At 40.6% G+C, this 1,153,433-nt stretch overlaps 1 protein-coding gene, 1 long non-coding RNA gene, 3 other non-coding genes and 2 pseudogenes across 5 annotated transcripts; 4 read left to right on the top strand and 3 right to left on the bottom strand.

Annotated features, from left to right (window-relative positions):
- The first annotated feature begins 178,623 nt into the window (after window positions 1-178,623).
- TRNAG-CCC (transfer RNA glycine (anticodon CCC)) lies at window positions 178,624-178,696 on the top strand. The gene has a single exon. It is a non-coding gene; the product is annotated as a tRNA-Gly (tRNA).
- Window positions 178,697-210,611: 31,915 nt separating this feature from the next.
- On the bottom strand, window positions 210,612-848,483 carry UNC5D (unc-5 netrin receptor D). Its single transcript, NM_001192518.3, has 17 exons — window positions 848,381-848,483; window positions 493,675-493,893; window positions 474,081-474,224; window positions 443,288-443,391; window positions 334,878-335,058; window positions 333,841-334,008; window positions 331,694-331,858; window positions 311,313-311,345; window positions 290,256-290,441; window positions 285,465-285,842; window positions 279,034-279,118; window positions 255,590-255,758; window positions 253,444-253,671; window positions 244,076-244,225; window positions 236,246-236,410; window positions 226,011-226,189; window positions 210,612-210,816 (listed from the first exon to the last, which is right to left on the bottom strand). The coding sequence occupies exons 1-17, from the start codon at window positions 848,481-848,483 to the stop codon at window positions 210,612-210,614; spliced, it is 2,862 nt and encodes a 953-aa protein (NP_001179447.1).
- LOC112444667 (uncharacterized) lies at window positions 431,112-431,209 on the top strand (annotated as a pseudogene).
- On the top strand, window positions 546,710-546,782 carry TRNAE-UUC (transfer RNA glutamic acid (anticodon UUC)). The gene has a single exon. It is a non-coding gene; the product is annotated as a tRNA-Glu (tRNA).
- Window positions 657,157-658,031, bottom strand: LOC132344093 (uncharacterized). Its single transcript, XR_009493209.1, has 2 exons — window positions 657,942-658,031; window positions 657,157-657,413 (listed from the first exon to the last, which is right to left on the bottom strand). It is a non-coding gene; the product is annotated as an uncharacterized lncRNA (long non-coding RNA).
- On the top strand, window positions 760,182-761,534 carry LOC783570 (NEFA-interacting nuclear protein NIP30 pseudogene; annotated as a pseudogene).
- Window positions 848,484-911,387: 62,904 nt separating the features above from the next.
- Window positions 911,388-911,524, bottom strand: LOC112444674 (small nucleolar RNA SNORA51). Its single transcript, XR_003033041.1, has one exon. It is a non-coding gene; the product is annotated as a small nucleolar RNA SNORA51 (small nucleolar RNA).
- Window positions 911,525-1,153,433: the final 241,909 nt, after the last annotated feature.

Below are 1,153,433 nucleotides of genomic sequence, written 5' to 3'. Positions count from 1 at the left end.
TAATCACTCAGTCATGTCCAACTCTTTGTGACCCCAATGACTGTACCCTCCAGGCTCCTCTGTCCATGGGATTTCCCAGGCAAGAATACTGGAGTGGGTTGTTATTTCCTTCTCCAGGATATCTTCCTGACTCAGGGATGGAACCTGGGTCTCCTGCATTGCAGGCAGTCTCCTACATTGCAGGCAGATTCTTTACCTCCTAAGTCATCTGGGACGATTCCTGCTAGTAGTACACTTCGTCATATCCATGAGCTGAGCATTTCCGTTTCTAAATTTTCTTTAACCACCTTTAGTGACCGTTTTTCTAAAAGGGCTACACGCTATTAAAATAACAATATGGAGTTGGTATTCAAGTCCTGAGTTTTGTGGTAAATTTTTTTTCCAAATCAAATATTTACGTTTTAATAATAAGGATAACAATAGCTGTTAGTGTATTATTTGGCCAGGACTCCATAACAAAATATCACAGAACATGTGGATAAACCACAGAAATCTATTTTCTTTCAGTTCTGGAGGCTAGAAGCCCAAGATCAGGGTGTCAGCAGGTTTGGTCTCTTCCGAGGCCCCTCTCCGCAGACTGCAGACAGTTACCATCTCACTGTGTCCTCACGTGATCTTTGTGAGCAGGTGTTCCTACTCCCTCTCTGTGCCCTAATCATGTCATGTTGGATTAAGGCTCAATTTAAAGACCTTATTTTAACTTAATCACCATTTAAAACACCTTCTCTTCCCTGGTGGCTCAGACGGTAAAGCGTCTGTCTACAGTGCGGGAGACCAGGGTTCGATCCCTGGGTTGGGAAGATCACCTGGAGAAGGAAATGACAACCCACTCCAGTACTATTGCCTGGAAAATCCCATGGACAGAGGAGCCTGGTAGGCTACAGTCCATGGGGTCGCAAAGAGTCAGACACAACTGAGAGATTTCACTTTCTCTCCAAATACAGTAAGTCCCCTACATACAAAATTTCAAGTTGCAAGCTTTCAAATATGGATCCATGCATTTGCACATCCAATCACATGAGTTAGTTCACATGTGGCGTGTGTGCATGCTCCACCAGAGGCTGTGCTTTTGTGCACTTCCCTGTACAGTACTGTGTAGAGTCCTGTAGTGCAGTATCTTTGTTTCAAGCTGAGGATGTCCAGAAGCAAACATAGAAACAGCGGTGTATAGCCAATTGTGTTAGCCAGCTGGGTACCTTGGCTAACTTTGTTGGACTTATGAACAAATTGGACTTACATTCTCGGAACAGAACTCATTCGGATATAGGGGAGTTACTGTACAAGTGTATCTGAGTACAGGGGGCTAGGGCTCCAATATGTAAATCTTGGGGGACACAATTCAGGCTATTTACAGTTCCCAGCCTTTATTTCTGTCAGATATGACTCTACTTGCTTTACAAAAATTAAGTCCACGGTTTCTCCACCTCAGCAATAGTGACTTTTTGGTCCTGATAATTCTTTGTGGGGGTTGGGTGGGAGGCTTCCCTGAGCACTGTAAGATGTTTAGAATCATCCCCTGCTGATGCCAGTATCAACCATTAGATGCCAGTAGCATCTGCCTACCTTGTCCTTTGTAGTGATCACCAAAAACATATCCAAACATCGTCAAATCCTCCCTGGGGGAGAAAATGGTCACAACTGAAGACCGTGTGTTAAATCTAACCTATATATAACAATCCAATTAATGTTTAATACCCCCACTTCAAACGGAGAAGGCGATGGCACCCCACTCCAGTACTCTTGCCTGGAAAATCCCATGGACGGAGAAGCCTGGTGGGCTGCGGTCCATGGGGTCACTAAGAGTTGAACACGACTGAGTGACTTCACTTTCACTTTTCACTTTCATGCATTGGAAAAGGAAATGGCAACCCATTCCAGTGTTCTTGCCTGGAGAATCCCAGGGACGGGGGATCCTGGTGGGCTGCCATCTATGGGGTCACACAGAGTTGGACACGACTGAGCGACTGAACTGACTGACTGGCCCCCACTTCATAAAGAAAGATGCTAAGATCAAAGTAAGAATCACTGGTGAAGTTCACACGGAGACTAAGTGACAAAGCCTGGGTTTGAACCCTGGTTATTTTTTCCATAACATCAATCTACTCATTAGTGTCTACCCTCCTCCTCTCTAGCCTTCAACTTTCAACCATTTCTAATCCAGTTCATACCTTGAGGTATGAAACACAGGGCCCAAAATTACCAGCAATTAACCATGTGAGGAGACCTTTTTATGTCTTTATGAAAATCCAAACCATACATTCTTGTGCCTTGCCCAAATACTGGGCTATCAGTGTTCCAGATTGTCAGCTTGACAGAATACCAACACTGTCATCCAAAATGGTCACGGGGACTTCCCTGGTCTTCCAGTGGTTAAGACTTCAGGCTTCCAATGTAGGGGGCAAGGGTCAAACCCTGGTCAGGGAACTAAGATCCCACATACCAGGTGGACCTTCCAAAAACACTTTTTTAAAATTAAAGTATCACTTGATCAAAGCTATTTTTAAAAAATAAAAAGATAAAATGGTCATGGATCACTGAGAACTGGATTAGAGGATATATCTCGAGAATAATAGATGACAAGCATTAGTCTAATCCAACCATCCATCTACCTCTGAAATGTAGGACAGCCTAATTTTAAAGAAGAATTTTAAAGGAGCCAGAGAATTTAGGATATTGGCCATTGACTATGCAAAGATAGAGGTATAGAATTAAGGTTTAAGTTCTGCCTGTGAGAAATTAAGGATGAAAAATGCTTGGGCAGTGCACCCCAGAGAATGTGTCAGCTTCAGAGTAATGCTTGGCTTTTCTTTAAAGCCCATAGGTTCATCAAATATTTCTGAACTTCGAATAGCTTCCAGCAAGGAGAGAAAGCTAAATGATTGTGCGAGTGTGTATGCTGAAGGGTTCTGGGAGAGCTTCATTCCAAACTCTCAAGAGGTAATCTTTACTTCTCCACCTTGAAGCACAAGACTTGATTAACTTTATCTTAGCATACCAATAAATGTTGTATTGGCCATAAAAACAGTCAGCTATAGTATAAATCCAACTCCAGTATTTAATTCCTTGACCTTCCATGTCAGCGATTCTTACAAGCAAGCTACGACGTGCCCTCTGAAGTGTCTCCTTTTTATTGGCTCTAAATTTACTATCTGATCACTTTGTAGCACCTACACTCATCACACCATGAGACAACATAAAATGGCCTGTTCCAGAGACCTTCAAATTTTGGAACATCTTTATCTATCCAACTCTGACTACTCCCTCTGCTCCAACTCTTCCATATGGTAATGAATCTCCTGGGGAAGGCATCATTTTTTAAAATACAGATTTGAAGCAAATAAGAGAAAAACCTTCATGCCAATTGAGACTGATACCAAGCCGAATCCTCTGGTATAAACGTTCTGCTTTATCTGTTAGTTTATTAGGAAATAATGTTTACCTTAAAATATTTCTAATCCCCAACTGTTTATACTATAATTTCTTAAGGGTGTTTTCCAAAACTGAATTTTGGAGACAAATCTCTAAATAAATAAATCTTTATAGGGATTGCCAATAGAGGCATTGTTTATTTATAAGGGTACATTTTATTTTATTGAATCATAGTTGATTTACAATGTTGTGTTAGTTTTGGGTATACAGCAAAGTGATTCTTATTAGAAAACAAGTGTTTTCAATTTTTTCCCTGAGTTATATCTGAATTATATGTGTATACCTAATATACATATATGTATATATACCACCCTTATGGCAGAAAGTGAAGAGGATCTAAAAAGCCTCTTGATGAAAGTGAAAGAGGAGAGTGAAAAGGTTGGCTTAAAGCTCAACATTCAGAAAACTAAGATCATGGCATCTGGTCCCATCACTTCATGGGAAATAGATCAGCAAACAGTGGAAACAGTGTCAGACTTTATTTTTGGGGGCTCCAAAATCACTGCAGATGGTGACTGCAGCCATGAAATTAAAAGACGCTTACTCCTTGGAAGGAAAGTTATGACCAACCTAGATAGCATATTGAAAAGCAGAGATATTACTTTGCCAACAAAGGTCTGTCTAGTCAAAGCTATAGTTTTTCCAGTGGTCGTGTATGGATGTGAGAGTTGGACTGTGAAGAAGGCTGAGTGCTGAAGAATTGATGCTTTTGAACTGTGGTGTTGGAGAAGACTCTTGAGAGTCCCTTGGACTGCAAGGAGATCAAACCAGTCCATTCTGAAGGAGATCAGCCCTGGGATTTCTTTGGAGGGAATGATGCTGAAGCTGAAACTCCAGTACTTTGGCCACCTCATGCAAAGAGTTGACTCATTGGAAAAGACTCTGATGCTGGGAGGGATTGGGGGCAGGAGGAGAAGGGGAGGACAGAGGATGAGATGACTGGATGGCATCACTGACTCGATGGACGTGAGTCTGAGTGAACTCCAGGAGTTGGTGATGGACAGGGAGGCCTGGTGTGCTGCGATTCATGGGGTCACAAAGAGTCGGACACGACTGAGTGACTGATCTGATCTGATCTGATATATATCTGATATATCAGATATGTATATGTATATATCTGAGTTATATGTACATATATACTCCAAAATCACTGCAGATGGTGACTGCAGCCATGAAATTAAAAGATGCTTACTCCTTGGAAGGAGAGTTATGACCAACCTAGATAGCATATTAAAAAGCAGAGACATTACTTTGCCAACAAAGTTCCGTCTAGTCAAGGCTATGGTTTTTCCTGTGGTCATGTATGGATGACAGGGAGGCCTGGCGTGCTGCCATTCATGGGATTGCAAAGAGTCAGACACGACTGAGCGACTGAACTGAACTGAACTGAAGTCTTTTTCAGATTCTTTTCCTTTATAGGTTATTGCACAATACGAAGTATAGTTCCCTGTGCTATATCGTAAGCCTATACGAGTGCATTTTACTGATTTATTTATTCAGTTTTGGCTGCACTCGGTCTTTGTTGCTGCACAGGAGGCTATGCTCTAGTTGGGGTGGACAGGTTTCTCATTGTGATAGCTTATCTTGCTGCAGAGTACAGGCTCTGGGGAGCACAGGCCTCAGTAGCTGCAGTTCAGGTGCTCCAGAGCACAGGCTCAATAACTGGCCACCAGCTTAGTTGCCCTGAGGCATGTGGGATCTTCCCGGACCAGGGATCGAACCCACGTCCCCTCCATTGGCAGGCAGATTCTTAACCACTGGACCCCCAGAGAAAGCCCTATAAGGGTGTGTTTTAAATACTCCATGAAAACTACCTAGCCCAATTCCTTTACCTCTTGAAAATATTTCTCCTTTTTTATTGTTTTGACACTTTAATTTCTATTTTATTACAGTTTTTTTTTTTTTAATTATCAGTTTACTAAGCAAAGATGATAGACTGTTCTCCCTGGCCTGGGAGCATCTGTGCCCATGAGTCTTAACCAGAGTCTCTCAAAATCACTGTTGAAAAATTTTCTAAACCTTAGCCCTTGATTTGTCTCCCTGCAGAGAGGCAGGTCCTCTGATACGCTATGAGTCTCAGAGTTACTTTTACCAATGACAGCCATCATATCTCTCAGGTAGGTCAGGGCTATGAAGTAATATTAAAAACCACCAATCTAGTGAAGAACATGTACTCCGGGTTGAGTAGGAGTTGTTAGAAAACAGAGTCTTAGACTTTTCCCCTGAGTATCTCATTTTCTTTGTGTATACACGCTACTCCCTCATCCAGGAAGTCCTTTCTACTTTTCTAATTCACCTTTAAGTGCCTGGCTCAGTCATCTTCACTCTGGGATGCCAGCTCCAGGCTACCAAGCATTTGTACCAGCTTCTGTGTTCTCCTCAAATCTTGAAGTTAATTTTTGATGCCTTGCACAAAATCCTTGCAAAGTTTTCCCTTCCTTTTCCTAGACTTCCAAGTCTTGAAAGTTAGGGGTGATAGAGATCATATCTTTATATCTCGAGTACAAAAAAGCCACCTGGCTTACAGTGAGGGATCGATATAGGCCACTGAATGGATGAAAACTGATGCTTCAGGGAGAGGACAGGCTGAGTTTGAAGGAATTGAGAAATGGATTGTAGGGAGAAGTGTGAACAACACAAAGACCACCTAGGGGCCCCTTAACACGCTGAGGACGAAGACTGAAAAACCAAAGATGAATCTTCTCTACTTCACAAATCTGTCCCTAGCCAGTTAGAAATGAACAGCAAGCAGGAAAAGCATCACTTTAAGTGTGAAGGTGTCAAGGTTGCTTCTTTAGCTCCCAGTGTCCAGCAGTCCATTCTTCCTAATTTGGGGTGAGAGGGCAGATGCTAAGATTGCACCCCACCTGTAAGTACTGATAATTTTCTTGCTCCAGGCTCAACACGGCAAGCCAGAGGAGATGGCGCTGGTGATGGGTTAAAAATGCTCTGAAAGTATGATGAAAGCTTCAGGGTAAATGTTATTTTAACATCAGAGGCTGCGGCAATAAGACTAAATCCTAGACCTTATGAAAAAATAATGAGAAAGATTTGAGCGTGTTGTTGTTTCTAATAATAATAAAAAAGGAAGAATGTTATTATTTAAGTCCATCAAAACTGAAGCAGCCTGACAGACCCCATAAAAAGCAGAGTTTCAGGAGCAGATGGAGACTTCCTTTGCTTTGCACACGGTGATTGGGGGAAATGTCTCTCCTCCTTTACCTTTATATCAGAAATTTAGTGTGAGAACAGGGCCTGTGCCTCTGCAGCAAAAAGAGAGAGAGAGAAAAAGAGAGAAAAGGCCGGATTCTTTAAATCTTACCTGACTTTGCAGATAATCACTTGCCCAGATGCCCAAGGTGAATGGAAATTGAAATAGTCCTCACCAATGGTAAAAGCAAGATGGTTCCTTCTGAAAAATGCCTAAAATATTCATGTGAACTCTCTCCGGTGGCTCGCTACCCTGTTCCTCATCTGAATATCCTACTTTCATTCTTTGAGTCCCAGCGTTCTTCAAAAGCCAGTGAAAAGGAAACACAAAGTTGGCCAAGTCACAGATTAGGAGCAGATTCTGTTTGGAGAAAACCTTGGGTAAAATTACACACACCTGCTTAAGACCTGAAATTGGAAAGCAGGTGAGCGACCATAAGGAGAAAACACTCCAGTTTGGGGGAAAAGCAGGGAACACAGAAACCCAGGGAAAGTGAGAATCACAGTGACTCAGATGCTCCAGGGCTCCCTCTGTGGGTTCTCTGAACTTTCCTGGCAGCAAGTTAGTATTGGGATTAAAACAGCAAAAGGTGGGGGGTGGAAGGGCTTTTTCCCCTTCACCCGCTACAGCTTCTATCTACAAAAATCACAGAACTGGGCACAACACCTTACTAGAGTTTGTGTTAAATTATTATCACAAAACCTAATAGAGGAATGACAAGCTATGGCATCGAGATGTCCCCATCAGAACTCAAATTCCCAGATATGGTCAAAGCTCATTTTTTGCTTCTCTGTTATCTGGCTGTTTCTGAACTCCCCTAGAGAGAAGCTGTGACTTTTTGAGTGACTTGGTGGATGGGTGAAATAAATGGAATTTATGAACATGCCCTCTTTTCGCGGGATGTTCCCTATGCTGAGGAATTGAACAAACTAAATCTAAAATTGGGGCAAGGAGTGATTACTGTCAAGAGTGAATAGTCCAATGTAAAGAGCACCTGAACGGTGGCATGCCCCATGATTCGTTACTGGTTGTGGCAGAAACTGCCATGTGCTTGCTGAAACTGGCCTCATTTTCCTCTTGGGCACAAAATAGACTACATTTACCATATTCCTTTGCTGTTTAAAGTGGCCATATTACTAAGCACTGGCCCACAGACTCATGGAATGTGAGTCGAAGTGATATTTGTCATTTCCATGCCTGGCCCATAAAAATGAACTTTCTGTTTCCCTATCTACTGGCTAAATGAAGGAGACACAGTGCAGATCGCCTGGAGAAGGGTGCAACCACATGACGGACGGAAGGATGCTGGGTCCCTGCAGGGCCACATGGAATACCTCTCCCTGATGGCAGACATGTCCAGTGAACTCTGCGTGAGTGTGAACGTTTTATTTGTTAAGCTACTTGGATGTAGGCAGTCTATTAGCACAGATTGCTTCATTTACCCTAATCAGAGTAAGTGCTTATAGGATGAACTTCTTGGCTTTAGTTTCTTCATCGTTAAAAAATGGCTATTATCCTTCCCTTTGGGCTTCCCAGGTGGCTCACTAGGAAAGAATCTTCCTGCCAATGCAGGAGACACAAGAGACCCTGGTTTGATCCCTGGTTGAGGAAGATCACATGCAGGACGGCATGGCAACTCCCTCCAGTATTCTTGTCTGGAGAATTCCATGCAAGGAGCCTGGTGGGCTACAACCCATGGGGTCAAAAAGAGTCAGAGGTAACTTATCAACTAAACAACAAAAAATTTGTTACATTTGACATTCATTTCTGTCACTTAGTTACATCCTAAGGCTTCATCTCAAGCCCAGGAGAAATCTATACATATACTCCTGTGAAGAGCTCCATACACTGTTACTGATAAGCACTGTCAGGACCAAGAAGATAAAAACAAGTACAACTGTATTTCTTCTCAAGCATTTTGTTTCTGTGTAGATCTAAACAGTGAGAGTAAACACAATAACAAAGCTAGTGAGAAAGCAACTTTTTCCAAGTCACTATTTATGTGTGTGCATTTGTGTGTTTATTCAGAGATACAAGTTAATAGATTTTTGGGGGTATGCTGCTGCTGCTGCTAAGTCACTTCAGTCGTGTCCGACTCTGTGCGACCCCATAGACGGCAGCCCACCAGGCTTCCCTGTCCTTGGGATTCTCCAGGCAAGAACACTGGAGTGGGTTGCCATTTCCTTCTCCAATGCATGAAAGTGAAAAGTGAAAGTGAAGTCGCTCAGTCATGTCCGACTCTAGCGACCCCATGGACTGCAGCCTACCAGGCCCCTCCGTCCATGGGATTTTCTAGGCAAAAGTACTGGAGTGGGGTGCCATCGCCTTCTCCGTTTTGGGTATAATCAGATGCAAAATGTTAGGCACCTTGTTTGGGAAAAGAAAAGAATGTGTGGACTCTACCTTACCTTGGCTTGTTCATGCAAATGGTCACATTTGGACACATAAGCAGCCAGAGGGTTTCGTATACATAGAACATGTACTTAACTAAATACTATCTGGATTGGTCAGTTGGTCAATTCTGGGTGAATAAAAGCAATAGAAAGCAAAATAGACTTTGTTTTAGAAAAAGGCAATCAATCACCCTTTAATTTTCCCCTCAAGAGCACTGAAAAAATGATATAACTTGGATTTACTTCTTGTTTACCTAAAGAAACATTTGCATCATCATCCGGAGGCATTCCTATGAAATATACAGGAGCCATGTATTTTAAAACACCTGTAAAATGACCCAATGCAGCTCCATCAGGCCCATGGTATATGAAATGCAAAATAAAAATAAAAACAATTTCCAGCTTCTTCTTTTCCCTAACAAGCAGGAAAACCTATTTTAATACCTGAATATTCGGCTGTAATGTGTGTAATTTTGTAGTCCCACCATAAAGAATATTTTTCCTCCTTGTACAAAGACATAACAGATGCAATTAGAGGATATTATATTGTCATATGCATCAGAGGAATAGAGTTGGTATTAAGCCTTCCACATGGCACTCAGGCACAAAGGTATCAGGAAAGGAAATGGCATCACTCAGAACCCCTTTCACCTTTCAACCCCGGGGGGCTTCATTATATCTGGGGGAAGGTATTTGTAAAAGTCAAATGCAGAATGGGCTGTAGATTGGTGGGGAAAGGAAGAAGGCTCACGTGTCAGAAGCAGCACCCTCTCAAGGACTGATGAAGTGCTGATTTTACATGCTTTGTTGATCTCAGATACTGCGGGGATAGGATGGGGAGAGGTTTGATAGATGAGACAGCCCATTTAAGATCTCAGACAAGGGTAGGTGATGGTGTTGAATAACAATGACCAGAGAACAGTTCATGCACCATCACTCGCAAATCCTGATTACAGACAAGACACCTACAAATGACTCTGAGATTTGAAGGTACCACTGTCCATGTTTGATCAGCGACTTGGAGCAGCCTCTGCAGGGTCATCAACTGCCAATCTTCATTGTATTAATATTCTAGGTTTCATATTCATTCAGATGAAAAAGTAATGAGACTTCAAAACAATGTAATCATATTATGGTATGTCTAAACCTACCTTCTGAGACACCCCCTGTGCTTTGGCTAATGCTTTGTGTCATTCAGCAAGACATTTTTTCTTGCTGCATTAGATTTTGTAAAAAGCCAGAGAAATAGCAATATCTATGCAACTTTTCTGAAGGATGCTTCTCAACTCCTGAAATATATTTTTCTTGCATAGAACGTTCTTCTCTATACATGGGAAGAGAAGCTGATTTGAAGGGCAATTGAATTTCTTTCATTTCGAACTAGCCCATATCCAAACAATGTATTTTTAAATTCTTGAGCACCTACTAAATGCCAGATATTTTTACACATGCTATTTATTCATTTAATAAATATCTGGGGACTTCAGCCATGGTCCAGGGGTTAAGACGTCACCTTCCAATGCAGCGGGTAGAGGTTCAGTCCCCTGTCAGGGAGTTAAAATCCTACTTGCCTTGAAGCCAAAAAACCAAAACATAAACCAGAAGCAATATTGTAACAATTTCAATAAAGACTTTAAAAATGATCCACATCAAAAAATCTTTTAAAAAAAATGATATAGTTATAAACAAGTCAGGTAATCTTGCTATCTTCATGGACCTTTCCTTCTATTTGTGGGAGGCAAAAAGTGAACAAGAAGCAGATAAAGACAAACAGAGACTGTAAGATATACTACACTAGAAATAAACGGAGTATGCCAAAGATTTATTGAATATCTATCATGTGCAAAGCAATGAACGATGAACAGCACTGTGTGCGTTCAGAACACAGTAATGAATAACAAAATCATCATCCTCTCCCCAAGAGGCATACAAAAGTGTAGGGAAATGCAAATCACCGATCACTTTGTTGTGTCAAAGTGTTTTACATATTGTCATTTATGTGGTTTGTGAGAACTGGACCTTAAAGAAGGCTGAGTACCAAAGAATTGATGCTTTTCAACTGTGGTACTTGAAGAAAACTCTTGAGAGTCCCTTGGACTGCAAGAAGATCAAATCAGTCAACCCTAAAGGAAATCAACACTAAATACTCATTGGAAAGACTGTTGCTAAAGGTGAAGCTCCAGTACTTTGGTGTGAAGAGCTGACTGATCGGAAAAGACCCTGATGCTGGGAAAGATTGAAGGCAAAAGCAGAAGGGCGCGGCAGAGGATGAGATGGTTAAATAGCATCACCAACTCAATGGACATGAATCTGAGCAAACTCCAGGAGATAGTGAAGGACAGAGGAGCCTGGTGTGCTGTAGTCCATGGGGTCATAAACAGCTGGACATGACTTAGCGACTGAACAATAACAACAAACTCCAAGTTCAGTTCCTTGTATTCTCCTCCACAAAAAGTTCATATATGAGAATGTGGTAATAAACAATAGCTAAATTTTAAAAGAGGTGCATGCAAATCTGAATTTAAATCCAAGAGAGGAATTAATGGAATTTAAATCTAAGAATCCAGTCAATGACCTGAATTTAAATCCAGGAGAGGTGCTTCCAAGAAAGTTTCATAAAAAATAATTTTGTAATGTCATTGTGTATTGGGGGACAGCAACATAAATTTCTCATGTGTTCCAAAATTTAATATGTTGCCCATCTAACAATCAAAAGTGGTGACTTGCTTGATTTTGTAAGAAAGGACAGAAGTTAAGCAGGTTATGGAGACATACACACATACAGACCTTGTCACACACACACCTGGCCCGGAGTCTAAGCAGCTGTAGGAGGGTCCAGGGGAAGATAGACCAATCACAGGCCCAGCCGCTGCTTCCTGCCAAGAAGGCAGGCCAGTGGATCAGCAATGTGTGTAAGCTACGAAGTGGGTGCTGCTCCTCTTCTGCCTTCCAAACCTCCCAAGAATCTCCCTCCCTTGTGGCCCATCCTAACAAGAAATACACAAGAAAGCAAATTCTGGAGAAGATGGTTCAGTCTAGCCAAGTTGACACAGCCCAAAACCATCACAGGCATTGTGCTATTTGTGGGCATACTGTGAAGATTCAGACCATCCTTCCTATCTTGACATCCCTGACAATTTTCATATCACATGGTAAGTTTTACAGTCAAGGCATACACTTGGGCTTCAAGGCCTATAGAAGCTTTTCTTCCAGGGTGGGAGGCCATCGAAAACTTTCTAAACTAAATCTTAAATAATATGTATGAAATAAGGACACAAAGAATGATAAGAGCAGAGTCTCAGAAAAAGAAAGCATCACAGTTAAGACACACAGGAAGTATGTATGTCAGGTTTCCTTAGAGGATGCTATGACGAACAAACAGCAAAATCTCAACACAGGTTTTGTTTTACTCACATGAATGTTCAGTGCACTTGGCTACATCTTTCCTAGTTTTCTTCATTCCAAGCCCCAGGCTGGAAAAGCAACCGTCACATAAGACATACCTGTCGTAAGGGAGAAGTAAAGGAACAACTAGGCACATGACATAATGGCTCTTAAAGCTACTTGTGAAAATTACAGAATTCGTGTTCTCTCGTATGTCCTTGGCCATATTTCAAATAAGTAAAACATCGGTGTCTTGGTCACAAATATTTACTTTTTTCCCTTTGTATGCTAATTTCACTCACTCTCCCTCTTTTCCAGGGAGACAACCCTTCGCTTGAGTGTTGGAACCTAAAATTTCTTCTAACCAAAAACAGTAAACACACACAAAGGTGCTGCGATATCACTCTGCTGATTCCGTTGAGTCATATGGCACTGATGAGGGATTTTACAGATGTAACTAACACCCCTAATTAGTTGACTTCAAGTTAATTAAGAAGAAGATTATTCTGGGCGAGCCTGACTTTTCGAGTGAGCCATTAAACAAGGCTCTAAAGATCAGGTGCGGGAGAAGCCAGGGGAATGGTCTCTTGCTGGCCATTGAGAAGCCAGAAGCCTCGTGATGACTTTCCGATCAGCCAATGAGTGAGGCAGGGGGTGTGGCCATAGCCTAATTTAGCAGGTAAGGACCACCTTCATACAAACAGGAGGACATGAAGTCTATGAATCACCGTAGCGCTAAGAAGAGGCCTCAAGCCGCCTGTAGGATGCGGGCCTTGACTGAGCCCTTGATTGTAGCCCTGTGGCATCCTGAGCAGAGGATGGGAGACCCAGACTCCATACCTGTGGAAACAGAGAAACATAAGTTGTTTCACAGCAATAGAAAATATTGGTAATGTACCACATTTAGTATATTATGTTAAGAGGCTAAAGTGGTTTTCTAAACCTAATTTAAGATTCTATTTTTATTTGTTTTGAAAAATATTTATGTGGCATGCAGGATCTTTAGTTGTGGCACGATAACTCTTGTTTGCAGCATGCAAAATCTGTTAGTAGTTCTGGAGCCTGAGATCTAACTTGGCCCCCTGCATTGGGAGTGTGGAGTCTTAGTCACCGGACCACCAGGAAAGTCCTCTAAGGTTCTTTTTTTTTTTAAGTTTTCAAATGTTTCTTTTGCCTTAAGCTTGTATTCACAAACACTAAATGCTTTCTAAGTTAAGACTCTAGGGTGCCAGAAGCAAGCTGTTTTGTAGATGGCTATAGAGCAATGGAACTCATCTCGGTCATAATTCTCATCATTTCTCCTCTTGAGCCAGCGCGTCTGCTGTGGAGAAACAAAGGGAGCAGGTGTGTCCAGTCAGAGGGACTGGATTTGCTGACAACCAGCCCTTCAGGACCCACTCCAGTACTCTTGCCTGGAAAATCCCATGGATGGAGGAGCCTGGTAGGCTGCAGTCCATGGGGTCGCTAAGAGTCGGACAGGACTGAGCGACTTCACTTTCACTTTTCACTTTCATGCATTGGAGAAGGAAATGGCAACCCACTCCAGTGTTCTTGGCTGGAGAATCCCACGGACGGGGGAGCCTGATGGGCTGCCATCTATGGGGTCACACAGAGTCGGACACGACTGAAGTGACTTAGCAGCAGCAGCAGCAGCAGCCCTTCAGGAAAGGAAGCTGGGCAAGGAGGGGGTGGGGTAAAAGACTAAGTGAAGTTTGTTGAGGATGCTGAAAATGAGAAGAAAGGGAAACAAAAGAAGGAGAGGAGAGAGTAAGCTTCATGGTTGCTTGATGGCTTCATGATGGGTTCATGATGGCTTCTGCCATTTACCCTCTTCGAACCAGCATGGGAGAGCCTGCCTAGGAGCAGGCTGTGACCCTGCAATGTCCTTCATAGTGAGTCTTGCCCCAGAAAAATGATTCACAGTAACATTCAGCCATTTTGGGACATCCAATAGGCCTGTCTAAAACCTTCTATTTTCTGTCGTGTCTATGGGCTCCATTACAAGTGAGCAGGAAAAGGCTTAAAATCTGTTGGCTACAACAAAAATTAATGGCCATGCAGGAGGAAAGCATTAATGGTGAAATGGAAAGAAGTGTAAAAACGTTTAGTAATGTATGAATTCCCATCACTTCTACTTACATAAAACACATTTAACATTTCAGTTCTGTTCTAAAGGCTCACATTAGAGCCAGAATACAAAACTTTATGAAATTGCTAAGTGTTTCAGACTAAATGATGAGTAATACTTTGGGACATGGTGAAAGATTTGTTAAACACACCACGGAGCAGTTTAAAGTGTGCGATGATTCAATAAGGTACAGGAGATACGGTGGGAGCCTTAGATTTATTATTTATGGAATCACTCGAGCTGTGGCTATGCAGTGATTTTTCGATGGTAGGTATATATTCTTGACTGCTATGGCTCATGGTTATGGATAGAGGGAAGGTGGAGCTGATTATCAATTTAAGATGGAGAAAAATATCTGTACTGAACTCAAAATGATCTACCTGAAAAAAGACAGATATCAGGACAATGGCCAGTATGAACTTTTCACCAGTATATAATTTGAGAGTAATTTGTATATTTAAGATACTACCTTTAAAACACAATCCATTCATTAATTCAAAAAAATGTTTTATAAGTACATATACATCCTTTATTCACAGTAATCTAGACACATCTTTCATTCAGCCAAAGAGATACATTAATCTCTTTCTTTCTCCATGTATAAAGCTATTTGACTAATTACAGTATATAATGGTTTTGTCAAAAGACCTTTACCTATGTGAGAATTCAATTAGGTAGGATACGCAGAATTAATCACTAATACTTTAACAGTCTGCAGCCGTCTCCTTAGCAAGAATAGTCAGAAAGGGAATGTAGTTGGCCAGTAAGTTAAAGATACTTCTGTTATTTGTTTGCAGTATATAAAATGAGGGAGCTCGTTGTGTATAAATATATGTTTTGGACTGAACAAAAATAGATTTCAGACTCCATACTTTATAAAGCTCCATCAAATATTTTAAACCTAACTAGATAAGTAGTTGAAAAATTAGTAAAATTGATATTCCCTTATGCCAGAATAGAGAAAAATTATAATCAGTAACAGTCTGATGTTAGTCACTCAGTAATGTCCAGGGCTTTGTGATCCCATGGACAGTAGCCCATCAGCCTCCTCTGTCCATGGGATTTCCCAGGCAAGAATACTGGAGTGAGTTGCCATTTCCTTCTTCAGGGAATCTTCCCAACCAAGGGATCGAACCAGGGTCTCCTGCGATGCAGGCAGATTCTTTCCCATCTGAGCCACCAGGGAGGCCCTAAGAGTCTGGTAAGAACCATGAACAAATATCTGAGGAAATTATACCAAGACTGAAAGAGGCCAAAAGTTAATTGTGGAGGTGACCCAGGGAGTGCCAGTCCTGCCTCTGAGACCACCGATTCTCAAACACTCAGGGGGGAAAGGGCATCTTTATCACCCTCAGCAATAAGGCATTTGAAAACTTTCAAGCCAGAGAATACATTTTCCTTACACTCTATCTAAATTCATATATATTGTGTACTATCTCATGTACAACTTCTCAATCTACCTTTACAATATTTTGTCATAAAAAATAAGATGATTTTTAAAAAACTTTTCAGCTCCCAACTCCCTCAGAATAAAAAAAAGAAGAAGAAGAAGAAAAAAATCCCAATCTTTTTAGACTTCAGGCTTTTCTAGGAACTATTATTTTCCCTACCATCTAATCAGTGCTCTTGTTTTCGCCTCTGGACTCCATCCAATTTCCAGACATTAAATTGGTGCAGTGTTCTGCTAAGGTCTTGGCCAACTTTGAATAGGATCTCAGTTTCCGTGTCTTATTAAAACTTCAGAGTCATTGACAATGAGTCCTTCTCATGCTCAAGGTCAGTATAGCCTGGCTTAGCCCTCTTCAAACCTGAATACTGCAAGTGAGAACTTTGTCTATGATCACTGACTAAGGAAGTTGCTATGTATTCTTAGAGAAACTCAAGCTCTCTAGGTATCACTGACATTGTTAGCTCATCGGCAAAGGACTTTAAGTAGTGTTTATTTATAGACTCTTCTTCAATGAAGTGACATGAGGCTCCCAAATGCTGTTCAAATCACTGCATGATGAACTGCAGGTTAGATGATCTTTTGGCACTTATGATATTAACTCCCAAGAATCACTTTAGACATGTGTATCTTCTTTCTCAAAACTGTGGATAAATCAAATAATGGTTGTTTGACTTCACAGGATTTAGAGCTGATCCACAATAGGATTCTGTGCCTTGTCGATATAGTCATCAGCTGAAATTTTCTCTGGTAAAATAGTTAAACTGCCCCGAAATAACCTTCACGGGAATATACATTCACAGCCACAGGGGGGAAAAGAGATCTCAATTATAGGGTCTTCTGCATTTGTTTTTACTTTTCCCTAATGGTCATCTGCATGCATTGCATATTGCTGGAATTTTTTTTTTTTTAATCACAAGATGTTTACATTTCTTTTAAGATGTTCTGACAATAGATCTGGAAAGAATCCTTGATTCAAATGTTGTACAAGTATTAAATGTTTTAAAGGGGTGTTTACAGATGGGATTTGCATCTGAGCTGTTATCCCCAAACAAGTTCTCAGCTGCAAGAGGCCACTTAAGTGCAGCTAATTCATTAGAACAAGAGCTTGAGTTAAATACATTAGCGATGAACTGTTCATCTGTAATAAGGCTGACTCATGCTGGTAATTTCTTGCATGGTGATTATTCAACATGTGCTCTAGAATCCTGGCTGAAGGAGAGGGAAACAGTGAGAAATACAGCTTGTCTTTTAGTATCTGGGTTTGAGAATGTTCCCTCCATGGCGCTAACCTAATTTGAGCATGGCTGTGCTACACATTATAGGCAGGCCATGGTTAGAACAGGCTAAGCTCACTTCCCATAACATCAGGCCACTCAGGGAAGGCCGGAGATGCAGAAGTTTAAAGAACAATATGAAAGGATGGGTGAAGTCATTTTTAAAGCCTCAGGCCATCAATGCTGGGCTTTAGAATTATCTCTTGACCACAAAGGGAGCCCTTCTTAGGGCTGGTGACTCACCAGCAGCCCCTTGTTCCTTGAGCAAATGAATTAATTTGGCAGTTGCTCTTCCTGTCCCCAGACCAGACATTGCTCTAATTGCCTATTTCTTCCTTCCCAGCTTGGAATGAAATACCTCCCCATCACTTCCCGTATGAAATCAAAGCATGTGTCAGCATCTTGAGGCCTGGAACAAATGTTCCCACTTGTCCTGCCTGCCCGCCTCCCACAAGCCTTCCACCCTGGTCGAAGGATTCAGGCCTTTATCCCCCTATCTCATGTCTTCTCTAGAGACAGAATTTCCAGGGTCAGGCTTCCAAGTTTCATTATTTTTTGTTTAGGTACTGCATCTGTAAGAGGCAAACTTCTTGGGTAGAGTGTGAAAAATTGAGATTGGGATTGACACATATATACTATGGATACTATGCATAAAACAGACAGTTATGGGAACACACTGCAAGCACAGGCAACTCTACATAATGCATGGTGGTGTCCTCAGTGGAAGGGAAATCCAAAAGGCAGGAGATCTGTGTATATGTATGACTGATTCATTTTGCTACACGGTAAAAGCCAACACAACGCTTTAAAGCAACTGTACTGTAATATACATTAATAAAAATAAAGTCGGAAAAAACCCTCAAGCTTCTAAAGTAATCATCAAAAACCTCAACATTTTGTTTTAAAAATAATTTTTTAAAAAGCCCTGTGATTATACCTGTAAAATCAGTGCTTTCTTTTCTAGTGGATTCATACTGCTCTCTAAATCTCTCTCCAGTCCTAATCAGACTTTTAGAAATATATGTATTATAGGATCCCTATAATCAGTTGGCAAATATTGCACTACCCAAAGTTAATCTCTAGTTTAAAGAAAATCCTATCAGTTCTCCTAAAATTTGCCTTTAAGAAAACACTATATAAGATATATTAAGAATACTTCTTAATATTCCTGAATATTAAGGACTTGAACAGAATAACCAAAATAAATTAAAACATGGTTAGAAGGAATCAGTGTTCTCTTGTGGAATGTAGTCAAGACTAAGTATCGAAATGTGATCTGGGATCCATGTTAAAAATATATACACTGAAGCTCTACCTCCTAACCTACAAAAGCGTAATTTTGGGGGCTAACATCTGGGAATCTTTGTTTTTTTAAGCCCTTCAGTTAAGGAGGAAAAGGAAATGGCAACCCACTTCAGTACTCATGGAAAATCCCATGAATGGAGGAGCCTGGTAGGCTATAGTTCATGGGGTCGCAAAGAGTCAGACACGACTGAGCGACTTCACTTTCACTTTCAGTTAACCATTTTATTTGTTCCCTTCTCTTAGGATATAGATTGTTTTTGTCTCTTTTGTTCACTGCTAAATCTGAAGTGTCCTGACCCACAGTAACTGACATACATTGGTTGTTCAGTATTTATTAGCCAGGTTTGGAAACTACTGGATTGGTGGATGAAACTCTGAAGCCAGAGAGTGCTTGATTTGAATCCCAGTTCTGACAACGATTACCTGTGTGATCGTGGGCTAGTCTTCAACATTTTGAGGTTCAAGGTCCTCATTTTAAAATGGGAATCATAAATCCTAAGATAAATATTTGTTGACTCAGGGAGTGAAACTCCCAGGTCAGTATAAAGACTGGGAACAGTATGTATTACAGACAATGCCAGTCTCCTCTCACCATGGGATTTCCCAGGCAAGAATACTGGAGTGGGCTATCATTTCTTCTCTAGGGGAACGTTCCAACCCAGGGACTGGCTTCGCATCTCTTGCTTGGTGAGTGGATTCTTAACCACTGAGCCACCTGGGAAGCTCAAAGAGGTTAACAGCTGGCCCTAAAAACTCAGACTGCTGTGTCTGGTAATGGTCCTCTAAAGCAGCAATCCCCATCTCCTTTGGCACTTAGGATCAGTTTCATGGGAGACATTTTTTTTCCTGAACCAAGGGTTGAGGAGATGATTTCAGGGTGATTCAAGTGCATTACACTTATTGGGTAATTTATTTCAATTATTGTCCCATCAGCTCTACCTCAGATCATCAGGCATTCGATCCCAGAGGCTGGGAGACCCCTAATGTAAAGAATCAAATAATCAGGTTCTCTCTAGTGGAAGGAATGTAGTGTAAAGTCAAACCAGAAGTAAAAAAAAGGAGGGTAACCAGTCTCACTGGTGGTGCAATAGGGTCTCATAGAGACTCAGAATTTTCAGACATCCCTGGGGCCCCAGGATCCCCACAGAGTCTAACAATCCATTTTTGCCCAACTCCATGCTCTGCTCTGCTTTCACTCTGGGGTGTCCAAGTGCTTGTCTAAAGAATCCAGCATTCCTCTTTCCACTCTTTCCGAATCTGTGCCTTTCTTTTAGCATATTACCATCTTCCCACATGTCTCGGATGTAACTGATAAAATTTGATCTTCTCTTAGAAAATACTATCATTGTCTAGATAGACCAGCCCTACTGAGTAGACCGTTCAGATGATCTCTTGTGGCAGAATTTCAACCCAGCACATAACCCTTGGTGGTCAGCGTGGCAGAGTCAAGTGGCTCAAAGTTAAACAACATCTGTGGGAGCAGTTCCCTTCGGTCATTTTGCCAAGGAGATCTGAGGTTGTCGTTTTGCTCTCACGGCTCAGAGATTGTATTAAACAGCTGTCTATGCAACTCTGAGTGCCTGTCAGCCTACTGGTCCCTTCAGGACAGTTTCTAGTGAGGAAATACATTTTATATCCTTATAAATAACCATTTATGGCAATCCTAAACTTTATGAACCTTACAAAGTAGTCATCTGGTAAGATATTTTAGATCATATCACACTATCCATTTATTAAGTTCTTAAACATAAAAAAAACCTCTTTCCCATCATAGTCATATTGTTGTACATGTATTAAGCTTGTGGATAACACACACTTAACTGGAATATTCAGAGGGAGATGATATACAGCCACCTGACTTGGTCAGTGCTCTGTAAGCAGAGGGTACAGAGGATATGAATTCTTTAGGGTATGTTGTCTCTCAGACTGTTCCAGCCTCACCCTTCAGGAACAAACTTTTAGCAGCTTCCTAGGAAAGAAGGTACTTTGGCCACCTCATGCAAAGAGTTGACTCATTGGAAAAGACTCTGATGCTGGGAGGGATTGGGGGCAGGAGGAGAAGGGGACGACAGAGGATGAGATGGCTGGATGGCATCACTGACTCGATGGACATGAGTCTGGGTGAACTCCGGGAATTGGTGATGGACAGGGAGGCCTGGCGTGCTGCGATTCATGGGGTCGCAAAGAGTCAGCACCACTGAGCGACTGAACTGAACTGAACTGAGGAAAGAAGGGGCTGAAACCAAAAGCAGGGCAAGTAAAAGTAACATCCTTAGAGCCCAGGCTAGAAATTAAGTACACTAAAAAATTCTCTTTCATGGCTTTAGTGACAGACTATAACACAAGTGGGAAGGGAGAAACTTTCTCCTTCTCAGTGTGATGAGTACTGGAGCAAAATAGAATAATGACTATGACAGCAGCATATGGGGAATGGGAGAGAATGAGGCCTCCTGCAACCATGAGAGGAAAGCCAGATGAAAAAATAAGAAATGGTTTCATTCATGAGCCGCGTAATCCTGCCCTGTCCCCTCCCACACACTCACATCCCCCTAAAGCAGAATTCAGAGGTCAGGTTTCCAGGGATCCTTCTAGAGCATAATGAGTCTCATCTTGGTTATCTGTTGCTGTGTATTTGCCCTAAAACTTTGTGACATAAAACAGCAAACATTTATTATTCCACAGTTTCTGCGGATCCTGAATTTGAGTGGTTCTGGCTCAAGGTCTCTCATGAGGTGGAAATGGAAATGTCCCTTGGGGCTCCAGCCATCTGAAATCTTGACTAGAGCTGGGTGACCTGCTTCCAAGCTCACTCACTGATATTTGCCCGGAGGCCTCAGTTCTCACTTCATAAAGCTGCTTGAGCGTCCTTATGTATGGCAATTGCCTTTCCCCAGGCAAGCAATCCAAGAGAGAGAAAAAGGAGAAAGCCACAATGCCTTTTATATCCTCATCATTGAAGTCATGCTCTGTCACTCACACCTAACTCAATTCATTAGAAATGAGTCACTAAGTCCAGCCACACTCAAGGGGGAAGAATATTGAGCTCTACATCTTAAAGAGAGGCATATTAAGAATCTATAGATGTGTTTTAAAACCACCACTCTTTGTACTGTGGCCATGACTTGTATATTATTTGTCCCACATGCAGAATACATTTACCAATCCCCTCCCAAGAACCCCAATGGAGTGTTATCTTAAAATCCAAGATGATGTCATAGAAATGAGATTGAGGCACAAAGGCAGGTTCACAGATGCCATGCTGTAAGTACAGATCTTTGCGTACAGTTCCTTTTGACTAGAGACCTGCAAACTAAACAAACAAGTTGTTACTCTCTCCCCTTGGGCTCAGCCATTCAGCTGTGTCTGATGCTCTGTGATCCCCATGAACTGTAGGTTCCTCTGTTCATGGGATTTTCCAGGCAAGAATACTGGAGCGGGTTGCCATTTCCTACTCCAGGGGATCTTCCCAACCCAGGGATCAAACCCACATCTCTTGTCATTTCCTGAATGGGCAGGTGGACTCTTTACGACTGCACCACCCTTTGCCCTATACTCAATTGTGGGATAGACACAGGATAACCCCTAGAGATACGGAAGATACCCAGGAGTCACTGGCCCATACCGTTCTGAAATCCAGTCTAACAGAGGTTAGCAATTTCTTGATTTGGACTCAAAGCCTGGGAATAATTCTCCATGGTTCTTGGCCCCAGGAGTCATAGGGAAGTATTGTTTTTGCCGTCTAAGTCGTCTTTCCTTTTTAATAAAAGACAACATGTGTTTGTAGCTGAGTAGCTTTCTAAGTCTGATTCCTGTCAGTTGAATTAGGAGGTGGGAGGTGTTCCAAGATCTCTCTTTATTTAGCACTATCTCTGTCACAGTCTAAGCTGACAGTGCTTCTGCTGATGCAATTCTTTAAAATTTGTGGGTCTCCTGTGAATGTTTAGGGCTCCAATTCGTTAGACAAATCTACACCTACAAATTGATATAAACTCTTCTCTATCTAGGGCTTCTGCTGAGGGACAAAGCCCTTAAGGTTCTTAGAAGTCATATTATTTGATTGAGGGGAGTTATGAGATATACGGGTCTGCAGGGGCCCCTTTTTTCTGACTAAATGGTATTCTGAGGCAGTGCCATTGATCCTCCTGAAATCTTAATAAGAGATTTTATAGCCACATCCTCAGCTTCAACATCAGACCTGGCAGAGTTCTTGGTTTCATATTCGTGCAGAAGCTATTTCTTCATTTTAGAATCTTTCACCATCTGGAGAGGCTAGGAAGTTTTTAAGCCAAAACCCTAGCTTCTTTGGTTTGGCAGACCTTGCGTAAAATTTATGTCTCTCCTCTCACATTTTACTCTAAGTAGAAAGAAAGCAAATAACACCTTCAATATTCCCTCTAGAAATTACTTTTGCTTGTTCACTCAATTCATTAAGTCATTTTCTACTTTCCGTGTTAGTGTTGGTAACAGTGTCGCTAACCTCTCTGACACTACTTAACAAGGATCCCTTCCTTTCTGTTTCCAAAAAGATAGTTCTTGCTTTCCTTTGAGCCTCTTTGACAGTCTCAACTTCTACAACTGTCTGTTTAAGGTACATAAGCTTTCATGAACATTCTCTTCAAAGTTTTTTCTAGCTTCTGGACTTAGTTGCAAAGTGACTTCACATTTTGGGGCATTTATGATTGCAGCTCACTTCCAGGTACTAAAATCTGTGTTTGTTATCTATTTCAACATAACATGTTATCCCAAATCTTAATAAACACTCATTATTTCACAGTTTCTGTGAATGGTAAATTCAGGAATGGAATTAGCTACATGATTCTCACTCACGGTATCTCACGAGATTACAGTCAAGTCCAGGAGGAAGCCACAATATTTAACATCCTAACTGATATCACAGGCTTTCACTTCTGTCACATAGCCAAGAAACAAGTCATTAAGTGCAGCCCCCCACTCAAGAGGAAGGGTATTAAGCCACATATTTTGAAGGAGAATATATCAAAGAATTGCTCATCATATCTTTAAACCACCAGAAGCTGGAAACTGTTTTATAATTGATATTGAAACTATATTGTACCCCTAGGGAGACATGGCATAGGAAAATGATGACTATATTAACATAATCAGAATTTGCCAAGGCGTTCAGCTACCAGGAAGCTCTACATAACTGAATCTAATGAACAAATCTCAGTCTTTATCTTACTTAACCTTTCAGTGACCTTGGGCAGAGTGGATTGCTCTCCTTACTCCTTCAGTTTCTTCTTTGGGCTTGCAGGACATAATACCCTCCTGCTTTTCTTCCTTCCTATATCTAGCTCCTTGCTTTCAACCTCATGTACCCCTTCCTCTTCATCTGTCCAACTTCATAACATTGGAGCCCTAGAGTTCTTGCTTTGTAGCTCTTTTTTTTTTTTTTTTTTCTATTTTTCAATCCACTCCGCGCTTTGGAAACATGCAACTCCAAGTCTTGAAATACAACATGCAAACCCCTCAAGCAATTCCTCCTCAACTCTAGACTCATACACAACCCATCTGCATTCAATATCTGACAAGAATCATCTACTCAACTTGCGCTAAACAGAACATTGGATCTTCTACCTCAAACGTACTCTTTTCCCAATCTTCCCCATTTCATGGCAACTCTATCCTTCTGGTTGCTCAGAACTCGTTCTCATTCATATTCTCTTTCCCTCTCCTTCCCTCATTTCCTTTCTCCTTCTTCCTACATTCTTAATCTGTTGGCAAAATGTGGGTGTGCTGCAAGCCTGGCATGCTACAGTTCTTGGGGTCGCAAAGAGTCAGACACGACTTCGTGACTGAACAACAATAACAGCCTACAAACTATATTCAGAATTTGACCACTTTTTACAAACTTCACAGCTACTGCCGTGGTCCCAGCCACCCCTTGCTGTCTCCTAGGTCCTCGAAGCAGCTAACCACACAGCTGTGCTTTCCCTCCACTCCTGCCCTCTGAAGTCTGTTCTCAGCACATCATCCAGAGAAATATTGTCAAACAGAAGCAAGTTCATGCCATTCTTGTATTTTAACCCTCCAATAACTCCTTATCTCATCTCACACAGAGTAAAAGCCAAACGCCTTAAAATGACCCCGGGAGCCTGCACCAGTCTGTCTCATCTGCTAGAGTTCTCCCTTTTGTCATTTTGCTTCGGCCACATCCCCTGCCAAATCTTGCTTCCACATGCCAGGCAGAGTTTTACACCAGAGCCTGACTCCCCTGCCTCAAAACTCTATGCTTAGATTTGCCATAGGATTTGCTCTCTCGCCGCCTTCAGATCTTATATCAATCTAAGTGAGACCTACCCTAACTGTGACTTCACAGTAGTCCCAAGTCATCTCTTCTGCTTCATTTTCTCCATAGCACTTATCTAACAAACCATTCATTTTACTTATTTTTGTGGAGTGTGAACTACAAGGGAAGTGATTTTTTTTATTGCTTTATTCACTGTATTATTAGCATTTGCCACATAGGCATCATTCCGTGTTTGTTTTTGTTTTTTTTTTTTTTTTTTACAAATAAATGAACTGTGCATTATTTTCTTCATCCTCATCTTCATGGAATTCTCCTATCTTATTGTCTCAGAGCATCTAAATCCTGAGTTAACTGCACTTCCCTGATCAAGACTCGTCTCCTCCGGGAGCCTCCTCACTGATTGAAACTTCCATTGACCTTGCTCACTTTTACTTTCCTTGGCGCTCCTGGTCATAGCCCACATTACATCACTGTGTAGTTGTTTGTGAGTTCTATTTTCCTCCATCTTGCTCATATATTTGTGTCATTTCTGTGTAAATAGATCCTTGAGAACCCATATTATTTACTCTTTTTGAATCATTCTTTTGCCCCTTTGTAATTATGCAACATGTACTTTATAAATCTCTGCTTCAGAAACAACTCTGAACCCAGATCACCTCCCTAACCCCGCACAGCTGATGGAAGATGCTACATCAGGACAACACAATGTTTTTGTAAAATGCACACAATCATTTTCAATTTATTCAGTAATAACTTCCAGGTAAAACCAGCTGAGCTTACACAAGCAACTCTGTTCTGATGCTCACATACTTATTACATTCTCTTTAGGAAATAGAATCCACTTTTCTACATGGACTGAAAATCCTTAGATGTTAAAAAAAAATTTTTTTTAAAGCTCCACTGAGATTTAGCTTCTTGCCATGATGCTCTAAATTATTTCAGTGTTGTGTAAGGTGTTATAAAACGCTGTGATTTATATGCTCCTGAGCAAGTGCCTCTTAAAATGTTCGCCAATTAGTTCATTTCAGAACCTGCTTCTGATATCCCTGAAGGTAACTGAGAAAAAATCCCTTCCTATGTACCCTGAGTATAAAACAATATCAAAATTAGTTGTGTCAGCTGAATTTTGTCTTCAGAGCAGCTCTGAATGTTCTGGTATTTTGGAATGTTGGGTTCATCAAATGATTCTATGAAGAACTATGCACATAGATTTTCCTTCTGTGAATTTTACATAATCCTCTTTTTTAAAATGAATCTGCTTCTAATAGCATGACTCAGATTCTGCTTAGGATTGGAATAGATTGAAACAATCTTAATCAGCTCATCTTCATCTCTCTCACCTTACCTCTGATGCCATTATGGCTGCTCTAGTTGCAATCAATCTTCTTAGATTAATATACTCCTGCACACAAAACGTCTAAATACTGAGTTGTGAATGTTAGAGCTTGTGACTAACTCTTCTTGGAGTAAAAAAGTTAGTATATAAAATGAGAGCAAAAGATTTCTTGACTGCAATCATATGTTGAATTAGGAGTGTCATTTAATCATCTGATTCTAATTCAGAGTTCATTAAACACTTTTATTGAGTTTATTCATAAATAAACGCAACTAGATATTTCTTTTTCCCATAAAGAAATTAAAGAAACACATTAATATGTTACTTTATGTTGAAACATTTATTAATTTAGTGTTTTAAATAATTTGGGTTAATATATGAAGCAATATGAAAAATACTGAACCTATATATCACCTTAATTTTACTGAAAGTTCCTGGGGTTGACCATACATAGAGTTGGAATCTGTTACTACTGTTTTTATCAAAGTCATTACTAAAGCATCATCTTAAAAGCTTACTGTTTTTTGGACGGGGGTTGTTTGTTTTGGGGGTGTTTTTTAATTGAAGTATAGTTGATTTACAATGTTGTGTTAATGCCTGCTATACAGCAAAATGATTCACTTATACATATATATATATATATATATATATATATATATATATATATATATCAGATCAGATCAGTCGCTCAGTTGTGTCCGACTCTTTGCGACCCCATGAATCGCAGCACGCCAGGCCTCCCTGTCCATCACCAACCCCCGGAGTTCACTCAGACTCACGTCCATCAAGTCAGTGATGCCATCTAGCCATCTCATCCTCTGTCGTCCCCTTCTCCTCCTGCCCCAAATTCCTCCCAGCATCAGAGTCTTTTCCAAAGAGTCAACTCTTTGTGTGAGGTGGCCAAAGTACTGGAGTTTCAGCTTCAGCATCATTCCTTCCAAAGAAATCCCAGGGCTGATCTCCTTCAGAATGGACTGGTTGGATCTCCTTGCAGTCCAAGGGACTCTCAAGAGTCTTCTCCAACACCACAGTTCAAAAGCATCAATTCTTTGGCGCTCAGCCTTCTTCACAGTCCAACTCCCACATCCATACATGACCACAGGAAAAACCATAGCCTTGACTAGACGAACCTTTGTTGGCAAAATAACGTCTCTGCTTTTCAATATGCTATCTAGGTTGGTCATAACTTTCCTTCCAAGGAGTAAGCGTCTTTTAATTTCATGGCTGCAGTCACCATCTGTAGTGATTTTGGAACCCAGAAAAATAAAGTCTGACACTGTTTCCACTGTTTCCCCATCTATTTCCCATGAAGTGGTGGGACCGGATGCCATGATCTTCGTTTTCTGAATGTTGAGCTTTAAGCCAACTTTTTCACTCTCCACTTTCACTTTCATCAAGAGGCTTTTGAGTTCCTCTTCACTTTCTGCCATAAGGGTGGTGTCATCTGCATATCTGAGGTTATTGATATTTCTCCCAGCAATCTTGATTCCAGCTTGTGTATCTTCCAGTCCGGCGTTTCTCATGATGTACTCTGCATATAAGTTAAATAAACAGGGTGACAATATACAGCCTTGACGAACTCCGTTTCCTGTTTGGAACCAGTCTGTTGTTCCATGTCCAGTTCTAACTGTTGCTTCCTGACCTGCATACAAATTTCTCAAGAGGCAGATCAGGTGTTCTGGTATTCCCATGTCTTTCAGAATTTTCCACAGTTTATTGTGATCCACACAGTCAAAGGCTTTGGCATAGTCAATAAAGCAGAAATAGATGTTTTTCTGGAACCCTCTTGCTTTTTCCATGATCCAGCGGATGTTGGCAATTTGATCTCTGGTTCCTGTGCCTTTTCTAAAACCAGCTTGAACATCAGGAAGTTCACGGTTCACATATTGCTGAAGTCTGGCTTGGAGAATTTTGAGCATTACTTTACTAGCGTGTGAGATGAGTGCAGTTGTGTGGTAGTTCGAGCATTCTTTGGCATTGCCTTTCTTTGGGATTGGAATGAAAACTGACCTTTTCCAGTCCTGTGGCCACTGCTGAGTTTTCCAAATTTGCTGGCATATTGACTGCAGCACTTTCATAGCATCATCTTTCAGGATTTGAAAGAGCTCAACTGGAATTCCATCACCTCCACTAGCTTTGTTCATAGTGATGCTTTTTAAGGCACACTTGACTTCACATTCCAGGATGTCTGGCTCTAGGTCAGTGATCATACCATCGTGATTATCTGGGTCGTGAAGATCTTTTTTGTACAGTTCTTCTGGGTATTCTTGCCATCTCTTCTTAATATCTTCTGCTTCTGTTAGGTCCATACCATATCTGTCCTTATATATATTCATTTAAAAATATTCTTTTCCATTAGAGTTTATCTCAGGACATTGAATATAGTTCCCTGTGCAGTACAGGAACCCTTGTCTCCTGTGTCTCCTGCATTGCAGGTGGATTCTTTACCTGCCTGGCCATCAGGGAAGCCACTGTACATGACAGCTTACATGTACTAACCCCAAGCCCCACCCATCCCTCCCCCAACCTTCTTCCCTGTGGCAGCCACAAATCTGTGTCTGTGTGTCCATGAGTCTGTTTCTGTTTCTAGATAGGGTTATTTGTATCATATTTTAGATTCCACATGTAAGTAGTATTGGGGCTTCCCTGATGACTCAGATGGTGAAGAATCTGCCTGCAACGCGGGAGGCCCAGGTTCAGTTCCAGGCTCGGGAAGATCCCCTGGAGAATGGAATGGCTACCAACTCCAATATTCTTGCCTGGAGAAATCCTTGGATGGAGGAGCCTGGCAGGCTGCAGTCCATGGGGTCACCAAGAGTTGGACATGACTGAGTGATGATACATGCACTCATAAGTGGCATCATATAGTATGTGTCTTCCTCTTTCTGACCTACTTCACTTAGTATGATACTTTCTAGTTGCATCCATGTTGTTGCAGAGGACACTATTTCATGCTTTTTGTGGCTGAGCAGTATTCCGTTGTTTGTATATACCACGTCTCCTTTATCCACCCATCTGTTGGTGGACATTTAGGTTCTTTCCATATCTTGGCTATTGGGAATAATGCTGTTATGAACATAGGGGTATATGTATCTTTCTGAAATATATTTTTGTCTGGGTATATGCTCAGGAGTGGGATTGCTGGATAGTATGGTAACTTTATTTTTAGTCTTCTGAGTAACCCCCCATACTGTTTTATATAGTGACTGCACCAGTTTACATTCCCACAAACAGTGCAGGAGGGCTCCCTTTTCTCCACACCCTCTCCAGCATCTGTTTTTTGTAGACTTTTTAATGATGGGCGTTCTGACTGGTGTAAAGTGGTACTTCATTGTAATTTGGATTGGCATTTCTCTAATAGTGAGCAATGTTGAGTATCTTTTCATGTGCCGATTGGTCATCTGTATTTCTTCTTTGGAGCAATGTTTGCTAGGTCTTCTGCCCATTTTTAATTTGGGTTGTTTGGTTTTTTTTTCTTGTTGAGTTGTATAAGCTACTTGAATATTTTGGAAATTTAGCCCTTGTCAGTCACATCATTTGCAAATATTTTCTCCTATTCTGTAGGCTTTTCATTTTGCTTATGATTTCCTTTGTTGTGTAAAAGCCTCTAAGTTTTATTAGGTCCTATTTGTTTTTATTTTTATTTCTATAGCCTTGAAAGACTCACCTAACAAAACATTGGTACAAGTTATGTCAGAGAATGTTTTGCCTATGATTTCTTCTAGTTTTATGGTCTCATGTCTTATGTTTAAATCTTTAAGCCATGTTGAGTTTATTTTTGTGTATGATGTGAAAGTGTTAGTGGCTCTTATGTACAAATTTTTGCGACCCCTTGGACTGTAGCCTGCAAAGCTTCTCTGTCCCTGGAATTCTTCAGGCAAGATTACTGGAGAGGGTTGCCATTTCCTTCTCCAGCGGAGCTTCCTGACCCAGGGATTGAACCTGGGTCTCCTGTATTGCCAGCAGATTCTTTACCAGAGTGTGTTCTAACTTCATTGATTTACGTTGACTGTCCAACTTTCCCAACACCACTTGGTGAAGAGACTGTCCTTTTCCCATTGTATATTCTTTAAAGTCTAACTGTTAAGACAGGGATTTACCACATGTAGCTACACATGTCTCATACACATGTATACAATCTTAGAACTAAACAGACCTTAGAGATTGTCTAGTCCATGGGTTTATGGTGTTTATGCCACTCACCGTACCTGAGAAGCACACTGACCATCAACAGAAACTCACCATGGTAGTGTATTAGTTGCCTATTGCCACTATGACAAATTACCACAAGTTCAGTGTCTTAAAATAGCACACACCTATTATATTACAGTTCATACATCAGAGCCTGAAAGGAGTCTCTCAGAACTAAAAATCAAGATGTTGACAGTACTGCATTCCTCCTGGAGACTCCAGGGGGAGAATGTGTTCCTTCTTCCAGCTTCTAGAGGCTACCCAGCCTGCATTCCTGGGCTTCTAGTAATGACATCCATTGGGCCTCCCCTTTTTCTGCTCTGACACCCTTGCTTCCCTCTTGTAAAGACCCTAAGTTAAAAAAAAAAAAAAGACCCTAAGTTTACATCGGCTCACCTAGATAACCCAGGATAATCTGCCCATTTAAAAGTCCTAACCTTAATCGTATCTGTGAAGTCCCTTTTTCAACATTAGCTAACATTTCCAATCGTTTCAGGAATTAGGAATTAGATACTTTTTTAGGAAGGAAGAGATTATTCTGCCCGCTAACGATAATGTTCTCAAGTAAGAGAGGGGAGAGCCTGGTAGCACATGCTATTTGAAAAACCAGCAGTATTGCACTGTGGTTATGAACTCTGGTGCCAGATGACCTGACTTCAGGTCTCTGTCTTGCCACTCAGTAGATATCATATCTTAAGCAAATGAATGAAACTCTCTATTTTTTACTCTATAAAACCAAATTGACAATAGTAAACATTTTATATTGTTTTTTTTTTAAACTAGATGAATTTACATATGTAAATGAACTTAGAAAAATTCCTGACACACAGTTAATATCCAATAAACATTTACTTTTATCATGTGCTCTCATGCTCTGAAAGGATTCATCCAATCCAAGCTTCTTTTACAAATAAAGAAATTAAGTCCCAAAGAACTTAACTGGTTTATGCAATGTAGCGGCATTAGATTTTAAGACTTGTCACATTAAGATCATTTTGTATTGTTGAAGCAGCATCTGATACATCTGTTTTCAGTGGTATCAGAATGTTAAAAGTACCTACTTTCTTATTACTAATAATTCTTAATTAACCTGATGATAGTATCAATAACACACTTCACTTTGCTTTAGTAATGGAGTCCTATGAACATACCTCTCTCAATTTTTTGTAGCTTGCTACCGCTACTGCTGCTAAGTCACTTCAGTCATGTCCAACTCTGTGCGACCCCAGAGACGGCAGCCCACCAGGCTCCCCCATCCCTGGGATTCTCCAGGCAAGAATGCTGGAGTGGGTTGCCATTTCCTTCTCCAGTGCATGAAAACGAAAAGTGAAAGTCAAGTCGCTCAGTCGTGTCAGACTCTTCATGACCCCATGGACTGCAGCCTACCAGGCTCCTCTGTCCATGGGATTTTCCAGGCAAGTGTACTGGAGTGGGGTGCTATTGCCTTCTCCGTTTTGTAGCTTAATAGGGTTATATTGCCTTCTGTAAAGGATAAGATATTTTGACAAACTCAAGAATTGAGAGATCCCAAGGCCTCGCATTTCACACGATAAGCTTGTCTTTGACTTTTCATATCTAGATACTAGTACGTGTGTGTGTGTGTGTGTGTATGTGTGCTTAGTCGTTCAGTCATGTCCGACTCTTTGTGACCCCATAGACTATAGCTCGCCAGGCTTCTCTGTCCATGGGGAGTTTCCAGGCAAGAATACTGGAGTGGGTTGCCATGCCCTCCTCCAGGGGATCTTCCCAAGTGAAGTGAAAGTCACTCAGTTGTGTCCGACTCTGTGACCCCATGGACTATACAGTCCATGGAATTCTTCAGGCCAGAATACTGGAGTGGGTAGCCTTTCTCTTCTCCAGGGAATCTTCCCAACCCAGGGATTGAACCCAGGTCTCCTGCATTTCTAGCAGACTCCTTACCATCTGAGCCACCAGAGAAGCCCCTAGATACTAGTACATATTGTTATTAAAATATTTACATGATTTTAAACCTCTACTCAAAATGTCTCTGAAATGTACTTATAGTTTTGACATTATCAGTCTCTTAATTCTGCAACACAATTAGCCATTCACACATTAAACTTACTACTAGAATATCCAAATTAAATAATCATTCAAGATGATGAATTTTGATTATTTTCATTATGTAGAAATTTTCATTGGTTCTTAATTTTAAAATATGTTTGAGAATCCTTGCAATCTGGGATTAGAATTCTGAGAGTAAATGTGTTATCTTTCTTAGTTATGATCCTTCCACCTCTATCGGGCTTGAAATGAATTTTTTTTTAAATCTCTTTTACTGATATGTTAAGGATAAAGCACAATGAGGAAGCTATTTTATGTGAAGAATTACTAAGTCAAGGGCATGTTATTTTATCTTTTGGATGAAATAGAATTTTTCTACTAAATTTACAGTCTATCTTTTCCCCCCTTACCTAACAAATTGAATAGAGTCATGAAATTTAAGAGCTGGAAAGAAACAGAGATTATTTGGTCAAAAGCTTTCATTTTGTAGATGACGAAGAGTACAGGGGGTGGAAAGAAAATTGAGCAAGTTAATTTTAGGCATCTGAAAAAATTCAACACAATAATTTTTTTTTTTGGGCTTTAAGCCCAAGACATTTCATTTGCTTGTGAATAAAACATTTTCATTCACTCTAAGCTCTCTCACTGCTCTATTCTCCTGAAGGAGTCAAATAAGTGTTAAATATCAGAAAGGCCTTGATGGTACTGTACCCTTTTCTAAATGACTTGCACTGTTGCTTTGCTGCCAGCCAAAGCTGGCCTTGCACTTGCAACATATTTTCAGTGACTGTTCTACAAGAAATGTTTATATATTCCTAAATTACTGTGCTTATTCAGTTGTCAAGCATTAAGTCTGCAGTTTCATCCTTTTAATATTATTCTTTTTAGAAGAAAATCTGCTCTGAAAGAAAAAGTGTAAGCCTTTCCTAGAGTCTATAACCAACTCTGTTGTTTTTTTCTCCCCCTTGAGTGAACTTGATCAGTTACTAAAATGTTATGTTTGACTTTCCTTCTCCTTAAAATGAGGTCAGTAACACAAACAAAATGGGGTAATTGTAGATCTAAGGTAGGCTGCATATGTAACTGTTAGTTGTCATCCCTAGCAGTTCTAATGGCTGAGTAGAAAGGACCCTGTTGCTGGGAAAGATTGAGGGCAGGAGGAGAAGGGGGCAACAGAGGATGAGATGGTTGGATGCCATCATCTACTGAATGGACATTAATTTGAGCAAACTCCAGGAGATAGTGAAGCACAAGGAAGCCTGACATGCTGCAGTCCATGGGGTCTCAAAGAGTCAGATATAACTGAGCGACTGAACAACAACAAGATATATTTACTGTGGAATGAACCTTCTCCATAAACCCGCTGCCCAACCTAGACAGCATATTAACAATCAGAGACATTACTTTGCCAACAAAGGTCCGTCTAGTCAAAGCTATGGTTTTTCCAGTAGTCATGTATGGATGTGAGAGTTGGACTATAAAGAAAGCTGAGCACCAAAGAATTGATGTTTTTGAACTGTGGTGTTGGAGAAGACTCTTGAGAGTCCCTTGGACTGCAAGGAGATCCAACCAGTCCATCCTAAAGGAAATCAGTCCTGAAAATTCATTGGAAGGACAGATGCTGAAGCTGAAACTCCAGTACTTTGGCCACCTGATGCAAAGAGCTGACTCATTTGAAAAGACCCTGATGCTGAGAAAGATTGAAGGGGGGAGGAGAAGGGGACGACAGAGGATGAGATGGTTGGATGGCATCACCAATGCAATGGACATGAGTTTGAGTAAACTCCAGGAGTTGGTGATGGACAGGGAAGCCTGACGTGCTGCAGTCCATGGCGTCACAAAGAGTTGGATACGATTGAGCCACTCAACTGAACTGAACAGTCCCCCATCCAGTGTTCCTGCCTTACTGAGTACCTGTGCTCTCCTGACACTCCAGGAAGTGAATGGCTGTGAAATCACAGAATTTAATAGTCCTTTCACTCTTTTTGTCCCTTTCTAATTTTATTGTAACTTTTATTGAAGTATAGTTGGTTATTTCTGTCCTTCTTTGTCAGGTCTTCGCACACTTGTCAGTTTCAGTGAGGCTTTACTTGACATCTGTTATAACTGTTGTATTAATTCCCACCCCCTGAACATGCGTCCACCTGCGTCCTTTCTTTTGCTCCACAGTGTCTCACTATCTAGCGCACTACGTGTGCGGACTTGTTTTGCTCCTTGTTTCCTCCCGTGAGAACACACAAGCGCCAATGGGGATGTTTGTTGTCTGTTTGTTCACTCTTGTATTCCAGAAATTAACATAGTGCTTGGTATATAACTGCTATTCCATTATACTGTGATTATGGGCACATTTTAAAAAACACTGTGATCCACCGGAGACTATAAAGTTTACATATGCTGTCCTGCTTCTTCCTGAACCATGATTTTCTTCATTCAGCATTCCTTCAACATATGCTTCTGAGTGCCTTCTATGTTCTATGCATGCTCTTTGACAGATAACCCCACACCGATTGCAGAATAATTATAAACTGAGCCAAGTGTTTTGTAGGAAAGAAGTTAGAGAACACTTAACAAAGAAACCAGACATAACTTGAGGTAGAGAAAACTTAATTAAAGAAATGTCATTTGAACTGAGATCAGGATGAGTATGGAGAAGGATTTTCAGATGCAGGAAACAGTACATGCAAACGTCCCGCAATGGGAAGAACACAGAATTAAAAGGAGCCCTTGGTAGTTCAAGTGTAACAGAGATGGTGAAATGAAGAATGTGTAAGAAGAGCCCAGAGAGGTTTGCAGGTGCCATTCAGACCATTTGAAGGGTTTGGGTATTTTTTAGCTTAAGAGCAATGGAGAAGCCACCAAAGACATTTCAGCATGAGGATGCCATCACCAGGTTTGTGTTTTTAGAAAATCTGAATATGATAAAGGATGAAATGTGAGCTAGAAAGGATACAGAGAGACTATTGTAAGAGTTAGGGTCTCCATATGGGAATTTCTCTGGACATTTGTTATTTCTGAATCCCAAGAATAATCAGTCAAGAGTTCAGAAAAACAAGAAAAAGTAACATAATCCTACTGATAGAATTAAAGCTCCATGATCCACCTAGGGACTGCTCAGTTGAAGAAATGCACTGACATCAAGTGATAAAGCCAGCGCAGGAAATGTTGACACGGACAGGCAAGAGTAGAGCTGAGACAGGAAGACAGGAGAAAAGTGGTCAAGACCTAATCCACCGTTCTTGGCTTGTAGCTCTTGTCACATTGCAAACATGTATCTGTGGCCCTGTATGCTGAGAAGAGGGAGTTGTTCTGACAAATAAGAACAGTTAATACATTTATTCATATAGTATACTTCATGCAAATCCTATGTTTGATGTTCTGAAAAAATAATACGTTTTTGATGCAAAATCCTTAACTTGGCAATTTTGACACATGATTCCAAGTAGTAGTATTAAGCTTACTAGGAGGTCTAAAGTCATGTTATTTTAACACTTTGCAATAAATTATTCACTAGTGTTTTCTAGTGTTTGAAGTTTACTGTGGGTTACAGTTCAGTGTAAGCACTTTAACAGAGCCTATGTAAAGAGAAAAGGATATTGTTGTAGGTACTTCAGGACAAAATTAGAAACTAATCTAAAATCTGAACTAGCAAAAACAATATGGATTTCATGACAAAACCAAAACTGTAGCAAGCAACAGAATGTTGATTAAAGAGAATTAGGTCATATGATGGAGAAGGCAATGGCACCCCACTCCAGTACACTTGCCTGGAAAATCCCATGGATGGAGGAGCCTGGTAGGCTGCAGCCCATGGGATCGCTAAGAGCCAGACACGACTTCACTTTCACTTTCACTTTTCACTTTTCACTTTCATGCACTGGAGAAGGAAATGGCAACCCACTTCTAGTGTTCTTGCCTGGAGAATCCCAGGGACGGGGGAGCCTGGTGGGCTGCCGTCTATGGGGTTGCACAGAGTCGGACACGACTGAAGCGACTTAGCAGCAGCAGCAGTACCTCAATACCCACCTTAAAATTCTTCTGAGCAAACTCTTAAAAGTTTGACTACCAGTGAACAATGTAAGAAAATTGTCTACATCTGCAAGATTTGTCACGAGACAAATATCTAGGCTAGTAGGGCAGTTAATGCTTTTGTTACTTTTAAATTTCACTTTAAGAATAACTTAATTATTTCATATTTCAACTTCTAACTGATTTTTATTTGGCATTTAATTTGTAACAATAGTCCCTTTATTTAATGTTTTCTGTTACTAAATGTCTTTTATCAAACAGAGATCAATTTTATATATTATTGAAATATAGGATCTTGTCACAATATATTGTGACATTTATAAAAATGATAAAGCCGGCATTTATTATTACTTTTTGTAGGAAACCTCTGAAACTTTTAGAACAATCTGATCAAAGAACAATGATGCATGCTTTATTATAACCATTCATTACTTTTAAGTAGATGCAAATGTTATTAAAATATATCATTACAACCTCCTTACCAAAAAAACACATAAATTGGTATGAAAAATAAAGAATAATTTTTGACTTCAAGATTTCCAAAGAATTCCCAAGAATTCTGATTTCTCATTCCAAATCCTGAAGTTTAATATCAGTCACAAATTTTAAAACACTAGCAAAAGTACAAGAAAGTGAAGGCAGTATCTTGAACTGTAGTCATAGCAATGGAGAGGGAGAAGAAATAGACAAATTCAAGAAATATCCAGAAAATAAAGTTCATAGGAGCTATACTTTAGCTGGACTGGGGAATGAGGTTAAGTAGTATCATGAGTAACTTCTCTGTTTCTGATTTTTGTGGCAATGGGTGCCATTTATAAAGATAACACTAGAAGAAGACCGATGAATCTATCAGCTGAGTTATGCTTCAAAAACAAGCATTTTCCATTTATTAATGATGTAGATGACAGAGGTTCTCAGATAGAAAATAGGTTATTGGTCACCTGGAGTTGGAAGTAGGGATTCAGGTAAGTGGAAACAGGAAATAACTGCTAATGTATATGGAGTTTGTTTGGCAGGTATTGAAAATGTTCTGACAGTGAATTGTGGTGATAGTTGCTCAATCCTGAATCTACTAAAAACCACTGAATTAATTTTATGGTATGTGAAGTGCATCTCAAAAAAAATTAAAAGACTGATTCTGTTCTCATTTACACCACATGTCCATTCTCGGCGAGATAGCAGCTCTGTTCCATGGCATATTCATATAGGAAACTAAGTTGATGACTCCTCCACCATCTGAAACAGGGATTTCTTTGGTAAGATGGAAAGGAATGCAATAAATTTTACAATAGCTCTTAAAGCCTTACAGTTGGAAGTGGCACATGTCATTTCTTCTCATACCCCATTGACCAAAGCAATGTCATGTGACCACACCAAACTTCAAGGGTACAAAAAGGTATAATCTTCCTGGACCATAGATCAGAGAACTCCAGCCCATGGGCTAAACCTGGCCCACCTCCTATTTTTGTAAATGTAGTTTCATTGAACACAGATACAGTCATTTGTTTACATACTGTCTTTGGCTGCTACAAGAGCAGAATTATTTAGTTGCGACAGAAACCATATAGCTTAACAAAGCCAAAATTCTTTTCTATTTGGCCCTTTGAAGAAAAACTTTGCCAAAAACCAGTCTAGGCCACTGCAGTAGCCCCTGCAAAAAATGAGCGGAACTAAAGTGATGACCAGCCTAGATAGCTTATTCAAAAGCAGAGACATTGCTTTGCCAACAAAGGTTCGTCTAGTCAAGGCTATGGTTTTTCCTGTGGTCGTGTATGGATGTGAGAGTTGGACTGTGAAGAAGGCTGAACGCCAAAGAATTGATGCTTTTGAACTGTGGTGTTGGAGAAGACTCTTGAGAGTCCCTTGGACTGCAAGGAGATCCAAACAGTCCATTCTGAAGGAGATCAGCCCTGGGATTTCTTTGGAAGGAATGATGCTAAGGCTGAAACTCCAGTACTTTGGCCACCTCATGCGAAGAGTTGACTCATTGGAAAAGACTCTGATGCTAGGAGGGATTGGGGGCAGGAGGAGAAGGGGATGACAGAGGATGAGGTTGCTGGATGGCATCACTGACTCGATGGACATGAGTCTGAGTGAACTCCGGGAGTTGGTGATGGACAGGGAGGCCTGGTGTGCTGCGATTCATGGGGTGGCAAAGAGTCGGACACGACTGAGCGACTGATCTGATCTGATCTGATCAGATTTGACCTTAATAGTTCATTCTGGGTTGCCTGGAGGGCTTCTCTGGTGGCTCAGACAGTAAGGTATTTGCCTACAATGCAGGAAACTCAGGTTCGATCCCTGGGTTGGGAAGATCTCCTGGAGAAGGGAATGACAACCCACTCCAGTATTCTTGCCTGGAGAATTCCATGGACAAAGGAGCCTGGCAGCTGTAGTCCATGGGGTCACAAAAGAGTTGGACATGTCTGAGGGTTGCATGGGGAATGAGCTAGCTGGGGCTGAGGACTCCCCCTTCTCTTAGAAGGTAGGGGGCTGCACCCAAACAAGGTTCTCATGAGACTGGTGTCTCTGTAACATTCCTTGGGCAGCTGGCCATCCTAGACAACTCCTGTGAACCACTGCACCCCAAATCCAAATGGCCTATTGCTCCACAGCTTGTGTAGCCCCCCACTGACAAGACAGTTCCTTCATGACTACCCTATAAAGAGAGGAATTGTCAGGGGTATGTTCTCTTTACTGAGACCCACTACACTCTAGCATTTAGCTCACCTCTTCATGACATGGTCAGAGAGTGGGGGCTCTGTGCCTTTTTTCTGACTATCTTGGCCCTGTAAATTTTAATTTTCTTCAGCACAGCCCATTCCTTAATGACCATCCTCCCCAGCCAAAAAAAATTGCAATATACCAGAAAGAAGATACTCAGCAAAAAGGCAACCCAATCCAGTATTCTTGCCTGGAAAATCCCATGGACAAAGGAGCCTGGCGGGCTATAGTCCATGGGGTCGCAAAGAATCAACATGGCTTAACTACCACCACCGCCAGAACTAAACAGAAGATCAAGAGTATAATTGTAGACATGTTGAGTTTGTGTGTGCATGCTCAGTCATGTTCAACTCTTTGCTACCCCATGGACTGTATGTAGCCCTTAAGGCTCCTCTGTCCGTGGAATTTTCTAGTCAAGAATACTGGAGTGGGTATTAAAATATCTAATTGTTAAATTGGCATTTGGTTTGTGAGACTAAAAACTCAGAGGAAAGTTCTGGCCTAAAGATAGGTCAGGTAGTCAATGATAAATATGTGCTTATTTAAATTAATGGACATGGAAGAGATTGAAAAAGTAGACATCATCTATCAATATCCTATAATGTCACATTTCTCCATGTCACACACACAGACACACATATCACAGTGTGTCATGACTTCTCACCTGGGCTATCTGGAATTCTAATTATTAAGAGAAATTGATAGACTGTCAAACTCTCCTGGGTGTCTTACAAATACTGAATGTAACTAGAAAGCTGTTGGTATTTCATGTCTGTCAAACTTTATTTGAAAGGCCACCTGGTCAATGAAACCACTGATATTACCTATGTTCACTTTTCAGATTCCATAGCACTTTATTTAGATCTTTTTAATAATAAATTTCATACTCCATCACTAAACGTGTTTATATGCTTGCTTTATCTTTCCTACTGTACCATAAGTCTCTTGAGTTAAGGTTTGTGTTTTAATCTTAATTATAGTCATCAACACATTCTACATGGTAGTGTAAAACAGAACAAAAAAGTACATACTTGAACTTCTTTTCCCCAAATTAACTATTAGCTCTGTAAGGACGGGCAATATGCCATTTATTTTTGTGTTTTCCTTTCTGCCTACCATAATGAATTCTATTGAATACATAGTTGGCATTGGTAAATGTATTGATGGATGAATTAATTTGGAGACAAATTAAGACTTTCCTTTTTCAGAGATTATTTGTGTTGCTTCCAGGTGAAAATACGTGTATAGAAACACCTGATACATTCCTTTCACTTTTCAACAATTCAATCATACATTCCTTTCACTTTTCAATAATTCAAACCTAGAGTCAAAGCTATTAACTACTATCAGCACAGATTCAAAAATGAACTAGCCTTCTCTATCTCTGAAGTATCAGGCAAATGTTACAGTTTTGCCATATACTTTACTTTTTGTTAAGTATTCTTTGTCAATGAAATCCCATATTCAAAGTTTTATAACAATGCTCATTCATTAGTTCTCACAGATTAAATTGTTAAAGTCGAATATACTTATGTATTACATACACTTGTGCACATATATCACATATGATATCATTATTTAAGGTATCACAAGTGACTTAATTTGTTAATACTTTAAATTATGACAAAATGCTAGAGTCACATAGATTCAACATAATTATAATGCAATGTATTTATATAACATATATAATAGTTATAATCAGTTCAAGAACATAAGACTATGAGAAGATAATGCTCAAGTAACATAACTCACCTTGTAAGAATTGTTAAAGTATCAATTTAACTATGATACCAAAATGTTATAAAAAATGGCATAAAATATAAGAATAAAAAATCTGTAGAAAACTAATAGATATGTACAAAATCTAAGCCAAATCGTTACGGCTAGGACACTTTATTTTATTTGTATATTTTACAGAATTTTGAGATAAAGCCAAAGTCTAGAGACCCATCTTTATGGTCTTAAAGATTTAAAACAAATTCAGGCCTTCCCTCGTGACTCGGTGGATAAGAATCCACCTGCCAATGCGTGAGACATGGATTCCATCCCTGATCTGAGAAGATCCCACATGCCGCGGACAAAACCCATGTGCCACAGCTATTGAGCCTGTGCCCTAGAGCCTGAGAGCCACAACTACGAAGCCCGTGTGCTACAAGCACTGAAGGCTGTGCACGCTCGAGCCTGTGCTCTGCAGCAAGAGTGCAAGGGAAGGGGCTCGGTCGTGCCCTGCTCTTTGTGACCCCATGTACTATACAGTCTCCAGGCCAGAATACTGGAGTGGGTTGCCATTCCCTTCTCCAGGGGATCTTCCCAACCTCGGGATCGAACCCAGGTCTCCCGCATTGCAGGAGGATGCTTTACCATCTGAGCCACCACAGTTAGAAGCCTGTGCACTGCAACCAGAGAGTAGCCCCTGCTTCCTACAACCAGAGAAAAGCCTGTGCAGCAAGGAAAACCCAGTACAGCCAAAAACTAAATCAATAAAATTAAAACTAATTCAGCTAACATGTAACTGTTGCATAGTCTGCCAGGCTTCTTGAGAAACTAGAAATTATTTCCACCATAATATCCTCCTAAGACAGACTTCCTTTTTGATTGGCACTGCTTCACTCATGCTTTATATTAATAATGAAATATTTATGAATTAATATATAAATTTACATTTATATAAATAAAATGCTTAAAATATACAAATAAAATATATTACAAATAAATGTGTATAAGTAGACAGAGCCACCCAGAACAAGCTTTCCATTGTAAATCAACACTGTGGGTAATGAATCCCAGGGAGGTGGGATTGAATCAGAAAATATTGAAACAAATCAATGGAACAAAATTCTTACAACTCTAAATTGTGATTTGGCTTTCTTTTAGAAATCATGATTCAGTGAAATACTGTAAATATTTTTTGAGTACTTACTATATGCCAGTTACTCTTCTGTGGCACAAAACTAAGAAAAAAAGAATGCAATTCTTGCCCTCAAGGAATTTGGACCCTAATTCCATAGTAAAAGCCAAATTTTTTATTACTGCTGCTGCTGCTAAGTCACTTCAGTCGTGTCCGACTCTGCGACCTCGTAGATGGCAGCCCATCAGGCTCCCCAGTCCCTGGGATTCTCCAGGCAAGAACACTGGAGTGGGTTGCCATTTCCTTCTCCAATGCATGAAAGTGAAAAGTGAAAGTGAAGTCACTCAGTCGTGTCTGACTCCTAGCGACCCCATGGACTGCAGCCTACCAGGCTCCTCTGTCCATGGAATTTGCCAGGCAAGAGTACTGGAGTGGGTTGCCATTGCCTTCTCCTTTTATTGCTACTAGATTTTTAAAATATTTTGTAGTTGGTTCTCATTCGTTGTCTGTTTTATACACAGCAGTGTGTGTGTGTCGGTCCCACTCTGCCAATCCATCTCACCTCCCCGTGGCCCCCTTGGCATCCATATGTTTGCTCTCTGTGTCTGTGTCTCTATTTCTGTGTTGCAAATAAATTCATCTGTACCATTTTACACCAATTATTTTGAGAGTTGATTTCTTTTCACTGAAGGCCTTAACATTCTAGTTCTCATTCCTTACTAAATACCAGCCCCTTCACCTCCCCCTTGGACGGCGGGTTGATGGTAGATCTGTGCACTGCATTTTACCAAGCAAGACAGGTAAATGCTGACGCTTCCATTTGGGAAGTAGACAGTCTGAGGTGAGGCTGTCATCCTTAAATATGCAGAAATAACCAACTGTCATACTGATCCCAACAACAGATTAGCTCCGTCAACTTTAATCACCTCAACTTTCGCCCAGTGGGGAAAAAAAATTGCCTCACTCCTCTCTTTTTACATATAAGCCACTCAGGCTGATATATCCTGAATGCGTTAGCAGGGCCCTCTGGGTCCCCTGAGACATCCGGTCACATATAATGAACTGTAATGGAGCTCGCTGCTAAACTAAGGCTGATAATCCCAGCCCTTGAGGTTTATCCTGCGGTGAAGCATGGACTCATTCCCAATCAGATCCCAGCTCAGCATCTGATGCTGAAGCAGAATCATTTTCAATTACCAACCATGTCTAAAGAGAACCACGAACACTCACCTAGTCATGCCTATTTGCATTCATGAAACAGATGGAGCACACACATGCACACACATTATTCCTGAGTCAAAGCAGAGACTCACAGACTTTGAACAAGTCAATAAATGCTATGAACTTGATCTTGGCAATGGATGCTCTTGCTATCAGAAAGGCAGGGTTTAGGCTGGCAGTGTAAGACATTAGTGCCTTTATGTGTTTTTAGATACCTTTTAAGAAATGGTTCCTCTCTGTTCCACCTCCATCACCTGATCATCAGCTCCCCCACCCCAGGCCTTCTACCAGCACCTACAGGTATCACAAAGTTAAATCTCTTAACAGTAACCAAATTTTATTAGCAGGAAGCAACAAGAGGAGTTTACAGTCAAGGCCAGAAGTCCTGAGTAGGATCCTAAGCTGCTTCCTTTACTCCCGGGTGAACTTGAAGAAGAGAAATAACATTGCTGAGCTTCAGTTTTTTCATCCATGAAATGGCTAATAACAATACCTAATTGGAGAAGTCCAAAAATGGGAATATAGTCAAAGTTTTCATAGAAAATAGGCAGCTGCAGCCAGGTCCCCATGAACTTGCATTGTCACGATCAGTGTTACAAAGCCTCGTTCTCCATCTCCATCTTGCAGGCTCAGTGACAAAGAGAAGGATAGAAGGACAGCCTTCCCAGTGAAGCTGCATATTAGCCATGCACACAGAGATGAGGGCGTAACTTCTGAAGGCCTGTGTTTCAGTGAAGTTGAATCTCTAACTACCACGGGGCACTGGGATTCTCTGATCTGTCCACTATCTCCTTAAAGTCAGAGTCTTTCAGAAGCTGGATTATTATTCAAAGGATGCTTTCTGAAGATACAAAATATTTAATTATCTAAAGTCTAGGTATTTAAGCGCATACACTTAGATCCATGAACCTATCCCAAGGATACAGTTGCCCCCAAAATTGGATTGGTCAAGTTCTTGGGCTGGATACTGTTTAGTGGTCGTGGACAAAGGAGGCCTGAAAACTGCTCCTTTACCTAGGTTTCTATTGTTGGTGGCAAATCCCTTCACAATTGGTATATTCTTTCCTTAGGAAATTCAATCAGGTTGACATTTCATGTGCAATCAGATGTTTCTACTAGAAACATTCTTGACCCTAAGTGGAGATTTTGCAGACCTTTGCTTTGATTGTATGCTGGTTTTAAAGATACACCTTAGAGGAATATCTTATTTCCAAGTTTTGTATACATTTGTGGGATTTAGGATAGGGGAAGGAGTTGGAAACTAGATGTACAGAATCTCATTGATCTATTTTGAAGATTTTACGAAACATATGAAACAGTTGTGAGCTTCTATGTGCTTTCTCTAATGATAGCTATAGAAATATAACTGTAGAAATAAAGCCTGATAATGCTGATGTAGCGCGTAGGCATTTGTTCTTTGGTTAAAGGAGCATGTGTAGTGTAGTGGGTTGTTTCTAATTTTGTTTTGTTTGTTTGTTTAATTGGAGATGAACTGCAAATATTTAAAGTATACAATTTGGTCAATTTTGACCTTTGTATAAATCCCTGAAATAATTATCACATCAAGACAATGAACATAAACCCACCACCACACAAAGTTTCCTTTCCCTTTACCGCTTCCTGTCTTGCTTTCCCCCAAGCAAACATGGGAGGATGGCAATCACTATAGATTAGTTTGAACTTTCTAGAATTTTATATAAATAGAATAATATTGTATGTATCCTTTGGCTTCTTTCAGCATAATTACTTTTGAGACTCATCCATGTTTTGTGGTTATCAGTAGGTCTTTTTTATCATTTACCATTTCATTATATGTAGATATCAAGTTACATGTTGATGAACATCAGAATTATGTCCAGGTTTTTTGTCTATTACAAATAAAGTTGCTATGAACATATACTTTCATTTGTCTTAGGGAAATAATTAGGAGTGGAATGGCTGAATTAATGATAAGTATATGTCTACCTTTCTGAAGAAAATACCTAACTTTTCCAAAGTGGCTATCCTGTTTCACATTACCATAGTGAATGTGAAACAGGAATAGTGAATGCATAGTAAGTCTAACCCTTCCACGTTATTGCCAGCATTTTCTATAGCCAGTCTATGCTTTTAGCCATTCTAGGAGTGAAATATCATTGTGGTTCTAATTTGCATTTCCCCAAACACTAAAGTTTTCATAAGATTACTTGCCAGCTCTATGTGGTTTTTGAAACATTTGTTCATATCTTTCCCCTATTCTATAATCAGGTTTATGTTATTAAGATTTAAGAGTTCTTTATGCATTATATTTTGATTATAGGTCCTTCATCAAATGTGGTTTGCAAATATTTCTCCCAGTTTGTGGCTTGTCTTTGCATTCTCTAAACAATGACTTTCACAGTGCAGAAGCTTTAAATTTTGATGTACTTCAGCATAAAAAGTATAGTATAGAGTGTTAGTTGCTTGGTTGTGGCTGACTCTTTGCAACCCATGGACTATAGCCCACCAGGCTCCTCTGTCCATGGAATTCTCCAGGCAAGAATACTGGAGTGGGTAGCCATTTCCATTTCCAGGGGATCTTCCCGACCCAGGGATTGAACCAGGTCTCCTGCATTGAAGGCAGATACTTTACTGCCACCAGGGAAGCCCCAGATATAAACAGTCAAGTTTATAAATTGTATATAAGCAATCCATTATATAAACTTATTATTTTATGAATCAGGCTTTGGTATCATATCTGAAAAATATTTGCCTAGCCCTAGGTCATAAAATTTTTCCTCTGTTTTCTTCTAAAAATTCTGTCATTTAGGTATTATATCTAGATTTATGATTCATTTTTAGTTACTTTTTTGTACACAGTGTGAAGTATGATTCAGTGTTCTCCATTATCTTTCTTTCTTCCTTTTCTCCTTTCTTTCATATAGATATCAGTAGTGTCAGCATTATGTGTTGAAAATGGTTTCTCTACTGGATTATTTGTGTGCCTTCTCTGGTGGTTCAGATGGTAAAGAATCTGCCTGGAATGCAGGAGACACAGGTTCGAATCCAGAGTTGGGAAGATTCTGTGGACAAGGAAATGGCAACCCATTCCAATATTTTGTCTGGAGAATCCCATGGACAGAGGAGTCTGGTGGGCTACAGTCCATGGGGTCACAAGAAGTTGGACATGTCTGAGTGACTAATGTAGGGTAAGGGAGTTAGAAAAGGCTAGGTTCAGAAAAAGAAGGAGGCCAGCACTTTACAGGAAGAGATCACCTTTAATGAGGCGAGAAGGGGCAGCAGTCAGATTAGTGAGCTGCTGCACTAACCCAAGAAAAGAGTAAGTATATATATAGGCATGTTTGTAGAAAGCTATTGTCTTAAGGGGACCTGTTCTTCTCCAAGGTTGTTCGGAGTAGTTTTCTCTTAAAAGGCTGGGGCAGGGAATTTTGGAAATTGGCCAGAGGCTGGACCAGCTGGGAGCTGGGGGAAATCAACTTTAATGTCCATTTTTTCCTTCTGGTGAGAGAGTTCTTTGTTTTGCATAGAATGGTGGGGAGGACCTGGAGGGGAATTTTAACTCCAGGCTATTTTGAGCCATGTAACTTTCCTTCAACTAACACTTAAACTTGTTGAAAATTAGTTATGCATATATGTATGGGTCTATTTTTCAAATGTCTGTTCTGTTCTATTGTTATGTGTCTATCTTTATACCAATATCACTTTTTTATGATTACCATAGGTTTATAATAAGTCTTAAAATCATGCAGTATTAGTTTTCTACCTTTATTTTCTCTCAAAGTTATTCTGGCAACTCTAAATCTTTTGCAATTCCATATGAATTTTAGAATCCAGAAATTTTCTACTGTGATTTGTGATTTAACACTGTTTTGATAAAAGTGCATAATTTGTTTGACTTGAATTATTTTAAATTTGTTTAGATTTGTTTTATTGACCAGCTTATGGTTTACTTTGATAAATGTTTTCTGGACACTGGAAAAATATATGCTGATGTGATAAAGTTGTGGATGGAGTTGTTCAAATCTACATCTCTATGGATTTTTTTTTTTTTTGGTCTACTTGGTTGATAATTTATCAGAAGAGGTATTAAAATCTCCTGCTGTAATTGTGAATTTTTCTTTCTCCTTAAGGTTGTGTCAGGTTTTGCTTTACATATTTTGGAGCTAAGTTATTCAATGAATAAACATTTAACACTATACCTTCTTGAGAATTGACATCTTTATTATTATGAAATAAACTTTGTCCTTGGAAGTATTATATGCTCTGAAATCTTCTTGCTTTGTATAAGTGTGGCCACTCCAGTTTTTTTTTTTTATTACTATTTAAATGGTAAATATTTTTTCTATCCTTTATTGTTATTTGTGTCTTTATATTTGAAGTTCATTTCTTCTAGACAGTATGGAGTTGGATCTTGCATTTTTAAATTCTATGTGATAATCTCTGCCCTTTAATTTGACCACTTATATTTAAAGTGATTTTATGCATGAGTTTAAAACTAGTAGCTTGCTATTTGTTTTCTGCTTATCCCCTCTGTTTTTTGTTTCCCTTTTTCCTTTTGTTCCTGTCTCCTTTTAGATTTTTTTTTTCATTTTATCTCCATTGTTGGCTTATTATAAATCATTTTTATTGATTTTATAGGGTTTATAGTATATGTTATTCATTTCAGCTTTATTGAGGTTTAACTGACATAAAATTATAAGATATTTAAAGTGTACATCATGGTGACTTGACATACATATATACTGGGAAAGGGTTCCTTCCATCTGATTAATTAGCACATCGAGCACCTCACATTTTTTTGTTTGTTTTTTGGTGAGAACATTTAAGTTCTACTCTCTTAGCAAGTTTCATTTATTCAATACAATATTATCATTTCTAGTCACCATTCTTTGCAGTAGATCTTCAGACCTTGTTTATATCGTAGCCGAACTTTTGTATCCTGTTACCAACCTCTCCTAACCCCTCCCACCCCAACCACCTGCAATTACTCTTTGACTCTGCTTCTATGAGTTTGACTTTTTAAACATATATAAGTGATACCATGCGGTATTTGTCATCCTCTATCTGGATCATTTCACTTAGCATAATGCCCTCAAGATCATCCACATGGCTGCAAATGGTAGGATGTCCTTATTTCTCATGGCTGAATAGTATTTCACTGTGTATATATACCACATCTCCTTTATCCCTTCATCCATTGACAGGTGCTTTCATATCTTGGCTATTGTGAATAATGCTTCAATGAACATGGGAGTGCAGATACCTCTTCAATATACTGATTTCATTTCATTTTGATATATACCCAAGAGTGAGACTGCTAGATCATGTGGTAATTATATTTTTAATCTTTTGAGGAACTTCCATACTGTTTTTCACTATTGCTGCACCAATTTACATTCTCATCACCGGTGTATAACAGTTCACTTTTTTCCACATCCTCACCAATACTTTTTAGTTCCTGACTTTTTGAAAGTAGCCACTCTAATAGGTGTGAGGTAATATCTCATTGTAGTTTCATTTGCATTGCAACCCACTCCAGTGTTCTTGCCTGGAGAATCCCAGGGACTGCAGAGCCTGGTGGGCTGCTGTCTATGGGGTCGCACAGTCGGGCACAACTGAAGTGACTTAGCAGCAGCAGCCCAGCATAATTAGATGTTGAGCACCTTCTCATGCCTGTTGACCATTGTTATATCTTCTTTGGGAAAATGGTTATTCAGGTACTTGCCCATTTTTTAAAAATCAGTTTGGGGATTTTTGTTATTGAGTTGTATGAATTCTTTATATATTGTGGATTTTAATCCCTTACCATACATATGATTTATCGATTCACTGTTGTCTCACACTGTTTGCAAGTGAATATCTTTATTACTTTATATGTAACATCTGATTTGTTTTGTAGTTTTATCTTTCTCACTGGTTTTTGCTATTAATAGTCTGGGTATAGTTTTTTCTTGTTTCTTATCTAGGCATTAGTTAAGCTTCTTGGATGTGTAAGTCTATAGCTTTTATAAAATTTTGAAAATTTTATTCATTATTCAATGATTTCTTCTTTGCTTATCCACCAACCCACCTGTCTCTCTTTAGGGAACTTTCATTACCTGCCTATTAGGCTGCTAGAAGTTGTCTCACAGCTAACTGATGCTCTGTTTATTTTTTATTTTATTATTCTCTTTTCCGTGTTTCAATGTTAATATATTCTATCACTGTGTATTTACTAATATTTCCTTCTGTAATGTCTAATTGGCCATTAATCCTATCTTACATATTTTTTATCTTATGCATTAAAGTTTTCAGTCTTTAGAAATCCATTATGGGACTTAAATGTATTTTCCATGACTCTACTGAACTGTTTGAACATATGGAATAAAATTATAATGATTCTTTTAATGTTCTGTTTTGTTAATTCTAACATTTGTGTTTGCATGGGGTTGATTTTGATTTTTATCTCTTTATGTTTTCCTGCTTCTTTGCATGCCTTGAATTTTTATCAGAAGCCAAACATCATATATTTTATATGCTGAATGTTTTTGTATTTCTACAAATATTTTAAAGCTGTGTTCTAAAATGCATTTAATATCTTTGGAATTAGTGTGATACTTTCAGTCTTGATTTTAAGATTTATAAGGCTAAGAGCAGTGCTTAGTATAGGGCAATTTATGCTCCATGACTGAGGCTAGACTCTTGTGTATTTTCCTCACTGCCTCAGGGATTATGAAGATGTTTTCCAAACTGGCATCTAAAAGTAAGCATTATTTTTGGTTCTGTTTGAGATTCTATTATTTCTAACCATTTCAGGTGGGTCTTTCCCCAAACTTAAGTAGTTTTGTCAAACAAAATTTTATTAGTATTCCACTGAATACTTGAGATGAACCCTTTGCAGCTCTTTGAAATTATTTCCTGTGCAGTTTTTACCTCTCTGGAACTCTGTCCTGTGGACCCCAGTTGCTTTGGTCTTTTCAGACTAGCAGGTCTCTTTCCTCAACTCAGGGATTTCCCCAGGCTCCATCTGGATTCTTCCTACAGCACCTTGGCCTGGAAACATTTTCCAAGCAATGATCTCAGGCAATTGTAATGTTCATATCATCATAGATTTTTGTTCATTTCCTGACTGATTCAGGCAGAAGGGTAAACCTGGTTCCTGTGGCTCCATCTTGGCAGAAGCAGAAATCTTTGACATGTGGACTTTTCAGTAATATATATTTATTTTATTTTTCATAGTAAAAAAAAAAATAGTTCAGAAAAGGAAGATGAGGTTTTCTTCTACTGCATATGCAACTTTAAGTTTTGTCCATGGCTTGAACTTTCCTAGAGTCCTCTCTTCACCAGCATAGATGGCTCTAGGGTCACTGTCTGTGTGGCTCAGATGGTAAAGAATCTGCTTGCCAATGCAGGAGACACTGTTTCGATTCTTGGATCAGGAAGATCCTCTGGAGAAGGAAATGGCAACCCACTCCAGTGTTCTTGCCTAGAAATTCATGGACAGAGGAGCCTGGCGGGTTGCAGTTCACAGGATCACAAAGAGTTGGACACGACTGAACAGTTAACACTTCACTTTCTCATATTCCAAGGCAACAATTAGGAAATTCAGATATTCTCTCTTGGTGCATTTTCAGATTACTTAAGTAATTCCATCATAAGTAGTGGTGGGATATATTAGTGAATATATTGTTTGAGTTAGGTGTCACTGTGGAAATGTCAGTAATTCTTAAGGTGTTTTCTTCTCTACTTTCTTAAAAATAAAATGCATTTTCAGTCAACATAGTTTCATGGAAAGAGGACTAAACTTCAGAAAGCATTAGCCAATGCTTTCCCTGCCTTCTCTCAGTCACAGAAGTTTGTTATGGCAGCAAGCCTTAGTATGAAATAAGATGAGCATCGGCAAAAGATAAGTAAGGTTGCAATTAGACAGCTCATTCTTTCAACTTTTGAGTGGACAAGAAGAAACCACTGTTTTGCTCAGCAAATTAATTCTTGGGCCTGCTGAATGTAAGACATTCATGGAAACTGCACAGATCTTATCAGAGCCTGATGTTAGCTGTTTTCCTGCAAGTTGTTTATAATCAATATGAATCTCTCAACTCTCTTTGGGGAAACATGTGACTTCTACATGCACATTCTTTTTACATATATTCTTTTAATTTTAAATATAACCCTGACAGCATTATTCTCATCTAGAAGATGAGGTAAGTGATCTTGGAAAAGTTAGGGAATTATTCCAAAGTCACATAGCTGGAAAGTGACAGTATTCAGATTGGATTCCTGAAGCCCAGTTTGGCTTCAAATTTCTTAGTCTTTCTAATGAATCATGCTGCCTCCAAGATAAACATAAATTCGGTTCAAATCAGATTTTCACTGTTTCATTTGTATTATATAATTTGGAAGAGGCATGAAACTTTCAGCCAACATATGTGCTTTGTACTAAATAATTACAACTTTTCTTATTATGATTGATTAAAGTTCAAATATCATCTGATAGTGATTTTTAAAAATTTGTTTCTCTGTTTATTCTGTCTGTGAACCTTATGAAAAACAAAAGTTGTCATGACTTAATGACCCCAAGGCATGCCATTCAAAAAACCACTGCCATTTAATTTTGATAGAATCCCTAGCAATCAAAGAAACAGAGTCTTGTCCATGTGAGTGATTGTATGATATAATTTTTCATGCTGGGGATAAGGATATTTTCAATAATTTCAAAAGTTAATCAAATGTCAAATCTGGGAAAGTAGGAAAAGATAGATATTCAATACAGCATTGTAAGAGGATTCCATAAACTAACAGAGCATTATATATGTCCTTTTAATGTCTGTTCTCTTTTCTAAAGCCACCAAATCATGTGGATGGAAAGAAAGTATAAAAACCCAGATTCAACTCTAACAGTGCTTTTAAGGAGGTATATGACCTTGGAAAGTCACTCACCTAGTTGAATTCCTTCATTTTAATCAGGAAAATTAGGATAAGAGAGATTTCAACATGATTATTCTGGTCTTTTAAGGTAAAATAAAAAATCTCTCAGTGCATGAATCCAGGAAATCAAGCTTGATGACATCACTTTCTTCAATAGATGCAAAGCAAGCCCTTTATATATAAAACTTATTTGGTTCCTACATGAGGGTAATTTTCAACTGATTGTCAGAAATACTAATATGTAAAGTTTTCTTACTCCTTATTTCGTGGTCAGTTTATCCAAGAGCATCTAAGCATAATAATCAGATGCTTGAGTCAGTAAAAACAAAATAGAGAAAGCAATGAGGGTATCAAGTATGTATAACTCAATTACTAAAAAAATTTCACTCTGGATTTGCCCAATTCTAAGTCACTGTAGCATTCTGATACATTCCTGTAGCATTTCTTACTTTCCTGTATGCCTTCAAATACCCTGATATTCACAATTTCCATGGCCAAGAAGGTTTCACAGCAAGTACATAATTTTGGTCCTTACATCAAAAATCCACTACATAAACACCAAACATGCATATGACAAATGCATGGTGAAATTTTCTATCTTCAAAATACCTCTGCCAAATACTCGGGGGTTTCTGCTCTCTCCCCATTATTTTAGCAAGAGCCTGGGGACACAAGCTAACAAACATGCCAAAAACAAAACAAAAACCTCTAATAGAAGGCCGTCTAAAAAACCAGCAAGGAAATACATTCCAAAAGGAGCGTATTGTCACTGAAAACAAAATAAAACCAGTACAGCATTCAGCAACCTCTTCCAAGAACCGGCAAATCACTTCCAATATTTGTTGGTAAACATCATTCTTTCTTTCTATTTAAGCCTCTATTGAATAGCTACTATGTGAAAGATACTGTACTCTTTGTAACAGAAAGCAAACTAGGGTCTGAGATCCTAAGTAATTTACCATCTAAGAAGACAGGCAGATAGTTACATGCATTATAAATCAAAACAAAATGTGATGGAGAAAAAAAAATTACAAAAAGTATACTTAGTATATGATAAATATACAGGCATAATAAAAGAATTTGAGTCTGAGTCACAGAATAATGATTCAATATGTCAGTGGTTTGGAACAATAAGAATACATTGTAATTACCTGAGGAGCTTTTTGAAATTATCAGTACCTAGGCCTAACACTTAAACTATCTGATTCTGTTAGAGTAAGGTGAGGCACTGGTATATTATAAAGTCTTCGCAGGCTCTGCTAATAGGCAGGCAAGAGCGGAGGACCAGTTCATTAAACATCCTGTGGATTCCTACTGAGAACCAGATGCTCTGCGTCCCCAATACCTGGAAAAGATGAATAAGTCCTCGTCCCTGTTTTAAAGGGAATCACAGTCTAAAAGGGATTCTTGAGCAGCTATGGACATTTGTAAACAATCAGATGGCTGAGCCTTTATGGACTTTAGGGAAATTCACATGGAATCGCACAACCCTCTGTCTTCTACAATGAGTTGATTAAACAACAACAACAACATTCAACACATCTGTGGATCATCTGAGACTGGCTAGGAGTTCGTAAATTTGGAATAATTTAAATAAAAATTCAAGAATACTATAACCCAATAGAAAATAAGAAATCTCCAAAAGACCCAAAAGGCCTAAAATCAACAGGACTAAGATCACCTACTTGGGTCCCTAAAGTAAGCTGCATAATTAATCACAGATGAGACATAGATTAGCAAACGCTAGAGAATCACTGGTGAACTCATTTGGAGTCAACAAAAGGCCGAGGTTTCTGAAGAAATTGTGAAATCATACTCTAATAGAACTATGTGAGCATGCTCAGTCACTCAGTTCATTAAACATCCTGTGGATTCCTACTGAGAACCAGATGCTCTGCGTCCCCAATACCTGGAAAAGATGAATAAGTCCTCGTCCCTGTTTTAAAGGGAATCACAGTCTAAAAGGGATTCTTGAGCAGCTATGGACATTTGTAAACAATCAGATGGCTGAGCCTTTATGGACTTTAGGGAAATTCACATGGAATCGCACAACCCTCTGTCTTCTACAATGAGTTGATTAAACAACAACAACAACATTCAACACATCTGTGGATCATCTGAGACTGGCTAGGAGTTCGTAAATTTGGAATAATTTAAATAAAAATTCAAGAATACTATAACCCAATAGAAAATAAGAAATCTCCAAAAGACCCAAAAGGCCTAAAATCAACAGGACTAAGATCACCTACTTGGGTCCCTAAAGTAAGCTGCATAATTAATCACAGATGAGACATAGATTAGCAAACGCTAGAGAATCACTGGTGAACTCATTTGGAGTCAACAAAAGGCCGAGGTTTCTGAAGAAATTGTGAAATCATACTCTAATAGAACTATGTGAGCATGCTCAGTCACTCAGTCTTGACCGACTCTCTGCAGTCCCAGAGACTGCTGCCCACTGGGTTCCTCTGTCCATGGAATTCTCCAGGCAAGAATACTGGAGTGGGTTGCCATTTCCTCCTCCAGGGGGTCTTCCCAACGCAGGGATCAAACCTGAGACTCCTATGTCTCCTGCATCGGCAGGTGGATTCTTTACCACCAGTGCCACTGGAAAGCCATAATAAAACCATAAAATCTAAAATTACTGATAACATAATCTCACTTTCTGTCTTGTCAGCTAAACCTGGACCAAGGCCTCTGCCCATTCCCTCACTCGTGAAAAGAGATATAGATACATGCAAGAGAAACAGTGTACACTAACCAAGGCTATGGAAATTTTGCACCCAATTCAAATAGAGAGTATTGAAGGAACTGGAGTAGAAATGTCAGAGTTAGGGTTCTTCTGCCTGAAAGTAAAAGAATAAGAACTGTCACAGACTGAATATTTGTATCCCCCAAATTCATATGTTGGGGTCCTAACCACCCCCACCCCCCACCTTTCCTGAGTGTGATGGTCCTTGGGGTTGGGCCTTTGGGAAGTAATCAGATTTGGATGAGGTCATAAGGATGGCGGCTTCATGATGGAATTGGTGTCCTTGTAAGAAAAGAAAGAGACCAGAGCTCACTTGCTCTCTCTTCACCACGTTACAGACACAGTGAGAGGTGTCATCTGCAAACTAGGAAGAGGAACCTCACCGGAGCCAAACCTTGCTGGCCCCCAGTTTCATACCTCCAGCCTCCAGAACTATGTGATGATGAGTTTTTACAGTTGAACCACCCTGTCTGTGGTACTTTTATTTACAGCAGACCAGGCTGACTAAAACAATGATGTTTTATTATCTCCTAAACCAAGAAGTCCAGAAGTTGGTGCTTCAAGTATCAGTTCAGTTCTTAAATGATCAAAAGCCTAAATTCGTTCTATCATTCTGCTCCATTATCCTCAACTTTCTCCCTTTTATTCTGTGGTTTGGCCCCTCAAGGTTGCAAGATGGCTGCTATCTCTTTCCAACCTGATGTCCAAATCAAAAAGGTGACTTTCTCTTCTTTTGCTTTTTTTTTTTTTTAACTGAGAAAAATAGCAGAATACCCTGTATTGTGCCATTGTTAGAACGGGCCTAGATAACTACCTACGAAAAATCTGTGGTACAAGGGAGTAAAGCAACCCAAGACAAGCTTGGAACAATCATGATTTGTTTCCAGAAACTGAGAAATTCTTGAATATGATGAAATCCAATATCTAAATAACACTGGGGGAAATGATTCTTGACCAGTAAATCGAAGTGTTTTTGTGACGTTACAGAGAAGAAGGGCCCAATAGTTACCTTCCAACATTTTAGTGAAATACACTGGAAGAGAGGTATTGGCCTTATTTAGTGTAGACTCAAAAGGTAAAAGTAAGATCAATGGGAGAAACCCATAGAGAGAAAAGTATTTTTCATACATCTGAACAAACTCACCCAAATATTTGGATTTGCTATCCTGAGCTGTATATAAGGATGAAGAAATTCAATTCAAGCACTGAAAAAAAAAAAAAAAAAGCACTCAGTTGTGTCCAACTCTTTGGAACCCCATGGACTGTAGCCTGCCAGGTTCCTCTGTCCATGGGATTTTTTCCAGGCAAGAATACTGGAGTGGGTTGCTACAAGCACTGAAAGTTTTGTTAATTCAAAAGGCCTTTGCGATAACTTTAAACCTAAACTTCCAGAAATGAATTTAACAGAAATACTTTTAATATGTGCATATGCCACTGAGTGCATGAGAACTAAAAAGGTAAACTTCCTAACTGTATGTAAGTTTATCTTTCTTCCTTTTTAAAAATAATCTTATTTGTTTCTGGCATGTTGGGTCTTCACTGCTACACGGGCTTTTCTGTAAGTTGGGGGACCACTCTCTGGCTGTGGCGCACGGGCTTCTCCCTGCGGTGGCTTCTCTTGTTGCGAGGCACAGGCTCTAGGGCTCGCAGTCTTCAGCCGTTGTGGTTCCCCGACTCTAGAGCACAGGCTCGGCAGTGGTGGTGCATGGGCTTAACTGCTGCACAGCATGTGCATCCTCTTGGACCAGGGACCCAACCTGTGGCTCCTGCATTGGCAGGCAGATTCTTTACCACTGAGCCAGCAGGGAAACCCAGAAATCCTTCCTTTTAAAAAAGGCTTTGCATTAATTCTCTCTTGCCGCTATAACACGTTGTCACAAGTCGAGTGGTTTAAAACAATACAGACTTATTTTCTTACAGTTTTGGAGGCCAGAAACCTAAAATGGGTCAGCAGGAATGTGTTCTTTCTGGCGATTCTAGAGGAGAATCTATATCCTTGCCGTTTCCAGATCCTAGAATCTCATGGGTCCACATCACTCTGACCACTGTTTTCATCACCACATCTCCTTTTCTCTCTCTGCTTCCATCCAAAAGGTGTCTCTGATTCTGACCCTCCTGCCTCCCTCTTATTAAGACCCTTGTGATTACCTTGGACTCATCCAGATAATCCAGCTAATTGCCTCATCTCAAGATACTTAGTCACATCTGCACAATTTCTCTTGCTATGTAAGGTGGCATAGTCACAGGTTCAGAAAATTAGGACATTTAGAAACCCAGTATTCAATGTCTCATACGCTTCAAATAATTTTCATTTGCTCTGTTTAGAATAGCCTAAAAATTCCTAATTTCACCCAAGAAAGCAATCATATTAAAGCCACCCTTCTTGTTTTACACTGATATTTTACATTGATGTTCAGGAATAGAATTAACATTTTATGAGATTTTCTGTAATATGGATGCACTAGTAACATCACTGGTTACAAAATAAACATTGACTCTAGAGAAACTCTATATCTGAAATAATTATCTATTACTGTACCTTGTGTGGATCACAATTAACTGTGGAAAATTCTGAAGAGATGGGAATACCAGACCATCCGACCTGCCTCTTGAGAAACCTATATGCAGGTCAGGAAGCAACAGTTAGAACTGGACATGGAACAACAGGCTGGTTCCGAATAGGAAAAGGAGTACGTCAAGGCTGTATATTGTCACCCTGCTTATTTAACTTATATGCAGTGTACATCATGAGAAACGCTGGGCTGGAAGAAGCATAAGCTGGAATCAAGATTGCTCAGAGAAATATCAATAACCTCAGATATGCAGATGACACCACCCTTATGGCAGAAAGTGAAGAGGAACTAAAAAGCTCTTGAGGAAAGTGAAAGAGGAGAGTGAAAAAGTTGGCTTAAAGCTCAACATTCAGAAAACTAAGATCATGGCATCTGGTCCCATCATTTCATGGGAAATAGATGGGGAAACAGTGGAAACAGTAGCTGACTTTACTTTTTTCGGCTCCAAAATCACTACAGATGGTGATTGCACCAATGAAATTAAAAGACGGTTACTCCTTGGAAGGAAAGTTATGACCAACCTAGATAGCATATTGAAAAGCAGAGACATTACTTTGCCAACAAAGGTCCATCTAGTCAAGGCTATGGTTTTTCCAGTGGTTATGTATGGATGTGAGAGTTGGACTGTGAAGAAAGCTGAGCGCCGAAGAATTGATGCTTTTCAACTGTGGTGTTGGAGAAGACTCTGGAGAGTCCCTTGGACTGCAAGGAGATCCAACCAGTCCATCCTAAAGGAGATCAGTCCTGGGTGTTCATTAGAAGGACTGATGCTGAAGCTGAAATTCCAATACTTTGGCCACCTCATGTGAATATTTGACTCATTGGAAAAGACTCTGATGCTGGGAGGGATTGGGGGCAGGAGGAGAAGGGGACTACAAAGGACGAGATGGCTGGATGGCATCACCGACTCGGTGGACATGAGTTTGGGTAAACTCCCGGCATTGGTGATGGACAGGGGGGCCTGGCGTGCTGCGATTCATGGGGTCGCAAAGAGTTGGACATGACTGAGCGACTGAACTGAACTAAACTATTCCTTGTAAGCATGTTTTCCTTCTTTGGGCCACACTAACTAAAATACTAAATTTCAAAAAAAATGTATTCCATGAGTGGTTTTGGGAAGAAGCTATTTCAAGTGTCTATGCTATTATCTTGAACCATAGGAAATTGCTATTTTCCTGGGGCAAACACAATTGAAGACAACAAATTCCATACAGTTCAACTTTAATATTATAATTTCCTCCTAAGTTTCTTCTACAGTATTTTACTATGAAGTACTTCAAACATATAGAAAGGAAGATTATAATATACATGAAATAATATACACGTATTCCAAGATATACATGGAAATCCATGTACCCACCACTAATATTATCAAGTATTGTATCAATAATGTGATGTATTTCCTTTGACGTTTTTCAATAACTAGAATGATGCAGTTTCACCCTTTTCCCAATTCTGGCCTCTCTGGAGGAGCTACAGGAAATATTCATTAGGATTTTATAGCTTCCTAACTGTATGTAAGTTTATCTTTCTTCCATGAGGGCAAGATGGGTCTATAGTTTCTTTTTGTCCATTGTACATCAGTTTTTTTCATGAAAAATATCTTTCGTATGCTGGTTTAGCCAGATTCCATTCAAATTACTGAATAGCCTTAGAACATTCTATCATCTGTGATGGAGGGAAAGTCCTGAAGGCTGCCCAAAAGTGATCTGATTGAATATTCATACTGATCCAAACCACTCACCCATCTTTTGTCAAGGAGTCTCAAAAACTCTGAAAGAAAGATTAAGATTAAAATGAAAAAAAAAATAAAAAACAGGCATGAGAACAGCGTTTTCAGAAAAGTAGGTGCTAAAATAGATGTCAAATCATTAATTTGTTCTAGTTTCTCACTCTTGACTTTGTGTTTATATAATTTCTTTCTCTTTTTATCCCTCTTGTCTACTCAGTGTTCTACACACGTTTGTGAGATTATTTGCCCTTCCTGTTCATGCCTTTTGGGGCCTTGGCTTTAGGATACACAATAATTTCTCAACACGAATGGAAAAATCAATCACGAATATTAAGGGAAAGCATTCATGGTGCTCTGAAAAAAGTCAAGCAGTGGGAGTGTACCTCAGGGGTCCCCCCTGACCTCCGGGATCTAATGCCTAATGATCTGAGGTGGTGCTGATATAATAATAGCAATAAAGTATCCAATAAATGTAATGCTCTTGAATCATCCCCCCATCCATGGAAAACCTGTCTTCCACAAAAATGGTCCCTGGTGCCAAAACGGTTGGGGACCACTGGTTACCCGATTTTATCCAGAATAGAGTTGTTCATATACAAATATATGCCTGCATGTATAAGTACAGCTATAGAATCAGAGGTAGAATTTTTTAAATAAAAGTTTATTGGGTTGTAGGAAATATCTACCCCTCAGGAAGGAATAGTTCAAGTATCCTTTTCAATCTCTAATTTTGATTAAGTTCACATCATTGCCTCATGTCTGTACGCAGGTAGCCATTTCATCCTGAATTTTTCCGGCAGCCTTCAAAATTTAGTGGAGGATGGTGAGTTTCTTCTGGAAATGGATGAAAAATTGAAGTTCCCAATGAAGCATATTCTAATTGGAGTTTAAAAGTCTGCAGACTTTTCTTTGGCATGTGAAGTCTACAAACTTCCATTTCTTGTGCAAAGCTTTCCTTGCCGTGAATCTAGAGATTATCATACTAAGTAAAGTAAGCTAGACAGAGAAAGACAAAATACATGATACTGTTTACATGTAGAATCTAAAAATTAAAAAAATATTACAAATGAGCTTGATATTAAAAAAAAGAAAAAAACAGAAACAGACCCACAGACATAGAAATCAAACTTATGGTTACCAAAGGAGAAAGGGAGAGGATAAATTAGGAATTTGGGATTAACTATACACACTACTATATATAAAAAATATAACCAACAAGGACCTACTATATAGCACAAGGAACTATATTCAATGTTTTGTGATAACCTATAAAAGAATCTCAAGAAGTATGTGTGTGTGTGTATGTATACATACTATACACATATATATTTCTGAAAAAATCTGAAAAAGTATACATTTATATGTGTGCATCTGAATCACTTTGCTGTATACCTGAAATTAATACAACATTGCAAATCAGCTAAACTTCAATTAAAAAAAAAAACAAAAACCTTTCCTTGGTTTCCAAGGAACCTCTACATTTCAATTGTGATAAAGAGTTTCAGAGACCAGGAAGTAAGAGAATTGGCTTTTGTAGTACAGACAAATAAGAATATTTGGTTATTTGTGTTTTAATATCCACTTTTGAACTAGATTTGGGGAAAAACCGTGATAGTTGCTTCTGATACAAAAACACCATTTATTTCCACTGAGATAATTTGAAAACTGCCAAACTAGTTACCACCAAACTTTTCAACGTAATTTGCCACCAGCACTGGAGCAAAGATGATTATAGCCTTCCACACTCTTAAGATTGTATATGTGGGCATGTTTAAATGCATACAATTCTAATAGAACTGTACGCCAGTATATATAGGTAAGCTTTCATTTGGCAAGTAGTTTGATATATGACCAGACTTTCTGATTGAGTGATTCAATCTTTAGAATAAATGGTCATGTAAGGTTCTGAGCATGAAGCTTTTCAAAACCTCAATTACAATCATCCCACACTCCAATGCCATCTCTTGTTATTGTAGTGTGTTACCTCTGGATTGCTGACTCCAACAATCCACAGACATCATTGGGATCGATGATCCTCTGATATACCTCATCACCTGTCTGAATTCCATGGTCTCTCTGAGCTACCTCACTCTCTCCAGCATCACCTTTTTCCGCTCTAGTGCCGTGTCCAGATCTCTGCTTCAGAGCACAAGCATCTAGTCACCTCGCTGCTAACATGGCTGGCTGTTCTTGGCTCACAGTTGAGTTGCTCCTCACAGGAATTACCCTCCACCAGAGAGAGCTGACTTGACCAAGATTATACCTTTTCCCCAGGGTTTTACATCCAAAGACTGATTGGTGTAGGGGTACAAAGATCCAGGAATTTTTTTTTTTTTTTTTTTTGCCTCAGTCAGCGACATCTCTGAATGGCCATCCCAACTCTGTTGCCCCAGTGAGATCAGCTAAGGACTCTGCTCTGTTATAAACGCTTGGCATTTCAACTTCTCCCTTTGCCCTACTCCCCTTACTCCATTGCTATCACAGAAAACACCTGCACACATCTTTATCTCAGAGTCTGCTTAGCAGAGAAGGAAATGTAACAGATAGTATGATAAGTGACGCTAGAGGGCAGATTCTACAGTCAGCTTTTGGAACTGCAGCATCAGTCTCCAAGTTGGCATGAAGGACAGCACCACAGGTGGGAAATGGAGTTATGACGGGTCCTGAGCATGTTGGCATGCTGCGATTGTTATACTCCCTTTGACGGGGTATACCCATGGAAAAGAATACCTGGAAAGACACAGTGTCTCAAGCATTCAGAGCTATAGGAAATACTAATTATAAGAATATAGAATTGAAGAGCTGTTACTGGAGGTTGTTAAGTATGGTAGAAAGATAATGAAAGGCCAAAGATAATAAATCATCAATTTAAGGCAAACAGTGAAAGCTTCTTTGGCAGCATGCAAAGCTCATCTGCTGCAGCAAGAGAAAAAAAGAAAGCTAAAGATCAGGTCCAGGACTTAATTGGTAGTGGAGTATCATATAAGATTTAATTCTGAAACCTGGCAAGTCTATTATGCCAAGGTTAAGGCCTTGATTGGTAAGTAATGTGACTCTGAGATGAAATCGGAACATATGGGCATTTTAAAACTTTGAATGTCCAGATTTCTCTGAACATTCTGGGACTGCAGACATGACCCATGCCTTCCTGTTAAAGGTTAGCTTCACCCCTGGCTTGACTAGAGACGAATCAGAAGAATTCCAGGCTACAGTGAGGTTGTTGGCAGGATTTAGCTCCTTGAAACTATAGAAGTGAGAGCTTCAGCTTTGTTGTTATCAGCCAGAGTTCGCCCTCAACTACTAGAGATCAGGAATAGTTCCCTCCCACAGGTGGTTCACAGTATAGTCTTTTAGATTGTCAGGACTAGCAGAAGAGCAAGAATCTCTATTGGCAATAGTCTCACAGATTGTAGTCTGGAGCTCATTTCAACAACTCCCATGTTACTAAACCCAATAGACAATTCTCATTGTTTGTCTTGTAATATAAGAAACAATTGACACAGTTAAGCACTCTCTTTCTTGAAACACTGTATTCTCTTGGTTTCTAAGAGGTCATACTATCCAGTTTTCCTTTTCCTTCACTGAACTCTTTTTCTCAGTCTCTACTACCAATTCCTCCCCATCTTCATAATATCTTATTGTTGGAGTACCCCAAAATTCCTTGTTTAGACTTTTCTATTGAGAATTCCTCTGATAAATTCACTTGTATGGTCCCCAAAACAATATAAAAGTGAATGACAGCCATATCTATACTTTCTACCTGGAAATTTCCTCTGGATTCCAGACATATATCCAATTACCTTTGCAAACTTTGCACATGAATGTCTAATAGACATCTCAAGCTTACTTGGCCCAAACTTGAAATCCAGTTCTTCATTCCCAAATCTTCCCCTTCTACAGTCTCTTCTGTCTCCATTAACCACTACTCTCTCTTCCTGTTTTCTTAGTCTAAAACCCCTGGGGTTATTATGGAATGCACTCATTTATACACTGTCTTAGTTCAGTCTGGCTTCTGTAAGAAACAACCATAGATTGAATGGCTTATAAACAACAGAAATTTATTTCTTACAGTTCTAATCGCTAAGAATTTTGAGATCGTGGTAGATTTGGTGTCTGGTGAGAGCATGCTTCCTGATTCACAGATGTCCATCTTCTGCCTGTGTCCTCATATGGTAGAAGAGGTCAGGGAGCTCTCAGGGGTATCTTCTATAAGGGCACTAATCCCCATCATGAAGCCTCCACCGTCCATACTTAATCACCTACCAACACCATTACTTTGGGGTTAGGATTTCAAAATATGAGTTTCAGGGAGACACAATTGATCAGCCTGGACAACACACAGTATCCAATCTATCAGTAAATCTATCAGTTGTTTTTTTCAGGGTGTATTCAGAAGCTGACCTCTTCTTTCTCTGCTACCTCCCTGCTCCAAGCTACCAAAACCTCTCCATTTAATTATTGCAACAGTATCCTAATTGGTTTCCCTGATTGCACACTCACTCCTTTAGCACCTGTTCTCAGTACAAGTTCCAGAATAATCTTAAAACAAGCTTCATATATCATTCTTCTGCTCAGTAATTTCCAAAGGCTCCCTGACTTACTCCAATGGAGGCCAGTTGCTCTACTGGTTTATCTGCCCTGTGCATTCTGACATGGCCTCCTCTCCCTGAACTCATCTCCCAGGATGCTCCTGCTCTCTCATTTTATTCCAGCCACACTGTCCTCAAACATCCATGAATTCCCTGCCTTCAGGCCTTTGCAACTGCAATTTCCTCAGCCTAGACTGCTTCCCTCAAATGTCTACTTTGTTTTTTTTCTTTTTCCTCTTCTAATCTTTAACCAAATACCACCTTCTCAGTGAAACCTTCCCTAACCACAGTATCTAAAATCACACCCTGTCTCTTCCCACACACACGCTTCCTACTCTTTTCCCTCCATAAATCTTCATAACACTTTCCACTTTCTAACATGTTCTAATTCAGTTGCTTCTTTTAGATGGTGTCTGTCTCCCCTGAATAGACCTAAGCTCCATAAGGGTGGAGATTACCTGCTGGGTTTTTTTTTTTTGCACAGTGTTTATTTCCCTAAGGCACAGAATAGCATAATGCACAGAGCCCAGAGTAGATACTCCGTATGTGGTGGATAAATAAATCAATAAAGGATTAGATGAATGAGTAAATGAATGAATGAATTAATATAACTAAGGTCCACTTTGTTAGTATCAGTCAGGGCACCAGCAGGAAGCATGTGGAGAATTCAAATGGGGAAATTTAGGGAAGTTTGAAGAAGGAGGTATTTACCAAAATGGAAGGGAACAATAAGGATGGTGAAATACCCAAGAGCCAAAGACAGTGGGGTGTTGTTGTGGGTGGTGGTGTTATCTCTACACCTCACAGAGCAAGGGTGCAGGAATAAGAAGAGGGAACTTGTAAGACGAATTTGGGGGTGGGAAGGGGCTTCCCTGGTGGTCTGGTAGTTAAGAATCTACCTGCTAATGCAGAGGACATGGGTTCTTTCAATCCTTGGCCTAGGAAGATCCTGCATGCTGTGGGGCACCTAAGCCCATGCACCACGACTACTGAGCCCATGCAGCACAGCTACTGAAGTCTGGGTGGCCTCGAGCCTATGTTTCACAATAAGAGAAGCCACCACAATAAGAAGCCCACACACCAAAAGTAGAGAGGAGCCCCCACTCTCCGCAACTAGAGAAAGCCCTTGTGCTAGCAACGAAGACCTAGCACAGTCAATAAATATATAAACAAACATTTTTTGAAAAGACAAATCTGCCCAGCAGTCGTGGACTTCATTTGGGATGCAGCCAATCAGAGGAGACCCAGTAGGAAAGGAGCCTGGAAGATAAATACCCAGAACTCTGCCTCCTATAGCCTCATGTACCCTGCTGATGCCTTTCATTGGCCAAACCCAACTGCAGGTCATGGACCAGGAAGGCTCTTCATACAGCCCCGAACAGCCAGAGCTCGAGCACAGAGCAGGTGGGAAATGTTGGAAAGTGAATCTGGAAAGGAAAATGGAAAATGTCCCGCATGCCCGCTGTCACCCTCTGTCACTTACGATATTTTATGGGATGGGATACAACAAAACTATTCTTTGGAGTTAGCACACCTTTGCTATGGAAGGTAAATTTCATCTCCCTCAGAAACTGTATTTCAGACTTTTGCCTGTAGATCACTTGCTTGTTCCCTTTTAAAATAAAAATATTCAATCCTTGGATGATTTGGATTATTTTACTTTAATTCACTACAGTTGAGATTGTTTTCAGCAAATCAAGTACTAACCTTTAAGAGGATGTCTGAAGGCTACATTCTTTGGCCTGCTCTATTTAGGTGACTAGGAAGAAAAAGCATTGAAATTTACTGAAAGCTTCTTTAGAAATTTTTTTGAAATGAGCCTTTTAAAAAAAAAATATGGAAGCAAAGTAAAATAAAAGGAGCTGAAGCAACAGTCCTACTTGGAAAGATAAAACTCACAGCCTTGGCTAAAAATAGCATCCATAACTGCTGATGAGAAGAGAAACATCTGGTGGAGAGAATGCGTTTATCAGGTGACACTTTTGAGAAAGTGCTCAATTCATTTAGGACATCATAACCATACCAATATACAATACCCCTAAGAAGATGGACAGGAAACAGACAAACTTTGGTATCACTCCTGACGTTGAGGGTGTATTGTAAATGGTCTTAACCTTTTCTCCTATTGTATTGGGGCTTTCAACCTATGAAATGCTTCTCCTTTCTTCACTGTCCATTTACTTTGTTGTTTAGTCATGAAGTCATGTCCGATTCTTTGCAACCCCATGCCAGGCTCCTCTGTCCATGAAAATTTCCAGGCGAGAATACCAGAGTGGCTTGTCATTTCCTTCTCCAGGGGATCTTCCTGACCCAGGGATCAAACATGCGTCTCCTGCTTGGCAGGCAGATTCTTTGCCACTGAGCTGCCTGGGAAGCCACGTTTACTTTAGGGAACTTAAAGAGACATACAGACACATACTCACACAGAAAGGGGAACCGGTGACTCCACCTGGAGGTTGGGTAATAGTATAGTCATTGGAAGGACACGGGCTCACTTCTGGAGGGCGGCTGAAATAGGAGTTCTTTAGACATAGAGGATGCTGGCACAACACAGAATTGAGTATAAGACTAGAGATCTCTAGGGATTTTGTTTGGGGCTGTTGAACGTGGTGGTACTTTCTGGTAATCTGGAGACGCCTAGTTTGCCATGGAAATAGTTAGAAGGCTGTTTTGTTTTGCTCCTGAATTCCATTACTCTGCAGGGCAGCTCACTCTTCTTTCTGCCCGGAGCTCTCGGGTTGTGTGGTCTCTTTCTGTTTTTCCTCATGACTGGAGCGTGCCACTTTTGCCCCTTCTTCATGGATGTATGATTTTTTTTCCTCTATGCTGTTTTTTTTAATCAGCAAAGAAATTATGTTCAGTGTCATGACTGCCACACGTTAATAAATGTTTACTGATTTTCAGTAAACTCACTGCCAATCTACTCAGTCTCTTTTTACCCTTTTAATGAATCCCTGGCCTCTCTGAATTGGTGACCCTACCGTATCGTCCTTCCCCATCCCAGTAAATCTTCAACTATAAATGATTAAGAAACTGTTCTTTCTCACTTCTCTTTATCATGTCTCACTTCTTTTGAGCCTCCAAACTGCTTTTCTCCCTGCAGCCCTGACCCCTAACTTCAAACCATCTAGGCCTGTCATAGGTTTGTATCTAACTGACTTCAAAAACCTGTTCTATCTGTTTGCTGTCTTTGGATCTTACCTAGATTATTTTCTCCATTGTTATCTACAAAACTGAATAACAATAGAACACCATTGGGAGGTATCGAATTGGATGCCCCTGCTGTGTGTGTTCCTGTGGAAACAACAGGTACCCTGTGTCTAGGCTCTGCTCCATTAGTGATCACATCTGACCCTTCTACTAGAAGTGAAGTGTTCTCCCCACATCAGAGATTTAAAAACCCCAAGATTCAAATTGAGACCATCGTGGTGCTAAGTGGAAGAAACATGTAATGAAACTACTTTTTAGTACTTCTCAACCCTTGTTGTTCATGGGAGTCATCCGTATCAGTCTCTTTCAACATTTACTGCACACGCAGATCACCTGGATCTTAGTGAAACGCAGATTATGGTTCAGTAGATCTAGAGACGGAGAAGGCAATGGCACCCCACTCCAGTACTCTTGCCTGGAAAATGGACGGAGGAAATGAAAATGCTCCTCCTGCCATGGACGGATGAGCCTGGTAGGCTGCAGTCTATGGGGTCGCTAAGAGTCGGACACGACTGAGTGACTTCACTTTCTCTTTTCACTTTCATGCATTGGAGGAGGAAATGGCAACCCACTCCAATGTTCTTGCCTGGAGAATCCCAGGGACGGGAGAGCCTGGTGGGCTGCCATCTATGGGGTCGCACAGAGTCGGACACAATTGAATTGACTTAGCAGCAGCAGCAGCAGATCTAGAGAAGGTCCAAAGAGTCTGCATTTCTAACAAGGTCTCAGGTGGTGCCAGTGCTACTGGTGGCCATGGGATACCTTTACTTTGAGTAGCAAGGACTTAGAGTGCTTTTAAGAATATTTTTGCCAGACTCCAACAAACTGATGAAGTCTTTGAAGATAGGGTGCCAAGCGATTCAATTGGAAGTGCATCAAAAATAAGATAGCTTGATGGATGGCTGCCTAAATATGTGAACGTGTGATAAGGCAAGAATATAGCAAAATACAACTTTTCATTTTTTATTTTATATTGGAGTAACTGATTAATAACGTTGTGGTAGTTTCAGGTGGACAGCACAGGGACTCAGCCATATATATACATGTATCTATTCTTCCCGAAACTCCCCTCCCATCCAGGCTGCCACATAACATTGAGCAGAGTTCCTTGTGCTATACAGTAGATTCTTGTTGGTTATCCATTTTAAATATAGTGGTGTATACATGTTGATTTCAGTTTTAAGAGCTAGGTGGATATGTGGCTATTTACTCCAAGTTCTGCATATTTAAACTTTTTACAATGAAATATTGGGAAAATAGGTTGGGAATAAAACATTTGGGGGACTGTGAAACATTTTCTCCCCCATGGTGTATACCAATTATTCATTCTTCCCTTCAAAAGTAACCCCATTTGTTATACTTTAAATTTTTATTTCATTTTTGCAATAAAGTTATTCATTCTTGTTTCACTGATGCAGACAGTTCCAATCTTTGAGGTGATTTACTATATTGCAAAGCATGAAATGTGAGGTCAGCTAAACATAGCAAAATTTAAAATTTAAATCTACTCTGCCCTTTACTTACTAGTGTACAATTTTAGCCAAATTACCTACCTGATCTTAGTTTTATAATCTGAAATGTTATAATACTAATAATAAAAATAATACTATTTTCCTCAGAAAAACGACATGGCAAATTGACATATTTTAAGATATCTCTTCTTCCTATATACTTTTTAAGACACAGAACCCAATCACAGTCTTTGCTGTCCCAAATAGCTATGTTCTGTAGCACATGGCTTCTTACTGAACTACAACCACCCTCCCCAGCACACTCACACAGACACACAACTGATGGACAAACTTTAGACTGGTGAGCAATAATACTGACCAGCCAGCAACTTCTTACTTTTAACCTGGTTCAAAAAGATTCACTAAAATCATAAATCTCTCTCTCAATAACAGACCAAGAGACTCAGAGAGAGGTGGCAGTTGGTAGTGGGTCCCAAGCTGGAAGATCATATAGAAACAAAGGCCTGGGATCATCTTCATTTGGGTCAAATTTATAACTGCTACATATATAAAATTTATGGAGGGAGGAAGAAAAAATAGTAGGTAAGCTTTGGGAAGTAGAAATGTGAGGCTGCTTCTAAGATATGAACCAATTAGCTCCAGTTTCTGGCATTTTAGTGTCTTGTTCCAATGAAACCTAAGTGTTCTTGGTTCTAATCTACCATGTGCCTGAAATTCCCCTGTTGACTCTTTTCACTAAACCCCCCTTCATTGGAAGTCAGCTGAATGGATCTCCAGCAGTCAGGGTAGACTACAGTACTTGTGTTATTGTCAGTGGTTTAAAATAACAAACATTTATATTTCTCACCCTGTTCAAGTTAGCTGGGGTTTGTTCCACAGTATCTGAGGTTTCAGTTAAAAGAAACTTCTTTCTGAAACATATCAGTGATGAATGACATGGCAAGCCACCGTGCATTGCTTTGAAGCTACTGCACCAAGGTCATACTTGCCATTTCTGTTCCCATGTCGCGTGACCCTGAGTGAGTTCACTAGGGCAATATCCTCAAAAGGGACCATTGGGAATCTTGGCCAAGAAAACAATCTATCACAAGATATTAGCTGTTTTCTTACTTTTTCTCCATAAAAAGAGATTAACTGAGAGATTATGTACAGAAAATGGTGGTATGTATTAGACACTAAATCAGACTGATATTTGTCCTTGTCAAGGTCTTCGCCCATTGAAGGCCTTTCTCAGAGAGTCAGAATGATTTTTTATTCATTCATTCTTCAGATATGTGGAGTGTCTGCTATATGCCAGGCAGGGTGCTAAATGCCTGAAATAAAACGAGGAGCAAGACAGACACAGATCCTACACACAGCATACATAGAGAATAGTGGGTAAAAAAGACCCACAAATAGTCAATTCCAATGCCCATCATGATGCCTTTGATAAAGTAAATGTTGGGTGCTTGAAAACCTAGGAGGTGAATCTCACTGATATCTGGGACATAGAAAATGTTTCTTAGAGGAAGTGCAACCACGGCAAGCCAGAAGAATGAAAGGGATTAGGCAGGCAAAGGTCAGAAGAGGAGGAGAGTTCTCAAGATTTAGGGCCAGATGTGAAGAGGGCATGAAGAATCTAGGAACTGCAAGAAGGGAGAAGATGGGCTCAGGCAGATGTAGACCATGCTGCGGAAGTTAGACTCTATTCGAGGCACAGAGGATCCATTCAAGGGCTTTAATGGCTAAAAGGCATTTAAGGAATGGAACTTCAAATGTGTGTTTTTGAATACTGTGAATATAGTACATTTCTAGGGCCTAAGGCCCACTGTGAAAGCTATACATTCTTAGCCAGTTCTTACCTCCTGTACACACACCTGTGCTTATTAAAGGAAAAAAAATGGACTCATGCATGGTTACAATCTGGCCATCATATAGTTAACTTCTTCCACCTGGTGAGGGGTTTCAGTATCTACAAGACAGCTCACAGGACATGGCTCAGAATATGTTCTATAGCCCTTGAGAAAGGGCTCAAGGCCCTTGACTTTGCTCACTGACTAAACTGGTACTGTTTTGTCCTGTTTGACAGTTTTCCTTTGCTTTCGTATTTGTTTCACTTCTCTGATGAAATGTATTCTTTGGCTAAAGCTTTTCCACAGACAAAAGGAGGGTGGAGGACACAGCAGGGAAGGACTAAGGGTCCTGATGTGTTTCATTAGGACACCTATTTTTTCCAGGGCACACATGGGTAGCTGTGTTCTTGACTACAGCAGTATAAATTGTTTTTGATTATATATCCCTTAATTTTATACATATTAGTTGATTCAAATTTGGTACAAAAAAAGATCATTGATGGACTTGTATTAACTAGATTTTTAAAATATTTAGAAAAAAAGAATAGGTTCCTATTTCAACAGAACTATATGTTTTCTCTGTTTCTCATCATAACTATTTTGTCAGTGGCACACAGTGGAAGTGGGAGCAAAATCAGTGAAACGAAAATCAGACAGGTTCCAGCCCCAATTACTTCCTCAAAATTTGCTTTGGGGCAAGCCAGTTAACTACTTTGGAAAATGGTGAAGAAAGGCTAACTTAAGAGCTTTGGAAAATATAAATCTATTCAATATGGGTACCATTATTGGGAGGTTTTGAATACCATTAAGTTTTTTTAAAAATCTGTGTAATAATCTAGTTGTGAAACAAACTGCATTACTGTGGCATAATATTGACTTGTATCACCTGGATACATGTTATTACTAATCTCCATGAAATAAGATACTCAGGTAGTACTCTTCGGGTATTATTCAGATGTATTATTTGAAATTTTTCTTTGATTACACCAGCAATAGAGTTAAACAGGAGCCTTTGGGAAACTTGATTCACCTACCCCAGGAGCTATTTCAGAATCCTAAACTTAGTCCATTTACTCGCATTGTCCTTTCTTAGTTTAGGTTGGATTTTCCAATTTGCATGTGAAATTCAAAATGTCAGGCCTAATATCCCTGCTTCATCTCTGAGGGCATGACATGGCCTTTATAACTAAATGTTAAAACGTAGCTCGATGCCTGATAGTCGCAGTTCCATTTTCCAGTCCTTGGTGCCATCGGTGGCACTGTGTGATATGCTGACAAGCCAGCCTGTTCAAACGGCACAGAACAGCCTCCTCTCTGGACACTGCTCCTGAAATAAGGAGCATCTCGTAGGGACTCCACTGTCTCCCAGCATACCAGCAGTGTCTAGGATTCATTTTTATCTCTCTTCCTTTAAAATAATTCACCAGAGAAACTCTTCTGGAAGATCCAGAGAATCAAGCTCTGCAGAAGTAGCTAAAACTCATTTTTAAAAAAATTTCCCTAGTGAGCAAATAATTTATTTTTCAGGTGAAGCAGCTGTACCATAGAAAACTGTCCTGCAAGTAGGTAGATTCAAGTGTTTGTCAAGAAATAAGTCTTCAATGATTTACTTATATGAGAGCAGAAATATAATTGACATGCTCCAGCACAAAGGTAGCTTAAACCGTCAAGAGAAAAATAATCATTAAATCACTTGAGATGTTCATGTAAAAGCTAGAACCAAAACTATTTTTCAGTTCAGGGACCTAGCTCACAATGGAGATGATCAAAATGTTACCTTTGTAGATGCTGAATAAAGACAAAAATGTTTTTGCCAATAGATTAATGAATAATGAATCTTGATGAAACCAAAAAACATACTAGGCTGTGGCTTCTCTTGAAAGTGAAAACATTAGGAAAAAAAAAAAGATGCATATGATCCTGACCTGTCAGTGAAGCTTAAATAAATGTGGCAAGTTAGGAAAATAATATGATAAAACATTCTCCCTTCTGGTGGTGGAGGCATTTGTTGCAAACCAACTACATGTCTAATAAAAACTAGAAAAGCTAGGAAAAAATTTTAAAGTTGTGTTTGAAGGTATTATGGCATTACCATGGCAGCCAGGACCTGAAGGCATGGGTTTCCAAGGAAAAGTATTTTTCCTTCAGGCATTTATTAAGGATCTGGGACAAAAAGACAAAGAAGCTAAGGAAATACCAACAAATAGCAACAGTTATGATGTTAGGAAACTTAAAAGAACTTTTGGCAATCTCATGGAAATAGAATAACAAAAACATACTTCAGAGCCCACCAAGTTGTATGAGCACATGTGTGCTCAGTCATATCTGACTCTTTGTGACCCCATGGGCTTGTAGCCTGCCAGGTCCCTCCATCCAGAGAATTTTCCAGGCAAGAATACAGGAGTGGGTTGCCATTTCCTACTCCAGAGGATCTTCTTGACCCAGGGATTGAACCCAGGTCTCTTGCAGCTCCTGCACTGGCAGGCGGATTCTTTATCACTGAGCCACCTGGGAAGCCCAAGTTGTATGAGTCTTGGTAAACATCACAGGTTGTATACCAAGTTGTATGTTGTCCAGTTGCATTCAACTCTTTGCAACCCCATGAACTGCAGCACGCCAGGTTTCCCTGTCCTTCACCATCTCCCAGAGCTTGCTCAAACTCATGTCCATTGAGACGGTGATGCCATCCAACCATCTCACCCTCTGTCATCCCCTTCTTCTCCAGCCTTCAATCTTTCCCAGCATCAGGGGTCTTTTCCAATGAGTCAGCTCTTCACGTCAGTTGTATGAGTCCTGGTAAACCTCACAGACTGCTAGTTAAGACCCAGAAAGTCTACATCCTAGGAGCAAGAGCAACCAAACAGACCCAATGTCACGGATTCTAAAACCTTAACTCAAAAAAAGCACAGTCCCAAATTCAAACTACCTGTCCCAAAACAAAAGTAACTCTTCTCAGGAGAAGGACGGCCAAAGCCAGAGTCTCAAGACATCTACACAGTTTTTCATAATGATGTCTGGCATTCAGCCAAAAATTATTAGATATGCCCAACGTAAATGCCAAATGACTGAAAGCAAGGTCAAAAAATATTCAATACAAGCAGATTCTTAAGTGATCCAGGTATTGTAGTTATCAGGTATGAGATAGAAAATAGTTGTTATTAATAGTTTCAGGATAATAGAAGAATTTCACCAGAAAACTGGAATCTATAAAAGGAGTCATAGAAATTCTAGATCTGAAAAAAATTAAAATGTAGAACTTATGTGTTTAAAATAGATTAAACACAGCAGAAGAGTGAACTTGAGAGAACAGGCGCATCGCCTAGGAAAAAGAAGAAAAGAAAGTAAGACACTTTGGACAAAATGAAAAATTATGATATATGTATAGTCATGGAGGAAAGCAAGGAGAAAGCAATTTATCAAAGTTTTTCAAAACTGATTTAAAAAAATCAGACCACGGAAGCAAAAAGTGCTTTACTCTCCCCAAGTGTGTTAGTTTTAAAAAGCCATACCCAACCACAGTATAATTAAACTCCTCCTGAGGACAAAAGAAAACAAGGGAAATTTTTCTAAGCAGCGAAGTAAAAAAGATATAGCCTTTAAAGAAGTAAGGCAATGGAAAGGAGTATTTTTAAAATGATGGAGGAAATTACAACTATCAACATAGAAGCCTATATCCAGGAAAAGTATACTTCAAGAATGAATACCCAAAAAAAAAAAAAAAATTTTTTTTTGAAAAACGAGAACCAAGTGTTTTTTACTGGTAACTATTAAATTGAGCACTTCAGGTCAGAGGAAAACAGTCCTAGATGAAAACAGAAAAATTGCTGGAAACATGAAGAGCAACTGGAAGACTGTTAATAGATATGTAAATAAATATGCATAAACACTAATTATCTGAAGTGAGTCTTCTGGGGTGGAATGTAAGTGAAATATAAATATGACATAATGGCACAAAAGGCAAGAAGAGCAAAGAGAAGTAAGGATTCTTAGGTCCCTGCTTCATCCAAGAATTGCTAAATATTCCAATTTATACCAGATTTAATAAACCATGAATTTGTTTTGTCATCTCTAAAACAACAGAAGATGAAAAATTTAAAAATATATAACTTGCAAACTAATAAAGTAGAAAATTAAACAATAACTATCCCCCAATAAAAAATTAAATAATAAGAAGAAAAATAATTGATCCAAGAAAGATGGGAGAGAGAGAAGAAAGGAATGGGTGAGATAAAAGAAAACATAAAATAGTAGGTTTAAAGCCAAATACATGAGTAATTACAATAAATTTAAATAGAACAAACTTTCCAATTTAAAGCCTACTATTAGCAGGCTAGATTTTTTAAATACATTTAATCACATGCTACTGATCAGGGATATACCTTAAATTTAATATATATATACACACAGAGAGAGATATTATAACAGTAACTAAAAAATAACTAGAGCAGATCAATAGTATAAGAAAGTGGACTTTAAAGCAAAGGCTGTTACTATAGATCATGAAACTAATGATAAAAGTGGAAATTTACCCAAAGGCTGGATTTTTTTAAGAAGATAGAAAATAGATTGAACTTGGAGCTCCTGGCAAGCCTTTTAAAGAGTTCACAAAGTTGTAATTTATTAAACATTTGATTCTATCATTATCAGCTCATGATTTGTCTTACTAAGGGTAGAAATTCTATTCATTATTATATACTGATAGATCTGAGCACAGAGTAGGAACTCAATAAGTAATTTTTAACTGAATAAGTATATAGATGGGATGGATGGGTGGACGGTCAGGCTGGGTATCAGGAAAGTATTACCTATTGTCTACATGGTAAATAAGATTATACTGTTTTTGGACAATAATTACATAATTGTAGACTTTTAAACTCTATAGATTCAATAATGCACCACTTCAGTGAAAAAATACAGGAGGCATCTGAGTTATAAAAATAAAACAATAGGTTTAAGTAATTGTAGAAACTTGACTTAATGAGTACAGCATGTTAGAGACTTCCTCAAACCTGGTTAAACTTGCCTCCTCACCTTCTATTTATTTCATTTGCCTCTAGCTCTTTGTATATACATCTTTTTGGTATCTTCATAGGAAAACAGGTTGTTAATAGGAAAAATGTGGGCAATCCTTTGTCCTCTAGCCAAATGCCATCAATTTCCCACAATTTCCTCTAACAGTCACTTAGCTAAATTTATTGATTTTATGGGATTTTTAAAATTATGTTCTCACTGCCAGCTGCTTCCCTCTCAGTTCTCATAACAAGGTAGCCAAACACAAACCATATATAGAATTAAGACTCTCTTTCAGTGGGAACCACAGCCTCCTAACTCAATCATTTGTTTTTTTTAGTCACTAAGTCATGGCTGACTCTTTTGCAATCCCACAGACATGGAGTCCGCCAGCCTCCTCTGTTCATGGGATTTTTCAAAGGACCGTGTTCCTAAATACTGCTTCTTAATCTATCACACTTATAGTTAGTCCATGTATCAAACCAAGTTGTTATAAAGAAAGGAAATCAAGATGTTGTTTAAGGAAACCCATCCAGATAACACTGTGTTCTCTAGAACATTTAAATCCTTAAGCATCTGCTCAGTTTTAGCAGAGGAAGTACCTGCCTCATAGTCACAAATGCACAGCACCTTCCTGCAGACCTATCATTGAGTTAGTTTGGTTTCCCTGGCAACTACCACGATTAATTAGAATCCTTGAGCATGGTAACTTTATAGATGCAGAAAATATTTCATGTATAAATAGTGCAATCTGTTTATGCTCAAAGGAATTTTCCCCTTCAGTTGAGAAATGGGGTTATTTTTTTTTTTCTTTTTTGTGTGGTTAATCACATTTTCTTCCTCATAAACTCTGTAAGTAATATTCAAAGATTAATGTTGACAGAACCCCTTCAGCCAGCCCTGGCACTTGCTGGGTGTTTTGGGGCCTGACTCTGGGCCCCTGCAGAGTGAGACAGACGGTGTCCCTGGTACTTTCAGTGACAAAGCTGATGAAAATGTCCTCTAGGTCCCGTTGACATCCCTGTTCTTTTCATAAATTAGTTTGTGGTACAAACAGTTGTATGTAAGAAACTATGTGTTAAAATTGGTTTCTCCTTATGATAAACCTCACACAAGACCAAAAGCAACTCATCAATCTGTTAAAAAAATCCTCCAGGCAATTAATATTTTTCACGTTAGAAAATAAGATATGGAAGATTTCATTTATTAAATATTTCCTCAGTTGAGTCAGTCATTTATCCCAGGGTGCCACATTTGTTCAGTTGCTAAATTGTATTCGACTCTTTGAGACCCCATGGACTGCAGCACGCCGAGCTTCCCTGTCCTTCACTATCTCCCAGAGTTTGTTCAAACTCATGCCCATTTAGTTGGTGATGCTATTAAACCATCTCATCCTCTGCCTCCCCCTTTTCCTCCTGCCTTCCGTCGTTCCCAGCATCAAGGTCTTTTCCAATGAGTTGGTTCTTTGCATCAGATGGTCAAAATATTGGAGCTTCAGCTTCAGCGCACTAGTCCTTTCAATGAATATTCAGGACTGATTTCATTTAGGATTGACTGGTTGGATCTCTTTGAAGTCCAAGGGACTCTCAAGAGTCTTCTCCAACACCACAGTTCAAAAGCATCAACTCTTCAGTGCTCAGCCTTCTTTATGGTCCAACTCTCATCCATACATGACTACTGGAAAAATCACAGCTTTGACTGTATGGACCTTAGTTGACAAAGTAGTGTCTCTGCATTTTAATGCACTAAGTAGGTTTGTCATTAGCCTTCCTTCACATACACTGTTTCATTTCATCTTTGCAATATTCCTAAGAGACTGAGACTATGAACTTCATTCAGAGACATGCAAGCAGAGACCCTAGTCAGTTAAGCAAATCACTCCAGGTCATTCCCGCATTAGCACTTAGTTTGGAGTTGTGAACCTGTGGCTGCCGCTGCTGCTGCTAAGTTGCTTCAGTCGTGTCCGACTCTGTGCGACCCCATAGACGGCAGCCCACCAGGCTCCCCCATCCCTGGGATTCTCCAGGCAAGAACACTGGAGTGGGTTGCCATTTCCTTCTCCAATGCATCAAAGTGAAAAATGAAAGTTAAGTCGCTCAGTTGTGAACCTGTGGAGGTCCCTCTAAATCAAAAGCCTAGGCGTCCATATCCCAGTGCTGGCTGTCAGCACTTTACTTCTGGTGTGGCCAGGAGGGGTGGAAGGAATAAGAGAGAGTCTGATTTTACATCAAAATAGGACCCCACCCCCACCCCGATTCTCAGGTTGTGTAGAATTCATCTCCACCCTTCTTCTGAAACAAAATAGAGTACATGTAAAATAAGTCAACATTTCCTCCTCCTGAGACATACCTGACCACAAACTGACTTTTCCAAACCAGCTATACCCGAACTTTAAACTGGTTCTCAAGAAATAATTTTCAGCATCTGTGAGTAAATCTTGCATGTCCACATGGCAGCAGGTGGAATGCAAAAGGCACCTGACTGGCAGTAAGTAGTTCTTTCCCCAACCAGCTATTTATTTTAGGAAAGTGCACTTCCTCAGTGTTAAAAAAAAAAAAAAAAAAAAAAGATAACATCAGCTATTTCCACTCAGAATTTTAGAGCAGGTAGTGGTTCTAGGAATTACTCTTAGAGGTAACAGTATGAACGCCCTTTCATTCAGTCTATCTAGAAAATAGACTCTGCTGCTGCTGCTAAGTCGCTTCAGTTGTGTCTGACTCTGTGCGACCCCATAGACAGCAGCCCACCAGGCTCCCTGTCCCTGGGGTTCTCCAGGCAAGAACACTGGAGTGGGTTGCCATTTCCTTCTCCAATGAATGAAAGTGAAAAGTGAAGTCGCTCAGTCGTGTCCAACTCTTAGCGACCCCGTGGACTGCAGCCTTCCAGGCTCCTCTGTCCATGAGATTTTCCAGGCAAGAGTACTGGAGTGGGGTGCCATAGCCTTCTCTGAGAAAATAGACTCTAGGTCTCTCCAATCTCCTTCCAAGCTATAGGTAGAGTGCTACCTGCCGAAATTCTCCTTTTTCCTCTCCTGTCTAAGTTTAGTACAGCCCTATGAAACAAAGCGAATTCTGAGCTATTGTTTCAATAATTTATGTACCGGAACTAGCACAGAGATCCTCGGAATGGTTAATCAACAGTCCTATCTCTGATCATTTCCCCATTCACCATTTCTCTTGTGTTAATGATAATTTTACTATTTATCAGATCATACCTAATTTTAAAGGTCTAGTTCATTTTACTAAATTCCAACATATATTATTCTGAGACCACCTGAATCTTAGATGAAATTCAGGATAGCTAGTTTTTACCAAATACTTCGCAGAACTCCCTTTTATGCAAGTTAGTCTCAATTGTAAATATACATTTCCTGCTCCCATATTTTAAACCAGGAAATGCATTCATAACTTTTTATTTTATTGTATCGACACTAGTCATTTATTTTTTCAATGAAAGCATAATTGAATTACATTGGTTTCAGGTGTCCAAAATAATAATCTGATATTTGTGTGCCTTGTGACATGATCACCACAGTAAGTCTAGTTAACGGTTGTCACCAAACATAGTTACAAAATATTTTTTTTCTTATGATGAGATATTAAAATCTACTCTCAGTAACTTTTAAATATTCAATAATGCAGCCACCATGCTGCCATGTTGCAGTTAATGGGGCCTCAAAGAGCTGGATACAACTTAGTGACCGAACAGCAACCGTGCTGTACTTACATTGTCCCCTTATTAATTTTATAACTGGAAATTTGTGCCTCTTCTCCCCCTTCACCCATTTGCCCGCCTGAAGCCCCCTGCCCCTGGTGATCACCAATCTGTTGTCTCTATCTATGAGCTTGGTTTGGGATTTTTCATTTTCAAAGATTCCATATGTTGTCTATCTATGAGCTTGGTTTGGGATTTTTCGTTTTCAAAGATTCCATGTGTTACTAAGACCTTACACTGTTTGTCACAACATTTTAGATGCTAATTTAACTGTTCCAATATTTTTAGTATATCTTGTTCTTGACGTTAGATTACTTTTCTAATTTAGACAGATATTAAATTTTACAATTATCATCTACAGTGACTTTTGCCAAAAAGTTCTGAAGGTTGTTCTTATTAAACATTGCCAGCACCCAAACTCTGTGCAGTGTACAGAATATCTAGCTTATCTGCCTCCTCCTTGCTCCCTCCCTTCCTGCCTTCCTTCCTTCCTTCCCTTGCAGAGAACTGTTCTTATCCTGTCTGCTTCCTGAATCCCAAACCCTCCTACCCACCTAACTCCAGACAAGAATGCAGTTCAACCAACATGCTTTTAACAGCAACTATGGCAACTCAGGTCTTTTGACTGGGAAAGAATTCCTAAGGTGGTGGTACATGCATTTCATGAAGTGAAGACTAGGAGCTAGAGATGAGGAATTTAATAAAATTGCCTCGAGAGCCTGTGACATCGACTCTGTACTTCCAGATCTCTTTAGAGAAAATCAGAAAGCTCATTAAGTGGCAGCATAAGAAAAACCAGTTCTGAGCATTTTCTCTAGATTTAAGATTCCACATGTCTAAAGGGGTCCTGACTTATTTAGCTCTAAGTCTCTAGCATCTTTGTAGATGTATCAGATGTGTCAGATGTGACTGAGCGACTAAGCAGAACATACAGCACATGTTTATTTCTAGGAAATTTAAGAGCGTATTTGAGGAACTAACCAGATGAATTAATGTAACCAATGTGTGTTTGCTCAACAAGATGGGGCTTTAGTATATTTTGACAGTTCAGTTCAGTCGCTGTCATGTTCCACTCTTTGCGACCCCATAAACCGCAGCACGCCAAGCCTCCCTGTCCATCACCAACTCCTGGAGTCCACCCAAACCCCTTCTCCTCCTGCTCTCAATATTTCCCAGCATCAGAGTCTTTTCCAATGAGTCAACTCTTCGCATCAGGTGGCCAAAGTATTGGAGTTTCAGCTTCAGCATCAGTCCTTCCAATGAACACCCACGACTGATCTCCTTTAGGATGGACTGGTTGGCTCTCCTTGCAGTCCAAGGGACTCTCAAGAGTCTTCTCCAACACCACAGTTCAAAAGCATCAATTCTTCGGCGCTCAGCTTTATTCACAGTCCAACTCTCACATCCATATGTGACCACTAGAAAAACCATAGCCTTGACTAGATGGACCTTTGTTGGCAAAGTAATGTCTCTGCTTTTCAATATGCTATTAGCCATACTCTATATGTTTGGTAGAATTCATCTGTGAAGTTGTATCAGCCTGGACTTTCATTTGCTGGGAGTTAGTTTTTCTTATACATTTATTTTCTGTACTACTGATCAGTTTATTCAGACTGTCTATTTCTTTATGATTCCATCTTGGAAAATTTTCTGTTCCTAGAAATGTGTACATTTCTCCCAGTTGTCCAATTTTTTGACGTATATCTTACACGTAGTATTTTCATCTGCCCTTTTAAGTTGTTGTAATGGAATGTGAGGGGTGCTTCTGACCATCTCAACACTAACAGATCATTCCTTTGCTTTCCTTTTTAAAATCACATATTTGACAATAGAAAATAAACTCTTTGGTGGCAGCCTTTTGTGTTTCAGGCTTTGTGCTTTTGATCCTCTATCCTGGGTAGGACAAGAAGTAGGCACGCTACTGAGCATTTGCTGAGTACCTGCTTGTCCAGCTGCAGAGCTGCAGAAAGTTTGTGCAGTAGATCACATTTAACAGACGTATGTGTGGGGGAGCTGTCTGCTTCCTGTTTGTTAACTTTCCGAGTTCATCTGTTTACATTATTTACATTAGCCAAGTACCCCCGCATCAGGTCCCATTTCCAGCTACTGTTGCTCTGTGTTTTGTGCCATAGTTGTTATCAAAGTATAGAGCATAAACAAATTGTTTAGTAAATGCTTTCTGGAACTAACACACACACACACACACACACACACACATTGTTCATCTGTGTGGAATCAGATGCTCATTTACCCTCTGAGAGTTTCTGAGCACAGGTTCAGTGCCACATGATAGAGCGATGAGGAGAGAAGTAGCTATTTGGCAGAGGGCTGGGAAGGGGAGTTACAAGCCTCCTTGTCCCAAGTATCCACCGACAGGGAATCAGGTCATTCCCACCACCGGGCCACAGGGCAGGTGATGGCTGAGTTCATCTTCTCCCTGCAGATGCTGGAATGATGAGGGAATGACTGAGTGCCCGCACCCATGACACAGCCAGAAGTGACTCAGCAGCGCAGCAGAGCAAGGAAGCAGCTTGAGGGTCCCCAGGACCCTGGTTGACACGCGTTTCCTCCAGGTGTCTCTGGTCACCTGCACAGGGACAGACACAGCCCCAGTGCCAAGTGTCCCTGTGCGTGATCACACACCCAAATATCCGCTTGACAGAGACGAGGCAACTTGTGACTAAGGCAGCCCTCAAACAACAGATTCAGGAGATGGATTTTGTGCCCGAAATGGGACCAATCCTCCTCCAGCTTACACCTTAATAAAGATGCCTTTTAAAGACTTTACAGACCATGCAGTGATCGCTGCTGCAGAGCGGGTGGCAGAGACACATTGTGTCCAATGTCCCCTGTCACCAGCAACACTGGACAGGCATTAGGCCTCCAAGCATCTGTCAGGAGGGAAAAAATGGAAACAGCAACCATCAAGACTCTCTCTCTAGCCCAAACCAGTAAAAAAAAAAAAATCCTCTTACTGTAGCCACTTACTAAGGGAAAATCTTACATTACCATTCCTTCATAATGCTTAATGCTATTGCATGTGAGTTTTCTACACTTTGCTTTCACTATTTAACACCACCTCAGTATAAAATTGAGCCAAATTCTTGACATTCGTTAGCGCACAGAAATCCATTTATCTCTGTCCCCTTTTTGCTTCAGGAACCAACCTTGCATTGCAAAAAAATGTACACAGAGCCCATAAAGACCCACTGATAGAGAGATAGATCTTTTTTAAACACTGGGGCATTACAGGATTTTATGAAGCAGTAAAACTTTCTCCAGGCAGGAGAAGTACAGGCTGACAGAGACCGTTTTATCTATTAGGCATTAAAGTATAAGTGCCACATCGGACAAGCATAATAGAAGAGAAAAAAATAATAATTTCTGGAAAGGCGGCCAAGTCCTCGAGCAAAAGGGATCAGGCCAGGAGGTACCTAATGATCTTCAAGAAACCCAGGAAAGGGCTAAGGCTGCACAGAGCCTGAGTTTTCAATCAGAGGAGCTTTTGCTGCCACTCTGCCCTCCAACTCATTACAAAAAGCAGAAAATTGAAGCAATACCAGAAAGGCTTTTCTGAAGTAAATAGTTCAGGTGCTAAGAGACAGAGGATCCTATTTTCTTATCTCACCCTGCCTCATTCACCCCATCACTTTAGCAACTATATACGTAACTCGATTTTCCACAAATATTTATCGAGCACCTACTGTATATAAAACAAGGCATTGTGTGCTGAGGGGGTAGTAGCCAGGTCTCTGCCCTCATGGATGATACATTCTTGTTTTAAAACTTCATTTGGTTTTGAAGCATAGCCAATTAACAATGCTGTGATAGTTTCAGGTGGACAGCAAAGGGACTTAGCCATGTATATACATGTATCCTTCCCCAAATTTCCCTCCCATCCAGGCTGCCACATAACATTGAGCCGAGTTTCCTGTGCTGTAACAAAGAGTAGGTCCTTGTTGGTTAACGATTTTAAATACAGCAGTGTGTACATGGCTATCCCAAACTACCTAACTCTCCCTTACCCCCTTCCTTACCCCTAGCAACCATATGTTTGATCTCTAATACATTCTTATGGGGGAAGAAGTTCTCTACTAACTAAACCAAATAAACCAGATGATTTCAGATTAGCATTTAAGAACTATGAAAGGAACAAAGGCGATTTTATAGAATATTGAGGAATGGTGGGAGAGAAAAGTTTAAACTGTGTGATCAGAGAAGAAATGTAAGAAGTAACTATATTATGGATTTTTCTGGAGCCCTTGGTTCCTTTGTGTCATAAGAGTCTCATTTCTGGAAGGAATCTCCAGACATCTTTAATCATTCTAATCAATTTTAAAATACTTTATTTATTTTTATTTTTGTGTATTTTTATTTTTATTTATTTGACTGTGCTGGGTCTAAGTTGCAGCATGTGGTATCTAGTTCCCTGACCAGGGATCAAACCCCTGTATTGAGAGGGCAGAGTTTTAGCCCCTGGACTACCAGGGAAGTCCCCTTCAATTCATTCTAATTCTCTTTCTTTAAATAGTTTGGCTCATAAATCTTTCTTGTGGAAGGATGTCTGTTCTATTTTAAAGGAAGCAGATTCCAAATATCATTTTATACTATTCTAGGGCTCTAAGTGTCTTTAGTCGTGACGTTTTTACTTTGATCCAATTTCCTCATTGCTTAATTTAAACATCTATCTGGGTTTACCAGTTTTAGTAGGGGACCTAAAACCCGCTATTATCTCAGTAACAAGACTTCTTCAAATATTTATTTAAACTTTAGATATTGTTACTATTTTCCAAGCTTTGGTTTTGCTCAAGTGACCTCTTTTGAGACATCTCAAGTACCCCATTTTACGTGTGAGTGCTCCATTTGGGGAACGTAGTAGAATTCTTGATCCAAACTCAAAGCTCAGCAACTTGGAGATGGACTCAAATCACTGCCTAATCCAAGGATGCAGATTATATTCAGGGCCACCTGTAACAGAACTATTCTCTAGGCTTAATTTAATCTGTGTGCCTCCCTCGATACAACACTAAGAATTTTTTTCATTACTTTTTATTGGAGTATAGTTGCTTTTCCATGTTATGTTAGTTTCTGCTCTACAGCAAAGTGAGTCAGCTATACACAGAGACATACCCCCTCTTTTAGAGCACAGGGAACTCTATTCAATGCTCTGTGATGACCTAAATGAAAAGGGAATCCAAAAGAGGGGGATATATGATACTAACAGGCTTCCCTGGTGGCTCAGTGGTAAAGAATCCTCCTGCCAGTGCGGGAAATGTGATTTCAATCCCTGGTAGGGAAGAGCCCCTGGAGAAGGAAATGGCAACCCACTCCAGTATTCTTGCCTGGGAAATCCCATGGACAGAGGAGACTGGTGGGCTACAGTCCATGGGATTGCAAAAGAGTCAGACATGACTTAGTGACTAAACAACAATGATACTAACAGATTGAAGTTTGAGATGGGGAAGTGATTCCTTAAGACCTGCTTCATCATTTCATGTTACTGTTCAAAAGTCCAGTGGCCTCTTCTTGGTTATGATACTATCTTCCCCTGATCTCCAAATGGCCATGAGGCTAGTCTTAATCATAGAGCTTGCTTCACATACAAAGCTGTGTCTCCACTTAGACCAAAGCTCATTTCTCAGAGCATTTTTAATCCTGTATCTCTCCATCTATACTCTACCATGAAGTCACTGCTGTTTGTTTCAGACTATATTTTCCTCCGTCTTTCTGAGATCCTATTGGATTATTATCCAAATCCACTTTCAGAACATTTCATGTATAACAATGTAAATTCTTTTACATAACAGAATTTATGAAGATCCAGATGATATACAAACACCATACATATAACTATATATGAAATACACCAAAATCCAAGTTTAGATAATAATACATGGAATTTTCCTGATAGTCCAGTGGTTAAGAATCTTCCTTCCAATGCAGGAGATGCAGGTTAAACCCCTGGTCAGGGAACTAAGATCCCACATGCCGCAGGGTGACTAAGCCCACCTCACCACGCACACACCAGGAAGTTGAAGCTAAGACCCAACACATCCAAAAATAAAAATAAATAATAATAATAATAATACTTTGCTGCTGCTGCTAAGTCTCTTCAGTCGTGTCTGACTCTGTGCGACCCCATGGACGGCAGCCCATCAGGCTCCCCCATCCCTGGGATTCTCCAGGCAAGATCACTGGAGTGGGTTGCCATTTCCTTCTCCAATGCATGAAAGTGAAAAGTGAAAGTATAGTCGCTCAGTCGTGTCTGACTCCCAGTGACCCCATGGACTGCAGCCCACCAGGCTCCCTCGCCCATGGCCCATGGGATTTTCCAGGCAAGAGTACTGGAGTGGGGTGCCATTGCCTTCTCCGAATACTTAACTATATTACTATATATTATATTGTGCATTATGTATGAGATGTTGCACATTATGTATAACTAATAGTCTCCTTGGTACATTTTGTGGCCTATGATATGTAGTCACCGAATACTTATTGAATAATACAGATTTTCAATTTATAAAACAAAAATGACTTATAGATACAGAGAACAAACAGGTGGTTGCCAGAGGGGAGGAAGTAGGGGAGGGGGCGATAACAGGTGAAGGAGATTGAAGTGCAGAGTTCCAGTTGCAAAACAAATCAGCCATGAGGATATAATGCAGCATTAATCAGGTATTTCCCTGGCGGTCCAGTGGCTGAGACTCTGACTCCCAGTGCAGGGATCCCAGGTTCAATCCCTGGTCAGGGAACTAGATCCCACGTGCTGCAACTAAGAGTTTGCATGCCACAACTAAGACCCAGTGCAACCAAATAAATAATTATTTTTTAATGTATGATTACTAGTATTGTAAGAACTTAATACAGGGACAGCTGGTTACTAGAAATGGTGATCATTTCATAAAGCATGCCAGTGTCAAATCATTATGTCGTACACCTGAAACTCAATAATAATGTTCATGCATGCTCAGCCTCTCAGTCATGTTTGACTCTTTGTGACTCCATGGACTGTAACCCACCTGGCTCCTCTGTCCATGAGATTCTCTATGCAAGAATACTGGAGTAGGTTGCCATTTCCTCCTGCAGGGGATCTTTCCAACCCAGGGATCAAACCTGCATCTCCTGCAATGCAGGCAGATTCTTTACCACTGAGCCACTGGGGAATAATATTGTAGTCAATTATATTTCAGAAAAAATATTTACACTGTTATACCTTATTCCGATACCCTCAGTTCAGTTCGGTTCGGTTGCTTGGTTGTGTCTGACTCTTTGTGACCCTGTGGACTGCAGTACACCAGGCCTCCCTGTCCATACCCAGAGCCTAATCAAACTTACGTCCATCACATCGGTGATGTCACCCAACCATCTCATCCTCTGTCATCCCCTTCTCCTCCAACCTTCAATCTTTCCCACCATCAGGATCTTTTCCAATGAGTCAGTTCTTTGTATCAGGTAGCCAAAATATTGGAGTTTCAGCTTCAGCATCAGTCCTTCCAATGAATATTAAGGACTGATTTCCTTTAGGATGGACTGGTTGGCTCTCCTTGCAGTCCAAGGGACTCTCAAGAGTCTTCTCCAACACCACAGTTCAAAAGCATCAACTCTTTGGTGCTCAGCTTTCTTTATAGTCCAACTCTCACATGATACCCTAGTTTGGGTTTAAATAAATGGGTACAAATTTCACAGAAGATGTTTTTCTGCTTGGAAGTTGTTTTCACATAAATTCATTTGTAAAGATTATATAAGAAAAATATGTTTTCATTCATGTTTATTGGAAAAAAGATATTACTTAGTATTTGTATCTTATATCTTCTGAAAAAGAATACAGGTAGTACCAGAAATATAGTCTAGTCTTAGGATAAAAAAGTTTTTGATAAATGTCAATGGTATGAAACCAGAGGTCACCAAATTATATAAATAACTACATGACTCTCACCTGTCCCGGACTCTGGCTGGACATATAAAAGCACAGAGACCAGGGTGTTAGTCACAATGTTGGAGGCAGTGTGAGTGGGCCATCTGCCTCCAAGTGAAACCATCTCCCTCCCAGAAGGATGCTTTGGTTACATCAGGGCCAGTTGGTGGGCAACAACGTAACCATCCTCTAGCATAAACTTTTGTTTTCCTAACACTCTTGCTGATCCTCATCTCATTTAGCTGCTGTATTCATCATCGTGTAGTCAAACACACCAGGGAATTCTAAATGGTGTGTAAAGAGAGCATCTGTCCACTGCCGGATGGGCACATCTGCACCCATTAATTTTTCATCATTTCCTCAAATCAGAGGTCAGATGTTCACAATGTGCTAATGTCCTGGCATCTCTTCATGCCTCTAAGGCACATCTTGCAATTATAAGAAAATGACGTAGCTCCGGCAGAGAACGTGGAGAGCTGCAGAGAGCCTACTTCCCACTTTCAATGGGAAAAAAACCTCTAATTTAAAAAACTGTATTTTCAAAGAGGATGGAGACAAGGAGTCAGTTTGCTGCTTATTAAACATAGGGTAATCATCTTTGTTATTTCCTGTATGCTTGTTTAGAACAAAAAGAAAGAAAGTGAAGTCACTCAGTCATATCCAACTCTTTGCGACCCCATGGACAGTAGCAAGAGTATTGGAATGGGTTGCCATTTCCTTCTCCAGGGAATCTTCCTGACCCAGGGATTGAACCCGGGTCTCCCGCACTGTAGACAGACACTTTACCGTCTCAGCCACCAGGGAAGTCCTTAAGTACAATTTTCTTGATTGAGTGTTCCTTCTTTTGTATTGTTCAGAAACACAATGGCCCATAACATTCTGACTTTTCTTTTACCTGCTAATAGAAATGCCTTGAAAGTGCAGTGGCTCAGTCTTGTCTGACTCTTTGCGACCCTATGGACTGTAGCCTACCAGGCTTCTCCGTCCATGGGATTTTCCAGGCAAGAGTACCAGAGTGGGTTGCCTTTTCCTTCTCCAGGGGATCTGCCTGGCCCAGGGATTGAACCCAGGTCTCCTACATTGCGGGCAGACGCTTTACCCTCTGAGCCACCAGGGAAGCCCAGAAATGCCTTACCAACTATTATCTTTTTCCCTCTTTGTATTTCTTATTTTTTATGTTTACATCATTTTTCTTTTTATTCTGAAAAAAGAAGACGATGATCTGGTACTTTCAGACACCTTCTCTTAGTCACTCTATTTGCTGAAGATTTCTGATCCCTTCCCTTTCATTCTGCCTTTTGGGGTTGGGTAAAAGGAAGAAAAACAATTTGCAGCAAGACAGATAATCATGACCTTTGTACGTGGGGGGCAGGAATTAAAGTCTTCAATGAGCTAACAAACATTTGCTGTAGGGGAGAAAAACCCTTATGCAAATATTACCTTCATATATAGAAGCAAACTGTTCTCAGGAACATCGCCTTGGTTAATTACCAATCTCATGGTGTGTTAAATATCTAAAAATAACTATTGATTGTCCTTCTCTGCAAAGAGTTGAAATCACAGCAGGAGGACCACAGAGAGAAAAGATGTTTTTAAAACTTGGATGACTTCCCAGGATTTTTTTTTTTTTTTTTGGCTTCTCACTTTCCAAAAATACAAGGTAACTTCAGAGATTTCCCAAGCTGTCAGAAGGTTTGGAGAGTGCGTGTCGGCATGCTCATCACCCTCTTAGGAAACAGGCTCTCTGGTTTTCTTCCCAGCCTTGCAGTCCATGTAAGCATTTTGCTAACAGCAGGTCAGCTGTTCCAACTTCACAGTGGCTATCAACATAGACCTTGTTATCAAGGGTAAGAAAATGCTTTTATTCAAGCCTGGTTTTCTTGAAGTCTCCCTTTTGTTAGCAACCATAGCTGTCACTGCTTTTGTGAATATATTGTATCCAACAACCTTCCTTCCTTATATAAAATTGCCTGGCTCCATTCCAGAATGTTCTCAATGACTAAACCACTGCCAACAGCCGGCACTGGCACCCTCAAGGTAATTATCTGGTGGACATAGTCAGCACAGCACTTTGCTTTGTTATTAAAAACAAAAAAAAGAGTAGTTTGGCATCCTGGCATCCATGGAAGTATTTTGAGTACTTGCCCTCTTAACTCTTTATTGATCAACTACTACGGACTTTCTTGTTATTTTCCAGGGAGTTAACCTTGACCCAGGTATTATAGGATGCCAAAGGAACCCTAAGGATGGCATTTTAGATAGGCACAGCACTCTAAAGTTTATAAGACATTTGTATAGATGTTGTGTTTTCCTTCCAGCCACAGATTAGAGAGTATTAGGACAGCAACAATCTATTTTGGGTAATGGGACATATACCCGTTCACTTTGTTTTAAACAGGGAAGGAAGCTAATATTTAACATTGCACTTGGACTAAGCATTGTGGTAAATTTATATACATAATATATATAAATACATACATATATGTTTATTATATATGTACAATATGAATATGTTTATTATATACATGCAATGTATATTATATGTATATATGCACATATATTTGGGCTTTCCAGGTGGCGCTAGTGGTAAAGAACCCTCCTGCCAATGCAGGAGATGTAAGAGACATGGGTTCGATCCCTAGGTTGGGAAGATCCCCTGGAGGAGGGCATGGAAATCCACTCCAGTATTCTTGCCTGGAGAATCTCATGGACAGAGGTGCCTGGTGGGCTACAGTCCATAGGCTTGCAAAGAGTCAGACATGACTGAAGCAACTTAGCATGCATGCATGCACATATATTTATTATATGTATGAATTTATACATAAACTTATTTACTGTAAATTCATATATATATATGTATTTTTTAAATTTCTACTCCCAACAAACTTTCAAGACAAATTTTACTTAAAATCAAATCAAATGACGTAACTTATCCCATATCCAAGCCAGCTCAAACACCTGTGCTCCCTCCACTAAATCATGCAGACTAATATTTGTAACAAATATTTTCTGCAGGAACAAAAAAAAAATGGTTGCTGCCACAGGATATTGGTATTTCAGTGTCCCTCCCATGTAGCAAGGACTTCCCTGGTGACTCAAATAGTAATGCATCTACCTACAATGAGGGAGACCCAGGTTCGTTCTATCCCTGGGTCTGGAAGATCCCCTGGAGAAGGAAATGGCAACCCACTCCAGTATTCTTGCCTGGAGAATCCTATGGACAGAGGAGCCTGGTGGGCTACAGTCCATGGAGTCGCCAAGAGTCAGACATGACTTAGCGACTTCACTTTCCCTTTTCCCATGTATCAATGTTTCTGAGATCAGCAGTAGGGAGTCAGGTGGGGACTGACTGCTGGGTCCTTAGCCCAGACTCTGATTCTCTGTTTCATTATATGATGGAGTGTAAATGAGATTCCTGTCCTGATCTCTGTAAGGCAAGTACAGAGAAAAAGAGAGCGAGCCAGGCAGTCAGACAAAAAAAAGGAAATGTATTAGAGGGAAAAGAGAGGGTGACTGGCCCTTAAGGAGCACCAGGGTCCTCCCTTTCTGACAGGGTCTTTCTTATACCCCACCAAAGGAAATTCTCTGAAGGGAGAGTTAATTTTTAGCCTGTAGTTGAGTCCTGCGGTCACGTAGCTGGAGATCTGGAATCTGGTGGTCTCGTAGCTTTGAGAAGGTAGGCACCAGTGAGAAAGCAGAATGTTGTTTGGGAAGTTTGGTCAGTCTCAAGGATCACTGTGATTTTATTCTTTGTTTGTGAGATCAACATAATGAGCCATCTTAACAATGAGACCCCACGTGGGCCCTCTCAATCTCCGTGGCCAACTTCCTGTGCTCTGTGGATTACTTCAAATTCCTGACCTCCACATGAGACCAGGCAGCTTGTGTCAGATAATGGTTTAGAGAACTCGAAGAAGATTCTGTTGCATAGGATCTGACCAATGATGAATAACCAGTAGTTCTGCATATGAATCCTTTCTCTTCTCTTCAGTCCCATAAGTTCTAATTTCTAGAAGCAGACACTTGTCTAATTTGGGAATGAATTAGTTGTGCTCTATCTACTGATTTACACAGAAAAGAATTGTATAGGCTACTAAGGAAGTTTATACTGGTATAGATCAGATCAGATCAGATCAGTCGCTCAGTCGTGTCTGACTCTTTGTGACCCCGTGGACGGTAGCCTACCAGGCTCCGCAATCCATGGGATTTTCCAGGCAAGAATACTGGAGTGGGCTGCCATCTCCTTCTCCAGGGGATCTTCCCAACCCAGGGATCAAACCCGGGTCTCTGTGTTGCAGACAGATGCTTTACCATCTGAGCCACTAGGGAAGCCCTTATACTGGTATAAAGGATGCACAAATGAAAAGTAGCTTCCCAACTGTCAGAAAACAAGCACACATTTAGACCCTAGTGGGACTGTAGATAGTAAGATCATTGGAAGGGCATCTACGCAGTGTGTGCCCAACTCCCTAAAAAGTTCTTATCATTTTCCCCAGGAAAATAGCCTCTAAGAACATGTTAAAGGAAGTAGGTTTGTAAAAGTCAATTTATGAATTCTGTTGGTCATCGCATGTCAATATTCTGTGTTCATACCAAATTATGGAAGTTTTTTTTTTTTTGGAAGTATAATTGCTTTACAATGTGTCAGTTTCTGCTGTACAACAACCTGAATCAGCTATATATATACATACACCCCCACCTTCTTGAACCTCCCTCCCAGCCCCCCATCCCACCCCCTAGGTCATCACAGAGCACTGAACTGAGCTCCCTGTGCTATGCAGCAGGTTCCTACTAGCTAGCTATTTCATACATGGTAGTGAATATATGCCAGTCCTAATCTCTCAACTCATCCCATCCTCCACTCTCTGCCCTGTGTCCATATGTCCATTTGCTATGTCCCAAACTGTAGAGTTTTTAAATTACTTTATTGCAGTATCACATTAATGTACACTGAACAGTACATATTTAAAGTGTGCAGCTAAATGAATTTTAATGTTTTCATGTGTGAATCAATCAAATAAATCAGGACACTGAATATTTCCATCACCTCCAAAAGTTCTCTCATGCCCCTTGGAAATCCATCCCTCCCTTTGTTCTTGTCCTTAAGCAACTGCCGTCACTCTAGGATATTTTATAGAATTGTATGTAAAAGGACTCACATGGCATATATTATTTTGTGTGTGGATTCTTTCAGTCCACACAATGATTTTGAGATTCATTCATGTTCTTGTATGTTCCAGTAGTTCTTTCCTTTTTATTGCTAAGTAGTATCTCAGTGTATGTATTTACCGCAGTTTGTGTATTCATTCACCTGTTGATGGACATTTGGGTTATTTTCAGTTTGGAGTATTACTAAAGCTGCTATGAATATTTGATACACATAAGTCTTTGTACGGAGAGATGTTTCATTTATCTTGGGTAAATATCTAAGGAGTAGGATGGCTGTATCACGTGGTGTGTGTGTGTGCATGCTAAATCACTTCAGTCGTGTCCAACTCTTTGTGACCCCATGGACTGTAACCCACCAGGCTCCTCTGTCCATGGGTTCTCCAGGCAAGAATAATGGAGTGGGTAGCCCTTCCTTTCTCCAGGGGATCTTCCAGACCCGAGGATCAAGCCTGCATCTCTTACATCTCCTGCATCGGCAGGTGGGTGCTTTACCACTAGCACCGCCTGGGAAGTCCATGGTGTATGTTTAACTCATTAAGAGGAAATTCTCACGCTATCTAAGCAAAAAACAATAGGTAAGCAGATTAATGATGCTGTCTCCAAATGGACCACTGTGTGAAATTTATAATCAAAAATGCTGATTCTGAGGAATATTATAAACATGAGAAAATATCACAATATATTGTTAACTGAAAAAAAAAAAACTTTTAGACTCTCAAATAGGAAGTATGATCTTTGGAAAAATGATTTGTGATATGTATAATAATGTCAACAATGATCATCTACAAGGTAATTTTCATATTTTCCAGCTTTCTTTTCTAAATATTCTAAAACAGAAGTGTCTTATCAGAGGGAAAGTGAATATATATACATATATATATATATTTACATATATATATATATTCTTTTTTTCAGTCTTCCCAGAGGTACATCTGTCCTCTGAAGGAAGGAGTTTTCCAGCAAGGAACTCTGGAGAAATATAATAGAGCAGAATAAATGTTTTAAAAATAGTATCTCAGTTAATTTGCTTCTATCCAAAAGGCAGATGACCCAGTATGAATAGAAACATAAATAATAGGTCTTATCTTCTTTCTGGACCAAGACTTTGAATGAATAAATAAATATATTCATAAATGTGTCTACCATTATACTGTTTACCAAGTGTTTTTCACATATATTAACTCTGGTTAATCCTTACAACCACCCTTGAGTGGTCCCAGAGGAGTTTATTGCTGGAGTAAAACTATACATTGTGTGTTTAAATTTTTCCAGCAGAGAAAGCTCCCTCTTCAAGTGCTTTATTCAAAAGTATAAACCTTTTATTAAAGAATCACTGTATCCCAGGCTGACTGTGCACAATCCATGTGCACAGATGCTTGAGAGGAAGCATCACGGTGTGCTAGTGACAGGACTGTTCTGAGATACCTTTGTGTTGCTATGCGTAATGGCAGAGGTGGAAGCAGGGCTGTAGGCTTTGGTCTCTCCACGTCTATGAATAAGAACATAAGGAGATCCCTACATAGAAGAGGAAGGCTGCTTTTCTTTGTATGCCTCCTTTTCCCCTTCAGTCCACCATCTCCTGCTTTCCATCTCCTGAAGTGTTTAGCTCAATGAATGATGAGTGGTCCCAACTAAATTAGGTAAATCCAGGCCAGTGCCATGAAGGTTTGGTGGTATGTAGATCCCATAATGAATGCTCTCTCAAGGTCCCCACTCTGACCTTCCTTCAGATAGAGGCTTCACCAGGAACTTTTCACTGGACATGAAACATGCAGACTAACCACAGATGTAGAACTCAACACAGATGGAGCCTTGGAAAAACCATGCACACACACAACTTCCCTCCTCCAAAATTTCTAATCCCTTATTACATGCACCTCTTTATTTTTATAGCATTTATACAATTTATTTAACTTACTTTATCTGCACTCACAATATGATCTGATACAAAACATTCCCTACCCAAATTATAAGCCACCTCGTATGCCTCCTCTCAGTCATCTCTGCATTGTTTGTAGAGCTCAGTGTAGTGGTTTTGTACCTGGTAAGTGTTTAATACATTCAATATATTGAATTGAGTTTGTTTCATTGATTCACAGTCCATTTTACAAAATGCTAACAGATGAATGCACCTTAACAAACTGCTTTCTTCAAACCTTTTCTGGCCTCATGATCTTCATAAAGCTTCCCCAAATGTCACCTAATGCCAGTCTCTTTGGTGCCAGCCCAACATGCACAGTGGACTTCCTGTTTGCTCTATCGGTTTGCTCTACATTGCCCCCTCCAAATTCTTGTTCCTCCCACCCCAGCAAGAGAAATACCTGCTGAGATCTCAGCACCTTTAACTTCAACAGTCTTAGGTGTGCTATTTCTAGTTCTGGCATGTAGCTCCTCCAAACAGTATCAAGAACTATGAAATATTACTTGCAAGCTAACAAGCTGGCCTGCCATGTTTTCATGGATTTGCTGATAGAAAACCTAAGACTCTTGTGTCAAAGACAAAGGACATTTACTCCTCACAACAACAGCAAGTGTCAGAATATTAGCATTTTAGCATCGATGCTGGTTCTCTCACACAGGGACAAGTAGAGTGCCAAATGAACCATTCACATTCAGTAGGTCCCATTCCAAAAGAGGAACTTTGAGCTTAGGGCACTGGAGTCTTTGATAATGATCAGGAAGCAGGCATACACACCCTTTGCTCCAGAGAGAGACACTACCACTGTCTTCTAAGACTGTAAGTCAGTCTGTCCTTTGCTGGAGAGGGAAATACAACCTCTTTGCCTTCCAAGAATGTTTGCTGTGCAAGTCTAGATTTAAGGGCTTGCTTCCGAAATTATGCAGAAATATAAGCGACCCAGGGAGAATTGTTTCCCAACAATGTCCATCCTCATTTCTATGCCATCCCTGCTCTGGTGGAATTGGCCATGAGTATCCCCTGCCAGTGCTACTCTGATAATCTGACCAACAGAGGCTGGAACAAAGTCCATTCAGTTTGTAACATATAGCATTTAATAAAATCTGCCATGAAGAGATCTCCAAGCAGGATAATGTCAACCTGTGGTAGTAATCTCAACTCTTCCTCCCAGGATCCCAGATCCAGGCAGCTAAACCCACCACATAAGCCATCAGGGTCTACTTTAGGTCACTTGAGACATCCAGTCACAGCAGGAGGTATTAGCATTTGCTCAGGCTCTGTGCCTTGGCCCATAAGAAGGAAGCCTAGTGGCCAGTGAACTGGAGCTAACTGATTGCTTTCTAGAGTAAAGTTTGCATCATTGATGACATCAGCCTATGTGAGAGACAAATTTCTTACCAATTTGTCTAACTGCATGGCACATGTCATATGGATGACTGTATGTTATATGGATAAATGTCTACAGAGTGAGCATAAATAATGACTGTTATGCATTCAAGATGTCTCCCCCACCAATATCTAAGAGTAGTTTTATTTCAGAGACATATTGTAATCGTGTGAGGGCTATGTGATTTATTGTTGGTATTTCCTTAAATACTTGAGGATCTCTTATGAACATCTATAAAGTACAAGTCACCATATTTTTAGAGAGAGACAAGTTAGTGAATGTCAGACTTCCTCACAATACAGCCACAAAGGCACACATGGTACCGCTTGAAAGAATTTATAATTGTTAGGGCCAGCCGAGTAGAACCCACATCAGTCTCATGGCAGAGGTTGGCAGAGCCTTTAGTATGGCCTCCTAGTCTGAGAGAAGATCTCAGGTTTCCCAGCTCAGTTTGAATAATAGTCTTGGGCTTCCAAAGCACGGTTCATCCAATCTGTCATGTTATCACACCATACACCGGGTTGTATTTGCCTGCCTCACAGAATGACCAAGAATGGGGTGGGGAAGAGATCAGAAGGTGACAACAGGTAGACACTGGGACCATCCCCTGTTATTTGTCAGCAGGTTAACAGGAAAGAAAAAGAGAGTGTCAGTTGCTCAGTCGTGTGTGACTCTTTGTGACCCCATGGACTGTAGCCCACCAGGCTCCTCGGTCCATGGGATTTCCTAGGCAATAATAGTAGAGTGGGCTGCCATTTCCTCCTCTGGGTCAAGAGGGGACATGATCAAATCATGGTTAGGACTGGTCAGGAACGGTAGACCCAACACTGGGTTAAATTTGAGGTACATGCAATCGCTTGGGAGAGATGCAACAGGGCATTTTTTGGAGAAAATCTCCAAAGGTAACTCTGGAAGACAGATCATTAATATCTGAGAGCTACCATATCTCCCAGGATCTAATGTGTTCCCTCCCCCTGAGATTGTTGTTCTCATTCCACGTCCCCATTTGCACTCAGAACTTATGTCTGGGAGAGTCGAGTGCAAGAGGGAAGAGTGAATTTTTATAAATCTCATAGAGACTCGTTATGCCGCAAATCTTGGCCCAAATGGGCCTCCATCAGGGATTCTGTGAGCAGTACAGCCAATCAGGAGATAATTCATTATCAGTAAAGATCTTAAACTCTGTCAGTCAAACAAGAGACTCCAAAAGCTGAGCCAGAATTAAGTTTCAGCCCCCTCGGGCCCCTTTAGGCTGGCCTGTCATTCAGCCTATGTGCCAACAGGGCTGATCTGGGGCTCTCATTAGTAAAAAGGGAAAATGTCATGCCCAAGAATAATCACAGAGGGGACTTCCCTGGCAGCTCAGTGGTTAAGAATCTGCCTGCTGATGCCGGGGACATGAGTCTGATCCTTGGTCCAGGGAGATTCCACATGCCCCAGAGCAGCTAAGCCCGTTCGCCACAACTACTGAGCCCACGTGCCCTAGAGCCCAGGCTCCACAACAAGAGAAACCGCCACAGTGAAAAGCCCGCACACTGCAACGAAGAGTAACCTCCACTCACGGCAGCTAGAGAAAACCTGTGCAAAGCAACAAAGACCCGGCACGGCCAAAAATTAAAAAGAACAGGGAGGAATTCCAGATTTACGGAGCAGGTCTGCATTGTTTTCTACTCCTTTCATCTTAAGGATAGGAAGCAGTTAAGAGAAGATGATCTCTCTCTGAGGAGACCTCATTCAAGGACCAAACTGCCTCACTAAAGTGTAGAGTAGATTAAGGAGACAGAGTCAGAACTCTTTTTCAGGCAAGTTTTGAGGAGCCATACCATGCTGGATCATAGCAGGTCGTGTGTATAACAAGGAATATGGGAAGCCCATCGAATATCCTTTCTGTACCACTGTTGAGTGGCTGCTGCAGTTCAGTGTGGAACACTGCACCACATTTTCAGTCTGAGAATGATCTGGAAAGCTGAAAACATGGCACAGTTGGTTGATGCAAAAGTAATAGTGGTTTCAGACCCTGAAATTTAAATCTTTATAACTAGGCTCAAAAACATCTTTATTAATCAAAATAGGAATCGTTACAATCAACATATTTTTGCCAATGAGAAATAAGTTGGTTTATTCCTGTAGCAAAAAAAAAAAAAAAAAAAATCCATGCTTTGGGATTCAATGAACTCTTGGAAAGCATTTTTTGCTTCCTGCTGGTTGAAAGTGTTTTCCCTGCAAAAAGCTGTCAAGACGCTTGAAGAGGCGGTAGTTGGTGGTCAGGTGAATGTGGCAGATGAGGCAAAGCTTCGTAGCCTAATTCATTCAACTTTTGAAGTGTTGATTGTGCAACACACAGTCGTGTGTAGTCGTGTAGCAGAGAAGAACTGGGCCCTTTCTGACCAGTGCCAGCTGCAGCTGCTGTGGTTTTTGGAGCATCTCATCGATTTGCTGAGCATACTTCTCAGATGGAATGTTTTCACTGGGATTCAGAAAGCTGTAGTGGATCAGACCAGCAGCAGACTATCAAACAATGACCGTGACAGTTATTTTTCTGGTGCAAGTTTGGCTTTGGGAAGTGCTATGGAGCTTCTTCTCAGTCCAGTCACTAAGTTTGGTTGTCACTTGTTGTCATTTAAAATCCACTTTTTGTCTCATGTCACAATCCAATTGAGAAATGGTTCCTTGTTGCATAGAATAAGGGAAGACAACACTTCAGAAAATGTTTTTTCATTTGTGGTCAACGTATGAGTCACTCACTTATTGAGCTTTCTCATGTTTCCAATTTGTTTCAAGTGCCAAACAACCATATACTGATCAATACTGAGTTCTTGGGAAACTTCTTGTATAGTTTTAAGAGGATCAGTTTCAATGATGTTCTCAGTGGGTCATTGTCAACTTCCAGTGGCTGGCCGATACACTTCTCATCTTCAAGGTTTTCGTCTCCTTTGCATAACTTTTTGAACCACTACTGCACTGTACACTCACTAGCAGTTCCTAGACCAAATGTGTTGTTGATGTTTCACATTGTCTCTGCTGCTTTGTGATCCATTTTGAACTCGAATAAAAAAAAATCACTCGGATTTACTTTTTGTCTAACATCATAGCCATAGTCTAAAATGCATATAAAATAAACAACAAGTAATAATTCATTAGTAGAAAGCACAAACCAAGAAATTGCACATTATAAAGATGTATAACATAACCACATTTATTTATGTATTCCAATACTAAATGGCAAATTTCAACAATGCAAAAAAGCAATTACTTTTGCACCAGTCTAATAGTTTTTAAAGTCCACCTAGTATGGCCAGAGTTGGCTTATTGGACTGACATACAACATGGCCACCAGCATCAGAGCATAAAGTCCTTGGTGCCCAGTCTCTGGAGGCTGGTGTGTGACTGCCTATGGTATGATGATGGACCCAGGCAGATGTGTGGATCTGTGGAGTTCAGGCTCCATGAGTAGCTAGACTACTGTTGGTCTTATCAGAAAACAGACCTTACTGTGGACATCTTTGTGAGTGACACAGATGGTTCAATCAGCAACTCCCAAAGTGCCTTTAATCTGCTTCAAAATGTACCTTTAATTTGCCCCAAACTGTGTCTTTAATCTGCCTGCCTTTGGTTTTCTGACAGACCAAACAGCCAGACTATTGGCAGCAGCTCAAGAATCAGTAAAAACTAAAACGAAGTTTAGGAAGGCTGGTTTTGGCTAGAGCTATGAGAACAATCCGTCTGCTGATTGGCACAGCCACGTCCATTTTCACAGCTACGTAGCTGACTCAGCAGCATAGTGCATGTCATCAAACAGCGGTCTGGCCAAACCGTCTGATAACCAGGTCCCAGCATCCAGGAGAACCTCCGGAAATCAAGAGTTCCATTGAGCAGTGACTCTGCCACAGGCTGGAGTTTAGGATGAAGTTCCCCCCAGGTGGACTCAGTTCAGTCGCTCAGTCATGTCGGACTCTTTGCGACCCCATGGACTGCAGCATGCCAGGCCTCCCTGTCCATCACTAACTCCTGGAGTTTACCCAAACTCATGTTCATTGAGTTAGTGATGGCACCCAACCGTCTCATCCTCTGTCATCCCCTTCTCCTCCTGCCTTCAATCTTTCCCAGCATCAGGGTCTTTTCAGATGAGTCAGCTCTTCGCATCAGGTGACCAAAATTCTGGAGTTTCAGCTTCAATATCAGTCCTTCCAATGGACACTCAGGACTGATTTCCTTTTGGATGGACTGGTTGGATCTCCTTGCAGTCCAAGGGACTCTCAAGAGTCTTCTCCTACACCACAGTTCAAAAGCATCAAATTTTCAGTGCTCAGCTTTCTTTATAGTCCAACTCTCACATCTATACATGACTACTGGAAAAACAGCCTTGACTAGATGGACCTTTGTTGGCAAAGTTATGTCTCTGCTTTTTAATATGCTATCTAGGTTGGTCATAACTTTGCTTCCAAGGAGTAAGCATCTTTTAATTTCATGGTTGCAGTCACCATCTGCAGTGATCCCTTTGTCAGAAAACTGAGATACTGCTGGAGCCAGGCCCTCTTCATTGTTGAATATGCCATTTCCAATTGCAAAGCATCTTATTGGGTCCCTCCCATCTTGTCAGTCAAAAAGTAGAAATTAATCCACTGCAAAATAGAAATACCAGGCAATAGCCTCTATCAAACCCCCCATGAGTTCAGGGCTCAGTGTTGAGAAAAGCCCAAGAGCAAGCTAATAGCTGCTTTTCAAATGGAAGATAGGAAATCTAAAATCCCAATGAACACTTCCAGGTAGAGGCTAACTCCCTTTGTCAGAGGTTATAATTGGTAAAATCCTAAATCATAGGGAATTGTAGTTGAAAGTGGTGTTTAGAATTAAGGACCCCAAAGGCATGGTTACTTCTTGACATGCAACAATTTCTGATCAGAATAATCATGTATTGTATTTATAGGCCAGAGAATTGAAAGCATAAATGCATTGACTCTTCCTTTACATCAGGTGTAGAAACAACCTCAGTACATGGGATCTGCCCAAGGCCCTGTCCACAAGGTCATGTTGCCTTTCCTTTCCCACTAAGACCCACGGGTGGAATTCAGGTGCCCCTCCCCTCACAAGATTGTGTAGGATGGAGACTTGGATGCCTGTATCCAACAGAACCATAAATGTTTAAGTCCCTTTCCTCCCAGAAGTTTCCCAGCATGTTTATTCTGGTATATATGACCTTTGGTAATCTTTGGGGACAGGGAGACATCTGTCCTATCTTTGACCATCTTCTTAAAGCAATGGAAGTTGGAGTAGCAGAGGAGAGAGGAATCAGGTGGCACCAATCACAAGATACGTTTACTTTCAGTTTTGAGCAATATGGTGCCTTCTGTGTCTCAACCAAATTAAATTCCAGTGTATTTTCATCTATCCGAAGGCTGTCTATTTCAGTTTTGGGAATTCTCTGACTCAGCAAACATAGGCACATTATTGTTTGCCTGGGACCACAGGATTTACAGTTGTTTGTGGACTTGCCCTTGACTCGCACAATATTATAGCACCTTTTTAAAAAATATAGGCTATAAAGATTTATTAAATGGTTTCATTATTTATGGGTACTGCATAACTTTCTGCTTCTTAAGTAGGTAAAATTGTTGTCCTTTTTATAGCACTTTTATTGAGATATAATTCACATGCCATAAAATTTATCTTTTTAAAGTATACAATTCAGTGGTTTTTCTTATTGTCATAGAGTTATGAAGCCGTCAACACAATCAATTTTAAAACTTTTTTTCACCCCTAAAAGCACCGTCATACTCATTAGCAGTCACTACTCATTTACCACCATCCACACCAGCACTGCCAACCACCCTCCTACTTTTTGTTTTTATGGATTTGACAGTTTTGGACATTTCATATAAACAGAATTGTACAATATGTGGCCTTTTGTGTCTGGCATCTTTCACTTAGCATAATGATTTCAAGGTTCAGCCATGTATTTTTTTGCACACAATTTTTTTTTATTATCAAGATATAATTCACACATCATAAAATTCACCATTTTAAACTGTATGATTCAGTGGTTTTTAGTGTAATTGCAGTGTTGTGCATCCATCACTACTATCTAACTCCAGAACATTTCCATCACCCCAAAGGGAAACTGTACACTTGTTAGCAAGACTCCCAATTCCTTATTCCATTCCTTCCTTGACAAAGTTCTTCATCTATGTTATACCTTGTCTTGTCTCTGCACCCCATTCCTCTTTATCACTGAATGTTCCATTCTGTTAATGCCATAGTTTGTCCTTTCATTAGCTAATGGACATTTCAGGTCTTTCTACTGTTTAGTATAAATAAGGCTACTACTAACATCTGTGTAATAGTTTTTGTGCAGACATATGTTTTCAATTTTCTTGGGTTAAATATTGGGTAACTAGGTGTGGAATTGTTGGCTCATATGGTAACTTAATGTTTAACTCTTGAAGGGGCAACCAATCCATTTTCCGAGCCAGGTAAAAATACAACCCCATCAACAATCTGAAAGTGAAAAAAGTGCAAGTGTTGGTCACTCAGTCCTGTCTGATTCTTTGTGATCCCATGCACCAGAGCCTGCCAGGCTCCTTTGTCCATGGACTTCTCCAGGCAAGAATGCTGGAGTGGGTAGCCATTCTGTTTTCTAGGGGATCTTCCCAACTCAAGTATCAAACCTGGGTCTTTTGCGTTGCAGGCAGATTCTTTACCATCTGAGCCACCAGGGAAGCTCATGAGGGTCCTAATTTCTCTATTTTTACCAAATTCTTGTTATCTGACTTTTTGGTTATAGCTGTCCTAGTGAGCATGAAATCATACCTCATTGTGGTTCTAATTTGCATTTTCCAAATGACTGATGATATTGATCATTATTTCATGGGCTTATTTATGTGATTCTAAATCTTCTTTGGAGAAATGTCCATTTATATCCTTTGTAACTGAAGTGTTTATCCTGTTATTATTGAGGTTCAGACATCACTTGTATATTCTAGATGCAAATCCCTTGTCAAGCATTTGATTTACAAATATTTTACTTCATCCTATGAGTTGTTCTTTCATTTTCTTGATGTCCTTTGATATTCAAAAGATTTTAATTTCGATGGAATCCAATTTATCTTCTTTTCTTGTTCTCACATTAAAGAAGTCTTTGCGACTTCCCTGGTAGTCCAGGGGCTAAGACCCTGAGCTCCCAATGCAGGGGGCCCAGGTTCGATTTCTGATCAAGGAACTAGATCCCATGTGCTGCAACTAAAGATTCTGAGTGCTTCAGCTAAGACCCAGTGCAACCAAATAAATATAGGATTTTTTTTTAAAGAAGTCTTTGCCTACTGTGATTCCTTCTAAAAGTTTCAAAATTCTAAATAGTGACCTACTTTGAGTTAAGTTTTGTTTGTATATAAGGGAAGGATCTGATTCCATTCTCTTACACATGGATATCAGTTCTGGCACTTTGTAAAAAGCCTATGCTTTCTTTCTTTGAACTGTCTCAGTATTCCTCTTGAAAAGCAATTGACCATAAATGGAAAGGTTTATGTCTGGCTTTTTGATTCTTTTCTATTATCTGCTCAATACCCCAGTAGCACATTTTGTTAAGGAGTCCACCTTAATCCAGAGCATTTGCTGCCCCATTGACATAATGACACCTTGTAAATTCTTGTCTTATTCCAGCACAAGGATTAAAGGCGCTTTCTAGGGCAATGGGGATAATTACAATAATGTGTCTGAACTTTGTGGGCGGTGGGGCAGTTTCTCATTCTCTGTTGGGAGAATGCTCACTTTCTTCTGCATTAAAACTCATTCTGGGGCAGCAAGACCCCAAGTATCCTTCACTGCCTTATCCATGGTGTTCCATAGGGTTTTGTCTCACCCTGTTGCTCAGGAGAATCTCCCTGAGGAGGCTGAATGCCCTTAAACCTGCTAAGTCCTCCTGTTAAAAAAAATAAGACCTTTAACATATCTTGAAGCAGATCTAAGGTTTGTGCAATAGGCTGCAAGAAGGGCTGAGCCAGAAGATTGTCCTGCTGTTGCCTTTCATCCATCTCAAGTATTACATGCCCACCCCTCCTTCTCCCAAGTGAATCAGCTCATATGCTAGCAAAATGCTTGGGTTCTGACTGTAGTGGCTCTAAATGTCACAATTTTATACATGCACCTCTCTATAAGTATGAACGGTCTGAAATTTTACTTTACTTGCAAGTTTAAAAACAAGCTAGATTGCTGCCTTCATGGTTGTTAGCAGAAGACAAGAAATCACTAATCAGAGACAAAGGATGGCTTGTTATTCAAAGTAATAGCACTAGTCAGAGTAATAGCATGTGTTCTAGTTCAGTTCAGTTCAGTACAGTTGCTCAGTCGTGTCTGACTCTTTGCGACCCAATGAATCGCAGCACGCCAGACCTCCCTGTCTATCACCAACTCCCAGAGTTCACCAGAACATATGTGCATCAAGTCGGTGATGCCATCCAGCCATCTCATCCCCTGTTGTCCCCTTCTCCTCCTGCCCCCAATCCCTCCCAGCATCAGGGTCTTTTCCAATGAGTCAACTCTTCGCATGAGGTGGCCAAAGTATTGGAGTTTCAGCTTCAGCATCAGTCCTTCCAATGAACACCCACGACTGATCTCCTTTAGGATGGACTGGTTGGATCTCCTTGCAGTCCAAGGGACTCTCAAGAGTCTTCTCCAACACCACAGTTCAAAAGCATCAATTCTTCAGCGCTCAGCTTTCTTCACAGTCCAACTCTCACATCCATACGTGACCACTGGGAAAACCATAGCCTTGACTAGATGGACCTTTGTTGGCAAAGTAATGTCTCTGCTTTTTAATATGCTATCTAGGTTGGTCATAACTTTCCTTCTAAGGAGGAAGCATCTTTTAATTTCATGGCTGCAGTCACCATCTGCAGTGATTTTGGAGCCGAGAAAAGTAAAGTCAGCCACTGTTTCCACTGTTTCCCCATCTATTTCCCATGAAATGATGGGACCAGATGCCATGATCTTAGTTTTCTGAATGTTGAGCTTTAAGCCAACTTTTTCACTCTTCTCTTTCACTTTCCTGAAGAGGCTTTTTAGTTCCTCTTCACTTTCTACCATAAGGGTGGTGTCATCTGCATATCTGAGGTTATTGATATTTCTCCCGGCAATCTTGATCCCAGCTTGTGCTTCCTGCAGCCCAGTGTTTCTCATGATGTACACTGCATATAAGCTAAATAAGCAGGGTGACAATATACAGCCTTGACGTACTCGTTTTCCTATTTGGAACCAGTCTGTTGTTCCATGTCCAGTTCTAACTGTTGCTTCCTGACCTGCATATAGGTTTCTCAAGAGGCAGGTCAGTTGGTCTGGTATTCCCATCTCTTTCAGAATTTTCTACAGTTTATTGTGATCCACACAGTCAAAGGCTTTGGCATAGTCAATAAAGCAGAAATAGATATTTTTCTGGAACTCTCTTGTTTTTTTGATGATCCAGCGGATGTTGGCAATTTGATCTCTGGTCCCCAGTATTCTTGCCTGGAAAATCCCATGGAGGGAGGAGCCTGGTCCATGGGGTTGCAAAGAGTTGGACACAACTGAGCAACTTCACTTTCACTTTCACTTTCTAAGGATGACTAGGTGGAGACTATATGGAAACTGTTTTTGCTACTTTTCTTTGTCTAAAATTATTTCAAAATGAAAATAATAAATGACTATAGCAATCCTCCCAGTGGATTCTAAAGCAGGCTAAAATTTGAAAAAACAGTGTACTAGAGTTACAGTCCTGGTTTCTTGGCTCTGGCTATATTTCCCTATGGAGGTGATGGTCACTTGTTCCTATTTCTCAGGTGGGATGGTAAGAACCAGGTGACTCTCCCCTTTGTTTTTCTTTCCACTCTGGATCTGTGAAACATCTTGCTTTATTGAACCAATATTTCATGCAGGTTGGCTTCCCCAAGATCTAGATTTTGGACAAAGATGAGAGAATGTTACAAAACTATTTGACCAACGTTCTCAAGTCATGTTTTCCAATCTCCTTATCAATACTAAAGCTAGCATCTGCCTTTTCCTGATTCCATCTTTCCAAGGATTCTGAACTTGTGGAGTGGATACCTCCCTGTAACCCCAACACCTCAGTGAATTATATATGATCAAGAGATATGAAGTCACATGGTCAGTACAGGACATCTGGTTCAGGCAAGGCAGTTTCCTAAGTTAATTCCTGTGTGCAGGTAGGAAGATACATTTACCAAAGGATAATGACTTGTCATTTAAAATAGATTGGGGAATATACCTAAAGCAATAGAGAAATGTCCTGGAAAATTCCATGTATCTAAATGTATGATAGAAGAATTATACACAAGTAAGGGAGGAAAGGAATAGTTTTTTTAATGTGTGCTGGGTCAACTGGATATTCATATACAAAAGAATGAAGAATGAAGTTGGGCCCTTTTCTTACATCATAAGCAAATGCTAACTCAAAATGGATCATAGACCAAAATGTGAGAGCTAAAACTTTTAAACTTTAAAGAGGAAATATAGGAGTCAGTTTTCATGATCTTAGATTAGGCAAAACCTTCTTAGATGTGACTCTAAAAGCTCAAGTGAAAAAAGAAGAAAATTATCTGAACTTCATCAAAAGAAAAAAATCATTTGTGCTTCAAAGGAAGTGGAGACAACTTTCAAGATAGTAAAAAGCCCATGCAATGGGAATGAATACTTGCAAAACATTTATCTGATAAAGGAATTATATCCAGAATATATAAAGAACTTCTACAATTTATTCACAAAATGATGCAGAAACAAATTTTAAAAGAGGCAAGGGATCTGGATGGACATTTCTGCAAGAAGCTACACAAATCATCAACTAGCATATGAACTGATACTTAACATCTTTAGTTATTAAGGAAATAGAAAGCAAAACCACCATATGATACCACTTCACAGCCACTAGGATGTGCCCAGTTAAAACGACTGATTACTAGTGTTGGCAAGGACGGGGAGAAATTAAAACCCTCATACATTGCTCGTAATGATGTAAAATGGTGCAGCTTTGAAAATTGTTTGACAGCTTCTGAGAAAGTTAAAAAACAGAGTAATTGTGTACTACAGGAATTTCATTCCTCGCTTGCTCTGTCTCTTACACACACACACACACACACACACCCCCCCAAGAGAATAGAAAACACATCCACACAGAAACTTGTACACAAATGTCAAAAGCATTATTCACGGTATTCAAGAAGTGAAAACAACCCAAATAGTCCACTGATGGATAGATAAACACAGTATATCCATACAATGTAATATTATTCATCAGTAACTAGTATTGAAGTACCGATATGTGCTACAACATAGATGAACCTTGAAAAAACATAGGTTAAGTGACAGAAGCCAGTCACAAGAACATGTATCATATCCAGTTAACCAGAATAGGCAAGTCCATGGAGACAGAAAGTACATTAGTAGTTTCCATGGCTGGAGGATTGGGTGGAGGGGAGAGGGGGCGGGAGTGACTGCTTCTTTTAGGGTGATGAAAATGTTCCCAAATTAATTGTGGTGATACTTCCCCAGCTTTGTGACTACATGAAAAGCCATTGAATTGTACATTTTACATGGGTGAATTATATGGTATGTGAATTTTATATTCATCTGAATACATGAATCAATATATCTGCTTTAAAAAAAAAGACTCGAGTAAAGAAAAAATCTTATGCAACTCTGTTAAAAACTTAACCTCAAAATCTTTAAAACATTGACCATGATTACTTCCATGAGAGAAAACTAAAAGTTGTTATTTTCTTCATTACACAATTACTATATTTTCTACATGCACAAATGATATTTTTAAAATAAGAAAATGCTGATATTTTAAATTATTAAAATGTGAGAAAAACTGGCACTGTAACAAGCTTCTCAGCATGCTCAAGAGAGCTATGCATAGTGAAAAACATCAATATGAAAGATCTGTCCATCACATCCTGGGATGATGGTGTCCCTGGACTGAAATACATTTGACCCAAGTTCTGGTTAGCTGTAAATGATTGACAGGCCAACGAGGGCCAATCTCGAAAAAGATCTGCTTTCTAAACACCACTTTGGTTTGTACTGTGTAGCCTGGAATTGAAGTCACAATGCCTGGATCTGGTTGTTGCATGGAGGCTGCTGTTTCCTCATCTATAAACTGTGAGAGAAAATAAACACATACCTTAGAATGCTGCTGCACTGGGGTTAGATCAGCGTGCAGTCAGTGTTCCCTGTGAACTGGATAGAGATGTAAACTCCTGGCTTCACCGCAGGCCGCCTGAGTCAGAAGCTCTGGGAACAGGAGAAGGAGGTCAGCAATCTGTGTTTAAGCAAACCCTCCACTTGATTCTAACGCCTGCTGGGATTGAGAACTGCAGATCACACAGATCTTCCTCAGTTTACGATGAAGTATGATGCCTCCCTGGTGGCTCAGATGGCAAAGAATTCACCTGCAATGAGAGAGACCTGGGTTCGATCCCTGGGTTGGGAAGATTTCCTGGAGAAAGCAATGGCAACCCACTCCAGTATTCTTGCCTGGAGAATTCCATGGACAGAGTGGGCTACAGTCCATGGGGTCACAAAGTGTCAGACATGACTGAGTGACTGTCACTTTACAACCCAATAAACCCATTGCAAGCTGAAAATACCATTAAGTCAAAAATACATTTGATATGACTAAGTTATTGAACATCATAGCTTGACCTAGCCTACCTTAAATGTGCACAGAACACTTCCGCTAGCCCAGAGTTGGGCAAAAGCATTGAACACAAACCTTGTTTTATAGTGAGGTCTTGGGCATTTCATTTAGTGGATTGAATACTGTACTGAAAGTGAAAAAACAGAGGGGCTCTGTGGGTGCGGAATGGTTGTGAGTGTGTCAGCTGCTCACCCTCGTGATCAACTCCCAGTGGCCTGCCTGGGAGCTGAGGCTGCCCATCCCAGAAACACCAGAGAGGATTGTACTGTGTAAGGCTCACCCAAAAAAGGATCAAAATTCCAAGTATAGTTTCTACTGAATGCCTATCGCTTTCAGGTCATCATAATGGTGAAAATTTTAAGTCAAAAATTCAAGGACCATCTGCATTGCTAAAGGGTTGGGAAGGAAAATCATCCGTTGGTACCCAGGGAATATTTTCACATCATGCATCTCCAGACCACAGGCATCCTGCAATGTCCATTTTCGACCTTCTATTCTCTCACCCTCTCTTTGTCTCTTTTTAGATTGTTCTCTCTCTCTTTCTCTCTCTATCTTTCTAAACTTCGCTCACGTACATAAACATGCAAACACACACACACTTGAATTGCTGTCATGACAACTCACCATTACTTACGAGCTTGTCCCTGACTCAGATGTCCATGCATACAGTCAAAACAGTTCAGAGCTTTCACACAGATTTCCTCCAATTTCTTTCTGGCAAAGGCCAGTAGGCAGCTTTTCAGTTGGGAAGGCACTGGTGTTCAGTCAGCCAGTTGTGTCTGACTCTTGGCGACCTCATGGCTGCAGCATACCAGGTTTCTCTGTCCCTCACCATCTCCCTGAGTTTGCCCAAGTTCATGTCCATTGCCTCGGTGATGCCATCCAGCCATCTCATCCTTTGTCATTCCCTTCTCCTTCTGCCCTCACTCTTCTCTAGCATCAGGGACTTTCCCAATGAGTTGACTGTTTGCATCAAAATACAGGAAGGCACTTGAGTGCCCCTAAATTCCCACCCCCTTCTTCTTGGATATGTCCCTGTTGGAAATACCTACTCCTACCTTTTATTGTGGCTGTTTCTTTTCCCACAAGATTTTTCATTTCTTACTCTAGAATTTTTTTTCAAAAACTTCCTGCTGATAGATTAAAATGTTCCTACCTCCTGCCTTCTTTCTAACCCAGCTCTCCTTCCCTTCATATCTATCTTCAAATTTGGGAGCCAGAAGCTAGCTGTGATTTTGAGGGAAGCAGTATGATATTTAAAATTGACTGGAGGTCTTAGCAGCGGGTCAGGGAGGAGTTAATTTTTTAATGCTAACATTTCACGCACACACAGCCTGTCTCTCTCTCTCACTCACACACACACACACACCCCATTTGTGCGCACATACACACTGAAAGCAAAGGGTGATATAAAGAAGGAAACTCCAAAACAAATTGCTTTGCCCATTTAAAGGAATCTCTGTATGTTGTATGCTAGTGTGTTTGTTTTTCTCCAGTGCTCTCTTCCAAGACAACTGATTTCTTTGCCCAGCACGTTTTGTGATGCTCGAGACCTTCTATGAGTACCCTGATCTAAGAACTACAGAAAGGGCTGGCAGGTGGAGCAAAATCCTGAGGATGGATCTCAAGTTAAATCTCTTCTCCCACCTCTAGAAAACAGCAAAAATAAGCAGATGCAATTTGTCACACTCACCATGTTGACAAGATTACCGTGAGTGCTACAGGCAAAGACAGCAGCAAAGAGCCGCCTTCATCTGCCAACTGTTCTGTGTCTTAAGGGAATGTGTTGACTCTGAATGACTGAACTAAGCCATTTTGCAGAGTATATGAATCTTGCCTCTGACCCCAACGCTTAATGGCTGTGTTGCGGGACCGCACTCTCCATGTCAGACACGATCTGTACACGATAGCAGCACATCTCCTTCCCTCTCCTTACTTTTCTAAGGCAACAGAGGGAGATGGCCACGTACCACAGATATTTAGATCTTTCACCGAGTTTCTCAAGTCAGCCTAGAAAAGGTTGATAGACCTCACCGTTTTGTAGGTTCCGGTAATTATTTCTCATACTCAGAGAATTTTTATCATGGTAATAAGATGGTGTGTGTTCATTTGTTCACTCCCTTCAGACCAGAGATCTGAAAAGACATGTCCATGACACATAGCAAATCAACTGGGAAAGTTAAAATGTTCAAACACATTTATTTTGTTCTCTACACAATTGAACAAGGAGCACAATATGAAGTTGGTTTGTATCTGAAATCCCTTTGCTTCCACTTCGTTAGATCGTTCTGGTCTGTCTACTGTCCCCCATGGAAATGCTCAGAGGCCTCGGCTGTATGTGAGTTCCTTGCATTCTTCTGAGCACATTTAACATACACCAGGGATGTATTTTTACGTTTCTTTCTGGCTCCTAGCCTTCCAGAGCTAAAGGACTAAAACAGCCATGTGGGGGGAGTGGAACCATATTGGGAGGGTTTGATGTCCCACCTGGTACCTACAATTCAGCCCAGCTGTGATCTGCTATCCCAGAAGATTGGCCTAACCAACCACCTGGTTATTTAAGCATCTCTTTGTCTGCCTTAGAGAGTCCTGGACAGAAGTCTTGAATCTTTAGTAGTTTCATAGGTTGCCAAGGAATGTCTGTCCTCTGGATATGTTTGTCTTCCCCGTGTTGGCTGTGGAGCACACCCTCATTTCTTCACTCTCAACACAATCATTAGAGCAATGAAGCTACAGAGATGGTTCTCCCCTCAGTGTCTTGGACGGTCAGCTAGCTCTCTCCCTGCAGTGGAATGGAATGATATCAGGGCTTCACCTGTTAGCTCTGCCACATGGAAGCTTTCTAAGCCTTGGTTTCCCCTCATCTGTAAGAGCCTGGGGGTGATGCCAATGTGAAGGTACTTCTATCAGAATTCATTTGTTATTTTTAAAGTTCCAGGCAGCATATTTAATAAATACTATCTCCCCTTTCCCCCCTAAAAATATATAATTAATAAATATATTTAACACTTAGGGTCTTAAACATTGTGACAGAATTCCTGAGCTCAAGGAAACTAACAATGACATAACATGAAATTTCTTCTAGGGGTAGAAAAGTTTTTAACAATATATTAATAGCTCTTAGGAAGATAATTCATTTCTCCTTTTTTGCCTCTCTAAGCTTCCTAGAATTAAACAACTAGCTGCTCGAGACATGATCTGTATTCACAACAAATCCTTGTTACTTGGTTCAAGCTTTTCAATATTGCTAAACTTGAAGTTCCTTCTCTCTAAGAAATTACTGACTCCTAGATATCTTTATAAACCTTATTTTGCATTTTTAACCATTGGTATCGAAATTAAATACTTGTGCTATCAGTTCAATTGAGTCGCTCAGTCGTGTCCAACTCTTTGCGACCCCATGAATCGCAGCACACCAGGCCTCCCTGTCCATCACCAACTCCCGGAGTTCACCCAGACTCACGTCCATCGAGTCAGTGATGCCATCCAGCCATCTCATCTTCTGTCGTGCCCTTCTCCTCCTGCTCCCAATCCCTCCCAGCATCAGAGTCTTTTCCAATGAGTCAATTCTTCGCATGAGGTGGCCAAAGTACTGGAGTTTCAGCTTTAGCATCATTCCTTTCAAAGACATCCCAGGGCTGATCTCCTTCAGAATGGACTGGCTGGATCTCCTTGCAGTCCAAGGGACTCTCAAGAGTCTTCTCTAACACCACAGTTCAAAAGCATTCATTCTTCGGCCCTCAGCCTTCTTCACAGTCCAACTCTCACATGACCACTAGAAAAACCATAGCCTTGACTAGACGAACCTTTGTTGGCAAAGTAATGTCTCTGCTTTTGAATATGCTATCTAGCTTGGTCATAACTTTCCTTCCAATGAGTAAGCGTCTTTTAATTTCATGGCTGCAGTCACCATCTTCAGTGATTTTGGAGCCCAGAAAAATAAAGTCTGACACTGTTTCCACTGTTTCCCCATCTATTTCCCATGAAGTGATGGGACCAGATACCATGATCTTCATTTTCTGAATGTTGAGCTTTAAGCCAACTTTTTCACTCTCCACTTTCACTTTCATCAAGAGGCTTTTTAGTTCCTCTTCACTTTCTGCCATAAGAGTGGTGTCATCTGCATATTTGAGGTTATTGATATTTCTCCCGGCATTCTTGATTCCAGCTTGTGCTTCTTCCAGCCCAGCATTTCTCATGATGTAGTCTGCATATAAGTTAAATGAGCAGGGTAACAATATACAGCCTTGACGTACTCCTTTTCCTATTTGGAACCAGTCTGTTGTTCCATGTCCAGTTCTAACTGTTGCTTCCTGACCTGCATACAGATTTCTCAAGAGGCAGGTCAGGTGGTCTGGTATTCCCATCTCTTGAAGAATTTTCCACAGTTTATTGTGATCCACACAGTCAAAGGCTTTGGCATAGTCAATAAAGCAGAAATAGATGTTTTTCTGGAACTCTCTTGCTTTTTCCATGATCCAGCGGATGTTGGCAATTTGATCTCTGGTTCCTCTGCCTTTTCTAAAACCAGCTTGAACATTAGGAAGTTCACGGGTCACGTATTGCTGAAGCCTGGCTTGGAGAATTCTGAGCATTACTTTACTAGCATGTGAGATGAGTGCAATTGTGTGGTAGTTCGAGCATTCTTTGGCATTGCCTTTCTTTGGGATTGGAATGAAAACTGACCTTTTCCAGTCCTGTGGCCACTGCTGAGTGTTCCAGATTTGCTGGCATATTGAGTGTAGCACTTTCACAGCATCATCTTTCAGGATTTGAAATAGCTCAACTGGAATTCCATCACCTCCACTAGCTTTGTTCATAGTGATGCTTTCTAAGGCCCACTTGACTTCACATTCCAGGATGTCTGGCTCTAGGTCAGTGATCACACCATCATGATTATCTTGGTCGTGAAGATCTTTTTTGTACAGTTCTTCTGGGTATTCTTGCCATCTCTTCTTAATATCTTCTGCTTCTGTCAGGTCCATACAATTTCTGTCCTTTATCAAGCCCATCTTTGCATGAAAACTTCCCTTGGTATCTTTAATTTTCTTGAAGAGATCTCTAGTCTTTCCCATTCTGTTGTTTTCCTCTATTTCTTTGCATTTATCGCTGAAGAAGGGTTTCTTATCTCTTCTTGCTATTCTTTGGAACTCTGCATTCAGATGCTTACATCTTTCCTTTTCTCCTTTGCTTTTCACTTCTCTTCTTTTCACAGCTATTTGCAAGGCCTCCCCAGACAGCCATTTTGCTTTTTTGCACTTGTTTTCCATGGGGATGGTCTTGATCCCTGTCTCCTGTACAATGTCATGAACCTCATTCCATAGTTCATCAGGTACTCTATCTATCAGATCTAGGCCCTTAAATTTATTTCTCACTTCCACTGTCTAATCATTTGATTTAGGTCATACCTGAATGGTCTATTGGTTTTCCCTACTTTCTTCAGGGGCAGCAATGAGAGGAGTTACCCCGCGTCCGAGGTCAGGGGCGGCGGCCGGGAGGACCAACCCCACGTCCAAGGAACTGTGGCTGCGAGGGCGCAGGAGGGCCTAGAGGAGCTATCCTACACTGAAGGTCAGGAAGGGCGGCGGTGAGGAGATACCCCTCGTCCAAGGTAAGGAGCAGTGGCTGCGCTTTGCTGGAGCAGCCCTGAAGAGATACCCCACGCCCAAGGTAAGAGAAACCCAAGTAAGACAGTAGGTGTTGCAAGAGGGCATCAGAGGGCAGATACACTGAAACCATAATCACAGAAAACTAGTCATCTAATCACACTAGGACCACAGCCTTGTCTAACTCAATGAAACCAAGCCATGCCCGTGGGGCAACCCAAGATGGGCGGGTCATGGTGGAGAGATCTGACAGAATGTGGTCCACTGGAGAAGGGAATGGCAAACCACTTCAGTATTCTTGCCTTGAGAACCCCATGAACAGTATGAAAAAGCAAAATGATAGGATACTGAAAGAGGAACTCCCCAGGTCAGTAGGTGCCCAATATGCTACTGGAGATCAGTGGAGAAATAACTCCAGAAAGAATGAAGGGATGGAGCCAAAGCAAAAAGAATACCCAGCTGTGGATGTGACTGGTAATAGAAGCAAGGTCCGATGCTGTAAAGAGCAATATTGCATAGGAACCTGGACTGTCAGGTCCATGAATCAAGGCAAATTGGAAGTGGTCAAACAGGAGATGGCAAGAGTGAATGTCAACATTCTAGGAATCAGCGAACTGAAATGGACTGGAATGGGTGAATTTAACTCAGATGACCATTATATCTACTACTGCGGGCAGGAATCCCTCAGAAGAAATGGAGTAGCCATCATGGTCAACAAAAGAGTCTGAAATGCAGTACTTGGATGCAATCTCAAAAATGACAGAATGATCTCTGTTCGTTTCCAAGGCAAACCATTCAATATCACAGTAATCCAAGTCTATGCCCCAACCAGTAACACTGAAGAAGCTGAAGTTGAACGGTTCTATGAAGACCTACAAGACCTTTTAGAACTAACACCCAAAAACGATGTCCTTTCCATTATAGGGGACTGGAATGCAAAAGTAGGAAGTCAAGAAACACCTGGAGTAACAGGCAAATTTGGCCTTGGAATACGGAATGAAGCAGGGCAAAGACTGATAGAGTTTTGCCAAGAAAATGCACTGGTCATAACAAACACCCTCTTCTATCAACACAAGAGAAGACTCTATACATGGACATCACCAGATGGTCAACACCGAAATCAGATTGATTATATTCTTTGCAGCCAAAGATGGAGAAGCTCTATACAGTCAGCAAAAACAAGACCAGGAGCTGACTGTGGCTCAGACCATGAACTCCTTATTGCCAAATTCAGACTTGTGCTACAGACGAATGCTATTAAAACTACAGGTAATTTTTTAAACCTCATAATGCAAAGATTGAACTCTCCATCAGCATATTTATCCTCTGATTTTTGACCAATTTAAGGGCTGAAATGTGCTTCATTCTTGAATCTCAAGGCCAGAACTTTTCTCCGAGCTCATCAGGGTAAATGCAATCATCAGGACATGGTTTGTGGTTGCCTGAGCTAAAGTTCCTCAACATTACAACTAACACACCTTTGACAATTATATAGTTGAGTAAGTATAACACTGAAGAGCAAGAATCTACTTCTCCAAGTTCAAGAACAGCAACCATGTACTAAAATTTGTTAAAAAGAAAAAGAAACAGAAGCTCTCAGAGGCTATAAAATCTACTGACTTAGTTTTATATAAATTAGCCTCATATTCTACTGTTTTGCCCTATACTTAAATTAGACCATTCATATGAAACTTAAAACTGTGGCACATTTTGCGAAAGCACCTGATTGGAGAAACTTCCACTTCTGAATCACAAGCCTCTGTAAAATTGCAGAGAATAGTGTGGAAAGGAGCCTGGGGTTATCCTGTATAGCTTGTACTAATTGGACTTCTCTGCAACCAAAGCCGCAACAGACAGAACTTGCTGATTTTCAGGGATCCTGAAATGCAATAAAAACCACAAAGCAATAAACACTGTTTATCCAGTTCAACTCTCATTAGTCAAACTTGGAGAATAGCACCTTCCTTCCTAAGCGTCAAGGTTTATTTTTGTTTTCCAGTCAAATCTTTGGACCCAACAGATTGATTTTTCTCAGTGGATTTTTTTTTTTTTTTTGGAATGAAGTTTTTTCTTAAAGGTAACACTGAAACATTACCAAGTTAGGTACAATACTTACATGTACGACTGAACTCAGAAGAAAAGAGTAGTCAGTTTTTCTAAGTAGTCATTTCTGATTATCACACAAATCCTCTGTCCGCCATCTTCCTTCAGAAAGAAGTTGTATGTATGAGGAAGCAGGAAAAATCATTCAACTGAAAGGAACGCTTGTGTGTCATGAAAAGGTGCAACTTGTCATCAGAAGGAAGGAAGGAAAAGAAAGGAGGAACCCATGGTTCTTGCCCTCCATGTCCTCTGCTTACCTTTTGTCAGTGGAAAACTTTAACCAATGAGTAAGTTCAATCAGAGAACTGGGAACATGCGGAAACAAAGGAAAACAGTCAAAGGAGACCAAATAATAATAATGCAGTCGTTAAGCAAAGTCAAGGACCTTTAGTTCTTTCTCAGGGACTATAGGGAATATTCTGAGCATATCCTGTGAGCTGTCTTGTAGATTCTGAAATCCCCCACCAGGTGGAGAATTTAACTACGGTGGTGATCAGACTATAGCCTAAGCAGTCACAATTCTGAAAACTGACCTCAAGGAAATGGGAACAAACTGACTCTGAAGATTAACTGTACTTAAAACAATCACGATGATGCTGGTCAGATCACTGGTGACCAATTTCAATCAGGATGACTGTCAGAGCTGACTGCTGTTTCTGCATGTAACCTTCTTCCACCTGTAAAAGCTCTTGCCCCCCGATTGTCAGTGCGGGGAGCTGGCCTTTGGACAGGCATCCGTGCTCCTCTCCCCTCTTCCCTCCCTGATGACAGCCTCCAAAATAAAGCAAGCTTTCCTTTCCACCAACCTGGCCTCAGAAGGAAGGGAGGGAGGGAGCAAAGATGAGAGAAGGAAGGAGGGGGAAGGGGAGTAAGGGAAGGGAAAAAAGGCAAGAGAGAGAGAGACAGAAAAGAAAGGGAGAACCATTCCTTCTGTTTGTATTTCATTAGGTTGTCAAGTGTCAGAACTGACAAGCCCTGTGCAATGTTTAATCCAACCCTCTTGTTAAACCGTTGGGTTTATATTAATGAAATTAATGCTCTGCCATCAATCCTTTGAATATAGATGGATAGATTTCCAGTGCTGAGTTCAGCAGAACTATTATGAAGACTGTTAGGATGTTATAAGGTACACCTATCACCTTTGCCTTATTGGGTGACTGAAAGATGACAAATTTTCTTCTCTTCCCGGAACTGTACAGGTTTATTCAAATTCTAAAGGCAGAAATATAACTTTAACTTGAACTAAATGCTAATGTTTTGTCTATGAGGTAATTCCAAAGTGGTAATGTTAATGGGCATTGTATTTCCTAATCTGATCAAGAAATGGCTCTTTGAATTTCTCCAGAGACCCTGTAACATTTTATACCTGCTTCATCATTCTTCATCAATATTCATAGACACATCTGTAATTTTCAAGACACTGAAAAGTGCCCTGTTGGTGATGCACGAAGAATCGTCCCTGTAAAGGCAGTATTATGCAGGAAGTAAAGCCTGCCCTTGGGGGCCCCCTCCCCTTGCCCCACCCTGTTAGTGCCTCCCCCTCCCAGGTGTAGGGCAACACCCCCACCCACCCACCCACTACTCCTCGGAGTTTGCTGTGAGCTTGCCAAATGCCTCTGCTTCTCTTCCTGTCCCCCAAGTAGCTTGCTGCAGTGCTCATGTGATTGTAATAATCTCATTTCTCACACGTGTTAACGGCTTACAAGAGTTTCCTATGTTCCCCTCCCAGGCAACAGGCTTCCATACTTAGATGTTTTCTTGAGCTTTGGGGGCTTTAATGTCAAGGAGAAACCTAACATCCTCAAGATGGTATTTGCCGATTTTAATAGAGTTCAGGGCTAACTCACAGACCATTTCATATCCAGCCACTTGCAGGAAGAGCAACTTCATTCCACCTCCTTTTTTTTCCTGAAATAAAAAAAAATCAATACCCAGCTCTTCAAAATTGTTCTGCAATGGCGAGTCCACCTGGAGCAGTGGAAGCACAGCGTTCAGGTGGCAGCCTCTGGGCCAACACAGCATCCCTGGGCAGCACAACTGGCAAGGTCTGGATGGATCTGTCACTCTGACAGCCCTGCCAAGAGAGTGCCTCTCAGCCACTCCATCTGATGGAGGGTGGAGATGCCCCAACCTCAGTGAGGAAAAGCACCTTCAGTAGTTATTAATTCCAGGGGGAGCGGATTCAGAAGAGCAAGCATTTTCTGAGTGCCCTAAAACAAAAATTTCAAAATTTCCAGGGCTAAGAACATATATCCTAAGGGTTCATTTGCCATTTTCTGACCCTTCCTCACGTTGCAAACTTCCTTGCACCATCCCTTTACCCCTCATCCTTCATCTTAATAGCAGCATGAGAATAGGACCCGTTTTAAAGATATCCAAGAGATCTATCCTTTGTTATGCAGAGCTTTGGGGTCAAAGAATAAGACATTCACAAGGCTGATTATTTTTCAAAGACAGGAAGAATCTGCAGCTACTTGGAAAGCTTGTCTTTTTTTCAAGTCCCCCAGCTACAGATGTCCATCATATAAAACTATTTGGGGGCATCAGTTTGTACCAAAGACTCTGTTTTGTCGATATCCGTCCATCCCCAAGTAACTGTGGGACCATCTGGCACACAATAGACAAGCTTATGCATTAACTGACTGTGCTCAGGAAACCTAGCAGTTAGCAATTAATTTTATCCCTGAATAATGCAGTGAAAACGATAATCGATGGGACAAAAAATGGACAGCATTGGAGAAGAGCTTGGAAAACACTGTGTCTCCCCAGATGTAGGGGTTCCTATGCATTCATTCAGATCAGAAATCAAGTCCTTGTCAGATTGTCTTGTAGTTTATGGATCCTCGTTGGTTGCATAGATGACATCCCACTGATCATAAATTCCACACCATCTTCCCTTAATGACCTTAATGGGTTGCCATTCGTTTACTGTGCTATCATTCAAAAAGAGCCCATCTGGTATTCATAAATACAAACAGAGGAGGGTGGACGCTGACATTTATAAATGCAATTGAAAACATCTCCAGTTCAGGTGGAATCAGGAGATTCTCTGAAAAAATAATTCTTTTTCCTCAAAGAGTTTCCATGATTCCTTCAATAGATGCTTGAACTCAGATGCCCAGCATTATGAACTAGTTAAGTAAGTTGTGATTCTTTTATGTCATGGACTATTATTTTAATATATATATTTATGCTTAAATTCAAGTGTTAAATAAATAGGAAAGCATGATAGAAACTGGATTTGTACCATAATCGTTTGATCCCTAGGTTGGGAAGATCCCCTGCAGAAGGGAAAGGCTACCCATTCCAGTATTCTGGCCTAGAGAATTCCATGAACTATACAGTCCATGGAGTCACAAAGGGTCGGACATGACTGAGTGATTTTCACTTTCACTTCCAAACAAACTTCATAGACCTGTATGCAAGTGACTTTTAGTTTCTTGGTCTCAGTTTCTTTTTTAAGTTTTAATATTTTTTATTGAAGTACAGTTGATTTGCAATGTGTTACTTTCTGCTGTACTTCAAAGGAATTCAGTTATACCTACATACATACATTTTTAATATTCTTTTGCATATGGTTTATCATAGGATGTTAAATACACGTCTCTGTGCTCTATGGTTAGACCTTGTTGTTTATCCATTCTATGTGTAGCAGTTTGCATCTGCTAATTCCAACCTCCTGCTCCATCCTTTTCCCAAACCGGTCCTCCTTAGCAATGACCAGTCTGTTCCCTCTGTCCGTGATTGCGTTTGTTTCATAGATAAGTTCATTGTGTCATGTTTAGATTCCACATATAGGTGGTCCCATGGACATTTGGTGTCTGTCTTTCTCTTTTTGACTTCAGTTAGTATGATCATCTTGGGTCCATCCATGTTGCTGTAGATGGCATTCGTTCATTCCTTTTTATGGATGAGTAGTATTCCATTGTTTATATGGACCACGTCGTCTTCATCCATTCACATGTCAATGGACATGTAGGTTTCTTCCATGTCTTGGCTACTGTAAATAGTGCTGCCGTGGAAACAGGAGTGCAGGTATCTTTTGCAATTAGTGTTTTTTTTCCCCAGATATGTGCCCAGGCGTGGGATTGCTGGGTCCTGTGGCAATTCTTGTTTTAGATTTTTGATGACCTTCCATACTGTTTTCCATAGTGTCTGCTCCAACTTACATTTCCACCAACAGTCTGAGAGGGTTCCCTTTTCTCCACACGCTCTCCAGAATTTGCTATTTGTAGACTTTTCAATGATGGCCATTCTGACCTGTCTGAGGTGTTACCTCATTGTAGCTGTGATTTGCATTTCTCTAATAATTAGCAATGTTGACCATCTTTTCATGTGCTTATTGTCCATTTGTATTTCTTCTTTGGAGAAATGTCTATTAAAGTCTTCAGTCCATTTTTTGATTGAGTCATTTTTTGTTGTTATTGTTGTTGTTGTTATTTAGTTGTATGACCAGTTTCCTATTTTCTATAGTAATAGGTGTCCAGGTTTGAGTTCCTCCAGAGCACACCCTCATCAAGGGTTTGAATACAAGTAGTTTATTAGTGCTATGGCTCCAAGAACCAGTGAACAGTGAAAAAGTGAGGCTCAGTAAATAAAAAGCATGCTAACCAATAAGTTGCGAGTTAACTCTGTAGAAAACTAGCAATGAAATCTGCTGGAGAAGGACTTCCCTGGTGGTCCAGTGGTTAAGACTCCATGTTTCCACTGCAAAGGGCAGGTTGGTTGGGAAACTAAGATCGCGCATGCTGCATGGTGTGGTCATAAAATAGGAGGGGAAAGAATAAAAAATGGCATTAAAAAAGAATTTAAAAGGTCTGTGTCCTGCTAGAGACCTTCTGAGATGGTCACTTTTCAGAATTTTTCACCAAGGTGTTTATTCATCAACACTCATCCCTTGTTGCTTGCCACTTGCTCCTGGGACATTTAGTTTTGCCCCACATGGACCAATCCTGCTTCCATCAGAGAGCAGCAGGAAATCATCTGAGCATAAGAAAACTGCCTCAAGAGTGGGCCAAGGAGATGCAGGCAGGGTACCAACAGCATCTGCTCAAAGGAAATGGAATTAGATGACCCCTATCAGGCCTTCAATCCTGACAGGTTACTTAGAAGACAAGAATATTACTGAATGATCTTGTACTGCATCTTTAGAATTTTCTACAGTAAGTTTTAGAAGCCTGGTAGCTCAGCTGGTAAAGAATCCACCTGCAATGCAGGAGACCCTGGTTCAATTCCTGGGTCAGGAATATCCCCTGGAGAAGGGATAGGCTACCCATTCCAGTATTCATGGGCTTCCCTGGTCACTCAGATGGTAAAGAATCTGCCTGCAATGCAGGGGACCTGGGTTCTATCTCTGGGTTAGGAAAAATCCCCTGGAGGAAGGCATGGCAACCCACTCCAGTATTCTTGCCTGGAGGATCCCCATGGACAGAGGAACCTGGCAGGCTATAGTTCATGGGGTCACAAAGAGTTGGACACAACTGAGTGACTAAGCACAGCACAGGAAGTTGGTAAAATTGTTGTCTTTGTTTGGGTTCCCCAGAGCTAAGCTGTAGTGAGAGATTCAAGTAGAAGTTGTTTAAGCTGGGAGGTTATACCAGGAAAAATCATAAAGTTACAAGGAGGAGAGAGAGGAGAAGGACAAATCCTATTAGGAGGGTGCTATTAATTAGTAATTAGTTACCACCGTTATAAACTAACCCTCGGAAGTCAGCCAGTCTGCATGGAAATGGCGAGAACAGGGGATGTGTGGGGATATAGAGAGCATTTGCTGTAGAGGAAGTCATCTCTCTTATGGTAGTATTCCCGGGCCCTGTCATGTGTTAGGTACCCAACTTGCAGTTCGTTGTATTAATCTAGGAGACGCCGGTTGGGGGGCACCTATTGTTTCCATCAGGGTCTCCTAACTACCACAGCCAAGCATCTTTATCTTCTTCAAACTCTCCAATGACAGTGTTGTCTCTACTTTCCATTCAGAATTTATGCCACCCTTTTTGCTTCTGTAAGGCAACGAATGACTGGTCTTCTGAGTTATACTCTAAGTTTCTGCAAAACACGGCCTTTGTTTCACTAGACTACTTTATTCTCAAGGCATAGCACATAGAAATAATGTCCCTCAAATACTTGTTGCCTTGAATATATTATAAAAAACTTAAGTATTAAAAAACACTGAAAAGGAAATAGGCTCTTTAAAATGGAACCTATGGCTGGTGGAATTGTTTTCCGTATTTGCTTTTGCTTTCTTGTATTTTTAACTTTTGTTTTCATAAAAGCAGTATGTGATTTTTTAGAGAATTTGGGAAGTCTGAAAAAAGTCATTTTTAAAATGTACTTTTCTTATGATGATGAAAGCAAGAAAACCGTCTTCTTTTTTGAAAAAATTTTACTGGCGTATAGTTGATTTACAATATTGTGTTAGATTCTGCTATACAGGAAAGTGATTCAGCCTATATATATATAATATATATCCACTCTTTTTAAAATTCTTTTCTCTTATAGGTCATCACAGAGTATTGAGTAGAGTTCCCTGTCAGTTCAGTTCAGTTCAGTCACTCAGTCGTGTCTGACTCTTTGCGACCCCATGAATGGCAGCACGCCAGGCCTCCCTGTCCATCACCAACTCCCGGAGTTCACTCAGACTCACGTCCATCGAGTCAGTGATGCCATCCAGCCATCTCATCCTCTGTCGTCCCCTTCTCCTCCTGCCCCCAATCCCTCCCAGCATCAGAGTCTTTCCCTGTAGGTCCTTATTATCTATTTTAAGACTCCTTAAAATCTAATTTAGTCCTATATCCATGACCCAATATGTCTAATACCAGAATGCTTCAATTCTCAGGCCATGTAGTCTTCGGTTAAGTAATAATTATTTTTATATGTCTACCTAAAATAATAATGCCATATTTCAACAAAGAAATGGTTAGATTGAACATATAAATAACCCATCCATGTTCATTTTCAGCCTCTAAAGTATTCTTTATCTTGTTGCTTCTGGATCCCTCTAGATAATATAGAAGACTTCCAATTGCAAAGCTTGCCTGATTTAATTAGAAATCAGGATACACTTTACTATATTGCTAAGTTTGAGACCGAGCTTTGAACAATAATGATTCTCCTTAATTTCAATACATCATTATAACTACCTATTTAATTTCTCATGTTTTAAAGAAACCTAGGTTTTAGTCAGCCCATTATTAACAATTAATGGTCAAATTTAGAATGGGTTATTGTAATTATAATAAAAGGCTTCACAGGAAAGGTCAGTGAACTCTACAAAATCAATCATTTATGAGCCATCTTTGGTTTTCACTGAAATATTTATGAATGATAAAATTATTTTGACAAGGCAAAGTTCAATGGGGAGGCCACTGCTGACAACATGACTTGGTTTCATAGAAATTCCCGGGTACAATTAAAATAAGGCAAAAGCTAAGCCAAAGAAATGGATAATTCCATTTTTAACTCTCCAAGAAACAACAGGCATCAAATGTGAACATTCACATGCTCATATGTGTAATAGGTTGTCAGGATCAGACCAAAAAACAAAGCCTAAAATAAATATATGAGTAAATAAAGCCATTCTCCAAAGTCTTAGAAAGCAGATGTTGGATATTTCTACTGTATAAGAATGACATTTCATCAAAAAGCTAGTTATGCATATGAAGAATCAAGTGAATTGATTATTTTAATATAGAATGGCCCACCCCTCCTGCAACCAAATTGTTATAATAGAAGCCAGTTGCATCAAGTATTCAATACAACTAGCAGAGATCAGAGACAGTTCAATTAAGAGTGTGTATATATTGGGTAAAGTGATTTAGGGCCACAACCTTGGGAATCACTGGAAGAAAGAGTGGCTTTCAAGCTCCTTTCTTTAACGTATGTATAGAATTAGCCCCTGAACCCTGCCAGCATCACCAAACAAAAAGGTGGTTGATGTTCCTTTCAACTTAATTTCACGTGCATACAAACAGAAATTCAGGAGGAAGTCATTCATAAATGAGTGAAGTCGTGGTGATTGGCTGCTGAGCCACTCTGGTCTATGATTATGACCCCGTCTCATCACAAGGCCTTAGAATTGAACAGGAATGCCCTTTTATTTGGGGAGCAGAATTAGCTATGCTTAAATTAATTCAACAACCTTGAAAATCAACAGCTTGCTTTACTTTCTTTCCATATCATCCCATAATATAAAACATATCTAAACAAATTAGAGTTAGTGTAAACTTTTTGGAACTAGTCTAAACTTGTTTAAACTTGCCTAACTTTGTATAAACATAGGACTCCTTGAGTATGGAATGCTAGGAAAAATAAAAATATTTTATGGATTTAATCTATAGATTTTCAATGTCAGTCAGTTCAGTCACTCAGTCGTGTCCGACTCTTTGCGACCCCATGAACCGCAGCATGCCAGGCCTCCCTGTCCATCACCAACTCCTGGAGTCTACCCAAACCCATGTCCATCGAGTCAGTGATGCCATCCAACTATCTCATCCTCTGTAGTCCCCTTCTCCTCCTGCCCCCAATCTTTCCCAGCATCAGGGTGTTTTCAAATGAGTCAGTTCTTCGCATCAGGTGGCCAAAGTATTGGAGTTTCAGCTTCAACATCAGTCCTTCCAATGAACACCCAGGACTGATCTCCTTTAGGATGGACTGGTTGGATCTTCTTGCAGTCCAGGGGACTCTCAAGAATCTTCTCCAACACCACAGTTCAAAAGCATCAATTCTTCGGTGCTCAGCTTTCTTCACAGTCCAACTCTCACATCCATACATGACCACAGGAAAAACCATAGCCTTGATTAGACAGACCTTTGTTGGCAAAGTAATGTCTCTGCTTTTCAATATGCTGTCTAGGTTGGTCATAACTTTCCTTCCAAGGAGTAAGCATCTTTTAATTTCATGGCTGCAGTCACCATCTGCAGTGATTTTTGAGCCCAGAAAAATAAAGTCTGACACTGTTTCCAACGTTTCCGCATCTATTTGCCATGAAGTGATGGGACCAGATGCCATGATCTTAGTTTTCTGAATGTTGAGCTTTAAGCCAACTTTTTCACTCTCCTCTTTCACTTTCATCAAGAGGCTCTTTAGTTCTTCTTCACTTTCTGCCATAAGGTGTCATCTACATATCTGAGGTTATTGATATTTCTCCTGGCAATCTTGATTCCAGCTTGTGCTTCCTCCAGCCCAATGCTTCTCATGATGTACTCTGCATATAAGTTAAATAAGCAGGGTGAATATATACAGCCTTGACATTAGTAAACTCTAAACATTCTTAACATTAATTTAGAATAATTAGGCAGAAGTGAAATATCCAGAATACAGAAATGTTCACATTTTTCAAGCACATATACATAATGTGTTATATAATTAACACATTATTTTCTGGATCATAAAGAAGGCTGAATGCCAAGGAATTGATGCTTTCCAGTTATGGTGCTGGAGAAGACTCTTGAGAATCCCTTGGACTGCAAGATCAAACCAGTCCTAAAGGAAATCAACCCTGAGTATTCATTGAAAGGACTGTTGCTGAAGCTGACACTCAAGTACTTTGCCCATCTGATGCGAAGAGCTGATTCATTGAAAAAGACCCTGATGCTGGAAAAGATTGAAGGCAAAGGAGAAGGGGTGGCAGATGGTGAGATGATTAGATGGCATCACCAACTCAATGGACATGAATCTGAGCCAACTCCAGGAGATAGTGAAGGACAGGGGAGCCTGGCAGGCTGCAATCCATGGGGTCACAGAGTCGTATACGACTCAGTAACTGAAGAGCAACAATAACATATAATTAAACTATTTCCAATGGGAAGCTGTGAAACACTGTAGTTGTAATATTAATGAAGCTTCTGTATTTTTTAAATTAATAATATGCTAGTGACTGGTGTTCTAGTGGCTTCAGAATTTGTGAAAACAATTAATTTCTTTGAGATATTTTTGTAGACAATGCTGGCCTGTCTTTATTAGTAATTTGCCTAAGGGGTAATTATTTTCTACAGATGGTACAGAAATTTCTAACTAGCAGACCCTCTTCAAGTGATCACAGACTTCAAATTAGTAAAAAAATAGACTTTAGTAAAGTAGTTATTCCATCGCCAGGATGATTTGTTTCTGGAGGAAAAGAGTTCAGATTCCATCATGGCAATTACTCGTGTAATTACTCTCCAAACTTATGAAAAATGAGTTTGAGAAATGAAGATGCCTATAAAACCAACCTTCTTTCTGCCACTGTTGAGGGAATTCACCCTACAGTTCCCAGGGCCAAGCCCTTCCATGTCTCAAGCAGGTTCTTCTCCAGCACTTTTGAGATTTCTCATTTACCGTCAAAACCATCCTTTTCTCTTCATCCAATATCCCACTAATTCAATCCCCCGTCCTTCCTGGGGACCACCCCACCTCCTCTGTTATATACCCACTGTGGATATTTCCCTAAATACAATTCTGATCTTATTTCTCTACTCTGAAATCAACAGTGGTTACCATTGCCTAGGCATAAACTTCAAATTTATGAGCAGTAAATGAATGTAGGTTGAGTAAGATAGTTACCCAGTTGTGTTAGTGAAATGGATGAAAATTGCCCTTGTTTAAATGATTTTGCTAGATGTTAGTATTCCCATCTCTTAAAATGGGATACCAGCATCACCTGCATTTCAAAATAATTGGGGACATTAATTAAAAATATGGAGGTGAAAGTACTCTGAAAAGTGTAAACTCTAAGTACATTGGGGTAGTCATTGTATGTATTTCCATAAGCCTGTTGGCTTCTTTCCTCACTGACAGTAACAGGTATCTTGGGTCCTCAAATACAATATCAGGAGACAGGCTTCCTTCCTGGTCCTTAATTTCTGTTCTGCTACAGAGGTAAATAAGCTAAAGTCAGACACACTTAGCCCCTTGCTGTGAAAACCATTACTACTCTTTTGCATAATTATTGCGCTTACAGATTTTGTAATTCTTCCTTTGCATTTGACATTTTACTTGGTACTCTGTATCCAATTGTTGTGTAAATCAATTCAATTTAATCTCTCCATCAGCCTCTTAAAACAATGGTTTCCAAACACCTGGCTTTAAAGTCTCTCTCACTTCCTCCTCTCTCTGACTCTTCACTTGGTATTTCCAACATTCATATGGTCTCTTTGGAGATCACCATGTAAAAGGAAGGATGCAAAAAGGCCATCAGAAACATTCCAAGATGCTTATAAACCTAATTTTCTGGGTCCTTACTAAGAGTCACATTTATAAAATGTGCACTAACAAAATTTCAGTTACCTATTATAGTGCATTAAACTTAATCCTCTGCAGACTTTTCTATTAGACCAAACTCCAATTTGATTAGGCAAAAGAGATCCTGAGACATTAAAGCTGTTTAAAATGGATGGACACTCACATATACACACACAAAACTGAGCTGTTTGAAAGCCTTGCAAAGCATTGTCAAGGTCTGAACTTGGTAGTTTTGACCTTCTGCATTTATGTGGTTCTCATCTGGCAGAAAATTTGGCTGTATTTTATTTTTCCTCACCCAAGAAGAAAAGATGGGAGGGAGAGAGGAAGGAAGACAAAGTGAGAGAAGAAATAAGGAAGGAATGAAAATGACCAATGAGTAAATAACAGAATTTTTTAAAAATTCAAGAGTGAAAGGACTTCCCTGGTGTTCCAATGGTTAAGGCTCCACACTTCTGATGCAGGGGACACAGGTTTGATCCCTAATTGGTGAACTAAGATCACACATGCCTACTGAGCTATGTGGAAAAAAAAAATTTAGAGTGAGATGAGAGCAAAGGAAATATCTCTTTCAAGGGTTAAATTTCATGCATCACCTTAGAAAGGAAAAGATAAGCTGTCTTTCATTTCCTGAGTTCACTCCAATTCTGATTTTCAGTGCTATTAATGAGAAAGAGCTTCCCTCTCTCTGCAGCCGAGAAATATAATAAAATAATACTGCTAACATACATATTTGTGAATTAGCATGAGCCAACTCTTCTTTTGCATTAAAGCTTGGAGTAGTTCACTAAGTTTAAAATTTATTGAAAGGCAAACACTTAACCTATGCTCCCTTCCGTTCCCCATGTAGAGTTATTTAGTAATTAGGCTAGAAGCATCAACATAATATATGTCTCTGTTCCCTAATGTTCACTTTCTCTGGTTGCTGCCGGCAGTTTCCATTGCATTACAAAGTGACGACAAAATATGAGTTGTGTTCAAAGTCTTGACAGAGGACACGAAGTTTAAAAGGAAGGAAAGCCTTAGGACCATCTTTACTACTTCAAAAGGACCTACGAAGGTGCATTTAAAAATACCTATTAATTTGTTTGATCTTTGCATTTGAATGATACATTAAAAGAAAGATGCAGTGGTAAACAATTATCATTAAGATAAATTATACTCCTTCCCTAAAAAAAGAGTATTGAAAGTTTTTCTAGATTATTACTCACCTGAAGGATACCATGAACTGAAATCAACAAACAAACGGAGAAAAGTGAAAACCTAATGAATTGCATTATAAAATAGAATCTACATCGCAACAGGAATGCATTCATTTAGGAGAAAATTAGCAAGGTTCTGTTAACACAATAATGAAGAGTTTCAAAGGTTTGCCGTATCAAAAGAGAGCCCTAATTGTGTTCATTAATTCCCAGCCCAACATTACTATGGGAAAACTAAATGTGAACAAAGCAATAAGAAGCCTCATATTCTCAGAAACCTGCACAAATGCTTGCCATCCATTAAATTTACTTCAGAATATCCCATCTTAATTACTGTGGCAGTATAACAAAGGCAACAATCTCTAAAGATGAGGATAGACATTGATTTGAAATATGATTTTCAAGAGTTGTATGGGGAAAGGTGTGGGGAATATATGGGATCTTAAATGTTAAGGTAGAATCACTGAAGGAAGACAAAAACAAGTAGTGTAAATGAGGAAGTATACCAAATAATATGTATAGATTTTAATACTCAATTGAAATACCTAAGAATACTATTGTATTTTTGCTCCCTAAATAGGAGCTAGACTCTAGGCTCTCAGAGAATAGCTGAGTTTATACAATTCAGTAGGAAAATAATATCAGTCAAATTGGTCAAGACGTGTGGATGAAATGTCCAGATGAGTGGAGTTTTCCCTTCTCAAACTGGTTGTCTGGGTAATAGTAGACGCAATATTGATGTCTGTGTTCTGGGAGAAATCTGTTTCTCTGTTGCAATTTTTCATTTTTAATAATATTAGTCTGAGTTTTTTCAGTGCCTTTTATTCCATTAGCTCAAAGCACTTTTCAAACCACTAATGAATTACACTTCCTGACATTCCAGCAAGGCAGAAAGCATCCCATCCATTTTCAAAGCAAAATGCTTCACTTCTAGCAGCATCAGCCATTAGAGAGTAGACACAATTTAAAAAATATATATATTTTTTTTATCATTTTCTCACTTCCCATTTTCTCTTCTGATTCATCTGAGGCATTAAGAAATATGAGATCACCCAAAAAGGGCGAGGTCAGGCCCTTGATTCTCACGAAATGTTGTCTGTCCCTAAAAAGAGTATTGAAAGTTTACAGTATCTTAGAGTATTCACAGAAAATGGACCCACTCACATTTCCAGAACCGTCCACAGGAGGACAAAGAACAGAAGAGGAAGCCCTCGAACCTAGTGCCTTCTAATTAGGCATCTCCAAGATCCTTTCACTATTCATCATCGAGAACCATAAAGCACTGCAAAGAATAGTTTAGGTGACAAAAGTTATTTCCCAAAACCGAAGGACTCATTGACAACATCATCCCTTATACCACACAAGAGAAGGAAATGGACAAAGGGAACAACGTTAATTTCAGGTCCATTTAAATTGAGTTACTTCTGTATGGAAATCTATCTAGAGTGAGTCCTTTTGGGTTTCTAAGCAAACAATTGAGACGGTGAGAGCAACCGAATGAGTCCATTCGCCCCCGCTTTAAACAACAGAATATGGTAAGTTCTACCATTACCATTTCTGAAATGTTTATTTTTAAAACTTTTCACCAAGGTTGAAGGGTGACTTTCTTTTCTCTGTTGTATGTCTACCATATTGACCATATTAAAATATGAAAAATAACTATGATATTGGCACCTGCGACTTATCTCCCACAAGTTTGTTTCATCACTGGAAAAAGCAGACACTTTGTTCCTTTTAAATCACCAAGGCCTTACTTTTTTGCAAAAGGAGTTGGAAGAGGTCAAGACATTTCTGAGTTCCACAAGGTGGGACAGAAGGGAAGAACACAAGGGCGTGGGGAGGGGAGAAAGGGAACAACTTACTAGAGTCTTCTGAGTCAGAACTTCTAATAAAATCTCTAATCATCAGATATATCCATAGTGAAACGGTCGTTCAAGCATTCTGAATGCAATTTAAATCCTATAAAAATGTTACCATAATATAATGGGGAAAAAAACACCAAAAGGGTACTTTCGCTGCCTCCAGTTCACAGAGATAAGCAAAGACAGGCTGAACAGAATTGTCTGGATATGTAGAGCCTTTTGCAAAACACACACCAAGAAGTTCAATGAGGCGGGAAGCACATTTCCTGAACTTCCACGGAAGCCCGTAGTTACTCTCCATTGACACCAGGTGGCCTTCCACAGCCAAGCGTTCACTTAGTTTATCCCCCATTTAAAAAAAAAAAAAAAAAGGACAGGATGCTGCAATAAATACTAAATATAAGTGTGTTGTAAGCATTTCTAGATAAGCATATCATCCACATTTAAATCTATAGAAAAGCAAAGATTGCATGTAAAGTATTGTTTTTTTCATAAAGAATTCAGTGTATTAGTTTATTGATATAATTCTATTACATCATTGATAGTTATAACAATTTCCTTTGGAAATAAAAAAAAACTGGATATTACTCTTTCTATCTGGCTAATGTAGACCAATGAGACATGTAGAGATCAAGTTCAGGGCTAGAAGTAGTGAGGAAAAGAGAAAAAAAAGAATTTGAGGGTATAAAAATCACTTGAACCTTGGAAATCTTAACTTTAAATATGGGTTAAAATAAAATAATAAAGTCACCAGTATTTTCCATCTTCTTTTTGAAATCACCATTCAAAGAAAGTTCAGTGTCAGGCCTCAAGCCTGAAGATCCTGGAACAAAACAGGCTCTATACTTTTCATTTTTATATGCCTATGCTCTCCTCTGCCTTTTGCTCTATATGTTAAGAACTCTGGGCTACATGCGCTTGTGACACTTTGCTTAAGATGGGTGAGCGCAAGGAACTGAGATATTTCTCCTGCTGAGTAGGAGAAAAATTGGAGCTTATTAAGACAGGGGGGCTAGATGGATTATCCCAAAAAGTTTCCATTCATGCTACTGAGGGAGTAAAACAGGTCTTCAGATAACCCACGTGGTACACACTTCTTGATAAAGGGCATGCACTAGATTTCACTGGTATGTACATTTTCCTTGGTTGTATCAAGTACTTAAAATTACGTTGCAAGAAAACAAAACAAAAATACAAATAAATGGGAACTTTCTGGCCATCCAGTGTTCTTGCCTGGAGAATCCCAGGGACGGGGGAGCCTGGTGGGCTGCCGTCTATGGGATTGCACTGAGTTGGACACGACTGAAGTGACTTAGCAGTAGCAGTAGTGGTTAAGACTCTGTGCTTCCAATGCAGGGGACACGTGTTTTATTCCCTGCTCAGGGAATTAAGATCCTGCATGCTGTGCAGTGGGCTTCCCTGGTGACACAGACGGTAAAGAATCTGCCTGAAATGCAGGAGACCCAGGTTCAATCCCAGGGTCAGGAAGATCTCCTGGAGAAGGAAGTGGCAACCCTCTCCAGTGTTCTTGCCTGGAGAAACTCATGGACCGAGGAGCTGGGTGGGCTACAGCCCATGGGGTCACAAAGAGTCAGACAGGACTGAGTGACTAACACTTTGACTTTCACTTCACGCTGTGTGTTAATGGCAGCCAAAAAAAAAGCTGTTGCTACCAACTTTCTGACGTTGAGGACCATTACTGCTTTTAGTTTGAGTGACATGTGTTACTTTAAAGACAGATGAATGGCCAGAAGGAAAAGAAAAAAACTTGGAGGCAATTAAAGTGGTGATCAGCGCGTAAATTTTTCATCTTTCCCAAATTTGACCTTTGGCGTGCAAAGGTCTTCCTTCCTGTGTTCATCTGCTTAACCTAGTGTCAAAAATGCCTTAGTCACCTCCCCTTCTGAGTGCTTAAAAGAAGGCAGAGAACGTTGTCTTTCTTGTATCTCTATCTTGCTAAGACCTAGCGCAGGGTTTTGTACGAGTTCTGGATGATAGAATATGGGTATAAGAGCAAATTTGGTGCATCCAATGAATTGTTGATTTTTTTACATTAAAGCAAGAAAAAATTTTTTTTTCTTCTGGATGTTTGACACAGGTGAGGATAGGATTTCATCAACTGACAGAGACAGAAGTCATCCCCCACCAGGGGCTATGGGTTCCAGCCTGGCACCAGAGAACTGTGGCCAAATATAGGGTTTGTTGTGGTTATATGGTGTGTAAAGTACATGTTGCCAACATCCGCTGGATCATAGAAAAAGCAAGAGAGTTCCACAAAAACATCTATTTCTGCTTTATTGACTATGCCAAAGCCTTTGACTATGTGGATCACAATAAACTGTGGACAATTCTGAAAGAGATGGGAATACCAGGCCACCTGACCTGCCTCTTGAGAAATTTGTATGCAGGTCAGGAAGCAACAGTTAGAACTGGTCTTGGAATAACAGGCTGGTTCCAAATAGGAAAAGGAGTACGTCAAGGCTGTATATTGTCACCCTGTTTATTTAACTTATATGCAGAGTGCATCATGAGAAACGCTAGACTGGAAGAAACACAAGCTGGAATCAAGATTGCTGGGAGAAATCTCAATAACCTCAGATACGCAGATGACACCACCCTTATGGCAGAAAGTGAAGAGGAACTCAAAAGCCTCTTGATGAAAGTGAAAGTGGAGAGTGAAAAAGTTGGCTTAAAGCTCAACATTCAGAAAACGAAGATCATGGCATCCGGTCCCACCACTTCATGGGGAAATAGATGGGGAAACAGTTGAAACAGTGTCAGACTTTATTTTTCTGGGCTCCAAAATCACTACAGGTGGTGACTGCAGCCATGAAATTAAAAGACGGTTACTCCTTGGAAGGAAAGTTATGACCAAGCTAGATAGCATATTCAAAAGCAGAGACATTACTTTGCCAACAAAGGTCCATCTAGTCAAGGCTATGGTTTTCCCAGTGGTCACGTATGGATGTGAGAGTTGGACTGTGAAGAAAGCTGAGCACCAAAGAATTGATGCTTTTGAACTGTGGTGTTGGAGAAGACTCTTGAGAGTCCCTTGGACTGCAAGGAGATCCAACCAGTCCATTCTGAAGGAGATCAGCCCTGGGATTTCTTTGGAAGGAATGATGCTAAAGCTGAAACTCCAGTACTTTGGCCACTTCATGCGAAGAGTTGACTCATTGGAGAAGACTCTGATGCTGGGAGGGATTGGGGGCAGGAGGCGAAGGGGACGACAGAGGATGAGATGGCTGGATGGCATCACTGACTCGATGGACGTGAGTCTGAGTGAACTCTGGGAGTTGGTGATGGACAGGGAGGCCTGGCGTGCTGTGATTTATGGGGCTGCAAGGAGTCGGACATGACTGAGTGACTGATCTGATCTGAAAGTACATGTAGGACCAAGAAGAAACTAGTAAAATTGGAAAAGCCAACCCAGAAGTCACGGGTATAAGTGAAGAAGATTCTGGGGCTCTAACAGATACATAGATATAGATACATATATACAAACATATTTATGATAAGGGTATATCTATCTAGGATGTATGTCTTTATATACATTCAGGAGATATATGTTTATACATATTTTGGAGGTATAGATATACACGCATGTGTGCTCATGTAGTGTCCAACTCCTTGTGACCTCACGGACTGTAGCCCACCAGGCTCCTCTGTCCATGGAATTCTCTAGGCAAGAATACTGGAGTGGGTTGCCATGCCCTCCTCCTAGGGATCTTCCTGATCCTAGGGTTGAGCCAGTGTGTTTCACATCTTGTGCATTGGCAGGTGGGTTCTTTACCACTAGCGCCACCTGGGAAGCCTTTACCTTTGAGTAAGTAACCTCAGTGCCTGAAGGTAAGGATCTCACCTTGATAATGATGCTTTCCTCCTGTGTTTCTGCCCCACCTGGAGAACCACCCGAGAAGGTAGTAGAATGAAAGGAAAACCCATAGAAAAGGGAGACAGGGCAAAACAAGGTGCTCATTCATTTTCCTTATTCTCCATGGCAGAAGAGTGCATTTCCCCCAAAATCACTAAACAGAAGAGAGGGCAGGGGTGGTAGAGCCTAAGAGATATTACTTTAGTGAGAAACAAACAAGAAAAGACATTTTTCTGATTTTTTGGGGGTGGGGGGCGGGAGGCCACAGTGCTGGATTTTAAAGGGTTTCAGCTCAGTTTCTCTTTAACATATGACCTTGGCCTCTAGCTCAAAGGCGGAAAGTCTATGTACACACTTGTATGTTTTATTTAGGAACCATGAACCTGAATTTGAATTCCAGCTCTACCTCCTACAAATTTTATAATCTGGACAACTTGCCTTTCATAACTGTATGTTTTTGTAAAATAAGGATAACAGTTTACAGAGTTTAGGTTTAGAGTTAAATTTGGAGTTGTGTTGAGAATTTATATAATATAATACGATGATTAAATCAGATTTTTACATGTAGAGGGTTTTGTACCATGCAGAGACCCTAGGTGTTAAATAAACAATGGCATTTCTTTTCCTATAATCCAAGATGGATGAGGGTTCCATCTATTCTTTCCCAGATTTGGGGCAACATTAGCTTATAAGGTCACAGCATCTGTGGAATCTAAACAATGATGTGTGAGTGTGTGTGTGTGTGCTCAGCGTCACAGTCGAGTCTCATTCTTTTGTGACCCCGTGGACTGTAGCCCGCTGGCTCCTCTGTGCATGGAATTTCCCAGGCAAGAATACTGGAGTGGGTTGTCATTTCCAACTCCAGGGGATCTTCCTGACCCTGGGATTGAACCCATGTCTCTTTCATTTCCTGCACTGGCAAGTGGATTCATTACCACTGTGCCATTTAGGAAGCCCCCTGAAAAATGATCTTATTCACAAAACAGACTCACAGACATTAAAAAACAAAAACCCTTATGGTTACCAAAGGGGAAGGGGTGGCGGAGAGATAAACTGGGAATTTGGGATTAAGAGATACACATTAGTATATATAAAATAGATACACAACAAGGACCTACAGCATAGCACAGGGAACTATATTCAGTATCTTATAATAACCTATAATGGAAAAGAATCTGAAAAAATATACATATATGAATCATTTTTTCTGAACACCTGAAACACTGTAAATCAACTATGGTTCAATTAAAAAAAAAAAAAAAAGACCACAGCATCTAATTTAAGAAATGGTTTCTTTAGTCCAGGTAGTAGCTCATAAAAATGAAAGAAAATCATCTGGTTTGCAGATCATCAAAATCAAAACAATTTTCCATTTCTTCAAGGAGAGTTCATTTTGCAAAGAGCCTCACAAACAAGGTCCCTTCCTACACATCCCGTCCTGCCCTCTTCTGTCCATCCTTCCTTCCTTTCTTCTCTCTGTCTTTCCTGTCGTCTTTCCTCCACTCTCTCCTTCTTTCTATCTCTTTGTGCACAAGTCCCTTTATTCCCTCCCTAATTCTGTACCCTACATTTGCTCCAGACTCTCTCACATCCAAATGAAACAAAACACAGCTCTCTTCCAGATTTTGTAACTGAAGCAACATATGAGCAAATCTATGTGCATGACTTTCTCACTTTGGGGTGGAAATCCTGAGTCACAGGCTACACGTATCTTCAGCTTTCCTAGGTGATGCCAAGTTGTTTTTCAATGTTGTTCTAACAGTTGTACTCCTACCAGCAGCACGAGTTCCTGTTTCTCTTGGTTTGGGCCAAACAAGATGATATTGTTCAATTTGTTAGTTTGTGCCAATCTGGTGGGCACATAATGACATCTAATAGTTTAATTTGCAATGCCTTGATGGCTTGGGGATATGAACTCCTTCTCAAATATTACTGACCACTGGATTTTTCTCTTTCCCAAAATGCTTACTCAAACTTTTTGGCCATTTTTCTACAATATGGCAGAATTTCTGTTTTTATTCTTGATACAAGCCCTTTGGTAGTTATGGGTGTAGCCAAAATTCTTTTTTTTTTTTTTTTAGTTTAAGTATAATTGCTTTACAGAATTTTGTTGTTTTCTGTCAAACCTCAACAGGAAGCAGCCATAGGTATACATATATCCCCTTCCTTTTGAACTTCCCTCCCATCTCCCTCTCCATCCCAACCCTCTAGGTTGATACAGAGCCCCCGTTTGAGTTTCCTGAGCCATACAGCAGATTCCCATTGGCTATCTATTTTACATAAAGCAGTGTAAGTTTCCCTGTTACTCTCTCCATACATCTCACCCTCTCCTCCCCTCTCGCCATGTCCATAAGTCTATTCTCTATGTTTGTTTCTCCATTGCTGCCCTGTAAGTAATTCTTCAGTACCATTTTTCTAGATTCTGAATGTATGTGTTAGAATATGATGTTTATCTTTCTGAATTACTTAACTCTGTGTAATAGGTTCTGGGTTCATCCACCTCATGATAGAACTGACTCAAAACTGTTCCTTTTTATAGCTGAATAATATTCCATTGTGTATATGTACCACAACTTCTTCTTCCATTCATCTGTTGATGGACATCTAGGTTGCTTCCATGATCCAGCTATTGTAAATAGTGCTGCAACGAACAATGGGATGCATGTGTCTTTTTAAATTTTGGTTTCCTCAAGGTGTATGCCTACAAGTGAGATTGCTATGTCATATGGTGATTTTATTCCTACTTTTTTAAGGACTCTTCATACTGTCTTCTATAGTGGCTGTATCAATTTACATTCCCACCAACAGTGCAAGAGCATTCCCTTTTCTCCACACCCTCTCCAGCATTTATTGTTTGTAGACTTTTTGATGATGGTCGTTCTGACTGGTGTAAGGTGATATCTTATTGTAGTCTTGATCTGCATTTCTCTAATAATGAGTGACGTTGAGCATCTTTTCATGTGTTTGTTAGCCATCTGTCTGTCTTCTTTGGAGAAATGTCTGTTTAGATCTTTTTCCCACTTTTTGATTGGGTTGGTTGTTTTTCTGGTATTGGGTTGTATGAGCTGCTTGTATATTTTGGAAATTAATCCTTGGTCAGTTGTTTCATTTGCTATTATTTTCTCCCATTCTGAGGGCTGTCTTTTCACCTTGCTTATAGTTTCCTTTGCTATGCAAAAGGTTTTAGGTTTAATCACATCCCACTTGTTTACTTTTGTTTTTATTTCCATTACTTAAGGAGGTGGGTCATAGAGGATCTTACTTTATGTCATCGAGTGTTCTGCCTATGTTTTCCTCTAAGAGTTTTACAGTTTCTGGTCTTACATTTAGGTCTTTAATCCATTTTGAATTTATCTTTGTGTATGGTGTTAGGCAGTGTTCTAATTTCATTCTTTTACATGTAGCTGTCCAGTTTTCCCAGCACCATTTACTGAAGAGGCTCTCTTTGCTCCATTGTATATTCTTGCCTCCTTTGTCAAAAATAAGTTACCCATAGATGCATGGGTTTATTTCTGGACTTTCTATCTTGTTCTGTTGGTCTATATTGCTGTTTTAGGGCAAGTACCATACTGTCTTGATGACTGTAGCTTTGTAGTATAATCTGAAGTCAGGAAGGTTGATTCCTCCAGCTTTCTTCTCAAGACTTCTTTCACAAGACTGCTTTGACTATCCGGGGTCTTTTGTGTTTCCATATGAATTGTGAAATTTTTTGTTCTAGTTCTGTGAAAAATGTCGTTGGTAATTTGATAAGGATTGCATTGAATCTGTAGATTGCATTTGGTAGTATAGTCATTTTCACAATATTGATTCTTCCTAACCAGGAACATGGAGTATCTCTCCATCTCTTTATATTGTCTTTGATTTCTTTCATTAGTGTCTTATAATTTTCTGTGTACAGTTCTTTTGTCTCCTTAGGTAAGTTTATTCCTAGATATTTAATTCTTTTGTTGCAGTGGTGAATGGGATTGATTCCTTAATTTCTCTTTCTGATTTTTCGTTGTTAGTATATAGAAATGCAAGTGATTTCTGTGTTTTGATTTTGTATCCTGTAACTTTGCTAAATTCACTTATTAGCTCTAGTAATTTTCTGATACTATCTTTAGGGTTTCCTATGTACAGTGTCATGTCATTTGCAAACAATGAGAGCTTTACTTCTTCATTTTTGATCTGGATTCCTTTTCTTTCTTTTTCTTTTCTATTTGCTGTAGCTAGGACTTCGAGAACTATGTTGAATAATAGTGGTGAAAGTGGACATCCTTGTATTGTTCCTGATCTTAGGGGGAGTGCTTTCATTTTTTTCACCATTGAGAATAATGTTTGCCATCAGTTCAGTTCAGTTCAGTTCACTCACTCAGTCGTGTCCGACTCTTTGCGACCCCATGAATTGCAGCGTGCCAAGCCTCCCTGTCCATCACCAACTCCTGAAGTTTACTCAAACTCATGTCCATCGAGTCAGTGATACCATCCAGCCATCTCATCCTCTATCGTCCCCTTCTCTGCCTGCCCCCAATACCTCCCAGCATCAGGGTCTTTTCCAATGAGTCAACTCTTCTCATGAGGTGGCCAAGTACTGGAGTTTCAGCTTTAGCATCATTCCTTCCAAAGAACACTCAGGACTGATCTCCTTCAGAATGGACTGGTTGGATCTCCTTGCAGTCCAAAGGACTCTCAAGAGTCTTCTGCAACACCACAGTTCAAAAGCAACAATTCTAAAAAAAAAAAAAAAAAGCAACAATTCTTCGGCACTCAGCTTTCTTCACAGTCCACTCTCACATCCATACATGACCACTGGAAAAACCATAGCCTTGACTAGACAGACCTTTGTTGGCAAAGTATTATCTCTGCTTTTGAATATGCTATCTAGGTTGGTCATAACTTTCCTTCCAAGGAGTAAGCATCTTTTAATTTCATGGCTGCAATCACCATCTGCAGTGATTTTGGAGCCCCAAAAAAAGGCATTAAGTGAGATTAAAACAAATACTCGAAAACAAGCAACCAAAGTTGAACCCCAGACAAATGGCAGTTACAAAATCAGGCAAAATATAATTTGAAAAATGGAATATACACATATACATATATGTATATATTATATACATTAAAGATTAACTGCAAGGGGAAAAGAACAGTAGGAAAAGCAAACAAAGGGATAAATATAGAAAAAATAATAATAGATTTAAAAAAATAAAAATTAAAAAAAGAGAAAAGAAAGGTAAATTCCATAGAACTGCAAAGCCCAACATAGAGGCAGATATTTATAACAACAATAAAAAGTATTATTGAATATACACATATACATATACACCCATAAGCAAAAGCAAAACAGTCCAACAAAAATAAAGTACAATAGATTGACCTGCCAAACAAAGGAAACCAAAAATTGTATCTACTAGTTAAGAACAAAACTAACTAAAGCACAAACTGGAAAACAGAACTAAAGAAAGGTGCCAGTTGGGGATAAAGCAATGAAAACAAAAGTAACAAATATATTGACAGGAAAGGAAAGAAGGAAAGAATAGATATGCCAAGTTAAATAGAGATATATAAAGAAGATTTATATACATTAAAGATTAACTACAAGGGGAAAAGAATAGAAGGAAAAGCAAACAAAGGAATAAATGTAGAAAACATAATAATCGGTTTAAAAAAAATCAAAAAAGAGAGAGGAAAAATAAAAAGGAAAACTCTGCAGAACTGCAAAAGCCCAATGTAGAGGCAGAGGTTTATAACAACAATAAAAAGTGTGACCGAGGGGGGGAAAAAAAGCTTCAAAAGCTTAATTAGATTTCATAGTGCCAATAAAATTGACAACTACAACAAAGGGGATAAAGAAAAAGAAAAAAGAAATCCAAAAGAATCTATAGAACAAGTGAAAACGTAAGAAGAATAAATGTTTTTCTTGAGTCACTGGTGTCAGCGTCCTTTCCCTCGCTGGGAGTCAGTCCACCTCATCTCCCTAGGATGCCCTCCAACACTGTGCTGGTCTCAGGACCTGCTGTGGGGGCAGCTCAGATTCTAATCTGCTCCTACTCCTGTGTGTTCTTGCCCCCAATGTCCACAGCTATCAAAACTAGTGTGTTTTCTTTTGTGGGAGCTCTCAATGTCCTTTTATATATTCCATAGATACAGAGTCTGCCTAGTTGATTGTGTGGATTTAATCTACAGCTTGTACAGCCGGTGGGAAGGTTTTGGGTCTTCCTTAGCCACACTGCTCCTGGGTTTCAATTGCGGTTTTATTTCCACCTCTCTATGTGGGTAGTCCACTGGGGTTTGCTCCTGAGGCTGCCCTGGAGGACTTGGGTCTGCCCCAGTGAGGGCCAGGTGTGGACGTGATGCAGCTGCTTGGGTTGCAGGGATTCTGGCAGCACCAGGTACTCAGGGGAGTTGGCAGCCAGGGCAGCATGAAATATAGTGCTCTAGAAGGGTATGTTAGCCAGTATTGGCCAGTACACTCCAGTATTCTTGCCTGGAGAACCCCCTGGCAGAGAAGCCTGGCAGGCCATAGTCTACAATGTTGGAAAGAGTTGGACACAGTCGAAGCAACCTTGCATGCACAGATGCAAGATATTGTTTTGCCTGTGGCAGCTCTGCCCCAGTGACAGTTGAGTGTGAGTGTGGTGCAGCTGCTTGGCTTGCAGCGGCGCAAAGTGTGCAGGGACATGGACTGCCTCTGCCCCAGGAGTTATGGCCCTATCTGAGTCTTTTTTCAAGCCTCTTGTAGCTGAGGATCAGCAGGCCTCTTTGGCTTTCTCTGTAGCTCTGCCTTTCAGGCACTTAGAGGGCTCCCTTGCCTGGGGTCTACTCTGTAGATCAGTGAGTCAGGCACTTAAAGGGGCACTCTGAGTGGGGTACTCTGCAGTTCAGTGAGTCAGGCCTTTGATGCATCAGCCTCTCTATTGTTCAGCTGCAGATGCTGGCGTTTGGGGAGAGAGAGGCTATGGTGATGGCTCCACCCACTACGCATAACTCAGCAGTATTGCCTTGCTTCCATGGCTGCCTGGCTTTCCTCCACAGGCATTTCTCACCACAGTCTCCTTCCTCACATCCCCTTGATCCATCTCTTCACAGTCAACAGCAGCCCTCGCCCTAGGATTACTCCACAATCCCTAATTTCCAGCTCCCAGCTGCTGCGCCTTTCAAGGGACCTGCATCCCTGTCCAGCATATGCATGGCTGTGGCAAGGACTGTCTGATGCTCATTCTTTCAGGCTGACACAGATCAGCTGTCTTACTCCCAGCCTTAAATGTTTCTCCTCTGACTCAGACAATTGCCCTCATGTGGGGACTGGAGCCCTGGTTCAGTTCCCCCGCCCGCCGAGGGCAGGTCCAGTCCTACTAAGACTCCTGTTTTTCCCTCTAGTTCCTTGTCCTATCGAGTTTTGCGCGGGTCACAACAGACTGGTTCCAAATAGGAAAAGGAGTACGTCAAGGCTGTACATTGTCACCCTGCTTATTTAACTTATATGCAGAGTACATCATGAGAAACGCTGGACTGGAAGAAACACAAGCTGGAATCAAGATTGGCGGGAGAAATATCAATAACCTCAGATATGCAGATGACACCACCCTTATGGCAGAAAGTGAAGAGGAACTAAAAAGCCTCTTGATGAAAGTGAAAGTGGAGAGTGAAAGAGTTGGCTTAAAGCTCAACATTCAGAAAACGAAGATCATGGCATCTGGTCCCATCACTTTATGGGAAATAGATGGGGAAACAGTGGAAACAGTGTCAGACTATTTTTTTGGGCTCCAAAATCACTGCAGATGGTGACTGCAGCCATGAAATTAAAAGACGCTTACTCCTTGGAAGGAAAGTTATGACCAACGTAGATAGCATATTCAAAAGCAGAGACATTACTTTGCCAACAAAGGTCCATCTAGTCAAGGCTATGGTTTTTCCTGTAGTCATGTATGGATGTGAGAGTTGGGCTGTGAAGAAGGCTGAACACTGAAGAATTGATGGTTTTGACCTGTGGTGTTGGAAAAGACTCTTGAGAGTCCCTTGGACTGCAAGGAGATCCAACCAGTCCATTCTGAAGGAGATCAGCCCTGGGATTTCTTTGGAAGGAATGATGCTAAAGCTGAAACTCCGGTACTTTGGCCACTTCATGCGAAGAGTTGACTCATTGGAGAAGACTCTGATGCTGGGAGGGATTGGGGGCAGGAGGAGAAGGGGACGACAGAGGATGAGATGGCTGGATGGCATCACTGACTTGATGGACATGAGTCTGGATGAACTCTGGGAGTTGGTGATGGACAGGGAGGCCTGGCGTGCTGCGATTCATGGGGTCGCAAAGAGTCGGACACGACTGAACGACTGAACTGAACTGATATATTCTTTTCCACTGGTCAGATACTCCTGTCTGCTCTCCTGCCCTGGTGTTCTGCATGCACTTCTGTGTCTGAAGGTGTATTACTTATGTATCCACGGAGAGAGATGTACTCCATGTCCACTTACTCCTCCACCATCTTGTTCCCCTCACCAGTATTCTATTTTGCCGAGTCTTGTCTTTTGCTCTATTGATGGTATCCTTTTATGAATAGGAGTTCATAATGTTAATGTAGTCATTTTATTAACTCTTTTCGTTATGGCTAGTGCTTTTTACCTCTTTTCAAAGAAATTCTACCTCATCCTGATTTTTTTCAGTTCAATTCTGCTTTCCCTCGCAAGAGACTGAGTCTACCAGGGGCTTGAAAGCTGCTGATTCAGCCTGAATTCAACAGCGCTAAACCACACTTATAACAATACTTCCCATTAAATGGGAACTGCTTCAGTGGCAGAAATAATATTTCCTCCTTTTATTGGTATGATGGTATTGTCAAATGTTCTCATTGCTTATAGATCTGCAGATTTGCTGGCTTAAGGCAAAGCCCTTCATACAAAACTCATCAGTAAAAGATACATTCCTACAGATAGCTTAATCTCAGAGAAAATTCTACAGAATCATTGGCTCTTTGCTAGACAAAGTGGTAAAAGACAGAAGAAATGACAGGATCCTTAAAGTATCAATCAGTGTGCATGAGTCTTATTCAGGAAGTGAGATTTTCATTTATGCTAATGAATTAAAAAAGAAATTGGTACCATCCCAGCTCTAAAGAGGTTAAAAACTTTTTTTTAAGATAAGGTAGCAAAATCTCTAGGATATGTTTAAAATCTCATACTCTGATTCAGCATTTGTCTACCTGTTCATTATCACCAAAGAAGTACAGTGGATTCAACCAAACCTGGGATCAAAAATACTTGGTGGGGGGAGGGGGAGGCAGAGGAGGATGAATCCAGAAAGTTCCAAAAAGCAAAACTTGAATTTGCCACATGCTGATAACTATTTACATAGCATTTACATTGTATGAGGCATTATAAGTGATCTACAGATGATTTAAAATATGAGAGGATGTGCATAGGCTATGTGCAAATACTATGCCATTTTGTATAAGAGACTTGAGCATCCCATGGATTTTGGTATCCACAGGGGCCCTGGAACCAATCCCCTGAGGATATCCAGAGACAGTTACATAGTATTCTTTATTCTATTAAAGCTTTCTATTTTAATAAAAGCAGTCAAGACCTTCCTTTTAAAATACAAGCCTCCACTCACTAAAGTGAATGTTTCACGCTCCACTTGAAAATATACCATCCTTGTACGATGATTAATGTTTACCCCTGGGCTCAAAATGCTCATTCAGACTGCCAAGGCTTATAGGCACAAATCAGGAAAATACAGCCACAAATCATTCTCCCTAAATAAAAAGGTCAACTGGTATTAAATTAGTTCATTTACAGAACTCATTGAAATTAGCAGCATGTTCTTAAATTGCTTCTTGATTGAGGACATTTGCCTCATTAATTCTAAACAACCTGAGAAGACTATTAAAGTCTCATAGAAAAAAATTGACCAAAGGACAAGATTCTCAATACACTTTACCTTGGGGGCAAATGGTAAGTCTCAGGAAATATATACACAGAGGGAGAAACGCAAGGTGAGGGAGTGTAACTTTCACATTCTACCTGGAAGTCCTCTTTTATTTTCATTTATTTGTGCTTTCATTTTTCTAGCCAGAGGGAACTTCCTTTTTTTTAAAAATGGTCTAATTGACTTTTTTTATTTTCACATGTATCTATGCTTTTCAAATTCTTTTCCCATTTAGATTGTTCCAGAATATTGAGCAGTGTACCCTGTGCTATACAGTAGGCCCTTCTTTGTTATATATTTTAAATACATTAGTGTGTATACATCAGTCCCAAACGTCCAATGTACCCCTGCCCCCACCTTTCCGCTTTGGTAACTGTAAGTTTGTTTTTTATGTGTGGGAGTCTATTTCTATTTGGGGCAACATGCATGGACCTCGAGATTATCGTACTAAGTGAAAAAGTCAGACACAGACAAACATTACATGATATTGCTGATATGAGCATCCTAAAAAATATGGTACAATTGAACTTATCTACAAAACAGAACTCTGTAAAATACAAATCCAGTCGTGCAATTCTCCAATTCAGTGGTTTCCCTCCGCCTTTATTTATTTATTTTTTTTAATATTTACTTATTTGGCTGTGCCAGGCTTTAGTTGCGACACACAGGATCTTTAGTTGCAGGATGTGGGATCTAGTTCTCTGACCAGGATTTGAGCCTGGGCCCCTGGAGTGTTACACACTGGACTACCGGGGGAAGTTCCCCACTTTGCCTTTAATCTAGCTCTGGTCTCCCCTCCACCTGCCAGTTACTCTCCACCACACGAGTCTGCTATTCTCTGGATCACCTTTGAGCATTTTTACAAGCTTTTCCTCTGCTTTCTTGAGTGAGTGAGTGAGTGAAGTCGCTCAGTCGTGTCCGACTCTTTGCGACCCCATGGATGTAACCTACCAGGCTCCTCCGTCCATGGGATCCTCCAGGCAAGAATACTGGAGTGGGTTGCCATTCCCTTCTCCAGGGGATCTTCCTGACCCAGGGATTGAACCCAGGTCTCCCATCTTGCAGGCAGACGCTTTAACCTCTGAGCCACCATCTGCTTTCTGAGCCTAGGTTAATTCCTACTCATTTTTGTTGTTATTCAGTTGCCTGGTCATGTCCTACTCATCACAGCCCCATGGACTGCAGGACGCCAGGTTTCCCTACCCCTCACCACCTCCCAGAGTTTGCCCAAGTTCATGTTCACTGCATTGGTGATGCCATCCATCTCATCCTCTGTTGTCCTCATCTTCTGTCTTCAGTCTTTCCCAGCATCAGGGTCTTTTCCAGTGAGTCAGCTGTTCACATCAGGTAGCCAAAGTATTGGAGCTTCAGCTTCTCTTCTTTCTTCAGCTATTTGTAAAGCCTCAGACAACCCCTTTGCCTTGTTGCTATGGGATGGTTTTGTTTGCTACCTCCTGTTCAGTGCCACAGACCTCTGTCCATAGTTCTTCAGGCACTCTGTTTTCTAGATCTAATGCCTTGAATCTATTTGTCACCTCCACTGTATATTCTTAGGAGATTTGATTTAAACTGTACCTGGCTAGCCTAGTGGTTTCCCCAACTTTCTCTAGTTTAAGCCTGAATTTTGCTATGAGACGCTGATGATCTGAGCCACAGTCATCTTTAGGATTCTGCTTAAGTACCCACTTTGTCTAAGAAGCCCTTCCTGAATTCAGTGAGCCTGCTATAGGTGCCCCTTTGCTGCACGTTACCAGAATACCTACCACCCTAACATGATTGCTGGTTAATTCTTCTGTGTCGTTTACTGTAGGTTTTGTAAAGACAGAGACTGTGTCTTGTACACCATTTTATTCCTACAAGAGCTGCCTGGGCCTTAGTGGAGATTCAATAAATAGTTAAGTGAATGAACAAATGGGTGATTGGATTAGCTTGGCACTTTTTGAGCCCTTTCCCTGTAGAAAGCTGTGTTGTTGTGGAGGACTCCTGTAGTATTCTCCCTGAACAATCCTCAATAAACACTCAGCATTTTCCTGGAGAAGAGACATGCACTCGAGTTACTAGTGTGTAAGACACCAAAAGTTTCTAATGATGAGAGCTCTGAGGAGGGAGCAATTATTTTCACTTGGAGACACTGAGGAGTCTTCTGGTGTGGGAGAAGGTGGGTGATATGATACAGTTCATTTGAATATCAGCTGATGATATTATCCAACTGATTCGGATAAGAAAAGGAGGAGGCTGGAAAGGGCTTTCTGATTATAGAGAAGGAATGATAGAAACAAAGAGCCAAAGGAAGAATATTATTCAAATATTCATTCATTCATTCATTCATTCATAATATGCAAATATTATTCTTAATAATCAGTCATCAAAAAATTATTGAAGGTTCTTGTTTTCTTTTTTTTAAATCCCATCTGCCACTCTTGTGTCTTTTGATTGGAGCATTTAGTCCACTAACATTTAAGGTAATTATTGATAGCTATGTGGGGTTTTTTTGTTGCCACTTAATTTTTTTTTAATTGAAAGATATTTGCTTTACAGAATTCTGTGGTTTTCTGTCATACATCAACAAGAATCAGCCATAGATACACCCATGTCCCCTCCCTCCCAAAACTCCCCTCCATCTCCCTCCACACCCCAACCTTCTAGATTGTCACAGAGGCCCTGTTTAAGTTCCCTGCATCACACAGCAGATTCCCATTGCCAATTTATTTTACGTATGGTATTCTAAATTTCCATGTTACTCTCACCATACATCTGACCTCTCCATCCTCCCCTCCCCCCATGTCCTTAGGTCTGGTTTCTGCATCTGTTTCTCCACTGCTGCCCTGAAAATACATTCTTCAGTGCCATCTTTCAAACACCCAGGGCTGATGTCCCTTAGAATGGACTGGTTGGATCTCCTTGCAGTCCAAGGGACTCTCAAGAGTCTTCTCCAACACCACAGTTCAAAACCATCAATTCTTTGGTACTTGGCCTTCTTCACAGTCCAAATCTCACATCCATACATGACTACAGGAAACACCATAGCCTTGACTAGACGAACCTTTGTGGGCAAAGTAATGTCTCTTCTTTTTGATATGCTATCTAGGTTGGTCATAACTTTCCTTCCAGGGAGTAAGCGTCTTTTAATTTCATGGCTGCAGTCACCATCTGCAGTGATTTTGGAGCCCATAAAAATAAAGTCTACACTGTTTCCACTGTTTCCCCATATATTTCCCATGTAGTGATGGGACCAGATGCCATGATCTTAGTTTTCTGAATGTTGAGGTTTAAGCCAACTTTTTCACTCTCCTCTTTCACTTTCCTCAAGAGGCTTTTTAGTTCCTCTTCACTTTCTGCCATAAGGGTGGTGTCATCTGCATATCTAAGGTTATTGATATTTATCCCAACAATCCTGATTCCAGCTTGTGCTTCTTCCAGCCCAGTGTTTTTCATGATGTACTCTGCATATAAGTTAAATAAGCAGGGTGACAATATACAACCTTGATGTACTCCTTTTCCTATTTGGAACCAGTCTGTTGTTCCATGTCCAGTTCTAATTCTTGCTTCCTGACCTGCATGTAGGGTTCTCAAGAGGCAGGTCAGGTATTTCCATCTCTTTCAGAATTTTCCAGAGTTTATTGTGATCCACACAGTCAAAGTCTTTGGCATAGTCAATAAAGCAGAAATAGATGTTTTTCTGGAACTCTCTTGCTTTTTTGATGATCCAGCGGGTGTTGGCAATTTGATCTCTGGTTCCTCTGCCTTTTCTTTTTTTTTTTTTTAATTTTTAATATAAAAGTAGTTAATGTCCTCTGCCTTTTCTAAAACCAGCTTGAACATCTGGAAGTTCACGGTTCACGTATTGCTGAAGCCTGGCTTGGAGAATTTTGAGCATTACTTTACTAGCATGTGAGATGAGTGCAATTGTGCGGTAGTTTGAGCATTCTTTGGCATTGCCTTTCTTTGGGATTGAAATGATAACTGACCTTTTCCAGTCCTGTGGCCACTGCTGAGTTTTCCAAATTTTCTGGCATATTGAGTACAGCATTTTCACAGCATCATCTTTCAGGATTTGAAAGAGATCAACTGGAATTCCATCACCTCCACTAGCTTTGTTCATAGTGATGCTTTCTAAGGCCCACTTGACTTCACATTCCAGGATGTCTGGCTCTAGGTGAGTGATCATACCATTGTGATTATCTTGGTCATGAAGCTCTTTTTTGTACAGTTCTTCTGTGTATTCTTGCCACCTCTTCTTAATATCTTCTGCTTCTGTTAGGTCCATACCATTTCTGTCCTTTATTGAGCCCATCTTTGCATGAAATGTTCCCTTGGTATCTCTAATTTTCATGAAGAGATCTTGAGGGTTTCCCATTCTGTTGTTTTCCTCTATTTTTTTTTTTTTTGCATTGATCACTGAGGAAGGCTTTCTTATCTCTTCTTGCTATTCTTTGGAACTCTGCATTCAGATGCTTATATCTTTCCTTTTCTCCTTTGCTTTTCACTTCTCTTCTTTTCATAGCTATTTGTAAGGCCTCTCCAGACAGCCATTTTACTTTTTTGCATTTTTTTTTCCATGGGGGTGGTCTTGATCCCTGTCTCCTGTACAATGTCACAAACTTCCATCCATAGTTCATCAGGCACTCTATCAGATCTAGTCCCTTAAATCTATTTCTCACTTCCACTGTATAATCATAAGGGATTTGATTTAGGTCATACCTGAATGGTCTAGTGGTTTTCCCTACTTTCTTCAATTTAAGTCTGAATTTGGCAATAAGGAGTTCATGATCTGAGCCACAGTCAGCTACCAGTCTTGTTTTTGCTGACTGTATAGAGCTTGTCCATTTTTGGCTGCAAAGAATATAATCAATCTGATTTCAGTGTTGAGCATCTGGGGATGTCCATGTGTAGAGTCTTCTCTTGTGTTGTTGGAAGAGGGTGTTTGCTATGACCAGTGCGTTCTCTTGGCAAAATTCTATTAGCCTTTGCCCTGCATCATTCCATATTCACCTCATTAGAACTGACTCAAATGTGTTTCTTTTTATGTCTGAGTAGTATTCTATTGTATATATGTACCACAGAGGCTTTATCCCTTCATCTGTTGATGGACATCTAGGTTGCTTCCATGTTATATCTATTATAAATAGTGCTGCAATGAACACTGGGTTACATGTGTCTTATTCAGTTTTGATTTCCTCAGGGTATATGCCTAGGAGTGGGATTGCTGGGTCATATGGTGGTTATATTCTTAGTTTTTTAAGGAATCTACATACCATCTTCCATAGTGGCTGTATCAACTTACATTTCCACCAGCAATGCAAGAGGGTTTCCTTTTCTCTACATCCTATCCAGGATTCATTGTTTGTAGATTTTTGATGACAGTCATTCTGACTAGCGTGAGGTGGTATCTCATCATACTTTTGATTTGTATTTCTCTAGTATGAGTCATAGAAGCAAGGTCCAGTGCTGTAAAGAGCAATATTGCATAGGAAACTGGAATGTCAGGTCCATGAATCAAGGCAAATTGGAAGTGGTCAAACAGGAGATGGCAAGAGTGAACATCGACATTCTAGGAATTAGTGGACTAAAATGGACTGGAATGGGTGAATTTAACGTCAGATGACCATTATATCTACTACTGTGGGCAGGAATCCCTTAGAAGAAATGGAGTAGCCATCATGGTCAACAAAAGAGTCTGAAATGCAGTACTTGCATGCAATCTCAAAAACGACAGAATGATCTCTGTTCGTTTCCAAGGCAAATCATTCAATATCATGGTAATCCAAGCCTATGCCCCAACCAGTAACACTGAAGAAGCTGAAGTTGAACGGTTCTATGAAGACCTACAAGACCTTTTAGAACTAACACCCAAAAAAGATGTCCTTTTCATTATAGGAGACTGCAACGCAAAGTAGGAAGTCAAGAAACACCTGGAGTAACAGGCAAATTTTGCCTTGGGGTACGGAATTAAGTAGGGCAAAGGCTAATAGAATTTTGCCAAGAGAACACACTGGTCATAGCAAACACCCTCTTCCAACAACACAAGAGAAGACTCTACACATGGACATCCCCAGATGCTCAACACCGAAATCAGATTGATTATATTCTTTGCAGCCAAAGATGGAGAAGCTCTATACAGTCAGCAAAAACAAGACCAGGAGCTGACTGGATCAGATCATGAACTCCTTATTGCCAAATTCAGACTTAAATTGAAGAAAGTAGGGAAAACCACTAGACCATTCAGGTATGACCTAAATCAAATCCCTTATGATTATACAGTGGAAGTGAGAAATAGATTTAAGGGACTAGATCTGATAGATAGAGTGCCTGATGAACTATGGATGGAAGTTTGTGACATTGTACAGGAGACAGGGATCAAGACCACCCCCATGGAAAAGAAATGCAAAAAAGCAAAATGGCTGTCTGGGGAGGCCTTACAAATAGCTGTGAAAAGAAGAGAAGCGAAAAACAAAGGAGAAAAGGAAAGATATAAGCATCTGAATGCAGAGTTCCAAAGAATAGCAAGGAGAGATAAGAAAGCCTTCCTCAGTGATCAATGCAAAGAAATAGAGGAATACAACAGAATGGGAAAGCCTAGAGATCTCTTCAAAAAATTAGAGATACCAAGGGAACATTTCATGCAAAGATGGGCTTGATAAAGGACAGAAATGATATGAATCTAACAGAAGCAGTAGATATTAAGAAGAGGTGGCAAGAATACACAGAAGAACTGTACAAAAAAGATCTTCACAACACAGATAATCATGATGGTGTGATCACTCACCTAGAGCCAGACATCCTGGAATGTGAAGTCAAGTGGGCCTTAGAAAGCATCACTACGAACAAAGCCAGTGGAAGTGATGGAGTTTCAGTTGATCTCTTTCAAATCCTGAAAGATGATGCTGTGAAAATGCTGTACTCAATATGCCAGAAAATTTGGAAAACTCAGCAGTGGCCACAGGACTGGAATAGGTCAATTATCATTTCAATCCCAAAGAAAGGCAATGCCAAAGAATGCTCAAACTACCGCACAATTGCACTCATCTCACATGCTAGTAAAGTAATGCTCAAAATTCTCCAAGCCAGGCTTCAGCAATACATGAACCATGAACTTCCAGATGTTCAAGCTGGTTTTAGAAAAGGCAGAGGAACCAGAGATCAAATTGCCAATATCCGCTGGATCATCAAAAAAGCAAGAGAGTTCCAGAAAAACATCTATTTCTGCTTTGTTGACTATGCCAAAGCCTTTGATGGTGTGGATCACAATAAACTGTGGAAAATTCTGAAAGAGATGGGAATACCAGACCACCTGACCTGCCTCTTGAGAAACCTATATGCAAGTCAGGAGCAACAGTTGGAACTGGACATGGAACAACAGACTGGTTCCAAATAGGAAAAGGAGTACGTCAAGGCTGTATATTGTCACCCTGCTTATTTAACTTATATGCAGAGTACATCATGAGAAACGATGGGCTGGAAGAAGCACAAGCTGGAATCAGGATTGCTGGGAGAAATATCAATAACCTCAGATATGCAGATGATACCACCATTATGGCAGAAAGTGAAGAGGAACTAAAAAGCCTCTTGATGAAGGTGAAAGTGGAGAGTGAAAAATTTGGCTTAAAGCTCAACAATCAGAAAACAAAGATCATGGCATCTGATCCCATCACTTTATGGGAAATAGATGGGGAAACAGTGGAAATAGTGTCAGACTTTATTTTTAGGGGTTACAAAATCACTGCAGATGGTGATTGCAGCCATGAAATTAAAAGATGCTTACTCCCTGGAAGGAAAGTTATGATCAACCTAGATAGCATATTGAAAAGCAGAGATATTACTTTGCCAACAAAGGTCTGTCTAATCAAGGCTATGGTTTTTCCAGTAGTCATGTATGGATGTGAGATTTTGACTGTGAAGAAAGCTGAGCACCGAAAAATGGATGCTTTTGAACTGTGGTGATGCTTTTGAACTATGGTGTTGGAGAAGACTCTTGAAAGTCCCTTGGACTGCAAGGCAATCCAACCAGTCCATCCTAAAGGAGATCAGTCCTGGGTGTTCGTAGGAAGGACTGATGCTGAAGCTGAAACTCCAGTACTTTGGCCACCTCATGTGAAGAGCTGACTCATTGGAAAAGACCCTGATGCTAGGTGGGATTGGGGGCAGGAGGAGAGAAGGATGACAGAGGATGAGATGGCTGGATGGCATCACCGACTCAATGCACATGCGTTTGGGTGAACTCTGGGAGTTGGTGATGGACAGGGAGGCCTGGCGTGCTGTGATTCATGCAGTTGCAAAGAGTCTGACACAATTGAGTGACTGAACTGAATTGAATATGAGTGATGCTGTGCCTCTTTTCATGTGTTTGCTGTATAGCTATGTATTTATTTCCATTTTTAAACCTTTCCATTTTTTTAAGTTTTCTGGTTGATATATACAATAGAATACTACTCAGTCCTAAAAAGGAATGAAATAATGCTATTTACAGCAACAGGGGTGGACCTAGAAATTATCATGTAAGTGAACTCAGTGAGAAAGACAAATACCAGATGATATCACTTATATGCGGAATCTAACATATGATGCAAATGCACTTATCAGAAAAATAGTCTCACAGACATAGAGAATAAATTTGTAGTTGCCAAGAAGGAAGTGGGTACAGGGAGGGAAGAACTGGGATTTGAGGGTTAGCACATGCAAACTATTATATATAAGATGGATACACAAGATCCTACTGTGTAGCATAGAGAGCTTTATTCAATATCCTGTGATGAACGTTAATGGAAAAGAAAATGAAAAATAATGTGTGTATATATATATATATATATGTATGTATGTATGTATAGCTGAGCCACTTTGCTCTACAGCAGAAATTAATACATTAGAAATGAACTTCAATAAAAAAATATTGAATACCTCTCTACATGAGTGCTCCCTACAACCTAGTGCTAGGCACTAGATATTCAGCAATGAGTTAAACTCAGTTCTTGCTCTGTAAGACTTTTACTAAAAGAAAAGAAAAACATTGTATGATGAATTTTATAATTATTGCATACTAACTTGCTTCAGTCATGTCTGATTCTTTGTGACCCTAAGGACTATAGCCCGCCAGGCTCCTCCATTCATGGGATTCTCCAAGCAAGAATGCTTACTGGAGTGGGTTACCATTTCCTTCTCCAGGGGATCCTCCCAGGTATCAAATCCCCATCTCCTGTGTCTCTGGCATTGGCTGGGGGTTTCTTTACCACTAGCGCCACCTGGGAAGCCTATTACCTACCTATAATTGTAAAGATACTCAATATTGTACATAAGAGAAATGTTCTGCTTACCAGGACAGTAGGATAGAGAGAGGAAATATTTTATAATGGATGAAATGTAAGTGGTTCTAATCCTGATAGCAAGAATCTAGAGGATCAAGTTAAGATACAAACAAAAGAGCAAGCAACTACAGGATAATGTCCCATAAAACAGAAGGGTTTGCTGTCTGAGGAATGTGAATGACCTTAGATTAAAAAACCAAAAAACAAACAGAAACAGAAAAGCTAAAGAAGGTGAGCCTGGGCATAAGGTTTTGAGGTTTCACCAGCAGTAAGTTGAGGTGTGGCGCCTGTGGTTTTTCTCCCTGGGAACTTGGAGACCAGATCATTTCCTGATGGTGAAGTGAAGTGAAGTCGCTCAGTCATTTCCGACTCTTTGCGACCCCATAGACTGTAGCCTACCAGGCTTCTCAGTCCATGGGATTTTCCAGGCAAGAGTACTGGAGTGGGGTGCCATTGCCTTCTCCAGGGGATCTTCACTACCCAGGGATTGAACCCGGGTCTCCTGCTTTGTAGGCAGACACTTTACCCTCTGAGCCACCAGGGAAACCACCATTTCCTGATGGTAAAACTGAACATTAGAGAAAGGGAAAGCTGTCAGGGGATTGGAGAGCATGACAGTGGGCATTTGTGGAAAGAAAAATGCAGTTCAGTTTGGCTCAGGGTTTGAGTTGTGGAAAATCGAATTGGAGGAGAAATCAGGGCCAAATTTTAGGGGCAGTGGTTACAAGTCTCAGCAAGACTGCCTGCAGCCTCTGATTATCTTATTGGAGAAGAAGCAGGAAAGGATCTTCTCACAAAAAGCTACATTTTTAAAAAATTTTTAAATAAAGGAGATTCTTTTTTTCCCCCTTAACTCCTTTATTCATCTTGGTTGTGCTAAGGGAGAGCAAAAGTTCTTGTCTTTCACTCTATGCTACTTCCAGACTAGAGAGAAGTTCTCGGAAGGAAGGAAATCACAAGTACTTCTGTTGAAAGAGTATACCTCACAATCTCTACATCATCAGCAGGCCATTATCCATGGTCCATCATCACAGATGATCAGATGGTACCATCAACAACAGCTGGGACAGAACTCAGAGACCGTTTCATTCATTGACTTCATATTCCAACTCACAAGGCTCTGCTGGGAAGTGAAAATGCACTGCAACCTGTATCACTGAACCAGGGTTTTGGAGTACCTTCTGTAGGGTGTGAAAAAAGATCGCTTAAATCCTGTCTTCATTTCTACAAACGAATCCTTTGATTTGTCCAATTTTGAGTACTTTAAATTGCAAATGTTGCTAAATCACCACTTTTATCCCTAGTGCCACCTCCAGTCAGTCATGTTTTAGCCATGACTTTCTAAAATACACAGTTCAAAGAATATTCGCTGGCTATGATAGAGCAAATTTTAATTCTTCTAATCAATTCAGAGTCCTTCTCTGTGTCATCCTATTAAGAGGTTATATCTAGTTTGAGACATAATCAAGCACATCATCCAATCCTGGAAAGGCAAGCATCAGTCAGTCAGTTCAGCCACTCAGTCCCGTCCTACTCTTTGCGATCCATGGACTGCAGCACGCCAGGCTTTCCTGTCCATCAAAGCAAGCATGGCATGGGAGAAATGTAGGATTCTGTTTTCTCTCTTCAGGCTAACCTATCTCCTCGTCTTTTGGTCTACACAACAGTTACAGACTAGTGTTTACAAGGGGAAAATCTGTTATGTCTCCCAGGTATCATTTTCACTGTTGTTCTTTGACATTTTTCCCCCTGGGAGCATTCCTTTAACACACTTACACTGAAAAATACAGATAAAGAGTCATCCATATCTCTAACTTGACTTTGGGAGGTTATCTCAATGTTCCTGGTCCCAAAATGCAGAGAAATACAGTAAAAGGAAAACACAGTCACAAATCCAATTAGCATCTTGCTCTGCTCCTGAGCTTTCTTAGACCCCAGCTGACACTGACTTTCCAGGGAGATATGAGGACATAACTATGGAACAAATACCTGTTTGCATGTGCAAATATGTGTAAGATCAATTATTAATCTTTAAGACAACACACAGGCACACACATTCTATGGACTGAAATATGCAAATACATTCTAGGACAAGTTTGAATAGTGGGCGTCTCACCAACCTCTTACTTTTTGCCCCCTACCAAGAGGTGCTACTTGCAGTGGAATAGTCTCAAACATTTTAAAGGATCTGGAGATCCTTTAATGCCAAACTACATAGTTTCGACCCTAGAGGAGACAGACTTACTATAAAATGGCATGGGCTCAGCTTGAGTTATTAATTTAACCCCAGATTTCAATTTCAGATGGCCTGAGGCTAGCCTCCCTAGTTTCCAATACTCTCATCATCCCAAAGCCCTTTGCACCCCCTATAACCTTTGGCTACCTCATTACCCTCTTTTGCATAAATATGAGCATCAAGGAAATGAGTTTGAGAGAAAACGCAGCAAAGCAATGTATGAGACAGCCTGGAAGGGGTTCTCTACTCTGCCACCCCCAACTTGGTGACAAACCGGTCAGCATAACGTGAGTGCCAAGATAATTAGTGGGAATGCTCTTTATGGCTGCATAATTTCCAGCACATCTTAAAAAAAAAAAATCTCCACCTGACACTGTGTTCCAAGGTTACTTTTTTAATGAGCTGGTATGTGAGAAATATTAATCTCGACACATAAAAATGGAAGCACCGATGACAGGGAAGCCCAGTGTGGTTTTTCAAATCATATTTTTATTATTTTTAACTCTTAGTTTTTATAAGCATATCAAGTGATCTGGAGACGTAAAGGATGCCAGAATCCAAAAATGCAAATTAGAAATGTTCAGACCAATAGAGTGAGTTACATTTCATGGCTTAATCACAGCAGGATTTTATGCATGCACTGATTGAGAGTCTAAAAATCCCTTCCTTTTAGAGAACAACATACTTTTGCTGCCCCATAATTTTCACATTTATTCTTGCAAATAAGAAAGAAATAGAAATACACAAAGATATGAGACCCATCTATAGCTATTTTTTCTTCTTTGTATGACCCAAGCATGATATTTAGTCAAACTATTAATCACAAAAGACATTGAAAGAAAACACTGAAAAAAAGAAAGTCTAAAATAGTCTTTGAGCTTTCCAAGTGGTTCAGCGGTAAAAAAAAAAAAAAAAATCTGCCTGTAATGCAGGAGACATGTTTGATACCTGGGTCGCGAAGATCCCCTGGAGAGGACATGGCAACCCACTTGAGTATTCTTGGCTGGGAAATCCCATGGACGGAGGAGCCTGGCAGGCTACAGTCTATGGGTTGCAAATGAGTCAGACATGACTTAGCAACAACAACAGCAAGAAAAATCGTCTTTGGATTCATTGATCTAATTCCAACTTATGGAGATATGTCACTTGGGAATGCTTCTGTCCATAGATCTAAGAGTGGAATAAGCAATTTATATACTATACGATCTCCTTTAAGTTGATGAGTGGTAGACACTCCTAGGTTGATCAGTAGTTCTCTAGGGACAATGGAATTGTCTTTGCCATTCTGGATACTCAGACTCTTGTATGTCATCTCTTGACTGCATGACAGCTACCAAACACTTTCCACAGTGAAGTCAAGGCAGGACATAGGAACTAGGAAAGGCATACTCCTGGGAAGGGTCTGTTTTTTATCCTGGAAGTTGAGTTCCCCTCCCCCATCCATTCTTCCACACCACACTCTAAGTCTCCTTGACCAGAATTGGACTTTGAGCCCATACCTCGGATGATCACTGACACCAGGGAATGGGATTGCCATGCTTGACTTAGACCGAGCATGGTTCATTCCCAGGACTAGGGAAGAGGGCTGCTTCCACTGGGTTAGGAGGCTTCTTCTACCTTAAAATAAGGAGTCTGTTAGGAGAAAATAAGAGAAGGGGGCTCTTGGATAAATCATTGTGTCAGCCACATAGGGTCGACATTTCATCTTCAACCACTTGGATTGTTCGGAAGGTCTTTCCTCCATGGACAACTGGTTTACCTGTGTATGCCTTCACCCATTAACTTGAGCTCACAGTTTGCTCCTGTCAGACACTGGAGCTTCAGAAAACAGGACCCTCATCCTCCATTCTATCTAGCACACTTCCGTTCCTTAAACTATAACATCATACACCTTCTCAGAACATGTAGGAATCCTCTCCCAAACAGGACTGATAGAGAGAGCCTCCAGAGAATGAATGATTGCGGTCCCTATCAACTTCTTGTCTATAAAGTTTTTCATAAGCATCATTTCATTTTACAGTTAGAAGCAAGAAATTGCAATTTAGGTAAGACCTAAACTCAGGGGAGGAAATTGGCTTGCTGGTCCAAGGTTACAGAGCTGTTTTGTTACAGAGGAATAGCTGAACACAAACCCAGGACTGTTTTCTCCACTACCCTGACACTACTCCACCTGTAACTGGTACAACTGCAGCTGACCTACTGCGGTAGCTCTGCAGCCTCCAGATGCCACTCCCACTCACCGTGCTAGCAGCCACTCAAAGTTTATGTAATCCTTTCAATCATCTTTTAAGAGAGTTCTAATTAGCTTCTTTGTTTTAGAAGACAGTGAGGAACAGGAAGAGTTAAATTAACTGGACCAAGGTTAGAGTAAGAGTCAGCAAGGGAATTAAAACCCAAACCTGTATCATTCCAAATCGTATACTCTTTTGAACACACACACTTCTCCATCACTTTTTGCTCCAAATGTGGGGAAAAAGTAACAGAAAGAAAAGGGCACTTGAAATGCCTATTGTTTTGAGGTTGAGGGATTGAACATATAGTCATTGGAGAGTTCACATCAAATAGGATGACCTTATAATTCATTGTCCTGATTAGAATATATTAAAATGAATTTTATTCAACTATAGTTGACTTGCAATGCTGTGTTAATTTTAGCTGGATTTTTTATTTTATTGAAGTATAGTTGATTTTTGATGTGTGAGTTTCTGATGTACAGCAAAGTGATTCATTATATACACACACACACCTATATACATATATATATGTATGTATATATATGTATATATATATGTATGTATATATATATATATACATACATCAGAGATGGCAATGGCACCCCACTCCAGTACTCTTGCCTGGAAAATCCCAAGGACAGAGGAGCCTGGTAGGCTGTAGCCCATGGGGTCGCTAAGAGTCGGACACGACTGAAGCGACTTAGCAGCAGCAGCAGCATATACATACATTCTTTTCTGTGTTCTTTTTTGTTTTTATTTTTAATGGAAATAATAACCTATTTTTAATTTCTCTTATCTTTTTTTCTGAAGTGGATATAAAAGAAAATTCAGTAAATCTTAAAATTCTGCAAGTCAGTAACATATCATTTGTCAGCAAGGCAGTAGCTTATATATATCTAATTATTATATATATATATCTCAGCAAAAATCACTCATCATTATAAACAGAGTCTTCATTTCATCTTGATTCTTTTTTTATCTTTTTATTTCATTTTGGAATATAGTCAATTAACAATGTGATAGTCTCAGGTGAAGAGCAAAGGCACTTAGCCAAAGCCATACATATACATGTATCCATTCTCCCCCAAGCTCCTCTCCCAACCAGGCTGCCACATAACATTGAACAGAGTTCCCTGTGTACAGCAGGTCCTTGCATCCTGTGCTGTACAATAGGACCTTGGTGTCTATCCACTCTATAGATAACAGTTTGCATCTGCTAACTGCAAACTCCCTATCCATCCCTCCCCCATTTCCCCTCCCCCTTGGCAATTACAAGTCTGTGCTCTATGTTGTGAGTCTTTTTCTGTTTCATAGATAAGTTCATTTGTGTCGTATTTTAGATTCTACCTATAAGTGGTATCATATGGTATTTGTCTTTCTCACTTACTTCGCTTAGTATGATTTGATTAGAATAGATTTGAAAGTAGAAGAAAGCATTTTGCTAAATTATATCAGGATAACAGGTGTGAACAAGCATTGTCCTAGGAAAATAAGGACATATGGCTGCCAGAACTACAAACTATAAAAACAAAAGCTTACAGAAGACAAAACCTATGGGGGACAAAATCAACAAATATCCTATTGAAGGTTCACATTCTCCAACTCTATCTCTAAGAAACTATTTCCACTATCGCTCCAAGTACAAAGTGCGCTTGAATTGCTTTTACAAAGTGTAACTCCCCTTATAAGATTTAAGCCATTTTTTGTTTCTGCAAATCCTGTTTATCTGCCTCTCTTGTCTCCTCAGCCTGATTCTCTAGGCTTTTAGGGAGTGGAGATTCCAGGAAAACCACAGGATAAAAAGAACTTTATCCACGGAAGCTGCAGGAAGCAGGCACCACGGATCTGAAAGAGATTTTCTAAGAGTTGTGTTTGTGCTGGTTTTCCTTCTGTGCCCTCTGGGGAAAACTCTCTGAAGAAAATTAGTACTTGAGCCTGACAGGACAGTGGGAAGATCTTTGTTCAACTTTATAGATTGTGTTGAACTATTTGGGGGCTTTAAGGAAATCTAGCTGGAAGGGAGCCCCTATCAGGTGTGATTCAAGAAAAGATGATAAATGACTTCCCTGGTGGCCCAGTGATTAGAACTCTGTGCTTCCAGTGTGGGGACATGGGTTCAATCCCTGGTGGGAGAACCAAGATCACATTATGCCATGTGGTTCAGCCAAAAAAAAAACAAAGATAATAAAACATGGGGATAGGGGGATTATTTTTATTTCTTTTTTATTTCTCACTGATTGCATAAGTGAAGTGACAGTTTTTGGTCTTCTGGTTGATGGTAAAATGAGGAGGGGTTGAAAGTGATGCTATCTCAGCCTGATTTCCCAGAAATGCTGGAGAAAATCAAAGGCAGTGGTACCCAAAGGCAGCTCTCCACCAGACTGTCCAGGGTGGAAACTGCTAGTGGAGAAGAGGCAGGTGGTCCAAAGACGGAGGGTGACTGAGCTCTCCGATCACGTTCACTCCTCTCATGACTGTGGTGGCATCTTGCATTCACACCAGCCCTGATTGCTGTGTTGGTCAGAACGGTCCAAGCCCTCCATGGTCCTTGCAGGGCTGGACAAATACATTCAGGGCTCTGACCGAGCCTGCCGGCTGCTTCACGTGCTGCTTGCCTGCTCCTCAGGTCCTGATTGATGAGAGGAGGTGGTTGGAGGCGGGGGACAGGGAAGTGGCGAGCAGGGCATCAGGTGCTCCAAATTGGGCATAATTCAGCATATTAGCCTAATGAAGTCAAAAAGTTAATTTGTAGCTGCCAGCTGTTGAAAAGAAGGTTTATAAATCTCCACAGCCCCGCACAGCCCAGTGGGGGGAACGCTGAGGGAGAGCGAGACACGCAGAGGACTTTGAATAAACACAATCATCGACATTCAGCCGAGAAGAGCTTGGCAGTGGCCAGGTGGCGCCATGGAAGAAGAGATAATGGAAATGAGGACTGTAGGTGGCCAGAGCTCCAGTGGGGAGAAAAAGGAATACTTCTTTGCCCTGGCACTGGATCTAATCCCTGGCTTACAGCAGGCTGCTGGCAGTTGGTGCCAAGCTTACAAGGCCCTGTTACTACATGGATAACATAGTCAGTGTCAGTTCTTGGTCTCCAGCTTCCTTTAGCAATTTATATTCAGCTCTCTCACCCTCCTTCTATTTTTTTTTTCTTTAATCCACCAACTCAGTGCTTTTTTAAAGCTGGCTCATTCCCTGCACTGACTCAGGAAATATATGTTCTAAGACAGAAGTGAACTTGCAGGTGACTTGTAGGAAAGAGAGCGGGTGCTCTCCGAGCTCCTTGTTACATCCTGGCCGCTATCGCTCTTTGACTTACCATCCCCTGGCCCCCATGGAAATGTTACTGGACGTCTAGAAGGACTTGAACATAAAGCAATTATCCACCTTATTTGTGACCCTAGAAAAAATACAAGTGCTCCAGGAAGGCAGTAAATGCAGTATATTTCCCAAAGTATACAGGGGAAAAAATTAAAATGAAAGAAAGCTTGCATCATCTATCAAGATGCATTTTAAGCTACTTCCCTGGTGGCCCCATGGTTAAGAATCCACCTGCCAGTGAAGGGGACACAGGTTGATCCCTGCTTCTGAAGATTCGACATGCCACAGAGCGACTAAGCCCATGTACCACAAGTACTGAAGCTCACACGGCCTAGAGCCTGTGCTCTGCAACAAGAAAAGCCACTGCAATGAAAAGTTGGGGCTCCGCCACTGGAGAGGGGCCCCCCCACTCACCGCAACTAGAGAAAGCCCTCGTGCATTAATGAAGACCCAGTGCTGCCAAAAATAAATAAATAAAAAAATTTAAATGTATTTTAAGTCTCAATCCCTCTACAGCATTTAGTAAATATCCATGAACTAGTACATCTCGTATTGTATTGCACTGATGTATCTATGCATGTTTCTTCCTCCCAAGTTACCATCTCCTCCAGGGAGTTCCAGCCACTTGGGATTTTTTAAAAATATGGGTCTGAATAAATATTTACTGAATGCTTTAAAAGAATCTTTTTATGACAGTGTCTAGGTCCATCCACATTCCTGTAAATGGCACAATTTCATTCTTTTTTATGTCTGATACTCCATTGTGTATATTGATATGTATCATGTAGAATGAAGTAAGTCAGAAAGAGAAAAATAAGTATCGTATATTCATGCATATATGTGGAATCTAGAAAAATGGTACGGATGAACCTATTTGCAAAGCGAAATAGAGACACAGATGTAGAGAACAAACAAACGGACACCAAGGAGGGGTAGTGGGGGTGGGATGAATTGAGAGGTTGGGGATGGCATATGTATGAAACATATAACTGACGACAGCCTGTTGTAGAGCACAGAGAGTTCTACTCAGTGCTCTGCTGCTGCTGCTAAGTCGCTTCAGTCGTGTCTGACTCTTGACCCCATGGACAGCAGTCCACCAGGCTCCCCCGTCCCTGGGGTTCTCCAGGCAAGAACACTGGAGTGGGTTGCCATTTCCTTCTCCAATGCATGAAAGTGAAAAGTGAAAGTGAAGTCGCTCAGTCGTGTCCAACTCTTAGCGACCACATGGACTGCAGCCTACCAGGCTCCTCCGTCCATGGGATTTTCCAGGCAAGAGTACTGGAGTGGGTTGCCATTGCCTTCTCCAACTCAATGTTCTATGGTGACCTAAATGGGAAGGAAATCCAGAAAAGAGGGGATACATATATACACATAACTGATTCACTTTGCTGTACAGCAGAAACTAACACAACACTGTAAAGCAACTATACTCCAATAAATTTTTTTTAATTGAAAAATCTCTTTAGATGTCTGCATGTGTGTGTATATATAAGCCATCCCAATCAATCCTAGTCCTTATTTTTACTACCTTTGGATATGGAAAGCTGCTCACAGCATGTGTGTGAACACTTAATCATCCACAAAAGTTTTTTAATTGCCTTGCATCCCCCTTTGCCCTGAATACTGCTCCTTAAGAGAGTTGAAGCTCATTTGAATGTGTATTTAACTGGCCTGCTGTCTCTGGACTGAGTGTGGCTCTTAACCTTAGAGAAGAGAAATGCTTTTATTAGATCAGGGACTGGTCCTATGCAAAAAGATTATCCCCTTGCTTGTTGGAAAGTTATATAATGTTGTGGTTGTAAAATTGGGTCTTAATATCTGGCTGGTGCTTAAGTCTATAATTGCCCACTCAGTGCAGTGATTTAGGAACCTGGTAAACCCAACTGTTGAGGCTTTGTCCCTGGGGCGAGAGGCTGCACCATGCGCTGCTTGTAAAAGCAACTGAGAGTTTCATAGCACTCAGATCTGGCCAGGGACTTGGTCTGTTTCAATTCATTAAGTTCTCACCACAAACTCCACAGTGCACATTTTCTCCTGTGAACAATGAGAATGATCATCATTTTACAAATAAGAAAAAAAAAAAGAGGTTCAGAAAGATTGAGTAAATTACCCATGTTTGCAGAGCCTGTGAAACTATTGTTTGAGCCAGAATTATGTAAGCTCTAAAAAGTGTTAATCACTTAGTCGTGTCCGACTCTTTGCAACCCCATGAACTGTAGCCCACTAGTCTTCTCTGTCCATGGAATTCTCCATGCAAGAATACTGGAGTGGGTAGCCATTCCCTTCTTCAGGGGATCTTCCTGTCCCAGGGATCAAACCTGTGTCTCCTGTATTGCAGGCAGATTCTTTACTGTCTGAGCCACCAGGGAAATCCATGAAGACTCTAAAACCTCCTTATATATGTGTTTTCTAATCTAAGATGCAGAACCTTATTCCCTCAGGTCAGTGAGATCTTTAATAAAATTCATTAAGTTGGGGTTTAGTTAGCAGATACTTTACCACTGAGCCACCAGGGAAGACCCTAGTTATAGTGATCATCTGTGTGATGAAACATACCACTTTCTATCATCGTGTTGACCATCTTCTAACCAAACGTTGCCATGTAACTGCAAAGCTGAGTTTGTGAGCCTATTCCTGCCAAGTGATAATAAATAGTGTCAGGGAACACCTTACAGATCAGTATTTTACTTTGATTCAAATAGGAAAACGAGTAACAAATGCAGCCATTTCAAGCCTTACAAAATCACACACCCAAAGCTGTACCAAAGCTGTCCAGACCACAGGCAAATGGTCAGCAAACATCGTGCAAACATGCCCATCTGTGTATACCAGTACAGTAACAGTAAGGTAGTAGTAAAAATGAAATGGTGATCATTTCTGTGTCTAATCCTTGCAAAAATTGATTCTTTGAAAGTAGATTTCAATAATGCAGCAATGCTAAGATTACCAGGATCTGTAATCGAATAAGACAACTCTACAGAATGAAATTCCATTAAAATTTGCAATCATGAATTGATTGGTGGCAGTTTTGATTAAGTATGTGGTCTGATTAACTTGAGCTAGCCAACAATGCCTTAAAGGTATTAATACTCATTTGTAAAACACAATTACAAATGAACATTTTTTGTATTATTGAAGTAAAAACACTGAGAGAAATTAAATTTAGGCTCCAACTTGAGGCTATATCATTCAATCATTAAACCAAATGTTAGCAATTTAGTTTCATCAAAACAGCACCATGAATCATATTAAATTAATGTTATTAATTTGAATATTATTGATTTTACAGTATTGTTTCTATATTTAATTTATCAACTTTTTTTGGTTTTACATGAAAATCATAAACATAAGAAACCTATTAAGTTATACATTAGTATATATTAAGTCACATTTCAACAAAATCACTAAAGTCAGTACTCAGGATTTACAATAATTTTATTTTTACTTTAAAATAGGTTGATAATACTCAAGTTTGAGAGAGATTGTAATTCTTTGTTTTGGAAAAAAAAGCACTGGAATCTCAACTTGAAAATGAAGCAAACTGAAGAATGTTATGTGTAAACTCTTATATTATACACCAGCATACATATGGGGGCTTTCAGATGGCACTATTGGTAAAGAACCTGCCTGCCAATGCAGAATACATAAGAGACATGGGTTTGGACCCTGGGTTGGGCAGATCCCCTGGAGGAGGGCATGGCAACCCACTCCAGTATTCTTGCCTGGAGAATCCCTGGACAGAAGAGACTGGCAGGCTACAGTCCATAAGGTCACAAACAGTCGGGCATGACTGAAGCGACTTAGCATGCACATGTTTAATATGTATATTAATACCCTGGTATTATATGTGTTATATATAATATATATTAATACCCTGATATTACATATTGTATATATATGATTATAATATATATATTAATCCCCTGCTTAGAGAAGTCACACTTTTATTTATATTTTTAAAATAGATTCAGTAATAATGATAACATTTATCATGCCATCCTCTTTCTGTAAAAAATGATATAATATGTGTTATACACACACACACGGGCTTCCCTGATGGCTTAATCGATAAAGAATCTGCCTGCAATGTGGGCGACCCACTCCAGTGGGCTTCCTGGGTAGCTCAGCTGGTAAGGAATTCGCCTGCAATGCAGGAAATCCCAGTTCAATCCTTGGGTCAGGAAGTTTCCCCTGGAGAAGGGATAGGCTTCCCACTCCAGTATGCTTGGGCTTCCCTGGTGGCTCAGATGGTAAAGAATTTGCCCACAATGTGGGAGACCTGGGTTTGATCCCTGGGTCAGGAAGATCCCCTGGAGGAGGGCATGGCAACCCACTCTAGTATTCTTTCTTGGAGAATCCCAAGGACAGAGGACTAGAGGGCTCCAGTCCATAGGATTGCAAAGAGTGAGACACGACTGAGCCACATTAGCACAGACACATACACACACATACATACATATACAAATGTATAATGATATTCACAGAAGAGTGACCATCAAAATGCTAATGGTGGTACCTCAGCTGGTGAGGTTTTAATATCTCTTATTTTTTTTCACATTATATGTGCTGTTCATTTATTTTTCAAGAAGCATCGTAGTTACGGGAGAGAGGGGAGCCAGTTTCATTTTGGAAAAATTAAGCCAAACGGTGAAACAAAAAAATAATACCTGTGTTATGTTCATGATTTTAAGGTTGTATTTGCATATCAATAACAGTTGGAAAGGAACCTTGGATATTGAGATCAATATGGCAAGTTTGAGGAAGTGAGAATTGTATTTGATTTTGTTACATGCAGATTTCTCTTAATTTTTCTGTGCAATTATGAAAACAGACACTTTTTTCAAGGGCTATGAGAGAAAGAATGGAAGAAGTAAGAGGGAGTGGGGGGGTGGTGAGGAGAGGGAGAAAGGAAAGATGGAAAAATGAAGCAAAAATTGGATTCCAGACCAGGTTTGCCAACTGTTAAGTCCAAAATGCTTTTCACAAATAACCAGTATTCATTCAATAAGCATGCGCTGAACGTCTATGTTGTTGTAGGTATCCAGAGACCAAAACCCCTGCCCTCCTGGGGCTTAAGTATAATGGGGAGAGAGATAATAAGTGATAGTAAGTTATATAGTTAAGTCAGAACCTGGTGTTCTGTAAGATAAAATAGCTGGGAAAGCAGGCTTGGGAGTAAAGGAAGAAGGGAGATATAAAGTCTTAAGTGGGAGTCTCACTTGTTTTTGAGCAAAGGTGAAGGAGTAAGCCAAGGGGTGAGGGAGGGAACCCTCTGGATATTTGGGAGAATATCTGACAGGAGGCACAGCCAGTGCAAGGGGCCTGTGGCAGGAGTAAGCCTGAGGGGTTGCAGTGTCCATGAAGAAGTCAGGAGCCTGGGACAGAGTGAGGGAAGGATGGAAGGAAGTGAGGGGAGAGAGAACGGGTAGCAGAGGGCAGGTCTCACAGAACCCGCAGACCACTGCAGGGCCGCTGGTGTTGACTCTGAGGCTGTGGGAGCCCCTGGAGGTTGAATGACAGGGGCAGATGCCACCTGACTTAGCGTGATCACTGTAGCTGCTCTGCTAAAAGCGGACTGAGAGAGGGAGGCAGGGGGCACACAGGGCTACTGCTCTAATGTACGTGTAGAGCCAGGGTCCCAGAGGACACCATGGCACACTGAAGTGGGTTATTTGAACAGTTTAGTAAAGGGACTATTATAGAACAATGGGCTGGATGTGGGGAGACCACAAGGGACAGAGCATTTTTTGTTGCCACCCTCGGCTTGAAGGGATGAGGGAGAAAGTTGTCAGAAGGATCCAGAGACAGAGAGTGGTGTCTGGAGAGAGATGCTTGATGTCAGCTGAGCCTTAGATGGAGGGATGTAGCCAGGATAATATGACCCTGCAGGTGTCTGCAGATGCTAACCTTCTCTTCATTCCCTCTCATTTCTTGCCAATGTTTCCCCACTGACCAAACCCAGTGGAATCCATTGTTGTAGTCCAAGGGGAATCCCTGTTATGTCCAAGCATTGTCCCAATCTGGCCTAGCACTGGTTTTCATAAAGGAAGTTTTATTGAAACACAGCCATGCACATTCTTCTTATTAACATCTACAATTGCTTTCACAGCATGACTGCAGCCTGCAAAGCCTTAAACATCTACCACCCAGCCCTTTATAGACAAGGTTTGTTGACCACTGATCACCCCCACCAATTTGCCTTCAGGGTAATACGATGGAAGGTGTGGTAGATAGTGGGTCAGAATGGGTGAAGGGAAGCTGGCTAGTGCCTTAGGCATGAGTTATTGATGGTTGAGATGTGCTTTATGTCCCAATATATGGTCTACTTTGGTAAATGCTTCAGGAGCAATGGAAAAGCATCTTCTATTGTTTGGGGAAGTATTCTATAAATGTCAACCATAACAAGTTGATTGTTAGCAGAGGAGATACTAAGAAGTAATGGGGTTCTGGAATTATTTTGAAGTTAGACTCCACATGATTATAGATGAGTTGGATCTGTTTGAAGGAAAGTGAGGAGTCCAAGATGCCTCCAAGGATGTTGGCCTGAGGAATGGGATGGCAGACTTGTCCCAAGTGAGGTTGACCACAAGAGAAAAGAGGTTGATGAAGGATAAAGATAAAAAACTCAACTTGCGATACATTAAATTGTACATGCTTATTGAACATCCAAGAAATGTCTAGTAGTTCAGTATACAGATCTGAAGTTCAGGGTGAGTCCTGTATTAGAGAGATAAACTGGGAGTCATTGGCATATGGATGATATTTGAAGTCTTGAGCCTATCCAAGACCACGAAGGGACTTACGGTAGATAGAGGAGAGAACAGATCTAAACACTGCATCCTGGCCACTTTTATATTTTATTTTTATTGGAGGATAATTGGTTTACAATGTTTTATTGATTTCTGCCATACATTAACATGAAGCAGCCACAGGTATACATATGTCCCCTCCCTCTTGAACCTCTCTCCCATTCCCCACTCCATCCCACCCCTTAGTTAGCTAGTTAGTTAGTTCAGTTGCTCAGTCATGTCCGACTCTTTGCGACCCCATGGACTGCAGCACGCCAGGCCTCCCTGTCCATCACCAACTCCCAGAGTTCACTCAAACCCATGTGCATCGAGTCGGTGATGCCATCCAGCCATCTCATCCTCTGTCGTCCCCTTCTCCTCTTGCCCCCAATCCGTCCCAGCATCAGGGTCTTTTCCAATGAGTCAACTCTTCACATGAGGTGGCCAAAGTATTGGAGTTTCAGCTTCAGCATCAGTCCTTCCAATGAACACCCAGGACTGATCTCCTTTAGGATGAACTGGTTGGACCTCCTTGCAGTCCAAGGGACTCTCAAGAGTCTTCTCCAAGCCGAAGAATTGATCCCACCCCTTAGATTGTCACAAAGTACTGGGTCTAGCCACTTTCAGAGCTTCACCCACAATTCATCTTCATAATAATCCCCTAATATCACTAAATTTCTAACCTTACTTTATAGATAAGTCAACTATTGTTCAGAGGTCAAGCTAGCAAGAATCAAACTATTATGAGTATTCCAATTAGAATCTGAACTTGAACTTGATTCTGAATTTCAGAGCCCATCAGTTGCCCTGTCAGTTTCTTCATTTCACAACCCCAGGACCCTCAGGGTCTGCCACTCCCCAGCCCTCATTTCTTAGGTTCTTCTCGAGTCTCTTTTGGTATTCTTTCTACTCCAATACATACATTCTGTGGGTTCTTGAGGCCGTTGACTGAAGAACTGAGAGTGAAAGGAAGCAGAATTAAAGAAAAGAAATGAGAGGAGGAGAAAAATAGAAAACAAATATTTGTTTGCAATAGAATACTCTCCAACTTACAGTAATAATGCTCATTTTAATAGTATGACTATTAAGACATTCATAAAGAGTAGTTCCAAAATGTGTTGACATGGTCATTGGATGAGTGGGTAGTTTCTCAATTAAGCTACATGAAAGGTGAAATCAATTTGTGTGTAAATGCATATATATGTACGTTTATGTATTTATGGGCTTCTCTGATAGTTCATTTGGTAAAGAATCCACCTGCAGTGCAGGAGACCCGGTTCAATTCCTGGGTCAGCAAGATCCACTGGAGCAAGGATAGGCGTGTATATATATATATATATATATATATACACACATACACATACATACATACACCCCTATATACAAATATATATTCATGCCTTAATAATCCCTCAGTATACATCAATACATAAAATCTCTATGGTTGAACTGATAAGTTTTTAAAGTTATGATATCAGAATCAATTTCAGCAGTGAATATTTGGTTTTTTTTTTAACTATTTAAGCTGAAAATATGAGCTCCCTCAGGCTTCCCAGGTGGCTCAGTGGTAAAGAATCCACTTGCCGAAGCAGGACACGCAGGAGATGTGGGTTTGATTCCTGGGTCGGGAAGATCCCCTGGAGGAAGAAATGGCAACCCATTCCAGTCTTCTTGCCTGGAGAATCTCATGGACAGAGGAGCCTGGCAGGTTGCAGTCCATGGTGTCACAGAGTTGGACACGACTGAGCACGCAAGCATGTGCACACACACATGAGAACATGACTGAGCACACAAGCATGTGCGCACACATGAAGTGTGTACACATGAAGTGTGTACACATGAAGTGTGTACACATGAAGTGTGTACACATGAAGTGTGTAGTGGTTCAGGACTTCCCTGCTGGTCCAGGAGTTAACAATCTACCTTCCAATGCAGGGATGGGGGTTTGATCCCTGGTCAGCGAACTAAAATCCCACATGCTGTGGGGCAAATATGTCTGAGTGTTTCAACAAGAGATGTCTGCATGCTACGACTGGAGAAAGCAAGGAAGACCCAGGGCATTCAAAATGCAAAACAAAACAGCGCTAAAATCAAACAAAAAAGCAAAGACAAAAAAATTGTATACTAGTTCAAATGACTCGGTGTCTTATTAAATATAAAGTTCCATGATTGCTTATGATGGTGTCCTATCTCATCAATTTATACACAAGGTTTGAATTCATACAATATAAATTGTATATATTATGTTTTTATATTATTAAAATGATGTTTGGTTTGATGACAGTTCTGGAAAAGTTTTTCCTCGGCACGTTAATCAGAATAACTTCATTAAAGGCTAGTCTCACAGTGGATTGGAGTTTCTACAGGGAAACCACATGCATGGAGAGAGTACTGTGTGTTGGGGGGTCCTCTCATTGCACCAGGGCTCGTTCAATCACCATTGGCCCTTTGCCATAAAAGAAAGTCAGCCAGCCAAAGGCCGCTACCTCCACTGCAAAGATATATGAAGACTTCCTCCTCCTGATCATCAATTTACACTCACCAAGCCTGTAAGTCGCCATCAGCGCTCTCATGCCCGGAGTGTGGGTGGGAAGAAATGATGGCTATGCGTTCACCTGTGCATCACCAGTGGGCTCGCCTGCGGAGAAGTCAACGGAACCTCTCCAGGTCCAGCTGCTTGGACTGGTGTTGAAAAATGTTGAATGATCAAATTGCCCATTTCTGCTCAATTGCTCTAGTTTATTATCCCAGGCATTCTGAATGCTAATGAAATCTACCTATCCTGCCTGTCCCTGTCACTCTGCTTTATGATCTTATTAAAACCTCAACATTCCTCAGCCCAGTGACATTGGAGAGAGAGGGGACAGCTGTCCTCCTGCCTCTGGTGTGGCTCAGACACTCGCCCTGTCACTGCTAAGGGCTGAGTGATTTAGCCCCAATGAGCAGCCTCCGAGTGATATTTTTATACCCGTGACAGGATTATATAACTTAGAGAAAGGCCATTAGTGAATACAAAGGCATAAGCAGGAGGGGGAACTCAGGTGAAAAATGGGCGAGTAAATCTTTGGATGTGACTCTTCAGAATAAAATGCCTTTCACATTTAGATTTAATGAGCTGGTTATCTCACCAAAAGGGAAGGGGATAGCTGTCACCGGGGTTTCCAGCTTTCCTCAAGATGCACCCAATTATTAACACAAAGAGGAGATGCAGAAGACAAGGATGCCTGGCTCTTCTGGTTCTGGGTGGCGTTGTCGCCTGAACACAGCCCTGGGGGAACAATTAGCAGGCCTCAGATCTCAAGACTGCGACTGGGAGGGGACCCCAGAGTTCAAGCATGTGACCCAAATGTGATAGGAAGCTAATGAACTGGAGGCTTTCACACTGTTTGCCTGCTCTTTGTATTCACTTCATTGAAATGGAAATAATACCATTTCCCTAGCAGCATATGGCAGGAACTCTTTGTCAAAGAGGCCTAAAGCCATTCTGGCCTCAGGGGAGTCGCAAGGAGTGGGGGCCTTGACAAGATTCTCCATTTCAGTATTAACTCTGAAAATCGTGATATGGGACTTCCCTGGCAGTCCAGTGGCTAAGACTCTGCGTTTCCAATGCAGAGGGCCTTGGGTACTATCCCTGGTCAGGGAACTAGATCCTGCATGCCACAGCTAAGACGCAGTGCAGTCAAAATAAATAAATACAAATAAATAAATCATTTAAAAAAATCATACGATATGAAAGCTATTAGAGAACAAGTATCACTGCCATTTTCTATTGTACATGCATTTGGTTTCCTCTTGAACATAATTCATTTGTCTAAGAAAAGTAATATATTTGACATTTGTGTGTGCATATTAAGTACCATTTCTCAAATTTCTATGGTTTTCTTTTAGTTGTGGAGCAAACCTTCACCTTTGTTTTAGATGAGGCTCATATATAAAGTTGTGTAGCTTTTATTGTAAATGATATTTATGTAATGAATTTGTGTGTAGGTATAAGTAATAAATAAAACTTTTTAATGCCCCCTAAGCTCACCAGCTTATTAGTCCTAAATCAGATTCCCGTAGTCATCAGACCCTATATTCATAATATTGATAATCTCCTTCTGCTGAGTAGCTGTTTGTTGTATTCCTCCGGGTGTTCAAAGACAAAGTTGTAAATAGGATATGGAATTTGTTTCACAGTTATTTGGGCCCTAGACTATACCTTGGTTCTTCTCATCAGTCGACTATGCTTTAGCTCTCGGCCCAGTTGACACCACCTTCTTGTTGAGTCAGTAAGTCGTGTCCCACTCTTGGCAATGCCATGGACTGTAGCCCGCCAGGCTCCTCTGCCCATTGGATTTCCCAGGCAAGAATATGGAAGTGGGTTGTCATTTCCTTCTCCAGAGGATCTTCCCGAGCCAGGGATCGAACCTGCGTCTCCTGCATTGGCAGGTCGATTCTTTGTCATTGAGCCACGGGGAAGCCTGATACCACCTATACCAGCTCAAAATGGGTGATGCCAACCTTCTGGCTTTCCACCCTCCCATTCCTCTTTACACATCCTTTTCACAGACCTCTGGCTTTCTATGGTGATCTGTTCACTGGTTGGAATTTTTACCTCTTTTTGCTATACATCTGATGTTCACCCCCTTCTGGCTTATACAAGCAACTTCCTTCTTTTCTAGCATCATCATTTTTTACTCAAGATGTAGGGAGATGGTTATGGCAGTAGGGGATCTTCCAGCACAGGTGCTTGCCAGCATCCACAAAGGATGCAATCAGAAGTTCAACACACAGACCTCTCCTTCCAAGGGCGCTGGGTCACCCTCAAGGGCCTGAGTTGAGATGCTTTCTAATGTAGTGTACTCAGAAATACTCTTCGCTCTGAGTTGTGTTCCCTGTTACTGGGCCAGGCTCATTCCTTCTTTATGTTGATGTCTTTTCCTCCGAGCCCTGTAGTTCCTCCCTGCAATCTGATTTCTATCAGGTTCGATTGAATTTCTCATAACTGTCTATACTATACTGAATCTCAGTTGTAGGGTTTATATTCTTTTTTTTTTTTTTTTTTCAATTTACTTCGATGTGCTGGGTCTTAACTGTGGCATGTGGAATCTAGTTCCCTGACCAGAGATCGAACCTAGACCCTCGGTATCAGGAGCACGGAATCTTAGCCACTGGACTGCCATGGAAGTCCCAGGGTTTACATTCTTACCCATTTGTTCTTTGATTCCAGCAAATCATGTATTGGGTTATTCTTAGGGGTGTGTGTGTATGTTAGTTGCTCAGTCGTGTCCGACTCTTTGCAACCCCATAGACTGTAGCCAGCCAGGCCCCAGGCTCCTCTGTCCATGGAATTCTCCAGGCAAGAATACTGGAGTGGGTTGCCATTTCCTTCTCCAGGGGGATCTTCCAGACCCAGGGATCAAACACAAGTCTCCCGTATTGCAGGACACCAGGGAGCCCATTCTCGGGTAGGGGTTAATGTTTTCTTAAGTCCACATTCTTGCATATCTTAGACTGAGTTGTGTCCAGCTGGTACCATTACTAGATGAGGAGAATGCCTAGAGGCAAAGCAAACAGAGCGAGTGTGGCTAGAAGTAGCTATCCCTGAAATTAAATGTTTTATCTGGACAGTCACTAAATGATATATTAAGATTCAAGCTGAATAAGGGAAAATGTGGTCAAGTCAGCTATGCAATATTAAACCTAAACCTAATGATCATGTCAATACCAACCATGAAATGTTGTAGTCTCAAATGTGTCAAATTTAACAACAACAACAAAATGTGACCAAAGAAAATACAAGTCGTTTCTTTTCACCTGCAGTTCCAACCCTGTTTTATGTGTCTAAAGGTACCAACCTATGTGGATGCCAGGAAAGCAAAACCATTTTCATGTTAGACTTTCAGATTTTTCATTCTATTCCGCCACTACTGTAAAGAACACTGCCATAGGAGGAGAAAGACAGGATACAGAATGAGTTCTTACTTGACAACCGAAATCAAGAGCCTTTGCTTATTTAAACTCTCTTCTGTGTGCCTCTCTGCGTGTGGAGGCATGTTTGTGTGTGCGTGTGTGACTGTATTTGCTGTGTGTTTGTGTATCTGTGTGCATGAGTCATCAACATTCAACCATGAAGATAAATCTTCAGAGAGATGAGACTAATAACTGTGGCCTGTAAAGTCAAAATCCATTTTATTGTGCCTTTCAGGGAATGAGGTGCCATGAATGTCATTGTCTCAAACCTGACTAATGCTCTCTCCTTTGGTTGGTGCTTCAAAAAGCAAAGAATTCTATGGTAGGGGATTTCCCTGCTGGTCCAGTGGTTAAGAATTCACTGCAGGCTCAATCCCTGGTCAGGCAACTAACATCTCACATGCTGTGGAGCAACTGCTGTGTGGTCCTTGTGAAAGCCACTTTTCAGAGACTCAGTGTAACCAGTGGGTGCTAACTCGAAGATATGCTTGATGGTTCAGTTCAGTTCAGTTCAGTTGCTCAGTCGTGTCCGACTCTTTGCGACCCCATGAACCCCAGCACGCTAGGCCTCCCTGTCTATCACCAACTCTTGGAGTCCACCCAAACCCATGTCCATTGAGTCGGTGATACCATCCAACCATCTCATCCTCTGCTGTCCCCTTCTTCTCCTGCCCTCAATCTTTCCCAGCATCAGGGTCTTTTCCAATGAGTCAGCTCTTCACATCAGGTGGCCAAAGTACTGGAGTTTCAGCTTCAACATCAGTCCTTCCAATGAACACCCAGGACTGATCTCCTTCAGAATGGACTGGTTGGATCTCCTTGCAGTCCAAGGGACTCTCAAGAGTCTTCTCCAACACCACAGTTCAAAAGCATCAATTCTTCAGCACTCAGCTTTCTTCACAGTCCAACTCTCACATCCATACATGACCACTGGAAAAACCATAGCCTTGACTAGATGGACCTTTGTTGGCAAAGTAATGTCTCTGCTTTTTAATATGCTACCTAGGTGGGCCATAACTTTGCTTCCAAGGAGTAAGTGTCTTTTAATTTCATGGCTGCAATCACCGATCTGCAGTGATTTTGGAGCCCAGAAAAATAAAGTCAGCCACCGTTTCCACTGTTTGCCCATCTATTTCCCTTGAAGTGATGGGACCGGATGCTATGATCTTAGTTTTCTGAAAGTTGAGCTTTAAGCCAATTTTTTAATTCTCCTCTTTCACTTTCATCAAGAGGCTCTTTAGTTCCTCTTCACTTTCTGCCAAAAGGCTGGTGTCATCTGCATATCTGAGGTTATTGATATTTCTCCCAACAATCTTGATTCCAGCTTGTGCTTCCTCCAGCCCAGCATTTCTCATGATGTACTCTGCACGTAAATTAAATAAACAGGGTGACGATATACAGCCTTGATGTACTCCTTGTCCTATTTGGAACCAGTGTGTTGTTCTATGTCCAGTTCTAACTGTTGCTTCCTGACCTGCATATAGGTTTCTCAAGAGGCAGGTCAGGTGCTCTGGTATTCCCATCTTTTTCAGAATTTTCCACAGTTTATTGTGATCCACACAGTCAAAGGCTTTGGCATAGTCAATAAAGCAGAAAGAGATGTTTTTCTGGAACTCTCTTACGTTTTTGATGATCCAGCTGATGTTGGCAATTTGATCTCTGGTTCCTCTGCCTTTTCTAAACCAGCTTGAACATCTGGAAGTTCACAGTTCACATATTGCTGAAGCCTGGCTTCGAGAATTTTAAGCATTACTTTACTAGTGTGTGAGATGAATGCAATTGTGCAATAGTTTGAGCACCAGATGCAAAACAGAATTTTGATAACAGGCTAAAGAGTGAGTAATAATGCATATTTATTGTAAACATTTTGGAAAATATTGGAGAGTATCAGGGAGTGTATACAGATCACTAGGATCCCAGCACCCAGAGAAGATACTATTAATGGAATCAGCATGTTGAGGAATTTCCTTCCTGTTCTTTTAATTGTGTGTGCACTGCAGCCCTGGAATGGGGATTTGTAACCTGCTTCTGTTTTTTCCAGAACTACTTGGATAGTTTTCAAGTTGTTAAAATCTCTGACAACACAGGTTGAAATAAAATAGGCAGATGGAGACAGACAGCCTGATAGACCGAAACTGTCGAAATATAAAATAAAACTTAACATTGAAGATCCCCAAGAAATTCACCTCGTTATAATTCAACTCATTAATATCAGTATTAATCATAAAAACAATGGTGTAATGCCTCTCTTATCAGAACATCAGATTTCAGGCATCATCGACCATCTGGAACAGAAGAATGACATTTTCCTGAAGACAGAGAAATCCAAACACAATATACTGTGTAAATGATTCTGTTTTATGCGGTCTGTAGAGTTTCTTTTTAAAATTATCATGTGTTATATATATATTACATTTCTTCTAGTAAACAGAAATTAACTTCTGTGTGTATTATATGGTTGTCGCAGATCCTCTAATGATGTCCCTAAATGTTTTTCATAGTATCTGATATACAGCAGACTTTCCATAAGTGTATTATTTTTGTCTATATCATCCTAGTATCAATGCTTGCAGCTGTGCTCAGTAGCTCAGGTGTTTTCAGATCTTTTCAAAAATATATTATTAATACTCAGTCCTTGTTGTCATTGCTCAGTTGCCCAGTCGCGTCTGAGTCTTTGCAACCCTATAGACTGTAGCACGCCAGGCCCCCCTGTCCCTCACCATCACCTGAAGTTTGCCCAAGTTCATGTCCATTTCATCGGTGATGCCAGCCAGCCATTTCATCCTCTGATGCCCTGTTCTCCTTCGGCCCTCAATCTTTCCTAGCATCAGGGACTTTTCCAATGAGTTGGCTCTTCACATCAGGTGACCTAAATATTGGAGCTTCAGCTTCAGCATCATTCCTTCCAGCTGGGAACACAGCCTGCCCATCAACAGAAAATTGGAGTTCAATCACTGTTGGCGAATGACGTCATCAATCATGACCATGTAATAAAGCATCCATTAAAAACCCCCAAACAGGAGCCTCCATCTTGAGGCCAACTTGGAGACTGGGGGAGAAGGGTCAACTCGGAGAGTACGGGAGTCCTTCACACTTACCCCACACCTCGCTGTGCGTATCGCTTCCATTGGACCGTTCCTCTTTATAACAAAGATAAGGTAAGCAGAATATTTCTCTAAGTTCTGTGAGTGGTTCTAGCAACTTAATAAACCTCAAGGAGGGGGTCCTGGGAACCACTCATCTACAGCCAGTTGGTCAGAACCCCAGGAGACAGTTGGGGTTTATGGTTGGCATCTGAAGTATCTGTGGGGTTGCAGGGAGTGGGAGTTGGGGTGGGGGTCTTGTAGGACTGAGCCCTTAAGCTGTGGGTTCAGACTTGAGGTAAATAGTTGGACTCTCAGCTGGTTATCAGAGAATTGCTTGGTGGAGTGGGGAAACACCCACACACTGGAATTGCTGTCACAGTTGAATATCCCTCCTTATTGGGTGTTGTAGCACTTTGTGTATGGTGTATTTTGTGCAGTATTTTGTGAATTATCTTCGTTCACTTAATATTGGCTTTCTTCTGTGTCGGTCACTCTTGCTTAGATTGCTCGTGCTGCTGGATTTTTGCCTACCGTGCGGCAGTCAGTTTTAAATTCTTTGGAAAACCACTTTGTTCGCCTACTACCCTGGGTTTCTTTTAGCATTACTGAATTTAGTCATTAAAACGGTCATCTTCATCATAAGAATTTCCAGATTCACATTAAAAGGAACTCCATGTATACAACTTCCCCTTGTAGGTATGAGTTTTTGCCTGAAACGTTAGAAAAGGATTTGCTGAAGTGCAGTTGATTTACAATGTTGTGGAGGTTTCTCTGTACAGAAAATTGACTGTTATATATATTGTCTCTCCTATTTTGTTTCTGTATGGTTTATCTTAGAATATTGAATATAGTTCCCTGCGCTCTACAATAGGACCTTGTTGTTTGTCCATTCTATGTATAATAGTTTGCACCTGCTAATCCTAGGGCTTCCCTGATGGCTCAGCTGCTAAAGAATCTGCCTGCAATGCAGGAGACCTGGGTTCTATCCCTGGGTTGGGAAGATCCCCCGGAGAAGGGAAAAGCTGCCCACTCCAGTATTCTGGCCTGGAGGATTCCATGGACTGTATAAAAATCTGTGGGGTCGCAAATAGTCAGATACAACTGAGCGACTTTCACTTTCACTCCCAACCTCCGTTCCTTTTCTCCCCTCCCCCTCTCCTCCTCCTTGCCTGAAACTTATTAACACTTAGTGCCTCTACCTTAAGCAGAACTGAAAATCTAAATAGGTGCCTAAGGCTCATACCTAAATTAGATCATCAACCTTACCTGAGCAAAGACAGGAACGAAGCCACCTGAGATACCCTGAGAGGCATTTTGAGAAACTGGGTAGTTGAGAGAAATCGAAACAAATGTTACAACCACGAACTCCAGGCAAAAGTTGCACAGGGTCACGGTCCTCTCAACCAGTTAATAAAGAAGGGGCAGGGTGGGGTGCCTCTGTAGAGCCCCTTCCTTTCCAGCCATCAGGAGAGTTCCACGAAGCCGTTTTACCTCTTGAGTAATGTTTGCAAGTATCTTGTAAAAGCTTTCTTTCCAAATATCCTAAAATTGGATGTGACAGAGGGCAAAACTCTGAATCTATATTATTTATAGACTAGGGCTTCCCTGATGGCTCAGCTGGTAAAGAATCTACCTGCAATGCGGGAGACCTGGGTTCAATCCCTGGGTCAGGAAGATCCCCTGGTTAAGGGAAAGGCTACCCACTCCAGTATTCTGGCCTGGAGAATTCCATGGACTGTATGGTCCACGGGGTCACGAAGAGTCAGATACTACTGAGCAATTCTCACTTTCACAAGCAGATTAGTATAAATGTATGTTTATTTTCCCCCTATTTCCACCCACTTTTAACTAAGTGTATAGATGTTTTAAGCAACAGCACAGGACTTCACTGGTGGTCCAGTGGTTAGGACTCTGAGCTCCCAATGCAGGGGGCCCAGGTTCGATCCCTGGTCAGAGAACTAGATCCCATGTGCTGCAGTGAAGATCTTGGGCTGCAACTAAGACACTGCTCAGCCAAAGAAATAAATATTAAAGGAAAAACGCACACAGAATCAAAGAATAAGTGGATTGAAATGGTTCAGAGAAAGATCCATTTTTCTTTACTCAGCTTTTCAGATTAATCTGAGATTAGCACTGTCCATGATTTACTTCTATCAGGAGTGAGATTTCTTCCAGTTTTCTGCAAAGGTGAGCAGCGATTGGAATCTAGGAGATGTCATGATGGCTCACTGATGCCTGGAAAGGTCTCAAAGATCTAGCTTCTATAGAATAATCCTCCAAGATCCCCAGAGGAAATAGTGCACATGTTGCTAATGGAAATAGCTTGATTTTTGGAGAATTGACATTCCCAAACTGTCGTTAGTTTTCATCTTAATGCATGCTATCACTTCAGTCATGTCTGAATCTTTGCGATCCTATGGATTATAGCCCACCAGGCTCCTCTGTCCATGGGATTCTCCAGGCAAGAATACTGGAGTGAGTTACCATTTCCCTCTCCAGGGAATCTTCCTGACCCAGGGATTGAACCTGTCTTTCTTATGTCTGCTTCATTGGCAGGCAATTTCTTTATCACTAGCGCCACTTGGGAAGCCCATTTTCCATCTATTTTGTTTAAAATTAATGGCTGATCACTTTCTGACCCACAGCTTCTCCTAGATGAATCATTCAATGATGCACTCAAGCCTATACAGTTTTGTTCCTTGAACAACACAGATTTGAACTGTGTGGGTCCACTCACACTTGGATTCTTTTTTTCAGTAAATATGTAATTGGTCCTCCACATATTGTGGGCTTTGAATCCATGAATCCCACCAACCACGAATGGAAAATTTCACCCATGGTTGGTTGAATTCACAGGTGAGGAGTCCAACTATGAAATTGAATGTTTGTGGATTTTCATATACCGAGGAGGTCCTGGATCCAACTCTGTGTGGATACAGAGAAATGAGAGTATCTGCAATGAGAACTGATTTTACTAGGGAGATGACTTTAAAATAAAAACATCACTGTTGTACTAAAGAAAAGTTACAACTAAAACATTGACAGATGCTTTCACCTGCAGCAGCTGGTGGGTATTAGACCATTAACATGATCATCATCTCCCAAACTAAAAGTTAAAGAAAAGGAAGGGAAATACACTCCAAATCCAGAGTAAATTGGCAAAAAGGAAACCATGATACACTCAGCTCTGACCTTGTTCCTGTTTTCCCCAAGCTCTCCCTTTCCCACTCCTGTCCCAACCCAAAGTGTTGCTTCAATTTCTAAACTACAAATTCCAGTTTCTAAACTACAAAGGATTCAAACCCCTTCCAGTCATTGGCCCCAATTCCTACTCCTCCTCAAAGCCTCAAACAAAGCCACTTTTTCTATGAATCCTTTCTCCTTATTCCCTTTCTCTGAGCCCTGTGTCACATTTGTCCTCTGTCTTTGAGTTCAGTCACATATTATTCATTTGTAAGAATTTCCAGGTCCTTTCTTTGCATTTCACATGTGCTACTTGTGTCTCTCCAGCTGGACTGCATTCTGCCTGAGGGCAAGAACCATATCTTAATCTCTTCTCTGTATTTCAGAGGAGCTAGCACAAGTGGGAAGAATATAGGTATTTTTTGTTGTATGATCTTAATTTCTTGCATAGTTCATTTTCTCTTGATTTGACTACCTGAGCATTCACCTTTTGGGTCTTGAAATACATTTTTAAAATAATTAGGAACACAGGGATGTTTGTGTGATGGGATACTTGATTGTTTCTGGTTTATAGCTCCATGTGAGTTTAGGCAATGTATTTTTCTACTGCTGCTTCAACCCTGACCTATCTCAGTTCCCACAGCTGGAAGTAATATTGTATTATTGATTTGATTTGGATAGAATCTTCTGTGTGTCCAAAAAAGGTACAAATGAGCATATTTGCCATGAGAAATGATTTTTCTGGGCAGATGACTTTAAAATAAAAATATCACTCTTGCACTAGAGGAAAGTTAAAACTAAAATAATATTGACAGATCCTTTGACCTTGAGGCAAATGGTGGGTATTCGGTCATTAATATGGGCATTGCCTCCCAAATTAAAAGGTAAAGAAAAAGAAGGAAAATACACTCTAAATCTAGAGTACATTGATGAAAGGTAAAACATGATAGAATGTTTTTGAATGCATGTAACAAATCCTAAGAACATCATGTAGGTTGGGGATAATCCTCATTTTAATTGCATCTCTAAAAGTGTGCCTGGCATAGTGTGGTGGGAGAAACTTATAAAACTTCAGAGCAAAGATGATCACACAGTTACTCTGGTTGCATGCTGGTTTCTGCTCTGCTCAATCAAGATACAATTATGTAAAGTTTAAAAATAAAATAAAATTACTTAAAAAAAAATAAACTCATGATAAAAAAAAAAAGGATTGTTAAGTGTATTGACATGATTGGAAAGCTCTCCCCTCTGCCCCTTTCTTTGGTTTAAAGAGAACAAATACACATTGCAGGCATTCTACTTCAATTAGGCACTCATTCTTTCCTGCTACCAAGAATGGTCTTTGCCATGTAAATCTTTTGTCTTTCGATGAAAATGTCTCATTGTCTAGTTGAGTATTAGTTCTTCATTTTTCTCCTCTTTATTTACACAATAAAATATAAATATACATTTTAAAATGTTAAATGGTACTTCTAAACATTTACTGAAAAATAAGTTTTCTTTTCCATCCTTATTCACGCCTAATTCTTGCTCCCCTGAGGAAACCTCTTTCAATTTTTTAAGCTGTTCTTTTATATTTTGCTTCTGTATTTGCAAATACTATTTTTATACTATTCTTTCTTGAATTTTTTTAAAGTTTTATGTTTTCCATTGGATACCTAGTGGGAAGGATGAGAAACCAGTTCTCTTAACTACTTAACACACCCACTCACACACATACAATGATATGCACATAGCATGCAATCACACTCACTCATAAACACTTCTGTCTATAACTACTCTCTTCTTAGAGTTACTTACATCACATTTTTTGTTAGATCTGTATTATACGTTTATATTATTAAGACTATGAAACATTCATAACAGAGCAGTGTAGTACCTCAGTCACATTGACTTTCTTGTAGAGTAAGTCTTTCTTGAGATTCCCCTCAAGGATTATCACAATTTAATTTTCCTTAGTTATCTCTGTATCAGTCACCAGTTTATCCCTCAGTCTCTAACAGATTTGATGATATCCCCTAAATACACTCATATATATTTGGTGTTTTCATCTGTTTTGTCTTCTGACTGCAGTTATTGCTTCTGGAACTCATAGATCTCCTGATCCATTTTTTTTTTTATTTTTTTTTAATTGAGATATAGTTGACTCACAATGTGATATTAGTTTCAAGTGTACAACATACTGATTCAAAATGTTTATACATGGTACTGCATTTAAAGTTATGTATAAAATACTATCCTCCCTGCCTTGTACAGTTTATCCTTGTAACCTATTTTATACATAGTGGTTTCTCTCTCTTTATCTCCTACCCCTATCGTGCCCCTTCCCCCTTCCTTTTCCCACTGCTAACCACTAGTTTGTTTGTTCTCTGTATCTGTTTTTGTTTTGCTATAATCATTCATTTGTTTTATTTATTAGATTCCACATATAAGTAATAACATACAGCATTTAGCTTTCTGACTTACTTTGCTTAACATAATATTCTACAGGTCCATTCATGTTGTTGCAAATGGCAAAATTGCATTAATTTTTATGGCTGAGTAACATTCCATTGCGTATGAATGCATGTGTGTATAAATATATACATGATGTCTTTATCCATTCATCTGTAGATGGGCACTTAGGTTGCTTCCACAATTAGCTATTAAAATGTTGTGAATATTACATGCATGTATCTGTTTTTAATTAGTGCTTTTGTTTTATTTGGATATATATCCAGTGGTGGAATTGCTCAATGATATAGTGGTTTTGTTAGTTTTTTGGGGAATTTCTATACTGTTTTCCATAGTGGTCTGATCAATGTACATTCTCACCACAGTGTAAAGAGTTCCTTTTTTCTCCACATTCTTACCAACCTTAGTTATTTGTTCTTATTTTTTTTAAATTTTATTTTATTTTTAAACTTTACATAATTGTATTAGTTTTGCCAATTATCAAAATTGTTCTTTTTGATGATAACCATTCTGACAGGTATGAGGTGATGTTGTGGTTTTGATTTGCATTTCTCAGACTAGCAGTGTTGAGCATCTTTTCATGTGTCTTCTATGAAAAAAAAGTCCATTCAGCTCTCCTGCCCATGTTTTAATCGGGTTGTTTTGAGATATTGAATTGCAGGAGTTGTTTATATATTTTGATATTAACCCCGTATCAGTCATATCACTTAAATATTTTCTCATTCAGTGGATTATCTTTTTGTCTTGTTGATTTCTTTGCTGTGCAAAAGCTTTTAAGTAAATTAGATCCCATGTGTGTGTTTTTGCTTTTGTTTCCTTGGTGTTAAAGACAGACCCTAAAAAATATCGCTATAGTTTATGTCAGAGAGTGTTCTGCCTATTTTTCCTTCTAGGAATCTTATGGATTCCTTGTCTTACTTTAAGGTCTTTAATCTATTTTGATTTTTGTATGTTGTATTAGAGAAAGTTATTCTTTTCCATGTAGCCGTCCAGTTTTCCCAGTACCACTTGAAGAAACTCTTCTTCATTGTATATTCTTGCCTTTGTTGTAGATTCAGTTCAGTCGCCCAGTTGTGTCTGATCCTTTACAACCCCAAGGACTGCAGTATGCCAGGCTTCCCTGTCCATCACGAACTCTCGGAGCTTGCTCAAACTCATGTCCGTTGAGTCGGTGATGCCATCCAACCATCTCATCCTCTGTCATCCCCTTCTCCCACCTTCAATCTTTCCCAGCATCAGGATCTTTTCGAATGAGTCAGTTCTTCACATCAGGTGGCCCAAGTATTGGAGTTTCAGCTTCAACATCAGTCCTTCCAAAGAATATTTGGGGTTGATTTCCTTTTGATCTCCTTTGACTGGTTTGATCTCCTTGTAGTCCAAGGGACTCTCAAGAATCTTCTCCAACACCACAGTTCAAAAGCATCAGTTCTTCGGCGCTCAGCTTTCTTTACTACTGGAAAAACCATAGCTTTGACTAGATATTTGTTCGCAAAATAATGTCTCTGCTTTTTAATATGCTATCTAGGTTGTCATAGCTTTTCTTCCAAGAAGCAAGTGTCTTTTAATTTCATGGTTGCAGTCATCATCTGCAGTGATTTTGGAGCCCAAGAAAATAAAGTCTGTCACTGTTTTCCACTGTTTCCCCATCTACTTGCAATGAGGTGATGGGACCAGATGCCATGATCTTAGTTTTCTGAATGTTGAGTTTTAAGCCAACTTTTTCATTCTCCTCTTTCATTTTCATCAAGAGGCTCTTTAGTTCCTCTTCATTTTCTGCCATAAGGGTGGTATCATCTGCATATCTGAAGTTATTGATATTTCTCCCTGCAATCTTGATTCTTTCATCAAGTTCAGCATTTCACATGACACATTCTGCATAGAAGTTAAATAAGCAGGGTGACAATATACAGCCTTGAACTATTCCTTTTCCTATTTGGAACCAGTCCATTGTTCCATGTCCAGTTCTAACTGTTGCTTCCTGACCTGCATACAGATGTCTCAGGAGGCAGGTCAGGTGGTCTGGTATTTCCATCTCTCTCAGAATTTTCCAGTTTGTTGTGATCCACACGTCAAAGATTTTAGCATAGTCCATGAAGCAGAAGTAGATGTTTTTCTGGAATTCTCTAGCTTTTTCAGTGATCCAATGGATGTTGGCAATTTGTTCTCTGCTTCCTCTGCCTTTTATAATTCCAGCATGAACATCTGGAAGTTTATGGTTCATGTACTGTTGAAATCTAGCTTGGAAAATTTTGAGTATTATTTTGCTAGCATGTGAAATGAGTTTAATTGTATGGTAGTTTGAACATTCTTTGGCATTGCCCTTCTCTGGATTTGGAATGAAAACTGACCTTTTCCAGCCCTGTGGCCACTGCTGAATTTTGCAAATTTGCTGGCATATTGAGTGCAGCACTTTCACAGCATCATCTTTTAGGATTTGGAATAGCTCAACTGGAATTCCATCACCTCCACTAGCTTTGTTCGTAGTGGTGCTTTCTAAGGCCCACTTGACTTCACATTCCAGGATGTCTGGCTCTAGGTCAGTGATCACACAATTATGATTATCTGGATCATGAAGATCTTTTTTGTACAGTTCTGTGTATTCTTGCCACCTCTTCTTAATATCTTCTGCTTCTGTTAAGTCCATACAGTTTCTGTCGTTAATTGTGCCCATCTTTTCATGATATATTTGTTCCCTCGGTATCTCTAATTCTCTTGAAGAGATCCCTAGTCTTTCCCATTCTATTGTGTTTTGTTTTTTTTTTTCTATTTCTTTGCACTGATCACTGAGGAAGGCTTTCTTATCTCTCCTTGCTATTCTTTCGAACTCCGCATTCAGATGGGTTTATCTTTTCTTTTCGCCCTTGCCTTTTGCTTCTCTCCTTTTCTCAGCTATTTGTAAGGCCTCCTCAGACAGCCATTTTGCCTTTCTGAATTTCTTTTTCTTAGGGATGATTTTGATCAGTGCCTCCTGTACAATGTCATGAACCCCTGTCCATAGTTCTGTAGGCACTCTGTCTGTCACATCTAATCCCTTGAATCTATTTGTCACATTCACTGTAGGATCATAAGGGATTTGATTTAGGTCACATCTGAATTGTCTAGTGGTTTTCCCTACTTTCTTCCGTGTCAGTCTGAATTTGGCAATAAGGAGTTAATGATCTGAGCCACAGTCAGCTCCCAGCCTAGTTTTTGCTGACTGTGTAGAGATTCTCTGTCTTCAGCATCAAAGACTATGATCAACCTGATTTTGGTATTGACCATCTGGTGATGTCCATGAGTGAGTCATCTCTTGTGTTGTTGGAAAAGGGTGTTTCCTATGACCAGTGCATTTTCTTGGCAAATCTGTTAGCCTTTGCCCTGCTTAATTTTGTACTCCAAGGTCAAGCTTGCCTGTTACTCCAGGTGTCTCCTGACTTCCTACTTTTGCATACCATTCCCTTTTAATGAAAAGGATATCTTTTTTTTTTTTTTGCATTAGTTCTAAAAGGTCTTGTAGGTCCTCATGGAACTATTCAGCTTCTTTGGCATTTGTGGTTGGGGCATAGACTTGGAGTACTGTAATATTGAATGGTTTGTCTTGGAAATGAACAGAGATCATTCTGTCGTTTCTGAGATTGCACACAAGTACTGCATTTCAGACTCTCTTGTTGACTATGAAGGCTACTCCATTTCTTCTAAGGGTTTCTTGCCCACAGTAGTAATAGTAGATTAATTGATCATAAGTACATGGGTTTATTTCTAGGCTCTCATCTGTTCCATTGATGTGTGTCTTTTTTTATGCCACTACCATATTGTTTTGATTGAAAGTGAAAGTGTTAGTCACTCAGTTGTGTCCGACTCTTTGCAACCCCAGGGACTGTAGCCTGCCAGGCTCCTCTGTCCATGGGATTCTCCAGGCAAGAATACTGGAATGGGTTGCCATTCCCTTCTCCAGGGGATCTTCCCAACGCAGGGATTGAATCTGGGTCTCTTGCATTGCAGGCAGATCTTTACTGTCTGAGCCACCAGGCACTTTTTTGGTTACTGTAGCTTTTTAGTGGTGGCTCTAGTGGCAAAGAACCCACCTGCCAGTGCTGGAGATGCCAGAGACATGGGTTCAATCCCTGAGTCGGGAAGATCCCCTAGAGGAGGGCATGGCAACCCAGTTCCCTATTCTTGCCTGGAGAATGCCATGGACAGAGTAGCCCTGTGGGCTACAGTCTATTGTGGTCTCAAAAGAGTCACATGTTACTGAAGCAACTTAAGATGCACTCACACGAAGTCAGGGAGCATGATGCCTTCAGCTTTGTTATTCTTTATCAAGATTGCTTTGGCAATTCAGGGTCTTTTGTGTTTCCATTTCCAATTTTAGAATTATTTGATCTAGTTCTGTGAATGATGCCATTAGTATTTTCATAGGGATTGCAATGAATATGTAGTTTAACTTGAGTACGGTCACTGTAACGATATAGGTTTTTCCAGTCCAAGAACATAGTGTGTCTTTCTATCTGTTCGTGTCATCTTCAGTTTCTTTCATCGGTGTTTTACAGTTTTCAGAATTCAGGTCTTTGCCTCCTTAGGTAGGTTTATTCCTAGGTATTTTATTCTTTTTGATGTGACTGAAGCACAGCAGTCATCCTGTAACTTTCATCAACCTGGGGCTTTTGCCTCTCTTTAGATCTTTGTTTCTAGATTTTAGACTTCACTTTTTCTAGTTTTCTTATTTTTAATGTGCATATTTCCCTGGATTTCCCTAAGAATGGAAAGTTTTGAGACCTTTTCTGTCTGAAATGTCTATGTCTTCTAATTTATTCACTTTTTAAAAAATTGAGTATCCTCTAATTTGATAGCTTGTCTAAGTATAAAATTCCAGGTTGTAAGGTTAAATCATTTCCTCCACAGTGGACCTGTCCAGTGAATTCCTTTCCGATGTTCTTTCTTTTTTACTTTGGGGAAAATCTAAGAACTTCTATGAGGTGTTGTCAAATTTCAGAGTGATTCATAGGTCTTCTCAATTTATTTCCTGGTCTGCCATTTGTTTTTTTTCCTTCATACCTTTATGGTTCTTTTTTAGTGTTTGATCTGCTTTCTCTGGCATTGCTTTTCTTTGGATACTAATCTCCAATTTTAATTCCTTATGTATCTGTATTTTCTCATCTTATTTATTTTATTTGAGATTTGATAGTTTCTCAACCATTAGGTTGAAACTACAAATATTTCTAGAGTTCAGTTTCTCAGACTACAATTACCAGACTACCTCTCTACCTAAACTTTTTCTGCTCTTTGATCTTTTGTTCTTCCTGTCTTTGTGGGTTGACGGCCTATAAATTCCTTTGCTATCATTTTTTTAGGCATTGAGGATAGGAGAGATGCAGAGTAATAGGTATCTAACCTGCCACGTAGATACATAGATTTTTTGCTTCAATTTTTTCATAATTATATATATACATATTTAAAAATTTTCAAGCATTGATAAAGTATAGAAAATAACACATGTCCACACTTTTGAAAAGCCTTATCATAATCATCTTTCCTTTGGATTTCTCTTTCTCTCCCTATCTTAATTATGAAGAACCAAAATATCACAGAGATATAAAGTCTCTCAACATTCTTCAATTTCAGTCTCTTTCCTCCCTCTTCAGAGGTAGTTCACTTGGTATAACTTATTCTCATCCATGTTTATATCTTAATGTCCATGTGTATCTCCCTAAGGAATTTGCAGTTTTGTTTTGCTAGTTTGAAAGTGTGTGTTACCAGTGTCATATACTGTATGTGCTGTTCCATACAATTTTCTTTCACTCAACACATTTTTGTGATGTATAGATTTTGATGTACTCATTCCAACAGCTGTAAGGCAGCTATGCATATATTCTGTATCCTTTACTTTTGTCAGGCTTAAATTAAAAGCTATCTTGTAGTACACATCAAGTCCTTAAAGCTCACTGCATTCCTCCACTGCAGAGAAGCAGCATAGTTTTAAGAGCCTGGGTCTTGGTGTCCAGTAAATCTGGGTTCAAATCTGCAGTTTATTTACTAGCTGTGTAATTTAGGGCAAGCTACTTAGCCTCTTAGATTTTGGTATCATCATTTGTAAAGTTTAAATACTAAATAGTATAGAAATTATCATTGTGAGTATTAAAGTATGTATATTCAGTACAGTAGTTTACAATATGGAGAAGGCAGTGGCACCCCACTCCAGTATTCTTGCCTGGAGAATCCCAGGGACAGGGGAGCCTGGTGGGCTGCCGTCTCTGGGGTCGCACAGAGTCGGACATGACTGAAGCGACGCAGCAGCAGCAGCAATTTACAATATTAAGTAGTCAAATAATGCAGCTGCTATTATATGAAGGCCAATTCACTGCCTAAATCTCGGACCCAGTAGTTCAAACTGAGTTCTTTTTACAAAACCTCTTCCAAGTAGTAGTCTAGCTTCTATATGAACACCTTCAGTGACTTGAGAGTCTGAATTCATCATAGATTTAAACATCTCTGTAAAAAATTATGCTTCCTGTAAGGAATAAAAACATAAACTCTCCCTGAAGTTTCTGCAGAATTGGTCCTATTTCTACCACTTGGGACCAAGCAGAACAAATCTAATCCCTCTTCCATTTGACAGACTTTCACATATTTGAAGACAAATATCAAGTCCCCTTGAGCCTAATTATATTGAATGTGAAAAAAAGATAGAATAGAAAGAAAAAGAAGGAAATTGGTATGTGTCAGTGATAGATAAGGCCTCACACACTGAAATCGGTAAATGTGGAGATAACTACCTTAGAATTCTCTACCAGTTGCTCCGAAATGAAAAGCTGTCACCTGAACCTCCCTTTGAGGAAATCTTGTAAGCATTATTGAAATTCTTTGTTCCTCCCTTTTGGAGACTTTGATGGTATTAAGTGTTACCAAATGGGCTGGGAAATAATCTTTAAACATATAAAGAGTCTTTATTGTCATCTATTATACTTTAAGCCTGAAATGGGTAATAACAGGAGATGCTCTGGTTTTACAAGACAATAATGTCGTGTCTGAGCAGTCAAAGTTTATTATGAGCGAGGCTACAGTGCAGTTTAGCCCAAAAGCTCGCTCTCTGACAAATGTAGACCTGTTACCCCTGTAGGGGTGTGATCAATCTCAAAAGTTTTGTTAACAGATTTAGTTCTGCTTCTTAGTTCTCTACTAGAGTTTCTGAATTTTATTCTAGGTTTTGTGTTCAAAGCATGCACATCTATCATGTCTTCAGATGAAACCTCTTTAAAACTACCCACTTAGATAGAAACATGGACATATAAAGACTTCTGATTTAGCACAAGGACCACTCCTATCCCCCAGCTCTTGGCAGATTCTTAACATGTAGGTTCTCCTTTCAGATCTTAATGCATCCAGTTGTGTCCTTTGGACATGTTGTCCCTCCTAAGGGTCTATAATGAGAAGCTAAGGCAGCAGGTGTAAACTGTAGCCCTTGGGTCAAATCCAGCTGGCTGCCTGTTTATGTCTAATTTGTGAACTAAGAATAGTTTTTATTTTCATTTTCTAAGATTTAAACATTTATTTTATTGAAGTACAATAAACATTTTTTATTGAAGTACTATCTGTATAACTAAATAATTACAATTTCTGCTGTACAGTAATGTGATTCAGTTATATATATGTACACACACACATATATATATACACACATATTTTTCCGTGTTATTTTCCATTATGGTTTATCACAGGTGCTGAATATAGTTCCCAGTATAGTAGGACCTTATTCATCCATTCTATATATAACAGTTTGTATCTGCTAACTCCAAATCCATCCCTCCCCTGCCCCCTTGCTCCTTGTCAACCAGAAGTCTGTTCCCATGTCTGTCTCTATTTTGCAGATAACTTCATTTGTGTCATATTTTAGATCCCACATATAACTGATACCCCTATAAGTGGTATTTGTCTTTCTCTGTCTGACTTAGGATGATAATCTAGGTCCATCCATGTGTGGCAAATGGCTTTATTACATTTGCTATGACTGAGTAGTAGTCCACTGTGTATATGCGCCACGTGTTCTTCATCCATTCATCTCTCGACGAACATTAAGTTTCCTTCCATGTCTTGGCTGTTGTGAACAGTGCTGCTATGAATGTGTATGAATGCTATAAAATTAGTGTTTTTTTCCCTCATATATGTCCAGATGTGGGATTGCTGGGTCATGTGGTGGCTCTACTTTTAGATTTTTGAGGACTCTCCATCCTGATTTCCATAGTGGCTGCGCCAGTTTACATTCCCACCAACAACACAGGCTCCCTTTTCTCCATACCCCTATCGGCATTTGTTATTTGTAGACTTTTTAATTATGGACGTTTTGACCCATGTGAGGCGGTACCTCATTGTAGTTTTGATTTGCATTTCTCTAATAACTAGTGCTATTGAGCACAAGAATAGTAAGAATAGTTTTTAAATATTTAAATGGTTGTGACACATAAAAATTATATGAAAATCAAGTTTCAGTGTCCATAAATAAAGTTTTATTGCAACACCACCACACTCACTTGTTTAAACATGGTCTTTGTCTGCTTTCTTGCTACGGTGGCAGAGTTGGTTACTTTCAGCAAAGACCTTGTGGCTGATGAAACCTAGTGTTTACACTCAGATTTACCAGGATGGTTTGCTCATCCTTAAATTAGGGAAAGAAGACCTGATTAATGGGAGGAGTCAAAAATCTGATTTAAAGAAACACAGGAAAAAAATCTGAGTGGTGTCATGGGAGGTAAGGACTTACCCAAAGCAAAAAAAAAAAAAAACTGTCAACAAAGAGAGCATGACACTATTTGAATGTTTCAATGAAAGATGAAGATGCTTTAAAATCTCATCCCAAGGGACTTCCCTGGTGGTCTGATGCAGGGGGTACCAGTTTGATCCCTGATCAGGGAGATAGGATTCCACATGCCTCGTGGTCAAGAAGCCAAGGCCTAGAGCAGAAGCAGTATTGCAACAAATTCAATAAAGACTTAAAAAAAAAAAAATCTTAAAGTCATCCCAAATTTAAACAGCTCTGTGAAAATCATGCTCACTATAAGGAATACCTCTTCCCCCAAAAGAAAGTGACCCTGTATTTTCTGCAGAAATTGTCCTGTTTCTACCATTTGGGACCAGATAGAGCAAGTCTAATCCCTCTTCCATATGACAGACTTTCAAATATTTGAAGACAAATCTCAAGTCCTCCTGAGTCTAATTATATTGAAAATGGAAGGAAAAATGGGAGAGAAAGAAAAGAAATGGAATTGTGCATGTCAGTGATGAACGAAGCCTCACACATTGAAACAGACTTTTTTTTTTTACCCCCTCCCCACCACAGGCTTACCACTTTATAATAATGAAAATCAATCCTCAAACAAATTCAGGATTGGCAACTGCTTAGATTTAGACAAGGATGGAGATAGGAGAAGCCACACAACTTCTATTTTTCCCTAGTGGCTTCATATCTTGAGTTACTGATGCTGGTGACAAAGGAGGGATACAGGCCTGTCAATCATTTTCTGTCCTTCAGTGCAAAAATAACTGGTCCTTTCTTTGTAGTGGAATGTAGAGTAAGTCTTTCTAGGAGCCCACGGACTATTTGTTTTAATGTAGTGAATTTTAGATTTTATTGCTCCTAAAGATCTCAGGATAAGGTTATAGAAATGCAAGATTAGTATGATTGTTAATCTCCAGTACTCATTCTAGTCTGATTATGAAAATCTGAGGTGTAAGACTCAGAAAAGTATGTTTTTAATAAGCACTCTATTTCTACTTCAGAGGCCTCATGCTTTAAAAAATACTGCTAAATTGCCTAGATCAAGAAAACAAATTTAAGTTGCACCCTGGTTTCAAACTTACTGCCTATAAACTTTTATATTAAAATGTCCCTATGCACATTTTAGGGCTTCCCTAGTGGCTCAGTGGTAAAGAATCTACCTCCAATGCAGGAGATACAGTTTCAATCCCTGGGATGGGAAGATCCCTTGGAGATGGAAATGGCAACCCACTTGTAATCTTGCCTGGGAAGTCTCATGGAAAGAGGAGCCTGGTGGGGTCACAAAGAGTTGGACACAACTTAGTGACTAAGCAACAACAAAAATGTACGTTTTAACATGGTTGCTCAGAACAAAACCTTGGGGTCATCATTTCTTTCTTCCTTTTCCAACAACCATCCACTATATAAGCAAATCTGCCGGCTGTACCTTCAGAATCTATCCATAATCCAAACACTTATCAGCCATACTGCAACCACTTTGAACCAACCCACAGTCATCTCCACCCACCACTGCTAAGTGCTTATTGCCTAGCAGCTATTCTCAGTATGGCTTGCATATTTTTAAGCCACCAATGTGATCCATGCCAATACTTCTTGAATCCCTCAAGTATCTTCTCAAGTCACATGACTACAAGTCCAGACCTTCTAAGATAATATTTGATCCATCCTCACCGCGCTTTCTTCTCTGAGCTCATCTCCTCCTCTCTTTGTGCTCCAGTCCCAGGGACCTCCTTGCTGTTCCCTGAATAGACCAGTGTACTTCCACCTCAAGACTTTGGAATGGAGGTTGCCCTTGTGTTTAGTCCTCTTCTTTCAGGGATGATCTCAAATCACTTGTCCTCTCCTTCAGCTCTTCAGTCAAAAGTCACCTTCTCAGTGAGACCTTGCCTGACAACCTTATTTAAAGTACAACTCAATCACACCACCAGAAATCCCATGCCTGTCTCCTGTGTGTAACTTATTCTATGCTTAATTTTTATTCTTTGCCTCCATATCCCCTGCCAGAAGAATGAAATCTCTGGAAGACGGGGGTACTTCTGCTTGAAATTATTGTTGTATTCCACTGCCTAATATAGTGTGCTGACTTAACTCTCAAGTTGTGCTTTTTTTTTTTTTTTTTGTGAGTTAAGATTTATTTGGGGCAAAATGGGAACTCCAGTCCAGGAGACAGCTTTTCAGGTAGCGCTGATGGTGTGGTGGTGGTGTAGGGTGTGATGTAGGGGTGGTGATGCTGTAGTTGCTAAGTCATGTCCGACTCTTCTGACACCATCCTGCCAGGCTCCTCTTGGGATTCTCCAGGCAAGAATACTGGGGTGGGTTGCCATTTCCTTCTCCCAGGGATCTTCCCAACCCAGGAATCAAACCTGGGTCTCCTCCACTGCAGGTAGATTCTTTATTGACTGAGTTAAGAGGGAAGCCCCAGGCTTCTCTGTTCATGGAATTCTCCAGGCCAGAATACTGGTGTGGGTAGCCATCCCCTTCTGCAGGAGATCTTCCCAACCTAGGGATCAAACCCAAGTCTCCCGCACTGAAGGCAGATTCTTTACAGTCTGAGCCACCTGGGAAGCCCAAGAGGTAGGAGATGCTTGGTATATGAGTGATTTTGGTGAAGAGGGAACACGATCAGCACTTTTTTTCTTTTTTTTTCAGAAGGTTCCTGATAGTCAAGAGGTGCAGATGTCAAAATGAAGGATTTTGGTGCTTTTCAAGATATAAGGAGAAACAAGAATTGGCTCATAAAATCAGCTCCAAAAATGTCTAACTATCTGAAGACCTGTTCTGCCAATTTTTCCCAGAGCACTGAAAGCCTTCTTTCTGCTCTCCACCCTGAACTCCTTTCAGGGGATGTTGAAAATCAGCAGCAGCACATGATTTAATCCTTGTAGAGGTAGAAGGCAAATGCCAATTTGTAGTTGACAAGTGTTTCCCTGATAGTAGGCAATAAATATTTTAAATACTTTTAAATAAACCCAACATTTGGGTATAGCTGTAAGCCAGTAGAACACACAATTAAATGGTAAGTGGTATTCCTTTTTTTGCCAAGATTGTAAAGGATGATAAAAAGAAACTATAGTATGGGCCCATAAAAGAAAAAGTATTAACCTCTTTCAGTGATAATAAATGTATAGTTGATATTAGTATTTTATATGATTTTTCATTTATGATGTACTCAAAAATATACTCATTGATAATCTCTCCCAAAGCGTTTGGGTTTTGAGCTACCATGCTAGAAGAAGAGACCATCTCTTTTTCTGGGCATTTTAACCAAATTATTTAACCCTAGGTCTCAGTGAAGATGAAGGAAGAAGTATGGGTCACTTATACTTTTTTTTTGCCCAAAGTCTAACAATAAGTTCTAAGTTCAGTCGCTCAGTCATGTCTGACTCTTTGCAACCCCGTGAATCACAGCAAGCCAGGCCTCCCTGTCCATCACCAACTCCTGGAGTCTACCCAAACCAATGTCCATCAAGTCGGTGATGCCAACCAGCCATCTCATCCTCTGGCATCCCCTTCTCCTCCTGCCCCCAATCATTCCCAGCATCAGGGTCTTTTCCAATGAGTCAACTCTTCGCATGAGGTAGCCAAAGAATTGGAGTTTCAGCTTTAGCATCAGTCCTTCCAATGAACACCCAGGACTGATCTCCTTTAGGATGGACTGGCTGGATCTCCTTGCAGTCCAGGGGACTCTCAAGAGTCTTCTCCAACACCACAGTTCAAAAGCATCAATTCTTCGGTGCTCAGCTTTCTTCACAGTCCAACTCTCACATCCATACATGACTACTGGAAAAACTATAGCCTTGACTAGGCAGACAATTGTTGGCAAAGTAATGTCTCTGCTTTTAAATATGCTATCTAGGTTAGTCATAACTTTTCTTCCAAGGAGTAAGCATTTTTTAATTTCATGGTTGCAATCACCATCTGCAGTGATTTTGGAGCCCCGAAAAATAAAGTCTGACACTGTTTCCACTGTTTCCCCATCTATTTCCCATGAAGTGATGGGACCAGATGCCATGATCTTCATTTTCTGAGTGTTGAGCTTTAAGCCAACTTTTTCACTCTCCTTCTTCACTTTCATCAAGAGGCTTTTTGGTTCCTCTTCACTTTCTGCCATAAGGGTGATGTCATCTGTATATCTGAGGTTATTGATATTTCTCCCGGCAATCTTGATTCCAGCTTGTGCTTCTTCCAGCCCAGTGTTTCTCACGATGTACTCTGCATATAAGTTAAATAAACAGGGTGACAATATACAACCTTGACATATTCCTTTTCCTATTTGGAACCAGTCTGTTGTTCCATGTCCAGTTCTAACTCTTGCTTCCTGATCTGCATACAGGTTTCTCAAGATACAGGTCAGATGGTCTGGTATTCCCATCTCTTTCAGAATTTTCCACAGTTTATTGTGATCCACACAGTCAAAGGCTTTGGCATAGTCAATAAAGCAGAAGTAGATGTTTTTCTGGAACTCTCTTGCTTTTTTGATGATCCAGCAGATGTTGGCAATTTAATCTCTGGTTCCTCTGCTTTTTCTAAAACCAGCTTGAACATCTGGAAGTTCATGGTTCACATATTGCTGAAGCCTGGCTTGGGGAATTTTGAGCATTACTTTACTAGCATGTAAGATGAGTGCAATTGTGTGGTAGTTCGAGCATTCTTTGGCATTGCCTTTCTTTGGGATTGGAATGAAAACTGACCTTTTCCAGTCCTATGGCCACTGCTGAGTTTTCCAAATTTGCTGGCATATTGAGTGCAGCACTTTGACAGCATCATCTTTCAGGATTTGAAAGAGCTCAACTGGAATTCCATCACCTCCACTAGCTTTGTTCGTAGTGATGCTTTCTAAGGCCCACTTGACTTCACATCCCAATATATCTGGCTCTAGGTGAATGATCATACCATCGTGATCATCTGGGTCATGAAGATCTTTTTTGTACAGTTCTTCTGTGTATTCTTGCCACCTGTTCTTAATATCTTCTGCTTCTGTTAGGTCCATACCATTTCTGTCCTTTATCAAGCCCATCTTTGCATGAAATGTTCCCTTGGTATCTCTAATTTTCTTGAAGAGATCTCTAGTCTTTCCCATTCTGTTGTCTTCCTCTATTTCTTTGCATTGATAGCTGAGGAAGGCTTTATTATCTCTCCCTGCTATTCTTTGGAACTCTGCATTCAGATGGGAATATCTTTCCTTTTCTCCTTTGCTTTTTTGCTTCTCTTTTCTCAGGTATTTGTAAGGCCTCCCCAGACAGCCATTTTGCGTTTTTGCATTTCTTTTCCATGGGGGATGGTTTTAACCCGTCTCCTGTACAATGTCACGAACCTCAGTCCATAGTTCATCAGGCACTCTATCAGATCTAGTCCCTTAAATCTGTCTAACAATAATTTGTTCTAAAAAATTAATTTCAGATTCTTTATCATTGACAGTGTACAGTTCTCATTTGGTTAAAATACTTACAGAGGATTTAGTAGAATATAACGTTATTTTTTACGTGTAATGTTCTTTGGATCCCTATTGTAGACAAATATAGAGAGTGGGACAGGATATTCATCATACTGACTTTACAGAGATGAAAATTGAGACCCAAAAAGTAAAATGAATTGTCTGATACCCTACTGATAGGCCTGAGAGCTATCATTAGAACTTTCCTTGGAGTTTTTTTTTTTTAATTGAAATATAGTTGATTCAGGCTTCCAGGGTGGCTCAGTGGTAAAGAATCCACCTGCGTTGCAGGAGATGTTGTGGGTTCGATCCCTGGTTTGGCAAGATCCCCTGGAGGAGGGCATTATTGCCTTGGAGAATCCCAGGAACAGAGGAGCCCTACGGGCTACAGTCCATAGGGTCACACAGAGTCGGACATGACTGAAGTGACTGAGCACAGGTAGTTGATTTACAATGTTGTGTACTTTCTTCTTCATCTACTCTGGGTTCTTTTCATCTAACCTCACAGCATCTCATCTACAACTGAATACCCAACACTTATCTTTTCAAAATTATTATTATTTTTTTTGGCTAAGTTGGGTCTGTGCTGAGTGGGCTTTCCCTAGTTGCAGTGAGTGGTGTGAGGGTTTCTCTTTGTGGTGGCTTCTCTCGTTGCACAGTACGGGGCTCTAGGGTAAGTGGGCTCAGCAGGGGGTCGGTTGCCCTGTGGCATGTGGGACCTTCCTGGACCAGGGATTGAACCCATGTTCCCTGCATTGGCAGGCTGATGCTTAACCACTGTACCACCAGGAAAGTCCCAACACTTACCTTTTTGAAAGGAAGGATAGACTGAATTTTTCTCTGAGCTTAAAGACAGCAAGGTTATTTGATACTGATCACTTAATTATAAGGTGCCTCCAGCTTTTAAAAGTGGTCTTTGTAAGACTGAACAAATAACTCATCCCCATCAGTTTTAAGAGTGTATTTTTAGTTAGTTATAGTGGAATGTGATTAAATCAAACATTCACAGGCAAGAATGAAAATATTAAAAAGTTGTCATGGGTTTGGAGAGAAGAGATTTTGCAAAGTGCTAAGAAATGGGTTGGTAGATGAGAAATAAGATTTTTAATCTGGACTAAATTAAGATGAGGACCCAATAAGATTTTTAATCTGGACTAAATTAAGATGAGGACCCAATTTTTTCTTAAATTTCTTTAGAAAAGTGAATCCCAAAATGTGAACTGCAAGATGTTACTACATGCTCATTAGATGGGAATTAGTAGTAATAGATACTTAGAAAATGGTGCAGACAATAACTTTGGTTGAGTGATTAAAAATGCATATTAGCATACCTTCATTATTTTTTTAATATATGTATTTTAATTGGAGTCTAATTACTTTACAATACTGTATTGGTTTTGCCATACATCAACATGAATCCGCCATGGGTATACACGTGTTCCCCATCCTGAACTCCCCTCCCACCTCCCTCCACATACCATCTCTCTGGGTCATCCCAGTGCACCAGCCCCGAGCATCCTGTATCATGCATCGAACCTGGACTGGCGATTTGTTTCACATATGATATATGTTTCAATGCCATTCTCCCAAATCATCTGACCCTTGCCCTCTCCTACAGAGTCCAAAAGACTGTTCTATACATCTGTGTCTCTTGTGCTGTCTTGCATATTTGTGTTACCATCTTTCTAAATTTCATATGTATGCATTAGTATACTGTATCGGTGTTTTTCTTTCTGGCTTACTTCACTCTGTATAATAGGCTCCAGTTTCATCCACCTCATTAGAACTGACTCAAATGTATTCTTTTTAACGGCTGAGTAATACTCCATTGTGTATATGTACCACAGCTTTCTTATCCATTCGTCTGCTGATGGACATGTAGGTTGCTTCCATGTCCTGGCTATTATAAACAGTGCTGCAGTGAACATTGGGGTACACGTGTCTCTTTCAATTCTGGTTTCCTCAGTGTGTATGCCCAGCAGTGGGACTGCTGGGTTGTCTATTTCCAGTTTTCTAAGGAATCTCCACACTGAATGTCCCTGCTTACAAAAAATGTGAATAAAACTTCATCGGTTGCTAGGAGAGTAAATGTTTGATTCCATGTAAAGTGCCTAGTACATTAAACTATTTAGAAAGTGTTTATTACTATTATTATGCAAAAACTTCTGAGCGGACTCATGGTAAGGAACCTTCTAAATGTGATTAACTCAGTTTTTCCCAAACATGGCTAATGATAGGGTCAGTACCTAAAAACATCATAGAAGTTTGGAAAATCCTATTGTAGAAAATCCAGTGGGTCATAGAGGCATGAAAAACAGTATGGTCACCTCTCCTGAACAACATACATATTAATATATTTATCAGTGCTAACCTTCCACTTTGAATGTTCTCCTTCCTTTATATTTTTAAATTTTTTATTGAAGTATAGTCAATTTAAAATATTGTGTTAGTTTCAGGTGTATAGCACAATGATTCAGATATATATATATATATTTCAGATTACTTTTCCTTATAGGTTATTAGAAAATATTGAGTATAGTTCCCTGTGCTATACAGTAGGTCCTTATTGATTATTTTATATATAGCAGTGTGTGTATATTAATTCCCACCCTCTGATTTAACCTCCCCCCCACACACACCTTTCCCATGTGGTAACCATTAGTTTGTTTTCTATGTGGGTCTCTTGATGTTTGTTTTATAAATAAGTTCATTTGGATTTTTTTATTCCACTTATCCCAGTGATATCATGTGTGTCTGGCTTACTTAGTATGAGAATCTCTAGGTCTATCCATGTTGCTGCTGCGGAGTCGCTTCAGTCGTGTCCCACCAGGCTCCCCCGTCCCTGGGATTCTCCAGGCAAGAACACTGGAGGGGGTTGCCATTTCCTTCTCCAATGCATGAAAGTGAAAAGTGAAAGTGACGTCGCTCAGTCGTGTCCGACCCTCAGCGATCCCATGAACTGCAGCCTTCCAGGCTCCTCCTTCCGTGGGATTTTCCAGGCAAGAGTACTGGAGTGGGGTGCCATTGCCTTCTCCATCCATGTTGCTACAAATGCTTTATTTCATTCTTTTTTTAATGGCTGAGTAATAATCCATTGTGTGTGTACCACATCTTTATCTATTCCACTATTGATGCACTAGTTTGCTTCCATGTCTTGGGTATTGTATCCCTCCTTTATTTTTTGTCTGACAAATTCTTACCTCTGATGGAGAGACTGAAACTTCCACTGAAATTCTCTATCCCTTTCTGTATCCACATTCTTTGCATTGTGATTTTGTAGTGATTCTCCTCAAGAGGTGGATTCTATTTCCTTATCTCTGGAATGGGCTGGTCTTGTGAGTTACATTGGCCATTAGAATATTTAAAAAATGGTGGTGTTGCAAGACTGGGTCTCAAAAGACTTGACATGCTTTTTCTTCTGCCTTTATCATAACATAACCAGCCTAACCTACTAGATCATGAAGCACGTGGAGCAGAGTTTGTGAAGAGCCTTGTCTGTAAGAAATGGCCCAGCTAACCTCCCCAGTACCTGCACATACATGGATGAGTCTAGCTAAGATCAGCCAATCCAGAATCAGATCAGTGGAACCCCCCAGCTGACCCATAAATTTCTAAGAATAAGAAATGGTTACTTTAAGCCACAGAGTATAGGGTTTTTACAAAAGGTTAATAATAAACTATCTTTAAATCTTAGCCCAGTGGCAACTTGGCTGTGTAATGTTCCCTCACACAACACACCTGGTCTACTCCCCCATCTCCCCTCAGCAGTCTGCCTTCATAGCTCTTGTTTGATGGTATGAAACTCTTCTGGTTTATCAGCTTTGTTTGGTTTGTTTATTTGCTCAGTCAGTCTTGCCTGACTGTTTGTGACCCTTTGGACCCGCCAGCCTCCTCTGTCTTTGGGAGTTTTCAGGCAAGAATATTGAGTGAGTTGCCATTTCCTTCTCCAGGGGATCTTCCTGACCCAGGGATAGAACCCATGTCTCCTGTGACTCCTGGGATTCTGGATTATCAGGGTGTGAGCTTCCTGAAGGATGAGTCAGTCTTATTAATTAATGCCTGACTTGTAGCAGAGACGGTCTGGCACAGACAGGTGATGGTGCCCAGGCGGCTCTGTGATGTTTAAATTGTGAACATTGTCATGTTTTAAAGCCATTGTCTGAAAATCAGAAAATGAGTCACCTCACTGGAGTACCTGTTCTATGCCAGATCATTGTCATTTTAAACAAAGTATTCTTTGTCTTCCTGATAGTTACCTTTTTAATAAGAACTTGCCTCATCATTTGCCTCATTCACTCCTCAAACCATTCTATGTGGGTAGAAAATGGGAACTTAGTATTTTTAAAGCCTGTATTAAGCATTAACCATTTATATTTGAAAGCAAATTTCTTTTTCCTTATTTCGTGGATAGTAAGACATGTTGTTGTTGTTTTAATAGTTTTCAGGTATCAGGAAGACACTGAGGTTGAGTACATCTTTGGCCCTGGAACTTTACTGTTCCTGCAGTTGGTCCTCCGTACTGTGGGTTCCCTATCTGTGAATTCAGTCCGTCAAAGATTGAAAATATTGTAAAATTCCATGAAGTTCCAAAAAACAATTTGAATTTGCTGCACACCAGCAACTATTTACATAACACATTTATTCTGTGCAGCTGACCCTTGCATAATGAAGGGCTTAGGGACTCAGGTTAAAAATCCATGTATAACTTATAGCCAGTCTTCTGCATACATGGTACCTCTGCATTTGAGGATTCAATCATGGATCTTCTAGCACTGTAGTATTTACTACTGAAAAAAAAAATCCATGTATAAGGGGGGCCTGCAGAGTACAAACCCATATTGTTCAAGGATCAACTCTTAGCAATAAGTAAGCTAAAGATGACTTCGAGTATACAGGAGAAGGGACTTCCCCTGTGGTCCAGTGGTTAAGACTTCGCCTTTCTGCGCATGGGGTGCAGGTTTCATCCCTGGTCGGGGAGCTGAGATCCCACATGCTCTGAGGCCAAAAAACCAAATCATAAAACAGAAGCAATATTGTCACAAATTCAATAAAGACTTTACACTGTTTAAAAAAGTAAAGTATCCAGCAGAGTGGGCATAGGTTACATGCACGTATTGTGCCGTCTTCTATATGCCTCTTGAGCATCTGTAGGGTTTGACTGATATCTCTAGGGGTTCTGGAATCCCTCCCATAGTGAGGGATAACTGTAAAATGAGGGACCACTCTAAAACAGTGGTCCCCAACCTTTTTGGCACCAGGGACCAGTTCCGTGGAAGACAGTTTTTCCACAGATGGAGAGTGGAGGGGGAGAGATGGTTCAGGTTGCAACGCCAGAGATGGGGAGCGGCAGAGGGAGCTTTGGTTGCTTGCCTGCTGCTCACCTTCTGCTGTATGGCCTGTTTCCTAACAGTCCATGGCCCAGGGGTTGGGGACCACTGTTCTAGAACATCTCTGTTCAGAACCAGACCCAGCCAGAGACAGCTGGAGATGTGTTCAGGCATTACACTATTTCTAGAACATTTACTTTGTGTCCAGAGAGTTTGATATGATTATCTCCTTTTAAAGATAGTTTCTTGGCCAAGGTCATATATCCAGAGAATGGTAGATTCCAATTACTCCCCAGCCTTTGCTGATTTGATACACATTTTGTTGGCTGCTCTGCATACGGCCTCTCTAAAGTAAGACAAAAGCTAACACTCACTGTTGCTTACTAAGTAGTATGTATTGTGCTAAGGGCTTTACCTGTATTTTTTTTTTTTTTCCATTTAATCTTCAGACACTGGAAAGACTCTAAATTTCTATGATCACCCCTATATTAGAAATAAAGTAGAAATATGAAGTGTCCTGTGTGCATGTGTGCTAACTCGCTTCAGTTGTGTTTCTTTGCCACCCTATGGACTATAGGCCACCAAGCTCCTCTCTCCATGGGATTCTTCAGGCAAGAAGACTGGGGTGAATTGCTGTGCCCTCCTCCAAGGGATCTTTCTGAGCCAGGGATCGAAACTGTGGCTCCTGCATTGCAGGCAGATTCCTTAACTTTAAGCCACTAGGGAAGCCCATTAAGTGTCTTGCATGAGTGAGTGAGTGATAGTCGCTTAGTCCTGTCTGACTCTTTGCATTCCCATGGACTGTGGCCTGCCAGGCTTCTCTGTCCATTAAATTCTCCAGGCTAAATCAATGCTAAATTGTCAGTGCTAAATGGTAAAGGGAAAATTTGAACCCAGACTCTGTTATTATTTAGTAAATGCTAAATAAGTCTTAAATGAATGAGCAATCCCTATCAGAATAAGTTTGAAATTCTAACAAATGATGGCTACACAGAACATACCTAGATTAGCCCAAGGTAGCTTAATCCACTCAGAATTGGTTTTATTTTATTTTATTTTTAAACTTTACAATATTGTATTAGTTTTGCAAATAGCGAAATGAATCCGCCACAGGTATACCTGTGTTCCCCATCCTGAACCCTCCTCCCTCCTCCCTCCCCATACCCTCCCTCTGGGTCATCCCAGTGTACCAGCCCCAAGCATCCAGAATTGGTTCTTAACTAGATAATACATTAAAAAAATTATTTTGAAGAGTTTAAAATTTTATAAAACTATTCAAAATAATTTTTTTAACAATTCTTTATAACAGTTCAAATTGATCTATTAAGTTCCCGTCAGAACGAGCTAGTTATATATGGTATGGACCTTTGTGTCAGTCCACACAGCCTTTATCTAGTTAAAATTTGTTCTGACAAAGTCAAGCTGGATTTATTTGCTGTAATGATTTCAAATAATTCTGAAATTGTTGGTGGTTCTACCTAATCATGGGCTTCCCTGGTGGCCCAGCAGTAAACAAATTCTGCCTGCAATGCAGATGAAGGAGGTATGGGTTTGATTCCTGGGTCAGGGATCCTGTGGAGGAGGGCATAGCAACACACTCCAGTATTCCTGCTGGGAAAATCCATGGACAGAGGAGCCTGGTGGTCTATCATTCTTGGGGTCACAAAGAGTCGGACACAACCGCAACAACTGAGCAATTAGGAACAGCTGAAACAATTAGTACCTAATCATACTAATTTACCTAGATTAAGTTAATTAGAATCAACTATTATTCCACCAGTAACTTAAAAACATTTTAATTAGCCTTAAAGTGCTGTCTACCTTAAAGTGGTCAAAAAGGATAGCTGAAACAACTCACAGCCACTTGGTGAGTATCCACACCCATTCCTATTAGACCCATAAGAACCCCAAAAGCTGAGGAAATGTTACCTATACTCCTCTCAGAGCTCCGTCATAGACACTAGATCCACTGTACACATCAAGATTTTCAGAAATCTAGAGAACATTTTATTCTATAAATTTCCAACTTAATTTTGGGACAAAACCTGTTATCTGTGAAATGGTTTAAAAAACCAAGTTTTAGAAAGCACTGGTTTAAGCCAATTTTTGGCCTTTTCATTGACAACCAACTCATTGAAGTAGATTGGAAACCATCTTCTAGTAAATCATACTGTTGAAAATGGCTCCAACGAGTTGTTAAGTAGTTATTAAATTCTTGGGCACTTTCAGCATTTTAACAGCTCATTGACCAGAGGCACAATCATACATCTTTTGTTACCTGAACGTTATTGACTGGAGATATTTCAATATTCACATACATAACAAATCGCCAGCACAGGCCTTAGTTTCTGCAAAAATCCCCTGGTCAATAATGTGTTAAAAGCCATTCAAAACAGATTCAGTCAGTCAAGATGTATTTGAAGTGTACAACATTACTTATGTTCTTAACATTTTCCCATGGAGCAGCAGAACATTTTCTAGAGTGTCTGTAAAAATAATGCAAGCATTTTGAGGAATAATGGAAATGGTATCCCAGTTAGGATGTGGCAGGTATCTTAAGACTGTATAAAACTATAATCCCAAGGGTGGTGATGTGTATGTGTGTTGAAGTGGTCTAGAAATATTTAGGAGATCATCTCAAAAAAAATGATCATCTCATCTTTGCTTCCATGTGCCTCATTTTATCTTCTTCTTGAGGACAGGAGACATTAGGTTCAACATTAATTAGGTTCAATATACTGGAAATTGTCCTTGATATGGAAGGCATTCCAGCCCCAGCATGGATGTGTCAGGAAGTGTGTAGAAGGGATTCTCATTGAGAGTTCAAAGTTCCACTCGTGGAGTATCCTAAAATGTCAATAAAAGACTCTTTATTCATAAATAACTGATATGCAGGAATTTATGTCTGTACATTTATCTTGAAAAGTCTGTAACCATCCAGTTTTTTTTTTTTGCAAACTCTACATAAAACATCCAAACCATCCATTTTTGTTCGATACAATATAACACAGCTGTTTGGCATTACCAAATATATATGTATATATATTTATAGATATGTACATGTGCTGAAAAAGAAGCCAGTGCAGCCTTTTCTAAGAAGTCCATCCAAGGATTTACTGTACAACATTCAGAATTTACACTGATAATACAAGGCACAAGAAGGGCGGTATGAAGCCAAGGCCATGCTTTATTCAAACTCTCTCCTCTGGCTTGTTCACTCCTTCAGCTTCATGTCAGATTGAGTATTCAGTTCTGCTGTTTTTTTTTCCGGCTTTGAACACATCAAATGAATGTTGAGAGTGGAATGGGTTTGAGATATGAGTCATTTCAAAGAACCACCCTCCCCACCCCGACACACACACATATGCGCACACACACTTTCCCAAAATAAACAGAACAAAAGGAAATCTCTTTAAAAAATTCTTCCATAAAGAAGTGGAGGTAAAGCATTACTTATATATATCTTTTTTCCTTTTTGTTTTTTTTTAGTTTGAGTCAGGAAGAATTATCCAGTTTCCTCTTAACTGCTTATGTTTGCAATATTTCTAGGCTGAGACTTACCGGATTGCATGCACCAATCAGATACAGTTCTGAAGAATGGGAAATGTTAAGTTGGCCTTTATTCCAGTTTAGAAAAGGAGGAAACTGTTTTCCTGACCGGAAAATTTCCACAGATGGAGTGTGTCCACCTTCTTACAGAGAAGTTTTGAATGAGAGCGGTCAATATAATTTAGGACAGGCCTCGGAAGGTGTTTCCGATTGAGATATTTTAGTCACCCTCTGATGAAGCTTAAACGGAAGTCTCCTGGTAAGAGGTGACTTCCCCTTAAGTATCATCAGAGCTGCTAATGGAGAAATACTAGAATTATTAGATCTATTTCTGGTTATAGTATCTGTTTCAGTAATGGGGTCAGAAGGCATGATATTCTGTCCACAAATTCTCAAATATCACCTTTCCTTTTCATGACTCAATAGAACCGCAGTCATGTTTCTACCTACTCTCTCTATCCAATTTTAATGGGATTATATAATTTGTCCAATTTAGGAATTTGGATGTAAATAATGCTTCAGATAGGGAAATACTTTTGGCAGCTAAGCACAATTTGAAGCCAAAGGACATTTTCATTATTATCATGCCTTTTGTAAAATGATTTAACACACATTTCCATTCATGCAAAGAACTACATTACCAAATTTAGTGATATAGTTTCTCATTTAACTTTTTGGAAAAAAAATACCCCTTGCCAAACTCAGTATTAGGGATTGAGGGGGAGGAACTTTTGCATCTCTGGCCTAAACATGAAGCTTACTGCCTTTTTAATCTTTGGGTTCAGATGGAGGGTGGGTTCCAAGACATGGAGTTTGGTGTCACTGTCTTAGGCCCACCTCGTGAGGACATTCCAAATCCATGATCTTCACAGCAAAAGGAAAAATCAAAGTAGCTGCTTCAAAAACCACAATTATTCTATGTGAGTTAAATTTCCTACTTCAGATCACAGTACTACACACTAGTGACTAACAGCCAGGTCTGATTTCCATCCCCTTTTCTTTCTTGAAAAAAATTACAGCACGCGAATTGCCATCTCGGTTTTGTCGACAAGCCTGGAGTTGGGGATGTGATGAGTCCATGGTAGACACTGGCTCTCCTAGAACTGCTTTTGCAAAAACACCACATGCTGTCAACACAGCCAAACAGCTTGATAACTGCAGCTTTTGAAAGAAGTTAGGAAAGTAAAAACACAAAATATGCAACACACCTAAGATTCGTAACATTTTCACTTTGTGACATTTGACAAAATACATTTTTGCTTGTAGTTCAGGAAAGTTCTATGCAGACAAAACAGTGGAAACGGCGGAAACAGTGGCCATTCAGCGTTTGGCTAAAGCATCAATTTTTGTAATTACAGCACTATGGCAACTAACACCAAAGGGATCATAGAATGCGTCACTCTCTGTAGGACAATATGGTGTTCTCCCATTTGCTGTGGGTGTCATCTCTGGTCCAGTCAATGGGAGTTACCAAGGATTCAGAACTCTGCAATGTTTCATGAGGAAAATTAATGGAAATGGGCCACACCGAGGGCCAGAAAAGCCGTTTCTCAGCTCCTCCACAGTTCCTGTGACCTTCACGGATCTGGAACAAAGACCCTCTGAGAGAACTTCACCTTTAACACACCTGACTCAACACCTTTACAGGGGGATTAAGAAATTGAAGGGAAGATGGCAAAAAAAGAAAACCCAAAGCATATCAAAAGATTCCGTAACAGTTTGAAATTCACAGGTAGATTGGTCAGATGTTTGCAAAGTGGACAATACCATCTTCAACCAGTTCTATTCTTTTTAACATTCTCTTATCAATCCCGATGTTGAGAATTTCTATCAAGGGAGACTGTTACAATACATCCAGAACTTTTAATCCAAAGAGAACCCTGTTTAGTGATTTGACTTCATAACTTCTCTCAAAGCCAACTGAAAATAAACAGGGACTGTGGCAAAGGAGAACACCTGCAGTTGGAAATAAAAATAACAGAAAAGAGAAGTTCCCGCTCTTTAAAGAGAACTGTCAATTCCTATTCATCTCTTACAAAAAGGCCAATAAAATTTTTGTGGGAGTACATCTGAGTTTTATGAGACTTCCTGCACCGGTAAATGAAGTTTGCATTTAAATCCATAGAGTGAGCTTCCTTTTGGCTTAAAGGATTTTTAATGTAAGCCTGGAAAGCTGCACAAGCAATGCTCTAAAAACTGTAAATTACCTTTATGGGGCTGCAGTCTGGTGAAGCTGGGAAGTGCAGCGTTTTGGTGGCTCCTTTTAAGTCATGTTTGAGGCTGGACTATTAGACTTAGATGCATTTGAGTACTGAAAGATTTGGCATTAAGTGGGCTATCCTGTAAAAATTTTAAGTTGCCTACCAAGTATGAAGGATCATCTTTAATTTATTGTTTCATTTTGCTCTAGGACAATAAGACTTTGAGTGTAAGTGGTTAGACTGAGTGAATCCCTTTCAAGAACGGCAAGATGATAGGAAAGTATTAAAATCAAACCAGGGTTTAGGTTGCAGTGAATAACCACAAGTTCAAGTACCAGCTAAGTCTATCTGATGTGCAGTTTCATACTCTTCTGCCACACACAAACACATCTTGGTCTGGAAATCTCAACAACATGGGTTCTCTTTGGAATTCTGTTATAAAATACTGTACAATCCTGACCTGACACATAATCTCCTACTGTAGAAAACCTGTAGAAATCGTACATGGGATCCTGGAAGAAATGAGAAATGTAAAGAGGAAACAAAATGGATTGAAAGGTGGATTTGAACTTTGGGCTGAAATTTGAGGTGAATTATGTTTTTTTGCTTCCTTTATCACATTTATTTATAAAATTCAGGCCAAAAAAAAAGAAAAGGGAGGAAATTCTAGACAGTCAGGGATTGATAATAAATTCTTAAAACAATCTAGATAGATTCTAGGGAAAACATTGACATTTTCCATCTGTTTTAAAATATAAAAAATGTATCAAAAATCGAAAAAAGATCTGTGTGGATTCACAGACTAGATGAAACAATTAAAAGGCCAATTAGAAGAGAAGAGGGAAAATGGGTAGGATATTTAAAACAAAAATCATCCAAGACGGATAATAACATAAGCTCTACACTGTGTTTCTTTAAGTTCGTATTCAGCGGTTCAGTGCAGATTCTTTGCATATACCACCCATGCCAATCAACTGTGGGAGACTGACCATCAATTTCCACTTCTATCTCAAATCATATCGGGGTAGCGAATGATTTACACTTTTGCACTTTCTCTGTTTTGCTCCCTAGAAGGAATAAACAACTGGAGCACACTAGCAAAAAGGTGTTTTCCTGCTGGAGGTGGTATTTTGAAAATATGCTCAAAAGCTCTAAGAGGACTTGTTCTATATAATATACCTTTGGTTCCTGAGAAAAGCAAGATGCTTTTGAATTTCATGTAGCAAAGCCTTCTATCAAATACAGGGGACCTTTGTACCACACATTCATTAGAGAAAATGGCCAACACATTAAAGAGTTCTTCAAAGCCTTACCCAGGATATTGTAAATTCAACTTACTTTTTTTTAAGGTTGTTTGTCACTTAGGTGGAGATTCATTTTTTTAAACACGGGATCTATGTTGTTTAAAAAATGGACTGTATCTCTACTGCCAAGTATTTCCCATCTCCCCCATTCCCTGACTATTTTTATTCTAATTGAGTCAACCTCTAAGTAGCTGTTCAACCTGGGGTTAATCTAGGTCCTTGACTTTGGTTGTCCTGATTCTGGACAGCTAATTAAAACATCAACCAAAAGATGAGCAGGAGCAAATCTATTCATCTTTAGTCTACCAGGACATTTTGTCAAAAATAAACAGGATAAAAGATGGAGTGAAGTGTTAAGATGGGGGTCATGTGTTATCTGTAGATTTCAATTCTCCACAATATTGTTGCCTTTCATTTAAAACATAGTGTACTATGTTAATGGTCCTTAAAGAAAACATACTGAAGGAGGTTGAATTATTGGAGCGTGAAGGCTCGCTGAACAACATGTGTAGTTTCTGAGACATTGTGGTAGAATTATTCCTCGTGTCTATGTAGTCAGATAACATTTAGAGCAAAGATCTTTTGCTGATTTCTTAACAGGCAAGACGATGATGACCTATAGCCTCTATGGAGAGATTTTGTTGGAACACAATATCAAAAGGCTAGAAAATTCAAGAACTGGATTGTAAAGGACCATGAAACCCCTCATCCCTTCATAACCACCATGCTGGGGAACTGAATCAGCACCTGCACCCTGGAATGCCAGCTTGAGGCCTGGGGCATCTGCAATTCATGTTTCCTTGGATCTGATTTGACCCCTCTTGTCTCTAAATCTGTGTGTAAGCTGTGTTCTAATAGCTTTTGCAACTTGAGTGGCTTAGCTGAGAATTAGAGATGGTTCTGTTAAGCTAGAAAAAATAAATTCCCATACTGAAAAGTCTATGTTCCTTGAAACTTCTCCCCTAGTGTAAGGGGAAGAAAGAATGTGGATAGATTTGTCCTTGGAGAAAATGAAGGTGGGGTAGGTATGCTACAAGACGAGCGTGTGGTCTCTCTTACCTCTCGACCTATTAAGTGGCTGGGATAGATAGGGAATTGGTGCTGGTGTGGTGTACTCAGATTTGAAATTCTAAATGCCCTTCTCGACACCGTTGAAGTCTACAAATGAGTTGGCAACCCTGTCTCACTTCTAAAACCAGTTTACACTGATTGCCAACATCTCCCATGCCAGTTGGTTAGAAAACTCTCGACAGTCTGGTACCAGCATCAGACGGTCCTTTGGGGCACATCATTAAAAATCTCTTTCAAAACACGCACTGATTTAATCTCTGTCTTCCCAGCTTTGCTACAGCTCATCTTTCCCCACAGTTACTTCTACTAGATAAGCCCTCACTTTAACCTTATCACTCCAAATCTGAGCAGTCCCTCAAGTGTGAACCCACGTATGGATTCAGAGGAGACTGTAGAACCGTCTTATGTTTAAGAGAGCTAGTACTTTCCCTACCAATATATTTTACCTATATCAAATTCAGTGTCTTCAATCAGGGATGTTGACTGATTATAAATGAAGGCTGAACTCCCCAATGCCACTGGGCAGAAAGCTGCCTCTTTCTTTCCCATTGAAAGCAAATGTCCCAAAGCTGGCCGTCACTCTCTCAGGAGAGGGAGCGGACTAGAGTCCGTTTTGCCTGCTGTAGGTGAAGTCGGCTTCATCGAGCTGGGAATCCGTAATGTTCGAGAGTTTTGTGTGTGTCCTCCCAATCTCTTCAAGGGCACAGGCCAGGGAGTCAAGGTCACCATCGTGCTGATGACGAGCTTCCCACAGGTTCAAAATGACAGCAGATGGGCTACTTTGTGTAGCAAAATAAGATAAATTCCTAGACAGAGTTGAAGAAACAAAATGACAAGACAAACAGAAATAAAGGAACACATACGATAGTTATAAGGGAATTAGAAATGAACTGTAATAGCTATTATTTTGATAGGACTACAGAGCCCCATTAAAGTAGACCTGGGGATGGTCTAGTTTGTATCAGATCATTCAACTGAAACTGTGCTTTTGGAGGGTTTCCAATGAACTTCTTATCCTATAAGTGTCGTCTTAGTCCTCACCTTCCTTGAGTTGTGTGTGTGTGTTTCTCTTTTGAACACCCTCTTAAAAAGCTCTATTCCACTAGCTTATGTGATGATATAACTCCTATTTTTTTTTTTTTCAAAATATCTGACAGTTCTTTATGCCTCCCACGGTGAACATAAGGGCTGTCAAGATTTTATCTGTGATTCCTTGGGCTCATATACCAAATGGACTAGTTATCAACTCCAAGTGGACAGTGTCTAAATCGGCAGGCACCTCCTGTCTTCTAAGTTAATGTGAACCAGTGACAGACTTTTTAAATGACCGAGGGACTGCTCCAATTAGATATCCATCTTCCTCCTCAGACTCAGTGCGTCAGGAATCAGTATAATCTCCACGCCTCCCACTGGCCCCCATTCTAATAACAAATATTTTACCAATTAAAAAAGGAATCAAAAAAGCAAAAAAAAACCCCAGTAACTACTGCTATTCTTCTAATCTCTCACACTAGGACATTTATTTTTGAGTCTTCTCTTTCCTTCTGACAAACTCAGCAGCTTCATTATTTATGCTCTGTTGTTTTTACAGTTGAATCAAGCAAGTGCCTTCCAGTTTGTTATAGCCCCAAACTCTCTAATATCTCCTGTATTTTGTTTCTTCAGTCATCAGGTATCTACCTGCTTTCACTGCCTGCCTTGGTCTGGCCTCATCCTAGCTATGGCTATGTGTATTTTCCCTCCATATTCTCTTTTCCTTTGAGCCATTAATGCTGACAGAGGTAATGCTTTTCTCCTTGCCTTCATCCAGTAAATTCTGTTGTTAGGAAATGCCCACTTTCCCTCTTTCCCCTCTGTTTTGAAGATCCTACACTCTTACAAGGCCCGGATTGTGCTGGGTTGGCCAGAAGGTTCATTCAGGTTTTTTAGTAACATCTTATAGACAATTCTCATCTCCTTGCTCAAAGTGATTTATTATTTTTTCTCTTTATGCTTCTGCTTACATTTTCATGTGAGTAAAATTCATATATATATATGTATATATATACATATGTATGGAGAATCCCCTGGTGGCTCAGAGGTTAAAGCGTCTGCCTCCAATGCCGGGGGCCTGGGTTCGATCCCTGGGTCGGGAAGATCCCCTGGAGAAGGAAATGGTAACCCACTCCAGTATTCTTGCCTGGAGAATCCCGTGGACAGAGAAGCCTGGTAGGCTATAGTCCATAGGGTCTCAAAGAGTCGGACACGACCGAGCGACTTCATTTTCACTTTCTATGCATATGTATATATTCCGTGCTTGTGAGCTCTGCCTTCTCAGTGTGATTGCAGACACTTGGAAGGGCCATAGCTAATCATTTTCTGATTCTGCAACAACACTTACTGTAATACTGTGACAGGTATTTATTCAGTATCTATCGACTGAGTAATTGATTGCTTGGAGCTTGTTTCAGATGATATGAGATTTTCAGTGAAAACAAATGATAACCTTTTGGACGATAACTTTGCTCTGATGAAGACTGAGACCACACAGAGCATTGAAGGTCACAGGTTTTCAGAGGTACTTTTACAGCAGGGATAGAAATGTCACGGTAAAATTCTGATGAATTGAAAAGATTTCCCAAAGTCAACCAAGATTTGCCTATCTTGAAGATGGTATGACTTTCCATCATTAGACTCAGTGTGTAATCACAAAGTAGACTCCTATAGCCAAGAGCAGTTGGAAGAGAAGACAAGTTTTTAAGGGCACATTATCATTTATAAGCAATGCATGCACAGTAATTCTGAGTGAATAAAGTTCTATTTTGTGCAAAAGTCTTAAGAGACTACTTAAAGCTAGTTGATGGCCAAATAGCACAAATATCAGGGTATAACATATTTTCCAGTACATCTTAATCTTAGTTTGAGAGAGGGAGAAGCCCAGATTAAAAAATAATTCTACTTTCTTTTCCTTTTATCTTTTCTTTCCTTCCTTCTTCCTACCACTGCCACCCCCCCATAGTTGGCCCTGGAATCCAGTATAGTTATTTCTACACTAATAGAAATAGCAAAGCAAATATTGTTTCTGTAGTTGAAGTGATCCTGGTTCCTTTTACTCAAAATGTTGCTTTGAATTCTGCTACTTCCTCCTACCTGGAGGGAGCTGTTTGTGGGGAAAGGTGCTATATCTCCAGGTCTATACATAAACGGGCACATCCCACCCAGTGTTTAAGCAGAATACAATCTGGAGAAATAGCTGAAAAAGAGGCAAAAACGGAGAGACTAGGTGTGACTGGATTCTAGGTGGGCTGTGTAATAATTTTTATTTATGTAATTTATGAGAATGACCATCGACACACATTTTGACATGGGGGAAATAATTCTGTATGCTCTCCAATGTCATTTCAAAGGAAAACAAATGCTGGCAAGCACCACAAAAAGAAGTACACATTTCTCATATTATTGAGGGTTTATAGTTTGTATTTGCTACTGATGAATAATGGACTCAGGTCTGGGGGAGTCACTGGAATCCTCGTGATCCTATTAACCCCACAGCTACCGGTATATTCTATACCAGTTATTCTAGACAAACTATTTCTTTAAAGGCCCAGAGAGGAAATATTTTTAACTGTAGGGACCACATCTGGTCTCTACAACAGCTACTCAACTTTGCCATGGCAGTGGGAAAGCAGCTATTGACAATGTGTAAGTGTAAGTGAAGGGCGTGACTGTGTTCCAATTAAAACTTTACTTATAGAGACACTGAAATTTGAATGTCATAGTTTTCACATGTCACACCGTATCACTCTTGCATATTCTCCTGAAACCATTCTAGCTCTGGGGCTAGAAAAGCAGGTGTTGGGCCAGGTTTGGCCTGCAGGTCATGGTGCCGATCACGTCCCATGTTGTCTTTTAACCCAAACTAGACTTGCAGATATAGCAGCCATTTGAGAGAAGATGAAACTGAATATTCATCTGGTGCTGAAAATAAGCCCTAGAGGGTTGAAGTTGCTGGGGTCCCCGAGCTACATGTCCTGTTCCAACCACTCTGAGATCTTTATCCTTGGTAACTGCTGGGGAAGCTTTGACGTTTGACATGAGAAGATGATCTGGGCATGAAATGTAAAAACAAAACTTTAGGAGAGGCATAAAAATATGTTTTGGAGGTTGGGATTAATCCTTGTCCCCAAAAAACGTTCAGAATATTCATAGATGCTGCTGTGGTGCGAAGGTGTTATAAGCACACCTGCCTGGAGGAAGAACAGCAAAGCTGCAGGATGAGTCTTGTCAGGCACTGGGTTCTCAGAAGTCCTGCACATGCCCCGATGTGCAGACTAGGCACCCAGAGCTACAGGAAGCTAAATGATCAAAGAGGCAGAAATAGAACTCTCCCTTGGCATGGATCTCTGAGCATATTGTAGCAAGTAAAATGTGCTCCCCAAAGCATGTTTCAGATTGACGCTCTCAATTTATACAAGTACACTCGGCAATACACACAAATCTCAAATTCCACTTAATTTTAGTAGATACATGTAGCAGCATATCAGCCTTATTAAAAATGATTCAGTCAGCTTTGGGATAAACAGACATCCTATTAAACTCTACTTACCTGTCTACCTCAGGATAATTAATAGACAAAAGACCCTAGAGTGCTACTGCTATAGGCCAGGAGGCCCTAACCTCTGAGATTTGCTGCCCAATGATCTGAGATGGAACTGATGCAATAATAGAAATAAAGTGCACAATAAATGTAATGCCCTTGAATCTCCCTGAAACCATCCCCTGCCCCCTGTCCCCAATCCACGGAAAAATGGTCTTCCATGAAACTGGTCTCTGGTGCCAAAAAAGATTGGGGACATACAGACTATTTCTCAAAGATAGCTGGATTATTTCACTGCTTAAGTGTTTGTTGCTCAGTTGTGTCCAACTCTTCGTGACCCCGTGAACCATAGTCCACCAGGCTCCTCTGTCTATGGGATTTCCCAGGCAAAAATACTGGAGTGGGTTGCCATTTCCTTCTCCAGGGGATACTCCCGACCCAGGGATGGAACTCAGTTCTCCTGCATTGCAGGCAAATTCTTTACCATCTGAGCCACTAGGGAAACCCCATTTTACCACTTACATGTGTATAAATGTATTATGATTTTTTTTTTGAAAATGGGTATACCATATATCCATTTGGTTATCTTCCTACTTCCCTTTTGAAATTATTTTGATTCCAATCTGTGTGACCCATTTCTCTTTATAATAATGCTGGTACATTTGAACACCAGCAGATAAATGCACACATGATTCAGGAAATGCTGCTAATACTAGAAAATAGAATTCATGGCAATAGTTGATTTCCTGAGTGTCTTTGTTTTCCTTTTTTTGGAAATGAAAAAGGAACATTTGGAAAAAACAGACATCTTGAAATTCAGGTGGATGACTCCAAACAAAACAATTTTTTCCTTTCTCTTTGAAAAATGTTTAAAGAAGTCAATGTTTATTATGCTGGTCTTAGGTGCTTCAAATTGTTACTTTTTTATGCACTGAACCTCTTGTCATAGGCTTTTCAAATTCTGATTGACTAAGGTAATTCTGAAAAATAATATTTATTTTTTTGTGGTGTCATAAAGATGCTGCATATTGTGTGAAAGTGAAAGTTGTTCAGTCGTGTCTGACTCTTTGCGACCCCATGGACTTATATAGTCCATGGAATTCTCCAGACCACAATACTGGAGTGGGCAGCCTTTCCCTTCTCCTGGGGATCTTTCCAACCCAGGTCCCCTGCATTGCAGGCAGATTCTTTACCAGCTGAGCCACAAGGGAAGCCCAAGAATACTAGATTGGGTTGTCATTTCCTTCTCCAGTGCATGAAAGTGAAAAGTGAAAGTGAAGTCGCTGAGTCGTGTCCGACTCTTAGCGACCCCATGGACTGCAGCCTACCAGGCTCCTCCATCCATGGGATTTTCCAGGCAAGAGTACTGGAGTGGGGTGCCATTGCCTTCTCCAACTAGATTGGGTAGCCTATCCCTTCTGAGTGGATCTTCCTGATCCAGGAATCCAGGGTCTCCTGCATTGCAAGGGGATTCTTTACCAAGTGAGCTATCAGGAAAGCCCTGCATACTGTATAGATAAGATTATCAACTCTAAATCTTAGGAATTTACTTTAGAATTACCCTGTGTCTTCAATTAATTTGTCCTAAATCCTGTAGACTCAATGGCCTCATCTTTTCCTTTGGAACTCTCACTGAAAGAAGCCAGATAAACTGTAAAAAGTACATGCTAAGACACCTAGATAGATTTATCCATGTACATTCATTAAATAGTAATAGTTTATTTAATTTTGTTTTGTTGCCCCTGCTGCTGCTGCTAAGTCGCTTCAGTCGTGTCCAACTCTGTGCGACCCCATAGACGGCAGCCCACCAGGCTCCCCCGTCCCTGGGATTCTCCAGGCAAGAACACTGGAGTGGGCTGCCATTTCCTTCTCCAATGCGTGAAAGTGAAAAGTGAAAGTGAAGTCGCTCAGTCGTGTCCGACCCTCATCGACCCCATGGACTGCAGCCCCCCAGGCTCCTCCGTCCATGGGATTTTCCAGGTAAAAGTACTGGAGTCGGGTGCCATTTGTTGCCCCTACAAGCCTTCTATTCGCCTGAGCTTCTGAGGAGATGTTTTATTACTATGATTAATTTCATCTTCCTGAGTCTTCCTTACCCTGTTGTCCCTCATCTCCGATTGAAATTCCATTCTTTATGTGGAAGCCAGAGCAGAATTGAGAACATAAATCTTTAGCAATTTCACCACTTAGACACAGGCCAACTTATAATGGTGTATATGGGTCAACCACCAAATTTTAATATACAATCTCAGTTTTCAAAATACAGCCTCAAACTAATGACCATATTAGTTGGAAATTAGGTTAGATTTGAGAATTTTTGGAAATAGTTACTGTGCCTTCTCTTCCCATTTTTGGGTACAGAGAGGAGGAGAGAATTGAGGACTTAATGATAAAATTCTGCCATTTACTGTTGCAACCCAGGGCTCATTTTATGAAAAGGAAAAGTGTCTAGGTGTCTGGTGTGAATCGAAAGATACCACCCTTTCTTTAGTACTTGAAAGAAGTATTCAAATACAAACATCTTAGGGAATAGTAACATCTAAATCCTCAGTCAGTTAGCAGAAAGATCAGATAACAGTAATGGAGGAGGCGCAGGTCTGAGGCTGTGTGTGAGCCCTGGGGACATACAGGCAGAAAGAGCTACCCAGGGCACGTGTGCTTAAAGCTGGAGTCCGCCTGTCTTAGCATCTTAGTTCTATCTGACTATGTGTGACCTATGAGGGACTGCCTTTCATTCTGAATTTCAGATAACAAAGCCTCTATTTTAGCGACTCAGAGCCTTGCTACCAGGGGGCTGATATGCCTATTTGAAAGCTGTAAGCTCTTCTTTGTAACTAATTGTGAGAATGAATGAATCTAGCAGGGGACCACATGTGAGCTGCAGCTTCACATCTTTTCGCACAGAAGATGCCTCATCGCAGGCACATGTAATACTTTGATGCAGAATTTAGGGTGTCATTCAACACTTCCAAGTAGCAGGGAACCACTCGCACCTGTAACACTGAGGCAACAAATTTGTTTATATTCTATAAACCATTGCCATTTATACCTTTGTCAACGTTTTCTAAAAAATATCATCTGAGCAGTTTGGCAACATACAAAGTGAAAACTAAGTTAAGCTGCCTATAATAAATTGGGAGACATCATTACAAGAATGGTGCATAATCCTACGGTATAGTACCAAACAGGGAATTGAAACATAGTCATAACGAAAAAAAATATTAATATCCCTGCTATCATCCTAATTGTCTCATTTAATGAAAACCTCTTATGTGACCAAAACCAGCCCTCCATATGGTTCTTTAAATGCAAATAGAAGAGAAAAACCATTTATACTGAATAACAGTAATTGGACACAGCATAAGCATTTGGTCAGTTCATCAAGCTTTCATCCCCAAACTTCATCCTCACTGGCCACTCAAACAGCAGAGCTGCTTTTAGGATAAATCAAGTCTGATTCACTTCCTATAGAATAAGCAAAAGATGCTCATCATTATGTCACCTCTGCCTCTCCCTGCTTCCCACTGTCCCCCTCCACCCTGTGCCTTCACAAGAAAGGAAGCTGGTATGGGGAACCCAAGAGGAAAACATAAAGGCAACTGAAAACATGCTGAGTTCCACTCTGTTGTGCCCTAAGGGTGGTGCATTAATTATTTTGGGCCAATTAATTTGGCAATAACATTAATATTAATAGTTCTTCCTTTTGCTTATTCCATTATCTGGCTCCTGAAAGGGACTAGCAAGGATTCTTCCTTCTTTAGAAAATGGATTTAAGCCTTGGAGCCTTCAGGACCCCCAGTGAGCTGCCAAAAGGAATAAAGCCAGTTGTAGACTCTGTTTTCGGCTCTCCAGTTTCATTCATTATAAGCCTCTGACAATTTCTCATATTTGGCAATGAATGGCAGTGAAAACTGCAAAAGCAAATCTCAAATTTCTTTGAATGGGGATATAGCGTGGAAAAATATGTCTCATTTAAAGTTTCTCTTCCATAACATTGAGATATTTTCAAGAATCCTGAGGGTAGAGGAGAAAGACCACTATTTGTTCCAAGATAAAAGACCATGGTACTAATCCTGAAGGGGGAAAGGGAGAAATATTGATACTTTTCCGTTTGAAAAATACTCAATGTGTTTAAATCTTCACACATACTGAAAAGAAATAGTTACGTACTTTATTAAAGGATTCTTTAATGAATTAGGAAAATCCTCCCCATAATTTCATTTTCTCCAATTATGAAGACAGTCAAATCCAGGGATTCTGACTTTGTCAGCATTTGTACTACTGCTTGAGATGAACCCACAAAGAGATTTATTTCCACTATAAAGGGGCTTGGGCATGTCCATCTTTTTTGAAAATTACATTAACTTAAGGGAAGGGCTTCCCTGGTGGCTCAGTGGTACAGAACCCACCTGCCAATGCAGGAGACGTGGGTTCAATCCCTGGGTCAGGAAGATCCACTGGAGAAGGGAATGGGAACCCACTCCAGTATTATTGCCTGGAAGGTCCCATGAACAGGGGAGCCTGGTGGGCCATAGTCCCTGGGGTTACAAGAGAGTCAGACATGACTTAGCGACTAAAGAAAGAAGGGAAACTTAGTCCTTCAAAGACCAGTGCAAACTCACCCCTTGCATGAAAGGAATACAATGCCCCTGTCACCACTCCTGCAGCTTAGAGTGGGAGCACAACTTTGGTTCTCTGCTGCTCCTGCTAAATCGCTTTAGTCGTGTCCGACTCTGTGCGACCCCATAGAAGGCAGCCCACCAGGCTCCCCCGTCCCTGGGATCCTCCAGGCAAGAACACTGGAGTGGGTTGCCATTTCCTTCTCCAATGAATGAAAGTGAAAAGTGAAAGCCACTCAGTCGCGTCCGACTCTTAGCGACCCCATGGACTGCAGCCTATCAGGCTCCTCCGTCCATGGGATTTTCCACGCTGAAAAATCTGGAGTGGGTGCCATTGCCTTCTCTGTTGGTTCTCTGGGAGGGGCAGAAACAGCTTCTCTCGCATATTGCCTTTAGCAGAAAAACCTGCCGCTTACAAACTGTATGGGCTTCCCTAGTGGCTCAGACGCTAAAGCGTCTGCCTGCAATGCGGGAGACCAGGGTTCGATTCCTGGGTTGGGAAGATCCCCTGGAGAAGGAAATGGGAATCCACTCCAGCGCTCTTGCCTGGAAAATCCCATGGACCGAGGAGCCTGACAGGCTACAGTCCATGGGGTCCCAAAGAGTCGGACACGACTGAGCAACTTCACTTTCTTTCTTTCTACAAACTGTATGTATGGTTTGTTCATGGCTAAACTGGCCCCAGGCTGTTTTCAGATTCCTATTAGTAGGGAGTTTCATGAATCATTGCCTTAACTGGAACGAAGCCTGAACACCCACCACTTGGCTGTGTTGGGTCTCTCTGGCTTCTCACTGAAGGCTCTTCAAAGTCAGACTCGGCAAAAGTCTACTGGGCCAGAACCAGAAAATGTGATTTGAGGTTTATCATATTTTGCCTCCGAGGACCTGTGTCATGAATGCTATCTCCCCATGTATTAATTCTCCTTAGAGTTATGAGGATTGCTTTTTTTTTTTTTGAAATGGCAGCCTCACACTGTCTTGATCATTTAAGGGTTAAGGATGTGTTTTCTAACCGCTAGCCTGCAAAACCCAGACAGTTCCATTTGGTGGAATCCTAGCAAATCCCCCAACACAAGAGTGAAAATAAAGTCTCACGGGTCCTTGAGTGACCATACTTGGTAGTCTGCTGTGAAGCAGGCATTCTGTATATATTTTGTAATCTCTTTTTCTTTTCTCCTCCTCCTTCCTTTACTAACCCCAAAGAAAGCTGGCACTGGGCCTGTTCCACTTTTAGTGAATTCTCAAGTTATTCAGAGATAGATTAATAAGCTGTCTTGTGACATTCCTCTGTCCTTCCCGACTGCCCTCTGGCCATTTCATTGCTCCTGTGCATCCAATTAACAGGGTGGGCAGAGGGAATAGAAGGATGTGACCTCAACGTGAGAAGATTCTGCTTCTCATTAGAGGTCCTGTTAAAAGATCTGGTGGAAAAACAAGTTATCATAGCACTTCTGATCAGCCACGAGGCTTGAGAAATGTCATTTGCTTGCAGTTTCTACACCATCATCTAAAAACATTAACATCCAAAGTACAATTGAACACACAGCTGACTGATGAGCAATATGTTTCTCCAGCAGTACTTCAAAGAAGGATACTATTATGAGAAAGTATTAATAAAGTAATTTATCTACTCCATTTCATCTTGGAATCCTTTCTTCCATTCTGGCCACTTCCCTTCTCCTCACCCTTTTGTATCTCACGCACTTTATCCAGCATCTGTTCCCATAGCAACTTGGTCAAGCTGCTGTGTTTTCACAAGGATTTCTGGAATATGATCATCATGAAGTCTTAAAGAAGAATGACCTAATAGTAGAATTTCAGGTACTGAGGGGAAAGACAGGAATCTTCCATAATAATAGCCAAATTCTCTTTTGAGACCAACTTTCAAAATCCTTTGATGCTTATTCATATCAATTCTATTAGGCAAGATTTTACGGTCAAGTATACTATCCTAAGGTTTCCCTGGTAGCTCAGCTGGTAAAGAACCTGCCTACAATGCAGGAGACCCTGGTTCAATTCCTGGGTTGGGAAAATCCCCTGGAGAAAGGCATGGCAACCCACTCCAGTATTCTTGCCTGGAAAATCCTCACGGACAGAGGAGCCTGGTGGGTTACAGTCCATGGGGTTGCAAAGAGTCGGACATGACGAAACGACTAAGCACAGCACAGCATACTATCCAAAGAAAAAGTTCGTGTCATTCATTCAGGGCAAATTTCTTGATTTTCCCAGAAGTAGATAGTACTATCTAGGTATATCTAACTGTAATTTTAAAAAGTATCATAAAAATACAAAATGCTATGGAAATTTAAATACGGGTGAGTACTTCTAGCTGAAGCAGTTAGTTTCTGATATTACTTAGTTTAGTTCTCAGCAAAGGTCCCTCCCCTCTACTCCTATGTGATCAATTCTTTATTAGTCCCACCCACCTACCAATCAGCTGTGGCCAAGAGCATTTAAGTGAAGAATTCTTGCAGCTGGATTTGTAGAATAAAAGTGCAATCTCAGCTCTGAAAATGCAATAAGTATGGACTCTGAGTAATAGTTTGCTCACAGAATCTGTAATTGCAGCTGTTAACTATGACATTCTTTGCTGGGCTGTGTGGCTTATTTATCGTGATCCATATGCCAGGCAAGTTGCAAGGCCACCTGTGTTGCTGTCTTACAGCACGCCCCCTGCAACCCCCCAACATGTTTCACAGTCTAAGCCTTTAACTTACTAGTTCATGTATCTTCTTTCCTATTCAGATCTAAGTAGACACTTGTTTGACAAAAAGGCAAATTATCATCAGTGACATTTGCATTTACCAAAAGGAGGAGAATGTTTTCACTGGCAACATGATAACAGCCACTGTTTCTCTCCACTCCGTTTGAAATGTTTCCTTTACGGTTTGAGGGCTGTTCCTGTACTAGCTTTTCACTTTTGGAAATTGAAAGGAAGGGGAGAGTCAGGTAAAGATGCTGTCACAAGGCAGAGGTAGGTGAATTCCCTAATCGAAGAGTGACTCTGTGATGACCTTTCGTGACACCAGGGTTGATGAAATCTCAAGCTACAGAACAGCTTTCTTACCCAATGATATTGGCCTGTTGACAATGTCAGATTTCTGTGTTTTAACACACATTAATGATCACACTAGCAACTGATGATTATGTAATGTAATAAGGACTCTATTATTTGTAACCCTAAGAGAGTGTAGGTCAGGAAGCAACAGTTAGAACTGGACATGGAACAACAGATTGGTTCCAAATAGGAAAAGGAGTACGTCAAGGTTGTATATTATCACCCTGCTTATTTAACTTATATGCAGAGTACATCATGAGAAACGCTGGACTGGAAGAAACACAAGCTGGAATCAAGATTGCCGGGAGAAATATCAATAACCTCAGATATGCAGATGACACCACCCTTATGGCAGAAAGTGAAGAGGAACTAAAAAGCCTCTTGAGGAAAGTGAAAGTGGAGAGTGAAAAAGTTGGCTTAAAGCTCAACATTCAGAAAACGAAGATCATGGCATCTGGTCCCATCACTTCATGGGAAATAGATGGCGAAACAGTGTCAGAGTTTATTTTTTGGGGTCCCAAAATCACTGCAGATGGTGACTGCAGCCATGAAATTAAAAGACACTTACTCCTTGGAAGGAAGGTTATGACCAACCTAGATAGCATATTCAAAAGCAGAGACATTACTTTGCCAACAAAGGTCTGTCTAGTCAAGGCTATGGTTTTTCCTGTGGTCATGTATGGATGTGAGAGTTGGACTGTGAATAAGGCTGAGCGCCAAAGAATTGATGCTTTTGACCTGTGGTGTTGGAAAAGACTCTTGAGAGTCCCTTGGACTGCAAGGAGATCCAACCAGTCTATTCTGAAGGAGATCAGCCCTGGGATTTCTTTGGAGAGAATGAGCTGAAGCTGAAACTCCAGTACTTTGGCCACCTCATGCGAAGAGTTGACTCATTGGAAAAGACTCTGATGCTGGGAGGGATTGGGGGCAGGAGGAGAAGGGGACGACAGAGGATGAGATGGCTGGATGGCATCACTGACTCAATGGACATGAGTCTGGGTGAACTCCGGGAGTTGGTGATGGACAGGGAGGCCTGGCGTGCTGCGATTCATGGGGTTGCAAAGAGTCAGACACGACTTAGTGACTGAACTGAACTGAACTGAAGAGAGTGAGATCAGTGATTTCAGATTATGCAACAAGAAGTTTTAACCAATGACACCTGAAAATATCCTTCACCTCTGTCACGTTACTTCCCATGTTGGAGAAGATATATATGTGTGTTTGTGTGTGTATACATGCGTATACACATGTGTGCATATATGTGTGTATAAATACACATATATACATACACACACACACACACATATAGATAAATAGATATACACACACACACACTTACATATATATATATTCAGACTTCCCTGGAGGCTCAGATGGTGGTAAAGAATCCACCCGCAATACAGGAGACCTGATTTTGATCCCTGGGTAGGGAAGATCCCCTGGAGAAGGAAATGGCAACCCACTTCAGTATTCCTGCCTACAGAATTCCATCGAGACAGGAGCCTGGTGTGTTATATGGTCTGTGGGGTTGCAAAGAGTTGGACATGACTGAGTGACTAACACTTACTAAAACTGACTGAAAATGGAGATTTTCTTGAAACTCTGTTAGAAACTTTCCAGAGTAGATTGTTTGAATTTTGGATGTTAAGGACATTTAGGCTTTCCTAGAGAAAGGGTTTTCAAGGAGAGACAGAAGCAAACAAAAACAAACAGGCACATCAACTGTTCTTGTGTTTTGACCCTGACACTGGAGGGGACAGCGTGCCCCTGTGTAGCTGTTACTGCTCATTATAGCCCAGACACAAAAGGATGTCCACGTTAGTCTCCCAGTTTGAGATGCATTTTCGCTGCTGTAAAAGGTCTGAAATTGATGACTTTGGAGGCAGTCCTTGTAGTTCTCATGTGTTTACTCTTAAGTGGAGAAAAAAATGAACAAGGCAGGGACATGCACATGCTCATTTAGCAAATTAATGACAGCATCCATGGGCATGTAGATATTTTGTGGCAATTATTTTCTTGTAAATGGTAAATTAAAAATCATAAACTCTTACTGCCAGAATGGATTAGAGAGTTAATGTAGTTTGAATTCTATGAATTGCATCTGTAGAGAAAGTATTATAGGGGTGGTCAGTGATGTGTGGGGGGCAGACATATTAGCTGTAGAACCAGGACTGCTGTACAGAGCTTTTGAGTCCCTGCCCAAAGTTCATTTCTTTTTTTTTTAGACCACGTTCTATTGTCTGGGTAAGTTTTTCATTCTTGTCTCCGCGTTGATCAGAAAGTGAAACTGTCATAGTCATAGTGTTCATGAGTTATACATGACACATCTCATCCTTTATCAAAGTTGCTGGGAAAAATTCAACCTAATTTTTTTTTCTCCTGCACATGCATACATTTTTGTATTTTCTCATTTTCAATATCTGCCTTTTCAAGAATGTGTTCTTTTCGGGCCTGTCTCTGTCAGTTCTGTTTTCTCTTGATTTTCCTCTCTGACTGCTCTCTAGTTGGCCCCTTCATTCTTGGATTCTGGATCCCTTTGAAACAGGGAATGGCCCTCTATCCTTTCTTGGCAGACATCTACCTGCCTTTCAGAGAAGAGAGAGGGAGGTAAGATGTCTGTAAAAACAAAGAACAAAAAATGGAAATGAGAGAGTAAGCCAAACAGTAAGAAAAACAAGGCTTTGTCTCCAAAGTGGAGTGGGGGAGGGACACAAAGGGAAGAGAAAGCAAATGGCGCTGAAAAAACTTGTTCTCTTTTCATTCCAGGGCGTGCGACGTGGCTAAGGCGACAGGATATGCAATTCGTCCATGCCTTTTCCCTACCATTCCTCACGCTGAGCCCAAAGCTGCCTCCTCATCAGAGTTGCTCTAATAGACTCACCGCTGCTTTTTCTCCTCAAAGTAAGACAGTCCATTAATGAATCTCTCTAGTCTACTTTCAACTCAAGCACAACATTAGCACAGTAACGAATAATGGCTGGTTTAAGCAGCAGACTCACAGGTGGGGCCTACGTAATCTTTTGCTTATTTTAAAACCCTCTGCCTTCAGACCTGGGAAGTATCATCTCAAACTTCCTTTTTTATATTCAGGCACCCAGCTCTTCAGGCTGAGCATATCCTTTGTTATTGCTTAGTTGCTAAGTCATGCCTGACTCTCTTGCAACCCATGGACGCAGCCTGCTAGGCTCCTCTGTCCATGGGATTTCCCAGACAAGAATACTGGAGTGGATTGCTATTTCCTTCTCCAGGGGATCTTCCTGACCCCAGGGATTGAACTCAGGTCTCCTGCATTGGCAGGCAGATTCTTTACCAATGAGCCTCCAGTGAAGCCTGAGCATATTCTTATTAGGGATTAAATAATGCTTAAGGTTACCCTAGCAGGGAGAGGAGGTGTGAGAAACTTGCTTCTCGGTTTCTTTTCAAGACTCTGAGATCCCTCACCAGTACCAAGATGACACAGTCTAAACCCCCATTATGGCGGCCCAGTTAGCAAAGTTGTAGTTGGGATCAGGACCAAAGTAGGACTTTCTCATGACATCCCCAAAGGTGGAGTGTGGTGGCGGGAAGGTCACACACACTCATCATATTTTTGCTCTTCTCCCACTACCTTGGCCAGACATCACATGAAATATGGCCAGAGGAATCCATACAGATATCAGGGCCTGGAAACTACGTGGATAGACCCAACCCATTCTATTTTTCAAGTTCATTTAGTAAAATCCTCTTTCAGCAGTTGCCCCCAGTTACCTGTTGATGCTGTTTTTCTGTGCTAACATCTGCCAGTCCTTGCCTTTGGCATTGGGGGTGTCAAACGTAGCACAAATCCGCTGTCTGATGGAGTAGGGGATTTTGAAGGCTTTGGGGCCAGTCTGTGCAGGAAAAGTGCTATCCTCTTGTGCAAAGAAAGTGATGGTCTCTCTTTCACTCTATAAACAAAACAAAGAAAACGATCAGAGCTAAGTAGCAGCATTACTGATCAACACTCTTTTTTTGAGAAAAGTTGTATTAACACACATGCAAAAAATGCTTGCTCATTGTGATGGAGTCTATAAAATACATGGACAAGCTCTCTCTCTCCTAACATAGTAAATAACGTCTCTAGTAGCTTAATAAATCGTAGACTGGAGATTTACAGCAGCCTCTTCCACTCAGGGGAGTCACAACCTTCAGCTTCCTATATCCAAGGAGGTCTCAGCTGAGAGCAGAATTAGATTTTTAAAAATATTCTCAATGTAAAAAAAAAAAAAAAAATCTAGAATCAGTTGGAAGAAGGTACCCAGTGACAGATTTCAGTTCATTGTAAGCAGACCTTCTGAGAGTCAGAACTGATCAGAGAGTGGGCTGATCAAAGGAGTTGGCTGGGAAGCCACATGTCAGGAAAGCTACAAAGGGGAACTGATTGTATGTTGATCATTTTCAAGTTTGTGTTTCTCCCAATCCTAACATGTGATTCTATAGTAAATATTTTGGTCTTGTTTCAGAATGAAATTGCTTTGGTAAAATAGGAGGCAGCCATGAGTCAGTGATGAGATGTGCATTAGCTCGTGGAGTGGTCCAGGCTGGAGAGCTCCCGGCTTGCTGGAATGCCCACTCTTCTGACTTAGAGCTGTCCAGTGAGGATTGGTTATTTCAGTGCATCATGGCAGTTAGTTCATCATATCCAATGTGAAATTACACATCTATCCATCACGTTGAATGGTTGCTGAAAGTTTTATATGGACTAACAGAATTTGAAGGCCTGAAGAGTATTTTGAATCACTCCCATGATTATGATGGATTACAAGGCAACAGGAATTCTTCAGATATGACTAATGTCCCTAATCAATTGATTATGAATTGACTAAGAGATTTTGCTGAGTGGACCTGACCTAATCAAGTAGCCCTTAAGAGAGAAAAGATACAGCTCTTATCTGCAAGTATCTCTCCTGGTGGCTTGGAAGAAAGCAAACAGCCATGCTGTGAACTGCCTATGGTTGGGAGCTGGGCCTGGGGATATGTGGCTAGGAACTAAGAGTGTTCCCTAGGAGCTGTGAGTGAACCTTGTCTAGCAGCCAGCAAGAAAAGGGGGACTTCAGTCCTATAGCCCAAAGGACCTGAATTTGTCAACAACCCTAATAAACTTAGAAAAAACCCTCTGAGTTCTAGATGAGAATATGCTCCCACCACCACCTTGACCTCAGCCTTGTGAGATCCTGATCAGAGAAACCAGTTAGGCCACGCCTAGACTTCTGCCTTACAAAAAATGTTGGGCAATAAATGGGTGTTGTTTTTTTCTGATAAATGTGTGGTAATTTGTTATGCAACAGAAGAAAACTAATACAAAGGGAAATTAAAACACAAATCTGAGGTTGGGTAAAGGGACTAGTTAGCACTGTTTAACCCCCAAGAAACTCTCCTTTGCATTAGGAACTTGTCAACTTGTGCTGACCTTTCATGCCCTTCCTGAACTGCCCTGTGACCTTCCCCTGATGCTTTTTCTGACCCTTACACACCTTCCTACTGTGGACACCACAGCCACAGTAGCACTTCTCAGCTAGTGTCCAGGATCACACAGCTAGATGACTTCAGACTTGGTGAGTTTTATATCTTCAAAAATCTGTTAACTGAGGAAACTTGTTCATGCAAAGGTCTTTTTAAAGAGTGATATATATATATATCTTTTGTTTTTTCTGTAACCATTTAGGACAGTGACCTTTGGGGGTCTGTGTTTTGGAATCCAGTGCCTTAACCCAGCATTCCCACAGGGCATCTCAGAAGATATTCCGAGAAAGAGCAGTCCCATGGTCAAATACATCTGAGAAATGCAACATACTATATCTTGTTCTTGGAAATTAAAAATACATGTTACCAGATTCAACAAATTCTACTTACTGGTTTTAGTTTTAATCCCTGGAGCATTATAGAACAATGCTCATCCAAATTCTTCCAGTTTTTGAGTTAGCATAAACAGAAAAAGTGTGGTTTTCAGAGTCAAAAAGGTCTTGCTTTGGAGTACAAGTTTCCATTTTCTAGCTCAGTGACCTTGGGTGCTACAGGACTTCCCTCAGGCTCAATTTCCTAATCAGTCTTCTGGCATTTTTAAAATAGACTCCACAGAGGTTATAAACTTTGGTAGAAGTCACCCAGATAGATGTTACCAGAGCTGAAACTAGAATTCTGATACCCTAACACCTTTACCAGGACTTACTTCACTACACCACCCTGCATCAAAACAGCTAACAAGAACCCACAGGGCAGAGTGGTTCGGAAAAATGCTGAGTGATATTAGCATTATACTTCAAGAATTAAAAGTAGGACTTCAGGAACTTATTTACAGAACAGAAAAGAGACTCAGAACGAATTTATGGTAGCTAGGGGGAAGAATCGGAGAAGGCAATGGCGACCCACTCCAGTACTCTTGCCTGGAAAATCCCATGGACAGAGGAGCCTGGTAGGCTGCAGTCCATGGGGTTGCTAAGAGTCAGACACGACTGAGTGACTTCACTTTCACTTTTCAGTTTCATGCATTGGAGAAGGAAATGGCAACCCACTCCAGTGTTCTTGCCTGGAGAATCCCAGGGACTGGGGAGCCTGGTGGGCTGCCGTCTATTAGGTTGCACAGAGTCAGACACAACTGAAGCGACTTAACAGCAGCAGCAGGGGGAAGAATAGGGGGAAGAGATAGTTAGGGAGTTTGGGATGGACATGTACACACTGCTGTATTTAAAATGGATAACCAACAAGGACCTACTATATAGCACAGGGAACTCTGCTCAATGTGATGTGGCAGCCTGGATGGGAGGGGAGTTTAGGGGAGAATGGATACATGGCTGTGTATGGCTGAGACACTTTGCTGTTCACCTGAAATTATCACAACATTGTTAATTGGCTATACTCCAATATAAAATAGGATGTTTAAGTTAAAAAAAAAAGGACTTAAAAAATAAAGATTAAAAAAAAAGAGTAAGAGGGCTTCATGGAGGAGGCATTTGAGTTGATCTTGAAGGATGGGTAGCTGTTGAATGAACAGAAATTGACTGGATAAGTGCTTATTTCTGGCAGAGTAGCCAGTTCCTTTCCAATATATATGATGTTTATAAAATAAACTACCTCAGACTTCTTACTGCATAAAATAGGTTGTATCATTTTTTATCATAGTATGTAAAATTTCTTTTAGCTTTTAATAATGCAAATCAAGTGGGAATAGTTTCTTTAAATATTTCCTGACTTAAGGCAGGAAAATGTCCTTAAAATGAATAGTAAAAACCAGAGGGAGAATAAAAGGAATTCTATATGAGATAATATGGTAGTTGTTATTGTAAAAATGGCACTAAAGAGTGATAACATGTGAAAAGGTGGCTTGCCAATGGAACAGGTTATCCACGCCAAAAAATGACAAGAGACAGATGCTCTCATGGCATCTTTGACTGGACCAACTCAACTAAGCTCTGTCTTTCCTGCTGGCAGAAGAAAGACCACCTCAATACATAAAGTCTTCAGAAAAAAAATGGACAGAGTGGTATGATTTGAGGGTGAATAAAATATTACATGAGACTTCTAAAAATAAGTATTTTTTTTCCTGCTTAGTACACTTTAATAAATGGGCTCCCATGTCCTTCAAAGTTTCGAAATGTAAATACTTCCCAATTGTAAGGATGACACTTTACATAACATTTATGATGCATTCTAAAAGACATGTGGGCCAACTAAGAAGAATCCAGTGGCTGCATCTTCTGATGGTTTAAATTAAATATGCAGAGGAACAGTAGATTTTCATGCTCTGCACACAAGAGATAAGCTGCTGCTACCTGGTTAATGCAGGAGCTGTAAATCAGGGAGGAATTCCAAATATTCTGTCGACTTTGTAACAGACAAATCATCCCCCACCACTTTTGCAAGAAAGATAAGAGCATTGCTTGAAGGGAAAATTTTAACATGCAAGATTCCCATTTTAAGTTGTTTCTACCAAAAGATAGATTCTTTAATATTGTTACATTAATAAGGAATGAGGAAATAAATGACTTGGGGATTCTTCCCTTCTGTTCAATATTAGCAAAATTATTTCACTTCAGTCCACGGGGCTTCCCTGGTGGCTCAGATGGTAAAGAATCCACCCGCAATGTGGGAAACCTGGGTTCGATCCCTGGGTCAGGAAGATCCCCTGGAGGAGGGCATGGCAACCCACTCCAGTGTTCTTGCCTGGAGAATCCTCATGGACAGAGGAGCCTGACGGGCTACAGTCCATGGGGTCGCAAAGAGTCAGACACGACTGAGTGACTAAACACACACAACACACACCAGTTTTAAGATTGGCAATACTGTTGCTTTGTAGGGTATCAATTAGTGATCATCATTAGGTAATTTAGTTGGGTTAATTTAAGGAGAACCAACCTGCTTCTAAAGACTGAATAATAATGGCCACTCTGAAGAACAGAAAAGATATATTAATCACTGAAATACTTTTAAAATTTGAGTGATATGAATGATTATGTTTGGAAAGCCATTTAGATAAGAGGCATGAAGGGACATGATGGATGTGGGGCTGAGAAGAAAGAACCAAATACCTTCAAATGAAGATGCTCACTGCATTAATTAATTTAAAATCAATGTTTATATATACATACACACACACACACATATGTATCTTTTATCTCTCATGGTTCTATTGTAAATTAGGGTAGGAAGGAGGAGCTCTGAGCCTAGATATGTGAGAATTTTTTTGGGGGGGATGGATATTTAAGTACATATTTCAAAGACATCTGTTGGAAGCTTCAAAGTTTTAGTTCTATTATTATTAATCAATGAAGGCCTATTACTAACTTATTAAAGCCACCTAACACAGAATCTTTCTGCATTAGTGTAGTGACCATGAAATATGATGCATTTTAACAATTTATCTATTATTGTTGACTCATGGGGAAACAGTGGAAACAGTGTCAGACTTTATTTTTCTGGGCTCCAAAATCACTACAGATGGTGACTGCAGCCATGAAATTAAAAGACGCTTACTCCATTGTATATTCTTGCCTCCTTATGTGCGTGGGTTTATCTCTGGGCTTTCTATTTTGTTTCATTGACCTATATTTCTGTCTTTGTGCCAGTACCATACTGTCTTGATGACTGTGGCTTTGTAGTAGAGCCTGAAGTCAGGCAGGTTGATTCCTCCAGTTCCATTCTTTCTCGAGATCGCTTTGGCTATTCGAGGTTTTTGTATTTCCATAGTGGTGCTGGGAAAACTGGTCAACCACTTGTAAAATAATGAAACTAGAACACTTTCTAACACCATACACAAAAATAAACTCAAAATGGATTAAAGATCTCAACGTAAGACCAGAAACTATAAAACTCCTAGAGGAGAACATAGGCAAAACACTCTCCGACATACATCACAGCAGGATCCTCTATGACCCACCTCCCAGAATACTGGAAATAAAAGCAAAAATAAACAAATGGGACCTAATTAACCTTAAAAGCTTCTGCACATCAAAGGAAACTATTAGCAAGGTGAAAAGACAGCCTTCAGAATGGGAGAAAATAATAGCAAATGAAGCAACTGACAAACAACTAATCACAAAAATATACAAGCAACTCCTACAGCTCAACTCCAGAAAAATAAATGACCCAATCAAAAAATGGGCCAAAGAACTAAATAGACATTTCTCCAAAGAAGACATACAGATGGCTAACAAACACATGAAAAGATGCTCAACATCACTCATTATCAGAGAAATGCAAATCAAAACCACTATGAGGTATCAATTCACGCCAGTCAGAATGGCTGCGATCCAAAAGTCTACAAGCAATAAATGCTGGAGAGGATGTGAAGAAAAGGGAACCCTCTTACACTGTTGGTGGGAATGCAAACTAGTACAGCCACTATGGAGAACAGTGTGGAGATTCCTCAAAAAACTGGAAATAGAACTGCCTTATGATCCAGCAATCCCACTGCTGGGCATACACACTGAGGAAACCAGAAGGGAAAGAGACGCATGTACCCCAATATTCATCGCAGCACTGTTTATAATAGCCAGGACATGGAAGCAACCTAGATGTCCATCAACAGATGAATGGATAAGAAAGCGGTGGTACATATACACAATGGAGTATTACTCAGCCATTAAAAAGAATTCATTTGAATCAGTTCTAATGAGATGGATGAAACTGGAGCCTATTATACAGAATGAAGTAAGCCAGAAAGAAAAACACCAATACAGTATACTAACACATATATATGGAATTTAGAAAGGTGGTAACAATAACCCTGTATATGAGACAGCAAAAAAGACACTGATGTATAGAACAGTCTTATGGACTCTGTGGGAGAGGGACAGGGTGGGAAGATTTGGGAGAATGGCATTGAAACGTATACTATCATGTATGAAATGAGTCACCAGTCCACGTTCGATGTAGGATACTGGATGCTTGGGGCTGGTGCACTGGGACGACCCAGAGGGATGGTATGGGGAGGGAGGAGGGAGGAGGGTTCAGGATGGGGAGCACATGTATACCTGTGGCGGATTCATTTTGATATTTGGCAAAACCAATACAATATTGTAAAGTTTAAAAATAAAATAAAAGACGCTTACTCCTTGGAAGGACAGTTATGACCAACCTAGATAGCATATTCAAACGCAGAGACATTACTTTGCCAACAAAGGTTTGTCTAGTCAAGGCTATGGTTTTTACTGTGGTCATGTATGGATGTGAGAGTTGGACTGTGAATAAGGCTGAGCACCGAAGAAATGATGCTTTTGAACTGTGGTGTTGGAGAAGACTCTTGAGAGTCCCTTGGACTGCAAGGAGATCCAACCAGTCCATTCTGAAGGAGATCAGCCCTGGGATTTCTTTGGAAGGAATGATACTAAAGCTGAAACTCCAGTACTTTGGCCACCTCATGCGAAGAGTTGACTCACTGGAAAAGACTCTGATGCTGGGAGGGATTGGGGACAGGAGGAGAAGGGGATGACAGAGGATGAGATGGCTGGATGGCATCACTGACTCGATGGACGTGAGTCTGAGTGAACTCCGGGAGTTGGTGACGGACAGGGAGGCCTGGCGTGCTGCGATTCATGGGGTCGCAAAGAGTTGGACACGACTGAGCAACTGATCTGATCTGATCTTAAAAATATCCTGCCTTTCTCCAAGTATTCCCAACTTTCTCAGAACTTTATCTTCATTTTCTTTGAACCATCTACCATAAAAACCAAGTCATTTTTAGGGAGGAGATGTTTTTTAATCCCAGATATACCACCAGATGTGTGTTTTCCCAGCAATGAGACAGTCCCAGGGTTGGAAGGACCTTGAGTGATCATTCAGTCAAGACATCCTTTTGCAAACAGACCTCTATGAAGGGAATCAATTCTGTTCCTAAAGATCAGCAGAATGAATACTTAATTCCAGCCCAACAAACAAACAGGTGCATCTCATTCTTCTTCAGTCTTGAGGGAAGAATTTTCTAATTTTCATCTACCTCGACTTAGGAAAAAAGCTGATGTTGCGATGTTTGTCGCTACTGCAGCAGCCCTTAAAAGAGGGGCTTGTATTATGGACAAGGCCCATGGTTAGGACTAGGAAATTAAACCCCCTTGATTGGGATCTGGATATAGCACTGAATAGAAAGCCGGACTTTGATCTTAAAGTCAAGTTTCTCAGTGGCTACTCATCTGGTTTGCTCTATGATCTTGGATAAGAAGGCTGACTTCCTTGAGATTGTTTAAAATTGTGATGGTATAATACTAACCTACAGGATTCTGACCATTATACATGAAAGCATATGAAATAGGACCTGAAATACAGTGGCTTTTAAAAATTAATTTTCTTCTGACATTGAAAATGATGGTTAGTGAGATCTGTCTAAGAAATAGTTTGGTAGAAAGACATGTGGATGAACTGGGCCAAAATTCAGCAGGGACACTTAAAGTTATTAATGAAATGATTCTTATAGGATCAAACAAGTTAATAAAGCTTCTCAAGTGCAGCAGCCTACAAATCAGATAGCTGTAGTCCAACACTGAATATCTAAATCTTATTCTTATACTTTTGCCTCCTTTTATCAAGAAATATGGTGATGTCATGTTCTTTAAGGCTTTCCAAAGTGACTGTAAACTTTGCGAAGCATCAGAATGGGAGAGTCAAGAAGATTAAGTTTATTAGCTCATTTTCTCTCCATGAACTTTTACAGTTTATTTAAGCAAGATGCAAAGGTACCAGGATGTAGTATCAACCTTATTACATTCCTTTTACACAAACATCTTGTAATAGCTGAAACTGATTTTCTGAATCTGGATGCCTTAGAAAGTAAAAAACCTTTTAAACCTGGAATTCTTTTGTTGACCTGTTAATAGATATTTACGGAAATTTTCATCAGTGGCACCTTTATGTCCTGCCTTTCACTCTTCATTCTGAAATGCAGCTATTCTAAGAGTTGCCTTTTATTTTAGAACTAACTCCCATACGATTTGTATTTTAGTTTGAAATGTATTGTGTTAAAAATGCCATGACTGTTCAAAAAAGAGACTCTAAATGTATCTTGCCTGAGGTTTCTGCATCTACCTTCCCCATCAGGACTACCTTAGCGCATAATGCTAATTGGCAATAACGAATGCAAATATGGTAGAAACATGTCAGTTAAGACAGCTATCAGTTTTGAGGCACACTCCTTTGGAAAGCCATCGCACTTCAGAGGAAACTATTTGGGGGAATCAGCAATGCTCATTTTGCATAAATAATGAAATGCGGTGAGAATGGAGGAAAGTGGTGATGCAGACTACATGTTTTGAGAAAAATCATAACCTGAAATTGAATAGTACGGATACAAAAGGTGTTAAATCTTCTGCTAAGTGTGAACGAATGAATATGTCTTATTTATATATGCAAACACAAAAGTGCATGTGTATATGTTATGTTTAGTCACTAAGTCCTGTCTGACTCTGCAATCCCCTGGACTGTAGCCCGCCAGGCTCCTCTGTCCATGGGGTTTCTCAGGCAAGAATCCTGGAGCGGGTTGCCATTTCCTTTCTCCAGGGGATCCTTCTGACCCAGAGATCAAGCCTGCATCTCGTGCATTGGCAGGTGGACTCTTTAACACAGCCACCAGGGAAGCCCATATGTATATACACAGGTGCATGTTCTAAGATGGACATAACAGTGTGTGTGTTTTTCTAAACTAGCCAGGGATTACCTTGAAATTGCTAAATAAGGTGTCATCAGCTCCCCTGATTCCTCCCCTCAGCTACTCTCCCCTGCTGAAATACTCATTCAGGAGGAAAGGCCATAGTCTACTCGATAAGCTGAAGCTCAGAGCCATGGAGTCATTCAGTGGCTTAGGGCCAATCAAAGCCATGGCAGCACACAAGTTCCCAAGTGACTTCTCCTCTGACTCCCATTCTAACTCTGCCCTTGAGTAGTCATGTGACCTTGGACAAGGTCTTATCCCTTTTTGCACTATGCCCTTTCTTTGGAGAGTGAGATTATTATCCATCCTGTCTCTTATTGTACTGATGAATTCTAGGCTTCATAGAAATGGGGATGTGTAGAACCCTGATCCTGGAGGGTATCAAAAAATTATAAGACAGTAAGGAAACAAAGCCTTGAAAATGTAATAACAGATGGGGAAACTGACTTCTAGAAACTCATCAGAACTGGCAGAAAAGCAGCCCAGTGTAACCTTGTGTTTTCTTATGGTATGTGTCTCAATTCAATAATGAATCTCAGCTGATTCCAGGTCTACCATGAACTGTTCGATTGGTTGTGGTTTTGTGTATAAAAAGCCCCGGACCAGTTCCTTCCCCAAAGGCCCCTCCGCAGAGCCTATGCTCTAATGGGTTATGTTTCCAGGCCCAGTTCAAATCTTCAGCCTGTGAAAAAGTTGATTTTCCCTTATCAGTAATGAGGATTAAAAGAGTGAGTGCATTTTGAATCTCTTTCATGCAATACATATAGCACAACTAAGTATATAATGGGCTTTAGAAACAGGTCAAGTGACCTGGAGACCAAGGACTCACCTCGAGGATTGACGTCTGCACTTGAAGGATCTGTTCATGGCCTTTGAGCTGCCGGATGCAGATTTTGCAGGACAGCTGGGTGGTGGTGGGCGTGTAGCGCTCCAGGGAGAAGGCACAGTGCAGGGGCTGCCGGTTACTGCACCACACGCGGGAGAACGGGACTTCCTGCGGGGGACAGAGGGGAGAGGAGAGGGCTGGGGCGTGCAGAGCCCGGCTGAGAGGAGCAGAGCGCAGGACAGACCTAATCACAATAATTAGGATGATCATGATGACGGTGATGGCAGCAGAGATAATTGCCTGAGCGACTCTGGTGGAATTGTTGTAGAAATAATGTCCTAGCATATGCCAGGCAGCACAAAAGTAATTAATGTCAATTCCAATTGATAACATTCGAATTCCAAAACCACGCTGCAAGAGCTCAGATTTCACTTGGTGACACACACAATGAGAAAGAAGACCATCAAAAGTTAATCACCATGTTTTTCCACGACAAAAAGATTCTTTAGACGACTCCTATTCGAGGATTCCTAGTAGACGCCTACTCTTTGCTTCCTAAGCCCAGGGTAGGATGTTATCATCTCATGTACATGAAAATTATGAAGAAGTGACTAGCCAGAACTTATGCCCATACCACAGCCTCATGCTGAACTGTATAAGCATAATGTTGCTATATATCCAGCATAAAAATTACACCTACTGCAGGATCACTCACACACACACACACACCCACCCCAGAGAGAGACACCTACTGCAGGATCACACACACACACCCCGCCCCCCCCCCGCCCCAGAGAGAGACATCTACTGCAGGATCACACACACACACACACACACACACACCCCAGAGAGAGACACCTACTGCAGGATCACTCACACACACACACACACCCCAGAGAGAGACACCTACTGCAGGATCACTCACACACACACACACACCCCAGAGAGAGACACCTACTGCAGGATCACACACACACACACACACACGCACACCAGAGAGAGAGACAAACACAACAGGTTAGCCCAGAACAATCTATTTTGTCAATTCCTCATTCATTCAATTCATCCACTCTACAGTTATATGTACAATGCCTTCTAATAACCAGACACTGTATTAAATAAACAATAAAGGAATAGTAAGAATTTAGGTCTGGTCTCCACTTCATAGGGACTTACAATCGAGTGGCAAAAGCCATTTCACTAAATGAGGGTTGGGGGGAAGTTATAAAATCTGTATTCCTCCTTTCCCCATGACCAGCCAGTGCTGGCCACCAATTGTCTCGGGCATGTGGGTTTATATTAATGTGAAGTGGAGGTCAGCGAGTCACTGATATTCTTCCATCTACCAGAAAGGCTTTCCCTCCTACTGGAATCAGGCCATGGTCCTTGGCAATGACCTCATATTCCCAGCCTATAGTAAACTGCATCTCACTTCTTTCTCTTTCCCTTGACTCATTAATCTGGTCTTTTACCTGTTACTACAAACACAATTTTCTCCAATATTGATGCTGAAAGGTGGCAAAAGATGGATCAAGTCTGGAACTTTGATTCTCTGAAATGTGACTGGTGATGGTGTCAGCAGGTGTTACAAGACCATGAGCCATGTTTAGAATTCAATGTACCCACTTTAAGGAACCAAGAGTTCCCTGGTTATCCCTGAGCTTCAAGCTATACACTTGCAGGTTTCCTCATTTTTCTCTGCAGGAAGTCTCAAAGATCCTGATTTCTTGGTACTTGCTAGGGGAGATCAGCAGGGAGAGATGGAATTTAGATTGTTGAAGACTTGAGTACAGGAGAGCCAGTTTTGGGAAATATGAGAAAAAGAAATCAGGCATTAACCCCTACCACACATCCCACCAAGGGATGTAGGGGTGTTGTTTCATTTGTTTGCTCTTAAACTTGAACCAAGGGGAAGGCAATGGACTAAGGGCTCAGAGAAGGTCTATACGTTGACCCTGCAGCTGCCTTTATCCCTGTGCAGAATGTGGGCTATTAGGAAGAAGGCAACTCTCTCCCATCCTCAGTTCTCCCCTTCACAGAAAGAACTAGAAGTCTGAAAACTACATTTCACAGCCCTTGCCAGCAGGGAGTTCACATTTCCGTTCTGCCAATGAGAGGTACTTGTTTTAAATTTGGAAGGAAGGGAAGAAATGGTTTCTGTTCCTCTGGTACCAGCAAGCAAACCTCAAGGGTTCAGCTGACAGCATATGTGAGGTTTGCAGGGGCTTCTGAGAACCGTCTGCTTCAGGGTTGCGGTGGTTTCCTGAAATCGTGGAACTTGCTGATTTCCTCATATCTCTGGGGGCTTTCTCTGACCTTGGCTCTCCCAGGTTTTCCAGAGGTTTTATAAGCACATTAATCCCTTGATTAAAATATTTTTTTCTCGACCCAAACCATTCTCTAATGAAACGCCAGTAGGTTGGAAGTAGTCTTTTGAGAAACTAAGATGAGCTGGGTGTGCCGGAAGGTTCCCTAGTGTTTTCCCACAGAGAGGCTGTTGTCCAGGGCAAATGCTGGGAGAAGCATGAAGCTAATGGTCACCAAGGAAACCCATGGCTGGGGCACAGCTGGCTCATATACCAGCAAGACTGCAGCACAGAACCAGTGAATGGCACCTCTTTCCCACTTTCTCCCTAAACAGAGACTAACTTATGAGCTCTTCTCTTTCCCTCCCAGCAACAGAGGGCACTGCTGAATGGTGGTGAAAGTGAAGTCGCTCAGTCGTGTCTGACTCTGCGACCCCATGGACTGGAGCCTGCCAGGTTTCTCTGTCCATGGGATTTTCCAGGCAAGAGTACTGGAGTGGGGTGCCATTTGCTTCTCCAGGGGATATTCCTGACCCAGGGATTGAACCCAGGTCTCCTGCATTGCAGGCAGACCCTTTACCCTCTGAGCCACCAGGGAAGCCTGATTGGTGGGCCTCCCAGCAAACTTGAGAGGAAGTCCTTCCCTAAAACACTCAAAAATGACTGTCCACTTGCACCAAATTCTATACCAGATGCTTCTATACTATACACGGTCCGCCATTTCTCCTTGCTGTCTAATCTTATTCCTGCTGTGTCCTGGTTCAGTAAACCAGGGTAACTTTTACTTCCTATCTCAGCCTTCAGCTCTTCTCTCTCCATCGACTGAGCTCTTCAAATCCTCATCTGCTCACAAACGCCCAGTTGCCATTTCTCTGGAGGACTCTAGCAGCTACATCTCGGGTTTTTATTTCATTAACAGCCATCACTGACATTATACCCCAATCAGCACAAATAATTTCAGTTGGCCTTTCCTTTCTTAAACATTCTACCATTTTTTTTGGGGGGGGGGGGACACCATGCAGCATGTTGAATATTCCCTGACCAGGAATCGAACCCATGCCACCTGCCTTGGGAGTGTGGAGTCTTGGCCACTGGACCACCAGGGCAGGCCCAAGTCTACCTTTTATGAACGGATTATCACCATCTCTCTCACTGTCATTCTACAGTCTTTCTGTTTCCATGTGTGAGCCTCTTCTCTGGTCTCATCATAGCTAACTGGAGTAGCCCGCTCACCAAGCCTCCCGTCTCCGCCTCTACTACACAGAATTAATGAGAGGACTGGGGAGGAAGCAGAAAGCAGTTGACTGGTATTTTTCAGGGAAAAGCCTGTAATCATGAGTGGAATCACTGATGTCACCACATCACCTGGAAACTCTGCTTTCATTACATGATCCCTTTGCCTGGGGGACAAGAATGGCCCCAGGATGCCTGCCGTCGTCAACACAGCCCCCTGCCAGGCCTTCAAGGGCTTCTGTCCTCTCACCCCGTCCTCTCTCTGTCCAGCCTCAATCTCCTAGCCCTGAAATGCACTCTTCTCCAGACCAGCGCATTTTTAAAATTCACTGGAGTACAGTCGCAGCTTCCCACTGGCTATCTATTTAATGCACGGTGGTGAATAGATGTTACATTTTTATACTCACTATCATCCCCTTCAGTGAAAATAAGCATAACAGAGGGCCCCATGGTTCATTGATGCTTTCGCCTAAATAAGGTGTTTTTGCCTAACTACGCTAACCAAAGAGGTCTCTGTTTTCTAAAACTGAAATTTTGAGTCATTACCGTGTAATATAAATGTTTGGACTTCAGAACGAGATAGAGCTGAATTCAAGGTCCAGCTCTTCAACAAACCTACATTTCCTGCAGTGGCTTTGAGTCTTTGGTGATACTATCTTCGTTAAAAAAAGAAAAAATGGACGGCACTGATGATGTGTTGAAAAGTATCTTCTGTCGTGTCGCTTACTAAATTTTGTGTATTTTCTCCTGAGAACACTGGAAGAACCCAGTGCAGGCATAATCTTTTCTTGTAGCAAGACATGAGAATTGGCAAACAAACAAACAAAAATGCCTCTTGCTTTTCTTTCCATTCTACTGCACACCATCAAAACATTAAAAAAATCTGATTTTAAGACTGTGTCAAAAGAATATTTTTGTTGTTGTTGACTTGAGTAGCAGCTGCCAATGGTGCTCAACAAAACATTTAAAAATAATAAAAGCACTGTGGTTAGTGTGCTTCCCGGGCAATCATCTTTGCTTTCATTTATTCTTCTCTGCCCCGCCGCCCCCCCAAAAATACAAAACAAAACACCAAGATGCTCACTGAGCTGAGAGGAATTCTGGGGAAAGTAATACTAGAGGACAAAGTGTAGCAAAGTTATGTGTGTTTAAAGAATTCCGGAAATGTTTTCTTTTTGAGTCCCATTATAATTAGTTTCCTAGCAGATGGAGAGAATGTAAATTGTATCCTAGCAGGAGACAGACACTGGGTTCTCCAAGATACACAGCATGCTGCAAGACAGCTACTTTAGTCCTACGGAGGTGACAGCCTGGCTTGGTGTTCTGTAGGACTTAAAAAATAAATTAATATTTTATTAGATTCAGCTTTATAATATTTTACAGATTCTCTACCCCCCACTGTGAGCAAGGAAGAGGGGATACGATTCAGTAGCTCTCAGGTCCCAGGAACCTACTGGGAGCAGAGTTATTTCCATGCAGAGAAGGGTTGTTGAGTCTTCTAAGGGGACAACAGCATATCCCTTGTTGTGGTAGAGTCTTATGAATAATTGTTTATTTTGGAAGGACTAGCATTGTGGGTCTCTTTCTTTCTTTGAATCAAGGTTAGTGGATGCTATGGTAACCAGGTCTCCTAAGAACTCCTGTAACCTCACATGCCCCTCCCTTTCATCCATCCTACCTTGTTTCATAAGCAATAAGGTTTGTACCCTAGCATTTCATAAACTGTCATCCTCTAGAATTGAAACCAGCAAGATTTAAAATCTAGTTGGTCCTCCTATACATAGGCTCTCATCACATAGTTCTAAACCCAATCTGGACCTCACATCATTCTAAGAATTTTTCTTGGTTGGTGTCTCATAGGGCAGCTATTAATATTTTATGCACTGGATACCACCATGCCTGGGAAATTCCACCTTGCCCAGATGAAAGAAAAAAAAAAAAGGTTTCTTAGAGAGTCAGCTTTGGGTACCAATTGGAAAATGTCGATTCCTAGATTGCTGTTTTGAAGTTAAAGAAAGGGAGAGAGGAATAAGATGACGGTAATACCAGGAATACCAATAACTCTAACTTGTCTATCCACTGACTTGGAAGATGATGGGGACATTTACCAGGTGAAGGAGAGACCTATAAGTGATGTCAGCAATAGTGGGGTTTTCTGTCTCTGCAGTAGAGCTCTGTGAGTTCCTGTCCACTAAGCCAAATCATAAGCCATTCTCTATTATCCTCGCCCAGTATGTCAGCACACATGATGCTCTCCATGAGGTTCAATCAGGCTGAATGCAAAGCTTCCCCAAAGTGTATGCATCTGATGCCTGGAGCAGACACAGCGTGGCCATTATGCCAAGCACAATATGTAGTCACATATACTGGGGGAGTTCAGTGATCACAGGAGTAAATAAATTGGTGGTAGGGTGGTGAAAAGAAAGGAAGAATAGAGCAGAAAGCCATTTGTGGGAAAGAAAAATGAAGTGGAAATGAAACCTCAGTGGCAAGCTGCCTGATGCAGAGAAAATTAAATTGTTGCTCAGCTTTCCACGACTCTTTCAAATTATGCTCAATTACAGAAGTCAAATATTTATACATGTTCACAACCTCTATGCAATCCAACCCATCCTGATAGTAAAGCTGGTTGGGCTTCTTTGCCAGCCAGCGCCCTTTGACTTTGGCTGGCCCTGTTGCATCCTCCGGGGTGAGCAGGCATTACCCTTCTCCAAGTCTTTTCTACCTGAGGCTCTCACTGAATCCCTGGTGTTGGAAGTGTTGTTTAAGTGCTCCTGAGAGGTTATAATTCTTTATCTGCTTTCTTTTTTTATCTGCAAACATTAAACTTCATATTTACTTTGGAGTCACTTGCATTAGATCCAGGGAAGCAATGCCCTTAAATAAAGATTAAAACAGAGGAATTTGCACGACTATCAGGAGTTCTTTTAACAATACCCTGAAGTTCAATTTGGCCTGCAAACTTTGAATACTGTTTTCTGGGAAACAGAGACGTCTAGGTCTAGAACATCATAAATAATACATTTATTCATAGAAAACCTCTCTCCATAAGAAAATATGTTAAATATCCAAAAAAATTGTTCAGGACCCTGAGAGAGATACTTGTTGTTTTGAATGCTCTAAAACTATACATAGAGGGGGCAGCTCCTGAGGTAATGAAAAGTAAACAGAAAAATATGACCTTATTTGATTAGAAAATTCTGAATGTTAGAAAGCAGTGATGGTGCAAATTTCTTCTAACTCTCATGGAATGGTCAAGGTTTTTCTCTTTGAGATTTGACTGATTTCCATCCTACAAGCTGGTATATCTTGTGCATGTTTTTTTTTAAAAATGAATGCTGTAAAGATAGGTGAAAAAACCCACAGGGCTCTGCAGGTTATGCTGATGGGCAGAACAGAGAAGCGTGAAAGCCTCCTGTGAGTCCAGATCAGTATCAGTCTCCCAGAAGCTCCAGAGTTAAGGAAATGTCCTGTCTCTTGAAGCCCAGATGACTCTGGCTTAAGAAACAATGGTAGAGCAGTTGGCTGCTTCTGATAACAATGCTTATCACTGAACATTTTCATAGAATTCAGTGACAAGGTCACAAGTTGATATCTTTTCACGCTAAGCAACTATTCAAAAATTCCTTAACATGATCCAAAGAGACTCTTAAGTCCTCCTGAAATTTTTTTAAGTCTCTAATAATGAGGTATATGAATCATGACACAAATATTTTTACATAAAAATATTCTAAGAGGCATTAATATTTCTTTGTTTTTCAATTTGTGATTTCTTCTTCCCATCTTGCTCAATTCATTTGGCAGCAAGCATTTCATCTATTTAGGACAAAATCTCTTGATCCCACCTGGCTGGCCAGAGCTCTCTACAACTCAAAATGATCACCCTTAAAAGGTTTCTCCCTAATATCCAGTTCATTCTATAGGTGAACAGGACTTAAAACACTGTCTCATAATGAACTGATATGAATTAAAACAAATCCACAAAGAAATCTTGCTCTAAGTTCTTAGATGGCCTTCTTCAACCTTTCCTGAGTGGTGATATAAACAGGAGAGAGGATACATGTTATATTACCTGACACGCAAGCACCTTTGCCCCCACCTGTTAGGAACCCATGGATTTATGACAATAGGTTTCCCTGGGTGTAGTCCAAACAGTTACACATCTGTGACAGTTTTGAAATGAAATCCATAGTTTTAAAGGAGGAGGAAAGTCAGGAGTACCCTTACTAGGGTTTGTGATATGCCTGCTGGTTAAAGCAAAGCTATTTCTATTGGAAACCCATTTGGCCAGTACCTGGCATGCAGTGAATGGTTTAATTCTCCAGAGGAATGGGGGGATATCAAGGACAGAGATCTGAAGACTGAAAGTATTCCCTTTGAAATGCAGCAACTTTGGTTCTTCCAGGAGTTGTCCACCTTGATGCCTTTCATCCGAAACCACTTCCTATAGGACAAGAAAAAGAAAAGAGGCGCAACAATAAAGCACACCATTCCCTCCACATTTTCCTTCCATAGATAGGTATGCTCCCTCCCAGGTGTCTCCCAGAAATAGGCAAGAGCATGACGGACACACTACTTTTATACCCTTCTATCCTTGCAAGGTCAGGGCTAAGGGCTACAGGCTGCTGAGAAATAAGGATCTGGTCACAAAGAAACAATTGTTCTTCATTATTGTATTGTTGAGGCTTTTATATATACTGTCTTTAAAACTGGAAGACCTCCTTTGCCCCATGCAAACTGTAATACTGTTGAGTTTCCACCATTGTGTGAATTTCATGCTGCTATCACCATGATCAAGGGATGTATTTGTACTTAACCTGACCCAGAATGCTATTTCACGAGAAAGGGAGACACAGCTCCTCTCCACTATGGTTCCCTTGTTTGTATCCAACACAGGCATCAACCAGTATGTATCCTTTAGCTCAAAATAAATGCAGAGTGCATGTATCATGTTTATTTGTAGTAACGTTCATGTAAGTTATGCCAAAAGGCCAAGAAGAAATAAGTAGTCAAGTCAGCTTCATCTCAGAAAAAAAAAAAAAATCAAATTCCTGAGACAAATATTCCTTTATCTTTTACTGAGAAATCTTTATAATTATATCTCATATAAACACAATTCACATACATTCTAAGGAAACCATTTAATTGGTTCCAAATTTGTGGTGTTTAGAATCCTATCGATAAGACAAGTGAAATAACAGAACAGATAAGAACTGTACAAAATGTTAAACTACTGTGGGGCGGGGGAGGTGAGGTTCTCAGCGTTCCTGGAGATAAGAGATTTTCCTAAATCCTCATTTTAAAAATCACCATTAATTGACTTAAAATTTCCTTACAATGCTAGGCTAAATAGGAAAACTGAAATCCTTTAATTATGGCCTATAATCTTCCCAGAGTCTAAAAAAGATTGTTAGAAGCAAGGCAGCTAGGCTTATAAATACAATAAAACTTAAATTTCAATTATCAGCGAATGAAAACATCTTCAGAAGTTATCTTTCCCATCTCTTGTCTCTGTATAGATTTAACATTAATAAAAATGTTTCTAAGAAGCAGCTTTCCAGCTTTTATCCTTCATGTACACATAAGTTAGATTAATAGGTTGCCAGTGTCTTTTCTCAGGACTAAATCGGCCCATTCAAGTGTTGTCATCTCCAGCTCTTCTAGGGTGGGAAGGGTGTGTCTTGGGGCCTTAAGTCAGCACTGAACTTTCTGCAGTGATGGAAAAGGTTCACATCTTTGTGTTTTAATATGGTATCCACTAGCCAGAGTGGTTAGAGTGACTAAGGAACTAAATGTTTGATTTTAATTTAAATGTAGATATGCACATGTGGTTGACAATTACTAGCCTGGACCGGGCAGTACTAGGTAATTCATTATGTTGTGCGTCTAAGCGTTGGACATAGTAACAGGGTCGCCAGTGTCTAATGAGGGCTACAAACAGTGGAAGGAAAGAGGCAGGGTGGGAGGAAACAGAATTAATGCCAGATGCTGACTTTAGGTCTTTACAGATGCTGGTCTCTGTCCCCTCTTTGGAGATTTAATGAATGTCCAGCAGAGTGATGCCTGAGCTGGGCACTGGGTGGACAGAAATGAAACACCAAGGAGCTCATAGTCTAGAGAGAGGGTTAGAACAGTGAGCATATGAGTATAATATTGTATCTGAGTATTACAAATATGTATATTCCCAAAGGTTAAGGCTACTGGCAAAAGCCATGGGTCAGATGGTAAATCGTCTGTCTACAATGCGGGAGATCCGGGTTCAATCCCTGGGTTGGGAAGATCCCCTGGAGAAGGAAATGGCAATCCACTCCAGTACTATTGCCTGGAAAATCCTGTGGACAGAGGAGCCTGGTAGGCTACAGTCCGTGGGGTCGGAAAGAGTTGGACACGACTGAGCCACTTCACTAAAGGTTAAGGCAAGAGAGAAGGTGCCTAACTCAGATGGGCAGATAGGCCAGGGAATGAATCAGGAAATTAAGAGAGGAAGTGACATTTGAACTGAACCTAGAAGTAAATATAGGGGCTCCTCATGGAAAGGGAGGGAGAGTGTATTCCAGACACTGAATGGACTCTCCACAAAGGTACGCTGGGATAGGAGGCTAGGGTGGAAAGTGTATGGCTGGAGATGATGGAAAATATAAGGTAGGAGCCAAGTCATGAATTCTCCCTTACCATGCTAAGGACTTGTATTTTTGTTTAATGTCATTGGGTTTAGGGGAGCATGGGAATCTTCTGGGGGGTACATAGACTCAAGAGAGCATTCATCTTGCAAACCAAAAATGGAAGGCACAGGTGTCTAACCACATTTCTGTGTAGTCTTCGGCAAGTCACTTAATCCTTTAGCTTCAGTTTTTTCCCTGGGCTTATTTACAGCCAAACAAAATCATGAGCATGGTAACAGACTAACTTCTTTTTTGCCATTCTGGTGCAAGATTAGAATCAGGGGCAAATATGAAGTTTGCTTATTCAAATCATTATTAAAGTCGTGAAGTAACAACAGTGTTGACTTGTCAAAGTACTGATATATTTGACTAGGTGCTCTGAGGTGCACCCTGTTCTTTAATGCCTGAAAAGTACAGAGAAATAAACCAAGGTCAGGAGAGGAAGTGGCTTGTTTAAGGTCATGCATTACTTGGTGTAGAGCTAGGTTATATTAATATTTACAAACCACATAGCATTATCCCACTTGAAGGGAATTTAAGGTGCTTAGTGATTTAAAACTTGATTATTTACGGAGGAAAACATGGAGATGCACCCTCAAGAAAATGATCTGCCAACAGTCACATGGGTTAGTGACAGAACCACTGTATACAATACTTGTTCATGGTCGAGTATTTAAAATTTTTATTTTATTTTTGAATATAGCCAATTAACAATGTTGTGATAGTAGATAGCAAAGGGACTCAGCCATACACATACACATATCCACTCTCCCCCAAACTCCTCTCCCATCCAGGCTACCACTCGACATTGAGCAGAGTTCTCTGTTATATAGTAGGTCCTTGTTGGTTATATGGTCTAGTATTTTTTCTGTGAGATTTCCCTGCATTTTCCTATACTATACTTGATTTTTTAAGAGTCATGTGAAGGTCAGACAGCCATTAACACTGTCCCATAAGTAATTTTTCATTGGTGTGAGACACATGTAAAGATGACTTAAGTCAATTTGTTTTTGCCCTAGGGTTATTTATACTATCTAAGCCATTCCTGAGATGCAGAATGGAGGATATTAAGCACTTTTAAAATGGATGGGCTTAGTTGCTCAGTCATGCCTGACTGTTTCTGGCCCCATGGACTGTAGCCCACCTGGCTTCTCTGTGCATGGAATTCTCTAGGCAAGAATACTTGAGTGGGTTTCCATTTCCTTCTCCAGGGGATCTTCCCAACCCCCAGGGATCGAACTCTCATCTCTTGCATCTCCTTCATTGGCAGGTGGATTCTCTATGCCTAGAGCCACCTAGGAACCCATTTAAAATGGATATCCATTTGTAATTATCACTGAGGAAAATGATACCCCTTAAAGATTTCTGCTTTGCTGCTACTCCTAAGTCGCTTCAGTCATATCCGACTCTGTGCGACCTCATAGATGGCAGCCCACCAGGCTCCACCGTCCCTGGGATTCTCCAGGCAAGAACATTAGAGTAGGTTGCCATTTCCTTCTCCAATGCATGAAAGTGAAAAGTGAAAGTGAAGTCGCTCAGTCATGTCTGACTCTTAGCGACCCCATGGACTGCAGCCTAGCAGGCTCCTCTGTCCATGAGATTTTCCAGGCAAGAGTATTGGAGTGGGGTGCCATTGCCTTCTCCATTCTGCTTTAGGGCCCCTATTTAAATACAACCATGATTTATGTTTGCTTTTGTTTTTTAGCTTGCTTACTTTAATCTCCACATATTGAACCCCCAATATGAACCAACTACATACAATTAAACATCTTGTAATCTTATGTAAAATATTAAGCAATTATAAACTATTGTGTAACAAAACAATTATAAAACAAAGAAACCCAATAATGACTTAATCACCGTGTTGACGTATCTGTAGAGGCACAACTGGCTTCAGAATAGAAGCTCTGAAACTCTTTCCAAATAGGAGAGATTGTATTTAACCCATAACTCCCCGTTGTATCCCTTTAACCTATTATGTTTTGCTTGGGGGCTGGGCCTAGAGATCTGTATTTTTAAATACTTCTCAGATGACGCTCATATCCAGCCAGGTTTGAGACGAATCAGTGGTACTAACAGCTGTACTGAGCTACTTCTGAGTCATTCACACGGAAGAATCACCCCAAGAGTGGAGTCTGATATCCATCCGATTCTTTCCTTTCTGCCTCCTATATGACAAGGATTTTTTGTTAAATCTCTGGGGATCTACTGTTGAATTGACACCTGTGTTAATTAGAAAGAAGCGTCTGGCTGGTTGCTTGTATATAAAATGTACCTGAAGCCTGTGGCCGGTGGTTTTTCTACCTCCTCTATTCCATCATTTCACATTGGGGGTTGCTAGTCATCCAGGGCTGGGAGCTGTGGCCAGGAGAAACTTGTGCTGTGTGTCTCACTGAGCCGTTTATGTTGATTTAATGAGACAGGCAGCAATATTCAGGTGTGCTTCCGGGATACGAAAACAGGCAGGCTGAATTTACATATTTATGAGACAAAACTGTTTGAACTTAAGCACACGCATACACATACGGAAATTATGTCGTCGTGTGTTTTCCTTTAAATGCTGTACGTGAGCAATATTTCCCAAGGTTGCATTATTGATAAACACAAGAACTATATCTGGAGGAAATCCTTTGAAATTAGATTCTAAATCCACATTAATGCCAAGTAAGTAATGAGGACCAAGGGGCTACTGCAGAGGAGTGCTGGAAGCAACGGAGAAAAACGTTAGTTGCTTTTTCTTTTCATTTTTTTTCCCCCTAAGATATGGCAAGTGCTTAATTCCTTGCTTTCCCCGTGTCAAGGTTTGTTTGAACTTGTGTGTATGGGGAGAGAGAGAGAGTGTAATACAAACACCATGACAGAAACTTAGGTCTTAGCATATTACAGTTTTGAAAATAAATCACCATTCTGCAACCTTTGGTTTGAATTCATCAAAAGCAGCAATGTCAAACACACAAACATAAAATCGCAGCTCTAATTGTTACAGAAATACAGGAGCAGGAAGTCACTGGTCCCTTTCTTACCTTCGGGCAGATGGCATTTATTATTATATTTTTTTTAATAAAGCCTATCTGACCTGATTTAATTTTCTATAGAGATGGTTTTAGATTTATTTAACATATCTTCAAATATCTGAAACTAAATTAATTATGTCTTATCTAGGTACATGAGGTATTTTGTTTTTGTCTTTCAAAGAAATTGCTACAAGGATTCAGATGAAATATCTTCAGAGCGAATGGGAAGCAAGCATAGCAGCCTTGCAGGGGGCAGAGGAGAAGGTGGTTGTTGTTGCTTGGTTGCTAAGTCATGTCTGACTCCTTGCGACCCCATGGATTGTCGCTAGGCTCCTTGGTCCATGGCATTTCCCAGGCAGGAATACTGGAGTGGTTGCCATTTCCTTCTCCAGGGGATCTTCCCAACCCAGATTGAACCCCTGTCTCCTGCACTGGCAGGCAGATTCTTTTCCATGTGAGCTACTGGGGAAGCCCCAAAGAGAAGGAGGGCCCGGCTGAAAATGAAGAGTGTGTGTTTGATTAAAATCCTCTAAAGGAATATATATATATATATATATTTTGGTGGGGCCACTATCTGGCCAAGTACTCACCTAGTTCTACAAAGACAGGAGAGTTGGGTCTAGAAGCTGCCCTTCTTCCAAGGATTTCCAGTAAGAGGGTGAGCGTTTACATAATTGGGGGACATAATTGATGGCATCACTGACTCAATGGACATGAGTCTGAGCAAACTCCAGGAGATAGTGAAGGACAGGGAAGCCTGGCGTGCTGCAGTCCATGAGGCTGCAGAGTTGGACAAGACTTAGTAACTGAACAACAAGAATTTCCCAGGGAGATGGAAGGGACGTGAAAATGCAACCATGCCCTTTAGCTAGGTTTCCTTCTTGGTTACAAGCCCAGTTCTGGCTGGGCTCAGATTTTTTTCACTTCTTTGAGTTATGAAAGATGCACTACAGTAAAGACAGCAAGTGTCACAGCCACGCTGGCCTCTTTCCAAATCATGACAGACATGTTCATTACAGTGGTAACTGAGGCAAAATTCCAGGGTAGGCAATTTCTGCAGAAATGCTTTATGAAAAAACTACCTGTGAATTTTCACTAAGAAGTTAGGGTTCTATTAGAGTTATAGCAGGTGACTCATCATTGCATAGAAGATGCTCAGCTCACACCACTAAAGTTGGGGGGAGCTAATAATAATGTGTGAAGTCTTTTAGACTGTTGCTATGGCTTTCTTCAAGTGGAATTATTTTAATGGCTTTGTAATTATATATTTCCCTCTAACTAAATACCACACATGAAGCCATGAAAAATAGGACATAGATGATTTGGGATATGAAGGTAGTTTAAATGAACTCAAGGAGAAGGTTGTGAACATGTTCACTGAGCAAGATAAACACCCAGAAAGCAAGATTCCTTTCCTGCACAAAACTCAGAGACTAAGACCAGGCAGTGAATGGTTGTGTTCAGAAAAGCTACGAGTTATGTTTTACTCTTTCCAGATTCAGGCCAGAAAAGTTATTCAGCCAAGCCTGGTGATCTCTCAGAACCCCAGGGGAGAAGCATGGCCTTTGCTGCTCATGACAGCTGTCACATACATCCTGTCAATAACAAGTACAACCCAACTCAACTCTAAAATCAGGTTTATTTGACATAATAGGAGAGAGAAGGAATCACTGGAGGTAAATAGATTCCGGCAAACAGGCCAGAGGTATCTCCACTGGAAAACATTTCTCTACAGCAAAATTAAAGAATTTTGGGAAGTCTCTCTCGATGAAATAAAGACATTTATATTCAATTAGCAGGAGCATGCCAGTTTTTCAAGCACTGATTAAAAAGGATCTGCTACCCACAGGAATGGATAGTGGTTTGAAAAGCTGTGGTTTGAGCTTCATTTTCATGATTCCCACGGCAATTCATCTGTGAACAGCTGAGCTATTCTAGAATCTGGTAGCAATCAGTAGGAATGAAAATACATTATCTGCAAGTCACTTAGAAATTCCTTGGGCAAATGTCTAACTTGCTGGTATATACATTAGCAGTGCTGGTATATACATTATTCAAAGCAAAATTCAAACCCGTTATGAGGTCTTAATTCCAACGTGGTTGTGATGAACAGATCCTCAGGGTAATCCTAGTTAGCAGGGGGTAACCCATATGACACAGGAGATCGGAAATCCACCCCAGCCCTCCACGTTTACTGAGATTTCAAAATCTGCCTGAGTTACTAAACAACCAACTAGTGTACGGCACATTTTACAACTATTCAGTGGTTGCAGTAACCTCAGTTAATTTTCTGTTTGAAGTGTAGTTGATTTAAAACGTTGGGTTCATTTCTGCTTACTGCATAGTTCTTCAGATACATGCATAGATACATTCTTTTTTATAGTCTTCCCTATTGTGGTTTTAGGCTACCTACTCCAGTATTCTTGGGCTTCCCTGGTGGCTCAGTTGATAAAGAATCCGCCTGCAATGGGTTCGATCCCAGAGTTGGGATGATCCCCTGGAGAAGGGAAAGGCTACCCACTCCAGTATTCTGGCTTGGAGAATTCCATGGACTATACAGTCCATGGGGTCACAAAGAGTCAGACACGACTGACTGACATTCACTTTCTACTGTGGTTTATCACAGGATATGGAATACAGCTGCCTGTGCCATTCAGGCAGACCTTGTTGTTTATCCATCCTATATACAATAGTGTGCGTCTGCTAAGCCCAAACTCCCGATCTCTCCCCTGCCGCCCCCCAGCAGCTTCAAGTCTGTTCCCTTGTCTGTTTCTGTTTCGTTGATGAGGTCATTTGCGTCATGTTTTTAGATTACACATAGTAGTGATATCACATGTCAGTCGATTTTTGATTATTCAATGTCCGTTAGGTATTTTTATCTTGGAGAAATCCTCTTACTACAGGGTCTCAAAAGGAGAGGAAGAGTTTAAGATGTCATTCATAGGTTGAGGTTTAACTGCTTACACTGATGTTCTGGACTAAATGGCACCCCTCATGATAAAGCTCTGTTGTGAACAGTCAGATACCGAAGCGTGCCCTTTATAATGGCCTGTGCTACTTAAGAGATGGGGAAAATGTGGGCACATAAGCTGGCACTGTGTCACCTCTACTGGCTTATGTTCAGGATTCAAGTCATCTTATCTCTTCCACTGGTAAACGTGAGATTTCCAGCTCAGTGTCTTAAAAGCTAGTTACTGAGGGAAAGCATAATGGGCTTAATGATTCAGAACTGGAATAGCTGGGACCCGGGATGAGGTGCATCAGGAGAGTTATGCTATTTATATATGGGCAGAGCTTACACAGGCACTTCTGCATTATTTTTGCTGCTATTAATAAACCTGTACTCTTTGAGAGGTGCTAATTCAAAAAGGATCATATGTGATTAAAAGGAGCAAAAATGGAAAGGAACCATCTCTGCCCTAATAAACCTAAAAATGAACAGACTGTGTGTTCAGGATGTCATGGGACTACCTACTGAGAGGAATGATTTATAATTGTCCCCGAACTATGACCTTCAGGTGATCCAACCACTTGTCTCATTGCTCAGCTGCACATCAAATAACTCTGGTTCCTGTGGTTCACGCCAGTCTCCTCTCTGGACATGGCATCCCTTCCTCTTTAGGTCTCAGATCTCATTTCTCCAAGAAGGTTCCCCAAGGATCCTCAAAGACGTCTCTCTCGTGACTGGGCCTCTGCTTCCTGAATTATGACTATCCTTCAAGTCAGTTTTCTCATTTAGCACACAGTGTGGTGTATTGGTTTATCCCTCCTCTCTTCTTGAGTGCCAAGTACCCCATCGTACCTTCAGCACATCAATGGGCACACGGTAACACAGCTCTTGTTTCGAGATGGGTATCCCCACTGAGCCAGTGATGTGGGCTCATCGTCCAGACCCGCCCTCCGCAATCAGATTCGCTATTGACACCAATCTTTAGGAAACCCCATGTTCCCATGATACCACAAGAGGAACTAGAGAAAAGGCTGACCTGAAATGCCCAAGGGGTGTTGTCCACACAGTAGACCCTCAAGTTGTAGTCCAGAGAGTTACAGGACATGCAGCCAAAAACTGCCACCTTGAGCTGCTTCACGGCACAGTCTGTGATGGGTTCCCCGGTGAGGGCATAAGTCCCAAAGCTGTCTAGGAGCACGTGACATGCAAAAGGGTCCAACAGGCAGTAGCAGGATGTGGATTCATCCTCCACCGACATCACTTCCTGTTGGGAAAAGGCGTCTTGAATTCTCTCAGCTTGGGAAACACAATGTGATTTAACCGTCACTTTGCAAGGACATAACATCTTTTTTTCAGAATATTTTTATTGAACTCATTTTCTTGGTGTTAAATGTTTTTCTTTTATCAAAATAACTGCTGACATCAGGAGCTGAAGGAACAGCTATATTCAGTGTAGAGTAGGAATTTGATTTAGTAGGTTATAACAAACATCACTTTCAAAGCTCTACAATTGTTGGTTAATTTGTCCAAGGCCAAATTAAAAAACAAACAAAAACGGCCTTGAACCTTAACATCAATGAGCAAACTTTTATGTTTTTTTTATAAAGGTCTATTTCTGAAAACCTCTTCCAATATCCTTAAGGTAATGTTTATTTTCTTTCAAATATTTTATCTTCTTTTCACTCCATCAAAACCACGCATGAGGGACCATCCAATAAATGGTTTGAATAAGATGTATCAGAGTATCTCACCCTCCCTGCTAAGGTATGTGTGACCGATTTGATAGTGGGTAAATCTAACACCGTCTGGATGTAAATGACTGTGAGGAAGTGCTGGGAAGAAAAACTAATGTGGTAAAAATCAAGGCAAAGCAAGATGTAATGAAAAAGAGCCCCAAATCCGGCCCCTTTATAAAACCTATGGAACCTCACACCCCTGGAAATTCCCCTATGGTTGTATCACAACTGAATAAATAGCAGAATGCATTTTCAACAAAGAAGAGTTTCAAGACAGAGCTGGGCAGGGTAACTAATCCACTGAAGCAGCTGGGAATTTTCTTCTCCTCAAGAAACCTGATTTTCCCTTTACTTCCTTCTCCTGAAGCATCTCCTGGGAGGTAAGATCCCAGGGCTAGCTGGAACAGGTCATTGTGTTCCAACAAGATAATTCATCTGCCTTCAGGCAAACTGACCCCAGACAGACCTCAAAGGAATCCCCATCAGACAGATAAACCAGGTTTCACTTAAAATAGCCAGCCCCCTGCAATCTTTCTTCGCTGTGACCGGCTCTCTTGTCCTGACTTTTCTCTTGTGGATTCTCAGTTTGTCTCTTTTCTTCTCTCCTTGTGCTGTTTCTTACATGCTTTCACATACACAGGGAAAGACAGAATGATTTTCAATGCGTTCATTCATTCAGCCACATCTACCTAGCAGCTACTCTGTTCCTGAATACTTCCATATAAATTTGTTACAACCCCTATTTTGGCAAAAACAGATGGTGACTCCTTTTATGAATACAGCTGGCTTACCCTGGGCCTCTTCCCTAATTCCCACAGAGGCCACAAGGAGAGTCAGCTGGGACAGAGAAATGGCCTGGGAACCAAGGCAGGAGCCATAGTCTCACTTACGAAAGGCAGGTGCACAGGGTACATGCCTGTAGGGGTGATTACAACTGTATTCCAAAATCAAAGGAAAAAGCTTCATATCCTCTCTGGCTTCTTTTCCCCATTATCACACACATGACACACACACGACTAGCCAACACCTTGAGGATGTCGTAATACTGGCCGCCAACCCCCTGGAAAACAAGCAAACGCTCACCAATTTCACAGCTGACTTGTGTGAACAGAAGGTAAAGTTAATTCCATTCCACAGGTGGAACCTAAACCCTGTGTTTTTTTTTTTGAAGCTTTTTATTTTATAGTGGAGTACAGCCGATTAACACTATTGTGATAGTTTTAGGTGGACAGTGAAGGGAGTCAGCCATACATATCCATGTATCCTTGCTCCCCCAGACTCCCCTCCCATCCAGGCTGACATATAACACTGAGCAGAGTTCCCTGTGCTATACAGTAGGTCCTTGTTGGGTATCCATTTTAAATATAGCAGTGTGTACATGTCCATTCCAAACTCCCTACAGCCGTTTTTGTTTGTTTGTTTTTAAGGAAGGCTCTTGGGTCTCACCTCCCACTTGCCCTGCTGGGTCCTCTTCTTTAAATGGATGTTCCAGTGCTCAGAGCTGACGTCCGCACAGTGTGGGATGGTCAGGGCAAAGGGAGTGGTGACAATCATGTCAGGGGGACCGCAGGTGACTTCCGGACTCAGGAGCACCTCGGATCCATCTGACTGGAGGCTGTACGGTTGGGAAAGAATAAAAGAGAGAAACATGTAAAGGAGTGGGGGGCATACCTGGATGAGAATTCAGTTACAGGGCTTAGTAGCAAAACCCTTTCTGGGACACCCTCCTGGGGAACACCACCTTCTGGAGGGTACTTGGTCAGGACTACAGACATCTATCTTGAACCACTCAAGCATACAGACTAAGGGTAAGCCTAGATTTCATATCTAGGTTTTGAAAAACAAAATGACAAATGCTTCTTCAGAAAGACAGGGCAGAACAGTAGAAAGAAAAGACCTGGCTGGCATGTCACACACCAGCTGTTGAATCCTCATTCTCGTTGGTGATATTATCAATGACCAAAGCCAAAGCTGTCATAGAAATGACCAATCTGGTAATCCCAACAACTCCTCCTACAAATACGTTTAATGCTAGTCAGCAGCAAAACAAATTACTTTTGTAAACAAAGCAACACTTCAAATGAATACAGATTGAATGTCTCTTCTGGTTTCAAAAACATTTATTTTCTGCCAATGTGCAAATACACAAGTTTTATAGTGATGGCACAGTAGACAGTTATAAACTGCATAATCAAATACATAAATATATATCTTTCATATTTTCCTATTTTAGCTATAAATTTAAAATCATTCTGCCTAAACCTGGTGTTCAGATTTTCCTGCATTGTGAATAATTTACAACAAAAAGGCAGAGCCATGAAACAGATCAAAGAAATTTGACTAAAAGGGAATAATACCACCTGACTGAATGCCTCCCTGTTCTGTTTTTGTGGCTTTTGTTTTTAATCTCTGTCCCTAAACAGTAAGATGGGGTGGGTTATAGCACAGCAATCAATGAGAACCCAGAAGTCTACCCATTTTCCCTAACTGCTATGTGTTTTAGAAAAAGGTAGTTGATTTTTTTTTTTTTGGTATTTTCACTTGTAAGAAATATACTGATTCAGAATATAGTCTGTAAAGCAATTCAGGATTCTCAGATGAATAGTGTGACATGAGAGCTAGGATTGGTATTATTGCCTAAGCTTTCTCTCATCTCACCGAGGAAGGGCATTGAAGAATGTCATCTCTGATCAAAAGAGCAGGATGAAGTTAGTACTAAAAGATACTACCTTTTCTGTGGTCTTGTATTAACAAGCAGGTTTTCCACGAGCACATCTAACATGTTAATTTCTGAATTGCTTGTGTTGACACTGCTTGTTTCCCTCTCTGGTCAGTCACAGTCACCCTTTAGCTCATTATCTATAATTTGCTGCTGCAACAAAAGTCAAGGCAGATAAGCAAGGAGGAGCATCTCATATCTCCTGTACCTAAAGCAGACTTGAGTATGATCACAGGGTCTTCCTCCCTCTCCAAGAAGCTGCATTTCCCAAAGTCAGCCTTCCTCGTAAGCAACCAAATTTATCAGCTCTTCCTTTCCAGACAAAGCATAGGCAAAACGGAAAATATGCCTTTTATGCATTTACATCTCTAAGTAGGGCAGGCCAAGTTGGGGTCGGGGGGAGGTGGTGGGTGGGTCTGGAAACTCAGGTATTAGTAATCAGTAATGTTCTGTGAACAGCCTAGAATGCTCTACTCGAGGTTTGACTCAAATGTGAATTTCCAGTGAGGGCTCTAGCCAGCACGAGGCGGCAGTCTGCGCATGGATGCCTGCCAGCGGCCATTAGAACGTTTTCCGGGTAATTGCTGCCTGCATCCTACAGACAGGGATAGCTGGCGTGCATATGAGTGACCGAGGACAAGCTCCTAAAAGAACTTTAATAGCTTTCAGACAAGCATTCCCCCTTGTTGAACATATTGTTCAAACATATGGGAATTGGGGGAATTATTTAATGCCAAATGAACTGAAAGCAGCTCATTAGATGAACTCTCACACTCGTGAATAGAAGGCGCCTTTCGGTAATAACTTAAAACAGCATTAGGAGTTGGAGAGGGTGCACGTAGAAACCTAGGTGGGACCTGGAATGGGACTTCGCATTAAGCAGACATTGGACATTTCCAGAAGCGCAAAGAAAATAAGACTTCTGTCTAATCCTCCTACTGTGAAAACAGTGTCCGTGTGTGTAGGTCTGTCTCTGGTGAAGGAACAAAACTTAATCTCTCCATTTTTTTTTCCCGCTGTGATTAATAATGATTTGCCCTTTTCTGCCACCTTCTATCTGGGGCAATCAGGGAGATTTACAAATATTAATTAAAGCGCTCCACACACCTGTGTGCACAGGTATTAACAACATAAGGTCACAGAGCAGTCAGCCAAAGAGATGGAGGCAAAGTCAGCCCAGATTTCTGATTTCTGGAGCTCCTGAGCCCTGTGGCCAGATGCACTGTGTTTCTCTGTTGGTGCTAGGAGATGGCTGGTCCTCTGTCCCAAAGAAGATGCAGGAAAAAATGTCATCCAAGTAGAGTCATGGATACAGACCTAGGACATCTGGGGGTAACAGGACTGAGGGAAGAAGCTCATAACTGGGCAAAACTGAAGATTTGTAAGGCATGTGTAGATGGCATTTAAGTTTGCCTACATCATATTGAGTTCAGCAAAGTCCGTTTGGGTATGTTATGGGAAACCCCATGAACTTTTCAGCCAATCCAGTATTACATACACCAGGGAAGTATTCATGCTCTTGCTAGGGGTTAAAAAAAGGGCAACACATTCTTCTAAAATTGCTGTGAGCTACCAGTAACTGGGAACTAATAACAGCAGTGATTTTCTGGACCATAATATGAACAGCTTCTCTGTGCATCACTCGTGTATGAAAAGTCTGGTTGTATGAGATGTTTGCTATTTAATTTTTTCATTTTGTTACCAGCCCCTGCCTTTTCTCCATATATATGCTGTACATGTTTATGAATGCTGATATAAAAAGATCCATAATTTAAGAGCCAGGTCTGTGTAAGCAGGTGGCTTTATTGATCAACTGTATAGAAACATGGTTGTGAATTCAAATTTCTGCTCTGGCAGTGCAGCTGAGAGTTCTGGGGAAAATTTTGCCATCTGTTTAGCTTTGATGTCCCCAGCCCCCAAATAAATATACATGGCAGGAGAGGGTGTTAGTAAAGGGTACGGGGCCTCTTGTCTGGGAGTCTGGCAAGACAGAAAGCCCCACATGTCTAACCCGGGTGAGTTAACAGGGAGAGAAGCAAGAGTAGCAGAGGAGCCGTAGAGAACACAGAAGTAGGGGAAAGGAACTTTATCGTGTCCTTTCTGTGTGCTTCATGGCACTGTCTCTGACACCATGTCCCTCCACCGACCTTTTCTGTGTCAAGAAAACCATACAGAGTTTGGTAGAAGGGAAAGCCCTGTGGAGCCTCACTTGCCTCCCATAACATGTACCATCTACTCGAGGACTTCCCTGGGAGTTCAGTGGTTAAGACTGCGCTTCCAATGCGAAGGTTGTGGGTTTGATCCCTGGTCAGAGAACTTAAGATCCTGCATGATGTGCAGTGTGGTCAAATAAAAAGGGAATATACTCTAAGATTGTTCTGGAGTGAAAAGAAGTAAAACCTAAAAAGCACCTAGTATGTGCTCCATGCGTGAGGGTTCTGCTTCTCAATCCTCAACTCCCATCTCTCCTGCCTTTTTATGAGTCTTATTTCTACAGCAACTGTGCTTTTGGGTGGCTACTTTATTCAATGTGTGCACGCTCAGTTGTGTCTGACTCTTTGCAACCCCATGGACTGTAGACCACCAGGCTCCTATGTCCATTGGACTTTCCTGGCAAGAATACTGATGTGGGTTGCTGTTTCCTACTCCAAAATTTATTCAATAGATTGCCCTTATCACAACACACATGCTTTAAGGGGATTTCCACTGCCTTAGGATGAGTACTATGGGAATTGAAGGCACCTTGGCAGTGCTTTCGTGTTTCCATCACGGTCACTTCTCAACTCAGCAGTCAGAGGAATCCCACTGAAAATGCCAACATCTCGCCCTCTTCCCCCAACTTATGGAAGTGTTGCTATTTCTCCTGCTCTGGAATCTTCCTTCAGATGTCCCCACAACTAGCTCTCTCATGCCCCACAGACCTTTGCTCCCTTTCCTTCAATAACAAGGCATTTCCCCAGTCATGCCTGAACAATGTCACTGCAACATTCTTACCCTGAATGCTAGCTGATCTTTGTTTTTCTTTTATTTTACACTCATTGCCTTCCAATGTACTGCACTATTAAATTATTTTTATTTTATTGTGGTACCCCTGCCCAGTTCCCAATATAGGCCACAAGTGCTCAAAATACTTATGAAGAAAGCATAGGAACCAGTGGTTTCCAGTGACCAAGCATGGGACATTTTGAGCATCACAGTGAATAATGGTAGTAAAGGATGATAACCCATTGAATAAAATAAGGAATCAGGAAAGATACAGATATAAATGAATGAATGAACGGGAAGGGAAAAACTCTTCCATACGGAAGCAAACAACCACATTGTGTTTGCCCGCCAGTCATAGCCCGCCAGGCTCCTCTGTCTGTGGAACTCTCCAGGCAAGAACACCGGAGTGGGAAAGCCATTCCCTTCTCCAGGGGATACTTCCCAACACAGGGATTGAACCCAGACCTGCACTGCAGGCAGATTCTTTACCACCTGAGCCACCAGGGAAGTCCATACAATAAGAAGCCAACTAATAAGTGGAGAAAGTCATCATTTGACAACTAACCATATTAATAACTGACTCAGTTAAGGATTATGAATAGGATGCTCTATACTCTGGTGAAAGTCTGAAGAATAATAGACGATTTGCATGGCTTCAAAGTATCTTTCCACATGGTACTTATTAATTACAAAGGAGCGACATGACTTTATACTTGAGAACCTTGGTAGACACTATCTAGCCCAAGTTCTCAGTTAATCTTGCCAGTAAAGGGATTAATTTTCAGAACATACTTCTTGATATGAAAAAGCAAAAGGAACTCAAGCATCACTTCTATAACATTCCTGACAATAATACTTATACTGACACTAAGCATAAGAATTTATTAAACAAATATCAGCCCAACTTGAGGGATATTCACAAACTAGCTGATCTGCACTCTTGAAAACGGTCAACATAATGAACTAGCAACAGACTTAGAAACTGCACTAGATTAAAAGAGACCAAAAAAGTGCATGATAACAGAATGTAGTGAATGGACCTGAACTTTCATTGCCATAAAGGACATTATTTGGATAACAGGTGATATATTAATAAAGTCTGTGAGGTAAATAATAGTATTGTATCTATGTTAATTTCCTGATTTTGATAATTTGCTTTGGTCATGTAACAATTTGTGTTTAGGATACACACAATGAAGTATCTGGAGGCAAAGGAATATCTTATTCACAATGGTTAAACACTGTGTGTGTGTGCGTGTATTTTATTGGGTTGGCCAAAAGTTTGCCTCTAACATGGAAAAATTGGAACAAACTTTTTGGCTAACCCAGTATTTACACACATGGAGAGAGAAACAGCAGAACACAGAACACATACTAAAATGTTAACGTTTGTGAATCCGGGCGTGGGAAGGTTGGGAACTCTATACAGAGGACCCTTGACCACACGGGAGTGTATGGGCACCAACATGCTCTGCTAAGTCAAAAACCCATGCATAACTTATGGCTGTCCTTCAACTTCCGCGATTCTCCGTAGCTGTGGCTCCACACCTGTGGATCCAACCACACACAGCTTGTAATTACTGACTACTGAAAAGTGAACCCATCAAGTTCAAAGCCATGTTGTTCAGGAGTCACCTGTACTATCCTTGCAGCTTTTCCTTAAATGTGAAATTCTGACAAAACAAACAAAAAGATCCTAATGAAGAGGGGCTCAGGTTCAGAATTCCTACAATGAAATCACTAGGGTCGCTGACAGCTGCACAGAATGTGATGGTTCTGAACTTGGTGGTGGCAAGGTTGTGGTCCGGACCTTGCCACGTGGGGACTCACATTCTGCAGTATCATCTGCTCACCAAGGTCAACAGAAGGTCACGGTGAAGGTCAGTTGCAAGGCGGCATGCCCATGGCAGGTCTGGAGCTGCATCCGGGCACATTTGGCTTTTGCTTTCAACATCTCTTGACCTGATTCTAGGCTTGCAGCGTGTCACTCTTTTCAAACAAAACACTCAGCTCCATTTTTAAAGACATGGTTTTGACTGTTATTGTCATCTGCCATGCTGTGCTTGGTAATCATCACTCTCTCCTTTCCTCCTTATGGTCTACATTACAGATGAATGTAGGTTTTTGATCACCTTTACCCGAGCATCACTCAGGAATGCAGGTAGGAAGGTAATGATAGTTTTACTATGCCAGACCCTGGGTCGATCCATAATTAAATCATATTTTAATGGAACAGACATAAAAAGCTGATAGATGAAAGCTATACTTAGCTGGCTCCAGCCTCCTACACTTTTCTACCTGAGATGATACAGAGTTTTAACTGTTATTATTCTTTTTCTCTTTTCCCTGAAATCCTCATACTGATCAACAGTGCTAACATTGCCATGGATAAAAATCACGGTTTGAGGTTTATGATTTCTCTTGTCTTACTAGAGTCTGATGCGTGCATCACTACATAGCTCTGACCAAATCTTTGAGATCAGTAGGAAACACCATCTCAGGATCTCCCAGAGATACAGGCCCTTTAGAAAGCCAGCATGGCACATCAGTCAACTCCAATAGTGTGACTAGGTCTCCTGGGGGGACTCAACTCCAGTGGGTTTTCCTGATGGCTCAGACGGTAAGAATCTGCCTGCAATGCGGCAGACCGAGGTTCAATTCCAGGGTGGGGAAGATCCCCTGGAGAAGGGCATGGCAACCCACTCCAGTATTCTTGCCTGGAGAATTCCATGGACAGAGGAGCCTGGTGGGCTACAGTCCATAGGGTCGCTGAGTCAAACATGACTGAGCAACTAACCAACAACTGCTCTGTAAATAGGATTTATTTTTTAAAGATTTATTTATTTATGGCTGTTCTGGGTCTTGGGGCTTCTGCCTGCAATGCAGAAGACTTGGGTTCGAGCCTGGTTTGGGAACATCCTCCGGAGAAGGAAATGGCAACCCACTCCAGTACTCTTGCCTGGAGAATTCCATGGACAGAGGAGCCTGGCAGGCCACAGTCCATAGGGTCACTGAGTCGAACATGACTGAGCAGCTAACCAATAACTGCTCTGTAAATAGGATTTATTTTTTAAAGATTTATTTATTTATGGCTGTGCTGGGTCTTGGGGCTTCCCTGGTGGCTCAGTGGTAAAGAATCTGCCTGCAAAGCAGGAGACTTGGGTTCAAGCCCTGGTTCGGGAACATCCTCCAGAGAAGGAAATGGCAACTCACTCCAGTACTCTTGCCTGGAGAATTCCATGGACAGAGGAGCCTGGCGGGCTAAAGTCCATGGGGTCGCAAAGAGTCAAACACGACTGAAGTGACTGAGCACGCACGTGCTGGGTCTTCAGTACTGCACGTGGCTTTCTCTGTTTGGAGCGAGTGGGAGCTACTCTCTGTTGTGGCGCACAAGCTTCTCATTGCGGTGGCTTCTCTTGTTGCAGAGCACGGGTTCTAGTCTTGGAGCTCAGTAGTTGAGGCTCTTGGGTGCTAGAGTGTGAATTCAGGAGTTGTAGTGCATGGGCTTAGCTGCTTCATGGCTCGTGGAATCTTCCCAGACCAGGGATCAAACCCATGTCCCCTGCATTGGCAGCTGGATTCTTAACCACTGGACCACCAGGGAAGTCCTGTAAATATGATTTAACAAAACAGACTTCTAGAAAGGGAGGATAGGTAAGTAAGGGCAGAATAGAAGAAAAAATAAGTTGAACAAAATCTCTTTATCACAGTAGACTCCTCTTTCAGTCTTTAAGTAGCTGTAAAACTGTAATGTGGTTCAAATTCCTTGGCTAGCTTGTTTAAAATTATATTCCTGGACACCACCCATGATTCTGATTCAGTATTTCTGAGATAGGGACCAAGAACTTGTATTTTTCATTTGGACCTTCTGCATGCACATTAGCTAGGTACTACTGTTTGAGAAAAGTGTGGTTCTTGAAAACTTGAGTGATTCCTGAGAAAGCATCTGAAGCCATGCCTTACACAGTGGGGGTGGAGTGGTCTGTTAGATACAGATCAAGTAGGCTTCTGAAATGGAACTTAGATGCTGGTCAAGTTGAAATGCTCACTATGAAGGCTTTGGAGGAGGAAATGGCAACCCACTCGTGTATTCTTGCCTGGAGAATCCCATGGACAGAGGAGCCTGGCAGGCTACAGTCCATGGGGTCACAAGAGTCGGACACGACTTAGTGACTAAACCACCACCAACCACCACTACGGCTGAAAAATGCAAATGCACAGGGTCAGTTCCTACATCGCCTTTCTCTAAATAGTACATGTGTTAGTACAGAAGGCTGCCCGGTTGGGGTGTTGATGAGCAGTCACTGGAACGAATGTTACAGCTCTTCACACCATTCTATGCCATTAGGTGGGGCAGGAGAGGAGCAGTTAGAACAGTGGATTACAACAAGCAACGGGCACAGAGGATGGAAGCATATGGCTTTACTATTAAAAGGCTTAAAGATCGGTGTCACCCACTTGGTATTATCTGAAATAGGATCATGGGTGGGGAGTTGGCACATGGGATTTGGGGTTGGGGGAGCAGTTACACACAGGCTGGAATGAGGATTTGACTTTGCTGAAATGTGAGCAACACCCCACTGAGAGATTCAACTGTCTGCATATGTTCAGCGGCTTTAGTTTATGTACACATTCATTGGGTGTTTACCAATTAATATACTAAAGGAATCACAAATCATGTGTAAACCACCAGTTCCTAGACACAATTTAAACCTCATCTTTCATGCAGTGTCGGTGTTTAGCTTTGTTTACTAGGAGAAGCGGAATAATGATGGCTTAGGGAGAGTGCTTTAAAGTGAACCAGAGAGGGGAGAAGAGTGGATCTAGGTGGTATGCTGCTATGACAGGTTTTATTATCTGCTAAGTTGTTTACTCATTGCTGTTCTGGATGGGGAAAACAGCCTTCTCTGGAGGAACCTGAATCCGGTGTCAGAGAAGCACTTCATTTGGGTGGGGGCAGGGACAGGACACAGGAGTAATCAGGTCAACACCATCAAGGAGACAGGAGGGTGTGGCACGGGGTGGAGGGACAAGGCCGAAGTCACACCCCCTTGTGATAGAGCTGGGATCAGAATCTCCTGTTAGTGGTGGGGGTCCTGTGGTGTTGGGTGGGGGTACCAGCAGTAGAAGAGACAGATGTTCTCTGGGATGTGGTCTCCAAAACCTGAACCTCGAAGGTGTAATGTTGGCATGTGAATTGCCAAGATGGTATTCACAGACACTGGAGAAAGGAAAACAGAACTTTGGAGAGTGTAGTGTGGCCACAACAGATGCTTGTGTTGGTTTCCTATTATTGCTGTTCCATAGGCTTTCTGGATCTTACCTTCCCTGGAGGCTCAGATGGTAAAGAATTTGCTTGCAATGCGAGAGACCGGGGTTCTATCCCTGGGTCAGAAAGATTCCCTGGAGAAGAGAATAGGTACCTACTCCAGCATCCTTGCCTGGAGAATTCCATGGATAGAGGAGCCTGGTGGGCTGCTACAGTCCCTGAGGTCACAGAGCAGGACATGACTGAGCCACTAAACTTTCATAGACTTACTGGATCAAAACAACACAAATTTATGTTACAGTTATGTAGACAAAAGTCCCAGGGAGCTAAAATGAAGGTGTCAGCGGGGCAGTATTCCTGCTCGAGGTTCTGGAGAAGAATCTGTTTCCTGGACTCTCCCAGCTTCTAAAGGTCGCTGGCATTCTTTGGGTGCAAACCCCTGCTTCCATCAGTGAGACCTGTGACATCCTCAAATCTCATTATCTGATAGACACTCCTGTCTCCTCTTAGAAGGATCCTTCTGTGGGCTGACTGCATAATCCAGATGATCTCTCTTTCTCCATGTCCTTAACCTTTCATCCCATCTGCCAGGTCCCTTTTGCCATGTAAGGTGCCAGGGATGAGGGTGTGGATGTCTTTGGGGTGCCATTCTTCTGTCTACCACTGGCTTTTCATGGCTTGTCCACTTCAAATTTAGGACCTCAAGACCCCTCTGCTGCTGCCTCCTGTCCACTGCCGTCTCCCAGACACCACACAATCTTTGAGGGGGTGGGCTGACCTTTGGTTATCTTCATGCTTCAGCTGCAGAAGTTCACGCGCAGAGTGAAGCTCCCTATCTGCCTCTAACTTTATGGGGTCCTAGGAAGTTGTTATGGTTTGCCTTAAAGACTGTAACCAAGGGAGGGAGGCGGTTGATCATGCCGGTTTTCAAAGGGCTTGCTTTAGTAAGCACGAGGGCAGCCCCAGTGTGGGTTGGCATCTTCTCCTGGCATATTTATTAAGCTATAACCAAGTGAAATGGAAAGGATGATATATATTAAATATCTTAATAGGATAGGTTATTTCTACTTCCAGCATGAGCAATAAAAGAGACGGCACATACAAATAAAAATAATTACAGTATGTGCTGTTCCTTTACAATGCACAATCAAACTCACAAACCAGTGACTTTCCTCTTACTGAATTAAGGTGCCCCTTCCATTCAGACCTATTAACCACATTCACAGACCATTGTTATCTTGTCAATGGCATCTTTAATTAAGAGAGTCCTCTGGACCATTCTAATCACTTCACATTGTGAGCTCCTGTGGGCTTCGAATGCACTTTGATTAAAATGATGGCAATTTTCACGCATGCAGTTTGTGTGTGGACCAAGGGGATGTGAGGTGGAGGGGATGAGTAAGGAGCGCGGTACGGGGAAGTTCTCTTTTCCAAAAAGAGCAATCATAAGATGACAACGTGAGAACCCCCCTTTTCTTTCCCACTTTCTTTCATATTTTTCTCTTCTCCACCTCATTTTGGGGTTAATGGCATTATATTCTAACCTAAATGACTCTGTGAAGAAACCATTGTGATTTCATGGCAGAAAAGACTTTGGCTCAAGGTGCATTAACCCTTCTAAGCCATTAAGGTACCATTTGATAAATTGCCCCTTTTATGACACCACATGGCCCTGGCAGCCTGGAGGAATTGATGTGCTTCCCAAGTGGTAGCAATTTACTCCCCTCTCTGGAGCACAGGAGGCAATTCTGTTTGCTGTTTCGGAGCACCTCCCCTCCTCAATGGGTCCCTATGGCTGTTACAGAGTTCATTAACGCCACATCTCCTCAAAGGGATAGCTAGATGCCATCAGTGTGATTATTCCAATAGAAATGTTGAAAACTCAAAGCAGCAAACCAAATTCAAATCCGTGACTGACCAGTAAACAGTGTCGTTCATTTATATCCATCACTCTCCAGCAAGGAAAGGCTGGCAGAGTGGACAGGGACAAAGCCTACTCAAGTTGGCATAAGCACCTGCCCCAGCGTGACTGGACACTGATCTCATCTAAACGCCAGCCCACCCAGAACCCCTTGTTTGGACCCACAGAGTATACCTCTAAAGTATCAAGCAAGAGGCCAGAGTGTTATCAGAAACAGAAGCAGATGAAAGAATTGATGCAGGGTGTCTTTTATCACAAGGCTCTTTGTTTCAATTTTTATTTAAACATTTTTTATGTTTTGAGATTCTCTTCCATTAGCTTATACCAGAAGATTGAATATAGCTCCCTGTGCTATACAGTAAGCCCTTGTTATTTATCCCTCCTCTGCATCATAGTTTGCATCTACCATTCCCAAACTCCCAGTCCTTCCCCTCTCTACACCCCTCTGCCTTGGCAACCACAGGTCTGTTTTCTACGAGTCTGTTTGTTTTGCAGATAGGTGCATACGTGTCATATTTTTGATGCTACATGTAAGTGATACCATATGGTATTTGTCTTTCTGTCTGACTTCCCTTAGTATAATTGCTAGTTGCATCCATGTTGCTGCCAACGGCATTATTTTGTTGCCTTTTATGACTGACTAACATTCCTCGCGTGTCCGTGTGGACCACGTTTTGTTTATCCATGCCTCTGTTGTTGGACATTTAGGATGCTGCCACGTCTTGGCCATTGAATGTAGTGCTGCCATGAACATAGGGGTGAATGTATCATTTTGAATTACAGTTTCATCTGGGTATATGCCTAGGAGTGTGACTGTGGATCATATGGCAACTCTAGTCTTAAGACAAGGCTCTTGATTTTAGAGTGAACACTTCCTATGTTTGATGTCACTTGAACTGAACTTTCCTCTGAGTCTCAGAATGCACTAGCAGTTAAAAGGGAAGGACTCAATATCACTGAGACAGAGCTCAAGCAAATTCCATGTGCCTTTCCATCTTTTTAATTAAGAAAAAATGGATAGACAAAATGTAGCATGTAATTTGCACAGGACTTGTCATATTTAAAGTCACTCTACTGTCCTCATCCAAATCCTGGAATTCAGTTAATAATACACAAAATTTACAGATTGAGGTTTGGAGAAAGAAAATGACTCGCTCAAAGCTGCACACGCTGGATGTGGCAAAGGGGCCTGGAACTCGGCTTCTGGGTCCTTTGTGGTTCTCACGCAGCTATGTTATCTCATTTTTAATAATTCTTCAATTTTCATGTAATGTTAATGCCCACGTCTGTACTACTTTCCTGACATGTTATGTATGGCATTCGTTTACTTCAGGGTTGGAAGATTCTTACCTAGCTAGGAAGGAAAGAGAATGAAAGCAGAAGATTCCGCTGTGCGTGAGGCACGCAGACCCAGTCTGCATCCAGTATCATAATACTTTGCTGGGAGTAGCATTGTTGTCCCATGCTCCAACCAAATGAGTGACATGCAGGCATGCACGCTAAGTCGCTTCAGTAATGTTCGACTCTGCAACCCCGTAGACTGCAGCCTGTCAGATTCCTTTGACCATGGCATTCTCCCGGCAAGAATACTGGAGTGGGTTGCCATTCCCTTCTCCACAGGATCTTCCCGACCCGGGAATCGAACCCACCTCTCCTGTGTTTTCTGCATTGAAAGCAGATTCTTTACTGCTGAGCCACCAGGGAAGCCCAAACAAGTGACATAGGATTTCAATTCAGCAGTTATCTTTTTTTGTGTGAGTATACATATAATTTTTATTTATTTATTCTGTAATCAATTTTCTTCCTACCTCTTTTCTTATAAGGGAAAGAGCTGTATTTGTTCCAGAAAAAAATCCAGAGTCGCTCCCAAAGCAACTGTTATCACAAACTCTCAGGTGACTTCAGCTGGCAAACCTCTCTCTTCTAATTAATCGTCAGTTCCCAAGCCAGAATTCTGTGAATTATCTTAAAGTCCTTCATCCCCTTCATTCCACATTAACCCCCACATACACATTCACACACGCTGGATCTTGCTGAGTTCCTCTTCCCCAAGTCTCTCTCTCTCTCAAAACTGCCCATTGGGAGCAATGTGGGGATTAGAGAAAGGATTTTAAACGTTCACAACTAGAGACGAGGACACTCAAAAGTAGAGTGACTATCATTTATTGTCCAAATTGAGAGATTCTGAGTGTGAAAAGGAGGACTATTAATATCTGCACTAGGCAAAATGAGACATCTTTTTACTGTACTCAGAAGGATACCGGAATAATAAATACTTGAATGTGGGAAGTGGCAGTGGAGATGAAGCAGGAGATAAAACACACCACGTGTAAGTAAGCCTCATCCATCCCTACCCACCAGGTATGTTTCAGTTTCCTAGTCAACAAACAATAGTGTACATGGTCAAATCTTTTATTTTTTCAGCCTCATTCCTTATCACTCTACTTTTCTTATTTTGTTCTGATTTGCTTAGTTCCAAAATAAGTGATGCTGAATATACCTCTGTGCCGTTGCACATTCTATTCCCTGGAATGCTTTTTACTCAGCTTTGAAGTCAGTTGTCACTTCCTCTCTGGCACCTACCCTGAGCCTTTCCACACGATTCATCCCTTCACTCCTGGTTAAATTTGTGTGTCTCTGTCACCACATGTAGCAAAATATCATTCATTTGAGTTACTGGGTTTCATCTATTGTGGTATTAAGTGGTTCTGGTTGTCCTAGCAGTCATTCTAACAGTTGTGCTTAATGGAACTGTCCATGGTCGCTTGAAGATATTTAATTCTATACCTTTTCAGGAAATTGAATTTTTAAAATTGTTTTGGGGGCTGATTTTTGTTCATTTAAAAACTATAATCTTAGATCGGATTCAAAATTCCACACTCCCCCCCACCCCAGCACCCATGCACACACTTGTGTACACACTCATGGATATTTGCAGAAACACAAGTTCCTAGTGTTCAATGGCTTCCTTGGTGGCTCAGATGGTAAAGAAGCCGCCTGCAATGTGGGAGATCTGGGTTTGATCCCTGGATTGGGAAGATCCCCTGGAGACAGGCATTTCAACCCACTCCAGTATTTTGCCTGGAGAATCCCCATGGACAGAGGAGCCTGGTGGGCTACAGTCCATGGGGTCGCAGAGAGTCAGACACGACGGAGTGACTGACACTTTATCTCTGCAGTAATGTCCTAACCAGTCACCTGGTGTTAGGGTAGAGCCAAAGACAGGTGCTCTTACCTTGCACTCAAGAGGTAAGGTTTTGACTGGGACCACTACGCTAATTGCAGTAGTCTGATGATAGGGGTTTCTTAGCTTCTGTGAAATCAGATGCCCCAGGAAAAGCGTATGCAGTTTCATATTTTACTTGCATGAGTGGTTTTAAAATGGCCTCAAATGTCTGCTTTGACATAAAGAATAGTTTACTAGAAACAGATCCATTTCATTAGCACCATTTTTACAAGTTAAATGGCCATACATATCTGTGTTTTCTGTTTAGTCTTCTAGAAATGACGTCCTTCCAAACAGCCTAAGGACATTTCTGAGTGCTTGTATCCTCTATTAGGCTTGCAATGTGATCAAGTCATTGTTTATAATTTTGTTTTTGTGTGTGTTGTTCTGGCAACTCTGAAGAAAAAGCTACATGAAGCCATTGTGCAGAAGCAGCTACACTGCAGTGCTGAATTGTGAGGTATTACTAAAAAGGAATTGTCTGCTTTATCCCATCCAGACCTACTTTCTTCCCCGTCTTACATTTGGTCTTATTTCATGTTTTGCTATCAAAGCTATTGCACCATTATCAAGGCATTCCCTGCAAAGTTATTATTTCCTAATACCACCATTTCTCCCTTCCCAATCCTCACTCCAAGAGGTACCAGTGGGAAGACCATACCGTCTGAGAGAAAATATTCCACCTGGGGTGAGCCCTAACTCCAAATATGTATCCTTTTGTAAATCCTTCAGGAAGATTATTTACATTTCTAACTCTAGTCTAAGCATTTGGTCAGCATCCACATGACGGTGTAATTGGAAAAATGAAATGAATGTTTGCCTTTGATTTTATTTTATTGCTTCTCAGAAGAAAGCTCCATATAGTAAGGCTCTGGTCTATTTCTCTACTTACCAACCATGGGGTGGGGAAAAAAGTGAAAGTGAAAGTCACTCAGTTGTGTCCAACTCTTTGCCATCCCATAGACTATACAGTCCCCGGAATTCTCCAGGCCAGAATACTGGAGTGGGCAGCCTTTCCCTTCTCCAGGGGATCTTCCCAACCCAGGGATTGAACCCAGGTCTCCCACACTGCAGGTGGATTCTTTACCAGCTGAGCCACAGGGAAGCCCATGGGATGGGGAGGGGTGCAAAATGCGAGCTGGGACAGGGTAGTGAGATGACTGTGCTACATCATTTTCTGTATATATGTGGGGAAAGCTCTGAAATAACTGATTTTTAAAAATACCTTTATTTAAAAACCTTTATGTTTTAAAAAAGAATTGACTGGAGCATAGTTGATTTACAATGTTGTATTAGTTTCAGGTGTACAGCAGAGTGACTCATCTACACACAAACTACATCCATTCTCTAGATTCTTTTCCCTACAGGTCATTACAAAGGACTGAGCAGAGTTCCCTGTTTGTTCCAGTAAGTCCTTATTAGCTGTCTATGTATATACAGTACAGTGTACATGTCAATCCCCATCTCCCACTGTAGCCTCCCCTCCTTCCCCCAGTAACCATAAGGTTGTTTTCTACATCTTTGACTCTATTTCTGTTTTATGAATAAATTCATTTGTACCTTTTTGGTGATGCCACATGTAAGTGGGTTTATATATTTGTCTGACTTCACTAACTACGATCATCTCGGGTCCATCCCTGTTGCAGCAAATGGCATTATTTCATTTTTCAATAGCTGAGTATACGTTCCATTTCATTGTATATATGCACCACGTATTCTTTATCAACTCCTCTGCTGGTGGGCATCTAGGCTGCTTCCATTTCTTGGCTATTGTAAGTAGTGCTGTAGTGAACATTAAGGTGCGTGTATCTTTTCGAATTATGGTTTTCTCTGGATATATGCCTAGGAGTGAGATTGCTGGGTCATAGGGTTGTTCTATTAAACACCCTTATTTCATAAAAGTTATCAAAACTTTCTTAGAGAAGATGAAAAATCCACCCCCCCACACACAAAAAAAAAGCTCCTGAAAAAATGTTAGAAAGAAAAGACTCTAATTCTTGTGAATTAAAGTTTGGGAAAACAGACAAGCTTGTCAAAAGTGATCATTGCTGGTTTCCTGCCCTCCAAAGCAGCCTACTTGATAAAGGAGGCTGTGTTCGGCATTGGCTTAGCTGCTTAAATATCCTTGTGTCAGGAGAATCCCAAGGGCCTCTCACCTGCAAATACTTCTGGCAGATCCAAGTTCATGCCATTGCCTTTCTGTGAGGCTACTCTAGCTCCTGTGACATCAGGAAGCATTCTCTATTTTGTGAGTGAAGCAGTGCATAAAACCTAATCCTGTCTATGCCTAGACCTGGGGTAGAATTGGAAGGAAGCTGCTTAAGGCAATATTTTGGCATCAAAGTGACTTTAAAGTGGGGGGTGGGGGGGTGGCGCAAGATTTGATACCTGCTCCCCAGTGTTCCTAGCAGCACTATGTACAGCAGCCAAGACACAGAAGCAACTTAAGTGTCCTCCGACAGACAGATGGATAGAGAGTATGTGGCACATATATACAATGGAATATTACTCAGCCGCAAAAAGGAATGAAATCTTACCATGTGTCACATGGATGGACCTAGAGATGATCATACGAAGGGAAGATGTTGGAGTAGGATGTGCACTCATCTCCTGTGAGAAGACCAAAATCGCAACTAGCTGCTGAACAACCATGGAAAGGAGAATGTTGGATCCCACCAAAAAAAGATATCCCAAGGGGAAAGGAGAAGCCCCAACAAGATGGTAGGATGGGTGCAACTGTATTTAAAATCAAATCTCATACCCACCAGAAATGCTTGAAGCGTGCAAACAAAACCTTGTGCACGCCAGGACCCAGGGAAAGGAGCAGTGACCCCACAAGAGACGGAGCCAGACCTGCCTGCGAGTGTTTCAGAGTCTGCTGCGGAGGCACGGGTCAGCAGCGGCCTGCGGTGGGGACAGGGGCTCTGGCTGCAGCAGTCCTGGGAGGTGCATGTGGTGTAAGTCCTCTTGGAGGAGGTTGCCATTAGCCCCACCATAGAGTCACAGAGCAGATGACCCACAAAACTGGAGGAGGGTTAGACCAAAGAAGTTCTCACACTGTTGCAAAAATTCTAGGGCCCACAACAGATTTCCCAACCTGAGGATCCAGCAAAGGGACTGAGAACCCCAGGGAATTTGACTTTGAAGGCCAGTGGGATTTGATTACAGAACTTCCACAGGAAAGTCTGGGAAAACAGACTCCGGGAGGGCACAAACAAAGCCTTGTGGGCATCAGGAGAAAGGAGCAGTAACCCCACACGAGACTGAGCCAGGGAAGTCAGTCAGATAAAAATAAATATCACTTATATGTGCAACCTAAAATAATGCAAAATAATCTATGAAACAGACTCACAGACATAGAAAACAAATTTATGGTTACCAAAAGGGAAAGTTAGGGGGAGAGATAAATTAGGAACTTGGGATTAATAGATAAATGACAATGATTTATTATATAGCACATGGAATTATATTCTAACCCTTGTAACCTATAATGGAATAAGAATCTGAAAAAAAAAAAACAAAAAACTGAATTACTTGGCTATACACCTGAACAGTATGGAGCTTCCTTAAAAAACAATAGAACTACCATATGACCCAGCAATTCCACTACTGGACATACACCTTGTGGTGGTGGTTTAGTCACTAAGTCATGTCAACTCTTGTGACCCCATTGACTATAGCCTTCCAGACTCCTCTGTCCAGGGGACTCTCCAGGCAAGAATACTGGAGTGGGTTGCCATTTCCTTCTCCAGCATATATCCTGAGAAAACCATAATTCACAAAGACATGCACCCCAGTGTTCATTTCAGCACTATTTACCATGGCTAGGACTTGGAAGCAACCTAGATATCCACTGAAAGAGAAATGGATAAAGAAGATGAGGTATATATATACAATAGAATATTACTCAGCCATGAAAAGCAACCCAACTGGGCATCTGTAGAGATGCGGATGGACCTAGAGACTGTTACACAGAGTGAAGTAAGTCAGACATAGAAATATCATATATTTACACATATATGTGGAATTTAGAAAGAATGGTGAACTATTTGCAGGGCAGGAATAGAGACGTAGATGTAGAGAAAGGATGTGTGGACGCTGGTAGGAGGGGAAGAGGTGTGAAATGACCTGGGAGATTAGGCCTGACAGATCTACATGACTCTGTATAAAATAGCTGGGGGGAAGCCGCTGGGTAGCACAGGGAGCTCAGCTTGGTGCTCCTGGATGACCTAGAGGGGTGAGATGGGGGATGGAGGGAGGTCCCAGAAGTTGTATACATATGGCTGATTCATTTCGTCATACAGCAGAAAGCAACACTGTAAAGCAACTATACCTGAATAATAATAATAAAGCCTGGATTTATTTACTCTTAACCACCCCCTTCCTACCTTCTACTGTATAGAAATACTGGAAAATTTATCTTGGAGCTAGAAATCACTGGGTTTTATAACCCTTACACTGTTCTTTGTCTGGCTGAGTGCTACTGATCTTTTATCCACTTTCCCTTCTACCCCCTCTGTAAATCCATCCTTAGAATAGACTTAAGGTCTCCTCCATTTTCCCACTGCTCTCTGTGAAATTCTCTATTGCACCATAATTCCACATTGAATTATCACGTTACCATTGTCTTTCCCAAATCTGGACCCCTCTCTGTATGTTTCATGGTATTTCCATTGTTAGGCATAAGCTCTGTGTCTCAATCAAACACGTCTTACCAGACTCAAGAATAATATGCCTTAAAGTGGGACACAGTCTAAAAATACATTATTAGTCAAAAACTTTTGTTTTGGAGCCCAGTCCTGCTGCCATCTGAGGCAAATGTACTAAGTTTCTTGGTCTTAATTTTCAAATCTACAAAATTAGAAGAATAATTATTGTTTACCATACAGATGGATGAGAAGATTAAAGGACATATACTTATCTAAAGTATTAATAGGTAAAATACTTTATCAAATACAATGTATTAATTAGGATTTCTTATTTTATCATCTTTAAGATTGTAGTATCATTGTATATATCATACAATCCTATAAATATCTCTAATAGATTAAGTACCAACTCTATACCCACAAAGAGTTTCATTAACTTACCTGCGGTCTCATGAATAAAAGCAGTGAGTCTGAACCCAAGGTTCGGGTGCCTGAGCTCACACTCTTAGCCATTGAGCTCAAAAGTCTCTGAACATCATGTCCGCTAAGTTTCAGCACTGATGTGACACCTGTTTCCAGCCTTTCTTCCCTCAGCTATAATGTAACAACAGCAATTTACCACCGTAGATGTCTAAGGAATGTTCAACTTGATCCTGTCTGCTTCTCTTACAGAGCAATTCCAGGGGCTAAGCCTTGTAACGCAAGGTCAGAAAGCTGTTAAAGTCTCTGATGTCAAGGAGAGGTGGCATCCTTTAGTCCATGAGCCATGGAATTGGAGTCAGATATCCTGAAGTCAAATCCCAGCTCAGCTGGTGAGTAATACATCCTTGCAAAGCAGCTTCCTTTCTTGGAAACTTCATTTTTTATATCTTTTTGCTCATCACAAAATCTGTACAAAACTCTCTCTTTTTTTGTTACTGGGGAGATTAAATGACTTAAATGCATGTGAGAGCACCTTGCAAGTTATACTGAGAAGAGGTAAGTACTTTTCCGAGGATGCAAGGTCTCCTAGCAAACTAATGTGTACCTATATGAGCACAAAGTCAGCAGAGTTTATTTCCGCAGCATTATGACCAACCAAAGGTCCAGACTGATAAAAGAGGTTAGAAAAGCTTCATTAAGATGGTGGTTCAAGTCTGAGAGTACAGACAAAGCAGGAACATTAAGGAAGGAAAGTGACATCATTCTACCTAACAGGAAGTATTGGGTTGGTCAGAAACTTTGTTTGGATTTTCTGTCACATCTGAGTGAAATTTTTGGCTAATTCAATACAATCTCCTCTTGGAAATTTCCCAGGTATGCAAGTAGGATGTTCTAAGAAAGAGAGGGCACATTCAATTCAGACAAAGAACAACCTCACTTCAGACAAAGAACAACCTCACTTGAAACTTACCAAAATGTTAAGTATATCTGAGACTATCTGAGTATAGGGGTTTGTTCTGAGTCCGTGGTTCACTCCACACAGCTATATCCCTGGGCATCTGCTAAAGTATTTGCATCTGTGCTATCCCTTATAGTTCCACTAAGTCATCACCCTGCTACACCAGGGATGTAACTCAGGAAAGAGTAACAGAAATGTATCATCAATAGGAGAAGGGAGCAGCCTTCAAACACAGAATCAAGATGGTGTTGGGGAGATCCCACTGTAATTTGCTGTGTATGGAGTGATGGGCAGTCAGAAAAATCCAACGCTCACACCTCTGAACTAAAAGTCAGAGCAGCGGTGTTCCAGCTTTACGAACTTTGCGGAAATGGGTCTTAATCTGAGCTCAAGTTCAGAATGACAGATGGCATAAGATGAAAATGGGTTTTCAAGTGACCTCACAAAGAAAAGAGAAGACACTAAATAGGTACATCAGTGGTCTCCTGATTAATCACAGGATTAAAAGCAGAACTCAGATCTGAGCAGCCCTCTAGCAAGCATGGAAAAAATTTACATGAGCTTTAAAAAAAGAGTAACTAAAAGGCATTTACTATTTTTAGTGTTATTTTTCAGTATGTAGTTTGGAGCTCCTTAAAAAGGAGCGAGAACAGCCAAGGAAGGTAAGTGGGCTGCAGTTTAGTGACCAGCCATTTCCGTGAGAGGCAGGAACAGCTGGGAAGGTTTTGGCAAATGGAAATGTGTGCTTCCTATAATTTTACTCCATCCTCTGTTACATGCTCACCTCATAGATGGAAAGTTTTGGACGTTGTTCCTATTTCTGTCCAACTTCCTGAAAGGCAGCAATGAACTTACACCTTAGCTACAGATGGATAAAGCAAACGGATAAACCTGAAACTTGCAAAGCTTAGCAGGGTGTGATCCCAGGAGGCCAAATTTGTCTTTCAAAGCCTTTGGGCTCTGGCAAATTTTTATGTATTTTTTCCACTTCAGGATATCCCAAGAGCTAGTTCTCCCATTTTTGAGCCTTTTTATTTAAGTCCTTGCATGTTTGATGTCTTTGGACACAATCTAGCTCTTCCCTCCTAAGAAGAAGGGTCTAAGAGGTGAGGACTGGGGTGAGTTGTGCATTAGGTGCCTTTGAATTTGTGAAAGACTCCTGGGCTGGTTCTCGCATAATGTGGTAGAAGAAAGTAGGGATGGGTTTGCGAAGAAAGAGCTGAACACAGGCTCTGTGGACTCATTACCACAAAGGGAACAGGATGCAGAGTGGAGGAGGGTTTGCAAGAGACCATGATTTTCAGGCAAGGTTGCCTGGATTCTGCCTCAAACCTGATTTTTGAAGGATGATGCATTTAGACACTTATGTGTAATTGACCATGACCTCAATTTTGAACAGGTAGAGTTGCTTCAATAAATCCATCCAAAGAGACAAAAACAAGGTGACTATTCCAGAGAAGTCTGTTCTTAGGTCTGCTTAGTTGAGATTTTTGAATAAAACTTCTGCTTCTTGGTTTCCCTTTTGCCAAGTGCAGATACTTCAATACTGGAATGTTTTCAGGTGCCCAACTAAAGGACATCAGTCTACAGAACTGAGCAGATAACACAAGAGCCCAACATAGCTTACAAGCAATTCCTCCCCAACAGCCAACTAGCAGAGCCTTTTCTTCCATTTTTCTCAAATCCCATAGAGCAGAAAGTGAAAACCACTGGGTACAAACAAATGCTATTATGGAGATAGCTATCAAAGTCTGTTCAAACCATCTGTTTCTCTGTTTTTCTTTCATGTGTGTGTGTATTTTTTTTTTTTTTTTTGCTAACAACAAAATCTATTCTAAACTAACCAAGATGTTATGACTGAAAATGCCAGAGGTATATAGATCTAGCTGATAAGAGAAATTGCTTTCTAAAGAGGAGTTTGGTTTATCTTAGGTGGAGGAAGGCAACATTTCTGGAAATACCATAGTTGAACTAGCAAAATAACCAGCTACTTTCATTAAAAAAGTATGAGGCAAGATTTGTATTTGTTCACGTAATTGAATTTAATGCTGCTGAAATTTGTCAGATCTGAAAGCTACTGAAGTGTAGACTATTTTTTTCTTTGAGAAAAATTGCTTAAGAAATTGTCTCTCGGCTATAGGGCAGGTGTGCTGTTGATACTAAAAGGTCACAAGGCAGTTATTCTCTGAATTTTTCATAATGTGTAAAACCAAAGAGTACCCCCAGGAGGATATGTTTTTCTTTTGAGAGGAGGCTTCTGTGAGACAGTGACTCTTTGTCGAGAAACCCTACTGATGGTGGTGCTATTGGTAAAGAACCTGCCTGCCAGTGCAGGAGACCTTAGAGACACAGGTTAGATCCATGGGTCGGGAAGATCCTCTGGGAGGAGGGAATAGCAACCCACTCCAGTATTCTTGCCTGGAGAACCCATGGACAGAGGAGCCTGATGGGCTACAGTCCATGGGGTCACGAAAGAGTCGGACACGACTGAAGTGACTTAGCACAGTTACTGATATACTGGTTTTGGTGTCTGCTATCTAGATGTTGGTGACTTGGGGTAGAACTACAAACGGAAAGCCAACAAGTTTGCAATTGCTTTTTTCCTCTTTACAGTCCAAGTAGCTTACACTCTCACTCACATACCTCTATGTCACATTATCTTCATAACTTCAGATTTTCTGCAGAAGTTCCACTTCATACTCAAGATCTCATTAATATGCCATCCTTCTCTGTCTCTTACCTGGGTTCACCTTGGTTGATGGACATGTAAATTTCCCAGGAATTCTCCTCTGGGATGGCTCCATGTGGTATCAGTAAACTCACCCCTGAAACAGAAAAAGCCAAGAAGTTATTTGTAGATTCTCCAGTTATCCAGAAGCACCTCAGGTGAAGAACTTACAGATGCTCTCAAAGATGGACCACCTCACAGCAATTTATAGGAGTTTCACAAAATGCAAAATAATAACAAGATATTGTTTCCTTCAGTAACATATAGAAGGGCATATCATTCAAGTGTATACTCAGATTTTTACTTAAAGTCTTTCTAATGTAAATCGGTACAGCTATTATGGACAATAGTATGGAGGTGCCTCAGAAAATTAAAAAGAGAGTTATCATAAAATCTAGCAATCTCACTCCCGGGCATATGTCCAGAGACAACTGTAATTCAAAAAGATACCTGCACTCCTATGTTCTCAGCAGCACTATTTACAACAGCCAAGACATGGAAACAACCCAAGTGCCCATCAATAGATGAATGGATAAAGAAGATGTGTGTGTGTATACACACACTAGAATATTAGCCATAAAAAATGAAATAGTGGCATTTGCAGCAATATGTATGGATCTAGAGATTACCAAGAAAAGTGAGAGAAAGAGAAACATATGATATCACTTATACGTGGGAGCTAATACATGGCACAAAACAGACAGACTTACAGACATAGAGGACAGACTTGCGGTTGCTAAGGGGGAATGGGGCAGGGAAGGACGATTTGGGATTAACAAATGCAAACTATTGTATATAGAATGGATAAGTAACAAGGTCCTACTGTATAGAACAGGGAACTACCTTCAATATGCTGGGCTAAGCCATAATGAAAAAGAATGCGTGTGTGTGTGTGTATATATATACACACACACAAAGGAATCACTTTGCTGTTCAGCAGAACTTAACACGAACACTGTAAGTCAACTATACGTCAATAAATAGAAATTTGAAAAAATTAAAGCCTTCCTGGCATTGTAAAAAGTCTATTATAAGATTAGGTATCCTGACACCCAGCACTATCATATGTATCTCAGACTAAGAATTTCAGTGTATCAGTTCAGTTCAGTCGCTCAGTTGTGTCCGACTCTTTGCGACCCCATGAACCACAGCACGCCAGGCCTCCCTGCCCATCACCAACTCCCGGAGTTCACTCAGACTCACATCCATCGAGTCAGTGATGCCATCCAGCCATCTCATCCTCTGTCGTCCCCTTCTCCTCCTGCCCCCAATCCCTCCCAGCATCAGAGTCTTTTCCAATGAGTCAACTCTTTGCATGATGTGGCCAAAGTACTGGAATTTCAGCTTCAACATCAGTCCTTCCAAAGAACACGCAGGACTGGTCTCCTTTAGGATGGACTGGTGGGATCTCCTTGCAGCCCAAGGGACTCTCAAGAGTCTTCTCCAACACCACAGGTTCAACAGCATCAATTCTTCCTGTATCAGTTAGTCAGCTCTAAAATTTAAAAGGTATTTCTCTGGTTTCTTTCTATCCACTCATTTCCTGAAAAGGTATCTAGGATGATGAGTGAGACATTTAACATTTTTGCTGGAGCCTGGTGTGTAACTGTCTTCTAAAGGGTGCATCTTAAAGTCAGTTTAGGGAGGCGACTGATGGAGGAGTGTGTTTTGTCAAGAGAACTGAAGGAGGGAAAACCTGTGAATAAGCTTAGGAACTGAAGATTCTGTATAGCTACTATTTGGCTCCGTATTTCCAAACAGACGCTAGAAAAGATTAAGGCTAAAGAGAACTTAGCTGTATTCATATCAATGTCAAATTGAAAGAAAACTCAGGTGGGGTGGGCACAGGAAGGCACCTCATACCACTCTGGGAAATTCCTCTCTTTTCTCCTGAATGCTATGAAGTTACTATTTCAGTTTGGCCAAAAGGGAAGAGTCTAGAGAGGGCAGAGAGTCTCTTTAATGTAGCTTCTTGCTTATAAAAAGAAATGAAACAGAGACACAGTTAAGATCTTGACAAAGTAAAATCTCAGGGTATCCTTTGAATAATGCAGCACTCACCTTTTCTCCTTTCATTAGAGCTAATGTAATTACACAGGAAGCTTTCAGGCTGCTGCTGATAAATTTACATCTAGAGATGGCAGACTTTACTGACATCCTTCCGTGTTCCTGTGCACTGCTATAGGATCGAGGAATGGAAGACTCATGGCAAAACAAGTTGTGTGGTTCACATTTACGAACATGATTCAGTAACACGCTAGTTATCATCAGTGTCTTTCACTAAAAATGAGGCCCATTTAAATCTTGCTCACAGCTTTTCAGCTAGGGTATCTATCTATATTCCGGACCCTAATGTCAACAGTAGGAGAACAGTAATTGCCATACTCAGTGGCCTCTGATCAGTTTTCTCCTTTAATTGCCCATCCTTCCTTAAATGTAGCTGCCAAATGAAGTGGGCTCCATTACATCCTTCCCTGCTGGGGAGCAGAAATTATACGTGTGATATTCAGTGTGTGCAAATGTCAACCCTAGACATTCTGTATCGTTAGTTTGCCATCACACTTCTCTCTGTTGCCTCTGTTTTAGACTATGATGATAAGAGACATTTAGACCTTATTTAGAGATAGAGCACAGAGTGTCACCATAAGAAATAATGCCATCTGAGCAATTAACCCAAAAGAGCTCTGTTGTGCTCCCATTTCACATTTTTCTCTATTCCCTGATTGAGGTATAATTCACACGCCTAAGTTATACAAATTAACGAGTTTTGGGGCAAGTGCATACGCTCATGTTACCATCAAGATAGAATATTCCACTGCCGCAGAAAGCCCCCTCGCACCCTTCAGTAGTCAGTTCGATCACCAACCCAGACGATCATTTATTTGCTTTCTGACATGTTGATTAGTTTGTCTTTTCTAAATTTTCAAATAAAATCATACAGTGTGTTTTTTTTTTAAAAAAAGCAGTCCAAAATCACTGTGGATGGTGACTGCAGCCATGAAATTAAAAGACGTTTACTCCTTGGAAGGAAAGTTATGACCAACCTAGATAGCATATTCAAAAGCAGAGACATTACTTTGCCAACAAAGGTCCATCTAGTCAAGGCTATGATTTTTCCAGTGGTCATGTATGGATGTGAGAGTTGGATTGTGAAGAAGGCTGAGTGCTGAAGAATTGATGCTTTTGAACTGTGGTGTTGGAGAAGACTCTTGAGAGTCCCTTGGACTGCAAGGAGATCCAAAGTCCATCTGAGGATCAGCCTGGGATTTCTTTGGAAGGAATGATGCTAAAGCTGAAACTCCAGTACTTTGGCCACCTCATGCGAAGAGTTGACTCATTGGAAAAGACTCTGATGCTGGGAGGGATTGGGGGCAGGAGGAGAAGGGGACGACAGAGGATGAGATGGTTGGATGGCATCACTGACTCGATGGATGTGAGTCTGAGTGAACTCCGGGAGTTGGTGATGGACAGGGAGGCCTGGCGTGCTGCGATTCATGGCGTCACAAAGAGTCGGACACGACTGCGTGACTGAACTGAACTGAAGCGAAGGGTTTATTACATCTGTAACATGTGGCCCAATGCCTGGCAGAGAGTAAGCTCTCAGAAAATAAATCATGAATATATGAATGAATGAACAGAATTGAAAACTTTCAGTAAAAATAAAATAAAAAATAAAAATAAAAAACAGCCAGGCTTTGAGACGTGCAGTCTTCTGCAGATCATCAGGGCCTGACAGTCAGAATAAATATGCATATGGACTTTTGAGGAAGGGCTGTTTGCAGAGCAGATCATATCACATTCCTTTCAAGTCAGCTTAATTCCTTGTGTGTAGATTGAAACATTATTCATAATACACCGAAATTCAATCTGAATGTGTAGGATCACTGGAGCTTTAAACGATCCCGTCTTTCCTTCAATCAGAAGTTGTATGATGATCCTTTAAACATACTTCCCTCCCCCACTTATTATCTAAATTGTACGTGGAAACTGAAGATAGTCGAACACCAGAGGTCGTGGGAGCTGATGGTGCTGGTGGCAAATTATATTTTATGAAGAATGAAGGCTCTGTAGGAACTCTTCACACTTGTGGTCCCCTAAAGATGTATCCAACAAGTCATTCAACACATTATTTCTGATTAAAGGATATACTCTCCCCCAAACTCCACCTATCCTGACAGCCTTTTATTTGATAGGACAACAGAACCACCTGAGTTTTTTGGTTCCTATTTTGCATAATAAATGATTTTTAGAGTGTGGGGACTGCTGCCAACCTTTCTCACAAACCACTGCCAGGCACCCCACAGTAATTTGGGATGGATAGCATGGGAACAATTTAATTTCCAAGCCTCTCTTCTTTATACTTTAGCTCCCCAGGGCATATTTTACATTTATGTTCTGCAAATAACAGAGCATATGTTTCAATTCCCTGCACTTATTTTTTCCTCAAATTCATTCCCAATGAACAGCTTCAGTCTGGTCTAGGGCTTCTCATGCAGAGCTCTGAAAACGCCCCTTCACAGAGTTGTTTGGGAATCATAGATAACGCTACTGGAACTTTGGGTTGTCAACCTAAATGCTTCTCAAGTCAGAAGGGAAGCAAGAAAAAAGTCTGTCGTCATGATTTCATTTCCCGTTCTATGATGAACATTGAACAAATATAGGTGATAAATGGATGGATCCCGGCACTCCCTTCCTACACACACAGACGAGGACGGGACCAGTCTATTCAACCAGCAACTACTGAGAGCCACCTAAGTGCCAGCCACTAGGTAGGAAAGTGGAAATAATACAAAGGTACAAAAACTCAATACGCAAACTCATAATTCTGATGTATATACATACTCTTCTCTTCAAAAGGGCAGGTTCTGCATCTTTTCCTTTTCTAGATCCTACGTTTCCAATCACAGATTCTTTTTCTAAGGGGTCACGGAAGAGTCGGACATGACTCAGCAACTAAACAAGAAGTGAAGCCGCTCAGTCGTGTGTGACTCTTCGCGAGCCCATGGACTGTCGCCTGCCAGTCTCCTCCATCCATGGGATTTTTCCAGGCACTAATACTGGAGTGGGTAACCATTTCCTCCTCCAGGGGATCTTCCCAATCCAGGGATCGAACCCGGGTCTCCCACACTGCAGGCAAACTCCTTGATGTCTGAGCCACCAGGGAAGTAAACAACAAGAAGGGTACCTGGTAAATACGGCCACCTGCTCCCTACACATGGACCTCCTATCCGTCCTATCTCACCAGGAGGAGGGCATCCTACATGTGTGAAAAAAGATTCTTACCACGTCCTACTCATGGAGGAAGATTTAGAGAATTGGAAATTTAGAATACAACATCATTATTGGGTCTGCATTGGAGGGCTGTTTCCTTGAAATTAAGTTTTTAATGAACCAAAGGATATAGGGAAACCAATCATCAACTTGGAACAAATGCAGGCACAAGTCACTAATCTACTTAGAAGGTCAGGCAGTAGAACAGTAGCGTCTGACTAGTCCAACTACAGAATTCACTGTACAAGATAAAATGCTTGATATTTCAGGTGGGTTTGTTCTACCCTACAGAGAAATCTGCTAAGGCCCTGCTGGTCCCAGCTCAATGCTATCCAGATCTTTAACAACAATGGCAGATCTGGCATTTTCCCTCTCCTCTCAGCCAACAGCGATGATTTAGAGCACTCCCTAAATCTCGTTGCTCAGATAGTGGGCCGGGGGTGGGGCGGGGGGGTGGGTGGTGTTGGGGATTGTTCTCTTCCTCCATCCCACATCTTAGATGGCAGCTCTGAAGATTAATGCATAGGTAGAGTCAAAGTTACCTGGGCTGTACACGTCAAAACAACATGAAAATCTTCCAACCAAAAGGAAGAAAACACTCTTAGGCAGTCTTGAACTACATAGCCAAGGATCCGAGCTTGAATTCAGAACAGCAACCCCAAAAGGAACCCTCATCACTGCTCATCATAAAGCAACATGATAGCAGGGGTGATGGACGCTGATTATTCATCAGGTCAGTTACTGAGGAAGTTCGGGTGTCATTTCACTCATCTATCAACTTGTCTGTAAACCACGCTTCACTATAAACACGGTATTTGGCAGTCATATCAAAGAATGTTCTCAGTGCTTCCTGACCGTGTTCTAGGAAATATAATTCAAGGGGCTTAAACTCTAGGGACCACCCAAAACTTCCGAGCCAGCATGGCTGTCAGCCCTAACAGGGCATCTGATGGAGTGTATGGTCCATGCTGAGATGCAGACGGCAAAGTGTAATGTCAGCGCTGCTTCTGGCTTGCTGTGTAAATCAAGCCAACTTCCGGAGCTATGGTGGTGTTCACTCTGACACCGGAAGAGTCAAGATCTTAAAAATGGACCTTACGGGACATCATCATGTAAATATAATACATTCAAACAAACGCTAGAAGATACACAAACGCACACTTACCACCCACCTGTATTTGGCATTACTAAGCGTCCTCCCAAATGGCCAAAGACACCCGTGGTCCTCAGCTCGGTCCGTGTAGGGAGTGATGACAAGTTCTGGATGTAGGGCGTCTTATTTCTGGCATGCACTGTCGTGAAGCTGCGGTTGTTTCCGTGGGGGAAAGTCCCGGAATGATTCTTGCCGTGGTACTCGGCTCGCTCGGACACTCCCAGGGAGACCATGAACGAGCTCTGCACTTTGACTTTGATGTCCGACAAAGGGTTAAAGAGTGAGGACTCCGTCATGAGCTCCTTGTCCAGGGGGTCCTGTAGACAGATGGGCCCACTGTACGTTCGGCTCACTGTCAGGTCCGGTTGCATGGAGGGGTTCAAGAGCAGGGAGTTACCTGGTCAGAGAAGATGGATCTGTCACTCAGAAGCTGTAAAGCACCATAGTTACTCCTTCACATGCTTCTACAAACTATGCTGCACGTGCTCACCAGCCGCCCGGGTCACGGCTGACCCCTCAGACCCGCCCTGGGCATCTAAAGTGTCTCTAACAGGCTGATCAATAGTGTCCAGAGCCTCGGAATCAGGAGCTCTGGCTTTTGCAGTCAATTTCCCGAATGGTGCCGATCTAACTCATCCTTTTCTCGAGCTCTTTATGTGCTATCCTTTCAAAACAATTATTTCTGGCACTCCACCAGGCAACTTACTCAGGTATGATTGTTTACGGGATTATTTTAACTGGCAAAGAGGAGCTTCTAAAAAAATAAAAGAGGAAAGAAAGATGTTTTTCAATCCAGTTTGGAGCAAAAATAACATCTGTTCAGTTTAAATGGCAAAGAGATGACACAGCATGGTGACGAGGTGGTGCTGTTTATAACCGAGGTGGCGTGGGTGCCAACACGTCTCCCATGGAATTCTGGGCAGTTTCTGGGGGAGGAAATGTGTCCTCAGAGCAAAAGGGTCAGGGGGCTTCACGAGCTGCTCCATGTCTGAGCAGCCAATTCACTCTGATAACATGAATGTCACTCTGAGAGGCACAGAGGATCCCAGCTTCCACAAGGGGAGCAGCTGAGAATGGTTTCTTTCTGACTCAAAACAAATGGAGAAAAATAATCCTTACAAAAACATGAGAAATTGGACTTTCTCATCGGCTGGGACATAACCATTTTTTTTCTATGCCCAAATATTAAAAAGAAATGCTGTGATATTTTCTTGTGATGAAGTAATCTCATTTATTAGTAAATAACAAAATAACCCTCAGTTCCAAACTTCCTGCCCATATCAGTCCATCAATGTGACATCTCAAATTGAAACCCAAAACACATTAAACCATTTTCCTTTGGGGCCTGACAAAAATGTTTCGCATGTGATATTTTGGAAAATGTTGCCATTTCAGACCATATCCTATTAGCTTCTATTGTTTTTCCATTTTCATAATTTGTAACAACACCAGCAGGAAATCTATAACCCTGACTTTTCCCACCTCTTTGTTCTGACGCTCTAAGAATCCCAAATCACAGAGGAGCAGGTTCAAAATGAGATGAAATACCTTATAGATGTAAAAGCACCTTGATGAGGCATTTTTCCATGTTTGAGGATCTTTTTATATTATAAGGAGCTGAGCTTTTTAACAGAACTGCACTAAACTTTACAGATACCAGCCTTACTCTGGGTTATGAAGCAAGAAGCAGGATGGAAGAACCATCTCACATCTGAAAAGTTTGGAGCAGGGGTTTCCACTGGTGCCTGAAAAAGCATCTCTCTTGTCTCATGGCTGTTTTCTCTCACGTCCTCACCTTCTAACGTTTAATTTCTGGCTACTGTTAGAAGACCCTTCTATCTTATGTAAAGTCAAGAAGCAAAAACATTTCCTAGAGTTAGACTTAAGTCTTAATTGCCTATCACTATACACACATACATATGTGTATGTTTGTGTATGTGTATATATATGAAAAATACACACACACATACACATATAAAGTTGGTGGCCAACTTGATTTAAGTCTGACTGAAGATAATTCCCCAGTGACCGCAAGTTTCTCTTTGGATGTCCTTTTCAAGGCCCTGGTCTACTCTCTGACATTCTATTAAATCTCACTGTTCACCCTGCTGGGGCTCCAATCATATTTGCTCAAGAAGGGATGTCATGAAGACAACAGAGCACCCATGTAAGGCATAGCCTCACCGTGAATGCAGGGGAGAGTAGAATTTGGATAAGGGGCTTCTGTTGGTATCACTAGTTTTGTGAGTTCTTGGTTAAAGAAAATGGTAAAAATAAGTTTGGAAAGGCTACATACTCTCTGAGAGAGTCACAGTATAAGTTTCCTACATTCTGAGATGCCTCATGGTAATAAGATGTATCAGCTTATCCAAGTCAGCCTTCCCCAGATGCTCCGATCAGGGAACCGCCCCTCTCACCCACCACCTGCTGCTCTGCGGAACTCACTGGTGTCCTCTGTCAAGGTATGAGGAGACAGCCAGCTTCTAGAAGGATGTGCTCTACATTGACTGAGTACCTTAAGCCAAGGTATTATAAGCCAGGTTATTCCAGGCGGTTTCACCCTCACAAGGCCCCCCTGAGATAGATGTTAGTATGTCCATTTTGCAGCTGGAAAAATTGAGACAGACAGAATAACTGATTTACTAGGTTTTACAGCAATTTTGGATTCAAATCTGATTTCAGAGCCTCTGAATTTACACACAAAGCTGCCACCCACCCTACTGTGTATTCTGTTTTTAACTGGTAAGGTCTGAGACAGTGATATCTTATGATTTGATGGAGATACAATTTTAGTTTCTTACACAGTCGCAAGACTAGTTCCTTGGATGAAGTGAAGTGAAGTCGCTCAGTCGTGTCTGACTCTTTGCAACCCCATGGACTATAGCCTACCAGGCTCCTTAGTCCACGGAATTTTCCAGGCAAGAGTACTGGAGAGGGTTGCCATTCCTTCTCCAGGGGATCTTCCCAACCCAGGGATCGAACCCGGGTCTCCTGCACTGCAGGCAGACGCTTTATCGTCTGAGCCACTAGTTCACTGGATATACTTCTAATTAAATCATATATACTGAACTTCCCTGGTGGCTCAGTGGTAAAGAATCTGCCTGCCAATGCAGGAGACAGGAGTCTGATCCCTGGTCTGGGAAAATCCCACATGTTGTAGAACAATTAAGCCTGTGCGCTGTAACTATTGAGTCTGTGCTCTAGAGCCCGGGCGCGGCAGTTACTGAAGCTGGAAGACCCTAGAGCCCATGCTCTGCCACAAGAGAAGCCACCGCAGTGAGAAGCTTGGGCACCACGACTTTAGAGTAGCCCCACTTGCCACAACTAGAAGAGAAGTCTGCACACAGCAGTGAAGACCCAGCACAGCCAAAATCAGTCACATGTACTAAGTCACATAAGCTTAGTACATTGAGGTGACATGTTTTTATCTGAGATCAACCAGACTTAGACCAGAAGCCAAGGTGCCAGAACGTCAAAGTGTTAGTTGCTCAGTCGTATCCGACTCTTGGGACCCCATTCACTGTAGCCCCCCAGGCTCCTCTGTCCGTGAGATTCCCCAGGCAAGAATACTGGAGTGGGTTGCTATGCCCTTCTCCAGGGGATCTTCCCAACCCAGGGATGGAAACCGGGTCCCCCACATAGAAGGTAGATTCTTTACCATCTGAGCCACCAGGTGTCAGAAGTGAGTGGTAAGCAGTCAAGTCGCTTGTGTCTCCCACCATCTCCCCATCCTAGCCTGCTTGGCTTTCCACTGCACCATCCTATCCCTACTCCATCACTGCCAAGCAGTAAGATTTCTTGTCCTGTACTGTAGGTGTTACTCACAAGCAATAAACAGAAATAAAAGTGACAATATTGATCACAAGGGTCAAAGTAGAAAACTTCATCTATGGAAATGAGACGGTTCCATTTTTTCTAAAATAAAAGCCATTTATGTCTCATCTCCGTCTCCCAATCAGGAACAGAGTTAGTTGGTAGAAGAAAATCAAATGACTCTTCTGTTTTCAAAATGAAATACTGCTATTGTTTGACATGATAAATTTTCCTTCCCTTCCAACAGAAGACTGCTTCAAGGTGGCAAAGGCAGAGAGTCATTTAGGCTGAGAATTTCATTTTTTCTCTGGTTAACTAGCCCATCATACATCCTCTAAAATCCTTTTATTTATTTAAAATAGAAATAACTCCACTGAATAAAATAACTCCATCTAATAAATAGTGTAATAAATATGCCTGTTAGAGTCATTGGTTTGTAGCTTTGAATAATCAATATTTTAGTTAACTAAACATACATTCCCAAAGCAGGCTGGTTAAAATAGAAAGTTGGGTGACCTGAGGCACTGACTACATATCAAAGATGGACACGCCATATTTAAAATGTGGGTAATGGTAAATCGAGGAGCTTCCTGGGTGACTCAGTGGTAAAGCATTTGCCTGCAGTGCAGGAGACTCAGGTTCAATCCCTGGCTTGGAAAGATCCCCTAGAGAAGGAAATGTTAACCCACTCCAGTATTCTTGCCTGGGAAATCTCATGGACAGAGGAGCCTGGTGGGGTACAGTCTACAGGGTCGCAAAACAGACATGACTGAGTGACTAAGCAACAATAGGTAATTGAGACCCATTGGTCCTCAGGGCAGCCAAGAACTCAGACAGACTCCTGCATCAAACCTGGCGTCCTAAGGTGTGAAGACAATTTTGGAGCGGCTCCCAGTGCCAAGAGCCACCCTCACACAGGACCAAAGAGCACGAGGGTCCTGTGTGAGTGTAGTCTACGGTCCTGAGGACGCGCTGTTGGGGGCCCTACGCCGCTGACCTTGACGGACTGTTTTGAAGTTGAAGGTCTGGAAGCCACCTGTCAATGCAGAAGAGTCGATGACGTCCACACCATAGTCACTCTGGCTGCGTCTGTACAGGGTGATGCCGATGACCAGGACTGCAACAGCCACAACCGCGGCACCCAAGCCTGAGTACAAAGCGATGTCACTGGCATTCTCGATGCCTGAAAGACACAAAAGCAATCCTCAATGGCCAACATGGGCACAGTGCCAAAAAGCCACCCCAGGACACAGAATGAAACACTCTTGGAATTTTTGGAGCTACGGATCAGGCAACATGACAGATGTGGCTAGTCGCGAGTTGACTCTCCAACAATAATCAGGTTCTAGAAGACCTTGTATAAACCAAAGGGATGCTAGTTAAATAACTTAACTGCATTAAGGTAGCTTACCACATAATGGAATCTGCAACAGAAGCAATTTTGCAAAGAATATAAGAGTTTTCAAGGAAAAACAGGCAACTGCTTAATTTGCTTGTTTTAGGAAATCTTATTGCCCTGCAAAGTTTTTTTTTTTAATATATATATATACACTTTATTTTTGTTGGAAGACATGAGACCCACGTACAATGACAAAATATGGGTGAACCGCTCTGCTTGTCTATGGCCTGGGCGCATGCATTCACAGAGAGCATTCTCAGGTGATAAGGTAACGCATGGTCTATGAGTCAAGAGACCAGAGCTCAGGAGTATGAACTTGAGCTTTGGCCCACGTCACTCAGTTCATCAGAACGCTGACGTTCATCAGAACGCTGACGTTCATCAGGGTATTTACAATCATTATGAGCGACTTTCTGTTGTGAGATATGAAAAGCACTCGGTCCCAGGCACTCTTATGTCCATGGTAAATGTTTGCTGGCACCAACTGAATGCTTGACTCTAGAAGTTTGTTTTTGTGGACGAGGACTGGTCTCTAAGAGGGCACATGCTGTTTCTCCCATACCTCTCCTACTCCATCCTATTGAATGCATGGGCAAAGCAAAAATAAAAGCGTTAGTTTGAAATTTAGATGGTGGGTGTCTCCCCATCCCCCAAGATAACACTGTAGCTGCTTTCCAACCCTTTGGCTAGAGGTCCTCAGGGTGTGGTTGATTCCTGAGGAGCCTTGGAATGGCTAGTGCAATTCGGCATGACATCTACCCAAGAACATGTAAGTCTTGAAGTGTGTTAACAGTGGAAGGTGGCAAGTATTCACTACATAACTGATCTCCTTACAGATTATGTGGTAGGCATACTAAACAGGTCCAAAAGTAATTACTCCGTCACCCCTGCCGGGTTTAGCAGATAAAATAAACCCATCATATATTTACCTTGTAATTGCACAGCACTTAGTCTGTGCTCACCGCACCCTAATATGCTACTTATGTTATCAAGTGAGGAAGACTAACCACACGGCTAAATTTATTTTCAACGAAGTTAGTGGACTATAAAATAAGGTGCCGCCAAATGAAAGCAGGAACAAGGAAATCAAGCAGAACCAGATCAGTAATAGGGCGGCCAACACATAAAAATAATTCATGGGGGAGAAAAACAGTCATCTCAAAGAACAGTATCGGAAAGGTTAGAGGGTGATCAGACCCTTTTCATAACAGCAACCTGGGGGGTGTTGAGAAACAATGTGATCGAGGCTTTAGTTCAACTTCATGGTGGTCCAAATGGGAGAGGGCCAGGGATGGTGGGGTATCAGTGGTGGTCTTCCCCAGCCCCCCAGAACCACAGAGTGAAGCCTGATGCCACCGCCAAAGTTCCAGTGTCCAAATAGGTCATGTGGGGAGAAAGAAGGGGAGTCATCACCCCATTCAGTCTCTCTCTCCCTCTACTCAATTAAATTCCTTGGAGGGAATCATTAGAGAAGAGAGAAGTCACAAAACACAGCAGGTACGGCAAGCCAGGGCACCAGGAGCAGGGAGAGAACTGGACTGGATCCAGTGAGCCTTCCCCCTTCTTCCCTCCAGGTCCTTGGGCGCTGCTCACGGATGGCACCATCATCTTAAAAGGTGTATCTGGGGAGAATACACCTGCTCAGCAACTAAAGAAAGAGCCTGGCAGGGTCCTGAATGCAGCTGCTCTGTCACTGAGCTGGCAAAGTAGATGCAAAGACATCTTTAGCTTCCCAGGTACTAAAATAGGAAGGGCCAGAAGCCAGAGGATGACCAACGTGAAAGTACTTCTGCTGAAAATGGATATCACTGGACATGAAATCCTGACACAGAACTCAGTAGCAGGAACAAGCTGTCTTTGTTCCCCTGGATTCCTATCTTGCTGTTTCTGGCGTCCACCCTCTTGCTACCCAGGTAACCAGAATTCTCCATTCTCAAGTTATTAGTTCTGTTTTAGAAAAGGACTCTCCAGCTTCAGATGAAGGTATCAACGTCAGATATAGCTCATTGTGTTTGCTCTTCCAGGAATATGTGCAGAACCTCTTAATAACCTCTTAATAAATACTGAATTATAAAATTTTTAGAAATGAATATGGGAACTTTGGGGCTAGGGTAGGGAAAGAAGGGAGAGAGACTCATACAGGGATCACTGCTTCCCTAGGAGGCTCACCCTAGCACCTGGTGGGACAGTTTGATCTAGACTCAGAAGTCCATGGGATTCATTTTTACAAGAACAATCTGTCCTGGCAATTTGATGTTTCTACATCTAATGATCTCATCATTCAACATACACTTGTGACGGGTCAACTGCTCAGTGGAAATGAAGACATATGGGTGAAAATTAACATGTGGTCCATATTCTCCATTGTTTCTTGTCTGAAAGACAAGGCTATGATGGGACTCTGGTATCCAAGTGCAGCTACAGATGCAGACACGAGTCCTCAAGACCTCATCAGTCATCCTTAGAGCTCAGTCTTCTAAAGTTGAGTCACTTCCTTCTTCTTCCTCTTTTTCTCTTCTCTATTTACCTGCTTTTACTTCATCTTATTCTTCCTTTATTCCCCCTGCCCTGCTGCTGCTGCTAAGTCGCTTCAGTTGTGTCCGACTCTGTGCGACCCCATAGACGGCAGCCCACCAGGCTTCCCCGTCCCTGGGATTCTCCAGGCAAGAACACTGGAGTGAGTTGTCGTTTCCTTCTCCAATGCATGAAAGTGAAAAGTGAAAGTGAAGTCTCTCAGTCATGTCCGACTCTTCGCGACCCCATGGACTGCAGCCCACCAGGCTCCTCTGTCCATGAGATTTTCTAGGCAAAAGTACTGGAGTGGGGTGCCATTGCCTTCTCCATCCCCCTGCCCTACCATTTGCTAATCTTTTTTCTCCAGGTCAGTAGAGTAGGTTTCCCTGTAAAGATTCCTGTGTCCTTACAAATGTAATTGATTCCCTTTTCATGTGTGTCCAGGACTGGCCCCAGGAGAACCTGAGGTTTAGGCTTGATGTCTGTGTCTGTGAGCACATAGTCACTTGGAGGGGTGCCATGCAGAACCACTCCACATGTGCACGTGTACATATGTGGTCACACTCAGCTCTCATTGGAAGAACATCAGAAGTCACTGCTTCCACCTGCTAGCCAAAGGCCCTGTGCCCCTTTCAGATTATAAGGATGGGTCTTTGTCATATACCCCCCATCCCTCTAGGCATCTAGGCCCTTCCCATCTCTGTCTACCCATCCGTCAGTGCAGGGCCCCCTCCTCCAAGCCAGCTGGACTGTGCCTTGGCTAGTCCACCAACCCTGCCAACCCCTGGTTCTCTAAACTCTGACATCACTTATGGCTCCTAGAACTCTTTTTGGATCTTTTGATGGTTAATGACCTGAATGCCAAGGCATCCTACCTGCTTGACACTTGGCACAAGCACTTCTCTGTCATTTCCCCCAGAAATGTGTGAGTCATCCTGTGCAGCTATCTGTTGATTGCTCCCTGGACTCAGACTAGCCTGAGGGAGACTGTAGAACCCCTGCCACAGAGACCGCCTTTTCCTTACAGCCACACACACACATTTACATCTGTCTGCTCACTCTTACATCTGGGGCTGGTTTGTTTCCTCCAACTCATTCTGAACAAAAAGCTTTGATCAGGCTATTCTGCCTTTGTGGGCAGAGGGTTTTTTTTTTTTCCTCTGGATTTCTGTCATACATATCAATGTGTGATTGATGTCTTTCCCGGGTTTCCATCCCCATTTCCTCTCTCCAAGCACTGTGAAAGCTTTAGGTCAAGTTCAGAAGGGCGCAACATGTGGTATAAAAAATTGTGCATGATCTATAGGATAAAGAAAACAAAAATAAAAACGATGGGGAAATCTCTTATATTGCAAATTAGTCAGAAACTACAGAGGGATCTGTTCATTGCTGGAAGGAGTGGGAACTATCTACAGAGAAAGGCTGCAAAGATTAATAGTTGGAAACTAGGACCCTGGAAAGGAACGTTCATGGGTTCATTTGGCCTGGAGAAAAGAGAACTATAAAGTGGCTTGTGGGGATCTTTAATGCATAAAGCGTGGTTCTAAAAAGAAGCTCACAGTAGGTGCCCAGTGAACCTTCATTTATGATGAAGCTAGTAACCAGCTCGTCACCCACTCTAACAAGGGCTGAAAAGGAGGACCTGGCCTTTTATTATAGCAATTGGGACTCTGTTAGATATTAAAATGACCTTTTCTACAAGGAGGGTTGTTAAAAAAAACAACTGTGCTGTATTTCTGAGGAAGCTTGTGAAATCTCTTTTAGAGTTTCTCAAAACCAGCATGACCTGACAATAGTCTGCAGTTATATTTTTGGTCAAAGCTGGTGAGAAAGGCTAAGTGACTTTTCAAAGTCCTTTTGTGTTGGGGGCCAGAGTGAGGTACTCCGCCCATGGCAAAGGTCATGAGGAAGGAGGCTTGACATACGCAAAGGCGAGATCAAGCCTCAGGAACCCCCCTGGAAATCCTTGAGCATCTATCCCCATAACCAGAGCCTGCCTACTTTACTACTTTGTGCTCTCACCTACACCTTTGACTTTACGGGGGGCTGTCCCCCACCACCTCTTTTGGAGAAGGAATTAACTTAGAGCTCCAGTTAATAATAATTTCTGGGCATGATAGGAGTGTTTCAACCTACAAACTCCTTTGAAGGTTCTCTAGCCTGCCTGACAGGCTTGTCCGGCCACATGTGATTGCTCACAGCCTTCCAACCATGAGAGGCATGAGATGCTTTAAACCTTCTAAAAACAGGTTCTTTAGAGAAGTTAGAAAACTATAAGTATAGTGGGCTGATTAGAAATTGTGTTGGTGAAGGGTTTTTCATTTGTTGAGCCAATGTTTGTTGCTAAGTCTCCACATCCCCTGCCCTTACACACATTAATGAATATATAGAAGAAATAAGTATTAACCTTTGATATTAATCACGTTAGACCTTAGGCTAAGTAAATTCTTTCCTTAACTAAAACCCACTACACCCTCACCCTGTAGGAATGTAACTTTATTTGGGTGGTGTCTGTTTTAAGAATAATCACCCCTGGAGAAATAAGTGTCCTGGTTGACTGACCGTTGTCACAAGGAGAGGGTCATAAATTGTCAGCAGGCCCCCCTGGCCAGAAGATGATGTAACACCCCTAAGACCTCTGTATACATTTGTATGAAGCACCTGACTTTGATAAAAGTCAGGACTGCTGACCCCACGTGACTTTTGCATAACATCTCAGTGTATAAAAGTAGACCATGGAAAATAAATGGGGATCAGTTTCTCGAAATACTGGTCTCCCCATGTCTCTCTCTCTTTCACTCTGGCTGAGTCTCCATCTGGAGCGCGGAACCCACCATGCTTACTAATTATGCCCGGGCTTCTAAGATCCGACCGGGGAGGCCTCAGTGTCTCCTCTCCTTCGGGAGAACGGAAGGACGCCTGTGGCCTACGTAAGTGGTGCAAACTTCTTGTCTTGAAGTTTTATTGGTCTCCCGCGTAAACCAAGCCACTCAGCCTCTTTTCTCCACTGAATTTTCCTACTGAGCTATCCTTATTCTATTACTCTATATATCTTTAATTAATATCTAATTGAAGCTATTGTATCCTGACCCTCGCCGACGCCGTTCCCGCTTCGAATACCCTGGATCAGCCGGGGCAGGACCCCGGCACTTTTGAACTTCAGAGTTCAAGGACTAGGTATTCACAGGCTCCTGTCCTTATGAATTATAATCATACCTAGTCATTCATAGTGACATATGTACCCCAAGGACTAAATTTAAGGGCTGTTTATTTAGTTTGCCTTCCTCTCTTCACAGGAATCTCATTTGAAAGACATATTAACTCCACTTATTTATGGAAATTTAGCTCAATTCCCATATTATGAGTTTAAGTATCAGATTAGAATCTATTTTATAGGATTAGATAGCTACACAAAATGAATAAAGGAGCACAGCAAAATGCCTTTCAAAACATACAGTTAGAGAATTTGGGACTGACATGTACACGTGGCTAGATTTAAAACGGGCCAACAAAGACCTACTGTACAGCACAGGAAACTCTGCTCAAAGTCATGTTAACAACCGAAATGAGAAAAGAATTTGAAAAGAACAGATACATGTATATGGATAACTGAATCACTTTGCTGTATACCTGAAACTATCACAATGTCGTTAATCAACTCTACTGCACTATAAAAGTCAAGAAAAACATATGGTATTCTCTTTTTATCTTATTGGATACTGTAGAATGACCACTGCTCTTGTTTTAGGAGGAAAAAACTCAGCAACTTGACTTGATGTATATAAGGCAGTGAATCCCTAAGGAATTCACACAACAGAGCTTCACAAAGAGAAGGCTGAGAGAGAGAACATGAATGGAAGACAGAAGAATTAGCTGCTCCGCTGGACTCCCAGGAAGCAGCAGTCTCTAGCCCAGCCCCGCCTCATCCTGGCCCAGAGGTACAGACAGGGCCGTAGACACCGAGGGGTGTGCCACAACATTTACCTGCACGCTAGCACATAACAGAAGTTATTGTTCGAACTGTTCATACTTGTCATTGAGAAACCACATTCCTTGAAAAAAGCATCAGAAAATAACTTTAAAGTGGTCAGCTCTGGTCAACCACGGTGAGCAGTTCTGATGATACTTTGCATTGCCTGGAATCTCACAATCCCGTCACCAGTCAGCATCTCGGTTTTTCCACCTTAGTGAAGTGAGTGAAGTTGCTTAGTCGTGTCCAACTCTTTGCGACCCCGTGGACTATAGCCCACCAGGGTCCTCTGTCCATGGGATTCTCCAGGCAAGAATACTGGAGTGGGTTGCTATTTCCTTCTCCAGGGGATCTTCCCGACCCAGGGATCAAATCCAGGTCTCTTGCATTGTGGGTAAACGCTTTAACCTCTGAGCCAATTCCACCTTGCCACCCTCCAAATGCTCCTTGTTGTCATTAACAATGACAGCAGCACATTCTTCAGTAGCTCTTACTGTATGCCAGGCACTGTTCTAGTCTTTTTTTACACTGATTAACTCATTTTAATCCTTCCAACAAACTTGTAAAAAGGTGCCAATTTAAATATCGAAACTGAGGCCAGAAAATCACTTGTCTTGCCCAAAGCCTCATGACGGTTAAGTAGCAGAGCTGGGATTCAATCCAAGGCAGCTCGACTCCGGCTCAATGCCTATCCAGCTGTGAACCTCTGCCCTGCTCGCACTGCCTGATACTGAAACCGCACACAAGCCCCTGTGTCCTTGTCTTCTGCACTAAGAGGCTGACTCAGAAGTTAACGATTGGGAAATGTGAAGATGTAAAAACAAACAATGGCTGCTGGGCTGGGGAACTGAAAACTATTTAGACTCTGAATTTGCCACCTGGCAGAATCACCGAACTACCTTTTCCCTAAAAGATACGGATAAACACTTGACATGTAGGAAGCAGGCCCCCACCAGATGAAAACTGCTAACCACACGAACACAGGCCCCAGATCAGTTGGAACCATTAAGCTGATGATGCTGTTTCCTTCTCACCTCACCACCAGTCAGAAGAATGTCCATGAGCTGATCGCGTCCTCTTTGAACCATGACTATACAACTCCTCACTACCCTCTCCAGGGCAGGGCATGCAGACTTGAAGGCATTAGCTCACTGTGGCCCCCTTTGCCTGGCAAAGCAATAAAGCTTTTTCTTTCTATTTCACCCAAAACTCTGTCTCCGAGATGTAATTCAGCACCAGCGTACAGTTAAGTCCCTTACATCTGAGCCTTCAAGGTGTGAAAGTCTAAAGATGCAAATGTGCCCCGTTTGCTAGCTATTGTACTGTATTACGTATTAGTACTTTCTAAGGTACTATACTGTAAGATTTTTAAAAAAGTTCTATTTTTTGTGCTTGTTTTTTACGTACTATTTGTGTGAAAAGTATTATAAACCTATGACAGTAGAGTATTATATAGCCAATTGTATTAGCTGGGTACCTAGGCTAACTTTGTCAGACTTACAAACAGAGTGGACTTACAGATGTACTCTTGGAACAGAACTCATTCGTATGTGGGGGACTTACTGTACGGAGGCTGAAAATTTCACCAACAAAACCTCGTGATGGCAAGGGTAACCCAGTAATGGAGCACTAAGCTTGTGCCTGCTTCTCTGAGAACTGCAGGTATGATCATATTCTCATGCTCACAATCAAATCTATTTGCCGTAGAAGTATTCTATTTCTTCTTTTACAGATGGTGGTACAGGTTCAGATAGGGTAGAGGCTTCTTCATGAGAAAATGGCAAAGGTAGGGTTTGGACACCCATCTGTCTTCACTCCCCAGTGGTCTAACCATCACAGGATGGCCTCCGCACCTCTCCTCCCTGCACTGGCTCGACTACCCCGGTGCAGGAACCCACCAACCAGACTGGTGGGTATCATCAAAAATCCAGTGCTCTGCAAACCCACCTGGGCTTCTTTGCAGCCTAATAATTATTGTATTCATGTCCCATGACCTAGAACAACTTTTCATCAACAGTTACTCTGAACTGCGTTTACTTTTTTCATCACCTCTGCTTCTCACTGCCCGCTTTTCCATGTGAGTCCCCTTCCCTCCAGCACACACACACCCTCCCCTGCAACTCAAAACGCCTCTGCTCCGTCCTGTGCTTTCCTTTCCCTCTCCCTGTTCCCTGAACAGCTGCTCCTCCTCTGTGTCAGGCTGGCTCTGGTCTGCCCTCTCCTGCCTCCGCAGGGACCTGGCCTCATTCATTATTCCCTTTTGGTCTCGCATCTTTCAACTCTGCCTCCACACCTGTGCCTTGCCTTCTGCCTCCAAACACGGCCTGGTCTCCCTAATCACCTCTACCCCAATCCCTCTCCTGACTTACTCCCTGACAGATCTCTGAAAGAGGCAGTCTCTTTTCATATCCATGAAATCCTAAGCTCTTTGTTGAAAAGAATTATAAAAAACATTTTTAAAACATTAAACCTTTCTTGATCATAATTTCTCTAACCAGTTAACCTGTATCCCTGTTGAAGTAAAAGAATAAATAGAAAACACACACAGGAGGAGGAAGTACTTTAGGAACTATAAAAAGTTACACTACACCAAGAAAAAAATTCATCCTTCAACTAAGCCAGAAAGATATGGCTTCAACTAAGCCAACATATATGATATTGCATACATGGAAAAAACGATACAAATGAACTTATATAAAAAATAGATCCATAGACATAGAAAACAAATTAATGGTTATGAAAGGGGAAAAGGGAGGGGATGAGATAAATTAGGAGTTTGGGATTAACAAATACACAGTACTATATATAAAATAGATAACCAACAAGGACCTATGGGATAGCACAGGGAACTATACTTAATATTTTGTAATAACCTATAAGGGAAAAGAATCTGAAAAACAAAAGATAGACATATATATATAGAAGTGAATCACTTTGCTGTATACCTGAAATGAACACAACATTGTAAATGAATTATACTTCAATAAAAAAATACACAAAATTAAAAAAAAATAAAAGTAACCACTGTTGATAGTATATTTGGGATCTTTCAGGAACAAATTGTAATTTTCCATTTTTTTTTTTTACCATTCTCACTCTAAAAGTTATATAATCATTATTATACTTCCATATGATTTCCTTTACTACGTTGCTTTTTTCCCCCCACTGTGTACAATATCTTGTAGATCGTTCCTATCAGAATGTACAGACATGCTTTACTTCTTTTTACATGGGCTCAGCCCACTGCCAGGCTCTGTCGTGATTTAACTTGTTCACTATTTCTATACATTTCATTGCTCTTTTATGCTATTAAATTCTGACTTTTGCCCAAACCACTGTTTCCTCCTGAAGATTGTTCACAACCACTCCATCAGACAGTGCTAACTACTACTTTGATGCCTAACAGTCTTAAATCAGGATCTTTTGCCTCCACTCCTGTCTGAAGTCCTCATCCTATATTTCCTCTGGCGCAGTGGATAAAACCACCACACCACTGTGCGTTGTGCTAACACCTCAAACCTGTCATCTGTTTTATAAGGTCACCATTCTTATCTCTTCAAGTATTTTCTTGAATTCCCCTTTTCTAGTAATGACATCATCAGAGACCAGGCGTGAGCCTGAAGAATCACCTTTCCTTTTCTGCCCATCAAGCCCTTCCCCAAATGACTCACACGCCTTCCTGAAACATCCCCAGTGCCTCTCACATCTCAGTTTCGATAGCAGGCACCCACATGGCACAGCCTCATCTACCCTGGTACCCAGGCCCCAGTCTTTATTCATTCTGAACTGTTAAACTCTTGGCTTACTCTCCCCAAACACAGTTCTGGTTCTGCCACTTCAAAACCTATCAATGACTCTTGAGTAGGCATCGAGTTCACTCTAACAGTGGCTTCCCTTATGGCTCAAGATACTTTCTGCTCTGCCCCAACCTAGTTTTCAACTGTTTTCGCTTATTTATCCTCTATATGGACCCTCCAACTTCTGCTTCATTGGCTGTACTAAGGCCTTTGACTGTGTGGATCACAACCAACTGTGGAAAATTCTTAGAGATTGGAATACCAGGCCACCTTACCTGCTTCCTGAGAAACCTGTGCCAGTCAAGAAGCAACAGTCAGAACTGGACATGGAACAATGGACTGGTTCAAACTGGGAAAGGAGTATGCCAAGGCTGCATATTGTCACACTGCTTATTTAACTTCTACACAGAGTACATTATATGAAATACCAGGTAGGATAAAGCACAAGCTGGAATCAAGATTTCAGGGAGAAATATCAATAAGCTCAGATACACAGATGCCACCACCCTTATGGCAGAAAGTGAAGAGGAACTAAAGAGCCTTTTGATGAAGGTGAAAGACAAGAGTGAAAAAGCTGGCTTAAAACTCAACATTCAAAAAGCAAAGATCATGGCATCTGGTCCCATCATTTGATGGGGACTACATGCCGAAGAATTGATGCTTTTGAACTGTGGTGTTGGAGAAGACTCTTGAGAGTCCCTTGGACTGCAAGGAGATCCAACCAGTCCATCCTAAAGGAAATCAGTCCTGAATACTCCCTGGAAGGACTGATGCTGAAGCTGAAGCTCCAGTACTTTGGCCACCTCATGCGAAGAGTTGACTCATTGGAAAAGACTCTGATGATGGGAGGGATTGGGGGCAGGAGGAGAAGGGGACAACAGAGGATAAGATGGCTGGATGGCATCACCGACTTGATGGACATGAGTCTGAGTGAACTCCAGGAGTTGGTGATGGACAGGGAGGCCTGGTGTGCTGCGATTCATGGGGTTGCAAAGAGTTGGACATGACTGAGCGACTGAACTGAACTGAACTGAAATGACATGGGGAAATAACGGAAACAGTGACAGACTTTATCTTCTTGGGCTCCAAAATCACTGTGGATGGTGATGGCAGCCATGATATTAAGACTCCTGCTCCTTGGAAGGAAAGTTATTACGAATCTAGGCAGTGTGTTAAAGAGCAAAGACATCACTTGGCTGACAAAGGTCTGTATAGTCAAATCTATGGTTTTTCTAATAGTCACATATGGATATGAGAGCTGAACCATAAAGAAGGCTGAGCACCAAAAAATTGATGCTTTCAAACTGTGGTTCTGGAGAAGACTCTTGAGAGTCCCTTGGACAGCAAGGAGATCAAACCAGTCAATCTTAAAGGAAATCAACCCTGAATATTTATTGGAAAGACTGATCCTGAAGCTCCATTATTTTGGCCACCTGATGCGAAGAGCCATCTCACTGGAAAAGACCCTGATGGGAAAGATTGAAGGCAGGAGGAGAATAGGGTGACAGAGGATGAGATGGTTGGATGGCATCACCGACTCAATGGACATGAGTTTGAGCAAACTCTGAACATAGTGAAGAACAGGGAAGCCTGGCGTGCTGCAGTCCATGGGGTCGCAAAGAGTCAGACATGACGGAGCAACTTCACTGGTTCCCTGGTAGCAACTGAACAACACGGACCCTACTTTTTAGGTGAATCTGATTACAGACCTCACTCGAAGATATTATGGGTTCAGTTTCAGACCACTGCAAAGAGCAAATATCGTAATACAGACAGGCACAGCTTGCTTGGTTTTCTGGGACATATAGAAGTTATGTTTATACTATACTGTAGTCTGTTAAGTGTGCAATAGTATTATATCTAAATGAAACAATGGCTATACCTTAACTAGGAAATACTTTATTGCCAAAAAAAATGGTAGCTATCATCTGACAATGCAGAGCTGCCACAAATCCCAACTTCTTAAAAAAAAAAAAAAGCAGTATCTGCAAAGCAGTATCTGCAAAGCACAATGAGGGCTGCCCAGATCCATTTTCTTCAAGTAGACTTTGTACTTCAGTAGACTTCTTTTTTTTGTTGTTGTTCAGACGTTTTGCTTTTACTGAAAGGCTCCCTCCTCCAATATTTGTTTTAATTCTAACCATTCTCCCGAGATTGACAGTACAGATAATCTATTTAATAAAATGTTTCTTGAGAATGCACATTCAGACATGTTTTATTCTTTTCAGTAAAGTTGCCAGATTAAGCAACTACAAATACGATTAAATTTGAATTTGAATTAAATTTGAATTTCTGATCAAGAATGTATAACTTGAGTAGAAGTATTTCTCATGCCATATTTGCGACATGCTTATGTCAAAAATGTATTCACTGCTGATGGGAAATTCAAATGTAACCAAGGGTTCTCTATTTTATCCGGTAATTCTGCCTTTGGATTGCAAAAGAACTGTCCTTTTCCCCATCAGGAAGACCAAGGTAAAATGAGAAAAAGACTCAAAAAGCAGGATTTGAAATCCAGCCCTTGAGAAGATGACTTCACTTTCATTTTCTACTCTGGGAATTCAGGATATAAGTTCTAACTTTGAATATAGTAATACGTGGGGAGATGGGACCTGTGAATTCACATTTTTAGCAAGTACCCTGAGTTATTCTGATGCTGAAGAACATTATATTCTATCACTTATTCACTGTGGATGTGCTTAGTTCCAGGGTATTTAGTGAAGGAAACTTCATCATGTCCAATAAGGTCAACGATATTCTTAAAAATGGTCATAAGAAAAGGCATACACTTACGATGGGATAAAAATTAGATAATAAAAAGATTGCAAGCAGTAAGAAGATTACAGATGTTGCACATATGCTCAGGTTGAATTGATTCACAGTAGGAATGATTCTAAAGGACAAACAAGTCATGCAATTTGGGGAAAATGCTATATTTATGTGATGGAAAATAATCAGCAGGAGATGAAAAATGATGGGTAAAATAGAAAAAAAAATTATCCTGTAAAGCATGGCTAGAAGATTAGCATTGATGCCAATCACCTAATGTTAGTTTAAAGACCTAGAAGTCTGCTGAGAATTTAAAGATATTAAAGCTCAACATTCAGAAAACTAAGATCATGGCATCTGGTCCCATCACTTCATGGGAAATAGATGGGGAAACAGTGGCTGACTATTTTTGGGGGCTCCAAAATCACTGCAGATGGTGATTGTAGCCATGAAATTAAAAGACACTCCTTGGAAGGAAAGTTATGACCAACCTAGATAGCATATTCAAAAGCAGAGACATTACTTTGCCAACAAAGGTCCGCCTAGTCAAGGCTATGGTTTTTACAGTGGTCATGTATTGATGTGAGAGTTGGACTGTAAAGAAAGCTGAGCATCGAAGAATTGATGCTTTTGAACTGTGGTGTTGGAGAAGGCTCTTGACAGTCCCTTGGACTGCAAGGATATCCGACCAGTCCATTCTAAAGGAGATCAGTCCTGGGTGTTCATCGGAAGGACTGATGTTGAAGCTGAAACTCCAATACTTTGGCCACATCATGTAAAGATTTGAATTATTGGAAAAGACCCTGATGCTGGGAGGGATTGGGGGCAGGAGGAGAAGGGGACAACAGAGGATGAGATGGCTGAATGGCATCAGTGACATGATGGACATGAGTTTGAGTAAACTCCAGGAGTTGGTGATGGACAGGGAGGCCTGGCGTGCTGCGATTCATCGAGTCGCAAAGAGTCGAACACGGACTGAGAGACTGAACTGAACTGAACTGATGGTTCAATGTGGGCTTCCCAGGTGGCTCAGTGGTAAAGAATCTGCCTGCCAGTGCAGGAGCCACAGGAGATGTGGGTTTGATCCTGGGTCAGGAAGATTCCCTGGAGGAGAAAATGGCAACCTGCTCCAGTATTCTTGCCTGGAAAATCCCATGGACAGAGGAGCCTGGCAGGCTATAGTCTATAGGGTGATGAAGAGTTAGACATGAGTGCGTGGCTGAGCGAGCATGCCTGCATGGTTCAAGGTTGCAGATAGTTCTATGTGTTCAAGGTACCATTCAAGTCTATACAGCATGAAAAAGAATGTCCAACCTGCCAGTATGGACTCTGCATCTTTTGAGGAGTTCTCTAACCCAAGAATGTGTATTCCCAGAATCCACTTTATTCCACCATAGATGAAAGCAGTGTACTTGGGGGAAAAGATGTAGAGTGGACTGTCAGTAAGGCGACGAGAAATACCTAATTTCTAGACTGTAAGGACACACTGGAGAAGGAAATGGAAACCCACTTCAGGATTCCTGCCTGGAGAATTCCATGGACAGAGGAGCCTGGTGGGCTACAATCCATGGAGTCGCAAAGAGTCGGACATGACTGAGCGACCAATACACAAGGACACATTGGGGTCATTCTTTGATAGAAATGTTCTGGGAAACTTCCCATTTGGACTGTCACCTAGCACTGGGCACCAAATAGATGATTATTAAATACTGCCTCCTTACTTCCCCTCTTCTCAAATCACTTGTCATCTTGTACTTTGTACTGAGGTTGTAGGAAAGAAACATTTCTTATTGTTTCCTTCACGCTTCACGGGGCCAAGACTATTTATACAGAATAACTGTGCAATAAATATCTACTACACGAATGAGTTAAAATAAATACATAAAAGCAAAGTCTTTATTTTCACCTTAACAATAAAAGCCTCAGTGAGGAGTTAGTGGGAAGATGTAAGACCATAATAATAAGTATGGATTGAACATCTAATACCTACTACTGCGTGCGTGCTCAGCCGCTAAGTCGTGTCTGACTCTTTTGTGACCCCAGGGACTATGGCCCAACAGGCTCCTCTGTTCATGGGATCTTCCAGGTCAGATTACTGGAGTGGGTTGCCACGCCCTCCTCCAGGGGATCTTCCCGACCCAGGGACTGAAACCATGTCTCTTGCATCTCCTGCATTGGCAGGCAGGTTTTTTACCACTGTGCCACGTGGGGAGGGTGGTAAATGCCACAAGCATAAGGGTGAACAGACCCTATACTGTCTACCAGATGACCGGAAGGATGTCTATCAGAGAGGGAATTCAGCCTGGGATAAACGCAATGAACATACAGGGTAGAAATAGGGAAACTGCTTGACAATCGGCCAGTTAGAGGTGTAACTAACTCAGCCTTTAGGGGCTTTGCAGAGGCAAGACCCAAGCCGAAGCCTGAAGGAAGGATTCATTCAACACAGTAAGATTAGGTGGAGGGAAAGTTTTCTGGCAGACATAACAACATATAAAGGACTATATGCCCAAATGGGCCCAGGGTGTTCAGAGAACTAAGAAGCTTTGTTTGGTGGAAGAATATAGGAAGTTGATAGGGTAGAAAGGGAAATACCTAATGATTAAGCAGCTTGAGAGAAGCTGATATGACCAAACAATGCCATCTGAGACCAGATCCCATAGACAGTAGATACCTTGTACTTTATCTTAAAAATAATGTTCAGCTCTTGTAAAGGTTTAAACATGGAAGTGATGTGACCAGAATTGATGTTTTTTTTTTAAAAGATCAGATAAACTGACATCAGCCAACTCCAGATACTGGAAGCTATGGTAGAAATCCCGGTTAGGAAGAAAGCTGTCCCGAATATTCAGTTTTGTCTGGACACCATTTTCCTTTTACTTGGCTTTTCTCTCATTCGCTGGCTATTACTTTTCTGTCTCCTGTGCAGTAACTTCTGACCTGCCCTATATCTCAGTGTGGATATCTTTCAGGGCCGAGGCCTCAGATATGTTCTCTGTTCACACTCATTATCCAGTGATCTCATTCAACCTATTGGTTTTAAATATCCTCTGGACACTGACAAGCCCCAGATTTATGTCACTGCTAGGATTCTCCTCTGACCTCCAGACTCATATATTCAACTGACTGTTTAAGAAGTATCTTAAATGTAGCATTTATAACGCTGAACTCTTGAGTCTCCCTCCAGATATGCTAAACCAAGTTCGCCCCAGATCAGTAATGGCCAGCCCATCCTTCAGGTTGCATAGCTCAAATTTTGGAATCATTCCTGATGCTTTTCTTTCTCTCATACTCTATCTAATGCATTGGCAACTCCTTTTGACTCTGCCTCCCAAAGATATCCAGATTATGGACCTTTTCTACAATTTCCAATGTTCTCTATCCAGCCCAAGCCACACTGATCTTGAATCTAGGTTATAAGTTATATTGTAATAGCCTAGATTATTGGAATAGACTCTTGTTATAACAGATCATTGTAACAGATCTCCTTGTTTCTGCTCTGGTTCCCTGTATGTTTACATTCCATGCAGTGGGTAGAGTTTATCTTTGAAAATATTAGGTCACGTTACTATGAATAAACACCTTCAATAGCTTTCCATCTCACTCACAGTAAAGGTCAAAGTCGTTACCATGGCCTATAATACACTTGGTACTTTCCCCCCATGCCCCACTTCTGTGACCTGAGCTATTATGCCTCTTTCCTTTGCCTCTCTGCTCAGATACCTAGCCTAATTGTTCCTTGGATACCACAGCAGCCTCCCATCACACAGCCTTGGCATCCCACTCTTCCTTGCCCTGGATATTCTCCTCCCAGATATCCAGAATGTCTGTTCCCTTGCTTTTCTTCAGGTGTCTTCTTAAGGTGATTTTACTGCAGAGACCTTCTCTGAACAGCTTACACAAAAAAGTAACACTCCCTCCATCCCTACCTGAGCCTCTTCTGCTTTATTTCTCTTAATGACACTTGTCACCACCTCCATGGAACCCAGCCTTCTATATATAATTTTCTGTGTTTTTTTTTCCATCTCCCTCACTAGATCTGCAGGCTTCATGGGAGCAGAAACTGTATCTGGCAGGCTCAAAACTGATTCTCCACCACCTAGAACATGTCCACACCCATGGGGGATACTCAATAAAAAGATGCCGAATGGAGGGAGGGGTATGGAAGACAGAAAATGGAGTGAGTTGGTGAACTTGATCTATCTGCATGGCAGAATGGTTAGACGGTGGTGATTCACTGAGTACTGAGCTGGAGAAAGGAGAGGAAAAAGACAGCAGTCTAGGCGGCTGTGCAGGTGTGGGACCCTACCAAGTTGAAGGCACAGCATTCACTGAATGAGAGAAGATGGGAGGAGGCCTGGGTTAAAAACAGAGACAGAGAAGGACGCATTCAGTTTTGAAAAAGCTGAGATCTGGGTAACTGGGAGACATTCAACTGGCAAAATCCTGGAGGTAATTGACCAGGGAATGGGATTTGGGCTTAGTGTGTGTTTCTATTAGTTACCAAACTACGTGGGAAGGAGATGGAGAAAGAATACATTCTGAGCTGTTTTCTAGGGGGGTACCTGACTCCTTTTCATCCCTAAGGTGAACTTGCTGAACCAGCTGCTCCTTGGGGAGCTTCTTAGCAAAGCCTCATTCCCAAGCCTCCGGGAGTCTCACTGTATGCATGTGACCATTTCTCAGCCTGACTCCGGGGGTGCGTGTTTGCCATTCAGAACCTACTATATTTTACTGCACTTCCTGACATTGTTACACAACATTTATTGAAAGCACATTTGATGGTAATGAAGTTTCTATTAACTATGATTAAATCTCATAAAGCACCTGAAGATAATTTAAGATGTGCAGAAGCAGAAAATGAAACATTCAGTTTAGTACATTAGGAAACGTAATTGATTAAATTATCTCATTTACAATAAGTGCTTTCATGAGCGATGCCGAGCACAGATTTCCCCCAGTTTGTCATTATGATTTGCCAACAGATACCTTCAGACTTCACTTTCTTTTCACACCTCCCCACGACTCAGAGCCGGTTCCTCAGTCTGCCTCACATGGATCTGTGCGGGAGGCTCTGAGAGATGGCTTCCACCCGCCCCGCCTTGCAGAGGATCACGTGCACGGCTATATATAGAGAAAGGTTGTTTCTCAATTATCTTCATAATTGACTTTGATTTTGCATCAGTGATGATTCATGGAGTCTTCGACGAAGCCCCCCTTTTCACCAAACAAAACTGCAGCCTGCCTCTGTATGATGCACTCCTAACCACGCAGCCTCCAGAACCCTGATCGTGTGCCTCTGGGAGCCTTCTGCAATCACATTGATTCTGTTAAGGTTTTATTTTTAGAAAATCACAAATTAAAACAGTTTAAGCGAGTCTGCAGCAGTATCCACCAATTAAGCACGGTGTACAGGAGTGAGAACCCCAAGCAAAAACTCATTCAGGAAGTCCCTGAGGACTAGAAATAGCTCCTGGGGGTTTCATGGCTGGATGTACAGATGTAACCAAATTAGAACAGCACTGGACTCACAAACTAAGCGTGAAATTAATTTTAAAAAAATACACATGCAGGGTTCCCTGGTGGCTCAGTGGTAAAGAAGCCACCGGCCAGTGCAGGAGCCACAGGTTCAATCCCTGGTCCGGGAAGATCCCATATGCCACGGAGTAACTCAGCCTGTGCATGGCAACTGCTGAGCCTGTGTGCGAGAGCCCAGGAGCCGCAATGACTGAAGCCCTTTCGCCACAAGAGAAGCCACAGCAATGAGAAGCCCACTCAGGACAACTAAAAAGTAGTCCCCGCTCACGGGCAATTGGAGAAGACCTGTGCACAGCAAAGAAGACCCAGCACAGCCACGAAATAAATAAAAATATCTTTAAAACATACACACATATTGGCTGCCACATGGCTACCCATAATTTTGCTTGTGCTTGACATGGGGACCAGGGGATGCGGGGGCGGGGCACTCTATGATCAGGAGGCATTGGTGAAGGATTCCACTTACTCCAGGGAAACCCCGAGGTCTTGACCAGATAAATATTCATAGACCTGCTCCTTCTCCCTCTCTCCACATGTGCGCACGCACGCACACACACACACAACACACAACCAGGGTTCCACATCGTCTGTCTTCCTATGGAGTTCCAAATCCACCATGCATGACTTAAAAGCCGCTGCCCATGGGCAGCAGATGCTAGGGAAAACAAATTAAGAAAGCTTGTTTCTGTTGTTTGGCGGAGTTCTCCGACTCTGGAAGTCATGGCACCCTTCTATCTCAAGCCTGCCTGGAGCAACATCTGAAATAGGAACGTCACAGCTTTAGTGTATCTTTTTCTCTGATGCCTCCTGACCCTTGTTCCCTGGATACCAATTTCTGTCTATCTTCAGGGGTCTTAATTCTTTCAAAGAAGGTGGCTAATAAAAGCTGTTAAGTCTCCCAAGCTATTTGAATTTTAATACCCTAGGATTTAAAAGATCAAAAGCTGTTCGGTTTAGACTAAAATGGGAGATACTAGTCAAGAACATCTTTCACAAGCTTTACAAACCAAACTCTCCCAGTGCTAAGAGCTATACTGCTGATGCCCTTCCAGGTGGACTTTGACATCTATATGACACCCTGATATACTTTACATATTTCTGAGAGTCACTGGGGGAACATATTAAAATGTAGATTCTCAAGAGCTCTCCCTGACCCTGTACCAGGGATTCAGATTAATTTGTTCTATTTTTTTGAGGGTCATATTTAACCAGCTTCCACCATATCCCAAGATTCTGATGCATGTGGTTGCTTATCTAAGTTTTGAGAATATTTTTTTAAGACACTGGTTCTCAATCTGAGCTTCACATTGAAATCCCCTAGGGAGCTTTTAAAACTGAGGATTCTTGGGTTCTAAATCTCTTCTCATGTGATTTCCCTGGGGTGACAACCCAGGAACTGGGATTTATAAAAGGCTTCCAGGTGGCCCCCAAGTTCAGCCAGGTCTGAGCACCATGAGGCTGAAGGTGGAGCTGCCAATCATTCCAGCTGTGCTCCTTCCCCAAATCTGGTAGATGCCCAAGATGGAGGGAAGGCAGAGTCTTCGCCAGGAAGCAAGCCAGTAGACAGAGAGCTCCAGCCAGCATCTACCCCTCCCCCCCCATTAGGTTCAATTCCTGGCTATTTCACTGTGGCTCTTAATCTAATCAGTTGCCATGGATTTCAGGGTTGATCTCTCAGGCGCCCCCTTCCACTCCTAGATGGAAAGTTCTGTAATCAGGCTACTGTTCAAGGTTGCTCTTGTGAAAGCCTGTACTGACAAATATTTATAAATTTTAATGAGATAAATCTCAGAAATAAGAGTCCTAGATGACATCTGTAGAGAAATGGACTGCTACCAGTGGACAGAATCAAAGCAGAGATTTAATCTGAAGGAGGGGAGGGGTGTGCATATTTCTTTTCCATTTTAACCTCTGATACGTGACTCCAAACCCAACAAGAAGAAACCTCCCCCCAAGAGCCCTGGATCTTTCGTAGGAACTGCAATTCTGTTTGGCTTTTAAACAAATATAACAGTAAAGCAGCAAATATGAGAACAAATGATATCCGCAAGAGGAAAAATAACTTACTTTGGGGTTTTATTTCATGAAGAGGTTTTTTATCTAAAAGAAAGAGAAAAAAAAAAGAAAGTTGCATTTAATAAATTCACATGGAGCAGATATATATTCTATATCCCTTCACGTCTACCTCTATAAAGGAAACACTTTCTTTCTGCAGACACTATGGATTATGTTGTTCCTATTTTTCCTTTTCATTCTAATTTAAAAAAATTTTTTCTCTTTGGCAGTATTTTTTCTAGGATGATTGCTTCATTCTTTTAAAATAAAATTCCCTCAGGCTTACTAGAGTTTCTCTCTGTTGCATTTGCCAGATTCTTATCAGCATGATGAGAGCAGTGAGCTTGCAGCCTGCCCTGTTTTATATCCAGCCAGAAGTCTGCTCAGGTAAGGAATGCATTTCACTACATATGATGGTAGAAAAATGAATCATGAATAAATATTTAAAGGGATCCCGCATTGGTTTGCAGTTACCATGGCCTAGGTAAATAGTTCCAAACTCTGCTGGTTTTTTTTTTTTTCCTGTTCTTGTTGGGTATAGATGTGGTATAGTGAGTGTGTTGAAGGTTTGTTTTTAAGAAATTATGTTTTGTTTCAGATCTCAATTATCTGTTAAAATGCGGATGATCTTAATGGAAAGGTGTTCTTCTGATCCTGGTATTGAGCAGGGCAGTGGTCAGCTGAGATGGATACAGAGAAGAGACACTCAATCTTTTCTAAAGTGAGCTAGACATATTTATCCTTATATTTATCCATATATTCTTTTCACGTCTCTTCATCCACCATCTTCCTGCCATCTTCCATCACTGAATAATTCGCAGTCATCTTGCAAATCACTTGGAGACACGGTGCCTGGGACTCTGTCTGCCTTACACCACAGTCCCTCCACTGACCACTACCCTGCCCTTGGTCCCATCCCAGGCCAACACGACTCTACCACCAGGCAGAAACCCAGGAAGACTACACTTCAGACTGTATGTTAAATTCCAGAGGATCTGCAGGGTGCGTCACCTTTCTCATTGGTGGCTTCTTAGGGTGTCGATGGAACCCCATCAGATGGCAAGCACAGGAACTGTTGCTAACATTCAGAGAGTGCCATCAAGTAGGGGACCTTGAAAGGTCACCCTGGGTTCTCTCCTTCCCCTGTTAGCCTGAAGGCAAGCCAAGCAGGGTGAGACACTGTCATTCTGGATTATGTTTTGAACGGAATCAAATCTCACACATTACATATCTGAGAACTTTGTAAATATTATCTGGCTGACTGCATCTTAACCCCTCCCAGGCAGACAGTCATAGCTAGGCTCCAAATCCTTCACGGAATATCTCTTACCCTAGCCCACTCCTGCCCTAAAGACTGATTTTGACAGAAAACCCTTGCCATGTGTTTCAGATACAACTCTTGTGTATTTTGCCATCTGTTTTGTGATGGAGGTAGCTTTTAAAAGTTGTGTGTAAATCCTACTTCTGCAAATGGACCACCATTGTTTTGTTTTGTTTTGTTTGTTTTACAGTAAGGGGACAGTTCACTGACTAAGGGTGATTTCTGGCCAATCTTTTTTAAAAAGGAAATCCTGGATCTTCTCTGGTGGTCCAGTGATTGGGACTTCATCTCCAAGGGCAGGGCATGTGGGTTTGATTCCTGGTTAGAGAGCTAAGATCCCACATGCCTCACGGCCAAAAAAACCCCAAAACATATAACAGAAACTATTATTGTCACAAATTCAATAAAGACTTTAAAAAATGGCCCATTCAAAAAAATCTTGAAAAAAAAATCCTCACAAAAGATAATTTGTTTAAATTGATATGATCAGATTCTTACAGTCAGGTTTCTTTAAGCCCAAAGCTTGCATTTCCCTGACTGCACAGATTCAATGCCATATTAGTTTTCCTGAGAGCAGGTGGAAACTCCCAAGGTCCAGATGCTAATGCACTCAAGAATCAGAATAAAACGACTTTGGTGGTTTTAACCTGACTTCAGTTTTTGCTTATTGCACGCTATCGGAAAGCATTTGGCATGGGCACAGCCCTGCTGGCAGGCCAAGGCTGAGACATCTGAAAGTGAGGCATTGCTAGGGCCACTCAAAGAGACATGCAGAACAGCTGTTCGGAGCTCTGGCTGCGCTTAACAGTATTTTCTTCCCACTAAACCACAGAAATGAAGATTATGCCGGGTAGCAAAATGAAAATCGATTAAAAACAGGTGAGATATATAACTACTTTTAGGAAAAATACATTGAATATAGCTGTAAAAACAAAAACAAAAACGGGGTGGTTCTACCTGGTACAGTTCTGAAAAATGAGAAGTGTGGTTGGGGATGAAAATTCCAAGGCTAAGGACCCCGGACAGAGGACCACACTGTTCTCTGACCTCGCGACCTCCAGCTCTGGGGTCGTCATCATTGGCAGTGGGATTTGCGCAGACTCTCGGGATCAGAAGTCTCAGGTTGTCTTCATCTATCTCTGTGACCTCAGTGTTCCCCACAGTAAAGTGGGAGAAATAAGGTTCTTAAAGGTTGGATCCGGGGATTGAACAGAACCCGGAAGCCATGAAGCAGAGGGCTAGCACACGTTTAGCATTGATAAATAGTAGTTTATAAGTAATACTATAACTTTAACTTTATAAATATGATCATCATACTTGTTCAGAGGACACAAGTGACCCACGTGCTGCTGCATGGGAACCAGGCACAGCTCCAAGTCAGAAACTCTAGTGAATTTCAGGGGTAGTTGAACACATAAAGAAACATGTGCCTAACGACTTCCCTGGTGGTCCTATGGTTAAGACTCTGCGCTCTCAATGCAGGGATCCCAGCTTCAGTCCCCAGTCAGGGAACTCAGATCCAACATGCCCCAGTTAAACATTCCACATGCTGCAACGAAGACCTACATGCCAAAACTAAGACCCGGCGCAGCCAAAAAACCCAAAACCCCCAAACACAAAAGGAATGTGTGCTGACTCCTGGCCTCTGCTTGCTGGCACCAAGGGCAAGTTGCAACTTTACTCTGATATATAAAAAGGACAGGGACAAGAAGACCTCCATGTGCCCTAGCTTCCACCCCTATAAATCTTTAGAATAACTACCAAAGACATTCCATACAAATCCACATAAAATGAATTTCAGAAACAGAGTGAAGTGTTCAAATGGCTGCTTCTCTATCATTGGTGACAATGCTAAGATCTGGCACATGTGTTCGCCTGCATCTTCTCATGGGAAAGGTTGGAAGTCACTGGTGCCCACGAGGGCTTTAGTCCCCTGGCATCAGCATCAACACTGGGTTCTGCTGTACTTTGTGAAATGCCAGTATCTCATCAGCAAGCTGCTCTCAGAGACCGTTTTCCTAGCTTGAAATGTCTGATTAGAGATTGTTCTACCGTGAACTCCAGAGAGGGCTCCTCACTATCCGCTCCCAGACCTCATGGTGTTATGCAAGAACAGCTCACCTCACGGGTCATGTCCTTTCATTCTCTTTGCATAATCATTTTCTCACAAGGCTCAGGGCCACGCAGCTACTGGCCTTGGTCAACCAAATCGTGTTTTAATTTCACCTCTCTCCAAGGCCATGGTTCAAATGACCCCTTTAGTAAATTAATCTATGAAAGCCGTGGTTCTTCACATGGGCTGCACATTACAATTATCTGGGAGGTTTTTGTTTTTGTTTTTTAATACCCATGCCTGGGCCATCCTCCAAGAACTTCTAATTAACTGGGATTTGTGTATTTGTGATTACTGAGGGCACCCCCACTTCCTAATAAAATCCAAGGCTCTGTGTACTCTACTCTGGTTCCTCTCTGCCTCTTTAAGAGGCTCTGGGGCAGCTGGAGTGTACAGATGGGTCCAGAAGGATCTTAGAGGCAGAGAAATGTAATTCTGAGCCAGTGGCAGCTGATCTGTGGTTTGGGGAAATCCTACCAGTTTTCACAGGGTCTAACATATACACCAAGAATATCTACTGGGTAAATGGAAATTGATAATAAGGAATTATAACTCAGTCTTCTAATGATTTTGCTAAAGATGTAAAAGCTAAAGATGCAAAAAAGTGTTTCTTAATAGCATTTTAAATTGTTATGCTTTCTTCAAAACTTTTTTATTTATAGTTACTGCAGTTATTATATCAAAAAAAATAGATAAGTGCAAGAAAACCCTGCCTAATTCCACCATCAAGAGATAACCACCATTATGCTAAATGATATATACAAGTCTAAGCTCTTTTTTCCCTTGTGATTTTATATGTGTAAAATGATATGCAAACATAGATGCTTCTACATATATTAGCAGAAAACCACATGAAATTGATCGACAGTAATTGATCATTTTTACCCTCAAAGACATGGAACTGTCTTTTATATATTGTTCTGCAGCCTGCTTTTGTCTCAGTGATGTATTGCAAATATTGCTTTGTGTCTCACTATGTGTGTGGTGAGAGTATGTGTGTAGAGGTGTATATGCATATTTATACATAAGAGAAAGGAAGGGAAGGGGAGAAAGAGACGCAGAGGCAGAGAGAGGGAGAGAGAACAATCTACCTCTTTATTTTTGGTGGTGATTCATTTCTTTCCCACCTTTCTTTAATTTTTGGCTCCCTTTGTTATACAGGATGCTCCCAAAGCATTTCCATGGTATCCATTGTTCTTACAAGCTATTTATGGTTGCATTCCTACCTTCCCACCTACCTATCCACCCACATCCAGTCTTATCCTTTCTCTGCCAGGGAACAAACATGGCCAGCTACGTGCAGCCCACATCCTCCAGATCAGAGCAAGCAAGACCGAGGAGAGATGCCATGTGTGTAGAGTGGGTTTTTGGACCATTACGCTGCGGAGATGTCACAAGATGACAGATGCGGATGGAGTGTTCAGTCTCCAACCACAGACTGGGCAAGGGGCTGCCCTCAAAACCTGTGTCTTGCGATTATTTGAAATTGGCTCCTATGGGTTTTGTACACCATACACATTTCTTGAGATTCAGCCATCAAAGCCACTCTGTGTGGACCAAATACCCACCAGGAGAGACCCTGGCATAGCTCTCTCCTCAGGGCAACAGTTGACACATGTCATTAGAGCTCATGATCACCATTCTTTTCACTAAACCAGACATGCCCCCTGTTTTCATCTTCAAAGACCACTTTTATTATTTCCTTCTTCATTGACCATGTGGATTGATGAAGGCTTTGGAGCCTTTTTCACCACCCCACTCCCCAAAATATGTCTTGAATTCAATTTTATTTTAATTGACCCTCCAATCTTTGTAATCACAAATTATTTAGCACCAATTCTAAAGTCTGTGGAAGAGTCAGTCTTCTTTGCCCATTCTCTCTGGCTAGTTCATTTGCTGGAATAGTTTTCTAGCATCATTAAGCAAGAATCTACCATGAATCTACATTGCCTCTGAATTGTGGCCAATTTATCTGCCTACCTTTATGGTTTTCTATTAACTGGTCCCACCCCACCAAATATGACTCAGTTACCACTGCACCTCAAGAAAAGTCCATGTTCTCGTCTGATCAATCCATGAACTCTCAGTGCTTCTATCCAAGCTGTTGCCTCTGGATGCCCTCCTCCCTCCAAACCTCCTACGTAAACATGTCCTGTCTCCAATGCATAGATCAGTTCCTGCTTCCTTCATGAAATCTTTGGTGATTACTACTCTGTTCAAAGGCATCTCTCCCTTCTCTGGACAGTTTATCTTACCTAACGTCACTAATATACCAAGCATAGGTTTGTCAAAATATAGTACTTCATAAGTGTTCATTTGATTTTATACTTCTGTCATCACCATTAGTTATGGGTTCTGAAGAGGAAAATCATATTTAAAAGAATGAAATAATGCCATTTGCAGCAACATGGATGGGGCTAGAGATGATCATACTAAGTGAAGTAAGTCAGAGAAAGACAAATATCATGTGATAGTGCTTCTATGCAGAATCTACAAAAAAATGATACAAATGAACTTATTTACCAAACAGAAACAGACTCACAGACTTAGAGAACAAACTTCTGGTTTCCAGGGGGGATGGGTGGAGGGGAGGGATAGTTAGGGGTGGCCATGTATACACTGCTATGTTTAAAACGGATAACCAACAAGATCCTACTGTATAGCACAGGAACTCTGCTCGATGTTTTGTGGCAGTCTGGTTGGGAAAATAGTTTGTGAGAGAATGAACACAAGTATATATATGGCTGAGTTCCTTTGCTGTCCACCCGAAACTATCACAGCATTGTTAATCAGCTATACTCCAGTGTGAAATAAAAAGTTAAACAAAAAGACTATGAAACAAATATTGAACTCTAATCAATTGTATGCTTGCAGAAGTGTTTAAGAGTGAAATGTACCTATGTCTACAATCTATTTTGAAATGTATCAAAAATAAGATGGGTTGGTAGAGGAACAGGTTTATGATAAAGCAATATGCATGTGTGCATGCTAAGTCACTTTAATCGTATTCGACTCTTTGTCACCCCATGGACTGTAGCCCACCAGGCTCCTCTGTCCATGGGATTCTCTAGGCAAGAATACTGGAGTGGGTTGCCATGCCCTCCTCTAGGGGATCTTCCCGACCCAGGGTCTGAACCCAAGTCTCTTGCATTTCCTGCATTGTTAAGCAGGTTCTTTAACATTTGTGCCATCTGGGAAGCCCAAAGCAATACAGCAGATGCTAATTGTAGAATCTAGGTGATACAGACTTTTATGTGTTTGAATATATTCATATTAGAATGCTGGAAAATTTTTTAACATGCTATTTGCTTGATTACTGATTGAAGGAAAAGAAGTTATTGATTATCACTGTGCTTCATTTCCACATGCTTTCTGTCTTCCTCAAAGACATTAATTAAGAAGCAGTGTTATGCTCTCTGAAGTTGCAGGAAATCCCAGGATCTGGTGGACCTGCTTTGTTATTACTGGCAGATAATTGGATAAACACGAGGTCTGCTCTGCATTGGCAATATCGCCACGATTGAGTGTGTCAGGCAGACCCTGAAGATGACAAGCAGAGATTCTATTTTATTCTCCTGTGGACGCTGGAAGTTCACTAAGGCTCTAGGACACGTAGGAACACATCACAAGTTCTTGTAAACATCCTGAAACTCTTCAACTCTTCCAGTGATGGGAAACACAGCAAAATTACAAGACTGTACAGCACAGCACGTCTCTCTTTTTGCTCTTTTCACTTCTTAATTTCCACTTCGTGTTTTTCTCTTTTTTTAAGGTCCTGCTCAGAACGAACTCTTTGGTGACTGTATTTACCCCATGTGTTACTTCAGTTAGTTCAATTCTTGCTTCTTCTCCCCACTCTCCAGCCTGTACAGACCATCATAAGATCTGCTGCCCCTTTTAAAATGAACTCTTGAGCAGAGGTCCCTGTGCTATACAGTAGGTCTTTTTGGTTATCTATCTTACAAATAGCAGTGTCTATATGTCAATCCCAACCTCTCAATTTATCCCTCCCTATGGGAAAAGAATCTGGAAAAGAAAAGATACATGGATATATACAACCAGATCACTTTGCTGTGACCTGAAACTGATACGACATTGTTAACCAAATCTACTCCAATATAAAATGAAAATTTAAAAAGTGCATTCTGAGCACATCCAGCCAGGTAGGACAAGTATAGACAATAAGAGGTTTTGAGAGAGTCCTCACAGGCTGTCCCAGGTGGTTATGTCTTGTTAGAGGAATTGCTGGCTTCCTCAGAGATAGCTGGGTAATTAGAGAAAAGTCCAGGACTGGAATGGCAAAAACCCTCACCTGAATAAAAACCTGTAAGATTTGAGATGTACATGAATGAATGAACATCAGTTCTATTGATATTTTCCACCAAAGAACTGTTCAAGATCTCATCATATTAATTTGGGGAAGTCAGCTGAGTACTCTAAGAAACAGTTCATGGATGTGACTTCTGATGACAAAGACCTTCCAGAATCACACCCCAGCTGAAGCACAAGATTCATATGCCATGAGTGACTGTTTTCCTCCCTCTTTCTTTTTTCAAATTTGACATCTCTTTAAGAAATATCTTTTGTATTTCCTAAACTCAGACAAATAAGTATCCATAATGACCATACTTCCAGGGAGCATTTGCATATTTCATTTTTGAACTAAATCATTTCAGTTTCCAAATTTCCTACCACCTCTGTTATAAAGTCCTATCCATTCCCACTGATTCTGTGTGAGTTAGTGTGTTTTCTTGCTGGATATACAGAGTACCACATGCTTTGGGGTCACTGCAAAGACGTTTAAGCACGTGTCTACACTTTCTTATCAGCAGTTGGCCTCAAAGTGATAAAGGGCGATGTTTTGAACTCTGCTCCAAGGGAAGCTGCATATTAAAATCCTTTTTTCATCCTATAAATTTTGCTTTGATTCCCTTGCTCCCATCCACAACAGAAAAATATGCATGTGTATACACACACGTGCGCATTCACTGAAAACTAAACAAAAATGTTCAGAGTATGTAACTGAAGCTTAAGGGGATAAATTATTGATTAATTTCATGGTGACCATTTTCTGTCAGGCAATAGTATTATTCAAATTATTTAAAAAATCATTTGAAAGCATCCTATCAGAATAAGCACCAGCCCTGACATAGCGTCATGGTGTGTCTGGGTTGGTCCCTTTAGTTGCTGGGTCACAGGGAGGTCAGTGTAGGCAATGGATTAGGGGTGGTGGTAAGATTTGGGAGGGTGTTTATTATGATGGCTATTCACTAATTGCTAAAGAAATACTTAGCAACTGATATACATAGGCCATCAGTCATCTCTTAGGAAAAAAAAAAAGTTGGAAAAGAAATTGTGAATTGAGAATCTTTGACTAGTAGATTTATTCTAAGCTCCCTCAGGGCTTTCCTTGTGGCTCAGCTGGTAAAGAATCCGCCTGCAATTCGGGAGACCTGGGTTGGATCGCTGGGTTGGGAAGATCCCCTGGAGAAGGGAAAGGCTACCCACTCCAGTATTCTGGCCTGGAGAATCCCATGGACTGTACAGTCCATGGGTCCCAAAGAGTCGGACATGACTGAGCGCCTGTCACTTTCGCTTTCAAGCTTCCTCATCCTTCCGCCAGCCATACATGTACCTGCCACGGCACTCTAAGTTGTGTGTGTGCTCAGCTGTGTCTGACTCTTTGCAACCCTATGGACTCCCCCAAGGGATCCTCCCAACCCTGGGACTGAACCCATATCCTGTGTCTCCTGCGTTGATAGGTGGAATCTCTACCACTGAGTCCCGTGGGAAGCCCACACTCTAAGTTACTTGCACCTAGAGTCTGTATTTTCCATCATTTCCATCCCAGTGCCTGGACCAGTAAAGGGAATATGGTGAAAGTGTTATTTGCTCAGTTGTGTCTGACCCCTTGTGACCCCATGGACTGTAGCCCACCAGGCTCCTCTGTCCATGGGATTCTCCAGGCAAAAATACTGGAGTGGGTTGCCATTCCCTTCTCCCGAGGATCTTCCTCACACAGGGATTGAACCCAGGTCTCATGCATTACAGGCAGATTCTTTACCATCTGAGCCACCAGCGAATATGGTAGGTATTCAATAAATATTTATTGAATGGATAAGTGCTACTCAGCCTTTTATGGACTTTCAATTACAAGCATTACAAAGTCAGGGTCTCCAAATTTCCTAATTTATGCAGGATTTCCTAAGACATTGTAGCTTCTCACCAAAGAGAATGGAGTAGATGCTAGAGACCTGCTTTGATGACTCAGTTCCTAGAAGAGGCTGTCAGTTTGGCTATCCACTTTGCTGTGGATAGGAGAGGGGTTACCTTGATTTCAGATCTAAAAGATGTCCCCTCATCAGCCTGCATGGTCATCATCCAAATGGCTAATCTTAGGTGTGATTGAACTAGACTGTCTCCTCAAAACTGGTAAAAAGCAAATATCTGACAGCACTGACCTGCAGTGGTATTTATTATCTTATACATATAGATGTATAAAACACATACACATGTATACAAGATGAAATTCATTTGCATATACATACACACATGTATAGGAAAGCTACATTTAAGATGGAAAATTAGAATCAAGTTTTCATATTGAAATCAATCTTAGAGATCACCTAGCTCAAAATCCACCCCCACGCCCCGCCCCACATCTGTCTGATAGTTATGGACACAAGTCAAGGGATGGAGAGAGATCTGTCAAAGCCACAAGCTACTTAACAAAACAAGTAAGACCTAGGACTCTTGACTCCCAGTTCAGAGCCCTTTTCGCTACCCCATGATCATTTGACCCTTTATAAATGATCATGGTAATTTTCTATTCCATTGCATGCTAACCCTGCACGCTAGGGTTAGGGATAGGGGTTAGGGGGTAGGCCCCGGGCTCTTCTTAGGATGATATAATTCTCCAGAGAAAGGGAAAGGCCAGGGTTAATGATAAAGCATCTTGGTGATGTTCATGCCACTGTCATTTTCTTGATCACACGTCTCAGTGCTCTTGAAGACACACATGGATTTAATTTGTCACTTTAAGGAGGAAACTTAGGATCAAAACAAAGACGTTTCCTCTGTCTATATTAATTCACTTTGCTCAGCACACCCCAGAGGGCACTGAATTCTCTACAAGAGTAGATTACTCTGTTTTAAATCACTTCCCTGATTGGGTTCTTGCCATTTCTTTTATGGTTGGTCCACTCTATGATCTCAGACATTAAATCTTTCTCTAGTCCAGACTAATATTTCTTACCTAGGATTTTGTTGAGCCCTGATTAAATAAATATACTGCAGAGAGAGGTAGGGTCTGGAATACACAGAACTAATGAAGTGGAGAGAGTTTGTTTGATAGGACAGAAGCCTACATTTTGGAAACTTCCTGACCATAAGGGACTCTGGATAGCATTAGTTATTGAAAAATATGATCTATATATTTTAAATGAACTTTTTAAAAGTTTTTTTTTTGATCTTGACCATTGTTAAAGTCTTTATTGAATTTGCTACAATATTGCAAATCTGTTTTATGTTTTTTGTTTTTTTTTTTGACCACGAGGCCTGTGGGATCTTACCTCCCCGACAGAGATGGAACCCCTGGTACCCCCTGCACTGGAAGGCGAATTCTTAGCCACTGGACTGCCAGCAAAGTCCCTCTACTTCATATTAAAAACAAAACAAAAAAACAGGGCAAAACTGCTAATTTGGGGATGGGGGGATAAGGAGCAAGGGGAATGCTGACTGGTAACAAGTATCACTGATCCAGAATGACTGGACCAGGAGGATAACCCTGGAATCCGTAGATTGCTGTAAAGTCCAGTAGTGTGTGTGGTGGATTTATTTTCCCCCAGTGAGGAAGGAATTTTAAGTGTGTGTTGGCAACTTAGAATCTGCTTTATAAAAATTTATTTTCTAACACAGTTGTTAGGACACATCTATTTCATAACACGAGAGAAACTGTCAGTATAATGTGGAATGATTTTCTCACTTGGGGATCATCGAGACCTTTCTCCTGGGCATTCACCTTGAGTTATTTTTAACTAGAATCACAGAATTTAGGACTTAGGACCTCAGAGATCACCTGGTCTGTCTCCTCCTTAGAACTAAACCCCATCTGCAAAGGAAGACTGGAAAATCAAGAGCTGTTCATTCAGTTATTGGGTTGGCCAAAAGGTTCCACCAATCTTTTGGCCAACCCAATGCTCATGAGATGTTTCTTGGAAAGGATGCTGACCCTTTGGTTTGACCATGTTGTTAGGGTTCTTGTAAGCTGTTTCCTTACAGCACGTCTCAAATTACCACTCAGAACTAGTTGCTACAAAGAAATATTAGTCAGATGTATTAGGAAAGGTTTTAACAAAATATCTACAGTGTCATTTGTCAATACTTCTGGAGAAAATGGAAAACCTACTTTTTCTGCAACAGGAAGAATCCCATTGCTAGAGTAATAATGTGAACACACACACACATTATTATTTACACAAATGGAGCACTTACGTAGATATCCAATACTTTGCATGGATTAAGTCATTTCCTCCTCAAAGGAACTCTTTGTAATAAGCACTAATACTTTTTATTTTTAACGGAAGGTTTTATTATTTATTTATTGGCTGAACCATGGGGCATGTGGGATCCTAGTTCTCTCACCAAGGGTCAAACCTGTGCCCCCTGCATTGGAAACTCAGAGTCCCAACCAATGGACTGCCAGGGAAGTCCCAATAGGCATTATTATAACTTTTATTTTCTAGATGAGTATATTTAGGCTTAGAGAAATGAAGAAATTTTCTCACAGCCTAGCAACCAAAATTCAAACTTAAGCAATCTGACCCCAGAGCCCAGGTTCTTGGACCTGATTGCTATCTATAGGATGAATGTTCAAATCCTGTAGGCTCAGCTCCCTCATTTCTTTCATTTCTAGGTTCATGGTCATTTTTCACATTTTAGAAAGAGAGCATCTCAACTCAGGACCACAGAGGACACTGAAGTCCCTGCAGTCTTTGCTCTCAATGCCAGCTCAACCCAGGCCCACCCTGGCCAGCCCTCATGGCAACTCAGCCTCTGGACCTTCTCACATCCTGAGTTCAGAGCCAGTGCCTTCTCTGGGGATGCCATCTACCAAATATTTCTTTTTTTTTTTTTTGTCATGAATTTGTATGCCCACCGACTGTGGCTAAAATTTCACTTCCTGAAGAAATGTATTTAAGCTTTCTATTGGGTTTTCTGCCTCCAGTTCACACTGTCATGGGCATCCCTTCTTGTCTGTCTATTGAATTTTCTTGGTGATGTGTATACCCTCTCTGAGTAATGTGATCTTGGAGGTAATGTATCCTGCTCTCCAGCTGCCCAAATTTAATTCAAAAGTCCTTCCTATTTACAGTGGAAGTGTTTTATTTCAATTCCTCCCATAAAATGAACAAAGTTAACAAGATGTGTCAAATAAACAATCTTCTAGAAATGTTTCTGTCGCATGACAAAGTACTTCCTGTCCAAACACATTCAAAGAATGTAAGCACAGTGTAAAAGTTCATATTAAAATATGTTTGTCGGGGGGTAGTTGATAGGAATAGGACAAAGCAGAAGAAAGAAACGGACCAATTGCGCTGATGTGTATTAGCTGAGAAAGAAGTTCTTAAGTAGGTTACTTTGTTATGACTCTGTATGTGTGGCACCGGTTTATGAAGGAATAAAGTAAAGTGATGACAGAATGAACATTTCCTGCATACAAAAAGCATCTTAAGTACTTGTTTCAGAACTGGTTGGTAAGAAAGGCCACTGTTTTTTGTTTTTTTAATTGAAGTATAGTTGATTTACAATGTTTTGTTAGTTTCAGGTATACAGTAAATTGATTGAATCTATCTATTTATCTATACATATATATACATATTCTTCTTCAGATTCTTTCCCTTAGAGGTAATTACAAAATATGACTGTATTTCTCTGTGCTATATAGTAGGTCATGTTATTTATCTATTTTATATACAGTAGTGTGTATATGTTAATCTCAAACTCCTAATTTATCCCTCTTCCACTTTCCCCATCGGTAATCATAAGTTCTTTTTCTACGCCTGAGGCCAGGTTGTTTTTTCTTTTAAATAGTTTACTAAATACATATCAATCATTGGCCAACGGATGAAGATCAATCCTTATTTGGAAGGTGGATTATGCTCAAAAAGACAATCAGATGTCTTTATCTTCTTGTTAACAAGTCATAAACGGAGAAAATCCACAGGGGGTGGATAACAAAGCAGAGACATTTTACAGTGATTTGTTGTATATGGTTCATTCTTTTGCCTTTTTTATGCTCAGGTCCACTTAGGATGTGGTACTTGAGTTCAGGTCCTCTTATCATAAGGCTCAAATAGAACAGTTTTAGCCTTGTAGAATCTTTTAAAAATGCCTTCACTAAGACACGTGAGTATTAAGCTATCTCTATTTTCTTTTTTAATTAAGCACATGGGAAACTTCAGTTATGAGCCACTTCAGTCTTTCTCATTAAAGACTGTTATTCTCTGGTCTTCTTACTGGGTCTCATCGTGGGAGAGTTTTTACTGGGGCATTGGGGGAAGGCTGTGGCTAAGCTGCTAATGATACCATATGTGTCCAAATCTACATTCTTATTACTCCTGTGGGTGTGCAATATTATATCTGCATCTTCTATGCAGAATACATAAAGACAACTCTGAATTAATCAATTGTTTGTTATGCACAGAGGCAGTTATTGGGTATTTCTAGGAGAAATCTTTATGTAAAAAGGGATACCTACTATATACTATAAATGGAGTGGGAATGGGCTTTTAATATTAAAACTCCTTGGGAGAATTAGCAAGCAGTAGGAAACTTCATGACGACTTAATGCACTGTGCTAGTATGTTATCTTGCTGATGCCAGTTTTATTTTTTTGTGATACTACAATTTTGTGATACTACAATTTTATGATACTACAATCAGGCAGCTGTGTAGTGCAGTGGGCCCTGAAACATGAACTTATCCAACAAAAAGTTGAAGAATGAGTCCTGTGAGTCCTGACTCTTTGCCCAAAGGATGTGTGGATTTTGTTTTAATAAAGGGACGTCCATCTGTTATAATCCCATATACAAAGCAGACATTCGGTAAACCACCAGCAAAAACTAAGAGTTGTTTCAGATGCACTCAGCCAACTCTGGAATGAACATTTTCTTATTCAGTGCCCTAGAAAATACAGGGAAGGAACCCAGGTAATTACTGTAATGGATAACAATGAGGTTTAGAATGATCCAAGGGAAAAATGCTTACCAAAGCAACCTTTCCTTTGATGTGATTACAGGTTCACCTTTTCGGTCATGTAAGTAGATAGCTCAACAGACAATGTGGATAGATTGGAGATGCAGCTTGGGGATGTTTATTTGAACCTGCTATTGTATGGGATGTCTTTATCCTTGATGAGGTTTCCAAACCGTCAACTCCAACTTTTCTTATCAGCGTACCCATCAGAAATGAAAACAAAGCACCGTGTAACTGCTCTTTCTGTTTCTGAACTGTCAATGTTGAACTGACCTATCTCACATCCTGACAAGAAGGACGGATTAGCCACCAGGTAGCTCAGCCACGAAGCTTCTCTTTCAGGCCCCTGTGGCATTTCTCTGGGTTCATCATCACTGCCCATCTGGGCACTAATCCTGTCTGAAGCGAATTCACTTAAACTTCTGAAGGCAAAGCCTTTAGTTTTCTATCTGCTGGAATAGAAAGTGTGGGGAACAGGTTCCCCTTACTTCTCCGATTCAAACACAACACCCCACCACGTTCACCCTACTGTTCCTGCCAATGAGGAATGCACATGTCATTGACATGTACCTATCAGTGATCCTCCAAGCACAGAAGCAGCTAAGTTCAGTAAGTGGAAAGGACCGCAGTTAGAAAGCTACCTGATTCTGAGGTTAAAGCTTAGAAAACATGGATCCACAAGTTCCCGTCTCTCAACAGGCATTCTACATAATTATCTTCCTGGAAAAGAACAGTTCCAGCACAAAGGCACTGGATGCTTAGTTTATGCTTGCAATTTGGAACCTCGCACTCACTGCTATTGGCATCAATTGCCTAACCTCCCAGTCTTGGGGCATTTATTTCCTTGTTGGGAGCATTTAGGTGTGGCCATCTGTGCTAGCATAACACTACGGTCCTGTGCCTCAGTCACAACTGACCAAGCAACAATCATACCCCAGTATTAAAGCGATCGTTCAGAGCTGGCAGCTCTGTCTCTAGGAGAAATGCAGCTCTCAGGGACAATAAAGGAAATAAAGGAAATCCAGATGCTTTGTTGAGAGCTAAGTAAAAATTAAAGAATTGTAGGTCATCCAAGAGCCAAGCAATGTCACTGTGAAACTGCCAAGAGAAGTTGGGGAATTGAGGACTTGCTTCAGGGTTGTGTCTGGCATAAAGGAAAAAAAAAAAATCAAATGAAGGAAATTCCCCAATTGGAACATGACCCAGATCTTTCACAAAGTGACTGCTCCATAAAGCTGTTGCCAAATGCTATTTTAATCAAACCCAGCCTTCATTGGATCTCCATCCCGAGAGCGCAGCTAGTTTCACCAAGAGCACTTCAGCAGAGTACCAACCAGAAGCACAGAGTAATGTTGGCACCATCTAACTAGACTGCTGTTCATTGATTCCTGCAGACACAGTCAAATGCACTTCATCTTTGCTGACATGGGACCCACTCTGTGTCTTAAAGGGTAGACTGTATCCCAGTGTTAGGCTCTTAGAAACACACTCCTTTCCCACTGATGTATAAATACATCTCATTCACATCTACAATTTCACAGGCTTCAATTTTTCCATCAAAAGCTTAGTCATTGTAACCATCAAGAGTCTCTGATCATGTTTGACAGACATCTTAATATGCATATGACAGAGGCAAAGAATGCTAGACAAACCCATTCTTAAGTAGAAAAGGGAATAGGGGAATGAAGAGATTGAACAGAAAGAAAAGGCTTACATAGCCTTTTAAACTCATGAGGGGATTTAACAGAGCTCTTCACCTCCAATGCTGAACATATTCTAAAGCCCACTGTTCTGCTCATTTTTTTTCCACTACTGGAAAATGGAAACAGAATACTCATTAAATTGCACATGTAAGACAGAAGACCACACATGGTCCAGGTTCATAGGAGGGTTTCATTCAGTAACAAGTAACTGCCCGAACCTCGGCTTGATTGGCTTTAAGGAAAGAGCTAGGCTTTGGAACTTCACAGGTACACATGCATCTGGGATGGTTAATTTCATGTATCAACCTGAGCAGGCCATCAGGTACTCAAATATTTGGTAAAACATTAGTCTGTGAGGGTGTTTTCAGATGAGACCAAAGTTGCAATGCTATGCTAAGTCACTTCAGTCGTGTCCGACTCTGTGCGACCCCATAGACGGCAGCCCACCAGGCTCCCCTGTCCCTGGGATTCTCCAGGCAAGAACATTGGAGTGGGTTGCCAAAAGTTGCAATAAGCGGGCTGAAAAAAGCAAATTGCCCTCCACACTGTGTGTGGACCACACCTAATCATTTGAATGCCTGACCTTCCCAGGTAAGACAGACTCCTGCCTGACAGCTTCTGAACTGGGACATTGGTGCTACAGACTCTGGATTTGCCAGCTTCTATAATATGAGCCAATTTCTTATAATGAATATCTTTATATATGTATGTGTATACCCTGTATCTTATGTATGTATCATATTGGTTCTGTTTCTCTGGAGAACGCTGGTGAATACAATATTTCAGATTTTAAAACTGGGATCTGGACTGGTCAGAATCGTCTTACTCAGCTAACAATATAAGTGCAAATAAATAATATTCACATATTTGATCATTTTTTCTCACATTTGGAGCTAACCATTGTCTGTCTTCAATCAGGAACTCTAAATTTCAGTCAACGAAGGTTGAAGCTTGACATTTATAGAATTTTCCCTAAGCTCAAGTCCAACTGGTGTTTGTTAGATGGCGCTAGTGGTAAAGAACCTGCCTGCCGATACAGGAGACATAAGAGACACAGGTTCGATCTCTGGGTTGGGAAGATCCCCTGGAGGGAGGCATGGAACCCTCTCTAGTACTCTTGCCTGGAGAATCCCCTGGACAGGATTCTAGGACAGGAGCCTGGCGGGCTGCAGTCCATGGGATTGCAAAGAGTTGGATACCACAGGGCAATGGCACCCCACTCCAGTACTCTTGCCTGGAAAATCCCATGGAAGGAGGAGCCTGGTGGGCTGTAGTCCATGGGGTCGCTAGGAGTCAGACACGACTGAGCGACTTCATTTTCACTTTTCACTTTCATGCACTGGAGAAGGAAATGGCAACCCACTCCAGTGTTCTTGCCTGAAGAATCCCAGGGACGGGGGAGCCTGGTGGGCTGCCGTCTGTGGGGTCGCACAGAGTCGGACACGACTGAAGCGACTTAGCAGCAGCAGCAGAAGCAACTGAGCAGGCAGGCAGGGAAGGTTATTACTATGTACTATAATAGTTCTATAATACTTCAATCAGTATTCTCTTATTTGTATTTTTTATTTCTAATATTTCAAAAGTATCTAATGATCATCTAAACTATAACCAGTAGCCTCACAGTTATGCCGTCAAGGGCTTTTTAGAAGATATATGAGATTATTGTCTTAACTATAGTCCTAATCAATGTTAAGAAACATGTCAAGAAATAGTCACAACTTAAAGGTATATTTCAGATATATCTGGTGGTGGTCAAGGGTAGCCAGAAACACATTTCCTTAAACCTCTTGCTAATGAGTTTGTGTTGTCACCGTATATTTGAAAAGAATGGAACAGACATTTCATCAGCAAACACAGATAAATGACCAATTAACAAATGAAAATCTGCTCAATATCATTAGACATTATGGAAGTGCAAGTTACAATAAAAAAAATCTACATATTCGTTAGAATGACTTAATTAAAAATGACCAATAATAAGTGCTCGCAAAGATGTGGAACAACCAGCACAGTTACATCCTAGTGGTAAAAATTTTAACGATTACAATTCTTTCAGAAAGGTTCTTATATCATTAAATACCTAATTATGGTATGGACCACTAATCCCATTTCTAGGTATTTACCCAAAAGAAATGAACATACATGTCCACACAAGGTCTGTACACAAGGGTTCATAGCAGCTTTGTTCATAGGAGCCCCCAGATGGAAGCAACGCTATGCCTATCACCTGGTGAAAGGATAAGCATTGCGGTAGATCCATAAAGTGGAACGCTATTTAACAAAAATAAAAAGTTAGTTACTGATAGGTGCAGCAGAATGAAGGAATGTCAAACACATTATGACAATTGAAAGAAAGCAGAAAAGTGGTGCTTAGGGGTAGGGGAAAAGAAATGACTGCAGAAGAGCACAAGCAAACTCTGGGGATGAATGGCAACATTGTCTATCTTGATTGTGATGGTATATTTACTAGAGAGCAAGGCCCTTTCACTACTGAGATGGTGGGGGGAAAGTGAAAGTGTTAGTCGCTTAGTCTTCTCTGAATCTTTGCAACCCTATGGACTGCAGCCTGCCAGGCTCCTCTGTCCATGGGATTCTCCAGGCAAGAATACTATAGGGAGTAGTCATTCCCTTCCCCAGGGGATCTTCCCAACCCAGGGACTGAACCCAGGTCTTCTGCATTGTAGGCAGATTCTTTACCATCTGAGCCACCAGGCAAGCCCATGATTTGGTTCCCTTTAATTATAGACCTTTGTATTGTATCTGACATATACAGATCACTCAGTACTTGAACTGAGCAAGTAAAGGAATTATGGGGCTATGAGGTAGCGCTTGTTTCAATGTACTGATCATTTTAACTAATGCATTAACCATTTCGACTTATTCTGAAAATATGACTGTTTGTAGAGGCTTGCTTTCAAGCATAGCTAGTCATATTGACACAGAAAAATAAATACAACTTAGATGCCTCCTTCATACTATAATCTTCCTAAATAAAAAGTGACACATAGTCCTGAAAAGATGACAAATTATTGAACTACATTATTTTTTGCTGGATATCATCCTAGAAGGCAACCTAGTTCTAAAGAATAGGTACACCTCGAATCTCCTGTTTTTGAAGGATCTAAGAAAAATCAATATACCCTTTAGCACATCTCAATGGGCAAGCGGAGAAGGGATTGCTATTTATAGAGCACCTATTCCGTGCCATGAAATATTCAAAATATATTCTTTTAATGCTGGTCCCAGGAGATAACCAAAAATAGGCACTTTTTGGGTACTTTTGGTACAATTCATAGAAGTTAAGCAGTTGAGTGACTTCCCCTAGATCACAAAGCTAGTAAGGGATACCACCAAATTAAAACTCACCTCTGTGTGGTTCTATTTAATCCTCCCATGGTTTCATACCCAGGCAGACAGTCACTTGAAGAAGTTAAAACATAACCTCAGGAATAACACAAAGGCTTGGAAGTTCTGAAATGGGCATTCTATTTTGGGCCATGCCAGACCAATTTGAGACAAACCCAGCCACCTCCTCAGTGCCCCATCTGTAAGGTAACAGTTAAAACGCATGTCCCTTGGTCATACTGCATGTCCCGTGGCCTCTGAGGATTACAAAATGCTTTAGAGTCCGGTAAAATTCTTGGGAGAAAAACAAGCCTACGTTGATCCAGATCGGAATTTCACCAAACCTAAAGACAATGGGCCCTATAAGAAAAGAACTGCTAAGCCCCAAAGTCTAACACATTTGCCTACATCATTTCTCTCCCAACCATATCTAGTTACTATCACGGTAAATATACGCACGGGTGGAAATGAGAGTGGTAACAATGTTTAAAGTGACCTATTTGTCTTCTCTTTGACACTTTCCACCCGTTTTCTTTTTGCTCTGGGGGATTCTGTTTTCTGGGAACTGGTTTCATAGAATCAATGGTCCTGGCATTATCATAGCATCTTTTCCTATGATGGACAGACACAGAAGATGTGTACCGTAAGCTCTTACCTAGGATGCAAAGGCCGTCTGTGCAGTTCTCAGATTCCTGGCTTAGACCTTCGCAGAATTTGCCCCCGTTTCTCGGGGCAGGGGCTGTGCATTCTCGGATCCGCAAATGCTCGCACTCTGGGCTGCAGACCGACCACTCACTCCACACTTCCCAGCTCCCGTCCACTTCAAAGGGAAACAGAAGGAGCCATCGTTAGACTGCATCTGACAGCTGTCAGGAGACTCACCCCAAGGCCACTGTGGTTCTTAGAGCTGGATTTGAAAGAAATCACCACCACCACAGAAAGAAAATAATTTATCTGTTTATCTTCTCTCCATGGTTTCTTTCCTAAAGAGACAGGTGAACAACAGCAGTGGTGTAATTCTCTTGCTATTGCAGGATGAGACCAATTACTGAATTTGGGCAAACATGTGAATTGCCCGTGCCCTCAGGTTCGCTAATCATTTAATTATCCATTCTTTCCCCGTCTTTTATGCCCAAGTGCACTTAGATGGACAGATACACTCTGTGCAAGAACCACTGGTAATCACTACTTCCTTGTGGGTTGACAGTTTAGAACAGAAAGTAGAATAAATGCTCTTTAAGTCCTAAAAGCCCCTCAATAATGAAAAGTTACACCCATATATATTGATAGTATTAAACTAAAACAGGTCAGCCAAGCCCCAAGATACCAGGACTTACATGAATAGAATCTCTTGGGTCATAGATTGCTGCTGTATGTAGAAACGAACAAACTGAACTTAATTCCACTAAAAAACAACCCTAGAGATTATGGCAGCTGTTGGAAGCAATTGTTTCACTACCTCCTAGGAATAGGGCAACCGTGCTTATGTGGGTTATTGAAGATATTGCCATTTTTAATCTAGAGAGACTAGTCAAGAGCATGTGCATGCTCAGCCGCTCAGTCGTGTCTGACTCTTTGTGACCCCACGGACTGTAGTCCGCCAGGCTCCTCTGTCCACGAGATTTCCCAGGCAAGAATACTGGAGTGGGTTGCCCTTTCCTTCTCCAGGGGATCTTCCTGATCCAGGACTTGAACCTGTGTCTTCTGCACTGGCAGGCAGATTGTTTACCACTGAACCACCTGGGAAGCCCAGTATAGGGTAAAATAAAAATACTAAATTTGAAGCGAAATATCTGAGTCCTTGTCTTGGTTCTGTCAACATTTTGGCTGAGCCACCCTAAGCAAGCACTTAGCCTGACTTTACTATTTCTGTCAATCGGGGAATCATAAAACTCACAACACAAAACTAAAGGACATTGTTTGTGTAAATGTGTCTTGCACAGTACCTGCACATAGTAAGCACTCAATAAATGTGTACTGAATACAAATTCAAAATGAAACTCCAAGCACAGGCAACTGGCAAAAGCCTCGCCTTAGCTTTGAGTGGTACTAGATTTGCAATTTTAAAGACACAAGTCTCTGGTCCAGTGTCCTTGGACTTAATGTTGGATCATGCGTGTGAGACCCAGGATCCATTTATTTCTCAGTGGGAGAATATGCTTCCCACTCAAAAAATCATCTTCTGGCTCATCTACTTCTCATTGTATACATTGGGTTATAGCCAGTAAGATGAGCAAAAGAACTTGTAAAAGCCATATTTGGTAAATGAAGCCTCTATTCAGAAAGGAAGGCGATCATAGCCCAAATGTAAAATAGAAATGGCTGTGATGCAATCTCTGCCAATTGCATTGTCTTAAATGCAAAGGTAAACCTGATGAGGTTAGTTGAATGATGACTGATGATAAAAGGTCAAGTATTTGGTACCTGTTTTGTGCTCAAAGGCAATTCACTACACCCTATTATACAGATGAACACTACACAATGGGAGAACCCAAGGAGAGAAGGGCATGGCTTGGCCCAATCAAACACTGGTAGTATAAAAATACATAAAAACATTTGGCTTACTGATGTTGAGTGTCTAGGGTAATCTGAGTATGAAGAGAAAAACTATGCCCCCACATAGAGGTATTTCATCCATGTTCTTGCTATTACAATTACTTCCGTGTCAGTACTCTGGACAAAGGCTCTGTTCTAAGAACTTGGAAGATGTTGACTTTGGGAAGGTAGGTTCTACTGAACGCTTCACACCAGCTCGATCGTGGTGGTGGATGAGAAGGGAAAGGAAATCTACGCATATCTCACCAGGACAGAGAGCAGTGCAGGTTATTTTCTGCACTGACATTCCCTCACAAAAGGCTCCACCATTGAGAGGAGCTGGGTTGGTGCAGGTCCGGGAACGTTTCTGCCATCCTCTCCCACAGGGAACATTGCAGGCTGACCACTCTGTCCAGGAAGACCAGCCACCATTCACTGAGAGAGAAAAATGGGGAGGGGAGAAGAAAAAAAAAAAAGAAAGGAAAGAGGTTTTTACTGATTGCCTACTATGTGCAAGCCACTTGCCAGGTGTTGTGAGTTGGGCATCCAGGGACCAAGAGACCAGTGGGGACCCTCACCGGCTGCCCCACTGTGTGGCAACCGTGGGGCTGATCTAGTCTCCACCTCCCAGTCTACTCTTCTGTAGACCATAGGAGGGACACAGAGAATTTACTTTGCAAGGAAATGATGAACCAGAGGAAGAAGTCATCAACATATTTCTACAGCACTTGCTATTCCAGAGGAGAAGAAGAAAATACCAGCATCTGAATTTCTATTAACTTTCAGTGCTTCAAACGTCAATCCCAGGGCTCTTCTACTGTGGAAGGCAGTGCTTACTTCAATAGCTGGGAATTTCACTTATCCATTACCTGAACTATTCAGCAAATAGTCATGTTTGTTTTTGGTGGATTTCATATGCCAGAAGAGGAACTGCGAATAGCCAAGTGTGGGGAGGATGGGGTAGATGTTGGGTTTGGAAGAGTGGGAAGCAGAAGTTGCTCACCTCGATTCTTTTCAAATGTAAACACAATGGAGGCAAAGAAAAGTCTTTTAAAGTTCTTTTGAAAATAGATTGAAAATGTCACTCACTATCCCCCGGAAGTCTAATCTTGGATGAAAGAGCAAATACATTCACGGCTATAGGCGTCACCTACCAATGGGCTGAGGCAGGAGATGGCGCTGTAATGGAAACCCGCTGGAGTCCCTTCAGTGCTAGACACAGAAAGTTCTAAGGAAATGCACCTCCCTCTACCCCTCTGCATCCTATCCTCTCTATCCACTCCAGGCCTTTGGGCTGGTCTTACCATAAACCACCACTGTAGCCGACAGGCTCCTCCTCTTGGCTACGATGTTGGCCGCCATGCAAGTGTAATTCCCGGAGTCAGAGAGCCGCGCCTGCCGGATGATGAGGTTGTGGTCCGCCCTGGTGTCAATGTGCTCATCTTGTTCAGAGTCTATGGGCTCCTCGTTTTTCAGCCATTCCACCTATTGGAAGTCAGGAATGTTTACAAGTCATTAAACACACACACACACACACACACACACAAAAGTTTTCTGGAATCGGAAAATGAGTGGTTAGAGCATATGGAAGAGAGATGTACATAACACAGAATGGCAACACGAATGCTATCTTTTTAATCTTTATTCCATACACCATCCTTTTCATTCATTTGGTATATTCAGGACATGAATACTCCAGTTAATAAACTGGAGGTGGGAAAAGAATATAAGCATCCTATTGACTTTGACCTATTTTCTAAAAATGCAATAGAAGAGAGAAAAGACTGTAATTAGGTCATTTCATTATATTTCATCGTGTTACAACTCTGATGATGATGATGATGATGATGATACTCCAATAACTGGCCCAAAATGGAGATCAGAAAAAGCAACACATATAGGTAGAGCTTGGACTCTGTGCAGAGAGGGTATTATGTTGTCAGGCAAGGTTTGAAGCTCATATTGTTTGCATTTAAGCAACAACAACATAGATTTGGGTAATCAGAAACACAGAAATGAGACTCAGATCTCAGTGTTCCCTGGTTTCAGGGATATGTTTATTTGGTGATCATTTATGTTACTCCTGTAGTGATTCAACAGATGTTTAGGTCAGATCAGATACCCGACACATTTAAGCCCCAGCCTCCCTTCCAAAGGATCTCACTTTTCACATCCTCTGAGTTTAGACTAGTCCCATCTCTGGTTTGTTTCCTCTGACTTGCTCCTAGAGTATCTATTTCTCTCTTTCCAGTTCCACTTTAAACGTATCCTTGGCCGAAAGTACTTTTTCCCTGGACACCTGAGGAAGCCACAGAGGGGACCTTCTGCTCCCTGGATCTTCATCCTCCCGGAAGCTGGGGCATACCGTCCCTACCTCCCTAATTCATCAAGCAGACCAGGCTTCCCTGATCCACCTGCCTGCCTTCCCCATGCTGTCTTCTGCTTCTACATCTAAACACCATCTCCACTCTCTTGTGCCATCTTGGTAGCACCGTACACAGCTCCTGTTTGACAAGAACCATTTAGCTCTAGTTATCATTATGTGTTATACACAGGAATTTAACAGACACATCAAAACTTTAATTTAACCAAGAAAGCAGTCACTACACCAAAAAGACCTCACATGTAAGTACATGCATCCGGGTTCTTTTCACGTACCCTGCCCACCACTAACATAGATAATTGAAAGTTGGCTTTAGAAGATGTCTCATTTCATCTTTAAATGTAAATAATTATAATTTATTGCCAATAATCAAGTGACACCTGTTAGCAATTTGGTTTAATAAATATTTTTGGCTCCCATTAAAAGTGATTTATTTACCAGAAGAAAACCTATACTGATACTTTAATATTTATCCCAAGAACCAGCCCAAGAATGAGAGTATAGAATACCAAAAGTCATCTGTCAATCCAAAATCAGTCCTAGATGAGGCAGATTTTTAGAAAAGAAAATGATGCCAGAATAGCCAAAAGAGATCTGAGAACTGCTTTAAAACATGTACAAGAGCTGAAAAAGCAACATGGTGCAGGACCATGAAGTAAGGAGGCAAGCTTACTTCAACCCCAGCAGCTCCTCAAGGCATCACCATGTGCCAGCCTTGGGTATAAGAACTAATGATGTCCAAAAGCAGAGTCCAAAAGCACTGCTCTGTTTAATGAAGCAGGGCAGTGGAGCCAATTTTAAAATAATCTGACCACCAGTCCATTACAAAATATCCTCCACTCCCCAGTAACACTGCATATGTTCCAGCCATTCATTCATTCAACTGATAAATATTCCAACATTTACTGAACATCAGAGGTCATCCTGAGAGTTGAATAAAGTGAGATAAACAAAACCAGCATAACCTCTTCTTTCATAGACCTTACATTTAATGGTTAAGATGGAAACAAGTAAATCTAGGGACTTCCCTGATGGTCCAGTGGCTAAGACTCTGTGCCCCCAATACAGGGGGCCTGGGTTCAATCCCTGCTCAGGGAATTAGATCCCACATGATGTGGCTAAAAAGACCCCACATGTGGCAACTAAGACCCAGAACATCCAAAGAAATAAATTTATAAGAAAAGAAGTAAATCCACATTGCCACCAGAAAGTAAGAGTTGTCGGCAGTATCTGTGATAAAACATTTATTTATGTTAAGCCGATTGGATTGGGTTTTTTAAACCACCATCATTGCTGTGTCACTGGAGAGAACAAATCGGTCAGCTTAAAGCAGGTCTGGGAAACTCTCAGAAATTCTGAGTGCAGACTGGTTTTCTGATTGTTAATTTCCTACCCTTTCCATTTCTAGCGCCTACAAAGCCATTCCCTCCTGTCTCCACCTTAAGCCATCTTCTTTTTACATCCTTCCCCCGCAAACAGCTGGTCAGGAAGTTGGGAAAGTCTGGCCATGGTCCATAAGTAAATCATTTCTAGTGAGGGAATGACCCTGGGGGCAGAGGCCCTCGGAACAGAAACCAAAGTAGGCGCAGCACCTGGAAATCAAAGAAAGCTTTCCGAAGGAAATCTGGACCCAGAGGAAATTAAAGCCACAATCATTAAGCAGAGGTCTGGTTCCAAATTAAAAACTTACATAAAAATACCCCATGCACAAAATGAAGTGTTCAACACACGAGGAAAATATTTGCCACAGATTTGATACATAAAATGGTAATAATCTGATGACCTGAGGGTTATAATTTGAATCACTCATGCTCTCATATCAGTCGATGATAAAATATCATCCAAAATAAGACAGAAAAAACACACGCTAATTAAACAACTCAATAAATATTTTACACCACTAAAGAAAAGGTGAACAACAATATAAAGACGTTGTTCCTACCCAAAGAACGAAGATGGAAATGACACAAATGTACACAGGCACACACACACATAGAGTATTTTTTTAATTGAACTTACAGAGTACCAGGCATTTCTGCTCTTGCTGCCCTATGATTATCTCCTTTCTCGAAGACACTAACTGCCTCTTAACTATGGTCTCTCTGGTGCTTCCATTCCTGCCTCCATAGTGGATTCTCCACGAAGGGATTAGGTCATATCCTTTTCTGGGTCCAAATCGTTCTACAGCTTTGAACACCACTAAGAACAAAACTGCACATCCTTACCATGGCTAAGAAAGTCCTTCTTGGTCTGGCCCCTAGGTAATTTCCCACCTTAGATTCCCCAAGTAACCTCTGTGCACTCTACTCCAGCCCTACCGGACTCTGTCATGTTCTAGAAAATTCATAGCAAGTTCCTACCTCAGGGCCTTAACACCTGCTGCTTCCTCTGCCCAGAAGGCCTTGCCTGCGAGGCCCCACCTTTCATTCAGGTCTCTAATCAAATGCTGCCTCCTTAGAGAGGTCTTGCCTGACAACCCTTCTCTAATATAGCAAGGTCTCCTTGCTCCCTGTGTCCTGCTTTAATTTTCTTCCTAATATTATCGCCATCTAACAGGTTTAAAGACAGTAAGCCTTTCGTTCTTGTAATTGTGATCTCAAGAATTTGCCAACGAAAATTATTGGGGCTACGAACAAGGATTTAAACACAATAAACTATTTTTAGTTGCAAAAAAGAAAGAAAGAGGAAAAAAGTATGGCAGAGCTCTATGTAAATAAATCATGATTCAATAATTCAATTTAATATTGTATAGCTCTAAAGGTCATGATTTCAACTAGTGAAAATCCTGAAAATGCTCATAATGCATGAAAGAGTCAAACTGCAAAACTGTGTGTTTAGTGCAATCATAAATTTGTAAAAACAACAAAAAAAGAAATCACAAACATACATATTCTTTAAAAATGATTGCAAGAAAATGCAATATGCTGCAGAGGCTTTGAAAAAAGACTTGGGGCAGCTGTTTTTTTTCCTTCCTGGTGATTAACTGTGGCACGTAAAGGAAAAGGTCTTTATTAATCTGAAAAACAACTACGGTAGCTTATAAAAGTCTTTTACTCACATAGCACAGTAGTATTCAAATTTATATTTAGCCATAGACTGCTTCCTCAAATTAAAGCTTATCTGATCATATGGTATATGATATGTGATCATATATATATATATATATATCTTATGATATCACTTACATGTAGAAATTTTAAAAAAAGATACAAATGAACTTTGTATACAAAACAGAAACAGACTCACAGACATAGAAAACAAACTTAGGGTTACCAAAGGGGAAAGGGGGGAATGGACAAATTAGGAGTTTGGGAATAACAGATACACACACACTATATATCTATATCTTTCTATCTATATATACATAATAAACAATTCATGGGGTCACAAAGAGTCAGACATGACTGAGGACTTAAAAAAAAAAAAAAAAACCTGTATACCACAGGGGACTATACTCTATATTGTATAATAATGTATGTGGGAAAAGAATCCGAAAAATCATATGTGTGTGTTTATGCATAGCCTGCATGCCTAGAGCCTGTGTTCTGCAACAAGAGAAGCCACGGCAATGAGTTTAGCCACCCGTGCACAGCAAGTAGAGAGTAGCCCCTGCCCGCCACAACCAGAGAAAGTCCGCACACAGCAATGAAAACCCCAGGACAGCCCCCCCCCCAAAAATTAATAAATTAAAAAAAATCGGACCGCATGGAGATGTTCAGCACACCTGTGCCATAAATTATAAGTTGACCCTTGCCATACAATCTACCCCCATCCACCCACATGTACTGTGAACATAGACAACGGTCTGCTACTTGGTTCCCCCAGAACACAGCTTGAAAACCAAAAAATATATACAGGACAAATGAGGAACCTTAGGATATATACATTCTGGCATAATTGGTGTTTACAGTGTCATGACTGAGGTCCATCAATCCAATTACATCTACAAACAATGGGCACGTTACTGCCACTAACTGCAGGGCTGTTTTTTATTCGTACGCTAATCGTTTATCCATTTAACTGATGGCAGGATCTTTATGAGAAAATCAGTCTGGTATTTTCTGGGCTTATAAAAGTGACGAATTGCTGCTGGATTTATGCTTTTGTCACTTAGAGAAATGTTAAAACATTTTTGATGAGCTAAGTGCTCCTAATGCAGAATAGTTTAATAAATAAGATAATAGGAAAAAAAAAAAAAAGCATTTCCTACAGCAGCAGTTGCAAACTCGAATGTTCCTGGGGGCCAGAGAAGTAACATAAATTACTGACGAGGCGCTGGGTGCAAGACATCCAAGCACGTTGTTTGCATATTAAAGACAAGGGCCTATTCCTCATTCCCTCGAAGAGATGAGCTCACTCTCATTTTTCTTAAAACATGTTATCATTTTTCTGTCTCCTTTTGTTTTTTCCCACTTTAGATAGAGACATGAGTATTTTAAAAAATTAACAATGATAGTGCAATGAAAAATGACTGTGAATTCATTTTTGTTTTAAAATCTTTTTTGCTTTCAATGCATCACAGCAATCTTCACATTTATGGAGTACATAGCTTCAGTGTCAGGATGTATGGGGACCCCGTGCTGCTGTTGACAAAACGCAGATTCCAAGACTTGTGCAGTTCAGACTGTGGTGACCAGCGTAACCAGTCGTTCAGCTGCTAAGCTGTGTCTGACTCTTTGCAACCCCATGGACTACAGCACGCCAGGCTTCCCTGTCCCTCAACCATCTCCTGGAGTTTGCCCAGTTCATGTCCACTGAGTTGGTGATGCCATCCAACCATTTCATCCTCTGTTGCCCTCTTCTCTGGCTTTAATCTTTCCCAGCATATTCCAATGAGTCGGCTCTTCACATCAGGTGGCCAAAATATTGGAGCTTCAGCATCAGTCCTTCTGATGAGTATTCAGGGTCAATTTCCTTTAGGATTCACTGGTCTGATCTCCTTGCGAACCAGATCTTCCATCTTTCTTGAGAAGCCAGGGCTGTGTATTTTAATGGATTATTTCTTAATTCTAACACGATGACTCATACATTACAAAATATATTGTGAGGATCAAACAAAACACATCCATAAACTGCATGGAGATTCACTATTCACTCTCTTTTCCAGATACCATAACATAAGAGCTGTCTGGCCTCCTGGGAGCACCACTGCAATGAAGACTTCACTGAATTTTATTCCTTTCAGTGAGTTGGCTTCCCCCATCATTCAAGAATGCTCTGGTTCATATGGATCATGGGCCACTGTCCATGCTCTTTCATAGAAATGACTGCCAAGCATCTAAGAACTTTTGAACTTAAATACAGTATTCTACAAGTATCATAAGGGCATGAGTATTAAATTCAGAAATTATTTTATAAGCAGTTGCCAACAAAGCCCTAATTAAGCTCTTAACAAAAGCAATACACATTTTCAAATTAGCTGTATGGATCAATACATTGACCACCCTGAGGCTAATGGACATTTTTTTTTTTAAATCACTGATCCAAATGATCTCATGCTAACAGGTCAGCTCTTTGACAGAAAGACTTAACATTCTGGAAGGTGCAAGGCATTCACATCTTCAGAGAAAAAAAAAAAAACATTTTTTTCTACTTATTTAGCATAGATGGATAATCCCAGTTAGAAGTGTGTGAAGAAACCAGTTATTTGGAGGTAATGAGGTTATGGATTTGCAGGGCACATGAGTTCAATAACATAGTGTTATGTGCAGATGGCCTGCAGTTTGTAAATTTTTCTGGTTTATAAACAAATCTGGATAAACAGACCTTCAAAGACACTTAAGATTTCATGCCAGACAGCGAGTTCCTGATCCATCATTCTGGTTAACTGGGGAGAGAAGGGATGTAACTGACAACCCTATAAATTTCTGCAACAATAGGCAGCATAGTAATTGAATGGGGAGGCTGCCTCCTTTGGAAGAGGGATAGATCGATGCTTCATGGGTGATCAGCTTATCTGAGAGCTGGGTCACATTTGAAAATGTTTGCATGAGTCTTGACATTTCGCCTCTTCTGACCTTTTGTCAGACATCCTGTATGATAAACTTTACACCTAAAGGTTTATTTCCATCAGAAAGCATGTCAGATTCTAATGCTCCTGGTCTTGTTCCTAATATTCCATAAGAGCATGAGAAGGTGAGTGCTGTTATTAATCATCTAAAAGTACAAAAACTAGACTAGAAAGAGAAAGGCACTTTAACAGGCTAGCTCTCTTCCCATGCAGGATCCCAAGCTTGTTGTCCTTTGAATCCTAGATAGTATCAACCTGGAACTCTCTCTTCCTTCACATCCCATAGAAAATGCCAATGAGGGCTATGAGTTGGTATCATCTACCAAGTGTTCTTATCCCCTCAGCTTCCCTGGTGGCTCAGATGGTAAAGAATCCACCTACAATGCAGGAGACCCAGGTTTGATCCCTCAGTTGGGAAGATTCTCTGGAGAAGGGAATAGCTTACCCACTCTGGTACTCTTGCTGGGAGAACTCTATGCACGAGGAGCCTGGTGGGTTACAGTCTATGGGGTCACAAAGAGTTGGACAGAACTGAGCGATGAACACGTTCACTTTCGCCAAGTGTTCTTATCCCCCCAGTTCCAGTCCTCTTGGGATTTGCTAGAGGAAATGTAAAATTGAGCTGTTCTTCAAGATGTAATCTCAGATTTCTGATTTTAGAAGCTTCTCAATTCATTACTCGTTGCCTGGGTGTCATCTTAAGTGGCAAGTTCCTTAAGAACAAAAACAATATTTTAAATCTTCCTATAACTTGCATACAACCTTCTTTTGAGGATATTCAATAGCATCTGTTGAATAAAGCTTTTAGTCTGAATTAACATATATGCAAGTTTAGTGACTGGTGTGATTATACATACACACATACAACTTCAAACTGCATTTCAGGGATTGGGTCAAGGAAGGGGATATTATTTTTTGCTTTAAATCCCAAAGTGGAATCTAGATATGAAATGGAAGAGAGACATTTTGAGTGTAGTTGTTCTTAAATATATTCTGGGAACCACTAATATTTCATAATGGCTCCATAGGGTCTCATATTGAATTTCATGTGTTTGTTCAAGGTATGAGTTTTACAAGAGTAATAAATGGTTTTTCTCCCCACTACAACTAAGGATGGCTTAGGAAGGCAACCTTGTCTGACAGACAGCTCACTAGTGGGTATGAGAGGTCCAGCCAGGGAAACACTGGAAAGTCACAGTCATTCGCAATGTGGGCATTCCCTATATAACCTCCCAAACTTCTTGGTAAATTGCCATCTTACCAAATAACAAGTATGATTGAATTTCTGTGAGAAAATGAGAAGGCTGGAGCATGTATTCCAGTTGCAGGTCGGGGTAAACGGGATATGGCACCCAATGACACAGGGGTGGAGAGGAGGGGACCAGGCAGAGGTAAAGAGGGGGTTCCAGATGACCCTGGGGGAGCCCTTGACTTCCACACCTAGCATACTGGTCTAACCACTACATTTCTCATTTACTTTAAGTCACATCATGAGTTTTGATCAAATGAATATTTCCCAGCCTAAAACAATGAGACACAGCATTTATTGTATACTCTGTGCCAAGTGGGCTTCCCAAGTGATTAGAAGTGTTAAAGAACCTTCCTGACAATGCAAGAGACATAAACAGATATGGGTTTGATTCCTGGGTTGGGAAGATCCCCTAGAGGAGGGCATGGCAACCCACTCCAGTATTTTTGCCTGGAGATTCCCATAGACAGATGAGCCTGGCGGGGTACAGTCCATGGGGTCACAAAGAGTCAGACATGACTGAAGCAATGTCACACACACATGCCAAGTACTCTTTTAAACACTGTACGTATGTTCATTAATTTCACTCTTAAAATGTGTCTATGAGGTGGACACCATTTTTAACATCTCCATCTTGCAAATAACAAGGATGTTAAGTACTTTGCCCAAATATATATATATATATATATATATATTTTTTTTAATGGTAGAACCAGAATTTAAATCTAAGTTTTGACTTCAAATCTTGTTTTTAACCACTGTGTTTAGTCATCCATCTTATTTTCCAGATTTGGGTGGAATGACCTCATGCTATTTGCAAAATTACATTGAAGTACAGTGGATTGACATGACTGAAGATAATTTTGAAAACATATTTGGGGATTTTATGATCATCCCTAAGGACAGGGGGATGCAAAAAATATCGTGACAAAAGCAGCACTGTTGAATACATATATTGTCTCCCAGACGGTTGATTTAAAGGCCAGCTCTTATTTGAATGCACACATTCTGGTTATATTAACATGTCAAGATGTTCAGAATGTAGCCAGAACTATTTTTAACATATAAAACTTATTCAAACTTAATATTTGTCCCTATATAACTATTCAGAACTTAGGGTAGTCCTCTCCCAGTTATTTGGTGTTTGGTTTTGCTTCGGGGCAATGGGCAGAAATGAATGAAAATAGTCCATGAAATCTTTGTGATAATAGCCTGCAGTCTTAAAATACTTCAGAAGGCCAATGTTGGGTGACTTACAGGAAATAAATAATTAGGAAATTAACTTACAATATTTAGCAAATAGCTTTCCTAAGAAAAGGGACAGGTGTTTCGGGTCTTTTATTTGGTTGGGCATGGATGCAATTGTGAAGCTAAGGCAGCCGTCCTGTGACCATGAAGAAAAGACAAAGGAACTCACAGAGGTAATGGTCACTGTCTTTACACTCAAAAGCAAACACACTGCTAACCAACACTTTATCTCATTTGATCCTCATGACAGTTGCAAGGCAGGCAGAAAATATCTTATTCTTCCCATTTTACAGACTACGTGATTCACCTAAAGCAACAAACTTGGAAAATGGTACAACTAGAAGTTGTAGCTTTCAAATCAGTTTCCTGCCACAAAACATCAGCCATTTTCTTGTCTTGCTGATCACATGAAGGCTGGCTCCTTAACATTTCCCATGATTCGGCTTGGCATTCTAAAGTAAGTCTTAACTGGGACTTAACTATTACAATAGGTGACATGCCTCTACTCAGAACGGAGCCAATTACCTTCTCATCTTAGTTTAGGCCATCACTTGTTTTGCTGCTTTCAGATTAGATGTCGCCTGTCCTCTCCTCTCTCCTTGATTCTATTGCCTTCAAGTTATTTATAACAGTACTCTCATGTTTCCCCTTTTTGTCTTCCTTTTCTTTCCAGACTGGATAGATTGACTTTAAAGCCTCCTACTCTGCACTTTCTGCCATTTAGCTCCACTTATCTGATTATGCATCACAAAAGGAAGTCGAAATTCAGCTTAATTGTGAAGTGAGAAAAACCTAACGATCAAAGACAGAATCACCCTCACGGATGCTGAATGAAATGACAGACAAGAGTTCCTCTGTAGAAGCCTGAGTTCTGATAAGAGAATGTTATTTTCTGACACTATGTCTCTAGTCAGATCAGTGTTGCCCTTTAACTTCCCTGTTTCAGTTATGAAAGTCAAGTGCAGCCTCACGTTATTTTTTTAAAATTCATTTTGACAGGTAAATGGTCTCTGGGAAAGTAAACACCCTGATCAACTGTTTATTGAGACTGTAACATTGTCATGAGTGAGAAATGAGACATGTTTACATTAATGTAAAGCATTTACACGAATGATGATCAGAGGGAAAAGACAACATTGAACAGATGAAGCATAAAAATGAGAATGGGAAGAGATTTGCAATCAAAAGATGATTCATAAAGGAGGTGTGTGCTACCATTAGCTTTTCAGCTATGCTCTCCCCCTCGTGGAATGGATCTTGTTCATTGCTAATTCTACATTTGCTCTCTCTCACCTGCTAGGGGAAAAGGAATTCTGGTTTTGAACCTTTGATAAAGCAATACCTTGGAGATGCTTCCAACGCTTCTTAAGCTTTGCAAACTGCATTGGCTATCTGAACGAGTGACCTAAAACACAGTATCATTCGCCTGTTCATTTTAAAGGATTATTTTAGGATGGGAAGAACTCTTTAACAAGATTACAAAGAGCTGGGCTTCAGGAACTCTCCTGGTGGTCCAGTGTTAGGAATCTGCCTGCCAATGCAGGGGACACGGGTTGGATCCCTGGTCCGGGAAGATCCCACATGTCGCGCGTGCCGCAACTACTGAAACCTCGCTTGCCTACAGCCATGCTCTGCAACAAGAGAAGCCACCACAGTGAGAAGCACATGTCCCTGAACACGCGCCACAATTAAGGAAAGTTCGCACGTGGCAACAAAGACCCAAAACAGCCATAAAAAAAACCAATTAAAAAAAACACAAACCAACAAAGAGTTGGCTTTCAGAGAGACTCAAAACAGTCTCTGCGTTCACATTTCCTTCCATACCAATTTCTGGTATGTACATCAGGTTTTAAAGTGGTGGTGAGGGAATCTTAATTAACAGTTCCCCCTTTCTGTTCCTTACTACCAAGTACTATATACTCAAGTGCTGGAAAATAGCCATCTTAGTCAGGATTAAAGCATTAAAGACTCAAAATGTTCACATCATAACTGGTTTTAAAAGCTGGTATCAGAGTTACATACAATTTGGAAATGCAAACACAGATCACTGACACATACATAGACACAAACCACTGGAGAAACCAGATCTGTTCAGAATAAAAATATTTCCATCAGCCACATTGAAAGGCTAATCAGGTAATGATCTACAAAGGAAATGCAGGGACAGATATGGATGAGCTGAGCTTCCATATATTGGGTGGCTGAGAATGAATTAGCATAATCATAAATTTGTTCCAATTACAGAAGGCAATTATCAGAGCCCAGCTTACAGCATTATCAAAATGAAATCAGCTAAGTGCATCTACGGCCCAGGTAGATGCCACTGAGTTAACGTTGCTTAAAAAAAGAAAAAAAAAAAGCTCTCTGCTTATTCATCTTTTATCGCTTTGATGACTGTACACTCCATATAAGTCTCCTTTTACCTGACAGACACAAAGCCACCATGAAAGAGGAAAAAATACATGTGGTACTAAGAAAAAGTCATGCTTAGTATAATAACTCAAGTGCAAAATAGCCAAATTCAAACTCTGAAGTCTTGTATGGATAATTTCTCTAGATCAGTGGTTCAGACAGTGCTTTTACACTGTAGACAGTGATTAACATCAGCTGTTGTGTTCTCTCCAAAATATTGATTAGGAATAAAACAGTGAGTAAGCCTGTCATTACCTGCTTCAAACAAAAGTTCTTTGTGCATAATGTAATGCCCCTCTTTTGCAAAGGTAACCCCACTGCTATTTCTATTGTTTCCATGTTGCTTTTCTGTTATTAATAGAACCTGCTGCCTGGTTAACCATTGCCAACCTGGAAAGAGGGCAGGAGAGTCAAATATATTTTGTATAGAAAGCAATGAATTTATTCTCCAAATGTTTGTGCTGAAAAGGCAATTCAACATAATGAGTTAAGATTATACTTGTATACAATAGAATGTGCCCAGCACCCAGGAAAACAGACGTTAAGGAGGAATATTACTCAGCTATAAAAAACAATGAAATAATGCCACGTGCAGCAACATGAATAGATCTAAAGATTATTATACTAAGTGAAGTCGGTCAGATAAAAAATCATATGGTATTACTTATTTGCAAAATCTAAAATAAAAATGAAAAAAAAATGAACTATTTGTAAAAGAGAATGAACTATTTGTAGAAGAGAACATACAGACATAGAAAAACAAGCTGTAGTAACCAAAGGTAAAAGGGAAGGCTTGTGGCTGTTCAGTTGCTAAGTCACATCCAACTCTTGTGACCCCATAGACTGCAGCCCAACAGGCTCCTGTGTCTGTGAGATTTCCCAGGCAAAAATACTAGACTGGGTTGCCATTCCCTTCTTCAGGGGATCTTCCCGACTCAGGGATTGTAGCCGGGTCTCCTGCATTGCAGGCAGATTCTTTACTATCTGTGTCACTGAGAAAGCCCATGCTAATTCCAAACTCTTAATTTACCCCTTCCTACCCCTGCTTTTGGGCTTCCCTGGTGACTCAGGGCTAAAGAATCCACCTGCCAATGCAGGAGACATGGGTTTGAGCCTTGGGTTGGGAAGATCCTCTGGAGAAGGGAATGGCCACCCACTCCAGTATATTCTTGCCTATAGAATTCCGTGGACAGAGGAGCCTGGTGGGCTACAAGTCCATGGGGTTGCAAAGCGTCAGACACGACTGAACGACTAACACTTTCACTTTTGGGGATTAACAGATATGCACTACTATATATAAATTAAACAACAAGGACCAACTCTTTGTAACCCCATGGACTGGAGCATACCAGGCTCCTCTGTGCATGGAATTCTCCAGGCAAGAGTACTGGAGTGGGTTTCCATTTCCTTCTCCAGAGGATCTTCCCGACCCAGGGATCTGTCTGCATTGCAGGCAGACACTTTACCATCTGAGCCACCTGGGAAGCCCTCTGTATAGCACAGGGAATTATATTCAGTATCTTGCAATAACCTGTAATGAAAAAGAATCTGAAAAGATTATATATACATAACTGAATCACTTTCCAGTACACCTGAAACTAACACAACATTGTAAATCAACTGTACTTTAAAAAAAGGAAAGACAAAGAGATACTCAAGAGATGGCAGGTTAGTAAGAAAGATGAAGGATTTCTATTGTAACTAACTGTATTGGATTTTGCATACAACAATAAGGCCCAGTGGAGCTGAAACAGGGGAAGAAGAGAAGATAAGAGAGATTAACATATTTATATTGATGGTCTGCTATGCATCAGATGCTATTTTAGGTTCTTTCACATCTTAAACCACTTGGTAAAGTGGACATTGTTAACTATGTCTTTACAGTTAAGAAAATACCAGCAGGAAAGAACTGAATGAAATATTTGACCATGCTCAAGATTCTGCCATCTTAAACAAGTAAGCAAACAATACCCTTCCTTTCTTTGCTTCACAGGAATCTCTCTTGAATCTTTTAGCAATTAGTCACCCCTCATCATTACCTTTCAGTCTGACTTCCACCCCATCAACTCACTGAAATGACTCTTGCTGATTTCACTGATGTCCCCCGTGTTGCTACATTTAGTGCAAACTGTTTTGTATTCTTCCTTGTCTTTGAGGGGTAGGAAGAGTCATTGTTGGATTGTCTCTTCCATTGGTTCTGATGATACCACCTGTTCTCTCTTTGCAGTCCTCTGGCCACTCATGCTCTTTTTCGTTGGCTTCTTCTTTATCCAAACATGAAGTATATACTTCCTGGGGCCCCAAGAACACTCCCAAATTATTTTCAGTTCAGAGACCTGACCTACAGTCTCATACTTAGCCATCTTACCTTGCACCTACCTTTGTAAGTTTCATAGGTGCTTTTCAAGCTCAACAGATGGAATTAGCTTTCGAATTTTTTCATGTAGAAGTTACAGACGGATAGATTTCCTTACCTGACTGACACTAAAATATCTGAATCTCATCATCTGAAGATAGGGGTTCACTGAAAAAGATTCGATGGCAGGTGACATAACTGCACCATTAAAATTAAATTAAATTTAAAAAGAAGATATGATGTACCAATACTTTGCGCTTCCAATGTGAAGGGCATTGGAAATGACCCTGATGCTGGGAAAGATTGAAGGCAGGGTGAGAAGGGGATGACAGAGGATGAGATGGTTGGATGGCATCTCCTACTGGATGGACATGAGTTTGAGCAAGCTCCGGGAGATGGTGATGGATAGGGAAGCCTTGCGTGCTGCAGTCCATGGGGTCGCAAAGAATCAGACATGACTGAGTGACTGAACTGAACTGATATGATGTACAGAATATGTGGGATTGCGGTGGGGCGGGGGGGAGCAGGGAAAGCAAGGAGCAGAAAGATCACTATGTGGCTGTGACCACAACCCTGAGGAGAGGCTGGGATGGGATGAACTGGAATGTTATAATGGGTATACAAGCATACCTTGGAGATCCTGTGGGTTTGGCTGCAGACTACCTCAATAAAGCAAATTTCACAATAAAGTGAGTCACACAATTTTTTTTGGTTTCCCAGTGAATGTAAAAGTTAACATTATACTGTGGACTGTTAAGTGTGCAACAGCATTATGTCTAAGAAAAGAACATACACAGCTTAGTTAAAAGATATTTTATTGCTAACAAATAATAACCAGTATATGACTAAACAGGATTGCCACTAACATTCAATTTGCAAAAAAACCCATAATAAAACAAAAAAACCCACAACCCATTATCAGCAATTAGGTGAAGCTCAATAAAATGAGATATGTCTGTACAATAAAGAATCTTAACAATAAGTTAAATGGCAACATAGAATGAATAGAAATTTGTGGCTGATTTAAGATTTAACCTAGACAGCATATTAAAAAACAGAGACATTACTTTGCAAAAAAAAGCTATGGTTTTTCCAGTAGTCATATATGGATGTGAGAGTTGGACTATAAAGAAAGCTGAATTGAAAAGCCAAAGCGTTGATGCTTTTGAACTGTGGTGTTGGAGAAGACTCTTGAGAGTCCCTGGGACAGCAAGGAGATCCAACCAGTCCATCCTAAAGGAAATCAGTCCTGAATATTCATCCGAAGAACTGAAGCTGAAACTCCAATACTTTGACCACCTGATGCGAGGAACTGACTCATTGGAAAAGACCCTGATGCTGGGATAGATTAAAGGCAGGAGGAAAAGGGGGTGACAGAGGATGAGATGGTTGGATGGCATCACTAATTCAGTGGACATGAACTTGGGTAAATTCCGGGAGATAGTGAAGGACAGGAAGGCCTGGTGTGCTGCAGTCCGTGGGGTACAAAAGAGTCGGACACAACTGAGCGATTGAACTGACTAAGGTTTAAAGAGAGGGCAATCAAAATTTGGCACATATATATCTGAGTTATATAAGGGACAGAGAGAACACCCAGTGAAAAGGTCATTTTCGGATGCTACACTGGTATTGGCTGACTGAACCTCCCCTTAGTGCCTGATATAAAAAGAGCAGTCTGAAATCAAAAGAACAAAAGAGAAAGAAACACCAAATAAGGTTGGCAATGGAAAAATAGGCTAAGTACTCGAATAATTAACTCAATGATGCCTTTAGTTATATTCTCTGGTGGCTCAGCTGGTAAAGAATCTGCCTGCAATGTGGGACACCTGGGTTCGATCCCTGGGTTGGGAAGATCTCCTGGAGAAAGGAATGGCTACCCACTCTACTGGCCTGGAGAATTCCATGGACTATTCCATGGGGTTGCAAAGTGTCAAACATGACTGAGCAACTTTCAATCACAGTCACATGATGTACGTAAGGCATTGAAATAAACATTCAACCCAGATCTCTGTTCACTGTCACACTTATATAGTCAACACCTTTTGGGGCATATTCCACAGTCTTAGAACAATTTTTATCCAAGGTTATAGGTATATATAAAACATGCAGGAAGTAAGATAGGGGATAAAAGAGTTTAAGATAAATGCGGAAGAAAAGTAGCAGGAGAGGAAAAAAGAAGCTGCAGAAACACACTGCTGAGGTTGAGGCAGGAGAGAAACCAGAAATGCACGTGTCATGGAAGTCAAGAAAGAGAAATATTTAAGAACTTAAAAATTACCACTGGAGTAAAAGGCAAGTATAAGTCAAGACCCAGGTTCCGTATCAACATGAAGTTCCTTCTAGAGCATGCTAATTAAGGGACTCCACTCTTTGTTATTTTAAATGCAAATAATAACAATAAACCTACAGTGTCCTCCTCCGTTCATTTTCCATGATATTCACGGAAACTTCCCCAAAGTCAGTGGGCCACTTGAAAAATAAAGTGGTATGTCTGACTGACTCCTTATAGCAAAACATACTTCAGGCATATAAAATATCAAAAGCACAGTAAGCACAGCCATAGAAATACCATAAGAAAGCATGGGATAATATTTTCATAATTTTAGAGTGGAGAAGGATTTTTGCATGGTACAAGAGCCGAAACCATAAAGATTGACTCCTAAAATGTAAAAGTTCTATATACCAAAAAATGTCATACACAAGAATAAATATGAAAAATGTACTAAATACATTTTTGCAACTTTTGTACAGTGTGATGCCAACCCAATAAAAATACATGCTGGTTAGTATGTTCTACCAGAATGTACTGAATGAATACCAGTATATCTGCTTTTTAATATACAAAGATCATGCTAAAATCAGTAGGAAACAAGCATTCCAACAGAAAATGAGGTAAGTACTCAAGTAGATTATTTAGAGGAGAAAAATACAAATACAGGGCTAATACATGAAAAGTTTTTCAACTGTTCTAATAAGGGAGAAATATCAACAACCTCAGATATGCAGATGACAGCACTCTCATGGCAGAAAGTGAAGAGAAAGTAAAGAGCCTCTTGATGAGAGTGAAAGAGGAGAGTGAAAAGACTGGTTTAAAACTCAAAATTCAAACACTAAGATCATGGCATCTGGTCCCATTACTTCACTACAAATAGACAAAGGAAAAAGTGGAAACAGTGACAGATTTTATTTTCTTGGGTTCTAAAATCACTGTGGATGGTAAATGCAGCTATGAAATTAAAACACATTTACCTCTTGGAAGAAAAGTTATGACAAACCTAGAGAATGCATTAAAAAGCAGAGACATCACTTTGCTGACAAAGGTCCATATAGTCAAAGATATAATTTTTTTCCAGTAGTCATGTACAGATGTGAGAACTGGATCTTAAAGAAGGCTGAGTGCCAAAGAATTGGTGTTTTCAAACTGTGGTGCTGGAGAAGACTCTTGAGAGTCCCTTGGACAGCAAGGAGATCAAATCCATCAATCCTAAAGTAAATCAACCCTGAATATTCATTGGAAGGACTGATGCTGAAGCTCTAATACTCTGGACATCTGATGAGAAGAGCTGACTCAATAGACCTTGATGTTGGGAAGGACCGAGGGCAAGAGGAGAAGGAGACAACAAAGAATGAGATAGGTGCAGGGCATCTCCAGCCATTGACATGAGTTTGAGCAAACTCTGGGAGTTAGTGAAGGACAGGAAAGCCTGGCGTGCTGCAGTTTGTGGGGTTGCAAAGAGTCAGACATGACTTAGCGAATGAACAACAAATAATGAATATGAAAGTGAGCTATTAGCCTATTACTTTGGCAAATACTGAAATTATATATGGTTGGCAAAAGTGTAAAGAAGTAGATGTTTTCAGTGACTGTAGGTTATAGAATAAATTAGTACAATTAGTAGATCCCTTTTGCAGGATAATGTTGTAATTTTTACCTAACCTGAAAATACTGATATCATCTAATGTAAATTCCCACTGGTTGCAACTGAAAAGGGCTTCCTGGATGGCTCAGCAGGTAAAGAATCCGCCTGCAATGCAGAAGACATGGGTTTGATCCCTGGATCAGGATGATGCCCTGGAGGAGGAAATGGCAACCTACTCTAGGATTCCTGTCTGAAAATCCCATGGACAGAGGAACCTGGTAGACTACAGTCCAAAGGGTCACAAAGAGTTGGACGTGACTGAGTGACTGAGCATGTATGCAATTGAATAATTATCACTAAAAATCCAGAGATAGAATGCTAAGATGTTAATTTCAGCCTTATATATAATGAAGAAACTATAAACAACCTAAATTTTCATTAACATCAATTATACACATTTACTTGGTAGAATAGTATGCAACCATCAAAAAGAATGGTGAATTTATTTCTTAATAAAATGGAAAATATCTCCATGATATATTACTGTTAAAAGTAGATCATAAAACAATATTTGTATTATCTCTATATTTAAAGACACATAACTATCTGGAAGGCAGTTCACCAACTGTTGTTTGGGTAGTGGAATTTTCAGAGATCAAAGTTTTCTTTAGAGAGTCCTAGATTGATTTAATTTTCAGTATGAGCTACTTCCCAAATATATCTGGCCATCTCCTTTACAAGGACGGCTGTACTTCCTGATTCCTTTTTGGTTTGTTGGGTTAATCTGACTAGTTCCGGCCAATGCATTGTTAGTGAAAGTGACCTCTCAGTTCCAGGCATGAGTATTTAATTTCCTGCATTGAGACACTCTTGTCTTTTCTCTTTCTCCCTCTGCCATAACAGCTCACACGTTTTTGGAGAATGGCTATTCCATCAACCTTGGAACTGCAGTAAGAGTGTCCATAAATATTAAATATTAATTAATTTATGTCCAGCTGACATGTGATGGACATGTAATATGAGTGATAAACACATCTTTGTTGCTTTAAAGCCACTGAGATTTCCAGGTTGCTTGTTACTTTATCATAATCTAGTTTACCCTATTTTTTTTTACCATCTATATTATGTTTTTAAGCAGAAGAAAAGCTATTTTCATTGAACAAACAAATATATGTTCCCAAAAGGTTTCTAGTACTCCTAGTCTCTAAGATATGAAACAAATTGTCTTAAGTGGCATCTTTCTTTTCCAAAAACTAATACATTAACAAGAAAAACAATCTGTTTCTAGATGGCTAGAAGACTAAGTGACTGTCCCGTGTCGTATTTTATCTTCACAGGTATCCTTACCTACCTGTTTTAGACAACTTCATGACTTCTGCATAATATTACACTGTGCAGATCATGGATAATGAGTCACTGTGTTAAAATCTGAAGCTCTAAATTCATGGAGGGACATTTAAATGAAATTATATTACCTTCACATGTCATACTTAACTTCAGTTGACTATACAATTTCATTAAAAGAATTGAGTTTTTCATTTGTTTTTATTTTTTTAAATAACATAAATAGTTTCATGGATTACAAACATTCTAAGGGGAATCTAAAAAGAAGTGACTTTGTACATCTAACATTTTCTCATTTGGGGAGGGTGTTTATGTTTCTCATTTTAATCAGCCTGGTCAATTAAATTGGACAGTTTCCTATTTGTTTTCTATTCAGTTTCTCCTCCTCGTCTTTGCATTCTGGTTTTATGAACTAGCTCAAAACTGCTGTTTGGTCTTCACAACACTACAGGGAATATTTAAAAAATAAACTAAATTGCTTCATGACTTTTTTTCAAACTTGCTGAAAATGAGATTTTTCAGCAGCTTTTACTCCACAACCTCCTCCTCCCTTTTTAATTTAAATTTTGGTACTGAAATGAGCTTACAATATTCCATTAATATCACTAGGGGAGACACTTGTTTCCCACACAATGTAGAGATTAGCCTGTAATTCTCTCTGCTTCTGTCCTTCATTGTTCTATCACTTTACAATGCCTGTATATAGTATATTTAGCAGTTTATTTGCCTTAAAAAAATCCACCTTTCCATATTACTCACTACAAAAAATTTAAATTACCCTGCAAGCCTTAGTGTACCATAAACTGTTGTTGGGAAAGAGGTAGTGATTCTGGGTTCATCCCAGAACACTTGGAGAGTCAATTATATTAACACAATCAACAAAGGAAAGTCACGATCAAAACTGCCAAAGAATAAAAAGTACATCTTCTTGGGTATTAAATATTTGATTATTTATTTTGGAAAAAATAAATGTACATATATGTATCTTAAATGGGTATACACCTCATTAAAAATCAGCTGTAAATTGGTACAGTCTCTATGAGAAACGGTAGGGAGGGTCCTCAAAAAGCTACAAATAGAGTTGCCATATGATACAGCAATCTCACTCCTGAGCATACATCCAGACAACTCTATAATTCAAAAAGATACATGCACCTTTACATTCACAACAGCACTATGTACAATAGCCAAGACATGGAAACAACCAAAATGTCCATCAGCAGATAAACGGATAAAAAGGACATATAGTACATGTCTACAATGGAATACTGCATGCTAAGTCACTTCAGTTGTGTTCAACTCTTTGCAACCCTATGGACTGTAGCCTGCCAGGCTGCTTTGTCCATGGGATTCTCCAGGCAACAATACTGGAGTGGGTTGCCATGCTCTCCTCCAGGGGATCTTCCCAACCTAGGGATTGAACCCTGGTTTCTTATGTCTCCTGCATTGGCAGATGGGTTCTCTACCCACTAGCGCCACCTGGGAAACCCACAATGGAATATTACTCAGCCATAAAAAAGAATAACATAATGCCATTCGCAATAACATGGATGGACGTAGAGATTGCCATACTAAGTGAAGTCAGACAGAGAAAGACAAATATCATATATCACTTATATGGGGAATCTAAAATATGGTAGAGATGAGCTTACTTATGAAACAAAAACAGACTCATTGAGTACAGGCTTGCGGTTGTCAAGGGGGAGGAGGGAAGTGGAGGGATGGAGTGGGATTAGCAGATGCAAACTATTATACACAGAATGGATAAACCACAAGGTCCTGCTGTATAGCACAGGGAATACTGTTCAGTATTCCGTGATAAGCCATAATGGAAAAGAAACTGAATCACATTGCTATATAACAGCAATTGCCTCAACACTGTAAATCAACTATACTTCAATAAAATAAATTTTTTTAAAAAATCAGCTGAATGTTAGCTGCAGAAGACAAGTAGTCTGCTGGATGGTAAAAGCTTACATTGTACTTTCTTCATCTATAATTCAAAATTCTATAATCTACATAAGAATTTTCAAGAATCACTTCTGCATAGTACTTATTATTATGTCAGCATAGAGTTAATGCCCTATTCTTCTGTAAAATGAGAAAGAACAGTACCTTCTTTTGTCTACCTCATGGGGATTTGGGGAGGTTAAACATGAATCTGAATGGAAGGACTTTTTTGAAGAGTAAAGCAATACATTAATGTAATGTGGTAGCAGATCGTGTGGAGAAGGAAATGGCAACCCACTCCAGTGTTCTTGCCTGGAGAATCCCAAGGACGGGGGAGCCTGGTGGGCTGCCGTCTATGGGGTCGCACAGAGTTGGACACGACTGAAGCGACTTAGCAGCAGCACCAGCAGCAGATCCTGGGGCTTCCCAAGTGGCACTCCTGCCAATGCAGGAGATGCGGGTTCAATCCCTGGGTTGGGAAGATCTCCTGGAGGAGGAAATGACACCCCACTCCAGTATTCTTGCCTGGAAAATTCCTTGGGCAGAGGAGCCTTGTGGGCTACATACAGTCCATGGGGTCGTGAAGAGGTGGACACGACTCAACACTGACAGCACAGACTGGTAGCAGATTCTAGAAACACATCATTTCACCATGGTTTCACTTACAAGGCAGAGTCAACAGTTCAAAAAGATGAGACCAGAACACCTGCAGCTTGCACGTGGGTTCTGCATGCCACTCAGAGTTTGATCTCAACCCTGAAGGCACTCAGCTGACACTGACAGACTTTTTCCCCTGAATTTTTGCCTTTAATTTTTCATTTTGTTGGAATATGGTTGATTTGCAATGCTGTGTTTTCAGGTATGAAGTGATTCCGTTACACACACACATATATTCATTCTTTTTCAGATTCTTTTCTCGTGTAGGTTATCACAAAATACTGAGTAGAGTTAGTCCCTGTGCCTTATGGTAGGTCCTTGCTGGTTACCTATCTCGCCTATAGCAGTGTATACATGTTCATCCCAACCTCCTGATTTAACCCTTCCCACTACTGCCATGCTTTCCCTTTGGTAACTATAAGGTTTTTGTTTTTTAATATCTGTAAGTCTGTTTCTGTTTTGAAATAAATTTATTTGTATCCTTTTTTAAAAATTCAATTCCACATATGAGTGATACCATATGATATTTGTCTTTGCCTCACTTAGTATGATCATCTCTACATCCATCTTTGTTACTATGAATGGCATTATTTCCTTCTTTTTTATGGCTGAGTGATGGATTTTAACGAAAGGAATTTTGCTGAAGAAAAATCATTCTGGCATCCATGTGGAAGGTGTCTGGTGGCACTGGGGATTAGAAAGTCATTACTCCAGTAAGATAGAAAGATAGGAAGTCATTACTCCAGTAAGGGGGGAAATGATGAGAAATGATGAATAAGGCAGTGAAGTAAAGATAGAGAAGACATAAATCAGAATGGATAGAATTGATAAGTAGTAATAATTGAAAAATGAGAGGAAGGGTGAATGAAGGAATTGAAGAAACATGCATAACTCACAAGTTCCCAGCTTGGGCAACTGGTACCCTTAACTAAGACAAGGGGCCGCACAGTTTCAAATTCAAATACCTGTTTTGTACATGTTATCCATAATGTGCTGTGGAATGCTTTCAAGAACTGATCACTGACTTAAGCAACTAGACTCACCCAGCGAAACAGACATCCTCGAAACATGCAACCACCAGTGTCTCTGGTTTGAGGATAAAGTACATTTTTATACTAGGTACTGTAGAGTTTTCATCAATGAAAATAAGGTTTGTCTGCAGACTTAAGTTTGGTGGTGATCATTTAATTGGTCAAAACTATAAAATACCTACAATTCTTGAGTGAAGATACACTGCATCCAGAATATCAGCACGCTTGAAGATAACAATCCATCAATCTCTGAGTGCAAGATAAAACTGGAACCAGCTTAATGTAAAAAAAGGTCAGCAGCTGGCTGACAGTCACATGTCATCTGCTTAGAGCCTGTTCTTTTCAGTTTATAAATCAACACCTTGTTTTAAAAAATACAAATCGGTACAAGGTCCTTTACCCTTTCTTTTTCAACCCACTACTTCTCACCTGCATTTTCTAATGTAAGTAGGACACAGCTGAATAAAACAACAACCTCTTTTACTCATCTTACAAAGTGCATAGTACCTAAGACAGAAATGAGGCTATTCTGTTTGAGAATAATTATCATCAAATTCTTTCCTCCAGTGTGAAAACATCCTCTCTCCCTGTCTCTGTCTTTCTGTCTCTCCCCAACATCTACAAAAATCGCCCTCATTCCTTCACACCACCCGCCTCATCCGAGTGAGGTGACATGCCGCCATCACTAGACAGACTTACAGATGAGATTCCTTAAAGGGCTGCCCTTCTCATTTGCCTGTGGATTTTTAGCTTGTCATGAATATCATTTTATTGTACCTTTAGGCCAAATGGCCCAAACCATCAAATATGCTATAGCTACCACTGCAATCAATAGTGTTAATCTGTCTAGTGTTTAAAACCAGCAATAATGCAAGCTGATTGGATCTGTCTTTAGACTACAATGAGTTGGAAAAAGGACAGAATGGTGAGGGTTTGGCCAGGAGGTACTAAAAAGACCATTTTCTGCTGGGATCTGGGCTGTCTAAAGATGAGGAATGTGTCAGCTGTTTTTCCTCCCCCCTGAGCTCTGAATCGGCACACATCAAGTAGCTTAAGTCCATTTATCCATTGATGTTTCTATACACGCTGGTTGGTAATAAGTAAATCCCCCATAATGACGCCCTGAAGGAGATGCATGGTAATAGTCTCTCCTCTTCCAGCAAACCTGTGACTGCAGATTGACCGTTTATGACTTCTTTTCCTTTTCAGAGAGGCTCATTTTTAGCCTGGATTTGCTTGTGTGAAAATGTGAGCAGGGGTGTGACAGATTTACGGAGAGCGGGCTTGGTGTGACCTGCTCTGGGTTCTGCATGCCCGTCCATTCCCCACCTCAGGATCCCGGAGCTATACGACCCTTTCCTTTCCCCTGTAAGTATTTATTTTGCTTTAAAGGAAGACTCCTCTCTTACAAGCTCGTATTTCTTACACAAATCACAGGCGGGGTGGAGTTGTTCCCTCTCGGATCCTCACATACATCTGCTACCCCCATCGACCTTGGCATCCCCATCAACTGCAGCATCACCAGGGGGCATCGTCTGCTCTATGAACTACTGCAGCTTCAGTAAAGTGCAGGGCCTGCCTTCACTCCATCTGGCTAGTCTGGAAGTCTAACTACAGATGGGGCTGCTGGAACACATCTTATTACAGAGCCAGATTTCACTTTCAGTGTAAACTTCAGGGCACAGGTTTTTTTTTTTTTCCCTTCCCCCCCAAGCTTGGGTTTTGTCCCCTTTTGGCACAACCAATACAAGAAAACACGCCTCTTAGGCAGTTCATACAGAGACAAAGTGCTGGAATTGATACACGTTTATGAGAATCCTCAGGCCTGGCAGCAGAGAATGTGTTCCGCAGCCCACTGTCCTTTTTTCTAGGAGAAGATAATGCTGGCAGAATAATGCTAGGTCCTCAGCCAGGGAAATGGGGAAAGCGGAAAGAAAGTACCTGGAACTAGAAATGAGTGAACGCCCCTTCCCCTCGGGTAGGATAGCATCAGGTTTCATTGGTGGGGGACACTCAGGCGTCCCAGACCAGAACTTTCTAGAATGAGAAAATCATCAACAAAATACAGATATTGCTTTGATCGTTTGCTTATGAAATTATTTGCATGCCACTTGGGACTGAGGGTGGTTGTAGGCCAGTAGTCGCTGTGGTAAGACAGGAGCAGGGAAGTGGAGTTAAGCTCCACTCTGGGCTGATGGGCAGAAAGTGCCCTGTGAGTCTCGTGGACTGGCCAGGGCTCCTCAGATTTCCCCAATCGGCAGAGATCTGCTTCTAATTTTTTTTTTTTTTTTCCTTTTCCACTATGGTTTATCACAGGATATTGAATATAGTTGCCCGTGCTCTACAGTGTGGGATCTCGTTGTTTATCCACTCTCTATACAAAAGCTCACATCTGCTAATCCCAATCGCCCACTCCATCCCTCCCTCACTCCCTGCCCCCTTGGCAACCACCAGATTGTTCTGCATGTCCATGTTTTGTTTCTGTTTCACAGATAGGTTCATTTGTGTTATATGTTAAATTTCACAAATAAATGATATCATACTGCATTTCTTTTTCTCTTTCTGACTTAGTATGATAATCTCTTGGTCCCCCTTGGCAACCACCAGTTGCATCTATGTTGCTGCAAATGGCCTTATTTCATTCCTTTTTATGGCTGAGTTATGTTCCATTGTGTATGTGTTCTTTATCCACCACATATTCTTTATCCATTCATCTGTCAACAGACATTAAGGCTGTTTTCTTGTCTTGGCTATGGTGAATAATGCTACTATGAACATAGGGGGCATGTATCTTTTTGAATTCACATTTTATATATGCCCAGGAGTGGGATTGCTGGGTCATATGATAGCTCTATTTTTAGATTTCTGAGAAACCTCCATACTGCTTTCCACAGTGAGTATATCAAATCACGGGTCCGCCAACAGGGTAGGAGGGTTCCCTTTTCACCACACTTTCTCCAGCATTTATTATTTGTAGATGTTTTAATGGTGGTTATTCTGACCAGTGTGAGCTGGTACTTCATGTAGTTTGATTTACATTTCTCTAATAATTAGTGATGTTGAGTATATTTTCATGTGCCTATTGGCTGTCTGTGAGGACTATTTCTAGAACCTGACACAAAGATCAACCTAGAAGTGGGGGTAAGGGTCCTGAGCGTTCAGTCAAAAGCAGTATAAAGGCAGGAAGAAAAGCTAGTCATTGCAGATACAAATGTCACACTAGGAGATCCTCTCTTTGGATGGTTTCTTTCCTGTATACTTGGCCAATGAGGGCCCACTCCCAAGCCTTCCCTTCCTGGCCACAATCCTCCTTGGGGATTTTAAACCAGAAACACGGAATTTGAATATTAACCTAGAATAGCAATGTTAGATATTTGAGATTAACAGATACACACTACTGCATATGAAATAGATAACCAATAATGACCTACTGTCTAGGACAGTGAACTATGCTTAACATTAAGTAATAACCTGTAAGGAAAAAGAATCTGAAAAAATAGATATATATACATGCATAACTGAGTCACTTTCCTGTATACCTGAAACCAACAAAACACTGCAAATCAACCATACTTAAATGAAAAAAATAAGCTACATATAAAAGCTCACATCTGCTAACCCCAAACTCTCACTCCACCCCTCCTCCACCCCCTTGGCAACTACCAGTCACTTCCTTTTTTCAGCTTCTTCTTTGTGTCTATGATTCTGGTTTTGCTTCACAGATAGGTTCATTTGTGTCCTATTTTAGATCCCACACATAAGTGATGGCATATGGTATTTGTCTTTCTCTTTTATATATTTCACTTAGCATGATAGTCTCCGGGTGCAGAAATTAATAGAACCTTGCAAATCAACTATATTCAATAAAAAATTAAACTAGAATATTAAAAAAATAAATTTAAAAGTAAAGCAGATGCAAAGAAGACAACATTAGAACTGGCAAGCCCAAACCCCAAATTTAGATTCAAGATCCTGAGTTTTCTCTTATCTCATCAAAGAAGGTATCAGTATTTCAACCATTAGAAATGAGCAACAGGTCCAATATGCCAGAACCATTCAAAGAAGCTCTTCTCTACACCAATGATTCTCATAAACATTTCTTGTCTGAGGCGACTCTATGCACAGAACGCCATGCCTTGCTGTAGTTAACCAGAGAAGAATGGTGGAGGATTTCCAAGTCATCCTTACTTACCAATGGCCCTTCCCAAGTGATTGGAACTCCAGCTTAGGCCTGGAATTGTACAGGGGAAGGGAATGGTGGCGTGGTCCAAACTCAGTTCATGGAATAAGAGAAATGAGAACCAGCAGAGTCAGGCAGAAGGCAGCAGAATTTGTTGTTAGCCAGAGTTTATTGTAAATAGACAGCCCTGGGGAGAGAATCCATCTATTTCTACTCTCCTCTCTAAGCGTCTAATCTCACGGTGGTATCTCAATCGATTATTGTATATATGCAACTCTGCTTCCTTCTTTCCCATTTCCCCCGTTTTACAACATAAACCAACTCCCAACAGAAGCAGAGTGATGAAGGGTGTCTTTGGCTCTGCATACATTACAGGGATCAAAGCTAAACGCTGGGTGATAAACACCACCAGAGAGTACAGAATGCTCCCAGAGAAACGATCTTTAATGGAGTTGCTCTTAAAAATGTCTGCATGTGGCCATGCTAAATACCATGATGTCTCGGTTACAGATCACAGACCTCCAATGCATGAATATTAAAGAAGAAAACTGCAGTGGAGCAACTGAACGTGAGTGGAGGAAGCTTCCAAGAGAAAACTACATTCATCAGGCTAACTTTCTTTCACAGTCGGCTCTAGGCAAAAGTATAATATAGATAAAACCTTTTCTTCTAGATTCATTTTTCACCCTTTCTCTCTTTTTATGCTCTTCAATTGATCCATTTCTCTCATGTTCTGCCCACAGCGATAGGCTCTGAAAATAATTATTTTAAAAATTTTATTGAGGTATAGTTGATTTACAATGTTAGGTTAGCTTCAGGTGTACACCAAAGTGACTCAGTTTATATATATATATAAAATACATGTGTGCGTGTGCGTGTGTGTGTGCATGCACACGTGCTCCCTAGGTCTCTTCCATTGTGTTCAACTCTTTGCAACCCACAGACTGCAGCTCGCCAGGCTCCTCTGTCCATGGGATTCTCCAGGCAAGAATATTGGAGTGGGCTGCCACGTCCTCCTCCAGGGGATTATCCTGCCCCAGGAATTGAACCCGTGTCTCTTATGTCTCCTGCATTGGCAGGTAGGTTCTTTCCCACTAGCGCTATCTAGGGAAGCCATATATATAAAATGTACATAGAATTATTTTCCATTATACATTATTATTAATATAAGATACTGAGTACAGTTCCCCATATAGAGTGTATATCTTAACCCCAAATTGAACACTAATTATTTGGAAAGTACATAAATGTCATAGCCTGAGATATTTGCATTTTAATTAGAACAAAAAGTTTAATCTAAGAAATAACTCTCTAATAGCAAAATTACAGGCAAGAATGAGAAAATGGAGGTAAGCTGAAAATGGATGGACGTTTGGGGAAATGAAATTTTATTTAAATCATTCCATGTAAATGGTTTTTCTTCTTTCATGAAAGTTACTTTCCACAGTGTTGACTTCTACTTTAACTCCATTTATTTTTTTTTTCTTTTTAAGAATATTTTTTTTTCTTTTAAGTGGTGGTGATTGGGTAATTAGAGCTTAGATTTACTAAAGTTTTCAAGTATTGACCCCTTAAAAGTCCACTTAGGGGACTTTTCTGGTGGTCCAGTGGTTAAGACTTTGCACTTCCAATGCAGGGGGTATAAGTTTGATCCCTGGTCAGGAAACTAATAAGATTCCACATGACACATGGTGTGGCCAAAAAATAAATTAAAAAATTAAAATCCAGTTACTACTAAAACCTTTCCCAAACCTCTTCCATGGCTCCAGCAGCGTGGAGGTACCATGCAGAAGCTATAACTATTTTTGTTGAACTTGTAGTTTCGGTGAAGACAATACCCATGTAATTACTATCTCCTTCAAGATAAATCATGAGCTCCAGTTTCTCTGAGTGGGTATGTATATGGGTGTGCAGGCATTCAAGCACACACATGCTTACAGAAATGTACCATGAACTCCATGAATTAAATGTACACGGAATAAACATAGGCTCATAACCAAACAACTTTGCGGAAGTCAGCAATCGCCATCAAATAGAACGTAGGTGATTAATCTACCCAAACCTCCCCAATACCCACAACACATCACTCGGTTTACTACTTCCATCTTGTTCACGTTTGCGTCTATGATATTGTTATGTCATCAGAATAACAAAGGACACGTATCTTCATTTCACAGCATTGATCACAAACCTAGGGGAAGAGGAGGTCACTTTACCTGCTGTATCGTCTAAACAAATCTACCGCGGGATTGGAGTTGTTTAATCATGGTGTTGTCATTTGGTTTGGGTAAGCATATTTTCCCTTCATTAGATTTAATATATAATCTCATTAGAGAAATCTGACACTCGGCACTGACTCTCCACTCATAAATCAGCTTCTACTGCTGCTCCTAAGACCCAAGAAAGAAAAACAGCAACAAAGTGTGATAAAAATGCACTGCGTAATTTTAGCCATCCAGAGAATGCCACCTTGCCACTCCACTTCTTATTCTACGGTTGATTCAGTCTGGTTCTGCTGTCACATGGGCTGTCACGCTGACTTCTATTTTTCTGTGCAATCAGACATTTAAAAACTATTTTGCTCATGAGTATTTCCAAAAGGTCACTCCTAATTTTTTCCCCATCTAATCACATCAGATATTCCTTTTTTATAACATCATGTAACATCTGGGTACTCTCAGGCCATCAACATATCTATTTATAGAGCATCTACTGTGTGTCCAGTACTTGGTCCAATGTTCAATGGGATGAGAAAGAGTAAAAGATATATTCCCTAGCTTCAAAGATGAGGCAATACATTTTTTGGGAAAAAAATACCCTAATTTTAATCCCAAATAAACTGATTTTTCTAAACATTGCTATGTATATGCTGACATGCCTATGATGAACAGACATCACTTATAAAATACCTTTATAAAGATGGATGTAAAAACAAAAAATTCAAGTCAACTTTAGAAGATGAAAATTCTATTAAAGAATGTTATTGTTTAGTTGCTAAAATCATGTCTGACTTTTTGCGACCACATGGACTGTAGCCTGCCAGGCTCCTCTGTCCATGGATTTCTTAGGCAAGAATACTGGAGTGGGTTGCCTTTTCTTTCTCCAGGGGATCTTCCTGACCAGGGATCAAAACCACGTCTCCTGCATTGGCAAGCAGATTCTTTACCACTTAGCCACCAGGGATTATTACAGATTAGGGAGATATTGAAAAAAACAAACAAACACATTTGCTAACTCACACAGAAGGTTGAGATGTCTTCCTACATCACATGTATGTAGTCATATGTCTTTGAGAGTAACAGATTACAGAGCATTTTATTTCCAGCCTCTCTTGGCTTGATGCCTGGCTTTCAAAGATCATTTAAATTTCCATTTTACTTATGAAGTCATAAAAGACTGCCTGGTTGATTTAATAATTCTTGAAAGATGAAAATTTCCCCCTCTTGATGTCAAATTTATAGAAGTTCTACTAATTTTAAAGTACTGTAAAAAATAATCACAATTATAGGCAAAATTCTAGAAATATTCAAGAATTACAATATATAACTATTACTTAGCCCTTTGGGTTTCTTGGATAAGGAATATAAACCTTTACACTGCTGCTCATTGCATATGGAGATTAGTTTAAGTACCTACTGTACCTGCAAATCTAATCTGACCTAAGGTACACACAATCAACACAAAATTCCCAGGAATTTCAAATTTTCAGCCAGATCTTTGTGTAACCAGAAAATGGGCATGAAAGAACAACTGATTCTTTTTTTTTTTTTTAAATATGGTATCATCTGTGGTATACATACAGTGACGATGGAATATTACTCAATCATAAAAAAGAATGGAATAACGTGAATTGCAACAACATGGACATGGATGGACCTAGAGCTGATCATGCTAAGTGAAGTAAGCCAGACAGAAAAAGGCAAATATTATAATGGTATCACTTATACATGGAATCTAAAAACAGTACAAATGAACTTACAAACAGAAGTAAACATAGACATAAAAAGCATGTCTTACTGTTACCAAAAGGGAAAAGAAGGGTAGGAATAAATTGGGAGAATGAGATTAACAGATACACAGTGTGTGTGTGTTAGTCGCTTAATCATGTCTTGACTCTTTGCAACACCATGGACTCTAGCCTGCCAGATACCTCTGTCCATGGAGTTCTCCAGGCAAGGATACTGGAGTGGGTAGCCATTCCCTTCTCCAGGGGTTCTACCTGATCCAGGGATCGCACCTGAGTCTCCTGCAATGTAGGCGGATTCTTTACCATGTGAGCCACCAGGGAAGCCCAACAGATGCACACTACCCTACATAAAATAAAAACCAACAAGATCCTACTCGACAGCACAGGGAACTATATTCAATATTTTGTAATAAACTCTAATGAAAAAGAATCAGAAACAAATATATATATATATATATATATATATATGTGTATGTATGTATAACATGGGGAACATTACTCAATATTTTATAGTAACATATAATGGAAAAGAATATAAAAAGAATTATATATGTGTGTGTATACGTGTGTATGTGTGTGTAGACTCGACTCTTTGGAACAGATCCTGGTGCTGGGAAAGACTGAAGGCAAAAGGAGAAGGCGGCGGCAGTGGATGAGATGGTTGAATAGCATCACCGAATCAATGGACACGAATTTGGGAAAACTCTGGGGGAAGTGGAGGACAGAGGACCCTGGCATGCTGGGGTCCATGAGGTCACAAAGAGTCGGACATAACTTAGTGACTCAACATCACACAGTACTTTGCTGTACACCTGAAACTGACATGACATTGTAAATCAACTACACTTCGCTACAACGCGTCCAACTCTTGCAACTCCATGGACTGGAGCCGGCCAGGCTCCTCTGTCCATGGGATTCTACAGGCAAGAATAGTAGAGTGGGTTGCCATTTCCTTCTCCAATATATATAATCACATTGCTGCACACCTGAAAGTGACTCAGCATTGTAAATCAACTATACTTCAATGAAAACTACAAAGAGTATCATGATACAGTGCTGAATGTGGTTCTAGACTAATCTACCTAAGGAGAATGGGAGGAGCATTTTGTGTGTGTGTGTATCTGGCTGTTTGTTTTATTATTAAAAAACTGCTAGAAGCTAGGAAGAATGAGGAGGTATATGCACACTTTACTCTTAATAAAAATTGATAAACTTTGACACCAAATCCATTCTGAGCTGTGCAGCTTCCCAGTGTGGAGTCCAGAGTGAAGAATTCAGACTTTAGGGACTGTGCTGTTCTTGATGTCCCTGGGACTGCACAGCAAAGGAAAGGAAGCAGACTCCGACTAAAGCTCAAGCTTACAGTGGTGAAGCTCTGGGGTGGAGATCCCCAAAGGTGGTTAACGTTTGCATTAAGGAAGTTCAAGAAGTTGAATCTCTCTATGGTCTGACTTGATAATCCCAAAGAAAGGCAATGCCAAAGAATGTTCAAACTACCGCACAATTGCACTCATCTCACTCACTAGCAAAGTAATGCTCAAAATTCTCTAAGTGAGGCTCCAGCAGTATGTAAACCAAGAACTTCAGGAAAGACAGAGGAACCAGAGATCAAATTGCCAACATCTTCTGGATCATAGAAAAAGCAAGAGAATTCTAGAAACACATCTACTTCTGCTTTATTGACTGTGCCAAAGCCTTTGCTGACTGGCTGGATCACAACAAACTGGAAAATTCTTCAAGAGATGGGAATCCCAGACCACCTTACCTGCCCCCTGAGAAATCTGTATGCAGGCCAATAAGCAACAGTTAAAACTGGACATGGAACAATGGACGGGTTTCACATTGGGAAAGGAGTATGTCAAGGCTGTATATTGTCACCCTGCTTATTTAACTTCTATGCAGAGTACATCATGCAAAATGCTGGGCTGGATGAAGCACAAGCTGGGATCAAGATTGCTGGGAGAAATAGCAAAAACCTCAGATATGCAGATGACACCTTCATAGCAGAAAGTGAAGAGGAATTGAAGAGCCTCTTGATGAAACTGAAAGAGGAGAGAGAAAAAGCTGGCTTAAAACTCAACATTCAGAAAACTAAGATCATGGCATCCACATCACTTCATGGCAAATAGCTGGGGAAACAATGGAAACAGTGACAGACTTTATTTTTGGGGGGCTCCAAAATCACTGCAGCCATGAAATTAAAAGACAATTGTTCCTTGGAAGAAATGTTATGACCAACCTAGACAGCATATTAAAAAGCAGAGACATTACTCTGCTGACAAAGGTCCATCTAGTCAAAGCCATGGTATTTCTAGTAGTCATGTATGGATGTCAGAGTTAGACCATAAAGAAAGCTGAGTGTTAAAGAATTGATGCTTTTGAACTGTGGTGTTGGAGAAGACTCTTGAGAGTCCCTTGGACTGAAAGGAGATCCAACCAGTCAATCCTAAAGGAAATTAGCCTGAACATTCACTGGAAGGACTGATGCTAAAGCTGAAGCTCCAATACTTTGGCCACCTGACGCAAAGAACTGACTCATTGGAAAAGACCCTGATGTTGGGAAAGATTGAAGGCAGGAGGAGAAGGGGATGGCAGAGGATGAGATGGTTGGATGACATCACTGATTTGATGGACATGAGTTTTTAGCAAGCTCCGGGAGTTGATGATGGACAGGGAAGCCTGGCGTGCTGCAGTCCATGAGGTCACAAAGAGTTGGACACGACTGAGCGACTGAACTGAACTGAACTGATGGAGAGGAAGGAAGGTAAATAAGGAAAGAGGAACTGGGGTGTATCCCAGAAGGGAAACCCTGTGATGTGTTTAACTTCACGCTTTTCCCTTAAAAGATGAGGAACACCCTATTTCATCTACTGTATTCAATCTTTAGCTTTCTAGGCTAGAATTCCCTTTGCATTAACTTTCAATGTCTCACTAAACCTTGACATACCTTATAGCTTAGTCTGCTGATATTGGGAAGAGTAAAGGTCGGAGACAGTGAAATCAGGTGTGTCCTGCTAAACGCACATCCTCTGCCCTGAAGATGATTGTACTGTGACGGGTTCAGGAGGCCAGGAGCAAAGCAAGGAATAGAAGGGAGTGGGGAGCAGGAGTTCACGGCACCCCAACATCAGCTGAAAGGCAGATGGCTCAGGAGTGACTATGAGACAGATCCTGGCGCTCTCAAAGAAATAAGAAGGTGACTCAGTGGGGAGGCTGATGCATGGGTCTCCTTGCTGCTGCTGCTGCTAAGTCACTTCAGTCCTGTCTGCCTCTGTGTGACCCCATAGATGGCAGCCCACCAGGCTCCCCAGTCCCTGGGATTCTCCAGGCAAGAACACTGGAGTGGGTTGCCATTTCCTTCTCCAATGCATGAAAGTGAAAAGTGAAAGTGAAGTCGCTCGGTTGTGTCCAACCCTCAGCGACCCCATGGATTGCAGCCTACCAGGCTCCTCCGTCCATGGGATTTTCCAGGAAGGAGTACTGGAGTGGGGTGCCATTGCCTTCTCCGATGGGTCTCCTTAAACTAACTTAAAACAGTAACTGTTCTTTCTGCTGAACCTTGCAGGGGTTAATATCAGTAGTACCCAAGATGAATATTACTCCCACACAAATTCAGATAGCATTTTATATAAACATACGACTAAAGTTGGGAGCATTTTATAGAAATACATAACTAAAGTTGGGTCCATCTTTAACTATTCCAATTTAGAATATAAAGTTACACGTAGTGAAATCTGTGAATTCTAGACAAAAGCCTGCACGTTGTAGCTGTTTATTATAATCTGACTGTTGGCACCTTTTCTTTTCTTGTTTATATGATACTATCGAGAGGGACCATTTTCACTCATAATGGCTTATTTATCTGTATCTACTGTTTTACCTTACTCCTCAACATTTCTAGAGCACTTCCTGTCCTATATCCCAAACTGGGGTTTCATATCTTCTATCTTCTTTCACAAAAAAAATTTTTTAACTTTTTATTTTTTATGGGATGTATAGTCAATCAACAACGTTGTGAAACTTTCAGGTGAGCAGTGAAGGAGCCTCAGCCGTACATATACATGTATCCATTCTCCCGCAAACACACCTCCCATTCAGGCTGCCACATGACATCGAGCAGAGCTCCCTGTTCTATATAGTAGGTCTGTGATGGTTATCTACTTTGAATATAGCAGAGTGTACATGTCCATCCCAAACTGCCTATCTATTATTAATAATTACTTTTTCATAAATTCTGTCTCAACAAAATTAGAAACTTCTTAAAAGGAATAAAATCGATTTTTGGGGATCCATGATGTCTAGCTGTGTTTATTATGAAGTAGTCATTATTAAAATGATGACCACAAGGCTTCTTTTCCTGAATAAGTGCAGAAATGATCAATGTCTTTTCAAGAGAGCAGCTGGAATACACAAGGAGTTAGAGTTGTAAAGTCCATTATTTCTATGTATGACTCCTTAGATACCAATTAAATACCCTAAGGAAATGGGCACTCACCCAATATCACCAATTGAGAAAACAATGCATCTGAATACTTGGTACGTAACCAGGAGACTTTCATCTCAATAAGAGAAGATGACAATATTTTTTTGGCTGATATCCATGTGATAATTGGCTAAAACCAGATGAATATGAAAAACTTAATTATGGAAAGCATGGTAGTTTGAACATTTTTAGGATCTGTGTTAAACAACTGATGAGCCAATGAACTCTTAGAAAATGACTAGATGAAGTAGCTGGAAGAAACGTTTCTAATTTTATTTGTGTTTTTCTTATTAGAAAAAAGAAAAACCGAAGACATGAGTTTCACAAGCATAGTATATGTGGCCACTAGTTTCTGCTGAATGTGCTAGGACATTAGAAAGCAGATTTTGTGCATCATTTTCACCACCATCAAGTCACAGGATTTTAGAGACAAAGAATTGTTCTAGCTCAATTCCCTTGTGATCTGAGAAACCCAGGGGGAAAGGAGTGGTGCAAGTTACTTGAAATTATACAACCAGTCTGCAACTTCTGGCATCTGTTAAGTTAGCCACTCACATCATGGAAAGGTATACCAAGCCCTGCACCCCTCCCCCACAAAAAGTTGGAAATAGGCTTTCTGTAAATAAGGCAGAACAGATGTGCAGAGACATTCTTACTAGCATAGAATAACTAAGATGCTTAGTAGCATGTGAGGGGAAAAAGCTCTTTAAAAGCATGTCTAGGCTGGTGATAAGGTAAGTAAAAATTAGGGGCCAGACATCTCAAGATGTTTTCTGGGTAAGTGAGCTAGGAGAGGGCATTTTCCAACAGCGTGCCAATCCCTTGGGTAATGAAATACAAACACAGGACAGGCACAAAGCCTGACATCCGAGTGGGAGGTCATCAGAGACCCAGCACAAAGAAGGTACCCACAGATGGCAACATCTCAGAGAAGATGCACTAGGAAAAGCATGTCCACAGGAAACTTGGCTTTTCTTGGAATTGACACTGAGTGGAAAAAGGTAGAAAGAAGTCTCTTGAGAGGTCCTCACCCAAAGTTCATTTTCCAAAGAGTGAGGCCAGGATCCACAGAAGAAAAATCTCAAGAAAAAAAAATTAATCAAATAATCACTGTCTTAAAGTGCCTAGCAGAGACAATTTCCAAATCCTATCTGCTGCTGCTGCTGCTGCTAAGTCGCTTCAGTTGTGTCCAACTCTTTGCGACCCCATAGACGGCAGCCCACCAGGCTCCTCTGTCCCTGGGATTCTCCAGGCAAGAACACTGGAGTGGGTTGCCATTTCCTTCTCCAATGCATGAAAGTGAAAAGTGAAAGGGAAGTCACTCAGTTGTGCCCGACTCTTAGCGACTCCATGGACTGCAGACTACCAGGCTTCTCCATCCATGGGGTTTTCCAGGCAAGAGTACTGGAGTGGGGTGCCATTGCCTTCTCCGAAATGCTATCTAGAGAAACATATTCTAAGCATGTGTGTGTTAGTTGCTCAGTCGTGTCTGGCTCTTTGCAACCCCATGGACTGAGGCCCACCAGGCTCCTCTGTCCATGGAATTCTCCAGGCAAGAATACTGGAGTGGGTTGCCATTTCCTTCTCCAGGGGACCTTCCCGACCCAGAGATCGAACCCAGGTCTCCTGCATTACAGGTGGATTCTTTACTGTTTGAGTCACCAGGGAAGCACTGTTCTAAGCATAGGTCACAAAAAATCCCTGTCAATGAAATCCCACGCTTGAAACACACATAATAATAATAAAAAAATTTCTAAGCAGATGAGCAAACAAGTCTTATGAATGAATCTGTAGAAATAACAAGAATAATCAGATTTTTAAGAAGGATGCTATGTAAATTAACAGGTACAGGATGTAAAATAGTCCCAATCTACTCAAATAAAACGAGTCTATTAAAATTGATCAGAAAACACTGAAATAGTAACAAATGGAATTTATGGAGCTTAAAAATATTCAAGTTTAAAACAAATGAATAAAACTCAAAATATAAAATGTGACATAGTTGGGGAAAAACTCTGTAAAACTGTCACATGCATATCTAGAAATGACAAGCGAAGTAGCACTAAGAGAGAAAAATTTGGCATATGTGATCAAGTGGTTAAGAGCCATGGGAAAAGAGAAGGAGAGATTCTACCAGAGCCAATTCCAAGTGTGGCCCACAGACTAACAACGTCCTTTCCTGCACATTCTCAAGACACAATGCAAACTCACCATGTGGCAGGAATTTGTTCTACAAGTCATTCAGATGACTTTTTTGTAAGCTAAATTTGAGAAGCATTGGCCTAATACAGCTCTAATCTTAAGTTCTAACAGGCAAAACATAAAATATTCGAGTGGTAACATTGAAAACAACAGACTGGTTCTAAATAGGAAAAGGAGTTCGTCAAGGCTGTATATTGTCACCCTGTTTATTTAACTTATATGCAGAGTAGTACATCATGAGAAACGCTGGACTGGAAGAAACACAAACTGGAATCAAGATTGCCGGGAGAAATATCAATAACCTCAGATATGCAGATGACACCACCCTTACGGCAGAAAGTGAAGAGGAACTCAAAGGCCTCTTGATGAAAGTGAAAGTGGAGAGTGAAAAAGTTGGCTTAAAGCTCAACATTCAGAAAACGAAGATCATGGCATCTGGTCCCATCACTTCATGGGAAATAGATGGGGAAACAGTGGAAACAGTGTCAGACTTTATTTTTTTGGGCTCCAAAATCACTGCAGACGGTGACTGCAGCCATGAAATTAAAAGACGCTTACTCCTTGGAAGGAAAGTTATGACCAACCTAGACAGCATATTCAAAAGCAGAGACATTACTTTGCCAACAAAGGTCTGTCTAGTCAAGGCTATGGTTTTTCCTGTGGTCATGTATGGATGTAAGGGTTGAACTGTGAAGAAGGCTGAGCACTGAAGAATTGATGCTTTTGAACTGTGGTGTTGGAGAAGACTCTTGAGAGTCCCTTGGACTACAAGGAGATCCAACCAGTCCATTCTGAAGGAGATCAGCCCTGGGATTTCTTTGGAAGGAATGATGCTGAAGCTGAAACTCCAGTACTTTGGCCACCTCATGCGAAGAGTTGACTCATTGGAAATGACTCTGATGCTGGGAGGTATTGGGGGCAGGAGGAGAAGGGGATGACAGAGATGAGATGGCTGGATGGCATCACTGACTTGATGGACGTGAGTCTTAGTGAACTCTAGGGGTTGGTGATGGACAGGGAGGCCTGGGGTACTGTGATTCATGGGGTCGCAAAGAGTCGGACAGGACTGAGTGACTGATCTGATCTGAACATTGAAAAATTAATAGCTCAAAACTTATGAAATTAATAAATAATACCAATCCTCATACTCAAGAAATTCAATGGATCCCTAACAGGATAAATAAAAATAAATCCTCACATATGGTGACAATGAAGAAAGACAATAAGATCTTAAAAAACAGTCAGTGATGAAATTCAATTTAGGGTCATAGGAGATCTCAAGGATACAGTCTAGGGACTTCCTTGGCCATCCAGCAGTTAAGATTCTGTCTTCAGTGCAGGGAGTGTGGTTTAAATTCCTGGTTGGGGAGCCAAGGTCCCACATGCATCATGGCCAAAAAACCAAAACATAGAAAACAGAAGCAATATTGTATCAAATCCAGTGAAGACTTTTAAAATCATCCACATCAAAAAAAAAAAAAAAAGAATACAATGTAGTCCAGAGAGAGATCATTTAAAAGCAGATAAGGCTAGAGGAAAGATTTCTTCAAGTTGGTAACATTTGCTGAACATTCAATACCTAATATACTTGCATATATAAAAAGAAAATGTTCATACCTGGAAAATATTTGCTGGGGGTCGTGGAGAGCTGATAAACCATGTAGAAAACTAAGAAAACGACACAAAAATCTAGCAATTACTCTCCAGGGAAAACATAATAATGAATATAAAAGTAATCATGTTATAATAACTTGGACATCTGCAGATAGCTTTTATAGGCTCAAATCAAATGTGGGCTTCCCAGGTGGCTCAATAGTAAAGAATCCACCTGCCAAGCAGGAGACACTGGTTTGATTCCTGGGTCAGGAAGATCATCTGGAGAAGGGAATGGCTACTCACCCCAGTATTCTTGCCTGGGAAATCCCACGGAGAAAGGAGTCAGGCAAGCTACAGTCCTTGGGGTCACAAAAGAGCTGGACACGACTGTTTCACAAACAGTAACAGCATGACTGTTTCGCAACAGCAACTCATATAAATTATCATAAAATGATAATTTTAACAAAAAGTACAGTGTAACTATATTGAGAAGAAAGGGACTGGAAAGTACTTAATAAAGATCAAAAGAGAATAGAAAGCTACATCCTCCTTTTCTATGAGTAATACAGTATTATCTCCACATAAGAAATCAAGACATAGGAATGGAAACATGAATGTAAAAAGCAAAAAAAAAAAAAAAAAATCCAAAATAGTTATAAGTCATCAACACTATTGGCTTTTTAAATAAATGCAAGCACATTTAACTTTTATAAAAGACCTGTTTACCTTCTTCCTTAGTGGCAAAGCATCGAACCTTTGAAACTATGAGGTTGCATTGAGTATGTGGGGCCTAAGGATCAGGGGTAGCTGGTGAGAGTTTACTTTTATATAACCACTCTTTTTTTTTTTAATTTTATTTTATTTTTAAACTTTACATAATTGTATTAGTTTTGCCAAATATCAAAATGAATCCATCACAGGTATACATGTGCTCCCCATCCTGAACCCTCCTCCCTCCTCCCTCCCCATACCATCCACTCTTAAAAATAACTTGGCATTGCCTGGCAAAGTTGGATATGCACAAGCTGTATTATCCAGCTTATTCTTACATCTGTACCCTAGAGAAACTCCAGCACATCTGCACAGGAAGCCTGTCAGGAGTGGGGATAAAAACATTGTTTGCATGTATCTAAAACCTGGATCCAATCCAAAGGTTCTTAAGTAGAAGGACTAAATAAACTGTGACATATTCATACAGGAAAACCATATACAGTAGTGAGAATGAATGAACTAGAATTATACACATCAACTTGGGTGCATCTCAGTCATTTAAAATGACATCGAATAAGGTGTAGAAGAGTACTATTTCACATATGCAAAATTCAAAACTAGAGAAAACTAAATAACATATCATTTATGCATGTCTCTTCTAGGTAAAACAGAAAAAAAGAAAAGGAAAGGAATGAGTGGCCCAAATATCAAAATATAATTAATCTTTAGTGGGTAGAGAAAGGGTGAGTGGTCTGCCAAGTAGGGTTTCATTTTTTTAAACTGTTTAGGAATAAGAATTTTTTTTTCTTATTTAAGCAAAAACTTTCCTTGGAAGGACTGATGCTGAAGCTCCAGTACTTTGGCCACCTGATGCAAAGAGTCAACTCAATGGAAAAGACTCCGATGCTGGGAAAGATTGAAGGCAAGAGGGGAAGGGGACGACTGAGAATGAGATGCTTGGATGGCATCACTGACTCAATGGACATGAGTTTGAGCAATTCTGGGAGATCATGAAGGACAGGGAAGCCTGGCGTGCTTCAGTCCATGGTTTCACAAAGAGTCGGACACGACTTAGTGACTGAACAATAACAACAAGCTGAAACTATAAGTGATATATACTCTTTTATATTTCCCAAGTAAAGCACATCCTGATTCATGCCACATAACTAGAATTTGATTTCTCAAACTGTCTGGTCTCAGCCTCTCCAAACCTAGCTCCCAGCTCTGTTCTTGACCATGTTCTCTTTAAAAAAAAAAAAAAAAAATTCTTTTTTTTGATGTGGACCATTTTTAAAGTCTTTATTGAATTTGCTACAATATTGCCTCTGTTTTATGGTTTGGTTTTTCCGGCTTTCTGACAGGTGGGATCTCAGCTCCCTGACCAGAGATCAAACCTGCACCCCCTGAAGGCAAAATCTTAGCCCTTGCACCAGCAGGGGAGTGCCCTTGACCGTGTTCTTGTCACGTTCTTTCCACCGCCTGCTTCCATCACTCTCGCCCTTTGTGCATCTTGTATGCTGACCCTTCGCTTCTAACCCTGAGTCCCTCCAGCCATGCTCCTCTTCCTCTCTGGTCCCTGATACTGACACACAACCTTCCGATTCTGGCCTGGCAACTGAAGGTCCAGGCCACATGTTTCTATGGAAAATCCTACCTGGACTGGCCCAGCTCATACACAGATACCAGAAACACAAAGACTGCGTATTTTTACCCACTTCCTAGGGCCACCCTCTAAATGACGCTGACTGTGTTGAACAGTACAACAGAGGCTAGACCACAGGATATCCCACTATCCCCAACAGTGAAGCGAGGTTCTACGAGCAGACCTGTCATACGACCACAGAGCCAAAGACCTGATAGGCTGAGAATATAAGACCTTGAAGAAAGTTAAAGGAACAGATTTTTTTTTAAACGTGTTTTTCTTTTTGGCTGCACCAGGCCTCGCTTGTGGTGTGTCGGCTTCTCTAATTGCCCTGCAGCATGTGGGATCTTAATTCCTCAACCAGGGAATCAAACCTATGTCTCCTGCATTAGAAGGCAGATTCTTAACCACCAAACCACTAGGAAAGTCCCTTAAAAACCTATTTTTTGACAAGGCATTTCATCCTCATTGAAAATCATGATTTGCAAAGATGTTCATGATGAGTATTAAGCAATGCAAATTCTAGTTTTCTGGCTTCTTTGCTGCAACTGCCAGCCCCCAGTACTGCATCAAAACAGAGCCGTCTTTTTCCACGGTGTATTTTCTCTTGGTAATCTAGCACCATGATTATTAATGAAGAATCAAACTACTCCTGCTGTCAATAATCTATCGTATCAGAAACTGCTTCCTCAAAGGTAATGGAGGCCTCTGACACCCACAGTAAGTTAACATTCCCTCAGAGAGAAGACAGTCAGAGGGGCTAAGTGACCATGAGGTTCACATCAAATCAGTAACAGAGCAGAAGCCAGAGTCTTATTTATTTATTTATTTTTAACTGCAGGGTAACTACTTATCAATAGTGTGTTGGCTTCTGCCATACATCAACAGGAATCAGCCACAGGTACTCATACATCCCCTCCTTCTGGAAACTCCCTCCCACCTCCCACCCCTTCCCACCCCTCCAGAGGCTCACAGAGCACTGGTCTGAGCTCCCTGAATCACACAGCAAATTCCCACTGGCTATCTGCTTTACAAATGGCGATGTATCTTTCCATACTACTTTCTCCATTCATAACCATCCTCTCCTCCCTCACTGTGTCCACAGGCCTGTTCTCTATGTCTGTGTCTCCACTGCTGCGCTGCAAATAGGTTCATCAGGACCATTTTTCTAGACTCCATATATATATGTGTTAATATATGATATTTTTTTCTAGAAGTAAGTTGAGTCACTCAGTCATGTCAGACTCTTTGCAACCCCATGGACTGCTGCACGCCAGGCTTCCCTGTCCATCACCAACTTCCGGAGCTTGCTCAAACTCATGTCCATCGAGTCAGTGATTCCATCTAACCATCTCATCCTCTGTCATTCCCTTCTCCTCCTGCCTTCAATCTTTCCCAGCATCAGGGTCTTTGCCAATGAGTCAGTTCTTTGCATCAGGTGGCCAAAGTATTGGAGTTTCAGCCTCACCATCAGTCCTTCCAATATTCAGGACTGATTTCCTTTAGGATGGACTGGTTGGATCTCCTTGCAGTCCAAGGGTCTCTCAAGAGTCTTCTCCAACACCACAGTTTAAAAACATCAATTCTTCGGCGCTCAGCTTTCTTTATGGTCCAACTCTCACATCCATACATGACTACTGGAAAACCATAACTTTGACTAGATGGACCTTTGTTGGTAAAGTAACATCTCTGCTTTTTAATATGCTGTCTACGTTGGTCACAACTTTCCTTCCAAGGAGCAAGTGTCTTGTAATTTCATGGCTGCACTCACCATCTGCAGTGATTTTGGAGCCCCCAAAATAAAGCCTGCCACTATTTACCCATCTATTTGCCATGAAGTGATGGGACCAGATGCCATGATCTTAGTTTTCTGAATGTTGAGTTTTAAGCCAACTTTTTCACTCTCCTCTTTCACTTTCATCAAGAGGCTCTTTAGTTCTTCTTCACTTTCTGCTATAAGGTTGGTGTCATCTACATATCTGAGATTATTGATATTTCTCCCAGCAATCTTGAGTCTTAATCATTAACTAGTCTATATCCTGATTTCCTGATGCTATGGAATTAATTTTAAGATCTGGGTTCAATGGTTTCTTTATTTAAACTCAGTCTTTGTGGTCTGAGTTGAATGTTTGCAACTTCTTTTCCCTGTTCATCATGATAGTTCTATAATGAGAACTTGTCCCCATTCCAGAAATAGTCTCATCCAACAATTCTAAAAATCTGACGCCTAAATGTGATTATGAACTGTGACAAGATCCCTTTCCCTTGTTCTTTCTCAGACAACATAATCTCAAAGATCAGCTAGAACTTAGTGTGTGACAAGAATGCAAAGTCATCCCTGTCTGATAATTCTTGACACTGCATTTCCTCATGAGAACCTAACAGTCGCTTATACTTTACATGCATGCTGTAAAGTTTAGATTGTAATCTACAGTATTAGCTAGAGAGGCATCATTCACCTTGTTCAGTAGATTTCCTTGGCACAACATCAAGCCAAAATATAATGAACGCAATTCGTCAATGACATAATTTTACATTATCAGAGCCTGACTTTAATATTGCCCAAAGTTATCTTAATTCTTGCTCTCTGCAACTTCTCTCACTAATGACTTTTTAGAAGGAGCTGAGGATCTTTAATTTCCCTTAAGAATTTAGACCTATGGGGACACTGTGGGAACAGGTACCCAGGTCCCACTTGTTAAAGACAGTTAACAACCCTAAAATCAAGTTCTAGATTTAGCCAACATCACTACATAATAATTTTGTACTTTAAAGATGAGATCAAATGGCTAATGGAAGATCATAGACTATAAAGAAGAGCTATTGACTCTTTTTTGTATTAATTGGAATTATTTGGTACTTTAAAAAAAATTGGAATACCTACTCATTCTTTCCTTTCTGGAGATGTTGTCTTATGATTCATTGTTGGTAGAAGAGACTCCAAATGATTCAGAAGGTGTATGTGATACACTCCAAAGTGATGGAGAACATGTGTATCAGTTGATTTCAATTATTTTCTAGTAAAGAATAAATGACCTGACTAATGCAGAAACTCTAGATCCCTTGACTATAGTTAGTGGGAATAAGAACAGCAAATTCCCTGAGTTGTGTTTGGGATATTACTTTATCCTGCTAACTTGGGAAGTAAAGATGCAGAGAAACACAAGATCTTGCTCTCTACAGTGCTTAGGTAAGCAGCTTTCTTGAATCTAGAGTAAAAGATAAAAAGAAGTCCATACCAATTGTCTATATTTATTTCAACTTGGCCTTAATTTCTACTTAACCAGGAAGTGCCTGCACACTGCCAATAGATAAGCCAGGTCAAAACTGTAGATAAGAATGTGGCGATTCTATTTTGTATGTAATCTACAAAGAGGGCACTTGTCTCTACAGCACTCATTTCAAAGATTAGGATCCAGACAATAATCATAGAAAACAGCAAACTTCTCCTTGCAGGTCTCCTTCCCCTTAACATGAAGATTAAGCACTAACAACACGGAATAAAATTTAGGACAAAATGCAATACTTGTATAACCTTTAGGAGGTTCCTAAAGGCACATCATTGAATGTACATAAACACACACACACACTCTCTCTCACACACACCACAGTAGCTCAAAGCCAGGATTTTTAATGATAATGAAGCATCTTGATAAATGAAGCATGGTCTCAATAAATAAATTATTTTCCACTGTTGGCCTGTGTGGTTTTATTTTTGATTACCACAGCAACTTGAATATTTCTGCACAGTGTATAAAAGCAATAGAGTTGACCTGTGATTATGTTCAGAGTTACAGCTAACCAGGAAGGCACAGATATAAGACACTTTCTCTTGATAAACAGTTACTTTCAAAGGGTACGTTTTCTGTTTGTTTATAAGATGCAGGTGAAGTCAGACAGATAGAAACATCATTAAGATCTGCTAATGAATCATCTTCCTATTTGCACTGGGAATAAGTGTTTGAACTCAACGCTACATCTATGTTTGAAGAAATACAATTATTGGTTAACAAATGTGTTACATTTAGATGGTAGGGTTGGATGAATACTAACTAGAAGCAAGCACTGTGTCTGAAATGCTAGAAAAATACAGTACATCAATGGCAACATTCCATTTTTACCTGAGCAAATACACATTTATATTGTTATGTTAAATATATTTATTAAGTCAGAGTTACTGCTTTAAAATTCACATTACTCTTTTTCACTGGTAGAGAGAGAGATATCAGAGATCAGTCGCTCAGTCGTGTCCAACTCTTTGTGACCCCATGAATTGCAGCACGCCAGGCCTCCCTGTCCATCACCAACTCCAAGAGTTCACTCAGACTCACGTCCATTGAGTCAGTGATGCCATCCAGCCATCTCATCCTCTGTCGTCCCCTTCTCCTCCTGTCCCCAATCCCTCCCCAACATCAGAGTCTTTTCCAATGAGTCAACTCTTCGCATGAGATAGCCAAAGTACTGGAGTTTCAGCTTTAGCATCATTCCTTCCAAAGAACACCCAGGGCTGATCTCCGTCAGAATGGACTGGTTGGATCTCCTTGCAGTCCAAGGGCCTCTCAAGAGTCTTCTCCAACACCACAGTTCAAAAGCATCAATTCTTCAGTGCTCAGCCTTCTTCACGGTTCAACTCTCACATCCATACATGACCACAGGAAAAACCATAGCCTTGCATCTTTCTTATTAAAAATGTAGAAAGTAAAGGACAAATAATCATCATCAATGATCCCATCATTCAATGATAACCACTGTTTTAATTGTGGGGTCTATGCTATTTCTTATGACAGATACACAAACTCACTTATATATACATATGTACCCATTCTTGCAGCAGCAGCAGATGTATATGCACATTTGGAAGTATTCGTATTTTAAAAATGCCATCATTTAATTCCAGCCCTCCGCCCAGTACGTTACTGACATATATCATTTATGACAGAGTGCCCAGAGTTTTACAACCCCGATTATTTAAATGACTGGGTTTAAGCAGTGTATTAGTAATACTGTCCAAACTAATGAGGACATCAGGAGAAAACAGAGACAATGATGAGCTGATTTTATTTGGCTCCTGGCCACTTTCCAGTGTTCTCTTTGTGCTTCACTCCAGAATCTTTCTTGATTCAAACTATTTCTAAACTTCATTTATCCCCTAGTCATCTGAGAATTTAAAGTATAGATTTGGTTTCATCTACCTTTTCCAAACCCAGCGTGATATCTGACACACAGTAAATGCTCATAAAGTATTACATTTGCTAAATTGTAAGCCAATGCCCTGCCTTAAATAAAAACTTTACTTAATATTACTGTAATTTTTTCTCCCTACCTGTTCTTATGTCATTTACATTACCTGGGTCAACAGTCTCTACTGAACTCAAGAGAGGATATACTACTAATTTAATCTGGAAATGCCTGAGTCAAGGAAATACATACACACATACACAGATATTCTTAAAATAAAACTCTAAAACGTAAAATGCTTTTAAGGAATTCAAGTCCTAGAAGAACACAGTCCTCACCCTTTATCAAGAACCAGTGGGCTAAAGACAACAAGAAGCTGGGTCTCATCACTATCTCATCTGTCTTGACCTTGACCAGCAAGAGTCTCAGTTCAGTTTAGTCGCTCAGTCGTGTCCGACTCTTCGCGATCCCATGAATCGCAGCACGCCAGGCCTCCCTGTCCATCACCAACTCCTGGAGATCACTCAGACTCACGTCCATCGAGTCAGTGATGCCATCCAGCCATCTCATCCTCTGTCGTCCCCTTCGCCTCCTGCCCCCAATCCCTCCCAGCATCAGAGTCTTTTCCAATGAGTCAACTCTTCGCATGAGGTCGCCAAAGTACTGGAGTTTCAGCTTCAGCATCATTCCCTCCAAAGAAATCCCAGGGCTGATCTCCTTCAGAATGGACTGGTTGGATCTCCTTGCAGTCCAAGGGACTCTCAAGAGTCTTCTCCAACACCACATTCAAAAGCATCAATTCTTTGGCGCTCAGCCTTCTTCACAGTCCAACTCTCACATCCATACATGACCACAGGAAAAACCATAGCCTTGCATCTTTCTTATTAAAAATGTAGAAAGTAAAGGACAAATAATCATCATCAATGATCCCATCATTCAATGATAACCACTGTTTTAATTGTGGGGTCTATGCTATTTCTTATGACAGATACACAAACTCACTTATATATACATATGTACCCATTCTTGCAGCAGCAGCAGATGTATATGCACATTTGGAAGTATTCGTATTTTAAAAATGCCATCATTTAATTCCAGCCCTCCGCCCAGTACGTTACTGACATATATCATTTATGACAGAGTGCCCAGAGTTTTACAACCCCGATTATTTAAATGACTGGGTTTAAGCAGTGTATTAGTAATACTGTCCAAACTAATGAGGACATCAGGAGAAAACAGAGACAATGATGAGCTGATTTTATTTGGCTCCTGGCCACTTTCCAGTGTTCTCTTTGTGCTTCACTCCAGAATCTTTCTTGATTCAAACTATTTCTAAACTTCATTTATCCCCTAGTCATCTGAGAATTTAAAGTATAGATTTGGTTTCATCTACCTTTTCCAAACCCAGCGTGATATCTGACACACAGTAAATGCTCATAAAGTATTACATTTGCTAAATTGTAAGCCAATGCCCTGCCTTAAATAAAAACTTTACTTAATATTACTGTAATTTTTTCTCCCTACCTGTTCTTATGTCATTTACATTACCTGGGTCAACAGTCTCTACTGAACTCAAGAGAGGATATACTACTAATTTAATCTGGAAATGCCTGAGTCAAGGAAATACATACACACATACACAGATATTCTTAAAATAAAACTCTAAAACGTAAAATGCTTTTAAGGAATTCAAGTCCTAGAAGAACACAGTCCTCACCCTTTATCAAGAACCAGTGGGCTAAAGACAACAAGAAGCTGGGTCTCATCACTATCTCATCTGTCTTGACCTTGACCAGCAAGAGTCTCAGTTCAGTTTAGTCGCTCAGTCGTGTCCGACTCTTCGCGATCCCATGAATCGCAGCACGCCAGGCCTCCCTGTCCATCACCAACTCCTGGAGATCACTCAGACTCACGTCCATCGAGTCAGTGATGCCATCCAGCCATCTCATCCTCTGTCGTCCCCTTCGCCTCCTGCCCCCAATCCCTCCCAGCATCAGAGTCTTTTCCAATGAGTCAACTCTTCGCATGAGGTCACCAAAGTACTGGAGTTTCAGCTTCAGCATCATTCCCTCCAAAGAAATCCCAGGGCTGATCTCCTTCAGAATGGACTGGTTGGATCTCCTTGCAGTCCAAGGGACTCTCAAGAGTCTTCTCCAACACCACATTCAAAAGCATCAATTCTTTGGCGCTCAGCCTTCTTCACAGTCCAACTCTCACATCCATACATGACCACAGGAAAAACCATAGCCTTGACTAGACGAACCTTTGTTGGCAAAGTAATGTCTCTGCTTTTGAACATGCTATCTAAGTTGGTCATAACTTTCCTTCCAAGGAGTAAGCGTCTTTTAATTTCAAGTCCTGGAAGCAAGAGTCTAGGAAGGCAGAAATGAAAATAAAAGTTTCAAGAGAATAATGCCATTCCTCTGCCTGGTCACTATGGATTTTCTGAAGAACACTCATAGCTACTTCAGAGTCTCACTTAATACTCCTGCAAGTAAGTAAGATTCCAGGTTTTTTGTCTAGGAAAAACACTCCCTTTAGATGACATATTCTGAAAGAGGAGTAGGAATACTAAAAGCCAATGAGAATTCACCTATTTTTTTGATAGAGAAATATTGCACATGGGTTTCCTGGTGGCTCAGCTGGTAAAGAATCCGCCTGCAATGCAAGAGACCTGTGTTCAACCCCTGGGTGGGGAAGATCCCCTGGAAAAGGAAATGGCAACCCACTCCAGTATTCTTGCCTGGAGAATTCCATGGACGAGCCTGGTGGGCTACAGTCCACAGGATCACAAAGAGTCAGACGTGACTAAGTGACTAACTTTCACTTTTCAACAAATCTTATGATTTGCATGTGTTTCTTCCTCCACTTTCTTTCATTGTTGTTAAAGGGTCACCTGGAGGCTAAAACTGCAAACCAGGCAGCATGCATGCATCTTTTTCACAGCACACAAAGCATGCCCAACGGATTCAATAATTGATTAATTAGGGAGACCAAGCTGCTACTTCAGCTTCCTCCAAAACAGTAAATTAAGCCCAAATAAGGGCTCTGTCACCCACCCAGAGGAAATTCCTCTCTACAGCTAGCTTAGGGAAGCTTGTTCAAGGGTTCCAAGGTGTCTGGAAGAGAGATTTATATTAAGAAAGCAAAAATCAGATTTGTACACAAATAAGAGCTGGGGCACAGACTAGTGTGTGTGTGTGTGTGTGTGTGTGTGAACTCTCATATCACACATGAGAGGCATTAAACACAGTTAGGGGATATTTAACTACCCTGCCCCAAGGTAATTTTGATTGTCTACTCGGATTATTAAGTTGTTCAAACAGATCCACAGAATGGACCTTTTTATGATATTTATATCAGCTATTCCAAAAAGTATCAATGTCCACATGTTACTATTCCAAGTCTCTCTGCTTGATAGGTGTCTATGTCAAGGGAAATGACAGGTGTAGAACGTCTGACTCTTGAGTGATTTCGCCTCTCTTAGATTATACAGACTCAAAAGAAGAGGGACAGTACTAGAAATGAGTGAAAATTCACTTAAATCTATTTCTTTTGATGGAGAAATGTTGTGAAGTGGGTTCAAGGAGTCTTGAGGTTTGCATGCATTTCTGCTAGCTGGGCACAAATGTAATTAACCATAACCCTTTAACATGATTCAAGAAGAACTTTCACAGGAAGCGAGAAAATGCTATACTTTCTTGAATTAGAAGCTTAGGTGGTCTCCATCAGTGAAGGGAAGAAATAGGCTGGTAGCAGGTAGACCAGCTGAGTGCGGGTTACAGCATGAGCTCACAGTCTGCTCACTGAGTCATTTTCAGTCTGAGAAATCAGCCCAGAGAGCTTTAAAAATGCTCAAAAGGGATCTAGATTGTGGGCCCAGGAGCTGAGGGTGATGTGATGCTTTCCCTTCTGAAGCCTTTAATCAACTTTAATTCTCAAGGTCTTAAAAATAACTAGGGAGGTGGAGCAAGGGAGAAAGAAGATGTAGAATCAGCATAAATCAATACAGCTAGGTGAAGAAAAATTTCTTGGTTTCCTGTGGATGGATGACTGACATCAAAGATGCTGATGAGAAATAAGAGTTTTCTTTAAATGCTCAGGAAATGTTCACAGACGTGTCTACGACAGACCCAACAGAAACCCCCATCACCCTTTCTCTGTTAACCATTTATATCTCAATCCTTGGTCCCTATTCTTACTGAAAAGCATCAGGAGGTCAGAACCCTTGATGGTATACAAACCTCAGTTTCAACCCAGCAGAACTTGGATTTGTGATAATTCGTTAGTGATTACAAATGCCCTTGATACAATTTCTGATTTGAAATGTGCATCACAGAGCTGTGGGTAGGAGAGACTCTTTCAGCAGCTATGACAAACACAGCAGATGGCCAACACCTGGGACAGCTTTATCATCCCCCTCTTGTTTCTGTAGGTATTACAGGGGAAATGATGAAGGGCTCAGGATATTATTAGCCTGATAAAGACCAGGGCTTTAGTCCTTATCGTATTTCAATTTTGCTGCTACAGCTAAATTAAAATGAAAAAACAGCCTCTCCAGACTTCATTCTCATCCCCAGTCTCCTTCTTGGCCCATCAGCATTTCAAAACATTTTTAGACCCATAGGAGCCATTCAGTGATTCTGAAGTCATTTAAGGACTGCTCTGCTTCAAAAGTCTCAACTGTAGGGCTTTTAAAACAGAGATGGGAATTGTAACAAAAAGTCCAGAGGAAAGGATAGAATTAGGACAGTGTTTCTTCAACTGACAACTGTCCCCCACCCTCACCATGGGACTTGATAATGTGTGGAGACATTTTTAGTTGTCAGAGCCAAAGGGAAGTACTAGCGCCATCTATTGGACAGAAGCCAGGGATGCCATTAGACATCCTACTAAGTGTTCACAGAGAACCGTCCTCCCCAACCAGCAGGCTGATCTGACCCCCAATGTCAACAGTGCTCAGCTCGAGAAACCCTGATTAGGGCGATTTAAAAGTTCACACTTTTCCACAGACAAGGATTAGCATGATGGCCAGAAGCAAAGCATCTCTTCCATTCAGGATGCCTTGCTAACACCTTTCTCAACCAGAGATACTGCACCTGGGTGTTAAACTAAGTCGACAAAGGACACATATTGTACCAGATTTGGAATTGGACAGGGAGAAGAGAAAAAAAAATATTCCTTGTAGCTAAAGATAGTGGGGAAAGTCATTTGTAATGATGCAAAGGTATATCTTCTGTGAGCTTAGTTCATCATTAAGATGTCTTCTAGGTGCTTAACGCCTCATTAAAATTAAATCTGTACCTGCCAAAAAACACTACTTTCTAGTAATCTGTGGAGTACGTACTAATTAAATTTAGCAAATGCTTTGAGAGTATCTAGGAACCCAGCTAGGAAAGCAATCTGTTGATATAACTCCTCTCTTAACAGATTTGATGGGTAGACTGAACTGACTTGGTTGAGTCCAGAGGAATACTATTAGCCAGGGCCACTTGGTTTATCAGAGAAAATACAGGCTCAATGGTTGAAGTCTAAGTGTCAAACTAGGTGGACAATTATGATTTGCCCATGGAAAGAAGTGGGGTAAGGGAGAAGGAAGAAAAAGTCTCTAAAAATATAGTGCCTTATGTTGTTTCTATTACTTTTTTATATGAGAACTATGAAAGCGCAAGAATATGACCTATTACTATCAGTAAAATCTGGACAAAAAGTCAAGATACAAGAAAATAAAATCTTGATCCCAGGACCTGCGTTCTAACATTGCTTTTGGTAACATCCAGGTACATAAGTCGGAGAAGGCAATGGCACCCCCTCCAGTACTCCTGCCTGGAAAATCCCATGGATGGAGGAGCCTGGAAGGCTGCAGTCCATGGGGTTGCTGAGGGTCGGACACAACTGAGCGACTTCACTTTCACTTTTCACTTTCATGCATTGAAGAAGGAAATGGCAGCCCACTCCAGTGTTCTTGCCTGGAGAATCCCAGGGACGGGGGAGCCAGGTGGGCTGCTGTCGATGGGGTCGCACAGAGTCGGACATGACTGAAGTGACTTAGCAGCAGCAGCAGGTACATAAGTAAGTTACGTACTTAATATTCATGAAATGAGATGAGGCTGAAGCACTCCTGTTAATTTTTGCTATATTACTAGGAACCTATTAGATTAAGTGTCTTTAAATTTTAACTTTTTTTTTTAATTAAAAGACTCCTTCTCCTTGGAAGAAAAGCTATGACAAACCTAGACAACATATTAAAAAGCAGAGACATCACTTTGCTAACAAAGCTCTGCATAGTCAAAGTTATGGTTTTTCCAGTAGTCATGTACAGATGTGAGAGTTGGACCATAAAGAAGGCTGAGTGCTGCAGAATTGATGCTTTTGAACTGTGGTGCTGGATAAGACTCCTGAGAGTACCTTGGACTGCAAGGAGATACAACCAGTACATCCTAAAGGAAATGAACCCTAAATATTCATTGGAAGGACTGATGCTGAAGTTCCAGTACTTTAGCCACCTGATGTTTAGAGCCAACTCATTGAAAAAGACCCTGATGCTGGGAAAGACTGAGGGCAGGAATACAGGTAGGTGACAGAGGATGACATGGTTGGATGGCATCATCAACTCAATGGACATAAGTCTGAACAAACTTCAGGAGAAACTGAATGCCAGGGAAGCCTGGTGTGCTGCAGTTCATGAGGTCACAGAGACTTGGACATGACTGAGCAACTGAACAACATCACATTAAGATCTGCCCTTTCTATCGCTCTGTAAGAGTAAAGTCAACTCCAGGAGTAGTCAGGTGAGTCTCACCCAGAGAAGTTATTCTGTGGCCAGTGAGTCAGGGAAAAGTTAAAAGCCTCAGACATCTGTACCACTGTTCTATATTCCACATATATATATTAATATATGATATTTATTTTCTTGCTGACTTGTACGACAGACTTTGAGCCTGTCCATGTGTCTACAGTTGACCCTATTTCCAGGGCAAGAAGAGAGATGCAGAAATAAACATGGACACAGAGAGGGAAGGAGAAGGTGGAACGAATTGAGAGAGTAAGATTGACATATACACACTGCCATATACCACCATGTATAAAATAGCTAGTGGGGAGTTGCTATATAGCACAGGGAGCGCTAGTTCAGTGCTCTGGGATGACCTGGGGGTGGGGGTGGGGACGATGTGAGGGAGGAAGGTCTGAGAGAGGGGATATGTGTATACATAGAACTGATTCACCTCACTGCACAGCAGAAACACAACATTGTAAAGCAATTATATTCCAATAAAAAATAAAATGTTTTAAAATGTTAAAAAAAAAAAAATCTCAGGCAGAAAATATAAACGAATGGGATTGGTCTTTATAGAGATGTCCCAGCTCCTTTCTTTGACCATAGGCCTTGCAGGAGTTGAGAGGATTTTCAAGGTATTAAAATGTGAAATGATGCCACCGTATGTACCCAGAAAAGGATGTGGAGAAGTAAGTTCCCGAGGAGATTGTGCCTGCACTTTTATATTTACATTATAAAAATCTTAGAAAGCATTTGGAATTGAGATCTTTTAGCCTAGAGTTTCAGATAAACAATATTGTTTTCAAGGTCTGTCTCCTTAGAAGTCACTCCAATTTTCACAAGCAACCCTGAAATAGTACTATTTTTACACAGGCTCTGTGAATAAACCCCAAGAATTTGAGCCCTAACGTCTCCTTTCTTTTCTATAAAATAATACAAAATGTGTTATACTGCCACAAGCCATTGCAAATAATAGTATATGGCAATCTGGAAGGAAGGCTAGCATTTCTTTTAAAATGAAAGTTCTGTGTGTTCTCACAAAGGAAGATGTGATTACACCCCTGCAGGCCATTGACTTAAATAGCTGGTGAAGACCAGATTAGGCTTCCCTGGTGGCTCGAATGGTAAAGGATCCGCCTGCAATGTGGGAGACCCACATTCAACCCCTGGGTTGTGAAGATCCCCTGGAGAAGGGAATGGCTACCGACTCCAGTATTCTTGCCTGGAGAATTCCATGGACAGAGGAGCCTGGCGGGCTACAGTCCACGGGGTCGCAAAGACTTGGACATAACTGAGCGACAAACACTTTCACTTTTCGCTTTCAGGCCACTGACTTAAACAGCTGGTAAAGATCTGATCAGGCCTCCATTCCAGTGACCTCTGACTTCCTAATGTTGTATTCTCTTTCCCACTCCCCACCTTACCCCACCCCCAGTTATACAATACATCATATTGCCACAATCCTATCTAAAACTGAAAAGGAAGAGAATGATTAGGATACTTTAGCAGCCATAAAATATTGCTTAATAGAGTTTGCTTTCATATCAGAGGAAGAGGTGAATATAAAAAATTCTGCTCATTAGTCATAAAGATACCGTATGTCATATGGTCATAGTCATATAGATATACTACAGATATATATGTCAATTATATGCAGGTGTGTGTATATATATATATATATATATATTTTGCTAGAAGTGTGAGATATTTGTCTCTTTGAGAAACTTTCTAAACCCTAACCTATACTTTGTGAATGTCTATATTAAATAACTTATAGCTCCAGGCTTAGATTGGCCCCAAATCTAATCCATTTTCATATCTCAAAAAGGCCATCTTACACATAAAAGGAAGCCCAAAGAAAGACAAGGACCAGGGGGTTAAAGTTACAGTTCTGAGAATTATGAGAGAGAGAATGAGCAGAAGGAAGGGGGCATTCAGAGAGTTAGGTATAAAGGATTAAAGACAACTAAAAGGAAAAAACTCTAAAATATCTATAGAAAATATTCCTTTACTCAAAAAGAGAGATTTGGACATATTTTCAAATTCGTAATTCTATGAAATAGGAAATGTTCATAGATCATTAAAATAAACAATTAAAAAAAAAAAAAAAAAACCACTTCTGATAAAAAGACTTTTACCCTGAAAGGAAAAGAGAAAAAAAAAAAGAAAGAATGTAAGAGACATGATAGTTAAGAATGACAAGTGTGAAAACATCTCTGAACTTCCAGGGATTCTAGATTTTGGAAGACACAATTATTTGGAATGAGCAGTATTTTGGTTTCATCTTTGAGTACTGAATCCTTCTAAGTCATCCTTCTTCAGGCAGGTCTGTGATAATCTAAGATGTCTAACATTTTTAAAACCAGGCCTTCTTGTTCATGTAGAGTCACTCATGAAAGCTTTACATAATCCTCCAAAGATCAAAGTCCAGAATCTGAATTTAAGCTACTCATAGAGCAAAAGTAGTCTGACCACATGTTAATTCCCAGTTACTTTCCTTTAGGCACATGAATTCTAGAAGGGCTATGTGATTTTCTCCACAATCCTGAGTGCAGAGATCATAATTAGATCAGGATATAAAAATTAAAAGCCAGGGAGTGAATGAATCCTCAATTTCGTGTAACCAAGGAACTTTGAGAGCTGGAAAATCTTTGGCCTAGCTTGTTTAACCTCATTATGTACAAAATAGGAATTACAGTGTAAGTGAGAACTAGGCTTATATAATTGGTACAGCACTATTTTCATTTTTTTTATTCTTTTGACTTTTATGGACTGTATGCAATATCTTAAATAATTTTCAAAAGAAGAAAATGCACCATGCACATAATTTTCAAAGTCAAAACATTTTATATGACATAAAGAAAAACACTGGTTTCCCTCCCCAACTCCTCTCTAAATTTGTGTTTTATTTTCTAGTATTTGTATCACTAGGTAACAATAATGTGCTTTTCTGACTACTAATTGGATTCTTTAAACTTTTTATTTTGTATTGGGGTATAGCCAATTAACAACGTATGTAGTTTCAGGTGGACAGTGAAGGGACTCAGTCATATATATACACGCATCCATTCTCCTCCAAACTCCCCTCCCATCCTGGCTGCCACACAACATTGAGTAGAGTTCCCTGTACTACACACTAGGCCCCTGTTGCTATCCATCCTAAATAGATTGTAGTGATTATTTGTTGCTGCTGAGGATGAGGATTTAGTATGATACTATCCCTCAGCAAAACATTTCTCAATCACCAGCTTACCAATATAATACATATATTACACATTTGATTAAATTAACATTCAAGGTTTACAGTATTGGAAATATTTAGCACTGCTTGCACTTAAGTTACTTAATTTGCTGTGATTACTTTTCTTTCCTGACACTTTCCTCCCCCTGGAGTTAATAATTCCATTAATTTTTGATGCAGGCAATTTTTCTTCCAAATTCAATTCCCAAAGAACTGTAAACCTTTCAATATGTACAAATGAATTAGGTGATGTAAAGGTTCAGAACAAGCCTCCCCTAAATGTCGTTCTTTTGCATAAGGGTTATTTTGAGCTAAAGGCAATAGAGACCCTATGGGTTCAAGAGAAATCACCTCCCTGCCTTAACTACCTGGAAGATTTTAAATTGGAGATTTTTCCCAGAGAACAGTTATCAGCAGAGATAGATTTAATGTAAGTGGTTCCATCTCCATGACAGGGCAAACATCTAATTTTCAAACATCTGTTCTTCTTATCCTCGTCCTATGAATGACTCTCCCATCCTTGGAATCCCCAGGCCTCTAGTCCATTCCTTAGCTCGGGATGGTATACAAACCTCATTTTAAGCTTCTGTCTCTGAACCTCTCATGTATGTGAGGCTTCCAGATTTACACAATGAAATTCGATTTTTTCCCGTTAATCTGTCTCATGTCAATTTAATTCTTCAACCAGCCATAAGAAGCTAGAAGGGTGGAGGGAAATTTTCCTCTGTCCTAACAGTAAGCTACAATTTCATTTTCTTCTCTGAGACACTCTTTCTGGATCTCCCCATCCCTCAGTGCCAACCAGGGTTACTTGCCTCTGGGCCTGCTGCCCAGACCATTTCCTTAGTGATGGTCCTGGGATTTCATTCACCATCATTCTCTGAGTTCCATTCACCTCTCTCTCTTATGCTCGATCCGGTACATGTTTGCACATTTTTTATTGTCCCCTTAGATTTGGAAGTTTGCTTTGGGTATGCAACTCAAAGTGAGACGGCTGTCTTTATTATGATATCGACAGCATTGTTCCTGAATCTGACCTATCGAGGACTTAACAAATGTTCAGTTCAGTCGCTCAGTCATGTCCGACTCTTTGCGACCCCATGAATCGCAGCACGCCAGGCCTCCCTGTCCATCACCAACTCCCGGAGTTCACTCAGACTCACATCCATTGAGTCGGTGATGCCATCCAGCCATCTCATCCTCTGTCGTCCCCTTCTCCTCTTGCCCCCAATCCCTCCCAGCATCAGGGTCTTTTCCAATGAGTCAACTCTTCGCATGAGGTGGCCAAAGTACTGGAGTTTCAGCTTTAGCATCATTCCCTCCAAAGAAATCCCAGGGCTGATCTCCTTCAGAATGGACTGGTTGGATCTCCTTGCAGTCCAAGGGACTCTCAAGAGTCTTCTCCAACACCACAGTTCAAAAGCATCAATTCTTCAGCACTCAGCCTTCTTCACAGTCCAACTCTCACATCCATACATGACCACTGGAAAAACCATAGCCTTGACTAGATGACCTTTGTTGGCAAAGTAATGTCTCTGCTTTTGAATATGCTATCTAGGTTGGTCATAACTTTCCTTCCAAGGAGTAAGCATCTTTTAATTTCATGGCTGCAGTCACCGTCTGCAGTGATTTTGGAGCCCAAAAAAATAAAGTTAGGGTTAGGAAAAAATGAAATAAACCAAAGTAGGTGTAACTTACGTACCCTTGAGTGCTTTTACTCTGTATTAACTACAATACATTTACATATTAAGTGTATTCATTCTACAAACTCACAGACATAAGAGACCAGACTGTGGTTGCCAAAAGGAGCGCTGTGGGGAAGGGATTGGTTCGGAGTTTGGTATCAGGGCATGCAAACTATTATATATAGGGTGGATAAACAATAGGGTCATACTGTATAGCTTAGGGAACTATATTCAATATCTTAAACCATATGGAAAATAATATGAAAAAGAATATATATATGTGTGTGTGTGTGTATATAACTGAATCACTTTGTTGCTATAGCAGAAATTAACGTATCATTGTAAATAAACTATATTTCAGTAATTTCTTTTTAAAAAAAAATGTTCATTTCAGTACTCTTCACTTCCTCATGATGCTATGACTGAGGCTAGTCTCAAGTACATTACATTAAACTTTCATCCTTTCCTTCTTAGAGGACAAACAAGAAGCCATAACAAAATCAAGATACAGAGGACATAGTCCATTCTTGCAGTTGTCATCCACTTAGTCAAATTAAGTATCTACTACATGCTGGATCCCATTTGCAAGCACTGAATTCTTACTCAGGAATCTCTGTACCCAAACCGGCCTTCTCATGCAGACACCACACCTATTTTAGCTGATTCCCATTAGAAGCTTTTTCAAAGCCGAGCATTGATGCTACTCTGCCTTATGGTTTAATTACTATGGAGAAAGTATTTTCTCTCACAACAAAAGTATGTGCAGAAATGTAGGTGAAATATCTTCCTTCACTGTTGTGGATTAAAAAGCAAATAATTGTCTTTTTTTTTTTAAACATGAGAGAAGTGTGAAAAACCTCAAATTGGTACACATGTAGTTCTTGGAATAAAGAAAAAATGAAGAAAAACTGTGTAAGGATGCACTACAAAATTTTTCATTTTTTCCTTCCCATCCTTTATAAGACTCAGAGAGCATGGTCTCAGAGACACCGCAGAGGGGGAAGGCCATGAATGACAGCTGGTCCCAAATCGGAAACACAATGAAGGAACTTGATCCGCCATGTTGTATGTTGGTTATTGTATATTGGTTGGTTGATGCATGCAGAATAAAGAGCAGGTCAGCAAAACTCAGTTCAAAACCCAACTCTTAAATAGTATCAAGGGTGAGTGTCTCTCAAAAGCATCCTCATTACCAGGCAAGAGTGAAAAAACTCTCGCCTGGGAAACGGAGCACACCATTTGCCCCCACTTCTTTGACTTAAACTCGTGAAAAATTCCAATTAGCTCCAAGAGACACCAATGCCAACAAAGGAGGCTGAATATCTTCTATTAAGCTATGATCACCATGTTTTTATTTCATTATCAGGGTTCATATACTGGTACAGTTCAATCCTGACTCTCCCAAACCAATTAGGACTATGAAAATGGGAACCCTAATCCCATTGGCCACATTCATCTCTACAATGGGCTCATTATCGCCAGCTCCCTCTCAATTTTACAGATTATTATGAAGATAAAAGCACTACAACGCAAAGTGCTTTAGGGATTTTAGATGGAAAGTGAGGCAGAACTATATAAAAACTCATTTATTCTATACACCTGGGAAACTTGACCTCCATATGACATCTAAATAAGACAATGTTTGGTGTGACAGTTGAACCTGAGTTGAGCTAGAATACATTTGTGACTCAATCAAGAAGAAAAAGTTTGTTAATAGCAAATAAGACAAAACAGGTAAACTCTTTCAGAGTACAATTCTGTTTAAGGACTTGATATTAAAACAGAGTATCTAGACTTCGCTGGAGGTCCAGTTAAAAATCAGCCTGCCAATGCAGGGGATAGGAGTTCGATGCCTAGTCTGAAGAGATTCTGTATGCCTAGGGGGCAACTAAGTCCATGCATCACAACAGCTGAGCCCACACGTCTAGAGCGTGTGCTCTGCAACAAGAGAAGCTACAACGATGAGACGTCTGGGCACCACAACCAGTGAGTAGCCCCTACTCACCGCAGTCAGAGAAAGCCCCCACAGCAATGAAGACCCAGCGCAGCCAAAAAGTAACTAACTTTAAAAAATACCTTAAAAAGTGTGCTACACATTACGAATCATGTTAGGAAGCACTTAGAAATCTAAGCAATTCATTTGTGATACACTTGGGCATGATCCTATTAAAATACGAACTTTCTATGTTTCAAACATTTCTTCCTTATCAGTTGAAGGGAGAGCATTTACTAGCAATTTCCCCACAGGAAGTCAGAATGAGTGCAGGAACAGACCTCAGGCAGACATGTAGAACTGCTCCCATTAGGGAACTAAGCGGGTGAAAATGACTTGTGATTTATTGACTGTCAGAGTAAACACACAGGAATGTAGCCAGGGTTGTCTGCAATGGTACTGGGGTTACTTGCATCTGCTGAATTAGCAGAGGTGCAGTCAGGGTCTCTAAAATGTTTGGATGGGCAAGATACACAAATACCTCATGAGAGAGAACAGGATTAAAGAACATCCTTTTAGGGGCCTGTTGGGAACCCCCACACCTTCAGGTACTTTCCCTGGCTGTGGATTCCCTCACTGGGAATGAGAGAGCCAAGGAGGGATTCTGCAGTGTTACCTGCTCTATGAGGCAGTCTCTGTATAGGTCTTTACCTAAACCGATGTTCTGGGGGCAATTTTCCCACCAATCAAGTGGAGAAATTTGCCGACATCTGGAGTCATTGCTGATTGGCTCAACTGAGGTGGGAGGAGGTTTCTACTGACACTGATTGGGTGGAGCCCAGGGATGCTACTAAACTTCCTACAATCCCCCCAGTGACCAACATTATTGGGACCCAAATGTCAACAGTGCTGAGGTTCAGGAAACCCAGCCTCAATCAAATGAATTCATCCTTGATATCAATGAACTTATTTACAAAACAGAAAGAGACCTACAGACTCAGAAAACAAACTCATGGTTACCAAAGAGAAAAGATGCATGTGGGGGTTAAATTACGAGTTTGGGATTAACACATACACACTAATAAATATAAAATAAACAACAAGGACCGACTGCTTAGCACAGGGAACTCTACTCAGTATTCTAAAATAACCTAGAAGGGCAAAGAATATGAAAAAAAGTGGATATAAATATAAGTATACCTGAATCATTTTGCTGTAAACCTGAGACTAACACTGTAAATTAACTATATTTCAATATAAAATTAAAAATTAAAAAAAAGAAAAGGTGACATCAAATCACACACGCAGACACAAGAATGTATCGTTTACTTGTTTAATTTTAGGTCATCTACCATTTTCTTTGAGACAGATGATTAGTTACTAAAAACTATTACCTGAAGATATAAAACCTATCAGGAGACTCTGCTTTCTGTCCCCTACTCCATGAAATCGATCCACACAAATGACTGCAGATCAATAGGTCCTGCATAATCCCAGGCAAGTGTAATATAGAATCGGGCAGCAGGTATCAGAACTCTAAGTGATTAGGAAAAATAGAATCACTATGTAGGTTTTGCTTACTGAAGATTTCTACTTTCTTTCTAAATATAATTTCCTCCACTATGTCCACCATCATCATTTTACTGGGTTTATTTCTCTGAGCACTGAATTGCGTGCTTCCTCTTCAGGGCACTTCAGTGAGCTGGAGAGAGGGAAGGCTGAGACCACAATCTCCTTCTATCGCTTGAAGAGGAAGAAAACCTGACAAATGTAACTCTTGTCATCTCTCCTCTCCATATGATTTTTGGATTTCCCCTTTCTACACACATAACAATCTTATTGTATATGTGTCTTTTATTGTCAGCCAGCTCAAATTCTTTTGTGAAAGCCCGCAGGGTATAAATTACAAATAAATAAAAGCCACCCAGAAGAACCCTTTTCTACATGCATCATGTGCTTATAGCAGGCTTCACGGAGCCTTCATCAATGAACTGCCACCAGTCACTGTTGTTAAAATGATTTCTTACAACTGAGGCGCATTATCATGTTTTCCAAGCAGGCAAAGCAGTGACTTATTATAACTTCTGCTTGACTTCATTAAGAGCTGAACCGCCACAGTGCTGGAGGGGGCTTTTGGGTACGGGGGTAGACCCTGGATGAATGACAGGTAAAGTGGAAGCCACACACTTCATGAGTTCAGATGACACGTGCATCCCTTTCAAAGTCATAGTATTTTGTTGTGTATGGATGTGGTAGGTGATTGCAGCTGAAGTATCTCTGTAGCTGCCTCTTGGGAACCCAAAGGACACATCTATGTGTAAATACTAGCAATGTGATACCCTGGGACTGACGCAGGGAGGGGAGAGTTTGGAGGACGAAGAGAATGATGTGGTATACACTCCCCAAAGTGGGATGTGGATTCTGGTGCTAAAGGATAACGGTTCAAAAACAAAGCCCTACTGGACGCTTCTAAGAAGCCTGTATCTGTTTTGTACAACTCTGCAGAAATCTTCCCAGGTGGTTAATAACCTGCTTGCCAATGCAGGAGACCTGAGTTTGATCCCTCGGTTGGGAGAATCCCTTAGAGAAAGAAATGGCAACCCACTCCAGTATTCCTGCCTGGAAAATTCCATGGACACAGGAGCCTGGTGGGCTACAGTCTTTGGGTTCGCAAAGAGTCAGACATGACTGAAGAGACTTAGCATGAAAAAAACCCAGGAGGTGGGTGCGGAATATAAGAATTTTTCCTTTATTTACTATATAACTGCACACAAGTCACTTCAAAATCAATGTATGCTATCATATCACCTGTTTTTTTTTTTTTTTTTCTGAATCAGTATGTGTAACCTTTCAAAATGAAATAACTTGTCTCTATATACCTTGGAACTCAGTATTATTCTTCTAATGCTCTTAATTCTCTCAAATAGATCCATTTAGGCCACTCAAGGCCTTGGAAATGAATTCACACAGCTCCACCAGGAGCTCTCTAGTCCACGCCAGAGGACCTGGGGCTGGAGGTCTTTCTCATTTCAGCGTCCCCAGCAGTAGGGATGTGTTTTGCAGAATCTCCATGCTGTAACCTTTGCTACTTCTTTGTGTGTTGCCTTGTTTAGTTTACAGTTTAACACAGAAGTAAAAATAAGCAAATTTTTCGGTTCTTGGGGAAAATAAACACCATGCTTACAGGCCTTGATTGAACGGAAATTCTCTGTGATTCTGGAAAAATGCTTAAGATCACAACATAAATAAAATGGCTGATTTTGTTTTGTTTTGTTTTAATCTCATTTATGAGTTTACAGTGGTAAAGAAATTGCCTGTCAATGCAGGAGGCACAGGAGACGCAGGCTTGTTCCCTGAATTGGGAATATCCCCTGCAGAAGGAAATGGCAACCTGCTCCAGTATTCTTGCCTGGAAAATTCCATGGACAGAGGAGCCTGGCAGACTACAGTCACAAAGAGTTGGACACAACAGAAGCAACTTAACGTGTACGCATGAGTTTATAAATCATTTTCCAAATAATCTTTTTTTTTTTTTACTTTATGATATTGTATTGGTTTTGCCATACATCAACATGAATCTGCCACGGGTGTACACGTGTTCCCAATCCTGAACCCCCCTCCCACCTCCCTCCCCATACCATCCCTCTGGGTCATCCCAGTGCACCAGCCCCAAGATTCCTGTATCCTGCATCGAACCTGGACTGGCGATTCGTTTCATATATGATATTATACAAGTTTCAATGCCATTCTCCCAAATCATCCCCCCCTCCCTCTCCCACAGAGTCCAAAAGACTGTTCTATACATCTGTGTCTCTTTTGCTGTCTTGCATACAGGGTTATCGTTACCATCTTTCTAAATTCCATATATATGCGTTAGTATACTGTATTGGTGTTTTTCTTGATTTTAAAATGTTAATAATAACATAGGGAGACATATATTATCTGGGCTGAGATTCCAGAAATCTTAAGACCACAAAAGTCAATGAATGAGTGGCAGAGTTAAAATGAAACACTAGTTTTTTGTTTGGTTTTTAACTACTAAACCTGTGTTCTTCTCTGTACATTTCAGTGGATAACTAGTTTGGACCAACCACCAGGCTTTGATCTGGCTTCTTATTAAGAATCTACCTTCCACCTGACCGTTTTTAAGGATTCCCACCCATGGGTAAGTGACGCTACCTCATGCCTAACTCAGCTCTGTGACACACGTCACTGCTTGGACTCACTGCTATGCACCTCAATGCGACAAATATGTACTGAGCACCAGAAAATGCAAGTCTAGTCATTTTAGACTAGACATTTTAAAGGCTACACCTGGGATCAAAACAGAAAGTAATTCTTCATCTCAAGAAACAAAAAGAGGATAAAATAAATTGCTTGGTATTGGACCAGAGGTACATGTTGAATAATGTACACCCAAAATTACTGACTGTGGTTCAGAAAAAAAAAAAATTGTGTAAATCAGAAAATGGTGGGACACAGGGACCATCAACAAGGAAGGATTTAGATTTTAAACCTGGCAGCCAGTTAACAAGCATGTAAAGCCTGGCATGCTGCAGTCCATGGGCTTGCAAAGAATCGGGCATGACGCAGTGACTGAACACCACCAAGGTTAGACTACTGATTTACCTGAACACTGGAATTGTGCGTCCAACTTTTTGCACACTGAGTCATATCCCCAGGGGAGCAGAGAACGTCACGGAATATTGCAGGAGACAGGGCTACAGTCTCTAGAGTAAATGGCACTGTTGAAGGGAGGTGGAGAGCCCTACAGAGGAGACCTCAGTCACACTGACTCGGTGAAAATTAACTGGGGCCCAGGCTATCTGACAGAGAAGGCAATGGCACCCCACTCCAGTACTCTTGCCTGGAAAATCCCATGGCGGAGGAGCCTGGTAGGCTGCAGTCCATGGGGTCGCTGAGTCAGACATGACTGAGCGACTTCACTTTCACTTTTCACTTTCATGTATTGGAGAAGGAAATGGCAACCCACTCCAGTGTTCTTGCCTGGAGAATCCCAGGGACGGGGGAGCCTGGTGGGCTGCCATCTATGGGGTCACACAGAGTCAGACACGACTGAAGTGACTTAGCAGCAGCAGCAGGCTATCTGAACTGCAAGTTGGTAGATGAGAAACAACCATTCTTCTATAAGGAAGGAGCCAATTATTAGAGCTAGAGTCCACTGGTGCAGCCGCTGTGGGAAATACCATGGAGCCTTCTCAAAACATCAAAAATAGTTTCCCACTTGGAAGTCACCATACAACTCCGTGATTCCACCCTTGAATGTATATATTCTAAAAACCCCAAAACACTACTTTGAAATGATACATGCTCCCCTATGTTCAGGGAAGCATTATTTGCAATACCAAGATGTGGAAGTGACCTAAGTGCCTACCTACAGATGGATAAAGAGGATGTGATATACACACACACATAGACCACGGAATACTGTTCAGCCGTAAAACAGAATTTATGTTGCCGTCTGCAGCAACATAAGTGGACTTGGAGGGCATGATGCTAAATGAAATTAGAGACAGACACATACTGTACAATCACTTACACGTGGAATCTAAAATACACAGCAAACTAGTGAATACAACCAACAGAAGCAGACTCACAGATACAGAGAACAAACTAGTCAGGGTGGGGGGTGGGGGCAAGGGATGGGGGAGTGGAAGGCCCAACCTACTGGGTGTAAGACAGGCTCAGTGGTATACCGTACAACAGGGGGAATATAGACAATACTTTGGAATAGCTACAAATGGGAAGCAACCTTTAAAAATTGCAGATAAATAAAAGCTAGAGTGCACACAAAGGGGGTGAGAGTCCATCAACATGCAGTTTGTAGAGATGTGGGATGTCAACGGCAAGTTTTGGACAGGAAAAGGGGTTCTAAAAGAATCCCAGTCTGCTGCTGAGAACTGGGAGGGCTCCTGGAGCAAGTGAGGACCCACACACCTGGGGGAGAGGGTGAGTCAGCCTACACCTATGTGAGCCCTTCTGGCCCGAAGGTGGCCACCCCTGGGAGGGACAGGGCGCCCCCCATGAGTCTGAGGACCCCAGCATAAACTCGAGGTGTGACCTTGTATGCTGTCCTGCAAGGGACCAGACAGCAAATAGGAGGAGGCCCTGGCTTCAGGGATGTGACCTTCAGAGAAGAATTTCACGTCTCCTCCTGTCTCTGAATGTGACAGCCAGAGCAGACAGAGACCACGACGGCCAGCTGGTTCTCTGATCTCCTCAGATAATGGTCACCTGGACCAGAGGACAACCAGATGGATCTGAAGTCAAACGACGCTTAGCCTTCATAACCCCTGAAGTCAGAAGGAAAAGATTTCTATGTCATTCCATAAAGCGGACAAAATGAAATAGCTGGTCTTTTAGCTCCAAGTTATGGAGGGGATCAATACCATGTTAGAAGTTTGTTTCCCAATAGATGCAGGCATTCCTTACACCTTAAGAAGAAAGCATGAGTGGAAAAGAGACTGAATTTCACTGCAAACAGGGGAAACAGAAAACTTCTCTGTCCACGATGAATGCAGATCCAGGGCAGGGTTACAGATTCACTGCTGGTTGCATCTCGGAGTCAGTAGTCTGGTTATAACTGGGTCTTGGTTTTAAGTACAAGGAGATCCTGATTGTTCTGTGGCAATGCAGTTGATTTCTGTGCTTGAGCCTAGGAAGAGTGTCCAGGCTCTATTAGCCTGATGGAAAAGTGTGTGCAAAGTCTCTCCAGTCATCTCCAACTCTTTGTGACCCTCTGGACTGTAACCCGTCAGGCTCCTCTGTCCATGGGCTTCTCCAGGCAAGAATACCAGAGTGGGTTGCCATGCTCTCCTCCAGGGGATATTCTCCACCTAGGGATCAAATCCACATCTCTATGCCTCCTGCATTGGCAGGCAGGTTCTTTACCACCAGCACCACCTGGGAATAGTGGGTGATGTTAGACACGTGCTGAGTGCAAATGCCTACCTGGACCCGAGTTAGGAACTCATCTTGTCCTTGGAGAATTGGATAAATGATGCAGAAAAATTCTTTTTCTGGTTAATTTAAAATCATATTAAATAGGAAAAGAAGTTAGTCATGTTAAAACATGCTCAGAAAAAAAGTACAAGAATGAGGGGGTATAGATCTCAAAACTGTCACAACTATTACCTAATCCCTGTACATCATCTTATAAGGTCAGACATAAGGGTGATGGGCATCAATATTCTCCTACTATAGGTGAAGATGGGACCGGATGCTATGATCTTCGTTTTCTGAATGTTGAGCTTGAAGCCTACTTTTTCACTCTCCTCTTTCACTTTCATCAAGAAGCTTTTTGGTTCCTCTTCACTTTCTGCCATAAGGGTGGTATCATCTGCATATCTGAGGTTAATGATATTTCTCCCGGCATTCTTGATTCCAGCTTGCGCTTCTTCCAGCCCAGTGATTCTCATGATGTACTCTGCATATAAGTTAAATAAGCAGAGTGACAATATACAGCCTTGACGTACTCCTTTTCCTATTTGGAACCAGTCTGTTGTTCCATGTCTAGTTCTAGAGGGGAAACAGTGGAAACAGTGTCAGACTTTAATTTTGGGCTCCAAAATCACTGCAGATGGTGATTGCAGCCATGAAATTAAAAGACGCTTACTCCTTGGGAGGGGAGTTATGACCAACCTAGATAGCATATTCAAAAGCAGAGGTATTACTTTGCCAACAAAAGTCCGTCTAGTTAAGGGTATGGTTTTTTCAGTGGTCATGTATGGATGTGAGAGTTGGACTGTGAAGAAAGCTGAGTGCCGAAGAATTGATGCTTTTGAACTGTGGTGTTGGAGAAGACTCTTGAGAGTCCCTTGGACTGCAAGGAGATCCAACCAGTCCATCCTAAAGGAGATCAGTCCTGGGTGTTCACTGGAAGGACTGATGCTAAAGCTGAAACTCCAGTACTTTGGCCACCTCATGTGAAGAGCTGACTCATTGGAAAAGACCCTGTTGCTGGGAGGGATTGGGGGCAGGAGGAGAAGGGGATGGCAGAGGATGAGATGGTGGGATGGTATCACCAACTCGATGGACATGAGTTTGAGTGAACTCTGGGAGTTGGTGATGGACAGGGAGGCCTGGCATGCTGCATTTCATGGGGTCGCAAAGAGTTAGACACGACTGAGTGACTGAACTGAACTGATAGGTGAAGGAACTGAGTCTCAGGGAGGTAATGTATACTGAAATAAGAGATCTAAGCAGAATCAGAGTAAGTTCCTCTCCATCTGCCCTGTTCAGACTACTGGCCATAGATGTGAACATTTTGGGCACTTTTCTGCTTCAGGAAACTCCCTGAAGTTTGAAACTAGGAATTCCCCTACTCCACACACGTGCTGGGGTGACAAAGACGAATGAGGCTGCACACTGAATGAATTGCAGAACAGGGTCAACAACTTTCCAACAGTGGACGGTGGAGCCCTCCAGCGGCGTGTGGTGCAAATGAATGAAGACTCGACGGAGTCAGGAGAGCTGTGTGGAGCGGCTGCCATGACACCAACCAGCTGTGTGATTTTGAGTCAATCACCGGTCTTCTCCACATGTCTGGATCTCATTTCACCTTCCTTGAGGTGAGGCAGCCCATCAAACTATTTCTTAGGCTCCTTCCTTCCAGCTCAAATAGGCTTCATTTTCACAAAGCAGAGATCAGCGACCCACCATCCAGAGAAACCACTGTCATTCACAAATGAGGATTGCTGAGCACAGAGATATCCAGGTGCTGTCTTAAATCCTTGAGACCCAAAATCATGCCCTTGGGAGATGCCTAGTTTAAATTAGGGATAAAGTTGGCAGCGTCTGGCAGATTTTTTTTCCCCTTGTAAACTGGCTTTGAATCATATCTTTGGTAGCACTTTAAACCAGTTAACAGAATTAGATGGGGAAGATTGTGAAGAGTCAACTAGCTTTTCCTTCTCTCCTGCTAAGAATCACTAAATGAAAGAGAAAAACTGGATCAGATGGGACAGTCCTAAAATTTCAGAGAAAATTCTGAGAAATTCTACAAGAGTTTGCAAGGTGGTCCCTAGAGAGAGCCAAACCATTCTCAATGCACTTAGCTGCCATGATATTCCTGGCTTGATGGCACAGAAACCTGTTGCTTCTTAGGAGTGGGTAAGACTTAGCTTTGGGTTTCCCTCTGCTCCTTGTATAAACAGTCTGGTTGACTCAGCCAGTGTCAGAAAAAAAGTAAACTATCCCTGAGTTAGCCTTATTTTATGAGATCAGGACTGCTCAGATTTAAATGAGAGCCTATTAATCCCTGATCATATACCGATCAAAGTAATTGCAAGCAGAGGGGGAAAAAAAAGAGTATGTATCAATGAATGCAAGAGTGTCTGTAGATGTTCCAAGTTGCTGAAATTGCTTTACCACTAATTCCAATATTTTAACAACCTTTCCTGTAAGTAAAGTCCAGTATAAAACATCCAGAGTTCATCTGCTGTCATGGAAGCAATACATTAATTTCATTGGATTCCTCAAATTCAATCCAGAAAATAAAGGACAAAATTAAAGCCTTTTCCACATGTAAGTATCTATCTATTGTTGTTCGGTTGCTCAGTTGTGTCTGACTCTTTGCGATCCCATGGATGCCAGGGTTCCTGTCCTTCACTATCTTCCCGAGTTTATTTTTTTCAAAGTAAAATTTCAAGTTGCCAGATAAGAAAGGATTCCAATAATCCAATAAGAAATGGAAATAAAAATAGCTGGGAAAATAAAAATCTAGTGATGATCCCCAAATTATAAAAGGATCTATGTATCATATAGATGACCTCATTTATAATGATCTCAACACTTTCATGACTTTGAAGAAATAATAGTTGTGTGCTAAAAAATCTGTATGTACTTTGGTGAAACTAGGGCTTCCCTGGTGGCTCAGTGGTAAAGAATCTGCCCCTAATGCGGGAGACCTGGGTTCAATCCCTGGATCAGGAAGATCCCCTGGAGAAGGAAATGACAATCCACTCCAGTATTCTTGCCTGGAAAATCCCATGGACAGAGGAGCCTGACAGGCTACAGAGTCACATATGAATGAGCTACTAATGCTTTCACTTTCTTTTCATGAAACTAAAGTATCAGTTCAGCTCAGCTCAGTCACTCAGTCGTGTCCGACTCTTTGTGACCCCAAGAATTACAGCACACCAGGCCTCCCTGTCCATGACCAATTCCCGGAGTTCACTCAGACTCACGTCCATCAAGTTGGTGATGCCATCCAGCCATCTCATCCTCTGTCATCCCCTTTTCCACCTGCCCCCAATCCCTCCCAGCATCAGAGTCTTTTCCAATGAGTCAACTGTTCGCATGAGGTGGCCAAAGTACTGGAATTTCAGCTTCAGCATCATTCCCTCCAGAGAAATCCCAGGGCTGATCTCCTTTAGGATGCACTGGTTGGATCTCCTTGTAGTCCAAGGGACTCTCAAGAGTCTTCTCCGGCTGTGCTTTGCTGGAGCAGCTGTGAAGAGATACCCCATGTCCAAGGTAAGAGAAACACAAATAAGATGGTAGGTTTTGCAAGAGGGCATCAGAAGGCAGACACACTGAAACCATAATCACAGAAAACTAGTCAATCTAATCACACTAGGACCACAGCCTTGTCTAACTCAGTGAAACTAAGCCATGCCCTGTGGGGCCACCCAAGATGGGCGGGTCATGGTGGAGAGATCTGACAGAATGTGGTCCACTGGAGAAGGGAATGGCAAACCACTTCAGTATTCTTGCCTTGAGAACCCCATGAACAGTATGAAAAGGCAAAATGATAGGATACTGAAAGAGGAACTCCCCAGGTCAGTAGGTGCCCAATAAATATGCTGCTGGAGATCAGTGAAGAAATAACTCCAGAAACAATGAAGGGATGGAGCCAAAGCAAAAAGAATACCCAGCTGTGGATGTGACTGGTGATAGAACCAAGGTCTGATGCTGTAAAGAGCAATATTATATGAACCTGGAATGTCAGGTCCATGAATCAAGGCAAACTGGAAGTGGTCAAACAGGAGATGGCAAGAGTGAACGTCGACATTCTAGGAATCAGCGAACTGAAATGGACTGGAATGGGTGAATTTAACTCAGATGACCATTATATCTACCACTTTGGGCAGGAAATCCTTGGAAGAAATGGAGTAGCCATCATGGTCAACTAAAGCATACCCCTTCCTAACTATGAGATGACAGAGTGATTTAAAAAGTGCCCATATTTAAGCACTTAACCACTCTTTGACTCAAAACCACGGAAAATATGACCACCATTATTTAAGGGAAAAATAGGCTTGTTGTAGAAACAGTACTTGGAGTTTGAAGGAAAAATGGCAAATGCAAAAGGCAAGTGGAGAGAAGTTTTGGATGTCAACTATACCCTGGATCTTCTGCCCATCTCTGCAGCAAGCAAACCCACAAGAATATCCACAGAAAGGGGGTGGCCCCAGTCTGGAATCTGACCATGTTTGAATTCTGAGGTTGATTTCCTAATCTGTATAAACAAGGGTTGGGTAAGTCTAGATTATCATTGCGATTCTCTCCAGATTTAACAATTGCTAATTCTGTGATTCTATATACTGATATTTTCTAGAAGGGGCCACCTGGTGAGAAACCTCTAATTATTAAATCATCAAGAATGAGTCTCATACTGTGATACAGCAGTAAGCCAGCTCCTCATAGCGCTTGTGATACCAAGCTTGTTCTTTTTCCCCTTCATAAACCTCACTTCTGTGTGAACCCATAAAACCGATCACTCTAGGTTATGTAGGACCTAGTCATTTGATACCTAATCCATTTCTGAAAACATTAAGTTCTGAGTGTTTTTAAAAAAGACAATTGTTTGCTGAGTTGTAAAGTTTCTAAAGTGCAATATTAGGGAAAAGGAAAGAAAGAAAGGACAGAAATATTTCTCTGATTCTAAGATCCACATGCAGGACTTCCCTGGTGGTGAAGAATCCACCTGCCAATGCAGGGGGCAAGGGTTTGATGCCTGGTCCGGGAAGACTTCACACGCCATGGGACAACTAAGCCTGGTCACCACAACTACCGAGTCTGTGCTTTAGAGCCTTCGAGCTGCAACTGCTGAGTCTGTTCACCTAGAAGCTGTCCTCCACAACGAGAGAAGCCACCGTAATGAAAAGCCTGCACACTGCAACTGGAGAGCAGCTCTCACTCACTGCGACTAGAGAGCAGCTCTCACTCACTGCGACTAGAGAGCAGCTCTCACTCACTGCGACTAGAGAGCAGCACCGCAACTAGAGAGCAGCTCTCACTCACTGTGACTAGAGAGCAGCCCTCACTCACCGCAACTAGAGAGCAGCTCTCACTCACTTCGACTAGAGAGCAGCCCTCACTCACCGCAACTAGAGAGCAGCTCTCACTCACTGCGACTAGAGAGCAGCTCTCACTCACTGCGACTAGAGAGCAGCTCTCACTCACTGCGACTAGAGAGCAGCACCACAACTAGAGAGCAGCTCTCACTCATTGTGACTAGAGAGCAGCCCTCACTCACCGCAACTAGAGAGCAGCTCTCACTCACTGCGACTAGAGAGCAGCTCTCACTCACTGCGACTAGAGAGCAGCTCTCACTCACTGCGACTAGGGAGCAGCCCTCACTCACCGCAACTAGAGAGCAGCTCTCACTCACTTCGACTAGAGAGCAGCCCTCACTCACCGCAACTAGAGAGCAGCTCTCACTCACTGCGACTAGAGAGCAGCTCTCACTCACTGCGACTAGAGAGCAGCACCGCAACTAGAGAGCAGCTCTCACTCACTGCGACTAGGGAGCAGCCCTCACTCACCGCAACTAGAGAGCAGCTCTCACTCACTGGGACTAGAGAGCAGCCCTCACTCACCGCAACTAGAGAGCAGCTCTCACTCACTGTGACTAGAGAGCAGCACCGCAACTAGAGAGCAGCTCTCACTCACTGCGACTAGGGAGCAGCCCTCACTCGCTGCAACTGGACAGCAGCCCTCACTCACTGCAACTAGAGAGCAGCCCTCACTCACCGCAACTAGAGAAAGCTTGCATACAGCAATGAAGACCCAGCACAGCTAAAAACTATATATATGTACATATATATATATATATATATATATATATATACATGCATACTTTGCACACTGACATCTTGGAAATCTGGCTATGTTTATAGTTGATAACTTCTTATGATTAAAAAGTGGCCTTTTTTACTGGCATATAAAGTGATGGTTCTGCTCACAATCGATGGTGTCTTAAAGTCTATGAAATGCAGTCTTGTCTGTCACCTGGACACCAAACTCACACCTTTCTTCCTTCTTCCTACGACAACCACAAAAGACAGTGCAGTAAGTACAAAAACAGCGAACAAAGAACCACCCACCTCCTTTGTTTTTTGAATAAAGTGTTATCAACTGGAGAATGGCATTTGGAATTTCTTGCCATGATGACTATTTGAAGATCCTGGGTTACTTTCTACAACAAAAGGAAGGCTAGATTTTGCTCAGTAAAGATGGCTGCCGTCTTATACAGAACACCCACAGACTATAAATTATTCACCAGGGAAAAGACTGTATGCTTTTCTATGAAGGGAATGGTGACAAATTAATACAATAAGGGTGCCCTGAGTGTGCTAAGCATCTCCCCCTGCCCAGCTCCTCTGTCATCATAAGATGATGAATCAAACAAACAGGGCAGAAATTACTAGATTAATTAAACCAGGTAATCATGTCTGAATGTTATTTTTTGGAACTCATTACTCTACCTTAAAGGTCATTGGGTTTTACTCTAGAGGGTGTGCATAAAACTGATAAGAAAAACTGGGGAAGAGGTTGATACGATGGCCTCTGTGATAAACTTTTCTTAAATTTGCTTCTCTTTTACTTTTTTAAATTCCTGGAGATTTCCCTGGCAGTCCAGTGGTTAGGACTTTGTATTCTCACTGCCATGGGCACTAAGATCCTGGTCAGGGAACTAAGATCCCAAAAGTTGTGCAGCATGGTCAAAAGAAAAAAAAAAAAGAAGTACTGTACAAGGGGGAGGGGGAGGTTAGAAATTAGGAGTTTGGGATTGACACATGCATACCACTATATATAAAATATCAATAGATCATCAACAAGGACCTTCTGTATAGCACAGGGAACTCTGCTCAATGTCATGCAGTAGGCTGGATGGGAGGGGAATTTGGGAGGGAACAGCACATGCATATGTATAGCTGAGTCCCTCTGCTGTCCACCTGAAATGATCACGTTGTCAATTGATGTACTCTAATATAAAAAGCTTATTAAAAAGAATCTGAAAAAGAATAGCTGCATTATATGCATAACTGAATCACTCTACTGTACACTTGAAAAGCAATACATTGCAAATCAACTACACTTCAATAAAAAAATAAAGAGAAAAAAAATCCCTAAATACATTTTATTTACATCTGTGCTTGATTTAGAAAGCTAAATGAAGTTGCTGCCTTTTAACCGTTTCTTACTATAATATCAATTGATGGGTGTTGAGGGGTCTGTGGGCATGGGGCTTCAGTTTCTACAGACTAGTAGAGCTAATGCACACTTGGTTATGAGCACTGTTTCCCCGTGTGCTCAGAGCCAGTCTAGAGTTCTACTAAACGAATTAATCTCCAGGACCAACAAATTCGATGTCTGGGAGAAAACACAAGCAATTACAAACCAGCAAGGCAGTTTCATAAGTAGATTTGGTCCTTACATGGACATGTAGGTTTGCCTGATCGTGTTATCCAGAGTATGTTTGAACTCGTACAGAGAAATAACGAAGCGTCTCTTTTGTGAGGGGCACTGAGAATGCCTGCATGATACATATTCCAGCCTGTGCTCCAGGGAAAGTAACGGCAACACAGCAAGTGGAAACTGTACCATGCTAGCTCGACTTTAATCATTTTCAAGCACTCATACCTTTCATACAGCTTTGAATCCAAATGAGCTGAAGGCTACGTGTGCCCTGCTATCAACGCAATACCGTACAGAATGTAATTAATCTTGTTCATTCATTTCTAGCTTAGGAGCACGGTTTCCATGGTTTACCAAGCACCAGAGTCCCGTCTATGCATATAGCTCATCAGAGAATTAAATTCTAAGGGGAGGGTATTCTTTAATCTTTCAGTTGTAATTACAATCTGAAACGAAGTCCTACACAAAGCACATGTGGATCTTTTATGGGCTTCTAAGAAATTATGATTATTTTAGCATTTATAAGATACTCTGAGAGTACCTTGACACTTTCTTCTACATGGAGACTTTTAATTCTTTGTTTACATTTATTTATTTATTTTTAACATAAATTTATTTATTTTAATTGGAGGTTGACTACTTTACAACATTGTAGTGGTTTTGGCATGCATTGACATGAATCTGCCACGGGTATGTAGCCCAAGGGAGAAAAATCCATGTGGTATTTGGCAGACACAATGGGACACAGGGTCAGTTCACAGTTCCCATCAGCACCGATGAGAAGACCAGATATACATCACAAGGAAAAAGAGACCCCACAGGTTCTAAACCAAAGCTGAGAAATAGTCCCACTATCTGCCAAGGAGCAATTTAATTAAACTCTTATTTATTGCTACTCATTCCACTTTCATGTGTCTCAGTGAGCAGCAGCAACGCCCGTGCTTGCTTATTACAAAAACCAGTCTTGCTTACTTTCAACAGAGTTTCTAGATCAATAATCGTTGGGACAGAGATTGCACACTCTGCCTTGAGAACTGAAGCCAATATGTCTTCAGTGAAAAATGAAACACACTTATTGTATTTGTAACTAATGTTCCCTAAAAGTAAAGCAAATATTGATGTTCCAGGCACACATAAAAAGCAAGATGTATCACTAAGTGTGTAAAATGCACACCACACCCATTTAATAATCATACTCCATTTTCAATAATGGGAAACAAGGCACAATGATGGCTGTAATTCACCAGCCCCTTTTTCTCCTTCCTCAAGCACCATGCTGTTTTATTACAATACAGCAATCCTGCCACGTTCCATTTTACAGTATGTGTACAAGAACGGTAAATACACCAGCCCATCAACAATAGGCAGCGAGTCCCAGCTAGGGCAATACGTACAACTTGGCGTTTTATGTGAACTTCACATTTGGTGGATGGGTTTGCAATGAAACTCGGTACTGCCCAGAAGAGAAATTATTTTACATTTCCATTAAAAGCTACAGTAGTAAATAAACCATCAGGGTTTATGTAGATATCCATGAGAACATCGAAGGGAGCCCATCAAAGTGCCAGACCCTATGTTAAACATTTGATAAAAGAGAACCTGTAAGGCACATTTCTAACATTTTTTTTTCCAAGTGATAGAGTTTTAAAGATGTTTTATAATACTGTACCGACCTCTGCAGAACACTCAAAAATCAAGGGAAGTTTATGCTTCTCAGGAAAGCAGCTGTATAGCCCATCACTGCAGAATGCCCTGTCAGGGCTGGAAATGAAACGCTGTTGTTCGAAACAGATAAAAGGCTAGGAGAGACTGCAACACACACACACACACACACACACACACTCACACTCAAAGTAAGTCCGTAGCAGATTACAATAATTAAGGGTGAAAAATAATAATTAACATTCCTGTAATTGAAAAGGGCCCTATTTTAAAGAATAACAAGGAGGAGTATGTAGGCAAATACATATATAGAACATGACTCAAAACAGCTGGCTGCTGGAAAAGAAGGAAGAATCACAGCAATTAGTTAATTAAGAGTGACAGAATGGTTTTAGTTGCTCAATTGTGTCTGACTCTTTGTAACCCCATGATTGCAGCCTGCCAGGCCCTCTGTCCATGGAATTCTCTAGGCAAGAATACTAGAGTGGCTTGCCATTTCCTTCTCCAGGGGATCTTCCTGACCCAGGGATCGAACCTGGGTTTCCTGCATTGCAGGCTGACTCTATACCATCTGAGCTAGCAGAGAATGGTATTGAAATGCCCTGTTTAGGTATTTCCTTTAAAAGGGTGTTGCAATGAAAAAAGAATAAGGAAGTGCCTTTATATCCCCAAAGGTTATGTGCCAAGCAGTGTACCTATCATTGTTAACTCCATCCTTTCATTTATATCACAGGACTTTCCAGAGGTGGGCATCGACAACACTTATTTTTACAAGTGAGAAAAAGAGTTTAGGAGGAAGAAGTTGTATAAGATCATACAGCCAGTGATTGATAGAAGCAGGGTCTGAACTCCCAGCTGTTGATTCCAGAGCTCAGGCCTTTTGTGCATGAAGGTGCAAATCAAACACAAAACTAAAACCATCATCATGGGTCATGCACCTTGCGGAGGATGATCTATGACATCAATTTTCAAGGCCCATCACGTTTGTTCATGGAGAACCTGTGGGAAACGGGGTGTGGCTCTTTCTTCATGTTCTAGTAAATATCTACACAGACTCGGATGCTATGATCACTACTGTATCTTCTAGTGGAAATGTAAGCTCATTTCTCTTCCAGGCAGTACTGATTTCACAGCAAAAACATGGACACAATGTGAAGAAAGGCATTCCTGAAATAAGAATAATGCAGAGGAATTGATTAAAGAACTAAAGAGATTTTTAATTGCTCCTTCCATTATAGCTAGCCTTGAGCAGTATTCTTAATTCTAATCTACCATTGCCTGCAGGAAGGTGACAGGTGCCATGCACCACTTATTCACAAAATGCAAGGGCTATTTGACTTTTAGTCTTACAGAGGACAGATGAAAACAATAAAAATTGGTTTGTAATGAGGTGTATGAAACTGGAGCCTATTATACAGAGTGAAGTAAGTCAGAAAGAAAAACACCAATACAGTATATTAACGCATATATATGGAATTTAGAAAGATGGTAACAATGACCCTATATGCGAGACAGCAAAAGAAACACAGAGATAAAGAACAGACTTTTGGACTCTGTGGGGAGAAGGCAAGGGTGGGATGATTTGAGAGAATAGCACTGAAACATGTATATGATCATACGTGAAACAGATAGCCAGTCCAGGTTCAATGCATGAGACAGGGTGCTCAGGGCCAGGGTACTGGGATGACCCTGAGGGATGGGACGGGGAGGGAGGGGGGTTCAGGATGGGGGACACATGTACACCTGTGGTGGATTCATGTCAATGTATGGCAAAAACCACCACAATATTGTAAAGTAATTAGCCTCCAATTAAAATAAATTAATTAATTTTTAAAAATTGGTTTGTAAAGCTATGTCTATTTAAAATGTATAATTTTGAATGAAATAATGCCATTTGCAGCAACATGGAAGGACATAGAGAGGATCATACTAAGTGACATCAGGCAAAGACAAACTAAAATGATATTGGCTTCCCTGGTGGCTCAGCCAGTGAAGAATCTGCCCGCAGTGCAGGAGACCTGGGTTCAACCCCTGGGTTGGGAAGATTCCCTGGAGAAGGAAATGGCAACCCACTCTAGTATTCTTGCCTGGAAAAATCCCATGGGAGGAGGGGCCTGGAGGGCTACAGTCCATGGGTCCCAAAGAGATGGACAGGACTGAGCGACTACACCACCATATAATATTGCTTACATGTGACATCTAAAAAACACGACACAGATGAACTTATATACAAAACACAAATAGATCCACAGACACAGAAAAAACAATTTAAGGTTACCAAAGGGGAAAGGGGGTGGGAAAGGGATAAATTAGGTATTTGAGATTAACAGATACATGCGACTACTAATAAATATAAAATAAAAAACAAGGACCTATTGTATAGCACAGAACACTATATTCAATACCCTATAATAAGCCATAATGGAAAAGAACATGTGTGTGTGTGTGTGTGTGTGTGTGTGTGTGTGTATCTGAATCGCTTTGCTGTATACTAGAAATTAACACTGGAGAAGGCAATGGCACCCCACTCCAGCACTCTTGCCTGGAAAATCCCATGGACGGAGGAGCCTGGTAGGCTGCGGTCCATGGGGTCGCACAGAGTTGGACACGACTGAAGCGACTTAGCAGCAGCAGCAGCAGCAGAAATTAACACAATACTGTAAATATTTCAGTGAAAAAAAATTAAATGTATAATTCTGTGATTGTATGTTGCTGTGAAATTCCTTTTTCTAAATGAAATAATAGTCACAGAAAATAGCTCTTGGGCCTTTCCTAGTGGTCCAGTGGTTAAGACTCCACTCTTCCAATGTAGGGGGTGGGGGTCTGATCCCTGGTCAAGGAACTAAGATCCCACGTGTGTGCAGTGCAGCCAAAAAAGAAAAAAAGAAAACGGTTCTTATGTCTTAACATCCTTTCCTGGAAAAAAATAAAAAGCCACCAACACTCAGCTCATTCTCTCACAGAGAGGGAAGGGGATTAATATTGTCTATGAAATCCAGAAGTCTGGGAGTCCTTTGCTGTTCTGAAGAACGAAGCCCAAGCCCTGGCATCAGGTCACTTCCATGCAGCTGGACTCTATAAATGGGCAAGCCAAAGAAGAAGATGCTGAAGAAAGAAAAAGGTTGCGGGGGGGACAATTTTGGGGAAAACTCAGGCATAAGGGAATAATGAAGTCATCACAAAAAAGAATAAAAATAAAATAAAATGTACACCTCGGGTGTTCACAGTCCATTCTCTGTTCCTGAGTCCCAAGTAATAGAGATTTTACTCAGCCAGAGAAAATAATAAGGGGAACAAACAAACGTAAAATGACTCCGAACTTGAAACACTGGATGTATTGACCAAATGCTTCCCAGGTGTGGTTTGTGATTGGTCTGACAGCCGCTGTGGCAAACACACGTTGGCCATCACAGATGAGACAGTGAGAAGGAATTACCATCCGAGAGGCAGGAGGGAGGTGATAATTTATCCTCCTTGCTGATTCTACCACTTGGAGCTCAGGTCCATTCGTCATATTGATCCTGATCTCCCACCTTGACTGGTACAGAGCGCTTCCCATGACAAAATCAAGTTGCTCACATGCTTCATTGTTTTGCTTTGAAAAATAAATGAATGTGTCACTGAGAACACGATTCCCACTGTCTCTGCATCCTGAAAACTGAGGGAGATCACAGCCGTTTGGAAAATATGCATTAGCCTAGTAGGGACTATGATGAGAACAGGTTAATTGGGATGGGGATGACATGGGATTACATAATTTAGGAAAAGAGACGAGTGGAGGCAAACTTCAACACGGCTTCACGTCAGCAGCGTATTCACAACGTGAGAACACCACAGAGGCGGATCTGGTTCCCAGTCACACACTATGGAGAAATAGTAAAATAAAGCAGTAAAATGTGAATGGAGTTTCTCGTCTAAACACAACTACCACTAGTAATAACCACGTATTGTGCTAAGTGCCAGGAACCCAGGTAAATGTCATAATGATATGATCTCAGGCGAATGAGACTTCACAGCATCCCTATGATGTCATACTATCCCATTTTGCCATGAAAACCAGTAAGTTTAGAAAGCTCACAGAATTAGCCCAAGATCACACAGCTAATAAAAGGATATGCTTGGACTGAACTCTTATCTGACTTATGATTTATTCCGAGATCTATGCTTTTAAATATAGTAATTTAGTAAATAATGCCTCCCTTGGATTTTAAGGGTCCCCCAAAGATTGCTTTTCCCTAGCCCCTTGCCTTTCAAGTAGAAAAGGGAATGATGTCATTAAAACAAAACAATGGATTTTAGCTTTCCTAATTATGATGCTGAGAAGGGGGTCTGAAACCCAGGTCTCCCTCCCGCATTTAACATGTCACATTTCCTCTACAGTCATGTCTGGTGAAGCTATGGGATACGTATGTCCATCTTGGATTTGCCCTAGCAGAGAATGAGGCAACCTTCAGGAATACATTGTACCACCATCCTACCTGGAGGTGATTTCCCCAGCAGGGTCGTGGCCACATGTAATTAATCCACGACACGCATTTTTGATCCATAGGTTCAAGGCCTGTGCAATGTGGCTTTTATTTTTCCATGTGGAGTAACTTGGGCTATTGAGACAATAACAGAGTATAGATAAGGACGATCTCTTTGGAGAACAGAACTTTTGGCTGCCTGACTCACCATGCTGCTCCCACTGGTTTCCTCTTTATCCAGCTCCTCTTACATAGCTTCATCACATCCTTCACAGTTCAGGGCACACCCACCCAACACACAGAACTCCCTGATGAATCTGCAGAACCTAACAGTCATTTTTGTTGGAACTTTCTGCTTCCTCTTTTCCTTTAAACACTGCTTCAACATACGTCTTATGAGTGTCTAGTCTATGCCAGGTACTCAGCTTCAGTTCGGTTCAGTTGCTCAGTCATGTCTGACTTTTTGCGACCCATGAATCACAGCATGCCAGGCCTCCCTGTCCATCACCAACTCCCAGAGTTCACTCAAACTCATGTCCATTGAGTTGGTGATGCCATCCAGCCATCTCATCCTCTGTTGTCCCTTTCTCCTCCTGCCCCCAATCCCTCCCAGCATCAGAGTCTTTTCCAATGAGTCAACTCTTCACATGAGGTGGCCAAAGTACTGGAGTTTCAGCTTTAGCATCATTCCTTTCAATGAACACCCAGGACTGATCTCCTTTAGAATTGACTAGTTGGATCTCCTTGCAGTCCAAGGAACTCTCAAGAGTCTTCTCCAACACCACAGTTCAAAAGCATCAATTCTTTGGCACTCAGCCTTCTTCACAGTCCAACTCTCACATCCATACATGACCACTGGAAAAACCATAGCCTTGACTAGATGGACCTTTGTTGGCAAAGTAATGTCTCTGCTTTTCAATATGCTATCTAGGTTGGTCATAACTTTCCTCCCAAGGAGTAAGCGTCTTTTAATTTCATGGCTGCAATCACCATCTGCAGTGATTTTGGAGCCCAAAAAAATAAAGTCTGACACTGTTTCCACTGTTTCCCCATCTATTTCTCATGAAGTGATGGGACCAGATGCCATGATCTTCGTTTTCTGAATGTTGAGTTTTAAGCCAACTTTTTCACTCTCCTCTTTCACTTTCATCAAGAGGCTTTTGAGTTCCTCTTCACTTTCTGCCATAAGGGTGGTGTCATCTGCATATCTGAAGTTACTGATATTTCTCCCGGCATTCTTGATTCCAGCTTGTGCTTCTTCCAGCCCAGCGATTCTCATGATGTACTCTGCATATAAGTTAAATAAGCAGGGTAACAATATACAGCCTTGACGTATTCCTTTTCCTATTTGGAACCAGGGTGTTGTTCCATGTCCAGTTCTAACTGTTGCTTCCCGACCTGCATATAGGTTTCTCAAGAGGCTGGTAGGTGGTCTGGTATTCCCTTCTCTTGAAGAATTTTCCGCAGTTGATTGTGATCCACACAGTCAAAGGCTTTGGCATAGTCAATAAAGCAGAAATAGATGTTTTTCTGGAACTATCTTGCCTTTTCAATGATCCAGTGGATGTTGCCAATTTGATCTCTGGTTCCCCTGCCTTTTCTAAAACCAGGTTGAACATCTGGAAGTTTATGGTTCACGTATTGCTGAAGCCTGGCTTGGAGAATTTTGAGCATTACTTTAATAGCGTGTGAGATGAGTACAATTGTGCAGTAGTTTGAGAATTCTTTGGCATTACCTTTCTTTGGGATTGGAATGAAAACTGACCTTTTCCAGTCCTGTGGCCACTGCTGAGTTTCCCAAATTTTCTGGCATATTGAGTGCAGCACTTTCACAGCATCATCTTTCAGGATTTGAAAGAGCTCAACTGGAATTCCATCACCTCCACTAGCTTTGTTCGTAGTGATGCTTTCTAAGGCCCACTTGACTGTGCATTCCAGGATGTCTGGCTCTAGGTGAGTGATCACACCATCATGATTATCTTGGTCATGAAGATCTTTTTTGTACAGTTCTTCTGTGTATTCTTGCCACCTCTTCTTAATGTCTTCTGCTTCTGTTAGGTCCATACCATTTCTGTCCTTTATTGCACCTGTCCTTATATGAAATATTCCCTTTGTATCTCTAATTTTCTTGAAGAGATCTCTAGTCTTTCCCATTCTGTTGTTTTCCTCTATTTCTTTGCATTGATCACTGAAGAAGGCTTTCTTATCTCTTCTTAGGTACTCAGCTTAGGGCTGGCTATAAAGACATGAACACACCATGGTTTCCTCTACCTACTGTATGATCCCAGGTCAGTGGGCATATGTTAACAACTATCTGTTGATGCTGGGCTCAAGTCAGAAAAAAATTTTGAGCACCCAATTTGGGGCAGCCACTCTCTTAGACACTGCGAGTAGCATCTTAGTGAGATGCAAGGAGATCCAACCAGTCCATCCTAAAGGAAATCAGTCCTGAATATTCTTTGGAAGGACTGATGCTGAAGCTGAAACTCTAATACTCTGGCCACCTGATGTAAAGAACTGACTCACTGGAAAAGACCCTGATGCCAGGAAAGATTGAAGGCGGGAGGAGAAGGGGACGGCAGAGGATGAGATGGTTGGATGACATCACTGACTCGATGGACATGAGGTTTGAGTAAATTCGGGAGTTGGTGACAGACAGGGAAGCCTGGCATGCTGCAGTCCATGGGGTCACAAGGAGTCGGATACAACTGAGCGACTGAACTGAACTGAAACTAGAACCAACATGCTGATCAGGGAATCTCAACCCGGCAAATTTGGCAATGTCTGGAGACATTTTTGGATGTCACAAAATGAGGTGTGGGGTGCTAATGGCATCTGATAGTTTGCTATAAACATCCAATACGGAGCAGGACAGACCATCACAGCAAAGGCGGCTCCAGCCCCAGATGTTCACTGTGTTGAGGCTGAGAATCCCAGCTCTGTCTCACGCTGCTTGGAACCTAAGTAATGACCACCCAAGTATCACAAAAGGGCAGGGGATTAGCTTTCACTCGCTACTGGAAGCCAGGAAGGCAAGAGAAACTGGAAAACTCAAGGATGAAAAGCTCATAATAAGAGCATGACTGGGTAGGTACAGAAGTGAATGTGAGCGAAATTTCAGACTTGAAAGCAAGCAAATGAAAGGAGTAATAGCCGTAGCACTTTGAACGCAGGAGATCAGGGAAGCTGGAATAGCATCAGGGAGCTTACCTGACTGAGGCCCGTGGAACAAGTGCGTACAGGGTAAAAGCAGATCCCAAGGGTAACTGAGAAAATGGTCGGGGGAGGGTGCAAGGAGAGGCTCACTTCACACGATGAGTTGGTCGCAGAGGTGAGCGGAAGAAAACAAAAGCTCTCTCCAGAGCCGCGGTACCCAAGAGCCTTTGAGAGGATACCTACGCCGTCTGGATGAAAAGCTCCAGCCTCGCGGAAACAATAATGACAACACTCCACTGTCCTTTGTCAGCCCAGAGCCCAGGCTTTCGTGAAGCACTCTCATGACTAGGGGAGCCTGACAATCCCGAGCTTCATGCCTGCTTCTAATGGACTCAGAGCCTCTGGGAAACAGCAGGACCTCAGGTCGTTTCAAGGGAAGTGAGGAGCAAGGTATAAAGGAGGCAAAGGAGACCTTCAAAGGTGCTGTCGCGTCGTTCGGGAAGTCCTCACTGAATGCAGAGGTGAAGGGCTGGTGGTGCAGGGCATAGAAGGAGCTGAGGCTGCCTGACCCCTCTCTTCTGCTGCTACTCTTGTTCTGAGCAGAGGGGAGAAGGGTGCCCAAGAGGTGAGCTCGGCAGAGTGAATGGAGCGAGTCAAGGCCATCATGCTCCAAAGGCCGCAGCATCAAGGCTGGTGACCACAGATGTCTACATCCTGAGTGCTTCCTCCCACCGGCTCCAAGCAACCCCTGCAGCAGAAATGCCAAGAGGGCTTGGAAAGACAGGCCTGTTCTTGCCCAGACAGTGGAGGCATGGTGCTCCCAGCACTTGGCAGGGCAGTATTGAAAGTAGGCTCCTCTGTGGATTTCTGGGTCTTACTTTTGGGACGTTTCTGCAAGTTTGAAGTTATTTATTAACAAATCAATGACACAGAGACACATACATTCATGACTTCCTATGTGCTTCCCTGTTGTCTAATTATTGGATCCTTGAACCAAATATAGCAGGGCATTGAAAAAAATAGACATGTAAATCTAGCATCTTACTTCTGATTCAAATCCTTCACTGGCTCCCTGTCACCAGTGAGCAAGAGTCAAAGTTTCTCTAAACAACAAGGATTTACTGTATAACTCAGGGAACGATACTCAGTATCTTGTAATAAAGTATAATGCAAAAGGATGGGGAAAATATAGACATATACATAAATATGCATGACCAAAATCATTTTGCTGTAGATCTGAAACAAATCCAATATTGTAAATCAACTATACTTCAATAGACTTTTTTAAAAAACTTAAGAAAAAAAGTCAACATTTTTCAGATAGCCAACCAGGCTTTCTATGAGTCTCCACTCCATTGAGGCTCCCCTATGTACTTTAGGCTTTCTCAAACAAAACTCACTGTACTTCCTGGCCAACCATGTTTGACATGTGCCTGCCTTTAACTAAGCTGATCCTACACCCTGAGTACTCTGTGTAACTTTCCAACATGGTGACCTCTTATTCATCCTGCAAAACCTCTATGGGAATTATACTTGACATAGTTTTAGTTGACCACTCTGGCCAACAGAAATAGTCATGTCCCTTCTATTTTATCACTGTTACGTTATAATAGGCCGCACACTCTGCTTGAGATAGTTATTTCTATATTCCTTTCATTTGATGGATGGTTGGGCTTGTTAGGAATATAGACCAGGTCTCATTCCTTGAGGCAAAGAAGCCATCTACTGAACTAGTAAGAGGTGAATGCTTATTAGACCAAACAAGAGACTGCCCATAAGTTGTCTTTAAATCATACTCTGATGTCAAGGACAACCGAGCTGACCCAGCACTCATGGAGGCTCCTCTGATGGAACAGAAAGGATGCAATATTGGAATGGGATACACCCCTGCTGGAGTCACTACTCTCTCACTTACCAAGCACCCGACGTGTGGTAAAAAAAAAAACAAAAAAAAAAACAAAAAAAAACAAGAACGATAGGGCTGTCTCAAGATCTGGGCTTTGAAATCAAAGAGAACTCAGCCCCTCACTGTCGGAGAAATTTCAGGAAAGCTACTTAACGTCAGCTTCAATTTTGACATCTGAAACATGAAAATAACAACAGTACCTAACTCAGCTGTGAGAATGAAACAGGATGACAGATGGCAAGTGCCTAGCAGAGGGCCTGGCCCGTGGTCCTCAGTATATGGTAACTAAGAGCCATGGTCGTTCTTGGGGATTTTACATCTTGAAGGATCATGGCATTGAGTGAAATGACATATACATATCATCTAACACTTGTCAGCTTCCATTTCCCTTGAGGGCTCTTCTTCCCATGAGCTCTGTTATCTTTTCTCTTGATCAGTCATTACCATCACCCCTCTATAGTACCAACTCCTATCACCTATTATCATATTTGAATAATTAAAAATGAGAATGTGACTTCTCTGCCTATCAAGGAGACATTTTCCCAAGTATATGTAGGATGTTCATTACCACATAATACTTTACTCCTTCTAAACATACAAAGATATTGTAACTAAGGTAATTAATATTTCAAGCATAACATAGATGACAAGGAAAGATCAAACTGATAGGCTCATCTAGAACTGATGTACCAGTGACTGCTCCTGTCAAACTGGCGTGGTACTAGACAGATCTGCTCTTTCGTTCCCTTGCCATGACATGCCACAGCTACCTCCCACAGGGAAAGTGTTAATTGCTCAGTCATGTCCGACTCTTTGTGACCCCAAGGACTATAGCCCACCAGGATCCCCTGTCCCTGGAATTCTCCAGGCAAGAATACTAGAGTGGGTTGCCATGTCTTCCTCCTGGGGATCTTGCCAATCCAGGGACAGAACCCACATCTCTTATGTCTCCTGCATTGGCAGGCGGGTCTTTACCACTAGTGCCACCTGGGAAGCCATTCCCTTCTCCAGGGCATCTCCACCCAGGGATCAAACCTGGGTCTCCTGCATTGCAGGCAGATTCTTTACCATCTGAGTCACTAGGGAAGCCCTTATAATAAAGGGGATGCTGTCGCTGCAAAGGTGATCTCCAAATGCTACTATGGAGCTGGCTCTTGAATCACCCATGTAACACTTCCTGCACACAGAAGTCAACATTTAAACCATCTCGTCTGACTAGCAAAGGCTGGTGCTGGTGTCCACGGAGGATGAGCATCCTCGTGCATGATGAATAAGCACATCAAGAAAGAGACTCTGATGGGAGGACTGACAGCCAGATCTGTAAGGCAAGACTGAATCAACAATTAAAAGAACAGTTCCAATTCAGTTAAGCCAGAGCCAAGAGAGACTCGGTTACATTTAAATCAAAATTCACCGTGGCAGGGGATGATGAGCTGCTCGGCTCTGAATGCTGGATGTTTTTTTTCTTGGAGGCTTAAGTGACAAGGCCAAGTGAATTGGAGTTATGTGCAGATGTGAGCTGTGCTAAGCTGGGGCGGCGGGCCTGTCATCTGTGGTGCGGAAGCCACCATGACTTGCACCAGCCGAGGCTCAGGGAGTTTCATGAAGTCGCTCTCGCACTCAGTGTACTGACTGTGCTGACCCTAAGACGGCTCTGTGGGAAGATCACGGCTCCTTAACGTTTAGCAGAGTGGAGAAGCGTGAGAGCTACACAGGGCGATGAAAGAGGCCATCGAGGATTCTTGCAGCGGACGCAGATTGTGGATCTGAAGTGAAACTGCTGTAAGATCAGCTGGGCGTATCTCCATAGTACCTGGGGGCAGGTGCTTATTCTGTGGGCCTGTAAGTACCCCATGAAGGAGAAACGGGCAGGTTCTATCTGACTAGTAGTATGTGAAAAACCACACAGGCACTTGTGTACTTTTTCAGTCGCCAAAGTTAACTAAAAACAAAAATCATGTGGAGGGGTGGGATGAGTGGGAGATTGGGACTGATATATATATATATCACTATGTATAAAGCCTCAGAGAAGGGCATGGCAACCCACTCAAGTATTCTTGCCTGGAGAATCCCATGGACGGAGGAGCCTGGCGGGCTACAGTCCATGGGGTCGCAAAGAGTTGGACATGACTAAGCAACTAACACACAAGTATAAAACAAATAACTAATGAGAACAGGAGAGTCCCTGATGGCTCAATGGTAAAGAATCTGCCTGCCAATGCAGGAGATCCAAGTTTGATCCCTGGGTTGGGAATATCCCCTGGAGAAGGGCAAGGCGAACCACTTCAGTATTCTTGCCTGGAGAATTCCAGGGACAGAGGAGCCTGGTGGGCTACCGTCCATGAGGTCATAAAAGAGTTGGTCACATCTTAGTGACTAAATAGCAGGAACAAATGAGAACAGACTGTATAACACAGGGAACTCTACCTGGTGTTCTGTGGTGACTCAACTGGGAAGGAAATCTAAAAATGAGAGGGAATGTGTATACATATAACTGACTGACTGTGCTGCATGGCAAGAAACTAACACAACACTGTAAAGCCATTTTATTCCAGTAAAAAAAAAATTAACGCAAAAACCAAACAAAAGGTATTTGAGATGGTGGCATTTCTCTAAAGAAAGAGACCCCTTGGGTCTCTTCTCCAAGAGACCAGATGACACTTAGGATTTGGGAATCATGGCAAAAGAGTTCCAGGAGAAGCTGTGATGGCTGTGGTTGGTGGTTTCTGTTTGACGTTTGAAAAAGTTCTGCCTAAAAAACAAAGGCAGCCTACATTGGCTAAGTGAGCCAGGATGGCGTGTGGCGTGCTGCAGAGAAGCATTAAAATCCATGCTGTCTCAGCAGGATGGGGACTGAGCTCTTGATTCATGCCCGTGGAGCATTACTGCTGAATTACAGAACTGCAGCTCTTTATGGGGAAGCCTCCCAAACTGCTTTTACTTCTGCATAATTCAAGATATAAAGACTGTTTATGGCTGCTCAACTGCATAAGAAGGCGAAGGATAGAGAAATCGCTCCACACCTTCATTCCGTTAACTCAGAAATCATGCATTTCCTTTGTGTACATGCTTTCCTTTCAGACTTTACTATCGATTGATTAACTGCTGACCTTCTCCTGTTTCCCTTCACATTGCCTTCCCTCTTGATCCATTTGCTTCTTCTCCCAATTTGAGAAACCTTAAGCAGACTCTGAAAATTCTGAAAGGATAAAGGATGCAATCCACCAGGGGAAAAAAAGAAAGAGGGGAAGAGAGGGAGGAGGATGTCAACTGCTTCTCCACCCAATCAAAGTTTATTCAGAGTGGACACTGGCACTGAGCAACCCTGCCAGCGCACCCCTGGAACCCGAAAACAGGGCAGATTTCAAGGCCATTGAATGATGGAGTTTCACTGCAGTCAGGGAACAGTAAGACTCAGCCATGGAATCATAGCCAAGAGTAAAGAAATGGAGGAAACCACATGATGTCACTTAGACGAGAAATCAAAAACATGACCCAAATAAACTTATCTGTGAAACAGACTCACAGACATGAAGAACCGACTTGCGGCTGTGAAGAGGAAGGCGGTGACGGAGGGACAAAGCGGGGGGCTGCCAAGAGGAAGGCGGTGAGGGATGGACAAAGCCGGGGTTTGAGCGCAGCAGGTGCAAAACTATTATATTTATGATGAATAAGCCTCAAGGTCCTATTGTATAGCACAGTGATATCCTTCAATATCCTGTGATAAACCATAATGGAAAAGAATATGAAAAAGAATATATCTACGGTACACATATATGTATATACATGAAACCACCATGCTGTACAGCAGAAAGTAACACAACATTGTAAATCAACTATACTTCAATGAAATAAATTAAAAAAAAAAAAAAAACCAGAAATGGAGGAAAAGAAAAAGCAGAAGGCCGGCATATGTGCACACACACAGACAGGTTCACAATCTTGCATTCATACTTTTAGTAGCACACACATGAAATAAGATGGTAGGTGAGAAAACGACAGACTTCTTATCTTACTCGGCTCATGCTCAGCATACAACATCCAACATATAAAGAAGCTTCATCAGGTTGAGTTTTAAGAGAACAGCCTCAGAATCCAGGCTTTCTGGATTCAATGAGTGGCTTAATCACTCAGTAAGCTGCTTCATCAGTCTGTGCCTCGGTTTCTTTATTTATAACACTGGCATGTAACTGTCACCTACCCCAGAAAGCTGCTGGAAGGATTCAGTGATGAGTACCTGGCAATGAGTGCATATACAATGAAAGTTGGCGATAGAGTAGTTTCTCCATGAAATTATCCACAGAATCAACGATTCCATAAAACAGAGATATTCTTGTATTTGCCTTCCACAGACAGTAGCTTTAAGGATCAAATGAGTCAATATATGTGAAAAATCTTTGTAAATTTGAAAGTGATCATTTGAATTTAAGAGTTTATTATTATGTATATCAAAGAGCAGGCTTCCCCAGTGGCTCAGCTGTAAAGAATCTGCCTGCAATGTAGGAGCCTTAGGAGACGCAGGTTCAATCCTTGGGTTGGGAAGATCCCCTAGAGGAGGGCATGGCAACCGACTCCAGTATTCTTGCCTGGGAAATCCCATAGAGAAGCCTGGTGGGCCTGTTGGGTGGCAAAGAGTCTGACATGACTGAAGCGACTTAGCATGCACATACGCATACCAAAAAGCAGTCACATGGATCCACTAAGTCACAGAGGCTTCCAGACTATTCCCAGAAGCCAAGTTTTATCTGCTAAGGTAGGAGTGAGGGGAGTGGGAGGGTGGGAGTGAAAGGGATGGGGAGGATGGGGGTGGGAGGGGAAGGGTATAAAAGGATCCTGAAAAGCATCATTTGCATTTCCTATCCTGAAGGGAGTTAGCTCAAGGAAATATGACATAAGGTCATAAGAAGTTAATACAAGAAGTAGGGCAAGAAAGAGAAACAACAAAAATGTTCATAGTGTTATGCTATAAACATACATACTACTATACATAAAACAGACAACTAATAAGAACCTGCTGTGTAGTACAGGGAACTCTACTCAACACCATGCAGTGACCTGTGTTGGAAAAGAACCTAAAAAAGAGTGGATATGTGTATAACTGATTCACCTGGCTATATACCTGAAACTAACACAACATTGTGAATCAACAATATGCCAATAAATATTAAACAATTAAAAGTGTTTAGAGAAACTGTGGCCCTTAACTTGACCAGGCCACACTGATTAAAGTAGATGTTTCTAAAAAAGCAAAGTCAGTGTACCCTGGGATGGCCAAGGAGGAAGTCCGACTGGGCTAGGTTAAAAGAGCTTCTCCCAGACTGTGTGAAGGACAGATAGATGGGGGATGTCATGGACCTTCCAGACAAAGAAAAATGGGGGAACATAGAGATGGGGCTGTAAATAATACAGCCAGAAAGTAGTAAGAGAGAAAGGAAGTTGAGCGTGTAGGGCTGACATAGAAGAATGCAGGAAAAAAAAGGAAAAGAGTCAAGACACTGCCTTTGTCACTTCATCATGTGTCTCTACCCTTGGCTTTGAAAAATGTAATTCTATCCTCCATATTTCACCCCCTCCAGGAATACAGAACAAGAAAAAAAAAGAAAAAGAAAATAAATACAAATCAGGAGCTTTAGATGGCTTCTTTTCTTCCTCAGTGAGGAACCAGAATTTCTCAGATAAGGATGTGGTAAAAGTCAGTCCATTAATAAGATTGACTTAAGGACCTGTATTAATGATGAGGGTATTCGGGCTGCAGATATTCACTTTTTAAATAACTTATATTAACCTCATTTTCCCATCTCTCTTACGATAGCAAATTTCTTTTTACAGGAATGTTTTTAGAGAAGTAATTTACTGGCACTTAATTACTAGTATTTAACCAATTCAACATTCCCTTTTCTAAAAGTCCATTAGGTTTCTATTACAATATTATACATTCTAATCAAATGTCGCTTTCTGCAAAGGTCTTCATTGTCAGTCTCCTCAAAGCAAAGTTTATCTGGACTATTAGACATTCTCTCTCTGCTTTGGTTGCACCAAATTAATTATTTATACCTAAAGTCCACCGCTTCAGAACTTGGGCATCTCAATGTTCCTCCAGCAGATTATTAAGAATCTTTTTTTTAAATAAAATCCTCATTTCCTAGTCTGTTTGATTGAGGTTAAACACAATAGTCTAGTGATTCTTGTATGAAACAGTTCAATGTCATAAGATTCTCTCCTGGGTTTTATGGCAATGAACAAATTTGAAATAAATGAACCTTTCATTAAGAATATCCTCACAGGGGAGAAGGGAAATGGGCTTCTGACTTAAAAACTGCACCAGTCTAACAGAGTTATTAAAACAAATCTGATAGTATGCTGATTCTATTATTTATACAACAGGAATAATCAGAGATACAAAAGGGGCCTTAGGAGTTTCCAGCCCCCTTTCTTATTTTACAGATAAAGAAAAAGAGATCAACAGCCCTCAAAGAGCCTTTAGCTCATAGTGACTTGCTTGGTTCTAAGGGACACTTTCAGGTACTCATCAAAGGCATCCTTGAAGCTGTAAGACAGGGCACACACAGAGTCACACACAATTCTTCATTGCAAGCAACCAACTCTGCTCTGACTTGTTTAGGTAGCAAAGGACTTTATTAAAGGTTATATCTCTAATAAAGTTCTTCCAGGGCTTCCCAGCTGGTGCTTGTTTTAAAGAATCTGCCTGCCAATGCAAGAGATGTAAGAGATGCAGTTTCAATCCCTGGGTTGGGCAGATCCCCTGGAAGAAAGGAAGTGAAGTGAAAGTCGCTCAGTCGTGTCTGACTCTTTGTGACCCCGTGGACTATATATAGTCCATGGAATTCTCCAGGCCAGAAAATTGGAGCGGGTAGCCTTTCCCTTCTCCAGGGCATCTTCCCAACCCAGGGATCAAACCCAGGTCTCCCGCATTGCAGGCAGATTCTTTACCAGCTGAGCCACAAGGAAAGCCCAAAAGGTTAGGAAACGTCCCTGGGTGGGCTCGAACCACCAACCTTTAGGTTAAAAGCCAAACGTGCTTACAATTGTGCCACAGATATACCTGGAGGAGGGCATGGCAACCCACTGCAGTATTCTTGCCTGGAGAATCCCCACGTACAGAGGAGCCTGGCAGGCTACAGTCCATAGGGTCCCAAAGAGTCAGACACAACTGAAGCAACTTACACACACACACACACACACACACAGAATTGCCTAGACTACACACACACACACACACACACACACAGAATTGCCTAGACTCTCCAGTAAAGTCAAAGATACATAACGGGCAGCCAAATGGAACAATGAGCAACCACATCATAGGGAAACGGAGAGTCACTTGGCAGTGTCCTCGCAGTTCTAAACCCATGACATTGACACGGCTCCCAACCGTAAGACTCGCCAGTTCTGCTGGTAGCACCTCCGCCGCCATCCTCTCCAGAGACGGATGTCCATACCAGTACTTCGTCACATTGCTCAACTCTCCACTCCACCTTGGGTGAGCACACCTGACGAGTGGGCCTAGCCACAAAGACTAGAAAATAAGCTTTTCAGCTTTCACCTTAGGGAGGTGAGACTTTAAAAGAAATTCCCTGACCATAAAGTAGGACAAATGTTCACCAAGTCTACCAAGATTAACAGAGCTTCTTTAAAAACCTTTGACTTCCGCCTGGGCATCTGGAAGGAAAAAAATGGTCTCTCTTCCATAACTCACCCTGGAGAAGGAGATGGCAACCCACTCCAGTATTTTTGCCTAGAGAATTCCATGGACAGAGGAGCCTGGTGGGCTACAGTCCATGGGGTCACAAAGAGTCGGACACGACTGAGTAACTAACACTTTCCCTAAATCCACCCTCCTGCCCCAACCCTCACCAGTAATTTGTTTTCGAACACAGATGTGACTCTGACATACTTTATAAGACAAAAAGTGCATTCTTTCATTCTGTTCCTGGGACCTCACCTTGTAACACAAGCATGCCAACCTACTGATGAGTCAACAGAGAGAAGGGGACCTTCTCCAAGCTACATGTCATTGACTAAGGCCCTTGACCTTTTTTTCTATTTATTTTTAATTGGAAGTATAATTGATTTCTGCTTTATAGCAAAGTGATTCAGTTACACACACACGTATTCTTTATTCGTATTCTTTTCCATTACAGTTGATCACAGCACACTGAATATAGTTTCCTGTACTATGCAGAAGTTGTTTATCCATTCTAAATGTAATAGTTTGCATCGATAATCCCCAAACTCCCAATCCTTCCCTCCCCCACTGCAACCACAGGTCTGTTCTCTCTGTCTGAGTCTGTTTCTGTTTTGTAGATAAAATTCATTTGTGTCATATTTTAGATTCCACATATAAGTGAAATCACATCTTCACTTAGTATGATCATCTCTAGGTCCATCCAAGTTACTGCCAGTGGCATTATTTCCCTCTTTTTTATGGCTGAGTAGTAGTCCATTGTGCATATGTAATCCATTCACCATGTAAAGCAGCATGGAGGTTCGCCAAAGCTAAATAGAGGTGCCATACGACCCAGCAATCTCACTCACTCCAATATATCTGGAGAAAACTATAATGCAAAAACGTACAAGCGTCCCTATATTCATAGCAGCACTATTTGTGCTAATAGCCAAGACTAATAGCCAAGACATGGCCCCTTGACCTAGACCTTTCTAATTCTAGCACCATCTTGATTCCTCCGTGACATAAAAACAATAAGATTGCCCAGCATGCAGTGGCTCAAGGCTACAATCTGTTAGTTGCTTGCCTTTGGGCTTTTAATTCTCAGACATTGAATTATTTTGAGGAGGTTGTTTACCTTGATGTGTGCAGAATTAGCCTTAGACACTAAGCCTTTATGGCAAGTTTTATTGTCCAAGGCAAATATAACCTGTTAAGATTTACAGGCTTTATTAACAGCAATAACCATTTTACAACCAACATCAGTAAATCAGGGTTTATTGAGAACTCTACAATTTTAATCTGTGAAAAACCATTAAAATGTCGGATTTTCATTGGACATAATTTCTAACTTTTATGAAAGATAGATTTTGCATTTAATTGGGGAGTATAAAAAAGTGCAGTGTGGGATAACGAATTGTTTTGAAAAGAGCAAATTGGTTTTAGCTAAACAACGGTGTCAAACACTAAAAAGTGGCCATCTTTAGTTAGAACTGCCCCAAGGTCGAGGTTAAAAGCAAGTGTAGTGACAAATGCATTCTAATACATCTCATAATGGGATGAGCTCATGGCATTTAGCAAAGGCTGAATTATCATCTGTTCACATTTCGGTATTTTCAGAAAAGCATACAACTAATTATTTCATTTAAACCTATGCCTGCTGCCTGGTGAGTACCTTCAAGTTTATATACCATGCCTGCTTTGGAGGTAGCATTAGTGGTAAAGAACTCGCTTGCCAATGCAAGAGACCTAAGAGATGCAGGTTCGATGCCTGTGTCAGGCAGATCCCCTGGAGGAGGGCATGACAACCCACTTCAGGATTCTTGCCTGGAGAATCCCCATGGACAGAGAAGTCTGGCAGGCTACAGTCCATAGCGTTGCACAATTGAAGGGACTTAGCACGCGTGCACCCATACTAAAATTGGAATGATTCAGAGAAGATTAGCATGGCCCTGTGCAACAATGAACAAAAATTCATGAAGCATTACATATTTTTGTTTGGAAGCATCCTACAAAACTAAACACACTCTTAGCACATGATCCAGCAATAGTACTCCTTGATATTTACTCAAATAACCTAAAAATTTACGGCCACACAAAAACCCAAACATGCATATTTATATCAGCTTCATTCAGAATTACCAAATCTTGGAAGCAACCTTGATGTCCTTCAGTTGGTGAATGAATAAATAAACCGGGTACATTCAAACAATGGAATATTATCCAATGCTACAAAAGAAATTAGCTATTAAGTCATGAAAAGACACGGAGGAAGCTCAAACACATATTACTAAGTGAAAGGCACCAATCTGCAAAGGTGACATGCTGTGTGTTTTCAACTATACGACATTCTGGAAAAGGAAAAATCATGTAGACAGTTAAAAAAAAAAAAAAATCAGAGGTTTCCAGACGTTCTGGGAAGGCAGGGATGAACAGAGCACAGATGATTTTTAGGGCAGAGAAATGACTCTGTATGATACGAAAATGGTGAATACATGCATGCATGAGTGCTAAGTCGCTTCAGTCCTGCCCAGCTCTTTGTGATCCTATGGACTGCAGCCTGCCAGAATCCTCTGTCCATGGGAATTCTTCCGGCAAGAATACTGGAGTGGCTTGACATGCCCTCCTCCAGAGGATCTGCCCAACACAGGGATCCAACCTGAGTCTCTTGTCTTTTGCATTGTCAGGTGGGTTCTTTACCACTAGCACCACCAGGGAAGGCCAATGATGGATACATGTCATTATTAATTTGTCCAAACCCACAGAATGTAAAACACTAGGAATGAACCCTAGTGTAAACTATGGACTTTGGGTGATTAAAAAAAAAGTTTATATACCTGAGTGTTTTTAGTAACAATAATGCCATTCATTACAGGTTGGGGCACAGACTTGGATTACTGTAATACTGAATGGTTTGTTTTGGAAATGAACAGAGATCATTCTGTCATTTTTGAGATTGCATCCAAGTATTTCAGACTCTTTTGAAATATTTCTGCATTTCAGACTCTTTTGTTGACTATGAGGGCTACTCCATTTCTCCTAAGGGATTCTTACCCACAGTAGTAGATATAATGGTCATCTGAGTTAAATTCACCCATTCCTGTCCATTTTAGTTCACTGATTCCTAAAATGTTAATGTTCACTCTTGCCATCTCCTGTTTGACCACTTCCAATTTGCCTTGATTCATGGACCTGACATTCCAGGTTCCTATGCAATGTTGCTCTTTACAGCATGGGACTTTACCACCATCACCAGTCATATCTAAAACTGGGTGCTGTTTTTCACATGAAAAGATGCTCAACATCACTCATTATCAGAGAAATGCAAATCAAAACCACTATGAGGTACCATTTCACACCAGTCAGAATGGCTGCGATCCAAAAGTCTACAAGTAATAAATGCTGGAGAGGATGTGGAGAAAAGGGAACCCTCTTACACTGTTGGTGGGAATGCAAACTAGTACAGCCACTATGGAGAACAGTGTGGAGATTCCTTAAAAAACTGGAAATAGAACTGCCTTATGATCCAGCAACCCCACTGCTGGGCATACACACTGAGAAAACCAGAAGGGAAAGAGACACGTGTACCCCAATGTTCATCGCAGCACTGTTTATAATAGCCAAGACATGGAAGCAACCTAGATGTCCATCAGCAGATGAATGGATAAGAAAGCTGTGGTACATGTACACAATGGAGTATTACTCAGCCATTAAAAAGAATACATTTGAATCAGTTCTAATGAGGTGGATGAAACTGGAGCCTATTATACAGAGTGAAGTAAGCCAGAAGGAAAAACATAAATACAGTATACTAACGCATATATATGGAATTTAGAAAGATGGTAACAAGAACCCGGTGTACGAGACAGCAAAAGAGACACTGATGTATAGAACGGTCTTATGGATTCTGTGGGAGAGGGAGAGGGTGGGAAGATTTGGGAGAATGGCAATGAAACATGTAAAGTATCATGTGGGAAACGAGTTGCCAGTCCAGGTTCGATGCATGATGCTGGATGCTTGGGGCTGGTGCACTGGGACGGCCCAGAGGGATGGTATGGGGAGGGAGGAGGGAGGAGGGTTCGGGATGGGGAACACATGTATACCTGTGGCGGATTCATTTTGATATTTGGCAAAACTAATACAATTATGTAAAGTTTAAAAATAAAATTGGAGAAAAAAAAAATAAATAAAACTGGGTGCTGTTTTTGATTTGGCTCCATCTCTTCATTCTTTCTGGAGTTTTTCCTCCACTGCTCTCCAGTAGCATATTGGGCACCTACCAACCTGGGAAGTTTATCTTTCAGTGTTCTATCTTTTTACCTTTTCATACTGTTCATGAGGTTCTCAAGGCAAGAATACTGAAGTGGTTTGCCATTTCCTTCTCCAGTGGACCATGTTTTGTCAGAACTCTCCACCATGACCTGTCCATCTTGGGTGGCCCCACAAGGCATGGCTCATGGTTTCATAGATCCCCAACCAGTAGTGCTGCAGAAGCTGAAGTTGAATGGTTCTATGAAGACATTCGAGAACTAACACCCAAAAAAGATGTCCCTTTCCATTATAGGGGACCGGAATGCAAAAGTAGGAAATCAAGAGATACATAGAGTAACAGACAAATTTGACTTGGCCTTGGAGTACAAAATGAAGCAGGGCAAAGGCTAACAGAATTTTGCAAAGAGAATGCACTGATCATAGTAAATACCCTCTTCCAACAACACAAGAGAAGACTCTACACATGGACATCACCAGACGGTCAATACCGAAATCAGATTGATTATATTCTTTGCAGTCAAAGATGGAGAAGCTCTATACAGTTAGCAAAAACAAGACAAGGAGCTGACTGTGGCTCAGATCATGAACCCTTTATTGCCAAATTCAGACTTAAATTAAAGAAAGCAGGGAAAACCACTAGACCATTCAGTGGTTTATCAATGGTTTATTCAGAAGGGTAAATCAAATCCCTTCTGATTATACAGTGGAAGTGACAAATAGATTCAAGGGATTAGATCTGATAGAGTGTCTGAAGAACTATGGACAGAGGTTTGTGACATTGTACAGGAGGCAGTGATCAAGACCATCCCCAAGAAAAAGAAATGAAAAAAGGCAAAATGGTTGCCTCAGGAGGCCTCACAAAAAGCTGAGAAAAGAAGAGAAGCTAAGGGCAAAGGAGAAAAGCAAAGATAAACCCATCTGAATGCAGAATTCCAAGGAACAGCAAGGAGAGATGAGAAAGCCTTCCTCAGTGATCAGGGGAAAGAAAGAGAGGAAAACAACAGAGAGGGAAAGACTAGAGATCTCTTCAAGAAAATTAGAGATACCAGGGGAACACTTCATGTAAGGACAGGTGCAATAAAGGACAGAAATGGTATGGACCTAACAGAAGCAGAAGATATTAAGAAGAGGTGGCAACAATACACAGAAGAATTATATAAAAAAGATCTTCATGACCCAGATAGCTACAATGGTGTGATCACTCACCTAGAGCCACACATCCTGGAATGTGAAGTCAAGTGGGCCTTAGAAAGCATCACTACGGACAAAGCTAGTAGAGGTGATGGAATTCCAGTTGAGCTCTTTCAAATACTAAAGATGATGTTGTTAAAGTGCTGTACTCAATATGCCAGCAAATTTGGAAAACTCAGCAGTGGCCACAGGACTGGTAAAGGTCAGTTTTCATTACAATCCCAAAGAAAGGCAATGCCAAAGAATGCTCAAACTACCGCACAAATGCACTCATCTCACACTCTAGTAAAGTAATGCTCAAAATTCTCCAAGCCAGGCTTCAGCAGTACATGAACCATGAAATTCCGGATGCTCAAGTTGGATTTACAAAAGGCAGAGGAACCAGAGATCAAATTGCCAACATCCGTTGGATCATTAAAAAGCAAGAGAGTTTCAGACATCTACTTCTACTTCTGCTTTATTGACTATGCCAAAGCCTTTGACTGTGTGAATTGCAACAAACTGGAAAATTCTTAAAAGAGATGGGACTATCTGACCACCTGACTTGCCTCCTTAGAAATCTGTATCCAGGTCAAGAAACAACAATTAGAACCAGACATGGAACAACAGACTGGTTCCAGATTGGGAAAGGAGTATGTCAAGGCCGTATACTGTAATTCTGTTTATTTAACTTATATTCAGAGTACATCATGTGAAATGCTGGGCTGGATAAGGCACAAGCTGGAATCAAGATTGCCAGGAGACATATCAATATTTCTCAGATACACAGATACGTGGATGACACCACACTTATCAAAAAGCGAAGAATTAAACTTAATGAAAGTGAAAAAGGAGAGTGAATAAGTTGGCTTGAAACTCAACATTCAGAAAATGAAGATCATGGAATCCAGTCCCATCACTTACTGGCAAAAAGATGGGGAAACAATGGGAACAATGAGAGAATTTATTTTGCGGGGCTCCAAAATCACTGCAGATGGTGACTGCAGCCATGAAATTAAAAGACACTTGCTCCTTGGAAGAATAGCTATGACTAACCTAGACAGCTTATTAAAAAGCAGAGACATTACTTTGCCAACAAAGGTCCATCTAGTCAAGGCTATGGTTTTTCCAGCAGTCATGTATGGATGTGAGAGCTGGACTATAAAGCAAGCTGAGTGCTGAAGAATTGCTGCTTTTGAACTGTGGTGTTGGAGAAGACTCTTGAGAGTCCCCTGGACTGCAAGGAGATCCAACCAGTCCATCGTAAAGGAAATCAGTCCTGAATATTCATTGAAAGGACTGATGCTGAAGCTGAAACTCCAATACTTTGGCCACCTGATGTGAAGAACTGACTCACTGAAAAGACCCTGATGCCGGGAAAGATTGAAGGCGGGAGGAGAAGGGGACAACAGAGGATGAGATGGTTGGATGGCATCACCGACTCAATGGACATGAGTTTGAGTAAGCTCTGGGAGTTTGTGATGGACAGGGAAGCCTCGTGTGCTGCAGTCCATGGGGTCACACAGATTCAGACACGACTGAGTGACGGAACTAAACTGAATGCCATTCATAAGACTCCCCAAGGGATAAGGTAAAACCACAGATAGTTACCAGCTTCTGTAAATAACCAAAATAACCATTTATTTCCTCCATGCACTAGATTGTGTGTGCTCAGATGCTAAGGCATGGCCAACTCTTTTGTGACTCCATGGACTGCAGCCTGCCAGGCTCCTCTGTCTATGGGTTTGCCCAGGCAAGAATATTGGAGTGTGCTGCTGTTTCCTTCTCCAGGGGTCTTCCTGACCCAGGGATGGAAACCTTATCTCCTGCATTCATAGGCAGATTCTTTACCATTGAGCCACAAGGGAAGCCCATAAAAGATTATATGCAGTAGATAACAAGAGAGGAAGACAGGAAGCATTCTGGTGCTTCATCCTCTGATGAACTTGAAAGGCAAGAAAAAGGCACAGGCTTGGAGGAAGAGCTCATGGGCTGCCTGGGGAGAGACGGGCTGGTCCTAGCAGCATCCTTCTTCATGGGGCTGAAAGTGTGTTAAAAATCGCAAAGGTTTTCAATTTCAATCTGCATCCTCAACTGTAATGAAACCCTACATGTTCCTCTGAGAAGCAAAGTTCACGATGCTTTAGAAAAGAAGAAAATGAGAAGGAAGAACTGAAGCCACAATCCTCTCTACTATTTATTTAGTATTAGAAACTGTGCTAGATGCCTTGCATATTCTTGGGTTTTCTTCTTCTCTGGCTGGAGCAATCCTACAGGGAAAGTGTTGTTCCTATTTTCAGATGAGGCCTCTGAGGTTCAGGGTGGCCAGTATTTGCCATAGGTCATAGTGTTAGGAGGTGCTAGTCCGGATCGGACTGCAGTTTCACTCCAAAATTGTTACTTTCCCTTCATTATGCCACACTAAGAATTTTCAGTTCTCTACCATTTCCAGACTCCACGACTATATCTCAGGAGAGAGAACCCAGTGATACAGACATCATTATGCACTTATGAGGATATAACCGGGGCCCTTTATGACAATGAAATCTTTTGGGGTCATGGCCAAATGTGGGGAAAGTTGTAATAAGGGTGGAGACTACTTGTATTCTCTCCTCTTCATATGCCCCCTTTCATTTCCCTCCAAGGCACCCTCTCTGTAACTGAAGACATTCCGTACTTCCTGTTTCCTAAGACTGCATCCAACCCAGGCTCCTGGTCCTTGGGAGCACAGGGGCTCCAGGACTGCCCTGCTCCCAGAGCCTCTATTCCCTGCGTGTTCATAAGTTTTATCGCCAGATGACCTATTTCAAACAAAGAAACAGCAATTAGAACAACTTTAGGATTAGCATATCAGCTGGAAGAGATTTCAATGAAAAAAACTATTTCTCAGGGCAGACTGTCAGGCAGAACAAGAAGATATGTTATTACTGGCCTAGGGGTCCCAACCAATCCTATCATCTCACTAAAAAGAAACACCAACTAGCAAAGAGAGGAAAAGTCTAAGCTTTAAGTTTGATTGACTCTGTGATCTGAAACCTTGGACAAGTTCCTATAAGATGTACATGAAAATATCAAGAGCTTTCTAGCATCTCATAGCACACTTCTGCAAATTAAATTAAAAATAGAAAAGACTACTTAACACAGTGCCTGGCACACAGGGGCACTCTTTCTATTCTTATGCAAAGCACCTTGTCTGGTCGTCTAGATGGAGTTAGTTGCCAAGTATGTTCTATCTTACAGAGAGAAGGCAGAGGTGTCTTGTGAAAATAAGACTTGCTCCCAAGGTTTCTTTCAATGTGATAAGTAGGAGACCTCCTATTCCACTGCAGGACAAGACCAGCTGGTCCATCAGCTGGTTCTGACTGGACCAGTCACAACTCCTTCTAGTGATGACCTCTGGGACCCCACAGGAGGTGGGCAGGACGGGAACCAGGCTGCAGTCGACCAGGTGGAACGCAACCGGCTCAGAGAAGGTACCTTTGATGACATTTCACAGTGACCATTATGTAACTGATCAATTTCCGAGCAGTTTCCAGTTACTGCCATTCTGAAGAGTCATTAATGTTAGGATATTTGCATGACAAAGAGGTCAGTAAGCACAAAAATACTCTGCAATCTGAAGACCCCATGACAGGCACTGGCAGACATCCCCACCTCAAGAGACCCTGACCACAGAAGGTATGAACATTTTCACCTTCTTTCCCTATCTGTATCCATCTCTCTCACAGCTTTCTCCTCTAGATCGACCTGCCCTTCAACAAAAACACAAACGTTGGCGGTCATAACTAGTGTGTAAGCTATTGCTGAAACTAAAGAGCTGTAAATATCAGTGCACAGACATAGGTAGTATCCATCTCATAAATAAGTGAAATTTCAAAGTAACACATGTGTTTGGAAACCAGATGCTTTCCTACCTTAAGAAGATGCTATAAAAGCTTGTAAGGGTCCCACACCAGCCATTAACCCACAGTGCAGCTGAAACATTCTCCATATTCATCCATAATACAAAAGGCGGGAAACAAAGCTTCCCCTCTTCAGCTCAGAATTTCTGTTTTAAACCATCCTACAGTCACAGCTGTTCCTTGAAATGGCCCTCTTTCAGCCAGCCTGGCTCTGAAATTTATTTCTAATGATGTCTATGTGCTTAAAAATAAAAGATTATTAATACATCAAGGGGGAGTGGAAAGTGTACTGAGTTCAAGAGTGGCCCCCTTCCCAAATTTCAAGCCCACACATAACCTGTGCATGTGACCTTATTTGGAAATAGGGTCATTGCAGACGTACTGTGACCAAGAAGATTAACACCAGGCATTACTGGATTGAGGTTGACCCTCATCCAATGATTCACGTTCTTGTAAAAGCCAAAATTCAGACATATGGAGATAGAGAGAGACTTCCCTGGTGGTCCAGTGGCTAAGACTCCATGCTCCCAACGCAGGGGGCCTGGGTTTGATCCTCAGTGTTGAACTAGATTTCACATGCCCCACCTAAGAGTTTGCATGACACAACGGAAGATCCCAAAAGACCTCCCATACCACCACCAAGATCAGAGGTCCTGATGCTGCGTCTAAGACTCTGCACAGTCAAATAAATAAATATTAAAAAAGAAAGTGATAAAAAAGATACAGAGAGAATAATACCCATTTGAAGATGGAGGCAGAGTCTGTAGTCATGTATCTACACCCAAGGGCAGCAAGGATTGTCAGAAACCACCAGAATCTAAGAGAAAAGCTCATTTTCCAGAACCCCCAGGAAAACTAACCCCGCCTGCACCCTACTTCAGACTTCTAGCCTCCAGAACTGTGAGAGAATTCAGTTTGACTGTTTTAAGTCCCGGTATGTAGTCATTTGTCACAGCAGCCCCAGGAAACTAATCCAGGAAGTAAATACCTACCAGCATAGAAATCTGGCAAGAGGGGAGGCACCAGAAAAGAAAATATACTTTCATACTGAGAAGTCTGTATTTATTGTGTTCCTTCTTCCCCTGGCCAAGAACTCTCCCAAATACTGTTTTCACTGCCATCAGGGTGTGTGACTACCGGAAGTTTTTCACATAGGGTTCTGCTCCTGTGGTTATAGCTGAAAATCACATCAGAATGGGGTGGGGAGTGACCGGGGAGGAGGGAGGCCCAAGAGAAAGGGGATATATATACATATAAATATACATACACACACACACACACACACACACACGTGTGCTTAGTTGCCCAGTTGTGTCCAACTCTTTGTGACCCTGTGGACTGTAGCCTGCCAGGCTCCTCTGTTTGTGGGAATTCACTAGGCAAGAATACTAGAGTGGGTTGCCATGCCTTTCTCCAGGGGATCTTTCCAACCCAGGGATCAAACCCAGCTTTCCTGCATTGCAGGCAGATTCTTTACCATCTGTGCTATCATATAGCTCAACAGATGTTTGTGATATAGCAGAAAGTAATACAACATCGTAAAGCCACTATGCAGGTACGCTCAGTCGTGTCCTGCTCTTTGCAACCCCATGGTCTATAGCCCGCCAGGCTCTTGTGCCCATGGGATTCTCCAGACAAGAATACTGGAGTGGGTTGCCATGCCCTTTTCCAGGGGATCTTCCCTACCCAGGGATCAAACCTGCATCTCCTGCGTCTCGTGCATTGGCAGGCAGAATGTTTACCACTGAGCCTCCTGGGAAGCCCTATACTTCAATAACAAATAAACAAAAGAAACATAAAGTTGGAAAAAGGAACTGAGCCAATAGGGACAACTCATTTCCTTTCAAGGACAATGTTGGGGCAAGAAAGGTGGAGGGATGTTTCAAGAGCTGCTTCCAAATTCAACCCAAGTTCAGCCTTTCCCAAGTATTGAGTTGGCTAAAAGATTCCTTTGGGTTTTTCCATACAATGGTATGAACAATCTGAATGAACCTTTTGGCCAACCCAACAGTTGACCAGCTAGGAATGCTGCTTGCTTCCTAGAGGCTAATTCCTTCTCCAACAGGGATCTTCCCTCCCAACCAGGGTCCCAAAGAGCCTTGGGGTCCTTATAATTCCTAAATCCTTGAGCTCTCTGGGAAGACACTTCAATGTGTGTGTGTGCACGTGTACAAACTCATGGACATACTTATATATCAAGGCATATCTTCCCTTTTGGCTCTTACCCTACCAGGTTACACAATGCTTATCTTCCTCTTCTCTGTTCTGTATTTTCACTGTGTCTTCAAAGACCAAGTGAAGAAGGACATATACCCATTTTCTAACACTCAGGAGAAAAAACAAAAACAAGAGTCTAGTGGATTTCACACTTTGGTCTGGGCTGAGTCCCAGCACTACCTCCAATATTCAGGAATAAAGGCAGGAAACGACTTTTCACTCATATTCAACACATATTTATTGGACACCTGGATGTGAGAAGCACTCTTTTCTGTTCTGGGGATAAAAATATAAATATGGGACTTCCATGGAGGTCCGGTGATTTTAAGACTCTGTACTACCATGGTCTGGTAACTAAGATCCCACATTCTGTGTAGCATGGCCAAACAAATAAAATTCTCCTTGTGGAGGTTAATTCTAATAGAAAATAAGTTGAATAAATACAGTATGGTTGTGCTAAGAGCTAAGAAGTTAATAAATGCAGAGAAAGGGGCTTGAGAGTATACATGTAGGGTAAGGAACCGACATTGTCATCAGAGCGCCTTGAACAGGCCTCACTGAGCAGGAGGTATCTGAGCAAGCCCTGAAGGAAGGGAAAAAACAATATGGAGTACTGGAGTAACTGGAGTAACTGGGGAGGAGTGTTCCAGCCCAGGAGTCAGCATGTGCAAAGGTCCTGAGGCCGGCACGTGGCTGGTGCAGCTGTTGAAGAGTGAGGAGGCTAATGTGGCTACCGCAGGGCCGGAAACTGAACAACAGATGAGGTCAGAGGTAAGAGCAGGCCTGATGATCCTGGACCACATAAAGCATGAAAGTGGACTTTTCTCTGAGTGTCTGAGGAACTTTGGGAAGACTGAACAGCATTATGACTTAAATGGGTGTAAGACCTTTCTTTGGTGGGTCATTGATCTGAGTATCAGTTTTCTTGCCCCTAAAATGGAAAGGCCATGCCAAGTAAATATCTAAGCTCTCTTCTAGGTGTAAAAATTGATTTTTAGACATCTAGACAATGTTTGGTTCCCACAGAACAGATAATAAAACCATGACCTTCTGCCCATCTTCAGTGCTCTCTGGTGCTTCAAAGTTGACACAGTGACCCAGCCCAGGCTTGGCAGAGAGCCTGGTTATAAGAGATGGTGTGATTATAGCAAACGGCTGGTACCTGAGTGAGTCCCCCAGGAACACGTGGGGTGTCCTCAATTATACCCACATTCACCCGGCCCCATTACACCCAGCCACCTGTTCCCCGCCTCAGAAATCTAGGACACTGTCTGTACAGAACAAGGCGGTGCCCAAAGGAGATCAAATATCTGTTTGCTTCACATTAAATACAAATCTAAAAATAAGCATTTTCCTTTCTCATCATTTCGCATCACGCATGGAGAGTTCACTTTAATTTTCAAGTCCGTTTACTTCATTTCAGGGAAGTTTGGGAGCTTTGAATAGAATCCACCCTGCAGGCTTCTTGTCTGGATCAGCAAGTCTGTCTGTTTTCGGTTCCCCTTGGAACATTTTACTCCTCTGTCCTTCCAAATGCAAAATCCCACAGCAATGCACAACAAAGTCTCCTGTTGTTTTAATATCTCTACTTCTTAGTGAGGAAACCACGACTCTCAGGACCTTCCCCTAGCTGCTCAGAGAAGAGTCACAGCTGGCCTCTCTACTGCTGGACTCAGACCTATGTTTGCATATGTATTGGGTTGGCTAAAACATTTGTTTAGGCTTTTCCATCAGCTTATACAGGAAAACCTGGATGAAGTTTTCGGCCAACCCCCAAACAGGACTTTATCAAGCAATCTTTGTACTTCTGAATAGACCCCACAATATTATCTTAATACCCATATTACGAGTCTGTCAGAACCTCTTTTAATAGTGACTGAAAGAACACCATCCCCACCAGCACAGTGTGTTATTAATGACAATTATAGCCTAACCATATGATAGAAGCTTCTGGAAAACCAGCAAGGAGCAAAAACTATGACGACTCTGGATTCCTACCACCTCACTGCAAACGACAGAAAACTGATCAGAGATCTGTGACCTCCAACACTTTGTGTGTCCCCCACGCCAGCACAGCACCTAAAACATAACGAACACTCCAGGGTTGTCTGTTTCGTAAGCAAATGAAGGATAAGTGCAAACACCCGTGCAACTTGGCACTGGAGCCCGACCGCCTTCTTTCTACACTGTTTTCATGTGACTTTGCTGTTAGATGGATCTAGAAACCAATGTACAAAGCAGAGTGCCCAGGGTGACGGATGAGGCCACAGAGCAGGCACCGGCATCACCGAGGCCCCCAGGAGGAAGGGCACAGAACAATTTCCACCCAAACTGGCTGGCGAGAGCTTAAGAAATTAGAGAGACAATTTCCTCTTCCAGCTTATTCCCATCAGCCGCTTCACCATCTTTAGCGGTTGGGTCCAGGCAGCAAGAAGGCCTGGCCCAGGCTCGCTTACATCTCCTGTGAGCACACAGGACTCAGTCCCCCGCCTTGGGAACTGGCCTGGTCTTACCTCCGCAGCAGGAACTCCCTCGGGCGGCCGGCAGTGTAGCACAATCATGCCTTCGATGGGTACCTCCCTTCCCTGCGGGTCTTGCTCAAAGTTTTTCCGTAAATCTGCAAAGAATGGGAAAGACATAACACTTTGGGGCCAGGAAGATCCACATTTGCTCCAAAGATGATAAAACAGTGAGCTTACTGTCACAGTCTAGACACACACACACACACCCCTGGTTTCAGGAGTTCCAGAATCTAAGAATCCTTTTCCTGAATATTCAAACACATTTCACATAAGCCTTAACCAAACTGTCCCTAATGTTCTCTACTGATATGACGGATAGAAGATTTATTAGGAGAGCAGGAAAGAAAAACTCATTACTTCATGAGTCTTTGCTAGCATTATCTACTTAGCATCTGATAAAATACTTGGTCTAATAAATTGCCATCCACAGCTATTATGCATCTGAGGTGCTCGTGATTTTATTAACTAAAGAATGCATTATTAATCTGTAACCTCTGCATTCCCTTCGCCCTCTAGGGACCTCTAGAAGATGGTAATAGAGTGTGATTACCTATTAGTCTTTTATTTGTAACCAGGGAGAAGAGGCAACATTCAACCACAACAAAATCTATAACCTATCCCACCAAACATATAATTAAAAAATACAACGCCCTCCAGTCCAACAACAACGCTGGGCATCCATGCAGTGCCTTTCATGGAAGACTCCAGGCTCTCTGCAAACAAGCTGCACCATTAACCTCTTACACATAGAAGGGTGACATTTGGAGGGGTTAATTGGCTTGCCAGTGGTCACAGAGAGTATCAACGCCAGGGATGGGGAAGAATTTACCACGTGTCCAGACATTAGTCTCTGAGTACTCACCAGCAAATCTTTTTCAGGGGAAAGGACACACACGGGGACAGTTGAGAAAGAGAGAAAGAGTATCATTTGCATGGTTTTCCACTTAAGCATATGCTTCATTAACAAGAGTGGGAGTTGGCCTCTACTTCTTTCGGAGGTGTCATAACAACACTTTGATGATTGAAACCCACAAGCTTATTTCTGCTGTCATTTGAAAGCCTGGGACACTGGAGTGAAGACAGTTTGACAAGCCTTCCTCAAGACTTGCTCCTCCCTCCCGGACAATGTATTTTTCTTCAACTAAGGATCTCAAATTACAGGCTGTGGATTTATTGATTTAATTTTCTTTAGTGCTTACAATAACATGAAATATGTTCTCTGTAAAGAGCAGAGCTTCAGAGTCAGTTACATCTGTATAGATGGTATAAATACATTAAACTTGCTTTTAGCAAGTCAGAAACACGCCATGAATAACAAGCCCAGCAGTCCATGTATTCACTTTCTTTGGAATTTTGCTCTTAATGTTTTCCTTCCCAGAGGCGACTGATGTCTTTTTTCAGCAGAGCTGTCTATCTGGAGATCATCGTGAGTGTGTGTGAAGCCAAGGATCTTACAAGGACTCACACTGTAGGCAGGTGGCAGGATCTATTTTCCCGTTTCTCTGCTATCCTCCCAAATTTTAAAGCCAAGCTTCCATCTATTAGAGATCTGTAAATTGCCACGGCAGATCTGCAAATTGCCACAGCCTTTATGATTCAGAATTTCTGATTCCAAGTTTGAAGAAGTTCACATAATTGATAACAAAACTATGAGTGATGGGGATGTGAATAAACCTCAGAATGAAAAATCTCATGTTTCCTGCACAATTGGACCACAAATTCTCCTTTGCTTAAAAATCCCCTTTCCAGGAACGTCCCTGGTGGTCCAGTGGTTTAGAATCTGTGCTGCAATGCAGAGGATGTGGGTTCACTTCCTGGTTGGGGAATTAAGATCCCACGTGCCATGGGATAACTAAGCAGGTGGGTTACACCTACTGAACCTGCAGACCAAACAAAAGACCTCACAGAATGCAAAGAAAACCCTACGTGCCACAACTCAGCCTGACGCAGCCAAACAAATCAATAAATAAATTATAAAAAATCCTCTTTCCTTATGACTAATTTACTCATCAGGACTACAGTAAACCCCCTTATTCATGGGGTTCATTCCAAGAACCCAGTGGGTGCCTGAAACCACAGATAGTACAAATCCTATATATCTTGTTTTTTTCCTATGCATACATACCTATGATAAAGTTCAATTTATAAAGCAGGCACAGTAAGAGATCAACATACTAAGACTAAAATAGAACAATTATAACAATACTGAAATAAACATTCCATGAATATAGTCTCTCTCAAAATATCTTACTGGACAAATTTAATGCTTTTCCATCTTAACTGAACACTTCAGTGTGGTGGCTGTAATGTTTTTAGTTTGAGGGGCAACAGTAAAACTAACAAGGGTTTCTTTTCCCTTCTTCACCATTTCATGGAGAGAAGATTCATGCTTACTATAGATCTTAAGAAGCTCAGCATAAAATTTTTCTTTCCTTGCTAAATCCTTATTAAGAACTTTCACTTTTTCACTTAAAGAAAGCACTTTTCAGCATTTCTTTGGTATACCTGAATTTCCAGCATCACTATCCTTACGCTTTGGATCCATTATTAATTAAAACAAGGGTTACTTGAACACAAGTACTGTCACACCAGGACAGTTGATCTGATAACCAAGGCAGCTACTAAGATCAACGTGCAGGATACACTGGACGAAGAGATGATTCACTTCCTGTGCAGCATGCAGCTGGATGGCAGGAGATTTCATCATGCTATTCGGAAGAGCACGTGACTTAAAACTTACGAATTGTTTATTTCTGAAATTTTCCATTTAATATAAGGTTGATGTGGGTAACTGGGTAACTGAAACCACAGATAAGAGAGATGACTCTGTATTGAAAGGAGCCTGTTGCAGAGCGTGGGGGACTCTTACATGACACATTGGGTTGCTAATGGAAAGAAACGGTGGTATTTTTGTGCCTAATTCTGTTTGGCTTGTTTGCTACTTTTTCCTGATCTTTGATTGCTTTGTTTTCGAAAAGGAAGTCTTACCCAGTGCTGCTACACAATGATTGCAGTTTTGACAACACCAAATAATCTGCATTCAACCCAATGAAGCACAGAAAACAGAGAGTGGGAATTTCTATTTTGTTTTATACTATTTCTATTTTGTCTTCTATTTCCTTTTCTTTGCTCACTAGAAATGGAAATGGTAACAAAATGCAGAGTTTTTGGGTATTTCCACACATCAGCAAATGAGAAGAAACTAGACTTTAGTCGTTTTTCCTCCACACTGCTTAAGGAACTAGCTAAGCAAATATAAAGAAAGGAAAACCCTGAGAATTTCTCTGGTGGTCCAGTGGCTAAGACTTGGTGCTCCCAAAGCTGGGGGGTCCTGGGTTCAATCCCTGGTCAGGGAACTAGATCCCATGTCCTGCAACTGAAAGATTCCACATGCTGCAACGGAGACCTAGAGCAGCCAGTTAAATAAATCTTAAAAAAAAAAAGAAAAAAGAAGGAAAATCCCGTATTGACACTGGGATATAGGAAAGGGTATTGTCTATAAGCAAGAAGTTAGGAGAAATTTCTTTTTGATCTCATACAGTCAGGATCAGATTGAAGAAAGGACCCACATGACACCCTGATCTTTCCAATTGACATTGGCAATCACCGTTGAAGTTTTGCAACAAGAAGTATATATCCACTTCTAAATGCGGAGATAGGACGATTAAAGGCAGAAGACAGAGGGTCAGGCAACAACTGTGGTGTCATAAACATGGATCCAACTCATCAAAGGCAGCCCACCACACACCAGGTATCACATCAAGTAAGAAACCCAAGTGTCAGAGTTCTGGCTTGTGCCTAATACTGGTGGCAGGAACTCTGGTATTTTTGATACCCAAGGAGGGCAAACATACCAGACAAATTCCAGAGAGCTACTAAATATACCAAAAATTATAGAAATAAATTCTTAGACATAGACGTAAATGATTTCAGCTCTATGATTCTCATCATAGGTCACTCAATCTAGTTTTGCTGTTTGTTTGTTTGCTTAGGGTTTTTGCTTGTTTGCTTTTGATTTTGTATTTTTCTTGACCCTGCCAGGCAGCTCGCAGGATCTTAGTTCCCGATCAGGGATTGAACCCAGGCTCCTGGCAGTGAAAGAAGTGAGTCCTAACCACTGGACCGCCAGGGAATTCCTGACAACTTCTGAATTGGCAAACTAGATACTTTGATCACCTAAGCTAGTTCCAAGGCTTGAAAGATTCACAGAGAAAACTGTATCAATTCTAACAGTAGGAAAAGCATCCCCAGTCTTGCAAAAAGAATCACACTACAAATGAAGGAGACAAACTGCAGACTGAAATGGTTTCCCCTAAGACTGGAAACAAGAGGCATTTTTGGAGAACTTCTAATTTAAGTTATTTAAAATCAAAAGGAAATAGTAACTGAGAATCTACAGTAGAGATTTATAAATAGGATAACATCTGAGATCAAGAAAACTGCCACTATGCATGAAAAACAAAACAAAACTGCTGAATTAGAAATATATGTCATGGAGACAGTAAACAGCATACTGAAGATTGCTGAAAATCGAACAGAAGACAGATTTGTCAGGATCCAGGCAAGAAACAGGAAGCACACAGTTGTTTTAACAGAAAATATTAATGTAAAAATTGAAGGGCTAAATAGGCAAAAGGGGAACTCCTAGGAGCTGTTCCCATCCCAGGGAGGGGGCGGTGAGGGAACCAAAGGAAGACACTGAGGTTAGAGAACTTTGAAGCTTAGAGAGGGCTCTACTCTCCAAGGAGAGGGCACAGCGTGCTGGCGCCTCAGGAACTTGCAAGAGGGAACCAGGACTTAAGACCTAGACCTCTGAAGAAGGGCTGGTGGTGCTGGCATCTCTTGGAGGAGAGGGATGGGTGCAGCACATAAAAAAGCTGGATCTGGAATTACTTTAAAAAAGTAAGTGGGAAGCAAGAAGCTGCTGCCACTTCTATATAGAAATTCAGCTGGGATGATGTTGACAGAGACAGAAAATGAACAGAAAGAAGCAGCCTTCCCTTCCTCTTTCACTCTGTGGTCCTCTCTGGCGCCCCCTATTGGTGGAACCTTACAGGGAGCTAGGGTCTGGCAAGGGAGTCCTAGCCCTAGCTTCAGAAAATACAAACCATTCGTTTTAGAGATGGCAGTAGCTTAGTATCCAGCAGACCCTAGTTTAAAAAATGTTTTCCAGGAGAACTCTAATAATTACATATTCTATCTCTGTTTTCCTCACTCGATCATCAGTTCAATGAGTATGGGCTTTATGTCTGAGATACTCATTCTTACAGTCCCAGTGCCTTCTGATATAGGAAAGGTTCTTAGTATCAATAAACATAAGTTGAACACATGAGCTAGGAGGAAATGACGAAATGATAAATGAGTTTGCCAGAAAAAGGATAAAACAAATAACAAAAGAAAATGTTGAGTTAGAGAAATACAATTTAAATACAATAGTTCATTTAGAAGATACAGTAAGTGTAAAGAGAATAAATGATAATTAAATTAATAATGATAAAATGCAGTCTTCTCTGAGTTGAGAAAAAACTTGAGTTTGCAAAAGAGCTCACTGGATACAAGGCAAAATAATTTGGAAAAGAAAAACTGTTCTAGGTATATTATAGTTGAAATTTTTAACAAAATTTCTAAAACTGTAAAAAATAATTTTACAAGTATTTTACAATAAATAAACAGAAGTAACTAAAGTTTTCATACAGAATTAACACTGTTAAAACGTCTTTTATCCAAAGCCATCTTAGATTCAATGCAATGCCTATCAAAATCCCACTGTCACTTTCACGGGAAAAGAGAAGAAATTCTAAATTCAGCATGGAACCACAAGAGACACTTAAGAGCTAAAACAAACTTGAGAAAAAAGGACAAAGCTGGAGGCATGACATTTCCTGGTTTCATACTACACCACAAAGCAACAGTAATCAAAACAATATGGTATGGGTATAAAAACAGGGAAATAGATGAATGAAATAGAAGCGAGAGCCCAGAAATAAACCTTCATATATATGGCTAACTGATGTTTGAAACGAGATACAAATGTACCAAATGGGAAAAAGACAGTCTCTTCACTAGTGGTGCTGGAAAATTTGGATATATGCAAATGTAAAAGAATGAAATGTGCACGAGAACCCTTCCCTTATATCACACACACAAGTTAGCTTGAAATGGATTGAAGACTTATACATAAAAACCTGAAACTGTGAAACTGCTATAGGAAAACAAAGGGGGAAAAAAAAACTCCTTAACAACATTTTTGTATATAACAACAAAATCACAAGCAACAACAATGACTATATAAAATTAATTGACTTATGTGCAGCAAAAGAAATGATCAACATGAAAGGCAACCTGAGGAATGACAGAAAATATTTTCAAACTATATATTTGATAGGGCATTATATCCAAAATATATAAGGAATTCATTCAACTCAACAGTAAAAACACAATGACCCAGTCCAAATAAAAAATGAGCAAAGGACCCAAACAAACATTTTTCCAAAGAAGATGTACAAATGGCCAGTGGGTACATGACAAGGTGTTCAACATCACTAACCAGAGAAATGCAAAAATCAAATCCACCTCACTTCTACCAGAATAGCCAATATCAACCCTTGTTAGGGGCTAATGCAGCTGATGACTTTCAGTTGAAGCCAGCATTTATTTACCATTCTGAAAATCCAATGGCCCTTAAGGAGGATGCTAAATTTACTCTGCCTGAGTAAATTATAACAGAACAACAAAGCTTGGATAATAACTCATCTGTCTACAACCTGATGTGCTGACTATTTTAAGCTCATTGTTGAGATTTCATTGACAATGTACCTGGTCATCCAAGAGTTCTAATGGAGAGCCACAATATTAATACTGTTTTCATGCCTTCAATAAAGCAAAGCACACTGAAATGAGGTTATGTCTGTATCTGTCTGAATTGTTGGTCTGCCACTTACAAGCACCTTGACTTGATAAGTATCTTTATTTCTCTTTGCCTCACATTCCTCATCTGGAAAATTAAAACATACTAATTTCTGTTACATATAGTTGGGTCTGAATTATATGCTAATATGTGCAAAATCCTTTTAAGTGCACTGGGTGCATGAGTTCAGTTCAGTTGCTCAGTTGTGTCCAACTCTTTGCGACCCCATGAATCCCAGCACGCCAGGCCTCCCTGTCCATCACCAATAGGACTTAATTAAGGTCACATCTATCATCATATCCTATTATAAAGCCATGACTATTAAAAGATCTTGTCATTAATCAATATACAAATTATTTATAAACTACAACACCTTTCAAAGGCACTCAAATAAAAACATAACTTAGCATATGATATATACTAAATATTATATACTTATACTGATATGAGTGAGTGAGTGAGTGAAGTCGCTTAGTCATGTCTGACTCTTTGTGACCCCATGGACTGTAGCCTATCCAGGTTCCTCCGTCCATGGGATCTTCCAGGCAAGAACACTGGAGTGGGTTGGCATTTCCTTCTCCAGGAGATCTTCCCGACCCAGGGATTGAACCCAGGTCTCCCACACTGTAGGCAGATGCTTTACCGTCTGAGCCACCAGGGAAGATCCTTATACTGATATACAATGTACAAATTAGGATGGCCGTTTGGATAAAACGATAAAGTGAGATCTATATCTTATTTCATACCAAAGTAAATCCCATCTTAATAAAAATATTATCTACAAAGCCACAGCAGTAATAAAATACTTATTGGATCTTAAGTTAGGAAAGCCTTTTCTAAACCCAAAATTGGAGGAAGAATACCTTAGGAAATGATCAGCAGATACTGTCTTGTCAAAACTGAAAACTGTTTTTACCTAAAAGACTACAAGAAAAATTTAACAGTTTTAATATATTATAAAGGGCACTTTTGGAACAAAGTGAGAAGGATAAATACCCTAAAATAAAATGTCAAAGGGGCATGAAAACATAACTTACAAAAGAAGGACACAAATGAATAATAAACGATATTTAGAAGTGCCAATGTCACTAATTGTTACTGAAATACTAATTTAAAAAGTGTCAGTATGTCTCTTTACTCTTCCAAACAGCCTCTGGTTTGTTTTCTTTGTTTTAAAGGATAGTTTCCAGTTTTAGAAAGAGTATAGAGAACTGAATGAAAAGAGCCTCTTGAAAGTGAAAGAGCAAAGTGAAAAAGTTGGCTTAAAACTCAACATTCAGAAAACTAAGATCATGCTCTAGTCCCATCACTTCATGGCAAACAGATGGGGAAACAATGGAAACAGTAACAGACTTTATATTTTTGGGCTCCAAAATTACTGCAGATGGTGACTGTGGCCATGAAATTAAAAGACACTTGCTCCTTGGAAGAAAAGTTATGATCAACCTAGCAGCATATTAAACAGCAGAGACATTACTTTGCCAACAAAGGTCTGTCTAGTCAAGGCTATGGTTTTTCCAGTAGTCATATATGGATGTGAGAGTTGGACACTAAAGAAAGCTGCTGCTGCTAAGTCGCTTCAGTCGTGTCCGACTCTGTGCGATCCCACAGACAACAGCCCACCAGGCTCCCCGGTCCCTGGGATTCTCCAGGCAAGAACACTGGAGTGGGTTGCCATTTCCTTCTCCAATGAATGAAAGTGAAAAGTGAAAGTGAAATCGCTCAGTCGTGTCGGACTCCTAGCGACCCCATGGACTGCAGCCCACCAGGCTTCTCCGTCCATGGACTTTGCCAGGCAAGAGTACTGGAATGGGTTGCCATTGCCTTCTCTGAAAAAAAGCTGAGCGCTGAAGAATTGATGCTTTTGAACTGTGGTGCTGGAGAAGACTCTTGAGAGTCCCTCAGTCTGCAAGGAGATCTAACTAGTCCATCCTAAAGGAAATCAGTCCTGAATGTTCATTGGAAGGACTGATGCTGAAGCTGAAACTCCAACATTTTGGCCACCTGATGCGAAGAACTGACTCACAGGAAAAGACCCTGATGCTGGGAAAGATGGAAGGCAGGAGGAGAAGTGGACAATAGAGGATGAGATGGTTGGATGGTATCACCGACTCGATGGACATGAGACTGAGCAAGCTCCGGGAGTTGGTGATGGACAGGGAGGCCTGGCATGCTGAAGTCCATGGGGTCACAAAGAGTCGGACACGACTGAGCTACTGAACTGACTGAGTGACTGAGAGAACTGAATAGCCTTAAACATTGCTAGGAGAAATGAAAATGGTTAAACATGAAACCTATAACACATACCAAATGTCCTTAAAAGTTAATTTAGGAGTTCATTATCTAATAAATTAATACTGGTATATTCATAAAACCAAATATTATTTGGCAATAAAAATAAACAAAGGATGGGTACATGCTACAATGTAGAGGAATCTTGAAAACACAATGCTAAATGAAAAAAATGAATTAGAAAAGGCCATATATTGTATGATTTCATTTATTAAATAAAAAAATGTCCAAAATAGGTAAAGACATATAGTGAGAAAGTTGATAAGCATTTAATTAGGGCTGCAGGTGAGGTGGGGGCGAGGGCTGGGAATGCTTCTATCTTATGACGTGATAAAAGTATTCTCAATTGGACTCTGGTAATAATTGCACAGGGCTTCCCTGGTGGCTCAGTGGTAAAGAATCCACCTGCCAATGCAGGAGATGTGGGTCCAATCCCTGGTCTAGGAAGATCCCTTGGAGATAAAAATGGCAACCCACTCCAGTGTTCTTGCCTGGAAAACCCACTGATAGAGGAGCCTGGTGGGCTATAGTCCATGGGGTGACAAAGAATTGGACACTACTTAGCAACTAAACAATGATGATGATCACACAATTCTGAGAGCAACTAAACACTATCAAATTGTACGCTTTAAATAGATGAATTAATTGCCAAGTCATACGGATTAAATCTCAGTACAGCTATTATTAAAAAGAGTTCATTTATATGATTCAGTAATTCCACTACTAAAATTTTCTAAGAAAACTATTAAAGAGCTATATAGAAAAATGTAGCATAGTGATATTCTTCAAATCATCATTTAAAATGCTGAATGACTGCTAATAATCTAAATATTTAATCATATGGGAATGGTTACTATCTTTTTGTGCATTCATATAATGTAATACTATGCCAACTTAAAAAAAAAAAAGCTCAAAGGGTATTTTAAATTACAAGTAAACGTTTGAATAAATTACTAAGATAAAATGGTATTCAGTGAATGATCTCTTTTATCTATTTTTTAATATATAAGGATGGTACTCCTCCAAATGTAACAATTATCTTTTTATAGAATGCGTTCATATCCAAATGAAAGCAGGTACATTTGCTTTAGGAACTTGTCTCGGTGGGTAGCCCTTCTCTTAATTTGCCTCCAGGTTTTCCATAAATGTGTGACAGCCTCATTCAGAATTCACTCCCACTGTTGGTCATGGCCAGACACTGTGCCAGGCAGCACGGGTACATTACTGAACTTGCCGCAGACCCTTCCAGCCTTCCGACAGCATACACTCCAGCAGGGAGGATAGATACGAAACAAGCCTGATGCCTCTGTAATAAAGATTCCGCCTGCAATGCAGGAGCTGCAGGTTCGATCCCTAGATCGGGAAGATCCCCTGGAGAAGGAAATGGCAACCCAGTCCAGTATTCTTGCCTGGAGAATCCCATGGACAGAGGGGCCTGGTGAGCTACAGTCTGTAGGGTCGCAAAGAGTCAGACACGACTGAAGCAACTTAGCACGCACTCAAGAGGTACAGGGATGAGCGCTGAAATAGAGAAGTAGAAAGTTCCATAAGACTGTATTACAGTAGGGCATACCTTAAACATTAGAGGAAAGTGTTTCAAAGAAAGGTATCGGTAGGAAGAGGCAGAGCATCTTACAGGCCTCCGCCAGACACACTATACCTCATTTACTATTTCCATCAGGCTTTTACTGGCTTAAAACATTGTTTTACATATATGTGCTCTCTAGTTTCTTTCTTGCAAGTCTCTGCAAAATGCCTGCGTAGCTACTCCTCTCCCCATAAGTTAGCACATCCCATAAGGACACTCTTCCATTAGACTTGGTCTTCTATCCATATATATTGAGAGGGTAGAATACAAATAGATTTCCACCTTCTGATCTCACTGATACTCACATCATCTGTGGAAAGAAAAAATAATAATTTCCCCATTATTTTGCAGAAGGGAACTGAACCAAGCTGCAGACACACACACACACATCGAGATTGAAGATTTAAAAATGTTTAAATAGCAACTGGTATGGGATTACTATATATGTTATAGGAAAAGCCCTAAAGAGAAATCACTCAGCATTTCAAAGATTTGCTACTGGATAATTATGGGAATATTCATTATATTCTTCATCTGTTTCTGCATTTTCTAAAATTTTCTGTGATGAATGTGGATTTCTTTTACAGCCAGAAAAAAGAAAAATAATGTCCCAAAAAAGCCCCTCTTTCCTACAAGTTGTCAAAAGATTCTTTAAACTAGACCAAACTGAATCAGAAGCCAGGGAAGAAGTACATTTTGTTTCATTTTATTGTACCAAGTTTCACTCCTACGGCATCTATTAAAGAAGGAAGCAAGAAGGACTATATTTTTCAGTCTTTGGTACATGCTGAGATAGTCATCCTAATGTGATTTTACTTATGGAAATCTCTGCAGATAAAAAGATCTTTCATCTGTTTGGTTCAATGCCTCCCTTCAGTACCCGGGAGGGTATACAGTGGTCACTCAATAAATATTTGCTGAATGGATAAATCGATCAGTGAGCTTCCATGTCAACTCATTTAATGATTACTATATACTAATATACCGCATACATCTCCAATAGATAAATGTACTAAATTCTGTTAAAGCAAAGCTTGTTCATTCTCATCTTCATAGCTAGTGTGAAGGATACTAGCAAACATCAGTGCTGATCAATCTGGAGCATCACTCTGTCTGCTTCTGCTGCCTCTTCACCTTGTCCCCTGTTCAGTCCCTCAGCAGAAAGCCAACAAGGCGCACGACCACTGGAACCAGAGCAGGGAAGAGGAGGGAGAGGTAACAAAGCAGGTATTTGGCTAACCTGTAAATCATACAATCAGCCACGAGATCAACCAAGCAGCCGTACTTGCCAATAAGTGGTCCATCTGGGCCAGGCCACGGGAAGCAGCCGCCTCCCTTTCCTCACCTTCTGCCCTGTTTGGCCTTTTTCTCATTTTCCTTTCATGCTACTATGTTAGAAAAGTCACTGTAGCACGGAAAAATCAATAAAAATTCAATTCCGAATAATAGTTCTTTGCAGCTCAGAAACACCAGGGAGTTATCGGCTCATTCAATGTTCTGGCAGTTAATGCAATGAAATAAAAATAATTTACTCATTCAAACCAAATCAGCCAGTGAAAAATCATAGTCTTTTTTTTTTTAATAGTCATAGTCATTTGTTAAGATTGCAGGAGGATGGTACAAAGTCCCATTAGTGCCCGAATACACTGGCATTCAAATCAGCGTCACATCTTTCCCACCCATATTTTACTAAAGGAACAACAAACCACATTTGTCATACATAAAAGGAATTTGTAACTTAGCCAACTACAGTTCATTTGTTGTAATAAAAGGGCCGGTTCACATGCAGAACAGATGGATGCCAGCAAAAGGAAAGTCAAGGCTTGGTGCCCTCAATACTCCAGCCCCTGATGGTTAATACCTGAGAAGTCAGTTCCTAACTCCAGTTCCCAAAGGAAGCACAGAAAAGGCTTCCTGTCAGGTCAATTCTTTCTGTGGTGATAATCTCCTTGTATTTTGGTACATTTACAGATGCTTCTCTTGCCAGCCTGGCTTCAACTCTCTGGCTTACTTACATCTCTGAATTCTGCCCATCCTTGACACACTAATCCATGTTGATGCCAGGCGGCTCCTTGCTGTCATTTCATGCCCTGGCTGTGAATCGTCTGGTTCTGACGTTGTGGTCTTTCTGAAGGACAGCCAGCCCTAAAGGACAACTCCACGTGTAGATTTCTCTGTCCTAAGATTTCTGAAAAGTGTTGCCTTAACTTATTCTTTGGTCGCTAAGTCACATACAACACATTTGCAACCCATGGACTATAGCTCCTCCAGGCTCCTCTATCCATGGGATTTCCCAGGCGAGAGCACTTGAGTTGGTTGCCATTTCCTTCTCCAGGGGATCTTCCTGACTCAGGGACCGAACTTGCGTCTCCAGCATTGGCAGGCAGGGTTCTTTATGACTGAGCCACCAGGGAAGCCCACAACCTTAACTACTGCTGAGTAAATCTGGCAGCAAGAGGGAAGGAGGGACAGCTTAGATGAAAGCTGCATTGTGTGAACCTTTCCATGTTCCCTCTGATCCCACCTTGGTGCTGGGCAATGCACAGTCTCTGTTTATTGGGACATCAAGGGGTTTGGATGATGCCAGGGGTCCTGTTGTGCAGAGGCTACTCAAGACTGCTTTTCTGAGCCACAGAATAACGTTGGGGCTCCATTAGCTCCCCTGTGCTCTGCAATTCCTCTGCTGTTAAATTGCCGTTGTCAATAAATCGTTTTATAACTAGCACGGTGTGTCATTATCCCTTTCAAACAAGTAGCAGAGTTTGTCAGGCAACAGTGGTGTTGGAAGGCAGCATCCTGCAGCAGGGACCCATTATGGTGAGAAGAAACAGCTGCAGTTTCACAAAACGCTTTGAGTACTAATTTAACCTGCTCTCTATTGAGCCATTCCCAACTCAGCGCATTCCATTGTATTTGGCTTCTTTTGTTTACAAGGACACAAAAACATCCATTCAGATTCCATCAAAATTTTAGGATTAACTGAATATGAGGAAGACTCAGTGTTGAGTCCAAGACTCCCTGGAAACCAAGGAAGATGGCACACCAGGCTTGGAGGACAGAATACGGATCACCAAGTAAGCAGACAAACAGACTGGAATATAGCCAAGCAAGGGGGTAAAGAGAGTCAATGCAATTCTGTTAACAGGGTTATTTCATACTCCTTTTAGCACAGACGTTGTGTCCCTCCTAACCAACTGCTTTTCATTCTTTGTGTTTTTAATATTAATTTGTTTTTAGCTGCATCCAGTCTTGGTTGCATTATTCAGATTCTGTTGCAGTGCACGGGCTCAGCACTTCTGGCACGCGGGCTTAGCTGCTCTGCAGCATATGCGATCTTAGTTCCCTGACCAGGCATTGAAGCTGAGTCCCCTGCATTGTAAGGCAGATTCTTAATCACTGGACCACCAGGGAAGTCCCTCTGTTCTATCTTAATGGCCTCTGCTTATCTGTTAATTGTATTTACTCATGTCTTGGCTTCCCTGGTGGCTCAGATGGTAAAGAATTCACTTGCAATGCAGAAGGCTTGGGTTCGATCCATGAGTCAAGATCCCCTGGAGAAGGCAAGGGCAACCCATTCCAGTATTCTTGCCTTTGGACAAGAACCCCATGGACAGAGGAGTCTGGCGGGCTACAGTCCATAGGGTCACAAAGAGTCAGACACTACTGAACAGTTTACACTTTCACTTCACTTTCTGGTATCTCAGGATCACTATTGCCTGCTTCTTTTAACTGTTATCTTTCCCCTTCTGGTGCCTCTATCAACTCCCAATTCTCCTTGAGGATCAAGTCAAATTCAGAAGAGCCAGAATCCACAAGTACACAATCACTTTTCCCTTCTTGAGTAAGTCTCTCATTCTGAGTCCACTCATAGCAGCTAACCGGCCCAGGTGTGCATTCCTGGTCCAGCGGACACGACAGAGGACTTAAGTGCGACACAGCGTAGCCATCTACGCTTAAGAAGGCTCTCAGTACCACTTCTCTTAGCAGGACGATAGGTGGGGACTCCACAAGGCAACTATACCTGCGGAAAATGTCAAAGGTTTGCTTTATCTCCAGGTTCCATAAAAGGCAATTTCTGTGTATTGATTATATTGATTTGGGCTATGTCAATACACAAAGGACAGCTGAAGCAAGACCTAAATAGCACATCTGAACAAAAGTTATCAGGTGAAAACACAGGAATTCTCTGCTTCTTTGTTTTCAAGGTATTAAATCAAATTAAATCAAAGTTAATACCTCACATTCTGTAGCTTTACATCACGTTCTGCTGATAGCTATGGGAACAAAATACTGGTAAGTTCCACCTTCTTTCTGTTTGAGAATATTACTGTTCTCCTGGTGGTTTTAATGGGAAAATTAAGCTTTAGGTGAATGCAGGAATAGCCACTGAAACAAGTGCTTTTTAAAAAAGTTGAAGCATGGTTGATTTACAGTGCTATGTTAATTTCTGCTAGACAGCAAGGTGATTCAGTAATTTATATATATATATATGTATGTATGTATGTATGTATGTATGTATGTATGTATAGAGAAGGCAATGGCACCCCACTCCAGTACTCTTGCCTGGAAAATCCCATGGATGGAGGAGCCTGGTGGGCTGCAGTCCATGGGGTCACGAAGAGTTGGATACAACTGAACAACTTCACTTTCACTTTTCACTTTCACGCATTGGAGAAGGAAATGGCAACCCACTCCAGTGTTCTTGCCTGGAGAATCCCAGGGATGGGGGAGCATGGTGAGCTGCCATCTATGGGGTCACACCGAGTCGGACACGGCTGAAGTGACTTAGAAGCATATATATATATATATATACACACACACACATATATACATATATACATATATACACACACACACACTTAAAGAAATTCTTTTCCATTATGGTATATCAAGGATATTGAATATAGTTGCCTGTGCCAGATAGTAAGACCTTGTTGTTTATCCTATATATAATGGTTTGAATCTGCTAACCCCAATCTTCCAAACCATCTTTCCCCCACCCGCTTCCCCTTGGTAATCACAAGTCTTGAACAAAAGTGCTTTTGATAGAGAAAAAAGCAGTGCAGTCCTAGGGGCCATTGACTAGACTCGTCTGCTCAGTTCTCAAGAAGTAGATAGCAAAGTGGCTCTCCTTATCCTTCTACAGTCAGGATTCACCATCTGTAGTGCTGCCTGAACCTCTTGTCCCCTACAAGCAGCCCTAGAGCTTATCTTCAGCCCAGCATCCTGATGAGCACGTGAACACCAAACAAACTCCAAGGTCGATGGGACAGAGTTTTAAAAACAACACACGCAGAAGAATTTTTCCTGACTTTGCCAGGTGCCCTCCTAGTCCTCCCCCAGAAATGAGAGGGATATGAACTAGCAGAGTTTAAGATGACATGACTTAAAAAGAACCTAATGCTTTCAATACTCACCATCTCATTGTAATTCAGTACTAGTACTACAGAGAGATGGAGGGGCGGGGTGCAAAAAAGAAGGGAGAAAGAAAAAAAGAAAATGCCAACCTAGCAGCAAGAAGAAATACATTTTTTATCCTGCATTTTTAGTGTTTTGATTCTCCCTTTTCCCTAGTTCTCCCTGAGGCCTGGAAGGTCGATCAGGACAAGATGTGGCCATGTGTCTTAAGCCCGTAAACGCTGCAATAAGCCACTAACTAGCTAGCACTCTGCTTTCTGCTCGGCCCAAGTGAGTGGAAGAAATGAGAGTGGCATTTTGCCTGACCTTAAATAAATCTTGCCTGAACAGGAAGGATCTAAGAGATCACTCCAGCCAGAAGTTGTTCACTATGTTGGTTGCTGCTGCTGCTGCTAAGTCACTTCAGTCGTGTCTGACTCTGTACAACCCCATAGACGGCAGCCCACCAGGCTCCTCTGTCCCTGGGATTCTCCAGGCAAGAACACTGGAGTGGGTTCCCATTTCCTCCTCCAATGCATTAAAGTGAAAAGTCGAAGTGAAGTCGCTCAGTCGTGTCTGACTCTTAGCAACCCCATGGACTGCAGCCTACCAGGCTCCTCCGTCCATGGGATTTTCCAGGCAAGAGTACTGGAGTGGGGTGCCATTGCCATTGCCTTACAAGCTCTATATTTCACATTAAGTCTTACAAAGAGACTAACAGATAATGCAGATAAAACTAAAGCTCACAAGTAAGAACCAACTACTCAGAGGTCTGGAGCACTCTTGCCAGGAAAAAGGAATGACAATGGCTCTGAAGTAGTGACAACTAGGGGTACTTGAGTAATAAAAGAAGTCACCAGGGCTGACGCAGGGAAGGAGAGCATTTTGGGGCAAGGCAAGAGAAGAGGGGGCTAGCTAATCCTATGGAGCCAGTATCATGGAATCTGGAAATCCAATGGGAGAAGTTCAGCCAAGGGAAGAACATGATATGACTTGTATGTTTTGTTGTTTAAGTAATTTTTCTGGCTGCTGTGTGGAGAATGGATTTTAGTATGGCAAGAAAGTGAGCAGCAAGATTATCGCAGTAAAGAAATAACCAGATGGGGGGAAGTGGGCAAATTCAGGATGTGCTGTGGATACAGATGGGGCGGGACTTGTTGCTGGATGGGATGTGACTGAAGGAAATAGAAGAGTCAAGCATGACACCCAGGTCTTGCCATGAGCCCTGAGGCACCATTACTGAACTGGAAAATTTGGGGAGAAACACGGGTTTGTAGCAGGGTTGATGGGGTGAAAACCAAGAGTTTTCTCTGGGACATATTATGTTGAGATGCCAACTAGATATCTGAGTGAACGTATCAGGGAGGCACTGAACAAAGTCATCAGGAGATGAGGTGCAAGGTCAGGGCTGAGGAAAACCAATGTATCAACAGATACTCAACTGCGTGGTGGCTCAGCTGGTAAAGAATCTCCCTGCAATGCAGGAGATGTGGGTTTGATCCCTGAGTGGGGAAGATCTCCTGGAGAAGAAAGTGGTGGCCCATTCCATTATTCTTGTCTGGGAAATCCCGTGGATAGAGGAGCCTGGTGGGCCACCATCCATGGGGTTGCATAAGAGTCAGATGCAACTAAGTGACTAAACAACAGACAGACAGACAGTACTGGTGTTAAGGAGTGAGAGATTTCACCTAGGGAAAACCTGTGGGCGAAGGAGAGACTTAAGGGTATTCCCATACTTAGAAACGGGAAGAGAAGGAGGAATCTGCAAAGAAAACTTAACTTGTGGACAGTGGGAAGGCAGCAAAATCACAAAAGCATTCCTGGACCCTACTCCTAGACGTTATGATTCAACAGATCTTTAACAAAGCCCAGGAACCTTAATTTTTTTTAAGAGCTCCCTCTATGCTTCTCCTTGTAGGCTACAAGTTTTAGGAGACACTCGACTAGAGGACAAAGCTGGGTAGATGCCAGAACTCAAACCCAGCTCTTGTGACCTTTTAAAATGAGCTTGTCTAAATGTCATGCTTGTATTAGGATCCATCTGTTCCTCAAATGGTTAACACCATTGCTGGTGCTCTAGATCTTTCGTCTGTGGTCAAAATTTTGGACAGGGGCATCCATACCACCTCCACTTTCTCATCTTCCACTGATTCCTAGACCTATGAGCATCTCCTGTCACCCTCGTTACACTGCTTTGTCCCGGGTCAATGGAAGCAAATAAACTGACCCCTCCTATATTTTACTTTAATCTGCTGATCACACTGACACCATGAGCCATTCCTTCCTTCATCAAAATCTCCACTTTTCCTTTGATACTGAAACTCCAACTAAAATTTTTAATTTATCTACTTAAAAATAACTGTAATATATAATGGAACTATGCGCAGTTTTGTTCTGTAATTTTCCAAGTCTCCTGCAAATGTGCTATCATACCTTCATAATTAAAAAAAATAAGAAAAATCTCCTCTCTTGGATTTCTCAGTGCCTTGTCATTTTTTTTTTCTTCTGTTTCCTCTATGGCTCCCCTCTGTCCACTCCTTAACCACGTACAGAATTCTACTCATGGTCTACTGTTCTTTCTCTTCCCCAGCACTTTAGGATGGGAAATGTGTAGTGTGGGAAACCATTGAGAACTAAAATATCGCCTGCCTGTCAGTAAACAAAGGACGTTGCAGCCATCAAACCATCACATTACAGCTGCCTGAATGGTGAGCCCTGAGGGCATTCAGGATGGAAATGAAGTACTGCCCACTGCCAAGCCCATCTAGCAGCAACCAAGGCAGTGCACCTGAGGAATCTCTGGATGAGAAAGCAGAGGACACTGGTCCCAGAGAGCTGAGGAGCATATCAAAGGAATGGTTTCAATGACCCCAGACTCTTGTATCTTCCCATACACAGAAAGGGCTTCCCTCCTGGCTCAGATGGAAGAGAATCCGTCTGCAATGCATGAGACCTGGGTTCGATCCATGGGTCAGGAAGATCCCCTGGAGAGGGGAATGGCTACCCACTCCAGTATTCTTGTCTGGAGAATCCCATGGACAGAGGAGCCTGGTGGGCTACAGTCGTGGGGAGGCAAAGAGTTGGATGCAACTGAGAGACTAACATTTTCACTTTTCATACAGAGAAAAGCACTAAATTCCTTTAACTTGAAATAGTGGGATTTTTTTTTTTCATTTATTTTTAATTAGAGGATAATTACTTACAATATTGCCTTGGTTTCTGCCATATATCAACATGAGTCAGCCATAAGTACACCCCTTCCTCTAGAACCTTCCTCCTACTTCCCTCAGGTTTTCTTTTGGTTAACAATAATCCTAAGATCATGGAATATGGTCCCATCACTTCATGGCAAATAGATGGGGAAACAGTGGAAACAGTGGCTGACTTTATTTTTGGGGGCTCCAAAATCATTGCAGATGGTGATTGCAGCCATGAAACTAAAAGACGCTTACTCCTTGGAAGGAAAGTTATGACCAACCTAGATAGCGTTTTAAAAAGCAGAGACATTACTTTGTCAACAAAGGTCCGTCTAGTCAAGGCTATGGTTTTTCCAGTGGTCATGTATGGATGTGAGAGTTGGACTGTGAAGAAGGCTGAGTGCCAAAGAATTGATGCTTTTGAACTGTGGTGTTGGAGAAGACTCTTGAGAGTCTCTTGGACTTCAAGGAGATCCAACCAGTCCATTCTAAAGGAGATCAGTCCTGAGTGTTCATTGGAAGGACTGATGCTGAAGCTGCAACTCCAATACTTTGGCCACCTCATGAGAAGAGTTGACTCAGTGGAAAAGACTCTGATGCTGGGAGGGATTGGGGGCAGGAGGAGAAGGGGACGGCAGAGGATGAGATGGCTGGATGGTATCCCCAACTCGATGGACATGAGTTTGAGTAAACTCCAGGAGTTGGTGATGGACAGGGAGGCCTGGCGTGCTGCAGTCCGTGGGGTTGCAAAGATTAGGATCCGACTGAGGGACTGAACTAAACTGAATCCTTTGACATTCTGATTACCTGGTATTTTGTTGCAAAAACTTTTATCTATCCTGGCTTCTCACCTTGTCTCTTCAGAACAGTTCTCTGAGCATTATCTGCGATGCTGTGCCCTGGGCTTAAAGTCCTAAAAAGTTCCTGCCAAATAAAATATAACTCTCAACTTTTAGGTTGTGCATCTTTCTCAGTCAACATCATTTAAGATTTTTTTTATTTTGATGTGGGCTAATTTTTAAAGTCTCTACTGAATTTGTTACAATATTGCTTCTGTTGTATGTTTTGGCTCTTTGGCTGCAAGACCCATGACATCTCAGCTCCCCGACCAGGGATCAAACCCACACCCTTTTCACTGAAAGGCAAAGTCTTTATCACTGGACCACCAGGGAAGTCCAAGTCACACCATCTTAAATATTTCAATAAAAACCTGCTCCTCCTATCTTTGTGATGGACAAGGTCATTACTACCCTGAAGACCAACTACTTGCCAAATTCTAATGTTTGATGCTGATCCCTGGGCTTCAGGCTCATAACCCCAACTGCTTGATAATGACAGTTCATTGAACATTCCATGGGTTCAGTTCCGTTCAGTCGCTCCAACTCTTTGCAACCCCACAGACTACAGCACGCCAGGCTTCCCTGTCCATCACCGCGTCCTGGAGCCTACTGAAACTCATGTCCATTGCATTGGTGATGCCATCCAACCATCTCATCCTCTGTCGTCCCCTTCTCAATCTTTCTGCCTTCAATCTTTCCCAGCATCAGGGTCTTTTCAGTGAGTCAGTTCTTCACATCAGGTGGCCAAAGTATTAGAGTTTCAGCTTCAGCATCAGTCCTTTCAATGAATATTCAGGACTGATTTCCTTTAGAATGGACTGGTTCATCCTATATTCCATGGGTATATTCTGTGCATAGATATTCCATGGCTAGTTCCCACATAACTTGATCAAAAACCAATCTCAGCATCTTGTTCTCCACACTAGTTTCTTCTACTCTATTCATGATCTCACTTCAGGAAATCACCATTCATTCAGTCACTTTAACCCCAAATCTAGAAAGTCCCCAACCTGGGGTTAATTCCTCAAGGTCTACTTCACTTCTCCTCACCACTGCATGCAAGCAGCCACATGGTCTTGGTCATCTCATGTTCCTGGAATCTCCAATTTTCCCCTCCCCCTTTAAAGTATACCATCCAGCCAAGTTCAAGCCCCATCAGCAGTCCCATAGCTTAGCACAAGCTATGTCTTGAGCTTTGCTCCCCTTTAAATCTCTGTGGCTGAACAGCAAGGTGGGGCAGGGGTTCAAACGTATGACCATATCACTGCCTGATTATGACACTGCAGTGGCCCCAGACCACATCATGGATGACTCTAAACTCTTAGCAGAGAATCCAAACATCCTCCACAATCCGACCTGCCTACCTCTCCTGGGAGCCCCAACTCCTTGTTTTCCCATAGTTCCATGCAGTTTGCACACTGGTCCATTTTTCTGGGCTTACAACTCAAGCTCTCTCCTTAACCTGAACGTGGGATCTTCAACTCAACCCTCCTCCTTCCTAAGGAATTAGCCCAGAAAACGTATCACAGGACTTGAGGATTAGTAAATTATCCTTTGGGTGAGCTCCAAAAACACACTGTGCTTACTCTAGCCACACTCCCTTGAAAAAGACTTGTTCATAAGTCTATGCTATTCACTACACTAGAGTATAAACTCTTTAAAGGAATGGAATTGTATTTATTGTGGTGCTATCTAGCAAAGGTGACAATTATTCATGGCTATCCAGCACTTTCCCACCTTGGTTAGCTTTTTTTGACACTCAACAAATCTCTAGAATGCACTTCTTGTCCTTACTTATCCTGGTAGAAGGATACTAAACTAATTTAACAATCATATCACGAGGCTCAAAAAGTCCTCAGAGATGGACAAAGATAAGTCATGCTTTTGTTTTGCAGGTTTTTTGGTTTTCTTTTGTTTGCTTATCATCTGTTCAGACTATCTGTCAGAAGGTTTCTTCAGTGGAGAAAATAAGAGCTGAACTGAAGCAAAATCTATATGCTCTTCCTCTTAAACCTCTATGAGAAATGGCCTTTTAGAGAAATGGCCATTTTCTAGGAATTTTAAGGTTTATTTCGCCAGAATGGCAGTCTGAATTGTGATTTCCTAAAAAAGGTGGTGGCCCTATTTCTGCAAATTCTTCTCAGTAAAATAATACTTGGCAATCAATGACATGAAGGAATGTTATTTGGTTGGGGGAATTTTTTTTTTTTTTATCATCCACAGTAGGAAAGATTATTAAGTCACACACTGCTATCCAGAAGTTCCCATCTTTAAGGTCGATGTACTCAGTTATGTACACATTAAGCACAGTTTACAACAATTCCGTAGAAATCACCCTACTCTACTCACAGAATCACAATCTCTTACAATTCAGTGTTACTCACACTTTCTACTAAACGCCCCTACTGGCAGAGGAGAATAAAGTCACAACCCCAAGGCATTTAGGGATAGAGCCTAAAAAGAAGTGGCATGCCCAAAAGGGCTTTGACGTTTCTAGTTGCATCTCCACAATTCAAGAAAATTTTTTTCCATATTTGTGTTCATGTTTATATTTTACTGATCTGAAGGGAAATACAACTGATATTTCAGAAAGATGGACCAAGTCTATCTTGTAGTATCTTATATCCTCAGGACACCCCATCAACATTCCTACACCAGGCTAGAATTTAGAGAAATCTGTAGTTAAAAATGACCAATTATGTAAAACGTTCCTCAATTTAACCTTGTCCAATGTTTCCCTAGGGTTAAATACAGATGAGCTATATATAGAAGGACTATCATTGAAGTGATGCAATCTCCTCAGTCTAACTCATCAGGAGTGATTCATGGATTTGTCCCACTGCTGGTGATATCAACTGTGACCACCTGATTAAGGTGGTGTATGGTGGGATTCCCTACTGCTAAGTTCCTAACTCCCTCCTTGTAATTAGTCAGTGACTTGTGGAGAAATACTTTCATGTTCAGTTCTCTAAACATTCTTTTACTCCTAAAACTTTCAGCCACTGATTTCAGCATCCATGACACTTGTCTAAATCAATTAGTGTTATGATAGGTGCTAAATGATTTTCCATTTCCATCATTCCTTCTACATTTATTCATTTATTCTATTATAAAAGAGAGTTGTCTCCTTCCATTTATTTTTATATTCTTTTAAAAATATATCAGTGTAGATTCATGGATTCTTATTTAATAAGTTATAACCTTTACTATGATCTCTTTTGAGACTCAAATTGTCCCAGATTTGACCTGTCAAAGTCCTTTCGAGGTGACTCCTATTTCTTTTTTACAAGTTCAGTTTGAGGAACACTACACAAAATGACTGACCTTTACACTTGAAAAAATTCAGTGTAATGAACAACAAAGGAAGACGATGCAATTATTTGGATTAAAGAAGGCTAAAGAGACCTTGCAACTGAATGCAAGCCATGATCTAGGACTTTTGTTATTGTTATAAAGGACTTTCCAGAACAACTGATAAAAGATGAATAAGGTCTTTAGACTGGACAATAGAACTGTATCAATGTGAATTTCTTGATAAATATACTATAGTCATGTCAGAAAATGTGTTTTACAAACATACAGTATTTAAAGCATTTAGGGAAAATGTATTTAGGGCAAAGGGGGCATCATGTTTGCAACTTAATCGTAAGTCAAAATACAAACCATCATTGTCTAATTACAAATACATCCACTGATAAACACAGAAAGACATGATGTCAAAGTCAGTACGGTCAAATGATAACATTTGAAGGTGTGAGTAAAGAGCTTAATGGGATTTTTTTTGTACTACGCTGCAACTTTCTTGAAAGTCTGAATTACGTCACAATATGTTTTCTAAAAGAAACCCCTATTAGTTACCCGCTCACCCAATGCAGTAATTTCTTTTACCAGTATCACCACCGGCAGACATACAGCCCTCGCTTGCCTATGTACAGTCTGCAGGAGAATGTAGTCCAGGAAGAATGCTCCGGTATATGCACATTTCTAGTTGCTGGCTTGACCCCAAATATGTTATCTTAAAACTTAGCTCCTGTAATGTGGCCTCTGGCTTTGGAGGAAAAACAGAATAATCTTGTCTCCAGTTCCATATGGAGCCAGTTGGCATGTGTCCCTAGCCTTTAGGCCAATTAGTCCCTTTTTATAAAACCATTACACATACAAAGTGATTTCCTGAGTCATCACCGTTACTGCCATCATGGCTATCTTCATGGGTGTGGAACAGAATGGTTGATTTATTGCTCTAATACTGACGGCTTGAAACTCTTGGTTTTTGAACGAAGGGCCCACATTTTCATTTTTCACCCAGTACCACAAATTTTGCACCCAGTTCTGCTGCCACAAGCCTATGGGGACACTTTGGTGTAAATTGGACACCTACGAGAACAAAGTCTTGGCTATAAAACGGCCACAAGGAAACCCATCCCCTTCACTCATGTGGTTGCGACCACGATCTGGGATGCATTCCTGTCTGGTGGGGTGCGGGCTGCATTTCAACCTGTCTGGTGGGGTGCAGGCTGCATTTCAATGTCCATCCCCTTCCTTAGCTAGGTGCTCTAAGCACCAGATAAACATGAAGATGTTTGTTTTATATTTAGGTTTGCCATCAAGAGAGGGTTATGGACAGCTTTTAGCATGTGAAATTTTCATCAAAGCCACGAAGCCAAGATTCCTAACAGGTTTAGCTGGGTATCTCCTCTAAGTTTTGAAAAAGATGCCACCCTCTTGGACCTCCTTGGAAGTCCAGTGGTTAAGAATCTGCCTGTCAATGCAGGGAACACAGGTTTGATTCCTGGTCTGGGCAGATCCCCCATGCCATGGGGTACTAAGCCCATGTGCCACAACTACTGAGCCCACGAACCTAAACCACTGAAGCCGGTGCACCCTTGAGACCATGCCCTGCAACAAGAGTAGCCCCTTTTTGCTGAAACTAGAGAAAGTCCATGTGCAGCAATGAAGACCCAGCACAACCAAAACTAAATATGTGAAAAAAAATAATTTTTTTTAAGAAGATAACACCCTCTCCCACCAAAGCAAATAAAAAACAATACTGTTCTTGTTACAGGGCTGTGAAATGAGGTAAGGAGTTTCATAGCTTTTAAAAGAGATTCTCTAAGTTTTTCACTCATTCTTGGCACAACTGCATAGATATTTTAGGAGGAGTGTCTCCAATAAGCTATTAAAGTTATATTCAGGATCCATATTTTATAGATTCCTCTTTTAAAAAATAATCAGCAATGGGTTCCTGCTTCAATTTATCTCAAGCTGCCAACTTGCTATGTGACTGGAACAGGCCAATGTTTCTCTCAACCCCCAATTCCCATATGGCAGAAGAAGTTCGGGGGTCAAGAAGAGTTTGCCTGACCAAAGGGTTAATGACAGGCGCCAAACATGTTGAAAGCAGATGAAGAAGAGGAAGAAAAACGGGAAGGAAGAGCAATAGCTAAGCGGCCAAATGTTCACCCATGAAAATAAACAACTGTGAATAATTGAATATTCCTCGTTTTGACAATCGTCCAGCAGCAGAAGTAACAGATGCCACCGCGGTCCGACTACCTCCAGCTCGACTGAGTCAGACAAACGAGAGGAGGCCCGTGGGAGATGCTCCCTGGAGATGGACTTCTGCCAACTTGGGGGGCAGAACATGGCTGGGCTGTATTTATTTATTTACCTTTAGAAAAACACTTTGAAATGGGGCTTCAGCTACTTCCAGCCCTAGGCAGCTGGATGGACAGCCAGCATCTCTCTGACATGGGGTGGAATGATGAAGGGAAATGCAATGGTTTAAGACAACGGGCACTTCAGCTACTAAAACAAAATCTGTACCAATCTTTTTGGCCACTAAGGAATAGCTCATGATTTTATGTAACTATATATACACACATATATAATACATTTCTATATAATAACAAAGTATAAATATATATATTATACATATATATATTGTGTGTGTGTTAGTTGTTCAATTGTGTCTGATTCTTCGAGACCCCATGGACTGTAGCCCACCAGGGTCCTCTGTCCATGGAATTCTCTAGGCAAGAATACTGGCACGGGTTGTCATTCCCTTCGCCAGGGGATCTTCCTGACCCAGGGATCAAACCTGGGCCTCTTGTACTCTAGGCAGATTCTTTGCCATCTGAGCCACCAGGGAAGCCTACATATGGATTACATGTGTGCATATATTGTTGTTAAACCACTCAGTCATGTTGGACTCTTCATGGTCCCATGGATTGTAGGCTGTCAGGCTCCTCTGTCCACAGGATTTCCCAGGCAAAAATACTGGAGGGGGTTGCCATTTCCTTCTCCAGAGGATCTTCCTGACCTAAGGATTGAACCTGAGTCTCCTGCATTGTATGGTTTATCACTGAGACAACAGAGAAGCCCATGTGCATATATATACACATATATGTATTATATATAGGTGTGTGTATGTATGATATATAGGTGTGTGTATGTATATATAAAATATGACCACATGGAAGAACTCAATTTTTCAGAAACAGAAAGAAAGCAATCACTGCTTCCCTCAAGGAAATACTTACATGTACATGAACTTGTTTTTCTGTATGATGGTTCTCAAATTCCCATTTAACAGAAGAATGCAATCAACTGGGCTTAGTAGCAAGAACACTCAGAAGGATGAATGGATGGATTTAAGATCTGGTTCCATGTCTTCCATCTATTTGCTGGAAGACCTGTGGTCATGCCATCTAACCTTTTTCTGAATGTCATTTTCTCAGCTATTAAGTGCCAACTATTTCCTAAACAGTGCTTCCTAAGGTGTTCTAGGTTTTAGGGTCTTCCCACTCAAAGTAGGGTCCACAGACCAACTGGCAATATCGACATGATCGGGGAACTCTTAGAAACGGCAGAATCTCAGACCTTGGACTGGACGTACTGAATCCTCTTAACTGAATCATCTACATTTTAACAGGAAATCAGCTGATTTGCATGCATGTTTAAAGTTTGAGAAGCCCTGTTCCCGGGTACACTGTCCCAAGGTTATACAATCATAGAATCACTTGGATAACCTCATACAAACACAGCTTCCCTGGTCCTTCCTCGGGTCTGGGGTAGAAGCCAGGAATCTGCATAGTTAACTGATTCCCAGGTGGGACCATTTCAATGAAAATATAAGTGACAGGAATAAAATAATAGTGTCTGCATTTTTTCCCTTGAAAATCAGATGATCTCTAAGTGATAGCATGCCGGCAAGCTTCCTGGTGTTTTTATAGAGATAAGCTAATGTGATCATGACAAGACATCTCTCAGTTGAATGGTTCAGATGCCACGAAGGTTTTGCCCACTGCAGTTTTGAAACTGCTAAATTTTTAATGGATCATTGGTTAAATGCAGGAAGCATAAGAAGTTCTGATGTTGAACTACAATAGTGTAATGAATCATACAAAAATGATCCTAATTTTGCAAAGTCCCCTCAAGACAGTTGTCATCAGATTCATAAGCTAGATTCATATATCGAAATCTTTATTGAGCACATGAAGAGGCCTTTAGCACTTCAAAAACCAATCTTAAAAAGAAAAAATATAGTGACAATTATATCCAATTTGGCTTTTCATTTATTGGGAATAAAAACTATTCTCATGTGCAATATGTTATTTGCTGGGAAACGCTTGCAAATAGCAGGCAGAAATCCCTTATTTCAACAAAACATGAAAGTTATAAAAAAAAATAAGAACTGTCTTTTTTAATTTTTTTTAACCCTTCTGCAAGTAAATCAAAAGAATTCTAAGCAAGGTCCTAAAGGCAGTTTTTTCCCTCCACTTTTGATGCCATTAAACATGGTTAAGTTTCGATTTATATTTTACTGTACACTGGTTCCCAAGTCAAATGCAATATTTAATGATAAATCATGTCTTGACTTGCATAAATAATTTTAAATAAATGAAAGAATCTGTCACTTGTTACATAGGAAGAGATTAAAAATATGTTTAAATATTAGAGATTATATTAAGCTAACTGCATAACATGGGCTTTAAAGATATTCTTTTTTACTTAAAAATCACCTTTATTATAGTCATATGTGCATATCCTGTACAAGAATGACCAAATGGTTTTTTAATCCCTAAAGAGATTTGCAAGATTATTATCACAAAAGTATCAGCTGACTCTAAAAAGTAGGCAGTGAAAAGAACAGTGTTTTCCATTTTTTAAACATTTCTTAAATTCTATCCCACTTTTGAGAACTGGATACTTTGGGGTAGCCTCAAATGAAGTTTTAGAGTCTACATAGCCATAACCCACAGAAAAATTACTAAGGCACCAGAAATGTAACTCAGTTCAATTAGTTTAAGTATTAACACACTGGCTAATGATGCTGGAGATACAGAGGATCAAATATGTCATAATAACTGATGATCGATAAGTGTTAACTCTGTGTGAGGTATGATTTTAGACACTATAGTAATCAATACCTCTAACTCTTATAATAACTCTACCAAATCAGCACCCTTTTATCATAACATTAGATGCAAAGAGAAGAATCACTTGGCCCCCATCACAACACTAAGCAGTGGACTTACTAACTGGGAACCAACAGGACCCCAGTATCTGGGTTCTCAGCCACCAGGATACACACTCCTGAAATAGGAAACTCTCAGAGCAAAGGCACATGTCTGAGAAGTGAGGGTGATGCGCAGAAGGTCAATGTGTTTAGAAGGATGGAGTACGGTGTATACAATCAAAGGTTGTGGAAGTTAACAAAAGATGGGTTTGAGCCATTTTCTGCCAAATTTTCTAAGGATGGGGGGAACCTTTGGAGGTTTCTAGCAGCCACGTAATTGCCAGGAATGAATGAGCAACTATGGAAGTGACAGAGTTTGGAGATGGACAGATTCATGAGATGCTATATATAGGATAGCATACATGTGGGGCTCAAGAGATAGTAGTAAAAAGAAGGGGGCAAGTGATATGGAAAAGACAAAGGAAATAGAGGGAACTTGTGTTGAAACTCCCTAAACGGTTTTCCTTTTCCTCTCTTTGGGGTCTAAAGGATAATCTGCTTCACCCTGACTAGGGTCAAATACCTTGGCAAGGCTGACCAAGGCCACGCTAGGAGCACAGAGCTGGGCGTCTTAAGGAAGAATAAAATCAAACATTCCCTGTCTCAGCTGACCAGTCATAAAGTTATTTGTGGGCTAAAACAACTACAGGTACAGGGAACACGTTTCCCACGGCTCTTACATCAAAGAGCACAGCTTACAAGATGACCTCCTCCTTGGCCTCCTAGGGCCCAGTCAACATGCAGCCAAGAGCTTCCCAAAGTGTGAGGACAGTGAAAGTGATGGGCCTGTGCTGAGAGGGAGATTTCATTTCCCCAGAAACCGAAATGTCTCTTCAACACACAATTTATTCTTATTCTCAATCCCCAAACCATCCACATTTGCTACGAAGAACTCCTTGAGTCCTCAGATAAATGGCCCTTAACCTATATTCTTCACGGCACTCTCAAAAGAAGCATTCAAAAAGGTATTAATATAATAACAACAGTAACCATCTCTGGCCTCTTCTTTTGAGGGGCTGTGGGGTGGGCGGAGAAGGCAATGGCACCCCACTCCAGTACTCTTGCCTGGCAAATCCCATGGATGGAGGAGCCTGGTAGGCTGCAGTCTATGGGGTCGCTAGGAGTCAGACAGGACTGTGTGACTTCACTTTCACTTTTCACTTTCATGCATTGGAGAAGGAAATGGCAACCCACTCCAGTGTTCTTGCCTGGAGAATCCCAGGGACGGGGGAGCCTGGTAGGCTGCCATCTATGGGCTCGCACAGAGTCGGTCACGACTGAGGCGACTTAGCAGCAGCAGCAACAGGGGTGGGCTTTTACACTCCTTGGCACAGGAGATTTCATGCAGACTCACTGGGGTGGAAGGGATGACGACATTTAAGGAAGAGAAAGGAAATTTGTGTATTTCTAAACATGTTTGAGATGATAAAAACACTGATGCTAAAACGTGATGAAGAAATGTTAGGCTCTTCTGAAAGGTAATCCCTTTTTTTTTTTTTTTTCTTCAAGAGCCTTTTTGTCAGTCCTACTTGGGTCAAACAAACGCACTTTTAAAACCCATTTCCATGTTTTAAGATTCAGAGGAAAGAGGTTTAACAGGAGGCTATAAAACTCCCTTAATCTTTAATGTCTTATTTTTGCAGATTTGCTGGCAAAGTATAGTAAACAGTCACTGCTCAACATTTCCCATCAATGCCCCCTGAACTGTGCCACTGATGATGAAGAGCAGAATCCATTTGCGTGGGTTTTTCTTTTCTTTTTTGGGGGTAAAACCATTTCTTCTGGTATTGTGGAGGCACCTGCATTTTAACAATCTAGGCAGAATCTCTGAGCCCAGCTCATTTGCTGATTGTCTACCAGAGGGAATTCTCAAACATTAAAAACACAATTTTAAAAGTGAGGACTGATTAGAGGTGGAGAGAATTCTGATGGTTTCTTGCCGTCCCCTCATCTCCCCAGTTAGAAGCACCTGGCCTGTCCCAAGCCCGTCTATGAAAGGCTAGTCTGTGCCGCTACAGGACAAGAGGGTACCCTGAATATACTCACAGGCGATGCGCACGGAGGCCTTTCTGCTCTTGGAGGTCCCCAGGTGGCTCCACGCCACACACTGGCACCAGTAGTCCTCAGGCCCGTGGAAGTCCTCCACCTGCTGCCTGGTGACGTTGATAAACACCTCCCGGACCTTCAAGCCTGCAGAGGAGACAGAGCCAATCCACTGAGGCCGGTGTATTCCTCAGAGAGAAAGTTAAGGCCAGCCCAACCTCTTCCTGTTAATTAAAACCATTCTGTTTTTAATCAAGGCGAGGTTTTAATTACTTTGACAATAATATATTACTGCTAATTAAATTCCAACAGCTGAGTAGGCTGAAAAGAACAAGTGTAAAATATTAACCAATGTGGTTCCCATACAACAGAATCGTTTTCACACTCCCTTGACACCATGCTTTCTTTTTTTCCCCAGCTCTTATAAACATTCTTTTTTTTTTTAATAGCATGTAGTTGACTTACAATGTTGTGTTTGTTCCAGGTACACAGCAAACTGAATCAGTTATACATATACATACATCCACTCGTTTTTAGAATCTATTCCCACATAGGTCATTACAGAGTACTGAACAGAGTTCCCTGTGCTATATAGTAGGTTCTGACTAGTTACCTATTTTATATACAGGAGTATGCAAATATCAATCCCAATCTCCCAAGTTCTTCTCCCTTTTCCCCTCTGTCTTTCTTGATGTAAAATCTACCATGAAGAATGTGGCCCCGAATTAATTGCTGGGATTCTAGAGACTAAAGAGGTCTCAACAAACCAATCCCAAAACACAGTTCCAGGTGGTTCTAAATGCCCCCACCTCTGGGTATGGCAGGAGAGGGTCACTGTCACCATGCAGCTTAGAATAAGGAGGGGACAGAGGTTATGCATGGTGAAGAGTCCAGGAAACCAAGGAAAAGCCAAAAACTCCAGACAACACAAGGGATGCAGACAAGCTGAAATAAGTTGATCTTGAATGCTTGAGAACCCAGGAAGAAAGGTTCTTGGTGCAATGGAATGACGAGGCAAATTAAAAGAGAAGCTTTTATAGAAAAAGAGGTGAAGACTACATTCAGGAAATGGGATAAACTAAGACCTTGACCTTGTCCTTTTTTCATTACTGTATCTTTGTATTCTCCATCTAATAGTCAAAACGTTTGCCTGGTGCAGTTTATTGGGAGTGTGAATTTCTTTCAAACCTCTATCCAAGGACTATCAGCCTTTCTTTTTTGGGGAAGGACAGCCACCTTGCATGAAGTGCTGAGGGGAAAAGGACACCTTCTTCACTAGCATCAGGTAAACCATTACGAGCAGGAGAGCAGCCTTTAGAATCAGCATGCTCTCTGTAGCCAGTGGCATTTGCCAAGCCTGTGCTCTTCCCTGGTATAGGCTGCATGGGAGAAAAAAGAGCTTACTGAATCCTGCCTAAGTGCCCAGCATCACTATAAGCCTTTCATCTGTTCGCTCTTTATGTTTCCGCAGTGCACTGACAGAGCTGCGGCTGCTGAAGCCTCACTTTGCAGACCAGAGAGTCATTTGTCTGCAATCACACAGTCTATAAATGGAAGATCCAGGATTTGACCCAAATGAGGACTCTGCACAGGCCCCTCATTCAAATTCAACTCAGTCCTCGTATTTCAGGTACTTACACTTAATTATGGAAATAAGACTGATGCATGGTATATTTAAAGAAAATTTGGGTGCATAACTAGGCTTTTTCCTTATGTTCAAAAGGAATTCGGGGGACAGAACCATGGGAACAGTTAGTCTAAAGGAGCCAGGGACTCTTGGTACAGGAGGTAGAATTTGATTATACCCTGGGTGCTGGTAGGATTTAAAGAACAAGAATGAGGTGAAATACTCAGTCTGGGGAAACACTGCCTTCCGTTCAACCAATGACATGTTATTTATAGTGTGTGATGACAGCACTTTAGGGTCACATCAATCAGCATGTAAACAATTTGAGTGAGACTTTCTGAGTTTCTGGGAGGTACCACGCATAGAAAATCATCTTGAGGACAGTTGATCATTCACATCTCTGCACAGGGCACAGAAGCACACCTTTTACCTTATCAGAGATTTAAGTCCAGAAAGCCATCTCCTACATCGAACAGGAAAGAAGATTTCAGTTCAGTTCAGTTCAGATCAGTTGCTCAGTTGTGTCCGACTCTGTGACCCCATGAATCTCAGCACACCAGGCCTCCCTGTCCATCAGCAACTCCTGGAGTTCACTCAGACTCAGGTCCATGGAGTCAGTGATGCCATCCAGCCATCTCATCCTCTGTCGTCCCCTTCTCCTCTTGCCCCCAATCCCTTCCAGCATCAGAGTCTTTTCCAATGAGTCAATTCTTTGCGTGAGGTGGCCAAAGTACTGGAGTTTCAGCTTTAGCATCATTCCCTCCAAAGACATCCCAGGGCTGATGTCCTTCAGACTGGACTGGTTGGATCTCCTTGCAGTCCAAGGGACTCTCAAGAGTCTTCTCCAACACCACAGTTCAAAAGCATCAATTCTTCAGCGCTCAGCTTTCTTCACAGTCCAACTCTCACATCCATACATGACCACTGGAAAAACCATAGCCTTGACTAGATGGACCTTTGTTGGCAAAGTAATGTCTCTGCTTTTGAATATGCTATCTAGGTTGGTCATAACTTTCCTTCCAAGGAGTAAGCGTCTTTTAATTTCATGGCTGCAGTCACCATCTGCAGTGATTTTGGAGGCCAGAAAAATAAAGTCTGACACTGTTTCCACTGTTTCCCCATCTATTTCCCATGAAGTGATGGGACCAGATGCCATGATCTTTGTTTTCTGAATGTTGAGCTTTAAGCCAACTTTTTCACTCTCCTCTCTCACTTTCATCCAGAGGCTTTTTAGTTCCTCTTCACTTTCTGCCATAAGGGTGGTGTCATCTGCATATCTGAGGTTATTGATATTTCTCCCGGCAATCTTGAGTCCAGCTTGTGCTTCTTCCAGCCCAGAGTTTCTCATGATGTACTCTGCATATAAGTTAAATAAGCAGGGTGACAATATACAGCCTTGACTTACTCCTTTCCCGATTTGAACCAGTCTGTTGTTCCATGTCCAGTTCTAACTGTTGCTTCCTGACCTGCATATAGGTTTCTCAAGAGGCAGGTCAGGTGGTCTGGTATTCCCATCTCTTTCAGAATTTTCCACAGTTTCTTGTGATCCACACAGTCAAAGGCTTTGGCATGGTCAATAAAGCAGAAATAGATGTTTTTCAGAACTCTCTTGCTTTTTCGATGATCCAGCGGATGTTGGCAATTTGATCTCTGGTTCCTCTGCCTTTTCTAAAACCAGCTTGAACATCTGGAAGTTCACGGTTCATGTATTGCTGAAGGCTGGCTTGGAGAATTTTGAGCTTTACTTTAATAGCGTGTGAGATGAGTGCAATTGTGCTGTAGTTTGAGCATTCTTTGGCATTTCCTTTCTTTGGGATTGGAATCAAAGCTGAACTTTTCCAGTCCTGTGGCCACTGCTGAGTTTTCCAAATTTGCTGGCCTACTGACGGCAGCACTTTCACAGCATCATCTTTCAGGATTTGGAATAGCTCAACTGGAATTCCATCACCTCCATTAGGTTTGTTCGTAGTGATGGCTTTCTAAGGCCCACTTGACTTCACATTCCAGGATGTCTGGCTCTAGGTGAGTGATCACACCATCATGATTATCTTGGTTGTGAAGATCATTTTTGTACAGTTCTTCTGTGTATTGTTGCCACCTCTTCTTAATATCTTCTGCTTCTGTTAGGTCCATACCATTTCTGTCCTTTATCGAGCTCATCTTTGCATGAAATGCACCCTTGGCATCTCCAATTTTCTTGAAGAGATCTCTAGTCTTTCCCATTCTGTTGTTTTCCTCTATTTCTTTGCATTGATCACTGAGGAAGGCTTTCTTATCTCTCCTTGCTATTCTTTGGAACTCTGCATTCAGATGAGTATATCTTTCCTTTTCTCCTTTGCTTTTCGCTTCTCTTCTTTTCACAGCTATTTGTAAGGCCTCCCCAGACAGCCATTTTGCTTTTTTGCATTTCTTTTCCATGGGATGGTCTTGATCCCTGTCTCCTGTACAATGTCACAAACCTCCATCCATAGTTCATCAGGCACTCTGTATACCAGATCTAGTGCCTTAAATCTATTTCTCACTTCCACTGTATAATCATAAGGGATTTGATTTAGGTCATACCTGAATGGTCTAGTGGTTTTCCCTACTTTCTTCAATTTAAGTCTGAATTTGGTAATAAGGAGTTCATCGTCTGAGCCACAGTCAGCTCCCAGTCTTGTTTTTGCTGACTGTATAGGGCTTCTGCATCTTTGGCTGCAAAGAATATAATCAATCTGATTTTGGTGTTGACCATCTGGTGATGCCCATGTATAGAGTCTCCACTCGTGTTGTTGGAAGAGGGTGTTTGTTATGACCAGTGTGTTCTCTTGGCAAAACTCTATTAGCCTTTGCCCTGCTTCATTCCATACTCCAAGGCCAAATTTGCCTGTTACTCTAGGTGTTTCTTGACTTCCTACTTTGGCATTCCAATCCCCTATAATGAAAAGACATCTTTTTTGGGTGTTAGTTTTAAAAGGTCTTGTAGGTCTTCATAGAACCATTCAACTGCAGCTTCTTCAGCGTTACTGGTTGGGGCATAGGCTTGGATTACTGTGATATTGAATGGTTTGCCTTGGAAACGAACAGAGATCATTCTGTTGTTAAATCAGTGCATCCAGGTATAAGGTGGGGTAATTGATATGCCTGAGTTCCCCTGTCATCGAATAAGGAGACTTAGAGACAAGACATTTGGCAATCAGCTCTCTCTGAAGAAGCATTCAGTGAGTCAAAAATCTGTTCAGGCTAAAAAGGAATATATATACCCAGGTCTTCCGCATTTTAGTCGGATTTTTTACCAGCTTAGCCACAAGGGAAGCCCAAGAATACTGGAGTGGGTAGCTTATCCCTTCTCCAGCAGATCTTTCTGACCCAGGAATCGAACCGGAGTCTTCTGCATTGCAGGTGGATTCTTTTTTTTTTAGTTAATTAATTTATTTTACAATATTGTATTGGTTTTGCCATACATTGACATGAATCCACCACGGGTGTACATGTGTTCCCCAACCTACACTCCCCTCCCACCTCCCTCCCCATCCCATCCCTCTGGGTCATCCCAGTGCACCAGCCCCGAGCATCCTGTATCATGCATCGAACCTGGACTGGCGATTCATTTCACATATGATAATTTACATGTTTCAATGCCATTCTCCCATATCATCCTGCCCTTGCCCTCTCCCACAGAGTCCAAAAGACTGTTCAATACATCTGTGTCTCTTTTGCTGTCTCATATACAGGTTTATTGTTACCTTCTTTCTAAATTCCATATATATGTGTTAGTATACTGTATTGGTGTTCTTCTTTCTGGCTTATTTCACTCTGTATAATAGGCTCCAGTCAGACACCTCATTAGAACTGATTCAAATGTATTCTTTTTAATGGCTGAGTAATACTCCATTGTGTATATGTACCACAGCTTTCTTATCCATTCATCTGCTGATGGACATCTAGGTTGCTTCCATGTCCTGGCTATTATAAACAGTGCTGCGATGAACATTGGGGTACACGTGTCTCTTTCCCTTCTGGTTTCCTCAGTGTGTATGCCCAGCAGTGGGATTGCTGGGTCATATGGCAGTTCTATTTCCAGTTTTTTAAGCAATCTCCACACTGTTCTCCATAATGGCTGGACTAGTTTGCATCCCCACCAACAGTGTAAGAGGGTTCCCTTTTCTCCACACCCTCTCCAGCATTTATTGCTTATAGACTTTTGGATAGCAGCCATTCTGACTGGCGTGAAATGGTACCTCATTGTGGTTTTGATTTGCATTTCTCTGATAATGAGTGATGTTGAGCATCTTTTCATGTGTTTGTTAGCCATCTGTATGTCTTCTTTGGAGAAATGTCTGGATTTTTTACCAACTGTGCTACCAGGGAAGCCCTACATATATATAAGTAAAGAGAAAGAGAGAGAAATACACACACACACAAATTATATATCATCGTGTGGGTGTGCTTACTCATGTCTGACTCTTTGCAACACCACAGACTTTAGCCTGCCAGGCTTCTCTGTCCATGGGATTTCCCAGGCAAGAATACTGGAGTGAGTTACCATTCCCTTCTCCAGGGGATCTTCGCAACCCACTGATGAACCTGTGTCTCTTGTGTCTCCAGGATTGGCAGGCAGATTCTTTACCACTGTGTCACCTGAGAAGCCCAAAGTATATACACATATGTATTTGTGTGTGTATATATACACACACAAATATATATTTACATATATATATACACATATATATATTTGCATGTGTATTACACACACTTATTTTTATTTTCTCTTAAGAATATCTAAACCCATCAGCTTCTTCTAGGTTGCAAATGAAGATAAATAGCATCTCAAAATGGTTCAAGGTCATCGTGTTTATAAAGCAGAGAATTTCCTATCCAAACCTTAAAACATGCTATGAGTTAACCTAGGCACTTTGGTGCTTAAAGGGTACCTGGGGCCTGTTTTAATGAGACAGAGGAAGACAGTCAGACATGGAGTAAGTTTATACTCATAGATCCCTAGAAACAGGAGGCACATCACCCAGGGCTACATGGGGAAGCACCAGGGTCTGTCAGGAGGCAGAGGGGTCAGGAGACATGGGAAAGAGACTTTATTGCAGTTTCCTTGGGAAGAACTGGAGAGGCAAGGTAAAAAGATTTAGAGTTGGTGAGTTTGCTTCATTTCAGTGGACTCTGGGAGAGAATGGCTGTTGCTACTTGTCTGGTACCTGGTCCCAGGTTAGGGCAGGAGAATAAGAGTTTAATAAAAGGAATATTGGGGGTAAAGCTCTGTATCTGTTGGTTTGCTTATGAAGGACGTGCTTACAGGTGAGTCATTTGCATCTCTAGGAATGAGCTATCCCTGGGTAAGACAGTCCCTTGAAGGTCAGCGAGACCCTGAGATGTCAGAGAATCAAATACTAAACCTTGATAAACACAGTTACTACACATGGACAGCCATACATTTGCTTTGGAAAGCACAGACAGTTGGCCACAGACTCCCACAGGGAAGGTCATATTGATCTCACCCCATTCATGTCAGGAAGTCTTGCAACCTCTCATTCAGACTAACCGCAGCTGAAAGGGGAATGCTGAAGTCATGATTTCAGCATTACAGTGCCTTGGTTTCAAGTCCTTCAAAGAGGCTCCCTGTGGGTTTGGAGAAGTGGAATGAGTATCAACCAACTATTTCTAAACACAGTATGCTTTGGAAGGTAGCGTTGGTGTGTCAGCCTTCTCTAAAAAGCTATAAGTAATTCTGCAATCTACACACCACCCCCTCCCCCCCAAAAAATAGTATAGCATCTCTCTGGCTTAGGCTTTTTTTTTTTTCCCTCTAACATGAGGTCTTTAGTCTTGTGAAGCCATCCCCTCTAGGAAAACTAAAAATAAAACTACCATATGAGTCAGCAATCCTACTGGCACAAGTGGGGAAATACCCTGAGGAAACTATAATTCAAAAGGACACATGTACCCCCAGTGTTCACTGAAGGACTGTTTATAACAGTTAGGACATGGGAACAATGTAAGTGTCTGATGACAGATGAATGGATAAAGAAGATGTGGTACATATATATACAATGGAATATTACTCAGCCAGTAAAAGGAATGAAAGAGAGTTATTCGTACAGACATAGATGGACCTAGAGTCTGTCCTATAGTGTGAAGTAAGTCAGAAAGAGAAAAACAAATACTGTATATGAATCCATATATATGAAACCTAGAAAAAATGGTACAAATGAGCCCAATTCCAAAGCAGAGATATAGATAATGGACATGTGAACACAGCGGGTGAGGGGAGGGCAGTCTGAATCGAGAGCGTAGCATCTTCACATTTACACTATCACGTGTACAATAGGTAGCTAGTGGTAAGCTGCTGTATAACACTGGAAGCTCAGCTGGGTTCTCTACGAGGACCTTCAAGGGGTGGGAGGGGGCAGAGTGGGAGGGAGGCCCGAGAGAGGGGATACATGTCTACTTAGGGCTGACTCACTTATCATACAGCAGAAACTAACAACATTGTAAAACAACTGTATTCAAATTAAAAAAGAAGGCCACAAGTGAATTAGCTAACCTCCCCTCTCCCACAAAGTATAGTGTGCTCTCCATACCAGGCCTTTTTCTTCTAACGTGAAGTATTTAGCCTTGTCAACCATACTCTCCAGGAAAACCCGTGGGAAATGGCAGTTTGTCTCCATTATACTTTTCTCCACCATAACAAAAAACATTTCATAAAAATAAAAACTTAAATAGTATATACTCTCATGAAGTGAAGTGAAGTCACTCAGTCATGTCCGACTCTTTGCAACCCCATGGATTGTAGCCTACCAGGCTCCTCTATCCATGGGATTTTCCAGGCAAGAATACTGGAATGGGTTGCCATTTCCTCCTCCAGGAGATCTTCCCAAACCAGGGACTGAGCCGGGGTCTCCTGCATTATAGGCAGACACTTTACCATCTGAGCCACCAGGGAAGAGTATATATACTCTCGTAAACCTTCACTATTGTTCTTTGAGTGATATAGTGTGTGTATGTATGTATGTGTATATATATATATATATGCATTAATAAAGTGCTTCCCGGGTGGTGTGGTCTTCCCTGGTGGCTCAGATGGTAAAGAATCTGCCTCCAATGAGGGAGACCTGGGCTTGATCCCTGGGTTGGGAAGATCGCCTGGAGGAGACAGTGGCAACCCACTCCAGTATTCTTGCCTGGAGAATCCCCATGGACAGAGGAGCCTGGCAGCCCTCAGAGGAGCCTGACAGTCCATGGGGTTGCAGAGAGTTGGACAGGACTGAGCAACTAAGCACAGCACACACACAGTTGGTGCAAAGGTAAAGAATCTATCTGCCAATGCAGGAGACCTAAGAGATGCAGGTTTGATCCCCAGGTCCAGAAGATCCCCTGGAGGAGGAAACGGCAACCCACTGCAGTATTCTTGTCTGGGAAATCCCATGGACAGAGGAGCTTAGCGGGCTACAGTCCATGGGATCACAAAGAGTCAGACACGACTGAGCACAGTGTGTACATGCATTAATAAACGTATACACATAAATGTATAAATGTGTGCATTTACATATATACATGAGAAATCACATCTGAGAAACATTCGTTGAAAGCAGCTCTATTTCCGGACACCTTTACCCACCCCCCAGCCCCCCTCAATGAATACTGTTGTAGAGATCATCATCTACTTCTCCATCTCAAGAGATGACAGCTAACTTGTTCAGAGGAAGTGCTACAGGGGAACAAAAATCCCAGGCAAATGGAAGCTGGCATGTCATAAATAAGACGAGCCTGGTACCTGATAACTTGTGCAACTCTAATAGGCACGGAAAAGTCCAACCCTTTAAATTATTGTGCAAATTATAACCATCAGCCTTTGTTATGGAGGAGAGTCTTACAGAAGATAAAAATATGACTATGGAACTGAAATGCTAATAAGCTTTCTACGCTGTGGATGGTTTAGTTGTAGAGAGACGAATGTTGGCAGTGGATGAGTAATTGCTCCGCGTGTACTAAACACAACAGAGCCGCACAGAGCTTCATCATGTGTCACCGTTATTTGTTTAAATGAGAAAAATGCTGACAGCAGTTATTGCTATAATCCCCGTATTTATCAGATAGGAAACACTAGTTACTCTTAGCAGGTCTAATCCTGTTGGGAGAATAAAAGTTAGGGAATTTTCAAACTAATTGAAGTATATGTTTCACTGTTCAGAGAAGAGAGATATTAGAAGAAAGGAGGAAACAGAGAGAAAAAGGCTGAACGTTATCAGGTTGACCAAAAAGCCCATTTGAGTTTTTCCCTAAGATGATACAGAGTATTTATTTCTGGTCCACTTTTAACAAAAGGGCTCTAGCTTAAGTCCTAACTTGTTCTTTAGAAAAGGGTTCTAGAGTAGTACTTAACATTCAGCACCATGCCAGCTGCAGCCAGTACCTAACAGCTGTCCCTCTGCTTTTCATCTTCTGATTATTATCAGACTTTCAGGAAGCCCATCAATACCATCCTGCCATGGTTTTTTCTGCAAACCAGTTCTCAGGTGTACCTGGGGATGGGTGGATGGGGAGGGTTTCACATGGTTCTCTGAGGCTAAACATGTCACCACAACTGAATGTTCAGTCTTTGGAAGTTCTCTGTAGTGGGATACTCAGATAACTAAATAACCAGATTCAAGGGGAAAAAAGGAGAATCCCTCTTCCTCCTGTAATATTTTCAAACCACACAAAAGTAGTTAAGAGGCTTGCAACTAGATTGTGGTGAACTGTTTTCCAGCGTGATCTCCGTGCCCATTTCCCTGGGCTGTTCTAGCCCGTGTCATGCCTAGTGCAGGCCTGGTTTGCTACACTGAGCAGTTTCATGATCGGGAATTAGCCCAGAGAATGAGTCTACTGAGTTAGCTTCCACAGATAAAGCTCCAAAGAACTATTCTAATACAACTTCACGAGTAGCATGGGATCTTGCTCAATTTAGGGCAAGAGAAAAAAAAAAAAATATCAAACTGCCCACGAGAAGCAACCACCTCTTATTCAAGAACCTCCTTTAACAGACCAGCATCTCCTTAGATCCCTCATTCCCTCTGATGTGTGTACCTGGCTCTGACACAGCCCCATCTCATTCCACTGTCTACTAAGAAGAGGGAAAACAGCCCATTCTACTTGAAGAAGTGACTCCACCATGTATGCAAGGGGCCATTTCCCATTTGTCTCTTACTAGTTCAGGTAGTCGGAGAAGGCGATGGCAACCCACTCCAGTACTCTTGCCTGGAAAATCCCATGGACGGAGGAGCCTGGTAGGCTGCAGTCCATGTGGTCGCGAAGAGTCAGACACGACCGAGCAACTTCACTTTGACTTTTCACTTTCATGCATTGGAGAAGGAAATGGCAATCCACTCCAGTGTTGTTGCCTGGAGAATCCCAGGGACGGGGAAGCCTGGTGGGCTTCCGTCTATGGGGTCGCACAGAGTTGGACACGACTGAAGCAACTTAGCAGCAGCAGCAGTCCAGGTAGTAGAGGAGAGTGAAGAAGCTGGCTTGAAACTCAGCATTAGAAAAAATAAGATAATGGAATCTAGTACCTAGTACCACCACTTCCTGGCAAATAGAAGGGGAAAAAAGTGGAAGCAACAGATTTTATTTTGGGGGGCCCCAAAATGAATCCACTATGGTGGATAGTGACTGCAGCCATAAAATTAAAAGACGTTTGCTCCTTTGAAGGAAAGCTATGACAAACCTAGACAGCAAGGATCAATTAAAATTTAAAAACAGAGATGTCATTCTGCCAACAAAAGTAGCGGAAGCTATGGTTTTTCTAGTAATCATGTACAGATGTGAGAGCTGGACCATAAGGAAAGCTGAGCGCCAAAGAATGCTTTCAAATTGTGGTGCTGGAGAAGACTCTTGAGAGCCCCAAGGAGGTCAAACTAGTCAATTCTAAAGGAAATCAACCCTGAATATTCATTGGAAGGATTGATGCTGAAACTGTAATACTTTGGCCATCTGATTCGAAGAGCCAACTCTTTGGAAAACACCTTGATGCCTGGAAAGATTGAGGGCAGGAGGAGAAGGGGGCGATAGAGAAAGAGATGGTTAGATGCCATTACCAATTCAATGGACATGAATTTGAGCACGCTCCAGGAGACAGTGAAGGAGAGGGAAGAAGGGTATGCTGTAATCCATGGGGATGCACAGAATTGGACATGATTGGTGACTGAACAACAACAGGAAGCCAAGGTTTAGAGCCCAGAAAGTAGACTCAAACAGTAAGCTTCCCCAAATTTTGAAGAACATATCATTCTTGACTAATCATTATATCATTTGTATGTCCCTTTACTTCTATTAACGTCATCATATCCATCATCTTAAAACCATGGTGTTACTAGTCCTATTATTTTGCTGCAGGTCCCGTATCATAAGAAAAAGATCAAAGACACAGTTGACAACATACATTATTTTAAAACATTGTACTGAGGCCTCAGATATGCTTGCTACTTTGCCAGGCGCTGAAGATACTGTGACAAAGCAAATGATGAAGATTCTCGTTCTCAAGGAGCTGTGGATAGAGCAGGAGACACTTCAACCTGCCCAAATGTTGGAGTGTGACAAATTCTACAACAGGAGAAGCACAGGTGGCCAAAGATCACACAAGATAAGCTTTTAACCTCTCTATAGCACCACCAAAAGCTTCTAGGGTGGGCGCCATTCTACCTACAACCTGAAGGCCCAGTATTTAGCTCGGGGTCTAGGGCAAGGCTCTAGTAAAGACACATGAATCTGATCCGTATTTGAAGTTTTAAAACTTTGAGATGCAAAGAAGCCTTTAGATGGAACTGTGCTTCCATTTCTTAAGGGAGCTTACACGTCTTCAGGCCAACATGCTATACTGAAAGTAGCAAATTAAATGGAGCTAATTGAGAGGTAGATCCATATTTCATTTTACTGGCAGATGCTTAATTAGGGCTAAATGTCTTTTGCCACTTTATCCTAGCAACAAGATTAAAATGTATTTTGATAAAAAAAAAAAAAAATCCTTCTTTGAAAGTGCACTATGCCTAATGAATACTCTTTAGTTTCCCCTGGATAATAACCACTCCACGTATCCCTCAGAAGTATGGCAAGTTCAGTCTTAAGTACAGAAACTAAGAATACACCCAAGCTCTCCAGTTTCATCCTCACCGGAGATTAGAATTAATCATCACAGAGGTGTCTGGCAGAGGAAAGTAAATTAACTCGATAGTGTGGTCTGATAACAGACAGAAGGGAAACTTAAGAGGCAGGAGTAGGGAAGGGAGAGTTATTTAGAGGACAGGACCCCTGAATGACTTACTCAGACCTCACACTCACAGCTTGTGGGTAACCCACTCATGATTTCCAACCCTGTTGCCCCAGTCAATGGCTTTTCATTCCTGCAGACACTACAACAACTTCCTGGTAGTAAATCATCCTGAGATTATCCCACCAATTCTATCTCCCTAGGTGATACCAGGGGCTCTGGGAATCACCAAGACAAAATGTGTATCAATGCAGTGAATCCTAGGCAAATGAGATGTCATTCCATGAAAGACAACTCTTTACCTGTTAATAATACAGATGCTGGGAAAGATTGAGGACAAGAGAAGAGGGTGGCAGAGGATGAGATGCTTGGATGGCATCACTGACTCAACGGACATGAGTGTGAGCAAGCTCTGGGAGATGGTTAAGGACAGGGAAGCCTCAGGTGCTGCGATTCATGGGGTTGCAAAGAGTCAGACATGACTTAGTGAATGAACAACAACAACATACCAGCACTTTTTGGAACTGTAAAAGTTCATAATTTTCTATTTGTTTTTAGAAGCATAGAAACTACTACTGCGTCTATTTAAACATTGGTAATACTGTAAAACACAATGAAATGTTTTACAACTGAAAAGATAAAATAACACACAATTTTAGCAGTTTTATATTTATCATTTTGAAGGCTAACCTCGACTGGGAATTTGCTATATACCAGACCTTGAGCTAAGTATGTCACACACGTTAGGTTCTACCACCCCTACTATAGTTTCCAGAGTAGATACAATTATAACTGCCATGTTATACAAGGCAAAGCTGAAGTGAAAGGATACTAAGCAACATACATACCTTAAGAAAGTCTGTAAATGGATAAACAGATCTCAAAAATGGTAGGTGTCATACTGCACTAATATTGACACTCTTAACCACAGGACTATCCTCAGTTTCTAAAATATCTTTATAATTCCCATTTCGCATAAACAAACACACTTCTAAATGCTGTATGAACAGAAAAGACTATAAAAGTCCAAAGACACTGCTTAAGAATTTAGGGTTTAGAACAAATATCGGGCTGATATCGTGATTTGCCATTAAATTATATAAGATGGTTAGCTGCCTTCTGTCTCTGCTATGAATGAAATGATATTAAACAGCTTTTTTTTGGTAGGACAGATTTAAATTAGACACACAAGACAAGGTCTGCATGTTCTGTCACAAATTTTGGGAAGGAATTCATAATATTTTCCCGAACACCTTTTTAGAATAGGTGGGTCCTCTCTGAGAAACAGAGTAATGAACAGGATAAAACCTGGGTGGGGTGGAAGAATGTTTCTATAAACGTGAGTTTTAAACCAACAAACTGGCAATGGAACGGTTGAGAGATGGATTTTTCTGTGTTCTGTGGTCTCAAATATATGCTTCCCAAATGTATCCTGGTGATTTGTGAACACTGAAGGTAACTTCAAATTAATGGTTTTCTGGAAGATACTATATCCAAATCCCCACCACCGGCATAGCAAAGTTCTTAGATATAAATTTTAAAGATTTAATACATTTTTATTTCTGTTCTTCTCCCTTTTCTCAACACAATCCATTAACCTCTTCTCCCCAGAGAGTGACTCCAGTTCTTTATGAAGGAAATCTCTCAGTGAAATCCCTGAAATGATATTCTTTAAGAAGAAAAATATTAGTTTACTGGAGTTGAGACTTTTCCCATAATGCATTGAAATACACATTATTTCACTCATTAGAGTTCGATATCTCCAAGGCAGAATAAGAACCAGGGAGGCTTGTTAAGGGAACTCCGTTTTTATTGAACAATAAAGAAGTAGCTAAGCTTATTGATAACTCAAGCTTCCCACAGGCTACATTATCCTGCTTGCCAAGGATGAGTTTTCCTGGTTATTGTTCTTCTCTGTGTGTGTGTGTGTGCACACACACTTGCTTATTATATTAAAACTCTTAATTTCTGGGTTACTGGAACAATCCACCCTTTTCTCAGGGGCACGATGCCTGAACTGGGACTGCCTCTCAACTCCAGATGTTAACTGAAGAAAAATAAAGGAAGAAGACTTCCCATATTTCCAAATGAAATGAGGCAGAACAAATGAAAGGGGATTGCTTGGCTTGTGCAGAGAACTACAAGTGTACATTACTAAGAGGTATAGCCATGTCTGTGCAAACACAGTAACTCATGTCAAATAAATTGTGCCTTTTGCAGGAAAGAACTCTTGCTCTGGGTTTTCCAAGCTAAATTGCATGAAAACACACAATCCTTTTTCTTCTTATTTGAACTGTTAGATGACGGGGCCAAATTACCAGAAAAGACCAAAGGCAGTTTGCAGCCTTTAACAACTGAAAGGACTTATTGCTTCCAATTTGGAAATACAAAAGATTCTATGTGGACTCCCAGCATTCCCAGGTCCTATGCATTTCCCATTAGTTCAGTGAAGAAAGAAAACCTGTAAGTAAAAAGGATATCAAAGTTCTCTGGGATTAAAAAATGGAGACCATGTTGGCCAAAGATATTGAAGCAGATACTTTTCAACTTCTTAACAGCATGGATAATTCTCTTCTGCTGCTGCTGCTGCGTCGCGTCAGTCTACCCCTGGTCAAATGTGGTCCCACTGTTCTTGGTCTCCTGGTGTCATTCACTCCCCCTGGACTGGCAGGAACTATTTTTCAGACCCCATCAAAAGCCATTAAGGCTGTAAGGTAGCCAACTCCTGTTCTCCAGCTCCACAGTGAAGAAACCCAAGGGAGGGGTAATGCATCTATTTTTCAATACCTGAGGCCATTTTGTTTCCAAACTTAATTGCACTTATGCATTAGTTTGGGGTCTAATATCTCCACTCATCTTGCTCCAGTGTCCACTTTTCCACTGAATACAGAGCTTTGGAAACATAATTGCAGTGTTCGGTAGACAGCGATTTTCATTAAGCACACAGAAGAAAAAAACAGTTTTAGGGAGAGACATTTCTTTTCTATTGATTCAATCAAAATAACTTGGAAGAAAAGGTTGTGCTTATTAAATTCTTTTCAAAAGGTAGTTGTTAAAATTTAAGTTCTTTCTCAAACACTTGTTTTTTAAAATCAGTGTATAATCTCTTCAGATTTTGTCATTTATGATTTTTTTTGTTCTTCCAAGTTCCTTTGAAATTTGTGACTTTTATTGGTCTTTTTTAATTTTATTTGTTTTTTAAAGGAAGCAAAGGCAGAGCCTTTTACATGGAGGCAGAGAATGTAATCAACGCCGCTGTCTTCAAGACATGGAGTTGCCTAGCAATGAGAAAGGAATTAAAAGCAGGAAGCAATGACAAAACTGAATGTTGTGAAATTACAAGAGGGTAGAGTGTTAAATGGGCCTGCAATATTTATCAAGAGGTTTTTAAATGAGAATGGATATAGGATTTTCTAGCAGTAGTATAAAATAATAGCTGACCATTTTTCAATGTTCTTCCTATCTGTTATTTGCAGCAGTTTACCCAAAGGTTTTCTGCTACTTTCAGTTCATTATTGGCAAAATCTAGGACAGAAATGTCTGAGGAAAAAACACACAACCCTATGGAGCCACTAGTATCTGAGTCCCTCTCCAGTTGGACTAGCTGAGTTTAAGAGACATATACCTTTCATATTTCACATTGTTCTATAGGCTTTTGTCCTATGGGCAATGCTGTTCCCTTTGTTGCTCTCTCCCCAAATATCAAGAGTTTTCTTGGAAGTCTTCATGCAAAGGTAAATGAGATTGCTGTTTGTGACTCAAACTCTCTTAACACCAGATTTATTCACCTAGGTCTCTCCATGATCCCAATCTTTGGAACACAGAAGCAAAAACTTTCCCAATACGAAGATTCAGTTTGTTCTTTTCATTGGTTTTGATTTTTGCCAAACCCTTCTTTAAAGGAGGAAACTATACCTGGAATCCTGGAAATGTCTCTATACCTTTAATTGTTACCAACTTCTATCAGTGCTGGAAATACAACATAAAATAAGGGATTAGCCCTTGGAGACATGGCTGAGATGGAAAGGAACAGACAAACTCCAGTGGAATAGCGATAAGGATTATACTTGGGAAATTAAACATTAAACAGTTTGATGGTAGAAAATGCTGAGACAGGTGATGAAACCCATCCTGATGTCAGTAAGGAAATTTGTCAATATTTTGATTGGGAAGGAGACCATAGGAATCGTATGGTCCTTTATAGTTCCAAGGAAACATATCCATAGTGAAGATCAGGAGATCTGGGTTCTAGCAATAGCTATGCCAAGAACTACTTGTATTTCTTGGAACCTTTTATTTTAATAAACAAAACAGAGCTGTTATGTTGACCACTGAGATCCCTTCCCATCCTCACATTTAGAAACTGGAATTCTAAGCATGCTTTTGGTCTGAAAAATAGTATATCTAAAATAAGCACTTCTGTTTTCTTCCTCATTCTAATTCCCAAGTGGAATGATTAGGGAATTGTGATTCTCTACCTTTTGATACATTTATGCTACAAACCCAAATTAGCTCAGAACTGCATAATCGTTAGCACTGTTGATATATATGTTCAGTTCTTTGCCTCCTTCATTGTTCCTAGGCAGAGACAGAGTAATATCTGAAGATCTTTATGGAATGATTTTCCCCCTCTGCTTTGGAACACAGCATACCCTGCTTACTTCCTTGTTGGGTGCGGATGTTCCTCTTCTGACTCCTCAGGAGGTGTGTCTGCGTCTCTAGGTCCATTTTCTTGTCATATTGCCCATTCTCTCTTGACAACTCCTCCATCTCCATGGCTTCACTCTTTACGATGAGGACCTTAGTTCCAGATCTATATCTCTTCATTATCCCATAAGTATTTCAAGTATAGTTTGTTCAAACAATGATCTCAGACTTTTCTCCTTGCTAATGTGATTACTAATATTAATTGCATAACCCTTTTCCTTCTGTTAAGAGATTCATTTTTATTTCTCCATTCATTCAATCATTCAGCTATTATGTCCGATTTGTGACACTGCTTGTCACATTAGCTATCTAGTTCTTATTTCTGTGGCCATTTCTCAAGAAGCAGACCTTACTTTCTCAGCTGAATTACTCAAGTCTCTTAACTTCTCCATTCCTGCTTCTCCTTACCATCCCAAAGGCTTGTTCCAGATTCATCTTTTGAAGTATAGTTTCAAAGCCATTGCATTCCTGTATGTCAATATAATCATTCCCTACCATTAAGAAAATATCCATAAAATTGAGTAAAGGACTTCTTGCTCTGATATTTGAGGTCTTTCATGCCACTAATTCAGCTGTTTTCCAGCTATCAACTGCTATCTCCTGTATCAATTTTATATTTCAACCAAACCAAACTAAGTAGAACACACACTCAGCTTTCTTTCATTTGCTAATATTGACCTCTGAGACCCCTCTCTCTTCAAGAGAGTGTAGCATCAATTATGCTTAATAGAATCACATATTCAATGCTCCTTTCAAATGCTATTCCTTCCACACCTTTCCTGAGAGTCCCAGTTAGACATGATTTTTTAAAATCCTCCCTAGCACCATCTACTTCTCTTTAGACATTTATCATAACTTCATTTGCACTTATACTGGTCATAATATATTAGTAGCTTATAATAGGTCATACCTATTAGTAGGTATGAAGGTCTACATCAGAGTTTGCCTCCTCCCCTTCCTGGAATACTCTGAAAGACTTAGCTTAGTGTACTAAACAGGACTGGTATATAGTTAATAAATTAAGCTGATACAACTTCCTAATTATTCATGACTTTATTTATTCCAAATCTGACATCTAGTAAGTTTAGAACTAATAAAAATCAATAACATAGAGTAACATCAAATTGGATTTAGGATGAGGCTAAATTTTCTGTTAGTCAGAGAAGCCAAAGTTCAAAAGCATATACTGTTTTTATTATATGCTAAAATATAAAAGTAATACATTCTGAAAGTTTTGAGTCAAATGATCTTATTTAGATATCCAGCACAAGCCCACAGTTTACTTAATCTCTTTGAGCCTCCGTTCCCTTATTTATAAGAAGGCAATAACAGCATTATTTATCCCAGAGGGCTGTTGAGAAGACAGTAGGATAATGTGTATCAGAAGCTTAGATAAGGTCTGGTTAAATAGTAAGTGCTCAATAAATATTAGCTAATATGATCACTATTCTCATCATCACTCCTCACCAGACAAATCAGCCAGCTAATAAAGATGGTCCTGAAATTCTTTTATACAGGAGATCCTATTCAAATCTGGTCTTCTAATGTGAACTTCTTTATCATTACACAGTAATCAAAAGAACTCAGACAATTAGAAACCATCAGCTGTAAAGAATGAAGCATACAAGAATAATAGCCAGGAAGAAAGATTAGAGAAACTGAATTTAGGCTGCTTAAAAGGGTGCTTCTTGAAAGATTTATGTCATGAAAAAAATATTCAGAATTCAGAAAATGAAAACAGTGACTGCCTGATTTTATTTCCAGGGAGAATATTAACTTTTATACAAAATTAGGTCTTAATGTGATATAGAGCAGGAAAATAAAAAATGCTCGTCTACCATATTGGAGTAGACCAGCAGGAGTGTTGTGGGGTCATTTCAAGACACGACTTCCTCTTATATTCCTCGGATACTGTTAACATGACTTCACTCAAATAAGGTGTCTGACTTAACACAGGTTTCCCCAGTCATATTGACAGAAAAATCTGAGAAGCCACCACAGATTCTTCCGTTGCTTCCCATTCTTACCTGAACTCTCATCCAGACTCTCCTCAGAGACATGCTCATTCTGATGGACCCACTCGCCGTTGCATTTGAAGAATATCTGCATGGCTGGCCTTGCTTTGCATCTCAGTGCAATGGGGTTGCTCTTGATGATATAAGCATCGTCTGGCTCCTCTATGAAATGAGGCAGAGTCCCAGGAGCTGATGGGATGGAGTCAGGGAGGACTTCACCACTGTCGGTTCCTGTGAAATGGAAGAAGGTGTCAGAACAGTCTACATTGGCAGCACCTGCATCCGGGTGAGAAGCACAACCGGCTCTAAGAATCTGTACTGGAAAACTCTGCATCCTAATCAGCACGCCCGCTAGGCCTATGCAGAGGAATTAGTGTCTAGAGATTGAATTAGCGTGATAGGGTACCTTTAGCCTAACACACATCCAGGGTTATTGGACAAGTGAAGGTAATGAATAGGAGCCCTCCTCTAACTACAGCTTTAAATCTTTATATTTTTGTTGACAGAACTGAGAGAGATACCTGTGGCTGAATCTTGAGATTCAGCCTGGTGAGTGGTTACCTTGAAGTATTCAATGAGGGCCCTCAGCTGCCTCAAAATGCTGAAATAATGGAGGGAATAGATCTGGTCTTCCCATACATGAGTATGAATAATGGTGATGTTGGTGGAGAATGGTCGGTCATAAGACATGTCCAAAGGATTGGCAACTGTCCACTTTCTTTACCTATGAACCTTGGAGACTGGTGTTCAACCTTGGATATAGTTTCATTTCCAAACTTACCAAACCTTCTAAAGGGAATGTGTATTTCTTCTGCTTGTCTTAGACCATCATTCCCTGCCCCAACATTTCTACCCATGGATGACTTCATTTTGAAGGCTAGGAACCAAAACAAATCACTAACAAGCTATAGTTTAAGACCTATAGTTACATTTGCTCAAAGTGAAATAAATATGTCTCCCCAAGTATAGGAAAGCGATGAGTGGAGAGAAATAATACGAAAAGGAAAAAGCAGGAGCCAAGACCTTGCTCCATTGCCGCTTTACTCTATTTAGCAAGGACTTGAGCCCCAGGAAACTAGCACACGGCCAAGGGAAGAAAGACATAACTACTGAGCAATGTGGAGCATAACCAAGAAGAACCCTATTTTGTGCCTTCCCATGGCATTCCGGAGAAAGAACAAGCAAATACCAAGTATTGGTATTGATCTTCAATACCAAGATCAACTCTGCCCAAGAGAGGGTTTCTCTCATTCAAAGCAAACCAGTCGTTATGACAAGCTTGAGAAAAGGGACCTAATGAAACCAGCAGAACAAAATCCAGGTTATCAGGAGAGAGTCTGGAGGCCAGGAGGTGTCTGTGTCCTAACTTGGCTTCTTGGGTGCCATCATTGTAATTCTGAACAAACACAGACATTTCTATACACTGAAGTCAAGAAGCTAAATGACTAAGCACTCTCAAGGGTAAACAAAACTCACAACATTAGGTGGAATGTCCTTTTTAAGAGCCTGTAGCGGGTATCATCAAAGACAAAAGCACATAGGAGGAATGAATGCCTGTAATTTTGTGTTTGTGTAAAGAAAAAAGAAATAAAAGGCACTGAGTTATGGGAAAGACTGTTCACCAACAGGAATACATAAGTACTACACCACTGAAATAAATTAAACACAAGAGCTTGATTCTCCAAACTATTTTTTCATTAAATATATCAAATCAAGGTGTGTGGGGGGGTTCATATATTAAAGAGCTTGAGATTTATAAGTTTTCAAATACATTTGTAACAGAAAAGTTAACTCATTTTAATAGAAAAGTTAACTCACAAGATGAAAAAACCATCATTAAAGCCAATATTCCAAATAATGAGAGAGCAAACAGTTTAAGCCATAAAAGTTTGATAAACTCCTTCAAAAAATAAAATATGTATCTATCACATGGAAAAAGAAGGGTTTCAGGAGAGAATCTGAGAAGTGTTTTTTTTTTAATGTTTTAAATTATATTTACAATGGGCTTCACAAAATATGTCACATATTAATTCATTTTGTTATTGACTGCTCAAACAATTTCCATCTTCAATAAATACCAAGTCTCCTCAGGCTTCTGTAAATCCATGCACTAGAGGAAATGGCAGAGGTATTAAAAGATTTTATATGGGCATCAAACAGCTCACACTCCCATCAGGGGTTTGAGTTTTGTCCAAAGTAATTCACTGATACAGAAAAGGGTCACCCGACGAACAAATACAAAGCCCCAAAGTGGTAGCCCAAGTGAACACAGGTGTGCATTACCCGCTGCTGTTCAGTTAGTATCAATAACAATGCATAAATGTGAGAAGAGACTACTGAAATGGGGTGTGGGCACAAAAAACACTTTCTAAGTAAACAGACAATATTAAACCAGCCTAAGTAAAATGACTGGAATATAAGATAAACCGCACTTTAACCATCTGAGCCCCAAAACACACAGAGATCTGAAAGCAATTAGGATAGCTTCCTGCTACTTTAATAAAGCGCCTTTTGATAAAATAGTTCAGCCTTCAGAGAGTAGAAGAGTGGAACGGGAAAGGCTGCTTGAAGTGTCCTGGCTGTTCCGAGGACTTCCATTAAGAATCAATCAACCTTAATTATAAAATAGAAACGGACTCATAGACAGAGGTAACAAAGTTACGGTTACCACAGGGGATATGGCAGGGTATAAACTAGGAGTTCAGGATTAATGGATATACACGACTGTATAAAAAATAGATAAACAGTAAGGACCTACAGAACAGCACAGGGAACTATGTTCAATACCTTTTAACAGCCAACCTAGAACGGCAAAGAATCGTGGTACAGGGCAGTAATATGTATGTGTACACGCGCACACACACACACACACACACACAACTGAATCACCCTGCTGTACACTTGAAACTAACACAACACTAACTAAACTTCAATTTTTAAAAAAAGGAAAAGAAATTAAAAGAATCAATCAATCTCAACGTTCAGAGGAGGAAAAAAAAAGGCTGAATGTAGCATTCTATCTTAACTATTATTGAAGCCACATAAATATCATGTATATTTACGGAAAAGGCCAGGTTTCAGGAAAACAAAAAGCAACAACAACGAAAGTCAATTTGTGCCGGTAAGAGTGGAGAGGTGAGAGATTGTAGGCATACATTTGTACACATATTACCATTTCTTTGCATCCTTCTGACAAAAAATGAAGTGAAAACAGAAGAGTCCTAGTGGTTAAAAAAAAAAATCTGCCTGTGAATGCAGGACACTTAAGAGACTACAGGTTCAATTCCTGGGTCGGGAAGATGCCCTGAAGAAGGGCACGGCAACCCACTCCAGTATTCTTGCCTGGATAATAGTCACAAAGTGGCCAACAGACTGAAGCTACTTACCAGGCACAGGAAGAGTTACCTATTTTCCTTTTTCTCCCCTGGTTTGCTTTGTGTGCATCGTGAAGTGTTGGGGGTGGTGTTTGTCTCACACTGATTATCTCCGGCTTCCCCTCATGAGGACCCTCCCTAGGCTCAGGCTTGAATTCCTGGTGAAGCAGTGCCCTGCCCTTCAGATGCTCCCCTCATAAAGTGAAGGCTGCTCCCCTGCAGACACCCCCTTCTTAACCCACTGGACTAGGAAGTTGCCAACAGAAGTTCCAAGCTGGGACCTAGAAGTTGCTAACAACCAGAATAGAAAAGAACATGAAATAATTGAAAAGAATATGAAAAAGAATGTGTATGTGTATATACATGTTAAACTGAAACACTTAGCTATGCAACAGAAATGAACAGCACAAATCAAATACACTTAAATAACATTAAACAAAAGTTACTGACAAATCTGAAGAATTGATGCTTTTGAACTGTGGTGTTGGAGAAGACTCTTGAGAGTCCCTTGGACTGCAAGGAGATCCAACCAGTCAATCCTAAAGGAAATCAGTCCTGAATATTCATTTGAAGGACTGATGCTGAAGCTGAAACTCCAATACTTCAGCCACCTGATGCAAAGAGCTGACTCATTGGAAAAGACCCTGATGCTGGGAAAGATTGAAGGCGGGAGGAGAAGGGGACAACAGAGGATGAGATGGTTGGATGGCATCACTGACTCAATGGGCATGAGCTTGAGTAAACTCTGGGAGTTGGTGATGGACAGGGAGGCCTGGCCTGCTGCGGTCCATGGGATTGCAAAGAGTCAGACACGACTGAGCGACTGAACTGAACTGAACTGACAAATCCTAGGCCTGGAGGCGAGTGGCGGGGGATGGCTTACTTTAATAAATGATCATATGGAAGACTGCATGGGTATTTTAGACTTCAAGGTAAACTTACTTGGAATCTCAGTACGCTGACCACTGCTTTATAACTCAGATTGTACTTTTAAACTCGGTGTGACAAATGCTGATGACAACCTCCAACTGCCTTCTCCCAGTTGGTAGAGGAATGAAAAGTCACAGACTGAGTTTACTTCTTCCCAGGTGGGAAGGGCCACGTGACACCCATCGATGGCCAGTGAGTCATAAACAGACGTTTCTGAGAAAGCTTTTACTTTCCTGATAGAAGGAATACACGTGGTGGGCATCAACCTATCTTTTGTTCCTGCTGTAAGTGAGGAAGAGCACAGGGAAAAGCTGCAGAAGGCACAGACAACCAGCTCGGACAACACAGAGGCTGAACACACATCAGGAGGCATTCACCTCCAAAGAATCTGTCAGCTTTTCCCCGTTGTTTCTGCAGGAAACACTCACTGATACTCAAGATCTTCTGTTTGAAAGCCAGAGTGTGAAGCTTCACTCTATCAAATCCCAATGCTCACAGCGTTAAGTATTCGGGGAAGCTAAAAACAAAACATGGAAAGCAGGTTTTGTTGTTGTTGTTAGTTGCTCATTTGTGTCCAGCTCTTTGTGATCCCACGAACTGTAGCCTGCCAGGGTACTCTGTCTATGGTATGCTTCAGGCGAGAATACTGGAGTGGGGAGCCATTCCCAAGTGGTCAGGATCTTACCAACCCAGGGACCGAACCTGAGTATCTTACATTGCAGGAAGATTCTCTACCATCTGAGCCACCAGGGAACTACGTTAGCAGAGAGTAAAAATAAGAGCTGCCATGTATTGAATGGTTATAGGGTTATGGTGATAAGCCTTCTACATGGATTAAGTCATTTAAACTTTATAACATCTAAGTGGCGGGTTGTTGAGTACCACTTTCTGCGTTTGAGAAAATGCTTCAAATATATGTCTTATCTAAAGTTATGTTGCTAGTAAGTGGGGACTGAATTTGAATGCAAATCTGACTCAAACACCTCACAATTCCATTTCAGTTCAAGTGAATGGGCCCTTAGAAGTCTGATAGTGTCATTGAGTGAGTGCCTACATTATGGCAACGATGAAGTGAAAGTGAACTCCCTCAGTCGTGTCTGACTCTTTGCGACCCCATGGACAGCCTAACAGACCATCTGAGCCACCGGGGCACTCAGTGTTACACAGCTCAAAAAACCAAAATATGAGAAGCTAAAGGATCTGTGTGGCTCCTCACCTGCTTACATTACATGTAACATTCATCTTCAAGGTCATTCAGTGATCCCTTTGGCTGGACTGTGATTCCAGGTCTGTATGAGTGTGTTATGGACACACCCAGAAAAGGTCTCCAGAAAACACTTGAGAGAACAGCACAGCAAGGACTCGACTGATTAGAGTCAACTGACCAGGCATCCTCACTAAAGTCAGGAACAGACAAAGCAGTCAGAGAACAAGCATGGCTGAGAATAAAATAATGAGAAGGGTTTTGCAATGTTTCCTTTAGAAATAGCTTCCCCTCTCTTAAGCAGGAATAGTTAACGACTAAAACTCCAATTAAAATACAAGGAATATACCACGATGCAGTGAACGTCAGTAAAAATAAAGGGACTGGAACCGGGGCTTTTGTCATTTTATATTTAACCAGGTTGAAGTGCCAATGTTGGACGGTTTGAAATGTGAAGTCTGTAACAGGACTGGGCACAGCAGAGGAACAGTCATTCCAAACTGGGATTCATAAAACCCTGGACCATCAGGGCACTGGCATTTCATGGGTTAGAGTATGAACGAAGTTGAGCTTTAACATATTCTGAGAAATTCTTAATTATTTTCATACCTTTTCCCCAAGAGTATTTTGAAATACATTTCATTTTTTTCTCTTCTGTCTCCAAAGAGCACTTCTCGCTGCAACAAAACATGCATTTGTGTTTGCAAGTTCCACCAATAACTCTGCCATAAAGCAAAGAGTAAATCCGGTAAAACAAAAGATCTTTCAGAATCAAATAACCTGACTTAAAGTCTGGTTTAATTTTGTGGCCTTGGGTGAAGAACTTAATTCTGAAGTTCCATTTTTCCCATTCATAAAATGGGTACTCTGTGATGGTAAAGTGAGATAATATATGTGATAAAATACAGTAAGTAATAAAATGTTATATAATTTGCCACCACTGACTGCCATCAGTATCATTGCCTGGATAAAGACCGTCAAACAAAAGAGAAAGAATTATAACTATGATTTAGATTTCCACTCCAAACTTATTACCCCAATATTCATATTTCGGTTTTGTGATGGTTATTATTTTCATCCCAGTGCTTGTCATGATACAACCTGTTGTTTATACCATTTCTGTTTGCTACCCATATGTATGCTAGAGCAATTGTGTTAGGTCACCAACTCTGAAAACACACTGAGGCATTTATTTATTCAACAAACATATAGTAAACTGTTAAACCATACGCCAGGCACATGGTTATCCTGCAAAGCTATGTAATAATATACAATGGATTTCCTGTTGGCCAGATTCCAAAACTACTGGCTTTAACAGGCAAGCAGTTATTAAACGCAGGAAACTGCGTAGTATTCCAGGGTCCCTTTCACTGCAATATTTAAATGAAGTCAAGGCACCTTACAAATAGCTAAATTTCATTCAATGTCTGGAACTATTCGGTCCATGGCAATATTTAAGTCAGAGAACAAATCCACACCTTGGAAACCAAGTTACATAATCAGAGACAACACAATAGAGCTGGCTTCTCTGCTTTTGTTTATGTAAATGTGTCTTGACTCCATATGGTTTCTTAATTAGGTAAGGGGTGCATTGTATCCATTTAATGCAGAACAACAGCCGGAATTTTACATACCAAATATTTAATGCAATTTATGAAACAGACTCTTTCTCTAGGCTCCAATAAAAGTTTTCTTTTTTTAAACTCAGAAATGATCTGCCTTCTTCCCAACCTCTAATAAAAATGGAAATGTTTTATATCATCTCATTTGCATAGTTCACCTCACTTGTATCATTCTTATACAGGGTCTAGGATATTATTCCATTGAGCAGATTTTAAATTCTGCAGAGTAGATGGTAAACAACACTGACAATGTATTCAAAGAAATCTGAAAAGTCCTTCTCAGTTCCTCACACAAGAAACTTCAGATTTCAGTAGAGGTTGTAAAAGCATCATTTCCCAGGCTACCACAATTTGCCTTAACATAGTCAGTCTTTTGTTAAACTGACATACGGGTACATCCTTACTCAGGTTAGGCAGTGTTCTAGGTACTGGACATTGAGTCCAAAGATAACTAAGACAGTCAATTTCCCCAAGGAGCTCCCTGATTGAATTTGTTGTTGTTCAGTCGCTCAGTCATGTCTGACTCTTTGCGACCCCGTGGACTGCAGTGCAACAGCCTTCCCTGCCCTTCTCTAGCTCCCGGAGTTTGCTCAAACTCAAGTCTGCTGAGTCAATGATGCCATCCAACCATCTCATCCTCTGTTGTCCCCTTATCCTCTTGCCCTCAATCTTTCCCAGCATCAAAGTCTTCTTCACTGAGTCGGCTCTTTGCATCAGGTGGCCAAAGTATTATCTGTCTCTGATGAATGAGAGACAAATAATTACTGAACAATGACAAGCATGCCAAGAGTAGACGGGAAGTATATACAAAATATCACAAGGCACAGAGGAGAGAAAGCCCAGCTTTGCTTAGGAAGGTCTGTGGCAGCCATTGTGGGGAAGATTACATTTCAGCAGAGTTTGATGTAGGAGTTGAAATGGGCAACATATGGGGAAGGTGTTCCAACTGAGGGCATGGTGAGTGCATATGTGTGCCATGAGTGCACAGAATGGGCACTGAAGAGTTAGGTAGAACAAAATATCACGTTCCTTCCAATTCACAGTTTATAGAGTTGACTTTGACATTGGTACTAAACTATTGGACCAACTTGGCTCCAACATCTCTTATTTCTACGTGCCTTTCATTACGTTTTCTGAGATGCAGACACAGAGTAATCACCATATCAAAGAAAGACAGCTGTCTCAGTTTATTGCATGAGCCCTAAGGCCACTTTAAAGTCACTCCCTGTGTATGCTGAGGAAGAAACCATGCTTGTTCCAGTACTGAGGAAGGAGTTGTTTTTTTTCCAGCCACACCTACACAAGTGACATTTCTCCCAAGGCCACAGGGGAAGCTTTTTGTTGTTGTTGTTTTGGTTTGGTTTTTAAATCATCCACTATTTTAAGCTCTTGCTTGAGTCATCTGCACAACTGACTTCTGAAATTGGGATGAAGCCAGAGATTTTACATGAGTTCTGATGGCGCCTTGTCCCTTAATGGAAACCAGAAATGTGCAATCAGATTTAGCATGAGACACCTGTTCCCATAATAACAGTCTGTCCAAAGAGACTCTAAAATGAGGCCAAATTTAGCCCAGCGGTTTTCAATGTGCAATGGGATTACTGATGATTTAAATTTTTATTAAGTGTTTTGCTTTTTTATTATTTTTAAATGCATTCTTAAATAAACACTTAGAATCAGAAAACACACATACACACTATTCTAGTGCAAGAATATGGAAGTCTCAGTAAACTATACTATGGCAACGTCTAGATTTTACTTCATGCTGTCCAACTCCTAGTATGTTGAAATTCATGAATCACGGCAGAAATAAATGGTAAATATGTCCCTGGGGGGAAAAATGGAAAGAATTTGATTGACAGGTTGATAAAAATTCATTTTAAAATGTAAACATAAAAGGGTAATATTTTGTTGAAAACCAGGTTTGAGATAAAGCTTAAAGATCATTTCTTAATTTTTCACCCCACAATAGATACATTTATGTATGAATGTAGGCCACTGATTAGGCTTCAAATTCATGTGAAAAACTAGTGCGATTTGGGAATGCTTTTGCTTTCAGAGTGCTATCACTTTTCATCTGTAACTGACAGTTTTCAAGAGTGAAGCCATTCATAGCTATGGAAAAATGGTTGTTTTAATACAACATTGAATGATAGAAAAGCAAACAATCCAACACCATTCTCATATTTTTCATTCTTGGAAAATTACCTCTCAGGAAGTGCTTGGTGTTTTATGTTCTGCACATTAATATGGCAGGGACTTTCAATCTTTGTAGGACAAAAAGAAACAAAAACATAAGGAACAGACACTAAACTCCCTTTGAAATAAATACACTTCCATTAGATGTCAGGTCACATTAAAAAAAAAAGCAACTTAGACTGTGATCATTTAGTCACATATCTGAATAAATAAGGGGTGATTTGACTGGAACACAGCTTGATATAATTTTTTTCCTATGTGACCTGGACTCGGGCAAAATAGAGTGGGAGTTCACCTTAGATAAAATCTGGGCCAACTCTCTTATCCTACAAATAATCGAGGCCCTCAGAGGTTAAACAACTTGCTAAAGAACTCCAAGGAGCAGATTTGGTGGAAATCTCTCTATTGACTTCTAAAAGAGTATTTTCCCCATTATACTATGCTGCTTTTGTTTGGGTGGGCCACAAAAGATTAAATTTATAACTACATTCTGTATTGCTGTCTACTGAGAAACTCTACCAAGGAAACAATCTTGTAAAATCTTTTATGAGGACATTGTAACTGGCAAATATTTTAGCAAACTCAAATACAATGCAAAAACATCTTTAACATTTGATGATGTATTTTGTATTGAAAATCATGGCTTATTATGTTGATAAAAATTATAGAAAAGTACAAATAATATGTGTATTTTAAAAAGACATCATCATCCATTGTTATCAAGTTCCCCAAAACTAATACTATTAATAATTTGGTATATTTCATTTTCAGATCTTTCTTTTTCAAATATATTTTTAATATTTTGACTTTCTTTGAATAGGGTGTGTGTATGTGTGTATATACATATACACACCCATATATATTTCACATATATTTCAAGATGTTATCTCGTTTTGTCATAGTATTATTAATTTTTCATTAGGCCAATTCTTAATGATTAAGAGTAGATATATCAGTTTTGTTTTTGCTAATTTCTTCACTATTTAACATTTCATTATTGCTTTCTAAATAATACAATTGAATTTTGTTCTATATTTTATTATTTTTGGCCATAGCACATGGCATGTGGGATCTTAGTTCCCTGGCCAAGGATGGAACCCACATTACTGACACTGCAAAGCTAAATCGCAACCACTGGACTGCTGGGAAGTCCCCATTTAGTTATTTCTAAATGTTAGATTTATAGCACTGATATTTCATCTATACCATTTATATCCTGATTACACATGAATTTACATTGCTAGCAGAGTTCTCTCTCTGCAGCTTCACACTTGTACAGTAACTTGCCTCTTGCTGTATTCACCTCAATTTTCCATAGATCCCACTGACTCCTTATGCCTAAAACAGAACGTATGGCTTAGCCCCTCACATCCTCTATTTGGCTCAGTTGCCCTAAAAAAAACAAAAAAGACCCTAACATTCACTGAGTTCCCTAAGCTGGAACCCGGACATGACCTACTTTTCCTTTGCTTGCCAAACACCCAATTCATCACAAGGTCCTACTGGTTCTGTCTCCTAAATTCACTACTAGCCCTGTATCTCTATTCCTACTAAACTAGTCAGCACCATCACTCCCCTCAATCATGACAGTTGGTCCTGTCTTCATCATCATTCTTATTTGCCCTCCTTACATCCATTCTATAAGCAGAATGAACTCTGTCAAATGCAAATTCAAACATGGCATTCTGTCTTAAAACCCGTCAATCCTTTGGCTAAGATTCCTATTTTCTGACATGGCTTTTGAGCAAGACTTTTCATGATCTGGTCCACACTTAACATCTCTAGCTTTGTGACCAATCACTTCACCTCCAGGAGGCTAGAGGGAATCTCTCTCAGTTCTTTCAAGGGTCAAATGATCTTCACCTGGAAACACACCCATGTTTTCCTTCTGCCCTCAGTACCATCCCCCCACTTTGCTTATAGCCTATTCTTATCCTTCAGGTTTAACTTAGTTGATACTGATCATATAAGACCTTCTGGAACCACAAAATTCTGACTCTGGGTCACCTATTTCCTTGTCTTTACATAATGATCTGTACTAATATGCAGTTATTCATATATATCATTGCACCTTCCTCTAGACTTGAAGTTCTATGAAGGAAAAGGGTAAATAATATATAGACAAATGAAAATGTGATAAAATTTTATGACCATGATCTTTGCAATAAAAATGTACTAAGTGCCTATCGTGTGTGACTAAATTGACATAACCACCAGCATTAGAGGAGTTTATCAATTTTCTTTATCCTCATCACCATAACATATTTGGGGGATATTTGTTAATAGATGCATAAAATATTGTTTAAAACATGCTTTCTGATCGCTAGTCAAGGTAAATATTAAAGAATATCCAACTATTTTCATTCACTTTTTATGAACTGTATATTCATTTATTTTTTACCATTTTTATTTTGTTTTAGATTTTTAAGAGTATAGCTGTATAATCTCTAAAACAACTCGATTCTAAACAATTTATAGATTCTATTGTTTTAAGTCCTTAATAATACTAACAACACCTGACTTTTTCTGTTATTTCCTCCAATGCATTAATTTCTTCATTCATCTCCAATCTGGAATAACAGCAGTCAAGAGAACAGCAGTCAAGAGATCAGTTTCACTATTCCAAAAGACAACAACATTTTGATAAGAATGGCTAGCTCTACACACACAAAAAAGGTCTTACTAAGGAAAACACTGACATCTTTTCTAAAAAAATCAGTATTTTATGCATAAGATTCATAAAGAAAAGCAAAAGCAACAGGATTTGTCTTTCACTGCTTAATGAGATGACCTTCTTTGCACAACAAAGTCCTTCTGAAAAACACCTAAGACACTGACAGGAGGATGAAATTTTGATGCTCATGTAAAAGCCTTTAATTCCTTTGTTATTTTACCTAATACGCAGATTTAGTTGAGCCTGCTGGGATCTGGGATTCAGCAAAGACTGACAATACCACTGGCCGTAGTGACCAACAACAGAAGCTGTGTCCTGATCTGATGTGACAGCTATCTGATTGGGAGGTGGAACGTGTACAATAGAAGAGGCTTACTTTTTTTCGTCCTCCTTAGACAAGCTGCTCAACACTGTCAGAAACAGATTTCTACCAAGCTGGATTGGAAGCACAATATACTGTTCCTTCTGATATCTCTTATCGAGGGGCAGCTTGATGCAAGGAAAGTGATGTGGACTTTGGAGTTAGAGCTAGACTCAAATTCAGGTTTTCTTAATAATGAATTATATGATCTTAAGCCAGATATCTAATCTACTTTATCCTCCATATCATTTCTTATAGAAAGTGAATAATATAGTATTACAAGCCTATTGTGTACATTCAAGTAGAGAAATGTGAGTTGCTTACAGTATTATAAGGCATATATTAGGCAATCAATATACAATATAAATTATTAGCATATTAGTATAATTATTAGATACAAACTGAGGGATGGATGGATGGCAAGTAGATGAAGAAGTAGATTTTCATCCTGTAGATTATTTTCCTTGTGAGGAAGAAACTGTCAGAGCAAGAGCCCAATCTACTCAACAACATTTCAAGAAATCCCTGAAAAATTTACATGTGTTTGCTTTACAAAGGAATATCTAAGATCGAAAGCCAGTGAGCAGTTCTGGGAGCCTGGGCACTCTTAGAGGATTAAGGTCACTTGTGTCTGCTGGAATGTGTTCAAACAAAACCTTTATGGACATCATTTAAAGACCTGAAGTTATACCTTGAGAATCTGGTGTTTGATATAAAGAATTTCATGCAAAAAAAAAAAAGGCAACAACAAAAAAGCCTACTACATACTTGAGCAGCTTAGTATTACCTAATCAGCTTAACTGCACTGGGATGAAGCCTAGTATGCATACTGTCAGCAAGAAGAATGGGAGAAAAAGAGCACTCGAATAGAGCAAGTTTAATTGCATTATGAGATTTAATTATTTAGCTGTCTCAGCATCCTCCTCCATGTATAAATGAATATGAATCAATCATGTGAATATCATTAGGCTATCCCTGTTTGCTATTTGTCATCAACAGATGGATAGCTTGCAGGCACCTATAGCTTATAGCAAGCACTTAATTTTGTTGGTACCCAGGGTCTGGGTGAGGAGAGCAGAAATGACCCCCGCTACTATGAAAAAGATTTTGAAACTACAAGCAACAAGCAACCCTAGAGTTGGTACTCTGGGGGCAGATGTTACACCATCAGTTAAATGGGTCCACATGCTCTAGAAGGAATGGGACCTTCCCCAGCATTTAGAGGTGACTTTCACAGGGCAAAGATGTGGGCAGTCCAGAGATCAACACCATGTCCTTGTTAGGGAGGTTAGGAAGGAAGAGGCTGTTGATAGATGTTGATATAATCGAGACAGGCTGGGACCTCGACTCTTTGCAATGCTTGCACCTGGGCAAGTACCTCCTCTAGCAACAAAATGCAAAGAAATCACATGGGATTAAAGATAACTATGCATGTACAGCTGGGGCAAACTAGAGACAGGCATGCTGCTGTGCATGCTGTAGCTGTGTCGGACTCTTGAGACTCTCTGAACTGTAGCCCTCCAGGCTCCTCTGTCTGTGGGATTCTCTAGGCAAGTATGCTGCAGTGGGTTGCCATGCCCTCTTCCAAGGGATCTTCCTGACCCAGGGATTGAAACTGTGTCATTTACATTTCCTTCATTGGCAGGTGGGTTCTTTACTACAGAAGACACAGAAAGACCAAAAACCCAACTACCACTTCTGAAGATCTAGGAGCAAAAACAGGGTGTTGGGAGCAAAAGCAGGGTACTATGCACGCCCCCTGCTATCCACACCACCAATGGGATGGGCAGACTACCTAAGCCACTCCTCCAGCCTGATCCCTGGACGCACCCTCACCCTCACCCTGTACAAGGAACCAGCAACGAGGGAACCTGGCATTTGTCTTCACTCCCCTCTGCTGCAAATAAAGCCATGCCTAAATTTTTTTGTCTGGCCTCTTAACAGTTTGTATTTAAGGAATGCCAAGAACCCTGGTCAATAACAGTACACTCTCTCAATCTTTTCTGTAGTCTTAATACGTTAAAACAAGCTTATCAACAGTTTTCTTCTAGTCACATACAGTTTCTGTGACCATTTCAAATTCTAAATTAGAGAAACAATAGCACTATAATACCATAGGAAAGATTTTTTTGATATTTTCAATGAAAAATGGGATGATATAATTTTCAGATATAGTATCAGGTATACCTAAGTCATCAGATGTACCTAAATGAGGTGACTCACACTTATTTAGAATGAATTTTTAGGCAAATCGAGAACCATCAAACATATTTACAAGGAATACTTCAGTTCAGTCGCTCAGCCATGACCAACTCTTTGCGACCCCTGTGAACCGCAGCACGCCAGGCCTCCCTGTCCATCACCAACCCCTGGAGTTTACCCAAACTCATGTCCATTGAGTCAGTGATGCCATCCAACCATCTCATCCTCTGTCATCCCCTTCTCCTCCTGCCCTCAATCTTTCCCAGCATCAGGGTCTTTTCCAATGAGTCAGCTCTTCGCATCAGGTGGCCAAAGTACTGGAGTTTCAGCTTCAACATCAGTCCTTCCAAGGAATACTATTCAGCCATAAAAAAAGAATAAAGTAGTGCCATTCACAGCCACATGGATGGAACTAGAGATTGTCGTACAAAGTAAAGTATGTCAGAGAAGACGACAAATACCATATAGTATCATTTACACGTGGAATCTAAAATATGACACAGATGAACTTGTCCACAAAACAGAAACAGACTTGCAGAGGGAGAACAGACTTCGGCTGCCAAGAGGGAGAAGAGATGGAGGAGGGATAGAGTGAGTGTCTGGGATTAGCAGATTCAGACTAGTATATAGACAGCGGACAAACAAGAACTACTGTGGCTCACAGGGAACTATATTAAGTACTTTGTGACAAACCATAATGCAAAAGAAAATGAAAAAGCGTGTATGCATGTCTGTAACAGAATCACTTTGCTAAACAGCAGAAATTAACAAGACATTGTAAATCAACTATACTCCAATTAAATTCTAGAATCATCTAGAACTGCCAGCACAAAGGCTATCAATCAGAAGGCCAAAAGTGTTTAGAGTCGATTAGAATTAGGATTTAATGTAACTGCAAAACAGAAAGCAAACTTAGAACCTACATCTGAAAACAACAATGTCAAGACAGTAAAGTTCAGAGTTAAGACAGTGCTTCAAGTTGACAGCATGATGCACACAGAGCACAGCAATGCCGGAGGAAGCTGACAAGGACGGTACTACAATTGGAAAAAATTGGACGATACGTCATTGGGGGGAAAAAAAAAGCCTAGGTAAGTGCTACCTTACCATTTCATCACTAACACATAATGCCTAGGATGCAAAATGAAACAAGTAAATCTGACTGTGAGTCTCAGGGTAAAATAAACACTTTTAAATGTTAATTTTTAGAATTAGCAGTACAGAAGGTTACTTAGATTTGTAGGGTTATATAGGATGTTTAAGGGGGTGGGGAACATGGCCTCATGAAACCTACGTGGAAATGATTCTTTCCACCAAATGGATGATAAAATCAACTCTAAAAGTGACTCCTTGATTCCAGAGGTCCAGGAAACCTGACTGGATGTTGTCCATCTTTTGGGTAGGAGGCCCTGAAGTACAGTGACTATCACCATATAGGAGGGGTTCAAATCAAAACATCACCACCAGGGTCATCTGCTCCATACAGCACCACTAGCAAGACAACCTCCAGAGTAACTCTGGAGGTCCTTAAAATAAAGGCAAAGGAGAAGCCCTCAAAGTTTCTATTTGTAACAAAGAGAAAAAAAGTAACCAAGGAGCCTACAACTGTTTACTACCCCAATCTCTCAGAGTGCAGATTACAAGGTGTTTCTTTCATTTTTTTTCCAAGTGACTTTCCATTACAAGAGAGAAACCCCACAATAAACTGTGCTGCTGCTGCTGCTGCTAAGTTGCTTCAGTCGTGTCCAACTCTGTGTGACCCCATAGACGGCAGCCCACCAGGCTCCCCTGTCCCTGGGATTCTCCAGGCAAGAACACTGGAGTGGGTTGCCATTTCCTTCTCCAATGCATGAAAGTGAAAAGTGAAAGTGAAGTCGCTCAGTCGTGCCTGACTCTTAGCAACCCCATGGACTGCAGCCTACCAGGCTCCTCCATCCATGGGATTTTCCAGGCAAGAGTACTGGAGTGGAGTGCCATTGCCTTCTTCATAATAAATTGTGATTAACACAGAAATGAAGGCACACAAACTTCTGACCGATAATGAATAAAAGTAATCAATTACTCATTCAGAATGGGACCGAGTCAGGAAGAAAGCTAGTGTGACTTGCCACGTGGCTCCAACTGAGGCAATCGTGGTGGGTGTTGAAAGGTGAGTTATATTGATAAGCAAACACTTATTGGAGTAACCTGGGCGTTCACAGGTCATTAAAAAAAAAATTGGGGAAGGGACAACTGAGTATTCCAAAAAATATCAACATATTTAAGATCAGCATTTCTCTCTGCTGGTTAATTTCCATTTCTTGCATGGTAGAAAGTATAGAAACACTTTCTATATATGAAAAAACAAAATAAATTCTTCATCTCTCAACATTTAAAATTCCTGGAGATAATCCTTCAGAGATTATGAAATTAATGTTCCAAAAGAACCAAAATAACTCACTCATCTTCTACTTCACCCTGTCTCTCGTCCCTAACCTACCCTACACAAATCCCAAATTAAACAGCTATGACAACCTCAACAGCTCTGGTGGAATATTCCTCTAGCAAGACACCTACTTGGCTTTCAAAGTACTAAATGCTCCTGAGGCCATGTGTGCGTTTCACAGAACCAGGCAAGATTGATGAGGCAAGTTCCCACGCTTATTATAACTCCAGTGTCCAAGGTCTCAAGGAGCCACTTTCTGAAGAATGTACTCCTTTCCCTATGACTGTAGGCAACAATGCAAACCCTCAAGATAAATGTGGACCCTGGGTCTGGATGAAGGTCTGGGCTTGCCATAAATGCAGATGATGGGTTTTCTATTAATAAGTGGAAAACACTAGACTTCGGTGAGATTAATTACACCTCAACGCAACGTTCTCAATTGCCAACAACACACTTAAAGGTAAAACCACTAGAATGAAATTGTGTTTTCTCCCCTTTGTTTCACAGGCCACTGTTTCATGGCTGGGGCACCGTCAGGCAGTGACTCACAGGAGAATGTAATGTTTAATGAGCCAAACAGGGACATAATTATGCCAGTGATATTTGAGACACACACAAAGACCATATTTGTAGACTCTTTACGACCATTCTAGGGTAGGGAGAGAAAAGAAGATTTTCTTTTTTAATAACTGAACTGGATTTTACTATGACTACATACTTCGGAAGTAACACATTGCCTTTCTGCCCAATTAAAACAAGTTAAAGAGTTTCAAAAGGGATTTTAAGTGGCTCTGATACTCCAACTTCATCTTATCCATGGGATCCTTCAAATAAATAAGCATTTCTGTCATTTCTTGCAAATTATCTATTGATACATAATTACCTGATACAGATATACCTCTTACTACTTGCTTTGTTGATTGTGAATTAATGTTCTAAAATTAGCCAAAACAATGATGCCATTGTAATAAGTAAAAGTAGGCCTTGAATCACAAAAGTAGATGAAGACGGCACTCTTTCTAGACATGTTTGATATACTTTACTATTAAGCTGCTGCTGCTGCTAAGTCACTTCAGTCGTGTCCAACTCTGTGTGACCCCATAGACGGCAGCCCACCAGGCTCCCCCGTACCTGGGATTCTCCAGGCAAGAACACTGGAGTGGGTTGCCATTTCCTCCTCCAATGCATGAAAGTGAAAAGTCAAAATGAAGTCGCCAAGTCATGTCCGACTCCTAGCAACCCCATGGACTGCAGCCCACCAGGCTCTTCCGTCCATGGGATTTTCCAGGCAAGAGTACTGGAGTGGGGTACCATTGCCTTCTCCAGATGTTAAGTTGGTAGATGTCAAATAATCATTACTTGGTAAATGCACTCAACCAAGTTTCTATAAGCAAGGATTTAAAGCAAAGGTAAAAGTCATCACACTGTGTTTTGAAAAAAGGCCCTTAAGAAAAAGAATGAATACATGTGTATCTATGGCTGATACACATATATGATACACAAATATCTATCCCTCTGCTGTTCACCTAAAACTAACCTTGTTAATTCGGCTATGCTCCAATACAAACTAAAGTTTTTAAAAAAATTAAAAAAGGACTTTAGATGAACATGCTCATTCACTCGGTCATGTTCAACTCGTGCAGTCCCATGGACTGTAGCCTTCCAGGCTCCTCCGTCCGGATTTTCCAGACAAGAATGCGAGAGCGGGTTGCTGTGCCCTCCTCCAGGGGATCTTCCCAACCCAGGGATGGAACCCGTGTCTCTTGTGTCTCCTGCATTGGGAGGCAGGTTCCTTACCACTAGTGCCCCCTGGGAAGCCCCTTAGATGAATAGTTGGGGTGTCTATTATAGAAAAAAGGAGAAAGGGGCAGAGTGTCCTAAACCTTTCTTTGGAAACATTGCATGTTAATGCTAGAAGACATTCTAGAAATCATCCATTTTAACTTATATTTTAGAGACAAAGTGCCAGTCATAGAATCGATGTAATTTGTCCAAGTTCACTAACCTAGATAAAGGTAGAGTCAAGATTAGGGAACTGGAAACATCTGTCTTAATAAACAGAGTTCTTTCTACCACAGAATATGGAGATTCACATGAAAAAAAAATTGACATTTAAGCCCAAAGTTGCCTTGAACTATTTCATTCCTTTGAGATGAAACTTCCTCTCTGCATGAACAGCATGTAGGGTAAAAATACCCCAAGGGATTTCAGGAACTGGTTGCAATCACAGCACTCATTGTAATCATCTTAGAAAGCTCTTGGAGGTCGGTGAGGGCTCCACTGATCAGAGAGGGCAAGCGAGACATCCCTCTTTGAAGGAATTTAGATTTGGCTCCACATGAGAGCTCATCAAAGACTACTAGAATTGAGTTTGGATCAGATTACTGCCAAGTGGGTGCAAAACTGATGAGAAAAGTTATTCTTTGAATCTGATTTTAGGCATCCAAGTACCATGCCAGTTAGCTAAAGCATTGTCACAGAATTTATTCTAAAAATAGACTCAGTGAAATAAACATTATTAAATGATAATTATTAGAATCAGCAGATACTAAATGAGGATACTAGGATTAGCAGGGGGTGTTGTCTACAGTGTTTCAGGGGATGGGGAACATGGGACATTCATTTAAGACTTGGGGTACTCCAACAGTCATGTGAATTGTTCCTCGGGGGATCTGAAATTTAATATCTGAGCAAAGCACATGGAGCCTGATAGCTGATTATTGCTCTAATTCTTAAAAACATTTTGATTAAGGCTGGGTTATAAGGAGTTTGTTCATTAAGGTGCTGATGAGACCCAATTTAGATTCATGTGTAATAACTTTAAAGCAGCGACTAAAAATGCCACTTAACTTTTATAATTTTGAAAAGTGAGCATATAAAAACAGAGAGACGTATATAAGAAGTCAAAAGGGAAGCTTCAGATGGAAGAATAATCTTGTACCCCAGAGATATACTATTTTTTTAAGATACAGAAAGGATTTCAAATGAAATTCTCACCAACCAAATTGAGTGCATTTATGGGGTTGCAAATCATAACATCAGGATAAACTGTTCCCATTCTCTATATAGAACCTACCCAAGAAGTTGGAAGACTGAGCATTTTCTTAGCTTTTGTCTTCCTCCCTAAATTAGTTTATCAGTATCTCTTTAAATCAGTGATGCCATTCCTCTTGTGACACAATCACTAGTCCTAAAACATGGCTTTTTCCAATGATTTCTTAAAAAAAAAAAAAAAAAAATCTGCATAGCAAAGGAAACCATCCACAAGATGAAAATAGAACCTATCAAATGGGAGAAAATACTTACAAAACACATATCTGATAAGGGGCTAATATTCAGTATGTACAAAGAACTCATACAACTCAATACCAAAAAATAAATCCTATTTAAGAATGGACAGGGGACTTGAATAGACGTTTTTCCAAAGAAGGCACAGATGGCCAACAGGAACATGACAAGGTGTTCAGCATCACTAATTGTCAGGTAAATGCAAATCCACACTCCAATAAGCCATCGCCTCACACCTGTTAGAATGGCTATTACCATAAAGACAAGAAATACAAAGTGTTGTTGAGGAGGCAAAGAAAAGGAAAACTTCGTGCACTGTTGGTGGGAATATAAATCGGTGCAACCACTGTGGAAAACAGTATGGAGATTCCTCAAAAATTTAAAATAGATCCAGCAATATTTGCCTATTTACCTGAAGAGAAAAAAAAAAAACTAACTCAAAAAGATATGCTTTTCATTGACGTACTGCTTTAAAATAGCCAATATATGGAAACAGGCTAACTGGCTAATGATAGACAGATGGATAAAGAAAACATGATGCGTATGTAACATGTATATACAGAATATTACTCAGCCAACACAAAGAAGGGCATCTTGCTATTTATGACAACATGGCTGAAACTTAAGGGTATTATGGTAAGTAGAAAAAAGAAAGTCAGAGACATAGAAATACTCTAGGATCTCCCTTGTATGTTGAAACTAAAAAGTCAAAGCAGACGAACATAAAAATGAGCTCATCAAAATAGAGAATACACTGGCTCTTGCCAGAGCCAGGAGGTAAAAGATGGGTGAAATGGAAGAAGGGATCCAAAGGTACAGTTACAAAATAAACACTGGGGAAGTAACGTATACCACACGGTGACTTAGTTAACGACATTTATGGCACACTTGAAAGTTGCTAAGAGAGGAAATCTGAAAAATCCTCATCACAAGAAAAAATATCTATGATGGTGATAGGTGTTAATTAGACTTAAGATCATTTTATGCATACAAATATTGTTAGGTTGTACAACTGACATTAACGTATGTGATATGTAAAGTATATTTCAATGAAAAAACAACCAAAACATTAAGCTCAATGAAGTTTGCTTATACAAAGTCTTTGTTAGACAACAGGATTATATCGATGTCCCTGGAGCTGGATGGCATTTAAATGTCAATTTCAGGAAAACGTAAGAACTGGGTATCAGATCATCATTTTCATAAAAATAAATTCTCTACTCCTCCACATACTTTTTTTTTTTTTCTCTCACTTCTCACCCTTACCTATTCCTCCTCTGCCCAGTCCTTCTTAAAATATGAAATAACAGAACTGACTTTTAGGGGAAAAAAAACCTTGCACCTCCATTTTATAACACAAAACAACTCAGATTTCTATAACCCAAAAACTCATAAATGTGCTGGCTAAGCAATGGGCCACCTTTGGGTGGGGGTGATAGAATGGTCACCCTCAGCCCCACCCTATTAGTCTTAGGGTACAGGAATAGTATAAACGTGGGTCACTTTACATTAGTGGAATACTTAGCTCCTTTTAAGGCAGAAAAGGATGCCCTCAGAATTTTACTATAAAGTATTCGGTGCATATAAAGTTTTCAATAATAGGCACTGACTGAAAACAATATATGGAAACATCAGAAAGGAAGATGATAGTAAAAGGAACATGCTATCCAACCTAAGAAAACAGAATACTCCCAACACCCTGTGTCTATGATTCTTGATATGATTCCTTGTCTGAAACCCAGGGGCTGACGACCACCACTCCACACTGTTGTTTTTTGGCGATTCTCCCAAAATTCTCCAGGCAAGAATACTGGAGTGGGGATTCTCCAGGCAAGATTATTGGAGTGGGTTTCCATGCTCACCTCCAGAGGATCTTCCCAACCCAGGGATCAAACTCAGGTCTCTCACATTTGTGGGCAAATTCTTAACCATCTGAGCCACAGGGAAGACCAATATTATTGGACTGGGTAGCCTATCCCTTCTCCATGGGATCTTCCCAACCCAAAAACCGAACTGAGTTCTCCTGCATTGCAGGTGAATTCTTTATCAGCTGAGCTACCAGGGAAGCCAATGTGCCTTAGTAAATTCACAGATTTGTGTAACTATCACTACAAACTAAGTTCAGTGTATTTATATCACCCCTCCAAAGACCTCTTGTACCCATGAACAGTTACTCCTCTTCTGTCCACCCTAGCGCCCGACAATCATTAATCTGTCTCTGTGAATTTGCCCATTCTGGACATTTTATAGAAATTGAACCACAACATGCCATCATTTGTATTATTCTGAAAGTGCATCCATGCAGCATATTTCTAGGGATCCTTTTTATTAAGGAATATTCCATTGTATGGATAAACAGTAGTTTATTCAGCAGTTGATGGATATCTGGGACCTATTCACTACTATAAGTAATGTTGCTACGGACGTTTATAAACAAGATTTTGCACAGACATGTGTTTTCGTTTCTTTCCGGTATATCTATGAGTCAAACTGGTGGGTTGTATGATTACCCTACACTTAAGTCTTAACAACTCTTTTCTACACTGGCTGTAGATTTCTGCCAATAATGTATAGAGATGAAAAATTTTCCATATCATCTTAATATCTTTGTTATTTTTTTAGATTACTTTTAGAGATTATTTCATGGGGACTATTTTTAAAGTTTTTATTGAATGTTACAATATTGCATATTCTTGCCTGGAGAATCCCATGGACAGAGGAGCTTGGCGGGCCATGGTCCATAGAGTCGCCGAGAGTCAGACATGACTGAAGTGACTGAGCACATTATGCTTTTGTTTTTTGGCCATGAGGCATGTGGGATCTTAACTCCCTGGCCATGGATCAACTCAAACCCTGAGCACTGTAAGGCTAAGTCTTAACCACTGGACCATCAGGTAAGTCCACTTACCTTTGTTATTGAATACAGCTTTGTTATTATCCTTTTTTGAATACAGCCATCCTAGTGCCAACAAAGGTCCATCTAGTCAAGGCTATGGTTTCTCCAGTAGTCATGTATGATGTGAGAGTTGGACCATAAAGAAAGCTGAGCGCCGAAGAATTGATGCTTTTGAACTGTGGTGTTGGAGAAGACTCTTGAGAGTCCCTTGGACTGCAAGGAGATCCAACCAGTCCATCCTAAGGGAAATCAGTCTTGAATGTTCATTGGAAGGACTGATGCTGAAGCTGAAACTCCAATACTTTGGCCACTTGATGCAAAGAACTGACTCATTTGGAAAGACCCCAATGCTGGAGAAGATTGAAGGCGGGAGGAGAAGGGGATGACAGAAGATGAGATGGTTGGATGGCATCACCAACTCAATGGACATGAGCTTAAATAAACTCCAGGAGTTGATGATGGACAGGGAGGCCTGGCATGCTGCAGTCCATGGGGTTGCAAAGAGTCAGACATGACTGAACTGAACTGATCCTAGTTTTATTATGTAGTAGTTATCTCATGAGTGTGATTTGTATTTGCATAATGGCTCATGCTTTGGGCCTCTTTTCATGTATTTATTGGCCATTCTTACTCGTCTTATTGCTTTTTCCCCTCAACACTGTTTGTTTGTTTTTAATGTATCTTAGGCTGCACCGGGTCTTTGTTCCTGTGCCTGGGCTTTCTCTAGTTGCAGTGAGCAGGGGACACTCTTCCTCACAGTGCCAGAGCGTCTCACTGTGCTGACTTTTCTCATGGTGGAGCACAGGCTCTTGGTGCCCAGGCTTCAGCCACTGCAGCACACCGGCTTCAGCACTTGTGGCTCACAGGCTTAGTTGCTCTGAGCCATATGGAATCTTCCCAGACCAGGGATCGAACCTGTGTCCCCTGCATTGGCAGGTCGATTCCAATCCAATGTACTACCAGAGAAGTGCCTCAACACTGTTTTTAAAATTCATCATTGCCAATATATGTGGTTGCAGTTCCCACATTTCTCTGACTATTCCATGGTGTGAATGTATCATGATTTACTTATCCATTCTGTTAATGGCCATTATTTTATTTTGTTTTTCTTTACTATTGAAAACAATCCTGCCATGAACTTTCTTTACACATCTTGTGGCATGCTCTAGTCACTCTCTTGTTTTTTTTTTAATCAACTAAACAAATGCCTACATAGTAAAATATTTGGCTTTGTGCAACATATCAAAAGGCATAGTTGGTCAACCTAAAAGACCACATGCTAAATATAATCTAGCCATGAAGTACTATCATTGTATATGAGTGTGTATACATGTGTATTGTAAACATGTAAGTCTTGCTAAGCAGAGGAACACAGTAGATCATCTCCCAAATAAGAGAGAACACATATGTATGTATAGTATACATAAGTATAAACACAGAGAGTCACATATTAAAAGTTACGAGATGATTCTGTCAGTCTTTCTCAAGAGCATCGTAAGATTTTTCTTTTTAGCTTTGAGCACTATAAGACTAAGGGCTTCCCCAGTGGCTCAGCGGTAAGGACTCTACCTGCGATTCAGGAGCCATGAGTTCAGCGGTAAGGACTCTACCTGCGATTCAGGAGCCATGAGTTTGATCTCTGGGTTGGGAAGATCCCCTGAAGATGGGCCTGGCAACCCACTCTAGTATTCTTGCCTAGGGAATCTCATGGACAGAGGAGCCTGGCAGGCTACAGTCCATGGGGTCGCAAAGAAGAGGACACGGCTGAGCAACTCAGCACACACCCACCCACCCACCCACCCCACACACACACACACACACAGCACTCTGGGCTAAAGGAAAAAAAGAACTTCAAATAGCCTATCAGCAAAGAAAGGGCTATTGTAAGAGTGGAGGTAAGTCCCTGGGCTTCAGTACTTCTGGAGAAAGCAAGAGGCAATGGAGGCTCAATGATAGAAGTAGGAATTTAGGTCAAATGCTGTGAAAAATTTCTGAACCTTAGTGCTCTGAGAAACTAAAATATGAAACCACCAAAGGGATCCGTGGACTCCTACTCTGGTATTTTTTCAAAAGGTATAGAGAAAATTTCTAAGCTGATTTAAATTCAGCCCTGTTCATGGGCAGAGAGGTGCATTACATCAATGGCATCCAATTCCTTTGACTAGTTCTTCCTTTGGAGTTCACGGTTAAAAGGATTCTGCCTAGCAAATGACATTTGTGAAATAATTTCTCCCACTGCTTTTTAGTAATTAAAGACGTAGTGACTTCCCTGGTGGGCCAGTGGTTAAGAATCTGCCTCGCACTGCAGGGGCGTGGGTTTAATTACTGTTCAGGAAACTAAGACCCCACATGCTGTGGGCCAACTAAGCCCATGTGCCCCAGCTAGAGTGTATGGCTGACGAAAACGAATAGCCTTCATGCTGCAATTAGGACCCAATGCAGTCAAATAAATATTTAAAAAAAAAAAAAAAGACATACAAAAATTTCTATCAGGACATGAGCCCAAATAAGCACACATAAGTATGTTCTAGATGCTTCCTAGAGAAAAAATAAAATCAATATATGTAATAAGAGTAGAACTAATCATATAAGGCGTGTTCAAGGAATAGACTACTATCTTGTAAGAAATGACCATGAATATCTACCAACAGGTAAGTCTCAATTTATGTTACATGAGAAGGAAAAAGAAATATGTTACAGAAGGATAAATTCTGTAGGATTTCATTTTGTAAACTTTTGTAAACTACCGTCATGAAGCAATGCAGTGAAAATTATGTACTCACAAGTATATAAATGTATGCTAAAATACGAAAATAAAATAGAAAGCTATTAACTTACAGACAGAAGCTGCTCTTTGGGAAGATGGTGAAGGGAAAGAAGATGGAAAGGGGTTTGGAAGAAGAAGCTTTAATTTTATCTGTACTACTTATTTCTCTAGTTAAAAATCTATCAGGCCGATTGGAAAATAATACCCTTATGATTAGTAATAAATAATAATTAAGAGACAGCTGGGTGAAAGATGGGTATACAAGTGTTCATTTTTTCAGTATTTTTTAAAAATTCTCAGGGACAACAATCGTCAGAATTTTTGATTCATCCATGATTACCAATATAATTCTACTGGATTTCAAAAGCTACAGCCTGAATCAGAAAAACAGATTGGGAGTAAATGTACACTTCTCATTATGCTGTGTGAACTGTTGAGAATAGTGCAGGTCCCCAATCGCTCTAGAAGTCCGCAGTGTCCTAGGACCCGAGGTTAAAGTCCAGGCAACCCTTCTCTTCAGTCTCAGCCCTAGAGAAGCACAAGACTACACACAAGCAAGCCTCACCTTCCCCAACCTCACTTTCCTCTCTTTAAAAAAGACTGGAAACAGAAAGACGGCCTGTATTTAATTGTCCCTCATGTTTAAGATCTGCCCTGACACCAGCAAGAACAAGGTCCTGCCCTTTCCACTCTCTCTCACCCGTACATCTGGATCCCCAGTTCTCTTGACCACATGACAGTCTAGACGCGGAGTAAGCCTTCTAGCTGCCTCAACCAGAGATGATAAAGGCAGGCACGTTTCTGAAGTTGGGGCAGAAATGGTTTGGGAAGAAGAAAAGTAAAGGGGAAATTTTAGAAAACGAGGCAAAGAGAAGGGAACAAAATCCTATCAACTACAAAAAGGCCCCTGATGCTGGGAAAGGTAGAGGGGAAGAGGAGAAGGGGGCAACAGAGAATGAGATGGTTGGATGGCATCATCAACTCAATGGACATGAGTCTGAGCAAACTCCGGGAGATAGCAGAGGACAACGAAGCCTGGCGTGCTGCAGTCCATGGGGTCGCAAAGAGTCAGACACAACTGAGTGACTGAACAACAAAAAGGCTAGATGAGATCAAAGATTTAAATTATTATACTGAAATCATCCTGCTGGCAGAGGAGAATGAATTACATTTCTTAGAGAAGTGTTGGTGAAAAAGAACAGCATGACCACAAACAAGACATCTCTCTGGTACCTGCTGCCTCTTAAAATTCAGCCAAATTTTGAATTTCACTTTATAATTAAGCAAAGCAAAAAATGATGACTTCATATTTTTAAGTAAGTGAAAAAGTCATTCAGTCATGTCTGACTCTTTGTGACTCCATGGAACATACAGTCCATGGAATTCTCTAGGCCAGAATACTGGAGTGGGTAGCTTTTCCCATCTCCAGGGGATCTTCCCAACTCAGGGATCGAACCCAGGTCTCCCTCATTGCTGGCAGATTCTTCACTGCTGAGCCAATATGTTTAAGTAAAATTAACACTAAAAGATGCAGCATGTCCTACCTGGGATCTCTGATATACTTGCACAGGACCACTGGCCCAGGATGGCACAGCGCTTCCTGGGATGCACAAAACAAAGGTTTCCTGTGACCTGTGCCCACAGAGAGGGCACAGCAGCAGCTCAGGGGCTGAGTCAGAGGGGGAAGGTCTGGGCAGGTACCTTTGGGAGGGGAGTAGAGAGGGAGTGAGGCAGAGAGCCGATCAGCTTTTCAGTTCTGTCTTGGGTGCTCCCAGTGTGAATGTTGCTGTTCCCATCAGTTGAAAACATCTTATGGGAAAGATTATGATCAACACAGTGGCTTTTTGCAGATTGCTGAAGCTCTATTAGTGGTGGCCTGACGCCAAATGACGAATGAGCGAGCTGACACTAATGAGCTGTGGGGGGTATGGTTGAACCCTGAACATCACGGGGACTACCGGCACCCACGCTCTGTGAAAGCAAAAACCCATGGAGAAGTATCACTACCTCCACAGAAATATCTGTTCCACGTCTGCATTTCTGCAGCTGCCAATTCAGACACTGCAGTATTTAATATCAAAAAAATCTGGGTAAGTGGAACACACACAGCTCGAAGCTTTGTTTGTTCAAGTGTCAACTGTACCAACATCTAGTACAAACTGGAGCAGATTTTCAGAAGAGAAATACACAATTCCATTTGGAGCAAGGCTATTATATTCACATTAATGACAACAAAACAAAATGCTGTTAATGATAAAATCTTATTCAAGATTTGTATGTGACTGATGGAAATAAACAGAAAGGCTTCATAAACAACGTCTATGAAGAAGAGGTCTGAGTTCAGAAGGTAATATTTCCAGCTGCATGTTTCATGGAAGGCTTTTGGAGGAGAGAAGAATTTGAGTGAGGTCATGATGGGAGGGTAACACTTGAGTTTGATAAATAAGAAAGATGAGAAAACAGCACAAACAAAAGTATTGGGATTAAGAAATCTATAAAGAATGCACAAGGAAGAATAGTCCACTCTCACTGGCTTGCAAAGTACATGGGGAAGTGGAAAATAAGCTAAAATAGCTAAGTCAGAATCTCATTATCCAGGCACAGGAATGCCAGCCCAAGAATTCTAGCCTTTCCTCTGAGGCAACTGAGGAGTCCTGATATGGCACAATAAAATCTATGCTCCAGAAAAATTCGCCTGACAGCAGCAATATTATTATTACTTATGAAGTCCATAAAGCGTTTGAAGAAACAAGGGAAAAACAGTTTTATATTTATTCTGACAGTTTAAAAGGTTGCTGCCATTATGCATGGAATGTTGAAATCTGTTTTTGTTGACTGTACTATGCTGAGTATACTTCACCAGGAACAGAGGAATGTAAAACTCATTGGAGACAATAAATGACTCGAACCTGAAATCAAATGACAATTTCATGTATACCCATGGACTGGTGCTTCTTTTTGGTTCCATTTAACAGGAAGATGAACAACAATAATATCAGGCAATTAATTCAGATCTCTGGCAAGGCCACATAAGAGTTTTGCTGAATACAAGAATACTGTTACAGAGAAAAAGATGAAAAACCTCATTTGTGGCAAGTTGAGAACTCTGTGTTGTATATGTGTGAGGCGTATGTATCATTGAAGCTAGTCTTTCAGAAATTGCCCTAGCCATCAGAAATCCATCCACAGCTTCATGGACACTTCAGCAAGCTAGACCTGATATCAGGGCAGTGGTTTCATTAGACCCTCTCACTTCCGAAGGATCCACAGTATAAACTTCTGAGCCGGCAACATAATCCTTCTCATCAAATATTTGGGCGACAGGTGGAAAATTGTTCTGCCAGCTGAAGAAGACAAAATCCATTCCTTCTGGCAATTTTCTGCAATGAAAACTTCAGGAATGAATGTGCAATAACTTGTGGAAATAAATTTCCAATATTATTGCACAAAAGCAGTGCACTCCCAATCTCAAACTGTAAACGAACTCTGGCTCATCTGAATGTTAAAATGTTGATTCTGCTTTGTGTTTGAATGGCCACTATGGAAGGAGAAAATATTTTCAGACTTTTAAAGCCCAAGAAATGCAACGTTCACACAAAATAAAGGCAAGTTGAAAGCTGTATTTGGTTAGTAGCCATCTCCCAGGTCAGGATGCAAGGACCCAGTGATCATTTTCTACCATGACCTGGTTCCTGAAGACAGGCGCTTATCTGCTCAGATTAGGATGCTGTACACAAGCCAGCCTGGAGTGGATGTCGGGCTTGACTCTTCTTGCTTCACTGAAACGACTTCCATCTGCTCTGGGATGCAGAGATGGATCACTCTGGCATTCTGATAATGTTTGTTCTCAAAGCTTCTCTTGAAAGCTCTATTTGCTCACTTCCTAACTGTGTAAGAGCTTGGCGGACGGGTATGTGACGACAAGGGGAAAAGCTAAAAGCATTTGCAGTACACTGTGATGGAGAGAGGATTGCATACTAGCACTCTGGGTCTTCAACTCTGCACATGTCCAGCCATTCTTTCCTATGTGGGGCTTACACTTCTTAAGTCACCTGGCTGCTAAGATGCATAATGGAACCAGTTTTAGGATAGGTGGAGAATGAAGGTTCCACTGAAACACCATACTGAACAAACATCAAACAAATTAATTCAGAATACTGTGTTTAATTTGGAGGCTCTTCCTGCCCCCACACCCTTTTCACCAATAGCTTTCTTAAGTGGCCTCTGTTTATAATGATAACCAATGGATTCCAATTCACTGAATTGGAATGTTACACAATCCATCAATGAAGTGTATTTCTGCAATGCTTAAAAATGTTAAACAAATGAGGTAAACAAAAATGACCAGTTGCATGCATTATTTAGTTTTAAATAGCAAACTCTTTTCAGAGGTATTAAAAAAAAAACACTATTTAACAGGCAAGCAACCATTATAGACACACCAATCAGTCAGTCCAGGACCACTTATTCAATGCCTTCTCTGTGCCAGGCACCATGCTGGGAGTGAAATATTCACTTATCATCAGGAGATAAAATCCCTCCCCTTCAAGTAACTGATATTCTTGAGGCCGGGGAGAGACAGACAATATACACATTTTAAGTAATTTTTGACGTGGACCATTTTTAGATTTCTCATTGAATTTGTTACAACATTGCTTCTGATTTATGTTTGTGTTTTTTGGTCACGAGACATGTGGGATCTTAACTGCCCAACCGGGAATCGAACCCACGTTCCCTGCACTGGAAGGCGAAGTCTTAGCCACTGAACCACCAGAGAAGTCCCCACATGTATGACATATTTAAAAATACACAGCATGTTGCTGCTGCTGCTGCTGCTAAGTTGCTTCAGTCGTGTCCAACTCTGTGCAACCCCATAGACGGCAGCCTGCCAGGCTCCCCCGTCCCTGGGATTCTCCAGGCAAGAATACTGGAGTGGGTTGCCATTTCCTTCTCCAACATAGCGTGTTAGATGGTGATAAAATTCCATAGGAAAAAATAAAGCAGGAAATAAGTTGTTGGGTAAGGGGGAATTACAATTGATGGTAGTGTGGCAGCTAAAAGGGCTTAGGAAGGGAAAGGGCAAAAGAGGTAGGGAAGCATTGCATATGCATATTTAGGAAAGAACATTTCTAGCACAGGGAATCATTTCAGTTCAGTCTCTCAGTCACGACCAACTCTTTACGACCCCATGGACTGCAGCACGCCAGGCCTCCCTGTGCATCACCAACTCCTGGAGTTTACCCAAACTCATGTCGGTTGAGTCGGTGATGCCACCCAACCATCTCATCTTCTGTTGTCCCCTTCTCCTCCAGCCTTCAATCTTTCCCAGCATCAGGGTCTTTTCCAATGAGGCAGTTCTTCATATCAGACGGCCAAAGTATTGGAGTTTCAGCTTCAACATCAATCCTTCCAATGAATATTCAGGACTGATTTCCTTTAGGATGGACTGGTTGGATCTCCTTGCAGTCCAAGGGACTCTCAAGAGTCTTCTCCAACACCACAGTTCAAAAGCACAGGGAATAGCAAGTATAAAGGTCCTGAGGTGGGAACATGACTTTAATACTAGAGGAACCAGAGGAAGCAGATGTGGAGAGAGGTGTGCATGGCAGGGAAGGCAGAAAGCAAAGGGCAGTGAGGAGCAGATGGGAGATGAGAATGAGGAAGAGCAGCGATAGCACACACGGAGGTTCTTGTAGGCCCCTGGACTTTGAGTCTGAATCTAAGGGCGATGACAAACCTTTGGAGTCATGGTATCCCTTTTCTTCAAAAAAAAAAAAAAAAAAAGACTATTGTGTTTTAAGTTCTTATTTTTAATATTTACTTATTTGGCTCCATCACTGTGGCACACGGGGTCGCACATGGGCTCTCTCGTTGTGCAAATGGGCTCAGTGGTCGCAGGGTGCCCCACAGCATGTGAGGTCTTAGTTCCCAGACCAGGGATCAAACTTGCATCCTCTGCATTGGAAGGCGAAGTCTTAACCACTGGACCACCAGGGACGTCCCCTCACTTTATTATCAGCTCAGATGTCACCTTTTCTCTGAGGCCAACCTGGAGAGCTCTGTTCTAGACGACAACCTGTGTCCTTCACTCTTGATTTTCCATGCCCCAACCTGCTGCTTCTTTTTCCATAGTACTTTCAGCTTTTAAGTTTATAGATCTTTTTTCTTATTTATAAAGCATACTGTCTATTTCCTATTTCTCTACTAGAATGTCAGGTACACAAGGATCTATTTCCAGGTCATTGGCAAATCTCAAACACCAGACGAGACCCTGGCTCAGTGAGGCTGTGAACCTTACACGTTTTTTTTCTTAAGGCATAAAAACAGATCTTAAAGATGCTAAGGATGATTTCCAAACTGCTCCAGAAAGCTGTTCTATTTTGTTTCTAAGATTTTTAAAATTTATTTTTAATTGAAGGAAAATTGTTTTATAACGTTGTGATGTTTTCTGCCGTACAACAACACAAATCAGCCATAATTATACATGTATCATCTCCCTCTTGAGCCTCTCTCCCCTTCCCCCATCCCAACCCTCTAGATCATAGAGTGCCTGGCTAGGCTCCCTGTGTTATATAGCAACTTCTCACCAGTTATCTGTTCTACACGTGATAGTTTATATAGGTTGATGCTACTTTCTCCAGTAATCCCACTCTCCACTTCCCCCAGTGTGTTCCCTATATCTGCCTCTCCTTTCCTTCCCTGCAAACAGATTCATCAATACCAGTTTTTCTAGATTCCATATATATGTGTTAACATACGCTATTTGTTTTTCTCTTTCTGATTTACTTCACTCTATTATAACAGGCTCTAGGTTCATCCACCTCAGTAGAACTGGCTCAAATTTGTCCTTTTTTTTATCGTCAAGTGATATTCCATTGTATATACGTGCCACCTCTTTATCCATTCATCTGTCAATGGATATCTAGGTTGCTTCCATACTCAACCATGTAAACAGTGCTGCTATGAATACTGGGCTACATGTGTCTTTCTCAGTTATAGTATAAGATTTTTTGACGTGGACCATTTTTTTTAAGTCTTTATTGAATTTGTTACAACATTGCTTCTGTTTTATCTTGGTTTTTTGACCCTGAGACATGTAAGATTGTGGCTCAATCCCAACCAGGGATCAAAGCCACACCACTTACAAGGCAATGTCTTTACCACCGAACCACCAGGCAAGTCCCAAGCTGTTCTACTTTTAATGATAAAAGGCAATTTGGGGGGAAATAGGTACTAAGAAACAAGAGTAGTTCTTAATCATCCAGGCTTGTGAGAGAGAAGAGAAAAGGTAAATGAAGTTGAGAGTTCTCAGCTTAAATGAGTCACGGTAAGAACGAAACTACAATGATTTCCTCGCCAGTGTTTTTCCTCAAGATTGCAATATCCTCCAAAGTTCAAGACATTGCTCTTGGTCAGACTATAAGAATCCTACCTCATACATTGCAAGGGAAGAAATGTAATTTAAATTCTTCTTAGTAAATTCAATTAGTTTTTAAAATAGATAATGGCAAAACTTTTGGAGAACTAAGGAGAATCCAGCCAGGTAACTAATGAAGTGACTGTGGGCTTGATGACTCTTACAGTATTCTTGTGAGTGGAGAGACAGATTTCCTGGCCTTATCCGTATTTCCTCTGTGAGTGCATGTGTTTGAGTAATGAGTCCTCAGAACGCATGGTGAACTGGGGTACAGTACAAACACACCCACAATCGCTCTCACAGTCAGCAATTTAACAGACACACACATCTGTATAACACTGCGTTCTTAATACACGCCCTAGTTAGAAGCTGAAGGCAGGAGAAGGGGCTGACAGAGGATGAGATGGTTGGATGGCATCATTGACTTGAGGGACATGAGTTTGAGTAGTCTCAGGGAGTTGGTGATGGACAGGGAGGCCTGGCATGCTGCAGTCTCTGGGGAAGCAAAGAGTAGGACATGAGCAACTGAACCGAACGAGTTAGAAATGATACTAGTCAGAAACACCTCTAAAAGGAGGGTTTCCCAAGTAAAATTTTTAAATGTAAATAATATGGGGGGAAGAAACTGTTGAAACTAGTTTAAAAATCCTATTTTTCAAGGACTTCTTCAGAAGCCTCCCTTCTACATGAGGGCCAAGTAAGTCCACTTGTAATCTATCCAGATAACTCAATGTTATTTGCTTGACTGTAGGGCTTCCCTGGTGGCTCAGTGGTAAAAGAATCCTGTTGATGCAGGAGATGCAGGAGACTTGCGGGTCCAATCTCTGGGTTGGGAAGATCCCCTGGAGGAGGACATGGCTACCCACTCCAGTATTCTTGCCTGGAAAATCCCAGGGACAGAGGACCCTGGTGGGTTGCAAAGATTCAGACATGACTGAGCACACACACATGCACATATGAAATGAGAAAGCTATCAAATGTCTTCCTTTTTAATTCATAATTTATGTTTGTAACTTGTCTTACCCTAGTGCATCTATTAGCTGAGACTGTAAGAGGGTGACACGTTTTAGTCAGGTTTGTTTTCTGCTTAGAATGATGGCATCTCTGAGCTGGAATAAACTTTAAATATAAAATTTAAATATAATTACCTCAACATCCTTTACATGTTGAACTCTCAAATCAACACACTGAACTCCCAAATCAACATCCCAATCAACACATTGTCCATCTTCTGCCAATGCACACCTGATAAGGAGGCAATCTTAGCCTCTCAAGCTAATCTCCTTCTCTAAGGGTCAGGGGCCCAGAAGATTCCGGAAGCGGTTAAGTGAATAAGCTTTGCCAATCAGAGAGCCTGGATTCAGATACCCCGTATCACTTACTCCTCTGAGACCTTCAGTAATTTATTTAACCCCTAAACCTTCATTTTCTTGTATATAAAATAAGGATAAACTTAGAACTTTCTTCCTAGAATGGATGTCAAAATTAAAATTTAAGCCATATAAAAGGCTTATCATTGTGTTCAGGATATTGGAATCAGGGTCGTTTTTGCTGTTGTTATGAACATCATTCTGTACACTGGTCCTGGGCTCCTGAGAATTAGGCAGAAGTCGTGACAGTTAGTGGAGAAGGCAATGTCAACCCACTCCAGTACTCTTGCCTGGAGAATCCCATGGACGGAGGAGCCTGGTAGGCTGCAGTCCATGGGGTCGCTGAGTCAGACACGACTGAGCGACTTCACTTTCACCTTTCACTTTTATGCATTGGAGAAGGAAATGGCAACCCACTGCAGTGTTCTTGGGACGGGGGAGCCTGGTACGCTGCCATCTATGGGGTTGCGCAGAGTTGGACATGACTGAAGTGACGCAGCAGCAGCAGCAGCAGCATGACAGTTAGAATTATACAACTTGTCTCTATTTTCTTGGCATCTCAGGAAGCCTGGCTACCAAGAAAGGTCAGCGTTCAGTCAAAGTAGTGCTACTTGTATACTGACCCTAAGGAATAATCTAGCAATCACTTTGGAGAGGAAATGTCCCTGAAAGCTTGATTTCCTTAAGAGTTGCGAATTCTCCTAGACATGAAAACCCAACAACTGATGAATTGGGGTCTTGCTAGCTGGATTCCAGCGAATGGAGACTTTGCTGTATAATTGGCCTTTCTATCAATTAGTCCCAATTAGTAAATTTCACTGCACATTTGTCCCTGTCAAGAGTGAGTGAATAATTTAAGTGTGACATTATAGAAATACCAGACATTGCTGCATGTGCGTCATCCATGGTATACATCAATTTTCCTGGTAAGTCCTTGATGTGGTAAGAGCAAAGAGCAGGTATGATCATTAGGAGGAACTCTGGAAGGAACCGTGTGAACCACACAGACCCGGAAAATGTGCAAAAAATACTTCCTGGAAAAAAGAAAGGAGCCAGATTCCAGTTTATACCTGATGTAAACCTGATGTATCTTGGCAAGCCGAGATACTGGGCAAGCTGTCTGCATTTGAGTTCACTCGTGAGGCTATGGTGGTGCTGAATAATCTCTTTCTTGGGTCCCGGGCAATCTCATAGTGCAGAGGTTTTAAGAGGCTGTTTGTCACAAGCTCAACATTGAAGCTTTATTTTCCATAAACAAGTCAGAGCCAGGAGGGGCCTGCTGGGCACAGGTGTGCACACAACCAATGACCCCTATTTTACCTTAGGAGCTGATGAGAAAGGGGAAGGGGAAGAATACAAGAGAAGAAATCCAGCATGTGCTATGCCCTACTGTCTCCAAGAACCACATTTGCCTCAATTACATACAACGGAATACTACTCAGCTGTAAAAAAGAATGAAGTAACGCCATGTGCAGCAACATGGATGGGCCTGGAGATTCCATCCATTCATACTAAGTGAAGTAAGCAAAAGAGAAAGACAAATATCATGATATCATTTATACATGGGACCTAATCGTTTTTTAAAAGATGACACATATGTATTCATAAAATAGACCTATAAATACTGAAAGCAAACTTATGGTTACCACAGGGGAAACGTGGGGCAGGGGATAAATCAGGGGCTTGCAGTTCACTTACGAAAACACTCCTCTTAATATATATATATAACAGATAGCCAACAAGGGTCTATCATAGATGAATATGTCTGTGATAACTTATATGAGAAAAGAATCTGAAAAAGAATGAACACATGGATATGTATAGCTGAATCGCTGTACTGTGTAACTAAAACTAACACCACGCTGTACATCAAGTGTGTGTGTGTGTCTTCTCAGTTGTATCCCAACTCTTTGTGACCCCATGGACTGTAGCCCACCAGGTTCAACTGTCTATGGGATTCTCCAGGCAAGAATATTGGAGTGGGTTGCAATTCCCTTCTCCAGGGGAATCTTCCTGACCCAGGAATTGAACCCACGTCTCCTGCCTTGGCATGTGGATTCTTTATCACTGCACAACTTGGAAGCAAATCAGCTATACACCAATACAATTTTTTTTTAATAAAATAAAGAATCCTTAATGCCCCTAACAAGCTCAACAAGCTCAAGATCTTTACATGGGGTCCATATTAGGCTCTGTGTTCCCTCTCTAGCATCAGGGCCCAACTCATCTGGAGTCTTTCCTGGGCCTCTCTTTTCACTTCCTGGCCCTGGTGCATCACCCTGTTTCCCACGAAGGGCTGCAGCCAAGCCATTTGCTCTTATTCCTGCTGCTGCTGCTGCTACTGCTGCTAAATCACTTCAGTCGTATCCGACTCTGTGCAACCCCATAGATGGCAGCCCACCAGGCTCCCCCGTCCCTGGGATTCTCCAGGCAAGAACACTGGAGTGGGTTGCCATTTCTTTCTCCAATGCATGAAAGTGAAAAGTGAAAGTGAAGTCACTCAGTCGTGTCTGACTCTGAGCGACCCCATGGACTGCAACCCACCAGGCTCCACCATCCATGGGATTTTCCAGGCAAGAGTACTGGAGTGGGGTGCCATTGCCTTCTTCTTGCTGCTCTGACACAATACGAAGTCTTTTTTCCCTTGATCAACCCTCAAGAAATGAAGCTGTGTCCCCCTGACCCCCGGGATATAGATTACTCCCTCATGTCCCACATTCCGTCCTATACAGCTTCCTTGTGTCTACATAATTTCTGTGTATAGGGTTTTATCCAGTGACACAGTATTAACTGGCAGGAAAGAACGTGTCATCAGACACTCCTGAACTTGCATGATTTTAGTCCCTTAGCCATCCTGAGCCATCACAGCCTCCTAATGTATTAAAATAAGAGTTTAGGGAACTTCTCTGGTGGTCCAGTGGTTAAGACTTTGTTTTCTAATGCAGGAGGGTGCGGATTTGATCCCTGGTTGGGGAGCTAGAATCCTGCATGCCTCGAGGTCACAAAGCCAAAACATAAAGCAGAAGTCATGTAGTAACAAATTCTATAAACTCGTTAAAAATAGTCCACGTCAAAAAAAAATCTTTTAGAAAAATGGAGTTGATAATATCTACCTTAAGGAGTAGTAGAGAGAATCAGAAAAGAAGTAATCCTGTATTCATCAGACGTTAGCTGTGATTAATTCAGGTTATGTTTATGTGTTAAAAATATACTTACAGAATGAAATCTGAAGCATGCACATTGCTGAATTTTATTTTCCGAAGGTGACAGAATTCCGCCAGCTACCTCCAGTTCACTGCAGGACTGCAGACGAAGTCCTACATCTTTATTCTCCAACTTTCTCCCTCTCAGCTCTGCCTAAGCTTATCACCAGTGTGTGTAATTAAGGGGCTCAGTGCTTCCCTGCCATTCTGAGAGGCAAAGCCCCTGCCCTGGGGCCACCTGGCCATCTATCAGAATTTGTTTTCCGCTCTGAAATCCTCTTTTTTGAGAGGATGTTGGAAGAGACACGGAGCCAGTTTCTCCTTCCCAGAGAGACTTCAAAAAATGTGCCGTTTGTCTTTTTGGAGGGCTCCCTCTTGACTTGCCCGTTTAGTAATTACGAGAGAACACTCAGAGGCAGTGGCCTGGTATAAACTCGCCCTGTCTTTGTCACTCACTGACTGGTCTCTGAAAAGAAATATACTCTTTTTTATTAGTAAACTCCTGGTGCTCTCTCATCAAGTCAGGATGTCAGGCCCTACGCAGATGAGGATAATTAAAAAAATAGAAATGATCTAGACCTAGGTCAGAGTTTCAACTTTTCTCCCCGGCTGCATCTGAAAATAAGTGTTAACTTTAAGTGGAACAAAAGACCCTCCCAAGTCACTGTATTATGAATACACTGGAGTCCACATGGTGAGGAAAGAGCATCAGAGTTTCAAGAAGTTACCAGATGGAAGTTTTGAGTTCTCAAAGCATTCCCACGTGTTAACCCATCGGTCCCTGTAACAGCCGTATGTGTGGGCATGCTCAGTCGTGCCCAACTCTTGGCGACCCCGTGGACTGTAGCCCACCAGGCTCCTCTGTCCATGAGATTCTTCAAACAAGAATACTGGAGCGGGTTCCCATTTCCTTCTCCAATAACAGTCCTGGGAGACGTCATTCTCAAGTTCGTTTTACTAAGAGAATCTAAGTGCCCCATTTTTCATCTCAGAACCAGTGAGCAACAGAACAAGGGCTTCTGACTTCAGCTCCTACATCAAAGTCCTTGTGACCTACTCAGTTCCAAAAGCAAGGTTTCTATGTTTTTTCCTTCTTGATTTGTCTTTTATCAATCACGGAGACCCATGGCAATTTCTCCATCTGCTAGACTGTACTGTCACTGCCCTCTGGCACCTTGTCCACAAAGCCATTCTTAATTACACAGTCCCGGACAGACTGCCGCTAAGGGCACCAGTAACGGCACCACTCATTTACTCCTGGAGGTTGGGAGCCCTCTTCCAACAGCGCTGACTCCCAAAGGCAAACCTGTCTCACTCAGGACCCACAGGTCCCTTCCACCTCAGACCTTGGATAAGCACAATCATTAGTCTGTGCTGGACCAGAGCTGCCCTGTTCTGAACTCCCCCGTCATCATACCCCTGAAATGACTTCACTGGCACTCCCAGACCCCTCAACAGATGGGTGCCAGACCCAAAGCAAACAGATCTCTGAATTGTAAGTTACAATCTTTACTTTGTGAGCTTTCGACTCAAAACCTGGCCTGTTACTTTCTGTGTGGCACTAGACAAGCTTTTTTGGGGGCTTGGGGGGATACCACTGCTTAGGAGCTGCTGCTTCTTTTTGAAGAGGAACCCCATCTAGTAATCTCCTTTGCAAGATTCTGCAACTTCTTATGCCAATCAAGATACTTCCAATTGTAGTGGCCTTACCAGTAATCAGACTGAAAACAATTCTGACCATTAAGACATGAATGACAATACACTAGGGAGCTTAGAAAGATACACTCAGGAAGAAAGGATCTTTTTTCTACTACATGATGTGTCTGGATGTGATGGCTGGAACACCTTTAGCTATTACCATGAGTGCAGCCAGCCTGGGTACACAGGCAAATCACTGAGGATTAATGGAGTATAACGTTTCAAAGTATCTGGTTTTCTGACATCCTCACTGCATATCTGAATTAATCATTCAAGTTGCATCTAATAAATATTCTTATAGTTTAGATCATCCAAGTTAGGACTTTTTCCTACCACTTGAAGATGGCAGAATGCACATTAAATGAAAGTTAGGACAACAGCGAACATCAAGAAATGTCTCAAAGTCAAGTATTATTTCAAACACGTCAGCATACAAGCTTACTTGACTATCACAGCAGTTCTTGCAGGTTGTTAGGTGTTATAACACAGAGAGGTGTTATAACCTGCTCAATTCACCCAGTCGGAAGTAGAAAAGGGGGCATTTGAGCATAGGGAATCTGGATCAGAGCCAAGCACTGTGCAAAAATCTTTCCTTACTTACATACACTATCTCATATGGGGATAATATGCTTAGCTTTAAAAATAAAGTCATCTAGACGGTCTCTAATGCACAGTTGGAGGAACTTAAATATGCTGGCAATTTTGCAATGATGATGATGTATTCCATATGCTTCTGACAGTATCTGGAATCTCTATTGTAGTTGCTTCATCTCATGCCCTCGTAGCTCTATCTCTGAGTCGATTTTTCACACTGACCCTCACCACAGTCCTCCCAATGGTTTCTCGATGGTCTACACTGCTATCACCAACCTGTCCCTGAGGAGCCCTGACCTACCCTGACTCTCAAAGCTGGTTTTCCTCTGTCTAGAACTTCCAATGCTGCATGCCACTCAGACTCTCAACTCTCAACTTTTAAATTGATTTGAAATTATTTTTTGAACACTTGATTTCATTTCTTTATTCCAGAGTAGCAGAACAGCTTCTGGCCATTCAATTGTACTAGGAATTTTTTTTTTTTTTTTTTTTGTCTTCTAAATTTTCCTCTAATTTTCTGACATCCTTATCCATCATTCCCAAGTAACTGGATCCTAAATAAGTTCATATAATCCCATCCTTATGCAGTCTAGAACAATGGCTCTTCTCTCTCAGCGCCTATGCAAGTATGGCTCAGGTGTTCCTCTATCTGCAGAGGGCACTTGATGGTGGAAACAGGTTGCTGAATGGGGAGGCAGAAGTTTTCTGTGAGGGAGGAAAAGCCATCACAGAACCACCATGACCGCAAGAGGGAGTAATAGAATTTACATGTCTGACTCCCACAGCAGACTTAACACATCGTCATATGAGAGGTGTTGTTCATCGGGACACATCTTAAACCATTCCCCAGGTGATTCTGATCCACACTAAAATCAGAGACTCTTTCAGAATGACACAATCAAAGGAGCCAGCAGAGCAGAGGATCTGATTGGCATCTAAGACTTTCATATGATACTTATGCCTGAGACAAACTGTCTTGCCTTTTCTTCCTTTGTTCTTTTTCACTCAACTCATTCCACTTCGGGATTTCTTCATCCATTCATAAGTCCTCAGCTCTACAGTTTTATACCAACTCTTATCTAATACTTCTTGGTATCCCCAAAGTGACTTGGAAACTAAGAGCTAGCTAGCATTGCTAGACCCCCTGTGATGGCAACGCCCAACCAAGGATATATATCAGCTCTTTTAACCACCCTTATAATGCTACCTTGGGCTTCCCTGGTGGCTCAGTGGTAAAGAATCTGCCTGCCAAAGTAGGAGATAGGTTTGATCTCTGAGTTGGGAAGATCCCCTGGAGAAAGAAATGGCAACCCACTCCAGTACTCTTGCCTGGAAATCCTGCAGATAGAGGAGCCTGGTGGGCTACAGCCCATGGGGTCACAAAAAGTCAGACATGACTTAGTGACTAAATAAGAATAACTTACTGCTAGTTTGCCATATAACAAAGGTACAAACAGAAAGATTATGTGTTGCCCAAGGTCCCATAGCTGATTATGGCTAACCCAGGATTTAACCTAGGTATCTGGGTCCAGAGTCAATGCCCTTTAACCAACAGTTAACGCCAGAAGTTAAACAGCTGTAACCCCAGAAGAAAGTGAGAATTTATCAATAATCATTGCTTCCTTCCATCCAGAAAGTCCTGTGAACATGTGACACAAGCTCCTTCTGAACTTTACCTTATACCTCCCCCGATCTGGGAGACCCTCAGATCTTTGTTCTCTATCTGTGTCTCATTCATCCTTCAAGAATTAAAGCTAATTAAGATCAGCCGAACATAGCAAACGTTTCATGTGTCAAAAATCACAGGAGATAATATATTTCCTACTTTATGGTTTTGCTTCTTGAATTTAAATTATAAATGTTCCATGCTGATGAACACTCTGCCGGGCACACAGCTCGCATGCATGACAGGTAGCTATATTTAATGTTCTTTTCACTGTCCTTTTTCCTTAGATCTCAAGATAGCATTAGACAAGAAAGCATTTTTAATATACACTCTTCTGCAATGATGATTCAGAGGGAGGCACACCACGGGTGGGCGTGGGAATTAACATTCCAACTCCCTGCCTATTAAGAAAACTTCCAGCACAGCCTTTAAGCATTCTAATTAACAAAAACTTACGCTGCTCATTACTCTTAATTTCTCCATCAGAGAATGCAGCTCTAACAGAGAGTGAAATACACCAATTCTTGAGCAGAGATCAAATTCTACCTCTGATATCTGCCGGCTCTGATCTTGGGCAGGTCACTTCACCAAAGGGCAGATTCTGAGGCCAGTTCTAGCTCTGTTTGAGTCCTGGCTTTGCCATGTCATTCATCTGTGTGAATTTGGGCACTGCTGCAGATCACCTGAGTACTACAAGCTAGGTCACTTCAGTTGTGTGACTCTTGGTGACCCTATGCACTGCAGCTCACCAGGCTCTTCTGTGATGGGATTCTCCAGGCAAGAATACTAGAGTGGGTTGCCATGCCCTCCTCCAGGGGATCTTCCCCACCCAGGGATGGCACCTGGGTCTTCTGATTCTCCTGCATTGCAGGCAGGTTCTTTACCACTAGTACCATCTGGAAGGATGTACTGAAAATGCAGGTTCTGTTGAAGTCCTTCTGGGGAAAATCATGGCATTTTCTCTACCTACGAATTCCAAAGTAATACTGATGCTCATGGCCTACAGATCCACTTTGAGAAAGAGGTTAAGCAGTTTCCTAATCTGTTAAAGAAAAAAAAAAAAAAAAACCATGAAGGGAGGAGAGTTTGGGAGAGAATGGCTATGTGTATATGTATGGCTGAATCCCTTCACTGTTCACCTGAAACTATCACAAAAATGTTTGTTAATCGGCTATAATCCAATACAAAATTAAAAGTTTAATTTAAAAAAAATGAAAATATAGGTATCTACATTATAGAGTGCAGGAGACCCAGGTTCAATCCTTGGGGTTGGGAAAATCCCCTAGAGAAGATAATAGCAGCCCACTACAGTATTCTTGTCTGGTGAATTCCATAGACAGTGAAGTCTGATGGGCTACAGTCCAAAGCGTTGCAAAGAGTTGAACATGACTGAGTGACTAACACTTTCATTTTTTTCAAAGCCGACCCTTGAACAGTAGGGGTTTAAACTGCGAGGGTCCACTTACATGCAGATATTTTTCAATGGTAGATAATACTACCAATCTACGGTCATTTGAATCTGCAGGTGCCAATGGCCTACCGTGTTATATGCAGATTTTTGACCATGCGCTGAGTGGACTCCCCTACCCCTCACATTGTGTGAAGGTTAACCATATATGTATAAGAAGACTAGTTATCACGTATGAGGAGCACTGAAGCTCAGGGGATTTTCGCTTTCATCCAGCCCTGAAAAGTGTTCCTGCTCACGTGCACATGTAACAATTCTGCTTAGATCTGAACAGGACAAGGTCTCTGTACTTCAACAAAGAACTGTGGAGACTTCCCTGGTGGTCCAGAGGGCCTCCCAAGTGGCTCAGTGGTAAAGAATCTACCTGTCAATGGAGGAGTCAATCCCTGGGTCTGCAAGATCCCCTGGAGAAGGAAATGGCAACCCACTCCAGTATTCTTGCCTGGGAAATCCCATGGACAGAGGAGCCTGGTGGGCTACAGTCCATGGGGTTGAAAGAGAGTTACACATGACTTAGCGACCGAGCATGCACACTGGCTGTCCAGGGATGAGGACTCCATGCTCCCACTTCAGGGGCACGGGTTCAATCCCTGGATAGCGAACTAAGATCCCACATGCAGTGCAGTGAGGCTAAAAAATAAAAAGAATAAAAATGACTTTGGCTTGTAGGAATGGTAAGTTTATGGGCCGTCCTTATCTCCAAGTTCAACCCCACTCTGAGACTCTATTTAAGTAGTTCTTTATGTGCCTCAGGTAAGCTAGGCCATGATATCTTTACCTCTGTGTGGCTCTGGAGAAATTGAGAGAGGGAACTTCCCATAAAACATTTATAATTGGCTATGGGAGATCAATGCATTTATATCTACCAATGAGGATTAATATACTCATAAAACACCAGTAGTAGCTGTCTCTCACCAGCTGAGAAGAAAGCATTATTCCACTGCAGTTTCTTTTGTATTTAAACCCATATTTTATCTATGTATATATTTACGAAACAGTCAGACTTAGAATATGAGTTATCACAGATCATCATGTCTCCCATACTTATTTAATGCTGACGTTAAGAAAGGAAATAACATTCAATAAGCATGAATCAGTCCCTCAAACACAAGGTTTTTCTTTGTTAAGACATCAAATAAAGCACAAGATGCTATTTGCTCATAGGTAAAATACCAGGAAGTCTATAAAGCTCAGGAGAATAGTCTATGTTCATGAAATACACTCTACTGATGGGAAGAATGGGGGTAATTTAACCCAAATGATTTAATTCTGAATTAGGAGAGAGGTGACTTTAAACGTTTCTTTTCACCTTCTTTTTTGTCTTCCATCTGCCCTTGCACAGAAACTTCAAAAATCAAGACAGATGCTGTGAAGCTTTGGTTCTGGGTAACTTGAGAGGTTCCCTCCTAAAATGAGTTCGTTTTTCTCTCCCACACCACACTCGGTTGCCTCTACCTGGGGTTCAGGCCATTGTGATCTGCCTTTGAGAGCTCTCCTCTTCTTAAGATCCCTTGGACAGACACTTAACAAAAGCAGCCATCAGCACAAAAGCAACGTCTCGGGGCCAGGCAGGCTGCAGGCTAGCCAGGGAGGGTACTTTTGCTTTTAGTCTACATCAGACAGCGCCCAGAAGCGATGAAGTCCTTAGCATTTATTCTTGACAGTAAGCCCCTCTACATAGATGGACTTATTTTGCCTGCCTTGGGCAATCACATTTTGTGATCCCTGTAAACTTTTCCATAGAGCACTTACTTTCGTGTCAGACTGCCTGGCTGCTTCCAGCCATCAGACATCACTTTTATTGAGCATCTACCATATAGCAGTGATCTTAGACCCTAAGAAGAGGAAATCTGTCATTGCTTCTACCTTTTTACCTTCTATTTGCCATGAAGTGATGGAACTGAATACCATGATCTTAGGTTTGTTTTTTTAGTATTGAGTTTTAAGCCAGCTTTTTCACTCTCTGTGGACAGTGACTGCAGCCATGAAATTAGCAGACGATGGCTTCTTGGAAGAAAAGCTATGACAAACCTAGACAGCGTATTAAAAAGCAAAGACATCACTTTGCTGACCAAGGTCCATATAGTAAAGGCTACGGTCTTTTCCAGTAGTCATGTACGGGTGTGCGAGTTGGACCGTAAAGAAGGCAGAGCACCAAAGAATTGATGCTTTCAAACTGTGGTGCTGGAGAAGACTCTTGAGAGCCCCTTGGACTGCAAGGTGATCAAACCAGTCAATCCAAAAGGAAATCAACCCTGAATACTCTTTGGAAGGACTGATGCTGAAACTCCAATGCTTTGTCCACCAGATGTGAACAGCTAACTCACTGGAAAAGACACTGATGCTGGGAAAGATTGAAAGCAGAAGAAGAGGGTGACAGAGGATGAGATGGTTGGATGGCACCACCGAGTCAATGGACATAACTTGGGCAAACTCCAGGAGATTGTGAGGGACAGGGAGGCCTGGTGTGCTGCAGTCTATGGTGTGGCAAATAATCGGACACAACTCAGTGACTGATCAGTAACCACCAAGTAGCAGGTAATGTGCTAAGCACCAGTGCACAAATGAGACACGCCCCTGATATCAAGCTCATGGTAAAGCACCCAGAGCAGCCTAGAATGCCTAGAGAAATCTTTCTCTCTACTGCTCTGGTCCTACTACCTACTTTATAACAGTTGTATGAGCCCGTATTACAGAGTTCTGGTTCTATTTTTATCTATTTTTAAAAGGTCACATTTACCCATCTTCACTCCCCAGCAGACATATCTGGTCAATTTCAACATGATTTGGTCCAATCGTTTAATTTTCACATGCATGCATTCAATCAATCACCCATCCTTTATTGAGCAGCCATGGTATATGCATATGGGTTGTTTTATTTTGTTTTGTTTTTTGCTAAGCATGAGGATACCAAGACCTCAAGATGCTCTTAGCCTAGTAGGCAAGTTGGAAACATTCAGTGAGTTGATTTGATGAGTCTAGTGATGGGAAGTTCAGGAAAGAGATATCACACATGGCTTCACAGAAGAGGAAACAGTTAAGTTCATGTATACATAGCTGGACTAGAAATATAAGGGGCTTAATAAAAGCATCTCACAAATTACAAGCCTAACATAAGTCAACGAGAGATAAAAACAAGTATCTCTGAAAACTAATATTAGAATACATAGCTTAATGCCATCAAAACATGCAATCAATTAGAGTCATTCCTTGGGATCTGCGGGCATCCTAGGTGGTGCCAGTAGTAAAGAACCTGTCTGCCAATGCAGGAGACGTAAGAGAAATGGATTTGATCCATGGGTTGAGAAGATCCTTTGGAGGAGGGCATGCCAACCCATTCTAGTATTCTTGTTTGGAGAATCCCATAAAGAGAGGAGCCTGGCAGACTATGATCCATAGGGTCACAAAGAGTTGGACATGACTGAAGAAACTCAGCACGCATGCATTCTTGCAATCTGTGGGGCACAGATTCCTGGACCCACTATGAACACCAAAATTTGGAGATGCTCAAGTGCCAGAGTCATCCCTCTGTATTTGCAGGATCCATACCCATGGATTCAACCAACCGGATTTACAATGAAAAGGGAAGTACTAACTTGTGTCTCTTGTTTAATGTCATCTTGGGTTTGAGTGGGGCAAGACAGTATTTACACACCTTCCCAATTTGATATTTTCACTTGCACAGATTCAGTTAGAATATCAGATGTTCTGGATTTCCAGCATGGACATTTATGAAACATGGGGTCGGGGCAGGAGGATGAGAAAATGAGATGTTTGTGTTGCTATGATTTGCATTTTTTTTTTTCAAAATCCTGCAATATTTCCACTAATGAGTCATAGCTGAGAAGCAATATAGGGTATTAACTGTTACATATTAATAATGCCCTGCTGCTTGGGAACGAGAGCAGGCCTTCGACATGCTGTTTATAAACGGCTCCTTCGCTCCTGTAGCTTCTGCTTGCTCCCATTTCTCCCTCCAAGCTACTCATCTCAAAAGCTTTTCAATGTGAAGACCAAAAATTTCAAGGGAGATGAAATGGGCTTCTGAAAAATTGCTTCCTCTGGCTAAATGACGCCAGAACAGATACAATTAAAATATATTTACAACAATGGTTTAAAAGTCTTCACCCCAGAGAACAGACAGGTTTTCCCAACCACTAAGCTCACCGAGGTCACTGAATCACGTGTGGTTTGTTTAGTGGGGAGATTTGTCATTTTGGTCAGTTAAGTTATGATAAATCGAAGAGACAAGCTTACATGAGGGTGAATTAAGGGAGAGCAAGGCTAATACCCAGTTTTAACAAAGGATAACAAAAACCAAGATTCCTTCCCAGTTCAATGATAGATGTAAGGCAGGTGCTTATCAGGCCTCTGGTCTGAACTCTATGCTAATATGCGGACTTGCAAGTGGCGGGAAGACAGTATTGAAGGAAATGGAATCCTGCCTTCCTCATAATTGGACCTGCGGTGTGTGGGTTGGAGAAACATTTCATTTACCGAAGCTATCGGTCTGAACCAATCCCCAAGCTCTTCCTTCAACTTGATTTGTAGATCAATTGTCATGATTAAAGTAAAGGGATTTGAAGGAACCAAATGCTGATTCAAACAACTGAGGTGCTTACGGCGGTGTTATTCACATCCTGCTTTAGACTAAGCTGGTTGAGTTCCTATTTCCCAGCAAGAAGTCTCAAAAAAATTGATGAATGCTTGGAAGCTAGTGTGTGTGGAGGTGGGGGCGGCGGGTGGAGCAGAATTTATCCAGGGAAAGAGAACAGGGATGAAAGCAAAGAGAATACATAGGGAAAGTTCATAAAAGCTGAAATTTTGCCAACTAAATTACAAAAACAAAGAAACAGCTACAACAAAAGGAAACCTATTCCCATTTTGTAGTTAAACATCCACCTCTCTGATGATTTGGGTTAACACCCCATACCCCCTTTCCCACCCAGGGAATTTGCATGAGAGGAGGGTTGATGTATATTTTGCTCCTTGTGGTCACCACTGTATCTTGAGCACCCAGACTGGTACCTGAATGTAAATAATTGGTCAAAGAGTAGATTCTCTGAAGAGTAATAGTCAAATCAACAACTTTTGGTTGTTGTCATGTGTGATTCACACACTTTCTAAAATGACTGTGGGTTTCAAGCTAATAAAGCTAGGTTTGTGGATCCTCTGTATACACTCAACCATGGCTTTAGGTCACAAATAATGACTAAATCCAGCCAATCACCTTAAAGTAAACAGTTCAGCTGCAGTAACACAGATGTGCCAACAGAGCTGAAACACGAGTCCTAAAGTCAAACATCAATCTGCCCCCATCTCTCTCCATCTTCTTCCTGCAAGGGTGCGTCTGATCCAATTCCTCCTGCTTTTCCAGGATGCTCACCTATCATGTTTCCTTTTCTTTTCTATAACATATAGCTTTTCAGTTTTCCTGTACTGATGCTTCTGGTCAATATTTAGCTGTGATTAAATCTCTATCATGTTAGTCAAAACAGTATACAGATCTACAGTCCACTACATTTCTCCTCCTTCACAAAAGAGTGACCTGCATTCATTATTCCTCGCAACTCAATCTTCAACCTACATAATCTACATTCAACCAACACAGATCCCACCAACATCACCAATGATTTTCACAATGATAGCGCCAAGGAACATTTTCAATCTCTGCTTAATTGACAAATTTATATCATTTGACACATTTAACAACTCCCTTCTCCTTGAAATGTTATTTTGTTTTTGTCTGTCCTTAATTTCAAGGGATATTTCTTCTTGCTGCTACTGCTGCTAAGTCGCTTCAGTCGTGTCCGACCCCATAGACGGCAGCCCACCAGACTCCGCGGTCCCTGGGGTTCTCCAGGCAAGAACACTGGAGTGGGTTGCCATTTCCTTCTCCAATGCAGGAAAGTGAAAAGTGAAAGTGACGTCGCTCAGTCGTGTCCGACTCCTCGAGACCCCATGGACTGCAGCCCACCAGGCTCCTCCGTCCATGGGATTTTCCAGGCAAGAGTACTGGAGTGGGGTGCCATTGCCTTCTCCAAATTCGTCCCTGGATTGATTATGAAAAGGTTGGAATACCTCGAGGTCCTGTCCAAGTCATATTTTTCCTTGTGTGTTTTTTATCCATGCTCAGAGCTTTAATTACAAAAAAGGCACCTGACACTTGACATGTCCAAAACCTAACTCATCCTCTCTTCCTCCTCACTGCCAACCCCGCCTCTTCTCTGGTGCTGCCCTAAGAGAAAGGTCCGACCAGGTTTCTAATTGCATAGGTAAGCTACAAGCTGGATGCACCTCAAACAGTTTGGTGAGTGACAGAAGCCAGACAAAAAGAACACAGATTGTATGATTCCATTTTTACAAAATGCCCACAAAAGGCAAATCTATACAGATAAGCTGTTGCCTAGGGCCAGAGATAGGGATGACGAGTGACTATAAATGGGCATGAAGTTTCTTTTTACGGTGATGGAAGTATTTTAGAATCAGGCTGTGACGTTGGCAGTCCAACTCTAAAAACAGACTAAACTTTGAGTTGTATGCTTAAAAATGGATCAATTTTCTGACATGTAATTTGTATCTCCATAAAACAGTTTTTTAAACTTATATAGGTAGGAATTATGTTTGACTTCCCTTCCTTTTCTCTCTCACCTCCATTTTCAACCTATTCCACCCGTCAGACTACTAAAATATCTCTCAATACATTCATGTCTGACTATAGTGCTCTAATCTAAATAAGCATCGTCTTTCCCCCGACTACTGCAACAGACTTTTCCACCAGTGTCTCCCTTTAGTTCTGACACCCACATCAAACTGTTCTTCACACTTTGGCAAGAAAGATCTTTTCTGTTTAGAAATCCCTTATGGACTTCCAAAGTCCTTAGACAAAGATCATGTGCCTTGAATGATCTGAAAGACCCAGTGAGACTGGCCCTCTGAACCCTCTCCAGCCTTTCACGCCAGTCTTTCCCTCCCTCCATCCTCCTGGGTCAGCTACATGCTTCTATCTGCTATGGTTTTCCACCCCTCCTTCATCTGCTCCATTCTAACTCCGCCTCTGGGTAGCAATCGAAGAATCAGCTTGAGGGGAATTAACCATTGGCTACTGGAAAATCCCATGGATGGAGGAGCCTGGCAGGCTACAATCCATGGGGTCACAAAGAGTCAGACACAACTGAGCAACTTCACTCACTGCCCTTATAGAACTATACTTCCTGCCTTCGGAAAACTAATTCCACATTACTCAGCCATAAAAAAGAATGAAATAATGCCATCTGCAGCAACCTGGATAAGCCTAGAGACTACGATACTAAGTAAGTCAGAAAGAAAAAGACAAATAAATGGTATCACTTATATGTGCAATTTAAAAAATGATACAAATAAACTTACTTACAAAACAGAAATAGACTCACAGACATAGGAAAGAAACTTATGGTTACCAAAGGGATAGGAAGGGATAAACTAGGAGTCTGCGATTAGCATATACACACTACTTTATATAAAATAAATAAGAACCTGCTGTATAGCACAGGGAACTCAATACTCTATAAGGATCTATATGGGAAAAGAATCTGAAAACAACATGTATGTATGTATGTATAACTGAATCACTTTGCAATATACCTGAAACTAATACTAAACTTGAAATCAACTATATTTCAACATAAAATACATTTAGAAATTATAAAACAAAAAGAAAACCAATTCCATTTTGTAATTAAACATCCACAGTTGTGATGATTTGGGTTAATATCTGCCCTGTTTTCTACTTGTGGAATTTGCTTGAGAGCAGGGATTACACGTTTTTGCCCATGCGGTCATCACTGTAACTTTAGCACCTAGACTGGTACCCGAATGTAAATAATTGGTCAAAGAATAGCTTCTGATAGTAATAGCTAATATCAACTTTATTAATAAGAAATCCCTTTCTTGATGAGACAAAGAGAAGATGGCCACCATTACTTTTGGCATTTCAATTGACATGTTCATACACACATCATCCTTAACACACCTGTGAAATAATCTAGTTTCCTGATCTCCACTGAACCCAGGTAAATGGAGGACTGAAATGAACAAGCTAGGTCCCAAAGGCCTAGAGAGGAACAGCCAGATGGAGATATGGCCAAGTGCCATCTCCCTAAATATCAGGCAGAAATTACTTTCAAGCTTGTCTCTAAATCAAGACTTTTCTCCTACTTAATAGAATGAGCCTCCACCAGCCAAATAGAAATGTTCACACTCCTCCAAATTCTGCGAGGAAAAAAATGTTTTGACATCCTTTCCTTATCTCTACATACACTGACTTCTCCAGGAGCTTCTGTCTGACAGCACCTGCCGCATGGCCCGAGTCCTCAGCCAGTCTCTTTCCTGTGATTAAAAATGAGCTCCCAACCATCACTTGGCAATAAGGTGAGCTTTCAGGCATCTAGTCCCAATTCAGTCCCTCTTTTTATGCCCTGGTCACAACTCTGAGCCTCACTGGGCCCATTCCTTGAATACCACTCCCTAATATAAAACCAGGAGACCAGACAGAGAAACATATGAAATGCTCTTTCCAAGAGAGAGGAAAAGCACCAAAACTATGTTCTAAGATTCTTTTGTCCGAAACTTTAAGAAGAAAATTGCTGAAAAGTATAATGAAAGCAGGACAATGGAAAGTCCCTTTATTAAAAAATATATGTCAAAGATGCAGAACCAAGATCACAAAAATTTAACCGACAACTTTGATGCTGGAGATGGGGACAAAATTCTGATCTGTCAGAATTATCCTGGACAAGTACATCTGAATAAAATATTCCAGACCCTTGACACAACTTACATGAGGCTCACACTTTAAAAATTAGAATTCTTCCAGTGTGTACCAATGGTTGGAATAGGAAATAGTGAATGGAGAATATCTTTTTTTTTTTTATCATGGTCACTATCTGTAATTCTTAGCAAATCAATTCTTTCCAGAGATGACAGATTTTCTCGCTGAAAAATAAACATAATAATACTTGGCTCTCTCATAGGATTTTCTGAAGAGTAACCAACATATTACAGTATAAGTAAATCTTCTAGGAGTTTAGGAAAAATATCATACTTAGACATTAGGTAAACACATCTAGCATGTCAAAAAATTATAATGCAAAGTGTTGTTGGAGTATAACAGCATGTTTAATACATCATATCATTTTCTTTAGAAACATACTGAACTCAAGTCTTCAGTTGTTCTGAAGAGATGCTTTATCGTTAGAAACTGCATAATTTTAGATGTAACTTTATAATACTAAATACAAATACCATAGAGAATGTAGTTTGTATATTTCTTTAGAGTTCAGGGGCACTAAAGGGGTCCTTCAACTAAGGGGGCACTTCACATTTAGAACAGACAGACAAGGAAAGTGAGAAGGTAATTTTGAGAACTAGACTCTTGGCATCCATTTTATGAAATGGATCCACCTACAAGTAATAAATTACTTAAATCATCTTTCAATGTATTCAAATGTTAGTTATTAAAAAACAAAATAACTAAAATCAAGCTAATTTCTCAATATTTTCATGGATGTTCCTTTTGCTTAAGAAAAAATTCACTATCAATTTCAGTAACTTTTTTCTTGGTATAGTCTAGAAAAACCAGAAAGGCAAGTCTCTTATTCATAGAAATATTGTAGAAAGCTTATTAATTAAAGAAAGAAAATGCAGGGAATTCCCTGGCAGTCCAGTGGTTAAGACTCTACACTTTCACTGTCGAGGTCCCAGGTTCAATCCATGGTCAGGGAATTAAGATCCCACAAACCACACAGTGTGGCCAAAAAGAAATACCTTAAACTAAAAAAAAAAGTCTGCTTCAAACCACCCTTCTAAAGAATACTACAAACCAAACTTAATGTAACTGAATATTCTCTTTAGTGCTGTTCAGTCGCTCAGTCACGTCCAACTCTTTGTGACCCCATGGACTGTAGCCTGCTGGGCTCCTCTGTCCATGGGATTTCCCAGGCAAGAGTACTGGAGTGGGTTACCATTGCTTTCTCTGAAAAAATATCTAAATCTCAGTATTAATTTCTTTCCTATTAATAACACCAAAAACTCTTTTTGTTTTAATGCCATTTATGGGATTGGAATTTTGTTGGCTTGTCTTCTTGTGTTTTTTGATTCAAACAACCTACAGATACCGTGAAATTATTTGTCAACTGGGAACGTAAGGAAATTCTAGTGAGTTTTAAAGCATTTGGCTTCTAGAGCCACTGTGACACAACATTTCATAATACACACAACCCAACATTATGTAACATACACAACCTAGACATGCCCCTTCAGTGAAATGGATGACATAACAGGATTCCTGTTTTCAAGACTCGGAACATATGCTTAACCACCAAGTGAACCATTATTTTGTGTGTGTGTGTGTATGTGTGTGTTTTGGTTTTTGGTCACAGGCTTTGCTGAAGCAAAACTTAATTGTTAGTGAAATTAAAGTGGAGATCAGAGGAAATTTTCAGTGTCGTCATGGACATGACAGCGTCTGCAACCCTAAGTTCTTAACCACTGACATGAGTTTTCTCTTGATTAAGGATGAAAATGATAACAGTCCCTTTATCACCCTCCTTTTGGACCCCAATAAAGTTATTTCTTCTAATTTACATCTTCTCATAGTTAAGAGATGAGCATTAAGAAGCTCTGAAGCAGAAGAGTAGCAAAACAATGTTTCATTTGACCTAAACTTGAAGCTCATTCTTTAACAAAGGCAAGGAAGTTTAGACTTATATTGAGACTCTAGAAAGAAGGCAAAAAAGAAGAATGCAGCATTCAGGAAATACGGAAAATAAAGAAAATTACCTAACAAAATATTTGTGATTATCTAATTATTGTTTACCAAATACTTGCTTCATGCAATGCCGTCCACGACAAGGAAGTTGTAGGCATCCTGTCCCTTACATGGTTACAAGAGTGATAAGGGAAATGGGTTTTTAAAAGAGGAAGGGAAGGAACAAAAGATCTGATTAATAAGCATTCCCACAAAAGCTACTGATAGTTATATACTTATATACAGTTAGTGTCTGCAAATAAAGGTTTGAGAGTAGAATAAATAAGAAAAAGAAATGTAAATACTAGAAACATATGCTAGGCTGAGCGGAGGGAAGAAATCAAGCCAAAGGATACATATGTCACAAAGTAACTTTATGTAAGTTGCTCCCCTTAAGTCTTAATCACAGCAATAAGACCACTGCTGCTGCTAAGTCGCTTCAGTCGTGTCCGACTCTGTGCGACCCCAGAGACAGCAGCCCACCAGGCTCCCCCGTCCCTGGGATTCTTCAGGCAAGAACACTGGAATGGGTTGCCATTTCCCACTAGGCCTCATTTAACCTCCTTATTTTTTTGCTTTATGGGATATACACAATGCCTTGCCTAACCTGTTGATCCTTTCCTGTATTAGGAGGAGTAAAAATGAAGAATTAAGTAGTTAAAGAATGACTGCCTCTCTACCCTCAGTTTCCGCCTAGTTAATTTATCCAGGCAAGACAGTGTCCAAAGAAAGATGAGAAGCCGGCAATCTGCACACAGTGGGAAAATAACAAAGAAACTGACCTCCTACCTTAATCATCAACTGAGCTCATTTTCCCTTTAAAAATTATCATGGCTGAGCAGAATTTTCAGAGTTGGTCTCTGGACAAGGGTCCACCTTCTCCCCAGGTTGCTGACTTTTCTGAATAAAGCATCTTTCCTTACTACCAACATTTGCCTCTCAATTACTGGCTTTTGACCCTGAGTTCTGTAACAATTTTATTAAGCCCCAAATACCACAGCGTGAGGGTGGAAAACAGGAATAACTGAGTTGTGGAACTCCTCTTCTAGGAAAATAGTTCCTTAAGTGCTGTCTTTTTCTAGGAGTAAATTTGGGTATGTTGTGTTACTAGCGACCAAAGATGATAATGTTGGAGTTCCTTATTTTATAGAAATAAACATATAAAACATCTAGTTTTTAAAAATTAAAATGGAAGAACATGGTGATGGAATGATCTAGAGTTGAGGTATCTTTAAATAATGAATCTCTTGTTTATGGCAAGTAAAACAATTTATCAACCATGAGCCCATTGTTTAAAGTCAAGTCTGTCATATTAATGTTCTTAATAGTATCTCCCTAATTCAGTTCATGTTTATTTTGAAAAATTACACATGTTAAATAAATGATCATACCTTCTCAAAACAGAGCATCTATGTTTCACTTCCACAAAGGCTTCAAACATCATAAAGAGACACTTTTTGGAAAGATGTCCTTGTTTGATGATACTTATTATAAAAATACTTTACCTAAAGTTCACTCAGCAGCCTTATCTGAATGAAACAAGCAAATGGAAAGCACGGATAACCTTATAACTAATACTAATGCTATAAAATTTATGCACTAAAAATTTATCATCTTGGCCTACATGTGCTTACTTTACGAACTGTAGTCAATTATTTAAGCACACAGGGATTTAAAAAAAGAATCAAGTAAGGAATGGCGGAAAGGAATGCTATAGGTAAGTGAATGGAAAGGAAAAGAAACAGCTGAAAATAGTTTAAAATTTTTGTTTAAAAAAATGTGATAAAACTATTCCTAAGAACTCAGGGTATAGAGAGCCACATGAAGCCATTTAATGAAATGACAAGCAGTGCCAAACCTTTTAATATCTTCTGAACATCCGCTTCACTTTCAGAGACCAGTAGAATATTGTTCATAATGAAACCCCAAATCACCCACGACATCTAAGGCAGGGCGACTCTCTAACACACCAAGCTAAGGATTCATATAATGTGCTTTAAAGATATTTCTATCAAAGATTACCCCGTGTTTCAGTTTTGGTACAAAGAAAGCTTTGGTTATCTACATATTTCTCTTCCATAAGCCTCTAAAACCCTTAATAAGGCAAACAAATACCAACCACATTTATATACTCCTGTTTCTGATGGCCGCCCAAAGAAAGAAAATAAAATTGCTAAATAAAACAAAAAATTCTGGTTATAGTAACAACCAACTCACAATTTTAAGAAAACATATTATAATATGCTATAATATCCTTATAATGGATCCTTTCCCCTAGGGTTATATTTAAGTGAAGTCAACGTATGTGTGAATAGTGATGTCTCTCTTTTAAATGGGCAGTATTTACTATTGTAAAAATGCAAAGATGATCTTCAACAACAACGACAAACATACAAATAAAATCAAAGCTGGATATAAGTTTGCTGTTATTTAGTCAGTAAGTCTTACACAACTCTGTGACTCTATGAACTGTGGCCTGCCAGGCTCCTCTGTCCATGGGATTTCCCAGGCAAGAACACTGGGAATGGGTTGCCATTTCCTTCTCTGGGGAATCTTGTCGATTCAGGGATCGAAGCCGGGTCTCCCACGTTGCAGGCAGATTGCTTTACCAGTGATCCACCTGGGAAGCCCCGGATGTGATTTCAAGTGAGCATAAATCTTTCATGCACACACCTCAGATGATACCTCATGATTCCAGAGTAGATGGAATACCCTGGATCACAACGTTCAACTTTTGCAGTAACTCAAAGCATCATGTTTGTCGAAGCAGATGACAGATACAACTGAGTCTAGTAAGTGAACAGTCCAGAAAAATAGAATTGGAAAGTTTCTAATGAGTTTCCCAGGGCTGCCATAACAAAATACCAGACTCATAACAAGGTATCAACAGGTTTGCTTTCTCCTGAGACCTCGCTCCTTGGCTTGTACATGCCCACCTTCTCACTATTTCATTCCATGGTCTTTTCTCTGTGCTGCTCATCCCTCGTGTCTGTTGTCCATCAAACTTCCTGTTCTTATTAGGTCATCATTCATATAGGATCCGGGCCTATTCTAACGGCTTTATTTTAACTTAACCTTCTGGCTCAGGAGGTAAATAATCTGCCTGCAATGTGGGAGACCTGGGTTGGATCCCTGGGTCAGTCACATCCCCTGGAGGAGGAAATGGCAACCCACTCCAGTGTTCTTGCCTGGAGAATCCCATGGACAGAAGAGCCTGGTGGCCACACTCCATGGGGTTGCCAAGAGTTGGACATTACTGAGCAACTAATACTTTCTAAAGGTCCTGTCTCCAATTATAGTTACATTCTGAGGTACTGAGAACAGAACACTCTGCCCTCCAAACTTCATGTTTTCATGTGTAAAATAAATTCATGCCCGTCCTAACAGCTCCCCAAGTTTTAAACCATATCAGCATCATGTTTAAGTGTCTAATCTCATCTAAGGGCTTCCCTGATAGTTTTTCAGTTGGTAAAGAATCCACCAGCAGTGCAGGAGACCCCGGTTCAATTCCTGAGTCAGGAAGATCTGCTGAAGAAGGGAGAGGCTACCCACGCCACTCCAGTATTCTTGGGCTTCCGTTGTGGCTCAGCTGGTAAAGAATCCGCCTGCAATGCGGGAGACCTGGGTTGGGAAGATCCCCTGGAGAAGGGAAAGGCTACCCACTCCAGTATTCTGCTCTGGAGAATTCCATGGACTGTATAGAATTCCATGGACTGTATGCAAAGAGTTAGACACAACTGAATGACTTTCACTTTCACTTTCTCATCTAAATCAAATGCGGGAACAACTCAACAATCTCATAATTCATCATGAGATAAAATTCCTTACAGATATGAACCTTTGAAACCAGACACATTATCTCTAGGGTAAGGGAGTTAGAGAAGGTGAGGTTTGGAAAAAGGAGACCAGCAATTTACAGGAACAGATCACCTTTAATGAGGCCAGGAGGGACAGCAGTCAGATTCGTGAGTTGCTGCACTAACCCAAGGAAAGAGTAAGCATATATAGGCATATATGCGGAAATCTACTGTCTTAAGGGGGCCTGTTCTTCTCCAAGGTTGTTCAGAGTAGTGATTTCTTAAACGGCTGGGATAAGGAATTCTGGAGATGAGCCAGAGGCCGGACCAGCTGGGAGCTGGGCATAATCAACCTTAATGTCCATTTTTTTTTTCTCCTTCCGGTAAGAGAGTTCTTTGTTTTGCATAGAATGGTGGGGAGGACCTGGAGGGGAGTTTTAACTCCAGGCTATTTTGAGCCAGGTAACTTTCCGGTTTGATGCTTTTAGGTCTAGGTCCAAACAGCGTGGTGGTCCCACCTTCCAGGTGCACTGGGTTGGCAGTGTTGATCTCCGGAAACATAGGAGGTAGCCCTGCCTTCTGAAATCAAGGAGGAAACAGCCTGACTCCTTGGGCCTGTGCTCACAGTGGCAGAAGCACCTCTGCCAATCTCTGAATCACCTTTGGGGTCATCTATCTTTCCCATTTCTTGAAGGACAAGACATGGCCACAGCTAGACACCTGTATTGTTCACTCTCTGAAGGCTCAGAAATCTGTCTTCCTTTATTCTATCCCAGATCTGTCCCCCCAGTTGCCCAGGTGCAACCTCATTTCTATTTCTGTCTTCTGCCAACACCTTAACTGGATCCATGAGTCACACTGTAACCTCTTTATCAAATGACTACTCAGCTACCCCCTTGCTGTTATCTCCAGAAAATGTGTTCTCATTTTTTTTTTTTTTCCAACATGGATACACTGAGAGTTTTACAAGTATCCAAGTCCTGGTTTCTTTTTGCTCACCAATCCTTTACTTTCTCTATGGCATTTTATCCTAAATCGGGGAGAAACCAAGTCATGCCTTCAATGCTGTGATTAGAAATGTCCTCAAGTAATTTCCAACATCACTTACAAATTCTACCTTCCACAAAATGCTGGGACACCACTCAAGCGAAGTTCTTTGCATTTTTATAACCAGGACTGCCTTTCCTCCCATAGCATGCACCTCATTTCTGAGTCCTGACTCATGAAAGTGACGAATCACTTGAGTCATCCTTTTCTCTGATGTTCTTATTTCTACCAACAGTCTCTCCAAAGCAGTCTAGGCTTCTTCTATGTTAATATGTACTTCAAAAGCTCTTCCAGCCTCAACCGATCACCCAGTTCCAAAGACACTTCCACATCCCTAGGCACTTAGTATAGAATAACCCTACTCCCCAGGATCAAAATCTATATCAATCAGGGTTCAGGAGAGAAACAGAATCAACAGGATATACATCTGTTCTCTGGTAGTTTTCCCAGATCTGCAAGGATGAACAGCGAACTGAAAACCCAGGGATAGACTGCAATTGGGGTTCAAAAGCAGTTTGCTGGCAGAAATCATTCTTGCTCAGAGGAGGTTAGTGGGTTTTTTTTTCTATGAAGACCTTCAACTTATTGAATGAGGTCCACCTACTTTATGGAGGATAATCTTCTTTACTAAAAGTTATTAATTTAAATGTTAATCTCATTAAACAAACAAAAACAACTTCACAGAAACACTCGGAATTACGTTCAATTAAACATCTGGGCACCATGGTCTAAGTCATGTTACCACAAAATCATCCATGACACCAAGCATCATTTCAATTTTGTAAGGCATATGTGTCAGGTAGAGTGTTGTGATCCATAATGAAATGAGCAGTAACGAAAAGGTTCCAAAGACTGATATCCTCTACCTTCAAAGAGTAACTGGACTAAAATTTCTCAGGAACTGAGCCTAATAAAACCACCCACTGAATCCTAGAGTTAAGATAATATGGCCTGGGTATCTATCATTATTTTCTGCAAGCATCTTGGCTGGCATTAAGACTCATAAAGACTAACATTAAGATTCAGTTCTACGACTCAGAGAAGTTCCCTTCACTTCGTTCAGCCTGCATTTCCTTAACTGTTCAAACGGTGCACGGAAAGGTAAGACTTCTTCTATCACTACAATGCTAACACTCAGAGTGGTGGTGGTTTAGTCGCTAAGTCGTGTCCGACTCTTGGGACCCCATGGACTGTAGCCTGCCAGGTTTCTCTGTCCATAGGATTCTGCAGGCAAGAACAGTGAAGTAGATTACCATTTCCTTCTCCGGGGGTATAACCAACTCAGGAATCAAACCCTGGTCTCCTGCATTGTAGGCAGAATTTTTTTTTTTTTTTTAACCAACTGAGCTACGAGTGAAGCCTAACACTCAGGGTAGCCTCTTCAAATATCTCGGGGAACTTTCCTGAGCTACATATTGGAATGGCAGGATACTTTCATACAGATGATAATGATACTAAATTCACTGAAGTAGGTACTCATTTCACCTTTTTTTTTTTTAAACAGACATTATTCAATTACATATCTTTTCCTGATCTCTTGGTGACAAAACACAGGTATTCTGACTTACCACTGGTTTTGATTTCATGGAACAAACCAGTCAATGATGATGATTAGAACAAAACCAAGTGAATAATCATTTGTTGGACCTCAACTTGGGTTCTTTTTGGATTCTAACCCTTGTAAGTTTCCCTTGGAGTAGGAAAGGTCAAAGATCATTCTCACATTTACCAGAAGGAGAAGCTCAGAGTGAGGTTTCTGATGTCTCCCCAGGTCTCATTCTGACTCAGCATCAGCACCAGGATGGAGCTGCTTCTGGCTCCCTGTCCCCACTCGGCACACTTGGGTGCGTGTTTGGGGGATGAATCCCATGAGACAGCAGGCACTGAATGAATCACTACAGGAGACGGAATTCAGTCTTACATATGCATAACAGGAATTAGAACGTGCCCCCTCATAGAGCTCAGCAAATGCCTTTTCTCTCTGTTCATGCTAATTAGGAAATTACTGAAAATATTTCCCATATTTAAAACTGCACCTCTCCTCATTGATATGCTACTCTCTCCTTATATGGCAACACAGCTATGAATCAAAGATGAATAATAATCCATCACTGTCAAAGGTAAATTACTGCCTAGAAAAAAAAAAAAAGCAACACGACATTTAAAGCATTAAGAAAGAGTCAGCTAGCCCCCTGAGCCATCTCCAAGCTGCACGAAGTCTTGGATGAAATCAGCACCAGGGTGACGCCAGAGCTGGGGACCGGTCATGTGCAGCTTATACCTAAGACATCAGTGCCAACAATGGGGACCATGGTGAACAACCATCATTTGAGCATCTCCCCTGTGTCTACCATGGTTTGACATATAATATTTCATCTGACTCTTGGAACAACTCTTAAATTCTGATTATCACCACTTTATAGATGAGAAAACCAAACTATAGCAAAATCAAGACTGTACTCAGGTACTCCTTGCTAGGAAAAGGGGGAACCAAGATTGAAAAGCATAGTTTGAATTCAAAGCCTTTCTTTTCAATGCATGTACTGTGCATGTTACTTAGGAGATTAGAGCTATTTGGGTGGGTGGTACCACAAAAACCAGAAGGGTGAGTGGGTCGACATACTGGCCATTAATACAGGATCTAAAATATAAAATTACTTAAAGCTTTCTATGCATCAGGTTATACCACCACATAATGGAGTAATAATTGCTTGGCTTACGTTACAGAAATTAAGTGAGATACTTTTCACATCAAGTTAGTGTGTAATCCACAGTAAGAATATGAGAAACCAGATGGTTTCTCAACTCTCTAAATTTTGAAAATATTAATATATTTAAGAGGAATATATTCTAGTCAATCTGTCATTTCTCAAAAGGCTACCCTGAAGGTATTCTAGAAACAGATATTGCCTCAGTCCTAGGGATACAGGGGAACTATTATTGGTTATGATCATTAGTACCAGAATGAACTTTAAGGCAAAAGACAGAGTATCAGTCTTTATTATGTCACTGCCCTCCCACCTACTGTTTTATGTGCATTTAGCTTTTCAGGGTTTGTCTGATGAATCTATGGATTTTTCTTGCTGTATCAAAGAGCGATCAAGAATGAAACAATGAAATTATATGAAGTATTATGTGGTGACTTAAGAGTACTGAGATCATACCATCTTTGCTTCAGTAAAAACAAAACAATTTAAGAGAGGAGGCTCTTTAAGGCAAATACATTTATGAGTGTTGTTAAAATATTGAGAATTAGAGTCTGACTACCTAGTTTATAACCCAGTTTTGCTAGCTATATCAACATTGACTGAATTGTCAACAGTACTCAAAAGGTTGTTTTAAGTATTAAGCAAGGGATGCAAAGTGCTTAGCATCCTGGTAGGCACATAATATATACCTGATACATTTTAGCTCTTCTTCCTGTAACGCTAAAGTGTTAGTTGCTCAGTCTTTTCTGACTCTTTGTGACCCCCTGGTCTGTAGCCCAACAGGCTCCTCTGTGCAATTTTCCAGGCCAAGAATACTGGAGTGGGTTGCCATTTCCTTCTCCAGGGGCTCTTCCTGACCCAGGGATCAAACCCAGGTCTCCTAGCACTGCAGGCAGAGTCTTTACCGTCTGAGCCACGAGTGACACCTGTGATCCTAAACTCCATGTCAGTTAAGTCAAGGAGAACCTTTAAGATCTCTAGAATGATACTAGCCCAATTCATACCTTTACCAGCACCATACATCATGAAACAGACTATGGTCCCAAATGGGGCACATGCATCCAGATAAGAAACTGTACTAGGATTCTGCTATAGAGTCACTGGCAGAGAACAGAACTGCCCTGCCTTCTCATGGGAGGTACTGTTAAATTCATTCTTCTCTCTGGCTCCACCTGCAGACAAGAGCACTGAAAAGTATTAATAAGCATTTATTTTATTGGGAAAGCAATAATTAAAACTGACTTGATCCTGGATTTCATGAATTATACACACACACACACATTGTATTTTGTGACTAAGACCAAAATTGCATAAAGCACAAATAATTAGTTTGTGATGAATAGTGTGAAGAAAACTAGACAGAGAGATGCAAAGCCTGTAAAGACTGCTGGGAGGACCTATTTTGAATAGGATGGTCAAGACTGCCTCTCTGAATAGATGATCTTTCAACTGAGATCTGAAAGAGAAGGAGACTGTTGTACCCAGTGGAGGGAAGAAAATTTGAAGCAGAGGAAATGGCACTGGTCCTAAGACTGGATAGAGAGAGAGGTAAAGCGTTTTCAAAGCAACAAAAAACTAGAACGCTACATACAGAAGAAGAGTGACTCAAGAAGAGGCCGTATTAGTACCTTAAAGTCCCTTGGACTGCACCATCCAACCAGTCCATCCTAAAGGAAATCAGTCCTGAATATTCATTGGAAGGACTGATGAAGCTGAAGCTCCAATACTTTGGCCACCTGATGTGAAGAGCTGACTCATTGGAAAAGACCCTGATGCTGAGAAAGACTGAGGGCAGGAGAAGGGGATGACAGAGGATGAGATGATTGGATGGCATCACTGATTCAACGGACATGAGTTTGAGCAAACTCTTGGAGATGCTGAAGGACATGGAAGCCTGGCATGCTGCAGTCTGTGGGGTCACAAAGACTCAGATACAACTTAGCAACTGAAAAACAACAAGGAGCTAAATCATGCAGGCAGTTGAGAGGCAGGGTATTCCTTTCACTGTAAAGTCAAGAGAAGTCATCACAGAAGAATGACCCAACCCCACTGGTCTTTTAAGCAGACCACTTTTCTATTGGGTGACGAATGACCATCAGTGGTGTGCAGGTGAGAAGAGCAAACCAAGAAGCTGCTTCAATGACGGGAAGGAATAGATGGCGCCCAGCCTAGGAAATCAGTGACAAGGATGAAAAAGGCAACAGAAACATATTTTAGTGCATAACTGATAAAGCTTACTGATAGACTGGGGTAGAGTGAAGAAAAGAGAAAATGTGGGTAACTGGAGACTCTGGCTTTAAGAGCTGGTCAGGCTGCCCCAGTGGAAGCCCAGGCAGTGAGTTGTAGCAGCATCAAGTTTTAGCTCAATGGGAAGGTTTGACAAGAGCTGAGCAGTTCCATGGGGTTGCAGGGTTTTTCCTTTATTTTTTTCCCCTTCCTTTCCTCTTAACAGGCTTTTGACAAGGAGCTTGACACTGATGTCTTGGTGATTGAATATAAATATGCTTAATTCATTACAGGCAGAGATAAAGGAACCCAGCTTCCCCTTAAGGGTCATTATCTAGATAAGATTATATTGTAAATTGAAGCCAGGTCTCTGGAGGCAGCGATCGATTGGCTGGTTCACAAGCCCCTCCCCGCCTCCCAGCATTAGGATGCAGCACAAGTTCCCTGCCTAGAATCCAACTCCAGCTGCCCTGTGTTAACCAGACTCTGAGCCTCTGGTGTCAGAAAACTAGAGTAAGTGATTGCCTAAAGACAAAATTAATTACAATGTTTTTATCTGTTCCTGAGACTCATCCTAGGCTAATGTATTGATTTAACCACCGCTCCTCTGAATGGTGCTTATGAATCAATATCTCCTAGGATCCATGGAGGTTGAAAGTAGGCTAAAAAATAAAATAAAATAGAGCAAAAAAAAAAAAAACTCTATATTTTTCTTTGTGCCAATTTACTCATTACAATCAACAGAGGGATAAACATTCTTGGGTCACGCTGTTAGTAGGGAGTTCAACACCGAAGAAGAACCATATTGCTGTTAAGAGGTAGAAGTAAACCAATTAACACGCTCTAGTTCTTGGATCAGTTTCCACCTTTCAAGCCAAAGTTTGTCAACAAATCCCCCCTCTGGAGTGACCCAATCCGATCTGTGCTTCAGGAAAACTAGCCTGCTAGTGACCTCTGAGACAGGCAGACAGACACACACACACATCTCCTGCTGATGACTGGGGATGTATAAAGACTGAATATCTTGATCTGTTTATGGCAGGTAAACTTAGCAGGTAAAGAAATGCTCCTAATTTGGCAACCTTCAGAGCATTAGTGGTTTGGAGGTGAGATGTCTTTCTGAACTTAGGATAGGTCTTTTGGAACCTAATTATTTCACAGTGCTTAGAGGAGATCTGTATCGTCCTGTGCTGTCAAATCACGAATCAGATTTTAAGGCCTGTCCACCAAGATCGAAGACTCCAGATGAGCAGCCTCTCTTTCTTAATTCTTGTAGGATTGGTGGCAGCCTTAAAAAAACTGGATCTCTTGGTCACTTTCTAAATCATTCATTTTTAAACGAAAATTTTATCTGTGGTCTCTAAGGCATTGGCAACCCACTCCAGTACTCTTGCCTGGAAAATCCCATGGGTGGAGGAGCCTGGTAGGCTGCAGTCCATTGGGTCGCTATGAGTCAGACACGACTGAGAGACTTCACTTTCACTTTTCACTTTCACGCATTGGAGAAGGAAATGGCAACCCACTCCAGTGTTCTTGCCAGGGACGGGGGAACCTGGTGGGCTGCCGTCTATGGGGTCACACAGAATTGGACACGACTGAAGTGACTTAGCAGCAGCAACTTTCCTAAGGTTAATTTCTCTTTCATTAACCAACACATAGCACTGAATTTGCACAAAGTAGATAAATCCTGGTGAATTAATAGATTCTTCCTCAGGCCTCATTTAGACAACTATTTTCAAGTCTAAGGTACATACTTTAAGATAATTTTAAGCATGCCCAGAACTCGTAAACTAGAAAGATTGTTATACTAGCAGCATACAAGTCAGCAGTTTCATCTAGGAATGAGATGGCAATGTGGCAGTGTTCTTTATGGAGTTGAAAGTTACATTTTAGAGAAATTAGATTTATTCTGGAACTTCAAAAGGCAAACTTCCAGGGAAAATAAGTGTGGAAAGCAATGAAATATATTATTAATTCAAGTTGAGGAAGAATATGCTCATAATCTGAATTATCTAAAAAGTCATCATCTCGCTTGGGAAGAAGTACAGATTCCTTTCGGAGGTGTATTATTCAAACTGTAGCTCAAAGATCCTTGCCACCTGAGATGCTAGAGAGAAGATGCCTTGAACTAATGCTGCTTCCTCCTAAAATGCCAGGACTCAGTTATCTTTTAGTCTATAGTTAAAAGATGCATTTTGGATTATTTTAGACACAGTGACATATATAAAGCATACTCTAACCATTTAATCTGGCATATGGACAGGATATATTTGACGGGATGAAGACAAAAAGCATGGAATTAAGTTTGAAATCATACATGTTTTAACTAGGATGCTAAAAGCGAGGAATTGCTATTGCTAAGTCACTTCAGTCGTGTCCGACTCTGTGTGACCCCATAGACGGCAGCCCACCAGGCTTCCCTGTCCCTGAGATTTTCCAGGCAAGAACACTGGAGTGGGTTGCCATTTCCTTCTCCAATGCATGAAAGTGAAAAGTGAAAGTGACGTCGCTCAGTCATGTCCGACCCTCAGTGATCCCATGAACTGCAGCCTTCCAGGCTCCTCCTTCCGTGGGATTTTCCAGGCAAGAGTACTGGAGTGGGGTGCCATTGCCTTCTCCTGGGGGAAATAAAAGATTTGAGGGACAGGGAAGGAATCTAATCCACCTATTCTTGTGATAAACTGGATGTGAAGGTAAAGAGGTCAAAAGGTGCAGGAGAATGAGCAAGCTCTAGGCACAAATGAGTAGATGTATATTGGAAATAGCAATCGAATCTTTTAAAATGTGGTGGAGAACTAGCTTTGGAGGAAAAGCTCAAGTCTGGTCTTGAAATCACAGATGTACTGAGAATACTGTGGAATATCCACCATACGGTTGCTGCAGGAAGGAGTGGGGCATGAGAGGACAATCACGTCCCAGCTCACGTCTGAGTCCCTGGGATAGCTGCCAAGCGAGGGTTCTTGGGTTCCCGCAGGAAAGGTTTCAAGAGCGAGTCACAGTGAAGTGAACGAAGGGTTATCAGGGAGGAAACACACGCCACAGACAGAGAGTGGGCCATCTCGGGAGGCAAGAGGGGCCCCAGGGTTTGGGACTGTCAGTGTCTATAGGGGTGGGTAACTTCACAGGTAATGAGTGGGAGGAGTATTCCAGTTATTCTAGGGAAGGGGTGGGGATTTCCAGGAATTAGGTCACAACCCACTTTTGACCTTTATGGCCAGCCCCGGAACTGTCTTGGCAGCCATCTTGGACCTATTTGGTTCTAATCAGTTTATGGCAGGTCCTCAGGCTGTTTCATTTTAAAGGTTGTACCGGACTTCCTGGTGGCTCAGACAGTAAAGCGTCTGTCTACAATGGGGGAGACCCGGGTTCGAGCCCTGGGTTGGGAAGATCCCCTGGAGAAGGAAAAGGCAATCCACTCCAGTACTATTGCCTGGAAAACCCCATGGACAGAGGAGCCTGGTAGTCTACAGTCTATGGGGTCGCAAAGAGTAGGACACGACTGAGCAAATTCACTTCACTTCACTTCACCCTACACCCTTCCCTGTCTCAGGGTGAGTCACTGGTCTTCAACTTAAGGGTGAGCTTAGAACTCAGTAGCTGTTACAGCTGTTACAAAGAAGGAAAGAGAAGGAGCAGGAGGGGCGGTATAGTGACGGTGTTACAACACAGTCTTCATAAATGGTAATCTGTTCAAACTGCAGCAGCTCCACCACTTACTATGGCAAATTGGTCAATAAAAACAGCTAACATTTTTAGTGTGCTGACTTTGTGCCAGATAAGGCATAAAGTGCTTTATAAACACTACAGTCAGTACCAAGAGAGAAAAAAAAAAAAAAATCTTGACTGTCCATCCATAGAGGAACAATTAAAATAATGAATAATATGGAACACTAGGTATTAAAAACAATGATTAAATCTTTATCTCTGGCATAGAGAGAAATTCACTATTCAGTCGAGCTAGAGAAATTTAGATAGCATGATCTTAAAAGGACCACAAATTATATAAATACTCTACCTACCTTCACATTTGTCCTGCACCTCAAATCCAAATTTTCAGGAAATTCTTTTGACCTACTTTTCTTACATATACCCAACACCATACATACATATGTGATGGCCTAAACAGCCAGTGTTAACAATCTGGTTGGTATCTTGGAAACTGGAGGGTGTTGGAATGGGATATTTAAAACCAAACCAAAACCCAACCAAACAAAAAGACTAGCATACTCTAAATTTTAAAAACCCACAAACAAAATTCTATCCGTATCAGCGTAAAGCCCGATTATTACATATATATGGAGGATAATTAGAAAGCAGCATTTTTTAAATGAAATCATTGTTGTTTTTGAGGAGGTGGTGAAAATCCATTGTTTTAACTCTTTTTCAATATTACACTTTTCAAAAAGCTATTCCGTACTTATACTTGAATTCAGAGACAGACAAGAATACACAGGCACGGAAGAGTATTTATTCTAGAATCTAATATCATATTATGCAGAAAAGTGTTAAGAGTGTGGGTGTTGAAGGGCTAGTACAAATCTACTGTGTAAGATGGGGATTTTACTATTTGTTTTCATGGTTGTTTTTCATTACACAAATTGTGGTGCTAACAGCATGAAGGCATGATGTGCACGCACACACGCACACAGTGTCTCAGCTCTGAAAGCAGGAATGACATTACTCCCTCCTCCTGCTCCCTAATCCTCTGCCAGTCAAATGGGCTGTGAGCACTTTATTCAGCATTAAAGGTCAATTCCCTTTTCTGGTACGATATGTTTGCCTGATAAAATATGCACACAGCTTTACATGCTAAAAAGCAAATCAAGTCAGTTGGCTTCAACAAAGATGATTTCATCCACAGAATCCGCGAAGAAACTTTGTCGCAGCTCTTATTAACTTGTCGTGCTCTCTGTTCACCAAAATTACAGGCATTTTGACATAACTCCGCTTCCCTACATGGCATTTCTCCATCTGGGAGTCTAGCTGTCACCTTATAAACATCCGCAACTGAACCCCCTGACCGCTGAAGCCAACATGATGCAACACGATTCTCCATCCAACCTGATGCAAATGAACTTATCTACAAAGCAGAAACAGACTCACAAGCTTCAAAATCAAACTTGTATCAAATATATGGTTACCAAAGGGGAAAATGGTGGCAGGGGGGATATAAATCAGGAATTCGGTTTTAACAATATACACACAGATAAATAGATAATCAACAAGGACCTACTGTATAGCACAGAAAACTCTATTCAACATTTTGTAATGACCAATATGAGAAAAGAATCTGAAAAAGAATGGATGTGTGTGTGTGTGTGTGTGTGTGTGTATAAAACGGAATCACTTTGCTGTGCACCTGAAACACGAGACTGTTAATCAGTTATATTCCAATATAAAATAAAAATGAAATTTAAAAAAGCTGCCTTGAGTCACTGCTGGTAGACTGCTTTCTCACATCTCAAATCCAATTATCAGGAAATCCTGTGGGCTCTCCCTTCAAGGTACACCCAAATTGGGCCTGTTTCTTAGCATATCCACTGTTCCCACCCTGATCAAAGCAATCATAATTTCTTGATGGAACAAATCATTGTAATGGCCTCATAACTAATCCCACTGCTTTCTCCTTTGGGCACCAACAGTCTTGATGGAAGCCAGAGCAATGGTTTGAAAAGGTAAGTTGCATTATTTCATACTTTGTTCAAAACCTTCAAACAAGCTCCTCGTTCCCATTTATTCCCCCTACTTGAACTCTCCTTTAACCCCACCTGCTTCTCCCACTATAGAGGTTCTACTTGGGCTTTTCCTTTTTCCTGAAGTCTTCTCATTTAATATCCACCTTGCTGACTTTCCCTTTTAGGTTCAAACATTATCTTCTCAATAAGGACCACCCTACCTACTCAAAGCAAATAGCAGCCTCTTCTCATCTCCTTTATCTTGCCCCCTGTACTTTTTTTAAATAGCACTTATGACCTCGGTCCTCTGTAATTCACTTAGTTATGAGGTTTATTATACATTTTCTGCTTTGTCCCTGCTAGAATGTAAGCCCTTTAGGATCAGAGATCTATATTTACCTAATCACCAATGTATCCCAGCATTCTACAACAGGTCCCCGAACATAAGAGGCTGCCAATAAATTTTTTTTAATGATGATCTCTTTTACCACACCAATCTGAATTGAAAGATCTGAACGATGAAAAGATCTTTGTCTTTCTCTCTCTTTACCAAGAAACCTCCTGACGTTTCCTAGGGAACACCCAAGAACAAGGATCAGATCCCTGTAATGCCTAAATAATTTTCAAAATCTAGTTTCCGTTCTTAATCTCATTGAAAACTTGAACAAAAATCCTTTCTTCTTCCATGTATTCCAAAATGCCACAGGGTTGCTTTGTTTAGTTTCAATTTTCTTCCTTAACGTAGTAGAATTTATTTGTTAAGTGACAAAATGTGCATTGGTATAATACTAGTTTCCCTATTTTTCAGAAAAACATTGTTTTGGTAGTGCAATCACATACCTTTAAAAGCAAAAAGAAAGAAATCCTCTGTCTATAAAGATCATGTGTTCAACACTCTACATTTAAATCACTAATTCATTATAGAAATGAAATACAGTATTGGAAATTGAAATGATCTTTAATAGACTTAGCATGTAATTGATAACTTGGGGCTTCCCAAGTAAAGAATTGCCTGCCAAGCAAGAGACCCAGGATAGATCCCTGGGTCGGGAAGATTCCCCTGGAGAAGGACATGGCAACCCACTCCAGTATTCTTGCCTGGGAAATCCCATGGACAAAGGAGCCTGGCGGGCTACAGTCTGTGGGGCTGCAAAAGACTCAGGCTCAGCTGAGTCAGTGAGCAGCACGGAAGACAGTAACAGGTTGGTCAGGGATCACTCTTAGAAAACAGCATAGAACAGGCGAGTCAACAGCTAGTGTCTCCCAGAGGAAAGAGGGATGGATTCCCCACAAAGTTAACGCACACATGGGTAATGGAAAGCTGCACAGTCATAACACTGACACTTTGGCTCCAGCCATCAGCTGATTTCAACGCCTTTGTGTTCCTTCTCTAACAAAAGAGAATACCCTCATCAAAAATCAAAGCCTCTCAAAGACTAACAAATCATTTATTAGAAATGCCAGGTGACTTTCTGCCCTGTTTTGAGCAAAGCAGGCTTACCTGGTTTGTGTGTTTGTATCCTCAAAATCAGAAGGTACAAAGCTTTTCAAAGCCTCTAAGAGCAAAGTCTGGATTTGAAGGAAAATGCGGCAGTCCAGTACTGAAGATATTTCTATCAACAACATTCCTCTTTCTGAGGTCCAGAGACAAACACCATTTCTCTAAACCTCCCAATCTAATCAGATATCATACTCTTGAAAGACCTGCCCTTTATTTCACTCATTTTCCAAAACACTCTTCTACAATGACTAGTTTGAAATGTAATTTAAATAAACTCAGTAGCTAAGATGGACAACTGCAGTGCAACTCAACCAACAGAGCCTTAACTCCCTAATGATCTCATTAAAAGCAGGTTACAAAACTGTTGTACTTGACTTTTTGCTTCCTTGGATACATCATTCACACTTGATCAAAATGCATAGAATGTTTAACGTTATCACATCACGTATCATCAGCTTCAGCAAAAACATTTAAAATAAAACCCTAACCAAATATGAGAACTCAATGTTGGCTTCTCCTTTCACAGACACATGCCTATAAGTCGAGCACGGGTGTCTGCTTGAAATGTGGTTCCTTTATGGACAAATAACAGCAGCAAGTAGTGAGGGTTAAGAAATACAGGCCTTTGAAACAAGAATCTAGTGAGAACAGATGTTGAAGGCGAAGTGTGCTTTCGTATTTGTATCAGAATATTGAAGTACAAGGTTGCAACAATTTTATGCCAACAAGTCACTTTCTGTAGAAGCTGTTGAAGGAAAGGGGGCTTTCCTGTGTGTGCCTCTAACATATGGACTGTTAATCTGGTTACAGATTGTTCTACGTTGACAACTAAACCAAGTCTGTATATCAACATTTAAACTAAGGCCCCTGTGTTGGCTTCCTCATGGCAGCCCACTTTGTTTCTGTCACACTGTGAAAAACAGCTCAATAAAAATTCAAAAACTTTTGAAGTGGTGAACCCATCCGTGTTGATTATTATAAAATAAGGCAAAAAATTAAAAAATAAAATAAGGCCAAAAACCCAAACTTGAGATTCTGACTATTGCCCTAAGATATGTCATTATCTAACGGCCATGGCAAGGAAGAACATTGGTAAGTGCATGAATTATGAGATTTGCATCCAGGGCCTTCTTAAAATGAAATTATCCATTGATTTAATAAAGCCTTTTACCCATCTTCATTAGTGATGTCAGCTCTCTGGCATGAAATTCAAAATTCCGTATGAATATTTACTTTGATTTATCAATGATCATGTTCAAAGATTATCTTCCTACTTAAACTGCTGGTTTTGAGAACAAAAATAAACAGAAACTCAATAAAAATGGTTAACTACTTCCATCTGTGTGATCAGTCAAGACATAGTAATATGATTTTTATCAGTTGTACTGTGTATCCAGATGTTACCACTGAGTGTTCATTAATGGATTCTTGGTAAAAAGTATTGAAGAATAACATGATGTTAAGTTGCTGGTCCATAAGACTCTGAATAAATCTAGTTTTTCATTTTTATTATTATTTTTTCCTCCCCTGTTGCTTAATAGCCACCCATGATTATCTTTGATTGGATGTCAGAAATGCTCCATTCAAATTTTCTTCATACGCAAATTCAAGAATAATTCTTTCTGAGTAGAAAGCATTACCATTAGCAGTAGCATCTTTAAACAATGGGTATCATAAAATCATCTTGTGAAGAAAGAGAAAAGAAGCTGATTTTCAATGATGTGACACAGACTTTGAAATTATCCAGGTAAATACCCAAATGCTATGTAATGGATGAGAAAGAGGGAAAAGGACAAAAGAGAAGATAAAATAACAATGAATGTCAGCTTACAGAAGCAATATATACACTAAAAATAATTACCATGCAAAGTGAGATGGAAACTCAAAACTAATCAAAGAGAAAGAGAAAAGAGCTACATCCTAAGATTTCAACACATTACAATTAGGCCCTCAGAGATGTTCAAAATTAAGTGAAATGAATCAAAAGCAGACAAATATCTTTTAAAGTTCAAAGAAAATTATCGTAAAAGATTAGGAGTGTCTTGCAGCACTTTAGGTAAACTAGAAGGACCCACAAGGGGGCTGTGTCTGGTCAGTGCAGTAAATGTGGATAAACATTTAAATGAATGCCCTGCTAGAAAGATCACAGACGGAATTTAATGCAGACAGTGGAAAGACAGGCTGAATTCTAGCAGTAAGGGATGAAAAATAATAACAAAAAAGAGCAGAATGGAAATCAATATTAATGCCAGAATAGCTGATCAAAGCATCCAGACCCTGGGCTATGAAGCCTGAAAGAAATGAAAAGATACATATGTATAATCCTTCATTTATTTTTCCAGCTGGAGTTTCGTGGAGAAAAATAAATAAGAAAGAACTTCTATGGCTGGGAGCTGTCTTAACTTTCAGGAAAAGGTGCGAATTTCACTTGAGGCTCACCTACAAGAGGTCTTGCAGAACTCAGGTCAGGAGAAAACAGAAAGGAAATCTAACCTGGAGAAAAAACTAAGGGAAGACAGACATTTATCAGCGGTGATGCTGAGGACAGACACTGCTCTGAGCCCTTGTGACGAGGTTCCAAGTTAAGGCCAGAGAGTGTCCAAGTTCTCAGTCACAGGAGATACCTTTTCTCCCATCTGACTTCACACATTCAAGTTACAGTTCTGGGAGAATACTGATATGAATGAAAGATCAGATAGTCATACAATTTTAGGGTGGAAGAAAATTCTGCAAGTGTTTAGCAGGACACCTTTATAGCTGCTGCTGCTGCTGCTAAGGTGCTTCAGTCATGTCCGACTCTGCGCGACCCCATAGACGGCAGCCCACCAGGCTCCCCCATCCCTGGGATTCTCCAGGCAAGAACACTGGAGTGGGTTTCCATTTCCTTCTCCAATGCATGAAAGTGAAAAGTGAAAGTGAAGTCACTCAGTCATGTCAGACTCTCAGCAACCCCACGGACTGTAGCCTACCAGGCTCCTTCGTCCATAGATGAATAAATTAATACCAAGAGAGGTAAGGTGTCTAGATGATGTCACAGTGGACCCAGGACTACAGATCAGGAATTGCTTCCTGGAGGTGGGGATTCTGTGACTCTAGTATACCTGCCAAAGGCCATGGCCCAACTCACTGGTTTTCAAAACTTGCATCTGCAGCAGAGTCATTCAGAGGCTTTCGAATTGCAGTGCTGGAGAAGACTCTTGAGAGGCCCTTGGACAGAAAGGAGATCAAACCAGTCAATCCTAAAGGAAATCAACCCTGAATATTCATTGGAAGGACTGAAGCTGAAGTGTCAATACTGTGGCCAACTGAGGGGAAGAGCCAACTCCCTGGAAAAGATCCTGATGCTGAGAAAGATTGAGGGCAGGAGGAGAAGGGGGCAACAGAAGATGAGATGTTTGGATGGCATCACCGACTCATTGGACCTGAGTGTGAGCAAACTCTAGGAGACAATGAAGGACAGGGAAGCCTGGGTGCTGTAGTCCATGGGGTTGCACGGAGTCAGACACGACTTAGCTACTGAACAGCTATATTCAGAGGCTAGTTAAAAGGTGATTCCCCTAGCACCAGCCCTAATTTAACAGCAAGCATCAGCCTGAAGGTCTGATGACTGCAGTTCTCACAGCATTACCACCTTACAGCAAATACAAGAGACAGTTGAGGTTTCTGTGTATAAGATATTGTCCAATGAGAGAGTCACTGATGAAAAAGCACTTCACTCTAACACTTTTCACTCCAGCAACCACATTTATTTCAGATCAAGCACTCAATGAGTACTCTACAAACAGAGGTCGAAAAAGATGGTGCTAGACCCTGCCAACTGGGGCTCAACATATGCTCCACAGTTGAAAGACAGGATCCGTCTCCAAGCATAACATGGGTGCAAACCCCCTACCTATACTCAGAATAGAAGTGAGGACGGGTCTGCTCATAAGCAGAGTGTCAACAGCATGTATCTATGTCACAATTTGTAAAAACTTGAACAAGAAATCAGGACCAAGATCAATTTGTCCCAACCTCCTTGTCAAAACAAATGCAGAACAGTCAGAAGGTTCTTAAGCAATTCTGGAAGAGGGCTTCCCAGGTAGCTCAGTGGTAAGGAATCCACCTGCCAATGCAGGAGATGTGGGTTCAATCCCAGAGTCAGGGAAGATCCCCTCAAGGAGGAAATGGCAACCCACTCCAGTATTCTTGCATGGAAAGTTCCATGGACAGGAGCCTGGCAGGCTACAGTCCATGGAGCTGCAAAGAGTCTGGCATGACTTAGTGACTAGATAATAAACAAAATCCCAGAACAAGGTGACAATTGGGCCTCTCCCCCCCATCTTCCACCCACCTGTTCAGATGGGCCAGGACCAGGCTATGGCTGGGTCCTTTGGGAATCACTGTTGAAAGCTAGGAGTCTCAAGATAAGCCTGCAGCTCTCTAGAAGGCTGAAAGTCCTACACTCACAGTACAGATGCACAGGCAAGCAGGGAGTTCAATTCCTGGTACAGAGCCAGTACAGGGAAGGAGGCAGCCAGGCTCGGTGACTGTGGTAACTGCTTCTCTGTCACCTTTTGGGCCTGCGTGTGACTGCTGTGTGCACCTACCTAGCAAAAAGGGACAGGCCTTGGAGAAAAATTACACGTGCAACCCAGCCGTCCCAGAATCATGCTCTTGTGTTTCAATGTGAAAGTGAAAATGTTAAGTCACTCAGTCGTGTCTGACTCTGTCCGACCCCATGGACTGTAGCCCGCCAGACTCCTCTGTCCACGGGACTCTCCGGGCAAGAATACTGGAGTGGGTAGCCTTTCCCTTCTCCAGGGGATCTTCCCAACCTAGAGACTGAGCTTGAGTCTCCCACACTGTGGGCAGATTCTTTACCCCCTGAGCCAGCAGGGAAGCCCGGTGTCTCATTGGGGTGCTTTATTTGCTGGTCACTGCCCACATCAAAGTCAGACGGAGTTAAACTCCTATGTGTAACATTTTTGTCAATGCTCGGGAAAAATGAAACAAAAACAAACAAAGCCACACACACTCTACTCCTTTCCCCTGGATATTCTTTTATCCCTTCAAATGTTGAAAGTCCAGATCCAGCCTCCTAAACTCCAGTGGGAGGTAGTGACAGCGGAGGACAGACCTCAGTCTGTTTCTTCTCTACAATTTAATCCCCCAGGATTTAGCTCATTACTGACTGTGGGATTTTTGCAGAAACTAACGACTACAGGAGCCATTTTTATTTTGGCCAACCAAAAATTGTTATTTCACGAACACGTGGCGGGTTATTACATTCAATAGCTATACCTGGCACACCCATACGGTCTTCTCCAGCACCAATTCATTTCCACTTTCTGTATCAGAATCAATCACTAAGGCTTTTTTGCCTTTTTGTTGGTCTAGTATTCACATCATCTAAATCAGAACTATATTCTGAAGAACAATCATTTTCTGAGACCCCAGTAAATACGCTGCTTGGACTACAGAAAGTACTTGCATTAAATTCACTGAAAAATTCTTCGCTCAAAAATTTTGCAATGCATCATTTTGGAAAATTTTACAGTAATAAACTTGTGTTTATAATATGCACAAGGTTGAAACAAAACCCTACTGGAGCGAAAGTGAATGATAATGACACTCATAAGTCTTATAATGACCCCCTTGATGAATTTTAAGCTCTTACAACTTCATGTGGTGATGTTAATTCTATCAGTCTCTAAAAATGTGTTGATACATCTCAGGTCAAGCACGTGTTAAGTAATTTACAGAATGAATGACCTCACCTACTGAGGCTCAGATTATCAACTCCACCCACCTATGGGGATTTTTATGATTCACTCCTCTAGTGGGCCGCCTCTCCAGCACCATAAAGCAGTTTAGTTCACTGAAGCCTTATACAAAACTTTATGAGTCAGGATAGTATGTCTTAGCCATTGCAACGAGCCATGAAATCTCAGAGGCCTCCTACAATGAAGGGCTTTTCCTTGCTTCCATAAGATCCAAAGCAGGTCAATGGAGGTGATGCTCCATCCAGGACTCAGGGACCCAAGAGACTGCCATCTTGTGAGGCCACCATCTCAACATGTGGCCTTCAAGGCTGCTGAGGCAGAGAGAGGGAGCAGGCACCGCGCTGGCTTTTAACTACCTTCACGTGGAAGTAAGCCATCACATTCCTGTTGGGGACCAGAACTATTCCCATGGCTTTGCCCTAACTGTAAGAGACAGCAGTGAAAGCGAGGAAGCATGTGGAATAGTCAATGTGTACAGACTCTATAAGACAGCAGAAATTATCTGTATGTAAAGGTAGCATACACATCACATCTGAGAAGGTCTTTTCCTCATATTCCCATAACCCACATCTCAAAAGTTGTCATCTGTTTTGGGAGCTAGACAACACTCTCCTCTGGCGTTCTGATGATGGGTGGGTACGTTGAATATCATTAAAAAAAATTTAAATCAAACTAATGTCAAATCAAAAATTCTTGTTTATGCATCTAACTGAGGATAAGAATGCAGGCAAGTTTAAAATGAACTGTGGTAGTATAAACTCAAAGAGAGAATGAACTTAAGGTTGCCGGGGGCAAGCAGAGGGGGAAGGGATAGTTGGGATCAGTTATGTACACACTGCTGTATTTAAGACAGACAACCAGCAAGGACCTACTGTAGAGCACAGGAAACTCTGCTCAATGTTATGCGGCAGCCTGGATGGGAGGGGAGTTTGGGGGAGAACGGATATGTGTATGTGTATGGATGACTCCCTTCACTGTCCACCTGAAACTATCACAACATTGTTAAATAACTATAGTCCCATATAAAATAAAGAGTTAAAAAATTGAAAAAAAGTAAAGTGAACGGTGGTAAATCCGAAAAGGGATGAGAAGAACATAAAGGGGAAAAGTCCAGGTGGAAGTCTCTGATGAACAGATGACATAAATCTGTATCTGAATGTATATCTCCTCAGGTTTAAATATGTGTAGGCACACACACACACCCTCAGTAGCCAAGACACCACTTTTATACTGTCAGTAATTTCCAGCAGCCTACCAGGCTCCTCCATCCATGGGATTTTCCAGGCAAGAGTACTGGAGTGGGTTGCCATTGCCTTCTCCAAGGTTCTTAATACTCTAAAGCAAATGGAATCTAATCATTATCTTGATGGTTTCTACTCTCCACCATTCAGGGTCTTTAGTGGAAAATGCTGACTTTAAAAGCTTAGATGTCCTTCATGCCATTCCTAGAGCTGCACGGGGCTCCTGAGCTTGTGAACGGAACTCGTTCAACTTCTGGATGAGTGCCTGTTACTGTCAATGCTTGGGGAAAAAAGAAAAGAATCTGAATATGCTCCCATCCATCTTCTAATCATCCATCCATCCATCTAATTATTCAACAAATATTGAATGCTTGCCATATACCAAGGTACTGTTGTAAAGTTTGCAGATACAGCATTGCCTAAAGCTTACAAAAGTCCCTGTCTTCATGGGATGTACCTTTTAAAATCAATCTGGATTCCACTGTTTATAAGGAAATGCCACTGGTTGGGCATTTCCTTTCATCTCCCTTTTCTTAATGAACCCCATAGGTCCATTTCCAGGTTCTTTACCCTCTTATTCCTCCCAGGTTGTCAGTTGAGGGTGACACTTTCCCTGTCACTTGGGTCATCAGTGCACTTGTTTCTTGGGGGCCCTGTCACCAACTGTCAGGATGATCACATTGAACAAAACACCACATTCTACAATGGACAACTTGAATATTATTTTCACATCCTGCTGTGTTGGTTCATCGCTCTGCCAGCCTGACAGGATGAGAACTCGGGTTTACCTCTATGATTTGTGATTGCTACTCACACACCCATGCCACTGAACCCACGTGGACAAGTCAGCCTCCAACACGTTACCTTCACGCAATACCTTCCATGCTGCTGTCATGGAAGGATCCAGGGGGAGAGGAAACTTGGTTTATATTCATCTTGGCAACTAAATACCTCTGTTACTTGAAGCAAGGCACTTTTTCTATTTTTTGCTTCATGAGGATTCTTGATTCAGTTTCTGAGCCAAGAACATTTTCTCCCTCAACTATTTACCAAGGGGCTTTATGGTGATGGAGACCACATGCTCTATTTTTATTTTCCCAGAAGGATCTCTTTCCTACATCCCTTTCCATAAGTATCCTATCACTCTTGTCTGTGTCTTTATTTCCATTAAAAACGCAAGTTATAGTACATAAGGTGCTTACCAGGGCGTTCTGTATTCAGATCAAAAGCTTCACACTTTTCTCAAAGTTTTTTTTTTTCTTTTTAATAGTTATTTTTTTAGCTTCCTCCCACTCCATCTCAGCTTAAGACCACATATCAATTTACTGCCAATCCCACCATTCTACTCATCTCCAGGAATGACATTGATTCCTTCACTTGTGGACTGTTTTCCTGGTCTGCTGCTGCTGCTAAGTCGATTCAGTCGTGTCCGACTCTGTGCGACCCCATAGAAGGCAGCCCACCAGGCTCCTCTGTCTCTGGGATTCTCCAGGCAAGAACACTGGAGCAGGTTGCCATTTCCTTCTCCGATGCAGGAAAGTGAAAAGTGAAAGTGAAGTTGCTCAGTCGTGCCCGACTCTTAGCGACCCCATGGACTGCAGCCTACCAGGCTCCTCCATCCATGGGATTCTCCAGCCAAGAGTACTGGAGTGGGGTGCCATTGCCTTCTCCGTTCCCTGGTCTAATGCTCACCAAACCCTCCCTCTCTTGTTAGTGCAGGTTCTGAACTACTGCTGCTCGACTGTCGCATATAGAATGGATAAACAACAAGATCCTATCATATAGAGCAGGGAACTATGTTCAATATCCTGTGATAAACCGTAATGGGAAGAATATGAAAAATATATTGACGTTATAATTGAATCACTTTGCTGCATGTGAAAAATTAATACAACACTATAGGTCAACTATACTTCAATAAATTAAGCAATAAACTACTGTTGTACAACCATTGTATATAGAATGAATAAACAACAAGGTCTTGTTGTATAGCACAACAAATTGTATTCAATATCCTGTGAGAAACCATAATGGGTAAGAAAACAAAAAAGTGTGTGTGTGTGTGTGTGTGTATAAATGAATCACATTGCTAAACACCAGAAAATAATACAACATTATAAATCAACTATACTCCAATAAGAGAAGGCAATGGCACCCTACTCCAGTACTCTTGCCTGGAAAATCCCATGGATGGAGGAGTCTGGTAGGCTGCAAGTCCATGGGGTTGCTAAGAGTCGGACACGACTGAGAGACTTCACTTTTACTTTTTACTTTCCTGCATTGGAGAAGGAAATGGCAACCCACTCCAGTGTTCTTGCCTGAAGAATCCCAGGGACGGGGGAGCCTGGTGGGCTGCCATCTATAGGGTCACACAGAGTCAGACACGACTGAAGTGACTTAGCAGCAGCAGCATACTCCAATAAAATAAAATTTAAGAAATAAGCTACTACTGCTCATTCTTGCACTGGCATCCTCTCTCTGACTACATCCCCAAGCCCTTCTCACCCACTCTGCTTCCCCATAAAGTTTCTCCCGACCTGTGGGAATGGTGAAGCATTCCTTGAGGTGATCTTTTTGTCCAACTATGTAAATCTCAAGACCCTTTGGCTTCTTTATAGTAGACTCATCCCTAGTTTCTGCTTAAGTGGAAAACTTCATTAAACACTACATACTTGAGGTCTGTCTAACGGTCTCTTTACACTTTGCTCTTGTTGTCTTAACTCCCTAAAGACAGAGACTATGAAAATAACAGCTTTCCTGGTCCATCCTGCACTGAATCACAAAGCAAACACTTGAGTGTTTGCCTGTTTTGTTTTAATTTATATAGCCATTAAATTGTTGGCAGTGATCTACAATAAAGCATAAATATATATTACTGGAATGGCAGCTTCTTCTTTTAATAACTCCATGGATCTTTAAATAATCACCAAACCACACTGTAACAAAGCCAACAGGCAAAAATGTGTCCACCATTATACATTTAATTTATTAAGTAAAACATTAAAAAGTGGTTGTCTACTGCATCTCAGATAACATCCCTAGATCCCAAAATATTAATTCTTAATTACAGTGGAGGAAACCAGGATATATACCAGGAAGATGTAATATGACACCAAATGATAAAGCATCAGTTGGGCGTTTTTACTATGCTTCTTTTGGTATGACTTGCTTTAAGGTCCACCAGGGAATTTAAAAGGGGCTTCCCTCACAGCTCAGTTGGTGTAGAATCTGCCTGCAATGCAGGAGACCTGGGTTTGATTCCTGGATCAGGAAGATCCCCTGGAAAAGGAAATGGCAACCCACTCTAGTATTCTTGCCTGAAGAATCCCATGGACAGAGGAGCCTGGCAGGCTACAGTCCATGGGGTTGCAAGAGTTGGACACAACTTAGTGACTAGAGAGAGAGAGAGGGAACTTAAATACAGTTTAAAAAAAAAAAAAAAAACCTAGTGTTCTCCCCAATGTTTTTCATGCTAGGTTGCAAGGGGTTACAATCCATTTTAATTATAACAGTCTTCCTTGAATGCTTAAATAAAAAAATGGATTTTATGCAACCCTTTCCATTTGCAGGGACGGGGATAGCAGGGAGATGCTTTGTCTAATTCCAGAATTCTCTGTTTCTGGTGAAACACGTTAATCAAATCATCTACAGCATAAAACAAGTCAAGAAATATTTGCTAACTGAAGGAATCTCTTGGAATGGCCATTCCCGGGATATTGAAGGTTTGAAATAAATGCGAGATGATAAGGGTATTAGCTGCTAAACGTTATCAGTTCTAGACGCAGAGAAAGACCACCAAATAGTCCTTTTCAAGCAAGAGCTCTGAAGGAAGTGTGGGGGTTGAGCTGACAGCTGTGATCAAGGGCTGGGCTCCATGCTCCTAGAAGAGGGAAATTCAGGTTCAAGTGCTGGGACCTCTGTTAGCTTGCAGTGTGAACTGAACCATCTTATAACTACAAAAACTAACTCAGAAAAGTTTCAAAACGAGAACTCAAAACAGTGGCTGCAAACTTAAGTGTGGTCATCTCTATAAAGACACGTTTTAATGACACACAGAAGACAAAAGGCCCTGAGGGATGGGGTGGAGAAATGGGTCTCAAAGTTGCCAAGTTCTGCTTCACCAGTCAATGCCCTACCAACCGCATGCTAATTCTTTACACAAACTATATGTCTTCCTTACCCAGCCAAACCATTACCTCCTTAATGAGAATCCACAGCGATTTTCCTCAGGCCAACAGAGTGCCATAAGTAGAAGAAAGGATGCTTAATAAATGCCTGCTGTATTATGAAAAGAATTGCACAGATACATTATGTGTCAGCATAAAGGCATGTTTAAAGAGGAGGAGTCTTTGCCAGGATCCTGCACACCTGTGGTATTTCCACATTATTTTAAGCAGGCCTGCATTAATATATGTCTCAGTTAATTGCAACTATTAGAATAGATGTTTGCTTCTTGATTACTAGTAATATATATTTACTCTTTTGTCCTTAGCTCCTGGCTGACTATTTGTTCATGATTTTACTTAATATTCTGCTGGGAAGTCAGTTTAAAATCAAATCTAAAATGTATTCACCAGGACCAGTGATCTTCATAACAGCCTCCTTCATGAATGGTACCCAGAAGACAAGGAAGGAATGGGTGAGCAGTTAGGCAGTCATCATGCATTTGAGAAGTTTCAGCATTCTTTCCTTCATTTCCACACCCCCAGAAAATGCCTCTGCCATATTCCTAAATCTCTCCCATCGTATTTTGAGACTTCTTCTTAAGGTGCAAAAACTGATGTATGCAGGGCATAAATGCAATAATGGGTTGGGAGATCCAATTTTGAGCTGAGAACCTGATACAGAGCATTCAGGTCTTCCTGGGAAAATGCATTATAGCTTCCTTCAAAGGCCCTGTTTTGGTTGAATGGAAATATTAGGCAGATTCATGCCATCTAACCTTTCTGGCTTCTCTGCCAGATGAGGGAGTAGTGAATGCTATCAAGATCCTGGAATGGTAGGGAAATTAAGGCATAGAAATATCAAGTAGGTAATCTGAGGTTGAGTTATTCTGAGTTATTAAATCAAGCCGGCATAGTTCCCTCCTCCTCACTCAAAAAAATACTCATGCAGTCAATGTTGGCTGTTGCAGTAAAAGATGACAGTATTTTTGGTAACTTATAGGTTCCTCAGCCTGGGTCCTGAAAATACTATTTAATAATATCCATTGAATATGACCTATAAAGGGATACTAGCTCAAGTGTTTTCTATGCATTATTTCACATATTCTAACTTGCTAGATAATATACTTAGGCAAGTATTATTCCCTCTTTAAAGATAAAGAAAATGAGCCTCATGGAGCCTAAATGAATTCCTGTTTTCAGTCAAATCCAGTTGGCTCCAAACTTTAACCTATATGTCATCCTGATAATTAGAAGATTTTTTTACCAGTCTGAAAATGAATGTTGTTCATAAAACTTGCTTTCTTTTTGATCATAATAAGCTAATAGCTCCTGTCACATCACTGGAGCATTTTTAACTTGCTGAGAAAGGTGCAATAATAGATTATTTCATATTATCAGCTACCACCCTCTGCACCTCCCACCTTGCACACAACACGCGTATTTTCTCTCTCTGCAGAGGCTTCTTTGGCCACTTTTTTCCCCATTTCTAACTCCAGTTAACAAGGGCTCTCCTGTCTCCCAAGCACTCCTACACCCTCACTCTTCTTCTAGCCCACCTGTGAACGCAGCATGCTGAAGGGAAGAATCCTAATTAAAAAGTCTTCAGCACCGTCTCCTGGAAATTATACCTACTTCGCCGGGAGGTGTTCAGAGTCGCTCTGTATTGCTCTTTGGGAATGATGGCAAAATGGGACTCTCATCACTTTGCAAGATTAAAAAGCCCAGAGCGATTGGCTGTCACTGGCCAGGTGAGAAGGCAGTGAGTGCTGGCAACCGTTCTGGATGGTGACGTTAACTTGAAAGACTGGAGAATCTCCACCTCCATCAATACAGTCTGTCTAGGAAACAGAGGCCAAAGACAGTAACAGAATTTCCAACATGGGGATCAAAGCTGTGAAAGAGAACTCAGCATTTAATATCCAAGTTTTTGGATATTATTATATTGGATATTTATTATTTTATTTGGACATTTGGATTATATCCAAAATCATTTTTTCAAGAAAGAAAGCACTGAAACACAACATTTACCACACTGGGTCATTTTATCCATTTTTGAAGGTTGAGTTTGGCTTCCCAAAGAGCACAGGCAAAATAAAGAGAAGAACTGACCGGTAGCGAGAGCTGGTGATGATGGTCAGAAGTACCTGCCTATTTCCATTCACCAGAGGCTTCATTTTCGCACGTTCTCAGTGATTATTCATCACTCTAGGAGTGGCAGATCCTGAGCCTCCAGGTAAACTTCGTTTCATCATCTGTTGAGTTGGAGGTGCCATCTTGATTTTGCAACAGAGGATTAAAATCAACAGCAGGTAAGATCTGCTCTAATACGACTTCAATTTAGCATTATTATCTTTAAGGAATAAGTTGGCACATTTCTGGATTTCTTGTAAAGAAGCATACAAATTCATCCAGTGTGTGAATCCTTTTGATTACATCACAGAATTTCAGATTTGGTAGGAAAAAAAAGAGAAATAAATGTCCCCAAATACCACTTGACACCCAACATTTTGCTAAAAATGAATCATTCCACTTTGAGGGGAAAGACTTTGGTTATCAGCAGCTTACTCTGTGATTACACAACTCTTGTTGGAAGACAATGCTTTGTGATAGTGAGTGAACTCTACCTCCTAACAATGACTGCCCATAAGTTTTAGCTTTGCCCCAAAATGCCACACTCAAGGGCATGTATATTCTCCCTTATCTCAAGGTCTTTAAATATCTGGATGGTTACTGAAAGGTTACTGTAACAAATATTTTATCTGGTGTGAGGGCTGTCATAGTGTCATTACGGCTGGGATGCTTTCAGATAAGATAATGGCTCTAAATGACTGTGAACATTAATACTGCTCACTAAGGGGATGAATCCAGCAAGCTCGTGTGTTTCAGCTGATGTAAGTTACCGTCTACCTTGCCTTCATAGCTTCACCTGTGCTTTCAAATGGTCAATCCACCCTCTTTGAAAACAACTAACTCCATGTGTCCATCCGCCTCCCTGACCTGTTCTTCTCTTCTTTCTAGAACACAGTTCCATGAACAAATGAGTACTGCAAAGAAGAGAACAGGTAGCTTCACTTGGGTTCTCGGGGATTAGAAACCAGACATCCATTACTTAATGGAAAGACAACTGGCACTTGAGTTAGGAGCAATTTTTAAGGAAAGCATCTGAAGGAAGAACTGATGAGAGGATATGAATTTCTGAACTCATGAATTCAAAAGTTGCTTGTCAGAAGCAGCTTTGGAAGACACCCTCAGTGGCTTCACATGCTAATTTTATTACAGCCCTACATGTTCACACAACCTGGAATTTCACTCCTTGTCAAAGAGTCTCTAGGAGAGAGCATCCTTGACTGTAATTTGTATTCCAATTGAAAAAGTGAAATTAGATGGCAGCAAGGAAGAAATTTCCACAATTTCTCATGACCTCTCACTACAGGAAACATAGAAAACTAGTACATAATACAACTATGCTCAGTAGGACACAGAACCTGTGAACGTGATTATGCTGTTTACGGAAGTTCTGTTAGGAAAAGATTTTTTCTTAATATATGTGCATATATTTGTATTTTTAAATGGTCAATGACATTCTCATTACATAAACTTCTTTAAAAAACCCATATTACGACTGTCAATACAGGACTGAAATTCTGACTTTCACTTTCAACTAAAAAGGATTGAAATTCTGGTTTTGAAAGGGGTCAAAGAGAAATAATCTCATGGGATAATGAAGATTATTTCTATTAAGAGTATCTCTATTTTGTGGGCATTTAGGACTCATACTTAGCATCATTTCCAATTTGTTGCATTTTTACAATTTGATTCAAAAACCACTGGCTTGAATGTACAGCTTTTATGGGAGGGATTCAAAGATAAATAATATATGGGTCTTATTTTCTGGATATCCACAGTCCATGTTGAATGAGGGAGACATACATATCTAATAAAAGAGAGAAAGTGCTGATACAGGACATAAAGTTTTAAATAAGCAGGGTTAGAGAGCTGAATTTTGACTGTAGGAACCTGGAAAGTTTTAGAGCAGGAGAGATTTATACTAGACCTTGAAGTGTTTATTAGACTTCAGTAAGTCCATGTGAAGTAGCAGCCTATTCCCAACATTATGACCAACTTGACTTAAAGCATGAAGGTGGGTGTGTTAGTTTCCTGATGTTTCTGTAATCAATTACTTACTACAAACTCAGTGGCTTAAAACTCACGCTTATTATCTTACAAGTCTCTAGCTAAGAAGTCTGATATGGGTCTCACTAGACGAAAGCAAAGGGCTGGCAAGGCAGCTTGACTTCCCAGTGGCTATAGCACAGAGTCTGTTTCTTGGCCATTTCCAGATTTAAAAAGCTACTCACAAGTCTTGGCTCAGGATCCCTTCCTCTATCTTCAAAAGCAGCAATGCAGGTCGGAACTCATCTCACATCCATTCGCCTGGATCTCCTCCTACAGCCACACTCCGGAGCTCCCTCTTCCACCTCCCTCTTCTACTTGTAAAGACGCTTGTGATTGGGCACACCTGAGCCAGCCCGGAACCTCACCCTAATTTAAGGTCAGCTGATCAGCATCTTCAATTGTACTCGCAACCTTAATTCCCCCTTTTCACATATCCTAACAGATTCATAGGTTCCAGAGGTTAGGAACTGGGGAAAGGAAAAGTAATATTCTACCTAATCACAGTGCGAGAAGACCATAATAAGAAGGAGGTACCTATCAGCTAGGGGAGGCCAGAAAGATGGGGATCAAAGAGCCTGCATGGTTACTGATATGGGTCTCAACACTGATGGGGTGAAGGAAGACCAGACAAGGTTTTACTCTGAGTTCTGGAGGGGAGAATGAAAGAGTCCCACATCATTCAAATTTCGAATGTAATAAAAATATTATTCTCTTGTCAGAGTTGGAGAATATAGTAGATGTTTCTTAGGTGGAGCATCTCTGACTTAGGAGATGGTCAGAGATAGAAATAAAGGGAGGTTTACTTAAAGCTACAGACATCGAGGAGATCAGCTAGTAATGTAGATGAATTACGGACATAAACAGTCAAAAACGGACCTTCAAAGACTGCCTCCACTTAAAGGGTGTACACTCAGGAAACAACAACAGCAACAATAAAAACAGAACAAACACACAAAAAACCCACAGGGAAGAGGCTGAGAATCAAGGAGGACGTAAAGACAAGCTCACTTAAGGAAAAAAAATTGGGCAAAATAAAAGGTGCACATCTGCTAAGGAAGATAAGAAAGAAGACCTTCAAACCCAGAAAATTACAAATAAGCTGGGCACCCAAATGCTGGAGTCATTCAGCTTTCCCAAGGCTTTTCTCTTGGTTAGAGTAATATCAGAAGTAAATACCAGTACAAAACTACCATCATGGGAAACATTAATCAACAATTTCTGAATAAATCAGTACAAAATTAAAATTCTGCAAGTGACTGTGAGCAAGTTGTCATTAAAGGCAAGAGTCAACATGTATTGAACATTTGCTACATTCGAGTCTCTGTCTGAAGCACTTTATGTTTAGTGAAACAATTTTTTAAGCATATGTAATTTCCAGGTGCTGAGAATAAATCAATAACCAGACAAAATGGCTGACTTTGTAATGCCTCCATTCTAGCGCATTTAACCCACCCAGCAGTCCTCTAAGGTCGGTCTTGTTACTGTTTTCTGGATGAGTTACTGGAAGCAGGTATCACTGATGCAGTCATGAGAGGCAGAGAGGGAGGCAAAGCCAGGTGGTCTGGCTTCAGGGTAAACACGGCAGGTATTGCCTTGTTATATAATCAGTTCCTAAGTCTTGTCCAACTCTTTGTGACTGCATGGACTGGAGCCCGCCAGGCTCCTCCATGCATGGGATTCTCCAGACAAGAATACTGGAATAGAAAGCCATTTCCTTCTCCAGAGGATCTTCCCGAGTCAGAGACTGATTTCGTGTCTCCTACACTGATCGGGCAGATTCTTTACCACTGAACCACCAGGGAAGCACCATATAATCAGTATCCAGCATGAAAAAGAGTGGTACCTAACAAATTTTTTGTAGTAGTTGTATTTCCATAATGGCCTTGGCACCTTCCAGATTTGCATATCGTATTTCCCTTTGTGCTGTGTGCTCAGATGCTCAGCCAAGTCTGACTCTTTGCAACCCCATTGACTGTAGCCTGCCTGGATCCTCTTTCCATAGGATTCTCCTAGCAAGATTACTGGAGTGGGTTGCCATTTTCTCCTCCAAGGATCTGCCTTTGTACTTCCTTGTAACTAATTTTTCTTTTTAAGGCTGATAGATACACAAATGAAGAAAAATTTCCAGGACTCCTCAATCAAAAGCACAGAGGACCCAGTAGGCTTTGTGGTAGAAATGGGACTTCATTTCAGTTTGTGGAAACACATTCAGGCAATGCCACGACAGATGTAAATCTAGCTGGAAATACTTTTACTCTCTACCTATATAAGCTGTAGTTCTGCCAAGAAGGAAACATTTGTCAAGAATCCAGATCCAGCATCTATTTAGTCCAAAGTATTACATAAGGGTGTGGTACTTCAGAGGGGAAAGACATTCCATGTCTTAAGTACCAACAATGAAAAAGCCACCAGTGTTAGCTAAACAGGTTGAGAAAAGAGACCATAAAATTATCTGAGATCAAATTTTTAAAAAATTACCTGAAATTTGAGCTGTGAGATCGAATCTCTTTCATTTTCTGGAATCACTACTTTATTGCACCCATCATTAGAGCAATGTCTCTGGCAAGAATCAAGTTGCTTCTCCCATCTTATTCTTTTCAGTCCATACATCACCTATGCTAAGATAGGGACCTAGCTGACCTTGGTATGATACGTTCTTTCTCTTATTAATTGAAAGAATCATTTACTCCTAGGGAAATATAGAATAAAGTACAAAAATAACAAAGTATATAATTTTCAGCCCATTATTTTTTTGTTAAATTTAAGATTATTATGGGCATATTTGTATTTTAAATACACCACTTGTATTGCTCAAGAATTCAACATTGTAGAATATACGAGAGATCATCTTTATGATCTTTAAGCTTTAAGTACCTAACTGAATCACTTTTAAAATTGTAAATTTAAGTTGGTAACTCTTAAGAAAATTTTTCTAAAGTTACAAGTAATATTTTAACACACAAAAGAATTAAGATCTACCATATTTAAAGCTTTATGAGATTGCCAAGTGTTATTTAAGCACGTGGGAAAGTTTGTTAGACAATTTAAGTACTTAAAAAGAAAATCAAATATATTAAATTTATAAGTGCAGTTTAAAATATTTAAGTGATTTCATTAACTAGGCTGTAAAAAAAAAGAAACCCTTTCAAAGCAATTACTAAAGTTGCTGAATTTAGTAAAAGAATAATGAGATTTGTAAATTGAATTTAAAGGCTTAAGAAAGAACTCTGTTTTTGAATTGGTAATTTTAATAAATTGAATATTACTATTCAAAATGAAAATAGCCCTTAAGTAATCTTTCTAAGCATTAAAGCCATGTTTAAGAACACCAAAACGTTCACTCAGACATCATGAACTACCAGGAAGTCTGTTTCCTCATCCACTATGAAAGGTCTGGATTAAAGCACCTCTAAAATCCCTTCCAAGCATCTGAAGGTTTGTGTCTAGCTTGCTGGGAAGTTTGTTAGTTTGTTCAGTTGGTCATATTGGTTCAGAGTTGGTCATGGCTTCTACAAACGGCAACAAGGACTCATTTCAATTCTTCTCACAGAACCATGACTAAGGAAGCTGTTGCACACTTGGCAGCACCTGCTCCCTGGGACTGCCTTGAGGATCAGTGAAACTGGACTTGTTCATTCATTGTAGTGACTGGACTGTATCTCTCCAAGGTTTGCTCATAACTTTCTGTTCTCTTGTTTGTTCCTAAAATGCTAAACGATATGTGTGAACACTGTCCAAAGGGCACATCTTCTCCCGCAGGAATGGAATTTCTGTTTCTATGTGTTAGGATCCATTCCTGGTCCTGTATATTAGAGTTCTGCCACCTCCTCCAAGGGATGGGCAGGCTTGTCAATCACCTCACTCAGCTCTGCTTTGCTTCTGCTCATGGAACCCTTCCAGATGAAACCCTGAGCAGTCATCCCTCTTTATTAGGACACAGCACAGAAGCAGGAGATTCAGAAGGGAAGGCAATGTGGAAGCATGAAATATAAACCCAGAGATCAGGAGTTCTGCAACTAAAAGTCTCCAGCTCATTTACAAAAACAATGGTTTATGGAATTTGCCAACAAGTCTCCATTCAAAGTCCATGCTCTACCCAACTAGCCCACCATTGCTCCTGCCAAAGAGTATAGTGCATTTTGTTGTTGTTCAGTAGCCAACTTGTATCCAACTCTTTGCGACCCCATGGACTGCAGCACACCAGGCCTCCCTGCACTTGGACTTTGTGCTAACTACCCAGGTAGCGAACTCCACATCAACCACGTCAGCCTTTCAATAGCCTCTGCTACTGGGTGGTCTTGTTCTTAGAACCACATCTCACACTCAAAACACAGTGTCACATCCAGCAACGCCATGCACAGAAATCCAATCTGCTTGTTTTACTGGCACCTAAGTGCAAATGTGAAATAACAGTAGTAAGGCAAAGATCTGCCCAGGAACCAATAGTGAAACTCATCCTGACCACCTTCCCTGTTTCACTTTCTAATTACATAGAGCACCAGATGGTCAAAGTCTGGAAAAATCACCCTGGCTGCTGGCGGGTGAGGACAAATGAGCCTTCTAAATGTGAAGAAGAGAGAAGGGTGATCCAAGCCAGCCTGAAGGGCATAAGCACAGAGCAGAGCAAGAAAGAAAAGAAAAACAGCCAGTTAAGAGACTGATAAGAAAAAAAAAAAACATTGTGTCCAATATGGGAGCAAAGGTTGCAAGAAGCTTGCAGACCTTTAAAGGGTTCTGCATTACACGCCAAAGAGGAGGAAAAATGCAGGATTGATAAATAAAACATACCCTCAAAGATCAATGAATAAAAATTAATTGGCATTGTGGTGTAGCACTGTAGCCAGTGCATTTCCTTGGTTTAAACTTTATCTACCCCAGGGGATTTGGAGTAATTTGATGAAGCCATGTGTATTTCAGAGGTTTTGTGGTCCTGGTGTGATTTCAAGTTAACAAGTCCAGGCTTTGCATTGCATGCAGCAGCATCTGGACTATTTCCTGATAGGGAGTTTGTTTTAACCGACATTTCCACAGGAATCTTGAATCTGGTGTCTCTCAAACTGTCAAGTCAGTCTCCCCAGGGAGATTATAACCTCCTTTAGGGAAAGTAAGCCTCAGGAACATTTTGAAATAGGGAACGTTCCCTCCTCTGTTGCTCCGAAAGTGGCAGAGCCAGCATTTGTCATCTTACTGCCCAATTAAGAATCTCCTAACTTTTCTGGGAGTAAAAACAATTTGATAGTCCAAGTTTTGTAAATGCACAGTTTGTGGATGTAAAGTAGAGCTTATTCTTCTTCTCCCTTCACTACAAACTTCCACACGATTCAGGGACCAGCTCTCCCGCTCAGACGAGCTGGCTGATACTTAACTGGATGCCAACACCACTGCCAATATCGATGAGTTACTGAGCTGAACCTTACAGGATAGAACCCTCCCATTTAGTTACACTTGTCTAAAGGCCATGGCAGACCTAAAAATACCTAATGAGAGCTATATTCATGCAAATGTTTGTCAGTTACAGAAAGACTGTCCAATGGCATAAAATCGAGCTAAAAATATCTGCAACAACGTGTTGGATATAAAACAAGAAAGGCTCATTAGTGCAACAGGAAGGGTCTGGGATGGAAATAAGATGCTTTCCCACTTGACAGTGAGTACAAGTGGACCCTGACCACCCTCATAACTAAGACCTGTTTTTAAAAAAGATAACATTTCCTCACCTAATCTGATAAATAATGCATTGGTGATGGTGACAGGTTTATAAAGACTCTGCAAGAGATTGTCGGGGCATACATCTTCTTAATTCCTCCCTGTCTAATACACGCCATGACCTTCAGCTCTGTGATTTGAACGTTTGCCCTCAAATGTCAAAAGGCTTGTGTAGCAAGCCCGGCAAACTCAGCTCTGTGTGATTGGATTCACCATGGATTCCAGAATTAATGTGTGTTTAACAAGCAGTTATACTTCAACAACATTGCAGCATGAGAGACAAATGTGGCCAAGAATTTAAAAACTGAAATGTCATTAGCCTGCTTCTCCTTGTTATTGGCACCACTATCCTTTCTGGTTCGAGGCTCAGCATTGCTGCTTGAAATCCTCCAGCCTCACCTGACCCCCGAAGACTCCTCAAAGAATGAATGGAACAGGGTCTCGTCCACACAAGGAACCAAAGGTTGTCATCCATAGGGAACCAGATGAATTAGCCTCAGTGAAATCAGATGAGTTAACCTCTCCAATGATATCTCTCATTTCATTGTCCCACTCTGCTAAAGAGCTATGAAAATGAATTATTAATACATCAATCAATGACTTCAATTGAGATACTCTACAACTCATGGGGGCCTTCCCAGGTGGCCAGCACTAAAGAATCTGCCCGCCAATGCTTATGGATTTTCTGAAATCTTCCCCGCCCCCAACCCCGCATGAAAGACAAGGCCAAAGGAAGGGGTTGGGTGGAGGGAAGAAGTACAGAAAACTGAAGAGAGAAAAGATTTTATACTTAGATGATGAAACTTTTACTTGTTTGGATAAGATATAACAGGAAAACCCAATAAAGTGTGAACCTTGCCTTCGGTTGCTCTTGTTCAGTTGCTAAGTCGCGTCCAACTCTTTCCGAACCCATGGACTGTAGCCAGCCAGGCTCCTCTGTCCGTGGGATTCTCCAGGCAAGAATACTGGAGTGGGTTGCCATTTCCTTCTCCAGGGATCTTCCCAACCCAGGGATCGAACCTGCGTCTCTCTGCATTGGCAGGTGGATGCTTTACTACTGAGCCACCAGGGAAGCTCTTGCACTGGGTGCCTCGATTTTCAAAAGGCTCCTCGTTCTGTCTCATCCTACTGCTTTCCTTTTGGAGCATGCCTCTGACCTGGGTGAGTACCCATCAGCCCAGCACCCCTGGGCTCTGCTCCCGCTGTACCTGTTTTTATCCTCATCGTTTTCCTTAGTGGCATAAAGTGGGGGCTTTCCACGCCAGCCTTGTTCTCTTGTTTTCCTCTAAACACTATTAATTAAAGATGCCACGTTGGACTGAAGTGGGCCCAAATCCCACGACCAACCGGTCAGTGCTGGCAGCCTCAGGAAATAGCAGCACTACCCCACAACAATCACGGTGTGCCCTCCTCAGCGAGCAACTGACAAGGTCGATAACCACCATTAGCGGTGCTTCATTGCAGAACATATCCTGACATCACTCGTGCTCAATTACAGAACTCATTTCTGGGTTCATTACAAGGTAGGGAAAGGTATTGGTGGGCGTTCCTGTGCCAGGAAACCGTCTCCTCAGGAAGGCAGTGAGCTTCCTCTTCTATGCAGAGAAGGGGTCGCACTGGGGACTCTCCAAGGTCCTGCTCTGACCTCCTGTTCTGTGCCAGCTGCACCCTCTCCTGCATCTGCCTTGTGAAGAGCAGGCAGCAGTGTGCTTTAGCAATCCCCAGGAAGCTCAATGCCCAGCCCACCACAGAGCTCATCACATAATAAAGGCTCACAAGGTCTTTACTGGATGCTCTGTGCTTTGCTGCCAAGTTGAATAGGTCTCTGGAAAAACTGCTTGCCAATTTTTCTTTCAGGAGATTCTTGGATGACTCGGGGTGGTGCAGGAATTCCAAGGATGTTGCTATTTTAATAAACTCTCTTCTTCAAAAGTAATGACCGAGCCCCTACTGTGCAGACACTGGGTTAAGCACTGAGAGTGAGAGAGCAGACAAGACCCAGTCAATGTTCTGAAGTCAATTCATTTTTTTTTTTCCATTGGACTCCTAAGGGACTCAAAAGGTAAGTATCCAAGAAACTTTTTAAAACAGCAGAGAGCTGCACTCAGGTGTGACCCTTGCCCACAGATTTGGGCCCTAGACATCATTCCAACTCCTCTCCATTTCACCTTAGAATCAGCTTCCATACCCCTGCCTACGGGTAGCACCTGAACCAAAGGGATGCATATATTTCAAGCAGCTTAAAAGACTGATTTAAGGGGGACATGTTTATGTCCACTCCAATAGAACCTGATTAGCTATCTGTACTTATCACAACTGTGAAGGTATATTCAAACCTGTTACTGTGGGAATGCTAAATGATAAGAACCAACAGTATAGACCTTGGCCATTGTCAGCCTATTGGGACAGAAAAGGAAAAACAATTAAAGAAGGAAGAGGTAGTCCAGTGGAAGATTTCACCTTCCAATGCAGGGGGTACAGGTTCGATCCCTAGTCTGGGAGCGAAGATCCACATGCCTCACAGCCAAAAGACCAGAGCACAAAATAGAAGCAATACTGTAACAAATCCAATAAAGACTTTTAAAAAATGGTACACACACACACACACACACACAAAACTTAAAAAAGAAAAAAAAGGAGGAAGAGGTCAGAAGTCAGAATTTGAAGTTTACTAATTCTTAAACTGGAAAAGCCTCCATAGTCTGAGGCTGGAATAAAATAGCAATACCATAAGACTCAAGAATCTTTCCCCTTATGACTACAAACAGAAAATGTCAATTCATTAAAAAAAATGTACTCGGCAAATGAGGAAAAGAGAAAGGGGAAGAATTAAGTGTTGATTACCTGCCAATCATTTTACAAACTATACCATTTAATCTGCTACTGCTGCTAAGTCGCTTCAGTCGTGTCCAACTCTGTGCGAGTTGCCCATAGACGGCAGCCCACCAGGCTCCCCTGTCCCTGGGATTCTCCAGGCAAGAACACTGGAGTGGGTTGCCACTTCCTTCTCCAATGCATGAAAGTGAAAAGTGAAAGTGAAGTCGCTCAGTCGTACCTGACTCTTCGCGACCCTATGGACTGCAGCCTACCAGGCTCCTCCGTCCATGGGATTTTCCAGGCAAGAGTACTGGAGTGGGGTGCCATTGCCTTCTGAGCAACCCTAAAGTGTGGGCATCCTTATGCCCTTAACAAAAGAGGAAAATGAGGTCTAGTCAGAGAAAGTATGACAACTTGCTCAAGAACATGCTTCAACAACTCTGAGCCATAACCCCAAACCTTGTCTAAAGGCACTACAAGTAAAACAGGGAGCAGCACGTTATGCAGTACAGTTTATAAGCGCTAGAAGACAATGAAAGTGAGATATGTTTAGTGGGTGTGATCGTGCAACAATCGCAGAGTCGTCTGATGCCCACCCCATAACTGTCTCCCACTGTCCTTTCCTAAAAAGCCAGAGAACAGTACTAGGACTGCAGCAATAAGGTCCAGATTTCTTGTTTATTTATTTGGGTGCGCCGGGCCTTAGTTGCAGCATGGGGATATTCGTTGCATCATGGGGGGTCTTTCATTGCAGTGCATGGAGTTTGAGTTGTGGTTCACAGGCTTAGTTACTCTAAGGCATGTGGGATCTTAGTTACCTGACCAGGGATCAAACTTGCATGCCCTGCATTGCAAGGCTCATTCTTAACCACTGGACCACCAGGGAAGTCCCTAGAGTCCAGATTTCTATGGAATGAAGCAAAGCACTATGGAATTTAACAATGCTTAGCAAATATTCTGACAGCTACAATTACAGCAGTAATTGTAATTGCAGTTATAGTTCCTCTGTCAATTACAACAGTAATTCTTTTTCCAGTAGCCCACTGTGGTCAGGTCCTGCCTCACCTGACCTCACCAAAACCTCACAAAGTAGTTTTGGTGCTTGAATGCTCAGTCACTCAGCTGTGTCCAACCCTTTGTGACCCCAAGGACTGCAGCCTACCAGGATCATCTATCCATAGCATTTTTCCAGGCAAAAATACTGGAGTGGGTTGCCATTCCCTTCGATAGGCGATCTTTCTGACCCAAGGATGGAACTCATGTCTCCTCCATTGGCAGGTGGATTCTTTAGCACTGAGCCACCTGGGAAGCTCATTGGTGTTGGTAATTTTTAAGCAAAGTGATGCTGTCACAAGTCAGACTGTAAGTTTTCTGAAGCAGCATGACCCCTTCATTCTTACAGTGCTTTAAGAAGACGATGATAAGTGTTAGATAAAAGTGAAGATCTGTAACTGAATCCTAAACCCTGCAGGGATCCACAAAGAGGAACTAATTTCACCCAAACCTGTGTAATTGCTGACTTCTTATGTCCTCGAGTAGTAAATCTCCAACTGTGCTTCCTAAACTAGTGGCCTCAGCATCGCCTGGAAATGCTAATACTTGGCTCCATCCTAGACCTATAGAATCAAAAATCCTGGGATGGGACCCAGCAATCTGTGTTGAACAAGCCCTCCACATGTATTTGATACACACTCAAGTTTGAAAACCACCAACCAAAGGAGAATAACAGTCTAATAACCCAGTTTCTAAAAAGGGGGAGGGGCAGGGACAGAATAGCCATTGAATTACAATGCTAGGTAATAGTCAAATGAATATTCAAAATATTCAAATATTCCAGAATATGGAATCAGAAATATGCTGCCTATTTTGACAAATAGATTCTCGTTCTTAAAATAAAAAATATATATCTCTGAATTATGCAGGCCATTGGGGATTTACCTTAACTGCTAGGAAATTTGGTCTCTAAATGCCTGGCTGTTCTGTGCTTTTGTTTCTCAAAAGCCATTTTTTATTTTTTACATGATGTTAGATTACCCATTTCTAATGTAAAAACTTTATTTTATGGAATAAAATTATGCTTAGGAAGGTCAAACATTTGTTACTACCTTATAAAATACATTATATATGAAATCAGGATAAGCTAAGATGATAGAAAGGAAAGAAAGAAAGAGAAAGAAGGTTGATGCATGGGACCCTTTATCTCTATAGTAATTTTCACTAGAGAAAATCTGAAGTCTCCATGGACCCTCAAATTTTGCCTCTGCTACCTTGTCAACTACATAAGAGTAAGCAGTAAGCTGTAAATAAATGTGCTCAATAAATGTTTGTGGAATGAAAGAATGAAATCCATGATGTGGGATATTTTTCATTTGAGACTCAGACTTACAAATGAGCTCTAGAGAAGGTTTCCTGAGTCAGAAAAGAGAAGCTGCCAAATGAGAAACGATTCTTCACCAGGGTAGGGTAAAACTTTTCCTGTACACTTTTAAATTCTAAACTGGCATTGGTGGATTAAACTGACAAAAAGCCAGTTTAACAGGAGAATAGATCAACAAATCTTATTCATGTTTTAAATTTTTATGTGCAGGGGGGCTTCACAGGAAAGAAGTGAAAAAAAGTGTCAGGCTTGAGAGCTTATATACCATTTAAAGAAAGGGTGATAAATTATATTGAAGTGACTAGACGAAGGAAAAGGGGTTTGAGTTTCTAGAGGCAGTAAACTGTGAAAAGGTAAGTTATGGGGAAGCTAGTGGAAGAGAATGATAATTTAAATAATCTGTGCAGACTTGTCTCAGGTCTGAGGTTCCATCTCTAGTAATAACGGTGGTGGTTCTCCTCCTAGTTTGGGAGAGGGGAACCAGAAGTGTTCACACAGGGAAAAGGATGCTTTGTTTCTTTAGGCAGACAGGGGGAAGGCAGAACTCTTCCTGGGTTTGCTTTTCCTCAACTGCTTTCAGATCAAAATAATCCTTACACCAAAGTGGCATATTTGGGGGTGGCAATTCTGACCCCATATTCTGTGATTAAATTCCAGAAGGACAATTGGAATCCCTAAAGGATGATGCCATCAAAGTTCTGCATTTGTCATGTCAGCAGCAGATCAGGAAGACCCAGCAGGGGTCACAGGACTGGAAAAGGTCAATCCTCATCCCAATTCCCAAGAAGGGCAGCACCAAAGAATATGCTCATCATCAGACAATTGCACTCATCTCCCATGCTCGTAAGGTTATGTTTAAAATCTTGTATTCTAGGCTTCAGGATTATGTGAATCAAGAAGTTCCAGATGTCCAAGATGGGTTTAGAAAAGGAAGAGGAACTAGAGATCAAATTGCCAACATTTGCTGGATTATAGAAAAAGCAAGGGGATTTCAGAAAAATTTTGTTTCATCGACTACACAAAAACCTTTGACTGTATGGATCATGACAAACTGTGGAAAGCTCTTAGAGAGATGGGAATACCAGACCATCTTACCTGTCTCCTGAGAAACCTGTATGTGGGTCAAAAGCACCAGTTAGAACCCTGTACAGAACCACTAATTGGTTCAAGATGGAGAAAGGAGTATGACAGGGCTGTCTGCTGTCACCCTGTTTGTTTAATCCACACGCTGAGCACATCATGAGAAATGCCAGGCTGGATGAGTTAAAAGCTGGAATCACAATAGGCAGAGAAATAACAATAACCTCAGATATGTGGATGATACCACTTTAATGGCAGAAGGTGAAGAGGAACTAAAGAGTCTCTTGATGATGGTGAAGGAGGAAAGTGGAAGAGCCGACTTAAAACTAAATAGTAAAAAACTAAGATCATGGCATCTTGGCCCCATTACTTCATGGCAAACAGAAGGGAAAAAGGTGGAAGTAGTGACAGATTTCCTCTTCTTGGGCTCCAAAATCACTGCAGACTGTGACTGCAGCCATGAAATCAGAAGACAATTTCTTCTTGGCAGAAAAGCAATGATAAACCTAGACAGTGTGTTGAAAAGCAGAGATATTACTCTGCCGACAAAGGTCTGTATAGTCAAGGCTATGGTCTTCCCAGTGGTCATGTACAGTTGCGAGAGCTGGACCATAAAGAAGGCAGAACACCAAAGAATTGACGCCTTTGAGCTGTGGTGCTGGAGAAGACGCCTGAAAGTCCCTTGGGCAGCAAGGAGATCAAACCAGTCAATCTGAAGGGATATCAACACTGAATATTCACTGGAAGGACTGATGTTGAAGCTGAAACTCCAGTATTTTGGTTATGTGATGCAAAGAGATGACTCATTGGAAAAGTCCCTGAGGCTGGGAAAGATTGAGGGCAGAAGAGAAAGGGGCATCAGAGAATGAAATGGCTGGACAGCATTACCGATGCAATGATCATGAACTTGGACAAACTCCAGGAGATTGTGAGGGACAGGGAGGCCTGGTGTGCTGCAGTCCATGGGGTTGCAAAGAGTTGGACACAACTGGGCACCTGAACGACAACAACATTCTGACCCCTTTACCGGAATCTTTGAGCTGGGTGAAGAGAATGCTCCTCCTTGCTGATTCTCTTGTGTGTTCCTGAGTGCATTCTCCTTTACGATCTAGAACCCTGCCTGTTCAGGCTACAATGGCTCAAAAAGAACTATGGCAACGTTATGGCCTCTCCTTCCCACCCCTGTTCTACATCACATGAAAAACTGGGGCAAAAGAGAGATGGTCTGTCAAGTGGGTGGGTCCCAGAGTAGGTTACAAACCCAAGACTCCAAGTATATCATGTGGAATTAAATGTGCTATGGAATTATAAGGAAATTGTTTCAGCATTCATAAACTTTCATCTATTTCTCTGATGCTGTACTTTTCTGCTATTAGAAGAAGCAGCAGGGGGAAGGGAGGAAAGAAAAGACAGCTCACAAAAAACGAAGCCATCCCCTTGTGCGGAGTGTGGGCAGGAGGTTAATTTTACACTGCAGCTAAAGAAGGACGAGGAATGTCCTGGTAGGCTGGAGAGTGGGTGGGTGCCAGATGTCTCACTCTGCCTTTTAGAAACATACGTTGGAAAGCGGAGTCCTGAACGTGCTGCCCCCATGAGATGCGAAGCAGCAAAGAGGCCTGCAAGGAGGGAACAGAGACAAAAAAAAGAACTAGGCCAACCACAATTAGACGAAATTAACTGAGAAAATGCCAGAGGACTTGATCCTCTCTTTTCTCCGTTTCTCTGACAGAATTTTACAATTAAAGACACAATTATTCTCTGGTTTGATTTGTTCTTCTCCTAACTGTTCTTTGGACTCTTTCATCAAGACGGTCCCCATACATCCGGCAAATTCTAATTATCAGATTATTATATCAGACAAAGGCAGATTGCTCTGAATGGGGGTGGCCAGAAATTCGAACTTTCACAGGCAATGCCAGGCACTTTCAAGTTAACTTTGCCTCTGTCATGCTCCCCTTTTTCAAGGCCCTCAAGATACAATCCGTTTGCTTTACAAATCTTAAATCTCCATTTTGATGGAGATAGGATGCAACAGAATGGATGCCACTGGTAATGATTCAAAAAGAACTCTGAAATTCTGGGATGATAATTCACGGCTCTCGGTACCGGCAAATGCTACTGGAGTCAGGAACAGAAATTCAAATAGAAAGAAATACAACTTCATCCTCATGACATCCACTTCAGGTCAGTAATTAAACAGATTTCCTCACTTTCCAATGAAGACATCCAGATTCACAAAAGGGGCTGGTGGGTATTCTGATTTTGTGTAAGAGCCAGAAGCCCGCAGGACAAATGCATTATTTAATTCTCTACTATCACACACTCAACAGCTTTTTTTGGACTCTAGACATCAATTTGTTCCAATATTAAAGGCCCCAGTGGTAAAAAGATATGAAAATATTCAAAGTAAACTAATGCCTCTGAAACTCTTGGATCAGAATACTAATGCCTCCATCTGAAGGGGCCTAAGTCTGTTATCTTTCCATTAGAAACCTTTCACACAAGTCCATTTGGACAATAAATACCTGCAGCTCATGGACAGTAATATCCATTTATTTTTCTATGTAATGCCCTTCTTTGTCGGCATATCTTAAGCAGAATCATCAGTGACACTTTTTTTTTTTTAGCCTTAAATTCTAAAGAAGTCAAAGAAAGCTACTACTATGTCTCTTTTTATCTAACTTTGGTTGGTAATTAGGATAACATCATGTGGATTAGGTGCTTGAAAATGTGGTTAATAAAGGAAATTAGAAATCTCTTCTACACACAAACACACTGAAACTGGAAGCAACTAAATTAAATACTTATGGGGCATTGTAACTCAGAGCATCGGTTCAGATGTTAATTACATAAATATTTAGTGATTGCTCTGTGCTCAGGACTTCCCTGGTGGCTCAGATGGTAAATCATCTGCCTACAATGTGGGAGACTCGGGTTTAATCCCTAAGTCAGGAAGATCTCCTGGAGAAGGAAATGGCAACCCACTTCAAATATTCTTGCCTGAAAAATCCCACGGATGGAGGAGCCTGACAGACTACAGTCCATGGGGTCACAAAGAGTCGTACACGACTGAGCGACTTCACTTTCTTTCTTTCTGTGCTCAGTTGGTAAAGAATCCACCTGCAATGTAGGAGATCCTGTTCGATTCCTGGGTCGGAAAGATCCGCTGGAGAAGGGATAGGCTACACACACCAGTATTCTTGGTCTTCCCTTGTGGCTCAGCTGGCAAAGAATCCACCAGGAATACAGGAAACCTGGGTTCGATCCTGGATTGGGAAGATCCCCTGGAGAAGGGAAAGGCTACCCACTCCAGTATTCTGGCCTGGAAAATTCCATGGACTGTATGGTCCATGGGGTCGCAAAGAGTCAGACCCGACTGAGTGACTTTCACTTTCGCTTTTCACTTCCTGTGCCAGGCACTGAACACTGACCTTTGTTTCCTTTGGTTTTTTGTTTTTAAAGGGTTTCCAACGTGGACCATTTTTAAAGTCTTTATTGAATCTGTTCCAAGATTGCTTCTGTTTCATGTTTTGTTTTTTTGGCCCCAAAGCATGCAGCATCCCAGCTCCCCAACCAGGGATCAAATCTACACCCCCTCAGTTGGAAGGAGTCTTAACCACCGGACCACCAGCAAAGTCCCTGAACATTGCACTTTGAATTGGGTAGGTAACCATCATGTTGATTAACAGCTCACCACATAGGGAGAAGTAACTTATATAACTCTTGAATTAAACAAATGTGTTAAACTAGTGCCCACTGCCTGAGAGTGGGGATAAAGGAAGAAGGGATCACAGGGGGTGTGAAAGGCTTCACAAAGAAAGCTCCAAGCTTGGTTTGCTGCCAAGCAGGAAGTGGCTTTCCCTTACACTTCAGATTTCTTCTCCTAATATCATGGTGTGCAGAGCCAGGGGCACTGGGAGAGAGAACCCAGCTATCAGAAAGACTAAAGGCACAGGACTCTCAGGGACGAATCCAGAGAGTTCCAGCAGCAAGTGCAGATTTATAGTGACCTACATTTGGTAATAAGAGGGAAGAGAAAGAAGCATCATAGCAGGACCCAGATCCACAGGGACTCCCAGATAAGAACATGGAAAGACCAAGTCACAAAGCAGCGTACCGCTTAAGAGCGTAAGGATGGATAAACAAGGGCCTACGGCATGGCATAGGGAGCTACTGGTTTGGCCAAAAGTTCTTTCGGGTTTTCCGGTAAGCAGGAAAACGTGAACTAATATTTTGGTCAACTGAATACATTCACTATCCTATGATAAACTGTAATGGAAAAGAATATGAAAAAGTATGTATGTATAACTGCATCACTTTACTGTACAGCAGAAACTAATAGCACTGTGAATCAACTGTACTTCAATGAAGTTTAAAAAAATAACAATTCAGTCTATACCAAAGAAACAAAAAAGATGAGTATGAAGAGGTGAAAATTCCAGAAGGTTACTCTTGGGGTTGGAATTTAGTTCAACCTCTCATGTGACCTTGGCACATCCTTTTGCCTCTCTATGCCTGTTTCTTCATTTATAAAATTAAGATAGCAATACTGTCTACTGCTTTGGACTATGGTCAAGACAAAATATCTTAATGCATTTAAGAACTTAAAATTATGCCTAGTACCTAGAAACTATTTAGGACGGATCTGCTAATAAATGAACTATTCACTTAGTCTCCTAGTTGATACAGATTATTACCAATGTCTTATTGAGGAAAGGCAGATTGCTTTCAGAAATGACAGTAGTTGATCTTCATTTGCTGGTCAGGATATTTGATATCAGTATTTAGCTCTCCCTAGAGAATGTAGATAATAATAGTACTTGTTTCATAAGGCATCAGAAGCATTATTACTTTATCATTAGACATACTCAAAAGCATTTTTGCCTGTCTAATTTCTAAGCTAAAGAACCACCTGAGGTGTTGTTATAGGTATTGATATTATAAATTGCTAAGAGTAAGCCCAGAAGAGGAAATCTCAGATTAAGTATATGGCCAGCTGTCTTACAGAGGATTGTTTTCTTTCTTTGTAGAGGACAGCACTGGTCTTTTTTGGGTAAGGCACAAATCATGTAAAAAATGGTCATCAGAAGTGCCAAGGAGGGGTTTTCCCAGGTGGTCCAGACTTTGCCTTCCAATGCAAGAGGTGTGGGCTCAATCTCTGGTCAAGGAAATAAGATCCCACATGCCTTATAGCCAAAAAACCGAAACAGAAAACAGAAGTGATATACCAAATTCAATAAAGACTTAAAAAAAAAAAAAAAACAAGAAGTGACAAGGAGGACATTCTTAGCACACCCTCAGAGTTCACGTGTGTGTGTTTTATCAATCCAGATGTATTCAGCACTTACTACAAGACATCTTGCTAAGTGCTATACAGGTTACATTTGCATTTTCTGCCCTCGAGGAGCTTAAATCTTAACTGAGGTATCATGTCTAGTGTAATACAACTCAACAAAAATGTGTCACTAATAGTTCCAGAAAAACACAGAATAATAGCCAGACTAGGGTATTTCATAAGAAAGAAATCAGCATGAGTCAAGACGGTCTAACAAAGTGTTGTGGAGAAGAAAAGAGAAAAGATTCCAGGACCAACCCGATGCCTGTGGATTTCTCCCGACACCACCAAGCAATTCTCCAGCACCGGCTGGCTGTCCTATAATCTGACAACTACATACCCTGTGACAGCATTGCGTCCAACAGATCAGGGCTCAGTCCCACGAGGCTGCCTCCCACTTCAGATGCCAGCTGCAAATACACAATGTTACCGGCACTTCTGATGAAACTCTTGAAGAGCTTCCCGCCAATGCCCTTCCTGCTGCTGCTAAGTCGCTTCAGTTGTGTCCGACTCTGAGCAACCCCATAGACGGCAGCCCACCAGCCTCCCCCGTCCCTGGGATTCTCCACGCAAGAACACAGGAGTGGGTTGCCATTTCCTTCTCCAATGCATGAAAATGAAAAGTGAAAGTGAAGTTGCTCAGTCGTGTCCGACTCTTAGCAACCCCATGGACTGCAGCCCACCAGGCTCCTCCATTCATGGGATTTTCCAGGCAAGAGTACTGGAGTGGGGTGCCATTGCCTTCTCCAACTAATTTGATAAACTGATAACAAAATGTGCTGCCGTTACAGCTAAAAATTTCTGAAACAAGCAAAAGGGGAAGAGGCAGGAGGAGGATATTTTGGAGAATGCTGGAAAAATGCTTTAAACATGACAGGACTTTTAAACAGAAAAAAAGTTCAGACACTCACAGACAGAGGAGTATTATTTCCTGGTAGAATACTGTTGAATTTCTTCATCTTCTGATGTCCTCCTATAACTGGTTTAAGACTAATTATAGAAGCAGAGAAAAGACTTGGAACTAGATTTTCTGAAAAATCTCACATCTAGATGGAGCAGAGGGAGTGATTAATTAATCCTCTAATTTTTTCTCTCCCTGCCATGTCAGTATCCACAACTCAGCTCACCCAAAAAATCTACTGTTTTAATTGCAATTGCCCATTAATTGGGCATTATTGCCCAAAAGATACATTTGCAAGCACTTTAAATGTCATTTAAGCCTTATAATATCTCCAGAAAGACATCAGTATTTTCTCCATTTTGCACATGAGGTAACAAGCTTAGAAAGACTTTAGGATCAAAAAAGAATACATGTTAGTATTGGGTTGACCAAAAAGTTCATGTGGGTTTTTCTGGTAACATCTTATGAAAAAACTTCAATGAACCTTTTGTTCAACCCAATAGAAGAATTCTAACACAGTTCCAAAGCCTGAGCTGTCACACTTGGGCTCTCCTAGGCCCATTCCTTTACATAGCTGATAAGAATTTTGTAATTTGAACTTCATGGTTGAACTTGAAGCTCTCTACCAAACAACTAGTGATTTCTCCTTGAGCAAATCACTTAACCTCTCCGATTGCTACATTTTTCATACATAAAAGGAGAGCTCATCAATTCATCAAGCATTTAGGAGGCATTTAGGACGTTCGGAGATAAGCATTTTTAAAATACTTATATCTACTAAACACTTAGCAATTCCACTTGTTTGATATATGACCTCAATTTTCTCCACCTCGTTCTATTGTGAAAATAAGAGTATTTACTTCACACAGTATGTGTGTGTGTGTCTGTGTGTGTGTGCATAAATTCAATGAGCTATTACACAGCACTTAGAATTACCTGGCTGACACAAAGTAATCATACCATAATGTTCATTCTTAGCTCTGAGGATGATGGAAACAATGATAACAGCGCAAGTGATGGTAATGATGCTAAGTGTTATCAATACCAGCCTAGAAACCTCCATATCTCTGTGCAAAAATAAAAGAGACTCATGCTTGTGAAAGCTTACACAGCAGAAGATAGTTCACAAATAGTATTTCCCATTTATCTTCAAGGTTAATTTTACAGACAATGACGATTGTGTCAGGGAAGAAGTGATCAAGCCAAAATGGACTATTATTCACTGTCTCAGACAAGAAGGCCTTAGATACGAAGAACTAATTGGGCTTCCTGTGTAAGTTAAATGAGTTTGTCATCAACAAATATCTGACCGTGGCTCAGATCATGAAATCCTTATTGCAAAATTCAGACTTAAATTGAAGAAAGTAGGAAAAACCACTAGGACATTCAAAGTGAAAGTTGCTCAGTAGTGTCCAATTCTTTGCAATCCTGTGGATTATACACACACACATAATTCTCCAACAGAATACTGGAGTGGGTAGTCGTTCCTTTCTCCAGGGGATATTCCCAACCCAGGGAGCAAACCCAGGTCTCCTGCATTGCAGGCGAATTCTTTACCAGCTGAGCCATTAAGGAAACCCAAGAATACTGGAATGGGTAGCCTACCACTTCTCTAGCACATCTTCCTGACCCAGGAATCAAACCAGGGTCTCCTGCTTTGCAGAAGGATTCTTTACCAGCTGATGACCTAAACCAAATCCCTTAGAATTACGCAGTGTAAGTGACAAATAGATTCAAGGGATTAGATCTGGTAGACAGAGTGCCTGAAGAACTCTGGATGGAGGTTCGTAACATAATACAGGAGGCGGTGATCAAAATCATCCCCAAGAAAAACAAATGCAAAAAGGCAAAATGGTTGTCTGAGGAGGCCTTACAAATAGCTGAGAAAAGAATAGAAGCAAAAGGCAAAGGAGAAAAGCTCCGAGGATGTGAACCATGTGAATGCAGAGTTCCAAAGAACAGCAAGGAAAGATAAGAAAGCCTTCCTAAGTGATCAACTCAAAGAACAAAGAATACAATAGAATGGGAAAGACAAGAGATCTCTTCAAGAAAATTATAGATACCAAGGGAACATTTCATGCAAAGGGGTGCACAATTAAGGACAGAAATGGTATGGACCTAACAGAAGCAGAAGATATTAAGAAGAGGTGGCAAGAATACACAGAAGAACTATACAAAAGACACCTTCATGATCCAGATAACCATGATGATCTAATCACTTACCTAGAACCAGACATTCTGAAATGCAAAGTCAAGTGGGCCTTAGGAAACATTACTATGAACAAAGCTAGTGGAGGTGATAGAATTCCAGCTGAGCTATTCTGAATCCTAAAAGATGATGTTGTTAAAGTGCTGCACTCAATATGCCAGCAAATTTGAAAACTGAGCAGTGGCCACAGAACTGAAAAGGGGCAGTTTTCATTCCAATCCCGAAGAAAGGCAATGCCAAACAATGTTGAAAATATCACACAACTGTACCCATCTCACCAGTAGCAAAGTAATGCTCAAAATTCTCCAAGCGAGGCTTCAACGGTACATGAACCAAGAACTTCCAGATGTTCAAGCTGGATTTAGAAAAGGCAGAGGAACCAGAGATCAAATTGCCAACATCCATTGGATCATAGAAAAAGGAAGAAAATTACAGAAAAACATATCCTTCTGCTTTATTGACTACGCTAAAGCCTTTGACTGTGTGTATCACAACAAACTGTGCAAAATTCTTAAAGAGATGGGAATAACAGACCACCTCACCTGCCTCCTGAGAAATCTGTTTGCAGGTCAAGAAGCAAAAGTTAGAACCGGACACGGAACAATGGACTGGTTCCAAATTGGGAATGGAGTTCGTCAAGGCTTTATATTGTCACCATGCTTATTTAACTTATATGCAGAGTACATCATGCGAAATGCTGGGCTGGATAAAACACAAGCTGGAATCAAGATTGCTAAAAGAAATATCAATAACCTCAGATATGCAGATGACAGCATCCTTACGGCAGAAAGTGAAGAGGAACTAAAGAGCCTCTTGATAAAATTCAAAGAGGAGTGTGAAAAGTTGACTTAAAACTTAACATTCAAAAAATGAAGATCATGGCATCTGGTCACATCACTTCATGGCAAATAGATGGGGAAACAATGGAAACAGTGAGAGACTATTTTCTTGGGCTCCAAAATCACTGCAGATGGTGATTGCAGCCATGAAATTAAAAGAAGCTTGCTCCTTGAAAGAAAAGCTATGACTAACCTAGCATATTAAAAAGTAGGGACATTACTTTGCTAACAAAGGTCTGTCTAGTCAAGCTACAGTTTTTCCAGTACTCCTGTGAGAACTGGACCATAAAGAAGGCTGAACACTGAAAAATTGAAGCTCTTGAGCTGTGGTGTTGGAGAAGACTCTTGAGGGTCCCTTGGACTTCAAGAGATCAAACCAGTCCATCCCAAAGGAAATCAGTCCTGAATATTCATTGCAAGGACTGATGCTGAAGCTGAAATTCCAATCCTTTGGCCACCTGATGTGAAGAACTGACTGCCTGGAGAAAAACCCTGATGCTGGAAAAGACTGAAGGCAGGAGGAGAAGGGGAAAACAGAGGATGAGATGGTTGGATGGCATCACCAACTCAATGGACATGAGTTTGAGCAAACTCTGGTAGCTGGTGAAGGACAGGGAATCCTGGTGTGCTGGAGTCTATCGTATCGCTAAGGTTGGACATGACTGAGCAGCTAAACAACAACAAATATCTGACCTCAGACTCTACAAAGATAGGGAATGAGGTAAGAAATAGAAATCTTCATTAAAAAAGAAATTCCTTCTAGAAAAATGGTGCTGATGAACCTATCTGCTGGACACGAAATAGAGATGCAGACGTACAGAATGGACTTGTGGATACAGGGTAGGAAAGGGAGGGGGGAACAATCCAGAAACTATCACTGATATATATACATCACCATGTGTAAAGTAGACAGGTAGTGGAAGCTGCTGCATAGCACAGGGAGCTCAGTTCAGTGCTCTGTGATGACCTAGAGGGGTGGGAGTGAGGTTCAAGAGGGAAAGGATATATGTAAACATACAGCTGATTCACTTTGTTACACAGAAGAAAAACAACATTAACACAATTATACCCAGCTAAAAAATTTTTTTTTAAAGATCAGAAATGCCTGAAATTCAGAGAGGTCGAATGAGGCTCATTCATTTATTCATGAATTCTACATGTATTTATTGAGTTGATCCAGGTATTTTGTGAGGGACTTTCATAATTTTTTTTTAAAAAAGAATGTCAATTAGTGACACTGGATAAATGTAATTACTGTCTTTTTCTGTTGTTGTTTTTTTTTAACATTTTTAAAATTTGATCTCCTATATCTAATATCAAAATGAAACAAATTCTATGGGGGTTAAAAAACTAAATGTAAACATCAAATTTATGAATTTGCTACTCAAAAATCTAATGCTTATCTGTTTTTGAGTTGTAGATTCTTTTTAGTGTAAAAACAATGTAATACGGTATGCAAACTATAAGCCAATAAAAAAATTCTCAAAAATGTAGGAATCAAAACAAAAAATCACAAGTAAAATTTCTGCACATTGAAAATGCAGAGAGTTACTTATAATGGTATTTTAAAACTGTCAATGACTGAAAAACATGTTCACGGTGTACTCCGTAAATGCAAGCAGATTAGTGGTAAAGAGTCCATCTGCCGATGCAGGAGATGACGGCTCAATCTCTGGGTTGGGAAGATCCCCTGGAGAAGGAAATGGTAACCCACTCCAGTATTCTTGCCTGGGAAATTTCATGGACAAAGGAGCCTGGCAAGCTACAGTCCATGGGGTCAAAAAAAAAAAAAAAAATCAGAAATGACTTAGCTACTAAGCAACACATTATAATCATGATTACCACTTAGATTTCAGCTTTTTTTAAAAAAACTTTTTTATATACTTTCCAAATTTCTGAAATTAACTCTCGATTACAGAATTGTTAAAACTTTTTTTGCTATTGTTAAAAAGCAAAGTAAGAACAATCATGAGATCAGAGAGACCAGTCAATGAAAGACTTTACATAAGGCATCAGAATAACCAGTAGTGTTTGCCAGTGGGGTCCATCCAAAAGGTTTCTGATTTAGCAGTTTCTCAAGTGACACTGTGGAGAAGGCAATGGCACCCCACTCCAGTATTCTTGCCTGGAAAATCCCATGGATGGAGGAGCCTGGGAGGCTGTAGTCCATGGGGTTGCTAAGAGTCAGACATGACTGAGTGACTTCACTTTCACTTTTTACTTTCATGCATTGGAGAAGGAAATGGCAACCCACTCCAGTGTTCTTGCCTGGAGAACCTGAGGGACGGGTGAGCCTGGTGGGCTGCCGTCTACGGGGTCGCACAAAGTCGGACATAACTGAAGCGACTTAGCAGCAGCAGCAGCAGCAGCAGCAGCAGCAGCAGCAGCAAGTGGCACTGATGTTCCTATACTCTGAGGACCACACTTTAAACTACTGGCTAACAGGTAAGATCATGGACTTCTGAGCCAGACTGTTTAGGGCTGAATCGCAGCATTGATGTTTCCTAAGTGTGTAAAAGTATCGTACTTAATCTCCAAACTTCAGTTCCTTCAACTGTAAAATAAAAACAGTGAGATTACATAATGGTACCTAACCCTCAAAACTGTTATTGGATTTATAAGATTTATAGCCTTCATTTCTAAGCTGAATGAATTAACAGGTGTAAGAGACTCAGAATAACATTTATTATGGAGTAAATGTTACATGTATTATTTTAGTAGAAATGTAAATCTATCACTATTTCTATTTCACTAACAATGTCAAGTAACAGCGTTTTAAAATTTTATCACATTTTGGAACATACCCATATTTGTTAATAATGCCTATTTTTCCAATCCTTCTGTAATTACTTGCCACAAAGCCATTCAGACTCTTCGAAAGAATTATCCTTACTGAAGGGCAGGGAGTGAATGAGGTCAGAGGGAGGGCCAGTTGAATAGTGGACCTATGAAGGGCTGGACGGTGGTACAAGGAAAGAAAGCTGGGATGCTATGCTCTGAAGTCAGTGGAAGAAATAGACAAGGACTGATGTACACATCACTGAGTCAGTGAGATGTAATTCACATGATACAGTGCTACCCCAGGATGAAAACATCACCCACAGCTAGCACGACTTCATAGTTTCTCATGCCAACTGGGACACATAGAGTGAGCAGACGGACTTCCCTCCTGGTCCAATGGTTAAGAATCCACCTGCCAACGCAGGGGACGCGAGTTTGATCCCTGGTCTGGGAAGATCCTCCATGTCACGTGGCAATAAGCCCGTGCGTCACAACTACTGAGCCCATGCACTACAACTCCTGAAGACGGAGTGCCTTAGAGCCGGTGCTCTGCAGCAGGAGAGGCCACCGCAATGAGAAGTCTGCACACTGCAACTAGAGAAAAGCCCACACACAGCAACGAAGACCCAGTGCAGCCAAAAATGAATACATACATAACTAAAATTAAATCAAAAAATATTTTTAAGAAGTGAGCAGATACATGCATTAATATATGATATTTATTTTTCTCTTATATGTGGAATCTAGAAAAATGGCACCAATGAGCCTATTTCCAGGGCAGAAATAGAGATGCAGATGTAAAGAATGGATGCGTGGACACGGGTAAGAGGGGGTGGGATGAATTGGGACACTGATACTGACATAAACACACTACCATGTGTAAACTAGCTAGCTAGTGGAAGCTACTATAAGGCACAGAAAGCTTGGCTCTGTGGGTGGGTGGGAGGGAGGCTCAAGAGTGAGGGGATATATGTACACTTACAGCTCATTCATTTCTTTGCACAGCAGAAACAACACTGTAAAGCGATCATCCTCCAATTAAAACTAAAAGTGAGCAGAGGGCAGTAATATGAATGCCATAAAAGGTATACATGAGACTTCTAGGTATAGTATCTCCCTCCGCTCTTTGACATAAAAACCACCAAGTAAAAGTTCCTTATTCTTTTTTTATAGTCAAAAAGGATAATTTTTATGAGTTTTCTGTTACTTTGGGCACTTGGGTTTCTGATAAAGTCAGAGAAAGCAAGCTGTAGTTGAAGGTGATGGGATTCAGGACAGGCCATCCTAAATACGCCACTCTGGCATACTGATTATTTTGAATTAAAGTTACTTAAGAAACAGCTGATGCAAGAAGGTCACTCTGACCCTCCTTTGTCCCCCTGAAGGCTGCAAATAAATCTCCCCTGTGAAAGGTGCCCTTCCCATATGAGAAGGTATAGAAACATCCTTATCACCAGAAATAAGGAATTCAAGACCGAGAACTCTGTATTAACACACTTTGTTACTTCCTTATTAATTTACTACTCCAAAGCCACACTTCTTTCTCATGTCAATACTTCAGACATTTATTGTTTATTTGTCTAAAAATGTCTAAAAACAGCTGCCCACCCATGTCACTTCTTTTGAGTCTCACACTTCTGTGAGCTCCCATACATACAAAGTTTTCTTCTACTAATCTCTTAAATCAATTTCATCATTGGACCAAAGAACCTACAAAAGAAAAAAGGAAAAGATTTTCTACCCTACAATAGAACAGAAATTTGGAAGTCAGAGACCTAGGTTCAGGGTTAGACCAAGTCAGAAATGTTACACTATACTCCCAAATTCTAAATTTCTGTTGCCACTGATCTTCTTAAGGCTGAGATTATTCAAGGAAAGAGTTTCCTCCTCTAATTTGATTTCAGAAGATGAATGAGTTGGGGAGAATGCTCATTCTATGTGTTACTTGAGAGGGGAAAAGAAAATCAATCAGGCCCTTCTACAGAGACTAGGGGGAAATCTGCTACAATAGACTGATTACTTTCAGAGGGTAAGCATTCTTTGAATGTTCTGAGTAATCTCAGATGGAATGTGCTTCCAAACTGAAATTACCCAAGTCCCTTAAAGAGTTCACCACTTGGTTAAGTAGGAAGAAGTAGCAGACAATGTGAAGGGTATGAAACTTACCATAAAAGCAAGCCCTGGAACACAGTGGTACTTAAGCAGGTCTGAAAGAAGACTGGGGAAATTGATGCTTCTTCCAATGATGCTTCCAAACTAATTCACCTTCTGGCAAGAAGATGAACATTCAGAGATGGGGTAGGGAACGGTCCCCTCAAATGTTCGTTCTAAAGAAATTGAAATGTTAAAAGACTTCCCCTTCCTATAATAACAGCCCCAGTGGGTTTATGAGTGTGCACTCATAAACCTCTTAGGAACAACTGTTTAATAGCTTATACATGCTCTTCAAGAAAAAAATTGAAAAAAAAAAAAAAAAAAGAAACGGTCTCCTAAAATGCCTTTAAACACTAGATAAGAGGTAATAACAAATTAAATTATTTTATTAGGCTGTGCCAAATAATTGCATTTTTTTTCAATAAAATGTGTGTTTAAAGAATGAGGAAGGAAAATATATACAACAATCAATACCATCAATCTCCATATTTGAAGCAGTGAAGAATGTGACCTTTCTTTTCTTGTATTAAAACTTTAAAAAAAGTTCTACTGGAGTAAAGTTGATTTAAAATGCTTCCTTTAATTTCTTGTATCTCTATCTAAGAGAATCTACAAAGGGCATCCAACTCCAGTTTCTCTCTCCATGATGAAAGATGAATAGTGACTTCTGATACATCACCTTCAGGTACATTTACATATAGACTTTCATATGCAAATCAAGTTCTGTATTACACTCCAGGTGTTGACTTCATGGCAACTATCAAACCTCAAGGGAATAACATCAGAAAGCACCAATTCATTTTTAAAAAGTGCAGTTTTTAACCAAAATTTGTTAGACTAGAGAATACTTTCTAGTGTGAAGATACTACCATCAGCAGGCAAAGATCGGGAGCAGACACAAGGTAGTGAGTTCTTTCTTGATTAGCACTGGATATCTACCAGATTCCCATTGGAATCCATAATCTATACTTTGAGACTCATCAAAGAACTAAAGTCACCAACATCACTGATACCAAGCTGCATCATGATGGAGTGAGAAGATGTCTGGCAGTGAGCTTTTATGCTCCCATCTCATCTTCCTTTTTCCATTTATTCCAGTCTGAGCACGCCAGCTTCTGTGGCTGCAGTAATTTAGTAATCTGTTGAGATTGCAACCCCTGCTGAATCTCCTCCACGTCCTTCCCCTAGAGACTGCCCCTCATTGCCACACACAGCAAACTGACTCATGAATACCAAAGTCTCTACATGCCCCAAGAAAGCAAATGCATAGGGACATATTTTACAAGTATTGTTAGAATTCCCTCCTTGATAATAAGAAGTAGGTTGTTCTTAGTCAAATAAATAGTCTTTGGTCTTTAGTACCCAGAGAAAGAAACAGCTCACAATGCATGGTATGGCATAAAGAATATGTATATGGACTTTCCCGGTAGTCCAAGGGATAAAGACTCCATGCTCCCATGCAGGGGCCCTGAGTTCGATCTCTGGTCGGGGAACTAGATCCCACATGCCACAACTAAAGACCCACACACCACACCAAAGACTGAAGGTCCCATGTGTGGCAACTAAGACCTGGCAAAGCCAAATAAGTATTTTTAAAAAGGACCAAAAAAAAAAAAAAAAAACTCAACAAAAAATTCACGCACACAAAGGAACTTAAAAATAATAATAATAATATGTATGGATATGGAGTCCAAAGCCACGGTGTCACTGCTCTCCTTTCCCAACTACTAGCTGTTAAATCAAAGACAAATTGCTCAACCTCTCTGAGCCTAACAGCTCCTATTATAAAATGGTGTTGTGATGTCTGAGTGTACTTCATCATTCACTCGTATCTGACCCTTTGCAATCCTTTGGGCTGTAGCCCACCAGGCAATTCTGTGCATAGAATTTCCCAGGCGAGAATACTGGAGTGGGTTGCCATTTCATTCTCCAGGAGATCTTCACTGACTCAGGGATCAAACCTGTGTCACCTGCATTACAAGTGAATTCTTTATCACTGAGCCATTAGGGAAGCCTGTAATACACTTTAAAATACTTAAGGAGTGAGGGAGGGAGGGAGGGAGGGAGGGAAGGAGGGAGGGAGAGAGGGACAGAGAGAGGCGGAGAGAGAGAGAGGGAGAGAGAGAGGGGGAGAGAAAGAGAGAGAGAATGTGTGTGTGTGTGTTTGCATATGTAACAGAGCTTCAATTTACGAAGACAATTAATTGCTTGTATTGTGCAGGCTCATATAATCTAAAAGCTATGGTAACTACTGCAAATACTTCATCTCTGATCAGCAAAATAGGTTTTTATTAAAGAGCATAAGCTATTTTTGAAATGGGTATTCACTGGCAAATGTTATGGTCCTCAAAGAGTATGGATAGGCAAGAAAATTTAAATATATTCTTCTGTAAATAAGTTGTATGAAGACTCCCTTAGACATGGGACCAGAACTCTGGTTTTTAAAAAGTCTTGAATCTACTCACAATTTCATAAGATTCTGGTAACCAAGGGCTCCCCAGATAGCGCTAGTGGTTAAAAAAAAAAAAAAAATCCACCGGCCAATGCAGGAGGGTTCAATCCCTGGGTAAGGAAGATCCCCTAGAGACAGAAATGGCAACCCACTCCAGTATTCTTGCCTGGGAAATCCCATGGACAGAAGAGCCTGGTGGGCTATAGTCCCTGGGGTCACAAAAGGTTGGACATGACTGAGTGGCTAACAATTTTCTTTCCTCTCTAAAGAGAACAAACAAATGGCCAACAGGTATTTGAAAGGGTACTCAATGCCATTAACCATCAGAGAAATGCAAACAAAAACCATATCCTCGCACCTGTTAGGATGGCTATTTTCAAATAAAAAAAAATAATAAGTGTGGACAAGACATGGAGAAAGTGAGCTCTTGCACACTGTTGGTGCGAATGTAAATTGACACAGCTACTATGGAAATTAGTGTGGCCGTCCCTCAAAAAATTAAAGCTGGAACTACCACATCATCCAGTCATTTCATGTTGGGGTATTTATTCAAAGGAATCAAAATCAGGATCTCAAAGAAACATCTCTAATCCCACGTTCACTGCTGTGTGATTCACAACAAAGATATAAAATCAGCCTACATGTTCACTGAAGGATGAATGGATAAAGAAATTCACTGCACATATAACATCCAGCCTTAAAAAAGGAAGAAATCCTGCCTTTTGCAACATCATAGATGAACCTGGAGGACATTATGTGAAATGAACCAGACACAGAAAGACAAATATTGCATGATCTCACATACTCGTGAAATCTAAAATAGTTAATCTCATAAAAGCAAAGTTTTACCAGTTGCTGAGCGGAAGGGGAAATGGAAAGATGAGCAAAGGGTCCAGAGTTACAATTATACAAGATCCATAAATTAGGCATGGCTACTACACAGCATCGTGCCTAGAGCTAACACTACTGTACTGTACACTTACAATTTTCCAAGTGGGTAATCTTTACAAAGACACACACCAAAAGTAATAATAAAGGAATGCCAGGAAACATTTACTAGTAATGCTACATCTATGGCCTTGATGTCAGTGACGCTTTCACAGGCACATACATATCCCCAACTTGTACACATTAAGTATGTGCAACTGTTTATTTATCTATCATACCTCAATAAAGTTATTAATAAGATAAAGATCTTCTTGCATAAGAAAACCAAATGCTCATGGCCAAGAGTGGGAAGTTATTTATACCAACAGGAAATTGCGTGCCCTGAAGAGCCGCCATCTTCTACCAGCCAACATTTTCAGAAAACATCTAAGCAGCAGATCCTTATTAAACATTAGTTAAGGGAGCAGATACAATCTGGTCCTTACCCTCATTTGAGAACATTTCTAGTGTAGCCATAGTGATAAGATCACCATGTATGAATCCACGAACAATTTATTACAAAATGCATGGATGAGGAATACTACTAGGAAGACAAACACAGCAGTCATTAATCAAAAAATATATACAAATTAATCTGTGACAAACGTTTTATATGGTAGAGTGGTTTAGCGAAGATAAGAATTGCCAACAGCAACTAAATCTGCATAGCACCGCCATGAGCATTGATATTCCTTGTCTTTAATCAGGGCAAGAGTAGCCAAGGGGGATTCCCTGGTGGGCCGGTGGTTGAGAATCTGCCTTGCAATGCAGGGGACACTGTTTTGATTCCTGGTCAGGGAAGATCCCACATGCTGCAGGGCAACTAAGCCTGTGCGCTACAACTACTGAGCCCACGCCCTAGAGCTCATGTTCCACAAGAGTAGCCACTGCACGAAGAAGCCCACACATTACAATGAACAGTAGCCCCTGCCCTCTGCAACTAGAGAAAGCCCACGCGCAGCAGTGAAGAACCACCACAGCCGAAAAATAAACAAATAACTCTTAATAAATAAATAAATAAATAAAAAGAGGAGCCACGGAAGGCTACATGGAGGAGGTGTGAATCAGAGGGCTTCTACGTCGAGTGTGATTCCAATTTAACAACAGCCTCGAATGCGTCAGGATGCCACCAATGGAAGCAGTCACGAGACTGTTTGCCTGGATACCAGCTGAAAATATAAATTAAAAAAAGAGAGAGAGAATACAAACATCTTTAGCTCCCCTTTTACTATTATTATTTTTTCATAAAGCCAAGCTTCATAAACAGCTGCCAAAAGTGAATGTATTTTCTGAGAGACATGGGCTGACAGAGTTTGGAAGAATGTACTTTCTAAGAGTGATTTATGTCCCTGTGATGTGCTCCAAGGATGCATTGGGGACTTTAAAATGAGGCCATCAACACACATTCAGAGGGCTTTTAGGATCTCAGATAAACCCAGATGGCGATGCTTAGTTTCTTGCCTACGAAGAAACATTTCTCCAAGAGAAACGATAGAGCTCGTTAGAGGCCCCTGGGGCCTACTGCTACTTCTTAGCCATACAGGTCATCAGAGCGACAGAGTTGAACTTGGGGACAACTGTAGTTAGAAAACAGTGAGAATTAGTGAGTAGCTGGAGGAAAAGAGTCTTCAGCTGCAGATATTCGCCTTGTGACCTTCTATATCCCTGCATCGAACAACTGGATCTATCTTCTTCCAACTGGAAATCATTCCCCTGCCTCCTTTTGATTACCTTTATAAGGTGAATTATGCTAGCCTAAAAAAGATTGTTGACACTCTTAGTGAGGAGTTCAGTACAGTTATACTTTTTACGTTTTGTTTTTTGTTTTTTTGGGGTTTTTTTGCTTTTTAGCATAACTATCCTAGGAAAAGACTTCCCAGAGCTGGCAAATGATGCCTGCCCTTCCTGGAAATGACAGGGATCTCAAACACACTTCTGTCCAACCAATCCCAGTTTAGGCAGCAAAAAATAAAGCCCAGGGATTGAGGAAGCTGCCTTTCCATGGGCCCGAGAGACTTCTGTTAAAACAAACATCTCTATGTTCCAGAAACAAGGTTCTAAACCAGGCACGGGTTCTTAAACTCACCTAAACAGTGAAACACTCAGACTGTTTTGATTTGGGAAGAAGAGTACGAAATACTGATACTGTTCATCCATTTGTTTTGTCATCTATTGCCTCCCACCGGCAGACAAGCAGTAGTAAACACCAAAGGGTGGAAACACTGATCTCAGGGAAACTGCCAACTGAGAATAATCCAATCACATTGGGTTTCCTCCAAATTAAGAAAAGGTTACCCTCGCGCTATTTTATTCATCATGGCACATAATGGATCAGCCTGAGAACATAGCCACCGTGTTGGAACACGATGACAATCACTATTTACTGACATCCCACTGGATGGCAGACACTATTTTAAGTACTTTTCACATCTTTAAGGCAATTTGTGAGGCAGGTATTATTATCTACATTATATAATCTAGAAAGATGGCTCAGATGGTTTAATTAACTTGCCCGTGGTCACTCAGCTTGGTAAAATCAATATTTGAAACCAGGCTGTCTCATTCACCAGCTCAGATTTCCAGTTTCTGCCTCCCTTTAATCCCTAAATGGAGCTCTCTCAAGTCCCAAATACAAGCTTAGCCCTGCCTTCTCTAAAGTCAGACCTGACCTCTGAATCTCCTGACATTCAAGTATAACTTCATGCCCTAATTCTGGTAAATGGGCTTCTGATAAATGTTCCCTAGTCTTGGAGAAACTGATATCCCAAATTCTCTAGCTCTGATTCTCTACCTTGTAGGTTCTTGATCATTAATTAACTAAAGTCTTAACATAAACTTCAACCTTGTACTTTAAATCTTCCCACTTGCTAAAGACTTTGCCAAGTCAGATTATGTGAAAACCAGGATCAAAGCAAATCTCCCAGTAAAGGTGGTTTGACTGTCTTATGTCAAATAGTCTCAGCAAAAAGAAAAATTTTTTAATATATATATATATATATATATGCGTGTATGTATGTATCTACATATGTATTTACATATATGGGCTTCCCTCGTAGCTCAGTTGGTAAACAGTCTGTCTGATATGGAGGAGACCTGGGTTCTATCTCTGGATCGGGAAATCCCCTGGAGAAGGAAATGGCAACCCACTCCAGTATTCTTGCCTGGAGAATCCCATGGATGGAGGAGCCTGGCGGCTACAGTCTATGGGGTTGCAAGAGTAGGATTCAACTAAGCAACTAAGCCCATGCACACATATACATATATATATGTATATGTACAGAGAAAGATCCTTGATAGCATACATCAGCGTAAAGGCATTTATGGTTTCCTGTATACAAGGTGACCATACATCTCCGCCTACGACAGACCTGATTTCACGCTGACTGTCCTGGAATGATTATTAATAGTGCACCATTTAACCATCAATGCAGACTCGGTCTGAATGATACCTTTTAAGATTTTCCTAATCATGGGCACTATTGAGGCACTGTGAAGGCACTCTACAAACTAGCTTCATTTAATCTTTTCGTTTTCACATGAGTTTTTAAATGTTGCTATACTTTAATTTAAAAAAATAAAATATGCCAAGCTAACATACATCTGAAGAAACAGGGGGGAAAGTAGAGAAACATGAAATAAGGTCTTAAAAGGAGCCATATATAACTGTAATATCAAGTGAGTTAACATACGATTCAGTATTTTGGCTTCCCATAAAAGAAAGCTAATCAGTTTACAAACCAGGGATCCATTATAAGACAAAAAATCAACTGCTCAGAAGAAATCCAACTGTTCCTGATATTAAAGTTCAGGAAGCAGTAAACCATCTCTCCTCAAGGGAACTCATGAAAGTGGCATTGCAATCCCATGAACAAAGATCATAACAGCATTTTCACAGTAGACTTGAAATTTTTTACAGGTCTCTTTTCTATAGGATCTTTTGATGTTGGCTAATGGCACCACTACAAGGCATGACTCAGAAGAGAGGAGACTAAATGATATTACAGGAAGCTAATGACATACCAGTCAGGTATACGAATGTTGATTCAATTTAACCCTAGAACAGCTATTAGCACATTTAATGGTCTATAGCATTTAATGAGTATTTATCAGGCAATCATCTATAACTGTTGCTTTATTTCCCTTAACACTCATAGATATTGGGAAGAGTACCTGTTTGTCTATTGCCAGATACGAACTTCACTCATCATTCTCCACAGATCAAAAGGATTTCTTTTTTATTACATCTATATCTTACAGATGTATCATCTATTTATTCAATGTTAGAGAAGATATGTAATATATTAAATCAAGAAGACACTGATATGAGCAAAATGTGACATTTTTCTAGTAAATACCTAACAGTCATGCCATATGTTTAGACTTTTATAATGAAAATTATATATGCAATATCCATCCTAATCCCTTGAGGGCATGCTTTGTCACTTAGAATAATGAAGCATGAAAAATGAGATGTTTTTAATGAAGTCTGTTATAGTAAATGATAGTAGAGAATTGAACAACATTCAAGTATTGGTATTAAACATGCAATTAAAAATTTTTCACTTGCAGGGACCGTGGGAAACAGTATGGAGGCTCCTCAAAAAGCTGAGTAACAAACAAAAAAAGAGCTACCATAAGATCCAGCAATTCCACTCATGGGCATGTATCCGGAGAAAATTCTAATTTGAAAATATACATGCAATCCTATGTTCATAGTAGTTCAGATGCTCAGTCTTGTCCCACTTTTTGCAACCCCATAGACTGTAGCATACCAGGCTTCCCTGTCCATCACCATCTCCCAGAGCTTGCTCAAATTCACGTCCATTGAGTCAGTGATACCATCCAACCATCTCATCCTATGTCATCCCCTTCTCCTCCTGCCTTCTTCAATCTTTCCCAGAGCAGGGTCCCTTCCAAAGATTGGGCTCTTCACAACAGGTGGCCAAAGTATTGGAGTTTCAGCATCAATCCTTCCAATTAACACCCAGGACTGATCTCCTTTATGATGGACTGGTTGGATCTCCTTGCAGTCCAAGGGACTCTCAAGAGTCTTCTCCAACACCACAGTTCAAAAGCATCAATTCTTCAGCACTCAGCTTTCTTCACAGTCCAACTCTCACATCCATACATGACTACCGGAAAACCAAAGCTTTGACTAGATGGACACTTGTCAGCAGAGTAATGTCTTTGCTTTTTAATATGCTGTCTAGGTTGGTCATAGCTTTTCTTCCAAGGAGTAAGCGTCTTTTAATTTCATGGCTTCAGTCATCATCTGCAGTGATTTTGGAGCCCAGGAAAATAAAGTCTGTCAGTGTTTCCATTGCTTCCCCATCTATTTGCTATGAAGTTATGGGACCAGATGCCATGATCTTGGTCTTTTGAATGTTGAGTTTTAAGCCAGCTTTTTCACTCTCCTTTCACCTTTATAAAGAGACTCCACTTCAGTTTTTGCCATAAGGGTGATATCATCTGCACATCTGATCAGCACTATTAACAATAACAAAGACATAGAAACAGCCAAGCATCCACCAACAGATGAATGAAGAAAGAAGTAATGTTGAAAAAGGAATACTACTCAGCCACAAAAAGAATGAAACAGTGCCAATTGCAACAACATGGATGGACCTTGAGATTATCATAAATAAAGTCAAAGAAGGTCAAATATATGATATTACTTACATACGGAATCTAACACACAACAAAAATGAGCTCATTTACATAACAGAAACAGAATCACAGACATAGAAGACAAACTTTTAGTTACTAAAGTAGAAAGGACAGGGGGATAAATTAGGAGTTTGGTATTAGCAGACACAAACTACTACACAATACCAGCTTGTATAGATAAACCACAAGATCCTACTCTAAAGCACAGAGAACTATATTCAATATCTTATAATAACCTAAATGTAAAAAATATATATGTGTGTATATATATAAACTGAATCACTTTGCTGTATATCAGAAATTAACACAAGATTGTAAATCAACTGTACTTCAAGAAGAAAATCATCTCACCAAAAGACTATTAGTGCTAATTAAATGAATTCATGCAAATTGCAGGATACAAAATTAATATACAAAAATCTATTGCATTCCCATACACTAACAACAAACTACCGGAAAGAGAAATTGAGAAAACTATCTGACTTACAATTTCACCAATAAAAATAAAATACCTAGCAATAAATTTAACCAAGGAGGTAAAAGGCCAAGACACTGAAAACGTATACCAGTGAAGGAAACTAAAGACACAAATCAATAAAACTGTATTCTGTGCTCATGCTGAAAAACTAATTGTGTTAAAACATGCATGTGACCCAAAGCAATGTACAGATCCAATGCAATCCTTACCAAAATTCCAGTAGCCTCTTTCACAGAAACACCAAACAATTCTAAAACACGTAGGGAACCACAGAAGATTCTGAATAGCCAAAGATTGCTGGGAGAAATATTAATAACCTCAGATATGCAGATGACACCACCCTTATGGCAGAAAGTGAAGAGGAATTCAAAAGCCTCTTGATGAAAGTGAAAGAGGAGTGTGAAAAAGTTGGCTTAAAGCTCAACATTCAGAAAAGAAAGATCATGGCATATGGTCCCATCACTTCTTGGGAAATAGATGGGGAAACAGTGGAAACAGTGTCAGACTTTATTTTGGGGGGCTCCAAAATCACTGCAGATGGTGACTGCAGCCGTGAAATTAAAAGACGCTTACTCCTTGGAAGGAAAGTTATGACCAACCTAGATAGAATATTCAAAAGCAGAGACATTACTTTGCTAACAAAGGTCCATCTAGTCAAGGCTATTGTTTTTCCCGTGGTCATGTATGGATGTGAGAGTTGGACTGTGAAGAAGGCTGAGCGCCGAAGAATTGATGCTTTTGAACTGTGGTGTTGGAGAAGACTCTTGAGAGTCCCTTGGACTGCAAGGAGATCCAACCAGTCCATTCTGGAGGAGATCAGCCCTGGGATTTCTTTGGAAGGAATGATGCTAAAGCTGAAACTCCAGTACTTTGGCCACCTCATGAGAAGAGTTGACTCATTGGAAAAGACTCTGATGCTGGGAGGGATTGGGGGCAGGAGGAGAAGGGGACACCAGAGGATGAGATGGCTGGATGGCATCACTGACTCGATGGACGTGAGTCTGAGTAATCTCCAGGAGGCCTGGCGTGCTGTGATTCATGGGGTCGCAAAAAGTCAGACACGACCGAGCAACTGAACTGAACTGAACTGAACTGAAAGGAAATTTGAGAAAGAAGAACAAATTGAAAGTGAAAGTGTTAGCCACTCAGTTGTGTCTGACCCTTTGTGACCCCCTTGGACTACAGACTACCAGGCTCCTCTGTCCATAGGATTTCCTGCACAAGAACACTAGAATGGGTAGCCACTCCCTTCTCCAGGGGATCTTCCTGACCCAAGGATCAAACTTGAGTCTCCTGCATTGCAGGCAGATTTTTTACTGCCTGGGCCACTAGAGAAGCCCAAAGTAGAACAAAGTTGGTGGCATCGTGCAGCCTAACTTTAAACTACACTTCAAAGGTGTAGTTATCAAAATAGTATGGCTTTAGCATAAAAGCAGACACATTAATCAATGAAACAGAAAGGAGATTCCCATAATAAAATAAACCTACACGTCTGTGACCAATTACTTTACAACAAAGGAGGCAAGAGTGTACAATGATGAAGGGATAGTCTCTTCACTGAAAAGTGTGGGGAAAACTGAACAGCCACATGCAAAAGTATGAAAGTAGATTACTAGTAGATAATCATCCAAGATTTACAGCAAGAGAATCACAATTATGCAAGGAGGAAGAGGAGAAGAAATTAGAGAAAGAAAAATGGTAATCTTTCTGGGAAAACAGTTCCTTCTCAAAAAAAAAAAAAAAAACCCATATTATTTTAAAAAGCTAAAAGTAACTGTTCCACATTTTTATTTCAGAAGTTAAAAAGAGATGATTCCTGTTGTTACATAGCTCTTGCTTAAAATTTAAAAAATTTAAAATGACTCCTTTTAATTTTCCACATCCCCCCCAAAGATATTTTCATTTTGGAATAATTCTAAGGCAACAACTGATAGCTTTCAAAACCAAAATTTAACCATAGACTCTTATTAGTAGAACTTGCTATATTTTCATTAAAATGGTATTAAGTTCATTTCTATATTTCAGTACTACGAGGGGAACAAAATTAGAAAACACAAAAATCCTCTGAAAGGAACAGGTATCTTGAGCGAAGCCTCATATTAAACCTGAAATCACCACCTCTAGGACATTTGAACTCATAAACTCAGTATATGCACCCCCTGGAGATGTCACAATCACACAACTATTTTTAATACTAGTCTTTAACAAAAGAATTAATTTTTATGACTGTTTATGTTGGGAGAGATTGATAAAAATTACACATTTAAACATGTATAAACTACTATTTCCTTCTTTAGGAGTTATTTGGTGACTTTTTCTTCTTGTATATCATTCACACCATAAACCAAAAAGAAATTTTAGAAAATCCATATGGAAAATATTATAAATAATTTAAGACTCAATATTATATCCTTAACAAATGAACAAAGCGCATATCCATTTTGACATAAAACAGGAAATTCCAAGGTGCCTGTGAATATTATTGACCAGGTAGAATGATCTCATTGTGAGCCCTCACCACTACATTAGGTTATCCATCCTACAACTTGATTATTGCTATTTTTAGAGAAATTTGGCATACCAATAGAATTTTATCATCTAAATCTTCATAGGAAAAAGACAGTCAATGAAGACAAATTTCAGCTTTCCGAATCTGCTTTGGAAATCAAGTAGTCAATTTAATTACATAAGAATTTCTGTGCCTAATATATGCCAACACTATTAATTTTTAAGGATATAATAACATATAAGTCATGGACACTGACTTCTAGAAATCAAATAATTTGTGAGTATCTGTTCTGTTTGCTTATATGTTTGTTTGACTACAAACTCACTATTTAACTTGTGCAACCAAGTGAAACATCCTTTATTAGTGTCTTGAGAAATTAATTGTCCCTGGCACTAGGCAAAGCTGCTTTAGTCTTGAAAGTGATTGCAGATCAAAAGTACTCAAGCAGGACAGCCAACTGTTTGGCAAATTGAACTGAGAAATTGGAAACTGCTACTCTTATGTAAATATGAAAAACATACACAATGTGTTTTCAATGCAAGTGTGATAAGAGATGGTTTGTTATTTAACTGACAAGTGACCCATTTTCCCAAATCTTTCTATCATCAAACATGCCTCCCTTTTTTTCCACTACCAAGTGGACAACATTGATTTCATAGAATTATGCACTAATTCCAGGATGCTCTAACCCAAGTGATTCTAGTTTGAAGTGTTCAGGATAAAATAGTACAGTAAAAAGAGACAGGGCCTTTTCAGCACCTTGGCCAGTACCAAAAAGCCAGAAAGGGAGGAAATACTTCACAAGAAAAGATAATGAGGGACTTCCCTGCAGGTCCAGTTATTAAGAATCTGCCTTCCAGTGCAGGGGACATGGGTTTAATCCCTTGTCAGAGAACTAAGATTCCACATTCTGTGGGGCAACTAAGTCCAGGCACCGCAACTGGAGAAGCCATGGCGCAACTAGGGAAAAAGTCCACGTGCTGCAACAAAGAACCTCAGCACTGCAACAAAGATCCAGCACAGCCAAAACATACATACATTTATACATGCATAATATGCATATATATAAGCATATTTATGTCTGTGTATAAATACATATTCATGCTGCCAAGTCGCTTCAGTTGTGTCCGACTCTGTGCAACCCCATGGACTGCAGCCTACCAGGCTTCTCTGCCCATGGGATTCTCCAGGCAAGAACACTGAAGTGGGTTGCCATTTCCTTCTCCAATGCATGAAAGTGGAAAGTGAAAGTGAAGTCACTCAGTCGTGTCTGACTCTTAGTGACCCCATGGACTGCAGCCCACCAGGCTCCTCCATCCATGCGATTTTCTGGGCAACAGTACTGGAGTGAGGTGCAACTACCTTCTCCATATATTCATATATATATATATATATATATATGAGAATAAGGATTACAGATATTTCAGTGCGGTGTTTCCCAAGCTTTTCTGATTTATAGAACTATGACATAATAATATATTTTCAAAACTGGGAGAATAACTATTTTGGGGAGGGATAATAATAACAGAGGTCCTTCTGTGTGTCTGGTCCTATTTCAGACATTTTACATGGCTAAACTTGTTTGATACTTCCAAGAACACTATAACATAGATTGGCATTACTTTCCCTATTTTATAGATAGGTGTACTGGGCCCAAAAATTATTTGCCCAAGGTCATACATCAGGTACATTAGAGATCCAGGATTCCAAGCTAGATATCCTGACTCCAGAACCTATCCTCTTAATCATTCCTCTGTGACCTAATATAGAAGACAGTTTAAATTATAATCAATGTTTTTAAATATTGTATCATAAAGTTCCTTTTAATATTCTATGTATTTTAAGTTAATCATAAGTTGCACAGAAAATTATTTATGCTATCCGATTTAACAAGTAATCTAGGCCACTTCATGGCTTCCCAGGTGGCTTAGTGGTAAAGAATCCACCTGCTAATGCAGGAGATGTAGGAGACGTGAGTTCAATCCCTGGGTCTGGATGATGCCCTGGAAGAGGAAATGGTAACCCACTCCAGTATTCTTGCCTGGAGAACTCCATGAACAGAGGAGCCTGGTGGGCTATAGTCCATAGGGTCACAAAGACTCAGACATGACTGAACATACATATATGCATGCCATGCCACTTTTAAGAATAATTTATTAGAACTATTATTGAGATAAAGCACAATTTATAAATTACTTTTAAATTAAATATTACATTGTGTTAAGTTTGGAAACCAAAATGCAGTATAAAAATGTAGGGTGAAACTTAACTTATGTACCACTGTCTCAAAATAATGCAAAACTGTTTTCACTATCTGAAGTTCAGTATACTTGTACTTTATTCATAAAAAATCCTTTGGTGTAAATTTATAAAGTTTGTGTGTTAGTTCTAAATGATGACATAATAGAGGCTTTCGGGGATTATTTTCAAGTTCTTAATAAACAATCTACTGTATTAACTGAATCTGTATACTTCCCAAATGAAAAGCCAAATAGCATATTATTTTTACTATGTTTTTCTTTCTACCATTGTTTGCCAACAGCAAAAAGCTGGGTATCAACATTTTTAAAGGTAGTTTTAAAATTCAAACACAATATTAGGCTGTCTAGTGAAAAAAAATAATTTCAGTAGTTGTCATAGGCCAAGGATTGGGACAGGAATAGACCAGAAAGGAACACCAAGAAACATTTGGAGATGACAGAAACATTCTGTACTTGATTGTGGTGGTATCAAAACTCATATGGATATGGTTATTGAAAAAAAAAAAACTATACTGTGATAACACTGACAAAATGGGAAATTTTTATTTTACAACTTGTAGAATAAGCTTATGAAACTCATTCCCCAAGGAATATTTTCAAGCTGCAAAGTTAAATAATAAAAATAACAGTATTATCATAAATTGAAGAAGGGTTCAAGTTCAATGCCTTAGAGAGGCTATGGCATAAGGATCTAAAATGTTGAGACTGACATTGTAAATAACAATTTGGATAGAATAAATTCACCTTGATCATCACCACAAAGATAAAATACTAAGATAGTGATACTCTGCTGCTGTTGCTGCTGCTAAGTCACTTCAGTCGTGTCCGACTGTGTGTGACCCCATAGACGGCAGCCCACCAGGCTCCTCTGTCCTGGGACTTTCCAGGAAAGAATACTGACTATCTGCTAAAATATTTATCTAAGAAGAACAGGTTACATAGAGAAAAATCTAATTAACTGCTCAATTTATAGCCTCAGATTATTGCCATCTCTCTGAAAAATTATAGTTAAAAATCTCCAGCACACCACTTTTTGACTTCTTAATGCCACTAACTCCCAATACACCTCAGTTCTACATCACCAAAGAAGAAAGGAATAAAAAACATGGAAACAAAGCTTTTGAAAAACACAGTCCATATTCATGCTGATAATCAACTGTGATGTGTGTTTTATAAAATGTAAATGAAGCATAAAATAGCCAAAAGATTTCACTTTCATTGCTACCACATTTTCCATTTACCTAGCAAACTGGGGCAAAGAGATTTACTCCAGCCTAGCAACACCTCCCACTCTCTCAATGACAAATCAATTACCATATTAGATTCCTTTGTAAACTGCCTACTTTTCCAATGATTATTTACTTCTTGTTTGAAGGCATCAAAGCTTTTAACAAAAAGTTTCAAAAGTCAGAAATGTAGCCACCATCCCCACAGTGAGTGCTGGTTTCTGGCATTGTTAATGTTTTCCATGAGTGAACCATCTCTTTCTCACTACTGCAGTTTTCTGTTTTCCTTTGTGTTGCCCAAGTTAAGCTTGTCAGAAAACTCTAATATCTGAGTCCTTGATGATCAAGATTTCAACACCTGTTAACTGACCTCAGGCATCCAATGAAAAACACGGATATCCAATAAGAATTTATTGTGTGTTTGTGTGTGTGGTCTATATCTGTGTGCGTGTCATAGTCTGACCATAGTCAAAGCTATGGTTTTTCCAGTAGTCATGTATGGATGTGAGAGCTGGACCATAAAGCAAGCTAAGGGGCGAAGAATTGATGCTTTTGAACTGTGGTGTTGGAGAAGACTCTTGAGAGTCCCTTGGACTGCAAGGAGATCCAACCAGTCAATCCTAAAGGAAATCAGTCCTGAATATACATTGGAAGCTGATGCTCAAGCTGAAGCTCCAATACTTTGTCCAACTGATGTGAAGAGCTGACTCACTGGAAACAACCCGGATGCTAGGAAAGTTTGAAGCTGGGAGGAGAAGGGGACAACAGAGGATGAGATGGTTAGATGGCATCACCTACTTGATGGACATGACTTTGAGCAAGCTCCAGGAGCTGGTGATGGACAGGAAAGCCTGGTGTGCTGCAGTTCAGGGCTCGCAAAGAGTCAGACATGACTGAGCCACTGAACTGATGTTGTCGTTTATGAACACCAGCATGGTTTCCTTATATGGCACAACAGAAAATGTGTCCTAATGGGGTCCAAGCATGCCAGGAAGGAGCATCATCCATTATTCTGCAAGAAGCAGGATTAAAAATACGATGTGACATACCCTTGAGTATCTCAGTCTTGTGTCAGTGAATGAGAGAGAAACCATATGAGCCAATTTCTCAGGATATCGTGCCTTGGGATTGTAGACTATCCATCTTCAGTTCCACCTGAGAACTATTTCATTTATGTATACTAAATATTGGGTTTCCAGAAAAGATACAGTTTAGGGGAAAAAAAAAAGTTTGCTTTTGAAAATGTTTGTAAACTACAATTCTATGATACGCTCACCAGACCCAGGGTATCTATGAGTCTTAGATGCAAAAGCTCTAAGTCGCCCTGGCACAGAATGTCACAATTTTATTAAGCAGGAAAAGTCAAATGTGTTTCAGAAGCGTGTGACTTATGAATGAACATGCCAGAAAAAATGTTGGTTTGATCAATTTGACTTCATACTGGAGATTTTATCAGGGAGGGCAAAACTGTCAAAGAGAACCAAGAATGAATTAATCCAGTGTGGTCAGTACACAGGAAAGGGGAAGAGCTAAGAAATCATAGTGCAGAATTATGCTGCAGGAAGATACTAACTGAAATCATCTGTCATAAACAATTTCTCCCTAGATCACCCACATTTCATCACTGTTGGATCTAAAATGTCTACCCACTCTTCAAAGAGCAGCATATGCCAAGGGGGGTGAAGGGTGAGGGGATGGATTGGGAGTCTAGAATTACCAGATGCAATCTATTAAATATAATAGTTTATATATAGATAAAAAGCAAAGTCCTACCAAATAGCACAGGAACTATAATATATATAATATACTTGGATAAGCCATAATGGAAAAGAATATGAAAAAAAAAGTGTGTGTGTATATATATATATGCGTGTGTGTGTGTGTGTGTGTAACTGAATCACTTTGCTTTACAGCAAAAATTAATACAACACTATAAATCAACTATACTTGAACAAAACAATTTTTTAAAAAGAGCAGTATAAATCCCTTTGTCTCTCAAGGTTGATGGTGGACAAAGCTAGCCAATTCTGTTTGGCATCCACCGTGCTAAAAAGGTTGAGAGTTCTCTGATGATAAAAGCATTTCAGCAAGTAGAATTTAACACACAATACAATGGTAGTTTGAAGAATCCTTGGACTTTTAATTCTGTTTTCTGACTAGGTGGATGCTACCAGAGATAACCACAGGTGGGTTTTTTTTTTGGAGATCTGTGTTCAGCTGTGCATGTAAGTGTGTGTGTGTGTGTGTGTGTGTGTGCATGCGTGCATGCACCTACAATATAAGAATATTCACTGGAAGAGCAAGAAGGGACTTAGGTAAACAGAGGTGCAAACAGGCACTGAATCCCAAGCATGCCAGCCTCTCTCTATAGGTTTCATTTCATTAAGCAGACTTGACAGAAGAATTCCAAAGGAAAGACCAAAAACCAAACCTTGAATCCTACATACTCTCTCCAGCAACAGCTGGATAACCTCCAATTCTACCAAAAGCTGCTTTGTCAACGCAAAAGGAATAAATCAAGGAAGATGCATCCACTTTGAGTGGAGCCAGGTGATTGCCAGAATCCACTTGCCCATCATCTTCCATCATTGAGAAATTTAGTGAATAGGAGTCAATAAATGGGCTTAAATAAAACCTTGGCTTTTACTTGCTGTGCTCTTAATTTTGTAAATAAATGCCTTCCACTGGCGCGCACCCTAGAGACCAGGCAATGATGTGGACTGAGCAGTCTGTTAGCACCACGCAGCTGAATGCATCTCAGAGGTCTAGCTCACGCCAATGGTCCTGGACCATTCAGCTGAAATCTCCCTGCTGCTTAATTCCAAACACTAGAAATGGGTATGTGGGGGCAACAAAACTCTGAAGTTAAAAATACAACTTTTTAATAGTTTTAAGGCTGCTCACTATACAAATAAGAGAAAGATGTCTTCAACTTAAGAACATAAGCATATGGATGATTATAGAAGACCATCATAGGGTAGTTTACTTATTATATCAACCTGAAAACAAGTCTCCTAGTGTAATATTAGAAAGGAATATTGAGCAAAAGAAAGGTCACACTGTCCTACTTGGTTTCATAGATCATGTAAGACATGGAAAATATAGGATATCATCTACATTGTGAATTCTACGATCACTCACAGGAGAAAAGGAAACCTTCACATAGGTTTTCATTTGCTCCTTTATTTTCTATACTTCATCCATCTTTTATAAATCTGTGTTGGTCAGATTATAGTTAAAGTATCACACTAAACGTACAGTCCTTGAAACCCATTCAGAGGAGAATAAAGAAATTTAGAACGTTTTCTGACGAACACTTGGAAGAACTCTGAATTAGCCCAAAAAGGCAGGTGGACTATTTGATGGACGGTGAAAGAGCCGTAGCCAGTCCTGTTCAGATGACCTACACAGCTTCAAAGGGTGGAAGTTACAGAAATAAACATTTCATTTAAATTAAAGGGGAAAATGAGCTGTTTAGACATGAAATGGACTGCCTTAGGAGACGGTGAAATGCCCATTCTTGGGGTAGCTAAGAAATAAACGAAAGGATTAAGCGCCAGGAGAAACAAAAAGATGTGCAAAGATCATATTAGAGGTTCACCAAATGGTTCTGAGGTTTCTTCCAACCCTGAGAGGGTTAGAAAACAGGTCACAGAAGTGTGGCCAGAAAGCAAACCTTCACAGACTCACAGCCTGGCGAACCTCTCACAAGTGGCAAGCGGGGGCAGGGCCAGAAGGAAAGGAAGCCTATGACTTGAAGAGCAGTCAACAGGAGGAAGCCAACTGGTTCTCAGGCAGCAGTCAGAGCCCTCGAGAAAAAAGTACTGTCCTTGAGCGAGTCAATTTGACCTTCTCAAGTACAGCTTTGTTCAAATTTCTATAAACACTTACTTAACTCCCAGGCATGCTATGCAGCTTACCATAATCCTGAGGTGACACGGCATACTGAGCACAGCAGTGTTTTAACCGGGGGGTCTCCGAGGGTATATACATCAGCATTTCCCACCATTTGTGGCTGGATAAACAGAAGCACCAAGAAGCTTAAATGGGTAGCTAAGAGAAAAATGCATTTAGCCACAGGCTGAAACAGAACCTCACCAGAGGCCTGCCTTTTTCCCAACTCTGTTTCTCTGCAGAGAGTTAAGAAATAATGGACTGGATGCTTGGGGCTAGAGCACTGGGATGACCCAGAGGGATGGTATGGGGAGGGAGGAGGGAGGAGGGTTCAGGATGGGGAACACATGTATACCTGTGGCGGATTCATTTTGATATTTGGCAAAACTAATACAATTATGTAAAGTTTAAAAATAAAATAAAATGAAAAAAAAAAAAAAGAAATAATGGACATACGAGAGGGCAGAAGACAGAGAGAAGACCACTTCCCTGGCACTCGGCTCTGCTAGAAGAGGGGCAGTTTCAACTCTGTTCTTGACCACCCACACTCCAAACAAGTAGCTCCTCGGGACTTCTCTGGCGGTCCAGTGGTTAAGACTCTATGCTTCCATTGCAGAGGGCATAAGTTCAATCCCTGGTCGAGGAACTAAGATCCCACATGCTGCAGGGTGGGCACGCCACCTCCCAATCAGCCCCACCAACCACCATCTCATAACCAAGGGTTAAACAGAGAGAAAATGTTAGCACTCTTAGAAACTCACTGTTTAAGTTGCAGCAGCTAATACGCTAATCCCTTGCTTATATAAAAACAGTTTGTTGTCTGCTGAGTTACCTTCCTAACAAGCAGAACAGTTAGGGGGAGAGAGGCATGAGGCCTAAGGACACCCTTGGGAGGCTAGAGTGCGAAGCTGACCCTGAAAGTCACTGCCAGAGTCACCTGCAGAGCTTCAATAACAGGCTTACCAAGTCAAAGCCTCTATGAATGAAGTCTAGGAAAGCTTATTTTGTAAAAAGCTTTATGGCTTGTACAGCTTTATAGATTTTGCAGCTCACGCAAGAATCACAGGGTTTGTATCTCATTTCTACACAGATACCCTGTACCTGTTGGGTCCAATATGGTAACCATATGAGTTACTGAGCCCTGGAAACATGGTTAATCAAAATTGAAATTTGTTAAAAATGGGATAAAAAAATAAACAAATATTAAATCTGAGTAAGAGTGTTTAGAATTTCATTGTACTGCTCTTGCAATTTCGAACTAGGTTTCAAATTATACAAACAAAAAATTAGAAAAATTCCTACTCTGTGACAGCACTGTGTCTATGAAAAATTTATGTGTGATAGAAAAAAAAAAGCTGGAAATCCACAAAAGTATTTTAATAGATAACTGAAGGAATTTCTGAACACTGAAACACACTACAGAAGTCTAGTACTTGATAAAAAATGCCCAGGAAAACTGATTCATAGAAAGATAATACAGTGTCTGCAGGAAAAAATTGTGAATTTAAATTACATGTAATAGAGAATTAAATAGTATACAAGTAACAATTTCTACTGTTAAAAAAAAAACAAAACTGAAATGTGTTGCACATAAAAGACACACCAGAGTTCCCAAACTTAGTACTAAAGCGATCCTAAAAGATTGATTACATGTTGAAGTGATAACATTTTAGATATTTCCTGTTAAATAAAATATATCATTAAAATGACTTTCCCTTGTTCTTTTTTTTAATGAGGTAACTAAAAAATTAAAAATTACACATTGGCACTGTACTGTATTAATTACCTCATTATATAGGCACTGTATTAATTCTTACATTCCTATAGACTTCTGCATTTTCAAAGTGTATGCTTTGTCATTGACTATCTCACTTGCCTCGTTATCCGTACCAAAGCACAACAGAAAGAAATCACTCAAGCTCACTCAGAACTCCTACCCTCTTTATTAACTTCTTTCAGTTTATAAACCCCTTACTGCTATTTTATGTCTTAACTGACTCCAGCTTCTTTGAGCTCTTTAGTTTCAATTAAAGCCAAGAGTAGTCACCCTGCATGCTTCTGTGGAAAAGAGCTTACCTAGTTTTCCATCCTTCAGGAGACATTTTCCAATGACTTTGTCTCCAAAATATGACACCTATTAAAAATCTGTCATCATCACAAATCTGGCGATCAAATCGCTGCTTGCCTAAATTGGGGTTAGCACAAATAACTGTCACCTTCTTATGTATTGTACCCCATCAATGACAATTTGAGTCAGTTTCTAAGCCCATGGGTCTATTAATCCACAGAAGGAAAGAAATATGTTTTCTTTCTAATGGGAATAAAGTTAGTTTCATCAGGAAAGAAGACTTCGGCTCACGTGTAAGAGTCGATCCCTATCATCAAGAGTAGGAGTAGCTGACAGACAGGAAGAGAGAGGACATTTCAGAGAGGAGAAATGTTCAGAGGGAGGGTCAGGAGGCTGCCTGGAGCATGGCATCTAGAGGGCATGACATGGCCAGCCTGGCTCCTGTGAACGTACCTAAAGTCACACGAGCAGTGACAGTGGTTCAGTGCGTATGAGCGGAGGGGTTCAGTACCATCTGAGGAGGTGCCCTGCTCAGTACAATCACCTGCTCTGTTCTTGCATCACCAACGGAACTATAAGCACAGTTCCCCATGCAGATAGAACTACCTCCTGCCACAAAAGTGACTAAGCCAGCAACCCACTGGCTAAGTCACACTGCAGCTGCTTCTCAAAAGCAAAACATCATTTTCACTTGATGGAGGTCAGCTTTTTTTTCTTTTAACTGCACTGCTCAGCATGTGGGATCTTAGTTCCCCATGCTCCTTGCAGTGGAAGCACAGAGTCTTAACTACCAGACTGCCAGGGAAGTCCTGGAGATCAGTATTGAAAGAAAGGTGACAAGACCCGGATTCCAGGACCAGCACTCAAGTAGTAACCATATAATCCAAAGCAAGCCACCAAGACATGGGAGCTTTGTGTCCACCTCTAGGGCATTTGTTGGAGAGCCTGTAATAAGACACCTGTACTCTTCGCCACTTGAATTTCCCAGGACACGGGTGAGCATGGTCACTGCAGATGGTTGAGTAAATCACTTCTCAATCCCGGTTTCCAAATGTCAAAAGACAGAAAACGCTGTGTACTTCTAGTGGTTGTTATGAAAATTACATGGGGTCATTTGTATAAAGCGCTTAAAGGTAAGAGTATGTTTTAGTCATTCAGTTGAGTCCAGCTCTTTATGACCCTATGGACTGTAGCCCGCCAGACTCCTCTGTCCATGGGATTTCCCAGGTACGAACAATGGAGTGGGTTGCCATTTCCTTCAATTTTCTGACCCAGGGATTGAATCTGGGTGTCCTGCATTGCAGGCAGATTCCTTACCATCTGAGCCACCAGGGAAGTATACTCAATAAATTTATTGACAGGGCTTGTCTTCCAATTATTATTATTCCAAGTGACAAGCCACATTCAAATTTATAGGCATACAAATCTGGCAGTGGTTTTAGTTAAATATGAACAAATAATTTTCTGTGTACCTGAAATTTAAAGGCAACAGAACAGCAACATTCATGGGAACATGTCATCATGTTTCACTGTATATTATGGAGGGGATTCGTCCATTCATGAGTGCTGGGGTCCAATGAATGGTCTCCCACTAGGCAGGGCAACAAAGTTTCTAGACCATCACTGCCAACAGAAGATGATTCTTCAGAGAAGAGCCAAACCCCTCTCACAACAGGACTGATTCAAACACCCTCTGCTCAGCAAGACAAAGATTAGCTGAGAGAATGGTCTTCCAACAAAACCCAGTCCTCCCCGAGTTCTTTCTAAGCAAGACACAGTGTGACACTTATCTATGAGACATTCTTCTTACAGTTTCCAGAGAGTTCCATCAGCAGCCCAACTGAAGCTGTCACCTTGAGCCATTCACTCTCAAAAAAGGGGCCACAATGAGGTCTGTTATAACTGCTGGGGACATGGAGAGCATCAGGGTGGGTGCCTCTACACTTAAAACAGCTCCAACAATCTCAACCACACACACAAAAACCTCTGTAGAGGTAAAAAAACAGCCAGAAAGTCAGTGTTGAACAAGTCTTCTATCAGTGGACATGAAGAAGGCAGAAGGTACATTACCCTGTTCAAAGTCTGATTTTATCTTGTGTCTTTTATGGGTCATCAGTGAAAATGTCTTTCAGAAAGGCCCACTGCAGAATATGTGGAGATGTGTGTGTATACATATATACGTGTGTGTATATAAATGCTGAGTTAAAGGGTTTTTTTCCCCACTATTTAAAAGCTAAATGACAAGATACAGAAAAGTTTAGTCAAAAGAAATCTACAACTGAAGGGTGGAGTTATTTGGATACACACGTTTTTATATATATATGTATATATGATAAATACATATTTTTGGCTGTAAAAATAGATGCTTATAAGAATAATCCAATCAATATTGAAGCATATAAATTACAACAGTACTTTGCATACAACGCTGCTGCCAAATAACAAATGGATAAATGACAACAAATTCCCACTGTGAAGACATAATTTAAAAGTCTCTAAAAACAAGAGCTGTACTTGTTTCACGAATCACTTCAGTGGGGATATGTGTATTTGTCACCAAAGTGTTCAGTTCAGTTCAGTCGCTCAGTCGTGTCCGACTCTGCGACCCCATGGACTGAAGCACCTTGTCCATCACCAACTCCCGAAGCTTGCTCAAATTCATGTCCATCGAGTTGGTGATGCCATCCAACCATCTCATCCTCTGTCATCCCCTTCTTCTCTCACCTTCAATCTTTCCCAGCATCAGGATCTTTTCCAGTGAGTCAGTTCTTTGCATCAAGTGGCCAAAGTACTGGAGTTTCAGCTTCAGCATCAGTCCTTTTAATGAATATTCAGGACTGATTTCCTTTAGGATTGACTGGTTGGATCTCCTTACAACCCAAGGGACTTTCAAGAGTCTTCACCAACACCACAGTTCAAAAGCATCAATTCTTTGGCACTCAGCTTTCTTTATACCAAAGTGTAAAGACACCAAAGCATCTTCCTTCCTAAATCCTGTGTATTCCCCAATACTAGTAATTATCTTCTCCCTTTTCCAATCCAGTTAATAGGTGAGGACTTGAGGTCCATGCCACAGCGGCCTCTCCAGGCAAAGCTAGCAGAACTGGGACAAGTCTTCTGTCCTGGTTCAGAGCGGAGGAGGACACTGCATTTCAGCCCGTGCCATTTCAAATATACACAGAAGCCATGCTCGGTACCCAAACACCACAGCTCTCTCCCCTACACTTACTGTGTTTTGAGAGAATAAAACATTGATGCACACTCAGATTAATGTCATAACCTTTCCTGAAAACAAATCTTACTGGAGGAGAAAGGGGATGGTGGATAAAGTAGCCCTTTGTGGCAGATAGTCCTTAGACGGGGTTGGCGGGGAGGAGAAGGGGACTCTGTATGCCTTCACAATGTAGCCCAGATCCAGCCTTGCAGAGAAAGACAGCAGAGACCAGGCTCTAACTTCAGTCAGTCTTGGGTAATTCCAAAACAAAGGAGTCACACATCGTTTCTGAGCTGTATCCCACTTGACTTGTCAGACATTTTATAGAATGCTGATTTTTATAGCTCTCCTGGGCCTACCCTTTCTATACTAAGGCACGAGAGAAATACACACTCCCTTCCAATGTACTGAAATAGCAGCCTCTCCAGGAAAAAATTCTCCATATTAATGGATCTGTTTAATAGGACATCACTTTGACTTTTCCACTCACTTATATCCTAAACTGTAGGCTAGTACGGGAGGAAGTGGAAAACAGGAAGCACCTTCTGCTTCCTAAGGGGGAACTGGTATCTTCACAAATACACGTGCTCATCTGTTCTTGAGTTGTAACTTCTCTGACTCCAGGCTAATTGTATTCAAATGGATGGAGCTAACAGGCATTTCATCCTGGGTTCTGTGTTCACATCTAACTTTGAGATATCCATGACGCAACAGGCACAGCATCACACAGGCAACTACCTTTAACAACAGCCAGAAGGGCATCAGTACAGGGGAAAGAAACAGTAAGAGAGGATGCTGTGTCAGTAGATTCTAATGAGAAGTTTCCTAGGAGGTCAGATCTTGTTCTTCAATCTCCAATCAAGAGGATGTGTGTGAGTTATTTACCAGGTTTGTGAAAGCTATTAAATTAAATATGTATATATAAAACCTGCACAGCTTCCACAAGGTTCTTTAATTTCAAATTTTTTCCTTATAAAACAAAAAAAAGGGAGGGAAAACGAAAAACACAGTTACTGAATTGATCCTTCATTACCTGGCCACAGAGATGCAAGAGATTCCTCCCCGCAGGAAGTCCGGTCAGCTGCTTAATTGGCCTGACTTGTGATGCTGGAGAATTCTGGCTACATAGAAGCTCACACGTGATTTGTATCACCCTCTCTGTAAGGCAGTGATGTTGCTTAAGTGCAGCAGTTTAAAAACAGGTGCTAATGAGCCAGTTTGTTGTGATACTCTTGGCTGTATTTTGGGAACCATGCAGAGCTGTGAATTCTTCTACTAACAAGTGATTCTTGAAGACTTCTGGCAGCTTCCGCCACTGCACCCAAACAGCGGGTTCACATTTTCAAAGTCCCAACGCCCAGCAGAAGTCAGTGACCATCCACCATCCCGTGGGCTTTCAGGCTATGTCCACATGAAACCAAATATGAAAATATTAACACCTGTACACCTTCATCCTTCCAAACACCTTCTCAACTCAACCATGAAAATCCTAGCAATGTGTATTCAACAGTTTTGGACATAACGTTTAAGACATTGTAGAGACAGAGGGAAGACGAATATTCCAGAGTCGGCTGGTGAGAAGACTATTTAATATGTTAGATTTGGTTTGCTTTCATTTTTATTAAAGTATAGTTGATTTACAATGTTGTTAGTTTCAGGTACACAGAAAAGTGATTTAGTCATACGTATACATATATCCACTCTTTTTTAGATTATTTTCCCATATAGGTAATTAGAGAGTATTGAGTCCAGTTCCCTATGCCATCCAGAAGGTTCTTATTAGTTCTCTATTTCATATATGCATGCTAAGTCACTTCAAGGTGTCCAAATCTTTGTGACCCCATGAACTCTAGCCCACCAGGTTCCTCTGTCCATGGAATTTCCCAGGCAAGAATACTAGAGTGGGTTGCCATTTCCTTCTCCAGGGGATCTTCCCAACACAGGAATCGAACCCACAGCTCCTCCATTGGCAGGTCAGTTCTTTACCACCAACACCACCTGGGAAGCTCATTTTATATGTAGTCATGTGTATATGTCAATCCTAGTCTCCCAATTTCTCCCACCGCCTGCCTTACCCACTGGCAACCATAAGTTTCTCCTCTACATATACCTGATGAGATATGACATAGCAATGGGAGACGGCTTTTGTTCCGATGAATTCCCACCTTTTATTGATTTTCTTTTTGGTTTGTTTATTTGTTGGCGTCACAATCAGGAATCCTGCCCAGACTATGAATGGCATTCTATCATACACTGTGAAGACAGGAGATAAAAAGCTTTTAGCATTTATTCAATTCAGCAGAGGTACTTCTGTGCTCAACCAGCCTGTAATGGGGGTCTATAGCATGTGGAAAAGCTGGTCTGCAATAAAGGATTTAAAATCATCATTAATGTCTATTGAAATGAACAATATGCCCCAAATGCCACTACATGTCAAGTATGAAGCCAGCTTCTGGCACCTGCAGATGGGACAAAAATGAAATGAAATTCTGGCAGCAACTCTCCAGCCCTGGAAGGGAACAGGTTGAATCTCCGATAACAACTGCTCCCCAGAGGCTGTGAGGTAGCTGTTGGAAAACTAAGGGGGGCAGGGCTAACTACAATAAACCACTGAGATTAGTTCTGAACACCGCTGATGTGAGCCCTGGGCAGTGAGAAGCAAAAAGAGCAGGACCGACTGGCTTTTAATTAAATAGAAATAATATACAACACCAAATAGCTTTAAAGCAGTTTGAACCCCAACTCTGTTTTCAAAACTCAACACTCTCAGCAGCAGGCGTAGGGCTTGGAAAGAGGAGAGCTCCGGGCTTTCCAGAAGAAATGAATGCACTCACCTGATTAAAACTACCTCACCTAGTGCTGTTCAGTGGAGCTGGAAGTGAGCGTAGTTAGAACCCAGACATCAGAGGCAAAAGTCTCATACAGTGTGACACAAATATGCTGCCTTGGACACCTCACATCTGTGGAATCTGGGATAATGACTCTTTTGTTGGTTGACTTAGAAATATGAAAGGAGAAATATAAGCATGCCCGGGGTGTCTCTCTGGCAATCACTTTTAAAATGAAGAGACAGTTTTCATTTCAACAGGGAAATTTAATAACCAAGAGGTGAACGCATGTCATAATAAATAAGCAGATGAAAAGACATTAGCGTGTTTAAAAGAGAAAATTTATTTGTGTAACACTTAGACTCATGTCATTAAAAAAAAAAGTCATATATGTTTGACCTGTTACTTCAAGCAAAATAAGAAGGGAGTGCTATACTGGCTGATCCACTTCATGATATATTGCTTTTCTGCCCACTTTTTTTTTTTTTTAATGGCTCTATTGGAGAAAATAAATCATTTGTACAGCCCACTCCTCAGCCATATCAATCCTACTTAAAATGTATATCCAAACCTAATACAAGTACCTGAATTCATCTTGCCCCACTGAATCTGATGTAAAAATCACCCAGCACATGTTCCCTCAACAGAGTTCTGGATATTAACTCCCAAGAGCAGACCCCACATTCAAACAGTTCATTTTAAAGGACCTTCAAATGGTCAAGTTCCATCGCAATGATAATCATGGACTTTAAAAACTATATAATTACATACCACATCTTCGGTTGATGGGCACTTAAGTGCATCCATATCTTGTGTGTTAGTCACTCAGTCGTGTCCGACTCTTTGTGACCCCATAGACTGTAGCCTACCAGACTCCTCTGTCCATGGGATTCTCCAGGCAAGAATACTGCACTAGGTAGCCATTCCCTTCTCCAGGGGATCTTCCCAGCCCAGGGATCGATCCTGGGCCTCCTACACGCTTCAGTCAGGTTCTTTACCTGCTGACTCACCTGGCTCTTGCAAACAGTTCTGCTAAGAACATGGGAGTGCATGTGTCTTTTCAAAGCAGCATTTTCATTTCTCCAGATTGTACCCAGGAGTGGAATTGCTGGGTCATATGGTAGTTCTATTTTTAGTTCTTAAAGTGCTTCCATACTGTTTTCCATAGTGGCTCCACCAATTTGACTCAGACAGAGAGCAAACTAGTTACCCAAGGGGAAAAGGAGGTTGGGAGGGAGATACTAGCAGTATAGGATGAACAGATACAAACGATTATATAAAAAACAGATAAGCAATAAGGATTTACTGTATCACACAGGAATTTATACCCTTTATCTCAAAATGTTGCTACTGAGTCACTTCAGTCGTGTCCAACTCTGTGCGACCCAATAGACGGCAGCCCACCAGGCTCCCCCGTCCCTGGGATTCTCCAGGCAAGAACACTGGAGTGGGTTGCCATTTCCTTCTCCAATGCATGAAAGTGAAAAGTGAAAGTCAAGTCACTCAGTCGTGTCCGACTCTTCTCGACCCCATGAACTGCAGCCTTCCAGGCTCTTCCATGCATGGGATTTTCCAGGCAAGACTACTGGAGTGGGGTGCCATTGCCTTCTCTGTATCTCCAAATAACCTATAACAAAATATTATAGGCAAAAATCCTGAATCACTATGCTGTACATCTGAAACTAACACAATATTATAAATCAACAATACTTTAATAATTTTTAAAATTCACTTAATGAAACCTATACAATTATTTTTATATTAATATATTCACCTGCTGTCTTTCAGATGAAGTTTGCCTACAACTGACACAAACCTGACTATGGCATGTCATCGCTTATAAATCAAGGTCACACACACCTTCTCGCCCAGTTGGAAAAATCACAACAGTTACTTAGGCCTTGATTCTGAGAAAAGAAATGTCATAAATTCAAATACTTTCTAAACCACAACAAAACTAAAGACAGTTAGACCACCTGTGTTTTCTTCGTGTATTTATCCTAATTAGACGTTTTGAGGGCAGTCGTCAACTTTCTGTCTTATGGCTAACTACTGATTTTTTACATTTACATTGTCCAGGCCTTTAGAGAGCCACTTGCTTATGAAAGACTGATTTGATTATTTTTTTAATTTAATTTACTTTAATTGGAGGCTAATTACTTTACAATATTGTATTGGTTTTGCCATACATCAACATGAATCCACCATGGGTGTACACGTGTTCCCCATCCTGAACCCCCCTCTCACCTCCCTCCCTGTACCATCCCTCTGGGTCATCCCAGTGATTTTAAAAATGCCAAATTCAAGTTCGTGCTTAGTCATTTTTAAGTCAAAAAAGTCAGGGACGATAGGAAACTAATTTTGGAGCGGTGCGGGGCTGAGCTACCTGCTTCTTTTTTTAATCTTGCTCTCTACATTTCCTTTCTATGCCTAAAATCTGCTCCTCTTTTTCTGACTGAATGATTAATCTAACTATGTGGTCAGCAGGGACAATCCCTAGAGCAAGTCAGTCTTCCTATAGTTATGCCTAACCCTTTCTGGTATCCTGGAATCTTGCATCCGATAAGGGTGATGTCAACAGCAGTCGCAATAATAAAACTCCACTTTGTTAAGTACTTCACCGTGTACAAAATGCATTTCCCAAAGAAATCAAACCCAAATATTTCAGTATAACTTCAGTTGTCTTTCTATTCCTTTGCCATTCATTTTTTAGATCCATAAAATAATTTTAAGTTTGATGTAGCTTACACAGTTGAGGAAAGTTGGGGAGCATAGAGGAGAAGCTACCATGGCCTTCATGACTAACGGTGTATCTTCTGAAATACTTAAGGCTGAAATGGTATAACTAAAAGTGAACATAAGAATCACAGAAGTAGAAGAAGCAGTGGATAACTGGAAATTCGCAGTAATGACCTGGAAAATTCTCTAATAGCAAGTGAGAGGGTGCTGCAGGCACTCTCCAAGATCTACGGGTAAGAGAAGTATTGATATATAGCTGACTCATTGAAAAGGAATCCGATGGAGAATATTTGAGAAACCAAAGAGTGATTGCTTTGGGAGGTAAAGGAAAACTAAATGGCGAGGGGAGAGGAAAGGGAGGAGGGAGACTTCTTCCTCTCTGTGTAACTGTGAATAGACTGTAAATAATTCATGATGTGCATTTGTCGCTTATTTAATACATAAATAAATACAATTAGAAGGAAAAATAAATCAGATGGACTGCATAGTCAAGCATGGTTTGGGAATTTACTTCTCAACCCTAACTTCACATCAGAATCACCTACTTATATTGACTCACTTGACTATCCATTTAGAAAAAAATAAAGATCCTGAATTCTGTCAGATTGTAAGCCTATACAATTATGCCAAGATCAATTATAGATTTAGAAACAAATTACAAGACTATCAGCAGAAAACCTACAATAATTTTTGTAATAATACTGGGAGAAGCAATTTTTTTTCTGAGCAGAGTATCTTGGATAATTTTAATACATTCATTTAACTCCCAAACCTTCCCCTCCCTAAACAAAATTCTGATTCAGTTGGTCTGAGATAATGTCTAGCCATTAGGTCCTTGAAGCAGTTCCCTGCAGAAGTTGGATTCACAGTCCTAGTTGAGTTCCATTAAGCACTCTGACAGTTTATTAGAGAATATTTTCTAATAAGTGACAACAGATAGCGAAAAATAATGAGTCTTCCTGTTCAGGGACCAGCGCATATTTCCATGTTCACTACTGAGATTGGAAAAGACCTCAAGATTATTGTGATCTGGAAAATTGACACTTAAAGAGTTGGAGGGAACTTCCCTGATGGTCCAGTGGTTAAGACTGTGCATTCTCACTCCAGGAGGCATGGGTTCAATTCCTGGCCCAGGAGCTAAGATACCATATGCTGCTCTGCATGGCTGGGGGTTGGAGGAAAATTTGGAATAAATGAAACCACCAGTGTGATGGACAAGAGAATTTCTTCACAGGTGAGAGTTTGCACATTTCCATCCAGGTCAGAGCCTACATAGAAATAGGACAAACAAAACAATTTATAATTTTTCAAGAAGCTCAACTTCCTCTGCTATTTGGTCATTTTAAAGTTTTTGTTCTTAAATACCCATTTTTAAAAAAGAAATCTGAATAATGGTCAATCATAGTGTTCATTTTCATTCCAAACTTTCAGGTTGGTGAATAAGGAACTGGAAGACTTCCATTAGGCTAACAACGAGGCTAGAAGATTTTTTTTTTTTTAATTAAGACAAATGAAGACTGTGACAAGGTTATATTAATAATAAGATCAGTGGTAGAAAAAGAAGGCTACACTTTGAAAATATATGCAGATAAGATATCATATGTTATAGCTACATGACAACAAAGTCATCACCATAAATTCTAAACTTTAATGACAACCCAAGTCTTATACTAAAACATGGAAGGGGTTCAGAATAAGCTTCCCCCAAATGTGCCACACTGGCATGTTGATTATTCTGACTAGAAGACAACTGAGGCCGCAAAGTCTCAGGAAGAGCTTTTGACGGCCTCTTAATGGGCTACAGTTCACGGGGTCGCAAAGAGTCAGTCAAGACTGAATGACTGACACTTTCACTTTTAATTGCCTAAAAGAGTTTAGACAGCGTGCTTGGTCCAGGAAGAGAGCTATCACCAATGATAACTACAAGAGTGTGGGCTACGTATGGTGTCAGTGGGAGCACACAGCGCCTGTGTCTTTTTTTTTTGTTTTCCAACTTTCTCCAAGTACCATGACCTCTACAGGGCATGGCAAACAACATCTCCATCTCCATGTGAACTGCCTTCTTCCCTCCTTTAAAGCTCCAAACCCCTGCCCCTCTTCTCCTTAGCTCAGGATGGCCATAAACTTCAATTACCAGATGGCTACGGGTCTCAGATTCTTATGGAGGGTCCCATACACATGTAATTAAAGTTATCTTTCATCCACTAAACTGTCGTAACTCCATTTAATTATTACATTTGCCTAAAGAAGCTAGACCCAGATCATCACAATGGTGTGATCACTCACCTAGAGCCAGACATCCTGGAATGCAAAGTCAAGTGGGCCTTAGGAAGCATGACTACGAACAAAGCTAGTGGACGTGATGGAATTCCAGTTGAGCTATTTCAAATCCTAAAAGATGATGCTGTGAAACTGGAGCACTCAATATGCCAGTACACTTGGAAAACTTAGCAGTGGTCACAGGACTGGAAAAGGTCAGTTTTGATTCTAATCCCAAAGAAAGGCAATGTCAAAGAATGCTCCAAGTACTGCACAATTGCACTTATCTCACACGCTAGCAAAGTAATGCTCAAAATTCTCCAAGCCAGGCTTCAACAGTACATTAACTGTACACTTCCAGATCTTCAAGCTGGATTTAAAACAGGCAGAGGAACCAGAGATCAAATTCCCAATATCCATTGGATCATTAAAAAAGCAAGAGACTTCCACAAAAACATCTATTTCTGCTTTATTGACTATGCCAAAGCCTTTGACTGTGTGGATCACAACAAACTGTGGAAAATTCTTCAAGAGATGGGAATACCAGACCACCTGACCTGCCTCCTGAGAAATCTGTATGCAGGTCAGGAAGCAACAGTTAGAACTGGACACGGAATAACAGACTGGTTCCAAATTGGGAAAGGAGTATGTCAACACTGTATATTGTCACCCTGCTTATTTAACTTATATGCAGAGTACATCATGAGAAACACTGGGCTGGATGAAGCACAAGCTGGTATCAAGATTGCCAGGAGAAATATCAATAACCTCAGATATGCAGATGATACCACCCTTATGGCAGAAAGCCAAGAAGAACTAAAGAGCCTCTTGATGTAAGTGAAAGAGGAGAGTGAAAAAGTTGGCTTAAAACTCAACATTCAGAAAACTAAGATCATGGCATTTGGTCCCATCACTTCATGGCAAATAGATGGGGAAACAATGGAAACAGTGAGAGACTTTATTATTTTGGGCTCCAAAATCACTGCAGATGGTGACTGCAGCCATGAAATTAAAAGACTCTTGCTCTTTGGAAGAAAAGCTATGACCAACCATGACAGCATATTTAAAAGCAGAGACATTACTTTGCCAAAAAGGTCTGTCTAATCAAAGCTATGGTTTTTTCCAGTAGTCATGTATGGATATGTGAGTCGGACTATAAAGAAAGCTGAGCACTGAGGAATTGATGCTTTTGAACTGCGATGTTGGAGAAGACTCTTGAGAGTCCCTTGGACTGCAAGGAGATCCAACCAGTCCATCCTACAAGAAATCAGCCCTGAATATTCATTGGAAGGACTGATGCTGAAGCTGAAACTCCAATATTTTGGCTATCTGATATGAAGAAATTGCTCATTTGAAAAGACCCTGATGCTGCAAAAGATTGAAAGTGGGAGGAGAAGGGGAAGACAGAAGATGAGATTGTCGGATGGTATCACTGACTCGATTGTTTGAGTAAACTCCAGTAGTTGGTGATGGACAGGGAGGCCTGGCGTCCTTCAGTACATGGGGTCACAAAGAGTCAGACACAACTGAGCAACTGAACTGAAATCAAAGAAGCTAGAAAGATAGAGGAAAAATCTTTCCTCTTCTATAACATTTAACATAAATACTCAAGAGATCACAAAGAAGACATAAGTCTCGATGCCCACTGATGAGTGACTTAAAAACATAATTTTACCAGAAGTTCTAGGATCTCTTTTGGATTTCTATGATATCTTTACTGAAGATAATCCAGTAAGATTAATAGAAAAGAAATGGAGGGAAATTGAGCTTGTAGAATCAGTTAATGCCAAAACAAGTGGGTCTCCACCTTAATGGTGCTTTAAAACCAGCTAGGGAGCTTTACAAACAATATACTCACAGCTGGGTCTGAACACAATCAAGAATCTGAGGATCCTTGAGGTTACAGGACACAGGTAATTCTTAAAGCTCCTGAAATAAGCCTAATGGGCAGCCAGCATTAGGACCCACTGATGTAATATCTATGCTCTATGAAATTCAATGCTACAATGTTCTACTAGGAACAAAAAGAAAAACTCTCTGCTTCTGATTTAAGAGATGGATTAAAGTAGTTCCACGTTTTCTGATTTCTTAGGCCAGGCTCACTACTTTCACATAGCATTTGAAAAGATCTCAGGCTTTCTCTTAAGTTGAATGGATGATCCGAGGAACTCTAGCTATTTGGGGCTTGGAGCATGATTACAAGTTCCCTGGGCAGAGAGACCCTTTCATCAGGATCAAATTATCTCCTTTTACATTTTGTCATGTGACTTAGTTGATGGCAGAAAGTCAAAGGATAACCATCATCATCACCATTATCATCACCACCACCATCAACCACCAGCCCATTTAACGCCTGTCATCAGGACAGTGACAGTTGCTATCTTTACACTTAAAATGATGTTGTATAAAGCTCTAGGTAGCATCAGGCTTCTGATTATATTTTTAATGAGTTTAAGAGGGAAAGGAACAAACAGATAAAAGGCTTTGGTTTCCCCCCCGCCAAAGTCTGTTAAAATCCTAGTCTCCAGCTGTCCATCTTCAATTTGCCTAAGACAGCAAAAAAGGGGGCACTGGAAATCAGAATCTCTAATTAAGAAACCTAAGAGGAATATCTTCAGAAATCTAGAAGGCAGGGACATAGAACACGGCTAATGTAGATTTGTTTTGCATTAACTGCACAGACTAATTCACCGTTGCCCCTTTAAATAAACAAAGCAGAACTGCCAAACTCTTGTATGCAGCTCCTGGCACAATCCGCTAGCTGGTGCCTTTGCTGCCACTCAAGGTAAACAAGAAACCACCCTGACAGTGAAATTCAATAGAACCAGGTCATTTTCTATGCTGAAAAGAAATCCAGCGAGACCCGCACGTGAGCTGTAAAACTATCTCTGTAGACTGCATACTTGCCTTCCTCTCCAAAGAGTTTTCTGCGGCTCTCAGTGTAGTCAGAGTCAGGTTCTATTTCTAGATGACTAGACCTGGGAGTTAGAACAAACATCTAACTAGTTGTGCATGACAGACAGGAAGGAACACACCAGAGCAGTTTCCCCAACCAGATAGCAAGCTGTCTACTCAGTAGGAAAAGCTCATCGGAACAATGAACGGAAGGGCCAGTCTACCAACGTCTTATCTTACTGTAAGAATTTTCTTTCTGAAAGGCTCAGAGTGCTTTATTTGCATGGATTGACTCATTTTTTAGGATTCTCATTCTGGAAAAAAAAGACTCCACTGTGTCATATTAAAGATGATAAAACCATGGCAAGGAGAGGTTAAGTATGCTGCCTGTGGTCATAAAGAACCCTTGGTGTTTAGGATAAGATGCCAGCTCATTCTGATTTGAAGTACATGTTTTTTTTCTGTCACTGCATGCAAAGAGCAGAGGACATAGGCACTAAAAACAGGGAGCAGCCTTAGCCCCAGGGAACCTCTCTGAAGTTTCTGCCAAATCATTTGTTTTCACTTAACCCAGTAGTGCTTATATTTTTAGCATAAGATCCGATAAGAAGAGGCAAGACCACCCATCTGGGCACTTTATCTCTATTACTGTCAGTGTGGACAGTTTCAGGATATTCCTCACTGGTGCCCATTGGAGAGTTTTAAAAATAGGACATGGCAGGCTCTCAGGAAACCTAAGAGCCAATATTGCATTCAAGGTACACCTGAAGCATTTATACTGAAGTAGATGTAAAATAGAACACCGATATTTACCAGAGGCTGTTTAGACACCAACAAAGTAACAGGTATAAAAACCATCAGGAAAAACAAGGAGGTCAACTACAGCACATGACAAACTTTTCTCAACAAAAGATGTTCTGAGAATGAGAAAGACCACCCCCTTCCCATCTCTTCAATATTTTCCTAGTGTCACAGGGATAGGATAGGACCTAAGTGATATGTGATCACTTCTTTCATTTTGAGTAGAATCATTCCAAGCGGTAAGAATCATCATTCAAAATAAAAAAAAAAAGAATCATCATTCATTCAATCGAGGAACACCTACAGCACACTTTTTAACACAAGATGCCAAGGACTTTTCTAAGTACTGTGCATACACATTGGTAAGCAAAATGGACACAGCCCTTGCCCTCCTAGAGATGATATTCTAGAGGAGGAAGAAAGACAAATAAACAAATATAAGGACTTGTCTGGTGGTCCTGTGGTTATGAATCTGCCTGCCACTGGAGGGTATACAGGTTCGATCCCTGGTCCAGGAAAATCCCACATGCCCCAGAGCGACTAAGCCTATGCTCACAACTAATGAGCCTGCACGCTAGAGCCTCTGCTCGGCCACAAGGGGAGTCACCGCAGGGAGAAGCCCACACACCATGATGACGGGCAGCCCCAGCGACAGCAACTAGAGACAGCCCTTATGCAGCAATGAAGATCCAGCACAGCTGTAAATAAATAAAATTCTATAAATAAGTAAATACAGATGGACTACAATGTCAGTGCTATTTCCAAGACGAGATGTAAAGCTGGGTAATGAAATCCAGGGTAACGTGGGGTCTGTGCACAGGTAAGGTGGCCAGGGAGGACTTCTCTACAGAGGTAGCATTCAACCTGAGATCTAAATAAGAACCATTCCATTCACTCAAGTCGTTCAATTCAGGCAAAACGTGGTCACTGTCTATTATGTGCCCAGCACTGCACATGAGAAAGTGACATTCACAAAGCCTCTGCTCCACAGGAAACAGAGGGCTAGAAAAGAGATGACACAGCTACTCTGAAATCAGGAATGGTATTTGCAGTTTCAGGTACGACTCATCCCAGGTATGTCTGTAGTTCTTCTGTATCTTCACAAAATACCCAGAAAATCCAATTCCTGTTATAGACAAGGAATGCTACCTGCAATATCAGCAAACAAAGGATGTTGCAGCCGTCAAGCCATCGGCCACTACTTCTGCCCCTGATGGTGAGCCCGGAGGGAACTCAGGATGGAGACAAACAGGCCTCCTGCCACCAAGCTGTCAGCCTCTGCAGCTGTGCACAGCAGCACACCCTGAGGGGCCTCAGGACCGAGAAAAGCAGGACACTGGCCCGAGCTAGCTAAGGCCCACTTCAGAAGAATGATTTCAATGAGCCCAGCATCTTCTGTAAAACAGTGCTAAATTCATTAACTTGGGCTATCTGGTTTTCTTTCATTAATAGTCATCTTTTGATGCTCCGAGCCCCTCAATTTTGTTGCAGAAACTCCTATTCACCCTGGCTCCTCCCTGACATCTTCAGAGCAGTCCCTCAGAGTGATCTGCCAGGCTGCTTTCCACGCTTAAGACTGCCAAATAAAACATAATTTTCAACTTTAGGTTGTGCTTTTTTTTTTTTTCCAGTTGTGACTAAAGAATTGCAAATGCAACCAGTTTAAACAGCTTAACTGTTATATCTTAGGATGACCTTCCCTCCATTCAGAGATAGCAGGAGACCATTTCCTGCAAAGAGAACACACACTTTGGAAGCCCGGAGGCCTCAGCGCTGCTGCCTGGGGTGCCAGGGGTCCCTGGTGGAAAAGCACTGCCCTGTTCCAGGAAGGGTCCTTAAACTAATCTGACACCTGGTTTTCAGGAATCTCTCTTCCAAGTCTGTCAGTATTTTCCACCTGCATCAGGAGAAAAACATAAAATAGTAACATACTCATCGTAGATATTTAGCCATCAATGAGGGCTCCTTCACTCTGTGGGGAGGAGCCTCCAACATCCTCCTCTTGAATCAAATATTAAGGCTACGACAGAGTCTAGTCGGACTTCCTTGGTGGCTCAGACAGTAAAGCCTCTACCTACAATACGGGAAACCCAGGTTCAATTCCTGGGTCGGGAGGATCCCCTGGAGAAGGAAATGGTAACCCACTCCAGTACTCTTGCCTGGAAAATCCCATAGACGGAAGATTCTGGTAGGCTACAGTCCATGGGGTTGCAAAGAGTCGGACATGACTGAGTCTAGTCATGTGTCTCACTATATCAGACAAGGGAGATAAGAAACATAGTTCCCATAGAAACATAAACTTTAGTTGAGGAAAATCTGAAAAGGCAGTCATTTGGAGCCTTGTCCTAAGAATCAGAAGATGGCAACTCCATTTATACTTTTAGAACAATCTGTTGTGTGACCCTAGGGAAGTTATATAATCTCACTGAGGCTCAGTTTTCTCATCATTGCAGTCATGATACACAGCTTTCAAATATCTCTGTGGAGTCTAGTTCAGCCTGAGCGGCTCTACTTTTATCTGTTTTGACTGCATGTCTGGGTAAGAGTCCACTGGAAACACAGGTGTCCTGATGAAATGAAACAAGGGATAATCACTGGAAGAGAGGGGCACTGAAGCCTCCTTCTACTCCACCATACAGAGATTCCTAACATTGCCCAGGCTGGAGGGACATGCAGAGCAGGGGCAGGGAATGGTTTGAAAAACAAACTTACCCTGCCTTACAAAGCCACTTGCTACCTTCTCCCTTTCAAAAGTAAAAGGTACTAGTGGGACTTCTCTGGTGGTCCAGTGGTTAAGAGTTCACTTTCCAATGCAAGGAATGCTGGTTCCACCCCTGGTTGGGCAGCTAAGATCCCATATGCCTTGTGGTCAAAAAATAAAAACATAAAACAGAAGCAATAATGTAACAAATTCAACAAAAGACTTTAAAAAAGACACTCCACATCAGAAAATCTTAAAAGATAAAAGGCACTACCATGATGATGATTATTATTATACCAAAACTTAATTTTGGCTACTGAGCTTAATAAGTTTTGGAGTGCTTTTCCCAAAGGATTCTTTTGTCTTAAAAAAAATTTTTAAGTGCACTTTCCTTAATCCCCTAAAGGTTCCCCTTCTTTCAAGGGTATGAGGAGAAAAGGCAAAATCAATTATATCTTTGCTAAGCTGCTACTTTATCCAATACATATATACTAAATGTTTACAACATACTAGACACTAGTAGGAGTTAACTAGGTTTTCTATAAAGCACAGTTAGATATAAATCCTCAGTGAAATGTAAATCCAAGACCTAAACAAATGGAGGGATATCCCTGCTCATGGACGGGAATACTCATTTTTCTTAAAATGTCAATTCTCCCCAATTTTATTGATTGGGGAGAATTTTACTGATTCAACAAAATCCCAGTCTTGGCAACATTTCTTTTGTAGATATTGACATGCTGAATCTAAAATTTCTATGGAAAGGCAAAGGCACTCAATAGTCAACAATACTGAAAAGAACAAAGCTGGACACACCCGACCCAATTTCAAGACTTAGTGTAAAATGACAGTAATCAAGAGAATGCAATATTGGTGAAAGAATAGAGAAACAGCCCAATGGAACATAAAAGAAAACCAAGAAATAGAATCACACAAATACAGTCAACTAATTTTTCACAAAATATAAAGGCAATTCAATGGAGAAAAGAGTTTTTTCAACAAATGGTGCTCTAGCAGCTGGATAGTCTATATGGGGAAAGAAAAAGATGAAGAAGATGAAAACAACAAAGAGAAGAACCTACCTAAACACATAAATCACACTTTGTATAAAAATTAATTCAAAGTGGACTGTAGATCTGTATAAAAATGTAAAATTATACCTTTTAGAAAAGAAAACATAAAAGAAAATACACTGAACTTTGGGTTTGGTGAGCTAGTTTTGATGTTAGATATGATATTAAATAAAAACTATGATTGCAGAAGAAAAACTCAATAAATGAGACTTTGCTACAGTTGAGAACTTTCTAAACATGGTGTAAAAGGAAAAGACAAGCCCCAGACTGGAAAAACTGCTTTCAACTTGCATATCTAGTAAAAACAAACCAACCTTGTATTCAGAAAATATGTTTAAATTCTCAAAATTCCACAAAATAACAAAACTCCCAATTTATAAATAAGTGAAAGATATGAGCATACACAACCCCAAAGAAGATATATGTATGTCTAATAAGATAGACAGATGTCAAAAAAAGATTCTCAAAAATGTTTTTGGAAAACATAAGACCATAATAAGACATTCTAGCTATTAGAAACCTAAGAATTAAAACAACAACAAAAGCTGACAATACCAAGGAATAATACCAATAGACCTCTCTAGATCTAGAGACTGGATTTCTCATACACTGCCGGCAGGAATGCAAAATGGTATAGCTTGTTTGCAGAAGAGTTGTTTATAAATAAAGTTCATCTATACTTACCATAAGACCTAGCATTTCCAATGATATATATTTATCCAGGAAAAATGCACTTAGGTCCATAGAAACACCTGCATGAGAATTTTTAAAGCATTTTCTAATCACAGTTGTCCAAAATGGTACATAATTCAAATATCTTTCAATGACTGGATAAACAAACTGCAGTACATCCATACAATGGGATGCAACTTAGAAATAAGAAGGAATAGACTACTACTAGTACTCTTGCCTGGAAAATCCCATGGGCGGAGGAGCCTGGTAGGCTACAGTCCATGTGGTCACGAAGTCAGACACGACTGAGCGACTTCACTTTGACTTTTCACTTTCATGCACTGGAGAAGGAAATGGCAACCCATTCCAGTGTTTTTGCCTAGAGAATCCCTGGGATGGGGAAGGCTGGTGGGCTGCCATCTATGGGGTCGCACAGAGTCGGACCACGACTGAAGTGACTTAGCAGCAGCAGCAGCAGTACATATCACAATATGGACGAAACACAAAGGCATTATCATAAGTGAAATAAATTACATTTAAAAGGCTACCTACTCTATTAATTAAACAGGAAATTTTGGAAAACACAAAACGATAGAGATCAGTGGATACCACAGATAAAGAGTGGAGGGAGTGATTCACGACAAAGTGGTCACAGGAGGGAGACCTCTGGGGATAACAGAAGTGCTTGGCATCTTGAATATGAGGGTGATTATATGACTCTGGGCATGTACCAAGAGGCCTGAACTATACATTAACTAAATTACAAATACATTTTAAGAAACTTAAATACATGGGTTTTTGTGGAAAAAATAGATTTTTTTTCTCTCTCTGTTTCTATCTCTACCTACCTACTTATCTAAATGTTTGGTTACATTCTAAACTCTTGCAAGTGAGTATGAGTTTTCATTAGTGGCTGCATTGGAGCATTCAACAGTTGTATACGCTTCTATTTAATACAAGAAATATTGTTTCTGCTTTTCCTTTATTTTTCTGTTAAATAACACATTGCATCCATGCACTGTCAGCCATGTAAAGGGAAAGACCAAACGCTAGCAGAAGGCAGTAACACTGGGGCTAACTGTCCAGATTTGACTCGCCATGTAACTGTAGTTTAACACAGCGTAACAAGACCACACACAAACATACACAAAAATGTTGGTTGTTGTAATGGACTTTTATATCCTGTCCTTTTTCACCTGATGAGTTAAGACTCTTATCATTTTCAAAATAAGGATGTGCATTCTGAAATAGTCATTTATACATTATATATTTTTAAAAATGATCAAGAACACAAGCAATTACAAAGAAGGCAAGAGAACAAAAGAGCTCTTTAATGTTTAAAATCTGAGTGAACTAGAAAAAGAGAAACACGGAAAACAAATCATTATATCTGAACATGTTTGAAACAGATATTGTTGGTTTCTTTCCAAATAACAATTTTTTAAAATACTTGCATTAAAAGATTTTGTCAAAAATGATATGATCACAACCTTTCCTAGGTAAACAGTTGATACCAAATGATCTAAAAGTAGGGGAATAATTACAGTTTAGTCTTCCATTTTAAAAACCTTTATTTCTATCATGTGGTCTAGGGATTCTTCTCAGAAAGCGATCAAATTCAGCGTAATGGTTTGTATGTGCATGCTGTATCTATCTGAAAGTGTATCACTGGACAATCAAAAATAGTTATGCCCCAAAATATTACTAGGAAATGTTTTTTACTTATATTTATGTGTGTATATTTACACACATACTTAGGAAGGCTATCTTATTTCTCCTGGCTATTCATTGCAACTCTACATTCAGATGAATATATCTTTCTTTCTCCTTTGCCTTTAGCTTCTCTTCTTTTCTCAGCTATTTGTAAGGCCTCCTCAGACAACCATTTTGCCTTTTTGCACTTCTCTTTCTTGCAGATGGTCTTGATCCCTGTCTCCTGTACAATGTCATGAACCTCCATCCACACTTCTTCAGGCACTCTGTCTATCAGATCTAATCCCTGGAATCTATTTGTCACTTCTACTGTATAATCGTAACGGATTTGATTTAGGTTGTACCTGAATGGTCTAGTGGCTTTCCATACTTTCTTCAATTTAGGTCTGGATTTTGCAATAAGAAGTTCATGATCTGAGCCACAGTCAGTTCCTAGTCTTGTTTTTGCTAACTGTATAGAGCTTCTCCATCTTTGGCTGCAAAGAATACAATCAATTTGATTTCAGTATTGACCATCTGCTGATGTCCATGTGTAGAGTTGTCTCTTGTGTTATTGGAAGAGGATGTTGTTATGCAAAACTCTGTTAGCTGTTGCACTGCTTCATTTTATACTCCAAGGCCAAACTTGCCTGTTATTCCAATGCAAAGAAATAGAAGAAAACAATGGAATGGGAAAAAAACAGAGATCTCTTCAAGAAAATTAGAGATAGAAAGGGAACATTTTATGCTAAGATGGGCAAAATAAAGGATAGAAACACCATGGACCTAACAGAAGCAGAAGATATTAAGGAAAGGTGGCAAGAAGACAAGAACTACACAAAAAAGTTATTCATGACCCAGATAACCACAATGGTGTGATCACTCACCTAGAGCCAGACGTCAACACTGTATATTGTCACCCTGCTTATTTAACTTATATGCAGAGTACATCATGAGAAAAACTGGGCTGGATGAAGCACAAGCTGGAATCAAGATTGCCAGGAGAAATATCAATAACCTCAGATATGCAGATGACACCACCCTTATGGCAGAAAGCGAAGAAGAACTAAAGAGCCTCTTGATGAAAGTGAAAGAGGAGACTGAAAAAGCTGGCTTAAAACTTAACATTCAAAAAACTAAGGTCATGGCATCTGGTCCCATCACTTTATGGAAAATAGATGTGACAATGATGGAAACAGTCACAGACTTTCTTTTCTTAGACTCCAAAACCACTGCAGATGGTGACTGCAGCCATGAAATTAAAAGACATTTGCTCCATGGAGGAAAAGCTATGACCAACCTAGATAGCATATTAAAAAGCAGAGACATTACTTTGTCAACAAAGGTCCATTTAGTCAAAGCTATGGTAGTCATGTATGTCATGTATGGATATGAGAGTTGGACTATAAAGAAAGCTGAACACAGAAAAATTGATGCTTTTGAACTATGGTGTTGGAGAAGACTCTAGAGAGTCCCTTGGATTGCAAGGAGATCCAACCAGTCCATCCTAAAGGAAATCAGTCCTGAATATTCATGGAAGGACTGATGCTGAAACTGAAGATCCAATCTTTGGCCTTCTGATGCAAAGAACTGACTCTTTGGAAAAGACCCTGATGCTGTGAAAGATTGAAGGCAGGAGAAGAAGGGGATGACAGAGGATGAGATGGTTGGATGGCATCACTGACTCGATGGACATGAGTTTGAGCAAGCTCCAGGAGTTGATGATGGACAGGGAGGCCTGGTGTGCTGCAGTCCACGGGGTTGCAAAGAATCAGACACAACTGAATGACTGAACTGAACTGAACTGAGCATCCTCACGGCGACTGACCCCCTGTGGGACTTTGCTCATGTGTTTTCCTTACTCTTCTGTTTCCTAAATCTAGAAGGTCATCTCAAGTCCTATCAAAGTCTTCACAAAGCCCTTCAAGGAAACTGAAGTACCTCCCGCTCCTTTCTCTCCTCCCTCAGTACCAAATGCTCTGTGCAAAGTGCATTTTTGAAAGTTGAGGCAGGACTGTCCTTTACTCTGTAAACTTTTCTGTGCCAAGTGACTCTCCTCTAGTCTTTCAGGACTAGCTTAAAGGACAGATAAAGCACAGTCTTAGAAAATTAGGGTGACTAAGTTTTATCGCTGTAAAGATATCCTTGAAAATATGTATTTCCCATGAATTCTTGAGACTATGTATCATTTATCAATACTCCATTATGCAATGTAAAAATGATTAATGTTTACCAACTACTGTCATCTTTTGTATAGCATTCAACTTACATTCAGAGAAGGAAATGGCAATCTACTTCAGTACTCTTGCCTGGAAAATCCCATGGACGAAGGAGCCTGGTGGGCTGCCGTCTATGGGGTCGCACAGAGTGGGACATGACTGAAGTGACTCAGCCGCAGCAACTTACATTGTTGAAGGTTCAGTGGTTTGTTTTTTTTTTTTTTAATTCCAGTTGATTTAGAATGCTGTGTTTGTTTCAGGTGTATAGCACAGCGATTCCAGCTAATATATATGTGTGTGTATATACATATTTTTTCCATTACAGATTACAAGACACTGAATATAGTTCCCCGTGCTATACAGCAGGCCCTTGTTGCTTCTCTGTTTTCCATAGGGTTAATATCTGTTAATTCCAAACACCTAATTTATCCTTCCCCGTCCTTTCCCCTTTGGTTACCATAAGTTTGTTTTTTACATCTGTGGATCTCTTTCCATTTTGTAAATAAATGCATTTGTATCATTTTTTTTTTTTTAAGATTATACTTACAAGTGATTTTGTATGATAGTGTCTGCTGGCTTACTTCACTTAGCATGATGATCTGTTTTTTTAAAGAAGTAAAAGGTATTAATAATTATAATCTGGAGGACCAAGCTGTTATCTCTAGTCCTATCAGAGGCACTGCTGCTACTGCTAAGTCGCTTCAGTCGTGTCCGACTCTGTGCGACCCCATAGACGGCAGCCCACCAGGCTTCCCCCTCCCTGGGATTCTCCAGGCAAGAACCCTGGAGTGGGGTGCCATTGCCTTCTCCATCAGAGGCACTATTTTCTAACAAAGGTAAGATATAATAAAATGGAAGGAGAGATAAAACCTCCTGAATCAACTTGTACTTCATAATTAAATTAAATGAATACTATATTAATAAATAGAGAATGCTCAGAAACATTTAATGGCACATTTATCTTTTCGGTCTACTTAAATCTGCAAACCTAGAATACAACTAAAACTCTGAGTTACGTATGTCAGAATTCTAAATTCAGCAAATTTTATTCACACAGATATTATTTTTATATACTCCAGTTCAGCACACCAAAAGGAAAGATATAGTCACATGTAATAATATTTTCCTTCAGGGAAGAAGTGCTAAAAGCTGGTCAGAGCTGTAACTAGAAATGAAGTTGAAAATTAGAAAATGAATCAACTGTGATAATGTGATTTCAGAACTTGTAAAAAAAAAAAAAAAAAGTTGTAAACAGAGAATGTCAACTTCTGGAAACAGTTTAACATTAGAGGAACCTTCATTACCAAAGAAACATGCATCTTTATGGAAATAACACATTTAGGGAAATATTTTTAAAACTCCTTGCACATCTAACATTGGTTATTTCCAATTAGCATAAAATACATACTGCCATTGCCAGGTCACCTTTCTATGTAATATTTTTCCGGATTTTTTTTTATGTGGACAATTTTCAAAGTGTTTATTGAATTTGTCAGAATATTTCTCCTGTTTTGTTTTGGCTTGTTGGCCACAAGGCATGTGGGATCTTAGCCCCTGACCAGGGATGGAACCTGCACCCCGTGTTGGAAGTCAAAGCCTTAACCACTGGACCACCAGGGAAGTCTCTGAAGGCAACTTAAAGTCAATGGATCAAACCATACAGTCAGCATGATTCCACAGGCACTGCTGAGATCTGGTCCATAGGACTGCTGAAATTTCACAACAACGCAATGTATAAATTAGAGTTTAGGGCTTATTTTTATTGGGAACCAATGTACACTTATCATATACTCCCTAATTTCTAAGACACACACCACCCCTCTCTCCCATCTTTGACTTCTAATGACTCCTCTTTTCAACATCATCTGGGTGAGAGCAGCTACCATCACTTGGCTTGGAATTGCTGCCAAGATTGAAAATGAGATTCCTTGTAGGAAGTCTCTGAACTCTTGACAGCTCACTGATCACATATTGGTTTCAAAAATGTTTCTGGTTGCATGAGTGCTTTATTTTAAAAGTATTTATAACAATAGTAAAGCAGCTACAATAATTCTCATTTTGTAGGTAAGAATATAAGGCACAAGAGCCTAACATATAAAGTCCCTTTAGCCACTATTAGCACAGACCAGCATGGATCAAATTTAAGTGTCTAAAGGTCATCTGGGAAATGTTAAAATGCAGATTCTAAATTTTTTTAACAAGGATATGTATATGTGTACATATACACATATATGTATAACGGATTCACTTTGCTTTACACCTGAAACTAACACCACTGTAAATCACCTATACACTAATGCAAATTTTTTTGGTGCAGATTCTAATTTGATACAGTTCTGGGATAGGGCCTAAGAATCTTCATTTCTAAGACTCTACTAGGTGATCACATCTGCTCTTCCCAGGTCATAATGTGCGGAGCAAAAGTATAGATACTCTGCAACCCCAGTTTTCTCCCAAATCCACGCACCCCAGAACTCTGCTCACTTTATGTTGTTGCTCAGTCACTAAGTCATGTCCGCTAAGTCACTAAGTCAACCCCATGAACTACAGCACACCAGGCTTCCCTGTTCTTCAGTATATCCTTAAGTTTGCTCAAATTCATGTCCGTTGAGTCAGTGATGCCATCCAACCATCTCAGCCTGTTTCCCCCTTCTCCTCCTGCTCCCTTTATAACTAGTATCTATTTCTCCTCTTCCTTCTCAAACCCACTGCTGGGCATCAGGATGGTACTATGTCCCTCAAATATGTGCCTCAAATTTGATCACCTCTCCCAGCCTCTTCCCAAACCATGAAGAGGCCTGCCGCCGCTGCTGCTGCTAAGTCGCTTCAGTCGTGTCTGACTCTGTGTGAACCCCAGAGATGGCAGCCCACCAGGCTCCCCGTCCCTGGGATTCTCCAGGCAAAGAACATTGGAGTGGGTTGTCATTTCCGTCTCCAATGCATGAAAGTGTAAAGTGAATGTGAAGTCGCTCAGTCCTGTCCGACTCTTAGCGACTCCATGGACTGCAGCCCACCAGGATCCTCCATCCATGGGATTTTCCAGGCAAGAGTACTGGAATGGGGTACCATTGCCTTCTCCGATGAAGGGGCCTAGTCCTCTAGAAATTTCTAACCATGTTGGGCAAACCCTCTCTTCCACCACATCTCCACAAACCCTTGCATTTTCTAATAAACGTTCCAGAAGTTACCATTTACTGGAATGTCTTTCTGTTTTCAGTATGAGAGAGGCTATGGGGACTTCACGTCCTCTCCCAGGCTGTCCCTAGAGAGCCATGCCTGGAGAGGGAACACCATCTGCAGGACCTCAGCCTAGCAGAAAAAGTGCAGGCAGCGCATGTCAACACCCACATGGCATCTCCAGGCAGCAAACCCGAGAGCTGGCAGGAGATAAGATTCAGTGGGAGGATATGGAGAAAAGTTAGAGGAGGGACCAGAGGGTAAGATGGCCCAGGAACAGGGCACCCTGCCCCACCGGGAGTGACTATGTGGATTTAGCTTGGTCTAATGATACTTTCAGAGAAGGCAATGGCACCCCACTCCAGTACTCTTGCCTGGAAAATCCCATGGACAGAGGAGCCTGGTAGGCTGCAGTCCATGGGGTCACTAAGAGTCAGACACAACTGAGCAACTTCACTTTCACTTTCATGCATTGGAGAAGGAAATGGCAACCCACTCCAGTGTTCTTGCCTGGAGAATCCCAGGGATGGGGGAGCCTGGTGGGCTGCCGTCTATGGGGTCGCACAGAATCGGACACGACTGAAGCGACTTAGCAGCAGCAGCAGCAATCATACTTTGGCTACATGATGTGAAGAACTGACTCACTGGAAAAGACCCTGATGCTGGGAAAGATCGAAGGCAGGAGGAGGAGAAGGGGACGACAGAGGATGAAATAGTTGGATGGCATCATTGACTTGATGACATGAGTTTGAGCAAGCTCCGGAAGTTGGTGACGGACAGGGAAGCCTGGCGTGCTGCAGTCCATGGAGTCGCGAAGAGTTGGACACGACTGACCAACTGAACTGAACTGAGTCATTCTGGGGATGGTTGAAGAAGACGGTGATGACTATCCTATCTGAGATAATCCTCCACATCAGCAGCAGACTGTTCTTACTGTAGCTGAATTCCAGACACTGAAGTATTTACCCTTTCTTGTGCTTCCAGTACTTCTCAAGGCTGTTTCCAGTGACTAGTATGTTGTCACTGATAGCAGATGCGACATGGTGGCCCTTGGAATGGCGAGAACAATAACGCTCCAGGCTGGATCCAGAAGCACCTCTCCTCCGCCCATCCTGACTGCCCACGATACCCAGCAACCCAAACACATTAACACACAGCATCACCACTGAGAAGCTGGCCTGAATGGAGCTCATATAAACGTGACATGGCGACGAGAGCTTGCTGACCAAGGAGTTTCAGCAACAGGGGAGAGCATGACAAATGACGTATGCTTTCCACATCTGTGATTTACACAGTGGAATGTGATGACCTGGTCTGATTAATAAATACAGGTGACAGGAAGCAGAAACAGCGAACACTTAACAAACGTTAACTCATACATTCCCTGCCGCTGAGGACCTGCTAATGCCTGCCTTGCAATGACTCAGCAGATCTGACAATGACGCTGGGAGGAAAGAACAGGTTTATGAGCCAAAATAAATGCTCACAAGGGTGTGGTTTCCCAAGATTGGGGTGACAATAGCAATGAGCATTGGATCCTTAAAATCCAAGAGGGCTACCACACTCATGCAGAATTCCTAGATGAACAAAGAACAGGATGGAATCATTTGAGGGGCATCCAACTCCCCCCAATGCCTTAACAGTTACAGTTCTCAACCTCTCACTATTCTTTGTGGGCAAAGAAGGGTTAGGTCGTAGGAAGAAAGGAAGGATAATCACACAGGCTTCTGATGGAGAATCCTAATGCCTCCTGCATTTGGAGGGTTGAAGATGAAAGCCATTACCAGACAAATGCACTGGTCAGGGGGGTGGATGGCCCAAGAAAACCAATCTCCTAGGGTCTCATAAGAACAGAGAGTTAGCATAAATTTCTAATTCCAACCTAGAAGGATAGGAGACACTGAGAGACACATCCCATTTTCTGTAAGCCTCTCAACATGGCATTATCAGACCAGATTCCTTACAGATTAGATTTTAACACTGAGATGTGGAGCCTTTGGGTTACCCACTTGGAAGGAGAATAATGGGGCAGAAATGCAATCATACAAAGACTGATCTGAGTGCCAAGGTATGCAACTGTGCAAAAGCTGTCCAAGTCAAATCCATAATTTACGAGGCAAAATTAAGATCAATATTTCTCACATTTCACTAAGAGGATAGTCTAACAGTTGAAAGTAAGCATAACGAGTGGCAGTATCTACACAGGACAATGCCCACTGTGCCCGTTTCTTTCGAAAGCTTCCAAAAGGGTCTGGCTATCTATTTTCATTCAAGGCATTCATTCTAGAAGGCTCATAAATATCAGACATGTTTTCTCTTTAATTTCTTCTAGAATATGATGACTCAGGTGATGATCTCAGCCTGCACAGGGATTTTGTAAGATTCCCTTCTGGTCCAAGATCTACTCTACCGTAACTATCAACAAAATGTAACTTTTACCTTTGATTATGTTTTAACTCAGGTTAATGACTGTTTTGCCTTACATCTGTAATTGTAAAATGTGGTTTGTTTCTAACCGTCTAAAAGCTTTTAAGTTACAATTGGTTGTCCAGGCTTCTGGGAGTGCCACAGCCTCCTCCAACTATTACTTGGGGCCCCTGGATCAGAGACCCTGAATGTGAGAGTTAGGAGACTTATGTTGCCTCAACAATTTAGGAATGATACCCTTCAACAACAGGAAGTAGTTATGGAACGAAAACGATATCCCTATCCCTTGGTAATGTAATTCTCCTAAAAGAAAAGGGGGAAATGAGAGTCAATTTCTAGGTAGGTTGATAAGAAGTCTGGGGTCCCTGAGGAGGAGAGAGGGGTCCAGGGCTCTCGAAGAGGAGATAGGGGTCTGGCGTTCTCAAGGAGAAGAAAAGGACAAACTTTTTTTTCCCTACATTCCTTAGTCTTAGTCACATAAAATGGTTTTTTCTTTAAGTCCAGAGCTGATGATTACACAACAAAACAACTCAGCTTAAACTCTTTAGTAAGTATTATATAACAGTGTATCCTGCTTGAGAACAGTTTCTCCTCCTTGAAAACCTTCTGACTAATCCTGTTATTTTAAAATGTAAATTCTGGGAGTGGGTCTAGTAAAATCTTTACAGCCTTGAGACATTCTTTTGATTTACTGTAATAACCAATTAAAAAAGTATATAGCTCCCTTGGTAAGACTAGGGAGTGGGGCAATCTCTGTCCCCCTTCTGATGTCTATGCCAGAAGCTTTCTACATCCTCTTTCACTTTGATAAAATTCTGCTACACAAAGGCTCTTGAGCGATCAAGTCTGGTCCCTGGTCCTGAAGCTAAACCTTCTTCTTCAGAGATCACGAATCCAACATCGTTCAGCGTAAGTTATCCGTACCACCTTTCAGGAAGGAAAAGAGAAGAATGAAATTGGAACAAGGAATGCCTCTTTCCCTCTTACAACTTTTTTAAAAGAAAATCTCTGATGATGGGAAGGCTTTACAAGAGATATGCAAGCAGACATAAATTTTCCTTCTAATCTCAGAACCATCACATCTATTTCTCTCTCGGCCTCTTCCCCCCATGTTTTTAGCAGTATCTGTGTCATGGTTAAGTGGACTTTGCTCAATTTATTTTCTAATTCAAGTATAGTTGCTTTACTGTGTTAATTTCTGCTGTACAGCAAAGTGATTTAGTTATACACATATACACATTCTTATTATGTTCTTTTCTATTTTAGTTTGATTTATTTAATATCCTGTGATTCTGCACCTGATATTATACTCTATAGTAAGATCTTGTTGCTTATCCATTCTGTATATAATCGTTTGAATCTATGTTCTATTTTCATTTATGAGTATTTTATCTTCTTTTATAAGAAGGTATGCTCTTTAGGGCTTCCAAGCTGGCTCAGAGGTAAAGAATCTACCTGCCAATGGAGGACACACAGGTTCAGTCTCTGGGTCGGGAAGATCCCCTGGAGAAGGAAATGGCAACTCACTCCAGTATCCTTGCTTGGGAAATCCCATGGACAGAAAAGCCTGGAGGGCTACAGTCCATGAGGTCACAAAAGAGTTGGACCCAACTTAGCAACGAAACAACAGCATAGCTCTTTTATAAGAGCTGGTCTGAGCTAACATCCCAAGGATGATACAATCCTGGTGTTTATTTCTGGTAATTCTAGGGACTATTAAGAATGTAAATTGTATTACTGGTGCCAATACAACAGTTGGACTGACTCACCCTGGGGACTCCTAGTGCTAATGAATAGAGATTTTATATCATTTATATATATTCCACTGCGTAAGCATACATGACTCAGGAAGGCAAATAACCCAGAAATCATGGCAACCATGACAATCACAGACTCCTAACTTTCTCCATCACTCCTGAAAGTGAACAGGAGGGGGTTGTAAACAACTATTACTGTAGTTTTGAGTGTGGGGGGAGATGGTGATGCTGATAGAATGCTTACAAAACTGTCCAAATTTATCACTGTCCACAAAAGCTGGCCTAGGAAGCTTGCATTGACTACTCAAATGACATCTGCATTGATAAAAATCCAACATATCAATTTCTGGTGCTCTCATGACCCAAAGGAAAACACAATTAGGAGAGATGAATGTAGGGTTTTGCTTTATGAACCAAAAAAATGAAAACTCCATCTCTGGTTAGGCCTATCAGGAAGGAAGAGAAAAGGTCAGTAAAGGACAAAGAATCCTGTTAACAAAATTTTGCCTTAATTGAGGTTAGTAAAATCCAGGACAATGAATAGCTTGATTGTTAAGCCCAGTGGTAAATATCTGTTGTCTCAATTCAGATACTAGCTGGAATACTTCACCAGAGTATGCACGTAAGCCCACACTTAAAATGAACATTTTAAAGGTAAATTTATTATAAATGCATTTGGATGCTTAAATTAATTTTCCCAGTGTATTGGCTTTTTTTTTTTTTTTTTTTGCCTTAAGAAACAAAATTTTAATCAAAAATGGCTTAAACCTTACATTAGAAAGGGAGGGAGCAAGTGGCTCCCAACATTAATATAACTGCCCAGTGTTATCATTAAAGATCCATCTCTTTCCATCTTTCTGCTTGTTTATCATCAGGTTTAATTTTCATGGTCAAGAGAGGCTGCCACCGCTCTAGGCATCACATGCTTTTAATCCTACCCAAAGACAGAAAAAAAAGACAGTTGCTCCACACATGGCTGTTGTGATCATAAGAAAAACATGTCTCGTGGTTCCCAAGCTGTCTACACTCAGACCCTATTGCTGGACTTCCCCTCAGGTCTCATTGGGGAATATGCCTTTTCCCTGGCTGCTGGGGCTTCAAAAGAACAAAGCATTGCATCACTCAGCCCTAGAGTTGAGGATAGCTCTGCTGGCAAAGAGGAACCCCTACTGGGAAGGCAATCAATTGTGTCTACACCCAGCTTTTAGGATTAAAATTTAAATCTGTTATATTGAATTAAGATCAATGAAAAGCTTTTATTCTGTAATTAAAGCAATCTCAGTTCCAACTCACAGTTTTTCTTATCTTTTAAACAGACACAGATGTTAAATATACTAACTTTTGATATACGTATGCATGTACATTTGTGATGCCCAGATGTAGAAGTAAGCGTGTAAACAAATTCCCAAAGATAGCAGAAAATACGTGGCTTGAAAATTGATGGGCAAACCCTTCACTTCAGGTTGAATGTGAAACAAAATAGAAGTGCTCACTCTCTAGAGAATAGGGTATCAGAATCGTGGGATGATAGCAGTCAAGCCAAATTGTTAATTTAAGCCACAACTTGTAAGAGCTATTTGACTATTAAGGCCTTTGAAAAAAAAAAGAAGGCAGTGTTGTCTCTATCGCCACCTAAAGGGCTGGAAATGCCAGAAGGTCTTCACAGAAACCTATTTTGTGCTTGACCACTTCCAAGTGATCAGAGCAAATTCATTCTTACAGGGTGAGATGAATTAATTGATATAAAGTGAACTTTTTTATTACTAAATAGTACTTGGTTTTTTTAAATGACTGAAATTTGCAGCATGCCCATTTAATTTAAAATACACACAAATCACTAGCGAACCAATATGCTTGACAGTTTTTGCAGAAGTGAAACATTCCAACACATAACCAAATTAATTCTTTACACATTCAGTAAAACAGCAACTGAAAGATAAACCCAAGAAGGTAATGAAGAGTTTCCCAAATACAACATCAGTGAGGGGAAAAAAAAAAATAAAGCAAGTAGAATGAAGAAAAGACAGATCAAAATATGCATGTCTGGAAGCAGTGCTATTATGTAATCATGAATTTAGAGACTATAAAAGGCCTACTGGCATTGCCAAATGCTGGTTATATTGCCTGTGAATTTGTAAAACTTCATACTATTGTGGGGGTAAAAGATGTCAAGCGGATGAGCAGTAAATTAGTATAAAATGAGTGATTATGAGGTGGGCAGTATGAAGGAAAATGGTTGTTATAGAGACAGTGATCCAGTTTAAAAGGATGTGGTTGAAACAGGACCCTCCAGGGGAGAGATCAATTAGCAGAATGGTTATATCTCCAAGGTTACACTTGTTGATGCAGAATAATTATTAATAACACCATTTTTTTCTTACTGTGAAGTGTTTTGGTTTGGATAATAAACTATGTGGTTGCCCACATTTAAAAGTAAGCTCCAACAATTAACAGGTGTCAGCCTAACAATGGGCTTCCCTGGTGGCTCTGTGGTAATCCAACTGCCAATGCAGAAGACATGGGTTCAACCCCTGGGTCCAGAGGATACCCTGGAAAAGAAAATGGTAACCAACTCCAATATTCCTGCCAGGAAAACTCCATAAACAGAGCACCCTGGGGGGCTACAATCCATGGAGTCACAGAGTCAGGTATGATTCAGGCTCACAGAGTCAGATATGAACAGCAGCAGCCTAACAACTAGAGAAATACTAGCTGTTCTTGGTGTCCAAGTGAACTTGTTCCGAGCCTCAGGATGGAGAAAGCTCAGTGAATTTGATAAAATCAGAGAGGACCTGTGCAGCTGCAAAATGAGAGAAGTTCTAGATGGAGCCCGATGGGTCATATTCCCAGCTAATGTCATATTCCAGACATCAGAGTTCACTTTAAGAACAATGTGAAGTCACAGAACAATTTTAAGAGAAAACAGTCTCAGGCTGCCTTGTAGCATATGGGTTGAAAAAGTGAAAATGTGAGTCATTCAGTCACATCTGACTATAGCCCACCAGGCTCCTCTGTCCACGGGATTCTCCAGACCAGAATACTGTAGTGGGTAGCCATTCCCTTCTCCAGGGGATCTTTCTGACCCAGGGATCGAGACCAGTTTCCTGCATTGCCAGGTGGATTCTTTACCATCTGAGTCACCAGGGAATCCGCTAGTGTATGGATTAGAAGAAGGCAAACGTTGAACAGAGAGGCACTCTGGAGGTTACCATGACCATCTCGTATAGAGATGAGAATGGCATGAGCTGCAAAGACTGATCCTGAAGCTGAAACTCCAATACTTTGGCCACCTGATGTGAAGAACTGGAAACGCCTTGGAAACGACTCTGATGCTGGGAAAGATGGAAGGTGGGAGGAGAAGGGGACGACAGAGGATGAGATGGTTGGATGGCATCACTGGCCTGATGGACATGAGTTTGAGGAAGCTCCAGGAGTTGGTGAGGGACAGGGAAGGCCTGGTGTGCTGCAGTCCATGGGGTCGCAGCATGGACACAACTGAGTCACTGAACTGAACTGAGAACAGTGCAGAGAGAACAAAGCTGGGTGGACTCTGGTTATCTTTCTTTTTTTCTTTTTATTTTTTGGCACACCGCACAGCACGTGGGATCTTAGTTCCTTGATCAGGGATCAAACTGGTGGCTCTCTGTAGTGGAAGAGCAGAGTCCTAATCACTGGACCACCAGGAGGTTCTGACTCCAGGTATCTTTTAGATGACTGTGTATTGGGATGAAAGAGCAGGCAAGGAAAGCTTAAGTTTTAGCAAGATGTTAGGTGTCACCTGACATTTTTCAAGAAGTGCCTGTTTTGTATCAGGTGGCAATATCTCTAGGACACAGAAGGCAAATAGACTGTGTAGAAAAGGGTTCGCCTAGCGGGCCAGATTACTACCCTTTCAAAGGATAGTAACGTTAACACAGTTAGCCTTGAATTGGCCTCTGGCCACTTGGATTTCAAGAGGGCTTTCCCCATTCCTAGAACTGATACAATGATCCACTGGGACTAGACTGCTGACATAAACAGCATGGTTTATGTGGAACAGCTGCTTTCCTTATAGGAGTCTGGAATTTTGGTTCATGCCAGGTAGAGGGTACCCGCCCTACCAGCCTCAGTGGAAACCCTCTGCACTGAGTCTCCAACAAGCTTCCCTGAGTGGTGACACTTCACATGTGTTGTCCCAATTTGTTTCTGGAGGGATTATGTGCCTCTGGTGAAACACTGCAAGAAGACTCTTGGACGCGGATGTCTGCGGCCCCGGACTCCGCCGTGCCCCTCTCACTTTTCCTATTTCACCCTGTACATTTCACCGTAACACATCACAGCCGTGAGTACGACCATGCGCTGAGTCCTCTGGGTCCTCTTAGGGACTCCTAAACCTAGGGTGGACCCAGACACAATGATCAAATTGCCAAAACAGAGATTTCGGAACTGAAATATAATAAGCGATCAAAGAAGGGAGAGGGGACAACATAAGATAAATACTTCAGAGATACAACTGCACGGGCCACTTCATCTAATGACTATGAAAGCTACATGCTCTCCAAATGGAGCTTCACATGGTTCATGTTCTTGGACCTTTCTTTCCCTTCCTCAGGGAGATAAAGTCATCATAAGCAATTACCAGTAACAACATCTTGATATGCAGGGTAAATTTCCCAGTGTTCCCGAGCCCTGACCTCTCCACGAAGCTGAAGAATCAAGTTTAAACTCCGCAGCTGTGGGCCACACAGAACGCCTGGGGATGGTGATACAAAAGAGAAGCTGGGACTTGCTGATGTCAGAGGCTCAGGAAGTGCTTGTGGATTTTCTTTTTCTGACTAAAAGGTACTTTCTTACTTTGTGAATATACAGAATTAGCCATCACCTGTCTATTCTGGATGGGAGCACTGAACACAGAGATGTAAATATTGGGCAGACTTAGGGGATGGTGTGTTGATTATTTATAACCTCTCCAAGCATTTGAAATGATTATTTCTCTAGGATTAAATCCCAAGATACATTATTCAGAGAAAATCTTATTTAAATATGGAATAACAATTCTAGCAACAAAGGTAAAAGCAAACCCAGACTTCAGGCTGATTATACTGTAGCCTTGACCCCACCCCACAGAATCTCTCCTGGCTACCTTTCTTTATTCCTTTTTTCTTTTAAAGGATGTGAAGATGTTGGTCAAAGGAAAGTTGTCTTTTACCCCTATCAGATTTGCCAGTACTTTACTGGGCTAAATCCTCTATTTTTTGATAGCTGTATCTTTAGGGGAAAATGATACTTATTTCATTTTTATCATTAAGTAGCATTATGAACTGTCCACATAGTCAACTTACCAGAGTGCTAGATATTAACAGAAAGCAATAAAAACAAAAATAGTCCCTGATCTTTAAGATGTTCACATCGGAGCATCACAGCTTTGAATAAAAGGTCTCCCTTCTGATCTGAGGTTCCCAGAACTCTCATAAATATTATCCATGTAATTTCCCACTAGTTCTATGAAGAAAGAATAGCCCTTATAATTGGGGGGTTTGTTTGGTTTATAAATATGAGTATCTAAAACATTTTCAAGGGAAAACAAATGAATATTTGTCAGAGAAAGCTGAGGGCGGGCCAAGGTATTTCCACTTCTCTGTCTACCTATTCATCTAACAAATGCACTAGAAGAAAGAGCCAGATTTTCACATAGATTCTGGAGATACAAAGGAATATGAAACCCAACTTACATTTCCCTTGATCTAGATTGTTCCTTGTGCATTTCTCACTACTAACACGACCTTATAATTATATCGACAAGATTTTTTGCAATGGGAGAGATAATACCTCTTCATCTTCATATAGAAATTCTTCTTTTAATGTTCATACCATCCTGATGACAGAAGCTGGCAATAGTTTGGCTCAGTTTTTTGAAGTATTATCTCATCATACTTTTCGCTTTTATCTCTGCTTCAAGCTTTACTGAGGTCTACTTTATAAAACCACAAATTCACCAGTCTCCGTAATTTTTATTTCCTTCTTTAGATAGTAAAAATAAATGCTGATCATCAATTTCAAATTATTCAGATGTATAAAAAGCAGGAAATAAAAGCCTCCAAACAATTTCAGTACTATTCTTAATTTCTAACATATCCTTCCATATTCTTCTCAGCATATGTGGAGCTGAGAGCATATGGTTTTTTGAATATTATTTCAAATGAACTGTATATACACAAAAGTCACTTGTCATTTAGTGAACTGTGTTTGAGTACAAACTCTGTAACTAGTTCCCAGAAGAAGAAACATAAATACACCACAAATCGGATTCTACAGTTTTATAACTTTCCATGACAGCATATACTCACTTACATTGCACCGCTTTCATACATTATTTAACTCTATTTCATGAGCATTTAGGTAATTTCCTATTTTTCATCATGTGCGTGTGCTAGTCACTCAGTTGAGTTCGTGACCCCATGGACTGCAGCCCACCAGGCTCCTCTGTCCATGGAATTCTCCAGGCAAGAATACTGGAGTGGGTGGCCATTCCCTTCTCCAAGAGATCTTCCCGACCCAGGGATCGAACCCGGATCTCCTGCATTGCAGGTAGATTCTTTACAATCTGAGTCACCAGGGAAGCCCTTTTACCATGTAAAGAATCATAAAAAGGTCTTCAACATAGAATTTTCTTCCGCACAGGGAGAACTAGCCTTAGGACAAACCTCATTGGCTCCATGACTGAGTGGTCAAGTGGTTTGCTTAAACCACACTGACATCATTTAACATGTAGGGCTAAGAAGAAGAAGAGGGAAAAAAATGAGAAAGAGAGCAAAGAAAGGAGAAGTGGGCAAGAGAAAACAAGAAGAAAGAGAGGGAGGAGAAAAGGGGGAAAGAGGGGAGGAAAATAAATTCCGAAAGCAGATATATATTTATTCCCTTAGTCACATGAAAGTTGAAACTGAGATCATCTTAAGTTCTACAGTGGCTTATTCCAATCTAGTGCAAAACTTCTATAAACCTCAAGTTACAACTCAGGTTCTTTTTGCTTCTCTTTACATCAGAGCCAAAATAGTCATGAGGTGGTTTCAGGCTTAATAAGAATAGCATCCATGGCTGAAAGACCCTAAGATAATGAAAGGGGGCAGAAAAGAGTCACCCCTGAATCAACGTGCTCTTCATTTTCAGGGACTGAAGTCAGGCGTTCAAATCCATGCATGTCTTTGGTGCTTTTCATCTCACACAAGGACTATGCTTGTAGAGGTCTTTAATTTGGGGAGTACTATTAGCAATGTGCCTGAAAGAAAAGAATTCCTAAATTTATGGAAAGCATTGCTGAGAATGATCTATATGACAGTGTGATATATAAAGCCAAATGCAAGTATTTCCTTCCAAAGATCATCTGAAATAGTGTTGTATCAAGGGAGTCATTCGATTACAGAGGATAAACGGTAGGAATAGGTTTTCAATATATATTTGTATTTGCATAAGCATCTATAGTGTATTCTATGTCCTGTTGGAGTGAACGAGCACAAAATGAACAGCAGTTTCCTTTAAAAAAAAAAAAAAAAGGTGGGGCAGGGGCTTCCCTGGTGACTCAGTGGTAAAGAATCTACCTGCCAACACAGGAGACAGGAGTTCTATCCCTGATCTGGGAAGATCCCACAGTTGCTGAGAAGCAACTAAGCCTGTGCGCTGTACCTATCGAGCCTGTGATCTAGAGCCCAGGAACCACAACTATGGAAGCCCCAGCACCCTAGAGCCCACGCTCCACAAGAGAAGCCAGCACAATGAGAAGCCCGCACGCCGCAACTAGAGAGGAGCCCCTCCTTGCCACAACCAGAGAACGCCCACGTAACGAAGAAAACCCGGCACAGACCAAAAAACAATAATAGTAATAAAGAAGAAGAAAAAACATTATATATATGTTATCAAATAGATCTCATTGACATCAACTTATTACAAGGAGAAGCTCTATAATTCTTGCTTTTTGAACATAAATAAAGGCTCCAAAGATTACCAAAGAATTATCTGTCCCTTGAGGTGGTTCTGGTAACCAAAAGCTGCAGGTGGACAAGGTTGACCCACCATCTGTGGAATCTGTCTCCCATGTGGTTGGTGAAATAATGCAACCTCCCTACCCATCAAGATGGGGCTCATCTGTTACCCTAATCCTCAGAACCTGGGACTATGACACCTTACATAGCAAAGGGGGCTCTGCAGATGTGACCTTGCAACTGGAGAAATATCTTCCATTTTTGTTCGTGTGTGTGTGTGTGTGTGTGTGTGTGTGTTTTAACTCTCTGGTAACAATGAGGAGAGGAGATCAATGGATTAGTGTAACCAGTGCAGAAGACAATGAAGAGCTGTTATCATTTATTACATCTAAGTTACGTCTGTCAGTTGGAACCCAGTTTCCCCAAGAGAACATGGCCGTTCCATCCATAAAGACAAATTAACAAGATATTTGAAAATGGAATACATGCATCAGTACATTTAGAGAGACTTTGCTAAGATTAATAATGTGCCATATTATATCAATGAACAGGAAAAATATTTCTTTTGCACGTTTATTTAGCAAAACCAGCATTTTTGTGTGTGTTTTTTTGTCTTTCAAAAGTATTTTCCATATTTCAGTTTGATCCTAAATCTTCCCTTAAAGATTTTGATTCTCAGAATTCTTGTCTTCAAAATTATTTTTACCTTTGATTGTACCTAACACCAAGAGAATTCTCTTAAAAGGATCTTATGAAAAATGAGCACTGTCATCACTGATAATAACACTAGCCACAACAATAGTAATGTTGGCAAATAAACCTCCTATTTATTGCGGATTTACTGTGCACAGTGAGTTTTTCAAACCTATTTGAAGTAAATGCTCTCAACAGGTAGGTATAATGAGTAGGTACCCTCTTTTAATAGCCAATGGTGAGTATAATCATGTAGACATAACTGTATCTAGATGTCCACACACATGTTCTTTCTCATTTCCTATAACTTCTCATTGCTTCTATATATTGCCTCACAAGACTGACTTTTTTTTTTTTATCAGTCAGAACACTAACTTCTGAAATTCCATTAAGGAGGTGAACCATGGTTACAAAACCCTATCTATACCACAAAGTAGTTATCAGGATTGGTAATAGCTATATTTAATCTTGTAAAGGAAGAAAGGGCAACTCACTTCGCAAGTCACAACATTCTTTTCTGTTGATTATAAAATAAGTGGAAGAACATGGCAGGGTGCAGGTTAAACAGTGGGTATCAGATTTCCTTATTTATAGTGGTGGCCAAAGTGCAAATTGTTTTTGTTTTAACTTATTTTGTGGCTGTGCTGGGTCTTCTTTGCTGCATGCGAGCTTTCTCTAGTTGCAGTGCTGGGCTTCTCACTGTGGTGGCTGCCCTTGTGGAGCACAGCTTCTAGAGTGCGGGCTCAGTAGCTGTGGTGCACGGGCTCAGCTGCCCCAAGGTATATGAGATCTTCCCGGACCAGGGACTGAACCCATGTCCCCTGAATTGGCAGGTGGATTCTCAACCACTGGACCACCAGGTAAGTCCAAAAGTACAAATCTTGACCCAGTTCTTTTCTACTTTCTAGAAACCTATAGCATCTGTATCACCTCCAAGTCCTTGGAAATGCAAAGCCCCAGGCCCCCACCTCATTCTAATGAGATGCCCAGGTGACTGCCATGCACATTAAAATTTGAGAGCAAAGCCCTCACTTTTTTTTTTTTTTTTTCCTCTTACACCTTGAAAAAGCCAGAAGTAACAGGAATCAAGAAAAAGGCAAGGCTACTCAATCCTGGGACCTCCCAAGTGGCACTTAATGGTAAAGAACCTGCCTACCAACACAGGAGACATAAGAGGCATGGGTTCAATCCCTGGGTTGTGGAGATACCCTGGAGGATGGCATGGCAACCCACTCCAGTATTCTTACCTGGAGAATCCAATGGACAGAGGAACCTTGTGGGCTATAGTCCACAGGGTCACAAAGAGTTGGACACTACTGAAGCGATTTAGCACACGCACATTCAATCACTATTAGACACCCTGTGGGAACACGACCTACAAATTCAGAATCTCCACAAATGGACCTTGAGCTTCTGTATTTCTATAGAAAACTCCACACGGATGGTTCTGATGTGTCTTTATCGTTGAAAACCACAGGTAAAAGTTTAAAGAATCTTATTTCCACTCAGTTAAGAAATAATGACATATACCCCAAATGTTCCTCCGTCTACTTGTCAACTCTGAAGTTCATGAAAAAAACATAAAAGCAACCCAAATAAACTATGAATGGATTCAGGAAAGGAATCATGCCAGTCACCCCATGAAATGCTGAAATCTCCTTTAAAAAGCGCCTTACTCATTTTACTAAGCTGGGAAATCTTAGGCTTTCAACATGAGAGCATGCTTTTTCACTTCTAAATGTTGACTGTCTCGGCAATGCCTAAATTTTTACCATCAAAGATAGTTCATTCTAGAACAACAACAAAACACATTCTAGAACAATCCGTAACTCTCAGTTGAAAAATCAGACAAACAAAAGAGGAAGCCAATGCAGAAAAGAATCTGTTAGAATCTTGATAGCAGGGACTAATTTTCACGTATCTTTCATGTGTCTATAGCACTGAACACGGGGATTACATATAGGGAGAACGTTTGCATTGAACTGAATTCACTGAAAACACGCATACAGATTGCTATGAGTCCACCCCTATCAAAACACTAGACTCACGCCGTGCACTTGCCAGGGATCTGTTTGATCTTACAGCCCTTTTATTCGGGCTGCTATTCCAAGACTGTAGGACACTCTGATTTAAACCTTTGAAGCTGTGTAAGCAAGGGAAACACATTGAACCTGCTCAGAGTAAGGCAGATGGAAAGTTCAGCACTCAACATCTTTGGGGAAAGGAGCTGGTTTAAAGAGCTGTGAAGGAGCTTCCATTTCCAAGTCTTCCATCTTAAGAAAAAGCCGGTTCTTAAACAGGACCTAAGAAAATTCCTTTGCAGCGTTATTCCTTACACACTCTTGGTCCTTTTCACATAGTTGTATGTGCTAATCTTTTGGAAATCTTGATACTACTTATTCGGTATTAATTATGATTATAATAATTTTGGTATTATTTCTCTTCCCAGCTGACTATCCTTTTACAGCTAGCTTTCAGAAAAAGAACCAGGGATCCAATGGCTAAGACTCCATGCTCCCAATGCAGGAGGGTTCAATCCCTGGTCAGGGAACTAAATCTCACATGCCACAACTATTGATAAGATCCCAAGTTCTGCAACTAACACCAGGCACAGCCAAATAAATAAATAAAAATAATTTTTTTTTAAAAAAAGCAGATAGTATTTATTTGCACAAGTGTATAATCCTAAATACATAGAGCACCCCTTTAAAAATTATTTTTAGTGTTAGTCATAATTTAAAAATAGCTAACTTTTATTGCATACTAACTAGGTGCCAGTTACCTTCTCTAAATAAGGTACTCACAAAACTGACTGAGATGAATAATCTAATGATCACTGCATTATCCCCATCCTGCCCGTGAAGACACTGGTCAGAGATGTTGAGGAAGTTATCCAGAGTTGCACAGCCACCAAAGGATAATCAGCTCAAGGATCCTTACATGGAATATCAGTTCTGTTTGTCTCTCCATGATCTTTTATTTACTGAAATTATTTATTTGGTGTTAAAGAACTTTGCCACAATAGCAAACAGAAGTGTTTTGAGCAGGTGAAGAAGGTAAATTAGGGGACTAGAGAAGGGACTTATCACTGAAAACTGCTCAAGCCTGAGGCCGTTATACATCAGCGTGCATTCGACTGACCCAGAGGGCCTGAGACTCTGCATTTCTAATAGACACCTAGGGGTACTGATGACACTGCTATCGGGGTGGGGCAGGTTCCTTCTGCAAATTACAACAGTCATTGTACAAACACACAATAGTTCATTCTGTAAATTACAACCGTCACATTTCAGAGGTGACTTCTCATTGTCAGTCTGTAACTACCCCTCCACCAACATCACCTTCAAAAGAGTCAGTTTTAAAAGAGAAAAAAAAAGTAAGCCCTGCCGATATCATTTTCAACCAGAACTTCCAAAAAAAAAAAAACTAAACTCAAATTGTCCCATCCCCATCGTCACAGATTCAGCCACTTCTTATGTTGAAATTTCATGTGAAAAGCCTCCCAAGTGTCACTTTTGATAACAAATAACCCAGGATACACTTCAATGCCATTTCTTCAATTATATTTTCTTTACTGCTCAAGCAAGATAAATGGGGGAATCCACACCATTTTTCATAGGTCAGAGATTCAGTGCACAGGGTGTAGCCAGAGTTTGGTTAACAATACAGCAAGAGCACTTCGAAAATTATAACCTAGATGATTTTTTTCCCTCCTCCGGCTTTTTGTTGATTTTCCCCTCACAGCATTGAATCTCCTTTTACAAAAAAATAATTAACAGAAGAAATCACCCAATCTTCCAGTTAAAATACAATGAGGTACTGTTGTTAGAAAGGCAAGCAATTGATTTACAGGCTCTCAGAGCTAAAAGATTTCCCTATTTAAATTGTGTGAGTCTAAAGAAAGATATATTCTGTTTCTGCTTTTAGCTAACAACGTTAATAATTTCTGTATCTAAATCTGAACACATCATGCTCTTAGAGAGTTTAAATTAAATCATTTGAAAATAGGTGATAGCTAACTTTCTTCTTTTCCTTACAAATTTTTACTGGAAAAAGGAAAACTAGGAAAAAAGACACTAAAGTCAGATTAGGCCTGAATGTTGACCTTTCAAATATAGAATAATCTCTTTCATAACTTTAAGTACATACAACAATCGTTTCATGCTCTAAGACACGCCTGAGAACTATGTAAAAGAAACCAATTATAGACATCATCGAGTCATGGTTAGAAAGGAAACGGAGGCCATCTACTACAACCAAATACAACACTGTGGCTTGCAAAGAGTCAGAGATGTCAGGAATTCTTGTGAAACACGGGGAAAACTTTCAAGTAGAAAGAACACCATTCCTTTGTATTTGTTAATTCGGCAAAATCCCAATTCCAGTAACTTTTCTGTCGATACTGACATGCTGAATTTAAATTTGTATGGAAGGGCAAAGACATCAAATAGTCTCAACAGTCAACGGTTCTGGAAAAGAACAAAGCTGCAGGGCACACCTGAGCCAGTTTCAAGACTTAGTGTAAAAGGACAGTCATCGAAAGAACGCAGTATTGGTGAGAGGGTAAGACAAGACAAATAGAACACAAAAGCTGAAGACAATGCCAGCTATTGTCTTTGTTGAGTAGAGGAAGGCAGAAGGATGTGGGCACAAACAACTAGGGTGTAAGCTCACTTTCCCTGGAGAAAGAGATGGCAACCCACACCAGTATTCTTGCCTGGAGAATCTCCATAGACAGAGGAGCCTGGCGGGCTACAGCCCATGGGTACAGTCCACAGAGTCAGACTCGACTGAGTGACTAAGCACAAGATCATTTTAATTGCACAAAGAGCAGCCATTGTACTTCCCTGGTGGTCCAGTGGTTGAGAATCCACTTCCAATGCAGGGAATACAGATTCGATCCCTGGTCTGGAAAGGCCCCACATACCATGAAGCAACTAAGCCTGTGCACCACTGCTGAAGCCCATGCACCTACAGCCTCTGCTTTGAAACACGAGAAACCACAATGAGAAGCCTGTACAATAGTAACTAGAGAGCAGCCCCTGCTCTCTGCAACTAGAGAAAGCCCACGTGCAGTGACAAAGAGCCAGCACAGCCAAAAAGTGAATCAAATACCTTTTTTTCAAAAAAGCAGTTATGGCACTGAAACATGTATAACATCATATAAGAAACGAATCGCCAGTCCAGGTTCGATGCAGGATACAGGATGCTTGCGGCGGTGCACTGGGATGACCCAGAGGGATGGTACGGGGCGGGGCGGCGGAGGTAGGAGCGGGGTTCAGGATTGGGAACACGTGTACACCCATGGTGGATTCATGTTGATGTATGGCAAAACCGATACAATATTGTAAAGTAATTAGCCTCTAATTAAAATAAATAAATTAAAAAATAAAAATAAAAAAATAAAAGTGGCCTACATTTCAGGTACTCTGGAAAAAAAAATAAAGTTAAATTGGGAACTTACAAAAAAAAAAAAGCAGTTATAGAATGGAGTCATATTGATCGTGACAAGGCATGAATAATCTCTCTTTCCAATCATCTATCATTCTTTTGCTGATAAATGGCAAATATCCCACCTCCTTTTAATGGAATCATCTGAGAATGGCTTTGAGACTAGAAAATTAATAAAACAAATAAAATGATGCCAAAACATAAAGAAAAAAGAACAACAACTAGGTGGACCCTGTTTAATAGAGAAACCATCCCCGCTGGAAAATCTGTGGCATGTAGGTTTCAGGTGGTGCGAGAATCTTAACAAGGAGTTACACGAGTTTGTGTGCAGAATGACAGCTTGAACAAATCAAAAGAAATTCAGCACTGGGCAAGATCAATACTTTATCACTTGCATCGTTTAAAAGTGGACTGGACGAGGAACTAGAGGCTCAACTGTAAGGAACAATTCCCTAGACTGGCAGGCGGGGCTGGTGAGATCACATAGACCTTTCCCATCTTAGTTTCTGATGCCACAGCACTGGCAAACCAAGTCAGTCTCACCAGGGAAGCAGCATGCTGAGACGTGGCTGCTGGCCGAGGTCCGCTCCATTTTACACTGGCCTTTTCAGGAGACCACTTGGGGTGTGTCTTCCACACACACTGTCTCTCCCAAAGGGCTCCCACATAATTTACTGCCCTCTCCTTCAGATTCCAAAGGGAAGACCCATGCCTTCTGGGGCATCTAGACAGGTTGAGCTCCTGACAGACTATCAATTCACAGACCTAAAAAAAATGTAAACCCCAATCAGACCAAACTCCAGGGTGACATTTACAGTACGGAGATAAAAACCTTCCTTTGGGGGCAGGACTATCTCTGCTCAGCCTGTCAAGTTAAAAAATGAGAAAGAAATAGAGTATCACTTTCACCTGCTAATTAAGTAGCACAATCCATAAATGTGGGTTAATGGCTCACCTCTTTCTTCCCTTTGTCCCAGTTTGGGTTTGTGCAGCCACCACCCACTGTAACTCTGATGAAAGTGCTGAAGGAACAAGCAGACTCATTTGAAAGAAAGTTCAACCAAATAAATAGTCATTAACAACAGAATGGGCTTTTAGAGAGTTGACTTTGTCAGCAGGGACTTGAAAGATACAAAATACATTAACTCCCCTACATACAAAGGAGTTCCATTCCTAGAGCGTCTTTGTAACTTCAATCTCTTCGTAGATCCCGACGCAGTTGGCTGAGGTACTCAACTAACACAACTGGCTATATAGCATTGCATTGTAATAGCCTTACAATACTTTTCTTAACAGATAATAATGTAAAAAAAAAAAAAAGCACAAAAATACACATTTTCAATCTTACAGGACAGTGCCTTAAAAAGTACAGTAGTACAGAACAACAGCTGGCATACAGCAACTGGCATCACATGAACACACAAGGAGAGTTACTGAGTGGGGCGGGGGGGAGAGGAGGTGGGAGATGGTAGGGCTGACAAATTACCAACAATAGGAGATGGAGGGCAGGGTGCAATCTCACTCACTTCCGATGCAGGTGGAATGCACATCTTTGAAGGTTCATATGTAGGGGTACTTCCTACTTACTAAAGAAGTACTTACTGTACTTCCAAGCTAAATCAGGGGGAAGGAGAGAAAGACTGGAACACAAGAAGGTGTATCTCAATATACAGTTATAGATGTCCCTACACTGACAGTGACAAATCTGTCAAATCAGGTATTTACTGAATTCTTCTATTGCACAGCCTATCCTGAACACTGCGGGAAACAGAGCTCATTTACGAACACACCCATACTTTTCTAAGACCACATTATTCTAATGAAACTTTTTGTTGACACACACCCACGTATATGTGATGGACTTAGCTTTATTAAAAATTCAGGACATTTGGGATCGACATGTACCCACTGCTCTACTTAAAATAGGTAACCAACAAGGGCCTTTCAGAAAAAGATTAAAAAAAAATTATATGGCTCAGTGGGAAAGAATCCACCTGCAATGCAGGAGACACAGATTCAATCCTCAGGTCAGGAAGATGCCCTGGAGAAGGGCATGACAATCCACTCCAGTATTCTTGCCTGGAAAATCCCTGGACAGAGGAGCCTGGCAGGCTCCATGGGGTTGCAAAGAATCGGACATGGCTGAAGGGACTGAGCAGCAACTACAAAATGAGGTTGCCACCTGAAAGACAAGCTTTAGTTTACATTTTATTTTATTTTGGCCACACCAGGCAGTATGTGGGATTTTAAGTTCCCTGACCAGGTATTGAACTCACACTCCCTACAGTGAAATCTCAGAGTAGTAACCATTGGCCCACCAGGGAAGTCCCTGAAACTCATGTTAAATCCTCCCTGTTCAGCCTCAACTTCCATTTCTTTCCACTTCTGCCTATGCTCAAGGGCAGACCACACTCATCCAGGCTGCCCTGCTTTGCCCACACCACCTCACCTTCTGAGATGCGCTTTACCTATTCATCCTTAAAGTTGTGATGGAAAGATCTTTCCTCCCAGAAACCTCTCTGGGAACATCTGTCAGTTCTCGCTCTATGAACTCAAAGAAATAGATATAAAATTACCTAGTTCTAACAGCACTTCTCAACTTGCCTTGTAATTTTCATCCCCTTCTTTTGACGGTGGGCTCTTCAAAGGCATGGTCTAATGACTATTTTATATAAATATATATGTGTGTGTATATATATATATATATATTTTTTTTTTCCCCCCACCCTTAGCTAAGACATTTAACTGGAAGACTTGCTTGAGGCTGGCATTGCAGGAAATGGCACAGATGAATGAACGCAATACCAGTCTTAAGTTAAAAGGCACGGGTCCTAGCCTGAGCCCTGGTTATTTTGGAGGTGAGCTGCTGGTAATGTCACTGTGGTCCTTGTCCAGAAAATCAGGATGATGTTAAACTACCCTCTTACAGAATCGCTTAAATCTGATCATTGATACGAAGTGTTCTTTAAATTATAATGGGCTCATCAGTCCTAGAGAGGTGGAGGAACCTAGAGCCTCTATACAGAGTGAAGTAAGTCGGAAAGAGAAGAACAGATATCATGTATTAACAAATATATGTGGAATCTAGAAAAATGGTACTGATGAAACTCTTTGCAGGGCAGGAATAGAAATACAGACATGGAGAACAGACTTTAGACAGAGCCAGGGAAGAAAAGAGTGGGATGAATTGAGAGACCAGCATTGAAACGTACACATTACCATATGTAAAACAGATAGCTAGTGGGAAGTCGCAGTATAACACAGGGAGCTCAGTGAGGTACTCTGGGACAGCCTGGAGGGGTGGGATGGGGCGGGCGAGGAGGTTCAAGAGGGAGGGGACATATATGTACTTACAGCTGATTCACTTTGTATGGAAGAAGACAACACAATATTGTAGAACAATCATCCTTCAAAGAAAAATAATTTAAAAATAAAAATGATAATGGGCTATCAAACCATCACAAAATGCATATTCTTCTCTGGTACCTTCCAGTGGGGAGTATTCTAAGCAAGGTTCCATCTAGAGAAGTTACTGGGCTTGTGCAGTTTCCTGGCACCAAATTCCTGGCACTTTCAGTCAAAAGGAGATGATGTAATATTAACAAAATGCCTATAATATCTACAAATTAAGAAAGGGACTATGATCAAGGATATAAAAGTGAGACACAAACTTGCACAGAAACTTCAAAGCCACGCCCACAGTCCGGGGGCACAGACAACCTCCCCAGCATATGGGGCTCCCTGAACAAGCACCGTTTTTGCTGGCAGGTGTGACTGTCCTTGAGACACGACAGTAGGAACCCAGTCCAGTCACGGTCACTATAAATCTACAAAGCAAAAAACTCCTTTGCAATTCCCATTCATCTTTTGGAATTTATTACTAGTAAAATATTAAAGCTCAGTCTCAAGACAAAACAAAAGATAAAGTACTTTAGCAGGTAAACTCTAAGGTGAATGAAAAACTGTGTTTTTACGTAAATAATAGATCCATAAAATCCCAAATCTACAAAGGGAAGTGTTACATTTTTTTGTTTAATCAGAAAATAAAAAGGGGCATCTCTGTTCACAATTGTGTAAGCAAAGGACCCCAAACAAGCTCAGTTTTCTCTTAGAAAACGCAACCTGAGGCAGTTCTGAAAATCTCGCCAGCATTTTTTTCTTTTCTGTTTAAGGACATCAGAGACACGTAAAGGAGGATAAGAAATACAGTTGTCTGACCCGAGTTACATATCAAAACATGTCATCAGCTCCTGTAGGGGAAAACACAGAATCTCAAATTCGAAGCTTCTAGATGCCTTTCAATTCACCTTGACAGATTTCATCTTAGCCTGTGCAGAGCTCTGAAGAACTCCTGAAGGTTATTTATGATTGATTTATTTTGGGCTTACGGTGTTAAGATTTGCAGTAGCTTGTTACTTAAAAATGTATTTGCACTGAAATAATCCATAATTACAAAGTTCTATTAAAATCCCAAAGGCAAATGAATCCCCTCAAAGTGCTGCAACACTGTTTTTGATATCACAACCAACCTTCAAACAGGTGATCCTGCCAACGGGGCTGAACCACATCCACTCATCTTTTGATAAAGATTTAATATGAAATGAAAACTTCAGCACAAAACAAAAGCAGAGGACATATGCAACAAGAAAGCATGGAAAGGAAAGGAAGGGATGGTTCTGTTAAATCAAGCACCGGCATGTGTGTGGAGTACAGGGCGACTTATATGCTTTGTGATAAGGCTTTAGGCTAAAATCAAAGGAGCAAAACTTCAATATTTCATGTTATCTTCTGTGGTGTTGGAGAAGACTCTTGAGAGTCCCTTGGACTGCAAGGAGATCCAACCAGTCCATCCTAAAGGAAATCAGTACTGAATGTTCATTGCAAGGACTGATGTTGAAGTTGCAGCTCCAATACCTTGGCCACCTAATGAGAAGAGCTGACTCACTGGAAAAGACCCTGATGCTGGGAAAGATTGAAGGCAGGAGGAGCAGGGAACAACAGAGGATGAGATGGCTGGATGGCATCACCGACTCGATGGACATGGGTTTGCACAAACTCTGGGTGATACTGAAGGACAGGGAAGCCTGGTGTGCTGGAGTCCACGGGGTCACAAAGAGTCAAACACAACTGAGCAACTAAACAGCAATGGTTTGGCAGAGCTAAAAGTTTAATAAGTGCAATCTATACCACACGACAGTGCTTCAGACCATACAAAAAAGATGCCTGAAACTAAGCATTCTAATGACTACTTAATTAAATACAAGAATATAGATCATTGTCTCTGGAATTAAATTACTCATTCTAAATAATACTAGTTTCAAAATAGCCCAAGGGCCCAGAGCTGAGGCCAGTGGCCAACGGGGTAGCTGAGCTGGTGATAACAGTGAGGATCTCACTAAACTGAATCCCTGAGTGACGTGCTTGGGGTGGATAGCTGGGGGCATGTGTTCACACAGAGCTGGCCAGCTCTGCAGCTATAAATCACCTAGGATTCAGGGCCCTGGAACTTGCAGAGGTAAAAAGAACAAGATAAATCATTTAGACTCTAAAGGCAAAATTTAAGTATCATTTGCTCCATAAAATCTTTCATGATCACCCCAGTCAACACACACAGATCTCATTCTGATTCCTAGGAGTTCTCTCTTCCAGTCTTTCGGAACATTTAGGAAGTTGATTTCTAATGCTGATTATTATACAAATTGACTGCCTGTAAGGTACTCTATATAAGCAGACCAGTCATTTCTCTGGCAGAATTTTTTTTCACACACACACACACACACAGCCCTTCGTGTCTATCCACAGAGTTGAACTCAAGACTTTCCTTCTATTCATTATCCAGTGATCATCTTTAAAAAAAATATTTATCTATTTATTTGGCTGTGTTGGGTCTTAATTGCAGCATGTAGGATCTTTCAGTTGTGGCCTGTGAGATCTCATCCCTGACCAGGGATCAAACCTGGGCCCCCTGCTTTGGGAGCACTGAGTCTCAGCCACTGGACACCAGGGAAGTCTCTCCATAAATATCTTTTGGGTGATTAGAAGGTAATGTCAGAGCAAGAAGATGGTAAGCAGGTCCTGGCAAATATGGTATTAAACAAATCAATCATCTTCAGGAATTCTTTATTTCTTTTCAACATGGTCATGAAAACTCTTTTAGGCTTAAGGTAAGAACTATGACGCAAATACTAACACATATTTACTATCAGTTTCCACACCACATACCCTGATGAACTGACATACTGCTGTAACTGTCAGAGGATATCATTCTTTACTGCCTAAGAACCCAATTCTTCCTTCCTCATCTGATTTGAGATTTTACAGTAAACTTTTGGCTTCCTCTGCTTTACAAGGTCAAATAAGCCTTCCTTTCAACCTTCTAATCTGGAAGCCAGATTCTTACAAGCATGAAATTATAATTAAAAATTACCATCACTATGAATAAAAATCATACCCAAGGAATCCTTCAGTGGCATTCCTCTCCAAAAGCTTTCAACATCCCCCTGAATAAAAGATCACGCCTTAGAAAGCAGCATTGTTCTTTCAGACAGGATGGAGTGTTTGTGTCCCCCATATTATAATATATTCAGACATATTTCTGTGTATGCATATATATAAATGGGCTTCCCAGGTGGCACTAGTGGTAAAGAAACCACATGCCAATGCAGGAGAATTAAGAGACTCAGGTTCGACCCTTGGGTCAAGAAAATCCCTTGCAGGAAGGTATGGAAACCCACTCCCGTACTCTTACCTGGAGGATCCCATGGACAGAGGAGCCTGGCGGACTACAGTCCATAGAGTCAAAAAGAGTTAGATGCAACTGAAGCAACTTATCGCATACTCATGCATATCTACTAATATAAACAAGTATATAATATAATGTGTCAAAGTGTATGTCGTTCAGGCCAATGTAAACAGGAAGCCTCAACTTTGTGAAGCCTCAGTCCCCCTTTTGTCTCTCCTCACGCAGCCTTTGTGAAAGGTGAGCTGTAGGGTTTGCCTTCTCATTAAGTCACTGGCTTCTGTAACTTGGGGTCTCAGGCGGAGACTCTAAGGCAATGCAAAGTCAGGGGGTTTCAGATGACAGGTGAGGCAGGAGACAGACGGGACTGCAGTCATGTAACCAGCGGTGAACCCAGCAGTGAGGAGTCAGAAAAACCCCCTGACTGCTGTGACTGGAAAGGGTCATGCAGACCTACGTGCCAAGCACACGGAATACAACGAGAAGGAAAAAGGGACTCCTCTAGTGGTCCAATGGCTAAGACTCCACGCTCCCACTGCAGGGACCCCGGGTTCAATTCCTGGACAGGGAACTAGATCCCACATGCCACAGCTACGAGTTTACACGCCACAACGAAGATCAAAGATCCCACATGCCAAACTAGGACTGGGAACAGCCAGAGAAATGAATAATTTTTGAAAAATATTAAAATAAAAGCAAAGAGAAAGAAAGGAACAGAACAGATAACACCAGATAGAGAGATGATAGAATCCACTGGCTTAGTGACTGACGGTATAAAGAGGGTGAAGATGATGTTCAGACAGATCCTCACTGTGGGGGATGAAGCAGTTGGTGTGATGCCATTGATACAAAGGAGAAAAGAGGAAGGTGGATTGTTTTATGGGGTTGCTGGGAAATAAGCTGAAATGGAGCTAAACAACCAGGGTGGTGTCACTGCCAATGGGAGGGTCACCAGAGGGGGAGCCAGGTACCCTCACAGAGCAGCTGTGTGACCTTGGCAGATGTGAACATCCCCGCAGGCTTCACTTATCTCCTGTCAAGTGAGCAGGTTGAATTAGATGACTTTCATTCTTTCCTCTGCTCAAGAGACTACAGCTCAGATGTTATCAGTCCCATTTCCACAATCAGCAATATAGGAAATCAAAAGAAATATGTATTCTCCTGGACATGGGAGAATGGCTAGCTGGAAAAATAAGACTGGAGAATAGTCGTCTATCCTTTTCCCAAGGGTTCTCCCCTGCAAATCCAAAGAGCCGCTCCACACCTGCAACCTGACTCCACCAAGGACGCTGCCCTTTGCTTTTACCAATGCCCCTGAGGGCATGATAAAGCAATCTGACTGGGGCCACGGTCAGAAGCTCCCGACCCAGCACTACAATCCCAGGCCACACCTGATCCATTCCTCAGCCTTCCTTCCAGGGGGCTCTGCTATCCCACAATACCTTTACAACTCAGGATGGAAGAGAAACGCCTGGACTTCCCCACTCTCTCTACAGCTCTCACCAGCCAATGTATCAGGAGGAGTCCGAAAGCCATGGGACGTAGCAATAGTTTGCTGAGGGGAGAGGGGAATGGATTGGGAGTGTGGGATTAGCACATGCAAATTACTCTATAGAGAATGGATAAACAAGGTTCTACTGTAGAAGACAAGGAACTAGACTCGATATCCTGTGATAAACCATAATGGAAAAGACTATAGAAAAGAATATATTGGATTGATCCAAAAATTCATTTGGATTTTTGCATAACATCGTATGGAAAAACCTGAACCGTTGGGCTAACCCATATCGACTAACCCAATATATGTATGTGTGTGTGTATATAGATACGTGTGTGTGTGTAAATATATCATTTCATTGAATCACATTGAATTGAATCACTTTGCTGTATAGCAGAAATTAACACAATGCTGGAAATCAACTCTACTTCAATAAAATAAATTAAACAAATAAATGGGGCAAGTGAGAGACCCTGAGGGACTGGCTTGTCCTGATGGTCACAGGGCTTTCCAGGAGTGCTGAGAACCGGAAACCAGACTGGGATTAGGCAGGTGCAGCTGAAGCAGGGGCTGGACACCCCCACTTTTAGCAGGAGACTCTGAATGGGCCCCCTCACAGGGTCGGGCAGGGTTTGGTTATGGGCCAAATGGGAGGGGACGAATCTCTTGACACAACGGGGCTCGGAGGGCAGGAGCACTCCTACAGGAAGAGCAGGCACCTGTCTGGGTCACCAGACTGGCAGGCCAGAGAACTGGCGACAACCAGCACAGCCAGGGCCTGGTCATTGATTCTTAAATACAGGAGCCTCCATTCCCAGTGTGATTCGACCCATCCTTTTCAGCCTGACATATGAAACCCAAAACTGGCCTTGCTCTTCAGAACTGTGTCAGTTCCCTCAAATCCTTTTGCTTTGCCTGGAGCCCCTGCAGGAGGCTGAAAGCTTCAAGGAAACCCTACAAGAGACCCAAAGGGGTTGAGGCCAAGTGAAGAGAGAGTCATAAGGGGAAACACCTTGTTTTGGCAGAAAACAGCACCCATACAGCTCATTCTGTATTTAAGGAGGTGTGTTTAAGGACCTCAGACATGGGGATGATACCACTCTACTGGCAGAAAGCGAAGAGGAACTAAAGAGACTCTTGATGACGGTGAAGGAGGAGAGTGAAAGAGCCGCCTTAAGACTAAATATTTAAAAATAAAACTAAAATCATGGCATCAGCCCTCATTACTGCATGGCAAATAGAGGGGGGAAAATGTGGAAGTAGTGACAGATTCCCTCTTCTTGGGTTTGAAAATCACTGCAGTGACTGCAGCCGTGAAATCAGAAGATGAATGCTTCTTGGCAGGAAAGCGAAGACAAACCTAGACAGTGTGTTGAAAAGCTGAGATGTTACTCTACCCACAAAGGTTCGTATGGTCAGGGCTATGGTCTTCCTAGTGGTCATGCATGGTTGTGAGAGCTGGACCATAAAGAAGGCAGAGCACCAAAGAATTGATGCCTTCAAACTGTGGTGCTGGAGAAGACTCCTGAAAGTCCCTCGGACAGAAAGAAGATCAAACCAGTCAATCTGAAGGGAGATCAACCCTGAATATTCACTGGAAGGACTGATGCTGACTGAAGTTCCAGTAATTTAGTCATCTGATGCAAACAGATGACTCTTTGGAAAAGCCCCTGATGTTGGGAAAGATAGAGGGCAGAAGGAGAAGAGGGAATCGGATGAGATGGCTGGATGGCACCCCCAATGCAAGGAATATGAACTTGGGCAAACTCTGGGAGACGGTGAAGGACAGGGAGGCCTGGCATGCTGCAGACCATGGGGTCACAAAGAGTGGGACAAGACCGGGTAACTGAACAATTTAAGGACCACATGTGTATGCCCTTGTAGAAAGGCTATCACAAGATACCACAGGCAAGGAGTTGTGGATTACGAAGGATCTTGTGTGTGATTACAGGATTATGAAGCCAGCCAGTTGATCATCATAGTAAAGTTTGTTTACAAACACACTAAATGTTTCAGAGTAGAGATGGAACTGGGAGTGAGTGAGGAGACAGCAGCTGCTAGAAGTGATCCTAATCACCTAATCACTAAGCAACAAATATGATACAAGGAGCTCTGGCAAGAATGACACAGAAGCAGCAGGAGCTCTGGGTGACCCTGGAGTGCCTGTAATATGCTGAGAAAATAAAGGACACACCTCAAAAAAAGGAACACAGAAACAAAGTATACGAAAGAGAGACAGACTACTTCTCTCAGGAGGAAAACTCAAAGCTCAGAGCAAACGGACAGGCTCAGAAGAAAAGCACATTTTTTAAAAAAGGCCAGATGCGACCTTGTTGCTAAATCCTTCAGAAAAGTGACCCTCCATGTCCCAGGGACCCTGCAGTGTCCACAGATATGGAATATCTTTCCCTTGGCCCACCTGGAGCTCCGCCGGTAAATATCACTACCTTTCTATAGTAAACACAGATAAACCAGAGGCACAAGGGCAGATGAATCAAAGGCACTCCAGCCGTCCCTGTGGTCCTACAGAGGTTTACTAATGTAGTCCCAGGCTGCCTGGCAGGAGGCTGCGGTCCCCAGTCAGGAAAGGTGACCCAGGGAGCTTTCCCGCTGTGTTGCAATTACAGAAACACTCTTGCTTTCATGACCCCAAAGCCAGGACCCACAGAGGCACACCGCTCACTCTCCTGTGTACCCGCTGGGCTCAGCAGGAAGCTGTTCTCAGTGTGAGCTGGGTTCACAGGCTCCAGGAAGATTTCCAATGCAAATAGGACACTTGAGTTCCACAGCACAGGACAACAGTCACTCCATGCCTGAGTCTGGGCAGGTTCTGTCTGACAGCATCTCCCTTCCAAAGGTCTCCTAGGCCCCAGATCGGGCTGGATGCCTAAAAGTGGTGCTGTGATCAAGGTCTGCAATGATCCCTGTGGCTGAACAAAAAGTATCTGCTGGGCAATCAGGCACCAGGAAGCATGTGATCTGAGGAAGAGACAAAATGATACAGCATGTGGTGCTTTTACAGAAAAGCCTCACCTCTCACTGGAGAAAATGATAGGCACACAAAGAAATATTTAAGGAGAGATAAAAGAGCCCCTGGGACAGCAAGGAGATCAAACCAGTCAATCCAAAAGGAAATCAACCCTGAATATTCATTGGAAGGACTGAAGCTGAAGCTGAAGCTCCCATACTTTGGCCACCTGATGGGAAGAACTGACTCAGTAGAAAAGACTGTGATGCTGGGAAAGACTGAAGGCAGGAGGAGAAGGGGACGGCAGAGGATGAGATGGTTGGTTGGCATCACTGACTCAATGGACATGAGTTTGTGCAAACTCTGAGAGATGGTGATGGACAGGGAAACCTGGCATGCTGTAGTCCATGGGATCACAAAGAATCAGACACAACTGAGTGACTGAACAGCAAAAGACTCAGTGGATAGCAACTTCAGTTTACCCAAGGTCATGCAGAAAAGAAAAGTAAAAGAAAAGCTGGCTTAAAACTCAACATTCAAAAAACAAAGCTCATGAGTCCCATCGCTTCATGGCAAATAGATGGGGAAATGGAAACAGTGGCAGATTTTATTTTCTTGGGCTCCAAAACCATTGTGGATAGTCACTGCTGCAATTAAATTAAAAAGCCCATCCTCCTTGGAAGGAAAGCTACAACAAAACTAAACAGAGTATTCAAAAGCAGAGACATCACTTTGCCGGCATTCTGTCTAGTCAACGCTCTGTTTTTTCCAGTAGTCACATATAGATATGAGAGTTGGACCATAAAGAAGGCTGAGCATCAAAGAATTGATGCTTTCAAACTGTGGTGCTGGAGACAACTCCTGAGAGTCCCTTGGACTGTAAGGAGATCAAACCAGTCAATCCTAAAAGAAATTAATCCTGAATACTCATTGGAAGGACTGATGCTGAAGCTCCAATACTTTGGCCATCTGATGCAAAGAGCCAACTCACTGAAAAAGAGCTTGATGCTGGGAAAGACTAAGGGCAGAAGGGGGCGACAGAGGAAGAGATGGTTGAATGGCATCACTGACTCAACAGACATGAATTTGAGCAAACTCAGGGAGATAGTGAAGGACAGGGGAGCCTGGCAAGCTGCAGTCCATGGGGTTACAAAGAGTCAGACACACAACTTAGCAACTGAACAGCAAAGCACTCAGTGGAGAGCCGCCTCAGTTTACCCAAGGTCATGTAGAAAAGAAGACAAGTGTTATGAAATGAGGCAGTTCAGACATTTCTACGAGAAAGGTATGGTTTTTGCTGCCCACAGAAGATGGTAAGTATGGGGATTGATGGTGGGGTGGGAGTGAGTGTTCCTGGCTGATGGAATACTATAAACAGAGATTACGGAAGAAGGCGGATGGTTATAGAACCCAGAGACCACCCTGGAGAGCAAGTGAATACTACAGAGGCACGTTGGGACCACATTTTAGAAGGCTTTGAACAGAGCCCAAGCCCTGTTTGAGGAGTCTCTGAAAGTGCGTGGAGTTGAAGAATAACTTCCGAGGAGAACCAAAAAAGTCTTTTTACCTATTTCCATCAAATGCCTCTTTATATCAATGGCACACACTTGTCAAAAAGCATATACCTTTCCTCCTTCCCCTCGAAATAGCCACTCTTACTCACACACATTTAACTGGAACTTCTTAGCCCAGAATTCTTCCCAGCTAAGCTCACTAACCACCACTCCTTGGGTCTAACTCACTATAGCTCCCTATGTTTGTTCTGACTTGGAAAGGACATCTCATGGGCCAACACCATTTTCTTCATCAAATACACTTCATTCTGCAGAAACTCTCTCTAGCCCACTCTCATGATGTTATGAGAAGCAAAGTTTTTCCAGCAGAGGGCTTTTTAGGAGGGGCTTAATATTCATATGTGCCCATCTTCACTCCATCCCTGGCATCTACATACTTCCTAGTACCAAGAGAAAGTGCATGGTACCATGGTCACACCAAATCAAAGGAATCCCCCATGAAAACAGTACAGTATGCTCTGCTTCTAGTACTTCAGTTCCACTAATCTGTGTGCACATTCTCAGTCATGTCCGACTCTTTGCGACCCAATGGACTGTAGCCCGCCAGGCTCCTCTGTCCATGGGATTTCCCAGGCAAGAATACTGGAGTGGGTTGCCATTTCCTTCTCTAGGGGACCTTGCCGACCCAGGGATCGAAACCATACCGCCTGTGTCTCCTGCCTTGTGGGAAGATTCTTTACCTCTTGAGCCATTGGGGAAATCAGCTCCACTAACAGCACATTTTAATTCATTTTTTGTAATCTCAATTTTACTTAAGACAGAAAGTGGTCAGATTTTTTGTGATTAAAAAACTGCACAATCGAAAAACTTCTTCAGCATAACAGGATACAGACCATACCTAGCAAAAAACCAACTATGAGGAATTTTTCACATTTCTTCTAAGTTTCATGAAATGGGAGCATACACAGAAGCGGTTTCACCTGGAATTTTCCCATTACAAGAGAATCTAAAAATGATCAGCATTTGGGATTCCAAATACCACCCTGAGCTCCTACTTTAAGGGGATTAAAAATATAATTCCTCTTTTCAAAAATGCAATTGAACTAATGGGACAAATTCAGCAGCCCAGCCATTCTTCTATAGCTTTGGGAACTGCCAACTCCATGAAATTTCACTGAATCAATAGTTTGGATTAGAGAAGAAAATTCTCAGTGACCTTTCTTTATTCTATTGCTTTCCCTTAAAATGTTGGTGATTTCTAACAAATGAAATTCCCAGTGTTAAAATTAAATATAGATTGTAAAGCCGCTACCATTAATCTTATTGGTCACAATTATTATTGTATAAAGGCTGGTTTGCCACTGAGAGTGTCATTTCCTAGGCAGGTTGATAAGAAGTCTAGGGGTCCTCAAGGAGAGAGGGGTCTGGAATTCTCAAGGAGGAAGAAAGGACAAACTTTTTTTTTTCTCCTCCACATTCCTTAGGATTATGTATCCTGCCTGAGGACAGTCTCTAGATTAAACCTTCTGGATAATCCTGTTATTTTAAAATGTAAATGATGGGAGTAGGTCTATATAACAATAATGTATCATGCCTGAGGACAGTCTCTGGATTAAACCTTCTGGCTAATTCTGTTATCTTAAAATGTAAATTATGGGAGTAGATCTGGTCTTTACAAGGATTATATAACAATAATGTATCATGCCTGAGGACAGTCTCTGGATTAAACCTTCTGGCTAATTCTGCTATCTTAAAATGTAAATTATGGGAGTAGGTCTGGTGAGGTCTTTACAACCTCCAGACATTCTCTGGATTCATTGGAGAGTATATAACTCCATTGCTAACACTAGCGAGCGGGTATTCTTTCTACCCACTTCTGATGTCTATGTCAGAAGCTTTCTCTATCTCCTTTATACTTCATTCCGCACAGACTCAACTGTAAGTTGTTTACTTTTCCTGTGCAAGTTTTCTCTTTTTCTTAGCTAAAAGTTCAACTGTGGGAGGAGGGTTTCTTGACTATCTCTAATTTCTACAGGTGCTAGTATCTCTGGAGGTTGTATCAGTAACTTCAAAGATAAAAGATTATTTAAGGGTTATGCTGCACTCTTAGAGGAAATTGTTCCTTACACCTAGCAAAGGGAGTAGGCACATGCTATCAGAGGCTGTTAACAGAAGCAATGGTGTCTGTTATGCTAACAGTACAAGTGTTATAAAACTGCTTTTCTTATTTTCATGGTCACACATATTAACATTTAAAGGATTGTATTTTATGTGTCCTTTCTTTGTTAAGAAAACTTAGCATTTATACAAGGAAAAAAAGAAAAAAGCAACCCCATTCAAGCTTCCCATTAAGTCTGTCTGCTGATATATTTATCACTTGTAAATCTCTTCATCCTGTCTTGTTTTGTCCTTTTTCAATGGCTGATATGGTACCCTAATTACAAGGCTATTTTGTATTTACTAGGCAGCCAAGAGGAGGTACCCCGCATCCGAGGTCAGGGGCGGCGGCTGAGAGGAGCTACCCCATCCCCCCAGGCCCGAGGCCAGGGGCGGCGGCTGGGAGGACAAACCCCATGTCCAAGGAGCGGTGGCTGCGCTGACGAAGGAGGGCCTAGAGAAGCTATCCCACATTGAAGGTCAGGAAGGGCGGCAGTGAGGAGATACCCCTCGTCCAAGGTAAGGAGCAGTGGCTGAGCTTTGCTGGAGTAGCTGTGAAGAGATACCCCACACCCAAGGTAAGAGAAACCCAAGTAAGATGGTAGGTGTTGCAAGAGGGCATCAGAGGACAGACACACTGAAACCATACTCACAGAAAACTAGTCAATCTAATCACACTAGGACCACAGCCTTGTCTAACTCAATGAAACTAAGCCATGCCCGTGGGGCAACCCAAGATGGGCGGGTCATGGTGGAGAGGTCTGACAGAATGTGGTCCACTGGAGAAGGGAATGGCAAACCACTTCAGTATTCTTGCCTTGAGAACCCCATGAACTGTATGAAAAGGCAAAATGATAGGATATGGAAAGAGGAACTCCCCAGGTCAGTAGGTGCCCAATATGCTACTGGAGATCCATGGAGAAATAACTCCAGAAAGAATGAAGGGATGGAGCCAAAGCAAAAACAATACCCAGCTGTGGATGTGACTGGTAATAGAAGCAAGGTCCGATGCTATAAAGAGCAATATTGCATAGGAACCTGGAATGTCAGGCATTCCATGAATCAAGGCAAATTGGAAGTGGTCAAACAAGAGATGGCAAGAGTGAATGTCGACATTCTAGGAATCAGCAAACTGAAATGGACTGGAATGGGTGAATTTAACTCAGATGATCATTATATCTACTACTGCGGGCAGGAATCCCTCAGAAGAAATGGAGTAGCCATCATGGTCAACAAAAGAGTAAGGTGAAACTCCAGTACTTTGGCCACCTCATGTGAAGAGTTGACTCACTGGAAAAGACTCTGATGCTGGGAGGGATTGGGGGCAGGAGGAGAAGGGGACTACAGAGGATGAGATGGCTGGATGGCATCACTGACTCGATGGACGTGAGTCTGAGTGAACTCCGGGAGTTGGTGATGGACAGGGAGGCCTGGCGTGCTGCGATTCACGGGGTCGCAAAGAGTCAGACACGACTGAGCGACTGAACTGAATACCTTCATATCACGTGTACTTTTTTCTTCATCTCCTTCACCAGCACCCAGCAAGTGTGTGTATCAAGGTAGGAAACATTAGTAAGCCATACTTTAATGACTCATACTAATATTCTGGTCCCTTTAACACGTGTGGGTAACAGACATCTTTCACCTTAAATACTCTGTGCTAAGTACTCAGTCCTGCCCACAAAGCAAACTTTCAGAGCTTTGATTCCTCTCATGTTTCAAGGTGGTAGAGATGGTCTAAACTCACATGCAAATAAAGCTTTTTTTTTTTTCATTCTACATTGTGATTATCTTATTTCCCTTATAAGACAATCTCATTACTTTGAACTGTTCATGACAGTTTCTAATAATTCAGATACAATCTTTAGCTAAATTCCACCTTTACAGTATACATGATAAAAAAATTCAATGATGAAAATAAGCAATATAGAAAAGGTTATAAAAAGAATAATCAGTTCCTTAGAGTAAAATTTTCTCATGTTTCATAGGAGGTTCATTTCTAGGTGAAAATCTGATCTGCTAAGCTAATTAAAACACATCTTACCTCCTTATTAAAGTTGAGCCTCAAGAATCTCAGGTAAAGCTGAGAGCATTTAATTCTCAATGTATCACACAGCAATAACTGTGTTCCATGTTTTAAATTCTACAATCCAAAACTGTCACCAACCCCACTTCCCTCACAAAGGGTATAAACCAATGAAGACTTTGGTGCAGGTCTGCAATCTATTAGAATGTAGAGGAAAATTATATATAACTGAAATGAGAATTCAGCATATCCTCTTGAGATGTAACAAATATAGGAGTTTGCTGATGCTCAACAGGAATGGGGATGTGGGTGGAAGGAAGTAGAGAGGGATCAAGGATGCTAATTATTAACAGCATCCTTCTGGCTTTGTCTCTTCATGGACCCAACCAAGCTCTACCATCCTTAGCCAATTCTTTAGACATAAAAGTTTTATGTCTTCTTTAAGCTGCATAGCCCCTTCTTGGAACCTCTCAGGAGACAGATTTCAACCAGAAATGGGGAAATACCCTTCACAGACTCATTCTGACTTATAATTCTTTCCTACAACTCTTTCCTACAACTTCTTTTGACAAGAGAAACTTTCCATTCCAAACATTACATCATCCTCCTCGGACACCTGGCTCAGAACACCAGACAAACTCAATTTAAAAGATATACTTTCTGTCATCATTTAACTGAATTACTTCTACTAAACAGTAAAGGAACGGTTTATGGTACAAGCCAAGAATAGGTGAGGTGGTATTTTCTCCAAGTGAAATGCAGTTATCATCAATACACATTGAAGACGTACATAAAATGATGAGTATGTCACCAAAAAACCCCTATAATTTCTCTGGAAAGCTCGTAGTATTTTAGAAGCTAATATATAGTATTAAGAAAAGCCCAGCTTTGTAAATCTACATTATCACATACTTGCTGATCCCTTCCCCTAAGACAGAATAATTCCCAACCCATTTTGAAAAGTAAAGCACAGGGGAGAAAGAAAAAGTCAGTTTGATTTCTGGCGCTTAAATGAGATAAAGGTGAGTCTGTACTGATGTATTCATCAATGTTATTTTTTTTCCCCTATAATATCTATAATAAAAGTGAAGATGACTTTAGACTTGTGAATTCTGAGTTAACTCTGGGCTTTTCCTCTTCTTTTAAAGATGTCTTGATGTGGACCACTTGTAAAGCCTTTATTGAACTTATTACAATATTGCTTCTGTCTCATGTTTTGATTTTTTTGGCTGCGAGGCATGTGGAATCTTAGCTCCCCAACCAGGGATCAAACCCACAGCCTGCCCTGGAAGGCAAACTCAGTCACTGGACTGTCAGGAAAGTCCCTACCCTGGGGTTTAAACTTTCAAATAGTGTACAACTGCCAATAGCTGATTCTCATCTCTTCTCTCTCTCAACCCTCAAAGTCTCTTTGGGGATAAGGTAACCTCAGTGCAACACTGGTAACATTCTCAGGACAGGGTACATTCAAAATAACATTATCTACCTTATCAGGGGACCCCACCCCGGCTATATGAACTGTTAGCTTTATTGCACTTGAGAGAGACATGAAACATTCACCAGCTCAGGTGGGTAGCCCAGGGCAAGCAGGACAAATGTGCTGCTTCATAATTTGGGATGCTTATTAACCAGGAAATAAAAGCTGTGCTAAAAATAAAAAATTAAAAAAAAAAGATGCCTGACAGGAGAAAAGAAGGATAAACATGGCCAGACTTTATTGCTACATGTATTTTTTAAAGAAGTGCCTTTTGTACTGTGGAGTAGGTAGCATTTCCCAGGATGTCTGGAATCATTCAGCGTAGCACCATATGGTGCGCTAATGTCACTGAACAGCAGGGCACAAATAACTCACAATTCATTTCACTTTGGACCCTTATTCGTTTCAAGAGTGCAACTGTTTTGAGATGCGGCACCGCCACTTGATGTTCCTTAGAATCGGGATAGGCTGGTCCTCCTAGTGAAGTCACTCTTTGTTACATATGGAGCCACTGAAGAAATACAAGAGGAGAGGTTATCCTTCTGGAAAGGTTATGTAAGTTAGCCCATGTGAGAGAAAGGGAGGGGACAGGGCAGAGAGAACCACTTACCTGGCACATAAATTAAACAACTGGAGCTGGGACGAAACCTCTTTGGGCACTCACTGGTGTGGGCAAAGAAATGATTCAGTCAAAGAAAATATGAGGGGGATGGGTGAATGGAAAATATTCAGCCTGTCTGACCCACTGTGAAATTGGGGACATATTCCTTTAAAAAAAAAAAAAACTGTCATTGGAAGCGGCTTCTCTGGTGGTCCAGTGGTTACGAATCCGCCTGGCAACGCAGGGGACACCAGTTCAATCCTTGATCTAGGAAGAACTGTGTGCTTCGGGGCAGCTAAGCCCATACACAAGTACTGAGCCAGTGCTCCAGAGTCCAGGGACCGCAACAGGAGAAGCCACCGCAACCAGAAGCCCTAACGCTGCAGCTAGAGAGTAGCTCGCGCTCTCTGCAACTAGAGAAAGCCCGCGAGCAGCACCAAAGACCCAGCGCAGCCATACATATTTTTAAAAATTATTATTGGAGTATTGTTATTGGAGCCTGGGATTCTCCAGGCAAGAATACTGGAGTGGGTTGCCATTTCCTTCTCCAGAGGATCTTCCCGACCCAGGGATCAAACCCAGGTCTCCCGCATTGCAGGCAGACGCTTTACCCTCTGAGCCACCAGGGAATCCCTATTGGAGTACAGTTGCTTTATAATGATGTGTTTTCTATGGTAGAGCAAAGTGAATCAGCCATACATATACACATTTTCCCTGTCTTTTGGATTTCCTTCCCATTTAGGTATTCTTTTCCATCTTGAAGTTTCAGCATCAACTAGCAAACAATGGCTACAGTAGGAAAGCCCATCTGCTTCCCTGTTTAAGTGTATTAACACCTAAGAGACTTCCCTAGCAGTCCAGGGGTTAAGACTTCCCCTTCCAATGCAGGGTGTGCAGGTTCAATCCCTGGTCAGGGAGTAAGATCCCAGACCTTACTGGGTTCTGCCTGAAAACCAGAAAATAAACAACAGAAGCCATATTGTAACAAATTCAATAAAGACTTTAAAAATGGTCCACATCAAAAACAAAAATCTTTAAAAATGGACAAGATTAACGTGGTATCAAAGAGTCAAAAACGAGTGATGTGCCAAAGCAAGTGTTACATGATTTATTATAGTTGTTATCAAATGGTCTGGGAAGGCAGGAAGAGACAAAGAAATAGCAGACTCAGATCAGAGGCTAAGATAAAAGATCAGAAGAGTAGTTAACACTATGTCATCATGATTCCTCCTCACCCACCCAGTTAGACAACAATTCATTGTTCTTCCTTGCTCATTCCATTCAAAGGAACCATAAGCCCACAGGTCATAGCTACGAGGAAGGGTTTTAGAACTGTTTTCAGTTCTAAACCTCTGCTTCCTAATGGGACACTATGCAGAAATACCATAATACACTGTGTCTGCTAAGTCACTTCAGTCGTGTCCAATTCTTTGTGACCCCTGGACTGTGGCCCTTGGGGCTCCTCTGTCTATGGGATTTCCAGCAAGCATACTGGAGTGGGTTGCCATTTCCTTCTCCAGGGGATCTTCCCCACCCAGGGATCAAACCCCTGTCTCTTCGTCTCTTGCATTGGCAGGTAGGCTCTATACCGCTAGTGCTACCACAGTGGGGCAAAAAAGAAAAACTATCAACAAAAAAGCTCAAGGATCCAGAGTTCTAAAAGGATGTACACAAAATATCCAGAGACACAGATCTCAAGAATTATGACCTGGACCAACCTTCCTGTCCAGTATGTGTCTTCTACGGTGACAACAGCTATCAAGACACAAGACATCAGAACGAGGTTCAAGGCTCACTTACCAAACCAGGAAAGAATAGATCCACAATCAGTGTTATTCCCTCTTATAACAGGTGTTTACCAGACAAAGGCTTGAGTTCCAGACATATTCCTCAATAAGCTTTCTATGTCTTTAACACCTTATTTTCTTTTTAATGATAAGGTCGACTTAACACATGCCCAAATACAGAGTATCATCAAATGCAAGGGAAGAAAGTGTTTAATAAGTATTGGCCTGGAACACAGCTCTATATTTCTCACTTCTACACTAATGGGACCGAGGTGTTAAAGTCATGACCAAGGTATAGCAGTCCAATGGAGAAAGTATTGGGTTGGTCAAAAAAGTTTATTCAGATTTTTCCATTAGATCTTATGGAAAATCTCTAGTAAACTTACTGACCAGCACAAATGCATGAAGTATAAAGCAGAACACCTCTTAACCGCTACTGACCCTTTCCATCTTTACTAACACTCTTTTTGGGGAAAAAAAAAATTAAAATATATTTTGCATGAAATGTTTTAAAAGGTACATTATAAGTTAGCTCTAGAGAATTTTTCATTGGCTCTCTTTAGATGTGATTGATTAAGTTGCTTTATCACTTTCTTAGTGATTTCATTTATTCAGATTATCTCCATGAAGGATAGTAACCATGGTTATATCACAACCGTAATTCTACTAGAAAACTACTGTAGTATTTGGCTCCATCCCAACAAACAGAATGGATTCAATGGCCTCAGCATGTATGTTTGATTTTCTTGACTAAAAGTTACTTTCATTGTTTGGTTCCATTTTTTTCAGCAAACTGAAAATAAAGAATAGGCTGACAGACTGTTTAAAAAAAATATACAACATTCTGAGCAGTGCAAATAAAAGGGAACCATAAAAATCTCAGGAAAATTACTGTTTTTTTTTTTCCTTCAGAGACAGTTTTAATTTTCAACACTCAATATTCTTTTGAAATTTTCTAGACACAATTACATTGAAAAGACTGCATACATTTAAAAAGAATATGACAGAACACTTAGTTAAATGTTATATTAAAGATTCATTGTAAATTAAATATTTAAAAAAGTATTCAACAGATCCAAGTGCGGTTCAAATCCATCTGTTACTACAAACTATATTTTTTATTTATTTTAGTATTCTGCCATATGTCATGACAGAAACCCAAGCTTTTTTGTTTTTTTAATTTTCAATTTGAAAACCCTTCTGGAAATGAATAGTCATAGTTGATACAGAGTATTTATACTACTACACTACAGATTATGTGAGAGTTACATTTCACCAGGTCATTTTAGGAAGACCACAGATACAGTTTAACTAGAAAAGGTTTCTTCCTCACAAGGCACAGTTAGCCTCTTAGAAACTCTGGATTAAAAGTTTCTCTCTAAACTGGTCTCAACTGGGGAAGAATGGATACATGTGTATGTATTGCTGAGTCCCCATCACTGTTCACATGAAACTCTCATATCATTGGTAACCCCCTATACCCCAATACAAAATAAAAAATAAAGTTTTAAAACATAAATTGGTCTCAAGCTTTAAGAAAAATGAAGAAAGGGAAACATACCTGGAATACTCTTTAAGAGTCAGAAACAAAAAGAAGGAAGAAGAGACGTTCCAAATGTAAAGCAAAACGATACAAAACTGCCACCCGGAAAAATGTATCCTTATGCCACTGATGATAAATCCTCAACATACAGTGAAAGCATGCCAAGAAAGTCCTAATGAAATCCTTACTAAACAAAAGCGCCAGAGACATAGGTCTGCTCATTATAGCTTATTCTGAGGCAAATAAAGAAGACAAAAATAGAGGGGAAATTGGAATTGTCTATATATACATACCATCCCACAGCAACCATCATGCCTGTTTCCAGCGGAGCTGTTTGCAAACAACAAAATCAAACCAGAAGAGAAAGAAGAGTTTTCCAGGATCCATCTATGGATGGACGCAGCCAACAGAACTCAGCACCACTGGACTAAGACGTGGAAATGTTTCAGACTTTATATGTACACACTTAATACAGACAAAGCCTTCTCTGACAGAGGCAAAAAAAAAAAAAAAACAAGGGAGTGAGCGTACCGGCCAACCTCTGCATAAACAGCCTCTCTCTATTAGGGTTCTCCACTTAACTGTAAAAGCGCTATCCTCTTAAGTGTGAATATACTTGAAATCACTTTCAAAAGCCCTATGGCCTGACTACTCAAGGGAATACAGTAAGTTCCCTACATATGAACGCTCTCCATTCCAAAAGCGTGTTTGTTTGTCCAATCTGTGTGGAGGTTCAACAAAGTCAGCCTAAGTACCCAACTAACACAACCAAGTATATAGTACTGAACTGTATGTAACCATTTATAATACATAAAAAACATATATATAAAGCATTCTTAATCTTACAGTACCGTGAAAAGTACCATGGTACTGTGCAACAGCTGGAGCTTCTTAGCAGAACCAGCTACATCACTACTGCTTTCACTCTTGCTTCCAGACATCCTGGGCTAGAAACGAAGGTACTGCCCCCGTGTACTCTACACCGTACTGTATAGCAAAGTACACCAAATCACAAGCACCTGTTGAGGATGAACACACGAGACAATGTACACCAGACGCGTGAACTAACTTATGTGACCGGACATGCGAACACACGCTTGCATCTTTGAAAGTTTGCAACTTGAAGCGTCATGGGTTGACTGTTTTGTCTTCCCATGAGCTCTACCACATCACTGAACCATCACTTCCAGTGTAAAGCAAAAGTAGAGGGTTGCACCTGTGAGCACCAGCTTGTTGATAAATTAAAAACAGAGGAAAGGACAGAGAGGCAGAGAGAGAGAGGGGAGAAACAAATAAGGCAGCGAGACAGAAGGTACAGAGGGTACTGTAAATGACTCCAGTGCCATCAACCTTTTTCTTCTGTGTCACACCGCACGACAGAAAGATTAACTGGTTTGGTTCATTTGGTGGGACAAGCCCGGGAAAGCAAACTTCAAGGCTCCCATAGCCCAAAGTGCCACCATTATAAATTCACCCTTCTTGCCTCTTTGTTTTATGGATGTCATCTGACTAATGCCATATATTTTTGTTTTCAGTTTTGACTTCCCTATATTTCTATTTGCTCTTTTATACTGCTATCGAATCAGAAGTGACATATTTTAGAGTTTATAGTTGAGATGTGAACATTCAACAGTTTTACTACATTTCTAATAATTATTAATGCTTCCCCCCCTCTGCCGGAAAAGTATAGGGACATATTGTCACATATATGGGCCCCCAACATAATCCATTTATGATCAGGTTATCAGCTGGGGAGGGTGAGGTTCCTGTTGTAACTGACAAGTACACTGTATCTGAAACATTCTTTTTTTCATTAAGAGAAAAACAAATACCATATAATAACACATATATGTAGAATCTAGAAAAATGGTACAGATAGTCTTATTTGCAAAGCAGTAAGAGAGACACAGAAGTAGACAACGAATGCATGGATACCAATGGGGAAGGGAAGGGAGAATGGAAGGAATTGGGAGGTTGGGATTGACATACATACACTATGATACTATGTATAAAATTGATAACTAGCAAGAACCTACTGTGTAACACAGAGAACTCACTAGTGCACTGTACTGACTTAAATGTGAAGGAAGTTCAAAAGGGAGTGGATACAGGTATATGTGTGGCTGATTCATTTTGCTATGCAGTAGAAACTAGCACAACATTTTAAAGCAACTATACTCCAATAAATATTAATTTAAAAATAATGTATTATCTCCCCCCAAAAAGAGAACTATTTCTGTTTTGATACAGGGAAGAAATTAGAAGTTAGGGGGGAAAAGTGTAATGGCAGAAAGAAATTGCAGAAGGGCATAAAAACATGGGGAGAGAAAGGAACAGGTAAGAATTCAATAGTAATTCTCTTAATGGGTAGGTAGATAGGTAGATGGATAATCAGTTGACAGATAATAGATACATAGTAATAATCACTAATTCTAGAAGATGCTCATTTATGGGGAGAAAAAAAAAAAACTGCTCCATGATCATTATGGCAATGCTGTATAATATATTCTCTGGGGACTTTCCTGGTGGCCCAGTGGCTAAAACTTCATGCTCCCAATGAAGAGGGCCTGGGTTCAATCCCTGGTCAAGGGATAAGATCCCACATGCCATTACAGTCACTAGCACCTGGTGCAGTTCAATAAATAAACAAATATAAAAAGTATTCTCTGCAAGATTCACAGTAAAGAGGAGTATATGACAAGCTCTAAGAAGTTCTGCAGCAAAAAAATTACTAGGACCATTTTAAGTCAATAGATCTGCAGTCTGCTGTTACTTCCACTAACTAAATTATAGCCACTATAGGCACATCAAATAGCTCTACATTTCAAATTATTTTATTAATCTTTTCCTACTTGGAGCTGTACAAAAGGAGACTGCACCAGGCTAATGATCTCTATTATGACATGAGCTATGAAAATAATTTCCATTAATCTTAGGTGATTAGGCTTTTTACCAAGCTGTCTACCATGGGGAAAAAAATAGAATAGGTACTATATCTTAAATGATGGTAATCATGCTTTAATAACCCTGTTGTCTTTCATTAACTGTTTTTCAATACATTATATTTATAGACTCTAAAGGACTCAAGGGAAGGAGGACCTATGGTTTACATTACCTCACATCTTGGATTGCTGGGCCATTTGTGAATCCTTTCATTCAGTAAATACATGATGGGTGGTAAATACTGCTCTGTGCTGTGCTTAGTCGCTCAGTCTTGCCATACTTTTTGCAACCCCATGGAACTATAGCCGACCAGGTTCCTCTGTCCATGGGATTCTCCAGGCAGGAATACTGGAGTGGGTTGCCATGACCTCCTCCATGGGATCTTCCTAACCCAGGGATCGAACCCAGGTATCTCGCATTACAGGAGGATTCTTTACCACCTGAGCCACCAGTGTTATTGGCTCAGTCACATCCAACTCTTTGCAACCCCATTGACTAGAGCCTGCCAGGCTCCTCTGTCCATGGGATTTCCCAGGCAAGAATACTGGAGTGGGTTGCCATTTCCTTCCCTGAGCCACCAGGGAAGCCCAAATACTGCTCTGCTGCTGCTGCTGCTACTGCTAAGTCGCTTCAGTCGTGTCTGACTCTGTGCGACCCCATAGATGGCAGCCCACCAGGCTCCACCGTCCCTGGGATTCTCCAGGCAAGAACACTGGAGTGGGTTGCCATTTCCTTCTCCAATGCATGAAAGTGAAAAGTGAAAGTGAAGTCGCTCAGTCGTGTCCGACTCTTAGCGACCCTATGGACTGCAGCCCACCAGGCTCCTCCGTCCATGGGATTTTCCAGGCAAGAGTACTGGAGTGGGCTGCCATTGCCTTCTCCGAAATACTGCTCTAGGGGGACTTAATCAGAGGTAGATGACAGACAGAGCTTTGGTATTCAAAGACCTTAGAAGAAGGGGAAATGAACATTTATGTAAGCAAATACAGGAAGAGTTCTAGAAGAACAGACAAAACAATACATAACAGAAAAACCTCACCAATTCTGGAGGTTTGGGGAAAATTATCTGAGAAATGACATCTAAGTGAAAGCTGAAGATGGAGACGAATCAGTCAAAATAGGAGTGATTTCGTGTGTGCGCGGGGGGGAGGGAAGCAGGTAAAGCGCATGAGCATGAAGCCAGAGGGAGATGGAACATTTGGGAAAAGTGGAAGAAGTTCATCAGCATCTCCATTAAAGAAGGCGCAAAGGTAAGAGGAACAAAGAGTGAGAAAATATGCAGTTGGCCCTTGGAATCCATGGATGAGGAACCATGGACATGGAGCCCACAGGTATGGAGGGTCTACTGTACCAGTCTGTGCATTCCCACACACTAGATCGCTGCCTGTTTTAGGAGAAAAAATGCAATTGGTTAATTAAAAGGCAATTTAATTCCAAGCGTGAGTACATTTTGGTCAAGTGCCCTAGGAGCCCATGTATGAGTCACCTCTTCTTTCCCCTTTTTTTCTTCCCCACCCCACCCAAAAGCATGACATTTTGGGAGTAGTGAATAAAGTGTGAAATGATACAGTTCTTGTTCCACTGGCTTATTATGCCTAGAGATTCAATTATATTTTGTTGTATTTTCTTGCCCCCAAACTGAGGATAGTTCTTTAATTGACTAATTAATATAAACTACAGTTGAAACATTTCAAGTTTTAGATCAGGGCATCTGTACTGTTATTTGCCCATTAACGTCTTATTTTACCCCGTAAAGTACATGCAAAGCATTGCCTACACCTAGCTGGTGTCCAGAAAGAAAAACTCAATACTTAACACAACAGCTCTATTTCCCACCAGAGATCCCTTCCCCATGTCTTCAGAGCTGAGTACTGCAGGAATTTTTCCTTTCCTCTTTGACCAAGGGCAATTCTCCAACAGTTTATCTCCTGGACTGTGAGTGACTGGTAACTGTGTTATTGCATCATCACTTTGCCCTTCACATTTGCTCTTTTTATTTTTTGTATGAAAACTACAAGCTAAAGAGAATCCTCTGAAGGAAAAATTTTGGACAAAAAAATGGTAGGGAAAGAAAGTGTTGGAGACACAATGTACTCCAGGGGCTTCCCGCTCACACCCTCTCCTTATGTATATTTTTCCTTTAGTTAACAATGTGTCTCAGAATTATCTCCAACTCAGTTCATAGAAACCTTCTTCATTTACGTTATGGTTACATAGCATTTCATTGTGTGAATGTACAATGTACAGTGGTTAATTTGGTCTCTCTCCTCTGTAGGCATATGGAGGTTGTTTCCACTTTTTTGCAATTACAAATAATGCTACATACAAAAAATACCCTTTAAATATGTATGTATGTGCATTTCTTATATATAATATATAAATGTACTTTTTTTTTGCTAGATATATGAGAGTGTATAAATGTACTCAGCCATTAAAAAGAATGAAATGATGCCGTTTGTAGCAACATGGATGGGACTAGAGATTATCATACTAAACAAAGTAAGTGAGACAAAGAAAGATAAATACCATATGATATTATTTACAAGTAGAATCTAAAATACGACACAAATGAACATACTTACAAAACAAAAACAGCCCCATAGATATAAAGAACAGACTTGTGGTTTCCAAGGGGCAAGAAGGGTGGAGGAAGGATGGAGTGGGAGTTTGGCATCAGCAAATGTAACCTCTTATATAAATAAATACAATGGATAAACAACAAGGTCCTACTATACAGCACAGGCAACCATATTCAGCATCCTGTGATTAAACCACAATGGCAAAGAATATGAAAAGCATATATACATGTATAACTGAGTCACTTTGCTGTACGGCAGCAATTCAACACAACATTGGAAATCAACTATACGTCAATAATTTTTTAAAAACCAAAGAACTGCACAAAAATAACAGGTTTATATTCACAAGGATATAGGCTAGCAATTTCCAATCTATCTTGTGTTATTCTAGGATTGATTAAATAATTAAGTATATCATGGATAATGAGAGCCAGCCTACTCACTGGAAAAGAAGGCTGTTACAAATAAGGAATAAGGAAAAGATGAATTCTGTTATGTTGGATCGATATAAGAGGTATTGGTATAAACTCATGGACTTTTATATAATGATACAGACATGTAGACACAAACATAAATACAGGGGGGTGTGTGTGTGTGTGTACACATTGCTCATTCACTGTCTAGCTCTGTTCACTGAGAGGGCTTGGAGCCAATGGCACTCCAGGACAATACCGTGCCTAACTCTTGATCATGGTTTCTGAATATTATTCTTGCATAAAAAGAAACCAGAACTCTGTGATAAAATGCCCTGATTCCAGGACTGGAGCAAGGAAAACAAAAGGTGAGCTGGGAACATCTTGGGGTGCCGTAACACAGGAAGGCCCGTAAAGAAATGACAGGGACATTCAAAAGGATACAGCAACCAACTGCAGAGGCCTCCTAGCAGCCAAATCTGGGGTAGGTTTGAAAAAAGGTATAAATCGTGACAGCAAAAGAACTTAGTCCAAAGTATAAAATAAGAATCCATCAGCTCAAATTAAAATATGAACCAACAAACGAATAAGGAATAAGGGAAAAGCAAATTCTTACCATAAAATTTCAACCTACAAATGTAGAAGAAATAATGAAACCTTAAAAACTACCACTTGGTACACAACAGATTATTAATATAATTGTGTGAGGAAGGAGTCATTAATGAACACTAAAACTGATGGGCAGAAGTATTATGAGTACACAGCTTCAAATGAACAGTATAAAGGGAAACTGGTAACATCTCAATTACAGATAGAAAAAGGATAACCTTACAGTGGGAAAATGTGGCAAATGGCATGCTAATAACCAAATGACCCGTATTAGCCTCACCAATAATGGGATAAATAGACATAATGGGCCTTCTAAGATAAAGCATAGAAAAGGTCACAATTATTACCTCTGTGTTGCTCCTAAAAAAGGTACCATCCAGGGATTCCCTGGTGGTCTAGGGGTTTGAACTCCATGCTTTCACAACCAAGGGCCTGGGTTCTATCCCTGGTTGGGAAACTAAGATCCCACAAGCCATGTGGCACGATCCCCCCCACCCCCCCCCCAAAAAAAGTATAAGTCAAATAAGAACAGGAAGAAATACCATAAAAGCCCAGATTGATATCTACCACAAAAGCCCAGATTGATATCTAAACTACAAAATAACTGGTCACTATGCTTCAAAAGTTTTACAGTTACTAATATAAAATCAGACCAAGAAACTATTGCACATTAAAGAGACTAAGAGATATAACAATTACATGCAACATCTGATCTGAGGTTGTACTCTGTACCAAAGAAAAGTCATTCGTGGGAAAATTGTCAATTTTTTAAAAAGGTCTGTGGATTTCATGGGTTGGCCAACTAAGGCTGGCTGAAGTGCAAAGTATTAGTCACTCATGTCTGACTCTTTGTGACTCCATGAACTGTAGCCCACCAGGATCCTCTGTTCATGGGATTTTCCAGGCAAGAATACTGGAATGGGTTGCCATGTCCTTCTCCAGGGGATCCTCCCATTCTAGGGATCGAACCTGGGTCTCCTGCATTGCAGGCAGATGCTTTACCAACTGAGCCACAAGGAAAGCCCAAGGCCAGCTAGTCACCTATTTTTATGATTAAAGTTTTGAAATAAAGCTATTACCATTCACCTAAGTATTATCTACAGATGCTCTTATTCAATAGCAGAGATGAGTAGTAGCTACAGAACCTTACAGCCAAGAAAGCCAAAAATATTTATTCTTGGGCTGCTAACAGAAATAGTATGAAAAAAATAGAAAACGTATGATAAACTCTGGATTAGAATATAATATGGATCTTAAAAAAATAGATAAAAGGACCCAGTGTATAGCACAGGAACTATATTTAACATCTTGTAATAACCTATCCCCTTTATGGAGCACTGCCTTCTTCTGGCAAAAGGGCTTGTATAATTCAATGAAGCAATGAGCCATGCCATGCAGGGCCACCCAAGACAGATGGGTCACTTGTAGGGAGTTCTGACAAAACGTGATCCACAGCAGGAGGGAATGCAAACCACCCCAGTATACTTGCCACAAGAACCTCACGAACTGCATAAAAGCCCAAAAAGATATGACACCAAAGATGAGTCCCCCAGAACTGAAGGTGTCCCATATGTTACTGGGGAAGAGTGGAGGAGAATTACCAGTAGCCCCAGAATGAATGAATGGTAGGCCAAAGCGGATATGATGCTCAGTTGTGGATGTGCCTAGTGACAAAAGTAAAACCCGATGCCACAAAAGACAGCATCGTACAGGGACCTGGAGTGTGAGATCCATGAATCAAAGAAAACTGGACAGTCAAGAGGAGATGGCGAGAATAAACATCATCTTAGCAATCAGCGAATTAAAATGGACAGGAATGGGCGAACTTAATTCAAATGATCATTACATCTACTACTTGGAGCAAGAATCCCATAGAAGAAACGAAGTAGCCCTCATAATCAACAAAAGAATTTGAAATACAGTATGTGGCTGTACAACCTCAAAAATGACAGAATGATCTCGGTTCATTCCCAAGGCAAGCCATTCAACACCACAGTAATTCAAGTCTATGTCCCTACCACTGATGCCCAAGAAGGTGATCAGTTGTATGAAGACCTAGAAGACCTCCTAGAACTAACGCCAAAAATAAAAGATGTTCTTTTCATCATTGGGGATTGGAATGCAAAAGTAGGAAGTCAAGGTATACCTGGGGTAACAGGCAAATTTGGCTTTGGAGAAGAAAATGAAGCAGGGCAAAGGTTAACTGAATTCTGCCAAGAGAATGCACTAGTCATAGCAAATATTCTTTTTCAACAACACTAGAAACATGGACATCACCAAATGGTCAATACCAAAATCAAATAGATTATACTCTTTAGCCAAAGATGGAGAAGCTGTATACAGTCAGCAAAAACAAGACCTGGAGCTGACAGAGGTTCAGATGATCAGCTTAAACTAAAGAAAGCAGGGAAACAGATTAGGCCAGTTAGGTATGACTTAAATCAAATCCCACGTGAATTTGCAGTAGAGGCAACAAACAGATTCAAGGGACTAGATCTAGGTAGCAGTGTGTCTGAAGAACTATGGACCGAGGTCCATAACACTGTACACGAGGCGGCAAACAAACAATCCCAAAGGAAAAGAAAAGCAAAAAGGCAAAGTGGTTATCTGAGGAGACTTTATAAATTGCGAAAGAACAAAGAGAAGCGAAAAGCAAGGGAGAGAGCAAAAGGCACATCCAGTAAAAGCACAGAGTTTCAAAGAACAGCTGGAAGAGACAAGAAGGCCTTCTTCAACGAAGACTGTTTAGTAACAGAAGAAAACAAGAAAAGGGGAAAGCCTAGAGATCTCTTCAGGAAAACCGGAAACCTCAAGGAAGCATTCTGCACAAAGATGGGCAAATAATGAATAAAAATGGTAGAGACCTAGTAGATGCTGAAGAAATCAAGAAGAGATGGAAAGAATACATGGAAGAACTGTACAAAACCATCTTAATGAACTGGATGACCACAATGGTGTGGTCAGGCACCCAGAGCCAGACATACTAGAGTAGGAAGTCAAGCAAGCCTTAAGAAGCACTGCTGCTAATAAAGCTAATGGATGCCATGAGATTCCAGCAGTACTATTCAAATCCCTAAAGGATGATGCCATCAAGGTTTTGCATTATGTCCACAAATCTGGAAGACCCAGCAGTGGCCACAGGACTGGAAAAGGTCAATCCTCATCCCAATTCCCAAGAAGGGCAGCATCAAAGAATGTGCTGGACATTCTTTGAATGTGCTGGACCAAAGAATTGTCACTGGACAATTACACTCATCTCCTACGCTAGTAAGGTCATGCTTAAAATCCTGCATTCTAGGCTTTGCCATTATGCAAAATAAGAACTTCCAGATGTCCACGCTAGGTTTAGAAAAGGAAGAGGAACTAGAGATCAAATTGCCAACATTTACTAGATTATAGAAAAAGCAAGGGAATTTCAGAAAAATTTTGTTTCATTGACTATGCAAAAGCCTTTGACTGTACGGCTCATGACAAACTGTGGAAAGTTCTTAGGGAGATGGGAATACCAGACCATCTTACCTGTCTCCTGAGAAATATGTATATGGGTCAAGAAGCAACAGTTAGAACCCTATATGGAACAACTGATTGGTTCAAGATTGAGAAAGAAGTACAACAGGGCTGCCTGTTGTCACCCAGGAAAGCAATGACAAACCTAGACACTGTGTTGAAAAGCAGAGACGTTACTCTGCTGACAAAGGTCCATACAGCCTTGACTATATGGTCTTCCCAGTGGTCACATACGGTTGTGAGAGCTGGACCATACACAAGGCAGAACACCAAAGAATTGATGCCTTAGAACTGTGATGCTGGAGAAGACTTCTGAAAGTCCCCTGGACAGCAAAGAGATCAAACCAGCAAACCTGAAGGGACATCAACCCCGAATATTCACTGGAAGGACTGATGCTGAAGCTGAAACTCCAGAATTTTGGTTATCTGATGCAAACAGATAACTCATTGGAAAATGATGCTGGGAAAGATCAAGGACAGAAGGAAAAGAGGGCATCAGAGGCAAGAGGGCTTGATGGCATCACTGATTCAATGAACATGAACTTGGGCAAACTCCCGGAGATGGTGAGGGACAGGGAGGCCTAGCATGTTGCTGTCCATGAGGTCGCAAAGAGTCGGACAGGAATGGGTGACTGAACAACAACAACAAAACCTATAATGGAAAATAATCTAAAAAGAATAGATATATATACATAGATCTGTAACTGAATCACTTTGCTGTATACCTGAAACTAACACAATATTCTAAATTAAATATATACTCCAATAAAAATATGGTGAAAAAAAATTTTTTAAGGAAGAAAATAATCATGGATCAAGATTAATGTCATGATTTAGATTGCTGCACTTTTTTTTTTTTTTTAATGTTAGTTTGGGGAATTTGAGAGCAGGGTTTACAGCAAATCTGTTTTTGTCACTCTTCTGTGAGTCTTAAAATATTTCAAAATGAAAAATTCAAAAATAACATATGCTTTAGAGCCTAGTTATTTCCACTGTCACAGTGGCCCAGTCATTTGTAAGAAAGAGATTCTTCCCTGGTTTCATCCACTGAAGTGAGTCCCTTCATTGCTCTGGTGAGAGATGGCCACCCTCACAGAAGACTAAATGCAAAAATGCTAAAGCCATACACTTAGCCACAAAGTGCTCTCACCCAGAAGGCACTTTATGGTTGCCATTCATTATGGGCTCTGGACTAAGTGCTTTTCACCTACTTTCTTGTAAAGGAGTGCATTTGCAAAAGGGAAATCCATTTACTTCAAGATTTCTAATTCCATTAAAAAGAAACTTTCTAGTAGATAGTAAAATAAGTAAACAAGGCTACAGAGGACCTACCTCCGATAGTGACTCAATTCTCAACTGCAATGTGTGAAAAGTTTAGTGAAATTCTTCCATGCCCAACATCCCGCATACATTTATGAAGGTTTTCTATCTCTACTTCACTATGAACGTTGCTTGAATTAAGGGACTGATATCATGGCTGGTGATAAAGATAAGTATCATAATCCATCAAATCTAAGCTACCATTGATTGCAAATACACCTGTATTTTATTTACCCCTGAAGGTAAGGGTTTTGCCCATTTTAACCAGAAAATGTCATCAATAATAAACATTTCAAATTCAGAGATTAAAACGTATGCCTTAGAATGAAATACAATATATAATATGTATTCAACATATGATCCGCATATAGTTTTTTGGTTTCTGTCTTAACTGAAGTATAGTTAATTTACAATGTTGTGTTTCAAGTGTATATAAAAGAGAGTTAGTTATACATATATTCTATTTTAGATTCTTTTCCACTATAGGTACTCAATATCATAAGAAATTGAGTACAGTTCCCTGTTCTATACAGCAGCTCTTTGTAGTTTATCTATCTTACATACAGTAGTGTGCATGTGTTAATCACAAACTTCTAATATACATCCTCATCCCCAGCCTGCCATCCTCTTTGGTAACCGTGACTTTGTGTTCTGTGTCTATGAATCTCTGTTTTGGAAATAAGTTCATTTGCATCTTTTTTTTGCAGATTTCACATGTAAGTGACATCATATGATATCTGTCCTCTGACTTCACTTCATATGATAATCTCCTATTTTTGGAAATAACTTTTACTAATTTGGATTGTCCTATGCAGAGTGGCATCACAGGTCTAATTTAACAACAACAAACAAAAATGACTAAAACAGATGGCTAGTTAAAGCTGTTACTAAGACTCATATTACTGGGAATGATGGTCAAGACTGGAAAATTTCAGTTCTGTTAAAGGAAAGAAGCTTACACAAGCCATTCTGAGAACCCAAATTACCTCCTGCATAGATGCCATAGGCTGCAAGCTACAGACCCTGTCACACATCTCTGCATTTCTATGCTCTCTGCTCCTGATATCAACAACACTCACTATACCACCTGAAAGCAATCAGTCCATTGTGCTGATTTCTTAACACTCAAGAGTTGGCATCTTGAAGACACTGGGATAGATGGCTAATTCCTTGTGAGTCTGTCCTAAACATTTCTTGTTCCCTAGAGACTACACGGTCTGATAACATAAGATCCAACAGCCCTATTTATTTCCTTATTTGCTTAGTGTCCCTGTTAAAATCAAGGCTAGCCATGGGGTTTCATAAGCTAGGTCTTAGATAACATCCAGTCTGGCTACTTTAGACCACAAAGGAGACAGAAACAGGGAGAGATGATAATATTCACATAAGAAAAGGAAGTGAGAAAAAAGATACAAATGAATTTCTTTACAGAACAGAGATAGAACCACAGATATAGAAAACAAGTTTATGATTAGCAAAGGGGGAGAAGAGGGAGGGATAAATTAGGAGTTTGGGAGTAACATACACACACCACTATATATAAAATAGACAATCAACAAGGACCTATTGCATAGCACAGGGAACTATACTCAATATTTTGTAGTAATCTATAATGCAAAAGAATCTGAAATATAGCTTCCCAGGTGACTCAGTGGTAAAGAACCCACCTGCCAAAGTAGGAGGCGCAAGTTCGATCCCTGAGTAGAGAAGATCCCCAGAAGTAGGAAATGGCAACTCACCTCAGTATCCTGCCTGGAAAATTCCAAGGATAGAGGAGACTGGTGGGCTACAGTCCATGGGGTCACAAAGAGTCAGACTATATATATGTGTGTGTGTACCTGAATCATTGTTGTGTACACTGGAAATTAACACAGTATTATTAAAAAAAAAATTTAATGGACTTTCCTGGTGGGCCAATGGTTAAAAGTCTGTGCTTGCAATGCAGGAGGCCTGGGTTCGATTCTTAGTTGGGGAAGTAAGATCCCTCACATGCTGATACGGCCAATAATACATAATAAAAAAAGAAAGTGAGAAATACTCAAGCAGAGCCCAGACCAGAACCCAGGTCCCCGAACTCCTTGTCCAAAACTCTTTACATTCCATTATGCAAAGGACTGAATCTTGTTTAATATTTGCAACTACCCTGAAACTCCTCCAATACCTACATACCATTTATCATGATCCTGGCAAACATGCTAGTTCTCAGATATTTGAACATCCATTAAACTTACTTTCTTTTTGGGGAAAAAAAAGAGTTCAAAGGTGTTTTTGATGTTGGACAGTGTATTATTTTAAAAAATATTTTTAGAGGGAGGAGCTAAGATGGTGGAGGAGTAGGACGGGGAGAACATTTTCTCCCCTACAAATTCATCAAAAGAACATTTAAATGCCTAGTAAATTCCACAAAACAACTTCTGAATGCCGGCAGAGGACATCAGGCACCCAGAAAAGCAACCCATGTCTTCGAAAGGAGGTAGGAAAAAATATATAAAACAAAAAAAGAGACAAAAGAGGGAGGGACGGAGCTCCATCCTGGGAAGGGAGTCTTTAAAAAGAGAGAAGTTTCCAAACACCAGGAAACCTTCTCACTGCCGAATCTGTGCCAAGCCTTGGAAGCTCAGAGGGCAACATAACAGGGAGGAAAAATAAATAAACAATTAAAACCTGAAGGATACGAGCCCTACGGTAATTCCCCCAGCAGAGAAGCAGTGCAGATGCCTGCATCCGCCATTAGCAAGCAGGGGCTGGGCAGGGAGGCGTGGCACGGGCTGCATCGCTTAGAATAAGGATCTGGCCTGAATACCCCAAGCACTATCTGAGCGAAATAATTTGGGCTAGCAAACCAGACTGTGGGATATCTACCACGCAAAAAGCCAGCCCCAACCTAAGACACCGCCAGGCCCGCACGCAGAACAAAGGACTGTACAGAGCTAGCCGGCATCAGACCGTCCTTCTCTGGTGACAGGCAACCAGAGCCAGAAGGGGGCTATCGCAGCCCCAGAGAGACATTATCTATAAAACGGTAAGCAGGCTTCTTTGCTAACTAAAATTTCTTTGGGGTCTGGTCAGTCAACATCCGCCTGAGAAGGTGCACCAGTTGTACACCTAGATAACTGAGCGGCGAGGAGATGATAAGTTGCAGCAATCGCACTCGCCAAACACCTCACCTGAGCTGCTCGGACCTGGGAAGGGCGCAAAACGCTGGCCCAACCGAGAGTCTTCGCCTCTGACGACTACCTGAGTGCCTGAACCTGAGCGGCTTGGACCTGGGAGGTGCAAGCAGCCCAGGGCCGGCCACAGATGGTTCCCGGTGGAGCAACCTAGAGCCTGAGCAGTGTGCACAGGGAGGCTACACATGCCGTGAGCGGGGGCAGACCCAGTGTGGCTGAGGCACTGCGAGCAGACGCCAGTGTTATTTGTTTTACAGCGTCCCTCCCTCCCCACAGCGCAACTGAACAAGCGAGCCTAAAAAACAGGGCGGAAACCAGACACTGAACAGACCAGCAAACAGAAGAAGCTATAACAGAGGGAACCGCCTTCAAAGCTACAGGCAATAGATTAAAACCCTGTGGTTAGAACAGAGTACATAGGAAGGGGCCTATAGATTTTGAGAAATATAAATCAGACCAAGAAACTAGCCAAAAATGAACTAACCCCACAATACACAAGCAAAACCAGAGAAAGTCCTAGATATATTTTTACTATTTTTATGATCATTCTTTTTTTTTAATTCTTAAAAAAATTTAAGTCTGCTATTATTCCTTTAATTTTCACTTTTATAACCTACTATTACTTTGCAAAAAAAAAGGCCCTATTTTTTTTAAAGCAAACTTCATATATATACTTTTTATAATTTTTGCGACCTTTTTTTCTTTTTCTTCTTTTCCTTAACATTGCATTTTTGAAATTCCAAACTCTACTCTAGATTTTTAATTTTAGCTTTTTGGTATTTGTTATCAATTTTATACCTATATATATATATATATATATATATATATTTGTTGTTGTTGTTGTTTATAACTGTGACTTTTTTTTCCTCTTTCTCTTCTTCTTTTATATAACATTGTATATCTGAAATTCCAAACTCTACTCTAGATTTTTAATTTATGCTTTTTGGTATTTGTTATCAATTTTGTACCTATATTTTCTTTATAATTTTTGTGACTTGGTTTGTTTTTGTTTGTTTTTTTTTTCTTCTCTCTTTCTTTTTCTTCTTCTTTTTTTTAACATTGTATTTTTGAAATTCCAGACTCTAGATTTTTAACTTTTGCTTTTTGGTATTTGTTATCAATCTTGTACCTATATTTTCTTTATAATTTTTGTGACTTTTTTCTTTCTTTTCCTTCTTTTTTTCTTTAACATTGTATTTTTGAAATGCCAAACTATATTCTACATTTTTAATTTTTGCTTTTATGTATTTGTTACCAAATTTGTACCTTTAAGAACCCAATCTTCAATACCCATTTTTCACTAGGGAGCAAGATTACTGGCTTGACTGCTCTCTCCATCTTTGAACTCTCCTTTTTCTCCACCAGGTCACCTGTGTCTCCTCCCTAACCCCTCTCTACTCTATGCAACTCTGTGAATTTCTGTGTGTTCCAGACGGCAGAGAACACTTAGGGAACTGATTACTGGCTGGATCTGTCTCCCTCCTTTTCATTCCCCCTTTTATCCTCCTGGCCACCTCTGTCTCCTTCCTCCTTCTTCTCTTCTCTGTATAATTCCGTGAACATCCTGAGCGGTCCAACTGTGGAGTACACATAAGGAAGTGATTACTGGCTAGCCCACTCTCTCTATTGATTCCACCTCATCTCATTTGGGTCAGCTCTAACTCCCTCCTCCCTCTTCTCTTCTCCATGTAACGCTGTGAACCTCTCTGGGTGGCCCTCACGGTGGAGAAACGTTTCATCTTTAACGTAGATATTTTATCACCGGTGCTGTATAGGAGAAGTTTTGAAACTACTGTAAAAATAAGACCGATAACTGGAAGCAGGAGGCTTAAGACCAAACTCTAACTTCAGGGAACTCCTGACTCCAGGGAACATTAATTGACAGAAGCTCATCAAACGCCTCCATACCTACACTGAAACCAAGCACCACACAAGGGCCAACAAGTTCCAGGGCAAGACATACCAAGCAAATTCTCCAGCAACACAGGAACACAGCCCTGAGCTCCAAGATACAGGCTGCTCAAAGTCACCCCAAAACAAAAGACATCTCATAACTCATTACTGGACACTTCATTGCACTCTAGAGAGAAGAAATTCAGCTCCACCCACCAGAACACCAACACAAGCTTCCCTAACCAAGAAACCTTGACAAGCCACCTGTACAAACCCACACACAGTGAGGAAACACCACAATAAAGATAACTCCACAAACTGCCAGAATACAGAAAGGACACCCCAAACTCAGCAACTTAAACAAGATGAAGAGACAGAGGAATACCCAGCAGATAAAGGAACAGGATAAAAGCCCACCAAACCAAACAAAAGAGGAAGAGATAGGGAATCTACCTGATAAAGAATTCTGAATAATGATAGTGAAATTGATCCAAAATCTTGAAATCAAAATGGAATCACAGATTAATAGCCTGGAGACAAGGATTGAGAAGATGCAAGAAAGGTTTAACAAGGACCTAGAAGAAATAAAAAAGAGTCAATATATAATGAATAATGCAATAAATGAAATAAAAAACACTCTGGAGGCAACAAATAGTAGAATAACAGAGGCAGAAGATAGGATTAGTGAATTAGAAGATAGAATGGTAGAAATAAATGAATCAGAAAGAAAAAAAAGAAAAACGAATTAAAAGAAATGAGGACAATCTCAGAGACCACCAGGACAATATTAAACGCTACAACATTCAAATCATAGGGGTCCCAGAAGAAGAAGACAAAAAGAAAGACCATGAGAAAATACTTGAGGAGATAATAGTTGAAACTTCCCTAAAATGGGGAAGGAAATAATCACTCAAGTCCAAGAAACCCAGAGAGTCCCAAACAGGATAAACCCAAGGCAAAACACCCGAAGACACATATTAATCAAATAAACAAGATCAAACACAAAGAACAAATATTAAAAGCAGCAAGGGAAAAACAACAAATAACACACAGGGGAATTCCCATAAGGATAACAGCTGATCTTTCAATAGAAACTCTCCAAGCCAGGAGGGAATGGCAGACATACTTAAAGCGATGAAAGAAAATAACCTACAGCCCAGATTATTGTACCCAGCAAGGATCTCATTCAAATATGAAGGAGAAATCAAAAGCTTTACAGACAAGCAAAAGCTGAGAGAATTATTCAGCACCATCAAACCAGCTCTCCAACAAATACTAAAGGATATTCTCTAGACAGGAAACACAAAAATGGTGTATAAATTCGAACCCAAAACAATAAAGTAAATGGCAACGGGATCATACTTACCAATAATTACCTTAAACATAAATGGGTTGAATGCCCCAACCAAAAGACAAAGACTGGCTGAATGGACACAAAAACAAGACCCCTACATATGTTGTCTACAAGAGACCCACCTCAAAACAGGGGACACATACAGACTGAAAGTGAAGGGCTGGAAAAAGATTTTCCATGCAAATAGGGACCAAAAGAAAGCAGGAGTAGCAATACTCATATCAGATGAAATAGACTTTAAAACAAAGGCTGTGAAAAGAGACAAAGACGGTCACTACATAATGATCAAAGGATCAATCCAAGAAGAAGATATAACAATTATAAATATATATGCACCCAACATGGGAGCACCGCAATATACAAGGCAAATGCTAACAAGTATGAAAGGAGAAATTAACAATAACACAGTAATAGTGGGAGACTTTAATACCCCACTCACACCTATGGATAGATCAACTAAACAGAAAATTAACAAGGAAACACAAACTTTAAACAATACAATAAACAAGTTAGACCTAATTGATATCTATAGGGCATTTCATCCCAAAAAAATGAATTTCACCTTTTTCTCAAGTGCACATGGAACCTTCTCCAGGATAGATCACATCCTGGGCCATAAATCTACCCTTGGTAAATTCAAAAAAATTGAAATCATTCCAAGCATCTTTTCTGACCACAATGCAGTAAGATTAGATCTCAATTACAGGAGAAAAACTATTAAAAATTCTAACATATGGAGGCTGAACAACATGCTGCTGAATAACCAACAAATCAAAGAAGAAATAAAAAAAGAAATCAAAATTTGCATAGAAACGAATGAAAATGAAAACACAACAACCCAAAACCTGTGGGACACTGTAAAAGCAGTCCTAAGGGGAAAATTCATAGCAATACGGGCATACCTCAAGAAACAAGAAAAAAGTCAAATAAATAACCTAACTCTACACCTAAAGCAACTAGAAAAGGAAGAAATGAAGAACCCCAGGGTTAGTAGAAGGAAAGAAATCTTAAAAATTAGGGCAGAAATAAATGCAAAAGAAACAAAAGAGACCATAGCAAAAATTAACAAACCCAAAAGCTGGTTCTTTGAAAGGAAAATAAAATTGACAAACCATTAGCCAGACTCATCAAGAAACAAACAGAGAAAAATCAAATCAATAAAATTAGAAATGAAAATGGAGAGATCACAACAGACAACACAGAAATACAAAGGATCATAAGAGACTACTATCAGCAATTATATGCCAATAAAATGGACAACGTGGAAGAAATGGACAAATTCTTAGAAAAGTACAACTTTCCAAAACTGAACCAGGAAGAAATAGAAAATCTTAGCAGACCCATCACAAGCACGGAAATTGAAACTGTAATCAAAAACCTTCCAGCAAACAAAAGCCCAGGTCCAGACGGCTTCACAACTGAATTCTACCAAAAATTTAGAGAAGAGCTAACACCTATCCTACTCAAACTCTTCCAGAAGATTGCAGAGGAAGGTAAACTTCCAAACTCACTCTATGAGGCCACCATCACCCTAATACCAAAACCTGATAAAGATGCCAAAAAAAGAAAACTACAGGCCAATATCACTGATGAACATAGATGCAAAAATCCTTAACAAAATTCTAGCAATCAGAATCCAACAACACATTAAAAAGATCATACACCATGACCAAGTGGGCTTTATCCCAGGGATGCAAGGATTCTTCAATATCCGCAAATCAATCAATGTAATACACCACATTAACAAATTGAAAAATAAAAACCATATGATTATCTCAATAGATGCAGAGAAAGCCTTTGACAAAATTCAACATCCATTTATGATAAAAAAAAACTCTCCAGAAAGCAGGAATAGAAGGAACATACCTCAACATAATAAAAGCTATATATGACAAACCCACAGCAAACATTATCCTCAATGTTGAAAAATTGAAAGCATTTCCTCTAAAGTCAGGAACAAGACAAGGGTGCCCACTTTCACCATTACTATTCAACATAGTTTTGGAAGTTTTGGCCACAGCAATCAGAGCAGAAAAAGAAATAAAAGGAATCCAAATTGGAAAAGAAGAAGTAAAACTCTCACTGTTTGCAGATGACATGATCCTCTACATAGAAAATCCTAAAGACTCCACCAGAAAGTTACTAGAACTAATCAATGACTATAGTAAAGTTGCAGGATATAAAAGCAACACACAGAAATCCCTTGCATTCCTATACACTAATAATGAGAAAACAGAAAGAGAAATTAAGGAAACAATTCCATTCACCATTGCAACGAAAAGAATAAAATACTTAGGAATATATCTACCTAAAGAAACTAAAGACCTATATATAGAAAACTATAAAACACTGGTGAAAGAAATCAAAGAGGACACAAATAGATGGAGAAATATACCATGTTCATGGATTGGAAGAATCGATATGGTGAAAATGAGTATACTACCCAAAGCAATTTATAGATTCAATGCAATCCCTATCAAGCTACCAACGGTATTCTTCACAGAGCCAGAACAAATAATTTCACAATTTGTATGGAAATACAAAAAACCTCGAATAGCCAAAGCTATCTTGAGAGAGAAGAATGGAACTGGAGGAATCAACCTGCCTGACTTCAGGCTCTACTACAAAGCCACAGTCATCAAGACAGTATGGTACTGGCACAAAGACAGAAATATAGATCAATGGAACAAAATAGAAAGCCCAGAGATAAATCCATGCACATATGGACACCTTATCTTTGACAAAGGAGGCAAGAATATACAATGGATTAAAGACAATCTCTTTAACAAGTGGTGCTGGGAAATCTGGTCAACCACTTGTAAAAGAATGAAACTAGAACACTTTCTAACACCATACACAAAAATAAACTCAAAATGGATTACAGATCTAAACGTAAGACCAGAAACTATAAAACTCCTAGATGAGAACATAGGCAAAAAACTCTCCGACATACATCACAGCAGGATCCTCTATGACCCACCTCCCAGAATATTGGAAATAAAAGGAAAATAAACAAATGGGACCTAATTAACCTTAAAAGCTTCTGCACAACAAAGGAAACTATAAGCAAGGTGAAAAGACAGCCTTCAGAATGGGAGAAAATAATAGCAAATGAAGCAACTGACAAACAACTAATCTCAAAAATATACAAGCAACTCCTACAGTTCAATTCCAGAAAAATAAACGACCCAATCAAAAAATGGGCCAAAGAACTAAACAGACATTTCTCCAAAGAAGACATACAGATGGCTAACAAACACATGAAAAGATGCTCAACATCACTCATTATCAGAGAAATGCAAATCAAAACCACTATGAGGTACCATTTCACACCAGTCAGAATGGCTGCGATCCAAAAGTCTACAAGTAATAAATGCTGGAGAGGATGTGGAGAAAAGGGAACCCTCTTACACTGTTGGTGGGAATGCAAACTAGTACAGCCACTATGGAGAACAGTGTGGAGATTCCTTAAAAAACTGGAAATAGAACTGCCTTATGATCCAGCAATCCCACTGCTGGGCATACACACTGAGGAAACCAGAAGGGAAAGAGATACGTGTATCCCAATGTTCATCGCAGCACTGTTTATAATAGCCAGGACATGGAAGCAACCTAGATGTCCATCAGCAGATGAATGGATAAGAAAGCTGTGGTACGTATATACAATGGAATATTACTCAGCCATTAAAAAGAATACATTTGAATCAGTTCTAATGAGGTGGATGAAACTGGAGCCTATTATACAGAGTGAAGTAAGCCAGAAGGAAAAACACCAATACAGTATACTAACGCATATATATGGAATTTAGAAAGATGATAGCAATAACCCTGTGTACGAGACAGCAAAAGAGACACTGATGTATGGAACAGTCTTATGGACTCTGTGGGAGAGGGAGAGGGTGGGAAGATTTGGGAGAATGGCATTGAAACATGTAAAATATCATGTATGAAACGAGATGCCAGTCCAGGTTCGATGTAGGATACTGGATGCTTGGGGCTGGTGCACTGGGACGACCCAGAGGGATGGTATGGGGAGGGAGGAGGGAGTAGGGTTCAGGATGGGGAGCACATGTATACCTGTGATGGATTCATTTTGATATTTGGCAAAACTAATACAATTATGTAAAGTTTAAAAATAAAATAAAATTAAAAAAAAAAAAAAAACTGGAAATGAAACTGCCTTATGATCCAGCAATCACACTGCTGGGCATACATACTGAGGAAACCAGAAGGGAAAGAGACACGTGTAACCCAATGTTCATCGCAGCACTGTTTATAATAGCCAGGACATGGAAGCAACCTAGATGTCCATCAGCAGATGAATGGATAAGAAAGCTGTGGTACATATACACAATGGAGTATTACTCAGCCATTAAAAAGAATACATTTGAATCAGTCCTAATGAGGTGGATGAAACTGGAGCCTATTATACAGAGTGAAGTAAGCCAGAAAGAAAAACACCAATACAGTATACTAATGCATATATATGGAATTTAGAAAGATGGTAACAATAACCCTGTATACAAGACAGCAAATGAGACACTGATGTATAGAACAGTCTTTTGGACTCGGTGAGAGAGGGAGAGGGTGAGATGATTTGGGAGAATGGCATTGAAATATGTATAATATCATATATGAAATGAGTCACCAGTCCAGGTTTGATGCATGATACTGGATGCTTGGGGCTGGTGCACTGGGACGACCCAAAGGGATGGTATGGGGAGCGAGGAGGGAGGAGGGTTCAGGATGGGGAACATGTGTATGCCTGTGGTGGATTCATTTTGATATATGGCAGAACCAATACAATATTGTAAAGTTTAAAAATAAAATAAAATTTATCAACTTGTAGAAAAATAGAACTGTCTGAAACTATAGCAATTCTGCAATAGTATCCCAATCATAAGCCTGCCGTTTGAAGAGACCAACCAGAAAACACAGGAGGAGTTTAAAATGATTGTCAGTAGCTACAGTTGGTGGAGAAGGCAATGGCATCCCACTCCAGTACTCTTGCCTGGAAAACCCCATGGATGGAGCAGCCTGGTAGGTTGCAGTCCATGGGGTCGCTAAGAGTCAGACACGACTGAGAGACTTGACTTTCACTTTTCACTTTCATGCACTGGAGAAGGAAATGGCAACCCACTCCAGTGTCCTTGCCTGGAGAATCCCAGGGACGGGGGCGCCTCGTGGGCTGCCGTCTATGGGGTGGCACGGAGTTGGACACGACTGAAGTGACTTAGCAGCAGCAGCAGCTACAGTTGGAGTTTTAAAAACCTACATTGTCAATTTCATATCTTTTCTTGGAATATATATCCATATGACTGTAGCCACAGTTTAGATCTACTACCATGGCCACAGAGCCTTCCATACTCATGAAATACATACTCAAGAGAGCAGAAATTAATAGATTGAATTCAGAAATGCACATACTTGACTTCTAACAGAACTGCGGTTAAGATTCAGATACGTGGAGCAGAGAAGACAATTTCCTTTCTGACTAATAACTGATAACCTATAGACAGTGCACTAAACAAGACAGATTGTAGAATCCTCCAACACTCTTAGCATTCCAGGGAAAATGCCAAGAACATCAACCCAATCAGCAGTTCAGCAAAGCCCAGTATCAGAGACCACATCTCCCCTGACTGATTTAATGAAGATGGCAAAAGCTACTTTAAAGGAAGATGCATTCCACAAAATTTAGGGTAAGAGAGCCTCTAATTAAAGCACTTCCAACAGAAGAGAAGGCTTCTGGTGTGAGTTATAGGAATTCAACATGTTACTACCATCTGGAAAGGATGGATACATTTATATGTCAGAGGAAACAGGAGACAATGCTGATATAGGGACCTTACAAGATAACATGGCCACTGACCTGGGCTTGATAAATGCACTGCAGAGAGACTTCAAGGACACAGTGAGAAGCTGGGAATAGTGCAGGGACATGAAAAAAATAATAATAATCCTAGAACAAACCACATTTGTAATGCAGTTATTATTTGAGTTCGTAGACAAACTAGAATAATTTCAGCTAATTCAGGAAAAAAAAAAAGGAAAGTGATCAGAGAATCAGCTAATGTACAGAAACTCTCCATTAACCCTCACTTCCAAGCTTTTATGATATAATGATAATTGGTATTCATCATTTTCGAACCCATCCTAACTCTCTGAATCATCACAGAAGATCATTAGAAACACATCCACTTAATGAATGTAATGTAGGGCATCTTTGAAGAAGCTACTGAACTCAGTGCTGAGGGACCAGAAAAGATAAGGGCCATAAGGTAGGAATTGAAAGAAAGGAGAGACCTAATGAAACTGTATGTATTTTTTAAAACTTGATAATCCACATAACAAATAGTAAAAAATCAATTCACCAGAACATCTCAATCAAAAAATACAGTTTACAGATGATTGCCACATGACCCACAAAGACTTCAGTAATTTTGCTTTTGCTTAGTTGCTAAGTCATGTCTGACTGTTTGCGATCCCATAGACTGTCCACCAGGCTCCTCTGTCCATGGAATTCTCCAGGCAAGAATACTGGAGTGGGTTGCCATTCCCTTCTCCAGGGGATCTTCCTGATCCAGGGATCGAACCTGAATCTCCCTGTGTCTCCTGCATTGGCAGGCAGATTCTCTATCACTATGCCACCTGGGAAGTCCCTGTAATGTCCACAAATGAAGATACCTTCAATAAGATGTGCATTCTAAAGGGGCAACAAAGTCAGAAAAGAACCTCATCCCATGATTTTGGGCAAAAATATGGAAGCTGGTAGCTGTGTAAAGAATTTCTGCTTGGAGAGCATTGATAGCCCAAGTGCAAGAAGGAAAGAAAAAGGAAAAGGAAAAAAAAAAAAAAGAGGATCCCAGACATGTTCAGACCATCACTAAGTGTAAAAGCAAGAATGTAAAAAGCAAACAAAAATATGAGCATTCAAATAGAAATAAAGTTTCTGCTTAAAGAGACTTATAATCCCTAGGTCCATTTTCTACCTGTGTCTTATATATTCATAAGCAATCATGATTTGTAACAGGTTAGTTTTTAACTGATTCATATAAAAACCCAATTTCCACTTAACTCAACAAAGGCTTAAATTGATATCAGCTCCACAGTAACACCAAAAGATAGATGTAGTACCAGCTCCTAAAATTTTATAAAAAGGACAGCAAGAATGACTGTCACTACACATAAGCATGTGTATCACAAACTTAAGAATGCTTCATAAGAAAATGATAGTTAAAATGAAATGATTCAGGGTTAAAACTCAGTCAAATGGAATGGCTCAGGGTTAAAACTTTTCCGTTAAAAATGGGAAAAAACAAAAGAAGGGGAGAGAAATGCAGGCAGAAGAGCATCATGAGGAAAGCTTACAGTCAAGAAAAAGCAGCACATACTAAGGGCTTCTCAGGTGATGCTAGTGGTAAAGAATCAACCTGCCAATGCAAGAGACAAGATTCGCGGGTTCGATTCCTGGGTTGGAAAGATCCCCGGAAGAGGGCATGACAACCCACTCCAGTATTCTTGCTTGGAGAATATCACGGACAGAGGAGCCTGGAGGGCTATGGTCCATAGGCTCACAAAGAGTTGGACACGACTGAAGCAACTTAGCACACACACACTAATGGCTAAAAGGAGACCCTGTAGTTGGAACAACAGGTGAGAAGGGGAACTCTATCATGATGAGGCTCAAGGAAAGTGGGGCCAATCATTCAGAGGCTTGGAAGTTATTTGACTTTACTCTGGTGACAACAGAGTCATTACAGAAATTCAAGTGAGGAGAACCCGATTTTCACATCAGGATGCTTCACTTCAGTAAGCATGTGAAGAATAGAACAGGAGAGAGACAAGACTGGTATCAGGTAAGACAATTAGGAGACTGTGCATGAACTAGACAAAATATAAAGGAAGTCAAAATAGAGGTAGTACATAGTGAAAAGGGTTAGGATCATAGAAATTGAAACAAAGAAAAATTGTTTATCACCATCCATTTCCACAGCTATTACAGTCAGCACTGACCATGTTCTTAGAGCTGCATGCTGCTGGGAAAAGACACAGACCCGAAGCATACACGCACGCTGGCTAAGTAACAAGATTGCTAAGGAACTGGAAACAGGCTTCCTGGTCCTGTTGATGAGGGCATTGCATTACAAGGTTCTCAGGGGCTACTTCAATCTGCTTGACATATCAAGATGGAAGACCAAGGAAGCTATTTTTAAAAGGCTTTTTATCAGGAAAGAGAAAGCACAGCTTTGAGATTGAGGGTCAGGTTACAGACTGTGGGAATGGAGAGGAAGAAGAGAGACTGACTCACAATGTTCAGAGTTCTCATCTGGGCAGGTACTTCCTAACAAGATAAAGTTCACCTACTGTATAACACAGAGGGGAAAAGTACAATCTGCTTATAGGACATATATTAAGTTAACCTTAAAAAGGCATTTCAATATATCTTGCTGCTGCTGCTGCTGCTGCTGCTGCTAAGTCGCTTCAGTTGTGTCCGACTCTGTGCCACCCATAGACGGCAGCCCACGAGGCTCCCCCGTCCCTGGGATTCTCCAGTCAAGAACACTGGAGTGGGTTGCCATTTCCTTCTCCAATGCATGAAAGTGAAAGTGAAGTCGCTGGTACAGACAAACACTGTTTGATTCCACTTAGACGGGGTACCTAGAAGAGTCAAATTCATAGTCGGAAAGTACACTGGTGGATGCCAGGCGCCAGGTGGGGGATGGGGATGGAGAATGGGGAGTTAAGTGTTTAAAAAGTTGTACAACAATGTGAATCTACTTAGGGCATTCACTGTACAATTATAGACGGTTACAATATTATGTCTTATACTATGCGACTTTTCAGTTCAGCTCAGTTCAGTCACTGAGTCGTGTCTGACTCTCTGAGACCCCATGGACTCCAACACGCCAGGCCTCCCAGTCCATCACCAACTCCTGGAGCGTGCTCAAACTCCTGTCCATTGAGTCGCTGATGCCTTCCAACCTTACCACGATAAAATTTTTTTTTAAAGAAAGAAGTAAGTTAAGTTCTGTTGACTTGGCCCAGAAGCTCAGGTTACTTGCTAAGGAGGAAGGAAGGCACCCTCTGGGGTTTGAGCTGAATGATGGCATTCAAAAAGTTCCCAACAGATCCCTCAATATCTTGTCCAAGTTCTTCAAAAGAAAGGAACTGGCCTCAAAACTCTTTGACACGCCCTCTACCTAGAGCTCGGGTGCGTGTTCCCGCCCCTTGAATCTGAGCAGACCCTGTGACTTCACTGGATAACGGAACTGGCCGGAAGTGACGCAGTGTAGTTTCCGGCCCAGCCCGAAGGAGACAGGCAGCTTTCACTTTGGTCCCTTGGTGATCAGCTGCCAGAGCAGAGTGACTACCTGGACACGAACACACTGTGGGAATCACAGACATAGAGAGAGCCGCTAGGACAAGACGCTGTGTGGAGGGAGAGGGGCCACAGAGAACTGAGACACCACACATGTGAGTGAGGAAACCATCTTAGAAATGGATCATCCAGCCCCAGCTCTGGATCCAAACCAAACCACACAGGCCAGTCCTTCCTAACATCCTTACCCAGAAAATCATGAGCTATATAAACGACTTTGTTTAAGCCACGAAGCTTTGAGATTGTCTGTTAGGCAGTAAAGAATAACTGGGAGGCAATTATCAGTGAACCAAGAAAGCAAAACCACCATTTTAGGATCTTAAGTAAAAAAGACTGTCTCCCTGGTCTCAAGAGAACCTCTCCTTCACCTCAGCGAAAGCACAGCAGCAGCATAAAAAGTGACCAGACCAATGACAAGAATTACTACATGGAATAAGCAAAACAAAATACATTTTGCATAATATACAGAAGATGTTCAGTTACCTTGAAAACACATGCATATGAAATAGATCCAGTTGCACTAGAGTTCACCACATCCCTCTGTTAACATCTTGTCAGATGTTCATTTTAAGTGCTTATTAACAAAGATGTCATAAACTCATAAAAATTCCCACAATGAACTTTTCCAGTGACAAGCTGTCACTCATATATTTGAGCATTGCCCCTGCTTTGCCTAATGTATCAGAAGAAAAAACAAGAGGTGGGAAAAAAAAAAAAAGAGTAAACATATCGACACCAAAAGACATAACCCACTTATTTTATTCTATTTGCAGTATAAACCCAATTCAGTCTTTAAAAAAAGAAAGAAAAAAATAATAGTGCTCTGTGAGTCCAATAAATTTTCTTGTATTCAACACAACTTGGCAAATAACTACCAAATATACCCAAATGAACTGCAGGAGTCATATTAATATTTTATTTTATGCTATTTTAAATACATATTTCACTTATTTTCTGGCTAAGTAATATATTTACATTATCCAAACTCTAAACTCTGTAAAGATAATAGAGAAAAGTGACCCTTCCAACCCTCTCTTTGGCCACCTAGTATCCTTCCCTGAAGACAAAAAGTATATTCAGTTTCCTATATTTCTAGAAATATTTCATTCAATGAAAGCGCATATGCTGTCATATAACTGTATATAAACACCTATATACATATATAGGTACATTTTATATAAAAAATATGTATATGAGCATGGATGTACAGATGGGTATAACTTTCCTCCTATTCTACACAATCACTATACACTGTCCTGAACCTTTCCATTCTCAGTACATATTTTGGAGATTTTTCAGTATTAATACATATAGAGAGTAGCACTGACATACATACCACTACCATGTGTAAAACAGATAGCTAGTGGGAAGTTGTTGTACAGTACCGGGAGCTCAGCTCAATGTTCTGTGATGACCTAGATGAGCGGATGGTGATGGAGAGGATATATGTATACTTAGGCTCATTCATGCTGCTGTATGGCAGAAACAAACACAACATTGTAAGCAACCATTTTCCAATTAAAAATAAATTTTAAAAAAGAATCATACAAATACTGAAAGTTTAAAAAATACATATGGAGGTATCTTGTTCATTGTTAGAGTAGTGCCTAGTCCCCTGCTCTGTATTTGCTCAGAACCCCGTGGATAAATATTAGGATGCCTCTAGTTTTTGCTCTTCTGCTGTAATGACTATCCTTCATTTCCTAGCACACAGGACACTTATTTCCAGGATGTAAGAGTTCTGGGAGAGAGGGCATATGGATTCATAATTTAGATAATTTCTCTCAATTTTGCCTATATAGAGACTGTATAAAGTTACAATACCAAAGTCAGTGGTTTATTTTATCCATAGACATGATTTTATTACTACTGTTTAGAGTTTTGCTAATTTAACAGGTGAAAAGTGTTGTTTTGGCATGTTTTATAATTCTTTTATGTACTGTTTGTGTTTAAGAGCCATTTACACTTCCGCTTCTGTAAGTCACTGGCTCTTATTCTTTGCTTACTGTTGTAAGGAGGTATTGGTCCATTTCCTATTGATTTCTAGGGATTATTTATGTTAAAGAAACTATCACTTTGGCTCTGGTAGGAATTTTGAAAAGTTCTTTCCCAAATTATCTTTTGAATTTGCTCATCAGGGTATTACCATGACAATTTTCTTAACGCAGTTGAATTTATCAGACTTTTTCCCAGTGGTTTATGCATTTAGGGTCATAGTGGCACAGAATACTTGTTGATTTATTTTGCTGTAATGAGTGCAATACCCTGCAAAAAGATATTAGTCAAGTGTCATTAAGAACTATCAGCATTGAGAAAATCTTGATAGAATAAAAATTTTCTAAGATCCTTATTAGTGAGTCATTTATTTTCAGCAACATTTGAATCAATGTAATTATAGTGCAGTTAAAAAGAAACAATGGGGAAATTTCTTGGCTTTCACTAGACAATAGAATTTTAGTTATAATTTTTGATGTTGATAACTTTTTACACTTAAAATTATTAAGAAGATGATGTCAGAAAGATTGAGGCCTTAGAGGGAGGGCTAGAGGATCGCAATGCTTATTGCTTCCACAAAACAGTATGTAAACAATTACAAATCAACAAAAACAGCTCTGGGAAAGCTCAGGACTATGGTGAAAAGCAGCAGAAACCCTATAGAGCTCAAAACCCAAGGATGGCTGCACAGAAAAATGTAGGAAGCATCTTACCTGCATCACCACCTTCCCAAGTCCAAAGCAGCTTGGCACCAGGAGTGATCCACTGGGAGAGATTTCACCCCGCAGGGAAAAGGAGGTCATGAACATCAGCAGCATTTGCTACCAAGGATCCCACAGTCTTAACCAGTTGTTAGAGCTGCCCAGAGCCCATACTGATGTGTCTCCTCCTGGTCCTCCGGGGACCAGAGCTGCTGCTGCTCTGTAACAACCCTCTGGGGCTCAAGTCAGGCTTCAACTCCCAGTAACCAGGGTGGCACTGCCGATGCTTACACATTTAGTGTCATAGTTGCAGACCCAGGTCCTAAGTCACTGCTTTGACCTGCATCACTGGGACTGAGCTGCTGTTGCTGTCTCTCCATCTCTGGGTCCTGACATGAGGCTTTAATGGGACCATCACCAGGATCATGCTACTTACTGTTCTGTGACTGCCCACTGTGGATCATAAATCATGGCTGTGCTTGGGCTGTGATGCTGCAGCTTTGTGCCCCAACCCAAAGGTTCTAGCTGTGGCTCTGATTTGTCATTACACAGGTGGGGGAGGGCACTAGGGCTTCTCTGTATCCAGCCCCTGGGGTTGTAAGTCATTGTTTTGTCCTGCCATCACTGGGCTGTACTGTGGTAGCTCTCTGCCCACCCCCAGGATTCTGTTACCTCCCCCAGGAGGTTGTGGCATTGACCTCCAATCAGCAGAGCCAAGCTGCTACTATCTCCAACTCTACCCTCTGGGGGACCAGAGTTGGGACTCTGACCCACCACTCCCAGGGCCTCCTGCTACTGCACCCTGCCCTTCCCCTGGGCCAAAGACACTGCTATACCCTGTCGTCCCAGGCCTGTGCTACTGCCGGTCTCCCCAACACACACACACACACACACACACACTCACACACACTCACACACACACACACACGAGGCCAGGACCACTGCCCTGAGTCTCAGAGATGCAGACCCTGGTTCCACAGGAGATGGGCACAGGCCTGCCCCTCAGACACCAACATCCCCACCATAAAAAATACATCTCTGTCCCAGGACCTATGTGCCACAGTAGCTCTACAAGCACCTGATCCCCCAACCACAGCTCCACTTCTGCATTGAGAGACAGCACACCATACCTGGGGCCAACAGGGATAACCTCAAATAAAATATCCTCCCCAAGAGAATAAAGGGAACAAAAGGATCCCAGCAGTCTTCACCTCTGAGGCTGACACTGCCATTCAGAGAACCTCTGCAGTCTTGACCACAGAAAACTCCAGAAGTTTTAGCAGAAGATGATTTCAGCTGAAGGAGATACTCAAGAGACCCTGCCTCAGTGGCATCCCAGACATAAGAGACACTGAACCCCACCCAGCCGGTGCTTCTGTATTCAGCTTCAAGGAGAGTCTTTCTCCATCAAAGTCAATTCATAAGAGGCAACCGCTCCCTTAAATTCACACATATAAATGCAAAGCCATGAAAAGCGTGAAAAAGCAAAACCATGACACCACGAATGGAAAATAATAATTTTCCAGTGACTGACCTCAAAGAAATGGAAACCTGTGAGTTGCCAGAAAAAAGAATTCAAACAATTATTTTCAAGAAACTCAAGGGTCAAGAAAATACAGACAGACAAGTCAAAGAACTCAGAAAAATAATGTGTGAACAAAATGAGCTGTTCAGCAAAGCAATATAAACAATTTTTTTTTAAGTACTGAACAGAAATTATAGAACTAAAGAACATAATGAATACCATGAAACATGACATAGAGAGCTTCAACAGCAGGCTCAATCAAACAGAAGAAAAGAAAATCTGAGAACTTGAATACAGATCTCTCAACATTATACAGCAAGGAAAAAAGAACTAAAAACGAAAGAGAAAAACTGACAGAAATTATGGCATACCATCCAAGAAAACGCTATTAGCGTTATAGGAGTTCCAAAAGAAGAAGAAGAGAGAAAGGAAATGAAGATTATTTAAAGGAATAATAGTTGAAAGCTTCCTGAATCTGTTAGAAATACACAGCCACACAGGTACATGAGGCTCAAAGATCTCCAGATAGATTCAACACAAGGAGATCTTCACATAAATATATTATAAGCAAACTCTCCAAAATCAAAGACAAATATAGAATTTCAAAGTAAGCAAGAGAAAGAAGACTAATCACATACAAGGGAAGCCAGATAGGGCTAGTAGCAAATTTAGCAGCAGTAAACTTTTTATTTTAAAAGATCATTATACAATTACATTATAATTGTATTTACAACTGTAATTGTATTTACATTACACAATTATAAAGGAGTTACTGCCTCTTGATAAAATACAATTTATCAAGAGGAAGTAATAATTGTAAATATATGCACACACAATACTGGAGCATCTAAACATATTAAACTATTTTTTTTAATTCATTCCTTTTTAATGGTGAGTTGTATTCCAAGCTGTGGACATACCACAGTGTAACCATTAACCTGTTGGAGGATATCCAAATTGTTACTGGTTTTTAGTCATTATGTATAAAGCTGGTATTGACTTTTAACTTTTAAAAAATATTTATTTTTAATTAATTGATGACTGGTTTACAATATTGGTTTGATTTCTATCATATATCAACATGAATTAACCATAGGTGTACATATATCCCCTTCCTCTTCAATCTCTCGCCCACCTTCTGCACATTCCCACTCCTCTAGGTTATTACAGATTCCCTGTTTGAGTTTCCTGAGGCAGACAGACACAAATTCCCATTGGCTACCTATTTACATATGTGAGTATATATACATCCATCCTACTCTCTCCATTCATCCCACCCTCTCCTTCTTCTCCCCCACCCTTCTCCATAAGTCTATTCTCTGAGTCCACATCTCCATTCCTGCTCTGAGAATAGATTTGTCAGTCACATCCTTCTAGAATCCATATATATGTGTGTTGATATAAGATACTTGTTTTTCTCTGACTTAACTTCACTCTGTATAACAGGATCTGGGTTCATCCACCTCATTAGAACTGATTCAAATGCATTCCTTTTCATGGCTGAGTACTACTCCATTGTATATATGTACCACTGCTTCTTTATCCATCGATCTGTTGACAGACATCTAGGCTGCTTCCATGTTTCGGCTATTGTAAATAGAGCTGCAATGAACATTGGGGTACATGTGTCTTTTTCCAGTTTCTGTTTCTTCAGGGTATATGCCTAGAAGTGGTATTGCTTGGTCATATGGTGGTTTTCAGTTCAGTTGGTCAGTCATGTCTGACTCTTTGTGACCCCATGGACTACAGCATACCAGGCCTCTCTGTCCATCACCAACTCCCGTAGTTTACTCAAGCTCATGTCCACTGAGTCAGTGATGCCATCCAACCATCTCATCCTCTGTTGTCCCTGTCATCCCCTTCTCCTCCCACCTTCAATCTTTCCCAGCATCGGGGTCTTTTCCAATGAGTCAGTTCTTTGCATCAGGTGACCAAAGTATTGGAGTTTCAGCTTCAACATCAGTCCTTCCAATGAATATTTAGGACTGATTTCCTTTAGGATGGACTGGTTGGATCTCCTTGCAGTCCAAGGGACTCTCAAGAGTCTTCTCCAACACCACAGTTCAAAAATATCAATTCTTCAGCATTCAGCTTTCTTTATGGTCCAACTCTCACAGCCATACATGACTACTGGAAAACCATCACCTTGACAAGATGGACCTTTGTTGGCAAAGTAATGCCTCTGCTTTTTAACATGCTGTCTAGGTTGGTCATAGCTTTCCTTCCAAGTAGTAAGCATCTTTTAATTTCATGGCTGTAGTCACCATCTGCAGTAATTTTGGAGCCCAAAAAGATAAAATCTGTCACTCTTTCCACTGTTTCCCATCTATTGATATGAAGTGATAGGACCAGATGCCATGATGTTCATTTTCTGAATGTTGAGTTTTAAGCCAACTTTTTCACTCTCCCCTTTCACTTTCATCAAGAGGCTCTTTAGTTCTTCACTTTCTGCCATAAGAATGGTGTCATCTGCATATCTGAGGTTATTGATATTTCTCCTGGCAATCTTGATTCCAGCTAGTGCTTCCTCCACCCCAGCAGGTACTCTGCATATAAGTTAAATAAGCAGGGTGACAATATACAGCCTTGACATACTTCTTTCCCGATTTGGAACAAGTCTGTTGTTCCATGTCCAGTTCTAACTATTGCCTCCTGACCTGCATACAGGTTTCTCAAGAGGCAGGTCAAGTGGTCTGGTATTCCCATCTCTTTAAGAATGTTCCACAGTTTGTGGTGTTCCACATAGTCAAAGGCTTTGGCAAAGTCAATAAAGCAGAAACAGATGTTTTCTGGAACTCTTGCTTTTTCAATGATTCAACAGATGTTGGGAATTTGATCTCTGATTCCTCTGCCTTTTCTAAAACCAGCTTAAACATCTGGAAGTTCATGGTTCATGTACTGTTGAAGCCTGGCTTGGAGAATTTTGAGCATTACTTTACTAGCGTGTGAGATGAGTGCAATTGTGCAGTAGTTTGAGCATTCTTTGGCATTGCCTTTCTTTGGGATTGGAATGAAAACTGACCTTTTCCAGTCCTGTGGCCACTGCTGAGTTTCCCAAATTTGCTGGCATATTGAGTGCAGCACTTTCACAGCATCATCTTTCAGGATTTGAAAGAGCTCAACTGGAATTCCATCACCTCCACTAGCTTTGTTCGTAGTGATGCTTCCTAAGGCCCATTTGACTTTGCATTCCAGGATGTCTGGCTCTAGGTGAGTGATCAGACTATCATGATTACTGGTTCGTGAAGATCTTTTTTGTACAGTTCTTCTGTGTATTCTTGCCACCTCTTCTTAATATCTTCTGCTTCTGTTAGGTCCATACCATTTCTGTCCTTTATCGAGCCCATCCTTGCATGAAATGTTCCCTTTGTATCCTCTTGAAGAGATCTCTAGTCTTTCCCATTCTATTGTTTTCCACTATTTCTTTGCACTGATCACTGAGGAAGGCTTTCTTACCTCTCCTTGCTATTCCTTGGAACTCTGCATTCAAATGGGTATATCTTTCCTTTTTTCTTTTGCTTTTCGCTTCTCTTCTTTTCACAGCTATTTGCAAGGCCTCCTCAGACAGCCATTTTGCTTTTTTACACTTCTTTTTCTTGGGGATGGTCTTGATCCCTGTCTGCTGTACAATGTCATGAACCTCCATCCATAGTTCTTCAGGCACTCTGTCTATCAGATCTAATCCCTTATTCCTAGTTTCTTCAGGAATCTCCATAACGTCCTCCATAGTGGCTGTATCCATTTACATTCCCACCAGCAGTGTAGAAGGGTTCCCTTTTCTCCATACCCTCTCCAGAAATTGTGGTTTGGGGATTTTTTTATTATGGTCATTCTGTCTGGGGTGAAGTGATATCTCATTGAAGTTTTGATTTGCATTTCACTAATAATGAGTGATGTTGAGCATCTCTTCATATGTTTATTAGCCAACAGAACTGAAGATAAAAATAGACCTCAATGCAATAACAATAGGGGATTTCAATACCCCACTTTCAACAATGGATAGGTCATTCACACATAAAATCAATAAGGAAACAATGGACTTGAACTACACTTTCAACCAAATAAATATACCTAACAGACATATTCAGATCATTCCACCCCACAGCAGAAGAATACACATTCTTCCCATGCTCTCACAGAACATTTTCCCAGATAGATAATAGGTTAGGTGACAAAACAAGTCTTAATAAATTTTAAAAGATTAGCAAAACCATAATGAGATATCTCTTCATATCTGTTAGGATGTCTATTATCAACAAGACTTGAAATATTATGTGTTGGCAAAGATGCAAAGAAAAGAAAACCACTTTTAACTGTTACAGGAAATGTAAACTGGTGCACCCACTATGGAAAACAGCAAATAATTCCTCTAAAAGTTAAAAACAGAGCTACCATATGATCCAGCAATTCCAATTATGGGTATACATTCAGAGGGAATGAATATCTCAAAGAGATATCCTCAATACCAAGTACAATGCAGCGTTATTCACAATAGACAGATATGGAAGTAAACTAGGATGAATGGACAAAAAATGTAATACATATATACATACATATATATCTATACACGTACACACATGCATGTAATGATTCAGCCATTAAAGATAAGGAAATCCTGCCATTTGCAACAACATGAATGAACATCATTCTAACTGAAATAAGCCAGAAAGAGAGACACATAATGGATATTATTACTTATATGAAGAATATTTTTTTAAATGAATTTCACAGAAACAGAATATATTGGTGGTTGTCTGGGGCTGTAGTGAGGGAGAGATGAGGAGATAAAAGATAAAACAGACAAATTTTTGGACTTCCCAGGCGGTGCAGTGGTAAAGAATTCATCTGCCAATGCAGGAGACACAGGTTCGACTGCTGGGTCAGCAAGAGCCCCTGGATTAGGAAATGGGAACTCACTCCAGTATTCCTGGCCTAGAAAATTCCATGGACAGAGATCCTGGCAGGACAGAGTCCATGGGGTCGCAAAGAGTCAGACACAACTGAGCATGCACATTTACAAACTTTTGGTCATGAGAAAAATATGTTTTGAGAATATAAGCACCAGCTTTTATTAGACTTTAAAGGCTCTATTAATCTTAAAAGGGGGGAAATAGCACTTCCGTCTTTCAACCTGACTTTTTATTAATAATATTAAATAAAATTAAAGTCTTACCATTTATAATTCCAATAACACAAACCACATCTCATATTAGGCAACAGCCCAATGGATGTTCCTTGGGGGCAATGAGATTAGTAAATTTCATGTTTTATAAATGATATTTATTTAATGTCATATTTTCTATGGGAAACAATTCTTAGTCTCTATGTGCAGATCAGTGGTTTGATTCTACAGTCTTCAAAAACAAGAGAGAGGATGGTCCTGACTGTAATTTATCAAGGAAGATGGTGCCATTTTCCATAATTTCTTAAACTTAAAATTACTTATACTGACCTATATCAATCTATTTACCTTTATAAAATGCAATCAAACTGTATAGATATATTTAATACTATGAGTTCAAGTGCCTTAAATATCACTATCAGGAATATTTTAGAAAACCTTCCATAAGATCAGTTATAACTGTTAAAAGTTTATCACTGTTTAAAGGCTTCATGAGTCATGTACGGACTTGGTAGGTAAGAGAAATTATAAAGGATTTTCAATGACCTTTTGTGAAAAAATGAATCTCAAGGTTTTGGAATAGGGTTCTTTGTTAAAAGTACTTGCACATATGTCGATTCCTGCAGCTAATTTTCAACTGCCAAAAGCTTACGCATATTCACACTGGTTTTTTCAACTTGGCAGTTTATAAAGTTTAACTACACACACACACACACACACACACACACACACGCACGCACACACACAGCTGTTTTCAAACCAGAAGAAATATCCTCCCTAGAATAATACGAAATCTAAAGACATAAGCTTCTATTTAAAAGAACTTTTTAGATTAGTTTTCAAAATCCTTCTTTTTCCATTAAATGAAATTGAAACATTACCTGAAAAATGAAAGTGTTAAGAGTTGTGTCCAACTCTTTGTGACCCCATGCACTGTAGCTTGCCAGGCTCCTCTGTCCATGGGATTCTCCAGGCAAGAACACCGGAGTGGGTAGTCATTCTCTTCTCCCAGGGATCGAACCTGAGTCTCCTGCATTGCAGCCAGATTCCTTACCATCTGAGCCATCATAAAGCCCAGACATTGTCTACTTAGTGAATACTGGGGACTGGGCTAAAAGCAGCAAAAAAACTACAGCAAATGCAATGGTCTTCAGGCTCTTGAAGGTCACAAAAGAAGAGGGTGTACAGAGTGAAAATCAAAACCTCAGAAACAGAAGGCAGCATGTTCTTAAACATTTTTGTAAACATAATTCCCCCTGTCCCCTATTTTATTAAATAAACTATAAATCTCATTTCCCTAAATACTTAGAATGAAGATGGAAGATAGAAAATTTGACTGTTTCTAAGCAATTATGTCAAAAATAGTTATCTAGAAAATGTAAACTCACTTTCGGGGTACATTTTAAAGCTAGAAATGCTTTGAAATCAAAAGTGGTGAAGGAGCTTATTTTTCCATCGATGTTCTCCAAACATTATATTCTTGAGTTTTACATACTCTTGGATTTTATTGATAGCAATTATTCATTTAAAAAATATTGAGTACCTGTTTTTTTGTTAGGAATTTATGGATATTTAAGATCCAAACATGAATTCAATACTTAAAGACACTCAATTTTGTGGAGATCATATTTCAGTCAAGGCATACTTAGTGGTCTGCTATAATTTTTTTCATTTTTCTCTTTCATCTAACGTTATGCTCTTGAAATAGAACCCTATTATATATCTTGAAGATTTTCTGGGTTCAGTTCCAGACCACCATCATAAAGCAAGTATTGCAATATAGTGAGTCACACAAGTTTTTTGGTTTCTAAGTGCATATAAAAGTTATGTTTACATTATACTGTAGTCTATTAGTAATAATAGCATTATGTCTAAAAAATGTACATACCTTACTTTAAAATACTTTATAGCTACAAAAAGTTAACCATCATCTAAACCTCTGGCAGGTCATAATCTTTTTTTGTTTCCCCTGCCTTGATGTTGACGACTGCTGACTGATCAGAGTGGTATTTGCAGAATTTGGGGAATTCTTAAAGGATTTCTTAAAGGAAACAACAATGAAGCTTGCATACTGATCGGCTCTTCATCTGATGAACAATTTCTCTGTAGTACGCACTGCTGTTTGACACCATTTTACCCAGAATAGTACTTCTTTCAAAGCTGAAGTCATCCTCTCAAACCTTACTGCCGCTTTATCAACTAAGTCTGTGTAATATTCTAAATCCTTTGTGTTGTTCCAACAACCTTCACAGAATCTTCAGCCTGTGTAGAGTCTCTTTCAAGAAATCCCTTTCTCTGCTTATCCGTAAGATGCAGTTTCTCACTCTTTGAAGCTTTATCATGAGATTTTAGCAATTCAGTCACATCTTCAGCTTCACTTCTAGTTCTCTCCCTATTTCCTCCACCTCTGCAATTACTTCCTCCTCTGAAATTCTGAACCCCTCAGAATGAAGGTTGGAATAACCTTCCTCCAAACTTTTGTTAATGTTGATATTATGACCTCTTCTCTTCGATCACAAATGTTCCTCAGTTCAGTTCCTCAGTCATATCTGACTCTTTGTGACCCCATGGATTGCAGCACGCCAGGCCTCCCTGTCCATCACCAACTCCCAAAGTTTACTCAAACTCACGTCCTTTGAGTCGGTGATACCACTCACCCATCTCATCCTCTGTCATCCCCTTCTCCCACCTTCAGTCTTCCCCAGCATCAGGGTCTTTTCCAATCAGTCAGTTCTTCGCATCAGGTAGCCAGAGAATTGGAGTTTCAGCTTCAACATCAGTCCTTCCAATGAATATTCAGGACTGATCTCCTTGCAGTCTAAGGGACGGACTCTCAAGAGTCTTCTCCAACACCACAGTTCAAAAGCATCAATTCTTCGGCACTCAACTTTCCTTATAGTTCTGATGTTCCTAATAGCATCTAGAATGTTGAATACTTTCCAGAAGATTTTTATTTTATTTTGCCCAGATCCATCAGAGGAATCACTATCTCTGGAAGTGAGAGTTTTACAAAATGTATTTCTCCAATGATAAGACTTGAAATTCAAAATTTCTCCTAATCCATGGGCTACAAAATAATGTGCTAGCAGGCATGAAAACAACATAAATCTCTTTGTACATCTTCATCAAAGCTCTTGAATGACCAGGTGCTTTATCAATAAGCAGTAATATTCTGAAAAAAATCTTTTTTTTTTCCTGAGTAGTAGGTCTCCAAAATGGGCTTAAAATATTCAGTAAACCATGTTGTAAAGAGGTGTGCTGTCATACAAGCTTTGTTGTTCCACGTACAGAGCAAAGGCAGAACAGATGCAGCATCACTCTTAAAGGCCCTAGGATTTTCAGAATGGTAAATGAGCACCGGTGGTGGTGGGGGTGGTGCTGGTGCTCAGTCATATCTGACTCTTTGCGACCCAATGCACTGTACCCCACCAGGTTCCTCTGCCAAAGGAATTATCTAGGCAAGAACACTGGAGTGGGCTGCCATTCCCTCCTCCAAGGGATCTTCTCAACCTAGGGATCGCACCCACTCTTAACGTCTCCTACATTGGTGGTGGATGCTTTACCACTGTGGGCTTCAACTTAAAGTCATCAAATACATCTGAACCTAATAAGAGATTTGTCCTATCCTCTTTGAAGCCAAATACTGACTTCTCCTCTCTAGCTATGGAAGTCTTAGATGGAACTAAGAAGAAGGTTATCTTCTTCCACGGAAGGCTGCTTGGTCTACATTGAAAAACATTGCTACTGTATCATCCAAAAATGATCACACAGATAACAGCCTTGTCTAACTCAATGAAACTATGAGCCATGCCGTGTAGGGCCATGCAAGATGGACGGGGAATGGTGGAGAGTTTGTAGCATTACTATGAACAATGCTAGTGGAAGTGATGGCGTTCCAGCTGAGCTATTTCAAATCCTAGAAGATGATGCTGGTAAAGTGAAGCACTAAATGTGCCAGCAAATTTGGAAAACTCAGCAGTGGTCATAGAACTGGAAAAGGTCAGTTTTTATTTCAATCCCAAAGAAAGGCAATGCCAAAGAATGTTCAAACTACCGCACAATTGCACTCATTTCACACGCTAGAAAAGTAATGCTCAAAATTCTCCAAGCCTGGCTTCAACAGTACGTGAACTGAGAACTTCCAGATGTTTAAGCTGAATTTAGAAAAGGCAGAGGAACCAGAGATCAAATTGCCAACACCCACTGGGTCAGAGAGAAAGAAAAAGAATTCCAGAAGAACATCTGCTTCGTTGACTACACTAAAGCTTTTGACTGCATGGATCAAAACAAACTGGATAATTCTTCAAGAGATGGGAATACCAGACCATCATATCTGCCTCCTGAGAAACATGTATGCAGGTCAAAAACCAACAGTTAGAACTGGACATGGAACAATGGACTGGTTCAAAATTGGGAAAGGAGTCAAGGCTGTATATTGTCACCCTGATTATTTAACTTATATGCAGAGTATATCATATGAAATGCCAGGCTAGATGAAGCACATGCTGGAATCAAGACCGGGAGAAATATCAATAATCTCAGATATGCAGATGTCACTACAGTTACGGCAGAAAGTGGAGAGGAACTAAAGAGCCTCTTAATGAAGGTGAAAGAAGAGAATGAAAACACTGGCTTAAAACTCAACATTCAAAAAATGAAGATCATGGCACCCTGTCCCATCACTTCATGGCAAACAGATTGGAGAACAATGGAAACAGTGACAGACTTTATTTTATTGGGCTCCAAAATCACTGCAGATGGTGACTGTAGCCATGAAATTAAAAGACGCTTGCCCCTTGGAAAGAAAAGCTATGACAAACCTAGACAGCATATTAAAAAGCAGGGATATTACTTAATTGAAAAAGCGATGGTTTTTCCAATAGTCATGTATGGATATAAGACTTGGACCATAAAGAAAGCTGAACACCAAAGAATTGATGCTTTTGAACTGTGGTGTTGGAGACTTCAGAGTCCCTTGGACTCCAAGGAGATCCAACCAGTCCATCCTAAAGCAGTCCTGAATATTGGAGGGACTGATGCTGAAGATCCAATACTTTGGCCATCTGATGCAAAGACCTGACTTATTGGAAAAGACCCTGACGGTGGAAAAGACTGAAGGCAGGAGAAGGGAATGACAGAGGATGAGATGGTTGGATGACATCACTGACTCGATGGTCATGAGTCTGAGCAAGCTCTGGGAGATGGTGAAAGACAGGGAAGCCTGTCTGTGGACTCAATGGACTTGAGTTTAAGGAAGTTCCAGGAGATGGTGAAGGACAGGGAAGCCTGGAGTGGTGCAGTCCATGGGGTCACAAAGAGTTGGACACGGCTGAGCGACTCAACAACAATAACAAATCTGTATTATCTTCATTATCTTGGCTAGATCTTCTGGATAATTTGCTGCAGCTTCTACATCAGCAATTGCTGCTTCAACTTGTACTTTTATTTTATGAATGTGGCTGCTTTCCTTAAACCAACTACTGCCAGCTTAAAACTTTTCTCCTCCAGCTTCCTCACCTCTCTCAGCCTTCTCAGAATTGAAGAGAGATAGAGCTTTAGGCTCTAGATTAGACTTTGGCTTTCGGGAATGTTATGGCTGCACTGATATACCCAGAACATTCACACTTTTGTCCATATCAGCAATAAGGCTGTCCTGCTTATCACTTACATGTTTATCACTGGAGTAGCACTTTTAATTTCCTTCCAGAACTCTTCCTTTGCATTTACAACTTGGCTAACTGGTAGAAGAGGCTTAGCTTTCAGTCTATTTTGCCTTCCTTACTAAGCTTAATCATTTGCTTCTTTTGATTTAAAGTGAGATACATGGGACTCGTCATCTGAACACTCAAGAGGCCACTGAAGGGTTATTAATTGGCCTAATTTTAATATTTCTCCAACCCCCAAAGACAGAAGCCAGAGGAGATGGGGAGAGGGAAAAAGCCAGTCAGTGGAGCAGTTAGAACACACACATTTATCAATTAAGTGCGACCTCTCATAGGGTTTGTGGGCCCCCCAACAATTACAATAGTAATATCAAAGATCACTGATCACAAACCACCATAACAAACACAACAATAATGAAAACATTTGAAATCTTAAGAGAATTACAAATAAACGTGACATGGAAACACGAAGTGAGCAAGTGCTCTTGGAAAAACAGCACCACAGACTTGCTTCGTGCAGGGTTGCCACAAACCTTCAATTAAAAAAAAATTTTTATTCATACCTTCATGAGTAGTCTGAATGCATTTCCCATATGGATGAATTTATACACCTACTATAGTTTTTTTCCCTTTTACTTTCCAGATTTATTGACATATAACTGACATAGAACATTTTGAAAGTTTAATGTATATGAGGTTATGATTTGATACCTACTTATATTTAATCTTGATTGAATTCTGAGAAGTTTCTGCTCAATTGAGACACTAGAAATAAACATAAAATGTGGCCCTTAACTGTGTACTGTAGCCAAATCTGACTTGTGTATCTGATCCACTAACCTTAGAGCTCATACTCCTCTTGATATACTTTCTTAACTGATGGAGGCTCCTCCTGTTCATGAATTGTCCTGGATTTTGTCACCCTCTGTCTACTTAACAAAAAATAAATTAAAAAAAAAAAATGCAGTACGTGCAAAGCATAATGAAGGTTAGTGCAGTAAAGTGAGCTATGCCTGTGCACTACGATTTATTTTTAAATTTTTATTGGAGTATAGTTGCATTACAGTGTTGCGCTATTTTCTGCTGCACAGCAAAGTGGAACAGCTAGACGTATACATATATCCCCTTTTTAGGATTTCCTTCTCATTTAGGTCACCACAGAGCACTGAGCAGAGGTCCTTGTGCTGTGCAGTAGGTTCGCGTTAGTCATCTATTTTATACGTAGGAGAAGGCAATGGTACCCGACTCCAGTACTCTTGCCTGGAAAATCCCATGGACGGAGGAGCCTGGAAGGCTGTAGTCCATGGGGTAGCTGAGGGTCGGGCATGACTGAGCGACTTCACTTTCACTTTTCACTTTCATGCACTGGAGAAGGAAATGGCAACCCACTCCAGTGTTCTTGCCTAGAGAATCCCAGGGACGGGGGAGCCTGGTGGGCTGCCGTCTATGGGGTCACAGAGTCGGACATGACTGAAGCGACTTAGCAGCAGCAGCAGCAGCAGCGTATACATGTCCATCTCAGTCTTCTAACTCATCCCACCCTCCTCCCCCCCGGATGTCCATGAGTTTTTTCTTTATATCAGTGTCTCTATTTCTGCTTTACAAATAGGCCCATCTGTACCATTTTCCTAGATTCTGTATATATGCATTAACATAGGTATTTGTTCTTCTCTTTCTGACTTCACTCTGTATGACAATCTCTCAGTCCACCTACATCTCCGCAAATGGCACAGTTTCATTCCTTTGCACTACAATTTATTTCTCCATCCTCAAGTTAATGGCTGCTGGAGTTATTTCCAAGTATTTCTGTATTACACACAACTAAACTATACACATACTTATACCTATACTGTGGTGAAGACACGCAAATATTTTTAAAATTTCTCAAAATGTGATTCACAGAATCCTGAGGCTTCACAACATCCACATGACCAGGAAGAAAAATCTATTTTTACTAACAATATTAAAGTGTGATTTTCTTTTTTCACCGCACTGACACTGAACTCATGGTATAAAACCAATGGTGAGTAAACTGTAGGCAAAAATGATATACTGCCACATGATTCAGCAGGAAAAAAAGTGTCAACCTGAGGACATTAATGCAGTAATAACAATCATTAATTGTATTAGGTCTCTACTCTTGAATACATGCTTTTTAAAAAACAAAAATTATGCATAAAGCCCTTCTCTTGCATACTGAAGTAAAAAAACTCTTATGTCACTGAGCTATAAGCTAAACTAGCTTTTTTTTTTCCATGGAACACTGTTACACTGAAAGACTGAAAAAACTATTATCCAGACTTCAGCATTTAGCAGAAATTGTCTTGAAAATAAACAGTGAAATTATCATTTCAAACAAAACGAAACAAAAGACAGTACTCATGGACAATAACAAAAGTGTGTGCTTTCATGTGACAATCAGAATTGCTAAAAATTCATCTGTCACTGTAAAGTTACAGCTTCCTAATAATCAAAGACTATTCAGATGAAATCAGTAGTAATATTAATGAAAGTAATTTTTCTATTGAATTATGCAATGGGTCCACTTTTGGAAGGTGTTTAGAACTAAGTCAATCAATATTTTCTAATTGAATGCTGCATGATATCACAAAATTATTGTGGATAAACACCCAACCAAAATGCAAGCTACCAGAACAGAAACAAAGAGTAAAAGTTATTTGATATTGTTTTATTATATTGCCACTAAACTTTACAAAACTACTATATGTCAAGTTTTATGTAGTATCAAAAAGAATGCCTATAGATACCTAAAAAGATTGTTAAAACACCTCTTCCTTCATCAAGTTTACATCAGTGTGGGCCTAGATTTTCTTCATATATGGGGACCAAAACAACATAACCAAAATAGATTGAATCCAGAAGCAGATATGAGTTGCCTCCTATTCAGCCAAACATTAAAAAGATTTGCAAAGATGAAAAAATCATGTTTTTAAGTTCATTTTTGTTTTGTAAACCATAGCTAATTTTCATAAAAACTTGCTGTTTATGCTAACTTGTGGTGGGTATATTTTTGTTATTCTAGATATGGTAATAAATATCTTAAAATGTTCTAAAAATGCATTAAATTATTTTTGGTGAAGATCAATAGATGATAGGATTTCCCTGGTGGTCCAATGGCTAAGACTCTGCACTTCTACCTCAGGGGGCAAGTGTTCAATCCCTGGTCAGAGAACAAAAATCCCACATGCCTTGAGGCACGGTCAAAATGTAAAAGAAAAAAATCAATAGGTAAAACCTACAGAATCAAAAGCTGTCTGTGGCTCCTAATAAAGTTTAAGACTCTAGAGACAAAACAGCAGCATTTGAGGACTTCTTGGGTGTATTTCGAGAATGAAAATGCTGGATTTGGATACACATAACCTTCAACTTTATTAGATAATAAAAAATATTTCCCAATTTTTACTGCCAGCAGCATATGTATTGCTCCTCTTTTCAGCCTCTCCAAATTTTGGAATTATCAGAACTTTTCATGTTCGTCATTCATCACAGAGAAACAGCATTTCATTCCTGTCTTAAAGTTCTTTTTCTCATGGATAGAGGAGTACTTCTCAGTGTGGTAACACCGCACCGATTTCCCCAGGCTGATCTAAAGCTTTAACTAGAATGTCTGTATCTGTGATCCTAGAAATAAAGAAGCTAATGTTTACTTATTACCTAGTATTTGGTATATCCATCTTATCCTGTAGCATGCGACAGTCGTCGTAACCCCTGAACTTGCTTCTCTCCCAACTGTCCTTTATGATATTCCAGATACTCCCAAACTTGCTCCACTGACTGCATGACTTGTACTCACTTTTTTCGCTCCATGGTATATTTCTTTAGTGAAAAAGGCAAATTAATGTATACAGAATGATTTTATTTGGGTAAGACACCACCAATGATACGGAGACTAAATCTACTTAAATATACCTGCATAAGCAATTTTAAAAGGTGTGGACACTGTCCCCTAATGTATAAATTTTCTGGTCTGCAGTGATGTACTGTGTTACACTGAATAGGTATAATGTGAGTCAACCGAAACACACACAAAGACAAAAATCACTGCTGGGCATGGCAACATCTGGTACATGGAATCACTAGAAAACTTAAAACTGGGCAAACGAAGGAGTAGTGAAGTCTTCCTGCCCTCTCACAACATCTCCTTTGTAACTCTAAATTTAAAAATATATATATTTAGAATTGTGATCCTCCACTACCTACTGTCCAAAAAAGCAACTGACTCCATTCTACATTCAAGACCATGATACAAATTTTTAATTTTCTTTAATTGCATCAAATGCTGACTACTTAAGCTTAAAAATTCTTGGTTATATGATGATGTGATAAATATTTATACACATAAAATTGTGTACATATACAAATATTTATACATACTCTACATATGTATGTAAACATATCAACTATTTTCATTTCATGGTTTTATGTTTTCCCTGAAGTTAAGATGCTCCTTAACAATTCTATATTTCTCCTTCATTTTCTTTCTGACAATTAACCTGCTCCAACTAGGATACATACATTTAATAAAACCTTTTGTTAGGGACACACGGTGCACCAGGCAGGACCTTCGTTCCTCGACCAGGGACCGAACCTCTGCCCTCTGCATGGGAGTGCAGAGTCTTAACCACTGGAGCACCAGGGAAGCTTCTGTGATCCACACATTGATTCTGCAGTATATACTGGGGGAAAAGAATAGGAAAACAGCACATATGACTAAAGAGGAAAATACACCTTGAAATTCCATACATCACCAATGTTTTAAAATGATTCCTTAAGCATATTTATGGGGAAAAAATCTTTGCAGTCCTAATGAGTTTTCATTATTTTCTATATAAATACATATTTAATCAGTCATTATGATCAAAAGCCTCTAATCTGATTTGCAACTCCACACAAAGAAAATAATTATTTCTACACAGTTCCTGTCAGTTCCTACTAGTCTAAACAGTGATAGTATCATGGCTTCCACTGACAGTTTTTTACCTCCCAGACCCCCAGCTAAAGTTCATTTCCTCTTTTTCCCCAGGAGCATATAGAAAATTGAAAAAGGGAGTCAGGTAAAGCCAGAGTTTTTCAATTTAGAGAATTTTGTTTTATCTTTTAAGAATTCCAACATAAAAATGACATGGAAATCCTCCAGAGAATATACATACCATGAACCAAAAGTTCAGGGTAAAATCATACAGAGTCAAGATCCCCAGAAATTAAATGTGCAAATCTTCTCTATCTTTCCACTGGTTAGTCACACTCCTCACCAAGAGATTATTCTGCTTTTTAACCTAATTTTCTTCTGTCAGGTGTGTATCAGAATCATAAAACCTCTCTTCCTTCCTTTGGACATTATCCATTTTATTAGGCACTTTCATGCATGAGTTTTTGTTCAGTGTTTGAGGGTAAAAAAAAAAGGTAATATGTGTTTCATATCCTTTAAATTTTTGTGAGCACACAGAAGAACATTTAAAATAAAAGTTTATAGCAAAGTCCCAGAGATACAAGGCTGGCATCTTGTGTTTCTGAGCACAAAGCTAGGTTTACTTTTCTTCCTGTATCTTAAACCATCAGAGAAGATGAAAATTACTTTGCCGAATAAAAGAAATCTCTCTGTGCAAATGAACATGAAAAGTGGAATCAGAGGGAACTTACTAACACTGAGATGGGAGATTCAAATGTACTCAGCGCAGAATACAGAAGAATCTTTATTTCTAGAAATGTTCCGCATGACAAAAAGAACATAAGAGTAGGAAACTGCTTTCCAGCTCCCTTTACAAGTCTTCAAGTGTTTTCCAGGAAGTATTTTTCTCTCAGCCTTCTGGTCTTTTTTATTAACTTTTTTTTTTTTTTTCATCTGCTGCAAACAAAGGGGGTCATGGAAAATTCTAGAGGAAAACTCATTAAATGAAGATACAGCAGGTCAGAAATACATGCAGACATTATGAAATGTAAACAGCACTGGCTACAATCAAAGACAATTAGATTATAAGCATTCTTTCTTTCCAGCTCACATATGGAGAAAAATGTGCTTTTAAAGGAAAATGTCTATAATTTAGCAAATACAGACATTAATACACAGATTAAACTTTGCCATATTTGAAAAATTAAATGAAGTTCAGTCACACCATGTAATCCTCCTGGCATTTACCATCGCACACCCATTACTCAACAGATTAGAGATATATGTACATCACCATTGCATTATTTCTATGTAAGCACACAACCCTGCTGGTTTAAGTACTGATATTTATCTAGGATATTAAACACTATAGAAGGAAATCATCTCACATGTTTAAAACTCATGCTCCTTAAACTCTGCGTGTATTGACAAAACCATATTTCAGCCAAAATGACACATCCTTCTAACCCCCATGGAATATTTCTGCCTTAAAAGACAAAATATAAATGGTTCAAAGCATCAGAGTATGGGATAACCATTCACAAAAGCAAAAGTTTTGTGTAGTAAACCTCTTTATGAGACTATAGTAGTTAGAAATGAAATTGTAAAGGGGGGAAGTGTAGATTGCTTTGATTTAGAAAATTGTTGCCATTAAACAGTTTACAAAGAGCCTAGTGTTTCTGCATCATTATCCCCAATGTGTCAAAGTCAGCATTTTCACAATATTTAAAGCACTCCCAACTTCCTCATAAACATCATTTATATTCCCGCACAGTTATTCAGCATATCAAGGAATATCACTTACAGTCTTCTACAGTTACACAGTATGATTATCTGAGCCCATGCATGTGAACCTGAAACAAAGATACAGAACAGGACAAAATTCCATCCAAGCAGAAGCACAGGGATCGTGTAAGTTCACTGCCAAGTTTGACCCAAGACTGAAGCCACTGTGTGCTCTGCTTGTGAAGAGTAGCACAGAAGGTCATCTGGGCTTCCACAAGCAGCTGAATCTTGCTAGCGGGCAATTCAATTGTGGGTGAGCAGCTGGCCTGTGTACTGACATTGCCATTTATTTTTATTTACTTGCTCTGTGTTGGAAGAGGCCTTTCCTGCTTATACAAAAAAAAGAAAGAACAAGACCCACAATGTCTTTTTCTATCTCTTTACCTACTGAAATCACAGCAGAGCCATTTCAAGCCACTGCCTCCCTCAAGAAGCAACTGCTCAGGCTGATACTGGTCTCAGAGTCTTCTCTGAAATTCTCCAGCATTTGTCAGTAACACCAACTTTGATAGGCAATCTAATATAACCTTCCAATGGATGCTTCATGAAATTCTCGTGCAGTATAATAACTTTAAATCATGAGAATGATAAAAGCGATCCTTCAGTGGAATTTGCAAACACATTCATTTATATTCAACACAGCAACACTAGAGAATTATATAAAGTGGCTTCTCATTTCTGAAGCTCTGAAAAAGGGCCAGCACATGAGAGATGATAGCACATGTGCTGTGACTTGAAGAAAGGAGGCCTGTAGTGGCCATGAGGTAAAAAGGAATCATTTAGCAATTTGTTAATTAAAACTATAATTCTTCAAGTATCCAGTGTAAAAGCCTAATGTTTTACAAAGACAATACCACCCTAGGAAACATTTCCCAGATAAATAGATAACTTCTTTTTATCTATTAAGCACGCTTAATAGATCAAAGACAAAAACCTCAATGAAAAAGTAGGCTGCAGATAGAAGAGTAATTTATGGAACACAAAGAAGATTGTGTAACATACAAAAGAAATTAAGAAGAGAACTACCATATGATCTAACTATCCTCCACTTCTCAGTATTTATCCAAAATATATGAAAACACTAATTCAAAAAATATACACACCCTTATGTTTATTGCACCATTATTTACAATACCCAAGATATGGAAACAAACTCAAGTGCCAATCAATGGATGAATGGATAAAGATGGTATCTCTCTCTCTCTCTCACACACACACTCTAACACTATTCAGCTGTAAAAAGATGAAATCTTGCTATTTGTGTCAACATGGATGGATCTTGAAGTTATTATGCTAAGAGAAATAAGTCAGAGGAAGAAAGACACATGCATATGATTTAATTCATATGTAAAATATAAAAAAATTAAATAAGCAAACTGAACCAAACAAAAACAGACACACAGGTACAGACAACAGAGCAGTGATTACCAAAGTCCTGGGGGCAGCAGGGAGGGAAGGCAAACATGTAAGGGGGATCAACTATATGGGGAGAGGAAACTAAAGTAAACTTTTGGTGGTGAGCATGTTATAGTGTGCAAAGAGCAGAAATAAAAGGCTGTCCAGATGAAACATTATGATAAATACCAATGTTACCCAAATAAAATGCAATTAATGAAAAAAGAAACCAGATGTTTCACAAGATGCTATTTATATATTTATTTGCCTATCTACTGACAAAGATGAAAACAGAACACTGACCTCTTGGTTTTTTGAGGTCCTGGCAAAATCACTATACCCATATATTGCTGGAAGATAAAATGGCAATGTATATCAGAAGATTTGAAAAGTGCAATCTGTGATTTAGTAATTTCACGTCTGCAAATGATCCTAAGGAAAGTGGCAAGTCAGTACGTATACATATACACACAGCAACTTATAACGGGAGAAAAAAAATGGAAGTATCATATATATTCAGAAATAGCAGACTAGGTAAATAAATTATACTCTCTAATTGAATCTGTGAAATCCAACAGAAATGACTGTGCATTCATAATTATTAAAGAATAAACTATACAAGGCACTGCTAAGTGAAAAAAAAAAAACTGTCACAGAAAACTAAGGCATGGTCTAAATATCTCTGTAGCAGAACACACATTGTTTATTAATTAATGTCTTCAGATCTGCGGCACCACCCTGAACTGCTAAGGGAGGCTGGGGACCCACTCCTGCGCTGATTCTCTCCTAAGCCTTCTAAGGAGGGAACCAGCGAGGCAAGCAGGTATTTTTACGATTTCTAAGTCCTGTAAACTTAGGAACAAAAAGGAAGGAAGAGGAAGATAAGTGGTACCGATCTGATATGGGTGGGCTTTTTTCAGTGGGAGCTTTATTTGGGGAGAAATTGTATGTAAAAGAAAAAAAAAAAAAAAGATGTGGGAGCTGTCCTAGTATCTGAAGGGCGTGAAGAAGAAATACCCATATGTTAGAGGTGAAGACAATGTTTCACATACTGAACCCTTAAACACTCCAAGAAATTAAAGAATTCATGCTACTTTGACTTTCCCTTCTTTTGATGGACGTGTTCTCTTGAACCCAATGCTGCTCTGAAACTGGATGGACCCTGTGAGTCACAGCAAGGGATGCGTGTCAGTGTAAGATTTATTCCACCTTTACCTCTAGCTGCTAGATGACTTGAACATTTAGGTTTGCATGACCTGAATTTTCTAATTCTTTTAAGAACATTCATCGTGAACAAAATAAGTATACCTGACAAAAAGTTATTGAAAGCCCAATTTACTACATAAATGCTCCCTGGATGTTCACTTGAGTTTCCTAGTGGTATTCAAATTTCAGCTGCACCAGTTGTCTTTCCTCCTCACCCCAAAGCAACCCATGTCACAGGGATTTACTTGAAAGTTGGTTTCTCTGAGACACATTCCTAGGAAGTTCCAAACCGTGAATGATGACAACATCTGCAGGTATAGCATGATCAAGGGGATGCAGGGAAGGGAAGCAAGCTGATACACAGAACCCAAGCAGGTTACCCTGACCCTGCAGCCCAGGCCTGCCGGAGACCCCTGGGAGAGATTGTCGGGTACTCTCTAAGTCATCCTGGACTCAGATACTTGTTCACCAATTCCCTTGCACTAACTGTGGCATTTCCACCTGCCCCTTGGGTCCAGTAAGGTTAGCCAGAGGATGTACATGTGAGCAGATGACTGGGTATAGTCTTCCTATTTCTTTGAATACCATGATGCATCAGCTACATAATAACAATGCCACACACTGTCTTGAAGTTCCCTCCTTGGCTATCCCATCCCCATGGGAAGCCCTCAAACTGAAAAAGAAGTACTATAAGATAACACTTATATCTCATCCGCAGAGATGTGGATAGACCTAGATACTGTTATACAGAGTGAAGTACATCAGAAAGAGAAAAGACAAATATCACTTACATGTAGAATCTACAAAAATGGTACAGATGAACTTATTTGCAAAGCAGAAACAGAGACATAGATGTAGAGAACAAACTTACAGATAGCAAGGGGGAACGGGAGGATAGGATGAATTGGGAAATTTCAGCATATATGGCAGAAGATCATACTTAACATCTTTTTTATTTTTAATTCGATTTAAGTATAGTTGGTTTACAATGTGGATTCAACATTTTTTGATTCAGAAGGCAACACAACACAGCAAGCAATTTTATAAAGTGGTCACTCAATAGAGGATCAAGTCTCACACAATGAATAAGAATGAGTAATGGGATATGAGAGCATCCTGCCTTCTGTCTGTCCTTCCATGGTGGTAATGGTATAGTCACTAAGCCCTATCCAACTCTTGAAACCCTATGGATAGCCACCAGGCTCCTCTGTCCATGGGATTTCCCAGGCAAGAATACTGCAGTGGGTTTCTATGACCTTCTCCAGTTCATCCACAATATAAGATCTAATCCAAATGCTTGGGATTCTGAGGTCACAGGGAAAGGTCAGAACTCACACCCTTGGATCATTGAATTTTATATTATTTACAAGAGTCCTATCTGTGAGCTCCACTGAGTCCTAAAATTTCCATGAACGGACCTGTTTAGACTGCAAATTATCAGGGACAATAATCACTTCACTACATCCATAGCAAGTTAAAATTTTAAGCATGTTACAAGATTGATAGCCAAGAGTCTTAAAAATGGGGGTGGGGGTAGAAAATAAAATCCATACTCTGCAGTATTGATACTATGACATAGTTAGGCTATTATAAACCTGCAGGGTTTGACATTTTGACCTATTTTCTCCAAACAAAAAAAAAAAAAAAGGAAAAAAATTGCATGCTATTGCCTAAGACATCAATACAACATCTGTTTAATATATGTTTGTCTTATAAAACTGAATTAACTATGATTTTTCTCATTTTTAAAATAAAAGCTGGCTGCTACATGTTTCAGTATTAATTCCATTGACACAAAATATTTGTCACATCACTGGCCACTTGTTAATAACATGTTTTGCTCTTAGTTAATTCTATCAAAGATGTGTCTGTTCTGCCTAATTTGCATGATTATTAAGCATCTCAACTTTCTTCTGAGTACTTGTGTAAAGGTTATATCAAGACGACAGGCCAAAAATGTTTTAAAATGGTAAGGAGAAGAGGAAGAAATAAATACAATGGCCGTTAGTTCCATCAACTTCAAATGTGTCTCCTCTAAAAATAAAGACTTCTCTCTCATCACCCCCACCACACCATTTTGGTTTTGGCTGCTCTGTTTGCTATCTACGTAGAAGGCTATTTGGGTAATAGGTCAAGTAAGAATTAAAATCTGGGGACTTCTCTGGTGGTCAAGTGGTGAATACTTTACCTTCCAATGCAGGAGGCATGGGTTCAATTCCTGGTCAAAAAGTGCTTTGCAGCAAAAAAAAAAACCCAGAAAACAGAGGCAACATTGTAACAAATTCAATAAGGGCTTTAAAAATGGTCCACCTTAAAAAAAAGAAAAGAATTAAAATCCATGTAACATGGACCACTACTCAAAGAAAATTGTCAAACAAAAGTATGCCTTATTTTTTCCATTCCCTTAGGCATGTATCAAAAATGGGTGACGAGTGTCCAATTAAAAGCCATTATTAGTTTTTGAGTACTCATAAATAAAAATCATGTCTAGATTATAATGGAAAAAATCTGAATTATTCCAACATGATTTATACAGTAGAAATATTAAGGATTTTGCTCTCAGTGTTCCTGAAAATTGCTATCTTTGTGATTAAATTATTCCAATATACTTACAATAGGCGTGTAATTATAGACAATCACTATTACAATATTCATAGGTGATGTATATTCCCAGGTTCTGAAATCAACCATTTTTAAACTATAGAATATTAATTTCAGAAAGCTATTCTCCTCCCCTGAAATTATACTTTACTCGTAGGACAGTGAGTATCAAGAGTCAAGTTTTGACCAAAATAATTTTTGCCCACCTAACACCTGACTGGAAATTTTTGGCCCCTGAGTTGCAAGGTTCTAATGAATCGACAAATCTGATGTCTCTTTGGGTGGTTATTATGTAACCCTCAACTCTGGGGTTAGCAAATCAGTACTATTTCTTATCAACAGGCAGCATCCTAGTATACACAAATTCAGTTTTTTTCTCTCAATTGTACATCTCAAATGACCAAACGTATTATGAAGAGGGGACCTGGGTACCAGAGATAAAGCACAGATCAATTCTCTGTAAGTTGCAGATGGAAGACCCCAGGGCACCCTGTGGACCACACAGGGATCTTCACTTCCTCCAATCCCATCTGCTGCTTTATTTTTCACCCCCACATTGCAACACCCATGCAGAACCCCCAACACATCAAACTAGTGACCACACTGCAAGCAAAGTGACTAGTTTTAAATCAAATAGCTATGAAATAAAAATCCACAGAGTGAAAATTCCTCTGGTCCACACACAACCATTTGCTAACTGCTGTGTCTGTCATTCAACAGAGTACCATATTCTTCCATGATGTTGTACAGCGTATTCAGCGCCAAGGCATTCCCAAGGATATTTTTATTTAGAAGCATTTATCCCTCTAGTCAATGGACTTCCCTGGTGGCTCAGATGGTAAAGCGTCTGCCTACAATGCAGGAGACCCAGGTTCAATACAATCCCTGGGTTGGGAAGACCTCCTGGAGAAGGAAACGGCAACCCACTCCAATATTCTTGCCTGCAAAATCCCATGGATGGAGGAGCCTGGTAGGCTACAATCCATGGGGTCGCACAGAGTCGGACACAACTGAGCGACTTCACTTTCTTTTCTTTCTTTCTTTATCCCTCTAGTAAAGTGCTTTATGTGTGTTTTGTGGGAATGGAGGTTGGAAAACTCCTTGTCAATCATCCATCCTGGTTTTCCAGTCCAGATGCATTCTTCTAACTCTGTCACCCACTCTCTGCTCCAGCAGCTCACAACTGCCCCAGGTCGCCTATACCCTCCATGTACTTTTCATTAAAAATTGTAGTTGACTTACAAAGCTAGTTTCAGGTATATAGCAAAGTGATATGGTTACACACACACATACACATATTCTTCTTCAGAGTCTTTTCCATTCTTTTTGTTGCTGTCGTTCAGTTGCCAAGTCATGTCCAACTCTTCATGGCCCCATGGACCACAGCACACTAGGCTTCCCTGTCCTTCACTATCTCCTGGAGTTTACCCAACTTCATGTCCACTGAACTGGTGATGTCATCCAACCATCTCTTTCTCTGTCATTCCCTTCTCCTTCTGCCTTCAATCTTTCCCAGCATCAGGGTCTTTTCAATGAGTCAGCTGTTCCCATCAAGTGGCCAAAGTACTGGAGCTTTAGCTTCAGCATCAGTCCTTCCCAAGAGCATTCAGGGCAGATTTCCTTTTAAGATTGACTGGTTTGATCTCCTTGCTTTCCAACGTTAAACTCAATCTTTTGTTTCTTACTTTTCCATTATAGGTCATTATAAAGTATTGAATATATATATAAATATACACACATACACAAAATTGAGGTTTCATCTCACTTCCTTTTAAAACTTTACATTAGAACTCTGATTATGAATACTGCACAATAATTTTAATATCATCATTTGTATTCTGCCAACATTTTACAACAATGAGAAAGCAAAAGGCAAATTAAATTTTTACTTCATGCCAATCAATTTGGATAATGCAGGAGTGAAAAACAATCACAAATACAAACCTTTAATAATTGATCATTTTGACAGTAATAACTGAAAATATGATTACCACTCTGGAAATGTTGATATTAGATCAACAGTTGACTTTCTTGGCTATCTGATTTGCTTTTACTCCCCCCATGGAATACAGAAAGATAATAGTTTTTCCATATTTGCCTAGAATGAGGCTTTTATAGTTTTTCCAACAAAGATAATCAGAAGTTAGGTTTGTTTGAGAAAAAGCATTCGAGTAACTTACTGAAGACAGCAAAATTCAATGTGTGCTGTGTACACACCAGAATGTTAAGAGGAACTGCCTGAAACTGGGAAAATTTTCATAACGTGGTAGGAAAAGCTGACTGCTTTCTCAATGATTGGAAACTGAAGTAAATACATGTGCTTCAACCCCACAGACCCACTGAAAAAGCTAAACACATAACCCTGATGCTGGGAAAGACTGAAGGCAAAGAAGGGGGAGGCAGAGGATGAGATGGTCAGATAGCATCACCAACTCAAAGGGCATGAATCTGAGCAAACTCTAAGAGAAAGTGAAGGACGGGGGAGGCCCGGTGTGCTGCAATCCACGGGGTAGGGCAAAAAGTCAGACACGACTTAGCGACTGAACAACAATAAGTAAAATGTCAGTAGTGACCCAAAACATTACTTCCTTATGTCAGAATGGACAGAAAGCAGTCTGCCTAAAAGCAAAATCTAAATAAGATACTGACAAATAAGCTGTTCCTGCCTCTGAGGATTCCTCCAAGAAAATAATCAAATTTTAATTGAAAAGACATTAGCATGAACCACGGAAATACCTATCAAAAGCCCTCTCTTGCACACTGCTAGGTGGTGATGTTGAGATGAGAGGATAGGAAGATGGAAATGTATTGAAGACACTGATGTCTCCTCAAGCATACGTCTAAAAAAGACAGTATTAAGAGCACTCAGCAGTTGAAGCCCATGATGTATTGTATCAGAATTTATAAACACTGCAAAATTTCTCAATCATTACTCTCCCATGATGGGGTCAGCATTTTGAATATTACTCACAGAAAAGCATCTAAAGTTATAAATAAATAAGTATGAAAAATGCACGTGATCATCCTGACAAAATAGTTCAGGGGGTTACTGAACAGCAGTGGCTCACAGGCATCTGTTCATCCAGCTGTTAGCTGAGAAGACAGAGAGCAGGTGTCAATTTCAGTGCCACATCAGAGTTAATTTCACATAAGGCAGTGCTGAAAAGAATATCCAAAACAACAGTAAAACTAAACATAAAATGAAAGAAAAATCACCACGTCCCTGACTCTATCTGGGCCTGGTGTCTGAAAAACCACATCCTTAGCAGAGTACTCTTGGGAAAAAGAAAGAGGTCTCGGCACTACCCAGGTCTGGCCTGCTTGAAAGCAGACATGGAGTGGGCATGGCCGATCAGCTCTGACCCTCTCTATAACCTGAGAGCTCAGCAACATCACCTGTGATCTTTGGCTAGTCCTCAGTATCCACAGCGCTGAAAAAAGATCACAGCACTGAATCCAGACACCAGGGAAGACTCCTGCATAAATCCATTAAAACACTGCACCTCTCCACAAGCAATTATAAAACTCCCCATGGGCATAATTAACCATGATTCAACTTAAAGTTTAGATTTTAGGGAGTGCCAGCAATGTTAAGAAAGTATCTCGTCACATCATATGTCACAGATACATAAATTTTTGAGCTGGAGGCTCATTCTTCTAAGTGGCAGAGAGGTTAAACAATGTTCCCAAAGCAAAGCAACTGATAAGGAAAGTGGTCTTAGCCCTCAATCTAAAGATCACACCTCAGTTTACTACACTCTAAAGGAGACACTTAAGAATTCCAATTCCTTTATCCTGGCTCCTCTATCATTGACTCTCCACACAGAAATGGGTATCTATTACTAACTCTTATTAGACTTATTACACCTTCCCTGCATTTTAATATATGAATAGTCTTTCAGAAACTGAAATCACTCATTTGAACCTATCACTTCAAAGGTCGATTGCCTATCATTCTCTGTATGTTGCTAGCTGGTAACCATACACACAGCTCATGTCCTAAGAAAACATAATAACGATAGACTTAGACCCTTCTGACGTAGTATGATGGAATAATCATTTTTCACATGAATGAACCTTCCTGAGAAGAAGAAAAAAATTTCAGCACTGATAAAATGTTTAAATTATTTTTAAATTGTTAAAGATTAAAAAAAATAATTATTTAAAACTGTAAATGCTTACTAAGTGCTTTCCATGAATCATATCATTTAATCCTTCCAATAAACTGGTGCCTTAGTTACCATTGAACAGATTAAGCGACGAACACAATGTCATAAGCGAGTTGATCATACAACCGAAATTTAAGCCAAGTATAATCACCATATATCTAGCATATAACCCAGTCATTCCACTCAGAGGTATTTACTCAAGCAATTGAAAGCATGTCCACATGAAGATTTTGCATGTGAAAGTTCTTAAGGGTTTTACTTGTGACAGCCCAAAAGTGGAAACAATCCAACGCCCATCAATGGGCCAACAGATAAACACTGTCACACAGACACACGATGGGATGCTGCCGAGTCATAAAAAGCGACAGACACGCAACGTAGAAGAATCTAAAATCAACTGAGTCAAGTGAAAGAATTTTGATCAAAAAAAGCACACACACAGTATGATTCCACGTATATAATTTTCCAGAAAAAGCAAGCTTATAGTAATACAAAGGAGATCAGTGATCGCCTGGAAAGGGAATGCACAAGGGCCTATGCATTTGTAAGTGGAACTAAGTAATGATGGGGGTGATGGTTAGGTTTATTATCTTAGTTGCGGTGATGTTCACACATCAACATACAGGTCAAAATTCACCCAATGGACACTTCAAAGATTGTACTTTACTATACATTGATTATACCCAAATTTTAAAATCTTGGCAGTCCAACGCCAAAGTCTGTGCCCTTAACCACCAAAGTATATGGCCTCAGATATTATAAAATGTCCTACTGAGAAAAAGAATGCTGAGTTTATTTTTTGCAAACATTTTATTTCACATTGGAGAGTAACCAATTAACAATGTTGTGATAGTTTCAGATACACAGCAGAGCAACTCATACATATCCATGTATCTATTCTTCCCCAGACTCCCCTCCGAGGGAGAGTTAAGGAGTTTGGGATGGACTTGCACACTCTGCTATATTTAAAATGGATAAAAAATAAGAACCGATTGTATAGCTCAGGGAACTCTGCTCAGTGTTATATGGCAGCCTGCATGGGAGGGGAGAGTATTGACTTTAATTCAGTTTTACTTTAGTGCAATTTCACTTACTTTAGTCTATAGAATATAAAGGGCTACTTGATGCCTATTGTTCTAATTAGTGATTTTGTTACCTGCCTGCAAATTAAATCCTTAAGGACAAAGCTGGTTTTGATCCATGTGCCTGGACACATTAAATGACCCCACATTCCTGCTGATTGCATTCATGCAGCTTCTGTCTTTTCCCAGCTGCCTCTGATCTCTACTGTTACTTTTTGCTTGTTTAGGTAAGGTTTTTTTAAACTTATTCTTTTAATCTATTTTCTTCACTGTCTGCTATTCCAATCCCTCGGGTTGTAAAGTTAAATAAAAGTGGTAAGCTTACACTGCATATAAAATTAAGTTAAAAAAAAAATCAAAAAGGTTCTGTTCTGAAGGAGGGCTCCTGCCACACCTTTTCTACAGAGGAAAAACGCCCTGTTATAGGAATTTTTATTGACATTGATGGTTAATTCATTTAGAGTACTTAGCGGTGCACCTGAGACCCTCCCAAAATTTCTAAGATCTGAATGCTGGGTAATTGGCAATTAACCAATACAAGTTATGGTATCAGCATTTTAAAACATTGCAGTAAAGGATCCCATGTTCTGATTTTAGTTTGGCAGGAAGAAATTTACCCTGAAGTTATGATTGTAGCAAATACTAATGTTCCAGGTTCTGAGAGACCTACAAGTCAGACACAAAGTAGAATTTGGAAGGGGGCCCATACAAGGAAGAGGTTTAAAGCTTACATGGCTTTAGCTACATAGGAAATCCACTTCTGATGGATTATTCAAGCTCAGAGCAGCTTATTCATAAGGGCATCAGAGACGTGGGACAGCTTCTTTTGCCTTCCTGGTTGGAGAATTATGTAGTCAGAGCTTGATTAGAACTGTGGATTAACCCCACTCAGACGCATCATCAAGGCTGGGAGCATGTCAGCTCAGTTAATGCTGGAATGAGGACCAGGGCTTTCTCTCTGTGGTCCTCACACTCCAGCTGCCCAGATGTCACACTCACTTCCTCCTCTTCTTGATACCACTGCAGTTATTGCGTGAAGATGGACAGAGGTGAACATTTAGCACTAATCACCTATGGCCCAATTATCAAACGCCTTGGCCCAGAAATAAGGTATCTAGAACTTGCTTGTTGTTACCCATGACTAATCTGCCTCTAACTAATAGTTGACTGGGTATAATTATGAGCTTCCCAGAAGGTGCTAGTATTAAAGAGCTCACCTGTTAATGCAGAACAGGAAGATTCCCTGAAGGAGGGCATGGCAACCCACTCCAGTATTCTTGTCTGGACAATCCCACGGACAGAGGAGCCTGGCGGGCTATGGTCTATAGGGTTGCAAAGAGTTGGGCACAACTGAAGCAACTTAGCACACATGCACAATTATATGTTCAACTGCCAATATTTTGTTTTAAAACCACAGAGTTCTCTTGATAATCAAGTTCTGACCAGTCATCAGAGTCCAACATATTCAAATGTAGCAAAGAAAACAAAAGAGCTGTCAAAATTCAACAAGAACTCAGATGAAATATTTGCATTTTCAAACAATACTTCAAAGTTTCCCTAAGAAAGAAAGGGAGAGATCGCTTCTCATTGGGGTTGTTACTGCCAATACCCTCATGTGAACCTGAAGATTTGCAGTTGAGAATATGAGACCAAGAACTTTTTTGTTTTGGGGGGTCTTTTCTTTCTCAATGTGGACCATTTTTAAAGTCTTTTTTGAACTTGTTATAATATTGCTTCTGTTTTGTTTTGGTTTTTTGGCCAAGAGACATGACGTATCTTAGCTCCCCAAATAGGGATCAAGCCTGCACTTGCTGCGTTGGAAGCCAAACTCTTAACCACTGGACCACCTGGGAAGTTCCAAGAGTATGAGACCAAAAACTCTGAACGTGAGCTTTTCATAAACCTGCTGTGCTGCTTCACAGGAGAACAATAAAAGTCTCCAAAATGGATTCAGACTGAAAGCTAAACACCGATCTAACATTATTATTTTAAAACACTGCTAAGTTACTACTAGAAGTGAAGTGAAAGTCACTCAGTTGTGTCAAACTCTTTGTGACCCCATGGACTATACAGTCCATGGAAGTCTCCAGGCCAGAATACTGGAGTGGGTAGCCTTTTCCTTCTCCAGGGGATCTTCTCAACCCAGGGATCAAACCCAGGTCTCCCACATTGCAGGTGGATTCTTTACCAGTTGAGGCACAAGGGAAGCCCAGCATATGACTAGCATTCACCTTAATTTTAGCATATTTTGGCCTGAAATCAGAAAGCTTATGATTTTATCCTCCAAAAGGGTACTCATCAAATCATTCTGAAGCCTGACCATCTATTAGATGGGTCAACAGAGAGCATGCTTACAGTAGAAATTAACTAACCTCAGGGAAGAGAGAAAACAAGAGCGATCAAAATCATAATAACGATCATCAAACACTGAACACGTGCTTTATGCTGGGAATGACGCCTGTTGCCACCAGCTTTCCTAAGATCCAGGCAAAGGAAATCTTGTTTTCCTATTAGAAGTATGTGGCAAATGTTCTACAATTTGTAGTGATATAAGCAGGAGGGCAGGCTGAATCCATAGTCCAATCTTATTGGCCTGTATCAGGCAGTTTGACCGTGTTCAGTGCACTTTCTGGATCCTTCTTTGGGAGAACAACTGGTTTACAAACGAAACAAGAAAATGATTTATATGTAAAGGCTGGATCATGTTCAATGGCGAGCAACCTGACTGGTAGTGCAAGCTCACATTGCTTATTGTCTCTGCTTAACTACTGAACCAGCAGGCAAGCAGTCCAAACGGCAGGAGAGAGAAAGTAAGACAAGTGGACACAGCACTCACCTGTCCAGCAGTCCAAAGGTCCCCCTGATCTTTATGGTCACTGCCACCTGCATGGATGAAGCATTCTATCATACGCAGGGAGAACAGGTGTGTTAGCCACTCAGTTGTGTCCAACTCTCTGCGACCCCAAAGACTGTAGCCCACCAGGCTCCTCTATCCATGAAAATCTCCAAGCAAGAATACTGCAGTGGGCAGCCATTCCCTTCTCCAGGGGATCTTTCTGACCACAGGGATCTGTGCTGAATAGTCATGCCATAGCAGCTGGGGGAGGGACAGTGTCAGTGGGGAAGTGTCTATAAACTGTTAGAGAAGGCAACTGCCAAAGCCGTCAACTTTCATGTTTTAATTTTTTTGCATCATTGACCTTCAAGCAAACCCAATGGCCTCCCCAATATAACTGTCCCATGTCTGTAAACTTTTTCAAATATCCATAAGGCTTATGAATTAATATATCTCTCTGAGACACACACACACACACACACACACACACACACACACCTTTGTCTCTGGTCCTCCTTTTTCCTGGCTTTTTCTCAGTTTCTCTGCCTTTTCCTTCTGCCTCTTAAAACATCTCTTTTGGATAACAATTCCTCAAAAAAGAAAAAAATATCAAGATTATCTTAACTTGGCAAACGACAAACCAACCCACCCAACTGTGGCAACCACAAGCAACCCAGAGAGTCCTCAAAAGAAAGGAAATGAGGTTACAATTTTGGTCTCCCTGGGGCAAAATGCTTTCCTGTGTGACAGTGCACTTCACTTTATACAATCACTTTTAAACTTACTTATCACTTTATCCAGATTTTGTATAATACAGTGAAAGAATCCACTTGAAAGCCAAGGCATCCTTGCATTAAGACGACCTGCCATGGGTCAGATCAAGTTCAATTTTATAGGTTTTTTTTATTGCCACCCCCAGCTCTGCTGCCCTATGGTAATCAAAGTTAGGCTCACTCATATCATCTTATGTATATTTCAGATTTCCAAACTCAAGGTTTGAAGTCTAAATGTATTTTGTTTTTCAAAGAGTCTGAAAAATGATAGAGGCCCTGCAAAAACGTATCTAGATTGGATCTAAATGGAATTATACCACTACGGCTGAACTGAAGAGCAACTGGAATAATGCAATAGCTATTTGCCAAATAACTGGTGTGTCAGCGAGTGGCTCTGAATTATTTTTCTAGTCACCACTTGTGGTTTTATTCACCAGAGTATAGAAGAGATCTTAAGGCTCATTTAACACTTCCCCTTCATTTTACAGATGAAGAAAACCCACAGTCCAGACAGGTGATGTGAACTGTTGAGATCACAAAGCCAAACACAGCATCTTTCTAACTGCATCTTTCATCTACTAATTATTAGTCTAGTATGTTTCAACAGCATACAGACTCTCTCTTATTTGGCAATGCAAGAACCATTTGTTGAGCAATTAGCATGTAACAAACACTGCACTGGATCATGGAAATCGAATATGAACTAGGGTGAAAGATTCAGCCAATGAAGTCAGAAAAATTAAAGGTTTAAATCTGATGTCACCACTGACCATCTCTGTGGCTTTGAACAAATGCCTCAGCAGCTGCAAACGTTCAGAAGGCACTAAATTTCCAAACATGATTTAGTTGTCTCCTTCATAAGTATGAACAATTTAATGAGATAACGCAACTGACATGCTCAGTCCAGTGCCTAGTATTTAAGGATTCATCACATGTTGTCACCGTTGTTCAGCTGTTCAGTCATGTCTGACTCTTTGTGACCCCATGGACTGCAGCACGCCAGGCTTCTCTGCCCTTCACTATCTCCTGGAGTTTGCTCAAACCCCTGCCCCTTGAGTCAGTGATGCCATCCAACCATCTCATTCTCTGTCGCCCCCTTCTCCTCTGCCCTCAATCTTTTCCAGCATCAAGTACATGTTACCTATTATTATTATCACAAGTTGAAGAAAGCACCGCTCATACCTGCTCAAGTGCCAGAAATCCAAGTCTAGAAACATGCAGGGAAACGTGAAAAATAAGAGTGAGTTCAATCCTGGAATGAGTGAGTGCCATCCTGGAGGCACATGCAACGGGAACAAAGCCACTGATTCTGCTGACAGAGAGGCCACCCCTGGGCAAGCTGGGCTGGGCCCCAGGTACAGACTTTTTGTTTCTATAACTTTTATTTAATTTTTTACTGATTCCGTTTTGTAGCAAACCTAATCATGGCCTAATATATGAGAAGGAGTCAGGGAGGAGGAAATATCAAAAGACAGCTAAAATAATCAGCAGGGGATTTCCTGGCATTCTGGTGGTCAAGACTCCATGCTTCTACTGCAGGGGCTGCTGCTGCTGCTGCTGCTGCTAAGTCGCTTCAGTCGTGTCCAACTCTGTGTGACCCCAGAGACGGCAGCCCACCAGGCTCCCCCGTCCCTGGGATTCTCCAGGCAAGAACACTGGAGTGGGTTGCCAGTTCCTTCTCCAATGCATGAAAGTGAAAAGTGAAAGTGAAGTCGCTCAGTCGTGTCCGACTCTTTGTGACCCCATGGACTGCAGCCCACCAGGCTCCTCCATCCCTGGGATTTTCCAGGCGAGAGTACTGGAGTGGGGTGCCATCGCCTTCTCTGCTACTGCAGGGGGCACGGTTCAATTCCTGGTCACGCAACTAAGATCCTGTATGCTGCATGGCACAGCCAAGGGAAAAAAAAATGCAGTAAACATTTAAAAAACCTAACAGGCAAAATATAAGGCACTATTAACAGAATTTCACACGATGTTCAGCATTTTTCTGGTGATTATTTAGTTTCCAGGCTGATTAGAACTCCAATCTAATTGAATGTTTTAAGGATTGTCATCTCCTGTTTCTTTTTTCAGACATAAGTCATCCCTATAAAAACCAAGAAATTGGGAATATTCTCTACCTATGTCACTTCTATATGCTGAAAGAGGTCTATCTTATTTTTTCTTGATAAGAAATAAGGAATCTTCCTATATGATGGGAAAATGGGCCAACACACTGGAGACTACAGCATAGAAAATAAAAACATAGGAAGCGGGAAGTGAACAATTCCAAAATCAAATTCTGGCTCTGACTTGGAGCAAATTACTTAAGCACTCTGAGTCCAATTTCCTGTACAAGAGAGAAAGCATACCTTTTGTATGGGAGCTAGTGATGATTAGAGGATGTAATACACAAAAGAGATATTTTTTAAAGGCTCTTAATTCAGAAAATTAAAAAGGGCAACCTGGAGAAAAAGTTGACCTTATGAGTAAAGGAACTCTATTGAGTATCTCAGAAAATAAAGTTGAGATAAGAGGTCAGGGCAGGAATGTGTCACTTTGTACAGCAGAAACTAATACGGCATTGCAAAACATCTACACTCCAATAAAAATCAATTTAAAAATTAAATACGACGGGAGGAAGGGAGACTGTTCCATTATGGATGGAGGGGATGATGGTAACCTTGTTATCAAAAAGAGGTTTGTATCTGAGGCAGAGCTAGATGAACGGCGCAAAAGGAGACAAGAAGAATGGGAAAAAGTTCGAAAACCTGAAGATCCAGAAGAATGCCCAGAGGAGGTTTATGACCCTCGGTCCCTGTATGAAAGGCTACAGGAACAGAAAGACAGGAAGCAGCAGGAGTATGAAGAACAGTTCAAATTCAAAAACATGGTAAGAGGCTTAGATGAAGATGAGACCAACTTCCTTGATGAGGTTTCTCGGCAGCAAGAGCTAATAGAAAAACAGCGAAGAGAAGAAGAACTGAAAAAACTGAAGGAATACAGAAGTAATCTCAACAAGGTTGGAATTTCTTCAGAAAACAAGAAGGAAGTGGAGAAGAAAGCTGTGAAACCCATAGAAACCAAGAACAAGTTCTCCCAGGCAAAGCTGTTGGCAGGAGCTGTGAAGCATAAGAGTTCAGAGAGTGGAAACAGTGTGAAAAGACTGAAATCTGACCCTGACCCAGATGACAAGAATCAAGAAGCCTCGTCCTGCGTGTCTCTGGGAAGCACCTCCCTGAGCAGTCCCTCCATCCGCTGTCCATCCGCGGCTGTCTGTATTGGCATCCTCCCGGGCCTGGGCGCCTACTCCGGGAGCAGCGACTCTGAGTCCAGCTCAGACAGCGAAGGCACCATCAACGCCACGGGCAAGATCGTCTCCTCCATCTTCCGAACCAACACCTTCCTCGAGGTCCCCTAGCTCCTCTGTTCTCACCAAAGGGTGCTCCTCCCCAAGAGTAGACTGGACAGTTCATTCTGCCTACAGGCATTACTTCCCACAGAAAACTCCCTTGCCTGCTCCTTATGCACACCATGACATTTTAAACTGCATCTAAAATGTGCCAGAATCCACCTGTGGCCAGACTTGTGTTTGGTTTCTCTTTCTACTCCAACACAGATGCTCAAGCCAGTCCCGCAACCTCTGTCCGCACTGATGCAGATTGAGGCCCAGCTGAAGTTTCACCAAAAACACCCTGGGAAGATAGGTACCATGCAGCTTGCAAAGAGTTTGGATTCTGGTGCCTTCTTGTTTTTTCTTTTTTTTTTTCTTTTTCCAACATCATTAAGAAGCAGGGACAGTTTATTGAATAGATACCATTTAAACATTCTATTCTAAGTGATTATATTGCATTGTGGAATGTGTGGCAGGCGGGGGTGGGGCGAGGAGAGCCCTAGTAATGGAACAGCGCGCAAGGCCCTGGAACTAGCTGATTCTTGATGTTGTGTGACTAAGTAAAGATTCTAAACTATGTCCACAAAAAAAAATAAAAATAAAAATAAAATTAAATACATAAATAAAGCAGGGATTTGGGGAAAGGAGATGTGAAAAAGACAGAAGGACAAACAGTGTAATAAGCATGTGACTGGGGAAGAAACAGAATCCTTCCAAAATGTATTATGAAAGAACCAGTTCACTTCAGGGGTCACATACAGAAGGATACCCCTGTGGCCTCCAAGAATAAAGGCAGCTCCTGATATAGACAGCCTGTCTTAGAAGGAGTTTTCACAACGGGCCAATCTGGTTTTATTAAGTTTATATGGGATGTGTAAGCTGGCACATTAAAATTTCTCTGAAAACTGAGTCTCGCCTGCCTTTGGGAACTGCTCTATTACATCAAGAGCCCCAATACCCACTAAACTTTACAAGGAAAGAGATCCATAGACATATCTTTGAAATGGAATTTGGATAATTATTTACAGCAGGAAGCGGGGGTGGGGAGCTTGAACCTCTGTCCTGACCAAAGCTATTAACTCCCAAGAATTAACCGAATCTGGGTCCCTGCCAGGAAGTGAATGAATGTCTTGCCTTGAACACTGATGTTTAGATTTGACAATAAAAACAAAGCAAAACAACAAAAAAAGACAGTATTGCAAATGATGATTTCATTTACTTCCCTGTGGAGGATAAATGTATTCATTGTCTGAAGCGCAAAATTGTCATGGACTCTACCATCTGTGACTAAAAGAATTGGACCCACTACTTTCTGTGACTTTGCACAGGGATTATCTCCCCACTACTAATAACAGCATTAGGCCATATGCAAAAGTAAATCTATTTTTTTTTAGTGATTTCCAGGGTATCTTTTCCAGGGTTTTAAATTTATTTACAAATATAAACACACATCTTATTCGAAGGTTGCCTCCACTGAAATGTGAGGTCACCCAAATCTCTTCCTGGCACTTGAACAGCAGAAAAATGTCCATGGAGACCTTTCCTTACTCCAACTTTCCAATCACATGGATGAAAAAATCAAAGACCTTCTTATCCTAATCTTCTGTGAGTTATTTCTCTAAGTAGTGTGTCTAACAGCTGTCACCTCAAACATCCAAATCTCTGGATTCACACTTCTGATAAATGACTCTTGCAACATTGTACTTGTGAAATCCACTAACCAGCTGGGAGCTCAGAACTTTAACTCGGGCTGTCGTCTTCAATCCATCATTGCGGATGGCAAGTGAATCACAGCTCTCCAACTGGGGAGCTCACCAAACTCACGAAGAACAGTAGCAGTCAATTAGGCAGGTTGGGAACCAGCTTCCCAGGCTCCTCCTCCAACAGACAAGCCTCTCGTTCAAAGGAGACATAAGTAGAATCCATGGAGAAGACAGAGTTCATACATTTCCCTTGGCAAAGGAGCCCTGCCAAGCCCCATTTGCCATCACAGGAGCCTGGATGAAGGGAAACTTGTCTTCCTGTCAAATACAGACTATGTGGCAATTTCCATCAGCTGGGAATTCTCTCCAGGATGTTGGGATGGCCTGACACCAGTGGTATGCCCAGGTCACTGGTAGGAGATGGGTCAGCAAACATGCCCCCGTGGGAACACACGCAAAAAGGACATTCCTCAAGAGCATCCTCATCTTGAAAGGCCATTTGGTCCAGATGAAACTTAGCTGGTGTAATTTACATAGTTTCAAGTGACGGAGCTGTACACTGACCACTGAAACACCCTTTGGGAAACATGGTTTAGAAAGTATCGTTATGGCTGTATGTTTCAGAACTCAGTGGGCATCTAATTCTCATGGCCATTTCTTCCCTTCATCTCTCTGCTGAGGCTCTAGGAATAATGCACGTTCGTTGCTTTGCTACTCTTAGAAATACACATCTGACCACCTTTACTCATTCAGGCAAATTTCTGCCTCTACAAGTCAATCCACTGCATTGTCCATGCAATGCAAGGCCCATTTCAACTCTGCTAAGGCTGAATCTTTAAAACAAACAAACATTAAAATGATGCAACTTCCGGGAGCTGAACACATTTACAGACTTGTCATCACCGAGGGTTCTGGACAACACATGCCCTGCTACAGTACCTATCACTGGAGGGGAGGAGGGGCTGATTCTGTAGAACGTCACCTCAGGATCATTTCTCAGGGTGCTGATGGCTTCTATCTTATTTCTTTTCCACTTGAAACTGAAACCCTGGTCTGTGGGGTCCTCTGGATTTCCTGCATCGTAACTACCAGCGGGGCTTTCCCTCCCTGTGTCTTCTGGCTTCTTGCCTCCTGCCATGACCAGTCCTTTCTCTGCCTGCCTTTATTCTCTCTCTTTAGTGATGTGTTACTACACTCTGATGTTCTGTTGGTTTATTCATAAAATCAAGAAACACACACTTTCATACATTAATGCTTATATGTGGAATCTAGGAAAATGGCATAAACTGTTTTTACAAAGCAGGAACAGAGACACAGATGTAGAGAACAAACATGGATATCAATAGGATTGGGGGGGTGTGGGATGAATTGGGAGATTGGGATTGCCATACATACACTACTATATAAAAAACCAGATAACTAATGGGAACCTACTGTATAGCACAGGCAACTGTACTCAATGCTCTTTGGTGACCTAAATGGGCAGGAAATTCACAGAAGAGGGGATATGTGTATATATGTGTTTGACTCACTTTACTATATATCAAAAACTAATACAACATTGTCAAGCAATTATAGTCTAATTTAAAAAAGAAAGATATACACTTTTAGAGTCAGAAAGGATCTTAAAGGACAGCATTTGAGCCAAGGGGACATCCTGCTGAAGCCTGAATAATTCTTTTCTCCTACAAAAACCTATTTTACCATTAAAGACTATGGTAGGAAAGTCTTCATCACACTGGATCCAAATCACCGTTAAAGTCTATACTCATTGATCTCATTCTAACCCTTCAGGAGATGACAAAGTGGAGAGTAAGGAATACAGGCTTTAAAGACCAAAAGACCCAAGTTAGGATCCTAGCAACACCATGGTATTGCTATACAAGCTGATGCATAAGACCCAGCCTCAACTAGATACCAGGCCACCATATGATTTGGGGTGATTTCTGGTCCTTGGACTGATCAGAACACAGAGGACATTAAACAGATGATCTTACTTTTCTCTTCCTCCTTCTTCCATATGAAACTCAATGTTTTAGATGCATTTGAGGTCTTAAATACTTCTTGGTTTCAAATTCTTAATACTAGTGGTGACTCTCCCTTGAACATGTTCTAAATGATTCTGTTCTGAACATGGTACCCAGATGCAAGGCACTGCCTCATGTGTGTTCAGGCTAGTGTAAACTAGAACCAAGCCTGATCACTTAACACAGACTCCAGTTCAATCCCCTCTCCACCCCAACCCTGTGCCATGTCAAAGCTTTTTTCAATCATATTTTTCTGCCTGTATTCCTTGCCTTGGCACTTGAATCTGTCTCCCTTTGGTACAAAATCATGGATGTTCCTGTTAAATTTTCACTGGGGGTCTCAGATTTTTAACCTAGAAACATTTCAGGGTAAGATCCTTTTAAAATAATCACTAGAAATGTTGTTTTTCCAGTCCCAATCTTTGTATGCATGCTTGTATAATGAATGTGTTTAAAGAATGATGTTTCTTTATCATTAACGTCAAAGGCTGACAAAATGGCTTTGTCATTGCCCTACTGGATTCTATGCACTTGCTTTAGGCCTGAATACAAGGGTCTTCTATCTCTGGGGCTTATTTAGTTTCAGCTTTTCACTGGGTGGGAAGATCCTACAAGTGTTTCCAAGCTGTGCTCCTACTTCAAGAAACATGACTGTCTCAGATGCTGAAAGAGGTGATGGGTGGTTATCATCCGACACAGTTCCTGGCACACGACAATGGTCCTCTGCCCTTTTCTTAATGTCAGTGTCATAAAAAAAGGGGCCAAGACCTTAAAGAAATGAGGCCGCTTAACATTGTCCTGGGACAGATATGGGCTGCCTTCTGCAGCTCAGACAACTAATTAGCATTCATTCTCTGTAACAAGTAAGTTGCTAATTTGATAGAAAGACCTAAGTAAATTTGCAGCTTCCCTTCATCATATAATATTCATTTTCATTTAGCAACTCGGTCATCTCATGCTGAATATTAGTTTTGAAATTTTAATTGACTATGTGTCTTTTACTCAGTAACCACAAACACCAAGTTGAATCATTCAGCTAGAATATAAATGGAATTAACAAATGGCTGAAGTTACCTATGAGGCAGGCACATGGAAATTTGTCCAATATAATAAGCAATGATAAAAATAAAAAATAAAAGTGAATATTTTCACAGAAGTTTAGGATTTATGAAGTGCTTTTCTAATATCTTGACAGAATGTGGTCCACTGGAGAAGGGAATGGCAAACCACTTCAGTATTCTTGCCTATGAAAAGGCAAAATGATAGGAACCTGAAAGAGGAACTCCCCAGGTCAGTAGGTGCCCAATATGCTACTGGAGATCAGTGGAGAAATAATTCCAGAAAGAAAAAAGGGATGGAGCCAAAGCAAAAACAATACCCAGCTGTGGATGTGACTGGTGATAGAAGCAAGGTCCGATGCTGTAAAGAGCAATATTGCATAGGAACCTGGAATGTTAGGTCTGTGAATCAAGGCAAATTGGAAGTGGTCAAACAGGTGATGGCAAGAGTGAACATCAACATTCTAGGAATCAGTGAACTAAAATGGACTAGAATGGGTGAATTTAACTCAGGTGACCATTATATCTACTACTGAGGGCAGGAATCCCTTAAGAAATGGAGTAGCCATCATGGTCAACAAAAGAGGCCAAAATGCAGTACTTGGATGCAATCTCAAAAACGACAGAATGACCTCTGTTCGTTTCTAAGGCAAACCATTCAATATCACAGTAATCCAAGACTATGCCCCAACCAGTAATGCTGAAGAAGCTGAAGTTGAATGGTTCTATGAAGACCTACAAGACCTTTTAGAACTAACACCCCAAAAAGATGTCCTTTTCATTATAGGGGACTGGAATGCCAAAGTAGGAAGTCAAGAACCACCTGGAGTAACAGGCAAATTTCGCCTTGGGATACGGAATGAAGCAGGGCAAAGGCTAATAGAATTTTGCCAAGAGAATGCACTGGTCATAGCAAACACCCTCTTCCAACAACACAAGAGAAGACTCTACACATGGACATCACCAGATGGTCAACACCGAAATCAGATTGATTATATTGTTTGCAGCCAAAGATGGAGAAGCTCTATACAGTCAGCAAAAACAAGACCGGGAGCTGACTGTGGCTCAGATCATGAGCTCCTTATTGCCAAATTCAGACTTAAATTGAAGAAAGTAGGGAAAACCACTAGACCATTCAGGTATGACTTAAATCAAATCCCTTATGATTATACAGTGGAAGTGAGAAATAGATTTAAGGGCCTAGATCTGATAGATAGAGTGCCTGATGAACTATGGAATGAGGTTCATGACACTGTACAGGAGACAGGGATCAAGACCATCCCCATGGAAAAGAAATGCAGAAAAGCAAAATGGCTGTCTGGGGAGGCCTTACAAATAGCTGTGAAAAGAAGAGAAGCGAAAAGCAAAGGAGAAAAGGAAAGATATACGCATCTGAATGCAGAGTTCCAAAGAATAGCAAGAAGAGATAAGAAAGCCTTCCTTAGTGATCAATGCAAAGAAATAGAGGAAAACAACAGAATGGGAAAGACTAGAGATCTCTTCAAGAAAATCAGAGATACCAAAGGAACATTTCATGCAAAGATGGGCTCAATAAAGGACAGAAATGGTATGGACCTAACAGAAGCAAAAGATATTAAGAAGAGGTGGCAAGAATACACAGAAGAACTGTACAAAAAAAGATCTTCATAACCCAGATAATCACAATGGAATGATCACTGACCTAGAGCCAGACATCCTGGAATGTGAAGTCAAGTGGGCCTTAGAAAGCATCACTATGAACAAAGCTAGTGGAGGTGACGGAATTCCAGTTGAGCTATTTCAAATCCTGAAAGATGATGCTGTGAAAGTGCTGCACTCAATATGCCAGCAAATTTGGAAAATTCAGCAGTGGCCACAGGACTGGAAAAGGTCAGTTTTGATTCCGATCCCAAAGAAAGGCAATGCCAAAGAATGCTCAAACTACCACACAATTGCACTCATCTCACACGCTAGTAAAGTGATGCTCAAAATTCTCCAAGCCAGGCTTCAGCAATACATGAACCGTGAACTTCCAGATGTTCAAGCTGGTTTTAGAAAAGGCAGAGGAACCAGAGATCAAATTGCCAACATCTGCTGGATCATCGAAAAAGCAAGAGAGCTACAGAAAAACATCTATTTCTGCTTTATTGACTACACCAAAGCCTTTGACTGTGTGGATCACAATAAACTGTGGAAAATTCTGAAAGAGATGGGAATACCAGACCACCTGACCTGCCTCTTAAGAAACTTATATGCAAGTCAGGAAGCAACAGTTGGAACTGGACATGGAACAACGGACTGGTTCCAAATAGGAAAAGGAGTACGTCAAGGCTGTATATTGTCACCCTGCTTATTTAACTTCTATGCAGAGTACATCATGAGAAATGCTGGGCTGGAAGAAGCACAAGCTGGAATCAAGATTGCCAGGAGAAATATCAATAACCTCAGATGTGCAGATGACACCACCCTTATGGCAGAAAGTGAAGAGGAACTCAAAAGCCTCTTGATGAGAGTGAAAGAGAACAGTGAATAAGTTGGCTTAAAGCTCAACATTCAGAAAACGAAGATCATGGCATCTGGTCCCATCACTTCATGGGAAATAGATGGGGAAACAGTGGAAACAGTGTCAGACTTTATTTTGGGGGGCTCCAAAATCACTGCAGATGGTGACTGCAGCCATGAAACTAAAAGACACTTACTCCTTGGAAGGAAAGTTATGACCAACCTAGATAGCATACTGAAACGCAGAGACATTACTTTGCCATCAAAGGTCCATCTAGTCAAGGCTATGGTTTTACAAGTGGTCATGTATGGATGCGAGAGTTGGACTGTGAAGAAAGCTGAGCACCAAAGAATTGATGCTTTTGAACTGTGGTATTGGAGAAGACTCTTGAGAGTCCCTTGGACTGCCAGGAGATCCAACCAGTCCATTCTGAAGGAGATCAGCCCTGGAATTTCTTTGGAAGGAATTATGCTAAAGCTGCAACTCCAGTACTTTGGCCACCTCATGCGAAGAGTTGACTCATTAGAAAAGGCTCTGATGCTGGGAGGGATTGAGGGCAGGAGGAGAAGGGGATGACAGAGGATGAGATGGCTGGATGGCACCACCGACTCGATGGACGTGAGTTTGAGTGAACTCCGGGAGTTGGTGATGGACAGGGAGGCCTGGCACGCTTCGATTCATGGGGTTGCAAAGAGTCGGACACAACTGAGTAACTGAACTGAACTTTCTAATATCTACATTACCCATTTTAAATACTTGAAAACAGCAGGAAAACAAAAGATGAAAATGAAGCAAGGGACAACTTAAATGGCATAGGAAATTGGGAAAATAATTTTATTATTCGTCTTTTTGTCTTCATGTACCTTATATAGTGGACTTCCCTGGTGACTCAGCAGTAGAGAATCCACCTGTAGTGCAGGAGATGCAGGTTTGATCCCTGGGTCAGGAAGATCCCCTGGAGAAGGGCAAGGCATCTCACTACAGTATTCTTTCCTGGAGAATCCCATGGGCAGAGGAGCCTGATGGGCTACATCCCATGGGGCAAGAGAGTTGGGCACAACTTAGCAACTGAACATCATCATCATCTTATATTGTAACTGGTCCATAGTAAGTACTCAGGAAACACCCATTGAGTGAATAGATGGAATGACTCACCATTATCATGTTTGCCCAGAACCTGTGTGCACAGGACATGCTCCTGAGAGACTGAACAGGGACTTTTCTGAACGAAAACTAGACAAAATGACAACCTACGAAATCTGGGAAAGTCCATGACTTTGCTATCAATCATCTTTGTACAAGTAGTTAAATGCATACTGTATTTGATAGAAGATTCCAGAGACATCGAAGAAGGGACCCGAGCAGATCCCTCTCCTCTGTCTGAACTCAAGGATGTGGAGCCCTGGTACCAGCAGAGGCCCCTTGTGCCCATCCACCTCTTTCAGGGAGTCCAGACGGATTTGAGTGAGTCTGTCCTGGTTCTCAAAGCTTCCCTGGTGGCGTAGTGGCAAAGAATATGTCTGCCAAAGCAGGAGACGTAAGAGATGTGGGTTCGATCCCTGGGTCAGAAAGATCCCCTGGGGGAAGACATGGCAACCCACTGCAGTATTCTTGCCTGGGAAATCCCATGGACAGAGGAGTCTGGTAGGTTACAAGCCATGGGGTCTCAAAGAGTCAGACATAACTGAGCAACTAAGCAGTTTTGCACAAATCCTGCTTGGGAACAGATTCAACTCCACCACTTAGAAGTACCTTGGACAAATAACAAAATTGCTGGGCTTCAATTTATTCATCTCTAATATGGGAATAATAAGATAATTATCCCATAATAATATGGGATAATAACATGTAGGTGTTCCAAATAAAACTATACTAATATAAGTAAAAATGCTTAGAACCGTGCTCTATACCCTACAGGTACCATATATGTGTTTTGAGTTAGTAGCAGTCATATTTCCAGTGCCCAACAGAATGCTTTACACAAAGAACTGATAATGTGATATTTGTCAAATGAATAAGCCTTCAGACTTGTTTCTACTTGGAAGAAATGTCTATTTTTCATAGTTTATAGTTTTTGGAATCACTCAAAAATGGTAAAGGACAGAGTGGAAGGTGGGCAGACAGGTGATTTGGAAATTCATTAAAGGTGGTATATGGCATTTCCTTAGAAACCAAGCGACTCCAAGGAAAGGTTGTGTCAAGTAGACTCAACAAAAACATAAAGACACCAATTAGTCAGCCCACTCCCTTTCAGAGAACATGTGCTAGTCTGTGGAGGCAAAGTTTGCTTCTTTAAGGTGGCCCCGGGTCTCATACTGACTGAAGAAAGGCTTTTCTAAAGTTTAATCCATGTATAAAGGGAAAGAAGAAAGCAAAAACAGTAAAATGTCAAGTTGTTTTTTTTTTAAGTGTCAGAAATGGAAATGATGCAATGAATTAATCTCTACTTCCTCTGATGGAGTGTATTAGTTCAGTTTTTAGATTAATATTGTCTGATTCTCTTCTGATCTATGTGAAGATCATATTGGCCCTACTGTTAAATCTGGATTGCCAAAGCAGAAATGCCTGGGCTAAAATAAAAAATGCCTATAGATACATCATCAAGAAATACAGCTTGCTTAATGGAAGGGCTTGCTGCTGTAACTAGATATTATGTGGCAAAAAAAAAAAAAAAAAGTACTGGATGATTTGTCTCTTTAAACCTGTCAATCCAACCTCTTTGGAGAGTAGTAAACTCATCATATCATTACAGCGATTTAGAAAGATCATTTAAGAAATCATAGTACTAAGCCGAAACCTTGTGCCATGATTAGAAAAAATTAGAAGCATTAAGTTACCTATAAATAGGAAATCAACATATTAACCTTTACTTTATTTAAAGAGGCAGACACAACATGCATTGCAAATGAGGGACATTCGCATACACTTATCCCTTATTCCTATCAGGATTAAATCCTCCTGAGAAGGCAGTGTCAGAGAGGGGATTAAAGCATCATGTTTCATTCAGTCCCCTAGGGGAATTCAACACTATTACCTGCAAGCCACAGACTGACACAGAGTATCAGACCACAAGGAAAGGGATGGACCCAAAGCTGATGCTAATCCCAAAAAACTAAGGTGAGTTTGTAAAATGAAGATTTACACATGATTTTCCTCTTAGCCAATTTATGAGCTATGCTGGCAGAAGAACAGTTTTCTAATGTAAAGGAAAAGAAAAAGAGACAGGGAAGGCAGGAGGCAGGGAGGGAGGGAGGAAGGGAAAATGGAAGGAAAGAAGGAAGGAAAAAAAGAAAACTACTTTTTTTCAATTCTTTACATGAGGAATACAAACCATTAATTATTTGCAATTCAGCATGTCTAAGAAATGAGCAGGTAATAAATATTAATGTGTGCCGCCTTTAAAAGAAAAAATAAGTCCCGCACCCAGTAGTAAAAATAAATAACCCCTTCCATATAGGTAACTCTACTCCAGAATCTGCTTACACAATGATATCACGCCTTTCATTCATAGTTGTCATTAAAAATGTTTTCCCTCCAAAAACCAATTATTGATTTCATGTGTGTGTGCAAGCATCCTCAGTCTCGTCCAACTCCTTGCAACCTTGTGGACTGTAGCCTGCCAGGCTCTTCTGTCCATGAGCTTTCCCAGGCAAGAAACTGGAGCTGGTTTCCATTTCCTCCCCCCAACGGATCTTCCTGACCCAGGGATCAAACCCCTATCTCCGGTGTCTCCAGGACTGGCAGGTGGATTCTTTACCGCTGAGCCACCTGGAAAGCCACGGATTACACAAGGGATAATGAAAGGGAACATCTGATGTTTAAGGCACCGGGCTGAGCATTTCACATACACGTTCCTCATGTTTTCCTCTTAAGAAACTTGTGAAGTAGGTACTGTGGGTTTTCATTTCCTGCCTACAAAATGGGGATCAAAATATCCACTGAGCAGTTCAAAAGGCTTTCTTAAACTGCACCACGGTATTTTTAACCAGCATAAGGGATGGTGAAAGGAAAGGTGATGAGACACAAAGTCAGCAGCCTTCTAATAACTTCAGGCAGTACTTGTAACTGAAACCCTGGGAGCGCCAGCTTCAAGGAAGACTCTTGTCCCTGGTCTGCTTATGTGGATGTCTGGCCCTAGGATGAGCATGTTCTCTTTTTTTATTTTATTGAAGTATAGTTAATTTATAATATTATATTAATTTCTACTATATGGCAAAGTGACTCAACTATACATATTCTTTTCTATTATAGTTTTTCACAGGATACTGAATACAGTTCCCTGTGCTCTACAGTAGGACCCTGTTATTTATCCATTCCATAAGTAAGAGTTTGCAGGTACAAACCCTAAACTCCCAGTCCCTCTTTCCCCACCCCCCACTCCTCCCCTAGGTAACCACCAGTCTCTTCTCTATGTCTGTTTCTGTTCATAGATAAGCTCATTTGTGTTATATTTTAGATTCCATATATAAGTGATAAATGTAAAGTGGTAGTCAGTCATGACTGACTCTTTATAACCCCCTGGACTGTAACCCACCGGGCTCCTCTGTCCGTGAAATTCTCCAGGTAAGAATACTGGAAAGGGTTTATTTACTTCTCCAGGGGATCTTCCCAACGCAGGGATTGAACCCTGGATCTCCTGCATTTCAGGCAGTTTCTTTATTGTCTGAGCCACCAGGGAAGTCCTATATAAATGAAACCATATGCTATTTGTTTTTCTCTTTCTGATTTACTTAGTCTGATAACCTCTTGGTTCATCTGTGTTGCTGCAAATGGTATTATTTCATTTTTTGTTATGTGTGAGTAGTATTCCATTGTATATACATGCAACAATCTTCTTTATCCATTCATCTGCTGATGGACAGTTGGTTCTATGTCTTAGCTACAGTACATAGTGGATCAGCACATTCACGAACCTGCTACAGAGTTCATGTTTCACGTCCAGTGCCTGCTGAAGTCATGAGGACACAATCAGTTTCTATGCGAGTGTATGGAAAGGCAGTACGACGGGCTGGGGCTGCTAACAAATACTCATATGTTGAACAGAATCTGCTGTAAGAACTGCTGTCATTATAGCCGACTTCACAGAAGCAAACGGTGATGTCAAGAATATACAGTCCTCACTTCTCCTTGGTTTCTAGGTACTACTGGTATTTCTCACGAGAACATGAAAATCATGGTAGAACATTTTGATTCTCGTCTTGATCACATGTGAAATTTATCGTCAAAAAGGCATCTTGTTCTTTTCTGCCTTCCTCACTATGGAATGGAAATCAGTGTATGTCAGTCTAGGGAGTCTCTTAGCTAGACACTATTTTAAAAGAAAAAAGTGCAGAAGCTCACAGAAAGTGACAGTGGAGTGGTCTTCACCGAAATACACATTTCAAAGAGACAAGAACCTCTTATGTCACAGGAAAAGAGACAATCCTATTAAGGAATACAGATTAATCTGACCTTTATCCAAGTGCACACTGGATCAAGAATTCAAACAGCCTCACACACAGCAAAGGGAAATAGACTCATGTTTCCATAAATGAGAAGTTGCTGCTGCTGCTGCTGCTAAGTCGCTTCAGTGGTGTCCGACTCTGTGCGACCCCATAGACGGCAGCCCACCAGGCTCCCCCATCCCTGGGATTCTCCAGGCAAGAACACTGGAGTGGGTTGCCATTTCCTTCTCCAATGCATGAAATTGAAACGTGAAAGTGAAGTCGCTCAGTCGTGTCCGACCCTCAGCGACCCCATGGACTGCTGCCCACCAGGCTCCTCCGTCCATGGGATTTTCCAGGCAAGAGTACTGGAGTGGGGTGCCATTGCCTTCTCCGAAATGAGAAGTTAAGTTGGCCTAAAAGGTGCATTTTAATAAGAAGCTATAATGTGATTGTATGTCTCAGACAAGGGGAAAATCCAGACTTGTCACCATACTTGTGCACGTGAGCTTGAAGAGGCCTCATCAGCCTAAAGCACTGCATGCATATGACTTATGATTATGAAATGCTACCATGGAAGATCATAGAATCCCTTTTTTTCCCCCAAAGACCTGAAAGAAGAGTAGATACCTTCTTCAGTGAAAGTGAGACCCTTCTCTAAGATTCTATGCACGTGGGTAGATTTTCTGATACATGAACCTCCTGAGTATTCATTTTTGTACATTCTAAGGATACTCAGACACACTCTGCATGGATAGGTTACAGCTATTCCAGAAACACACACGTCTGCAGCTTCAATATCCAAAGGTCACTACTCAAAATCTGTGCTCTTCCTAACAACATACCACACTGGGATTTGTACTCAGGCTATTTTGACTTGCTTAGGATACTAAAGCGTTATCCAATGGGAAGTGACCATCTCCAGTTCTCTGATGGAAGAGAAAATACCACAAATCCTAAACACCTACGTTGAAGCCACATCTGTAAAGCTTTAAGTGTACAAAACTGCTTTAAATCCTAAAACAACTGTAAAAGACATGTATCATTAAAATGTCATGGATGATAAAACAGAATCATTTGCAAAAATACCTGCCCCAGACCACACAGCTGGTAAGAAGTGGGACCCACTTCAAACCCTGAATCTGATTTCCAAGCCTATCCTTTGTAATCCTACCTTACAGATCCTTACATTGATCATGTGCCTACCTGACCTATCCATCTCATTACTATTAATGGGGGAATGAGAACTAGTAATTCTGGTTCTTGACTGGGTATCAGGAAAAAGAACACTTTCTGTATCAGTCCATCTAAACCCTGCCAAAGAACTTGGACATTTATGTAGAATTTGGACACCAACCTACAGACTGGGAGCAGAACATGGAAGTAACAGTGAGGTGATGTGATTATCTTCCAAGAATCATGAAATAAAGAGTAGCACACTGTCTTCTAAGAATGAGATAGTAAAATTAGACCAGAGATATGTAAAATCCCCTTTCAGAGACAGACTAGTTCTTATGCCCAACAAAATCTGAAAATATATTAACATATATGGTAGTCAGGATGTGGGAAAAGTGAAAGTGTTAGTCGCTCAGTTATGTCTGACTCTTTGGACTGTAGCCCACAGGCTTCTCTGTGCATGGGATTCTCCAGGCAAGAATACTGGAGTGCCATTCCCTTCTCCAGGGGATGTTCCCTACCCAGGGATCAAACCCGGGTCTTCTGAATTGCAGGCAGATTCTTTACTGGCAGAAAGAGTATTAATCAGAAGAGAGGACAGTCAGAAATTGACAAAAGGGAAGACAGAAACCAGAACAAGCTTAGGCAGGGCCAGTCCCCCTACTGACCAGAAGCTGTGTCATACTCACACCAAGCCTAAGGAGCCTGGTCCCAGCAGAATAAATTGCTACAGTGAACATGGACATATTAGACAATATAAGCTTGGAACCATAAAATATTTGTCAATTATCTAAACCTACCCTCAGTCTCTTGAGAAACCTATATGCAGGTCAGGAAGCAACAATTAGAACTGGACATGAAACAATGGACTGGTTCCAAATAGGAAAAGGAGCTCGTCAAGGCTGTATATTGTCACCCTGCTTATTTAACTTATATGCATAGTACATCATGAGAAACGCTGGGATGGAAGAAGCACAAGCTGGAATCAAGATTGCCAGGAGAAATATCAATAACCTCAGATATGCAGATGACACCACCCTTATGGTAGAACGTGAAGAAGAACTAAAGAGCCTCTTGGTGAAAGTGAAAGAGGAGAGTGAAAAAGTGGCTTAAAGCTCAACATTCAGAAAACTAAGATCATGGCATCTGGTCCCATCACTTCATGGCAGATAGATGGGGAAACAGTGGCTGACTTTATTTCTTTGGGCTCCAGAATCACTGCAGATGGTGACTGCAGCCATGAAATTAAAAGACACTTACTCCTTGGAAGGAAAGTTATGACCAACCTAGATAGCATATGCAAAAGCAGAGACATTACTTTGCCAACAAAGGTCCGTCTACTCAAGGCTATGCTTTTCCAGTGGTCATGTATGGATGTGAGAGTTGGACTGTGAAGAAAGCTGAGTGCCGAAGAATTGATGCTTTTGAACTGTGGTGTTGGAGAAGACTCTTGAGAGTCCCTTGGACTGCAAGGAGATCCAACCAGTCCATTCTGAAGGAGATCAGTCCTGGGTGTTCATTGGAAGGAATGATGCTAAAGCTGAAACTCCAGTACTTTGGCCACCTCATGTGAAGAGTTGACTCATTGGAAAAGACTCTGATGCTGGGAGGGATTGGGGGCAGGAGGAGAAGGGGACGACAGAGGATGAGATGGCTGGATGGCATCACTGACTCGATGCACGTGAGTCTGAGCGAACTCCGGGAGTTGGTGATGGACAGGGAGGCCTGGCGTGCTGCAGTTCATGGGGTCGCAGAGTCGGACATGACTGGGCAACTGAACTAAACTGAACTGACCCTCAGTCTAACCCCAAACTCACCAAGTAACCTGGTTTCCCACATCAGTGGAACCAAGAGAGTGCACGTATCAGGTCGAAAGGAATGTCTACTTTGACAGATGGCTGTTTCTCATTGATAATTGTTGGGCCCCAGGCTTTCAATCTGTAAAGTCTCTTTTTAAGTACTTCAATGTGATTCAGCATCCTTACTTGAGTTCATCCTGTTGTTATTACCACATATCTGCTTTCTGGTGCTTCAGGTGATTCAGTGGTAAAGAATCTGCCTACCAATGAAGGAGGCACAGGTTCGATCCCTGGGTCAGGAAGATCCCCTGGAAAAGGAAATGGCAACCCACTCCAGTATTCTCGCCTGGGAAATCCCATGGAGAGAGGAGCCTGGCGGGCTACAGCCCTTGGGGTCACAAACGAGTTAGACACGCCTGAGCAACTAAACAACAAGAAATCTACTTTCTACCTGTTAGTCTCTTTCAAGTACTTTAACATGATTCAGCATCCTCAGTTGAGTTCATCCTGATATTGTTATCATTTAATTTTTGGGTGGTAAGGTAAAAAAATTATACCTTTGGCCATGGTAAATTTACTAAGATATTGTTATAATGTCCATTGTAGTAAACAGAGTCAACTGGTCAACAGCTGACGACCAGAACAACCAAAATCCCTTTCTTTTAAACATCTTCAGACATTCTCTCTCAGTGAGTGGGCAGAGGTTTGTTTGTAAATTTTAGCAATAACAGGTACACCGATTCCCTTCGGACACATACTATTTGGGGATGAATTACTCGTAACTATTATGCACCACTGCAACAGCAAATGATGACAGAAGATGTATTATACAGGACTAGAAAGCTGCTTTATTTTCTCAACTCTGCTAATTAGCTACATAACCTTGGAAATGTGATTTAACTCTTCTGAACGTCAATGTCTTTATTCACAAAATGGAGGAACTGAAATATATACTAAGGATTCTACAAGCTCTAATATTCTCCCACTGTAAGTTTAGATATTAGTTTATCCTCTGAGAGTCAGAACAATTACTTTATGTTGTACAAGTTCACTTTCTTTCAAAGACTGGCTTTTTGGCTGTCATGGCTCTTCACAATGATTAAATGAATATCCTCTTGTAGCCCCCAACAACCCATCTGACAGTATACTTCCTAAAAAAGGCAAAGTAATATAGGCAATGAAGACAACGAATCTGCACAGTCTCTGCATTATCTCTGACCTCACTTACTCATCACACCGAAATGCAGGCTCAATGAAAATTTAACCTAAATAATTATACTCTCAATTAAATCTGTAATCACTTTCATTCAGGCTCACATGAACCATTCCAGAAATTGAGAGGCCAGAAATCGCTCAATCAAATAAGATAACAAAATCCTCCTTTCATCCTCAAATAGGGTGACATATCTGATTTTTCTCAGCTGCTGAGTCAGTCAGTATTCTGCAGAAATATTTTTTTCACACTTTGTGAGTTAATTTGGCAGATGGACAATCACAAAAGAGTTTTGTGTTCACTGGATAACTACCATCTATATGTTTCACTTATAGACACAGAATGGGGTCAAGCATCTTTACCACGCCAATTAGCAAATGCATGCTCTAAAATGCCTTCCATACCTCTGCTGTCTACTCCAATAATTTATTTATATCAACAAACATCATCTGCCTCTCTTACTCTTTATCAACTAACAAACGACAAAGTAATTCTACTTCCCTAAATGTGTTACAAGCTCAAAATGCTAGTTTCCCCAAGCTAGTGACACCAAGTCAATACTGTCATGTTCATATGAAAAAACTGTAACATGTTTCCTTACTTTAGATAAAATTATACAGCTATTCAACTACCACACCTCTAGACCAGTGTTTTATCAGCATCCCAATAATCAGTTTGGAGAAGGAAATGGCAACCCACTCCAGTGTTCTTGCCTGGAGAATCCCAGGGACAGGGGAGCCTGGTGGGCTGCTGTCTATGGGGTCGCACAGAGTTGGACACGACTGAAGCGACTTAGCAGCAGCAGCAGCAATAATCAGTTGATCAATTTCCAATATGGCCCTCCTTATAATTCATTCTCCATTATGCGGCTCAAATGAGCTTCCTAAGCTGTAAAGCTGACTGTGTCAATCTTTTGATCATTCTTCACTGGCTCTCCAGTGCTCCGAAAATAAAATCCCAACTTCCTACAATGACACACAGTGTTTCTTGAGGTCAGTACCTATCTTATTGTGCCTGCCCCAAGGAGCCAGTAGAGAGGGTAAGAATCAGACTACAGAATCAGACAGTATCATTGCAGACCTGCCATTCATTGGCTCTGTGACCTTGACCAAGTTAAATCTCCCTGTACCTCAGAGGTAATTGAGGCTTACAGTAACAGTACCTTTATCACTGAGATTTTTAAAGTTGTACAAATGACAAAATTGGTCACACATACTATCACTCTTCTCAAGACATGGAATCACTTCTCACACCATTCTCACATGGAATCACTTTTCACACCATGTGAGTGGACCGCATGACTTGCTCTGAACCTGAGCTTGGAAGAGGCTTGGAAGGGGCTTGAACACTGAGATTTGTCTTCTTGCTAATCTTAAGTCCCTGTGACTATCACATGAACAAGTCTGGCTGGCCTGCTGAATGACCAGATAAGGGTCAGGTCATCTCCACTGCCCCAACTAGAAGCAAAACAAATGTCAAAAATGGGAGCGAGACCATTCCAGATCATCCAGTCTAGATGAACCACCACCTGAGAACAAATGAGAAAGGCCAGCCATGATGGACCAAGCCTGGCTCTTCCAGCAAAATGAAGCTTCTGACTCCTAGACTCACGAGTAACAATGAATGATTGTTATGAGCTCCTAAGTTACAGGAGTTTTGTCATGCAGCAAAAGCTAATGGATAGCACGGGATTAGATGAGTTAATATAGGTAAAGCATTTTTTACAAGTTTCATGCGTGTATGAACATTAGCTATTATAACTCAGTGGCCTCCACCTTGCTTCCTATTGTCACTTGAATCACTGGTACAGAAACCATCCTGAAATACACATGTACTCACAGCCCCTCTACAATTTAGCAACCTGGAATACCACTGTCCCTACCATCAGGGGGCAAATGCCTAGTTCTCTTAGTTTAAATTATATCCTCTTTGGAGGATCATTTCTTGCCATCATTACATGGTGTTCAATGTCTCTGATACAAACAAACTTATTTACAAAACAGAAATAGAGTCATGGACATGGAAATCAATCTTACGGTTACCAAAGAGGAAAGTGGGGAGAGGGATAAATTAGGAGTATGGATTAACAGATACACACTACTATATATAAGATAGGTAGACAACAAGAACCAACTATACAACAACACAGGGAACTACTAATATAATCAATATCTTCTAATACTTAAAATGTCAAAGAATCTGAAAAGGAATATATATGTGTGTACATACATACCATATATATATTATATATGGGTTAGGGTTTTATATATATATATATATAAATCACTTTTTATTTATATATATATAAATCACTTTGCTTTACACCTGAAACTAACACAGTATTGCAAATATACTTCAATTAAAAGACATTAAACAGAAAAAAGTCCCTTCTGTGAATCCTAAAGAGCTCTATGTTTACCCCACTGCTCTATTTCCACACTGTACCGCAATACTCACACACTTCCCGCCATCACTACTTTATAAGCTACTTAAGGGGAGGGACTGTGTCACTACTGGAGATTAACTGTTGCTTTACTTTCGATTCCTCCTTATCATGGTGCTTCAGTCAACCTTATCTAACTAATAAGAGTTGACTCCCCAAAAGAAAATTACTTGTATTTCAAGGTTCAAAATATGTTTAAATAAACTTTTGCCAAGCCTAGTCTACTTTACTACTGTGAGTTTTAAAAAAATATATTAATATGATCTTTCATATACCATACGTCTATTAAATGTTACCTTGTTTCCACCATTGTGCCTACTATTTTTGGAAACACTTTTTAATTGAAGTACGATTTGCAATGTTGTATTTGTTTAGTGTACAGCAGAGTGATTCGGTTATGTTTTTGTTGTTGTTCAGACACTAAGTCCTATTTGACTCTTCTTTGTGACCCCATGGACTGCAGCATGCCAGGCTTCCCTGTCCTTCACCATCTCCCAAAGTTTGCTCAAATTCATGTGATTGAGTTGGTGAAGCTATCTAACCATCTCTCTTCTGCCGCCCTCCTCTCCTTTTGCCTTCAAGCTTTCCCAGCATCAGTGTCTTTTCCAACGAGTAGGCTCTTTTCCAGTGAGTTGGCTCTTTGCATCAGGTGGCCAAAGCAATGGAACTTCAGCTTCAGCATCAGTCCTCCTAATGAATATTCAGGGTATTCTTTTTCAGATTCTTTTCCGCTATAGGTAATTACAAGATATTGAATATAGTTGCCTGAATATAGATATACAGTAGGTCCTTGTTTATTCTATAGTATGTAACTGCTATGAAACTTGGATTTGTCACCAACATTAAGTTCCTCTCCCAAATGTGTATCACTCACATATGATGCACATTTTCCAAATCCTCTCAAAAACCATGGATATAAATATGGAAGTGAACAAAATAACTGGACTTGAACTTATGAGAGATCTCTCTTGAGAATAATCACTTTTGTGATATTCTATCCACATAATGCTCACTCCAGTTGATTAAGCTTATATTTCCGCATTTTGATCAAAATATATAATGAATCCACATAGCTTGCAGAGATCCAGACAGGGCATCTCACATTTCAGCAACCTAGTACCTCTTTCCAAAAATGAGATCAGGTTAGTTGGGAATGACTTGCTTTAAATGAACACATCATGATGGACAGTGACCACCAGTTTCTTCTGAGTGCTCAAAAGCCATCTATCTGTTCGGTAATTTTGACCAGAACTTTTCAAAGCAGAAACTGTAACAATTATTTTCAGAATCCAAATGCTCCATCAATTTAGAAAATTAGAACATAGAACCTTTTTCCATTCTCAGGACATCTTTCTCGTGCTCAATGAAGCCTCAAAAAATGTAACAATATTTAACTTCCACACATCAACTCGAACCAACAAAAGTTATAACAACAGTGACGGCTAGAATTTACTCAGCTCTTACTGGGTGCCAGGCACTGCTCTAAGCTTATTAAGTACATAAACTCTTTAATCTTCAGAACAATCCTATGTACTATTATTATATCTATGCAACAGATGAAGAAGTGTGTCTAAACGGGCTGCAACTTGCCAAAGTCAGAGTTCCTAAGCGACAGAGACAGGATTTGGCCCTGGGCAGCCCTACCCTGTGTCCATCCTCTTAGCTACTGAGGAAGGCAACAAAGAGGGAGAACTCGATAAGTCTCTGGTGGGACTGAACAAACCCTCCATCTGCATTCTTCCATTTAGAAGAAATATCAGTGGAAGACCAACAAAACAACCTGCCCATCTCAGGCTTGAAAGGCTCTTCGGTTTCCTTTCTGCAAATAATCACAAAACTTCCACGTGGGACAGGATAATCATAGCAATTTCCTATCACATGCGACATGGCTCCATGTCATCTAGAAGAAAAGCTGATGAGCAGTCTACAATCTGCTCAAATATTTTCTGTACAGCAGTTCAGCACAGTCAAATGCAACATCACAGGAACAAAGCACCATGATATTAAAGAGCATTATACTCAATGTCAAAGAAACGATTTTCATGAACTATATCCTTCTAAATAAATATTTGAAAGGCTGCATCGTATTTGCAATTGACATGAGGCTTGCACTCCTTGTAGTCTAAGAAAAGCTCGGTCCATGCTAATGACATATCATGGGTGAGCTCTAATCAAATAAATGTGGACTAATATCTATTCGGATGGTGATGGCTGCACTCCCTTTAAGTGGAAATTTCCATTGAATTTGAACTGATTGTTCCTTTCAAAGGACCTGCTGAATTATTTTAATGTGGTTACCCAGCGCTTGACAGAAACCTCTTGTCATCTGATACACAGATGTTAAGTGAGTGCATGTTGATACAGCTAGGCATTCTGCCGATGGGGCAGGAAGTTGGTTGGGGGTGGGAGGGGCTACTAATTTGACGATTTTCGTTATAAAGGAAAACAGTAAATAAAGGCTAGACAATAGTAACAATTTAGTGGGAGGTGATATCATGGAATGCCATCCTGAATTGAAACACGTGTTGCTAACACAGAGGGGAAAATTCAACACCAATTCCACACTTCCTCTGACATCGTGAATGTGTCTTCTGATCTGATGTCCCCGGCTAACACAGCTGGTGTCACCGGAGTCTGTAAAGTATTCGGAAATGCTAATCGTGTGTGATGAAGCCTATTGAACATGTCAAAATTCATTTTAAAATATGACCCAGTATGACAAACCCATCCTTACTCCCTTCGAAAGATCCCTGCATCCAATTTCCACACCTAATAATTCTTAAGTTGCACAGACAGGGCTGGACTTCCCTGCATTCTTTCCAAACTTGAAATGTCATGTGAACATCCCTAGAAGATATTTCCTGATACCTAGGGCATTCAACTTTAAGTCACCAAGGACTCGTGATGCTTTTTAATCTCGGCAGAGGATTCGTTTCTGGACCTACCTCTCAACATGTGACTTGCCTGCAACAGTGATTCCTGACATTTTCCAATAGGAGTGAATGCTACAGGCAGTAAAAGCACAATTACAGACTTGACAATTATGTCATCCTGGTTAAACATTTTGGATATGACTATACACTGTGTTGGATCTTGCCACAAGAGGTGTTTTCAGAAGCGGGGTGCTGACAGCCAAGCATCACAATGATTTATGGTGATGACAGCATTCAATTAAATTGTTCTTAACTGATTTTAATTAATTGCAAAACAATGTTAGCTTGGGAAACACGACTTTACCTCTGAGAAGGAAATACTGGTTGAATAGAGCACAGCATGAGCATAAAAGCCCAGAATTTTAAGAAGAATGAGGGAGTTTAAAAAAAAAAAAAAAACTGGCAAACATGGAAATTGATGATGCTGATTTGAAGTCAGGAGTGTTGATGCAAGGTTTTCAGGTACAACAGGTAATAACGTATTGCACAAATCCTGCAGGACCTGATGGAAGGTTCTCTTCCTCATACTTCTCAAGTCGCTTTGATCTGTTCTTTGCTTCCTGCCCTCCCTCTACTCCCGATGCTCAGTGTTTGTGACCCTATGGACTGTAGTCCACCAAGCTCCTTTGCCCACGGTATTCTCCAGGCAAGAGTACTGGAACGGGTTGCCATTTCCTCCTCCAGGGGAATCTTCTTGACCCAGGGATCGAACACACGTCTCCTACATTGGCAAGCAGATTCCTTACAACTACGCCACCTGGGAAGACCCCCTCTATGCCTTCCTCTCCCCCATTCCTCAAACTACTTGCCACGCATGTTGGTGCTGATGGCGTGACAATGTATTTTATTTTTTAAATTTTATTGAAGTATAGTTGATTTATGACATTGTGTTCATTTCTGCTGTATGGTGAAGTAGTTCAGTTATACACACACACATATATATCCTTTTTCATATTCTTTCCAATGGTGGTTTATCACAGATTGTTGAATATAACTCCCTGCACTATGCAACAGGAGCTTGTTGCTTTTTATTTTAAATTCTACACAATCATCATTTTGATATACTGTTATCAAAATATACTGTTATCAAAATATACTGTGCCCCAACTGCAGCACCAAATCTATGCTATATATTTGCTGAATTACTTGAGGAATGAAACAAATACTGTCCACTCAGCACAGGTCAAGTGTCTTCGGTATAGCTTGCTTGTACTTTGCGTGCATTATCGAAGTTAGTTCTCTCAGCAGGCCGATGAAGAAGGGGGAAATGTTATCACTATTTAAGAGATTAAGAAATTCCTGAAGTTCAGTAATTTCTCAAACCAAGATAATACAATAGCCTGCCCAGCATCTGAGTTGGCACCACTGACCATCATCACTGTAGGATCCACCAACCAGTGCACAAAGCAGATACCAGCATCCACGGTCCCAACTCCTGGGCAGAGCGCTGACACTTTTCCTAATGTTCTCTGAAATAACCTTTCAGTTTCATGACCCACAATTTCCCTGTACGCATGCTCACATGCTCACTTCCATTTGCCAAGCACCTTGCCTCAATCCCCCAACTTCCCTCCTTTCTCACAACTGGGTTCACAGCTCCACAGTATCAACATAATCCCCACAATGAATACTGGATCCAAGGACAGTATCCTTCTTCCCCAGGCTTTTACAGGCACTGTTTACACTTTTCACTTTATTTATTAGAATGGACACTGCCATTAGTCCAATTAGCCCATCAAATTGTGTGTCTCTCTTACTCTTATCTTTATATCCTTTGTTACAGTATGAATTCTGTATGATCAAAAATTCAGAAGCTGAATTTCTAACCCCCAATATGACTGATTGGGAGATAGGGCCTTTAAAAGGGGAATTAAGGTTACATGAGGTCATAAGGATGGCCCTAGTCCAATCTGACTGGACCTTAAAAGATTAGATTTCACAGAGACTTACTAGGGTTGTGGGGTGGGCCCTGAGAGGAAAGTTCATGTGAGGACGCAGTGAAAAGACAAGTCAAGGACAGAGGCCTCAGGACTACCAACCCTGCAGGCATCCTGACCTTGAACTTCCAGCCCCTCAAGCTTTGAGAAAATAAAGTTCTATTGTTTAAACCGCCTAGCCGTGGTATTTTGTTATGGCAGCTCTAGCAAACCCATACATCCATGGGAATCTGACCATTCACAGTAGACACTTCTAAACACTTAGTGAATTAAATCAGAAACAGATTCATGATATTCTCCATATATAGTGAGAGACAAGCTTCTATGCAAATATATTTGCAGTATATAATTAATATTTTCCTTCCTTTCCCTTTTTCTGCTCCCATCCTTAGTTCTTCATTCCCTCTCTTTCTAAACTTTAAAACTCTGAAAAATGCTCTTCTAACTGCTGCCTATATTTTGCCATAGAGAGCTCTGCAGATTAGCTGTAAATTCTTGAAAATGTAATAGTTTCAGGTAATTTAAGGCTGAAATTCAATTCAGGCTCTCCCTCTGTCTTCTCATCTTTGATTTACTGTATTTATTGACAGAGTTCTTTAAAAAGATGTAAAAACAAACAGAATTTCACTTTCACATTGGACTATACACTAAACTATGTAAAAATGTTGCACTATTTATTGCTACGGCACGGTGGTCTTTCTGAAAAAAAAAAAAGACACTTGTAACTTTCAAGGAACACTTGAATAAAGTTTCCAAGTATAAAAGTCAAGTCATCAAATAGAGGCAGAGACATGAAAAATCTTCTTTAGCACCAAAACTATAGAAACACTTTTTTATAGTGCATTCAAAGACAATACTGTAACACGTCATTTCTCAAAAAGCAATGACTAAAATTAAGAATTAATCAGAATTCAAAATTAGCACACTTCATTGATGAGGACCTAAGTATCTTTTGATGATCTGTATGTAACAGACCCACCTGGAATCTTTGAACATGCAGTTTCTTGGACCCTAGAATTACTCAAATCATTTCCTGGTGCTGTACTGTGGAGTCTGTATCTCCAATAAGGCCCAAGAAGGGGCTTATGTCCTTTAAAGTCTCAGAACATTTTAAATAATTAGGTAAAAACTGTGTGTTACATTGACAAAAATGTAAGAGAAATGACTTATAGGAATTCTGGTTGTATCAGTCCCAAACAATTTTTAAAAGTCACTGCTAAGTATCCACAATTAACCTTTTGGAATAAAATTTACATTTTAATGGTCTTGGTTTGTTTCAAACAGGACTCATGCTTAAACAGTATTTGTAGTGACAAAGAAATATTGTTTGACATCCCTTATATGGAGAATCTAAAAAGAAATGATACAGATAAACTTACTTACAAAACAGAATTAGACTGGCAGACTTAGGGAATGAATTTATGGTTGCCAGGGGATGGATGGGGGGGAAGGGTAGCTAGGGAGTTTGGGATCAACATGGACACACTGCTATATTTTAAATGGATAACAAGGACCTACTGTATAGCACAGGGAACTCTGCTCAATGTTATGTGGCAGCCGGGATGGGAGGGGAGTTTGGGGGAGAATGGATACTTGTATACATATGGCTGAGTCCCTCTGCTGTTTACCTGAAACTATCACAACATTGATAATCAGCTATACCCCAATACAAAATAAAATGTTTTTTAAAAAGTTATTTTTCCAGATGCACATCTCCCATTAATATAATCAAAGACCCACAAAGGCTAAGAACTTGAATGATCTATGGGCAAAAAACACAACATGCAACCGAGTGATTCAGGATTTTGTCCCTGAGCAAAGGAAGCGGTGACCAGGGCATCTAACCATCAGCTTAACTCCTCTGCACTCAGCGTCTTGTCTGCAACATGAGTGTTTAAGACTTTTAACTGCAATTCCTTCTACCCTAAAACTATATGATCCTGGGTAGCAAGGTCATCATGCCTGGGTGTCTAAATCCATAGGTTGAAACAGAGCTCAGTTCACTGGCAAACATTATGGCTTGCAAGGGCAATAATTGTTATAGGGGAACTTCCCAAACATTCAAAGTGCTCAGAATCATTTCATGTTGAGGAAGAAGAGCCCAGCTGAGCAGGGATCAGCTCTCAGCCCACGTCCCTGCAGCTGAGCAGTTGTTCCGGAAACATCAAGCATGAAACAAGTGATGTACAGACAAGGCTGTCGTGCCATTACTACCCCTCTGTGGCCGGGGGCTGTCATCTATCCAACCCAGCTCTCTCCCTCCTCATCTCCCCTCTTCAAGCACTAAAGGCACAGATTTCAGGTCCTGTAAGTTTTACAGCACAATGGCTCTTTCCTATGAAAGACAAAAACATCCATGGCGTGGAATAATCGCTGTTGACCGGCAAAGCATGGTGTCCACGTGTAATTCTAGTATCAACGTTAAACCATGCATTCACTTAAGTTGAAACCATCCTTTCTCAGGAATTGCCATTTTGTACGTATAAATACTGATGGAGCTTCGGTTCCTATGACCAGATGGCAGACCTGTGAAATGTGAACATAGCTGAGAAGATGCAAACAGATGATCATTCACTGACAGGCACCAGAGACCCGAGTGAAGGCCAAAGTTTTTATTTCAAAAGAAGTAATTAGACTTGACAGCAGAAGTGCAAATAGGGCCCAAATGAATAGATCTGTTAATTGGACTGCCCCTATGGCAGTTGTTAACCCAGAACTGTTTAACCATAAAACACGTCTATAGTTTCACTGGAAGAGTGTCCTTGGATTCGAGTCACAAAAGGCAGTCCCAGGTGAGAATACAGCCATTATATTAACCACTCAGAATCTGGTCCCATTTATTCAATAGAAGGCTTTGTTAATTACTTGCTGACAGAATGTCCTTTTGGTAGAGACCCATGATATGCAAAGGGCTTCTCAGGTGGCTCAATGGTGAAGAATCCGCCTGCTGATGCAAGTGCATCCCTGGCTTGGGAGGATCCCCTAAGTAGGAAACAGCAACCCACCCCAGTATTCTTGCCTGGAAAATCTCACGGATAGAGGAACTTGGCGGGCCAGGTATCCATGGGGTTACAAAGAGTTGCACACAACTGAGCATGCACTCATGATACACAAAACTCACAGGCTGGAATAAAGCTGCCCTCTAAGTTTATATTTATAGATGCATGTACTCCAGCCTTATGTAAAAAGGCTTAAGGCAGGTAACTCTGCTGCTTCCATTGCAAACATGGCTGCCTTTCTGAGTACAAAATATGTAAGGCATAATTGAAGTGGTACAAAAAAGCTGCCTTCATAGAAGATGAGAAGTAAGTGATCACAGGCCCCAGCAAATACCCTCAGTATCTCCACCGAAGTCAATAATGTGGGCTTGCACTTTTACACGCTCCAAATGAAAGCTTCAGGAGATCCCCCCACACACCCCTGCCAGGCTTTTCCATTGCAATCAATGTTGTGCTTCTGACATGGAATCAATATTAATTGCAAAGCCCTTGCCCGGCATTTCCATATGCATGTGGAGGAAAAGCAAGGTCAATTTCATCCCAGAGCATTCTCTCCCTGCCTCTCCAAAGACCATACAAGTAGAAATGTGAGGTTAATTAGCCAGGTACCCAGCAGATGATGGTGTGTTGCTTTTTCTATTTCAATCTCTATCATTTTAATCTAATACAATTTACATGATTTTACACTACTCAGCCCTTCATCTCATTCTCTCTTGAACCTCTCATTTAACCAAAGAAGAACTTTCAGGTGTCCTGACTGTCCCATTAGAGTCCCTTGGACTGCTTGCAAGGAGATCAAACCAGTCCATCCTAAAGGAAATCAGTCCTGAATATTTATTGGAAGGACTGATGCTGAAGCTGAAACTCCCAATACTATGGCCACTTGATGCAAAGAACCGACTCATTGGAAAAGACCCTAATGCTGGGAAAGACTGAACGCAGGAGGAGAAGGGGATGACAGAGGATGAGATGGTTCGATGGCATCACCAACTCAATGGACATGAGTTTGAGTAAGCTCTGGGAGTTGGTGATGGACAGGGAGGCCTGGCGTGCTGCAGTCCATGGGGTCGCAAAGAGTCAGACACGACTGAGCGACTGAACTGAACTGAACCAGGCAAATGACGGAGTCACAACCATCTCATGGAATACTGAAGACCACCTACAGCTTACATGAATGATGCCTTCTCACCTGAGTCCCTTGGGAAAGCAGAAATCAGATCAAAGAACGTCAGGCAGATAAGGAATCTTGTCCAGATGATCTGTAATCACTAGTAGTAATGAGTCAATGCAATGACCGCCAAATAAGTCCTGGGTTTAATTCTACATTACGATGTTGACCACCATTTTTATTGCCAACTGTGAATACCTTGTACTAACAAAATTTGAGATTTTCCAAACTGCCTTTCAACTGTAAATCTCAAATAGCCAAAAACCACAACAGAATGAAGGCAATCAAAAATGTTTTCAAATTTACAATTAAACAATTTTAAACCACGGGAAACATAAATGGAACACTGGGACAATGTCTACTCATCCCAGAAGTATATTTCAACTTAAGCAGAAACATTCTGGATTAAAAAAAAACAAAACTCCATGTCAAATTTCAGAGATAATTCATTATGGTGATGACATATTACAGAAGGGCTTCTTCCTCCAACCCCCTACATAAACCTACAACAGCCTCCACTTCCAGAGGTAGTTCATAGGCTGGTAGTAACAAAAGTTACTAACATTTCATCAAGAATTTAAAAACCTAAATGATGAAGAAAGTTCATTCAGAACAATCCCTCAGAAGGAATAGTTCTTCCCCTTCCCTATTCTGTGTGTATGTTCATGTGAGAATAAATATTTTTCTTCACATGCCAGTGAAAACCTCACCACTTACAGTGTCTCTCCCTTGAAGAAATAACTAAAATTATGCTTATAAAATTTGATTTCAAATTTGACAATATTCTGGTTAACACTGAGAAACTGAGAAAAAATTCAAGGGACATTTTTAAACAAGGAAGTCACAGGGTGATCCCTAGGTAAGAACATATGTAAGTAATCTAATAAATAAAAAATATATATATACATGCAAAAAATCTGCCATCTATTTCAAAGCTCACAATTATATATGTGTGTGTGTGTGTGTGTGTCTGTGTGTATATATGTATATTTGCCTAACTTGCATCATCTATTCACTACTCCAAGTAGTATAAAGCAACTTACTATTATTCTTCACTTCTAGTGAAAAATGAAACAGTTACCTTTATATTGAAGTCGGGTTTACTTATTTAAGGTTCAGTAAATAGACCAATACATCTCACAGAAAGCCATGTTAACCTCATCATATTTCTGCACATAAAGGGTGAAGTATCATATTCCTCTCCATATACGTCAATTCTGAAATAGTGGCAAGAAGAATTCCCCCAAGGTCATGATACCTAAGAGGCTTACTCACACTTCCGCAATTCTTGGCTACAAACCCGGGCCCCCCCTAGAGTTCTGACTTCATGGGTCTCTGGGTTGGAAGGAAAAGAACACTGGATGATTTTGTTTGCTTTTTCAAAAGATCCACCAATCTGATTCTAGAGCACCTCGGAGAAGGGAACCTGTAAGTAGGACAGAAGACTCTAGAAACTCACCATCTCTCAAGCAATTTTCCCTTCTAGATAGATCTGTCCACAATCATTTCTCCTTTATAGTCAATTAAAATCTGTCCTGTCACTGATCCTATTTCTCCTCACCTGAAACCATACTTACCAAATATAATGCTTCTTCCGTACATCTTCAAATATTTGATGACAGGTCTCATGGTTTGCTTATATCTTAAATAAAATGAAAAGGCCAAAATTATCACATTTCATGAAGATGACCTTCAGAGGAAAGCTGGATGATCAGGGGGAAAAAATACCATCAATGGCCCTGCTTCAATTCTTCAGCCTAAAATAATATAATACATTTCTGTGGCTTTCAAACTAATATAAATGAATATAATAACTTCCTTTTGTTCATGGCCGATTACATTATATTACAACAGCACGACTTCCAGGGCTAGCATGCAAAAGTAATTTATTTTTCTCCCACATCTGTAACTATTTCAGAGAGCAGCTAAGTCTTCATAATTACGCTGCAGACACAGTAAATAGAGCAAGCCCAATAGGTCACACTGTGACTATAGTTCAGGGAGAGAACAATTATTTTATCCCATATAATTTGCATCCAACATTTCACATAGCAAACTAAAGAGGAAAACAAAACACTGGCTTACAAAATTACTACGGCCTCTTAATATTCACTCTTCTTTTTTTCTCTTTAACGGCTCTTCTGTCTGAAACAGGCATGCACACATACGCACACAGTATAAATGACATGCCTGAACAATTTTCATTAAAAAGTCATTTCCTTTGAGGTTGTGATTCATTTTACTTTGTCTGACATAGATTAAGTTATTATGAAATTAACGAAAATTGCTGGCATGTCGTTCAATTTCTTTTCTTTTACTCTTTTCCTTCCCTCTGTACAAAAACAATTATCCACCAGCTGAAGAATGGTCAAAGTCAAGAAACAGAGTTTTCTGCTTTCTAAATAGAGCAAAACCCACTCTCTAAAAATACAAATCACTAACAAGCAAGCATCCTCCCCGGGAACCAGGTCTGTAACAGGCCAGCACTAAGAAAGAAACTACTGAGTTTACGGTTTTCTTAATATGTTATCAGTGAAAAATTTGAAAGCATCAAAATAATTCTCTAGCGATGCTGAAGGGGAAAAAAAAAATCAAATCGTGGCAATGTTTCCTGCCAATCAAAGAACTCTGTCTTGATTTCTCTTGTTTTAGAAGCCAAAACTCTTCTTTAGGGAGAACAATGTGACTCTCATGAGAAAAGAAGTCTAATGGCTTTTTTTTTTTTTTAACATAAAAGAGCCCCCTAAATGTACAAAACAAAATTAAAAGCACTGTGACAAGGACAGACAACTCAGACTGTTAATGAAGAACAACTAAGGGAGGTTGGTAAATACAGAGCTAGCCTCCAGAGCAAAATGGCTTCAGCTGACCATTTGCATTTCAGTCCCCATTTCACGGTGGCAAAGACTGAGAATAACTAAGAAATACATTAGCATTTTGGCCTTGCTGAAATGTGAAATGTACTTGCTGCTCTCAGGGCCGGCATTTCCTCAGGCTTATAAACAAGCTGCTTTAACAGTGGACAATTGATTTTAGGCATTCAGGCCTTAAGTAGAATTATCTAAAAGCAGAGAAGACACACATTCAATACAGCAAACCCATTCAAAGCAACAGTATTTTCATATTGGAAGTCAGAGTTAAGATCATGGAATTCTGAGCCGTGCTAACTCAGATGTAACTGTTGTTTCCAGGACTTAGGGGCTCACAGGCTGGGGGTAATTAATTTTAATTCTCTAAACTTACACCATCCCCTATTCTAGTCAGTCAAAAAGGTACCAAAGGTAACGTCAGTCAAGGGTTACCACTGAGCTCTTGAAAAGTGGCAAATATGACTCAGGGGCTGAATTTTCAGTTTTATTTCATTCTAATTAATTTTAAAAGCAGATACTCACTTCAATTATTGGAACAACTTTTAAGCATGTTGGAACAACTAGGGTATGCAAATTTGTACATTTCACAAGGTCTAAATACAGATCAAGTATTTCCAATGAAAATCGAGGATCCGAATTGAGATATGTTCTCTGCAGAAACAGGATCCAATTTAAACACTTAGCATAAAAAATGCAAACCATATCTCGTTAATAATGTTTGTATATTGATTACGTATTGAAATGATGATATGTTGGATGAACTAAGTAATATATATTATTAAACTCGTTCTTTTAGCTGTTTTAAAGTTGCTACTAAAATTCAAATTACGTATTTGGCTTACATTGGTGCCCTGTACTATGTTTCTGCTGAGCAATGCTGCTTCAAATCTTAGATTCCAACCATCAGATAGTAAAGAAAGACACTGCAGGGTTTTGTAAAAATTAAAATTCACATATATAAAGCATAGTCCTTGGGGTCTAGCATGAAAACTGAAAGTCAGTTGCTCAGTCGTGTCCAACTCTTTGCAGTCTCATGAACTATAGCCTGCCAGGCTCCTCTGACCATAGAATTCTCCAGGCAAGAATATTGGAGTGGGTTGCCAATTCCTTCTCCAGGGGATCAATCTTTCAGACCCAGGGATTGAACCCAGGTCTCCTGCACTGCAGGCAGATTCTTTACCGTTTGAGCCACCAGAGTCTGGCATAACTTTTTCTTAATTCTATCACATGGTAAAGAAGGCTTATTTATTACAACAACACTTATGCCTTAAGATCTTAATAAACTATCAGAATTTCTGAATTTCCTAGACCATTATCTTTTTTCTGCTTAACACTTTGCAATATAAGATCTTCATGAATGCCTAATGTGTGTTCTCCAAAGATGTAAAAGAATTATAAAAGTTATCTCATCTTCCATCCTGCCTTCATATAGCATCTCTTCAAAATTCCCACTCTTAAAAAAAAAAAAAATTCCCACTCTCCTACCATGTGTATTCCGTCTCTCACACACACACTCACACATGTAGAGCTAACACTATCATATCTGACCATGAAAAGAAAGTTCTTTAAAGCAGCTTCTAAAAATCCTCTAAAAGGCTGCACAGTGTGCAACATTTCAGGAAAAGAAAATACGCAGAGAGCACCCTGCCGTTCTTCCACTTGGTAGTAAGGTTATGAGGTCACATCGCATTTCAATTGCATTTCGGTTAACTTTCCTCTTTTATACCACAGGAAACATCCAGAATCCTAAGAAAAGGAAACAGTGAAGAGACTGAATTTCTCCCAAGACAGGATTTTTTGATCTGGCTCTCAGCCCATCTCCATTTGGAGAGGCAGGGCTTCTCTCATTCTTTGAAACCCAGTGGCACTGCCGAGCTGCTCAATGCCAAATAAGTCTTTCACACAGAACAGTGAGCTGCTGCATTTGCCCAACCTGGGTTAACTAGAGTCAAATTCTACCCCTGTGCCTCGTCCCCAGTCCCCACTATCTTTCACCCCTTTTTATCTGGCACATTTTAGGCCTCTCAGATTCGTATGTTTCTTCATTATCGCTGAATTTCTTAATTCATCTCTCAGGCTCCATCTCTCTCTCCCCATCCGTCCCTCTTCAAAATTAAAACTTACACTGCACCAAGGGTTCCTCTACACTCCCCACTCTCCTTTCCCTAGTGTTAATATCTTACAAAATCATTATACAATTACGAAAGCCAAGACATTAACACAGGCACAACCCTATTTACTAAAACATAGGTCTTATTAAAATTTCACTCTTTTCCCCATGGATGTTGTTTTTCTTTTCTAGGAGCCAGTTAAGGAGCACCCCCCCACCCCTGCACACACCCTGGTTGCCTTGAGTAGTCATGACTCCTTAGTCTCTTATAATTTAGGATAATTCTCAGGCTTTCCTTACACTTCAAGTCCTTGACATTTTTCCAAAAACAAAAGCAAAATTTTGTGACTATCCCTCAAGTTTCTCTGATGTTGTCCCATGATTAGATTTGAGGTTATCTATTTTTGACAAGAACAGCACAAAATGATGTTGGGTTCTTTTCAGTGCACATTAAGAGATACGTGATGTGAATGCCTTATTACTGCTGATATTAACTTTAATCACTTCGTCAAAGTACTGCCTTTGGGTGTGTTCTGTTTTTTAATTTTTTTCTATCTGTAACACAATGAATACCGAAAGAGATACTCAGAGATGTTGCAAATGCCCAGTTTCGACTCAAGTTTTTCACCCACAAACCTCATTGAATCCAGCTTGCATCAATAACTACTGTGCTGTGTTCCCACTGGTAATTTTCTATTTCCCTCACTTTCTACATTTATGAAATGGGATTCTCTGAAAAAGTTCCTTCTCCCGCATTTATTTTTTAATATTTATATCAGGATGGACTTGGGGATGTTTGTTTATCCTGTGGATTATAATGTAATATCGCCATTGTTTATTCATTTACTTGCTCAAGTTGTTTTGAACCACTGGGAGTTCTTTCAGGTTGGTGCCTGTGTCTTTTCAACATCTGCCTCTTTTTTTGAAAATTACTTGCTGACACTATAAGATGGTCCAAGTCCATGTTGTATTTTTTCAAGCTCTACAGTTATTTCTCAAGGAAACATGGTTTCTTTTATTGAAAATGGCATTTAGTAACCAGGATCGAGGTGCTGTGGGTGCTCACCGTCACTAAACTGCTGCTGCTGCTAAGTCGCTTCAGTCGTGTCCAACTCTGTGCGACCCCATAGATGGCAGCCCACCAGGCTCCTCTGTCCATGGGATTTCCCAGGCAAGAATACTGGAGTGTGTTGCCATGCCTTCCTCTAGGGAATCTTTCTGATCCAGGGATCAAACCCACGTCTCTTACATCTCCTGCACTGGCAGGCAGATTCTTTACCCCTCGTGCTACCTAGGAAGCCCTTGATTGATATAGATGACTTTAAAATATATAATTAATTTACCCTACATTCCCCCAAAATGTGCTCATGTTGATACCTCTAATTCCAATATAACACCAAAGCGTTTGTTCTACTCTTTAAAAAATTTTTTCCAATAATGAAAAATCCAGCTCTCCATTATCTACACAATATCTGCTTGCTTGTTCAGTCCTAGAATACTCAAAATAGTTTCACAATCACTAACCCACATCTCTGTGGGAAATAAATTCACTAAATAGACCAAAGCCTTTGTGTACACTTTTGACTTTAGTCTTTAAGTTAAAATATTAACATTGATCCAGTTAAAATGTTCTTAAAAGTTATTTAGGTAAGTTCTTCATCCTTCACAAGGTGACTTAAGTCACTTATGATATAATTACATTCATTTATCATTACTTGAATTCTCTTTGGGTTCCATCACAAACCACAACCACATTTTGGTTAATTTTATTTATTTTTTTAATATATGAAACATTACTCTGGTTCTAAAAGGCAAAGTCAAACTAAAAATATAAATAGAAGTTTTGTTTCCATCTCATCTCTACTACCTCATTCCTAATCCCTTTCTTCACCCCTTCCTATAGGTAATTAATCTCATTAGGTACTGATTTTATTCGCATATTTCTTTGACACAAACTAGCAGATACCTTTTTAAATATTTTTTTTCCTTGAATGAAAGATAGTCTTTTACTCAGGATACCCTTTGTACTAAGAGTTTCTATTTAAAAGTAATTCCTGGAAATTACTCAATAGCAATCACTTCACAGAAATCACCCTCACTTTTTTTTTTTACAGCTGTATCGTACTCCACTGTGTGGCTGTAGTTTATTCCATCACACTTCTCTGTGGAAATTTAGGTTGTTCCTAGTATTTTGTGCTTACAAACACTACAATAAGTAATCTTATTCATATAATACACATTTTCACATTGGTGGAGGTGGGCCTTTTGCATAAATTCCTAGACGTGGGATGCTGAGACAAGAAGTGCGTGCATAAGTAGTTTCGTCATGTGTCACCAACTTTTCCTCCAGGAGGGCTGTACCAGGTTGCATTCCCAGTAGCCATGTATGACAGTGGCAGGCTCCACATTTTTTTTGTTGTTGTTGTTGTTCTATCACATCCTCCACAAAGCACATAAAATCCTCTATAAGGAAGAGGAAGGGAAGAGGTCTCTCCAGCTTCAAAATAATAGATAATTCCCTACTGTCTGTGAAATAAAGCTCTCACATCTTAGAAGTGCCAATAAGGCTCTCTCCAGGTAGCCTTGAGGCTAGCCTAAACTTCAACAACTTTCTCTTGATGCTTCTTCCATCGGGGGACTTGCCATGCCCCAGACATTCCACCTTCAGTGCACAGTTTCAAAGCTTTGCCCACACTCTTTTTTTCACTTGCGATCCCACACCTCTACCCACTCCCACTTACTAGAGATGCCTTAGTTCAAATTCACCCTTTAAGCCCAAATGTCAATCCCGCTTCCTCAGAACAGTTTACATCTGACAGAGCATTCTAGAAATTCTCTATTCACACCATCTTTTTAAATTTTTATTTTATTGAAGTGTAGTTGATTTACAATGCTGTGTCCATTTCTGATGCACAGGAAAGCATTTCAGTGATAACACCCATATACATTCTTTTTTCATACTCTTTTCCATTATGATTTATCACGGGATATTGAATATAGTTCCCCGTGCTGCATAGTAGGACGTTGTATTTATCCATTCTATACATAAATTTGCATCTGCTAACCCCAAATTCCCAATCCATTCCCCCTCCGCTTCCCTCCTCTCTGGCCACTCACACCTGTTCTCCACGTCTAGGAGCCTGTCTGTGTCACAGGTAAGTTCGTCTGTGTCATATTTTAGATTCCACAAATAAGTGATATCGTACAGTATTTGTCTTTCTGTCTGACTTACTTCACTTAGGAAGGATCTCTAGGTCCATCCATGTAACTGTAAATGGCGTCATTTTAGTCTTTTTCATGGCAAGTAAAATTCCATTGCACCACATCTTCTTTATCCATTCATCTGTTGACCTACATTTAGGTTACTGTATGTCAATGTCTCGGTTACTGTAATGACAACATCTTGACCGCACTGAACCCACTATGCCATGCTTGGCTCCAGAGAAATCTGGTTTCTTTACACACTTTGACAGTGGGGACATTATCTTCCTTAACCCTGAAGTGCCAATACGGCACTTTCAAATGGGTGAAAATGAATAAACAAGATATGCAAATAACATTGCTCTTTATTCAAAAGCATACTTCTCTTTCTCAGAGCTCTTCTAGTCTAATGGTTTTATCAATGTTCAAGTACCACTTCTCTTAACACACTCACTGTGAAAGAACAAACACTGATACTTACATCCAGGGCTACCAAACATATGTTCTTCCAAGACTTTTCCTCCTGACAATATATGGAAATGTGCTCTATTTTCTTTGCTTTATTCTCATTGGGATATTCTGCAACCCTTGCTGCTGCTGAATGGATAGGTCTGAATCGCACCCCAGGATATATATTTTATGAGCATTTCTCATTACTTTCCCAGGATGACCAAAAAATATTAAGACGTCTAAGTAATTTTTTTAATTTTTATTGAAGTATAGTTGATTTACAATGTTCTGTTAATTTCTGCTGTAGAGCAAAGTTGACTCAGTTACATATATTTGAGATATATATATATATTTGATATCCTGTGATAACCCATTATGGAAATGAATCTGATTATTCATTATTCGTTTTCAGATTCATTTCCATCATGGGTTATCACAGGACATCAAATATATATATATATATATATATATATATATATATACACATATATATTTACACTTTTTCAGATCCATTTCTATAATGGCTTATATCACAGGGTATCAAATATATATATATACTTTTTCAGATTCATTTCTATCATGGTTTATCACAGGATATCAAATATACTTCCTTATGCTATACAGTAAGGGACTTCCCAGGTGGGCATGTGGTAAAGAATCTGCCAATGCAGGAGAAACAAAAGACATGGGTTCAATCCCTGGGTCAGGAAGATCCCCTGGAGGAGGAACCAGCAACCCACTCTAGTATTTTTGCCTGGAAAATTCCATGGACAGAGGAGCCTGGAGGGCTGCAGTCCATGGGGTCGCAAACAGTCAGACACAACTGAGCACGTTATACAGTAAGACAGTGTTGTTTCTTCATCCCGGATACATTAGTCTGCATCTGCTTATGTCGAACTCCCAGTTCTTCCTCCCCCCATCCTTGGCAACCACAAGTCATAGGTATGTTCATGTGTGCCCAATTTAAGAGTCCACACATAAGTGACATCATACGGCATTTGTCTTTGACTTATTTCACTAATTATGATAACCTCTAGGTCCATCCACGCCACTGCAAATGGCTTTATTTCATTTTTTGACGGCTGCGTAATGCTCCATTGTACATAAAAAACCACATATTCTTTACCCATTCATCTGCTGATAAACATTTAGGCGGTTTCCATGTCTTGGCTACTGTAAATAGTGCTGCTGTGAATACAGGGGTGCATGCATCTTTTCTTATTACGCTTTGTCTGGGTATATGCCCAGGAATGGGACTGTTGGATCACAAGGCAACTCTACTTTTAGTTTCTTGAGAAATCTCCACCTTGTCTTCCATAATGGCTGCACTGATTTGCCTTCCCACCAACAGCTTTTGGAGGGTTCTCTTTTCTCTACACCCTCTCTAACATCTATTATTTACAGACTTTTTAATGATAGCCATTCTGTACAGGTTTCAGCAATTAATCTTCATTCTGACAAAGAGTCGAGGAACAGCATCATCTACCGAGATATTCACGTGTCTCTTGTTGTGGTACCCTAGGAGCCCTTCCCACCCGCTGGTCTCCATGACACACACTCTCAAGAGAGCACACGAGCTTTTCAAACTAACACAAACGGACCTTTCCTATTCCCAAGTAAGAACTAACAGTTGTGCGGGGGTTTTTTTAATACAAATTCAAAGAGGTCATGGAACCAAACTTTAGGGGTGAACTGGATCAGGAATGTTTGAAAGGAGAGAAGGCCAGAGTGGCTCCACCTGTAAGACTGGCTTTCCTCAGAAGAAGACAGGAGATAAGGAGGTGTTTCTGTGGCAACCCACTCCAGTACCTTGGCCTGGAAAATCCCATGGACAGAGGAGCCTAGTAGGCTACAGTCCATGGGGTTGCAAAGAGTTGGACACCACTGAGCAACTTCACTTTCACTTTCTATAACAAAGGCTGGATTCCACTTGCAGGCAGGGCCTCCATCAAGGGAATGGGCTCGAAAAAAAGGCAGATGCTGCTCTGTAGAGCTGAACTTCCCAGAACAGCAGAGGAGGCCCATGTGAAAGGCAACCCTACCAGCAGCATATCTGAGACTGCTGGGAAAGAACACCAGTTACCAGTGCTGATCCTACAGGCAAGGAAGAAGCCCAGGCTCATATCCCCTTTGTTGCAGACATCAAAGCAGCCCCCTAACTTTTGAACCCACCCAGTGGAAGTCACAGGACCCTGCCAAACTTGAATATATCTGGGGTCTAAGTACTCAGCATCTGCTAACGCAGAACTGCAAACTATAAAGACATCTTACAGCAGAGCGCTAGGGAACAAAATGAACTCCTGTCATAGTTTTAAAGCGTTAACTGCTAGGGCAACAAGGACTGGAACTCTTCTATGCCCCTCATCAGTAAGTCCTCTAAAGTAGCTATGGAGTTGAGATTAGGTCTTGGGGAGGACAGGCTGGGACAATGTCCTTAGTGGGGAGATATGAGACCTCCTGGCATGAATTCTAGGTTCCTCTGCTCAGGGTGGCCTCAGCCAACCTGTTAAGGGGATCACATCCTAATCACATTTCCTAAAGAGATGTGAACCCATCATTTAACTCTTTCTGTTCTCTGCTAAGCAGATCACTGAAAAGGAAGGTCCCAGTAACTGGACCAACGTCATTTCAGAGCCACAGTCACTCTTCTGCTGAAATTATTTTCTGCTATCTAGATCCTATAACTTACTGGAAAATGGAAAGGCTGATTAAGCCACAATTTAGAGTAAACCTTCTTGTAAAAGTTAATCCAACAGTCGAAAAGTTTCTATAGGACTAGTTATGAGAATTTTTTCCTAAGTAAAGAAGGAAAGTGAGAAATACAAAACATTTATTTTTGTAGGAGGCATAAAAAAATGGCCAGATAGAAGTAGTTACTGATAAAATTTCACACCTCTGTCTGGGGTCAACTCTGTAGATTCAACTGAATAAAGACAAGCATAAGCTTCCCAGGGATGGTCGTTACCTAGACATTGGTTTTTACCATGACTTGCAAAATATTTTTGTGTTTTTAACTGAACTGATTTCACATATAGGAGTTTCAACTCTAAGGAACCCACTAACACCAATATTATTATGCAACTTTGAATATCACAAATTGGCGTGACATTACTTGCCGAATGCCCTTAGACTTAAAAATGTGGGTAATACAGTATACAGTGTGGGGTCTGAGGGAATGTGGTGTGGTATACTTATTTTTGACTCCAGAATATAATCGACTAATTCATCTTAAAATAAATTCAAGTTGTTTATAACCATCTCTGAAAGCTTTGACCAATGTCCAACATTGCAATGCTACCATAATTAGAGCAAAAATTTTCCGCTCGAACTGAATTAATAACTAAAGTTCTGAATATGCAGTATGCACTAATCCTGGTTTTTAAAATCCCTAATGGGCTTTGTAGCAGTGCAATTTGGCAAAGTGAGTAAAATCCTAACATAATAGATAAAGGTAATTAGAGATGCAGAACAAATTCTTTTTAAATGCCCTGCATGCAATTCGGACACTTTAGTTCCTTCTTCAAAGATGGAAAATTAGCGAAGGGAGGAAATAAAACAAATCAGAAAAAGAATAAGAGAAAATAGAACTGTATCAATCATAAAGGGATTTGGAGCTAAAGAGCTGTTAATATCCTTCCAGAGATTTTGACTTTCTAAACTCCCAAGAAACTGGCCAGCTTACAATGCAATGAGTCTCTCCACTTTAGAAATAGTCTAAATTCAGTTAGGTGGCCAAAATGGGGAAGACAATCAATGGTCTCAGGAACTAAACAAAAACCAGTGGATAAATGTTTTAGGGAAAATATATCCTTCTGGACATGGCTGCATAAATCTTTCCATAATTCAGTTCAGTTCAGTTGCTCAGTCATGTCCAACTCTTTGTGACTCCATGGACTGCAGCACACCAGGCTTCCCCATCCATCACCAAATCCTGGAGCTTGCTCAAACTTATGGCCATCAAGTTGGTGATACTATCCAACCATCTCATCCTCTGTCATCTCCGTCTCCTCCTGCCTTCGATCTTTCCCAGCATCAGGGTCTTTTCCCTTGAGTCAGTTCTTCGCATCAGGTGGCCAAAGTATTGGAGTTTCAGTTTCAGCATCCGTCCTTCCAATGAATAGTTAGGACTAATTTCCTTTAAGATGGACTGGTTTAAGTAAATATATGTATATATAATATTTTAAGGTAAATCTTTATATTATAAATACATCATAAGTATATTACAATATCAAATATATTATGTATGTTCACTATTTACTATATTAACTATAACACTAAATATCTATATTACAGTATATTAATATGACCATATGTAATATTTCAGTTCAGTTCAATCGCTCAGTCACACCGGACTCTTTGTGACCCCATGGACTGCAGCACGCCAGGCTTCCCCCTGTCCATCACCAACTCCCGGAGCTTGCTCAAACTTATGTCCATCAAGTCAATGATGCCATCCAACCATCTCATCCTCCATTGTCCCCTTCTCCTCCTGCCTTCAATCTTTCCCAGCATCAGGGTCTTTTCAAATGAGTCAGTTCTTCACATCAGGTGGCCAAAGTATTGGAGTTTCACCTTCAGCATCAGTCCTTCCAATGAACACCCAGGAATGGTCTCCTTTAGGAGGGACTGGTTAGATCTCCTTGCAGTCCAAGGGACTCTCAAGAGTCTTCTCCAACACCACAGTTCAAGAGCATCAATTCTTCGCTGCTCAGCTTTCTTTGTAGTCCAACTCTCACATCCATACACAACTACTGGAAAAACCATAGCTTTGACTAGATGAAATTACATATAAAACAGGGACACAGTTAGACTTCAAACTGAACATCATTACAACAAATGTGAGCTATGCCTCTGATTAGCTGAAGTTCAGTAACATAAAAGGTAAAGATGGAAGAATGGAATGGAAGGAATGGAATTTAGACTCAAGGCCTATCAGTGGTCAGATGGCCTTAAAGGTCATGCAATCTGCTGTCTACCTCCTTTAAGCATAAAAAAAATCAAGAGCCCAGAAGTCACCCAAATGTCTAAGAGCCAACCCCTGGGACAAGTGAAGTTGAGTCTAGAAACTACTATTCTTCAGTTTCCCAGCTCAATGATTTCTCTGGTGCAAAAGCCTGTCTACTTTCCCACCAGCAGCTCCCAGGGCCCCGGAAATGCCAGCTTTGGGCTGCAAGTTATTCCCAGACCACCAAGGAAGTCGCATGACCTTGGAGAGACATTTCTTCTAAGGTACTTATTTTTAGAACAGTTGGTTGGTTGACTTGTACAAAAATAAAGAAGTGGTTTCAAATGCCTTCACTCCTTTTTGCTCACAGTGTATGAATGACCATTCTGATCCACTCAGTTTCCACTTAAGGTCCTGGGCACTGGTTTGGGGGGTTATTCTTAAGTCTGTCCTAAAAGTAGCTGAAGTTGCTGATCTTTGGTGAATTCTTCCAATTGCTTTAACACACCTTCTTGTCATACTTTCTTAAAGTCCTCTATGTGGGTTATATTTGACAGACAGTGAAATGCAGCCCTATTTCTGACGATAATGCCTTTTAACAGTTGTCAAGACAGATTTTACAGAAGGCTACAGGAATTCTTAACTCCCAAAAAGCTTTTTCATCTTTATGTAAAACTTCGGGACCCCATGAATAGTTATCACTTTGAATTTTTTTTCCTAAAAAATGACACATGCACTAAATTGTGATTTATGTTTCTAATGTTATTTTTTTTTAAGTATATACTGTCATATAAAAGTTCCTAAGTGAATCATCCCAAGACTCTTACCTCTGTGACCTAGAAACTCCAAACTGTAGGGACACAGATGTGAAACTCCTAGACAATGTTGGAAGCCTAACTGTTAAGTTCATGGATGAGGAAATAGACCTGTGACTTTGCCAGCCCTCTGTGGGGGTAATTTTTGCAGAACTTATCCCCAGTAAGGTTTCCTCAACAAGAAAGCTTAATCTGAGATGGAACAGTGACATTTTTTGTTGTTGTTTTTTTCCCCCCATTCTGTGCTTTGGACTGAAAGAACAAATTGTTTACTCCAGCTCCCTAAAGAAATGTAATTGATCTATGAGCTAGATCTTCTTTTCCTTTCACCTTCATCTCATATAATAGCAAAATGAATGCTACCCAGCGACTCACTCAGATTCAACTATCATCTACGGAGAGAATTTAATTTTATTTACAGATTCGTAGAACACACAACATACTCAAAGCTTCATCTGAAACCAGTTACTACTTCTAAACAAAACTAGAGCCAAACATTCGGGGATAATGGTTATCTCCCCTACGTACAGAATTTTCTAGCATGAATGCTCTAATTCTGCTAGGGAGGCCCACAGAAGGGTGTTCACCTGAAGATGAACTGGTCTTTTTCTGCGGAGGAGGAGCTGGGAAACCCACAGGGCTTTTCCTCATCCCTGAGTCTGACAATGAGGCTATCAACACTGTTAAACAGTTTCACATCTACCTGAGTACAGTTTGTGGTTCGTAGACACAGAGATGAAAGTCTTATGATTATACATTAGTGCTATTACATGACACCATACATGTAAAAAAAAAAAATCAGAAACACAAAGGTCACTGTTTTGTGAGTGTATTACTGAGGTGTTAATAATTATTTCCAGGCCAAGAATTCAAATGCATTCAATAGCCAGAAAGAGTCTATTTTTAAACTCACTGGTCAGGAAGGTATCAAAAAGGAAAGAATGCCCTCCAAGTCAGGGGATGCAAACTGATTAAAATAACTTTGCAACATCTAACTCAGAGATAGAAATGTTTTACTTACAGAAAATACAAATTATATTTTTAGATAACTTTCCCAGACTTTCTACTGCTACATGAAAAACAAATGTGGTTTCTTTCCCAGTGACAACTGGTACATATAACTGAAATTGCCAGGAGGTAATTTATCTGCAACTCCTTGCATCAAACCTGGAGTTTAGATGGATGGTATCGGTGGTAACAAAGGGAGATGATACTTTGCCATTCTTGTGCAAAGAAAATCTCTATCACCAAAAGTAGCAAATGCTTTTTAAAATTTTTTGGCCATGCCACATGGAATGTGGATTCTTAGTTACCTGACCAGGGATAGAACGTGAGTTCCCTATAACAGAAATGTAGAGTCTTAACCACTAGACCACCAGGGAAGTGCCAAAAGTTGTGAATTTTTTAAAAATTAGTTAAAAGAAGGTTTTATAAACTATATTTTAAAGAGAGAAATATTTGCTATTTAGTTTAATAAAAGTCGCTTATACTTTCTATGAGTCTAGCATTGCTTTGTACATATAACTTCTAAACTCAGTATGATTGTTTCAGCAAAAAGTACACACAAGCATAATACAGTCTGATGTAGTTTCACATGGTCTTTGTCTTTCTATTTATTCAAAGAATTGGCCAAGAAATACAGGAATCCTACCCTCACCCTGACACACCCTCCTCCTTGTTGAAGACATCTCACACATGACGAAAATTTCTGATGATTCACATAAAAAAGGATGAAAATTGCTATCAAGGAGGGTCATAGAGTTTTACAGTCAAGTCTGATCTGATGGTTTCTAAAAGAGGAGGCTATTTACTATATTTACGTAGTTTACAACTAAACATTAGCAATAAACAGGCATAAAGAAAATTATGTGTCAGAATTGTTCAAAAGGGGTGGTAGTTAGCAATCCCAGAGCATGGTGTTCTGAGTGTTGGCTGCTGTGGTAACACAGAACAGGCCACCATTTCAGGAGATATTTTAAAAAGAGACCAACTATGCCTAGGTTTGTTTCTCCTACTTATTTTAAGAAAAGCAAAAGAAAATTGAGACCAAGTTCCAGCCTCCGCAAATTGCTCTGAGCCTTTGGAGATTTAGAACTGTTTTTACAACAGAATCCTGCCTAGATGGATATTAAGTGATGGAAAATAATATAATATTTTAGTACCTAAAAGAATAACTGAGTACATGTGAGGGGACAGGTCATTAAATGTGCGTATTCCAGAAGTGATATAAAAGTATAATTCATAAAAGAGAGAATATAAAAGTGAGAAGGATACCTAGATTTAAGACACTATCATAACACCATTCACCAAATGAAATGAAGAAAGGAGGCGAGAAATGGGAAAATAATATCCATGGAGAAGCATCAAGGCATGGCAGGATTTACTTCCTGTAATAACGGAGATGCAGGTCACAGAGGGCAGTGGACAGGGGTTATCCTAAACCTCAGTTCTCAGGCATGCCCATAGGGGAACACGGGTACAGATGAACCTACTTGCAGGGCAAGAATATAGACACAGATGTCGAGCACAGGCTTAGGACACACCAGGGGAAGGAAAGGATGGAACCAACTGATACAGCAGCACTGACATATACACACGACCATGTGTAAAGCAGACAGCTAGTGGGGACCCGCTGTATAGCACAGGGAGCTCAGCTCGGGGCTCTGTGATGACCTAGAGGCGTGGGACATCGAAGAGGGAGGGGATATATGTACATTTATGGCTGATTCACCTTATATGGCAGAAATCAACACAACACTGAAAAGCAATTTTCCTCCCATCAAAAAACAAATTAAAAAGAATCACGTATGTGACTTGGAAGAGTGTCTTCTAGCTAGAGGGTACAGCAATCAAAGAGTTTCAGAAAGAAGAGAACTTTGGCCCAAAAACAATATTAAAGGGAAAGAGCCGTAAGTACTCAGTGCAAGAAACATGGACACTCAGTGACAGAGGGATGGATCTTCAATGAATGGTGCCCTCCTGTACCCCACGCAGCTGTGGTGCTGGAGAAATCGCTCCTTCCTTCAATCACAGCTTTGAGAGCCAAGAGGAAAAGGCAGAAATGCCACGCTGTCAGGAAAGAGGTACGTTCTCATCAGGGCAGAGTCAGAGGAAGATGCGAAGCGATGGCTTCAGCACAGAGAGGGGTTTGCCCATGGGGAGGAGGGTACATGGACACATGATCACAGAGCAGAGATCTGAGGCCATGTAAAGACCCGGGGAGCTGGTGAAGAAAAGAGTGAGCTCTGGCCGGGGAAGCAGAGGGAGGAGGCGGTGTGCCTGCAGTGACAGGTAAAAGGAATCTGGTAACGAGTGAGGAGGCAGGCACGCGTATGCTTTAAATAAATATCATCTGGGAACTTCATTTGCTAGGCAATGGGGAACCAGGGAATTTGAGAAGGGAGAGACAGGATCAGAACCTCATCAAGATCAACCTGGCAACCCAGGACAGAATGAACTGATGGAAGAAAGCATCGAGGAGAGAAGTCCACTTACAGGCAGCCTTCTGGGCAGAGAGAAAACTAGATGGCAAGGGGAAGGAAAAGAAGTGTGTGCACATGCTCAGTCGCTTCAGTCGTGTCTGACTCTCCACGACCCCATGGACCAGAGCCTGCCAGGCTCCTCAGTCCACGGAATTCTCCAGGTAAGAACATCGGAGTGGGTTGCTGTACCCTCCTTCAGGGGATCTTCCCAATCCAGGGATCCAACCCGCATTTCTTATGTCTAACCTGTATGAGCAGGCAGGTTCTTTACCACTTGGTAAAGTCCAAAGCAAAAGGGGTCCATGCTAAATTAGAAAATGCAGATTTCTAAAGATACAATTTGTATAAGAAGCACAGGCACATTTCAAGTACTGACAGAGAGCAGTGCTATCTGTTATGGCTGACAGCAGGTAAAAAGTCATCAACAAGAGACAGATGCATTCCTTGTTACGCCACCTACATCCTCACATTAACAGTCACCCCCGGCACCCGCATGTGGGGACAGACACAATTTCACAGATCAAAGTAAATGCAGGAAAAACGTATCATCAGGAAGATCAACTTCAGATCTAACACGTAACACAGGACACAGACCCTCACTAAACACTAAATGACTGACTATCAAGACTTCACTACTGTCTTCTCTAAAAAGTTCCTCTAGCAGAGGAAAGTGTAGCTCAACCTCTGAACAGAGAAGGTAGCATTCCTTCATACATAGCGTTGATACATTCATCCCTCTGGATTCAAAGCTTCCTCATGCACGTATTCAGCCAACAGCAGACACAGAATCTGCGGCTGCGAAGGACTGACACCACAATACCATTTTAGCACCCATGGGTACTGGGATCCACAGGGATCTTGGATACAGTCCCTCAGGGACACTGATGGAGGAGTACAGTATGCTTGGGCCTTTACCTGCATGACTGAAAAAATAATGCTCTGTTTCCATTATAACAGCACCCAGAATCCTGAATTTTTCTTGATTTACAAGGTGGGGTGTATAGTGCTAACCTTCTGTTGGTCTTGACTCCAGTTTGCTGCAGTTAACCGGAAGCTGAGGATCTTTTGCCAATGGGAGAACCCAATCCACCCACAGCCTGGGTCTGACTCTACCCCCGGAGTCTTTCGGAAGCAAAGCAAGGTCATTTCAGCAGCGTTCAACATCAGAGCGTTTATACGTGTGTGTGTGTGTGGAAGTAGCTGGAATAAAGTTGAGAAGGAAGAGTCACCATCATCCCTCGAGGTTTACTGTGGCAGGAGCCCTGGTTATTAACGGGCCACGGAGGACTCACTCCTCCATATTTTACATTTGGGAACCATGTTCATTAATCACCCGTGCGACCTATAACACAAATACGATGCTGACAAATGTTCGCTTCATTGCAAAGGGTCATTCGGCTTGGGAGCAATTTGCCACCCACATAAAATTTATACTGTGTTTACATTCTCTGAATAGTTTACAAGTTCATCGTTAAATCTCACAAAACAGCTGGCCCTCATTTCCCAGCACCACCTCTCTCCGAGGTAAATACGGACACCCCAAGTTGCCAGTGGGCGGACAACTGAGTGAAGTCCCAACTATTCCTTTTGAGTTTATTTACCTTGCTCTTGCAGAAAGAATGCTGTACGTCTGTAAGCAGGAGTCACTATTTACAAAATGACTGAGCACACAGGCGTTGAAAGGAGGGCATCATTAGAATGCAGGAGATGCCCCCGTCCTCCTCAGAGCATCTCAGCAGGGTACAGGAGATTCTGGCAGGCTCTGCAGTCTCCTGGGCTCATAGCAGGGAGCCCGGCATAAAGCAGAAATTGGATTTCTCCAAGGCTGTAAATCCTGTATCTTTCTTAGGGCAGATAATCACTCACTACTGGTACTAATAACTAGACCCTATCACAGTGTACAAAACTTAACATTTATTGAGTAGGAAAGTCCCCTGTGCTATACAGTAAGGTCCTTGTTGGTTATCTGTTTGATATATAATACTGTATGCATGTTAATCTCAAACTCCTAATTTATAGCCCCCCACTTCCTTTTGGGGAACCGTAAGTTTGTTTTCAAAATCTGCAGATCTGTTTCTGTTTTATAAACAAGTTCATTTGTAATATATTCTGTAATAACCTATATGAGTAAAGAATCTGAAAAAGAACATATGTCTATGTATAATTGAGTGATGCTATATACCTGAAACTAATACATTATTGTAAATCAACCATACCCCAATAAAATAAAAACTATAAAAAGTAATAGCAATAAAAACAGCAAAAAAATTTTTAATATTTAGGGGATTGTTTTGAAAAGACACTTCTCCAGGTAATATAAAGAAATTCCATGAAACTCCATTTTCTAATTCAGACACACACTGAAATGACCATCAACTGGGTTTTTTAAAAATAAAGAATGCATGCATGCTCAGTTGCTCAGTCATGTCCAACTCTTTGACAACCCCATGAACTGTAGCCCATCAGGCTCCTCTGTAAGGGATTCTCCAGCCTAGAACACTGGAGTGGGCAGACATTTCCTCGAACCCATGAAACTCCATTCCCTAGTTTAGACACGCACTGAAATGACCATTAGTTGGATTTTTTTTTAAATAAAGAATAATCTGCTGATGGTTTTCACACCAGAAACTTCAAGGACTTTATAGGTATAATACAGATGGAAATAAATTAAGGAAAGTACACCCAAGGGAGATATCTTAAATGCAAAGGAAGTATCTACCTGGGAGGGTCACGGGAATGATCCAGAAAATTAGTGCTGCCAACACCCATTAGGTAACAATGGCAGGGCTGGTGACGAGCGTGGGTGTGGTATGAGGCACGCGGGACTTCCCCAGTGTATCTGGAGTCCACAAGGAGCTGGAGGGCCCTCTGCGATCAGGAGTCACTGACAGATTAAACCTGGATTTCCCTGGGCATGAAGAATGTTGTATGGTCCTGGTTGGCTGCTGATTGGAAGAACTAGACCAGGCCAAGTAAGAAAGCAGTAGTCCAGCGAATTCCTACAGACTGCTCTACATGGAAAAACTGGCAAACAGGTCAAGCTGCCTGGGGTCCCTCCTTTGGTTCAGGTCATCCCCACCTCTGCCGCTGCATCTCTGAGCACTTTCATTAGAGACTGAGACGCTGCAAAGTATTCAATACCATCTCTGAAAGAATACATGTCCAATGCCAATCTTTGAAAAGCACACACGTTTCCGCTTGCACATAAGCAAAATTCTGAAGCGACAAAGTGATTATCTTCCTAAGAAACACCGTGATAATAATAAATGGAAGTATTTCTTTTCAATGTATTCTCTAAATACAACTCAAAAGGACACTGCATCTCTGAAAAGAGAGGATCATGAAAAGAGGCAGTGAAGAACAAGGAAAAAACAGAAAGGCCAGCCTACATAGTTAAGACAGCAACAAAGGCAGGGAGTAGCAGTCCAAACTGTGGAAAAACTCAAACCAGTCAAGGAAAAAGCTCAAGAAAAGTCTCTCCAGACTCAAGGGGAAGTGTAAAGAGATGAAGAGCAAAAAGGAAAAGCTAAATGATTGTGAACACAGGTACAGGATAGTCAACATGCATTACAGGAATACCACACAGAGACCAGAGCAAACACAGAAAAAAGAATCACTAAAGGAAAAAGTAATTGAAAACTCTCCTTCACTGAGAAAAAGCTCTGAAAATGCACCATCTATTTACCAATTTTTAAAATACTATCCTAAAGATTTATTCCTGCCAGTGGACAGGCCAATTATTCCAATGCTTATGTATTAATTAACAATGATATACAACTATCCCAAGCATTATTTCAAGCAAAAATCACCTCCACCTCCTTATATACAGAATGACAAGGGAAATTATATAACTCAGAAAAAAACTGCTTAGTGAATATGAAATCCAAACAAGTGGGAAAAGATGGATAATCAAAATTTTAATGGTATCTGCTTAAAGTAGCTGGATACAGCCATCTCAAAATATGCCCAGCTACAGTAATGGCTCAAAAATGTTTGAATCCACTGGCAAAATCTCACCCTAGCTTGAAGAGTACTTGTATTACCAGGGTTCATGTGGGCTTCCTGACCTCACTTGTCCATGCATTGGAGTCTGACCAACATTCTGATGGGTTATTCATTAGGTGTGCTAATGTAATCAATCAACTTTCACTCAAAATCTGCCTGCCCAGAAGCAATTCTGAACCCCACCACCACCCAAGCAACCTTTCACACATCTAACCTTTGATCTGTTACATGTCAATATTTGACATTCAGAGAGCAAGTTCACGGCCAATATAACCATGTTGTTACGGAGCAATCAGTATAACCCCTTGTTCTGACAACTTATCCAGAGGACTTGAAAAATGGAATCAAAATGCAGATGTAGAGAACAAATGTGTCGACACAGGAGGGAAAGGGAGGGTGGGATAAACTGGGAAATTAGGTTTGACATCAAAGCACCATCGTGTGTAAAACAGACAGCTAGTGGGAAGATGCTGTACAGCACAGGGAGCCCGGCTTGGGGCTCTGTGGTGACCTAGAGGTGGGGGATGGGGTAGTGGGGAGGAGGGAGTTCAGAAAGCGAGGGGGTATGTGTACACATGTAGCTGATTCACTTCACTGTACAGCAGAAACCAACACATTATAAAGCAATTATATTCCAATAAAAATATAAATAAAAAGGCACAATTAGATGGATATACACTGAAACATATATAAACTGCCCAAAACACATTTTACAGTATTTCTGATTTCCATAAAACCACTAATAAAACTGATCAAACATTAAACCACAAAGGAAATATTATACCTCTATCCCATCTTCCAAGGAAACAATCAGACTTTGCATAGATTCCATTTCTCTGGCCAGACTGCCCCTAAAACCTTAGAAATTCTATGCTATTTTGTCTACGCAAGGTCTGAGTACTAGAGAAAAAAATTTAAACTACACAGGAAAACGATTTAGAATATAGATTGGTTGATAGATACAGGTGTGTGAAAGGTAGGCCACGCAAACAAAGCAGCTGTTAGAGGCAAATCAATGTTACATTATATAGTACCTAAAGCCCTAGGAAGAATCATGATACCCATTTTACAGATGAGGAAAATGTGGCACACTGATTTCCTCCAAGTCACACAGAGAGTAAATGTTGAAGATGAGATTAGATCCTGAAAGCTTACACTATTGGTTACCTCGACTCCAAAAATAATGAAAACAAAATGAAACGAGCATAATTTCATGGAGCTGAAACATGAATAAAAATATATCACAAAAAAGAAGACTGTTGTTTAGTTGCTAAGTCATATCCGCTCTCTTGTGACCTCATAGACTGTAGCCCACCAGATTTCTCTGTCTGTGGGATTCCCCAGGCAAGAATACTGGAGTGGGTTGCTGTTACCTTCTCCAGGAGATCTTCCTGACCTAGGGATCGAACCCAGGTCTCCTGCATTGGAGACCCCTGAGCCACCAAGGAAGCCCCGAGAACAGGAATACCAATTTTCAATTATATTGCCCTAGAGACAAGAAATGCAGATCCCATTTTTCTGCATGAAAGACATGATTTCCCACACTTTTTGTCACAATAATATTGATTTGAATTTATAAAACTATTTCTCCAACACACTTTGCCTGAAATTAGGATACACTAATTTACTTATAACAGATGGTGACATATGTTATGAACTTTTAATCCAAAATATTAGATTTCTTCTACCCCGGGCCTTTGGGAAGAATCCTGGCAACAAAAACAGAAAGCAGAGTACAAATATAAACAGAAACTTGGTGAAAATTTGAAAGGCAAAATAAGAAATAAAAGTGACAGAAGAAATGTGCAGATTTATCTTCCTATTTCATTGTAATCAAAGAGATTTTTAGAATTGATAAACATAAAATACCAAGGCGTTTTGCCTGCTAAAACTCCCTCTGGCTGTTCTCACCTATGGTTTACATACATATTCAATATTTGAGACACAAACAGACAAACTTTGAGGGGATGAAGCTGCTGCTAACCACCTACCTCTTTTATTGGACATATAACGAATTAAAGTTGATATCAAACTCTGCCACCAAAGGACAAAATGGGGTGTCTCACAAAGCAATGAGATTTGGCGTTTCTAGGCTGATCAAAGGACGTGTCATGAATCACCAGTCACCGTCATCGAAGCTGGACGTGTGTGTGCCTGTACACACACACACACACACACACACACACACACACACACACTGAACCCAGAGGTGCTGCACCTCTGCCGATACCAGCTGGAAAAGTTACAGGTTACAAATTCAGTTTGGCTAGTGAGTCATTTTCTCCCTGACCCTTGAGACGCAGTTTAGCTTCTTAGGACATGACCACTGCTATGCTTGAGTTAGGCAACAGGTTCTTAGGAAAAATCCTTCTCTAGAGATTCGCTACAGCATCTGAAGAAACAGTTTGTTCTTAGCTTTTCACTCTGGCAGTCCTTCTGCACTGCGGTGTCTTTATTTTCCCAAGGTCTCTTTTAAAAGGTTCATGTTTGGGGTTTCCCTGGTGGCTCAGTGGTAAAGAATCCCCCTGCCAATGCAGGAGACACCGGTTCGATCTCTGATCCAAGAAGATCTCACACGCCAGGGAGCAACTAAGTCTGGCGAACCACAACTATTGAGCATGTGCTCCAGAGTCTGGGAGCCACAACTACTGAGTCTGTGTGTCCAGAAACCCGTGGTTCACAAGAGAAGCCACTGCAATCAGAAACCTGCCCACCACAACTAGCGAAAAAAAAAACTCCACACAGCAATGAAGATCCAGAACAGCCAAAAATTAAAAAAAAAAAAAAACAAATTCACACCCCCATCAGAGGAAACCTATATATTACGATGACTAAGAAAAGATTTTACTCTTTAAATGCCAGCTGGTAATGAGCAAGGCCTTTTTAACTTTAAGAGATAAGATTTGGGGTTCTCAGTGGTAAACATGAGCACCATTCAAACCACAATTATGCTCAATCAACTGAATTAGACAAACACATACTCCATCAGTAAGCAAAAAAAAAAAAAAACAAATTACAAATTGATTAAAAGTCCATAGTAGGCATAAAAATTATACTAGCAGACCTACGAAGAAATGAAATGCTTTGGGTTGTTAAGGCGTGTATTTTCCCCAGAGTTATAAACAAAATTTATGTGGAAGATGGTAAATTTGCATTTAACAGACTTTTCAGGCTCTGCAGTCACTTGGTAAGAGTTTTCTGATCCAGGCTACAATGGAAAAACAACTGGATTTACATAAACCAATAATAACTGTCACATAGGAGATTTTCAAATATATCCACCTGGAGGAGGGTTCCCAGGTGGCTCACTGCTAAAGAATTTGCCTGCCAATGCAGGAGACAAGGGTTCGATCCCGGGTTGGGAAGATCCCCTGGAGAAGGGCATGGCAACCCACTCCAGTATTCTTGCCTGGAGAATTCCACAGATAGAGGAGCCTGGCGGGCTACAATCCATAGGTTGCAAAGAGTCAGAGATGACTAAGTGACTGAGCGCATACACACACACCTGAAGGGGCAATGTTGTAAAACTAAAACCTCAAAATTGAGTCTGTTTTCGCTGAGTTCTTGCTATTTTTTTTCCTCTAACTTCCCTGGGGAAAAATATTTCTTAAATCAATATTTTGGGAACCTTTCCAATATAGAGGAAACTCTTTAACACTATGTTTCACAGCAAAATTCAGAATTCAACTCCCTCCCATTGAGGGAAGTTGGATTCCTTAAGAACAAAAGAGGCCTGGCTATAAGTGTTTTCACCTAACAAGATCCAACATAAAGATCCAAAGCACAAAGTTGCAGCCAGGTATTCGGGCACTAAAATCACACCTCCTGATCCCATCTTGAAATGCTTACATATTTCCTGACTGTTAGGTACATGTTCACATGATGAACAGCAACCAGAGAATCTTAGGACACATGCATCTCCACACTTTCATGATTGCTTTAAATGTCTCCTGTAGATTAATTGAAGAAGTAGTGTTTGGTTTGATGCTATGTCTGACTTTTAAGATTTGTATCTGGCAAGAAGGTTACTCAATAATGATTCCCTGTAATGAACACTAGGGGTTGCATTCAGATTCCAACTTCAGGACAAAATACCTTTTCTTCCAACTGGAAGCATTGGTGGCTGACAGCTTTCAGATGAGCCCTTCTTTCCCAACAACTGTTCTAAGGCCAGAGCTCCTCAAACTTGCTAACTTCTGAGAGTCCTTCATGACAGTCTTAAGGAGACAGCCAACCTACTGTTTACAACTTGGTAAGTATTCAAGTCCTAACCACTTAGCAGCCATTGGGCACTCTAATTTCAAGCCCTGGTTAAGTGGACACCACCACTCTCCTTTTCTGCTTTACATTGATTTTTCTATGGTACTTGCTTTTTCTCATACCGATTTCTGAAAATCTGGATTTGAAAGGAAAAAAAGCAAAACAGTGGAGAAACTGGGAAGTATGTCAACCTGGTAGTTCAAGCAGAGTCCCTGTGAATACACTGGGGAACTGTGGGCACTTAGGTGCAGACGTTGGAGACCAGCCCTGGGTTAATTTCTCACTCAAGAGTCTTCTTCATTCAAAGTAAGCCCCACTATCCCCACGGGCAGGCCAGATCTGGGGACTATTAGGGGCAGAAGATGGCCATGGGGGTGTATTTAAAGTCATAGGCACTGGTTTCCATTTGGGACAATTCTAATGGCCCATTCCACTCTGAGCCCATGGAATCTCTGCAACCTCTGTCGCAGCTACAGTGTCCTTCAATTTCACCCTCCTCCAATCCCACTCCCCCGACTCACCCCCATAGTATTCTTGGTACCTGCATCCCAGGGAATCCAGTCTATGAGGGACACTTAAAAGGAAAAATGTTTTAAGTGGAAGCAAAGATCACATTCCTCAGCAGGACAACTGAAATTATGTTTTAAGCAACACTTATTTTTTAAAAAACATCATTTTCAGTTTTGTTTGGGGCTGTACAAATACTCAGCAATTCAACATCACTTCTTTGTTGAAAATCCAGCAATTCCAAGAACAGCAGAGCCATAACTCCTCTCCACCACTGCTGTGAGTTCTGGACTTTTAATTCAGTGGTGGGTAGACTGACCATATACTATACCTAGCCATGGCCACACTGAACAATGCAACTGAAAAGAGCTTTCATCTTTATCTAAGTCAAAGAGGAAGACACGAAAGCTTGCAAAAAGCTATCCTTAGAGTTGTAACTCATTTTAAGCATATTCAGGCAAAAGGAAATCCCATGGCGGGAGAAACCTGTCTATCTATCTCAAAGCCTAGAGAAGCACCTAGAAAATTAGAGGCACCCAATACATGTATTTAAATGAGAGAATCTGAAACCCAGCTCTCGCACTCTCTTTAGGATCAGTGGCTCTCCTATACGTACAATTCAGAATTCATGAATCTCTTAAAATACCAGCGGTGTCTCTACTATATATAAAATAGTTAATCAGTAAGAAGCTACTGTAGAGCACAGGGAACTCTGCTCAGTACTCTGTAATAACCAATATGGGAAAAGAATCTGAAAAAGAATATGTATGTGTATAAATGAATCACTTTGCTGTATACCTGAAACTAACACCACACTGTAAATCGACTATACTACAATATAAAATTTAAACGAGATCACTGGTATTTATTACGACATTTGTGTATTTTACAAACAAAGCTCACCCAAACAGATGTGTACTACTGATGAGAAATGGCAGGAGGCCATCCTCAGTGACACAGTAGTATCTCCATAATGCACCTCAGAGGCACATTTCGATGTTAAAAGTTAAAGAAAGAAATAGTGATTTTTTTTTTATTGCAGTCACAAGTACAGTACCATAAGTTGGCAACTGCAAGAAATGACTGCCTATAAATTTACTGTATGTTATGAGCCACTGTTTTAAATGGCCATGAAGCAGGTGTCTGCTGGAGACTGGTACAAAGCTAAGAGGTTCATAAAAATATAAATGAACAGTGCAGCTCTGTCTTAGATCTTGTAATTTAAGATCTGACAGGACACAAGGTTTTACTTTTAATTTGAAGAATATACTAAATCACACCAACCACTCCCCTAAGGACAATTATTACACAGTCTATCAATGGATCATAATAACTAATTAAGTACAACAATCTATTATATTATTGTTGTTGTTGCTATTAAGGTTGTTCATAAGAAAAAGGCAAAAAGGAACTCAATATAGCCAGAACCAAAATCAGCAAATTCATAAAGTTTTGTGTGCGTCCTCAATCCCTTCAGTCATGTCCGACTTTGCGACCTCATTGACTGTAGCCCTCCAGGCTCCTCTGTCCATGGGATTCTCCAGGCAAGAATACTGGAGTGGGTTGCTGTGCCCTCCCCTCCAAGGGATCTTCCAGACCTAAGAATCAAACCCAAGTCTCAGGCTGGTTCTTTACCACTAGCACCACCTGGGAAACCAGTTTTATATTAATACATGGCCCCTAATACCTCGACACTTCCCATTTAGACGTGGGTCTATGCTCCTGTTTTTTAATTTAGGTGGGCTTCTGATGGCTTCCATCCACACTGACAGAAGTGATTTCTGAGATTAGGTCATGAGAGCCTGTCTTCTGTCTGTTACCTTGGAACATTCACTCTCCAGATGCCCCATGTGGGATGCTACCTTTCAGCATCTAGCTACTTCCCTGGCAGGCCAGTGGTTAAAACTCCATGCTTCCAAAGCAGGGTGTGCAGGTTCGATCCCTGGTCAGGGAACTAAGATCCCACATGCCACGTGCTAGGGACAAAAATAAATAAGTAAATAAAAATAAAAATTTATAGTGAGTCAAAAAAAAAAAAAAAAAATCTAGCTGCCATGCTGTGGGAAGCTCAACTACTCAGAGGCTACATACACACCAAGTAGCAAATGATTCCAGTCCTAACCAGTCCCCTCATTTCCAGGCATTCAAGCCTTCCCTGCCAAAGCCCCAGACATCTTTCAGTGGAGGACAAGCCACCCTATTAACCCTACTGAATTCCCGACCCACAGAATCCAAGAGCATAATAAAACGGCAGTGGTCTTAAGTCACTAAATTCGGCGAAGTTCATTATACAATAAGAGGAATTGACATAGGTCTTTCTATATCTCACTACTGGAGTATGATCCAACAAATATTAGCTCTAAGATGTTGAAATTTCTGTACTTTTATCTAACTCTTTGGCCAGCTTCCCATGTGGTCTAGTGTCTTAATACTTGTTCCTTCAAGTCTTCAGTGTATTTATGATCTGTTTTACAACAGTACTTGCCAACAAAGGAATGCATTTCAATTGAATGTTGTAATCTTTGGAGCACATTATTTTGGCCATTTGTACCAAGGGAAAAGAAATAAACTTTTCATCCAATGGTATATGGCAGACTATCTTCTGGTCTCAAGAAACCTGAAATAAGCTTCTGAGCGTTTATCATCCAAAACAGCAAAATTTTTTAAGTTACTGGAGGAAAGCTTGACTTTTAAACATCCTGAGGGGAAAAAAAATGAGGTCTTTCCTAATGTTCTGGAGGTTTATTAAATATATATAGTCAGAAATACATCTTTAACCCTCATGTATCACCCAGCTTCAATAATTATCACATGGTCCAACGTTCTTCATTTATATCTGTATAAACTTTCCCTACACTTCCAGAGTATTTTGATGCTAGTCCCAAACATCATATTTCCAGAAGCCTTTCTATAATGTATCTCTAACAGAGGTTAGTGAAGTATATTCTACAGGTCAAATCCTGCCTGCTACCTGCTATTACAAATAAATTTTTATTGGAACACAGCCACTACATATTAATTTTATCTCATTAATGGGGTGTCTTTGGTTGCTTTCATTAACAAAGTAGTTGTGGTAGTGAATCTGTGGCCTGAACCCTATGGCAAAGCCTAAAATTTTTAATATCTACCCCTTTTTCAGAAAATGCAGGTCAATCCTTCTCTAAAGAATACAGAATCTTTAAAAAAAAATAATGGAATATGAATGAGCCTAGAGATTGTCATACTCGGTGAAGTCAAAGACAAATATTATATGATAGCGCTTATATGTGGAACCTAAAAAAAATGGTACAAATTAATTCATCTGCAAAATAGAAATAAAATTACAGATGTAGAAACAAACATGGTTACCAAGGTGAAAGGGTGGAGGGATAAATTGGGAGACTGGGATTGACATAAATACTACTATATATAAAATAGATCACTAATAACAGGCTGTATAGCACAGGGAACTCCACTCACTACTCTGTAATGAGCCTATATGGGAAAAGAATCTGAAAAAGAGTGGATGTATGTATATGCATAACTGATTCACTTTGCTCTACACCTGGAACAAACATTGTAAATCAACTATAATCCAATACATTTTTTTAAAAAAAGATGTAACACAAAATGCCTTACTAGTTATTATACCTCCATACCTAAATATACTGTATGATATGATTAGGTATCACACTAGCTTCATACTACGAAGGTCCATCTAGTCAAAGCTATGGTTTTTCCAGGAGTCATGTATGGATGTGAGTGTTGCACTATAAAGACAGCTGCTGCTGCTGCTGCTGCTAAGTCGCTTCAGTCGTGTCTGACTCTGTGTGACCCCATAGACGGCAGCCCACCAGGCTCCCCCGTCCCTGGAATTCTCCAGGCAAGAACACTGGAGTGGGTTGCCATTTTCTTCTCCAATGCATGCCAAAAAATTGATGCTTTTGAACTGTGGTGTTGGAGAAGACTCTTGAGAGTCCCTTGGACTGCAAGGAGATCCAACCAGTCAATCCTAAAGGAAATCAGTCCTGAATATTCATTGGAAGGACTGATGCTGAAGCTCCAATACTTTGGTCACCTGATGTGAAGAACTGACTCATTTGAAAAGACCCTGCTGCTGGGAAAGATTGAAGGCAAGACGAGGAGACAACAGAGGATGAGATGGTTGGATGGCATCACTGACTCGATGGACATGAATGTGAGCCAGCTCTGGGAGTTGGTGATGGACAGGGAAGCCTGGCATGCTGAGTCCATGGGGTCGCAAAGAGTTGGACATGTCTGAGCAACTGAACTGAATTGATGATTAGGTAGCAGTCTTACCACAAAGAGGTGGAATCATTATTAACTGTGGTCAAAATAACATCACTATAAAATGATTTGACTTTCTGACAAACCTGGTATGACTGTTATTGTTTTCCCTCCCAATCTGGGTGACAGGGAATCTGTGCTCAGATCTGGGGAAGTACATCTCTGCCATTTTCTTCTAGTTTCATCTGTGCTTGTCTTATTAGGACTGTTTATATTTGTTCACAGGAATATTTATAAGCTATCTTCCCATTTCATGCAGGTGAGTGAAAACCAGAACATTACTTAGCACCATGGCAAGCCCTTTGGACTGTGTCATCCCACCTTTTCCATGCTATCTCCTCCATCTCAGGATGGCCCTGCCTATAGGCTGAGTGGGCAAAAGAATCAATTTGTGGTTTATATATTTAAAAAGCTTAATTTTTAAGATTAATTTCTAGATTCAAAGTAGATATTTAATGAAGCTTGGTACAGCCATAGGGATAATCACTATATAGTATTCTCTTTGTTTTTCTCTATATTGGCAACATTTCACCCAAAAAGATATTCTGTAGCCCAAGAGATTATACTGCAAGCTCCACTTCAAAGGCTTGTGGAGGAATTTTATCACTCTATTCATTTGCACTTATACCATCTGCAGTGCTGAGCAAATAGATCAATGAATTGATAAGCTACAGGTCATGCTGTAAATCTGGTCTGTATATTCTGTGGCTGAATATAAATGAGCCCATGTTTTTACTCTCCAAAATGTCACCAGATCTTCGAGATCACAAGACCTGGTTTGATTATGTTTGTTCCTGGACCAAATAAAGGACAACCCACATAAGCTTCACCACAAAAAAATAAAACACGGCTTTTTTCCAGGAAATGTATTAAAATGAATACTGGTATTAATTAGAGCCAAAAAAACCACACGTGTGAACATCATTTTCAGGTAAATTTCTGTCAATTTTTTGTCACTTCAGAATTTGCATCCAGTTCAGAAGGAAAGAATATTATTATTTATTCCTATTTGCCAAATAAGACAGTTACAGGCTAGAGAATTAGGTGACAGCCCCAAGGTTGGCTAACAGGCTAAGGATGTATTCGGTTTGTATTCTCACATCCAACTATCTGGCAATCAAGGCTTAACACTCGCATGCTCTTTTAAAGCCTAAATATACCCATCCTGATACAAAACCACAGACAGGGAGTTCCATCACCACCAGGTTGAATGAAAAAGTCCACTATTCATAAGAAAGAAGAATACCAACTTATTAGGTATCTATGACATGTCAACAAACTTACAGAAATAAGCTATCTATGAATTGCCATTCATGGCAATGCCCTATCTGAAGTACTGGCTTCAGGGAAGAGTGATTTGTCCTGCCCAGTGGAATCATTAGAAGAATTGCCAGTGGTGGTCATCTTTGAAATGGGCTTTGAAGACTAAGTAGGAGTTCAACAGCCTGATAGAGAAGTCAGGCAGATGGATGCCTTGGTAAATAGTCATATGCAAAGGTACAGAGCTGTAAAAAGCTCATGGTACATTTTTGTGATGAGTAAGGTAGACAATGGACAGTGGTGAGGCATGAAGTTAGAAAACTAAGTTGAGGGACGTCCCTGGTGGTCCAGTGGTTAAGACTCCACGCTTTCACTGCAGGGCACCAGGGGGCCTGAGTTCAATCCCTGGTCAGGGAACTACGGTCCCACATGCCAGCAGTGTGGCCAAAAAAAAGAGAATTGGCTTAAAAAATTCTCTATTAAAGAAAGTAGACTGAGGCCAAACTACAGCATTAAGGAGTCTATACTTTATCATAAAGGCAAAAAGAACTGCTGTCAATTTGGTAAGAATCATAAAAACGAGGGATGAAGAAACAGATTGCTGATACTGAAAAAGATTCACTTGACTAGGGGGTATGAGAAGGTAGCCAATTTTTGCCCTGGGACCTAATATTCAGGATTCCAACTTGAATTCATGAATTGATTGTTTTGCTATAAGTCTATAAGTCACTTTGGCAAACAACTCAGTTAAGAATTTTGCTAAGAAGGGACATTTCCAGAACAAGAAATCTTGTTATGATGGGGACACTGGGTATGGAGCTGGGACACAAGGCAATGGTCATTCCTATCCCAGCAACCTTCACCCTTGCTTTCCAATGAAGCCCTTCTTAATCCTTTCAATGCAGTCTTATCTGCTCTGATTTGTGAAAATCTATTATTCACTGAATACAATGCTTTCCCACTTAACTAGGCTTGGAAAGACTTTTTAAAACTGGTATGGTTCTGTTCAATAGTTGAATAAGCTTTTAAATCACTGCACGTTGAACCCAATATAAAAGGCCAAATATTTAAGAAGGCAGGGCTGTCTGTTGGGCAAATATTTACACAAATCTTTAAAACATTCAATATTTATTGAGCCAACCCAAGACTTTAGTCAATATAAATACATGCTAACTGGAAACAGGGAGAAGAAATGACTCCAGAAGAGAAGAAACTCTTCTTGTGGTTACCCTTCTGGTTTTTAGTTCACTGAAGTGGAACAGACTACAACTGAAGAATGCATTAATTTCAAAAAGTTTCATTACAATCTCTTGTTCAGTGCCTCTTAAAATTCAGTGTACAAGGATGCAACTTTAATACTGTCTACTGGCTACAACCATGCCCTGACATCATAAAGGAAATCTGGAGTTTTCAATGCTGTATCTTGGACGGATTATTTGTATGGGTCGATAAAAAGAGATCAAGAAACCCAGGCAGCTACAATAAACCCACTTCTATTTTTGCTAACACTGGCTCTATTTAGTCACATCAGATATACTCTTGCTAGGATATATTTGGCTTCAAACACTGAGAAGCAGCTGAATAGCTTAATTAAAAACAACCTCCTTTCCAAACCTACTAGAACAATGAAACTTCTAAATATTCCCTATTATCAAGCTCGAGAAAACAATGTAACACTTAAGATTTTCCTCATCAGTTAAGGAAATATGCCTGAGAGCCACTTTTCCCTCCCTCATGAGAGCAACAGTCCAGATTTTGCACCAGCAATGAGCTTCCATTAAATACACACACAGACATCACTGTTAAGCCAGGTTATATTTCCCTTAAAAGGAAGAGCTCACAGATCAGTGGAGAGCCCTCCACACTGAGGAATAGCTCTGGCTGGCTCTGGCATAACAAACTGCTGTTTACCTTTTGGATTCTATTTATGCCACATGCACATTGTTCATCATTATTAAATGATCCTTTTTTATCTTTCTATGACAGTTACATATTTTAACAGGTGACAGTTTGCCTTTATAAGCAGCAAAACACTGGTTTATTAGTATGCTTGTATGGCATAAAATAGAGTTCATTTTTTTACTGAAATAACTGGAGGAAAGAAACATCAATTGTGCAGAGTTCTGAATAGCTCAATGGGTAGAGAAGGTCCTGGCCATAAATTAAGGTAGGTTTGTTTTATTTATGAGTCTTAGGTATTCTTTTACAGTGGCTACTGTGCATGAATTTTAAGTTGCCCTTGGATGGGCAAGTCTCTCTAAGGTAACATCATAAACTCTCACATGGTTTCACAATTAAATCACTTTCCTGCTGTAAAGCCAGGGAAGAGTGGGACTCTACTACTCAGAAGATTCCCCCCTGTCTCCAAAACTCAGCAGTTCAGGCTGAGTTAATAAAAAGAAAAAGTCATCACAATACCCTTGAGTCACCGAAATGGTAAATGTATCCTTCGTTGGCTTTAAACTCCAGTAAACTCCAATCCTGGAGAAGGGAATGGCAACCCACTCCAGTATTCTTGCCTGGAGAATCCCATGGTCTGAGGAGCCTGGCAGGCTACAGCCCATAGGGTCGCAAACAGCTGGACATGACTGAAGCAACTTAGCACGCATGCACAGATCCAACCCAACTCCACCTGGAAAGAGCCAGCAGTGTCCTGGATGTCTTCTTAGAACAAAGTCCGTGACAATTCTAGGGCCTGCTGGTTAACGCTGTAACCCCTGGGGTCCCCACCAGAGGACCCCATTTCTGGCACACAGCATTGAAGAATCATACCTGCCAGGAATGCCTCATGACATTGTTGATGTTTACATTTAACACTTAACATAAGTAAAATCCTGCCTGCAGATAATACTCTGCTGTGATTTGGGGAGGAGGTAAAGAGACACAGAATGCCGTCATCCAGGACTGCCAACGAAGCTGGAGTTAGTAGATCATTTCTATAGCAGTTCGTAGTAAGCACCTCATTGGGTAAAATACGGCCCTTTTGAATGATGGACCACTCTGGAGGTGTCTGCCGTGCGCAGGTGTGGTGCAGCGCTAAGATAATGGGCCTGGCTGGTAGCTCTGTTATTTGTTTCGTAATCTGACAGGTCAACTGCTCTCTCTGTATCTTTGAGGAGACATAACTATAGCTGTCACACCGAAGGCAAACTCACTCAGGAATAATATGGTGAAGTTCCTAATGGTTATGATTTCATCCTCAGGGGTCTGAGATTTGGCAAATCCATGTCAAAGAAGGAAGCCATCATTTTCTCGATTAAAATATGGAAGGCAAGGACTTCCATGGTGGTGGTACGGTTAGGATTTTGTAGGGGGCGTGGGTTCGATCCCTGGTCTGGGAGCTATGATCCCACATGCCTCAGGGCCAAAAAAAAAAAAAAAAACCCAGAAACAATGCTGTAACAAATTCAATAAAGACTTGAAAATGGTCCATATGAAAAAATATTTAAAAAATAAAATATGGAGGGCTGAAGACTTCCTTGGCAGTCCAGTGGTTGGGACTCCACATTTTCACTTCCAGGGTGTGGGCTTGATCCCTGGTTGGGAACTAAGATCCAACGAAGGCCAAAAAATATGGAGGGCTACCACTTAGGCGGATCTTAGCATGTGCTTTGGGGAAAATGGTAAGGATTATTTCTTCCCCAATAAGTTAAAAAGGAAAAGAATAAAATCCCAGCCACAGAGAAAGCCACCTCACTCTGCAGATCTGCATCCATCTCTGCCTTCTCCCTCTCTTTACCTCGGCCACCTCTTTTACCAGCGTCCACACAGAGGCCTGGAGGATATGTCTTAGACATGTTTTCATTATAGCACTTAAAAAAAAAGATCAGTGGGCTTTTTGCACTCTTCTCTCTCGCTAAAGTTGCTTCTGCCCTTTGAAAATATGAAAGCCCTTGAGTGATTTTATATTTTCAAAGGGTAAAAGTGCTAAAGAGCACTTCTCTATTTCAGAGAGGAGGAAAAAAAAGTAAATCAGTCTGCCTAAAGTGTTCACTTGGAAAAGGTAAAAATGAACCAGCCATGTGATGGGGAGTAGTTACAGCATCTAGAGTGATATATATATAGCCCCCTGGAGTCCGGGGCTAGAAAACAAAACGAGGTATCGGCCACTCTCAAACGTCTGTGGGGTCTGTTTCTCATGGAATCAAGTCTTTTCCAGGCTACAATGAGGATGAGCGTCTAGCCTGTGTTAATTTCCACCCTGGACCATACTGTCACGCGTGTAAAACTAAGGTCCACTCCCGACCTCTCCCGTCCTGATCACCAGCCAGCACCACTAAATACAGGCTCTCCCTTCCCTGGGGGCTGGTCCTCGGTGTGAGCCTTCTCCTTCCCGTCAGAAGTCTCATCTTGAAAGGATGGCTGCAGCTTCCGTCGGCCCTTACTACCTCACTATTAGAAACTACTTTATAAAGAGGATGGGATTTCAGGACTGAACATCTCAGAACGAGTCAATGGAACCCTCTTCCAAGGACATCTGTATATTTATTTCTCCATGGAATATAATATTTTCTATTCTGTCAAATGCCTGGCCAGCTGGGGGTAAGTAGAGGAAGTCATTTCTTAGAGGGGAGGGATCTTGTCCTGATTTGTGCTGCCTTGAATGTCCTCTATCTCCCAAACCTTCCTTCTCAAAATTCATCACTCAGCTGGCCTGGTTAACTCTTCCTCGGAGTAAGCCCATGTTCCAAGTTCTACTCCCTCCCTGAATTTCCCACAATGCCTTGTAGAGTGGATCCCAGCATCTCCCTCACTTGGCCGGAAGATCCTCAACGGCAGGTACAGTAGCTTTTATTTCTAGATCCCAGTTTCTTGCACAGTGATTCAATATGGAAGTAACAGTGATGAAGATAGATAAAATATTACATATGAGAATTGTAAGTACTTTGCATAAGTGAATTTAATTAATCCTCACAATATCCCTAAGCAGCAGATACTATTACTTATCTCCATTTTACAGATGAGGAGACAGCATACAGAAAGGTTAATTAATTTTCCTATGGTCACACAGCTGATGAGTGCTAAAAACTAAATTCTAACTCAGTCTGATTGTAGAGACTGTGCTTTATAAGTATATTCTTCGTTGCCGCTTTCAAAAACAATATCTATACACTTTGTATGTCAGTCACTCAGTCGTGTCTGACTCTTTGCAACCCCATGGACTGTAGTTGGCCAGGTTCCTCTGTCCACAGGATTCTCTAAGCAAGAATACTGGAGTGGGTTGCCATTTCCTTCTCCAGGGGATCTTCCCAACCCTTGGATCGAACCCAGGTCTCCTGCATTGCAGGGAGATTCTTTACTGTCTGAGCCACCAGGGCACCTTAAATATACTCAATAAATGTTTTTCGGAAGAGATTTTTATTTTAATATTCAGATGTGTCACTTAGAACCTGTAATGACCCAGGAAAATCTAGCTAATACCTTCCAATTTTATTTCCTTCTCTGTAATCTCAGCTTCTTCCCTTTGAGGACTAAAATTAAAAGGTCCCATAATCTGGATAGCACACTGCATGGATGTGTTAAATACATGTGAATTCCTGGTACCCACCAATGGGGTTACTTCTATTAGTGAATTTCAGGCGATGAAAGCCCTGTTAAAATGCAGGTTGCTAATTTTACCTGAGGTAATCATTTGGCCTATAATTACTATTGCCAACTATTATTAGTTTATACATCAATGCACGCATATTCTTTGCCCAAAGCAAGGTCAGCCATACATAATACCATATCCATGGCAGGGGGCTTACTGTTGCAATCTTCTTTTGGATGTACATGAAGCACAGACAGGTCCTGAAGATGCCATGGAGATTGGGTCCAGTTTCCCCCAGTATAAGATCAGCAAAATTGGCTTGTCATCCAGCCAGGCCCAGAGAGCCAGACACTGGCATGTCCATGCTCACTGCTTAAACTGTCAAAGGGGAAAACAAGACTGACATTCAAGGACACTTACACATTAGGAAAAATTGTAATTGATAAACTGCTCACAGCTGAGACAGGAGCCAAAGACAGAATCAAGAAGCTGAATTTCAACACACATTTTCTTAGGGAACCTCTACCATACCTGGGGACTAAGAAGGGGCTGGGAAAGCTCTTTGTCATTGTTATTTATTGAAGTACAACTGATGTACAATACTGTGTTAGTTTCATATGGACAGCACAGTGATTCGGGAAAGCTACTTTGGAAACCCAACCATAGTTGGCTCTCAAAGGAGTATTATATCCAAAGAAGCCTGGACACTCATGAGAATCTTCATTACAAAGGTAGAGGGCATTTTTTAAAATTTAAATTTACTTTCATGTATTAAAATGACAAAAACCTAGTTTGGAGGATACAAGTTGTATTCCTCATACTGCTCACATAGTACTTCTACAATATCGTGTCAGTTTCAGGCGTACAGCAAAATATATCCAGTTACTGTTTTCAGATTATTTTTCATTATAGGTTATTAAGATATTGAACACAATTCCCTATGCTATACAACAAAGCCTTGCTGCTTCTCTATTTTATGTATAGTAGTTTGTGTCTGTTAATTTCATACACCTAATGTATCCCTCCCCTCTGCCTTTCTCCTTCGGTAAACATAAATTTGTATTCTGTGTTTCTGTTTTGTATACAGATTCATTTGTATTATTTTATAGATTCCACATATAAGTGATATCACCCAATATTTCTCTTTCTCTCTGACTTCACTTAGTATGATAATCTCTGGGTATATCCATGTTGCAACAAATGGCATTATTTCACTCTTTTCATTCCATTGTGTGTATAGACATATGTATATACACACACACACACACACGTCAAAATTAGAAGGCATCCTGATATGATAGCAGGAAAGAATGCATGTGTTGGAACAAAGCTGACCTGTGACAAATCCCTACGGTCATACTTATCAGTAGTCTGGACTTATATAAGTATACTTGACTTTTAATTTCCTTATTTGTAAAGCAGATAATAATGCCTACCTTCACAGGTTGTTGTAGGAATTAAAGCACATATATGTTAAGCCTCTAGTGTGATGGTGACATATAGAAACATTCACATTAACATATAATTATCAAGTCAGAGCTCAACTAACACACAAATACTCATTGTGGTGCTAATGATCCATCCATTCTACTCTTCATGTATTCCTTGAATTACTAAAATAGGCCAAACAAGTATTCAAAGATTCAGAAAACAAACTGCCCCTGTCAGCAGGTATCAAATGAGGAAACAGACATCCAACTCACTACAAAACCAGTACAGCCACAGAACTCTGATGTCATTACGAATACACACACAGAGAGGAAAACACTTCTACAGGTGAGGAGCTGTGATGTTTTCACTCTGGAGGTAAGTACTTTGGCTATGAGGGAGGGTGGTGATGGAGAGACGGATGAAGTGAGAATATGTTGAGTCATGCTATGCCAAAATATATGGTCTTCTGATTTTCATTTTCTACATCTTAATTACTTCACATGCATTTTATTAATAAATTAGCATAAGAAGGTGGGAAGGAGACCTGGCAATGACTAATTGCTCTAATCTTAATTAACTTTGCCTAGAAAATTCCTATTCAACTCCAAGGAAGAAAACAACACAGAATATAATTTGAGCACATGTAATGTGATCACTGCTCTTGGCTACCTAGAGATAAGACTTTACCACAACTGAGATAGTCCCCAACCACACAAGAACAATACATATTCTAATAAATGTATCCCTATTTGTCCATACTGGCCAAAGTTTGATTCATTCTGATGCCGAGATAAAACCAGTATATGGTAACATACTGGGAATAAGAAAACCATCCTTCAAAGCTGTCTTGAAGAGTTTAAAAAAAAATTTAAAAATTCTGTTCTGAATGTCAAAGGAGTACTTCGATCACTTTGCCTTTCTCATACTGAAGAGATAAAAAATTAGTGTATATCTTGGTTCCGTTAACACAAAGCCCTACTGTGTAACACTTCTAAAGAAGTTGCTACTCATGATCTTGGGCACAACAAAGGGTATGCACACCAGCTGTGGTCAGTTGTGGAAAAAATAACAACGTGATCATTGCACATTACCCAGAGCACACAAGATTCAGCAAGGAGGCACTAAGTCTGCCACCACAATGTCAGCTTTCTGAGAAGACAAGGAGAGCTGAACTGACGTATCTGGTTTAATAATCACGTAACTGGTTCTCCTTCCAAAAGATGAAGAGCAGGAGGGACCGGTAGAGATCTGCCAACAACCAGAGGCACCATAAGAACTCCCGTAAGATGGCTATTTTTGAATGCTCTGTTGGGGATTTCTGTCCTCGTTAGTACCTTCCCATATTTTCAAATTTCTTACAATGAGCACAGAACATCCTTCTAAGTCAGAAAAAAAATGTTTTTCACCCAAAAAAGCTACTTGGAATAGGCACAAATAAAGCTCTCCAGGCTCAATAGTTGTGTTACTCTAACCATGTAGGCCACATGTGACTAAAAGAGTGGAGAAGCCCTTAGACATTCTGTGTCAGCCCCTGCTAGCCCCCTGACTCCATTTCTGCATGTTCTCCTGCTCAGAAGTTCCCAGCATTAAATAGGTGAATTAAATAAAATTTGATTTCACCCAAATTACACATCGCAAGGTGGAATGACAGGACATATTTATAAGCTTACTTGAAGGTTTTGTGGGTTTTTTGTTTGTTTGTTTTTGGCTTGTTTGGTTTTTGCATATAGAGCATCTTAAAGATCTAACTTAAAGGCTTCCATGGTGGCTCAGTGGTAAAGAATCCACCTGCCAATGCAGGAGCCTCAGGGTTCAATGCCTGGTCCGGGAAGATCCCACATGCCAAGGACAGACTAAGTCCGTGGGCCACAACGATTAAGCCTGTGCTGGAGCCCCGGAGCTGCAACTATGGAATCCCGTGCTCCCTAGAGCCTTTGCTCCACAAGAGAAGCCACCATAATGCGAATACTGCAGACCGCACCTAGAGAGTAATGCCTGCTTGCTGTAACTAGAGAAAAGCCCACACAGCAACGAAGACCCAGCTCAGCCAAAAATAAACAAACTTAAAAAAAATTATATATAAAAAACCCTAACTTAGAGCCGACACAGCCCTGGGTTAGGTTCTGAGAAGACGTGGTAGAATAGTAAATTGCCTTTCACCTCTAAGGAGACAAAAATCAAGAAAAAAAAATTTTTTTTAGTAAATTAAAATACTGTCTGACTGGTGGAGGAACGGAAGTGATGCCAAAGTATGGAAATAGAGCATTCAACAAGAAATTAATCTCTAGGAGTACAGAAGACTCGTGGACAGTGGTCTATAAAAACAGTTCTGTTGAACAAGGAATATGAACAAGAGCCCAGAGATGGGAGCCAGTACAACATGTTTGGGAAATGCTCAATATTTGGATGAGCTGTGAATATCACTGTCCAAAACTGACTCAACAAGCCAAGGAATCATGGACCTACCACGTGTGTTGGTTTTCCAGGATTTTCAGGATTAGTTCCTATTTCTGGACAGTGTCTGATACTTTAGTTCTTTGCTAACAGAACTGATAATGAAAGGTGTTCTAGAATAAGCTCAAGGGAAAAAGATGGGACCCTTGACTCTATGACCTTAGGCACTGCATTTAAACACTGCAAATCCCATGACCGTAGGTGGGCAAATAAAATGAGACTGCTTGGATAATTTCTAAGATACACTTTAGGTCAACAATTTATCAAATAGCTATTCAGTAAAAGACATCCGCTTCTGCTCACAAGTATCAAAGATGAACAAAACAAAGCCTGCTTTCAAAAACTGATACGCAATGTGACGCAAAAGAGAAATAAATATACCTAAAAACAACAGCATGAGGCAGGATGTGAGACATAAGAAAAGGAGAAGATGCACAAGACTAAGGAAATCATGAGACAATGTTGAAGCACAGCATGGAGTCTGGATGAGTAGGGGAGACATGAAAGGGCAGTGGGAAATGAAACCAGAAAAGTTCGTTGGAAGAACACGTAACCCCAGACTGAAAAACTCCCCAAGCATCTATGAAACTTTCATACATTACAAAGATGCACTACAGATCATTAGAAAAAGGAGGGAGACCCCTCCTCAATCAATGGTTCTGTGACAACTGGTTATTCACATGAAAGAATGAAATTAAATCCCTAACTCAAACTCTACACAGGAAAAAAAATCTATTCTGGATGGACTAAGGCATAAATATGAAAGACCAAAATATAAAATTTTAGACTATTAGAAGAATATACTTCATGAGATTCAGGAAGGATTTCCTAAACATACACAGAAGAACATAAAATGACTGACAACACTGATTAGCATAAAATTAAAACCTGAGTTCATAAGAAGATAACATTAAAAAGTCATCAGAAAATACCATTAAGTTAAAAAAAAAAAAAACTGGAAGACATTCCAACCACATATAACATTAAAGCTTATTAAAATACACACACACACACACACACACACACACACACACACACACGCTTCCCAGGTGGCGCTAGTGGTAAAGAACTCACCTGCCAGTGGGGGAGAATGTGGGTTTGATCCTTGGGTCAGGAAGATCCTCTGGAGGAGAGCATGGCAACCCACTCCAGTCTTCTGGCCTGGAGAATCCCCACGGACAGAGAAGCCTGGCGGGCTACAGTCCATAGAGTCACAAAGAGTTGGACAAAACTGAAGTGACTTAGTACACGCAAACACACACACACACACATGCATTTAAAACTCCTATAATTCATTAAGACAAATAGAAAAAATGAGCAAAAGACTTGAGTAGGTGTTTATAGAAGAAATATAAACGGCAATGAAATAAATGAAACAATGTTTAACTTCATTAGTAATCAGGGATATGGAAATTAAGTCCATTCAGAGATAATCATATTATACCCACTAAATTAGCAGAAATCTCTAGGTCTGGAAATATTAACTGTTGGCTGATGTGAAGTGATGAGAACTCATCTTTGAAAAATGCTTTGGCTTATCTTGAAATTCTAACATACTCATGCTCTGGGTCTTACTAATTTACTCTCAGATGAGAAACACTTGAAAAGTGGGTACCATTAGACATGTACATGAATGTTCCTAGTAGCACTTTTCATAATAGAAAAAAAACCTGAAAACAAGCCAAATATCCCTGAGAGTACAATAAATAAGTCAATTATGGTTCAGTCACAGCACCAAATACTGTAAGGGAGGGAAGTGATTCAACATAACATAGCTGAAAACTAATACTGGGTGAAAAAAACAATTGCTGAAGACTATAAATATACGTAAAAAAGAGGCAAAAGTCAACTCTGTTTAGGACTACCTACATATTTGTTTAAAATAGTTTTAAATACCAGGAAATGATAGGCACAAAATTCAAGTAATATTATTTCTGAAGGAGAACCAGCGGGATGAGAATAAAGGAGAAACACAGAGATGAGTTAAGGGTTGATAACGTTCTATCAATATGGTGGTGAAGTGCACAGATACCCATTTTGATTCTTTGAACTAAACTCATGTGCAACAATTGGTCATGAAATTATTTGATTTCACAGACAAAGAAGGAACCATTGGCAGCCGTGAGCAGAATAGAACTTTAAGAAACACTTGCTTTAGAAAGAATCACTATGTCATAGCTCCTAAATTGGCAGAGAGGTACCAGCTGTTTCCACCCAACTCCGTCAACAACAACGGTGCCCATGGGGCCAGCCCAGCACTGTAAGAGGGACTATGCTGCCTTCATCCAACACCACGATGAGCACAAAGATAGAGACCCACTTACAAATGTGATCACTTATCACTTATATCCTGGACCTAGGAGACGTTAGATGAGCCCTAGTAGGACTCTCCATCTGTGGGCCCTTGAGCTCTTGTCGGAAGGGAAACATATGGTGCAACCTCCAACCCTGAGTTCTTAAAACTCCGTTCCTTTATTATACCATGTCTCTTACTTAATCACATCCTTTTGATCAATACCTCAGTTCCTCCATCCTAGCAGGAAGAGGCAAGTTCTTAAAGACTGAAATGCTGAGTACCATTATCCAATGCCAGTCATCCAAGTTATTTGTGATCCAACATGAAAATCTAAGGCTTAATTCAATGGGGAGAAGAAACCTGGGTGGCCACCTTAATCCCTTACACTTTGCTATGACCAGGATTGTCAAATATCTTCTCTAAATCTCAAAGGAAACAAAAGACAAAAACAGGATCAGTTTCTATATTTGCTCACAATCAATGTACCCACTAAACCAGTGGCTCTCAATCTTTGGTTCTCAAACTGAGACCCACCTGAGGAACTTAAAAACGGTATCAGTGGATCCTCTCCCCCGAGATGCTGAGTAAGTTTTTCTGAGATGGAGGTCCTGGCATCAGCTGATTGAGAACATGAGGATTAAATTTTCTCTTCAAAATTTAAATCACACACATACGAATCTCTCTAAACAGAGGTGACGTTCAACATTTGGTGCTCATTTTTCCATCTACTATGTTTCAATGAAACTGCTAAAATATTAAATATCAATTTCAAACTTTAAAACTAGTAGGCACACACATTCAAAGCACTTCTCTGTCATCTTTTCACTTAACCTGGGTGACAATATTACAGAGGTCAGCGTTTCTACCAGTTTGGGGAAAAAAAAAAGGGTGGACAGGCAGGGGGTCCTTTGGGTGATGGCTGGGAATTTGCAGCTTTAAAACCTAATCATTATTTCCAGCAGCAAGAACCTTCACTGATAACTGCTAAAAATAACAAAAACCCTGAATATTTTGACACCTAATCTCCAAGAATCGGAAGTTTTCCACACCCTCCACGTCTAACACTTTCCCAACAAGGTGGCTTCAACATGAATAATCATTAGAGTCACTGGAGTTTATAAGCTCCAGCTCAACTACAGGGATTGTTTTTTGAAAGTTATCGTGGCCATCAGAGATGCAAAATTCACTCTAAGATAAAGATCAATGGGACTTCCCTGGCCGTGGTCCAGAGATTAGCACTCAGATTCCACTGCAGGGGGTGAGGATTCAATCCCTGGTCAGGGAATTAAAATTCCACATGCCACAAGGTGTGGCCAAAAATAAACGACCAGAGATGGCAAGAAGGGGAAGCAATTGAGGTTTTCAAAATTACATCCAGTCACTCTCTTTGGATCCAAATGACCTTTTGAGGGTATCACTGGCAACTTGCTGCCAGCCTCAAAAAGCTTTCTTCTAAGAAGTACAAGTCAACTGTGCTGTGTTAAATCGCTCAGTTGTGTCCAACTCTTTTCAGCCCCATGGACTGTAGCCCACCTCTGTCCATGGGGATTCTCCAGGTAAAAACAATGGAGTGGGTGGCCATGTCCTCCTCCAGGGGATCCTCCCGACCCAGGGATCAAACCCAGGTCTCCCACATTGCAGGTGGATTCTTTACTGTCTGAGCCACCAGGGAAGCCCAAGGATACTGGAGTGGGTAGCCTTTTCCAGGGGAACTTTCCTACACAGGAAGTCTATTACTTGTGCACATTTAGAATCTGCTCCATCTAGTGGTCCTCTAAGCACCCAACCTCTGAATCCATCTGAATTAACACCACGAGGGAGCCTGGTGGGCTGCCGTCTGTGGGGTCGCAGAGAGTCAGACACGACTGAAGCGACTTAGCAGCAGCAGCAACAGCAGCATCACAATGGACCTAGCTCACCATTCCAACTGGAAAGTGTTACCTTCTCACCACACATGAATATCCAGATTTAAATAGGGAAACATGGAAAGTGGAAGCAATTTCCTTATCCAGATAAGAATTAGGAGTTGTGTGGCAAATATTAATACTAAAGTTATTTCCTTGGATAAAGCATAAGGTTTTCTCTTCTAACTCATGGCAGTAACATCACATAGTCTGAGCTGAAGAGAAGTGACTATCTTCATCCTATGTACAGAATTTTTAATGACCACATTTAGAACACATTTAGGGTCTTCTAGTGAATTCGTACTGATTGAACAAATTTTTTTACCAAAGATGCAGAGGGTAAGTAATTTGAACAAAAGCTTGACTCACCCTAAATTTCATAAAAACACAAAACCAATCTATGATGTAGATACAGAAAATGTAATATAGGTCATTAGCTCTGCTACGATAAACTGTGAGCCCCTTAAATCACAGCCTCATCGTTCTATGATTCAGAACAGTACCAAAGATGAAAAATCTATCCTATTTCAAAAGTATTTAGAAAAACAAATATTTTAAACAAAAGGGAAACATCCTTTAAAAGCACGGTGAAATAATCAATAGGCTTTAGTCTCAGGGTATCATTCTTTTGAATTCCTTGGTGCCTCTACTGATTGTGATTGTTATTATGGATCCAAAAAGGAGAAGAGGCAAGAACCCTGAGAAAATGAAGATCTGGGTTCATAGGCAAACATTCATAGAAATGATCTCCTACAAGGCAAGCAATCTATGCTGCTTCTTTAGACCTCAGTTGCTTATGCAGAGATCTGAGCTTCAGTATAGACATTCTGGGATTTCCCTGGTGCCTCAGATGGTAAAGAATCCGTCTGAAATGCAGGAGAGCCAGGTTCAGTTCCTGGGTAGGGAAGATCCCCTGGAGAAGGAAATGGCAACCCACTCCAGTATTCTTGCCTGGAGAATTCCAGACAGAGGAGCCTGGCAGGCTACAGTTCATGGGGTCACAAAGAGTCAGACACGATCGAGCAACTAACACTCACTCACTAGACATGTTAAGGTCCCATAAATTTTCAGCAATACAATTTTATGATTCTTCTTTACAAATGGGATGCAGTGGCACACAGAAACTTACTGATCAAATTAGTGTTTATCATGTGTTAAATAAAGGCCACTCACATGCTTTCGATCTTTTGCTTTTAGACAATGCTCCTCAAATGCTAACAGAATTTCTCTAGACAGGAAAAAGACCAATTCTGTACAAACTGGGTTGGCCAAAACGTTCGGATATGGGAAAACCTGAACAAACGTTTTGGCCAACCCAATATATAGACTGCTGTATCAAAACCTCATGGGGTTAGCAAACCTAAAAACGACAATGGATACACAGACACACACAAAGAAAAAGCAACCCAGACACTAAAAGATGGTCATCAAACTGCAAGAAAACAAAAGAGGAAAGGAAGACAATAGACAACAGTCCTCCACAAAGCTATAAAAAGCTTTATTAGCAGAGCTCAAAGACCATCGCTGAAAATGAGGACCAGCTGATTCCCTGACCCTTTAAATCTAACAAAAGGGGGCAAAAGTCCTTGTCTTGAGACAAACTGGAAGGTTGAGTGCTGTATCTTGTGACTTTTGTTTGAATTAAAGGCATTTTACTAAAATAACTTGAGAAAGGTTCAAATCTAGAAATGTACCATGAAATAGCATATAGATGGTTTCTGCTAAAAAATAAGAAGTCACCCTAGCAATTGTGGGTCCATGCGCCCAGCTGGGCAACAACAGGCTGCCGTGGATGGATTCTAATGCACTCGGCCCTTTTCCACACTCACCCTACTTGGATGGACTCTAACCCATTCAGCCCTTCTCCACACTCACCCTACTTCTGCTGCTGGAGTTGCACATGCGTGCAACAGTTTACAACCATTGATTTAAGAGAAATTCATTATGTAAAAATCACACTTCTTTTACTGATGATTCTTGAAAACACTTGAGCCAAGGCTTACCAACAACATTCCTGAAGTCCTACTAACTTGTCCTAAAAATTCTTTCGGAGTACTTGTTACTGAAGGTTTTGACACATTTAAAATACCATGAAATGCCACCTGATATGCCAAAAATACTGTGAAGAAATGGTACTTAAAACAACCAGGTAGCATCATACAATAATATTAGAGCAGGAAGGAAGTCTGATGATAAAGCTATCTCTTCTTATTTTAGAAATAAAAGAACCAGAGGAAAAAAGTGACCTTTGCAGGACATGCAGCCTTTAATCTGCAGCCCACCACACTGCTCAAATAGTAAGGCAGGGTTTTGCTTTTGTTTTTTTTCCTGTTATTATTTTTAAAGCTACTTTTTTTTGGGTTGGGGGCGGGGAAGCCACATGGTATGTGGGATCTTAGTTCCCTGACCAGGGATCGAACCCATGCCCTCCGCAGTGGAAGCACTGAGTCCTAACTACTGGACCGCCAGGGAAGTCCCAGGAAGGCAGTTTTGACTTGGCGAGGAGACAGGGAGCAAGAGGAGACTGAGGGTTGGGGGTTGGATGGGAAAGATCAGGGAGAAAGCAAGAAACGGGGCACTCAAATTAAGAACCTGACGATCAAGTCAAAACTGTGTCTCCATCTCAAGTTTAAGTGTTATTAATGGCATTTAAATTAATAGCATAGAACTTTAATGATGTAAGTTTGCAATGATGATGATATATGACATTCTACTAATATATAATACATACATACAGATATCTGCACATTAAGGCACTTATCCCCTTGACAATTATTAATAATTGACTGCACAAGTGATGGTGTTGTCTGCTGCAGGATATGATAGGGGAGGGCTGTCTTTCCACATTGCTCTCCAAGATTGATGCGCATTTCAAGCTGTCTGCTAAACTTGCGATAATAGCCAATGGGTTTCAGTTTTCATTTTTGTATTTGGGATGGGTGGGTGGCGTTTTATTTTTATGTACTCTTTGCTCCAAGGTGAAAAAAAAATGACAAATATTTTTAAAACCATTCTTCCTTTAAAGCAAACCCCCCAAACACTTACATCCCACCCACACACCTAACACTGACAAAACCTGTGAACCTCCTGATTGCCTTTTTTTTTTTTTGAAGGGAGATAACTTGGGAAGTTTCCTGATGCAAGCTTCTGGCAATCACTGCAGCTGCAGGTCTGTAGGCTGAGGGACATACAAGGGTTGACTATTCGGATGAAGGACAGTTACAATTTTCCCAGCTCCTTTCAAAAGGCTTACAACATACATATTTCTCCAGCAAAGAATTTCATTTTGTGGTCTGTATTTTTTTCCTATTTCTTTTTCAAAAATAGAGGAGATAATTCTTAAAGACACATTGATGAAAATTATTATTGCAAGTCCAAATACACGGTTCAGTTCAGCTCAGTCACTCAGTTGTGTCTGACTCTTTGGACCCCATGGACTGCAGTACACCAGGCTTCCCTGTCCATCACCAACTCCCAGAGATTACTCAAACACATGTCCATTGAGTCAGTGATGCCATCCAACCATCTCATCCTCTGTCATCCCCTTCTCCTCCTCTCAGATAACTTCCAGGTACAAATCAAAAGAAGGCAATGGCACCCCACTCCAGTACTCTTGCCTGGAAAATTCCATGGACAGAGGAGCCTGGTAGGCTGCAGTTCATGGGGTCTCGAAGAGTCAGACACAACTGAGCGACTTCACTTTCACTTTCAACTTTCATGCACTGGAAAAGGAAATGGCAACCGACTCCAGTGTTCTTGCCTGGAGCATCCCAGGGACGGGGAGCCTGGTGGGCTTCTGTCTATGGGGTCACACAGAGTCGGACACAACTGAAGCGACTTAGCAGCAGCAGCACAAATCAAAAGAATTTAATCTTATCTCTAAACTGTATACAGAGAGAAAAAAGCACAAGATTACTGGGTTGGCCCAAAGGTTCGTTTGAAAACTACGAACATACCTTTTGGCCAACCGAATACTAATAAACACAATATATTTAGAAAAAGATTCAGATTAAGAAGCCAGGACTATATTTCTAAAGAGTGCTTTGTGCCTATAGTGACATCTTTAAAATAAACTGCAGAAGAACAAACTGTGATGTTACTTTAATGAACTAAATTTTAATCCCTTTAAGAAATTTAGTTAGCAAACTCCTCAGGATAGTTTACATACCACTGAGGCCATACTACAGTGTGTGTGTGTGCTTAGTCACTCAGTCGTGTCCAACTCTTTGCGACCCCATGGACTGTAGCCCGCCAGGCTCCTCGGTCCATGGGGATTCTCCAGGCAAGAATACTGGAGTGCCTTGCCATGCCCTCCTCCAGGGGATCTTCCCAACTCAGGGATCAAATCCAGGTCTCCTGCATTGCAGGCGTATTCTTTTCCCATTTGAGCCACCAGGGAAGCCCAAGAATACAACAGTGGGTAGCCTATCCCTTCTCCAGGGGATCTTCCCCGCCCAGGAACTGAACTGGGGTCTCCTGCATTGCAGGCAGATTCTTTACCAGCTGAGCTACCAGGGAAGCACATATACGGTACCCAGTATACTATTTTTCATATATTCACAATTTTACTTGCCTCTGTCACTCCTGACACTTTTGTACTTGTTCCCTTTCCCAGATGGGACCACTTATGTTCATAACCATGAGAAACATACCTCCACATAAACCAAGAAGTCAACAGCTATCATTGAAATGTTTTACTCATTTATTTCTCCTTCTATCACACCTGTTCGTGGATTCCCAGTCCTGTCTCAAAAGTAGTACAAGCAGAATGTTGTAAGATCCAACTTCAGTGCAATCAACTTATTTGGTACCAAAATAAATAGAACAGACTGACAAGGTAGTCAGAAAGTCCCAGAAACCATTTGGAGACTCGGCGTCTGGTCCTAGTGCTATTTATGACTCTCTGTCCAGCCTTGGGTGGGAAAAAAAGTCTCTAAACCTTAATTTCATCATCTGCTCCATATCAGGGTGGATGTAAAAATACAAAACTATCCCAACTGTGAATGGACCTAAAAATGTCAAATTACATGCAAATGAATTATTCAAAACAGCACTCCATGATAGTGTCACATCTTACACTTAATCGTCTTTTTAGAATAACGTATCCAGGAATGTGGGCTTCCCTGGTGGTTCAGCAGCAAAGAATCTGCCTGCAATGTAGGAGCTGCAGGTTTGATCCTTGGATTGCGAAGATCCCCTGGAGGAGGGCACGGCAACCCACTCCAGTATCCTTGCCTGGAGAATCCCATGGACAGAGAAGCCTGGAGGGCTACAGTCCATGGGGTTGCAAAGAGTCGGACATGACTGAAACAACTTAGCATGCACGCATGCATCCAGGAATGTCGGCTTTACAATCTGTTGTTGGGGGGGGGGGAGTGGCGTATATAAAACCCTCTTACAGTTATTTAATTTATTATGGCAACTAAATTTTCCTGAATATTTTATCACAATATTGAGTAAATTTTAGAAATGGTTGATGCTTTTGAACTGTGGTGTTGGAGAAGACTCTTGAGAGTCCCTTGGACTGCAAGGAGATCCAACAGGTCCATTCTGAAGGAGATCAGCCCTGGGATTTCTTTGGAAGAATGATGCTAAAGCTGAAACTCCAGTACTTTGGCCACCTCATGTGAAGAGTTGACTCACTGGAAAAGACTCTGATGCTGGGAGGGATTGGGGGCAGGAGGAGAAGGGGACGACAGAGGATGAGATGGCTGGATGGCATCACTGACTCGATGGACGTGAGTTTGAGTGAACTCCGGGAGTTGGTGATGGACAGGGAGGCCTGGCGTGCTGCGATTCATGGGGTCGCAAAGAGTCGGACACGACTGAGCGACTGATCTGATCTGATACCTTAACATAATAAGGTTAAAGTAAAAAATATTGTTTAGCATGTGTTATGGGACCAGCCCTGCCAGTGCAGGGTTAAGTAACATTAAGCGAGACGGCCATTGCCAAGTAGACACAGCAAGTGAAAGTGAAGTCACTCAGTCATGTCCGACTCTTTGCGACCCCATAGGCTGTAGCCTACCAGGCTCCTCTATCCATGGGATTTTCCAGGCAATAGTACTGGAGTGGATTGCCATTTCCTTCTCCAGGGGATCTTCCCAACCGGGATCGAACCCAGGTCTTCCACATTGTAGACAGACGCTTTACCGTCTGAGCCACCAGGGAAGTGCAGACACAGCAAAGGAGGACCCAAAACCTACTCTCACATCATGTCAGGATCCAGCTGCTTGGGGAGCAAATGTGCCCCACGTGAACACTCCTCTGCTTTTTTAACCAACTGTTTCTGTTCAACTTCTCCCTTCAGTACAGCCTCACTTTGAATATCCTGAACTCGGGACCTTTTTAAGTACAGCGCAAGTCAAGAGATACGATAAGATGAAAGGAGGTAGAAAAGGTCCTTAATTCAACAAAACTTTGACTTTGGGTTATTCAACTTCTGGGGGACTCAGTTTCTTAATGAACTAGGCACAGACATGTCCTCCATTACTTCAAAACAAAACCCAAGCCTTTGAAAATATTACACCCATCATTCCAAATGCTGGAAGCAAGACACGATATTCCATCAGAATGGGGCTCTCCCTGAATGCTTTATAAGTGGTTCTACATTTCTCTGTGTTAAAACTGACATTTGTCTTTGCCTATTCTTCTATTGGCATTTTTACAATACTCTTACATAGGACTCTACTTCATACCGTCTTCCAAGTGAAAAGCAATACTGAAGATTAAAAAAAAAATTTTTTTTCTTAATCTTGAATTACTACCATCCATGACCTGCTACTCAAAGTGTGGTCAGACAGTGTCATCTGGAAGTTTGTCAGAAAATGGAAACTCAGGCCCCTCCCCAGATTTATGGAATCCGAATGTGCATTTTAACAAGATGTGCAGTGATTCAAATGTACATTAACATTTGAAAAGCCCTGATTTGTGTGTTTCAAATATTACCAGCTTAGCTTTCATAACCCGTGATCATTTGGTTTCCCTTCCTCTTCCAGGAGATTTTATTAAATTAAATTCAAATAAAGACGGTAACTACTAAATAAGTACTGTGACAAGGCAGGAACCACCAATCTCACGAAAACAACTCCACAGAATGTGCCACAAATTTCTTATAGAGGCAAATCTTCTCATCCGATATTTAGTAAATACACTTGCTTTTATAGTAAAATCTATGAATGACATTAAGCCTAGTCATCCCAATGTTGGTTGGGCCCTTGAAGTCATCAGGATTTCTTTGCTTTAACCTCTAGTATCTCCTGCTTCCTATGACTGCCTGCCAAATCACTTACCTTCAGGGGATGTCTGCAGTGTCATTTTCCCTTGGACTTACCTGATTGAGAAGTTACACCATTCAGTGGAAGTGAAAAAACACATCTTGTAAAACCCATCCTGAGTCAAATTCCATGGGGTTGCAGTGAAATTACCCATATGCTTCCTCCCATCCTTATAAGCCAGGTTCCAGCAGAAGCAGATAGAGTGTCAAGGTCTCTCATTCTGGGGAGAGAGGCTCTTTAGCACTTTATGAACCAGAAATCTGGGGGCAGAAAGTCAATACTTGCTTTAAGTGAGGCTGTAACTGACCTCACTTGGAAGACAGCTTTTGGCTTCCGGCTTCCTTAATTAGGAAGGAAACTGTCAGAAGAAACTGATCATATAGGAGAAATAGAGGCCTCCCTGAACTCCTGTCCTCTTGGAAACCGTATTAAGAAACATTTGACAACCTGAAACATCAGGGAACAGTTTACATCTGTCATGGTCTGACGTAAGCCAACAAGCGGACTCCACGTTCTGGTTTCTACTTTAGCCCCATCAACACAACCCTAATATTTCTGCCCCTAATTTCTTAGTCCAGGGAAGTCCAGAGAGGGCAGGGGTGTGGAGAACAACATACGCGGTCCCCACCGTCCTGTGCACAAATCCACTTTTCAAAGAAATCCTCCAGAAGCATGAGAGTCGGTGGATTTCCAACGCGGTCCAAACTGAATACGGGAACATCCGCCTAATTTCTGCCCGTTATCTACGCACAGCATGTGTACGCACACAGTAAGAGCAGACAACGCAATGTGGTACCAAACAATTAAAAGTTCTTCTCAAAGTGGAGATGCAAAACAGAACGAATCTCTCTCTTCTATAAATGAATCGAGCCATCTGCCTCGCAGAAGCAGCAGCAGGAGTACCCAAAACAGCAGAAACAGCAACCTCTGGTGTTAACAATCTAGTCTTGAATCTCATGCTTCACATTTCCCCGGCAAACAAGGCTAAAAATACAAGACAGGCAACAAATAGTCTCTTGGGATCTGCCATTCCATGGATGGCGTATTCAATCAGAGCAATATTTTGTGCTGAAATTCAAAATTGGAGGTGGGGGGTACAAGCTATCACATTAGAAGCTGGTGCTCGGAATTTTAAGTGTGAATCTGATCCCAAAGTATATTAAGCTGAATGGTGAGAGGGTGGCTGTTTCCATACAACATAAATCTCTGAGATGTAGCTGAATACATTTATAGATTTATTTAAGCTCCTCTAAATTCTTCTGCAAATCTCATAGTTAGAGAGATAATTTTAGCCCTCGTGTCACCAAAATATCAGAGCCGTTTTGCTTTCAGCACAGCTTAGAAAAGCCTCTTTGCCGTGGGCTCTGGAGCGGGACTGCGTGGGTTCAAATCCAGGCACCACCACAAAATAAACTTCATGGCCTTGAGCAAGGAACCTGACCTCTCTGTGAAGTTGTTCTCTTGTCTTAAACAGAAAAATCTTAAGAGCGCTCACCTCAAAGACTTATTTTAAGCATTCTATGAGTTAACACATGTAAAACTCTTTAATTAACCAAGGTGTGGGTGCATGCTCTGTTGCTTAGCGCCCAACTCTTTGAGACCCTATGGACTGTACCCCACCAGGCTCCTCTGTCCATGGGATTCTCCAGACCAAGAACACTGGAGGGGGTTGCCATTTCCTCCTCCAGGGAATCATCCCCCACCCAGGGATCAAACCCACATCTCCTGCATTGGCAGGAGGATTCTCTACCACTGAGCCACCAGGGAAGCCCATAAATACAGTCACTACTAGTATTATTTAATATTCAAGCAAGGCTGCAAAAACACCTTCTCTTAAAGAATAGGCATGATATAAAGAGCAGCAATGCTAGGTCTCCTGCCAATGGCAGGTACTGAACACACTAGCGGGTGAGCAGGGAAGTGCTGTGACCTAGAGCCTGTGGCCAAGAATGACAGAAGAAAGCTCCCTTTGGTTATTTGAGGCTGTTTGTCCGTGGAGGCAGCTGAATAAGGAGGACAGAAGACGAGACAATAACGCAGTGGATCAAGTGGTACCACCCAACGAAAGGGACGATCAGAATTCACGGCTAAGGGACGATCAGAATTCACGGCTAAGGGACGATCAGAATTCACGGCTAAGGCATAACAAGAAAGGGCACATGTTCTGGCTGCCTGTTAAGAAGACACCCTGTAACATCACCGTCACCTTCCTTAAGAGGATGTGATGGAATAAATCTTTCTTCGTACACCTGTCTTTGGGATTAGACTATAACCGCTATGGTCTGGGTCCCCAGCCTCCATATTTAAAAAGAAGACAGACCCAAGGAAGTGATATCAAATTTCATGAACTCCTGAACAGGCTATTTTTTGAGAAACCTTGAAAGCCGGCAATACTTTAAGCTGGGTCCTTCTTGGGTGGAAGGAGGATGGTGAAAAGTTTATGAGTCATTGAGGCAACAGGAAAGGGTTTCCCCAACGACTGAGACTGCAGGGTATGGACCTACCAGTCCCACTTAGAGAGTTTTGATGGAACTCACTGAGGATTCCTGGGGTTCCACAGGTTTTCCCAGCCTTAAGGGTACCACTTAAAAAACCACAGACAGGTCACTCAAAGAGTGAGAAGAATGGAAGGCTGACATTACTATTTTTCCTAGTAAGAATATTTTTTAAAAAAAATGGTGACAGGTGCTGCTATTATATGGACAGGTAAAAACAATGAAATTTCTTAACAACTGAGATACTTAAAGACAGTTCCTGAGCTGAAGCCTTTGTTGGGTAGGAAAAGAATGTGTCACTGGACTGCTCAAACTAAGAGCACAATCCAAGAGTCACAAAAAGAAAAACCCATCGAGAAATTGGGAGAAAAGGCTCTTTTTTCATAGCCCCGCTGTGGAGGGGAAGATTTTGGAGGAAAAAGCAGCAGAATGTAGGGCAGGGGAGGCAGTAATAATTTTCGTTAAGGAGAAAGTGAATATAGATTTAAAACTGTAGGAATGAGGGAGGTAAATGGATTTAAGTATGCACAAACCACACGACCTACGGTGCCCATAAAGTAGACATGTATTTCTCTTGCCCTTAATGCATTGCTATGGTTAGGGTAAGGAAGATTGCATTGTCCAGAAAAATTTTTTAAAGAAACTGGGTAAAAGCTCAGCCTACCTGAGATCATCTTCCTCCCTGCCTTCAGACTGGGATCTCGTAAGTACAGTAGCTAACAGAGGAATTACAACCAGATCAACAGCGGGGCTCATTTTTTTCAAAGAACAAAAACAAATCAGTGTGACAACATGATGGGGATTCAATTAGCACTTGGCAGGTCATGAATAACTTTTAAACCACTTTCTTTTAAGTTGGAAAGTGTTAAAATATACTGTAATCATGGTACCCAAGTGCCTTCCTTACAGTATGCTATCCATCAGGAACATAAATCTGAAGTCAGTCTAGTTTACAAAGAAGAGAACCAGAATGTAGTATCTTCAGGCAGTCTGTTGCCCCAGGTAGTTTCCTCTTTGAGGACATTCAAAGCCAATCATCTGAAATCTCATTCCCCATTTTCAGACGGTTTTACTTTAAATATGGAGTGAAAGAAAAGGGGAAGGAAAGGAGTATGGTACAATCATCTTGGAAACAAATAAATGATAGCTAATTGTAAAGACATGGCTACTGAATTGTTCAATAGTATTATATAGTCAAAGTCAAGAGCCTAGTTCTGTCTATCCTGTTGTTTAGGGAAAGCAGAGAAGCTTGGTTCAAAACAATGTGAAAAGAACAACATAAAACACTATTTACTTGGATAAGTAAGAACGACAAGAGGCCAACCCCAGAGACACCACTTAGTAAACACGTCCCCAGGGGAACCTCATCTTGCTTTCAATGAAAGGGCACCATCCTGGGCTGGGAGAACTGAAGTAACATTGAAAGCCACCCTTTGTTCTGAAAAACTCTTAATTGTGCCCACCTGTCCCAAGTCAGGTGCGTGTGGCTTCGCAGACTTGCAGCCTGTTTACTGCTCATTTCTTGGGGAATCTCTGACAGGTGCTAAAGGTAATGGGCTTGCTGCCCCAACAAGTAAAATATTACAAGGGAAATATTAGTCAGATGTACAGCTCCACTCCATGTGTCTTGAACACCACTATGATCTGCGCAAGACATTTGTTGTAAATAAGCCTGCAGAGTGTACAGTATGTTTTCCAGGAGTCCTCCGAAGAACAGCTTGCCGACAAGAGGTGCTAGCCTTAGTTTCACAGCCAGCAAAACTCCATCCAAGAGGCTTTTTGGCAGGTCCGCACCTCTTGTTTCAAGCTAGATTCAAGACAGACCCATCAACCAAATTCCAAACGTCAGTATGTGGCATCAGTCACTCTTAGGTACTCAGCATAGAATAGCCAAGTGGAAACTCAGACATTTAAAATCAACATTCAGGACAGAAAAGGCCCGCTTTCCCCCAGAACAGTGTATTAAAAACAACTCAGAGCTGACTTTGCAAGGAGGCATTCTCCGTAGTAAATTAAATGGCTGAAGCTTGTGCTTCTTCCAGCAAGGAAAAGAACTATGCTCCCCACCATCAGCGTGTGCAATCACTGGCTCATTTTTAAGCCTTTCCTGCTTTTTTAAAAGCCTACTCCATTAAAAGGAGCGGGAAAAAAAACTTTTCAGGAAATGAAATGCAAATAGTCACTGAACAGGATCATAAAAGGGGAAAAACCTCTATCCACCTTTTTTTTTTTTTTTTTTAAATTTTTCATTCCAGGCAGCAAGACTGCTTTTAACACACCGTTAGCTTTTATAAAAATGAGATGATACTGGTTCTTTTATGATCATCCTCAACCCTTTCCACCCTTTTCTGTCTCGCGGCTACTCACAGTATGTTCGAGGGAAATGAGGTGGGCTGGTCAGTTTCACCTCTCGCCAGACCAGCGTTAGGTAAGTCACTGAATGTAATTTACAAATTCTAAGCCTAATGGATGACACCCAGGAAATAAAGAAAGGTAAAGAAGAGCGGGAAGGAGAAGCTTCCTGTTTGATTTCAAAGGTAAAAGGCACAGTCCTCAAGCTATGCGTAACACTGCCTCTGATCACCTTCAAACAAGTCCGCGGGTTTTAAGTTGATGCTCCCCGTCCTCGCTCAAGGTGGAGCTGAAACCAGTTGCAAAATTTCCCCCTACTGGAGTCCAAAGGAGCCAGGAAAAATGGGGTCTACGTCTCTAAGTAGAAAGAAGCAGCGGCTTCCCTGCCGCTCAGGGGCCCCGCGCTGGCTAGCTCCCGGGCAGGAGCCGGCACCCGGCAGGGAAACCAGGCGCCGGGTGACCGGCCTCGGGCCAACTGCGAACCCGGCTGGGCACTGCAGGCGCAGTTACGCGCGGCCCGCGCACACAGCTTTCCCGGGTACACGGCGGCCTTCTCGAAAGACAGCCCAGTGCTGCCCACGACCTCGGGCTGCTGTCGCCCAAGGCGTGTCGAGCTTCGCGGACCTCAACCTAAGTGCTGCTCCCCAAAGGGAAAAGGCGCGATCTCCATTCAAGCCCACCCTACCGAGTCTCCCAGTACCCGGTCCCTACTCCCCAGGAGCTCTCGGACACCCCTCCGGGCGCCCACCCGAGAACGGGCTCGCTTCGGAAGGAAGTGGAGTGGACTCGAGAGAGCGAGAATGGAGTGAAGAGAGCGGCGGACTCCAGTCTGCAGCAATTGGGGAGGGCTCGGAAAAGGGAGAGAACGAAGAGAATCAAGGCAGGGTAGGGGCCCAGCGGTCCCAGCAACCTGTAGGATTGCAGCTGATCTCAAACTTGGGGTGGGAGACAGACAGTGGTCCCCTCGGAGGTCCTCCACCCGAGAGCCACCCCTTGCGCTCCGCGCGCGCGGGGAGGTGCAGGGCGCAACTTGAGAAGCCAAGGCCATCGGTGCGGGTCCCGATCAGTCGCCTCTCCCCCGTCCCCTCCTCCCCGCGCCCGGCCCCGCCGCCCGCTGGGCCCCGCGCTTACCTCGGGCAGCCGCAGCCCCCGCCGCCCAGAAGCAGAGCCCCAGCCAAGGGAGCCACTGGCGCGCCCCTCCAGCGCCTCTTCCTGCGGCGGCCGCTCTCCCCATACTGCTCGCCCCACTTGGGAGTACAGGTCTTCTTCCGCGCCCCGGGAAAGACTCGACGAGCCAGGGGGTCCGAGGAGAGTGGGTCCCGGGGGTCTTCAGCGAGTGACTGCTCCACGGCCGCTCCCTACAGCAGCAGGGCAGGGCGCTCCGAGTCGCCGCGCGCTGGGCACCCAGAGGATGCGCGCGTCCCCATAGCCTCCCACGGCGGGGCGACCGACGCCGCCACGGTCACTGCTGGAGCCGCCCGCCTTCCCCTCCGCACCGCTCGCGAGCAGCTCTCCCGCCGCAGCCGCCGCCGCCGGGATCCGGACTAGGGAGGTAAGGAGGGAACCCGCATCCCTAATGAGACCCCCGTGGCCGCCCCTTCTCCTCCCCTCCGAGCGGCAGCCAATGAGCCGGGCCGGGGCGGGGCGGCGGGAGGGGCGGGGGCGGCCGGCCGCGCGGCGCTGGGTGGGGCGGGCGGCGGGAGGCGCAGGTGAGTCCTGCGGCGGCTGCGCACAGCCCCCCGCCCCGCCCCAGGTTCCCGCACGCTCCGCAAAAAAACCTCGGCTCAGCGAGCTCGGACGCGGGGCCTGAGCGGGGCTCGCGGAGGTCACGCGCGCTCCAAAGATGCGAGCAGAGCCGACGGGCCTCTTAGAGGCGAACCCGGCGCAGAAAGATGTGAGCATCTCGGCAGCCTGAGTATCCTGCTTCTTGGAAACCACTGTTCTGTTCAACTTTGAGCCCTTTCGCAGCCCTGCCTCTCTATCTTCCATTTTTTTAAATCAAATCAGGCAACACTCTTGAAGCATTAAAAAAAAAAAAGACTCAAATACCAAGTGGGGAAAAAAATATCACTAGAATAAACCCATTATTGCAGCTAGGCGAAATATGCAAGGATGTACAGAAAGCGGTGGGGGATCATGGGTGCCCTCAGAGGATGTGATTGAGTTTTCTTTTTTTTCCCCCCCAATTTCCTTGTCTGCGGATCTAATCACGCTGGAATCCCCCCAACTTTTCAGAAAGCTACCTCGTTTCTGACAGCTCCTGTTTTGTTTTAATCTGGGCCCTGGCAATTGCTTTCCTCCTAAGCATCAGGGAAAGGCAGTCGTGCTGGGCCTTTGTAAGAAGGAAAGACTTTTCTTAAAAGTGTGGTTTGTTTTGAATAGACTGTCAAATCTTTATTTAACTGCTTTTGAAAGTACCTTGTGGTTGCCTCTTAGAGTCCCTCCTGCAGAAGGAGACATTTGAGAGACACTGCCTTGGGCCACACAGTTTCAGAGCAAAGAACACACCAGGGGGGTTGGCCCTGAGTTCAAGGCTCTAAAGGCAAGGCATCTCATACTCTCGCAGTATCGAGCCCCCCCGCCCCCAAATGGTGTCTAAACTCAGCTGGTCAGAATGTGTGTCCCCTTTTGCCTGGTGGACCCAAAAGAAAATGAAGTCTTGGTTTGAAATAAAGACAAAGTTGTCAACGGCTCCCCACTGCCTAACATTCAACATCGATACAGAACTTTTACAAAAATCCATCTCTCTGGTCAAGTTGTTACCTGCTCCCAAACACCTTTCTCAGGAGAATAAACAGTTTAAAGTGAGGTAATTGTTCCGGATGAGGTAATTGCGATAAATAGCTTTCTTCCCAGGAAAAAGAGGATGATAGGCAGAAAGATTGATTCCTTGATAAGCACGCAGGCCATCCCTCTCCGGAGTGCCACCAGACACGTGACTGTCAGCAATCACTTCCTCACGTCTTCTTGCCGTTCAATAAAAGGTTTGGGACCCGGTCAAGAAAACCAAGCTCTGGGGAATGAAGGCTTGGAAACAAAGACTGATGTGGGACTGGCCAGGGACTCGTCTGAAAATCTCTTTAGAATCTTGGTAAATGAGGGTTTTGTCCTTTTCCTCTGAGAAGGTGAATTGGGAATTAATCTACCAAATATGCTTTACCTGTCTCCTGGAAAATAGTCATTCATCCTCCAACTTTCCTTATTCTTCAAGACTATGTGACAGGTATATCACAAATGAGTATTTTCTTTAAAAAAAAAGGAAGAAAAAGGAATGACTGTTTCTCTGAGATAGTATTTAAGTACTATTGACTTCAAAGGGATGCAAAAGTATAATAATTTTATTTTGAAAAAAATATCTAGGAAATAGATGAGCTAATAAGGTTAACAGGTGAGATTAATAAGTCCAGTAAAATTGGGATGACAATTAAGAGAGGACAGAAACTAAGAATCTTTGAGTGCATACCTTGCTCAGTATAGGTACATTACATATGGACATGTATATATTATGTGTTCATATATTTGTTGTATATAAATATATATTATATATTTTTGTTTTTTGTTTCAGAAAAGAACCAAACTCTGGAAGTTAGGTACTATTATCCCTGCCGGGCAGCTAGTCAAGCTGAGTAGAGAGTGATTTGCTCAAGGTCACATAACGTGACTCAGCTGGTAAAGAATTGGTCTGCAATGCAGGAGACCTAGGTTCAATCCCTGGGTTGGAAAGACCCCCTGGAGAGGGAAAAGGCTACCCACTCCAGTATTCTGGCCTGGAGAAGTCCATGGACTGTATGGACCATGGGGTCACAGAGTCGGACACGACTGAGTGACTTTCATTCACTCACTCACATAACCAAGTGACTGACCATCAAGAATGAGGCAGCAGTTTGAACAATTCTAAACCCAAGATAAAGCCTGAGGTTGTGTCCCGTCTGTCAGGTTTATCAGAGATAGACCTTCCGCCTCATTTTCTTCAATACTGTTTAACTACTGGGTTGGGAGAGGTGGGGTCTTCGGTATTATGACACATCACAGACCAGGTATTCATTTTAGGTCTCGTATTAATCATGTTCTGCATCTCAATATACCCTCTGTTAATCTAACTCTGGCTGTTTTTTAAGATGCATGAATCATACTCCGTTCCATTTGGAGAACCATCCATACCCATTTGGAGAAGGACACTGAGTGGTCACTGCTTGAGATCATGGTCTCTGGCTGAGGAGCAGCGTGGAAGAACTGACCTGAGAATCAGGATGCCAGGGTGCTGGGCCCTGACACTGCCGGGGACTGACTGTGTGGCCTGAGGCAAGTCAACAGCCCCTCCTCTGAGTTTCTTCATCCGTAAAATGGGGGTATTTCACTAGATAAGCTTAAGACCAACCCTATTGAAGATCCATCATTTTCAACTCTAGCATATCGTGATCTTGAATGCCCAGTACAATCAAGTTGGAAATTAAGCCACTCCTTCTGAAACTGGGACAATTACGTAGCAAATGCGTTGTGTTCTAGAGAAATTATTTTGGATCATAGCCGATCTATAAGCGTTAGCTGTAACCAAGGAATATTCATTTAAGGAAGAGGCTTAGGAAAGTGTTTTTCTCGTTTTTGCTGCTTGGATTGACTATGACTAAATGGCACCCCACTCCAGTACTCTTGCCTGGAAAATCCCATAGACGGAGGAGCCTGGTGGGCTGCAGTCCATGGGGTGCGAAGAGTCGGACATGACTGAGCGACTTCACTTTCACTTTTCACTTTCATGCATTGGAGAAGGAAATGGCAACCCACTCCAGTGTTCTTGCCTGGAGAATCCCAGGGACGGGGGAGCCTGGTGGGCTGCCGTCTATGGGGTCACACAGAGTCGGACACGACTGAAGTGACAGCATAGCATAGCATTTTCTAGCAGTTGATACCTAGAGATCAAGAGGTAGAATATTTCCAGTGCCTGTTTTATTGCAGTATAATTGACATATAATGTTATGTGAGTTTCAGGTGTACAAAACAATGATTTGATATTTGTATGATGAAATGATCACCACAAGTCAACGTTTGTCACATTACATAGTTTGATCTTTTTTCTTGTGATGAGAACTTTTAAGATCTACTCTCAGCAAATTTCACAAAAGAAAAACAGTGTTTTTAACTACAGTCACCATGCTATACGGTACATACATCCCCAGGAATTATTTATTTTATAACTGGAAGTGTGTACCTTCTGAGCCCGTCCACCTATTTCACCTAGCCCTCACCCCCTACCTCTGGCAAACACCAATCTGTCCTCTGTATGTGTGAGTTTGGTTCATTTTGTTCATTGTTTTTGTTTTGGATCGCACATGTAAGTGAGAACACGGAGTACTTTTTCTCCTTCTGACTTACCTCACTTTGCATAATGCCCTTCAGGTCCATTCTTACTGTTTCAAGTGGTAGGATTTCCTTCTTTCTTCGCAGCCTTTTGATTATCTCTAGCCAAACTAGTCTCAAAAAATAGAAAATATTTGAGTGTAATTTGGAGGAGAAAATAGATTTTGCATGGCAAGATATGCCCTTCTGAATATAATAAATGATTTTTAAGTTGTTAATTATAACTCCTTAGGAAATCCTGTGTATTTGCCTGGAAAAAAAAAAAAAAAAACATTTTAAATGATCTAATGCACCTATTTGGTAGAAGTGGTAAAACTCCAAAAGACATTAAATAATGTAGAGATTCTGCAAGAGTAAGGGGTGGGACTTCCCAGGTGGTCCAATGGTTAAGATTTCACCTCCCAATGCAGGGGATTAGGTTTGACCCCTGGTTGGAGGTTAAGATTTCACATGTCTCATGGCCCAGAAACCAAAACATAAAGCAGAAGCAATATTGTAATAAATTCAATAAAGACTTTTAAAAAAATGGTCCACATCCAAAAAAAAATCAATAATAATAATCTTAAATTAAAAAAAAAAAAGAGTAAAGGAAAGAACTTGTTCCAGGAGATGGAGAGGGAAAAAGAAGCCGGGGGTGGGTGGAAAGCCATGCCTATCAACAAGTGGCTTTTCTTCTAGGAGATCCAAATCATCAGGAAAGTTATGGAGGCGAGTGAATTCTTTATGAAAAAGAGCAAAGTAACTATAGTTTGGATTAGATTACTAAATACAAAACACACTCAGAAGAGAGAGGAAGGCCCTTAGATGAGGAAGCTTTCAAAAAAGTATGGAGACATCGTGGGGCCTCCCTAACAATAGAACTGGATTAGTTTAGGAGCAGGAGATGCCTATTGAAAATCTGAACAAAAGCCAGGTATCAGAAGTCAGTGAGATCAAGACCTTTGGGAATAAAACTCGGCTTTAACTGAGGAGATGGAGAAGATGGGTTTAGGAATATTGGGGGAAAACTTAGGGGGAAAAGAGCAGAAAAGAACTCTACCGCATAGTGGTACATCTTGCTTTACTTTCGGGACTGAATGGGCAGTTTTAGTTACAACCGCTGTCAGAATCTTTCATAAGGTTTCTACGGCCTTTGCAGGCTGCACACAGATCCTTTCCTAAGCGTGCACCATAGAGAGGCAGTCTTCCCACATCTGTGGCTTTCCTCCTCCAGGAACCTGACTACTATTTGTCATTTCTCGACTCAAGTGTTTCTAAGCTCTGCTACTGCCGGATGTTTCTGATAAAAGCCCCTGTCTCTATTCATCATACAGTTATGATCATTAACAGGGGAAGACCTGAAATCAACAGATGAAAGAGCAACAGCTGGCGACTGCAATGGGTGAACCTGGCAGTACAATTAAATGAGATAGTCTGCAAGCAATGTTGCCATTGGGAATACTCGGTGTCAGTCATTTCCCCAGAAAGGTCTTGTTCAATCAAAGCAGCATATTTCAGAAATGCATGGGACTTACAGAGAGCAGACAGGATTTCACTCACCACTATGGGCTCACAACCTACTTATGGTTCAGAAAACTGCTGGAACAGGGGGAGAAAAGGATGCTGAGAGCTGGGGAAGCTTGAGCGCTCCACATGTGATGTTCTGTCTAGGTACAATAATCCAGGTTAACAACCTTCCCTGGTAAAGGCAATATGGGATCGTTTGTTAAGGAGACTCTCTCACACACACAAAATTAGAGAAGTCTATTTTGGATGTTGGGCTACAAGGCAGCAATAAAGTGCAGAAATCCAATACATTTGTTTAGAAAGGGCAGTGGGGCACTCAGATAAGACTCTAACTAAACACATTTTTCCTGACACCACAAGTATGCCTTCCTTGTTTTCTACTCCAGGACTTTCTTCCTGGAATCAGGCATCTAGGAGTTTGGACTGTAGCTGTTGACATGGATGAATGAAAAACTTAAAAATAATAACAAGAAACACAATTTTTGGCAGTAAAATTAATGTGTTAGCTCTTTAAGAAAGTAATAAACTGGGTGAAGAAAGACAAGATGTGTTAATTCATAAAAGATGTGGCCTCTGATGACAGTGTCACATGCAACCCCTGAGTCACCTGACCTTGGCACGGAGCATCAGAAATGTGCCAGTTTCTCAGCCCAGCACCTTGTGGTAGCTCGGGGAGAGCCTGGTATCTTTCCATGTTGGGAGGAAAGGCTATGATTCTTAACTGTCAAGTGGAAGATTCCACCAAACCTTTGTGGAGTCTGTGTTTGTGACAGGTTTTTACTGCCCAGGTTGTATCTGTGTGTTCCTTCCACAAGCTTCCATGGAGGACCATTCATTCATTCATTCATTTCTTCTTCTTGATCTATGCTGGTAGGTATATGCCTGCTGGTGAATAGAGAAAATAGGGGAAGAGACTTCCAGAGATAAAGTAAATGTATATTTCAGGTCACATGACTGCCATGTCACCTTCACTACACCACACACCTGTCTCCTGCCAACTGAAAAAAAAAAAGCAGAATCTAGAAGTCGAGAATGATGTTTTATTCAGTGGACTTGCTGAGGACTTAAGCCCAGGCAGCAGCCTGTCAAGTAGCTCGGAGGGACTGCTCTGAAGAGGTGAGTGAGGAGCCAGTATATATGGGAATTTTTGTAACAAAAACCAGGTAGCTGGAACGTTGAAAGATTACTGTTAATTAAAGAAAAAACTCAGATGTCTCAAGTCAATGAACTTAGCGCTTTTCTATATATGGGGAGATGCAGAGTCTGGGCTCATTGAAATCAATCCTTTGATGTTAGTGTTAACTATTTCGGGCCAGTGTCCTTCTCTTTTGCATCCTGAATCCCCTCAGGGTGCATTGTCAGTGACTGATGTCATGACGGCTGCGATGTCCTTTGTTTACTGAGCTGGTAGATGGCATTCTTTCTTCACACCCCAAATAGAAGACAGCTGAACCCATGAAGAGATGACTGCCCTGCAGGTTCTGGTCAAGAACAGAATCAAGAGTCCAAAAATATGACAAGCAGAGCAAACTCATATTCTAACCTCTCCATTCCCTCATTAATATTACAAGATTCAGAGCTGCTTTATTTTCCTGGAACCCAAAGTCAATTGTTGGGGAAATATAAGGTTAGATGCACAGTTTCCGGGATCCAGTGATGAACAGAGCCAGTGGCTTTCTTTCTACACTAAAGTTGCCTGTTTTCCTGCAGAACAAGGGCTAAGGAATAGATGGCTGCAATCTGTCAGAGTTGGAGACTAGAAATGTCAATAGTGCCTGTTTGTGGTACCAGGACCAAGAGAAGAAAAAGGAGTCTAGCCTCTGGGACAAATTATGATGAACAGAATGGTAGTGTATGCATTTGGGGGTGGATTATGCTATCAAAGAAGTTTCTCAAAGAGCCTTTGATCTTAAGAAGCCACTTGTACCAATGCCAGTCACTAAGAAAAATATGGCTTCTCTGAGAAGTAAAATAAAAGAAATAAGCAAAATAAGGTTTCTTTTCATTTTTTAAAATTTTCCTCTCTCACTTTCTTTTTTCCTTCAGTTCCCTTGACCTCCCTTCTGGAATAAAACATCATAAATGACTACCTGTCACTAATAGAGGGATGACAACTTCTTTGGACCCTTAAAAGCACTATTTAAGTAACTGTTGCATGATTCCAATCAATGGTGTACAAAGAGAAAATGCTAGCTTAACACACAGGATCATTTCCAATTTTCAAATACAGCTTTGACTTTTCTGACCCAAATCCTACTATATACCTGCTTCCTTTTATCCATCTTTATGGGAAAAAAACTATGAATTTATAATTTGTTATATCTTAAGGCTCAGGCAGTAGATTTAAAAGCATTCATTAGTAAATGGCTGTCATGCATTCTGAAGGAGAAAAGATCTGCTTTACATGTTAAGTAGTATTTTACCGAAAATAAAATTTAAAAGAGTACCATTTGCAATTTAATTCAAGCACATATTCCACTCAACTTGTCAGGTATAAGGATGACTTCATCCCAATCCAAGTCCCAGCTTCCCTAGAAAGACAATCTAGTTCAAGAGTAGATTTTGGGGATCACTAGAGGGCCATGATCATTATTAGAGCTTTTATAAGAAACTAATCCAAACAAAACAAATGTAGAATTCCTTTGACTCTCTTGCACTCAGTCACTGACAATATATTACTCTGTTGAGAAGAGGAAGTAAATTACACACGTATGTACACATACACGCAAGTGCACACACACACACTCTGGGCATCTGAGTGGTTGTACCACGTCATTTATTTATATAGATGGTCACCAACTTCCGTGGTTTGACATAATTTGTTGACTTTATGATAATGTGAAAATGAAATGCATTCTGTAGAAACTGTGCTTCAGTTTTTGAATTCTAATCTTATCTAGGGCCATTGACATGTAGTCTGATGGGCTCTGCTGACAGCCACAGCTCAGCGTTGTGATCACAACAGTGAACAATGAACACACCACCATTCTGGACCCATCAATCAGGCTGTTTTTCACTTCGCATATAGTCGTCAACCAACACATGAGATATTCAATGCTTTACTTTAAAATAGGCTTTGTGTTAAATGATTTTGACCAACTTTAGGCCAATGGAAGTGTTCTGAGCACTTTTAAGGTAGGTCGGGCTAAGCTATGATGTTCTATGGCTATATTAAGTGCATTTTCAACTTAACAGTATTTCCATTGATGATGAGTTTATGGGACAGAACCCCATAGTAAGTTGACGAAGATCTGTATATGTGTGTGTACAAATGAACTGTTTGTGTTTTTGTATGTGTTTCATTTATATATAAATAAATGAATTAATACATATCTGTATAAATGCATCGATGCATCACATATGTGACATATGCCTACATATATGTGTGTGTATGTGTGTGTATGAATGAACTAGTTCATATACCTAGAGTGTATGTGTCGGTGTGTGTGAAACAAGAGAACTGAAATATTAGAAAATGTTCTTCAAGAATGAAGAAAAGGAAATGAGTTCTGACCAAGACCACCTGGTAATTTTATCCTTTAATCCTACTCTACTTCAGACACATAGGAATGATAAGCAACAACAACATCAACAATAAAAAAACAAAACTGAAGACAAATAGCCTGGCTCAAAGCCAAGGTAAATATCTTCATGGATCATCAACAGAACAGAACTGACAAATGGTGAGTGAAGGTAAATCCACGCACATTCTGGGCTCTCGCTCCCAAAGCAGGAAGTGGCGTGAGGGAATCCAAATAATCCAGCGCGATAGGAAATCTATGGCTTCTTGCTACATGGATAGCAGAGTTGGAGCAACTTGAAGAGACTGAGTTGGAATTTTCCTACTCAAAAGAAAAGCCCATCTAGCAAATTCAGTCAATCTAAGATGAGTCTTTAGGGAAAGATGAATTATAAAGACAAAATCTCTCATTGGGAGGTGAACCTAATATTAATATTGATATATTGGTTCATATTGGCTGAATGCCACATCTCCCAATAATTCTACAACTCAGAAGCCCTGAATGACTTTTATAAGACCTAATTTAAACTTGGTTTTAGGTACAGATAGCCACAAATCTGAAATCCAGAATGGTAATCACTGAAAAGAGATGAAGTGGGGGAGGGGAGCAGAAAAAGAATTTTTTGCCTTAAAATGATCATACTAACCAATATCTGAAAATACTTAAAAATAATATAATGCTAAAAATACATAAAAATAAAATCAACTTGAATGTTAACTTACTCTTCATGAAAAAAAAACATCACAGGACATCAAATATCTTATTTTTTTTTATCAAATATCTTTATTTGGAAAGCTTCAAGGTATAAAAAGAAAAACTACACTTATTATAAAATCATAAAAATCATATAAAATTGAAGTTAAGCTGAAATAAATCAATATTAGTGGATAAGAGGACATAACTCTTGGAATTGAACAATGGTATTTGAAAAGTAATAAACGGTGATGACCTGGAGGAATGGGGGATGGAGGGAGGTGGGAGGGGAGGGGAGTTCAAGATGAAGGGCACATATGTGTACCTATGGTTGATTCATGTTGATGTATGGCAAAAGCCATCACAATATTGTAAGGTAATTATTCTTCAGTTAAAATAAATAAATAAATTTTTTAAAAAAGAAAAGTAATAAAACACAGGGCTCAAGGCTGACAAAGAGAAGAGACAATTGGTTAATTTAAAAATAGTATTGAAGAGACATCAGATATAGACAAAAAATGTAAGTACAATTTCAAACATGTAAGAGAAATTAAGAGACTTTGAGCCTAGATTTAAATACTCTGCTAATAAGATGTTTTAAAAAGTGACCATAAAGGAAATGGTGGGGAAATAATTTTTCAGTTGGTAAAGAATCCACCTGCAATGCTGGAGACTTTGACCCATGAATCAAACCAGGGTCTCCTGCATTGCAGGTGGATTCTTTACCAACTGAGCTATCAGGGAAGCCCTTTCAGGAGCTACAAGATGAAATTTTTCTAGGATTAAAGGTATAAATAATTATTCATCTGAATATTACACTCAAATTATTAAGTACAATACATAAAAATAAACCCACTAAGACACTATAATGATATATAAATGAATAGAATATCAAAGGTATAACAGAATGCCAATGATTGAGTGACTGTATTAAAATTATCAAATATTAAAAAATATTTTGTAGAAAGAAACAGATTTGTGCTGAAGACCTCAGAATAATACCATCAGATTATTACAGTGAAATAAATATAGGTGTAAAATGTAATGACTTTATAGTATAGAACATTTAAAGGAATTTCTCACACTTTAAAGATTAAGAGGCTTTATAAAGCACAGATCAGCATGTCAATATGATTAATATTTTTGGTAAATTACATGAAAATATGGAAAAGTTTACCAATGAACAAAAGAAATCAAAATAATCCATTGAAATTTTCAGATTTAAAGATAAGAGCCATTGAAAATAGGAATTTTTTGGATGGGTAATATTGTAATAGACACAGATGAAGAGATAATTGGTGATATGAAAGAGAGATCAGAAGAAAATGCCCAGAATGAAGCATAGAGAAACAAACCAACAAAAGTAAGTGGAGAAAAGAGCACAAGAATAGTTCAGAAGGGAATGAGTTTATTAAGAGCAAGTCGCTCAGTTGTGTCCGACTCTTTGCAACCCCATGGACTATACAGGCCAGTGGAATTCTCCAGGCCAGAATATATGAGTGAGTAGCTTTTCCCTTCCCCAGGGGATCTTCCAACCCAGTGATCGAACCCAGGTCTCCTGAGTTGTAGGCAGATCCTTTACCAGCTGAGCCACAAGGGAAGCCCAAGAATACTGGAGTAGGTAGCCTATCCCTTCTCCTGTGGATCTTCCCAAACCAGGAATGGAACCGGGGTCTCCTGCATTGCAGGCGGATTCTTTACCAACTTAGCTATCAGGGAAGCCCTTATTAAGAGCAAAGATGAGGAGGCACTGCAAAAGCAACAGGTCGACCTCTTGACAGATCAGGGAAAGCCAACCCCTCTCATATGTTAGTAGACAATTTTTATGTTGTTGTTCAGTCGCTAAGTCATGTCCATCTCTTTGCAACCTCACTGGCTGCAGCACAACAGGCTCCTCTGTCCTTCACTATCTCCTGAAGCTTGCTCAAACGCATGTCCATCAAGTCGGTGATGCCATCCAACCATCTCATCCTCTTTTATCCCCTTCTCCCCCCACCTTCAATCTTTCCCAGCATCAGAGTCTTTTCCAATGAGTTGTCTCTTCACATCAGGTAGCCAAAGTGTTGGAGCTTCAGCTTCAGCATCCGTCCTTCCAATGAATATTCAGAGTTGGTTTCCTTCAGGATCAATTCCTTTAGGAAGGTGTCCAAGTTTTATAGCCTCAAGACAAAGAAAATTCCTGCTGGAAGGGTGGCATTAGATGATTGGTTAGGGTGCTATAGGGTGGATATTTTACCTAATATGGAGTCGGGGAATGCTGGTTTAGGCCAGGGGTACACATAGCAACAGTTGCTATGGAGCTTTGTCAGTTCTGAAGATTTTTGTCCTGTGACCTTGGTACAGGGCTCCATATCTGTGACCTTGGTAGAGGTCTCCACGCGACTCGGTATAGTGCTCCACATTAAATTCTATATTCAGTAAACATACCCTTATGAAGGTAAAGCATGTAAACATTTTCCCGCAAATAAAAGATGAGGGAATTTATCATCGGCAGATGCAAATCAATGAATGTGCTAAAGGGCAGAAGGACAGTCCTTCAGGCAGAAGGACAGTGACACCATGTGAAAAGACAAATATGAAAATAGAGGAAAAAAGCAATAAAAAGGTGACATTTTTAGGTAAATGAAAATTGATCACATCAAACAAAATCATAGTGTGTTTAAAATATGTGTACATATATAAATCTTAATAGTGGCAAGATTAATCCATATCTGTTAAAAGTGAGGAATGAGGAAAGGCATTGTGAATAAAGGAGGACAATGGGAGAATTTTTTGGCTGCAGATATTGTCCTATTTCTTGATCTGGGTGATGGTTTTATGGCTTTGTTCACTGTAATAAATCATTAACCTGTATAATTATGATCTGTTCATTTTTCTGTATGTAAGTTACACTTCATTAAAGTGATTTTTAAAACTATATCTAAATGTCATAACTGTATAACATCAAAAAACAAACAGTAGATTGGGAAATATTTTTGAAACTTATATGATTACTGTTTCTTTTTTTTTCTTTTTAAAGTTGAAATATATAGTTGATTTACAATATATAAATTGTAAATTTGTTCAATTTACAAATTGAACCCAGGTCTTTATTTTTGGTTGTTTTGGGGGGTTTTGTTGGCTTGATTAAAATGGAATCCCTATGACTCATGATTTATTTTCCTGAATTATATTCAGTATGTTGTAATAATGGGCTTCCCTGGTGGCTCGGATGGTAAGGAGTCTGCCTGCAGTGTAGAAGATCGGGGTTCAGTCCCTGGGTTGGGCAGATCCCCTGGAGAAAGGAATGGCTACTCACTCCAGTATTCTTGCCTGGAGAATTCCACAGACAGAGGAGACTGGTGATCTAAAGAGTCGGACAGGACTGAGCTACATTGCAGGTGATTCCTTACCATCTGAGACACCAGGGAAGCCCGTTATTACAAGATACTGAATATAATTCAGGAAAATAAATCATGAGTCATAGGGATTCCATTTTAATCAAGCCAACAAAACCCCAAAACACAACCAAAAATAAATATGTAAACTTTGTGTGTATTGTTATGAATAGAAAAATGTGGAAATGAAGCGGGGAGAGTTAGAGAGTAGGAAGAGATTACTAATTTATTTTATGCATCTTTATATTCTTCTACTAGACAAAATGAACATTATTTCTTTAAGATTCAAATTTCAACAAAGAAAATTTAAGAAAGAAATCCCTTTCTAATTATAAAACTAACATAATTCATACACTTAAATGTACAGTATGTACCAGAGACAGAAACTTCATACCAAATAAATTCTATATGAATATAATTACAAAAGTCTAATAAAACAACTGCATGGTATATGTATATATGTGACTATATATGATATAGATATATTTACATATATATGTATAGTACATGTAAACAATGAAAAAATTGGGAAAAGATGTTTGTCTCTTTTGTGCGTGTGGTCTTTTGACCCCTGCATGACCCCTTAAGAGTGGCCTTGCGCCTGGGATATTTCAGAGAGATAAAGAGCCCCACGCCCTGTGCTGAGCACATCACCCAGTTTAGGAGCATTTAACCCGGTTCCAGATACACTCCTTTGTTCAGCTTAATGGTGTGCGTCACATGACCTTTATGCAGGCCTCATCTTTCTGTATCTCAGATTGCACAGAGGATGGGGCTAGGGTCCATTGTTTGCAAAAAAAAAAGAGGAGGTGCATGCAGACCATTACCCAGTGTCAGTTTGAGGTGGGGGCCTAACACCCTCTATTGAAGCTGATGTTGCTCTGTCTGTTCTGTTGGGGGAGTAAGCCTTGTTACTCTGTAATACCTCTGTGACTCCTGTCTTTCTAGCAAGCCCAAACCATGGAGTGAGTTGACAGTGCAGAGCTGACTGAGCAACAGGGGGAAAGCTGCTTCAGGTAGAGAACGCCTCCTCCCCTGGAGGTGATAACAGCTGTCACTTGCGCGACACACACATTACAATATTTGAGTACTTGAAACCTTGCAGTCACCTCGGGAGGGGCTAAAAGGGCATCTGAGACATTTTGCATATATATTCTGACTAAAAATGATCAAACTACAAAGAGTAAGGCACTCTTGTCATTGACTATTCCAAAGCCAGAGCCAAAGTGACACAGCAAAGTGCATGTCATTCTCATTAAAACTGTGAACGAGCTAGAGTGCTGTCACTCTCAGTATTGAATGATGTTCAAGATGATTCAGCCAATGCAATACATTAAAGTTATACTGAGCCCAAAGGAGACTAGTGAACAAACATTTCTCATACGTGTATGATTCTCCTACTTAGAAGATGCCAGAACTAAATTCTAGAAATTACTAAAACCCCCCTGGAGATTTCTGCTTGTGGCATCTGAAAAACAAACAAAAAAGCTAGAAATGCTGGATAAAATATCATATACTTCTCTATAGTTCAAAGTTTCCTTCAAATTAAGGAGAAAATGCAGAGGCCAGAAATAAATCTGGAAAGATAAGTTTCCTTTGAGGCTGGGGTTGTCCTGAGGGATTTAACAAAGTCTACAGCCTATAGGATTGCATTTTAATGCTCACTCTGGGCATATGAAGCTAATCCTTGGATCTTCAGAAGGGGAGGAATTAGACATGAGTCCTGTATACAAACCAGGGACCCATAAAATACTTCAACAAAACTGAAAATGTGAACCAGAAATATCCACTTAACAAAGAGAGGCCACAAGAAGACTCATCTGTCTTGGCCTAAGATCTAGGTTAGAAGAGTTTTTAAGAATTTTAAATGAGGCTTTTCTAAATATAGGTTTCAAGGTCAAAAATGTATTACCTATGTGGTTATAGAAAGTCGAAACCATGAAATTAACTTGTGCAAGATGGGTAGTGTCTCAAGGGTATATAGCCAAGGAAAAGAATGTCCTGTTTGGAGAATAAACTTTGAACACAGGGATTTTCCTCCAGAAAATCCAGACAAATATGAGCTTACAATCTGCATGATGAATAGCAGGAAATTGGCCTCAATAAGAGTGCACCATCAGCGACTTTCTTGGTGGTCCAGTGGTTAAGAATCCACCTGCCTTTTCACCTTGCTTATAGTTTCCTTTGTTGTGCAGAAGCTTTTAATTTTAATTAGGTCCCATTTGTTTATCTTTGCTTTTATTTCCAATATTCTGGGAGATGGGTCATAGAGGATCCTGCTGTGATTTATGTCTTTTGCCTATGTTCTCTAGGAGTTTTATAGTTTCCGGTCTTATGTTTAGATCTTTAATCCATTTTGAGTTTAATTTTGTATATGGTGTTAGAAAGTGTTCTAGTTTCATTCTTTTACAAGTGGTTGACCAATTTTCCCAGCACCACTTGTTAAAGAGATTGTCTTTTCTCCATTGTATATTCTATAAGCAAGGTGAAAAGACAGCCTTCAGAATGGGATAAAATAATAGCAAATGAAGCAACTGACAAAGAATTAATCTCGAAAATATACAATTAACTCCTGCCGCTCAACTCCAGAAAAATAAATGACCCAATCAAAAAATGGGCCAAAGAACTAAACAGACATTTCTCCAAAGAAGATATACAGATGGCTAACAAACACATGAAAAGATGCTCAACATCACTCATTATCAGAGAAATGCAAATCAAAACTACAATGAGGTACCATTTCACACCAGTCAAAATGGCTGCTATCCAAAAGTCTACAAGCAATAAATGCTGGAGAGGGTGTGGAGAAAAGGGAACCTTCTTACACTGTTTGTGGGAATGCAAACTAGTACAGCCACCATGGAGAACAGTGTGGAGATTCCTTAAAAAACTGGAAATAGAACTGCCTTATGATCCAGCAATCCCACTGCTGGGCATACATACCGAGGAAACCAGAATTGAAAGAGACACACGTACCCTAATGTTCATCACAGCACTGTTCATAATAGCCAGGACATGGAAGCAACCTAGATGTCCATCAGCAGACGAATGGATAAGAAAGATGTGGTACATATGCACAGTGGAGTATTACTCAGCCATTAAAAAGAATACATTTGAATCAGTTCTAGTAAGGTAGATGAAATTGGAGCCTATTATACAGAGTGAAGTAAGCCAGAAAGAAGAACATCAATATAGTATACTAACGCATATATATGGAATTTAGAAAGATGGTAATGATAACTGTATGCAAGACAGCAAAAGAGACACAGATGTATAGAACAGTCTTTTGGACTCTGGGAGAGGGCGAGGGTGGGATGATTTGGGAGAATGGCATTGAAACATGTATATTATCACATGTGAAACGAGTTGCCAGTCCAGGTTCAATGCATGATACAGAGTGCTCAGGGCTGGTGCACTGGGATGACCCAGAGGCATGTTACAGGGAGGGAGGTGGGAGGGGGGTTCAGGATGAGGAGCACGTGTACACCCGTGGTGGATTCATGTTGATGTATGGCAAAACCAATACAATACTGTAAAGTAATTAGCCTCCAATTAAAATAAATAAATTTATACTAGGAAAAAAAATGCAGGGGACATGGGTTTGATCTCTGGTCTGGGAAGATTCCGCATGTCATGGGGGAGCTAAGGCCATGCGCCACAACTACTGAAGCCTGAGCGCCCTAGAGCCCACGCTTCACAGCAAGAGAAGCCACCACAATGAGAAACCCGAGCACCGCAACTAGAGAGTAGCAGCTACTCACTGCAACTAAAGAAAGAACTGATGCAGCCAAAAATTGAAAAATAAAATAAAAATTTTAAAAAGGAGCACATCACCAGAATCAACAAGCTAAAGAATCATGTTCCTAAGAAATTCACATATCACAATTTTTTAAATAAAATTGAAACAAGCCTCTTTTTATAGTATCTAGTGAAGCAAAATAATTGAAAACATGAGCAATGACCAAAACATCATACAAAAAGACATGAAAAAGAGACAAAATAGATCACTTGCCTTAGGAGGGTTGCAGGATATTCTCTTTCAAGGGGTGTGTCATTGTCTTCTCCACATGACTACAAGCCAGTGCAAAATTAGTAGATAGGAGTTGCCCCTCACGTGTTTGTGATTGACGTTGCTGTTGACTGTTGAGTCGCTTCAGTCGTGTCCGACTCTGTGTGACCCCACAGATGGCAACCCACCAGGCTCCCCCGTCCCTGGGATTCTCCAGGCAAGAACACTGGAGTGGGTTGCCATTTCCTTCTCCAATGCAGGAAAGTGAAAAGTGAAAGTGAAGTCACTCAGTCATGTCCCACTCTTAGTGACCCCATGGATTGCAGCCCATCAGGCTCCTCTGTCCATGGGATTTTCCAGGCAAGAGTACTGGAGTGGGGTGCCATTGCCTTCTCCTGTGGTTGACGTAGATGCCCCCAAAGGAACAGAAGACAGGGCAGAATATATGAAACCAAAAATGAATAACATTAAGAAGCAAAAGAGAAGAAAATCCACAGAGAAATTGTTTTATCTAACTGAACTTCGGTGTGCTGTAGAATACAACAGCTGGTTCAGACTCTTCCAAAGTTGATAAAGAAGACAAACATCAGCCTGTGAATTGAGTGTCAGTGAATCCTACCCCCCCCAAAAAAAAAAACTTAAAACTGGATAAAAAGAGCCACTTCAGGCTCTGAATTGGGAGAAAGTGAGACAAACCAAGGAGATAAAATGCGAAGAGCTGCGGCAGAACAGTGGGAGTTGGGGCCCACTGGCCTCAATACACTCTTATCTCACCCAGTTTGACTGGTGAGAACTGTAGGTTTGCCAGCCTCAGACTGGCCCCAAATCCTAGCAGATTTGCTGCGAGTGGGAGACTCACATGGGCAGGAGTGACATTGTGTAGCTCTGTCAGCTGTAAACGGCAAACTCAATAGGAAATGAATGGGAAACACCTGCAAGCGTGCTACTCCAGGACTGAGGGCCCCGTGTGGCAAGCAGGCAGCCAGGCAGAAATTAATGGGAGATTCTGCAAAGGTGAGCGCTCCAGAAGAGCTGAAGGAGGTTCCTTGCATATACCTGACTGACTGGGAATTACATACAACAGCAAAGTAGACCTGAGAGAATCCAGCAAGAAGTAAAAGGCGACGGAGTTGTGGGAACTGGCTGGAAATATGAATGTGCTCCCGGAACCACAGAGACATCGAACTGCCTAGGGTGACAGCCTTATGGGCTTCAGGTGTTTGAATATAAGCTCTTGGCAAATTATTGGCTAACCACTAAACTATGTAAACACAAGCAAGCCCTAGGGAGCCAGACAAAAAAAAAACAAAAATGAAATGGAAAAATCAAAAACTAAGAAGAAACATCCCTTGCACTGAGTAGGAGACAGATTCCACAGCTTAAGACTAGGCAAGATAATTAAAAACAAAATGAAAGAAAAAAAAAAAAAGAACAGAGCTCTCCTTTGATCCTGAGTTGAAAGCCGAAGCAAAAATAAAGAAATCTGGCGGTTATTTACCAATTCCTGACCTTTCTGGGCCAATTGCTGCAGAGGTCTTTGTTTGGCTTTCCTGGACTTGTTGCTGCAGAATTTGTCATGAATGGTCAGGTCCTCGTCCATTTTCACGTTCAGAGTTTCAAAGAAAATATCTGAATGAACAACGGGCATAGAGAAATGCACTGAACATTATTAGTGATTAGAGAAATCCAACTTAAAATTACAATGAGAGACCATTATAAAACTACAAGAAAGGCTAAAACATAAAAGATCAACAATATAAAATGTGGGTTGAGAATATGCAGCAACTGGAACCCTCACTCATTGCTGGTGGATGCAGTGGCTTTGAAAAACTACTAGTTTTCTCAAAAGATTAGCATACACTTAATATCTAATCTAGCAATTTCACTCAGAGCTTTTCAGTGTTTTCTTCGGGTTACGGGTTGGGAGGGCACGGTTGGAACAAGAACTGCTTGTAAACCTGTGTGCGGTAACGCTTTGAGGTGATAGAGTTGTTCTAAAACTGAATTGTGATAATTACAACACTTCATACATTTTCTTAAAAGCCTGGTTTACTTAAAATAACTGGATATTGTCTTCTGTGAGTTACACATTTAAAAGTACTAAATTGAATTTCTAGCAATTTATGTTAAGTAATGAAAATTCCGTCCTAAAGGAGATCAGTCCTAAGTGTTCATTGGAAGGACTGATGTTGAAGCTGAAACTCCAATACTTTGGCCACCTGATGACAATAGCTGACTCATTAAAGACCCTGATGCTGGGAAAGATTGAAGGCGGGAGGAGAAGGGGACGACAGAGGATGAGATGGTTGGATGGCATCACCAACTCAGTGGACATGAATTTGGGTAAACTCCGGGAGTTGGTGATGGACAGGGAGGCCTGGCATGCTGTGGTCCATGGGGTCGCAAAGAGTTGGACACGACTGAGCGACTGAACTGAACTGAATAAATTTTTACTAAATTTAGAAAATTTACTAAATTTATTATCAGAGTTTCCCTAATAGCTCAGGTGGTAAAGAATCTGCCTGCAATGCAGGAGACCCCGGTTTGATTCCTGGGTTGCGAAGATCCGCTGAGGAAGGGATAGGCTACCCACTCCAATATTCTTGAGCTTCCTTTGTGGTTCAGCTGGTAAACAATCCACCTGCAATGCAGGAGACCTGGGTTCGATCTCTGGGTGGGGAAGATCCCCTGGAGAAGGGAAAGGCTACCCACTCCAGTATTCTGGCCTGGAGAATTCCATGGACTCTATAGTGTCACAAAGAGTTGGACACGACTGAGTGACTTTCACTTTCAATGAAAATTAAAAACTCAGAAAATAGCTTCAACCATATAATAAGTGATTTTCTTCACTTCAGAGCCCATATCCTTAACTAGTATCCAATACTCTATATTTTGAATGTGTTTTAATTTTATACATTTTTGAAGTTCTCATAGTTTATGCCTTGAATAAAGACTCCCTTTTTAATTTTCAATATAAGATGCACAAATAATTAATGATGTCTTTTTCATTCTTGTTTTTATTTTTGCTTTTTTCAGACAACTCAACTAGTTTGAGCTCTCAGGTCTTTTTTCATTACCTTTTGGCTTCTCTGGTGGCTCAGAAAGTAAAAGAACCTACCTGCAATGCAGGAGACCTGGATTCAATCCCTGGGTCATGAAGATCCGCCGGAGAAGGGAATGGCAACCCACTGCAGTACTCTTGCCTGGAGAATCCCATGGACAGGGGAGCCTGGTGGGCTACAGTCCATGGGGTCGCAAAGAGTCGGACACGATGGAATGACTAACACTCTCACTTTTTCTTGCTTTTTATTGGAGTAAAATTGCTTTACAATGTTGTGTTACTTTCTGCTGTACCATACAGTGAATCAGGTATATGCATACATATGTTCCCTCCCTCTTAGATCTCCCAGCCAGCCTCCCATGCCATCGCTCTAGGTTATCACAGGGCACCGAGCCAAGCTCCCTGCTCTATACAGCAGTTTCCTGCTGCTGTGGCTGCTGCTAAGTCGCTTCAGTCATGTCCGACTCTGTGCGACCCCATAGACGGCAGCCCACCAGGCTTCCCCGTCCCTGGGATTCTCCAGGCAAGAACACTGGAGTGGGTTGCCATTTCCTTCTCCAGTGAGTGAAAGTGAAAAGTGAAAGTGAAGTCGCTCAGTCGTGTCCGACTCTGTTCGACTGCATGGACTGCAGCCCACCAGGCTCCTCCGTCCATGGGATTTTCCAGGCAAGAGTACTGGAGTGGGGTGTCATTGCCTTCTCCGAGCTTCCCACTAGTTACCTGTTTTTCACACAGTAATGTATATAGAGTATACAGTGTATCTATCTCCCAATCATCCCACCTTCCCCTCCCCCGACCATGTCCACATGTCCTTCCTCTACCTCTGTGTCTCTATTCTTGCCCTGCAAGTAGGTTCATATCTTTCCTGCAAGATTTTGCTCAACTTTCTCTCTCCCCTCCAATCCTACACGGAGTGGCAGGTAAATCTTTCTAAGTCTCAGTTACCACCTTCCTTTCTGGACTCAGAGTATACAATGGTTTCTTGCTTCTAATCCAGTGAAAACAATTCAAGTTGGCATTTTAATAATAGGTGCAGTGCTTCAGGCTCTGAGAAATTAGTAATAGGATATTGTGTGTGTGTGTGTGTGTGTGTGTGTGTGTGTGTGTACACACGTGCTAAGTCGCTTCAGTTGTGTCTGACTCCTTGTGACCCTGTTGACTATAGCCCACCAGGCTCCTCTGCCCATGGGATTTTCCAGGCATGAATACTGGACTGGGTTGCCATGCTCTCCTCTAGGGCCTTCCAGAATCCCAGGATATTATATAAAGTAATATAAAACATATATTAAACTCCAGCTCCCCAAATTTATGAATTCATAAACTTGAATAAGGGGCATATTCTTATTTTTTTTTTGTAAAAGATCACCTCTGATTTATTTCCTATGGGTTAATAGATGGAGGTGAAACTTTAAAAAAAATTTTATCTTTGTCACAACAGCTAATATTCTCCTCGCAAGTCCTTAGAAACAACTACATCTTTCCTGACAGGACAAAGAGGTGCTTCAGGCTTTGATACACCAATTATCTAGCTATCTAAAAAGTATGAATATTCAAAGGACACATCACATGACATGAGTCCATTGGTAAATTTCAGTGCAAGAATCTTGATCTCTGGAGGTCAGCCTCGTTAAACAAAATAATAAAGACTATGTCTAATAGATAATTAACATTTTAATTAAAACTCTTTTGCAAAATGTTATTTTATTTCTTTTTATGTAAATAACATCATTCTATCACCAAACACATTTTTTTTTTAATATTTGAGGCTATTTTATTGGGTAAATTACCCCAGTCCTTAGACTCATGGTCATTCTCTTAGAGGTAAAAAAGAACGTCTTGATTCCACTCTGTAAAGGAAGGCACTTCTTTGCAAGTATTTTTTTCTCTTTGCCTATGTCTTCTTGAGTGGACTCTGTTGTCTGTATAAATGTGATGAGGACAATTTTGATAACAATCATGATCGGAAAGAAATACAGAGTATCAGGGAAATTTCTGAATACTGATACAATTTTAGAATAAGTGAGTTGAGGACACAGAAACTAAAATCTGCTTGGCTTTGTTAAAAAAAAAAGTCATGCTATTTGTAAGTATTTCCATTAACTGCTTACCAACTGCTGCTGCTGCTGCTAAGTCGCTTCAGTCGTGTCGGACTCTTCGAGACCCCATGGACTGCAGCCTACCAGGGATTTTCAAGTCAAGAGTACTGGAGTGGGTTGCCATTGCCTTCTCTGTACTAACTAGGCATGTGGAAAAAATATAGTAATTTTGCTACATTGAACAAAAAGAACTTGGCATTCAACTCAAAGCATGGCTACAGGGATGACCTGCACTTCATTTTTGTCACTGCTAATCAAAGTCTCGTCTCACCTGGATGGGTTCAAGAACTTATTCTCAGTGGTTTGACCTGAAATGACTTGGCTGCTTTGTAATTCCAAGCCCATAGGAAACTGACAGACAAGAATGCCCAATTATTACGATGTATGGGAATGTCTAAATAAATAATCCTCCCATTACTGTGGGATTGTGGTGTGCAGTATGTATGCTGGAGAATTCCGATCAGTAGCCCCCATTCTGTAGGCAGTGGTTATTGGAAGGCACAGAATTGAAGATGCGGGAGCCCCTTGTGACATCTCTGACACATTATCATTCATGTAAACTGCCATTCTTCATTTTAGAGTCTTTCCACTATATATTCATGGTCAAGAGAATCATCCCCTGCACTGGGTGTTTTGGAAAATATATAAACACAATGCCAAATTAATTTGTGGATCTCCTTTCCTTGCTGCTGAGTCATCAAAATATTCTGGCATTATGACATTTCCAAATAATGTATATATAAAATAATTTTGAAGGTATCCCAGATGTCATCAATCACAGTTGATCTACTTTCTTTTTAAAGATTTGGTGGTGCTGTGGTAAAGAATCTGCCTGCAATGCAGGAGACTCAAGAGACTCTAGTTCAATCCCTGCATCACAAAGATCCCCTGGAGTAGAAATGGCAACTCGTTTGGGTATTCTTGCCTGGAAAATTCCATGGACAGAGGAGCCTGGCAGGTTGTAGTCCATGGGGTCACAATGAGTTGGACACAACTCAGTGATTGAGCACAGAGATTTCTTTTAATGACTAATCTAAAATATCTGTTGATTCTTTGGTAATAAAATGTAAGGGTAGAATAGTTTCCAACTTTATAACCAAATTCCTAGGTGGAGATGGGGATTCCCTCTGTAGTTTTAAGGTCACATTACTTTTATACAACAATATACTGGCATCCATTACATACATTAAAGCAAAATGCAGTTAGGTTTATGCCAAAGCAATATCTAATTCAATTACGTTATGCTTAATTTTATTTCAAAATGAACTATGTGTGTGTTCTTGTTGTTTATGTTGGGCCAGCATAGTTATTGCCTTATAACTTAAAGCAGTTCTATGGTACATTGCTTGTGTATCCTATCGAAGAATGAACACAGTTGTGTATCACAGCATTTAACTTGGCCACAACCAATGTTGCTATTGCTACATTATAGAAAAATGTGTTTGACAAGGTAACCAATTGGTTTTTTTTTAATACAAGGCAGGAAGTGTCTCTCTCATCTATGGGGTCCTCATGATGAGCAGGACTCATAGTAAACTCAGAAAAATAAATGTAAACAAGGTAGACTTGCAAAGACTGACAAGTCAGGGCAAATCCATCTGGTAAAAATCAATGGAACGAATTGCATTACGCAAGAATATTAGTATAAGAGGATTCTGTGTCTTGAGAAGTATGAACTGCAAACCACACACACACACACAAAGAGAGGGACAGATGGTTGGATGCTGGTTGTGAAAGTGACCTGTTCCTTTCAGGTCTTCACTTATCATGCTATGGACAAGGGGAATCAGGTCGCTCTTTACTGACAATGTGGAAGAGGCTTTCAGGGTTGAAACAGATAAACACTGTTTAGAATATGTATGATTTGAGAAAAAGCACAAACACAGCATGGGGAAGAATGAGCTAAATATATATCTACTTTAACTAGTACAGTTGTCTTTATCTGTAAAATAAATATGACATACCTTGAGCATATGACATCTGCTTGGTATGTTTTTTTCTCCATGAAAAAAAAGTTATGTAATTAATAGCATATAATTCAATGGTATAAAGCATTTCAAGGTGCTCAGTTATAGAAATAAACAATTCAATAAATGCAAGTGTATTGACTGGAAGTCAGACAGTCCTTATATATGTGTGTGTATATATATAATATATGTTGGGGAAGGAAATGGCAATCCACTCCAGTATTCCTGCCTGAAAAATCCCATGGACAGAGGAGCCTGGCCTACAGTCCATGGGGTTGCAAAGAGGTGGGTGATGGAGCACCATAATGTATATATGTATGTGATTGATATATGTGTATGATATGTACATGCATATATATACATCTATATGATATATACATGTGAAAGAAGAAAATTAGATCTAGCTTTCTTCTCCTCTACTTTTTAGATATAGAGGACATGATAGGTTTTGTGTTATGAGAGTAATAAATTGAGTTAGGACCTAAAAGTAATAAGGAAAGACCTACTGGAGAGCACAGAACACGGAACTATACTCAGTATCATGTAATAACCTGTAAAGGAAAAGCATCTGAAAAATAATATACCCATGTGTATATAAACAATCATTTTGCTGTATACCTGAAATTAACACAATATTGTAAATCAACTATACTTTAATTAACAAAATATTTTAAAAATTTAAAAAAGCAATAGATATATAAACATGTCCACATGAGCTAACCTTTACTTAGTACTGACTTTCTGCCTCGGTACCAACTGACATTTTGAGTGTGTTTTCCTTCACAATCCCATTATTATGATCCATATAAGACCTGAGAGCAAAGATCTGACAGAATAATTCATGCAAGACTCTCTGGTGAACAGTCACAATTACTGGTGCAAAACTTGTCACAATGATCCATGATCCATGTGTGGTGGAGAGCTGAACTGAGTTAAATGGTAGTGTTGCTGCTAAACAGATCTGCCTTTTGGCTACACTGAGTTCTCCAGCCTGTATTCTAGGGATATGGGAGTAACTGGGTCTTGTTTGAATTCAGCTCACATCGTCTTGCTAATGCTGGCTTCCAGTTGTTTCCACAGAAATATCTCTCCTATATGTCTTGTTGAAGAACCTCAAATATAATATCAACTGGGCTTATTCCACATATAATGAAGGTGGATGGAATTCCATGACATTGAGCCCTGGGCAACTCAATTGTTAAAGACCAATCTCACCCTATTTCTACTTCCTGGACAATCAAATAAAAGGCAAGGAGTTAAACCAGACATAACTTAATACCTGAATCCCCAAGAAAACATGGCTTTTGGGCCACACAATGTGGTATGTGGGATAATAGTTCCTAACTAGAGATCAAACCCATGGCCCCTGCAGTGAAAACGTGGAGTCTCAACCACTAGACCACCAGGGAAGCTCCCCAAGAAAACATGGCTTGAAGCAGAGGAATTGAGAATAAGCTAATTGAAGGTTATTTAAATTTAAGAAGCCATTTGAACATACAATCAAAATCCTTATGTCAATAAGTAAAATAGATGGCTACAAGGGTCAAACTATTAGTAACACCATAAGCACAGAGTCTAGGTTAGCTACTCCAAATAAACCTCTTAAGATGAAGAAGAACTTCTTACAGTGATTATGGATTGTCTCAAAGTGAAATTCAACTTGATGAATCAACTGATTTTTGTGGCTGAGTCAGATGTATGGGTTAGCACCAAAGAAAGAGGAGGAAGAATGAGTCTATGAGTCACTGTAACTAGTTCAAAGGGGAATCACCATATTCAATCTCTTTAGAAAGTTTTTTAATTAACTTAAAATACACTTCAGTACATGAGGATAAATTTGCACCTGCTCTGCTGGTTTTAGAAATTAAAAGGAAATAGTTTCTTAAGTGCTTATTAAAAGAAAATAGTTTCCATGAGCATATATTATATCTTGTAGCATCAAGAACTTGCCACAAAGAATTTGCACCAAAATTAAAAGGCCTTGTTTTCAGTGATTTTTGATGGTACAAACAGCATTAGAGGCAATACTCAAAAGAGTCATGCTTCTTCAGTGATTCGGGTGATAGTTTTGCTTCTGTAAAGGGTTAACATTTTTGCTGAAACTCCAGTTGACCAAGAGCTGTGTACCTTCTGCAACATCAATGGAGTGAAGCATGGCCAGGTCCTGGGTCGAAGCATCCATTTACCTTGCTGATCATGTGGGAAGAACCCGCATGCCACAGGGCAACTAAGCCTGCATGACAACTACTGAAGCCTGAGCACCCGAGACCCTGTGCCCTACAAGGGAAACCACCTCGGTGAGAAGACTGAGCCTGACAATGAAGAACAGAGTATCCGGTGCGCTAGAGCAAGCCGCTTGAAGCAACAAAGACGTAGCACAACCGAAATAGATCGATAGATAAAATATATTAAAAATAAGAAATGAGGAAGTACTTCTTAGCCATATAGACACAAATATTTTTAAATGGAAAAATAGGTTATGTGAGCATGACAAAAACTAGAGATTTTTAAGTTAGCCCTTTAGAAAGGAAAGTGAAGTTGCTCAGTCATGTCTGACTCTTTGCGACCCCATGGACTGTAGCCTACCAGGCTCCTCCGTCCATGGGATTTTCCAGGCAAGACTACTGGAGTGGGTTGCCATGTCCTTCTCCAGGAGATCTTCCCAACTGAGGGATTGAACCTGGGTCTCCCACATTGTAGGCAGACGCTTTACCATCTGAGCCACCAGGGAAGCCCTTTAACTGAATTCAAAAGTAGGAAAGTCTAGGAAGAGTCTACTTATTCAAAACTATTTTTCAGTCAATTTACCTTTTTCAGTTGACTGGTCTTGCAGGTAGGCCCACTTTTGGTTGTGTGTGCTTAAATATCCCTGCTTACTCAGAGTGAATTTGAACAGATATGTTAGTTTTTGCTTTATATGATGCAAGCAGCAAGGTTATTTAAAATAAACCTGGGATTTCCTCTAGGAAGTCTGGACCATGAATTAGCACAGACTTAGATTTTAAAGTCCTTGATATGTGCAAAGCACTTTGACATATATTATTACTTATCAACACTGATAATAATACTGAAAAGAAGTTTTAATATTCTCATATTATGGTGGAATTCCCTCCGCACTGCCTGCTGTATTAAAGTGTTAAAAAAGAGAGTGATTACTATGATACCAGGCATGGAGTGGCCTCAGTGTAGAGCTGTGTGCTGTGCTTAGTCGCTCAGTTGTGTCTGACTCTTTGCGACGCCATGGACTGCAGCCTGCCAGGCTCCTCTGTTCAAGGGGATTCTCCAGGCAAGAATACTGGAGTGGGTTGCCATGCCCTCCTCCAGGGGATCTTCCCAACCCAGGGATAGAACCCAAGTCTCCCGCATCACAGGCAGATTCTTTACCATCTGAGCCACCAGGGCAGCCCCAGTGTAGAGGCATCTGCTTCAGTTAGGGTATTCTCTTTCTCCTTATTTGTAGCATAAAACCAAATCTTTCATTAGATTTCAGAAACATTGAAATACAAAGATCAGCCACACGTTAATTCAAATCTTTCACTGGGCAACAAAACTGATGGCTGGACTTCAAAAGATTCTGCTCATAGATGCATCCATTCATTTACTTATTTGTTCTTCAATTCATCCAACCACCCATCGATCCATCCATCCATTCATCATTCTCTGCCTAGTAAATACTGAGTGAGCATCTACCATGTCCTGGAATTTCCAAAGGGACCAAGAACTCCTGTACTCATTAAGATGAAGTTCGTTCTAACAGGGGAGAAAGAGACATTACAGAAAGGTTTATTTTCTTACACAGCTGGATTTGTGGACTAAAATCACAACTACTCTATAGATTATTGTATTAAAATAATGAAATCACAATTGTGATGACTGGTGACACAGGGTACTGTTTATGTACATGAAGTGAGAATTTAGTCTGGGGTTAGAGAATGCTGCCCTAAGGAAGAGGAAATTGCTTGTGCAAAGGTTTTGAGCAGAGAAAGAGATTAACAAAAATGAAAAAAATGTTTGGGCATGTGGAATCAAGTACTTAAGAGCTAAAACTTGACAGGTGGACATGGACTAGATCCTGTAGGGACTTTGGGGATGTGTTAGAAGATTTCAGTTTTTGTCTTTAGGTCAGTGGGTTACATTTGAAAGACTTTATGCAGGAAACTGCTGTGATCAATCATACTGCGTTTTACTTTCTCCTCTAACTGCTGTAGCTTTATTATTATGTACAACATTTTTTTTGCTCTTTGAAAATGTTATGCTTTCTGTTGGTTCAGCTTTTAAGGATTAAAAAATATTACACAGGGACTTCCCTGGTGGTCCAATAGCTAAGACTTTGCACTCCCAATGCATGGGACCCAGGTTCGATCTCCAGTCAGGGAACTAGATCCCACATATTGCAAATAAGACCTGAAGCAGCCACATAAATAAAAAAAACCAAATAGTTTTTAAAAATTATATATTGAAAAATCTTCCTCCCACTCTATTTTCCTCCCTCCCTACTGCCCCTCATTAGATGTAACCAATTTTGATACTTTATTTGAATCCTTCCAGAAATATCTTTGGTGTAGATGTAATTACATAGAGCTCTACTATGTAAAATATTAAATATCTATAAATGTAGTGGTAAAAGTGTAATAAACCTCCATGAACCTATCACAAAACTTCACCAATTATAAAATCAGAGGCAGTTTTGCATATCTGTAACTCCACCCACTTTTCCAACAACTCTCTCATAATTATATTTTGAAACAAAGTCTAGGCATTATATAATTTTATCTGCAATTATTTTAAAAATTACCTCTAGAAGAATTCCTTTATAAAACCATAGCATCAATGCTATAATCACACTCCAGACAAATAAAAAATAAGTTATTATTACAAAATTCTCATTGTCTTAACCTGGGGTCCTCAAAAGAGTAGACCCTAAGACAGATTGGGGTGTCACTTTGGAGGGTGACACCAGTGAGAGGAAGTGGCCATGTGGAGGTGACAGAAGTCAAGAAAGAGTGTGCTAATGACACTGTCATGTGAGGAGGGAGTCAGTCCCCCTGGAGACCCTGGGAGACACTCTCTGGGGCACATGTCAGAATTGTGCCATGGAAGGTCAAGGAAACTGGGCATTCATCCACCGTCACATCTCACAGGTTAAGCGTTATCTCCTGGGCCTTCTGACCTGTCTCCAGAGAGACTCGGGAAGATTCTGGCTAGCCCAAGAACCTCTGATCTCTTGGGGAGACTGAGAGACAGTGGCTGGGGCACAGCCAGCATGCCATGCATCACTCCCATTTCACAAATTCTATATTATTTCACTCTTTGCTTATTGAACTGGGAGCCAAGCAAGAGCCATGCATTGTGATTGGTTACCTTCTTTTTTTTTTTAAGTGCTTGAAACTTTAAAATTCTTATTTATAAATTGCCTCAAGTTTATAATATATGAATGTCATTTCACATTATGTTTTTATACGTTTCTTTGAAAATTTTGGTAACCTATGAGAATTCTCGGAGAAGGCAATAGCACCCCACTCCAGAACTCTGGCCTGGAAAATCCCATGGACAGAGGAGCCTGGTAGGCTGCAGTCCATGGGTCTCTAGGAGTCGGACACGACTGAGTGACTTCACTTTCACTTTTCACTCTCATTCATTGGAGAAGGAAATGACAACCCACTCCAGTGTTCTTGCCTGGAGAATCCCAGGGACGGGGGAGCCTCGTGAGCTGCCGTGTATGGGGTCGCACAGAGTCGGACACGACTGAAGCGACTTAGCAGCAGCATGAGAATTCTTAATAGGCTCAATTTATTTTCTCTCTAAATATCTCCAGTCACATTTCAATTAATACCACATTTTAAATACAAAATATATTCCTTGGATTGTATAGAGATTTTCAAAAAAATTTTACTGGAGTAGAGTTGATTTATAATGTCATGTTAGTTGCAGAAATGTGTTTCTTAAGTGTCTTCTGACTTATGGATTCATCCTCCATTTCTCTTTTTTTTTTGGTGGTTTTTATAGAATCGTCATTTTCTGGTAGAATTTCTTGCAGACTGCGTTGTGGAGTTCATCTCCATAACACTGACATGCTCTGTTGTTCTCTGTGTTTCATGTACACTGGTAATTATCATTACCAAGTTTGATTTTTTTTCCAGATGAATTCATACCCAGGTGGTGGTGTATCCCTCTGGTAGAAGGTGCAGAGTTTCCTGTTTTCCCGCTCATTATGATAGTATTAGCAACCAAAAATCACTAATTGCATTAATTCATTAGAGGTTAGAGATAGGTAATCTATCATTCTTTCTTTGATCATTAGTGTGAATACTTCTATAAAGAGAGATTTGTCTTCATCAACTGTTTGGTTGCCCTAAGGTATAGCTCTTAAAGGTTAAATGCTTGACTTTTTTTTTTTCATCTCTGAGCTTTCAAAATAATGAGTTGGTCTTAATATTTTTCAAAACTGATGGCTGACTTTTTTGTATCATTCTGAACTCATGGATTTAAATAGTTTAATATTTTTCAAGCCACTGCAATTATTTTCTTGATCAATGCTCAAACTGGCTCATCTTTGAACAGGCAGTACTACCTAAGTTGGCTCCCAAGTTCTTTCGACCCAATGTGATCCTCTCTGATGGCTTCCTTGTTCACTGGTGTGGAAATGCTCATCTTGTTTCCTTTATATTTCCATCCACTTTTCAAGGCACCCTGTCTTTGATTATTTGGAAAAGTATCTAAGACATTTTCCTTCCGTTAATAGCTATTTCTTTGAGGAGTCCTGTTTTGTTTTTGTTTTTTTCCACTTGGTTTTAGCATGTAAAAGCCACAATTAGGCACTAGGGATTTTAGCCACTATTTAGTCATTCATTGGTTTTAGGCAGAACTAGAAAACACACATTAAAAAAATATAAGACAGGGGACCTCCCTGACGGCTCAGGACAACTCCCGGCGTCCCCTGCAGGGGGCGCAGGTTCCATTCCTTGGTTGGGGAACTAAGATGAAGCATGCTGTGTGGCATGGCCAAAAATAACTAATTAATTAAAAAAAAATAAAATAAATAAGATGAATTTTTAATTTATACTTATTTTCCAATTAAAAATCAAGACTATAGAGATTTTACTTAATACCACTGATCTTACATCAATATTTCATTTGTCCCATGCCTCAGAATCTTAGTTCTCTATAATGCCAATGTAATTACTCATTGCTCATCTCACATTATACACACAAAGTTCTCCTAAGAATAATATCACATTACCACCAATGATATGGTTAGCGAAAACAGCCACATTTTTTATTTTGCACTTCGTTTCCTTTGGGATCTATTCCACTGTGGATGTACGGCCAAATTATCATGTTTTAAAGTCCCTTGAAATATTTCCTCTCTGACTGGCTATGCCAAAAATTGAATCACAGTTATTTTTTATTTCATTTTAGTTTTTATTTCTAAGTTCTTTCAAAAATTTTTGTTTTAGAATTACATAATACATGTCCATGATTTCAAAGTCTAATTTCTAAAGCAAAGTATAGTCAAAAAAGTTTAGCTTGAATTTCTGTTCCCTTTATCGTATTCCCACCTACCTACCATGGGTACCCTTAACAATATCAGCAAATACTTTTATATTTATATGTATATACCTGTATACCCAGATGTATACACATATATACTACACACATATATTTATATTCCCTTCTTCCTTAAAACATGATAAACTATACATACTTTTCTGTATCTTTGAGAATGCTTTTTTAATTGCATTTGTGTCTGTACTCAAGAAGCTGATGCACAGTGAAGGGCAGGGAATGTATGGATGTGAGGTATCTGGCAAATACAAAGCTGAAATTCATTACATAGTATACTGAACAGTTGTATTGTTTCATGGCTTTTCCTAATGAAATTCTTAATTTCTCTTTACTTGCTCTTCTCTGTGCCTGGTTTTGCCAGATAAAAATGCTTCTTTGATTTGCCTGAGTTGAAGATTACTCTTGAATTCTGATAGAATTTCCTACAGGTGTTTATAAGGACAGGCTGCAAAATTCCCATTTGCACACACGTCCTTTATTGCTTCATGCACACCCCATGAAAAAAGATCTTGACTTTCCAATTTATTAGCAATTTAGAGACAGCATGTGCTCTTCCCCCCCGCCCCCCAGTGTAATGTACTACCTTTTGTATTTAACAGAGTTGGTAATAAGTAGAAACTGGATTAGTCAAATTCACTATGGATTACTGTTTGGTTGAAGTCAGTTTTCTTTTGCAGGCCTTCTGGAATTAACATAATGAAGTAAGCTCTGGCACCAAAAGGAAAACAAAGGCATTTTCCAGGCTATATGTTCTTCTTTTACTTTAAAAACACATTTCCTTTCAATTGTGTCATGAAAATGAGTGCTCCTTAAGTACCTTAGACAAAATGCAATTTCAGATTCTTTTACAGCACACTAAGCCTGGAAAATGGAGTTAGCATTAGAGAGAGGAAGCAAGTACATACCAATGAAATTGTGGATTTGATAAACATTTTCAAAACAGGTGGGTGTGTGGGTGGGGAGGTTTAAGAAGAGACTCTGAATTGGAGAATGAAGGAGCTCCCATGAATGGACACTGTGTGGTATATGCTTGGGGTGGCTGAATTGGAATACATGAATTGCTGAACTAGAGTATGGACATTTTGAGCAGGGCTCTGTAACCACACACCTAACTATATACACAGATCTTTTTAAAATAATGGAATCAACAAGTCATATTCTTCCTGAAGTTTCATTTCAATAATAAAAATCATTCCATCTGAGATTATTTTAACAGCATTGAAATTACCAAAAATTGCAACATGAAAAAAACAAATAAGGAGTTAAATATCATGTACTAAGAAAAAGATTCATTTCTGATTTCTTTTAAATAACAAGCTTCTCTAACATTCTCAATTCACCAAAAGTAGGTTTATTAACAATAATAATTTTTATAGCTTTGTCCATATAAGATCATGGATGACCTTGGGAAGTCAAGTCAACTGCAGTATTTATGTGGCATGTAACAGATGGGAAGGAAGTGGAAAAAAGCTGATATAATTTGCTTACACTTTGATTGAAATACTATTTATTACTCTTTCAACAAGTCTGTGTGTATATGAAAAAGAGGTAGAATGGCAGTGTGAAGGAACAAGAGGCTCAAAATTCAGTTTTTTCTTTTCTTTTTTTCTTTTTTTGACTGTGTCCAACCAGGGATCGAACTTGGGCCCCCTGCAGTGGAAGCAGAGAGTCCTAACCACTGGACTGCCAGGGAATTCCCAAAAGGACAGTTTTCTGATGAAATTTTTGCAGTTAGAATGCAATTTACTTTATTTTAAAATAGTTGATGTTTAAGTTTTAAACTTCTAAGTAATAAAAATACATTTTTTTTTTTGCAGGTAAGACATTCATTTTGATAAGAAAAAAAATCAAACCAACATAAAAAGGTCCTATTTCCTTTTAAGGTAGACCCTCATTTATTTTGGTTTTTGCCTGTTGGCTCTAGCAGGTAATCACATGTATTATTTTCCTGAATATATTTCCCAATTTTTCTTTATGCAAATATAAGCAACTCTGAATATATGTCTTTACTACTATAAATAGGTTCTTTGTCACGTGGTGTGAGGTGGGGAGGAAGGAGAAGTACTCTATGGTCATTGATCAGATTTCACGTTGTTCATGAGTCTATGTATTTGGACTGTGAAAGTCACAAATGTTTCTCAGCTTTTCCTCTCCCCACAAGTGGAGAGAAAAAAACTGAAAAAGTCCCTGGGAAAGGGGTCGCGGGTATAGAGGAAACAAGATGGCGAGAGCTGGCCAGATAGGGTTGGTGTCTGCTTTCCTCCAGGTCAGGTAAGCTCTGCTAACACCCCAGAAGGTTAGGCTCTGGTTAACTAGTTTCTTCTGAGGACGAGCTCTCATATGTCGACTCTTTTTTTTTTTTTTTTTTCAAAAATTGTGCATCATTTAATATTTTAAAAGTTTACATTTTCAGATCGTCACCATTATAATCATCAGATCAGATCAGATCAGTTGCTCAGTCGTGTCCGACTCTGTGACCCCATGAATCGCAGCATGCCAGGCCTCCCTGTCCATCACCAACTCCCGGAGTTCACTGAGACTTATGTCCATTGAGTCGGTGATGCCATCCAGCCATCTCATCCTCTGTCATCCCCTTCTCCTCCTGTCCCCAATCCCTCCCAGCATCAGAGTCTTTTCCAATGAGTCAACTTTTCGCATGAGGTGGCCAAAGTACTGGAGTTTCAGCTTTAGCATCATTCCCTCCAAAGAAATCCCAGGGCTGATCTCCTTCAGAATGGACTGGTTGGATCTCCTTGCAGTCCAAGGGACTCTCAAGAGTCTTCTCCAACACCACAGTTCAAAAGCATCAATTCTTCGGTGCTCAGCCTTCTTCACAGTCCAACTCTCACATCCATACATGACCACAGGAAAAACCATAGCCTTGACTAGACAAACCTTTGTTGGCAAAGTAGTGTCTCTGCTTTTGAATATGCTATCTAGGTTGGTCATAACTTTCCTTCCAAGGAGTAAGCGTCTTTCAATTTCATATCTTGTATCTATTCATAAAAATAAATAGATACTTTTATACTCCTTTTCTCTCTCCCTCCTTTCTGCCTCAGTGTCCCCCTAATTGACTTAACAGTATTTTCCCTTCATGTTCACCACTGTACTCTTCAGTCAGTCAGTTCAGTCGCTCAGTTGTATCCGACTCTTTGTGACCTCATGGACTCCAGCACACCAGGCCTCCCTGTCCATCACCAACTCCCGGAGTCCACTCAAACTCATGTCCATCGAATCATTGATGCCATCCAAGCATCTCATCCTCTGTCGTTCCCTTCTCCTCCCACCTTCAATTTCTCCCAGCATCAGAGTCTTTTCAAATGAGTCAGCTCTTCTCATCAGGTGGTCAAAGTATTGGAGTTTCAGCTTCGACATCAGTCCTTCCAATGAATTTTCAGCACAGATTTCCTTTAGGATGGACTGGTTGGATCTCCTTGCAGTCCAAGGGACTCTCAAAAGTCTTCTCCAACACCACTGAACTCTTAAATATGCGTGTATTTCCACTATTTGGTTTGCCAAATTTAAAGGCTATCTTTTGCCTCCTAGCTACTAATGATGAGGCATCTGCAAGTTTTTACTTGCACCCTCTTGCTTTCTTCTCTTCTTCATGTTAGCTATTTTCTGTTTTCAAGCCATCTTATATTTCCAATGATTCTGTTATACTTATTTGCATCTTGGTTTAAGTTTAATTGTAGCAAAATAGAGTCTCCATTTAACACAAGTCTGCAGCTAAGCCTTTCCCAAGTTTATAGTTATTTTCTCCAAGTAGAATTTACAGAAAATGTATTCTCTGAATTTTTTCCATTTTCAACAGTTTGTATTGGAGACTTCCATGGCAGTCTAGTAGTTAAGACTGCATAATTCCACTGCAGGGAGTAAGGGTTTGATCCCTGGTCCAGGAACTAAAATACCATATGCTACATGATGTGGCAAAAAATAAATAAATAAATAAATAAAATAAACTGTTAGTTGGTAGTTATTTTACATAGCTTTAATCTTTTATATGCTTAAAGGATAGCTTGGCTAGACAGAAAATCTTTGACTCATACTCTTTGCACCTTCAGTATTTTTCAGGGGCTACTTTACTGTTTTTTGGCACTGGGTATCATGTTAGAGAGACATCTGATGTTAATTTAATTATATAAAGGATATTTTTTTCCTGTTAGAATTAACTTTTTTTCGTGTCTTATATGTGGAAAAATTCTTTGGTTATCTTTAACGTTCAAAAACTTTACTAGTAAAGTTTACATAGAGTTGACTATTCTGGCCCATTTTTTCAGGGGACCAAAATGTAGGTTCAAAGTTTCTTTATTTTCAGAAAAGTTTCTTTTAATATATGTATTTTTTTTATTTTCTGTGACCTGTGACTCCTGCAGTGGAAGTACTGAGTCTTAGCCACTGGATCACCAGCGGAGTTTCCAGAGAAGACTTTTGAATTACGTTTTAAAATATTTGCTTTTTTGTTTGGTTTTAAGAATTCCAATACACATATACAACTGAATCACTTTGCTGGACGCCTGAAACTAACACAACATTGTTAATCAACTCTAGTTCAATTAAAAGAAAATTCCATATATAAATATGTCGCCTGCCCTTTGCATCTGTCCTCTGTGTCTCTTCTAACTCTCCATTCATTTTACTTATTTTATTTTCTCATTTTTACTCTGTGCTGCAGTGGCTACTGACAGCCAGAGTAACTGTCTTTCTTGTACTCTTTCCAGTAATCTTCCTTTCTGTGAGTCTTCCTTCTCTTCTTTCTCTGGATTCCGTCAGCAGATGCTCGCCGCTCCCTGTCGTGGGGCCGTTTCCTCCGTGTTCTTATTTTTCTGCCTTGTGGTCTTCCTTCTTCCAGTGATTGCTTCATAACTCATTTTAATGGAGGGATCTTTGGCTAAATCTTCAGCCGCAACTTGGCAGTGTTTTTCTGGTGACTGTTCTCTTGTCGGAAAGCTTTACTACTTTTTTACACCTTTGTAATAGTATTTTTGTATGGATTCTGTGCCGCTGTTTTTTTATGACTCAAGGTTAAATGGGTTAGATGCTTCTGGACCTGCTGTGTGCAATTTTCCGTGGTGGGTGGGACTGGGGCTATGTGGGGCAAGGAAAACAATCGTACAAATCAAGGGTCCATCTTCTGCAGCCTGCAAAACAGACTGTAGACTCCAGGATGATATTCCTTTGTGTTTTTCTATGTGACTTCTCAACAAGCTTCCACACTTTTCCAAAATTAATTTGGTCCAGGAGGGATTTCTGCTACCAGCTCTGGGCTCACAGGAGGCTGTTTCCATGGGATTTATTTAAGGGATATTTCATAAAATAATTTCTCGCATCAGCCATGTCTTGTCCCTTATCACTTTTCTTGCCGTCTCTGCTCACTGGGGCTTCTGGATAATGCTCAGCTCTGTTCTCAGCCATTGTACCTTGGAATATGCCCTTGATCCTCAGGATCAAGAGTAAAGTACTGTTACCAGTGCTTTCTGGGGTCTCCCACACTCAGATTCCTCACCATTTCCTTCACAACTCACTGCTACTCTTGATGTCCAATACCATGCCTGCTCCCTTACAACCCTGCCCCATCAGTTTTCCAGATTTTCGTTTCATTTCAGAGTGTGTGAAACTTTTTGCTTGCACTTTTTCCCCCCATTATTTCTTTCTACAGTTTACAATCTCCAAGAGGAAAGGAGGAGACTCTAAGTTATATTCTTAAAAGTACATACTAGTGTGTTTCTTATTTGTTAGTTTTTAGTTATAAGTGAGGAGACCTGAACACCGAAAAAAGCAAAAGGGAAAAAAAAAAAAGCCAACAGAAAGCCAGAAACTAAAATTGTTTTAAAAAGAATTTTTAATTCAAGAAATAAATTCTTGAGAGATGCAAAAGACTACAGCGTCAAGACTACACACAGAGAGAGGTCTCATTCTCGAGACAGAAGGGAAGTGAGATTAGGGCACCATCCCTGGGGATCCTGGGATGATGGAAAGCCTTTGTTGTTAGTTGAAGTGGAGATGAGATTAGGAATTGAAGCTAGATACACTGGCACTTTTCAACAAGGTAAAGAGGAAAACGAAAAGGCCACCTCTTAAGAGTTAGGCAGATGGAGGTAACTCTGGGAAGGATTTAGAATCATCTCCTGTGGGACATTGAAGGTGTTAACATGAGATAGATAAAGTCTATCTGCACAGTCCAGGCACCTCCGTGAACTTGGAGAGATGTGTTAAGAGATGACAGAAAAGGAAATTTCACACCTTTTCAGGTTCAGCCTCTGGGCCTTACAAGATTGGGAGAAAGAAAGAAAGATGAAAGGCTCAGGGTTAAGAATTGGTACAGAAAGGGCAGACCATTCATGAGGCGGAGTAGGGCGTCTGCCAGTGTCTGGCACTTCGGCCTCCACTGAAAACCCTCTCCATCAACCACAGGTCATTTGCTGCTCTGTTCAGCCTACACAGTAATAAAGAAGAAAGGCTTGATATAATGTAAGGACAAACGAACTTCTCTGGCTATTTTTCATAGTTATGAGCATCCACATAAATATTACCTAAAGTCTAAAATTCTATATAAAAGATTATGGCCAATAATACTCAATTCATTCTTTAGTTAAGTGCTCTGATTTATCTCAATATGAAACTCATTGCAGGTATGTTTAAACCAGGGAAAACATTTTGGTTCAAAAGAATCACTTTATTTGAAGAATATATTCTAGTGCTTTCTAATTTAATCTGAAGAAATCCAAAGTTTTGTGTGTGTGTGTGTCTGTGTGACAGTGAAATTTGTTTATATTTCAAGTTTAGGATGTCTATGTAATACAAATGTATATGTGTTTTTGCCTGAAATTTTGAAATATGTTACCAAATCTCAGCTGGTACTTCTTACCACATAAAAGTCCAATAAACTGAAGGATTAGATGTTGGGGTAAGGAATAGTGACTTTATCCTGAAATTTATCACACTAAGAAAGTGGTGGACTAGTGTCCCAAAGAACTATCTTACCAGTTATCAGTAGAATTCAGACAGCTTTTTAAAAATTGCATTTATTTATTTATTTATTTCTGGCTGTCTTGGGTCTTTATTGCTGCATGCAGGTTATTCTCCAGGTGTGGCAAGCAGGAGCTACTCTACATCGTAGTGCATGGACTTCTCATTGCGATGGCTTCTCTTATTGCAGAGCACAGGCTCTAGAGCATGGCTTGAGTAGATGTGTGCACAGGCTTAGCTGCACCATGGCATGTGGGATCTTCCCAGACCAAGGGTCAAACCCATGTCCCCTGCACTGGCAGGCAGATTCTTTACCACTGAGCCACCAGACTTCCTTTATACTGAAAGGGGAAGGGGTGTGGCTGGTTGTTGCAAATTTCTTGGTGCAGGAATCTTTTTGCAGCTATCCAGGCAGGTCTGATCACAATGCTCCTATACACTTGCAATAGGACACTCGTTTTCTGTTCTGCGACTTTTTACCTCTATGTGAATGGAAAAGTGTTATATTTTAAAGGACAAGCATTGGAGGCAGTGCCTTGAGAACAGGCTACTCTGTATGTTTCAGGCCACAGGAAACATTCTTTTTCAAAAGGTGCAGAGCCCTCATGACTCAGCACAGGCAACAGAGCACAGGGGTTAGAGATAAAGGAGTAGATCCAATATGGAGTCAGGTTTGTTCTTCTCTGTTACAAGTAATCTTTGTTTTTATTTATAGAAGTGCTCATGTTTTTATTTACAAATATATGTCTCATGTAAACTGATGAAATCCTTACCTTTGAGGTTCTGAAACCTCCCAAATCAGACTGCACAGAACAAAGCCAACATAGGCCTCCATCACAAACCCACTCTGAGATTGAATAAGCAGAATGTTTTAAATTGAAGGTGAACAGACATTCTAAATCTAACCAAATTCCATAGAGAAACTTCTGACCAAAGCAGAATATAATAGGAGGTGTTGTATAGTCAGTAGAATAGACACAGAGCTGAGATTCTAGTCACAAGCACATAATCAAATTTGAGCTCTTGAATCATCGGATTCCATTATTTAAAGTGGCATAAACCCTTACAATACTTCACTTGTTCTGTAACCAAGAGAAATTATCCCTACTTGATATTCTCTTGACTTAATTGTATCATGATTCAGGTTCAGGGAAGGAACTGGTCATTAACTGCTTGCTTGCTTCTAATTTTAAGTAACCCTGATCTACAGAAAGCAAGAGTTCAAATGCATCTTTTCCAAAAGGAATGCCACCTCTATGATAAATTTTTAAAACACAAAGGTCTGTATCTTCTCATATTGATTCATTACCACATAAAGAAGTTTAGAAAAGAAAAACAGTAGCAAAAACACCTGCCTCTGGTTCTTAAGGGAGATCTTTAAGGCAGCCTTATAAGAGTTGCTTGAGAAACAATAGACACAGAAGCACAGAAGGAAGACAAGGATGCCAGGTCCGGGTTGTTGTGATTGCTTGTTTGTGGCTTGACTTTTGTTTTGAACCTGGGCTAGAAAATCCTTAAAGAGGGTTAAGGATCCTGATCAAATTAGAACACATAACTTTTTTCCCATTCGTTAAAAGTTAATATTCCTGCAAGTACTTAATATTCAAAATTGTCTAGAGTTTTAGATCCGAGGAGAGAGACATGGGACTAGTGGTGGGATTAAAAAGAAATTGGTTATATCTTATACTTGCTTAAGAAAACAAAGGAAATCAAATCAACAGGGTAATTTCTGCCTCTCAGAGAGGCAATTTAGCAGCTTGACTATATGGAAAATTAAAGGTTTAGGGGAAAATATTTCAGATTCAAGCATTACAGGAAAGTTACCCAAGGTGGTCTTTAAAATAGCTTATACACTGTTTTGCACAGCACCGCATAGTGTAAAATAGGAGTTAAGTACAAAAAGCTGCAGAGTCTCTATAGGAGAAAGTAGGATAGAGAAACCGTACTTAACATGTAATGTGGAGAAAGAAATTATCTGGGAGAATTTAGAAAATAATTCTTCATGTACCCACTTTATTTCCTCTCTACCAGCTAAAACCACCTTTATACATTCGTGGGCCATAATAAATATTTGTTCAACACCTGAGTGCCTTACGCTGCAATGAATCACAACCACCAGCACTAGTACAATGTAGGGAAAGGAAATAAAATAATAGAAGAAAAAATCTGTGACTAGAAGGATGTGAGGTCATGGCATCATCTGAACATAGTGGTTACAAGCAGAGACTGGAATCTGGACCCACCCAGGTTCAAATCCTGACTTTCCCATCTCCTTCTCTGTCACCTGGCAAGTCATTAAACACCTCCTAACTTCAAATTTTTTCATCTACATAATGATGATAGCAATGGTATATAATTCACTGAGCCGTTATGAAGGTTGTATGTTATAAGGCATGTTAACTAATTAGCATATTATTACCATATAGTAAGAACAAGTACATATAGCTATCATCATTATTATCTACAAAGCAATAATCCAACTTCTTCATTTTTGCTTTTTTTAAGTGCTTTAGATGTCATATATAAAATATATAATTGCTAAGACCAGTGTCAAGAAGGATTTTTCCTATGTTTTCTCCTAGAAGTTTTATAGTTTCAGGTTTTACATTTAAATCTTTAATCTATTTTGAGTTAAGTTTTTGGGAGCTGTATAAGACAGGAGTCTAGTTTCACTCTTTTGAATGTGAAAATCCAGCTTTCCTGACACCATTTATTGAAGACATTTTCTTTTCTCCATCGAGTATTCTTGGCTCCCTTGTCAAATATATGTTGTTCAGTTGGTAAGTCATGTCTGACTTCTCATGAGCCCATGGACTGCAGCACTCCAGGCTTCCCTGTCCTTTACTATCTCCCAGAGTTTGCTCAAACTCATGTCCATTGAGTCAGTGATGCCATCCAACCATCTCATCCTCTGCAGCCCCCTTCTTTTGACTTCAGTCTTTCCCAGCATCAGGATCTTTTCCAACGAGCCACATCTTCTCTTCAGGTGGCCAAAGCATTGGAGCTTCAGCATCAGTCCTTCCAATGAATATTCAGGATTGGTTTCCTTTAGGATTTGACTGGTTTGATCTCTTTGCAATCTAAGGGACTCTCAAGAGTCTTCTCCAGCACTGCAATTCGAAGCATCAATTCTTAAGCACTCAGCCTTCTTCATGGTCCAACTCTCAAAGATTTCCCTGGTGGCTCAGTTGCTAAAGAATCTGCCGGCAATGCAGGAAACCCAGGTTTGATCCCTGGGTCAGGAAGATCCCTGGAGAAGGAAATGGCACTCCACACCAGTATTATGGCCTGAAGAATCCCATGGACAGAGAATCCTGGTGAGCTTCTCTTTTGTCCATTGGGTTGCAAAGAGTCAGGCACGATTGAGCGACTAACATTTTCTCACATCCGTACATGACTACTGGAAAAACCATAGCTTTGACTATACCAATCTTTGTCAGCAAAGTGATGTCTCTGCTTTTTAATATGCTGTCTAGGTTTGTCATAGCTTTCCTTTCAAGGAAAAAGTGTCTTTCAATTTCATGGCTGCAGTCACTGTCTGAAGTGATTTTGGAGCCCATGAAAAGAAAATCTGTCACTGCTTCCACTTTTTCTCCTTCTGTTTGCTGTGAAGTGATGGGACCAGATGCCATGATCTTAGTTTTCTGAATGTTGAATTTTAAGCCAGCTTTTTCACTCTCTTCTTTCACCCTCATCAAGAGGCCCTTTAGTTCCTCTTCCCTTTCTGCCATTAGAGTGGTACTATCTGCATATCTGAGTTGTTGATATTTCTCCTGGCAATCCTGATTGCAGCCTGGTTTCATCCAGCCCAGGATTTCACGTGATGTACTCTGCATATAAGTTAAATAAGCAGGGTGACAATATATAGCCTTGTAGTCCTTTCCAAATTTTGAACCAGGTCATTGTTCCATGTCCAGTTCTAACTGTCGCTTCTTGACTTGCATACAGATTTCTCAGGAGGCAGGTAAGGTGGCATGGTATTCCCATCTCTTTAAGAACTTTCCATTTTGTTGTGACTCACATTGTCAAATATTAGTTCACCATATATGCATGAGTTTATAGTTCATGATACTGTATTTATATTTGAAGTTTGCAAAGATTATAGATCTTAAAATTTCTCATCACAAGAAAAAAGTTGTAACTCTGAGAGGTTATAGATGTTAACTAAACCTATTGCAATGATCATTTTGTAATTTATAAGGTTCGTCTAGTCAAGGCTATGGTTTTTCCTGTGGTCGTGTATGGATGTGAGAGTTGGACTGTGAAGAAGGCTGAGCGCCAAAGAATTGATGCTTTTGAACTGTGGTGTTGGAGAAGACTCTTGAGAGTCCCTTGGACTGCAAGGAGATCCAACCAGTCCATTCTGAAGGAAATCAGCCCTGGGATTTCTTTGGAAGGAATGATGTTAAAGCTGAAACTCCAGTACTTTGGCCACCTCATGCGAAGAGTTGACTCATTGGAAAAGACTCTGATGCTGGGAAGGATTGGGGGCAGGAGGAGAAGGGGACGACAGAGGATGAGATGGCTGGATGGCATCACTGACTCGATGGACGTGAGTCTGAGTGAACTCTGGGAGTTGGTGATGGACAGAGAGGCCTGGCGTGCTGAGATTCATGGGGTCACAAAGAGTCGGACGCGACTGAGCGACTAATCTGATCTGATCTGGTCAAAACATTCTCTGGCTTTTCCATAGCATTGTATGGAAACCCAAACCAACTTTTTGACCAACCCAATACATTTATTAAGTTGTCATGTTGCACATCTTAAACATAGGCACTGATGTCATATATCCATTATATAACTAGAATAATGAACAAAGAAAAATAAACATCACTTTAAGGTGGTTTAAGGGAAGGGATCATCTTAAATGTCATTATTTCAAAATCACTTAAACCTTGGAATATCTATTGGAAAGTTGGTTGAGAAAAATAAATAGTAAAAAAATAATTACTAAATGTGTTTATATATTTAATATAAAAAATTGTGAAAGTAGAGGTGGTTTGGGGGCCCCCTGCTGACTTGGAGTAAAACAACCCTGGGATGAAGAATCAGCCTGAAGAGCATCTTTGGAGATAAATGGAAGGAGACGCAACAGTTCTCACAGAAGTGGTTCACTGCCTTGATGAAGAGGATCTCTTCAAGTGTTCATGATCACTGAGAGTGCACATCAGGAGGTGTTAAGTGAAAAGAGAAAAGGGACAATGTCTTCCTTTGTCAACTGATGCCTTGTTGGGGGGATAAAGTTGGAGGGCAGGTCCACAGTGCAAGGTTTGGGTTCAGCCACTTCCATCCACTATTTCTGAATCAGTGAAATGTTACATTGAATTCCCATGAGCACAGACTCTCAACCAGCAGCCTGTGAATGCTACAGTCAGTCCAGTGGGAATAGAAATGCAAGACTGCACTAGCCCCATCAGTCAAGATATTAAAAGTTGCAGTATATTGATGGTGTCATAAGATAAGCAGTATGTAAGGCTATACTGCATGTAAGGATATTTCTATAGAATAGGTCCTATAGAAACCACATGCTGAGTGGATGCAAGAAAACCACTCTTGTGGGTCCAGAGCACACTACTAACCTAGCATGGTGTTTCCTTTGATGGGAAATCAACCGTGTAAGTTTGCAAAAATAACCCAGACAAAATAACTCTCAGAGGGTGAACAACATAAAAAATACACAGAATTGGACATGTTGGGGCAGAGACCCAGATATTTCTCTCTCAATACTTCTATCTACATGCAGAATGATATATGCTATAGGTTGAGGATTTATGCTGCCCTGAAATTCACATATTCAAGTTCTAATCTAAATGTGACTATACCTGGAGTCAGGGCCAGTCAGGAGAAGAAAATCCCACATGCTTACATACATGGAAATGCCAAGTGAAATAGAAAAATGTAAAGTAGTAAATGCCAAGAGAAATAGAAATCATCACCATCGTCATGGGTGATGCTCATAAAGGCGTCCTTTGTTGTGGGCACAAGGGTAAGTGTCATTTGTAGATTAGCTCATTTAATCATTATTACAACTCTTGGGGATAGAAGGGGCTTCCCTCATAGCTCAGTCAGTAAAGAATCTGCCTCCAATGCAGGACACCCGTGTTCGGTTCCTGGGATGGGAAGATCCTCTGGAGAAGGAAATGGCAACTGACTCCAGTATTCTTGCCTGGAGAATCCCATGGACAGAGGAGCCTGGAGGGCTACAGTCCACAGAGTCACAAGAGTCGGACTGAACTTAGCGACTAAACCATCACCACCACCAGGAGATAGGAATATTATTATTCTCATTTGAAGATGAAAATAGAGGCTTAGAGGGATCAGGTCACTTGGGGGATAGATGGCAGGGCACCCCTGAGCAATAGGCAGAGCATGGAACTCAATCTCTTACTAATCAACACAAGGCTTGGGCTTTCCTGGTGGCTCAGTGGTAAAGAAACTGCCTGCCAATGCAGGAGACATGGGTTTGATCCTTGGGTCGGGAAGATCCTCTGGAGTAGAAAATGGTGACTAACTCCAGTATTCTTGCCTGGGAAATCCCATAGAGAGAGGAGCCTGGCAGGCTACAGTCCATGGGGTTGCAAAAGAATTGGACACAAATGAGTAAATAAACAACAACATCCAAGGTCCAGCTATTATTTTCAGGCCTTTGGAACATTTGTCTTTAGATCTCTTTCAGTTCAGTTCAGTTCAGTTCAGTCGCTCAGTCGTGTCCGACTCTTTGTGACCCCACGAATCGCAGCACGCCAGGCCTCCCTGTCCATCACCATCTCCCAGAGTTCATCCAAACTCACGTCCATCGAGTCAGTGATGCCATCCAGCCATCTCATCCTCTGTCGTCCCCTTCTCCTCCTGCCCCCAATCCCTCCCAGCATCAGAGTCTTTTCCAATGAGTCAACTCTTCACATGAGGTGGCCAAAGTACTGGAGTTTCAGCTTCAGCATCTTTCCTTCCAAAGAACACCCAGGACTGATCTCCTTTAGAATGGACTGGTTGGATTTCCTTGCAGTCCAAGGGACGCTCAAGAGTCTTCTCCAACACCACAGTTCAAAAGCATCAATTCTTCAGCGCTCAGCTTTCTTTACAGCCCAACTCTCACATCCATAAATGCCCACTGGAAAAACCATAGCCTTGACTAGACGGACCTTTGTTGGCAAAGTAATGTCTCTGCGTTTCAATATGCTATCTAGGTTGGTCATAAGTTTTCTTCAAAAGAGTAAGCGTCTTTTAATTTCATGGCTGCAATCACCATCTGCAGTGATTCTGGAGCCCCCCAAAATAAAGTCTGACACTGCTTCCATTGTTTTCCCACCTATTTCCCATGAAGTGATGGGACCAGATGCCATGATCTTCGTTTTCTGAATGTTAAGCTTTAAGCCAACTTTTTCACTCTCCTCTTTCACTTTCATCAAGAGGCTTTTTAGTTCCTCTTCACTTTCTGCCGTAAGAGTGGTGTCATCTGCATATCTGAGGTTATTGATATTTCTCCCAGCAATCTTGATCCAGCTTGTGCTTCCTCCAGCCCAGCGTTTCTCATGATGTACTCTGCATACAAGTTAAGTAAGCAGGGTGACAATATACAGCCTTGACGTACTCCTTTTCCTATTTGGAACAAGTCTGTTGTTCCATGTCCAGTTCTAACTGTTGCTTCCTGATCTGCATGTAGATTTCTCAAGAGGCAGGTCAGGTGGTCTGGTATTCCTATCTCTTTCAGAATTTTCCACAGTTCATTGTGATCCACACAGAACATACTTAATGTAAAATATATTAGCTTGCATCATGCAGTTTTTTAAATGGAATTGGGTTCATGTAGGCTAACAATTTGAAGTGACAAGCTGAAAGATCTAATTTAGAACTTTCCAGCTGGTTTTGTGATTCAGATCATTGTACCACTAGCCCAGTCTTCTATGCAGAATGATGAGGATGTCAGGAAAATGTGTGTGATCAAACTGGAGACACCACCAAGTACAACCCAAAGACATCAATGTCCAAGCAACAGGACATCATGTACATTGTGGATCACATTGGTCCCCCTTGAAGACCTTTCACTGGACTTGGACTGGCTCATTGCTTTGGAGTAATCAGGCATGAACATTTTATTTTCTCCCAGCTAACCAGAATATCAACTCCTGCTAAGAAATCAAGAAAGAAAAAACTGGCTCCATATTGGGCTGACCTTTGTCAAATTCTCAAGAGGTTGGAAACCTACCTCTTTCTGTTACTAACCTGCTTCCTTCTGTGAAGAAATAGTGCAGCCTTAAACCTATGAGGACATTGAAAGTAGTTTTTTATTTCTTACAAACCACTGATCCAGAGAGACTGTCTACCCTTAGTCACTAAGAAGCTGACTTATTCAAGGCTTATGTGATGTATGATGTGTGTGTGTGCTCAGTAGCTCAGTCATGTGCGACTCTGCAACTCTATGGACAATAGCCCTCCAGGCTCCTCTGTCCATGGGATTCTCCAGGCAAGAATCCTGCAGTGGGTTCCCATTTCCTCCTCCAGAGGATCTTCCTGACCCAGGGATTGAACCCAGGTCTCCTGCATTGGCAGGTGGATTCTTTGAACCACTGAACCACTTGGGAAGCCAGACTTGTGTGACAGAAGGGGCTTTTTATACCCAGAGAGCAGGGAGGGACCAGTTATGGTTCTCTTAGTCAGAAATTCCTCCCAAAGTTTGCAGAGGCCTTTTGATAGGAGGGGGTGCATCCATTGTCCAGACAAGAGATAAAAGAAGGATGCCACTGAGTCAGGATTCTACTAAGATATTATAAAGAAGATTGTGGCTGGAAAAGTAGAACTAAGCAAAAGCAAAATGACTTCAAGTGGAGCTATCAGCTCTTTCTCTGTATCAGCAGCACACACAGAGAGCTGGGGCATGCTTGTCACCATCAGTGGACGCTCTCCATGTTCATCGCTCAGGTAAGGAAATCTCCCATTAGCTACAAAGTGTGTTTCCTCCCATTTTCTGCAGCACAGAGTAATATCAGATTTTGTGTCAGTGGTGCTAATGGTGACAGATGTCCATAACTGGGTCCTGTTTGTGGGTGAAGAAGGGTTATTACTGTCATTATTCCTTCCTCGTCAAGTGCTTGCTACAAACTAGGGGCCATATGGGATGGCGAGCTCCTCCCCATCCTGCCAGGGCCCAGCAAGATTGTGCGAGGACGATGCTGAATGGAGATGCTCCCTGGGGTGGCTCAAGCCAGCGAACTGCTTTGATGCACTTTGGGCTGACAACATGATTTGCAGCCATTCTCTGTGATGCCTCAGAGCCACTTCAAATCTTTGTCAGATGCCAACCCAGTGGGGACAAGCTGACTTTGGTCTCTTTATTTGTTCCTTTGGGAAGCTCAACGTTCAACCCCCATGGAATATTTCCTGAGAGTTCAAATCTGCGCTGGCATGAGGGGAAGGGCAAGAGATAAGGAGCAGGCATGCTCTGGTTCCTTGAATTAAATGGAGCTTCTGACTGTACAGACTTAGAAACACTGGGCATAAGACAACACTAACTGACGTTGATCTGATACCTGTGTTACAGGGATTTGTGGGGGCACATTAAGGATGTCATCTCATTTAAACCACAATCGTGTGTTCCAATAGAAGAGATGATTGTTGCCTTCATCAGACCTGGGAGGTAAGGATGGGGTCCAAGTAACCTGGTAGCCCAGCTGGTAAAGAATCAGCCTGCAATGTAGGAGATACCAGTTCTATTCCTGGGTTGGGAAGATCCACTGGAGAAGGGATAGGCTACTCACTGTAGTATTCTTGAGCTTCCCTGGTGGCTTAGCTGGTAAAGAATCCACCTGCAGTGTGGGACACCTGGGTTCAATCCCTGGGTTGGGAAGATCCCCTGGAGAAGGGAAAGGTTACCCACTCTAGTATTCTGGCCTGGAGAATTCCATGCACTGTATAGTCCATGGGGTCGCAAAGAGCTGGACACGACTGAGCGACTTTCACTTTCACCCTACCTGTGGTCACACAGCTGGTAAGCTGCAGAGGCAATCAATGGATCCAAGCCTTCTGGCTGTTTCCAGAATCCACTGGATAATTTGTAGTTTCTGTAGGCTTTGAACATTTTGGACAAGATATTTCTGTTGCTGAATTCATAGGACCTCAATTTCATAAATAGTTTTCAATTAAAATAATGAATGTTCATCATGCTCTTTGCAGTCAATTTCTTGTTGTGATGTAAGAAAATTCAGGGACCCTCCTGTTGAAATACTGGATCTGACCTCATTACACAGTCATGGCTCATACTTTTTTTAAAAAAGCAATTCTATTTCTCCAGACATCACAATCTGTATCTGAGAGGCTGTCTGAAAGAGCCTTATTATGGCAGCTTGTTGCTGACAAGTAATACACTATTGCCATCTATTGTAATGGAGAGTAAGTTGATTTACTGCAAAGGATAGTGAGTTAATAGGAAACATTCAGTATGCAGCTGGGAACTGCAGTTCATCGCTTCTGTCCATAAGAATTTCTCGATAGCTTGGGGCAACCCAGGTGCCTGCTCTCATGGATAGTATTTGACCTGAAGAAACTCAAATCTCACTCACTCCAGGGTCATGAATCCTATTCACTGACGAAGAGGCTATAGGAGATAAAGCAATTCTTTGACTCTCTTTCTTTAAACTCAACGAGAAACATTAGTAGCATCTTTTGCCAAAGCAGCCTTTTGCAGAAGATCTCATTCCAATAGTAGCATTGGAGCAAGGGAGGCTGGGATTAAGCTCCTAGGCACTTCCCAGCTTGACAATGAAAGACAGAACCTCCTGTCCTTCCCCATCGGCACCAGCGCTTATTCCCCAAAGAGATGCAAATAGCACTTCACTGATTTCGAAGGGCTGTCTACTGTATCGCATTGTCGTCCTGCCTTCTAAGCTGATCAGAAAGCCTTAGGGGGCCATGATACCCACTTCATTTCCTGCTGATCTTAAATAAATCTGTGATCTGCCGGTCAGCACTGGGATCATTCACAGCTAACATCCCGGGGTTCCTCATTTCCGATCTGCCATGGAGCTGGCCAGAGAATGCTGCCCATCTCTGGAAAGCACAGCAAGGCAGTCAGCATCATTATCCACTCAGCCTGTGGCTGTTGAAAATTTGGCACATGCAAGCAAGTCTCAAATAGAGTCAGTTCTTTTAAGAAATTAACTTGAATCCCTTTCTATTTGTCTGACCCCTTTGGCTTGCTGTCTCTTCCCCTGTGTCAGGAGAACACACCACTTTACTTTGGTATCACTCTGTTCTGTCTGCTTTCCTGGACTTAATGCCTGTATGGGTATCATCAGAAACTCCCAATTTGGTTACATCAGTTCCTACCTCTTTCTTCTTGGCTCTTCCCATGACTCTGAAGGGAAGCAGTTTAGACTCAATGAATTGTTGGCTGGTAGTGGTTTAGTCGCTAAGTTGTGTCCAATTCTCGTGACCCTATGAACTGTAGCCCACCAGGCTCCTCTGTCCAGGGGATTCTCCAGGCAAGGATACTGGAGTGGGTTGCCATTTCCTTCTCCAGGGGATTTTCCCTACCCAGGGATCAAACCCAGGTCTCCTGCATTGCAGGCAGATTCCTTATTGACTGAGCCACCAGGGAAGCCCCCAGTGAATTGTTAGAACTTCCCAATTGTGTTTTCCATAGCAATTTTGAACTTTAGAAGGTTAAAAGAATGGATTTATGCTTCTGTGAGGCAACATGGAATAACTTGGTTAGAATTCCTGTACAAGAGATCCTTTCTGAGCCATGCAGAGAACAGCGCTTGTGCTTGGGACAGCTAGTCCTCTGGTTTGCCTCATTGAGCTCCTGCTCATTCATTCTTTAGTTCAACAAATCCTACTGAGCTCAAACTACAAGCCAGGCATGGAGGTGGGCACTGGGGTACAAAGACGAGTGAGAAATGATATTTATTTTTAGTGGATTTATGGAGACAGACATGATACACAGATGCCTCCAGTGGACTATTCCAGGAACATGCAGAAGTGTGCATGGCATGGAAGGGGGCTTTGGAAAGTTTCCTGGGGGAGAAGATATCTGAGCTAGAACTTGAAGCTAGGCAGGAGTAAGAGGAGTAAAGAATGACAGAGCAAAGAATTGAACAAAATTCCAGAGACCAACTTTGGTGTAAAGCCAACACAAGAGTTTGGTATCACTTGAGTGTAAAGTGTTCAGCGGGCAGACCTTCAAAAGATAATTGTCTACAAATGAAATACGATGTGTACAAGCACCACCTCAGAGGCCTAGAAGAATCTGGTGGTCTTGCCCACATCCATACCTCCAGTAACTTACAGGCCAGATGCATGACACTATTATTGAATTCTTCTTTTTACCAAACCAAAAAGCTCTGGATGGTGGCACAGACACATTAAAATATCTGAAAGCCCACTGGACAACAAGCAGATCAAACCAGTCAATCCTAAAGGAAATCAACCCTGGATATTCATTGGAAGGCCTGATGCTGAAGCTCCAATACTTTGGCCACTTGATGAGAAGAGCTGATTCATTGAAAAAGACCTTGATATTGGGAAAGATTGAGGGCAGGAGGAGAAGGGGGTGACAGAGGATGAGATAGTTGGATAGCATCATCGAGTCAATGGACATGAGTTTGTGCAAATTCTGGGAGATGGTGAAGGACAGGGAAGCCTGGTGTGCTGTAGTCCATGGGATCACAAAGACTCAGACATGACTTAGTGACTGAACAACAACAAGCCCAGGATTAGAAAGCATCATGAGAAAAGAAAATGATTGGGATAACTTGTGTGTAGCCTTTATCCAGGCCAACTTAATTCCCTCAGATGTAGCCAATGATATTAGCTCTTGCAAACTCATTAAAGATTCCACTGCCTAATTTGACAAGGATCCACTTTCTGTGATTTGGGGGATATAATCAGCATGATGCTGAAGCTCCAATACTTTGGCCATCTGATGCGAGGAGCTGATTCTTTAGAAAAGACCCTGGAGCAGGGAAAGACTGAAGGCAGGAGGAGAAGGGGCTGACAGAGGACAAGATCGTTGGATGGCCTCATTGACTTGATGGACATGAGTTGGAGCAAGCTCCGGAAGATGGTGAAGGACAGGGAAGCCTGGCGTGCTGCGGTCCATCAGGTTGCAAAGAGTCAGACACGACTGAGCAACAGAAAAATAACAAATCAGCATGAAGATGAATCTGCTGCATGTCCCATATGGGTATGTGCCATTTCTCTCCCCGTCTTTGGAATCCGTACATGCTGGAATAGTCCCTCAATGGGGCTCTCACTCCACATGGGGGTACAGTAGGAAATAAGAGTCAACCAGACATGAAGCTATAAACCTGGTGGTCACATCCAATGAGCGTAAGGCAAAGTTTGAGGTGCATTTTAGGATTTTACAAGGCTATCTCTCTTTGTCTGCAACCAGCAGAGAAAATACTCCATCAGTTTAGCAACTGCCTCTTCTAATGGAATCACCCTTTCTTCCTGCTTTAATCAGTGGATTGGACTCTCTTTTAGGCTTAAATAACAATGCTCATATCATCTAGGTATAGTCTAATACAGCAAAAAGGAAATCAGCAAAAATATCAAGATAACCAAGAGTTATTATCCAAGCTACTTAAGGAAAACTATATCTGCTCAGCCGTTAGCAGATCTAGAATTTTAATACCTGTGTCAGGAGGGAAGATACAGAATTTGAGATAGGCAAAAATGTCTGATAAGAAGAAAATATATACCTTGTAGAATTATCTTCAGTTTGTGAACAAAAGTTTATAGCACGTAGATCATTTAATCCCTTGTAAGAAAGCTCAGAAATCCTAGTTCATAGGGAATTTCACCTGTGCTGAAGTCCTAGAGAACTTACCTATTCATGACATCCCATTTATTGAACTGTTTTTTATCTCTTGTATTGCCATTTAACTTTTCCTGGGTTCATAAGAGGTGGCTCAGCAGAGGAGAAAGGATATGGGTTTTAAAGAGAGAACAAATCTGGATTTGAATTGGATAAAACAGCCTGAATTGCCCATTTTCCAGCTGTGTGCAGTGGTGCAATTAGATAACAATTCTGAGTCTCGGTTCCTTCATCTTTAATATAGGAATAGTGATACTCTCCTGGATTCTTAGGGTTTCCTGGGTGGCTCAGATGGTAAAGAACCTGCCTGCAATGTAGGTGTCCCAGGTTCGATCTCTGGGTCTGGGTTGTTATGAGAATAGAATAAAATATATCCATAATATCTGGCATGGGAATTGGTGTTCATTAAACTGTGACTATTATTTCATTTTAGCCATGGAAAATGATTTTAAACTCTCAGTCCACTTGCTTTGGGGAAGCCAGCAGCCATGTGAGAAGTCTGGCTACACTGAGCGTTCGGCCATGCAGTAAAGGAAGCAACGTGGAAAGGCTGTGTGTGGAAAGCATGAGAGTGAGGGGAAACACCCAGCCATCCCCCAGCCACATCAGCAGATCCAGCTCAGGCACCGCACAGGAGGGAAGGACCCTCTAGAGGACTCCAGCCTCATGGCCATGTGGCTCTAACAGCATGGGAGGCCAAAATCAGAGCCATCCAAGGAGGCCCAGTCAACTCTCACAGCCAAGAGGGATAATAACAAATGTTTGTTTTAAGCTATGAAAAAAGAAGAATAATTGTGATTTCCTTTAAGTAAGCATTATTTATTACATGCTTTGTATTTCCCAAGATCTAGCCCCCAACTGATGCAAAAATCACTATTTACAGGTGGACTATTAGTTTCCTTTTATATTTTTATTAAACGAAAATACCAATATACCATATCAATGGATCTCTGTAACAATACACAGATTTCAAAACGCTTGATTTTCTCTCCATGCATTTTCACCAAGGGTTCTCTTTTTTCAAATGTGTATAAAGGCATAATCACATACATTTTAAAGTAGTGATTATCTATTGAGACTATATGGAATGTTAATAGTATGACCAATTCATTTATAAAATGTAAGAAAAAAAATCAGAAAAAAATCTCACAGTAAAAATATGTATAGGTCTTGGCAAAGATTTTTTGGATCTGACTCCAAAAGCAAAAATAAACACATGGGGCTACATTAAAGGAAATTGTCAGCAAAATGACAAGGCAACCTAGGGAATGGCAGAAAATATTTGCAAATCATACAGATGATAAGGAGTTATTATCCAAACTATATAAAGAACTCATAACAATTCAATAGCAAAAAAAAAAAAAATGTCAATCTGATTTAAAAATGCTGAGAGGATCTGAATAGACATTTTTGCAAAGAGGACATTCGAATAGCCAAGATAAAAAAAAATGCTCAACATAACTAATAATCAGGAAAGTCAAAATCACAATGAGTTACCACCCCCACACCTGTTAGAATAACTATCATCAAAAGGACAAGAAATAACAAGTGTTGGCGAGGATATGGAGAGAAGGGACCCCTTGTGCTCAGTTGGTAGGAATGTAAATTGGTGCAGCCACTATGGAAAAGAGCATGGAGGTGCCTCAGAATTTAAAACTAGAACTACCATATAACCTAGCAATTCCACTACTGGGCATTTATCTGAAGAAAGCAATAACACTAACCTGAAAGGACACGCACCTCAAGGTTCACTGCAGCATGGCTTACAATAGCCAGGATAAGCAAACAACCTGAGTGTCCACTGATAGATGAATGGATAAACAAGACGGGAAATACACACACAGACAACGGAACACAATTAAGCCACAAAAATAATGAACTCTTGCCTTTTGCAGCAACATGGATAGACCTTGAGGGCATTATGTGTGCTGAGCAAAATGAATCAGACAGAGAACAGCAAATGCTGTACGATCTCACGTATACATAAATGGAATCTAAAAACAAAAAATCAAATACAATTGAGCTCATAGACACAGAGAACAGACTGGTGGTTGCCAGGAATAGAGGAAGGGCAAGTGAAATGAGTGAAAGGGGCCAAAAAGAACAGACTTCAGGTATAAAATAAATAAGTCCTCGGAATATAATGTACAGTGTTAGCTACAGATAATAACACAGAAGTCGTCTCTTATCTGTGGGGGATAAGTTTCAAGACCCCAGTGGATGCCTGAACCCTACATATGTTTTTTCCCATACATACATACTTAGGATAAAGTTTAATTTATAATTAGGCACAGAGATTAGCAACAATAACTAATAACAATATAGAATAATTATAATAATATACTGTAATAAAAGTTAGGTGAAAATTCTCTTTCTCTCAAAATATCTTATTGTATATATTTAATGTATTTTCAGGAGAAATACCAGCAATCTCAGATATGCAGATGATACCACACTAATGGTAGAAAGTGAAAAAGAACTAAAGAGCCTATTGATGAGGGTGAAAAAGGAGAGTGAAAAGAGAAGAGTGAAAGCTGGCTTGAAATTCAGTCTTATAAAAACTAAGATCATGGCATTCATTCAGTCCCATCACTTCATGGCAAATAGAAGGGGAAAAAGTGGAAGCAGTGACAGATCTTCTTTTCTCAGGCTCTAAAATTACTGCAGATGGTGACTGCAGCCATGAAATTCAAAGACGCTTGCTGCTTGGAAGGAAAGCTATGACAAACCTAGACAGTGTATTAAAAAGCAGAGACATCACTTAGCCAACAAAGGTTCATATAGTCAAAGGTCTGGTTTTACCAGTAGCCAGGCACAGATGTGAGAGTTGGACCATAAAGAAGACTGAGGGCCAAAGAACTGATGCTTTCGAAGTGTGATGCTGGATAAGACTCTTGTGAGTCCTTGGACAACAAAGAGATCAAACCAGTCAATCCTAAAGAAAATCAACCCTGAATATTCCCTGGAAGGACTGATGCTGAAGCTGTAACCCCTGGACTTTGGGCACCTGATGTGAAGAGCTGATTCATTAGAAAACACCTTAATGCTGGGAAAGACTGAAGGCAAAGGAGAAGGGGGCAGCACAGGATGAGATGGTAAGATGGCATCACCAACTCAATGGACATGAATTTGAGCAAAATCCAGGAGATAATGGAGAACAGAGGAGCCTGGTGTGCTGCAGCCCATGGGGTCACAAAGAGTCAGACATGACTGAGCATCTGAACTACAATGACAACAACTGTCTTTACTAAGAATTTATGATGTTCTGTAGCTGTATCTTTTGCAGTTTGAGGTGCAACAGCAAAGCTGAACTTCCACCATGACTTCTTTTTTGGCATATTCAAATTGCCAGCCTCATCTCTCGTGCACTTGGAGGCTATTTATTAAATTACGGGTACTTGAACTTAAGCACTGTGGTACTTTGACAGTAAATCTGATAACCAGAGGATTACCAAGTGACTAGCTGGATGGCATGAGGTTTTATCAGTGCTGTGAGCAATTTAAAACTTTTGAATTGTTTCTAGAAATTTCTATTTATTATTTTTGGACTGCTGTTGACTGTAGGAGACAAGCAGGGGAAAAGAAAACCATGGCTCATAAAAGGGACATCTGTATAGTGTTTATATTTGAAAGTTGCTAAGAGAGTAGATCTTAAAAGTTGTCACCATAATAAAAACTTTGTAACAAAGTATGGTAATGGCTGTTAAGTTTTTGTGATGATCACTTCATAATACATACAAATGTTGAAACATTATGTTGTACACCTGCAATTAATATAATGTTATATATCACTTATATCTCAATTAAAATGTCTGCTCAAAACTGAGAGATTCCATGGTTTCCAGGGATTACTGGTCAGTGAAATGAAGCTGCCTCTCCTTGAGGAACTAACTCAGTAGCCATGGTATTGAATAATACCTAACTCCACTCTGTATATGGTTCTTAGCTTGTTGTTAAAGGTGCTTACTTCCTTTCCTCCTACTGACAAAGTTTTGGACAATATGCTGAACTAAGATTCCAGGGAAATTCAAGATGGCTAATAGCCATTGATACACCTGTGCGTGTATGCTAAGTCGCTTCAGTCATGTCCAACTCTTTGCAACTCTATGGACTATAGCCCGACACACTCCTCTGTCCATGGGATTCTCCCAGCAAGAATACTGGAGTGGGTTGCCAGGCCCTCCTTAAGGGGACCTTCCTGACCCATAGATCGAACCCACGTCTCTTATGACTCTTGCATAGGCAGTCGGGACTTTACCACTAACACCATCTGGATACACCCAGATCCACCTTTATCACCTCACTAAAAGTTTAAATGTAATAATTAATTCTCAGATTTTGTTTAGAAATCATGGCATGTAGAAATTTTTAAAAAATGTATGGGGGGGGGTTGTTTTCATATTTCTCTTGAGTACCAAAAAGAGATTTGTGACTTCATAGAAAATAACAAAAATTTGCATAGAAACTTGGATTAGGCAGTAATTACATTCAAATGTCATATTTAGTCTGAGCAGCCAGTTATTAAGCCAACAGATAGGTAGTTAGATAAAAGGAAAAGGTTACAGTGCCTTCATAGTCTGAAAAAAAACACACACTTAAGTTATTTAGAAGAGAGAGTGTGTCTGGCATTAAACTGTGTGCAAAACAGTCTAATACAAATCTTCCCATTGGAGTTCCTGATTAATAACAGACAAATCCTCAAAAGAAAATTGGCTAGAAGTACAAAAATGTACTTCACATAGACTTTTTTTTTATAGTGATCCTAAACAAAAATAAGGACATAAGGTGAGATTTTTAACTCAGTGAAAGTATTTTATACTATCTGGTGTGATACCACCAAAGGGATGAAGACTGTGGGAGCTGGTGGGGAGGGTTTTGCTGGAGAAGCAACAAATTTATCTTATTCATTCCCCATAGTGAAGGAAAAACAGAGCTGAATGCTGAGATCAAGAGATATACAGAAGATGACAAAAGCCATAGAAGAGAGAAGCCAGAGTTAGAGCCAAGAAATTATCACTGGGCATCAGTGATTCAAAAATCAGGTGGAGCTGATGAGAGAAAGAGGTGGAAAAAAGAAACAGACCCCAAATGTCAGTGGATGGACAAATCACTCAATCAGAGCAATTTCATGTAGACTAGGCTAGTGTTTGTGATGCCCCAGAGGTCTTCCCTGGCACCTGATAAGTTGATGTCAAGTGAAGGAAATATATCCTAGATGATGTATTCTGTTTATCAGCAAACTTGATGCTAAACAAACTTTTATTTTTATTTTTTAAATTTTTTTTATTTTTTCTTTTTTTCAGGCCGCGGGAATTTCCGGCCCCAACGCGCGGCGCAGCGCCCCACTCCGGCAGTGGAGGGGACAGCTTCTAAACAAACTTTTAAAAGGCTATAAGAATGGATGATTAGGGACCTCCCTAGTGGTCCAGTGGTTAAGAATTCACCTACCAATTCAGAGGACACGGGTTTGATCCCTGGTGCAGGTACTAAGATCCCACATGCGTCAGAACAGCTAAGCCCATGGGCCACAACTACTGAGCCTGCGTGATAGACCTACTGAAGCCCTCGCACCCTGCACAGAGCCTGCACTCCGCAGCAAGAGAAGCTACTGTAATGAGGACCCCACACACTGCAACTGGAGAGTAGTCCTCGCTCGTTGCAACTAGACAAAGTCTGCACGCAGTAATGAAGGCCTCCCTGTCCATCGCCAACTCCCAGAGTTTACCCAAACTCATGTCCATTGAGCCGGTGATGCCATCCAACCGTCTCATCCTCTGTCATCCCCTTCTCCTCCTGCCCCCAATCCCTCCCAGCATCAGAGTCTTTTCAAATGGGTCAGTTCTTTGCATCAGGTGGCCAAAGTATTGGAGTTTCAGTTTCAGCATCAGTCCTTTAAATGAACACCCAGGACTGATCGCCTTTAGGATGGACTGGTTGGATCTCCTTGCAGTCCAAGGGACTCTCAAGAGTTTTCTCCAACACCACAGTTCAAAACTGTTCATTCTTCAGCACTCAACTTTCTTTATAGTCCAACACTCACACCTATACATGACTACTGGAAAAATCATAGCTTTGACTAGACAGACCTTTGTTAGCAAAGTAATGTCTCTGCTTTTTAATATGCTGTTTAGGTTGGTCATAGCTTTTCTTCCAAGGAGTATGTGTCTTTTAAATTCAAGACTGCAATCACCATCTGCAGTGATTTTGGAGCCCCAAATAATAAAGTCTGTCACTGTTTCCATTGTTTCTTGATCTATTTGCCATGAAGTGATGGGACCAGATGCCATGATCTTCGTTTTCTGAGTGTTGAGTTTTAAGCCAACATTTTCACTCTCCTCTTTCACTTTCATCAAGAGGCTCTTTAGTTCTTCTTCACTTTCTGTCATAAGGGTGGTGTAATCTGCGTATCTGAGGTTATTGATATTTCTCCTGGCAATCTTGATTCCAGCTTGTGCTTTATCCATCCCTTCTGTTTCTCATGATGTACTCCGCATAGAAGTTAAATAAGCAGGGTGACAATATACGGCCTTGACGGACTCCTTTCCCGATTTGGAACCAGTCTGTTGTTTCATGTCCAGTTCTAACTGTTGCCTCCTGACCTGCATACAGGTTTCTCAGGAGGCAGGTAAGGTGGTCAGGTATTCCTATCTCTTGAAGAATTTTCCACAGTTTGCTGTGATCCACACAGTCAAAGGCTTTGGCATAGTCAATAAAGCAGAAATAGATGTTTCTCTGGAATTCTCTTGCTTTTTCAATGATCCAAGAGATGTTGGCAATTTGATCTCTGGTTCCTCTGCCTTTTCTAAATCCAGATTGAACATCTGGAAGTTCACGGTTCACATACTGTTGAAGCCTGGCTTGGAGAATTTTGAGCATTACTTTGCTAGCATATGAGATGAGTGCAATTGTGCAGTAGTTTGAGCATTCTTTGTCATTGCCTTTCTTTGGGATTGGAATCAAAACTGACCTTTTCCAGTCCTGTGGCCACTGCTGAGTTTTCCAAATTTGCTGGTATATTGAGTGCCACATTTTAACAGCATCATCTTTCAGGATTTGAAAGAGCTCAACTGGAATTCCATCACCTCCACTAGCTTTGTTCATAGTGATGCTTCCTAAGGTCCACTTGACTTCGCATTCCAGGATGTCTGGCTTTAGGTCAGTGATCACACCATTGTGATGATTTCGGTCATGAAGATCTTTTTTGTACAGTTCTTCTGTGTATTTTTACCACCTCTTCTTAATATCTTCTGCTTCTATTAGATCCATACCATTTCTGTCCTTTATTGTGCCCATCTTTGTGTGAAATGTTCCCTTGGTATCTCTAATTTTCTTGAAGGGATCTCTAGTCTTTCCCATTCTATTGTTTTCTTCTATTTCCTTGCATTGATCACCAAGGAAGTCTTTCTTATCTCTTCTTGCTATTCTTTGGAACTCTGCATTCAAATGGGTGTATCTTTCCTTTTCTCCTTTGCCTTTCACTTCTCTTCTTTTCACAGCTATTTATAAGGTCTCCTCAGACAACCATTTGTCTTTGAAAGACAACCATTGCCTTTCTTTTTCTTGAGGATGGTCTCGATCCCTGCCTCCTGTACAATGTCACGAACCCCCATCCATAATTCTTCAGGCACTCTGTCTTGGTACAAACCAATCATTCTGAGTTTTCTTTTTATATGCATCAAAGAAGAGCTAATCTGGATTAAGCTCTGACAAGAATCGAGTTCAGATTGTCAGCCCACTGATAAGGAACATCGTTTCGTTTTATATATGAGTGGTCTAGAAGGCAACACAAGCATTCTGATAATGACTTTTGATCTTCCCTATAAGAAAGATCACATACCTTCTCTCAGAGACAGATCTGCTTCCTTGGGGGTAAAGACTGTCAATAAAGCAACCTAAAATATTAGTAACTTACATTTATTAAGTGCTTATTCTATGCTGGGCATTCCGTTCAGCATTAATTTCCTTTAATCATTATGGCATTATTTTGCTAATATGCAATAAAGAACCTGCCTGACAATGAAGGAGCCTCAAGAGATTCCAGTTTGATCCCTGGGTGGGGAAGTTCCCCTGGAGGAAGAAATTGCAACCCACTCCTGTATTCTTTCCTGGAAAATCCCATGGACAGAGGAGCCTTGCAGGCTGCAGTCCATGGGGTCGCAAAGAGTCAGACATGACTGAGTGTGAGTATCATGATGATGATGATGATGAAATAATGTAACAGTTACTATTATCCTTTTACCAATGGGGAAATTGAGGCTTAGAAAGACAAAGGTAGCAACTTTAAATCTTTTGGAGAGTTTATATGAACACTTGCCTGTATATATGCATCTGTTTATATAACTCTAAGGTATACTTCTAGGATTTATATATGTCTATACATGTACTTAGTTTCATCACATTGAACTGAAATAGAATCACAGAATTTATCCAAAAATACAAATTTACCTGCTCATCATTTGGGCTTCCCTGGTGGCTCAGACGGTAATTAACCTGCCTGTAATGTGGGAAACCTGGGTTCGATCCCTGGGTTGGGAAGATTCCCTGGAGGAGCGCATGGCAACCCACTCCAGTATTCTTCCCTGGAGAATCCCCATGGATGGAGAAGCCTGGCAGGCTCTAATCCATGGGGTCACAAAGAGTCAGACGCAACTGAGTGACTAAGCACATCATAGCTCATCAATTAACTCCAGAATTTGTCACTGCAGTAAATCCAGGAAAGCTCCTTAATGAAACTCAATTCCACAAAATATGTAGATCAGGGATTGACAAACTTTTTCTGTAAAAGAATAAATATTTTAGGCTTTGCAGGATGGAGTATCTTTGCTGCAACTACTCAATTTTCCATTGCATTTGCATAAAAGTAGCCAGAGACAATACGTAAACAAATGAACAGGGCTGTATTCCAATAAAACTTTATTGACAAAAACAGGAAGTGGGGCAGGATTTAGCCTTTAAGTTTAGTTTACTAATTCCTGATATAGAAGCAGTATACATTATAATCATATGTATGCAGTATATTACTAACTCTTTTATACTTTTAATAAGTTTACTTCTCATACAAGTATGATATTCAGCTGGTCTTTGTGATAGTATTCTGATATTCACTCACTATGATCAGTATTGGAGAAGGCAATGGCACCCCACTGCAGTACTCTTGCCTGGAAAATCCCATGGATGAAGGAGCCTGGTGGGCTGCAGTCCATGGGGTCGCTGGGAGTCAGACACGACTGAGCGACTTCACTTTCACTTTTCACTTTCATGCATTGGAGAAGGGAATGGCAACCCACTGCGGTATTCTTGCCTGGAGAATCCCAGGGACAGGGGAGCCTGGTGGGCTGCTGTCTATGGGGTCGCACAGAGTCGGACATGACTGAAGTGACTTAGCAGCAGCAGCAGCATGATCAGTATTATAATTTAAAAAATAATAATTGAGAATTTAGTTAGATAGTACATATTCATTGTGTATAAATTTTATGGTATACAATTACATGGGTTTCTTCTGCTATAAAGAAAGTTTTAATTCATACTTCCAATATGGTAAAGTGGATGAGTTGGACTTTCAGAAGAAAGATGCTGAGATTATACTTATATTTGTAGGTAGTGGTGGTTCAGTGATAAAGAATCCACCTGCCAATGCAGGAGACCCAGGTTCAATCCCTTGGTTGGAAAGATCCTCTGAAGGAAATGGCAACCCACTCCTTGCCTGGGAAATCCCATGGACAGAGGAGCCTGGTGGGCTACAGACCACGGGGTCGCAAAAGAGTTGGACATAACTTAGTGTCTAAACAACAACCGCAGAAGTGACTCTGCCTTTTGATCTATTTGTAGATGCCCTACACAAGACTTTAGATTTAAAAGTTATTCTGGCTCTTGTTAGTGATATAAAATAGATTTCTTTTCCCAAGAAAAAAAGGAAGATTCTTCATCATTCACGATGTGCTTCTAAATTCCATTTAGCTTGGGTAATTAAAGGTTTGGATTCTTTCTACTAAGTTTCTGGCTTTCAGCACTGCCATTTTTCTTTTCTTGGCATTTTAAAAAAATAAAGATCCAGGAGATGCTTAAAAGGGTGAAATTCTCTATATTTTTCTTAGCATTAAAAAATACATTTATTCACTGCTAATTTAAAAAAAATTTTTCACTTTATTTAAAAATTATTTTTACTTTTATTTTTATTTATTAATATTATTTTTATTTATATTCCATGTCCCCCCATTCACAATACAGACCAGGCAAAGGGCCTGCCTGGACTGAAGTGTACATGGGGTGGGTTTACTCTGCCTCCTGTTTCTATATGGTCAGTGTAAGAACACAGCTTGCAGTAAGCAACAAGATGGCTGATGATAATATTTTAGATAATTTTACATTAATGATTCCTACTACTGCTAAAACACACACACACACAAACTGTTACAACATAATATTCAATACTGAAGCTCAAACAATGCAAATACTGGAAAAGATGGCAAAAAAAAAAATGCCCAATTTCAGACATCCTAGAACTTTTCTGATAGTTCTCACACATCCATTTCATGACCTCGGGAAGCTTCAGAGGCCTTGACAGGGACGTTAGGATCCCAGAAGTCTGGACTGGAGTTCCACCTCTCAGCTGATCTGGGCATAAGTAACATAAACCCTGTGTCTTTACCACTGACTTGAGATCAATGCTGAGCAAAAAACAAGATAATATCTGATAGAGTGTGAGTGGGGTATGTATTTCTTCTCTTCCTTTTAGAAGGTGGTGTTTTCCTCCTTTTGAAAGTCACCTATTTATTTATTTATTTATTTATTTATTTTTGTTTGTTTCTTTCTGATGTACTTCCCTCTGTATGACAAACTCTAGGTTCATCCACATCACTACAACTGACTCAATTTTGTTCCTTTTTATGACTGAGTAATATTCCATTGTGTATATGTACCACAACATTTTTATCCATTCATCTGTCTATGGATATCTAGGTTGCTTCCACTTCCTGGCTACTGTAAATAGCTATCCATTGATTTTTAATGCTCCCTTTGTCATATTCCAAGAGCTTCTTTTGAGAATTTCTCTTTCTAGGTTATTAATTCTGTTCCATTGACATATGCTTCTCTTGCTGCATTAATACCAAAAGGAATGCTTAAATATAGAAAGACATGTCCTCTTTTATTCTTCACATTCTTCCTAATTTTCTTGTACCTTCATGACTGTTTATTTTTACACAACATTTTAAAGCTCATCTTTAAGCTCCTCAAACATGGTGGGGAATTTTATTTCAAACACACTGAATTTGCCAATTAATTTTTGAGATTTTCACCTTTGTAAGAACAGGTTTTCCAGTATATGAGCACACTGAATCTACAGATCCTTATTTATATTCCACAGTAAGGTTTTATACATATTTCTATACAAATCTAATGCATTTTTAATTAGACTTATTACTAGACATTGACTTGGTTTTGTTCCTTTGTTAATGTTTTCTTTTAAAAATCATTTTTTCTATATAAATTGTCTAGATATTTGCTGCTATTGGATTTTTTTTTTTTGACAGCTTTAATTTTTCAGCACTTTATTTTTTTTTTTTTTTTGATAAATTTAACGCCTTTTATTGCCATACCTCATTTTACTGTGCTTTGCTTTAGTGAGCTTTATAGATACATGTTTTGTTTTTTTTTTTTTTTCCTTGTTAATTTTCTGTTTAGTTGATCTATCCATAAGTGTGAGTGGGGTATTAAAGTCTCCCACTATTACTGTGTTATTGTTAATTTCTCCTTTCATACTTGTTAGGATTTGTCTTACATACCGCGGTGCTCCCATGTTGGGTGGATATGTATTTATAATTGTTATATCTTCTTCTTGGATTGATCCTTTGATCATTATGTATGATCCAGTGAAGGGCTGGAAAAAGATTTTCCATGCAAATTGGGACCAAAAGAAAGCAGGAGTCACAATACTCGTATCAGATAAATTAGACTTTAAAACAAAGGCTGTGAAAAGAGACAAAGAAGGTCACTACATAATGATCAAAGGATCAATCCAAGAAAGTCACCTATTTATTTTTTAAAACCAACACATTCTCATTTTCTTTGAAAATGAGAATGCAATTGAAGAGAAAATTACCCAAGTAAAGAAACCAAGGCAGAAAAGGATCAGAGGGTGTATACTGAAAGATTTGCTTAAGAACAGATTTTTTTCAAGGAGAGTGAGAACCCTCATTTCCTCTCACTTGAATCCTTTAGTTGTAGCCCAAGATAGAACTAAAGGTTAAAAGAAGGTAATTACTGATTATTTCGAGGGTAATTATAATGAGCTGAGATAACAGAATGATCACATTTCAAAACTTGATACTGTTTTTTTTTTAAAGCAAAGAAAATGATTTCATTAAGTGGTATTCAAAACTATTCAGGTTGGGAATAATGTTTAGAGAGACATAGATGACAAAATCCACTTGAATGCAGAGTCTTGCATGTATCTGCTGAAGCATCCAGGAAAATGGAAGGGATATGCATGAGGTTGGAAAATATCATTTTATCAAAAAAAAAATTGGACATCATATGCCCTCAGGGGCAGCTTTCGAGAACACCAACTGAGCTGCTTCTCAGGTTTGTGGTAGAAATTGAAGTCAAAGACAGGAATTTTTCATCTGCAGAGTTTCTAATTCACAAGGAAAGCAAGAACTTTCTTTGTAAATTGATTTTTGAGTTTCTCATCTGAGGTGTGAGAGAGACCAGGGTATTGTTTTCCTATTAAACGATTATTTTGGTTTGACTCTTATTTCCTTTTTCTTTGGAGAGAATCAAATCCCTTAACCTTATTAGACTTTCAGTTTGACATTTTGGGGTGCCAGGGAGTGATTTTCTTAGAAAAGAAGGTTTTGTTGTTGTTTAGTTACTTAATCGTGTCCGACTCTTTGCGACCCCATGGATTGTAGCCTGCCAGACTCCTCTATCCATGGGATTATCCAGACAAGAATGCTGTCATGGGTTGCAATTCCCTTCTCCAGGGGATCTTCCTGACCCAGGGATCAAGCATGCATCTCCTGCATTGCCAGTGATTCTTTACTGTCTGAGCCACCTAGGGAGCCAGGGGTTCAGAAATGTCTTCCTATTCCTCTCTGCCACGTACAATTATTTTCCTCCATGATTTCTCATCCAGTGTATCTATTTTTTGAATGTCAAGCTAGCATGTCAGGACACCCTGTGACAAGTTGAGCTGATGATATGATGGTATGGGGACCAACTCACCCTCATCAGGGCTCACTTGTTTTCTCTCTTGGGGACTGAAGTCAGGCTTCATGCTGACCTCTCCAATGGCTCTTCCAGAATACAGCTTTGCCAGAGTTCCCATTGCCTGCTAGATGCAAACAGCAACAGCAACTTTCCTGAGGTGGGTATCCGCCTATTGATCATGTGCTGAAAAGTAGGAACATTTCTGGGAGTGGATGTGTGTGAGTGTGTGTGCGAGAGTGACAGAGAAAGAGCATGTTTTCTTGTTGCAATGAAACAGCATTTATGAGTAGGAGCAGACAGTTTTTGCTCCTGCTTGGCATCACACATAAAACAGAAGCCTATGTCTCTGATTTCTTGGGGACTCAGTTCCAAAGAGTTGTGTGTGTGTGTGTGTGTGTGTGTGTGTGTGTGTGTACGTGCACACGCACGCTAGGGAGAAGGGACTCAGGCACATGGGGAGAGCACATGAGAATTCGTGTGGGCAAATTCATCAGCACAGTCCTTTTTCCCTTCAGAATGTGGGGTGTCCACGGGAGGCAAACCACTTCTGCAAAGAAGTCTTCGTTTGAATTTTCACAGAGATGTCAAAGTCTGAAGGGGGCAACACATTGCTCTGTAAAATGAATGATGCCTCTCTGGGCCATGGCCAAGGTGCCCAGCAGGTAGGGGGGAAAAAAATGATGAGCGCTCTTAGTTACAATTGCCTGGGCTTTCTCCTGGCCTCTGGGACTCTGTCTGGGATCCCTCAATACCATCAAATTCATATTCTTATGCATCCTCTTTTTCTGCTTGGATTAAAGCCCCCTCCCTTTTTCCTTGTTGGCTCAAACCACACTGTGAATCTGAGGTTTTATCCTTAACATTCTGCATTTTCAGTTTAATTAGGTTCATATCCTAGGAAATGCTTTCCTGCCAACCTCTACAGTGAGACACTATTGTCAGGGGGGAGTTGATCCTCAGTGCTCTCTGGACCAGCCCATAATTAATTTTAAGAACAAAAGAGTTATCCATGTTTGATCACATTGTGGGGAGTGCAAAATTTGTGCTCACTTTCCATGGCTACTATATCACATGAGTCCGGATTTTAGCATGGGCCTAGATGAAGACACCTCCAATCATGCAAAATTCACCCTCCCAGCCCCTCCCTCAGCAACTTGTTACCAGCAAAATCTTGGTTTGAGCAGCAGTGAATTCCAAGGAGACAGAGGTTTCATGGGCACATTTTTACAGTTTTCATTACCAGCAGGAAAGAATTTTCCTGCCCCAAAGCAGAAAATTATTTCCAGGCTTGATTCTCTGTAATGAAAGCAAAGTATGTGTGTGAGTCCATGGGGAGTCTGTGTGTGTGTGTGTGTGTGTTGGGGGGGAGTTGCTGATTGCAATGAGGAGGGTCAATATGTGTTTACATTTGGATGGCAGGATTGGTACTTGAAAACACATGGCCAGTGACATTTAATGAAAGCCAATGGAATGAAGATAGTGAAGGGAATTAGCTTCCATGCTTCAGCTACAGTTCCTATCATTAGTTGAACTTCAACTAAGTAGGCAACTGGCCCCCTAGAGGACTTCGCTTTGCATTTCTCCCATAAAATGAAGTGAAAAAGATGCTGCTCATCCAAGAAGACCACAGAGGGCTATTGAGTGCGTGGGAAGAACAGGAATTATAGGATGTGACAATGCACGAGGCCACAGTCGCTCCAGGCAGACTCCTTAACTAACAAATGTTAAGTCATGTAGAAACACTACTAACATTCCGGTAAAGACAGCTCAAATCCTTCGAGCACAAAGATGACAACACTTTTGGGTAGCGGCCACCTTGTGAGAGTGGCCAGTGTCTGAGGACCGTGACTCAGGAGCACTGGGGAGGGTCTTTGACTGACAGCTGCAAAGAAAGAAAAGAAAAGAAGAGAAAACTAGATCCAGGGATCCAGGAAGCCTACATCATTTCTCAGTGTTCTAACCCATTCATAAGAGTTCAATCAAATGTCGTGACCTTAACATCTCCGCCTAAACGCCCTCTGAGACATTGACTCAAATATTTGGGTCAGTAACAAGTTCATTGGTGGCTGAAAAAAAATGCCCCAAACCAAATCACCACAAACACATTTCTACTAGTTACACAAGTTGATGCGATAACGTCTGGGTGATCGTAAGGAACTCACCCTTTTACCGAGGAATAAAGTCAAAGATATTTCATTGAGAAAAATAAATGTTGCAGGTAATCAAATCGTGCACCCACATTGCAAAACCATTATTTATACCATAAGAAAGTCCTGTCATCTCTGCCCTCCATTATTCTCCAGCCTGAGATCTGGTTGGACTGGTTCACTCAGAACTTTCTTAACCAGTTGAGCACTTCTGTTGCTACAACTCTGTTCTTGTTACACCTTCCTCTTACTTTCTAGATTTTTGAATCCTAAACACCCCTCCAACACCCAACTTCTAATCTGCTTCCTTGTTGATAAGGTCCATACTCAGAGTGGTTATCCTTTATCAGTTTTGGTCTTTAATATTCATTTGACATATATTACCAGCTAACTTGTTTTCTTTTTAAAGTTTTTGTCTTGAGGGACTTCCTTGGTGATCTGGTGGCTAAGACTACACACTTCCAAAGCAGGGGGCTTGGGTTTGATCCGTGATCGGGGAACTAGATCCTGCTTGTCACAATTAAGATCCAGCACAGTCATATAGTTTTAAAAAAATGTTTTGTCTTAAAATTAATTCAGATTTGTAGAAGTGTTGAAAATATAGTATACCCCATGGACTGTAGCCTACCAGGCTTCTCCATCCATGGGATTTTCCAGGCAAGAGTACCGGAGTGGGTTGCCATTTCCTTCTCCAGGGGATCCTCCCGACCAGGGATCAAACCTGAGGTCTGCAAATACAGGGGTCTTCTGTATTGCAGGCAGATGCTTTACCCTTTGAGTCACCAGGGAAGCCCCATTTAAAAAGAAATAGTATAGAGAGTCCTGTATACCCTAGATCTAGTTTCCTTTTATGCGAACATCTTACATAATCATAGCAAGTTTGAAAGAAAGTGAAAGTGAAGTCTCTCAGTGTCTGTGTCTGTGTCTGACTCTTTGTGACCCCACAGACTGTAGCCTACCAGGCTCCTCCATCCATGGGATTCTCCAGGCAAGAGTACTGGAGTGGGTTGCCATTCCCTTCTCCAAGGGATCTTCCCAACCCAGGGATCAAACCCAGGTCTCCCGTGTCACGGACAGATGCTTTACCGTCTGAGCCACCAGGGAAGCCCAATGATAGCAAGTTTACCAAACTAAGAAATTCATATTAGTGCAGTACTACTATTAGCTAAGAGCTTCCCAGGTGGCTCAGTGGTAAAGAATCCACCTGCAAGGCAAGAGACGTGGGTTTGATCCCTGGGTCAGGAAGAGGGCAACCCACTCAATTATGCTTGCCCAGGAAACCCCATGGACAGAGGAGCCTGGAAGGTTATAGTCCATGGGGTCACAAAAGAGTTGGACATGACTTAGCGACTAAAACAACTATTATCTAAACTTCAGAGCTTCTTTGGATTTCTCCAGTTTTTCAAATATGAAAATAAATAAATAAAAAGTCCTTTTTCTATTCCAGGATCTGATCCAGGACTCCACATTGCATTTAGTCATCACATCACCTTATATTCCACCAATGTTTCTTTTTTCTTATATTGGTGTGTAACATTGATACTTTTGAAGGGTACTGTACAAGGGTTTTGTAGACTGTATCGCCGTCTGTGTTTGTCTTGGGTTTTCTCATGATTAGATGGAGGCTACAAGTTTAAGGGATAAATACTAAAGAGATGAAGTGCCCTTATTATCACATTCTACCAGAAGGCACATGACATCAGTGTGACTTATCATTGACGATGTTAGCCTCAAACCCTTTATTAAGCTACTGTCTGCCAGGCTTCTCTGCTGCTATTTGTTTATTTTTCTTTTCATACTCTATTCATTAGAAGCAAGTCACTAAGATCAGCCCACATTTCAGGGGAGAGGCATTAAGGTCCACCTCCTGTGTAGGGAGGAGTACCTAAGACTTTCTGGGAATATATTAAAAACCATGATGGTAGTTAATAAGTTATGGCAGAGATGATTTCAGGCTATTCGTTTTTCCTATTTCTCCTTCACATTTTGCTCACAGAATTTTAGCATCTCTCAGTGGATTCTGCAAGAAGCGGTTATTACTGTGGTGGACCGGGGGCGCCTTCCTATTTCTATCTTTCTTTTTGTATTTAATATTTGGGATTCTTCTGTAAGGACTATTTGTCTGTTTCCCCACTTATTCATTTACTTAATCGTTTAGTTATGCCACCATGTCATGAACTTTTGTATTATTATTTGTGTTATAATCCAATATGCTCTTTATTTCGTTCCAGTATTGGCTGTCAGAAGCTTGGATGTCTTTGACATGCCTCTATTTGGGGGAGGGGGCACTTCTTTAATGTCTGGCATTTCCAGAGGCTCCAGAATCATTTTGCATTTCCTGGACCCTCGAATCAACAATTTCTCCAAGGAGCCCGGGTTCCTATTATCAATGAATGGCATTTAGAAACAAAGATCTGGGCACAGTTGCGCTTGTGGCTACTGGCCTGTCGCTGCTTTGGGGGCTCTCTCACTGCACAGAACTACATAATGTATACGTCAGGACACTATCCCACGTCTATATTCCTGCTGTATTTCAGTCCCGCCCCTCTATTTTCTCTTCCTCTCTGATACTATAGCTCCTACTCGAATCCACCTTTATTTGATTTCGTCACTTCTTTCTTTGGCAGTGAGAACCTTAGCTCCCATTATTCACAACCACTGACTCGTGTGTTAAACTCTAGTGTACATGTAGTTTCAGAATAGCTAAACTGCACCCCTGAAAAACAAACTTACCAACTATAGTATGATATTTAGGCAAAGTCATTTTTTTCCTTTGGTCATATTTTTTAGTCAAACCACTGTTTACCTTTTGTACTTAGGTCACCTCATTTCCCCCGCTACCCCGCCACTCTCTCCAGTGAGATTTTCTCCCTTATTTGGAATATAATTAGACTCATTTATCAGAGTCTGCATTTTATCCAGGATCCTCCAACATCTTCTGTTTGTTTATTTTAATTTGTACATAATAAAGTCCACTGTATACTGCCAAGGACTTCCCTGGCAGTCCATGGTTAAGACTCTGCACTCCCAAAGCAGGGGGCCTGGGTTTAGTCCCTGGTCGAGCTAAGAGCTATGAAGATCCCACGTGCTGCAGCTAAGAACCAGCTCAGCCAAATAAAGAAAAAGAAAGAAGAACAATGCACAGTCATATGCACCCCTACACAGGACCATATAGAATTGTCCTGTCACCCCACAAATTCCCCTGTGTCCCCTCTGAGTCAGTCACTCCCCTTCCTCAAATCCTGCATACAAATACTTATCTGTTATCCATCCTTGTAGTTTTGCCTTTTCAAAAATATCACACCAAATGGCCTAGGACACATGTAGTGTTTTTGGTCTGGTTTCCTATATTTAGCAAAAATGAATGTGTTTCATCAGGAACTCATTCCATTTTACTCTTGAATCATGTTCCATTGTATAGATGCACCACAATTTACTTTATTTATCTGTTGACAGGCATTAACTTTCATCAATTATGAACAAAGTGGCTATAAAGGTTTTGTACCGGTCTTCAGTTCAGTTCAGTTTAGTTGCTCAGTCATGTCCGACTCTTTGTGACCCCATGAATCACAGCACGCCAGGCCTCCCTGTCCATCACCAACTCCCGGAGTTCACTCAAACTCATGTCCATCAAGTTGGTAATGCCATCCAGCCATCTCGTCCTCTGTCATTCCCTTCTCCTCCTGCCGCCAATCCCTCCCAGCATCAGGGTCTTTTCCAATGAGTCAACTCTTCGCATGAGGTGGCCAAAGTATTGGAGTTTCAGCTTCAACATCAGTCCTTCCAATGAACACCCATCTCCTTTAGGATGGACTGGTTGGACCTCCTTGCAGTCCAAGGGACTCTCAAGAGCCTTCTCCAACAACACAGTTCTTAGGTGAATGTAAATTTTCAGTTGATTTGAGTAAAAACCAGAAGTAGGATTGCTCAGTCCCACAGATGATGAGTCATACACTATGGGTATGCTTAAGTTCATAAGAAACTAACAAACTGATCTCCAAAGTGGCCGAACCACTTTGCATTCCTACCAACAATGAGTGAAGACGAATTAACTTCTTATTTTATTTCCACCTGTAACAGCAGAATGTGTGGGACGTTATTTATTCATCACAATTACTTATAAAGTCTTTATGTGTCAACCAGTATTCCAGTGTATTTTAATAAAGATTTATTCAACTGGAAGAGAAAAATAAAAGTGTACATAAATAAATAATTTTGGAGAGTGATGAATACTATTAAGATGATTGTTCTGAGATTGAGATGAACCACTTTGAAGAATTACAGACTTAAAATTTCATTTGCCCCACTGAATAAGAACTTAATAAAAATTCATTGAAACCAATGGATATGTCATGGGTGTTCTGATATGATGCTTTGGAAATGTGCTGTTCAAAGGAAATTCAGCAAGCTACAATCTTTCACTGGATCTCTGGTTCTAAACTCTCTTTTTTGCATAGCAAGTGAACAAGGATCTTTTGAAGTAGACTTGAGCATCTGTTTTATGTTTATATGTATATTTTTTTAAATGTAATTTTGAGAATAAAGAGCAGGGGGGCAGAAGAGGATGGAGATCAGAAATAGAGGGAATTTCTTTTTCCTTCCTTTCTTTTTTTGGATGTACCACGTGGCATGTGGGATCTTATTTCCCTAACCAGGAATCAAACCTGTGCCCCCTGCATTGGAAGCACAGAGTCTTAACCACTGAACCACCAGGAATGTCCCAGAAGTAGAAGGAATTTTTAAAAAGTTTTTATTGGAGTATATTGCTTTATAATATGTTAGTTTTGGCTATACAGAAAAGTGAATCAGATATATATATATATACCCCCTCCTTTTTGGATTTCCTTCTCATTTAGGTCACCACAGGGCATTGAGAAGAATCCCCTGTGCTATACAGTGGGAACTTCTTGATAGTCATCTAAGATAGACCCTGTATTGATGAAAAGTGACTTGAATAATATTTGTACTATTAAGGAAAAATAATTCAATTGGCTTACGAGTATTCCCGTCTTTAGAAATGCAAGATACAATGATTCTTTTAAAAAGAAAACTATGAATTAGCTTGAACACATCTTTTGGAGAGACATACAGTTTTGAACATAGTAGCAGGAAAGAATAATGTTTAGCTGCAGGAAGATTAGAAACAGATTTTTATAAAATCAGATTTATGATTCAATAACTTTCCATTTGGGTGGAGGTCAGGGTATCAGAGCAGTTTTCCTGATACCCTCAAACTTCTCTTATGCAGAAATAAATTATTTACCTAACGTAGGAAGAGGCACATTTCCTGAAAGTAGGTATTTTAAGATATCAATCATGGAACTTTGGCCAGTAGAATAACTTGAGAATGTCCAGAAACTCATGATGGTACTCAGCTTAGGTTCCAGATGCACTAACACTGAATGTGGCAAATGTGTTTTTGGGGGTTGGCCCCCTTAGAAAGGTTGAGCTTCTCAGGAACAAATGAGCTTCCCAGTAATGAAAATGGAGTTAAAACCACCTGAGTTTCAGTAACTGTAATGTGGACCATTGCTACTGATGCCTGTGCTGCATCCTGATTACTATTGTTCTACCCAGTTCTTCCAAGCTTAGGAAACTAACATTGCCCTGTGCTCAATCATGTAAGGAGTACATAGCTGGCTTCCAGAGACTATGCAGTTGAAAAGTAGCTTTGTGGGTAAGGGAATCATCTGGGTGGGGGCAGTGGGGGGTGAGAGGGAGTTGTGATGGGAAAGATGTGTTGAGTGTCACTGGAAATTGATGTTTTGCCAGAATTAGGAGCAAAAATATTCAGAACTAGTTTTAGAAGGCTTAGAGTGATTTTTTTTCCTGTGAAGCAAAAAAAATTCAGAAATGTCTTGTGAATTTGGAACAGTTTGTTTAGTTCCCTATTCCATTCTCTGTGGCATGATGGTTCTAGAAAGCTGAGCTTCAAGATCACTCACTGGCTAAGGATCCCGAGTTGTGAAGAAAAGATGGACAGGCATAGCGTGGACAGGACAATGGGCCTTATGTAGCATTTAATTCCTTGTAGCTTCTCTTGAGCTGATCAGCAACTCATTACAGATGGGTAAGGATGATTTTCAACTTGTTGCTGTTGTTTTAACCTCACTTTATCTTCATACACATCATTTCAATAAAATAACCACATTTTTTCTGTCAAGAGAGGGAAAGGCATTAAAGAATAAAACATGGATAAATTCTGTAGGGGAGATAAATACACACATATACACACACACCCAAACATATATATGCATATGTGTGTATCTCTTCTTGATCCGGTTTTGATTTTTTTCCCCCTTGTTTCTGATGGATATATTTCTGAAGTCAGAGCTTCTGTTCTTGTCTGTGGTCCCTGCCATCCTTTGAAAGACAGCTCCCAGGTTAAGGGGAGAAAGAGGGAAATGAAGTCTTGAGTCTCAAATATTAAAACAGACAACAAGAATACTCTCAGCACGTGCCGAGAGAATTGTAATGTAATGAATATTTTTAAATGTTTTAATGAGGTAAACTACAGTTAAGCTCATTTAAGGACAAGAATCTGGAAATGATGAAAGAGAAGCCTAGAATTATTTAAATATAGGTCAAAGTTTGGGTCCTGTGGAAAAATGCTATTTTAGTTTGTGGTTGAATCATCTGCTTCTTGACGAGTAGATATCATTTTTGGTGCCAGAACGAGGGCCGGTCCCGCTGTTCTTTGTCAGAATGTGCCAGGGTACATCCACCAGGCTGCATACCCGACTCCAGAGCTCTGTACCACGGTCCTGCACGCACGCCTAGCGTGCAATGATCTGCTTTGCAGCAGCGCCACCTATCGGCAGTAGAGGGCAGGGGACGGACCCATGCAAACCGACTTCAAAGAAGGATTTACATTGGATTCGGCCTGTATTGTTCCTCACTGCCAGGAAACAGAAGGACGTGGGACTTTCATTTTGAATCTGACGCCGCGTGTTCGCCTGACTGAGTTGAGGGAGAAGCTGTCATCGTGTGTTAGTTTAGTGCTGGCTCTGGGAATTAACTCTGTTACACACAAAAAGGACAGGGAGGAGATTTGCAGACTCAATGAAGGGAAATGCTGTCTGAGGATTCCAAGTTTCACGTTATTAACAAATATGAACAAAGATTTTCGTCCCTGGGAAACCCCAGCAGGAGCTTTCTCCTTTTTCCATCTGTCAGATGGTTGTGGGGCAGGAAGTCCGGAGCTCCTTAGAGGTAATGAGCTTTGAACATTCGATTAAGGAATTCCATTCTGCAAGCAGACTTTCTGGCTTAGGGGTTTCAGAGGCCTTGGAGAGCAGGTTGCACTGACGTTCAAAATATAACACCGTCCAGCCTCTGCAGCCTGGGCAGGATGATGCCAGTCAGATAAATGGTTGCTCTGTTAGATTCTTGGGAAGGCATTCTGGCCGTGCGGATGGGGGAAGAAAGCTACTGTGCAGAAAATTCAATGTTTTTCAGAAGCAACACATTGACTGTTTTTCTGAAAAGCATTGAATACCAATATTTCCTTAATTCTGGTAGCTCAGAGGTTAAAGCGTCTGCCTGCAATGCGGGAGACCTAGGTTCGATCCCTGGGTCGGGAAGATCCCCTGGAGAAGGAAATGGCAACCCACTCCAGTATTCTTGCATGGAGAATCCCATGGATGGAGGAGCCTGGTGGGCTACAGTCCATGGGGTCGCAAAGAGTCGGACACGACTGAATGACTTCACTTTCAAATGTTATTAGAGTCACTTCTAATTTCTTTTTTATTTTTATTTTTGTTCTTATGGGGGGAAGGGAAAGAAAAATTCCTAGAAATGAAAGAATGCTCGTGTCCTGCTTTTCTTAGGAACAGCTTTAATTATACCCTTTGCTTCTGATGGACCACCTTCCCTTTTTTTCCCCCCTCTGAATTCAAAATGAGAGGTGACAGGGCTTCCCAGTGGCTCAATGGTAAGGAATCCACCTGCCAATGCAGGAGACACAGGTTCCATCCCTGATCTGGGAAGATGCCACTTGCGGGGTGGGGGTGGTACTAAGCCTGGGTGCCACAGCTACTGAGCCCACACGCCCTAAAGGCCGTTCTCTGCAACAAAAGAAGCCTGTGCACTGCAAGCAGAGAGCAGTTTCCACTCGCCACAGCTAGAGAGTAGCTACCCCTTGCTGCTGCTGCTGCTGCTAAGTCGCTTCAGTCGTGTCCGACTCTGTGCGACCCCATCCCTGGGATTCTCCAGGCAAGAACACTGGAGTGGGTTGCCATTTCCTTCTCCAATGCAGGAAAGTGAAAAGTGCAAGTGAAGTCGCTCAGTTGTGTCCGACTCCTAGCAACCCCATGGACTGCAGCCCACCAGGCCCCTCCGTCCATGGGATTTTCCAGGCAAGAGTACTGGAGTGGGGTGCCATTGCCTTCTCCGTACCACTTGCTGCAACTAGAGAAAGCCCATGCAGCGATGAAGACCCAGCATAGCCAAAAATAAATAAATAGCATTTTTTTTTTAATTAGAAGTGAAGAGAGACAGATGGCTCATTTTGGTGTTTCAAGCAGGATACAGCCAGGGTCGAAGGTTAGGGGCAGAGAGATCATTTGTTCTCTTTTATGTGCTTTCAGACCCTAAGTTGGAGCAGGTTTATGGCCACCATGTAACCATGACTCCTGTGATTATTTATGTTAACTAAATAGCCTCAAGGATCCAACTGCAGGCCCTCAATTGATTCCAGTTCTTCCTCCTTGAAAAAAATATATGAATCTAAATCTGACATAAGTACATAGCCATGAAGGAAGCAGATTCCTTCCTGACATCGCGTAGAGCGGAAACACAAACAATGAAATGAGTGAAACCACGGCGACCGCATCAGGGCACAAAAAAGTAAAAAACCGTGAGTTAAAATCAGACGTGGCATTTAAACTCCATTGTTATGAACACAGAGGCGATCTTGTTCTCTCCCTCCTGTCATTTCTCAGAACCAATTCTAGAACCATGTATGGTTTGACATTCAAGTCCTAAGCAAAATAATATGAGTCGCAATATGATTCGTTTTAATATTATCCCACCTACCAGTTCCTATTCAATTAAAATACACCAGGTGAGCCCAGCTGGAAATAACTACCTTGATCATCATCACAGAAGCAAGGAAGAGCAAAGGTTGAATATATAACCTACAGTTAAACAGACTAAGCAAAAGAAATACACCCCCTTCTCCAAATGAAACACAAGAAGCATGAATAGTTTGCTGTGTGTTCTAAGGATTAAACCAAGTCAAAACAAAACTGGAGTGATTATTTAAACAACATATGAAATAGACCACTAATTTCCAAGGGATATTTTATGCTTGAAGTCTTTAAAACATAGCAAGGAGATAAAGGTGTATGGATACTATAATTAATTAAGAAAAGCATAAGCTACAACATGGAGTGTTACATAAAAGCAGTGATTAATTAATTAGTATTATGAATCAGCTGTATACCATCTTCTTGGACTTTCTAAAAGGAGGTGATACACTTATGGTCTGGAAAAGTGAAAAAGGATTCCTTGGGCTTTGAGAGATAGATAAATTGAAATAATTAGATGCTAATATTACTACCCTTTCTGAGTTCTTAAGTGTACTCTTCAGAGGTACATTACTTTGATCTCATGCATTTTCTAGGGTAAGCGGTTTATGCTTCTTAGTCCAAGAAAAGCCTAAAGTATGTCATAAAATATAAGAAAAAGTTAAAAGACAGCTTTGAACTCCAGCCTTTTCAAAGAGTTGAGATAAATGAACGACTGGAGAAAACAACAAATCTTTGATGAGTTGGGATACATAGAGAGAAACCATTAGACTTTGTTTTGAAAGCAGAGTGGTCCGTGAGCCATTTGTCTAAACACCAGTACCTAGCAACACGTCTCACAGATGAAATATGTTTGACCTTGCATCTGACTTTCATTCATTTTCTGTTATTTGCCAAATCTTTATTGGCTCCTTTCTTTAAGAACAAAGCTTGCTCCCTTGAAATAGGAAATAAACACTGGAAACAGACATTGATACTAGGCTTTTAGTATCCTTCAAAATAATGAGGAGACAAAGGATTTTTGGAGCTGAGGTGGAATAGTTACATACACAGAGGGTATAGGAATCAAGCCTGACCTTGGGGTGGGAGAAAGTACCCCAGTACCACAAAGACTTTGGACTTTGAAGAATAAGTAGAATTTTTACAGCGTAGAACAAAAATATAATTCTCTACCATTATAAATGTTTGTTTTTGGTAAGTTGTGTCTGACTCTTTGCGACCCCATGGACTGCAGCACGTGAGGCTTCCCCCTTCTTCACTACCTCCCAGAGTTTGCTCAAATTCATGTCCATTGAGTCAGTGATGCTATCTAACCATCTCATCCTCTGCCGCCCCCTTCTCCTTTTGCCTTCAATCTTTCCCAGCATCAGGGTCTTTTCCAAAGAGTCAGCTTTTACATACTTATAAATAGAATAAATAAAGTGAGGGAAGAAGAAAGTGAATAGTGTGAGTAAAATGTGAAACATTTGGAATGACGAAAGTATAGAGAAGGAAATTCAAAGAGACTTGAGTGCCATGCCATTTTTGCACACATAACAGTGATGTTAGGCCATGAAATGATTCCAGGCATTGGTATTTTAGATGTTAACCTAAGAAGAAAGCAGAGGAGAGGGTTGAATTTCACAAGATATTTGAGGCAAAGTACAATTGAGAATAAATTGCATTAGGTCTAATAAAAGATATGAAACCATGAGAATAAATGGGAACAATTACATGGGGATAAGAGCCTTCCCTGGTGGCTGAGACAGTAAAGCATCTGCCTGCAATGCAGGAGACCTGGGTTCGATCCCTGGGTTGGGAAGATCCCCTGGAGAAGGGAATGGCAACCCACTCCAGTATTCTTGCCTGGAGAATCCCACGGACAGGGGAGCTTGGTGGGCTACCTCATGGGGTCACAGGGAGTCAGACACGACTGAGCGACTAACACACACACATGGAGATAAGAGTGGTAAAAATGGAGAGATTAAAAAAAAAAGATAATAGGGAGAATCCTGGTGTTGATAATGGTTGTGTATGCAAAGGAAGTAAGGCGACAGGGCCATTCCTGACTAACATTTCTCACCTAGTGAGTATCACCTAGGTGATACTGTTGGTCAGGGTTTAGCTAATTTCTGTGACAATTAGTTTCAACAAAGACATATCTGACTCTTCGCAGCCAGACTCCTCTGCTCATGGAATCTTCCAGGCAAGCATACTAAACTGGAGTGCCACTTCCTACTCCAGGGGATCTTCCCAACCCAGGGATTGAACCTGTGTCTCTTACATCTCCTGTACTGGCAGGCAGCTTCTTTACCACTAGCGCCACCTGGGAAGCCTGCTGAACTGCAAGAGAGCCAGGAAATGTAGTCTAGCCACGTGACATTAAGGAATAGAACACGGATATTGGTGAACAGTTGGCAAGTAACTGTTCAAGTGGTCAGTAGATGGTAATGTCAGGAAGCAAGAAAAGAAGAAAAAGAAAAAACAAGTCTGATGGGAAGCAAAGAGCATTTTGAGTCAATGTTGCATGTATAATTTCATGATGGTTGGAATATTCTGCAGATAGTATTCAGTTTGAGTTTGAATATCAGGGTGGAGTTGCTGATGTGGAAATCATGAGCATGTTGGTGATGGTATAAATAAAGTTGTGATTGAGATAAAGAAGATAAAACCATAGATGAAGCATTAGGGACCATACATTATAAGGCCTGGTTGAGGAGAGGAAGTGAGACTGAAAAAAGCAGTTGAGTATGCATTAATAGGGGCTGTCCCAGTAGCTCAGCGGTTAAAGAATCTGCCTGCACTGAAGAAGTCACAGGAGATGCGGGTTCAATCCCTGGGTGGGAAAGATCCCCTGGAGGATGGTATGGCAACTCACTCTAGTATTCTTGCCTGGAGAATCGCATGGACAGAGGAGCCCGGCAGGCTATAGTCCATAGGGCAGCAAAGAGTCGGACATGCCTGAAACAACTTAACACACACACATGCATGTATTAATAGAAAGAAAATGGGGAGAAAAGACAGCCAAGGGAACCAAAGCAAACTTGAGCAAGAAGTAAGAGGAGTTGAAAACGGTCATTTACTTCAAGATAGAGGGACTGAGGAGAGGGAAGATGGAGAAATGAAGATGAGTGAAGAAACACTTGCTGAGAAATGCAGGCGAAGTAAAAGGCCCAGAAACAAGGAAAGGATGCAATAAATTAGCAACGAATGCTGGCATTGGCAAGGAGCATTTTCCTGTTGAATTGAATTACATTGTAAATCGTAAGTTCTAAAAATGTGAAAAGAGCAATAGACTTGAGTTTGGATTAAGATTTCTAATTTAGATCAGCTTAGCCTTGAAAGCTTGGGCTAAACATTTAATCTCACTTAGTTTCTCCATATGTGAAACGAAGCAGTTGGGCTCGATGTTTTCCAAGTTCCTTCTCTCCTCACCAATTTGAGTCCTATTGTTAGTGAAGGCAATGCCGTATGACAATGAAGAAACGAACTCTGCTTAGTTTCATTCCTATGATGCAGCTTTGATCAAATCATTAAATTTCTCTAAACTTCATTTCCTTTCTATAAAATGATACTGATACTTCTCGTCACAGCAGTGCTATTCACAGTAGCCAAGACATGGAAGCAACCAACCAACATGTCCATCAACAGATGGATGGATAAAGAACATGTACCATATGTATACACAATGGAATACTACTTGGCCATAAAAAGGATAAAGCAATGCCACTTGCAGCAGCATGATGGACCTGGATATTATCATATTAAGTGAAAGTAAGTCAGACAAAGAAAAATGTTATATGATATCACTTATTTGTGGAATCTAAAAATATAATAAAATGAACTTATTTACAAAACACAAACAGATTCACAGACTTAGAAAGCCAAGTTATGGTTACCAAAGTGGGAAGTGGGGAAGGATAAGTTAGGAGTATGGGATTAACATATATACACAACCATATATAAAATAAATAACAGGGATTTACTGTATAGCACAAGGAACTATATTCAACATCTTGTAATGACCTAAAGTGGAAAAGATTAAAAAGATAATATATATGCATAACTGAATCTGCACCTGCATTCAGATTTCTCAGGAGGCAGGTAAGGTGGTCTGGTTTTCCCATCTATTGAATTTTCCATAGTTTGTTGTGATCCACACAGTCAAAGGCTTTGGTATAGTCAATAAAGCGGAAGTAGATGTTTTTGTGGAACTCTCTTGCTTTTTTGATGATCCCATGGTTGTTGGCAATTTGATCTCTGGTTCCTCTCCCTATTCTAAATCCAGCTTGAACATCTGGAAGTTCATGGTTCAAATACTGTTGAAGCCTGGCTTGGAGAATTTTGAGCATTACCTTGGTAGTGTGTGAGATCAGTGCAATTGTGTGGTGGTTTGAACATTCTTTGGCATTGCCTTTCTTTGGGATTATAATGAAAACTGACCTTTTCCAGTCCTGTGGTCATTGCTGAGTTTTCTAAATTTGCTGGCACATTGAGTGCAGCACTTTCACAGCATCATCTTTTAGGATTTGAAAGAGCTCAACTGGAATTCCATCACATCCACTAGCTTTGTTCACAGTGATGCTTCCTAAGGCCCACTTGACTTCACATTCCAGGATGTCTGGCTCTAGGTCAGTGATCACACCATCATGGTTATCTTGGTCATGAAGATCTTTTTTTGTATAGTTCTTCTGTGTATTCTTGCCACCTCTTCTTAATGTCTTCTGCTTCTGTTAGGTCCATACCATTTCTGTCCTTTATCGAGCCCATCTTTGCATGAAATGTTCCCTTGGTATCTCTAATTTTCTTGAAGAGATCTCTAGTCTTTCCCATTATATTGTTTTCCTCTATTTCTTTGCATTGATCACTGAGGAGGGTTTTCTTATCCCTCTTGCTATTCTTTGGAACTCTGCATTCAGGTGGGTATATCTTTCTTTTTCTCCTTTGCCTTTAGCTTCTCTTCTTTCCACAGCAATTTGTAAGCCCTCCTCAGACAACCATTGTGCCTTTTTGAATTTCTTTGTCTTGCAGATGGTCTTGATTCCCTGCCTCCTGTACAATGTCATGAACCTCCATCCATAGTTATTCAGGCACTCCATTTATCAGACCTAATCCTTTGAATCTATTTCTCACTTCCACTGTATAATCATAAGGGATTTGATTTAGGTCATATATGAATGGTCTAGTGGTTTTCCCTATTTTCTTCAATTTAAGTCTGAATTTTGCAATAAGGAGTTCATGATTTGAGCCACAATCAGCTACAGACTGGTTCCAAATTGGGAAATGAGTATGTCAAGGATGTGTATTGTCATCCTGCTTATTTAACTAATACACAGAGTATATCATGTGAAATGCTGGGACAGTTGAAGCACAAGCTGGAATCAAGATTGCCGAGAGAAATATCAATAACCTCAGATATGCAGATGACACCACCCTTATAGCAGAAAGTGAAGAAGAACTAACGAGCCTTTTGATGAAAGAGGAGAGTGAAAAAGCTGGCTTAAGGTTCAACATTCAAAAAACAAAGCTCATGGCAAATAGATGCAGAAACAGTGGAAACAGTGGCAGACTTTACTTTTGGGGACTCCAAAATCACTGCAGATGGTGACTGCAGCCATGAAATTAACAGATGCTTGCTTCCTGGAAGAAAAGCTATGACCAATCTCGACAGCATATTAAAAAGCAGAGACATTGCCAACAAAGGTCTGTCTAGTCAAAACTATGGTTTTTCCAGTAGTCATGTATGGATGTGAGAGTTGGACTGTGAAGAAAGCTGAGCACCGAAGAATTGATGCTCTTGAACTGTGGTGTTGGAGAAGACTCTTGAGTATCTGTTGTACTGCAAGGAGATCCAACTAATCCATCCTAAAGGAAATCAATCCTAAATATTCATTGGAAGGACTGATGTTGAAGCTGAAACTTCAATACTTTGGCCACCTGATGGAAAGAACTGACTCATTGGAAAAGACCCTGATGCTTGGAAAGATTGAAGGCTGGAGAAGAAGGGGATGCCAGAGGATAAGAAGGTTGGATGACATCAGTGACTCAATGGACATGAGTTTGGGTAAATTCTGGGAGTTGGTGATAGACAGGGAGGCCTGGCATGGTGCAGTCCATGGGGTTGTAAAGAGTCAGACACGACTGAGCGACTGAACTGAACTGAACTGATAGGTGAATCACTTTGCTGTATACCTAAAATTAACACAATGTTGTCAACAATACTTCAATAAAGATGGCATTGGTAGATTTAACTCCTTGTTTTAAGATATTTAAAAATTACTGATAATAAAACACAAAGCATGATGCCAGATCTTTAGTAGATAATTCTAAGTGTGAGTGCTAGCAAGACAACAGGAGAACAGTTAAGCCAGTGGGGACGAGTGTGATAGAGAGTGAATTCAAAGAAGGTTCTTCATGTGAAATTTGGGGGGGAAAAAGAATCAGCTTGTAGTATCTAGGAGTTTCTTGATCCTTACTGATTGCATAAAAAAGAACAAACATGTGTTGGCTTAAGCAGATTAGAAAACAAGAGTGGAAATTTGTGTATCCCCTCAATAAACATTCATGAGGATTTATAACTTACCTGGACCCCATTTTTGGTGCAGGGAGGAAAAGAGGCATAGATGCATAGAAAAAAGTCTGATTTCCATGTTAATCTCATATAAATGCCTAACTTGCATCTAGTTTGTATCCTAGGTGGCCTTAAAACAATGAAGAATGAATTTGTTCTCTAAATGATTGTGTGAGCATGTACAGGCCAAAGACTTACTAAAACACAGAGAGGAAATAAGATGGGAAAAACTTTGTTCCTTTTTTCTGTAATCTTAAATGGGAGCCCTGGAAGAGACCAGCAGGAAGCACTTGAAACATCCAGTTTTAAGCATCCCTGTTAATTTTTCACACAAAAAGGCACTCTTGTTTACTTGAGTAGGAGAACTGTAAAAAAATATATGCACCAGGAGCAAGATAAATCAACATGCTCAGTATAGCAGAGTTAGTTGGCTGCAGACAGTGTTTTATATGCTGTTTCAGTACCACTTTAATTAACTTCAAACAAGGAATATATTCTAGTTTTGCTCTCTTTTTCAAGTATGTGAAGCTGTATTCCATGTGTGTGATGATTATAACATTGAATTCCACCCTTTGGGAAATTAACCAGACATTGCTCTGAATTGCCCACTGAGTATACAAGACATGTGAGTTCTTTAAATGATAAAGGACAATGTGAGGAGAACCTTGCCTTCCATGTCCTCATTGGCTGCTACCTTGTTTCTCTGAGCCAATCGCATTAACAAGTTCAATTAACAGAGCTAACCTTGGACCTAGGGATGAGGACCAAGCCAACTGAAGAGATGTATGACTAGGAATATAGTGTAATAACCATTTTTTATAGCTCTATGCAGTATTTCTAATGTTATTAAAGACTTTCAGAACGATATTTAAAAAATTAGAGTTCAGTTGTGTCCCTTTTTTTTAAAGGATTTTGTTTTCTTTATTTTATTAAAGGCATGATATATTCCTTAGTTTTCTTTGTGGTATACATGTATTCCTGTGCCATCTGTATAGTTACTATTCATTAAATGTATTAAACGTGCTGGGGAACATGATAAGTGCTCTGCATATATTACTCTTATCATCTTCACAATCATTCTAAAAGTTAGTTATTGTGATCCCTGCTACACATGGATAATATGAGGTTAACAATTGGTAGAGTTGGAAGTTGGAATTTGAACACAAATTTATATCCCAAGTTAACCCACTTTATAATCACGAGGCTATAGAGCTTACTAATAACCACATGAAAAGAGATTTAAAGAAAAGGCTCCCAACGGATTAATCTCAAAGGGACTGAGACTCAGGATAGGCAGAACCATGTATCAACAATTAGCTGAACTTGTCTTTGGAAATTTCTGTACTATCCATCCAGAATGGGTCCTAAAGTTTTTAAGGGAGTTAGGGATTTTCCTGGTGGTCCAGTGGCTAAGACTCTCTGCTCCCAATGCAGGAGATACGGTTGGATCCCTAATCTGAGAAGATGTGTGTGCTTCCGAGCAACTGTGCCCAGGCGGCACCACAACTATTGAGCCTGTGCTCTAGAGCCAGGGAGACGCAACTACTGAGCCCATGAGCCCCAGAGTCCCTGCTCCACAACAAGAGAAGCCATTGCAATGAAAAGCCCATGCACCTCAACTAGAAAGTAATCCCCGCTCGCGGCAACCGGAGAAGACCTGTGCCCAGCAATGAAGACTCAGCACAGCCTAATATAAACAACTAAACTGCAAAAAAAAAAAAAAATCAAGTTTTTAAAGGAGTTAGAATAAAGATTTTTTCATGCAGCAACTTGGCTGAAGAAAGCTTACAAGCGATGGACCAAAGATAGCAAGATGAACAGGGACCTGATGGTGAACTGAAAAAAGTTCTTATTACGTCTCAGCTGTGAGATGGCCCGGATGAGCGCATGGCGCTCCTTTCGCCTTTATACCGTCTGAGTCTGTGGTCGGCTTGTGGGAAAGAAGAGAGATGGTCCCTGTTGGGTTTGGCTGCCACTGGAAATGTCCTTGGCTGGGAAGGCGAGACATTTCTCCCCGGGTACTTTCACCTTAAAAGCCAGCTTTCCCTGGCTCCAGAATATCGTGTCACTGGCATAATGCAGGAGAAGCTCCGAAATGATAAGGGCCTGCCAGGTCCCTGCTGTGAAGTCAAAGTCCCTTTACCCCCACTCCCGCCATCAGGAAAGCTGTTATTAATTCCCACTGTGAGTTTTCTAAGGTGAAACACAGATGCATACAGCTCAGCGCCGTGTGTGGCTTCAGAAAAGGTCAGTCATTGTCTCACCTGGCAAGGATCACTCAGAAATAGGAACATTTGGACTCTTTGTTCTCTTTTTTTGTTTTGAACGGTTGCTTGTGAGCGTAAATTCAGCACTGTTCCTTCATTCTCCACGGATCCAAGAGACAAACAACTGTCACATGGCCGGGCTGCTGTCTCTGGAGACGCCCTCCCCTCCTCCGCTTTGAGAACCAGCATCTTAGATTTGTGAGCATGTTGCACTGTGTATCCCTGGCTCAGGGTACGCCATCAGGGCAGAATTCGTGATGCAGAGGAAGGAGAAATGGCAGTTTGTTCAGCCCTGATCCCTTCCGACCTTTCCTTGTCATTTCAGTGAGCCGCGTCCTTTCTGGCGATAAAGAAAGAACTCTTTGAACTGGAGATTTGGAGACCTGGTTAGAATTCCCGCTCTCTCACACATCGTGTATGCACTGGGCATTCACTTGACTAGTCTGAACCTTAGTTCCCTGGGCTATGGAATCATAATGCCTGCCTCACAGGTTTGTTGTGAGGATGAAAATGAGATGCTGTAAGAAAAGAAGTGTTGTGATGGGAAGGGGCATTATACAGCCTTCCGGGACACGTGACCAGTCCTGTTTTTCCTTTGCTGTGGTCAGGATACCTGGACAGGGATTAGATGCAGGTGATGCGCATCTAAAGGAAATGGAGGGGAGAGGAGAGAGCCAAGGCTGATCTATTAACTGCAGCTAAAGCAAGCCAGAGCTCAAAACTGTGCAAATATTTCTTTAGCTTTCCCATAACCTGAAGGCCAAGCCTTGATATTGGGTCTATCCCTTTATTTATTGGTACCTTTTCCCTTTAGACCTCTAAGGCCAAAATGTTCTGCAGCTTATTATAATTTCTAATGCTCTTTGGGTTTATTTAAAGCAAAATTTATATAAATGTTAGGAATGGAATGGAGTGTAAGGAGAGATTAAAAAAAAAAAATGAAAAATTTCCTCTGACCGTGTATCCTAGGAAAAGCTTTGGGCCCTGCTTCAATTTAAAACATCCTTAAGGGTAAGATTAAAATTATGGCAATTATTTTCCTTTCATCTTTCCCTTTTTCCTTCCTTACTCCTTTTCTCTTTCTTTTTTTGAAAAGCTTTTTATTGAAGTATAGTTGATTTATAATTTATTAGTGTCTTGTGTATGACAATGTGACTCAGTTTTATTTATATATAAAAATATATATGTGTGTATATATATATATTCAGCCATATATATATGGCTGAAAATCTGGAACATCAGACATGTTCCATCTTTATTTAATGGAATAGTCTAAACTTTCAGCCTTGTTGCATATACGTATATATGCAATAAGGCTAAGTTCATGGGAGCAATTTTTAAAAATTTGTCATTGTTCTAACTAAAGAGATTCTGATTGTGAGCCACTTACTGAGAATTTGGCAGCTGCCAGTAGGTAAATTTCCATATTGACATTGTACTTGGACAAGCCAGGGGGTTAGTAAGAAACTGAGTTATAAAATAGGTAAAGATTTTTGATTTACAAGTAGCTTACTTTGTGTGTGTGTGTGTGGATTGCAGATGTTTCACTGAAAGGGAGTCAAAATATGCTCCCTTAAAATAAGACTAGGATTGATGTCAGAAAGTGAGTCAGACTTATTAACCCAAAGAAGAACACAGATTGTGTACAACTCCAGTGTAGCAAGTGTAGATCAAAAGAGACTCATCACAAATTTTTTCATTTTTAGAATTTATATTGTCTCTCCTTCAGTATTGAGAAGAGTCCCTTGGAAAAAGCACTTCCCCATTAGTCCATAACCAGCAAGGAAAGAGTCTTCTTCAGTCACTGAGACCATAAGGAACATCTGGTTGATTAACAGATGTTAATGCCAGAATAGCTTTGGTTTGATCAATGATGTAATCAATCATGAAAGTTCTAATTTTAGCAAGGTTTAGACTGTTCCATTAAATAAAGATGGAACATGTCTGATGTTCCAGATTTTCAGGAGGAAAAAATCCATTTCTCTAAAACCAGTGTTTGCAGAACATCTGTATGCATATAATTTTAGATGTGATTTTTACATGTCCATATGGCAACCACCTTATGTAAAGGTGATACAGTGGGGGAAAGATGAACATTTGTATTTCTCTTGTAGTTGGGGGAGGATTTGAATTTAGCTTGATTTTATGGATTAAAAAGGCAACAGAGGAAATAGAGACTAAAAAAGAACTGAGATTCAATTAATTTACTTAACAGGGAATTGTTTAATGGATAACTCATGTTTTATAAACTCATATTATGGTATCTGCATGTGGTCTTTGGTTTTATATTCTGTCCCTATACAAATGGAGCCACAAAATGAAAAATTAAAGTTAAGTCAAAGTAAAATGACAGCAAAGCATTTAATGACCACTCTTCTATGCATTAGGACATTTTGATGTCAAAGCATAAACAAAAAAAAGAGATGCAATCTGAGAGCAAAGAAAGAACACAACTTATCAGCAATATGGCAAAGGAGAGGGACTGGAGGTGGAAGAACAAAGAAAAATATCCAAATATTCCATGGGAGATTTCTCCAAAATGAATTTGAAGAGAAATGATTTGCCTACCACTGGTTGCTAAAAGAGCAGAAAGTGGGACTAAAGCCCAGGGGAACGTTTTTCAGAAACTTTCGCAGAAGACCTACTGTATCTAAAACAGCTGATGATTGCCATCATATTCGGAAAGCTGAGGCCTCCCATCAAAGTGCTGCATAAAGGAGAAACAGGGCTAATTCTGCTGCATGGGTACACAGAACTCATGTTTCAATTGGCAGAAAAGCACAAGTGCATGTAGTGAACAAAAGTTTTGCAACCAAAGAGTAACTAGTTCCTGTTCTTTATATTGACCTCAGATGTGTCTAGTAATCTCAACTAGTTCTATGTGTAGACAGACACAATCAGAAATAGAAACTAAAGCCTCTCTATTTATACATAAAGACCAAATGGATTGAGAGTTTATTACATCCTAAGGGTTTTACATGCATTACATTCATTTAAGTGACAAAATAACATAAAGAAAGATATTATTATTTTCTTTCTTTGTGGATGAGAAAGAAAGATCCCCACCTGACATGTCTATGAAACGGTAAAATTAGGATTCCAATTCAGAGACATTTGTAACCACCATGCTATACTGGTGGCTTGTCTTTTCTGTGAAATTGTGACTCAGGAAAACTTTAAAACATTTTATACATTATTTTTTTGGCTAATAACAAAGCAGGGGATGGCCAAATTTGATTCCTGGTGGTATAGAAGATGATATTTCAACCCAATAAGAAGTTCATGTCTCCCCACCCCTTGGGTTCAAACACATTAAACATGGGCTACCATAAAACTATGTATTTTTCTTATGTTACTTGGGAGAAAAAAAGCCTTCTGAGAATAAATTTTAAGCCTAACTTCTCAAACATTGGAAAACAGTTTTCCAATGTCAGCCAAGGATTGCATTCTTTATAACTATTCCGGAAAAAAAGTACCTAATAGCTTACACTGGTAAAGAGAAACTCTTAAATCTGTGAAATATAACATCACAGAAAGGGTTATACATTATTCTTTGTAAACTCAACATTAGGAAATATTTCCTTCTTAGAAGCACTGATTCTAAAAAATAACCAAATAAGCTTTTTGGTTATTGATGCTCATTTTAAGAAAAGAGGATAGGCAATGATACTGTACAGTATGGGATACTAACTGCATTTTCCTTTTACACCACAAAAAAAATGTTTTGTGACCACACCATTCTTTTTTCTTTTTTTTTTTTTTTGCTATAGAGTAGGACCTTGTTGGCTATCCATTTTTTTTTTTTTCCAGGCTAACAATTTTATTTATTTATTTTACTTTACAATATTTTTTTTTAATTTTATTTTGAGGGGTGGTATGCGGAGGGAGGAGGAAGGAGGGTTCAGGATGGGGAACACATGTATACCTGTGGTGGATTCATTTTGATATTTGGCAAAACTAATACAAACTAAAACTTTACAATATTGTATTGGTTTTGCCGTACATTGACATGAATCCACCATGGGTGTACATGTGTTCTCCATCCTGAACCCCCCTCCCTCCCTCCCCATCCCATCCCTCTGGGTCATCCCAGTGCACCAGCCCCAAGCACCCTGTATCATGCATCGAACCTGGACTGACGATCCATTTCACATATGATAATAAACATGTTTCAATGCCATTCTCCCAAACCATCCCACCCTCGCCCTCTCCCATAGAGTCCAAAAGACTGTTCTATACATCTGTGTTTCTTTTGCTGTCTCACATACAGGGTTATGGTTACTATCTTTCTAAATTCCATATATATGCGTTAGTATACTGTATTGGTGTTTTTCTTTCTGGCTTACTTTACTCTGCATAATAGGCTCCAGTTTCATCCACCTCATTAGAACTGATTCAAATGTATTCTTTTTAATGGCTGAGTAATATTCCATTGTGTATATGTATCACAGCTTTCTTATCCATTTGTCTGCTGATGGACATCTAGGTTGCTTCTATGTTCTGGCTATATTATAAACAGTGCTGTGATGAACATTGGGGTACACGTGTCTCTTTCAATTCTGGTTTCCTTGGTGTGTATGCCCAGCAGTGGGATTGCTGGATCATAAGGCAGTTCTATTTCCAGTTTTTTAAGGAATCTCCACACTGTTCTCCATAGTGGCTGTACTAGTTTGCATTCCCACCAACAGTGTAAGAGGGTTCCCTTTTCTCCACACCCTCTCCAGCATTTATTGCTTGTAGACTTTTGGATAGCAGCCATTCTGACTGGCATGAAATGGTACCTCATTGTGGTTTTGATTTGCATTTTTCTAATAATGAGTGATGTTGAGCATCTTTTCATGTGTTTGTTAGCCATCTGTATGTCTTCTTTGGAGAAATGTCTGTTTAGTTCTTTGCCCCATTTTTTGAATGGGTCATTTATTTTTCTGGAATTGAGGTGCAGGAGTTGCTTGTATATTTTTGAGATTAATTCTTTGTCCATTGCTTCATTTGCTATTATTTTATCCCATTCTGAAGGCTGTCTTTTCACCTTGCTTATAGTTTCCTTTGTTGTGCAAAAGCTTTTCATTTTAATTAGGCCCCATTTGTTTGTTTATTTTTGCTTTTATTTCCAATATTCTGGGAGGTGGATCATAGAGGATCCTGTTGTGATTTATGTCGGAGACTGTTTTGCCTATGTCTTCCTCTAGGATTTTTATAGTTTCTGGCCTTACGTTTAAATCTCTAATCCATTGAGTTTATTTTTGTGTATGGTGTTTGAAAGTGTTCTAGTTTCATTTTTTTTTACGAGTCGTTGACCAGTTTTCCCAGCACCACTTGCTAAAGAGATCGTCTTTTCTCCATTGTATATTCTTGCCTGCTTTGTCGAAGATAAGGTGACCATAGGTGCGTGGATTTATCCCTGGGCTTTCTATTTTGTTTCATTGATCTATATTTCTATCTTTGTGCCAGTACCATATTGTCTTAATGACTGTGGCTTTGTAGTAGAGCCTGAAGTCAGGCAGGTTGATTCTTCCAGTTCCATTCTTCTTTCTCAAGATTGCTTTGGCTAGTCGAGGTTTTTTTGTATTTCAATACAAATTGTGAAATTATTTGATCTAGTTCTGTGAAAAATACCGTTGGTAGCTTGATAGGGATTGCATTGAATCTATAGATTGCTTTGGGTAGTATACTCATTTTCACTATATTGATTCTTCTGATCCATGAACACGGTATATTTCTCCATCTATTAGTGTCCTCTTTGATTTCTTTTACCAGTGTTTTATAGTTTTCTATATATAGGTCTTTTGTTTCTTTAGGTAGATATATTCCTAAGTATTTTATTCTTTTCATTGCAATGGTGAATGGAATTGTTTCCTTAATTTCTCTTTCTGTTTTCTCACTGTTAGTATATAGGAATGCAAGGGATTCCTGTGTGTTGATTTTATATCCTGCAACTTTACTATCCTCATTAATTAGCTCTAGTAATTTTCTGGTGGAGTCTTTACGGTTTTCTATGTAGAGGATCATGTCATCTGTAAACAGTGAGTTTTACCTCTTCTTTTCCAATCTGGATTCCTTTTATTTCTTTTTCTGCTCTGATTGCTGTGGCCAAAACTTTCAAAACTATGTTGAATAGTAGTGGTGAGAGTGGGCACCCTTGTCTTGTTCCTGACTTTAGGGGAAATGCTTTCAATTTTTCACCATTGAGGATAATGTTTGCTGTGGGTTTGTCATATATAGCTTTTATTATGTTGAGGTATGTTCCTTCTATAAACTATATGTTGCATCTATATTATATATATATATAAAGTACATCTAGTCAAGGCTATGGTTTTTCCAGTGGTCATGTATGGATGTGAGAGTTGGGCTATAAAGAAAGCTGAGTGCTGAAGAATTAATGTTTTTGAACTGTGGTGTTGGAGAAGACTCTTGAGAGTCCCTTGGACTGCAAGGAGGTCCAACAAGTCCATCCTAAAGGAGAGCAGTCCTGGGTGTTCATTGGAAGGACTGATGTGGAAGCTTAAACTTCAATACTTTTGTCACCTGATGTGAAGAGCTGACTCATTTGAAAAGACCCTGATGTAGGGAAAGATTGAGGGCAGGAGGAGAAGGGGACGACAGAGAATGAGATGGTTGTATGGCATCACCAACTCAATGAACATGGGTTTGGGTGGACTCCAGGAGTTGGTGATGGACAGGGAGGCCTGGCCTTCTGCAGTTCATGGGGTCACAAAGAGTCGGACATGACTGAGCAACTGAACTGAACTTCTGTAAGAGTCCCCCTCTACAGAATGGTCCCCCTCTATTGTAATAGTTCCCTTTATTATAATAGTTCTCTGTATTGTCATAGCCCCTCCCCTTCGTAACTGCCCCCATGGTATTAGAGTCCCCCTATTACAAATTTCCCCCCTCCACAGTAATAGTGTCCCACTACAGTAAGGGTCCTCCTTTATTATGAGTCCCCTCTCCACAGTAGGGCTTCCCTGGTGGCTCAGCTGGTAAAGAATCCGCCCGCATTGCGGGAGACCTAGGTTCACTCCCTGGGTTGGGAAGATCCCCTGGAGAAGGGCTATCCACTCCAGTATTCTGGCCTAGAGAATTCCATGGCCAGTATAGAGTCAGATATGACCAAGCAACTTTCACTTTCTCCACAGTAACATCCCCCCTACGTGGTCATAGCCCCATTTATTGTTGTATCTCCCCTCTATCATATTAGTCACCTCTCTGCAGTAATATTGCCCCTTGTAGAAATAAAGTCCTACCTCTATGTATTCATACCCTCTCTAGAGTAATAGTCCTTCTCCCTGAAGGACTCTTATCCTCCTGTAATAGTCCCCTTTCCTCTTCATAATAACCCTTCAGAATAAAAGTCTCTTTTCTAATCCGAAAAAAGAAAAGAAAAGAGGGTAATGGAAAACAATAACAAATTTTAACTTTATTTCATATTAATTTGGACCTCTTTTCATTAATGGTGTTAAACATCATGTATGTTTGTCAGGGTTCTTCAGAGAAATAGAACTACTAGGCTCACAGAAATGTGGAGGCTGCTGCTCCTGCTGCTAAGTCGCTTCAGTCGTGTCCGACTCTGTGCGACCCCATAGATGGCAGCCCACCATACTCCTCTGTCCCTGGGATTCTCCAGGCAAGAATACTGGAGTGGGTTGCCATTTCCTTTTCCAATGCATGAAAGTGAAAAGTGAAAGTGAAGTCACTCAGTCGTGCCCGACTCTTAGTGACCCCATGGACTGGAGCCTACTAGGCTCCTCCGTCCACGGGAATTTCCAGGCAAGAGTACTGGAGTGGGGTGCCATTGTGGAGGCTAGCAACTCCAAAATCTTAAGGGTAGGCCAGCAGGCTGGAGACGTAGCAATTCAATGTTGCTGCTGAAGGTAGAATTCCCTCTTCCTTGGGGACAACACAGTCTTTTTTTCCTCTTAAGGTCCTCAACTAATTAGATGAGGTCCACTCACACTATAGAGGGTAATCTATTTCACTCAAAGACTACTGATGTAAATGTTAATCTCATCTGAAAATACCTTAACTGCAACATCTGGAAGAGTGTTTGCTCAAATGCCTGAGTACTCATATATGACCTAGCCAAATTTGACACATAAAATGAACACACAATGAACATATTTCTTCTAAAGGTTTTTTCCCCCTTTGGCAAAATGACACTGACCTTGTATCTAGATTCAGTGCCAGAGATAAACATTTAAGATACATCATCTGATTTCACAATTTACTTCTATTACCTACAGTGTTGGTCACTCAGTCATGTCCAACTCCTTGTGATCTCACGACAGTAGCTAGCCAGGTCGGTCCATGGTATTCTCCAGGCAAGAATACAGGAGTGGGTTGCCATCCCTTCTCTATTACCTATGGCAAGGTACATTTGCCAGTTACATACCTCTCAACTTGGGTGACAAGAAAGAATATTGTTACTCAAAGTAGAAGAGAACAGAGTTAGTTTCTTTTACACTGGAGTGCTACATTCTGTGCAGTTTAGAGGTCTGTCTACAGGACTGCAGATTCTATGAGATCACTTTATAATAAATACTGTTGCTTATTGTAGAAACAGAACATGGAAAAGGTCCAGGATGGATATTGTTGCAGAGCAGGGAGTGCCATCCTGAGGGATGGGCAGAGAGCACTTCCTGTTGAGGAGGTATTTTCATTACTTGCAGGGTTTTAGAAAGTTAACATCCAACCCAATCTTTTGTTATCTTTATGTGACTTTAAAATGCTGCATTTCTGTGGAGCTGCAGGGCTTTTGAAAATGAATTCAGCTGACACGTTGAATTGGGTTGTATCAAGATGGATGGTAGATTCATATTTCAGCACATCACATGACTTGCACCAATTTAGTGTGTCAGCTGAAAAGTTTAAGGACAAGTTGGGGAAAATCAGTTAAAGACATTTTATTGCTGGTAAACCTGGTTTAGGAAAACTGTGGTTATTAAAGAAACTTTATATTGTGAATTGGCTCAGAGTTTTAAAGGCTGTAAAATATGGTGATATTTCTGTTTAAATTTGGATGTCCACACAATAGTGGCTGAAATGGTGGACAGCATTTTGGAAGCCAAAGGGAAAAGTAAGGAAGCATTCATAGAAAACGATAGATGTAAGAGTGCAAACTGAGGATGGTCCATATGTTAAGAGAAGGGTATCTGGGTGACATTAATTGGAGGTGTAAAATTGCAACAGTTTTGTATAGCAGATAGCTCAGCTCAATCAATACAGAAAGTAAGACTGTCTGGACTTTTCTAATATTTAGATAATACTTTTAAAATTAAAGAAGGAAAGCATTTATGGTATGAACCGGTATCTATCACTTACCAGTACCAGACACTATTCTATGTCCCTAGAATTCAATCAATAAACAAAGCAGATAATCATGGAGTTGTAATTTTGCAGGAGTAGATAAAAATAGGCCATAAACATAAAAACGAAGTAAATTGTGTAGTATGCTATAAGGTGATTAATGCTGTGGAATCATGATGAAAAATTCATCAGGATGGCGGGAATGGGAGTGCCTTTGTGGGGGGTGGGGAGGGCTGTTTTTTCTCAGGCAGCTCTCACTGGGGATGTGATGATAGACAGGAAATGGGGTGCGTTCAAGAGTTTGCACCAGTTGGCAGACTGGGGAAGAGCACTTCAGGCAGAGGAAGGTCAAGGCTGGAGCCCAACAAGGGAGGAGGGGACAGTGTGGGCCTATGAAAGCAGTGGAAGCCAGGTTAGTAGGGTTTTCTAAAAATCATCGCATTGAATATGACTTTTATTTTAGGTAACATGGGGAGACAGGTGATTTTGAGAAGGAAAGTGAGATAATCTGAGATATGTTCTAAAAAGGGGCTTCCCTGGTGGCTCAGATAATCTTAAAGAATCTGCCTTCAACGCAGGAGACCCTGATTTGATCCCTGGGTCTGGAAGACCCCCGAGAGAAGGGAATAGCTACCCTTTCCAGTAGTCTTGCCTGGAGAATCCCATGAATTGATCCCTGACGGGCTACAGTCCATGAGGTCGAAAAAGAGTAGGACATGACAGAGCGACTAAGCATACACACATGTTCTAAAAAGATGACTGTAGCTGTTGTGTTGAGAATAGACTCATAGAGGGTAGTTTGAAGCAGGGAGACATAGAAAGTAAATGTAATAACCCAAGTTAGAAATGATGGTAACTGGTCCCAAGATGAGACTAATGGGGGATTTGAAATTCTCAACCTATTTTGAAAGTAGAGTCAATGGAAATTTTGGCAGCCCAGATATGTGTAGCAAAAGAAAGACAGCACAGAACTCAAAGACTTTGATGTCGGCCACTGGAAGGATGGAAACACCTTCAGTTTACATGGGCTAAGCAGAAGACAGAGTGGTTTGGTGGAAATGAACAGGAGGACAGATATAACCAGTCAGGGTTGTTCTGTTAGACAGCCTTAGGGCTTGCTGAGGGGGCATTTGACTACACTGATTGGGATTGAGAGGACATTGCCACATTGAGAGTGTGGCATGCTGCTGCTACTGCTGCTAAGTCACTTCAGTCATGTCTGACTCTCTGTGACCCCATAGATGGTAGCCCACCAGGCTCCGCCATCCCTGGGATTCTCCAGGCAAGAACACTGGAGTGGGTTGCCATTTCCTTCTCCAATGTGTGAAAGTGAAAAGTGAAAGTGAAGTCGCTCAGTTGTGTCCAACTCTTTGCAACCCCATGGCCTGCGGCCTACCAGGCTCCTCCGTCCATGGGATTTTCCAGGCAAGAGTGTGGCATAATGTGGCATAAATGGAATGTAGGTTAACTATACACTATTAAGAACATCTGATCATTTTTTTGATGGAAAAAATGGCAGTTTCATATGATTCAACCTAATAAAAAATTTTTGGAATTGGAAGAGATCACTAAGGTTGAGAGCACAGATAGAGAACCAAGGACTTTGTTATGTCTTGAAAATCTGAAAGTGGACTTCACATACCCTTATGTCATAAAAGAAAATAATCTGTTTTTTCAAAATGGGAGAAGTGTGTATACTGATTGGAAAGAATCTATAGAAAGGGGGAATTTTGTGATCTGGAAGAGATGGGACATTGACTGGAGCAATGTCTCTGGGCAGGCAAGAGGAAATTGGATCCAGCTTGCATTCAGATTTACACTACCATTGTGTGGTCTTAGAAAACCACACAAATAGTTAAACTCTAGAAATGGAATGAAAATATGAGCACAAATACAGATGAATTTAAAGTTGTACTGATGGGAGCCTGTGAAATTCCTTTGTTTCAATTTCCTTAATAGAAAAGAACCAAATCATCAGTTGAAAATGAGGAGGAAGGGCAAGAGGATTAGAGACTGTAATAAAGGTATGAAATAGTCACTAGGTGATTTGGAGATAGGATGGAATAGGGAAATGTGGTAGATTTGCCAGCTGGCACTAAAGGCCCTTTGAGGATGATGGTCATGAATTTAAAGTGAGGATGACTGCAGGGTTTTTGCTTTTCTCCAGCTGCATTCAATGGCATGTGTGGATGGTATGAGTTGGAGGGGGAACTGAGTTTACGTAGGGTTAAAGTTTCCAACCTAGACAGGATATTAAAAAGCAGAGATATCACTTTGCCAACAAAGGTCCGTCTAGTCAAGGCTATGGTTTTTCCAGTAGTCGTGTATGGATGTGAAAACAGGGCTATAAAGAAAGCAGAGCACCGAAGAACTGATTCTTTTGAACTGTGGTGTTGGAGAAGACTCTTGAGAGTCCCTTGGACCGCAAGGAGATCCAACCAGTGCATCCTAAAGGAAATCAGTCCTGAATGTTCATTGGAAAGACTGATGCTGAAGCTGAAACTCCAACACTTTGGCCATGTGATGCGAAGAGCTGACTCATTGGAAAAGACCCTGATGCTGGGAAAGATTGAGGGAGGGAGGAGAAGGGGACAACAGAGAATGAGATGGTTAGATGGCATCACCGACTTGATGGACATGAGTTTAAGTAAACTCTGGGAGTTGGTGATGGACAGGGAGGCCTGGCATGCTGCAGTCCATGGGGTCGCAAAGAGGTGGACATGACTGAGCTACTGAACTGAACTGAAAGTTTTCAAGGTGAATAGGATTAATGGAGAGAAAAGCAGCTGAGTTGAGCATATCTCTAAAAGATAATAATCATGAATAAAATGCAAATACTGTTATTGAAGGTATATAGGAGATTCAGTGAGGATGTAAGATATAGGGGAGAAAATGAATGGATTTAAGGACTTAAGGACTTTGGAATTTGGGTTCTAAGGAGAGTAAACTGGAAAGCTAGGAGGTGACACTTGCAACTGAGGATGTAGGAGAGGGGTGATTATTGGCACAGGAAGTCTAGAATAGGACTATAGGAGTGGGTGGAGAGGGTGGAGGCCAGGAGGAGAATCAGATCATTAGAAGAGAACAGATTAAGTAACTGAGAGACTTTGTATTGGAAGTACCATCAGTGCAGATACTGAAATGTTCAGGAATCAATTCAGTAGGCTCATTTCATTCTTGCACAAGACAACTGAGTATTTAAGGATGCCAATTTACTTTATATGTTTAAATGAGGGTTCAGGATGGGGAACAAATGTATACCTGTGGCAGATTCATTTCGATATTTGGCAAAACTAATACAATATTGTAAAGTTTAAAAATAAAATAAAATTTTAAAAACCCAGAAAACTAAAAAAAATAAATAAAATAAAATGAATAAATACAAATGTACTGAAAATTACAAAAGGTCTTTAAGCTTGAAAGTATAAATTAAGAATTATCTGAAAATAGGAGAATCATGCCCAATTTTTGGTTCAATGTTCAAAAATTAATATTCAAGAATTTGAATATTAAAAGTCTTAAAGAAGAATCTATATTAACATGTATATAACATATTATAACTTAAAATAATGAAATAATGTGTTAACAGACCAATTTAAGACAGTAAATGACTCAGAAATAGGCAAGAACACATTGGATTTATTGAATGATAAAACTGACATCACAAATAAAGATGTTTAGAAAATCTTACTTGACTGAATCTAGGCAAAATAGTCCATTGTTTGGAAGAAAAATGAACTCCATAACTCACATAAAAATGAGCATTTAAGAAGTCAGTTGTAAAAAGTAAACTGTAGAAAATAGAAGCTATCCCAAAAGAATTACTTTTTTTTTTAATTTGGTATTTTAATATAGGAAAGGGACGTTTTCAGTGACCTGATAGGATTGACATTTTAAAAAGGTTACTGAGGCTATTGTGTGAAGAGTGATTGGGGAATGTAAGATGGAATCAGAGAGATGAGTTGGGAAGCTGATGCTACATGCAGGTGAGAAATGATGGGCCTTACGTGACAGTAGCAGCTTCTGATGGAGGAAAAGTGTAGATTTCAGATATTAATCAGTAAATTACACCTCTAGCTCCAACTGTCACTCTCACTCAAAAATCAATTGCTAAGATGGAAAGTGATTGCCACTCTCAGAATTTGAGTTTTTCCTGAACCTGTGGCTTTTTTTTTTTTGGCTTATATCTGCTATATCATTTCTTCTTTTATGTATTTTAGTTTCTTTTTAAAAAAAATTTATTGGAGTATAGTTGATTTACAATGGTGTGTTAATTTGGGATGTACAGAAAAGTGAAATTGTTATACATATACATATATCCACTCTTTTTTTAGATTCTTTTCCCACATAGGTCATTACAGAGTATTGAATAGAGTTCTCTGTGCTATACTAATTTATTTCTTTTCTCTTTCTTTCTCTCTATCTTTTTTAAGATTAGGTTATAACCTTTTCTCTCTCTCTACACCTACCTCTAGTTAACAAGTTATAGACCCGCGAGACGGTGTAAACACTGTACAGTCCTGTGGATTCTTCATCTAGCTTCCCTAGATGGTAATTCCAAAAAAAAAATAACCATAGTAAAATATTAAATCCAGGAAATCTGTGTGTGTGTTTGCAGTTCTGTGTAGTTTTATTCCATCCGCACCATTCCATCAACACAAAGGGACCCCTGTGCCACTCCATTTACAGTTTCCCTCCCCTCATCACTAGCCCCTGATAACCATTAATCTGTTCTCCATCTCTGTAATTTTACCATTTTACTTGTTTAACAGCTTTATCAGGTGTAATTCACATACCATGTAATTCACCTGTATAAAGTATACAATAGTGTTTGGTCTATCACATTATTATTTTCTTAAATTGTGGTAATATGTATTATAAATTAATAAATGCAACACAACGGTTTTTTCTACCCAGTACATCATATCTGGCTATCAAAAAAAATATTGCAAAACTCCTGAAATGCAATAGCACACAGTTTAAAGAGACAGAGACAGTGTTGAAACCAAACTTGAATATGACAGGTATATTGCAATTGTCAGACAGGAAATTAAAACAACCATGAATAAAATGCTAAGGGCTCTCATGCCTCAAGGAAACAGCAGGCAAGAACAGATGGGAAGGAAGCAGAGAGATGAAAATTATAAGAAAACTAAATACTAAAGATCAAAAGCTGTGTAACAGAAACGAATGTCTTCAGTAGGTTTATTAGTAGACTGGACATGGCTGAAGAAAGAATTTCTGAGTTTAATGATATATCTATAGAATTCTCAAAACCTGAAAAGCAAAGTGAAAATAAAAGCGAAGTGAACAGACTATCCTAGAACTATGGGTTTCAAAAGGTATAACTCGCACAATGAGAATACCAGAAGGAAAAGAAAGAGAGAAAGAAACACAGGAAATATTAGAAACAATAGTGACTGATAGTTCTTCAAAATCAATGTTCAACATCAAAACACAGAATGAGGAAACTAAGAGATCACCAGGCAGAGTAAATTATATATATATATATATATATATATATACACACACACACATACATACATATATATATACTGTAGGTTTATTGTATTCAAACTACAGAAGGTCAAAGATAAAGAAAGAATTTTGAAAGAATTCAGAGGGGGAAAAATACTTTATTTATAGAGGAAATAATATGAGAATTATACCTGACTTCTCCCGAGAAACAAAGCAAACAAGATGAGAGAGGAGTGAAATACTTGAAGTACTGAGAGGAAAAACCTCACCAGTCTAGAATATTGTATCCTCGGAAATTATCCTTCAAAAGTGATGGAGAAATAGACTTTCTCAGAAAAAAAATTAAGGAACTGTGTTACCAATAGACCTGCCTTACAGAAAAAGTTTTTTTTTAAAGTATAGTTGACCCTTGAACATGGGTGTCAGGGTGCCAACTTTCTGTGCAATTGAAAATCTGAGTATAACTTATAGTCAGCCCTCCATATCTGGGGTTCCTCTGTATTCATGATTCCACATCCATGGATTCAACCAAACAGAGATCATGTGGTACTATAGGATTTACTACTGGCAAAAAAAATTCCGCATATAATTGGACTCATATGGTTTAAACCCTTACTGTCCAAGGGTCAACTGCAGAGCAAAACAAAATGATGTAAGTCAGATGCATGGATCTACAAATAGAAACAAAGAACATCAAAGAAGGAATAAGTAAAATAAGGACTTTTATTTTTCTTATTCTTGATTAATCTACAAATAACAGCTTATTTAAAATAATAATAGCAACAATATACTTGATTACATACATATATGTATATGTATTTATAAATATGTTTATGTTTAAGTTAAATGAATAATACCAGTGATTACAGGAACAGGAGGGAGGATTTAGAATCACTTTGTTATCATAAAACATTAGCACTACCTATGAAGTGACATAGTATTACTTGAAAGTGGAGTTGGATAAGTTGCCCCAAACTCCAGAGCAATATAAAAAAATACCTTAGAAGTAATAAAATAAGTATGAATAATATGTTAAGATAGGAAAGACCATGGATTCACATAAAATGCTCAACTAAAATCACAAAACAGAAAATAATGAGAAACCAAAAAAAGGGCAACAGAAAATATATCAATGTTAAACAACACACCTCTATAGACCAAAGAAAAAAATTTCAAGAAAATTCAAAAATACTTTGATTTTGATTTTCACTTAGTGAAGATGAAAGCACAGCTTACCAAAATTTGTGAAATGCAAGGAGAGCAGTGCTTAGAATCAAATTCATATCACTGAGTGTATATATTATAAAAGAATGGGCTTCCCAGGTGGCTCAGTGGTAAAGAATTCACCTGCCAAGCAGGCGACATGGGTTTGATCCCTGAGTTGGGAAGATCTCCTGGAGGAGGAAATGGCAGCCACTCCAGTATGCTTGCCTGGAAAGTCCCACGGACAGAGGATCCTGGAGGGCTACAGTACATGGGGTCACCAAGAGCTGGACCGGGCTGAGCGACTAACACACAAAAACATCAGACTCATAGAAATAGGGAGTATAATGGTTATTTCCAGGGGTTAAGGAATGGGGGAAATCAGGAGATGTATGTAAAGGTAGATTACAAACTTTCAGTTATATGAGTAAGTTCTGGAGATCTAAGGTACAGTGTGGTAACTACAGTTAATGCTATTGCATTGTATAGTTGAAAGTTGCTATGTGAGTAGAGTTTTAATGTTCTTACCATAACATCACCAACAAAAAATTGTAATTATGTGAGGTGAAGATGTGTTAACTAACTTTATTGTGGTAAACACTTCATAATATATATGTGTATCAAACCAGCACATCGTACACTTTAAACTTATGCTATATATGTCAAATTATATCTTAAGAAACCTGGGAAGAAAAGACAGTGAAGACTTCCCTGGTGGCTCAGTGGATAAGAATTCACCTACCGATTCAAGGACGCAGGTTCCATCCCTGGTCCAGGAAGATTCCACATGTCGTGGAGCAGCTAAGCCCATGTGCCACAACTACTGAGCCTGTGCTCTGGAGCCTGCAGGCTGCAGTTAGTGAAGCCTGCATGCTCTAGTGTCTGTGCTCTGCACCAAGAGAAGCCACTGCAATGAGAGCTCTGCTCAGTGCAACAAAGAGCAGCCCTTGCTCACCGCAACTAGAGAAAGACTGCGTGCAGCCACAAAGACCCAGTGCAGCCAAAAACAGGTAAGTTAACTTCTGAAAAAGAGAAAAGATAACGCACACTATGGGAGACAATGTATGCAAGTCTTAAATGTGATAAGGGTGTTGTATAACTACCACACAATGGCACTCATCTCCCATGCTAGCAAAGTGATGCTCAAAATTCTCCAAGCCAAGCTTCAACAGTACGTGAACCGTGAACTTCCAGATGTTCAAACTAGATTTAGAAAAGGCAGAGGAACCAGAGATAAAATTGCCAACATCTGTTGGATCATCGAAAAAGCAAGAGAGTTCCAGAAAAACATCTACTTCTGCTTTATTGACCACTCCAAAGTCTTTGTGTGGATCACAACAAACTGTGGGAAATTCTTCAAGAGATGGGAATACCAGACCACCTAACCTGCCTCCTGAGAAATCTGTATGAAGGTCAAGAAGCAACAGTTAGAACTGGACATGGAACAACAGACTGGTTCCAAATTAGAAAAGGAGTACATCAAGGCAGTATATTGTCACCCTGCTTATTTAACTTCTATGCAGAGTACCTCTTGCAAAATGTCGGGCTGGATGAAGCACAAGCTGGAATCAAGATTGCTGGGAGAAATATCAATAAGCTCAGATATGCAGATGACACCACTGTTATGGCAGAAAGTGAAGAAGAATCGAAGAACCTCTTGATGAAAGTGAAAGAGGAGAGTGAAAAAGTTGGCTTAAAATTCAATATTCAGAAAACTAAGATCATGGCATCTGGTCCCATCACTTCATGGCAAATAGATGGGGAAACAATGGAAACGGTGACAGACTTTCTTTTCTTGGGCTCCAAAATCACTGCAGATGGTAATTGCAGCCATGAAATTAAAAGACACTTGCTCCTTGGAAGAAAAGCTATAACCAATCTAGATAGCATATTAAAAAGCAGAGACATTACTTTGCTAACAAAGGTCCATCTAGTCAAAGCTATGGTTTTTCCAATAGTCATGTATGGATGTGAGAGTTGGACTATAAAGAAAGCTGAGTGCTGAAGAATTGATGCCTTTGAACTGTGGTGTTGGAGAAGACTCTTGAAAATCTCTTGGACTGCAAGGAGATCCAAGCAGTCCATCCTAAAGGAAATCAGTCCTGAATATTCATTGGAAGGACTGATGCTGGAGCAGAAACTCCAATACTTTGGCCACCTGATGTGAAAAACTGACTCATTTGAAAAGACCCTGATGCTGGGAAAGATTGAAGGCTGGAGGAGAAGGGGATGACAGAGGATGAGATGGTTGGATGGCATCAGCGACTCAATGGACGTGAGTTTGAGTAAGCTCCAAGAAATGGTGATGCACAGGGAAGCCTGGCTTGCTGTGGTCCATGGGGTCACAAAGAATCAGACACGACTGAGTGACTGAACTGAACTGATACAGAAGTGACTGAGCATGCATGCATACAGAATACTCTTACAATTTAATAATAAAAGGCAAATAACCCTATTAAAGGGGCTTCCATAGTAGCTCAGCTGGTAAAGAATGCCCCTGCAATGCAGGAGACTCTGGTCTCATTTCTGGGTCATGAAGATCCACTGGAGGAGGGCATGGCAACCCACTCCAATATTCTTTCCTGGAGAATCCCCATGGACAGAAGAGCCTGGCAGGCTAGTCCGTAGGGTCGAAAAGAGTCAGACACGACTGGGTGACTAAGCACTCACACACAACCCTATTAAAGATGGTCAAATGACCTATTCATACATCTTTTCCAATGGAAATTTTTCCAAATAGGCCTATTCAGTCCATTTTACAAATGGACAACAAGAAAATGTAAATATATTCAACATTATTGTACTTAGTCGATCAGTTGTGTCTGACTCTTTGCAACCCTAAGGACTATACAGCCCTTGGAATTCTCCAGGCCAGAATACTGGAATGGGTAGCCTTTCCCTTTCCCAGGGGATCTTCCCAACCCAGGGATTGAACCCAGGTGTCCCGCATTGCAGGTGGATTCCTTACCGGCTGAGCCACAAGGGAAGCCCAAGAATATGGAGTGGGTAGCCTATCCCTCAGAGACAGCAATGGCACCCCACTCCAGTACTCTTGCCTGGAAAATCCATAGACAGAGGAGCCTGGTAGGCTGCAGTCCATGGGGTTGCTGAGAGTCGGACATGACTGAGTGACTTCACTTTCACTTTTTACTTTCATGCACTGGAGAAGGAAATGGCAACCCACTCCAGTGTTCTTGCCTGGAGAATCCCAGGGACGGTGGAGCCTGGTGGGCTGCTGTCTCTGGGGTCACACAGAGTCTGACACGACTGAAGTGACTTAGCAGCAGCAGTAGCAGCCTATCCCTTCTCCAATGGATCCTTCCCAACCCGTGAATGGAACCAGGGTCTCCTGCATTGCATGTGGATTCTTTACCAACTGAGCTATCAGGGAAGCCCTCAACATCATTAGGGAAATGCAAATCAAAACCATGTTGAGATACCATTTCTCATCTACTAGGATGGGTATAATCTAAAGGACAGAAAACAAGGTTGGGCAAGTCTGTGGACAAGTTTGAATTTTCATACACTGCTGGCAGGAATAGAAATGACACAGCCACTTTGGAGAACAGTTCCTCAAGACGTTAAGCAGAGAATCACCATTTGCCCCAGCTGTTCCACTCCTAAAAGTATACCCCCTCAAAGAACGGCAGCATTATTCATAATATCCCTAATGTGGAAACAACTTGCCTGTTCACCAAGTGCTGTGCTGCTGCTGCTGCTGCTAAGTCGCTTCAGTCATGTCCAACTCTGTGCGACCCCATAGACAGCAGCCCACCAGGCTCCCCTGTCCCTGGGATTCTCCAGGCAAGAACACTGGAGTGGGTTGCCGTTTCCTTCCCCAGTGCATGAAAGTGAAAAGTGAAAGTGAAGTCGCTCAGTCGTGTCCTACTCTTAGTGACCCCATGGACTGCAGCCTACCAGGCTCCTCTGTCCATGGGATTTTCCAGGCAAGAGTACTGGAGTGGGGTGCCATTGCCTTCTCCCACCAAGTGTTGTACTGATAGGCAAAAGGTAGCATTCTTATTTGGCCATAAATAGTAATGAAATGCTGACACAGGCCACCACATAAAATATCATGCTAAGTGAAAGAAATCACTCACAAAACGTCACAAACTATATGATTTCATTTATAGGAAATGTCCAGAATAGAAAAGGTGGTGCTATTGGTAAAGAACTTTCCTGCCAATGCGGGGGATCCAAAAGACATGGGTTTGATCCCTGGGTCGGGAAGATCCCCTGGAGGAGGAAATGGCAACCCGCTCCAGTACTCTAGCCTGGAAAATCCTATGAAGAGAGGAGCCTGGCTGGCTACAGTCCATGGGATCGCAAAGAGTCGGACATGACTGACAGACTAACATGAACTAATAGACACACGGAGCAGATTAGAGTTGTCTACTTGTCTAAGAGCTAGAGGGGTGGGGGGCAAGGGAACAGGTGAGGATATATAAGTGGTACAGAATTTGGGGGGGCAGCTGATGCAAATGTTTGGAAGTTGATTGTAGTGGTGACTGCACAACTCTGTGAATGCCCTGAAAGTCATGAATTGTACACTTTACACTGATGAATTACATGTGGTATAAACTATATCTCAATAAAGCTGCTACCAAAAAAAAAAAGAAAATGCGAGCATTAGTCTGCTGTTCCTTTGTGTTTAGGGAGAGGGCTGTCAAGCCAGAGGCTTTTCTTAGTGTTTGTGTTACAGGCTTGTGCTGTGCTGGTGCTTAGTCGCTCAGTCATGCCAACATTTTGCGACCCTATGGGCAGTAGCCCACCACGCTATCTGTCCATGGGGATTCTCCAGTCAAGAATACTGGAGTGGGTTGCCATGCCCTCCTCCAGGGGATCTTCCCAAACCAGGGATCAAATCCAGGTCTCCCACACTGCAGGCTGATTCTTTACCATCTGAGCCACCTGGGGTTACAGTCTTACATCCAGCCTTTCTTGCCTGTCCTTCCATGGACAAAGGAAGGACTGCTCCAAGTTCTTTTCCCTCTGCCACTGCTAGACTGCAGTTCATATTACTCAGTGCTTTGCCAGGCTCCTGGTGGTGTTTCTGGCCCTGATTCACACTTAGCCAGGCCTTAAAGGTAGGGCTTTCTCAGCCTTCTTGTCTCTCCTCGCCATAGGAATCAAAACTTTCTTTTTATTGGTAGAAAATTTTATAGGAGGGATTTTCCACCATATTCCCCAGTGGTGTGAAAGTGAAAGTTTAGTTGCTTAGTCGTGTCTGACTCTTGGTGACCCCATGGACTGTAGCCCACCAGGCTCCTCTGTCCATGGAATTCTCCAGGCAAGAATACTGGAGCAGGTTGCCATTCCCTTCTCCTGGTAATCTTCCCAACCCAGGGATCAAACCTGGGTCTCCTGCATTGCAGGCAGATTCTTTACCATCTGAGCCACCAGGGAAGCCCACCCCAGTGGTAAGTGACCTCCAATAGCATTGACATAAGAATCTAGGGCCCAATGTTATTTTTTTGCTAATGCCTAGTACTTGTTTTTGTTCAGTTGTTAAGTGGTGTCTGACTCTTTGCGACTCCATGGACTGCAGCATGCCAGGCTTCCCTGTTCTTCACATCTCCAGGAGTTTACTCAAACTCATGTCTACGTAAAGCATGTAAAGCATCAGGGTCTTTTCCAATGAGTCAGCTCTTTGCATCAGGTGGCCAAAGTATTGGAGTTTCAGCTTCAACATCAGTCCTTCCAATGAACACCCAGGACTGATCTCCTTCAGAATGGACTGGTTGGATTTCCTTGCAGTCCAAGGGACTCTCAAGAGTCTTCTCCAACACCCCAGTTCAAAAGCATCAAGTCTTCAGCACTCAGCCTTCTTCACAGTCCAACTCTCACATCCATACATGACCCCTGGAAAAACCATAGCCTTGACTAGACGGACCTTTGTTGGCAAAGTAATGTCTCTGCTTTTGAATATGTTGTCTAGGTTGGTCATAACTTTCCTTACAAGGAGTTAAGCATCTTCTAATTTCATGGCTGCAATCACCACCTGCAGTGACTTTGGAGCCCAGGAAAATAAAGTCAGCCACTGTTTCCACTGTTTCCCCATCTATTTGCCATGAAGTGATGGGACCTGATTCCATGATCTTAGTTTTCTGAATGTTGATCTTTAAGCCAACTTTTTGACTCTGCTCTTTCACTTTCATCAAGAGGCTCTTTAGTTCTTCCTCACTTTTTATCATAAGGGTGGTGTTGTCTGCCTATCTGAGGTTATTGACATTTCTCCCAGCAATCTTGATTCCAGCTTGTGCTTCCTCCAGCCCAGCGTTTCTCATGATGTACTCTGCATATAAGTTAAATAAGTAGGGTGACAATATACAGCCTTGATGTACTCCTTTTCCTATTTGGAACCAGTCTATTGTTCCATGTCCAGTTCTAACTGTTGCTTCCTAACCTGCATACAGATTTCCCAGGAGGCAGGTCAGGTGGTCAGCATCAGTCCTTCCAATGAATGTTTAGGGTTGATTTTCTTTAGGTCTGACTGACTGGATTTCCTTGCAGTCCAAGGGACTCTCAGGAGTCTTCTCCAGCACCACAGTTCGAAAGCATGCCTAGTAATGTTGTTTTATTTTTCCACCAGCACCATGAGTCTTAATGTGTACCCTTCAGTTAATGGTATTTATTAACTCTTCTTAGATGCCTAAGGCTTTGGTTTCAAATGAAATAAATGTCTGTGGGAGGGGGTGAGGGTGGTGAGGCTCTATGACTTCGCCATAGTGTTCCCAATCTCCTCCTGCCTATTGACACCAAAAGCAGTGTGTAGGGGGCGGGGCCACTCTATTCTGTCCTGCCACCAGTATTTCTTGTAAGCATCTGATGAGTTCAATGAAAAAGAGACCCTAAATGAGCCCATCTGAGTAGCTTGAATAACCAGCTCCTCTTCCTCTTGTCTGTCACAAGCAAGTCTGTCTGCCAGTTTGTCTCACCTAGAAGGGGTCTGTCCACATCTGGTTATTCTGATGATGTCAAGAGAGTTGTGATTTTTTTAGCTGATTCAGGTTTTTCTTATTGCTAGTGTGGGAGCAGCCATGCTTTCCCCATCTTTCTACTTCCCAGTAGAAGAGAAACTTACTTGCATTTTTTGCCTGTAGAAGTAATTCTGCAATAGTCATCTATGTGCATACTTCTGTACACACTGAAGCTTTTCTTTTTCCAATGGAGAATACTACCAGGAGTAGGAATTTATTATTAAATGGTGTATATTTACTTTCAATTGTTCTTGCCAGATTTATTTCCATATTCTACATGACAGTAACAATTAACGTTTCCATCTCATATTTCTTCCAGCAGTAAATGTTGGTTTTTAAATAAAACATGTGCTAATCTTAGTGGCATAAAGTTATATTTTATGGTCACCTTCAGGTGAATTTACCTAGATGGCATTAATTTTGTGATTAGAATTTGTATTCTGTGAATTGCTTTTTTCTATTTTTGCCAATTTTTCTCTTGAGTTGCCCTATATTTTTCTTACATTTATAAAGAATCCCTGTGTATCACAATTATAAGCATTTTTGTTTGTCATCTGCTTTCATTTTTTCAAAGCCAAACATTGACCTATTGACCTTTTTATTAAAGTATATTTGATTTACAATATTGTATTTGTTTCAGGTGTACAGCAAAGTGATTCATATGTATATATAATATATATTTTAGATTTTTTCATTATAGGTTATTTAAAGATATTGAATATAATTCCCTCTGCTATATAATAAATATTTGTTGTGTATCTATTTTATGTGTAGCAGTTTGTATCTGTCAGCACCAAACTCCCAATTTGTTTCTTCTCTGCTCTCTCTCCCTCTTGGTAACCATAAATTTGTTTTCTATGTCTGTGGGCCTATTTCTGTTTCATATACAGATTCATGTGTATATTTTTACGTTTTACATATAAGTGATATCATATGATATGTTCTTCATCTGGTTTACTTAGCTAAGTATGATATACTTCATTAAGTATAATTGTTGCTGCAAATGGCAACATTGTGTTGTCTTATAGTTGAGTAATATTCCATCATGGGTGTGTGTGTGTGTATATATCATGTTTTCTTAAGCCAACTGTCTCTTAACGAGCTCTTGGGCTGTTTCTATGTTTTGGTTACCGTAAATAGTACTTCTATAAACATTGGGGTGCATGTATCTTTTTGAAGTATATTTTTGTCTAGATATATGCCCAGGAGTGGGATTTCCGGATCATATGGCAACTCTATTTTTACCTTTTTAAGGAACTTCCATACTGTTTTTCATAGTGGCTGTGCCAATTTGCATTCCCACCAACAGTATATAGGAAGATTCCTTTTTCCTTTATGTATTTTCCAACATTTATTATTTATTGATTTTTTGATGATAGTCCCTCTGACTGGTATGAGGTGATATCTCATTGTGGTTTTGATCTCATTTCTCTAATAATTAGCGATATTGAGCATCTTTTCATGTGCCTATTGGTCGTCTGTATTGCTTCTTTGGAAAAATGTTTATTTAGATCTTTTGTCAAATCTCAATTGGATGGTTTGATTCTTCAATATTGTGCTATATGAATTGCTTGTATTATATATTTTGGATATTAACTCATTGTCAATCGCATCATTTGCAGATATTTTCTCCCATTCTGTGGGTTGTCTTTTTTTGTTGTTAATGGTTTCCTTTTCTGTGCAAAAGCTTTTTAAGTTTGATTAGGTTCCATTTGCTTGTTTTTGCTTTTATTATTAATATTGTTTTGCCTTGGAAAACTGAACTAAGATATATTGCTTCAATTTATGTCAGAATAATTTGCCTATGTTTTCTTTTAGGAGTTTTACTGTGTCGTGTCTTATAACTCTTTAAGCCATTTTGGGTTTAGTTTTGTGCATGGTGTGAGGAAGTATTCTAACTTCATTAATTTACATGTGGCTTTCCTGCTTTCCCAACATGACTTGCTGAAGAGACTGTCTTTTCTCCATTGTATATTCTCACTTCAATGTGTGGGCTTATTTCTGTTCTATTCCACTGTGCCATATGTCTGGTTTTGTACCAATACCATGCTTTTTTGCTTACTGTAGCTTTTGTAGTGTTGTCTGAAGTCTGGAAGGTTTATGCCTCCACCTTTGTTCTTTTCTCTCAGGATTGCTTGGCAATTCTAGCTCCTTTGTGGTTCCATATGATGCTGGGAGGGATTGGAGCAGGAGGAGAAGGGGACGACAGAGGATGAGATGGCTGGATGGCATCACTGACTCGATGGACATGAGTTTGGGTAAACTCCAGGAGTTGGTGATGGACAGGGAGGCCTGGTTGTGCTGTGATTCATGGGGTCACAAAGAGTGGGACACGACTGAGTGACTGAACTGAAATGAACTGAACTGATAAATTGTAGGATTATATGTTCTAATTATGTGAAAACTGTTATGGGTATTTTGATAGATATTGCATTAAATCTGTAGATTGCTTTGGGTAGTATGCCCTTTTTAACAAAATTAATTCTTGCAATCCAAGAGTATGGGATATCTTTCCATTTATTTGAATCATCTTTAATTTCTTTCATCAATTTTTTTTTTACAGTTTTCAGCATATAGATCTTTCACCTCCTTGGTTAAGCTTATTGCTAAGTATTTCATTGTTTTTTGATATGATTTTAAATGGATTGTTATCTTTCCGATACTTCATTGTTAGTATAAAGAAAGGTAACAGATTTCTGTATATTAATCTTGTTCTACATTGCTAAGTTCGTTTATTAGTTCTAATAGTTTTTGTGTGGAGCTTTTAGGGTTCTCCATATTTGGTTTCATGTCAACTTGGATAGTGACAGTTTTATCTCTTCCAATTTGCATAACTTTTACTTCTTTTCCTTATCTGACTGTTGTGACTATGACTTCCCATACTGTGTTGAATAGAAACAGTAAGTGTAGGCATCCTTGTTTTGTTTCTGAATTTAGCAAGAAGGCTTTCAGTTTTTTATTGTTGAGTGTTGTACTGGCTTCAGGTTTGTTGTAAATAGCTTTTATTATGTTAAGATATGTTCCCACTTTGGTGAGAATTTTTCTTCTAATCATGAATAGATGTTTTCTTTCTTTTTTTTTTTCCTGCTGCTGCTGCTAAGTTGCTTCAGTCATGTCTGACTCTTTGCAACCCCATAGACTGTAGCCCAGCAGGCTTCTCTGTCCATGGGATTCTCCAGGCAAGGATACTGGAGTGGGTTGACATTGCCTTCTCCAGGGGATCTTCCTGACCCAGGGATTGAACACACATCTCTTGCATTTCAGGTGGATTCTTTACCACTGAGCTAACAGGGAAGCCCACCCCCCCCCTTTTTTTTTTCTGCTTCTTCATCCTTTTAATATATTGTTGGATTTGGTCTGCTAATATTTTGTTGAGGATTTTTGCATCTATGTTCACAAAAAATATTGGCCTGTAACTTTCTTCATCTGTGTGATGTCTGTCTGATTTTGGTATCAGGGTTACCTATTGACTTTTTATTTTATATTTTTGAATATAAACTTTACATATTTGTATATTGAAATATTTATTTCTTAGTAGTTTGAGGTATTTGTCTTAGTAAAAAAATATCTCCTTATATTTTAAACATATAATTTCCTGCATTTTCTGCCACGAGTTTATTCTTTCATTTAAAATAAGTAAATTTAAGTGTATAATCCAGTTGTAATTTATTTTGTAAAGAATGTGTGAAAGAGATGTAATTTCATTTTCTTCCTGAGATATAGCTGTTGTCCATGTAGCCTCTTTAAAATAAATCACTGTTCCTCATTGAATTTAAATATCCCCTTGTCCCATGTTATTGTATTTTCTTGGATCTATTCTTGGATTTTCTCTTTGATTCAAATAATTTGTTTGTCCATTCCTATGCACTGCTATATTGATTATATTACAGTGAATATTTAGTGCATTGTGATATCTATTAAGGTAAATTTACTAAACAACTTTTACTCTTGTTCTTTTGCTTCATGATTTTTTGGCTGTTCTCAAGCATTTATTACTAAATATACATGTGGCACCAGTGGTAAAGAATCCACCTCCCAATGCAGGAGACACAAGAGATGAAGGTTTGATCCCTGGGTCAGGAAGATCCCCTGGAGTAGAAAATGGCCACCCACTCCAGTATTCTTGCCCGGAAAATTCCATGGACAGAGGAGCCTGGTGAGCTACAGTCCATGGGGTTGCAAAGAGTCAGACACAACTGAGCGTGTGCACACACACATACATGTTTAGATAATTTTAAATAATATCAGTTAAGATTTTTAATGTTCTTTTACTCTGGTGAATTTTCCACAATGAGCACGAATTTGTCATTTATGACTAGCAACGATGTTGTTGTTCAGTAGCTAAGTCATGTCTGACTTTTCATGTCTGACTCTTTCATGACCCCATGGACTGATACATGATATAAAAGAAGAAAGAAAAACAAGGGGGAGAAGAGTGATGAGGTTCCTGGCACCTGCTCTGGGCTATATGAAAGCAAGACTAGATAATCGCGTTGTCCAGTACAAGCTTTGGGGCAGATGAGGAGGTAAAAAGAACGGCCATTCCTTGCTTCTGCACAGAGATGTGTACCCTAAGCGGCAAATCATAATAGACCCTTATTCTGTGGAGCATTTTTGTAATGTGAAAGGAGAAACGAAAGTTATGCTTTTTCGTTTCATACAAGGATTCCACGAATTGTGCTTTGATATTGCAGCTTGTCTAGAGAGATTTTGGTTCCTAAGTTCCGTTTTGAGGAATATCTTTCTTGATGCATAAAGTATACTTTGCTCAAATAGATGTGGGAAAGGCAACTTATTTTGGTAAAGCCCTGAAGAAGATGAACATGTAGCCTTGTTTCACTCAGCATTTCTCAAATTTAACTTTACATAGAATCTTTCTTTTCTGAGATATACTTTGAAATTATAATAGAACTCACAGAAGATACTTTGGGAGATGTTGGTCCTAGGAGAGGTAGAATGGAGATTGTCAGGTTGAATGAGCTCAATAGGCAGTGAATAAAGTGGGGGATATCACTAGAATAAAAATGTTTATTTCAAATTCACATCAGATCAGATCAGTTGCTCAGTCGTGTCCGACTCCTTGAGACCCCATGAATCGCAGCACGCCAAGCCTCCCTGTCCATCACCAACTCCCGGAGTTCACTGAGACTCACATCCATTGAGTCAGTGATGCCATCCAGCCATCTCATCCTCTGTCGTCCCCTTCTTCTCCTGCCCCCAATCCCTCCCAGCATCAGAGTCTTTTCCAATGAGTCAACTCTTTGCATGAGGTGGCCAAAGTACTGGAGTTTCAGCTTTAGCATCATTCCTTCCAAAGAAATCCCAGAGCTGATCTCCTTCAGAATAGACTGGTTGGATCTCCTTGCAGTACTTACATCCAAAGTAGAAAAAAAATTTTTTTAAATCTCAGAAACATGAAGTCTATCTTGATAGATTCTTATGTTTGGCCACAGATTATGCCTTGATTCTCCTTCTGATCTGAAGGAGAAAACTTTTAAGTGGCATAGTTAAAATTCCCAGTGCCCTGTCTAATACTGTCCCAATTAAGTCATCATTCATTTTTATTTCTGTCTTGTATATTTTTTTCCTTTGAGGCTTACAGTTGGTATTTGAATCATCTAAAAACAAATCTCTCCCATGCTTTTCCCTCTTGTCAAGTCTTATTCTTCTCTGGAAAGATGCTTGATATTATCTGAAAGAGAAAATGCTCTGTGTGTCTCATTCTCCCAAGGCAATTACTAGTTAGCCATCTCTGCCTTCAGCAGAGGTAGGAATACTCATGGAAGTAGAAAAACTGTTAAGCACTTAACTTCACCTTATGTAACATTAACACTTCTTTGAATACATCTAGTTGTTTTTATGAGGAAATTGAAACACCCAGCTATTTTGTACAAGTATATAAAATGTAAATAGATTATGTTTACAAATGCTATATCATACACATTCACTGATTACTTACAATTTATTCTGGTTTAAATTCCTGGGAGCTAAGACAGGGCAGGTTTATGGGTAACAGCTGTGAGGTACAGTGGATTGCTTGATATGAAGGTTGGAAATTGGTATACACCTGGTTTGCTGCTAAGAGAGCTATACCACTGAATCTCAAAGGTCTTTTCCACCGCCAAGGTTTTTATCCTTCAAGGCAAGAAAGAATAATTTCTCAAGTAGAGGCAACAGCTCATCCACATTAAAAAAAAAAAAAAAAATGAGGCATGGCTGAATTAAGATTGGAACTCTGGCATTCTATTCTCAGTCTTCAATTGCTTCTTCATAGCAGTTCTTTTCATTTAGTTTCTGCCCTTGGCCTTGTGCTTTGGAGATTGGATGATGTAGAAAGTGTTATTGTTTTTAGGGTTTTGATTTCAGATGAATGGGTAGTCAGCTGGTGACCTGAGGCTTCTGTAGCATCAGAAAAGATGGCACTACCCATGTTTCTTGAGACCTGAGCAGCTTCTGCTTGAGCAGATGGTAGGCAAAAGCAGCATCTTGAAGAGTTGAAGAAAACCAACTGGAAAACAGTCATGGAAGGGAGTTTCCAAACGTGAGGGGGTCATTCTCCACACGTCTGTGTCAGTGTGTGATGCCGTCTTCTCTCTTCATTGCTTAGGACACTCTCTACTTCACTCTTTGTAGAACTGATTTCTTTTTGTTCCTTCAAGTCTTAGCCTCTCAGTCCAGTTTTCCTTGGCAACCCCCCTAGGTCAATCTACTTTATTATTCTCTACTATGTTACATTTCCAAGCCATTTACAGCACCCGTCACAATATGCAATTCCTGTGTATTTTTGTTTGTGTCCTTATTATTATCTTGCTTACAGAATGCAAAATCCATGAAGGCTGAGGCCATGTCTGTTTGTTTTTCTGTGTAATCAGTATGACTTATGAATAAACATATTTCATGGAAAAAAAAAAAAAACTCTAAAATCTATTTTCAGCAAATTCCCTGGTACTCCACTGATTAGAATACCATACTTTCACTGTCAAGAGCACAGGTTCAATTCCTGTTTGGGGGACTAAGATCCCACAAGCCATGTGGCACAGCCAAAAAGAAAATCCATTTTCATAGCATTTAAAAAATTAATAGCAGTATAGTTATTTGGTAGAACACTTAACAAACATTAAATAAATGGTAGTATAAAATGAAAAATTATTAAAAAAAATAAGACATATGAGGTACGGTGAAAATATGCAAACCTCTGAAAATTCTAACTATAAACATAAGTATTTAAAATTACATTAAAAACCATGAGAACAAAAAAAGGAATGAACTTCCTGTACAGAAGGCTGAGGGAAGTTGAGGGAAGAAAGTACAATTCAATTTTTTTTTCTCTTGCTTTCTCTATTTTGGATATGCTCTTCCAGACAAAATATGCTGTGGTAGAAATAGGAGAACAGAAATCCAAGTTTAGTATACAGACTATGAGAGCATATAAAGTTGCTTGCTGTACAACTATTAAGCTCTCTTGGCTATATAATATGTCATACATATAATATACGCTTTATAAATATACAACATATTTTATCCCTGGGAGCAAGAAGATTTGGAAAGGAAGCTAGAAAGCTTCCACTTTGAGGAAGAAGGCGAAAGAACTTTTCCCTGTTCCTCACACTGTATAACTAAACGCTTCGGAGACTATGTAGGCCAGGGCCAGCATCAAGTTGCTTAGTCATGTCTGACTCTATGCGATGCTGTGGACCACTGCCCACCAAGCTCCTCTGTCCACAAGATTCTCCAGGCGAGAATACTGGAGTGGGTTGCCATGCCCTCCTCCAGGGTAATCTTCTCGACCTAGGGATTGAATCCACATCTCTTATGTCTCCTGCATTGGCAGGCGGGTTCTTTACCACTAGCGCCACCTGGGGAAGCCCAGGTTATGCATAAAACAAACCTAAGAAAACTCTGATAGGTTGGAAAGAAGAAGGCAGAATGGCTAGGACCTCAACCTGAGGAAGAACACGTGTTAGTCCGTTTTGCCTTATACATCCCAGGCTGGAAGTAACTAAAGTCTGCATTCCTTAGCCAAAGGTCCAGGAAAGAAGCATTACTACAAGACAAAACATTTTTGGACAACAATCACTTTTCTCCAGCCAAACACCACAGAGAGCACTCTATCATCATCAAATCCAACAGGGGCCAAATCAGAAGCCTAGACTTTCACTCTCACTAGGCTGAAACAAGGCACCCCAACCCCTTACCACCGGTGATGCTGAGTAACAAGCTGAGACTTCTGTCTCTGCAGATGGTAATGTGGTCACCCCTTCCCCTCATCCCACAGTATCACCTGAGACCATATGGAAAGTCTGGTTATTTCCCCCCACCTACCCACGCAGCAATAAATCATGAGGAATCCCACTTACTCCTGCTGGGATGGTATCAGACGAGTCCTAGTGGAGAGTCTGGACTTTTACCACCATCCAGCAATAGCAAAATCAGTCCCTCGTGGTGTCAGTGGAAGCTGGGAAGCTCCTTTTCTCTGTCCTTGCTGGTATTTCTGGGTTGCTATTAATTTCAGCTCTAAGTTTGGATTATATGAGGTAAAAAGAAAAACTCAGGGAAAAGATTACTATACTGTTCCTCTTGTTCTGAGATCCTCAACCAATTTGCCTTCTCTTCAGCTCTCAGAGTGTTCTTATAATAATTTTTGTTTATAATGTCCAAGTTTTAAACTGTACTTAGTGGGAGGAATAGGGAAAACAATTAACTTTATCTTCTTAGAGATGCAATTTCTCACACTGATTTTATAATATACATGGATTTATTTCTTCCAGCTTACTTGTTGCTAATTTCCCTGCTTTTTGGTACTTCTTATTTCTCTGTTCAGAGAAGGCAATGGCACCCCACTCCAGTACTCTTGCCTGGAAAGTCCCATGGACGGAGGAGCCTGGTAGGCTGCAGTCCATGGGGTTGCTAAGGGTCGGACAAGACTGAGCGATTTCACTTTTCACTTTCATGCATTGGAGAAGGAAATGGCAACCCACTCCAGTGTTCTTGTCTGGAGAATCCCAGGGACGGGGAAACCTGGTGGGCTGCCGTCAATAGGGTCGTACAGAGTCACACACGACTGAAGCGACTTAGCAGCAGCAGCAGCATTTCTCTGTCTTCCTGTCTTCTGGAGTTTATTTCTTTTCTCCCCCATACCACCACTGTTTTAACATTTATAGTCTCTATTTTCTTAGAAATATCCTTAAATTTTTAACATGCATCACGCATATTGACTTTCCAGATTTAACAATTCATGTATACCTTTCCCCCAGGAAGATACAAAGATCTTAGTTCTTTAATTGCAAAAGCTCTCTCTATCACAGTAGATTATTCCCTTACATGTTTTTTATTTTGGTTCATGAAATGAATTATTAAGATTGGGGGGTGAATTCTAGGTGAGTGCCTTTGATTTATAGGAGAGGTTTTATATTTAATGTTTATATTTTTATTAATTTGAAAATTAGGTGTTCTTGAACCATTTGGTATGATAAATTTAAATCTCAAATGCATGTTATAAATTCTTAGTAAGGGAGACTTTTCCCAGGAATAGAAAGCAGGCCAAACTAAAATAAACAAATTATGAGTTCAGTTCAGTTCAGTCATTCAGTTGTATCTGACTCTTTGCGACCCCATGAATCTCAGCATGCCAGGCCTCCCTGTCCATCACCAACTCCTGGAGTTCACCCAGACTCACATCCATCAAGTCAGTGATGCCATCCAGCCATCTCATCCTCTATCGTCCCCTTCTCCTCCTGTCCCCAATCCCTCCCAGCATCAGAGTCTTTTCCAATGAGTCAACTCTTCGCATGAGGTGGCCAAAGTACTGGAGTTTCAGCTTTAACATCATTCCTTCCAAAGAAATCCCAGGGCTGATCTCCTTCAGGATGGACTGGTTGGATCTCCTTGCAGTCCAAGGGACTCTCAAGAGTCTTCTCCAACACCACAGTTCAAAAGCATCAAGTCTTCAGCACTCAGCCTTCTTCACAGTCCAACTCTCACATCCATACATGACCACAGGAAAAACCATAGCCTTGACTAGATGAACCTTTGTTGGCAAAGTAATGTCTCTGCTTTTGAATATGCTATCTAGGCTGGTCATAACTTTCCTTCCAAGGAGTAAGCGTCTTTTAATTTCATGGCTGCAGTCACCACCTGCAGTGATTTTGGAGCCCAGAAAAATAAAGTCTGACACTGTTTCCACTGTTTCCCCATCTATTTCCCATGAAGTGATAGGACCGGATGCCATGATCTTCGTTTTCTGAATGTTGAGCTCTAAGTCAACCTTTTCACTCTCCACTTTTACTTCCATCAAGAGGCTTTTTAGTCCTCTTAAGACCTCAAACAAATAAACAAATCTCCATGATTCTTCCAGTTGTAATGTCTAGACTTTTTTTCTAGTGTGAACCTATTTGCTAAGTCTGTAGTTCCACAGAGGTTCTGATTTTATATGGGCATCTCAATTTCGCCTTTCCACCTTGAAAAGGCCACACTTTATTTCTAGCCCTTTCATGCATGTTAACATTCTAGTCTCTGTGTGGCTCCAGAAAATAGCTTAAGTTAGTGAGTTACCTAATGCTGGAGAAGTTCAAGAATCTTTGAAAGTGGTGTAGGGATTCCTCAAGACTCTCTAAACTTTTAAGATGGTAAAAAACTGCATAATATTATCTAATGCCATATCACTTGTGCTCTTTCTATGAAATAATTATCTAATGAGCATTGTGTGTAAAATGTGTACGACCATACTCCATGTCTGATGACACAGCATGCTAACTAATACAGTTACAGAACAAACATATACATAACAGGCAAAATGAGAAAGCATTGCATGACCAAAGTAACTGTAACACAGGAAAGAATCATATATTTTCCTTGGAGATTAAACAAATACTCTCCAATCATGGACCAATGACTGACCGTGTTCTTTCAGAGATGATGATAAATATAGATGTTCTGTTCCTATCACTAATGACTCAATAAATAAAATCCCCAGACACTTTTCAAAAGTACAGTGTGATATCCAGAATGTTATAGGCAGCTGTGCCTCCTAGTGATGTGTGGAAAATTTGATAAAATGCCTCAAATGTTCTGAAGATAAAAAGTGCCATGTACCATAAATGATGAGTGATGGTCATAATTGTGGAGAATGGCCACAGGAAGAGACACTGTTATTACCCAGAAAAAGTTGTTACCTCTTTTCAAACACTGTAACATTGGTATTTCTTTATAAAGGACTTGAAAAAACCTCATATAAATCCGGTTTTCATAAAGCTGGAAATGGTCTAGACTCAATACACCATCCAGAGAGAATTTAGTCTACTCTCTGCCTCTCTGAAATGAATTGAAGGATACTTTCTGGGTAAGTCAAGCCAGGAGAATGTCCTATACCCTCACATGGGTGTTATGTTAGCATGTTAGACAATTTCACATAGGCCTTTGTTCTCCAGATTCACCTGTTCTGGTGAACTACTTACATGGAAGAACAACATGCTGCTGCTGCTGTTAAGTCACTTCAGTCATGTCTGACTCTGTATGACCCCATAGACGGCAGCCCACCAGGCTCCCCCGTCCCTGGGATTCTCCAGGCAAGAACACTGGAGTGGGTTGCCATTTCCTTCTCCAATGCATGAAAGTGAAAAGTGAAAGTGAAGTCGCTCAGTCGTGTCCGACTCTTTGCCACCCCATGGACTGCAGCCTTCCAGGCTCCTCCGTCCATGGGATTTTCCAGGCAAGAGTACTGGAGTGGGGTGACACTGCCTTCTCTGAAGAACAACATAGACACATAATAAAAAAATAATAATAAATAAAAATTAAATAAAATAAAAAATTCAGAACAGGTAACATTTTAATTCTATATTTGTCAGCACATTTCACTGGTTAAAGGACCATTTATTTTGTTCAAGTGAAGTCTGAAGGCTTCCAAAAGTAGAAGTTAATTTGGTTGATCTAGCAATGAATTATGCCAATGTATGTAAATGCCTTTATGTTCTGCTTAATAATGTAAGCAGTTGGCCATATAGGGTGACTCATTGGGCTTTTAAAATTCAGGATGGAATGCATTAGTAAAATTACTGTGAGCAATGATTCAACTTGCACAGCTGGATCACCTTCAAAAATGCTGTTCTTGGGTACTTTTTTTCAGTAGGAGGTTGTTGTGACCTACTGTTTAACCTTACTCCCTTCTCTTTGGGTTTGGAGACATATGGCAATATTCATTTCCCTTGGAAAGACCCCCGTGTTACCCTAGGTAGAGAGTGGATCAGAGAAAATGGTGCAGGTGTTCACAACTAAAGGTATCAATATCTAATTAGCTTTACGAACCCAGAAGAGAGGAAGAATTCCATTAAAAATAAATTTCACATAATAAAGTGTGATCCACAAACTTAGCAAATCTGCAATGAATATGAAAATTGAATATATTCCTAGCACTTTGATCACAGATCTTCAGCACACAGGAACAGGTGTTCCATAAAAATATCAGTTCTAGCTCTTAATTTAAATGAGCTTCTCACTCTTACTGCTCACTGATTCACTTAGGTTTACTGCTCCAGTGAGTAATATTTCAAGAAGACACAAACATCTACTTTCTTTAAAGCCTTTTTCAATTTTTTTTTTTTTTTTAATGCATCTCAGACAGGAAGCACTCTTAGGTCAAATGGCCACATTTAGGATCCATTCAGAGTTTCTAAAGTAAGAAGGATGAACTATTTTAGAGGTAGTACTTTGGCCACCTCATGCGAAGAGTTGACTCATTGGAAAAGACTCTGATGCTGGGAGGGATTGGGGGCAGGAGGAGAAGGGGACGACAGAGGATGAGATGGCTGGATGGCATCACTGACTCGATGGACGTGAGTCTGAGTGAACTCCGGGAGTTGGTGAGGGACAGAGAGGCCGGGCGTGCTGCGATTCATGAGGTCGCAAAGAGTCGGACACGACTGAGCGACTGAACTGAACTGATTGAAGGCTATGTTATTTTTCTTCTACCTTGTCTCAAAATGGTTCCACATGTTATAAAGTCCAGAGTAGAGAAAATGAAGTATATTCATTCCAACTTCAAGTCCAGAAGATACTAAATAATGTTTTCAACTTTTAAGTTTCTGTTTTCTGGGAAACTTGTACAGAGAAGCATTTCAATATTATGTGTGATCATAGTCAAATAATAAAATGACATTTACTATGTGTTCATGAAAACAAACTTTACTGCACCTTCTGGATCACAAAATTTCCCTAATTCTCCATCTTTAATATAAGAGTTACTGAGAGCTTGATGCAAATGAAGAAAATGTTTCCTTACACATTGAATTTTGGGCACATTTCATATTCTTCTTTTCCAATCTTTACTGAGCACTGAGAAAAGACAAGTATTAAGATGAAATAAGCTGGGAGAAGCACAAGCTGGAATCAAGATTGCCAGGAGAAATATCAATAACCTCAGATATGCAGATGACACCACTCTTATGGAAGAAAGTGAAGAGGAACTAAAAAGCCTCTTGATGAAAGTGAAAGAGGAGAGTGAAAAAGTTGGCTTAAAGCTCAACATTCAGAAAACTAAGATCATGGCATCTGGTCCCATCACTTCATGGGAAATAGATGGGGAAACAGTGGAAACAGTGTCAGACTTCATTTTTTGGGGCTCCAAAATCACTGCAGATGGTGACTGCAGCCATGAAATTAAAAGATGCTTACTCCTTGGAAGGAAAGTTATGACCAGCCTAGATAGCATATTAAAAAGCAGAGACATTACTTTGCCAACAAAGGTCTATCTAGTCAAGGCCATGGTTTTTCCAGTGGTCATGTATGGATGTGAGAGTTGGACTGTGAAGAAAGCTGTGTGCTGAAGAATTGATGCTTTTGAACTGTGGTGTTGGAGAAGACTCTTGAGAGTCCCTTGGACTGCAAGGAGATCCAGTCAGTCCATTCTAAAAGAGATGTTTTTTTGAAGGACTGATGTTGAAGCTGAAACTCCAATACTTTGGCCACCTCATGCGAAGAGTTGACTCATTGGAAAAGACTGATGCTGGGAGGGATTGGGGGCAGGAGGAGAAGGGGACAACAGAGGATGAGATGGCTGGATGGCATCAGCGACTCAATGGACATGAGTTTGGGTGAATTCTGGGAGCTGGTGATGGACAGGGAGGCCTGGTGTGCTGTAATTCCTGGGGTCACAAGGAGTCAGACATGACTGAGCAACTGAACTGAACTGAACTGAAGGCAAAATAAGAAAAGATTTGGAGAAAAGGAGATGAAACAGTTAAGAGGTGTGAGGGATCCACTGTATGAATGGACAATAACCAGACCGTATAGAAAAACTGAAATCTGACCCATGACCTGCAGCAACTTGCTCAGGAAAGGAACCCCTTGATCTACTGTGAACAGCCCAGGAACCCAGCCTGCTGTCAGACAGACTGGTACGAAGTCAGATTGCTGTCTCTAGGAACAATCCAGAAAGGTGACCAATAACTTCTGTAATGATTATCTGTTAATGGCCAAGAACCGGTTGATAACTGACTGCTTCTCTAATTTTTGTCTTTGATTCCAACTTAGGACTGAGCAGAGGAAGTAAAAGAGACCCCCATACCCAATCGCCTAGGATTCCCTCCTTCTATTGGATTGGCCAAAAAGTTCGTTTGGGTTTTTCCATAAGATAGTATGGTTAGCTTGCCTACAGCTTCTCACATGAACAGTTTCCAGCAGCACACACATGAGCCTTCCCTCTTTTCCACTCTAGAACTTTTCTTTTCTCTGCCTGTCTTTAAGTTCCTGACTCCCTTGCTACAGCGAGCTGTGAATCAGCAGTCTAGCACTGTCTCATGGGATGATCTTCATTTATTTAGACAGGACTAATAAAGAAGGAAAAAGGAAGAGAAGACAAAAAGGAAGAATGTTTAGTTAGAGTTAGCCGCTCAATTGTGTCTGACTCTTTACAATCCCATTGACTGTAGCCCACCAGGCTAATCTGTCCAGACCTTAACAATTATATATATTTAATATCAATGTACTTGTGTCAGTGTAGTATAATTTATATTAATATCTATTTAATAAAAATGTATAACACTGGTTTGTTCTGGCAAATATACCATGCTAATGAAAGATGTTAGTAATAGGGGAAATTAGGTGTGGGATACAAGGAAACTTGGGCTTCCCTGGTGCTCAGCGGGTAAAGAATCCACCTGCAATGCAAGTGATGTGCAGGAGACATGGGTTTGATCCCTGGGTAGGGAAGATCCCCTAGAGAAGGAAATGGCAACCCACTCCAGTATTCTTGCCTGGAAAATCCCATGGACAGAGGACACTGGCAGGCTAAATCAAATCCGTGGGGTTGCAAAAGAGTTAGACACAACTTAGCAACTAAACAACAACAACATAAGGGAGCTCACTGTATTATTTTAGCAATTTTTCTATAGATCTACAGCTATTAAAAAATGAAAAAGTTTATTTAAAGAAATGATGCATGAAAAAGTCATGCCTCTAAGTTGATTTATTTTTATGATTCCTTTCCAAATATCAGATGTCTATCTCCCTAAGAGACATTCCTAGTCACCCACTGCTGCCATATCCACCCACCCTTCCTTCTTTATCCCAGTCTTTATACCCCGTCTAAAAGTATCCTGGTGCAGGCAATATGTGGAAGAGTGGCAATGAAGGAAAAATGGTGAAATAGTTGGTTTCTATGGAACTTAGCACATTGAGAAGACTTAAGGATTTCAAGGAAAATTTTGAATGCTACCATATCTTTCCAACTCTATATCTAAGTATATTTTTCAATGCCTTTTACATTTTATTGCAGGACTTGGAATGATGAACTGTAGGGGGTAATCTAGAACAAAACAAAACATGAGGTTGAAGAGGAGAGAATTTAATCAGGGAGTTACAAGGAAAGAGGTTCTTTATCTTCAAAGAGGACAAAGTTCTTTCTAGGCCATTTTCCCTATTGGCAGTGCTCAGCGGCTTCCTTGGTGGCTCAGATGGTAAAGAATCTGCCTGCGATGCAGGAGACCTAGGTTCTATCCTGAGGTCGGACAGATCCCTTGGAGAAGGGAATGGCAACCCACTCTAGTATTCTTGCCTGGAGAATTCCATGGACAGAGGAGCCTGGCGGGCTATAGTCCATGGAGTTGCAAAGAGACAGACACGACTGAGCTATAAACACACACAGAGACAGAAAGTCAAAGAGTATGTCTCCAGAGGGAATGGAGATCCAGGGGCCTGATATAATACCCTGCTTGGCCAACAGAGGGCCACCGCTGTGTCCAACTCTGGAATCACCTTTATGTGTTTACTGACCATATCTGAGGGAAGAAGAGAATGCTTGAAAACGAGATGAGCAGCCAACAGTCAGTGAAGGTGTGAGCAAAGGGGCCCACCACATCCACCCGGCAGAGTCCACTCCCTTCTATGTGATTGCCATAGAAATGTACAACTGGGCTATGAAACTGTAGCCAGCGTCCTGTCCCAGCTTTAGCCAAACATATGTTATTCACATCCTCTTTTACATAATAGCTCAATTAAAGGCCTGTGGCTACTTTCTAGCTATATCTCTTTTTTAAAGGGGAAGGTAAACTCACCCCTTACCCTTCCACCCTTGCTTAAAGGAATCACAGGCAACATTGTACTTCAGCAATCTGACCTCCACCCTCTATATTATATAAGAGATGGCTACAACTTCATGGAGGAAGCCACCAGCTATTCACATGCTTCTGAAATCATCAGTAAGATTGGAAAGTGTTGGTCACTCAGGGGTATCTGACTCTTTGTGACCCCATGGACTGTAGCCCACCAGGCTCTCTGTGCATCGACTTCTCCAGGCAAAAATACTGGAGTGGGTTGCCATTTCCTTTTCCAGAGGATCTTCTGAGCCAGGGATCAAACCTGGGTATCCTGCATTGCAGGCAGATTCTTTACTGCCTGAGCCACCAGGGAAGCTCAGTAAGATTGGAGATATTTTAATACTAAAGAGACTGACTCACTCAGGGAAAATACTGACCACATGTAACCTGAAGAAGCATCTCAGCAGAATGAAGAAAGCTATGTCTGGATACTGTGTTTACAAGTTAATGACAACAATCACTTCCATGTTTCATTATCCTTAGCAGTTGCATTGCTTTATAATCCTTATATTGAGTATATCTGACTTAAACTAGTTCTCGTCAGATTGGATTGTGGTTATTTCTGAGACTCCATCATGGTTATTTCTGAGACTCCATCATGATTCATCTTGGACTCCCTTGGACTTTGCTAGGAAAGTGTGGGTAGCTATGAAAGAGAGAGTTTGTGTTTATCTTATACTTTAGCATATGAAAACATTTAGCATTGATTTGTGATACTGGATAGATTCTATGTTGATAGATACAAAAAATGCCTGATTTTATCTTCTCAGAAACACATCTGAAATGTCATTTTCTTTGTCTATAATTAGAGGGTGGTATCTCTTCTGCCCACCCCACAGAGCTATAATAAGACTCAAATGAGATAATGTATATTAAAAAAAAAAAGCCTGGAAATTATAAAGTGTCAAATTATGGGAGAAGAAAGGAGAGAAGTAACCTCTACAGAATGCCTACTGTTTTCCATGCTTTGCAAACATAATCTCATAAATCTCATTTACATCTACAATATCCCTTTTAGAAAGGGATATCCAGATGAGTTGAATAATAGCTCATGTAGACAGTTCATATCAGCTGAATAATTCACAAATGATAGGAGAACCAGCATTTATTCCTATGCCATTCAAGTTTCAAGGTCTTGGTGTTTGTTTCTCATGTCTATAAAGATGAGACCCAGTGTCAAAAAAAAGAGAAAAACACACCTGAGTCTTTTCAATACTTTCACCTTTTGCAGATGTATTCTGTTAAAATGAGAAGCATAACAGACATAGCCGATTCTTCTATAATCTTTGAGTCAATATAGCAAAGTTAGGCAAATAAAGTTAATGAGCACACACAGACACACACAGTCAGTGGTTTTTACAGCTACTTGTGTGACCTTGAAGAAGTCACTCAGATTTTTTTTTTTTTTAAGTAACTTCTCTGTACAACACATTGCAGTTGGAACGGAGAATAAAAAGATAATTAAGGCACTCCCCTAAAGACATAAATATACAGCCAACTATTTAAAACAATGCTATCAGACTACAATAGGGACGCATCACTAGTGGACTCACAGTGTGGAATTTAGAATAAGCAGAAACTTATCAAATGGAAGAAAGTTCCAGGTAGAAGCAGGACAAACAGCAGCTCGAAAGTGTCATCTATTTGGAGAGCAGGGATACTTTTCTCTGAACCTCATTTTCCTCATCTGTAAAATGAGATTTAATATCATCATCTCTAAAACCCTATCATACTTTACTCTTCCAAGATTCTGCTTTTGTCTTTTTGACTTCTGCTTCTCATGGTCCCATATTTGGTGTAAAAAAAAAAAAAAAGTCAATTGTATGAACTAGCCCACTATTCTACAAAAATAAGACAATTAAACTTTAATATGAGCAATGTACTGACATTTATCTACTCTCAGCTGTGAGTTTCCAAAAAACATTAAAAACTTGAAGGCTAAGACTCCTCTTAACAGGAGTGATTACATTGCTGAGCACATGTGATTCTCCCATAGGCATTAAAACAGCAGGAGCCTCTATTTTTACTGAGTTGTATAAGGGTTAAGTGTCAGACTTGATGTATTATCAGGGAATGTCATCCAAAATGGAGAAGGTCACTGCCCTTAGAGTAAGGCTCGTTGTTGGTCATCAAAGAAACGGCACTGACATTCAGCCACCTCACTGCACTTAAGGGAAAGGATCACTTTAGGCAAATAGAAGACAACTTCGAAATTGAAGTTGTCTAAAAAATTGCTCCCACAGGTCCTAATGGATACCTTCTGTAAATGCCGATCAACCAGTTAGTCAATTCAGGAGCTAAAAGTATTTCCCATTTTTATCTTAGATTTCAAAGGAAAGGGACATTCAGGAGCTGGTGTCTAATATGAAGGGAAACATCTTCCTTCTGTTGATTTACAGGGGAAGTCAGGGATCAAAAGTTTAACTGATAGCAATGTCCCCACTCCACTGGGGTTTCATATGTGGCTTGGTTCCCTGAAATACTAACATTAGAGGCTTTGTTTAGTGGACTGTATAAACTAGAGGGGGCAGTTATTAAATTGTTTGGCAAAATAGGTTTTTAAATTTTTTAAGTGAAATGCTGTACATAATGTAATAGTTCTCCTCATCCACTTTACCATTAAATATTCACAAAAGACCAATTTTGGATGTGATGTTTGCAGCAGGTCGATTTTGTTTTCATATGCACTAAAGTGCAGGACAGGGAAGCCTGGCATGCTGTAGTCCCTGGGGTTGCAAAGAGTTGGACACGACTGAGCGACTGAACAACAACGAAGGTGCAATTCTGATCACAAATAGGGTATGAAGGGTAGGGAGCAAATTTAGCCACCAACCAGTCCATTCTGAAGAAGATCAGCCCTGGGATTTCTTTGGAAGGAATGATGCTAAAGTTGAAACTCCAGTACTTTGGCCACCTCGTGTGAAGAGTTGACTCATTGGAAAAGACTCTGATGCTGGGAGGGATTGGGGGCAGAAGGAGAAGGGGACGACAGAGGATGAGATGGCTGGATGGCATCACTGACTCGATGGACGTGAGTCTGAGTGAACTCCGGGAGTCTGTGATGGACAGGGAGGCCTGGCATGCTGCGATTCATGGGGTCGCAAAGAGTCGGACACGACTGAGTGACTGAACTGAACTGAAGGGGCTGTATAAACTTCCATTGATTTTGCTGCAATTCTCTCCTTCCTTGACCCAACTGAGCGACTGAATTCTGAACTGAATTGAAACAGCTGCTTGGCCATTGACTGACTAATCACAGGTTTCCTCTTCGGACCCAGGTCTTTGTCTACTGATCAAAAGTAGAATTTTAGGTGACTTGATAGGCAAGCTGTATCAAAATGTATTGGTCTGACTTGTAACCTTAAGAGCAGCATCAGTGAGAGATGCTTTTCTCTGGGATTTCCAAGCTATAAACGTACTGTTTTGAGTTTGCAATCACAGTCAGGAAACTGATCATCTTATCGCCTTAAATACTCTTGATGATCTGATTGGAAATGAGATTCTGACTACTAGAATGAACAAATCTAAGTTGTTAGGAGACTTCTTTTCCCTAGGAACTTGCTAAGTCCCTCTCTACTCATCAAAAATGAGCCTTACTTGCCAACTGCAGGGCAGCCAGCCCAGGCATAGAGATGGATGCATCATGGGTCTGTGCTTGTCTCTCCTGTTCAATATTTTGTTCTCCAGCTCTTACGTGAGCCAAAGCCACACTGTTACTAAGCATAGCACAGGCTAGGGTTATTCCTAAGCAATGCTCTGCAAACTTGGTCATTCTGGAAGAGTGTTTCCCAAAGTCTGGTCCATAGAGTACCCAAAGTAGGAATCAGCTGAGTAATTGTTGAAAAATTCAATTTCAAGACCTCACCCAGAACTAATGGGGACAATGCCAGGAAACTGTATAAACACTTTATCTCGCCTAGTAATTTTTCTATTAACTAATGTTTGGGAATCCCTAGCCAGTATATTCGGAGAAGGCAATGGCAACCCACTCCAGTACTCTTGCCTGGAAAGTCCCGTGGACGGAGGAGCCTGGTAGGCTGCAGTCCATGGGGTCTCGAAGAGTCGGGCACGACTGAGTGACTTCACTTTCACTTTTCACTTTCATGCATTGGAGAAGGAAATGGCAACCCACTCCAGTGTTCTTGCCTGGAGAATCCCAGGGATGGGGGAGCCTGGTGGGCTGCCATCTATGGGGTCGCACAGAGTCAGATGTGACTGAAGTGACTTAGCAGCAGCAGCAGCCAGTGTATTGGGTAGGTGCCCAATATGCTAGTGGAGAAGAGTGAAGAAATAACTCCAGAAACAATGAAGAGATGGAGCCAAAGCAAAAACAGCCTCCAGTTGTGGGTGTGATTGGTGATGGAAGTAAAGTCCAATGCTGTAATTGCATAGGAACCTGGAACGTTAGGTCCATGAATCAGGGTAAATTAAAAGTGATCAAACAGAAGATGGCAAGAGTGAATATCTACATTTTCGATCAGAGAACTAAAATGGACTGGAAAAGGCAAATTTAATTCAGATGACCATTATATCTACTACTGTGGGCAAGAATCCCTTTGAAGAAATGAAGTAGCCACCATCATAGTCAACAAAAAGTCCGAAATGCAGTACTTGGTTGGGTGCAATCTCAAAAATAACAGATGATCTCTGTTCATTTCCAAGACAAACCATTCAGTATCACAGTAATCCAAGTCTATGCCCCAACCACTAATGCCGAAGAAGCTAAAGTTGAAGGGTTCTATGAGACCTTCTAGAACTTCTAGAACTAGCACCCCCAAAAAGATATCCTTTTCATTATAGAGAACTGGAATGCAAAGTAGGAAGTCAAGAGATACCTGGAGTAATAGACAAGTTTGGCCTTGTAGTACAAAAGGAAGCAGGGCAAAGGTTAAAAGAGTTTTGCAAGAGAATGTACTGGTTACAGCAAACACCCTCTTCCAACAACACAAGAGGTGACTCTACACATGGACATCACCAGATGGTCAATACTGAAATCAGATTGATTATATTCTTTGCAGCCCAAAATGAAGAAGCTCTATACAGTCATAAAACAAGACTGGGAGCTGACTGTGGCTCAGATCATGAACTCTTTACTGCAAAATTCAGACTTAAGTTGAAGAAAGTAGGGAAAATCACTAGACCATTCAGGTATGACCTAAATCAAATACCTTATGATTATACAGGGGAAGTGAAAAATAGATTCAAGGGATTAGATCTGATAGACAGAGTGCCTGAAGAACTATGGATGGAGGTTCCTGACATTGTACAGGAGGCAGTAATCAAGACCATCCCCAAGATAAAGAAATGCAAAAAGGCAAAATGGTTATCTGAGGAGGCCTTACAAATGGCTGAGGAAAGAAGAGACGCTAAAGGCAAAGGAGAAAAGGAAAGATATACCCATCTGAATGCAGAGTTTCAAAGAATAAAGAGGAGAGATAGGAAAGCATTCCTCAGTGATCAGTACAAATAAATAGAGGAAAACAGTAGAATGGGAAAAATTAGAGATCTGTTCAAGAAAATTAGAGATACCAAGGGAATATTTCATTTAAAGATGGGCACAATAAAGGACAGAAATGGTATGGACCTAACAGAAGCAGAAGATATTAAGAACAAGTGGCAAAAATACACAGAAGAACTACACAAAAAAGATCTTCATGACCCAGTTAATCACGATGATGTGATCACTCACCTAGAGCCAGAGAGCCTGGAATGCGAAGTCATGTGGGCCTTGGGAAGCATCACTACAAACAAAGCTAGTGGAGGTGATGGAATTCCAGTTGAGCTATTTCAAATCCTAAAAGATAAAGCTGTGAAAGTGCTGCACTCAATATGTCAGAAAATTTGGAAAACTCAGCAGTGGCCACAGGACTGGAAAAGGTCAGTTTTAATTCCAATCCTGAAGAAAGGCAATGCCAAAGAATGTTCAAACCACTGCACAATTGCTCTCATCTCACACACTAGCAAACTAGTGCTCAAAATTCTCAAGCCAGGCTTCAAAAGTATGTGAACCATTAACTTCCAGATGTTCAAAGTGGATTTAGAAAAGGCAAAGGAACCAGAGATCAGATTGCCAACATCAGTTAGATCATAGAAAAAGCTACAGAACTCAAGAAAAACATCTACTTCTGCTTTATTGACTATGCCAAAGCCTTTGACTGTGTGGATCACAACAAACTGTGGAATTTTTTTCAAGATATGGGAATACCAGACCACCTTACCTGCCTTCTGAGAAATCTGTATGCAGGTCAAGAAGCAACATTTAGAACTGGACATGGAACAATCATCTGGTTCCAAATCAGGAAAGGAGTACGTCAAAGCTGTATATTGTCACCCTGCTTATTTAACTTATATGCAGAGTACATCATGAGAAACGCTGGGCTGGAAGAAGCACAAGCTGGAATCAAGATTGCTGGGAGAAATATCAATAACCTCAGATATGCAGATGACATCACCCTTATGGCAGAAAGTGAAGAGGAACTAAAAAGCCTCTTGATGAAAGTGAAAGAGGAGAGTGAAAAAGTTGGCTTAAAGCTCAACATTCAGAAAACTAAGATCATGGCATCTGATCCCATCACTTCATGGGAAATAGATGGGGAAACAGTGGAAACAGTGTCAGACTTTATTTTTGGGGGCTCCAAAATCACTGCAGATGGTGACTGCAACCATGAAATTAAAGATGCTTGCTCCTTGGAAGAAAAGCTATGACCAGTCTAGGCAGCATATTAAAAAGCAGAAACATTGCTTTGCCAACAAAGGTCCATCTAGTCAAAGCTATGGTTTTTCCAGTAGTCATGTTTGGATGTGAGAGTTGAACCATAAAGAAAGCTGAGCGCCGAAGAATTGATGCTTTTGAACTGTGGTGTTGGAGAAGACTCTTGAGAGTCCCTTGGACTACACGGAGATCAAACCAGTCAATCTTAAAGGAAATCAGTCCCGAATATTCATTGGAAGGACTGATACTGAAGCTGAAACTCCAATACTTTGGCCACCTGATGCAAAGGACTGATTCATTGGAAAAGAACCTGATCCTGAGCAAGATTGGAAAGCCGGAGCAGAAGGGGATGACAGAGGATGAGATGGTTGTATGGCATCACTGACGCAATGGACATGAGTTTGAGCAAGCTCCAGGAGTTGGTGATGGACAGGGAAGCCTGGCGTACTGCAGTCCATGGGGCTGCAAAGAGTCGGACATGACTGAGCAACTGAACTGAACTGAGCCAGACCAATAACAGAAGAACCAACAGATAAGAAAACTATAGATTATAAAAGTGATTATATAAAACATCTACCCTTTCTCCCATGAAATAGATATAGTCCTCTAAAATTGTAAATAAGAAAAAAACAAAAAAACTATGTGATGAACAGGGACCATTGCCACAAAAGCTCACAACAAAGGCTGTAGCAGTTTGGAAGTTCCCAACTGAGAGTCCAAGTATATAAATTCCTGGAGCCAGTCCTCTAACGTATGGAAAGGATGACCATTGGCACACAAGTAGCTTGTCCACAATTTCAGTCTTCAAGTTTTTTAAAAGCATGTTGACTATTGATAAAAGGTGAAGAATCATATTTCTTGGTGGCCTCCATCTGTTATAGATATATTCATCAAAATTATCTCCTTTTTCTCAACTTAGTGCTAAACTTTTATGTTCACCTGCTCATAGTAAGGATTTCTCCATATCCTGCAATGATTCTGACTAGATTACTTCTAGATGTAAGTACTGGAGCAGTCACAAGCCTTTCTCCCTGCAGAGTCACTAATTTGTTTCCCACTGCCTAGACTATAGGCCGTGTTGTTTAACCTTCACGTGAAGTGGGGGCCTGGAAATACTGCCGAGGCTCCAGTTTGCTATGCGGCATTTGCTGTGTCCTCAGATAACCATTTATTCCAGATGATTTTCTTTCTGCATTCTCATTACTGCTGCCCCTTTAAATCTGATCATTTGTATTTTACCTCTTACACAGCCCAAGGTAATAAGTACCGGCAGGTTCTATGAGTCACGTTGAGTGTTTCCTATGAAGGAACAGGGTGTGATTGAGGTGAGAAACAACAACAACAAAAAAAAAGCTTTTTTTTTTTTAATGTCAGGGATAAAAATCAGCTGCACTTCACAATATATCTGATGTTTCTTGTCAAGGGGGAGGAAATTAGAAGCATGACTAGTGGCAGAATCTTTGCAGAAATCTGTTAGGTAGCAGAATGTTTAGTCTGTGACAGGTCTGGTAATGAAGTGCTGGAGACTAATTCAATTGCTGGAGTTACCTGATTATAAAATTATATTAAAAAATCTCTCTATTATTTATTTGTTTGTTCAGTCTTCGCCAGTCACTGAAGTGCTGAGGGTTTATTAACAATAGAAAGGATATAGTTCAAAACATCTGAATCAATTATGTTCTGGAGGAAGTAAAAACTAGCAGAACCTAGTCGGTAAGTGATTCATGTATATAAGCTAGTGCATTAATTTATAAACTCTTAAGAGGCTAACAGGCAACAGCAAAAGCAAAAACACTGCTCTTTCTTCCAATAGGTGCGCTTTCGTCCTCCACTCCACGCCATTGCTCCAGACAAGAATTTCAGCAAACTTCTCAGGCATTAAATGGTGCATTCTGATGGCTGTACACTAGTTTCTGGTATCTCCAGACCTCATCCTCTCTCCCAACCTTGATGATTTTCCAGACATCTTATTCTGGAGGTTCTCCACTTTGGAATTTCTGAAACCTATCATTTTATGCGTTCGGCACTAATGAATACAAACCCTAGCAGAGAGACACCAAGAGCTATTATCTCCAAGAGTATTGTGTCACAGTGATTAGAGTACATGCTCTAGAGTCAGACTTCATTGGCTTGGTAACAGAGAAGAACAAATCTGGCTCCATATTGGACCTGTTCATGTAGCTCTAACCCCTGTGCTCTGTGGCCTGTGCTGAGCCATGCTGGCTCTGTCCTATTTATAAAAGAATGCTGCCTATGGCCTGAAATATACAGGACAGCTGATTCTCAGGGCTCTCACCTTTAAAAGCAGAACACTTTTGCATTCATGTAGAGATAAAAAATTGCAGAACAGAGAATAACCTTTGTCTTGTTGGAGGTTTACAGGGATAATCAGATCAGATCCATAAGGACAACTTAAAGAACAAAGAATTCTGGAACCAAGAAATTTGCCACAACCAGCAATATACCCTTCCCTTTTAGTTTAAAAGAATCCTGAAGTCTAGCTCAGGTAAGATGGTTCTTTGTGACACCAGTCTAACATCTTGGTCTGTTGGTTTTCCAAATAAAGTCACTATTCCTTGCTCCAGTAACTTGTCTCTCAACTTATTGGGCTGTTATGCTGTGAGCAGTAAAAACATGGACTCAGTAACAGTTTGAATCCTGACTCTGACACTTACTGGCGCTATGATTTCAGCAGATGACTTAACCTTGGTTTCTTTGTTTGTAAATTTAGGATAATATTAACAACTGACTTAGGCAATTTTGAGGACTGGAAGAATATATATATAGTGCTTAGAATAGTGTCTGAAACACAATATATGCTCAAAATTTTTACCTACCATTATATGGCAAATGCCTAGTGTCTTCATCAGGACTAATTTGTTTATAATGGGACACAAAGGTATGGAAACTACCTTAAGCAAAACAAACACCTGAAAAGCTACCTTTTTGTTCAAAGTTAAAGCAATATCTTTAGGAACTGACCGAGGGTAGAGTAGTTGGTTTCCAGGGTATTCCTGAGCCAGAACTTGGAAAGCTCTCAGGATCACCAAGGCAGAGACTCAGCTTTCTAGGGGGTCACGTGGTTCCTTGTCCCTGGTCCAGTCAACTGTGGGTAAAAGACCTGAATCATGAGCCCCACTTATCCCACTTAGCAATTATTGTGGGGCCAACTATATGAGAAAGGGCCTGGGAAAGGCATATGCATTGAGTATTTAGTCTACTAACTTTAGTATGCAGCATTCTGGGAAAATCCCCATTGTGTCTTGGCGAACCTCTGGTAAATGGCTCTACTCTCCATAGGTAAAGTGAAAATCAAGGAAAATTAAAAGGCCAGTCATAAGATACATCTTTAGGAAAACCCCAAAGCACAGATGCAGGCATCCTATCTCATCTCAACCTAATTTTAAATTTTGGGCAGTTTTATCACATAGATGGGGAGAAAGCCAGACTTTTCACAAGTGATCTTTATGTTTCAGTTCTTTCCTAGTTTCTTTTTTGAATAGTACTGCTAGTAACATTTTCTTAATACAGGACTGAAAAACATGCTAAGAATTTTATCCTTATGTTATTATTGTGTATAATTTTAATACAGCAGATTTCCAGACCGAATAAGTGACTTTTAGTTTCTAAATGTCTTTATAGAACTAAAACAAAAAGCAAAGCAAACAAAAAGCAAACAGACAAACTTAATTCCACAAATAATAAAGCCTGCAGAACTTGAAAATGTACACAGAAAATTAAATCCATGGGCACTTAGGATTTAGAGTTCATGCATCTCAAATGGTCTTTGTTTATAACCATTTGAAAACAGCCGATTTCCCTTAGCTAGTATTTAAACTAAGATAAGAACACCTGTACATTACTATAAGCATTTTAATAGCATGTTAATACAAGAATGCCTAGACTATTGAACTATTACTGGCTATTATGAGCACTTAAAGTAGGGGGAAATGGAATTTAAATGCTATGTTTCTAAACTGTGTGGGTATTTTAACTATCCCCCATCAGCCAGTTCTTTCATCAGGAGACATTAGGAGAGTTGGACTTTTCCACCCCTTGAATTCTGGCAGGGCCATAGCACTTGTTTGTCTTATAAAATGTGAGCAAAAGAACTACATGCCACCTTCTTGTAAAGCATTTTGTTTTCAGTACTTGACTCTCTAATTCACCCAGAGATCCTGATAGCATGTGCTGCTGTGAAAAGATGTTGGTGTCATGAGATTACAGCAGTCTGGAATGCTGAGCTTTCATGTGAAAGAAAATTAACCTGGAATTCATTTGGCTCACAGTGGACTTAAAAAAAAGACTTTCTTTAATTGACAAGTAAAAATGGTATACTTCTAAGGTATACAGTCTGATGTTTTGTCATATAAATATGTTGTAAAATAATTGCCACAAACTAACATATCTGTTACCTTTTTTCATCTTTCTGACTTTTCTTTTGTAGTAAGAACATTTTGGATCTACTCTGTCACTAAATTTCAGGTGTATTATACAGTACTGCTAACTATATAGACACACTGCTGTACCTTAGATCTGCAAAACTTATTTACCCAGCATAGCTCAAACTATGTGTCTCTTTGGATATAAACTGCAGTTTGGGGGCTATTTGTCACTGCAGCATGACCTTAGAGTAGATACTGTCTGCTACGCATTTTAGAACTAAACAGACTTTGGAATCCTTCAAGTTGGAGAAAATCCTGACACTTTGAGCTTTGGTGGGGAAAAGGAAGGAAGAGAGAATAGAAAAAATGAAGAGTTTCATAGCAAATTCTTACATCTTTTATGAGTTGAGGAATAGTGTTGTACAACTTCCTCCCTTCACAAGTAAATGACGTACAGACCAGAAAGAGGAACTGACTTTACTGAGTTCAAACATTTGTCAGTGGCAAAGTATATTAATGTGTTACATACTGTTCCACAGGGAATATGAGAAATATGAGGGAATGTGAGAAATAAAACAAAAATAGCAGGCCAGAAAGAAAAGCCCATAGCTGGTTGCAACTTTAATAAATAACATGAGAATCCTGAATTCAAAATTAAAGGTTCTCCTTTCTCCTTCTTGAGAAAGGAAAGGAAACTCCAGGCAGTGTTGCTAGCTTAAGGTCCCAGGCTGAGTTCACCTTACTACCAGGAGACACAGGAGAGCAAACACTGCCTTTTTGTGTGATTTATATGTGAAATAATAATAAAGGGAAAAAATAAGACAGTGATTAAGAATACATCAAAGAAAGCTAGCTAATGGTAGAGATGGGGCAAAAATCTGTGTCTTCTGATTGACAGTTAATTAGGCACAATGTGGTTAAAAGACTTGAATTCTATTCCCGAGCTGAGGAAGTTTAGACAGGCTATTTAACTTCATTAAACTCATTTTCTTTACTGTAAGAATTGATTGAGATCTAAATTTCTTCCTCACTTTAATTTTTAGCCTGTTTTTTTCTCAGCTAGCCCTCAATGATTTATTTTTTCAGCATTGAAGTATTATCTATAAGTAGTAATGTGATATAAATTTAGCAAAGAAGAGTTGAGTAAAGATATCTAGTTCTTAAACACTTCCCTCATGCCAGTTCTCAACACTTACTACCATAGGAGTGCACTCTTTCCTTCCTGTCCAGTCCCACTATTTTTCAGGTTAGACTTCCTGCCTGCACATTTCCCATTTCTCCTCCTATGCATTTAATTGTGCTATATGGAAAATTTATGGTACTCGATAAACAAGGAAATTTCCCTGTGACTGAATCTTTTCCATGAGTGTTCTATCTCTTAGCCTTCATAGAAAATTGGCTTTCTCCAGCGGCTTACTTGATCCTTGATTTCTTACCAAGTTCATCTCTGTTCCCTCACCTTGACAAGTCTTGAGGCAAATTGATGGATTCAGACTTTTTTTTAACTTCTCTCGTGCTATGGTTACTTCCAGACTATGGTTTCACTCAATAGCTTGCTTACCTTTGGGGTTTATGACATTTTCTTCAGTATCTTTTGGATGACTCTGTTCACATCTGTCTATATCCAGGGCATTTATCCATTTTCTCAATAAGGACAGTATCTTGCTTATGCATTTCCTCTCTACTCTGTTTTTTGCCATTGTCTTGACCTTTACACGGATACCACTTCAGCTACATAATAGTAAGGCTGTCTGCAGACCTCATTATCATTCCCCTTGGGATCTCTGAGGTGCTTGCTGTTGTTGCTGTCGTCTTTTTATCAGGCCTTTATCTTAACCCTTTATTCTTGCTGATAGCCTCTTCACCTTCTTCATAAACTTAAATTCCTGAAACTCTCCCAGTCCTCAGTCCACCAATTCTGTCTGAATCCCCTTGTCTTCCTACAAAGTTTAGAACCCATGGTCAGACAATTCTGTGACATCTCTTTAACACCTTAGAACTTCCCACTGCCACTCCCAACCTTCTGTCAAGTCTGCTTTATAGATTCCTAATCCTGGGTAACCTCATCAAGCATTGTCTCTACTCTTCCTGCTGGGCTGTAGCCAAGGAAAGTCACAAACTAAAATAATTGGGTCCACTGCAATTTCCTGCTACGTAAACACAGTTAGGTCTTCCCAGCTGCTCGAGACTCCTTGATCTATTTATTTATATGTGGGAGATACAACATAGCATCCCTCGCCTGAAGCAACTGCTCCACATTCTTCCAGAGAATCAATTTCCTCAGGTTGCCACCCCTACGCATGCCATCTGAAAGTTCTAACTGTACCTGTGATACTGGCAGAGCTGAAAATTTCTGACTTGACTTTCTCTGTCTTCAACATCTCAATTCATATCCATTTTCACCTTGTCCTCTCAGCCTACTATAGTATCACATAAAATTATATTCCCCCTCTTTGACAACATTTTGTCATATGCAACAGATCACATCACCTTCTTTCCATAGGACCAGTTCCTGGAGATTAACTCTCTCTTTCAGTATTTCCTTTAGCATCTTCCTGTCTATAACTTCCTTTCTTTTACTATGACAAAGAGCAAGGCCAGAGTCTACTATTCTAGAACAATTGTTTGTGTGTGTGTGTGTGGTCATTCTAGAGGGATACTAATCAAATTTTCTTTTGTAATATTTGAGAATTACCTAATTTCCTTTCTTTTGTAATATTTGAATAAAATTGTGATCTCTTTTTGCCTCTGCCTGGCATTGATCCCAGATATTTGAGCTCTTGATCCTTGATATTTACACTTACTTTAGATGCCCTCCCTGAATTTCTTGTCAGTCAAGGACAATGTTTGAATACTAACGTGAACATCATAATATTACCAGCTAACACACTAGAGTTCCATAACCTATAGAAGCTTGGGTACGAAACATTATGAAATATTTATAGAAAGCTGGTAGGGAGGATAAAGAAGGCAAGAATGGGCCATGCTAAAAACCAGGTGAAGGAATGACCCTAAGATGGGTTGCCAATCAAACCACACTGTTAAATTTTTAGAAAACATATGTTGTGAATCAGTACCCAAAGAGTCCAAGATGGTCCTTGGTGTGGCAGAAAGAATTTGGGGTAAGTAACAGATAGTGGCCCCAGGAGGAGATGCCTGGAACCAAACAATAAATAGATATGGGACCAAGATTAGTAATAATACTGGTGATCAGTCCCACATTTTAGATATGTGTTCATTTAAGTCAAGGTCCATTTATTTCTCAGATTTCTATTTTCATGATTTGGTGAGATTTTGGTTAGTCTTTATCCTTGTAGTACCTTGATTTAACACAATTCAGTGCACAGAGCAAAATTCAGTGAATATTCACCAAAGTGAATCAAAATGGAACCAGATAATCCAGAAAATCAAAACTTAGGGTCAGACAAACTGTTTGCAGATGAGTAATGGAAAGCTACAATGGGACAGAAGTGTTCAGGGTTGACACCAAGTTTGATACGGAAAGATAAAGTTCAGACTCATTGCTCCTGGTTGGTGGGAAGCTATCTTCTGAAGTGAAGATGTTCATCACTTAGTCGTGTCCAACTCTTTGCGACCTCATGGACTGTAACCTACCAGGCTCCTCTGTCCATGGAATTCTCCAGGCAAGAACAGTGGAGTGGGTTGCCAGTCCCTTCGCCAGGGGATCTTCCCAACTCAGGGATCAAACCCAGGTCTCTCACGTTGCAGGCAGATTCTTTACCATTTGAACTACCTGGGAAGCCCTTAGGTATCTTCTGATGCATTGCTATTCATGGTTATAATTGACTGTTGGCTCGGTCTGCGAGTGGTCTTCTCTTTGCTAAGGAGGACTAGCAAAAGCAAGTGACCATTCTTATTTCTCAGTAAGCTTTTTCCTCCAAAGAAGACTGAGCTCCTTCATTCTTGGATATTTTAGCACATTTCATCTGCAGTGAACTGAACTCAGATTGCTTACTGAGACAACTCATATTGTTTTTGTAACTCTCAGTTGTAACTCTTTACGATACATTTCTACAATCTGTTGATATACTTGGAAACACACATATACCAGAAAATGGAATTCCAGATGGCAAGAAAAGGTTCAGAGTTTACTTTGTGTGGGGGAGTTTATCTTTTGTTGTGAGAACTGGACTGTAAAGAAGGCAGAGGTATCAATTGATACCTTCAAATTGTGGTGCTGGAGAAGACTCCTGAGAGTCTGTTGCACAGCAAGGAGATCAAACCAATCAATATTAAAGGAAATAAACCTTGAATACTCATTGGAAGGACTGATGCTGAAGCTGAAGCTCCAGTATTTCAGTCACCTGATGCAAGCAGCCAACTCATTGAAAAAGTCCCTGATGCTGGGAAGGATTGAGGGCAGAATGAGAAGAGGGTGTCAGAGGATAAGATGACCCAAGGACATCACCGATGCAGTGTACATAAACTTGGGCAAACTTCAGGAGATGGTGAAGGACAGGGAGGGCTGGCATGCTGCAGTCCATGGAATCACAAAGAGTCAGACACAACTGGGTGACTGAACAACAACAACATAGTTGGTTTACAAGGTTAATTTCTGCCGTACAGCACAGTGATTTGGCTTTATATACATATATATACCAGAGAAGGCAATGGCACCCCACTCCAGTACTCGTGCCTAGAAAATCCCACGGACAGAGGAGCCTGGTGGGCTGCAGTCCATGGGGTCGCTAGGAGTCGGACACGACTGAGTGACTTCACTTTGACTTTTCACTTTCATGCATTGGAAAGGAAATGGCAACCCACTCCAGTGTTCTTGCCTGGAGAATCCCAGGGACGGGGGAGCCTGGTGGGCTGCCATCTATATTATATATATATATATATATGTGTGTGTGTGTGTGTGTGTGTAAAGGGGATTTTAAAAGTGTCTCATAGAAATAATAATGAATTAAAAAAAAAGAAAAAAAGTGTTTCATAGAATCCTACTGTGATGAATGGCTTCTGGGATATAGCAAAAAAGTTCTGGTTCCAAACAAAGGGGGTCTATCAGTGAAGCTACGTGATAAAGACTGATAAGAAGCGATGCTTCCTGCTTTGTTGATGTAGCAAAAATCTCACCCAAACACTATACCATTTGGGCTCTGGTGAGGAGTACCTGAGGCTGAAGAGATGGCTTTGTACCTTTCCTGGTCTCCACACAGTTTATTATTGGCTTTCCTCTTCCACTGACCTCACACCTTATGGAACAGGAAAGTGGGTCTTCTAGGAGGCTCAGTAAGAGAAATATGAAGCAAGCCAGATGGCTTGGCAAACTTAATAGAAGTTCTGCTGGTTTACCAAATTTCTTCTTTCTCAAGAATGTCTACCAAAAGACATGTACCTTTTGTTTAAGGCAGACATTTAACCTTTAAAATATTTTTGTAGCTTTATTGAGCTAAAACTGACATTTGATAAACTGCCTATATTTAAAGTGTACAACTTGATAAGTTTTGACATATACATAACATTCCAATCGAGACAGTGGACATATCTATTAATGTCACTCTTCAAAATCTTCTTATTACTTCTTTGTAACTCCTTTCTCTCTCTTCCTTTCCGTTTTCCTGGCCCCTGTCTCCAGACAACAACTGATCTGATTCCTGTCACTATGGCTTAGTTTGATTTTTCTAGGACTTTATATAAATGGAAGCATGCTGTATAAACTCTTTGTTATCTGGCTTTTTTCTTTGGCACAAATATTTTGAGATGCATTTGTATTATGTGCATCAGAAGTTTATTTTTAAATCAACAGTAATATTCCATTTATATGAATAGACTAAATTATTATCCACTCATATGAACACATTCATTGTTTCCAGTTTTTTTTCCTACTACCAATAATAATGCTGTGGACATTCATGTACCAATCTTTGGGAGTATATTTTTATTTCTTTGGGTAAATATTAATATGTAGGAATGAAATATCTGGGTTGTATATTATGTCTATGTTTAACAGTTAAGAAGTTAAGTTTCTTAACTGTTAAATTTTTCCAGAGTAGTTGAACCATTTTACTTTCCCACCAGCAATGAATGTGAGTTCTGATTGCCCTACATTCTTGTCAAGAGTCAATAAGAGCAGTATTTTTAATTTTAGCCCTTCTAGTGATTACACCATCATATTTCATTGTGATAAAAGTTGTACTTTCCTAATGATATTGAACATCTTTTCTCATACATGTTTACCAACTGTATATTTTTGTGAAATATTTGTCAAATATTTTTGGCCTATTTAAAAATATAGTTGTTTGTCTTTTTAACATTGAGATGTTAAATATTCTTTATATAGTCTAGACTAAAATATTCTCAGAAATATGTCTCGAAAATATTTTATCGAAGTTTATGGCCTGTCATTTCACTTTTATAGCAGTTTCTTTTCTTTCTTTCATTGAAGTATAGTTGATTTACAATGCTGTGTTAGTTCCAGATGTACAGCAAAGTGATTCAGTTATATATATATATATGTATATATATATTTGTTTCTTTTTCAGATCCTTTGCCCTTATAGGTTATCATCTACTGTGCTGTATAGTAAGTCCTTGTTGGTGATCAATTTTATATATGTGTGTGTGTATGCTCAGTCATGTCAGACTCTTTTTGATCCCATGGACTGCAGCCTGCCAGGCTCCTCTGTCCATGGAATTTACCAGACAAGAATACTGGAGTAGGTGGCCGTTTTCTTCTCCAGGGGGAATCTTCCCAACTCAGGGATCAAACCCACGTCTCTTGTGTTTCCTGCACTGGCAGGCAGATTCTTTACCACTGCGGCGCCTGGGAAGCCCATTTTATACACAGTAGTGTGTATATGTTAGTCAGTGTCTTTAGAAGAGCAAAGGATTTTTTATATTTTGATGAAGCCCAAATTATTGATTTCTGCATTTATAGTTCATGATGTGTGTTCCATCTAAAAAATTGTTGCCAAACCCAAGGTCACTAAGATTTTCTCCCTTGTTTTCTTTCAAAAATTAAAAAAAAATTATATTTAAGCCTAGGCTCAATCTCAACTTAAATTTTGTATAAGCTATGAGGTAAGGATTAAGATAAATATCTTATAAATGGCTATTCAATTGTTCCAGCATCATTTGTTGAAATCTATTGCCAATAAATTATCTTTGTACCTGAACCAAATTGGATTGACTATGTGAGTGTGAGTTTCTTTTTGAATTGTCTAATCATGTACATCATTCTATTTTTCTTTTCTTTCTTTCTTGATGTCAATACCACACTTTCTTCATTACTAAAATTTCATGCGTCTATAGACAGGTAGTGAAAACTTCCAACTTTTTTCTTATTTAAATGTTTACTGTGGTCATTTCTACTTTCTAAAGAATGTGTAAGTGAACACCATTTTTTAAAGCATAATTCTAAGTATAAGGAGGAAATAATTAACATGAAATTCTCTAGAACAGCTGTGAATCTGGAGTTTTCTGTTTTGTTAGTTCAGAACCCAAATTTTCCCTCATCACAAGTGAGGATTCTTCTTTTAAAGGCCAACAATATAAGCTCTGAAGGTATATTTCACAAGTCTGGTCTGTAATATTACCTCAGTTCTAAAACTTTTTTTATTTCTTATGATCATTCATTATGCATGTCGGATGTGGTAATATATATATAACTCTCACATATTTATTATTTAAATGATATCATAATAATCTTCCTTAAAGCTACAAGATGCTTCATAATTACAAAGTACTTTTTACAAATTATTTCATTTGACCCTTACAACCATCTTTTAAAGAGGTTGTATAAGCATCATTAGTAGTATAACTGTTGCTATATGTAGGCTTCTCTGATAGCTCAGATGGTAAAGAGACTGCCTGCAATGTAGGAGACCTGGTTCAATAACTGTGTCAGGAAGATCCCCTGGAGAAGAGAAGGTAATCCACTCCAGTACTCTCAAATCCCGTGGGCAGAGAAGCCTGGCAGGCTATAGTCCATGGGCTCGAAGAGTCAGACACGACTGAGCAACTAACACTTTCACTTTCACAGTTACAAAACCGATAGTAAAACTATTGTATACGTATGATGTACGTGACATAGTACATTACATATACCTTCATAGGTTATAATATTTGTCTTTAAAATAATTTTACAAAAAAAAAAAACATTTGCACATAATAATGTGCATTAAATTATACATTTACATAAATTATTATATAGTTATAAATTAATATTAACTACAAAACAAGTAACTAATAGTTGAGACATATAGTATAACCTGTAGCAATTCAAATGAAGTACTGATAGTATTTAGTGTGGTTAGTCACAAAAGGATTCACAGACTAAGAGAGACGAGTTTATTTTAAAGGAAAAATAGAACACTGGAAGTCAAAAGGAAGAAGATAACTTTTTAGGAAGTGGCGATAGTATGACAAAGGTATTTGGGTAAAAATTCATAAAGTTTGTGTCAAGATAATGAAAAGAATATGCTTTCTGTAGGAAAGAAATTGACTAGAAAAACAATCATAGATGATTCTAGAATTGTATATTGAGGTAGGTTGAGGTGACTTGATAAGGACCCTGGATGCTTTCTAATACAAGACACAGCTTCTATTATTACCTCTCTGCTGATGATTCTTATATCTAAGTTTCCAGATCAGAACTCTTTCCTGAATTATAGACATGTATTTAAGTTCCTGCCAAGATCAATGCCTGAGGAATGTCACAAATGGCTCAAACAACACGTTCAAGCTTGAACAATATCTTTTTCACTCAAGCTTGCTCTTCCTCCTATATCCTCAACTTTATCGAAGGGGCTATAAATGACTCAGAAGCCACAAAGTCCTTCTATATCACTTTCATCTTTCAGTGCAACTCAGTTATGTGAATTTCAGCTTCAAGTGTCTCAAGCTGGTTGCTCTTCTTCATAACAGTGCCACTGTTGTCACAAAAGGCTTTTGTCTTCTCTTCATGGAACCACTGAGATGATCTAATTAGTTTCCTGGCCTCTAGCCTTACCTACGGGCTTCCCGTCTGGCTCATCTGGTAAAGAATCCGCCTGCAATGTGGGAGACCTGGGTTTGATCCCTGGGTTGGGAAGATCCCCTGGAGAAGGGAAAGGCTACCCACTCCAGTATTCTGGCCTGGAGAATTCCATGGACTGCATAGTCCATGGGGTCGCATAGAGTCGGACACAACTGAGCAACTTTCATTTTCACTTCACTTTCAGCCTTACCTACACTTGCCATCAGAAATGAACAATCACAAAATTTTCCTTACCAAATTCATCTTCAGTAGATTTCCATCAGCGTTACAATCTTTTATCTTGGTCTGTGCTCAATCTTGACTTTTCAGTTTCAACTGTTGGAATCCTCACCCTTCTTCCACATACCCTGCCCTGTCACCATCCCAACGGAGTGCACTTCCTTGGATGTACCACTGATTCGGATGTCACTGTGCATCTGTTCCTGCTGGGCTCCCTAGCAGGGTGTCTTCCTTATCATTAATTGTGTCAAACTCAAACCTGTTGTGTCTGTGATACTTTTGCTGCTTTCCTCATGTAGTGTGTGTTAGTTGCTCAATCCGGCCTGACTCGTTGGGACTCCATGGACTGTAGGCCGCCAGATTCCTCTGTCCATGGGATTTCCCAGGCACAAATACTGCAGTGGTTGCCATTTCCTGAGTTGAGTATGATTTCTTCTATGTCCCAGTGCATTTGGTGCAGGCTTTAATTTGTTCATGTGCTTCCCAGGTGGCACAGCGGTAAAGAACCCACCTGCCAATGCAGGACATATAAGAGACACAGGTTTGATACCTGGGTTGGGAAGATCCCTTGGAGGAAGAAATGGCAACCAACTCCAGTATTCTTGCCTGGGAAATCCTGGGGACGGAGGGGCCTGGCGAACTCCAGTCCATGGGGTTGCAAAAGATTTGGACACGATTGAGTATGCACACATGCTGAATACTTAGTTTATATGAACATGTCTTAAGAAGACTGAGCCTTTTAGGAAAAGGACCACATGCTATTGCTCTTTTGTTTTTTCTAGTCAAAGTTATGGTTTTTCGTGTAGTGTGAAAGTTGGGCTGAAAGAAATCTAGAAAGCTAAGCACCAAAGAATTGATGCTTTTGAACTGTGGTATTGGAGAAGACTCTTGAGAGTCCCTTGGATTGCAAGGGTATCCAGCCAGTCTGTCCTAAAGGAAATCAACCCTGACTATTCATTGGAAGGACTGACGCTGAAGCCGAAACTTCAATATTTTGGCCACCTGATGTGAAGAGCCTACTTATTGGAAAAGACCCTGATGCTTGGAAAGACTGAAGGCAGGAGGAGAAGGGGACGACAGAGGATGAGATGGTTGGATGGCATCTCATGAGTTTGAGCAAAGTCTGGGAGCTGGTGATGGACAGGGAAGCCTGGCGTCCTGTAGTCCATGGGGTCATAAAGAGTCGGACACAGCTGAGCAACTGAACTGAACTGATTTTGTGTGCTTAATTCTCTTTCCCCAACACACACACACTCACACATGGTTGAAGGGAATAGACAATAAAACCAAATACTTCAGTTAGAGATGGTGAATTAGAACAGAACAGATGGCAGTAGTGGATTGCACCAGGTAACCTGACATCAGAGAAGCTTCTTCCGAGCACGAGGTATGAGGGGGAACACCCATTCTTCAAATTCATGTGGATATCAATTTTTACCTACCCTACTATGGATCCAGCACTTTTGAGTCATTTGTACCACATTTTACCCAGTCACCCACACCAATTTTTTCAGTCCATTAAAAATGTGAGGCAGAGAATTGGGTGACTGAAAGTCTTAGGGCTCAAGTTCCTATTAGAAAGATAAACTGGGACAGAACATTCAAGCGCTTCATCATCCAATCCTAATTATGTCATTTTTGAAGATTTACCTCTGCTTCAATTGTGAGAAGCTACCTGGGGAACCATATTGGAGGCCTTACTTGCCCTCAGAAAGAAAGGTGATGGTGGAGATAAGAGACACAATAAACTGCTTGAGGAACTCCGTTAGTATATTCTGGGAAAAGTAATCAACCATTGGCAGGACTGACATTTTAATCACATTTTCTCATCCATTCACTAACATTCTTTAAACCCAGCCGCTGCTCATTGAATTGGAACACTGTACTGCCTAATCTTGCTACTTTTCTGAAGTTCACCTTGCAGTTAAATATTTTCAATGCCTTTCACATTCTTTAAAAAGGATAATTAAATGATACTCAGCCTTTGACACAATTAACATTTTCTTCACTTTTAAGAATGGAGATAGTACAAGGTACTAAATATAGTGACTTTCATTGAACAGAATAACAAAAGCAAGAGAAAAGTTTCAAAAAAGGTGAAGTTAGGACTTACCAAGTGAAGTTTTTAGGCCAACTGCCTTCAGTTTTCTTTTTGGTCTTTATATAAACCTCATTTTTATAGACTTGGCATTTCACACCAAAAAGCCACTCTTCAGGGTGAGTCTTTTGGGGAGGCAGGGTTGGGGGACAGCAATCAAGGTAAAGAAGAGTAAAATATCAATGGTAGCAGTTGGCGACGGCTGATGAGAAATAGATGTCAGATAAGTAAAGCAACAGGGAAGTCATGATTAGCACCACAGGGATATTGGAAATTCCAGCTGTGACAGAGAGCTTTCTTCATGCCTGGGTTCATTGCCCACCATAAAATGTGTTTTCACAACTAACCAATCCATCAATCATAAATCTACTCACTGTGCTGGATGTTATAGAGAACCATAAATCAAGCATCAGATAGTACTTACCTACTAGGAGCTCATGGCTTCTCTAGGAAGACAAGACAGGCTGGCATTTTCTCCAAAGAGGCAGTAAAAATCTCAGCTGCTCTTTTTGTTGTCCACAGAGTATTCTGAAAAGTAGCAGGGGAGAAGAGCTCACTGAATCTTAGTAGGAACTTGGGTTCAGAAGTTGGAAATTAGGAGACTAAGTTTGGTCTTAGTTGGATGCCTGAGTTTAAAAAAGAAAGAGCTTCAGAGAAACATTTAAGCTGAAGGGAATCATACAAGAGGGAAATCGTGGGCCATTCTTTTTTAAAACTTACCTTTAATTGAAAAATAATTGCTTTATAATGTTGTATCGGTTCCTGCTGTACAACCATGTGGATCAGCTATAAATATACATATATCCCTTTCCTCTTGGGCCTCCCTCCCATCACCCCCATCCCAGCCCTTTAGGTCATCACAGAGAATAGTGGGCCATTCTGCTTTCCCCTTGGGGTTCCTCTGTGAAGCTGTCACCTACTGCTGATTTTAATATTATTAGTTACAGTAATGTAATTTTTATGATCTAATTTGCTGGTTAATATCAAATGAGGTTATATATGTTTTGGATTTTCAAATTAAAAGTGACTTCAATCAATGCCTACTTGACAGTTGGGCTCTGAGAAAGGATAGAGGTCTACTCTGCTCAAAAGCATCATGGCAAGAAAATAGAGACTATGATGAGTCCACTAGAGGGCTTCTTCTATGGCTGCTTCTTATACTCCTGCCAATCAGTAAAGTTCTGGCCCAAGCAGTCTAAAGTTGTCTCCTTCACTCATATGACGTTCTTTCTATTCCAAACACTTACAGAAGCCTCAGGGGTTTTTCAGTGGTGATCTATTCACCCACTGATGTTCTTCAGTTTGTCTCTGTTCAAATGCAATAGGCCTTCTTCAGTTTACATTAGAAGTTTTGATCACAGTCTGGGTCCTTGGGTGCCTATGAGTCTCACATTTATACAACAATGGGATTCTACGCAAAGTGATTCTTCCTTTAACAAAATATAGCTCAAGGTAAATTGTAGTCTCCAGCTGGACAACTTTCATTGTCACCTTGACTTAAAATTAGAGATATAATATGGAAGCACTGGGTTCCCTAGCTCCAACGTATTGAATGCCCACTATTTACTAACTTTGATCTGGACAATAGCTTCTCATTTAATATGTGACCCCAGTTTACAGACACAGGACATGAGGGTGCTAAAACAACACTCCAAATAGGACTATAAATTCTAATGACAATCTCTGATTTCAAACAGTGTGGTCTTTCTTTCCTGTGAGAATTATTCATGCTGACGGTACTCTAGAAACAGTTGAACTCTGCCCTAAGATACAGATTGGTGAAAATACTTTTCCCAAATCTGAATATTTACAAGGCATGAGCCATTAAAATATTCCCTGAAAGGCAGCATATTTCTTTTTTAATTTTAGAAGACAGTATTCTGGATATAGCTAGATAATTGATGCTGGAAAGAGTTCAAGGACTAACAAGATACACATACCTTCAACACGTATGTATGTAAAAAATCGTAATAAATATAAACACAATAAGGTTCTAAATAATTATTGGTTTAGGAAGCATTGCTTAAATGTCCATTGTGTGCCAGACAATGAAATAGGTGCCATAGACACAGATAAATACTTGCTCTCCATAAACAGTACGGTGGCAAAACTGAGTCTCAGCAAAGAGAGAAAATCATTGAGATAAACAATCAACTGACTTGGTAGATACAAGATGCACAAAATAACTCAGTATAATTACTTGGTAGATACACAAGATAGCTCACTATAATTACTAAAATGTTAGAAAAAAAGCAATACCCCCCTTATAAAATATTTCATACCTTCTCCTCTCTTAAATTCTCTCAGTGAGTAGTTTATTTCCTAATTATCTGAGAAAATAGAAATAATCAGAATAAAACTACCATGTCCAGTTACCTCATTTACCATCCTGGGTGCTCTCAGGATTAGAATTTATTCCATCTCCCCAAGGACATTGCTATAGTAATTCACCTTCACCCAACATCATAATTCATTTTTTAAAATTTTTTATAGACTTATTTAAGAGCAGTTTTAGGTTAACAGCAAGATTGAGAGAAAAAGTACAGAGATTTTCATCTATCTCTTGGCCCCACACATGCATTGCCACCCTCATTATTAATACCACTTTAACACAATTAAAATAGCTTCTTTAAAATACTTGTATGCTAAACCCAATATCTATGTCACCTCAGAGTCACTTTTCTTTTGATTAATTTTTATCTTGATTATGATTCAAATACTGCAGTTTCTTAATATGTATAAAAATGCTATTACATACTTAATTTTGTGGAGAACAGCTTTGTAATACTTGGTAGGGGGGAAGAATCTAATGTTTTGCAATTTATTTTAAGTGTATTCTCAGCCCTGGGATGCAGTGTTTACTTTTAAGATATGACCCTGGTGGGCTTCCATATAATTAAGAGGTCTTTTCCAAGCCCATTTGGGCACAATTCAAACTCCATACTCTGTCTCTCACGCAAATGGCCTGAGGTGAAATCTCTTCTCATACTTCTTTCAGGGGTTAAATCTTCTTAAGTTCTGCTTGTTTGGGGTCATTCCCCAGCATGATCTAATAAATGTGTGTATGTGTGTGTGTGTACTCACGCATATATAGTTACATGTCGTCTTATAATTATTATAAACTAGTCTCTATTTCTGACACTGGTACTAACTGAAGGTTTCCCTTGAAGTTTCCCTCTATCCATGTTATGAATAGATACCCTATCATAAAGTTTTTCTTCATCTCTTCAGAAAACATTTCAATCTTGTCATCAAAATTAATCACCTACAGCCATTTTTCACCCATCTTTGAAACTGAACCTTTGGAACTTCCCTGCTAGTGCAGTGGATAAGACTCCATGCTTCCAATGCAAGGGGCTTGGGTTTGATCCCTGGTCAGGGAACTAGATTCCACATGTCACAACTAAAGATCCTGCATGACACAATGAAGAATGAAGATCACGCATGCTGCAACGAAGACCTGGTGCAGCCAAATAAACAAATATTTTAAAAGAAAGAAGGAAAGAAATTGGGCCTATCTTTATATCAGTGAGAAAGAACTGAGTAGGGTAATAACATGAGCAAATATGAATCATAAGTGTGATTGAATATGACTTTGTGTTTTATTTCTCTTAAAGACTGAGGATAACTATAAAATAGACAGGTTTATTGGAGAAGGCAATGGCATCCCACTCCAGTATTCTTGCTTGGAAAATCCCATGGATGGAGGAACCTGGTAGGCTGCAGTCCATGGGGTTATGAAGAGTCAAACACGACTGAGCAACTTCACTTTCACTTTTCACTTTCACGCATTGGAGAAGGAAATGGCAACCCACTCCAGTGTTCTTGCCTGGAGAATCCCAGGGATGGTGGAGCCTGGTGGGCTGCTGTCTATGGGGTCGCACAGAGTTGGACACGACTGAAGTGACTTAGCAGCAGCAGCAGCAGCAGCAGACAGGTTTATAAGGGCTTCCTTCATGGCTCAGATGGTAAAGAATCTGCCTGCAATGCAGGAGATCAGGGTTCAATCTCTGGGTTGGGAAGATCCCCTGGAGAAGGAAATGGCAACCCACTCCAATATTCTTGCCTGGAGAATCCCGGGGACCGAGGAGCCTGGCAGGCTACAGTCTATAGGGTCACAAAGAGTCAGACACTAATAAGCGACTAATGCACACACACACATAAAGTACAGATAATTGTATCTTCTCTAAGTTTTAGGAATAATCAGTGTCCTTTGCATATATTAATAAAATGTTATTTAAAAGTCAAAACACAGTCATAAGATTATCTCCTCTCTTGTGTGCATCTTTAATATTTTCTATGAATTAATTTACTCAATGAAGTTTTACTGAACATATAGATTTAGGTAGGTTCTGGAGATTAAACAAGTTTGTTAAAAGATTCTATCAGAAGTCATAAAGTAGTAGAGTAGAAAAATCCATCTTTCTCTCCTTATATTTTGTCTCCTGACATCTTTTTAATTGTTTTTGTCTAATGCAGTGTTTCAAAATGGTTTGGGGGCCAGCTGGAGCAATTTAAAAACAGCCAATTTAATTCTTTTAATGCCCAAGTACGCGATTCAGCCCAATTAAGTACTCTTAACTCCAGACATTTAAAGAATAAATGAAAGGGAAGACAACCCCACCTTACTGCGGGCATTAGAATAAAGGAACAGTTGAAAGTAGTGTGAATCATTCCCTAATTTCCCACTCTGTATCAGGGGTGGAATTCTCTCAGGGTCAGAGCATTCTACACTAGCGAAGTATGTGTCTTAAGGCAGATGTGATGCTTGTTAAAAGCTCCCTCAGAATCTCACGTGGTTTGGCTTCGTGTCGAGTTGCATCTTCAGGGTAGCTTCTGAACAGGATGGAAATAAGCGTAATCACAGAAGCTCCGGTGCGTGAGTGTGGCTTTGCAGTTATATAAATCCCTTAGCAGCCCTTACACACATACATGCATGCACATACACACACACACACGGCTCATTTCTGTTGAAACAATTTGCTTCTCATTCCACTCTAAGATACTTCAGAAATAAGAACTTATCTTCTCATTGGCTTATGTCCTCTGAAGTGGAGTCATAATTTCACTGGGGGAGTAAATAAGTTTAATACATCAAATTAGTTTTGTGCATAAATTTAGTTACTCAGTAGAAATTTACTCTCAGACAATCAGCATGCCATTTGGACCATTTCTTCCGTCTCAGTAGGGAAATCCACGTTAGATACTGGAAAACTGCTATTGTAAATTGCCACGGCTTTATCTTTTGCATCTCAATTTTCAACGTCATTTAAATTTTCACTTGGTATTTCTTAGTTATTACAGCATCGTTTAGTCTCCCAGAGAGACACACCTCCTCTTTCTTTGAGACAAATTTGAGGAAGAAAGTTATTCAAACTAAGGATAAACCAACCATTGAAGTAAGAGGAAGAGATCAGTTAATGTGGCATGAATCCTAGATATACATGTTGAAGAAGAAAAAGGCATTTAAGTAGAGACAGGGCCACTGCTCCACGAGAGGGGCCTAGATTCCCAGGCCTGACTGGATGTTTGACTCCATTCCTTCACAAAACCTCACTTCAGAAGTGAAAATAGTTTTCATGTCCCTTCCGGATTCCAGTTCCTCATATCAGGACTCTGCATTCTTGGGCTCTGTTTTAAGACAAGGATTTCAGTGGTCTCCTTTCGCAGCAGATTTTAACACTTTTCATCAGCATTTCACTTAATCTACTTCATTAAGCATTCAAGGCAATCAGAAGGTTAAATTACACAGAACAAACACCAGTGACTGGTGTACATTTAATAGTAGGAGGAGGTTTCCCCGGAGGGCAGAGAGTGGCAGGCCTGGTAATTTTGTGAATTGTATCATTAATAAAATATACTTTATTCTATTTGATGCTGACTTTAGGAAGGTTCCTGTGTGATGATTACATTTTTAAGCAGGCAATTTTTTTTATGGCTTTACCCAAGGCTAAGGGGAAATCTAATACAAAATTCAAGAAGACTTAGCTGAAATGCCTATTAAATTTTTAGTTGTGTCCTTTTAGGAATTTTTAAGAGCTATAAATTCAAAGCTTCCCAAGACAGAAAAAAACATAACTTAAACAATTGCCTAACACATAATAGGGAGTCTACCAAAGAAAAGTATAATGCTTCTATATTTTTCATTCAAAAACATTTTAGAAGTTTTTATTTTCCTAATTAACAATATTTAAAGAAAGTTTGTGTTTAAAAAGAAACAATCATCTTTTGAAAAAAAAATATTTTTTTTGGCTGCACTGTCCCAGACCAGGGATCACACCCATGTCCCCTGCAGTGGAAGGAGTTCTAAACACTGGATCACCAGGGAAGTCCTGAGACAGCCATCTTATTGGCATCTTTAAAAGTTAGTTGAAGGACAATTTATTTATATCTTCTTTTTATATCTCACAGACCTAGAAGAATGTGTTGCCATTAATTAATTAATTATGAAGGTCTTAATCTGCATAATTATAGTTTTATTTATCAAATGTTCATGTGGTGGCTGAGAATATGAGCTCTAGAATCATAATGGCTGGGCTCAGATACTAACTGACCTTGCCAACATGTTTGACTTTGGGGAAATTATTTCTTCTTTCTTGCTTTAGAGTTCTCACTTGAAATATTCAGGAAGACCAGTTTTACCCTAATGGGTTTTTGTGAAGATTAAATGAGAGAGATAGGATGTGTTAAACTCTTAGCCTAGAGGCTGGCATATTCTAAATACTCAACAAGTAATGCCCATTTTATTATTTGCATTTCAGATCCATTTTCCTTTGCACGTAGGAAGTAATACTTCACCATACTATATATTAATTTTACATGTGTAAATAGAATAAGCAAAATCTATTTGTAAACATAGTGAGGGAGAAACAAAAATCAGACAGATAGATGTAGCACAGTGTGCAGGTGATAAATTCTAAAACGAAAAATAAAAAAGAGAAAGGAGTTAGAGAAGTTGGAAGATTCCAGTTATAAATAAGATGATCATGAAAAGCCTCACTAATAATACATTTAAATAAAGATCTGATGGAAGAAAAGACACAAGGCACACAACTATCCAAGGAAAGCATCTCAGGAAATAAAAGCATTACTTCCAAAAGTCCTACATGTTTGTAAATGTAGGAAAGTAAATAGCAAGCAGGTGAGTGTGGCTAGAACAGAATAAGCAAGCAGAGATAGTAGGAGGTGACATTTGAGAGATAACGGGTGGGACTGATTGTGCAGGACCTTCCATGCTCTTGAAAGATTGTTGACCTTTACTCTGAGTTGGGAGAAAAGTCATTAGAGGGTTGATGCAGAGAAGTAATAGGATCTAACCTATTTGGTTGCATGTTGTGAGTAGATTAGGTTTGACCAAGATCAAAAAAGGGAGACAAGTTACAAGAATATGGCAAAAATTCACAGAAGAGAAAGTGGCTGCTTGGGCAGAAAGCTGATAGTAGGGATTTTGATAACAGAGGATTCTGACTACGTGTTGTAGGGGAAGTAAGAGGGTTTCCTAACTAATCTCTTGACACATTTCACTGTCACCAGTAAAGTTCCTAGTAACCAGATGCATGCATTTACCTCTAACTGAGATGGAGAAGGCTGGATGGAATATGTTTAGAGGGGAAAATCAAATATTCAGTTTGACTTAGGTTAAGTTTAAAATATCTATTTCCTGGAACTTCCCTGGTGGCCCAGTGGGTAGGACACCACATTCCCAATGCAGAGAACCTGGATTCAATCCCTGGTTAGAGAACTAAGTCCTTCATGCTGCAACAAAAATGGAAGATCCTGCCTACTGTAGCTAAGACTTGTGTAGCCTAAATAAATATTCTTAAAAATCTTTAAAAAATAAATAAAATGTCTGTATCCTGAAGGATATGCTGAGTATAACAGAGTTAAATTTTTGTGGGAAATACATAGTATTTCATGAGCTAGGATTGGTCTTGACATATATATTTGAGAGATATCAGCATATAGATGTTGTTTAAAACAAAGTCCCTGGATGAGATCACTAAATAATAAGAGTAAATACAAAAGGGTGAAGATCTAAAGACTGAGTTCTAAATTATCTAGAAGGCAAGGAGATGAGGAAAAACCAGATGAGGAAATTAAGAAGCAGCAGCCAGAGAAGAAAGATGAGAGTGTGATACCCTGGAAGTCAAGTAAAGAAAATATAAGGTTGGTCAAAATGTTTATTTGAGTTTTTCTATAACATCTTATGGAAAAGCCCAAACGAACTTTTTGGCCAATCCGATAGTTCCAAGAGGAAGGAGTAAATAATCACGTTAAGTGTTACTGTTACATTAAGTAAGATAACTAATAATTTACCATTAGGTTTACCAAGTGCTTATGTGAATTTGATAAGAATAGTTTCAGTAAAGTATTACTGGCAAAATCCCTATAGAAATGGGCACAAGGTAAAAAAGAAAGGACCCTAACCAAAGACAATGAGCATGTCACTTTAAACAAGTTTTCTTATAAATGAAATGAAAGAGAAATGACAGCTGAAATGAATTTTGAGTTAAGAGAATGACAGCATGTGTGTATGTGAGTGGGATGTTGTATTTAGAAAATTGTGAGTTATGGTTTCTTGTTCCACATGTAAGGAGTTTGAAAGTTGCCACTCCATGCAACCCACTCCAGTATTCTTGCCTGGAGAATCCTATGGACAGAGGAGGCTGGTGGGTTACAGCCCATGGGGTCACAAAGAGTCAGACAAGACTGAGCAACTAAGCACAGCCAAAAGTTGAACAGACTGAAAAATTCGATATCTCTTCTAGACTCCATTAGTGAGATGAGAACAGAGGGCAAACCACTGACCCCATCACACGGTGGGTCAGGCAGGAACGTACAGAGGACAACAACTTCCTGGAGAAGAGACTCGCAAGCAGAAACTGATGCAGGAAGCAGCATCACAGTCCCTAGCTTCAGACTATACTGCAAAGCTTTAATAATCAAAAAGTGCGGTACTGGCACAAAAACAAACACAGCGATCCATGAAACAGAAAAGAGAACTCAGAAAGAACCCCACACACAATTAATGTAAGACGCTTACTCCTTGGAAGGAAAGTTATGACCAACCTAGATAGCATATTCAAAAGCAGAGACATTACTTTGCCAACAAAGGTCCGTCTAGACAACGCTATGGTTTTTCCTGTGGTCATGTATGGATGTGAGAGTTGGACTGTGAAGAAGGCTGAGCACCGAAGAATTGATGCTTTTGAACTGTGGTGTTGGAGAAGACTCTTGAGAGTCCCTTGGACTGCAAGGAGATCCAACCAGTCCATTCTGAAGGAGATCAGCCCTGGGATTTCTTTGGAGGGAATGATGCTGAAGCTGAAACTCCAGTACTTTGGCCACCTCATGCAAAGAGTTGACTCATTGGAAAAGACTCTGATGCTGGGAGGGATTGGGGGCAGGAGGAGAAGGGGACGACAGAGGATGAGATGGTTGGATGGCATCACTGACTCTATGGACGTGAGTCTGGGTGAACTCCGGGAGTTGGTGAGGGACAGGGATGCCTGGCGTGCTGCGATTCACGGGGTTGCAAAGAGTCAGACAGGACTGAGCAACTGAACTGAACTGAATGTACAACAAAGGAGACAAAAGTCTACAATGGAGAAAATACAGTCTCTTCAACAAGTGGTGTTGGGAAAATGGGACAGCTACATGTAAAAGAATAAAACTAGATCATTTTCTCAAAAAGTGTAGAAAAATAAAGTAAAAATGGATTAAAGACTTAAATGTAAGACTTGAAACAATAAAACTCCTAGAAAAGCCACATTATGCTCTTTAGCATCAATCTTGGCATCCCATGTATCTATAGGATCTATTTCATCAGCAACAAAAACAAAGCAAAAATAAGCAAAGGGGACCACTTCAAACTAAAAAGCTTTTGCACATCAAAAGAAATCATCAACATAACTGAAAAGAACCACTGATAGGGAGAAATATTTACAAATAATATATCTGATAATGGGTTAATATACAAAATATATAAAGAACTAATAAAGTTCAATATCAAAACCATTTGATTAAAAGTGGGTAGAAGACTTCAATAGGCATTTTTCTCAAAGAAGAAAGACATAAATTATCAATATTGCATCAGCAATGAAAAATGGAATATCAGAATAGAGGTACAGATATTAAATGGTATTAAGGTAATGTTATCAACAATTTTGTTCTACTAAATTTGACAACTCAGATAAAATGGATAAATCCCTTGAGATTTAAAACCTACCCAAAATGGTATAGGATAAAATCTGAAGAGTCATATACTCATTAAAATAATTTTGTCATCTATTAAAAATGCTCCCAAGAAGAAAATTTCAGGCCCAGTGATACATAAGTGATGCTTTTTATCAAGCATTTAAGAAGGTAATACTATTAATCCTACAGAAATACTCTGAGAAAGTAGGGAAGGAAACATACCAAGTTGTTTCATTAGGATAGCAAAGTACTGATTTTAAAGCCTAACAAAGGGAATCCAACTATAAACATGTTATACATAAATATGTCTCATGAACATAGAGACCAAAATTTAATAATATATTTTTGCAAATAAAATTCAGCAATATTTAAAATGGTAATATTTCATAAACAAGCGGGGCTTACTCAAAAGCCCCACTTTTGAAAAGCAAGAATGGGAATATTATTCAGTCATAAAAAAGAATGAAACACAGCCATTTGCAACAACACAGATGAACCTAAAAATTGTCATACTAAATGAAGTCAGACTGAGAAAGACAAACATTATATGATATCACTATTTTGAATCTAAACAATAGTGCTTATTTACACAATATATTCATAGACATAGGAAACAAAAGTGGAAGCTGCTAAGTCGCTTCAGTCGTGTCTGACACTGTGTGACCCCATAGACGGCAGCCCACCAGGCTCCCCCGTCCCTGGGGTTCTCCAGGCAAGAACCCTGGAGTGGGTTGCCATTTCCTTCTCCAATGCATGGAAGTGAAAAGTGAAAGTGAAGTTGCTCAGTCGTGTCCAACTCCTAGCGACCCCATGGACTGCGGCCTACCAGGCTCCTCTGATTTTCCAGGCAAAAGTACTAGAGTGGGGTGCCATTGCCTTCTCCGACAAAAGTGGAAGAGGAGAGGGATAAATTGGGAGAATCAGATTAACAGATGCACATGACCATATATAAACTAGATAGACAACAAAAATTTGCTATACACTTTGGGAAACTGTATTTAATATCTTGTAATAACCTATAACAGAAAATAATCTGAAAAACAAACACATATGTTTAACTGAATCACTTTGCTGTATACCTGAAACTAACACAATATTGTAAATCAACTATACCTCATGAAATAAAGAAGAAACACAAAAAGAAGAAAAGGCACTGAAAGTAACTTGACATATTAATAGATTTAGGAAAACTCATATTGTTATCTCATTAGATGCAGAATAGTATTTGGCACAGTATTTCCAGTAAAAGTCTTTGGCAAACTGGGAATAGAAGAAAGGTTCCTCATTCTGAAAAATGGAATCTATAAAAATACCCACAACTAACATCATACTTAAGGATAAATCACTGAATAAATCCCATAAGGGCAGAGGTCATGCCTGTATTCTCTTTCCCATGTAGAAATTTTTACGACTTATTTAGAATGGAGAACAAAATATAAAATTAAAATGTTTTGATAATATACACATAAATCAAGTACACTTAACTGGAACAATTAGATAGCATCAAAAACTAAAATCAGCTTTCACACTGAATTATATCGCTTTCTAAACTTTGACTAATGTTCTTCTGAAATGCCAAGATAAAATCATGGGAGGAAACAAAGCAAGCCAGAGAAAACAAAGAGAACGCAGAAATCAGATTATGAACGGAAGAATAGGTTGAATTGAGGGGCAAAAATCATTAATTGTGGAAGAGAGGGGGCACTTTTAAAGAGGTCATGCCTGTTTTACCCACTGTTATACTAGCCAGTATCTGGCTCAGTAACTGCATGGTGGACTCTTAGCTCACTTCTTCATTCCTTCATCCATTCGTTATCTTCAATATTTAATGAGTGTTGACCATGTGTGAGGTGGTGTTTTCAGTAACAGGACATAGCAATGAACAAAACTAATACCCAGCTTTCATAGACCTTAAAGTAAATCCCTGTCAAATGAAAGAATGAGTGAAAGAGAAAAGACACCTGTAAATAATGATGCTAATAAACATTCACACTTGTACGTTCTCCGTGCATATCATTTCATTGCCGTCTTACAACACTGATGCAGTGCAAGCAGGGTAAAGGAAACTGAAAACTAGAAAGACAGTGGGTTGCCTGAAGTCCCACAATGATGAATCAAGGACAGGCATCCAGATCTCCAGAGAGGAAATCTCACTTGTGTTCTTCTTCCTTTAAAATGAACCAGAGAAAGGATGAAAACAGACAGGCCCCACCACTTAGGATTTATGAAGGCTGCCACCCTTTTTTTCCAAACACAGGAAAAATGGGTGCTTGAAGCACTTGCTTATTGTTCCGCAGAAGCAGCTGTGGCAGCTTCGGTGAGGACGCCTTGTTAAAAGGAGAAAGAAGCATGGCTGCTTTGACAGAAGTTTTCTCGTGTGGCCTATGGAGGATCAGCCATTCATCACGCGCGGTTATTTATTTATCATATCTTAGGCATTGCCCTCAATAACACAAATGCGAGAAAGCAGATTTCCTGTCCCTGGGGAAGGCCAAGTCTGATGAGTCAATAATTAAAAACTGCCTCAACAGCTGACACTTGCGCCTCCCTGAGAAACTGCAAAAGGGCAGGGGAGACAAATAAAAGGTTCTTTCTTTTTTAATTTTGAAAAATTTCTTGTGAATAATTTTTATTAGGAAGTCTTATGGCCAAGGGACTTCCTTTTTTAGTTATTATTTTTTACAAATTGAAGTTAGTTGATTTACAGTTTTTGAAGAACCATAATGAACAACACTGAAGCCCAGAGGATGATAAATTCTCATTTCCAAGGACACAAAAAGAGGAAGAAGGAAGGCTATATTGAACAGAAGAATGTTAAAATAATCCAAAAAGATAGCTGAAGATTTAATTGAGTGTGTAAAAGAGCAGCAGATTACTTGGGATTAAAGTAGCATCTTTCTTCAAAAAAGGATTTGACTATTACTAGTGATGGAGTATATTGATTCAGCTGTAATGATTGGATTGGGGGTGGAGGATAACGAAGATCATGGCATCTGGTCCCATCACTTCATGGGAAATAGATGGGGAAACAGTGGAAACAGTGTCAGACTTTATTTTTTTGGGCTCCAAAATCACTGCAGATGGTGACTGCAGCCATGAAATTAAAAGACACTTATTCCTTGGAAGGAAAGTTATGACCAACCTAGATAGCATATTCAAAAGCAGAGACATTACTTTGCCAACAAAGGTCCATCTAGTCAAGGCTATGGTTTTTCCAGTGGTCATGTATGGATGTGAGAGTTGGACTGTGAAGAAGGTTGAGCGCCGAAGAATTGATGCTTTTGAACTGTGGTGTTGGAGAAGACTCTTGAGAGTCCCTTGGACTGCAAGGAGATCCAACCAGTCCATTCTGAAGGAGATCAGCCCTGGGATTTCTTTGGAAGGAATGATGCTAAAGCTGAAACTCCAGTATTTTGGCCACCTCATGCGAAGAGTTGACTCATTGGAAAAGACTCTGATACCGGGACGACAGAGGATGAGATGGCTGGATGGCATCACTGACTCGATGGATGTGAGTCTGAGTGAACTCCGGGAGTTGGTGATGGACAGGGAGGCCTGGCGTGCTGCGATTCATGGGGTCGCAAAGAGTCGGACATGACTGGGTGACTGAACTGAACTAAACTGATCTGAGGGTCCTGGTAATCTCTTCTAAAGCCCTAGATTCTGTCTTCATTCTTTCAGCTCCCAAGGATGATAAGTTTTTTTTCAGCTGATGTTCACTGGTAAAGGTTATCCATGATTTCATTCCACAGACTTCCAGACACTCCTGAGTGGTGCCAAATTAATTTAAAAATATCACTGTATGGCCTTTTGTTCTCTTTCTCTAGTTACTACAAAAAATTCCCAGAAGAATATAGGTAATCTTTTTAAAAGCATGTTTTCTCTGATTCTGATTTTCTCATTGTTTTTTTCTCAGGCATCATAAACATCTTGTCTGAAATCTTAGGCATCTTCAGCATTATTTTAGATAGAGTAAAAAAATGCCAAAGTTCATAAAAAGGTTTCAGTAAAGTAACCTTCATTTATTCTTCAATAAATGAAGAAAAGAGAACTATTTGAACTTATTACTTTCCTGATAACAGCAGACATCAACATCTTCCACTGACAGGGGGTTCGCAGACAGCCACGGGAGAGAAAAAAACAAACCAAATGGGAAAATGTCATTAAACCCACCCAGGTTAGGCAAGAGGAATTTTTTGAAGAAATTCTAGCCTTAACAGTCCCAGAATTTAATGTAGAGGATGGAAGTGTAAACCAGGATCACTCAAGAGCCAGACTCAGTGGGAGGTATGGCCATCTGTCCTGAGTTCAGGGTACTTGAAAATCGCTTTATGTTGCCAAATGCTTCTCTAATCTCTTCCACTGCCTTAAATCCCGCCATTAGAACTTTTGTTCTTTGGCTTAAGGGTTTTTGCAATTGTGATGAAGTTTCTGCAGAATGTGAGTCAGAGTATAAGTAAGACTTTATCCAAGAACATGACTCTGGGAGTCAGAGTATAAGTAAGACTTTATCCAAGAACATGAATTCGTTGATAAGATCCACTTAGCTTATTTGGCTAAGGGGTGAAAGTGTGAGGAGGGCATAACCTCAGACTTCAGAAAGGCAGATAATAGCGAAATAGAACTAAGAGTCAATATTAGAAATGAACTTTAAATCCATAATATTATATCCTGCTGGGTCTGCATGAAATGCTTAAGAGGCTGTGATTTTTATCAAGTTCATATTTTGAGTTTGAAACGATGATGAAGAGAAGCGATTGGCAAAAGCCTGGAAATGATCAGATGATGCCTCCAGTTTTGGGAAAAGAAGAGGAATTTCAGCAAACAATAGACAACTAAATAGTGAAAATAATAAGCTAATTCATTTTTTTACAGCTTTATGGAGATATATAATTCACAAACCACATAATTCATTCAAGTAAACTGTACAATTTAATGATGATATACTTACAAAGTTGTGCATTCACCACCACAATGCATTTTATAACATTTTTCTTATCCCCAAATGAAACCCCTCACCACATCACCTAGCCGCACATCTGATCTCCCCAGCCCCACAGCCTCAGACAACCACTGATCTATTCTTTGTCTCTATAGACTTGACTGTTCTGGATTTTAAATGGAATTTAAACTGATTCTTCATGATCAGCATTTCACTTTTTAAGAGTAAATCTTGCCCAAACATGATGAATTCTTCATTGATTAAATTACTCTGATCTTCCTTTAAAATGTTATGCACAAGATGTATATAAATATCAACAAAGGTATCACTTTTCTGGAAGAAAGGACATTTGAAATATTATAGCCCACCCAAAACTTAGTCAAGATAAGGAACTAAAAATGGACAAATTGTGGTATAAAATATCTCAACAACCATTTACATGTAGAGTTGACAGTCATTAAAATGTTCATATAATATAGCAAATGTCTAAGATAATTCTTTAAAGAATAGGTATGATGAAAGATACATTATAATTCATAAAATCTGAATCAGTTCATAACAACAACAAAATTTACAAAGACGGGAAAGAGAGAAGAAAGCCAGAAAAATTATTTTCTCATCTTAACACAAAGAAGAGTTAAAACACCATAATTAGAGAAAAAAATAGGTTCAACATCTTCTAGAATTAAAAAGTAAGTATACAGTCTATTCAGAAGGAGGGGAAAAGTCAAAGGATATAACTTTAGATATGATAGAAAAAATGGAAATGATAAGAAAGTACAACCAAATGATCCCCAGATCCTGATTCCAGGCCCACTTCACATTGCTATGCTTTTTTTTTTTTTTTTTGACCATACCATGGTGTGTGGAATCTTAGTTCCCCAGCTAGGGGTCAAACTCACGCTCCCTGCATTGGAATCATAGAGTCTTAACCACCAGACCACCACGGAAGTCCTACTATACTCCATTTTAAACTTCACTTCCTTCTAGAGTAATACCATAACTAGATCTAGACTTCATCTCGAGGTTGAGAAAAATCCGTTTAACTGGACCCCCACAAATGGACCCCCACGTTTCTCTGAACTTCTACATTATTAACATTAATCACACATATAATTATTTAACTGCCTTCCCAGGGAGGGCAGAGAATACGTTTATCCTGCCCATAGATGTACTGCATGCAATAGACAACTTATACATATATGTTGAATGACTGAATAAATGTATGAACACTTGATTACAAATATAGGATGAATCATGAAGATTTCAGAAGAGCAAATATGTTATTCATCCATTATGTGAAATATGTATGAATTTATTGAAAGTCATCGTTTTGGGGGAACATTTGTTGGCATGGATAATGCTCATGATGAATTATGAAATGAAAATTCCTGGTTTGTACTAATAATACATGTGGAGAGAGAATGGATAGGAGAGAAAGAGAAGGGGAGAGAGAAGGTGTGGAGGGAGAGGTTGGAAAGGATTTTAATTCTAACAATTGACTATTTCTGGGAAGTTAAAATAAATGTTTTTTTTTTCCACATAAATTTCTTTGCTTTTATTTTTTTAAAGGGAGTTTTGTTTTGCTTGTCCTAGCAATTATCTTTTTATTTTTACCCTTTAGAGCATCATAATCCCTGCTTCTTTCTTGCTTTCCCTTTTATTAGTTTGTTGGTCAATATTAAATGATTATCTTTTGTTTTTTATCCCCATTTCAACAAAAAAGGAACTTATTTTACTTTCCCATTTCCAATCCCTCTTTTTCTCCATTTTAAAAGTTGAATTCTTTGTACTTTATGAGATCATACTTATATACAATCCTCTCTCACCCTTTTCCTCATCCTTGTTTTAGTCTTACATCTATAATTAAATATACTGAATGTTTACCATGAGCATTTTCACCAAAAATTGCACATTATCTCTTGGTTGAATGAAGATCATCCCCTGGTAGTTTCCTCTAGAAAGGCTCATGAGACAGCCTGAGTCCGTTCAGGTGTAAACTTAGTATTTGCGGCCTTGACAGTTGAACAGTAGCTTAATTGGATATAATATACTTGTATCATACTTTCTTTTCTCAAAGCTTATTCAAATGCTGCTGCATTACTACCTTTCTTTGTATGTTGACTTTTAGATGTCTGATCCCAATGTACATGCATGGTAAGTCGCTTCAGTCATGTCTGATTCTTTGTGACCTTATGGACTATAGCCCACAAGGCTCCTCTGTCCATGGGATTCTCCAGGCAAGAATATTGAAGTGGGTTGCCGTGCCCTCCTCCAGGGTATTTTCCTGACCCAGGGATTGAACCCACATCTCTTATGTCTTCTGCATTGGCAGGTTCTTTACCACTAGCGCCATGTAGGAAGCCCCTGATACCAATATGATTTTATTACTTTGTCTTTTAGTGTCTAAGTTTCTAGAATTTTTCTCTTAATCTTTAACCTGGAATATCTTCATTAGAGTTTTTTCAAAGAGTTTAGAATTTCAACAGTTACTCCAGGGCCCCAGTGGATTTTTTTTTTATTAAGTAGGTATAGTTATTCTTTAAAAAAAAAAAAAAAACACAACTTTTTCTGATTTTTTTTTTTTTGGATTCAGTTTTACTGATATTTAATTTATACATATTGAGTCAACCATTTTAAAGGTAGAGTTTGATGACTTTTGATAAATGTATGCTTATATAACCCACATAACCACCCCCACCACAATCAAGATAAAGGAGTTTTCATAACTCAAAGTTCCCTTGAGTTCCCTTTTATTGAATGCCGTTCCCCTAACGCACTTGCACCACCTCCAAATCCACTTCATGGCTCTAAGCAAGCACTGATTTGATTCCTAACACTACAGATTTCACTTTTTCAGAATTCATTTCAATGGAATCACACAGTATGAACTAAAATGTGTCTGGCTTCTGTTTTGTTTTGCTTCTCTTTCTCAGCATGATTTTGGAATTTATCCATACTATTGCATGTGTCAGTAGTTTATTTCTTTTTGTTGATGAGTATTCCTCTGTATGTATATGTTGTTGTGCTGTGGGTGCATGCTCAGTCATGCCCAACTCTTTGTGACCCCTTGGACTGAAGCCCAAAAGCCTCCTCTGTCCGTGGGTTTCTCCAGGCAAAAATACTGGAGTGAGTTGCCATTTCCTACTCTAGGGGATCTTCCCAACCAAGGGATCAAATCTTATCTCTTGCATCTCCTGCATTGGCAGGCGGATTCCCACCTCACCATCTGGGAAGACCCTATACATATATACCACTATTTCTTTATGAGTTTATCCACTGACACACAGTTGTTGATTCACTTTTGAGCTATTAGGAATAAGGCTTCTCTGAACATTTGTGTACAAGTCTTTGTATGAACATGTTTTGGTTTCTCTTATATAAATAGGAGTGAAATTTCAGAATCATGTAAGTATACATATACATTTAATTTTATAAGAAACTACCTGTTCTGTGCTCATCGTCTCTTGCAAGAACTCCAAAGTTACCACTAGCTGCTGAACAACCATCAACAGAAGAAGAATGCTGGATTCCACCAAAAAAAGATACCCAAGGTTGAAGGGCAAAGGAGAAGCCCTAGTAATATGGTAGGCGGGGCAAAATCACATTGAGAATGAAACTCCATACCCACCAGAGACTCTTAGAGGACTCAAACAAAACCTGGGCACACCAGGAGGCCCCACAGAGACTGAGCCAGACCTGCCTTTGAGTGTTTGAGTGTCTCCTGCGGAGGTACAGGTCAGCAGTGGCCTGCTGCAGGGGCCAGGGGCTCTGGGTGCAGCAGACCTGGGTGTGGCATAAGCCCTCTTGGAGGAGGTCACCATTAAGCCCACCACAGAGCCACCAGAACTTACACAAGACTGGGGAAACAGACTCTTGGAGGGCACAAACAAAATTTTGTGTGCACAGGGACCCAGGAGAAAGGAGCAGTGACCCCATAAGAGACTGACCCAGACTTGCCCATGAGTGTCCAGAGTCTCCAATGGAGGCATGGGTCAGAGGCGGCCTGCTGCAGGGTCAGGGGCACTGAGTGCAGCAGTGTGTGCATGGAGCTTTTGAAGGAGGTCACCATTATCTTCATTACCTCCACTGTAGTTTGGCCTCAGGTCAAACAACAGGGAGTAAACACAGCCCCGCCCATCAGCAGAAAAATGGATTGAAGATTTACTGAGCATGGCCCATCAGAACAAAATTCAGTTTCCCCCTCAGTCAGTCTCTCCCTTCAGGAAGCTGCCATAAGCCTCTTACCTTATCCATCAGAGGGCAGACAGAATGAAAACCATAATCACCGAAAACTAATCAAACTGATCACATGGACCACAGCCTTGTCTAACTCAATGAAACTATGAGCCATGCCATGTAGGGCCACCCAAGACAGACGGGTCATACTGGAGAGTTCTGACAAAACGTGGTCCACTGGAGAAGGTGATGGCAAACTACTTCAATATTCTTGCCATGAGAACCACATGAACAGTTTGAAAAGGCAAAAAGATATGACACTGAAAGATGAACTCCCCAGATCAGTAGGTGTTCAATATGCTACTGGAAAAGAGTGGAGAAATAACTTCAGAAAGAATGAAGAGACAGATCCAAAGCAAAAACAATGCCCAGTTGTTGATGTAACTGGTGATGGAAGTAAAGTCCAATGCTGTAAAGAGCAATATTGCATAGGAACCTAGAATGTTAGGTCCATGAATCAAGTAAATTGGAAGTGGTCAAACAGGAGACAGCAAGAATGAATATCGACATTCTAGGAATCAGCGAACTAAAATGGACTGAAATGGGTGAATTTAACTCAGATAACCATTGTATCTACTACTGTGGGCCAGAATCCCTTAGAAGAAATGGAGTAGCCATCACAGTAAAAAAAAAAAAAAAAAAAAAGTCCAAAATGCAGCTCCTGGGTGCAATCTCAAAAACGATAGAATGGTCTCTGTTTGTTTTCAAGCCAAACCACTCAATATCACAGTAATCCAAGTCTATACCTCAACCAGTAATGCTGAAGAATCTGAAGTTGAATGGTTCTATGAAGACCTACAATAGTTCTACAATTTTCTGGAACTAACACCCCAAAAATATGTCATTTTCATTATAGGGGACTGGAATGCAAAAGTAGGAAGTCAAGAAATACCTGGAGTAACAGGCAAATTTGGCCTTGGAGTACAGGGTGAAACAGGGCAAAGGCTAACAGAGTTTTGCCAAGAGAATGCACTGGTCATAGCAAACCCTCTCTTCCACAACACGAGACAACTCTACACATGAACATCACCAGATGGTCAATATCGATAACAGATTGATTATATTCTTTGCAGCCAAAGATGGAGAAGTTCTATATAGTCAGCAAAAGCAAGACTAGGAGCTGACTGTGGCTCAGATCATGAACTCCTTATTGCCAAATTCAGACTTAAATTGAAGGAAAGTAGGGAAAACACTAGACCATTCAGGTATGACTGAAAGAAAATCCCTAAGGATTATACAGTGGAAGTGAGAAATAGATTTAAGGGATTAGACCTAATAGACAGAGTGCCTGAAGAACTATGGATGGAGGTTTGTGACATTATAGAGGAGACAGGGATCAAGACCATCCCCAAGACAAAGAAAGGCAAAATGGTTGTCTGAAGAGGACTTACAAACCACTATGAAAAGAAGAGAAGTGAAAGGCAAAGGAGAAAAGAAATATATATCCATTTGAATGCAGAGTTCCAAAGAATAGCAAGGAAAGATAAGAAAGCCTCCCTCAGTGTTCAATGCAAAGAAATAGAGGAAAACAATAGAATGAGAAAGACTAGAAATCTCTTCAAGAAAATTAGAGATACCAAGGGAATATTTATGCAAAGATGGGCACAAAAAAGTACAGAAATGGTATGGACCTAACAAAAGCAGAAGATATTAAGAAGAGGTGGAAAAAATACACAGAAGCACTATACCAAAAAATCTTCATGACACAGATGATCATGATGGTGTAATCACCCACCTAGAGCCAGACATCCTGGAATGCAAAGTCAAGTGGGCCTTAGGAAGCATCACTACAAACAAGCTTGTACAGGTGATGGAATTCTAGTTGAGCTATTTCAAATCCTAAAAGATGATGCTGTGAAAGTGCTGCACTCAATATACCAGCAAGTTTAGAACAGTCAGCAGTGGCCACAAGGCTGGAAAAGGTCCGTTTTCATTCCAATCCTAAAGAAAGGCAATGCCAAATAATGCTCAAACTACTGCACAATTGCACTCATCTCACACGCTAGCAAAGTAATGCTCAAAATTCTCCAAGCCAGGATTCAACAGAATATGAACTGAGAGCTTCCAGATGTTCAAGCTGGATTTGTAAAAGGCAGAGGAACCAGAGATCAAATTGCCAACATCTGTTGGCTCATTGAAAATGCAAGAGAGTTGCAGAAAAACATCTACTTCTGCTTTATTGGCTACACCAATGCCTTTGACTATGTGGATCACAATAAACTGTGGAAAATTCTTCAAGAGATGAGACTATCAGACCACCTTACCTGATTCCTGAGAAATCTGTATGCAGAGAAATCTGTATGAGAAATCTGTATATTTCAAGAAGCAGCAGTTAGGACTGGACATCGAACAACAGACTGGTTCCAAATAGGAAAAGGAGTATGTCAAGGCTGTATATTGTCACCCTGCTTATTTAACTTGTATGCAGAGTACATCATGTGAAATGCTGGGCTGGATGAAGCACAAGCTGGAATCAAGATTGCTGGGAGAAATATCAATAACCTCAGATATGCAGATGACACCACCCTTATGGCAGAAAGTGAAGAGGAACTAAAGAGCCTCTTGATGAAAGTGAAAGAGGAGAGTGAAAAAGTTGGCTTAAAACTCAACATTCATAAAACTAAGATCATGGAATCCGGTCTCATCACTTCATGGCAAATAGATAGGGAACAATGGAAACAGTGAGAGTTTATATTTTGGGGCTCCAAAATCACTGCAGATGATGACTGCAGCCATGAATTAAAAGACATTTGCTCCTAACAGACGTGACTCACTGGAAGATACCCTTAAGCTGGGAAAGATTGAAGGCAGGAGGAGACGGGGAAGACAGAGGATGAGATGGCTGGATGGCATCGAGTTTGAGTAAGCTCTGGGTGTTGGTGATGGACAGGGAAGCCTGGTGTGCTGCAGGCCATGGGGTCGCAAAGTGTCGGACATGACTGAGTGACTGAACTGACTGGATGACCTGTTTTGCAAAGTTCTTGAACCTTTTCACATCACTACCAAGACTGTAAAAGTGCTCTGGGTGTTCCACATCCTTGCCAATACTTTGTCGTTTCACTTTTTTGTTATTTGTTATTTAAGCCATTCTAGTGCACGTGGAGTGGTATCTAATTGTTGCTTTAATTTGCATTTCCCTGATGACTAATGATGAACACTTTTTTTATGTAATTAATGGATATTCAAAAACCTTCTTTTACAAAGTTTCTGCTCAAATCTTTTGCCAGTTTTGTGGAAGCTGTTTGTCTTTATATTACTGAATTGTAGAAATTTTTGACGTTTTCTGCACGCAACTCCTTTATTAGATATATGTACTGTGAATATTTCCTCCTAGTGTGTGGCAGCCTATTATTTTCCCTAGGAGTATATTTTGTAAGGCATTTTAAAATTTGATGAACTTTATCTATGGGTTTTTTTTTTTTTCTATGCTTCTAGTTTTCTAGGTCTTGTCTAAGGAAACTGAGTCCTGAATCTTCTATGCTATCTTCTGGAATCTTTATTATTATAATTTTTACAATAGATCTATCCATCTCTTAGGCATTATTTTGAATTAATGTTGTGTATGATAGGAGATAAAGCTTGAGATCTACTTTTTTTGTTGATTGGCACCAAGTGGTCCAAGTATTATTAGCTAAAAAGTTATTAACAATTTTTTCCCTTGTGGAATTATCTCTGTGCCTTTGTCAAAAATCAATTGCTCATAAATCTGGGAGTTTACTTCTGGACCCCCTTTTCATTTGCATTGATGTAAACATATTTTCTTAAGGTAAAGCTTCACTTCTTTATTATAGCTTTTGTATATGTTTCAAGATCAAGTGAACCAATCAGCTAGTATTCTCCAACTGGTCATTTTTAACTTTCTGTGATGGCAATTTTCACTTACATATGCATTTTGTTGAAGTTTTTAATTCTCTATTTCTATTCCTCATTTGTTCATTCACTTTTATAAGACTTTCTTTAATACTTTGGATATTTTTCTCTTAATTTGTTGAACATGTTTATAACATGATTTGAAGTCTTTGTCAGCTATATCCAACAGTTGTTCATACACAAAATACATTTTAATTGACTGTCTTTTCCTGTGTATGGGGTAACACTTAAAAATAAAATTTGTGTATGTGTGCTTTTGTTTTTTCATATCTCACAACTTTTTGTTATTGAATGCATGTTGTAGATAGTATGTTATAGGGACTATGGATTCAGTTGTGCTTTTCCGAAGAGTATTGGTTTACTTGCTTGGATTTAAACTTTAAAGAAATGACTTCTTGAACATTATTAAAAAATTGATATCTCAGTTTTGCTCTTAAATCTCCTATCTGCTGCTTTTAAACCAGGTTCCTTTGGGTTCTTGTGTCTCCTAAATTTGTGATCAGTCGAGAAATCAGACAAGTGTTAAATCTCTGCCTCCTCAACTCAACTGAGGCCATATTGTTGCTGCTCAGTTACTAAATCATGTCCAACTCTTGCCAGCCCCATGGACTGTAGCATGCCAGCCTTTCCTGTCTTTAATTATCTCCTAGAGTTTGCTCGGATTCATGTCCATTGAGTTGATGGTGCTACCTAACCATCTCATTTCGTCATCCCCTTCTCCTTTTGCTTTCGATCTTTCCCAGCATAAGGGTCTTTTCCAATGAGTCTATACTTTGCATCAGGTGGCCAAAGTATTGGAGCTTCAGCATCAGTCCTTCCAATGAATATTCAGGGTTGATTTCCTTTAGGATTGACTGATGCGGTCTCCTTGCAGTTCACGGGACTCTCAAGAGTCTTCTGCAGCACCACAATTCAAAGGTATCAATTCTTTGGTGCTCAGTCTTCTTTAAGGTCCAAATCTCACATTTGTACATGACTACTGGAAAAACCACAGCTTTGACTATGTCATGTCTTTGTTTTTTAATGCACTATTTAGGTTCGTCATACCTTTCCTTCCAAAAAGCAAGCATATTTTAATTTCACAGCTGCAGTTGCTGTCCACAGTAATTTTGAAGCCCAAGGGGGAAAAAAAAAACCTGTCACTGGTTCTACTTTTTTCCCATCTATTTGCCATGAAATGATGGGACCATATGCTATGATCATAGTTTTTTGAATGTTGCTTTTTAAGCCAACTTTTTCACTTTCCTCTTTCATCTGCATCAAGAGGTTCTTTAGTTCCTCTTCAATTTCTGCCATCAGAGGGTATCATCTGCATATCTGAGGTTATTGATATTTCTCCAAGCAGTCTTGATTTCAGCTTGTGATTCATTCAGCCCGGCATTTTGCTTAATGTACTCTGCATATAAGTTAAATAAACAGAGTGACAATATATAGCCTTGACGTATGCCTTTTCCAATTTTGAACCAGTCCATTGTTCCATGTATTAACTGTTGCTTCTTGACCCCAATACAGGTTTCTCAGGAGACAGGTAAGGTGGTCAGGCATTCCCATCTCTTTAAGGATTTTCCAGAGTTTGTTGTGATCCACACAATCAAAGGCTTTAGCATAGTCAACGAAGCAGAAGAAAATGCTTTGCTGGAATTCCCTTGTTTTCTCTGTGATCCAAGGAATGTTGACAATTTGATCTCTGGTTTCTCTGTCTTTTTAAAACCCAGTTGTGTATCTGGAATTTCTCAGTTCATGTGCTGCTAAAGCCTAGATTGAAGCATTTTGAACATCACCTTACTAGCATGCAAAATGAGCACAATTTTCCATTCTCTGACTCTGCCCTTCTTTGAGTTTGTAATGAAAACTGACCTATTCCAGTCCTGTGGCCACTGCTGAGTTTTCCAAATTTGCTAACATATTGAGGGCAGCACTTTAACAGCATCATCTTTTAGGGTTTGAAATTGCTCAGCTGGAATTCCATCACCTCCGCTAGCCTTGTGTGCTGTCATGTTTCCTAAGGCCTACTTGATTCCAGATTCCAGGATGTCTGGTTCTAGGTGACTGATGACATCCTTGTGGTTATCTGAGTCATTAAGACCTTTTTTGTATAGTTGTTCTGTGTATTCTTGTAACCTCTTTTTAATCTCTTATGCTTCTATTAGGTCCTTACCATTTCTGTCCTTTATCTGCCCATCCTTGCATGAAATGTTCCCTTTATATTTCCAATTTCCTTGAAGAGATCTCTAGTCTTTCCCATTCTATTGTTTTCCTTTATTTCTTTGCACTGTTCATTAAGAAATCCTTCTTCTCTCTTCTTGCTATTCTCTGGAACTGTGCATTCAGTTGGATGTATCTTCCTCTTTCTCCCTTGTTTTTTGCTTCTTTTCTTTCCGAAGCTATGAGTTAAGTCTCCTCAGACAATCACTTTGCCTTCTTGCATTTCTTTTTCTTTGGGATGGTTTTGGCCACTGCCTCCTGTACAATGTTACGAACCTCTGTCGATAGTTCTTCAGGCGCACTGTCTACCAGATCTAACCCCTTGAATCCATTCATCACCTCTACTGTATAATCATAAGGGATTTGATTTAGGTCATAAGTGAATTGTCTAGTGGTTTTCCCTGTGTGCATGCTAAGTCGCTTTAGTTGTGTCTGACTCTTTGTGACCCTGTGAACTGTAAACTCCCAGCTCCTCTGTCCATGGGATTCTCCAGGCAAAAATACTGGCATGGGTTGCCATTCCCTGCTCCAGGGGATTTTCCCAACCCAGGGATCAAACCCATGTCTCTTATCTCTCCTGCATTTGGCAGGTGGATTCTTTACCACCAGCACCACCTGTGAAGCCCAGTGGTTTTTCCCTACCTTCTTCAATTTTAGCTTGAATTTTGCAATAAGGAGCTAATGGTCTGAGCCACAGTCATAGCACTCTGCTATTAATAGAAACATCCTAGTATGGGAATAATCGTAGGCTCACAATGACTCGTCACTAAGAATCGTTTGCTTCTCTTCTTTTATGGATCACAGTCCTTCACTAACTGATCTTCAGTGTTTCAGCATGGTTGACATACATTTTCTCCAGTTTTCTAGTTGTTGAGACAGGAATGTAAGCCAGGGCCTTGTTTGCTTCATGTGAACAAAAGCAGAACTCTGGACTGCAGATTTATATACAAGTTCCATGACACTGTTTAATACTCTTCTTCCAGAATTTTATTTATCTTATGTTAGCTCTTCTTTGCCTGTATCCCGATTGGATCACTTTCCCTCTGACTCTTTTTGTTTTTCTTTCTTTTTCTCATTGTTTTGTTCGTTTATCAGTCCCTATTCAGGTTCCCTTATTAAATTTTCATTTAAATCCATTCTCAATTATCTTTTACCTTAATCCTTATCTATGACCTTTTTCTTTAGTTTCTTTGCTGAGTTTCATCAAGTCTTACTTCCTTTCTAGTTGTCCTAACTTTATTTGTTATATAAAAATTATCTTCAAACACTTGCTTTAGGATATTTTATTCAGTTTGTTTGTAGTCTCTTTTTTTATGCTTTGTGGTCGGTTCTTTTAAAGGAATTTTTATCATATATACTGTTTATCATTTTCTGTCTTTATCTTATAGTAGCTTTGTATGGAAATAGGCTAATTTTATTCAATCCATTTCATAAACAAAGTTTATATTTCAAAAGTACATTTTTTGGTCAGTTTAATGAAGTTACTTTTTAAATGAGTATCTTTAATGTGGGAGGAAATGATTCCTAGGTCTTGTTTATTTTTATTTTTTCAAGAGCCCTATTTTTTCTCTTAATTGCTTCTTTACCTTCATTACTACAATTTAGAAAGATGTCTCTCCTCTCTAATTACCTTATTCTCCAGAAATACTGCAAGGAGATCCAACCAGTCCGTTCTGAAGGAGATCAGCCCTGGGATTTCTTTGGAAGGAATGATGCTAAAGCTGCAACTCCAGTACTTTGGCCACCTCATGCAAAGAGATGACTCATTGGAAAAGACTCTGATGCTGGGAGGGATTGGAGGCAGGAGAAGAAGGGGACGACAGAGGATGAGATGGCTGGATGGCATCACTGACTCAATGGACGTGAGTCTGAGTGAACTCCGGGAGTTGGTGATGGACAGGGAGGCCTGGCATGCTGCAATTCATGGGGCCGCAAAGAGTCGGACACGACTTAGTGACTGAACTGAACTGAAGACTGTCACCTAAATGTTTTTTGAATTCTCTAATCACGTCTAGAACTTTTCAGCTTCCCTGGTGGGTCAGTGGTAAAGAATCCACCTGCAAGGCAGGAGACATGAGTTCAATCCTTGGGTCGGTAAGGTCCTCTGGAGAAGAATGTGGCAACTCACTCCAGTATCCCATGGACACAAGAGCCTGGTGGGCTACAGCCCATGGGATTACAGAAGAGTTGGACTTGACTTAGCAACTAAACAACAAGTACTTTCAGTTACCAGGTTTCAGACTTGAGTTCAGTGTTGGATTTTTCTGTGGTGATTTTATGTTCACTTTGTATGTCTCTCCTTTCTCTTTTTGTATTTTGCATGCCTTCTCCTCAGACATAGCCCTGCTCTGCACACATGTGTTGAAGTGACAGTGAGAACTCTAAGAATGGCTATGCTAGCCTTTAATGTTGATTTCTCTAGGTACAGCTGATTTGAAGTTGTAGGACTCTCTTTTCTAATAATGTTAAATATGTGTGCTGCATGTGTTTTCATCTTTATTTCTTTATTTACATGTTTTTTTCCAAGTTATATGTACCAGTTCTGATTTTGACAGCTACCTTCATTCTAGGGTCAACTGTACTCTCTCTAAATTTTCTGTGTGATTTTGAAATTTTCTACAATAAATATTTATACATTTTATAACAAAAGCTTAATCAAAACATCTTTTCAAATTTGAGCAAGACACATTACATTTTCTCAAGTCACTGTAACTTTGGGAATAATATAAATATATGAATTCTAGTTGATAATATCAGATCAGATCAGATCAGTCACTCAGTCATGTCCGACTCTTTGCGACCCCATGAATCACAGCATGCCAGGCCTCCCTGTCCATCACCAACTCCCGGAGTTCACTCAGACTCAGGTCCATCGAGTCAGTGATGCCATCCAGCCATCTCATCCTCTGTCGTCCCCTTCTCCTCTTGCCCCCAATCCCTCCTAGCATCAGAGTCTTTTCCAATGAGTCAACTCTTCGCATGAGGTGGCCAAAGTACTGGAGTTGCAGCTTTAGCATCATTCCTTCCAAAGAAATCCCAGGGCCGATCTCCTTCAGAATGGACTGGTTGGATCTCCTTGCAATCCAAGGGACTCTCAAGAGTCTTCTCCAACACCACAGTTCAAAAGCATCAATTCTTCGGCACTCAGCCTTCTTCACAGTCCAACTCTCACATCCATACATGACCACTGGAAGAGCCATAGCCTTGACTAGACGGACCTTTGTTGGCAAAGTAATGTCTCTGCTTTTGAATATGCTATCTAGGTTGGTCATAACTTTCCTTCCAAGGAGTAAGTGTCTTTTAATTTCATGGCTGCAGTCACCATCTGCAGTGATTTTGGAGCCCAGAAAAATAAAGTCTGACACTGTTTCCACTGTTTCCCCATCTATTTCCCATGAAGTGATGGGACTGGATGCCATGATCTTCGTTTTCTGAATGTTGAGCTTTAAGCCAACTTTTTCACTCTCCACTTTCACTTTCATCAAGAGGCTTTTGAGTTCCTCTTCACTTTCTGCCATAAGGGTGGTGTCATCTGCATATCTGAGGTTATTGATATTTCTCCCGGCAATCTTGGTTCCAGTTTGTGTTTCTTCTAGTCCAGCGTTTCTCATGATGTACTCTGCATATAAGTTAAATAAGCAGGGTGACAATATACAGCCTTGATGTACTCCTTTTCCTATTTGGAACCAGTCTGTTGTTCCATGTCCAGTTCTAACTTGATTCCTGACCTGCATACAGATTTCTCAAGAGGCAGGTCAGGTGGTCTGGTATTCCCATCTCTTTCAGAATTTTCCACAGTTTGTTGTGATCCACACAGTCAAAGGCTTTGGCATAGTCAATAAAATAGATGTTTTTCTGGAACTCTCTTGCTTTTTCCATGATCCAGTGGATGTTGGCAATTTGATCTCTGGTTTCTCTGCCTTTTCTAAAACCAGCTTGAACATCAGGAAGTTCACAGTTTGCACATTGCTGAAGCCTGGCTTAGAGAATTTTGAGCATTAGTTTACTAGTGTGTGAGATGAGTGCAACTGTGCGGTAGTTTGAGCATTCTTTGGAATTGCCTTTCTTTGGGATTGGAATGAAAACTGACCTTTTCCAGTCCTGTGGCCACTGCTGAGTTTTCCAAATTTGCTGGCATATTGAGTGCAGCACTTTCACAGCATCATCTTTCAGGATTTGAAATAGCTCAACTGGAATTCCATCACCTCCACTAGCTTTGTTCGTAGGGATGCTTTCTAAGGCCCACTTGACTTCACATTCCAGGATGTCTGGATCACACCATCAGTGATTATCTGGGTCATGTGATCAGGTCAGTGATCACACCATCGTGATTATCTGGGTCATGAAGATCTTTTTTGTACAGTTCTTCTGTGTATTCTTGCCATCTCTTCTTAATATCTTCTGCTTCTGTTAGGTCCATACCATTTCTGTCCTTTATGGAGCTCATCTTTGCATGAAATGTTCATTTGGTATCTCTGATTTTCTTGAAGAGATCTCTAGTCTTTCCCATTCTGTTGTTTTCCTCTATTTCTTTGCATTGATCGCTGAAGAAGGCTTTCTTATCTCTTCTTGCTATTCTTTGGAACTCTGCATTCAGATGTTTATATCTTTCCTTTTCTCCTTTGCTTTTCGCTTCTCTTCTTTTCACAGCTATTTGTAAGGCCTCCCCAGACAGCCATTTTGTTTTTTTTGCATTTCTTTTCTATGGGAATGGTCTTGATCCCTGTCTCCTGTACAATGTCATGAACCTCAGTCCATAGTTCATCAGGCACTCTATCTATCAGATCTAGGCCCTTAAATCTATTTCTCACTTCCACTGTATAATCATAAGGGATTTGATTTAGGTCATACCTGAATGGCCTAGTGGTTTTTAGAAAGGTAAATTTTAAGCCTTTTAAATAATCACACTTAAAAATATAGATCTTTAGAACTATGTCAATTGTGAAAGGGGGCTAAAGTTAAAGATCAATTCTTTAACAGACAATTCTGTTCTGTCTGATGTTTTAATCAATAAATTAAAGGTGTAAAGGCATTTGTTTCAGAGTTTTTAATAAGAAATCTTGGAAAAGTTATAAATAGTTTTGATTGAAGGATAAACACTTGGAAAGAATCCTAAGAGGATGGAAATGGATTAAAACCCACCAAACTAATTTAGCAGTTAGATTACTTTAGATAAAAGGAAAAACGATCAATTGCTGGCATTTACAATGTGAGGAACCTGGCTTATCAGGAATTCATGTGAAGAAGACCTGGTGTTTCTAGTTAACTGTGAACATAATATAGATCAACAGTGTGGTGGATCTGCATGGAAAAGACCAATACATTGTTGAGTCTGGTCATTAGGCCATCATGGGAAAAGCACATATTAATTCATTTTAGTGTGAATTTTGCCAGAATATTCAAAGATTTTGAAGCCGTGTCTTTTGAAATATAATTGTGATCATTTTCTGAGTTTAGTTTGGGGAAGAGATCATTGGTGATTATCTGGGATAGGACAGATAAAGTCAGTGGTGGCACCAGATGATGGGCTTGGGATGAATGGTCGGAGATGATTAATATAACTTAGGGTTGATATAGGCAGACATTTTTAAATATTAAATATGCACAATCGTGATAAAAACACTGACTGTGAATTCCATCAGCTCCCAACACTGTAGGTAACTAAGCAGTGTCTGCTTACAGTTTGTGCATCTGCTTTGTGTGGGAAGTTACATACAGATGACAGCTCTAAGATGATTTTGATCTTTAAAATTATTTAAGTCTATAATACTATACTCACATAAAATGAAATAAAGTAAAATAATTTCATAGTCTATAAATGACCACGGAGAAGAGAAATAGGTAAGGGATCACTACCATCCTCCCTTCTCTCCAGTTGCCTAGGCAGCTATGGTGAAGTTGATGAGAGCCATTGAGAAAATCAATCATAAAATCAACGGGAGAGTATGTTTTAGTTCAGATTTAACCTGGAAGCTGCTGCATACGCTCAGGCCATTGTGGGGTCAAATGCCAAACTCTTCTCTTCAGAAGAACATATTTCATAGTTCTCAAGAGAGACAACCTGCTGCTGCTGCTGCTGCTAAGTCACTTCAGTCGTGTCCGACTCTGTGCGACCCCAGAGACAGCAGCCCACCAGGCTCCCCCGTCCCTGGGATTCTCCAGGCAAGAACACTGGAGTGGGTTGCCATTTCCTTCTCCAATGCATGAAAGGGAAAAGTGAAAGTGAAGTCGCTTAGTCATGTCCAACCCTCAGCGACCCCATGGACTGCAGCCTACCGGGCTCCTCCATCCATGGGATTTTCCAAGCAAGAGTACTGGAGTGGGGTGCCATTGCCTTCTCTGGAGAGACAACCCAGCACAGTGTAAACCTGGTAAAAAGAAAGACACTGTACCTGGGCCTACAAACCACTTGTAGAAGTGTTTTCAGAGTGTTGCTTTGCAGCTGAAAAAACTTCCTTAAATTTTATAAGTCAGCAACAGTGAAAACTATTATAGAACCACCCAAACTTTTCTAGGACTTGTGGCTTAGTCTGAACTTCTAGTAAATTGAGAGAAATTGAAAACATTAAGCAATTAGCAGTCAAAACTGTAAAGCCTTTGGGATTTTACTTTACCTTCAAACTAGTAAATTACTCTACCATAGATTATGGACGAAGATGCTTGCAGAAGGCACATAACCTCTAGATTAGAGATAGGACAAATATCAGTAATTACTTCCAGCAGCCAAAGACTCAGTGTTTTCTTATACTGGAGTCCCAAACCCTAGTTCCTCTGAGGTGATGTGAAGAGAAACAGGTGATACCTGAACATGTGAGGAGTTGTATTACAGGAGTGAACCCTTGGGCTTAGAAAACTCGAATCTTTGTATCGGGCATCAAGCACACCTACCTGCTGCTCTGGAGGAAGACATCACCTCTACCTTCCGAGGCTACTTGCATGCACACGTTCTTGAAAATATACCTCAGAACAAAGGCAGTCAATGCCTCTGCTTATAAGACAGAGAGAAGTACAAGAAACCACTGGAGAGTTGCCTCCCAACATTAAATGTCACAGCGGCTGTAAAAAAGCCACCATTGCACTGAAAATCAAAGGTGATGAAGAGTGACCCAGGATGACAAAGAAAGACAAGAAAGACTATGACCAAATAAAGATATATTTTAGACTCACTTGGTTAGGATTTCTGGTTGTTGTTATTTAATTGCTAAGTTACATCTGACTCTTTCACGACCCCATGGACTATACCCAGCTAGGCTCCTCTATCCATGAGATTTCCCAGGCAAGAAGACTGGAATGTGCCACCATTTCTTTCTCCAGAGAATCTTCCTGACCCAGGAATCGAACGTTCATCTCCTGCATTGACAGGTGGGTTCTTTACCACTGAGCCAACAGGGAAGTCCAAGAAAGACTATGATCAAAGATATATTTTAGATTCATTTGCTTAAGATTACTGGTATTTTCTAGAAAGAAGGGAATAGGTCTTAAAACCAGAACCACATAAATATTAATCTGATTGCCTATCTTGATTCCATCTTCACTTTTCTTTCTTATATCTATATACATACACTCTAGCAAAGTCACTGCATTGTGGACATAAAAGCATTTTCAATTAATCCTTTTGTCTCTTTTTCGTTCCATAGTTCAATAGATCCACACAGTCAAAAAAAACAAAAACAGAAAAAAGGAGGTCCAGAACTAGCTGGACCCCACCTGATAATTTCAATCAAGATTCTCAGGCCAATATGTAAAATAGATGGCCAGTGGGAAGCTGCTATATAACACAGGGAGGCCAGGCTGGCACTCTGTGACTAACTAGAGGGGTGGAATGGGGCATGGGTGGGCGGGAGGCTCATGCGAGAGAGGTTGTATGTATACCCGTGGCTGATCCACGCTGGTGTACAGCATGTTGTACATATGTTGTACCATAACACTGTAAAGCAAGTATCATCCAATTCAAACAACCACAAAAAAGATTCTCATGCCAAGAATAAGCATCGGTATGCATATTGTGATTCTTAAATCTTATTGAGTGAAAATATCTGGATCTGGATAAAAGACCCTGGGCACCATTGTACAGAATTTTCCTTGAATAGCTGTAGTGTATGTTCCATAAAGCTGCGTTGAAAATAAGCCACCTCAGTGATTTTCATGCAACTCTGAACAACTGTTTGAGAACTAGTGCTGCAGACAACATCACCTCATTGAGTCTTAGTGGGCTTTACATTCCTCAAGCATACTGAAATGTGAGACACTCGGTAAATGAAAGGGCACTGATGTATTATTATTAGAAAATACTTTTTCAACATCACCAGGCTGTGTCTATGTGCATTAGTGTGTGTCTTCCACAGAAGACACTGTGGAAGTGGAATAACAGAGAAGCGAAAATGGGAAGGGGGTCCGAAAAGAATTCTGATTTAGAAGAGATAATTGAGCCCTTATTTGATGATAAAATAGGGTGTCAAGTTCACAATCCCTAGTGCAGTTATGAACATCATTTAAGTCATTCTGATATAGGCAATGTTTTTATTTCATATCTGAAATTGTTGTTGTAAAGTTAGAAGAAATTTTACTCTTTGTCTTTTGCAAAACTTAGTTTTCAAAATCACTGGTTCATACAAGTTGTTGCCAACCTCATGGTAAAAGAAAGGCTTTTATTTTGCAATCAGGGATCAGACTCAAGTGTTAGGATTTATCACTCCTATTCTATCTGAAGATCTCTGAGCCCTTCAACTAGAAAATTGTAGTGATGCAAAGGAAGCTTTGCTATCAACGCTTCAATATAATGTGCCATGACTTCTGGGTCTAAAGTTCTAACAGCAATAGCAACAGTAACAATACACATTAGGCAGGAAGATAAAAGCTTCATGAACCCTCTTTTAAAATTCTCCCTTTCATGCCTGGTTGAAGGGAATAATCACGTGCATTTCCTCACAAGCAATGCTTTAGTTTTTATTACAGTTTGCTTCTGCTCTTCAGTAAGAAATGGAATTGAAAGAGGTAACATTAAAAACTTTATTATAGTTTTTCCTTGTAGATATGTTCTATTTAAATGTAAATTAATTGGAAAAGTGTGTTTTCATTTTTACCAAAAAATGGTCAATTATGCTGAATGTATTAAGAGATACTTTAAAAATTGTTTTATTTATGCTTTCTTTTTTCCCAATATTTTGTTATAAAAAGTTTCAAACATAGGAAACCATAGACGTGTATGATGAATTCCCGTATATCTACCATGTGACTTCCATGATTAACTTTACCACATTTTCTTTCTCACATAACTCTCTCTCCCATTGTTTATCCACAAATACACTTAAGTTTTTGATGCATTTTAAAGTAGGCTGTAGACAATAAACTGTGGAAAATTCTGAAAGAGATGGGAATACCAGACCGCCTGACCTGCCTCTTGAGAAACCTATATGCAGGTGAGGAAGCAATAGTTAGAACTGGACATGGAACAACAGACTGGTTCCAAATAGGAAAAGGAGTACATCAAGACTGTATATTGTCACCCTGCTTATTTAACTTATATGCAGAGTACATCATGAGAAACGCTGGACTAGAAGAAACACAAACTGGAATCAAGATTGCCGGGAGAAATATCAATAACCTCAGATATGCAGATGACACCACCCTTATGGCAGAACGTGAATGAGAGCTAAAAAAGCCTCTTGATGAAAGTAAAAGTGGAGGGTGAAAAAGTTGGCTTAAAGCTCAACATTCAGAAAATGAAGATCATGGCATCTGGTCCCATCACTTGATGGGAAATAGATGGGGAAACAGTGTCAGACTTTATTTTTTTGGCTCCAAAATCACTGCAGATGTTGACAACAGCCATGAAATTAAAAGACATTTACTCCTTGGATGACCAACCTAGATAGCATATTCAAAAGCAGAGACATTACTTTGCCAACAAAGGTCCATCTAGTCAAGGCTATGGTTTTTCCAGTGGTCATGTATGGATGTGAGAGTTGGCCTGTCAAGAAAGCTGAGCACCAAAGAATTGATGCTTTTGAATTGTGGTGTTGGAGAAGACTCTTGAGAGTCCCTTGGACTGCAAGGAGATCCAACCAGTCCATTCTGAAGGAGATCAGCCCTGGGATTTCTTTGGAAGGAATGATGCTAAAGCTGAAACTCCAATACTTTGGCCACCTCATGCGAAGAGTTGACTCATTGGAATAGACTCTGATGCTGGGAGGGGTTGGGGGCAGGAGGAGTAGGGGACAACAGAGGATGAGATGGCTGGATGGCATCACTGACTCAATGGACGTGAGTCTGAGTGAACTCCAGGAGTTGGTCATGGACAGGGAGGCCTGGCGTGCTGCAATTCACGGGGTCGAAAAAAATCGAACACAACTGAGTGACTGAACTGAACTGAACTGAAGACAATAGCCAATACTAAACTCCATTTAATAATATGCATGCTGAAATGTTTAGATACTTCTGAAGACTTGAGCATACATATTATTACTAGTATTCAGCATTTGTTTATTGTTTGTAAGTTAAAATTCCTAGTAAGTATATGCAAAAATTTTAGTGTACAATTTGATAGGTTTGGCATCTGCATACATCTGTGAAAATCAAATCCCTCTTAAGATACGAACATTTCTATTACCCTGGAAAGTTCATGCTTTTTCCTCAATACCTTCCCTTAGATTCAACACCATTCCAATTTTTTCAACTATAGATTCGTTTTGCCTGTTCTAGAGCTTTATATAAATTGAGTTATACTTGATGAACTTTTTTATGTAATCCTTTCTTCATTCAGATTAATGCTTTTGTGATTAATCTATGTTGGAGCATATCAGGACATTTTCCTTTTTAGTCATAACTGGTATCCCAGTTTATAAGTATATGACTGTGTATTTATCCATTCTCTTGCTGATGGACTTGTCTATTCTGAATAAAACTGTTATGAATTTTTGTACAAGATATTTTTTGGTTCAGTATTTCATTTCTCTTGGGCAAATACCTATTATGATGGATAATTTCATGTGTCAACATGGGGAGTATTTTAGGATGAATTTAACATTTAAATTGGTCAACTCTGGATAAGCAGATTGCCCTTCAAAATGTGGGTGGACCTCACCTAATCAGTTGAAGAGCTAAACAGAACAAAAGACTGACTTTTCCAAGCTATACAAAATTCTCCAACAGATGGCCTTTGGATTTTACCTGCACCATAAGTTCTTCTGGGTTTGCAGCCTGCTGGCCTGCATTGTGAGATTAAACTTGCCAGCTTCTATACTCAGTGAGTCAATTCCTTACAGCCACTCTCTCTCTCTCTGACACAGACACAGACACGGACACAGACACACCCGCACACACACCACAGACACACACTTATAATTCTTTTTCCTGTTTCTCTAGAGAAGTCAAATTCATCTACAAATGTAGTTACTGGATTTTATTTACTTATAATAGGCTGTACATACATATAATTTTTTTAAATATCAACAGGAACTAAGTATATTCAGTGGAAAATAAGTCCTTATACAATCCTGATACTCACTAGTGCCCTAGGGTTGGCTCCATAGACAATTACTTTCACACAGAGTTGTGTGTCTTTTAGAGAAATACTCTTTTCATACTTTAAAAGCTTCACAAAAATGGTAAAATGCACACTGTCTTCTACTGCCTTGACCATCTCACTTATGGGGATTTAGTTTTTAAATTTGATTTTTCTCCCTTTGTTTCTTGATGAGTCTGGCTAATGGTTTGTCAGTTTTATTTATCCTTTCAAAGAACCAGCTTTTGGCTTTAATGATTTTTGCTATGGTCTCTTTTGTTTCTTTTGCATTTATTTCTGCCCTAATTTTTAAGATTTCTTTCCTTCTACTAACACTGGGGTTCTTCATTTCTTCCTTTTCTAGTTGCTTTAGGTGTAGGGTTAGGTTATTTATTTGACTTTTTTCTTGTTTCTTGAGGTATGCCTGTATTGCTAATGAATTTTCCCCTTAGGACTGCTTTTAAAGTGTCCCATAGGTTTTGGGTTGTTGTGTTTTCATTTTCATTCATTTCTATGCAAATTTTGATTTTTTTTTTATTTCTTCTGTGATTTGTTGGTTATTCAGCAGCGTGTTGTTCAGCCTCCATATGTTGGAATTTTTAATAGTTTTTCTCCTGTAATTGAGATCTAATCTTAACTGCATTGTGGTCAGAAAAGATGCTTGGAATGATTTCAATTTTTTTGAATTTACCAAGACTAGCTTTATGGCCTAGGATGCAATCTATCCTGGACAAGGTTCCATGTGCGCTTGAGAAAAAGGTGAAATTCATTGTTTTGGGATGAAATGTCCTATAGATATCAATTAGGTCTAACTGGTCTATTGTATCGTTTAAAGTTTGTGTTTCCTTGTTAATTTTCTGTTTAGTTGATCTATCCATAGGTGTGAGTGGGGTATTAAAGTCTCCCACTATTATTGTGTTATTGTTAATGTCTCCTTTCATACTTGTTAGCATTTGTCTTACATACTGCGGTGCTCCCGTGTTGGGTGCATATATATTTATAATTGTTATATCTTCTTCTTGGATTGATCCTTTGATCATTATGTAGTGACCTTCTTTGTCTCTTTTCACAGCCTTTGTTTTAAAGTCTATTTTATCTGATATAAGTATTGCTACTCCTGCTTTCTTTTGGTCCCTATTTGCATGGAAAATCTTTTTCCAGCCCTTCACTTTCAGTCTGTATGTGTCCCCTGTTTTGAGGTGGGTCTCCTGTAGACAACATATGTAGGGGTCTTGTTTTTGTATCCATTCAGCCAGTCTTTGTCTTTTGGTTGGGGCATTCAACCCATTTACGTTTAAGGTAATTACTGATAAGTATGATCCCGTTGCCATTTACTTTACTGTTTTGGGTTCGATTTTATACACCGTTTTTGTGTTTCCTGTCTAGAGAATATCCTTTAGTATTTGTTGGAGAGCTGGTTTGATGGTGCTGAATTCTCTCAGCTTTTGCTTGTCTGAAAAGCTTTTGATTTCTCCTTCATATTTGAATGAGATCCTTCCTGGGTACAATAATCTGGGCTGTAGGTTATTTTCTTTCATCACTTTAAGTATGTCTTGCCATCCCCTCCTGGCTTGAAGAGTTTCTATTGAAAGATCAGCTGTTATCCTTATGGGAATTCCCTTGTGTGTTATTTGTTGTTTTTCCCTTGCTGCTTTTAATATTTGTTCTTTGCGTTTTATCTTTGTTAATTTGAATAATATGTGTCCTGACTCCAAGGAACATTAATTGACAGGAGCTCATCAAATGCCTCCATACCTGCACTGAAACCAAGCACCACACAAGGGCCAACAAGTTTCAGGGCAAGACATACCAAGCAAATTCTCCAGCAACAAGGAACACAGCCCTGAGCCCCAAGATACAGGCAGCTCAAAGTCACCCCAAAACCATAGACATCCCATAACTCATTACTGGACATTTCATTGCACTCCAGAGAGAAGAAATACAGCTCCACCCACCAGAACACCGACACAAGCTTCCCTAACCAAGAAACCTTGACAAGCCACCTGTACAAACCCACACAGAGTGAGGAAAGGCCACAATAAAGAGAACTCCACAAACTGCCAGGATACAGAAAGGACACCCCAAACTCAGCAATTTAAACAAGATGAAGAGACAGAGGAATACCCAGCAGATAAAGGAACAGGATAAATGCCCACCAAACCAAACCAAAGAGGAAGAGATAGGGAATCTACCTGATAAAGAATTCTGAATAATGATAGGGAAATTGATCCAAAATCTTGAAATCAAAATGGAATCACAGATAAATAGCCTGGAGACAAAGATTGAGAAGATGCAAGAAAGGTTTAACAAGGACCTAGAAGAAATAAAAGAGAGTCAATATATAATGAATAATGCAATAAATGAAATTAAAAACACTCTGGAGGCAACAAATAGTAGAATAACAGAGGCAGAAGATAGGATTAGTGAATTAGAAGATAGAATGGTAGAAATAAATGAATCAGAGAGGATAAAAGAAAAATGAATTAAAAGAAATGAGGACAATCTCAGAGACCTCCAGGACAATATTAAACACTACAACATTCGAATCATAGGGGTCCCAGAAGAAGAAGACAAAAAGAAAGACCATGAGAAAATACTTGAAGAGAGAATTGTTGAAAACTTCCCTAAAATGGGGAAGGAAATAATCACCCAAGTCTAGTTTTTAAATTTGTACTTTTTCATTCTTTTTCTAACTTAGAATAGGGAATTTAAAGTTTAAAAACTTAAAATGCATACCAGTTCATTATAGAATATTTTTAATATGAGCTCATCCCTGCTTGTTGTACTCATTAAAAAGTATTTGCTGAGATACTCTTGAATATCAAATATTTTATATGCTACTTAATTTAATTCAAACAATCAACCCTGAATTAATTCATTCAACAGTCATTTAATGACTGTTTACTACTTGCTAGATACTTTTCAAAGCACTAGAGATAAGCAGTGAAAAAGAGACAAAAATCATGGCTTTCTTTTTTAATGGGAGGAAGGACAACTAAGCACAGTAAACAAGTAAGACATTTATATACTATGGGGTGCGTGCGTGTGTGTGTGTGTGTGCGCGCGCGCGTGCTCAATCGTGTCTGACTCTCTGCAAGTCCATGGACTGTAGCCAGCCAGGCTCCTCTGTCCATGGAATTTTCCAGGCAAGAATACTGGAGTGGGTTGCCACTTTCTTCTCCAGAGGATCCTCCCCACCCAGAGATCAAATCTGCATTCCCTGTGTCTCCTGCATTGGCAGGCAGATTCTTCACCACTAGTACCCACTGGGGGCTTCCCTGGTAGTTCAGCTGGTAAAGAATCCACCTGCCACTCAGGAGACTCTGGTTCCATACTTGGGTCAGTAACTTCCTCTGGAAAAGGGAATAGGCTACCCACTCCAGTATTCTTGCCTGGAGAATTCTGACTTAAACAGAGATCAGTGGAGAGTTTTGTGGGTAGGAAAGTGAAATGATCTGACCTATGTTTCCAAACCCACTCTAGTACTCTTGCCTGGAAAATCCCATGGATGGAGGAGCCTGGTAGGCTGCACTTCATGGAGTCGCTAAGAGTCAGACACGACTAAGCGACTTCACTTTCACTTTTCACTTTCATGCATTGGAGAAGGACATGGCAACCCACTCCAGTGTTCTTGCCTGGAGAATCCCAGGGACAGGGGAGCCTGGTGGGCTGCCGTCTATGGGGTCGCACAGAGTCGGACATGACTGAAGCAACTTAGCAGCAGCGGCAGCAGCATGTTTCCAAAATTCACTCTTAACTGCCATGATAACAACGTACTGGGGCAAAAGTGGAATGAAGGTGATTAGTTTAGAAATTATAACAATAATCCAGGCAATGGATGATGATAATTTGGTTGCAACAATCAAAGTGGTTAGAACCCTTTTTCTTATACAAAGTAAATGTTTTAAGGCTCCTGGGAGAGGGTAGTGAATCCTACTTTTTCTGAGGAAAGAATAGAAGAAAACGTCTTCCACTTCTGAAAGAAGAATAGGGATGCGTTTTAGGTGCAAAAGCTCATATTGAAGGTCAGCTACCACTGAGATAGAGGCAAGAAGCTCTTTTTCAAAAGATCCATCACAGACACAAGGAAAATATGCCTGTCACACAGAGGAGAAACTGAAATGCTTATAAAGTTCTTTATCTGAGGCCCATTATTAGAAAACCTGCCTACAACAGGCTGAACCTGGACAACAGAGCATCTCCCCAGCCCCTGCCCGAAGTATCGGAGGTATATAGTGAGGATCAGAAAGCACCTGGTCCATTAAAGCAGGGAAGGATATAGAGAGAGTGCCCCAGTTATCCAAAATGCTTGGGCTCACCAGGGAACTGAGAAAAACTCTCTGGTACCCTAGGCCAGATTCTCATCAGAAGTGAGTGGCAGTGCTCCATCAGAGAAATTTGAGCTAATTGTACTTAGGGTAACCATAGCAACAACAAAACCCAAACACAGATCAACTGCTGCTTAGATCGACTCAACCCTTTTCTCTAATGGCCTGATCGAGGGAGAAACAATTCTACTTTCAGGCATAAATATTATTTACCCCTGTATCTACTGTTCTACATAAAATGCCTAAGATTCAGTGAAAAAAAAAGAAAAAAAGACACACACAAAAGCAAGAAAAGAAAAAACAAACAATGCATTGTCAAGATAAAAAGCCAATCAATAGAATCAGACTGAGTTGTTTCAGATTTTGGAACTATAAGATGGCAATTTGAAAAATAACTGTGACATGTCTTAAAGGATCTATCTAGTAGAAGCACAAACAATATTCATGAAGATGAGGAATTTTAGCAAAAATATGTATATAGACTATAGGAAAGAGACAAATGAAAGGGTAGAAATTAAGAATGATATCAGAAGTCATTCTTTCAAAGGGCTGTTTGGTAGACTAGGTTTAGCTGAGAATTAGTGAAGTTAAAGAGAGAAATAGAAATTACTCAAATTGCAGAAAGAGAAAAAACATAACTGAGCATCCAAGAGATTTAACTAGTAGCAAGTTATCTAACATGCTAACACTTGGAATCTCACAATAGAGAGAGAACAGGGAAGAATAAATATTTGAAGAAATGAAGAATGGTAATTTTCCAAAGATAATAAAAGACATCAAACCATTGGCAAAGAGTGGAGATCCCCAAATGGAGTACAGAACAAAGAATAAAAAACCGAAGTACACACACATGTAATTAGACATACTCATTTTCCAATTTCTCAAAAGTGAAACTATAGAAAAATTCATAAAGATACAAATGAACAAAGATAAACATTACAGTAGGCTCAAGAAGATATTGAAGTGACATATTATAAAAGGCTGAAAAAATGCCAGCATATACTTTTATGAGATAAAGTGTTGGAAACAGTGACAGACTTTATTTTCTTGGGCTTCAAAATCACTGCAGATGGTGACTGCAGCCATGAAATTAAAAGACGCTTGTTCTGTGGAAGAAAACTATGACAAACCTAGACAGTGTATTAAAAAACAGAGACATTACTTTGCTGACAAAGGTCCATCTAGTCAAAGCTGTGGTTTTTACAGTAGTCACGTATGGATGTAAGAGTTGGACCATAAAGAAGGCTGAGCACTAAAGAATTGATGCTTTTGAACTGTGGTGCTGGAGAAGACTTTTGAGAGTCCCTAGGACTGCAAGGAGATCAAAACAATCAATCTTAAAGGAAATCAATCCTGAATATTCATTGGAAGAACTGATGCTGAAGCTGAAGCTCTAATACTTTGGCCACCTGGTGTGAAGAACCCATTCTGATGCTAGGAAAGATTGAAGGCAAGGGGAGACAGGGACAATAGAGGACAAGATGTTTGGATGGCATCACCAACTCAATGGACATGAGACTGAGAAAGTGCCAGGAGATGGTGATGGATAGGGAAGCCTGGCATGCTGCAGTCTATGGGGTCGCAAAGAGCCAGACATGAGTGAATGACTGAAAAAGAACAACAAAGTGAAACTAAAAGACACTAGAAACAAAAAGTAGGAAACAGATTTGCACTATAAGAAATACTAAAGGAAGTTCTTCAGTTCTTCAGATTAGGTAGGAACATGGATCTAAAAAACTATATAAATCATAAAAATAAAGGTAACTTTAAAGAGTCATTTTATTCCTTATCTATAATTACTTGAAAATTGAAAAAAAAAAAACAGTAATGATACGTTGTGGGGTTTACAACATATGTAAAAGCAAAATATATGACAGTGATGGCAAAAACCAAGAGAAAAAAGAATTATAATTACACTGATTTAAGATTATATATGAACAGTATGATATTACTTGAAGGCAAACTGTGATAAACTAAATTTGTATGTTGTAATTAGACGCTGTGCTTAGTCACTCAGTCATGTCTGACTCTTTTGACCCCATGTTCTGTAGCCTGCCGGGCTCCTCTGTCCATGGGGATTCTCCAGGCAAGAATACTAGAGTGGGTTTCCATGCCATCCTCTAGGGGATCTTCCCAATCCAAGGACCGAACGCAGGTCTTCCACATTGCAGATGGATTCTTTACCACCTGAGTCACCAGGGAAGCCCATGAATACTGGAATGGGTAGCCTATCCCTTCTCCAGGGGATCTTCCCGACTCAGGAATCAAACCTGGGTTTTCTGCATTGCAGGTGGATTCTTTACCAGCTGAGCTACCAGGGAAGCCCATGTTGTAATTACAAGGGTAAACAACTATGATATTTTTAGGAAGATGTATATGCCTAACATGCTAAGAGTTTAGACAGAATCATAAAAACACTCAATTAATTCTAAAATAAATAGAAAAAGAAGAAAAGGAACAAAGGAATCAATAGAACAAATAGGAAAGCACTTGCAACCATAAATTTGATTATAATCAATGAAACACAATGATCAGTAAAGAGCAATAAAATTTAGAATCCTCTAAAAAAAGACTGAAGGGACATTACTTAGCAATGTTAGATGTACAAGGAGGAGCATCATTAGTAGTTCAACAGACATTAAAAGGTTAAGAAGCAAAAATTATAAACACTTTATGCCAGTAAATTTAACAATTTAGATGAAATGAACAAATTAGGAAATATAGAAATTGATCAACTCACCCAGAAGTAATATAGAAAAGAACAGTCATATATCTATTTAGTTAATTGAAACAATTTAAACTCCAGATCCTGATGATTTCTTTCACAAATTCGACTAAATTTTAGGAAGTAATAATATCAGTGTTATATAATTTCTTTCACACAATGAAAGAAAATGGAACATATCAGAACTGCTTTTATGAGGCCGCCATTTCCCTCATCTTAAAAACTAGACAAATACCTGACAAGAAAACTACAAATCAATTTCCCTCAAGACATAAACAGAAAAATTCTCAACAGAGCATTTGCCATGGAATCCAGCAATATATAGAAAGGATAGTATCAGTATATTATGACCATCCTAGGAATGCCAACATTTGAAATCAATGGATATAATTCACTTTATTGATGGGCTGGTTAAGACAATTAATATGACCATGTCAACGGATGCAGGAAAAAAAAAAGACATTTAACAAAACATTCATTCAAGATAACAGGCCTCAGAAAACTAGGAATTAAAGATAACTTCCTCATGAAAAATCTATGGGTGAATTCTTAATAGTGTTTAACATTCAATGAGTTTCCCTTAGTACTGGGTACAACAAGGATGCCTTCAGCAATCCTGTTCTATCTACATTACATTGGAGTTCATATATACTGCAGTATTTGTAAGAGAAATAAAGGCCATACAGATTATAAATTAAAAAAATAAAACTATCCCTAAAATGCACCAGAACCTACTAGTTAGTAAATTTTTCAAAGTTGCAGGATTGTGGATTAATATATAAAAGTAACTGCATTTTTACGTATTAGTAATAAAACCTGGAAACTAAAAAAAGTATTATTACAATATCACTAAAAACCATTGACTGCTAAAAGATGAATCTAGTAAATTATGTGCAAGGTTTGTAGCTAAAAACCTCAAAGCATTGCTGACAGGACTTGAATGAGATCTAAACAAATGGAGAGATAAATTATGCTAATAGATTGGAAGGCTCAGTACTGTTCAAATGTAAACTATCTGAAACTCATCTATAAATTTACATAATCTCAGCAGTTTTCTTTTGTAGAGAGTGACAGATTGATTCTAAGATTTTCTTATATGGAAAAGCAAAGGAGCTAGAATATCAGGAAATAATTTTTAAAAAGAAGATTAAAAAATGGAGGACTTATATACTACTTGATATCAAGGCTTTTGAGAAAGCTACCTTTGAGACCCCTTTGAGACCCCACGGACTGCAGTAGGCCAGGCTTCCCTGTCCATCAGTGTGGTGTTGGTAAAAATATAGATAGATTAATAAAACAGTTATTTATAAGTTGATCCAAACTTACACAACCACCTATAAATAGAATGGGATATACTCCCAAGAATATGTAGTGTTATATGGCAACATTGGTGCTGGAATAACTGGATATCCATATGTGAAGGGATGACCCAAATCTCACATCAGAAACAAAACTGAACTTTAAATGTATCATAGATCTAAATATAAAACTTAACGTGTTAAAATTTCTAGAAGGAAACATGGAAGAAAACTGTTGTCACCTTGGTTTAGGGGGGAAAATATCTCAAATAAAATTAAAAATCTCAAATAGCATCATGAATCATAAAAGAAAAAAAATCAATAAACTGGACTCAATCATAACTTAAAACTTCTGTTTTTCAAAAGACATTAAGGGATCTTCCTGGACAAAGACTCTGTTTCCAATGCAGGGGGCCTGAGTTCAATCCTGGTCAGGATTCCCACATATCCCAACTAAGAGTTCACATGCCGAAACTAAAAGAAGATTGAAAATCCAACGTGCAGCAACTAAGATCTGGACAGCCAATAAAAAAGATTAAATAATCAAGGATATACATATTTAAACCACGGTGTGGTACCACTTCTCTTAGTTCAGGTTGCTTTAAGAAAAATACCATGGACTGGGTGGCTTGAAAAACAGACATTTATTTCTCATAGTTATGGCAGCTAGAAAGATTAAGGTGTCTGGTGAAAGCCCGCTTTCTACCTCATTGACAACCATCTTCTTACTTTGTCTTCAAGGCACAAGGGAGAGGGAACTTTTGGGGTCTTCCATAGAAGGACACTAGTCCAGTTCATGAGGGCTCCATCTTCAAGGCCTGATAACCCTCCAAAGGCCCCATCTCCTAACTATCAAATTGGGGGTTAGGACTTCAACATGAATTCTAAGGGTACACAAGCAGTATACAGCATTCTGCCTTTGATCTCCCAAATTCACCTCCTGCTGACAGGCAAAATACACTAATTCCACCCCAACCGGCCCCAACGTTGGGACTCCTTCCAGTCTTAGTTCAAAGTTGCATGTGAACACCTACATCAGATAAGCATGAGACCCAAAGAATGGTTCACCCTGAGGCAAATTCTTCTCCAGCAGAGAACTTCTGAAACCAAACCCTTTAAGTGCTTCCTAAATACAATAGTGAGACAAGCGTAGTAAAGACATTTCCATTTCCAAAGAGAAAAATGGAAAAGAAGAAAGGGATGGCATGTCCCAGGGTAAATCCAGAACCAGCTAGGCAAATAATACCTTAAACCTTGAGGGTCAAGATTTATCCTGTTTGGCTCAATGCTCTGCCTTCCAGGCCCACAAGGGTGGCAACATCACCCCTACAGAGCGGTACTGTAGTGAGTGGAGGATGGCCCATGATGGGAGGCAGCACTGGATACCGTGGGTTGAGATCCATCCTTGCCAGCTGCCCCTCCTTCGAAATGGCTCTGCCCCCTGGGCCCCGCATCTGGGCCTGTAATGGGCCTTGAAAGTGAAAGTGAAAGTCTCTCAGTTGCATCTGACTCTTTGTGACCCCATGGACTGTAGTGTCCATGGAATTCTCCAGGCCAGAATACTGGAGTGGGTAGCCTTTCCCTTCTCCAGGGGATCTTCCCAACCCAGGGATCGAACCCAGGTCTTCCTCATTGCAGGTGGACTCTTTACCAGCTGAGCCACAAGGGAAGCCCGTAGTAATCCTTGAATTGCCTTCTGGGAATTCTTCTATTATCTTGGAGAATAGCTCCTGGTTTCCTTTGAGATGGCTTCCTTGATAATCTCCTTATCAGTTCAGTTCAGTTCAGTTCAGTCGCTCAGTCCAGTCTGACCCTTTGAGACCCCACGGATTGCAGTAGGCCAGGCTTCCCTGTCCATCACGAACTCCTGGAACCTACTCAAACTCATGTCCACTGAGTTGGTGATGCCATCCAACCATCTCATCCTCTGTCGTCCCCTTCTCCTGCCTTGGATCTTTCCCAGCATCAGGGTCTTTTCAAATGAGTTAGTTCTTCATATCAGGTGGCCAAAGTGCTGGAGTTTCAGCTTCAGCATCAGTCCTGCCAATGAATATTCAGGACTGATTTCCTTTAGGATGGACTGGTAGGATCTCCTTGCTGTCCAAGGGACTCTCAAGAGTCTTCTCCAACACCACAGTTCAAAAGCATCAATTCTTCAGCACTCAACTTTCTTTATAGTCCAACTCTCACATCCATACGTGACCATATGGAAAAACCATAGCTTGGACTAGATGGACATTTGCTGGCAAAGTAATGCCTCTGCTTTTTAATATGCTGTCTAGGTTGGTCATAACTTTTCTTCCAAGGAACAAGTGTCTTTTAATTTCATGGCTGCAGTCACCATCTGCAGTGATTTTGGAGCCCCACAAAAAAAATAAACTCTGTCACTGTTTCCATTGTTTCCCCTTCTATTTGCTATGAAATGATGGGACTAGATGCCATGATTTTAGTTTTCTGAATGTTGAGTTTTAAGCCAACTTTTTCACTCTTTGCTTTCACCTTCATCAAGAGGCTCTTTAGTTCTTTTTTGCTTTCTGCCATAAGGGTGGTGTCATCTGCATATCTGAGGTTATTGATATTTCTCCTGGCAATCTAGATTCCAGCTTGTGCTTCATCCAGTCCAGCATTTCACATGATGTACTCTGCATATAAGTTAAATAAGCAGGGTGACAACACACAGCCTTTCCTGATTTGGAACTAGTCTGTTGTTCCATGTCCAGTTCTAACTGTTGCTTCTTGACCTGCATATAGATTTCTCAGGAGGCAGGTCAGGTGGTCTGGTATTCCCATCTCTTGAAGACTTTTCCACAGTTTTTTGTGACCCACACAGTCAAAATCTTCATCATAGTCAATAAAACAGAAGTAGATATTTTTCTGAAACTCTCTTGTTTTTCTGATGATCCAACAGATGACGGCAATTTGATCTCTGGTTCCTCTGCCTTTTCTAAAACCAGCTTGAACATCTGGAAGTTCATGGTTCACGTACTGTTGAAGCCTGGCTTGGAGAATTTTGAGAAATACTTTGCTAGAGCATGAGATGAGTACAATTGTGCTGTAGTTTGAGCACTTTGGCATTGCCTTTCTTTGGGATTGGAATGAAAACTGACCTTTTCCAGTCCTGTGGCCACTGCTGAGTTTTCCATAGTTGCTGGCATATTGAGTGAAGCACTTTCATAGCATCATCTTTTAGGATTTGAAATAGCTCAACTGGAATTCCATCACTTGCACTAGCTTTGTTTGTTGTGATGCTTCCTAAGGCCCACTTGACTTCGCATTCCAGGATGTTTGGCTCTAGGTGGGTGATCACACCATCGTGGTTATCTGGGTCATGAAGATTTTTTTGTATAGTTCTTCTATGTATTCTTGCCACCTCTTCCTAATATTTTCTGCTTCTGTTAGGCCCATACCATTTCTGTCCTTTATTGTGCTCATCTTTGCATGAAATATTCCCTTGGTATCTAGTTTTCTTGAAGAGATCTCTAGTCTTTCCCATTCTATTGTTAAGTGGTTGCTTTGTGCTTACCACTATGCTGTGCTAAGTGGCTTCAGTTCTGTCTGACTCTTTGTGAACCTATGAACTAAGAGGACCCTGGTGGGCTATGGGATTCTCCAGGGAGAATACTGGAGTGGATTGCCATGCCCTCCTCTAGGGAATCTTCCCAACACAGGGATCGATTCCATGTCTCTTATGTCTCCTGCATTGGCAGGCAGGTTCTTAACCACTAGTACCCCCCTGGGAAGCCCTTTTGTGCTCAGTAGCTCAGTCTTATCTGACTTTTTGCAACCCCATGGTATATCCTCACCAGGCTCCTCTCTCCATGGAAATTTCCCAGGCAATAATACTGGAGTGCTTTACCATTGGCTGCACCATTAGTGTTCTATTCCAGTCAGGGTTTATTTTTTTTGCATTATAGACCTTTAAGTTGTGCCTGTTTTTAATTTAACACTTCCATTTGTACACAGTTTTACTCTTCTTGCATTTTACTATGAGAAGTCTGGAGAAGTCAAGCCACAGACCCTCACTTTACCTAAAAATAGCTGCAGCTAAATATCCATCGTCATCATTTGCACAAAATAGTAGATATGAACATGATTCAGCAAAGTTATTTACTACTTCATCACAAGGATCATCTTTCCTCCAGTGTCCAATAGCATGTTCATCATTTTTAATGGATACCTCATCAGAATGATCCTTACCATCCATGTTTTCACTGACATTAGGATTACTTGAGTATTCTTTCAGAAGACTGAGGCTTTCTCTATAGCTCTCCTCTTTTCTTTTTGAGCCTTTTACTAGCTTTGCCCTTGAAGATCTGTACACAGCAATGTAGGCTTTTTCTACCTTGAACCTCAAAACTCTTCCAGTCTCAAACTAGTGCCCAGTTCCAAAGCTGCTTCTACATTTTAAAGTATTTGGTACAGCAGCATACTGCTCCTGGTACCAATTCTTATCTTAGCACATTTGGAGCACTATAGCAAGAATATTGGGTGGTCTAAAAGGCAAACATTTACTCTCACAGTTATAGAGGCTGTGAAGTCCAAGATTAAGGTGTCAGCAAATTAGGGGTCTGGGGAGAGTATACTTTCTGCTTCATGGTTGGTCATCTCTTTGTTGTGTCTTCTTGTCGCAGAAGGACACGGAAGCTTTTTGGAATCTCTTTTATAAAGATGTTAATTCCATTCTACGAGCTCCACTTTTATCTTGTTAACTTCCAAAGTCCCCACTTTCTGATACCACACGAGAGGTTAGAATTTCAACAGAGGAACTGGGGGCAGGGCAGTTGGGGGAGGGTATGGACATTCAGCCTATTGCACTAGCCCTTTCCTCTTATAATGTTTCTTTTTTAAATGGATAATATCAAGTGCTAATGAAGAAACAGAGAAATTGGGACTCATACATACATTGCTGTTGGGTAAGCAAAATGGAAAATGGACTGCAGAAGATTTACAAAGTTAATCAAATACTTATTATATACTACTCATCCACTCCACCCCTAATTCCAAGAAAAGCGATAATTTATGTTCACACAAGACTGTGTGACTACATGAAAGATTACAGCAGCTTTATTTATAATTACCTCAAACTAGAAATAACACAAATATCTATCAATTTGTGTGTGGTAAACAATTCGTAGTACATTAATATGATAGAATATCATACTATATTAGTAGTCAGTACTCTCATGTGCATTATTTTAAGTGAAAAAAGTCAGACTCAAAAGATTATATACTGCAAGTTTCTAGTTATACTACAGTCTGAAAAAGGCAAAATCAAAGGGGCAGGAAAAAGATCAGTGATTTTCTGGGACTAAGAGTGTGTGAGGGACTTGCCTAAAAATGGGCTGGAGGGAATATCTGAGATGGTGGAAATGATTTATGTTTTAAATATAGTGGTCATTACTCAACTATGCATTTATTCAAATTCACAGGACTGTGTACCAAAAGGTGGGAGAATTTTTTCGTAAATAAATTATACATCAATGAACCTGACTTTGAAAAATAAAATGGACACAACAACTGCACTGGCAGAGTCTATCTGATGTAACTATGCTAAGTCACTTCAGTCGTGTCCGACTCTGTGTGACCCCATAGACGGCAGCCCACCAGGCTCCCCCCTCCCTGGGATTCTCCAGGCAAGAACACTGGAGTGGGTTGCCATTTCCTTCTCCAATGCATGAAAGTGAAAAGTGAAAGTGAAGTTGTTCAGTTGTGTCTAACTCTTAGCGACCCTATGGACTGCAGCCTACTAGGCTCCTCCATCCATGGGATTTTCCAGGCAAGAGTACTGGAGTGGGGTGCCATTGCCTTCTCCAGATGTAACTATACTAGAACTCTATTGAAGGCTTACAACTTCCGGGGTAAGACTTGGACAGGAAACTGCAATTAACTTTGGTTGATTTTAGTGTTTAGCTTAATAGGGCTGTCCAGTGGCAGGCAGCTGTGCACATGTTCCTGCAGAAGCTTGCACAAAGCTTAAGGGAGCCAGGGTGGGCAATAAGGACCCTGTCCTCCGGTTGTCAGGGATCCATGTTCTGACTGCTGCTTCTGCTATAGACGTGCAGACAAAGAGGAGAGCAGACTTTTTGTTCTTCCTACCTTGTCGCAAGCCCCTCCTTCTCCAGCTAAAGTGATTTTAGGGGATTTAAATGGCTAGTGTGAATGGTTTTTGGTTTCTCATTTATTCTTTTTCTCCTTTTGGGAGCCAGATATTAAAGACTAGTACACTCAAAAGCAACTACATATACAGGGAAAATTAGGAAGCCACCATCCATGCTCAGGGGAAGGCACAGTCTCAGAAGAGACCTAAAAAGATCTTTAGTTTACATCTCAGGCTGTTCCTCAACTTATACACAGCCTAAAATAAAACCACACCAAAACAAAAGCAAAAAACAGCAAATCCTGGGAAATGGGGAGAATCTTATTTCCAGAATTATCATATCATTATATTTGAGTATCCAATTTTCAACAAAAAATCCACAAGCCACGCCAAAAACAAACAAACAAACAAAAATCAGGAAAGCATGGCCTGGGTCAGGAAGATCCCCCGAAGAAGGGAATGACAACCTACTCCAGTATTCTTGCCTGGAGAATTCCATGGACAGAGGAGCCTGACAGCCCACTGTCCATAGGGTTGCAAAGAGTTGGACGCAGCTGAAGCAACTTAGCATAGCACATGGCTTATTCAAAAGAAAAAAAAAAATACCCAACACACACTGTCCCAGGGTAAGACCAGATGGCAGACCTTCTAGACAAATACTTTTAAACAATTTTCTTAAAGATACTCAAAGAACTGAAGAACGTTGTGGAGAAAGTCATGACAATAATACATGAACAAATGCAAATATCAGTTATGAGTCAAAAAACCTAGAAAGAAACCAAAAAGAAATTTTGGAACTGAAAATTACATAACAACTGAAGTAAAAAATTAGCTAAAGGGATTTAAAGACAGATTTGAGCATGCAGAAAAAAAGAATCAACCTACCTGACTTCAGGCTCTACTACAAAGCCACAGTTATCAAGACAGTATGGTACTGGCACAAAGACAGAAATATAGATCAATGGAACAAAATAGAAAGTCCAGAGATAAATCCACGCACATATGGACACCTTATCTTTAACAAAGGAGGCAAGAATATACAATGGATTAAAGACAATCTCTTTAACAAGTGGTACTGGGAAATCTGGTCAACCACTTGTAAAAGAATGAAACTAGAACACTTTCTAACACCATACACAAAAATAAACTCAAAATGGATTAAAGATCTCAACGTAAGACCAGAAACTATAAAACTCCTAGAGGAGAACATAGGCAAAACACTCTCTGACATATATCACAGCAGGATCCTCTATGACCCACCTCCCAGAATATTGGAAATAAAAGCAAAAATAAACAAATGGGACCTAATTAACCTTAAAAGCTTCTGCACATCAAAGGAAACTCTTAGCAAGGTGAAAAGACAGCCTTCAGAATGGGAGAAAATAATAGCAAATGAAGCAACTGACAAACAACTAGTCTCAAAAATATACAAGCCACTCCTACAGCTCAACTCCAGAAAAATAAATGACCCAATCAAAAAATGGGCCAAAGAACTAAATAGACATTTCTCCAAAGAAGATATACAGATGGCTAACAAACACATGAAAAGATGCTCAACATCACTCATTATCAGAGAAATGCAAATCAAAACCACTATGAGGTACTATTTCACACCAGTCAGAATGGCTGCGATCCAAAAGTCTACAAGTAATAAATGCTGGAGAGGGTGTGGAGAAAAGGGAACCCTCTTACACTGTTGGTGGGAATGCAAACTAGTACAGCCACTATGGAGAACAGTGTGGAGATTCCTTAAAAAACTGGAAATAGAACTGCCTTATGATCCAGCAATCCCACTGCTGGGCATACACACTGAGGAAACCAGAAGGGAAAGAGACATGTGTACCCCAATGTTCATCGCAGCACTGTTTATAATAGCCAGGACATGGAAGCAACCTAGATGCCCATCAGCAGATGAATGGATAAGAAAGCTGTGGTACATATACACAATGGAGTATTACTCAGCCATTAAAAAGAATACATTTGAATCAGTCCTAATGAGGTGGATGAAACTGGAGCCTATTATACAGAGTGAAGTAAGCCAGAAGGAAAAACACCAATACAGTATACTAACGCATATATATGGAATTTAGAAAGATGGTAACAATAACCCTGTGTATGAGACAGCAAAAGAGACACTGATGTATAGAACAGTCTTATGGACTCTGTGGGAGAGGGAGAGGGTGGGAAGATTTGGGAGAATGGCATTGAAACATGTAAAATATCATGTATGAAATGAGATGCCAGTCCAGGTTCGATGCACGATACTGGATGCTTGGGGCTAGTGCACTGGGACGACCCAGAGGGATGGTATGGGGAGGGAGGAGGGAGGAGGGTTCAGGATGGGGAACACATGTATACCTGTGGTGGATTCATTTTGATATTTGGCAAAACTAATACAATTATGTAAAGTTTAAAAATAAAATAAAATTAAAAAAAAAGAAAGAATCAGTGACCTTGAAAATAGTACAATTTAAATTATTAAGACTGAGGGACAGGAAAAAAAAAGGAAAAAAAGTGAACTGAGCCTAAGGACCTGTTCGAGACCATCAAGGAAACCAACAAATGCACTGTGGGAGTCCCAGAAGGAGAAGGGAGAAAACAAGCAGAGAGATTACTTGAAGAATAGTAAAAAACTTGCCAAGTTTGACAAAATACCTAAATATACATCCATGAATTGGATGCATGCGTATATACTAAAGAAACTCAATGAATTCCAAGTACGATGAACTTAAAGAGAGATCATTGCCAAGACACATTACAATCAAACTTTCAAGTGGAGAAGGGCATTACATATTATTAAGGGCTTCTCAGGTGGTGCTAGTGGTAAAGAATCTGCCTGACGATGCAGGAAATGCAAGAGATGCAGGGTTCGATCTCTGAATCAGTAAGACCCCTTGTAGAAGGACATTGCAACCCACTCCAGTACTCTTGCCTGGAAAATCCCATAGACAGAGGAATCTGGTGGGCTATAGTCAATGGGATCACAGAGTCAGACACAACTGAGTGATTGAGCACACATGTATTATTAAAAGTTTTGACTACAGCAAGATGATATAACAATTATAAATATTTATGCATCTAATAGCAGAATATCAAAATACATGGAGGTGGCATATGCTACAATATGGATGAAACTTGGGGACAATATACTAAGTGAAATGTCAACTACAAAAGGAAACATATTGTGTGATTCTCCTTATATCAGATAATTAAAGCATCCAGCATCATAAAGATAGCATGTAGAACGGGGGCTGTTAGGGGAAGTGGTGAATAGGGGATTTATTATTTAATGGGAATAGAGCTTCAATTTTGAAAGATGAGAGGCAGTGATGGAAGGTGATGATGAATGCACAACAATATGAATGTACTTAATGCCACAGAATTGTACAAAATAAAATGATTACGTTGATACATTGTATGTTGCATATACCACTGCTGCTGCTAAGTCGCTTCAGTCGTGTCCGACTCTGTGCGACTCCATAGACAGCAGCCCACCAGGCTCCGCTGTCCCTGGGATTCTCCAGGCAAGAACACTGGAGTGGGTTGCCATTTCCGTCTCCAGTGCATGAAAGTGAAAAGTGAAAGTGAAGTTGCTCAGTCGTGTCCGACTCTTAGCGACCCCATGGACTTCAGCCCACTAGGCTCCTCCATCCATGGGATTTTCCAGGCAAGAGTACTGGAGTGGGGTGCCATTGCCTTCTCTGCATATACCACAAAAGAATTAAAAATAAAAACAGTGAGAGGAGAAATATTGGCAATAACAAAAACAACTTTTAAAAGGAATATTCTTATAACAAAAAAGCAGCAACAAGGGCCCGGCAATGGAATATTGCTGGAATGAAAAGGTTGCCCTTAGGGAGCAATAAAAATATTTGCTCTCTAGTAGAGTCAAACAACAGTAGCAATATATATAGCAATAAAATAATAACTGACACAGATTCAGCACTTATTTGGTGTCAGGCATTATTCAAAGACTTTCATAATATAGATACATGTTACCTTGATGACAATGATATGATGATATGCAATAGGTACAGTTCTGAGTCCTCTTTTACAATTAAGGAAACTGAGGCACAGAGAGGTTATGCAGTTTGCTCAATTAGGCAGTTAGTCTGATTCTATGATCTGTTCACTAACAAGATAGATGTCCTTACAGTTGAGGAAATTGAGACTGATTTAGGTCCATGAACTTGTCTAAGATCACGGAACTGCTGGGTTGGTGAATAAGAGCTAACTGAATTCTTCGTAGTCATAGAGCCCTGTGCATATCTGGGATTCCCAGGTGGTAGTAGTGGTAAAGAACCCACCTACCAATGCAGGAGATGTAAGAGACATGGGTTCAGTCCCTGAGTCAGGAAGATGACCTGGAAGGGGGCACTGCAACTCACTCCAGTATTCTTGCCTAGAGAATCCCATGGACAGAGGAGCCTGGTGGGCTACAGTCCTTGGGGTAGCAAAGAGTCAGACACGACTGAAGTGACTTAGCATGCACACCCACACATGCATGTTTTATACAAACACAAATTAAACTGTACTATATAGAAACATAGAGATATCAACGTACACAGACATATGTCAACAGAGCCATGTAATTTTTAATTTGGAAAGGACAAATTGAATTATCAGCTCCAAGCTCTTTGCTTCCCCCCACCCCCACCCCGATCTTAACCAACTCTCAATGCCTAACTGGGTAATTGACTCAAAAATGTCATCGTCAGGGTTGTCTTAAAACCTCCCACGTTGCCTAGTACAAGACCAGTCCACAGTAGGTATTTAACAAACGTTTGTTTAGGGAAGAGATTTGAAAGTAACCATCCTGAAAGGTACAATGACCTGAGTGCCACAAGAAGAGCTGCCCGGGATGTGTACTGCATTGTCGCTGAGCACCACAGCATCCTTCCATCAATGCTGAGTGCTAAGACTCTCTGGGCACTGGGGATGCTGATGCCAAAAGAAAACGTCAGACAGGGCAGGAGGCACTCATCATTTCCTGAAAACTGCATGGATGTAGAGTGTGAAAGATGCATCATGAGTCACTCAAGCGCCTTTTGTTACCGTTCATGGGCAGCTGCTTGTCACCTGGCTTCTGACAAGAGAATATAGTTTTCCAAAGTGGAATCATCTTCCTAGGTAAATGTGTCTGTGATCTATTCCACTTTGATGGAACTGACATCCTTGCTGTTGGATGCCTTCCACGTGAAGATTTATCATTTAATTATAACCAAGAACATGGACTAAATCCCAGCTGCTTGGGGAAATTACTTACCCGAAATGCGGGATTCTCAATAAAAGACTGGGGACTTATTTCTGATCCACAGACTCAAGACTTTGATTCCCTAAAAGTGACAAACGTTACAGGCTCCCAAGAAAGAGAGAAGCCCTAATTATGAGGTACATGATGGATTCCAAATTGGAGAAACACAAACACGAGCCCCTTTGAAAGGCATTTTAGTGGTCTGAAGAGATCAGATGTATTAATTCCCCCCTCCACGTGGCTAACATAAACGCCTGCACCTCTCTCAGCTATGACCTACAGCGCCATGGAAAACGCATCTCTCAGTGCCATGTGGGTAACCACATTGCTTAATTATTCTGTTCTTGTGAAAGAAAACAGAGAACATTGCTTCTGGGCTTTTCATCTTTTGCTCTCATAACCTCAAAACAGCATTAAAGGGATGAAGCTTTCAGGCAGCCTATTTCATTAAGGAAATTAATTCAACCAAGAGGTCTGGGGCTTTCACCGTTCACTGTAATGATGGATTCCTCAAATCTGGATGCAAGCATTGGAGGCACTTTCCTGCAAGAAAGCATTCAGTGCTGTTTTACCTTGCAGAATTTTGAGCAGTGGTTCTCAACCCTGATTATACATTAGAATCCTTAGGGATCTTTTAAAAAACACCAAAGCTTTGCTCCCTACTACACAGATTCTGATTTAACCAGTTGGAGGTACAGTCTGGGCACTGGTATGTTTTAAAGGCTCCCCAGATGATTTGGATGTTCAGACATTGTTGAGAATCACTGCATGCAGTAAGACTTGCCAAGACAATATTGAGCCATCAGGGAAAAGGATTTTTTTCTTTTTTTGATTGGTTGGTTTTTTTATTATTTTTTAAAACTTTGTATAGGAGTACCAGAGAAGGCAATGGCACCCCACTCCAGTACTCTTGCCTGGAAAATCCCATGGATGGAGGAGCCTGGTAGGCTGCAGTCCATGGGGTCGCTAAGAGTCGGACACGACTGAGTGACTTCACTTTCACTTTTCACTTTCATACATTGGAGAAGGAAATGGCAACCCACTCCAGTGTTCTTGCCTAGAGAATCCCAGGGATGGGGTAGCCTGGTGGGCTGCTGCCGTCTATGGGGTTGCACAGAGTCAGACACGACTGAAGCGACTTGGCAGCAGCAGCATAGGAGTACAGCCAGTTAACAACGCTATGATAATTTCAGGTGGACAGCAAAGGGACTCAGCCATACATATACACATATCCATTCTCCCCCAAACCCCCCTCCCATCCAGGCTGCCATGTAACATTGAGCAGAGTTCCCTGTGCTATACAGTGTGTTCTTGTTGTTTATCCATCTTAAATATAGGAGTGTGTACATGTCAATCCCAAATTCCCTAATTGTCCCAGGGAGAAGAATCTTGGATGAGGAAGAGCTCTGATCAAAGCAAAATCTTCTGCTTGGCTCCAGATCTAAATGGATATGTGGTTCCACCTTCTGCAGGTGACCCTACATTTTGGACTATGGTAGCATTCTTTTCCCCCACTGTGTGCTGTTGGGCAGTAGGAATTAGTGGCCTACAGGTGCTAATTCTGGGCTCCTTCACCTACCTTTGTTGGTATCTGAGCTATGTCAACTTTGTTTTAAATTAGAGGGATTTCTGCTTTACTGGATGGCCTCTGAGGGCTATTTGAACCATAAAGAAGGCTGAGAACTAAAGAACTGATGCTTTCCAAATGTGGTGCTAGAGAAGACTCTTGAGAATCCCTTGGACTACAAGGAGATCAAACCAGTTAATCCTAAAGGAAATCAACCCTGAATATTCATTGGAAGGACTTATGCTGAGGCTGAAGCTCCAATACTTTGGCCACCTGATGCGAAGACCTGACTCACTGGAAAAGACCCTGATGCTAGGAAAGATTGAGGACAAGAGGAGAGGTGGGCAACAGAGGATGAGATGGTTGGATGGCATCACCAATTCAATGGACCTGAATCTGAGCAAACTCCAGGAGATAGTGAAGGACAGGGAAGTCTGGGGTGTTGCAGTTCATGGCGTTGCAAAGAATCAGACACGACTTAGTGACTGAACAAAAACAGCAACTCTGATGGCTACTTTATCTCCCATCTTTGGAACATTCCAGCTTCAAACACTATATTCCTCTCAAGTTATAATCACATTTCCCTGTTCCCATTATAATTAACCAATATTCATTTCCTCTTTTCATATTTTGCCTTAATAGTTCCAGATCAACCTTTTACCTTCATCAACCCAACCAAGCTGTTCTTCTCATAGAATCAGTTATGAAATGTGATAGGTACTCTGTTACATCTTACTTGACTTCTCAACATCATTTGACAAAACTTGGTTGTTCGTGTTTTGAAAGATTTTATCATTTGGTTTATGGGGTTCCTCTTTCTCTATTGGTCACTCCATCTTAGTCCTTTTTTTCTGGATCCTCTTGAACTTCCTGAACTCTAAATAGAGTCCAAGTGCCAATAGGCTCAGTCCTCGATTCTACCAGCGATGCCACTTCGGCAGAGGGCCTGGGAGAAGCATGTTGGTTTTCATTCTTCTTGTCCTCCGATTTCCACCCATTTTCTCTCATTGGCTAAATTCAGCAGGAAACATAGCCCAAGGGGGCCAGATGCTGTAAAGCCAGGGAGGTTGAAGCAGCAGTAGATACGATATGGGAAATGTTACTGGACATTTGTTTACTTCTAGGAATGACCAGCAGAGAGGGACACACTGATTTTGCAGAAGAAAGAGAACAAGGAGTAAATGTAGTTTGTTAGCAACTAAAGGTTCTGCATCACTCCCAGACCCGCTTTTTTCCATCTTGGTAAAGGGCACCAGCATAAACCTCACTGCTGAATCCCCAGATTCTTGAGTCTCTCACACCCACATCCATCTGATCAAGTCCTATTAGCAAGTCCTATTAGCTTTATGTGATAATGTAGCTTAAAGTCAAGCACATCTCACTATCTCTTTGTTAGGCTCAATCCCCTCGTCTCTTGCCAGATTAACCCAATGGCTTCTTACAAGGTTTCTGCTTTCATTGTATTGCTTGAAATTGCTTGCCTATATAGAAGCCATGGTCTTTTAAAAAATTTGAACAGATCTTGTTATTCCATTGTTTTAAATGCTTAGCCTCAGGCCCACAGCTCAGACTCAAGCCTGTCATTAAGCAATGCAGACATCTTGCAGAGAACACAAACAAATTCATTACTGTTGTCCAGAGGTCTAGAAGACTGATGGGACTGTCTCTTGGTTTCCTGTCCCCATGGACACCATGCTAAAGTCACACTGGCCCTTTTTTCTTGAACATATCCACCTTATTTAAATCTCAGAGAATCTGCAATCGCTGTTCCTTTAACCTAGTCTCTTTTCACTGACACCTGTTCATTTCTTGTCCTCATAATTTATTCAGGCTTCTTCTCAGAAATTATCTCTTCCTAGAGGGCTTTCATGTCCATGTCTGTAAAAGACAACCCTGAAGTTCAGTTCAGTCGCTCAGTCGTGTCCGACTCTTTGTGACCCCATGAATCGCAGCACACCAGGCCTCCCTGTCCATCACCAACTCCCGGAGTTCACCCAGACTCACGTCCATTGAGTCGGTGATGCCATCCAGCCATCTCATCCTCTGTCGTCCCCTTCTCCTCCTGCCCCCAATCCCTCCCAGCAGCAGAGTCTTTTCCAATGAGTCAACTCTTCGCATGAGGTGGCCAAAGTACTGGAGTTTCAGCTTCAGCATCATTCCTTCCAAAGAAATCCCAGGGCTGATTTCCTTCAGAATGGACTGGTTGGATCTCCTTGCAGTCCAAGGGACTCTCAAGAGTCTTCTCCAACACCACAGTTCAAAAGCATCAAGTCTTCGATGCTCAGCCTTCTTCACAGTCCAACTCTCACATCCATACATGACCACTGGAAAAACCATAGCCTTGACTAGATGGACCTTTGTTGGCAAAGTAATGTCTCTGCTTTTGAATATGCTATCTAGGTTGGTCATAACTTTCCTTCCAAGGAGTAAGTGTCTTTTAATTTCATGGCTGCAATCACCATCTGCAGTGATTTTGGAGCCCCCCAAAATAAAGTCTGACACTGTTTCCACTGTTTCCCCATCTATTTCCCATGAAGTGATGGGACCAGATGCCATGATCTTCGTTTTCTGAATGTTGAGCTTTAAGCCAACTTTTCCACTCTCCACTTTCACTTTCATCAAGAGGCTTTTGAGTTCCTCTTCACTTTCTGCCAAAAGAGTGGTGTCATCTGCATATATGAGGTTATTGATATTTCTCCCGGCAATCTTGATTCCAGCTTGTGTTTCTTCCAGTCCAGCGTTTCTCGTGACGTACCCTGCATAGAAGTTAAATAAGCAGGGTGACAATATACAGCCTTGACGTACTTCTTTTCCTATTTGGAACCAGTCTGTTGTACCATGTCCAGTTCTAACTGTTGCTTCCTGACCTGCATACAAATTTCTCAAGAGGCAGGTCAGGTGGTCTGGTATTCCCATCTCTTTCAGAATTTTCCACAGTTTATTGTGATCCACACACCATGAACAGTATGAAAAGGCAAAATGATAGGATACTGAAAGAGGAACTCCCCAGGTCAGTAGGTGCCCGATATGCTACTGGAGATCAGTGGAGAAACACCTCCAGAAAGAATGAAGGATGGAGCCAAAGCAAAAAGAATACCCAGCTGTGGATGTGACCCTGAAGTTAGTCTCCTTTTAATTTGGTCTCCTTTCCTTGTTGTAACATCTATCTACCTTGACATTATATTGTATATTCAGGGCATATTTTTTCTTTTTCCCTCCAAAATGTGAGCAAATTTTTCTTATCTTGACCTCTGCTATTGACCCAAGTAACATGAGCAATTGCTAGTATACAGTACATTTTTGAATACATAAACGAAAGAATCAATGAATGAATGGTGGAAATTTGCTCTTGCCAGAGCTGAAATTGCCCCTTGTGTAAATGCCTAAGATTCTGCCAATAGAAGTTATTTCCAAACGCTATATAAATCTCACCACATCAATGTTGCTGAGTTCCATGCAAAAGTCAGAAAAGTGACTTTCTGCCAAGCTCATCTCACACATGGGTCCCTAAACTGTATTTATTTTGATCAGTGTTCTCTATGTTTCCTAAAACAACTCCTTTAAACACTAGCCTTAACCCCACGTGCAGACTCTCAGCCTTACATGAAAATTATTCCATCTACTTTCTTAAGCAAATTGGAGATTATACACAGTCTGAGGGGCTAGGTAGAAAACAATCACCATGCCATCCCCAGGTCTCTTGTCTTCAATTGTATTTACTGAGCTACCAAATCATACACCCTAGATTTCATCATCAATGCAGAAAAGCATTCTTGGTATACAGAAGGGGTTGTGCTAAGAATGTACCATCTAAGTCCCAGTAGAGCCCCCAGCTTAATCCAGTGCCAGTTAAAATTTAAAAAACAATTTTTTTTGCAGAATGAAGGCAGAGTATAAGGATGTGTGCTCATCTTTCTGCTGGAAAAGATTGTAGGCAGGAGGAGAACGGGACAACAGAGGATGAGATGGGTGGATGGCATCGCTGACTCTATGGACATGAGTTTGAGTAAGCTCCCAGAGTTGGTGATGGACAGGCAAGCCTGGCGTGCTGCAGTCCATGGGTCATAAAGAATCAGACACGACTGAGCGACTGAACTGAACTGAAATACATCTCAAGAAATACAAGTTATGGCAAGGTAGAGTGACCTATTTATGACAAAATGATATGATATCTGAGGTTCACTTTAAAGTAATGCAGTGGAAGTAAAACAGATTGAGATGAAACAAGATTGGCAGACAACTGGTATTTAGAATCTCAAAGATGGGTACTGAATGTACCCATATGCACTCTTTTCTATGCATTTATGTTTGAATCTTTCCACAATCAAAAGTCAAAAGAAAGAAAGGAAGTGGCAAAAGAAAGGAAGTATAGGTTTAGCATACACTTTACAGCTTTGTCATTCAGGGTTGTCTGGCATTGTATTTCTGATGAAACTTCTAGCACACGCAGACTCCAATTCAAAGGCTAAACCTTCTCTCCTCTTTGAGAACTGATTCTCTCTTGAGAGATATAACTTCTCATTTCTGAATGAAATGGCACCAAAGTACCCAAATCCATTTCCCCTGTTGTCCTCTTCAAGACGAGCGTCTACATGTATCTACTTTCTGAGGAGCTGTTTGTGGTGCTGAAACAGGGACTCTGCAAGAGAGTGGCGGGCCTGGCACACAGGAGATCCACTTGTCAAAATCCTCACATGAAGGGTGACTTTTCTGCCCCAAATGCTTCAAGCAGAGGGTCATTGGTGGCAGCAGCTACACACAGTGATTCTCATGGGACCTTCCATAAGGAATGAATAGCTCTCCTCTCATCATTTGTGGTCCTGGATTTTAGTGGCTGGAATGAATATATGAAACTTGGAGAAAAATGGCTTCGTTTTTAGATGCGACACATCAGCCTTCCTGTTCCACTTCTCTTTTATATTCTCTTCTAAATAGCATGCATTCACTCCACTGGCCCCCATCTGGGCATGACCCTGTTAAGCTTTACCTTTGAGTTGTCCAGGATGGTTCTTTTCTACTTACACTCAGAGTCTACCTAGTGCTTCTAATCAATTTATGAGTGAAAAATTCAGGCAGCCAAGCTAAGCCATTTTTGGCCTCTTATCAGAAAGCTTGTGCTCTTGCTAGAATTTCTTCTGGTCTTACAATTTTCTTTAAAAAAAAAAAAATCCTTTTTTAAGTGTCCTTTCTTCCTGCTGATGTTTCTGATCCAAAACAAGGAAGAGCATTGCAATCAACACTTAAAGCTCTTTGTTCTCTGGGCTCCACAGTGGGCATTCCTGCAGTTACTCTGTTAATCAGCAGCAAACTTTGTATCACGGTGATTTTTCACTAGGTCTGTCTACTCATGGGCAGAAGGGTGAAGTTTATAAACCACAAATAGAACTTCTGACAGAGGGATGGATGCCTAATCACTCCATTCTGAAACAGGGTGGGTGGGCCTGAGGTGAAGTTATGAGGTAGATGGCATCTGTCTTGGTGCATCACTTAGATTTTCCTTTCTTCCTGCTCCTTATTCTTGTTTTTTATTATCTATTTCCCTGCCAGAATTTCCATGCTTCTCCAACTTTTTCCCACTTAAAAATGAATTTATTCTAAATTACTACAGATTTTAAAATTAGTCTCTTACTTCTCACAGGAGAATTTGGAAGTGAAGGGGCCAACAGGAATGGATGGTGGAATTTTAGCACTGAGGATCCTCTGGAAATGGTAAATTTTTCCTTTTAGTGAACTTTACCAAACTCTTCATGGCTACAAATGCAATGAAGGGGGAATCTCAGAGACCTGACTTCTCCCTCTACTTTGGCAATAATTAGCTTAGTGATTGCGGAGAAGGCAATGGCAACCCACTCCAGTACTCTTGCCTGGAAAATCCCATGGACGGAGGGGCCTGGTAGGCTGAAGTCCATGGGGTCGCTAGGAGTCGGACATGACTGAGCGACTTCGCTTTCACTTTTCACTTTCATGCATTGGAGAAAGAAATGGCAACCCACTCCAGTGTTCTTGCCTGGAGAATCCCAGGGACGGGGAGCCTAGTGGGCTGCCGTCTATGGGGTTGCACAGAGTTGGATACTACTGAAGCGACTTAGCAGCAGCAGCAGCAGCAGCTTAGTGATTGAGGGAACTGACTTACCCATCTGGATGTCTTTCTTCAGTTCAGTTTAGTTCGGTTCAGTCGCTCAGTCATGTCCGACTCTTTGGGACCCCATGAACTGCAGCACGCCAGGCCTCCCTGTCCATCACCAACTCCCAGAGTCCACCCAAATCCATGTCTATTGAGTCAGTGATGGCATCCAACCATCTCATCCTCTGTCGTCCCCTTCTCCTCCTGCCCTCAATCTTTCCCAGCGTCAGGATCTTTTCAAATGAGTCAGCTCTTCACATCAGGTGGCCAAAGTATTGGAGTTTCAGCTTCAACGTCAGTCCTACCAATGAACACCCAGGACTGATCTCCTTTAGGATGGACTGGTTGGATCTCCTTTCAGTCCAAGGGACTCTCAAGAGTCTTCTCCAACACCACAGTTCAAAAGCATCAATTCTTCTGGGCTCAGCTTTCTTTATAGTCCAATTCTCACATCCATACATGACCACTGGAAAAACCATAGCCTTGACTAGATGGACCTTTGTTGACAAAGTAATGTCTCTGCTTTTTAATATGCTGTTTAGGTTGGTCATAACTTTCCTTCCAAGGAGTAAGCGTCTTTTAATTTCATGGCTGCAATCACCATCTGCAGTGATTTTGGAGCCCAGAAAAATAAAGTCTGACACTGTTTCCCCATCTATTTCCCATGAGCTTGTATAAAATGAAAGTCTGGAGCTATAAGAGCCCAGAGCTCAGCTTTACACCTGCACATAGTAGGTCTGCTTTCTCAGTATGTACTAAATGAATGAAAGAAAGCAACATTCAGCTCCATCATTTTGTGACACTAAGTTACATTTTTGGCGACCTGATGAGAAGAGTCAACTCATTGGAAAAGACCCTGATGCTGGGAAAGTTTGAGGGCAGGAGGAGAAGGGGACGACAGACGATGAGATGGTTGGATGGCATCACTCAATCAATGGACATGAGTTTGAGCAAACTCTGGGAGACAGTGAAGGACAGGGGAGCCTGGTGTGCTTCTGTCTATGGGGTCACAAAGAGTCAGACACAACTTAGCAACTGAACAACAACAAAGTTACATCTTAAAGCAATGATCTGCTGATGTGCCTTGGTGCCAGCCACTTGGCCAATGTGCTTATGAATTGCATTTGCTTGGCTGGAAACTTACAGAAGACAGGGCCACATTTGGGGGTAGTTCAAATTCTTATAAAATGTAGAAAATTTCAAAGAGAGCTTCCAATTGAAAGACAGTTGGTTCAAGATGTGTGTAGGGGATAAGAGAGGTTTATAGTATAGAGTATAGGTGAGTTATAGAATATAAAGTACCCATATAAAGTATAAAATAATGAGGAATACACAATAAAAAGTAATAGAGAAAGGTCATATCTACAGCTTAGTAAACATAGACTATGTGCTTTCAAGATTCAGACTCTTTACTGAGATGATTAGTGGTTGTTTCTATATGCATTTCTTAGAATAGTTTGCATTTTCTGTTATATTGTAGTAAATATATTAATGATGCCAACTATCTATGGATTTTTAGGCCATTGGGAATCATAGTTCCTAGAATACTTTCTTTTCCTTCACTTTCAATAAGTTCTCATTTGAAGATGTATTAAGTGCCAACTACATTGTGAATTATTCTGGCTATAAAGAGTCTCACAATATGGTCAGAAAGATGGATAAGTAAATATAATTACATCAACATAGTATTGTAATAGTTACATTTAAATAATATGACTTAATACTTTGAAATAATATAGAAGAACAGGGAAAGAGAACTTAAGTCTTACTAGCTGAGGTGTTAGGAGTGACCAGCTGAAGTGGTTTGAGCACTTCAAAATAAGTGGAAGTAGGGAAGAGCATGGAAATCCATACCCTACCTCCTTTCCGCCAAGTAAGTTGAATTCTCTCTCCTATTTGAAGCATAAGTTAAATGTTTGAGACTATCAGGGGATAAGACTGGAGGTGGGGGCAGAATTCAGTTTATGAAGGAATTGAAGAGTTCAGATTGTATATTGGGTTAGCCAAAAGTTTTGTTCAGGTTTTTGAAAAACAACAAAAAAAAAACCAACCTTTGGTCAACCCAATATTTAGTCATTAGGGAGTTTGGAGTCCCTTTGAAAGAAAAGATCAGTTAGTCTTTGCCATTCCTATGTATTTCAAAATTGTAGTAGGTTAGAGTTGAGATTGTATATTGGGTTAGCCAAAAGTTTTGTTCAGGTTTTTGAAAAACAAAAAAACCCAAAAAAACCCAACCTTTGGCCAACCCAATATTTAGTCATTAGGGAGTTTGGAGTCCCTTTGAAAGAAAAGATCAGTTAGTCTTTGCCATTCCTATAAATTTCAAAATTATAGTAGGTTATACACTCAGGACGGAGAAGGCAATGGCACCCCACTCCAGTACTCTTACTTGGAAAATCCCATGGAAGGAGGAGCCTGGTAGGCTGCAGTCCATGGGGTCGCTAAGAATCGGACACGACTGAGCGACTTCACTTTCACTTTTCACTTTCATGCATTGGAGAAGGAAATGGCAATCCAATCCAGTGTTCTTGCCTGGAGAATCCCAGGGACGGTGGAGCCTGGTGGGCTTCCGTCTCTGGGGTCTCACAGAGTCAGACACGACTGAAGCAACTTAGCAGCAGCATCCACTCAGGAAAATGGTACCTAGTGATAGATACCCGATTGAACCTGAAAACACAATCTGGGGCACATCACTTGTGATTTTTTAAAAAATTGATGAACAAATTCTGTCACATACATTAAGGCTAGAATTATACTCAAAGTTGATTGCCATATAAAGGAAGTTTATGAAGACATATCTGCTTACCTTGCAATCATTCAAGAAGCCAAAATATGGATACAAAGGGAATAAAGAAAAAAGTTATAACATTATAAATAGGGGTTACATGGTGTGACACATATTCTCACACTAAGCCCTTAGAGGGAGAGACCACTGGGATTAAAGTAGTCAACTCAGAATTGATAGAAAAGGTAGGTCTCCAGTTCAGCTTTGGAAAATGAATGAATTAAAATAAGTAAAGCAGGAGGCTAAAGCATTCGTTTTGGAGATTGCACAAATAAAGATTTGAAAGTGGAAATTACCATGATATTTGTTGGTAAGATTAATCTTTTGCTTATTTTGCATTCATGAACCAAAGCCCATAACGTTATTCAAATTTCTTTAGTCTTATCTGAATGTGCTTTGTTGTGCTAGGATTCCAAACAGGTGAGTTAAATGAGGCAGAAACCACCTACTTTTATACCTCTGAAGCCCTTGACAGTGGCACTAGGTTCGGGGTTACTATTCTGGAGGATGTGGATACAGCAGTTTCCAGGTTCCTGAGCGTCTGAGTTCTGGCTTTATTCTTTCGGAAGTAGTGGGTGCCCAGGACAGCATGTAACAATAATATGATTTGCTAAGCTTGTTAGAGCCTATCTTGGCGTTCAGCTTGAACACACTTCGCCAGTGATATTAGACTACTTTGAAGTGAAAAGTTTAAAAATAAAAATAAAAAAAGACTACGGTCAAGGTCCAAAAGAATGATATACAACAACTGGAGTGTTGTTAGACAAATAGGTCAGATTGTTGGCAGAAATTCTTAATGTTTCAGCTGGGAGGGGGAAAATGAAGCATGAAACTCAAATACAATCCATTTACCAGCCATGGAGGTTTCCAAGGGTGACTTTTTGCTTGTCTGGATTTTCAGCAGTCTGAAGTATTGTTTTTTCCCTCAGATACTGACTCTTTCTTGAAATTAGTAATGGAATAGACATTGTATTTTCCTTTGTGCACAATGAAACGGCTCATCTCAAAGTCAGTAGGAGGAGTGAGAGGCTTGTCTTAAAGCATGGGCATGCATGCTTGTTTCATAAAAAATTAAAGAGGTCAATGTGAACCTGGAGGATAATTTAGAGGGGCACATTTTTTTTCATCTGATGATCCTATGCTGCTGCCCAAGGCAAATCTGGGCAATTCTTTGAATATTGTTTCATGAGAACTTATTTATGTGTGGTATTCTCTGGAAGTGAAAGTTGCTTAGTCATGTCCAGCTCTTTGCAACCCCATGGACTGTGGTGCATGGAATTCTCCAGGCCAGAATACTGGAGTGGGTAGTCTTTCCCTTCTCCAGGGGATCTTTCCAACCCAGGGATTGAACCCAGGTCTCTTGCATTGCAGGTGGATTTTTTACCAGCTGAGCCATAAGTCTATAATAAATTCAATCTAAACCACTAATTTTGTGTCTTTACTTTAAAACTTCATTTGCTTTTGTGAATATAAAGTTTTTTTTTTTTTCAAATAACACTAGGTTAAGCTATCCTAAAGATATTTACAGGCCTTATTTTTTATTTGTCTTTTGATTTTGTCACTGTGTTATGTTCTGGGCTTTTGATAATTGATAAGTTATTGTGCTTTCTTAAAAAAATAAAGGTGGGATAAGTGTTAACATTCTCTCCAATTCCAGCATTCTGTCTTGAAGACAATGTCCTGTCACTAGCTCACTCTTGGTCCCCAACACAGAAGAGAGGCACACGGACAAAATACAGATTATAAACTTTGCCTGTTGATATGAAGACTATGGATTTATTAAAAAGTATTTATCAAATGCCTAACATAGACAAATATGATGGCAAATGTAAGAATACTGGTCCCTTCCCACAAGAACTTTAAATGAAAAAGAGGAGGAGATAAAATATCTAAGAAAATGAACTAAATACACTTGTGATAAGTGCTTTATGGGAGAAGCCCTTCTGGGAATGTATAACACAGGAACTCGACCTACATAGAGTATTGGAGAAGGCTTTTTCTAAGAAGGTGAGTTTCAAGCTGACGCCTGCAGCATGAGTAAGATTACTGTGGTGAAAGATGTGTGTGTCATGCACATGTGCCAGGGAGTGTATCAGGAGGGAAGTATTTCAAGGAGAGGGACATTATGTCTAAAAAAAATGTGAAATGAAAAGTTAACCTGATATATATTAGAGACATTTTTAAAAGGCTGTAGTGAAAACACAGAGCAAGGGGGAAAGTGATTTAAATGAGAAGAGACATCTCACACAAGGCCATGAAAGGCAATTCAAAGATTCTGGATTGGATTCTAGAAGCTGAGGGAAGACATTTAAGCGTGGGCCTTTACATAATTGGGTTTGCAATTTGCAAAGCTCATACTTGCCTCTGTGTGAGAATGCATGGTATTTCCTATGGGAACAGTAGATCATTAACAGAGAAACCAAAATGAGCCCATGGGAGGTTGTGGTGCCTTCCAGAATGGAAGGGTTCCAGTGAATGCTTGTGATTCTAATGTGAGTGAGGGAATAGAGAAAGATTAGGATTAAAAACTAGGTGGGTAGGGGTGCAGCTGGGAGTAAAAATGCAAGAATCTAGAGAGATGGCAGAACAGGGGAAGATAAACCCAAAAGGTCAAGTATTTATGAATTTTACCTAGTTTTAAAAATTGATAATTATGCCATTTTAAATGAAAAGAGAGTGCTCTTCATTCTTTTAATAATTAGTGAGTATCTTTCATGCTCAAATACTGTATGGAGACCCTGAGGATACCTGTATTTTAAGCACTGTACAGAGATTATACAATTTCTTTTTGTATCTGTTTGGATATGGTAAGAAAATTGAGTTATTCCAATTATTCCTGGAATAAAGGGATTTAATACAGGAATTAAAGCTTATTCATCTTGGACAACAACCTTCTGGAAGGCTGCAGTTAGAAGATTGGGGAAAGAGTCATTGAAAATTTCACAGTCAAACACTAAAGTGGGTGTTTTTCAAAAGTACGATGATAAACCACGAGAAATTTTTAGTCTTTGGGAAAGGCATTTTTCCAGCTTGCTGTAGTAAAGAGATAACACACAGGGAAATCAGAGAAACCACTACAGTTGCTCACAATGACCCCCAAAGAACAATGATCTCACCTCCGTTCTGCCTTGTAAATGTCATGTGCGTGCGTATGCATTTGTGTGTGTGTGAGTCGGTCAGTCATGTCCAACTCTTTGTGACCTCATGGACTGTAGCCCACCAGGCTCCTCTGTTCATGCGATTTTCCAGGTAAGAATACTGGAGTGGGTTGCCATTTCCTTCTCCAACAGATCTTCCTGACTCAAGGATCGAACCCAGGTCCCCTGCATTGCAGGCAGACTCTTAACCATCTGAACCACCAGGGAAGCCCTCTAGATGTCCTGCAAGTGACTTATAGGTAAACTTTATCCCGAAGCCACATAGGAAAGGAATATCTTGGAATGTAGCTCTTGGCTTCCCCTCTGCATTATAGAGGATATCGTAGAGTAGAAGTGTGTTAATACAGGTTCTCCATGAAGTTGACTCTAAGATGGAGTTAAACATGCAGTTTTTATTAGGGGAAATGCCTGTGAGAGAAAAATGAAGAGGAAGCTGAGAAAGCTGGAAGAGATGTCAGACCATGATGCTCTTATAATTAGTACACAAAGCAAGAGGGAAGAAGTGTTAAGTGGAAATGACATAGACCACTGTGCAGTCTAATGAAGATTCGCCAAAGTTTCAGGGAGCCTTCAAACCAAAGTTGGTCACTGGAGGAGTCCCAGGTCTCTCAGAAAGATGTCTGCTCGATATCCTTGCCACACTCAGTCATTGACAGGAAGTAGCCCATGGCAAGGGTGGTCTCAATGAAAATGTGGTGATGAATCTCAGAGCACACAGCAGGGGCCTTTCTCCAAGAAGCTCTCTGCAGCTGGAGGTCTGTGAAACCTGTTTTCATGCACATCACACTAAGGATCAAGTGAAAGGCTGGCATCTAATAATCTAGCAGAGTCCACTCTTTTGTCAACTTCGTATCCATACTTCCCCTTTAACCCCTGTTCAGCTTCAGAAGAAAGAACAGAACAGCATCTGATGCAGCTTTTCTGACTACAACCAAACACGTCCTCATCTTTGCACAAAAAAAATGGAGATACTACATGATGGCTGCGACTTTATTTACCCTGGGTGATATTTATAACTCTTCTAACAAGTCACAATCCTTTTGATATCCTTTAACTTAAACAATGAGCTATAGAGTTAACCGCTATTAACATATCTTATATCAGATAAAAAGTGAATTGGAGAAGGAAAAGATAAATTACTTTATATATATATGCAAAATAATGAGAAACATGGATGACTAATCCAGTTCCCATTCTTGAAACTAGTTGTAAGGCTAAAACTGCAATTTGACACTTTCTTCCTCCACTGTTCATTTCATACTCCCTTTGCACTCAGCCAGTACCCCAGTTGGTGTGGTTTTTATCCTGGTGGGTCTCTACTTTCAGTAGTTTTGCTTGTATTTTGTTATTGTAGTTTCTCAGAAATGCTTACTATGGAATATGGGGATACTAAGAGTTTCCTCAGAGAATCCCTTGGGTTCCAGGCATGCTCCTTTATGCCCCAGTGAGTGACAGTAACTCTGTTTCCCCTTGATAGGTCACCGAGCCGATGTATAAACTCCTTTGTTCGTTTGAGACACCCAAAGTGACCAGGTGTCAGCCTCAATTTTTAGGACAAGGAAGCCCTTGTTTAGGACAAGAAACCCCAAGCACTTGGAAGCTTCTTTGTTTTGGAAACCAAGACCTTGGATTAAAATGAAATCAAAGTTTTGGGGATGAGAAACAAAAGACTTCTACTGGGTCATGGGATGTCATAGTGAGATGATTCATTCTTATTTCCACCCTTGGTTTCCCAGACTCAGGCATCCTAGCTGAGTGCTGGTTCAAATCATGTCATATTCGACATACTAGACATTAACTAGTCCTGTAAAACTATTGTAATCCACGTAGTGCCACAACTGAGTTCTTCATTCTTCTACCAGGCCACCTCTGAAAGTGATCTCCTTGCTCATTTGCTCAGTTTGTGGTGATCAATGATGCCTTGGTTCAAGCCCATCTGTTAAAGCCTGCAGAAACTATCCATCTGAAGCATCCCAGAGACGTTTCAGATACAGTTCCCTTCCTTTAAAAAGTTTCCAGGAATAAAACAGTCACATCGATCATCATTTCATGATTAAGAAATTAAAAATGCTTTCAGGGAGGCACAGAGAGTATGCTTTACTGATTAAGAAAGGGGGGAAAAAAGTCACTTCCAGTTTGGCTGTCAGAAAAGCCTGAACGGAGAAGCAATGTGAACTCGAGGAGCTGCTCCAGGCACTGGAAATGAGAGCAAAAGCAAAACAGGGAGCAATTTCAGGAACTCAGCAGGAGCTGGCTGACTTGGCCGGCGATAAAACAAGTGTAAGAAACAGGTGGGAAGGGAAGTTTGAAAGGCGAAAACATGTAAGATCTTTGCAGGAATCAGGAATGTCCATCTAATGACATCTTCCTGCCACGGGAAGTAGCAGGAGGGTTGTCTTTTTGTTTGTTTTCTTCCAGAAAGAAAAAAAAAAGTTATTGCAGCATATTACAGCAGATGAAAGGTCAGAGCTGAAACCCTGTTTCTACTGCTCAGTGGTGTGGTCTTGGTACAAAGCACAAGGATGGAGATTCTCTGAGCTTCAGCTTCATTGTCAGTAAATGTGGCTGATGATACCTCCTTCACAAAGTTTAGAGGATGAAATGCTACAGCAGGCCATAGTACCATAGTACCTAGTTCTTTCTTAAATAATTAAGTCTGGATCTATGCATTCAACTAGGCGGTAGATCATGATGACGAGGGAGATTGACGACTGTGCGTGGGAAGCGTCAGGTATGGCTACAACCTATGACTCACGTGCACAAGGTCCCACAGTGATTTTCTGAGACGGAATCTGAGGCCAGGGCTTCCAAGACTCTGAGAGGACTGGGATGGAGCACATAAGTGCGGTGGCCCTTCTTCAAACCACATTCTATCAGATCGTGACCTGTGCCTTTGATTTTCTTTTCATCTCATCCTCCAGGGTGAAAAGTTACTTTAGGACAGTTTGTTGCATTATAAAACTATATCCAGTATATAATCTCATAACTTTGAATATTAGATAGTGTGTCCATTGCTTAAACTATTTTGGAATTTTAACAGAATTCTACACACTCTCAACTCCCCCTCCCCCATCGCATCTTCTGCCACACGGAAAGACTCCTTCATAGTCAGTCATTATGACCAATCAATGTAATCAATCTAATAATGGCATGCTCTTGTGATGTACAGGGGCTGTTCTAAGCCCTACACATAGAAGCTGTTATTTAATGCATGAAACAAGATATGTGCATATGAGGTATGTGTTCTGTTTTTTTTTTCTTTAATTTTTTAATTTTTTGGCCACACTGTGCCATACACGGGATCCTAGTTCCCCGACCAGGGATTGAACCTGCATCACCTGCATTGGAAGTGCACAGTCCTAACCACTGGACCCCCAGGGAAGTCTGAGATATGTGGTATTTTTACAGATGAGAAAACTGGGACAGAAGAGAATCAAGTAATTTGCCAAAGCCTCAGAGGTAGGTGTTGAGCGGCAGGACTGGGATTCAAAGCATGAGTGCCAACCGTACACTGCCCTGGCACCCTTGCACCCACCTTGCAGGGCACCCGGAGACAGTGGCCCCGTGTCCCCTGTAGTCCTGCACACACACCTTCACGAGGATTCCCCACTCCAGGCTTTTCGTTTTCATCCAAATGAGACCATCTCACTAACACTCGCCTTAGTGCAGGCCGGCAGCCCTTGTTTTGCCTTCGATAAGTTGAAATACTCTTTCTCTGTCTGATCTACACCCTGCTTCAAACGATATTTCTGTATCTCCAGTTTTGAAAGTTTAAAACCCTGGGGTTAAACCTAGATTTCTTTGCAGCAAAATCCCTCCACTTCAGTTTCCTGCGCTTTCCCTCTCGCTGCATCCAGCACAGGACAGGGCCTGTACACTTTGTGTGTGGATCCTCAGACGGGCCCCTTGGCATGGAGGGTAAGATTGCTGAACTGCAGCATTTTTTTTTTTTTTTTTAACCTCTCAGCTGAGTGCAAACTTGAAATCAGATTGAATTGCTGGAGCCGTTAGAGGGGACTTCAAAGCTTGCACCGGCAAAAGAAAGAAACTTACAGGAGTAGAGGAATTTAAGGAGAGGTCAGAGACACCTAGAAGAATGTCATTAAATTTTGATATATGGGAAACATCTTTTATTTTTGGCTGCCCACGAAAGCTTTATATACCTATCTATTTGACTGGCTACCTATCTATCTACCATCTATCCCTCCCTCTCCCCCTAACTAATATATTGGAGTTGGAAATTTTCAGGGGGACACCCAAAGTTTGAGTTAAGTATGATCTAAAGTTGGGCAAAGTCAAGAGCCAAGGAAACCCACGTCACCAGCCACATTTGCGTTATAGTGTCAGCATCTTAACTGAGCTACCACTTATCTGGCATTTCTTTTGAGTCAGTCACCACCTAAATAGTTGAGCTCTATTAACTTGTTTTACCTTCACAGCAACTCCATAAGCCAGCTTGATACTGGCTTCCTTTTACAGATGGGGAAACTGAGGCACAGAGAGGTTCAGTGCTTGCTCAAAGTCACAGTTAGGGTGTGGTGCAGCAAGAATTTGAACCTTCTTTGTTTGGGAGACCACGCTCTTTACCACTACATTGTACTCCCACGACTTCTGAATTCTTATCTCCCTATATTACATTTGTTTTTTTCCTCTGTCTCAAAAACCTAATCTCAGACATGTATAGGCGTGACTGCTTAGACTTTATTCATGGAGAACTGCTGTCTCGCCCAGCAAGAAGAAACCCCTCATAGCGTCTTCCTGCCATGGGATTCTGGCCGCTTCCAATTCCACCAGGGATTGGAACCTGACCTAGGTAGGGCCAACAAGATTCTCAGGATGGGGAACTGAAGGTGAAGAGTGAGAACAGCACAAAGTCAGGGAAGGTTCATGAACTCCTGCTGTGAAGGTTCCCATCTTCCCGAATCCTGATTATTAATAATGTCTTTGGATTTTGTGTGACCCCTGAGAATCTTTCTAATAAATTTGCTATATGAATAGACCAGTTGGAGATGGCCTTTGTGACTTGTAAGCAAGGATCATAATTAGGTAAGACACCGTGCCTCCCGTTAGCAGCTTTTTCACACAGGCTACCTGTCAAACAGTTCCCCAGTAATAAATATTATTTTGCTAAGCCACACACATGCTATTATTCTTCCCTCGGTAAAGGGAAGGTGTGCTCAAATACACACACACACAAGGTGCTCTAGCCATATTTCACTTTTTTCCCCTATCAATTGTTTTCTTATTTTATAGCTAGACATTTACTTTAGGTATTTTCAACACATATTTATTTTTATGAAATACAAATACACTATGGAATCTAAATCTTATAATTAATACTAACTCCAGAAAGCATCATTGCTCAATCAAACTTAATAGCACCTGTTGCCTTGAGATATTACTGATGCCAGCCCTTCAAAACCATGGCATAACCACTCCATAGCAAAGGGTGCAATGACAGCTGTGAGCAGGGGCACTTAGCGAGGGGCACTGAGGCAAAAGGTGGGGAGGGAGGAGTGTAATTCTACTCTTACATCAGTTTGTAAATTAAAAGACGCTTGCTCCTTGGAAGAAAAGCTATGACCAACCTAGACAGCGTATTAAAAAGCAGAGACATTACTTTGCCAACAAAGGTCCATCTGGTCAAAGCTATGGTTTTTCCAGTAGTCAGGTATGGATGTGAGAGTTGGACCATAAAGAAAGCTAAATGCCAAAGAACAGATGCTTTTGAACTGTGGTGTTGCAGAAGACTCTTGAGAGTTCCTTGGACTGCAAGGAGATCCAGCCAGTCCCTCCTAAAGGAAATCAATCCTGAATATTCACTGGAGGACTGATGTTGAACCTGAAACTCCAGTACTTTGGCCACCTCATGTGAAGAACTGACTCATTGGAAACGACCCTGATGCTGGGAAAGATTGAAGGCAGGAGGAGAGGGGGACGACAGTGGATGAGATGGCTGGCTGGCATCACCGACTCAATGGACATGAGTTCAGTAAACTCTGGGAGTTGGTGATGGACAGGGAGGCCTGGCGTGCTGTGGTTCATGGGGTCGCAAAGAGTTTTGGACATGACTGAGCAACTGAACTGACTGACTGATTTTAATAGAAGAAAAACACTATTTCATAAACATTTGAAATTCATATTTTCATTTGATTTAAAATTCAACCAATCAGCTTATCAATAATATCTTTGTTTAAAAAAGTAATTAGCTGCCTGTTGCATTGCTAGGCTATTTCAGTATTAATATTTCTGTTCTTTTTTGGTTCTATTAACTTTTCCATTCATCTTTGCCTGTTGCTCATGTTGAAATCAACAAAGATCAGTACTGTGAGTGCCTTTTTTTTTTTTTTTTTTGTTAATTGAAATGGAGCTTCCCTGGTGACTCAGGAGGTAAAGAATCATTTTGCAATGCAGGAGACCTAGGTTCGATCCCTGGCTTCGATCCCTGGGTTGGGAGGATCTCCTGGAGAAGGGCATGGCAACCCACTTCAGTATTCTTGTCTGAAGAATCCCCATGGACAGAGGAGCCTGGAGGGCTACAGTCCATGGGGTCACAGAGTCGGACATGACTGAGCAACTAAGCACAGCACAGTGCTGGTTTCAATTTCAAATTTCGTAGTTGATTTACAGTGTGTTAATTTCTGCTGTAAAGCAAACTGACTCAGTTATATACATTCTTTCTTATATTCTTTTCCATTATGGTTTATCCCAGGATATTGAATATAGCTCCCTGTGTATACAGTAGGGCCCTGTTGTTTATCCATCCTTTGTGTAACAGTTTGTATCTGCTCGCCACAAACTCCAATCCATCCCTTCCCCACCCCTCCTTGGCAACCGCAAGTCTGCCCTCTACCTCTGTGAGCTGTTTCTGTTTCATAGGTAGGTTCATTTGGGCCATATTTTAGGTTCCACATGTAAGATATCACTTACATTTGTCCTGTGATATCACAGGACATTTGTCTTTTCTCGTACGATGATCTCTAGCTGGGCCTTTGCTTTTGATTACACCAAGATTGCTCGAGAGGGGGAAGTTCATGATGAGGACGGACGGACAATCACTGGGACCCGTACATCTCTCTGTATTGTGGTTCATTCATTACAGGCCATATTTGGAGCTGTATCTACTTTTTTTTTTTTTGGTATTTAAACTTTTAAGTTCAAAATATTGCTTCCACCTTTTGTTTTGGCTGTCTAAGCCTCTTATTAATGACTCGTGTGATCAAGGAGGGACAAGCCAACCTCATCTTCCCTTTAGTGAAGTCGTTCTGAACCAAGGGCCACTCTGTCCTTCAGAAAACATTCAGGGATGCCTGGAGAAAATTTTGGTTGTCACATGGGTGGAGGGAGAGTGTGGCTGGTATCCAGTGGGTAGAGGCCACAGATACTGCTCTATATCCTACAAGGCACGAGACAGCACCCCGACCCGCCAAGGTCACTGGTGGAGAAGCTGTGGGGCTCTCTGTAGCGTTACAGGAAGGCAGTGCACTGAGATGGTGAAGAGCGTGAATTTCAGAGCCAGACACAGCTGGCCTAAAATTCTGGCTCTGCCATTCACTGGCTCTGATGTTACTGGCAAGCTGTTCTTCCTATCTGTGCCTCAGTTTTCCTACCTATGAAATAAGTAATAGTGATCATTACTGTGTAGGTTTGCTGGGAAGATTAAGTGAATGAACGGATACACGTAGAACAACTTAACATTGTTCAAGGCACATGATACTTGATAATAAGTCACAGATTTCATACTCTTCACCTGAAATAGTTTTCTCCCAAATAAAATTTCCTAGGAAGCTCAGACAAAAATAAAATAAACAAAAGATGAATGCAAAAGCACACAAATGGACACACATACTGAATCACGAGTCCTTATTCTAAGGCCACGAAGCCCAATCACCAAAAGGCCTCCGAGACCCAGCTTACTATTGCCCTTGTCTTTCTCAGTTTGCATAGAGCACAGGTGTGGCAAATTCAAGTGATTACAGGGGCCAGACAGTTAAATATATGGCACAGGTGGCCTAATGTTGGCATTTTAACATACAGGACTGTCTTTACTTCTACAAAGAAATATATTCACTCCCATTTTCCTTGAATCATGTGGCTTTTTTGTTTTCCTGGTCCTGACAGAGACATGGGTACGGAGAAATATTTCTCTCCCATAATCCACCCAACAGTACAATAAAAATGATAAGTGGTAAGTAACACTTGGCGGTGATGCTGGAGAGACAGTTGTAGGGTGTGTGTGCTAACGGGTGACGGCAGACCTGGCCTTGAAAGGGCAGCTGCTACTCAAATTTGGACAATTGTTGAAATGTGAGAGTGTAGGTCCAGTGGATGCCAAATCTTTCTTCACCTTCTGGCAAGAGCCAGAACTCTGGATTTTTATGTGAACTCTCTTGATATTTAAGTGTTAGTTTATATTCTTGAAAAATTGCTCTGCAGATAAAACATGGCTGAGGACTAAATTCTACTGTCTCTAGACTAATAAAATTAGGACTCTTTTCTACCTTTCAATCTCATTATCACGATTCAGAATTCTCGGCACTCTTGATTGCATTTACTCGTTCAACAATTATTTTTGAATGTCTGCTGTGGATCCAGCACTATTTTACATGCTAGGGACATAGCAATGAAGAATACAAAATGCCTGCATTAGGAAGCTTGCCTTCTTGTGGGAAGAGACAAGGAAGATAAATAAATATGGAATATACCAGGTGATGGTGTGGGTTACTGACAGCATCTAGCAAGCAGAAAAGCTAGAGAAAGCCTTGTGTGCTGCTGTGCTGTGCCAGTTGTGTCTGACTCTTTGTGACCCTGTGGACTATAGCCCGTCAGGCTCCTCTGTCCATGGGGTTTCTCAGGCAAGACTACTGCAGTGGGTTGCCATTTCCTTCACCAGTGGATTGCCATTTCCTTCTCCAGTGGATCTTCCTGACCCAGGGATCAAACCTGAGTCTCCAGCATCTTGTGCATTGCGAAGGGGATTCTTTACCACTGAGCTACCTTGGAGTCCCAGGCCTTCTGTGAGAGGCCTCAAAACAAAAAGTCATTTGAGCAGAGACATAAAAATGATAGGAAAGCAAGCTTACTGATGTTTCAGGTCCTAGACTTACAGACGATTGGTACAGAAGGTGCCAAGGCCCTGAGGCAGACAGATAGGGAGGCCAGAGCACAGTGAGTGCAGACCAGTGTGGAAGGGTCTGTGGGCTCTGGAAAAGGTTTGGATTTTGCAACAAGTAGATGGAAAGCCATTGGAAGAGTTCCAGTGGAGAAGTCACAAGTTTCCATTTATATTTATTAGGATTATTCTGGCTATATTGAGAAGAGATGGTAGAGAAACAACCTATTTAGAGTCTCTGAGAACAGTAGTTGAGCCTGAATTTTGGTAACAGTCAGTTGTGAAAACAGTTGAAGCTGGTTTTTAACTTAATGCCACTTTTCTTCAGTTCTCCCAGTTAAAGTGGTGGTGGTTTCATCACTAAGTCGTGTCTGACTCTTGTGACCCCATGGACTATAGCCTGCCATGCTCCCCTGTCCATGGGATTTCCCAGCAAGAATACTGGAGTGAGTTGCCATTCCCTCCTCTAGGGGATCTTCCCAGCCAAGGGATTGAACCTGGGTCTCCTGCCAAATAATTGGCAGGCAGATTATTTTACCACTAAGCCACCAGTGAAGCCACTTCTCTTACTTACAGGCAAATTTTAAAGATCCCCAGGCATCATATTCTTTTCCTCTCTAGAATCTTCCAGATCTCATAGCTGTGTACTTGCCCTTATTCCCCTCTGCTAGGCTCTTTCTGACTTAGACTATTAGATGAAATGGACTCTTCTTTTCCTAAGCTCATCTTTACCCCAGGAAGCTATCACGTTTTACTCTGCATTCCTTATCTTATTCTTGGATTTTGAAATCATCACCTGCACTCTGCACCCACCATGCTCCACTTGGTCTGGAAGAGATTTGAGGAGGACTCCTGTGTGCTGGGGGATATTTATTTCTGGCCGTCTCTTCTTCAGTCGTCAAAAGGTGGGCATCTGTGCATCTCTTATTCTTTGGATCGATGATTTTACCACGTCTGGATAGTTTTTCTGTTTTCTCTTTAAAAGCCGTTTTCATTTCCTTCATTTCCTCATTTCATTAAGAACACGAGCTCTGAAGATGATCAAAGTTCAAATGCTGGCTTTTTCCAGTTCATGGGTCCCGAGGTGAGAAATTCAACTTCTCAGAGGTTCCTGCTGTGTTAAACGGGGACACCAGGACTCATCGGACAGGGCTGTTGTATTAATTGAGTTAATACATGTAAAGTACTTGGAACAGCATCTGACACAGAATTTTCATTTAATAAATGTTAGTTATTATTATTCTTATTACCATTCCTTTTCCTTTTCATTATTTAGATGCTTTCAAAAGTATTGAATCTTTCAATGAATATTTAACGTGTGTACCTACTGCTCAATAAATCAGTGTTTAAAACTAAAATGAATAGTCAGTAACTTACAAAAGTTTAAATATTCACTGAATGATATGATCACTATTAGCAAAATGTCACTTGAGTTGACTTTTTTTTTTAACAGAAGGAAAATGAGAAGGATTTTAATTTAAATGAATCGAAGCTATTTTATTTCGTAAGACCCTGCCAGAAAATGTGTGTAGTTTCAGAATTTTAAGTGGTAAAAGGCCACCTCCCGTGAATCTTCCTTTAGTATTAATGTATTTTTTTTTATATGTCTGACCTGTGTTAGAGAATTAGGTCCCTCATGGGTGTGGAAAAAAGGAGGTGGGGGATGCGGTTGGAAGGAGGAGGGCGCAGGTTTTTCTTTTTTCTTCAGAAATAATAATGACCCCAACAAGATCAGACTTAGTCTCATTTTAAGGAGAAAGGTGTGGAGAGACAGAGCAAAGGGATGAAAGAAAGGAAGCCAGATGGAAAAGGAATAGCGTGAATCATTTACAAACTCCACAGTGAGTTATAATTGGTATTTATTTATGACTTCCATTCTTTCGGGAATTCAATGAGAGGAAATCCAGTCTAAAAAACAAATACAGACAACCTTTGATTTTTATAGAATTCAACACATGGCTGCCTTTACAGCAAAAGTTCCTTCAGTTCAGTTCAGTTCAGTTGCTCATTCGTATCCGACTCTTTGCAACCCCATGAATCACAGCATGCCAGGCCTCCCTGTCCATCACCAACTCCCAGAGTTCACTCAGACTCATATCCATAGAGTCAGTGATGCCATGCAGCCATCTCATCCTCTGTCGTCCCTTTTTCCTCCTGCCCCCAATCCCTCCCAGCATCAGAGTCTTTTCCAATGAGTCAACTCTTCGCATGAGGTGGCCAAAGTACTGGAGTTTCAGCTTTAGCATCATTCCTTCTAAAGAAATCCCAGGGCTGATCTCCTTCAGAATGGACTGGTTGGATCTCCGTGCAGTCCAAGGGACTCTCAAGAGTCTTCTCCAACACCACAGTTCAAAAGCATCAATTCTTCGGTGCTCAGCTTTCTTCCTTAGGTAGATATTTAAAAGAAAACTCAAACTGCAGGAAAATCAGTCTGCAATAGATTTTCCAGGCCTGTCCTTTAGTTATTTATTAATTTATTCCCTTGTCATTTTATCAGATAACTAAATCCTCTGGAAACCCTGATACATCCTGAATCCTTAGCTTCAAATTTCTGAATGAGCAGTGATGAAGAAATGGATGGAAAGATGATTCCAGCATTCCAAAAGACTGTGAAAGCAAGGAGCAAACACACCAAAAGATTTTAAGACCCTGCTGGGCGTGTTCATCTTATTTGAGATACAGTGCAGACCCAACCAGACAGTGATTTCAGGTCTTTATATCTGTGTCAAGGTGAGACACAGCCCTTCTAAAGGCCACTTTTCTCTGAGCCCTATTACCTGGACTTACAAATTTCCTCCCTTAATGTCATGTACGTTTAGACAGAATGTTTATACACGCTTAAATGAAAATAGTTAAATGAAAACACACGATGAAGTGGAAATACACGTGAACATAATTGAGGCTGGCAGAAGGATTAACATCATCCAGATTCAATGCTGTTTGGAAAGTGGTTCGGTTTTTCTGTTGGCTCGCTTATGAATCTGCTGCCTCCAGTTGTAAAAGGTAGTAATTTGGTTTAACCATTGGCCTGGTGCACTCCATCTTCCTATGAGTTGAATACTTTCCATCTCTACATGGTATCCTGTTAAATATTTATTACCGAACAGTGTTGGAAATCAGATGAGGTTTTGTATCCAACTAAGACATAAGCTCCCATGTGGAGCCCCTCCCCTAATTAAACCTCCATGTCCTGTCCTTGTAATAAATGCTTGACTGAAGAACAAGAAAGAAAAACAGAAGTCTCCTGATTAGGCTAGACTGCATTTCCTATGCCTTAAAATAAGTTTTTTTTCTCAAACCAGCAAGAAAGCAACAGTATAATGTGTCTTTTTCTTTCCTTGTTTAATTCTTAGGTGACACATAAGTTACCTTTACTTCAACACAGGGTAAAATGGTGATAAACTTATGAGAACAAATTTCTTTGTTAATTTTGGCTTTTATTTTTGGTGTGCAAAGGTTGGTAGTATTAGAAGACAAAAATATATTTAACATATGAAAGAATTTGAGCAAATGGTCTTTTATTTCAGTTATAATGGGGAAAAAAATTATCCCAACATGTTCACCAGTGTGAACCCTCTTTCTCACCAAGAAGTCACGGTTAGAGTGCCTTCTGAAGGTTAAGTTCATTCTAAAGCTGACATTACTCACTGATCTGTATTCTTGCTTGGTATTCTGGTAACAGTTCAACTAACACCAAAACTACATTCGTATTTCTCCTTCCTCAAACGAATCCCAGTTGGGCCAGATAAATTCCCTTGTGGCTCAGCTGGTAAAGAATCCGCCTGCAATGAGGGAGACCTGGGTTTGATCCCTGGATTGGGAAGATTCCCTGGAGAAGGGAAAGGCTACCCACTCCAGTATTTGACTGTATAGTCCATGGGGTCACAAAGAGTCGGGCAGGACTGAGTGACTTTCACTTTCACACTAGGTCTTCCCTGTAGCTCAAATGGTAAAAAGCCTGCCTGCAATGCAGGAAACCCGGGTTCTATCCCTGGGTTGGGAAGATCCTCTGGAGAAGGGAATGGCGACCCACTCCAGTATTCTTGCCTGGAGAATCTCATGGACAGAAGAGCCTGGCAGTCTAGAGTTCATGGATTGCAAAGAGCTGGACACGACTGAACGATTAACACTACTCTGACTAAGTCAATGTATGGAGAGTAGAATCTTTGAAACACAATGACCCTTATGTCTAAAACATTGTAACTTTCTCTGTATTTTATATTATGGGATCTTACTCTTAAGAAAAATAGTCAATCTTGTTAAATCATAGTAACTAAGGCTCCCATTAGGCAACTCAGCATGTCAGTTCTCCACCAAGATGGTTTCTGTCCACATCCTTTCCATGATGGAGACTGAGTGTAGGGAAACTAGACTCTGGTCTTCTCTCGCACACGTGCTCCTCCTTGACTTCTCTTGAGGTATCCTCCACCTTGTTGGGTCTCTGCATCCCTGGGTGTTCTTTGCTGATGTCTTCTCAGCTCTGGTTGTCCCACGTATGTCTTTTGGGTTTCTTGTTAGCCCCTGCTGATTAATTCAGGCTCAAACATCCATGACATATTTTCAGCTGTCAAAATATCTCATTATGTAATGACTTCTAATCTTCATTCCAAGCCTGTATAATGGGGTCTGATAGCAGGATGTGTTTCATTAAAGACACTGAAGAGGATTTTTATCAAATGTATAAACAGAATTATTTTTGTTTACTGATCTTAGTTGTGTGTATTGAGCTGCTTCAAATGGCTACCCCTTTATATGAATTGTCTTCTGCTGAAAATGAAAGACCCATTAATATTTTGACATTAGATATAGGATAGATGCCAGGCATAACTTTTCTGCCAACAGAGCTGATATCTGAGTGAATAAGAAATTGGCATAAAGTGATAAACAGGAATTATCAGTCACTTTCCCTTCCTGCAAATGAAAACCACAAGCCCAGGGAAGGGGGATGGTATCTGAAGTGACTTTGCCCAAGAAGTAATGTCTTAGTGAAGCAGGTTTGGGTCAGCATTTCTTTCAGAATATGCAGGCTACTTTTCTACAATATTTTTAATATATTACTGCACATAGCAGATATTCAATATAAGTCTTTACTATAATTAGCACTCTTAGTGCCCAGTACCGGAGAAGGCAATGGCAACCCACTCCAGTACTCTTGCCTGGAAAATGCCTGGATGGAGGAGCCTGGTAGGCTGCAGTCCATGGGGTCATGAAGAGTCAGTCACAACTGAGCAACTTCACTTTCACTTTTCACTTTCATGCATTGGAGAAGGAAATGGCAACCCACTCCAGTGTTCTTGCCTGGAGAATCCCAGGAACTGCGGAGCCTGGTAGGCTGCCATGTATGGGGTTGCACAGAGTCGGACACGACTGAAGTGACTTAGCAGCAACAGCAGTGTCTAGTACAGTGCCTGGCACATAACAGGAATTCAGTAATATTTGTTAAACAAGCAAAAAAGAAACGAATGGATGGTCATCATGCTGCTTCAACCTGGAGGTGAAGATGCTAGAATGAAGCCTTGAGATCAGCTTTTTAAGAAGTCAAGAAAATGGATGGACCTGGAGATTACCATATTAAGTGAAGTAAATCAGACAAAAACAAATATCATATGGTATCATTATATGTGAAATCTGAAAAATAAGAAAAATAAACTTGTTTACAAAACAGAAGCAGAGTCACAGACATACAAAACAAACAGTTACCAAAGGGGAAGGAGGAAGATGGACAAATTGAGAATACAGGATTAACAAACTACATTCAGAAAACAAAGATCATGGCATCCGGTCCCATCACTTCATGGGAAATAGATGGGGAAACAGTGGAAACAGTGTCAGACTTTATTTTTGGGGGCTCCAAAATCACTGTAGATGGTGACTGCAGCCATGAAATTAAAAGACGCTTACTCCTTGGAAGAAAAGTTATGACAAACCTAGATAGCATATTCAAAAGCAGAGACATTACTTTGCCAACAAAGGTCCATCTAGTCAAGGCTATGGTTTTTCCCGTGGTCATGTATGGATGTGAGAGTTGACTGTGAAGAAGGCTGAGCATCAAAGACTTGATGCTTTTGAACTGTGGTGTTGGAGAAGACTCTTGAGAGTCCTTTGGACTGCAAGGAGATCCAACCAGTCCATCCTGAAGGAGATCAGCCCTGGGTGTTCTTTGGAAGGAATGATGCTAAAGCTTAAACTCCAGTACTTTGGCCACCTCATGCAAAGAGTTGACTCAATGGAAAAGACTCTGATGCTGGGAGGGATTGGGGGCAGGAGGAGAAGGGGACGACAGAGGATGAGATGGCTGGATGGTATCACTGACTCGATGAACGTGAGTCTGGGTGAACTCCGGGAGTTGGTGATGGACAGGGAGGCCTGGCATGCTGCGATTCATGGGGTCGCAAACAGTCGGACATGACTGAGCAACTGAACTTAACTGATACATAAAATAGATAAACAACAAGAATTTACTGTATACAACAGAGAACCATATACAATATCTTACACGGGGTTGGCCAAAACGTTCATTTGGATTTGGTGGCTCACTTGGTAAAGAATCCACCTGCAGTGCAGTAGACTGCCTGCAATGCAAGAGACCAGGGTCTGATTCATGGGTCAGGAAGATTCCCCCGGAGAAGGAAATGGCAACCCACTCTCAGTATTCTTGGCTGGGAAATCCCATGGACAGAGGAGTCTGGCAGGCTACAGTCCATAGGGTTGCAAGAGCCAGACATGACTTAGTGACTAAACCACCACATAACATCCAAATGAACTTTGTCGCTAACCCATAATAAACTATAATTCATATGTATATGTCACACACACACATATATATATATATAATCAAATCACTTTGCTTTATACCCAAGACCAACACAATATTGTAAATCAAATATACTTCAATACTTAAAGTATAAGGTATATACTTAAAAGAAAAGTCAAGAAAAATTTTTAAAAAAGAAGAAAGAGAGGGAAAGGGGTGTGAGAGTCAGAGCAGAGAAGAAACATGAATCCACAACACAGGAGTTAAAGAAGAAATTTTTCAGCTTTTCTATGGCATTCACGGTTTACCTATTATTCTTTGGCTCTCTCTGTAAAAATGTCTTATGAGCCTTCCTCTATCACCCATAATGCCTTGCTCTCTTTATTTTGTTGCCCTTGTTAACTTTTCTCTTTCACGCCTAGCTGCTTCTATCTTTCAACAGCTCAAGAGCAGGGAAAACCAAGTCAGCATATTAAGGACACTCAGAATTGTAGGAAGCAGAGAGCAGAGAGGAAAGGGTTGTCCTTGCCCTCTCCTTTCATCAGACATCAGACATCCTGGTTTATCAACAGATGGTGATGGTTCTTTCAAAGCTAAAGAGGTGTCCAAATTCATGTTAATCTTTGGTTACAAAGTCTTCCCCTTCAAAGGTCAGCAGAAATAAAGATTAAAACCAAAAACAACACTCTTTTTTTTATAGTGAGCCCCCTGCCCAAAGTGGAAATTCTCTAATGATGAACAGAAACAATGACTCCTTCTACTGGCCTTGGTATTTACAGACTATGAGGGCACCCGAGGCTGGGGCAGCTCCTTGCAGACAGAAAGGTGATTTTGAGGCTCACTGCTCTCTGCAACCCTTCCTCACCAGTTCATTGGTCAGACAGCACCTGCACTAAATATTTTTATGCCAAGGCCATGAAAATCTAGGGAGTGCAGCCGTCCTCAAAATTTCTCATTTCTTACCTGCCATGGCAAGGTCACGAGGTGGCTGCACAAATGGCTATGGAGGAGATCGCATATGGTGGGGCAGGCAGAAAACAGGAAAGGGATTAGATTCAAAGGGCATGGAGGCCCTTGCAGAGACTTCCTTCCAACTAAGGCAATTCACAGAGGTCCTTCAGCTTAGGTCAAGCGAATGGGCTTCACTGCAAAAATTCTGAAAGGCTTCCCCTTATTCACCCTTGGTTCTACCTCCTGTTTTAGGAGTGTGTAAACCTGTGGTTTTATCCCTCAGCTTCAGAACTAGGCTAAGCTCAGTGCTCTTTCCTCATAGTGCAATGCTATCTGCTCCATGCTTGTCAGCTCTGTAAACCTCTAGTCTCTAGGAATCTGTTTCTTCTTAAAGGTGTAAATGGTCTCTACCCACCTCATGAAGCCAGCCAGTATCAACATCAAAAGGAAATAATAAACAGGGAGGTGCTTTCCAAGCTAACACAAAAAGCAAATGTATGTGATGATTATTGATTCTGTATTTCACAATGTGATGAGTATTGATTCTATATACCACATTTTTCTTCTCCTAGAATTTTTCAGAGGCCAAACTGGATGCTGCTGGTATCAGCCTGGGGCCCCATCCAACTGTTAATTTATACAAATGAGTCCCAGGCCCTACCATGAAAGTGACTTGATGAAAAACTTCTCTGTATGTAGGGTTCCTGAGGGGAAGTGCTACTTCAAAGGACAAATTTCACTGCAGGAAGAGGAAAGCCACAATACCCCTAGGAAATCAGTTACAGCAAATTTTTGCTCCTAGTCAACCGATGGAGGATTTTCTCATGCTTTTTAAGATTGCCTGTTTCTCTAATATTCAAGCCCTTTTTTCCATTTGCCTTTCAAAACACTTTTCTCCTAATGCTTCCCCCCCCCCAGATTCACATTTTTCAGCTTTACATTTTAAGTTCCTCATTCTATTCTCCATCCTTAATCCATTTTTCTTTTACATATTTAACTTTTCATCTCCTGGACTTTAGCCTTTTATCTTAATTTTTTATTTTCTCGACTTTCAAGTGTTTAACCTTTTATCTCATTGGCTTCTTGCTCTTTATCTTCTATTTTACATTTCACCTACTTTATCTTATTATTTTTAACTTTCAATCTTTTAATTTTATTGGAATTTGAATTTTTTATTTTTAACTCTAACTTGATTCATTTATTTTCTCGCTTACCTTACTCTCAGTATTTCAGTTCGAATTTGCATTGAACCATCTACCATAGAGTCATTGTTTTTAAAGAGTAAAAAAAGTAAAAGTCTTTCTTCTTTAAGATTTATTCTTATTCTTAAGTTTGCTTTTATAATGACTGGCCAGCAGGATGGCTGAAGGTGAGGTGGCATAAATGAGAATCTGAACCCATGATTTCCTTTGAGCTGTTTTTCAATGCACCCTTAGAAGTGTTTCACTTGTTAGGCTGAGTTGCTCACACAACTTACAATAGAGAATCAAGAGATCTTGAGGCTGAGCCTTCTCTTTTCACGTTGGTTGTTGTTCAGTCGCTCAGTCATGTCCAACTCTTTACAACCCCACAGACGCAGCATACCAGCCGTCCTTGTTCTTCACTATCACCGAGAGTTTGCTCAAACTCATGTCCATTGAGTCAGTGATGCCATCCAACCATCTCATCCTCTCTCGCCCCCTTCTCCTCTTGCCTTCAATCTTTCCCAGCATCAGGTTCTTCTCCTATGAGTTGGCTCTTCACATCAGGTGGCCAACGTACTGGAGCTTCAGCATCAGTCCTTCCAATAAATGCTATGCTAACTCACTTTAGTTGTATCCGACTCTGTGCGGTCCCATAGATGGCAGCCCACCAGACTCCACCGTGAATACTCAGGGCTGATTTCCTTTAGGATTGGCTGGTTTGACCTCCTCACTGTCCAAGGGACTCTCAAGATTCTTCTCAGTCACCACAATTCAAAAGCATCAATTCTTTGGTGCTCAGCCTTATTTATGGTCCAACTCTCACATCCATACATGACTACTGGAGAAATCATGGCTTTGACTATATGGACCTTTGTTGGCAAAGAGATGTCTCTGTTTTCAAATATGCTCTCTAGGTTTGTCATAGCTTTTCTTCCAAGGAGCAAATGTCTTAATTTGATGACTGCAGTCAGCATCCACAGTGATTTTGGAGTCCAAGAAAATAAAACCTGCCACTGTTCCATTTTTTCCCCATCTATTTGCCATGAAGTGATGGGATCAGATACCATGACCTTAGTTTTAAAATGTGTACCTTTGATTTAGCCAAGTGATCTTGTTTCAACCACTGATCCCACCAATGCCTACATGAGTTTTTGTATGCTGATAATGCTGCCATTCATGGGGTTGCAAAGAGTCGGACACAACTGAGCGACTGATCTGATCTGAATCCCTGAGAATAAAACTTTATTTTGGCTGACCTAAAGTAAGAACTCAACCCAACCCATAACCCTCTGCTGCTGCTGCTGCTGCTAAGTCACTTCAGTCATGTCTGACTCTGTGCAACCCCATAGGTGGCAGCCCACCAGGCTCCGCCGTCCCTGGGATTCTCCAGGCAAGAACACTGGAGTAGGTTGCCATTTCCTTCTCTAATGCATCAAAATGAAAAGTGAGAGTGAAGTCGCTCAGTCGTGTCCGACTCTTAGCAACCCCACAGACCGCAGCCCACCGGGCTCCTCTGTCCATGGGATTCTCCAGGCAAGAGTACTGGAGTGGGGTTCCATTGCCTTCTCTGCCATAACCCTCTAATTTTCCCCATTTCCAGTATTAAGCCCACTTTGGGTCAGACGAAAGAGACAGAAATGGAGCAATGTACTCTGCTGGGAATAGCTGGTTTCATGGAACTAAGATGTAGAGTAAACCTAAGAGCTCTATTTTTTTTTTTTTTTTTTTTTAATTTAGAAGACTCCCTAGAGTGTTTATCATCTCTCTCAGATGATGACTGGTTGATAGGTAAAAGGTAAAGATCTATAGACATTGCTTTCTCAGGGAATCTAATATTATTTGTATCTGAAGAGATGTGATTTTAGAACAGTTAATATTCTGATCTCCTAACTTTAGAATTTATTATTTTATTGGCTATCAAAGAAAAAATATATCTCTGTCAACTTTAAAGATCAGATCTGAACAGATTCAGATCATATGATAGTGGGCCTATATATGTACACATATACATGTATGTGTGCATGCTAAGTTGCTTCAGTGTGTCTGACTCTTTGACACCCTATAGACTATAGCCCTCCAGGCTCCTCTGTCCATGGGATTCTCCAGGCAAAAATACTGAGGTGGGTTGCAATGCCCTCCTCCAGGGAATCTTCCCAACCCAGCGATCAAACCCCTCTCTCTAGTGTCTCCTACTTTCACAGGCAAATTCTTTACCACTAGCACCACCTGGAAAGCCCATATACATGTATCTGTATATATTTAGATAGACTGAATCACTCTGCTGTACACCTGAAACTAACAGTGTTGTAAATCAACTATACTCCAGTAATTTTTTAAAAATGGTGTAGCCACTCAGTAAAACAGTTTAGAAGTTTCTTTAAAAAACTAAGTATGCAATTACCGCAACAGCAAGCAAATTGCGCTCCTATGCATTTATCCCAGATAAATGAAGTTGCGTTCACACCAAATCCTATTCAAAAATGTTTACAGTAGGTTTGTTCATAACAGCTGCAAACTGGAAACAGCCCATGAGTCCTCAATATGCAACAGGTTATACAAACTGAGATGCATCCAGATTATGGAATACTACTGAAGAAGGAAAAAGAATGCACTATTGAGGGCAGGATGAGTGATCCTTGTGGTGATGGAAATGGTTCTGTACATTGATTGGATGAATATTCAAGTTGTGATACTATAATTTAGTTTTGCAAGGTATTTCAACTGGGAAGAACTGGGTAAAGGGTATGTGCAACTCTCTGAGTTATTTTTCATAACTATATGTGAATTGATGATGATCTCAAAAAATGTTTTTAATAAAAAAAGTAAAACTGTATTCAGTGGTGAATACAATTTAGTGGTATTAGACCCCATGGAAAAGAAATACAACAAAGCAAAATGGCTGTCTGGGGAGGCCTTACAAATAGCTGTGAAAAGAAGAGAAATGAAAAGCAAAGGAGAAAAGGAAAGATATAAGCATCTGAATGCAGAGTTCCAAAGAATAGCAAGGAGAGATAAGAAAGCCTTTCTCAGTGATCAATGCAAAGAAATAGAGGAAAACAACAGAATGGGAAAGACTAGAGATCTCTTCAAGAAAATTAGAGATACCAAGGGAAGATTTCATGCAAAGATGGGCTCGATAAAGGACAGAAATGGTATGGACCTAACAGAAGCAGAAGACATTAAAAAGAGGTGGCAAGAATACACAGAAGAAATGTACAAAAAAGATCTTCATGACCAAAATAATCACGATGGTGTGATCACTGACCTAGAGCCAGACATCCTGGAATGTGAAGTCAAGTGGGCCCTAGAAAGCATCACTACGAACAAAGCTAGTGGAAGTGATGGAATTCCAGTTGAGCTGTTTCAAATCCTGAACGATGATGCTGTGAAAGTGCTGCCCTCAATATGCCAGCAAATTTGGAAAACTCAGCAGTGGCCACAGGACTGGAAAAGGTCAGTTTTCATTCCAATCCCAAAGAAAGACAATGCCAAAGAATGCTCAAACTACTGCACAATTGCACTCATCTCACACACTAGTAAAGTACTGCTCAAAATTCTCCAAGCCAGGCTTCAGCAGTACGTGAACCGTGAACTTCCAGATGTTCAAGTTCGTTTTAGAAAAGGCAGAGGAATCAGAGATCCAATTGCCAACATCTGCTGGATCATGGAAAAACCAAGAGAGTTCCAGAAAAACATCTATTTCTGCTTTATTGACTATGCCAAAGCCTTTGATTGTGTGGATCACAATTGACTGTGTGAATCACAATAAACTGTGGAAAATTCTGAAAGAGATGGGAATACCACACCACCTGACCTGCCTCTTGAGAAACCTGTATGCAGGTCAGGAAGCAACAGTTAGAACTGGACATGGAACAACAGACTGGTTCCAAATAGGAAAAGGAGTACGTCAAGGTTGTATATTGTCACCCTGCTTATTTAACTTATATGCAAAGTACATCATGAGAAATGCTGGGCTGGAAGAAGCATAAGCTGGAATCAAGATTGCAGGGAGAAATATCAATAACCTCAGATATGCAGATGACACCACTCTTATGGAAGAAAGTGAAGAGGAACTCAAAAGCCTCTTGATGAAAGTGAAAGTGGAGAGTGAAAAAGTTGGCTTAAAGCTCAACATTTAGAAAATGAAGATCATGGCATCTGGTGCCATCACTTTATGGGAAATAGATGGGGAAACAGTGTCAGACTTTATTTTGGGGGGCTCCAAAATCACTGCAGATGGTGATTGCAGCCATGAAATTAAAAGATGCTTACTCCTTGGAAGGAAAGTTATGACCAACCTAGATAGCATATTGAAACGCAGAGACATTACTTTGCCAACAAAGGTCCATCTAGTCAAGGCTATCGTTTTCCAGTAGTCATGTATGGAGGTGAGAGTTGGACTGTGAAGAAAGCTGAGCACCGAAGAATTAATGTTTTTGAAGTGTGGTGTTGGAGAAGACTCTTGAGAGTCCCTTGGACTGCAAGGAGATCCAACCAGTCCATCCTATAGGAAATCAGTCCTGAATATCACTGGAAGGACTGATGCTGAAGCTGAAACTCCAATATTTTGGCCACCTCGTGCAAAGAGTTGACTCATTGGAAAAGACTCTGATGCTGGGAGGGATTGGGTGCATGAAGAGAAGGGGACGACAGAGGATGAGATGGCTGGACGGCATCACCGACTTGATGGACATGAGTTTGAGTGAATTCCAGGATTTGGTGGTGGACAGGGAGGCCTGGCGTGCTGCGATTCATGGGGTTGCAATAGTCAGACACAACTGAGCTACTGAACTGAGATGCACATAAGTTACAAGTTTAAAATATTTCTATGCTGGAGTTTGGTGACTCAGCTCATCTTGATGGATTGGGCCCTGGTCTGACTGACATTTCCCATTCTGGAGCCCAGGCCCATGGTAATGGCTGAAGCATACGAACACCAGTGGAAAAATTTCAGGCCACTTGCAACCTTAGTTTGGAACTGGCCCTGTCACTTTTTCTTCATTCTATCAACCAAAGCAAGTTACACTGTCAAACCCAGAGTCAAAAGGTGAGAAAATACACTTCACTTCTTAGTGAAAGGAACCATCAAATAAGATGGCATAGGGTGTGTCTAGAGGAAGGGATTCATTAATGCAGTTGTCCAGTATAGTAACAAGAGTGAAGGCAGAGAAGGCAGGCACAGATTTCGCTATGCTGTGCTTAGTCGCTCAGTTGTGTCTGACTCTTTGTTACCCCATGGACTGTAGCCCTCTAGGCTCCTCTGTCCATGGGGATTCTCCAAGCAAGAATACTGGAATGCGTTTCCCTGCCTTCCTCCAGGGGATCTTCCCAACCCAGGTATTGAACCCAGGTCTTCCACATTGTGGGTGGACTTTTTACCACCTGAGCCACCAGGGAAACCCAAGAATACTGGAGTGGGCTGCTAGTTCCTTCTCCAGGGGATCTTCCTGACCCAGGAGTTGAACCAGGGTCTCCCGCATTGCAGGCAGATTCTTAACCAGCTGAGCTACCAGGGAAGCCCAGGCACAGATTAAAGTAAATGAAAGGAAGTAGATGCTGTTTTCTCATTGCTCCTATTTCCTCAGAAAATTAAGAATCAATGTCATGAGTTAAGATTGAAGATGTTTTAAGTGCTTGTAGAAACAAAAAGATACCAATGGTCCCAGGAAAAGGGAGAATTAAAGGACCATAAATGTAACTACTGAGCAGAACGTGTTGACGAGTTCCAAGTGAGATCACCCAGCACGGATGTGTGTTTCCTCCTAGGCTCATTCAACTGTGCAGATGCTGCTAATAATTAGTCTGATGGTTGAATTTTGCCAGGTTTGTGATTTTACCAAGCAGTAGACACAAGTGGTGGCTTAGGTGGTAAAGAATCCACCTGCTGATGCAGGAGACTTAAGAGACCTGGGTTCAATTCTTGGGTCAGGAAGATCCCCAGGAGAAGGGAATAGCTACCCACTCCAGTATTCTTGCCTTAAAAAATTCCATGGACAGAGGAGCTTGGCAAGCTACAGTCCATGGGGTTGCAGAGAGTCAGACATGACTGAGCGACTAACACTTTAACATAAACAAGTGAGTAGAAACAAGTAGAGGGTTGAGGACATCTGCATGATAACATTAGAATATGGGATTTAATCTGGGTAAGGAAGCGACCAATGACATTATAGGAACAGGTTGCTGGGAAAATTTAATAGGTTCAATGGACTGAAGGTCCCAGTAGGATCAAAGAATTGTGAGTCAGGGTGCTTAGATGGAATGAGCTCAAAAGACAGAATGTGGAAATCAGAGAGGTTTGAAACCGAGGATATGGAGGGAGTGTGGTTATTGGTAAAGTCAAAATATAAGGCATAACTATCTGAGAAAGTGACTGAGGTTGGGTGAAGTTCAAGGTCACTAGAACAGAGGAGATCAGGGTCTGAGACATCAAGGTTGGAAGAGTCAGAACTGAGGCTACTGAAAATAGTCAAAAATCATCCTGTGACTAGTGGTTGACAGAATAAGCATGAGCCATGAGCTGAAAACAGTCAGGGGATGAGAGCGATGTGTAAGTGACCTTAACCGTGAGGGCTGGTAATGGAGTTTTCACGAGCTTCACAGCTAAAGGCTTTTACAGCATATGGAGGACTATGTTCCAAGAAGAGCTGCAGGGGCAAGGAGGACATGAACACACATCCGAGCCCAGGATGAAGAAGTGGGTGAGAGACAGACAAGCCACCAGCGGAGAAAGCTGCTGGAGAGAAGCAGTGTTCTCCCTGAGCCAGAAAGAACAAAATGGACTCGAGGCATTCAGAGAAGGACCTGAAAATAATCGAGACGTAGCTGACAAGGGATTCTGAGTTTCAGAGGGCACAGTGGAAAGGTGTCAGGGATTGAGAGAGGGTGGGGGATACACCCAGATTTGGGGATGTTGGTGGGCCAGAGTCTGAAATGTTGAAGGTTGGGTTTCTTGGTAGGGGTAGAGGATGGCAGCAGACAGGGTTAGAGGGATGAAGGGATTGATCTATCTCCTAGATGGTTGCAGGAAACTGGGAGTGCCCCAGAAGAGGGGATGGAGCCCCACACAGAGCTGGAAAGGGGGACTTCTTTCCTGCCTATGGCAACATGAGGTCAAGGGAAGGATACTGACAACAAAGTTGATTCCCTCCTGTCTTCTTTGACCCTGAGAACAAATATGCTGGATTGGAGACCCCTCCCTTAAGTTGTAACCTTGGTATAGCTGGCTGGAACCCATGTGCACACTTTAGTTAGACTTGAGAGGTTAGAGGAAAGAGAAGATTTTGATGTCCTGGGGGAATTTCAAAATCTCTCCATGTTCTGTAGTTAAGTGAGGACCTTTAACTCTTCCTTGAGAAACAGACAATCCATTAAATAAAGATTACCAAGAAAGATTACCAAAGATTTCCATAAACATAGGAAAAAAAAATGTTTACCATCTCTATATTCAAATATATGCAAATTAAGAATACAAGGAGATAACAGTTTTCAGCTGTCAAATTAGCAATGATAAAAATAATTATAACATAACTAGTGGAGTGAGGTCACAAGAGCAATATGATAGCTACTAGCATAAATTATCATCATGCTTTTCTGGAAAATAGCAACATTCTTTAAAGCCTTAATGAAAGCAAATCTTTTGGTCTGTACTATTACTTCTAAAAATCTATCTGAAAAAACGTATCAGAAGGTTTGACATGTTTATATATAGAAAAGTTTCCTGCTACATAATCTGTAAGAGCTAAATTAGAATAACTTTAAATATTAAAATTACAAAATGTTTTAAACTTTATGGTCCATTTCTATGATGGGAAACCATGAAAACACTGAAAATCATACTCTCAAAGAGATGTTAATGACATGAGAACACACTCATAAAATATTTTGTTAGCAATGTAACAACTTTGTTAATAAGGATATAACAAAAACAAGACACAATCTATAATTCATAATTGATTCTCAACACTGGCAAGAATCACCCCAGGATCACCTGGAGAATTTATTAAAATCACAGATGTCCTAGTCTCACCTTATACCTGTTGAATCAGAATCTCAAGTTAACTATGAAGTAGGAATAGGGACAATTATAATTAAAAAAAAAAAAAACACAGACGTTTTTAAGAGGAACACAACACTTTTATAATCGAGAAGAACTGCAATAAATATTATTAGCCTGTAAAATCTCCTTCAGGTCCTTGAAAACAAGACTTCCCCTCCAACTCAGTATCAACAGACTGCTCATACCCTAAAATCAGGCCTACCCTCAGAACATAGCAGTCAGCAGGAGACTTTGCTCTAGACAGAGTCAAGTTTAAGAGGTCAGTTCAGTTCAGTTCAGTCGCTCAGTTGTGTCCGACATAACAACACTGCAAAATATTAAGAACATCTCTAGGATTTTTCTTCTATTTAAATTTTATTATAAATCACGAAACACAAACCTCAGGTCCAATCACAACATGCGGCAAAGCCTGACTTCACGTGACCGACAGATTTGGGATGAGGGTAATGCAAAAGTGCCAGGATCTAGTGGCACAGAGGAGCTGGCTTCCCCAAACTTCAAAGGCAGGCTGAGCTTCATAAAGCTAAAGCCACTTTCTGACCAGATATTGACAGTATTTGTTTATGTACATTACTAGAAGAAAACAAACAAAAACATGGAGTTGATTTCCTGCTCCTGCACCTGTCCAAATACTATTCTTCATGGTTGATGGACACACAGCCTCATGAATTAACTTACCTTGAACAATTCCACAAACATCCCCTGGTTTGCCAGAATCCATTGTAGAATTTATCAGTTTTAGTTGTAAATAAGAATTTTTCAGTTTATTTTTAAATAAGCCAACTTTTCCCCTAATCAGCTGCCATTAGCTCATTAAGCATTCCATATAAAACCTTGGCCCATTCCCTTATTGATCACGGTGTTGCTCCTTCTAAGGCTGAGGTTCTGCACAAAGGGGAGACAAGTTGGATGTACAGTTAAACTGCAGTGGGCTCCCCGTGTACTATTTACCATCATACGTAGAAATCTCCTGGAAGAAACTAGGCTCTGGCTGTTAATGACCTTTCCATTTCCTTTGTCTCTGCAGAAGTCAACTGTTGCCAGGTAAACTGCCGTAGCTCAATATAAACTCTAGTTACTGAATTATCATTGTTTATATAAGACCTTTGTCATAATACTAGACCAGCTATGTAAGATAAGCATTAAATTTTCAGCAATTCAAAATGGGGATGTGTGTTTCAACCTCTATTCTTTAACCTGTTCCTTAATAACCTGAAATCACTCTTGGATAAAATGGATGCATGTCACTTACCACAGAGAAGAAAAAGATGTGGCCTTCTCTTATATAAAGATTATGTACATTTTTGGCAGGAGGGATTGGCCTTAACAAACAACTGGCTTTTTTGTCAACTGCTGACATAAATGGCTTCAAAATAAATATTACAAAGCCAACTCAATGATGGGTAAAGAATCCACTTGCCAATGCAGGGGACGTGGGTTCCATCCCTGTGTCAGGAAGATCCCCTGGAGGAGGAAATGACAACCCACTTCAATATTCTTGCTTCGAGAATTCCAAGGACAGAGGAGTCTGGCGGGCTACAGTCCGTGGGGGTCACAAAGAGTCTGACACCACTGGGCTACTGAGTACACATGCACGCATATGACCTCTAACAGTTGAGAGACTGGAAATCATATAGGTATCCCCTGCTTTTGGAAAGTTCACTTTACACCACTTCGCTTTTACAAAAAACCAGTATTAGTACCTGTTTTCTCTAACTGAAAGAAATCAGAGGAGGATTTGCACTTTTATGAAAAAAAAGGTGAAAATTGAAAATAGCGTTCAGTGTTTGTTTTGCAGTAAGGTGCTATAGAGGCAGCGGGCACCCCAAGCAGGGAGGGCGGCCCCACAAACTCCTTCCCCAGAACTATACTCAGCATCCCAGCATCTAGCCAATGCTTTGAACCGGTGTCTGTGAGCATCTGGGCTTTATCTCGATTTAGTTTGTGTGTCATTAGCAAGAAGTGTCCCAAGGTAATTGCTTCTTTTCTTTGCACCATTTGGGCTTATGAAAGGGTTCATAGGAACATTCCACCTTCCAATAGTGGGGAAACCTGTAAGTATATTAGTGAGTGAAATCATTTAGTTAGCTGGGCTTCTATTTTCAACCAATTTAGCTTGGAAAGTACATCAGGAAGTTACATGGCCCAAGGTAAAGAAACCATGGAGGGGCAGCTTATAATATTTGGGGAGGCCCTCTTTATAAAATAGAATTTAAAAAATAAGTGCAAGTTTTTATTTAGACCAGAAAAAAATCGCAGTAAATTACAACTCAAAATTACAAAAGCCTACAAATTCCACAGATTTTACATGTTTTCAGGCTGTTTCTCGTACCTCACAAAGTGTCCTGCAAGTCAGGAGCATTGAACCTTAAACCTCATTAGCTTCTTGGTATGTCCACCTGCATCCTTGGAGCTTTCTGGAAAAAAAAAAAAATTATAATGTTGCAGCATTTGGGTTTGTCTGCTTTAAATGATTTCAGACCTAAATGACTGTAGTCATAACATTTAGAGGCAAATATTCAGTTTATCTAGTGTTTGACTGTGGCCACAGGAAGCTACTTTTTAGAAACAATGCTGGCCTTTTTGCCGAGTGTATTTAGGAGGTCTCTGTGAAGAAAGAGCGTGGGTTTAAGAGTATGGATGTGTCTTTTCCAGATTCTGGCCTTTTATAAGCTAATGTCAGCCTGAAGCTTACCTTAGCAGTTGAGATAAAGTTCCACTTCACTGTCCTTCAGAATCTTGTAAGGCTTATTCACAGCTTGCTTGGTGGAGGCAATGTTCACTGTTTGCTGTGCAGCAGATATAACCAGTCCATTCCTCTCCTAACAACGATCACCTTTAGCCCAAGGAATGGAGATGCTGATTGAATTGGTACCACCTGGGCTTGTTACTAATTAGCATTTAGGGTCAGGCACATGGGCCATGCACTCAGCTACTCTTTTCAAATCTCAGTGCTTTCAGATGGAAATATGATTTCCAGATTTTTTTTTTTTACTATAAGGACCTTTTAAACATTTATTATTTTTTTTATTGAAGTATAATTGCTTTACATGTTGTGCCAGTTTCTGCGGCGCAACAAAGTGAATCAGCGATATGTAAACATATATCCCCTCCCTCTTAATCTCCCTCCCACCCCACCCCCACTTCCCACCCCTTGAGGTCATCACAGAGCCCTGGGCTGGGTTCCTTGTGCTCTGCAGCAGCTCCCCATTAGCTATCTCTTTTACACGTGGTAGTGTATATATGTCAGCGCTACCCTCAGATATTCTTATTTCCCTCACACTCTATGTACTCACCCCAGAACCTAAAGACTTTAAAATTCTGCCTTCTGCATCCTGGGGCCAGATTATCCTCATTATCTGGAAAACAATGCTACCAAATTTCTTTTTCGAAAAATTCAAACGCCCCTTTTGTGTGCAGAATCAAATACAAATTTCTGAATTTTGGAATTCGTATCCTTTTACCCTTCCGTACTCTCATTCATTTGAGTCATGAAACTCCCAGACTTTGCCCTACACTTTTGCTCAGAGTTTAGCTTCATTTTTCTTTTTCAGCCATACTGTTCCCCTTCTCCACATCTGTGAGGATTTCCTTCAAGGCATAACTAAATTCAAACCTTTCTCATGAGTAAGCTTAGTCATCCAAAGCAGAGTTAATCTATTTTTTTCCTGATCCTCTGTTGCCTTTCTGTGTGTGTCTGCTATATACATATTACAATTTCCTTGTGCTGTGTCATTTTTTTTTCTTCCATGACACTGCTCTGGCACAGGTGCTAGTCCCATAATACTAGCAGAATTTTCTACAAGAGGTCATCACACAAGTGTTAGGAGGAAAGCTCTTGCTAAATGATTTTGGATAAAAACAGTTCCCTTCTCTCAAGCTTGACCTTTCAGAAGCTTGGTGAATCAAGGGAAAAATTTAGAATCAATTAGCTAGTTAACGTTAGTCGCTCAGTTGTGCCCAGCTTTTTGTGACCCCATGGATCCTCTGTCCATGGTATTCTTCAGGCAAGAATACTGGAGTGGGTGGCCATTTCCTTCTCCAGGGGCTCTTCCCTACCCGGAGATTGAACCCAGGTCTCGCCCATTGTGGGCAGATCCTTAACCATCTGAGCCCAGTGACCAAATCCTGACATTAGCATTTATTCACAAGCTGGGTGACCCTGAGAAAATAAAGTAACCTCTCGAAGACTCAGTTTAGTAACGTGCAAAATGGGTAGAATATGTGCCTGCAAATATTTACTATGTGAATTAAAGATGATGCAAGTAAATAAAACTATGCATTTGATTGACGTGGTTGTTTGACCACGGTCTTGTCGACTCTGTTCGTGTTGCCAACTGTCTTGCTACATCTCGTTGTGCTCACTGTTCGGCTGAACCCGTGGCAGACAAAGCATGAGTTAAGAGGCTGGAAGAAAATGCGAGGATCCGTGAGAACTGCAGATGCGTTTATTCTCTCTTGTCTGGTGCAGCAGCCATAGCAGCAGACAAAACACAACAACACAACATAACCGCATACAACAACCATCCAGGGCTTTTCCAGGTGAAGCTTATATATACTTACAGAACAAAAGTAGCCCGTGGCCAAGCGAGTAGCTCAGGGACGCGCATGCGCAGTGCTATAAGTGATCTCAGCTACATGATCTCAGTTACATAACCGTTCAAAGTCATTGTTTACAGAACACCGGGAGAGAGGGCGTGAGAGCGTGGGGCGAGAGAGTATGACTGGCGCCATCTTGTTAACTTCCCCACAACCACTGTTTCATTCCCCAATTTCTGGCTCCTTATCCTGAAGACTGTGACTCTCCAGAGTGAAGGACATCATATCTGCATGTACTTTGGTCCTGAGCCCTGGGGAGATGTGTGGAATTTACTTCTATGTCTGAGTAAGACCATCTTATTTAATATTGATCCCCTCAAAGAAGCTTTACCTTTTTTCCTGATAAGTAAAAGACAATGTTATGCTGACAGGCTATGAACTGAATCCCAGGAGGCAAAAAAAAAAGGAAATTTAGCAAAGACAAGGTTCTGAAGCTATGAAAGCATTTAATTCTGCCACCATGAACAGCTGTGTATGAAATCCTTTAACTTTGCCGACAGGCATCTTGTGTCTTTAGTCACTTCCTTACTTGACTTCTTAAAATTTTCTTTCCTTATGGCTAGCGTTTTACCAGTGCCTTGTGGGCCGAGGACAAGCTGAAGGGTGAGTGATTAGGAACTAAGATTCAGAGTACTTCTTTATATCATGTAAAGGTCAGCGACTATATTCTCTTACACACAGATAAATTTCATTCTTGTACATAGAAATAAACCAGCAAGCCAACCTTCTTGGGGATAATTTGGCTGCTGAAAAGAAGTACTACAAAACAATAGTATAGGTGTATGTACTTTTTAAAAACAGATTAAAGACATCTCAGAGTACCTCATAATAATGCATTTATTGCCAGCCCAGCTCACCCTGCATGTGAATGAAGCAAACTACCTATACGTGGCCCTATGTCTCCTTCTGTTGCAGAGATCAAACTTTAAAAAAAAAAAAAAATTATTTTTTATTTTTATGAGGCTGAGAGACTGAGACCCTAAAATATATTGGATGATCTTTCTCTGGTTCTTGTAAGTTCCAGTAATCAGTTCTTACTAGCCCACCTAGGGAATAGGCTTCTGTGAAATGATTTATCAGGAAATGGTACGCTCCTGGTGCATCTATCAGCAAGTGTCACTGCTGTGAAGCAGCTGTAATTCTCTGAGGAGCTTTTCTCATCCAACTGTAGATACCCTGTGGTCTAGAAACTTAGCCATTTATACCCTGAATATCTACCCATATCATCGCTCCTCCTCTCCTCTTTCATCTGCAGGTATACTCACTCACACACACACTGGCACAGACATGGCCCCACCCTCCCTCCACACTGTGCGGGCCTTACTATTTCTCCAATTACATGTAATAAAGAACATGACAATGGAAAATGAGCAAGAGATTCAACATGCTATGACATATCTAGGCATTTCTTAAACTGAAGGAACTGGCTTCTCCTTCAGAAAAGATATTCATCTGTGTGATGTGTTTTGGCTTAAGCTGTTGCATTTATTGATGATAAGAAATGTAATACTTAAAACTTCTGTTTAATTGAATAGGATGGTGGAGCAGACTCTGGCCTCGGTACCCCAACACCAAATTAAATCTAGGAGATAAGAGTTTTGGGGCTTCCCTGGTGGCTCAGATGGTAAAGAATCTGCCTGCAGTGCAGCAGACCCGGGTTTGATCCCCGGGTTGGGAAGATCCCCTGGAGAAGGGAATGGCACCCCATTCCAGTACTCTTGCCTGGAAAATCCCATGGATGGAGGAGCCTGGAAGGCTGCAGTCCATGGGATAGCTGAGGGTCAGACACGACTGAGTGACTTCACTTTCACTTTTCACTTTCATGCATTGGAGAAGGAAATGGCAACCCACTCCAGTGTTCTTGCCTGGAGAATTCCATGGATGGAGGAACCTGGTGGGCTACTACAGTCCGTGGGGTTACAAAGAGTTGAACGTGACTGAGCGACTAATACTTTCACTGGTAAGAGTTTTGGGTGAAGTAGAAAAGATTAACTTTATTGCTTTGCCAGTCACAGGGGGCCACAGCAGGTTATTGTCCTCAAAACTGTGTCCCAACCTAGCGGAGGTAGTGAGGAGTTTTATAGAAATGGTTCAAAGAGGGCGTGATCAACTTGCAGACATTCTTCTGATTGGTTGGTAGAATAGATAGGACTCGGCATCATTAACCTTCTGCTTCCAACTGGTTTGGGATCAATGTGCTTGTGGGCCACATACAGTTAACTCCTCTCACTTGGTGGGGATTTTAGTAGCTGCAAAACTACCCAAAGATATTGTTATGTATACCCCTGGGGGGTATATGTGTATGACCAGGACCTTGTCCCAAGGCTACACATTTCTTGATGTGTTTCTTGATAGTTCCTCCCTCCTCTGTCTCAGCATCCCATCCCTTTTCTAATTAGCAAATGTTTGAACCTGCCCATTGGAACTCAGGGAAGGTCATGAAGGTTGAATAAAGTCCATTTTCTATAATGAAAAAACAGGGGGCACAGAAAGGCTTTGTGCCCAGGGGCCCCACGGGATCCTGCTCAGTTTCAATGGCTCTTCCAAATACATTCTTTCATTACCTTGCTGCTTAACTCTGGCAACCACAACACAGAGTCTATGAATTCATAAAATACATTAGAGATGCTTCTATAAATGTGTAATTGATACAAGACATTGACATGAAGCCTACATAAAAATTCTCCAGATTTCATCATCGTCTTCCTGCTTAAACCTAAATGCGAAAGCTACACCTTTCCTAAAAAAATATAGTGCACTCCCCTTTTACACTGCTGATAGGTTCCAGAGAGAAGTGGCAGAGTCACACATTCATATCATTTGTGTTTATAATCAGGTAAACCCCAAGAAAGGACCAAGCCTTCTCTTCCTAGCCCTAGATTTAAAGTAACATGTCAATGTGGCTTAGCTCGTCCCCACACTGGCTCAACAAAAAGATATGTTTTTGTTACTTTCATGCACAGATAAGACTTGTATCAAGGTTGTTGGGGAAGGCATTGCGATTTTTCAATTTAAACAACAGCTCCGTATCAGTGAAGTCTTGGTTGAACAAATTCCCAGAGAAACACAAGATAAGGCAAGTCTATTAGGATATTAAATGGAAAAATTGTTGCTGTGTTATGTTTTCCAGTAGGGGACAAAAAAAAAGAGCATATGGATATGAGTTGATAATTATCCATTAACCAGTGCAATTAATAGATTCTCCAGACAATAACCTTGACCCAAATATTGCTCAAGCCCACATGATTGTGTTGCCGGTAGATGACAGAGATCTCAGACCTAATCTTATCCTGCTTTGCTCTGCCGGCCTGTGCTGAGAGCAGTCAGGTGGTCCTGCTCATATCTGTGTTGGATTTGCTGGTGTTTGGTGGTAGAGATTAGAAACAGGGAATAAGGAGAGACAAAGAAGTGAAAGCAATCTATGGAGGGTGAAGTGACATTCTTTCTCTTCTCCAGCTAGTGATTAAATTAAAACAATATTTGCCTTACTCGGTTCAGGATACTAGAGCAAAAAAAGAAAAAAAAAAAAAAACCATAGACTGGGTGTCTTAAACAACAAATATTTATTTCTCAAAGTCTGAAGGCTGGGAAGTCCAAGATCAAGATGCCAGCAGATTTGGTATCTTGGTGGGAGCCCACTTTTTGGCTTGGAGACAGCAGCCTTCTTGCTCATATGAGCCTCATGAAAGAGAGAAAGCCTTGATTTCTTCTTCTTAACAGGGCACTAATCCCATCAGGGGTCTGCCTTGGTGGCTCAGAGGTTAAGGTGTCTGCCTGCAATGCAGGAGACCTGGGTTTGATCCCTGGGTCCAGAAGATCCCCGGGAGAAGGAAATGGCAACCCACTCCAGTATTCTTGCCTGGAGAATCCCATGGACCTTGGAGGAGCCTGGTGGGCTATAGCCCACAGGGTTGCAAAGAGTCCGGACATGTCTGAGCTGACTTCACTTCATGAATCCCATCATGGGGGCTCCACCTTGAGGACTTCCTCTAAACCCTGTTCACTCCTAAAGGCCTTATCTACAAACACCATCATATAGGAGATTAAGGCTTCCAGGTATTAATTTTTGGAAGGCACATACATCCAGCCTATAGCAGTGTTCTCTTTAAATAGCTCTCTGGTCACATTTGAGGTATACGATATAGTGGTTTAAGAAAACAACAAAACCAAACAAAAAAGAAAACAAACATAAGACTGGCTTAAGAATCAGTGAAATTAAATTTGATCTTAACGTTGACAAAATGTGTTTGGCACCCTTGCTTATTCACTGTTAGTCGTTTAATTGCGTCCAACTCTTTGCAACCCCATGGACTATAGCCCGCCAGGCTCCTCTGTCCATGGAGTTCTCCAGGCAAGAATACTGGAGTGGGTTGCCATTTCCTTCTCCAGAGTATCTTCCTGACCTAGTGATTGAACCTGGGTCTCCTGCATTGCAGGCAGATTCTTTACTGTCTGAGCCACCAGGGAAGGCACCCTTGCTTAAGTCATAAAAAATCAGAGGATTAAGAAGTGAGAAGGATTGTGTGATTTCTAAAATTGCTCATGGCTCAGAGGCTGCATGTTCAAATAATGGATCTATCTTTACCTTTGTCTCCAGGCATCTGAAGGTGTTTAATTAATAATGTAAGAAGTGAATCTCTTTGTGAGGTCATTTCACTTGCAACACTATCATGAGATGCCACGGATAGCATCCCCAGGACAGAAATATCGAGAGGACAAGTCCTAGAATTTAAAGGCAATACCATGATTGCATAGTTGAAGGACATAAATGCATTCATGCTGTGGAGGTTCAAACATAAAGAAAATTCACTCATTTCCAAAGCAACTCTTTGATATCAATCTAAAAAAATCAGATTAAAAGAATTCCAGACTCACTGCTGGATGCAAAGCAGAGTGATGATGTTATGTGTGTGCTAAGTCACTTTTAGTCCTGTCTGACTCTGTACTTCCCTACGGACTGTAGCCTGCCAGGTTCCTCTGTCCTTGAGATTTCCCAGGTAAGAATACTGGAGTGGGTTGCCATGCCCTCCTCCAGGGGATCTTCCCACCCAGGGATTGAACCCATGTCTCTTGCAGTTCCCACATTGTAGTCAAATTCTTTAATGTTGAGCCACCTGGGAAGACCTGATGACTTCATGAGACAGATTCAAATATGACACCCTGCAGGAAAACTTTCTTCAAAATATCCTTTGCCTGGAATCTCCAGGGACTTCAGCCCTATCACCTGCCTTCCGTGGAGACTCTCTAGTTTCTTTATCACTTTCTTGAGGTAGTTTAACCAGCAGTACACACACTAGTCCAAGTGTGACCTAACCAGTACTTTGTACAAACATTTTTAAAAATTTATTTTTTATTGAAGGATAATTGCTTTACAGAATTTTGTTGTTTTCTGTCAAACCTCAACGTGAATCAGCCATAGGTATACATATATCCCCTCCTTTTAGAACTTCCCTCCCATCTCTCTTCCCATCCTACCCCTCTAGGTTGATACAGAGCCTCTGTTTGAGTTTCCTGAGTCATACAGCAAATTCCTGTTGACTATCTATTTTACATATGGTAATGTAAGTTTCCATGTTACTCTTTCCATACATCTCACCCTCTCCTCCCCTCTCCCCATGTCCATAAGTCTATTTTCTATGTCTGTTTCTCCATTGCTGCCCTGTACGTAAATTCTTCAGTATCATTTTTCTAGATTCTGTATATATGCATTAGGATATGATATATATCTTCTTCTTTCTGACTTACTTAACTCTGTATAATAGGTTCTAGGTTCATCCACCTCATCAGAACTGACTCAAAGGCATTCCTTTTTATGGATGAGTAATATTCCATTGTGTATATGTACCACGACTTCTTTATCCATTCATCTGTCAATGGACATCTAGGTTGCTTCCATGTTCTAGCTATTGTAAATAGTGCTACAATGAATAATGGGATACATGTGTCTTTTTCCATTTTGGTTTCCTCAGGGTATGTGCCTAGGAGTGGAGTTGCTGGGTCATATGGTGATTTTATTCCTAGTTTTTCAAGGAATCTCCATACCGTCTTCCATTGTGGCTGTTATCGATTAACATTCTCACCAATAGTGCACGAGTGTTCCCTTTTCTCCACACCCTCTCCAGCATTTATTGTTTGTAGACTTTTTGATGAGGGCCATTCTGACTGGTGTGAGGTGATATCTCATTGCGGTTTTGATTTGCATCTGTCTAATAATGAGTGGTGTTGAGCATCTTTTCATGTGTTTGTTAGCCATCTGTATGTCTCCTTTGGAGAAATGTCTGTTTAGGTCTTTCCCCCACTTTTTGATTGGGTTGTTTGTTTTCCTGGTATGAGTTGTATGAGGTGCTTGTATATTTTGGAAAGTAATCCTTTGTCAGTTGTTTCATTTGCTATTATTTTCTCCCATTCTGAGGGTTGTCTTCTCACCTTGCTTAGTGTTTCCTTTGCTGTGCAAAAGCCGTTAAGTTTAATCAGGTCGCAGTTGTTTACTTTTGTTTTTATTTCCATCACTCTAGGAGGTGGGTCATAGAGGATCTTGCTTTGATTTATGTCATCCAGTGTTCTACCTATGTTTTCCTCTAAGAGTTTTATAGTCTCTGGTCTTACATTTAGGTCTTTAATCCATTTTGAGTTTATCTTTGTGTATGGTGTTAGGAAATGTTCTAATTTCATTCTCTTACACATAGCTGTCCAGTTTTTCCAGTACCATTGATTGAAGAGGCTGTCTTTGTCCCATTGTATATTCTTGCCTCATTTGTCAAAAATAAGGTACCCATAGATGCATGCGTTTATTTCTGGGCTTTCTATCTTGTTCCATTGGTCTATATTTCTGTTTTTGTGCCAGTACCATACTCTCTTGATGACCATAGCTTTGTAGCATAATCTGAAGTCAGGAAGGTTGATTCCTCCAGCTCATTCTTCCTTCTCAAGACTGGTTTGGCTATTCAGGGTCTTTTGTGTTTCCATATGAATTGTGAAATTTTTTGTTCTAATTCTGTGAAAAATGTCATTGGTAGTTTGATAGGATCACATTTAATCTGTCAACTGCATTTGGTAGTATAGTCATTTTCACAATATTGATTTTTCCTACCAAGGAACATGGAATATCTCTCCATCTGTTTATGTCATCTTTGATTTCTTTCATTAGTCTAATAATTTTCTGTGTACAGTTCTTTTGTCTCCTTAGGTAAATTTATTCCTAGATATTTAATTCTTTTTGTTGCACTGGTGAATGGGGTTGATTCCTTAATTTCTCTTTCTGATTTTCATTGTTAGTATATAGAAATGCAAGTGATTTCTGTATACTGATTTTGTATCCTGCAACTTTGTTAAATTCACTAATTAGCATTTTCTGATACTATCTTTAGGATTTTCTATGTACAGTGTCATTCATCTGCAAACAGCAAGAACTTTATTTCTTCTTTTCCAATCTGGATTCCTTTTATTTCTTTTTCTTTTCTGATTACTGTAGCTAGGACTTCCAGAACTATGTTGAATGATAGTGGTGAAAGTGGAAACCCTTGTTTTGTTCCTGATCTTAGGGGGAATGCTTTCAGTTCTTTACCATTGAGAATAATGTTTGCTATTGGCTTATCATATATGGCCTTGACTATATTGAGGTAGCTTTCTTCTATGCCCATTTTTTGAAAAGTTTTAATCATAAATGCATGCTGAATTTTGTCAAAGGCTTTTTATGCATCTATTATCATATGGTTTTTATCTTTCATTTTGTTAATATGGTGTATCACATTGATTTGTGTATATTGAAGAATCCTTTCATCCCTGGAATAAACTGAACTTGTTCATGGTGTATGAGATTTTTGATGTGTTGCTGAATTCTCTTTGCTAAAATTTGGTTGAGGATTTTTGCATCGATGTTCATCAGTGATATTGCCCTATAGTGTTTTTTTGTGTGTTTTATCTTTGGTTTTGGTATCAGGGTGATGGTGGCCTTGTAGAATGAGTTTGGAAGTGTTTCTTCCTCTGTAACTTTTTGAAAGTTTTAGAAGGATAGGCATTATCTCATCTCTAAATGTTTGATAGAATTCTCCTGTGAAGCCATCTGGTCCTGAGCTTTTGTTTTTTGGGAGATTTTCGATGACAGCTTCAATTTCAGTGCTTGTAATTGGGTTGTTCATAATTTCTATTTCTTCCTGGTTCAGTCTTGGAAGATTGAAGTTTTCTAAGAATCTGTCAATTTCTTTCAGGTTATCCATTTTATTGCCATATAGTTGTTCCTAATAGTTTCTTATAATCTTTTATATTTCTGCATTGTCTAGTGTAACCTCTCCTTTTTCATTTCTAATTTTGTTGATTTGATTATTCTCAATTTTTTTCTTGACGACTCTGGCCAAAGTTTTGTCAATTTTATTTATCTTCTCAAGAACCAGCTTTTAGTTTTATTAATCTTTACTATTGTTTCTTTCATTTCTTTTTCATTTATTTCTGCTCAGATCTTTATGATTTCTTCCCTTATACTAATTTGGGGGGGGGGGGGTTATTCTTCTTTATCCAGTCATTTTAGGTGTAAAGTTAGGTTGTCTATTCATTGTTTTTCTTGTTTCCTGAGGTAGGTTTGTATTACTATAAACTTCCCTCTTAGAGCTGCTTTTGCTGCATCCCATAGGTTTTGAGTTGTCATGTTTTCATTGTCATTTGTTTCTAGAAATTTTTTGATTTCACTTTTTATTTCTTCAGTAACCTGTTGGTGATTTAGAAAGTATTGTTTAACTTCCACATGTTTGTGTTTCTTACAGTTTTTTTCTTGTAATTGATATCTAGTCTCATAGTGTTGTGGTCAGAAAATATGTTTGATATCATTTCAATTTTCTTAAATTTACTGAGGTTTGATTTGTGACCTAAGTTGTGGTCTATCCTGGAGAATGTTCCATCTGCACTTGAGAAGAAGGTGTATTCTTCTGCATTTGGATGGAATGTTCCAGCTTACTGATACTCAGATGTATCAATGAGATACATCTCATCTAATGTAACATTTAAGACTTGTGTTTCCTCATTAATTTTATGTTTTGATGATCTGTCCATTGGTGTGAGTGGGGTGTTAAAGTCTCCTACTATTATTGTGTTAGTGCCAATTTCTCCTTTTATGTATGATAGTGTTTGTCTTATGTATTGAGGTGCTCCTATATTGGGTTCATAGATATTTACAATTGTTATGTCTTCCTCTTGGATTGATCCCTTGATCATTATGTAGTGTCATTCCATATCTCTTGTAATCTTCTTGATTTTAAGGTCTATTTTGCCTGATATGAGGATTGCTACTCCAGCTTTCTTCCCATTTGCATGGAATATATTTTCCCATCCTCTTACTTTCAGTCTATATGTGTTTTTAGGTCTGAAGTGGGTTTCTTGTAGACAGCATATATATGGATCTTGCTTGTGTATCCATTCAGCCAGTCTGTATCTTTTAGTTGAAGCATTTAATCCATTTACATTTAAAGTAATTATTGATATATATGTTCCTATTTTCATTTTCTTAATTGTTTGGGGTTGATTTTGTAGATCTTTTTTCTTCTCTTGTATTTCTTGACTTTATGTCTGTTTAACATTTGTTGTAAAGCTGATTTGGTGGTACCAAATTCTCTTAACTTTTGCTTGTCTGAAAAGCTTTTTATTTCTCCATCAATTTTGAATGAGGTCCTTGCTGGGTTCAATAATCTTGGTTGTCGATTTTTCCCTTTCAGTACTTTAAATATATCCTGCCATTCCCTTCTGGCCTGCGGAGTTTCTGCTGAAAGATCAGCTGTTAAACGTATGGGGTTTCCCTTGTATGCTACTTGTTGCTTTTCCCTTGCTGCTTTTAATAGTCTTTCTTTGTGTTTAGTCTTTGTTAGTTTGATTAGTATATGTCTTGGCATGCTTCTCGTTGGGTTTATCCTGTATGGGATTCTGTGGACTTGACTATTTCCTTTTCCGTGTTGGGGAAATTTTCAACTATAATCTCTTCAAAATTTTTCTCATACCCTTTCTTTTTCTCTTCTTCTTGGATCCATATGATTTGAATGTTGGTTCATTTGATATTGTCCCAGAGGTCTCTGAGACTATCCTCAGTTCTTTTCATTCTTTTTACTTTATTTTGCTCTTCAGAAGTTATTTCCACCATTTTATCTTCCAGCTCACTGATTCATTCTTCTGCTTCAGATATTCTGCTATTGATTTCTTCCAGAGTAGTTTTAATTTCAGTAAGTGTGTTGTTTGTCCTAGGTCTTTGTTAATTGATTCTTGGTATTTTCTCCATTTTGTTTTCAAGGTTTTTGATCATTTTTACTATTCTTATTCTGAATCCCTTTTCAGGTAGTATGCCTATTTCCTCTTCATTTATTTGGACTTGTGCATTTCTAATTTGTTCCTTCACTTCTATAGTATTTCTCTGCCTTTTCAATTTTTTTTTAACTTATTATATTTGAGGTATCCTTTCCCCAGGCTTCAAGGTTGAATTCTTTCTACCTTTTGGCTTCTGCCCTCCTAAGATTGGTCTGGTGGTTTGTATAAGCTTCATATAGAGTGAGATTTGTTCTGAGTCTTTTTGTTTGTTTGCTTGCTTGCTTGCTTGTTTTTCCTCTGATGGGCAAAGCTGAGTGAGGTGGTACTCCTGTCTGCTGATGATTGGGTTTGTATTTTTGTTTGTTGTTTAGATGAGGCATCCTGCACAGGGTGCTGCTGGTGGTTGGGTCATGCGGGGTTTTGCATTCAAGTGGTTTCCTTTGTGTGAGCTCATTATTTGATACTCTCTAGGGTTAGTTCTCTGATAATCTAGGGTATTGGAGTCAGTGCTCCCACTCCAAAGACTCAGAACTTGATCTTTGGTCAAGAACGAAGATTCCACAAGTGGTCTGTTATGGCATTAAGTGAGATTAAAACAAATACCCAAAAATAAGAAACCAAAGATGAACCCCAGAAAAATGGCAGTTACAAAATCAGGCAAATAATAATTAAAATAATGGAATATATACATATACATATACACCCACAAGCAAAGTCAAAACAGTCCAACAAAAATAAAGTACAGTAGATTGACCTGGCAAACAAAGGAAATCAAAAATTATATTTATCAGTTAAGAACAAAACTAAAGCACAAACCAGAAAACCAAACTAAAGCAAGGTGCCAAGTGGGGAATAAAGCGATGAAAATAAAACTAACAAATATGTTGAGATGAAAGGAAAGAAAGAAAAAGCAAGAACAGTTATGCAAAGTTAAATAGAGGTAGATAAAGATTTATATACATTAAAGATGAGCTGCAAGGGAAAAAATCATAGCAGGAAAAGCAGACAGAGGAATACATGTGGAAAAATAATACTATGTTTAAAAAATTAAAAATTAAAATTAAGAAAAAAGAGGAAAGAAAAAAAAGGAAAACTCTACAGAACTGCAAAAGCCCAACATAGAGGCAGAGGTTTATGACAATGATAAAAAATATGACTGAGGGGAAAAAAAAAGCTCAAAAGCTTAATTAGATTTTATAGTGCCAATAAAATCCACAATTACAATGGGGGAGAGGGGGATCCAAAAGAATCTACAGAGCAAGTGAAAACGTAAGAATAATTAATGTTTTTCTTGAGTCACTGTTAGAGTCCTTTTCCTCACTGGGAGTCACAGTCCACCTCACCTACTTGGATGCCCTCCAACACTGTGCTGATCTCAGGACCTGCTGTGGGGGCAGCTCAGATTCTAATCTGGTCCTACTCCTGTGTGTTCGTGCTTCCAATGTCCACAGCTATCAGAACTAGTGCATTTTCTTTCGTGGGAGCTCTCAATGTCCTTTTATATATTCCATAGACACAAAGTCTTCCTAGGGGATTGTGTGGATTTAATCTGGAGCTTGTATAGCTGGTGGGAAGGTTTGGGGTCTTCTTTAGTCACACTGCCCCTGGGTTTCAATTGTTTTATTTCCACCTCTGCATGTGGGTAGTCCACTGGGGTTTGCTCTTGAGACTGCTGTGGAGGACTTGGGTCTGCCCCTGTGAGGGCTAGGTGTGGAGGTGGTGCAGCTGCTTGGGTTGCAGGGATTCTGGCAGCACCAGGTACTCAGGGGAGTTGGCAGCTAGGGCAGCAGGGAATATAGTGCTCTAGAAGAGTATGGCAACCAGTATTGGCCAGTACACTCCAGTATTCCTGCCTGGAGAACCCCCCTGGCAGAGAAGCCTGGCAGGCCACAGTCTACAGGGTCGCAAAGAGTTGGATATGACCAAAGTGACCCTGCGCATATAGATGCAAGATTTTTTTTTTTGCCTGTGGCAGCTCTGCCCCAGTGAGAGTTGAGTGTGAAGGTGGCATAGATGCTTGGCTTGTGGGGACCCTGGTGGTGCAAAGTGTGCAGGGACACAGATTGCCTCTGCTACAGGAGTTATGGCCCTATCTGAGTCTTTTTTCTGAGCCCTTTATAGCTGGCAATCAGAAGGCCTCTTTGGCCAGTCTTTCTCCATAGCTCTGCCAGTTCAGGTACTTAGAGACCTCCCTTGGCTGGGGCCCTTCTCTATTGTTTGGTGTGTCAGGCACCTAGAGGGGCCCCGCCTGGCTGGGGTCCTACTCTGTAGATTGATGTGTCAGGCACTTAAAGGGGAACCCTGGGTGGGGTCCTGTTCTATAGTTCAGTGCATCAGGCGTTTGCTGGGGCAGCCTCTCTATTGTTCAGCTGCTGATGCTGGCCTGTGGGGAGAGGCTATGGTCCTGGCTCCACCCCCTACTCATGACTCAGCAGTATCACTTTGCTTCCATGGCTGCCTGGCTTTCCTCCACATGCATTCTCTACCATCGTCTCCTCCCTCAAATCCTTCTCTCTGCAGTCAACAGCAGCCCTCGCCCTGGGATTGCTCCACAACCCCTAAATTCCAGCTCCTGTCTGCTGGGCCTTCCAGGGGACCTGTATCCCTGCCCAGGGTATGTATGGCTGCAGCAAGGGCTGTCTGATTTTCATTCCATTTAGGCTGCCACAGATCAGCTGTTTCACTCTCAGCCTTAAATATTTCTCCTCTGACTCAGACAACTGCCCTGATGTAGGGATCAGATCCCTGCCTCAGTTCCCCTGCCCGCTGAGGGCAGGTCCAGTCCTACTCACACTCCTGTTCCCCCCCCAATCCCCCACCCCGCCCCCCACCCCACCCCACCCCCCACCCCCCCGCCCCAGTTCCTTCACCCTACCGAGTTTTGCGTGGTTCTATATATTCTTTTCCACTGGTCTGGTACTCCTGTCTGTTCTCAGCTGGTGTTCTGCACGCACTTCTGTGTCTGAAGGTGTATTCCTGATGTATCCGTGGAGAGAGATGTACTCCACGTCCACCTACTTCTCTGCCATCCTGTTCTCTCCAACTATACTTCTGTACATTTTTCTTTGTTTGTTTTATGACCCATATCCTTGTCTGGTGTAAAAACTCTATTGATCTTGTGGCCACAGAAGTATATTCAACAAAAGCCATCCAGAAACAGTCCAAAATGATGGTGAGGTTTATTTTCTTTATTGAAAAGATAATCAGTTTCAGTTATAAAACAGATTGTTATATCTAGGAATAGTTGTGCTAATGTGGCATAAGGCAGTGCTTCTCAAGCTGAGAAGTAGGACTTAGTTGGTCATGCCATATTAGACAGGAAGAAACAAAGAAGAAAAAGAAAAGAGAGAAAGGGGGAAGAAAGAAAAGAAAATGCATAGAACATATTAGAAAATGTCTCACAATATAGTTCAGTGTTGTTTTATGAAACATTTGTTGCCCTGATATGTACTTAATGCACAACAAATCTATTGTGCATATTTATAGGATTACATGGGATTCTCTGATGGCTCTGCATAAAGAATCTACCTGTAATGCAGGAGAGATGGGTTCAATCCATGGGTCAGGAAGATCCCCTGGAGAAGGAAATGACAAACCACTCCAGTATTCTTGCCTGGGGAATTCCATGGACAGAGGAGCCTGGCAGGCTACGGTCCATGGGATCACAAGAGTCAGACCTAGCTTAGTGACTAAACTACCACCACTACCACCAGCCTGCAACGTAAAATGTATTTCCTACTTTAGGTTATGTTTTAAAATTTTGCATGCTACTATAAAAAGACGTTAGAAATTTTACTAAAGAAAGAAAATGTTAAGCTTAGAAGCTAACAGGACATGGTCTTTAGAGGTCGGCCATGTGTAGGTACAAAAAATAGGGCTAGACAGTAACTGTACGCAGCCTCAAACAGTGCCACTGCCTCATCATGATGGGAGCATCCCAGGCTGGACCTCACTCGCGTCTGGCCCTCTGTTCTGAACACCGTAACTATGCAGCCAGCTGGGTGAGACTGCTCATAGCCCTCTGAGGATGGAAGAGGGAATGCATTCACTTTCAACCTTGTAAAATCAAACACAGATAAGGGTCTGCCCAGAGCTGTTATCTGTGATCAGAAATTACAGTTTAATTTTTCCTTTGAGTTCTTTTCACCCTTTATCTCTCTCCCCACCTTAAAAAAATCGAGTAAAAAGTAAAAGCACCCCTGAAATGATAACGATACCTTGAGTGAGGCATTTGGGTGACTTCTGGGAATGTCAGGGACAGAAAGCTCATGGAGCTTGCCTTGTGGAGCAGGTAGCAATAGCTGGTCCTGAGGATAGCTTTGGCTGGCTCTTTTTGTCAATAATGATTGACAGCTTGCTTCAGCTACAGTGATGAGAAAAACATCTTCCCTCTAGCATCTCTGCAAAGGCAACTGGGACTTACAGGCATTTATATATTTTAAATTACTCATCCTCAAGGGGATTTTGATTTTGCTGGTGATGCAGGAATGAGAGAGTTCTTGAAAGACAGTCCCTGAGAGAAAGAAAAAAATGAATCTTTAACCCTCACTGAACTAGAGAAATTACTTGAACTTTGGGAAGAGAATATCAAAGGCAAAAATGATGATGTTTGCTGTTCCCAGTTGCCTACCAGGCTCCTCCCTCCCTGGGATTCTCCAGGCAAGAGTACTGGAGTGGGTTGCCATTTCCTTCTCCAGGGGATCTTCCCTGACCCAGGGATCGAACCCAGGTTTCCCGCATTCCAGGCAGACGCTTTAACCTCTGAGCCACCAGGGAGCCCCTGTTGGCTATATAGGATGTTATAAAAATCATGTAATCCCAATTACGTTTTTCTGTAATACCTGGTAGAACAGGGGTCCTGATCAAGTAATTTCCATTTAATACACATGGACTGAGAGTGACTCACACAAAAGACACGGGGCATAGTACTAGGGGCATAATGAAGAATTACTAGGATTAATCACCTGAACTGAACAGGGAAACAATGAATCTTAGTATACAGCATTAGATGGTGTGTTGCCCACATCACAGAGAGTGGGAGCCCCAAGATGTGTTGAACTGGTCTTTGAGGATCCATACAAACCAGGGGATTCTACTTGGCCCCTGAGATAGGGTCCACCACATCCTAAGCAAGCCCACTTCACTGTTGCCTCTCAGGTCTCCATCAAAACCACCCAGGCTATCCACCAAATTGGTACACATTAGACTCAAACATGAATGTTTTCTGTTGCTACCATTATAAGAGGGTTTCTTGATTTTTAGGAATGCACAGTTCAGAGCAATTGTTTCTCCTTTTTTTAAAATAAAATTATTTATGTATTTATTGGTTTTGTTGCTGCATGGGGGCTTTTTCTACTTGCCATGAATGGTCTTCTCACGGCAGTGGCTTCTCTTGTTTCGAAGCACAGGCTCTAGAGTACAGGCTCAGTCGTTGCGGTGCATGGGCTTAGTTGCTCCGTGGCATGTGAGATCTTCCCGGACTGGGGATTGAACCTGTGTCCCCTGCAGTGGTGAGTGGATTCTTAACCACTGGACCATCAGGGAAGCACCAGAGCAGGGGATTCCTGATACATGTACCCTCCTACTCTATTGATATTTCAGCAAGCATGGAGGTTCTTTAAGAGTTACATTGTCAGAGAGTGTTATCATACCAGGATATCTCAAAGCAGGATCTCCTATCTGCATGATTTGGATTAGCTTGGATAGAACTAAAATGAATTTTTGCCTCCCATTTATAATATTTTTAGTATCAAATTTTCCTTAGAAAGTGAGTTGAGATCGGGTGGCACAGTGATGTAAATTGTGACTGTATTGTTGACTTAGGAGTTTGGGAGGTGCTTTATCAATGGGAAGTGAGGAGGACTTGGGAGGAACAGCCTACCCTTCAGACAGAAGTAGCTGATCACCCAAACTGCCACTGTACGGTGGTAATAAGCAGCAGGCTGACTGCTAATTGGTTTTATAAATGTTTATACTTTCTCTTTAGACCATACACTGTTCCCTTGTTCCTGCATCTGGGGCAGAGGTCAACCACCCCGACTGCCCCACTTCCTACATTACTGGCTTGGGTTTCCACTTTTTGCAATACTCTAATCTTAAGTATGTCAATGCCTGATTCTTTTTCCTCACAACATTTAGAAACTTGCGGGTTTAATATTCTTTGGTTTGTAATGCCAAGTACATATAAGTTAAACTGGAAATCTTAACATCATCTGAATTTCGGTAATGAGGGCAGCTGTATTCTCTAAGCCCTGTCATCACTCTCTTTTACATCTGAGGTTTATATATACTAGCATTTCAATAAATTAAACATTTACTGAAAATATTAGCTAGAAATCAGCATCTACTGATTTTGTTCTAATCATCTACCAATTCTTCAAATTCTCAAGCTTTTGAAACAGTCAAGAGGGGGCTGTTTTCAAGTTACATAACTCTGCTAACCTAGTTAACTCTATCTAGGCTCATAGTAATCTACGAACTCCTGAAGCTTCCAAGAGTCACAGTATGCTTAGAGGTGAAAAATATCTTTCCTAAACTGGATTAAAGTAATGTGTAGATAAATATGTATATAATATTTTAATAAGGGGAGTAGATGCTGTTTTCTTTCATTATGTCTTCCATTCATGTTGCTCTGAATTTAGATTGCAGAGGAAGTTGTTAAATTACATTTAATAATAGAGCAGGGCGTTGAATGTATATTAATTAAATATCAGCAGATGGTAAAGGGAGTCCTTGCTGAGTATGAATAAGGAGAGAGAGTTCTAACTGCCGTGTAATTAAGTTGAACCTGCAGAAACAATGGAGGTGTGATTACTTTTTTATTAACACATTATACTTACATGTGATGTGGAAGAATTTAATTACTCTGTAACTCCTATTAGGGTAAGCCAAGTTGCTCTCACATTGAGTTGGTCTCTGTTCTCAGTGAACATGAAGGAACAGCCCATGCCATGTTATTTCCATGTGTTTTGATTGTCACGTGATGCAGGTTGCAAGATGGTCCCCATGAGTCTCCATATTCGGATGTGTCTTAGTACCATCAAGCAGCCACCTATATCCCCTCTGTTTCTTGCAAAATGTTAGTGGGAAATTCTCAAACTTCAGAAAAATGTAGACACAGAAGGGTAAACTTATCTTTCCTGTGGAGGCATGTCTTGGATATATAACAGTTGATAATCAGATTTTACTTGGTTTAGAGAAAAAGTTAGTAAAGAAGAAAATGAATCAGTTTTGGCCTTGAGGTTGGTAAGCAAATGAGTTGCCTTGAGTTGCAGGCAAGTCTACCTCTGAGGGTGTATTTGCCTTTCATGATCATTTATTTGTTTGAATGCCACTGTATTTCAGAACTTGCCTACCAATGCAGGAAACATGAGAGGTGGGTTTGATCCCTGGATTGGGGCGACACCCTGAAGGGAGGGTATGGGAATGCACTCCAGTATCCTTGCCTGGAGAATCCCAAGGACAGAGGAGCCTTCCAGGCTACAGTCCATTGTGTCACAAAAGAGTCAGACACAACTGAAGCAACTTAGTACACATGTATTTATTAAGTGGCAACTGTTATGTGCTGGTCATTGACATACATATATATTTTTGAACATCATACCTTTTCTTTATTGGTGATGGCAGTCTTGAAACCAAGTGGGGCTTGGCAGGCTTGAAACCAAGTCCCTGTGGGGCTCCAGGGCTAGGAGGCCTTTCTGTCCCCCATTTCTTGTAGGCAAGACTCCAGCCATTATAATCTTCCATGAGTTCCAAACGCTGGATCTGAACAATTGCCAATCAAGGGAGGACTAGCCAAAAAACTACCTGAGGTAAGATTAAAGGACCAGAGAAGGTCATCAAGATCAGGAGACTGACCACCTGACAGGAGATTAAGGACATGCTAAGTCCGACTCTTTGTGACCCCATGGACTGCAGCCCACCTGACTCCTCTGTCCATGGGGATTCTCCAGGCAAGAATACTAAAGTAGGTTGCCATGCCCTCCTGCAGGGGATCTTCCCAACCCAGGGATCAAACCCAAGTCTTTTATGTCTCCTGCATTGGCAGTCAGGTTCTTTACCACTAGGACCAAATGGCAAGCCCAAAATTGCTTCTTGGCAGCAGTAGGAGTTGAACCAGTGCCCCTCCTCCCCGAAGAGACTGGAGTCTTAATCCAGTGCCTTAGACTGCTCTGCCATGCTGAAAGTGAAAGTGAAGTCGCTCAGTTGTGTCTGACTCTTTGCGACACCATGGATTGTAGCCTATCAGGCTTCTCCCATCCAAGGGATTTTCCAGGCAAGAGTACTGGAGTGGGTTGCCATTTCCTTGTCCAGCGGATCTTCCTGACCCAGGGATCAAACCTGGGTCTCCTGCATAGCAGGCAGACGCTTTACCCTCTGAGCCACCAGGGAAGCCCCATCTGCCATGCTACCTGGTGCTTAAGGGAGTACAAGCTCTGCTTATACTCTAATCTTATCTGAGATCCTATCTTTGGTTCACTGTTATAAAGCCTTTCATCAAATCCTTTGGGATTGAGACATATTTTTTCAAGGCAAAAGCCTATTGTGTCTCCTTTTGCTTGCGAAAGCAATAAAGCTGTATTTTCCTACTTCACCCAAACCTCTGTCTCTGGGATCTGATGATAATGGCACTGGTGTACAGAGAGGCTGAGGTTTCAGTATTAGTCCAGCTTCCAACAATATTTCCATAGAATTCTCAGAAAGTTGAAGATCTTAGGAAAAATGATGGATCGATCTTCAGATTATTATCATGAGTAGGGCCCTTGATTAATAGTCTGTGATTGACCTGTCTGTGTGTTCACTCACTCATGTCCAACTCTTTGCTATCCCATAGACTGTAGCCCATGAGACGCCTTTGTCCATGGGATTTTCCAGGCAAAAATTCTGGAGTGGGTTGCCATTTCCTTCTCCAAGGGATCTTTCCAACCCAGAGATCGAAACTGCACCTCTTGTGTCTCCTTCATTAGCAGGTATATTGACCTAGACCTTCCCTAATCTGATTATGAATGCTCATTCCAGGGAGATAAGGTATAAGAGGGCTTCCCTGGTAGCTCAGCTGGTAAAGAATCCACCTGCAGTGTGAGAGACCTGGGTTTGATCCCTGGGTTGGGAAGATCCCCTGGAGGAGGGCAACTCCTCCTGGGTTGGGAAGATCCCCTGGAGGAGGGCAACTGGAAACTCACTCCAATATGCTTGCCTGGAGAATCCCCATGGACAGAGGAGCCTGGTGGGCTAAAGTCCATGGGATTGCAAAGAGTTGGACATGACTGAGCGACTAAGCACAACACAGCACAAGGTATAAGCCAACTGTTCGGTAATTTTCAGGACGAGGAATGCTTAGGAGAAAGACTTTGTGAGACAATGCCAATCTTTGGTGACTATTTGTTTGCAGTGGGGAAAACAGGTAGTTCTTTAACTGCTCCAATTTTCTAGCTAGGAAGGTAGAAGTATTAGCAGACAGACAGGCAGATCATATAGAGAAGCATGGTTAAACACCGCTCCAGAGTCAACCTTAGCACATTTCCCCCTCCGTTATGGTGGGACCTGATAGCTAATTGGGTCTCTGTCCTCTTCTCAATGTTGTAGCCATAAGTGCTAAAACCTGGCATCACTGACTGTGAGCTCTTGATTCAAATGTGCCCAAAGCCAGAGATGGCCTTAGACAAACCTAGCGAAAAACTGATGTGACTCAGTTCAGGGTCAAGCCAGCCTTAGTTCTAATCTCCTTTTTCCTTTTTTCAGTAACATTTAAGTACCAGGCTTTCCAATATGGATTTTAGACCAAATTCTTATCTTACACTCTAAATCCTATAACTGGATCTCCATTTCTCTTGGCTCCTGAATTGCTAACTTGCCTGGTATTCAAGTATTTTTTAGAACTTCAGCAGTGTAAATCACTTACCCAAGGATCCATAATCATCAGCCACAGAGCCGAATTTCACCCAGAGTTGTTGGACTTCAGGGCCTCAACTATTAGTTACAAAGCTCTGATGACTTTGAGATTTTTTTTTTTTTCCTTTTGTGGGTCATATCGCTAACTCTCAGAACTTTATGACTCATTTACCCTCCTCTTTGAAATTCTATTTAGACACACAAACTCTGAAATCACAGCCATCAGATTTCCAGGAACAAGAACAACAACAAAAAGCAAATAACTGCCAGGCTCCTCTGTCCACGGGATTCTTCAGGCAAAAATACTGGAGTGGGTTGCCATGCCCTCCTCCAGGGGATCTTCCCAACCCAGGGATTGAACCCCAGTCTTTTATGCCTCCTGCATTGGCAGGTGGGATTTTTACCACTAGCGCTACCTGGGAAGCCCAAATAGAATGATACATACTGCTAAATTAGAATGCTATAAGGTCTGCGGAAACTGTTGCATGTGCCATTTCCATAGTCAAGTGCAGAGACTAAAGTGCCAGGTTGCTGGTTTCAAAAATTAGCTTGTGAAACCTTAGATAAGTTATTTGATGCCTTAGTTTTCTCATCTGTATGCAGTGATAATAATACCTCCCTCACAGTGACAATTAAACTAATTATTATATGTAAAACACTTACTACACTGGGCATACAAATGTAACACATGTGTTTGCTATTATTATTATTCAGCCTGGCACATAATTGCTTGAGGAATGGTTTTCTAAAAAAACAACAGAACAATGTTTGCTATGTGGTTAGTCAGCTATCCCTTTGACTTTCCTACTATCAATAAATGAACCTCAGGTATAATGAAGCCTTTAGAGGAGGTCTCAACTGATTATGGAATCATTTCTAACCCCACAAAGCCTCAGGATTAATATTATAAAAGAAACATCTTAGGATCAAAAGGGATCCCATATCTGGGATTTCTGCTCCTAGATGATACAATTTTTTTTTTTTCTAGAAGGAAATTCACAAAAATATTTTAACTGCCCCCTTTCATCCTATTCCAGGAAATTTTGGATTCAGAGGTTGTTTTAAATTATTAGGGCCTAGAGTTAAAAGGTATTTGCTCCTGAGTCAAATATAAATCAGATGTAGGTAATGTACCCTCCTGGTGTAAGATCAGGGGGACTAGATTCCTGGCAGCCACCAACCATATCCCAGTTCAGATGTGGTTGAAAGCTGGAGGGCTGATACTGGTCCTGAATACATCACACAACCTTCCCTACATCACGCTGAAGGGGAAAGTGGACGTGAATGTGTGCATGATCATTGGGCCATGAATATTCTTTTTTCCCCCAATATTAACAAAGTTATTTAAATGCCTCCTGAAGGATAACAACATTTAAAAGATATTCTCCATCTCGTATTTGGAAATTGTTTTAAAATGTACCTACTCCAACTCCCCCATTTTACTTTTTTCAGATAAGGAAACTGAGGCTCAGAAAATGGATGTGCCCTAACACTCGTCACACCATTTAATTTCTGCTCTCTCACTCTAGCCACAGGACTCTTTCTAGTGTTTTCACCTGAAATATCACTGGATTCCACTGTGTTGAATTAACTAAATCATGCCTGGGAAATAGAAGGTGTGCATATGGGCCCTTGTGAATCTGGCCCCAAATCCTTGGGAGCACTGCTTACCTGCAGCTTTTAATGAACAAATAAAGTCCATGTGTAAATAAGCACCATCATTTCCACTTGACCCTAAAAAGCTGATCAGGTTTTCCAGTTGGGTCCATTGCCAGCAGTAACGTTCAGATCAGGTTGATGTCTGCTTTCTGTAACATTAAATGTATAAACTTATTTTCTGTAACATTAAATGTATAAATTTATTCTTCTTTGAATCTATTGCTTCCTCCTTTGGTTCCACAGTAAGATTTGCAACTACAGCTGCCTTCTTCAAAAGGAGGGCTTGAAATAAAGATTAGTATATCTAAATGTGCCCACTACAGTTCTAAATGAAACCTGTTTCTAAAATAAAGGAATCAGCACTCAAGTATTAAATTATAAGACCCAATTAATAATTCATTTTTATTAATACAGATAATTCCTCTGAGTCATTTAAAATGCTTATGGTAGTGCAGCAGGAGCCAAGACAACATAAATTCATTTTCTCAAGTCAGTCTTATTATTTTTCTAAGATAAACGTAGGCAACCTGACACACTGTGGAGGGAAAAGAAAAACACAATATTTCAGATGGAAAAAAATAAAAAGACAGTGCCTAACAATAAATAAATTCACCATGGCCTTCAAAAATCGAAAGAATGCAGGAAACTTTCACAGTCAGAAATAAGACAGAACAGTGTATGTCTGGTATTTCTCCACCCTTGGCAAAGAAATATCTGATTTTTCTAAATTGTGAGAAGCTATCTGAGTAGAAAAAACTCCTTTCTTCTCTATAATTAAAAGGGAAAAAAAGGAAGTGCTCTAGTCTCACGGACATTAAACACCGGATCATTTGGGGGGTAAAAGACTGTCAGTTTCAAGCATGGTAACTCCTCAGCTGCAAATAAATCCCAAGATATGCAGTCCAATAAAGTAAAATTTCAAAAGTAAGGTTAGAAAGTAGAGCATATCTCTGGCCCTGAAGAAGACACCATACGTGGATCAGCTTATAGCATCAGGATGTGGACACATGACTCAGGTTTGAACTAGACTTCATATTAAACAGCATGGCTCAGACAGTAAAGAATCGCCTGCAGTGCAGGAGACCCAGGTTCGATCCCTGGGTTGGGAAGATCGTCGGAGAAGGGAATGGCAATCCACTCCAGTATTCTTGCCTGGAGAATTCCATGGACAGAGGAGCCTGGCAGGCTACAGCCCATGGGATCGAAGAGTCAGACATGACTGAGGGGCCAACACTTGCCTTTCCTTTCATGGCACTCAACTAGCCTCAGCTTTCTCACATTCCTGAGAGTCAGAAAAAGTCACTGCAGCTCTGGATGCTGCTGTTCTATGCAAGTGCAAGTGCTGCTATTCTATGCAAGACCACACGATTTCTCAGTCCTCCTAGGCAAGGTGATACACGAAGCAGGAGATAGGCCTCCATCCATTTGAGACACTGTACATGTCTCTGTGGTTTAATTTTAGCACATCCTTTTTTCCCTCTCAGGAAATGGAATGCACCTTCCCCAGGAAAAAAAATGGAAGAATGGCTTCTATATTGAGGCTCTTAATAGATAATTAATGATTTAGATGGGGTTTTTATGGAAGCTTAAGTCCGAACTTTGGATTCACCCTTAATGAATCTACGTTCAAAATACTTTAAGAAAACCACCACCTCCACACACCGCTGTTCCCACCTGTGTCTGAGACATGGTATTTCTCACCTGGGTTTCCGCTGCTGGATCTCCTCTCCAACAGAGTTCCCTGTTTTCAGCCAAGTGTCCTGACACGTGACAGTCTGTTCTTAGTACAAAGACAAACAGGATCCTTCTAAATTGTGTTGACCTGAAACAAAAAGACAGATGTTTTTCCAGGAAAGCAGGATTTCTCAGCAATCAACAGAGAACTGTAATTCGGGGTCTGCAACAATGGCGAGCCATAGTTAAGTCCCCACCCAGCAAGGGAAGGAGAACATTTTTAAAGAGAGGAAAAAGAAGTTGGGAGGGTTATAATAAAAAGTCCATGGATTTTTTCCTTAGCTGAGTTTTTGCCAGGAAAGAACTGGAGTCTTTCCTCTTCCTGTTGGGTTCCCCTTCCAGGGGACTTCCCAGGTGGTCCAGTGAGAAGGACTCCACAATCCCACTGCTGCAGAGGGTGTGGGGGGAGGAGGGGTGGGGGAAGCATTCAATCGCTGGTTGGGGAACTAATACCCCAGATGCCTTGCAGCACAGAAAGAAAAAAAAAATAGTAATAATAATAAAACTAAAAAAAAAAAGCCAACAAAAAACCTCACCCCTTCCCCTCTGGTCTCCCAATTCTATTTAATTGTGGATATCTTGATTAATTTTTACAGCTGTAAGACAGATCATGCCATTCATCTGCTCAAAATCCTCTGACAATTTCTCCTATAGGAAACTGGCCTTCACTACCCTACTGTCCTTATTTCTCTTACTCTCTCATTTCCTTTCTCTCTCCCCACTGACTCTCTGCTCATTATGAAATATGTTAGGTATACTTCCAACTCTGGACCTCTGAATTTGTTTCGGGGAATTCTCCTTCTCCAGATTACCACATCGCATCGACTCTCCACTTCTTAAATCTTTACTCAGATATTCCGTTATTAGAGAGGTCTTTCCTAACCAAATCTGAACAAAATGTCACACTCATCCATTCTCCATATGCTTCATCAACTTTGTCCCTAGCATTTATGATCACTTGACTGGTTTGCGTTGATAGATGGCCGAGTTGCCTTCTTCCTCTAGCTCCCTGAGAATGGGGATTCACTGTGGTGGATCCTGCATCTAGAAAAGTGTCTTGCATCTAATAGTTGCTCAAAACTTACTTACAGAATGAAGGAGGATTGCAAAGATTATTCTAATGGGTTACAACTGGTTAAATTCATTCTGAATGGTCCACACAGATTTTGGTTGCATCACAGAAGGTCCAAGATGTGAAGTCCAGTTTTCACACACTTTCCCACCAACTCAAGTGACTAACTTCTGGAAACTAACTAGACTGTGAGGTCCTTCATGGAAGGGCTACCTCTTTGTGTTGTTTTACCTCCAGCAACGAACACAGGCATGACCTGTTGCTGTTGTTCAGTCACTAAGTCATGTCTGACTCTTTGCAATCCCATGGACTGTAGCAGGCTCCTCTGTCCTCCACTATCTCCTGGAGTTTGCTCAAATTCATGACCTATATCAGGGACTTAGTAAATGTTAACAAATTAAAATTTTGCCAACACAGGGTACAATTCTTTTGAATCAATATTGCTCAGTTTGCACAAGATTCACAGACTTAAAATTCATCTTTAAATATAATAACATATTAAAATTACTGCAACAGCATACTTAAACAGATTAACTACTTTTACATTACCCTTCCAGAACAAAACATTATTATTATTATTTTGTAATTGCATCTTTTTCTTATTGCAGTTGCCTTACAATGTTGTATTCGTTTCTACTGTACCATGAAATGAATCAGCTCTATGGATACATATATTCCCCTCCCTTAGGCCTCTCCCATGCCCTCATCTCACCCCTCTAGGTCACCACAGAGCACTGAGCTAAGTTTCCTGTGCTTTATAGAGACTCCCACTAGCTGTCCATTTTCCAGTACAAAAAATTATATTAGCCATAAAGATCTTCTCTTTTACAAATTCCATTGTCAAAATTGCATAGAAAGTTGGTGCACAGAAGTGTTATGAGTCTTATAGTATGAAGTGAAAGAGATTAAGATTAGTACAAATAGGATATCTGAACTTTTAAAAAATACTGAAATTTCAGTATGGCAGAGTTGAGGATTTTCTTCCAAATTAATAGTATGACCAGCTCTGTCTTTTATAAAATTCTCTGGGGAAAAAATACTGGATGCTTGGGGCTAGTGCACTGGGACGACCCAGAGGGATGGTATAGGGAGGGAGGAGGGAGGAGGGTTCAGGATGGGGAACACATGTATACCTGTGGTAGATTCATTTTGATATTTGGCAAAACTAATACAATTATGTAAAATTTAAAAATAAAATAAAATTAAAAAACAAAGTCAAAAAAACATTATTTGTGTGCAAAGTTTCTAATGGTCTTCATTTAAAGAAAGAAATTATGAAAATTTCTGCTGCTACTGCTAAGTCACTTCAGTCGTGTCCGACTCTGTGAGACCCCATAGACCACAGCCCACAAGGCTCATCCATCCCTGGGATTTTCCAGGCAAGAATACTGGAATGGGTTGCCATTTCCTTCTCCAATGCATGCATGCATGCTAAGTCACTTCAGTTGTGTCCACTCTGTGCAATCCCATGGACAGCAGCCCACCAGGCTCCTCTGTCCATGGGGTTCTCCAAGCAAGAATACTGGAGTGGGTTGCTATTTCCTTCTAGCCATAAGCAATTAGCTAATTACAAATTGACAGTTCCTGTATTAATACACTTGATATTACTAATACTTATAACATTTCTTGAGTACTTCATCAAATGTCAAGCACTATGTTGAGAGCTTTAGATATAATGCTTATTTAAGCCTTAAGCAGACTTGTGATGTGGGTACTAATATTATCTCTATTTTGTAGACAAAGGAATTAATATGTAGATATGTTCGTTTTCTAAGATCACACAATTAGTACTTGATTGAACTTGGTTCAAATTCAGATCCTTTCAGCCCCAAAGTCCAGGGTATTAGTTTCCTGTTTTATAAGCTCTAGTCAATTATTTGACTGGGGAATGTGCCCTGTTTTCTCATCAAAATATTATCTAAAGTATACTATTCTTTATACAAGAAAGAAAGTTAAGAAATTATGCATGTATCTGCTAACCTATGCAAAAAAAAAAAAAAAAGGAGGATGAATAAACCAGAAACTAATGAGCTGAGTTACCTAACAGTTCAGTTCAGTTCAGTTGCTCAGTCATGTCCGACTCTTTGCAACCCCATGGACTGCAGCATGCCAGGCTTCCCTGTCCATCACCAACTCCTGGAGCCTACTCAAACTCATGTCCATTGAATCGGTGATGCCATCCATCCATCTCATCCTCTGTCTTCCCCTTCTCCTTCTACCTTCAATCTTTCCCAGCATCAGGGTATTTTCCAATGAGTCAGTTCTTTGTATCAGGTGGCCAAAGTATTGGAGGTTCAGCTTCAGCTCAGTCCTTCCAATGAGCATTCAGGACTGATTTCCTTTAGGATGGACTGGTTGGATCTTCTTGCACTCCAAAGGACTCTCAAGAGTATCCTCTAACACCACTTCAAAAGTATCAATTCTTCGGCACTCAGCTTTCTTTACAGTCCAACTCTCACATCCATACATGACTACTGGAAAAACCATAGTTTTGACTAGATGGCAAAGCTTTGACTTTGATGTTGGTAAAGTGATGTCTCTGCTTTTTAATATGCTGTCATGGTTGGTCATTCTTGCCTGGCGAATCCCAGGGATGGGGGAGCCTGGGGGGCTGCTGCCTGTGGGGTCGCACAGAGTTGGACATGACTGAAGTGACTTAGCAGCAGCAGCAGCATGGTTGGTCATAGCTTTTCTTCCAAAGAGCAAGCATCTTTTAATTTCATGGCTGCAGTCACCATCTGCAGTGATTCTGGAGCCCCAAAAAATAAAGTGTGTCACTGTTTCTACTGTTTCCCCATCTATTTCCCATGAAATGATGGGACCGGATGCCATGATCTTTGTTCTCTGAATGTTGAGTTTTAAGCCAGCTTTTTCACTCTGCTCTTTCACTTTCATCAAGAGGCTCGTTAGTTATTCTTCGGTTTCTGCCATAAGTGTGGTGTTATCTGCATATCTGAGGTTATTGATATTTCTCCTGGAAATCTTGATTCCAGCTTGTGCTTCATCCAGCCCAGCATTTCTCATGATGTACTCTGCATATAAGTTAAATAAGCAGAGTGACAATATACACATACATATGTGTGTATGTGTATATGTATATATATTTGTGGTCTTCATCCAATTTCTGACACAGAGCTCAGAAAACCCTTGGTATTTCCTAAGAGATGAGAGCAATAAAAGTGTCTTTTGTTGTGTTAATGAGGTGACTTTTGGAAAGTGCCTATGGATGGGGGCTGGTTGCCAGGAGAAACAGCCACCTGATTAGAAGGCTGCAACTTTCAGTCCTCACCCCCACCCCACCTCTGAGGAGGAGAGAGGGGCTGTAGGTTGAACTGATGGTCAACAGCCAATGATTTAATCAATCATAACTGTGTAATGAAGCCTCCACAAAATCCCAAATGGATGGGGTTGAAAAGTTTCTGGGTTGGTGAACACTCAGAGATTTGGGAAGAGTGTTGTTCTCAGAGAGGTCAACGAAGCTCTGCACTCTTCCTATAACCTCACTCTATACATCTTTTTATCTGGCTCTTACTGGTTCCCTGAGCTCTGTGAGCCAGTCTAGCAAATTAAATGAACCTAAGAAGCGGGTCTTGGGGCTCTCTGATTTACACCCAGTGGTCAGAAGTGCAGATAACAAACTAGACTTGAGATTGGTGTCTGAACTGTGTGGGGGGCAGTCTTGCAGGGCTGAGTCCTTAAACTGCAGGATCTGACGATACCTTCAGGGAGTGTCAGGGTTGAGTCAAACTGTGAGACATGCAGCTGCTGTCCAAGAATGGTTTGTTGGATCTGAGGGGAAGGTTCCTCTGCCTTACCACCACTACATCACAAGCCGGTGATGGGAACCCCTTCCTCCAAAATAAATAAATAATTGAAACCAACCCCAGGATGCTGGGGAGATCCCAAATGGAATTCAAATGATAACAAATAAGTTTGTATTATGCTTGAATAACTTGAATAAAATAATCACATTGAAGGGCATGGGACAGAGAAGAAGTGACCTAAATACTTTGGAAAAGATGACTTTGGTTACATGCTGGAAGGATGACGACAACAACAAAAAACTGTATACTGATATGGTATTCTTGTTAGTAAATTTGATTTTCATGGAGATATGGCTAGTAACTCTAAAACTAATTTATGTACATGTTAGGATTGAGAAGATAAGCTAATATATAGCAACTAACAAAAGTTATGTTTCTCAGTGTTGGAAAAAGAAGTTACAGTTAAGAAAATGGATAAGGCTCTATCTCTGTAAAAATGCATATATAGGCAGGCCTTGTGTCATTGCACTTCACTTTATTGTATTTTACAGATATTGCACTTTTTACAAATTGAGGATTTGTGGTAAGCTTGTCTATGGCACCATTTCCCCCCCCCCCCAGCATCATTTGCTTATTTCATGTTTCTGTGTCACATTTTGGCAATGCTCCAGATATTTGAAACTTTTATCATCATAACTGTATTTGTTATTGTGATCTGTGATCAGTTATCTTTGGTGCTACTACTGTAATTGTCTTTGAGGTCCTACCAATCACGCTCGAACAAGACTATGAACTTAATGCTGTGTGTGTTCTGACTGCTCCACCAACTGGTCTTCCCCTGTCCCTTTCCATCTCCTTCAGCCTGTATCGCCTAAGACACAATACTGAAATTAGGTCAGTTAATAATCCTACAATGGCCTCTAGGTGTTTTAGTGTAAAGAAAAATTATACATCTCTCACATTAAATAAAAATCTAGAAATGATTAAGTTTAGTGAAGAAAGCATGTCCAAAGCTCAGACATGCCAAAATCTAGGTCTCTTGCACCAAAGTGCCAACCAAGTTATGAATGCAAAGGGGAAATTCTTGAAGGAAATTAAGAGTGTTCCTCCAATGAACACACAAATGATAAAAAAGCAAAATAGCCTGGTCTGGATAGAAGATCAAACCATTTACAAGGTTTCTTAAAGTGAAAATCTAATCCAGAGCAATGTAATAACTTTCTTTAGTTCTATGAAGGCTGAGAGAGGTGAGGAAGCTCCAGAAGAAAAGTTCAAAGCCAGCAGAGTTTGGTTCATGAGGTTTAAGAAAAGAAGCCAACTCCATAATATAAAATACAAGGTGAAGTAGCAAGGGCTGATGTAAAGGCTGCAGCAAATTTTCTATAAGATCTAGCTAAGATAATTAATGAAGGTGACTACAGTGAACAACAGATTTTTCAATGTAGATGAAAGGGTATTATATTTGAAGAAGATTCCATCTAGGACTTTCACAGCTAGAGAGGGGAAGTCAATGTCTGGCTTCAAGACTTCAAAAAAACTGGCTGACTCTCTTGTTAGGGGCCAATGCAGCTGGTGACTTGAAGTTGAAGCCAGTGTTCATTTACCATTCTGAAAATCCTAGGGCCTAAATCTACTCCATTTGTGCTCTGTAAATGGAATGACAAAGTCTAGATGGCTTTGTTTACAACAAGATTTACTGAATACTTTAAGCCCACTGTGGAAACATACTGCTCAGAAAAAAAGATTACCTTCAAAATATTTCTGCTCATTGATGATACACATAGCCATCCAAGAACTCTGATGGAGATGTTCAACAAGATTAACGTTGTTTTCATGTCTGCTAATCCAGCATTCATTCTCCAGCCCACTGATCAAGGAGTAATCTCAACTTTCAAGTCTTATTATTTAAGAAAGATATTTCTTAAGACCACAGCTTCCACAGATAGTGATTTCTCTGATTAATCTGGGCAAAGTAAATTGAAAAGATTCTGAAAAGGATTCACCATTCTAAATGCCACTAAGAACATTCTTCCTTCGTCATGGAAGAGGTCAAAGAATAAATATTAATGGGAGTTTGGAAGAAGCTGATTCCAAATTTCATGGACTTTGAAGGGTTCAAGACTTCAGTGGAAGACATAACTGCAGATACGGTGGAAATAGCAAGAGAATTAGAGAACTAGGATTAGAAGTAGAGACTGAAGGTATGACTGAATTGCTGCAATCTCAGAATAAAACTTGAATGATTGAGAAGTTGCTTCTTGTGGATGAATAAAGAGAGTGGTTTCCTGAGATGGAATCAACTCTTGATGAAGATGCTGTGAAAACTGTTGAAATGACAACAGAAGATTCAGAATATCTGATACACTTCAGCCTTGTGTGTTACAGAAAGATCACTGATGAAGGGAAGAGTCATTCAATGTGGCAGATTTCAATGTTGTCCTTTTTTAAGATATTGCCACAGCTACCCCAGCCTTCAACAACTACCATCCTATCAGTCAGCAGTCATTGACACTGATGCGAGACTCTCCACCACCCAAAAGATTACAATTCATTGAAACCTCACAAGATGGTTAGCCCAGTTTTTAGCAATAGAGGATTTTTAAATTAAGGAGCCAACTGAAAGAGCCTTAAATGACCAAACATGTGACAACTTGAACAATGACAAAATATGACACTAATAGATTATAACACAAAGAATAAATATTCATAAGATTGTACTGATATAAATAAATGATGGAATGAATAAATAATTTAGGGAGAAGGGAAAGCCCTTCTCTAGAAAAATTTCAATTATACAGTGTGGAAGAATGATGGAGATGAAAAATTATCACTAGGAAAAATTTCAGTCCTAACAGTTGCAGATAAGAATTACTGCTGCTGCTGCTGCTAAGTTGCTTCAGTCATGTCTGACTCAGTGTGACCCCATAGACGGCAGCCCACCAGGCTCCGCCGTCCCTGGGATTCTCCAGGCAAGAACACTGGAGCAGGTTGCCATTTCCTTCTCCATAAGAATTACTGATGGATGCTAAAATTGGTGGAAAAAATAAGGAAAAATTATATTTGCATAATCTCAAATTATCTCCCCACAAGACAGTTAACAATTTTAAAGGAAAGTAACTGTAAAGTGGAGATATGTGACTGATACTACCTTAACAAAGTCATCAGAATCAACATCATCAGTAACAAGACATATCAACATCATGTGCCCCTGCGATAAAGCACTGAGAAGCTCACAATTCATTTCTGTGCTTTTCTTGCCAAAAATGGATAATCTCAATCAAATCCTGAGAAAATAGCAAGGAAATCTAAACTTTAAAATATTGTATAAGAAAACTAACCAGTATTCTTCAGATGTGTAAGCACCTGAGAGAGAAAGGTATCAAGTACTTGTAACTGTCACAATTTGGAGAAAAGGGATAAATAATAATATGGAATCCTGAATTGGAACCAGAACTATGAAACAAACATTAGTTGAAAAACTAGTAAAACAAGAACAGAGTCGATAGATTATTTACTAATACCCCATATATTCCAATGCTAATTTTCTGGATTCCATCATTTCACTCTGGTTATACATGATGTAAACCTTAGGAAAAACCAAGTGAAGAGTACACAGAAACTCTGTGTCCTAGCTTTGCAATTTCTGTAAGTCTAGTGTTTTGAAAATCAAGTTTAAAATATAAAAACATTTGAAAATAATTCTAAGAGGGCAAGATGAAAGAGGCTAGATTATATGAAATATATTCATCACTAAGAGGAGAGAAGATAATTTGGAACATGCATTTTACTGAGCACTATATTCATCTGCTTAAGTTGCCATAATAGAATGTCACAGATGGTGTGGGTTAAACAACAGAAATTTATTTCTCACAGTTCTAGAGGCTTGAAGTCCAATCAAGGTGCCGGTAGGGTTGATCTCTAGTGGGACCTCTCTTCCTGCCTTGCAGACAGCTGCCTTCTTGCTGTGTCCTCACAGACTGAGAGAGTGAGAAATCTCTGTTATCTTTTCCAATTCTTCAGTTCAGTTCAGCCGCTCAGTTGTGTCCAATTCTTTGTGACCCCATGGACTGCAGCACACCAGGCTTCCCTGTCCATCACCAACTCCGGAGCTTGCTCAAACTCATGTCCATCGAGTCGGTGATGCCATCCAACCATCTCATCCTCTGTTGTCCCCTTCTCCTCCCGCCTTCAATCTTTCCCAGCATCAGGGTCTTTTCCAAGGAGTCAGTTCTTCTCATCAGGTGGCCAAAGCACTGGAGCTTCAGCCTCAGCATCAGTCATTCCAGTGAATATTCAGGACTGATTTCCTTTAGGGTGGATTGGTTGGATCTCCTTCCTGTCCAAGGGATTCTCAAGCATCTTCTCCAACACCACAGTTCAAAAGCATCAGTTCTTTGGGACTCAGTTTTCTTTATGGTCCAACTCTCATATCCATACATGACTACTAGAGAAACCATAGCTTTGACTAGACGGACCTTTGTTGGCAAAGTGCTGTCTTTGCTTTTTAATATGCTATCCAGGTTTATCATAGCTTTTCTTCCAAGGAGCAAGCATTTTTTAATTTCATGGCTGCAGTCACCATCTGCAATAATTTTGGAGCCCAAGAAAATAAAGTCTGTCACTGTTTCCATTGTTTCCCCTTCTATCTACCATGAAGTGATGGGACTGGATGTCATGATTTTAGTTCCCTGAATGTTGAGTTTTAAGCCAGCTTTTTCACTTTCTTCTTTCACTTTCATCAAGAGTCTCTTTAGTTCCTCTTTGGTTTTTGCCATAAGGGTGGTGTAATCTGCATATCTGAGGTTACTGATATTTCTCCCTGTAGTCTTGAATCCAGCTTGTGCTTCATCCAGCCTGGCATTCTGCATGATGTATGCTGCATATAAGTTAAATAAGCAGGGTAACAATATACAGCCTTGATGTACTCCTTTCCCAATTCTTACAAGACTCCTTCCTATTCTTACAAGGACTCCAGTCTTCTGGGAGTAGGGCCCCACCCTATGACCTCATTTAACCTTAATTACTTCCTTAAAAATCCTACCTCCAAAATCACAGTGGGCTTAGGCTTCAATGTATGCTTTTTGGGGGAACAAGATTCAGTTCACAACAAGGACCAAATAGAAGCATAACCTTCATAAGTAAAAAAAGACAGTGCATATGTTGATGGCCACTTTCTATCGATGAAGGGAGATAACAAGAAGGAAGGTGAGAAAACAAGAGATTAGTTCAGTATAAGATAAAATGCTGGAAAAAATAATTTCTTCTGCTGCTAAGTCGCTTCAGTAGTGTCCGACTCTGTGCGACCCCATAGACGGCAGCCCACCAGGCTCCCCCGTCCCTGGGATTCTCCAGGCAAGAACACTGAACTGGGTTGCCATTTCCTTCTCCAATGCATGAAAGTGAAAAGTGAAAGTCAAGTCGCTCAGTCGTGTCCGACTCTAAGCGACCCCATAGACTGTAGCCTACCAGGCTCTTCCGTCCATGGGATTTTCCAGAATAGGGCAGGCAGTACCCACAATGTGATTCTCACATAAATTATACAGTTAATGGCACAAGAGAGCATATGGACTGTGTGATTCTGTGTGTGTGTGTGTGTGTGTGTGTATAAGGCATAAAGACATGCTGATTTCACATCATACTGCCCAGATTTTCATATAACCTCTGAAAACAAGAGGAAAAATGGTACTTAGTAGCAGAAGTAGCTCCATTAACTCATACTTGCTGAATCTCAGTTATATTCAATCTGACATAAAACTCCATGAAACAGACAAGAATGACATTTAAATGCAAAGAACTGACAGACCTACCTTCCCCCCTCCACTCTAAATAATAATGTACAGCCACATTCTCCAGCCAATTCCACTTCCTAAGTACCTTGTTTGACATTTTCTTGCAATGAATGGAACCCCTACCAGCATCATTAGCTGTGTAGGATTTTCTCCCGGGAATGGGCAAAGCAGCTGCCAATTCTAACCAACCAGGATAGAAGGGAAAAATAAAGAAACAAAAGGCAGAATAAAATAAATCCCTGCAGTAAATTTGAGAGGTTTTGTTTGCAAAAGTAAAAGATGAAGCAAATGTTACAGCTTTTGGATATATCAGTGAAAGTAAACCAAACACCGGTGTGTGTTGATTTGCAATACAACAAAATCAGAGACTACAGTAAATCAAAGGATAAAATAAGCACAAAAACAGCACTATCTTCCATGACATATATATCTGTAGAATTTTATATGTATGGTTTGGGTAGCTTGTCATCATTTTTTGTTATTGTTTAGTTGCTAAGTTGTGTCCAACTCTTTTGCGATCCCATGGACTATAGTCCACCAGGCTCCTCTGTCTATGGGATTTACCAGAATACTGGAGTGGGTTGCCATTTCCTTCTCCAGGGGATCTTCCCAACTCAGGGACTGAACCTGCATCTCCTGCATTGGCAGGCAGATTCTTTACCACTGAGCCACCAGGGAAGCTGTCATCATTCAGGGAAGAATTGACTATAAATTTTCCAGGGATTTTGCTCACTAGAGTGATTTTTGTAGCTTTCTTTCAAGCCTTGGTTATATTTAATAACTGCCTAGAAAGTGGAGAGTGAAAAAGTTGGCTTAAAGCTCAACATTCAGAAAACGAAGATCATGGCATCCGGTCCCACCACTTTATGGGAAATAGATGGGGAAACAGTGGAAACAGTGTCAGACTTTATTTTTCTGGGCTCCAAAATCACTGCAGATGGTGACTGCAGCCATGAAATTAAAAGACGCTTACTCCTTGGAAAGAAAGTTATGACAAACCTAGATAGCATATTCAAAAGCAGAGACATTACTTTGCCAACAAAGGTCCATCTAGTCAAGGCTATGGTTTTTCCTGTGGTCATGTATGGATGTGAGAGTTGGACTGTGAAGAAGGTTGAGCGCCGAAGAATTGATGCTTTTGAACTGTGGTGTGGGAGAAGACTCTTGAGAGTCCCTTGGACTTCAGGGAGATCCAACCAGTCCATTCTGAAGGAGAGCAGCCCTGGGATTTCTTTGGAAGGAATGATGCTAAAGCTGAAACTCCAGTACTTTGGCCACCTCATGCAAAGAGTTGACTCATTGGAAAAGACTCTGATGCTGGGAGGGATTGGGGGCAGGAGGAGAAGGGGACGACAGAGGATGAGATGGCTGGATGGCATCACTGACTCGATGAACGTGAGTCTGGGTGAACTCTGGGAGTTGGTGATGGACAGGGAGGCCTGGCGTGCTGCGATTCATGGGGTCGCAAAGAGTCAGACATGACTGAGCGACTGGTCTGATCTGATACTTCCACCAGAAGGTGAGGCAGAGGGCTCTTACATGAATAAACTGTGAAATTATTAAAATACATAGGAGTATCTTTTGTTCCAATAAGGTGACTCTGGAGGGGTTCCCAGGGAAGAGCTCATCACAAAAAATACCAAGCCATGATCGGCAGCTTGGAATTTTGGGTCCTACCTCCCATTCTCCAGAAAGCGGAGAGGGGCTGGAAGTATACTTAATGATCAATTGTGATTATATGATGAAGCCTCTATCAAGTATGGGGCTGGAAGAGCTTTGTTGCTGAACACATGGTTGGGGTCAGGGGTAGGGCACCCAGAGAGAGTACGGAAGCACTGGGCCCCTTGCTTCGTACCTGTCCTATGCATCTCTTACATCTGTATCCTTTATCATATATTTGTATAATTAAGTAGCAAACAATAAGTAAACTGTTTTCCTGAGTTCTATGAGAAAATGAAAAAAAGTGGAGTGTTAGACACTCAGCCATGTCTGACTCTTTGTGACCCCATGAACTATAGCCCACCAGACTCCTCTGTCCATGGGATTCTCCAGGCAAGAATACTGTGTGGGTTGCCATTTCCTCCGCCAGGGAATCTTACAGACCCAGGGATTGAACCTGCATCTCCTCCATCAGCCGGCAGGTTCTTTACCACTGAGCCACCAGGGCAGCCTCATGTACAATCCTTTGGATTGAGGTAAATAGCCAAGTGATGCACATTTGAAGCTGTGGGGCACTCAGGCTCAGGCCTGTGCAAGTCCACTGCATTTTTCTGAATCATTCACGATCGGTCTTTGGTACTCTTGCTTCTAGTGGCACCAAAGTGGTAGGAAAGAATCAGACAAAAACAGGAAAAAAAAGGAAATTGTGGCTGTTTATAAAATTACCTATGGATTACAGTGGTGAAAGGTTAGCAGATAAATGCTTATAATAAACTGAACAAACTCACTAAGGTTGATGAGTGACCCTTCAGATAGTTGATAGGCATTCATGAGGGGAGAGGAGAAGGAAGTCTGAAGCTTCGGCAGGGCCTTTTGCTGTGGACTAGGATTTGGTCTCAAGGAGTATCAGGGGACATTCTGTCAGCCTGTACTTCAGAAAAGCAAACGAGACCCATAAAGGATGCTTTAGACTCAGAATTATCATTGTTTTGCTTGCCAAGTTCTCATCAATCTTTGATTAATTGTTAGTCTCCAGAAACCATCAAGTGGTAAAGAGAAGAGGTGAAAGTAAGACAGAACATGGAAACATAAACTACATAACAGGAAGGAGCCGAGGCACTTCAAGCTAAGCAAGAGAAAATGGGGAGAGAGCTGCGTCACAGTGATGTGTGGTCTTCGATGGTTCTCCGGCCAAGAGATAGTACAGCACCGCCCAGAGTGACGTGCACAGCCAGCACCCAGGATTGAAGACCTTGGTCTCTCAACAGTCTTTGACATAACATACTGAGCTTTAAAATTTTCCTCCTACTTCATTTCCACCCTTGTCCTGTGTTTCCAACTTCCCATCTATTCAGCTCTTCGGATGCGGTTATCTGGATGAACTCTCCTCCTTCTCCACTCTTGTTTCTGATCTACTGCATAATTCCTCCCTTCAGAAATGGCATGTGCTTTTAATAACAGACCCAACGGTTCACAACTCTCTTTGTCTTTCACCTTCCTTCACAGGAAGTCTGGATTAGGGAATCTTGATATCAGGACTCTGTCCAATCCCTAGCCCAGACCCTAAAGCCTAAGTCCAAAGGCTTGGAACAATGTAAAGGCAGCCTTCAAGGGAAGTTATCTTGACTCTAAATATCCATGTGGCCTTATGTAGGTCACATAAACTTCAAATTTTTTTCTTTTAGAAGTTTTTTTTAATCTATAAATCTTTTTTCTTTGTGTGTGACCCCATGGACTGTATCCAACCAGGCTCTTCTGGCCCATGGAATTCTCAAGGCAAGAATACTGGAGTAGATAGCTATTCCCTTCTCCAGGGAATCTTCCCAACACAGGGATCAGACCCAGGTCTCCCTCATTGCAAGCAGATTCTTTACCATCTGAGCCATCAGAGAAACCTTTTTATTATCTATAATCTATCTACAATTTTTGTTTTTATCTATAAAACAGATTATCCATGCTTCCAACATGACAGGGATACTCCTCTGGTCCATGAGGGAGTGTACTAAAAGCTGCGAAGACTGTGGGAATCCAATGTACTGGAGAAAAGCGGCTAAATTCTCAAGGCCATCAGGCATTTGCTCTCCTTCTATCACAGGACAATAGACTTGTAGGACCTGATCCAGTACCCCAGGCACCAAATATCTCTTCATGGCCTCCACCTGGACTACAGGCATCTCAATGCTCCCTGGGAGGGTGTGATATGGAGGGACCATAGCCATCCTCAGGGAGTTAGAAGCCTGAATGCCAGGGTTGAAGTGTGGCTTCATGAAGCTTGAACAGACATATATCCATCTCATCTCTTCCCTCCAAGATGGTGGGTTACAACATAAGACAAAGACAGAACGAGGTATGTAACAGTTAAAAATACCCAGGAGGAAGTCAGGGGTTGGGCACTGGAGAGACCAACTGGAGACATCTTTTAATTTAAGATACAGTAAGTACAGAAGAACAGTGCAGTGTTTCAGAACTCAAAGGTTCCCCATCAGTGGAAGGAACCTTTGGGGTGAGCTTTCTAAGACAGTAAGTGTGATTCCTAGTAACTGTTTTCAGTTTGCCTTCATGGACTTTGATCTGTGGTGACTATGGTATGACTGGCTGAAGATCACATTCAGGAAAACAGAATCACATTGGTAAGAGAAGTCTATTTGAGGTGGGGAAGAACCCCCCAAACTCATCAAATGATGGTGGCAAATGTCAGAGAATCTTTGATAAACACAAAAATGAAAATGTAGCTGGCACTATCATAATTCCATACAACTTTCCATAATGTATGCAACAAAGTAATAACAGCATATCTTCGTGCAATGAAATCTTGTTAAATTGATATAGTTTTATTCAAAACAGCATGAATTTGAAGTAGCTATTTCTCCCTAGTTGACTCAAATGTCTTACTGCTCTTAAATAAAATATCAGATAATATATACTTAAAGTTCTTCTTTTCATAGCTCCCTTAATATAGAATTAACAAGGTGTTACTCAATTATTTAGAGTTTTCTGGTAAAGGGCCCATAAAGCTTTCACAAAAATAATGGGAAACGTGTCCATAATTCTCATCTGGCATGTGATAAAACTCAAATTTGGAAAGTTGCAGGAACTTCTTCAGCCAGCAGGGCTAGTCTTTCAGAGCATGAATCTAACTATTGTGAGAGCAGTCAGGATGATGCTGAGATCTGGAGTGAGTCGTGGTGAATGTGTGAGCTGGAGCGTGGGGAAGGTGGAACCACAGCCAAGCTGCCAGAAGGAATCAGCGTTCAGAGAACATGGTGTCAAGGAAATCTGATCTGGGCAAATGACTGCCTTAGAGAGAAATGGCAAGACCAAGACATGTCCCAGAAGGAGCAAGGAAGTACAACTGCAGAGTGCACAGGCGTGGTCCGCAGGCAAGGTGTGCTGCTGTGGGATGCTACAATCCTGCCTTTGGAGTTAGATGGGCATTAATTTTTGGTGTCTGCCACTTTCAAGCTGTGGGACTCTATGGCATTTCCAAGCCCCATTTCCTTTATTTGTAAAATGGAATGTCAATCTAAAATTTATGCCAGAGAGCTGAAGTGAGCCCAGGTGGCTCAGTGGTAGAGAAACCACCTGCCAATGCAGAGATGAAGGATACATGGGTTCAATCCCTGGGTCAGGAAGATTCTCTGGAGGAAGAAATCACAACCCACTCCAGTATTCTTGTCTGAAAAATCCCATGGATAGAGGAGCCTGGTGGGCTATGGTTCATGGGGTCGCCAAGAGTTGGACACAACTGAGTATGCATGCATGCTGAAGTGAGAGGACCAGAGAAACCAAGTCCAAAGATTCTAATACTTTATCTTATAGGATTGCTGTGGGGACCACGTGAGCAAAGTTATGTCAAAGTGTTCTGTAAACTCTTAAGGAAATACACAACTATTACTCATTTTTTTATGTATGCCAAATGAAACGAAAAATGTGTTTTTTCAAATTAAAAAGAAATAAAAGTTTAAAAATTCTATATGTTGAAAGAGTTAATCATACTACTAAAAATGTTAAAAAATGATGTGGGAAAATTTTCTGCTGTGTTGATATATATGTATGTGCATTTGTATTCCTATTAGAATTATAGTGTACAGTAGACAGTCCTAAAACTATTTTTTCTTCTTATCTAACAGCACTTTTCCATATTATTAAATATTTCATTTTTAAATAAGGGAAAGGAAGATAATACTGACTTAACCCCAATAAAATGAATCAGTGAGTGAGTGAAAGTTGCTTAGTCATGTCCAACTCTTTGTGACTCCATGGACTGTAGCCCAAGAGGCTCTCCTCTGTCCATGGGATTCTCCAGGCAAGAATACTGGAGTGGGTTGACATTCCCTTCTCCAAAATGAATCAGAGGGGACTTTTATAAGAAAAATATTTTTATAGACATTTGTTGGCAAGTAGTTACTACTAGCGGCTGTGATTTTTGTTGCTTCAGCCAAAGATTATGAATAAAAGGTTGAAAAAAATATATTCAAAGCAAGTCAATATGGGAATGAAAAAATCTGTAGGGAAAAAAAACAAAACAAAATTGGCTATGTAGTAAAGGTTACAGAGTAGTATTGAGGATTTAAAATATATTATCAGACACTGAGGTCTAGACTATCTAGACCTTACTGTGAAAATAAAAATATAAACAAAACGCTATTAACAAAGAGAAAAGCTAATTCTGTAACACAGTGAGTAGTTGAAGAATGCAGACACCAAACCTTTAGTAAAATTTAGAGCCCTCATCATCAGCCCTTTTTGGAATAAGTAACTCCAGATTACCCTAGAAACATACATCCAGCAAATGATCTGAGTTGCGTGTAAAACGCTTTATTATTCTGGAGTCTGGTCCAATTAAAGAATTTTCATTACAAATGAGTATTTGATTCAAACTACAATGTCCCTTTCGCTTTATTGCTTCAAAAATGCCATTCCTCTAAATTCCATCCTACTAAAGATAAGCGACAAGGATATATTTTATAGCACAGAGTAATATAGCCATTATTTTGTAATAACTTTAAGTGGAATATAATCTATACAAAATATTACATCTCTATGTTGTATACCTGAAACTAATGTAATATTGTAAACCAAGTATACTTCAATTAAAAAAACACTGTCCCATATTCTCTTCAGGTCACTGGCACAGGAATGCAGTACAAGCCCCAGGCATACCCGTTTCTTGGCCAAGCAAGTTGGTTATATGCTATTTAATCATGATCATGTTCTCTATTGCCACATAACCATTTTGAAATTAGTGTTTTAAAAGAACGATGGGGCTTTGTGCTTCTTACAGGTCTGAAATTTTAGCGTATTGTGTGCTGACTCACCTCTGCTTCTGGGGCCTCGGACAGGCTCACCCAATGGCTAGAGGCCCAAAGCGCTGAGCTGAGGCTTCTCTCTCCTCCTGTGTGGTGGCCATGGCTTTCTATGTGGGACCTTTAGCGTGGTGGCCAAGAGTTAGCTCTCTTGCAAGGCAGCTTAGGGGTCCAAGACAGAATGTTCCAAGAGGCCTGGATGAAAACTGCAGGGCTTTTTCCTGGCCTAATTTCAGAAGAACTGGAATAATTATTGATCAGGCAAGTCAATAAGACCACCCCAGACTCAATGGGAGAGGGGTTAGATTCTGGCTGTCAATGGGAGGAGAAGCAAAGTCTGGGAGATCATCTTTAATCTACCACATGTTCTCCTGTTTAAAAAAAAAAAAACAAAAACAAACAACCTCTTTCAAAGAATTATTTGAAAGAACTGGAGAGAAATAAGAGTCTGTGAGAATTCATCCTAATTTTGTGACTGATGTAAAGAAAAAAGGATGACTTATGGGATCTTTTCTCCAGTTTGCCTTTTTGTTGCTTTGACTCTAATACAGACAACTCGTTCTCAGTTCCTCAAAATACTGGCATCTGGGGCCCACTCATTTACACATTCAGGGACTTACACTCCCACTGTCTTACATTTTTCATCTTACTTAAAAAAATAAGCAAGCTGCCTTATAGTTCATAAAAATGTCAGAATTATTGGATGTTTTAGTTTTTAGAGTCTTCATTTTAATTTTTCCTTTCAGTAGGCCATAACTAATAGTGTCCCTATAGGTTGAAACTGAGAGAAGAATTTTTGTTATTGCTTTAATATCATCAGGTGAAATGTGCATAGGAAAATTATTTCACGTCTATTCAAATTGCCACTGAACATCAGTGATATTGTGGCAGGTGATGAGCAAAATAAACTGAATGAAAGGATGATGGATTTAATAAAAAACAGAAATTGAGAAGTACATTGCTTACAGATTACAGAACAAGCAGTGGAAGAATGAAAAATTAGAAGTGTGAATTAGTCTCAGTAATCTCTATGCTTGGAGAAGCAGTACTTGAGCTGAGGGAAAAATAAGAGTGAATGACCACTTTGCATGATGTTAATTTCAACCCTCTTGAATCATGGCCTCATTTATCAACACCTGTTGCTGGTTTGGGTATAACTCATAGACCTTCCCTCAGTTGTGAATCAAAAATCTCTTCACTGTTAAGGTCCCTAAAGCCCTATAATCTCATCCAGTTTCCAAGGTTACGAAGACCATCAGACCCTCCTATTGGAGAGGTAGTAATAGAGAATATGCTCACTTCATCAGAGTTGGAATGAGAACATAGATCAGGAAAATACTCTCATCTACATTTGAGACACTCATAATGATTCTCTATATACATCCCTTTCTGGATATTGCCTACACCCTGTGTTATTCAAGGGCCCTAACTTCAAATGGTGGCACATTCTTATTCAGTCTTTTTCTGATAACTTGACATTATTCAGAGTGCTTTTACTCTTCAGTTTTCAAAAGGTCATTATTTAAAGCTGTGGAGTTGTCCTGAAGAAGCAGGGCTGTGTAATTCTACCTGTGGACTACAAGTTCTGTGATACACACTATTTCCCATGTACTGTTCAGAGCACTTTATATATAATAATATCTTTTATCCTTTCCGTTCAGTTCAGTTGCTCAGTTGTGTTCAACTCTTTGCAACCCCATGGACTGCAGCACAGCAGGCTTCCCTGTCCACCACCAACTTCCAGAGCTTATTCAAACTCATGTCCATCAAGTCAGTGATGCCATCCAACCATCTCATCCTCTGTCATCCCCTTTTCCTCCTGCCTTCAATCTTTCCCAGCATCAGGGTCTTTTCCAATGAGTCAGTTCTTTGCATCACGTGGCCAAAGTATTGGAGTCTCAGCTTCGGTATCAGTCCTTCCAATGAATATTCAGGACTGATTTCCTTTAGGACGGACTGGTTTAATCTTGCAGTCCAAGGGACTCTCAAGAGTCTTCTCTGACACCACAGTTCAAAAGCATCAGTTCTTCGGCACTCAGCTTACTTTATAGTCCAACTCTCACATCCATACATGACTACTGGAAAAACTATAGCTTTGACTAGACAGATCTTTGTCAGCAAAGTAATGTCTCTGCTTTTTAATGTGCTGTCTAGGTTGGTCATAGCTTTTCTTCCAAGGAGCAAGCGTCTTTGAATTTCATGGTTGCAATCACCATCTGAAGTCATTTTGGAGCCCCCCAAAATTATCCTTATAACAACCCAATGAAGTAGTTACCATTAATTATGTCCATAGTACTAATGGGAAAACAGAGACACTGGATGATTAAATTAATCACTCAAGACATTATTCCAATGGCGAGTGGCAGAGCTGGGATTCAAACGTAGGCAGTCTGAATCCAAAGTTATTACATCACTTCATAAAAGGCTCATACAGCACATTGTTATAGAAAACTATTAAATGTTCACATTTCAAAGAAAAAAGTGATTTTTATCCAAGTTCACATTTAGTAATAAGAATTGTGACTTGTCAGAGTCTTCTCAAATCTCAAGCCATGTTTACCCATTGCTTTGTCCACTGCAGCCTGGGCGGAACGGAATCTAGAGCTATCACTAACTTACACAGTGGGAGAGATGCTGAGAGATGATCTCGGTGGGAACAGCCATTCCAGCAGGTGGAATATAGTTTCTAATGAGTATATATGTTGACTATGAGGAAGTGTAGATGTGTGTTGTAGTCAACATTATGGGGATATGTTAATCATGAATAGAGGGGCCTGGGCATAGCAATTCAGCAGCTGGTATATGGAGGTCAAAGTGATACATGGAGGTAAAAGTGATCTACTAGTTGTCATTGGATAAGTCAGTTACTGAGGATCCAAGGCATGGCTCAGTTATGGATACTGGTGAACAGGAACAGAATCATTAAAGAGAGGTGTGACTTATGTTTGTGTCTTAGAATATTGGAGTAGAACTTCCTAACTTGCACCTTTTGAAGAACAAACACATAGATCAGTTTATCAAGAGTAAAGAGTATGATAGGAAAGATGAGAAAGGAAGGCTATAAAGTCAGGTCGAGATTTGAAATTTGAAAGAGAACAGAATGAAATAAAAAACATGCTGTATTATTAGTATTTAATTATTTAAAAACAGCAAAAAAAAGCCAACTTAAATTTCTTTATTCATAAATAGCCACTGTTCAATACTTGATATATTTTTCTAATTTGGCTAATAGAGTTTGCCAAGAGAACACACTGGTCATAGCAAACACCGTTTTCCAACAATACAAGAGAAGACTCTACACATGGACATCACCAGATGGTCAACATCGAAATCAGATTGATTATATTCTTTGCAGCCAAAGATGGAGAAGCTCTATACAGTTAGGAAAAGCATGACTGGGAGCTGACTGTAGCTCAGATCATGAACTCCTTATTTCAAAATTCAGACTTAAATGGAAGAAAGTAGGGAAAACCATTAGACCATTCAGGTATGACCTAAATCAAATCCCTTATGATTATACAGTAGAAATGAGAAATAGATTTAAGGCACTAGATCTGATAGACAGAGTGTCTGATGAACTATGGACAGAGGTTCATGACACTGTACAGGAGACAGGGATCAAGACCATCCCCAAGAAAAAGAAATGCAAAAAGGAAAAATGGCTGTCTGAGGAGACCTTACAAATAGCTGTGAAAAGAAGAGAAGAGAAAAGCAAAGGAGAAAAGGAAAGATATACCCATTTGAATGCAGAGTTCCAAAGAACAGCGAGAAGAGATAAGAAAGCCTTCCTCAGTGATCAGTGCAAAGAAATAGAGGAAATCAATAAAATGGGAAAGACTAGAGATCTCTTCAAGAAAATTAGAGATACCAAGGGAACATTTCATGCAAAGATGGGCTCGATAAAGGACAGAAATGGTATGGACCTAACAGAAGCAGAAGATATTAAGAAGAGGTGGCAAGAATACACAGAAGAACTGCACAAAAAGGATCTTCATGACCCAGATAATCACGATGGTGTGATCACTCACCTAGAGCTGGACATCCTGGAATGTGAAGTCAAGTGGGCCTTAGAAAGCATCACTATGAACAAAGCTAGTGGAGGTGATGGAATTCCAGTTGAGCTCTTTCAAATCCTGAAAGATGATGCTGTGAAAGTGCTGCACTCAATATGCCAGCAAATTTGGAAAACTCAGCAGTGGCCACAGGACTGGAAAAGGTCAGTTTTTATTCCAATCCCAAAGAAAGGCAATGCCAAAGAATGCTCAAACTACCGCACAATTGCAACTCATCTCACACGCTAGTAAAGTAATGCTCAAAATTCTCCAAGCCAGGCTTCAACAATACATGAACAGTGAACTTCCAGATGTTCAAGCTGGATTTAGAAAAGGTGAGGAACCAGAGATCAAATTGCCAACAACTGCTGGACCATCGAAAAAGCAAGAGAGTTCCAGGAAAACATCTACTTCTGCTTTATTGACTATGCCAAAGCCTTTGACTATGTGGATCACAATAAACTGTGGAAAATTCTGAAAGAGATGGGCATACCAGACCACCTGACCTGCCTCTTGAGAAACCTGTATGCAGGTCAGGAAGCAACAGTTAGAACTGGACATGGAACAACAGACTGGTTCCAAATAGGAAAAGGAGTACATTAAGGTTGTATATTGTCACCCTGCTTATCAAACTTCTATGCAGAGTATATCATGAGAAATGCTGAGCTGGATGAAGCACAAGCTGGAATTAAGACTGCTGGGAGAAATATCAATAACCTCAGATATGCAGATGACACCACCCTTATGGCAGAAAGTAAAGAAGAACTAAAGAGCCTCTTGATGAACGTGAAATAGGAGAGTGAAAAAGTTGGCTTAAAGCTCAACATTCAGAAAACTAAGATCATGGCATCCAGTCACTTCACTTTATGACAAATAGATGGGGAAATAGTGGCTGACTTTATTTTGGGGGGTTCCAAAATCACTGCAGATGGTGATTGCAGCTATGAAATTAAAAGACACTTGCTCCTTGGAAGAAAATCTATGACAAACCTAGACAGCATGTTAAAAAGCAGAGACATTACTTTGCCAACAAAGGTCCGTCTAGTCAAAGCTATGTTGTTTTTTTTTTTTCTAGTAGTCATACGTGGATGTGAGAGTTGGACTATAAAGAAAGCTGAGCACTGAAGATTTGATGCTTTTGAAGTGTGGTGTTGGAGAAGACTCTTGAGAGTCTGCAAGGACTTGGACTGCAAGGAGATCAAACCAGTCCATCCTAAAGGAAATCAGTACTGAGTGTTCACTGGAAGGACTGATGTTGAAGCTGAAATTCCAATACTTCGGCCACCAGGTGCAAAGAACTGACTCATTGGAAGAGTCTGATGCTGGGAAAGATTGAAGGCAGGAGGAGAAGGGGACACAGAGGATGAGATGGCTGGATGGCATCACCGACTCAATGGAGATGAGTTTGAATAAACTCTGGGATTTGGTGATGGACAGGGAGGCCTGGCGTGCTGCGGTTCATGGAGTCGCAAAGAGTCGGACACAACTGAGAGACTGAACTAAACTGTGTTTATTTTATAGAACTGGGATCATATTTATACCTGAATTTGTATCCTAAATATTACATTGTAAACATTATTATATTAATAGTTATATTATGAATAATACAATCTGATAACATGTTTTAATAGATGTATAATATTGCATCCTATGTATTTAATATCTTCATCCCCAAATCCCCCAACATTTAAATTATTCAATTTATTACTAACACAAAGTGGATATCCTTATATGTAAAACTTTATGTACAGTTTTGGTTATTTTTAATACTAAGCACTAAATTTGTAGAGAAACTATTAAAAAATGGATAGTGGAACTTCTTGAAATTTTTACATTTTGCCCAATTGTTTTTCAGAAAAGTTGTACCTGTTTATGCTCCCACCACAAATCTGAACTATTACTTATGAAAATTTATTCTCTCTCCATCCACTTTATGATTGAGAATAGAATTATGTCATTCATTCATTTGATAAACTGGATATTCATTAATGGGTTACTGCATAAATACAGTGTACCCATGTCTGCTCTAAATTCCAGGGAATCAGTCTCATATTTGCTTTATTTTGAATTTTTATAGTAAGTAGCCAGGTTTTTCATACATGCATTGATTACTTATCTTCCTTTTTTGCAAGAAGAAAACTTGTGATTTTTCTTTCTTAAGAGTAAGAATTAGTGTCTTTTATATGAAAGGAACCTAACTGAATTGAAGTTAACTGTAAGAATATAAAAGAAACACAATTCTGGCTCAGTTAAGCAGTGAAGAGTTGAAGTTGGCTTCATTTATGATTTTTATAAAACACATTTTTGGGGGGGTTTATTCTGCTTTTGTTTTGCATGTTGTTTGGACTAAGAACCTTACTTTAAAATGATTACTAGAGTATGATTAGCTGAACCTATCTAATAATGGAAACTCTTTACAGAATCCTGAAGAGAAGTTCTTCTCATGGAAAACTTTGGTCTTTCTGCTTCAGCATTGTTTTACCAGTCCTTGTAGCTCGATCAGTGAAGAATCTGCCTACAGTGCAGGAGACCTAGGTTCAGGAAGACCCCACAGAGGAGGAAACGGCAACCCAGCCCAGTATTCTTGGCCGGAGAATCCTATGGACAGAGGAGCCTGGCAGGCTACAGTCCATGGAGTCGTAAGAATCAGACATGACTTGGTGACTAAACCACCATCTGGAAACCACCATCCACCAGTCAAGGAAATCTTATTTTGGGGCATCCTGCCTTTGGAATTTGTACTTTTTTCACCTTTAAATATAACTCATACAGGTACTGCTTGATATATATTAATGTTTATCACATGCCTTTTTTTTTTCCCCTAACTTACATAAACTATTTTGGAAAAATGACTATCTTATATATATCTTTGTGTTATCGTAGTGCTAAGAATAAAATAAACATTTATAAATTGTTGAATAAATTAATTATTGGGAAAGAAAAGTTAAAAAGAGGCAAAAGTAATGTCTAATAATATTAAACAAAATAGATGTCAGATATCATTTGCTTCATGAAATCAAAACATACAAAGGCTATGTGATGTACTGAATCATTTATCTACTGAATGAGAGAGTTAGGCAGTTTGATATAGGACACAAATCTCCAATGAATAAAGTTCAATGAAGTTCATTGTTATACATGTAATACCATAAGAGTCATTTTCTACCTCCACAGGTTTTTAAAACCAAATTCATCAGCTTGAAACACTATTAAAGTATGTTATTGGCATATATCTAATCACAAAAAGCAAAACTAAATTTAAATTTTATTTCTTCTTCGTCTTGACTTCCCTTTCAAATCGACACAAGTTACCCAAAATCAAAGACTGTGAAACAATGAATATGCTAAAATAAGCACTCTGTATTATTCACTACTTTATCACAGAGTCATATTTAAGGAAGCAGGCCCTGGGGCTGAAGCTGCGGGAGGTGCAGCGGGACAGGTGAGGCGGGCCCGGGAGCGCGGGTAAGGGGGCGGCGCCCCGGTTCGTACTGGGGCTTGGCGACCGTATCCGTGCATCGGCGGAGCCCGCGAGCCCGCCAGGCGCCTCCTCTTGAGATGCTCGAGGCGTCCCCAGTGGTCCTCGTCCTGGCGAACTGTATGGTCCTGACAGAAGGTCTCCCTTAGATCGGTGCTCGGGAAGCACCCCCCTCCCCCCAGCATAAATGTGACTCTTAAGCCAAGACCTGAGGGAATGAGATGGAGACAGTCACCACCCCCCACCCCCCAAAAAGGTGACTTTAAGCCAAGACCTGAGGGAATGAGATGGAGCCAGTCGCCCCCCCCCACCCCCCAAAAAGGTGACTTTAAGCCAAGACCTGAGGGAATGAGATGGAGCAGGTCACCCCCCCCACCCCCCAAAAAGGTGACTTTAAGCCAAGACCTGAGGGAATGAGATGGAGCCAGTCACCCCCCCCCACCCCTCAAAAAGGTGACTTTAAGCCAAGACCTGAGGGAATGAGATGGAGCAGGTCACCCCCCCACCCCCCAAAAAGGTGACTTTAAGCCAAGACCTGAGGGAATGAGATGGAGCCAGTTGCCCCTCCCCGCCCCCACCCCCCAAAAAAATGAAAGGTGACGTTTAAGCCGAGACCTGAGGGAATGAGATGGAGCCAGTCAGTCAGAGAGCAGGGCCCTACGAAGAGCTGTCATGTCACAATGATGGTCAGATAGACGCAAGGAGGTGTAAGCCCTACTTGACAGGATGCTAGGACTCCTTTGAGACCTTACTGTTGGGTATTGCCCTCCTGCCACACTCGGGAAATTAGGCCTGCGAGGGCCTGTCGTTTGCTAAGTTGAAGTCTGCTGCTGCTGCTGCTGCTAAGTCGCTTTAGTCGTGTCCGACTCTGTGCAACTCCATAGACGGCAGCCCACCAGGCTCCCCCATCCCTGGGATTCTCCAGGCAAGAACACTGGAGTGGGTTGCCATTTCCTTCTCCAAGGCATCAAAGTGAAAAGTGAAAGTGAAGTCGCTCAGTCGTGTCCGACTCTCAGCGACCCCATGGACTGCAGCCCACCAGGCTCCTCCATCTATGGGATTTTCCAGGCAAGAGTACTGGAGTGGGGTGCCATTGCCTTCTCCTTCTCTTAATTCTTCCTTGCATGGACTTCAGTTTCTCCTCTGTGAGCAGTGCCACTTACCCAGAATTGGTTGGGGGGTTTAGACAGGAATCTAAGTCCAGCTTTATAGGTCCAGCTTTTTGAAAGAACACTGGGTAAACAGATGAAATAGTAGGAGGGAGAGAATGGATGATGGGAAGGAAAAATGACCCCAGGAAGAGGGATATGGATCCAGGAGTGTGGAGGAAAGAAGAAAAAGGGTAGGGAGAGGGGAGGAGATTAGTTAGCATCCCCATTGTGGGAGTAGGTAAAAGTGAGTCTGGTTGCAGGAGTGTGGCACTGTAGAAGAGGCAGTATAAATAACAGCCTGGCTATTGTTTCTTTCTTCATCTGGGGGGTCAGCTAGGCGAAGAGGCAAGAATAAGATGAAGCTGAAGACCATACAGAATGGCCTTAGCCTTAATCGTGGAAGAGGGGCAGGAAAATGTTTTTTGGATTACATTATGTTGCACCTTATTAATCAAGATTGTTTATGACCTGGCCTTAATTTACCTTTCCCAGTTTTCCTACACAGAGAAGGCGATGGCACCCCACTCCAGCACTCTTGCCTGGAAAATCCCATGGACGGAGGAGCCTGGTAGGCTGCAGTCCATGGGGTCTCGAAGAGTCAGACACGACTGAGCAACTTTCACTTTTCACTTTCATGCATTAGAGAAGGAAATGGCAACCCACTCCAGTGTTCTTGCCTGGAGAATCCCAGGGACAGGGGAGCCTGAAAGGCTGCTGTCTCTGGGGTCGCGCAGAGTCGGACACGACTGAAGCGACTTAGCAGCAGCAGAAGCAGCAGGATTCTTATCAATGGTATAGCATTATACTACTTTTTGATTATTTTTGAACATAGGTTCTGGTTTCATGGGACTATCTAAAACTTTATCAAACTTTAGGCTTATGATTTATTCGATTTTGTGTCATATTAATAAAAATTTTTAATAAAATACTGTATGAAATAAGCTTTTGTATTATTTGGACTTTAGTAAAACAATGAGAAGGCAATGGCACCCCACTCCAGGACTCTTGCCTGGAAAACCCCATGGACGGAGGAGCCTGGTAGGCTGCAATGCATGGGGTTGCTAAGAGTCTGATACGACTGAGCGACTTCACTTTCACTTTTCACTTTGATGCATTGGAGAAGGAAATGGCAACCCACTCCAGTGTTCTTGCCTGGAGAATCCCAGGGACGAGGCAGCCTGCTGGGCTGCCATCTACGGGGTCACACAGAGTCGGACACAACTGAAGTGATTTAGCTTAGCTTAGCTTAAAACAATGAAAATGTAAAATGAAAATTTGCATTTAGTAAAAAATTAAAATGTAAGACAAGTTTGTTCTATTTTCATGTTCTTACATATGAAAAATTAAAATGTAAAACAAGCTTTTTCTATTTTCATGTGTTTTTGCTGAGTATAATATCATAGTATAATGCACCAATTGTTAAGCATATAGTTCAATGAAATTTTCTAAACCAAACACACCCACAGATCAAGCAATAAAATATTCCCAGTACTTCACAACTTCAGTTCTTGTGTCCCTTTATACTATCCTGACTTGAAGCTCCAAAACGCATTTTTAATCCACTGGTATACACACACACAAAACTCTAAATGCATATGATTTTTTATTTGTTCCCTTTGTCAACATTATGTTAGTGATGTTATAGCTATTCCTATATTTGTGTGCAGCCATTTGTGTTCTTTTCCACTGCTATGTAGTACTCCTTTCCATCATTATACCATATGATATATTTATCTATTCTACTTTTGGAAAATATTTGGGCTGTTTCTAAATGGTACTCATATGTACATTCTTGTACATATCTTTCGGTGAGTACACACACACACAACGTCTGTCCCAGTATATACCTGGGAAAGGAACTGCTCAGTCAAAAGATCCAAAATTATACAAATTTAAAAATAACAGACATGAAAGCATATTTAGGAATGAAGAAGAATTACTAGGCATTTATAAGATTCAAAATGGTCTCCCCAGAGAACAGATTTTCTCAAGTGTGTAGCTCAAACCAGTTGGCAAATATCTACAGCAGCTTATTTGAGCATCACCACTTAGCCTTGGAGGGATATTTACATATCTACCTGTGCAAGACTGTCTCTATTTAAATAGACTCTGAAGTGGGTCCTATGCTCCCGAGGCAAATTAAAAATGAAATCCAGGAAGAATTGACAGGCTGTTCCCCAGAACTCTGAACAGCTCTAATTATATTACAATATGTTTAGCTGGTTTAGCACAAGTAAGCTACCTGCCTTTTGAGAACTGAAACCCAAGTAGAATTTCCCCAAAGTGCTTCTCTTGATGTGCTCAGGGAAGCTTCAACATTACTCATTAATGTTGTAGGAACAATTGCAGGTTTTTGTACTACTTTGTTCATTACTGTGTTTGACTTCTGTTTTTACATTCAGTAATATAGACAGTTTCACAATGCTGGATCCATATTTGAAGTTCTGAGCTTTACAGTTTAAGTCATCTCCATCATCAACACCATCTTTGCAGTCGTGCAGTATACAATGTGTGATTCTAGTTCATCAGCCACAAGCTGGGCAAAAACCCTAGTCTGAGAGAAGCACAGAGGTGAGAGGAAGGGAGCACCCAAGTAGGAGAGTAATTTGCTCAGCCTCCACTCCTGCAAACAGGAACTTCTCTGGGAGACATGATTAACTAGCTGTCCCTAGCCAGCCTGCAGGAAGTCCACACAGTGCCAGTTCTGTGTGACAGCGTGAACAGCAGGAGGCGAAAAGTTTTCCCGACCATCGTATCCTACTTTTTTTATACAAGCATCCTATGTGACTTATGCTGGAAGGAGAGGCATACAAATAAGATGGTAATAAATGAGCAGCTCTGTCTCAGGCGGTAATGTATTTGCAAAGGTGTCTGTGGGGAGTCGGCAGGGCTGTCATCCTTCCTGCCTAATTTGCGTGGCTTCCTATAATCATTTCCATTTATCTGCAATCTAGTTAAAAGCTACTAGCTAGTTTATCCATTTCTACATGGAGATCCATTATAAGAAAGCACTTCTCTTTGTAAAGTAAGATCCATTCTTCCCTATTCCCCAGAGTGAACGATCAAAGGTTAAATTATTTTCTAGACAGGCGCTCCACGCTGCTGAACAACTCAATCTGTGCTCTTTCATCTTCCCACCTCTCACACTCTGTGAGATTCTGTGCTAGTTCATTAGCTGTATACAGGCACGTCTCCCCGTTTTCTAGCAGGCTCTACAGCCCCAGAATGGTCTTGGTTTGGGCTCCCTTCTCAAAACTTATTTTTCTGTTTACATTGAAAATTACAGGTGGGTAAATTTCCAACAAAGATGGTACTTTGTTTTTATTTGCTAACTTAACTATATTTTGCAATTCTTATTTTTTGAATGGGAGGAATTAATGGTAGATTTTAGGGGCCACTATGCTAGATGAGAGAGTCAATTCCTAGGCAGGTTGATAAGAAGTCCGGGGTCCCTGAGGAGGAGAGAGGGGTCTGGAATTCTCAAGGAGGAGGAAAGGATATACTTTTATTTTCTACATTCCTTAGTCTGCAGTTCAGTCACTCAGTCATGTCCAACTCTTTGCGACCCCATGGACTGCAGTACACCAGGCTTCCCTGGCCATCACCAACTCCCGGAGCTTGCTCAAATTCATGTTCATCACGTTGCTGATGCCATCCAACCATCTCATCCCCTGTCGTCTCCTTCTCCTCTCACCTTCAATCTTTCCCAGCATCAGGGTCTTTTCCAATGAGTCGGTTCTTCACATCAGGTGGCCAAAGTATTGGCATTTCAGCTTCAACATCAGTCCTTCCAATGAATATTCAGGACTTATTTCCTTTAGGATGGACTGGTTGGATCTCCTTCCTGTCCAAGGGACTCTCAAGAGTCTTCTCCAACACCACAATTCAAAAGCACCAATTCTTTGGAACTCAGCTTTCTTTATAGTCCAACTCTCACATTTATACATGACTATGGAAAAACCATAGCTTTGACAAGATGGACCTTTGTTGGTAAAGTAATGTCTCTGCTTTTTAATATGCTGACTATGTTGTCCATAGCTTTTCTTTCAAAGAGCAAGCGTCTTTTAATTTCATGGCTGCATTTACCATCTGCAGTGATTTTGGAGCCCAGGAAAGTAAAGTCACCCACTGTTTCCATTGTTTCCCCACCTATTTGCCATGAAGTGATGGGATCAGATGCCGTGATCTTAGTTTTATGAATGTTGAGTTTTAAGCCAACTTTTTTACTCTCCTCTTTCACTTTCATCCTCTTCGCTTTCTGCCATAAGGGTGGTGTCATCTGCATATCTGAGGTTATTGATATTTCTCCCAGCAATCTTGATTCCAGCTTATACTTCATCCAGCCCAGCATTTCACATGATGTATTCTGCATATAAGTTAAATAAGCAGGGTGACAATATACAGCCTTGAAGGACTCCTTTCCCCATTTGGAACCAGTCTGTTGTTCCATGTCCAATTCTAACTGTTATTTCTTGACATGCATACAGATTTCTCAGGAGGCAGGTCGGGTGGTCTGGTATTCCCATCTCTTTAAATCACAAAAAATGCTTTATTTTTTTTCTTTAAGTCTGAAGCTGATGATTACACAACAAAACAACTCTGCTTAAACTCTGTACTAAGGATTGGACTATAAAGAAAGCTGAGTGCCAAAGAATTGATATTTCTGAACTGTAGTGTTGGAGAAGACTCTTGAGAGTCCCTTGGACTGCAGGGAGATCCAACCAGTCAATCTTAAAGTAGATCAGTCCTGAATATTCATTGGAAGGACTGATGCTGAAGCTGAAGCTCCAATACTTTGGCCACCCGATGCAATGAACTGACTCACTGGAAAAGACCCTGATGCTGGGAAAGATTGAAAGTGGGAGGAGAGGGGGATGACAGAGGATGAGATGGTTGGATGGCATCACCGACACGAGGGACAAGAGTTGAGCAAACTCCAGGAGTTGGTGATGGACAGGGAAGCCTGGTGTGATGCAGTCCGTGTGGTCACAAAGAGTCAGACATGACTGAGCCACTGAACTGAACAGAATTGAACTGAGGACAGTTTCTCCTTCTTGAAAACCTTCTGGCTAACCCTGTTATCTTAAAATGTGTATTATGGGAGTGGGTCTGATAAGATCTTTCTATTGTTAATTCTAAACCTGTCATCTTAAAATGTAAATTGTGGGAGTGGGTCTAGTAAGATCAAGTACAACCTTGAGACATTCTTTTCATTTATTGTAATAGGCAATTAAAAAAAGTGTACAGCTCCCTTGCTAAGCCTAGAGAGAGGGGCACTTTCCATCCCCCTTCTGATGTCTATGTCAGAAGTTTTCTCTGTCCCTTTTTATACTTTAATAAAACTCTGCTACACAAAAGCTCTTGAGTGATCAAGCCTGGTTCCTGGTCCCAAAGTTAAAACTTCTTTGGAGATCAGGAATTTGACATCATTCACCGTAACCTATCATAAAGCTATGTAAATTTAAATTGATTAAATTAAACACAATTAGATATTTTGGTCTCAGTCACACTGGCCACATTTTAAGCACTCAGTTATAAAGGATTCATGAGATAAGTCCTGGATGTTCATTGGAAGGACTGATGTTGAAGCTGAGACTCCAATACTTTGGCCACCTGATGCTAAGAGCTGACTCATTTGAAAAGACCCTGATGTGGGGAAAGATTGAGGGCAGGAGGACAAGGGGACGACAGAGGATGAGATGATTGGATGGCATCACTGACTCAATGGACATGAGTTTGAGCAAGCTCCAAGAGATAGTGAAGTATAAGTCTGGCATGCTGCAGTCCATGGGGTCACAAAGAGTCAGACATGACTGAGGGAGTGACTGAACTGAACTGAACACTTCAATTTAAAAATTAATAAAAAAAGGAAAAAACAACTTCATCTGATACACAAATGACAGAGGAATAGAACTGATGTCCCAGTGATCTGAACTGCAACTTATTGGATTTTCTAGTTAGGAAACATTCCTTCCACCTATAGAGGTCTTGAAAAATTTATGTAATCAGCAAAACAATAGAAGGAAGAAAAAAAATAAGTATATGACCTGAGAAATGAGAGATTTAAACCCTCAGATACATGCCATTAAGCAAGTAATACTTCAAGCCAGTGAAATAAGAAATGTCATCCGGAAGCACATGATCAATTGCAGGATGGACTACAATTGTTATATAAGAAGTCTGAAGAATGAGAGAGTGAATGGGTGGGTGATCAGTGAATGACACAGAGGAACCAGAGTTCTGCACATCATTATGGTGTGAGTGGTGTGATCAACACCTTCCAGTTGTGGTGAGAGGT

Source organism: Bos taurus, chromosome 27 (genome assembly GCF_002263795.3).
Source record: "Bos taurus isolate L1 Dominette 01449 registration number 42190680 breed Hereford chromosome 27, ARS-UCD2.0, whole genome shotgun sequence".
NCBI lineage: Eukaryota > Metazoa > Chordata > Mammalia > Artiodactyla > Bovidae > Bos > Bos taurus.
This window is presented reverse-complemented; position numbering and strand designations above follow the sequence as displayed.

Bases quoted from the DNA above. Each gene is read 5' to 3' on its own strand.
- UNC5D (NM_001192518.3), bottom strand. From the start codon at position 848,483: ATGGGGAGAGCGGCCGCCGCAGGAAGAGGCGCTGGAGGGGCGCGCCAG. The intron at 335,059-443,287 runs GTAAGACCAGGC...GACTTCCAATAG, and splicing joins AGGGAGTTCCTGCTGCGGAG to GTGGAATGGCTGAAAAACGA. The intron at 226,190-236,245 runs GTGAGTCCTTGG...TTTTGTTTATAG, and splicing joins TGCAGACGTCAATCCTCGAG to AGTGAAAGAGAGACCATCAC.